At 41.3% G+C, this 1,104,407-nt stretch overlaps 90 protein-coding genes, 9 long non-coding RNA genes and 1 other non-coding gene across 204 annotated transcripts; 48 read left to right on the top strand and 52 right to left on the bottom strand.

The window, feature by feature from the left end:
• Window positions 1-984: 984 nt before the first annotated feature.
• LOC122413606 (ADAMTS-like protein 4) lies at window positions 985-39,875 on the top strand. Of its 3 annotated transcripts, XM_043424056.1 has the most exons (19): window positions 985-6,226; window positions 6,516-6,670; window positions 33,259-33,337; window positions 33,471-33,622; window positions 34,350-34,461; window positions 34,531-34,633; window positions 34,730-34,902; window positions 35,251-35,455; window positions 35,673-35,839; window positions 36,394-36,499; window positions 36,625-36,694; window positions 36,871-37,100; window positions 37,662-37,794; window positions 37,980-38,229; window positions 38,355-38,525; window positions 38,683-38,847; window positions 39,028-39,204; window positions 39,295-39,463; window positions 39,561-39,875. In XM_043424056.1, exons 2-19 carry the CDS (start codon window positions 6,549-6,551, stop codon window positions 39,674-39,676), a joined length of 2,700 nt encoding a protein of 899 aa, XP_043279991.1. In that variant the 5' UTR covers window positions 985-6,226; window positions 6,516-6,548; the 3' UTR covers window positions 39,677-39,875. The 3 variants fall into 3 exon arrangements, with proteins under 3 accessions (XP_043279991.1, XP_043279993.1, XP_043279992.1); XM_043424058.1 differs by lacking the exons at window positions 985-6,226; window positions 6,516-6,670 and adding an exon at window positions 26,168-26,185; XM_043424057.1 differs by lacking the exons at window positions 985-6,226; window positions 6,516-6,670 and adding an exon at window positions 28,582-28,619.
• On the bottom strand, window positions 39,726-43,279 carry LOC122413610 (armadillo repeat-containing protein 6 homolog). Its single transcript, XM_043424065.1, has 5 exons — window positions 42,642-43,279; window positions 42,217-42,548; window positions 41,113-41,408; window positions 40,626-40,891; window positions 39,726-40,431 (listed from the first exon to the last, which is right to left on the bottom strand). The coding sequence occupies exons 1-5, from the start codon at window positions 42,756-42,758 to the stop codon at window positions 40,063-40,065; spliced, it is 1,380 nt and encodes a 459-aa protein (XP_043280000.1). The 5' UTR covers window positions 42,759-43,279; the 3' UTR covers window positions 39,726-40,062.
• Window positions 43,280-60,474: 17,195 nt separating this feature from the next.
• LOC122413607 (uncharacterized) lies at window positions 60,475-199,691 on the top strand. Its single transcript, XM_043424059.1, has 9 exons — window positions 60,475-61,368; window positions 151,801-151,942; window positions 154,163-156,123; window positions 158,487-158,581; window positions 158,921-159,045; window positions 176,416-176,584; window positions 177,771-177,925; window positions 185,836-185,946; window positions 195,349-199,691. Exons 2-8 carry the CDS (start codon window positions 151,876-151,878, stop codon window positions 185,934-185,936), a joined length of 2,673 nt encoding a protein of 890 aa, XP_043279994.1. The 5' UTR covers window positions 60,475-61,368; window positions 151,801-151,875; the 3' UTR covers window positions 185,937-185,946; window positions 195,349-199,691.
• On the top strand, window positions 77,945-78,487 carry LOC122413185 (galectin-5-like). Its single transcript, XM_043423356.1, has one exon. The coding sequence runs from the start codon at window positions 77,945-77,947 to the stop codon at window positions 78,485-78,487; it is 543 nt and encodes a 180-aa protein (XP_043279291.1).
• On the top strand, window positions 133,187-135,243 carry LOC122413616 (uncharacterized). The gene is made up of 3 exons (XM_043424077.1): window positions 133,187-133,512; window positions 133,596-133,714; window positions 134,803-135,243. The coding sequence occupies exons 1-3, from the start codon at window positions 133,354-133,356 to the stop codon at window positions 134,873-134,875; spliced, it is 351 nt and encodes a 116-aa protein (XP_043280012.1). The 5' UTR covers window positions 133,187-133,353; the 3' UTR covers window positions 134,876-135,243.
• A 3,895-nt stretch (window positions 199,692-203,586) lies between the features above and the next one.
• LOC122412983 (sodium channel protein Nach-like) lies at window positions 203,587-208,118 on the bottom strand. Its single transcript, XM_043423021.1, has 11 exons — window positions 207,794-208,118; window positions 207,465-207,607; window positions 207,325-207,388; window positions 207,047-207,221; window positions 206,814-206,959; window positions 205,918-206,059; window positions 205,463-205,757; window positions 205,268-205,321; window positions 205,008-205,194; window positions 204,820-204,926; window positions 203,587-204,631 (listed from the first exon to the last, which is right to left on the bottom strand). Exons 1-11 carry the CDS (start codon window positions 208,045-208,047, stop codon window positions 204,342-204,344), a joined length of 1,857 nt encoding a protein of 618 aa, XP_043278956.1. The 5' UTR covers window positions 208,048-208,118; the 3' UTR covers window positions 203,587-204,341.
• An 8,991-nt stretch (window positions 208,119-217,109) lies between these two features.
• Window positions 217,110-221,065, bottom strand: LOC122413184 (IQ and ubiquitin-like domain-containing protein). The gene is made up of 2 exons (XM_043423355.1): window positions 220,797-221,065; window positions 217,110-218,537 (listed from the first exon to the last, which is right to left on the bottom strand). Exons 1-2 carry the CDS (start codon window positions 221,063-221,065, stop codon window positions 217,265-217,267), a joined length of 1,542 nt encoding a protein of 513 aa, XP_043279290.1. The 3' UTR covers window positions 217,110-217,264.
• Window positions 221,066-224,189: 3,124 nt separating this feature from the next.
• Window positions 224,190-227,058, bottom strand: LOC122413016 (IQ and ubiquitin-like domain-containing protein). Its single transcript, XM_043423080.1, has 6 exons — window positions 226,802-227,058; window positions 226,510-226,737; window positions 225,664-226,208; window positions 225,264-225,452; window positions 224,797-225,175; window positions 224,190-224,603 (listed from the first exon to the last, which is right to left on the bottom strand). Exons 1-6 carry the CDS (start codon window positions 227,017-227,019, stop codon window positions 224,507-224,509), a joined length of 1,656 nt encoding a protein of 551 aa, XP_043279015.1. The 5' UTR covers window positions 227,020-227,058; the 3' UTR covers window positions 224,190-224,506.
• Window positions 227,059-227,239: 181 nt separating this feature from the next.
• Window positions 227,240-232,476, bottom strand: Naa35 (N-alpha-acetyltransferase 35). Its single transcript, XM_043424420.1, has 10 exons — window positions 231,445-232,476; window positions 231,111-231,172; window positions 230,082-230,617; window positions 229,747-229,939; window positions 229,476-229,657; window positions 229,043-229,372; window positions 228,521-228,913; window positions 228,222-228,395; window positions 227,930-228,043; window positions 227,240-227,726 (listed from the first exon to the last, which is right to left on the bottom strand). The coding sequence occupies exons 1-10, from the start codon at window positions 231,495-231,497 to the stop codon at window positions 227,586-227,588; spliced, it is 2,178 nt and encodes a 725-aa protein (XP_043280355.1). The 5' UTR covers window positions 231,498-232,476; the 3' UTR covers window positions 227,240-227,585.
• A 5,063-nt stretch (window positions 232,477-237,539) lies between these two features.
• On the top strand, window positions 237,540-254,754 carry Cipc (Clock interacting protein circadian). 5 transcript variants are annotated; one of them, XM_043424426.1, is made up of 3 exons: window positions 237,540-237,687; window positions 251,296-251,644; window positions 251,958-254,754. In XM_043424426.1, the coding sequence occupies exons 2-3, from the start codon at window positions 251,329-251,331 to the stop codon at window positions 252,320-252,322; spliced, it is 681 nt and encodes a 226-aa protein (XP_043280361.1). In that variant the 5' UTR covers window positions 237,540-237,687; window positions 251,296-251,328; the 3' UTR covers window positions 252,323-254,754. The 5 variants fall into 5 exon arrangements, with proteins under 5 accessions (XP_043280361.1, XP_043280363.1, XP_043280360.1 ...); XM_043424428.1 differs by lacking the exon at window positions 237,540-237,687 and adding an exon at window positions 238,488-238,885; XM_043424425.1 differs by lacking the exon at window positions 237,540-237,687 and adding an exon at window positions 245,196-245,761.
• Window positions 254,591-257,874, bottom strand: Golgin84 (Golgin-84). Its single transcript, XM_043424421.1, has 6 exons — window positions 257,375-257,874; window positions 256,175-257,065; window positions 255,618-255,822; window positions 255,279-255,518; window positions 254,969-255,199; window positions 254,591-254,872 (listed from the first exon to the last, which is right to left on the bottom strand). Exons 1-6 carry the CDS (start codon window positions 257,521-257,523, stop codon window positions 254,813-254,815), a joined length of 1,776 nt encoding a protein of 591 aa, XP_043280356.1. The 5' UTR covers window positions 257,524-257,874; the 3' UTR covers window positions 254,591-254,812.
• A 430-nt stretch (window positions 257,875-258,304) lies between these two features.
• On the bottom strand, window positions 258,305-260,412 carry LOC122413823 (larval cuticle protein LCP-17-like). The gene is made up of 2 exons (XM_043424432.1): window positions 259,871-260,412; window positions 258,305-258,814 (listed from the first exon to the last, which is right to left on the bottom strand). Exons 1-2 carry the CDS (start codon window positions 259,883-259,885, stop codon window positions 258,422-258,424), a joined length of 408 nt encoding a protein of 135 aa, XP_043280367.1. The 5' UTR covers window positions 259,886-260,412; the 3' UTR covers window positions 258,305-258,421.
• A 153-nt stretch (window positions 260,413-260,565) lies between these two features.
• Window positions 260,566-261,719, bottom strand: LOC122413822 (protein lethal(2)essential for life-like). The gene has a single exon (XM_043424431.1). It carries the CDS (start codon window positions 261,538-261,540, stop codon window positions 261,001-261,003), a length of 540 nt encoding a protein of 179 aa, XP_043280366.1. The 5' UTR covers window positions 261,541-261,719; the 3' UTR covers window positions 260,566-261,000.
• A 1,977-nt stretch (window positions 261,720-263,696) lies between these two features.
• Trpm (transient receptor potential cation channel, subfamily M) lies at window positions 263,697-280,754 on the top strand. 3 transcript variants are annotated; one of them, XM_043424417.1, is made up of 21 exons: window positions 263,697-264,139; window positions 264,864-265,051; window positions 265,201-265,353; window positions 266,375-266,457; window positions 267,294-267,350; window positions 268,284-268,470; window positions 268,593-268,806; window positions 268,901-269,060; window positions 269,201-269,337; window positions 269,437-269,593; window positions 269,686-269,851; window positions 270,025-270,333; window positions 270,576-271,116; window positions 271,315-271,526; window positions 271,636-271,803; window positions 272,191-272,250; window positions 273,259-273,471; window positions 273,809-274,157; window positions 274,369-274,514; window positions 274,684-275,274; window positions 275,409-280,754. In XM_043424417.1, the coding sequence occupies exons 3-21, from the start codon at window positions 265,291-265,293 to the stop codon at window positions 276,564-276,566; spliced, it is 4,971 nt and encodes a 1,656-aa protein (XP_043280352.1). In that variant the 5' UTR covers window positions 263,697-264,139; window positions 264,864-265,051; window positions 265,201-265,290; the 3' UTR covers window positions 276,567-280,754. The 3 variants fall into 3 exon arrangements, with proteins under 3 accessions (XP_043280352.1, XP_043280353.1, XP_043280354.1); XM_043424418.1 differs by lacking the exon at window positions 272,191-272,250 and having other exon boundaries at window positions 263,698-264,139; XM_043424419.1 differs by lacking the exons at window positions 267,294-267,350; window positions 272,191-272,250 and having other exon boundaries at window positions 263,698-264,139.
• A 114-nt stretch (window positions 280,755-280,868) lies between these two features.
• Window positions 280,869-285,039, top strand: LOC122413818 (sodium channel protein Nach-like). The gene is made up of 9 exons (XM_043424423.1): window positions 280,869-281,295; window positions 281,535-281,741; window positions 281,958-282,293; window positions 282,448-282,703; window positions 282,973-283,144; window positions 283,217-283,270; window positions 283,515-283,689; window positions 283,799-283,911; window positions 284,529-285,039. Exons 1-9 carry the CDS (start codon window positions 281,144-281,146, stop codon window positions 284,765-284,767), a joined length of 1,704 nt encoding a protein of 567 aa, XP_043280358.1. The 5' UTR covers window positions 280,869-281,143; the 3' UTR covers window positions 284,768-285,039.
• Window positions 285,040-287,363: 2,324 nt separating this feature from the next.
• On the top strand, window positions 287,364-289,199 carry LOC122413820 (uncharacterized). Its single transcript, XM_043424424.1, has one exon. It carries the CDS (start codon window positions 287,789-287,791, stop codon window positions 289,022-289,024), a length of 1,236 nt encoding a protein of 411 aa, XP_043280359.1. The 5' UTR covers window positions 287,364-287,788; the 3' UTR covers window positions 289,025-289,199.
• Window positions 289,200-293,216: 4,017 nt separating this feature from the next.
• LOC122413029 (uncharacterized) lies at window positions 293,217-300,210 on the top strand. The gene is made up of 5 exons (XM_043423099.1): window positions 293,217-293,440; window positions 295,374-295,515; window positions 296,912-297,143; window positions 297,360-297,755; window positions 297,851-300,210. The coding sequence occupies exons 1-5, from the start codon at window positions 293,401-293,403 to the stop codon at window positions 299,264-299,266; spliced, it is 2,226 nt and encodes a 741-aa protein (XP_043279034.1). The 5' UTR covers window positions 293,217-293,400; the 3' UTR covers window positions 299,267-300,210.
• A 670-nt stretch (window positions 300,211-300,880) lies between these two features.
• Window positions 300,881-304,391, top strand: LOC122413030 (sodium-coupled monocarboxylate transporter 1-like). The gene is made up of 7 exons (XM_043423100.1): window positions 300,881-300,891; window positions 300,962-301,010; window positions 301,211-301,556; window positions 301,806-301,960; window positions 302,955-303,095; window positions 303,164-303,272; window positions 303,400-304,391. Exons 2-7 carry the CDS (start codon window positions 300,973-300,975, stop codon window positions 304,207-304,209), a joined length of 1,599 nt encoding a protein of 532 aa, XP_043279035.1. The 5' UTR covers window positions 300,881-300,891; window positions 300,962-300,972; the 3' UTR covers window positions 304,210-304,391.
• Window positions 304,392-304,432: 41 nt separating this feature from the next.
• On the bottom strand, window positions 304,433-410,368 carry mwh (multiple wing hairs). Of its 4 annotated transcripts, XM_043423095.1 has the most exons (7): window positions 345,069-345,407; window positions 343,426-344,796; window positions 330,457-330,529; window positions 317,537-317,766; window positions 309,875-310,163; window positions 307,981-308,199; window positions 304,433-307,430 (listed from the first exon to the last, which is right to left on the bottom strand). In XM_043423095.1, exons 2-7 carry the CDS (start codon window positions 343,632-343,634, stop codon window positions 305,052-305,054), a joined length of 3,399 nt encoding a protein of 1,132 aa, XP_043279030.1. In that variant the 5' UTR covers window positions 343,635-344,796; window positions 345,069-345,407; the 3' UTR covers window positions 304,433-305,051. The 4 variants fall into 4 exon arrangements, with proteins under 4 accessions (XP_043279030.1, XP_043279031.1, XP_043279032.1 ...); XM_043423096.1 differs by lacking the exons at window positions 343,426-344,796; window positions 345,069-345,407 and adding an exon at window positions 410,182-410,368; XM_043423097.1 differs by lacking the exons at window positions 343,426-344,796; window positions 345,069-345,407 and adding an exon at window positions 342,758-342,851.
• Window positions 353,074-355,831, top strand: Sce (E3 ubiquitin-protein ligase Sce). Its single transcript, XM_043423101.1, has 3 exons — window positions 353,074-353,589; window positions 354,094-354,847; window positions 355,024-355,831. The coding sequence occupies exons 1-3, from the start codon at window positions 353,347-353,349 to the stop codon at window positions 355,239-355,241; spliced, it is 1,215 nt and encodes a 404-aa protein (XP_043279036.1). The 5' UTR covers window positions 353,074-353,346; the 3' UTR covers window positions 355,242-355,831.
• On the top strand, window positions 365,453-383,547 carry LOC122413032 (uncharacterized). 2 transcript variants are annotated; one of them, XM_043423103.1, is made up of 2 exons: window positions 365,453-365,587; window positions 381,856-383,547. In XM_043423103.1, exons 1-2 carry the CDS (start codon window positions 365,571-365,573, stop codon window positions 383,033-383,035), a joined length of 1,197 nt encoding a protein of 398 aa, XP_043279038.1. In that variant the 5' UTR covers window positions 365,453-365,570; the 3' UTR covers window positions 383,036-383,547. The 2 variants fall into 2 exon arrangements, with proteins under 2 accessions (XP_043279038.1, XP_043279037.1); XM_043423102.1 differs by lacking the exon at window positions 365,453-365,587 and adding an exon at window positions 378,563-378,768.
• LOC122413034 (uncharacterized) lies at window positions 384,785-396,759 on the bottom strand. Of its 2 annotated transcripts, none has more exons than XM_043423104.1 (2): window positions 396,323-396,759; window positions 384,785-386,079 (listed from the first exon to the last, which is right to left on the bottom strand). In XM_043423104.1, the coding sequence occupies exon 2, from the start codon at window positions 386,057-386,059 to the stop codon at window positions 385,274-385,276; it is 786 nt and encodes a 261-aa protein (XP_043279039.1). In that variant the 5' UTR covers window positions 386,060-386,079; window positions 396,323-396,759; the 3' UTR covers window positions 384,785-385,273. The 2 variants fall into 2 exon arrangements, with proteins under 2 accessions (XP_043279039.1, XP_043279040.1); XM_043423105.1 differs by lacking the exon at window positions 396,323-396,759 and adding an exon at window positions 394,254-394,371.
• A 2,632-nt stretch (window positions 410,369-413,000) lies between the features above and the next one.
• On the top strand, window positions 413,001-416,665 carry Hmg-2 (High mobility group protein 2). Of its 2 annotated transcripts, none has more exons than XM_043423762.1 (8): window positions 413,001-413,306; window positions 413,413-413,534; window positions 413,744-413,903; window positions 414,352-414,466; window positions 414,562-414,732; window positions 414,872-414,953; window positions 415,145-415,360; window positions 415,518-416,665. In XM_043423762.1, the coding sequence occupies exons 2-8, from the start codon at window positions 413,441-413,443 to the stop codon at window positions 415,652-415,654; spliced, it is 975 nt and encodes a 324-aa protein (XP_043279697.1). In that variant the 5' UTR covers window positions 413,001-413,306; window positions 413,413-413,440; the 3' UTR covers window positions 415,655-416,665. The 2 variants fall into 2 exon arrangements, with proteins under 2 accessions (XP_043279697.1, XP_043279696.1); XM_043423761.1 differs by having other exon boundaries at window positions 413,002-413,306; window positions 413,720-413,903.
• Window positions 414,959-422,620, bottom strand: LOC122413433 (protein MMS22-like). Its single transcript, XM_043423760.1, has 21 exons — window positions 422,326-422,620; window positions 421,971-422,185; window positions 421,651-421,788; window positions 421,420-421,573; window positions 421,027-421,209; window positions 420,841-420,954; window positions 420,529-420,741; window positions 420,102-420,349; window positions 419,921-420,021; window positions 419,675-419,850; window positions 419,380-419,538; window positions 418,976-419,219; window positions 418,665-418,890; window positions 418,389-418,485; window positions 418,115-418,312; window positions 417,862-418,035; window positions 417,401-417,757; window positions 417,116-417,318; window positions 416,854-417,042; window positions 416,675-416,771; window positions 414,959-415,258 (listed from the first exon to the last, which is right to left on the bottom strand). The coding sequence occupies exons 2-20, from the start codon at window positions 422,183-422,185 to the stop codon at window positions 416,729-416,731; spliced, it is 3,432 nt and encodes a 1,143-aa protein (XP_043279695.1). The 5' UTR covers window positions 422,326-422,620; the 3' UTR covers window positions 414,959-415,258; window positions 416,675-416,728.
• Window positions 422,621-422,760: 140 nt separating this feature from the next.
• On the top strand, window positions 422,761-449,738 carry LOC122412991 (SUN domain-containing ossification factor). Of its 10 annotated transcripts, XR_006261470.1 has the most exons (8): window positions 422,762-423,328; window positions 423,807-424,008; window positions 424,418-424,530; window positions 441,026-441,693; window positions 442,429-444,386; window positions 444,807-446,102; window positions 446,349-446,471; window positions 447,647-449,738. XR_006261470.1 is itself a non-coding variant. In XM_043423038.1 (7 exons), the coding sequence occupies exons 1-7, from the start codon at window positions 423,270-423,272 to the stop codon at window positions 447,710-447,712; spliced, it is 4,362 nt and encodes a 1,453-aa protein (XP_043278973.1). In that variant the 5' UTR covers window positions 422,761-423,269; the 3' UTR covers window positions 447,713-449,738. The 10 variants fall into 10 exon arrangements, 8 of the variants coding, with proteins under 8 accessions (XP_043278973.1, XP_043278975.1, XP_043278974.1 ...); XR_006261469.1 differs by having other exon boundaries at window positions 422,761-423,328; window positions 444,807-446,471; XM_043423038.1 differs by lacking the exon at window positions 446,349-446,471 and having other exon boundaries at window positions 422,761-423,328.
• LOC122412995 (uncharacterized) lies at window positions 434,307-435,836 on the bottom strand. Its single transcript, XM_043423051.1, has 3 exons — window positions 435,550-435,836; window positions 435,233-435,400; window positions 434,307-435,156 (listed from the first exon to the last, which is right to left on the bottom strand). The coding sequence occupies exons 1-3, from the start codon at window positions 435,640-435,642 to the stop codon at window positions 434,944-434,946; spliced, it is 474 nt and encodes a 157-aa protein (XP_043278986.1). The 5' UTR covers window positions 435,643-435,836; the 3' UTR covers window positions 434,307-434,943.
• Window positions 449,739-450,210: 472 nt separating the features above from the next.
• LOC122412993 (eEF1A lysine and N-terminal methyltransferase homolog) lies at window positions 450,211-567,505 on the bottom strand. Of its 3 annotated transcripts, none has more exons than XM_043423046.1 (9): window positions 567,116-567,505; window positions 453,698-453,912; window positions 453,508-453,630; window positions 452,513-452,729; window positions 452,210-452,428; window positions 451,881-452,140; window positions 451,389-451,756; window positions 450,927-451,153; window positions 450,211-450,845 (listed from the first exon to the last, which is right to left on the bottom strand). In XM_043423046.1, the coding sequence occupies exons 2-9, from the start codon at window positions 453,787-453,789 to the stop codon at window positions 450,303-450,305; spliced, it is 2,049 nt and encodes a 682-aa protein (XP_043278981.1). In that variant the 5' UTR covers window positions 453,790-453,912; window positions 567,116-567,505; the 3' UTR covers window positions 450,211-450,302. The 3 variants fall into 3 exon arrangements, with proteins under 3 accessions (XP_043278981.1, XP_043278982.1, XP_043278984.1); XM_043423047.1 differs by lacking the exon at window positions 567,116-567,505 and adding an exon at window positions 454,001-454,285; XM_043423049.1 differs by lacking the exons at window positions 453,698-453,912; window positions 567,116-567,505 and adding an exon at window positions 452,908-453,112 and having other exon boundaries at window positions 453,508-453,631.
• Window positions 458,806-461,626, top strand: LOC122412996 (uncharacterized). Its single transcript, XR_006261471.1, has 3 exons — window positions 458,806-460,383; window positions 460,469-460,642; window positions 461,131-461,626. It is a non-coding gene; the product is annotated as an uncharacterized lncRNA (long non-coding RNA).
• LOC122412994 (zinc finger protein 16-like) lies at window positions 509,194-533,133 on the top strand. Its single transcript, XM_043423050.1, has 6 exons — window positions 509,194-509,782; window positions 511,679-512,026; window positions 512,279-512,497; window positions 513,266-513,501; window positions 519,825-519,975; window positions 530,755-533,133. Exons 1-6 carry the CDS (start codon window positions 509,776-509,778, stop codon window positions 531,042-531,044), a joined length of 1,251 nt encoding a protein of 416 aa, XP_043278985.1. The 5' UTR covers window positions 509,194-509,775; the 3' UTR covers window positions 531,045-533,133.
• A 1,423-nt stretch (window positions 567,506-568,928) lies between the features above and the next one.
• fra (frazzled) lies at window positions 568,929-606,837 on the top strand. Of its 3 annotated transcripts, none has more exons than XM_043423024.1 (26): window positions 568,929-569,873; window positions 592,671-592,839; window positions 593,409-593,548; window positions 593,673-593,840; window positions 594,067-594,189; window positions 594,477-594,639; window positions 594,946-595,073; window positions 595,935-596,094; window positions 596,358-596,473; window positions 596,802-597,216; window positions 597,498-597,648; window positions 597,870-597,998; window positions 598,200-598,406; window positions 598,777-599,068; window positions 599,187-599,345; window positions 599,572-599,777; window positions 599,921-600,236; window positions 600,374-600,568; window positions 600,967-601,005; window positions 601,280-601,412; window positions 601,723-601,958; window positions 602,172-602,279; window positions 602,499-602,710; window positions 602,799-603,015; window positions 603,226-603,365; window positions 603,787-606,837. In XM_043423024.1, exons 1-26 carry the CDS (start codon window positions 569,747-569,749, stop codon window positions 603,883-603,885), a joined length of 4,548 nt encoding a protein of 1,515 aa, XP_043278959.1. In that variant the 5' UTR covers window positions 568,929-569,746; the 3' UTR covers window positions 603,886-606,837. The 3 variants fall into 3 exon arrangements, with proteins under 3 accessions (XP_043278959.1, XP_043278958.1, XP_043278961.1); XM_043423023.1 differs by having other exon boundaries at window positions 600,916-601,005; XM_043423026.1 differs by lacking the exon at window positions 600,967-601,005.
• A 249-nt stretch (window positions 606,838-607,086) lies between these two features.
• On the bottom strand, window positions 607,087-624,815 carry LOC122412987 (synaptic vesicle glycoprotein 2B-like). 6 transcript variants are annotated; one of them, XM_043423031.1, is made up of 11 exons: window positions 624,690-624,815; window positions 617,465-617,753; window positions 615,391-615,719; window positions 614,987-615,308; window positions 614,275-614,433; window positions 614,072-614,160; window positions 613,668-613,832; window positions 613,258-613,377; window positions 612,927-613,147; window positions 612,679-612,841; window positions 607,087-612,252 (listed from the first exon to the last, which is right to left on the bottom strand). In XM_043423031.1, the coding sequence occupies exons 2-11, from the start codon at window positions 617,735-617,737 to the stop codon at window positions 612,072-612,074; spliced, it is 2,022 nt and encodes a 673-aa protein (XP_043278966.1). In that variant the 5' UTR covers window positions 617,738-617,753; window positions 624,690-624,815; the 3' UTR covers window positions 607,087-612,071. The 6 variants fall into 6 exon arrangements, with proteins under 6 accessions (XP_043278966.1, XP_043278965.1, XP_043278962.1 ...); XM_043423030.1 differs by lacking the exon at window positions 624,690-624,815 and adding an exon at window positions 622,931-623,069; XM_043423027.1 differs by lacking the exon at window positions 624,690-624,815 and adding an exon at window positions 619,081-622,769.
• mdlc (RING finger protein mdlc) lies at window positions 624,662-628,129 on the bottom strand. Of its 2 annotated transcripts, XM_043423036.1 has the most exons (6): window positions 627,995-628,129; window positions 627,740-627,813; window positions 626,968-627,388; window positions 626,627-626,819; window positions 626,172-626,369; window positions 624,662-625,049 (listed from the first exon to the last, which is right to left on the bottom strand). In XM_043423036.1, exons 1-5 carry the CDS (start codon window positions 628,104-628,106, stop codon window positions 626,174-626,176), a joined length of 996 nt encoding a protein of 331 aa, XP_043278971.1. In that variant the 5' UTR covers window positions 628,107-628,129; the 3' UTR covers window positions 624,662-625,049; window positions 626,172-626,173. The 2 variants fall into 2 exon arrangements, with proteins under 2 accessions (XP_043278971.1, XP_043278969.1); XM_043423034.1 differs by lacking the exon at window positions 624,662-625,049 and having other exon boundaries at window positions 625,935-626,369.
• Window positions 628,130-628,632: 503 nt separating this feature from the next.
• On the top strand, window positions 628,633-634,084 carry Orc4 (origin recognition complex subunit 4). Its single transcript, XM_043423033.1, has 4 exons — window positions 628,633-628,848; window positions 629,318-630,145; window positions 630,535-630,687; window positions 631,050-634,084. The coding sequence occupies exons 1-4, from the start codon at window positions 628,633-628,635 to the stop codon at window positions 631,212-631,214; spliced, it is 1,362 nt and encodes a 453-aa protein (XP_043278968.1). The 3' UTR covers window positions 631,215-634,084.
• A 67-nt stretch (window positions 634,085-634,151) lies between these two features.
• Window positions 634,152-636,472, bottom strand: LOC122412990 (uncharacterized). Its single transcript, XM_043423037.1, has 3 exons — window positions 635,904-636,472; window positions 635,604-635,738; window positions 634,152-635,005 (listed from the first exon to the last, which is right to left on the bottom strand). Exon 3 carries the CDS (start codon window positions 634,986-634,988, stop codon window positions 634,356-634,358), a length of 633 nt encoding a protein of 210 aa, XP_043278972.1. The 5' UTR covers window positions 634,989-635,005; window positions 635,604-635,738; window positions 635,904-636,472; the 3' UTR covers window positions 634,152-634,355.
• Window positions 636,473-637,097: 625 nt separating this feature from the next.
• Amt (Ammonium transporter) lies at window positions 637,098-647,081 on the bottom strand. 2 transcript variants are annotated; one of them, XM_043425333.1, is made up of 11 exons: window positions 646,940-647,081; window positions 645,253-645,538; window positions 644,727-644,884; window positions 644,504-644,615; window positions 642,394-642,599; window positions 642,181-642,312; window positions 641,967-642,062; window positions 641,804-641,892; window positions 641,638-641,727; window positions 637,593-637,680; window positions 637,098-637,505 (listed from the first exon to the last, which is right to left on the bottom strand). In XM_043425333.1, exons 1-11 carry the CDS (start codon window positions 647,079-647,081, stop codon window positions 637,333-637,335), a joined length of 1,572 nt encoding a protein of 523 aa, XP_043281268.1. In that variant the 3' UTR covers window positions 637,098-637,332. The 2 variants fall into 2 exon arrangements, with proteins under 2 accessions (XP_043281268.1, XP_043281267.1); XM_043425332.1 differs by having other exon boundaries at window positions 642,181-642,599; window positions 644,504-644,884; window positions 646,940-647,038.
• Window positions 647,082-649,578: 2,497 nt separating this feature from the next.
• Window positions 649,579-658,321, top strand: Mvl (Malvolio). Of its 5 annotated transcripts, XR_006261726.1 has the most exons (15): window positions 649,579-649,962; window positions 651,099-651,319; window positions 651,451-651,573; window positions 651,932-652,158; window positions 652,425-652,563; window positions 652,757-652,912; window positions 653,001-653,159; window positions 653,271-653,321; window positions 653,528-653,910; window positions 654,511-654,727; window positions 654,837-654,907; window positions 656,777-657,040; window positions 657,364-657,446; window positions 657,634-657,697; window positions 657,988-658,321. XR_006261726.1 is itself a non-coding variant. In XM_043425334.1 (12 exons), exons 2-12 carry the CDS (start codon window positions 651,116-651,118, stop codon window positions 658,076-658,078), a joined length of 1,821 nt encoding a protein of 606 aa, XP_043281269.1. In that variant the 5' UTR covers window positions 649,579-649,962; window positions 651,099-651,115; the 3' UTR covers window positions 658,079-658,321. The 5 variants fall into 5 exon arrangements, 1 of the variants encoding a protein (XP_043281269.1); XR_006261725.1 differs by lacking the exon at window positions 657,364-657,446; XR_006261727.1 differs by lacking the exon at window positions 657,634-657,697.
• Window positions 658,322-658,924: 603 nt separating this feature from the next.
• LOC122414250 (lysosomal acid phosphatase-like) lies at window positions 658,925-664,819 on the bottom strand. The gene is made up of 7 exons (XM_043425341.1): window positions 664,293-664,819; window positions 662,126-662,224; window positions 661,046-661,471; window positions 660,720-660,843; window positions 660,428-660,639; window positions 660,166-660,346; window positions 658,925-660,032 (listed from the first exon to the last, which is right to left on the bottom strand). The coding sequence occupies exons 1-7, from the start codon at window positions 664,392-664,394 to the stop codon at window positions 659,908-659,910; spliced, it is 1,269 nt and encodes a 422-aa protein (XP_043281276.1). The 5' UTR covers window positions 664,395-664,819; the 3' UTR covers window positions 658,925-659,907.
• Window positions 661,489-681,065, top strand: LOC122414249 (uncharacterized). 3 transcript variants are annotated; one of them, XM_043425337.1, is made up of 10 exons: window positions 661,489-662,677; window positions 677,103-677,206; window positions 677,514-677,579; window positions 678,265-678,432; window positions 678,514-678,676; window positions 678,752-678,823; window positions 678,900-679,049; window positions 679,405-679,782; window positions 680,209-680,319; window positions 680,424-681,065. In XM_043425337.1, exons 1-10 carry the CDS (start codon window positions 662,606-662,608, stop codon window positions 680,532-680,534), a joined length of 1,395 nt encoding a protein of 464 aa, XP_043281272.1. In that variant the 5' UTR covers window positions 661,489-662,605; the 3' UTR covers window positions 680,535-681,065. The 3 variants fall into 3 exon arrangements, with proteins under 3 accessions (XP_043281272.1, XP_043281273.1, XP_043281275.1); XM_043425338.1 differs by having other exon boundaries at window positions 661,492-662,677; window positions 676,673-677,206; XM_043425340.1 differs by lacking the exon at window positions 661,489-662,677 and adding an exon at window positions 676,040-676,987.
• On the bottom strand, window positions 666,011-673,994 carry LOC122414253 (acyl-CoA-binding domain-containing protein 5). Of its 3 annotated transcripts, none has more exons than XM_043425347.1 (6): window positions 673,457-673,994; window positions 670,455-670,648; window positions 670,031-670,193; window positions 669,628-669,788; window positions 668,169-668,552; window positions 666,011-667,936 (listed from the first exon to the last, which is right to left on the bottom strand). In XM_043425347.1, exons 1-6 carry the CDS (start codon window positions 673,515-673,517, stop codon window positions 667,793-667,795), a joined length of 1,107 nt encoding a protein of 368 aa, XP_043281282.1. In that variant the 5' UTR covers window positions 673,518-673,994; the 3' UTR covers window positions 666,011-667,792. The 3 variants fall into 3 exon arrangements, with proteins under 3 accessions (XP_043281282.1, XP_043281285.1, XP_043281284.1); XM_043425350.1 differs by lacking the exon at window positions 673,457-673,994 and adding an exon at window positions 672,855-672,987; XM_043425349.1 differs by lacking the exon at window positions 673,457-673,994 and adding an exon at window positions 670,707-670,935.
• A 1,274-nt stretch (window positions 681,066-682,339) lies between the features above and the next one.
• Window positions 682,340-696,369, top strand: LOC122414254 (DAZ-associated protein 2-like). 3 transcript variants are annotated; one of them, XM_043425351.1, is made up of 8 exons: window positions 682,646-684,699; window positions 685,088-685,231; window positions 685,692-685,762; window positions 686,885-686,949; window positions 692,215-692,283; window positions 692,397-692,500; window positions 694,607-694,771; window positions 694,869-696,369. In XM_043425351.1, the coding sequence occupies exons 2-8, from the start codon at window positions 685,199-685,201 to the stop codon at window positions 695,046-695,048; spliced, it is 687 nt and encodes a 228-aa protein (XP_043281286.1). In that variant the 5' UTR covers window positions 682,646-684,699; window positions 685,088-685,198; the 3' UTR covers window positions 695,049-696,369. The 3 variants fall into 3 exon arrangements, with proteins under 3 accessions (XP_043281288.1, XP_043281286.1, XP_043281287.1); XM_043425353.1 differs by lacking the exons at window positions 682,646-684,699; window positions 685,088-685,231; window positions 685,692-685,762; window positions 686,885-686,949 and adding an exon at window positions 682,340-682,631; XM_043425352.1 differs by lacking the exons at window positions 682,646-684,699; window positions 685,088-685,231; window positions 685,692-685,762; window positions 686,885-686,949 and adding an exon at window positions 690,805-691,418.
• Window positions 696,358-698,172, bottom strand: LOC122414257 (protein FAM136A-like). The gene is made up of 3 exons (XM_043425358.1): window positions 697,324-698,172; window positions 697,100-697,240; window positions 696,358-696,594 (listed from the first exon to the last, which is right to left on the bottom strand). The coding sequence occupies exons 1-3, from the start codon at window positions 697,423-697,425 to the stop codon at window positions 696,400-696,402; spliced, it is 438 nt and encodes a 145-aa protein (XP_043281293.1). The 5' UTR covers window positions 697,426-698,172; the 3' UTR covers window positions 696,358-696,399.
• A 690-nt stretch (window positions 698,173-698,862) lies between these two features.
• LOC122414252 (enoyl-[acyl-carrier-protein] reductase, mitochondrial) lies at window positions 698,863-701,267 on the bottom strand. Of its 4 annotated transcripts, XM_043425345.1 has the most exons (7): window positions 700,930-701,265; window positions 700,687-700,851; window positions 700,386-700,622; window positions 699,921-700,142; window positions 699,614-699,844; window positions 699,249-699,523; window positions 698,863-699,073 (listed from the first exon to the last, which is right to left on the bottom strand). In XM_043425345.1, exons 2-6 carry the CDS (start codon window positions 700,813-700,815, stop codon window positions 699,296-699,298), a joined length of 1,047 nt encoding a protein of 348 aa, XP_043281280.1. In that variant the 5' UTR covers window positions 700,816-700,851; window positions 700,930-701,265; the 3' UTR covers window positions 698,863-699,073; window positions 699,249-699,295. The 4 variants fall into 4 exon arrangements, with proteins under 4 accessions (XP_043281280.1, XP_043281279.1, XP_043281278.1 ...); XM_043425344.1 differs by having other exon boundaries at window positions 698,863-699,064; window positions 700,687-701,266; XM_043425343.1 differs by having other exon boundaries at window positions 700,687-701,265.
• A 136-nt stretch (window positions 701,268-701,403) lies between these two features.
• Window positions 701,404-703,364, top strand: LOC122414256 (uncharacterized). Its single transcript, XM_043425356.1, has 3 exons — window positions 701,404-702,188; window positions 702,275-702,507; window positions 703,101-703,364. Exons 1-3 carry the CDS (start codon window positions 701,892-701,894, stop codon window positions 703,156-703,158), a joined length of 588 nt encoding a protein of 195 aa, XP_043281291.1. The 5' UTR covers window positions 701,404-701,891; the 3' UTR covers window positions 703,159-703,364.
• Window positions 703,365-703,588: 224 nt separating this feature from the next.
• Window positions 703,589-705,014, bottom strand: PolZ2 (DNA polymerase zeta subunit 2). Of its 2 annotated transcripts, XM_043425355.1 has the most exons (3): window positions 704,881-705,014; window positions 704,133-704,433; window positions 703,589-703,894 (listed from the first exon to the last, which is right to left on the bottom strand). In XM_043425355.1, exons 1-3 carry the CDS (start codon window positions 704,900-704,902, stop codon window positions 703,594-703,596), a joined length of 624 nt encoding a protein of 207 aa, XP_043281290.1. In that variant the 5' UTR covers window positions 704,903-705,014; the 3' UTR covers window positions 703,589-703,593. The 2 variants fall into 2 exon arrangements, with proteins under 2 accessions (XP_043281290.1, XP_043281289.1); XM_043425354.1 differs by lacking the exon at window positions 704,881-705,014 and having other exon boundaries at window positions 704,133-704,856.
• LOC122414248 (putative sodium-coupled neutral amino acid transporter 11) lies at window positions 704,962-711,303 on the bottom strand. Its single transcript, XM_043425336.1, has 5 exons — window positions 710,809-711,303; window positions 710,609-710,662; window positions 708,869-709,166; window positions 708,546-708,798; window positions 704,962-708,440 (listed from the first exon to the last, which is right to left on the bottom strand). Exons 1-5 carry the CDS (start codon window positions 710,881-710,883, stop codon window positions 707,507-707,509), a joined length of 1,614 nt encoding a protein of 537 aa, XP_043281271.1. The 5' UTR covers window positions 710,884-711,303; the 3' UTR covers window positions 704,962-707,506.
• Window positions 711,304-711,391: 88 nt separating this feature from the next.
• Window positions 711,392-714,498, top strand: LOC122414246 (mitogen-activated protein kinase kinase kinase 7-like). The gene is made up of 9 exons (XM_043425335.1): window positions 711,392-711,721; window positions 711,903-712,128; window positions 712,220-712,337; window positions 712,560-712,889; window positions 712,947-713,071; window positions 713,153-713,301; window positions 713,731-713,836; window positions 713,930-714,165; window positions 714,292-714,498. The coding sequence occupies exons 1-9, from the start codon at window positions 711,533-711,535 to the stop codon at window positions 714,451-714,453; spliced, it is 1,641 nt and encodes a 546-aa protein (XP_043281270.1). The 5' UTR covers window positions 711,392-711,532; the 3' UTR covers window positions 714,454-714,498.
• Window positions 714,499-715,241: 743 nt separating this feature from the next.
• LOC122414243 (piwi-like protein Siwi) lies at window positions 715,242-724,100 on the top strand. Of its 4 annotated transcripts, XM_043425329.1 has the most exons (12): window positions 715,247-715,367; window positions 717,207-717,403; window positions 718,148-718,335; window positions 719,294-719,372; window positions 719,896-720,018; window positions 720,231-720,451; window positions 720,535-720,720; window positions 720,803-720,973; window positions 721,237-721,513; window positions 721,642-721,997; window positions 722,476-722,884; window positions 722,954-724,100. In XM_043425329.1, the coding sequence occupies exons 3-12, from the start codon at window positions 718,183-718,185 to the stop codon at window positions 723,595-723,597; spliced, it is 2,619 nt and encodes an 872-aa protein (XP_043281264.1). In that variant the 5' UTR covers window positions 715,247-715,367; window positions 717,207-717,403; window positions 718,148-718,182; the 3' UTR covers window positions 723,598-724,100. The 4 variants fall into 4 exon arrangements, with proteins under 4 accessions (XP_043281265.1, XP_043281264.1, XP_043281262.1 ...); XM_043425330.1 differs by lacking the exon at window positions 717,207-717,403 and having other exon boundaries at window positions 715,242-715,367; XM_043425327.1 differs by lacking the exon at window positions 715,247-715,367 and having other exon boundaries at window positions 716,784-717,403.
• Tango9 (transport and golgi organization 9) lies at window positions 724,101-727,851 on the bottom strand. Its single transcript, XM_043425342.1, has 6 exons — window positions 727,534-727,851; window positions 727,111-727,258; window positions 726,303-726,653; window positions 725,466-725,709; window positions 725,103-725,257; window positions 724,101-724,802 (listed from the first exon to the last, which is right to left on the bottom strand). Exons 1-6 carry the CDS (start codon window positions 727,608-727,610, stop codon window positions 724,635-724,637), a joined length of 1,143 nt encoding a protein of 380 aa, XP_043281277.1. The 5' UTR covers window positions 727,611-727,851; the 3' UTR covers window positions 724,101-724,634.
• Window positions 727,852-728,208: 357 nt separating this feature from the next.
• AspRS (aspartyl-tRNA synthetase) lies at window positions 728,209-732,615 on the top strand. Of its 2 annotated transcripts, none has more exons than XM_043422828.1 (11): window positions 728,209-728,318; window positions 728,747-728,784; window positions 729,154-729,238; window positions 730,363-730,546; window positions 730,623-731,047; window positions 731,130-731,301; window positions 731,413-731,560; window positions 731,646-731,835; window positions 731,912-731,992; window positions 732,131-732,242; window positions 732,320-732,615. In XM_043422828.1, the coding sequence occupies exons 2-11, from the start codon at window positions 728,747-728,749 to the stop codon at window positions 732,481-732,483; spliced, it is 1,599 nt and encodes a 532-aa protein (XP_043278763.1). In that variant the 5' UTR covers window positions 728,209-728,318; the 3' UTR covers window positions 732,484-732,615. The 2 variants fall into 2 exon arrangements, with proteins under 2 accessions (XP_043278763.1, XP_043278762.1); XM_043422827.1 differs by having other exon boundaries at window positions 728,245-728,419.
• Window positions 732,616-733,075: 460 nt separating this feature from the next.
• On the bottom strand, window positions 733,076-738,966 carry lt (vacuolar protein sorting-associated protein light). Its single transcript, XM_043422818.1, has 13 exons — window positions 738,694-738,966; window positions 738,119-738,256; window positions 737,759-738,041; window positions 737,295-737,493; window positions 736,996-737,150; window positions 736,528-736,768; window positions 736,185-736,449; window positions 735,619-736,104; window positions 734,949-735,285; window positions 734,569-734,850; window positions 734,436-734,509; window positions 734,294-734,361; window positions 733,076-733,356 (listed from the first exon to the last, which is right to left on the bottom strand). The coding sequence occupies exons 1-12, from the start codon at window positions 738,709-738,711 to the stop codon at window positions 734,299-734,301; spliced, it is 2,541 nt and encodes an 846-aa protein (XP_043278753.1). The 5' UTR covers window positions 738,712-738,966; the 3' UTR covers window positions 733,076-733,356; window positions 734,294-734,298.
• A 469-nt stretch (window positions 738,967-739,435) lies between these two features.
• On the bottom strand, window positions 739,436-742,869 carry LOC122412876 (uncharacterized). The gene is made up of 6 exons (XM_043422830.1): window positions 742,419-742,869; window positions 741,705-742,068; window positions 741,113-741,244; window positions 740,235-741,014; window positions 739,811-740,132; window positions 739,436-739,719 (listed from the first exon to the last, which is right to left on the bottom strand). The coding sequence occupies exons 1-4, from the start codon at window positions 742,653-742,655 to the stop codon at window positions 740,413-740,415; spliced, it is 1,335 nt and encodes a 444-aa protein (XP_043278765.1). The 5' UTR covers window positions 742,656-742,869; the 3' UTR covers window positions 739,436-739,719; window positions 739,811-740,132; window positions 740,235-740,412.
• Window positions 742,870-743,031: 162 nt separating this feature from the next.
• LOC122412874 (thyroid receptor-interacting protein 6) lies at window positions 743,032-747,531 on the top strand. Of its 5 annotated transcripts, none has more exons than XM_043422823.1 (6): window positions 743,032-743,171; window positions 743,721-743,865; window positions 744,094-744,607; window positions 744,699-745,036; window positions 745,379-745,794; window positions 745,975-747,531. In XM_043422823.1, the coding sequence occupies exons 2-6, from the start codon at window positions 743,725-743,727 to the stop codon at window positions 746,225-746,227; spliced, it is 1,662 nt and encodes a 553-aa protein (XP_043278758.1). In that variant the 5' UTR covers window positions 743,032-743,171; window positions 743,721-743,724; the 3' UTR covers window positions 746,228-747,531. The 5 variants fall into 5 exon arrangements, with proteins under 5 accessions (XP_043278758.1, XP_043278757.1, XP_043278759.1 ...); XM_043422822.1 differs by having other exon boundaries at window positions 743,035-743,176; XM_043422824.1 differs by lacking the exon at window positions 743,032-743,171 and adding an exon at window positions 743,368-743,477.
• A 167-nt stretch (window positions 747,532-747,698) lies between these two features.
• On the bottom strand, window positions 747,699-751,796 carry Prp40 (pre-mRNA processing factor 40). 2 transcript variants are annotated; one of them, XM_043422820.1, is made up of 9 exons: window positions 751,625-751,796; window positions 751,164-751,389; window positions 750,639-751,035; window positions 750,129-750,566; window positions 749,722-749,953; window positions 749,390-749,626; window positions 748,597-749,232; window positions 748,312-748,458; window positions 747,699-748,050 (listed from the first exon to the last, which is right to left on the bottom strand). In XM_043422820.1, the coding sequence occupies exons 1-9, from the start codon at window positions 751,625-751,627 to the stop codon at window positions 747,853-747,855; spliced, it is 2,514 nt and encodes an 837-aa protein (XP_043278755.1). In that variant the 5' UTR covers window positions 751,628-751,796; the 3' UTR covers window positions 747,699-747,852. The 2 variants fall into 2 exon arrangements, with proteins under 2 accessions (XP_043278755.1, XP_043278756.1); XM_043422821.1 differs by having other exon boundaries at window positions 750,639-751,032.
• Window positions 751,797-752,208: 412 nt separating this feature from the next.
• Window positions 752,209-754,570, top strand: LOC122413584 (KIF-binding protein-like). Its single transcript, XM_043424026.1, has one exon. The coding sequence runs from the start codon at window positions 752,605-752,607 to the stop codon at window positions 754,411-754,413; it is 1,809 nt and encodes a 602-aa protein (XP_043279961.1). The 5' UTR covers window positions 752,209-752,604; the 3' UTR covers window positions 754,414-754,570.
• Window positions 754,571-754,873: 303 nt separating this feature from the next.
• Window positions 754,874-760,644, bottom strand: Not11 (CCR4-NOT transcription complex subunit 11). 2 transcript variants are annotated; one of them, XM_043424028.1, is made up of 3 exons: window positions 760,457-760,644; window positions 757,800-757,893; window positions 754,874-756,333 (listed from the first exon to the last, which is right to left on the bottom strand). In XM_043424028.1, exon 3 carries the CDS (start codon window positions 756,312-756,314, stop codon window positions 754,950-754,952), a length of 1,365 nt encoding a protein of 454 aa, XP_043279963.1. In that variant the 5' UTR covers window positions 756,315-756,333; window positions 757,800-757,893; window positions 760,457-760,644; the 3' UTR covers window positions 754,874-754,949. The 2 variants fall into 2 exon arrangements, with proteins under 2 accessions (XP_043279963.1, XP_043279962.1); XM_043424027.1 differs by lacking the exons at window positions 757,800-757,893; window positions 760,457-760,644 and adding an exon at window positions 756,738-757,090 and having other exon boundaries at window positions 754,875-756,333.
• LOC122413581 (mucin-5AC-like) lies at window positions 757,045-765,275 on the top strand. 2 transcript variants are annotated; one of them, XM_043424022.1, is made up of 3 exons: window positions 757,045-757,917; window positions 758,146-760,642; window positions 764,637-765,275. In XM_043424022.1, exons 1-3 carry the CDS (start codon window positions 757,749-757,751, stop codon window positions 764,734-764,736), a joined length of 2,766 nt encoding a protein of 921 aa, XP_043279957.1. In that variant the 5' UTR covers window positions 757,045-757,748; the 3' UTR covers window positions 764,737-765,275. The 2 variants fall into 2 exon arrangements, with proteins under 2 accessions (XP_043279957.1, XP_043279958.1); XM_043424023.1 differs by lacking the exon at window positions 757,045-757,917 and having other exon boundaries at window positions 758,404-758,510; window positions 758,602-760,642.
• Window positions 761,170-764,301, top strand: LOC122413582 (uncharacterized). Of its 2 annotated transcripts, none has more exons than XM_043424025.1 (4): window positions 761,170-761,383; window positions 761,468-761,541; window positions 761,836-761,878; window positions 762,297-764,301. In XM_043424025.1, exon 4 carries the CDS (start codon window positions 762,383-762,385, stop codon window positions 764,252-764,254), a length of 1,872 nt encoding a protein of 623 aa, XP_043279960.1. In that variant the 5' UTR covers window positions 761,170-761,383; window positions 761,468-761,541; window positions 761,836-761,878; window positions 762,297-762,382; the 3' UTR covers window positions 764,255-764,301. The 2 variants fall into 2 exon arrangements, with proteins under 2 accessions (XP_043279960.1, XP_043279959.1); XM_043424024.1 differs by having other exon boundaries at window positions 761,171-761,383; window positions 761,822-761,878.
• Window positions 765,239-767,071, bottom strand: LOC122413589 (uncharacterized). The gene is made up of 2 exons (XR_006261582.1): window positions 766,936-767,071; window positions 765,239-766,019 (listed from the first exon to the last, which is right to left on the bottom strand). It is a non-coding gene; the product is annotated as an uncharacterized lncRNA (long non-coding RNA).
• Window positions 765,867-768,258, top strand: LOC122413588 (uncharacterized). The gene is made up of 3 exons (XM_043424032.1): window positions 765,867-766,087; window positions 766,873-767,229; window positions 767,600-768,258. Exons 1-3 carry the CDS (start codon window positions 765,867-765,869, stop codon window positions 767,976-767,978), a joined length of 957 nt encoding a protein of 318 aa, XP_043279967.1. The 3' UTR covers window positions 767,979-768,258.
• An 887-nt stretch (window positions 768,259-769,145) lies between these two features.
• LOC122413587 (threonine aspartase 1-like) lies at window positions 769,146-773,279 on the top strand. The gene is made up of 9 exons (XM_043424031.1): window positions 769,146-769,340; window positions 769,900-769,967; window positions 770,130-770,404; window positions 771,165-771,244; window positions 771,324-771,391; window positions 771,702-771,818; window positions 772,188-772,368; window positions 772,467-772,618; window positions 772,775-773,279. Exons 1-9 carry the CDS (start codon window positions 769,301-769,303, stop codon window positions 772,847-772,849), a joined length of 1,056 nt encoding a protein of 351 aa, XP_043279966.1. The 5' UTR covers window positions 769,146-769,300; the 3' UTR covers window positions 772,850-773,279.
• LOC122413591 (uncharacterized) lies at window positions 772,026-773,971 on the bottom strand. Its single transcript, XR_006261584.1, has 2 exons — window positions 773,833-773,971; window positions 772,026-772,305 (listed from the first exon to the last, which is right to left on the bottom strand). It is a non-coding gene; the product is annotated as an uncharacterized lncRNA (long non-coding RNA).
• On the top strand, window positions 773,460-775,755 carry LOC122413586 (apyrase). The gene is made up of 4 exons (XM_043424029.1): window positions 773,460-774,309; window positions 774,507-774,710; window positions 775,019-775,176; window positions 775,420-775,755. Exons 1-4 carry the CDS (start codon window positions 773,712-773,714, stop codon window positions 775,630-775,632), a joined length of 1,173 nt encoding a protein of 390 aa, XP_043279964.1. The 5' UTR covers window positions 773,460-773,711; the 3' UTR covers window positions 775,633-775,755.
• LOC122413590 (uncharacterized) lies at window positions 774,292-775,476 on the bottom strand. The gene is made up of 3 exons (XR_006261583.1): window positions 775,338-775,476; window positions 774,470-775,213; window positions 774,292-774,400 (listed from the first exon to the last, which is right to left on the bottom strand). It is a non-coding gene; the product is annotated as an uncharacterized lncRNA (long non-coding RNA).
• Window positions 775,756-775,892: 137 nt separating the features above from the next.
• On the top strand, window positions 775,893-787,934 carry LOC122413182 (tetratricopeptide repeat protein 39C-like). Its single transcript, XM_043423354.1, is given in 18 exon segments — window positions 775,893-776,462; window positions 776,632-776,890; window positions 780,851-781,003; window positions 781,210-781,417; window positions 781,528-781,780; window positions 781,949-782,149; window positions 782,268-782,436; window positions 782,977-783,175; window positions 783,302-783,556; window positions 783,740-783,990; window positions 784,273-784,380; window positions 784,766-784,922; window positions 785,145-785,248; window positions 785,327-785,648; window positions 785,875-785,990; window positions 786,232-786,399; window positions 786,780-786,878; window positions 787,621-787,934. Coding segments are annotated over 17 exon segments (3,207 nt in total). The 5' UTR covers window positions 775,893-776,462; window positions 776,632-776,737; the 3' UTR covers window positions 787,912-787,934.
• LOC122413580 (Ca[2+]-channel protein alpha[[1]] subunit T) lies at window positions 787,786-829,855 on the bottom strand. Of its 4 annotated transcripts, none has more exons than XM_043424019.1 (32): window positions 828,841-829,855; window positions 823,415-823,526; window positions 822,061-822,194; window positions 821,841-821,938; window positions 820,847-821,018; window positions 818,991-819,029; window positions 812,728-812,831; window positions 812,416-812,591; window positions 812,117-812,209; window positions 811,855-812,033; window positions 810,128-810,527; window positions 808,940-809,248; window positions 808,335-808,838; window positions 807,791-807,942; window positions 807,494-807,700; window positions 804,738-804,858; window positions 799,861-800,016; window positions 799,223-799,360; window positions 798,697-799,005; window positions 798,324-798,493; window positions 798,081-798,230; window positions 797,212-797,407; window positions 796,438-797,040; window positions 795,652-795,801; window positions 795,125-795,505; window positions 794,817-795,009; window positions 794,470-794,731; window positions 794,050-794,180; window positions 793,809-793,958; window positions 793,071-793,363; window positions 792,317-792,896; window positions 787,786-792,236 (listed from the first exon to the last, which is right to left on the bottom strand). In XM_043424019.1, the coding sequence occupies exons 1-32, from the start codon at window positions 829,305-829,307 to the stop codon at window positions 791,080-791,082; spliced, it is 8,286 nt and encodes a 2,761-aa protein (XP_043279954.1). In that variant the 5' UTR covers window positions 829,308-829,855; the 3' UTR covers window positions 787,786-791,079. The 4 variants fall into 4 exon arrangements, with proteins under 4 accessions (XP_043279954.1, XP_043279953.1, XP_043279955.1 ...); XM_043424018.1 differs by lacking the exon at window positions 804,738-804,858 and adding an exon at window positions 801,120-801,276; XM_043424020.1 differs by lacking the exons at window positions 804,738-804,858; window positions 818,991-819,029 and adding an exon at window positions 801,120-801,276.
• A 130-nt stretch (window positions 829,856-829,985) lies between these two features.
• LOC122412919 (uncharacterized) lies at window positions 829,986-848,305 on the top strand. Its single transcript, XR_006261454.1, has 3 exons — window positions 829,986-830,093; window positions 847,768-847,915; window positions 848,064-848,305. It is a non-coding gene; the product is annotated as an uncharacterized lncRNA (long non-coding RNA).
• On the bottom strand, window positions 831,435-842,264 carry LOC122412915 (uncharacterized). The gene is made up of 18 exons (XM_043422903.1): window positions 842,114-842,264; window positions 841,782-841,956; window positions 841,061-841,284; window positions 840,748-840,953; window positions 840,075-840,361; window positions 839,770-839,879; window positions 839,413-839,632; window positions 838,497-839,075; window positions 838,199-838,411; window positions 837,883-838,116; window positions 836,308-837,689; window positions 835,235-836,087; window positions 834,766-834,986; window positions 833,854-834,592; window positions 833,077-833,327; window positions 832,744-832,957; window positions 832,533-832,612; window positions 831,435-831,752 (listed from the first exon to the last, which is right to left on the bottom strand). Exons 1-18 carry the CDS (start codon window positions 842,135-842,137, stop codon window positions 831,600-831,602), a joined length of 6,165 nt encoding a protein of 2,054 aa, XP_043278838.1. The 5' UTR covers window positions 842,138-842,264; the 3' UTR covers window positions 831,435-831,599.
• Window positions 842,412-851,141, bottom strand: LOC122412916 (Hormone-receptor-like in 78). 4 transcript variants are annotated; one of them, XM_043422904.1, is made up of 8 exons: window positions 850,838-851,141; window positions 847,395-847,535; window positions 846,721-846,882; window positions 846,384-846,648; window positions 845,938-846,212; window positions 845,380-845,576; window positions 844,968-845,245; window positions 842,412-844,589 (listed from the first exon to the last, which is right to left on the bottom strand). In XM_043422904.1, the coding sequence occupies exons 2-8, from the start codon at window positions 847,527-847,529 to the stop codon at window positions 844,327-844,329; spliced, it is 1,575 nt and encodes a 524-aa protein (XP_043278839.1). In that variant the 5' UTR covers window positions 847,530-847,535; window positions 850,838-851,141; the 3' UTR covers window positions 842,412-844,326. The 4 variants fall into 4 exon arrangements, with proteins under 4 accessions (XP_043278839.1, XP_043278841.1, XP_043278840.1 ...); XM_043422906.1 differs by having other exon boundaries at window positions 845,938-846,197; window positions 850,838-851,140; XM_043422905.1 differs by lacking the exon at window positions 850,838-851,141 and adding an exon at window positions 850,498-850,517.
• Window positions 851,142-852,152: 1,011 nt separating this feature from the next.
• On the bottom strand, window positions 852,153-854,985 carry LOC122412918 (microtubule-associated proteins 1A/1B light chain 3A-like). The gene is made up of 4 exons (XM_043422908.1): window positions 854,571-854,985; window positions 854,323-854,485; window positions 854,057-854,246; window positions 852,153-853,560 (listed from the first exon to the last, which is right to left on the bottom strand). The coding sequence occupies exons 1-4, from the start codon at window positions 854,611-854,613 to the stop codon at window positions 853,546-853,548; spliced, it is 411 nt and encodes a 136-aa protein (XP_043278843.1). The 5' UTR covers window positions 854,614-854,985; the 3' UTR covers window positions 852,153-853,545.
• A 3,221-nt stretch (window positions 854,986-858,206) lies between these two features.
• On the top strand, window positions 858,207-861,771 carry LOC122413532 (uncharacterized). Of its 3 annotated transcripts, none has more exons than XM_043423950.1 (4): window positions 858,207-858,853; window positions 858,938-859,011; window positions 859,306-859,348; window positions 859,767-859,864. In XM_043423950.1, exons 1-4 carry the CDS (start codon window positions 858,644-858,646, stop codon window positions 859,773-859,775), a joined length of 336 nt encoding a protein of 111 aa, XP_043279885.1. In that variant the 5' UTR covers window positions 858,207-858,643; the 3' UTR covers window positions 859,776-859,864. The 3 variants fall into 3 exon arrangements, with proteins under 3 accessions (XP_043279885.1, XP_043279883.1, XP_043279884.1); XM_043423948.1 differs by having other exon boundaries at window positions 858,639-858,853; window positions 859,292-859,348; window positions 859,767-861,771; XM_043423949.1 differs by having other exon boundaries at window positions 858,642-858,853; window positions 859,767-861,771.
• A 1,532-nt stretch (window positions 861,772-863,303) lies between these two features.
• LOC122413886 (short coiled-coil protein homolog) lies at window positions 863,304-865,456 on the top strand. The gene is made up of 4 exons (XM_043424548.1): window positions 863,304-863,505; window positions 863,657-863,776; window positions 864,109-864,195; window positions 864,282-865,456. Exons 1-4 carry the CDS (start codon window positions 863,427-863,429, stop codon window positions 864,422-864,424), a joined length of 429 nt encoding a protein of 142 aa, XP_043280483.1. The 5' UTR covers window positions 863,304-863,426; the 3' UTR covers window positions 864,425-865,456.
• Window positions 865,457-865,596: 140 nt separating this feature from the next.
• smash (smallish) lies at window positions 865,597-918,217 on the bottom strand. Of its 5 annotated transcripts, none has more exons than XM_043424496.1 (17): window positions 917,477-918,217; window positions 878,711-878,859; window positions 877,609-877,800; window positions 877,084-877,371; window positions 874,910-876,376; window positions 873,456-874,130; window positions 870,735-871,034; window positions 870,364-870,594; window positions 869,893-870,254; window positions 869,019-869,391; window positions 868,877-868,921; window positions 868,319-868,668; window positions 867,562-867,805; window positions 867,262-867,482; window positions 866,891-867,072; window positions 866,639-866,803; window positions 865,597-866,504 (listed from the first exon to the last, which is right to left on the bottom strand). In XM_043424496.1, the coding sequence occupies exons 2-17, from the start codon at window positions 878,756-878,758 to the stop codon at window positions 866,482-866,484; spliced, it is 5,166 nt and encodes a 1,721-aa protein (XP_043280431.1). In that variant the 5' UTR covers window positions 878,759-878,859; window positions 917,477-918,217; the 3' UTR covers window positions 865,597-866,481. The 5 variants fall into 5 exon arrangements, with proteins under 5 accessions (XP_043280431.1, XP_043280432.1, XP_043280429.1 ...); XM_043424497.1 differs by lacking the exon at window positions 917,477-918,217 and adding an exon at window positions 881,615-881,634; XM_043424494.1 differs by lacking the exons at window positions 878,711-878,859; window positions 917,477-918,217 and adding an exon at window positions 877,893-878,017.
• A 655-nt stretch (window positions 918,218-918,872) lies between these two features.
• On the top strand, window positions 918,873-920,478 carry LOC122413892 (uncharacterized). Its single transcript, XR_006261656.1, has 2 exons — window positions 918,873-919,480; window positions 920,092-920,478. It is a non-coding gene; the product is annotated as an uncharacterized lncRNA (long non-coding RNA).
• LOC122413890 (uncharacterized) lies at window positions 919,740-934,325 on the bottom strand. Its single transcript, XR_006261654.1, has 5 exons — window positions 933,885-934,325; window positions 927,143-927,511; window positions 924,499-926,576; window positions 920,867-921,002; window positions 919,740-919,997 (listed from the first exon to the last, which is right to left on the bottom strand). It is a non-coding gene; the product is annotated as an uncharacterized lncRNA (long non-coding RNA).
• TRNAM-CAU (transfer RNA methionine (anticodon CAU)) lies at window positions 921,838-921,909 on the top strand. The gene has a single exon. It is a non-coding gene; the product is annotated as a tRNA-Met (tRNA).
• A 304-nt stretch (window positions 934,326-934,629) lies between the features above and the next one.
• On the top strand, window positions 934,630-938,489 carry LOC122413889 (uncharacterized). 2 transcript variants are annotated; one of them, XR_006261653.1, is made up of 3 exons: window positions 934,630-936,329; window positions 936,454-936,839; window positions 938,295-938,489. It is a non-coding gene; the product is annotated as an uncharacterized lncRNA (long non-coding RNA). The 2 variants fall into 2 exon arrangements; XR_006261652.1 differs by having other exon boundaries at window positions 934,630-936,839.
• Set (NAP domain-containing protein SET) lies at window positions 937,643-941,342 on the bottom strand. 2 transcript variants are annotated; one of them, XM_043424534.1, is made up of 5 exons: window positions 940,666-941,342; window positions 939,451-939,640; window positions 939,112-939,308; window positions 938,521-938,806; window positions 937,643-938,393 (listed from the first exon to the last, which is right to left on the bottom strand). In XM_043424534.1, exons 1-5 carry the CDS (start codon window positions 940,921-940,923, stop codon window positions 938,356-938,358), a joined length of 969 nt encoding a protein of 322 aa, XP_043280469.1. In that variant the 5' UTR covers window positions 940,924-941,342; the 3' UTR covers window positions 937,643-938,355. The 2 variants fall into 2 exon arrangements, with proteins under 2 accessions (XP_043280469.1, XP_043280468.1); XM_043424533.1 differs by having other exon boundaries at window positions 939,112-939,317; window positions 940,666-941,340.
• A 764-nt stretch (window positions 941,343-942,106) lies between these two features.
• Window positions 942,107-945,110, top strand: LOC122413879 (thioredoxin-related transmembrane protein 1). Its single transcript, XM_043424537.1, has 5 exons — window positions 942,107-942,537; window positions 942,660-942,821; window positions 942,911-943,085; window positions 943,558-943,659; window positions 943,743-945,110. Exons 1-5 carry the CDS (start codon window positions 942,374-942,376, stop codon window positions 943,998-944,000), a joined length of 861 nt encoding a protein of 286 aa, XP_043280472.1. The 5' UTR covers window positions 942,107-942,373; the 3' UTR covers window positions 944,001-945,110.
• On the bottom strand, window positions 944,967-949,498 carry LOC122413869 (uncharacterized). The gene is made up of 9 exons (XM_043424508.1): window positions 949,235-949,498; window positions 948,706-948,832; window positions 948,458-948,602; window positions 948,060-948,335; window positions 947,690-947,867; window positions 947,321-947,464; window positions 946,290-947,231; window positions 945,888-946,094; window positions 944,967-945,809 (listed from the first exon to the last, which is right to left on the bottom strand). Exons 1-9 carry the CDS (start codon window positions 949,341-949,343, stop codon window positions 945,754-945,756), a joined length of 2,184 nt encoding a protein of 727 aa, XP_043280443.1. The 5' UTR covers window positions 949,344-949,498; the 3' UTR covers window positions 944,967-945,753.
• An 828-nt stretch (window positions 949,499-950,326) lies between these two features.
• On the bottom strand, window positions 950,327-964,249 carry LOC122413867 (dual specificity tyrosine-phosphorylation-regulated kinase 2-like). 4 transcript variants are annotated; one of them, XR_006261644.1, is made up of 3 exons: window positions 957,684-960,997; window positions 952,530-957,060; window positions 950,327-952,344 (listed from the first exon to the last, which is right to left on the bottom strand). XR_006261644.1 is itself a non-coding variant. In XM_043424507.1 (3 exons), exons 2-3 carry the CDS (start codon window positions 958,839-958,841, stop codon window positions 955,972-955,974), a joined length of 2,247 nt encoding a protein of 748 aa, XP_043280442.1. In that variant the 5' UTR covers window positions 958,842-960,005; window positions 963,998-964,249; the 3' UTR covers window positions 950,327-955,971. The 4 variants fall into 4 exon arrangements, 3 of the variants coding, with proteins under 3 accessions (XP_043280442.1, XP_043280441.1, XP_043280440.1); XM_043424507.1 differs by adding an exon at window positions 963,998-964,249 and having other exon boundaries at window positions 950,327-957,060; window positions 957,684-960,005; XM_043424506.1 differs by having other exon boundaries at window positions 950,327-957,060; window positions 957,684-960,005; window positions 960,416-960,997.
• On the top strand, window positions 962,364-963,487 carry LOC122413887 (uncharacterized). The gene is made up of 3 exons (XM_043424550.1): window positions 962,364-962,511; window positions 962,831-962,954; window positions 963,024-963,487. Exons 2-3 carry the CDS (start codon window positions 962,843-962,845, stop codon window positions 963,308-963,310), a joined length of 399 nt encoding a protein of 132 aa, XP_043280485.1. The 5' UTR covers window positions 962,364-962,511; window positions 962,831-962,842; the 3' UTR covers window positions 963,311-963,487.
• Window positions 964,250-964,312: 63 nt separating the features above from the next.
• Window positions 964,313-968,375, top strand: tobi (target of brain insulin). 2 transcript variants are annotated; one of them, XM_043424511.1, is made up of 5 exons: window positions 964,313-964,449; window positions 965,446-965,585; window positions 965,659-965,823; window positions 966,226-967,830; window positions 968,010-968,375. In XM_043424511.1, the coding sequence occupies exons 2-5, from the start codon at window positions 965,561-965,563 to the stop codon at window positions 968,243-968,245; spliced, it is 2,031 nt and encodes a 676-aa protein (XP_043280446.1). In that variant the 5' UTR covers window positions 964,313-964,449; window positions 965,446-965,560; the 3' UTR covers window positions 968,246-968,375. The 2 variants fall into 2 exon arrangements, with proteins under 2 accessions (XP_043280446.1, XP_043280444.1); XM_043424509.1 differs by having other exon boundaries at window positions 964,435-964,570.
• Window positions 968,278-973,650, bottom strand: LOC122413863 (centrosomal protein of 120 kDa-like). 2 transcript variants are annotated; one of them, XM_043424501.1, is made up of 10 exons: window positions 973,632-973,650; window positions 972,795-972,858; window positions 972,538-972,685; window positions 972,205-972,466; window positions 971,088-972,040; window positions 970,571-970,814; window positions 970,275-970,499; window positions 969,562-969,843; window positions 969,124-969,452; window positions 968,278-968,692 (listed from the first exon to the last, which is right to left on the bottom strand). In XM_043424501.1, exons 2-10 carry the CDS (start codon window positions 972,844-972,846, stop codon window positions 968,350-968,352), a joined length of 2,838 nt encoding a protein of 945 aa, XP_043280436.1. In that variant the 5' UTR covers window positions 972,847-972,858; window positions 973,632-973,650; the 3' UTR covers window positions 968,278-968,349. The 2 variants fall into 2 exon arrangements, with proteins under 2 accessions (XP_043280436.1, XP_043280435.1); XM_043424500.1 differs by lacking the exon at window positions 973,632-973,650 and adding an exon at window positions 973,115-973,133.
• A 168-nt stretch (window positions 973,651-973,818) lies between these two features.
• Window positions 973,819-1,004,163, top strand: gish (casein kinase I gish). Of its 10 annotated transcripts, none has more exons than XM_043424517.1 (12): window positions 973,819-974,770; window positions 976,456-976,746; window positions 989,944-989,984; window positions 990,550-990,619; window positions 990,784-990,950; window positions 991,243-991,477; window positions 992,583-992,902; window positions 994,134-994,223; window positions 995,871-995,996; window positions 996,264-996,284; window positions 997,298-997,404; window positions 998,489-1,004,163. In XM_043424517.1, the coding sequence occupies exons 2-12, from the start codon at window positions 976,500-976,502 to the stop codon at window positions 998,556-998,558; spliced, it is 1,494 nt and encodes a 497-aa protein (XP_043280452.1). In that variant the 5' UTR covers window positions 973,819-974,770; window positions 976,456-976,499; the 3' UTR covers window positions 998,559-1,004,163. The 10 variants fall into 10 exon arrangements, with proteins under 10 accessions (XP_043280452.1, XP_043280450.1, XP_043280449.1 ...); XM_043424515.1 differs by lacking the exon at window positions 996,264-996,284 and adding an exon at window positions 993,508-993,582 and having other exon boundaries at window positions 998,507-1,004,163; XM_043424514.1 differs by lacking the exon at window positions 996,264-996,284 and adding an exon at window positions 993,508-993,582.
• Window positions 997,125-998,495, bottom strand: LOC122413891 (uncharacterized). The gene is made up of 2 exons (XR_006261655.1): window positions 997,628-998,495; window positions 997,125-997,417 (listed from the first exon to the last, which is right to left on the bottom strand). It is a non-coding gene; the product is annotated as an uncharacterized lncRNA (long non-coding RNA).
• Window positions 1,004,164-1,004,659: 496 nt separating the features above from the next.
• On the bottom strand, window positions 1,004,660-1,009,324 carry Mat89Ba (nucleolar protein 6 Mat89Ba). The gene is made up of 10 exons (XM_043424499.1): window positions 1,009,175-1,009,324; window positions 1,008,717-1,009,103; window positions 1,007,866-1,008,622; window positions 1,007,519-1,007,792; window positions 1,007,143-1,007,437; window positions 1,006,824-1,007,051; window positions 1,006,128-1,006,735; window positions 1,005,710-1,005,963; window positions 1,005,167-1,005,576; window positions 1,004,660-1,004,969 (listed from the first exon to the last, which is right to left on the bottom strand). Exons 1-10 carry the CDS (start codon window positions 1,009,202-1,009,204, stop codon window positions 1,004,724-1,004,726), a joined length of 3,489 nt encoding a protein of 1,162 aa, XP_043280434.1. The 5' UTR covers window positions 1,009,205-1,009,324; the 3' UTR covers window positions 1,004,660-1,004,723.
• Window positions 1,009,325-1,009,730: 406 nt separating this feature from the next.
• On the top strand, window positions 1,009,731-1,012,699 carry LOC122413880 (NADH:ubiquinone oxidoreductase subunit V3). Of its 2 annotated transcripts, none has more exons than XM_043424538.1 (3): window positions 1,009,731-1,009,927; window positions 1,010,072-1,010,207; window positions 1,012,019-1,012,699. In XM_043424538.1, exons 1-3 carry the CDS (start codon window positions 1,009,892-1,009,894, stop codon window positions 1,012,531-1,012,533), a joined length of 687 nt encoding a protein of 228 aa, XP_043280473.1. In that variant the 5' UTR covers window positions 1,009,731-1,009,891; the 3' UTR covers window positions 1,012,534-1,012,699. The 2 variants fall into 2 exon arrangements, with proteins under 2 accessions (XP_043280473.1, XP_043280474.1); XM_043424539.1 differs by lacking the exon at window positions 1,012,019-1,012,699 and adding an exon at window positions 1,010,624-1,010,915 and having other exon boundaries at window positions 1,009,742-1,009,927.
• LOC122413881 (peptidyl-prolyl cis-trans isomerase-like) lies at window positions 1,010,917-1,012,019 on the bottom strand. The gene is made up of 4 exons (XM_043424540.1): window positions 1,011,753-1,012,019; window positions 1,011,475-1,011,684; window positions 1,011,130-1,011,406; window positions 1,010,917-1,011,015 (listed from the first exon to the last, which is right to left on the bottom strand). The coding sequence occupies exons 1-4, from the start codon at window positions 1,011,845-1,011,847 to the stop codon at window positions 1,010,923-1,010,925; spliced, it is 675 nt and encodes a 224-aa protein (XP_043280475.1). The 5' UTR covers window positions 1,011,848-1,012,019; the 3' UTR covers window positions 1,010,917-1,010,922.
• Window positions 1,012,700-1,014,690: 1,991 nt separating the features above from the next.
• LOC122413888 (uncharacterized) lies at window positions 1,014,691-1,015,485 on the top strand. The gene is made up of 3 exons (XM_043424551.1): window positions 1,014,691-1,014,826; window positions 1,014,913-1,015,067; window positions 1,015,251-1,015,485. Exons 1-3 carry the CDS (start codon window positions 1,014,698-1,014,700, stop codon window positions 1,015,324-1,015,326), a joined length of 360 nt encoding a protein of 119 aa, XP_043280486.1. The 5' UTR covers window positions 1,014,691-1,014,697; the 3' UTR covers window positions 1,015,327-1,015,485.
• A 509-nt stretch (window positions 1,015,486-1,015,994) lies between these two features.
• On the bottom strand, window positions 1,015,995-1,021,136 carry LOC122413878 (mitochondrial glutamate carrier 1-like). The gene is made up of 8 exons (XM_043424535.1): window positions 1,020,675-1,021,136; window positions 1,019,623-1,019,679; window positions 1,019,407-1,019,541; window positions 1,018,885-1,019,034; window positions 1,017,362-1,017,498; window positions 1,017,054-1,017,239; window positions 1,016,797-1,016,947; window positions 1,015,995-1,016,479 (listed from the first exon to the last, which is right to left on the bottom strand). The coding sequence occupies exons 2-8, from the start codon at window positions 1,019,664-1,019,666 to the stop codon at window positions 1,016,341-1,016,343; spliced, it is 942 nt and encodes a 313-aa protein (XP_043280470.1). The 5' UTR covers window positions 1,019,667-1,019,679; window positions 1,020,675-1,021,136; the 3' UTR covers window positions 1,015,995-1,016,340.
• A 459-nt stretch (window positions 1,021,137-1,021,595) lies between these two features.
• LOC122413876 (D-beta-hydroxybutyrate dehydrogenase, mitochondrial) lies at window positions 1,021,596-1,027,829 on the bottom strand. Of its 3 annotated transcripts, XM_043424530.1 has the most exons (9): window positions 1,027,200-1,027,829; window positions 1,026,922-1,027,005; window positions 1,026,607-1,026,781; window positions 1,026,358-1,026,479; window positions 1,026,167-1,026,271; window positions 1,023,463-1,025,957; window positions 1,022,960-1,023,224; window positions 1,022,521-1,022,642; window positions 1,021,596-1,022,454 (listed from the first exon to the last, which is right to left on the bottom strand). In XM_043424530.1, exons 1-6 carry the CDS (start codon window positions 1,027,416-1,027,418, stop codon window positions 1,025,559-1,025,561), a joined length of 1,104 nt encoding a protein of 367 aa, XP_043280465.1. In that variant the 5' UTR covers window positions 1,027,419-1,027,829; the 3' UTR covers window positions 1,021,596-1,022,454; window positions 1,022,521-1,022,642; window positions 1,022,960-1,023,224; window positions 1,023,463-1,025,558. The 3 variants fall into 3 exon arrangements, with proteins under 3 accessions (XP_043280465.1, XP_043280464.1, XP_043280467.1); XM_043424529.1 differs by having other exon boundaries at window positions 1,022,960-1,025,957; XM_043424532.1 differs by having other exon boundaries at window positions 1,022,521-1,022,628; window positions 1,022,960-1,025,957.
• On the top strand, window positions 1,026,701-1,033,657 carry LOC122413882 (DNA fragmentation factor subunit alpha-like). Of its 3 annotated transcripts, none has more exons than XM_043424541.1 (4): window positions 1,026,701-1,026,838; window positions 1,029,583-1,029,923; window positions 1,030,419-1,030,755; window positions 1,031,343-1,033,657. In XM_043424541.1, exons 2-4 carry the CDS (start codon window positions 1,029,743-1,029,745, stop codon window positions 1,031,461-1,031,463), a joined length of 639 nt encoding a protein of 212 aa, XP_043280476.1. In that variant the 5' UTR covers window positions 1,026,701-1,026,838; window positions 1,029,583-1,029,742; the 3' UTR covers window positions 1,031,464-1,033,657. The 3 variants fall into 3 exon arrangements, with proteins under 3 accessions (XP_043280476.1, XP_043280477.1, XP_043280478.1); XM_043424542.1 differs by lacking the exon at window positions 1,026,701-1,026,838 and adding an exon at window positions 1,028,028-1,028,153; XM_043424543.1 differs by lacking the exon at window positions 1,026,701-1,026,838 and adding an exon at window positions 1,028,244-1,029,500.
• Window positions 1,033,658-1,033,878: 221 nt separating this feature from the next.
• Window positions 1,033,879-1,036,253, bottom strand: LOC122413883 (uncharacterized). 2 transcript variants are annotated; one of them, XM_043424545.1, is made up of 5 exons: window positions 1,035,972-1,036,253; window positions 1,035,434-1,035,521; window positions 1,035,277-1,035,355; window positions 1,035,070-1,035,198; window positions 1,033,879-1,034,245 (listed from the first exon to the last, which is right to left on the bottom strand). In XM_043424545.1, exons 2-5 carry the CDS (start codon window positions 1,035,503-1,035,505, stop codon window positions 1,034,019-1,034,021), a joined length of 507 nt encoding a protein of 168 aa, XP_043280480.1. In that variant the 5' UTR covers window positions 1,035,506-1,035,521; window positions 1,035,972-1,036,253; the 3' UTR covers window positions 1,033,879-1,034,018. The 2 variants fall into 2 exon arrangements, with proteins under 2 accessions (XP_043280480.1, XP_043280479.1); XM_043424544.1 differs by having other exon boundaries at window positions 1,036,000-1,036,252.
• Window positions 1,035,651-1,042,608, bottom strand: LOC122413864 (nuclear exosome regulator NRDE2). The gene is made up of 9 exons (XM_043424502.1): window positions 1,042,363-1,042,608; window positions 1,040,424-1,041,353; window positions 1,040,196-1,040,342; window positions 1,039,710-1,039,978; window positions 1,039,265-1,039,593; window positions 1,038,527-1,039,064; window positions 1,038,296-1,038,445; window positions 1,037,861-1,038,036; window positions 1,035,651-1,037,723 (listed from the first exon to the last, which is right to left on the bottom strand). Exons 1-9 carry the CDS (start codon window positions 1,042,430-1,042,432, stop codon window positions 1,037,468-1,037,470), a joined length of 2,865 nt encoding a protein of 954 aa, XP_043280437.1. The 5' UTR covers window positions 1,042,433-1,042,608; the 3' UTR covers window positions 1,035,651-1,037,467.
• Window positions 1,042,609-1,042,808: 200 nt separating this feature from the next.
• Window positions 1,042,809-1,052,325, top strand: LOC122413875 (popeye domain-containing protein 3-like). Of its 9 annotated transcripts, XR_006261646.1 has the most exons (10): window positions 1,042,814-1,043,495; window positions 1,043,593-1,043,667; window positions 1,044,538-1,044,955; window positions 1,045,636-1,046,003; window positions 1,046,287-1,046,444; window positions 1,046,531-1,046,774; window positions 1,047,268-1,047,433; window positions 1,048,318-1,048,679; window positions 1,049,407-1,049,436; window positions 1,049,906-1,052,325. XR_006261646.1 is itself a non-coding variant. In XM_043424527.1 (8 exons), exons 2-8 carry the CDS (start codon window positions 1,044,733-1,044,735, stop codon window positions 1,049,971-1,049,973), a joined length of 1,254 nt encoding a protein of 417 aa, XP_043280462.1. In that variant the 5' UTR covers window positions 1,042,809-1,043,495; window positions 1,044,538-1,044,732; the 3' UTR covers window positions 1,049,974-1,052,325. The 9 variants fall into 9 exon arrangements, 3 of the variants coding, with proteins under 3 accessions (XP_043280462.1, XP_043280463.1, XP_043280461.1); XR_006261647.1 differs by lacking the exon at window positions 1,043,593-1,043,667 and having other exon boundaries at window positions 1,042,814-1,043,181; XR_006261650.1 differs by lacking the exon at window positions 1,043,593-1,043,667 and having other exon boundaries at window positions 1,049,909-1,052,325.
• On the bottom strand, window positions 1,052,324-1,054,156 carry LOC122413885 (ashwin-like). Of its 2 annotated transcripts, XM_043424546.1 has the most exons (5): window positions 1,053,997-1,054,156; window positions 1,053,806-1,053,909; window positions 1,053,504-1,053,703; window positions 1,053,171-1,053,330; window positions 1,052,324-1,052,892 (listed from the first exon to the last, which is right to left on the bottom strand). In XM_043424546.1, the coding sequence occupies exons 2-5, from the start codon at window positions 1,053,881-1,053,883 to the stop codon at window positions 1,052,842-1,052,844; spliced, it is 489 nt and encodes a 162-aa protein (XP_043280481.1). In that variant the 5' UTR covers window positions 1,053,884-1,053,909; window positions 1,053,997-1,054,156; the 3' UTR covers window positions 1,052,324-1,052,841. The 2 variants fall into 2 exon arrangements, with proteins under 2 accessions (XP_043280481.1, XP_043280482.1); XM_043424547.1 differs by having other exon boundaries at window positions 1,053,806-1,054,156.
• A 105-nt stretch (window positions 1,054,157-1,054,261) lies between these two features.
• cutlet (chromosome transmission fidelity protein 18 homolog) lies at window positions 1,054,262-1,058,681 on the top strand. The gene is made up of 10 exons (XM_043424503.1): window positions 1,054,262-1,054,455; window positions 1,054,524-1,054,745; window positions 1,055,150-1,055,288; window positions 1,055,398-1,055,590; window positions 1,055,955-1,056,622; window positions 1,056,895-1,057,235; window positions 1,057,358-1,057,602; window positions 1,057,690-1,057,952; window positions 1,058,084-1,058,360; window positions 1,058,434-1,058,681. Exons 1-10 carry the CDS (start codon window positions 1,054,392-1,054,394, stop codon window positions 1,058,629-1,058,631), a joined length of 2,610 nt encoding a protein of 869 aa, XP_043280438.1. The 5' UTR covers window positions 1,054,262-1,054,391; the 3' UTR covers window positions 1,058,632-1,058,681.
• A 7-nt stretch (window positions 1,058,682-1,058,688) lies between these two features.
• LOC122413874 (tubulin beta chain-like) lies at window positions 1,058,689-1,065,039 on the bottom strand. Its single transcript, XM_043424525.1, has 8 exons — window positions 1,064,821-1,065,039; window positions 1,061,346-1,061,454; window positions 1,061,135-1,061,260; window positions 1,060,731-1,060,960; window positions 1,060,492-1,060,659; window positions 1,060,097-1,060,282; window positions 1,059,596-1,059,997; window positions 1,058,689-1,059,422 (listed from the first exon to the last, which is right to left on the bottom strand). Exons 1-8 carry the CDS (start codon window positions 1,064,875-1,064,877, stop codon window positions 1,059,354-1,059,356), a joined length of 1,347 nt encoding a protein of 448 aa, XP_043280460.1. The 5' UTR covers window positions 1,064,878-1,065,039; the 3' UTR covers window positions 1,058,689-1,059,353.
• A 439-nt stretch (window positions 1,065,040-1,065,478) lies between these two features.
• Window positions 1,065,479-1,069,866, bottom strand: LOC122413866 (GRIP and coiled-coil domain-containing protein 2-like). The gene is made up of 10 exons (XM_043424504.1): window positions 1,069,685-1,069,866; window positions 1,069,459-1,069,539; window positions 1,069,217-1,069,369; window positions 1,068,401-1,068,817; window positions 1,067,620-1,068,239; window positions 1,067,266-1,067,479; window positions 1,066,866-1,067,075; window positions 1,066,369-1,066,728; window positions 1,066,182-1,066,290; window positions 1,065,479-1,065,981 (listed from the first exon to the last, which is right to left on the bottom strand). The coding sequence occupies exons 1-10, from the start codon at window positions 1,069,718-1,069,720 to the stop codon at window positions 1,065,929-1,065,931; spliced, it is 2,253 nt and encodes a 750-aa protein (XP_043280439.1). The 5' UTR covers window positions 1,069,721-1,069,866; the 3' UTR covers window positions 1,065,479-1,065,928.
• Window positions 1,069,867-1,070,470: 604 nt separating this feature from the next.
• On the bottom strand, window positions 1,070,471-1,082,372 carry LOC122413871 (cyclic AMP-responsive element-binding protein 3-like protein 4). 2 transcript variants are annotated; one of them, XM_043424512.1, is made up of 5 exons: window positions 1,081,372-1,082,372; window positions 1,077,114-1,077,627; window positions 1,076,125-1,076,387; window positions 1,075,391-1,075,955; window positions 1,070,471-1,072,918 (listed from the first exon to the last, which is right to left on the bottom strand). In XM_043424512.1, the coding sequence occupies exons 1-5, from the start codon at window positions 1,081,495-1,081,497 to the stop codon at window positions 1,072,461-1,072,463; spliced, it is 1,926 nt and encodes a 641-aa protein (XP_043280447.1). In that variant the 5' UTR covers window positions 1,081,498-1,082,372; the 3' UTR covers window positions 1,070,471-1,072,460. The 2 variants fall into 2 exon arrangements, with proteins under 2 accessions (XP_043280447.1, XP_043280448.1); XM_043424513.1 differs by having other exon boundaries at window positions 1,076,125-1,076,384.
• Window positions 1,082,373-1,104,407: the final 22,035 nt, after the last annotated feature.

Here is a 1,104,407-nt window from a genome sequence, read left to right as displayed (position 1 = left end):
TGATAATTTATCTGCAACTGGGCCTCAATATTTTTGTTGGGATACTTCGAAGTAAATTCGTAGAAAAATCTCGAGTAAACAATCTACTTTGGAGTCAGCAGCCAATGGGAGTTGAAAGGCTTTGTAGAGTTCGTTGAAAATTTCTATAAGATATTCATCATTTTTTAATTCGGAAGCTCAATCAGTCGTTTCTCTCGCCAGCACTCTTCGTTCTTTCGTGATACAGCAATATTCCGATGAGTTACTTTGTAACGAAAGATTCGAGTTGAGTATTGAATTTTTTCAAATTCAAACTTTAGTTTTCTTCGCTCTACTATTTCCTCCCTTTCTCATACCGCGGCTTTAAATTGCCGAGCAATTTTTGCCTCGCGATGATCCCATAAAAACTACTATTCCCTTCTTCAATTGACGATTACGAGAGCTCGTAAATTCATTTCGAGATCGAGCCAACGTGCACACCTCATTCGCAACGGGAAGATCGCGAGAGCTTTTTCAGTCGATGATCTGAATCCTAAAATTCTGTGTACAGGCGATTCCATGTGAAAACGACTGCTTCAAACCCGGAACGAGCTCGAGCTCGTTCAGCGATCGAATTTTTGGGAGAATTTTACACGGACTCGTCGGTTTTCTCATTCCTCAGAAAATCATGCTCCCGAAAAGATCCACAAAAAGCAGTCGATCTCGTAAAAAAAGCGAACCAGAACGAGGTTCGATTTGGCAGAATGAAAATTGGCCGCAAACTCGACGTATCCGACCTCGAATTTCCTGTACATTTCAAATCTTCGATTATATACGATTCGACACCGTTGCTAATGTCCGCTCAAAAGTGCTTTTGCATTTGGTAAGCGAAGGCGTCGTTGGTGCATTCGTACTCGTTGCAATAATTCGTCACGAGTGTTAACGAATTTATGAATGGCACGATTTCGAGTAGCCTGCTGATATTTCGATGCCGAGGAGAAATACGGAAAAAAAAAAAAAAAAAAAAAAAAAAACACGAGTTACGCACGCTTAATTATAACTCGCAGTTCGGGGAGCGTGTTAAGGCGATATGAGAAGTGAGAAAAAATGTGTTCCAAGGCCCGTGGGAGCCAGGATGTGTCCTCGTCGCTAACGAATGCTCTCGAATGCCCAATCCGACTGATAATGGAGATAAATTTGACGCAGTTTCTTTCAGAGTTAGACGTACGAATTTATTCGGGAGTTTCAACATTGGACGGAAGTTCCTGGACAATCGGACCTCCAAAGTTCGTCGTTTTTCCAAATGAGTTCATGGCCAAACGAATTTTGGAGAAACTGCTCCTCAAAATCGTGGCTTATTCGGACGAGAAATCCCTCCAAAGTTTAAGGGGGCTCCTTAAAAATGGTTTTGACATGAAATTCCTCGGAGCATGATTTATAAATGACACGAAAATTGCAATTTATCGTGATTCGGACTTTCCCATGAAAATTATGAGCGTCCGTAAGGCCTGACGGGTCTCTCTCCTTTTGTGGGTCCTGAAAAACGTTCCTCATTGAAACTCACGTGCGCAGGCTCGAACGAGTTTGCGATACATACCGAGTTTAACTGTTGCGATTCACCGGGTAATGGCGAGGATCTATAAGAGACCGATCTGCCACGTAGCCCGGAGGGAAATATCGATACGAACGCATTCGCCACTCGAAAATAAGCTTTCACGATATTTTTCCAATAAATCTTCGTTCGAGACTTTGAGCATGAGAGGCATTTTGCGCTGGATCAACGAGCAGGCGATTTTCCATCCTCGCCGATATTTATCGTCGACGTCAAATCAAATTTCGTCGTCGAATGTTGCCTGCAAACGCTCCAAAGCTTTCGAGACTTTAATGAATTTCTTGAGTTTTTCGGAATTTAATAAAAATTCAAGTGTTCGGAAGCGTCGACCGAAATGCAAACTCGAATGGGGGGACTGAAATATTTCCAAATTTCAGTTCGTCTCAACGAGCAATTTTATTATAAATTTATCATAAAAAATCAAACTTCAAAATCCTTAAGTCTTTGAGAAAACCGAAGGAACGTTTGTCAGCCTGATAAAAAATTCATTGCAATATTTCCGGACGAACTTTCGAGCTCGAACGGCCCGTGTAACCGCCGCGCGTATCTTTTTATCGGGCATTTCATTTGCCAAACAATTGCATAATGATTCACGAAAATGATCGAGTCGGGGGAGTTATTCCGTGCGGGATTTTTCGCGAAGGGGATAATGCGGCTAAGTAGAACAGCTCCGAGCTTCGAGCGTTACCGTTTACGATCGAATAACCAGCGATTACGCTCTTTTCATGCGTACGAGAAATACGTACGCGTATTTCGTGCGGAGGCTTCGTAAATGGATTTATCGTTGAAAAATATTCATGCGGAGATTAAAAGCTGACATTTCGTGAATCGCGGAGTAATCTCGAGGCACTTTTTCAACGCGGGCCTAAATTAATTGCTCTCGTTCGGAAACAATCGATCCCAATTCCTTTGGAGGATCAAACGTCACGTTTCTCATCCGATCGGTGCTCAATTCGTCGATTTCGAAAAGTTTTTCTAAACGGAAGCAATTGCGGATGGAATTTCGTGCGAGCAACTGACTTGACTCCAATTTTTCGGAAACGAACACGAAAGACTCACTGTTCGGTGATGAGTCAACGAATTCGGGAAGGTGAATATAAAAAGGGGGAAAACGGAAGACCTAAAAGTGTGAAAAACTCGTTTTTTTTGGCACCAAATTTCCTGCTCGATATTTCCAAAACAAAAAAAACGACCCGAGGCTCGCCATATTTCGTGAAAATAAAAGCCGCCTGAATTTCCCGGAATATAAAAAGAAAAACGTGCCGGTAAGAAGAAAATTGAAAATATTTGCCATTCTACAATTGCCTCGAATTTACTCAGTAAATAAAACTCATTCGAGCGAGCGAAAATCGGTCGAAATTCGTACCCCGATTGAAAACGACATGCCCGGGGTCGAGACATCTGCTTCGGTTTGCCGCAAGCGGCGTAAATACCGAAGAAATACAATTTATGCACCGGGCCCCATTCGACTCGGATTTCGTGAAGGAAAAGGCTCCGCAGCGATCATCTGTGCGGCACAACACAATAACAAGAGCATTGAACATCCTGAGGACGAATTTTCGTACAATGAAAAATGACAGCTCGGTGGGCGCGGTGAGCAGACTTTTCTCATGTTCTTTCTTCTCTCATTTTTAGCTCAACGCTGTGGCAGGAAGAACGGATCTGTCAAAATAAATTCTGGAGGGTGCGCGCTCCGACGATTGATGCGCATTTGCCGATGATTCCTCGGCAATTAAATCCCAATGACAAAAATTATTACGACAGTCATCGAAAATATTAAATTTTCGGAGGCAAATTTGGGGTCCTTGAGAAGGAAAAAATAGCGAACTTTTATTCGAAATTCGTCGAGTCGTTCCTCGACTCTCGTTTCCCATTATTTCGCGCAGGTTTCCACCCTCGAAATAATAAAAACAACGGAGAATTATTTGTGGGTCAATCTCCGTCGGTCAATGACTCACTGCGTTTCATTCGCTGCGTCCATATTCATACATTTTTAGCGGAGTTTGAGTTGCGTGGCTTGGGTGCGGCGTTTTGCAGGCCGAAAGTGAGGACGCCCCGCTCATCTCTTACAACGGAAAAGGCACATCCCGTGCCTTGTCAAGTGACAACGACATTTGACGATACAACGCTCTCTTTCTCTTTTTGCTGTCGGTGCGTGCGAGCAAACGAGCGCGAGGTCGAGGTTCCTCACCCATCCGGCCGAAATCACGATCTCATATCTATCGAAAGCCATTTGATTTTGAGCCTGGCCCTGCCGCGGGCCGATGCTTTCAACAATTATTTTATTCGCTGCGTTAACGAAAGAGTTTCTCAGCGATTTCGCTCTCGAAACGTTTTCGAATTGGAGCTGAAGTTGGAAATTTTCTCGAGACTTTTGCCGAGCCTGATGCCCGAGATTTTTTAGTCATTTGGCACTGTCTCGTGCGACATGTGGCCGGCTCATTGGGTTACGAGATCCGAAGTGTTTTTTCAAAGGCTTTTTAGCCGGTTCATAGCTGAGAGGCTCGCACATGAAAAAGGTAGACGCGAAGCGCGGCGCCGAGAGCTACTAAAAACGTCAGCAAGCAAGGAACGTGCTTAAACGACGTTTCGTAATGCTTTTATTACGTTTTTTCTACTCCATCGATCCCCGAACGAGCGAGAGATCGTAAATAAAAATCGTACAAAGAAACGTATGAATATATGCGTCGTGGAAAAATGAAAGAAATTTGAAAGCAATCAGAGATGCAGATTCGAGGCACCGCGGCTATTCTTCTGCGGACTTGCACCTCGAGATCGATCCCACTCCACTCGAAGCGTTAAAAGTGAGGAAAAAAATTCTTTCTCCAGTACATTCGAGCCAACGAAATGGTTTATATATAGAGCTCTTCATACCCACATCGGTATCAGCTCGAAATGAAACCAAGGTCGTAAACACACTTCTCAACGGATTATCAGGACATTTTTATCCCACGAGATTCGCTCGTTAAAATTTCATCCCTGATTTTCGGCGGTCTTTTCCTCCTCGCCGTCCCATCCCGCTCAGGCTCCCGGAGACCTGGCTAATTTTCATATATTTAATCCTCTTTGCGTTCACGGGACGAATCCGACTTTTCCGGAAGTCATTTAAACAAATATTTTTCATATTTTCGAGCCTCCCAGGCTTGGCAGCTTCCTTTCGCGTCGTTTTTCAGAAAGGAAATTAGACCGAGATCGAATTTTCGGTGGAACACTGAAAAATTTCGCGTATTTCGCGGTTGAGTCGAAAACGTTTTGGTGCGCGGTCGAACAATTTGGTCGAAAGTATTCAAAATAATGTTCGAAGCTTTTACCCAAATTTCGCTTTGAGCCCACCCGTTTTCGCGTCCCCCATACAGGGACGAAACGACAGTTTTATGGAGTCCCTGCTTCGTTCACCAGCGCTGCTCCCAGCAAGCGATTTGTACACGCATGAAAAGCCTCGATACTTTTATTCGAGATTGAAAATCTGGAGAATGAGGAAAAGCAGAGAATTGGGTTTCCACAGAGCTGCGATAAACCTGGAAAAGGAGGGGGCCGGAGGGGGCGAATTCGTGGAGGGGAGCTCGAGGATTCCACCTCTTGGTGAAAAGCCCAGCGCTCTTCTTGAACCGGTGGTCTCTATATATTGGCTCGGGTCTCCCACGCCCTATCCACTATCATTCTCGTTGCGGTAGCCTTCGCGGCCGGTTCTCGTCCGCTCCTCGCTCTCGTTCGCTTCGCACGCGTGCTCTTTCTCCGCGATATCTGCTCGACACGTGCTCCAACGTCGTTGATGCTGGAGCATCGCTGATCGATGAAAAACGAATAAAAATCGAAGAATTTACCTCCGAAAATCGAGTTCGCAAGTTCCTCTTATCGAATTTCATTTTAATCTCATTTTATGAGATCAAACACCGACGCGAACGCGATGTGGACTGTTCAGTGCGGTCGCATTTTCTAATGTAAACAGCGGCTTCGTGCTCCGCCAAAAATTCCTCTCGCAGGATTCATCTTCGCGGGGCTTTTGATTTCCGATGCATTGCGTTTAGTGTGCGAATTCCATACGCGGCTGTGGGGCTCCGCGATCAGTGTTCGCACGCTCTCGTATCGCGGCGATTAACGCTCGGACGAGTCGATCGACGGATCCGCCAAATTCAAGCGCTTCTCTCCGCCTCATTTGTTATCGCTCGAACCAAAGCGAAAAATTAGTCGAAGCCTGTCGAGTCTGTACGTCGGTCTTTTTGCCACCGATTGAAGGAGAAGTTGCTCGTGCACGGGACGATTCGATTGTCGGGTTGATTCGGCAGAGGTTCGTCTTGCCGCGGAATCGAACAACTCGAGCGAAGTCGAGGGGCGAGAGGAAAACGAGGGGGAAATCGAATTTTCCTTCCGAAAGTTCTTCGTGACACGTTTGACGTAATCGTAAAAGTGGGATTTTCGATCTCGAGATCGCGATCGAATCGCGTCCGGCGGAGTGACAAGTTCCAGTTGGCAGGTGGGACTGAGCGATGGAATAAGAAAGAAAGCTCCGGGCGACAGGAAGGGGATAAAAAAGCGAGTGAATTCGGAGCACGATGCGCCGAAAACGGCGGAGTGAGGTCGCTTGATCGTCGTCCAGCTTGACACGTCCGAGGACTGAAAAATCTCGATGAGGAATCCGCCGTTGTTGATTCACCGGTAAGCGAATAGTTGCCTCGAGTTTTTTCTTCGTCCGCGCGAAGAATTTTCCACATTTTTTTATCTCCCGGATCAAAGTCGCGAATAAACACAGCGCGAGATTACATTTTTTCGAGGAAATTCGCGTGCTCGAGATTCGATACTGAAGCACGAACGGACGGAGGCGGCCCGGCTCGAAAAGCCGTCCCGAGTCGTCGAGAAAATTCGATAAAAAATTTTTTAAAATGGAGGAATTCGTTCCCTCAAAATACACCTCGACGTGTTCCTCATTCATTCTTCATTCCCTCAGGACGTGCGCTTCGTCCCGTTGACGCGTTTCGAGATGCCTGCGTTGCAACATTCAGAGGACAGAGAGTCTCGGGAGGGGGAGGCACCGGAAGATCGGTACGAAGGACGAGTCGACGAAGGCGCCCGGAAACGTCCAAGGACCAGGATGAACGGGGGGTAAGTGTCAGACGCGTTTGTAATTTACGATATCGAGTAGGAGTCGCAAACAATCTTCAGCGTACGCGCACACGCATTAAGGCAGTGTGGAAAGACGCGTGAGCGTGAAGAGGAACGCGCGCGTAAACAGAGAGAGAGAGCGAGTCGCGCGGGACTCAAAGATAATTAAACGTTCTCGTTCTCTCTCGATAGGCACACGCAAACGCGGGGATACTTTTATGCGAATATTTCGGATGAATACATAGAAAAATTTGCTGTTTTGCAGCAGCTCTGTTTTATATCGCCATTCTATTACGTTTCACCAAAGTGCACAGTAATTTTCATGCCGAAAGCAGTTCAGATCTATCGACATTCGAGTGTCACTCGTGTCTTTGGCGAAATGTTTAAAATTGGTCAATTGGACTGGACGAACGGGCGAAACGTCCAAAATTTTTGTATCGTTCAGTCGCACCGTCCGAAAATATATAAGTAAATTTTCTCTTCGACAAAGATTTACTCGACAAAGTCCGCTTATGAACGAAGCGATTGCTCGAAATTTCACTACGTGCAGCTAGCTTGTTTTCATGCTTGTACTCGCAACGCCTCATGCGCATGAATTTTGCTATCTTACTGAGCGAAATTCAGTGCGGTAAAAAGGAAAATACGAAGCTGCTATGCAATTTTTCGTATAGCACAGAGAAACGATTGCTATCTCCTAAATTTTCGTCAAATCATTTCATTGTTTACTATGTTTTTAATAAAAATTCGCTCCGTCTTTATTTTTGATATAGTACAGCGCGTTATTTGCTAAGAACTGTGGCGATGGTACCCCAAACTTTTGCATTATTTGAGACACTCTGCAGCGATTATTATTGTAATATCGATATAGTCCGACGTTACTATAAAAACATAGTAATTTTTGCTATAAAAGTCTCTCCGTGTACGCAGAGAGAGCCGCGTTCGTACGGCACGTTGACGAACCCGGTGGAAGTGTGATTAGAATTTACTGCCGAGTAAATAAGCTCACGATGGTAAAAGTTCCGAGGGCGAAACTGGGGCCGGAAAGGGGAGCGTTTTGAAGTCGTTCGGAGGCTGCTTCCATTTTTTCGTTGATATAAGTCGCCGGATTTTTTTTCATTGCAAGTTTTGGTTGGACGAACCGATCGATTTATTGGTCGAGAGGACGAACCCACGTGTTCGTCCGGGCGGGGGTTTGACGAGTCGATAAAATTCCAGCGTGTTTCTTCTCCTCGCGACTAATTGCACGCCGCACGAGTCCCTGCTTCACCCGCGCCGCTTCCTCGTGCTCTCTCTCGCTTGTTTTTTCTACTGCGAGGCAGGCCCGAGGAACGGGACACTTTTTCAGCGGTTATATATAAGCTTTAAGGGGTTATACACACATTTTTTCTCCGCTCTAGTCCCCGGAGCGCCGAACACTCGGATTTATGTCGACCTAATGCTCGACGGAACAAAACGCGGAGGAGCGAATGTAAACCCACCGGAAGTGGCTCATCAACGTTTCGGAGCCCGAGTTCCGCGCGCGTCTTGCAGGCTCGATTGCCATGATTTTTTCTTGCTAAACAAATTCAAGTGATTGTTTTATCACCGCGAGTTCATTTATCGCTCGGCTCGAATATCCGGCGAGTCTGCGACTCTGTTTACTTTCGTGGACCGCGTCGCACCGATGGAAAAAAGAATAAATCATTTTTCGGTCGTTCGAACCGGTTCGGTGGAAAGTGAATCGAACTGGCTCCATGGAAATTCGGCGGAGTAGTCGCCTGCTCGAGTCCTGAACGAACGCTGCTCCTCCCGGTTTCATAAACATATTTGAGAAGTAATCGAGCGCGCTCGGAAACGAATTGGGAAGCTTCGCAAAGTCGGGCCGAGCCCGACGAGAGCTTTGGCGAGTGAAAAGAGAGCGTCAAGAAAAATCACACTCTCGGCAAGCTTCAGCGGCGATGAGCAAGTGATTTCAACGCAGACTTTGCGAAAAAGCGGATTAAAAACTGCGCCCGGATCCGGTCAGTACGTCGAGGCACGAAGCGGGGAGAGGAAAAAATGAGAAAATAAACGAAACGAGTTGAAGCTCAACGAGCCAGCAGCTCACCTGTCGCACCGTTTGCTGGCCATTTACTATGCCGAGTGCTCGCGAGAAAGATCGCAAAGTGGCGAGTATACTTTCGTCCACGTGTCTTCGAGCGGCTTGAATTGTGCCGTACAAACATATCCGAGTTCACGCAGATGTGCAAACAGAGGCCTCAGTTCAAACGTGAAAAAAGCGCTCGGCCAAAGGTCGCTGCTTTGTCTTCCCCACACTCCCTTCCCGTGCCATCAAGTCCCTCGGAGACTCTCTCCTCCACGCAATTCCTTTCGTCTATAAAAACTTGGGGATAAACAGCGCAGCGATCGTGCCCGCGTAGGATCGTATTTTGTGGGTGTCTAAATTGGCTCGATTTTTACTTCCTAATTGAAGATATTATCACTAAATTCATGTCAGAGTTATTTATCCAAAATTGTAAATACATATTTTCTCAACTTATCTTTTGGCGAATGAAATTACGAGCCGTTAATTAATCGGGGATCGACCACTGACCGAACCCAAAATTTCATTCGCCCCTGGCTAAAAACCATAGTTTTTTATGTTAAAAATCGTTTTAGAGAGCGCAAAGGGAAATGGGTCAAGAAAAAAGTGTCGATGAAAAGACAGAAGGCTATGACAGGAATGGGCCGGGCCAAGAAGAAGCAAATGTGAGGTTACGAGTGCTCGTTACAAATTTCGTTGAATCCTCATTACTAGGAAGACAAAATAGTTTCGAATTATTCCCCAGAGCTTCATTACACACATACGTGAAAGATAGACGATTTTTTACTCCATAGTCCCCATACCCCCGTGAATTTTTCTTCATATTTAAGCACGTTTATCTCAACAACCAACAAGACGAAGCCTTCAAAATTCGAAACGCGTTTCAGTCCATTGGCCATTTAAACTCCGTGTAAATTTAAAGACTATCTTAAATCGTTTCGTGCGCGAACTACCTGACAAAAAGTGTATCAAGGTAGATGAGCTATCTTTTCATGGCTGCTATCAGCATTGTATTTACATAAAATTATATTTATATTCGCCGGTGCTCGATAGGCAAATGGGCTTCGATGTCAGATAAGCTCGAACCGTCATTACTCGAGTAGGGTCATTACACAACGCGGTTATAGCGCCAAAAAATCTTGGAGCGAAGACGCAACCGCAGAAGGGCGCATCTCCCTCTTTTTTCGTCGTTTTCGCGTATCGATAGGATTGAAATCTTGCGCGCACGGGGCAGGGCTTCACTGCGTGCGAGTGGATCGTCCATCGAATGAGCTAGAGCGTTGGGCTCCTTAATGAGTCGTGTCTATAATAAGGTTTCATGCGTACTTGCGTTATGAGCACAGCCGCGCGGAGGAGCGTCTTTTAAGGGGAATATTCGATGGAACGCGGGCCATGCCAATATACTCAATTATTTATAGCCTGGACAAAGCTTCCTATTCACGAGAGAATTCTAAAATTTTTCACTCCCGTTGTATACAGCCCGGTCTGAGAAGGCGGATCTTCAACACTTTTTGCAATCGATCGCCCCTGAGGAATGCAGAAGAAAAAAATACGATCGCCTTCGCTGCACGATTCGATGCGATTTTTTTTGTGCTGGCTCAATAGTTTTTGCTGTTACGAATCGAAGCGGCGCGGAATAAGCAGCGGCGAGAAACTTTTCTCTCTGGAAATATTTCAATTCCGTTTAATTGTGCGAATAATCGCTTTGGCGATCGAAGGATTTTCATTGAAAATTACAGTTTCACGATTTCAATTAAGATTTTCTCTGAGGTTTTATCAGATTTTGCGGTTGTGTCGGGTCGCGGGGAGGGAAACTCACGAAAGTGTGACGCACGAAAGTTGTTTAGGATCCTAATCGTGGTAATGGGATATTTAATGAAATTCTTTAATCATTGTAATTTGAGGAAAATTTAAATCGTGGCCGGGAGCAAGGCGAGATCGTTGTCGAGTCGCTGGATTTATCCCTTGTTTATACCAATAATCGAGCGAGCCGGAATGGCTGGCGCCAGGCGTTTGCTCCGTCTCCGTTTCGTTCGACCCGGCCCACCGCATCTCTCTGGGAAAATCATTGTGCTCAGGTGTTTGCGCGACTCGGCGGTTATCTCGAGTGCATTAAAAAGCATCGGTGCGCATACGCGCGAACGAAAAGTCGCGGTGGAAAAATCGCGGTTAAGCTCGCCACGACGAGACGAGGGCGCACGATCTGAAAAGGCGGAGGGAGACCAGCGGCGCAAACGTGAGCGGGTTTCACTCCGCCTGTGTGTAAATTAATGTGAGAAAATGACAAGGAAGACCGAGCGCGCGGTAGATTTTTTCCTCCCATCTTCGCTCGTTCCTCCTAAAAGATATTCGTCCGCGTGGACGAATGGAATCTGCGACTGAGAACAGAAAAATCGAGCGCAAAATTGCGGGCGGGAAGGAGCGCAGCATTTGTCAACTCGGAAAGAAACTTCGGCGGGGTCGATGCTGGCTCCCGCGGTCGCTCCGTCAATTTTTCCCCCCGGTCCTTCGAGCCCGTCGAAGCCACCTGACGAATTTACGAGGCACTTGAAAAACGTGTAAAAATCGAGTACTCGGAGGCAATCAAGTGCGAGGTCCGTGAAAAGGAAGCTGCGAAGGGAAGATCACAGTTCACAGGTGTCGCGAGAGTCTCGGCGCAAATACTCGTCAGGTGCGAGGCTCGGTCGCCGACAAATCACGTGCGGTAAAATGTACTTCTCACGTCGCGTCGATCCCTCGCCATATAAAATCGGCCGTTACGTCGCCTTTCTTACGAAATCTCGCGGATTAAACGACCGACGCTTTCATCGGTGGCTTCGGAATAAATTAAAACGCGAAAGGAAAGAGAGAGAGAGCGGGCTCTCTTTATCCCAACGGACGCGGGGTCCTCGACGAGGGGTTGAGGCCACGAAGGTGGCTGCAAAGAGCCAGCGATTCGCTCATCTGCGCTTCACGGTGCGTGCGCGAGGGTTCCAAACACTCGGGGAATACGGAATGAGAGTGGATCCCGGCTCGAGTCGAAAGAACGATGCACCCGAGCGTATGCGCTGCGGAAAGGGAGCCCCGATCCCAGCGGCCGGGCCGTTCATTCACTCGGCGCTCTTTACACGCGATCAAGCAACACCGCGAGCTAGGCGCGAACCGAGACCTTGACAGTTTAGAGACGTCCGAGAGACGCAGATGCACGTTTATCCGCAGGCACATTTTTATCTGTGGATCCGTGTGCGCACGGCAAAATCCTCGTGCGCCTCATCGGGATCGCAGATCGAGCGCGGTGCCGATGGATTTTCCTTGCCTCACCAAGAAATCATTCTCGACAGAATTTTATATCGAAATCTACCGAGTTTCTAATTTTGGTGACCATAACTGCCGGATTTCGAGTCAAAAACGAGGGGAATCGCAGGCCTCGGAGTCACTAATTCGTTAAAAATTTAAAAGCGGATTCGAGTCGACGAACGAGACGCGATTCTGAGACGAACGGAAGAAGCATCTTCCGAAATTCCGATCACAATGCGAAGCTGCGACCGGAAGCTCCGGAAGGGCTTTCCGAGCAGGTCGCGGTCGGGTCGAAACTTTCTGCAGAAAAAACTTGGACGAGGAGAAATACGAAAATGACAACGAGATTTGAGAATTTAAGAAAAATCAGCTGGTAGGAAGAAAATCAAGCATTTTTTCGGGCTTTTCTCTCTCGCACAGATTCCCCGTGCGAGGCTTCTCACGCGATTTTCTATACATATATCGTGCGTACGCGTGCACGCGTCCGATGGAGCGACCGAGCGCGTATTCAATCGGCGTTTTAACGCGGTGAGAACAAGATAAACTTGTCCCTTTGAGCGTCTGCTGCTTTTACTTTTTTATTGCGGGCTCGCGGCGTGTTCCCTCATGCGCGTTCGCTTTTCTCCGCGTTGTCTCGTTTGTGAGAATCTCCGGCTTCCCGTGCATTTTTTACGTCGCTTTTCGATGGGACGAGACGCGGTGCGAAGTGAGACGTCGACAGCGGCATTTCGTTGAAGATTTTTTATCCTCGGAGTATCTCTCGGCTCGGAGAAGTAAAGAAATAAAGATTTGATCGATTGCGATAGGCGGCAGCGTGCGTGGATTCGGGAAGGGACTGCGAGCCGCGACAGCGTCGAAATCTCGAAGCGAGCTGCTCGTCGCTCAATCGATTATTTCGTAACGCGATCGCGATCGGTATTAAAAATGCAAAAACGTTTCAATTCCGATGCACGAGCTCGCGAGCCTTCGCAATCTCGCTCGCGCCGTAATTAAGAAATTTATCGACCATGCATTAAAGATTCTTATTAAGCGAAGATGATTCGGCGCGTTCGCCCTCGGAAAACCGGATAATCTATTGCGAGTGACAAAAACAAAATAAGGAAGCTCGATCCTCCGCGGCGCGCGAGGAATAAAGAAGAAGCTTGCGGAGTCAAATCGATGCAATTAAAAGTAGCGAAATAATGAAATGATGGATGGCCGTCGTATAATTAAAGATCACGGAGCCAAGTCACGATTATCCGAACAGCGATAAAGATCGTCGGGACGTTGTTGCTCGGTTCGAATCTTAAGGCCTTATGTTCACTCGCAGCCGGCGAAAAACGTCATTTTCTTCGTTTTTTGTTCGACAAGAAAATATAAATGTTTATTGAAAAGCTGTGAACGAAATTCGTGCACACGTTCGTGTATTCGTACAATTTTTTTCATCAAAAAATTTCTCAAATTGGCGCAACTCCGGTTCCACCTCCTTTGACGAGCAACAGTTCCGGTGAACATAATTAAAAAACTATTAATTTGATCCACACGAAATTTATACCACTTATTTATTATAACAATCGCTTGGACGAAGGATTTGTCAAAATTTTGATTTAAATAAAAATGGCGACAGTTGTGACAAAAAATTCATTTTTCGAGGCGCTAAATTTTCGGTTATTCGTTACAATTTTTTTCCCCCGCACCAAAATACGAAATCCTTCGTATTATTATACCGAATAAGTGGTATAAACTTCGCATGGATCGGATAAATATAGTTTTTCAGTAATCGTGTCCACCGCAGAGGTCAGACATTGTACTTGAAGAATGATGAAAGCAATAATTTTCGACGTGTCGCTACGTGTGTCGTAGTTACGCGAAGTTCATCCGCGTCGTTCGTCCTCGCCGTTGATAGCGATCAGGCTAGTTAAAAGATGAAAGAAAATCCGGCTGTGCGTCAGCTCATTCGGCGAAAATCCACGAAGCGATAGTCCCCGATCGAACGGTCTCTCGTTTTCCCCACGACTTTACAACGCGTTCGTACGCATTCGTTATCCCCGCGTGGCATCCCGCCGATACATGGGTAAAGATCGCGAGGCGCGCGCGCGCGCGCGATCGCGATCGCGCACCAAGATATAATATTGCAAGGGCCCGCGCCCGAGATCGGGCCCGATGATGAGTGAAGAGTCGAGAAGCGCGAGAAGAATGCTCTCGAGTAATTCGCGGGGCGAATACCCGCTTCATTTCTTTTCCAAACGCCATATAATATGTGCAACAAGATTCCAACGCTTTCGCGCTTGAGCGGCTTGGATTATAAAAGAATATCAGTACAGATATAGCCCCCCGTACGCACGAGGACGTACGAATAATCAGCGAGAGAGAGAGAGAGAGAGAGAGAGAGAGAGAAAAGTGTACAAAAGAGCCAAGTAAACTCGTTCACGCCTACTGCAGGGGCTTGAATTATTATTATATCCTCCTCCGATTCCGATATATATATATATGTATGTTACATAAGTATATACTCGTTAAATATACGCAGTGGTAGTACGGAGTAGAGGTAGAAAATGAGCCACTTTGTCCGCGTAAATATGCCTTAACCCTCGAGCCGGGAGGATGAGTTAAAAAGAAACTATTAATTCGTATTTTTCAAGTATTCGCGGTCAGTGCGCAAATCACTTTTTTCACGAACCTGTTTCTTCGTCTGCGCGCATCAAAATTACAGTGCTCGAAAGTCTTTTTGTCCGGGTTTCTGTATTTCTTTATCATCTTCAAAAGTTGCTCAAACGTCATTACGATACGGAATATTCCAGGATGGGAAGGGAAATTAATAAATTTTGGAGCTTCTTAAGCAAGCTTTAAAGTGGATTGATCAGCATCGGTCCGGGCGAATGACTGCCGGCGACGCGTGATCTCGCGAGTGCATATAAAAAAGTCGTTCGTGCGTCTTTAAATGCAACGAGAGGATAATGGATCGGGGAGGAGGCCGCGAGGCGGGATCACATGCGCGTAGTGCGGACATCTGGCCCGACGATCGACGCTCCATAAACGTGATGATTGTGTCCAAACTCTCATTGTTTGAGTTTGTTTTTATTAAACTTTTTAGCCGATTTTATTGACGTTTTTGTTTCGCCGGGGGAGTTTCTCGGGATGCTCGTAAAAGGGGATTGAGATGGGGGAGAAACGGGGACCGCGGGCCACTTCGTATTCGAAGGCTCTACGGAGAAAAATAACGGGGAGTGTCTCGGTGCATGTCATAACCGCGAATGCTCGCGTGATGCACGTACGAACTTCGGAGGCACGAGTTGAGCGATGGAAGCGCGATTCCTTTCGAGTGAGTCGTCCAAATGTTCACGAAATCTTTCGACCGCGCGCGCAGACAGTTGCTCACGGATAATCGTCGTCGCGATTTATCAGGAAAAACTGCAGCGATTGCGAAACGCTCGAGACTCTTTCAGGGAAATTCATCGAATTTCGTTGCCCAACGGGCCGTCGTGGGTGGGATCCTTTCCCGTGCGTTTGACTGGCTCATTTATACCTGTTAGCTCCGAGGATTATGTCGGATAAGTTAAACACCAAGAGAAATAGCGGCTGTCAAATAAATGTTGAAAAATATTGAAAATATGATGTTTCGAGGGGGGGGGGGGGGGGGGGGCGAGATTTGCTCGCTGGATTACCTCGTTTGTTGGGGAACGGGCGAGCCAATAAAAGGGAAAATAAGTCCACCTGATACCGAATAAGCCAGCACCGTCACGAGATTACCGAGCCCCCCCTGCATGTGCCATCGTTCTTCCGTTCTCTGTGGGAATTTATCGCGACCGGACAGCCGGCTGACACGAACCGGCCATTAGCCTCCTTAGCGTTCGACACGAGGACCCCCCTGGCTCGGGCGCGCCGGTGGGTCCCGAAATTTTACAAGAAATTCGCTCCGGCTCGGCTCCGACTGACACACACGCCGATTCAGTGTGTAACTATACACCGATTTGCATACGCGTTTGAAACTGCGTCACGTGTAATCGGGGCACAGAGATTTGTGTTATTCAATTACGACGGGGACCGACGAAGCGCGGTAGCAAAACCGGAAATCTCGCTCGCTCGTACGACGCACTATCGAGTCGTTGAGCGAAGCCTCGAGATCGAAGAACCTCCGCTAATCCGAAAAAAATGTTTGGTCGCAAGACTTTCGTTATTGTTTTCGTTAGGGACGTAAATTTATGAAATTTTTAGCGAACGCCCACGCTCGTAGTACACGCTCAATAAACGAGTGCGATCGATCGAAGAGGCTTGCAAGAACGCACTTGGGATGTTGCGTTACAAAAGTGTTGGCCAACGCAGCGGAGCAGAGAGCGCACGCGTGTTTATTTTCTCAGGTTGCTCCAGACGGCTACTGCAGGAATGCGCGCGCGCGGTGTGTTTGCACACGCATGCGGATGCGGAGATCATGCGCCTCTTTCCCGGAGCGCGCTCGGGTTTTCATCTCATTCCGCGATTCTTAAACCCATAATTACGCGTATACGCGATGTACGCGACCACGCGTTTGCACAGATGCGCTCTTGCCCGTGCGCGTCGGCCCCCCCGCCGCGTCTTACGCTTACGAAAATTCGCGTACGCAAATACTTTCTCTGTGGGAATGGGAGAAAGCCGCGATCGCGCTTCGCTTTTCGGGACGAAACCCATCCGCACCTGCCTCCCCTCGAGCCTCGTTAATAACCGAATAGAAAAGCGCTCCCGGGGTTGTGAGATCGGGCACGAGATTGCCCAGCGGATTTCGTTCAATTCGGAAACGGTTATGCAGAAGTGGGCCTCCGCTTACACTCGGGCTGGTTTTTCGTTTTCGCGTTCTTGGTGAACGAGGGACGCGATAACGCGCGGGCAATGTCATCTTGGCGCTTTTTGACAAAACCATTTTTTTTGACCTCTTCGACCACGATCGACTTTTCAGATCAGGAAAATGTCCCGGATCCATTCCAACGATTCGGCGCACAGCATCGGAAGGAGAAAATTTGCGCTGCAGCTTATGCGGAATTGCACAAATTACGAATTTATCAAAATTGTGATTATTATCGCGACTTTCCGCCACCATAAAACAAACGTTCCCATGCCACGTACAGTTGTGAATTCACAAGAAATTATTTCGAGCCGCTTTGAGGCGGAGCCCCACTTCTGCACGATTACCTCGGAACCCAAGTCCTCCGATTCGCTCCAGACCATTTTTTCTATCGATTGGAGAAAAAAAGCGAAAATCGAGCGGTTCGATCGCGGCCGGAAGGGCCCAGCGATTATAATTTGCTCAGCCGCCCAGACCGGATATTCCGGGACTGTTCTCTCCTCGTAAATCCACAAACGATTAACCCGGTCATGTGGTTAGCCCGAGCCCTGCCATTTCACATTGTCGAGCCTGGATTTCTCCGGCTCCACGTCCGCGGCAATCGCGCCGGGGCAAAACGGCACCCGGAGACTGGGAAAAACGGTGCGAAAGTCAGAAGCAGCGAGATCGCACGAGCCCGCAGAGTTTTGTGGCTTTATCTTGCCCCTCGAGGTCCCCCGTCGCTCTTTTGTGGCCGGTATATACTCGTATATCTTGACGTACGCGGGCAACGCAAACTGCACCGAGTTCTGTTTCACATCACACGCATCGCTGTGCCGATGACCGCGAGCGCCGGCGAATGCCGCTACGGCGAGCCCATCGAGGCCTTAAACACACCACTCCAAAGTTTCTTTTCTCTGCAGCAGGTTTATCGTGCGTCGTTTTATGAAATAGAGCAGAATTCAACGTCCGATCCCGATCGTTCTAGACTCTTATTAAATTCCAGCGAGAAGCGTCGTTTTTGTTTAATTTTCCAATCTTTTCTCGTTGAAAGATCTTCGGACGATGAATCATCGCGACAACTCGAATTACGCACCGAGATTCGCTCGATGCAAGCCGCTGTAAATCTCGAAGCGGAAGGAAAAATGCCTTGGAAGCTTTTCCTCCGCGTCCAACCCCTTAATAACCGAGGCAGGGGTTGTAAACGACGGAGCCCCGTGGAAGTACAACTCGGCATGCTCCGAGAGACTTGTATGGACAAGTTCCCCGTTCATACATGTACAAGTACACACTCGATACGTTAGATTCAAATAAATTCTCGTGCCTTTTGTACGAGGCACATACTTGTGAGAAGAATCCTCTTCCCCCGCCCCATCAACAATGTGATTAATAATAGGGCCACGCCCTCGAATCATAAAGCAAACTCTCCGTCTCTCTCGCTCTGATCCCTCGTCAGTCTAGTCAACGAGAGGAACCGAGTTGTCTCGGGGATAACTGTTCCTGGTGAGGATCATGAGCTCACTATAAATCGTTGTCTATATAATGCTATACCCACTGGTACGAGGCTCTGTGCAGTGATTCGAAAGGCCATTCGAACCTTTCGAAGTATAACACGATACTTCAAACGTACTCGAATGATTTATAGCCAAGGTATATTCGGTGCTTGCGTTTTAATTGAGTTTTTATATGAGAGTTTGAATAAAGTTGCTCCGCGAATAGGTGAGCAGTTTATTCAACCCCTCGTTTTGAGCTGGCAAGAGACCCTCGATAAATCTCTGACCAATGCGGAGTGGGAGTGGACTGTTTTGATGCCGGAGCCCGGCATATTGTAGTGGCATTAAAAAAGAGGAGCCCGGTCGAGCGCTCAGATTTGGTAATTTGTCGGTGAAACGCGTCGAATGAAACTGCGTGATTTTCTCGTTAATGAAATTACGCATTTCGACTCGTTGATGTCAATTATCCTCCGAGTTCCAATGCCTGCCCTAGTCCGGTAGGAGGCGCTGGCAGAGCTCTTAATCGAGGGGCATAACGGATCGTGTGGAATGACGTACATATATTAAGTGGACTGATTTTATTGTCGACACTTGGCTGGGATATTTCGATGCAGTTCGTATAAAAGTGATTATTCCGAAACGCGAATCACCCCGAGCTCTGCCAGGCTGGCTGTTTATGGGCTGGAAATGGTGGACGAAAAGTTCCTCGCAGCCCTTGCTCCGAAGGGGGACGATGAGAGATTTCTTATTCGAATAGCCCAGCAGAGATTAAGATTACTCGAGATAAAGATTTTCTGGCACTTTATCGTACCCTTTGTCCGAGAGTGTCAGGGCCGTTGTGCGAGGTTTTATTCTTCGGTATTCATTGATCATATCTGACATTCTTTCGCTATGCCGAAGAAAAGGTTTGAATAAAGTGCGAGGAGCCAGCGATGACTTACCGGCTGCGCGCAGTGTGTCAACGATTAATCGTGGCTTGCATTCTTGATAGGCCTGGATGAGATGTAACTTTATTATTACGAGGAAGACAAGCGAGAGAGAGAGAGAGAGGTCGATTTGTTTTTCAATGTCCGATAATAATCGTAAGTGACTTCCGTCTCCGATTGCTTCACGCCTTCGAAGACTACGCCTTCTTGTACCATCGTATAAGCATACCGCGATGAGGCTAGATAGCGAATAATGCACGAGGACCACACCTGCGATTAACAATGTGTTGCAGGGAAGGTGCGGGTCAAGATGGAATGTCAGCTGAGTTTGATGTCATCGATACAGTTGGAGAACAACTGGGCTCGCTTTATCGAGCTTCGAGTCGCTCGACAATTCAGTCCGATTCACTTATTTTTTATTCATTTTTATCGCCATGTTCTTTTTTAATCGTCGCAAAGTCGCGGAGCAAATATTTCGACGAAAACCCGAAACCGTACCTGGGAGTAAACGGCTTGGGTTCGATTGGCCTCCCAGCATCAATCAGGGTTTTCTCCTGCTGGGAAGAACGTGGAGTCGTACGATGGTCACTGGTATAAATGCGACAATGCTTCGTCCAGCGCGTGTTTCGTGTACGGGCAACGTTTCAGTACGATATTGTCGCGTGACGAGCACATCGAAGGTTGTCAGCACCACAATTTTCATCGTAATGAGAACGTTTGAACGATCGCACGTTTGAGAAGCGATGATAAATAATTGATAAACTCGAATGCCGCTAGGAAAGAGATTTCTTAAGGATTCGACTTTAGGCCCAGGCTCGTCACTCCGAACCCTTCTGCGACCCAAAGAGCTCGAAAGTAACTGGAACACGATACTCCCCGTCTAGAAGATAGCAGCAATCTGAATCGAGCGTCGTCGCCCTAAGACTCGAGTGCGGGCTTAAGATTGCTGGGCATCGCTATAGCCGAAGTGCGCGAGCCTCCGAGGAACGGCTTTGAAGAGGCTGCTCCGCAACGGGCCCGTAGAAATACGAGGATGAGCGTGTCCCAAGCTCCTCCGCAGGCCGGTGTCGGTTGACGACTATACTATTTCGAGGGGGATGCGAGAAACAGAAGTCCACCGGGCGCGGAGACTGCCCTCGTCGTGGATCCTCCACCCCGTCCCTTTTGAATAAGCATTTCCGCTTAGTGCGCGGCTGGTACGAGGCTGCGTTATTGCTGCTAATGCCCTCGGGTTCCCGGGACTCTGAACAACTCTGTATTAGCCGTCATCGGTATAACCGCACACCTATTCACTTCGACTAATTGTTTCCTGCTAGTTTTCTTCCTGCTCGATAAATTGCTTGGCATTTATTCGCGCGGAGACGCCGCGCCGGCTGCTTCCGATCGAGGCTCGAAGGCTGAGGAATCGCTGCTGCATCGCTGCTGCATCGATTTTTCCTCGTGCCTCGACAGAGCCGGGCCCTCCGCACCGGGCCCCGAAATCGGGAGGTTATCCGGGTCAGTTTCGTGCACGAAACAAAGCAATTGGGAGGTGCCAGCTCGAGGACTCGGACCAGTGGCTTTCGCCCTCTTTTGACCCAGCTGTTTGCGCTCGCCCGGTAATTGCATGCACGTCCGATCGACCGAAAGGAATCTCCCCCGCGCCCGGACACACCTCCGTGACTTTAGCCGAGACTCGAGTCCAAATAATTATCGGGTGTAGGCATCGTGCCCTCGCCCCGCCAATTTGCGAACGCTGCCTTTTGTCGAGCACCGTGACACGCTTGTCAGCGAGTCTCGCCGCTCGGACTCGAGCCACGCTTTCGACTCTGCTCGCGATCTACTAAATTTCCCTCGCTCATCCTCCAGACTCTTTTTTCCTTCCGAGCGCGAGCTTCGCGACTCAACTTCTCTCGGCTGAACGCAACTTTTTCTCGGCTCTCCGCGCCTCCTACGAGGCAGCTCAAACCACCGCTCCGCGCACAGACCGGCCACTTGCTATTCATTTCAATTCAGCAAGAATCCTCGCTCTGTGTTCTACTTTGTATTACCGGACAGGCTAAATAAATAATAAGGGGGCTACGAGAAAAAACACACGCAACAAAGATAAAGAGGGTTATTCGAGATGCTCGCGTTTACTGGGCGCATTTCAAAGTGTCGTTATTGTTACTACCGACAAACGGCTGAATAAAGGGCTCCGGAAAGACTGGGGAAACCCTCCGGTGTGGAAACTTGGGTGGCACGAGGAAAAACGGTCTTGAAATACATTGCCGTTTCACTGCCACTCGCGTGTTTACATTTCGATGCTTTTTCCTCGCGAATCGAACGCCCCCGGCCGTTGTGTCCATCAGTCACGAAATTCCATCGCCAATTTTCGTAGAGCCTCGAGCTTAGGAAAATCATTCGAAAAATAATTTCTCGACTGAAAAGTTGATAAAATGTTGAGCTTCCTCCACAGTAAACGGGTCCAGGACTTTTCATTCTCCCGTGCATGTTTCCTCGTGGACTTGTCTGTGCACATTGTAAATAATCTGCATAGCAGCCACGCTGAGAATCGAAGTCTTTCCTCATCTCGATTCCCTGTTAAACTGTTAAACTAGACGATGGCGAAGTACTATTATCCGTGAGCTGGATAAGAGCCGCCGACATTCTTATCGCGTAATTTACGATATCCGACGGGAGCCAGCTCCCATCCGTACAAAAAGAAAGAGCGGCGTCGAGAGGCTGCGAGGATAGACGAGAGAGAAAGAGGGGCAGTGTGAGGGAGCAGGGATTGTTTATGGTCTTCAGCTGCAACGTGCGCCGAAAGTGCGTGTTTCCCGGGGTCGCTCTCTCCGGCCCGAGCTTCTTCTCTCTTCCTCCTCGAATAGCGTACGCGACTCGTACGTTGCGTCGCTCTCTCGTGTGCTTTGTGTTAGAGAATGAGCAGGGCGATGAGAATCTACGAGTTTTGTCGGCCCCGAAAATCCGAATTTCCGTCCGGAAGAGGCGAACAACTTTGAGTTTTCGCTCGAGTTTCTACGGCCCCGAATCTGGCATTTTTCCCGCGACTTTTTGATTTCGAGGCTGAAATCCAAAGAATCGAAAATTTCCGATTTTTTTAATTTTTTGCTGCTCTGATCCAACCGGAAGGGCGAAAATCATTTGATTCCCGGACAATTCGAATGGCGCGCGTATCTCGCCGCATCCGCGTGGACGCTCAAACTTATTTCCCATGTGAACGTGTATGCGTCGAGGGAGAAGCGATGCGCAAACTCTGACAGGGCGCGCTTCCGCGTGAGCTCCGATCGCTTTAATGGCCAATGACATCGTTCACGGTCGTGGATTTCTGTCGTCGAGTCCCCTCTCCCCTCTCTCCGTTTGCATGTTGAACGTTACGTGGGTAATTAGTTAACGATTTGTGATAACGTCGTGTCCCTCTTCGCGGTAACTCGAGAAGCAGCTAGTCGCTGCGAGAGATAAACGGCTACAAATATCCCGATGTGTAGTTACGCGTTGGAGATATCGGGGCTCGAGAGCACGAGGAAATCGTGCTGCTCGCGTTCTCGGCATTACTCGCAACGATTTCATTACTAATAACGAAGCTAATCGTGGCTCTTGACACTTTCGACCAAATTTTTCGTCTCGCACACAACCGTGCGAGCCATTCTCACTGTATAAAAATCAAGGCGAGCAACTGAGTTCGAACAGTTGAAATATTTCGCCGAGGACGTTCTCGCTCGAGCGAGCAATGCTTAGAATAAATCTCAACGAATCCCGATCGCAGTGCGTTAGCTGCGCAAACGCTTTGACGAGCGTCAGCCTTCCTCTCTCGCGAGTAGCTTTCACATGTAAGTGCGGAGAGTGCGTGCACGAGGAATAATGGAATTGAGGCGTCGCGCTCTCGGAGCGTCGCCGTCGGGGAGTTGCGTCCAGAGGCTCGATTAGCCGGAACGATTGACCGGAACATCATCGGAAAAAGCGTCCCTACCCAGTAAATCGAGCGAAACGGAAGCGCCGGTATTGTCCACGTTGCAAATCTCGTGCTCGAATGTGCCGTAGAAATTTTGAATAAATCTGCCGGCACTCTCGGTTCCTGATTCGAAGTCGACCGAAGTTCTTCGTTTCTCGGCTATTTCTCGAGCGGATTGTTCGAATTTTCGGGAAATTCAAACCACTCCACGAGACTCGAGTGGAATTGCGCAATGTTTTCTCGGCCCCTTTCCTCGCCGTCTCCGATCTACTGCGTTTTGTGTTTGCTCAGGGCTTTCTGTACTCAGAGCACGTGCCAGATACACGAGTTTTCTTCCGGGCTTGGAGAGGATTTGAGGAAGGAATCTCGCGGGTTCGTAGTGTTTGCATCGAGCTGACGCTATCCTCGAATATTCGTTGTTGGATTTCTCAATAGTCAAACGAAGTCGTAAAGTAAAAGTGTACTGCGAGAGGTTGATGTTTTGGACGATTCTTTATCGAGTATGCGATTCAGTTATTAGTTGACACGGTGCGACGCTCGCTGTTGAAGCGCGGCGATAAATCGTCCGAAAATGTTGATAAATCGTCGGAGATCGATCCCCCATTAATTTGACCGGATTAATTAAGGCCCCGATAAAGCTGACGAGACGAAATATAAAATGGGAAAAACGTGATGGGGGAATTAATACGGATGAGATAAAAAGAAAATGATGCAAATAGCGCAGCATGCGAGGCTGCTCGCGCGTCCGTTCCGGTTGTTGAGAGAGGGCGAGTCCTCGTAATTGGTATGAAGTATCTCGCGATTTTCCCGCTTCGGATAATCGCCGAGAGAGGAGAGCCTTGAAAAAGGATATGTTAAAAGAAGGAGCCTGATTTCTCGAGGCGCATGCGCCCTAGATCGACTCTCCTCGCTCTTTTTCTCTCTCTCTCTCTCTCTCTCGAGTTAAATGTGGGACCGGTTCCGGCGATAATTAACATACGCAACGTTAATTTTACGGAATTATCATTTGACGTGAGCATCGAAAAGGGAATATTCGTTCGATTTCGATTTTGGCAGGAGTGGCGAATGGAGAGAAAATCGTGACGCGCTGCGAGCGACGGACGGGCGGAACGCGTTAGTTCTTTTTTTCGTTTCTTCATTCACGCCCATATCGAATTTATTTCTTTATATAAACGCTCGATGAAATTCGTTCCTTTTCTCCTTATCTCGCCTTCCCTCCGCTCCTTTGTTTCTCGTCACATACGCGCGCGCGCGCGCGCGACACCCGAAGAATTTTCGCTTTTCTCCTCTGTTTGCACTATTTATCGCCTCAATAAAACGAGAAAAACTCCAAACGAAAAATACACTTGGAACAAGGCACAAAAAGTGCTCGAGGTTGCTCCATTTTTTACAGCGACGATCCCTACTCCAGATCCTTATCACGACGTGGCGTTAAATTACGAATTATATACTTGTGCGACTACAGCAGTACGAGCGAGTTCAACGTGCGAGATGTATTACGCAACGAAAAACTCGAATGAATAAAGTATTTCACGTTCCGTACATAGAGGCAGATTCATCCTGGGTCAAAACTTTTGGAAAATTTTCCCCGCAGCATCGCTCGAAATACAAAAATCTTAGGATATAATAGAAAATGATAATTTCGATGATAAAAAAGTCAGTTTCAATGGTTAGTTTATCAATAAAACCGAAAGTTCAATGCCTCTCGATGGCCGAGGGGCGAGTTGATGTTTTCATTGTACTGGCTGCGCGGGATCATCTCAGATGATATTTATTGATTGGTTTATCGCAAAAATAATGTATGAAAAATAAAAAGTAGCGCGCGTGGATAAAGACGTCAATCGTCGCGCCGCGCTAGGTGGTCCAGAAGCTTCTCTTTTCCCCCCGCCTCGGACTTTTTATCTTCCTCCTTCTTTTTTATTCTCTGCATCGTCGTTTTTGCCTTCTCCTCCGAAGAGAGATGCATCGCACGCTCGCACACATGGCCACGAGGAAAGTTGAGCAGGCAGTTTCGTGACGGCTGAGGGAAGCGTATACGCGAGCGAAGAGAGGAATGAGACGAGTCGTTTGCTCTCCTCTCCTCGCTGAGTGATCGAGAGATCCACCAGTTTCGTCGCTTCTGCGTACACGAGCTTGCTCATCGATGTACGAGATATTAAAACAAAAGAAGAAAACAACAAGCCCTTTAAAAATGAATATTCGAAGAGAGTTAAGCATACGAGAAACAGGAGAATAAATACGCCCATGAAAAACTATGGACAAATTGCTTATATCGGGATGAGAAAACGGGAGCAAAAATCCATCCATGGAAAACCGGACGGACGAGAGCTGTGCGCGTTCAAATACATTATCTCAAAATAAGCTGTCCGTTTGCTCGATCATTAAAGTACTTCGGCCGTTCGATGAAGGTCCACTTTTTTTTGCGGTTAATGATACTTTAAGGTCCCCTGATAGCGATAAGCACAGTTCCGGGGCCTCTTGGGAGGCAAAATTTGGAATTATTTCATTTTTAATTTTGAGTCTTTAACACGGTACCTTATGGGAGAAGGCACAATAATTTTAATTGTGAAAAAGTTGTGTGATTTTCGAGCTTCGGAAAAGTTTACGTCGCGAAGAAAATTTATCACAGATTTCTTAAAAAAAAAAACCATCACCTTACGGGGCTTTTAAGAAAGAAAACACGAAAAAACTTTAGTTTTCGACGTGTCGAAAGTGGATGTCAGTCATCACGTTGGACTGCTGGTAACAGCTGATTGAACAACATCGGGCAAAGTCGGGAATCGCGAGAATTTCATCAAATTTATTTTTGAGACTGACTCACGTGTTTTCATTCGCCTAGTAGCTTCGCTTTTTTTAACGAATTGACCATTCCTTTGTCTCGGTGCCATTACACCGATACGAACTTTCTTTCGCGTAACAAAAATGTTCCCTAGGTCATGAGTGTTTGAAGTGTCGGACTCAATCATTAACTAGTCAAGTCGAAGTATAAATTTGATCTTCAATGATACTTTCAAAGCATTTTATTACATTCTCCTCATAAAAATATTCTCAATGTAAGTATTTATTAATTTTATTAACAATTTAGACTTTAATTTAATCAACATAAAGTAGTTGCTAACTTGACTAGTCATAGAACGGCCGAACTATTTTTAATTCATCAAAAAAATAAAAAAAAAAAAAACAACCAAACAAAACCCAAATCTCCATCGGTTTTTCTGAAAAATCACAAATTATGATTCGAACGTCACTTTCGGTGGTTTCAACAACATTGCCCCTTGCTGGAAGATTCCGAAGAGCGCCCTCGCGTCTCGAATATCAAAAATTGCACTATTTACCATCGGATAAAGTTTGTTTCACATTATGAATAGACTCGGAGCCCTGCATAATAGAATAACGCAGTGTCTTGTTGAATGCACGCACCACTGGGCCCTGTATACAGACAGACACATCCATCAGGCCTGTGAAAAGGGTCCGAGCTCGTCCCTCCCCCCTCCGCCCCCTCTCTCTCTCTCTTCGTCTTGTAAAAACTTACACACGTACGCATCGATAATACGCACGATGTGCATTGTACCGGTCTATCTTTCGCAAGAAACCCAATATCTAAAAGTCCCTCGATCGAGAAATAGATACAGACGTTGTGGACCTACCGGAAGGGTTCGGATGTTTGCCACGCCCGCGGGACTTTGCTAAAAGGCTGATTCGATGCACGCAAAAAGGAGGAAAAAGCACGAGCGTACGAAGAGAAAAGGATGAAAAATGTAAAAGGAACGTTGACGCAGGGCCGTGGTGAAAAATCAAGGGAAATAAAAAAGCGTAAAAAACAATAGAGTCGCGCGGGGATAAAGATTAAAATTAAGACGAAAATAAATAAGCCGCGAGGATCCGCGTCCCCGAGCAGGGCTTTTGATCGATGAATGCATCCCTGTCATTGAAGCGCTGGATAAAAGGGAGAGAGGAGCCCTGTGGGTTATGATAAATTGTATTATCGAGAAATAAGAAGTATGGAAAAAGAAATAAAGCGAAGGTTTGCAAAGCAGCTAAGAGGGGGATGACTGTGCGTGATGTGAGAAATTCCACGCTGCGCATGGGTCGATCTACATCGAATTGTCGCTCATTACATTTTACTTGTCTGTGAAAAAATTAATTAATTTTTCTAATTTGTGATTTTTTATTGATTTTCTGAGTCTTCGATCAACTTTATTGTGGAGGGAGAAAAATCTATGAGGTCGGATCACCATTTTTGTATATTTGTACCCAAAAGATCGCTAACTTCATAACTTTTTGTATTTTTTCGATTTTCGAGATGAAACGAATCACTGGCAGTCTCATTGACAGTGAATTTCTTAAGGAGGGTCTCCCGTCGTTGAGCATCGGAGCCCCGAATATCGAGGAATGCATTCGACGTCGTTGCAAGCCAATAAAACCAAAGGATATTTCTCCAGTCAATATCGAAACGACGTTTGATTCACGAAGAAACGTCTTTTCACAATGCACCGTCGAATCTCCTCGCCCTTGCCCAGTGGGGGGCCCGTTTCGATGGGAAATTGTCGCACGCCCACTTGACATTTATTCCACCCTCACAATGCGCCTTTTTTAAGGCCCATGACTCTTGATATCGAGTGAGCGACAGCTTTTCATTCGAGTCTCGATTTTCAAGGGCGATCGAACATTGAAACGTTACGAGGTCGATTAAAAACGTGGGTTTTTAATCTCTCGATTGCATTTTTTAGTGGCCATTCGTCATTCCCTCGAAACACAACGAGCTTCGACCTCCGATTCGTTTGTTTCAAGAGCAAAATCATTCGATACGACTTTTCCAATTGTTTCGATCTTTTTCCTCCGTTTTATTGCCACGCTCGTTCCTCGATATCGCTGCACTATCAATAAACGATTGCGGACTCGTACGCGCCTTACTCCGCGCATATTATTGAATAAAACCGCAATTCCACGAACGTACACGAGGATTTTATCGAGATGTACATGATAGAAGACGCGTGTTATTGATTCGAATGAAAAAGAGAGAAAGCGAGAGAGAATTGCGAGTGCAAACGCGTCAGTAACGATCGTTGAACTTGCCCGGTTATTTCTTCGTGTATAAGTCCGGCATTGTAACCATTCGATATTTCTCATTTGCTTTGCAATAAGAGAAATAGTCCACACGCGTTCTTGCACTTCCTAACCCCAGTAAATCTATATATTCGAGCCCATTCGAATGCGTATCCGCGTGTGTATATTTATTTATTGAATTAATGAGAGGTTTACTCGCGCGACGATCAAGGACTCCAATTCGCAATCGCTGCCCATCGCATTTCCTGTCGCCTTATATTTTCATTTTATCGATTCGAGATTACCGATCTTCGCCATTCGATAAGCATGAAGTAACTATCCGGCCCCTTAAATCGACAGCGATTCTAATACCCATTCAAATCTATTGGCAGCACTCGGTCGAATCAATTTCAGACAAATGACGCTCATCATACTTATCAAGTAATTGACATATTTTGAATAACAAATAATTGAATTTATTTATTTATTTATAGAAACTTTATCATTTTTTTATATTTATAATTATTTATAAAATGATTGCAAAAAAATAAATAAAAAATAACGAATAATGAGTTATGAGAGCAATTTTTCTGTATTTCGGGAACAGTTTGGTGGAAAACGAATTCAGAGTTGACCTCTTCCTGGCCACGGGTCCGATGCTGCTTCGTGAAAGAATCAGTTGAGCTGCATTATACGAAACTATACTGAAAATTTTGAAAAAATAAATTGAAACAAAATGAAAATTGAGAAAAATTTAAGAAAAATTCCGAGGAATATCACGTTTTTTTTTCGTTTTCGGAAAAATATCAAAAATTGAAATGGGAAAAATATTGAAAGGAACGATCGTTTTGCCGGATGAAAAAGATTTCGTATAAAAAATCCAGGAAAATCGAGTTAAAAAATTCTTCATCCGTGATGCACGAATTTATGCGAAAAAAAATGTTCTTGTGCTGGAGACACAAAATTTGGCTGAGAGGTGGTCGATCGTCGCAGCACTTTTGATCGTTTGAACGAATTTTTCCTGCTTCCCGAATGAAAATAACGTCGATAAAATAATTAGCAAACGCAAAGTGACTTTCTCGTATAATAAACTGTTTTGGCGAAGAAAGAATGTTCGAAAAAGCAGCAGAAGAATGAGCAGCAGCAAAACGAGAGGGCAAAAGGGCACGGATAATGCGGCTACTCTGGTATCATTAAAGGGCTATTGGAGACTCACGCCCCCATTGTCCGTGGGCGACGTGCCGTGGGGTCTTCTCTGCTCTCGTTCCGCTCGCCTTACCGATCAAAAAACGAACGAGCCGCTCTGAAAAAAGAGAGAAAATGAGGCAAAAAAGCGGACGCGGGTCGCCTCGTGCGTGCTCCGGTACACTGTATGCGCGCACTCTCCGGAGACAATACCTGCTTTTCGTGCGTGCATCATATTTCACCATCATCTTGCCTTTTAGACCCTTAATACCGAACACCTCGCGATGCGCTTTTTGGTACACGAGACGACGCGGACAAGCGTTCGCTTGCTTCTCGTTAAAATAATCCATTTCTGAAAATACCGAAATTTGTCCTCGGGTATCTGAAACGCGGAGGCCTTCCGGACCCAAGAAACTCGTGGAATCGACTGAACTTTCGCAGCATTTAAGGCAGTGCACGAAAGGATTTTCTTAAGAAAGTCTTTAAATTTACACAGAGTTTAAATGGTTCGTCTTATTGGTTATTGAGATAAACGTGTTTAAATATGAAGAAAAATACACACGGCTATATGGACTATGCGCAAAAAACCGTTAATCTTTCCACATAACGAACGAACGCTTCTTACGAAGTTTATGAAAAAGTGCACAATTACAATAGAGTATATAACGAAGGTCTGGGGAAAAATTCGAGACGATTGTCTTACCAGTAATAAAGATACCTTAAAGATTGAACGAAATTGGTAAGGAGCACTCGCAACCTCACGTTTGCTCATTTCGGCATTTAGTCATAGCCTTTTGTCTTTTTATTAACACTTTTTTCTAGCTCCATTTCCCTTTGTGCTCTCCAAAGCGATTTTTATAATAAAAAACTATAGTATTTTCGCCAGGGCGTGAATGAAATTTCGGTTCAAGTGAGTGATGGATCCCTGATTAATTAACGGCTTGTAATTTCATTCGCCGAAAGATGAGTTGAAGAAATGTATTTGCAATTTCGAATGAAAAACTCCGACATTGATTGAAAGTGATTATATTTTTAATTAGGGAGTAAAAATCGAGTCAATTTGGACACCCATAAAATACGATCCTTCGCGGGCCGGATCTGCCTAAATCCTAACGAAAAAAATGGGATTCAGCAAAACTTGAGACCAATATTATTACTGAACGAAAGTGTAGTTGCTGGAGCAACAAATTTCATTTCTCCCCCACGCGACTCGATCCACAAAAATGTTTGTTGAATCAACAAATTGATTTTCTCACTTAAATTCAATCTCATAATTAAGCGCAACTGGAAGTCGCAGCAGCTCCGAAAAGCACCGAAATTCAAACCGTATTCACTGCTCTCGCGTATCCCTACATGATGGAACGTTTGCGAGCTTGTCGTTAAGTGGCTCCGGTAGCCGGAGAATGTCGATTATTAATTAGCGGTGCCACGGGGGATTTGCGCTGCTCCCTGCTCCAGGGTATGTGCTATTTTATCGTCGATCGAGAGGGATAGTACTAAGTGAATCCCGAGAGGAGTTCATGCGAGGATAATAAATGTATATAAACATATTGGTTTTGTATTATGGTTATACGCGATGGGAGAACCGTGAATCCGTGGCCAAGTCGATCAATGCCGGGCATCGCGATATAAACATACACGCGGCTTCTAATTCTGTATAAACGCATTACTCTGTAATGGGAAAAACGTAACGATGCTTAGCGAGAAAATGAGTTTGTATGAAACTTTGTGGATGGATGTTCGTTACCGGGATTGAGGCAGTGCGCCCGCGATCCCCGTCAATCCTCATTATCGAGAGAAATATAGAGGGAGGGTGTCCGAAAAATCAATTAAAAATAATTGGGACAGAGTCCCATTCCAAAAAAGTCTTCAATCATTCTTCCTCCGGTTCACAGTAGTTTTTCAATTATCGAGGCGCTTGACCCGGAAGACGATGGGTGCTCGTTAAGATTTTTTTAATGACGCAGAAACGACTTTCCGGTTGCACACATTGCGAGTTGAGCTCGCGCCGAGCGGTTTTTTCTAAAATCACAAATTCCCAACGATTCGACCAACCCAATCCGAGCTGCAGCCCGCTCTTAATTGAAAGTTCGTTTCCAAATCGAAAAATTTACTTCCCAATTGGAGCCCCTCCTTCCCGCATCCAAACTCCGACCCAAAAATACTCAACCTCGATTTTTTCACTGAAGACAAAAAAACGGAGGAATCCACAAAAAATCGTGACGACGGTAATTCAAGCGCTCGGATCCTCCAGACTGTGATTTTCTCCTCCAAAAGTTCGTTTCATGACTCCTGAGCATTGGCCCAGAAACGTTTCCTCGCTGACGACACTCGAGTGTGCGTCGCGCGAAGAGCCCGAGCTTCCGAGACCTGCAAGCGCGGCGAGCACGGCTGAGAAACTCGCGACTCAAGAAGAGCGCGCACCGTTGAAGAAAAGCGTTGCTCCCGAGAATCGCGAGATTTATGGACCGCGGGCGACTCCGAGGACACGCTGTACACGAAGACTCTCGTTATACCGGCAAACGGAGTCGCTGAGGCAATTTAAATTTTTACCGGTTTGCCGCCAATAGATACAGATCGTCTATTAACGGTTATGAAACCTCTGCCGAGCGTAACGACTCCCCGCGCGACTATCACCGGCCCAAAGTCGACAATCCTTTGGCTTATAACAAGCGAACAATGCGCGCCGCAGTGAGTACGAAGTGATGTGGAGCATTTAAGCGATAGAGGGTTAATCCGAGTCGCCGGAATGCGATCACGTCTATCGTCGGAGGAACGCGACTCGGAATTTCTTCCTGATTCCCGGGCCTTTTTTCCTCTCCGTGTGCTTTAACGCGGAGAGAAATCGTGGTCGCTGGGCGATCTTTCGGATTACCTCAATTACGTGAAACACCCGCGAACGATAAACGGCCCGCACCAACCACGTTTCAACGCGAATAGCCCCCCCCGCTCGAGCGGCGTTTTGCCGCGCAAGCGTTTTCAAATGCTTCCCAAACTGGAGATACGAATTTGAAAAAAATTGGGAAATCCTCCGGAAAGAGCGCGGGGCTCGCCCTGCTCCCTTCTTCGCTCGGCGTCGTCCGCTCATTCCAGTTTCTCTCCGCGCGCGCTTTCTTCATTGAGAATTCGCGATCGCGCATTTTAAAAACGCGCGAGAGTTTCTCGATAGACCGCCGAAGAGCGTAATGGCTTGGTTAAGCAGCACGTTCTCGGATGAATCAATGAACGTCTGGAAATTAGGACAGTGACTATAAAAAAGAGGCATTTGATACGCCGCGCTAGGCTAATCTCCCGCCTCGTTTTTCTCCATTTTATCTATATATACATGTTTTTGTAATTAAACTCGATATCGCGTCGGCGTTATATTCTCGCTGAGTGTTGTACGAACGAGGATAATGTTATATACGAAGTATTATGCAGTTCAACTTAATTTTCTCCTATTCAATGCGGAGTCCGAGGGGCGAGTGCGCGCGGGGGCGAGGATCATTACGCGGAGCAGCTTCGGCGCGAGGTCATTTTCTCCTCTCGCTCATTCACTCCTCGTGGCGCACTCAATGATTAATTAAGCTTTCCGAGAAAGCCGGCAACAAGTGAAACGTTATTGGCCTTTTTACGAGCACGCGGGCAGCTTACCCTTCGGGCTTCTCCTCGAGCACAGCGATGCTCAAACGTTTGCGCGAACTCTTTTTAATTGAGGAAAAATTGATAAAATTTGCTTCTTCCTAAGCGCCGCGGGGAGAGGAAAACGTTTTTCGCTCAATTTCTCTGCGCTCCCTCCCTCCCGCGAGAGATTCAGCTAAACTTTATTACTCGATTCTAGCCTATTGTGCTTCTTTGAACTCCCGCACACTTCCGTAACCCGACAATTAATTCAATGAAATAAATCTGATTTAAGGTGCCTCATCGCGATCCTCGCTCTCTTCTCGACTCTCAGCTGCGCTCACGCTCATCTCCCGGATAAATATCCAATCGAGGTAATATTTCAACGAGCATTTTATTCGTCAGACATTTCCCTGCTCATTCGGAGTCGCGGAAATTTCGACGCCACTTTTTCTCGCTGCCCCACCGATTTTTCTCGTCCGCATGACTGCAGTTTCTTTCTTTCAGGTCTATCACATGCTCCAGGAGCGAACGCAGTATGGGATCGGCAGCGATAACCGAGTGAAGGGTAGTTGGGGTCCGTGGAGCTCGTGGAGCGAGTGTTCCCGGTCGTGCGGCACGGGGATCCAGTCACAGGCGCGAGAATGCGTCCCGGCCCGGTAAAGAGAATTTCCATAAAGCCTAAAACAGTGAAAACCGGCCGATTCCTCGATCGTTTCGATCCAGTTTGCGGTTTATTGTTTCCCGCACTTTCTCCTCCGCTTCTCCCATCCCTGCGCGGCGCATAGAAACGAACGAAAAAACTTGAGAAACGTGGCTCGTATCTTTGTGTGGTGTAACGAGTCAGGCGCCAGCGCTACTTCGCGCCCCCGATATTTCTTCGAGCGTTATTTTCTCGCGCTTCGATAGAGAGCTCTCCGGACAACGAGTTATTCGGACGAAGATGACTTACGCGTTTTCTTGTGTGCACAAACGTGTTGCTCCGGAGCTGGCGCACCGAGCATTCACCAGTGGCTCGAGGAGCGTAAACGAGAGTGCAGATCAGTCCGCAGGCCACTTATTGCTCCGCGTATACGTATATCCCAGTCTCCCAGTGTGTGCGGTTGCTCGAGATTAAACTATGGCTTATAATGCGAGCAGTAATCGCGCGCGGTGTGGCCGCGGCGCGTCCAGCCAATAAATTACGAGCCCGAGAAGCAGAAACTCACTCAACTTCTTTCTTCGTCGTCAGGCTCAATTTCAGCGATAATTCGTAACGAAAAAACGACAACGTTCTGAAATTGAAAGCGTAGAAAAATCATCGACTCGAGAAACTATTTGGCTTTCATTAATCCGAGGAATTATCGTCGTGTGCAAAATTTCCAGCTATTTTTTCGTCATTTTCAGGGAGTCGCGCAGAAAACGGAGCCCTTTTAGTCCCGGATCGGTGAATGCGACGAATTTGGAACGAGCCATTTGCATCGGCACTTACAAACGGTATCACGTTTGCAACACTCAGGTATTTCGGCGTCCTTTGACTCGTTTTTACCCCCGTAATGAGCACTCACCGATCGCCAAATTTTTCAAGGAATGCAACGAATTCCCGGACGACCCGAGAGCAGAACAGTGCGCGAGGTACAACAACAGGATTTACAAGGGCCAGAGTTACTTGTGGGTGCCCTTTTTGAATGGTAAATAGAGAATAAAATGTTCGCATCCATTCGGAAACTCGAGAAAGAGAAGATTTTCGCGGAATTTAGTCGAAATTTATTTCTGAACGTTCGCAGCCCCCAATCCCTGCGCACTCAACTGCCGAGCCGTCGGACAACGATTTTACGCGACACTGGAACCGGCCGTGATCGACGGGACGCCCTGCGATGGTCCCAATCTTCGGGGACACAGCACTGGAATAGCGCTCGACAAAACCGAGCAGTGGCTCTGTGTCGCTGGACAATGCAGGGTGATTTTTTTCCCGTTTCTTATCAACCTTTTCGCCAACTCTTTTTCAATGTTTCGTTACCTCCGAGTTGTAAGTTCCCAAGATTTACGTTATCGAAATTATTTTGTACTCTCATCCTGAAAAATTATCGGCCAGGGCGATCCTCCCACTTTTTCCAACGATCGAAGGACGATGAGCATCCTGGAAATCCATTCGTTGAACAAACATGAAAAAAAAATACAGTTTTTGGAAAAAATGTTGACGAAAAGACTTTGAAATATATTATTTCCGACGTAATTTCGTGACTTTTAAATCGACGAAAATTATCGACGATTCGTTCCAATAAAAAAATGTTTCTCCATTCGAAAGCCGGTCGGTTGCGACGGTGTCGTTGGCTCCGGGGCGACGCGTGACACTTGTGGCATTTGCGGAGGTGTCGGGAAGAGCTGCAAGCTCTACGAGGGCATTTTCATGGAGCCGATATTAGCGAAAGGTCATCAGCCGGTGACGACGATACCCCGAGGAGCGATGTCCTTGAACATATCCGAATTACGTTCGAGTGCCAATTATTTAGGTGATTACAAAGAGAACAGTCAGCCCTCAAAAGCCTTCAGAATGCCCATGATTTGACAAGCTTATTTCCGAAAAGTTCTTTAAAAATATCGTAATAATTCTTGTCTCATTTCTCCCTCTTTTCTCGCTCCATTTTGCTCCCCCAAAAAAGGCAAATGTTAGACTCAGGAATTTTCGACTTTCATCGAAAATCAAATGCTCTCCTCTTCATTCCTTAGCTTTGAGGACGGAAAACGGAAGCTACGTTTTAAACGGTCCCTGGTCGGTGAGTCCCAGTGGGACTTATAAAGCTGCTGGCACGAGCATAACTTATCAGAGGGGCGACAGAACACGAATGGAAAGTATTCTCGCTGCAGGACCGCTCAATGAATCTCTCAAGCTGGAGGTAAAAATAAATCGTGTCGCTTTCACGAGAAACAATTTCATCGATCTCAACGTCGGCGTGAACGAAGAAACTTCACATTTTCAAACCTGAAAATAAGCGAAACGATTAAATATTGAGACGCAATCGTTGGCAATCGTTCGTAATATTTTGACGTCCAACTTCATTGTGATCGAACCGAACTCAATTCGAATTGAATTTTCCGTTCTTGGCTCGAGAAATATTTGTAAAACCTTTTTTTTACCAATTTTTCCAAAAAACTCGTCCACGATACCTCAACGGTATTGAATTTTAATAGATTCCAGTCAACTCGAATGAAGTATTTCGGATTTCGTTCGAAGCTATTGAAAATGCGATTTTTTTCGTGAATTCTTCGACACCAAACTCAATTCTGTGTTCTCCTCGAGAGCAAATCTTGTTCGGAATTTGCCTGCGGTCTTGCACAATATTTGTACTATTTGATTAAGCTCGCGTGTCTCTCGTAGTAGAACGTAACGCGATTGACTGCTCGGGGGATCGGCCGGTTGATGCTAATTGTACCCATTTGACCCAAACAGATCTCCTACCACGAGCTCAATCCGGGTGTTCTTTACAAGTACATGTTGCCACTGACGGAAGAACCGGACGACGGTGCAACGATCGCTCCACCCCTTCGAGCTATCGGTAATTTAAAATCGCGTTTAAGCGGTAGACTCCAAAAAGCCTGGGAAAACCTTATTTTTCCAATCTTTTCAAACTTTTGTTCAATTTCCGATGAAAGATCGAATATAGCGACGGAAATGTTTCAGGCTCGAGCGAGCGTGGCAACGAGATTCCTGATACCGATACGAGATTAGTTCCGGCTCCCAATGCTCGAAGGTAAAATCATTTTTCCCAAGTTCTTTTCGTCGTTTGTCAAAGTATTTCATGAAAATTAACCAAGCAAACGAGTTTTCTTTTTTTTCGTATTTCTGCATTCGTTTATTCGCGTTTGTACGATCGTGATGTTTTCGGAGCAAAATGAGCAGTGTTGATGAGAAAAAATGACAATTCAGGTCGTACAAAGCCCTCGAGGCGTCGCCGGACAAACGTAGAAGAATCCAAACGAGTGTCGAAAAGCCAAATAGGAAGAAAGAAGACATGAAATATTCGCCGACTACTGTGATGGCCGGTGACGCACCGAAAGCGAACACATCGGAGAATAAAAAGAGGAATAGAAAGGGGCGAAAGAAATTCATTTGGAGAGTGATGGGCACGAGTCCGTGTTCGAAAACGTGCGGAGGAGGTAAATTAGTTTGAAGTTTCCACGTTCAATTTCGGTTATATGTAAAAAGCCAAGAAATACAGAAACTAAATGAATCGAAAACAATGGGGGGAGGGATTGCAGAGTTTCTAGCTCTCTGCGACGCCAATTTTTCGTTTTAATTCGTCGCAAAACAAAGAGTTTGTCTCCGGTAATTAAAAGCCACGAAGTTATAAGAAAATGCAGAGATAAATGAGAACGAAAAAAGTGGGGGAAATTAATGGAAAAGAAAGTTGGAAAAAAAGGTTCAATTCAAGACGAACCAACGTCGAAAACGTTCATTCACGTTTTTTTTCTTAATTCTCTTCGTTATTTTCTCATCACGACCTCGACCAATCCAACTCGATGGAATGTTCAATGTGTTCTAATTACATGATTTATTTTCTCGTCTTACCAAATTTAGATTGACAGCTCTAAGGGGAATTAAACTCACTCCGTTCCCTCTTTTTACTTTCCTCACACTCCAATACCACACATCGTAACAATAATTGAGATATTTTAACGCGAAATTCTACGAGTTTTTATTTTTCCATTGAATTTGAGGCCTGCAGACTTCCATATTGAAGTGCGTACGACTCGCCAAAGGGATCCCGGCCAACGAAAGACGTTGTCGGAATATCGAGAAACCACGAATCCCACCTCCTTTGCGGTGCAACGATCGCCCTTGTCCAGCAAGGTAAAGTTCAGTTGGGTTCGAAGATGTTCGTGACGAACAACTTATTCCACAATTTCAGTACTGAGCAAAAATGCTGAACGAATTCACGTACTTCAAAAATTTCGCGAAGATGCAACGAGCGAATGATGAAAACATTGTTGAAATTGTTCGTCGAATAATTTTTCTACGAAATTCGAATATTTCAGATGGAAGGCCAAACCATGGAGCGATTGTTCAGTGACTTGTGGCACCGGTACAAAAACACGAAAACTCGAGTGCGTGCAAGAGTTGAACGCGAAATTAACGATGCGGGTCGCTGCAGGCGCTTGTGTCCAGCCACCGGATCTCAGGACGGTTGAAAGTTGCACGAGGCAAGCGTGTCCAAATGTCTCTATTCCGGAAGTGAGGAGCCTTCAAATGGAGTCGCCACCATGGGAAACCGGTCCATGGAGCTCGGTACGCTGTTTATGCTTTTTTTCCTTTCAATTCGCAACCGAATTTCAATCGTTTCAAACCCCCTGCGATATGAGGTTGCAAGAGGCTCGTGTTTTTCACTTGAAATATTTTTCAATGCTTTCCAGTGTTCGACTTCCTGTGGTCGAGGCATAAAAACTCGAAGAGTTACATGTGCCGGAGAAAAATGTTTTCCGACTGAAAAACCTGAGACGGAACAGGATTGCGAGATACAATCCTGCGACTCGAAGGACGAGAAAAGCAATCATGTTTGGATGTACTCGGAATGGTCGTCCAAGGTAAAAGCAGATCTTCAGCTCGTGAATTTAAGTTGGAAGACAAATAACGTTTTTTCTGTAAATTAAAAGAAAAAATTAGTCTTAATCTTCCAAATATTCAATTTTCAATTCATTTTAATAAAATTTATAATTCTCACTAAAACGAGTGTATTTCTAGTGCTCTGCAAGGTGCGGGAACGGTTCCGTCACTCGGCATCTAGTTTGCAGCCATACGAACGAAATTCTTTGCAACTCGAAGCCGAAACCGGAAGTTCGCAGAGATTGTACGAGTAACGAATCTTCCTGCGGTGCAGCAGAGTGGTTTGCAGGTCCTTGGTCTCCGGTGGGTATTTTATTGAAGATTTAACGAGTTTTCCTTCAAAATTGATTCACCAATTATCGAAAGATTGAGCTTCGATCCAGATTCGCTTCCTCAGTTCATCGCATTCCGTTATTTTGTTGGTTTGTCGTTATCCAATTTTTTCAAAGTCCTCAAACATTGAGTTTCGTCCGTTTTTTACAGTGCGCCGTGAGTTGCGGCTCGGGAGAACAAGTTCGTGACGTAATTTGCGTGAAGAAGATAGGAAACGAGTCGAGAATCGTTTCGGACGAAAATTGCGTCTCAACGAGGCCAGAGATTTCGAAAATTTGTAAAATGCCCGACTGTTCCGCGGAATGGTTTACTTCTGATTGGAGTGAGGTGAGTAAAAGTGGAAATGAGCTGCAAATTTGGTGCTCAAAAGTATTAATAACAATACCGAAGACGCGTATGAATCGTTCTCTCTTTTAGTGCACTGCAAAGTGTGGAGGCGGGACACGAAACCGACTGGTTCGTTGTACGTTGGAAAAAGCCATGGCAACGACTTGCGAGAAGGAAAAGAAGCCTGCGGATACGCAGAGGTGTAATTTGGAGGCGTGCAGAAATAAATCTCATCATGTCGCGAGCAGAGTACCCAAAAGTGAGTACAAAAATAGGCGTGCCTAAAAAAATAATCGTTAACGTCGAATGAATTGAGTAACTTTCATAAAAATATGATTTTTTTTTTTATATTTCAGAAGTGCACGCAACTGGAAAATGCGTCGACGACTATCCAAATTGCAAATTAGTTGTAAAAACAGGACTGTGCCGTATAAAATATTATAAACATTCGTGCTGTGGCTGTCGCGAATGAGTCACGATAAAAAGATTTGTAGAACGATGATACGAGAACACGGCCCACGTAATCGTAGATGAATTTATTGTATAAAAAAGCCAGCTCGTAATACAATGATAAATGTCTTATATAAATAGAAAAATTGATAAGAATTATTATCCAATTTTTCTTGCATTGAAGTCGCGCGAACGTAATAACGAATATTTATTTTAAGCAATAATATGTCTTTTTATTCTATCCCAGTCAATTTTCAGAGGCAATACTTTCGGCTCGTTTCGATCGATCACGTCAATAATTTTATGAGTTTTTCTCCTCGGACGAAAAATATTTGAGGTTTTTTGTTGCGATGTTTCGTTGAAGCTTTTTCGTTTTCATTTTTTTTCCTGTTTTCATTCTAAATGAGATCAATTGTTTCTGACGCTCGAGCCTTTACCGGACCATTGCTCTTTGAGCTCGACTTTCAGTCCTAAATCTCGGAGCGCAGCTTTCAAATCAGCCTCCAATTCGGGCCCAAAAGTTTTCAGCGCATTGTTCAAAATACCCTCAATCCCGTAGGAAATGAAAGCCCGTGATTCCATTTTGTTTCTTACCGACATATTTCTCACGGTCCACGCAGCCAGCTTGAGCACCTTTTTACTCGTTGAATACTTTTTCATTGCGTCAACGATCACCGCAGGAGCACCACAGTCGTAAAAAATTCCAGCGTTCGTTGGACTCTTCAGTGTCAATGCTGATATGCACGCGAAACCAGCAGCCACGATCATTTCACAACCCTGGAACGAGTCAATGAATTTTCATTTTATTCCGGTTAATCACAGTATTTGCAAAATATTTGAATTGTGGCATTAAATTCCGTCTTTATGCTCCGTTCAGATAGATTTTTCACGACTTCATACAGGAAGCGAGTTCTAAAAAAATTTGTTCAAAAAACAGAGACTGGACCATGGAATACGGTAGGATAACGTACTTGAAATCTATTGATCGCCGACACGATCAAGGGAGCGCTTCCCGAGGTGACAATATCAGATTTAACACCGTCGTTGCCAGCAAGCGCTTTGAGCAATTTGAGAGATTGACAATTGAGTTTCTTCGAGTCCGGATAATTGATCATCACATCGATTATGAATTGCAGTCCACCGGCGTCTTGAACAGTTTGACAGAATTCGTTCCTAACAATTAACGTTGCCAAAGTGAGCATTAGATCTCCAACCACTGCTTTGTCCTCTTTGAACTCTAAAACAATAAAATTTATCGATACAAATGATGAGGTTGATCGAGTTTAAATGTTGATTATTTGCATGTACATGTTTGATGCCGGTTTAATGATGGTAACTTTACGGAACGAGAAAACGTTTCGAAAGAAACAAAAAAGAGATTTTTGGCTAGAGGAAACACTCTTTTGAAAGGGACTGAGCGTGACCAAAAACATCAATTATTACAAACAATATACGAACGTGGTAGCAATCCAGTGAGTATTTCCAAGGTTTCCCTTGCAATTTGAGTAGCGTGCTCGTGAGCTTTACCAAACTCGTGTCTCAGGTCGTCGTCGAGCACAAGAGCTCTTATGATGGAACATGCGTCTATGAGCTCTGATCCACTGACATCGTCACGCTCCAATATATTTTTGAGTTTGGGCAGCATTCCAGCATTGAAGATTCCCTGTCGATTCAGTTCATGCTTTAGACAGCATTCTTTGATCCAGCTGAGCAGCAAATGGATGGTCGAGACCTCGTGTTGTTCTTCCAATATTCTTGGAAACAAAACGTTCCTCTTAGTCTGAATTTTGAAGCCAGAATCGTGTGATTTTTGTTAGTTTTGCGATACGTCAAATTTTTCAAACAGATTTGTTTATTGAGAGCATATTTTTGGAATCTTTTGGCTCATTTTTTGTTTGTTTAAAGAATTCTTTGGGATCACAAAAACAAGCCACTAGCACTGCAGGTCAAAGTGAGTTAGAATTTCCTTTCGTTAAATATTCTTTCGACATTTCAACACTTTTTTTCCAAAGCATTTTTGTTGCCTGAAAATGAAACTCTAAAGTCAAAATTACAATTGAAATTTGACAGGTACATTCCATTATTAACATTGTGCAATTTTCACCTGATTTTGACACACCATTGCTGATTAAAAAATGACAGTTAATTTTTTCTTTTACACTCAAAGCTGTAGATGATAAGGTTTTCCAATTTTGATCTTTTATTCATTAATTCCCGTGTTCTTCATGGGAATTTTCAGTATTGTTTTATTGAAAACCAGAGATGGCTTTGCCCATCAAAAGTAATAATTTATTACAGATCATTTTGACTAATTCCAAACCAATTAATATTCTTATGTATAGAGTGCTCTGCATATCAGTAATAAATAAAATATGAGATGCTTAAATATCAGTAATAAATAAAATATGAGATGCTTAAATATCATTAAAAAATGAATTGTAAAATTTAGAAAAAAAATCTTATTTCAGAAGTATTCTTCCATTAGATTTTGATAGATCAGAATGAATTGATTGAATGATGCACGATTAGAAGAATTTAAAAAAAAAAACGATGATTCCTTACTTCATTTGCAATTCAATGCCATTGCTGTCAAGAAGATCAGGATTGCCAGTCATCAAGGAAGTGAGAGTTTTCAGAGTAGCTTCCAGGAGAGCTGTATCGTCGAGGCTTTTCTTCAAAAGTTGGATGAGAGTTTGATATGCTCCTTCTTTGCCTGCGTAGACTCGACGGGCAATGTCTTTGTCAAGTTCGGATTGAAGCCTTTCGAGCACTTGAATGAGGTTCTCGTAGTTTTCATTTTCCAAGGCTGTTTTGATTTTTTCCAAACATGTTACAGTAACGTTTTCGACATCGGTCAGAGCCAGGTCTTTTATGATATTGGTCAGATCTACACCCTTGATAGAAAAAAAAAATGACAGCATGAGATCTATGTTTGAAAGTTCTAACTTTTTTCGGAGTAATGGGAAATTCTTGTGTTTCAATTATACTTGTGCTTCGAATTGTTTGATTGCATCCTCGATCGCTTCCTCAGCTGACATTGCGAAATCCTCGATATTTTCGCGCACAACATCATCGTAAGTCTCTTGCTTTATCACACGAACCATTGTTTGTTTATTTCAATTGATTTTTTCACAAATACACTCGAGATATTCGACTGTCACCATATAAGGACAGAAATGTGGTCTGTCCTCTCACGTTGGCCTCGTCAGAGTCTGTCAGTGACTCCACCAATACACCGAGTCAACGCACATGGTCATAAACACCGAACCAGGTTATACGATGGTGTGGTGGGGACGAACACGATCGGATTCGTTTTAGGACAGTCACCGGCCGAATACAAATGGAATTTTCGTTACGACGCGGACACCTTTCCATTGAAAATTTCTTTTCCCAATTCTTTTATTTCCATGTCAACTGTATATTTTTTTTTGCTATTACTTAATTTTTGCGATCTCGGAATTGAATTTTTTCATTCTCAAATACAATTTTGTAAAAAGCCTAAATTTTTTTCCCATCGATCAAATCCCCGTTTGAATAAATAAAATACTATCATCGATGACGCTGGTGGTGACCTCTACGCAAGTTATCAGTCGGTATTGTCACTATAACTGCAAGGTTATCATTCAATTCGATTATTTTTTGAATTTCACAGATTGAGGAGTGATTTGGCTAAATGATATTTTAGGGTTCCGCTTATTCACGGCACATTTACCAAAATTTATTTATATCCAAAAAATCGACTTTCGTAACATTTTTACCATGATCAAAATCCTATCCAATTCCCATTACGACTTCATTAAATGTAAAAACTCGTTTTGAAAAATAATTTTTTTTCAATAGTACAACTCTACTTTGGACGATACTTAAATTTTTTTACCGTTCAGGGCATACATGTTTGTGCATTGATAAAATTATGGTAATCGGTCGGCGTAGAAAAACGCGATATTATAATATTTTCGAATGGATTTTGGATATACATAATTTCTTCGGAATGTTTACGTTTTATCACGAGACAGGAGAGAGAGAGCGCGCGCAATAACATGTTTTCGCTTTGCGTATCGCTCGCTGCTCGTCGGGCGCGGAGTGGGGGGAGAGTTGGACTCAGGACTCCGGCCTGAGCGCGGGACAGGAGAGGCGCGCGCGCAACGCATTTCGCTTCACTCACCGCCCGGCGGGTGCGGGGTGAGGACTGACGTAGCGTAGAGCGTGAGCGTCGATTATCGGTTTCAACGCTACGCATTATCGTTTATATATTCCATTGAAATTGAGAAACCGGAGCATAGAATACGACACGTGTTATTCTATTTTATCCTTCGTGACTAAAATAATTCTACGATTTAATTTTTCTCAATCAATCGAAAAATTGAATGGAATTATGAATAAATAATAAACTGTTAAACAAATAAAATCATAACCAATAAAAATTGATAAAGATCATTATTTTGATAAAAACAATTATTTCACTCTCACTCAAGCAACCGATGGATCATAAATTACAAAGTAAAAGAACAAAAAATGTAGGATCGTGCGAATCGATAGAAGACACGAAAACACAACGAAACGAATATTATAGTAAAATTATAATGAAAAAGAACGATTCGTTCGTTATGAATATAGAATCCTTCGGTTGCCAAGTTTTTTTTTGACACAAATGGATAAGACGATAGGAAAGTTTCTAGCACTCGACGTTATATTATCGCCAAAAAATTTAGCACACGATTGAACATTTTCAAAATTTTGGCGATTCTAAAAAAATAGTATCGAGGCAAGAATTATTAACGGAAACAATTTAGTGACGCTTGTAACACAATAGCTTCGAGAGTCGTGTGTATGCTCGCACGCGCGCGTGTTCGCAAGCGAGCTAAGACGCAACCGTGTCCCGAGCAACGCAACGCAAAGCAAAGCACCAAACGCACGGTCCTAAAGCCATGGGGTTGTCGGCAAGCGAAAACGGACGAGTCAGTAAATCTACTCCGTAGTTTGACACGGTTCCGAGCTCGATACAGTTTCTGTATCACTTCGAAGTCGCGCAGGCAAGATTCCATGCAGATAAGTCGGAGTTGCAAACGCTGCACGCTAAGCAATGCACGCAAGGCGCATAACCGCGGCTATGTACAGCATTACGAATAGTTTTTACTAGTAAAATGCTAACAATAGGACGCGAGCAACCGACCACGTGTGCACCCACGCGGGCACACTCGAGTCTCCACGAAACGGTGGTACAGATTGTCACAATTGTTTCTGTTACTCGACCTCGGCTTATCCATTTGCGCGAAATAACTTTTCTGAGAATAAAAAAATGTTCCCTGAAAATGTGGACAATTTTTTTCGTCAACGTTCATTTTCGTGTTCTGCTATCAGTCGTACAATTGAATAACGAGTTTTTCTCTCGTAAAGGACCAACGAAAATGCAAATTTGCGACAGTGAATCAATTTTCTGCAATCCGGTGAAGTGATGTGACCAGTTAAAAGTGAAGTGACAAGTTCCAAATTTGGGAGCACGAAGAAACGTGGGGAGAAAAGCGTGTTAAAGATTTGCGGAAAGTTGTTTACGGTCGGAACCACGGAGCAGGGTGAGACTGGTGAGAGGATCGTGGAGGAAGAGCGAGAACGTCGTGGAGGAAAAAGGTAGGAAGAAGATCCAGCGCCGTTCCTGTACACGTGAGTAACTACACCAACAATTTTGAAATGTGGATGCGCGAAATTCGACAAATCGTTTTGATGCTACAAATGTATAAATTCTGCCTATTTGAATGCCCAAAATACGTGAACGTCTGGATGACGTTTTGATTATTTATAGAAATATTTTGTTGAAAATATAATGAACCGTCTTACGATTTGAAAAGAAAAACGTCTGTGCGGCTATTATGAAAAGGGGTGGGGGGTCAACTCGGGCGGTAAATTTTCCCTTGCGTACGTCCACCACTGTACAGTGCTGCCAAACAGTTGCAGTTGATGTTTTCACTCGATAAATATGACAAATTTGAATGAACGTTAATATTTTGATATTTTTTTATGATATAAAAGTGGTTGGCCTGCAAAATCTACTTTACCAACGGAAGTGCTTTTTAATTATTCATTTTCCCGGTACACTCGTTATGATTTATACGTTTACCAATAGAAAAGTCACGCTAGGATGCCCTTCTGGTATTTTGACATTTGGTGCAGTTGTTACAGGGTAGTTTTCGGTCACGGTAGAAATATTATGAGACTTGATTTTTTGGGTATAAATGAATTTGAGTACGGGCGTTTCTGAGATATAATTGAATTTTGGTAAAAATGTATTTAGAAGAGATGTTCATCTGCCGTTAAAGTAACGACCAGCGCGGCGCGTGACCGACGGTTGGTCAACGCTTCGCGTTCATCGTTTGTAGATTCCGGTGAAATTGAGAAAATGGAGCACAAGATGGGGTGGAATTCTTATTCTCGATCTTTAGTGACTAAAATGTGTCTAAAATAATTTCGTCCTCGATTCAGTTTTTTTCATAGAATAAGTTTACAAAAACCAATGATATTTGATGGCTGTCATAATTTTAATAAAAAATATTTTTATTTCTCGCTCTTTTAGTACATTTCCTTGGTTACTGAGACATGTTTTTTTTTCGACAACTTATGCATCAGCTGATTGGGAAATCTCCCACTCAACGTCATAATCCCCTAAAAAAATGTGCGCATGAATGAATTTTGGAAAATTTTGGCGATTCGGACGATGAATATTATCGAGGCGAGAGTCATAGTAGCGCGAGCAAAAACGCGACGACACAAGTAAGCTTCGGAACGCAACGCCGAGCACCGAATGCACGCAGGCCTCAAAGCCATGGGACCGTCGGCAAGAATGATAGAAAACGTTCTAAATCTACCTCGTAGTTTGACAGTTCCGACCCCGATTCAGATTTCTGCATCGCATTGAAGTCCCGCAGGCAAGCCCGATGCATGTAATCCGGATGCTGCAAACGTGGCACGCAACGCAACGCACACGCGACGCATGTTTGACCGCAGCTATGTACAGCATTACAAATGGCTACTAATGCCAACAATAGGACGCGATCGACCGGGCACGCGTGCACTCGCGCGAGCACGCTCGAATCTCTGCGAATAAGTTTGCGCACAGAATATCCAGCTGTCTCTCACTTGTCATCAACTGCATTTATTTGCGCGGATAAAATTGATCGATATAAATTTAAATAAAGCAAGATTTATTCGTTGACGGGTGTTTCGTTCAAAATGAATGCATTAAGAAATTTAGCGAATTGGACGACATTTATACAGAGCGGACGAAATCGAAGGACTGACAAATTTTTTTAAGCCAATAACTAACGAAGGATCCGAGTCTCTCATTTTTCACGTCGAACATATTGCCACGTGAACACGAACACGAAAACAACGTTTCGAAAACACGACTCGCTCGCCTGGGGGAGATTGGGGCAGGGACGTAACGCCCCCGAATCACGGAAGTAACTCATGCGGACGTTTAAGGTATAACTGCGGATGGATAGCTCGACGAAAAATTATATCTCATTGGAATTTCCGTACTTCGTGATGCAATAAAAATCTGAAAAAATTCAACAACATTTGGAAAGCTATGAACAACAATTATCAATAATAATATTGCCCAAAAGTTAATAAAAAATTGTTTAAACAATTAATTACTCAATAATTTTGTGGTGACCTGATTGTGATTGTTTTTTTTTACGAACCGAATGTGTATATTTTTTCGAATGCTCATGAATTTTTTCAGAATTTTCGTGGATTTTTGAAATTTCTTGAAAAAAATTTGAATTTTGGATATGTTTTAGAAGAAATATTTACCATCAGTTTCGAAAAGTCTCAAGGTTACTGGATCAAAAATTTACAAATAGAGCCACTTAAAAAATTTAAAAAAGGCAATTTCAAAAATCCACGAAAATTGTGAAAAAAATCATGAGCATTCAGAAAAATGCGCACATTCGATTCGTAAAAAAAAAAAACAAGGGTTTACTGTAAAATTGTTGAAAAATCATTTATTTAAACAATTTATTAATAACTTTTAGGCAATATTATTATCGATAATTGTAGTTCATAACTTTCCAAATGTTGCTGAATTTTTTCAGACTTTTATTGCATCACGGAAATTTCGATCAGGTGCAATTTATCGGCTGGGCCATCCATCCAGTAATACCTTAAAATATGTATGAAAAAAAACTGGAAATCTCGTGAGCGCTAGGTCCGGTCGAAGAAAAAAAATTCCCTCCGCTTTGCTAAATATTGTAGAAAATCATAAAAATATCATTTTTTTCTTCACTCAATTGATCAACTAACAAGCATCGTCATCATTATCGTCATCTCGATAAACACCACGTAACGCGTAAAGCCACGCATTATTTGACGTCAAAGCAGGTTAAAAATGGATATTCATGAGGGGGAGGTAGCCGTTTATTGCGTAAGTACAATAGAGAAGGAGGAGCTGAAAAAAAACCACATTTATCGAGTGTGTCACCGGTTTACGCGTCGCCAGAGTGAACAGGCCGAGTGGACTGATTTTATTAAACGCGCATGATAACATTTTTCGTCTACCTTATGGAAACTACTCTCCGAATCGTCATTCATCATTTCGATCTATAAAAAATAACGTTATCCATCGAAAAAAGGGAAAAGAAAAAACTGCCGTTTCCCGAGTTCTCCAATGTTGGAAATTTCGGTGAAAAGTCCCGAATGAAAATAAACAATGACGAGAAAACATTGACGAATTAAAAAATGGGGAAAAAAATAACGAAAGAGAGAGGCCTCGAATCCAGAAATTACGAAAGTCGTAAAAAAAACGTCATCCTCAGTGAATTCGAGCAAAAGAACGATAATTCCGTGTAACAATGATTGTTCCGTTTCTGAAACACGTTGATCATTCACCCCCGAATCGTCCGCAGCAGCTTCCGGGATAAAGACTCATTTTCCAGGAGCAATTTCTCTACCTTTATTTCATCCTTGAACAAGACAGCTACAGAGTTTCTCTGACGTTTGGTGGGAATTGGCAAGTGGAGGGGGCTGCTGGACAGAAGCACGTGATCGTGCTCGCAAAAGAGAATACAACCGCTTAGCAACCGTCGAGGGAAAGAGAGAGGGAAAACGTGGCGGGAGGAACAGCGAAGGGAGAAAGGGATGGATAATAAAAGAAAGGTGGAAATATACTTTTCGGAATGTCTAGGGAACGGGAAAGGCTTTCGTTGGCTGTTGTCGTTGGGACCAGAGACGAGGCAACGGGGTGAAATAAATTTACGCAAGTTCGTTGGAGCTGTGCTCTCCTCTATAGATATCCATTTATACGTACATTTGTGTATTCGCGTATATAGATATAAAGGGTATTATCGCGTTGTACGGACATTTAGGTGATAAATGAGCGCTTGCTCGTGACACCTTTAATGCTGCTCTCGTCGGATGTGCACAGAGGACTTCACCTAACAAAGTCACTCGGGCACACCAGTTAGACTAAATTTAACGGCGTTTGAGCTCTCTTGAATGATTCCCTCGGAATTATCATACTTGCGCCCCGCATTTTTACGTACTTGGAATTCAACGCCGTTCGGCCACTCTCCCTCGGTCCTGACGCAGCTACTTTCATTGCCCGTTTTTTCATCGCTATATACTACAACTGGCATTTACGTCGTTTTCAAATTTTACTTTTTTGAAATCCCCCCGAGGCTGGAGTTTCGTTCCCTTATTTTTCTCAATACGGACTCCGCTCCCGGTGATTCGAACAGTTGTCGCTTTTCGAGACAGTCTTATCGGTCGTTGTACGCGAGTGGTGTACTCGCGATCCCGTGCGCGTCGGTGGTGTCGTTACCACAATAAATTCTCGCATGCATTATTTCGCGAAAAATGAGTATAAATATTCATTGATAATCGATTTTAATTAGAGCATACTGGTCCGAGTAGGATCGCGCTGTAAATCCCCGAAGCATGTATTTTCGTTAACCCCTTGCCAGCTCTCAAAGATCCGACAAACGGGACGTCAGTTGTTTCTCTCCTCTCTCTCGTTCTCGCGGGCTCGCTCTCCCGATCGCTGACTCTTCTCATGCCCCGTGTTACTGTACTATCTGTACCGCGTTACCAACTGCGTGTAACGCGTCGTGTCGCGGTACGCCCCGCGACACAGAAGCCTTGATACCACCCTACGCAGATTTCAAATTGCTATGTCCCACTACCGAGATTACACACGCCCACGAGATGAGTACGAATCCCCCCCCTGCGCCTCCCTCTTACCTTTATCCCCTTTCCTTCACCCCTGACACCATCGCCCCAAAACATCCTGAATATTCATGCTTTTGGCAAGTTGATACACCAGCGAGCCAGCCAGACAGGCGTATCTCGGTGCATGAATATTGAAGATCTTTGTCACCGTTGTCGACGTCCTCGTATCGATAATCGAGAACCTTTCCTATCTCTCCCCCCTTGGCTCTCTATTTCTTTCTCGAGGATATGGAAATGATAGTTTTGTTTAATCTTATCTGAAAAATCTATCTTACTCGTTATTTTTCGGAATTTCAACTCAACGTCCGGGTCGAGGCGACCCCAATTTTCTTTCCGGCATAAAATATATGTTTCTCGCGTATGCGCGATTACGAGGCTTAATCGTGCAGCGTGCCCTTATTCTCTCATAGCGAAGATCATTTTGTTTGATAACGTTGCTGATGGTTACTCGAATCAGAGGAAGACCTCCACTCGGAGCAGAACCAGAATCGCTTGCGCGCTTCCGCGCCATTGCAGGGCTCTCGGCTCCACATTGCGAGAAACGCTTCTATTAGTTTTATTGCTCCTGCGTATATTCTGCGAGCTGCCGGACCATCCCATCGCTTTGAAGCCTCACTCGGAGCCCACTTTTTCCCTGTTTTACTGATGGCACGGTATTGCTCTGGAGCCTCAGGAGGGCTGAGCTCACCCACATTTGTTGCTGCTTAATGCCTGCACACGTCGGACCCCCGAGGACCCGGCAAATCTAACGGAAACCTGAGCGCGGTTACGAGGCCCACATTTTTTCTCAATTCCAATGGGTCAACGTGATTAGAAACTCGGAAAAAGAGCCTCTCTGGATCATCAATTAATTGGGGAACGTAACCACAAACGGTCGTCGAAGCTCGCCTTGGGCGAGGTCCGCGCCGACGACACCGGCCGCACTCCCATTACCGTCGATCCGCAGCGAATTAATAATCAATGAAATTTGCCTTGGCACGCAGCTCCAACGCTGCATTTTCATGCGAAATGCTCAACTCGATTTTCGGCCAGTTTAATAAATTCGCAGCGAATTTTCTCGTCGTTGTTTCTCCAACGAAATGCCCGCGGAGAAGCCATATTTTTGGCTTCCGTTGAGTTCACGCAGCGAGATACATTGAACGAAGCCCCGAGCACCCTCGAGAAGGAAAGCTCGATCCGGTATGTGGGGAAAAATAATATAAAAAAAAAAAAAAAAAATAAAGGAAGAAACATCGTCCGAAGGCTGGACACGTACACCTCCCAAGGCGAGTGTACAAGAACGTGGCTCTAGAGAAGGAAATGTATCTGAGGAAAGTATAACCTTCGTTGTTTGAGCGGTGGGAGTGAGGCCAGAGAAAGAGCTTCGAAACGAGTTTAAAGTGTAGACAAATATTTAATTCCATCAGTTTCGTTGCTCATTCAATTATTTTTTCATCAGATGAACATTCGTGTAACGTAATATAAGAGCGGTCAAAAGAAATGCTCTTCCACGAGCCTATTTCATAATCACCTTTCAAGAATTCCGCGCGCACGTAAATCTAATCGACCGCTCCCCATCGCAATAAAACTGAAAAAATAAGTTTTTCACATTTTCACGAAAATTTGTAGCGCCGCGGGTTTTCGAGGTCGCCGATTACGAATCTGGGCTCAAAAAGCAGAAACTTTAAACGGCGGACGAAAATGCGCAAATTTGTACGACCCCCGATGGCGTCAATGCCGCAACGAAGGGGTTAACTCAAGAACAATTCCCGCAGCATCGATAATAAATATCGTGATACATTTATCGAGCTCGATATCGGCTCAAGTCTATATTCGTATCTATTCCTGCGGCATAAAGTACCGTCAGCCATTACCCTTTGCATGTCCGAGATGCAATTTCCTCGGAAGATTTGAGGGGCTAGTAATGGATATTTCAAAAGTCCGCTCGCTCGCTTGCCCAAGCCTCGCTTCGGACTCCGAGCCCTTTTTACGTATTACACATAAAGCGTAACAACTTGCGAGGGCATAACTCTCGAATCAATAACACCCACGCACCTGTACGTGCAGAGCCAGCAATCATCCGTGATAGCATATTCTCGAGTCAATATTCATAACCATCGATAAATCAGGCATAAAAGGAACGTCTGATGCGCGTTGATCCTCGCGCTCGAAAATACGCGCTCGCTCGCGTCGCCCCAAACAATCTTCCGTGCCAAATTGACTGTTCCCATTTAAATTCGTCGATATTTCATAAATATTCGATCTTTACGCGCTTACCACGGTCTCTTTTACTTCGTACATTTCCATGATACTCACACTCAAGCACTTCAAGTTCCGAGCTCACTTTTTTGGATCCATTTCCCCTTAAGGGCTACGAACAATGTAAATGTTGGAATTTTCGGTGTTTCGACTTTATTCAAATTGTATTTTGTTGGGAAAACGTATGTTACAGCATGACGCAGCCGTTTTTCGATAACATTTTTTTTTCTTCTTTTATAAACAATTTTCTACCGAGAAATATCCACAAAAATTGGGATCCTTTTCTCCGAATGGTCGCCATTTTTGTTTCTAAACAATATTTAGATAATCCCTTGCCTCATGGGATAGCTAATAGCATTAATTTGAAGAATCTTTTTCGTTTTTTTCCTGAGATGTCGCATTGCTGAGATTTGCTGTCAACGCCGATTCAAGGGGTGCCATTTTCAAAGCACCATTGTACAATAAAAATGTGAAAGATGTGTACAAGGGGTTTTATTTAAATCCATCGCGAGACAATTTTTATTTATAAAATGAAGAAAAAACACCTGAAATTCCAACGTTTGCACTGTTAGCCCTTAAAAATGAAGGACCGATGCGATCAGTGATTTTGAAATCCGCCTGTCAAAATTCATTCGAATTTCAACACTCAACGTCGTATTATTAGATCGTGAATAAACGCTCGCGGAGTGTGCACACTGCGTAATTAAGCAGCCCCAGGCCGGAGCCAATTATCGGTTAGGCTTAGCCTCCCAGTTTTCGCATCAATACCTGATTGTTGGTGAAAGGCATTTTTCGTGTGGTCCCCTGATGGTGCGAGGCAACTTCGGGGCTTGGCGCGATGAAACCTGCTTATCAAAAGCTGCCGCGAGGCTCCAATCAACGATTGAAATGGAGTGAACAAATATTACGAGAAAATAAAGAGAGTATTGAAAGAAAGAGAGAGCGGAGAATATTTGGACGTTCCGGAAAGCCTCGAGGAAAAAAGCATTCCTCGAGCCCTGGAAGCACCCTGCTGGACGCTCGTGCATCCTTTCTCAGAAATATTCGAGATCGCATCGAAGCAGCTTTGAAAAACGGAGCACTCTTCATCTCCCGAAACCGTACGTACGCGTCTGTACAATACTTATCGACGAAAGCATCCACCAGCGCGGCTGTGCGCATTCCGTACACGAGAGCAGCCGGTATAACAACGTAACAGGGCGTTATCGAGAATCTATCAGCACTCTATATGGCTGAGATGTTTGCTAAGAATTTTCGTAAAAGGAGGTACATACTCGGTGGTCCTTTGTCGATCCGAGGCTGGAATGGCCGCGGGGAACGAGTACGTGCATCTATAAATACACGAACGGAAGAATTGGTGGAAATTTGGACGCTGCTAGCGAGTGCTGGGCTCTCTGTATAGTGCAGCGGGGCGCATTAACTGTTGCTAAACTCCATTAGCAGCGGGGAGGAGAACTCGTGCGAACAGAGGCTCGAAGCCTCCTGCTCCGACGACAATTCCCATTTGTCGTGTGCATGATTCTTCCTCGAATCCGATTCGCATATCTCTCGCGCGTGCTTCGCCCTTCGATTTTGGAGCTTCGTACCAATTCGGGCAAGCCTGACGAAGCCTTCAAACACCTTCGAGCTGCTTCCTCCCACTCGCTCTCTTCTCATCGCCCGTTACAATAGGAAATTCCTCTCGTACCATCCCATCCGACAACATTGTTGGTGCAACCGCACTGGCCAAGTGGACAGCAACGAAACAGCGGTCCAAATTACCCCGATCCCTTCGCCTATGGATTCTCTCTTGGCTTACTACACACGTATACATGGACACTCGGCACCAGCCATATAATAGGGCTAAAATTGGCACATATATGCGATAACGTCAAAGGTTCACACATGTGCAGAGAACGCCCGCCAGCGCGCTTTCTCCGCCCGCGTCTACGGAATCTGCCGAGCGAATGCCACGCGCATTAATTCTCCATTGTTTTCTGTTGAGATTTTCAGGAATTTTGATGCTCCGCCATGCCGCCGGTCTGATTAATCGATTTAAAATATTGATCTCTCGGTTAACGAGGCTGCATTCGATGGTGACGTGCGCGCCGTTTATTCCTGGTTTTTATGTCAAGTGGGAGAAATTTTTTTTTTTTTTTTTTTTTTCATTGCCATTTCTTATTTCTTAGTCGCTCGGAGGTACAGAAATACAATGGATTTTGACGAGGCAAACGAAATGGAATTTGAAATTATCCGAATGGGGGATCAAAGGCAACGAGTTTGGGGACCCGTTTACTGGGGCATCAAACTCGTGATAATTACGGGCTTCGAACTCTCGTGGAACTGCTTGACTATAATAGAGAGATGTAATTCTCAATTTGATTTAAATTAGACAATAATCAGTAGGGTTTGATTGGAATTTGTCGAATTAGTGGAGTTTGAGTAACTCGGTGAATAAGATTTTCATTGAATTTCGCGTTTCTGCATTGATTTGGGTGAATCGGAATGCTCTCAAGCCGGGGTGATCTGCTCTTTTAAGAGTGAATGCACCAAGTGTGTATTGGTGGCTCGGTGCTGCCAGCAAGAGCGCAGCGCATCCTTCTTTTCTCTATTTATTGGAGTCTCGCAGAATTTTCCTATCGCTTTTGTCAATCTTGGGAGCTGCTGGTAATAAAGTACAAACAGTGGGTCAGGAAATCGCTCGTACGGGGATAGAAATCGCTCCGGGGCTTTTCTCATCTCTTATATACCCGGGGATGCTTTTTCCTGCACGTTCCAAGTGCCAGGGAGGGGCACGGACGTTGGACGCAAAGGACCTCGCAGAATTGTACGAAGCTCGAAATTGGAAATGACTCGCCAGCGGGAAGCTTTCTACAATGCTTTGTATATAACCTCCCGACTGATGCACGACCACTATTCGTCCTCGTATATGTATGAACGGATGGAGAAGGAGAGAGCGAGACCCAAAGAGAGACCGATTGATTCTACTATTCGGAGGATTGGAGATAAACGAAGGAGAGAAGCATAGATATAGGGGAGAAGAAAATTGAGAAGCGTGAATGCGAGCGAAGACCGACGTAGAAAAGCTCTTGGATCTCTCCTGCGAGCAGGCCTCGACATGCATTGACGCTCGGATGAATGCATCCAAGGAATTTAGAGTAATAATACAAAAGCCACTGATGGAAAGACATATTAACTCGTTTTATCAATTTTTTTCACAGTTTTCATCTTATGTCGAGACTATTTTATTTTATATAACTTTGTTTTCTGTACACGGTGAAAACGAGGCCGAAAATTCTGCATAGAACAAAGTACCGGAAATGAAGTTTCTCGGGAGCTGTATATAGGCATTAATTTGAATTGTTCTATCCGCCATAGCAAATAATCCAATACCCATACCCTTTATTCAAAGGATTCAAGACTCTTTTTATCTTTAAGCATAGTAAATCATGTTTTCAGTCACTTCAAATGTTTATATTGCAAAGTATGCTCGGGGAAGAAATGAAAAAAAAAAAACTATGGCAAAATGTCACACGTATTCGATCGGTGTATATTCGTGTTTTTTTTGTCATAGAATTTACTATGCTGACAGTCCAAATTTGTGATTTACAATACATTTCCACTTATCAGTAAGTGCTGGTCTCTGACGTGATGAATAAAACTAGAGAACAAAACGCGTTGTAGTTCTCACGTGCATCACTTTTTGCCAGCATGTACTTAAAGCTGTTTAGAATTGAAGTGACGAAAAAGTGGATAATTCAAAAATGCTCTGCTGCATGTAATTGGTGCCCGAATACTTTAAACCTCTAGACACCACGCTCCCTTTGAGGTCACACACTCAGCACACTCGGGCAAATTTGCACTTGGACTTTTCAAAACGTTTTTATTCCATTTATGAACGATTACAATAATTAAAAATATTGAAAACTAAAGTTTTATTATAGAAAAATGGGCAAGTTGAGGAAAAGAATTTTGAAGTTCTAGACACTTGAAATTTTCCTGGGTGCAAATTTGCACCGGTTTCGTGTCTACGGGTTAAAATTTTTGAAAAAAAAATATATTTCTCAGTATAAAAAACGGTTTTGTTTCCTCCGCGTAGGAGAAATTGAAGGGAATATTTTCCGAGAAAACGCCCACCAAAGTAATATTTTTTGGACAAACTTTCAGTTTTTCTTTCATGGGAGAATGTGAGATGAAATATTGAGGTTGAAATTTGTTGAATCACGTAGTAACAATCGTTGAGGTAAGCGTAGAAGGAAATTTGATAGTTCGAGGAGGCGGGAGAAGCGTGCGAACGATGGGATTTGGGCTCGTTGCAAGTGCATTAAGTGCACCAAGTGCGACACAGAAAATTTCGCGGCTCTAACGCGGCAACGAGCACACTAACACGAAGCCGGATCACGGATTGCGGTCCTCTCCGAAGGGAACGAGAGAAAGAGAGGGAGAGCGAGGGACCGAGGAGGAAGATATTCCCTCTGCCCCTGCCCTTTTCCCTCAGCCTCCCGTTTCGCCTCTTTTGCTCGCATCTCTGCGTTCGGATTTCCTCCTACGGTGTACCGCGAAATTCATGCTCGGGTAATCCGAGAGCTCACGTGCTCGAGAACGCAGCATTAGGCGTGTTCCGTACGTTAAATCCTGACCCTCTTGTTTCTAAATTTAATACTTTTGATAAATCGCGCCCCCTCATCGTCATAATCGAATAAACCCCTTTCTTACCATTAAATATTATTCTCAGCTCGTGGTTTATTACGAAAGCATCAAACGAGAGTGAAATATCGAAGAAATATATTCAACAGGAACGCCTGAATTTTTTTCATAATCAATTATTCCGATCGACGCACTGTTCCAGACCAACGCAAAACTACTTGATTATATATTTTTTAAATACTCTCAAAGGAAATCTCAGTTTTATGATCGTGGTGCAAATTAGCACCCACGAAAATTTCAAGTGTCTCGAACTTCAAAATTCCTTTCCTCAATTTGCCCATTTTTCCATAATAAAACTTGTTTTTTCAATTTTTTAAATTATTGCAAATTCAGGAACCCCTGAAAAGTCTCGTTGTAACGTTAATTCCATACATTAATAAATGAAATGAAAACCTTTTGAGAAGTCCAAGTCCAAATTTGCACCAGTGTGCTGAGTGCGTGACCTCAAAGGAAGTGTGGTGTCTACGGGTTAATTTTAATTCCGATTTTAAGCATTTTCATTTTTCGTCGGCTCATAATCGATGCGCGAGCCGACCGTTCCCATTGAAAATAGCAAATGATTAAATTGCTCAATTGTTCGCAATGATAATTGTGACGTAGAACGATAATTCATATTTCTCAAAATTACTATTCCGTCGTGGATGATGTAGAGCTGAGAAATTTTATAGGAAAGACCCGGTTGCTCGGTGTTGATGTTTTTCGTTTTGCTTTATTCGCTTTTTGTTAACGGTACGAAAGAGTACCCACAGCTGCAGCTCGTTGCTCCGCACCCTGAAGTCCTCCGGTGCACTTATACACCCCCAAAGTACAGAGGCGTGGTACCGCTATACGTCGTTGACTCTGTTGGATTCTCTCCCTCTCTCGCTCTCACTTTTTCCTCCGTCTCTTTCTTCCTCCTTTTCTCTCTTTCTTTATTACACATCAGAGATGGGCGACGCTTTCATGTGGGACGGGGCGAGAGCTCAAGAGAGAGAGAGAGCGAGAGGATGGTCCGGATAAAATCTCACCCTGTTGTGTGTGGAGCTCAAGGGGGTGAAAAGCTCGAAAGCTTCCAAATTACGAGAGAGAGAGAGAGAACGAGATTCAAGGAGAAAATAAGAGGAGAAAGGAAAAAAATAAGAGCGACAGAGAGAAGGAGGGTGTAAAAAATAAAAGGGCAATCGTGAGGTCGAAATGAGAGCGGGCAAGGGCTCCTCTAAACGGTTCTTGGTGGTCTTGCGTGCGTGCCAAATGCGACGAAGCTAGTGCAATAGAATTTGATTGACCCGCCTCTTTGCGGCCATATATCCTCGCCTAATATTTATTTTTCACCCCCGGAACTCTTACGATGTTAGTGTCCCTACGAACTCGAGTGCGGAACTTCATTTTCATGGGTTCACATAAACACGAGACGAAAAAAAAGGCTGCTAGAAATTACGGAGCTGAGTAAACATTTGACGAAAAGTAGAGAACGGGCTTTTTTTCTGCGTACTCGACGATACTTTGTCATGTGAAATAAAGGGAAGAATGGAGTACAAATCCCTCTCGTTAGAAACAAACGATTTCAAAGGGTCGCTCTGAAAATTCGATGATAAAAGGACTGAAATCACATATTTTTATGAATTCGACTGCCTTCCTTTTGCTAAAAAATATGATTTTATACTCGAATAGACTTTTTCTGACCGTTCATTTGATTTATTCCACACAATTTATCCGCCTTCTCGTACATATTCGCCGGCGTTATGCTTTCTTACCCTCGTCAATTTGTTCTCCGGTACATGTTTTCACGAGCTATCACTGTCATCGTTGCTTTTGGGATACTGAAAATTTGACATTACCAGAATTCGTTGTTCATTCGTCGGCGGATATAAATGAGGCAAGGAAAAAGTTGTTTGTCGTTTGCCAGGGATCCGGGGGCTCCCACGCAAGTGTGTCAAAAGCTGAGCTAAACTCTGTGATCTTCTAGTCTCGAGTCCGAAAGAGGCCGCTCCGGATCGCTGCCGGACGTAAAAGCACAAAGTAAAATACTCTCCAAAGGATAGAAAAATGCAAAGAGAGGGCGAAATAACAAGAACGAGACAGCGTCGGGCCAGCTTGCACGATTTAGAATGAACGCGCGCCCAGCGACAAAAAAGCTTCAACTTAGCCTGCACAACACATGACAAAGAAAATATGCCCCTGCGCTTTTTATGCCAACTCGACGATCATGCCTTACGAGAACCAACGAAACGAAACGACCTCATTTGCCATATATTACATTTTTTTTTCGTTTTAAATGAATATTGTTAACGCACTACGATATAATGATAAAGTTCAATTTACCTGTAGAAATTCATTACATGATTAAACGTTATCAGCATTACGAATCATTTGCACATTTAACATTTGATGATGAATTTTCATGCTTTGTGCCAATATTGAATAATGGATTACATATCAGAGGTTATTGTTGGATTAACAACATTTGCTTGAGGCATCCCTTTCACGAAATCGAATATTCTATGAATAACTGATTTTAAATAACAGTGGAGTAAAAGTACATGCGAGTAGATTGGGGAAATTTCAGATCAGGTTATCGAACATTTAATGAAGAATGAAAATTTGAAAAATGGTAAAATTTATAGGGGAGCTTATGGAGATTCCATCATCACTAAATTTCTATTCAATAATTCATAATATCGAATAATTCTAAATTCCTGATACAAACTGTTTCACAGATAGAAACACATGTGAGGAAGGAATCCGTAGCGACAATAAAAATAAAGGCTTGCCGAATCTTTGAAAGAGATATCAACGATAGAAGTTGGAAAAATGGCAGAAGCAGAAGCTTTTTTCCTATAACCGCGACTTCTCAGAGGTTAGGAATCAGTCCAGATTTCGAGTGTCCTGGTTTGCGCCACCGAAAAATACGCTTATGCGAAAGGAATACCTTAACAAATGAAAATGCATTTGCAGGCATGATATGAAACAAGGCAGATTTGTAACAAACGTTCTTTATTCCTCATTCAACTCCCAAGCCCATTTTCCTTTCCCCAGTAATTAGGAGGCAGAAAAATTTAGCTCCCAGTGAAAAGGGATGCGAGTTCGAGAAGCGAATAGAATTTAGGGAAAGGAAAGCTCGCGGTGGGATAAAACATTTTATTTAATTAAGATTTTTCGTCCTGCAAAAATATCGTTTCATAAAAATGGCGAGCGAAATTGTTAAGCTGCGCGATGAATCGAGTTTCTTTTTCATTTCCGTCATACCCCAATTGTAGTGTTTGAAAATGTGAGTTACATTCGAAGCAATTATTGTCGAAATTAGGGAATTTGAGAGATTTTTAATTGACAACTATCCTGGGAGCTCGGCAATCGAGGGCCCGAGGGCTGAAATATCCCAGGAAGTTTCACATTCCAGGTAAAAACGCAGTTACATTTGCCTGCTGTTTCCCCAGGAAGATTAAACGTCGAGGAAGCAACGTGCAAGTTTTGAATTTTCTTGCGTATCGAGCAGCCAACAATTCGGTTCACCAGGCTGACCCTTATTGCCCCCAATGCTTGAGCGCAGAAGTGGTAGCAGTGGCAATGAGGGGCGAAGCAGTGAGTGTGGGTGGTGACCGAAGAGCCGAAGTTTCGAGCTCGCGAGAGAGGGAGACACCCTCGCAACGGGAGCGAGACGGATGTTGCGCTGTTTCAGTCACCGCCCGGTTCTCTCGGCGCGCACACTATTCGAGACATTCTTCTTGTCTCGTTCTCGCGTTTATAACATTCGAGACTGAGGCACGCAGCGAGAGCTCAAAAAACAAGGCTTCGTTGGTGTATATAAGCACGCTAGGAAACGGGCCGAAATATACCACCGGTAAAAACACCTTAAATAAGCGAAAATAATCTTGGAGCACGAAGCGACATAAATTCTCACGTTAACTCGTCATTGGAATAATCCTTTTATTAATAACTCGGACAAAACAATGTGAAATGAGAAATAAAAGAACGGGAAGAGATAAAAATTGACGAAAAAATGTGCAAGCTAAAATATCCACGATGCTAAATCGTCCCCTTAATTTTGGTGTGAAAACTACGCGATCTGTGTCGCGAGGCTAAAACTTTAACTCTCGTTAACTCGTTGATTTCTTCGTTTTCTTTCCTCGCCATTTCATCCCCTCTTTTGAACTTAGCCCAACGATGACGTTGAAAGTAGCGAAAAATCCGGTAGGAGTGAATCGAAGAATAAACGTAAAGAAATAAATAGCATAAAGAATGTTTCATTGACTCGGGAATCATCGTAGCCGATATGAATCGAGTGCGAGAGGGTCGGTGATCGCGCAAGTGTGGGCGTGTAATTTTCTCGACGATCGCGCGGTCCGAGGAGTTGCTCCTTCATAAACAAATATATAAACTATCGTGAAATCGTTGGCGGGCGTTTGGCTTGCGGTGAGAGTGAAAAGTTGATGAATTTCAAATGACTCCCTACCGGACTCGTGTTACCAAAGTTTCGTATCGGTGTTTCGCCGAGGGATTGAACGCATGAAGAAAAGTTTAATACAGGGGGAGGAAAGAAAAAACAAAACGAAGCCAAACGAATAGAGAGCATGACCGAGACCTGAAACATCGGTGAGTCCTCGCGATCGATCAATTAACTTATGACGCTTACGCAAATTGACAGCATCTTTCTTCAAGGTTAAGAAATTAAAACTTGGAGATAATATAAAAACGAAAATTTGTGGAGTTGCGAGTGAATATATGAAAATTAAATTTACTTTAAAGTAGCGAAATGAATCATGAATATTGGCTTCAAATATCATTGAAATTTCAACCCTCGTTCATACGTTTCCACGCCTTTTTTCCACTCCGTACGACTCACAAGATTTGACAGAGTTTAATGTAATACTGGAAGAAAGAGAGAGAGAGAGAGCTCGAGCGCAAAATATGCGATAATTCGTTGCAAGATGTTCTTTAAAAGTTTCGTGACACGATCTCGTCGACCATCCATCTTTTCTGGAAAGCTTCGGTGATACTTAGCGTCGATAAGGCGTGAGGCTGCGGCGGTACGGTGGCCTGCGGGGACAGCGGGGTGCAGGGGGTTGATACGCGACTGGGAATACGGAGAGTTGCCTCGGTTATTTCTTATAAAAAAGTTGAAAATATGAGGGATAAAAGAGATGGGTGAATGAAAAAAATGGAAAATGAAAAACCTCATGAACAGCTCGTGTAATAAATCACTTGAATTATCGAGTTTCCGTTATCCTTCGCCAGCACTCTCTCTCTCTCTCCTTTTCTTCATCCGCAGCTTCGTTCCTCCTCTTCCTCCTCCTCCCATTTTCGCACAACAAGACTCTTTGCTTTTCTTTATGCCTCACTCTAATACAAACTTAATGGGGCCCATTTGTTCAGTTATTATTATTCTTTTTGCCCAGGAAAAAAGACTCTTCGAATTTTTACTCCCCACCGAAGTTCCTCCTCTTCCCCGTTCAATTAACTCGTTTTTCTTTATTTTCTTACTTCTTATCAAGAGTGTTAACATTCGCTCCGGAAAATCATCCCATCAACGTTGCCTTTCGGCGAGCAAACGTTATGAAAATACTGCAATGCAACGCTCCTGTAATTTCAAAAATTCGTTAAATTTATATCACGAATAAATCCGGTTGGTTCTCATTCAAACAGAATCCTTTGTATTCTCGTTTTTTATTTTTTTTTTTTTCATTTATTTTTCACTATTGTTTCAACAATGTTACATTTTCAGGCGAATCCGCCGGAGGCCAATACCGCTCATGGAACTTTTCTTTTTTAAAAAAATTTTTTTTCTTTCTCTCTTTTCTATTTGCTCAGTTGCATTTCTCACGTGGCATTACGTAGCTTCGAGCTGGAAAATTCGGCGAAATTTTCATCACTTTTTTGACAGACCGTTGAAACCCTCGCTCCAATATTCCTCGTGACAGATCCCACCCTCCCTGATTAATTTTTCATTCGAATCAGTGTCGCTCATTGAAAATTGCTGATAAACGCTTCAATGAAGATTTGCATGAAAATTTTTCTCTCTTGCTTCCTGCCTCTTCCTTTTCTCTCATATCTCTCTCTCTCTCCCCCCCCCCCCCCTTTTTCCTTCTCCTGAGGAATTTGCAACAGTTATCGTAACTGCATAAACCCGATGCAGTAAGCCGCCTCAGTAGGTGAATTTTCCAAGTAAACTTGCCAACAAACTCTCTCTCTATTGTCATTAAATATATACGCACGAGTATACGTATCTGTATATATAGATTTATATGTATACACGTGTGTAAGCAAAGCCAAACTACAAGTGCCAAACATTAATTAATTTATCGAGGTTTGAGAAGGACGAAGAGGGCCCTGGGTGGGTTGGTGAACGTGCTCGGTAGGTCCCTTAAATTTTCAAACTTGATAGCAACTACCTAACCATAACGCAGTGCTAACAACAGACGTCTGAATCGAATAGTGAAATATTCGTAAATTCGTCGGGCTGTGAATGGGCACGCGGATGGACTCTTCGGACTGCGATAAATAACGTCAAGTATGCCAAATATTGTTTCCAATTGAAGAGCTACATCGGCACGTCGCATAACGCTCGTACTTTAGCCAGGTGCGCGTATCGCGGCTCGGCCCCTCTCCGCGATTATTAATTCGCAATTATTCGGACGGATGGAGCGATTGAGTTTACCATGAAATTGATTGGAACAAATTTTATGACGGACGGCTCCCCGTAAAATGCTCGCGAGATCGAAATCACGTTCCGTATCACGCCGGCGCTGATGACGATATGATTGCAATAATGATAGAAACGAAACTTATCGCAGATGAAATAATTAAAATCATTATAGGTTCGAAGAATTAAAAAATCGCGTTGAATCGTGCCCTCGATTATTTCATTTATTTTCGTATCATCATTAGACCTGCTCCCTTTGTTTATTCAACTGCCTTTGAATATATAGTTTATGGGGATTTTCGTACATACCGAAGTCCCTCAGTAATAGAGTTTCGGAGGATGCTCCTCTCGTGAAAGCAGCTCTAAGCTGCTGCATCCTTTTGTTTTTAAGGCTTCGTTCCTATCTTTCTCTCTCCTTCAGCTCTCTCTCTCTCTCTCTCTCTCTCTCTCTCCTTCGCAACAGTCTCGTAATTTCTGTACGTGATGGCAACGTTATCTGGGACACTTTTCCCCTAACTGCGAAGCTTCGCAAACCCTTGCGGCCCCCTCGCCCGCACAACATAATATGTAGAACACTTTGAGATGAGAGAGACACACACTCCTGTGCTCGTATATGCGTCACGAAATTATTCGCGGGAGATCGTTGTTCGCTGGTGAACAAGGCAATATTTCGCTGCTCGAGCGTTCACCTCGCATCATCTCGCTTTCCATCTTCTCTGCTCTATCCGTTCCCTCTCCGTGGTGCCTTGTTTCCTACTTTCTCTCTTTTCTGTTTCACTTTTCGTGGCTTCTCGAGTCTTACTCTCTTCCGTTGTTATCGCTCCAGCGTTCTCTTTCTCCTTCTTTCTATATAGTTTTCCGTTTTACTAGTTTTCTTTCCTTGTGCAACTTCGCAGTTGCACTGTTCTCATCTCTTTCTGTTTCTTCACCGCCCTGCGGTGGTAACCAGAGCAAAACCCTGCAGGGAATCGCGGCCCGGGTCACCTCCGGGATTTATCACTTGCTACTTCTCGAACCCACTTCGTTTTCGAACCGAAAAAAAAAAACTCAAGTTTCGAAATACTTTGACAGGCTCCATACGATCCGGGGTGGATGGCAAACGGACTGTGCGCGGCTCTTACCAAAGCACTCGTTCCATTCTATTCGTGAATAAATAAATCGAGCGGAACGAGTGCGCCTCGTCAGATTTCATTTCCAATTATTTTAATCAGTTATATGTTCGAGCATGGCTCACGATTTCATTGTCCACGCGATCCAGTGGATTATCCAATGGGATTTTAGGCTTTTGGTTTGTTAATTAATCGAATTGAATTACCGTCGGTGGAATTCGATCAATTCAGAAATCATTTCAAGATCAATTCTCGTCATTGAGCAAAAAATGTACGATTCGTGGCTCCCTTTCGAAATAATTCAATTTAACCTGTGCCCAGAAATTCGATGGAACGATAGAAATTATTTGGATAAAAAATTTAGCTAAATTTGAAATTCCAAAGTATCATTTTTCCCATTGAAAAGCGACGTCTGAAAGCTCCTTAACGACTCGACATAAAAAAGGGACGACAAATTCACTTTTATATGTGTCAAGCTCGAGTAGCAACTCGATGAATGACGTGTACATTTGAGTTTAAAGATTTCTTTGCTTCGAACTCTTTGTGCCTGCCTGTCGGCCTCGCCTTCATTCGAACACGATAAGAGCCTCGGCAAACCTCCACTTTTTCACTCTCTAGTTTCCTTTCCTTTTAACTTTATTATTATTATTTTTTTATAAACGTAATCGAACCGCAAAGAAATATCAGGAGTGAAGTGACGTTATTTCTTTGGCGCAGGAAAAACAAGATAAAAAGAAAGTTTGCAGTTGTTCGCTCGAGAGCCAATGACTGAACGGGACTCGATCGAGATGGCCCTTGGCCAGGCTGAGGATGATTTAAAAGTTTCTTCCACACAGTTCTCTATCGCATATTATACCTTTTTTTCTCTCTCTCTCTCTCTCTCTTTTCTGTCCACTGTTCGATCTATACATGTATACACGTAGATCGATGTGTATATATTTGTACATGTAATTCTTCTTTTCACCTTTTTATTCGCTTCTACGCCACCTTGTTTGCCTTCAGTAACTCCACTTCTACTTCAACTTCTTCTTCTTCTTTCACTTCTTCTTCATCTTCTTCTTTTACTTTTGCCCCCATATATTCCCGGAGGCGTACTAAAAGCTGCCACGATCTTGGCTATTTTTTTGCCCCTTTACTTGGCAACACAGCCCACCACACAAACACACCGTAGACGATCCAAAGGAGAAGCACAATAGTTGTGCACGTGGGATAGCCTACCGGCCACGAGCTCGTCCTCGAGGCTCGAGCGTAGCGTGGTTTCTACACATATTTGAAGTAGCTTCGCTGCTGCTGCTCCCCGAGACCGGGTACCACAACTTTCGGTCGCGAAACTATTTTTTGGTGAACACTCGAAGAATGTTCATTTCACATTGAACCGCCGACGAGTCCATTTGTTCTTTGGCATTTGGTAGTTTGGGCTCTTACTAATGAAAAATGTGCTGGTAAACGGAATTTCTTATTCGTCGTAATCACTGCGGCATATTTTCTTGTTTCGCGAGCCTGCACTAAATGTAACGAGGAGACGAAACAACGTTCTGGAGGGAAAAATATTATTTGAAATTTCGTTACAAAGTTTGCACACGCACGCCAAATTTCAATGTGACGAACATGAAATTTTTTAGCTTGACCGCACCAAGGCCGAAACGCGCGTGTTTGGAGCTTTCTCTCCACTCGCACCCTCGCAATTCGCTCCAAATATCGCTCCCCGTTTCTCGCTTTTCTTCTCGTTTTTATTTTTCACGAAAATTCCGTGCCGAATCGGACCGGTTTATATACGCACGTGGATACGTATTTATGCTCGTGTGTCATCCATAAAAATGAATAAAACACGTGATGCTTATGTAGGTCCTGCACGACATTGTGTATACGAAGTACTCTTTATGACAAGGATAGCACGTTTTTTATCTCGCGGTGAAACACGAGCGAAGCAGAGAACGAAAGCCCCATGGAGATTGGTGCTTTTTTCAACCCTTTTGCTGAGTTTGTTTCGAAACAGTAACTCTCGTACATTTTTCTTTTTCCACCATTCTCTCTCTCTCTCTCTCTCTCTCTCTCTCTCTCTCTCTCTCTCTCTCTCTCTCTCTACGAGATCTCTGAAACTATATTTAGGAATTTTCTTGGACTAACTCTGTCTCTCTTTCTCCCCGACAATAAAAGAAACAGACGGCCCAGCATGGGGGTTCTGTTTTCATGAAAATACGTATACACACGTGTATGGATCCTCACCGCAGGAAACACGACAACGACCATGCCATTTTACTTTTCCTCTTCTCGTTTTCCAAATATATATACATATATATATTATCTTTTCCCTTCTTTTCTCCACGCGATTTTGTTGAGTGGGAAAGAACGAAAGAGAAAAAGGGAAAAAAAGAGACGTTTCTCTCGATGGGATTATTAGCGTTAACAATTTGCGACAACTTTTTTTTACGACGGGAATACAAATTTTTGCCACTTCTCTACCGCCTCGGACTTTGACGTTTGGATCGAGGCTTTCATGGGGCGTAAAAAAATTATCTGAAAGTTTGACTATTACGGATGAAAGTACAGTTAACTCTCGTGCACTTGTGTTGCTTTTTATATTTTTCATCATTGCTCTATGGTTATTTTTAGGATTTTTTTTCGCCGGAGGGAATTGCGAGAGACGAGGGCGAAGCGGGTTGAAAAATTAAGCAACTTTCGTACTCTCGAGTTTTTATATTTTTCCGAAAATGAAAAAATGTAATTCTCTCAAAATGTCTTCCCTCTTTTGTGCGTGGCTTTATCAGTTTTCTTTTTTTACACTTTTGTGCAATACGCCTTGGCTCTTTGTACAATGCTTCTTAAAAGCAGCATTCAAAACGGTCAAACGTGCATTCGGTTGAATTTATAGGGAAAAAAATGTCACGAATTTTCCAGGAGTTGCCCCTTTTCCCGAGAATTATTTTTTGTTTTTTGAATTTCCAAAAAATTACACTTCCTTCTCGATGCTCTCGAGTGAAAAATAAAAAAGCTTCAGAAATTTTTGCACGATATTTCCTCAGCTCCCTCGATCGCCCCCGTCTCCGAAATACAACTTGGAAAAACAATAAAAAAATTAACGAGCGAAAGATGGTTTCGGGTGTGCCCGCTTGAAAAGTCAGAGGTAAAATATTCATCGATTATCTGTCCAGTGTGTTTCGCCCACTGACTGAATACCTAAAGAGTGAGGAATGAGTGTAACAAGAGGACATTCCTACTAACGATGCACCATTCTATATTCCCAAAGTTCTCCTCACTCGATCGAAGCCGTAACGCGTTGAACGGTTGCTTCTCGATGTGGCACATTCCGATGGTAATTTTTTTTTGTTTTTACCCCTCGTTCCACACTGACATATGTTTGCGAGGGCGGGCTCGAATACCGGGGGTGGAATTCGGCCTTGGCTCGTATACAAACGAAGATATTCGAGTTTGATAAATCACTCAACCGGTATCGTCCTCCCCTATGAACCTGTAACATCGACCTCGTATAAGTCAGTTCACGGTGGCCGGCTCGCTTCCTGGTAAACTCTATCCTCGTTTACCATAAAACCTTTTTCATTGGGAGAAAACTTTTTTCACGATATGTTCGTCCTTCCAGAGAAGTGGAAAGAGTCAGGGAAATTGTCTGTGTATAAATGAGAGAGAGAGAGAGAGAGAGAGAGAGAGCGAAAGCATTATGAGAATAAAAATGGTTTCCTGGCGGTTGGAGCACGGAAGCTGGAATATGGAAACGGATACTAAGAGGGGTTGTTTCTGACGATCCACATAGCCATATTCTCTTCCTGGCTTATGCCGGGGCTCACACCGACCACTCGACTCAACCGGTCTCGAAAACTTCTCATGGTCCATCCCCTTCCCTCTTTTTTCTTGCTCCCCCCCCCCCCCCCACCCTCGGTCTCTCTCCCAGTATCTGAACTCTCTTTGCTCCGTGATTCCTTCGCCCCGACTTCACCCCCTTGGAGAATAAAATATCCCTTTACCCGAGCTCACGTTTCTCGTATCCACTGTATTATTCACTGAGAAAATATCAAGAACTATGAAAATAAGTGACGATCGTAAAGTCTCAAGTTTGGCCAGCTGTTTATTTACCCTCGCTATACCCTTTTTTACGAGTGCCCTTCGAGATTATTACGTCCATTTCTCTACCACGAGACTCTCGATAGAAGCATTTTGAGGCTGCGGACGCGTGCTGGACGCTCCGGTGAAACAGGCACTTCGATCTTGAGGGTCGCTTCTAAAAATTTTTCACTCGTTAATCCTGTACGATTTTCCTTCGCTACCGAACACTCCTGCCAATGTAAACTAACGTAATTGGAATCCTTTCACTTATATTTTTAGCGTTCAAGCGATTTTCAAGCTACTCAATAGGCGCCTTTATTATTATATGAATTTATGGACCGCAGAGCAGGTCGCTTCGGAGGTTGCCGGAGGCTAAATAACCTCGTTCGATGTTTCGATACCGAGAGAATACAGAGAATCGAAGGTGCCGAAGAATTTGCCCCGTCCAGAGTGTGTTTCTAATTTTCCCTCGTACTTTTCGAGCCACGCATTTAAACCCTGTTCTTCGCAACCTCGGCATCCGTAAACCGGCTACATTTCATCCAACGTTTTCCCTTCTTCCCTTTGACACAAACGCGCGCGCGCGCGCGTGTGTGTGTGTTTGTGTTCTCTTCCGATAACCCATTTCCGATGTTCAGCCCCTCGAGCCTTTCCCCGTACTTCCCCGAGCTTCGTCTCGTGCGTCTAATCTTCCACGAAGAGCTCGAAAAAAAAAAAAAAATATTCCAATATACAAAAAAGAAAAATGCAAGCAACTTAGTAATTGCGAAGTTTTCGAAAAAACGAAAAAATTCATTGCCAATCGTCGTTGTAAATAATATTTTTTAATAATAATGTAACTCGAGGCGCGCTGTCAGCGATGCTCGAGTGTGCGCTGCATCGCGAAGATTCATACCCTCGTTTTAAATACTACGCTCATTCCTCAATTACTGCTCCGTTAATTGTTCCCCGAAAGTCATTTGCACACCCAATTTGTGGTGGAGCGAGCGAGCGGCGCTAGCTCGTCTCATATTTTTCTTTCCCTGTGAGCGTGCATACACATACAAATAGATTAGCGGAAGTGAACGATAGTCACTATACTATGATAGTTCCAATTGAGTGGTACAATAGCTCGGAGGCAGTACTGGCAAAATCCCATCAAGTTGAAACCGCTCTCTCGGTCCCGTGCTACGGGAAGGGTTGCGCTGCGACGCGCGTTCAAGCGCATTCGAACTCTTGCTCACACTCGTCCTCTTCAACTTTCAGTGTGCCTGTTAAGCATCGACGCGGACATGCAGAGGGTGATTCAAAAATTTCTGTTATCCTTAACTCACAATAAATCTTTTGCTTATCGCACATCTCAGCGTGTTTTACGCGACTAAAAAATACTCCGGAGGATTTGCCACAGCTCTCGCTGCTTCCAATTAAAAGGCTATTTTATTGTGGATCTGCCTCTACGCGTTATTAGACACATATATAAATCCGTGAACGTTGCTTCGACGAATGTTGGCCGTTTAACAAAGACCACGTGGCCCATCAGCCGAGCACCAAAGCGGGACCTTATTCCTCTCCCTTTCATCCACTCCCTTCATTCTCTCCATCGCTTTTTCTCCTTTCTCCTGCAAACGAGAAGAGCGCCGAAGAGAGAGAGGAGCAGAGGGAGCTGGATTGCAGGCCGATTAGAATTCGTACCATCACATGTATCGATCACTCTCCTCCCTTTGGTGCTCCGAGGAAAAGCTCCGTTACAAAGCACCACAGAGACCACATTTTCAAATCCTCGCCGATTGCGAAACTTGCCGAGCTCTCTCAACAAAACACATACACACACGCCCGCCCCGGTACACACCTTTTAACGTGAACATTGTTATTCTCTTGCTTCAATTTCATGCTGTGAATAACAATAGATTTTCAGAGTGGGACAGCATTTTTTTCGCCCTCTTTACCCCCAAAACCGATCGATTTCATCTCGAGCATTCAGCCTGAAAAATTCTTATTTTCTTCCTCTCTCTTTCGACATTCTCCACTCGCGAGGAGTGTCCTCAGCACTTTGAAGAATTAATAGATGCAAAGAGAATGAAAAATCGGAGGTTTGGCAATAAATCAGCGATATGAAGCAACCCAACGATTGCGAACCGAGTACGGAGGAAACTCTTTTGCCATTGTACTTGTTTTACTGTGAAATTATCTTCGGAGAATTCGAAACGAGCGCAATCTGAAGATGCTTTCTGGACAACAGAAATTGAAAATATTACTATTTTAGTTTATTATTTGATTTATATGTTATTTTATTGTCAATGAGCTCTGATGGAATTCACTTTGTTACGCGTTCAAAGTTTTTCATTGACATTGGTACGAGTTGCTTCATGCCAGAGAAACGCTGAATCCTGAGTGTATGAATGAACGATCCATTCTATTCTATCTCGAATATTCGTATTTTAATGACGTTCGTACGAACGCGAACCTTCGACATGACGTCACTGAGAAATTTTTCAAACCATCGTTATCTCTGCCTGATTAGCTTAATTCTTCTCAAGCTGAATCTCAATGGTGAGAAATCGTTTTTTTTTTCTTTCTTTTTTTTTTTTTTTTTTCATCTCTCGAGCAGAAATAAGCTATTCTAATAATTCATTAAGCCGTGTAACTCTTTTATTCGTATGAGCGATTAGTGGAACGGAGTAGAAAGTGAGGAACTGAAATGTTTTATTTGACGTGAAAAATATTTCTCAAAGCTTGCCGACGATTCTGTTTTAATGCTCACATCGAAATACCTCACTTACCTCATGACGGCGTATACAGAGAAGTTTTTTCAGATGAAAGGATTACAACAAAACCGTTGAGCAGTTGGCAATGCTCGTACAAAACTCAGGGCAATCTGCAGAAAAATTTAATCGATAGAAAACTCTCATCGTTGAGTACCTACGAGCAGCTAATATTTTTTCCTCTTTTAACATTAAAAGCTCTTTTTTCCTCTTATCTTTTCGGGCATAGAAACAACTTTTTGTTCAGAACAAACAAGCCTCGTACAGATTTTTTTTTCTCTCTTTAAACGAGAATGATGCACGGACGGGGGCTCGGTATACGTACAACTTTTACCTTTTATGCAATGAGGAATTCTCGATCGAATTTGTTACCCTTTATTAACGGCGAGATTAAAAATCGTCGGGATGAAAAAAGTTGCGGTTACGCTTGAATTTTTTTCCGTACGGTTCGTCCAAACCGCGCCGGCTGGTTTTGATTTACGCACTTTTCCGTCAGCTCGAATTTTATAACGCAAATTCGCGTAAAGAAAAAAAGAAGTCAGCCTCGAGCGATGAATTTTGCTATTTTAAATATTCTCCATACCTAATGAGATCGAGAAGTGAATTATTCTCGTCCAATTTTCTTACATTATTGCAAATATTCGAGTATTAAGGTAGTTCGATAGCTAAGTGCCGTATAAAAAATAGGGCTGCTCGTGACTTTGGAATTTTTAGGACGAGCGCAGCGTCCTAAAGTACAGTGATAATCGAGGCTTGTCTCACGCGACAGCGTTGCCACGTCGCGAACCTTGAAATTCTCCCTCTCAAATTCTCATACGATTTTTATTACAACAATATTTTTCTCAAAAACTATACGATAGATCGTGTTTTTTTGAATTTTTTCTTCAGAAGTTTCTCTAACAGTGTGTTTAATTTTTAAAATAAAAATCGTAAGAACCGCTCTCTCGAGTTATTTCGATACGCAATTTTTGTTTGATGATTATCATGTGCTCGGATACACGGAGAGACTTTTATACGAATATTTTGGATGAATTTGCTAGAAAAATTTTCTATGTTTTATATTTTAATGCCGAAAGCAGTTCTCTCAAATTTTACTATGTACGACAGGGAAAATTTAGGTCTGCGACATTTCTTACATCGAACGATGTATCGATATCCGAATGTCACTCGTGTCTTTGGCGAAATGTTAAAAATTGGTGAATTGGAGTGGACAAATTGATTGAAATTTTACTACGTGCCAGCACTGGTTAATTTTCATATTTATACTCGCAACGCCTCATAGAATTGGTGGGATCATGAATTTTATATACCGCAGAGAAACGACTGCTATGTTATTTCCCAAATTATCATCAAATCATTTCATTATTTGCTATGTTTTTGATGAAAATTCGCTCGGTGTTGATTTTTGATACAGTACAGCGCGTTATTTATTATGAACTGTTGTGGTAATGGTTCCCCAAACTTTTGCATTATTTGGTACACTCTGTAGCGATTATTATTATAATATCGATGTGGTCCGACGTTACTATAAAAACATAGTAATTTTTGCTATAAAAATCTCTCCGTGTAGGGAAAGCATAGACCCTCAACTTGTAATATCTGAAAAAGTAAACGGTAAAACTACTTTTTTGTTTTTAATCGATTCGTTGGATTTTTAAGAATAAGATTGTTTTTCAAAATTTCCGTAATAAATGGGGTTTTGCTATTGAAGATGAATCTTAAACGTGAATAAATGTGTTTTTACGCATTTATTCGAAAGGACGAACATTGCTCGGCCGAGGCAAGACTCGTGGAAGCGCGCGACTGTGCGCGCAATCGATAGTTGCTCCGCAGCGCGATGAACGAGCGCAACTGAATTAGTCGCGAAACGTAATCCACTTTCGGTCCCTCGTTTCTTCCTCCCAGTTGACAATTGAAAGGAATAAAAAAAATTGGTCGTGCGCGCGTGCTTCGCGCTTAACTGAATTTTCGGTAAAACCATTGAGGACCATCCGCAATTGTATTTGTGCCTCGAAGTAAAAGGACGCAATTGAAATGGATGTTGATTAAATGTGAAAAGTTAGAGTTGAAATTTCACAGAAAAATGTAGCCTCGCAACGGCCCCGGGATCATCGCGTTCTGCATAATTATTCGGTCCTCTTCCATTCTGAAGAAATATGCGAACGGATTTTTTTATCGGCAGTGAAATTGGCGAGCAATCAACTGAACTCATAATTTACTCGGCAATTAACGAGCCGCCTAATTTTCGCTCGTCCAAACGAGCACGCCCGGTCAGCTCGCCTCATCAACAAAAACGCAATTGTTGGCTGAATCTTTCAGTCTCATTTCCCCCGAAAAACAGACATAATGGAAAATCTCACTTGACTTACTCGCAGAAGATTTGATCTCGAGCGTTAAATCCTACAAATGAGCAAGGACCAGTCACGATTTGGCTTCGCTGACGAAATACACAGCCGCGCGAGGCGACTTTTCGCTGGGTCTGTATTACGAGCGTTCCCTTGTTTCTTCCTTCCGTTAACATCGAGCCTCCCTCCCACTCTCGCTTTATCCGAAGCGACGAGAGAATGCTAAATTTATTTTGCAGATTGGGAAAGTACGCGGCGCGCTCTTCTGGCTCTATGCGGTGCGGCGTTTTTGCCGGCGCGTGTGTCTCTGCGCCGCCATGGCAAAAGCCACCCCGCCATTAGCATATCTCAGTTCGATGGACGACAGGAAGATGGACGTACGAACGACCCTAAAAACGGCAATTTCCTAGATAGGGAATAATTTATGTGATCACCGGAGTGTGTACGGAGGATCACTTCTCCTCGCTTTTCATACTGAGCGCGTTCTCGTTGTGTATTCCCATCATAAATTCTTTTGAACTGAATCTCTCTCTCTCTCTCTCTCTCGATACGCTGCTTTTTTTTTGTTGCGCCGATATATGCATCGCGGTGTACACCGCGATTCGTACATTTTTCACCCTTCCGCAGAGGTGCATTTTAATTGATTTCTAATGTAAACACGCGTCGAGAGTTTGCAGAGTAAACGAGGAGGAAAAAAAACTTGGTGCTGCTTCGCGCCCGAGTGCGAATGTAAATCGTTCGGCAGCGCCGAGCGCGAGGACTTTCCCCGCAGAGGGAGAAACCGAACGAACTTCCGTTCTCCCTCGCATGTTAATCGTGTTGAACGAGGCTTTAAAATACGGATGCGAAAAAAATCCCTCTGGGAATTGGGTCACTGCTTGAGATGAGAGAGAATCTTCAGAAATTTTATCATCTCAATGGAATAATGAAACTCGAGTTTTTTCATTCACCACGAATTCCAGCTCGAGTTACTCGCTCGCACGAACACGTTTCATTGTTCATTGAAATCACGTCGTTTTCAATGACCACCTCGAACTAAAAAAAGACCACGAATAAACTCATCCACTCGAAAAGCTCATCGCGAGTCTCCTCGATGTTTTACCAGCATCATTTTCCAATAGTTATCCTTAATTATATCACGTTACAATCAATTATGAAATGGAGGCTCTCCTGCTTCGCATCCTGCCAATCCGCAAATTCCTTCATTCCTGCTCCAAAAGTTTTACCATCACGCTGCGCTAGCGCCGAGGACGAAGTTTCGACGGCAGGCAAAAGGGAGAGGAAGAGACCGAGAGCCTCGTAGAAAGCCAGACTATGTCCATGGGCATAGAGCAGTACCAATGAAAAATCTCATATACATGTATATCAAAGTGATTATGGAGCTCCCTTTATATACACGTATATGCGAGAGAGCGAGAGTAACTCAAGCTTACGTATACACAGTTATAGAGCCAAGTTCTGACTTTTGGTATCAGGGAAAATGGTGATTGCGGAATTCGGATAAAGCCGGGCAAAATCTCATCGCGGAAGAGGGTGAAAAGTCGTTGAGTCGTGTTTGTTTTTTTTTTGTTTTTTTTTTTTTTTCGTTGCAGTTCCCGTATATACAGAAGCCTCCGTATATATGGCGTCTTTCTCTATATCGCGTCGCGTGACAGAAAGTCTCGTTAAAATTCCGATACACCAGTTTTTTTGGTAAATTCTTTTTTATTGTTGCCCGGTGCGAGCCATTAAGCCTCGGGACACATTTCCGCGGCACTCCCTCACACGCGTGCGACTCGATGCCGCCAAGAGCTTTTCCACCGTCGAACAATCCACCGAAATAAACCCCCCGCCGTGCCCCCAATTTTCGCGTCCCTCGGACTCATATTTTTCGCGCGATTCCCACGACCTCGAGAGAATATCTATTGTGCTTGTGAGATTCCTACGGGCACACTCGATCCTCTTTCCAAGGGCTCGTTCAACCGGATATGCAGCCCTGCTCTGGTCCGTTGTGCGACGAGCATGTAAGTTATACGGTGTCAACGCACTGCGAAGATGCTTTTTTATCTCTTGATTTTCCCTCTCTTTATTTGCTTTCTTTCCTTTCAGTTTTTTTTCTTCCACTTATTATTGGGATTCTGCCAAAAAATATATATCATGAGAGGGATTCGTGCTCCGGCGTCGCAATACAGTTTACGCAACAATCCCACACGACGCTCTCGTTCATACGCTCTCGAAATGGCCGCGATTGTTTTCGATTTAATCGCCCTCGCCGCCCCCATCCTCGCTCGGTCTCACTGCAAAGTCGCGTTACGAAAGAGCGTCCACTATATTCTTTCTTGCATCGCGTGGATATATGCGATGCCCCAGATTTGAAATCAATAAAAGGAATCGATTCTGTATGCGCACTAGAAAAGCCAGAAAAATGGCTGAAATTCTGGACAAATTATCGCACGATCAATAACACCGTACTTTTTAGTGAACAGAGGATTGTCTGCTTTAAACTCTGAAATAATGCGGGCCGGTTCGAAAAGATCGGGTCGGACATAACGAGTCGAGGATAATCTGCGCTGAAAAGTCATCGACTCGGTTCCGCTTTCCTTGCGCGTGCTATGTGGCCGGTGACAAAATCAAATCTCTTTTTATCGCATTTGAAAGGAGGAAAGTAGGAAAATAAATGGCACAAACAAAACCCCAAAAATGGTGTTTTCCGCATGAAGAAACTCGCTATCGGCGTCCGAGGAATTGTCCCTCCAAGGAAAATTGGAAATTATATGGGAAATCGATCGACTGCCCTCTCTCTCTCTCTCTCTCTCTCTTCACCTATTTTCATTTGTAATAACATTCCGATTTTCTTAGGGGTTGCAATTCTCAAAGTGTTTTTCAAGGATTCTCACACCCACGGTTCTCCACATGTACCGAGTGCTCTGGTCCGTGCGCCCAGGAAACGCGCTTCGACATCTTGACACATGACCATTTTCATTCCGCATGTACCATCGTCCTTTTTCCTTCGATCAATGATCCCACTGACATCGAACCTTCTGGTCATTGCTCGTATGTACACACGAACATTCTACTTCGCACACCGCCCTCTATTTAAGGACGTATGCGTGTACGTACACAGAAACTGTACAACGCCACCGTTCACAGACGACGCGCGAGACATGAATTATTCCACAAGTTGAGATACAATGGAACAGCTCTCCTCTGTGGCCACGAGTGTTTGTGTCTTCCGGATACGCGTGTGGCCACACAAACGAGCTACGATCCAGGGGCAACGGGGGTCAGAATATACCAAAAGCTTCTCCACAATCTTCATCTACAAAATTCATTGGTCTCCGTCGGTCTTGCCGAAATTGAGGTTTTTCGGGGTTCTATTTCATGCTTCGCGTGATGGAGAAAATCATTTTTCTGTTGTCGAATTTACGGTTTTTATTGACGAATATTGCGTTAAATTTGCTAATTTTGAAAATAAACTTGGGCGTTGCTGTCAAATTCGTTAACACTCGATCTCAGCGTCGAGCAACCGGGTTTACTTTATGTTGATTAAATTCAAATCCCGAAGTTCAATCGGCTCTCAATCGACATCCGCCTTCGAGGCCTCGAAAACTAAAGTTTTTTCATGTTTTCTTTCTCAAAAGCCCCGCAAGGTAATGTTTCTTTTGAATAAATGGAATCTGTGATAAATTTTCTTCGCGATGTGAAGTTTTCCCTAAAGCTCGAACACCGTAGAATTTTTCCACAATTGACATTGTGACTTCTCCCATAGGATACCGTGTTAAAGACTCAAAATTCTAAATGAAACAATTCCAAATTTTGCCCCGTAAGAGACCTCGGAACTGTGCTTATCGTTATCAGGGGACCTCAAACTTCCATTTACCGCAAAATAAAATGGACCTCCACCGTGCTTTATCGAAAAGCCGAACTACCTTAAAACTGCCTCAATGACAAGACTCGCTGCAGCGTCTTTATCAGAGCTTCGTTTTGATCCGTGTTATTGCGAAACGTTATACTCGGCAAAGGAGAAGAAATGTTATTCGCGGCTTTGATAAAACGTACGAAAGTTTGAACTTTGATATTGTTTTGCGAAAATCATTGAGCACGCAGGCGCTTTCGTGTGAGTCACACGACTTCGATAATTCCTATACCAGCGAGGAGTTGAACTTTGATTTTCGTTGAGCCGCGATAGCATATCGGAGGATACGACGTGGCCACTAGAAAAATCTCGGCGTCGTTGAGACCGCGAGCAGTCGACACTCCCCGATCAAAGTAAAAAGCACCGTCGTCGCTCGCACGATGAAGCGAATCTTGGGACTGCTGTTGTCGGCGTGCCTAGCGACCCTGACGCCGCTCGTCAGCTCAGAAAATTTGGCACCGCAATACCCCGTCGGGACCATCGCCCTGTGGAAAATACCGGGGGCGTTGTACAATGGGCGGAAAATCGTGGTTCGCGCGACCTCCTCGACGGACTCGGACGAAGTTGCTGTCAACCTTCAAACCGGTACGAGCACATACGGCACCGACGATGTCGCCATCCACGTAAAAGCCTCGTTCAATGCAAACGTGATAGTGCGAGCCACGTACTTGGCAGGTCGTGGATGGTTGACCGAAGAAACTGACGGAGGACTCCCCTTCCGACGAGGCGACGAATTCGAACTGGAAGTTTTATGTGCGGGGGATAGATTCACGATATCCATTAACGGAAGCCCCTTTTGCTCGTACAATTATCGCTTTCCGATCACTCGCATAACGCACTTGTCGGTTACCGCGGGCCTCGCTGTCAAAAATGTTCAGTTCGATGACGATTTGTATTACGCAATCGTGAAGAAAGTTTATTGATGTCGTGAATTTAAATAAAAAAGCTCTTCATTACATTTTCGTTTCTCAGCTCATTGCGTGCCCTCATTACAATAAAAATACATAACACGACCGATCGTGCGTGCTGGATAAATCCTGACGCAGTAGACTCTGCCCGGGCCTTTCTATCATCTGCGAAGAAGAATTGTGAAAAGGGCCGCGAGGGGTAAAAGGGGGGGGGGGGGCGAATAAAATCGAAAGCTCTTAAATTTTCTCGAGATAGAGTCGTGCCAGCGGAAGGATAGAGCCGAAGTATCTTACGAAACGGTTTTAGCCAGTTTTCCATGCGGCAACAGCAGCAGGTGCGCCGGTATACGAATAACCCTGTTCGCCGCACTACACTCTTCCGAAGCGCCCTCATGGACGCAGGGACTGACGAACTCACTGAGCATCGCCTCAACGTATCATCCTTCGTCTTTTCTTTCGAACGTTTTCTACTCAACTGGAGTGTGTTCACTCTTTGGGCGAGTGAACGCTCGAGAGCGAATAACACCCGCCGCGCACTTTTTACTTTCTTCATCGCTTCTCATTCTTTCTCTTCGCTTCTCCTCACTGTTTTTCTTCATCTTTGTACTTTTTCTTCGTCATCTTCGCTCTGGCTAGCGTCTCACTTGCTGCCCCAGCCTCCGTGACCCCAACACGATATTCTTTCCACTCTTTTTGTCATTTCGTTACTGCGCGCATTCAAGCCCACCAGAGTTATTGGTCTTGCCTCGGGCGAACTCACCATTACTGGTGTCAGCAATAATCGTGTCTCATTCTTATCGCACCGCGATCCTTCTCGCTCCCTCTTTTTGTACAGGGCTTCGCTCTCTCTCTGTGCTCGCATTTGTCACTGCGCTTCGAGAATAAAGTACGAACAAATTGATTGAACTTGCTGATATTTTTTTGAAGCTCTAACGAAGCTTCTAATCGTTTTTACCTCGCTTTTTATCACTCTCCAAAAATGCCATGATCATTGCTCAACATTTCAATTGCTAAGTGAATTACTTGGTTGAATTATCTCCAATTTTCCTTTCCTGCCTGCGAGCGATAAACGATGGTTCGTTCTTCTCTATTTTATTTATCGCTTGTGAGCAACGCATTATTCGAGGCTGTAAATATTTATTTGGATCGCGACACGTTGGCTCTGTACATCGTGCGATGGCTCCGTCTAGCTTCGTCGGGTTTCGATGTTGAGCCGCATCACGAGAGGCAAAAAAAATGTTTCATTTTGTCGCGCGTACTCGCGCGTTGACCCGTGTCTTGATTTCATTTTATCGTTATTGTTTGCAGCTCCATTTTTAATTATCGCGCTCATTCCATGCTGTTGAAATTCGCGTGCGGTTAAAATATTCGAATTTGCTCAAGCATCGCCACGTGCGTTTTCCTTGCTTGCTTGATATGCTGCGAAGCTGAACGAAATAATTTTCTCTGCCACTCTCGCTCATACTAGCGTCGAGCATGAGCTTTCTTTTGCTGTTTAATACAGGGGCTCGTTTTTAATGCTCTTTTTGGTACGTGGACAGGAATGTTCCCATATATAGCCGCAATTACTCTTAACGAGGTACTTGCTCGTTAACACACATTCAAAGTAAACACACAACGCGCTCACACTCGTCCATTTCCATCGTTTTTTCTTTGACACATTTCCTGCTCTATTCGATGAACTTGAATCTCCATATGGGCCCGGCCAGAACAGCTGGAAGTTGAAAAAAATATTTGTGATAATGATATTTAGCTTGATTTTGGCGCACGCGTGTCGAAGCTACATAAAGGGTCGAAACGAAACGAGAAAATCACACGAACCCTCCAATTTTTATGCAGGACAGAATTTCCATGGATGTTGACGTGAATTTCTCTTCGACAGCATTTTTAAATCGTATGAAGCACGAGCCCTTATATATGCTGCACGAATTCGAAATATATTTTAAGGAGTTTCGATGCAGTCTGTACAACGTTGTCGTGCCAAGCCGCGTTGAGATCGAAAAATTTCAAAAAGTTCAAAATTTCATAAAATCTCGTCATCATATTCTTTCATACCGAACTCGACGATACATATTTTTTAACTCTGCTTTAATGCTTAATTACTCGATAACTATGTAGAAGAAAATTTCGAAAAAAATGGTGCTTTTGTACTTTACGTTGAAGAACGTTATCACGAAATTTTGTAAATTTCTTAGCGTTTATTAACATGTACCGAAACTCCTTGACTCTCTTGTGAAAAGAGTGTTGGTATGGAATACTCGATCTCGATTGTCGTCAATCAGAGCTCAAGATTTGATTTTTTCACTCAGTCAGAAACTACTATTTTGCACCACTTGAAATACTGATTTGAATGAAACCTGCTATCGACATAGATTTCGATGTATCGTCGCTCCTTTTTTCTTAGCAAGTAGAGTTGGTCGTTATCTGACGATTTGCTTAACCTCCTTGAGAAAGGAGAGGAGGAGGGTGCTTGAAATTCTTTTCAATTGCATCCGAGGCGTTTGAGAAGTAGCTGTATCAAGAATGCTCGTCCAGTGACAGTCTTGATCGAGCCCTGGCATTGTCTGTCTAAGCCGCGAGTTTCACGGCATTCAACTCGCTTTTATCTGCTTGCTTGACTTTGCACTCGCGGAAAGCTCGTGCTCGTTGGGTCCTTTACCGCTGATTCATTTTCCCTCTCTCTCTCCTCCTCTCAGCACCGCTCGCTTCTCGTTTTCTTTCGCTCGCGCCCTTTCCTTGGCCCACTCGAGGAGGACAAATACGTCAATACTGCTGCTCCAGACATCGGGAGAAGTAGCTGCTCTCGGCCGGGCGGAAAGACGAATGGAAAAGTCTCGAGGTTCCAGCGTATAAAGCCCAAGATTCAGTTTAAATGCCGTATGGATTTTGTAAGGGTGTCGAAACCTCCGCGAGAATAAGACGAAGACAATGCCGATGCGGTTTCGCGCGAGCAGGCTTCGTTTCACGAAGAAAGCCGCCTGCGGTGCTCTCGCTCCCTCCGCGAGCAATGAGAAACGGCTGTTGGCCTCCGCCGGATATTCCCAAGTCCCGCCAATCCTAAATCCCCCAATGACGATTTTCCCCAAGTTCTACGAACAATATCGTCGCTCAAACCCGCAGATAAAACTCGTACAAAAGCCCGCGAGATTTTTAATACGAGAAAAATTTATATGCCCCGCCGTATTTTTTCATTTCATTTTATTCCCTCGTCCCCCGCGCATCAATACTCGAGACCGAGCGAACAGTAAGAGTCCACGGTAATATACACGAGCGGCTAAAATCCCCGTGAATTTTGAAAAACTGCTCTACGTTAAAACCGAAAAAGAGTTTCATGCGCGCGGATTAATCATGCGCGTCCATATATTCATTATTTACGATCCTTCGATAAATCGCGGAACAATCGTTAAATTGTTCAGCTCCCCTCTGCCTCTCGGTGAGCGCAGCGTGAGTCTCGATTGGACGAGTGCGCGATTGTGTGTTTCTAAGTGTGTGACTATCCATGGGCATATATTCGGATTAAATTTGTGGCTCAGGTCTCCTGCTCGTGTCCCGCAGGTGCAACATATTTTCGTTGGGCCTTTCGCGTGCGCTGCTCTCTCTCTCTCTCTCTCTCTCTAACGACAAACTCTGTGCTCCGATCGTGAACATTCCACATAAGCTAAACTCCCTTCCTCTCTCTCTCTCTCTCTCTCTCTCTCTCTCTCTCTCTCTCTCTCTGCCTTCCACACGTGTCTTTGTCTGCGCACTATCCGCGTATACTTTTGCGCGGGAATATCGTCGCTGAAACACCCAACCATAATCGGCTCCACCGAATCAAAATTACACGAGCTCAAACGAGTTACATAACTCCGTTGCAATATGTGCGCGCGCGCGCACTCGCGTCGAGCAGGTGTAATATTCCAAAAATTTTCGTCGCACACCAGCCCCGGAATGCTTGCGGGGAAAACACCGCCGCAAAATCCGGCCAGCTGGACGAATGATAAACGATAACAGCCTCCCTCGTATATCACATCCGGTCCACGGATTCCGGTCTAATATCACAGCTAATAATGCCCTTTAATAGCTCCGCCAACACTCTCATTGTCATTCCCGCACTGTGCACGTGTCGTTTCTCCTTCGAAAGTTTCACACTTTTTGGCAAACGTTTTTTTGCATTTTCCACTAACGCGCTCGAGAGATTTCCCGCCTCTTTCGTCGCTCCTCTCCCCCGAATCGGCGCTCACGCGATTCATCGATCTTCGAACGCCCTATTCGAACTTCGGCCAAGCCTCTTGTGCTCGTGAGCCCGAAAAAATGATTGGTGTGCTCGAGACGCGAGCTTCCAGGACGACCGAATACAACGGCTTTACCGTTAAAACTCCGCACACCTGGACGTTCCTTAGTACATCAATTTTAAAAAAACTTATAGTCTCAAGTACACAACGGTGTGTTTATCCAATCGTTTCTTCCGTAGATTTCCCATGGGCGTTATGCCTCATCCGCGTTAACGTACAAGTGTCCTACCTCGTACGAGGGAAAGAGCAAAACAGGCGAAATGGGGGGAGGCAGATGGCAGGGGGAGCTAGATAAGCCCTCAGGTAACGTCGCCTCAGTTGTGGTGGAGCGTGGAAAAGCGACCTTGGCGGTGTGTGCTCGAGTGAGTTTTTTAAAGATCGCCCCCGCCTTTAAAAACGAGAAGCACGCTGTTGAGCATCATTTCCCAGGTGGCCTCATAACGCGATTTTCATCCTCCTCGGCTCAGGCTTTACGGGGGTGGCGAGCTCTGTGCTTGACAAAAACAACAACACATGTTCGATCCTCGACGCCGATAATTCATGATACGGGCCCACGCTCGGCCGACTTGAAACAAACGAACGGAGAGTGTTTATTATTCGACGCGCAACCTCCGGTGAAACGGGCTGATAAAAAATGCATTTATCATGCAATTGTTCATTGAATAACACACTTTGACAAAACTCGGTAATACAACGTTTTTTTAATCACCCTCGAAAAGTTTAATTGCCGATGCTCATACGCTTGGAATCCTTCGATATGGAATGGGAATGTTGAACTTGAGCATTTCGCACGCTGCACCAACGCTCATTGTGCACTGAAGATTAACGAATTGAGGTATTCCTTTCAGGAACCCAAATATTCAACAAGTGATTGATTTTTCAATTACGCTAAAGTATATGTGCATGCGAATGGACTGGCGAAATTTCACGTCAGGTTATCGAATATTTAATACAAAATTAATACTTCGAAAATCATAAAATTTACTTTTTACAAAAATCACGACAATTCAATGATTCACATACTTCATAATTACAAATTCCTGATACAAACTCTCACACGGATAGAAAAAATGTGAGGAATCCATAGCGAGGATGAAAGTATAAAGGGTTACCGAATGCTTAAAAGAAATATTAACGATAAAACTTAGAAAAGTGGCAGAAGCAGCTGCTGATTCAATAGAAACTAGTGTTATTGGAAGAATTTGTCTTCATTTAACTGCAATGTTTTCGGAGAGAATGAATTTGCAGTTTGATTTAAAATTATTTTATTCGTTAGTGGATTTATCATTGGCTCCCCTTAACGCCACATTTCGTTGCTCCAATGACTTTTTTCCCCAGTCTATACCCGCGACTTCTCACAAGTTAGGAATCAGTCCAAACTGCATCAAGCGAAAGGTCGTGCGAAAGGAATACCTTAAGAGGTTCTCGAAGATCGACGAATGTCTGACACTGTAACCTCTCAAGTTTGGCCTTCTCTGCGTACTGAAATGCGTCTCTCGCATGTTTATTATATTAAGAGCAGCTCGTTGGTGGTACTCGTCAACAAGATCCTCTTGAATTTCTTACGCTTATCATTCCTCCTCGGTATACGCTTAAAATATAAACAATAAAAGAATGAAAAATGCTACGAAAGGCGAAGGTGATTGTCTGAAAAAGTTTGGTTGAAGAAGTCGGGAAGTTTCGATTCTTTGCCCTCGTGAGAATAAGAACGCGTGCGCACGGGAGGGAAAAATTCTTTTCACACCCTTACGCACGATTCACCTTTTCCTTTCTCTCGTTTTAGAATTTTTTTTGTTCACTTTTATTTTACACTCCAAAGTCTTTGCCCCCCTCTCGCGTCTCCCCTTTTCTCGTAGCGAAGCCTCTTCCTCGAAGAGAGTATATGTACCGACGAAACTGAATTACATGTTTTGAGCGAAGCTACCGCAGGAGAGCTCTCGCGTCGTACGGAGAAAAAAAAGAATGAAAAAGCTGCGTTTTCTCCCTCTTGGCTGCACTGGAAAAATTTCTACTGTGCTATCGCTCTTATATATCAATATATTATATATATATATATATATATATAGAGATATTTATAGGTGCCTTCGAGACGACGATGAGGAGAAAAACTTTTCCATTTTAAATAAGAATAAATTCAGATTCCAATGCTCGTGGTGCGAGACCGCATAGAGAAGAGAAAACTCGTGGACAAAAAGAAAGAGCAGAAGAAAAAAAAATGTAAAAGGAGAGAAAAAACCAGCAACGAATCTTACCACCATTCTCGTACGTTTTACAAACGCGAGAGGGAGTTGTGATCGCGTACTGAAATGTACTATGTCACGTTCCGTACAGAAAAATCCTATATAGAATGTAATAGAAAGGGGGAAAAAAAAGAAACGGGGGAACAAAAAATTGGAGAGATTTTTCGTCGGTAAGAAAAGGTGATAATATCCCTAAGGCCCTAGGAAAATCTAACTCCGAGCAAGAAACTTTCACTCGTCGGCTCCTTCCGCGCTGCCTCTGATTTTCACATTTTTTCGCTCGCTTTTCTCCTCCATTTTTTTCGCAATCCTTTTTTCGCTCTCGAGCCGCACTCGAGCGCCGGGCTTTTTCCGAAACTTTACAGCCATGCGACGAGGCCTTTTTTGCTGAATTATCATGGTGCATCTGTGAATCGAGAATCATAAAAATTTGGGGGTTTAATAGGGAAACTTTGGAAAACTTAGGTTTATCAATGGATTCTTAAAGCGTCTGAGGAAAGCGGGCCGGGAAGAACTGATTTTCGTTATGCTCCCACGCGACTATTGGACCCTCCGAGCTCGTCTCATCACTGCGCATTGTTACACAGGAATCTCGACCGGTCTTTTTCTGCCACCATTTTCCCGAGAGATCCTTTTTGTTGCTCCTTCGACGTGTTGGGGAAAGGGGACAAAATTCGTTGGGATTTCAGCTCACGAGCTTGGCTCGTGAGCACGAGATTCCTCGCCCTTCCTCCCTCTCGGTTTCTCTTTCTTTCTCATTTCCGGTTTCTCGTAGGTTGCATCGACAAAAAGACACTTGTTTTTCGCTGACGATCGATCAACCGCTCGCGAGCCGGGTGCGGAGAATGAGGTCAGTAAACGACACGACCGCAAGCCCGAAAAAGGCTAAAAACAGAGTACACGGAATTCGTTCTCAATAAAACCGGGGGAAGCCTGATCGAACGTGGGTTCAACTACTTATTGAGAACTCTCTCTGATTTCTATTAATCTTAGAGATTTAAAAAAACGAGCATTCCCGTTCGGATCACGCTCGTCATTTCCTGAGACAAGCATTCGTCGCGGTGAATCCCTAACGAAAAATTTTTCAACTTTTTCAACCCCTCGAACGTTCGAGCCCGAGGTCAGGGACACACGGTAAAAGTTTCATTCAACGCCCATGACTCGGATGAATGTTGATGACATGTTAATTAAACTCGATTATCGTCGCTATGATAAAGCTTATCAATGACCATCCTCTTATCTGTGTGCTGGGCTCTCGGGTTAACTGGAATTCCAACGACGGATAGAGAGCTCTTATCGCCAAGCAAAATGATGTGGTTGGAGCTTCGTTCTATTCTAGTCACGACTAATCCAAGTGCCTCGAACCTACATCTCTCTTTCCTCCTTTCCCTCTCCTCTCTCGCACTGGCTGCGGTGTGATCTCCTGACGATTTGTTAGTGCTTCGGCACATGTTTGGATTGCTCGCTGATGCATTTATCCTGTCTCCGTAGCCCGAGGATTGTCATCTCAAGCAAATCCTCTCTTATGCACTGACAACGAATCTCCAACATATTGCTCTGTAATTCTCCAATCAAAAGTGCTCTCCTCGAGGCTACCAAAATCGAAACAATCATTGGACTTTCGAATCTATACGAAAATGAATCGACACGGATTCGTGATGACGATCGAAGGAAACTGATCCATTCGAACTTCGTGCGTTTAGTTTTCCCAACTAACGAGAGCATCGAACTATAATTTTTCATCAATTTTTACCCACTCGAAGATTCTCATTATTCGTCGCGTTTAAACAAACACTCGTGACTCGAGGCCGCAGGAAAGCTCGTACGAACGGGAAACCAGCCAGCACGTGTAAATTGAGACACGCGAACACTCCGAGGCTCGAGTACAAAATGAGACGGTGTGTGAGGTTGAATGACGCGATGTCGACCGCTCTTTAGTGCCCGGTTCATACTTACTTCGTGCGTCCCTTTCTCTCTCTCTCTCTCTCTCTCTCTCTCTCTCTCTCTCTCTCTCTCTCTCTCTCTTACGCGCTCCATCCGGTTTGTTGGGAAATTTTGGTTAAATCGCTTCGAAAATTACAAGGAAATTCCTTCTTGAAAGCTGCTGGAAAATATGAGACGCAAAGGCATGTGTAAGCTATTCGGAAAGGATGAGCTCTCCTCCTTAAACTAAAGTCGAGCTTCGCTTGCTCCTCTTTCCCAAAACAGAACACTAATTATAGATATTTCAATTACTGCACCAAGTTGGCTACGTGCAGATACGAATTTATATATACGAATCGGCTCCGCTGTCGAGTTTGCCTGAGTTTCATTACGGGAATAATTCTAACAATGACAAAATATAATATGCAATCGCTGTGACAGCTTTGGAATTTTGCATTTAAATGGATCTAAATGTAATTCGCGAGGGTAGAATATTACTCTTTGAGACATCGAAGCGTCGAGATGACGAGAGCAACCGCTTCCTTCATATTTTCATTTCATTTTTCAAGAATCGAACAAACAGAATTAGCAAAAATTTTAATCAAAAGTAGAATAAGAAATCGGTGAAGAAGCAATTTTCCCATTATTTCGTATCGAATTTTCAACTCAATATTTGTCCCTTCAAGTGGTAGGCTCATCAATGAAATAAAGTTTTCATGGAAATCCATGGAGTAACGAAAGAAATGCGCTGGTCTCAGATTCAACAGAAATCGAAATAAGTCAGTCCATTAGCGAACAAATCCTCACAACATGGGACTTGGACGAAAAGATTCAGTTGACTCGGCTGAATATCAATATTTTTTTATATGAATACACTTTTTCATAAACATCGTGAGAAGCGTTCATTCGTTATGTGGAAAGATCAACAATTTTTTGCGCACAGTCCCTCTAACCCTGTGTTATATTTTCTTCATTCTCAAAGACTTCTTTATCTCAATAACCAATAAGAAGAATCCTTAAAAATTTGACATGCGTGTCAGTCCCATTTAAATTCTGTGTAAATTTCAAGACTTTTTTGAGAAAATAATAGTTTTGTGGATGCGAGCTACATTAATACGACGTACAGACTTCTCTCGAGGATAAGAAAACACCCACAAAATCAACAAGAACAGAAAACCTACTAAAACAAACTCATTTGAATGTTCTTTACATTTTTTTTTTTTTTTTTTTTTTTTTTTTTTCAATATTGCCAATCTAAATTCCGTAACTACATAAACTTTCTTCAAACAGATCGCACTCACGAAAAATCGGTATCGAGCTAAAATTTCAAGCAAGAACGTAAGAATTTAAAGCAAACGCGGTCCTTTTAGGAGCCCCCGTCAGAATGAACTGTCGAAACAGAGTCGTCCGCGGGAGGGTAAAGAGTTGAAACGTTCCAACAAATCTTTGCCCTGGTTGATCGTGAGTTGCGCGCTTAAAATGTTGAAACAGTTACAGCCTTGAAATGAAACGACGCGGTGCGATCGCGTTATAGAATCGGGTTATCCAGAGCGAGAAATCCGCAGACCTGACCACCGCGTTCATCGCAATGTGTTCTCCCATATGTTTATATATACACGCGCGTATATGAGGACGACATATGTGTATAGAATGTATCTCGCGTTGCTCGCTCGTGTTATTCACCGAAAATTCGAACGCCACAGTAAGCTCGCGCTGGTGAACGTTCGCCGGGCCAGAGTCAAGCCTATTAATCAGAATGTCCGGTTACAGCACTCGAGAAGTTGGAGTGATATGCGAACATATCCATAAAACGGAAATTTCGCCGGAAACGTGTTTCGATATGTCGCATATTGGACAGAGAGAGAATCGATCGAGCGAGCCCTGATCCGGCTCCTCTTTTGGGTTTGGTTATCCACGTGCGATTATTACTCGGAAGTTTCATCCTGAGGAATTCAAACCCCGCGGTCCCCCGCCGGGAATGAGGAATTCGTGAAATCGAGAGCGTAGTGAAGTGGGCGGGAGAGTGATTCGTAAAAAAGTAAATTCATCGAGAGGAAAGTATGGAAATAATTTGTCATTTCGTTTATGTGCGGTTGGTCCCTTGGAAAATAATAATTTAGCTGGAAAAGAAGCGGCGAGAAGCGTCAAGAGGAAAAGGTACTTTTGACTGAAGTAGGTAAGCCGGGGAGGAGTGATGTCGAGTGTGAAAGGTCTACACGTATTGGAACGACGTACGGAATGAGAAAGTTTAAGTGAGAAAGACACGTAGACGGAGGGAATTGAGGAAGATGAGAAATCCGAGGAGTTAATTCCACGTGAAAGCCTCGGTTATACGATACAAATTCCTGTCTGCCAATCTCGTTCTGTTTTGCCATTTCCCCTTCGTCAATTCTTCCACCCGTACGTACGAACGTTGGCCTCTTCTCTCTCTTTCTCGTTGCTGCCCTGCCTGCTTCTTCTTTTCTTTGCTTTTTTCCTCGACATCGAGATGTTGGCACGAAGGAACGCTCGTGCGTTCGCACTGCAGGAAAATCGAGCAGCTATCAATCCCTTAGAAAAAATAAAGGAAAAAAGAGGAAGCCCGGCCCGATGGAGAAAGGAAGAGGAAGGAGAGCGACAGCAAGAAAATAAAAGTTGGAGGAAGAAACTTTACGATTTCACCTGGTGACTAAGCACGGAAAGAGAACAATCGTATGCCACAGTCAGAGCGAACTGCAACAGTGGAATCTTCCAGTCTTCTCCTCTTCTTTTTTCTCTCTCTTCTCTCTCTCTCTCTCTCTCTTTCTCGTCCAGAACGAATAACCCAACGTGTATTATACGAGATTGGCAGAAAGCTGTAAAAGTACCAGAGTTTACGTCCGGATGAGCTCTCGCCCGAGTTTCTTCCAAGACGTCGGTGCGGATTTCGTGGTTTCACGCGAGCGCTCTTTTCACGCAGGGCAGCCTTAACTTCGGCAGAAAAACACTCGAGACATGAAAAAACTTTCGAACAAAGTGGATTAAGGTGATTTAAATAATGTGTGTAGTTAACTCGCTCCGTGTCCATTTATTCCTAATCGATATCCTCGCACAAGGCGTTGTTCGCGTAAAACTAAAATCATCCCAACATTCGTATATGTTTTTACGTGACGCACCCTCCCGCGAGTATCGCCCCCGAGATTCTTGCACTGCGGAAAGGGTCCCGGCGCTCTTATTTCTCCAGACATCTCGCCGTCAATTCGATTAAAATTTAACGCGAACCCGCAATCGCGATTATACCTCATGGAAATAATTAATCCCGATGTTATCATTGCTAACTTTATTAATAGAAAACCAATAAATTTTCTTTCATTCTCACGCGTCTTTGGGCGGACTGAAAACGTAGTTAAAACAAATAGAAATCGATCGAAGCTCGCTTGCATTCTCGAGATTCTAAATTGAGAATAGTTATACGATATTCCGGAATATTTCATTGGGTCGATGATTCACAGAGAGCGAGCTCGACTCAAATAATGGGACAGGGATGGAAAAAGAGAAGAGAGAGAGAGAAGAGGAGGAGGGGGGGGGGGGGGGGGGGAAAGGAGGGAGATAACATCTCGTCTTTGTGTGCTGCACGAGCAGATGGTATTTCGCTTGATTTTGGCACGATATTCCCAAGTTTCTGGTATACGTGTCACGATAAGTTCGATGCACTGAGACCAGAAATGCTGAGACAGCTAAACTGGCAAAATAATATGTCGTGAATCTCGTACCAACGAGAGGATCGCGGAGCTTCGAAAAATATGTATCAATTGACTTCTCCGTAGAAAAAGACACTGCGCTGTTGTCTGTTAGTTTTTGAAAATTTGCATTATTGCGGGACTCTGATCGAGCGTCGATATAAATGGGGACAGGAAATGTCTTTCTTTTTTTTCTTTCTTTCACATGAGACTACAAATGACAAGCGCACTGTAGGCGTGCGTATGAGGTTTCTTGTATATTTGTACATCCCTGAAACATTATGCAGTCTCCAGCGTTCGAAATATTCTTGGGAAACATCTTGCTGGCACAAATGTACCGTAAAATTGTTGGCAACCCTCTTTAATAACTCTCGTGCTCTGTAAAATGCGGCACGAATGTACACGCGATGTGTTATAATATCGCAATATATAAAGCAGCACGTGTGAATTTATGAGATCTTTTCGATAATCCAATTTCCTCGATTTCAAATGCTGTGAGGTACTCTCGCGGGTTTTTTTTCTGCTGACTCGTGTCATTCTTATCTGCCCCTGGGAATGGGGGGACTTTTTGTCGAATTACCGATTGATTTTTTCACGCTTTCAGGCTCATTCTTCACTGGTTGACAGTCGGTTTTTACGGACACCTCGATATTTTGAGTTTGTTACAATGGTTTTCGAGAAACTGTTGAAATTGTCAATGATTTTGTCTGCTTTAGCAACATTGGACCGAACTAATTATGATCGTTCCATGCACGTCTCGTACCAAGCGTGCTAAGCTTCAATGTTTTCGCGTAGACTCACTGTAATCCGGCACATCTGCGACGTTTTCGTCCTTGTGACAACTGCGACGATTCTCAGTCAAGCCTCTGTATGTTGGGGCGCGGTATTCCGATCTTGGCAAACTGGATTTGATGGCAACGTGCATAACTGCTTTTTGTGTTACTCTTGCTTCCAAAAGGCTTTGTACTGCAACAATTGCTTTACCGAATCGCTTCATGGGCACATACGCGATGCGGAAATTGTCATTGTCCGCGCGCGCGTGGGTGTGTGTGTGTGTGTGTGTGTGTGTGTGTGTGTGTGTGTGTGTGTGTGTGTGTGTGTGTGTGTGTGTGTGTCAGACATTATTTACTCTGCATGAGTCATACTTCAATGAGAATAAAGACAACCACAAATCTCGAATGTGCCGAGACGAGCCTGAGACAAAATTTTCATTGGAATTTTGTAATGACACGATAAATCTGCTGGACAAAATCATCATTTTCTATTATTCCCTGGAAATTCCTCACGGATTTCAAGCTCGTGGATATGGCTTCTGCATATGGTGTCCGTAGTTATGAGTTCGATGTTTAATCACAAGATTTTTGGAAGCGTTAATTCCACGCAAAGTCTCTTTTTCGTGGAGAGAATTAAGGGTGAATGATACAAAAGTCGAAATAATTAGAAATTGATCAAATTTGGTGATAATGTTCTTCAACATCAAGTGCGAAAACACAAATTTTTTCAAAATTTTCTTCTGTTTAGTTATCAAGTAATTACGCATTAAAGCAGATTTCTTATGCCCGGAATGTATACCTATATATATGGAAACGCTATGCTTATACACGTGAACTTTAGTGATCAATTACTCGATAACTGTACAAAAGAAAAATCTTAAAAAATTTGTATTGTCAAATTTGTCACTAAAGAATATGTTCACCAAATTTTATAAAATTCTGATCATTTTGAATTTTTTAATGTTTTTAGCATGGTTTAGCATGGCAACATTGTATCGCCTGTGCAATATATCCTTAAGGCCTTATTGTATACACTTGCAGCGGACAAAAAAACGTGATTTTCTTGATTTTTTTTTTTTTCGACAAGAAAAGAAATGTTTATTGAAGAACTGTGAACGACGCATTCGTTAGTACATTTGTTCGTGTACTTGAACAATTTTTTTCATCAAAAATTTTCTCAAAATGGCGCAACTCCAGCTGTATTTCAGTAGCACTAATTTGATCCACACGAAATTTATAGCACTTATTTATTGCAATAATAGCTCGGGCCTGGACGGAGGATTTGTAAAAATTTTGATTTAAAAAAGGACGACAGTTTTAACAAAAAATTCATTTTTCGAGCTGCTAAATTTTCCGTTTTTTGTTACAATTTTCTTTTTCCAACAAAATACGAAATCCTTCATCCAGGCCCTATCTAATAGAAAGGATCTTCGATTTTTCCGCCCATCGCAAATGTATATAAGCCCTTAAAGAATATTTCAATAGATTTGAATCATTAAAATTAGCCTCGAAATTAACTGATTCATTGGCCATTGCTGATCTCGTCTGGAATGGCCCATGCCTCATTATATATGTATATGATGAGCCAGCGTGCAGTACAGCATGGAGAATCGCCTAGAGGCATATTCTACAATGTTGCTTCCGGTGGTTCAAGCTTATTTCATAGCAAATCCTCCCTCGCTCGAACTCGCCAACTTCTGCAATGTGTGCTCGCATACACGACTCTGTACACACGAATTCCTTCCTTCTGTTATTCGCTTGTAATATACGTTTAATAACTGGCACGAGTTATTGACACGAAATATCATTCGAACGAATGAAATTCACGGTGGAATACAATTGTATAGAAAAAATATTAATAATAATTTCTATAATGAACATGTGAAAAAAAAAACCAAAATTATTTGACCGTTGATTCGTTAGTTGAATTCGTTGTTGTAACAATTGCACCGAACGTTGTTGGATCGAAACACAGAAAACGTGGCTGTAGAAACGCCTCTGAAACAAATTCCCTGATAAAAAGCTTTCGATCGTAATTCACCTAGAAGCGTGGCAATTTTTTTCTCCCCCGTGAGAATTTTTACAGCTGCGCGCATCTGTAATTGTTCGGGAATCTACTTTCGGACGTGTATATTTATCGAGGGAAGTATAAGAAGGAGGGGCAAAGTCCCAAAAGGCCAAGACTAAGTGAAATTAGCACGTCCTAGGTGTTCTCTAGGGACGTGTTGATAACAGTAAAGCTCAAGCCGCCTACACCGTCGTAGAGATTACGAAGTGAAGCGAGAATAGTTTTCGTACTGTTCGACCTTCTAATGCCTCCCGTAGCTTATTCTAGAGAGAATATTAAAGTCTCTGAAGTCGGAGGAGTTGAGTTCTCTCGAATTGCACAAATATATACGAAGACGAAAACGCGATCGTACGAAAATAAAAAATAATAAATTTAACAAATGTGCTCAAAATAATTGTTAAAAATGCTGCTCTCAAGCTTTGTTATTAAAGGCAAAGCAATATTCGGTTTCTCATCACTAAAACAAACGTTCCCTCAAAAAAAGCTGGAACAACGTTGAAAACTTGCTGAAAGTTGGTTTTTTAATTATCAAAGAGGCATGAACAATAATGAGCAATCCCAAACGATTAACACCCGAATAAAATGATCTTCGGATCCCCATTCCCTTTCCACTCGCCCTTCAGTATCTTTCTTCCAAGAAATCATGCGTCCCCTTCCAGTGAAACAGCTACTCGCGTGTGGAAAGCCCGCGCAAGCTTTTACTCTCGCGAGATTTATACGAGGAGGCAGATTTTACCTCGGTGATAAGATGGCGCCAGTGGTGGATGAAAGAGACATCATTTTTTTCCCGTGGTTTACATCACGTTGGCACTTTCTCCTCAGGACATAAAAAACAAGAGAAAACGAAGGAAAAAACGAAGAAGAATTAAAAGAAACGAAAATCTTGCGCGATCCCCCGCACATTCCCACCATTTCGCCATCGCTTTCTCTCTCCCCCCGGTGTTCCATTTCATAGCGTTTTCCTCCCTCGCACCTCCACATCTTTTTCCTCGTCGTCTACGCCTTTTTCTTTCCTGGCAATAAGGCATCGGCTTTTATATCGCTGGCACGCCAAGTGGAGCGCCTCGTATCACGCCAAAATGCCTTAAATATGTATGCCTTTTTCTTATATCGCATCGTACACACGTACAAACAATGCTCCACACACACACACACACACACGCGTGTGCAGATATTTATACGAGTGCGCGCCTGAGACAAAAGGGCTGCTGTGTCACACAAGTGCGTTCGTTCCTCGTAAAGCCCCGAAGACAAACTGCATTTCGTATATATTTTCCCAGTATACCTCCACCTTTTCGCCTTGCCATTTCTAATGCTACTCTCCTTTTGAAAATGCTACCCCACGTCGCTTTATCACGCGGTCTACCGATATCGTGCTTTCAAATATATTCCTGTACCTCGTGTGTGTTCCTACCGTTATTATTATATCCGATGAAACGTGCCAATACGATGCATCAACGTTCAATATTTCATATACATTTATGCTCCAAACAATGCGGTTTGCGGTTACGGGAGCAGGGGGCTGCGCGCGGCGAAAACGCACTCGTTACTTATCCTTTTCGCCGGGGTTTTAATCACTCGTGCTATCGAAATAATGAGCTTTGTTGTGCCACTGGTTTCGAAAAAACATACCATCCGATCCTCGATGCTTGATTTCGTGCGGGAGAACTCAACGAAACGACGATTCCATTCCATCCTTCATCCTTGCAATTCTTGACGTATCAAGGTATTCCTTTCATCAACCCGAAATCTGTACAAAAAATTGATTTTAATTTACGGTAAAGTACAACTGCATCCGAATAGATTGGCGAAATTTCAGGTCAGGTTATCGACCATTTAATGAAGAATTGAAGTGTCAGAAATGGTAAAATATCTACGGGAGCTTATGGAGAACCCATCATCGCCATATATTTATATTCAATAATTTATACACTGAATATCTCTAAATTCCTGATAAAAAAAATGGCAGAAGCAGAAGCTTTTCCCATATAACAAAGACTTCTCAGAGGTTAGGAATCCGTCCAAATTTCGAGTGCCCTGGTTTGCGACACCAAAAAATACGGCCCTGCTGAAGGAACACCTTAATCCCTCACTTTTGTTTGCACTAGAAAAAAGTGTATTCCCATAAAAAGGGAAACGGGCAAGTGTAAAATTGATAACGTACACGTGTTCATAATTAACGATGTCATTTTCCGGGACGGAATAACAATATTAGTTATTCAAACGTAACTGTATTAAAAGTTTGTACGTAGATGTCAAAATGTCTGTGTATATGAATAAGGGTTGGGATATGGCTCTCTTGGGTCGAAGTACAGGCGAACTCGTTCCATTATTTTGTCCCCCCCCCCCCCCCCCCCGCCCCGGCGCACGTCGAGGAAAGTCCACCGAAGAGTTAAGCCGGGAGTATAAATTACCTGAGAAATTACTCGCTTACGCGTTTCGTACTCCGGGTGTAAGAAAAATTGGGGTTTTTTTTTCGTTTCATTTTGCATGTTTTTGTTTTTTTTTTTTTGTTTCAAAGCGTGCGCGAGCTTCTTTCGCGAAAGTGAACGAGGGATTAGAAATAAGTTGATGAAGTTGGTCGGGAGCTAATTTTTTAATGCTGATGATGATGATGTGTATTCGTGCGGATGAATAACATAGTTGCAAGGGGTCCACGAAGCAGGGAATTAATGATCGATGAGTCTGAGGAACTGCTCGATCGATCATGCAAGTTTTTGGAGGCGGGAGAATAAAAACTGTGGAGAAGTCTTGATCGCTTTTACGTTTTGTCTTCGTGCCGATATGTTAGCAGGGACAAACGTGATCGGAAATTTCTCATCCGATATAAGCAATTAGAAGCTGTGCAGGTTATTAATGAACGGATGCAGTAAGATTTTTGGATAGTGTAATTACCATCCGTCCGGCTGCGCTCGCTTCTTATATTTACGCGGATGATAAGAGAGTGGAAGAGAAAAAACGGGGGAGGGCGACCGAGGCCGGGAGAGAAATGAAGTTGAGAAACGAGGGCGAGAGCGAGAGGAAAGGAGGAGGAGAAAAGAGATCGAGGGGAATGCTGCTGGTTGAAATTGAGGCCGAGATCGGACGTGATCAAAGGGCGTCAGAGGGACGGCGGGAAAGGTGATTACATCCAGCGCCCATAACGATTCTTCAGTCATCTTCTATCCCTTGGAACCTTTCCGTCCTTCGTTCAGTGTAAAAAGCCTTCTATGAAGAAGCTTCTATGCACATCGCGGGAAAAATAGAGTGCGCGTTGGGAGAGCCATCAAGCTGCTTTCACCTTGCTATAATTTTTAGACCTTATTTCACATGTTTTTCTCGCTCTTCCGTTTTTTCAAACTGTCTACTCATTAGCGGATGTAAAATATTCTCTCTTTGCTGGTAATATCACAAAACGACGCGAAGAGCTTGGCCTCGTGAAAGACGCTTCGTGCGACACGTAATCATACGTCGGAGCTCAATTGCAAAATTATTTAATCAAACGTTTTTTTCATCGCCCAGAAATATTGGGGGGGTGGAAAAAATTTAAAAAAGGAAATGAAACATTCTGGTATATTTATTCAAACAGTTTTAATTGATGCGGGATTATTCTGAAATTATACCGCAAATATGAAGCACCCCTTCATTTAATTCTGAAAGGAAAACCTTTAAGGTAGATCTCAACCGTGGGACCGTATTTTATGGGTGTCTAAATCAGGTCGATTTTTACTACCTAATTGAAGATATTATCACTATAAATTAATGTTAGAGTTATTAATTCGAAATTGTGAATAAATTTTTTCAATTTATCTTTTAGCGAATGAAATTACGCAAGCCATTTTTATTAATCGGGGATCCATCACTGACTGAAGCCCAAATTTCATTCGTCTCTGGCCAAAATACTATACATATTTATGCGAAAAATCGATTTAGAGAGTGCAAAGGGAAAACGCAACGGGAAATGGATAAAAAAAAGTGGTAATAAACAGACAGAAGGCTATGACAGGAATGAGCCAAGTCAAGACGAAACGAAATGTCAAAATAAGCAAATGTGAGGCTATACAAGTGCTCGTTACCAATTTCGTTTGATCTTTAATGTAACATATTTTTATTACTAGTAAGACAATCGTCTCGAATTTTTCCTAAACCTTTATTGTTATTGTGTACTTTTTCATAAACTTTGTAATAAGCGTTCATTCGTTATATGGAAAGATAAACGATTTTTTACGCATAGCCCTTATAACCCTGTGTATTTTATTTCATATTTAAACACGTTTATCTCAATAACCGGTAAGACGAACCCTTAGAAATTTGATACGCGTGTCAGTCGATTATCCGTTTAAACTCTGTGTGAATTTCAAGACTTTCTTGAGAAAATCGTTTCGTACATGAACTAATTTAAAAGTAGTTCCTTCCTTGAAAAATGAACCAGTAAATATTCGAATGTATGAATAAATAACGCTCGCTAAACTTAAACTTTCGTTTTTATCACACCATTAGAAAACTTGATACTCCGTGTATTACAAGCTTTTAGAGAAAGGAGCACGAAGAGCGAGAGAGAGAAAGGAACGGAGGCAGAGCTTAGGGCAAGTCTGCTCCGATATATTCACAATCCATTGTTTCGGCTTACCCAAATATTCGAAGGTTCCGTAGCAAAATTGTAATGTCTCTCTCGCGGCTCGCCATTATCCAATTGTCTTGTAAGATAATGGCGCGTATTCTATTTTATAGGCCTACATAATTTGTCGAGCTATTACAACGGTTTATCGTTCCGTATGCGCTTCTGCTTTACCAACTGTTCGAACGAAGTGAAGGGAATTTAAGGGGCTGGCTCGCCGCTTGTTCGAGTTTGTTTTCCTCTCGTGTTAGACGATTGCACGGGCTTCGCTTAAGATTACAATAAAAATGACTCGGAATTAACTTTTCCTCTGGTAAAGAGGATTTAGGAAATGAAATAACGAATAGAATGAAAGTAATGAGTGGAAATTAACTACTATTTTCATGGACAAAAAGCAGAGAAAAATCCCTGAGAATTTTGTTGAAAATTCATTAAACTACGTGGCTCCAGAGACGTTTAAGATTCTCGGTGAATCTTCAGACAGAATATCTCCATGCACCGTGTTAACACGAACAATCAATCATAGAATATCCATTTCTTTAGTAAGTCACAAGTCAGACAAACGATTCAATGTGAATACATAATGAGGAAACGGTGATTTATGGAAGGAAAAAGGCGAAAGGAAATGCACTGATGCCTTTTTGTGGTTGTGCGAAAAAGTACATTTCACATTTATAAGCTCGTCTGTTGCTGGTCCAGTATATAACACACAATGCATTACGTGTAGCCTACGCTCTTGGACGGACAGACGAGAGAGAGAGAGAGAGAGAGAGAGAGAGAGAGAGAGAGAGAGAGAGAGAGAGAGCGGAGGAGGAGGGGAAAAGAGTGTGCGATGATGAATGATGATGCACGATCGTCGAGTTTTTTTCCGAGAACACGGTAGCTACCTTAGGGGCTTGGAGAGGATGAAGGGTGGAATAGTGGTTGAGGGAAGAAGAAAAATCCAGGTGAAGAAGGAAAGCGAGATGCGGGCTCGAGCACACACACACACACACACACACACACACACACACACACACACACATAGACACACAGCGAAGCTAGCAAGTTTTAAACGAGAACTATAAATCCTCGCTTGTCCTTCTTATCGTTTGACTTTTGATGAATTCGTGAGACAAAAAAGAAATAAGTTACGCTCCCGAGAGTACGCGGGCTTGGGTTTCTCCGGGGGTAAGCGATATTGGCTAAATTTCGATTGAAATGGGCATCCTGAGGGAAAAGTCTTAATGATACGACATCGAATGGAGTTTTAATTTCTCCAAATTGCTCAAAAGCTTTCCTTCGAAGCCTCCATTCGTCATCGTTACCTTCACTTAGCAGCACCACTTTTTTCCGGATCGAAAGCACAAGATGAAATTTGATTGTCCGTTGACAAGCTCGCGAGAACCCGCGTGAATTATCGTTTTAAAAGCATACACACGCGACCGGAATCTCTGGGACTGTCCCGAGTAATCGAGCAGAACAAGAAAACCCACTTGAACAGAGCACATGGTAAAAATGCGCGCGCCTTCGAGGCAGGAGCTTTTTCCTATCGCCAGTCACACACCCCGAACATCTCCTCACCCTCTCGACCCTACTCACCTCTTCCTCCCTTTTCCTGTCCACCTTTATCTCATGCATTATACAAAAGTCTGTATGTATACGCAAAACCCGACTAAGTGTGGACGGGGAAAGGAGCAAAGCGCAGAGATAGTTGGCTGCATAGAACATTATCCTGCGCTGTAAGAGATACAAACATGCCGGGCTAACGTTCCTCCGCTGCCTTCCCTCGAAATATGCTAATTTTTCGCGAGCACGCTTCCCTCTGTTTTACTCATTTCTCCAATTTTACTCAATATAATCCACTAACAACGAACAATACTAGTTTCAGCCGTAACACCCCTGAATTTCATTAGCTCAACACTGGCTAACGCAAACGTATATGAAACACAAATGATTTTCTTAACAATGCTTCGCAGCGTGCGCTCGCTCTCGTTCCCCGGGCTGACGTCGGCTGCGCCGAGCTCTTCAAAGACGAGCCACGCTCATTTCAATAGCTTCGTCTCAATCGGCCCAGTCCCAGCATTTCATTATTATTTGCTACTTTTCCGCTCGTACTTTCGGCGAGCTTTACAAAGCGATTCGTTAACTTTGCGACTCGAACGGCAGCAGCCCGTTAACAGTGGAACGATTGCTGTCGTTTCGCTAATAAAAATGCGAAGGATTGAACTCCGGTTATAATGGAAGGCGAGCAGTAATACACCTTTGAAATCATTGATCGAAGGCAGCCTGCTTCGAGCAACGCATTTCCAGCGGACCCCGAGAGAGCTTCGTATACCCATCACGAGGAGATTTGTCGGCCGCAGCCGCGTCACAAACGGCGCCTCTGGCTTATAAGCGTCTCGTAAAATTCGCGCTCCAAGAAATTTCAAACGAATGGACACGCGACTTGCGATTTACGCTCGGAGGACGAGGAGAAATGAGGAGAAAGAGCCAGGATCTGGACGGACGCGCGTGTACTTCGGTACGGCGTCTGAGGAGACGAAATACATAGCCTCTATAAACACGCGCACAGCCAAGCTGCACAGTGCATTTTGTAGAGTTAGTATGGAGCACGAGCTCAAGTGTGTTCACGCTGGCTGGTCTTGCGGCCAATCCAAAATGACGATCCACCCGGGAAACAAAGCTCTTCGGCTTTTCCCTGTCAGCCTGCCCCCGTTCTTCATGCATTACGCAACGTTGCAACTTACTCGGGCAAGCCTACACCTACATCTTTATTCCCCGCAGCATCCGCCTAATATTCATCTGTGTACAGATAGATGTGAATCTATGGAAAAAGCAGATGATATTTATGCACGTGTGTGGGCCTTATTTCGAGGCCGAATCGAGCACTTTTGAGCCCCCGACTTTCGAGGTTCTCGGTACATCCTAGACGATTTTCAAATTGGTGTCATTACAAATGAGCTGAATTAGAAAAACATTTTTCTTTTTTGTAATGGAAAAAAGAATAGAATGCGAAAAAATGGGCTTTGAAAATTTGAGAAAACTTGTAGAAAATGTCAAGGTTTCTTATGGAGGAAAGAAAAAACATAAAAAATGGCAATCATCTCTCCAAAAAAAAAAAACGTTGAAGATGGACTTGTAAGGTTTTTTGATATTTTTTTCTGAAAAGTACGTTCGAAGACGATAACTTTGAAGAAAGAACGTCCCGATAAGTAGATTTTCGAAAGCGTTATGTCACTCTGAACAAAAACAACGCCATTTTTTTTAAAAATTCGCAACTACTTTTGGGTCGAGAAAAAAAAATTGTAAAAATTTTTCTGGCCTGGAATGCCCCATGTGTGTAGAAATTCATATAAAATAAGCGTCAAGTAGAAGCGGCTACATTTTTTTGAGGGATTGAGCTCAAGAGTGTGCGCCCCGCAATCGAGTGGATGCGAGGGCCGAAGGTACGTTCGCGCTTTCCCCGTTTTCCTATAAAGGCCCTTTCTCTAGTTAACGAAAGAAAGAAAAAAAAAGGGAAAAGGAAAAAAGCCTGAAAAAAGAAGTGCAAACATCGGATAGAAACGATGCTTCTACGCGCGCTTCAAATACAAACGTTATACACTTTTAATGGCTTAATGTTGCACCGAAATGGCGTGAAAGCCCGGTAATTCCGCACAGTCTCCTCGTATGTACACACACGAGTACGCGTATACGCGAGCTCTCGCCTCGTGAGAGAGGAAAAATAAAAAGACGAGGAAAAGAAAAAGAAAAAGAAAAAAAAAAGAATACGAGCGCTAAAGATGGACTATTCGTTTTATGGAGGACGCGATTATTATAATTATCGTCCCAGGTACACGAAGCTCCTTTTATACTCTCATTTTTATGTGTCCATCTCGCCTCGGCTTGGCGAGGCTGAGAGAAGCTTTCACGCAGGATTCGTGCGGATTGCTGCTCATGAGGACAGTCGTAATAACAGTACTTGCATGCAATAATGATGCTTATCGAATCGGGATAATGTTATTAATGATTGGGCGAAGATAATAGAGGGGTAAATATGTTTAACGTTTATTAGTTACGTTTTTGATACCGTTTGCAATCGCCTCATATCGTTAAGAGTGTGTGAATCAGTCGAGCAAGCTCACTTGGAGTTTTTGAAATAAAAATATTTTGACACACAGTTTAACCGATGAAAAAAATAAGGCTCTGTCGGCCCGCGCAGAACGATGGAAAATATTGGCTGACGAGGCTTTTTTTCATCTGAACTGTGTCACAGAATTTGGATTTCGAAATTTCTCTCTCGCAATCACGGTCGCGATAAACCGACTGTTCCATCCCCTTAATGGGATTTTTGGCTCGATTTTCCGCAATAACTGAATTATATTTCGGGATTTTGGGGCGTTGGAGGAAATTTTGAAGAGGCTACCACCTCCGGCAAGCCCGATTTATCCCTCGTTTATAAATGACCTTTAACCCTTTGCTCAAACAGTAGCAGTGCCACGGTAATTACCGTATAAGAGGGGGCCGGAGAGCGCAAGGGAAAGGATAATTTGATCAGATGTGCGGCATTTATGGAGCGCCTCGAGAGGACCCATCTGCGCTCGGGTATGCCCTCTCTCTGCTGTGCAATACGATAGAGGCATGCACCAAGTCCGAGAACCTCGACGCACGGAAGTACGTACTTAAACGAGCTTGCACATGGATGCATCGAATGCTCGACGGTCACTCGATAATGGCATGGTTAAGACCAAAGGGAGAAGGAAACAGGGGAATGGAATTATTTTGTGGTCTCGGCAACGAGGTTGAGCCCTTCGGAGAGTTACCGACCAACCCCCTGTCCCTTTCCCTCTCGATTTTTATTAGTTGATTATTTTTTTTATACGCAAATAATGAATCCGACAATAAATTATCTGGTTTGTGGCCTTAATTTGATTGGCGACGAAACTTCTATGGACTTTCCCTCGGCCTCAAGTCGATGGAAAAGTTTCGTTGAACTGCGACTTTCGGCTGGAGTTAATTAACAACGAAATACCGAAAAATAATATTTCATCTTGTGAAAAGTTTGCTCCGGTAGGATTCGCGGTGTGTCGCGCAGAGACGAAAAAATTGCTGCTCGCAGCCGCGTCATTGGCTATTTTCGCGGGATCCTCTTATTTCTGAATAATGAATGAAATTTTTTGGAAGCTTCTAGTGTAAAACTTTCATCAGAGGATAAAGAACGCGGAAACGTGACCGAGTTTTAGCTCGATGAGAGTTTTCGCTGCTTCATTATATATGTCGAGCTTTCATAGATTGGCTGCTCATATTTCATCAAAAATCCAACAGTTTCGAGGGCTCTTTTCCTAATACAATTGTACAAGCATTCGCTGTCGCTTTGAAAATAAATAATTAAAAGTTTGGACGTCGAATGAGAAAACCTCGCGCGCGCGCGAGACTTGATTATCTTGATTTTATTCGCGCTCGCTCGTTTCTTTTTTTCGGGCTCTCTCAGATTTTCTCGCGGTGATTCTCGCGAGAAATATCAGAAGTTGGGGGCTCGTCTCTCATGAATAAAACCGCAATGGGGAATAGAAGATTAAACTTTTGGCGACGCGATGACAAGAAGTCTCCTCGTCGTCAGACCAATCCGAGAAATACGTTTTTCCTCGTATAATTGATGACATTCTTTAATACGGAGTCAGAGAATATAAGCTTGCACGAAGTGTTTTCATCGTCGACGTTAAAGTGGCAAAAACTGAGTCTTGTTTCCGAGCTTTCGTCCGTTCATCCTCTCCCCCCCCCCCCTCAGCTCCGGATTTCTTCTTTCTCACGGCGCGTGCTGTGGGAGTCGTTTCGTCGAAATCACTGCATATATAGGACGACGAACAAACTCGAGGACATAAGGGGGAAGCGCAGGACTGCGAAGAGGAAAAAAAGGAGAGCGGCGGACGGAGACGACGGTGAGAAAGATTTGCAAGAAAATTTTCACCGCCCATAGGCAAGATATTCTCTCGTTTTTTAACGAATACAAACGCGGCCTTTGAGAGCAGACGAAAAAAATAGACAGAAGCAACCGCTGCGCCGTAGAAAACCTTAAAACGACTAGGATGAAAATGACGACGGCGAAAAACTCGTTATACTTTTTGGCCCTGTAAGGGAAAACAAAGTCAAAAAGACGTGTAAAGTCCTCTCATGGCAGTGAAGAAAAGTACTCGGTACAATTTTCCACCGTGTGTAACGCGCCATACGTAAAGCACCTTTTCTAGTAGGCCTTTTTCCTCCGTTCTCCGCATTGTCCTCAAACTTGTTCGACTGAACTCTCGTGAATGGTCATAACTTTTATGATGCTTGACGAAATCAAATAAAATTTGAGAAATAAAACTGCAAAGTGCAGGGGGCTGGAAATAAGTTAGATTTTCTTATGTCGTTGGCGAAGTAAACTTTGCTAAATCTTTCTCTCCGAATCAACATTATTCAGCTTTGAATATATGCTCTATTTCAACGTCACTCAACCACTGCGTTCCTTTCAAAACTAATTTTCTCCCGCGTTTTTTCCCCGTTACACAAGAAACCGTTGCGAAAGCTTCTTCCAGTTATTTCAACAATTTGATTACGCGCCGCAGCAATATTTCCTTCTTTCCTCTTATAGAAATAAAAATTAAAAGAAAAGCTGCGAGTTATAGCGGACTTACTCGGTGCCGGCTCTCGTCGTACTTGCCGTAATTCAGTTTGCCAAGATACCGAGAGACGAAACGAGCGCGAGTTCATGCCAGAGAGAAAAAGAAGATAAATAAATACAGCGAGTAACGAATCCTCGACGTGGATGAGGGAGGACTCGCGTTCAGACTTATTCTTATTTTCAATTGAGTTTCTCTCTCTCCCTCTCGAAAACAAGATTTTTCTACTCTCCTCTGAAAATGCGGACCGGCTTACATTTCAATTTCGTAACATATCCTTATTTTTCGTGAACGACGAAAAGTTTCTTGTTTCAAGCGAATACCTTGAGTAAAAAATGAACGAATCGAACTCGCTGATCTCGTTGGTTCCTTCCTTTCAAATCGATGCTTTGATCGCTCTCCCTCAAAACGATGAAACCAGCACGAAAAAACTTGATCCCAGAGACCATTAACAATCTAATAAAGTCGTTTCGTTTTCCAAAAATGAAATAACGAGCCTGGCACCAACGAAAAAGTTTCAAATCGTTTCAGCAGTAGCCTTTTCAACGAGACAATCGACGATACTCGAGCGGGTCAAATTTATGTGGTTTTTGGGTTGGATGACTCATGTATATAATCGCATATAACTTTAGATAGTCGAGGCGGCTTTCGTGGAAGGTAATACGAGGCCACTTTCATGCATATGGAGAGGACAGTTTTGGCCCAGCTTGTTCTGCTTCCAGCCTTGTTTCTCCCTCTCTCTCTCTCTCTCCCATAATATGCATTCATACGCGTACATGTATCAGTGGTTTATACACGCGTAGCTAAATCTTTCTACCTGCATCGTGGAGAAACGGGCTGGTGAAACGAAGAGAGAGTATCAGGCACACCAGCAGCGAGCCCGGAGTCACTGCAGGGCGCTATCCGGTGACCAAAATATGGGCGCAAACGCATTCACTGACCGGATCTACGTGTGTTTCGTGACGTAGCAGAGTTCTTGGTGTATTCATACTATTCGGTGCTGGATGCGAGCAAGCTCCGAGAGCACTACTTGCTGCTGGGGCAAACGTATTTGATTAACCACGGAGTCTTCATGCTAATTTAACAACAAACAGATTCCCCCTCGGTGTGTGTGTGCTCTTGGTTTCTCTACGTCCTTCTGGATTACACGCTCCGTGTTTTGCTTCGCCCTCTCTCCCCTTGATATACCGAATCTCGGAATTGTTTCAATTTATTAAAGCATCATCTCGCACCGGGGCTCATAGATTTCCTCCCTCGGTCTGGCCACGCAAACCGATTAATTTTTTATTCCTGCAGATGCGCTCCTCGAGAGCGCTTCTATGCACTGAATCATTTCGCTCTCCTCTGCCTCCGGAAACAACTCCCGTGCAGGGAGCCTCGCGCAGTGTCAGTCCCAACAATCTTGTTACGTGTCCTTTCATTTTCCAATATACGACCCGCTGCACAGGACAATAATGGGGAGACAGCCACGTCGCTTCTGATCGAGTCCGACTGCGGACGTCTCCGTATAGTAGCTGATGACAGTCGACCTGCTCGTCTCACGATCCAGCCTGTCTACGTCCTTTATGAATTTAGGCCAACTACATCGAGTATGGACGGGAGAGAGGAAAAATGAGAGGCAGAGAGCGAAACGTGTGCGGATACGATCCTAAAACCACTCGGTCACTGTCGATACACGCGATAACGCTTGTCGTTGCCGCCGAGCTTGACGATGATCTCGCTCCATCATCGCGCTACTTTTTCACCATCGGAAAATTGATCTGATTACGGTCAGCGAGTTCTTGCGGGCAAATTGATTGGATTCGGTGAACGGAGAAGTGTCGCAACTTGTTTATTTATTTATTTTCTTTTTCATTTTTTTTGTTTATTTTTTTTTTCCTTTTTTTATTCGCCGTCACAACGCTTGTTGCTGCGGAACGATGGAAGATACAAAAACCCCGATTTTCGTTACAGTCAAATTTATGGCTCATTCCGAGTGTGATGGGTTTCACATTAAGATGTTAATACGCGCGCGCGCGCGTAATTATTATTCAAATATAACTCATGGACTCATAAAATTTTGCCATCCAAGCACTCTGCGTGTAGCCCCGACGTGAAATTCTGCCTTTGAAAGAGCTGCTGCTCTGCTCCGCATAGTTTATTCAGCCGGTTTGACGATCTTGATACTACACACAATTTGCGAATGTTATTTTCCTTGACTAACGATCACGTGCTTTACGGTCCATTCATGCGTCCGCGTTTCACCAATTATTCTGCCAGGATTCTTGCTGAATTTATTATGTAAACGTACGTTTAACAAAAAAGAAGTACACGTATGTTTATACTGCAGACATTGAAATTGCCGGAGCTCGAGTGATCACTCGAGGCAAAAAACGTGCACGATAACCGGGCCGGCTCTGTGTGCACTCACTAAATTGGCCCTTTTCCGCTTTTATTCGCTTTCGGCTTTTCGTCCAGCGATCCAATTATACGCTTTTTTCTCCTGATGCAACAAATACGGATACGTTAGCTCGGGGAGCTCTACCGATTCTCGGTAATTATAAATAATTGAGGTTTTCCCCGGGTTTTACCCCCGACGATTCTCGCGATGAAAATCTTCTGTGGCGACAATCCTCCCGCCCCCCCTGCTCCACTGGACTTTCTCCATCTGAACAGCGATAACGATAATTGAATCGGAGCGTGCGCGACGAGACCAAATAGAATTAGTAGATCTTGTGCTCGATAACAAAATTAGGCTACGCGCTCCCTCCCGAATTCCATTCTTTTGAACGATCCTTCCATTTCTTTATAACGAAATAAGGATGAACAGGAATCGACGTTACAGCCCATTTTCGTGAAATTTCAGCCGAGTTTTATCGTGCCGGTGCGAATCGATATGATTTTCATGAGAGCGTTGAGAGTTAATAACGAAAGATTTTAACTGCGGAATCGAGCGCCACAAAAAAGCAATCGCGTATTGAGTTTAACAGCAAACGGAACGACGAGAATTTCACAATTGTATTATTTGACGAACCGAAAGAATGATAAAAATCATTAAAACGAGGCTTAAATTCGCCATAAAAATAGCGGTGCGTGATACGCCAAGAACAGACGAATTGACATGGGTATAGCGATGAAAAATATTTTCTTTTATTTTATGACATGTGAAAATTGAATAGCCTCCATGTAGCTTTTACGGTTTACATTGAACCAGCTGGACAGTGGAGCCTTCGTAGTGTGCGAGGTGCGGAATAAAATTCATGTGACATTTGGTAGAATAAAAAAGTGCGAAGCCTGCATCGGGAGCGCTGTTGAAAGAGCGACGATTTTGTTCATCTTTTTCCACCATTTTCTTCCCCGTTCCCATGAAATTCCGAGCAGCACGTTAAAATGTAACGTCCACTAAGCACATTTCGAATTTACGGCTAGTCTTTTGCACGACAGGAAATGCTGCAGCCTCGAATTATTCGATGCAGTGCGAAAAGCAAGGAGAGAAAAAAAGATTTCATCCCGATTGAAAATACAAAACAATAAACGTACTTTCCGGGAGATATACGAGAGCGCTACTCACTACTTAACCTTAATGGTTATTCCACACATCCGATCGGTACGAGCCTGTTTCATTGATGACAACGTTGTTAAAAATATAATGTCATTACCGATGTCATCAAACGTGTATCATTCCAATATCCGTTGGATACCGGTAATCCAGGGATTAAGCAAAATATGTTGGCCAATGCCGAATTGGCGAAAGCGATACGCGTACCGAGAGAGAGAGAGAGAGAGAGAGAGAGAGAGAAAGAGTTTGTTCTCTTTACTAGACCGCGGATCCACCAACACATTTTCATCGTTGACGATCTCACCCCTCGGGCCCCTTTCCTTTCCACCCTCCCCCTTTTGGCATCGCTGCTGTTTCCCCTGAACTCGGGTTCTATCACCGAAAACTCGAGCTGTTTTCCATCCACCTGCAGTGACGTACGTGTCTGTATCAGCTTGCGCGACATGAAAATTTTCCATTGTCGAATTGGACCACTGCCATTAACCGTTCTTTCTCGTCCATTTTCAGTCCCCCTGACATCACATTTCCCTCCTTTTCCTGCTGCTCGTTCCCCCCTCCCTTCGCGGCTATGGTACCAAAACGTCGAATAATTTCACGGCTAAATAAACCTGTATTTCGATAATTACAAGGCTCGTTAATAAAATGTATATGCGTGCCGATAAAACCTGACAAATATGTCGCCGCGATTTAAACGAGAATCGTCGAACTCGCGGCGCGGGGCGTGCGCGAGGATCGCAGAACGAAAGACGCGATTTCCGAGCGCAAGTGGAGCGATTTATTCATTCTTTATTCACAACATCGCGATCCACCAATTATTCGGCAATGTTAACGCGCGGATGTGAAAAAACTGTTGAAAGTAATGACCCTTTTGAGCCCTGGAAAAGAGTACGATAAAGTGCGGGGCCCCTTCAGCTTATTTTTTCCTCGAGTCGACTGCTTACCCGAAGCAGGGCAGCAAGCGATTTGATAAAAATCTCTAAAAACAAAAAGAGCTCAATTGAGCGGAAAGGAACATGCTTTTTTCCGGGCAGCCGGCGAGCAAAGAGCCATCGAACCTTTCCTCCGGCGCGCACCGAGACACACTCACGAAAACATTAAACCCACATAGCCTGCTGCATTATTCTTATACACGGAATCGCGTACACTAACGTTGTGTGCAACATGCGAGAAACGAATTTCCCGACAAGTGCAATATATTGGACTCGGCCTTCCGGCGTGTACGAGCCCGCACACGCGCGCACGTGTGTCTGTGTGTATATTTGGTGAAGCGAATTCTTCGCAATAAGCTCCGAAGCGGGATATCATTGAAGCGAACCGATTGCTCGAAGCACCAGCCACGTTTTTTTCTCTCCGGTTATCCTTGCAGCGATCAGAACCGATCCCGCTTGCCTCTCCCGCCCTCCTGCCTCTCATTTATATAAATACAAAGATATCACGTTGTTGGGGGATATCGTACTGGAAGTTGTAGATCGAAGAGGAAGCTGAAAAATAACTTTCCTTTTATGAAGGAGGAGGATATGAAGTTAAAACCCTGAGATAAAACTCGCTGGTTAATAAGATATTAATCCGAGGTGTATAGGGGGCTCTTGGAACACGTGAGTGAACCGTAATACTCTCCATTTTGTAATATCCCAGCAGCTCCTCCTGCTGGCGGCGTCAATTTTATTTTCCTTTTCTTTTTTCACCTTCGTTTGAACCATTCTTCCCCTTATTTTTTCCTCCCATTCGAACAACGTTCAAGAAAACTTTATTACGACGATACGAAGGTAGCAGTTATATTTAGTATCGTCGCGCGCGAATGGCCAAGTGCATTATCAGTTTGAACGATGAAACTCTCGCCCGTCGTTAAAGTTTCACGTCGCTTTACAATAATGCTGCCCCTGCAAAAATATGATTTTCACCAAGGATATGATTCAGTCCTTCCCCCGTATACACGCACCACCATTAAAACGCTTCCTGCGCGCTAACACGCACAAAAGTACTTCATTAAGGCACGCATCATCCCCCAGTTTTTCCACTCCCTCGTCAAAACTATCAACTAAAACATTCCGATTTCAAATCACACCTTCCAACCCAATGAGCCTCACGCTGAGCCCTCGAAAATACAAATCCCATTAAACCTCCCATACCCCCTCCCCTCCCCCCCAAAATGAAACTCTAATCAGAACAATACTGTAATCAAAGTTAGACGCACCAATCCACAGATTACTCCCAAGTTATACATAATCGATTAACACCCCAGAATGCCTGCCGCTTGAAATGTAAATATGCGAGCGGAGTTTGTTCTCGCGTCGGGTGTGTCTTACCAAACCTCGTTCGTACGTAATCTATGTATTATACAATACTCGCGTATACTGTACATATCCCCGAGGTTTATCCCGTGTAGGGACGCGTGTACGTAAGGCTGTAACCGGGAGACTGTAACATCGAAGTGTTATGAAGGAGGTTAAGAGCAAATGCTACGGGTCCGCACCGCGTCGCTAAACATATATATACGCATAGAGCTCGCTCTACCATTTGCTACATAATGGTTGGTCTCAACTGTATCCATAGACACATCTATATATAAATACACCGATGTACACGTTTCTGGGACACTAAAATCGCATATGTGTCTTGTGACCTCCTCCTCCCCCCCCCCCCCCACCCCGCTCCTCCCTGCCCACCCCCTGAGCCAGTGTACGTGTGATACACACGTACGTGCATATATGCATTGTACAAACTCAATATCAGATTCGCGCATAGAGTTCTCGGCGTGAACGAGATTTATTATCGCCCCAGAGCATCCCGGAAAAGCTTGGAACCTCTGCCGCCCCTCAAGCTTTCTCCGTTCTCCTCGCCCCCCCTGGCCCGGTGCACGCGTATTTTCTAGCGAAGCGTGTGTTTAGCCGAGCATTTACCAGGGTCCTGAACATAACCGAATTTAAGGTTATTTATCGTCAAGTACCTCCAAAAACTATTAGAACGTTGTGCAACTTGATTTACTTGGGAATACCCAAACCCCTGGCCCTCGAGTCTTTGATTTCAGGTTATTTATTCGACGCCGATCTCGTCAAGCTTCCATTGCACCAATGCACTCAGCCTTATTGCATATTGTTCAGAGGGCCGATTTCTATATATGCTCTGTGACGACGATCGTTAAATTATTGGGGAATTCCGAGCTGGCTTTCAAGGCTTTGGACTTGGCGGTTGGACATTCACGTTCGTTGAAATTTTTGTAGTAATTTCATCTGGTTTTTTGTAAAAGAATGAGAAAATTGACTGAATTTGTTGGATTATTGGCTGGAACGATTCTCGATGAATTATTACGATTGAACTATATTCGTTTTGATTATATTTCATATTGAAATATTTTCGTATTATTAATCGCACAGACGAAGCGAGCTGCACTCGGAAATGAGTTCTTTATGAACGCGCGTTCTTTTGACGAATCGCGTGTGTATTACGATGAATCACCTCTGGAAATACGGTTCAGGAATGTAATAAACGATTATTGGTTTAAAAATAAATAGAACATTCGAAAGCACTCGATCGAATGAAAAAGTAATAGGTGCAAAACCGATCGAATGAACTTAGCACACGACGTATGACCCGACATTGATGTTATTCAAATGTCCTTAAATGCCTTTGAAAGCCTACTTCCGCAGGTGCTCTCGATGTAAGGGGTGCGGGATTATAGAGAACGTGTTTCTTTATGATTCAAAGTGAATGCAACGAGGGTGGAAACGATGTGAACATCGGTGCGGAAATAGTCGATTGGAATGTCAAGCGATTCGGCTTCTCGTTATCCAGCCTCGGTTTTCATCGTTTTCATTCAGTCTCTAAAGCTTTTACGTTCTTTGTATAAGTGGGCGCTGCGCACTGCGTCTGTGCGTGGCTCGTGCACACGTGGGCGTTCTTGTGAGCGAAAGCTGTGCGAAAGTTTCGCGATAGACTCTACGGATAATCGTGCCTGGGTGTCTTTTTTTTTCATTATCATTGCAAAAGCTCATACACGCTACGTCACCGTTACGGAAGTTCGAATTTCCTCGTAACCTTCCATCGAACTTAGGGCTTTCATGTAGCAGCTTTTTGTGTTGGAAACTTCACGCATTCTATGAAGTACTCGAGGCAAAGGAGGAGCGAAAATTGGCGTAGCAGCAGCAGCAGCGAGGAGCGAGCTCGAGTGTTGAAACCGCGTTGAAAGTATGAATTTTCATGAAAATAGAATCAAATTTCTTCCAATAAAGCAACAATTATTATTCGACTTTAATCCAAATTTACACAACGCCCACAACCAGAAGCTCCCAACGCTCAAACCTCCGCTTCGTTTTCATCGCAGTAACGCTAATTATTCACTTTTCATTCTCTTCCGCGTATCCGTTGACACGAAAAGCTCCAGGATACTTTTATTTCCCTTACTTTTTTTACCCCAAATGTGAAAGCTCCCGCGACAGGTTAATTCGGATTTATACGAGAATTAGTGATTCAAATAGCCCGAGCGTTTTTTTCCCATCCGCACCAAAGAGCCTCGTAACTGCCCGCGCGGAGAGAAAAATAAACGGTGAGACGATGTCGACGTATCAACTCGCACCTCTTTTTTTTCGTAGTGATTAACCACCGGGACAGCCACGCGATCAATAACCGGTTTGCATGACAAGCAATTTTGCCTTTTATACAGCGAGACATCCTCCCTTCCCTTTCCCCCTTTGCCGTCCTACTCTATGATAGTTTCGTACATGCAGACCATGACCGATGAGAGTGCACCGCACTCTCAGCGATTTCTCGTCAAAAATCATTCCTCCCATCGAATCTCTTGTACGTAACTCGCTCCTCCGGGTGGATTCTATGTCTATATTTTATATATACTCGGGAATATTGCTCCACATGAGACACGTATATACATGCGCTGCTGTCGATTCCGTCGAGCTGGTAGATCAGTCATAAATCGAACGGACAAATTTAACAACGAAGCTCCGGAACGGCTCGACCCCTTTCGCTCTGGACTCGGAGTCTTCAACATTGTACAGCAGACACGTCGATACGTTCAGCGTAAATTAGCGTCATCCAAAGGCAAACACGTAGATTCGAGGTCTGGGGGATTTCTCGTTGCAATTTCGAGCCCTCCTCACATTCTGAGCTGGCCTGGAACGCTTGGAGATCTACAGAGCTCCAAATTACTTGATTCAGTGTGCTGTAACATTCCGACGTTTATGTCAAAAGCGTCGGAGTGTCGGAAACTTATGTAACTACCACGACAACGCCCCGGGTCATGGTTTTATGCTGATTCGATAAAGAATTGTCAACTGGAAAGAAAATTCGTGTTTAAGGGGTTTTTCAATGTTGAGACTGACGAAATGTCGCAGGGAGCAACGACCAGAAGGCCTGCTGTACTGATCGAGCCAAAGGTCCCTGTTCCCCGGGAACCAACACATGTTTGTTGTCTTCATGCTGCCCGGATTTCTACTAATTCTAGATAAATGGAACAACACACGTGGCGCGGAACAGAGACGATTTAGCTGTCTGATGAATGTGGTTTATGCTCTTCCGTTTGGTAATGATCGATTTACAGAGACATTCGAATAAACATATCAGCGAAACTGGGAGCCTGTTTTGTTTGGAGTAAAGTTAGTTGATGTGTAGTTGGATTGGTAGCAGCAGCAGCAGCAGCAGCAGCAGCAGGCTTTACTCAACTAGATTACGTTCATCCCGATAGGTGAACGTGTTTCACGTTCCACATGCGGAAAATAGTAGCGTTAAACTACTGCTGGGATTGCCTCTGCTCGACGAGCGTACATGCTTATTTAGTATTGTCTCTCGTAGTACTTACTCCATTATATATACGCGTTTTGTGTCCTATCTCGAGCGCTCTCCCTCGCTGTGTGTGACAGACGACCGTCGTTCGAGCATTATACTGTCAAGATGAAAGCCGAATTTTGTGGATGCTCTTCGCAACTCCACTAAAGAAAAGCCATTACGGTTACGTTCGCGAATTTGTGCAGATTCGAATGAGAGACACCGTCGCGATTTGCAATTAGTTTGTTTTGTTTGATTTAATCAGAGTGCGCTGAACGCCTGGGATTTTTAATCGCGAGCTTTCTTCGGAGTGGAATCCAATAGTTTTCATGTGACGTTTAAAATTTAGCTGCAATTAACGCGATCTCATTAGAGACTCGGCTCAAATAACTGTTTGTGCCTGACGCCAGAATTTTTTTTTCAGTCTTCCCTCTGCAAAACAAATGAACGATTGATTCCTCGTGCGCTCTGCTGTGTGCAAGCGGAGTAAAAGCTTTTCTATATACTCGATTGAAATAATGTACAGGAAATGATAAATGAACGTCAGATCCAAAGGCTTCTTGCACTCTTTTTATCCACTGAAACAATATAAAACGCAACTCGCACTGCTTCTCGGAGAGAAAGAGAGAGAGAGAGAGAATGAAAGAGCGGAAAAGTTGGCTGAGAAACTGCTCGGTGCACTGAGCCATCGAACCGCCGAGTGGCGGGTCACGGCCGGTTCAAACCCAATAACCAATAGATTTTTTCACGTGCTATTCTCCACGGAGCCCAGTAAAAAGACCTGCACCCGCACACACAGCCCGGGATATCGCTCGTTCCATGGTCCCATCTGGTTTTAATCCTCCGTTGAGTTTCTATTAATTGAATAATACGATCCATCTGGAAAGGGCGTTTGAACGCTACATCATCGGGAACCCTCATCACACGGGCTTCGAGTCGTTACGAATCGAGCTTTGTGAATGCGCAAATCCATAAAGAACGGAAGCTAAGAGACGGCTAGGCTGCTCTCGAAATCCGCTCGACGACATATTCTCCTTTCTCCAATCCACTTTGTTTGCCCAATCTGTTATATGACTTTATATATGCGGTTGGAATGGAATCTCGAAAAGCTCAAAAACGAAGGCAGCTCACCGGGAATTATTTTCAATGAGACAGCAGGCCCCGCCGATCGATGAGGATTTACGTATTCTCACAAATCGAAGGCTCATTTCCCCCTCACGGTTCTTCACGAAACACACTTGATTTCACGATTATGTTCGCACTTTTGCTCCCTCCGAGACCCGAGGCAAAGTAGGCTACCCCGGAAATTCTTGTTTGCAGAGTTTTGTCGCGTTTCAGGCTTCCACGGGGATGGCGGAAGAGCTCAAAGTGAAAAATATATATTCGCTCGGGTTCATCCCTTATTGCGCGTATTGATCAACCCTCTCGTCCAGCTCGCTCCAGCCGGTCGGAGAATCCCTGCTTTTTTTGGCTATTTCTACTTTAAAAATATATCCAATTTCCTTTTGTGCCTTAGCCCGCACCGCGAGACTTTCCATATTTTTTTCAACCTTCGTAATAAATTCCATTGGGCAGCGTGTCGCCGCAGTGCCAGGATCGTCCTCCGCTCTGTCACCCCGCGCGGGACTTCGTTTTTCCTTCCCCTTTTGACTGCCTCTGTTTTATGCCCTCCGCCGCACGATTCGCGCCTGTCAAATTTTCAGAGTTCGATTCAGCCGCGCGCTTTTCAAGCGGAGGAAACGGCGAGCGTTTCATATGCACGTTTCTCGCTTCTTTCGGCCAAAAGTTTGCAACATATACTCGAAAAAAAATAATGAACGCGTGAAGACGTAAAAGCAAAATAACAACGTAAGAGATCGCGCCCGGGGAAAAATAGAAAGTAATTGGAGCACTCAATAAAATACTTTATTACTTTTTTAGTACATTTGGCCCTGCGTCCTCCCAGGCGCTAGCGATTCTGTCGAATAAAAAATGGCTAAATCTGCATGCAGCTCAATCAAACCCGAAAATATAGCGGCAGCCAATTTATCTTTCGTTCTTCCATATTTACGGCTTATCGCGCGGGAGACAAATATTGGGGCAAATATTTAGTCCGCGTGGCTAAATGACCGGACGATAATGACTGCAGTATACGGGTAACAATAATCCTGAAATAATAAAATAATAAAGCGTGCATTGTGGATAAGGTTGTTCTTCCAACTTATCCAAATATGAGGCAAAACGTCAGAGGATTTTAAAACTATTTCTCGTGCTTCCGTATACACTCTTGACTCCCTGCGTACAACGCACACATCGAATCACTCGCGCCTGCCTTCCCAACAATTTACAATTATTCAATTATCCATTGATTGCACACAATTATTGGATGCGCCCAGGAACGAGGAGCACGTTTCTATTATTATCATACATTGCGCGCCCGCACGAGTCGCGTATCCGCATTGCACGTGATAAAGGGATATTGGAGGGAGGGGGGAAGTGTCGCGGATGGGTTAGACGAACTTCGGAAATGTTGGTTCGATCGTAGAGCTACACGCCATTCAGGAGCATTTATTCAACGCTGCCCTTTTGTGTACATTTCCTCCTCCCCCCCCGCCCAATTTTTTCTCGTTCTCGTGTCATTGTCACGCATACTTTATCGCGTATGTGTATAACCCGCACATAAATAGAATGTGGCCCGTTGGGCTCGCGTATCGTGTTATTCTCTCTCATGTTTCGAACCTCATGAATTTTATTGCCCGCGGCATTTGTGATTTCGATTACAGAGCCGCAGTGATAATAAATTTTATTCTCTGTTCGTCCTACGAAACCGTTTTTTTTTTTTTTTTTATCGTTTTTTTTCGGTTTTTTTACTTCCCTTTCATCACCCACTCGCAATAAAAAGTATTTATTTTTTTTCCACCACAGAACGATTAAAAACTCTTCCCCACCCCCAGCAGGAGTACGGTTGTTAATTACTTCGAAATTTCATCGTACGCCAATGATTATTTCGAACAAAAGACTACTCTGCCTTGCTCCATACCACTCGTTTATTATTATTGTTTCTATATCAGGATATATAACGTTGTTAGAAATGACTTTGAACCTCCAGTAGAAAACTCAATTACACTCTCCCTCTCCATCCAGCATTTAACTTTATATAATGGAAAATATGCATACACCGGGGAAAATAGGGCTCGGTGGAAACTCACTGAACTTGCACCCCCTGTCCGGCTGGCTGGCTGTACACTCTGATTTTAATATTTGCCTCCTCTTATTAAGCTGCAATCTCCTCAAAATTCTGTCAACTTCTGATACCAGAAAATTAATTCGAGCTACGTGGCACTAACTTCCGTCTAACATCACTTTTCGCATTAAATCATGGAACGAAAGTATAGAAAGGAAAAGATTAATATAATAAAATATAAAAATGAAGTTTAATTAAACGATACAGAAATCTAAAAAATCTTTGTTTTCTTCGTCACTTTGTGTTGATTTGGTGAAAGAAACTGTAAATAAATGAAGAGAGTGAAATTTAAATTGACAAGGTTGCTGAATTTTCCCGTGATGAAGCCATTTGTCCCGTGATGAACTGACACCCTGCCATTTTCATGAATTTTCTTGAAAATTCAGGATTTTCAAATGGTTTTTTAATTCAAAGTGAAATACTCGATTTCTGGGCGCTTACCAACGAAGGGGAATAACAACGCACGAAGATAACAGCTGAATGAGAGACGTCCAGTTACAAACATGAACAATGTTTGGTCGAATCATTGATAGGTATATATGCACGACGTGCATATACGCGCACGTGTATATATGCATGGAGATCGGAGGGAATGAATTGGGAGTTTGTGACCTGCGTTAATCGACATTCTATGTAGGTCGGGGTACAATGCTAGTTCGCTCAAATTAGCATGAATAGAAGCTTCGGAAACAAAGGCGCTCAAACAATTTCATAGATTTTGAAGCGCGAGGGCTCCGCCTCTATTGACTATGCGGCGATTTTAGCGGCTCCGGGAGTCGCTGTGCGTCGATACGTGAGAGAGTCATCAATCTCAATGTCGAACTAAACGTTACCGGCCAGAGGAACATCCTAGGAATGCGTTGTTTGAAATGTTGATTCGCACTAGCGTTAAGCTGCGTCGAGGATGAACATGGCCTGCCGCCGGTGCTAAAAGCACGAGAATCTGCGCTGTGTGCCAGTGCCTTACTTTCCGGAAGGGTCGCATTGACCGCGCAGTGATTCGAGAACATTAACACTGCAGTGACTCCCGCAGAGCAACCGTGACTCCCGAAAATCCTTCGAGTTCTTCAATTCCGGACACTTCGATGAGCTTATATTCTACGCAGACGTTTTGGATCATGCTAAACGCAGAAACGCCGCGATCTCTCCCAGCTACTTGGCCTTCGAGAAAGAAGTCGCTGCAGAAACTGTTGGACTCGTTCCACACTACCTGCTTAAACATTCGCTCCCACCGCGCTCGTTCGTACAACTGGCCGACTGCTGAAGGATCCACGTTGACTCGTACCACTGTTGGGATAAGCATGAATCATAAACTCTGGCTTGTTATACGCCGAGTTTGGTATATTAAAAAAGTAGTTGGGCGCACGGCTCGATGGACGTCTGTAAAGCCATGTTGACTCTCGCTCCTGCCTTACTACGTAAAAGAGGTTAACGTTGACGTCAACGTTTGTCAAAAGTGAATATTTACTTGGACCAGTAGCGACAGTTGGGAACAGCGAGCAGCTCGTACTACTTCGGGAGTCTCGTACACACGACTACAAATAACCGGCTCGCACATCGACTTGCCTCACTGTTGCGAATTGCGCGCGAGAAAGCAGCTCGAATGGCTGACGGCGTAAAACTTGACTGTTCAACTGCGAGTCTCGCGCGTTATTGTGTCAAAAAATCCACCGTTGACCCTTTCCACTTTTCCCGGATACACGTAGGACAACGAACAACACTCGCATTACGGATGATGCACGTAAAAACACAGACGTCGACCCTCGTAAGAGCACTGCCGCAGTGGAGCGCGCTTCGAAAAACACGTCGACTTTGACTACTGTGCGGTAGCCCGAGGTCTGCTTGTACTACTTAGAGACTCTCAAAACACGAACGCGCTGACTCGTACTACTTTGAGGCTGGAACACGCTGAAAGAGCAACCTTTATTTATTTTCGCCTCGAAATTTTCAACGAAACTGAATGTGTTCACTTGTCTTTCAGCCCCCCGTTAAATGGAAAGATTATAAAAACTGACCTGCCGCTCCACCCCAATGTGTACACGTTCCAAATTCATTGTTGCCAGTTTCATTGTTACAACAAATTGGAGGTTTCATTTTCACGGCGTTTTCGAACCAGCCCCCGAGGCATCGATTCAACAATTCGAGTTGTTTTAGTGATTCGCAGCGGTCAGCTATCCCTGCGCTTTTCCACCAGTTCAGCCATTTTTTTCCCCCTAAATACTCAATTTCACGCGCGCGCGCGCGCTCACGAACATGTTGAAATTCAACGTTGGCTCGATCGCTTCGTGTCAGAAATGTGGAGCCAGCGGAGAGCAACGTGACAACAACAAATATCGTTGGAAAAAAGCGCTCTCTTATAAACATAGCTATTCTTAAGCCAGCAGAGAAAGAGAGCGGGGCACGAGGGAAGATCCGAGAGCTTCGCGCGGACATTCCCGATAAAAGTCTCTCATCCTCTTTAGCTGGAGTAAACCCGGTATAAGGGATCGAGATTCAGCCCTCTTAAAATCCTTTATGTATAAGGCTACCTACACATATATAGACTCAAATAGTTTATACACTTGATCCAGCGTCGCGAGCTATAGAGAAATGCAAGCGACTTAAACAGGGTCCTCGGGTATTGCTCGTAGACTCGGAATATCCCATAGCATGGAATGATAAATAATTTATGAATGGAGCCCATCCCGCCCCTCCCTGTCGTGCTCATGGGCCGAATTCTCAATCCAGTCTCTTTTCAGGGGAGCAAAATAAAACATGTGCCGATGGCGAGGGCCGGGGGAGGGGGAAAAGGGGTGGGCTAAAAATAGACGTTTTGTCACAGTTGAAGGAATAAAGTTTTCACGGAAGCGCGGGGACAAAAGGGGAGAAGTCGAGAGGTATTTTCCAGTTAGCTTCGTATATACACATGCTCATTCAGCGTATTCGGAGGGTGGAAAATCGTGCGAGAGTTGATAGCTAGTGCGAAGAATAAACATCATCGTAGCGTGTATTTTTCGTGGTGACGAAAGCGAGTGCGAGAGCTGCTCCAAGCCCTTAAACGAAAAGACACCCTGGGCGGCGACGGCAGCATCCTATACCGAAGAGACACGAAAGGTATGAGCAAGCTAATGCGTCACGTTCCACGGAAAAGGGCGGAGTGGATAAAGCCGCTGTGCGGAGCCCGAAGGACGATGAAAAAGACGGAAGTCTCTTGGCTTATACACGAGAGATGGAAAAAGTAAGAGGGCCGAGGGAAAAGTGACCGAGACGAGGAAAAGAGATGTTCGTGCGTTTAGAAAGCTTTCATAAAGCTGGCGACGCTCTTTCCCCATTCCTCCTTCCCTCTCTCTCTCTCTCTCTCTCCATCTTTCACCTTTTTCGTATCTCGCGAATGCGAATCACGTGCCTCGGTTATTACTTCCAGCGAGCGTCTATTACGCTCTTCGACATCTTTTGAGAAGACCACGGGACAGAGAGGTAGAGCTGCCTCGAAAATTCTTCGGGACTATACTCCCCGGGGGACGCTCTTTAAAGTGCATGCATATAGCAGCCTGAGTGTCTGAATTATGCTCCGAGATTCTAGTTGATTTTGCATTCAAATCTTCGTCAAAACTGCCTCCAATATTTATTCTCGATAAATAACATTTTCTTTTACCCAGACCGCCCGATTAAAAGTGGACTTTGAATTCGAAGCTTATTCTAATTCCTACGCGCAGAGATACCTTCAAAGGCGACATCGCTGACGGAGATTTCATTGAAATTCGCGGCCACAACGATATATCTTCGAAATTCTTCGTCCACTTTTGTTTGGTCTCGCGCCCCAGCGCGCGCTGCTCCGCGGCCACGGCTAAATTAAGCGACGCTCTAACGAAACGCGCGCCCCAGTATATAAAGTGCATCGCGAGACTTTTAGCCAAGACTGGCAAATTGAATGGGCAATTAATCCGGGGCGAAGTGAGCAAATGCGAGTTAACGCGGAAGCACGGCTCCTCAAGATTGCGGGTAAACCTGATTGCGTAAACTCAAAGTGTGCACAGCGAGAGATTCACCCATGGAGAGATTAATGATGGATCGGCGCATGGTGACCATTGAATTAATTATCCAATGAAAGCTGTCAGTAGTGATTAAAAGTTGATTTATTTATGGATCCAGTTTATTTATAATGGGAAGTTGAGAAGACGTGAAATTGCACGAGCCATGAATGGGGCTCGATTCGTACGTTTGAGCAAACTTTTGTGACGACTCCTCGATCCGCATCATTTAATGCTGCGATGATTTTGCATGCGCCATCGAATTATTGGGGTGATCGGGCAGTCGTTCGCTCGCGGTACAATATTCCGGAAACGTGAAATGCAGCTGATCGTTAGAAATTATAAATAACCATAACGAAACAGGCTTCTCTGTTTTGGAAATGCCTGAATGTGATGAATAATTGAGTGTGGCGTGTACACGATAACAAATACTCGCGAAATAATTAGCAATTATGGGATAATTCTCGGTACGAATAATAATACATATACGCGTATCCTCGAGGCGTGGTGCGCGCGGTGATGAAATTGAACGACGATGCTGCGCGGATAACGCGGTGTAATGCGGAAACCAGAATTACCCCGATGTCCGAACAAATTGAGCAGGAAACAACGAAGCCAACGAGAATAGCTGAGATGGAAATGTAATCCTAATCAGGATGGTTTTTTTTATCTTGGCAACGATACGTTTCGTTGTGCAGAGGCTTTCACATCCGCTGGAAAGATAAGTCGATTTTTCATCCTCTTTCTTCTGCTCGTCGCAGCGCGCGCGCGCGCCTCGTCCTCGACGCAGTAAAGTTTCTTTCATGATCTCCGAGTTTTATTGGGTATTGCCGAGGCTCGTACGCGCCTTGAGACTTATGTGCACGGAATCGATATCATATTGAGCAAGTTGATCCGGCAATTTGCTGGGAAAACGATCACCAACAATCGCGTTCGTTCGTACTATTTTCTTCTTCGACAAAGGCAAAGGGTCTCAGGAAAAATATGATGTTTTCCAACTCTGTAATCCCTTTACGAGCGTTAAAATAAACAGTAAAGAAGGCTTGGGTTTACGCCTTACGCAAAAGGCTTTTTTCCAGCTCAGGATCCTCCCCGAGGGACGAGCGATGCAACAACGATTTATCTTTTCTGCTTTATATTCCTCGAGCAATCAATTCGATTACATTTTTCAACGAGCCTCGATAGCGCACCCTCGCCCACGTACTTTTCGAAATCGCGACCACGGTGAAACCCGCCGCTCTCGAAATATTCCACGCGAATTTAATGGTGACGCGGTTTTTCCTATTCCCATTGCTCCGCGCAACTCGGACCGAAATTGCATTGCCACGAAACGTCATCCTGCAGGACACCGAATCATCGAAAGAGTCGGAAAGGAAAGAACTCGCTCTCGACGTACTCCGTAAGCGCGTACTGAAAGCGACGAACTGTCGCGACGCACGAGCATCTCTAGTTCCGACATTTCGTAATAAAGTCACGGACATATATACCCTCCCGTGTGAATATTTCCCATTCGGTATGCATAATACGTGTACAGAACGAAGCTTCAACAGCGAACGAAGCACTGGATGAAGGAGCGGCGCGTGTATCCGCACTTCATTTTTACATTCTACCTTAGAATATGACACGTGTTGGCAACGTGAGAAAAAGTCTGGCTAAACGAACCCGGGAGAAAAAGCCGGAAAAAGTTGGAAAGAAAGGTGAAAAGTGTAAGTCGGCCAAGGACGTTTCCACGCCGTGACATTTCCCCCCTCAAAGACAGTCTCTCTATTCTCGCCATTCGTATCTCCCATTTTATTAGCAAATCACAGAAAAAAATCTTTTCGTAATTGCCAGTGTCGTTCGATCCTCGCGCCTCATAAGCACACCGAATTCAAAACTTTTATTACGTTTGAAGAAGCAACGCTCACGAGTCACTCGATTTTTCGACCACCGAACCGCCTCACAGCGCTCACTGCACTCTCGAAACTTTTTTACGAAACAAGTAGGTTCATACCTATATATTTATTGTTGCAGTACACGAGGTACATGGTTTGTTCATGAAGCGCCCTCGGGGCGTTGATTAATACGCGTCAACCAACAACCTTAACGTACACGCTTGGGCGGGTGTGCATGTAGACACGCGGATCTGTGTGTAGATATATAAATACAAATAGAGATTGAGCGCAGCGTTGGCAGGCTTGCACTCGTGCGGGTACAGCGTAACCATGTGCGCGCAGTGGGGAGCGCGTGGAGTGTCGTCAACGTCGAGGGCACAAACGTAAGTGCAATTAGTGTTCCCGAGCAATCAGTTCCGCGGATGCAACATTAAATTTTAGCGAGACGTCAAGCTACCGCTGTAACTTGGGACGCCCCATTGGGCAACCGAGCGTATGTACGATATCCGGGGCGCGGTATAGAAATTTTCAGGGTATTATGCATTTAACGATTGTACGTATAGTTATAATTAACTCCGTAATCCGTCATCGCGACGAGCAGAAAAGCGTCAGAGTGAATTTCGTAGCCGCGAGTTTTCGCCGGGAGGCTCCTTTGAGTGTCTTAATTATCCTACTTTCCACCGTGTCCCAGTGAAAATTTCATATCCATGGAACGGCCTCCGAAGGAATTAACGATGGAGATGAAAAGAAAAAAAGGTCGGGTAGTGATCCAATCAATGTTCTTAGCGTCGTTTCTACCCTCGTTCGGTCCTTCGACTTACTCGAGGCTGAGCTATCGCTGCTGTCTCGCATTTTCTTACCGTAATGCGCTCCCGTACGATCCAACATTTAAATGCGAAACGTCGAAGTTTGCTGCTGCTGCTTCGCGGAGGTATTATTATAAGTTGGAGACATTGGAGACGAGCGCTTTGACACGATTTCGGAAAATTGGCATTCCCCGCGTCGGATTTAATGCCCGTTTGACATCTACTTTCTCGAGTTTATTATACTCACGTTACTTATATTCGGGGGGCAACTCAAGTTTTTTTAATTCGTCGCTTTTATGATCGAACTCGCCTTTATTGCTGTAAACTCCCAAAGTCAGGAATGACGAGTAAATGTCTCTGCTCGATGGGCCACGAACGAATTTTCCCTCGTCGAAACAGTTTCTTATAAATATAAACATGTGTTTTGCACATGTCATGGATTTTCTTAATTCACCCTTTATCCGTAGTGATCCGTCGTGTTCTCCAGTACGGCGCTGCTCTGCAGAGGTTGTTAAAGCGAATTACCCGCTCGTAAAGGCTCACCATCCGAGGGAGACATTGCGGGAAAAGCGTGATTGTAATGTGCACACTTGCTAGTGTTGAGCTCGCATGGGGTCAGAAATTTTACCCTTTGGCAATCTCCCGTGACCCACGTCCTCGAAACTACGACATTTCCGGTTTTCCCCAAGCGATTGTACACATGATACGAGACCGCTTTTGTCTCAGAGATAATTACGTTGCACGAATGTTTGGCTTATCCAATTAAGACCTCGATGAAGATACACTGTTTACTCGAGCACTTTTTCCCACTCTTTCTTCGTGCTTCTGATACGTTTTTTAAAGAAAAGGGAGGCTGTTGACCCTTAAACGGAGAGGCGAGACTGGAATATCAGCGACGTTTGTTGATGCTCCAATTTCCTGGAGTGGGAAAAGCGATGACTAGAAATCATGTTTTCCTGTGGGGGATCGCAACATTCGTATTGAAACTGCGTATGCAAATGACTTTCGTACACGGAGGAAAGGCGCAGCGCAATCTCGATAAAACAAAAGAAAACGATAAAATTTCACTCACGAACATTTCCACAAGAAAATCCTCCACCTCTATTCAAACCCAACAATACTCCGGCTCGCTTGTAATTGCTAGAAAAAAGATCGATGTTCAAAGGTGCCGAGGGAACGATAATACATTAACGTGAATTTCAGGCTGCACAGTCTTACCATTCAAATTCGTACAATAATATTTTTATATATACATGAAAGCCTGGAAAGGGAGATGGGACGATGCTCGTGCATTATTTCCACTTGGGAGTAAAAGGATCCGGCGGAATAACGTGTGGCACAACAATGGAGCAGTCTTTGCTAACGTTAAGGTCTACCCACTCTCCGCAGGCGTCCTGCACTCGGTTTTTAGCTCTCCATATACCGTTGAGTATAACCTGAATTAAGAATGCACGAGCGAGTATAGTGCAAGATCGCGTAGATGGCTCTCGGCGTTCCCGGTGATATCTACATTTCCCCCGCGACTTCGTAACACTCAGAACTCTACAGCCTTGAATTTCTATGCTTAATGCATACGTACGTACGAACGTTATGGAGATAGAAAAAAAATGGCTGCGTTACACACCGAGAGACCGTCGGCATCTGACGTGTACATCTTTATAGCTAGAGTTCTGGACCTGGATGCTGGGGGAGCCCTTTTTTGCCACGCGTCTGCTTATGCAGTCGCAGACCCGAAGCTACCGAACGTTCGGAGCTTTCGCGCTCGTCGCTGGAAGGAGGCACGAGAAAAAACAAAGTGTTTCGTTATCTCTTCAACGTTATCCAGTAATTTGGGATCTTGCTAATTTTCAGGCTGCGAATAAGCAAGGATAATGAGAATTAATGAAAATTTTTCAAAGTCGAGGATCCCCTAACGTGATTTTAACGGGACCCAAAAGATCGAAGTTTCTTTTAAGGTTTCGCGAATAATAAAACTTGAGTCAACACTGAATTGTTTTTGTTCGGGAGTAAAGTATTCTCAAGTGCACTCGATATGATAAATAGGGAAAGGAGATTCAATCAAATGTAACTTAACGTAATGTTGTTGGGGTAAGAAACGGAATGGCGGAAATGCGATTGCAGCGAGGCAAAGTAAGCAAGGGGATCAGTAAAGTAAAAAGAGATACAGCCGTATCGATGGAAAAACGCTCGGGCGACTCGCAGTGAAAAACGTACAGACGGCGAGAGCGCGAGAGACAACAAGAAGAAAGCAGGAGAAAGCAGCACCGAGAGAGAAAGTATGCTTGTAGTTTCTCGGATAGACGACTTTACTTCTCAGAGTTTCTGCATTTCGTGCCACGTTGATACCTCTCACTTGGCAGACGATAAAGTGTGCGATGTACAAGTTTGTGTATGTGTTACGTTGGATATATACTTGTGGGACGAGGCGAAACTTTGCTCTGAAAATTGCCGCCGGCTACGTGGCAAACTCCTAATGGATCGTATAGTTTCTCCATCACACATATATACACCGCTCGCGATCTCTGTATATGCTGGATGCTCTAGATACACCCAATTCATGAGTCTCAGCGTGGTACACGATATCCGTGAATCCTTGCCGAGCGAATATCACAAAAAAGTGTAGCCAGAGACGAATCGGAGACGAGAGCAGAGGGAAAACTAAAAATTATAATGCAGCGCATCGAGAAAGCAGCTTTTTCTCTCCCGCGATTCGTCCCATCCTCCGACGTGACAAACCCACCGCTTTCGATTTTTTCCGTTCCCGGATTTCTCCCTCGCCGTCGTTCTTTCGTTTCTCAAGGCCACCGAACCATTGACATCCTTCACAGAGAAACCTCCTAAAAACAAGAGTATCAAATGAAACAAAACGCTTCGGTGTTGATCGGGAAGACTTCACCTGCGGCGCAGCCCTCCTGGTCAACGTTTCAATTTGTTGGGAATATTGCGAATGCGACGAACGCTAGTAAAAACACAAAGTCGAATCGCAGGCTCTCGAGCTTCGAAGACGACGAGAAGACCAATCGACCCTTGAACTCTCACTTTCTCACTGTGTACCCCCCCGCGCCACCCTCTCTCAACCTGCGACTCCAGCGTCCACTGAATTACGTCACCCAAGTGTCTTCAACTCTGTTAGACGATGAACTTGCGGAGAACGAACGGGGGGCGCGCTTCCAATAGCTTTGTTATGAAGAAATTTCATCGGATAACACAAAGTCGAAGGAGAGAGTCCCCGCAATTTGACGCTCGCCCGCGAAGACAGATGGCAAATTGAAAGAACCAATTAAAAGTTGCTCCCAGCCAAGGGACAAAGTTAATGTATTGACTCTCATCCAGTGTTTTCTGTTACGGTGAAACGTGCTCATCGAAGTTGCTTCGTGCTTATCGGACGAGAGTAACGAAACCCGCGGCTCCACAACCATTTTCCAAGAGCCCAAGGAATTTTGTCTTTCTATTGACGGAAGGAGGTGACAAAAGTCATGTTCATAGACGAGAGTACGAGCGGTCGAGTGTTTTAGCGAGGAAAACCATGGGAAAGTGTACTTCTGTCAAGAGGAAAGAAATTCATTGATGTTTATCAACTGTAACGAAACTCTTTGTTTGGCTTTTCCCTCTGCAAAGCTTCAAGGTATTTAAGCAATGCGATGGAAGGTTACGCAACAAAGCCTTCATCGGTAGAGAACACACGGAGCTGTATACCTCAGAGGTTATTTCCATTCGTTGGCGAGTATCTCGTCCACGAGGTCATACGGCTGAAATATCCTGAATTTCAAAGGACTCGCTGGGATCGTGGAGCTCGAGTGTTTAAGAGCTCTGTATCTTTATACTCGAAACTGTATGCCACATACAGGCGAGGAGACAGCATACAGAGGAAGGAAACAGGGATTGAGTGAGACAAAGATCGAAGGGGAGAAAGAGGCTTGAGGGAGCAGGATGCGAAGGGACGAGGACCGCCACTTGGCATACCTGATGCTCTGCAAGGGACTACCGTTGATGTCCTAATGCTGGTGGTGGTTCGTGATAGCAATTGGCGTTATGCCAGTATATGGAACAAAGCACAAGAGGGCGAGCGCGCGAAGCCCAAATCCGATAACTTCATCCTAGCTTGAGCGAGCTTTGCGAGGGCTGCTTTCACCCCCTTCTGGCTATATGAACCAGGTCGCGTCTGTGAATCTTGCACTAGCTATTCCTTCTCTCGATAGTTCACTCTCGGTCTCCCTTCCCTCCCCCCGTATCCTGGAGCTTTCTATTTCCGAGTCTGTTTCACTGCCTCTTCCTTTTCTCGCCGCGGCGAGCTCTCTCCCTCTCTGTCCCTCCGCGTCTCTTTCGTCCTTTTCTCCATCCTGTTCCATCGCGTCCGCCTCTGCTTCTTGAACCGAACTTTGTCATATTTCACCGAGGGAAAGCACGTTCTCAGGTTCTCTCATCCAAAGTCTTATTCTCTCTCCGAGCTTTATCCACGATTCCTCTGCCTGCATCTCTTTCTAAATCCTCAAATGTCTATCGCTCCTGCTCCGGTTCCCGTTCCCTCAAACTTTTCCTCTTCCTACACTGCAGGCTGAGTGTCTGCGAGACGAAGGTGAGCGAAGGGTAGCGAAAGCCGAAGGATCTGGAAAGGGAGAAGTAACCAGTGGAGCCGGAGCTGGGGACGCCTTCGTTCCATTCGGTGCTTTAGCATTTGGTGCTTTTAGAGGACGCTATGAAACGTACCACCTCGCTCGTGGAAGGATTCCTCCTGTCCAAGTTTTTCAATTCTCCCGATTCATTTCACTCGATCACGTAACCGCGAGAGATCGTTTGTCAGGCTTCCATTCTTTTGTTTACTCCTACCGGAACTACTGGAATATTGAATCAGTAGGAATTCAGACACTTCCGAAACCGGCTTCAACACATACACCATCAACATGATGAGCTTAAAGTAGTTCGGCTGTTCTATGACTGGTCAAGTTTGCAGCTACTTTATGTTGATTAAATTCAAGTCTAAATTATTCACAACAATTAACAACACTTGCATTCGCAATATTTTTATCATAAGAATGTAATAAAACGCTTTTAAAATATCATTAAAGATCAAACTTGTACTTCAACTTGACCAGTTAATGATCGAGTCGGTACCGGTGACACTTGAAATACACATAACCAGGGGAACATTTTTATTGGGCGAAAGAAAGTTTATATCGGTGTAACGGCACCGAGAAAAAAAATTGCCCAATCCATAAAAAAAAAGCGAAGCTACCAGACGAATAAAAGCACATGAGTCAGTCTCGAAAATAAATTTGATGAAATTCCCGCGACTCCCGAATTTGTCCAAAGTTCAATCAGCTGTTACCAGGATTTCAACGCAATGGCATGCGCATTCGACGCGTCAAAAACTTACCCTTTCCATGTTTTCTTTCTTAAAAGCCCCGCAAGGTAATATTTATTTAAAAGAAGCAGCTTCTGTGATAAATTTTCTTCACGATAGAAATATTTCCTATAATAAACTATAATTTCCTATATTAAACTATAATTGACCGCAAAAAAAAGTGGACCTCCTCCGTACTGTGTCGAGCGGCCGAACTTTAACAAAATAATTCCTCGATCCGTCACAGGCCCCAGTCACGAATCGCCCCCTTTCAATGAGACCTAACATCGAGATTGCCTTAATCAAAATTTCGTATGCTCCATCCCGAAATAGTTACGTTTCCAAACTTCATTATCTTCGTGTCACGTGACTAATGTACGACGAAGATGCAGCATGGAACGAGCGAGGGGTTAGCTCATCGTGTGCTGCATTAATATTGATCGGCAATAGTCCAACTCCGTCTTTATCCAATCGCTGGATGAGTTATACTCGTTGACACATGCTTCTCGTTGTTCCCCCACGTATGTGGATCGTCCACATACGTGTATAGACATATGCGCATGCGGAAGGAATCGTGCGTGGATTAAATGCGGTAACTGTTATTGTAACTGCACTCGCCCGAAGCGAGCTCTCAGTAATATATACGCAAATGCACACATGCGAATGTATGAGTTACACGGGCATGTATGATGGTCAGAATTATGTCATGGTCGGAGCACCTGACCGTGAGAGGGCTCTCCCGTCTACAATTAATTAAGGATAATCCTAATCACTAATTGCCCGTCCTGTCGCCTTTGGGTGTGCAAGTAAGCGTTGCTTCTCATACAGTTGGCCTGCTCGTGGTTGCACTTGATGCTGGTCCATAACATCTCGCACACGTTTGCGTGTGCGTTTGCACGGGTGTATATTTACATGAGCTCTGTGTCATAGAAACGGGGACAGTTCGTCGAGTTACACGCCGACCACAAACCTTGGGAGCACGCGGGGATGGTGCGCGATTTGCCACTTCGTCAAAACGAGCACTCGCGACGAAAGAAATGAAGCGACGTGCACCCCTCGATTCATTCGTGGTTGGAGAGACTCTCGGCTCGATCATTCGTACTCGCGAGGTAGATTGGCTTCTGCTACAGCTGACTAGGAGAGCCACTCGTAGATGGTTTCTTGAAAGGTTATTGATTTATCAGAAGACATCGGTCCAATGAACGGAGAACAGGTAGTTTTGAAGATGTTTTGTACCGTCGGTTTCTCACCCTGTCACGTAGTTAGGGAGTTTAGCCCGGAAACTCGGCACGAAAATCTTCGCCAATCTATTTCCGGAGGATTAAACGTTCTTAGAGGAGTACATGCCTAGGACGTCCCACAGGACGAGGAAGGATCGATACCGCGCTTGCTCTGGTAGAGCGTAATACAAGATTAAGCCACGAGTGGTAATCCAGTAGGCATTGAATCTGAGCCGGCTTACGGTTAATTTAGAGTGAGTGAGCGAGCGAGAGGGCGCGAGACAAAGAGGCGAGGGGAGGCTGGAGAGAGGCAAGGGCCAATGAAAGGTATAGACAGGGTTATAAGCTGGAGAAAATGGCGAGGACGAGGCACGAGGGAAAGGGGAAAAGATAAACGAACCAAGTAAATTCGTATCGCGAGGGCTCTTCCTTTGGTCATCGTTGCGGTAAAACTTGCCGTAACGCAAGTACTAAATAATAGGGGAGGCTGGAAAGCACAGAGAGAGAAAGAGGAGGCAGAATATATAGAAATTCTCAGACACGGGAAAAGGCAAAACTACATTTTTCGCCTCGTTCGAATGTAGAGAAAGAGGATTCGTTTCGCCGTTGAGCCAAGAGAGGGCTGTACCTTCGTGAAAGTCCTCGTGTAATTTCGTCGCGGAAAGAAGAGCGAAGAGACGATGAGAACTATGTCGAAAAATAAAAGTCCAGGAGGAAACGGTTACCGAACCCTTGGAAAATCCGTTCAATCGAAACGAGAGGAAGAAGAGGCTGAACATTCGAAGAATTAATGAAAGGGGGAAGCTGGATGCTCCCGACATACCGTAAGATTTCTCCTTCTATTCTCCGACCCGTTCTCACCCCCAGCCCCTCAAGCCCGAGCCGTTCTTTCCTCTGAGCCTTGCCCTCGTGCAGACTTTTTCATTAATTGGCCACGGTGGTAGCACGTAGTTTTTCCTTTTATTTTTTTCCTATTTTTTTTTTTCTATTGCAATTCTCTCAGCTATTTGTTCGCTCTCTGTGCAACTGTGGACAGTTTCTTGGCTCGGCTGCAATCACTTCGAGTTAAGAATCAACACTTTCTATTCACTTTGACAAATCATCAAAGGAATACTTATTTCCAATTAAATTTATCATAGCAAACGATCAATGTTTCCTATTATTTAGGCACTAATAATGTTACAACCAATCACTTTTCCATGCTCGTTTATGTGACGCAGCGATGTACTCGTGACGAGGTTTTACTTGAAGTAACGGATTCGCTAGCCGATTCCGTTCGATTCAAACTTCTCTCTTTCCCTCGCAACATCAAAGTTCCTCAATACTTTATTTCAGATCGCTCCAATAGTATCTCTTAGAAAGAGAAAACGCTGCTTTCGTACAGAGCCACAACAACTTTGGTCCGGTTCATCTTCATAACGAGAATTGAATTAAATTCGACCGAATAAATCTATACACACAAGATCTTGAGCTCCGGTAAAAAAGAAAACACAAAAACACGTAAATTCTACTCCTATCAGGGGAAACAATGTCTCGAATAGAAAATAAAAAATGCAGTTTCCACTTCCAGAATATCCGACGAAATATTCTTAAAAAAATCGGCGCGTAAAAGAAGAGCCAGACTTTTTAAAACCGTTCTTACGGATAAACAGTTGCAGTTGACAATCTGAATTTGAAAATTGGTGACGATTTCATTTTCTTTCAATTAGTCTTTGTAGCAAGTAAATCCGTTCGGCGAATCTTAAAATTCGATGATTTAGCGAAAGAAAATCGAGATGGGTATAATAATACGAGGGGTATAATAAAGAGGAGGAAAAAAAAAATTATCAACATAAACATAAAGATAGCGTTTGCTTATGGAAATAGAACATAGAATGTAATTCACAGTCTCGGTGTGCTTTGTGACTTCCCTGAATTACCTATTCTATTGTTCCTTCTCCTTTGCTCAACAACGCAGCATAATCTTAGACTTATATTCAAATAAATTTATATTCAAAACAATCTAGCTCACACCAACCTCTAAACAAATCGACCCTTGGCCGAAGCGGTTTATTACCAGTGTGGCCAAGCTAGCTTCACGGATTATACGTGACGCTAGCCAAATGGAAGAAGAAACGCGTCCAGTAGCGTTCGGCAATGTTCGACGGTGTTCGGTGGAGGGGAGCGTGACATCGAATTGGCTATGAGAAAATCTCTCATCACGTGACTAATAAGGGACGTTGGCGAAGTAGCACGACAATCGAACAGTTAAAAATATATTATCCATCGACTATTCGAAAACCGACTATAAACGGATTATCCCATTCGTTCATAAAGGTTAGGACCGCGTCCCCACTCAACACCTCGGGGCCACGTCGCTACCAATATTTTCACGGACGTTTTTCTAAGGCCCGCTGCACACGGTCAATAATATTGCACAATAAGTTTGTATGGTGTGTAGTGCGCCATAAATTTAAGATAGCTCAAACTTCTGTTCAATGATTGCGCAATGTTTCAATACGTTCAATAATATCGTGTGCAATCACCTATATTGCGCAATACTATTGACCGTGTGTAGCAGGCCTAACAGGCGCCCAATACGAAGATTGGACTCCTTCTCAATAGTCTTCTTGCCATAAACTACAACCGAACCCCCACTCTACATTAAAGCTACAACGCCATAGGCTAAGATTGTACCCCACTCGCGCGACGTCACCGCTTACACCACAAATTAACTGTAGCCTATAAGTATGCGACGCAGAGAAATGTAAGTTAGTCTTTTTTGTATCAACGTGATGATACCTTGTCCGATATAATAAAGAGTAAAGAATTATTCGTTACTTCCACATTAACTCGTGTTTTATTTAACGTCTGGCGTGCTTTCATAAAGTGGTGACTGTTATCTCAGGCACTAGCAATAGTCGTATGACAAACTGCCTGCCAACAATGGCTAAATCTCTCAAATTTTTTGCGTTTTCGGTTCTCATAATCGGAATTGTTAACTGTCACGTTCTCAACGACGTATCTCACGTTTCGGAGGATGGAATTGCCACCACGTCCAAAGGCTCTGACGATTATCGACAGGTTCGTTGTAAACAAATTGAAATCCCTCATTTATTTCGAAAAAAAAAAATCAAAATTGTAATCGTCGTTGTTACCTCTCATAGAAAATCGCTAGTGAGACCGATCGCGCAACCCTCGAGCGTAACGCTGTCGATGAACAAAATTTGCATCTCGATAATTTAAAGGCTGAAAACTCATCAAAGCTTTCAAGGAAACTCAAAAGGTACAAAACCAAACACAATTCTTCCAATTTTCAAGATATTTTTTTCTTTCGATTAACCTGAACGCCAAGTCGCTGCCGACAAGGAGGCCCAAGATTTGCATGACGCTGAAGTTTCCAACGTTGGAGTCCAACGAAATGATCGAAAAAAATTCTCCAATAATTCCAGTAATTCTCCTATTTTGTTCCCTGCCAAATTTGCGGTTCGTAGTTTTTCAAGCTGCACCAACGATTCGTGAAATAAAAAATTGGTGAATTACAAACGTTTTTTTCGTTCATTTCGTTGGACTCCAACGTTGGAAACTTCAGCGTCGTAGATTTGCTATAGCTCAAACTTTGTTGATGTTCCTCATGTGCAACGTTTGAGAAAGAGATCGAAACGCGCTGCTTTTATGACGCTGAAGTTTCCAACGTTGGAGTCCAACGAAATGATTGAAAAAAACTCTCCAATAATTCCAGTAATTCTCCTATTTTGTTCCCTGCCAAATTTGCGATTCGTAGTTTTTCAAGCTGCACCAACGATTCGTGAAATAAAAAATTGGTGAATTAAAAACGTTTTTTTCGTTCATTTCGTTGGACTCCAACGTTGGAAACTTCAGCGTCGTCTGCTTTTTTAAAAAATACGATAAATCGCAATCGACTCTTCAACCATGGAAAAATAAATTGAGTGTTTTCAGCAAGAATTCAACACGAAGACTGTTCCCTTTCAAACATTTTATATTAAAACAGTTTCGATATTGAACATTTTCAAAATTCTTTTCATTCAATCATTCTCCCTCGCGAAAAATTGTCGACAAATTTATGGAAGCCGGGCTTCACTCCCGATCTTGTTAATTTTTTAATGCGTTATTCCTGGTATCATTCTGCAAGTAATTTGGTATACAATTTTATATGAGAGTCCCTTACGGGATTATTTTTGCAAATTTTATACTTTTTTACATATGATGAAGATACCAATGAAAAACTATGAATCCTTGAAATAACAAGAATAAGATGAAATGCAAAATGAAATGAAATGCCTAGGTTGAAAAAGCACTTTTTCAAAAAGAACCTTCGATATTAATTTGGTCGTCTGATTGAACGCGTTTCAGTGCAACAACGCAATTCGAGGCGAAGTCAGCTGGTGGGAAACCTTGCTATTTTAAGCTTTGCAACATGGGTTGACTACAGAATCGTGTTCACGGTTGTGGCAACAGCGCAATTTCAACGACGTAGAAAACTGGTCATATTTCAAGCATTTAAAATCCTTGTAATTCATCGACAACTTTTGTATTCGAATTGCCGAAAGTTGAGCGTAATATTAAACAAAATACGTATGCGATTTGAAAAATATTTTCATTCGAAGTACTCGAGTTTTCGGTGCTTGGTTATATTTTTATAAGATTATAATGTTACACGCAGCATAATAAGTACATGGCAATATATACGTTTATTATTAAAGGTGTTTTATTATAACTCAATTTTGTGTTCCGACAACGTTTTTGGAAGGAAAAAATTTGGCCCGAAAAAAAAAGTATCGCGTGCCATACGAATATGCACTGTTTTTTTTTTTTTCAAAATGTGACATTCTATTTCGAGAGACTCGTCGAGACATCATCTCGAATACGCAAAGAAGAAGGTAGTTCCGAAACTCGTAATGATATTTCTCATCATCATATTTACTGAGAATTATATGGAAAGAAGGCAAGAGAGAGAAAGAGACGGAGAGATAGCGAGGTGGATGGAACGAGAAAAGTAAAGGTACAAACCGGCGCATTGTTGAGTGAAAAATATCATAAATTTCATTCGGTCTCCATATACTTTTCAACGCCCTATTCCAACGTCGTATATACACACGCGCGTTCCGTTAAAAACTTCTGCTTCTGTGTATCCGCCACAGGAAAATGGAGAGCTACTCCAAGAGAGGGAGAGCAAGGGAGGGAGGAATAAAAAAAATGGAATAAAGAAGTTCAGAAAGAAAAGTTACGAAAAGATTCGGTGAGGTCGTTTTGCAGAGGTTATATGTACCGTTGGGGATCTACTCAGTTCCAGGGCGCATCTACGACGGCAAACTCCCGTTAAGCTATACTACTGTGCGGTTACGACGAACCCCGCACAAACGGTTCCCTCGCTTGCCCCGCGGTAATAACTGTAATGCGGACTCAAGTTTACAGTTGTTGGGCAATATTCTTAGTGATTGGTAAAACCCCAACTGTAATAAAGCAGGAAACGACATCATTTGTTTTCCCTTGTCCCAGATGTTCGAATCTTATTGCATAAATTAAATATTTATTCATTGTACATTCAAATCACTGTCATATATTTCTGTTTACATTTACCGTGAATTTTATAATTTTGAGAAAGACGTCAAAGACTGCAGTTTCCAACGAACGCGTTTTCCTTCGAATTCGAATTTCGTCATGGAATGCGACGTTGCTCCCCCCCCCCCCCCCCCGTTCGAGTACAGAATAAAATGGATTGTCAGAACGTAAATATACTCGCGAAATGAACATTTTCAAAGAGACATACGAATCAGCCTGAGGTTCGAGTCATAAATCACGAAAAAATGTTGATCACAATTTCCCACCGAATCGAATCCCACTTTGTCAATAAACTTAGTCCTCCGAAGAGAGAGTCCCGGACGAGCGTCATCCGGCACCAGGATTCCTCGAGAAAATAAAAAAAGCTCACCCTTTAACCTCGAAATGAGTTGGTGCGGTTGAGAAAGCTCGGGAGCAGGTTAAGTGCAAAATGGGAGATAGAGAAGGGAAAAAAAAGCGAAGAAAAAAAGAGACTTCCGGTGACATTATTGTCTCGCGATGTTTTTACAAGAGACTGGAAAAAAGGCGGGGCAAGGACGGAAGGGACGGGGAACCTCGAACCGTCCCGACGCATATTAAAACGTGGAAAAAGCATTTCTGATGGCTTCCGGTACATCAGCGATGACAACAGTTGTGACGAGAGCTGAATCCCACGCGGACCAATTGTCGTATGAACGTGCACACTGCACGACACACACTCGTATGCACACACGCACGCGTGTATGGATATGTTTAATGTGGCGTGTGGATGAAGTCACGAGGGACTTGAAAATGGTGAAACGATTACGGTAAGAGCAGTCGGGCGAAAAGAGGGGCGTGTGTGTGTGTAAATAATTCATACGCGTGTATATACAGAGAGGCTCGCGCGCGCATATGACTCATAAATTCAAGCTCGATTACAGGAGTCCCGAACTACGTGAATCCTCGTTATTTTAAGCGTATATCTCTCGCTACTGTTTTATACGATTTGGTTACAATAAAGCTCCCCATCGTGATTACCTCGTGACGCGGGCGTGCACTTCCAAATCTACTGAATGGATCTCGTACCTGTCCATTTGCATCGAATGAACAATTGCTGCTGTGATAACAGAGAATATTTTTTTCACTCCGATTCATTGGCTCAAAAAATACGGGAATTTCGCGTGCTCCTTTTGAAAAATTATCGACCAATTTCCTGTTTCGTGGCAGCAGTTTTTTCCCCGACGGTGAAATCCCGGCGGGAAAACTTTGCACTAAAATCGTCGCGCCTCGGGACTCCGACGGTGAATTATCGTTTTATCTCCTGCCTGGGTTTGTCACTGGAGGAATATTCGAGGGCAACAGGAAGCAACAAAAGCAAAGAATCGCGGCTGAGGAGTCGATGAGAATGGCAAGAAAGACGACACATTCGCGGGCTTCTCTCTGCTCCCTTCGATTTATTTTCCGTCGAGGGAGCAGGATGGAGATCGGAACACGGAAAAGAGCGAATGTTTTTCCAAGCTAAATCCTGTCGAAGTAGCACCTCGGCGCGATGCGACGCTGCGTTATCGCTCTTGCGAAAAGCCACTCTGGCTCTATACAAATGTTGTATGTTTGTACACTCGTCGTTTTCCGCTTTATGAGCGTGCTATATTTGCGGGTAAATATATTTTTCTATCCGTCGACGGAGGATGCGCCATAGCGACTAATCCGCGAATGATTCTCATTCCGCGACGCGACGCGCCTTTCTAATGAATTTATTATCCGCGAAATCTAAGAAGAGTGTGAAGCAAAGGAGCACGTGAGCCCGGGCTTTTCCTCCGGAGGTGTGAAATTTCACGCGAGTTTAAAAAAACGGCTTGAAAACTCGTGCGACACGTGCTCGCTCAGGGAAGACGATACTTTTGGCCAACGACGAGGAAAACCGGGAGAAAAAACGAGCGATCACACACGTGAACAAACGCTCTCCGCGGCCAGAAACGGACGTACAAACGAGGGGAGTTGGAGATTGGGTGAAAAGCCGAGATAAAATGAGCAGGTGGGGCACCCAAATGGAGCAGGATTGAAAGAAAGAAAAAAAATAGTCCTCGATTCTCTCGCAGTTTCAACTTACACGCGTGAGAGTCTGTAGGAAAAAAAATACATATGAGTTTGAAGCTCAAATAGAGTGACAGGAAGAGGAAAAGAGAAGACGCTGGTGGGGGAGAGCGAGAGGAAATATCAAGGTCCATAAAATTCTGCAGTAAAGTCGTCCGAGAGCGGCGTACGGTCTTTCATTCACGGACTTCATTGTTTGAAACTGTGCTCGCCGGCCTGAGGCTTCCGCGAAAACCCGGTGAGCGTCCCATTGGGGAAATCCCGCAAGAAATAGAGCCAAAATAAAAAAAAAAAAAGAAGAAAAGACAGAAAAAAATGGAAAATAAATAACAACAGGACGATAAAAAAGGAACAAGAGTTGCTGCGAATTCTGTGCCAGACGGCGATCCGTCTGGGCCGACTCCGGTCGAGTCCTCTCGGACTTTCGGATGTCCACGTTCCTCCGACTCAGCCCCCCTTTGCTTCTATTTTTCTCTCCAACCTTCTGCGCCATCACAATAGTCGGATAAGAGAACGAAAAAAAAGCGGGGAGAACATTTTGTCACGCGAGGTCCCCAGGTTGCGGGCCGCTCAAACGTTTTCCCTTTTATCTGCTTTCGGCCACGGAGCACACAGCGTGGTTGAAAGGACTTTTGAGCACTGCGGAATAAACGTTGGTCGCTCTCATAAAGCGTGAAAAAGTGTCGGGAAGCGAACAATTGTTCAACCGCACGTTTCAATCGATGATCACGATTCCGAAGATGATTCTCCTTCCTCGCAATCCTCGGATTCAAACACGGAATCGATTGAGAGAAAATATGTTCGAAATTTTCTACTTGCGACCAAAGTAAACCCTTTTTTCTCCTTCCCATCGAAGATAAATTGTTCTCCGGAGAGCAACTCGAATGATAACCTCATTACGAGCGACTTCTGGGAGAGCGCTCGAACCGGCAACGAAACACACACCCTTCGGGACACTTTTTGATCGCCGTCCAATAAACGACTGCTCCGCACCGCGATTAGTTGCACCGAAAAAGGTGACAGTATGAATTAGATGGTTGGGACTGCTTTCGGTGTCGTGGACTGAGCGGGATTCACCGCATCTATAGAGAGGAGAGCGAGCACGCAGAGAATTCGATAATTTGTCGTTTCGAACACTCTGCGATGGCAGCAGCAGGGGTCGCGTCTCGTGGGACGGATGGAAAAATGCCAATCGCGATAATTCAACGAGAAACGGAGCCGATTCCCTTCTCAATTTCTCCTGCGGTCACCGACTGTGCAACATTACGTTCGATAGTCTCAAACTCCGCTGTTAATTTTATTCTCACGACTCACCATTTTCGCTCGCGTTCATCCCCCATTCTTGTCGAGATCATGAAAGTTTTTGTGGAGAACCGACTTTTTTACGGTGAATGAAAAATGCGTGGGAAACGTGTTAAAAGAATGGACACTTTGAGGAGCACGTAAAATGACGTTAAATGTTGGACGATAATTTTTATGGCTGTGGAATCCATTTTCAAACTTCATGAAGTAGCATCCTCGGTGTAAACTTCAAGCGCGTTGGAGCAAAATGGAATTTCTACAATTCGAGATTTTTCACCTGTTCCGCGTGACCAATACTCTCGTGTTTTTTCACTTCAATTCATTTAACGTAAAGAATGTAATTCAGGAATGTATGTGCTCTCTGACTCTATTTCCTCGCTAAAAGGTCACGTTAGGGAAGTTCACGCGTTACTTGCGTGATTAAAATAAAACAACTCAACTTCTTCGCTCTTTTCATGATCAAAGGAACGATTAAAATTTATTCTCGCAATTATTAAAATCATGTGTAACTTATTTTTAGAGATTAATCAATTTTCGTCAAGGAAAATGTGACAACAACCATTTTCTATTTATATGCTTATGCATATCTATATTTTAAACCAACTGGCTAATGGTGTTGTCAAACCTTCCACCGTTTATGTCGTTATTACTAGTTAACCTCAAATGAGTGTTTTTCTTTTTCCATTCCCCAAGCGATTTTCACCGGTAGCAAGGCTTTCTCAAGGCATCATTGATATCTAAAAACTTTGGCTCTTTAAAGTTGGGAGAATCCTATTTCATGAAATTCAAATCGTCGCACAGGAAGTGTGCCATAAGGGTTTGTGTATAACCCTTAAAAAGATGTGATTTTCGTTTATTGTTTTCTCGACAACTGGACGGTAGATCCTACAACAATTCCGGGAATAGATGCACGTTGTATAATTTTAGCACATTTTCATATTTCAACTCCTAAAGTTGGAATTTTCGATTTCCATTAGATTCGCACGATAATCTTCCTTAAAATGTAAAATTTGATAGGAAAATTAGCAGCTTGAAATTTACAGGGCTTCGGCACTTTCTCAACTGTCTTAGTTCGCACTTGGCTACGAAAAGTTTGTTTCAGGCTTGTTCAAATGATTTTACATTTATAGCGTGTTCAGCGATTCATGGCGTTGTCAGGATAATTATGTTTGTGCGTGTTAATCACGCGTTTTAACACGTTCGGTAAGATACTAAATCGACGAGCCCTCGAATGTAGTGAGGAGAAAGTTTCCTGCCACCGTGGCTCACCCGTTAACTTGTAAATGGCAAGTACTATTATCACTGCTACATAATAACAACTCTGAATAATTATGAAGGTACATTTATACGATTATTCTTGTTTTATGAAAATGTCTCGGACATTTCGCGGCTTATAGTTCGTTAGTTGAATAAGTTTTTTCATGTCTCGATAAAATGACGGTAACATAACACTCAGAGGATAATTGTCGAAATGGCAGATCGTTAAAGTAGACACTCCGATGTATCGCAGATTATACGGTCGAAGAAAATCGAATTTCCTTTATGGTAAAAAGGACTGTGAAAGGATGAAAAGTCATCTCGAAAATCTCGTAATCTGTATACGGAGAAAAAGTATTTAAAAATTTGCCTTCTTGAATCCGGTGCGAGGTTTAAAGATCGCACAAAACAAACTCGAAGCAAAACTCGTCTCACTTGAGTTCGGGCAGAGCGAGGATGAGGATTAAAAAGCTTTTAAACCTTTTCCAAAGTAATGAGATACGCTTCCAATGTAAAATATGGGGCTTGTTCTTTTAATCAGAGCTTCGCTGCTTGTTTGCACAGTACACAAGAGTGCACTGTTATCTGTAATTCAATGCGCGGCCCAGCATTGAATTATTGTTTGGCATTTACTTTGCTCCAATTAAAATTCACGTCCCCTCGGAAAACTCTTGTGGTTGAAAATGCTTAATATTCACATAATTCTTCCGAGTCCGAAGAGACGAGTTGTACCGAAGAGAAAAAGAGAGAGAGAGGGAGAGAGAGAAAAAAAACAAAAGGAAGGGAGAGAAATAAAGAAAGAAAGAGAGAAAAGAAAGGCGAGACAGGTCTATTATATTTCAAACCTAATATCATATCTCTCGAGGCTAAAAGTGTAAATCTACCCACAAAATTGAATGCATTTCCTTGACGTAGTTTATTTTTCACGATGGGCGCGTCACATCCCCCCCCCCGCAGTGTGCGCGCGGATGAGAAAATAAATGAGAAATATAACGTGAATGTTGGCGCGATGCGTTGGGGCATTCGCGGCTGGTTTTACCTTGAAAAATGAATATTTAAGGGCATGTAAATCTCTCGGCTGGCATGTCGACGAAATATTTGTTTTATTTAACAACATTGTAATACGATGAAATGTGAAATTTGAAGTGGCAAGAAAAGTTCGATTTTTCCAGTGAATTTTCATCACTTTTAAATCCCGATTTTTCGTTCTTTCATTCATCGTCATCCCCATGAAATCTGGAGCTTTATTGAACCCGAACTTTTCGTTGTATCCATTATTATTCCTGAGTGCCTCTCACAACTCGAAAAAGCGCCTAGAGAACTCGGAAACCGCAGAACAACGATATGCTTAGTCGTCCACCTAAACTTTTGTCCACTTTATGCGACCACGGGAACAAGGGAAGTCTCGGCGCTATCGATATACCCGAGGGAACAAGAGGAAAAGACAAGGAGTGAAGAAACGAGCGCTGCTGGCCACGTGCATATAGCAAAGGAGAGAAAATGCTGCGAAGGCGTTCGACTGCAAAGGGATGGGAGGAATCGGTTGTAGTACATCGCTAATAGTACATACTAGTCGTCCTCGACCGCAGAATTGTGGGAGAAAATGCCGGTATAAAGGGGCTTTGCCAGGGCAGGATCTCGGCTCTTCGGGTACGCGCGGTGCACCAACTTTGTTAATGGCATTTGTTGTGTCCCCGTCCGAACGTCCCTGGTACAGCGGGGCGACGAGTGAGAGCTCGGTGCAAGTTGATGAAAATCTTTTGTCCAAGTGACCAACTCGAGTAAACGCCCTTAGAGCTGTTCCGTCTTTTCTTCAACCTTCTATTTTCCATCCCTTCGCTTTCCTCTTGCTTCCGGACGCTTTTATTTTCATTTCTTCAAGTTTCCACTCTTATTGCAAACTCGAAGAATTATCTCTCAGGAGTCGATGTTAAGGGGGTTGAGGAGTAGAAAATTCGGGAAAACTTAAATTCGGGGCGCGCTTTAATTTCTCGACTGTTCACCAAACGTTCAGTCTAGTTTCCTTAAATATTTTCATGTTATTTGAAACGTGATTTTTCAGTCGATTCCAGTGAAATTTGGACGTACTTTAAATAAAACGAGCTTGAAATTCACCAACGAATACGATTTATCCACTTTTCAGCACGTTACAGAGTTTCCAGCTATTTTAACTGTCAATTTGAGGCTCGAATTCACTTTGGAATTCTCGACGCGCCCGCTATAGTATTGGCGAGAGCGGAATAAAGTCGAGACGGAACGAGGGCCGAGACAGGGCCAAGGGAAAAAGATAAAAAAGGGACGGAAGTGAAAGATAAAGACACAGCAAACGCGGAGCTTCGACGAACCTCCCGACCTGCTGCGGCGGGTGGAGAAGCACGCGGATGCGGTGTTTCGATGTGGTTAGCCCCGGAAACCGAGCGATACACGTCTTTCCTCAATTCCCTGCTTTGCCAGCCCGGTCTTACCACGACGAATTTCGAGCTAACCCAATCAGGCTAATCAACGGAACGACGGAGACGAATATCTGCCTCGGCGTGTATGCTCCTAATTTTCAATCCGACACCGTCGAGCTTACTGGTTAACCAAAAGCTTTCAGACATGCGGCAGGGATATATAAGTTTTTGATGTATCCGAATACCTTTATAACTTGGACTAGCTTTCGCACTCGTGTATATTCCAGGGCTTGTTAATCTCAATTTATGTTATTGTTCTCATCCGCACTGGAATATCAAGATTAATGTGGCTTCGGTGTTTATTGATGAGGGATTTTCTTACTCCGTAACTTATTTATGTTGCGGAGTGTGTTAATCACTCGAAGCTCGAGGCCGCTCGACGAGGAGGAATTGACGATCAATGAAGTGGCTGACGCGGTTTCGATCGGACCGGATATGAATAACCTCGCTTAAAGGAGTCACCTCGTGTGGCAGCGGCATTAAACTTTTGAAATTCGAATACAGCAGAAATATTAAAAATTGGAGAATTTTCGCGCCTTGAAACACAGAATTTTATTTTTAATAAACTTTTGAAAATCCTTCAATTTTTAATACTTTTTTATGATTTTAGTTCAGGCGATAGTCACTGCTTCACAAATCAAAACGCCCTCTGGTTTTTCGATCGAGAATTTTGACCCAGAATCGTGGAAACAAGAAGAAACGTATGGGTTCCTGGAGAGTAGTTTTACACCGAATCTACCCGAGATACGAGAGTTGAAAAATTCTGTCACAGAGTTTTATTTCCTTGGAGAAAAAAATTCGCGAAAAAATCCCGCCGCCACGGGGGGCGACCGTGGCAGCGGGAAGAATAGTTCAATATGGGAGTGATTGTTTCGAAATTAGTATTCACCGAAGTGATCACATTCGGTCAAACAGCAGTCCGAAGAATACGAAAACAGTTGGTTAAAGTTGAGTATCCCGGAGGATGTTACATCGAGCGTGATAATTTGACAACTGGCGACGTCGCGCGGGGGCTGCCGCGCTATAACCGAATTCAACTAAACATCGTTTCTGTTGTTTCTAACTTCATCGTTAGCTCCGGCCAAATTACGTGTTTCGAATAGCGCGTCTATGAAATTGTACGGGAAAACTGTGATACTGCAGCCCCTTAAGGCCGGGGGGCTGCTTGGCACAATGCTTCCTCCGTATATATCAACACAGAAAGTTACAACGCGGCTATCAGGGAGAATGTTAATTTTCGCGAATCTACAGGTAGTCCTTTCTTCCGATTCGCCCGGTCTCCGCACCGCGAGGGCGAATTGCCGCACGGTTAAGCGCACTCTCGACCGGTGAATGTGCTCCGCTGGCAAACCTCGGGAATCGAGTGTCGGTGAGAGAGGAGGGAAAGAAAGAATGGAAAATGGAACATTTGCTCGGCGCCAGTCGCGATATTGAGAAAAAGAGACGATCTTTCACTCCGGGCTTTTAAATGCCGGATTTTCAAAGGGGCGTATTCAAGCTCCTCAGCCATCGATCTGCGACTGAGTCTCTACGTGTATTTTACCGTGTTTAAACTGGAGCTCGGTTCGGCTTCTCTCGACACGACTTTATACACACTTTCTTCTACCCTGTAGATTCGGGCTCCCGGATTTAGCCTTGCGTGGCTAGTGCCAAACCTATCTTGGTTACGGTAAACTTGTCCCAGTCTCCCTCCCTTCCGCTCTCTCTCTCTCTGTCTATTCGCCCGTGGCAGGCATTCCGTGCAAAAGCGTCGCAGCTTTTCAAATGCCATTCCTCTCGCTTCACCCCTCCGAAGAATTCGGTATTTAATTCAAATTTTTAGAATTATTTGTCTCCCCGTATGGCGCACCTCTCGACGGAATTTCTATCAACGGTTTCAACGAACGAAACGTGCGAAAAATCGCTATTCCTCTTCGATTCCAAGTCACGTTTTTTCTCCTATTCAATCTAAAAGACAATTTTTAAAATCAGTATTCCTTTGAGAATTGAACTTTTCTATATTTGTTCACACTTGTTTTTTCACGAGCGAGACACGCAACATTGATTTGACATGGAAAGATCCATATGCATGTGAAAGGACGAGCACTCCGTGCTCCGGTGAGCATCAAATGGCACACCCTGTGTGTGTGCACGATGCTGCACCGCAGAGTCACACGCTCCTCCTTTTTCCTCTCGTCTCTTCGTTGGATCTCGAGAGTGCAAAGAGAGGCTGAAAGAGCAAGAGAGGCAGGGAGCCACGAGAGAATAGAGGCAAAATACCAACACCCTTTTCTGACGACATGACGATGATAAAATGTGCAAACTTTCACGAGCATGCGAGCAACGTTACTTCGGAGCTTGAAGCGAAATTTTCCAAAATAAAAAGACACCCCCCCGCGTTTTTAACTGCATGAATAGAAAGAGGTGAAACACGCGAGACAGAGCGAAGGAAGAATGCTACAGACGTGGTACGAAGACACTTTCCTGCTTCTCGCTCCAGCTGCCTCTGCGCTTGCGGTCAGAAATATATTTTTATATGTTTATATATTCATTTGTACGCGTATTACTATGTGCACCTTTATTCGTGTACGGTACAAGGACGCGTTCGAGTTTTTTGGAAAGTCTCTAGCTCCTGACGTTTTGTACCAACAGTCAGAGCTTTGTCCTCGCGCGGATCGTATAAAGCGGAAAGTTTTACCAACTTTATACTAAGCAAGTGGACGACTCTGCACGTCTGCCCGATATATTCATCACCTCTACGATATGATTCTTGCTCCTTGCATGCTTGGGAAACTCTGTTCTCCGGATTTTCCTTAAAGCTCGAAAATTTGTTGAGCACACGCAGTTAAATTTTATTACTTTCAGCAGTTGGATCGCCTCGCGGCGAATGACCTTGTGGGGGCCCATTAAATATTTTCTAATTGGGGATCGGCTCGCTATTTTCAACATTTTTTCACGGGCTTTCCTACCGATTGTTTGTTGATCAATTTTTCGAATATTTCGCCTCGGAGCATTACTCGAAGTTCTTTGGTGGGAAAAACTATAACGAATATGTTTTAATGAACTCACTTACATCGAGATAGCGCGGATATGGAAGCTTTGACGAATAATTAAATCGACCGCAAAACTGGGATCGTTAGCAGCAGTGATCAGAAATTTACGAGCGATAACGAAACGAGATTGAATTATCTCTCGCTCTGGTGAGCACGCACCCCCTTCTCGCCCCCGTTCTTTTCAGCCTTTGCCAGAAGATTCTCGATCTCGGGGCTTCCTAATTTACCCGAGACGAGACTTTAACGCGATCGCAGGGTTAAACTTTTTATGCTCTACATCCCCGTCTTTCTGCGGATCCTCTCACCCTATCGTGAGGGCCTTTTTACTCGGTCATTGCGTCTACAGGTCTCGTGACACTTTGCCAGATGTTTCAACATTATTTTCTCTATTTAACCCTCCCTTGACGGCTTTTACCGCACCTTACTAATCCCACGGAACTTATGATCTAAATCTTTTTCAATCGGCGCGTTTACTTCGTGTTGGAAACAAATTTTTATAATTGCGGCCCTTCACCGCACGAGCGAAATACTCAAAAATACTTTTTTTTCTACTCCTCACGAAAACCCGAGAATTCACGTTAACATATAAAGAAAAAGCGGGGATATCTCCCAGTTTTCAGTATACTAATGCGCTGAAATTCTTGCCTTAGTTGCCTCAAAACTTCCTTTTAACGCAGATCATGCCCCAAGCAGTGTACTTTATGAGTGTCTACATTGAATCGATTTTTACTACCTAATTAAAGATATAATATCACTTTAAATTAATGTCAGAGTCATTAATTCGAAATTGTGAATACATTTTTTCAACTTATCTTTTGGCCAATGGAATTGCAAGCCATTTATTAATCGGGGATCCGTCACTATGACCGAACCCCTAATTTCATTCGTCCCTGGCAAAAATACTAGAGTTTTTTATGTCAAAAATGGCATTAGAGAACGCAAAGGGAAAACACAAAGGGATCAATGAACCAAAGCTAAGAAGAACAAAATGTCGAAGTAGACAAATGTAAGGTTATACGAGTGCTCATTACCAATTTCGTTCAATCTTTAAGGTAGTATATCTTTATTACTGGTAAGACAATCGTCTCGAATTTGTCGCCAAATTTTTATTATTTACTCATTGTTATTGTATACGTTTTTCATAAACTTCGTAAGAAGCGTTCATTTTCGTTATAAGGAAAGATAAACGATTTTTTATTGCATGGTCCCAAGGTCCTGTGTATTTTTCTTCATATTTAAACACGTTTATCTAACCATTTAAATTCTGTATAAATTTAAAGACTTAAGAAAATCGTTTCGTGCGTGAACGACCTTAATATTCGACGTCAAAACGTTGCTGCGTTTCCAGCTCATCGAAATCCAATTCTCAAAATCAATTTTCGAACGGCCAATCTTTGACTTTTCCATTATTCGTTGCTGTCGGAACAACGGAGAAAGAAAATTTTGGATTTTTCAAATCCCAAAAGTCGTAGATACCGGACTGAGAATTTTCACGTCGAAATTCCAAGAAACCCCGAATTAGTGTAAATACTTGAAATTTTTTCAAGATTTTTCGATTTCAAGCGAGCGATATGACCTCTATTCTGACTTACTGAAAGTTAGTACCGACGTCAGGAGTGACATAGCCGAGCGACTCGCTCGTACCTCACTCCCCGAATCTTTCCCCAACGAACAATGACGCGAAGACGAGATTCGAACTCTCCGACGCTCACAGAGTTCCTGGCGCTTCGAGAGAAACCCTCCTTCCGACGTCATCGAGTTTACATACGCCTTTCATTCTCTGTATCACGAATCCCATTATTATTATTGTTATTTAATTCTTGGTTTCCCATGGATTTGGCCGACTTCGTTCTCAGCCCAGAGTCGCCTCGGACGAGGGAAGCCTTTGCGATAAAATGAAATTTATTCTTCGACAATAAGTAACAGCAGGTGAAGTTGGACAACGGTTTATAGTCGACGGTGCCAAACTCCTATTCGAAGTAAACTCTGACGAATTAAATCGATAAAATACGTAATGAAAACTAAAGTTTATAATCACTAGTTTTTAATAATCACGCACGAACGCGAATGATTCATTCATTTTCAGATAAAAATTGCAGTTTTATAGTTTGACGAGATATAGGAGTGAGATGTGACGGTCGCAGACTATTGAAATACGTACGATTCGGCACAAGGATTGATTTTTTTTCCACAAGAGTAAAGCCCGGCTCAAAAAAGCAATTTCGTTGAAAGATTTTGTGCTTGGAGCCTCGGGAGAAATGCTTATTTCGTGCGTGAGAATAAATTTCGCGTCAAGGTGTTTTTTTTTTTTCGAGGATATAATCGAAAAAAATGAATTCACATATGCATTGAGCAAGAAACATCCAATTTTCTTTTGAAAATTCGCGGGCCTCTCCACGCGTATGTGTAAAGAATTGCCGAATGTCGCGCGATCTGAAAATGTCCGTCACACGCTTCGCGACTTTATCGAGAAAATCTTGGCTGGATTGGCACACTTCTCTCACTAAAGCCGGCACCCCATGGCTCGACGTGTGAAAAAGAGAAGGAAGTAGAAGATTTTTGTTTTATTGTTCAATGAAATTGCCACGTTCCCGCTCCGAGAATGAGTTTTTCAGTCAAACGTTTTGAAAATACGAGCGTAAGATGAGGAGAAAAAAGGAGTGTATCGGAGCCCAGGAAACGATACGGCCCTTTGGAACTCGTCGTGAAATCGAGATGGTTAAGAAAAGAGAAAAGAAACCAAGAGAGAGAAAGAGAGAAACCGACGCACACACAATGAAAAACGAGGTTCGAGTCGTAATAGTTTCCGCGTCCCTTTTCCAAAGTTAGCCTATCGTTCAACGAGCGAATGGCGGACGACTTTCCCTCGGCGTTCTCTCCACCAAGCTTTCGAAAGTGCAACGATAGTGAGCAGGCGAGAAAGAGAGAGGGAGAAACATAGCTAAAGACATTGGAAACGCGACGCAGGTATAGCCATAGAGCCGAAATGTACAGTTTGCGAATCCGAGCAGGAACGACGTGAAGAGAGAACAAGAGAAAACGCGGTAAAAGGGAGACAAAACGAATGCGGTAATGCAAAAGGAGGGAGCTTGAGAAGTTCGAGAAAGAGAGAAAGCTTGAATATTAAGCCGTTACGAGAGTGCACACCCGGTATATAGTAGCAGCTCGTAAGATAATTAAGAAGTTTAACCCATTCAACTCCTCCGCGCGTCTATTACCTCGTTTCGTACTTGATGGTGGCTTAAATTTTCGAGCTTGACTGCGTCTGCTCTGCCACTGCCACGATCCACTGTGTAACATCGCCGAGTCGCACGGCCTCACACACGTCCACACACATTCAACAAAACCAACGAAATGCAACTGGAAACTCTCCTTGGGGGTATTTTCAAAGTCGACATACTCTGGGAACAATATTTATCGTCAAACTTTTATAACAAAAGGAGTTGTAAAAAAAAATGAAAAAATATAAAATTACTTGTCAGAGCCACCGCAGAATATTCAGCTCGTAGTTTATTCATTCATTTTTTCTCACTGCTTTCATACTCGTCACGAACTCGCAGACGGTTGTTACAGGAATCGTATTATACACCGTCAGTTTTTTATATCGTCTTAAGGAGGGCGGATCACGAAATTAATATAATCAGAATTTGATAAAATTTGGTGATAACATTCTTTGGCATCAAGTATACAAATGCAATTTTTTTCAAATTTTTTTACTACATGGTTATCAAATAATTGAGCGTTAAATCGAAGTTCTTATGCACGAGGTGTATAACTTTATGCAAACTCTATGCTTGTATACGTGAACTTTAGTGTTCAATTACTCGCGAGCTACGTGATAGAAAAATCTTAAAAAAATTATATTGTCTTGTGTCTTTTTAAAGAATACATTTACCAAATTTCATTAAATTCTTATTATTTTGAAATTCTTAATATTTTTGACATGGCTTAGCATGGCAATATTGTATTGTCGCGATTCACCCTCCTTAATGAATTCTCCTTAATGATTGAATGGAAAGATTCTTGTAAAATAAAGTTGTAGTTATAGTCTGTCGAGCCGAATTTTTGCAATTCGAAAAATTTAACAGTTCATGATAGTTTTAAAAAAGTGTGCATTTTGTGTCATAAATATGTCACACTTTAATTATGTTGGTAACATTTTTTAATCGCAATATCAAAAATCCGACTCGACAGACCATAGAGAAAACAATTTCGTATTAAAAAAAAAAGCATCAAAAAATATTAAAAGCTGTATGAATTATCATGCAGACCGTGCCAGAAAAAGTAGTTTTGAGAAAAATGTATTTAAAGTTTCGAGTGCGCATCGGGCCCTCTGCTTGCGGGCAGTCACGTTTTCTGTAATAACTTTCGATATATAGACAATTTTTACAATCGACTTTCACAGAAATACGCCCAAAACTATAGAGAATAATAATCTGTAAGAAAAATCGATTTTTTAAAAATTCTGGACGCGTGTAATGCCTTAACGCTCGACGCCGTATTTCTATCTATGTCATCCCAAAAGAATTGACTCTTTAAGAAGTTTTGGTAGCACAATGGGCCCGTAAGGTCGAAACTTCCTCAGGGTTTTTAAACGTTTGCCAATATTTCAAAGCGACGAATATCAAAAGGTTCGAAGAACCCTGAGTAACATCGAGTATCGCTTCAAATAGTTTCTCGATAAAACTGAAGCATTCGTCTGTCAACAGAAACATATTAGCATGTCAGAAAATTCGATCAATTTTTGGACATCCGGACGTTTTGGCTTGAACTTTACTGGACTGATTCTCCACCTCGAGTGGGGGCACTCGAACAACTTTTATTGCCATAAACTACGAAACAGAGTTTATGGTTCTTGGGGGCATGGGCACATCGATATTTTCTCAATAGCTTTTGCCTTTGATTCTTTGTCTTCGTGCTGCAATGCTGGAAACGACGCGCACCTTCGCTGGCTTCAGCACACTATTTTTGTTGAGCTTCCTCCTTTTATCGTAGGAAAGCCAACAAAAAGCCTCGTTGGCCAATTAATCGGCCAGTTAATTGGGCCAGTTTCCGTTTGAAATTCAATTTTTTTCTCTACCCTCCTGTGCCTTTCTCCCCAGTAATTTTTTCCTCTACTCCCAATAGTTGTGGCAAGATAATAATGATTTTGGTATTGAATTTCGGAGGAAAATATTGGCCACAGCGTGTTCGACGAGCCCTTTCGTTCGGTATACGATCTTAGCGTGTTTGCTCACAGCCTCCAGCAACGTAGGAAGATCCACACTGACCATGCAGTCGGAGAGACCGTTTTCACTGGTTTCGTATCCCTCGTTCACCAGAGAGAACTGCGTGATATCTGTCTCGAATGCCTTCCTCGCTCATATAGAACTTAGAATCTGTAATATCACGTTAAGTTCTCTCCTGGTCTCAAATATCCGAGCGCGCGGTTGGACGTGAAATCGTACCATCGAAACCGGACGGTCCACGTTTGCCCAAGTACTGGCCTCGTGGAGTATAGCCAACGGCTGAATTTCTGCTGCTCCGGTTTCTCATCGCGAAGCATGAGAATGATTCGAACCCCTGGTAATATTCCTTGTCGAGGATAAATCATCGATTCGTCAATTATACTCGGGGAGAAGAAAAAACAATCCAAGAAAATGCGATTGCGATGACGAATGTTCAAATTTTTCGTTGTCTTGTTGTTGCAGGCTCAATGATGAACGAAATTCCGGAGGAGGCACCCGAAGGCTGAGGGAGAATCGTCGCTAAAACCTTTTGAAGAGATGCGGCTAGGTACCTCGGGATTTGGCGTAATCGCCTTAGTCTCCTTACTGGTGGCAGCTACTCCAGGTACGAAAAATTATTTCATTAAAGCGCGCCCCTCAACGTCATTTCGTCATTAGTGAAAGAGGCTTGTAGCAAAAGCCTTGTGAGTCGGAGCTATGGAACGAGTCCCCATCCTTCAAACGAATCCTTTCCGCCGCCAACAAACGAAAGTCCGATCGAAACCTGCGTGAACAAAAAAACGTCGAAAGTTGTCACACTCGCACTCGAAGGACTCAATGGGATGAAAAATTTGGAGATAAAAAATGTAAAAAACGTCGCAGAATTCAGTTCCCTTGGGAAGTCAAAAGAAGTCGAAGGACAAACAGCGCGTGCTGGAATTTACTTTCAACCTTTCGTCATAAATCATCAGTTTCGTTCTCCCCTTCGTTCTCTTGTCTTGTCATTCTCACTTCTAACAATATCTTTGACAAAGACTTCGATCTCACCGAAGCCAATCCGACATATTATCGAGACACATCGATGCGTGCAAGCATATATACGTACACGTTTAGCTATAGTTTATCTTGGATGGAAAAATGGTGGAGCTGGTTTCTTGGTTGAGGCAATGTATCCATCCGGTACGTCGTATAGCTTCACCTACAGTTAGATAGGATCGATCACACGCGTGCCCAACACTTTGGCCTTCGAAATTGCTTTCCCCGAGACTGCTGCACATACAAGCGAGCAGCGAGAGCACAGCCGGAAGTACCGGTGAAATAAAAAAGGACTGTGCAAAGGGGTGAAAAGCGTCAGAGGTTGAAAACGGAGAGAGAACGAAAGAGAGAAAAAGAGCACGAGAAATGAAAAGGGGAACGGGGCTTGGTTGCGTAGCGCTCTTCCTCTCCCTCCCGCCGAATTGCACAGAATCGTGGGAACCTGCAATATCCTGGACTCGTACAAACAAATTCGATGCCGATATATCGGGACGTGTTTCGAAATAACCCCAGACACGTTCCTGTATCCCTTACGTTAGCGGGAGTGGCTGAATGTACAACATTTCGCGCGATCTAAACTGATACACTCTGTTTTTTTTTTCTTCTTCTTGTTTTTATTTTTATTTTTTGCTCTCTTTTCTCCTCCATAATTTACGATGTTACGCTCCATGTTTATCTCGATACCGGCGATGTAACATTTCAATTTTATTCCCATTCGTCGCCTCCCAACGCAGTGCTGCTCGCTTGTTTGGAGAAAACCTCTGCACTCTGATTCTTACTTGATGAAAAGTTTAATGTGAATAATTGATGTCAAACACTCCGTTTTAGAGTTTTGCAACGTTTAGGAAGATTCAATTCAATTCTCGCAATTCACCTTACGTTTTATTGAAAACGCCATAAAATATGATTTATGCACGCGGAACTAAGAAAACGAAGGGGGATTGTTTGATTTCGTTGTTTTATTTAGATAGACCACCGCAATAATTCACGTCGAAAAGGCGGATTTTAATACGGAACTCGTATGTTACAATGGGCTACAGCAAAATTTTACTGAATATTATACACTTTTGCTGGACGAAGTAATGCGCAGCTTTGGAGAACAGAATTACAATTTGAAATGATTAAGGTAGGTCATGCCCGAAGGAGCGTGTTTCATGGCTGTCTAAATTCGATCGATTTTTACTCCCTAATTAAAGATATAATCACTTTAAATTAATTTCAGAGTTATTAATTCGAAATTGTGAATACAGTTTTTCAACTTATCTTTTGGCGAATGGAATTGCAAGCCATTCATTAATCGGGGATCCGTCACTGACCGAACCCCAAATTTCATTCGTTTTTTATGTCAAAAATCGCATTAGAGAGCGCAAAGGGAAAACGCACAGGGACATGGATCGAGAAAAAAGTATTAATAAAAAGACAGAAGGCTGTGACAGGAATGAACCAAGCCAAAAAGAACGAAATGACGAAGTAAGCAAATGCGAGGTTATACGAGTGCTCATTACCAATTTCGTTTAATCTTTAAGATAAATCGTTTTGTGCATGCCTTAACCTTAATTCGTTAAATGGAGATGCTCGTCAAAAGCAGCAATATTTTGTTCGCAAATTTGACTAAATATTTGTCATTCAATACTGTACTTTGTAAAGCGGAACGATCGGTCTGGCAAACCCCGATGAAAATGCTAAACACAGAAATCTTAATGATTTAGAGCACACGCGTGAACGAGTGGAAACTGTTGTTGGTGTTGGAGGCCGCAAACTCAGGAAATAATTTCCAGCAATTAGTGAGTGATGGAAACGTGTGTTGCAGGAAGGAACGAGAGCGTTTCGAAGGAGCCTCCGGAAGGTGGAATTTCGTGGCCTGTCTCAGTGGTCAGGGTGAGCAGAAGTAAGAACGAGGAAACGCGTAGGAGGTTCGTTAAGATCAAGAGCGATAGGAAAGACAGCTCGTCGAGGGGCGAGACATCGAGTAGTATTCCTCTTTGGGCATTTTCCCATCCTCCGATAGCTCGAGCAAAGGAGGATCGTCGAAGTAGGGACGAAAGAGGAACGGAAGTTTCGAGATTTGGGGAGCATTTGATCTCGTCGTCCGAAGAGCCGAGGAGGCCAGCGGTCAATTTGAAGAGATCATTGAAGTATCCATCGAATAATTGGTCCGAGGGTAATGCATCGGGAAGTTTCGGGGACGAAGAATCACGGTACAAAGTGAGATCGAATACGAATGTCGTTACTGTCGCTTCCTCGTCGCGGAAGTTTCGTGAAAAATTTCTCGTCACTGTGGCTTCTCCCGGCTCGAGTTTCACGAGGGTCGCTCCAACGCCTCGATCCTTCACTGCTCATCGTTCTCATGCTTCTCCCCGTGCCCGTGATGGTGGCCGTCATCGACGTCGCAAACGTGAAACTATCGGAGAAGATGAAGAAACGAAATCCCTGGGTAGACACGACGATAAGGAATCAAGGAGAGAGGAAAAGCAGTTGACGATCGAGAGAATCACGAACGAGGAAAGATCGAGCACCGTTGAGTCAGCGATAACAATGAGCCACGGAATAACGACGGTGACATCTACAACGAATAAAAGCGTCTCTGCTAACGGAAGCTTCGCGGATGCGAGTTTTCGGAGAGCAACGGAGCGTTACGAGTCACAGATAATGAGAAATATTCCTGAGCCCGTGAGCAGCAACTATTCGAATGGTAATTCGACGAAGCGGTATCACAATGAGAATACGAGCGAGCTCATTTTCAATTCAGCACCAAGAACAATATCACGGAAACGGGGAAACTCGGACGCTGCGGATAATCCATTTATGGCTAATTACTCGCCGTTGAAACACTCCAAAGTACTGATGATCGATGTCACCGAGAATCCTCCAATCGGTCGGGCCAACGACCGCGAAGACGGGGACGTAAAACGCTTCGCCTCGGGCGATTCGAGGACTGACAAGCTGACGAATTATGTGGCAAAGGGGAACTTATCGAGAGATCGAAATCCAAGCGGCTCCGAGCACCACGAGGAGAACCGAGTCGGTGATTTAGGTTTGTTAAAGGGAGTCGGCGGGGTATCAACGCCTGGAACTTTGATCGAGCTCACCCTTCGGAAACACGAGACTCCAGTGGAGCCCGACATCTTCACCGAAGAAACGGCCCCGCGAACAAGGCAAATCACTCACCAATCCTTACCGGAAGTTCCGATTGTCGGAGCGGATACTTTGGAGCGTGGAGCAAACGTCCGTGATGGCAATCCCATCGACAACGGTATCGCCTCGCTGGATAATCACAAAGCCATTCGCGTTCGATCGTCCCACGGAGCGAGTCACCAAAATGAGAAACAAGCTGAAAGCGGCTCGGGTGCTTCCTCCTTCGATCATTTCCCTCGCAAAGACGAACTTCTTCAAGACGAAGAAACTTCTCGTTTCAACGACAAAATTCAAACTTCCCAGCTCGGGGTTAATCAAATAAGTTTCGGTAAATCGAGTTATCCGAGCACGAAAAACGCCTCGAAACCACTCATCAATTTTTTGGACGGCAAATCAAACAAAACATTTTACGAGATCAAACCTTCCGTCATCACGGACATGGACCGACCCGATGAACTCGACTTTCCAACCACCACCAGACAGAGCTTCGACAGGTTTTTGTTGTCGAGTGTGCCCAGCGTTTTTGGTAAATTTGGACCCTACTTTTTGGACAAGGAAGACGGAAAAAACGTGACGAAGAGGATCGGCAGCACCGTTCAGCTCGACTGTCGAATCGGATTTCTCGGTAATCGAACGGTCAGTTTATTCATTGTTCCCATTCCTTCAAAATTAATGGCTAAGTTCAATTTAAAGTTCCGGAGCACTCGCACCCCCCGAATCGCGATCGTCAATATATTTAATTACACTTCAATCATTCAGGAAATAATGTATTTCGAGGGGCTTTCGCGAACGAGCTTCGAGGCGTGTTATTATCGTTGATTAAAACTAGGTCGATTATTAAATTCCAATATTTTCGTCGAGCCATCACGCGCTTTGGAATCTTGACTGAGACGCCCGCGAGGAGAGAGAAAAACAGAAAAAAGCAGAAGGAGCGAAAGAGAGCGGGAGAGAAAAGAGAGGCGGCAGTTAAATTTTCTTGTACAGAGAAAAGATCGAGAGAGAAAAAGTCGATTAACGAAAAGCTAATTATAAAATTGGAATTGGGAACGTGAGAAATATCGTTCATCTCTTAAGGGGTTGGGTAAGGGAGAGTCGAGAGCATTCGTCGAGTGGCGCGAATAGAGTGGGAAGGAGGAAACCGAGAGGGAGAGTTGGGAAGGAGTTCTAAGTTTTTTACACGGCTATATCTGCGGGAATGACTGAGTTCGGACTCCTGCCGCACCGCACGTTTTGTGCCCCGAACCTTCAGCCTGCTTTCCTGTCGGTGTGTGTTCTCGCTCCTTTTTTTCCTCGCGACCTCTCAACCGCGCTTCCAGATGCTTTAAATTCCTCCGAGATTCGTATTCTCCGGAATACGAAATGCGATACTGATGGAAGAAGGATGTGAGAGGTGGATGGTGTCGCGAACGGTTGGAGGGCTCGAAAGCTCTGTGAAAACTGTCGAGGGTGCTACACATCCTGAATATATATGTATACACATATTTAGTATGCTTGTAAGCAAAAGGACGTAACTCGAGTCGAACTCCAACCTCCGAGGAACTGCCTCTCGTCCTTTTATTCGTCAATAACCTACCAACAGCTTTTCCTACCCTTTCCGAATCGTCGAGAAATGAAAACAAGCATTTCCGGGAATCTGGCAAAGCCTCCCGGATTTCTTCTACCCTCACGTACCAAAAGTAAATGCATATTCTATAAATGTATACCGATACAAAAAGCATTCTCCAAATGTTAAGTATACATTTTTGAGGTCGCGGTGCCATGCGTATGTGAATCTCCTGACACAGATACTTTTTTACAAAAATTTTCAATATTTCTGGGACGTTCAATATTATTTTTTCTATCCTTTTCATTTCTCTCAGTCAAAGTCGAGTCAAATTATTATTGTTTTTTTTTTTCGGCCTTGTGTGAAGCCTGAATTGAAATGAACTCGAGAAATATTGTAACAAACAGTCTCATCGTTTCAAACTGTTTGTAATTCGTTAATTTTCCGTATGAAAGTTCTCTGCCACTTTTTTCCGCGCTCGGCGTACCATTTTTATTTTTAATCTGAATCCCGCTTCCGTGTTCCCAGCTGTAATCGCTTTGCTCTAGTCACACTGGTAGCTCTCGGCTTTATTTATTTGTTTTCGTAGCTCAATTCCATAACTAATGGCTACTCGCGTCGCAGGGATATCACGTGTGTGACTCTCTCGACGTACTACAATACGCTTCGAATACATATAGACGTGGACGACTCCGCAGTCAAGCATCTCTATAGCGCTGGTATAACAGGAGGCAAATAAACGGAGTGTATCTCTCTGAGTAAGTTGAGTTCACAATGGGGAAGCTCGACACTGTACCAGGCGACGAACTTTGGTCATCCCTCTGCCTCCATACGATTTGGAGCGTTCCCTTCTCTCTTGCTCTGTTTTCGTTTCTCTCTGCCTTCCGCCCTCTTCAGGTTTCCCTCTCGCAGCCTCGACCCCCTCTTAAACTCCGGCTTCGCGTACTTTTTTTATTTCGAACACATACCCGAGCCAGCAAACAGTCCGCGGTCGTCCGGAGTCGTTTTATTTTATTTTCTTCCACAATCCCCCGTGCGTGATATCCATAAATATTATTGTTACTGGCACGAGGGCATGCAGCATCCACAAACACACGCGCAGAGGGGCCAGGATAACGAAGGGACTTACGGAACACACACAAGTCCGTCTCTCTGGCTCTCTCTCTCCTTCTCTTTTCTCCTTGTACTGCCATGCGAAGGGAAAAAGGACAAAAGTAAATCGCGAATTTCTCTTTCCACCGAGGGCTTTGATTCTGGGGTCGGGGACAAAAAATGCTAACGTGTTCCAGATTTATTGTCTTTTAATTCAGCTGGAATATGCATGAAAGACTTAATAAAAAGAGGGAGTTGTTCCTGAGTTGAATAAATATAATGGTCACGTGTACTCGTCTCAATATTTATTTACTTACTCTTTTATCTCTTTCTCTTCGTCCCCTTTTTTTACCACTCTGCTCAGGTCACCTGGCTCCGTCACTACATCGACTCCTTTCGACTACTCACCGTCAATCAAGCTTCTTACAGCGTCGATCGAAGAATAAGCCTCAAATTTACGTGAGTATTTTTCAATCTTAGTCACCCTCGCTCTCTCCTTAACGCCTTGACGTTCCTGTCGCTGGAGCACGGGATTACGAAATCTTACGAAGCCACTCATTCTTGTTTATTTGAAGAAACATTTTTTCTCCTTCCGAAGCCTGCGGGAAAAAGGAAGGAAACTTTTCCTGCGCACAGGCGTCACCACGAATAGCTTCGCTTTATCTCGAACCCAATAAACCACGAATCCCTCGATAGAGTACCTCGTGGCGAGCGCAGGGAATCGACGAAATGAGATACACATCGATGCGAATTCTTCTCACATCGAATTTCTTTGATCTCTGTTTCATCTCGCTGCAGATATCCGGACAATTGGAGATTGCAGATCACCTACGCCTCCATGAGGGACTCGGGCCTCTACAAGTGTCAGGTCGAGATCGACCCGAACAAATCGCTGGTGAAGAAGTACAACGTTATAATAACTGGTAAGGAAGATTGAATTTTCATTGAATTGGGCGAGCAACCGCTGCTTCTTTAGGATCGGAATCGAGCTTGAAAGAAAACGACGCGGAAGTGCACGAACCGGAAGACTCGCGCTTGCATGGTGGAAAAGCAAAAGATTATCAACTGGAAAGTATAGTCGAAGTAAAACACGAAAAATGAAATGTCAAATTTTCGTTACTTCTGGGAAATCTGATTGGAAAAGCTTTTCCCTTGATAAATTTTCGCAGTTTTGTAATACGAAAGTTTTGTTTTAATTAAAAATACGTTGATGCAGCTGCGCCCTGTATGAAAATCGAGATAAACGAGCAGGAATCGTGAATTTTATCGTCCGGAAAGGTTCAACGACAATTTATCCATAATTGGCGAGTCAGGTAGAAAGGTTGATTTTATTGTTGAGCTCAACGGGGACGGGGTTGACGAGAATCCCAGTGGTGAAAATATATACGGAGAGACCGAGAGGGGGAGAGTTTGTTGGAGACAGAAAATTCCATTTTTGAAAGGTCGACGGCTACAGAGAAGCGACGAAGGAAAACCTCAGCCCCGGAATAATCGGGTTTAAGGTTAGCCCGAAGGTCAATAACGGTTGCGAGGGTGGATTTCCCTCCTGGAATCACCTTGATACCGAAATGTTTGGGAGGACGAGGCGAGAACAACGGAAACGCTGTTCTAAACTATTCATAAACTAACGAAGCCCTCGACTTCCTCGCAATTTCGTTACCCAAATCATTTTAATGCCAAAATAAACTTCAATTGGTGTACCGACGCAATTACTCGCCATTGAAGCACTCGGATCAATCTTGACTTTCGGCCAATTCGTTCCTTTCGCTCGCAATGGGAATTTCCAGGCTTTGAGAAATCGAGTTCAGTCGATCCCTGCCGATTTTTTTCCGACTTGTCGTACCTCGCGCGCGACACCGTTTCTGCAAAAACTGAGATATCAAGAGTGAAAGAAAAAGCAATTTTCTTCGTGCTCCGATCAGCTTATCAGCGGATTCCTTTCTGTTCGATTTCTCAGCCGATTATTATTGAAGCAAAGTTGCAAAAGCTCCTGAAAAATTCGATTATTCGATTTCGAGGATTCCCCACGAAAAGCCCCCCCCCCCCCCCCGAGAAGCAGCTCGTGTTTTCGATTCGTTCAGATCCAAACAGAGAGCAACGATTCGAACACTTGAAAGAACAAAAAATCCGATGAACTCTGAAAAACATTTTGAAATCTCGTTCGTTAACGGACACGAAATGAAGGTTTTTCTCCGTGTAAATAGTTCCGTCTATAACGAGCCAAGTTCGTTCGTAAAGATTTTCTATGCAGATCACCGCAAACACACTGAAAAAAGTTCGAACGAAAAGATTGTTGGCAACGATGTAGTTTATTTGACATCCCAAAAAGTATTTGGCCACCCAAAATCATCGCGTCGATCAAAAGCTCTTTACTCGGACAACGAAATTTTGGAATTGGCGAGGTTCTTGGTCTTGATCGTGAGGATATAAAGAGAAAGGATAGTGCCAGGGGTGAGTTGACTGCGAGCGTAGAATAGCCTACATATTCTTGTCATCGTGCTGCGCGCGAGGTCAATTCCCTTTACGACACCAATTCTCAGTGCAACGTTGAAAACCCTCGGTGCTTCTCTGCCGTCTCTGCGCTCGTTGTTGAAGCTGCGGAACCAGAAGTGGGACCAACCACCGGTAATCTGATCCGAGAAACCACCCGAGGAAGCAAAAGAGAGAGGAAAAGATAGATAATCATAATAAGAAAGAACGAGGGAGAGAGATCTAGTATCGAGAAAGACAAAGATAGAAACGAAGACGGAAAGAGAGAGAGAGAGAAAACTGCGAGGTCAAAAGCTGAACAAAAGTTGCCTCGAGTATATTTATATCGTAGTATCCCGACCTATATACGAACGAAATGGTGCAGAAGACGAGCGGATGGATCGACAGTGTTACACTTCCGGAGTGTCTTGGAGCGAATTCTTTGCGTTCGTTTTCCCATACAGATATGAAAAGTCTGATTCGGTGCCCCTTTTCCTGCAGTAGATCGTCCCTGAGTTCATCAATTCGAAGCTCGAAACCGCAAAGTTTTTTGCTTTTAGGTCAGCTCATTCGTTCCTCCCTGTCGTTGTTTCATAACTGCGTGGAGATTTCAACGTTCGATGAATAAAAAGAGAGCGATCGATCGGGCAGCATTGAAATAGTCAAATCTGTGCGAGCACTGGGCAAAACGAGAGTGGATTTTCATCGGAACATTTATTCGAAATTTGCTTGGGGAGAATTTAACGTTGAAATATGTAGAAAAATTCGAAACATGGCAACTCTGACGAGGTTCCTCTTGAATTCTTCGAATTTCAGGTAACGAAGAAAAAATTAGGAGGATGCAACTCGATATCGGTTGGCAATCGTCGACTCTACGGTAATTGGATTATTTTTGATACTCCATGGGATTTAAAGGGTTAAAATGGCAGTATAACCGGTTATTTTGGAGTGCTTGGATGGAGCTGACGTACGAGGATGAAACTCGTCAACAATTTCCTCGTTATACATCGATCAGAATTCATAAATGTATGGATATAATGGGCGTGCGTGCGCTGGTCGTGGAAACTTGAGCCACGCAATTGGGGTGAGAAGTGGCCGTGGCAACATCATCGAAACATAATAACAAGCGCTCGTTCTCCCTCGGACGTGATCCGTGCTCGATATTTTTTCATAAATTCTCCGAAACTTTGTTCCTCGCTTTCTCGATAACCACTAACGGCACGTCGATATATCTCCGTTCCAACACCCGTAATAATCGCTTCAAAACTCTCTCCCACGAGTAGACCAAATTTCACGTACACTCGAAACTCTTCGTTCCCAATCTCATAAAAAATGCATAGCTTATCAATTTCGTGTGAATAAAATGGAAGGAAAAACAAGGAAAAAGAAAAAAATGATGGCAAGGAGGACCAAACGATCGAGATGCGCCGTGTGCTTTATTGACAAAGGTCGAGACGAGTGAGCACGAAATCTATGAATAATTGTTCGAGCTAAATATACGTGTAAACCGACGAGGATTGTGAGAAATCTTGGCGAAAATATCACTCGACTGCAGTGAAAGTAAGTGAAAATAATTTTTTTGCCACGCGACGACGAGCCGGCCCGGCCGCGAGAGACTCGACGTTTGAATCGAGTGCACTCGAATCGTGTGAAACACGTCAATCGATCAAGCGTATCAGCGTCGAAATGATGAGACGAGTGACGTGCCTCGATGACGCGTCGTTATAAAAGTGACGCTCAAATATTTCCGTCCTCCCGCGAGTTGGTTAAAGCCGCGTGACACGAGTTCTGCAACCCCGTCGCGTCGCTCCCAGGAGCTGCATTAGCAATTAACAAAAAGAATTTGACAAATAATCGACAATATTTATCGGAGACGTAAAATTTCAACGAACTCCAATAAAACTCAATTATTTTAGTAAATAAAACTTGATTACTTAGCGCGCTGAGGCTCCTCGTAATTTGAATAACTTCGAGGGTTCAACCGCGTACGGCGCGTACACGGATAGCCATTGAGAAGAGAAAGTTGATGAAGAGACAGGCGGCAGGTCGTTTCGGTGTTTCGCTGCTCGCACAGTTCGTAACTCTCCCCATCACTCCCTTTTTCTCCTTTTCTCTCTCACGAGTGAATTTAAATTGAACGAAATCGTCATGCGGCCTGGCGTCAACGTTTCAACAACCCCGCGCGCATGCAGCCCCCCCCCCCCCACACACACACACACACACACACATACACATATTTACGTGTATTTGCGTTGCGCTCGGACGTCGGTGCAAGGAAATTAATGAAATTTCGTGACAAATTTAATTCTCGTTGAGCTGAAACGAGAGAAAGAAGGGGAGATAGAAGGAGATGAAGTGAGATGAAGAATTAGCAAAGCAGCAATATGACATTAGGGAAAAGGGAGAGGGAGAGGAATAGAGTTTACTGGGAACGTATAATTAATTCGGTAGTCGTCGAAGCTTTCGGCATCGCACGGGGTTGCCTCCCGGACTCGAGTCTGCTGTCGGAATGAAAGAAAAAAGGAAAGAAATTGTGGAAGCAGTTGAACGGGCGGAGTTGAACTTTTTCGCGAAGCTCATCTCTCGACGCGAGTGCGCTCTGTCAGACACTCGTTAACCTTGTGCACTAATTTTTCCTGCATTACGGACAATATTATACGTGAATATGCACAAGCGTGCACATTTATTTGTAGAATCGTATATGCGGATCTGCGACATAGTTGGACGGTTTCTAGATGCCCGGAAATGAATTTCCCTCTGTGCGCGTGCCGACTGCCTCGTTGATCGAGAAAGGGAGAGAAACCTCCTGAAAAAAGAAAGGCCAATCGCCGTGTGTTTTTCTAGGCGACTAAATAAGCCACTCGCTCGGCAATGTGCGTCGGACTTTTCTCATATAAAGTTAACCGATCGCGGGACAACGGCCTTTGGAATAATTCGCGTCACCGACTCTGCTTCTTTCGTCTCCCAACGCTTCGCTTCTTATGACTCCAGAATTAATCCGGATCCGTTTCGTCGTCGTCCGGGTTCTCTTGAATTGCGGACTCCTCAAACGCGCGTGACCCTTGTGGACGAAACTGTATATAAAGGATGTGAAGTATGTTTATGTGTGCGGGACGGCTCTCCGCGTTTCGAGAGGCTCTTATTAGAAGCTTCTGAATAAATAAGAACCCCATTCTCGATGTGAACTCCTCGTGCTTGCGCTCGCTCTCTGGCTTTCTTTGTTATTCACGCCCTCTTCAGAATTCTCGAGCTCTTTTGCCAATGGAGACACGGAGATAGAGAAAAAATTGGAAAACCTCGAGTTTCTTCAGCAAATCCTTGACAAATACTCGCGATTGATTTGTTCATTGAATAAATTAATCAACGAAGGGATTTAGAATTCGAGCTTTTCCTGCCCTCGCCTCAGAGAGGATTCCCGTCCAACTGGTCCAGCTCTGTAAAACATTAGCTTAATCCTAAATAAAGTTTTTTCTTGTAAATGAGAATTCGATGATCGCACTACCGACTGATCGCTTATTTGAAATCGATTTGCCAACAAGTTCCTCACGGTTCGAGATAAAATATATTTTTCAACGCTACGCGCGGACGGATACTTTTTCTTTTTACATCCTCTCAAAATGGACTTGGGTCCATCGGAGGATGAAGAAGTTGCGGAAATGAAATTTGAACTCTTCTCTTGTTTGTTGGCTTCCGCGAAGCCGCTGCTCCCTCTCGCCACAGAAATGATGAAGCGTTCGTGTTTGTCCCCGTGGAAAATTCACCTCGAGCCTTGTTCAAAGTTCGAGATTCTCACACAGCCTTTTCATATCCTATCGAACAACCTTTTTTCTCTCACATTTTTCATATAAATTGCCCTCCGCTCCCCTCTTTCTTTCGTTTCATTTCTCTACAGTCCAACAGTTTTACCAAACAATTCGCATCCGCTCCCGGAGAGATAAAACAAGAGTCCGGACGAATAAACCAAAATACACGAGATAAAAATAATATTGATACAGAAAAATAATGAAATTGAGGCTCGTCGATACGAAATTAAATGAATGAAATGAGCTGACAGGAAGTTGTATTAAAAAAAATATTGATCGAGTATAACGAAGGAATTCAACACTCCGATGTCACGATATGACAAAAATTGATATCCCATTGTGTTCAGTCAAATTGTGTTATTTTACAGATTCCTCGACCAAGTGGCGCACGAGTTATTTAAAATCGTGACAAATTTATCCAGTCGTACCCGCGAAATGTCATTAGTTATTCAACCAAACGTGAATTTCCTGCAAGTTGATAACGAATGAAATTTAATAAATGCATCAGAACCATAAATCTTCATCCATTTATGGAAGTCGAATGAGAATGGATCAATTTTCATACACGGAGAGAAAAAAATAGTAAGAATTATTATGCTGCCATGGTATTGGAGTTCTATTAAAACACTACAATGCTTTTACCAAAAACATTGTAATTTCCAAGTAAATTCTGAATGTAAATTTTTAAATTGCGTATTTTGCTGTGGCAAAGGTTTAAACTGTGCTATTTTTTCCCACATAGTTCACCAAGGAAACGTTGTAAAATTTATGTTGACTCGATGATGAACTGCGTCAAGTAGAATTATTATACCATTTTGCTATGCTTAGTACTGTTTTCACAATTGAAATTTACAGTTGAACATAGTAAAATTTGAGGAGCTCGAACACAAGCATCGAATGTCGCTGAAGTTTGCAACGTTGGAGTCCAACGAAATGTTCTAAAAAAAACTCTCGAATAATTCCAGTAATCTCGAATTCGGTTCCCTACCGGATTCGCAATTTTTAATTTTTCAACCTACATTCCAATGATTCGTGAAATAAAAAATTGGTGAATAATAAATTAATTTTTCGTTCATTTCGTTGGACCCCAACGTTGCAAACTTCAAATTTACTATGGTAAATAACAGAATTTCATTCGCAATTGTACGATAATATACCGGTATACACGTGTACCGATGTATTTATTTTGTCATCACACATGAATTTTCGTCGAGTCGCTTCACAAAAAATTACTATGTTTGTTCGTAAGAATTAATAAATATTACGATATAGAATCCTACTTCTATGTCACCATAGTAGTTTTTAGTGAAATTTTCTCTCCGTGTATGGAAGATCTTTTGGATCGAGCACGCGCTCTAGAAATGAAGAGTAGAAAAATGTTTGGTGTTACACTGCATCGTGGGGGCCAATGTACAGAGTTCGTGTTTCTCGCATCCTGTGCACTTTTTGTTTGCAGTTTATCGAAGGTTATCTCCATTTTAAAACATTTAAAATTTATCAGTAATTGTGACGTTGCGGGAAAAAAAAACATAAAAAATCGATGAAATCCTGAAACAAAACAAAGCAGCAAATGAAAGAATGTTTTCGGTCCGAAAATCGATGAAATTCCCCATAACCAACTGAGCTCAAAGTTGGAATATCGTCATCGAACTCAAGAATTTTGAGTTATTTTGAGCACTTCGTTTTTCGACAGTCTTCGAAACACGGTGCTCCGCTTCCAGGAGTCACGGAGTCGATAAACGTCAAAAATGATTGTGCCCGGAGAAATTTATGCGTTGGACACTTAATTTCAACAATTGCATGCAGGTCTGATGCACTGGTCGTAACTGGACTGCGTGAGTTGCGTGCCGAATACTTGTACAGTAAGAGACTAACTCGAAGGTGCAAGAGAGAGCGACGGAGAGAGAGAGAGAGAGAGAGAGAATAACATAGAGGGCGTTGTTACGTCCATAGCAATATATCTCGTTCCGGACGCCTCTGGCGTAGCTTGCGTCTCGTAGCAATTAACATTAACTCGCCAGAACCTATTCGGGAAGACCTGCACTCCTCGTCCTCACGTATCCCACTGAACCTCTATCCACATTGGCTTGTATGATAATGTATTCCGAGTATAACTGTACACATGCTCTATGAGTTGGAGAATACGAGGAGACTCACCTGAACTACTCCGTTCTGTCCAAATGTTTCAATGTGAATTAACGACAAAGCTCAGCTTGATTCATTGTTGCCGGAGGGTGTCAACGATTCTTGGATTCGCCTGGACACTTGCCTCGCTCATCAAAGATACTGATTAATTGCTGTCATCCGGATAAAGAGGGATTTCGAACTGTCAAATCTCGTCGTCGAACGATCGAGCGTAGCCTGGTATTTTGTTTTGTTCTTATTTTTTTTTTTTTTCAAGGAGGAACATCAACTTGAGAAAAATGGTGATAGTTTAATGAGACTTTTAGAATACATTTTTGGATATATTTTCTGTAGCCTCTCCAATTTTTCATCTATTTCGTTCAGCCATTTTTTAACAAATAATTTCCAAACTTCCAATATTACTTACGCGTATTATACAACTCCACAGGCCCCGTCTTTTTATAATCAAAAACAAACAAAAAATGCTGACAGGTTTGAAAAAAACGTAGGCAGTTTGAAGTCCAAAGAACATGAGTGCAGAATATTCGAGGTCGTTTCGTTCTGCCATTTTTTATATTTCACATAAATTCCACCCAACAATGACGTATTTTTGGGGGCTGATCCCGTATAAAGGAAGCAAACAGGATTTACACAACCAAGATGACAGATAAATTCGTATTTACATAATCTCACTTTACGTGGAGCTGATGTTCCCCCTTAAATAGAAAAAAACATAGTGAAAAAATGATCGACATTTAACGGTTATTCGCGAGCGAGGATCAATTTAGAGTGAGAATCGCGTTAAAATTTCCACAAATAAATCAACGCAAAATTACATATGAAATGAAGCAACGTCGCAATATGATGCTGCAATCATAGAAATGTAATCAATGTAATTATCCGTTTCGATAATAATAGCACACTCTCGAACTCGTTGTTTCACGTTAACTATTAAATAACAAATAATTGAATTTGTACGGGTGCGCGCGGATATGTAAAGCAGTGGAACACAATCTCATTAATATTAATAGTGTGCATGAAGCCACAACGTCGTATAATTACGTACGACGTATTGCCATATATACCAATCTGATAATCTTCGAGTCCCGATTAGGGTCGACGAAATTGTCGATCGATTACGAAGCTATACCCTGCGCCTCAAATCCACACAGAATATGCTTCGGCGATTGTTAACTCAAACTCGGCGAATGTTACCAGTATTCGATATAATGCCCTTTCAGAGCGTCCCACTGGGATGATCAATCCAATTCCCGACGTGTTTTGATAAACCGATCTATCGTAACGATCGGTATTCATCTCCAGCTAATCCCTCATGCTCTGTAGATTAACATATAAAACCGGCCAATTTATTGCACAAAGTTACTTATCATTAATGTACACGATGCATTACTCATCCAACAAATATGATGGCTTGATTTATTGCCTTCGAAACAATCGACGGACTTGCACGTGTTACTCGATGGAAAAATAGTTTCAAAACTCATCATAACTCCTTTGGTTAGGATAAAAAATACAAACGATCGTACGAATAACAACTTTCAGTATATTAAAGTATTTAAAAACAGTAAACATTTTTTTGCGGTTAATTTTGAGTTATTTTTAACACGGTATCTCATGGAAGAACTCGCAATATTAATTGTGAAACAATTGTACGGTGTTCGAGCTTCGGAAAAGTTTATATCGTGCGAAAAAAATTTATCACAGATTCCGTTTATAAAAAAAAAAAAAAAAAATCATCACCTTACGGAGCTTTTAAGAAAGAAAAGATGAAAAAACTCTAGTTTTTGACGCATCGAAAGAGGGTTCTCAGTCGTTACGTTGGACTGCAGGTAACAGCCGATTGAAATTCGGGCGAATTCGGGAATCGCCGGAATTGCATCAAATTTATTTTTTAGACTGACTCACGTGCTTTCATTCGTCTAGTAGCTTTCTTTCGTACAATAAAAATGTTCCCTAGCTTATGTGCATTTAAAGCGTCGACCTCAATCATTAACTAATCAAGTCGAAGTATAAATTTGATATTTTATCATATTTTCAAAGCATTTTATTACATTCTCGTGATAAGAATATTCTCAATATATTTATTAATTTTATTAATAATTCAAACTTGAATTTAATCAACATAAATTAGTTGCAAACTTGACTAGTTATAACTATATAAAATACATGAAACATTTATAATTGCTTGAACAAAAATTGTATTTTTTTGCTACTTGATAAAACTTAAAATTTGATTTGGTGATAATTTAAAAAATTGACGAGTGATCGAGTAGAAAAATGTTGGGTAGCTTCAATTTAATTGATTCGAAAGTTGAACGATGACTAAGAACAATTTTGTTTTGTATTCTGGAAGTCCATCATTCCGGAGATGATCCGGTCGAGTGTTCCTCACCGCAGCTAAAACATTTTGCCAGCGTACTTTGCCGTCAGCATATAAACGTGTATGCTGCACATATATACGTAGACATTATATAAATGCCGAAAACTCGAGTCATGTCTAGATCGCTGTGGAAAGCCACGGGAAACACGCTGTTACGTTTCAGGGATAGGAGCAGCGCTGTTTCCATCGAATTTGCATAGCCCGGTTGGTCCCCTCGAGAATTGCAGTCAGGAAGTTGCTCTGAATCCTAATAGCGGTTTTCTCGATGAAAAGAATCATTCGTACAAGCTAGAACGCTCGTGCTATGCGATCTGCATGGCGAATTCGTAGATAGAGAACAACCGAGGCGACCGAAACTCGTACCGCGTGTACGAACAGTGTACCAAATTTTATCCCGAAGTTCAAGTTGCGATTTTATGCACACTAAAGAATTGGAGAAAAGGGAGAGAAAATGGGGGAGCATGTCAGAGAAATTAAATCTTGGTGATTTTCTCTCGGTACACATAACAAATTACTCGCGTGAACTGAAAATTCAAAAAAAAATATATGTTACCTTCGCTCAACATGATTTTCTCCATTCCTGAGCTAACTCACCGAGTTCCTGAAGAAGCGCTGTCTGTGCAACCGTTGGAAATCCCGCGATCAATTCCTGCCCCGCCCACGCCCCATATTCGAGCCCAGAATCGTTGTTTTTTCTCTCCGATAACTCGCTTTTCGTGTAACTCAAAAATTCAACGATCGACGCTTTTATGAATGGTCGATGCGGTGCAGAGCCTGCAGGGACGGTACGATAGGGCGGTGGTCGAAGTACGCACAACGAGAGGGATGCCGATGCGGAGGAAGATGTGGCGGGAAGGGACCAAACGTGGTTGCAATAGAGAATGTGTACGGTCCGTTCGTATGAACAGTAAATCTCTTTGGAAGGAGAGAGATTCCCGTCGCCTCGATCGTCGAAAGAGGCAAAAGTCGATGTAGCGACAGAGTTAAAGAGAGAACAAGAGAGAGAGAGAGAGATTTGGTTTGATTTCATAAAATTTATTTGCCTCGGTATCAACTTTTAGACAATTTTAGACAAAATAAAGTAAAATAGAATGAAAATAAGCCAGACATAAGTAAAAATACACTAAAAGAAACAGAAGCAGGTGATGAGTCGTACGAAATAATACAAAATCTCGAAAATCGTACATAATCATATGGAATTCATAAAATCATACACTGTTAAAAAAATTTTTTTCAAACAAGTAACTTTTTTTTAATGCAAATAAATGAATTACTTGTATATTATCTAGTAATTCATTATTGTTTCCATGTAAATATGTTTTTGACATAAATTTAATATTTTTATGAAAACAAATATAAATTTCTTAAAAATAATGGACCGTTAATAGACGAGATTGCACGTTCACTACAAACAATGCGTCAATTTAATTCGGCTGACTAAATAAAAATTTCGACAGAGCTTTCGAATTTTTGCAGCCAAAGTATGTTTTGTTCGAAATGAAAAAAATGTACAATCTTAATTTAGAAAGTAATTTCTTTCTTCTTCCTGGAATACAAATTTTTTCGATTAAAGTTTTTTATTTTTATACCGAAGAGTAATGTGATTGCTGGAATAAAAGTCAATTACTTGTTTCAAGTACGTTGCGTGTTTCCAATGGAAAATATTGCATATTTCTCATGAGTAATTTCCATGTATGTCATCAAAATAAAATATTGCCACCAAAAATATTATTTATTTACCACGAAAATATATTATTTGCTATTGGCAGCAATTCTGTATTTAATTTAAATAACGGTATTTAGTTTCAAGAACCTTTATTATAACGACTAATCAATAACTGCCAAAAAAATGATTTATTGGACGTAAAATATTTTTTTATCCAACCCAAATGAAAATATTTTAGTAGCCAATGAATTTCCCTCAAATAATTTGAATTACTTGGAAAAAGAATTTTTTTTTAACAGTGTACCATAAAAAATCATACAAACTCTTGGCTAACTATCGAAATACAAAATAGGGGTAAATTATACTAAATCATGAAATAATGAAATAATAATCGGGAATAATACACACCGCTAACGATACACAAATTTAAATAACTAGGGTATATTAGCGCGCGCTTAAGCGCGCGTATAGGGGTTTATTAGCGCTGCTGCGCCCAAGGAAAGCTTATAACCACTCGCGTATACACCACTGCCAAATTGATAGTAAACATGAAACTGACAGCAAGACTCCGAATTTGAAAGCCCCAGCGACCAATCACAGTACGAATAAAGTGACAACAATGCCCCTCGTTGGTGACCAACTTCGGACGTTACTCACCAACTTTTTAGAAGTGGAACTCGTGGACCGGTCAATGTAAGATAATTCCCACAACAGGTTTTTGTAGAAAATCGAGTGCTCTATAAAAAAGGTCTCTTGCCACTTTTTCAGCGAAACTGTTAGATTTATCACGATACGTTATAGGAACTTTTTTGAAGATCACGTCATTCTTACAAAAATTATCTCATAAAAAAATTCAGATTGTCATAAATTAATAATTTACTGTATTCCGAATTCATTGTTTGGAGGGGAATGACTTTTTTCATTGAGTGGGGTCATCTTGACAGCATGCATTATTGAAAATCTGCAAGCGTACATATAGAAATGAATAAACATAACAAACGCCCATATGAAAAAAAGAATGTTCATTTCAGATTTTTTTTTAACAATCTGGGAAACGTTGGCGGTGTTCTTGAACAACCTTCATAAAATGCTGCAATTGTTCCTCATGATTCATTAAACAATGATTATATCGTTCTATTGACGCAATACTACACTCTGCAACACCGTTCACCACCCTCAGATTTGTAAAAAAATTCCACATTCTCTTTATATCTTTGTGGTTAGACCACAGTGAAATATCGACTCCCAGGAAGTCGTGGGGTACATGAAAGTTTTGAAAAATGTCAGCGAATCTTTAGATACAAACTCACTTAAATCCTTCCTTAAACTTTTTTCTAATAAATCAGAACAAAGCAAAGTCAACCGAAGCGAACGCGTAAAGTGAAGTGGAGTGAAGTAAGCAATAAGTCTTTCCGTTCCGCCGATAACATAGGACCTACATTTACGGTGTAGCTCCAGGCGATTTTTTTAATAATAAAAAAATTATTTGACAGAGAATTAAAAAAATTCTAACGTCTTTTAGAATCTCCATCCATAGTAAACATTACAAAGTATTTCCAAATAATAAACGCCATTCGCCTTCAAACAATGAGTTCGGAAAGCAGAAAATTATTAATTTCTGACAATCTGAATTTTTTTTGAGATAATTTCGATGAGAATGACGTGATTCTTAAAAAAGTTCTTGCAATGTATTCTGATGAAACTAACAGCTTGGCTGGAAAAGTAGCAAAAGTTAAAAATCTACTATCGGTTCAACTTTGACAGTGAATAACTGTTGAAAGAGAATATTTATTACCAAATGATAAGAGATCTTTTTTATAGAGCGTTCGATTTCCTACAAAAACCTGTTTTGGGAATGATCAGACATGGACCAGTCTGCAGGTTACAAAATTCCAAAGTCGCCAGCGATGTGCTCCCCGGGTTATTTACATGGGAAACAGAGAGAATCGGGATGAGCGACCTCTAAAAAATATTTTAAAGGGCTGAAATTTGGACAGGCATCATATTTTATGACACTGGAACAATTGAAGGATGTTCTTTGAAGACAAAAAACAATTTTTTTATTGACACACCCTAATGTCTGTAAATCGACAAATATGGGGCCGTCGATCTAGACATCGAAAACCGTACAGAAATATACCTGGACATAAAAAACTATGGGGCTGCCGACCTAGACATTGAAAACCGTAGAGTTTATCTGGACATCAAAAGCTCTGGAGCCGTCAACCTAGATAGCGAAAACAATGAAGAAATATACCTGGACATCGAAAACCATAGAAAAATATTCGTACAATGGAGTTGTCGGCCTAGAGATCGAAAACCGTACAGAAATATACCTAGACATCAAAAACTATGGAGCCGTCGACCTAGACGTCGAAAACCATGAAGAAATATACCTAGACATTGAGAACTATCAAGCTGTCGACCTAGACGTCCAGAACTGTAGAGAAATGTATCTAGACATCGAGAACTATCAAGCCGTCGACCTATACCAAGAAAACCATGGAGCCATCGACCTAGACATCAAAAACTTTGCAGCCGTCGACCTGGATAACGAAAACTATGGGGAAATATACCTGGTCATCGAAAACTATGAAACCGTCGTCCTGGATAGCAGAAACTATAAACAAATATACCTCGACATCGAAACCTACGGAGCCCTTAACCTAGATAGCAAAAGATATGAAAAAATATACCTAGGCATCGAAAACTATGAAGCTGTCCACCTAGACATCGGAAACTGTAGAGAAATATACCTAGACATCGAAAGTTATGGAGCCGTTAACCTAGATAGCGAAAACTATGGGGAAATATACCTAGACATCAAAAACTATGGAGCCGTCGATCTAGACATCAAAAACTATGGAGCCGTCGACCTAGACCTCGAAAACCATGGAGCCGTCGACCTAGACATCAAAAACTTTGCCGCCGTCGACCTCGATAGCAAAAACTATGAAGAAATATATCTAGACATCAAAAACTATGAAGCCGTCGGCCTAGACATCGAAAACTATGGAAAATTATACCTGGACATCGAAAACTGTGGAGCCATCAATCTAGATAGCGAAAACTATGGGGAAATATACCTAGACATTAAAAGCTATGGAGCCGTCGACCTACACTTCGAAAACCATGGAGCCGTCGACCTAGACATCAAAAACTTTGCCGCCGTCGACCTCGATAGCAAAAACTATGAAGAAATATATCTAGACATCAAAAACTATGAAGCCGTCGGCCTAGACATCGAAATCTATGGAACCGTCGACCTCCTAGACCTCGAAAACCATGGAGCCGTCGACCTAGATATCAAAAACTTGGCCGCCGTCGACCTAGACATCGAAAACCATGAAGAAATATACCTAGGCATCGAAAACTGTGTGAAAACTGTATGAAAACATACCTAAACATCGAAAACTGTGGAGAAGTATACCTGGACATCTGAAACCATGGAGAAATACACCTAGATATCGGAAACTATGGAGTTGTCGACCTAGACATCAAAAACCTTGGAGGAATATACCTAGGCATCAAATAACATTGAGAAATACACCTGGACATCGAAAACTATGAAGCCGTCGACCTAGACATCGAAAACCGTTGAGAAATATACCTAGACATCAAAAGTTATGGAGCCGTCAACCTCGATAGCGGAAACTATGAAAAAATATACCTAGACATAAAAAACCAAGGAGAAATATACCTAGACATCGAGAACTATGGAGAAATGTACCTAGATATCGAGACCTATCAAACCTAGGCATTGATAACTATGGAGAAATATACGCAGACATTAAAAACTATGGAGCCGTCGACCTAGAGGTCGTAAATCACGTACAAATATACCTAGACATTGAAAACTATGGAGCCGTCGACCTAGACGTCGTAAACCACGTAAAAATATACCTAGACATAAAAAACTATGGAGTCGTCGACCTGGATGTTAAAAACTATGGAGAAATGTACCTAGACATCGAAACCCAAAGAAAAATATACCTAGACATTGAAAACTATGGAGCCATCGACCTAGACTTCAAAAACCTTGGAGAAATATACCTAGACATCGAAAACTATGGAGCCGTTGACCTAGACGTCGTAAACCACGTAAAAATATACCTAGACATAAAAAACTATGGAGTCGTCGACCTGGATGTTAAAAACTATGGAGAAATGTACCTAGACATCGAAAACCAAAGAAAAATATACCTAGACATTTAAAACTATGGAGCCGTCGACCTAGACATCAAAAACCTTGGAGAAATATACCTAGACATCGAAAACTATGGAACCGTCGACCTAGACATCAAAAACCTTGGGGAAATATACCTAGACATCGAAAACTATGGAGCCGTTGACCTAGACATCGAAAACCAAGGAAAAATATACCTAGACATTGAAAACTATGGAGCCGTCGACCTAGATAGTGGAATCTGGAGCCGTCGACGTAGACAGGAAGTAGAAACGTCATCCTGGGCATCGAAAAACATGAAGTCGTCAACCTAGACAACAGAAGCCATGTAGTTGTTGTCGATCTGGGCATAAAAAATCACTATTAAGTCGACCTGGATTTTGACTACCACAAACCGTCGACCTCGTCACTGAAATTTGTAAAATTAACACGAAATTTCGGACCTTGAGAAAATTCGTATATTTTCATAATCATCCTACGATAAATCTATTACCATTCGAAGTACGAAATAAAAAGCAATTCGCATTTCAATTCAATGTAAATATTATTTCCTATTTTCGTGCTGAAAAAAACTGGAGCCTGAAAAACATGGGTTATGTTATTTTACACTCGAATACGAATACTTTTTTATTTGAATGTGCTGTTTCTCTGTGGGCCATGTAATTAAACGCTGTTGATTGATATAATCAACTGCGCATACACGAACTGTCAATCTGACAGTTGAAACTATCAAACTAAGAGCAGGACTTTAAATTCGAGATTTCAAAGCGACCAATCACAGCACGAATAAAACGACAACAATGCTCCCCGTTGGTGACCAACTTCGGGCGTTACTCACCAACTTTTTAGAAGAGGATTAAAGAGAGAGATATTTGATATTTTATTAAGTTTATGCCTTAAAGAAACTTTTAGGCAAAGAGCAGACATCCGAATGCCTCATGAATAACTAACAAAATGAGAATAACAAGAGCAAATGCAACAAATAGTTGAATAATGATGTAAAGTTTACAATTAATAGAAGAGAAAGAGAAAGAGAAAAGGGGCGAGCCCTTCTCGAGGAAAGCGAGACAAAAAGCGCGAATGAAGCAAGCAGGAGAGCGAGGAGAAGGAGGAAAAATTGGACGCGACAGAGGCAATAAGAGGAGAGTTGAAAATCTCGATTGTCGTATACATATCGATCAATGAAATCCCATGTGTACGAGATTAAAAGTATGATCCAATTCGCGACGATTACACTTGACTGCTCTCTCGCCATCCACCAGTCATGCTACATGCATGCGACAAAAAATAAAAAGAAAAAACGATTGGTAGGTATATAGATGAGATTTTTAAAACGCCGATGTGCATCCATCTGATAAATCTTTCCTCTCCCCTGGTCCATGAACTTTCATACGTTTTTTCCCGTTGTTTACGAGAGTCCAATGGACGTAGACGCGGTGAAAGGGGCGACTGCGCAACGTGCTAGGATTCCTCGTACGCGAGCTGAGTTACAGTGGCAACCGTTCGGAGGCAAACCGACGCCCTGGGCGCTCGACATTGCCGTCGGGTTCTCCGCCCTCGCCCCAGAACTGTTTTCTCTCCTAAATGATCCTGCGACCGATGCTGCTCTGCTAAATGCCGCATTATTTCATTCTCTATCCACAGCCCCGATTCTGACGATAACCGATGACTCCGGACGCCCAGTTTCCGGCGAAAGACACCTCAAAGCTGGCAGCACTTTAAAACTCCGATGCGAAGCGAGAGACGTTATGCAAGGACTGAACGAGTCCGTGCTCTGGATGAGGGGCGACGAGACTCTCACCGACGACGTCAGGTGTGTACGTAAATAGAAACTTTTCTTTGTTTCACGTTTTTAGTGGAAGCTCTCGTGAAACATCCAGGGAATTTAGGTTACTTTATGACGAATTAATCGCACGTTATTACTCTTGGTTTTTCTTGTCCCAAAATAAAAAAAATCCCCCCCATCGACGCTCCTCCCACTCGCAATAATGACGTAACAAATGTGAGCTCGCTCCCGTTCGTAATTGAAATTAAACAAATTTTTGCTTCTCTCGCGTTCGCGGTGGACAATGAGAATTGGCAAAATTACAATATTCGCAAGAGAATATTTCTCCGTGTCATGTGCACACTACGAGATTTATAGTTGAGCATATTATTCCCGCGAACGGAAGCGTGACTATCGCCAGAACACTCGCTCGGCCAAGTGACAAAGATACACAGAGACACACTCGAATTTATACGGCCCTGTATATACATATCCCCGTAACTTCCCATTCCTATTTGGCCCATGGGGGATTAAGGACGAGAGCTCTCTGTTCTATCCTCGTCCCGGGATATAAACGGATGTGATATAACTCGTGACGAGAGATTTCCGCGTGCGAGTAACCTTATATTGTTGAGGTCGAAAGCCTTTCACTCCCAGCAGGCCCAATTTTCTCTCGATATTTCATTCCTCTTTTTTTTACCACGATTCTAATAAACGATCCTGATGATCTTCAAATTTATCGAGCTCGCACTCCAACATTGTCAAAGTCAATCGAACCTAAACAAAACCGGCGAAAAAATTGGTATTCAAAGGTAAAAAAAGGGAACGAAGATCGACGATTATGGATTTTTTAGCCCTGAAATTCCGCTTAAGGTAGTTCGTCCATAGCTAAGTGCCGTATAAAAAATAGGGTGCAGCCCCCTTCCTGTACGAAGATTATTCGTTGTGAAATATAGTCGAAAAATCATTCAAATTATTATCGTTAATAATGAAAATCGTGAGAACCGTTCTCGAATTTACTTTAATTGCAATATCTGCAAAAGTATAGGGTAAAACTACTTTTTGTTTTTAATCGATTCGTTGGATTTTATAAAAACTAGATTTTTAAAAAAATTTCCGTAAGAAATCGGGTTTTGTTGTTGAACAACCTTAAAGAAAAATCTCTCTTATCATTCGATGAGGCATAAAAATCATTTGGATGACTCTATCGAACGGTCTTTACTTTATTTTCCAGTGAAAACAGAACGACAGAAATGGTTAACGAGAAAGAGGTCAACGTTGTAATCAGCACTCTTTTCGTTGACAAGGCGATTCCCAGGCACGCAGGGAATTACAGTTGTGTCGTGCCGGACAAGGCCAAAACAACTATAGCCGTGCACGTGCTCAACGGTGAGTACGAAATTTTTTGTATTCAGTATATTTTGGTGGGGAAACGGTCTCACTAGTTTTGATCGAATGATTAAGGTCGTGCAAGAGCATCGAATTTGCTCGTGCTTCGTAGCATCGTGGGCTTTTCGTATTAATTTATAAACTGCGGAAGCTTCGAATACTGATTAAGTATTAAGCACGATGGAGTTGTGATGCAGCGATTGGCAAATTTTCTGTATAATTTCTGACGGAAGCATACTTTGGCCCAAGTATTTTGATGTACAGAGGGAAATGCTTCATGGCTATACGCTCCGACAACTCGATATTCCGCGCCAAAATAGTGATGATGCCACATCACTTGAGTAGACACGAGCACCTCGGCATCTTGTAAAGGAGTCGAGCGAGAGCTTCCTGCTGCTCCTGCTTGAGAGTTATAATAAAGGTCGAGCTCGATACTAAGTTTCTCGACTTGATAAGAAACCGCAACGAGGCTAAATTCCCTCGTTCTCGACCCTACAGATATTCCTAACATTCTATATGCATAATGGGATGCAATTTCCGTGGTAATTTGAGCATAACTTAACAGGAAATAAAGCCATCATCATAGGATAATGGGATGAAATTTTCGCTCGACTTTCAAAAAATGATTTTCGTGAAAACAAGTGAATCGAATGGAGTGAAAGTTCACGCGGGAGGAACGAAATTTATTCGATCGAAACGAAATCTACGACCGCGAAACACAAAATGAAAAAGAACGGCGTTTTTTGCTGACAAAATTAGCGTTCATTGTGTGCTTTCGCAATTCGAAGTTATATGAAAAAAAATGAAAACACGATTTTTTTGTGACTGAAGAAAATCTCGAGTATCGTACATACAAAATATAGCCGCCGCGTTTACCAAAGTAATTAGGCTAAATTTATGCACAGTCTCGAAGCCCGTGACACACAGGGTGAAAACGTGGCCTCGCGCGTAATTTGGATAAACGAGAAATAAAAATAAACGACGAGCCTCGCTCGGTGGCCTTTGGTCTTCCGGTAACGGCGTCGTTACGACGCTCCGCTTTTGCGGAAAAAGACAGGTAAAATTCTTGCGCGATTCTCCTGCATGCTCGTCGACGAATTAAGCTCGACGAAACCACCCGCACTCCGAGAGGCAGAGAAAGGATTTCCCTTCTGCGAAATGTTACTCCCTTTCAATTAGTGACACTGCGCGGTTAAAAACCACCTCAAAATACAAGCGAAATTAGTCTCGCTGAGCTTTCCAAACGATTTAAAAGCACGCCGAGCTGTTATTCTCTGAGATTCATCGTCATCGTATTTATTCAGTAATAAACGCCGAAATACACGCATTTGAAGTATGGCACGAATAATTTTATCGCAACACGGAGATAATTAAATTTGATTAATTGCCGTGAGTAACGATAGTGCGGTGACGAGCTGCAATTCATGCTTAATATTATTATGGGAGAAAAATTGAATTTTCCTAAAATCAAATAATATTTATTGATCCAAGTAGGAACTTTTATCAGAGTATTTGTCAATTTCGACGTGTCCTATCTGCAATATTTACTCTTACAAAACTTACAACTCCACAAAATCTTTAAAATTTTACAGTGCGTTACAGCAATGAATACTTTTATATTTTTACTTCCTAATTAAAGATATTAACACTATAAATTAATGTCAGAGTCATTAATTAAACATTGAAAATACATTTTTTCAAGTGATTTTTTGGCGAATGAAAGTACGAGCCATTAATTAATCGGGGACCCATGAATGACAGAACCCAAAATTTCATTCGTCCCTGGCCAAAATACTATAGTTTTCTTCTAAAAAATCGCATTAGAGAGCACAAAGGGACATGGATCAAGGAAAAAGTGTTAATAAAAAGACAAAAGGCTATGACAGGCCAAGAAGAAACAAAATGCCGAAATGAGCTAATGTGAGATTACACGAGTACTCATTGCCAATTTCGTTCAATCTTTAACGTAATATATCATTATTACTAGTAAGACAATCGTCTCGAATTTTTTCCCCAAACTTCATTGCTATTGTGTACTTTTTCATAAACTTCGTAAAAAACGTTCGTTCGTTATATGGAAAGAAAAACGATTTTTTAAGCATGGTCCCTATAACCGTGTGTACTTTTCTTCGCATTTAAGCACGTTTATTTAAATAACCAATAAGACGAGCCCTTAAAAATTTGATACGCTTGTCAGTCGCCTACTCATTTGAACTCTGAGTTTCAAGACTTTCTTAAGAAAATCGTTTCGTGCATGAACTACCTTAAGTTGTCCCAGCAGTCGAACATGTCACGGTAAATTTAACAGCGAATTCTACGCTAAATATTACCGTCTAATTCTCTCCGTGTACCGTACCAAAACTGCAACAACAAATAATAATGGAATAACAAGAAAATTCCGGAATTTCTGAACCTTCGTTTTCCACGTGACTCATTTCCGTCGGTTGGAACGACGCGAAAACCTTTTTCCCAATCCTCCACTGCAACTGTGCAACAATAAATTCTTCGTATCTGGAAATATTATTAATGAAACCACCAGCACAAATGTATTATTGTCCCTTTCAACAATCCGATACAAAATATTTCCACTTGGGATTATCACCTTCGTTTAACTCTATAATCCCCACGAGAGAGGATACTTTTCAGCCCCTTAATCCAATAAAAGCGTTGATACTCTATCGCTCGCATAATTGTCTGGGATATTGGATTATCCAAGAATTACAAGAGTATCGAAAAATAAAGGAGAAAAGAGTGCCAAGTATGCGAGGAGGATCTTAAGCCGCTCGGGTTGGTGCGAAGATACCGATAAAGTGTCGTTATTTATAGGGAATAAAACGGGAAGAAAAATTCAGATAAAATAGATAAATTTGATGAAGAAAACTCGATGTACATCGAGAACGATTATAACGAAATTTTCACATGAAATATCCTGATAAAGATGAATGACGACAGAAACTCACTTCTCCGGGAATACGGCTTACTGTGCAAGCTGATTGCTTCCTTTGTCATTTGGATTTTGAAGGAAAGAAAGGGTTGTAAAGATGAAAATAATTTAAACAAATCTCAGACGTGGAGAAAGGGGCCAAAAGCATTAAAAATGACATTAGACAAGTCATAAATTCTGAAGGAAATGAAAGAAAGGAATGTTGGGGGGGGGGGGGCTCGCTCGATTCTGAGCATTGCAAAAAGGGACTTAAAATGAGAAACTCTTTCAACGAAACACATATGTATATAAAGCATAATATAAAACAGACGGCAGAACCAACGACCATTGTCGTACCGCCTTCTCTCTCTCGCTCTCTTTTTCTCTCGTCTTCTCTGCTTTTCCCATTCATTTTTTTCTCCTCTCATCTGCCCGCGTTTCTTTCCTTTCTTTTGAGCTAAATTTCCTATCGCGCACTCACAAAAGCTCTTGGTGACTTTATTCTCGTTCTCCTTGGCCCGATCCCCCACGACTTTTCCACTCTCATCTTCTCGGTTATACCTCCTGGAGCGGTGGATAAGCGACGAGCAAAAATGTGGCGCGTTAGAAAAATCTCAAGCTGCAAGGCTCCCGCGGATATATACGTTTCTCTCGCTCGAATTCATCGTGTAACTGGCGAACGCGCGCGCCTTCAACGAAAGAAAAATAAATGTGGAAAAATTTACCGAACGGATTTCCGGGACAAAGTAGATATCTACCGTTCCCAACCGCTTTTTCTATACACTACCGCCAAACACCTTTTATATATGTATTTATGGATGATAGAAAAGATCTAAACTCGAGATACATCTCGTGGAGTCGTAGGTCACGAAAAATATACGGTTTAAATTCCTCAACTGCGCAGGGTTCATATTATTTTTCAATTTTCAAATTTTTCAATTTCTACCAAAAATCACTATTTTGTGACGGTTTTGGGGCTCATTGAGCTCGAGAAACAAGCCAATTTCGAGGAACCCCTTCAATTTTTATAACAACGGTTAGAGCTCCAGTAAATTGTTGCGAGCTGGGACGCTGTCGTGTAATTTCTAGTTGAGAAAACACTTTACGACGAAAGCTTCGAGAAAATAATAATTCACCTTTTATTTTTAGTATGTAAAGGGCGAAAGGTAACGTAGAAAATACGCAGTTCGAACGGAAAAATCGTCTATTAAGGGCTTATGTATACACTTGTGATGGGCGGGAAAATCGAAAATTGTTTTTATTAGATATATTCGTAAAGTACAATGTCTGAAAAACATTCTCACAATATTTCATAAGGTCGGTCCGCGCGGTCGTCGTATACTCGAATCTTTAAACGCGATTATCTCAGAATCGTCTTTTTCGAAAAATACCTTTACGGTGGACACGAGTACTAAAAAAAAGAAAGATTTCGTATTCTGTTGGAAAAAGAAAATAGTAACAAAAAAACCGGAAATTTAGCACCTCGAAAAATGAATTTTTTGTTAAAACTGTCGCCATTATTTTCAATCAAAATTTTTACAAATCCTTCGTCCAGGCCCGCGAGCTATTATTACAATAAATAAGTGCTATAAATTTCGTACGGATCGGATTAATAGTTTTTGTAATTATCGTCTCCACCACAACTAGTGCTCAAAAAAAGCTGTATTGACAGCTGGAGTTGCGCCATTTTGAGAAACTTTTTGACGAAAAAAATTGTACGAATACACGAACATATGTACTAACGTCTGTCGTTCACAGTTTTTCAAATAACATTTGTTTTCTTGTCGAAAAAAAAATGAAGAAAATCACGCTTTTTCGCCCGCTGCCGCCAGACAATACTGCTGGCCCCGCGCGGAGCACCGGAGTCGTAGTACAGCAGAAAAGACGATGCAGAGAGGAATAAAGCGAGCAACGGAGCTCCTCGACCTCCTGGAATGCCTAAGGAATATAGAAGCGTGTATCGATGGATAGAAACAGCAAATGGTCTGGTTCAAAACGATAGGCAATCCTAGAAGGGAAGTGAATACGTTGCATCGATTGGCGTAAAGCGCTAGGAAACAAATCGGATTTAACCGAGAGGTGAATTCGCCGAGTATCGGTTTCTTTTACGAACGAAGCTGCACTCTTTCTTCCTTCATTCTGCACTCTCGCGTGTGCGGCTCAACAAAATCTCTATAGACATACGTGTAACGCTGCTGTTGCGTTTAAAATGTACGCGAGACTTGCAGTTTCCGGCTATTTTCTTGGCGCATAACACAGATTTAACAGCCGTTTGAGAAAAATTCAGACAAACATGCGCGCGGCGCAGCAGACTCGGAAGCAGGAAAAACGGCTCCGTTGCAACGTAGCAAACAACGGTGCACGCGTGCTTCTTCAAATATAACTCGAAACGTCATTTTCCACGATCCCCCCAAACTTCAGTACGAAAAACGTTGCAGCACTTTGCCTTGATGCGACAAAAGAGCCCCAACGTCCTCAACGTTTCTCCATTATTTTTCCTCATCCACGACGTCTCCTTTGATTAATAGAATTTACAAAGTTCGCATATGACATTCGAAATTTCCCCAGAGAAACCTCCCATAAAAAACAACAAAACTGAGGAAATTTGCGCACAAATAATGAACTTCTCTTCCTTTTTTTCTTTATATTCAGAAGACAAAGCTCCATTTTAACGGTCCAGACATTGCGTGACCTGACTTGATTAGAACCACTGAGGCCAACGAGTGACACGGTATTCTAATTGGTTCCTCTCTCTTACTCTCTTCCTCGAACCTTCCACCCTCGCCCCCGCCCTCTGCTCCTCATCATCTCTGGCCATCTTCCTCGCTCACCTTCTGCGTGCTTTCAAGCGTTCAGGATCTTACCTTTGTGACGGGTGGGAAACCATCCGGGATCCGAGCCCTAACCACCGAGACAGCAGAACACACAGGAGCGCCAGGCGAGTAGGGAAGTGCTAAGAAAGAGAAATTACGGGATCACGTCGCAGCGGGGTGATGTCCTCGAGCTAATCTCCCATTCCTTACGGGAAATCTCTTCCCTTCTCTCTCTCTCCTCCGCACTTCATTTTCATCCGACTATCCGTCATTTCCTGTCCGTTGTGTAATCTCGAACAGATGCTCGAACGCTTATCGGGAAGGGACTTAAATAAAAACGTTTGCGGATGTATAAGCAGTAGTTGAGTTTTGAAATAATTGTTAATTCAGGGAGCCAATCTGCTTCGTAACTTCTCGGAGAATTGGGTGGATAAAAACTTGGAAAAATTGATCCAGCGAAGCTTCAGCGAGTTGGGATCGCATTTTGAAAACAATTAGCTTATTCGAATTGTTGCTCCGCGCTGCTTCACAGCCCGAAGAATACGAAAAACTTGAGATTCGAGCGGAAAAGTTTCGCGAGTTGTTGCAAACGTAAAATGTAAGCGAGAAAACTCGAATGCTTCGCCAATTATATTCGTGAGATGCGAAAGTAAATTGCTAGAATAGCGGAAAGCGGTTATCCAGAAATGCCGCAATGACGCACAATATTGCACGTTGAAAAACGAGAACGTACGACAGAAAAATGGAGGGGGAATATCGAGAGGAGATCGATGGAATGACATTTTGAAAAAATAGTGTTACATACGAATACAAGATGGCAGAAGGAACAGCGCACAGTGGTCGGACTGAAAAGCGGTCTCTAAAGGTAGTAAATCAAGCCGATGAAGTGCGAAGATCGTGCGATTTCTCTTTGGCAAGTTTTGCCCTCGCTCTTCCTCTCTCGCTCTGTTTATCGGTCTCATTCCTCGGCAGAGAATAGTACATTTGTTGAAAACTCCGCCACGAGCGAGTGAATAAGCGGAGAGTGTGAGGCGCGCATTGAGGAGACTGAGAGCGAGAGAGGAATTCAGAGGGTGGCGTATTCTGGTGGCGGCGTCGGTGGTATTTCATTGAAAAATGTCAAGCCCCTTTTGCCCCCTCGGGGGGCTGCCTTGTTGGGCTCGCCGACTTCTAAAAACCGGTATGTGCGTGTGAACGTGTGTTTCGGCACACAGCGACGAGCCGCCGCGACGTGTAACGAATGTCTGGATTAGTGGTTACGGGGATTTCGCAGACGGCTCAATTTTTTAAACTTGCCCGCTTTTTTCTCTTATTTTCTTCAAGATTTTAGAAAAACGAGGGGAAGATCCGCCGGCCAAAGGTGCGGGTACATTTGTCATTAAAAAAGTACGAACGTGCGGGAGCGCAAGGGACCGAAATAAACAAGAAAATTCGCTGTAATGCTCCGGCCTTTTTCACTCATTGATTTGCCGATTTTGCTGATTTTCAGGGGGGTCGTAATCATCGTCTGAAACAAAAATTCCAAAAATTTTTCCGTTTTCGAATATTTTTCTTCCATATGAACCTACAAACACACGTAAATTGTGCGAAATCGATATTTTTAGGGAGTTTTAAAAAACGACGCTTCCAAAGAAGAAGAATGTCACTTCAACGTGCTGTGAATATAGAATTTCGTAATTTTTTCGAGTTTTTATAGGCTCGTGTTGTGGAAGAAAAATATACGAAAATGGAAGAAGAATTTTGAATTTTTGTTGCAGACGATAATTACGATCTCCACATTGAACGCAGCTGAGAAATTTCGACAATCAGACTTTGAGCATAAACCACGTACAAACTAGTATTTCTCACATGAAAAAAATGTTTTTGTATACTTTTGAAATATGTCCTCGAAACTGTACCGAAAAGTTTGCTATGGTGAGTCGTTTCCGTCTGTCCTAAAAACATTCCCGAAAACAATCGATTTTTTTGACTTTCTAAAGCAGAACCCCCCTTAACATGCTCAACTATAATGACTGGGGAGATTTTTCACTGTGAAAAGTCACAAAATATCACGTTCCATCAACGTCTAATGACCAATTACTTTCCCACCAGAATAATTCGTCGCACATAATTCCTCGCGCATTTTAACTGACAAAAGTCAGCCTAACAATGTGGACAAATTTTTATCGTTACAGGCGAATTGCCAGCTGCTGTCCAACACGGGAGCGGCGTTTCTACCGCTGTCCTCAATATTTGGCTGGTTCATCTAACTGCGAGTTACGGATTCTTCAGATGACGTTTCTAAGGTAAATTGATTGATCATAGAGTCGCTTCGATGTCCCGAGAACTCTCGATTTTTCAAGACAATTAATTATTGCTAGCATCTGCTCTCTCGCAGGGCAGTAATTCATGAGAAAATAGTAAGAGAAAAAATGGCATTCCTTAGCGAGCGTTTCAGTTACGAATTTCCTTGAATAATGGATTGCGAAAGTTGCTAATATTTGATTTCCACTCAACAATTAACCGTTCTTAATCACGTAATAAACATTTTTTTCTCCCTCTCGTCGGAAATCAAGCGTACATCAAAAGCAGGCGTAATATTTTTTTCTAAATTCGTTTTACCAGAAAGAAGAGTTTGTAAGAGCTTTGCTGCATCCGCGCCGTCGTGTTTTTTTTTCGGAGCATTCCTAGCTTTCCCCGTGCTACAGTGAAAAGGGAAGAAAAAAATGTGCTTTATTCTTTTTCTCAACGAGTCGTCCCTTCGTCGCGTCCTCTCGCTCCTGCCTTCTCAACGAACTCTCACTAATCCGAGTTTCAGATGAGTTTTCCAACGTACAGCCGCTTGCCGAGAGTCCGTGCCCGAACTCCCCCTTCATCGACTTATAAAAAGCTCGCGAGAAGTTTTCGGGTTAACGTAAAACCTTGGGCAGTTTACGGAGCAGGGAGAGGAAAAAATAGGCAAAAAGGGCGCGCACCAGAAGGACGGGGAGCCGTGAAACGGTGGCTTTGCTACGCTACTCTCTTGAATATACCGGAAACTCACCTCGACTCGCCCCTCCCCCTCTCTTTCTACGTGCTACACGCCAGGACCCATTTTCCGGGAACCCATTAACGGAACTTGATGCCTCGCCCGGAGTATCCGCAGCGTATGTAATCCTTAAACGTCTCTTCCTCTGCTCTTCTGCTTTTCACGATCATGAAAAATCGCTCGTCGTTACTAGCACCGTCTTACAGGACTCTCGTTACGAAAGAACGATCAAAATGTGATGTTTCAGTTAGCAGTGTCCGAACTAATGTTTCAAAGGAACGTTTGCTATCGTATTGAACACGTTGATGAAAATAAAAAAAAAAAAAAAAAAAAAAAAAAACAACAAAACAAAACAAAAGAAAACACGAAAAATTCATTTTCCAGAACGTTTTAATCGTTCAAACTGTTCAGCTCTCGTGTCAACGTCCAAACTTCATTTTCGCGTGCGTCAATCAAATTCTGATTTTCGCTGTTCCAAAGAACTCCGAGCTTTCATTCTTCCGGGTGGGGAAACACAAATTTTCGAGAACTATACAGAGGAACGTCGATGCCGAACAATCCACTCTCGGTTATTCTGTAATCTCGGGGAATAAAAAGGGTCGTGATTGGACGCCCGGAAAATACAGTGTCGAGTGGACGCATTCACTTATCTCCCCAAATCCCATTACTAAACGGTAACAAATGTTATCGGTTTCGCCTCGCGGTCGTGTCCTACATGCCGGTTTATCTGCGTTGTTGCCTGTGATAACAGATCTGAACGCTGCAAATATGGCGGACAAGATGATTTTCCGGGAGTGTGAATACGGCGAGAGGAAGAGCGAAGAGCGAGTGCGGACCGCGCTCGCGTGTGAACGCGTGACGGAGCCTTTCCCCGGAAGTCATAGTTTACGTGTTGCCACGAGAGGATGCGAGTTGCAGCGGATCGCAGGGGAAGAAAGGGAGAGAAAAGACCGAAGTTGGCGCTGCGAAATCGAGGAGGAAGGGCGCGACTCAAGGGAAGAGAAATAAACAGGGTCAAAGTGCGAGGTTGAAAGGATAAACTAAAGTAAAAAATGAAACGAAACTGGAGAGATTGCGAAGCGGGAGTGATGTGGAGCGTTAAAAAAAGCGACTGGACAAGGCGAGCAGAAAAGCGGTAAAAGTGATGAGGAACAACGGCGGGAGGCCGAAGGGGCGAACGACAGGAGAAAAAGAATGAACGTCGTCGCATGGAATCAAGAAAGAGTTTGACAGATGAAGAAAAAAGAGAGAGAAGACTGGAGAAGAGGAAAGGAAAATAAAGGGAGCAACTCTCCAAAGAGGAAATGAAAGAGAGAAAGAGTGAAAAGGGAAAAAAGAAAGTGCGGCGAATGAGGGAAGAGACACAGAGCCAGAAAGAGAGAGAAAGAGATGGAAAGGGACTTTAGCGCAAGCGGGCATTCCCGCTTTCATTATCAGCCGCCATAGATCACTCTCTGTGAGCCCCATGACGTCATATCCGGCCATGACTCATCGCAAATCACTGAGGCCCAGCAGACGTGAAACTCCAACGAGAAACTCACGCATGCATATACACGCGTTGTTCCCAAATTTTACTTGCCTCCCTCCCGCTCCTTTTTCCTCTGCACATATCAAGCACATCTCCCCACAGAAGTGACAGGCAAAAGGGCGTGCTTTGTAAAATGAGCGATTAAACGCTCCGCGGATTGAGCCCTTTTCTCCAAAATCCATTCGCTTCTCTTCCGAACAGCATATTCCGACGCGGTAAAAGGGCATTAATTCTAATCTCGCGCGCTCTCCATACGCCTCTTCCTCTCGCCGAATTTCGATTTATTGCCTCGAGTGTAGAGCTAACCAACGGTGTATACAACTGCCCCACACTCCCCGTAATCCCGCGACTCCAGCTCCATCCGGCATCGGTCATACTGACGAGTAATCCTGCATGCGTCGTCTCGTCTGTATCGGCTGTGCCCGCGATGACGCGAGAGAACAAAAATCTTCGCATCCGTTCTCTGCTTTTCCTTTTTCCTTGTTCGCACGCCCCGCCGAATAAATGGCAAGTGAGTGGCACACAGCGTTCGATTTTCGATCCTCGTGAGCTGAACTCTCTCTCATGAATAGCGAAATTCAACTGGATTTCAAATAACAAGGCGTTAGCAGAAGTACGCTGCTCGAATTCCCAGCCCCCGCGCGCGCCCCCTTAATCCCTCCGTCCTCGTCATAATTTATCATTCGAAAGAAGATCCCTGAGTAGCGATAAGAATGAAATGTCGCGACTGATAAAATCCAAATGAACATTTGCGTCCAGCACGCGTCGATCCAAAGCCATAAACGCCCGTGATAAATCATCGAGCCGCAGACCGATGTGCGCATTATTTGCAAAACACAACAACAAAAAGCTCAGACTCTTCCCAGTCTGGGATAAATATGGGGACGGAGTCGAAGCTTCGAATAGTAAGAAAGCAGGAAAAACGACGAATCGAGCGACGTTCGTGCACACGATATTCTAACGCCGATTATGACGCAGTCGAGAAAAAGATTATGGAATTTTGATATTTTGTGAAAGAATTACCGCGAACTCGGCTGTATGCTGAACGTCTCGAAATGATTCACGATGTGAGAAATCAAGCGGAATGCCCCTTCTCCCTTCCTTTCTCTCCCCCTTAAAGCCTTTATTTTCATCTCTTTTTTTCTTAACCTTTTCGATTCCCTCTCTCATTCTTCCATTCTCCGCCATCCTCGTTATCTCATTCTCCTCAGGCATAAGTTATTCGCCAATTTAACCCAACCCCCTCGCTCTCTCCTGCTCTTTTCCTTTCGACGACACCACATTCACTGAGAGACAAGTTTATGCTTCAATAAAATTCCAGTCTTCGCACTCTTCTGAATTCTGCTCCTATCGGTATCGCAGCAAAGAGAGAAATTCTCATCTCGAGCGAAACTCTTCGTGTCGACATTTAGATTCGCAGTGGAAAAGCTCTCAAACGATTAGGCATTATACACTCGGATGATAAATTTGAAAAAAGCCAATTTACATGGGAATTCATTGGAGTTAAATCGAGCACTTTTGAGACTAACGCACTCTCGACGCTGAGGAGAAACGTTCGTGCACCCTGCGAGAGCCGCGACTCCTCCCCTCCGTGAATTTTTCAAGCCCTCGCCGCGTTGCACGTTCGTCGACGAGATCGCACTCGAGCCCCGCTAAATAGCCTGCTTTGTTTTAACGCCTCCTCGAAAACCGAACAGCGCTAGACTCGAATCTTCTTGTGGGGAAGTATGATCGAGCGGTGAATTAACATTGGCCGAGTGAAAAAACGCTCGGGGCACACGCTAATGGCGGTCGCACGGCCAGACGGTCACAGCATTGAGCTTTGATCTGCGAGCTGATTAGTGTCTTTTGCCAACCGCACTAAATACGCGCGTGGTTCACCGCAGCGTGCATGGTCTCTTCCAGGGGAAACGGACGACTCGCCGGAAGCCCACGCGCCGCGTCGGCAAATGCGTCGTAATTATTTGGAAAGTCCTTTGCATTCGGGCCTCGGGGCCAGTAATTTATTGGGTTCGTGCATTTTGCATTCCGAGTTTGCCGAGCCCGATGGAGAGCAGGCTGATTTGGGCAGCGCATTTTTAACGTCGTTTTCAAACGCATTCAAAAATGAATGGCCTCGCTGCGAAAGGAACGCGACGGTTTGGCAGGCAGCTCTCGTGAAAAATTGGAAAAATATAGAGACCCTGGCCAGTTCCTGACAGAAAACACCGTACAACAGCTGAACGAGTAGTACGAGCGCGGCTATGGTCAGACACTCGGCGGAGTGCACTGACAGTCGACGCTCGGATCATGCGGAGCCACAGTGTGGCCGCACCGACTCATTAACTCGCCTCCAATCCCCCCATCATTTCATATATACACATTCGTGCGAGGCTCTCTATTTACGTGCATATACGTATATATGCGGAGAGAATCTGCATTCATTTCCGTATATATTTATACACTTGGACATATTACGAATTTTATGTTTAACCACTAGAAAACCCCCGACGCTTTTATATCTCGAGAGAGCAATTTTTCTTGCGATAAGCTAGCCAAATTAAAAGAGGGAAAGGGCCCTTTGTACTTTTGTCTTGCAACGAAGATAACTGGAATGTAAAACCAGCTGGAATATTGTCTGACTACAAGGAATAAAAAGAGTTTATCAAGTTTTTGGGTCAGTCTCTGAATGAGCGATGGAGAATCGGAATTGACGATTCGGTTTTTCGAATAACCCTGTTGCTTTCGTTGCTAAATCATTTCTACTAATGATTCTTGCCATTTGTTTTTCATTCGTCAATTGACTGTCCACTGCTGCCTCGAAGCAATATTTGCTAGTGATTTTATTCCCCAAGTCTCTGCTGGTCTCGTGCGCCCTCGAAAAGTGTCCTTTTCATAAGGGCTTTGATTTTATTTCATGAAAGTTGGTAAAGCAGGGGAGTTTCAAGAGGAAGCACGAGTTTAGTTTTCACTGGAAAAACGAATGGCTCTCCTTGACGAAAGTTCCCCGTGCGAGAGATCTTTCAGAGATATTTTTCGACGTATATAGCTCTATAAAAGTGTATAAAAAGAAATAGTTTCACGGGAACGAATGGCAAAGTGGATACACAGGTAAAGCCCTGCATGTTGTCTCTGTGGCGTACTTGTTCGAGAAAAGATTTACGATCAACACGAAAGATACAGCACGTACAAGAACGCAAGAGCAGCGAACGTACAGGGAGCGACCGCGATGTTGGACACATATCAGCTACTTTACCTAATGCAGTTTGAAAGGGGCTTGAAATATTGCGAATAAAAAAGTTCAAAATACAATTTCACAAGAACTTGGGAGTCGGATAGAAAACGTCTGTATGCAAATAAATTGAATCTTACGAAAGCCGAGGTTTCCGGGGATCGAATAAATCGTTGATTTTGTAAATCGATCATGCATCTTTGATGAGAGTTACTGAAAATTCCATAACGTATATTTTTCATTAGCGTGACTCGATTATGATTCACTCGGTATTGAAAAATGTGAAAAAATATCGAGACTCAGCGATGCTTAGAGATGCGTCTCTCGATTCTGATTTTCGACAGTCGTCATCCGAACGGGTGCTTAAAAATATATAGACTTGTATCGCGAGCTCATACGTTGTGTTGACTATTGAGAAAAGTTGAAAATAGCTGACGTCCGGAACGATCGAATAAAAGATTCAATCGGATTAGGTGAAAATGGAAAAATTATCAATGCGACTGGATCTTCTGGAGAGTTTTATGCGAGCGTGTATATACGAAAGGGGGAAAAATGCGAGGCAAAAAGCACTCGAAACTCGGGCAATGGTGTTGGCGAAAAGAAGAGAGAGAAACCCCCCGGCAAAGCGGGGAGGGATGGATGGATAGCTATTGCTAGATGCAACGATGGAACTTTCACGGTTGGTCGATCCCGCGGAAAGCCTCAACCTAGCCCGTCAACCCCCTCGTATGGGAGAGAGAGACCGCGCGCGAACGAGAAGGGTAATTGAAATCGCGCGCGCGACGGTAAATCGCGACCACATCGTGCGAGCTTCGCACGAACGAACGTGAGCTTTCAATGCGAGGCTTTACATTCTTCTCCCATAGCGCACATTAATAACCCTCTACTCTGTATAAAGGATTTATTATCATGTACAGAATTCATTACGCCATTTACCATTATTTTTCTTACTAATAAAAATCACGTATACGCGGAAGCATTAGCGAAGATTTTACACGGAGAAATCTCGTGCGCAGGTGAATCGAGATTTTTTTCATGTCCATGGAAGCTCGTTGATGCAGAGAAAAAAGTGGAAATTTCGTGAGCCGGAGGAACCGATTTTCAGGAAAACTTTAACGATTTTTGCGCGAGAAACAGAGAATTTCGGAAGAATTCGAAGCAACTCTTTGAATAATTCTGTCGCTTTTGGACCGAATGCATTGTAAATTAAAAAGCAACCGAATTTCGGTCATGAAGACTGGATACGGACCCGTCCGGTAATACTGAAAAGAAAATTTGTCCAACTATCGAATATTTCGTCGACAAAATAAAACGCAGACCAAGTATCTTGGAAGTAAATTTCTTTGGGGCCTGATATTTTTGTTTTTATCACGATTTGCCGTCGTGTGCAAACGTTTATGAAAATAATGGAGGATTTTTTCTCGGTGAAATAAAAAACGAGTGGTAAAAAAGTTGGTTGAAAGGTATATTTGGCCTGGAAAATAGGTTGCTCGATGTGGAAAATACTCGAGATAAATGAACTTGCGTATAACGATGGAGAGGAATTTTCACAGAATTTAATTCCCATACTCGAATGCATTATTATTTATTTTCGAAAGTTTTATTCCATATAGACGCGCCTGGGTGCTCATAAAATTGAGCGGACAGCGATTCGCGGCAATATAGTACATTAGGCAACAGTAAAACAGGAGGAAAACTGCGTGAACGTGTGTACCAACGAATTCGTACGAGTCTCACGGCAGCGTAAATAGTTTGAATGAATATTGGCAAATTTAATCAAACGTTCGGGCATTTATTGATTTATTAAATGAAGAAGAGGGAGATGGATGGGGAGAATAGCTTGTCGGGAATAACGAATTGACTCTTTTCCTCCCCTCGCTGCCCCCTCGATCCGCCGGCCGCGATATCGTTCGTGATTTTTTTCCCCGTATCCTCGCACAGCTGATGCAACGAGACGAGAAAAAGGTCTTTATTATTTCTCGTTTCCCCGGAATTATTGGATTCGAGGGGGAGATCGATGGAGATTGAGTTTATTGAACGAACGCGTCATACGAATAATCAATCCGTGCGCGAGGCTATCGAAAAAACCATACGGAAATTGTCCTCCCCCCGACGTACTTGTCTCGCTGACACATTTGGAAGCGGTCAACGTACGATCCTTCCGAATCAGCGTCCCGCGGCTGCTGATCATCGCAGAGGAATGGCGATGGGAACATTGAATTTTTCAGGACTTCAAACTCGTAAAGGTACAACGAGCAACGATATTCCAGTGCTTACGAATCGTGCGGAATAAAAAAATGTTTGTTCGGTCTGCAGTAAGTTTGCCTTGATCAACAACTCGATTACGATCCTCGAATGTAACTGCTTCGGGGACGTCGACGTCGTAAAGTCCCCGCGATAACGCCACTAAACGTGATGAAAATTTCCTCTTCCATATAGAATTTCAGTTTTCGCTCGTGTATCTTTAAACGTGTGCATCGATTCAAAAGTTTACCTCCGCGATACGAGCACTCGCGAGTGCGCCAAGGCTATCACGTATCTGCAATTAGCATAGCGGCATACGATGCAAAATAATGGAGCTGGCACAAACCAAAATAGCCGGCGCTACGCAGTCGTTTCCAAACCAAAACTGCAGCTACAGCTTTTCCAAACAAAATTACTGCTGCAGAGCTGTTACGGTTCGCCAGGACAGATCGCCCGATAAATTCATTGAGTTTTCGCACCGAACACCAACCCCGGGCGATCGAATTTTATGCTATAATTAGCGGATCGATGTAAGACCTTCCTTCTTCGCACGCTTTCTTCTTTATCCCAAGTTTTTCAACAGGCAACATTTTCCATCGCGACGTCGAACGATTTAATTTTTCACATTTTTCCATACGTTCCGTGCGCTTTTCCACCACTCGAAGCTTTTTTATTCACAATTTTTATTTGCTCCACTGAGAAAACAATTTGGTTGAGACACTTGAAAAATGTTCAGTTTAACTAAAATATTTATTATTCGCACCAACAATCGAAATGAAGAATATCAACTATTCGATCAGGCAGAAATTTAGTCGAATTAGCAAATCCGTTTAACTAAATTATAAAGTAAAATATACTGAACTTTCTTTCGAGGCAGACACTTGTAGATTTGGCTCGTCATCGATAAGATTTAGTTGAGCTCCACGAAGAAAAAATCCGACTATCAAAACTATTTGTCATTTCCCCCGAATCGCGTGTTGGCTCATACAATAATACATTTCAACAAATGTCGGGTTATTTTGAACCGACCAGTATCTTTCGATAAACAAAATATTTATCATTATCTCAACAAAATCTTTTAGATACTCCAGCACTCGATATTCAAATAAATATATCATAAAAGTGTATGTGAATCACGTAGAAACAAACAAATGTTTCGAGTACTACGAACAAAAGATTTCGTTCGACTCGTTTAGTCATCCAACAAGCCAGCCAACAAGTTTAGCCATAACAAAAATCCAGTGGTTCTCGTATAAATGAACTATTTCCTTGTTTATCGGAAGCGGATGTTGGTTGGATCGTGCAACAAAAATATCGACTAAAAACATTTAGTTGTTACAACGATTTTTTTCTCAGTGTGGTCGCCCTGTGCGACGCCATGCCCTCATTTTCTTCGGCGCCGTGCAGAGCAGATGGTTAAATAACAAGCCTCGAACCAGAGAGGAGAGTTGAGCGTACCGAAAAGTATGATAATCATTTTGCCTTGGGGAGCTCTGGCAAACTCCCGTTTTTTGCATTTCAAATAGTAATGCTTCGTCGGATGTAAAAAAGTTATTCCAACTGGATGAAAGTGTTGGGGTATTCGTGAGAATTTAAAAAACTATTATTTTTTCAAACCGAAGCGTTTGCACACTTGGAGAGTTGGCGAGAATTTGTCGAAAAAACGTGCCTGAACGAACGAAATATTTTTGTTGCAGATAACCACGGAGATAATGGAATGATTGAATATCGAGCCCTTGCCAGCTGCGTCGGTCTCCAACGATGCTGAAATTTAGTGCTGCGGGATTAAAGATAAAAAATGTTGAAAAAGAGAACGTGGATTTTTCGTGTTTCTCAAATGTCATGGGATCAATCGAATGGACCCGAATAAGTTTATCGTCGATTTACAACGCAACGAAAGAGAGAGAGAGAGACCCGGTGCGACAAAACAAGGCATGAAATAACGAACAAACAAGCGAAAAAGTGCAGTCGCGTATGATGAGAAAAAAATGTCCTCGCCTTTTTGTCCTCGCCATCCGTTTTTCCGAATGGCAACGCCACCGAGATCGCTATCGAAATATACGTCGAGTTGGATTTCCGAGCACGACGAATTTATTGCCCCCCGTAACATGCCTCCACGTATATTTGTATATACGCGGACGCCGGGAATAATTTACACGTGGAAGTGAAGCGTTCGTTCTTCTTTCCCTGCGACGTGAGAAGGGTCGCGACTTGGCCAATGCGCGGAGAGAACACGATCTCGAAAAACGGAAAGCTCTTTTGTATTCCTGCGTATTTCTTCGTATCTGCTTCAACCCCGAGTTGTGTGTTCCTGTAACTCGATTTTTTTCCATCGGCGCAGCGATCCTGCCTGCAGAACTCTTTGCGGGCTCGAAATAACAGCATTGAAATCTGAAACGGCTCGCGGTCGAAATAAAATAAAAAACTGGGCTCGCCGGAGGGGAAAATAGAAAGCGGAAACTTTCTCGGAAACATCGACGAGCCTCAAAATCTTCGAGCAAAAATTCCTTCTCCTTCGTCATTTTTTCAAAACCCTTTTTTTCCAGTATCCCCCACGTTTATTCGTCAAGTAAAATAATGAAGTCTGCAAATGAGGAGAGCGGCGCGCGGAAAGCAGAAAATTTATTTGCCGAGTGCGGGAAGTGCGTGCGATAAAGCAAACGCGATACCGCACCGTTTATGAGCGAGTGAAATTCCGTATTCAGCCGAGCGCTGCGCGCGTGTCTCTCTCCAAATGAGAAAAGTTTACACAACATAATGGAAACGCAGACGATACGTCTGCAGCTACATTCTCGTGTGGTCGAATGGACCGCCTCCGATCTAATTAGGACGGTATACGTTCGCGTATACTAATGAGACGGATAGGACGAGAGGGCCATTTTGGATTCCGTACGATCGTCCTAACCACAACGTTGATATATATATCCAAAGCCAAATATCTGTATATACGTAGATATGAATTGTTGTATGCAGTGGATTCAATTGAAATCGATGAAAAATCAAAACAAAAAAACATAATATCCCATCAAACTATAATTCGAATTGACGATTACTAATTTTGGCCAATGAATTCTGGTTCAGTAATTAATACACGAATGATACGAAGGACGACGAAAAAGAGCCAGCGCTCCGAGGTGCTAAGAGTGAACGTGCGACGAAGCAGAACCAAAAAAAGGTAATAAAAGAGAAGAGAAAAAGAAAATATTTGAGGAGACGTCTTACGAAAATAAGCGATTTGTATCTCATTGTTAACGACGAATAGGGAGAGAGAGAAAAGCAATGAATTTATTCATTCCCCAACAGTTGTACGAAAATCTATTATACATTATATATAACGTTAAAATACGATTAAAAAATGTACATATATAAATATATAGTTATAATGTAGAAATAGGATCGACGAGGAGGAAGATAACGAACATGCCAAAGAAATCGAGGCGAATCGACACACGAATTTCTTGTGCTAAGTACGTACGTTTCGGATTAAATGGAAATAAAAATATGTCCTCTCTCTCCCTCTCTCTCTTGTCTCTCTTCGCCTCTCGTGTCGCGGCGTTCTCAACGAATTTAATCTGAGTATATTTATAACGAATATAAATAAAGGCTCGGGAATTGAGAGATATTTAAGAATTTTTGGTCACGATCCAAACTAAAGATTTCGACGGAAGCAATTTGTTTTAATGATATCACTGAAAATTCAATCTCTCTGTGTCTTTTTGCCCTTCGTGTACTCTTATCTCCAAATTGAAATATTAAAATCGCCGGGGGATCCGAGATGAGATTGAAAACGGAGGAGGAAACACTTGCAAGTACGAGAATGAGGTAATATGATCGGGATTTAAGGAGGAGAAAAAAACGTATCATGCGAGCAAATGAAATAATAAAACAATGTATATAATATAGCGTATTAATTAATATACACAAATGAATATACGCAATGAAAAATGTTTTATCTATAAATAAATAAATAAATATACTTTAAGTAACGATCGTTCGTGATATGATATATTTTTATATGTAAATACGAATGAGTTCCTTCTTGTTATCTTGATAAAATACGTTATTTATAAATATTGTAAACTCTCAAAATTCGTATAGTCCAATTATTCATGAAATCTTTATCGCGCTACATCAAATTCTTCCAATTCAGGATTTTTCTATAAAACGTCATTTTTCATTGTACTGGACACACAGGATTCTCCCCCCCCTCTCTCTCTCTCTCTCTCTCTCTCTCTCTCTCTCGATACGGAGCCCACAACATGTTTTTAAGCACATGTAATACAACTGTAGCTCGCTTTGCTAGTTATTTTATTATTTCTTTATGTTTTTTTTTTATTTTGTTTTTAAGTTAGTTTTTATTTATACACATATTGTATTGCTCAGTAGCCAAGCTCAGGTTTATTGTAACTGAGCTGAGTTATTTTTCTGCTTAAAATGCCTAACAGGTTATTAAGGCAAGTGAAATATCGTCATCATCATCTCTCTCATTAGAATACTCCAAACTGTGTTCTCTACGTTCGCTCTTAGTTTTATTTTAGATTATTTTATTTATGTCTTTTAGACTGTATAATGCTTCTCTATGTTCAGTATCTGCGCTCCATCTTTATTATTGTTAATATTTTATTTTTATTTTAGTTTAATTTCTTTTTATTTTTTAAATATTTTAGAAAATGCTACTTTACTATCTTTTTGGCTTGCGCCTTTTAGCGTGCTTGGGCGGAAATATGTATACAATCAATCAATCTCCCGCTGGCAGGGTTTTTCGTTGGATTTTTTCGTCAGTGATTTGAAAAATAGCGCTGGCTTTTGAAAATTTTTTTCAGTACATTAATTACTGGAATTACGTTTTAATTGTCCGTTGAGCTCGTGTCTGGTGGAAAAAAAGTTGGTGAAAATGCGACAACACCCTCGTTCGACATTGATAATTGGGAGCGAAATGCGCAAAGCCGATCATTCTAGGGTAAGGATAAATTTTTGGAAAAAGGTACAATTAAATTCCGCCCCGAGGGAGGGCTCGTTGCCTTTTGTCAAAATTGATTGAATTTTCTCACGATAGATTGAGTTTATTCGCGCGAACGAAATGACTTTTCAACAACATTTCGTATTCTATGAACCCAGCCTTTTTTCCGGCTTTTCTCTCTATCGATCTAACGATTATTCCAGTCTTTATGGGCTCTCGCGTAACGCGCCTTCCGTCATCTCGTATAAGGCGAACGCGAATACAAAGAATTTATCAGATTTTGAAACTCTGACGGGGGAAAAGCAATCCTCGGGACGAAATAATACGTCGACGATAAAAAAAAAGCCTTTCGAAACCCGTAGAAACTGCGGGAGCGGATAAAAGTTTGAGAGTGAAAGAAACGCAGAGAGAGAGAGGACGAGAGAGGCCACTGCACCATAAAGTAAAACGTGTACCATTTTTTCTATTATGTAGCAACGGAAACAACGAGTCGATAAAAAAAAAGGACTCGTATCCATCGCTTCTGCGAAGAAAAACTACGAGAGAGAGCGAGAGGCTGTTGCAGCGAGAAGAAAAAAGCGGAGAATCGTTCTCGGGCGTTTCTTTTTTTTCGTTTTCACAGTCAACGAATGCGTGCTTTTTTGAATTACTCGCTTATTCATGGTTCACTTTCGCCTTTCAATGGAACGTCCACACACGCCGGGCGCACTTCCAAATCCGTAGCAACAGACCGGCCTTGTTTTTTGTACTGGAAAGAAAACAACCCCCTCGAAAATTGGGCGAGCTCCCGCTCACTTTTTACCATTTCTTCCTCCTTTTTTTGCTGGCCCTGCGTTATCTCTATCCGTGCAACGGAATCGCATTTTGACGTGACAGTTGACAAGGATTTCAGGCTCAAAATTACACATACACGCGAAAAAGTGAATAAACAAATATACATACGAATATATGATGTAAGCAGTACGGTAAACGTATCGAAAGCGGCGTATTAATCGAATGCGATACTTCACCGTGTGTTAAATCACGCCCCACTCATTGTAAATCATAATTGATAAATATATTTGAAAAAATATGTGAAAACAGTTGTTTTTCAGTAGTGATAAAAGCGAGAAAATCCAATCGATTGTTTGTCCCATGAACGACTTTTTCTCCGACAATTATCCGGAGCTTTTTCCTTTCGTTTTTTGTGCACACGTTTTATCGTCGAATATCCTGCAAATGCAACTACATTCTGGGGCATTTGCTCCGTTGTTGAAAATCGAAGGGAACGCCACTTTACAATCGAGCTATCGAGACGACCATGATTTTTTTATGTCAACGAGAACGCTGCGATCGGTTTCGAGGCTATTTTCAAACTCGATGTTTGAAAAAAGCTTTCACCAGCCGACGAAAATGAGGAGGATGAATTCTCGCATCTCTCAATAATTTTCCCACCGAATGTGTGCTTCACTGACCGACACTATTCTCAATTCGTCTCACAACAGGAAAAATATTGAGCCTCGGAGGATTGCGAATTGAAGAACTTATTTCGCCCCATCTCCGTGCGACTGTCTCCGTCAAATATATGCAACGCGTCTCGTCGTGTGCTCGACATCGATGCCGGACATGCCTCATACAGCAGGTAACGACGAACCACAAATAGAGGACTCGCGCTACGAAAAGTTGAGGAACGAAATGCTCGAGAAGAAAAATGAGGAAAAAAGCAGGGCCGAGAGAGAAAAGGGAGGAAAGTAACCCCGCGGCCCCCGGTCCGAGGATCCCGAGGATCCCAGTGCATTCCGATCACATACATCTGATCTCACCATCTTGAATTTTTTATCCACACACATATATAATACATGAATTATATAGAGACATGGGAAAGGAAAAAGGAAAGATATCGGAAAGGGAGTTACTCTCGTCCTTAGATTCGTATAAATATAGGTTTGAACGAAACCGGAGAAAATGGACTGGGAGGCAAAACGGTCGAGGCGAGGATGAGCTGAAACTTGTTCGTGGTCGCGATTGGGATCGGTGGAGAGCAACGAAACAATTTATCGTTCCTGTCCTCGTTACGCAGAGGGGCCTGATTTCGATTTTTTATCTCAATCGTCAATCACTTTTTCCGGACTCGCCTGCTCCATTTCGCATTAGTCTTCCCTGAGTATATTTCTCTGTACTTTTGTGAGAGACGAAAAAACGGTGGAAGGGCACAACTCACAGGGTCCCTGAGGCCTTGTATATTCTTGATTTTCTTGATTTTTTGTTCGACAAGAAGAGGAATATTTATTGAAAAACTGTGAACGATATTCATTAATATGCTCGTGTATTCGTGCCATTTTTTCATCAAAAAGTTTCTCAAATTGGCGCAACTCCAGCTGCATTCCGGTATAGCAACTTTTTTGAGCATCAATAGACACGATAACTAAAAAACTGTTGATCCGATCCGTACGAAATTTATACCACTTATTTATTATGATAATAGCTCGAGCCTGGACGAAGGATTTGTAAAAGTTTTGATTGAAAAAAAAATGGCGACAGTTTTAACAAAAAATTCATTTTCCCTGGAGTTGCTAAATTTTCGGTTTTTTTGTTACAATTTTTTTTTCCAACAAAATACGAAATCCTTCGTCCAGGCCCTCGCTATTATTGTAATAAACGAGCGGTATAAATTTCGTATGGACCGGATCAATAGTTTTTAGTAATCGTGTCCACCGCAAAGGTATTTTAAAAAAGACGATTCTGAGATAATCGCGTTTAAGTTCCGTGAGCCTGATGCATGAAAACCCGCAGCGTCGGTGAGTGCCCGCTCGCACACTTTCGAGCCAGATATCGTTCCTCGGGGGTGCATCTGCCTGCTTTTCTCAACGGTCGCGTGTAGGATTGAGTATTTTCAGAGAACCGGAAACCCTTTCGGCTCGGTGTTCCATTGATGCACGCACCACACGAACGTCGAGAGAGGAATTGAGTGCTCGACAAACCACTTGTGAACGATGCAATTACTCTCGTGTTTTTCCTCCGTTACTTTATTCCATTTTTCTTCAAAATATTCAATATCCCCGAGCAAGCAAACCCCTCGATCCCTTTTTCATCTCGTTTTCTTTATATTCATACTGAAAATGAAATACGACGAGAATGTTACGTGTTTGCGTGTGCACCGCAGCCAAGTTTAATGAAATGACAAAGCCGCGGCCTAATTACCGACGAAAATAAAGAGCTCCCAAGGGAATTGGGCTACGGCTCCCTCGAATTTTCACCATTCTTCATATCTTTGACGTTGAGAATAAGTTTCGCAGAGTCAAGGGATGTATTAGTTGTACATATCGCGTATCGGTACTCGTCGCGAGAGTTTAGAGAGACTTTATACTGGCGAAAACTTTGGCTGATTCGTCGTTTAACTTTCGAGTTTATAGCGACGACAGCTCTTCCTCTCGCTGCTTCGCTTCGCCCCGTAGATGTACGTCAGAGGGGAGCGCGAAATAGATTTGCTTCCCATGCGCATATACGTGCCTGAATATCCGTGTATTTTGTACGAAATTCCGTGTATACGTGTATCTGCATCCGGTGTCACTCGAAATTCCGTATCTCCCGACGATACCGAGCAAGAATATGGAGTCTCGTGCGTCATCTCGGTTCGCTTCAGCTCCGGCAAAGTGCCGACGTGCGAGTTCGTATAATGCTCTTGCTGGTATCGCGAATGCACACTCGACCGGGTGCGCTACAAACGCTTCGCTCCTTTAAACCTCCCACCGCGTGAGAGCCTCCTGCGAACGCGACTTTTCACCAAAAACTTGGATCTCTTGCTCGCTTTTTCGAAAACGTTTTATTCAATAATCTACTGAGATTGCGTCGGCACGAGGCTGAGAAACGAAACGGGAACGGGAAACGATGCGAAACGAGAAAGTTGAAAAAACGTTCTTCGCGCTTTTTTTCGATAAGTATTTGATGAGAGCGAACGCGAATGGACGATGAACAGCTTCGATGAATTTAAAAACTCCTTTTTTTCGAGAGCATCTTCAACGTTGGTGCAGGCGCCTCGTTGAAAGGTGAAAACATCGAGAAGAGGGTAAAAATTGATGGGGAATGTGAGAAGGGAAGAAAGTTCAAGTTTCGTTTTTTCACGGAACATTCTATCAAACTTGGCGCGTTTTTATTAAGGTCTAGTTGAAGAAAGAAAAGAGGAAAAATAGGTGAGAAAAAGGGAAAAGAGCTTCTTTATTGTAGGCAAATATTTCTACAAGCAAACTATTGTTTGATATTAATTATTATCCAAGTTCCAATGAGCTGGAAAACGTCTGAGGATGAAATGAGTAAAGTTGGCTGAAAAGGTTGACGAAAGGAGCACTATATACTTCTATATTACGTACGCGAGCTGAGAGAGCCTATGCAAGCAACAAACTTTCGAGATGTTGCTGCTCCTCCCATCGGATTACTATCCAAGTAGTTTCTTCCTTGAGATAAACTTGCAGTCATCGATAAGCACTTTGATTGAAATACATCCGCGTACACGATATAGGATAAATGCGGACTCGCAAATGCCACGTTGAACGTCAAATTAAATTCGTTTTTTATGATTATTTCTTTATTTTAAGGCCTTTGTACACTTGTGATGGTCGGAAAAATTGCAGAAAATTGTTTTTATTAGATATTCTTTAGTGCTCGGTCGTCTAAGACTCGAATCTTTAAACGCGATTATCTCAGAATCGTCGTTTTTTAAAAATACCTTTGCGATGGACACGATTACTAAAAAAACTATTGATCCGATCCATACGAAATTTATACCACTTGTTTATTGTAATAATAGCGAGGGCCTGGACAAAGGACTGCGCATTTTGTTGGAGAAAAAAATTGTAACGAAAGAACCGAAAATTTAGCACCTCGAAAAATGAATTTTTTGTTAAAACTGTCGCCATTTTTTTCAATCAAAATTTTTACAAATCCTTCGTCCAGGCCCGAGCTATTATTACAATGAAAAAAATTGTACAAGTACACGAACATATGTACTAATGAATGTCGTTCACAGTTTCTTTTCTTGTCGGAAAAAAATGAAGAAAACCACGTTTTTTCGCCCGCTACAAGTGTATGTAAGGCCTTAAACTCGCATCAGTCTTCGTCATTGATGTGAATAAATGTTTGGAAAGTCGAGAAAGATTCTTAATCGAGAAATTCACTGAATAAGCAGCCCGGAAGGGCGTGCAGTCGTAAAAGGGGAAAAATATTTATCTCGTAAGTTTTGGTCGTGGGTTTCGTTTATTGAATGCCGCATCCACGCCTCGCAAGTACATGAAAATGTAAATATTTCGAGCACACAAAAAAACGTGCACGTTTTCATCGAGTTTGTTGAAATTCGAGAGTCTCGAAGGAGCGAGGACTCTCGGAAGAACTTGTTCGGATATTTTCGTATGAAAAAAGTAATTGCAAACTTGAAAAATCTTGTGTATTATACAATTTGGATAGTCGAGAGCTGAAAATAATTATTTGCCCATGAAATTGGTGTCTCCAATAAATTCTAGGGATGTAAATTTTTAGTGTATTTCGACAAGAAAAGAGTTCGTTATTCTCGAAATCTTGTTATTTTCTGTGAGAAGAATTCTCATCTAAATACCAATGAATATAAAAAATTGGAGTTTGCAGGATTTTCGTTCCAAACGAATGTTCGTTCTCCCGAAAAATTGGGTTTCTTTTCCGAGGAAGAATCGTCCGAAAGCGAAATATTTAAGCGAACGAAGATCAGCGAATTTGCAGTAAAAATCAGTATTTTCGTAGCTGCAATCGGTGAACCTTCCCATTCTGCACAGTCACAATCCCATGAGGCAAGAATTCATTCCAATAAAGAGTTCCAGCCAAGTGTTTCGCGTTTCCTCTCTTTCTCCACTTTGTGCAGGTTGTTCCCTCGGCGGTACGAGCTGTATTTTCCATCGTCATAGTTTCCCTCTTGCCGCGACAAAATTCGTGAATCATACAGAGCGTGAAGTATAAGAATTCCACGACGCTTATCAGACTAAAGCCGATAAAGGAGCCGCAGATTCCGCCGATATTGCCTGAAGCGAACGGAAACAAAAGCGACGCGACGTGAAACACTCGGAGGGAATTTTATCGGGGAATTGTTGTTGCTCTCGCCCTCTCTCTCTCTCTCTCTCTCTCTCTTTAGAGTAAATTCTTCAGAAAAAAACCGGCAAAGATCGTGAAGAAAAACGAAAAAACAAGATTACGAGGTCGACATACTCACTGAGAAGTTCGTACCAGTAATACGCAGCTTCCTGTCTCAATCTCACGCTTCCGAGCTTCGAAAAATAAATGTGAATAAAGCTCCGATTCCGCAGGTGCAGGCTTTCCCTTAAAAAACCATCATTTTTACACTCTTGCACAACTGCGAATTTGCCATCATTCAACCAACTCCGTAACTGATTACATTACATCGTTCTTTCGTCGTAGAATTCATCCCCTTCGAAGTACGCCTCCGAAGTGTGAATGTAATAACGAACGTCGTTACAAGCCGGATAACAATTTCCACAGAGCTTCGCGGTCTCCGGATTCATCGTGTATGCGCTCTCCGTCTTCGATTGAGCCTCGACTTTGTGTGACAGGACACTCGAATATATTTCTGGAGATGTGAAGAAACTTCTATGAGAATGAGTCCGAGGGTGGGTTCGAGATTTTGTGGGCTTTCCATTCACCTTTGTACGATCCTAAGCACTCGGAGTCCATGGCACTGCACACCTTGCGAGAGTCTGAAAAAATGTGGCCTTAATATCGTTCCGGTGGGAGAACGACAGGAGGAAGAAGAAGCGTCAATCGATTCCACTGAATCCGAAGCAGAGCGAGATGAAAGAGTTTTTACCGAAGTAGCTAATTAGTTTAGGCCAACATACATTGATCGTTACCACGTCTTGGCAGATAAAAAGGTCTGCATTTGCATGTATCCCATGTAACGGCAGCGCGACAATCGACGAGACAATCGCTGTACGTGTAACCAGCGTACATGACCGGAAGCTCATCCTGGAAAAGGCACTTCCGTTTGTCCGCCGAAACGCTCCGGATGGCAGCGGTGCTGTAGAACGAAGAAACTTCCAATTGGACGTAAGACTCTGTGGCTGGTGTGAGGAGGGCTTCGGAAACCGATCCGCTCGCGTCGTCCGGATAATCGTAAGCGTTGAAGACCGTCAACTGGACGAAAGCGGAGAAAATTTTTCATTTTTACCTCAATTTTACACGCTTGCTTTGGTTTTTTCATTAATTTCTGCTGCTCTTCTTTGAGTTTCAGTGACTCGTGATTGCTGCGCAACACGAGCTATGAAAAGTACTTCGATCTTCCAGCGAACCTCACCTTCCATCCCACCACTGGGAGGGTCGGATAAAAATAGTCGTCCAGAGAAGGCTCCATCAACAGGGTCAGTCCACTGTTGAGTCCCAACTTTTTTATGAAATGAGGCTTAAGTGGAATCGCCGCCTTCGCGTCATCGATGCTGCTGAATTTGTGAAATAGAGAAAATGCGCTCAATCTTAAGGCAGATCATGCCCGAAGGGTCGTATTTCATGGGTGTCTAAATTCGATCGATCTTTACTCCCTAATTAAAACTATAATCACTTTAAACTAATGTCGCAGAGTTATTTATTCGAAATTGTAAATACATTATTTCAACTGGAGAATCGCTTTACGAATTCATAATTTCGTATTTTGGAGAATGAAATTACAAGCCATTTATTAATCGGGGATCCATCACTGACCGAACCCCAAATTTCATTCGTCCCTGGCTAAAATACTACAGCTCTTTACGTGAAAAATCGCTTCAGAGAGCTCGAAGGGAAAACACAAAGGAAAATGGATCGAGAAAAAAGTATTGATAAAAAGACAGAAGGCTGTGACAGGAATGGCCCAACCAAGGAGAAACAATTTTTATTCCTAGCAAGACAATCGTCTCGAATTTTGTCCCAACCCTTCATTATTATATACTTCATTGTTACTGTGTACTTTTTCATAAACTTTGTAAGAAGCGTTCATTCGTTATATGTGTATATTTTTCTGTGTATTTTTTTCATATTTAAACACGTTTATCTAAACAACCAGACGAACCCTTAAACATTTGAAACGCGTGTCAGTCGACTAAGCATTTAAACTCTGTAAATTTCAAGACTTTCTTAAGAAAATAGTTTCGTGCATGAAGTGCCTTGATGTGAATTTAATTTTTTTGACTCAGTGAACTTTCATATTTTCCAACTCACCTCGACAAATCGTCCGATTCCCGGGCATAATTAAAAGTGCAACAAAAACCATCCTGAGTCTTGCGGAAGACGAAAATTTCCGAGCAATTTCTTGGCGACCCGTGGAAGCCACAATACAAGAAACCGTCGATGCAGTTCGGTGATAACTGAAAATATTAGACGCTTCGTTCAATAAAAATCAGTCCGTCGATCTTCGTCGTTCTGCTTCAGGCCTGAAATTGTTCGATTATTACGCGTCTCATAATTCCCGTCACGTCGTAACCGCCGTTGAAATATCCCATGAGAAGTTGATCCAGCTGCTTCTCTGCAGTGGTGTTCGCTCGAACGGTACTGTCGTAAAGCGATCCGAGTTGACGAACGAGGTTCAAAACCTCAGAAAACGTCATGTTCGTTGCGAACGAGTCCATACTGAAAGAAGAACGAGCCGCTCGATGATCGATCACAAAAAAATATGGAAGCGGATAAACTTTTATGGGTTTCGATGGAGTGGAAAAAAGCGATGAAACTTTACATCTCGTGGACGAACTCCACAGCAGCTTTTCGACTTATTCTGTTGATGTTGCAAATAGCAATTCCTGAAAGGAAAACTTATTGACGAATAATCCCATAATACTGAGAATTACGTGTAGCAAAATAAGCAGCTATTTTCACCTGGAAATTCGAGCTGGTCCGAAGGATAATTGTCCGAATCAACGACCGTGACGACCGGCACATCGATGTATTCCATGTAAGCATCGTGGACGAGGAAGCCGAGCATAGAAAACGTCATCGCTTGAAGAATTATCCAGATTGCCCTTGATCAACATAAAATGCTTTGAGCCAACGGGGGGAACGTCATGAACGAGTGGAAAACGATTGCTTTCGTGTGACAGGGTGGTCGAAACTGCACGAAAATAAGGGGAAAGTATTCCATGGCGACTTTATTGTCCACCAAAAAAACTGACACCATCCTCGATCGTTCAAACGGAAAATAATTTCACCTCTCGATCCGAGATCTGTGCGGTTCAACGAGATATTGGAAGCCAACGAGGCTCGAGTTGTCGCAATAGTCGCGCCAGTTCTTTCCAAAAATTTGAACGAAAAATCTCCACCCGTGAGATCTCCTCGAGGCGGCGTTGATCCACCCGCGCTTGACGCCGGATTTCGCTCGTTTTTTCCACGGCTTGACCGTAATCGTCCACTCCCCCTGGCGCCGGCCGCCCGCCGGCGTGTGGCAAAATCCTCTTTGAAACATCGAGTGTTAAGGAAGGAACACGGAAGCAGGGTCGACGCGCCGTGCCCCGCGACTCCTGCGACCCCGTCGATCCACTCGAAGGGAATCGTGTGCACGGATTCTCTCGACACTCGCTCCACTCGAGATGCACTCACTTTGAATATTATTACCCGACGTAAAAATTCTCTGTCACACGCAGAATCGTCGTGACGTATCGCGCACATGTTCGTACACACGATCGAGCAAAGTGCCAATCACCGCGGCGGCAAAAACCCTCGAGATCGTAAAAGGTGGGGAAAAATAGAGAGAATAAATGCTCGTAAAAAGGGAAAAATATCGGGGAGAGCGAGGGAGCGTACACGGTAATACGCATCGCGGTGAAGGAGAAAAATTGTATCGCTGCTTTTACGCCGCGGTCTCCCGTAAATATTTAATAAAGTGCATAGCCTTGCACCAGACTCGCTACACCTGCCCGGTCGACACACAAACGCGCGTCTGTGTTTACGTCTATCCTCAAGAACATCGCATCCACGAGCAGGAATTTTGCACGATATCGTTGCACATACATTTTTGTAGGTACATTTCAGGTATTCCATATCGAGTCAAAAGTCAAATGAATGGAAAAATTTATAAAGCGATGCTCAGAGAAAGATTCGCCGCGGTAAGCTCGAGGGAGCTTTTCTCCGCTTTGCTTCCTCAGACTTTCCAATCCCGTTGAACGTTTTTTCATCCAATTTTTGCTTTTTTCAACTAAATTGTTGGATCGATGGCGGGTAATAAACGATCGAGGAAAAGAGCGAGCCGGTTTGGGGTGAGCCTGGGAATGATTCCTCGGCTCGATGTTCACTGACGAATTTTCGTGGAATTCAATCAACGGAACGGAATTTTAGCGAGTGATCGAGCACAGGGACGAATATTTTCATTAATTAGGGCGCGAGCGGAGCCGACGGAGCTCAAAAAATGATAAAAAATGTTGAATTCCTCTCTCGACTTTCGCGGTCTGACTCCGTTCAGAGTTGACATTTTACGAGACTATTTTCGCCCGCTGCATGAAAAAGCGTTCCGGAGTTTTCGCATTTGCGAACATCGACATTATCCCAAGCGAGGAATATTTATTTGCATAAAAATAATCACTGATAGGAAACGGGGAAAGAGGATTTTTCGCGTCGTTACGAAAAATGCGAAAACCGAATGGCCGAATCGCGGCCGGAACTTTTGAACAATGATTCATCGACGCGCGCGCGCGCGCGCGCGAGTAATATTTTTAACGAGCCACAACTTCGATCAAACTTCCCAAATGAAATGTTTCCGCGCGTTTGAATATTATTAATATTACGAGAAACGTCATTTCACGAGTTTCGTTTGTGCGGGAATATAAACGCGGAGCGGCTACTCGTATTGAGGCTTTTTCATGCGTATACGAATATAATATTCGCGCTGCCGGAAATAATTTACCGTGGCAAATTTGACTCGTCGGTTGGCCAACGTTTATCGACTTTTTTGCTTTTCCGTCAGTTGCACCTTCGATAAGAGCACGCAATGCCAATCATCCGGAGAACACACATTGGCCAGATTATCGGGAGGAGTTTTCGCTAAAATTCAAGCTCGAATTCGAGTCTCATTCGACTGCTTTCAAGCAGATCATATTCAACGGAATTTCGTATTTTGACGAATAACGAAACGGCACGGGGGCGCTGAATTTTCACGGAGATAAAACGCATCCGAGTGCGGAGAGAGCGATTGTTCTTCGAGTTATAAAATATTGAAAAACGAAACGAATTGCTCCTTTTTTTGACCAAATAAAATTCGTTCCGTCGTGTCTGCTCTTCAGTTCGAAAGTTCTTTTATGTTCTGTCATCGGGTTATCGAGATTCGTGTGTAATTATTGTTAGTTTTGTACGAGAGCGAGGTGGCATAGTTGCCTCGAAAACCGGAAGTAACACGGTATATTTCATTCGTCTCGAGAGTAATGGCCGTGTGAGTAATCGGCTGCATTAATAACTTTGTACAGCCGAGCAGGTCTACACGAAAAGCTCGAGCATAGTTCGTTGCGGCAGCGAGAGAGAGAGAGAGAAGAGCTTGTAAATATACGGGGTTTTAAAAGCCGCGGAATGAACAGAAAATACAACGTGACTTTTGTTTCCGGAGAAATTTCGTTGCTTTTTCGAGGGTTGTATGAACGCGGATTTTATTGTCGGGGCGGTCGGTGTTTTCCTGTTCCTTTTTCGAGGGCGCGCGCGTCTTCATTATTTCCAAATTCGTGATCCGAGCAAGCCAATTGATTAAATATTACAATGTAAAATGGGGAAATAATAGTTGAAACTTTGTCGGGAAAGCGCAATGAGATTTGCCCAGATTTCCGAAGCTTTTTAAACCCTCTTTTGTGAAATATTGGGGCTGCTCCCAATGAAAATGCAATGTTTTATAATATCGGAAGAGGAGCATATTTGCCTCAGCGTTATCAAGATTGACCCACATCCGCTGCAACACACACACACGCACACACACACAGACTCGACTCCCTTTAAAATATGAAGCGCCTGCTCTCCCCGTGTTTTCGTCCTCGTCAAATATATTTCACTGGACGAAATCAGAGAAACGTCGGACTCGGAGCTCGTGCAATTTGTTACGGTATGATTATTTGTGAAACAGATTGAAAAAAAGGAAGGTGAGAAACGGAGAAAGCATTAAAGAAAAGGGGAAAAATGGCGATGATCAACAACAACGTGCACTGCAAATTCAGTGTCTCCCTCTTCGAAGACAATCAGAGGATCGCTCGAGGCCATTATAATTACTGGGGATGCTTCCACGTTCGTGTTTTCCTGCTTTTTCGTTTTATTTTTCTCTTTTTTTCCAACCTGCAGCGATTCCATCATCTCACCCCTTTCGTTACTCCCATTATTGTTCCTCGTATTTGTTTTAACTTGTTTCCTCCACATTTTATCACTCGGCCCATACATAAAAAGTCAGGAGCATCCCGTTCTTATTCCCGGAATTTTATAACTCCGCGTAATTGTCTTTTTAGTGCATAATATTGCGTGCGGCATGGAACTCGTCGTGTTTTTCATTCCGGCGAATCGAAAACTTCAATAAATCTCATTTTCCTGTGGCATCAAGCCCCGTAAATCGGGTTACGAACAATATTTCCCGCCATTTTTACCTGCTCGAGTCCCCCTACGTTTTTTCTTGCCTCCCTCGATCAATCGTTGTTACCGCATGTTTTTTTACCACTGAAATGAGAAAAGACACAAAACACTCGCCCGATTCATGGCGCAAGGGTTAAGAGTCATTGACTTCGAAAGACTGCTGCTAGCGTTCCGCCGAGTCGCTCGATCGAGACCCTCTCACTTTTTTATTGCCTCTTACACGTTCCAGTCGTTCGGAGGATAAACGCGCGCGCGCGGGGGGGCGATGAAAATTTAACGAGACATTAAGAATAAAAGTTAGCGAAAGCAGCTCCGCTCGTCAATCTACCGCGCAACAATCCATTATTTCATCCCGATTCGAAAGTGGTTTGATGCTTTTTTTATTTTGTTTGAGCAACGAGACCGAAGCTCGAACATAAAAATAAATTCGACAGCCAGTTCGATCGCCGAGGGCACGATTTTCCAGAGCTCTCCCGCGAGCCCTCGAGCTCATTCGGCGCCGCACACCCTGAGACAATCGACTCGTAAAACCCCCCAAAGTGGTAAGCACCGAAACACTCAATGCGAAGAGGCAAATTAAGAGTGCTCCAAAAACAGCACAAATTACCGAGGAAAATGATAAGAAGACGAGACAGCGCGAGATTCGGAGGGAGCAGGAGAAAGCAGCGTTGGAGTGTAATATCGAAGGAATGATGCTCCAGCGTTAAAAATGAAGGAACGAAGGAACCTTCGTTTCTCGTTGGGAGCTCTGCGCGGGGGCGGAGGGAAAGAGAAGGCAAACAGAAACGCTTTATAAGGCGATAATAGATCGTAACGGGCTCTCTAGCCTCCAAATCGGTAATACCATAAAATATTCACCGTTCCGCCAAAGTACCGGGCGCCCGGGCTTTTTGCTCTCCCGATCATCTTATTATTCCACAAACGAGACTCTCGTCTGCGCTAAGATTTTCGCTTCATAGGATTTCATAGCTTTAACTAAATTTGCATAAGAGCTCTCGACTGCTGACCTTGTACTTTGGGCAGACACGATTTATGTGAACGCGGATCGTCGTCGGCGCTTGGAATTATTCGTAGCGAAATAGTACCTCGTCGAAGGGCGCACGAGGGAAGCAAATGTTGGATAAAAAATGAGTGGAAGCTGCGATATCTTGCTCGGAGAATAAACAACGATGAAAGTGAGCAACTTAACTTGAGTTTATACTTGATTGGAGATTTATCAAGCGATCTGAAAAACTCGGCTCCTCAAAGCTGCATTCATTTTCATTATGTAACGTCGTATCTCTCGGCATCGCGCGCTCCAGCCGCGGGGGCCACCAACATCCAACATTATTAATCCTTTGTGCTAGACAAACCCTCGGTAAGATCCAATTTAATTTCCTCACCATATTTATTCTGTAATCAAGCTCGCGTCTTCGAGGTTTCTTCAGAGCAGAGGATGTTTAATGCGAATATAATCAAAGGATTGAACGCTACGATATTTCAGTTTATGCTGCATGGGGTCGAGCAACGAACGAGACGATTGTGAACGTTTTTTAACATTCGATTCGATGATGGTTGAAGATAAATATTCGAAAGTCTCTCGCAAAGTGTAATTCGGAGGAGGAGAGAGACGAAAGCAGCGATTGTAAAAATTGATTGGAAGGCAGAAGGTCGTGGAGCAGTTTCGTCAACAGGACTCTGTTTTGAAGCTCATTGAAATTGCTACGACAGTCGTACGAGGCTCGTTCCATCGGTTGACTTTATAAGTCTCGAATTATTGGCGGGGACACTATTTATTCGAAAAAGTTAACAAAGGATCGTTCATTCGATAAAACGTGGAACAGCGAGGAGAAAAGCGTATCGATCGTCTCGCGAATACCGCGCATCGGTTGACCTCACTTCCGGAGAAAATAAATCGTTCGTCCTCGATATTTATTCCCTCGAACATTGTGCGAATACGTGGCTCGCCGGGAGTGTCTGTGTGAGCAGAAAGAGAGGCGCGTGTACGTGGATGTGCTGAGGACGAAGCTGAGAGCCGAGCATTGTCGCAAATTCGATAAGTCCTCGCGACCTCGTCCATCGCGGGGAGAAACGTTGCGAGTGAACCAGCACATGCCCGACAATCGTTGCGGCGCTCCGAGGATAAGCGCCTCCGGCCTTTTCTATATACCCATCAATAACATATTTGTGTTCACCTTTTTGCCTCTTTATGCATTGAAATTGACATTTTTTTCGTTCGATCGAATATCGATTATTTGATAACTCGAAACTCCTTTTCGTAGTCGCACTATTATCATTGGCCTGGCAGCAGCTTAAAACGCGAATGCAAAATTACCCTCGTTTCTCCCAACACTCTTCACCCCCCCCTGCAATTGTTATTAGCATGGTTTTCAAGGGGAAAATGAAAATGCGAATCAATCGCCTCGCGACCCTCCGACCGATCGAGCTCCTCATCCGTCAATTTTCATTTGGCAATTTGCCTCACAAATGGACTTCGCTCATCACTACATTTACCCCCATTTTATCAATCGCTCCACACGAGATCACTCACTAATATCCTCCTCCCAGAGCCGCCTCCTCCCTCGCTCGGCAAACTACCTCTCGCCGATTAGTTTCAAATTCGAATCAATTTCACCGGCTGTCCGTGAGGAATGGGACCACAACGAGCGAGTCACAGTTCAACATAATTAGTAACGGAACGATATCCCGACAAACCCTAATTACACCCAAGTGTCAGCTGCTACAATTTATGGCCTTCGTACGCCGACATACCTATGTATGGCCGCGAGTATATCTCATCTGCTGTTCTGACAACAACAGAAAAAAACAACGAGCACAATGACACTGAAAATCGTTAGGCAACGCTCTTTGACAGTGATTGTGGTATCGAAAGTATTGAGAAATATCGAGGAATTCGGTAGAGAGGGAAACAAAAAAATTCCTTTTATGAGGATAATAAGTTTTGTACGATGCTTTTTACACATTTTGTGGATAGATCGATCCCGATTATTTATTAATGAAATTACAGCGAGATACAAGCTTGCACATTTGAGAAGATAAGAATTCATTAAAAAACCGTATATAATGCAACTTCGTTCGAGTTCTTTGCCGCGAGTAAGTAGGGCATGGGACGAAGCAGCCCCCATTTGCATTTAAAACGTGGCAAGAGGGACGACTCTTTCGGGACTATCTTTCTTTCGGTCTACCGTTTTTTCTCTTTAATTTATGGATTCAACATTTTTCTTCTTGTTGCCATACATTTTTATCAACGTCGCCAACATCGATCTTCATTTCGCAATGACTTTTTTTCCTTCCTATCCGATCACGTCGAGAGTCGGCCAGGGGTCATTAAAAATAACGATGGTAAGCGATAAATTCGACTTGCTAATATCATGAGATAGAAAAATCATCATTTTTTACGGAGTACGTTTAACATTGAGGGCTCAAAGCATGGTAGAATTTTTGAAAAAACGTTTTTTTTTCATTGGCTCAAAATGTACTTTGAACCCTCTACGAATGTGAGGAAAAATACTTTGAAAAATCATTTTTTATTGAAATATCTGGTTCTTCGACCAACACGTCGGTTTGCTTCGACCACCTCTCAAAATTTCGAACCCTTTTCTATCGAAACAAGATTTTTCAAAAAGACACGCTACATAACTCCAACGATTTTCATTTTTTCATTTGAATTTTTCACAATATTTCGTAATTCACATTTCAAAATTAAACGTTTTTATTTAAAAAACTTGCCAACGATACAAAAAATTCAATATTTTCAAAATCACATCCACGCTGCGAGTGTCCAGATTAAGTTTTTTGTTTCTTCATTACAAATCAACAGTCCCGCCTCAGAGGACGAATCTTTCGATGCAACTCTGTAACGCCAACGTCAGATTCCTGCTCAATTTTTTTCATTGCACCGAACCGTGAGCAAGCAAACGCGCAAATCTTTCGATTAATCGATACCAATGATCACTCCCTCGTGTTCGACTGCGTTGATTGAAGCTCGAGAGTGGAATTGAAAGAGTGCATTTGCCCTCATTATTTCCACGCTTGTTGCTGTCGGCAAGTCTCATTATCATCGAAGAGTTATTCCCGCACGGCAGCAGGGCAGGAAGAAAATTGTGAAGCAAATCAGACACTTCGAACGATCTCTAAATGACCTCTGACCACGGAACATCACGTGATTCTTTGCCATTTGCTCGCGGGAGAGCGGGAAGAGAAAAACGATAGAAAAAATGAGCTGCTCTAAAAGGATGAAATTTATAAAAATTCGCGAAAACGATTGTATATAAAAGAAACGGTGAAAACTCTTCTCGAACCCAAGTTCCACCGGCGAATTTTTTTAACTGAAAAAATCACTCGTTCGTCAAACCGAGAATCAGAAATTCTGTTACGATTCTCAAACGTACTTGTGAAGCCTTCGTACGAAAGATTTTTTCGAGCCCTGGAAAACCGATGTAGCTTCGGTCACGTATAACATTCATTCATTTCCAGAGAATCTGCGTATGAAAAGCTTCATTTCTGTGTATCTTTACGACGGGAAATGTTCGGTTGTACGTCGAGCGACAGCACTCGTCATTGTGTCGGAATTGAGAATCTTCTCCCGCGAGATTTTCGGAGCCGAGAAACTTGGTCCCTCGTCTTCTCCGCCTTCCAGCACCGGATCGCTGTAAACTCAAGGCAAACATACACATACGCATGTGGAAAGGTGCATAGCGAAGAGCCTCGTGAAGTGAATGTACTACGAGCGAGTATTAGCAACGAGAGAAACGTACCAGCCTCGTCCCTGGTGACCGCGACAAATCGCAAAACTTTCACGAAACGCTCCCACTTGCAAACAAGTAAACTTTATTACAATCGAAATTGGATTATGTACATGGGACATTAATATTCATGGGGATTCAATGGACTGTTTTCAACACATAAAAAGTTTGCACCCTCCTGCGAATGAAGAAGGGAGCGATCCTCGAGTTATTTTGAGAAGCATCTCGGGCTCATTTCCACCCTCGACGAAGGAGGATCTTCATTTATTTTTAAGACCTTTATACACTTGTGATGGGCGGAAAAATCGAACATTTTTTTTATCACATTCGAGTACAATGTCTGAAGAATATTCTCACGAAATTTCATAAAGATCGGGGCATAAGATTCGTAAATGCAAGTATTTCAACCGAGCGCCCGGTGCCGTCTAATACTCGAATCTTTAAACCCGATTATCTCAGAATCGTCTTTTTTGAAAAATCCCTTTGCGGTGGACGACACGATCACTAAAAATCTATTGATCCGATCCATACGAAATTTATCCCATTAGCTTATTATAAAAATAGCTAGGGCCTGGACGAAGGATTTCGTATTTTGTTGGAAAAATAAAATTGTAACGAAAAAACGGAAAATTTAGCACCTCGAAAGATGAATTTTTTGTTAAAACTGTCGCCATTTTTTGTTCAATCAAAACTTTTACAAATCCTTCGTCCAGGCCCGAGCTATTGTTACAATAAATAAATGGTATAAATTTCGTATGTGGAGTTGCGCCATTTTGAGAAACTTTTTGATGAAAAAAATTGTACGAACACACGAACACATGTACTAATGAATGTCGTTCACAGTTTTTCAGTAAACATTTGTTTTCTCGTAAAAAAATCAAGAAAATCACATTTTTTCGACCGCTACAAGTGTATAAAAGCCCTTAAGGAGGGTGGATCGCGACGATACAATGTTGCCATGCTAAACCATGTTAAAAATATGAAGAATTTCAAAATGATAAGAATTTTTTTAATTTGGTAAATGTATTCTTCAAAAGGATATAAAAAAATATAAATTTTTTTAGATTTTTCTACCACATAGCTCTCGAGCAATTGAACAGTAAAGTTCACGTGTATAAGCATCCAGTTTACATACGTACAGTTGTACATGGTAAAAAAAATTGAAAAAAATTGTATTTGTATACCTGATGCCAAAGAATGTTATCACCAAATTTGATCAAATTCTGATTATTTTGATTTCGTGATCCACCCTCCTTAAATCTAATCCGACTCGATGTTTTTGCCTTTGAACTCAGGTTGGCTGAGTCGGATTATTTCTTGGAATTCAACGATATTTATTGGGTGGATTCAAAGAAGATTGGGTGAGACGCTGAGGTCGAAACGCAGTTTAGCTTGCAAGTTTTTGACGACGAATTTTTTGGCGATAGTCGGAGCGTAAATCTGGCAAGGATCTTGCATCGATTGGTGGAGCGCAGCCTCGCGCTTAGTCAGCAAAAGATTGTTCCACGGCGACCAAACGTTTTGGGGACGGAAACGAACGAGGACGAGACGGTAGAGGTCGTCGGATTCGGAAATGCCGGATTTGCCGTGCCAGACGTAATTTACGAGGCGGTAAATGATCCTGGAGTCGACGCGCCAAGCTGGATCACCGCTGGACGGGGAGGAGCCCAAATTAGTTTCTCGGATTCTCAAGTCTCGTATCATAATGTCGTAAGGCTCGTAAACGATTTTGGCATCTTTGCCGGGTTGGGAGTTCCGACAGGTTTGACAAGTCGGCAGGAGCGGCTGGCCGGGGGAAATGATGCGGGCCGAAAGGTCGTCGATCGTGAGAAATCTGCCGCACCTTTCGCACACTTTGGAAAAAGATTTTCTCGGCTTTCGAGATCGAGGCGGACTCGAGGCTCGATTATCTCCGAGTTTCTGTCCCAAGGAACACGAGTTTATCGTCAGACGTAACAAAGCCTGTCGGGAACGATTCTTCAGCGAGTTCATTAACTTCTCGTCGTGACTCATCCCGAAAAGTTCGATCTCTTGGTCCACCGAGGAAATGAGATCGCGAGCGTACTCGCAAGTGTGTTCAGCCGCGTACTCCCGCAGTTTTTTCAGCCTCTCCAATCGATCCTCCGCCGAGATTGCCTCGACGAATAGCGATCGATAAAAATCACGACACTCCCGAGCTCGCTGGACCCTCAGCGTTTCCACGAGAATTTTCCTCCCCCCGCCGCTTCCCACTTTCCAAACTTCCGGCTCGGCCAACCTGTCCAGATCTGCGAGATGCCGCCGCTCTCTTCGCTCCTCGCGCACCCGCGCCTTCGTCGCCTCTATCGAACGTAAAAGTTCGATCTCCCTGCCAAGTATTCTACCGCGTTCCGCCAGTTTACTCGTTTCGAAGAAGCCACCGTCGAGCCTCGCGTTCTCCCAATATCTCCAACGCTCCAAAACGCTCTGCACCAACTCGAAATCCGAACGCTTCGACGGCCCCGCCAAATTCACTATCTCGAATCTACTCGATCGGCAGTGACGGAAGTGATGAATTTTTTCAGGCTTCGGCGGTGTTTGCGCACGTGTCTCGCGCGACAAACGAGCCAGTGCTCCGAACTCGACCCTCGCTCTGTAGGCTCTGCCGGAATAAAACATTGAAAATTCCATGAATCTTACAAATTCCTTTCTCAATCAACTGTTTCGAGAATTCACAGTCCTTTGCTTCAGGCACAAATCAAGTGGCCACAATCCCATAAAAAAATCCCTTTTTCGTGAAATTCTCGGGAATTTGCGAGACCAACGTTTAGGGGAAATTGGTGTAATTCCGACCGTCCAACGCGGAAATTCATTAATAACGAACCGCACGATGAAATTACAAAATAAATTTTATCAAATAGATGAAAAAATTGCTAAACATTTGGCAAAAAACTCCGTAAAACTCGAATTCACTCCCAACCTCCGGGTAATTTCGGACGTTCCTTGGGCTGAATCTCAATTGCATTAAAAATTGCTACAGATATCGTGAACATATTTTCGACTCGTACTTCATCCGCTCGTGCAACTTCGCGAGCTCACATTTAACACTCGGTTCACATATAATCCAGTCTTCGGATCGTGAATTTTCATATATTTTTCAAAACAAAAATAACTCTTCTATCTTCACATCGTTCACTCCTACATTTATGCACTCGATATCATACTTTGGTGTTTTCTTTCATTTACGACGTTACTGAAATTTGAACAAAATCAATCGATGTGGGGTGAGAGCAGAACGTCCGGAATTCCCCCAAACTGCGAAATTTCACAAATTAATTGATCATTAAAAAACAGTTCGAACTGTGCTAATGATTCTTATATGAAATAAGGATGTTAAATTAATTTTTTGAGTAACATTGAAGCCCGTTTATCCCGTAGTTTCGTATTAATGTATAGGCAAAAATCAGATGAAAATGTACGAAATTTCATGATCGGTTTTACCGCGAAGAAAATAAATCACTTCACGTCTCAAACAATGTGAGTACCCTGAACATCGACAGGCCTATGGCGTGAGTTAAAGTGCGTTAAAATGCGGGGGTTTTGTAATATAAAAATATTGGGGTGTCCGCATTTACTCTGCGTCCAAAATTACCCCACTCTCTCCTATTTTGAACGAGTAACTTTGAATTTCCAATTTTTTCGATGATTTTTCTGGTTCCCATATTTTTTTAGCGGGAAAGCATTTTCGTGTGATTTTGGCATTGCAGAAGCTCCGTAAAACTGGTCGGAGCAGTTTGAAATCGGTAAAGCCGTGGATCGATCGCGTGCAGCTCGATCGCTGTCGGATTTAGATTAGCTTTGAATGATTAATGACTCGCGATGGTTAAAAAATGCAAAAGATTCGTAGTCAGTTTGGTGTATTTGAGCTTTTTCATAACGATGAGTGATTGCGGAGTATCCGATATGCGCATATTTGAGGGAATCGTTTTATTCGATTGAGACGGTTGAGCGAATATTTGAAACGAGTTGAAAGATGTCCGGAGGATGGAGAATGAATTTTGCTTTTCCTTTTCACTCAACTTTCTCGATCGGTTTAAAGCTCACCTGTAGCATTTTTGTATCTTCGTGGCAGCCTCGACTCGCAGTCTGACCGTTTGAAAGAGAGAAGAAACGAAGACTCGTCATTATTAAGTTTCATTTGACCGAGGAGTGCTGAGCTTGAATGAATATTTCATGAATTCACATGTGTAAACGATGCGGAGAGAAACGAGTAGTTTGGAGTCTCTGGAGCGCGAGCGAGTCGGAGTCACAGACGCGAGTAGGAATATTTATCAAATGAGCTTTTTCCTCGAGCGTTTAAAATCCTCGTAACATCGTTTTTTCCATGAAAAATAATATCGAAAAAGAGAGCAGCCGAATAATGGATGAACCTTGTGATCGAGCGTTCACAATAAAACTTTCGTCATCGTTTATTCATCAAAGGGAACGAAAATTCAGTGCAGTCTCCGCTCTCTTTACAAACGACGCTCGAGAGCGTTGAGCAACATTTTTTCGGACCGAGAGACTCGCTCGTCTCCACCGAGATCCACTGGGACGAGAGACCGCGAATTTTCGATGTGTGTCAACCTGCGCGAGCGCAACTGCGAGGATAAAGTGCTCCGAAAATGTGCTTAAATACCTCGATAAAGGATCGACATTTTCTTCCTCTATTTTTCCCCCGATTGATTCAAGACTCTTCGTTAGCTCGGGGACGAACGAAGTTTTACTTCGATGGCCAGCCGAGCGAGTTACTTGTCGGTGAGCCCTCGAAAAAGGTATTACAAATTGGTCCCTCAGATCCGGCAAGCGAGAAGTTTGGCTCGCTCGTTCGAACTCGACGCTCGTATATTTGGAGCGATACGAGGCTAGAAGCAGCACCAACAGGGAAGTGTCCGTACCAACACAGCGATCACGCGTCTCAGTGATCACGTTCGCAGCCGGGCGGGCTGCGGCACAAGAAGCAGGAGAGCGAGCTGCTGCCGGCGCTGCTTCGTCCTCGTGTTTCTTCTTGCCCCGTGGATAAACGAGGCTGCCCCTGGGGCACGTTTGCGTGCGGGCGTCGTGATACTCCCTTCCGGTCACGACGTTTTTCCATCCGCCGAGAAAAGGCTTCGCGAAGCAACGGTCTTCTATCTCGACGACGAAAACCATCCTTTAAGGTCCGGAGCTTCTTTATTCGAGGGCGCGCTCACCCCCTCCGAACGAGACTGAACATATGAGAACAGTTATTGGCCAAATGCGACAGGCAAACAAACCCCCATAAATGTCGCCTTTTCCGAATTTTTTCACACTTTTACGCCAACTGCATCGATCCCTCGCGATCCAAACATTCTTTCATTCCCAACAGATTCAGCGACGAACGCGCGAGCGAATAAAAGCAAATCGGGTAGAAAAAAGGCTGGCGAAATTCCACGAGCGCACTTGGAAAACCAAGCTTTTTTTATAATTATCATTCGCGAGTTTTTCTTCGGGTTTCGAATCTCTCGAGCTCGGGTTTTCTCACACTTATAAGCGCGATTCAAATCTTTAAGGGCTGTGCACGATGTGAACATTGGAATTTTAGTTATTTTTCTGTTTATTTTATAAATTAAAATTAGTTGGATGAATTTACACGAAACCTGGTACTCGTCTCTCTCACATGCTCAAAAGTACTGGAAAAAAATTTCTTTTCCAATCACTCCCCTTAAATCGGCAGAAAAGTTTTTGTCCCAGGGTCTTGATTCGAATCGCATTTTTTCGGGGAAACGTATCTTTCAAACCGGACGCAGCTGTTTTTTGTTTTTTTTTTTTCCATTTTTTCTAAACAATCTTCTACCGAAAGATCCACGAAAATTGAGACTTTTGTGGATTTTTTTGTCAACATATATTTAAGAGTCTTTTTGGCTTTTAAGTCCGTCCAACCAATTTTTATTTATAAAATACACAAAAAAGAACACCAAAAATTCCAACGCTTACGCTGTTCGTGGCCCTCAACACGAGAACGTGAAAGTTGAAAAAAAGCAGAAAAATTGGGCGTCTGTTGACGCAAATTTGGCAGGCCTCAGCCGGAGGTCAAACACCAAGAAAATGATGAATGCGTAACATCGAAATTGGAATCTCGAAGGTTACTTATTCAGGACGTAGTACGAGTTGATAAGATTATCGGGAGTTGCGGCGCTGAGTCTGACCACAATTGACCCTAACCACTGAGACCCGAGGGCGGAACGAGGTTCGGTGTACAAGAAGCGTAAACGCGGTCTAAGAAGGATGTTTATATTAGAATAACAATTGAACCGGTTTCGTAGCATTAACTTGATTGATTTTCTAATTAGCGAACATTTAACGAGACCATTTAACTTGTGATGAAAAAGCGTGATTCCAGTGGTGGTGGTTAACGCAGACGACGCTCGTCACACGAACGAGTTTCTTCCCTGATGTGCTTTGATACGTGGTGAGGTCGCGTGCACAGGCTAGTGGAAATCGTCTTTTTCATCGCGCATATCGCTCAAAAGTGACGACACATTATTTATGACTCGATCGATCGCAGTCTCGACATGATTATCACGTAAGAGAAACTGCTTATGAGGATTGGCACGTTTTTATTGACATTTCCGGGGCGCAGCGATCGTGACTGGTGAAATCATAAAACTTTTATTTTCCTTCTCTTCTTATTTTGTGCTGTTTCTCGCTGCTTTATCTTCGATTTCTTCCAACAGTTTTATGCTCCCGCATAGATTCATTTTTCGCGGAAAGGAAGCGTCGATTTTGAGGGAGGAAGGCCGAGGGGAATCTAAAGTTTAACAATATTCCGATGGATCCGATTTAAAAAGTGTTGCTACGATTTTTCATTAGTTTTTCTTGCAACTTTTCGACTCTTCGTAGTTTCTCAAAATGATAAATATTACGAATTACGGAAATCGGAGTCCCCCGAAGCTCGGACTAAATATTAGCGTTTTGGGAAGCCAAGCTTTTCGCTACACGCCGCCTGAACACAGTGCCTGCCCGCCAGAAACAAAAGTCCGTTTTCATTTTTAGCCTCGTTATGGCCGAACTAACTTCCCGGGACTGGGTCTCTCGAAGCTTGCTCGAGGATCTGCGCCATATAGCGAGAACTTTAAACTACAGCCCTTCCCCTGAGTTAATTATTCAAGTTTGGAGCGTAACCCCGCCGCCGCGACTACCGATGCTGCTTATGTTCTCGTATTCTCAAAGGAATGCAACCTCCGTCAGGATCCCAAGTACGACTGTACGTACTCAGAGATACACGTTTCTAAGTGTCGACAAATGTTTACGAGGATCACCTTTTTCTCATTTTTTCCTGCCTCTCTCACTCGAGCGTACTTTCTTTCGTTTTTTTGCCAAGAAAAACCAGCTGCTCATTCGCCTCTGCGACAGCACGAGGAACTTTATTTTTATTCCAATTGGAAATAACGGATGGACGTCGACAAGTTTTTGTTCAACGAGGAGCGAAGAAACGGATTCAAAATTCACGGGATTCTTGTTAAAAATGACTCGATTCGCTTATTTTCTTTAACGAGCTTCCCTCTTCGCAAGTTTCTTGTTGAAAATTCACCAAACAAGATACTTTCGCATACAAATATCGTTTTTAAACTCATATTGGAATTGACAAGCTTTTTTCAATTTCTTCCCTCTGCGAGCATGCGAAAGAAACTTTCTTGAAATGTCACAGAAATAATGAACGGTGCTTCCTCGAAGTTTCCTCATCGACTCGAGCTTCCACAGTGATTCGAAGACTGACGGAATTCGTGAGAATTTCCATCTGAAAATTTGTCTCATTTTCACCAAGTTGTCGAGAAAATCGGTCACCACTTTTGCTCACGTTTTTCCTTCAAATGCGTTTTTGAAAGAAATCGCTCGGGCCAATCGTCGCGTGAATCTGTCGGCCTGATAAACTCGTACACGCACTCTCGCATTACCCTTTGTGCGGAATAACGCTGCTGCGGCACCAAAATACAAGCCGCCGCACTCTCTCACGAACGGCTAATTACAAGTTGCGAATTTGGCGGTCCCGAATTACTTGGCTTCAGGCCTCCTCCGTAACGAGGCGAGCAGAAAATCACGTTTTAGTACAAAACTGAATAAGGCTTTATCTCACGTTTGCTATACGAAACTTCGCATTCCTAAGCATTAGGGACACTCCCCGTTGCCTGGAGATACGTGGATGAAAGTTTGGTCGATTAGTCCCAATACGTGACAAATCTCCCCACCGTTTCGTCGAGGGTTTATCATGAAACATTATTTTTCGGTTGCCAACGAATAAATGCAGTTCCAGAACTACCTGAACATTCATTTTTCTTTAATACTGTCGCGAATTTACAGAAACTGCAGCAGAATCGCTTGCTCGTGATTCACCATTTTCGCTGTGACCCACTTCATGGCGAGGCTACCAGTCTACAGAAATTTCAATCTCATTAACGATTCAGTACATTTTTCATTCCATTCCTCAGAAACAGGAGCGAGGAAACGCTCCTTTTTATGGATTATAAAATACTGAAAACGCGAGGCGTTTTATTCGTCGATTGTAAAATACAATTTTAACAGTTTCCTGGGCAGGAAAGCATCGCAACATTTTCCCGGTGCCTGGAAATTTTCCTATGCGAGGGATTCCGATGGGACGTAATCTTCTCGGTCCTGGATCATGTAGTATCGAGAAGAGACTCGGAAATTTTTTTCAAACTTGATTAATTCTCTGGAAAGATAAAAAAGATGATAGAAATTGGGCCAGTGGATTTTGTATGAATCGAATGGATTTGGCAACGTCACGTTTCATCTGCGTTTGTTCAGTGAATTAAATTTCCCAATTTTCGTGAATTTCTTTTCGAGAAACACAAACGAAATGTGAGTTTTTATTAAAAGTGATTGAAAAGTGGTTCCCCTCGTACTTGAAATGAGACTTGGCAATTTGATGAGCGAGATGAATTCTGTGGAGCAAACGCTTCGAGTAAAAAGTCTCAAAGTTTTTGACGAAGTAATGAGTCTCGGCTTCCTCGGTCGTGAGCAAAATACAATTCCACGGGGACCACTCCTCCGCGATGTTGAAACGGACCAATCGCAGGTTGTAAATGTCCTCGGTTTCGCTCACTATCGAATGACCGTGCCAAATGTTGTTTACGAGATGATAAACTCCGGGCTCCTGCATTACGTAAAGCAAACTCGAGTAACAATTGCGTCTTTGTTCGTCCGCCCGGATTCCGTTGAGCATGAAAGTGTAGGGGTCGTAATCCAATTTGTCGATATTCTGTTGACGGAGCCACGTACAACCTGATTAACGGAAACGTATTGATGTTTTAGCATTTAACGATTCGCGGGGAAGTCGATGCGATCGAGAATCGAAGTCGTTTGTACTCACTGAGACAACACGAAACTTTTCGCATTCTTACGTGCGCTGAGAAACTCGTGAATGGCATAATTTTCAAGCAACTTTTGCACACCAATTTCTTCGTCGTTCCCGACTCCGAAAACTCCGAGTTCGATCGATCCTCGGCTTCAGTCGTGCAAGTGCAATCTCCTGATTCGGCGACGAATTTTAGAAATGCAACTAAAAATCGAATAATAATGAACCAACAACCCAAAGATTTCGTAGTAAGGTCGTGAAAATCTTGAAGATATTTCAACGACAGAATCGATTAAATTATAGAGATTGAAATGCCCTGGAAGCATCGCTATTTCAGGGTTCGTGAGAACGTGATTTTACTCCGATGGAATTTTTTACGACAAAATATGTGAAAAAGATGGGAATTTTTCTTTACTAGAAATCCTTTGACGTAAATTATTCAGCCACTTGTTGTGAACGCCACTTGAAATGAGTGCAATTTCCTGATCGATCAGATGCAGGAAATGTTGAACGGGTTCGCAGCTGTGATCGATCAACGCATTTTTAAGAAGAATCAAAAATTCAATTCGCTCCTCCACACTTTTATCGTTCCTCGTCAAATTCTCGTTGATATTTTTGTACTCCCGAGCTTTTTGTATTCTCAGTGTTATCATTTCAACTTTTTTGGCTTTATAGCCATGCCATTTTATAGGTTTGCAGTGTTTCGCCAAAAAACGTATGCGCTTTTTTTCCTGTTTCTCTAAATAAACGAAACGTCGATGTTCCTCCAGCGATTTCAACATTTCCGTCATTTTTTCGAGGATGCGACAGCTCTCGGCTTTCCGTGCTCCAGAAAAAAACCGATTTTTCGCCATTTCCAGACGGGAAGTCCGCCAACGATCGATCAAATTGTACAATTTGTCGAAATCCCCTCGAGCGCGTGGAAATGTTTGTCGTATTATATCGGTCTGGTGACGTTGCCTGGGAAAACGATTATCGAAAATAAAAAAACGATTTCATAAAAACCGAAGTCAACGACGTCAATTCATAAGTTTTCTATTCTTCGAGCCCGCAATTTCGTTAAACAGTAAAAAAAAATGCGATTTACGTTGACAAAATCGAAATTCCTTCCAATTAATGTCATTGTTAAATGACACGCAAGCAAAATCGATTTTTTTTGCCATCCGAACCGAGCCCCAGCCCGCAAATTTTCAGTTTTTCATTCGTCAAAATAGAATATTGGAGAAAAAGTTAACAAATCAAAAAAATTTTTACAACCAACCGGAGAGTTTCGATCCTTTCGATTTCCAATTTTTTGCAATCTTCCAATCTTTTCCGGTATTCTTTAGAGCACTCTTTAATGTACTTCATCAAGCGATAGGCACGATAAGCTTTCTGGATAACGCGTGCCTGGCCATCGAGACCTCTGCGTTTGACCATTTGCTCGTTAGACTCGTAAGTTTTCGCGCTTTTATAAACGTCTGTACAGTTCTGAATATAAAAATCCTTCCTGCAAAAAAAAATCGATGAGTTTTGACTGCATATTTCGAAAATTTATTCAATTTCATCATTACCTCCACGTCTGCGTCGCATTTTGACGAACTGGTTGTGTACCAACTTCCGCCTTTTCAACGTGTTGAACTTCACGAGTTTCCGCATTTCCACGCTTCACGAATCTCGGTGCGGTCTGCGAAGCTGCATTCAAATACTCTATGTTCGTTTTCGTGTTACGATATCCTCCTAAATACGGTTTGGGGCATTTGGGAACTTCGATTTCCGTAATCGATACCATTGCTGTCGGAACTTGCGGGAAAGAGAATTTGTGAACAGAAAAAAACAAGCTCGGAGGCTGTCAAACGTCAAACCATTCGTTTTCGTTTGAACATTCAATTTTTCGGAATTTATCTGAATTTTTAGTGAATCTATTCAAAGTTTGAACATTTCGTAATTAAAAATTGTTATTATTTTGTCTTTTAAATAAATTTTACTTGAAAATAAGCGACACATAGAAATAAAGGATTTTCAATAATTTTATTTGATGTATTTTTAATTAATGAATTTTTGCTACACCTCGACACAGCCACGATGGACACGTATCATATTTGAGGGATTAAGATTTATGAACAAATGTACATATGCCGATTAAAATAATGAGGGAAGTTGAATTGCGATGAACTTCGATTTGGTGTTACTTTTTTGCGTTGTATGTCGTGAATTTTGCTGATTTTATTTTATTTGTTTTTGAAATAAATAGTAAATTTTATTTCTACAATGTGAAGAACTTTTTTTTGCGATCGAAGACTATCGTTCAACGAATTTGATTTGTTTTCCTTTGCTTTTAGTTGCTTCGTTTTACGATCACACAAGTTTTATCAGTGGAAAATGTTGATGACACGAAAAGTCAAAGACTGGTGGCTCTTTGGAATCTTTCTTATGCCCACCGGCTAATAGTTTCACCACGACGAAATTTGTCTTTGCTATTTTCAGGAGATCATTGATCTGAAAAAACAATTCATCATTGGCAGAAAAATACTTGGTGGCCTTAAGTTAGTAACAATTATCAAAAATTTTTATTTTCTGCCCCGAACTTTCAGAAACGACAAAAAAAGCAAGATTCGATTTCATTTACGAAGGAAATGAACTTAGGATAATCGACAACCGCGAAAAAAGTTTTCGACTTCCTAATTGAAATAAATATTTACCTCATTTACGGTATTCGCAGTCGCCGGACATAACGAAATCGCATAATCCAGCATATTTCTAGCCCTATCAAAGTGTCTGCAAGCCGCGTAATATTGTTTGTCACTCTTGGCCTCCTGAAACATCAAAAATTCGTTGAGTAACGCAAAGACCAAAGCTTTTCAAACGAAAAAAAAAAACGATTTATTCAAAAGCTCTTCCAAGTCTTTTCCACACGATGCCTCTTATCTGTGCCAAACATCATCCGTGCGCAAAGGACTGTAGAGTCGATTTTCATTCGCCAAGAGAACTCACGTTTCGCTTTTGCATTTGAGAGTTTGTCAGGTCGTAGAATTTCTGATAGTCTGCTGCGGGTGGTATGAGCAACGACGAGAATGGCAATAAGCGGTGCTCGTATCGAACTCTCTCGGAGTCGAATTCCGATTCGGGAAGAGGAATTTTGCCATCCATCCTGAACCCAACGAGAGCCTTGGGAAAGAAAAAAAAAACACAAAAATTTCATCGAATAAACTCTTTCAAAATGCAAAATTTCACATTCTTTGAAGTTTTGAAAAATACTGAAAAAACAAAATGTCAATAATAGCCAGTGATACCTTATAATATCCTCCGCAAATATTTTGCATCGCTTGATACATAAGAATTTCCAAGCTGAAAGGTCTCGGCGCGACTTTCTTTTTCTTGCTTTTCGCGCTCTTTTTTCCACCCCTGCCTTTGTGCGCTTCGCTGTGGGCTTCTTGTTCCATGAGAAAAGTGTCAGCTCTCGTGAGAGCCGATATGAGCCAACCGTAAAGAAATTGATAGAGGTACCAGAAAATATAGTGATACTCGTGCACGGAATAAAGCTCGAGTTCAAAACCACTGAGAAGATACATGATCATGACTCTCAACGTGTGGTACAGAATCCACGTTCCAAAACACGCCAAATGAGGTCTTGAAGTGTCGTTTTTTAACGATAATGTGTGCAAATGTTGATCGACTCGTTCGGCCTGTTGAAAAAGTAAAAAAAAAACGAGATGAAACGTATAATTCAACGATCATTTTCTGCAGTCATTTAAATGGAAAAAATCCATTTAAATTGTTTATGTAGTTTTAGTATTATTGATTTAATGGCGAACCTCATCGTGCAACGTTGCACAATCTTCCAGCAAATGTGCAAGTTTATCCCGCTGCCTCGCCCTATTGTGACCACTTAACGTCAACAAGCTACCGAACAACGTGACACAGTGTGCCAAAAAGCTATCAACGTATTCTTTCGCCTGTTGATTTTGTAATAAAGTGCTTTTGGGCATTAAGGCTGGTGGAGCTGTGAAATTTCTGGCTGCGTCGCGCAACACGTCGGTAAAATTTTGCGTACCGAAAACTCTATTAGTCGGTAAATAAACGATCTGTAACATCGAGCGCGAAAGTATGCAGGGACTGGAGCGTGAAAATTCTAAAAAGAAATCCTGAAAATAATATTTCTGCATTATACGAAGAAACAAATAAATCGATCGTTTTATCTTATCAATTATTTTTCTTTTATTCGAAGCTAAGTCTCGCGTAACTTACCAGGGCACTGTGAAATCCGGTGCAGCTAGAAATCTTCGTAACAGTCTTTAATCTGTTCAAAAGCTCGTCCATATATTCGAGGGCTTCGACTCTCGGCTTGATTTTCGTGTACCGAGGAAACGTCGGAGGAAGTAACCTTTGATTAACCATCGGATCAAATCCCATGATGCTCGGGTGGTTCGCTAAAAGTCAATATTCACACAATTATAATAAAAAAAGAAAACTCGGAATGGAGAGCTTTCAAGTTTTTTTTTCCAGTGGTATAACTCACATTTTTCGTCTGCTTTGTCCCCTCGATTGACCGTCTTAATCATAATTTGTATCATGTCTGATGAATTTGAAAGAAGACGTTGACAGTCTACAAGATTTTGCAATAACTGTTCTTTCTTGCACATCAACGATAGTGTCTGATAAAACATTTTTGTGAATCTTATTCTTGTGTAGAGGGCCAATCCATCGTTGTACTGAAAAATCAAGGAGAAATTTGTAGCTTAAGGCACACGAGAAACCATTGACTTTGAAAAAATTGAAGGAAAGAATTAGATTTTAGAAGAATAGTAAGAACTATAATGAAATATCGATTCATCTGACCAGAGGAGCCCTCACCTGTTTTTCAGTGTCGTCGTCAACAGGTTTAATTCGGCTTTTTTTGTGAAGTTCTTCTTCGACTTCCCTGAGCATGGAAATAGTTTTTTGTTCAGTGATGTCTTGTTGTAACCTGTAGCCATACGCGACACTCTGAAAATCTTCTTCTTCAAAGACCAATGCTTTATTTATGCAGTCCTTGATGACCTCGATTATTTTATAAATGGCATAGCAGAACGTTTTTAGAGTTTTGTCCACAATTTGTCCAGGTTGGTGAAGATAAAGATTGGTGAAGACCGTCTGAGCCAAACTGTGGCCTTCCAGCCAAGAAACTATGCAAGCATAAGTTGAGTCGATAATCCCGATCACCTCTGAAGGACTTAAATTGTCTAGTCTTATAGCTCCGGATTCAACCGCTTGATCGAAAGTGTAAGATTTGTTATTTCCACGGTTGCACAGCATTCCCGCATCCATTTTTGGATCCATCATTTCAATCGCGGACATCGCCTCGAAGAGGCCAAATAAATCATCGTGGAGAAGCTCTCCGAGCTCCAGACCTTGAGAAATGTAGAAGAAAAAAATATATTGCACGTAATAAATGACATGAATGGAAAAAATTGTTTCAACCAATTGTTATTAATCTACCATGCATCTGCGATATTCAATTTTTCCTAGTTATATTTGTTAATAAGTAATTTTCAAGAATTTTCATTCATGAATTTTGATCTAATCCTATAAATTATTTTTCAATTTCTCAACGTTTTACCAAATTTTTATTTTCAATGCAACACATATATCACTTCAATTAGATTGCTGAGTCAATTATTTTCTGTTGATTTTTAAATTATCAAAACGAAATATTCGAAATATTAGAAACTGGAAAATATGCTGTTTTCATTATTACACGAAATTCACTTATTTTAAAATTCAACCAAGATAGATTCTTTGCAAAAAAGAAAAATGTTCAAGTTTTTCTGACGAAAATTACAGTAAATTCGTTCGACGTGGAATAAATTTGTGATTATTATTTATGTATGAGAATACAATTACCTGTGATTGCATCGAAAAATTCGTGAGTAATGTCCACCCAATTATAGACATCCTGGTCAAATCTGTAACCCATATTGGCTCGTATCAAGGGAGAATAATTTGTTGATAATGTTTTTTCTTTATTTTAATTTTTATTCATTTGACGGAACAAATTTACACACAGATTTTTATCACATTCGCACAAAACTGCAGACACAAAATAGAGGTTATTTTTTCATAGTTTAATCAAACTTTGCTTTAGGCGAATACGAATGCGTATTCGTAATAATTTTACTCATCTAACATTTTTGGCCAAAAATATTTTTCTATTGTTATTATTGATTCGATGACTTACTGAGATTCCTTGTCATCAGTAACGCAAATTCTTTCACCCACCGAGGCTGCCATGTTTTTCCGACTAGTTGATCGTAGATTCCTCAAAAGCAATAGGCAACGAAAATCGACCTCAAAACGAACTTGTTGACTGTTGACGATGAACTCACCGCGCAGCGTTGGTATCGCATCGGTACTTCCTTTTTTTCGTTCGACTTACGATCGCCAGGTGCGTGACGAGCAAAGGGATAATCGACATTTTTTTAACTGCATTGCAAAATATTTTTTGTGCTGGTTCGTTTATTTTGTTGTATCTCAACCGCGCGACAGTACAAAAACCATTATTTTTATCCTATTGCTCATAACCTCAATCAATCATCGAAAAATAACTTGAAAAACCAGATTTTTCCTACATTTTTTCTAAAAAAAATTCGTATCATGGAAAACTCGACTTGTAGAAAAACATTTTTTTTTTCAATTCTATTTTTAAACTAATTTTTTCCCAAATTCTGAAAGATCCTCATTGCCAGATTACGTGAATTCATTCGACATCGTTTTGATTCTAGTCCTTGGATGATTTGGATATTTTCAGATTCGATTGGGTTCGACTTCGAGTTTTTCAATATACTTTTTTTCAATCACTCCATCAAACGTGATTATTGAAAATAAATAACCCGAAGAATTTTTTTTCCTAAATGATCCGTATGGCCAGGATAATAAGAAGCGCATTTTTCGTTCATTTTCCTTGTATAAACATGCATGGCTTTGACGACATGAAGACATATGTTAATAGTTCTTGGTACAACCGCACGTGCGTCGATTGCACTTGGCAAAATGACAGCATGAGGCAACGAGAGGAGAGTTACGCGTCGTATATTTGATATGCATCATTCGTAAATTGGTGATTTCAAGAGAAGGGATAGAACCCGTGAACAAAAAGAGGAATGGAAGGAAAAAGAGAAAAAAAATGTTGAATTTATGCTCGAAGTACTCAAAGGTTTCCTATCGAAAGAAGGTCGTGTGTCACGTCCCGTTCTGACTGTTCGTCCGAGACTCGCTGGCTGACTGCTCAGGCTTCGAGTTAAATAAGCGCTCCGCTGCACATGTACGCGGTGGTGAAGGACGCTACCGCTCGTGACTGACGGCGCTGTCTCGCCGTTCAACCGACACCGACCGAAAGTGGGAAAGACGACGACGGAGGAGGGAATAAGAACCACAAGAGTGGGGACAAAGTTACACGTGCACGTGCGAATCCTTTTAGCCATTTAGCTTCCTATTGAAGGGCAACAGAAACGGAAAACGAACAAATTATACGAGATAAAAATTCTCCGTCGTCGCTCCCGACGCCACAAACGTCATTTTTTTTCTCGTACTTTTGAACCACTATGAATCTCGTCTGCGTGTTATCTCCTATAAATTCTCTCAAATCTCCATTTCTACGAACTCTTGTCGTCAAAATATGTTGGCTCATATTTCCGAACAGCAAAATTACGAATTTGAATTATGGCGAAAAAATAGGCGAACACAAACACTCCTACGTGGTATATTTTTGTTTTTATTTTTATTCAAGAAATTTTATTCTCGCTTATCAACTTTTAATGAATTAATTCAATAAAAATTTTGTATCGATCCGGTCAATTTTTCAATTATACGAGCCACTAAAGTCGCGGTCCATCAGCGTCATCAGTAACTCAACGAAACTGCTTCTCCTGCTATTTTGACTGTCATTTGATGACCGGGCAACTAATGAAAATTCGGACTTCTAAAGCCGAAAGTGCGATTTTGTATTCCATTGATAAATTTAATCGTGAATCAACAAAGTCTTCCGGCTTTTACTAAAAATAGATTGAAAAATAATGAAAAAGTTGGAGTTGAGTAAGAAAGTCGAATAAAGTTGGGTGAAAAGGTTAGAATCGCGTTTTATTTTTAAGTGTCGATTTGTGTGCGATTTTTAATGGAAGAAGCGTTTATCACGCAAGGCTCAGAGCAACGATGACGAAATATTCCCACGTGCTTGGCACATAAACAGAAATTCAATTAAACACATCGAATTGCCTCCTGGGGCTTCATTCAAAATGTCGAATAAAATTAGCACCGTAAGGCTGCACAACTATTTTTTCCTTTCGTTTGACATCGATCCGACCGGGAAAATCGTTCGAAAACGTTACTAAACTCTAGCGCTCTCTAGTTTACGCATTCCATGCCTATATATAAAAGCGATGTCCACATTGATACGCGGATATTTTGAGATATCCGCGTTTCCGCAGGGAACGTCATTCACTTTGAAATATTGCTCAGAGACAATAATAGAATAAATTGCATAGTAGATGGCGCGTCGATATGGGAACGTGTATTCGTCCGTAAGCAGCGCAATAATCGCAATAATGCAGCTCTCCAGCATTTCCTCAGCTGTTGGTTTTTTCTTTTCTTTTTTCCAAATGTCAACCGATCAATGAAAGTTCATCGCGGAGGCTGTTTACTTAATCGAATTTCACAACAATCGATTTTCGTATTTGTCTTCATTTACCGAGAGCCGCACCGTTGCACTTCGAGGTTTACCCTCGACCCTCGCTCGCTCAAGACGAACCAACTTATTTCCTGTTTTAGAACCACGAGCGACTGTGTATTCCTACAGTCGAATCTCCCGAGTTTTTAAGTTATCTGGCTTTCACTCGTTTCACTTGTGAGACTAGATATTTCTTGCCATCTTAAAACTGCCGAGAGATATCCGAGAGATCAAGTTTTTGAGGTTATGAGACACTCTCACCTCGCACTCGCGTCCAATCCGCAAAAGGATCCGTTACTACACGAGTCATATTGGCAAATCTTTTTTGTCATTTAGTCATTCGCAATTTCGAAAAAAATCAACTACATTGCGACTCGGCCAAATTTACTTGGATGTGTCAACGAAAATTCATTCTTACAAAGTTTGTGTAAAGTTAATGATTCTTTTAACAGAATTATAAAATCCGTCGAAACCCCACTGATATATTCGCCAGATTTTCTTCAAGAAAAAAAGGAATCGAAGAGCAATTTGAATTTTCATTTTTTTAGGAATGCAGTGTAATTTTTGTCGATTTGTTGGACTCGAATGGAAAAAAAAACACTGATTAATACGTGGCCCGGAAGGATTTTTGAAATTTTGGCGCATTTTGACAAATCGACCAAATTTTATTAATATTTTTTAAAAAGAAGGTTACAATTAGCAGCACACTTTCGCTGTCGACTTATACTCACTGGGTCTAGAAGACCCAGAGCGGCTGCGGATATGTCGTCATTTCCACAAATAGGTTCCCATAAATGTTCATTTCCTATCTTGACGTCCGCGTGGAATAACGCGTCGCGTATTATCTCACCACAGAAAGAAGTATTTTCAGTCGATGTGTCGTTTCGCGTCTCAAAATTTCATAAAAGCAAAAAGCGAAAAACAGTTTTAAAAAACCGGACAGAAAGAACGAAATTATTCAAAACTTCGATAAGGCCTTTAAGGATTTCAAAGTCTTATATTCCCCGTTGACATTTTTTAAGCTCCATCCCATAAAATATTCAATATAACAAAAGTACGAAAAATGCATGGAAAAAAGTTAGAATCCAAGTGTTCGTGAACTCGAGCAAACTGTCTCAATAAAATTGGAATAAAAATCAGATAAGTGAGGTTAAGATGTACGGCGAGAGTTTCGACCGTTTCGACTGTAGTTCGTTTAGCGAGCGTCACCCGCACATCATGCACGACGACACGTGGCTGACGATGCTACACGATCGACCTCTCGACACGCGGCAGGCAGCCACCTCCATGATTTAGACGAACGTATATCTATATCGATACAGTTATGTAGTGCCCTGTTATGCTATAGGTAGTGCTAGTGACCTACAGCTCATGATCCACGCGCTTCCACTTATTACGTGCATGTTCCCCTTCCTTTGAGCCCAGTGCCCAGCGAGCGGCTCGAGAGCATGGAACACGCTTCGTGCATTCGTGCATAGGCTGGTGAAATCTATGTTTACCGATCCTTTCACACACGGTTCTTCGTCGATGAAGAGAGAGAGAGAGAGGAACGAGGGAGTGGGAGATACGAAGGAAGAAAAAATAATCAACTTCTACACGGAAAGGCGGCCTTGGCCTGCGCACGCGATACGCTTCATTCCGTGCACCACCTTTATTTCTTCATATATGCGTATAAGTGGATATCTACGATATCATCCGTACACGTGTTACCTACTTTTACATACCGCGTCGAGCCCCGCTCTTGACGGGGTTTACACACTTCAATTTCCACGAACCAAACGCATTTCCACCTAAAACGTTTTTCCTCACATCGGTCTTAGGTTTGTATACATGGTATTAATAAAAGTCTGCGAGCTATTATAACTGACAGTGGGCGAGTGGAACGAGATTTGTATCAACGAATGGCTGGCTCGGAGCTCGGGGCTGGGTTCACGGAAAGCCAGTTCAGTGGATGAGACACAGAGGGCGCTCCTCGATCGACAAAATTTTACGGGAGCTTCCATTTTGTTGGAAAGTACGACTTTGGCCTGGTTCGGGTTTTCCCGGAGAGATCCAGTCTCACAATCAAAATCTTTTCTTTGCGATTCGTAACACGCCTCTCATGCCCGTTTTCTCCAACGTTAATCTGAGTTTAAACTCGGTTCATCCTATCTCGAAACTATATGAAAAAAATTGAACTGAGTTTGAACCGCATCGGAGAAAACGGCCATCAATGACACATTCTAACCTTCTTCGGTCATCGACATTTCGTCTTTGATTTCGTACTTTTCGACATACTTTGTCCACCGAATTCTTCGTAGAAAGTCCACGGTATATAATTCTATGAACTTACGAAAACTGTCAGTTTACTTTCGAAATGTATAAACGCTTTATCGGTGGCCAAATCGGCCAAAAATGAATTTTAAAAAACTGGGAAAAATTTACTATCGTGAAAATTCTTATCTTACCGTTGATTGTTTCGAAAATTTATAGTCGCAGGAATTTTTTACCTCGAAAAAGCTACCAAAATATGCTACAGTAAAATTTCACTTCCATTGCGTTCGAGTAGCGCATAAAACTGTGGAAAAACTCCGTGAAGAAAAGCGGACATCGGGTATTGAGAATGATGAAAAATTTGCGGAAAACTGTACGAATTGGCGTGATTCGCGAAGCAAGGTGACCTCGTCGCATTAGCACGATTCGGGACGGATTATCTACGAGTAGCAAACATGGCCCGAAAACTGTCGGAATGTTTCAGCTGTCAAATCAACAGAGTTGATTAAATTGAACGCTGTGAACGACCAAAACCTATGAATCGAAGGAACAATTTCAGTTTTTGTACATTGAATTTGGGATCTCTGATTTTTTAACGGGTTTCGTAGTCTGTAGTCGGCTAACGCAGAAACAAAGAATTTTTAGGTTAGAACGACGCCGTTGGGACGAGAGTCCCAAGGGATCGAAACTTTCCTGCACATCTGTGGCTCGATTTCACCGAGCACTCTTCGTAGGGTTTTGGTATTCGCGTCAGGTTATTCGCATTTTGTATTGATCCAAAAATAAAAGTTTAGTATCGTTACAAAAGGAAGCAAAAACAGTATGTAAGAATACGGCCCGTCGCCTAACCTCACTTCGAATTTTCGCAATTGAAATTCTTCGACACGGACTCAGCGATTGCAAGAAAGCTCCGCGAGTCCACTCACGAGGATTGCAAAAATAGGCTGAAAAGGCTTTTCTGCTATCGGTCAAAGCTCGTCGAAGAATATTACTTGCGAAATTTGCAGCCATCTTTCCCTCCCTCCCTGCCGTCGCACTGGAAAATACCGAACTGACATTGTTGCAAATGAAAGCTAAAAGTCGAAGCAGTGTATGAAATTACGTAACCGGTTCATTGTTTTTAAGTTCATTACGATGAAGTGGGGGGCCACGTGCTCTCACCACGTGTCAACAGGCAGATGAAGTTCTATAATCCATATGTCCTCGAACGTCGAGTGGATTCTTGCAACCGTTTTCGAATTAAAAATTCCTTTGCGATTAGTACGTACTAAGCAGTACGGCACACTATTGTTCAGTGTTTGTGAGCGGAGGAGCTAGAACTATCGCGCACGCAGTGTAACGACGCTTCGAAAAAAAAATCTATCGTCCGATGATTCACGGATTGGCTCGCCCGCTCGAATGGCAAATAATCGGTCATACGTATTTCCTCGACTCACTTTTTTTCGCCGCTCTTCGAGAGCTCGTAATCAGTAATCACCCCGCGTTATCCGCCATTAAAAACGACATGTAAGTTTCAACTTTTTAAGTGGAATTATAATGACTCAAACACCTTTTCAATACCCGCGGTCGATATAATCGTTTTTTTCAATATTTCTCATAATAACCGAGCGTTTTATAGATCGAATTATCACTTTTTCACGGAGTGCTGTTTTCTGCTCGTTGTGACAGAAAAAATTGATATTTTCACGTAAAATGTGCCATGGAAAAAAAATTCATTTGCGTTAGCAAAAAAAACCTCATCCTATGTATGAAACCGGACTTTGACTTTGACAACAATTTTTATCACAAAATGCTTCTCGATGAACTTCGGAAAGAATTATTTATTTGACAGGCTTATGGTGCCGCTATAAATTGTTGCGAAAATGTTAGAGAACTTGAAATAACCTCAAAAATCGGACGAGCTGAAGCGATTAAGTATGTACTTCCGGACACGAACGGAGTCACATTTTTGTGGCTGACGGAACAACGGCGCGTAGCTGGGCACGATGGCATTGCGCAAACATGCTTTATCGCACGAGAACAGATTTTCGTACGAACAGAGCGCTTTGTGTTTCACTTCAGCTTGACCCGAAGCTTGCGAACACACGTGCCGGACGGTTTTTAATCTCGATCATAAATCCTTCGAGCGTGGCTATCTGCGAAATTCTCTATTTTTTTTTTCCGGTTAGATACCGAAAGATTATGAATCATAGCGAGGAAAAAACGATTTTTTATTTCACTGAATATAAAAAGGGTAAAGAGTTTATTATTTATTTCACACTTCATTTATCGAGCCTTTGATTTCCAAATACGTTGCTTCTACGTCGAAATCACTTCCAAAGAAGTCAGATGTTTAGATAGAAGTCCAGTCCTTCAGGAAATTTTGTGCCGATTTTAGTGGGGACATGTCCCCAGCGTTAGTTCGTATCCAGCGGCGCTGCCGTCGGCATACCGTTCTCGCTCTCACTCTCTCTCATGGGCTTATACGCTGGGGACACGTGACGTCAGGCTGTGACGTCAGGCTTGCGCTCACCCCTCACTTTCTAACCGCCATTGTGTGTTTTGAGTCAGCGCTTTGTCGTGCCGGTCCCTTTAAATTTTCGGATCTTTAATTATATGTAGTGAAAATGCCGTCTAACGCCTTGTGTTTATATCAAGGATGTAGAAACTCCAAGAGGAAAAATCCGGAATTGACGTTTCATCGTTTTCCGAAGGAGAGAGAAGCGTGAGTTTGTTTTGATAAAGGAAAAATAATGAAACAATGTAAGCTATTGGATGACATTTTGTGATTATATCTTCGAGAAAGGAGGAGATATCAAAAAATAAAGTATTTCATAGTTATTATTGTCTCCAATTAGTATATTCTTTGAAATGCGACCAAATTAACCGTAAATTCAACGAATATTGAATATCGCGAATGTTGTTATACGTGTACGTGTGTGGTGAGAAACCGCGGAGAACAGTTTTTTTGTTCAGTTCGATTTAACTGAACGTCGATACATTCGATTTCACAAATGTATGAAAACAAAAATTAGTGACGGTGTGACTCAAATTTTAAACAAATCATAACCCTTAAACCTCAAGCCTTCTCACGACTTATGACGAAGTAACAATTCTTACTCTGTATAAGTACTAGCGTGGTCAGGTGGTTACCATCCACGTTTACCGTCTAGAAGGTCTAGGGTTCGAATCTCGTATGATGATGCATTTTTTTTTCTTTCTAAATAAACATCTTTTTTAAATGAACATTTTTTCAATAAAATTATAACTTTTTAGATATAAATTCAATTAATTTGAATTATATTATTTTCCTCAAAATTGTTTTCAAACAGAAAAATGTATTTTCGGTATGACGCTGAAGTTTCCAACGTTGGAGTCCAACGAAATGATCGAAAAAAACTCCAATAATTCCAGTAATTCTCCTATTTTGTTCCCTGCCAAATTTGCGATTCGTAGTTTTTCAAGCTGTACCAACAATTCGTGAAATAAAAAATTGGTGAATTAAAAACGTTTTTTTCATTCATTTCGTTGGACTCCAACATTGGAAACTTCAGCATCATTTTTCAGTGATTTATACGAAAATTAGATTTAGTTTCGCTATTGCAGTTTTTTTTTTCAGGTAGTATATATCTAGCAGAATTCATTTTAATTTCTAATTTTTTTGGCATTGGGATTTCAAAAAAATGATCGAGCCCAATTTTGTCGATTTGATAAATTTGCCATGAAAGAAAAATCATTTTTTTCACTTTATTTCCAACTAAATTGTTTCCATTTATTGTAATAAAGTAAATTACGGATAATAAAACGCGTAATAAAGTAAATTACAATGATAGATTAAATTTTTTTCCTTCCATTTTTATTACAAATTTTTTTTTCTCTATGGGATTTGCTCAGTGAATATATAAGATTCAATATTGAATGATTTGCAATTTATAAACTTTTCATTTTAGAAGTATCCAAAATGGTTTAAACTTTTTTGAAACGTAGCATTTCAAAGATGTAAGCTTCAATGTCCCAACTTTTTTAGGCTAAATATATTTTTTTACTTATTCAAAGCCATAGTATGCTTTTTCACATCCCTAACAAAGATTTTCTTTCAGATTTATGATTTATTCAAAGCTTAAAGCGATATTTTTTTTCAGGGATACGTTTTATTTACAATTCTAGTCAAATATTTTTTTTTAATGGTACTTTTGAAGTGATTTTCAAAACTAGTCCACATTTTCATTTTTTGAGAAAAATTTTTATATAAGATATAAGATCTGATTGAAGTTTTGCATGGGTTCTTTATTTAAACTTGATTTACGTTAACGATTTCTAGTCAGAAAAGCTGTTCTTGTTGTAACCTAACTGAAAACTTTTAATATCGTTTACTTTTTTATCGTTAAGGTTTGTTTTGTAACCTGGTAAAGGTTCTCAAAAACTTCCTGTGTTAAAGAGTGATCCTACTGTTCCCAGCATGTAAGAGCATTATTTCTTCAAAATCCTTTTAAAAAAAAGTTGACCGTTTTTTTTCTACAATTTTTTCTTTTTTTCTGGGAAAACTCTTTAACACTTTCATTGAATTCTCATTCCCACCCTCCCTCTCCAGTACATCCTCCCTGTCCTGATGGAAGACACCCACCACCTTCCCGTGGTTTCCATTGAATAATTTTAGCTCACGCATGTTTTTTTTCTTTAAAAAAAAACTCTAAAATGCACTGTCTATTTTTCAATAACACTGCTATACGTGAACTCAAATTAACTGAGAGTGGGTACACGAAACAACTATATGCTTGCTTTATACCAAGTTTCGAAAACAATCACATTCACACACAGGGACAGACCCTTTTTATACAAAAATATCCCTTTCGTTGCATAAATAAATGTAGTTCTTCTGACCTATGCTGAATTTTTTTCTATTCTTGTTACTATCGATCTTCTTCAATTTTTTCATATGACGGTATTCCAGGAATCGTTCATTCAACGTCTCAGAAATAACATCAATATTCACAAAAATTTACAGGAATTTTTTCAGAAATTTTTAAAAAGATATATAGTTGATTCTGGAAAAAAAAATCTCATGTCATGAATATTATTGGGCTGTTAACTCAAGATTTGTTCTTGTCAAATCGGTGTTTACCAAATTCTAGCTATGATCGAATTTTTTTCCATTTTAAATTCACGAAATTCTCTAATACGGAAACATTTCAAACTCAAGCATCAATAATCCTGACTACGTGAATAAATAACTGATCGAATTACATGAGAAAACTGCACATTCGAATCACATATGCATACGAGTAAGTGCATTAAAAAAAATCTAGATCGCTATCTAATATTCTTTTATTTCCAGTCAAAGAGTTTTCTCATCCTTTAAATTTCTACTCAAATATTTCTATGATTTTTCAGCTGCTTCACGGGTATAGTCTGTTGTGGACTCGAAAAAAAAAAAAAAATAAACAGGACTTGAACACTCGATCCCAGATCGAGCTCATACTGCTTGTCCAAATTACCCGTGATTTATTTATTGTTTTAACGATATTTATAGTTTCCAAAAATTATATTATAAAGAGAAGTGCTCGCTGATATTTATATAAGTATACACAAAAAAAAAATATCGAAATGTAGGATTCGATCCCTCGACCCCACGCGCTTAGGCCAAGCATCTTTTGGCCATTTAATGTGTGAGAGAGAAACAACATTCTAACTTCCCCACCTCCGTGACAGCTGTTCGCTAGTGACGTCACAAGCGAACGCCGCGCCGCAGAGCGGCAGTTTGGGTCGCAGAAAGTTTGTCTTCAAGCCGCCCATAAGAACTGGGCTTCTATATAAATCTGACTTCTTTGTCACTTCCAACATAACCTTAAAAAAAGTATTTTGTCGCTGCTTTCGATAAACTTCATTTTGGATCGACTATTTTCGTTCGGTCTTGTCGACCTCGACCTCACCGAATTTAACACAACAAGAACGAAATCGCCATGAACTCACTTCCGAATGCTCGTTCTAGCATCAAAAGCTTGTACAAGACTACACTGTCGTAATGAAACTTGATCTTGTACCCACACACATATGTACTGCGACACGTAAACAAACACGGCTTATATTGGTTTTTCATGGCACGTGTACGACATTTACGAACGATGGGCAACGAGGCGTTTAACAATCACTTTTTACTTTCTTTCGCTCTGTTTGCCCCGGAGATTTCTCGCGAGACCGAAAAACAATGGACTTATTAAAAAATGGTAAAACAATAGCAGTTCGTGGAAGAATCTCCGAGCTAAAATGGATTCTACCGCGAACCATCGAAACTTTAATTGTCAGAAATACTTCGATAATTTAAACCCTCGTAAATATCACAATTCTTTTTATCTTTCGGGGAATTAAGTATTTTTCTTATATATACGGAGATATCGATTTCGGAATCTCTGCAATGTCCGTGTCGATGATTCATCGACTCCAACGACCCCACGTGCCAGACAAAGCAATTACTGTGAGCTGTGAAGCCCCCCCCCCCCCCCGCCCCCCGCCGCCAGCCTGTGGCGCTCTCTCGATCGGTTTCTCGCCGAGCTTTTTCTGTTGATAAATTTTGAAGAGTGTACAGTCACATACGCGCCAATTTTTATCGCCACATCTGGCGAGTAGACATCCGGAAAACATTCCGAGAGCAAATAAAATCAATCTGAGTACACTTGACTGCGAAATTACGTGTCCCGTATCGTGACTCTTTCAAGACTCGTATAGAGAGTGCAATTATATAACGTTTTACAAGAGCTTCGAATTTCTTCGAGTTTAGCACATTCGTGCTGGCTTGGACTGAAAAAAAAAATCCTCCGATATTTTTAAGGCGTCGCACCTGTCGAGGAGCCCGGGAACGTTGTGACGTTCCGAAATTTTTCACTGGCCAGCGGGTGGTAAAAAAACGCATTTTATAACCTCAAAATACGACGTTATGCGGAAGCCTTCGAAAAATAAAAATCGACGGGAAATACTGACATATGACAAATGAAGAGTGAAGCGTTTTCATCGAAATACTGTTTCTGACGTCTGCGGTCGGGGATTTCCAAATTCACGGGGGAGCGATATGGAATGGCCACTGACCACCTCATTTTCTCTTTGTTTTTTATATCCTTGAATTCCAGATCGTCGCCACTCGGCTGAACATTTTTTTTCAATAATCGACGATCGTCGACGTCTCCCATTCGTTGTTGACTTCGACGAGACACCGGTTGGTGGATTTCAAATGAACCGTCCACCAACCGTCGCCGGCGGCCATGCTGGTTTTTGTTTTTCTGCAGTTGTCTATAATTTTTCGCCAGTACTCTGCGTGCCTACCTCCGCGTTATGAAAATACTGCCCTTTTTAGTTCGTTGACCGTGTTCCACGACAACGAAAAAACGAAAAATTTGATCACTTTTCAGAAAATTTCAACGGAAAAGTGAAAACGTTTAAATCCAAGCGGAAACAAAACTAAAAATCCTGAAATTTTTAAATACGAGTGTCATTTTAATCCCGACGGAAGCACTGATTGATTGCAGGAAATAACTGAAGATAAAAAATTCATGAAAAAGTACTAAAATCGATGATATTCTATGGTCGTTGGCTGACAATGGGTAAGCGATAAATTGCTGGTGAGAATAATTTCCCAATGCTCGTAACGTTACGACGAGCAGAATAGAGATCCCGTATCGGGGAAATAAATAAAAATGGGAGTCCTTTGTAACGGATGTGAAGTGATTATGGATGAACTCGTGTGAGGAAACAGCTGAGAAGATTAAACGCGCGAGCGTAACTTTCGTAATGGCTTTCTCTCTCTCGTTTACTCTGATCAACTATACAGCCATTTCGTCTTTCGTCTGGGTTTGAAAGGCAAAGGGAGTGAAGTGGGGCGGTGGGGAGGGGGGGGGGGGGGGGGAAGCGGAACGAAAAAAGTGGGAGCGAGAAAGAGAGAGACACGAGGCAGGGAATACCCGCTCGTGTTTTTATTCGTATAGCCAATTGTGAATAGGGCGCTTGCACGAGGTAGAGATCAACGACCTTTTTGTCGATGTGGGGCCGCCACGTGTGGAGGGCTTCAAGTGCCGTATCCCGAGTTTTCAAGGTCGCAAGGGCGTATTTGTAGGTTCGTACAAAGTTCGTTACGTCTTTGAGCTGAAGGTTGAACCGATGACATATAAAATTGACGTCTGTGTGAGTGTGCAATATTCAATAGTTGTATATCTTTGAATACCTTAAGGGGCGAGTCTCCCTTGCTCTCGTGTCTCGTAATCGTCCCTCTACTCGGTTTATCTCGTTTCGCGAATCATCTAACGTTCGTGTAAAAAGAGACGGCCGAAAAAAGGAAGCGGAGCGGGCGAGGCGCGGCGGGGTGGGGGCAAGCAGAGCGCAAAATGAGTGCGAAAATACGTTGCTCATGCGCAAATCGAAAAACCGACTCGTTTAGGGAGCCACGGACAAGGAAGAAAGGAATATTGAAAAAAACGGTGATGGAACGAATACGAAAATAAATAAATCCAACTGTCTCGCTGCAGCGGCTGTGTGAGTGAACGCAGCCAAGATATTTCCATCGCGGAAACCGTTGCACTCCTCTCACTTCTTTCTATTCCTCGCCGACTCGAAACGACGTTGAAGATTCTCTCGGAAACCAGTTTAATTTGCACCGGAAAAAGCTACTTAGTTTCGAAACTCTTAAAAAGGATTTAAAAAACGTGAAAATTGAGGGACGAAAAGTCGTCATACTTTCTGCCCGCATACAGTGCCGCCCTCGGGAAAATCGTATTTTTTCATCGTCCTCCTAGACAAACGAGCTTCCGCACGCTTTATTATCTTCGCCATCTTCTTCCAACGCACCGACACAGACTCAACACGCATATACAACGTCGAAATGGGCTAAAAGTGGGGTTATGTATACAACTATACATAAAAGTACGCGAGAGGTCGACCTCGAACGGGAAATCTTTCGACGGCTCTCGAGTGTGCGTTTGAGCGAGAAAAAAAGAGACGGCGAAGAGGCGCACGGCCGGTGACAAGTAGTTCGGGGGCGCACGTGGCTATCCTCGGTCTCCTCCTCGACGTCAGACCCGTAGAGACGCCGCGGTCGTTTTTTCCGCTCTCTTTTTTTTTCACTCGCTATTCCTCCCATTTGCCACTGCCTCGTTCGGAATCCCCTCCTGCTCTCCCCTCCGGAACCCGCATCCCCACCTCGACGGGCCAACGTGAGCGACGCTCCACGAGGCGGCGAGGTCCATCTCTTTCACCGTTCTAAGCCCAGTGACAGTGAACCTCGCTAGCAAGGAGAAGCCACAGCTTGCTGTTAGACACATTTGGGTACTCGAACCCGACGGGTCTCCCACATGAAAGCTGCTTTCTCGCGATTTTCGAACGCCTCCTCTCAACACCGTTTGACGTCTACGCTCGAGTTGCCTGGTGATTTCGGGAGGCACGCTTTTTAAGGATTTTCCACGGTTTTTTTTGCTTTTTTTTTATTTTCGATGAAAAATCGTGAACCGAGTTGAGTGATACTTTGGACATTGAGTTGTGCGAATTGAGGATTATCGCTGGAACGAGGTTTTGTTTACGTTCGGACGAGCGGCCCCGAGCTTGTGGAAACTGTGACTTTTGGGTGAGCGACCATTTCGCATTTATGTACTTCATTTTCGTTTCGCTCGCGCTCACTTTTCAGGGAGGATTCAACGGTTTTTGTTTTTCGAATGTTCTACTCGATTTTCTCGTGCGTTGTTTCCCATCCCTGGGCATTTATATTTCGGGATGTCCCCCAACAATAATAGCAATTTTTACAACGATTCGAAAGAGGAATATCGAATCTGGTGAATCTAAATACGAGAATTTTTTCTATTGCCAAATATTACCACGTCGACTTCATTCAGCCTCCGGAATCCACTTGACGGACAAAATTGACACATTCAATTCCAACGAGAAAATGCCGATTGAGTTATCCAGTGCTCTGAATCAAGTGAATTTATTCGTTGGCTGTTGTAACGAGCTAAAATTTCTTCACTCAGGGATGAAAATTCACATCTTACAGTTGAACTTTTATGCTGTTGGGAGAAATGATGCAACCTGTGCTTTCCGAATTGGACGGTTATTCGGACGCTTTTACTCGCCATTTTTTCGAGTGTTCAATTCTACGATCAGAGATCATTGGACAGCTTTATTTTTCAGTGTTTATCATTTTTTTTTAAAACTCCTCTTCCGATAAGAATCGACAAAAATGTCAAATTTTCGCAGCTTCTTTCCATTTTTAGAACTGTCAATTTTCATTTTGTTCGTTTGTGGATAAACAAAATTTTTTTCTGACAACATTTATTTGGAAGGAAAATGAGAATGAAAAATTAGCTGTTTGTACATTTTTTTCAATGATTATCGATCTGTACGCTCACTTTTCACCTTTCAGTCAACATTTTCAGCGATAAAACTATTTTTTCGTTCCATTTTAATGTGAAATTGGCACTTGTACAAGCAGGTTTCGTGAAAAGGCACACGAAAAGTTGTCAAACTGTTGGCATCATGGCTGTTTTTGTGATCGTCAGAAATTGGATAAAACCAACATTTTCTTGAAGTTAACACTCGTGCAACTGTCAGTGAATCGTGAAAAAAATGAAATGTTTAAAAAATTCCCAGTTTTTCATGAGATTTTATTAGATATTTTCTGAATCGATATTAAGGAATTTTGGTCTGACAAATTCTCGGTAAATTTGATTTTTTAAGGTTCACCTACCGCGTACTCATGTTCGTTTTGAAGAAATTTTTCATTCGTTTGTTTCTCAGTTTTCCAACTTCTACGTCTCTAATTAGAGAAGCAGCCCGGATGCCAGAAGTTTGACAACTTCCGACGTGTCTTTTCACGAAGACTGGCTTGTACACCCCTTAATTTCGAATGAAAAGTATTTATGTGCACTCGAAATATCGACTAGAATGTGTGGAAACTTTTAAACATGAGAAAAACTTCTTAAGGAGAAAAACATAAGAAATAGCCAATTTTTCGCCTCTTGACGAATACTCCCCCTTAAATCTAAATAAATGTTACGGCCAGATCGTGTATTATCAAAAATACAGTATTCAAAGTCGATTTTTAGGACACAAAAAACGTCGCTCCGAATTGGTTCTCGGAAATTTCGTACCAACGTTCGACGATTCTCCGAACACACATGAATTTCGAGGAAATTAATAAACACATTATTCCTCACAATTTTCCATGATTCTATGGAAGAGTGCGAAGAGAGTTTATTATTGTGGTTAAAAACCAAATAATCGAGATTGTTTGCAAAAAAAATCAAACTCCATCGATTCGAAAACGCTGTCAACGAAGATCGTCTACGAAACGTAATTTTTCTTGAAACGTCGTCATTTTGTACACCGGAAACGAGTTTTTTTCGTTGTTTTCTCTGCCTCGGTTAGTCGAGTGAGAAAAACCAGACGCGATTCAGTCAACTCAATTCTCGTGGCGTTGTGCCTAATGAAAAACCCAAAATGAAAATGAAAACCTAATCACATCAATTGATAATTCAACAAAGATGAACAAATTTCAAGCGAATCGATCGTCAGGCTGTCTCGGTACTGTGCTGGTCGGTGCTTCGCAGTTTCGCAGCTCTAATATTTGAGAAAAGTTCTTCAAGTGTCTTCACAGTTCATGCGTCGACGAGATTTGTGTCTCTGGTCGATCAAACTCGGTCTAAAATTTCGGAAAGGCGCAGTTTCGAGTGTATTCTAACCTAAAAATCTTCACGAAAAACGGAAGGAAACGACAAACTGAAAAAAAGTCCCTCAATCAGCATTTTTCAATATTTTCACAGTTTTTTCGTTCGCGTTCACCGAATTCGTCGAGTCAGAAAAAACAATGAGATCAAAACAAAAAAGTCCAGACGAGGGATAAAACTTTCGACGTTCGAAGAATAAACATCGAAACAACACACCGTTTAACGAGGCCCATAATTATTGTATTTACCTTTTCCGTTCCCATTCGCGATAAACGCGAATTAATTTATAAATGCATATAGTACACTTACATACGCACGCGAGGGGTTCAATGTAAGGGGTGGATCTTGGGGAGAACTAGTCGTATATTAAGCGGATACATGGATTCATATATCTATGGAGGAGTGTTGAATGCACGTGCCGAAACTTGTCTCCGCTCACGTACAGAAGTCGCTACTGGTTCGACTGCACGTACTCGGCGGTTGGGGAGTGGGGGGAGTCGTGTCCTATAAGTGTTGTTTCTACGTAGGAACGTCGCGCTGTATATATGCGTGGTTTGAGAGCCCCACGTGTCGACCCCATTGTCTCGAGGCTTGCGAGGGGCACGCTTTCCCTTCGCGTGATGTGCACAGCCGAAAATAAAAGATTTCAAAGTTGTTTATTTTATTTCTATCTGATTTTTTCTCAGACATTTCCTAGTGTGGAAAGAGCGACGAAATCTTGTCCTCTTTTTTGCGTTCGTCTCCTCCATTTTGTCAGTATACGAGAGAGAGAGGTTACGATCTCGAGAAGTGTTGCACGGGATTGTGAAATTTTTAAAGTGATAGAGAAACGAAATGACTTGGTTCGTGGGCGATAGACTCGGGTATTTTTCTTTCGGTTTTTACGTGTTTTCTTCACATTGTGCGCGATGTGCTGATTGAATCGTTCGATATTCATTCCGAAGCTAACCTCTCACGAGTGCTTTTTCTTCGTTTTCTATCGATTTTTTAAATGTTTGTGTAACGATAACGGTCGTCACAAGCGACTCGTCGAGCTGCTCGGACTTTTCCTAATTCACACTTCGGGACCTCGGCCATACGTCGATAGACATAACCCCACTTTTTTCGACGGCTTTTCTTTTACCAATAGCCCATCACCTGTCACCCTGAACACAATGGATCAAACCTCTCCCGCCCGAATCATGTATCTGAATAAAAGAACAATTGATTATCGTTTCGAACTTTATTGTACGGTAAACCCTCATAAAAAAACCCATTTATTTGCCGATTTAGCCTCTGATACTTTCACGAACGCGCTTCCACCCTCGAGCCGACACGGAGAAGGGGGAAAATAGCATCGCTTTTGTACGCACTTCCGCATTGTCCGATGACGTTGAAGTTTGCAAAGTTAGCGTCGCAACGAATTGAACGAACGAGAACAATTTTTCTTATTTTTATTTTCCTCCCTCATTTGTAATTCGTACTTTTTCAATGTACACAAATTATTCTCGAAATAGAAAATTCGAAAATGATCATTTTTCTCGTTCATTTCGATTATAAAACTGAGACACATTTTTCCGTTTTGTACGAAACCTCCTGCGTCTGCGATTGACCTGAACCTGACAGTTTACTTCGTCGATCGTAAACCGTCTTATGAGCTCGCATAAAACGTCCCTCACTTGTAAAATGGGGTTTCAATGCTGAATTGATTTATACTTGCCATAAAGACCGATGGGACGAAAAAAATCGAAAAACATTCGTTACTCGTACCCAAATTTTGGCTTTTCCGTGAGAGCCTTTGGAAACGCTACGTCATAAAACTGACGTTCTGGAAAAGTGCGACAGGGCCGCACCGGCTCTTTCTGGCGTTGAGCCGCCACCGCGACCTTTTCACGTTTTCTCGTTTGATAACGACAAAATTGGTATACGATACTGTCGCTAACGTTTATTAATAAAACTGTAAAATATGAAGAAAAGACGTGAAAAAATGCAACGAATATGATATGCGACAGCCGAAAGTCCCGTCTTTTCGAATATTCCTCGAGGATTTTCGAAAAAAAAATGGCGAGCAAACAATCGATGAATTTATCAATGAATGACAAAGTTGTGACGTATTAAACCAGAAATTTATTTTCATCGCTCCTATCTTCATTTTCTCAAGATAGTTAAAACGTGGCGACGGACGAAGGTGAACTTTTGTCGCGATTAACCTCAAAATTCAAACTGAGGGACTGCGCGTGCGCAGAAGCCGTACAACGCGCAACGGTTACTTTTCTGACCAAACTTTATTATTTTTGATGCTCGAAAAACCAGACTGAACAGAAAGTTTTTCATCACAAATTCAGTTCCAGTATGAAAACTCCCGAAGGAGAGAGTCCCGATTCGTTGATTAAAATCTGAGTAAACAAGTGTGTCATTTCTTTCGATCGTTTTCAAGGTTCGATTTACTGCGAAAAGAGGTTCGCGTATTGCCAAACAATCTCGCGCCGCACGTGTCGGGCGGACCACGAGCAATTCGAAGAAAAATTACACTCGGATCATTATCGGATAAGTTTGTTTTGAAAAAGTCTGTTTTTATCGTTCATCGCGATTCAGGGATAAATGAACGCTTGATGAAACTTATTTTCACGACGCCTTTCAACATCCGCATGATAAGATAATTGCTCTTGAAATTACGATTAAGGTCGATTATCGATTTTAATCTCTTTTTTTAAATATTTATTCGTTACACGTGCGTCGACACTATTATCAGAATAAAAATTTTCTTCACTTTGACGTCGTGGGGAAAAAATGCCGGTCAATGTTCGTTTCGATCGACACTTTTTGTTCTTTTGTTCCGGCACATAACCTCAATCCGAATACTTTCTTACGCGTGATGGCGCCACTTGTTCGATTCCTTTTCACTTATCACGATAAACGGAAAAGCAGGAAACTTTTGGAGACGGAGTACATTGAAATTGCTCGTTCAAGTTTCTACGTGCCTCGTATTTATCTGTGCCTCCGGGGCTACGCAAACACTATCGAAGATTGCAGCCGGAATAACGTTCGAGCGCGTCCCTTCGCAGAGACACGTGCCACGGTGCACAAAGAGCAATAAGCGGAGCTCCTTCCTCCAAGGTCAAATCGGCTTTCGTGTTTATTCCCTCGACGATTTCGTTCAACACGAGAATTTTCAAACGCGTTTTATTATTATTTTTTTTTCACTCGAATCCCCATCCACGAGGGAAGTGAAAAATTCATTTTTCATCAGTGCAGTGGTCAATAAACGAACTTTTCCTTCGAAAAATAAAAACTGTTTCAATATTTTTTTTGTTATCGAAAATATTGCAAAAAAAATGTTTCTCTGTCAAGACGGAACTTTTTTCTTTCACCTAATCGCAGGAATGTCTCATCGAACGTCAACGACCCCCTCATTTTTCCCTTTCTTATATTAATACCGTATTTCCATCGAATTTTTCAGACACCGAGAAAGTAACGGGGAAACATCGAAAAAATGGCTCCCGTCGTCTGCATGGCGGATTTTCCGATGCCGCGAACAGATGCTGCACATCCATACACGAGGCGAAGACAAAGAAGTCACGTCGCGGTTGGACTTGTCGAAAAGTATCGAAGCCTCAAAGCGCGACAGATGTCGTTCGCGCACGGTGGGCCGAACTCGCCCCATCAGCCGACACCGTCCTCCTGTTCAATCTCCATTTCGGGTGCCGAGAGTCACTCCAACTGCGATAATAATCATTTGGGAATTTCCTATTCCGCTAAAATTCCAATTCAGCGAGAAGAACACTGGGTTCTACTGAAGCGTCGAGCTGGTACGTATTTGTTCATTGAAATCGACAAATTTGGAATAAATTTATGGCATTTAGGCAGAAGGAATTCGACGAAATTGGAAATCCCCATTTTCATCGTGGAATTTCTCTCCAACCAAGTATTTCGATGCAGTTTAATTTCATCATCGACTTTTTTGTGTCGTTCAATTGTTAGAGGAAATGAAGAAGTTTCGAAAAATATTTATTCACGTGAGTCTCGAGCACGCCGAGTTTTGGGGTCGACGATCGTGAATTCGTGAAGCAATGAAAAAGGACCTTAAAATTTTCGAGTTTTCATGTGTTATTTTGTTATCAGGTTTGCTGAACATCGTAGCGAGAACTCTCGAATTGGTGAGAAGAAACTACATTCTGGAGAAAAAGGTGGAGGCTCTGAAGCTCGAAACTCGAAATTTTGTCGATTCGGTTTTAAACAGTCCCGAAAACAGAGTGAAGAATTCGAGAACCGGGGAATCCCCGTTGGGCGACGAGGCGAAACGAATGGAGAAAGTTTCCTCGACGACGACGACGACGAGCATCGAAAAATCGTCCTGGGCGAGATCCCCCACAGGAACGGATGTTGAAACGTTGCGAGACGAGAATTCCAATGATGAAGATAGTTCGAGTGCGTCGAAGAAGGCCCTGGAGCAAGAGACTCAATCTCCAGGCATGGCGGTTCAGTGACTCCAGTCAATTCTCTTTCTCAGTGATTTTTTCAAACGCCAATAAACGAATGGTCCGATCGTTTGTCCCCGGCGAAAAAGACCAAAATTCGTGCTCGACGGATTCCGTCGTCGGGGGAGATATTTTGTGCTTGAGAAGCAGGAGCAAAACGTCCGGGCTCAACGTGCGCGAGTGTGGTTGCGTGTATGAAAATGTTTTTCAATAACTGCTGCAAAGAGCGAGAGTGAGAGAGCGAGAAACATGGGAATTTGCCACGTGACAATTGTAAATCGTAATTTAGAGGGTAATTTGTCGTATTGAAATTTGCATCACAAGAATTTTCAATTATTTTTCTAACAGTGCTCGAAAATTCTCTAGTTTCTCCGAGCTACTAAAATTAGCCACGATTTTTGACCCCCGAAAACAGAAATACCAGAAGCAGTCGATGCAAAGTTCAAGGCCACTGTTATTCTTGACGACTTTCGTATCCACATTTAATAAGCTCCCATTTTTCTCCCCGTAAACGAGAAAAAAACATTTTTCAAAATAAGAAATGAAAACGAAACGTTTAGAATTCGTCAAAATTCACGTGTGTAGTATAAGAATTCAAAAGTAACACCACGCGGTATATTCGACTAGAGATTTTAAAAATTTTGGCCTATTTCGAAGAAGATTTGCATGAACAAGTGTATAATTATATCGATAAAGAGTTTGGAGTACAATGAAGCGAGCGATCGCCGAAAGCAAATCACGATTAATGAATTTTCTGAAAGATTCAATCATATTTCAAGAATCCTTGTATCGTTTAATTCGAGAGAATGTATTTAGATTTACGTGTTGACACATTGAAATAGACAGCAAACGTACACGAGTAAAAAAGCAAATATGTGAATGTTTGTGGTCAAAGGTTCAAATATCGATAATTTTAAACTCTATTTTTGGATTCCAAACGTTCGCACTGTCTCTATTAAAGTCGTAATGTATCCGAACCGAAGAAATCACGAATGGAATTTCGTGTCTGGATAAGTTTCATAAAATTTGTGTGCATTTATCAGATCATTGTCGACAAACATGTCGACTTCGGTATCTCTTTTTTTTGGAGCAAAGAGTCGAAGTCCTGTAACCACAAAATGATGCGACGAGTCTAACGTATAAATATTTAGTAATATGACCATTTCTACTAGGCGTAGTTATTTATAGTTCGTCTTTCAAGAACATCAAAATGGAAAAAAAACGTGAACCGAAAAGCAATTGAGTCGATCGTCGAATAGTGTCGATCGCGATAGTGTGATAATCGCAGGTACTTTAGGATTTTCTACCACGTAAATGAAAAAGAAAAAAAAACACTAACAAAGAGCAGAAGTAGAACAAAAAAGTTGCGATCACTCAAAGTATTATCGAAGATTAAAAATCTTTTATTCTTCAAGCCTGTTTATTAATTCTTCTAGTAATTTCATGAATTAGAATTGATCTCGTGATAATCTACGATTTTACGGCAATATTGTAAAGACTTCATATTTTATAAGTCAAAAATTCAAATCGTGCGTACGATTAAACGTATACGAAACAAAAGGAACAATGCCTCGAATAGAATCGTATTTTTTTGGGGGGGAAAAAACGTTACTCAGTAACGAGAAAGAACGTGATGGATTCACCAATCATAGAATGAAGAACTTTATTTCGAGAAAATTTGTCAATCACGCTTTGTGATGGTTCAAAAGTGGATTGGTTCTGAATAGATGTTGCATAGGTTTCCAAATCCAGGACAAGAAATGATGATTTGAATAGAAATTTTGAATAATGTGAATGCACGTTTCGTTCTGGTGAATCCAATCGAAATGTCACTTTTTATTTGTTTTTTATTAAAATAAAGGGTCTTAGGCCTCTGCATATCAAAGCGCTAAGCGATAAAAATGTTTTTGGAAAGATCGAGTAAAAAAAATGACAAAGACATGATCCTTCAAAGTTTGTTTTTTATAAGAGTGAAAAAAGCGATAACGATGACATGAACTTTTGATTTAGAGGTTTTTAAAGTGCTGATGAAAAGTGGACTTTGCAGTGGAGTCAGAAAAATTTCACAATCGATCGGTGTGAGCCGTAGGAGTGGGAAAAAATATGTTCGAACGTGCTTTCACGTTCGTTTTTTCATATCTCGGTTAGCTGAACGCGCGCGCCTAAGTAACGTGATCTCGACTTCGTCAACTCCAATTATAAAATTCGACTTTTCTGAGTCTTCTAGTTCATAATAATTATAATAAATATGAATAATTATTAAGGACAGTAAGATTATTTAACGTTTTATTAGAAATCGATTTATTTATTTATTGCCTGTTTTCCTATGCGAGTCAACGACTTGAGAGGATTCACAGCCAGAACCTTCGAAGTATTACTAATAAACTCTTGTACAATAAAAAATACAATCAAAAAAACGAAAATATTGGGTCTTACGATAATCGTGTCTCGTTATTTATACATATTTATATAAGATACTTGAAAACGCTTTGCCACATCTCAGTGGGCTTCCGGTGATTGGGAAAAAAGCACTACCACAACCCAGAATTGTAACAAAGCCTGAAAGTGTGAAGAAAAATGTTATTTTTATCGTTCTACACTTTGATACGTCACATTTACTCGCAGTAGAATTTCGTAGTTTATGTCACGACTCACCATGTAAATAATGACGAAAATCCTTGCAAGCGGATAACGACGAAGGAAAACTCCAGTTCGAACGCTTATCGCGTCGAGAGTCGAATAAGCCCTTTTAACGCGTCTTGCGACACCGGTGTCGAACGGACTCTCCAAGAAAAAGGTCGGTATTTGAGCTTTTGCGTCGTCCGTGTCGTTGACACTGTTGTAACAATTTTTTCTCGAACTCGCTACGATCTTCCGGTATTCAAGCTAATGGGAAGGAAAATTGGGTATTGTTTGGTTAGGAAATTACGGCGAAAATCGTTTTATAGTATTTTCGATTTCGTACCTCCATTTTTTCGAGCTGCAATCTCAGCGCATTTTTTTCAGTCGTTAAACTCTCCAGTGCTTGCTGCTTCGAAACCAAAGTTTGCGTTAGACTTGAAAGCCTCGACTCGACCGCGCTAGAGGGTGTCGAAGCTGCAGAAAGCTGCGACCGTAATCGCGTTATCTCCGTTTCTTGTTTTCGATATTTCGTCGACCAGTTGTTTAGTTGCGTTTCCAATTCATCCCGTAAATTTCTCACTTCCTGACGAAGATAAAATCAAATTTGCATACAGGATTAAATTCTGATTAAATGAAGTTAAATTTAAAAGAAGGGGGGGGGGAAATCCGTTGAGACAATAACCTCCAAATGATGTTGTGCTTCTTCCTCAGCTTCGATTCGCCTTTGACGCTCAACTGATACTATTTCATGAGTTTCTCTCGTCGCTTCAATTGCTTTACGACTCGTTTCTTCGATTTTCAAATCCACGTTCATCAATTCCTCGCGCGATAATCGTAATTGTTCCCGTACTTGTTGATTTTCTTCTCTTAACACTTCGCATTCTTGTCTACAAGTAAAAATATAATTTTTCAAGTTTTCACACAGCGCGGACAAATTATTGCTTCGTTAGTTAAAGCTGAATATATTATTATTTCAAACGAATTATTCTCCAATATAATATTTGGTATAACTGGTCATTAGTTCTGTGTATGTCATTGATCGCGTTGGTAATTTATTCTAATAACCTTTTTAAAATTTGCATTAATTATCCCCAAGGACAGTGGTCCTCAAGATGTTCTCAAATATCTTGTTTAGTGCATGCAAAGGCATGAATTATGCCTACAATCCCAATGAATTGTTCTTCCCCAATTAACTATGATAATTTCTAGCTGATTTCCGTTAAGCTATTTCAAATTCACCTCAATTGATTCAATTCCATGATCATAGTGTTGTCATCCGAGCCAGCTCTCGAGTCGTTTCTTAATTCGGCAATGAGTTTTTCTTTTTCCTGTAGAGTTTTGAGCGCTCTAGCTCTGTGCTGTTCCAGATCCAATCTTGTAGCATTGAGTTCCAAACGACATCGTTCCAGTGCTGTTTGAGTTTCATTTAATTTCCTTGAACTCTCACTGGCCTCTTTGTCATAGAGTTTTATTTTTTCTCTGAGAGCATCAATTTCTTTTTGATGATCGGTGCGTTGTTTCCTCATGCTTTCTGTTTTATCGGAGAGAATTTTTTTGGCAGCACGAAGAGATCTTTTGGTTTCTCCATCGACGGACCTTTCGATCAGTCTTTCCATCTCTAATTTTTGTTGTGCCAATCGGTATTCGTACTCTCGGCGAAGAGTATCAAATTTTTCTCGAAACCCACCGTTCTCGCTCTCGATTGATTTCTCAATGTGGCTAGTGACAATCAATTCATTTTGTAATTTCTCAATCTCCTGACGCAGCAGAGAATTTTCATCTGTCAAATTTAAATTGGTCTCGTCGGTAGATTCGTTGTCCGAAATATCAAGAGTTATTCTCAATGGTTCTGGACTTGTGCGTCCACTGTGAATCACCAAATCCGATATCGAGTCAGAATTTTCTGTGGATGGTTCAACTACCAATGAGGATGGTGTTGGTGGCCCAGTGCCAATGCCGATAACACTGCGACTTGGAGTGATACTTGGAGTGTTCAAATATGTCATAAGTTCTTCATGCTCCTGCATCTTTGAAGATGACGGAGATGATGAAACTTCCATGTTAAGATCCGAACGTACAGGGCGTGTTAAACGTTTTGGAGATTCTATTATTTTGTCTGCTTCAATCACGCTGTAATTTTAATGACAGAAGGATTTTCAATTGTTATTTAGCCTTCTGTTGGAAAATTGATAAAGTTATTGAATAATATTAAAATTTCTAGTATTATGTTCAAAGAAACTTGTGAAAATTTCGAGTATTACAGTGGACTAATCCAAGTCAGTATATATTGAGAAATTTTTCTGACGAATATGAAATTCATTAGATTAATGGAAAACCATTTTTTTTTTTGTAGTTTTTCAGGATAATTTGAAAATTATTCATTCCTTCAATTATCAAATAATGAAGTGATTACAGTCCGTATGATCAATGTTTACGTACTTTTGGCGCTGAGGCGATCGATTGATACTTGAAATAAGTGACATTTGATCGTAAGAATTTTTGTCAGTGCTCAACACAGCTGCGGTATTCTGGTCTATTTTGTTAAGCAAAGTTTCGGCCTTGCCAGCAAGCCCTGACAACCAAGCCATCCTCGTTTGTTGTTGTGTACACTCAAATTTTCACTTGTTTTTGTTCGAGCTTTATTATTATCAAAATCATCAACTAATTACGATTGGGGAGTTGAAAGTTTCACTGTTTTTTAGGTTATGTATACACTGCGCGGAATAATCGATGAGAATTTCGCTACTGTTTTCATATACGTAATTTTTTAAAACTGATGATAGTGGGCAACAGGGGTTGAATTATTCTTGAGTTAACTCGTAATCATGAGGTGCTTGGAAGTTTAATTAAAAAAAAAATGTCAATAACAAAATCTTCTGTCACTTGATTTCTCGGTAGCGCACGATGACGTATCATATGGACGACATCACAAAACCTATATAGCGAAGGAGGCACTCGAAATATCATAAACGAACATTATAATTTTGTTATGATATTTTAATTGTAATATGAAAATTCGCTGAATATAGAATACTTAGATGTCACTATGATTATGAGTGACAACGAAAAAAATGCTAAAAAAATATTTTTCAAATAAATTGCGAATGAAAGTATCTGAGAAAGATATAAACAAAATTATTTCAATATATCGCTCACGAGCACCTCACGAGGGTAGTTGAAAAAATGAAAAAGTAAGTGTTTTAGTCCCTTTTAAGCTTCAATGTTTTTCCGCAACGCCGGTTATTATTCGGTGTGGACATTTTGTTGTGTTCGTCGTTCTCGTTCATAATCAATGCGGATAAACTTTCAAACGGGTTCTAACTCTATAGAAAGATGTGAAAGGAACCGAAAATTCGTAAATTTTACACATTTTAGTTCACATATTTTTATTAATCAGATAATCTATGCACATATATATAAAGAAAAATTAGCCATAGTTTGGTCGTATGAAATATTCATTCCGTTCAAGCAACGGATACGTGGTTTTTATTGTTTTTCGACGTAAGGGTGGGCTTTGATGTATTCAAGAGCTCGTGCAATCGCTACCGGGACTGGTGGTGGTGTTGGCAAATGCGCTCCCTGCGGTTGATAGCCGTTTTCGTTTGCAACGTAAGTCACAACATACGGGTCGCCAGACCCACCACTGTAATACGAAAATTCTCCTTGTACGGAATGTACAGCGGCTTCTTCGCCAAGAACTTTAACGGATCCTTCTTGCCGAACTTTAATTCCGTTCTCAGTTTCAAATATGTTGAAGTGAGAGCCATCCGGATTTAAATCCGATTCTTGCTGCAATATTTTCGCCTCGAAGTCGGGGTTCGCTGCTAGCGTGGCCAGCGTGGCGCAGTGGACCGTGGCGATCGTACACAATGCGAGGGCCTGTGAAATGTGTAAACATCGCAAGTGTGTTGTTTTGATTCGCGTGAATAAAATTTCATTTTAAGTTATTCATTTCGTGTCACCAAATAAAATATAGAAATGAAAAATTCAGCGTGAAATTCGGTGCTGTTACATCATATCAAACTTAATCGCGGCTACTGTAAAAAGTTGTTCGAGGCTTGATCCTTGACATTTATCCTCCAAAACCACCTCGCACTCTAACCAAGATATCGACGTAGCAACTCGGTGCGTCCATCATAGAAAGGTCTTAATTCGAACGAGTGCCTTTGATGTCAATTATATAATAATAATAATTTATATTTTTACAACTGCGCTAGTATTTGGTAATGTAATCTGCCTATATTTTCGCATTCCTCATCTTCGATGACGCATTGAAAAGCTAATAAATAACAATGTTGCGTATACATTATCAAAGAGTATATGGCGATTTATCGGGATCGTCGAGACCTTGAACAGCCATTTTTACAAGTACGGCGGCACGCGTTATTTTACGTGGGTCGTTATTTTGCAGGAAGCGAATGTACGAATGCGAAAAAACTTGACAAAACGTATAATTATTATGAAACCCAAAATGAATTTACATTTCTGCAAAACTACAACATTTTTATAAATTCGTTGTGAATTATGATTCTAACCGTTTGAAAAACGAACGTTATTTATTTACACGATTCCACTACAACCACAAATTTGACGTTTTTTCGACTAACCCTTTTTTTTTATCGTCGCATTTATGTGAACATGAAAAAGTATTGAATCTCCCGAGCGGAAACGGATTAAAAAATTCGTTAAATACAGTAATTTTTTTGTCAAACTTGACTCTTATAATTGACTGTAGATGTTGCGAAAAATGACCGCCTGGCGGAGTGCCAAACGTTGAAATCGTAAACCGAAACGTCGAAAGCTCTCGTACCGCTCGTACCAAAGTGTTGTTTAAATAACTTTTCTGTTATTCCGAAATGGATCGACGACAAATTTTCGAAACGAAAATTCATGCGAAGGCAAAATAAAATTCAATACTCGAATAAATAAACTTACGACAAATCTCATCATTTTGGAGTCCGTTCGTTTGAATCTGACTTTGAAGAATCGAATGATGGCACTAAAAATTTCTCGATCTTTTATATACCGACCCACGACGAGTTTTTTTTTCGGCAGAAGAGCAAAAAAAAGTTTGTGTTAAAAGGTTAATGAATTATCAACGAGAGGCCACCACATTTGGAGACGTTTTATTTTTCTTCGGGCGATTTATACGCTGCTTATATGGCCGCCGGACCTTGATTGAATCCGCATATTCCCTCCGCTCATTAGCCCATCGGCGGAATAAACCTCTGGCAATTCCAGTTTTTCGTTGAATTTGAATATTTTTATTTGCTGTGAAAAAAAGCGCCGATTCTCACGAGCCTCGGTTATTCGAGCGCGTGTCAATAAATGAACTGGCAGGTACATCGAAAGTGAGGAATTTTTTTCCAAATATTCGCTCAATTTTCAACACTATTCAATAAACTCTTCGTAAAAGCCAAAGAAATTTTTCGAACGTCACTTTTTATGTACTATTTTTTTCAAACATCGATAATCGCTAATAAAGATACGTTATACGATTTACGATTGATGAAAAAATCGTTCACCACCATAAAAATTAGGATTGTAAAAAAAACTTGTCCCTGCGTGGACAAAAAATTGATTCGAAATGTAAAGCGGAGTGGGTCGTGTGTAAAAGAATAAAATTCATGTATGATGTAATAGATTTTTAATAATTTATTCAACAGTATAATTAAAAGATGAAATCAATCGAAACCAAATCGTTCGTATACACAGTTGCCGACAAGAAAACAAAGAGAATACAAATTTTTCGGTGGATATTTAATGCTGCGCAGAGAGGTTATGTCGTACGAAAATTATTGAATTAAAACACGTCAGTTTGTATAAAATGCATGAAGCACCAAGAGGGAAAACAGTCTAAAAACGTGTCTCGAAATTGGCAGAATGTAGCACACGATTGTTGAAAAATTTAATTCAAATCACACATTTGAGGTTAATAATTTTCGTAACGAGTTCGGACACGGTTCCATTCGTTCGTTAAGTCAGGAAAAATAAAACAATAAGATTTTTCGGGGAAATTCGAAAGGTTCGTTTATTGTCGGAGAATCATATAAGATGATATTGAATTAAGATTTGATAGCTGGAAAAACGGTACGATCGATGGGGACGATTCGCTCGCGTGGTCTAGGGGTGCCAAATTTTGGCGCAGTTATCGTGAGAACACCGTCGGTCGAGAGGTTACACATGACGCGATTGATGTCATGAGTGCAGGGCAGCTCGTAGCGTCTCATGAATTCGGTGGTCGTGACACCGCCGCAGCATTTGTGTTCCTCGTGTTTGGCTTCAATTATGATCGAACTGCCGACTGTTTTGACGAGGATTTCGTACGGTGCGAACTTTTGGACGTCGACAACAACCCGAAACTCGTCGAGATCGGGGAGGGGTGGGGGCGCCGTTGTCGTCGTGGTTTTTGAGACGGTGACCCGTCGCTCAATCACACGGTCCCATGGCCGAAAGTACCAATCGAAGACGGGAGAACACAAAGGATTCCAGAAGTCGTCGTACTTGAGAACGCGGCGAAAATGAGTGTCGAGGAAGCGGTGGGGCCTCTCGAAATCTTCCCACCAATCACGCCACAGGCTCGAATAAATTGGGACCAATGCCATCTTTACTTTTTTCGTCGATTCACTTAGTCTCGAGCTTGCGAATTATTATCTGCTCGATCTCACGAATTAATTCGTTTGAATAGTTTTTCGATATCACTTGTGATGTCAAATATCACGATTATTGTTCGATTGATCCTCGTTGTTAGTCGCTTGTTTTCGTACTGTCGAACACAGCGGGCTTCCCCGCTTTTTATATTTGCTCGTAAGACTGCGCACGCGTTTAACAAACGCGCGGGTTGACAAAAACACGCGCGCGTATACACATGTTATGACACTTTGCTCAACTATATCGCTTCAAACCGTCCACAAGTACTTCCTTTTTTCTTCGGCAATGCTGTGCTCGCTGTTATAGTCCTACCGGATACCTTTGCCGTTCGACCCTTCTTCTTTTTGTTTTATATATCGTGTATTTTTTATTATTTGGCTTCGAGAACGCGTCTCATGATTGCTGCCACTATTCGTGCATGCATGAACTTTGTGAGTCATATTTTTACTCTCTGCTCTCTGCTGCACCGATGTGGAAAACGTGCACGTTCGAACAAGCCGCACTTTTGATTATTTTGCATTTCAGTTTTTCTTTACATTATATGAAGTTGCTCATATTTTATAATGAAAAATCAAACAGCCGAACGCCCGAAATAGAGGTTATGTTCGGAGCATGTTCGATTACTGTGCCATCGTGAAAATGTGTCGAAACATATCCCCACCACTTTTTTTTTATCCTAGAGTTTGAGACTTTTGGTCGACTTTTACTAATTGACACGGAGCCAGAGAAAAGTAGCGAACATTGACGGGAATGTCCAACGAAAAAAAATGAGCTTTTCGCCACGTAAGACTGCAGTATGAGGAAGCAAAAAGGATTTGCGTGTTTATTTGGCTCGTGTCCAGGACGAACAGGAGGCCAAATTTTTTATCTGGTCTCTCTATTGCACAAGGGTAGTTCAATGAATGACAAATGTACTTGATGAAGTACAATGAATATATCGAGGGTGTAGATGAATGCAGGAAGAAATAATTTATCGATGAGGAAGCGAATGATTCGAAAAAGTATTTTTATTTCGTACAAAAATAAACATAAACATTGCTTCATGAGTTTCGTAATATCAACGAATCGTTGATTTATTTACATTTCAATTGGTAGAGAATTCACGTGGAATTGTGAATACTACTCGTAAACATACAGCTTCGGCGAAGCTCTATTTCGATTGACAACAAAAGAAACGAACGCCTTTTTTTGTCGCTCCGATGCCCACAGTGATCGCGATCAATTTGTACGTAATTGCATATTTTACGTAACTAATCGGCGAAGCCAAGTGGGCGTTGTCGCTTTGGCTCTTTTCGTAAATTGCTCGTGAGTTCCTCAAGTCCACTTTTCGTAATCGTATTCGTATTTTACTCTACTACGCGGTTAAAAAGATAATTTAAGACGAGGATGTGAAAAAAATGAACAATTTTCTTATAGGACGTCGCGCCCTCGTGATGGGCAGACGCTGAACTATTTTCCGCGCGCATACAAAGCTCGAATGATAAGACGAAAGGCGTTTCGATTTTTTTATAAATCCACACAAACCCAAATCCAAACAAATCATGGGAACGTGGATGATCCGGAAAAATTATTTCATGAAATTTAATCAACATTTTTGAGATATTAATTGTTCAACAAAATCAAAGTATTTTAATTAAAACATTTTTTTCCTTGATATTTAACCTCTCGCAATGTTTTCAGATTTTTTTATATTTTACGTTACGAATCGTAACGGAGTGAATGTATAAAAATAGATTTAAAGAATTGTAATATTTAATCTCGTCGATCTCGTCTGAAAAGGAGCAATAAATCTCATGGGATATAATTTTTGATCACGTCTCCGCACGGGCGTTAAAAGCACTTCTCGAGTGTGTTCGTCGCAAAGTGATACGTGAATCACATCTTCCGCGTGTTACGTTTAATTTCTGGTGTTAGTAAATGTGTCGTGTTTTTTTTTTAATAGTATAGTCGCTCTCTTGACGATAATTGCTGTTAATTGGTCACGAAAGAGTAAAGCTACACGCGCGCGCGCGTTCTCCCTATAGCTACCTCGCAGCTTCCCCTCTCTTTCGCCGTCGTCGTGACACGACACGAAGAATACGAATACACGTTCATGCGGGAGTAGAGTGATTCAGTATACATAGTGCGAGTGCACGCCACGGTGCTCGACGACGACACTCGAGTGTCACTTATAAATATCTCGTTCACATATATATTGAAAGAAAAAAATTGTTCTCATCGCGAAAATTCGTTGCTCCAAAACATTTAAGAATATGTGTGTGGAAAAGAATTTTTCTGAAACAAATGTGAACGATTTGAATTATGATTAGTCGAATTGAATTGTATATTAAAAATTGGGTAAAACGAACGGAGAAAGACGCTGCGAGGCTTGCGAGACGTGTTGAAAAAATTACGTTCTTTCGAATTAATTTTTTTCACACGACCTGTAGATATATACAAAACATGTACATATGAATATATAGATACGTGCAATGTCTATATATTTATATATATGAATTCGCGTGTGAATACACTTTTGACCTCGTGGAGGCTTCAACTGCTTCATCGAATTTTGTAAGTAATTAACCCACATATTTTGCACGAAAACTAGGATGCGCGCGCTCCCTTATATACGCACATACTAGAAATTATGTTTTCTCTGCAAAAAAATACGCGATTACAGGTTATGTTCCTCTCATCCTTCAATGTCGAGGCTACAAACTTGAACGACAATGTCGACTATTCTCAATGATGCAATGTCATGACTAGAGTTCTCAGCTCATTCGCTTTTTGAATTTTAATTGTTTTTATGACGTTTCTCAGTAATGTCACGTGGTTATCATTAACCTATGTACATGTGTTTCTCTCGTGACAATGCTGAGGTTAGATGTAGCAGAGAAAAACATTCTCATGCGTGTATGTCTGTTCCAATTTTTTATTTTTTTAACAGAAATCTTCCATAGTTTTTTACTTATTTTTATTCATTCCGAAATACAGTAGGAGTACATATTATGTTTTAGAAACAACATTGAAAACAAATCGTATGGTATTTCAATGACAATCACTGGTCCAATGGTAAATGGTCTTTTATCCAAAATATTTTATTATAATTATTGATTCTAATATATTACATCATTAGATTGATCATTCGACCGAAATAAAATAGTTGACTTTTATTTGATAATTTTTCTGAAGAAATATTAATATTAGATTCAAATGGTCAAATTAGGTGTTTATTTTCTTACAAATTTATTAATCAATTGATGAGAATAATGATTATACTATTCATTGCTTATAGATTTGACATCATAATGAAATTTGCTTTCTCCACTAATCCAATAAAGGACAGCAAGCAAAAGCCATCATCGATGATTCCAGTACAACAAAGAGATTGTCCATAAAAACATATTAAGAGCCAAAGGCCAGATCGGCTATAAGCCAGTTCCATGTAACGGCATGATTGAGAAGCCCAAAATTGTTCGAGTGGTGAGTAATTGCAAAGAAAAAACACACAAGGCTCGCTTTCCTGCGCAGTTCTCAGAAATTATTTATTTTTTTTCTAAAGTGTAGCTTGGCTATTTTTATCTCCACCACTATCCATTTATTTTGCACGTCTGTTTATATTTTTTTTTTAGTTTTTGCACTCAATGTAACACGCAACGAGTACCCTTAGGCATAGAGATTGAGGCATAGAAAAAAAGAAAAATAAAAGAAACTTTATCGATATGGCGATAGGAAGCGTTATCTGCGGGGCTAACACTCCCAAGTTGAAGAGAAAGAAGGCAAAGGTATACACTTTTATTTCATTTTCATTTTTTTTTTTCAGTTTTCCTGCAATTATAATTCCACAACGAAGAAAAACAGATTTTCAATTAAACTAGATTTCCACTCTTTCAATAATACAATTTTTATACTTCTTTATTGATTCTTCATAACTCTTACTTTTTATCCGTTCCCTCTATACTTTCATGCTATTGAAATTCCAATTCTCAGGGTTGGGTTGGACTATTTTTAACCTGCCTAATCATTAGTGTTTGGCTTCATTTTGCCCTGTAGATGGCTTGTCAATTTATTTATAACAAGTACATCACATGCACTTTTTTACGTCATGTGTTATCAAACTTTTTATTTTTGTTTTACGCATTAGTCATGTTGCATAAACAACTTTCGATGTTGTTCGAGTTATCTCAATACTTGAATACATGAGCATATATTTAGAAATAAACAATTACATTTTAGTGTACCAGAATTTTTGACTTCAACGAAACCATGTTTTGCTCAATAGAATCGCTTAATGAGTATGCTATTTATTTCATTACAATAAGTCAAGTTTCACTAAGTAAGCCCAAAAACCATTTCTCAAATATTTTAGTTTTCAAATTCAGTTTGAGGATGAATCGCATATGTTTTCCAGCCAAAACTTTTATGGCGTGAGAATTTTGCTACTGGACAGGAATAATGAATAGTAAAAAGCAATTGATTTATTGTTTGAACAAAATATTCTTTGATTTTTATGATTTCGTAAAACCTTTCAAAAAACTCATGGAGAATGATACATTTTTAAAAGTATTTGTAAAAAAAATCTACAAAGCGTTGACAAAATTCTGAAGCTATTGAATGTATAACAAATTATTATTCCCAAGAAAATATTTTTTATTATCTCCAAAGAAAGTCTCAATTGGTATTTTCCAAATTCTTCCTGAATCATTGAGTATTGAAATTTCTCAAGCGATAAAAATGCGATCCATCATGGATCGCTGTTCAATTGTTTTCTCGTTCTAATATCTGAATTTGGCTTAAATATTGCAGACAACGCAGCGCAGTTGGATAGAAGCAACATTTCAGAAGAGAGAGTGTTCCAAGTTCATTCCAAGTGCTAAAGATGAGCACAGGTTGGTGGAAGAAAAAAGTTCAAAATTACAAAGAAAAAAAAATAAAAAATATTAGCTCGCTCAATCGCGACTACGATTTTTCGAGCGTATCATTATTTCAATGACAAATCTCTAAGGTTTTGTTGAAAAAAAAAAAACAATAAAGAGCGAAATGCTCGTGTCATTGTCCGAAAGAAATTATTGAGATTTTCTAGAGCGTGACGATGGAAGAGTGATGAGTATGACAATGATACTCCATTTTTGTAGAGCTTCTTTACTTTGCAAATTAATGCTTCGAACATCAGCCTCATACGAATGTGTTCACTAATTTTATTGTGTCATAATAAACAAAATCATATTTCAAATTTCCTACATAAATCGCAGAGATGAGCACCTTCGATTATTCAGGAACCCGTCATTGTGTCATTCTATGACCAAATTCCCAAATCATGTGTTCAATCGTACATTTCTGAATCTCGATGTTATATTCATGGCGGGGAGAATAATTCATCGATTGAATTGATCATTCATTGAAAAATTATAGTTTTTCGTGTCCATAGCATCGCTCTCGTTCTCTCTATTCGTTCGTACGCTCTCTACAAGAGTTCTCGTTCCAAACTTAGCTTTCAAATATAATTTATCACGATAAATCAATTTCTCGTCTTTCGAATAATTACGCTAATCATCTTCGACTCATATTGCGTCACCGGGTGAAATTCACATTTTGAAAAAGAAACATCGAGGATAAAATTCGTGGAGGCAATTTCAACGAGTTATCTCTTTTATTTGATTTGTCATTAAGTTTTGGTTTTTTTTTTTATTTTGATTTATTTCCCTTTGTTTCGTTCCGTTCATAGGTTGGAAGAGATACAGGGAGATAAATGCGCTGAATACGACGTGATCACCACATCCAGGTGAGGTTTGTCGGCCTAACTAACGTCACAGAACTCAGCGATGTCTTTTTTTAAATTGAATTCATTCAGAAGAATTTTTTCGTACAGTTTTGTTAGAATTTTATTTGGGTGGTATTATTTTTAAATCGGTGGACATTGATTTATTATTTCAATTCAAAGACTATTTTCACTAATTTTAATCCCAATAACCATGCGAACAAGGAAAATGGATAAAAGTACACATTTGTAAGATTTTTTAACGTAATTGACGCGACACACTCAGGGATTTCGAATGATACACGAAGAGGCTGAACATTTTTTCGAAATATTTCCTACGACTAACTTAAAAAATGAAATTTTCACCAATCGTCAGGGAACTAATAAATTTATTGGTAAACTTCAAACACTTTTTTTGTCTTCTCAGCTGAAATTCGAAAATTTCGAACGTTAACGCTTGACTTTGGCTGCTACTGAAAGAAATAACGATATTTTTTTCATATTGCTATATTTAAGTTTAACCCTTCACGCGATCTGCGGGCTGCTTAACGAAAGGTGCTTTCTCACTCACCCCTATTTACTCATGCATAAGAACATTTTATACAAACTCATGACACATTAATTATGCTCTAGTGAATGAATGTCCTTGGCTGGAGTATTTGAAGAAAATTTAAGATCAAGTTTCTATGATAAGAATGAATAATAGTAAAATCCTTTAAATTATCATTGCTCTCAGGGAAAAAAAACATCGAATAATAATTGAAAAAGTGGAATAATGTAGAAAACAAAGTCAAAATTATTTTTATAGCTTGGAGACTCGACTGTTTAATAATTTCGAAAAAAATACGGTTGAGCAAACATGCAATATGAGTAAAAATGACAGTAAGATTATTGTTCCGTCTGATTTTATTTTGACTCGATTGAAAAACTAATGGCACTTTTATTTCAAATTTGCAGATGCTGCTGCGGTCATTCATACACTCATCATTGCGGAACTGGCGCCGACGTTCAGAGCTACACGACCTCGGCTGGTGCAGAAGCAGAAAGGGACCAATGGGCACCGGGAAAAAATACTTGCCAGGCCCCAACCGATGCATATGGGACTATAGAATTTCAGGGTGGTCCACATCCAACGAAAGCTCAGGTTCGATACCAACGTCAAAATGACAATTGAAATATCAATTTGTCGTTATTCGGGGTTGGTGGTACTGCAATCTCGTCACAGAATAAAATCGAGAGTTAAAGAAGAATTTGTTTCTTTTTTAGTACGTGAGGCTATCCCACGATACGAGGCCAGAGCCGATTCTTCAGCTTTTGTGTCGTGAATGGAACTTGGGATTGCCGAGATTATTGATAACCGTGCATGGTGGCCGTTCGAATTTCGAGTTACAGCCGAGCCTCAAGAAAGTATTGCGCAAGGGTTTATTGAAAGCAGCTAAAACCACAGGAGCATGGATTTTCACCGGGGGAACGAACACCGGTATACAAACAACGCGTGCATGATTTTCGAAAGAAAAATTGAAAAAAGCTATTCGAACCGAATTATTAACGACCGAATAAATTGCGTGTTTCAGGCGTGACTCGGCAAGTTGGCGATGCGTTGCTTCTCGAACGTTCACAGAGACAGGGACGTGTCGTCAGTATTGGTATTGCGCCATGGGGAATATTAGAAAAAAGCCACGAGCTCATCGGACGCGGTGGCGAAGTCCCTTACGATTCCATGTCATCACCGTGGTGAGATTTTTATTCGTAAACTGACGATGTATAAGCGTTTATCGAAATTCGAACGGAGCCGTATTTTTATCACGATTCACTTATGAATATTGCCTTCTTTTAATTCTTTAATTGGCGACTTGGATTTATTTTTCATTCAGGTCCAGATACGCCGTTCTTAATAATCGCCACGCTTATTTCTTGCTCGTTGACAATGGTACTGGCGGGCGTTACGGTGCCGAGATAGTTTTGCGTCGAAAACTTGAGAAATACATATCGAATCTCAAGCTGCAGCCATGTAATTATTTTTTGATACGTCTTCGTGCTTTGTTTTGAGAAAAAAATGTTTATTTTCGAGCGGAGAAAGAGAAAAGAGAAATTTTAACGTTTTTCGTAGATACACACAGCAGCATTCCAGTGGTTGCTTTGGTTATCGAGGGTGGTACAAATACGATACGTTCGGTACTCGAATACGTAACGGATGATCCTCCAGTTCCGGTCGTCGTTTGCGACGGTTCCGGTCGTGCGGCTGATCTCATCGCTTTCATGCACAAGTAAATAATGCAAGAGTAAAAAATCAAATGAGAAACTCTGTTTTTATTATTTTTTGTGGATTTTTCATACGATTATTTTTCTTTCTACACAGATATGCGTCCGACAGTATTGATGGAGATTCCGGCGAGACCGAAGGGCGCTTGGAAGGGATGAGGGAACACCTTCTGGAGACGATCAAAAGAACTTTCAAAGTGTCACCCGAACAAGCAGGTCAACTATACTCGGAATTGTTGCAGTGTACGCGTAAAAAAAATTTGGTAAGCCTCGTCTATCTATTCGTGGTGATGAAAATAAATTTTAAGTTTTTTCGTTATCCTTGAAACTTTCAGTTATTTTGCTAGTTGAAAGCAATAGAATTATTGTTTTGAGAAAAAATGTCTCGAGGCCAAAGTATTTGTTTCTTTTAAATTTATTTTTCATCCAATTATAGATAACTGTATTTCGAATATCACAAGATCGACCACAAGAACTGGACCAGACGATCTTAACAGCCCTTTTTAAATCCCAACAATTATCACCGGCTGAACAATTGTCACTGTCACTGATTTGGAACAGAGTTGATATTGCTCGTAGTGAAATTTTTGTATATGGTCAGAAATGGCCTCCTGGAGCCCTGGATCAAGCGATGATGCAGGCCCTTCAACACGATAGAATAGATTTTGTGAAATTGCTACTAGAAAATGGGGTTTCGATGAGGAAATTTTTGTCGATACCCAGGCTCGAAGAATTGTACAATACCGTAAGTTTCTTTCATCATTTCTGTCATCGATCATATGTAGATAACTATATTTTCAAAAAATGTTATTCACCGGAACAAATTTTGAGTCGCGTTCCAGGAGAAACCCTTTTTGTGTTCATGGAAAAAAAGTGCCACGAAAGCTGTCAATCTCTCGTCGAATATTTTTTCGATTTCCCGTACATTTAAACTCGACAAAGGGAGAAGCTCCTTCATTTTTTTCACTTTTGGTGATTTTATTACAGAAAGAAGGTCCGTCAAATACGTTGGGCTACATACTGCGCGATGTTCGACCACACATACCGCGAGGCTATATCTACACGCTTCACGATATTGGTCTAGTGATAAATAAATTAATGGGCGGTGCATATCGGGCGCATTACACGAGACGAAAATTCCGTATGATTTATGCCAAAGTGATGAAACGCTCGGGAGTCCATCAGCATATTCATCGTAATAGCAGTGCCATAGGAACGAGTCGTTATTATTCTGGATCAGGTGGGAAAGCCGATAGTCTTACGATGAGTTTGCTCGCTGAAACTTTGCCGGCCAATCGGGACACCCCACTTTTCGATCATCCTTTTAATGAACTCATGATTTGGGCGGTACTGACTAAAAGACAACAAATGGCCCTTCTCATGTGGCAACACGGCGAGGAAGCCCTCGCCAAAGCTCTCGTTGCTCTCAAACTCTATAAAGCAATGGCTCACGAGGCTGCCGAGGACGACATCGAGACTGAAGTTTACGACGAGTTACGGAGCTATGGCAAAGAATTTGAAAATATATGTAAGGACATACAATATATATGCAACCATTTTTATTTTTCACTTTAGAAAGTGTGGAATTTTAGAATTGGCGAAATTTCCTTGACCACGTGGTCGAACACAATCGCTATCTTTCTAGTCAAAAGCTTTGCAAAAATGGTATAATTTTGAAAAATTACGAATTTCAAGTGAATACTTCTAATGCATTTATCATTTACAGCTTTGGAATTGTTAGATTTCTGTTATCGTCAAGACGATGATCAGACGCAACAACTTTTGACATCGGAATTGCAAAATTGGTCGGGTCAAACGTGCCTTTCACTCGCGGTAACTGCCAATCATCGTCCTCTATTGGCACATCCTTGCAGTCAGATAATACTCGCTGATTTGTGGATGGGTGGCCTGAGGACGCGAAAAAATACGAATCTAAAGGTGAATTACTTAATTTTTACATGGAAAAACAATATTTCTATATCACGGTGTTTTCGTTTTTAGTCGTTTTTCTAACAAAGTTGGCTTTTTCTGGTACGGAAAACCGCAGGTTGTCCTTGGACTTATATGTCCTTTGTACATAACGAGGCTTGAGTTCAAGACTCGGGAGGAGCTCCAACTCATGCCACAGACTCAGGAAGAGCATCTCATTGCTTTGGAGGATGAGAACGAGGACAGTGACTCGGAACAGGGAATTCCCCCGGGACCGGATGTTGAGGTATACCCTTCGATTCTTCCGAATTTTCATGTCGAACTGCTTCAACAAGGAAAAGTTGAAAAAATTGATAAAATAGAAAATTTGTAATTATTTAATACTCACGACTCTTGTTTTCAACGTTAAATTCACAATTGTGTGTATTATTTTAATTTCTGTTGTTTTTCTTCAATAACGAAATTGACTGGCTGGGTGTACGAAATTTTCTAACCAATTGTTATAAAACTCTGATATTTTAACACTCTTTTTTATCCGTTCTTTTTTACTCGCTTTGATTTTCTTTCCGTCTCCCCTTTGGGTTGCTGAAATTCTAGTGTTAGCGATAAAACAAGAGGGTGGTCATTTTCGGAATTGCGACTAGGCATGGGTGTCGATTATTTTGTTTTTTAGAAACGACGACGCAGGAGTATCAGCATTAGCAACAAACCGTCAAGTCAGCCGGGTATTAAGGTACTCATCAATTTTGCAGGGATTTTTGGGACGTCAATGATTTACCATTATTTTCGTTTTCTTATCAAAATATATTGTCACGTCACCTTTCCACTTTGCAGCTTGTAAATCTTCGTCTCTTTCCTCTTTCTCTATTTTTTCAACTAGTGTATTGCAAAGTTTCGTCAATCGTTCTATGATCCTTCTAATCCGCATTTGAAATTTATTTACCGTATTAACATATTTTTTAGTACAGCGTTTGAGCGTTTTGATCGATTCTTTAGAATTTATTGGTCGTTGGAAGTCGAAATTCAGGATGCATAAGTTTTTGTAATTAAATGAAAAACGCGTGTCTTGAAACGTTTATATTCGTAGCAATTTTCCTGTATATTCTAACGAGCAGTAAATTCTTATTCTAATTCGATAATCCTTAAAACTAAAACTTGCATAATTTTAACACTTCGCCATTGAACCTGTTTTTATTGCGATTACGTTTTTGAGATTCATAGATAAGGCGAACTTTCCGGATCCTGGTGACTTGGCGAAGGATTCAGTTCCTATTAAGTTTATAAAGTGTCAGGATAAATTTGACGAAACGAATTGGAACGTTTGCCTTACAAATATTCAAGCGTTTACTCTACTAACAACATTTTTGACACTCCTTATATTTATGTGCACATAACTCTATGCTTTGTTTTTCACGATCTATTTTCTCTCACAGGATAGCATCGATGGAATTACCCGATCGTACTAATTCTCAATGAACTAAAGAAAATTTTATTTTTCCTCAGTCTCCGTAAATTTTGAGCACTTTCTCAGGTCTTGTGGACTTCTAAGATTCTCGTCTTGTGTCGTCAGCTCTCCTCTAGAATATCAAGCTCTTACTTATCGTCCAAATCATCTTTGTCCCTGCTTGCATCTTTTCTTGTGTAATATCGTTTTTCCCTCAGTGTCTAATATCTCCTTGGAAATTGTGTGTGTGTGTTTTTTTAAATTTCGGTCTTTTAATGCACTCTTTTTTTCCCATAGGCTCTCATTGGCAGTGACCACAATCCAGCTATCGTGAAAGAAACAATTGTTCAGGAAAACGGAAGAGTACTCACCGATAACGACGATAATCTTCATCGGGCTTATGGGCTCCTTTCCGAATATTACAACAACAAAACCAACAGACCTTTACGTTTTAAGAAAAAATTGTGGGAATTTTACACCGCTCCGATCACGAAATTTTGGGCCAATGCTGTGAGTTGAAGGATCTGTTGTGGTGAACGAATTTTCGAAGTGAATACATCAAACAAGTTTTCTATCTATTCGTGATTGGAAATTCAATTGGGTAGAAAGATGACTCGATTTTGAAAAAAGTAATGAGAACAAAATTTTTCACGTTTTGGAGCAATAGAGTTGAAAAACGAATAGTCGAGCTCACTTAAGATGGAATTGGCAAGTAATATGAGCTAGGACGGTCTGTGCAGTAAATTTAGTTTCAAACTGAGAGTAATAGCCATTATTGAATCGCGAAATTCACCGTCAAACTGTGTGCTGTCATTTTGTGCTGAAAATCAATTTCATTTAATTACAGATTGCTTATATGATATTTTTACTACTCTTCTCGTACTGCATTCTCATCCGCATGACCGATTGTCCATCGTGGGCTGAAATTTATGCGATTGCATACATATGCACCCTCGGTTGTGAAAAAGTACGAGAAATAGCGACATCCGAACCTGCCAAATTATCGCACAAGTTCAGCGTCTGGGCGTGGAATATGTGGAATCCTTGCGACGCAGCGGCAATAATATTCTTCCAAATCGGTCTCATATTACGATTGCGATCGGGCACTTTTGACATTGGACGTGGGATGTATTGCGTCGATTGTATTTATTGGTATCTTCGAATCCTCAATATCCTTGGTGTCAACAAATATCTGGGTAAGAATTATCGTCTATTCATTTATCATCATGAGCAACCTGGAGTATAATAATTTTTTTTATTGTCAAGATATTTCAGTCAAAAGTAAAAGATTTTACATTTCAAATCATTCAAAGTATCAATTCAACTCGTGAAATAGCAATTAGCTTTTTTTTCCCGCTGATTAACTGAGGAATCAGAAATACAATTTTTCTCTCCGCATTTTCTCAGGTCCCCTGGTTACGATGATGGGAAAAATGGTCAAAAATATGATATACTTCGTGGTCCTGTTGCTGGTCGTGTTGATGAGTTTTGGCGTAGCGAGGCAAGCTATTCGGTTTCCGAACAACGAACCAAAGTGGTCAATTGTGAGAGACGTAAGTGGAATTTGTTAAAAACTTTCGTTGTCGAAAATGCTTTAAAATCTCTCCAACTATATTTTCTTTCAAAAAAATTTAAAAAAATTGTCAAGAAACTGACTTTGACTGCTTTTATCCAATGGTCAATGACAGATTTTGATAACAAATAAAAAATGTTGCTTCGCAGATTTTTATGGAGCCATACTTCATGTTGTACGGTGAAGTTTACGCGGACGATATAGATCCGGAATGCGGTGACGATCCATCGATGGATCCTTGTTTACCGGGTCGTTGGATAACGCCAGTCGCGATGTCAGTATATCTCCTAGTGGCGAATATACTCCTGATAAATTTGCTAATTGCGGTATTCAACAATATATTTATCGAGGTTAACGCGGTGGCCCATCAAGTTTGGATGTTTCAGCGTTTCACCGTTGTAATGGAGTACGAGCAAAAGCCCGTTTTACCACCGCCTCTCATAGCAGTCTGTCATTTTTATTTGTTGTTTAAATATTTATTGAGATACGTCACTCAGGGCGAAATGCGATCGGGCGAAACTTACGACAACGGTTTAAAACTCTTCCTCGAAGCTGATGACATGGAACGTCTTTATGATTTCGAGGAGGATTGTGTCGAAGGTTATTTTCGAGAACAGGAGCTCAAACTTCAGATGTCAACCGAGGAGAGAATCAAAATAACGACTGAACGAGTTGAAAATATGCATCAGAAAATCGAGGACATTGACAAGAAAGAAAATAACCAACATGTCTCGATGCAGGTGATTATTTGTATTTTTTATTTTCCATTCTTCGAACTATTCTCGCCGATTTTCAAGGAGGTTTTTTTTTTTTAATTCACTATTAAAAGCAACACGTAGAAGGGAATGAACTAAGAACTTTTTATTATTTTCAGTCGGTCGAGTTCCGAATTCGTAAGTTAGAAGAATTGAACGAGCAGACGCTTGCGCATTTGGGTGTTATTCATCGTTTCATGGCGACGCACATGCCGAACGATGGTCTCGGGAGTTTGGACATCGAGATAAGGCCCCGTAGGGTTTCGGAGCGTTCGGAAGTAATGTCGGAGGTGGAGTCGCACGGTCATGGACCACCGAACACATTGCGGCAGAGAAGAATGTTGCGTTCGTTGACCGACGCACCAGTGCTGCACATGTGTCAGCAAACGATCGACGACGACACGCTAAAGCAGTCGGAAACGTCACGTGAAAATTTGAGCAGAAACGAGTCGTCGTCGAGTTGCTGTGACGTCTCGGCGGTTCCAGATGACAATAGTAAAAAGCAAACGAGTCGTGAGAGCGAAGAGATCGATGAACAGGGAGCCGGAGGAACGGTAGGATCGATCAAATCGAAGAATATCGAGAGGGACGCGACGAGCGACGTGCCGCTGTCTGAAATGCGTCAGGATTCGGGTGAACGTACAACTCGACAAAACAGTCGAACGCGCTCGGAGTCCGACGATGCTGTTTTATTGGCTCCGAGCGGTTTGTCCCGCGGCGTAAAATGGGCTGAGCCCAGAGCCGCCGTAATCGGTACTGCGAATGCGGCCAATCAGCGATCGACGCTTTTAGCAATGCGCGCCGAGTACACGAGCATAACCGACGAGCTTGAAAGTTACTGCGGCCTTTTGAGCCCTCCGAGAACACCGCCCGTGTCGCCAACGCCCTGTCGCGGTGGTCGCAACGTCGCCGAATTATCCGACCCCGAAATGGCTTGGCACATCGAAAACGAACATCTCCGAGACGCCGAAAAATGCGACTACCAACAAATGGAAGATCTCATTCAACGACGTTACATGCAAGGCGACGATTCCAGCTCCGGCAATGACGATCCGAACGCCGGGCAGTACTTCACCGCCAGCGAACATCGACACCTTCGACGAACACCCGCGATCGATCGAGCCGACGAGACCACTAGAAGACCCGGACCCAGCATTAGCGTTACTCGTGAAATTGAACACACTCTTGCGAAACCTCTAGCCACCAGAGACTCCGATGAAGTCCAGGAAACCAATGAAAAAAATGTTCCCGCGCCCGCTTCCGAAACTATGTGTTAAGCGTCGCATTTTTCGGTTTTTTTTCTTTTATTCGAATCTTTTACAAATGCGTTTTATGCCAAATTCAATGTTTTTCTTCAAGCTCCTAGTATATATATATTCCAAATTTTTGAAAATTTCTTCCTCTGGGGTTCAAGAACACCCAAAACAACGCATTTTTGTAGTCTAAGTGTTTAGAGTATTTTCAAAAATCACTGAAGAAGCATTTTCGACTTTTTCTTCTGATTTTTTCACATTATTCTCTTACGAAATGGCTGTTCGAAGTTTAACGTTCGAGATAATGCAATAACGAAAATAATCAGCGGATTCCTTCATTGTATTTTAATTATTCAAAAATCATTTTTTCCCCTTTTTTACGGAACTTTACAGACAAAGTCGAGAATGATCATGAAATTTTTTTCTCGGTAGGTTATTTTTTGCAATATTCTGAATTATTTGTTACTTAATTTTTAACCTTTCGACGAATTGTCGTTTTGGCATTTTTCGAAAAATCAAAAAAAAAATAGAAACGAACTTAGACTTGGGGTTCTGTTGAATGTTTTATACGAAAATTTTACTCGATTGCACTTTTACTTAAATCAATAGGCACTTTTACTTAATTTCAACAAAATCATGTGAAAATAATTATTGAATTGATTTTAGTCGATGAAAAACAGTGATTTTTGAAGAAAATTGGAATGGAACATTTTTTAGAGCCTGCAACAATGTAAAAATCGAAAAACTTTTCAACTGTATTGTTGCTAGAAAAATGGCGTGAAAAGTTTTACGAAATCGATCAACGACGAACTATAATCAATTTTCATGTATTCTTTTAAACTGTACTTAGATGAAATTTTAGACTTTTTATTAATTGACACTTGCGAAAAAGAAGTGAAGAAGAGAATCGAGATAATCCTTTAATCAATAATCGGAATGCTCAAGAACAGAAGGAAACAATTAATCGATCGATTTTTCCACCTTTTGACCACGGTGTAGCCTTTCCAGAATTTTTTACGTCTTATTGCGGTACAAATCATATCGACAAGCTAAACATCGAGTACACACGAACGCGTGTACACGTCATTTCACACGAAATATCGAATTTTTGCGTGATCCCCGTCTGGAGGGAAACCGAAAGAATGAAAACAATTGAGCTCGGCCGTTCCATCGAACATTCATGAGGTCTTCGGGTTACTGAGTCAGATCGCAATTTCCCTGAATTCGGACCACGATTTTTAATATACCATTCTCACGAAGTAGACAATTTTTCAAACAAAAATCTTTCTACAAGTACGACTCTCAAAAAAGTAGTTCCACAAAAGAATTTCACTAAAGTGGGAATTGAAAAAAAATTGTGGCAAAAATGTTTGATTCCGGGTGATGAGTCAATCAAAAAAATCGTGGTGTCGATCGAATTTGGGCTCAGTTTACGCGAAATGTCTCCTCCCTTTTTATATTGATCAAATATTTACTTGAATTTTAATTACCAAATGCACAATAATTCGTTGTCATGAATTCATTTGAAATGGACACATTCGAATCCATGTGTGCGTACGTCTGAGAGAGTTTCATTTTAATTGTTCTCCTTGCGATCTTCGAACCCCCAAAAGGGGAGTGGATGTTAAATTGAAAAACTAAGCAGAATGGTCCCGATAAATATTTCTCATTATTGTAATTAGACACCTCAGAAACTTGATTAAGGACCCTCTCGATCGTTGAGTTTCTCGAGGTTTCTCGTTTTTGTACATCGCGTGTATGGAAGCTCGAACTTTTTAAATATTTCTAAACGACAACGCCTGATCAAAAGTACAATAGTGACACACCACGAAAATTGTTCGTCCATTTGGACATAAAGAATTAGTTAGAAGGAAAAAATCGCCTGATTCGAATAACGATAAACTTTGAGCGAGAATAATTCGGGCTTTTATCCTGGCAAAATTTGGAACAAGCTTCGTTTAAGCTCGAATTCGGAGAGGAATCGATCTAAAAAAGTGAAACACTTGGCAAAAAAAACATGATTGAAGATACAAATCGAAGCAATATACATTCTTCGTTGAACTGATTGTCACTGTTGGTGTTCCTCCTGAGCCATCTTCAGGGTTCATTTGTTTTCTAAAATACAATTATACAGCGAATGAAAAGCAAAAAAAAAAAAAAAAAAAAAACAGCGAAGCGTTAAAAAACGACTGTTTTATCGTTTCGAACGAAAATCTTGGCGTTGATGAGAGAGGAGGGAGTTTTTACCCTGCGACGAGTGGGTCGTTTCCAAAGGAAAAACGAAAAATCATATCAAACATAAGAAACGATAAATAAAACCAAAATAATTCGACTTCAACTGTTCCGTCTCTTTACAAATGAAATTACACTCTCTTTTATATACATGTACATTTGAATTATACAGCCTGTGTCGACAGAATAAATTAAGGCACTTCAATAAAGGGGCAGAGAGAAAGAGCTCGAGGCAGCATTGAAAACTGAATGCAAGCATTTCGTTCTACGATTTATTAAATGCACAACCAAAAGAGCATTTAATCCTCGATCCATGTACTTGGGAATCCATTGATGAAAAGTACTGCTGCGAATGCTTCATTCGAGGTGCAATAAAATTTATCGCCCCTTTCTGCGTCGTGCGTGTTGACTAAGATTCGAGGGGGATGCTCGTGCGTTCAACGAGATTAGTTTGAGAGCGAATGTAAAAAAGAACGCGAGAAGCACTTATCACATTGCGATTAATCGAAATAATCAAAATGAGAAGAATTATTGTGACAGTTGACAAACGAAATTTTGCGGTCTCACCGAGTGTCCCGAATCTGTTGAGGCTAAAATACCAATAATAATACTGGTGCATGAATAATAAAAACAATAATCGCGCATCGGTTTATGGTAAACCAGTAGGCGATTCGAACTAATCGTTTGTAAGATCGAAAAAGGCACTAATTAGAAAATTCAATTAGGATAGCGTTAATTAATCTAGTCGATATGTACGGAAATATGAAAATGAAGAAAACCATATGAAAGACAAGAAAAAATCAATGAAAAGTGTTTCGTCAGTGAGAAAACGAATATACCATCGCAAATATTTTTATTAGAGAAAATTTGTGGCTTTTTTAGTTATAGCGTTGACTAAACTCAATGAATTGTACAAATAATCGAGAAGAAACAGAGATGAGATTAAAGATACGTATATCGAGCACACAGATGCGTAATATTTTATGGATTTCAAGCAATAGGACAGACAAAACCGAGGAGCAGAGGAGCGAGGGCTAGAGACAAAAAGGATATTTCGCTCATAGCAAAATCAAATAGCAAAAAGACATGTTCGTAACACGAATAAATGTAATTTCGATTGTTGAAACGATTCGACTTCGAGAATTCAACTTTATATTTGCTCAAATTGTATTTCAGCGTGCTGTATTAGCGATAAATGTATTTTTCTGATGAATATTATTCCCCGCCAGATTTTTCGCTTCGTCTAAAGTTATTTGTAAATAATTACGATTACATACGTGTAACGAATTCTCGATAAGTTAATTCGCTCGAAAAAAATCGTCTTGTTTCAACGATTTTTTCCTTCTTCGATTGTCGAGCGTTTCAAATTTCGTATTATTCGAAATGGTGTCGCGACGAAGTGCTCCTCTCGTTTAAGGACGACAAATTTTACGTACGCCATTAAAAATAGACTAATTTGCTCAAACTTCGTTGAATCGCGAAATAAAAATGATCAATTATGAAATTATTATTATTAATTCCTCGCGATAATAATTACGTAATACAAACAATGTTTGCGAAGTTTGTTGGTGTACAAATATCGTTACGAATGTCACTTTCTTCCAATTAGTAGAATATCGCATTTCTCGGTTCTAAACGTACGCAATGTTTTTCACACTCACTTACAAAACACACACTTCAATAGTCACGAAAATAAGTGTACGATAGTCACACTCCTTCGAGACGTTTCCCTCTGCCTATTTTTTCCCCCCTCTCATGTCATTTTATCTTTCGCAATGTATGAAAAGAAAACGAATAATCAGAGAAAGGGATCCTGAGCCAATTCGCTGAGTGGACAAAACGTTTGAGGAAAAAAAATAGAGATTAAGGAAGTTTCGTGTTTTTCGTCATTCGTTTTATTTCTTTGAGACTTATTCAAATGTAATAGCGATCGATATGCCACACTGATTATGTTACAATAAAAGTGATTGGAAAAAGGTGGCTGTGGCTTTATCTTCCTCACTCGACTCACAATTTTCGTACCATTGTTTTGGTTTTTGTTTTTAAATTATTTTATTTTGTTGTAACACCCATGAAAAAATCAACGATTTTTGTAAACGCGAAGATTTTTTATTTTTACTATGATGAGAAGGAGTGTTTGATCTTTTTGTTTTCTCGCGATGATTGATCGCGAGACTCGAATTATTGTGCACACATTTGCCCCAAAGTTGTACAAACATCGATGACTCGTCCGGAAATTTGGTGCACGCAACTTTCGGCTTGTTTGGCTTATTTCTTTGGGAAGGGGAGCGACGAAAAGCTCCCGAAAATCAGTTGCTGCTTCAGTTTTTAAGCCGAATTTATAAGCTGCGGAACTAGTAAATCGAGCTATGAGGAGACACCGTTTGAGAGCTTTGGCGACGCCTAACTTTCATCGTTTTCATGTCAGAGGAACACGCCCGTCGACACAGGATACTCATTCCTCGTGGCACGATCGAATGAAAACGAAGATTCTGAATTGCATCTTCGGAAAGTGGAAAAAGTAAAGTTATTATAATAAAAGCCTGAAAATTAGTGTTGATAAGATTTTGTGGCGAAAATTTCGTTGATTTTTTTCTTATTTTCCCACGTTGTCAGACTGAACTGAAAGAAATTTTTCAGGGTTCGTAAATTTGTCAAAACCTCCCCTTTCACTTCGTAACATATTTCAAAGTTTAGTACGAATCGATCGTGGTTTTTTGTCAAATGCAAACTTTAATAAACGATTCAATTGGATTTCAGGTACTTGAGTGTATTGGTCCATCTGGTGGCCCTGCTGCTACTGTCGCGCATGGTGGTGCAGGAAACGAAACAGTATAATGACAAGCCAACGTCAACTGCAGTCGAGAATGATGCGTACCCGGTGCGGAACATCAATTTTCCAGCGATTGGACTGTGCAATTTGAACCTCATAAGTAAGAAAAAAGTGAGCCAGTATGCCAGACAATTGTAAGTAATGATTTTTATCATTTACGAGTAATACGAATGAAAAAGAAAACATTGAAAAACGAAATTTTTGTTATTTATACTGAAAGGTTTGTTTAAATGTTTCTACGACTTCATTCGAGCACAAAATATGAAAAAATGTCGAGGAATCTTTCTCTCAGTTTGAAATATTCGTGGAATTCATAAAAACCAATAATGAAAAATGCTCCATGTCCGCAGATGGGGTCAGGACAGAGTCAGGAAAATCGGTAACTTGACTTTAGAAAGATTGGAAAAATTGCTGACGTTCTTAGGCCAAGTCTACTCATTTTCAAGTCTGGAGGCCAACCCTGGCGATTTGAATTTCACCCACCACATTTTAAACGTCGCATACAACAACGAGTATTTCATGTGGAGAGTAATGGACCATCTCATGCCACACTGTCGAGATTCTCTGGCTTACTGCAGTTGGAAAGGTGAGATTCGAGATTGCGAGGAATTGTTTGTACCGCGTTGGACTCAGGATGGCAGTTGTTGCACGTTCAATTATCTCCGATGGACGGACACGATAAGCACGTAATTTCAACATCTCTTTAGTCATTGAAGCTCTGGCAACGTCATTGGCGTTTTGTCAACTGAGATAATCCATGAATTTTCATGCAATTCGATTCAATCCCTTCGACGAATAAATCTCTGATGAAACGTCATAAATTTATTTTCCTATTCGCAGCGACGGTAAAAGTGATTTCGATTGGCACATGGAAAAGTTGAAATTCGCGACCCCCTCGAACGGGCTAAGAGTATACTTGAATCCTCACTTCGAAGACAATTATTACAGTTATTTGCCGGCACGTGGCTTCAAATTATTTATTTTCACGGCCACGGATTATCCGGACGAGCCGAGTGGCTCGATGAAGGGAATTCTTCTCAAACCCGGCACCGACAATTACCTCAAATTGAAAGGCTCTGCCTTCTATTCGTCCGAGGTACGTCGAAAATTCATCGTTTCAAAAATGACCCTCGTAAATGGCGTTTTTCAGTTGAAATATATTATTATATTGTCAAAATAATACAAAAATATTCGTCGACTTTTATTTTCTCATTCGTGACGAAGAAATGTGTCAAAGATTAAAAAAATGTAAAAAGTGCATTTGTCACTCGAAATTCATTTCCCCTTCCGCGACTCGTAATTCAATTTGATTCTTCGTTCAATAAAAACTGAACTCTGAGAGTACATTTTTTATTTTTATTGCAGGATGTCAGAGCATTTGACCCAAGCAAACGTGGATGCTTGTTCAGTACCGATCGCTTTCACGAATACGGTGGCGGCTATTCTTACAGTCAGTGCTTAATGTTGTGTCGATCGCGTGACATTGTCAAAGCCTGTGGATGCATTCCATTCTTTTATCCGTACACGAAGGAAATGAGTACGAACTCAATCGCGATACTTTTCAAATCGAGATTCAACGTCGCTTTAAAAACTCATTTTTTCGTTACAGACAGTGTGAAGGATTGCCAAATCAGCGAGATGAAATGTCTCCGAAATAATCGAAGTATGAAATATCGATAGGAAGCAAGAAATGGGATTTTTGGTTCGAAACAATAATTTATTGGTCGATGGACAAATTTTTTTATTCAGCAAACATTTCCGGAGGATTTTCCACCGGAAATTTAAGCGCGATGGTTAATGACGAAGGATTTGCCTCGAGCCAGAACTTCTTCTTGCAATTTCACTAATTCCACTTTCTTCGACACACTCTAATTCTGACGTAGCCTCATAAAATTTGATGAAAACAGATAAATGGTTCCGCGTCGAACCGCTTCCAACCGATAACGTACAAGCATGGATCCCACGAGAGGCCTCCACCCGCTGCGACTGTCTCCCAACGTGCGAAACCCTCGATTTTCAGGTTGAAATGACTGGCAGTGATATTCGTCACAGCGATATCGACCTGGTCGAGTTTGTAGGAGAGTACGATTCGTTTTCTCAAAATTCATCAATTTTCATTGCTTTTCCCCGCAGAATAAGCTAATAACACGAACGTAGTGATTCGTGATTTAAATAATGGAAACTGTTGCAGCCACCATTGCGATAACGTCTCGAAAGACAGCATATTGCTCACCATCAGCTTCAATCAACCCACGATTTTACGGTTGAAACAGGACGTCATGTACTATTGGTACGATTTATTGAGTAAGTAAAATTCGCATCATCCAATGGTAGCTTAAAAACGGAATTGCGGGAGGGAGAAGTGACCTTTGGATCAAGAGAAACGAATTAGCTCGACGTTTCGAAAAAAATTCGTTTCCAAACTCAGAATTGAGCGTCACTTCGAACTGGAGCCAGATGACCAGAGTCCTTTTTGCTTCTTCTTCTTCTTCTTCTTGAGAAGCGCAGCTGAACTCGTTTTCTTGAAATATCAGGTGTAAATGCTAACGATCTTACGATGGAGTGGTTTGGGCGTGCGTTGATCTGTGTCATCTGCCAGTACAATTGACTCGATTGCTTTATCGTTGTACCAAAGATTGTACCAAATATGTATGTGCGATAAGAGAGTCTATCGTCGTCAAAGACGTTTGACAACCAAGATCCAATCGAATGATCTTGTTCCACCAAGAATTCTCGTAGCGATATCACGTTTCCTACTGCGTCACAACAGTGCCTTTTTTTCTCGTATCTGATAAGTGATCGTTGTTACATAACAGGGCGAAAGATTCGACGAGCTCGACTCGCTGTTCGTTGGCTTTGCAAAGGAGTTTATTCTTCGAATCGTAATTCACGACATTTCAAGTGTTTTTTCATCGTTTCAGGTAATTTTGGCGGATTGTGCAGTTTGTTTCTTGGTATCAGCATCTTGACGCCCATAGAAATGATCTACGAGTTCTCACTCCGAATCTGGGGGAAAGAGAAAACGCCTGACAAGTCCCGAGCCCGAGGCCGTGCACCAACGATCGTCGAACCCATGAAAATTCAAGATCCATCCTTGTACTGGAGAGAAATGATACGAAGGAAATGCGATCCCGTTCAATCGGCTCCAGTTTCTTCGTAATAACGACTCACACTTCTCTCAAGAATTTTCCAAGTTTTTTCAGTCCACTAAGAAAAACATGAGCAATAATCAACGAGTCCCTGAAGGGGGAAAACGTGATGGTTCGTGAGTATTGCGCTCGACGACTCAAGGCTGAATGGAATTGGTATTTAACGCCACACATCAGACGTTACGAGATGACACAGTGGTTTAAAATGATGATTTAATTGTCGTGTTATATCGAGTGTGGGAGAAAAGTCAACGTGGTTGAATAAATTTAACGGAAAAATCGACGCTTTCTTGCTGTAGAATTTTATTTTTATGAAATTTTCTCAAACGAAGCATTGGAATCGTCGAATGAATCGTTTGGATTCTTTAATAATTCGCTAGGAAATGCGCACCTAAAAATAAACGTAACTAAATCACCTTATCTTCAAAAATTTCAATAATTAAACTTTTCTCTTGGTATTTCAGTTTTTTACATTTTTTAAAACACTGCCGCACGCAACTGCCTCTGCGTGAGATTACGTATTTTGTTTAACGGCTGTCTAGACATTCTTGATTGAGGGCGCACCGAACTCCCGAAGCCTTTTTCACCCACTTTATTCATATTTCGTAAGCTCATTCACGAAATATCGTTTCGTGATAGGATTTCGAAGATAACATTTCCGAAATATTTCAATTTTCTACGCTCGAGAGTTGGTAAAAAGTCGCATCACTTCGGGCCGTGGAAAATGGTTCGAATTTGGTCAGAGCCACGTCAAAATACTGGGAATCAATCGTTCGAACTTTTCCCCATCGATTGATCTACTCAACAGAATGCCTTTGCAAAAAAACGAAAAAATAATCGTCGGTGTCGAGAGAAAAAAAAATGTACTTTAAGCTGAAACGTTTTGCGGTAAATTTCTGACTTTTAGGACAACTGCAACATCCCGAAGAGCGCGGAATCGTGGCGGGAGAAATAATCAGGTCACGCATTTATGTAAATACGTGAATGGCCTTCGCGGTGGAACGAAGTGCGACGGGAGGAGGAGGAGGAGAAGGAAAAGACCGAGAATTCCATAGGGACGACCCGTGCTGCGGCTCCGTTCCATAAATTATGCGGGTCCATAAAATCAAGCGGCGTGCTCGACTGTACGAAAAATTCGGGACTGTTGAGCGGTTCGTGCGCGTAAATCCACGCGGCGAGTTCGATGACCTGTCGCATTACTCACGATTCGAGGCGCGCATGGCGATCGCGAAGGAAAAAAAGAACGAAAAGTTCCGCCACGTTTCACGTAAACGTTATAATCGCGGAAGTCGCGTATTATCTGGGAGATATTGATTCGACTTTTCTAAACTCTCGTAAACCATTTGGAAAACCGGTCTGTGCGCTAATCGATTAATCATGATTTTTTCAACAGAATGCTGCGACGATGACAAAGATTTCAAGCTATTTTGATGTTTTTGCCAATTTGGTAGATCGCGATCATTGAAATTCTATTCTCATCGGTACTATCGCTTCGTGTGATCAAATAAAAACACGAATTATCTGTTTTTTTTTAATCGTTTACTACGAAGGGGGATGACCCACATAAATCGACGCCTCGCGTTCTCTCGAACTGAATAAAAAATCGAGTTCGTCGATTCGTCGAATTTATGAACTATTCGGCTATCTTCGAGAATTTACGTAAGCAGAAGACGAGCCAGCACGAATTATTTTAATCGACGACACTTTATCTCATGGTATCAGGTGCGTTGCCTCCCCCGAAATGTAGCAGTAAATTCTGTCGTACAATATTTCGGCTCATTAACTCCAGCGTCGAAACATATTTTCGACGGATAGATAAAGGCCTGGAAATAGTAAGTTTTCTCTACGAGATGTAGCCCAACGTCGCGTGGCAAAATTTCGTCCCAAGTGCACGAAAATGGTAACACGTTTGTGAGTTTTTCCAACACTTTTCACCGGGCGGACAATGTGGGGGCGGACACTCGTGTCTTCTGGAACAAATAACGGTTTTCTGTGTCAAGATTAGAGAAAACGACGATTGATGCAATAAATTTTCACCGTTTTTCCAGTTCTGATAACCGAGAACCGTGCTCACAATTATACTTTTAACTGACGATAAACATACGCGCGAATACGTTCGAGCTCGTCGACAACGAGGAAACCGAGGAAAGATTGAAAATTCATGGAAACGTGAAAACCAATTTTTTCCCAAAGCCCGTGCGAGTTGAGACAATTTTCAAATATTCTTACGCCCCGGATCCTGGAAAATATTCCATAAAATCCTGGCGAGGACCGGAGAAGTTGGTTGAGAGGGCAAAAAATGGTTTGATGGAAGAAAATATTAGAATTTGAAGAAAATTGGATGCTCGGTGAAACGAGCGATGGAGCGTCGCGGAACGTAAGCGCTTTTTAAATCGTTGCTTTGTTCGTGTCGTTCACAAGTTGAGTTTAAATATTGGTATGTGCGTTTGTGTATTCAACAAACACATTGGCACAGATTTCTCGTGCAGACTCTCCGCATTGTTCTATTTCTATACACCGGATCCCCTACTCATTCAGTGACGACAGACGCGAGAGCTCGCGGACGCGTGGAGCGGTTCTAGGAGGCGAGCGCCGATTAGACGACTGGGCAGTCGCGATTCGAACGCTCGTCGAAACCCAAGGTTGCGGCAAATTGCTCCCGGCGTGTATATGCCTCCGACTATAACGTTGCGTAATTTTCGCGGTCTCTTCCCATTCGATCTGTCGAGAAGGCGCGCGTTAAAGAGCTCGCGAGGGAGAGAGGGGAGGGAGCGTAATTCGAACAAACGATTTCACACCCAAGGCCCAGCACGCTTCAGTCTCGTTCCCGCATTCGAATTCGATCGACGGTGCTTCGGTTTGCTTCGGTGCGAGGAAGCTGTTTGTGGGGAACTTGTTATAAAAGAGCGAAAGCGGTGTGGATAACATGAGGAGCGAATCGAACGATTCTTTCGAACAGTAAACCGCGATCGGGACCCGGCGATCTCTTAAATCCACAAAAGCACTAAAAGGAGCTTAAATCGTGAGGAAATATGGCGAACGACGGTTCCGTCGTGGCTGACAACTACGTTATTCCAAAGCTCGACTCGCTGCTCAACAAAAAACTGGGAAAAGATCTCGAGCTGATAGAATACACGGCGACGAGTCTCCTGCCACCGGGCGAGAATTACGGAAGCTTGATATTGAAGGTCGACGCGAAAATCAGAATGGGCGAGAAGAGAGAAGAGATTCGGGAGGTCAACCTCATCGCGAAAATCCCACCGCTGACGCAGCGACAGCGCGATTTTTTTGACAGCCCGTACACCTTCGACAAAGAGAGGTTCATGTACGAGGAGATATTACCGACGTACAGAAAGTTCGAGGAGGATTGTGGGATAAGCGACCTCTTCGACATCGGCCCGGACTTCTACGGTTCGCGGTTGTCCCTCGTCGGCGATGTGTTCGACGACGACGCGGTTATACTGATGGAAAACTTGAAAACGCGCGGTTATTACACGGGCGACCGCTACTGCGGGCTCGACATCGACCACGCCAGGTTGGCCGTTCAGGCCATGGCGCGATTCCACGCCCTCGGGATAGCCATTAAAACGAAGAGACAGGCTTTTTTCGAGGTGCTCAAGGTCCGCTCCAAGTGTTTGGAAATGAAGAATCCGGACGAGTGGAAGGACGGAATGACCGAAATGTACAAAAACATCAAAGCGGACACGGTCCTCGCCGAGCACTACGACAAGTGCATGAAAGCTTTCGAAGCCGGCTCGAAAAACGAGTGCTGGTTCGCGCCCCCCATCGAGCCGTGGTCGACGATAATCCACGCGGACTTTTGGGTCAACAACATCATGTTTCACCGCGACGAAGAGACCGGCAAACCCGACGACGTCAAATTCGTCGATTTTCAAAACTACCTGTTCCTCAGTCCGACCCGAGAACTCGCTTTCTTCCTCGGTTCCGGGGTCAAAGACACCGTCGCCAAACGCGAAATCGACCTCCTCATCGATCACTATCACAACACCCTCGTCGAACGACTGAGCCTCATGGGATGCGACCCCGCACCGTACAGACGCCAGGCCTTCGATCAACAGTTGTCCAAGGATGCTTACGTCGAATTCACACACTCCGTTTTCATGCTCAAAATCATGACGAAAGAAGTCGACGTCGATGATCCCAACTCACGCAACGTTGCTGACGCCATGCTCGATTCGTGCTCCGAATTATTTTACGTTCGATTGCGCGGACTCGTCAACGACTACATCGAGCGAGGTTGGATGTAGAAGATCGAGAAACACTGCCGAACCGATCGCAATGATTTTTCGTGTCGAGTTCGATTCATCGAGTATCCAATAAAATGTGCAAATTCTATTGTTAAATCGATTGAGTGCGTACAGAATTTCCGGGGGTTTTGCGCAATGAAAATTTGTAATATTTGTAATTATATTTTTATATACGATCATCGCATATCACATATGTCACATATCAGTCGATACTTATACTGGTGTTTTTCAATCCTGATTGTGAGTGTACACATTTTTCTAAGCCAATCGCGATAAAGAACTTTCGACTTTTTATTTTCACACGTTTTTGAGTATTTTTTATTTAAATTGTATTCGTTCCGCTTGTTGGTTGTACATATTCTATGATTGTCATTACGATTGTTGAGCCGTCGACGCATTAGTTTATATTAGCCGAATTCGAGATGTTGATAATAAAATTATTTTTATCCAATTTTCATATTTGCGAGGCTTTCCCTCGATTATTCCTTACGACCTTCCCACCTTTGGGGACAAACTTCTGAGTAAATGCACTCAGAAAGTTCGTCGAATAAAATCGATCTAATTGGACGGGAACTTCGTGAATTCAAGGTGTTTCGGGGAACGAGTAAAACCAAGAAAAATTGAATTAAATTTTTGTAAATCTTTGAATGTAAGTTGAGCTAAATATATTTATTCGATCAAATGAAATGGATCTCGCGGTGATTCGACAAGACCTCAAAATTCATTAAGAGCAGGATGGATCAGTCGGTAACCTCACTTGGAATTTTCGAAATCTAAATTCTTTGACACAATTTGATCGATTAAAAAAAGGCTGTGTCAGCCTACGCAGAACGATGGCAAAAATCGACTGGTAGAGCCTTTTTTTAATCGGTCAAACTGTGTCAAAGAATTTCGATTTTGAAATCTGCAACTATCTCAATTTTTTCCAAATATTTTCTTCTGCATAAATCTAAAAAAAAAAAAAATATGTATCGTCGAGTTTGGTATTAAAGAATGTCACCAAATTTGACAAAATTCTGAACCTTTTGAAGTTTTTTGTTTATAACATGGATTAGCGGGACAACATTGTATCGACTGTACCGAGACTCCTTAAGAAGATTCAGAGTGTCTTTTCTCATGGAAGAAAAGGTAAATGGTTCGTTCAACCGATCGGTTTTTTTGTTTGGACGAACCATTTTTTCGAAAGTACTCCACAAAGCCTTGGTAAATTCAACTAAATCCTTCGTCCAGCCGAAATCAACAAATTTTGAAAATTTTCGAAAACAATTGGAAACGCTATCGCTCCGGTAAAGAGTCTCTGGCAGCAACTCGTCATATCTTATAAATGTACTTGTCACAGAGTCCCTGCAGCGACTCTAGATAGAGTCAAATTCACTGTATTTCCTGCAACTGACATAATCAGTGTGCTGTTTTACAGGAAATCTGAAATTCCGACTCCTCTGATAAGTCAGTTGTAGTATTTCGCTTCACCAACTGATGGCAGAAGCACCGGCGAGCGCTCAAATTAGTATGAAGACTCGCCAAAAGAGAACACCTCTCTCGCGTTGCTTTTCGAAGGATGCAAGTACGCGTGAAAAATTCTTTCTCTTTTGTAATCGCGATTAATTTATATAAAGATTCAATAAAAATCGGGACGAATAGGATTCTCGAGTGATTGGTAAATTTGATTTACTAAAATATCAACGCCCTTGATCTATTTCTCAATCCTTTTGGTCATCATTGAGGGAATAAAAAATATTTTTATAGCTAGAAAACTCAATTTTATTCGTATTTTCTTTGTATCTCAAGCAGCGGAGATTCCAAGTGTCCATCGAATGAGACGAAGATACAAACGGTGTGACATAAACGAGCAAAATTGGCCAAACCGAAGCCACAGACTCGGGTAAATAAAAATAGATTGAAAATGAGGAAAAAGGGGCAGGTGATTTCACACGAAAGCGAATTGAATCGTGGCAACAAAAATGTTATTGTAATATTGGGGCGTAGCGTTGAAAATGAATTTTTTTTTCTAAATGCCCGTTAAATTGTAAAGACGAAGGCGTGCAGATGGCCACGATTTCTCCCCCGTCCGGTGTCGGGCCACCCGCAAGCGAGATTTCTCAATTCGAGGCGTCACAAATCTTCGCGGGATAGAGTCAAATCCGTAACGATCGTTTAACCGTGGGGAGCTTTAAGGACACGAGGCACAAAGGACCTCGAGGGATGCTGGCGCATCTTTCATTCTCCAATCCGAATAAAGTCGTCGTCTCCGGCTATTGTGCAGAAATATCTTTTGCTCCTGCCAAAAATCCGAGTAAAGATGTCATTCCTTGCCGGGAAATCTTATACCTGGAAAATATTCGGTTCACTCTCCTCACCAATCTGCCTTTCAATCCTCTCTTCTTCCATCCCCTTTCGAACAAACAAATTTTCAAATTCAAATAAAATTAAAACATTCGAGGGTTACGATCATTTTTTAAATCCAGTTTTCGAATGCAATTATTGAGAAAATCTTTCTCCCGTGCATGATTTTTTCTGTTTTTTTTTTCTTTAATAGCTCGAAATTAAAACGTTTTCAACTTCTTTAAGGGGTCTGCCCTAATTAGACGGGCAAAAGAAGACTATTTTCACGAATTTTTTTGATCGGTATAAATGATACGGATATAAAAAGTGTTGGACCTAAAAAATACACTCTTAAAATACACAAAATGATTTTTTGTTTATATTTATTTTACTGAGTTTTCGTACAGAAAAATTGGGGAGAAGACAGGTTAAAAAAAAAGATGGGTGCGTGCCCCGTTGATAAAATCTCTGGAATGGATGATCGGAGAAAAAAAATAAAAATGGTTTTAAATTCAATAGGTAAATGGCTACAGCGCATATATCATACGATTTTTTCAAAAATCATAAAATGGCGGCCATTTTTCCAAAAACTACGGGAAAGCACGTTTTTTTTTCGTCGTTTTTTGCAAAAAAAATAAAAAGTTTCACTCAGAATTTCAAAATTCTTATGAAATGCGCTGCAGCTATAGTTAAAAAGAACACGCGGTAAAATCTTGTTTTCGGAGATTTCATCGACGAGCCGTCGAAAAACGTAATTTTGAAAAAAACGCGTTTAAGCAAAGGCAAACACGCGGTGCTGCACCGGGCTTTACTTTATACTTTACTACACTTTTCAAAAATGCAGCAACCAAAAAAACGAATTTTTGAAAATTCTGATTAGGGTAGATCGCTCGTTCTTGAATTTTCGCAGTTGCAAGTTGTTGACGATCGTGGCAATTCGTGTTGGGAAATATTGTTCCATAATGAGCTTCGATTAGTCAGCGTAATACGAATACGTGAGGTGCCATTTGCAAGAATGTTTTTCTTTCCATCAGACTTCTGTCATCCTTGACTTTTCCTTCTCCATAGAAGATCCCTCCGCATATTTATTTTCCCATCATTCCAGTTAATAACCGAAGAGAAACTGGTCACGATTCCCCAAATGACTGGCAAACCTCCAAGTAAAAAATTCGAAAATCTTGCATAAACAATCGAGAATAACCCTCGAGTCGTTCAACCCAAAATTTGCTAGAGAAAAAAGAACTCGCTTCCAGACCACCAAACGTAAACGAACGAGCATAAAAACTCCTCGTTTTTAATCCCAACAATAAAATAGAAGGAAACGAAATATTTGTATCTCCTTTGAAATTGATTGCCAGGAGAAAGCTGAGCATAAAAATCTTATCGGATTCATACATCTCGGAATGTTGAATTTCTTCTCATCCTTTTTCCAAAGAATCATCATACTTTTTCAGGCTTTTTGTTTCAAGAACGATCTTCCCATGATAGATCATCCACAATAACGCGTGATAGATATCAGGAGACATTCTCAGGAGGAAGGAGGGAGCTGTGCAAGAATTTGGAGACGCAGTGTGAGCCGCAGTGGGTGCATAAATGCATACGAACACGTGAATATCTCGCTATACGCACACTTTATGTGTGTTTACGAAAGGTTGATGCTTCGGGCTCGTAGAGGCGTGTAGGTATCTAAGTTTTCGAACCTTCCCAGCGGGATTCGTGCGAGGCTCGGACGTAGAAGAACAATTTTTCGGTTTTGGTCCCCGCGTGCGTGCAGCAGATGAGGACCCATGCTGCTATCCTCGAGCTGGTGGGGAGAATCCTATTTAAGAGTGGCGAAGCAAGCAGGAAGATCGTCAGTCCCGCGCAAGCATCGAACGTTTATGGTGGGCGTTAAAAAGTTGAGAGTTTTACCAGCAATTGGATGGGAATTTGTAGTATTTTGGGGGTAAGAGGGAATAAAAAACCAGAAATTCGTGCAGTTATGTCGTTTCGGTGGCTACGATAGTGGAAGATCGGGCTGAATCGAGGGGGAGGTGAAAAGTGGAGCCGCCGTCATGAGTTGGCACGTGGTTTTAGCTGCGCTCGTAGTGGCTGGTGAGTTTTTGGCAGAATAATTTTCCCTTGTTCGTAAGAGATAGAACAACTCGCTCGTTGAGGCAGCATTGTCGCGGATTAATATTGGAATAAATTCGCTGCCGAGGTGTCGGTGCGGTTGCGCGAGTCGGCGGAATAAGAGGAAGATGCATAACTGCACGTACGATCGAAGAATCGTATTCTCCGAAGATCCTATACGATTGGAATACCAATTGAAACAATAGCAATATGATCGTCCGGGGGATGTTCCTCCGCATGTGTGGCTTCGTCTCGCTGAGGCCCGCGCGCGCACGTGATCGAATATCAAACGCATGCTGAGACGTGGGAATGAAAGATAATCGGAATGAATTGATTTCCTTGCGCGCGTCTCCTTTCGCTTTTCGCGCGCGATAATTTTCAGTGATTCGAGCCCCGTGCGCGGTGGATCTCGGGGCGAACGGTGCCTCGTTGCTTTTGCTCGTTGCCCGCGAGCTTCGAACGCGCAGGAAAATAGTCGCGGGGAAAAAAGCCTCGATCGTACTCTTACATGCGCGGCTTTTCCGAGGGCCTCGAACATTTGGCTGGTCCAGCCGGCCATAAAACACGCTCGAATGGCGACCCTCGATGTAATAGCGGAACACTTGCAGGGGGGAGAGAAAAAGGAACCCGCACGATCTATCAATTCTCTTTTCTTGTTTGCCTTCGGCCCGTGCTTTCACTGCGGACCGAAATTTATTACGTTTACATGCGTAAACGTATCACCGTTTGGGCAAACACGGCTCCGGTCGCATTTTACGATTCTTCGCTCTCGTCGCGCACTGTTTTTTCTAAAATATCTTTTCGAGATAGTTTTTTTTCCCAGTACCGAGAGCTCTCGCGGCTTTCCTCCCGAATTTTTCGGCGACGAAAAAATCTGTCGGTTCATTTCGTTCCATGCGAAACACGAGCGGAAGGTTATCGGAGTTGGAAAGAGCGTTGGCGAACAGCAGGATGAAAATGAGCGCTGATGCGAGCTATCGATGCGTCAATAAGCGCATCATAAAGGCGTTGCACGTATCGCCGGAGTTGCGCGTTCATAGAATGCCTTGAGCACATAATCCTCAGATCTCTGTCTCTCTTCACTCTTTCCTCCGCTCGTGACAAAATGAGTCGAAGCACGATGTAGAAGTGGCTCGAGCAAGATATTCTTCCTGCCGCGATAGACACGAGTTGAAAATGGAAGGAGAAACGCTCCGGGCAACGGTCCCCAAAAATTCTTCCTCCATATCGAACTCGCGTATGGGATAAAGATCTGAGCTTGTCACCTGGCTTTTCTCCGCATAGACACGCGGAGAAAAAGGACCGAAGGAGAGAGAAAAAAGAAGCGATGGAAGAAAAGAGAGTGTCCCGCGGTGCAACGGGCCGTTCAGGTAGTAGCAGGGGGTGGGCCCCGAAAGAGGGACTGAGATAATCCAATATAGGTGGGTATTTATCTTTTTCGGATCTGTCAGGCCCTAAATCTACGTTGGGGACAGCGGGTGGGCCTCTCACAGCGGAGCTAGAGAAACTACTACGACTATACGCTGTGCTACCTGCTCCTGAGAGCTGCGTGGAAGAGCCAGTGGGAATTGAGAGGGAGAAAGAGAATTTCTTTTCCCTTTGGACCAGAAAACAGGGCTGTGGAGAGGCCCCGAGGCTTCGGACACCGTGCGCTCACGAATTCATCGAACTTGGTCAAATTAATTGTTTTCCGGGGCACAGGATCGGAGCGAATTCTAATCGAAGCTTAGCTCGCGAGCAGGAAGCACCAGGAAATCGGGTCTGGGGCGCGATCGTGACAGCCTGCGGAGCAACAAGAGCGTGTCTAATGTCCCAATAATTGGAAGAATAATTACCAAGTTTAGCAGATTTATAGCCTGTCCTATTAACGTTTCATTCGCCATATGCTCATCAAAGACTTTTTCCTTGCCCACAGGAGTATGCGAGGGAGCGATTTGGGGCCCTGGAAGGGACGAGGACCGTTGCGAAGCTGCCATCAAAGAAACCATCCGAGAAGATCGCGCGACAATCGTCGACGAGACACCCAACAGACTACACTCAACTTGGTTATCTCAAGAGTGAGTATAATCCCTCGACCCTCTTTTCTCTCATTTTCTTCCTTTTTACCATCTTCATCGTTTTTTCCAAATATATTGCTCCTAGACGCCCCTTCCCCCGCCCCCGTCCTCGCAAACCGCCACGACGACATTTCTCTGTGCATATGCGTGTTTTCTTGCCACGTACTTCGTTACGAGAAAGAAATCGCTTATGGAAGTTCCCGGTAGCTCCGAGACACATGGTGTGAATTCCACGAAACCGAACCAGCCAGAGTGCCACATTTTTTTCCCTCCTTTTTCATCTCGAGTCCCAGCCGAATTTCTTTCAACCGCGCGCGCTTCTCGCGTACGTTCTCCCTTTCACAACGGACGTCTCATTGAGGGAGGCGAGAGTGTTAATTTTGCGATTCAGCGTCACAATCGTACCGTTACGAATGAACGAAAGTTCCATAAAAACCGATGACTTGATTCGTTTTTACGCGAGCGTGCTTAATGAATTACTTTTTTTCAATGTCCCTTCGAAATTCAACCTCGCGACACTATTCCTCGAGGATTTTACTCAGAAAATTCGTAACAAGCGGACAAACCAATCCGCCTGAACTCGCGGCCACAGTAGCCAGCTCCAAAATAGACCTCAAAAGCTTCGAAGCGTAACGGAATCGTCAAAGAAAGCCGAAAAGATCAAAGACCAGCTGCGAGTCGATGGGACAAAAAATTTGCCCCTCGGAGGAGAGAAAAAAGCAATGAGATCAGAGCAGAGCGCTCGTCGATCGATCCATTAACGACTCGACGCACCAGAAACCTCTATCGAATTATTCTGTCGTCGAAACATGCGAACTCGAAGGCACAAAGTGTATCGACCTTTTGCTCGATCGTAGCGAAAAACGTGAATTTCTGTCACGACTCTCCCTCTCGAATCTCTCTCTCTCTCTCGGTCCGGGGCTCAGGTACACACGGGAGAAACACCCTTGAGCCTTCCGCATTTCGACTCGCTTTTTCTGAAAGCACCGAAAGACGACAATGCACCACGATGTTATTTACGAGAGTCGTCCCGTTCCTCTTTTTGTCTCGGGCGTTCCGCAGCCTCGTCGGGGTCACTCGAAGATTTCTCTCGGCCGCTTCCGCGTTTCCCTATCGTCGATCGCGCTCCCTTTTCTCGAAATCTTTCAGCCCCCGAGTTCGAAGTTACGTCTTCGAAGTGAAATTTTGCAGAACACTTAACGCCCACTTGAAACGCCGTTTCCCTCGGCTCCTCCCGAGGGATTCCCCTCGAAATTCTAATCTTCGGGGCTGTTTGAAAAGCCAACAAAAAATACACGATACCGAAAAATCCTCGTGAGCCAAACCCTGTTTTCTTTTCCCGGCGCCCACATCCGCAGAGGACTAAAAGCATGATTTTCTCTTTTCTTTATTCTAGATGCGAAGTTCGTGCTGGCCCCGAGTACGTTATTAGAAAATACACTTTTTTTGAGAACGGCACATTTCTGCTTTTGCGTCACTATTATGCCGAGGAATCCTGCAGCGTTGCCATGTACACCGTCGCAGCACGCGGAGTCATTCGAGTTTTATCGAACTCGAATGTCGCGCCTGGTGCGAGCGATGCGAGGTTTCAATTGGACAGAGTTCACATCGTTCCTCTCACTCGGCAGGTAAGAAGTTATGAAAATTCTCATTTTCCTCGTCTTCGTTTCAGTTTCCCCATTACGAATCGTTCGCAAGTCGAGCTAAGCAATTTTCTGGGGATTACAAAAATTCGTACCGACCATGAGCGAAGCTGTAAATCGTCGAAGAAACGTTCCCATTTCGACGATAACATTGCGCGATTATCTTTTAGTTCGTTAAATAAAAGAAAATTCCTCCAACAGGTGGCTCAAAAGTACAGTCATCGGGTGAACTTTTCTTGCACGCCGCAGCCTCGGTGGAGGCCGTACGTGCCGCAACTGATCTACGAGCAGCCCTCGAGAAGATTTTCCAACTTCTTGTGGCAAGGTCCAAAGTACAACACTTTGCAGCCCCGACATTATCAAGCGTCGAAGAAGCACCGGGGCATCGACTGCCTCGAGGCTCTGGGCATCGAGTTCGGTGAGCTGAGGCTCGTGAGAGTTCAGAAAAGGACTTCGATCATCAACGCGTTTGACCTCGGCTCGAGCGATATACCGAGGATCGAGCTTTACCTCGGTAGTTTGCCGCCGAACGTTTATTCGAGGAAGACGCACAAATCGACGTCGCTACAGCCGACGGCTTTGCTCCGAGCCGATACCGTAAGTTGAGAGTAGTTTTTTCAATTCCTTTCTGTAAAACTGGAAAATAAGTTCTTCGGGAATTCTGAGCATCGAAATTCTTCGTCCGTCGACAGGTCAAAGGCTGTTTGGTTTGCGGTGCGATATCCCGCGGGACCGAAAGCAGTCCGCCGTTGCTCCACGAGGTGGCCGCGCTCCCGGCCCTCCTCGGTGGGTCCTGGTTGAGTTCGAGCTGCGAGAGTTGCGAGGGTGGCCTCTGGATAAAGAGGCAGCTCGAGGTCTACGCCGGAGACAGTTTGTGGACGGGTCGTTGGGATTATTACAGCGATCCGAGATGCGCGGTGTTCTTGTACGCGGTCACAGCAGCAGGGAGCTACATCCAGCGTCCAGGACGTCAAAGGCGTCACGGCGAAGAGTCCCCCGGGCCAGAGACGTTCGAGCATTTCATCGGCGACGACGATGCCCGAGGAGCCTCCTCCGTTCGAGCGGGCCAATCAACCGCGAGCTTCGTCGAGAGGCCCAGACGCTTCGCGGATGACAAAACGCCCGTCGAGGCTTCGCAGCGGCGTGACGAAACGGAGAAACGGAGCAGCGACGACGACTACAGATCGAAGAAAACACTTGCCGAATGGATGACGCCGGAGCTGGCCCGTAACTTATTCGAGATTTATGGCTCGAAGAAAGAAATGAGCGGGGCCATGTTGCCGAGCGCTGAAGAGTTGGACGAGGCCATAGGCACTTTGGCGGCTGACGGGCCCGTCGATAACTCGGAGAAAGTCGGTTCGAGCGATCGCCCAAACAAGACCACTTCGGAGTCCCATTTTGCGAGTTCCAACAATGAAGAATCTTCTGAAAATTCGAGAAACGCTCAAGATCCCTCGGCAACGAGTCCGACCCCGCCGTCTTCCACCGGAGAGCGCAAGTCCCGAAGGAGTCTAGAGAGCGAAGACTCCTACCGACACTTGTTACAAAACGCCAAACCTTCCATGGCCGACGCGTTCGCCGCGATGTTGCGCGGAAATCAGCGACGCGAGGAGACCACGAGGAAGCCCATGACCTCGTCCATCCCCGCGGGAACGACCGAGCTCGATCTCCACGTCGCCGAGAGCCTTCTCGTCGCCGGTGATCTTGCCATCGCTGCGAGATGCGGCGCACAAATTTACGGCGACGATCGTGAGCTCGGGAACCGCGGACTGAGGGTCAGACCCCTCGTCAATTGGCCTAGAAGTTGTGTCAAACATGCTCTCGAAGCCCCGTCCACTCTTGGACTCCGAGCTCGGGTCGGCGTCAACTGGAGCGGCCAGTACACTCTCCTCCTCGGACCGAGGGACGATCACCTCTGGGAAGCTCCTCTCCATCAATGCGGCCCCACGCCTTCGCACAACCCGGCCCTTCGAGCCCATCTCCGAAGGAGCGTCGGCATCCGTTACGGACTTTATACCTCGGCTGCTGCTCGATTTTCCGATTACTACGGAAAATCATTCATCGTCCAACAATCAGTGATGCTGCTTTGCTATCTTTTGTACCGATAAAAAGAAGGTTTTGCAGCTTTTTGTCGGCTGATCGCGAGCCTGTGTCGTTGAACGCTTATTAGAGACTTGAAAATCGACGCGAAGTTTCGTGCGCCTCTAACGTTTGCGTTCAAAATGCCACTCGAAATGAAAATTTATCGGTTTTTTATCTCGCACGAAAAAAATATCGTGACGCTCGTTTCACGGGTGCGATTTTCTGGATTTTGATCGGGGTGCCTTTTTCGTGAAACGAACGACTCTTCAACGCGAATTCGCACGAACTTTCGAAGATTTATCACGCGACTTAAGTTTTGATAAGGCGTGTGCCTTCGACTGCTGCCTTCGAATGACTCGAAATTATGCTATCACGAGACCAACGAACGGTCGAAGATAGCATAATTTGTCGTGACTAATCGTTTAACTGTGACAAAATATTCAATGAATTTTGACAGTTTTGCTTTGACTGTTTCGTAATCGTAGGTTTGTTGCGTTTTTTAATATGAAATAACACAAATTATGATCTCCTTCGGAATTGATACTCAAATTTGTTCTCGGTTTGTGCCAAAGTCTTGTAAATACTCTTTAATTAAGGTGTAAATATGTGGATAATTCGCTTAGGACGAACTTTAGTTTTAGTTGCGGATCAGCCTCAAATTGGACTGTCCAGGGACGCATTTCAACCAGTGAATTTTATGTTCGACATGAAACTTCCTCTTTCGAGAGCAAGTCTCGAAAATGCACGTGAAATTTTAGATTCTCGACTAGTTTTATTCGCGTTTTAGTTTTTTTTAAGTCTGGCCCTTAATTGCGGCTACGGGATGAAAAGCCCAGTGAATTTGCATTAAGGAGGGTGGATAGCGACGATACAACGTTGCCATGCTAAACCATGTTAAATACATTAAAAATTTCAAAATGATATGAATTTAATAAAATTTGGTGAACGTATTCTTTACTGCTAAATTTGACAATACACATTACTAAGCAATACAATACTCGATAACTAAGCAGAAGAAAATTTTGAAAAAAATTGTGTCTTCGCACTTGATGTTGAAGAACATTATCACCAAATTTGATCAATTTCTTATCATTTTGACGAATGTGGTCACCCTCCTGAATTTCGTTTAGAATAAAAGCTGCAACTTATTTCAATAAAGTTTGTAAATATATTTTGTAAATACGACAATTATCGAGTAATTAGAGTAAGAAAAATTTGTAAATTAATAATTGAAGAGAAAAATACATGGGGTATGAGGAATTTGAGAAAACTTTCCACTGCGATGTCTTTTGAATGATCGAACCTTCCAGAGGCCACGAGAGAAAACGTGGACATGACAAGAACGACGAGAATCCAAATATCTCTTATCAAATGTTGTAAATTAACGAAGTATTGCAAACACGAGAATACCAAGAGACGACAAAAGCAGCTTCGCCGTGGAACTTGACGTTCTGAATTTTCGTCAGTCTTCTCCGTGATTGATTTTCACCAGGAGGAAACAAGGCTTTTTGTGCAATTCTTAGAAAATTTGATTTTCCTTGAGACCAAAAAGAATTCTCAATGCGAAATGTCGACGGTCAGTGCGGACGAAATTTTCGCTCAATTGACTTTTGGCTGGGTGGATTATTTACTGTTTACCATGTTGCTGCTCGTGAGTGTCGGGATTGGAGTGTATTTTGGATTCTTCAGCAAACAGAATAACACGACGGAATATCTTTTAGGGGGGAAAACCATGAACTCTTTTCCTGTCGCCATGAGTCTTCTCGCGAGGTTGGCTTTTTCAAAAATTAATATCAATTCAGGCCTTTGAATTTTAGCTTAAAAAACGTTGAAAAACGACCTTAAAGCCTGACAAATCGTACGAGCGAAAATCTCAATATTTGTGCGAAAAAAGGTCGTTTTGGAATTAGAAGAACTTTTTTACTGTTACCAACTGTCCCGGAGACGCAAACAGAATTTTTCGCTTACAGTCACGTTTCGGGGGTCACGTTACTCGGCGTTCCTTCGGAGGTCTATCAGTACGGATCCCAATACGCCGCCTGCATTTTCACAGCGACGATCACGAGCGCTTTAACAATCTACATATTTCTTCCGGTATTTTATAAGCTTCAGCTGCCGAGTATTTTCGAGTATCTGGAGATCCGGTTTGCTCGACCAGTGAGAATACTCTCGTCACTGTTTTACATCGTTTCTTTATTTATCTACATACCGATCGTCGTTTACGTGCCCGCTATCTGTTTTTCACAAGTCACCAAATTCGACGTCCACGCTCTCGTTCCCATACTCTGCCTTGTTTGCATCGTTTATACGAGTATCGTAAGTATACGCGACGGAAGCTTCGCCTCGTTTCGAATGCGAATAAATTCTCGTTACTTTGAAATCATTTTAATTTCCAATGGACGCAATTTGCGCTCGTTTTTTTTTTTCGTCTCAATTTAAATCTCAATTTTTCACATTTCGTAACAATTCTTGACAGTCTTTCCAATCAAATCTGATGAAAATAACGTGGAACAATGTTGTAGAACTGAAGATATTTCGTTGAAAGAATATTTTGAATTTTATCAGGGCGGATTGAAAGCTGTCGTTTGGACCGACACGATACAATTCAGTGTCACGATCGGAGGTCTCTTGGCCGTACTTTTTTTGGGCATCCAATCGGCCGGCGGAATTTCTAATGTCTGGCGCATTGCCGAGGAGGGCGAACGGCTCGTTTTTTTCAAGTGAGATACGTCAAAATAATGACTTTTAGTTGTGCATTTACTCGCGGCTCCAAATCAATTTAAAAGTTGATTCTCGTCCACGAGCGAACGAGGGCGAATGCTTCGTATCGTTTCACAACGTTTGACTTTATCTCGTTTTACGTCACAGGATCGTAACGCGCTTGACGTTTGAAATCCCGTGATAAAGTCTCAGCACAGAGAAGTGCACGCGATTATTTTTCCACGAAATTCTCAAGGGGGTCCCCTGCTTTAGAAAGTCAAAAAATCTGTTGTTTTCGGGAATGTTTTTGAATAGACGGAAATAACTCATAGCACAGCGAACTTTTCGGTAGACTTTCGAGCATATTTTAAGTGAGAAATACTAATTTGTACATGATTCATGCGCAAAGTCTAATTTGTCGAAGTTTCTCAGCTGCGTACAATGTGGAGATCGTAATTATTGTCTCCAACAAAAATTCCAATTTCTTTTTCACTTTCATATATTTTCCTTCCATATGAAGCTGTAAAACCCTAAAAAAATTGCAAAATTCTATATTTTTAGAGAGTTAATAAAAATGCTGCTATAAATATAGAACTTCTCAATTTTTCCAGATTTTTATAGGTTCTTGTGAAAGAAAAATATATGAAAATGGAAAAAGAATTTGGAATTTTTCGTTGCAGACAATAATTACGATCTCCACATTGTAAGCAGCTGAGAAACTTCGACAATCAGACCTGGCGCATAATCCATGTACAAATTAGTAATTCTCGCATTAAAAAAATGTTTTTCAACTTTTTCAATATCCTCGCGAAACTATACCGAAAACTTCGCTATGCTGAGTTACTTCCGTCTATCCTAAAAACATTCCCAAACCGATTTTTTTGACTTTCTAAAGCAGGACCCCCTTAAACAGTCTGTGCAATTTGACAATTCGGCATTCGGGTTCATAAATAAAATGTTAAATTTCGTGTATCATATTTCTGAACAATCGAACCGTGAAAATTGTTTTCGTAGCATGGACCCGAGTCCATTTTTAAGGAACAGTTTTTGGATGATGACTTTTGGAGCGACGGCTAATTGGGTGGCGCACGTGGGAATCGGTCAAGGATCCGTGCAGAGATTTTTGGCCGTTCCAACGCAGAGACAAGCGAAATTGTGAGTAGATTGATGAAACTGAAATGGATTATAAATGGTAAAATCTAAATTGCTCAACTCGGTTACAGGTCAATGGTCATCACCATGGCAGGCCAAATAATGGTGAAGTTCGTAACGGTCTTGACCGGACTCATAATATACGCCAAGTATCACGACTGTGACCCTCTGCTCACAAAGGTAAAGTTCTCCTTCGTAAAAACGCGTGATTTAGCCCTTTTCATTTGTCGACCGTCGTCCGCATCGGTCGAACGAAGAGCGAGTTTTCCTCGTCGAAAGTAACTTCGACGATGGTTTACCGACGCAGGTTGTCAAGAGGAGCGACCAAGCGCTGCCGTATTACGTGATGGACGTGGCAGGAAACATTCCGGGTCTTCCGGGGCTTTTTTTAGCGGGTCTAGTGAGTGCAGCCTTGTCGACGATGAGTGCATCACTGAACACGGTGTCGGGAAGTATCTACGAGGATTTCATAGAGCCGTGGGTGGCTGAGAGTGAAGCAAAGGAGGCAAAAGCAGCGAAAATAATGAAAGTAACGGTGGTCGTAGCAGGGCTAATAGCAGGAGCGATGGTCTACGTTGTCGAGCACATGGGCACGGTTTTTCGAATGGCGCACAGCATGAGGAGCGTCGTCGACGGTCCCTTGCTGGGTCTTTTCATTTTGGGCATGATGGTCCCCTGGGTCAGAGCGAGAGGGGCGATGATCGGTGGCTGCGTTTCTCTCGTCACGATGGCCTGGCTCGTCGGCCGTACGCAGTGGTACATCGCCCATGGAAAACTGCATCACGCTCCCTTGCCGACGTCGATCGACGGCTGCCCTTATCCGTTGAACGAGACTGTTTTACCCACGGCGATTCCTTCCGAGCCTGAGGACGAGCCCGCCCTCGTTTATCAAATATCCTTCATGTATTACTTCGTAATCGGCTCCTCGGTCACCGTCATCGTTGCGCTCGTGAGCAGCGCTCTCCTCGGAGAAATTGATCTCAGTGCCATCGATCCCGACCACATCACACCCGCGGTTAGAATATTTTTACCCAAACAAATTTACGATCAGGTCCCAATGGGCGAGACGAAAAATGAAATTACTATTTCTGACAGCAAAGAAAAGCAGGAACGTTGATCGAGGAGTCGTTTGAATCGAATTCGAGGCCGATTATAGAAAGGCTGCTCATTCGATGAAAATACGTTTTTCGACTGGGGCTCACCTCGTTTCGAGCAAACGAGAATATATATGAGGAACAACGAATGTACAAATGTTGTTTTTAATTCAGGGTTTTTTGTACTTTGATCGTTACGAAATGATTGAGGGATCGGAGAGTCAATAAAGGATTTTCTAACACTCGTTCATGGTTACACATTTTATTGGTCGTTACTGCTTACATTGCTCTTTGATCGCGCGAACCAGACGAGAGACTCGTCTGGCTCTTTTATTGTCGTAATAAATAAAAAACGAACATTTCATCGTTATCTCTTGTACAAATCTAACGATACATTTTTCTCCCGAGGAAAAATATCGTGAATATATATTTATATTTGTTTATCTTTCACAGAGATTCGTCTTTGTATTCTGCCTCGAGTTATAGCGAGTGAAAATATTTACAGGACTGTTGGTTAAATAAAAATGAACGAGATTGTACAACTCTTCATTCGAAGGGATTGTCAATTCTTCGGTTTACAATAGAAGAAAAAATGTTCGAATCGAGCTTGAATCGGCGAAAGGTTTTACTCAAATTACAATATTTAGCTCTGCTTCCTCCAATCCCGAGACACTGGAAATACTTTTCCGTCCCTTTCGTTTTAGTGACAGTTCGAAAGAAGCTCGGAATCACCGATGAAGAATTTCGTTGAAAATAAATCGAGAGGCATAAAATAAAATATCCTATGAAATTAATACTCATAATATTGCACTTGTATCGATGTTATTCGAAATGAAAGTACGAAGGAAGGTAAAAAAATCGTGCGTCAGTACAACCCCGAAAGTATATCAGTGACTTTGCCATGTTTAGCGACTAGCGAGGCAGTGGAATTTTTCCTCGCTCCGACATTATCGTCGCGAGTTATTTGGGAGTGTCCGGAGTATTTGCCGACATTGAAGCGATTTTTGCCGAGGCCAAAGGCGTCGTAGCGGCCGGAGGGTAAGAAGACGCCGGAGTCGTTGGTGGAATATTTGTTGGGATTTTTATCGGCTCGCGAAGAGCTCTGATTGGATCCGACGGTCATCGCGTTTGAGAATTTGTTCGTTGTTCGATAGTCGTCGATGTTGTTTTGGAAGTTCCATTGCCTCTCGATTCTCATCGCGTCGTCGTAGAGCTCGTCGCTTCTCAAGAATTTCGAATCCGAGCAACTTTCTATGCGAATTTGCTCCTCCCTTTTGGGGCCTTTTTCAAAGTACGATTTTTTCCCGCTGCTTTTACAGTTTCCTCCTCTGCCCGAGCTCTTCTCCTCGCTTTTAACTTTCGATGATTTGCCATGTTTTTGTTTGGCGGGACGCGACGTCTGCGAGCGCTTCGAAGGGGAGAAAGCCTCTTCGATCGTCATCGCGTCGAAACTCTCGTCGATTCTGTCCAACGATTTGGTCAGCAAATGAGCGAACTGCGGAAAGCCGTCACGTTCGTTTTTACGATTCACCAGCGGCTCCAAATCGTAATCGGTTATGTAAACGAGACCGCTGTCGCTCCCACCTCCGCAGCTCTTGAACGACTTTTCCTCCCGCTCGGCCATCGAAACGTGGTGGAAAGATTCGGACCGTTTGATTCTCGAGCGCGGCCCGTCGAATCTCGTGATTTTCTCGTTCTCGTTTTCCTCCCATCTCGAATAATTCCTCAAACTCATATTCTCGAAGGCGTTTAAACTCTCGAATTTTCGGATGCGACTTTCGATCCTCGACTTCCCGGAGTTCGGACTGGAGCCGCTCGACCCCAGGAAGTCCTGACTAGCCGATCTCCTCAGCGACTTTCTTCTCTCCAATTCGCTCTTGTACCTCGACGAGCTTCGTTTTTGAGTCGCCACCGAACAATCGTTGATGACTTTACTGTTGGACTCGAATTGTTTGTAAACTTGAAAGTACTTGCTCGCGGGCTCAGAATCCCGGAGATTTTTAAAGTTGCTCGAATCGTCAAAGTTCCTCATCGCTTTAAGCTCGTTTTGCAGGTTGCTCGATTCCCGAGAACCGGCGATAGGATCGTTCCGCGAATTGTTGGATCGTTGCGAGCTCGATTGAATTTTATAAAAGTTTTGATTGCCGAGATGTCGAGAAGCGGGCTCGGTGCTCTCGTTTTTCGTGACGTACTTGAGCCGCGAAGCGCTCAGCAATGAGTCGCTGCCGTCGTCGAGAGTCTCCTCCTCGATGTCCTCTTCCTCGTGGTTGTTAAAAGCGATGGGATTGTCAAGAAAATCGGCTTCTCTGGAGGCGAGGATGGTGGAGAGACAAGGAGGCGCGCGTCTCGGCGGTTGAGGGTACAAAATCGCTGGCACGATGGCGTCTTCGAATTCGGGGTTTTTCACCATTATTTTGACGCTTTGGTCGGGGGAGTTTTTGGCTGCTGGTTTCTCGGAGCAGGAGGAGCTCAGTTTTCTCGTCACTGCTGAATCGACGCTGAGGTCTTCGTCCTCGTTGGGTCCGAAATAAGTGACCGAGTCTTTGTCCGAGCGTCGATTTTTCGTCTTCGGAGTTTCTTGGCTCGCTGATTTAATCGAAATTCTCGAGCCTCCAGAATTCCTCTCGGCGTTGTTCAAAGTTCCTTTACTATTTTCGGGGTAATTTTTCATCCCCTTAACTTTACGATCCTCGAACTCTTCCTCCGCGTCCTTAACGATGATCCGCAACTCTTCGATGACGTCGTCTATCGTAGTTTCTTGGTCGTTATCGATCAAAGACATTTTATTGTTGTTCCCCTGTCTCAGTGACATTCCCAACTCCTCGGGGCTGCTCGATCTCTCCGATGAACTTATTCCCTCGTCCTCGGCGTTCGACGACATCGCCTGCTGCTGCTGCTGCTGCTGCTGCTGCTGCATTATTTTCCGACCCTCGCTTACCGACGAGTTTTTTGACATCGACTCGATCTTCCGGTCCTCGCTACCGCTCGCGTAATCACTCATTTTCACCGTGTTGTACTTGTCCAGCTGCTCTTGAAGTACGCTCACCTTGTTGCCGAGAATTGTGCAAGTTTCCTCCGCTCGGGCTAAACGTTTTTGCAACGCTTCCACGTCGACACAGTTGTGAGACCACTTTTGGACCTCCTTGTGAAGAAGATCACTCAACGAGTCGTCACTACGGACGTCGACCTCGCTCAACCACGATTGCAATACTCGAGGCTCTAATCCAGCCTCGCATGCTTCAGCCTGCATTAAGACGAACAAAATAAAAGAAATACTTCAGTACACCATTCACTTATAAGGCAGTTTATCGACTTCAACATTTCCATAATTTACAGGTTTTAGCTTACTTCGCGAAATACCTCGACTAAAAAATCGTCAAACACGTTTTTTCCCACTTCATCATTTTCTATCTGCATTTTAAGTTCAGAAAAGTTGATTTCAACACGATTGTTTATCGATTAACTCGTGTCTTTATATCAACGAAAATAATAGCTCGAATCTCCGCATTTTTTTGTACGCTTTTCAAGCCAAATTTCATCTTCTCTCGTACAGTTTTACATTTTTTTTTTAATTTTTCGATTTTTGAATATTCAAATAATGCAATTTGATCGTACGCCGTTTTATTCGCCACCGAAGAACGAAGAAATTGGCCTGTGATCGATTATTTCGGGCGCAAGGGAAGCTTCGAGTCGTCTTCAATCCCGTTTTGTTTTGCTTCACTTCCATCCCGAGAAGATTGCAAAGCGTCTTGTTCGAGTGGTAGAAAAAATGGAGTAATTTTTGGCGCTCGTACCTGAATGTATAATCTCGTTTGAGTGCGTGGTGCCGACTTGAGAAAGGCATTGAGAAACGAGATTCCTGCAACTCTGAGTGCCATCGCGGCCCTCGGGGCGAGAAGAGCACCTGCGAGAAAACGGAATCTTCCTCCCTCGCCGTATCTCAGTCTCAAGGTGGAGACGGCTTCGGAGACCGCCAAATGGCCACCCGGTGCCTGACAAACTTTAGTCAGCAACTGAAAAATAAGTAAAGGAAAGAATGTTCTGAGTTGGGCCATTATTCAATTATTTCAGACTTCGCCAAGGCTTACGAGAAAAAGTTGGCAAATATTCGGTTTTTTCAAACTAGGCGCTCAAAGATTTCATGCTAACGAGAAAAAGCTCATTTCTTCATTGATTTTCTCGACCGGGTTTCTCGTTTCGGACAAGCAGTTCGATCCCTGACACAATTGTCTTCGCTACGCTCGAGCCTAAAAATTCTAACAGGACGGGAGCACCGGCCAATAATCTTGGCCCGTTCCGACTGACCGCGAAGACGCGCCACGCCGAAATTAAACGATCGTATAACCGAGGACGATAAAAAAAACAGGTTTCAACGGGAAAAGAGGACTGAAAAAATAACGGGCACGACGGACGAAGATCGCAACTTTGTGTCGCTTGACTCGTTGCACTTTTTTACGATGTGTAGAACACAAGTAAAAAATAAGCGGAGGGAGCTCGAGTTTGGGCGCGCTAGTGGGTCAGGGTCCTCGGAATATACCACCGATGCGGAACTCGGAGATTATCCTTCCAGAAGTTCCGAAAAAACATTTTTCGGGAACATCAGTCGGAATTTCGACGATTTTTCATGTTTTTAAAAGTTCAATAAGAAAAACTAGTTAAATTTATTCACTCCGAGGAATGTTTGGAGAGAACGTTCTGAATTTCACGCATCGCAGCTTAAGATGCAACTTGGAAAAGAACTTTCTCGAGTCGAACGCGTTGAATTTTGCGTCAGGAATATTCAGAAAAACTGGGAATGTTTGAATAATGAGGAAACGACAAAGAAGTTTGGAAAAAACTGGTCGAGCACAGAAATAATAGCCCTCTGGATAAAAGCGATTTTTCCCAGATGCGTGTAAGAAAATCTCGTATAGCTGGCTAGTATGTGTGAGAAAATAAAATCACGTGAACGAGACTCGTTGTGCGTACTCTGTTATGTACGTGTTTCTCGTAATTTTGGAATAACGGCAAAACGCGTGCCTCGAGTGCTCGAGTCTGTTTACGCCGAGAAAAGGCTCGCAATTATATATACAGGGTGGTTCATCACCCTTTATTCAAGCTTCGAGATAAGAATCGGACTGCGAGTTGCGCAGTCTTATGCTATTTTTCATTAGATCGCATGCCGCTGAGTTTTTAATCAACGATTTTTACGATTTTTTTTCGTTCCGTAACGGATTCTGGCGAAACGGTCAGAGATGCGTCGAAAACTCATGGGACCAATTTCGTGGAGGGTAAAATTTGCTAAAAAAAAGTCCCCGGCGATGATTTTCTATCTTCAGTAGTTTAGCTCGGAGAGCGGCTCGCAGAGGAGTCATTTTGAGAAACTGCACTTCGAAACCGATTCGGTTTCGAACTGCTCCCAAGGCTAAGCTACAGAAAATAGAAAATAGTTCTAAGGAACTTTTTTGTAGGAAATTGAGTCCTCTACGAAAATGGTCCTCTGCATTTTCCCTCTATCTACGACCATTCTGGCGAATATTCGTGCTGAAATCCAAAGTATTGCTCAACTTCGATACTCAATCGAGACAAAGTTCCATTGGAAAGCTTCGCCGACACCTGCGATTCAAATTCATGGTAATCCATCCTCGGCCACCCTGTATACAAAAATATCCGTTCGGTTTAACACTTGTAAAAAATGAATGCGTGTACCTGCAACGCGAGAACTCTGGACCGGTTGAGGCTGCTGGTGAGACAAACCGCGAGAGCGAGGAGTCCCGGCTGCGCTTGTGACAAAAGTCTCGGTGCATCGGGACATCTCTCGCCGCATGCGGCCAAGCACTCGACGCATCCGAGCTCATCGAGGGCAGCTCGTCTCGTGCCGATTCTTGGCCCACCCTGGCCGCTCGGTGGGCTGCTCTGGATCAATTGGACGCCGCGAAGCGTTTCGAGCAAGAGTGTCATCCCGTCTGCTGGCGGAGCCGCGAATTCTTGCACAAAACTGTAAAAAACCAAAATTTCATTTCAGTTATAAATTCAGCAGAAAGTAGTTTTTAGCGAATGATTTTACGACTTTGAGGTAGTTTTTAGCGGCTCGCAATTCACTGAATATTCGAGTTTCGAATACTTTCGATCGTGCAATATAAAACCATTGTGATTTTTATGATTTTTCGAATGATTTTCGACCATTTTACCATTCAATTTATTCATAGTCTCAGTGCATTTTGATCCAGTCACGATCTCGTGAGTTTTCCACTTTTTTTTCCATTTGGAAAATAACAATGCGAGCACCAAGTTTGGGCGACTTTTCTTCCGGATTTTTATCTCAGATTGTTTCAGCCTCTTTAGTAGTAGTAGTATCGGTACACACGTCATGTACCGTAAACATGGAGAATAACTTGCGGTTGTTCTCGTCACCGTAGCGTATAGAGAGCCGAGTAGTTTAATTGCGTTTGTCGAGACGAGAGAATCGCTACGGAGATTTAACGGAACTCTGAGAGAGTTTGTCGTCACCCCGTTTCGTTTTTTTTTATTCCCGCACAGTGTTGTGGCTTTTACGTCGTCATTGTCGGGATTCGTTGCTCGCGATGCGTCGAAGCAGCAAACGAGCGTTTGGCTTCGAGAGGATTTTTTCAATAAAAAGTACGATCGTCCGATCGGAATTGTTAAAAAAATGTCGAATGACTCTTCAGTTTTCGTTTTTAATGACCAATCAATATTTCCTGTGGAACGAAACTGACGGACGAGCTCATTTGCAGCTTCGAATGGCCATTTCCGAAGGAGGCCGTCGATAAAGCAGCGAAAGAAATCGCTAATTGCGCCAATCGACGACTACGCATCGTAAACGAGCCGGTCATTTATTGCGTTTCCATAATTTACGATACAATAAATTGTTGACTGAACTACCGGACGTTTCAGCCGAGATCGATCGCATCGCTTGTGCTTCGTTTACGAATACGATTTTCTCGCTTCCGCAACGTCTTAATTCAACGTCGAAGAACGCGTCGCCGGATAAGATAAGATTCTCGTGGCGACTAATTTCGCCAAAGTTTCATTTTCGGTTCGCGCCTCGCTGCGTATTCAAACAGCTGCGCAATTGAGGCAGATTTTCGTGGTTCGACACACTTATTTGCCTATTTCTGAACGTGGTTTCGAATTTATTTCCGAGAAAACAAATCGCTGCGGAACTGATTGAGAGACGGGAGGATGGAAAATAAATCATTGACTACCAAGACACTCCCACGTCGCGTGAATGATTATGCAGTAAACGAAAACTCCTTCAGTCCGATTAGCATTCCCCTGATTTACAATGAATTCGTAAATCTCGAAATTCTCGGAGCATATATACACGAGTGAAAATAAAACGAGCGAGAGCATTGAGTGCCGTTAATCGGGGAGTGAAGAAGCAGAATCGTGAAATTCGATGTACTTTGTACCTCTCGAAGATCTCAATTGGGTCGTGCGAGCCGACATCTTTCGAAGCAAGGCTCCCGGAGCAGCGTTGCATACGATGGAGAATGCACGTTCGTTTTGAACTGATTGGATGAAAAGCGCACTTTGAACTGAAGATTGGATTTTTTTCGGTCATTACACTTTTGTCTCATTCGACCCAGAATCGCATGAAACATGTTTCGGACCCATCGTGGGAGGTAATTTTTTCAATTTTTGCGATTTTCGAAAAATTTCAAAATTTTCTCGGAATTTTTTCATAGTCTAATGCCTTCGAAAATATTTTTTTTTTTTTCAGTCATCACGTTTTTGTCCCATTCGACCCAGAATCGCATGAAACATGTTTCGGACCCATCGTGGGAGGTAATTTTTTCAATTTTTGCGATTTTCGAAAAATTTCAAAATTTTCTCAGAATTTTTTCATAGTCTAATGCCTTCGAAAAAATTTTTTTTTATTCAGTCATCACGCTTTTCTCCCATTCGACTCAGAATCGCATGAAACATGTTTCGGACCCATCGTTTGAGGTAATTTTTTCAATTTTTGCGATTTTCGAAAAATTTCAAAATTTTCTCGGAATTTTTTCATAGTCTAATGCCTTCGAAAATATTTTTTTTTTTTCAGTCATCACGCTTTTGTCCCATTCGACCCAGAATCGCATGAAACATGTTTCGGACCCATCGTGGGAGGTAATTTTTTCATAGTCTAATGCCTTCGAAAATATTTTTTTTTTTTTCAGTCATCACGCTTTTGTCCCATTCGACCCAGAATCGCATGAAACATGTTTCGGACCCATCGTGGGAGGTAATTTTTTCAATCTTTGCGATTTTCGAAAAATTTCAAAATTTTCTCGGAATTTTTTCATAGTCTAATGCCTTCGAAAAAATTTTTTTTTATTCAGTCATCACGCTTTTGTCCCATTCGACTCAGAATCGCATGAAACATGTTTCGGACCCATCGTGGGAGGTAATTTTTTCAATTTTTGCGATTTTCGAAAAATTTCAAAATTTTCTCGGAATTTTTTCATAGTCTAATGCCTTCGAAAATATTTTTTTTTTTTTGGTCATTCCACTTTCGTCTCGTTCGACATAGAATCGCATGAAACATGTTTCAAACCCACCGTTGGAGGTCATTTTTTCGATTTTTTCGATTTTCGAAAAATTTCAAAATTTTCTCGGAATTTTTTCATAGTCTAATGCCTTCGAAAATATTTTTTTTTTTTGATCATTCCACTTTCGTCTCGTTCGACATAGAATCGCATGAAACATGTTTCAAACCCACCGTTGGAGGTCATTTTTTCGATTTTTTCGATTTTCGAAAAATTTCAAAATTTTCGAATTTCGGAATTTTTTCATAGTCTACTGCCTTCAAAAATTTTTTTTTCGATTTTCCCAATTTCCCATTTTTTTAACTCCAAATTCGTTTGAATCGTGAAAGTTGGAGCATCCGGTGAAATTTACGAGTAATGAGCGTCAATCGAGTCTGGTCTCTGTACAAAAACAAAAGGTATTCGTCACTCGGATACTAATTCACAGATCGAACGACTTCATTTCAAAACAAGTTTTCCATCGGCGATGACAGGGCAAGTTAAGAAGAAACAGAAAAAATCGTAGTTCCCATTTTTTTTCATTATTTCAGTGGGAGTCTCTCTGTGTATACAATGTGTACACACGTTTTGTCTCCTCGATTCTGATCACGGAGGAGCTCGATGAGGATGACGGGCCAAAAAGTGTGCCGACCGGTTCTCCATCGCGCGGCAAATCCCCGATAAAAATTTCGAAAGATTAAGTTGACTCGAGAGGAGAAATAAAAAGGGAATTAATCGTCGAGCTTGGAGTTGGCTATTACTGTATTTATAATGTGTATTATTGTGTGCAGTGGGAGAGAAAGAGCGAAAGAGTGAGCGACGAGGGGGCGGGGGGGGGGGCGGGGGGGGGGGAAGACGGAGCCCAAGCGATCAACGAAAGATCGAATACACTCGTCTATCGTTCTCGCATCCTCTTCCGTACTTGAAAAAAATCTTTGATCGACGATATACCGTACACTATGTGCTCGTAACGTGTAGGAAACCGGCTGGTGTGCGTGCATCTCGTCGAACGAGTTCCCAAACGGGATAATAAACTGATGCCCGGCAATAACCGAGACAGTTAATTCCCTCGATGATATTGTTTTTTTCAGCGTTTATTTAAGTATTACATTTTGAATGAGTCCCTTTTATAAATATACGAGGGACGGATTCGATCTCGAGGAGCCTAAACTTGGAAGCTTCCGTGGAGCTCGAAAAGTCTCGCGTGCGAGTTGTGTTTTTTCGTTGATTTTTGTTCCTATGATCTGTGATCGGCTCGATGTTGGAGGCTTCCGCGCGGATGAGCGCATCCGCGAGGACGAATTATCTCCGGGTTCTTGTTTCGAAGGACGCGCCGCGCGTCAGTTTTTTCAGTGATGCAATTAGCAAGATAATCTCTCGAGAACAAAAAGTGGAATATCACTTTCGTTCGTTGTTACGTCGATCGACGCTTCAGCCACGCTCCCCCTCGTAGAAACGTCAAATAATGGAGCACATTTTCCATCCTTTTTATTCTCGAGGCTTTTAATAAACTGCTGCGCGGATGAGCGTGTACGAGGCTCAAGAAATGGTCCGAAAACAATGGCGCTACGGCGGGTATTACGCTGCCTCGTGTTATTATGCAAACGATGATCTCGCAACTACGGACCTCCTCGTTCATAACGATACACAACGAATTTTTAAACGTACACACCTGCCCGCGTGCTGCCTTTCAGAGCTAAGAATATCGAGAGCCTTTTTCTCAACGGATTCTACTTTTTTTCCCGGAAACTTTTCTTCAATAGACACTCCACGAATGGAGCGAAATCCATCGAGATTCGACAGAGATAAAATAGAGAAAGAGGCTCGAGGAGGACGGAAAATATTCAACGAGGAATTGTCTCGCGGCTGCTGACACTGCGAACGCGTTGCTAAACTCTTCTGGGAAATATTTATACGGTCCATTGAAAATTTAATTGGTTAGCACAGGGAAGCCAGAGCTAATTGCTAATTACGATTTCTCATTGTCTAATAAAATCCACACACGCTTTCCGTACAGTGAATTTTTGACTTTTTTTTTATTTCCAAATCACTCTCAACCTACACTGAATTTTGCATGAAATATTTGAGCAAAGGGATTTTAATTTCATGCACGATTGCCGATGATCCATTTCCGCTGGGTCGAATATATTCACGTCCGTAATCACCAGGAAGTTCAATCGAAATAAACGTTAATAGGAAAATACTTTGAGTCGATAATCCGTTATACATTTTAGACAAAAAACATATTTTCGTTTCTGAAAACATTCCGTTTCGAATACTCCGGCCCGAAGATTGGTTTCCAGCACGAATGCCAGAGTGATCAAAGTCGGGCCTCCTCCCGAGCGAAATGCTCGAAAGATCGTCGGTAAAACACCCCGGAAGTTCGGTCGAAAGTTCAATAGAAAAATACGTTTACAGTTGATGATTCACGCAAATAGATTTTCCTTCTGAAACAGGCTTTGCATAAATTTCTTTACTCCAACGAGGTTAGGGTCTCTTAAAAAAAAAACGTAGGAACGTCAAGCATTTTATATACCCATTTGAAAGGGCAGAGCAAAAGAGAAAAGGGGAAGCGAGAAGCCCTTGACGAAAATGTAAAACATCGTAAACTCGAGTTACAGGAACACAAGATACCGGAATGATCCGTCCTTTCCATCCTTTCTCGAATGCATCGCGTTCCTCGGCTGTGTGCATTATATTGCGCCGTTTGTTATTCCGCAGACGGACTACTCTCCGTGGCTGGCTGGCTACTTTGCTGTATGCAACTAGCCGCGAAGCATGAATGCGCTATCTGCATGTTGCATACCAAACGAGCAGAAGACTCCTCCACGAGGGGGCTTCGCAGAGCGTCGGCTTTTGTACCAGGCCGTTGCATCTCCGTCGTATAAACAGCTGAGGTTCAAAATTCCTTACTCGCCAACGTATATTCTCAAGTTTTGAGACTGAAGAAAGGCTTGACTACGAACACGAAAAATTGACGGAGCGAGGGAGACGAAGAATGAAAAAAAAAACAGCGGGAGGGGAGAAAAATGACGCTGGAGTCTGCAGCGTTCGAGTCCAACGCGGCATGATGCAAAAAAAGCCTCCAATAATTCCAGTTTCCATTTCGTTCCCTGGCGAATTTGCAATTCGTAGTTTTTCGAGCTGCAAACTTTAGCTTCGTAAAGAAAAATCGTTTCTACGATACGAGAAATGAAATAGCGAAGAGTGTCACGAAGCTTGAGGCACGTACGAGAGTCTCGCTCGCAAACCCACATTACGCTTCGTCGACGTACACAGACGTCAATTTCGTCCCTCTTCCATATCTCTGTCTTTCTCCTGTGCGACTCGCAAATCTGCGAAACTAATAGAGCGTGCGACTGCACGCGTGAGTCTCGAGCTCCGCATCGATATTGCGATCGCGGAGATGGATATTTAGAGCGGATGCAGAGTTAAGTGCCAGGTTGCTGCACAATCTGGAAGATCCGATCACAAAGCGAGGGAATGAACGAAACGGAGCTGGCCTGGGAGCGAGCCTTTGCGGAGGAAAGGAACTCGAGTGACTTTGGCGCACGCTCGTAAAATCCGGAAATATTTTATGATTTCGATGCCTCGGTATGTTTTCATACGATCGGAAAAAACGCGACGAAAAATGGCGAAATTCGTTCTTTTCGAAGGACGAATATAATTTTCGATTCATGTGGCAAAACACGCACATCGAGTAACTGGCCTTAAATAGCTCGTTTGTTGGGGAAACTGAAAAAAAAACGTTTGTGCAAAAAAACTCATCAAGAGACGCCGATTGGCCTGGAACTGCTTCTGAGAACGTAGGCGCAGCGTAAATATAGTAAATTCTGATGACTCGTCGAGGATTTACCGTCAGATTACACACGCCGCGCGAGACTGTTTATTGCATACTCAAGTGGGCCAAACAGGGACATCGGAGCATATGCTGACTCAAAGTACTCGCGCGGGACGATCAATTCCTCGATGTCTAACGGCGTGAGACGACGTAATGACGAGTATTTTCCACGAGCAGACTAGCGGGACGATAAACCTCGTTCCAAATATCTTAAAATCATAGATTCAATGATGTTTGCCTGTAAAGACGACAGAAAAGTCCCGGAGCGTCGGCTACATTTCGAAACTCTTTTTTTACCTTCTCGTGCTTCGCTCAATTGAAATTGAGGATGCTCGAGCTGCACCGGTGAAAATTCAGGTCAATATTTGTTTTACATTCCGCGTTCTTTTATTCCTTTTTTCATCTATTCGTTTCGTGATCCAGATTCGATATGAAAACGAACTGAAGTGTAATTTGCTGCGGCGAACCGAAATGAGCGACGTGAAATTGTGGCAGCTTCCCGTCTGTTTTTCCACTCTTTCATAATTACAGCTTCCGGTACAATCGAATAATTCTCAAGTACCTGCCAGGAAATAAAAAGATGGAAAAATATAATTGAATTATCAGCAGGCCCCCCAAGCTCCAGACATTTTTCGAGGACTCTCGTGTTGTTCTCGATCGATTAAAAGCTTCGGAGAGCTTGAACGATCGTTAAAGTTAACTGTGCAGCGTTCGCTAATTCTCGAGGGCCTTAACAATATTTCTCGCACTTCCTGGTTCGGCGGTGTTATTAAATCGACAGCGCACGTGCCCATATATCGCGAATACGTTATTAGTTCCACCAGAAGGAGGTGATTAGTCGTAAACGTCTCTCGGCGGGGAAGAAGATAAAAAACTCGGTTTTTTGCAGCTCTTAGAAGCGAGAGTTCGTCGGATGCTTCGACGTATGGGGTTCGACGATGAAATATACGTGTTAATTTGAATTGATAAATGACGAGCGGTGCGCGCGGCGGCGCTTACCTTGGAAAGGCGAGTCTGAGGTCGGCTCGCAGTTTGTTCAGGAGTTCACTGACCGAGGTGAATTGTCGAAGTGTCATTTCGCCACACGCCGAAGCGTAGCCGGAACTGGAACTCGTCGTCGAGGGCAAAGTTCCGTGGGATTCGTGGGACGTCACTGTCGGCCGGCGGCCCCATCTCCGGAGAGCAATCGCGTAATCTTCCGCGTTGTACGTCGGAGGCCGAAGTCTTTCCTGCGGAAAAAAGCGAAATTATGCGTTTGAAGTTGCCCCCTTGACCGAGTCTTTTGCTGGCTTGTTTTTCAATCTTGCGGCAACAAATTTGCAGGGCATTGAGCAATTTCTGGAAAATTCCAGATTTGCATGAGCTCATCAAACTTTGCCGTTTCTCGCACGAGAACTTTGCAAAGTTCTTGCACATTTTTTGACGCTGCTCTTTAGTTGCGGAGCAAAGACGCGACGAAACTGGAAAATGCTGGCATTCCCGTCGTCTCGTGTGCGGAAAGTAAGCGTGAATATTACGAGAGACGTGAGAAATAGTGGGCTTCTGGAGGTCTAAATTCACGAGGCATTTTTCCACTGCTCCATCATCGTATTTATCGAATTTCTGCGAAACTTAACGATCGAGATTATCGAGGTATTCTGCGCAGGCCAACTTTCCCTGCAGCGAGCGAGAGCTCGCCTTTACGGCATCCGAAAGCCAGCGCGAAGTTCGATTTGTTAGGGAGTTCAAAATTGCGTAAAACAATGTTATCGCAAATTCCGCGCAAGATAACCGTTGGAAAAAAGCGATTACGGAGCCCGGCATAAAAGACAGAAGGAACGATTTCTCGCGCGCGGCCTCGCTTTATATCTCGAGGCGATAAGTGATGCGCGAATTGCATTCAAATTATGGATTAACTGTTAGGAGCTCCCCTGCCTCTCTCGTAGAATCGGGAAAATTAGCACGTTCCATACGAACCTACATGAATATTTCATCGTTTTCATCCGAGTTACACTCTGCAATTTGAGCTACCTCTCACGAACCTCGTTGCCTCTTAATATTACATCCCGGGGATTATTATCGTTTGTGGTAATCTGAACTTGATGCGTTGAGCTGCAGTTTAAACTGAAATTAATTCTATATTAGGGAGCTCCAAATAATGGAGGAATCGGGGAGGTCAGAAAACGTGAAAACTACAAAATGAAATTTTTCGAGATCCGAGATAAAACGACGAGGCCAGAACGTACCTCGTGCGAAGTGGAATGTTAGAATAAACCACTTTTTTAGTCGGTCGACAAATCCTCCAACGTTGTTGGTAATGGAATAAAATGCGACAAAAAAAGACCATTTTGTACAAACATATGAAATGATGAGAAATTCGAGTTCCAGAGGCAGCCACCAAATTGAATGGTAAATTAAGGTAGCTTCGTACACGTACGAACCAAAAGTTTGGGCCGCGCGGCAATCACGTTTCATGCGCTCGAATAAGTCTCTCACACATATAGAAAGGGGCGCTGTAATCGTGGCAACGGCAGCCAAAAGCGACAGCGTCAAAATGTCAGTGTTTCCCGAGATCTTATTAATTCATCGGGAAACAAGTTAAAAAGTGTTCAAATGGCAATTGAATCGAGAAAGGTGGTCGAAAATTTGAGAAAAACGGTCGTCCGTCCGTTGCGCGCGTTACGTGAAACAAACACGCAGTTCATTAGTCGATATATCTCCGAAACTAAAAATCCGTTTCGCGTCGGTAATAAAAAATGTAAACAAAGTGCTATCCAGTGACGCATTCGCATCGCGTCGAAAATGAGCCGTTTTCAATATGGCGAGTATCTCGAAAATGAAATACTGAACCGTGAAGGCTTCCAGGACATTTAAATTGCAGCCGATTCTTAATACTTGAACAAAAGTACAGAGCTGCCTTAATGGCAAGTCAAATGAAATGTGAACGAGGCTATTAATTTGTAAATTTCATAGAAACACGATAGACGTTGTGAAAACAGTAGTAAACGGGAGAAGAGTCGAGAGAGAGAGAGAGAGAGAGAGAGAGAGAGAAGGAATGAAGCTATCGAGCAAGCAAAGTCACGGATAATTACTAAACCATTAAGCCCTGCGTAATCCTCACTGCAGTTTTTATGACGCCGTTTTCTTCATTCTCTCTCTCTCTCTCTCTCTCTCTCTCTCTCTCTCTCTCTCTTTCCCTCCGCCTCCCTTTCGTACAACCGTTGAATAAGGAGGGTCCGTAATACCCTGACGCAATAAACAGCTTCTGGAGGGCTGTGGATCAAGCAGCAGGAGGATGGAGAAAATTGATGATCTGTAAGTGTATCTAATCTAATGGGGAGGTGGTGCGAACGCCACGGAGCTCGAAATTCTTGAGCCCTGCGCGGCGGCGGCGTCTTACGCGATCGTAAAACTCAAAAGTTTAGTGTGCAAATTCGCGCTTGAAAAAAGCAACGGAGGTCATGACCAGGACAATGAGTACGTAAAACCGGGATAAAAGCCCACACAAGTGTCCGAGAAATGGTCATAAATGACGATATGCGCGTGTGTGCTCACACGTGCGCACACTCCGCGCGAGTACATACGCGTCTACGTCATTGTAATAATACGGGCATCTTGAAAACGGTCGAGTTCGCTCGACAATTTCACGCTGTCGCCGGAAGTCGGCCAGGCAGCATTCTTTATGGAGTTGTAAAGGTAAAAAAAGCCAGGATAATAATAAGAAGAAAAAAACGGGAATGAGTGGGGAAACTCGCGGTTGGAAGCTGGCTTCGAGAGTGCCCCGGAGTCTCTCACTTGCGGTTGGATGTTTCTCGCGCGTCTGCATGCTTTAATCCTCGTGTCACGAGGATGAGGGAGAACCGCAGAGGAAAATGTTCTCAAAGAGCGCGGGGGGACGGGAGAGAACGAGGGCACTGGACAGCTTTGATCCTGAGCCGGAAGCACCTCAAACATGAATTTTACCGATGCGTACTTTCGATCCGACAACTCGAATGGAGTCGTCGAAGCTTTCCAGATTGGCTCCGGGACAGAGCATTTTATTCGAATTCTCTCCCGCTGCTTCTTTTAGAGGTTTCGTTAGAAGTTTTGGTTTCTGTTTTTTACTGTCTCGCGTCGACGTTCCTGCACGATTCGATGAAAAAAATGACGCTCAGAGAAATTCCAATAGTCGCGTGTTTACATCTTCGATGATCTCCGACGAACCCGTCTTGGCATTAATTCGAGAAAGTTATTCAGGAGCGACTTAAGTTCTGTTTACTTTTATTACCGAGAGCTCCGCGATAACCTCCAATTTTCTTGTTATTTGTAGCCGATTAAACGAAGCTTCTAGGTGCGAATTAGTTGCTCAATTTCTTCTTCAATTTTGTCGAGTCGAAAAATACGGCGAATCGTCGCAAGAGAGCAGCGTTTTGCGGTTAATCGACTGCTCGTTCGCTCACGCGATTAGGCGTCTAACAACAATTTATCAATCGTGTTTGACGTCTGAAAAAATAAAGTCTCCTCTCCTCGTACGCTTACATCGGTTCGTTCTTGCGTGACGAATTAATAAATATGAATTTTAAAAAAATGGGCACGAGTCCTGAGAATGTAAGTTATTGGATCACCAGAGAAATCTAGCGTCGCGGGGAGCGACTCGAGACAAGTGCGCGTTTCCCAGTTTCCCAGTCGCGGCTGTAAAAAAGTTATCGACAACAAAACTAAATTGATTAAGGTCAGCTGATGTTTTTTTATTAGCGTCCTACGCGTATTTGCGCACAACTCCGTAATTGATTCGTATCCCGAGCCACGCAGCAATTCTTACGTACACGAAACGTTTATTTTGTTAAACCAACCGAGAAATGAAGCGTTGACAGAATGGGGAAGTTTACCAAAAGTTGTTATGCAAATTGTTTAAAATTTCATTGTCGAGCGACGGAATTTTCTCATTTCGCTGTTTCAATTTTTTCTAGTTCGAAAATTGTCACGTATATGACCTCTTTCTGTTTTGTCGAATGAAGAAAATTCGTCACCGTACGGTTTTCCTGGTGGTTCTTGCCACGACTGGGGCTTTGGCCATCAAACCGAACAGAGAAAAAGTAAGTCCAATTCGTAGCAACCGATACGTAATTTTTTAAATTGAAAATGGAAATTCAGTGAGCCGATCTTAAAGCAGCGGAAATGTGCACTTTTCTTAACTTTCTTTGACATTTTTGTACTCCAATGGACTAATTAATTTACACTTGTATTGCGTCGATTAAATCCGTCCTGAAATCAAGTCTCCTCGATTAACCGTCGTCGATGGAAGAAAATTTTGGTTTCAATTAAATCTCATACCTTGGAAAAAAAATTCGAAGGCTTTCGGAAAACAGTTGAAAACCGCTGGCACGTGTATTTGTCTCGAGTCGTTACCTTGAATCCCGAAAAGTAGAGGAGGACCAGACGTTATTGCTGCATAACAGCTGCTCGTCCGTCGATTATAATCGACAAGAATAGAGACATAGAAAAAAAGGGAGTTTGGCAGACAAGCGTCAATATTTTTCTATTATCTTTATCGCGTTACTTCGTTAGAATATATCGGAACATGGGAGCCTCGAAGTGAGGCTTCACCCTGTCGCGGGTTGCAAATTTCCTGTAAAATTCAGCAATGAAATCTTGAGCAGGTCACAGCCAAATGGAATGATTCATTTTTTCATGGCCCTGGTCTCAAGGTGAAGTGAGAAAAATATAAATGATTCCAAGTACCTTTTGCGCAGTATTATGAAAACGAGTAAATAAAAATTGATAAAGTATCGGATGCTTACGCTTCGATATTCAACTAATGCGGAGAAGAATTCCTGCATTTTTTATCTAAGAATTGTAATTTTTTCACAGAATGTGCAAACAACGAACGTAGCCTCAATATAAAAAAATATTTTCCAGAGTATTCCATCACAATGGAGAGATATTGAGCTCGTGTAATCAACATCAAAAAAATTCGTCGAATAAGCCATTATCAGTTTGCACAGTTGCCGAACTGTCCTCGCGTCCTGTTTAATCTGCAAACGTGGTATTTGGAAATTTCAAAAGTTCTACGCAATTCATAGGCTCACCTATTGGGCAACTAACATTCAATGATTACACAGCAACATTATTTTATACGGTGAATTCGTGATAATAATGGCCCCAATGTTTACCGAGTCGATGAAAAACAAGACTGCGAGTGCTCCCTGCAGGTGTGTAGAGAGTATAAAAGTTACAGCCATGTGGGATCAGCACTGAGTCGAGAAGAAAGGTTTACGCTGTCGTGGTACTTTGTGGCTTAAAATATTAAAGAAAAAAATCATGTTTCTGTGGGGTGCGACAGTAGTTTGCCTGGCCATGGTTCATCTCCGGCACATCGATGGGGGCAAAATAGACGTTACGGTATTCTTGATAGTTGGAGGAAAAATGATGAAATCGGTGGAATAATGAGGGGAAAATTGGATCTAAAAATGTGGGAAATCAAATTTGTCTTTTGACTTTCAGGCCGAGGCTCAGAGGAAGGTGTTGGAAGCGCTGAACCTCGATCGCAGAGACGGTAAATATGCGTTATCTCGATGGAAACTTTGGTTGGAAAAATCATTCTTTCTAGAGCAGGTGAATTTTTATCGTTCAATAGTGGAAGCCATCGGAGTGCCACTAATCACTTTTCCTGAACAATCGGAAGAGAGCATTGCCAGGAATGGAAGAGCCATGAGAATTCGAGCTTTCAATGGCGATTACAGTCTCTACCTCCATCCTCGACATCCCGTTTTAATATCGGACGAGACACCGGTCTACTACGTTAAGCCAAACGTAAATAAAAGTGGGGGTTACGAGTATGAGTTAATAGAAAATGTGAGTTTACAGGGACTTTTAATAAAAGGAATATACACAATTGACGAGTGAAAAAATGCGAGCGAAAATCGTTTTATTTTGTTGGATAGGCAATGAAAAAGGTCGGACAACTTTTAGAAGATCCTCGTCATCGGGCCTCGGTGGTACTGAATACCGACGAAAGTAACGACAGAACAGTCGTGAGTAGAATCTCATCGGATTGACGATGAGAAATAAATCTTTTCATATATTTACGATCATTTTTCTATAAAGTTTTTTCATAAATGGATCCATTAAATTTACGCAAAAATTTCATGATCCCGATGGATTTCATGCATAAAAATCATTGCTTCGTAGACCGCTGTCGTAACACCTGAAAATTCCACTTCAAGCGTCGTGATCAAAACGGTTGAGCGACGTTCCATTAATCATCGAGACGATTATTCCTCGAATTCGAAAGATTACGTTGCCGTGCAACTCAAGAATGAAGTTTTGGCCAAATATGCAGGAAAAGGTAAATCGTTTAGACTTAAGCTATGCACGAAACGATTTTCTCAAGAAAGTCTTGAAATTTACACAGAGCTTAAATGGATAGTCGACTGAACCGCATATTTCATTTTTAAGGGTTTTTTTTTCTTTAGTTACTTAAACTAAACGTGTTTAAATATGGAGAAAAACACACAGGCCTATAAGAACTATGCGTGAAAAATCGTTTTTCTTTCCGTATAACGAATGAACGATTCTTACGAAGTTTATGACACATCGAAAGTGAAGTATATAATGAAGGTCTGGGAAAAAATTCGAGAGGATTGTCTTACTAGTAATAAAGATATAACACCTTAAAGATTGAACGAAATTGGTAATGAGCACTCGTGACCTCGCATTTGCTTATTTCGGCATTTTGTGTCTTCTTGGCTTGGTCCATTCCTGTCATAGCCTTCTGTCTTTTTATTAAAACTTTTTTATTGATTCATTTCCCTTTGTTTTTTTCCTTTGCGCTCTCTAACGCGATTTTTTACGTAACTCTGACTTTAATTTAAAGTGATTATATTATCTTTAATTAGGGAGTAAAAATCGAACCAATTTAGACTCTCGATCATACGATCCTACGGACCTTAATATAACGATGAAAAAGAAAATCAAACAAAAATTTATCAACATGAGAAATGAATTCATCCAATTTCTGTTCTGCTCCCTTTTATAGTACGAGCGAAAAGAGATGCTCCGCAAAACGAAGAGAGTCACGACTCTGCAGACGCTCAGCCCAATCATCCAAGTGCTCTGTACCCGAAACTCCTTTTAGCCATTGATTCTTATTTCTATAAAAATTCGTAAGTAACACTCACCCTTCAAAAAGTTAGTCGATTTGAGAATTTATGTGCAGCTACCTTAGGCAAAGATTTAAAATTATTCAAGCATTTATTGGAACCAAGATTTATTTAAAAAATCGCTTTCTATTTTTCGGCCAATCCCAGGAAAAATTCTGATTGAAGAATTTTCTGATTCATGACAGAATTCATTCAAGTTTCCTCGAGTGATTGTTTTTCAATAGAAAATGGGGCATAAGTATAATAAAAATGAAAAACAGCGATTTTAAAAACGAAATTTCTGAAAGAATCGACGAGGAATCGAGTTACAAAAAGTATGTAATATTGATCATTTTTTTTCCTTCAAAGGTCGGATGCCGCTTTGGTGCAAACACTCGAATATTTTATGGCTTTGATTAACGGTGTTGATCTTTCTTACCGCCATCTCGAAAATCCAACAGTAAATTTGCACATTGCCGCGATCACGATTGCCACCGTAAGTTTTCGATATTCATATCTAAATGTATAAATTGAATTTACAAAAAATCCGCCAATGTTTTGAGCTTCGAAATTTGCTTAAAATTCGTCAGACTCCTGCCCCATACGTCGAGAATAACTTGAAATACAGAGGACGAGGATGGCTCAAGTCGAGAGTAATCCCAGACATGAAAACCTATTTCCATCATGTAAAAAATCAAATCCCTGTTAAATACGACATTGTTTTATCATTTGGCAAGTAAGTTGTAGAACAATAATGTTTTTCGACATTTTTCCTCATTCGATAAACTGAATAGTCGTTTTAACACTTTTCTTTTTCCAGGGCTTTGGGCCCGGTTAGAGAAGGTAAGATTTCGTGCTGAACAGGTTTATTTTCGAAATGTAAATAGTTCATTTCGTGTGTCAATAAATGAGCGTTCGTTCGGTGCATTCATTTTTAGGATCAAGCAGCCACAAGCCCGTATGTGGTAACTCGAGCGACCAGCACGTGGGAGCTGTCGCTCATGTCAGTGACAATAGTCGGTTCTCCGCGATTGAGTATGCGGTTATCGTATTGGCAAACATGTAAGTGATCTCAAAAACGAAAAATTTGAACATCAGTTGAGTGCGAAAATTTATTTGATTTAATATCAATCGTCGCTTAATTGTAACTTTATTCGTGTATTTATTGGCAGATTTGGGTTGGATTTCGAAAAAATTATGAACATTTCTCCCGGATGGTAAGCTGTCACGGTCGACGTCACAATGGAATTACAGTGAACTTTTTATTTTCGCTCGGTTTGATATATGTTTTTTTTCCACAGTCGCACGTCGTCGTATCAGCCCGTTGACGCCGATTGCGAAAACGGGACTATGAGCATCATGACGCTTTCGTTTCGAGAAAGATCAGGAGCAACTTTTTCAGAAAAATCATTGCGAGAACTCAACAGATTATTGGCGTATGTTTTGAAGCTTGATAAACTGAAACAATCATTTCAGAGACTTGACTAAAATTTGTGACTTTTCATTCGCAGGAATGGAGATTTCAAATGTATGTATGAGAGACCTGCGATTAAGGGCAACGTTTTGCCAGAACTAATGCCCGGGAAAATGATGAGTCTACTTGAGCAGTGCACCCAACCTGGCTTCCTTTACGGGCCTGACTCCAAAGACGAGGTGACATTGTGCATTCTTAATATTCAAAGAAAAAAAGTATTTTCAATATACTGAAAATACTTGCATTTTTTTTATCGGCCTCGTAGCAGATTGATTTGTTTTCGTTTCATTGCGCTATTCCACCGAATTTTAAGAATTTTTATCGTTTTGTTAGAAATCAGACGTTGAGAAAACCTCCAAATCTTGTTGCAAGAAATTAAAAAAAAAAAAAATCTTTCTTTCGTGACAAGAATTGTTTGTCTACCGAAAATTTTTCTGATTCGCGTTTCACTTGTTAATCTATGAAATTTCGGTCTAGTATACTATCTGTGGGAGTCTATCTTGTACCGACCGGAACTCGACTGGTCATGCTACGAGGAAACTAACGCATCCGTATCCACCAGCCCCGGGCACCCCGTGTAAGAGGCACGATAGTCCGAATCCTGGGGTAATTACGATCTAAAATAATACGCTAATTTGCACTTCGTAGTTTCTCGATCTCTACAAATCGTTCGAGAAATAAAAAAAATTGGAGGATAACAAGTGCTTTTTGAGTTCATTGCGTTGGACTCCAACGCTGCTGACTACAAATATTTTCTTTTTCGCAGGTCTGTCTAGAGAAACGCTGCGTCGGTTTGTGATCGAGTGAAAACTATGATCAAGATTTGAGGTTTATAGCCCCATATTTTTGAGGGTAAACGTTTATCGTTTGTAGCTCGGAACTGCTGTCAATTGTCAGCCTATAAGAGCACGCTTTCGAATAATCAAACAGAATTATTATTATTTTTTAACCGATTGAAATAGCAGTAATAAAAGCATTTTGGAACTTCTATTATGATTTCATGTAAATTGTCTTTTTTCTTTATTGAACTTTTTTTACTTCCCATGAACGAGTACCTCAGTCCTGCATTGAAAATAAAAGTATTCATTGAAATATGGAAATTCATTGAAGTGTCCATCAAGGCAGGGTGCCAAGCCATCTGCGTTCAGTCTGTAATTTTTTACAGTGGACAATTTTTACGAACGTTAGTAAATAAAATTCTGAGTTAATTCAAGGTTTTTTAGAACGAAGTCGTGTTTTATGGGGAAGCATTTGTAATTTGGAGTACAAACTTTAATGAACAGGTTTTCAATGAACTCGCGGTGCAATCATTCGGTAATATTTTCTTCAGTGAATTGCTCTTGTGCACATCAGTTTTCGTAAAAGTTATTTTTCCCTAAGAACGATTTTTCGTGTTTTTCGTCGACGGAATTTCGGGCGAGGATTATTGTGTCGAGTAATCGATTCTCTGACCGCGATATAACCGTGTGAACAGCACGAGTTTTCTCGGATCGTCAAGGGCAACAAAAAAGATATTCTCATGGTAAGCAGCTGCAGGCAAAAGAGGTGAAAAAGTGTAACGTTCCTCTGTAATTTCGCGTTGAATAACAAGCCTGAAAAAGCGCATTCGAGTCAAAGTGAAAATTATTTAAACATTAGTACAGACGAGAGTACTGCTCTGGTAATTATGACAATCAGTAATAACAACAATTGCAATAATAAGGAGCGAGAAGTTAGCAAGGCGCTCGAGTGAACACGCGTGCTGGCGTCGATACGCGTGCAGTCACGAAAGTTGTACACGCCGCATGAATGAAAGAACCAGGCGATTTTATTGATGCACTACTGCGCGCGCGTTCGTTTGTGTTCGCGAGAGTGAAGCGCGCGAGCGAAGCTCGCGGCGAGTCGGTGGCTCCGTGCAAGCGGTGATTTATTCCCGGTTAATCCGAGGCTGCGGATTAATCACGTTAATCTGCACGGTGCTGCGGTTCGAAGCTAAACTCGCGGCCATTTATCGGGGGTCGTTAGAGGCAATATTGCCGGAGTAACGTATTTATGCGTTTACGGTACATCTCCGCATGCGCGTTTCCAGGGCGACTAAAAATACTTTTGAGTTCTCTTATTTTCTCGCAGTGAATAAACAATTGCTGATTAAATTATGAACCGTTTTTCAAGCGCGGTTGTTCGACGGGCAACTCGGTATCTGAAACGTTTTTTCTACGCTTCCCGCAGGTACGTTTGATAAGGGGAAAAGGGTCATATATAAAGGCACGTTATCGCGGTGTTTTGTGTGTGTGTGTATCCTCTTTGAGGACGCTCACCCTGGGACCTTAAACGCGCGCTGATATAAACTCGTGGCGGCTCCACAGTGGAGAGCTACGAGGCGCGTTCCGCTTTGCTTAATCTCCAAAGTTTCCGGCGACAAAGCACGGAAATGGCGGTGCGACGTGCGAGCAGATATATTTTTACCTAAAAATCTTATCGAGTATCTCTGTACGTAAATGGAGAGAGATTATGTTCGAAGGATCGTTATTTCGAAGTGAAACGAGGTGGATTTTACGACAGGCTAATTTTACGTTTCTGCTTCCTTTTATTTTCTATTGTCAGGGCAAAGATTTCGATCGTCGAAGCAAGAAAAAAGAGAGTTTGAAAACCCTCTCAATCGAATCTTTTCACGTGTTTTTGCAAACAAGAAATATTCGTCGTTCCGCGCTTCTCAATGCCGATTAAGGAAGCTCATCTGGTAATCGAATTGAGAAAAACTTGTCTGTTTAGACATTTCTAGCATGTTTTAATAATGTCAAATGTTTGAACCTGATATATTATGACATGAACACGAGTGAAAAATTATGTCAATAACCGACAGACAATTGGCTAGTCGTAATAATTTTTATTTCGATTAACTCTCGTTACCAGATGAACTTCCTTAAAAAGGATTCGAACACTCGTGCAACCGGAGTTTGAAAAATCTCACGAATTTCTTAGGCCGAGAATTAGCGAGTAAAATACACATTTCATCAAGCTCGTTGTTTTTTTACTTTTCTTGAATTCTCTCGGCGCTGTGTTCGTTGGCATTCGTAGATAATACACGTTCATTACGTCGTTTCTCTCTCTCTCTCTCATTTGGTTGGTACTTCGGCTACAATATCGCGGTACAGAAGGACTTGTACACACATAGTACGAGAGTACGAGCGAAGAAGAGAGAGACTTGATTCGCACGGAATGTCATCAACGAGAGTAATAATCTCAGTGTATCGCGGCAACTCTCGTTTCCGGGGCGTATTATACCCAGTCTCGTTATTTATTAGCCAATGTATTTTTTACCTCGTTTTTTTAAGACTCGAACCGTAACGAGTCTGCTGTTAAATAAAGAACAGTGGGCTCGTAGTCGCCGTTGAATGTGACTCTAGAGATTTCGTGGCGACGTGGCGAAATTTCGAGGTGGACGTTAATTGTTTTATTTTGTTGAAAAATGTAGGATTCTATACAATAGAACTTAAGGTAGATGATGCCCGAGGATCGTATTTTATGGGGTCTAAATTGGCTCGATTTTTCCTTCCTAATTAAAGATAAAATCACTTTAAATTAATGTCAGAGTTATTAATTCGATATTGTATATACATTTTTTCAACTTATCTTTTGGCGAATGGGATTACAAGCCATTAATTAATCGGAAATCCATCACTGACCGAACACCCGAAATTTCGTTCGTCCCTGGCGAAAATACTACATGTTCTCTACGTAAAAAATCGCGTTAGAGAGCGCAAAGGGACACGAATAAAGAGAAAAGTGTTAATGAAAAGACAGAAGACTATGACAGGAATGGGCCAAGCCAAGAAGACAGAAAATGCCAAAATAAGCAAATGTGAGGTTATTCGAATGCTCATCACCAATTTCGTTTAATCTTTAAGGTAGCATATATTTATTCCTAGCAAGACAATCGTCTCGAATTTTTCCCAAACCTTCGTTATATACTTTATTGTTATTGTGTACTTTTTCATAAACTTCGTAATAAGCGTTCGTTCGTTATATGGAAAGATGAACGATTTTTTTCCCTCTAACCGTGTGTACTTTTGTTCGTATTCAAACACGTTTATCTCAATAACCAACAAGACTGTAAAATTTGAAACGCGTGTCAGTCGACTACCCATTCAAACTCTAAATTTCAAAGCTTTCTTGAGAAAATCGTTTGGTGCATGAGCTATCTTAATTCCCTGTTATTTTTACGCCCCGACGTCAGTCTCCGGGGAAAGATCGTAGAATTAATTAGCCACTCGCGATTATATTGGCTCTCGGGGAATGGTGAGCGTATCCTCAACGTATTATATAAATATGTACGTTGTAATATCGAGGCTGAAACGTGTTCTTACTTTTTCCGGCTGTGGACCCCAAGGCTTAACAGCGAGTAGCTCCTCTTCCGCGTTGGGTGCCATCTCCGATTCGCTGCAACAAGAAATGCGAGAAAATAGCGACGTTAGTAGAGGGTTGCAACTTCCCGGCTGTGCATTTATTCATTATTATTATTATTATCATCATCATCATTATTATTATACAGGACCGGACACACGGTGTAGGAATCCGTGTCTATCTACGAATGTTAATACGAGAGTAAAGAAGGGCTCCGCGCGCGGTGTCTTTATCAGCAGGAAAAGCGTCGCGGAAGTTTGTTCCCGCTGGGGGGATTCCCCTCGCTTCGTGGGATTTTCAAACGGTACCGCGCACATCCATATCCACCCTGCGCGAGGTTCTCGTGGCCGCGGCGCTGGATACCCGGACAAAAGTACGTTTCTAAACGGGGAAGCAGCTTTTTCCTTGCCTCGTCCGCAATACGCGTAATCGACGCGTCGATCACTCTCCGTGGTAACTTCACCGCGTTGTTTCCCCGAGCCTCGCTCTCCTCGTGTGCAATCGTCGAGTGCGCCGTGCTCGAACGGAATCGTGACTCGATTGAAGGAATTCTAACGCCGAGAGCACGGGAGCCTTCTTTCTACTTATTCGCCAAGTGTTATCCTCGCGCTGCGAGAAAGTCTCGTTGTAAATAAGGAAAGACCGAGCGGCACTTGCGCCAATAATCTCACAAAAATGTATCCGCTATTACTCCCATTAAATATTCAGCATCGAGGCAAAAAGAAGAGACGCGCACGGCGGCGTGCCCGGTGAAAAGGAAGACCTGAATGCGGGCGCGAGGCGCCACTCGCCATCCCCGCGCAAACGGTCGGAGGCAGCTCGTTCAAATTCTAAATATAACGTCGTCGCGCGGAGACACCTCGACCAGCGCAATTACATATCTAGCAAAGTGGTTTGACCTTCCGGCGCGACTACTCGCGATCCGCACAGATGCGCGCTCCTCGGGAGACGCGAGGAGCGCGACCGTCGCATTTACGATCTACCTTCGAGATACATTCAATATACACGTTTACAGAGATATTCGTATCAACGTGAACCACTTTCTCGGAGCAACGCGGATTTTCCTCGCGACGCCTTCCACTCCCTTAACAAACCGAGGCAAAGCGTCGCGTCACTCGCTCCGCAGCCTTCCCACGGAACGAAACGATCCACTAAGGCTTCCGGGAGACCGATTTTTCCCCAGGTTTTCCGCCCACCTCGAAGGGGGGAGTTTCCAGAGCGCCCTCGAAGCCCCTCCGCGCCAACTTTGTCTCAAACTTTTTATCCCTCCGCGGGATGGAGAAGAGAGAGAAGAGCGTCTCGAAGGGAAGAGGCAAGAAGCCACATTTCGTCGTCGACGTCGTCGAGGACGCTGCAGCACTCTCGTCCACCTCCTCGCGAACACAGGGGAGGCATTGACCCGCTGCGCGCGCTCGACTCTTAGTCATCACGCACGTACAAACTCAGACTCACACGAACGCGGCGTCCACCCGTGAATTCCTTCCTGCTGCTGGCCTGGCACACGCGTGTGCGTCAACTCGGGGATATATAAGTGCTGCGTCTAATGTCCACTCCGCACACTCGTCGCTGCGCGCTTACTCATTCACTCGTGCTGAACGACAGCTACTCCGCAACGCGCTCTGCTCTTCGGGTATATTAACTTATATGGATGTGCATATGGAAATGGGCCTGCGCGCCATGTGCGCGGGCAGTTCCGGTGACTAGATAAAAGTAAATGCAGGCGAAACGATAGACGAACTCCGGGTTAAGGGAGGGCGCGAAAGTCCACGAGAGCGGGGGCTCCGCGAGGAAACGCTAGGAAAAAACTGCTGCGTGCATCATCCCTTTGATGAATGCTCGTTAATCGGGAGATTTACGAGATCGCAGCGACGAGATTGAATTTTAATTATATCGTCTTCGTTCGAAACGCGATGAATAAAGATATTTCGCAGGGAGCGAGCGGAACGTTGGAATATATTGAGGCACGCGAGTCTAATGAAAATCGAAATTCCAACTTTGGGAATCGACATTTGGACATATATGCTGGAAATGTACGGCGAGCATTTATTCCCGGAATTATTATTATTGGACCGTCCAGTTGACGAGAAAACAATTGACGAAAATCACATTTTTTAAGGGTTGTACACACAGGCTCTTATGGAAGACACTTCCTGTGCGACGATATGAGCCAAAAAGGAGAATAAGAAAATATAATGATTTTAGATAACAATGATGTCTTGAGTTGGGCTTGTTGCCGGTGAAAATCACTTGGGAATAAACAGTGGAAGGTTTGACAACACCATGAGCCAGCTGGTTTAAAATATAGATGTGCATACGCACATGATTAGAAAATGGTTGTCGTCACGTTTTGCTCGACGATTTTATTACGAAAGTATTTAAACAGCTGTCATTGTATTAAAAATTGATCAATCTCGATAAATGAGCTGCACATTGTTTTTATAATTGGGAGAATAAATTTGAATCGTTTCTTTGATCATCGAAAGAGCAAAAAAGTTCAGATGCTTTTTTGAATGGCAAGTAACTTCCTCAACTGGAACGTTGCTCGAGGCTGCTCATCTGAGGAAATCGAAAAGATTTTCGAGAAACTCTCAATTCGCGAGGATTTACTTAATTGCTGATGTGATTTTCCGGATACTTTTAACTCGAGATTTTCTATCTTTACGCGAGAATAATCAATCGTTTCGTTTTTATACGCGGAGTCGCGGTGTACGAGATATTTTGTGACAAAAATGATTGACTTCTATCCGAAGCTCGAATACATCTGTCGCTAACCATTGAACTGTTGCGGATTCTAAACATTTAACTACGAGAACACATATGTGACTCTGGAGAATTCATCGGGCTTTTATATATAGAGTGAAAGAACAAGAAAAGCCAGAAGAAGAAGAAGAAGAAGAAGAAGAAGGAGAAGGAGGAAGAAGAGAGATTCCACACGTGTCATTCTGATGCGCGGGTCCAGAGCTGCTCTTCGCAGTGCCGTCCAATGGATATAATCGCGATGTTTTCCCCCGTTAGCTTCCGGGTAATTCCGGTACTCCGGCTTTTACAGCTGCGTGTGTCGATGTGCTATTTTCTACGTAGTATTCCATTACACACACGCGTTCGTGTCTATATGGCAACCATTAACTCTGAATCGTCCTGATCCTGCTGTCGCGCTCAGAAAGTGCGAGCGTTCATAGAGAGAAACGAGCCCGAAACGTTTCTACTTCGTTGTGCGCTGCTGTTCTCGTCGATCGTTACAACCGTAAACGTTCCCTTGTGCCTCCTTAACCCAGGCCATTGGGACATGTTAACATTCGAGATTTTTTTCAACTCAAGCATGAAGCCATGGGAACTAACGGACAATACGAAAAGCCTCGATGTTGTTGCTTAACTAAACTTCGCGACCCGGGGCATTGAGCTAAGAGGGTCCCGCTAATTTGCTGGGATCGATTCAAAATGGAGCCTTTCCAGACGATTTTAATTTCCACTCGTGTTGTACCAACTAAAATGCAAATATGCTCGACGCAAATGGCGAATGCGGCTCGTTATTCACTCCGAAAATTATTGCATCGATCCGAGTCCGCCTGATTCCGGTTACGAAAATCGAACTTTCTTCTGAAATAATTAACCAACGATATATCCTGCTCAACGATCCTTGAATCAGGGCCGATTGAACGAATGAAAAGTTAAAATGGAGCGCACTCCGGCCGGAAACGGAAATATTAAGCGCGTCCAGCGGGTTTTATAAGCCCACGAAGCAATGAATCAGCGAGATGAAAATTTGTGGAGCTTCGCGTGGCCTCGTTAGTCGAGGCTTTTGAATTATAAAACGCGGTCATACTTGAGGAGGTTTGAGGTAATATATCAAGGAATAAGGGGCGAAGAAACTGCAGAATCGAGCGGAAGCTCCTTCGCTCAATCTTTCGGATTGAGCGCTTTCCTTTTCCACTGCGCGTGCGTTACGCTCCTGCAGAAAAAATACTTTTTATACACGAACGTATAATATGCATATTATGCACACGTGCATTTCTACGCCACAAAGAGAGGGGCGGCCGCGATGCGTTTCATGCTTCTGCTAATAAGATTGTTATCGAGAGTTAAGCTGCGAGAAGGAGCGATTCCATCTCCCTCGCGCACGGACTCGCGGAGTAGAACGACGCGCCCGAGTTTGCCGGCTTGGCGCCTCGGCGAAGCTCCATTTATATGCGATAGAGTCCGACGGTGTGGAGAATCCGAAGCGATATTTCAAAAAACCTCACTTTTATCTCTCTCCAGCGAGCGCACTCTTTTATTTCGATTTTTTCCTCCGCCCCAAGTGTAATATATCTTCCAGGATATGCTCGGTGATCGGCACAACAGAAGCTGATCGGTTGTACTCGGATCGCGGCTAGCCGCAGGACAAGCCTCACCGGGAGGAAGAACGAGGAGAGCGTAAGAAAAAGGAGAGAAAGAAGGGGCGTAAGAAGCCCCGCGGCGGACCAGGATCTTCCCCCGGGCAGGATATCGATTATGTTGACTCATTTTTCTCAAGCATCGAGAGACTTCGTGCAACAATGTAACGACGGGAAAAAGAGCTTTTCGAGGTGAAAAAGTGAAAAAATTTCGATCGAATGTCTCTTGATTATTCACCTATCACGTACACGGAGTTTGTGATCCGCTTCAATCTCGATGCGAGATTACGAAGATTGCGAATCGAATGAGCGTCGCCGCGGTCGAGTGTGTCAAATGCGATGTACGAAAGCAACGCTCGGGATGGTAGCGCTCAAAGAAATGGCTGCAGGAGGGATACGGGTTTGAGGACAGAAAAGCCTGTACATGATTCGGCTTAATGGTTTACGGCTCGATGACTTTGCTGCTGGGAAAACTGACAAAAACCAACAGTTCCAGGATACTTTCTCGTCTTTATCCGAACGAACGGTTGGGAAAGAATTTTTTACTGGATTCTTCCAAAAGCGGACGGTAAAACGAAGAAAATGGGGGGCTCGCGATATCTTGTCACGTTTCAGTGACAACTGCGAAGATTCTGGGCCAATTAAGGCCTCGCATACACTTGCAGGGGGCGGAAAAACGTGATTTTTTTGATTTCTTGATCGACGAGAAATGTTTGTTGAATAACTGTGAACGACACTCATTAGTACATGTGTTCGCGTACGCGTACAATTATTTTCGTCAAAAAGTTTCTCAAAATGGCCCAACTCCGGCTGGATTCCTGTAACAACTTTTTTTGAGCATTAGTCGCAGTGGTCATGATAACTAAAACGCTATATTAATCCGATCCATACGAAATTTATAGCACTTATTTATTATAACGGTAGCTTCGGCCTGGACGAAGAATTCGTAAAAGTTTTGGTGTAAAAAAAATGGCGACAGTTTTAACAAAAAATTCATTTTTCGAGGTGCTAAATTTTCGGTTTTTTGTTACAATTTTTGTTTTCCAACAAAATACGAAATCCTTCGTCCAGGCCCTGGCTATTGTTATGATAAACAAGCGGTATAAATTTCGTATGGGTCGGATTAATAGTTCTTTGTAATCGTGTCCACCGCAAAGGTATTTTTCAAAAAACACGAGTCTGAGATAATCGAATACGAATCTAGTGCTCCGATCTTTAGGAAATTTCGTGAGAATCTTCTCAAGATATTGTACTTTAAAAAAGAATTGTCGATTTTTCCGCCCGTCACAAGTCTATACGAGGCCTTAATCCGGTCAATTATTCCGGGAATCGAGATGCTCGATTAAAATTGCTCCCATTTGCCGAAGGCTCGCCGCGTATGATTCCGAATGCTTCCAGTGATCCCGTCGAGGTATTTGCGATTTAAAATTGCTCGTAAACGCGACGAAGACCCGCGATAATGAGCTTATTATCGAAATTGTTCGAGCTCGTTCGAAGGTGCATGCGCTTTCCAGAAAATTGTACTCCTCGCCCGGCGTCGCGGTACGCCGTCGCAGGAGAGATATCGCATCACGCATGATGCACGAGAGATCCGAAGTGGGAATCGAGGCTGAAAAATGCACGATGTTCGCGCAATTATAGAGCAAACCTGAGCTTTTTATCCGCGGCCGCTCAATGATGGCTTTATTTTCTGCATTCGTATGCGTTACTTCGTCCATGGACATTCGAATGGGCGCGCGTATGTGCATTTAAATATATACAAATACATACGCAAATGTGCATTTCTACGCGCGGTTTCATTTGCGTACACGTAACTCGCGCCCGGGACTCTCGTAATAGCCGGGCAATTATGTTAAACACCGTGAGACGCGATGGGCGCATCGTGCTAAATAATATTTCACCACTTCGCGCGCGCGCGCGCTCGCATTATTTGAAAGCGCGAATACGAAAGCGAGAAGGACGAAGTAATGACACAGTGGAGGCTCGATACGATCATTCGAAATCCGATTAAAAAATCACTTTAATACCAATAATCATCGAGATGATTCCACGTTGGCTTGCTTAACGTACTTCGAATCGCGTTTCGCGCATTTTCGCATCGATTTTATTAATGGATTCGCAGACTCGAGAACAGTTGGATTCCCAACGAGCTCGATTAACATCGCGACAGTGAACGCGAAAGTTTTTTCCGACGGTAATGAACTCCATTGGAAAATTAGTCGCAATCCCTGAACTAATCGTCAGTGGCAATCGCGAGCGAATTTAATTGTTCCCGATAGCTTGATTGAGCTCAGAATTAAGGCAGTCCATGCGCGAAACGATTTTCTCAGGAAAGTCTTGAAATTTACACAGAGTTTAAACGGCTAGTCGACTGACACGCATTTCAAATTTTACAGTCTTGTTGGTTATTGAGACAAACGTGTTTGAATATGAAGAAAAATACACATACGGTTATATTGACTATGCGTAAAAAATCGTTTATCTTTCCATGTAACGAACGAACGTTTTTTACGAAGTTTATGAAAAACGCGTACGCGCAATAACAATAAAGTATATAATGAAGGTTTGGGAAAAAATTCGAGACGATTGTCTTGCTAGGAATAACTATACGTTCCCTTAAAGATTAAACGAAATTGGTAAAATGAGCACTCGAATAACCTCACATTTTGCTTATTTTGGCATTTCGCGTTTCGTCTTGGCTTGGCCCATTCTTATCACAGCCTTCTGTCTTTTTATTAACCATTTTTCTCGATCCATTTCCCATTGTGTTTTCCCTCAGCGCTCTCTGATGCGATTTTTGACATAAAAAACTGTCGTATTTTCGGCAGGGACGAGCGAAATTTCGGGTGTTCGGTCAGTGATCGATTCCCGATAAATTGAGGGCTTCTTCCTCGCCAAAAGATAAAAGTTGAAAAAATGTATATTTACAATATCGAATTAATAATAACTCTAACATTAATTTAAATTGATAATATCTTTAATTAGGGAGTAAAAATCGATCGAATTTGGACACCCATAAAATGCGATTCTTCGCGGGCAGCACGATCTACCTTAAATCTCTTGGCACTACTCATACAGAATAAATGCGATTGTACCGAGGTCGATCGAGTTCAGCAGGCGAGAACGATGCCGAACAAAAGGAGGGCCGGGGTACGCGCACGCGATTAGTATATTACTCACGTGTGTGATTGGCACGCTACTGTTTCTTTAGTACGACGTAAGAACGTTGAATTATTAATGAATTCACACGAGCGATTCTCGCGCGAGTATATATTCGTGCAAGCATGTGGAGATCCATTTTATTTCACGCGGAGCAAGGAAACAGTCCGAGCACGCTTCGAGTATAGCGTTTTCATGTTTATTCAATAATTCTTCCGCGCCTCATCAGGCTTTGTTTATCACCGGCAAAGTTCTTTTGTATATCCCGTTAGACATCGCGGTATAGAGTTTTTTTAATAAAATGGATATTAGACGAAAGATATTTCAGGTGTACAAATTGCAGGTTATATTTGATCTCGCAAACTGTGAAGCGCAGCGATCACAAAGATTTTTCGTATCCAATTATACACGAAACTTGAGCAATTTAATATTCCTTTTTCCCACAAAGACTCTTCCTCCTTCGCACACGTTAATTTCCACCCATTATTTGCAACGCTGCCAGCAAAAAAGTATGAATTTTTCAACGATCGTTTATTCTCTTTTTCCTCATTTTTATATTTGAAATTCACCCGGAACAGAGAAAACTTATTAATACGAGAGTTGCGCGAGACTCTCGGGGCCGCCACGATCTCATTCAGTTTCGTAATAATCCCTCGCGAGGGATAAGCGAACCGCGCGATAATGCAATTCGAGATTTATCATTATGAGAAATGAATTTACGATCGCGAATTCGAACCATTTTTCCTTCTTTCTCACTCGTTATTCCCACTCCCCTCCTCCCCCCGCGGATACAATCAGTCCTCGGAATCGCAAGCCAATCTGCTAATTATTGTTTATCCCTCGGCCAGGATTGATTCAGCGCTCGAACGAGCGTCGCGAGCCGCAATAAAAGTGCAATCGGCCGCGCGCACGGTGCGATTTTGGTCCAGTAAACCGTCAATCGCGGTCGTAAATTAGTCAAGTTTATCGAAAGAAAACCTCCGAATTTCCAAACTCAACCAACTCGAGCGACTTTTTCTTTTCCAAATGGAAATTCATCGAGAACAAAGAATTGTGCGCGCAGCAGCTCGCAGTTTCTCCGATCACTGCGTCAAGCAGAATTTGACGTTCGCGCCCGCACCGCGTACGCATGCGCTCGCGGGGGAGAAAACTCCACTTGATTTCGTTTTATAGCGCATTGTTGTGCCTACTGTGCAAATTCCTTTAATTATTCGAAGCAATTTAGAGAGAAAAGGCCAAGTTTACCGTGCATTTTCTTGCCATCGCTTTGGGGTCAAGTTCGCTCGGATGTAACGAAGTGAAAAAATAAGCTCGTAATGATGAGCGGCACCCGGTGTCATTCTTACGAAGCAGCCAAGTCGTGAGAGAATACATCAAACAGATGTTCATTGTACATACACCAGATTTAATGCCGTTATGAATCTCTAGTTTTATATTTATATTTTGCGGAAGATGAAAATACAGATATGGAGATGCGAAGGCACGGGGAAACGGGTCCTCATCTCGAGGGCTCATCTCCGGAGAGCGCGGACTCTGGCTGGAGAGAGCGTATAACTGTAATATCTCTTTTCGCTGGGCACGCGTGCGCATACGATCCTTAATGTGCAGCGTCGATGGTGAAGCTGCTGCTGCTGCTGCTGCAGTTGCACTCGAACAAGTAACAAAAAAACGAGGGGCCCATCATCAAGAGAGAAAGAAACAAAGCAGCGAGAGGTGCGTAATAAACGAGAGCCACCGGAAAGAACCGTTACATTAACTCGAATCGAGTCTTTGGCGCGCGCGAGTTCGATCGATTTTCGAAAGGATGTTCAACCGCTGCTGCTGCTGCTGCTGCTGCTGCTGCTCGACGGTTTTATGGAAGAGAATAAAAGCCGATTATTTACAATGGTTTATCGAAAAGCGGAGTGGAAACAGCCGGAAATGCGTTGTTAAGGGGATTAATTAGGCTCGCGGTTAAGCAGAGGTTCGTTAAAGCGTGTTCGGATATGCATAATTAAAGTAATGAATTAACAGTCGGCGAAGTGTTACAAAAACGCCGTTAAATAGCCTGGAGATTTATGAATCGTGGTGTGACTCTTCACTGCGTTGTTTACTGCTCAGCCCCTTAATCGCATCACCCTCAGCGAAAATGCTCCCGTCGAATCGCAACCTCCCGATTCAATCTCGTCCTCGGCCCAATCTATTTTTAATCTTGTCAAGGCGCGCGAGTCAAACCGGAAATGCGAGACGCGTGGGCGCCGGGAAGAACTCGCAGCTCCAATTGCGAAGGAGGCACTCGAACGACTTTGCAAATTATAGATACAAGATTTTTAGCTTGGAACGCACGTGTGTGCAACCACTGTGGAATGCCAAAGGCATATTCTCAGCCGGGGAACTCGACCCTCCATCGAGAATTCAAGCCACGCGCTCTCCGCTACAATATACAAGCTTCGATCTCGTAATTTCCATATGCAGAGTGTTATTACCCGTGTTTTACACCCACGCAGCTCGTGCCCACGGTGGACAATTGATCGTACGGCTTAACAACGTCCTTAATTAACAACCGGCAAATATTTCAACGCGGTGTATTTTATTGAAACTTGTGCTGGCTTCTGACCGAGGATTTTTTACTGGAATGCTATTTTTTGTTGGAGCACAATATTTCGCTTTGGGACAGAAATGTTCGATTTGACATTTCATTTAAAAATGAAAATTGAACGTCACTGCAGTGGGGCGAGGTTCTTTCCTTGTTTCTCTCGAAATAACTAATTTTCTCATTTACGAAAAAAAAAATCGTTAATAAGCTATTAAGTTTGAATGGGCAGCGGTCGAAGAGAAGAAAAACCGCAGTACGGAATGTCCCCCTTTATTACTAGCAATCACTGCACACGTACAAAGCATACGAAAGAGAGAAATTGTCGCGTGCTGACCACGAGCTTGTCGAGTTTGCCACGCCACGGCTGTGTCACGCTCCGGAAAGCGTCCAAGCGGGCTGCGACAGTTTCTAACTTTGATTTTCGAAACTCCGTACCGTCAAAATTCTCATTTTTTCTACCAAACTCTCTCTCTCTCTCTCAAGCGAAACATCTCGAAAAAAGGATCCCAAAAACGCTTGAATTCGCTGCTAATTACTCGTTTTTCAATAACAAAAAATCTTTCAATATTCAATGAAAAATTGGACTAAAGAATTACGGAAAGACTTTGAGAAGCTTTGACAAACGCCTTCGCACCAAATCGCCTCAAAAATATGATAAAATTTCACGAATTATTTTTAACCACAATCGCTTTTCGTTGCTCTACAGTTGCTGAAGATTCAACAAAAATTCACTCCTCCACAAACACAAAAACGATTTCAACAACGATCAAATATCCCCACCAAAATCGTTTACGCAAAGTCGTTTGTTATTCGAGAAAAGTCAGAAATTAGACGAGCGCGCGAAAGCGGTAATGCAATTTTCTTAATCTTACGACAGCTCTCACGATAAAGCGCGCGCGCGCGCACAAGGTTCATTCGTTTCTTTATTTTTCGACGCATACACAGAGGATAGGATTCGTCAAGAAGAGATTTATAAAAATAAGTATGCGCACGTTTGTATATAAGCACACGTGATACTCGAGTTGAGAAATAAAAACAATGGCTAGCCGCGGATGTGCGGAGAATATGAACGAGTTGGAATGGAATTACTCTCAGGAGCAATCATATCTCGTCCTATGGAAAGAATGAAAGGGAGAGAAAGACAGAGAAACGATCTTTGCATTGAAGGTATTTCTATAATTGAAGTAATTGCATGAAAGTAACGTCGAGTTATTCAGATAGCCATCGTGATCCGAGAATTTTTGCCACGATACTAACTGACACTGAGCGTTCGTTTGTATGACAAAGGAATTGAGAATAAAAAAAAAAGAAGGAAGAAAAAATGATTCAGCGCTGCGAGAACGTTCGGATCTCTCGAAGCTGCCTTCAAGTATTCATCCTGCTTGGGAGCTATTTCTCCACATAAACAAAACGAGTGATAATCCTACTCCAATTTTTATGAGATTTCTCACACTGTCTCCGATGCACAGTATTTCATATCCATTCGCATTGTGTTAAACCTCCAAAAGGTTGAGGTATCAAGTTCTAGGAACAGTGACAGGAAATCGACGAGAATTTAGCTCTCGTTTCGTTCCGCAGTTCAAGTTTCATTCGATTCGGTTTTATTTTATCTCGTTCTCGCTGGATGAAAATTTCGCTTTTTTTGTATCCGAAAGTGTCGATTTTCCTCCACTTTGTAAATGATTTGACTGCCGAAAATAAACTCTAAACAGTAACGTTACGAATGAAACTGCTGTGAAATATTTTGGAAATGATTTTCGGAGCTTTTTTTTCAGGCCATCGATTCCTCGAATAAATTAAAAAAAAAAACATCTGAAAAATCGTCCTTAAATACCTGATTTTTATGGTGAGCGTAAAATCCCGTGATAGATTAATCAAGAATCGCCATAATATCGAATCATCACCGGCGCGTATGAGCCCTCGATTAAATCGTACATAAAAACCGCCCGGACATGAGCGAATTCGAAAATTTTTATTCAACGACACTCTTACATTCGCGTTCGAAAGACACCTGGAGCGTTCCGCTCCGCGTGGTAGCCGAGAGTTAACTGACAACCAAGTATACCGGTGTGTTCACCATACGATCATCGAGCAACACTTCGAGCATCCTCGCGGAGGTAGGGATACGGAAAAAAGGGCGTTTGTGCGTCAACTCACCTGGCAGACTTGATCGATAAGAGGCCCCAAATTCGAGCCTTTTTTTCGTCGCTCCGCGTCATTTGCGCAGAGCCCAGAAAAGTGGTAAAATAATCGATCGATTGAGACTGTCGTTGGAACTGCGATCGGTGAATGTGGCAAAAGTTTCTTTTCGGGTCGAACGAAAATGGGAAAAAATTGGGTTGATGAAATCCGAGCGACTTTCTTCTCGATTGAATCGAAATTTATCTCAAATTTCATTAAAACCGCAGAAACTCCGCTCATTTTTCGATAAGTAATTAGAGAACGGCGAGAAAGCTCTAGAAGTTTGGAAAATCATCGGAAAAATGAGAATTTCAATAAAAAGTAACGAAACCAAGGATTTTTCGAGCTTCAAAACATCTCCGAATTCGTTCCCCTTTCCATCCATTATAAATGCAGATAAAAATCGTTTTACGAAGGGACGTCAAGCCTGGCGAGAATTCGCGATGAAAAAACGTCTCGAAATGATCGAACAATTTTGAATAAAATGTTTGATCGAACTGCGCGGCGGAAATCGGAAGCTTCGCGCGAGCGGGTCGGATCCTCGGTCGCTAAGGGATCCACAGATCGTAATTTTCTGTTGTACCGAGCGGTGCCTACGATTCAGTGGCCTATCAGTGACCGGTAAGTCAGCGAGGTTCGTTTACCTGTCGAAAGTAAGGCTGTCCTGTCGATAATGGCAGCTTTTGCAGTCGGTGCATCGTGACGAGGCCGAAAGTTCGCTCCGCTGCTCGGCGCTTTCTTCGCGATCGTGCAGATCGGTGGGTTCTCTTTTGCCGGTGAATGTTCGTTGTATGAGATAGAGCAGGTACATCGGACGGCTCCGTCGGCAGGGTTGGGACTTGGAGTTGCCCATCGCCGTCGAGAGCTCTTCGTGGCGATCGATCGAAGGCAGTTCGAGGAAAAAGGATGAAAAAAACGTGGGGAACGTTTGACCGCGAAAGCTCTCCCGAGCGGGGGGCTCCGTGGTAACCGATGGAGCTTCTGTAGGTCAATTCCTCTCGAGGGTCTCCAGCGAGGCGATGTTTTATTCGAATGCTTATTTCTCCGGGTCCGCAATTGCGGGTCAAGTGCGAATGACTCGAAAGTAGTTTCACCTGGGGATTTGAAGCGGCGCCCGAGCGGCGCTGTTTCGCGAGGATTTTCCCGCGGACCGCGACGCGAACACTCTTTCAACGTTGTTCACTGATCAACGAGTACCGGAATCGTCGCACACCGTTGGGAAAGAGGAAAGAATGCGTTCGTCGTGAAAAAAGCAGGGTCGGGGATCCGCATCGGGAAATAAGGTTCGCTCGGGAGCCCGGGTCCGGTTACTTCCGATGGGTTTGGCCCCGTCGCGGCGAAGAGTTACCGAAAAACAGCGTCGGAGCGTCGACGAACATGGTAAATTCGCACGACCGATGGGTTCGCACCACTGAAATTGAACCAGGTCGCGGCTCGCGGAGTCTCGTCCCCGAGCATCGAGGTCGTCGCGCGAGTGCGATCGGCGACGAAAAGTCCGTTGGTTAACCCGAATGCATAAGCAATCAGGGCAGATATTGATGAAGTTAATTGACGAGCTCGGTCCCCCGAGAAGCCGACCGATGAGCTTCTCGATCGGGAATATTATCTCGCGAGAATAACGAGTCGCGACGCTCCCCGGCTCGAGGGACTCGGCTCAAACCGCGGCTCGTGTTACACGCGATTCGCGTTTCGGACGTGCACTACACGCTCGCGCGCCCGGATCGCTCGCGGAACGCGGATCTCTCGTAATCTCCTTTTTTCTTCGTTTGCGGCTCGATACGTTGTTTTTATGTTTGGATGCTTTTCCGAGAGCGCACTTCGATGTCCATCCGTCAAAAGCTCACTGTACCGCAGCACTCTTTCGTCGGCAAAAGCCCGACAAAGTATCCGCGATGCGCAGTTACGTACCGATAATTATCGGAATAATACCGATCGCATGTTTCCACCGCGAATTCCCCGGCTCCTTGCTCCAACGAGGCAACATTTTTCCTCCTCCACTCCCGAGCAGCGAGGCCCTGTCGAGGGGAAAAAACGACTCGTCGATTTACGCTTGAGTGTTGAAAAATGCGAGAAATTCGTAAACGTGTGGCGAAAGATTTTTCATCGCCTCAGCACTTCTCTGTTTATTTCCACGGTTTGTGCGATGCCCCTCGTTGGTGGAAGTAAAGAAAAATGACGCGGCGGAGTCGCGCAAGGGACGAGCGAAAATTCAGCTCCGGATGGAAGCACGGCGCGAAAAAGTCTCACAAGCGCCGAGGGCTTTTTTCGCGTCGGCCGAACGACTCACCAGGAAGTTTCGTAATTATGGAGTGGACACTGACGAGTCGACGACACCTGCACGAGCACTCGTCGATGACGATTCGCGGGGGAAACAAAAGAGATGATTTACGACACCCGAGACCCCGGAATGAAACGAGCCCCGATAAAAATTCGATGAGCGATAATAATTGTAAAAGATAACGAGCAGGCAAGTAAGCAGATCCGTGAAACAGGAGAGACGATTTGTAAAATAAAAAAAATACAGGGCTGACGAGGTTTAATAGAATCGAATGATTGTTGCGATTTTAAAAGGTGTTCCGGCGGTGCCGGGTTTCAAGATACGACTGCCCACGACGACGACGTTATAATAAAGCCGGCGAGACGAGAAGCTCCTTCGTACACGTGTTGGAACGACTCCTCGTCGTCCCGCGGCCGATCTCTCTCTCTCTCTCTCTCTTTTTATCCCGCGATCCTCTCCCGGAGACTCCGAGCGAGCGAGCCAGCCAATGCCTCACACAACTCTAAACTCTTGCAACGGTGTGCGCCCGCGTGCATGATAAGAAGAATCTTGCACACCTTTCTTATTCCTCGTCTTACGAGGCGCTCTCCGCGGCTTCGTAAACTCGCTGCGGACTCTGGGTCAAGCCATGACCTACGCTCTTGAGCCAGACGCACTTTGGGTCACGCGCGACGAGCCGGCTGGACACCTTTTTTTATACTTTGTGCCAACGAGGCTAATCAATTAGGGATTTTTATACTTGGAGCAGGAATGCGCACTCCAATTTTTGACAGTTTTGCATTTTAATGTGGATTATTTAATGCTGAGCGCGAGTAATCGGAGACGAAGGACGGACGGTCGGGGCAGAAAGTTTGCGCTGAGGAAAATTGCTCGTTCTCGCTCCAAAGTGTCCAGACGTTCGAACACTTTTGGCAGCCCGAAACGAAGAGCAATCGAAAAAAGGGGTGCGGGGATAAAATGTTAGAATTACTAAAATTTTGAGCAGATAAAATCTCGAGTTTAGAAACTTCGAATGATAATCGGAGACGGATCGACTCGACTAGAGCTTTGAATGCCGAAAATAAAGTAGAAACTACAAGGCTCGAAGCACGTTTACTTGGAAAATAGAATGTAACGATTGCCCATATAGAACAACGACTAAAATATCGTTTTTTCCGGAAATTCGACCATCGCTCTTTCCGTTCACAAATTACTGCGGTCAGCAATACTGTGGATATTCACCATTTCGGGAATATAATAACGAAAGAGCAAATATTGTTGAGGTTGAAATACTGAAAGACCAAAAGTCGAGCGGTCAAAATGGAAAAAGGTTGGAAAGTCGACCGATCGAAATAGAGCAATGGAGCTCAAAATACACGCGTCTCACTCACTCACTCAGACCAGCAGTGATCTCCAATTTCAAACATCGCCATTGTGACTCTCGCGTCTTTTCGAGCCATCGCTGTTCTGTGTATCCAAGTTTTATAAGCTCGAAAAATTCACTTTCGATTTTTTGCTACTCTGTATTCTGGTCTGCTGTCTATAAAACAACTACTCTCCATTTTGAACTGGAAAATATGAACTTCCGACATTGGTATACGGTCTGTAGAAATTCGATTCGAAATGAAAACTGTCGGAAAATAGATTTTCGAGTAAATATACACGGAGAGACTTTTATACGAATATTTCGGATGAATTCGCTAGAAAAATTTGCTATGTTTTGTAGCAGCGCTGTTCTATATCGCCATTCTATTACATTTCACCAAAGTGCATAGTAATTTTGATGCCGAAAGCAGTTCTCTCAAACTTCACTATGCACGACAGGCAAAATTTAGGTCTGCGACATTCTTACATCGAACGATGTATCGATATCCGAATGTCACTCGTGTCTTTGGCGGAATGTTAAAAATAGGTGAATTGGACTGGAAAAATTGCTTGAAATTTTGCCACTGGTTGATTTTCATGTTTATACTCGCAACGCCTCGTACAATTGGTGGGCGCATGAATTTTGCTACGTTATTGAGCAAAATTCACAGTGCGGTAGAAGGGAAAATACAAAACTATGCAATTTTTCGTATATCGCAGAGAAACGACTGCTACGTTATCTCCAAAATTTTCATCAAATCATTTCATTATTTACTATGTTTTTGACGAAAATTCGCTCGGTGTTGATTTTTGATATAGTACAGCGCGTTATTTACTATCAACTGTGGTAATCAAACTTATTTTGCATTATTTGACACACTCTGTAGCGATTATTATTATAATACCGATGTGGTCCGACGTTACTATAAAAACATAGTAATTTTTGCTATAAAAGTCTCTCCGTGTATACGAATTGACAGAAGGAATATTCGCGGTTAAACGCCTAATCCGCTAAACATTCGATGGGATATAAGAATTTCGAATAACTCATATATTTCCCGAGCTTCTAAAATTTCGAAATACCGATCGTTCTGCAACTCGTTAACTCGGCACATTGAACCCTGCTCGCGAAGAAAGCTTTGAAAATTTCCGTTTCGAAGGGAACGAATCTGCAAATAATTCTGTTCCCAGAATCACGTTAACGGGAGAGAAAAAAATGTCTCGAAGGACTTCAAACGCGATTGCTGTCATCGTCCGTAATATTGGGCGAGTGCTGGGAAATGTTAAAATATTTCTCGAGTTTTGTCGCGTAACGAACAACTCGGAGGATTGTCAACATTTTTATTACCCGCTATCGCCTTCGTAATTTAGCGTCTCCTCTCGAGTGTGTACGCATCGAGGAAGGAAAGTTGCGCTGTGAAATCCCGGAGTCAGCGGTGCGCGGCTTTTTCACGCTGAAACAGTCCCTTCTGCGGTTATGCAACGGAGCATGCATATCTGTATACCCAGATAGATATTTTGCGCTAGAATTACAGCAATAACACGGCACGAAATTGAATTTTGAAACACAAATATGGTATCTTTTGCCGCCGCATAAAGCTTTATTATGACGGCACGGTATTGCGTTTAATACCGTAAAAAGAATCACAATACGCCGACACGACGTGCCAATTCGTAATAGCAACAGAACGACAACAGAACAGCACGCTGTGCCGTTGTATTAACCGAATAAGCGTGGGTAATGTAACAGCAACGAAACGGCAATAGAACAGCACGTTGTGCTGCTGTATTGCCAGCAAAAGAACAGCACATCGTGCTGCTGTATTGCCAGCAACAGAACGGCAAAAATAATTTTAACAAATTGAAAAAAAGCGGCCGTTCCGAGGGAGACTCGATCCCGGGACCTTCGGAGTCCTAGTCTGATGCGCTATCCACTACGCTACTAGATGTCTTATAGTTTAGAAACAACAAAACTTCTATATAAATCTTGGTTCACAATTTACATATAAATTTTGTTAGTATGTAAGTACAATATGCTGATAACGGAGTACATACGGCACTAGATTCGAACTCCGAAACTCCCGGGGTCGAATCTCGCTCAGAGCGAACGATTATTTTTTTTCGATTTATCTACATTATTTTGGCTGGCAATCCAGCAGCAGGCAGTGGTATCGCCAGTGTGAAGGCGATACGAATAGAATACCAAAAATAATTTGAATAAATCGAAAAAAGCTATTCCTCCGTGATTTATATAAGAGTTTCGATGTTATTAAAATATAAGACGTTTAGTAACGTAGTGGATAGCGCATCAGACTAGGACTCCGAAGGTCCCGGGATCGAGTCTCCCTCGGAACGGCCGCTTTTTTTCAATTTGTTAAAATTATTTTTGCCGTTCTGTTGCTGGCAATACAGCAGCACGATGTGCTGTTCTTTTGCTGGCAATACAGCAGCACAATGTGCTGTTCTGTTGCTGGCAATACAGCAGCACGATGTGCTGTTCTATTGCTGTTCTGTTGCTGTTACATTACTCACACTATTCGGCAATGCAACAGCACGGCCTGCTGTTCTGTTGCCGTTCTGTTGTTGTAACGCATGCACGCGTATTGCCGACATCTTGTTAATATTATTTTTCACAATTGTGCTGCCAAATTTACCAACGTGCCGTTAGTTTGCAGCTCAACTCGGAAGCAAAATATGCAATATTTACGTCATGCTATTCCGAATTGTAACGTCGTGTTGCTGTAGTTATTCTGTTTCTAATTTTTTCACAGCACGTTTGTCTATCTGGGATATAGGTACGACGGGAGGAGTCAGACAGTCGTAGAAAACGACATGTGTATCAAAAGGATTCGGGACGTGCGAGGAGACAATGTGAATATTAATCGTGAGAAACTTCGTGCTCCAATTCTCATTACAAAGTATAAAGAAATTATAGGATTTTTGCATCGTTGCAGAAGAAATACCGAGGCTTTCGCGAGAGCTCATTTTTTTACGGTCGAAAGATAAATATCAATTGAGAGTTGAAAAATAAATTAGCGACTCTTCAAAATCGTGGGAATCGAAATTTTTGTTACACGAATTATGTCGATAATAATATTTCGTTTCGTTGGCGAGTCAAGGGGGAATATGAGTGCGAAAAAAGAGAGTTTGGGCGCAAAGGAGCTTCTGGATGGTCCAGGGATAGCAGACTGATCGGCGAGAACTTGTTTTACGTTAATATTCAAGTTACGTCATTGAATTTCCACCTCTGAAAAAGGCGTTTTTCTCGAAAACATGTTTTTCGACCTGGTTGACAGCACAACTGTCAAATTTGGTCGAATCGACTTCATACAAAAAGGATTCCCTCCAGAAAACTTATCGCTTATCGTTCACTTTTTTTCAATTAACCATTTACTGCAAAATTTTTGTGTGAAATTCGATTTTTTTTCAAATGCCCGCCACTTTTTTCCAATCAAAATTTATTGTAATTCATTATAATTTGAAATGATTAATTTATTATAATTTAACAATCTTTTTGAATTTTTCATTTCGGATGCCTGCTGTGGCACTCGAGCTGTCAACCTTCGGGGCCTTTTTTCGCACCGCCATTTTGCGAGCGCTCCCCTGCTTAATAGAACGTATACTAAAAATGAAAAAAAATCTCCCCCAATACTTCATTACTTCAATAACGAATACACCAAATTTCAAATAATTTCATCGAGCCACTGTGTCGAAAAAAATTCCCCAAAAGTACCTCGTTTTTCAGCCCGACGCTAACGTCCCCCCTTAAGGAGTTTCGGTACAGGCGATACAATGTTGCCATGCTAAATCATGCTAAAAACATAAAAAATTTCAAAAAGTTTAGAATTTAATAAAATTTGGTGAACATATTCTTTAGTGCCAAATTTGACAATACAATTTTTTTAAGATTTTTCTTCTACACAGTTATCGAGTAATTGATCACTAAAGTTTACGTGTATAAGCATAGCGTTTCCATATATATAGGTATACATTCCGGGCATAAGAAATCTGCTTTAATGCGTAATTACTCGATAACTAAGTAGAAGAAAATTTTGAAAAAATTTGTGTCTTCGCACTTGATGTTGAAGAACATTATCACCAAATTTGATCAATTTATTAATATTTTGACTTTTGTACCGAAACTCCTTAATTACTCGGGAACAGTGACAGCGAGTTCGCACCAGCTACAGCAGTCCGGAGTGGGGGGACCCCGGACGTGGCCGAGCGCCGTCCACGCGCATTCTTTTCGCCAGCCGAGCTCCCTGATTGGCTGCTCACCCGATGAATCGATGTCCCGCGAGCGGTCCATCGGAGGAAAGAATGCCGGAGGACTTTTCTCCCGGAAGTTTGGTGCCCGGCGACTCTTCCGACTGAAGAGAACTCTGGGACGGCCTGTATACGCCCGTTACTTCTGAGCGCCTCGGGGCTCGGATAGATCGGGCCGAAAAGGCGGAAAAAATGTGGGGAAAGAGGAGCAGTCGGGAGACGAGCTCTCGCCCGAGTGTAAGTTACGTTCGACATTAGCGCGTGTCGTCTCGAGTATAAAGTCGATCTACGATTATTATTCTTTTACGATCTTGTTGAATCGAGCATGGAGGAATAAACACGCCGCTCAAAAAGCCATTTTTTCATTATCTTTTCAACGATCCGTTCCAATCTCGTCGGACCGGTTGAGCGCGCGGCTGCTACAAAATTTGATTAATTGTCGATTTCGATAATGCTCGCGATAATGGGAATTGTGACGGGAGCCTCGCTCCTCTCGCGCGGAGTTATACGACTTCGCTTCGGGCCATACGATAACGGGTCGCGAGAGAGGCCAACTGCGTCTAGATCGCCTCTTACTACAGTTACCAGGGTCGCTAGAAATGGCGAGATGCGCAACGTGCAGTCTTACGCCTGTTCCAGTTCACGGCAGAGCACGAGTTCCCTGTGCTTACACTTTTTTTCTATTTCTCAATGTCCCTCCCCGCTCTCGCGCCGCGACCAACTCGCCTCTCTTTTTTTCATGAGGACGATGAGAACACTCGAATACGATAGCTCCCGCGTAACTCGAGATACGTTGCTCGTGCACAGGAGCTTTCATTCTTGAGACCGAAACTTTCGCAATTTTTTTCTGATAAAGATTCAAGCTCGCTGAATATTCGGGGTTATTGTGAAAACTCAGCGAGATTTGAGTATCCGGGATCGTGGCTGCGCGATTTAGCAATAATTGAAGCGAATTCACTGGTCTATGGAAACTCGAGAAATGTTTTTCGAGCTTCGTGTCGATGCTTTGGAGAACTCGCGTTCTTTTGACGGCGTGTATCGTCGAAGCGGTTGGAGCTGAAGAAAAATTCGGGGAATCGAGTTTGTAGAAGATACTATTTTCTACGAAAAAGGTCTTGGCGACTTTTTTCTATCTACGGAAGTTCAGGCCCGAGAGATGCCGAAAGAGACACTTTGAAATCCTGCCTGCGTACGTTCGTGACAGGTCGTTTCAGAGCCTCTCCGAGGACCGAATTCCTGGGGTTAGAAAAATTTTGTAGGGAAGTTATTTGTAGAGAATTTGAATCCCAACAAATTTGGTCCTATGGATTTTTGCTCTAGAGTCAACCGTTTTGGCACTATGGTCGAGGAAAGAAAAATTTCCGTTAATTTTTTATCTCGTAGAAGGGGAATCCGAAAAAAAATAGGTGAAGTGTTTCTCGAACTTCACAGCGCCCACCGTGATAAATGTTTGTAAACACAAGTTCCGAGGTGACGTCGATAAAGATCCTTTACGAATGGAACGACCCATACGTCTATTTATATAGATATGAATATCGTGTGGTCAGTTGTGGTTGAAAAATGATTTCATATTGCGAGAGCGAGTATAAGGATAAAAGAGAAAAAGGACGAGAACGAGAGAGAGAGAGAAAACGATTATTAAAGTAGCCACCACACATCTCTACTCGTATTTCCCTCTGCCGCTATACATAGGATCGGCAAAACCTCATATAGTAACGCCCATCGCACTTTGGATTATACATTTACCGTTACATTATTTATCCGATGCTTGCGAAAGCCAAGCTTTGCTCATAGGTTTATCTCAAAGCATGACTTTTGCTATGCGTCTCATGCAAAACGTACAGTAAAATATTATTGATTTACGATACGATCCTATATCACTATCTCGTTCGTCAACATTTCTCGTCGGATAAGACCCTTCAAGCCAAAAGATTGCACACTGCACCTTTACCTTTTGATCGTTTCATCTTTTGCCGATTGAAAAAACAACATTGTAGTACTGAAACCCCCAGGAGCGCCACTGTGGTAGAAATTATAACTAATGTCAGTTTCTTAATTTGATCCTAAAAAGTTGTAATTAATGAAGAATCGTATATATATTTTCAACTTGGCTTGCGAGTCAAAAACCTTTAATCTGTAATTCGTATTAGGCTTGTTTTACTGAAATTCTATCGAAAATTGCAATAAAAGTGTTATGGAAATTCATTGAAGTCTCTATAAATTTTGGCAATAAAATAATGATTTTATTGGTGTTGTTTTTTTGGAACGATTTTATTTTTCAATTGCTCGTCCCTTTTTTATCGACCTCGGAGTGTCTTGTAGTACGACTTATGCCCGACAGATTCGGGAGTCGCTAGTGCAACACATTCTGCAAATACACGCGTTTGGTCGTGGCGCTCTCTCGTCGTGCTTGCTCGTATTCGCGTCGTTAATTAAATTGCGTTTACGGGGATCTATCATTGAGTCTAAATTTCGCGCAGACCATTCAACAACTCTGGTCATTCATCGATTTTCAGTGGTCAGCTGTTGCATAACCTATATATGTATAATATTATATAATTATATCGCGATAACATACGTTCTGGCGTAATCTAACAATCGGTGAAAGAGTGTGTGCTTTCCATGGGCGAGTGTTTCGTTGCATGGCGTGCAATAATATATCAACAGAAGAATAAAAATGGCGTCCACGGAACAAGTTGGTCTCAACAAAAATTGGGAATTGTCACTTTACGAACTACATCGTATACCCCAAGATCCCATTACCGACAATACCGAAATAGCAGTTAGTCCTCGTAGCTTGCACAGTGAATTGATGTGCCCCATTTGTTTGGACATGCTGAAAAAAACCATGACCACCAAAGAGTGCCTGCATCGTTTTTGCTCCGACTGCATTATCACAGCGCTCCGAAGCGGCAATAAGGTACTTATTTTATCGCTTTATGATCATTTTTTTCCACAATTCTCTCCTTCCGACGATTATTCATCATCTTGATACTTTTTGTGCCCGTTTAACCGAAATTCTTGACAAATGAATGAGATAAATACGGTGCAGTTACTCCATTTTTATCAACTGACACTTGCTCCAAAATTTATAGTATTTTGATGACAGAAAAACAGGCTGTAACTCCGAACCCAAATCGATATTCTGACAGAAATTCGTCAAATTATCATCCTTCGGCATGAACCAAATTTATACTTTTCCGCTCCGCTCTCAATATCGAGCTTTTACAGTCATATGAAATTATGCTGTCAAAGACTTATGAACTTAAAATTTTCTCTGATCGAGTGGATTTTTCTCAGAACTTCAAAAGATTGGCTGAGAAATATTTGTAAATTAACGTAAACAATTGTGAAAATGTAGTGATTATCAACCAAATGTAGAATACATGATACCAAATGACCATGTTTTTGTGACCTCTTGCAGGAATGTCCGACATGTAGAAAAAAATTAGTATCCAAAAGATCGTTGAGGCCAGATCCGAACTTTGATCTCTTGATTCAAAAAATATATCCGAGTAGAGACGAATACGAGGCGCATCAAGAGAGAGTTTTGGCAAAGCTGAACAAATCGCATTCGCAAGCTGCGCTTGTGAATTCGATAACAGAGGGAATAAAATTGCAGAGTCAAAACAGGCCACAGCGGTCAAGAAAGAACGCAAATGAGCCAGAAAATCCTAGCACTCCATCCTACAACAACACACCGAATGTGAGTGCTCCGGCGACTCCGACCCCTAGTGTTATTGCGGCTAACCAAAGTGATTCGTCGCAAAGCGCTACAGGACCCCTGAACAGCAATTGTCCACCGGTGACGAACAATTCGAGCTCGCAAAATTCGAACAGCGTCTCGCAGCCGGCCAGCAGTCCTGCCATTTCGGGCACAACTTCCAGAAACTCAACGACTCCTTCCCCCGGCCCAACAAATCAAATACCAAAGTCTGCTAAGCGAATGAAAAGCTTGCAAAATTCGGAAAACGACTCTTCCAGTGCGGAGGGAGAAACTCCTGGCGGTGAATCCATGGTCGACACAGAAGGCGAAGGCACCAGCGAACCTCTGATGCTCAATGAAATTGAACTCGTCTTCAAACCGCATCCCACAGAAATGGCCGGCGATAATTCCCTCATCAAAGCCCTCAAGGAAAATTGTATCAGATATATAAAAACTACGGCAAACGCTACTGGTAATTATTCACTAAAATGCTCATTATTTCTGTTTTACGAAAAAGTTTTTTTTTATTTTCTCACTGCATATTTTCTTGTCTTCCCTTGTCTGTCGATGCTATTAAATTACATTTGCATTCCTCGTTACTTGCCTGAATATTGGTGTGAATGTTTTTCATTATCGTTTGCTTTACAGTCGACCATCTGAGCAAGTACCTGGCAATGAGGTTGACCCTGGACCTCGACACGGAGTTATCCGAGTCCGACAGGCTATTAAATTTTTGTATTTACATAGCTCCGACGCCTGGTCAGTTGGTAGTGCTGAGCGGGGCTCAAACGCTTCGACAAGTGAACGACAAATTTTGGCGAGTTAATCGTCCACTGGAGATGTATTATTCGTGGAAAAAGACCTAGGGACGGCTCCAAAATTCTCCAACCGAGCCAAGCTAGTCACAAGGTCGTTGTTTCGAAGTTTGAGCAACGTGTGCCTTTCCCCGTGCACGAGCCCGAGCGTTCGTGTAAACAACGGCGAAAAATAAAGCGATCCGGGATCCTCCCAATTTGAAATTCCTCGCGGGGACTACAATCTCCTCCCGAATTTCGAAAAAAAAAATACAAAAATATGATACTGCTGAAGAATACTGATTACATGACAAACGAGACGAGCGAACTTTGTTGAATTTCGCGACCGACGGACCGACTCCCAACTTGAGACCATCCACAATCGTTCGCTCGGTAAAAATCTTGTTACACGGTTTATTTGCTTGATATTTTAAAGAAAATATGAGTTACACGCTATTCTCATTTTATCAGAGAACAAGTTATAACTTATTTTTGTTTCAAAAAATCAAGAATCTCGGACTAAACCGTGTAAACACTTTCCAGCGATCTCTCTTGCATTCACGCAACTCATAGATGACCTTAATTTTATGAAAAAGGGCAAATTTTTATATTTTAATGTAGAACGAGAATAAAAATCATGTTGTGATAAAGTGTGACATAAATAATGTTGTACATTTTTTCTTAAGTTTTGTTTCTTCAACTCTCAACTTTTAAAACTGGGTCGAAAACGACTCAATTCTCTCTTCACCGTAAAACTTTCTCTCTTCGCAATAATAACGTTAAATTTCTTATTATTCTCTTCGTTATTTGATAACGAACAGAACGATGTACGATGGAGTTGCGTTCGATGAAGATTTGATGATAAAATTTTTTGTACCAAAACGCACTTTCATAAAAACAAGAAAAGATACTTTTTGCCAAAAATTCGGGGTCTTGCGCAGACCTCGAGTTTAGTTTCCTCTTGAATTAATATTCTTGCCAAAACCTTTTTTAAAACACTCGATTTTGATCAAACAATTTTTCACCCTGAAATAATTCTGTGCTCACGTTTCCCACTCAATAATTCAAGAAACTCAGCCCCCCCCCTTCCCTTCTCGCGAGCATTTCTCTCTGTGGATCAATAACTACCATAAACTCCTTGGAGCGATTCGAACCGGATTTTCCACCCCCGTGGATTTTCGACCACGATGGGACGGGAGAGGTGCAGGAAAGGATTTTTCCTCAACTTTTTGAGGACCGAAAAATTGGTCGTTCGAAAGTAAATAAAATGGATGAAAAAATACGCTGAAAAACCTCGTACAAAATAACTGAAACGTGACAAAAAATCAATCGATTCGAGACGATTTCTTGAGAAACGTTAACAAAATAAATAAATTGAGAAAAAACCAACGAACGACGTCGAGAAAAATTAAAAAATAGCGGACTGAGACATTATGAAATGAAATAATGAATATGAAAAAAAAAAAAAAAAAAAAAAATGAGGAAAACAAACGTATACTTTGTTGCGATAATCGCGTCTTTTCAAATTAGTGATACGCAGAATTACGAGAAACTATAAATCTCGTGTAAACCGTAATCTCGTCTAATTGGGAGTTATAATGGGCGAGGAACAGGCGTTAATTAGAGCTCGAGCGTAAGGGAGGGAAATAATTACGAGATGCATCCTTGAGCAAGATCTGAGACACCAGGAAGGTTCCCGGGTGGATTATTGTTTGTGGAAATTTCGAGCTATGAATATTTATTCCAATAACATGCTTTTGTTTCTTTTTTCAAATGAAGAACACGACATTGAACTTGCGAAATTCATTTGACAGTAATTCTGATTTTACACTCCTCCGAGTCACTCTCTTCGTCGGTTTCGTCGCTCGAGTAAACGCTTGTTTTCGAGCACATCGACGACGAATCGTATTCGTCAAGATCCTCGATAACGAAGGTTCGACGGCTGTCGCGTTCGCTCATTAATTTCCTTCCTTCGCTCGCCGTTGCACTTTTGCAAGCGTGCATTTTGCTCTCCGAGACATGTTTTCCTGCCATGTCGATCGAGCTCGATGCTTCCTCGCCCGGAAATCTGTTATCAAATCAACGATTCGTTGGCTAATCCTTCCCAGGCAAATATCAAACCGGAAATTCATTTTTTCCTCGAATCTCTCGATGAAAATCGATCCGTTTCAATGCGAAGCCGTCGAAAGAGTTTGAGAGCAGAAAAAACGAATTTTGCATTCGAGTAGAAAAAATACTCACTTCGTTCTATCAGGGTCTTTGTACCAAAGAGGATAATTCGTGAGATCCGATCGTTTGTAAGAAAAAAACGTGTCATCGGGAGGAGGTTGGACCTTGAAGAAAAACGCTCTCGATTATGATTGAGATTTTTGTACTTTGAGAAGGAAAATTGGAACGATGCTAAGGGAAAAAAAAAAAAAAAAAAAAAAAACAGTTATTTGATTGGTGAAAAAGAGCCATTTTTTTCGTAGACTCGGACAAAAATTCGATAAATTGAGCTTTTTTATATAACCAGTTGATATTAAATGTACCGCGTAATTCGGAGATTCGACAGTCTCTTCTAAAAGAGCGGATATTTGTCGAGCGTAATCTTCCGTTCCAGCGAGTCTTTCCAACCTATTGAGAAAGGTTGAAAAAAAAAAGAATTGAGAAAAAGAGGAGCCACAGAATTTTAACAACGAGGAAGCCTGGACGGGGGAGATTGAACGATTTTATCGTGTACTTTGGTGCGAGAGACCAGCCCGCAAACGCATTTCTATATTCACTGGGACAAATATGTACCGGTCTTGAAACTCGACATCCGGAGGGAGTGAATTGTACGTGATTCGAAAGAGTCCCTGATTCAATGGTGTGCGAATACATTCGCGTCAGAATTCCCCTTCTTATGAGGCGTTTCGCGTTAATTTTTTCAATGAGAAACTCCGACGACGTTGAATTTGGAGGACTCGATCAGTTGATTGATGGAATTTCAATTTCTTTGAAAGAGAAATTGAAAAATCTGCGAGTTTTACAAAAAAAGTTGGAACGTCCGTCGAGCACGGGCTTTAAGGTAGATCATGCCCGAAGGATTGCATTTTAAAGGTGTCCAAATTCGATCGATTTTTACTCCCTAACTAAAGGTAAAATCACTTTAAATTAGTGTCAGAGTTATTAGTTCGACATTGTAAATACATTTTTTCAGCTCATCTTTTGGCGAATGAAATTACGAGCCTTCAATTTATCGGGAATCGATCACTGACCGAACCCAAAATTCCGTTCATCCCTGGCGAAAATACGACATTTTTTTATGTCAAAATCACATTATAGAGCGCTAAGGGGAAATAGATAAAGAAAAAAGTTTTAATAAAAAGACAGAAGGCTGTGACAAGAATGGGCCAGGCCAAGAAAAAACAAAATGCCGAAGTAAGCAAATGTGAGGTTATTCGAGTGCTCTTTGCCAATTTCGTTCAATCTTTAAGGCAATATGTCTTCATTACTGGTAAGAAAATCGTCTCGAATTTTTTCCCAAACCTTCATTACATACTTCATTGTTATTGTGTACGTTTTTCATAAACTTCGTGAGAAGCGTCCGTTCGTTGTATGGAAAGATAAACGATTTAGCACGTTTATTTGAAGAGCCAAAAAATTTGAAACGCGTGTCAGTCGACTGCCCATTTAAGTGTAAATTTCAAGACTTTTTAAAGAAAGTCATTTCGTGCATGAACTACCTTAAGTTCGTTAATTTCTTTGGCGATGCCACGCGGATCGCCTTGTAACTAGAGATATAGGAAACACAATAGTGAGGCAAAAAAGTGAGAATCACTCGTGAACCATCTGTCTGGTGAATTCGGATCTCGGTGAGTGGCGAGCCGGAAACTCGGTGTTGGTCGTTCCCCCGTGACGAGCGCCGCTTCCATTATTCTTCGATTTATTATTTTCGAGGCAGTAAAAATTGCCGAAATGAACAGCCACGTCTTCCGGTATATCGAGCCTTGGAAAACTTTGCTTTGATTTATCAATGCCAACCGGAAGTGACGTCCTCGTAGATCTTTTCACAGATTTTTTTCTCTCTACTTTCGAGACTCTGGGACTGCACGAAAAAACCCGAAGCAAAGTTTAATTTTTTTTGGACAAAAGTGTTTTTCTTTATTTTAATGTAGAAATTAATGGTGAATTTCTAACCGTTTAGAGTTTCTTAAAAACAACGACGACAGTGACGTTTGAAGGCTATCCAACTTGACCGATTCTTTGCTCTCCTTTCCTCCGGATTTTTTGGACTTGACGTTACATCGTTTCTCTGACATTTTCAGGCTTCCCTTTGGGTGCTTGTTATCGAACAAAATAATTTCTAAACTATTGCATATTTTTTTTGTCACTGAAATTTAGCATCCTAAAATAAGTGGTCAGCCATTTTGATGAAAACAAAAACAGTGTGTGTGTGTGTGTGTGTGTGTGCGTGCGTGCGTGCGTGAAAACGATTGTTTTCCGGTATCGATAAAAATAATGATGAAGCTCGCCACATCAGTTTCGAAGCAAATGACGAAAAGCTATTATATTCTTTGCAACCCAAAAAACAACATGAATATTCGATCGAACGCAGCGTAATTTCCAATTTCTTGTAGCAAAGAGATGAACAAGAGCTCAAGCAATAAAAAAATGTTAAAATTTGTGATCAGGTAGCATAAAATATAATGAAATTTCATTTTTTTCGTTTTTCTTTCAATGCGATAAAAAATGAAACGAATATGCTCGATCGTTCTCGCTTTCATCGAGGAATCTTGCAAAACCGCAAATAACTCTTACAGAGGAAACCACGCGAGCATATTATTTGGGGCATTCCAGGTCAAATCGACCGCTTCTAAACACCCCTTTCGATTTGGCGGAAACTTTTTTGTCGTTTTTTACCGTACGAAAGAAATTTTTCAGAATCTCTTCTATTTTTATTCCCGACCCAAAAATAGTTATGAGTTTTTCAAAAAATGGCGTTATTTTTGTTTAAAGAGACACAACGCTTTTGAAAATTGACTTATTGGAGACCTCTGTAAGAAACTTTGACATTTTCTACAAGTTCTCTGGAATTCTCAAAGTGGAATCTTTTCGCTTCCTATTCCTTTTTTCATTACAAAAATTTTTTTTTTCCAATTCAGTTCACTTATAACAACACCACCTTGAAAATCTTCCAAGACGCATCGAGAAGCTTAAAAGTTGAAAAATAATGATAATTATAAAAATAAAAATCGGTAATCATTGAAAAAATTTCAATTTTTTCAAAAAAATAATCAGAAATAACGAAAGACAGTCCTGAATATCTCTTGTAATATCTTCCAATATTTCAGCCGATATAACAAATACAACGATCGATTTTTTTTGCGGAACCTCTGATAATATTAAATAATGAAAAAATTCAATAACTTTTCATGCGTGTGCGAGAGTTTCATGAGCTGGAGTGACAAGTGTCCGAGAAAATTCGATATTCGATAATGTAACTGGGGTCAAAATTCTGCAATACTCACCACACTGGTACACATTTGCACTTGGACTTTTCAAAAAGTTTTTATTTCCTCCATGAACTTATGGAGTTTATCTTACAACGAGACTTTTCAGGGGTAACAATTCCTCAATAAAAATTGAAAAATCAAGTTTTATTATAAAAAAAATAGCCAAATTGAGGAAGAAATTTTGAAAAGCTGTTTTCTTTAAATTTTCGTCCCTCCAAATTAGCACCAGTGTCCTGTATACGAGCTAACAAGAATAGAAGAGCTCCCCGATGCTCGAGGACGAAGGACAGAGAGAAGCCGTGCCCAGAAGCTCTTTTGCCTGTCTTTATACGTTAGGAAGGATGTTTGATTACAAACGCGGACAAAATCTTCGCCGTCTTTCACTACCTCGCACATTCGCGTTCTTCCCGCAATCTCATACCCCCCCGTATACACTAATTCATATCGCTATGCATGTCGCCCTAACACGCGTAAAAGGGAAACATACCTTATTCAATCGTGCTTCGGTTCTCTGCATCATGAGACTGCACACAGCGCGCGGGCGAGATTTTTCTCTCTTTTTATATCTCCGTCCTCGTCGAGCTAACGCAGGACATGGAAGCTCGTGCCAACTAGTAAAGTTCATTGCACCATGCACGCCGCGTGTTTCTTGTGCGCGCAACAGAGACAAGCGCATTCTTCTTACACAGGGCGAGCTACAACCGTAAGGTACCATCAGAGAGACAAATACACGTTCTCGGACGTGTGCGTCTCTGAAGCGCTGCGTCCCCATTGACAATTATTCATTTTCAAGTTGAACGCAGAACGGGCCTGGGTACGGGGGCCTTTTCGGAGCGCGGAGGAAAGGATTTTCATTTTGTAATTGTCATATTCACGAGTCAGGAGGAGAATATTTACAAGGGGAATCTCGTCGGGGAAGAAAGTTTCGTTTCCTTCTCATTCGCGAGATGAAACAAAAGCGAAAAACGGGTTTTCGCACCCCCCCTCGATTTTCTCCTGGCGTTTGTGCTCCGCGAAATGAAAATTAAAGTCGTTCGAATTTCTCTGGGGGGAGAATGAGGAAAAATGATTGACGCATCAAGGGCCCCGCTTTCCCTCGGAGAAAATCTCTTTGATCAGCGCGAAGCCCGGCTACCAAACTCTGCTCTTTCCACTTCTCCATGTTCCTTCCCACCCTCTCCCGCGAACCTTTTTATCGAGTTATCGTCAAACGATGCTTCGAGGAAATCGGCCGAGTCCGAGGAGCGGAGAGTTCTGGTTTAACGAACGCGATGATTTTATACTCAGTAAGTCCGCAATCGTTTCAGCGAATTTAGTCCAACAAAATTCTTTATAGAGTCAAAAACGGAGTGGAAAACCAGCGAATGAGAATCAGTGGAATTGATTAACCGGCGAACGAAAATCGTCCGAGTCGAGACTGAATTTGTGGCGGCCGAGAACGGAATCGGCTGCTCGAACGAAAAAAAAAAAAAAAAAAAAAAAAAAAAAAAAAAAAAAAAACACTTTTCAGCTCCCGACTCACAATGTTAATAAAAAAACAGGCTTTCTTAATGACGAGTCAGAGATTGATGGAGTGATTTGTGTCTACGAGGTGGCCGTGGCTCGTTTAACACCCACGAAGCAAATCCTGTTAGGCAAACTGCCAGGAAAGGCTCCTGTACGGGGCCGCGGGATTCTGAGCATCAACAGTGGCCGAGAGGCGACGTATTAAGGCTTTCCGTTACCGCGTTTGCGCGATGCATGTGCACGCCGCACCAAACCCGGCAACCGTATGTGCCGATTCGCATTGTGGGAATTTGCCCTGATGCTGTATGCATTCTAGATAAAAGTATCTGATTCCACGGGATGCTTCATCTCGAATGAGAACAAGCCAGGCTGAGTTGCGCGAGTGCATTTTCCATGAATTTTCGTCCTCAGCTTGTTGATTTTCCATTTGGCTTGCATGACGTTCAAAAAAATCTGTTAATTCGCTCGATTTTCATTTTCGATTTCAGCCTCTAACGAAATTTCTTTTTATCCATTTTTTTAAGCTTTTTCCAATCATTCGAATGGGAGAAAAACATTTTTTTCCGAATGAAAATGTCTCCGACTGAACGAATACGATTTCAAGTGACGTCGTCGGTTGAGTTAATAAAAAAATTAAGGAGCCTCGTCAATCGGAGTAGAAAAACTTGGGGCATTTTTTCTTCTGAATTTCCAATTTTGGAGTAAATTTTTTCACGAGAAGCGCTGAAGAAATGTATATAAATAATCATCGATGAAATAATCGAGACGTTCGGCATCGTAATCGAAGTTGATCGACGGTTGAGAGACGTTAATCAATCGGCGTTGAAAGTCTCGTGTTTTCAGTGGACGATGAACAGCCTCTGTGAGGTATCCGGCACGACGATCTATCGTCCATAATAAACGAAGAGCGTGGCCTATTTAGAGTCTCACGGGTGCAATCTTTCGATGAATAAAAAAAAAAAAAAAGAAAAAGAAACGAAACAAAACAAACTTTTTGGGAACAACGAACGGTCGCCGAGTTTCCTCGTTTGTGCGTATTCAGCTCGTCGACAAAATGAATCAAAGTCGATGCATCGAGTTCTGTTTTATTGGAGTCGAAACTAGAACACTGAAAAAAGGTATTTTTGCTCTTAATTATCAGTCATTTATTGGCTCGATTCAAGTTTTTGGAGGCTTCGAAGTGCAAATTATTCGAATACTTTAATCAGTTGAATTCCTTCCGATAAACTCATCATCATTGTTCACGCAACTCGCGATTCAGCATGTTCTTTAAGCGGGCAGATGATTTTTGGACTATTAAAAACCGATTTCAAGGTTTTTTACTTCTTTTGATACGCGAATCGTTCCCCCGAAGGCCCAACGCATGCGGGCCCTGCACAGGAACACCTGTGAGTGCATATTTTCGAGGCGGAAAGCCCGATTAAATTGCATGTTGAACTTTAAAGGCGATTCCTCACGAACTTTGGTTCCCAGAAGGACGCGCACGATATTTGGAGAACCGCTGGGGCGATCCGGACGAAATTTTGAAGGGCGAATGCAGTCGCTGTCACGATATCGACGCGCAAAACCGAAATTATTGAGTGCTCGGTGCACGAAAATGGGGCAAAGTTTTTCGCGACGATTTTTCGATCCAAATGCCGGTCGACGAATGTCCAGCCTCGAATGTCCAGATCCGAGTTAGAATGCAAGAACGATAGAAACGGACGAGCCATTGGCTCAGAAATCGATTTGGAAAATTCGGCATTTTAAGCTCCTAATCTAATGAAAATCGAAATTTCCAACTTGAAGAATTGAAATTTTAAAATATACTACAAATATAATCTACCGTCCAATTGTCGAGAAAACAATTAACAAAAATCACATTTTACGAAGGGTTTTACACAGGTTCTTGTGACAAGCACACTTCCTGTGCGACGATTTCATGAAAAAAGATCCTCCCAACTTTAAAGAGCCGAAAATGAGAATAAGAAAATACAACGTTTTTAGATATCAATGATGTGTCTCGAGAAAGCTTTGTTACCGGTGAAAATCACTTGGGAATGGAAAAAGAAAAACACTTATTCGAAATGGCTGTCGTCACATTTTCCTCGACGATTTTACAACGAAAGTATTTTAACTGTTGTCATTATATTAAAAATTGATGAATCTCAAAAAATAAGTTGCACATAATTTTAATAATTGGGAGAATAAATTTCAGTCGTATTTTTTTATTATATCGAGAGAGGAAAAAGTTCAGCTGCTTTTGTGAATCACAAGTAACGCGTGATCCTCCTTAACGTTGCAGAGCGAAGATCATGAATCTTTGGAAGGGTGGCCAATGATAGCAATATCTTCTCGTCTAGTTGATACAAAAGGGTCGTAAGGAAAGTGCCGTCTCGTACATTAGAGCGTCAAGCCTCCGTCGGGCGAACTTCCTTTGATCCCTTTTCCCGCAGTTGCTCTTTCCCCGGTCCCCTGCGCTGGCTCGCTCTCTGGTTTTATCTCTCTGTCTCCCTCGTGTTGTGGCAACAGGAGAGGCTTGAAATCCCTTTCGGAAACGCGATGCGAATATAAGCTCGACGCCGTACAGCGAGTTAGCGTCGGGAATACATGAATGTGAAATAATCCGGAATCGTATCGTTTGCTCAAACCGTTCGATCGTAGAACGAGCCTCGGGCAGGGGAGAGACCGAAAAACATGGCGCGAATGTTCAGCGCTTATCGTCCTTCCGTATCATTAAAAAACTCAATAAACATGGGAGAACGGGAAAATCGAGATTTACCAGTGGGGGCTGCTCCAGTAATGGGATGAAGCAAATTTTTACGGTTTCTTCGAGCTCCTTTGCTGCGGTTGAGTTTTTTTGGAGTGTCAAAATATGTGATTGAGTAAGAACAAAAAATTGAACGAGGAAACGATGTTTTTCTGGGATTGTTGGCTCTCTTTATATTTTTAACATTTATTTCCTTCGGTGGATGGAAAGTCATCGAGAAATTTGTTGGAGCGAGACTCTTGAAGATAATTTTAGAATCCAGAATCCTCGAGTCGCGATGAATCCAAGAAAAAATGGGAATCGAGCTTCTTTCGTGCAGTCCCAATTTCCCTGTTGCCACCGCGTCGCATTTAGTTGGGGAAAAGGCGGTTGAAAAATAGCGAGGAAGGAGGGGAATAAACAAAAATAGTTGGTCGACGTTTCCAGGACTTTGAAACGGGACTTCGGCCGAGTTCGGGAAGCTTCGTCGCGTCTCGCGGGCGCGTACGATTGCGCTCTTTTAAATCCTTCTCGTGGAAGATCCTTGGGCTCAGTCTTTGACGCGCGCTCGCACAGAACACACGAGGAGACCGAACCTCGCTCACGTAAAACTGCAGTTTCTCACTCTCTTTTTTCCTCGATTAAATTACAAGTGAAAATCATTTTTCGACTGCGAGATCACGAGTGAAAATGTATCGAACACGAAGGTACGTAAGTTACGAAAATAAAGAAGAAAAGCTGGGTCGAAAATTGCGAAAGAATAAAATGTCCCGAGGAACAGAAAACTTTTGCGTTCACTTTCGAAATCTCGAGAAAACAAAACAAGCTTCAATTCACAAAAAAACCCGTCGAGATAGTCTCAACGCAAAGTCCACAGAAATATTCAACAAAACTCATTTCCTCCGATCAAGTTTACCCACCGAAGCTTCGCCCCGTACAGATGTTCCTCGCGAGCTTTATAGCTCTTATCTAAACGTCCGGGAGAGTATCCACGACGCCGACAAATATTGACTCGAGAGCGCGGTGACTGGCAAAGAGACCCTTTGTAACGACTCGACAAAAGATGAACAGAGAGGCTCTCACAGTTTCGGCTTTTCCATAAAGAATTTTTCCGATTCCCGAGCACTCGAGCCTCGGAGCCTGAAAAAATTGGCCACCTATTTTTGTGCATTAAAAAACGCGGATTTCCTCCAGCGCCCATAAAAGTTCAGCGAAGAAAATGCCTCGAGGAGAAATGGCTGGAAAAATCGTGACCGGAGAACGTTAATCGACGATACGATCGCGCATAACTGCCGATAAAATCGCGAGTAAAAAATATCGCGGGCCTCCAATTTGATAACTTAATGAGTAATAAAGGGAATGAACGAGTGAAAATAATCGAGTGGGAAATACGATAGAGTTTTATGCGCCCTCGCGCGCAGTTACGAATCCTATGCACGCATATATACGTCCAGGCCAAACACGGTTGATACTCTCCTCAATTAAATATGTGGGTTGATACGCTTCGCGTAATACGATGAATAATTTATGACGCGGAGACTCGCGGCTGAGTGCACTGTTTAATCGAAAATCTTTTTCTCTCTCTCCATTGCTGTGCTCCCCTTTAATCGTGTGCCAACTCTTTCCTCGCGGTGCGCAATGAAAATCGCGTCGATGATATATCTTATTAGCAAACTCTCATCGCGGGCTCGAGGATCAACGGCAATTAGAGCTCGCTGCTCGTTCGTTTAAATCGATCGGATTAATATGCCAGCACGGATAATTGTACGAGAGTCGGAGAAAACGTGCGTGCCAATTTATCAAGTTGGGTCATTAGGAAGCTAAAAATATCTGTTACAATGGCATGTTTTTCGCGAGGGATAATTGAACGACGCCTTCGATTGGAGCGTCGCTTCGAGGAATCGAGTTCGGATGAAATCTCCGGCTGGACAGAGATAGCGTTTTGACTGAAAATCCGCATCAACTTGGCACGATCGAAGGGAGACGAAGCGAGAGTTGAATCTATTGAAATTCCACGAGAAAGTGACGTTTTTTTCGCGTCCTCACCTGTCGGCCACCCTCGAAGGAGCGAAAATTTAAGGGGATCGTTAAATTTTACGGAGTGACGTCTATACGGGGCCGCGAAACGGTGGATCGCGAGCTCGAGGGCGACTCGATAAGACTAGCCGGTGGGGTCGCCCACGCGGCTTGACATTGTTGTACCTTTCCTCGTCGTGTAAAAGATCGAACCGGGGGCCGGCCCTTGGCCGCGTCGACGAGGGCACTCCTGGAGCATGCACTACCTTTCGCCGAAGAATTACAGGAATCCGTCGAGCACAGGGACGCACACGCGCGTGCGAATCTCAATCTATGGGCCATTTGAATCGAGGGGAACGCGAAGGTCGAACGCCTCGTGATCGTTGCGGTCGAAAACGCAACGTTTTTTTAAACTCAATGGGAAATTAATATCCAAAGCGATGGGAAGTGATTTCCTTTCATTTTCAAAATCGACGCAAATATTTCGGAGGCGTTTCTCGTTTCCCGAAGCTCCGAAAAAATTGGTCGAAAACACACACGAGCGAAGCGTCGCCCTCGCCGTGCGTTGAGCGCGGCGTCCCATGCACGCGCAATCGAACTAGTCGGTGTGCTGCGCGCGAATGAGAATCTCCGGCACTCACGCATTGCCCGATGTGTCAGTCACCCGTGCAAAGCGAGAGTGCAACCCGCAGCACGGCCAGGCCGGCGGGGGGCGCGGAGGGGTGAAAGGATCACTTTCTTTATCGCTGACGTACACAGGGGCCGAAAATAGGAGAAAAAGACAAGGGAATGACGAGAAAAAAGGGAATAAAAGTCTTTGGCGAAGAAATAAAAACGAAGCGTTACCGGGAGAGGGTGCAGGGAACAAAAACGAGAAACTCACGGTTTGACGTGGGTTATGCACGCTCGGGGATCGTGCCAATTGATCATTGATCGACGTTATTAATCATCGCAATCGTTTCGAGGGAGCTTTATGAAAAAAAATCGAATACTCGCAAGGAAAGGTTGAAGAGGAACTCATGCGAGTCGCTCAAGCTTAAAAAGCTGGAGATTTTTGTGTGAAATTGAACGTTTTTTCACACACTTTTTCCGCAGGCCAGTCACGGTTGCGTCGATCCTATGAAAAGAGGCAGGAATTTGAATGAGATAAAATCTTTGATTTTTCTAGATGATTCGTGTGCGATGGCAAAAGTTGAAACGTGATGAGAATTATCGCGAGCGATCGGTGGTCGCGAGCATACCAAAGATCCTCTCCGTATATAGATCTCTCCTTTGATCTCGCGACGTCGACTAATTGTCGTTTAACGCGAGAACGAGCGATATCTCTCGGTGGAAAAAACGTTGGACGAAGCGCAGGTACGATTGAGAGAAAAATTCAGGACACGCGTGTCACCTTTTTATTTTTCTCTCAACATCTCGCGCGTCCTTTTGAAGGGGGGAGTCGGGCAAGTCGTGGCTTTTCGCACGCGCGATCCTCATACCGGGTGGAGGGAAAAAGCGAGCTCGTCGAGGTCGTGGGTCGCAAGATTCTCGGAAGCAAAATCTCTGATCGCTTTTCATCGTCGCAGTAGTAACTCTCGAACGGTAAATCGCGAAGATAGACTTTCAGACTTTTCTCTCCGGAATCGCGTTCCTGAATAGTTTGCCCTCTCGAAAATTTCCTCCCGGGACACCCGCTATAGAATCTCGGAGAAATCCACATGCGAAAAGCTCACGCTGCACCGGCACGTCAGGAATGTTGGATCGCTTATCCTCGCCGCTCGGTGCGTACACAGAGACCCGCGCTCCCCGCACAACAATCCAAGAAACGAAGATTACACTCTTCGGCTATTAGCGAGCGTCCTTAAGGATTTCTCGCGTGCATTATAACCTGCTTAGAAACGAATTCAACTCACGTTCATCCGCGAACAAGCGCGAGCCTCGTTAAATTCCGTTCAATCTGCCAGAGCCCATAAAAATTTCGCGCCGGATGCTCAACATCGAGAATTGAAATATCCGCGCGCGGACGCGCTCCGGCGAAACTCTGGCTTTTTATCTCCGCTCGCACGATCCTTTAAATTCATGTAAAAACGATAATGCGACTCGAGAGATTCACGCAAGATCGAGCCTACCGCGACTGCCTTAAGAGCGAACTGATTGAAACGTACCGTCGATCCAAATGATCCTGCTTCTTATTCTCAAACTATCGAATTAGATTCACTTACGTCCTCCTCGTTCCTCCGTGTTCGTGATGAAAGAGCCATTATTTTAAAAAGCCAACAAATCACTTTTTCTCACTGTACGCACAGAGCAGGTGCGCGCTCGGAGCGCGCTCTCTCCCTCTCGTGGGAGGCTCCCTTAATTCGAGCTCCAACTTCTCATTATTCTCTCAAAGCCGGAGAGCGAGCAACGTATACTATAGACAACGGGGATCGCGAGTCGCATCGTCTAATTACACGCTGTGTCCCGAGGGGAGCAGCCAGAGCAGACGCTACAATTAAATTTATAAGTTACACGCCGCTCGCGTCCACGCGCATAGTTGCGCAACTCCATACACTCGGCGATGAAAGATTTACCGTTTTTATGAGTATATTTCAGTATCGTTGAGAATGTGAACTGCGATTCATGAACGCTGCGTTTCAACAAAAGCTTCGATCCATGCAGAGAGCCTTGAGTTCGATCCTTCGAGGCAAAGACTTTTCACGACTTTACACAATTGCGATGCTCGATTTTATGGATATTTTTGACGTGGACGAACCGCACCTGTCCATGAATAGGGAAATCCGAGCATTGGTTAATATGGAAAATATTGTTAGACGTTAACTCTGAGGCGAAGCCAGGGAGCAATAAAGAACGGAGATTAATAGGCTATAGAAATTGAACTTTACGCCATATCCAACCTCGACATTATTACACACACACCCGAGAATGATTTCATTCACTATTTAATTAAGACGGGAGAGAAAATTACCCCGGAAATTCTCAGCCGAGCTGAAGAATATCGCTGCGACTTCATAGCGCTTGAAATCGAGCAAAATCGAGTGATCGAACGCAGCAAAAAATCGTTTGGAAAGAAACGATTTTTAAGGTAGATCGTACCCGAAGGATCATATTTAATGGGTATCTAAATTGGATCGATTTTTACTCCCTAATTAGAGATATGATCACTTTAAATTAATGTCAGAGTTATTAATTCGAAATCGTAGATATACATTTTTTCAACTCATCTTTTCGCGAATGAAATTACAAGCCCTTAAATAATCGCATTAGAAAGCACAAAGGGAAATGGATCGAGAAAAAAGTATTAATAAAAAGACAGGATTGGGCCAAGCCAAGAAGAAACGAAATGCCGAAATAAGCAAATTTGAGGTTATTCGAATGCTCATTACAAATTTCGTTCAATCTTTAACGTAATATATATCTTTATTACTAGAAAGACAATTGTCTCGAATTTTTTCCTAAACCTTCAACTTTTTCATAAACTTTGTGAGAAGCGTTCGTTCGTTGTATGAAAAGATAAGCGATTTTTATAACATTGTGTATTTTTCTTCATATATTTAAGCACGTTTATCTCGACAACCAATGAGACTGTAAAATTTGAAGTGCGTTTCAGTCGACTGTCCATTTAAACTCTGTCTAAGTTTCAAGACTTTCTTAAAAAAATAGTTTCGTGTATGCCTTAAAAAGATCGTTCGTGCTTTATCCGGATGTGAATAATTGGATGATTTGACAGTTTTTCTCATCGTGGGAAAAGAGTTTCGTGAATTTTTCAATTTCCAGTGACCTTTCGCACCGGCAGTTTTCAATATTTGTTAACCAACGAAGAAGTCTTGAACGATTTGCATACTTGCTCAAATCTCGGTAAGAATTTACTGCTCAAGATACTGCGGCGATGGGGTGAAAGACTCTCAGGAAGTGTCGGCTATCATTATTTACATATATGCACTGAGATTCGTGTACGCATATGGATGTAAGAGAGGCTCGAACGTTCAGAATGAGAGGCTTTTGACCGGGAGCGCCCCTCATTTTTTCCCTTTTTCCAGTATACATAGTGACATAATAGGCAAAGTTCCAGGCCGATGCACCGTTATGCATAAAGGATCTAACACGCGGGGGTCAGACGAGGCTTGAAAGAGTATTTACATGGTACGTGGATATGGGCACTTCCACATAAATTCAAACCTCATCCTTTTCGTCGGGAGTTGGCAAAGTTCTTCGAGGCTTTTTCATCTGGAAAGAATGCTTGAAAAATTGTAAAAAAATCAATTATCACTTCCGAGCAATTATATGCTTCGTTTCTTTTCTGTAAAAACTGATTTTCAATACATTCCTTAAGGCCTGAAGAAAATTTCGGACTGCTCCAAGAAACTTCCAAGAGTCGACGAAATTATTTTGGGAACGTTCCTGTCAACATTCGAATCACCGCCCAATCGCGATTCCTCATCTCAGAGGCCAAACAAGCTTCGAACGACTTTTCAACAAATTCGCGTAATCGTACGAATCACAAATCGCAATTACGATTAAACGGTGCTGCGGAAACCCACGTTACACATTAAAATGGTGTAAAAAGAACTCGAGTTTACCCGCACACGAATGCTAACTCGAGTGTTTTTATCCCCAGCAGACGCTGCATAACTCGCGTGCATGCACGCAACGTGACACAAGTTTTGTAGACACGGGGATATTTCACAGGAGATCGGGACCGGCTTGCGTGCATGCGTTTTCACGGAAGGGTGCACGTTTTAGCACAGTTCGCGCTGCTTAACGCTCTTTTATTTGTTTTCGAGAAGTTTATTTATGTATTACGCGATATAAAGTCGAGTCGCGAACGCTGCTCTGCCTCCCGTACACTTTTTTCTCTCTTTGTGGTAATCGAAGCACGCCCCGAAGCGACCCAGACATCCATTAACCCTGATCGATCGGTAGGCGATCGCCGGGACACGTGCGTGAGCCGAGAGCGCTCGTCGCCCTCCATTCTATGAGAATCATCACAAAACATTTCTTTTAATCGAACGACGATACGCGCCTGGGATCGTGGTAACGTTGATTGAGCGTGACTTTGAATTCGACGCTATTACCGCGTCTATTATAATCGCGCTCGTGCGGAGAGCGAGGGGGGGCGGAGCGGACGGTGCGAGCGAATGGACGCGTGACAAAAAACCTCGCGTATACTTCGGCACAGTTCCGCCTTCCTCGGGCTCGATTTCATCACGTTTGGAAGTTCATTTTTCAATCGAAAAAATCTTCCGCAGCCCTCGATTATCGACACGAAAATAAATAATTCGTGGCGATGCCTGTTGGCACTGAAAATTACGAAAATTAGGGCGATCGGCGGTTCGCGAGCTGCTCATTTGAAGCTCGTTTTGCTCGGGAATCTCTGTCATTATTCAGGTTTTTACGAATCGTTTTTTTTTTTTTTTTCAACGACTCGAGTTAACGCGAATTCGGTAAAGCCGAGAAGGAGAAGCGTCTGGACTGGCAAGTTTCGTTTTCAATTTGGCAACATTTCAGTGCCACATAAGCTTCCAGTCTTTCTCGTTTTTTAACACTTTGAGGACTCCTCGCTCGATGATTTCGTGCTGGGAGCACGCTTTAATGACGGGGCCTAATTCCCCGGGGAAAATGCAGCACCGAATTTTACTCGATTCGTCGTCGATTCGTGCTCAATGGAGCTTCAACGAATTCACGATTCAAATGTTCCCAGTCGCATTACTCGCGCGCAGGCGACATACATTATCGCGCCTCTCGTTCCTCCTGCCGTTGTAACTAGTCGAGCAGTTAATTATAAAATCCAATTAAAGGTTTAATTAAACTGTCGGAGAATTTCTACCCGCTGCTGCGGACTAGTTCGACGTACATTATCGGCATTCCTATCGCCCGCTGCGGTAACCATAATCGCAATTCTCCATGAAAAATGATAATTGTTCGGTAATTTACAGTGTGGAAAGGGTGCGAAAGGATATTCGCATTTTCATCGCTCGCGTGGCCACTCACTTTCCATACCGTAATTACTTTTTTTCTTAAGCTCATGAAGTATGCTCGTTCCGAGCTCCGCGCGGAGGAAGAGCTCCACTCGGCGGAAAAGACGGTTCGCAATTTCCCATAAACTTTTCCTGGTTCCATAAAATACTCGAAGCAAATGATTTTAAGCATTATCGCGAGGAGGATCACGAGAACACGAATTTGGCGCTCGGTGCGCGGCCAGGGGGCGATATAGGACGCGAAAAATCTTCGATCTCGGATTCGAGATACAACACAAATTGTCGATAAATTCGTAACGGCTGGTGCGTCACGATCACGTATATCGCATTATAATACGCGAGCGGCGGATGCCCCGAGAGTAAATCGCAGTTCTTTACCGCAAATTGTGTACTCGAGAGTCCCGACGACGAGGTGGGCGCGTGTTCGTCACGCCGCTAACCGAGGGACGAGCGCACTCCAATCTCCCGTCGTTTAGTATTGCGCGCGCGAGAGCCTATCTTTTCGAGATGATTGCGGCATTAGTCTTTAATATATAATATTCGCGCGATAGACGAGAGTCCGAAACGAGAGGCAAAAAGAAATAGCGAAGGCTTAATAATCCGCAAGAAAAAACCGATATACTTGGACTTACACATAGGCGCGGGACGGAGGTGAAATTGCTAAATAATAAGTCTCGATGAAGAAAAAAGGTTGCTTATGCGTCGATGGTGTGCGAGGGGCATTAGGGTCAGCATTGAACGATAATTTGGCCTTGATGGGCCCTCCGCAATTTGCAGGAAAATAAATTAAAAACGTAAGAATTATTAAAACGCTTGTTTCTGTGTTATTCGAATTGAAAAATTTATTCCTCCCCGTCACTCCTGCACTTTTAGTGAGCGAAAAGCGAGAGCCGAGTGTGAGACGCGGCAGGGAAGGTTTTCTTCGAAAAAAGCTAGGAGCAACTTCCGTCCCAGAGGCCTGCTCGAGATCACAGGAAGGAATATTCGAAAAGTATTTTCTCCTCAATTCGCAATCGAGAGCGAGGCTTCTCCGCGGGGAAGCAATTGCACTCGCACATTTAGCGTTGCACTCGAATAGCGTATTTAATTGTCGAGGGGGAAGAGCATCGAGAGATGAAAATAAGCGGGAAGAGAAGAAGAGCGAAGTATCGCGAGATGGTTTTCAAAGTCGGTTTGGCCGAGTGGGACTCGTGCGAGTTGCGAAAGAGAAAAGCTGTAATCAGTCTGCACTCCGGAGTAATAACAGGGGGCTAGGAAGATTTGGTGCTGGAAAAAAACGACCTGTGCGCGCGGCGAGGAGCCCGCGATATTTGGGTCTCCGGCGTAGCAGTGATGCTCGCTTCTCGCGTGTCCGGGCGTATTTCGTAGACCGAGCGAGATGGAATTCATCGCCGTTGGGCGCAGATTTAATAAACGAGAGTGGCATTTCTTCGGCGAAATTTCGCGAAATTCGAAAGAGACGAGCGCTCCTGCGCGATCGGTTTGTTCAGCGTGCGGGGGAACCGCGAAGCCTGCTTGTGCGCATATAAATCAATCCGGGCGTCCACGGAGCCCGAGATCTCCCAATGAAAAGATGCTTTATGTCGATTCAAGAGACCATGTAGAAGAGAACGAGAAAAAATCGACACCGCGAAGCTCCCTCGCCGGACGCTTAGTGCGAAACCATATCCTAATGCTCACGTACGCCTTTCTAAGCGAGGAAGATGCCCCCAGAGCGCTTCAAAGAAGTCGTATGAAAGATAAGGACTGAGAACGAGAGAAAAGGAGATGAAAAAATCGGAGGATAAAAGGGATCCTTGAGACAAATGGGCACGAGGAGCGGGATCGTAGGGAGGAGCAATAAGAAGAAATCTTTCTCGAACGTTCCTGCGCAGCCTTCTCTAGATATACGGAGACCGACGAATATACAGGGTGGAACGGGACGTGTTCGTCGACCTTTTCAAAGCTGACGAGACTTTCTCTCAAAACATTTCGATAAGAGCGAATGCTCCCTCCGAAATTATCAGTAAGAGCATTAAACACCGATTTGAACGAGGTTAAAAGTGGCAAAAAAACACCAAGAAAGTTCCTTGAGAAAGGAATTGAAATTCGGTAGACCCGAGCGTTGAAAAATCCTTCGAAAAAAAGCAGAGCGAGTTCCTCTGTGAAAGTGTGTACGCTGGAGTGAGAAATGCTCATAACTCGAGTCCCTCCGACCACTGATACGAAGCAGCCCACTTCCAGTCGCCTCCTTCGCGTTGATTTTTCTCGAATGTTTTTTTCAGTCGATGCAACCAAGCTCGTGGCACGGATGCAGCACGAGATATATGGAACGCGGATTCCCGAGAGGCAAGAGAGAGAGAGAGAGAGAGAGAGAGAGAAAGGGAATGAGAAAGAACGAGAGATTAATTTCTCGTACGAAAAGTTTGCCGAGCGCACCGGGACGATAAATCTTTATTATATTTACTCTGGGGAGAGATGAAGGGTCGTATAACTCGAGAGGGGTTGATACAGGGCGTGTTTGAATAATAAACTATAAAGACTATGCGTTATGGTGGGGCAATGTGTCCAAGAGTTTTCTTTAGTGCTCATCGCATTGTACGTTATTCACGCGTGTGTACGTGCAGAAATATGCTCGGCAATTCCTTCGGGATTATGCTCATACAGCTTCATTAGCCTGTGGAAGAACGTCGTACGTGCGAGCGACAGGGCAGAGCTCAACGAAGCTGGCTCGTCACGCGAGCGCGCAGTATTTCAATTTGACCGCGCGGCGATGAGCTCGCGGCGACATTTTAAAATGCTTATACGCAGCGTTTTTCCGCGAGTCAGAGCGACTTTCGAGCGGTGCGAGAGGTCGAAAAGTCGCGCGGCGAAATGAACGAACGAAAACGGTCCTCGATCCGGACTTTTTGGTTGAGCTAGCACTCATTGGAAGCTTGGACGAAACGACGCGGAGAGTGAATCGGAAGAGTTTCCTGGTCGCGGATGCCGCAGAAATATATTGACGGAGCAGGCGCACAGGAGGCGAGTCAATTGCCCCGTTTTTCCGGTGCACTCTGCGGTCGCACTCCGACCGAAAGAACCGTACAGACTTATAAGGCGGTACGAGATGGAGAACAAGCTCGAAAAAGGGGCTGTAACAGGTGCGAGTCATTATTCTCATTTCTGGTTCGTTTTATTGCTTGTTCGCTCTGTGCCTCGCGTACGCTGCTCGTGAATATCGCGAGGAAGGCACGCACATCCGTATGCGAGTGCGCGAATGTGTTTGCACACATTCGTGGATATGCGGAGCGAATGAGCTTTGGCCATATCTGGCGGAGATGGGCTGCCGTGAGGGCATGTATCCTCGTTTTTGCTTTGACCCGTTCGAATCGATCTCCGTTGCTCTCGTTCCTCGGGACGAGCGGAGTCTTTATTCCGGCTCGTTTTCCAGCGATTTTCTTGCCCCTTCGTCACGATCTAACGTGTCTCCAGAAAACGTGGCGTCGTATAAATTACGATAAAGGCAATAAAAGGCCTTGGAAAAATGAGGATCCCCGTTACGCGCGGGCCGTGCCCGCTCCCTTTCGCGGAGGAGTCGCGAGGGGGCGGAGTTCCACCTCAACACGTGCTGCACCGCGCGAAGAGGCGAAAAAGCGCGGCGAGAAACCTGCGGAGAAAATCATCGGCTGGCAAAATCTCGGGGAGGTTCATCCCCGGGCAAAAAAAGTTGGAGGATAAACTTCGTTTTTTTCTGCTCCTGGTCGTTAAGTCGCTTCTCGCCAGGTGGGCCTCGCTCGGAAAAAAATTCGGAAAAAAGGATAATTGTTCCGCGCGCAACATGCAAATCCCTTGCGCACGAACTACCGCGGAGACGAGACGCCGATCGGTGCGTAAAATCAAAAATTACCCCGCGATATGCGGCCCGCCAAGCCGGGTTGCGTAACCGAAAATTTTCCAACTTTTACGCTCCCTCCGTCTGCTCTCGTCCCTTCTTTTTACTCCTCACATTTTTACCCCCCGTCCGCGCACTCTCCTCGGCATATAAATTCATGTGAACGTTGCCCGGATGGCCAATACTCCGATGAAAAACGTCATGAGGAGGAGCTAACGTACTCTGAATATACTTCGTACGTAATAGCGCGAGAAGCAACTATTAAAGAAATTTTACGAGTCTCTCCGCTTCTTCTCCGCAAGACTTTCGGAGCCTCGAGCTGCTCCGACCTTAAGCTCCACGCTGGTACGGACGTTCATTTATGCGCGTACACGCACCGAGCCGCGTTTCCTCGAGAAATAATATTCCGCCTCTTTCAATATTTTTCGTAAACATTCATTCGTCTCGCATCTTTTCACCGCCACATCGAATTAAACAATTTAGCACTTGAGACTCTAAAGAATTTGAACATTTTTTCATTCTCCCTGAAACTCTGTCTCATTCGGACGATCATTCTGCGGATGCAGAATGATCGTCTTTTTATACCACGATTCAGAAACGTTTTTAAGCCAGGCTCGAAGCCATGATTGATCAGTCGTAAGTGCCCTCTCATGAGGCCAATCACGAGACTGAACCGTGCTGCATATTTTCGTCCGCGCTTAATAACGATGTTTAAAAACGTATTGAGACTCGTCGTAAGCACGAGCTTAAGAATACGCCTGGAGACTGACGTCTAGGATCGTTAAATTGATCGCCATAATTCAGTAGCAGGTGTAATATTTGTGTTTATCGTATAGAGACATGGGCGCACCTCCAACAAAGGGGAGAAGCAGGAGCTTTATGTTTCCGATATATTGTCGATCGTTTTCAGCCAAGTTATTTAGCAGCCCCTCGTTGAAAACACGCTACTCGCTCGTGACGTCTCAGTAGAAACCTTCCCGACTCCCCCTTAATCTTTGCACCTTTATTATGCTCGTCTCGTCGCCCTGCTTTTCTCTCATTTCTCATTTACCTTGAAACGAGCACCAAATCATACAGCAGCTGCTGCCGTTCGAGTTTTTTTCGCGCGTTGCTGCTTCGCTCTAACGAGAAGAAAATGGGATATTTATTAAGCTCGTACTCGCGTGCTCTACTCTCAACGATAAAAGCACTTGGCAACGGTCTCGATTTTTCAGTCACGATATTTCCTGGATACTCCCGAATCGCGAACTGTCAATGCGGATTCTGAATTTCTGGATTGAACCTCAGTTCGCTCGAGGGGATCTTTCATTCGTTAAAAGCAGCATCGAAAGTTCTGCTTCGAAAGCCAACAACCTTGATTACTATTTCGAAGCAAACTCTCCAGAAAAGCTAATATTTATGGCGAATGTTTTTTATCGAGGGAGGAAAGGAACGTAATAATGTCTTCGGCTGCGGAAGCCTTAAGGGGCAATATAAACGCCATATCTCTTCGTCCTTAGTTTCCGGTGAAACCTTTTCCGAGAGCAGGAAGCCTGCAGTCTCAAAGCTCTGCCAAAATCCTCTGCAGAGAGCGTTCCAAGTTTGCTCTCGTTCGCGCGGTCGATCGTTCCAACACACACGCTCCATTGTCGTCACCTGCTAGTATATACGCATACAAATATAGGAATCTAGCATCGTCCAGACCCTCCGTGGAAAATCGATCGTTGTTTGTGCGCCGACGAATTCTCGTTCGGTTAGTACACAGCGGGATGAAGAGACGGAGGAGGAAGGGGCGGAAAAGGATGGTCGTCGCGGGTTCGCTTTCCCTCCTTCTATTCGAGGGCTTTCAGTACATAAATGATTTACGTCGTACAAGTACATTCGGAGAAGGCTCCAAGCCGTTTTGTATCCACGAGCGATAATAAAGCTGATAATAAATTCGCTGATGATCGCTGAGCCCCGAAATTTATTAATTCAACTGTCCCCTCGACCGTTTCGAGGGTATTACGAAGCCTGAAAAGTAGTGAAGCAAACCTGCGACGACGATGACGTTTCGAGGTGCGAGGAAACTGGAAGAAAGGTAACATTACGATTTTTGTTTTTCCACGATTAAGTCTCAGCACCGACTGCGCGATCATTAATCATCCGTGATAATTGGCCCCTCGGGAACATCCCACCGAGTCCTCTTCTTCTCAGCCTTCTTCGTCCCTCTTCGGATCTTCCGCTCCGCGAAGAATCACGTGTCAGTGTCGCGCATCGTACGAACAAGTACCCGGGAGAGATCACCGGATGACGTGACATTTTTGCCACGTGGAAATTCCGTGAATTCGACACAGAGCTGTACTCTCTTCTCCTCCGGACCCCAGGGGGTTGGATGCTGCGCTCGCCGCGCAGCATCACGATCTTTGACGGCCTCTATATATGAGGCAACTCGACCTCCTCTCCGCTCCATCAAAGTTCACGGCTCTACGAACTCGCGTGTGTAGCATTCGATACCTTACACAGAAATAACGCTCACGGTCGATGAACTTTTGGCATACTTCGCGTACGAGATTCCTTCCACGACTGGGCATCGAATTTTAACAATCGCTTTTTATCGAGGCTTCGACTCGTCAACGGACTCGAATGAATCAACGGCGAAAAAAAATTTCAAACTTGGGCTTTTTCACGAATTTTGGAGCACTTTGGTCCTACGATGAATTTTTTAGCAACTTTGCTTCAGGGAATCGAACCGATGGGAATTCACATGCGGATTCTCTTCACTTGGCAATCGCAAATCTACGAGCACGCGGAGAAAACGAGGCTGAAAATTCTAGACAAAAGTACTTCGAATATAGAATCTTATGGACAGCAGCATATACGTACTGAATTGCAGCATATCATAGTTTTTATTCAAAATACTCAAGAGTTGTTCTCTATAAGCATAGTCAAAAATGTTTTCAGTCACTTCAAAATTTGAAGTGACTGAAAACGCTTAAAGTCACAAAACTCTTTAGCCGGTACAGTTAGAGATGTAACACGATTCTCTATAGAAACCGAAATTTATTCAAAATTCCAGGCTACGCTAGAATGATCTCATATTTTTTTTCCTATCTTGATCATCCTACTATGTCATTTTGGCAATAAATAATGGGAAAGGAAATTTTTCATTTACTAAAAATATAGTAAAGATCATTCGAAACTAAGGACGCGGTCTTTTAATACTTTACTTTTTTAAAGTATTTTTATAGTGTACGAATATTACGCTACTCGCTACAAATGTATCGAGTATCGAGAATGAATTCACTACTCGCTACAAATGTATCGAGTAGCGGCAGGGTGTCGATACATATGTATCGAAATAGTGAAATAATATTCACTACTAAATACATTTGTAGCGAGTATTATTTATGTATCTCGATACGAAAATAGCGAGGTTTGGACATCTCTGCTTCAAATGTTTGTATTATAATGTGTGCTCGGGCAATACTGAAAAAAAAAAACTATGCGGATGGTAAAATGTCACACGTATTCGATGTATATTCGTGTATTCATCGTAGAATTTACTATGCTGAGAGTGAAAATTTGTGCTTTACAATACATTTCCACTTATCAGTGAGTGCTGGTCTGACACGATGAATAAAACTCGAAAACAAAACGAAATATAGTTCTCACGTGCATATCACTTTTTTTGCTATCGATATAAAGCTGTTTAGAATCGAAGTAAAATTCAAAAAAGACAATGCTGTTTGTGATCGGTGGCTAGATAGTTTGGAAATTCTTGAAAAACAATATATTCTTCAGTATATAAAACGAGCAAGATTGAAGGAGATAATTTATGAAAAATCGCCATCGCAGCTAGGAAAAAAGAAATTTGAGTTTTTGTGATTATGACTAAGGCTATAATGAAAACTATTCCAGTTACCATTCTCCCGACGATGAAATCGCGAATTATTTCTGTCCCGGAGATTCAGTGACCCACTGAAGTGAAACCTCGAGCTTGAAGTACTTTCAAATAATCATTTGAATGGATAAAAATCGATTTCGGAAGAAATAAGTTCTCACGAAGCAAGTAGCTGTTGATTTCCCTGGGCAGTTCTCAAGTGGAAATTCCGTGCGGAACGGACCCGCGGTAAAAACAAACGAGAAAGAAAGTGACTCGGTCGAAATCTGAATTGTCAAGTGTCTTGCACGAACAATGAGAGAAAAAAGCTCTCTCTCTCTCTCTCTCTGTCTTCTTGCACAGTGGCGAAGAGTGCGATAAAGAGAACGCGACGCACGTGCATCTACGCACGAATCGTGAATCTTTCGCACGAACTCTCGATCTCAAAGGCTCCTGGTACTTGTTCATACAGCCAAGGGACACGGTGGGAGTTTTTCGCCAGAGTGTGCGTCGTATAACGTGGTGTCTTTCGCCTTGTGTGTGGACACAGGATCGTAAAAGTCGTTGGAAGTACGACCAAGAGGATGCGGTGTGAGGCACGTAATGTTCGGCGAGAAATGCATGCGCGAACGAGAGAGAAAGAGAGAAAAGGAGAGGCCAAGGTGAACAAACTCCCTGGTCACAGGTACACAACGCCGATGCAACGAACCTGTACGGTGTATGCACTTTTGTATCGCCCATGGATAAACGTACACGATGATATAACGTTGTGAAACGACAAAGAGAATCCCTGGAATCGTTTGCACATACTCGCCAATCCAATTCGGGGAAGTCTGTCTCACGATTTCGCGGAGTCTTCTCCAGGATGCTGCGAAGCATCGAATGATCCTGCACATATAACCGACGAATAATACGCGCACGCTGAACGCCTTAGTCATATCGTTAACAACCGTTTTTTCCCTTCCACCTTTTCGCAGTCTCGCGCGCATCTCTTTCAATACTTCTTTGTTCCAAGCGTGTACGTGATAATTGAGGAAACGTGGCGAGGAGCTCGCGCGGGGCTCGCGGCTCCTTTCCGCGTTCTTTCGAACTTTGTACTGGGAATGGACGCTTGGGATTGCCGGGAACAAGTTTTCGGGAGGGCTCGAGTCGCGAGCAGGTCACGTGTTTGGGTTGATTGAAATTTGGAGAGATCCGATTAAGGGACTGGACCACTCGCGGGAGGAGCACTTTGCTTCGTTCCGTTGAAAATTTCAGTCCCCCCTCGATCGGTACGACGTCTAACGAAGCCTCCGTTTTCTTCAGTTTCAGATTGGCTCTCCTGCTCGCGTTTTTAACGACGTTGGCGTCGAGCGCTGCGGAAAAATCAGAAACGAAGAGATTCGAGACGGTGCACACGAGTAACGCGGCGATACTGCAACGTTTGGGTCTGGCCCCGGTGCGAATACCGGAAGGTCACCACAAAAAGAGGCTTTCGGGACCGGAGCCGTCGGACGCGGTCGACATCGAGCTCGCCTCGAGGAGCCGAATCCACCAGCCTTACAGCAGACGCCACGGCCACAGCGACAGCCACGTTTACGTGGTGAAATTGCCACCGAGCCAGCCGTACTACACGCTGACGAAGCCTCACAAAGCTGAGACCGATGGGGCTAAGGATAACGAGAAAAAAACGAAGGTTGCAAGCTCGAGTCCTCAAGTGGGTTTCCACAGTAACGGGAAACCCGGAAAAATCTACCACTGGAATCTTCCTCTCGTAAAGAAAATCAGCGAAAAGAAAAAGTACCACGCTCAATTGAAGATGGAAGAGATGAGAAGGAGACTCGAGGGAGAGACGAAGGAGCACCGATCGCAGCACCCGAAAATCCCGGTGCCAGGGTCGAAAAACTCCACTCTTACGGGCCCGAAGAAAGCTTCGAACCCGCACTCGTCATCGGAGCCTGGAGAACCGAACGCGAAGCATTACCATCATTCGACATCGCTGAATTCCTTGAATCACGACGAAAAGCCGACGAAGCACACTCGCAACAACGACAAGAGGCTCAACTATCCAAGACTACCGGAACAAATTCGGAAGCCTGGAAGCCCCGAGAATAATCGGGATGGCCAAGCGAGGGAGGATAACGAGAAAGTGGGCAAGAAGAACAACAAGAAGTCTTACAGACTCGAGGAAGACTCGAATCTGTACAGACTCGAGTCGAGGAATAATAATGAACGTCACAAGAACGATCGTCTCGCCGTCTGGAGTCTCTCTAACGAACTTCATGCCTCGGGTAACGCGCTAAACTCGTCTCTCAGAGCGAAGAAGCACCGGAAAAAGGCAGCGTTGTCTTATTACGCCCCGATCAACTCGAGGACGAGTAAAATCGATGCGAGCCCATCGGCCAACAACGTACAACAAAATTTCTCCAGCAACGGCAAACCGAAGGCTTTTTACGTGATGGAGAAGAGTCGCCAGCCGGTTTACTATCACCCCCTCCTGCCCTAATTTCCTTAGACTCCTCTTCCCCGCGTGTCGCCCTTTCCCAGGGAATTTTCCACTCGGATAGGCAAATATACGTGCAAGTATAATCGCGTCGCTGCGAGAGCGAAACATATTCCCGTGGTCGTACATTGTCGTCCGGTGGGCACGAAAGCTTCTGCGTATACCTACAACACCGGAACGAATAAAACGCTCGATCCCTCGACACGCACACATCATTTCCCTTCCATTTTTGCCTCAATCAAAGCGCCGCCGACTGAGAGAGAAAAAGACTATGTTATCTGTCCTCGCGCAACCGAGTCGGGGTCGGGAACAATCAAATCGCGGTTGCATCCTCGCGCTGTCGGAAGACCTCGCCCCTCCGAAATCGTGTGGACGCTCCCTGAGGCCGAGGACGAACCGGAGTCGCTACACCTTTTTTCACACTTTTTGTACTCTCGTAAGCAAATAGTTGTTAAGCCCCGCAGTAGAATGAAGCAGTTGTATCCAATAAATAATTATTTGTAATATTGTAAAAACGACCTCTTGACCTTCCTCCGAGGAGTCCCAGCGGCTGAGCACCTCTACACGGAGCTTGCCGTGTGCTCCGCACGATCCCTCCCCTGCTGCGGATATCCCGAAGGGTAACTTCTTTTTCGTCCACGTTAAGGAGAGAAGAAAAACTATTTTAAAAAGCGAAGCACTTTATTACAAGAACGCCTGCGTATCTGTCACGGAATTCTATGTGATTTCACAGTCCACGAAACGAGATATACGCCGAGGGAGAAAAAAGGAGCTCGAATGCGGGCTAATTGAGCGTGGAAGCCTCGCAGCAACAAAACCCCCCCCCCCCCCCCCCGCCCGCGAGCTTTCCGCAATCTCAAACTTCGATCCTGCGTATTTATAGATAAATAAGAGTTACTTAATGGAATAATGGACCGCGGGGCTGCGTGCGTGTGCTGGCCCCGTCTGCCGGGCTCGGCTAAATTGAACGAGAAAGGTGTTGAGCTGACTCCCGAGAGTTAATAACTGTTATTGAACGCGTCCACTGGAATGCGCAATTAGTGCGGAGTCCTGCACGGGCACCGACGAGAATTTAATTGCCAGCCCCCTTCGCGACTGGGGAGCGAGCAAGCGAAACCATTTTATGTCCTTTCCTCAGCGTTTTCAGGCGTTTCGGATTGCAGGGACAAAGTTGCAGGGATGGCAGAGCAGGCGCAAGACGTCGTTTCGCAACGTTCAATTTTCCGACTGTCGTTCCCATCAGAGCTGCGATTCCGCGCACTTTTTGCTTCCACTATTTCGTTGAATTTCCCAGCAGGCTCGAATTTCGCTTCGAGTGCCAAGCAAAGCGGATATTTTTTCACCTCGAACATAATCTTCGTCTCTCGATGTAACGAATAATAATGCAGATGAAAATGCTCGATTAATTCTCCGCTGAAATTCCAGTGTCTAATCCCCCCCCCCCGCGTCATTATAATTCCAATGGCAAATCAATATTTACTACGTAGCAAGTGTGCTTCGGGGGTGAGGCGATGAGGGAATAAAGAACCGCGTTCCTGAAGCTTCTCTCGGCCGGGGCTGGTTGACTGAGGAATTCGAGGACTCTGCCCCGGGTGCGCGCGGTGAGGAAAAAAGTTTCGTCGAGAGCCAGACGATCGGAGGCGCGCCGTTGTATTTTCTTTCCTCGTCTCTTTTTTCTTCTTCTTTATCTTATTTTTTTTAAATAAATAACAATATTGTTTTCATTATTGTGTACAAAAAGATGCTTCAAACTATAAAACAAAAACATCGTTTAATTACAAGGCTATAAATATACAAATGTAAGAAAATACCGCAACAGACTCGCACTCGATTAATAAATATTTAAGTTCGTAATCGCATAGAGCATCGTCGTTCGCGCGAACGTTCGACAACGAAAGAATAACATTGAAAATGCGATGATAAACGTTGTTAAACTCACGAAGTATAACGATTACTTTGATTCTCTAGATTTTTTTGTGAAACGATTCTCGATCGGTAAGTCGCATAAGAGTTCTATAAATTATTGCAAAATCGCATCGTTCACGGGCCGTCGTTACACAAACTCACGCACTATAAGTCGACCGAGTATTCGAGCTTAAAATTCGCTGAATCAGGTTGTCTGGGCCTGAATTCGGGCGAAAAGAGGGTGGGAAAGCGGTCGACGGGCTCGGTAATCGCAGTGATTTCGACGATTAATGAATAAGCGAAAACAGAGTTGAATAAATATTGTAAATTATGGGATCAGTAGTAAGCGCGATTGGGTGGATCCGCTAACCGTATCGGCTGATGTCCAGTTTTCTGGCCGTCCGAATTGATCAAATAGAGGCTGGTGGGTCGTCCGTTGAAGAGATAAGGACCCTCGCTGAGTCGGTTCAAGTGAGTTTCTCGTCGTTTTGCTGGCCACTGGTAAACGCCCGTGGGTTTTCCATTGCTAACAAAATCGACGGGAAGTTTGATGAATGGATTAACGGCGGTTGGTTTCTGTTGGTAATTAGGCCTGATCGGCCTTTGAGGGTGATTAATTGCTGGTCTGTGAATCCCCGGGCTCGTGTATGTCGGAGGCTGAGAAATGTAACCGAATCCTGGTACGTAAGTGTAGGGCGTGGGTGGCAATTTGATGTAATAAATTTGGCTCTCCTGAGGGTATCGTTTTTTGCTCGATACTTTTTTCCTTCCCGTCTCAGGATTATCGTAATTTTGATTGGTTTTTTCGTACGGCGGGATTAACGGTTGTCTGCGATTGATGCGCGGTACGAAAGGATAATTGATGAAGAGAGCTTTGTGCTTCCGGCCCTTTTTCAACGCCGTTTTCGCGGTTTCCTCGTCATCCTCGTTTTTAATCTTTTTATCAAACGCGTCCTCGCGACTCCCGTCGTCGTGCATCGCGCTCAGGAGCTTGGAAGATTCTCCGATCCCCGAATCCAACGCGTTCGGTGACGTCGACAGCTCCGCTTCTCCTTGCCTCGACGACAGACTCGCACTCGAACAGCAAACGATCGTCAGGGACAGTACTATCAAGGACGACATCGTACGCCTCGGCGGGGCCTCTGAAAAACGCAAAATCCTCATTACCTCGTTACACCGCTCGCTACAACCTTCAAATTCCCTTTCTATCCTCGCGTTTCCATACTAAATTGTTATTAATTCGATTTAAAAAAGTGTAAAACAGGCCAACACTCGTCGCACGTTCCACCGACGATCCTGCGACTAAAAACTCCCATAAAAATCTTGTTTATCCGGTTTAATGGAGCGTTTTTTGTTACTAGCAAGAAAACTGCAGGATTTTCATGCTCGAGATCGAGGAAGCAATACCGCAAGGAGGAAGTTGTCGAAGCTCTTTGAAAAGGCATCATTGTTGTCGTTACACTCGAGTTTTGATGCGGCGCTGAAAAAAAAATTGTCAACCAAGTACATGGAAAAAGACGTCCCTCCTGCTCGGTTATCGAGAACGATTCTCTTGCAAATAGCCCGGAGTCGTGCGCACGAGAAAGTTCGATAAAGGGCCAACTGCGGAGGGGCCGGGGAGATACTCAGGATTCTGCGATCCGGATCGATTGGTTTCGCTCGGACTGTTTATAACCGGCGCGATAAAAGAAGGATAAAAGTTGGAGGACATCCGATAATAATTGAACGCCAGTTGTTCGCGCGGAGCCGTAATAACAAGAAAAGTCCTGAGCGTGAATCGCCGCGAAGGCAGCTTTATAAATTCGCTGCTTTTATCGAGCATCGAACTCGCGGGCAGTTGAGGAATAAGAAGAGAGCCGATTCGTCCCATTGGCCTTTTTTACGGGAGTATAATCTTCTTTATAAATTGGCCGTATAAATTGGCGTTAACGGGCGGGGGCCGGCGCATCGCCACGAGCTGTGCGACGCGCCGTGATTCGCAAATTCCTACGGTCTCCCTGCCGCGTCCCACTCTGAGGCGTGATGGATGTAAATAAGAAATTCGACAAAATAAACAACAAAAAATTGCGGCTTTTTATTCCGCACGTCACCGAGTCCCTTTTATGTGCCCTCGCGCGCGCTCGCAGGCTCTTCATCGACTCTTCGAAACTTCCGCTCTGCTCCTCGTGGTACACGCCGCCGCGAATAGCCGCTGCAATTATTCAATGACCCCGTGGCGAACGAACGCTTATTAACCGTTCAATGAAAAAAAAACAAACGGTTTTTCTCCCAGGGGAGACGAAAAAGGGAATTTCCTTGGAAAAATAGAGCTTTATTAAACGCTGCGCTATTCGCGGAAGCTCGATTCTTCGAGGGTGATTAAAATAGTTGAAAATTTACGGCACAGCACTGCTCTTGGAATCTCAATTACATTCGAAACTCGATCAATCGAATTAATCGCTGGCAAATCTGCCTCGACTCGCCGGGTTCGATGATAAGGGAGAGCTCGTTACGGACCCCTGCTCCCGGGAGTCTGCACCGCCATCATAAATTTCTGCCAAGAAGCTCGACGCCGTATTCTGGTCGAGTTCGTACCCGAGCAAGGTAAGCAAACGTTCTACTCATCTCTAAACAGGGTTCTACCTTAACGACACTGCATCAGCGGCACATTATCCGAGGGTTCATCGTGCGCTGAGAAACGAGCAACAAACGGACTTGTGTCCAATGATTCAACGACGGTTGACTCGTACATGGAAAAAGTCTCGAATATCTTTGCTGCATGGAAAGTGCTGCAAGAGCACCGTCGGTTTGAAGAATCGAACGACAGCATCGTGTCAAAATGCGCTGTCAATTATTGCAGCTCCTTTTAAACGAAAATTCTCTGTTATTAGTACGCATTCATTTTTATGCTCGCGCGAAAAATTCTCGTCGATACTGCGACGCGTTAAAAAAATGGCTTGAAAAATGAGAAATTCTGAGTATACGTTCGTGTGTGTTTATTTAAATTGGGCGTTTCGCGAAAGTATAACGACGAAGTGTGTGTGTGTGTAGTAATAACGTTTTTGGAGGATCTTCAAAGTCCTTAGCATACCCGTACGTCTCATTCTCGTAATTACAACCTGCCTCTCTGACATCTCAAAGTCCCTCTCGTTTCAGCCTTATTTTGTTTCGTTTTTTCTGAATTTTTTATTTCAATTTGTTTTTTTTCTTAATTTTTTTTTTTTTTTTTTCATTCCCCTGGCTTTTTGGTCATATCGAGTCTCCGAGAGGGACAAGAAAAACCGTTAACTCGCAGGTGTCAATTTATCCTCGTACGAGGCTCGCGCCGCCGGCCCCTTCAACCGAGCAGAGCAAATTTGTACGCGCAATGCCCCGCCAAACTTTTGTCCTGGTCACACGCTCTTCGAGGGCCGTCGTAATCGTAACTGGCGTTGGCACTAAAAAAATCCTCTCTCGCTTTACAAGGTCTTATGGACGAAGCTGAAACGGAGGAAGTGTAAATTCAGAAAAGGTTTAATGTCCATTATGACGAGCAAATGGACACTCAACATTTTTGGCTTCGGCTCCCTCGCGCGGACTCGAGTTTTTTTCAACACTTTTTTCTCTAATAATTTCTCACTGTAGTGACTCATTACAGTGCTCCTCGGGATTACGTCAGTTTGGAAAATGTACGGGGGGGGGGGGGGGGGGGACTCGAGGGAATCGAGGAATTTGAGAAGGAAAAATTTGTCGATTATTTTTTCATAATTTTTCTTACATTCCGACGAATTTTATAAATTACGATAACTCGAGTCGCACCTCTGTCAAAGACAGGAATGAGGGCTCCTTGAAAAAAGTGTGAGAGCGAGAAACTCCGAGCACAAAATGTCGACGCAATTACGAAAGATCTTTGTCGCTTTTTTCTCTCCGCAAGGCCCTTGAGACTCGCGGGAAGATTCGAGTGGAATTTTTACGCTCAATTTTTTATGGTTTGTCAGCAGCGTGCGTATATTTGTGAAAAAAACGAACGAAAAACAGCTCGAAGAAGGTGAGCCGCGTCTTGGGAGAAGAAGCGAGTCAGCTTCGGCCTCGATGCGACTCGGAGATTCGAATTTCTCCCAAGATCGATTGTTGACGTTATACAATTTTTTCCATTCCGCTTCCGCACGAGCCCACGAGGAAATAAACAACGCGATTGATGAAAAATGCGCGGAGAGTCGAGACCGGCAAAGGTCGTCGTAGCCACAACGATCCGTAATCGAAATCCTCGTGTTTCCTCCTCGCGCGCGCGCCGCGAGATCGAACGAGGCAAACGAGCCTCGTGATATTTCTCCCGCACACTTTTGCCCTCCGACAATCATTTTTTCAATCGCAATGATCCTCACTATTTATTAACCCTTTGAAATTCCATGTTTGTATTCGGCATTATACGAGGAAGTGAAATTCTAACCCGATCTCTGCGGTAAGTTAGACGCGTGCGAAAATCGCGTGTCTGGCGCGTCAGAGAAGCGAACGTGTTCGCGCGCGATTGCGCGAGATGCCGAGAGTCAGTCGTTTACAATATATTTATATTCCGTTATTTGGGAAACGCGAAAAACCATTAAGGCAGTAACATCTCGCGCGCGGACTCCACTTTCTTTCTATTCAAGCTAAATGATTTCATGAATTATTCTGCTCCCCTTCGCTTATTCGCAATGGAACTCATTTGTCTATCTGACAAAAACAAAAGTTGTAATAAATGCTAATTGCATTATTGAACCGCCCGTAGTTTCAGCTGCGACGAGATAATTCCAAACGTTCGCCGTTACATTTCTCGCAGGATTAAATGTGTTTTTAATCGCAATTTATACCCGAGTCTTACGGAAGCTTCAATTATTTCTCCGGATTCCGCTTACGCAATCTTTATTTACGACGCGAGAGAAGTTATGCATCAATTAAGCGCCCAGCGGGCATAATTGAGTCGCTTTAGATTCCTGAGGTGTCCAAGATTTCCCGTGATGATTTCCCACCGCGCGGAATGGCAGCTCTCCCGTTCTCAGGGGACTCTTTCAACTGCCAGTCAACATTTCAGTTTATTGAAACTGACGTAGTAGCGAAAAAACAAACCAAATTAATCGGAGCATTTTCGTATTGAAGAGACATAAAAAGGAGATGAAAAAACAACGATTGAGGTATCCTTTCACGAGCCTGAATATTCTACAAATAACTGATTCAGAGTGCATCGGAATAGATTGGCGAAACTTCAGGTCAGCTTATCGGACATTTAATGAAGAATGAAAACTTGAAAAACTTGGAGATTCCATCGCGTCACCAAGTTTCTATTCAATAACTCATATACTAAATAATTATAAATTCCTGATTCAAGTTGTCATAGAGATAGAAAAAAATTTGAGGGATCCACGCAGCGACGATAAAAATGAAGGGTTACCGAATCCTTAAAAGAGATATTACCGATAGAAGTTGGGAAAGTGGCAGAAGCAGAAGCTTTTTCTATGTGACCGCGACTTCTCAGAGGTTAGGAATCAGTCGAAATTTCGAGTGGCCCAATTTGCGCGACCAAAAAGTATACACGGTCATCCGAGAGGAGTCCCTTAATCGTGAGATAAAAGTGGCGATAGGAAGCAGCAGAAATGAGCGATTCGGTGAGTGAATAAAGTTTCAGACGATGCAGCAGGAGGGTGAGAAACGTAATGATCGATCAAAGTGACCTGATTGCGCTCCGATTAGTTTCGAAAAGGAGAAATTATCGACTGAGCTCGAGGGAGGGAGCCAAGGCCCGGGGGGGGGGGGGGGAGAGAAATTTCAGCAAAAAGTGACATGCTTTTGGCCGTAATCACATGGAATATTTTCTCGCTCATCTGGATTCGGAGTACAGACGCTTTACAAGTCACGAGGCCAAAGGAATCCACGGAAGCGTTTCACTTTTTTCTTTCACGGTTTTTCTCTCTCTCTCTCTCTCGCACTCTCTCTTGTCTCTCTGCCTCTTTCTCCCGGGAGCATTTTGCGCAACGCCGGCATTGGCAGCAAGAAAAGACTTTCGAGATGTCCTGTCAGTGTTTCTCGTCGTGTCGCATCAAGTACGAAGACTTCGTCCGTGAGCTCGGAGTTTCGCGTTCCTTCGGTCGGTATTCAAGCGATGCTTGAATACCTTTCGAGACTCGTACACGATTCGGGGGCATGAGAGAAATACAAATTAGCCGAAATCCTCATTTTTCCTTTCCCCGTGCGCACACTTTTTTGAAGAATCCCAATAAGAAGGCTCGTCGACGCGCAATAGAGGATGAGCGAGGCGGAGAAAGACCAAATATTTCAATTTAAAATCGAAGAAAATTTCAAATGTTTCGTAGCAGAGCAGAATCTTGAGATTCGAAGCTCTTCTCGCTGAAAATTTTCCAATGAAAGATCTCCGCAGCATTCGTAGTTGCCGTGGAGTGCCTTAAAGTGACGAAATCCGAAAGGAATAACGATTACAGCGGAAGAAAAAGAGAAGGGAAAGGAGGAGGGAAGAAAATGAATAAAAAATGAAACGCCAAGAAGAAGAGAGTTCGAAGGTGCGAAAGAACTTGACAAGAGTCGCTTTTTCGCTCGTCGCTCGAGTGAGCGCGTGACTCGTCAGCTTTCTTCTTTTAGCTGTCCGATAATAAATTGCTTCCAAAAGCGAAGCCTCTTTGCGATGTTGCTTTATTTATTTTTTCACTTTTATTATATTGCTTTAACGAGAGGGCTTCCCTGTGCTCTTCGCAGTTTTTTCATATCGAGTGTGAAAATAAAATGAACGAGGAAGATCGTTTGATTGCGTGACGTCACGAGGATTTTTGCCGCCCTTTACAACTTGTCCAGCATCCCTTGTACAGAGATGAATGGAGGATCAGCCGGAATGATATTGGCGTTGATGAAAAATATGCTAATCATCTTTTCTGACAACGCATCGCCTCATTCCCTCCTTCAATTTTCTTGCGGCCAAGGCAAAACGAGGAAGAAAAATTCCGGCCGAGACTCCCATGACCGTGTCCCGGAAGTAAAAAAATATGAAAAAAACTCGATTTACAATTCAATTTCTGCCTTAAAAATCGTCCCCGAAGGCGGTTTTTAAACTTCCGCAAAAATTTTTCAAAAGAAAGGAACAACCGCGTGCCCCGGAACGAAGAAAACAAACATTATCGAGATCGCAGGCAGAATTCGCGTCGGCAAAGGAACGAACGTGATCGTAATAATGCTTGTGAATTTGGTAAATCGTGAGATCCTCGAACGCGACCGGTTGACCAGATGGGCAGAGATCCAGAAGCAAGGATTTGCGACTGATACGTGAGCGATAAAACGGTGAGGAGAAACGAATTTTATTCTCTCTTCCAGGCGAGGATGCCTCGAGATCACACACGTGGAAGTTAACAAGATCGAACATGGATCGCGAGCATGTTACAGACCCCAGGAACACGACGTCCTCGCCGTTGGCAGATTGCCCGAGGACAACGAAACGATAAATTTGAATAAGCGATTCGAGTTACCGAATAACCGCGGCACTATTTTCACTCAGAGTTTCCTCAATTTACGAGAATCAACAAAACTTCGACATTCTGTTTAAGGAGTTTCGGTACAGGCGATACAATGTTGCCATGCTAATCCATGCTAAAAAAATTAAAAAATTCAAAAAGTTCAGAATTTTATAAAATTTGGTGAACATATTCTTTAGTACCAATTTTGACGACACAAATTGTTTAAGATTTTTCTTCTACACAGTTATCAAGTAATTGATCACTGAAGTTTACGTGTATAAGCATAGCATTTCCATATATATAGGTATACATTCCGGGCATGAGAAATCTGCTTTAATGCGTAATTACTCGATAACTAAGTAGAAGAAAATTTTGAAAAAATTTGAGTTTTCGCACTTCATGTTGAAGAACATTATCACCAAATTTGATCAATATCTTAATATTTTGACTTCTGTACCGAAACTCCTTAAGGAGGGTTGATCGCGACGGTACAATGTTGCCATGCTAAACCATGTTAAAAATATCAAGAATTTCAAAATTATAAGAATTTCATTAAATTTGGTAAATGTATTCTTTAAAATATATAAGACAATATAAATTTTTTTACATTTTTCTACCACATGGCTCTCGAGTAATTGAACACCAAAGTTCACGTCTATAAGCGCAGAGTTTACATACATACAGTTATACATCTCATGCATAAGAACTTCGATTTAACGCTCGATTCGACAACCATGCGTTAAAAAATTTTGAAAAAAATTGTACTTGTATACTCGATGTCAAAGAATGTTATCGCCAAATTTTTATGAAATTCTCATTGTTTTGATTTCGTGATTCAACCTCCTTAATCACTGCTTTCAATAACTCGAACAAAGATAAGAACCCTCCGAACATATTTTAAGGGAAAAATGACTTTTTCAATGATTTCTAATAATGCAATGAAATTCAAACATTTTCCCACCCCGAACGACCGCGAATGAACGTTCCTCTCAGATCTCTTCTTACGCCGCGACGTCCAAAATGCACGACCCGCTGCAACCCGAGCTGCTATTCGCGCATGCATAGCACACAGGCCTTGAATAAACGAGACCGTAACACAGACACACACACACACACCGGAGGGATATTCGTACGTAAAAATCATCGAAGCATGATCACCGTCGAAGCGTCGCGAGACGTTGCAAAGGGGGCGCTGCTGCGAGATGTCCCTTGTGTCAAGGCGATTTCCGCGATACTATAAAACCTTCGAGTATAATCATCGGCCATTACTGCAAATTAGCATCGTGGTTGGATCTCTAGACGCAACATTCAGTTCCTCCCTGCTTCTTACCCATCGCGTCGCATTTTTGCCAGTGTATAGAATTAGAGTTAATAAAAGGAAATGGAGCATGACGCGAGGGGGATCGAAAAATCATTGGATTCTATTCTCGTCGGAAAGATGACTCGAGACACACTCGCAATTATTTGAAATAATTGTACCGCGAACGCATAACAGTATTGAAGGAGTTAAATCACGTGTAAATTCGCAGCGCTGCGGTTCGTCGTTGCAGTTTCAATGAATAACTAAATTGGTCGAACGAGGAAGCGAAGCGATCGCGTTTGAAAACAGTGTGTTTCACGCGTTTCGTCGAACGGTAATAAATTTCAAACGCGCCAATGCACCGGCTAACAAAACGCACCTAACAGTAGAGAATTTTCTCTATGGATTCAATGTGAGACTTCCTCCTCAGACGCGCGGACACACGTGTATAACAATCTTCTGAGACAGTTAGAATGTCTCTTTTGTATACGCGTTAATACATAATATGCCGAGAGGAACTCGCTCTCGCCGGGGAGAATGTGCTTGCAACTTTTCCCATACTCACATTTGATGGGGTCTCTCGATATTACTTCCGCGACAAAGTCGCGATTGGAAACCCTTTTCACCGATCTGGACTAAGACGCTAACGGGGCCTGGCCGCGGACTTTGCCTGATGAAATTTGCTGCTTCTCTGTCGACTCGATACTGAGAAAAGGTGATTTTTCGATTCTCAACTTCTCATCGCGCTTCATTGGAAATTGCTGTTATTTGTTTTCCGTAACAAAAACTCGGCCACGGTTCGTTTATACTGTTTTTCAATTATTTGCGGACTGCCTTCGTGATTTGTCGATTCTGCCAAATTTTTCATACGGTTTTTTTTCCCAATTGGCGAAATCTGGACAGTTTTTTTATGGAGTTTCTCCTCAAAAGCCACAAATTTCGTTTCAATCGTGAACTTTGATCTCGTGAAAGTTTCGTTGTCGATTCAGTGCGCCTACGTTTTTTCAGCCACTGAAGAACACGAATCTCAAGAGCGCATGTAAAAATTTGGAATGAATCTGAGAATTTAACGAATTTGGGCCATCGTCGCAAAAATTTGCGAAAGACTTTTCAAAACGTTTTTATCTCATCCATGAATGTATGGAATTATAATCTTGCAACGAGACTTTTTAGGGGTAATAATTTCTCGGTAATCGTTTACGGTCATTCAAAAAATTGAAAAATCAAGCTTTATTATAGAAGAATGACCAAATTGAAGAAAGGATTTTTGTGAACGGGATACAATTACCCTCGGTTCTCAATCGTGAAAAAAGCGGGATGCGACGAGGTCGAATTTTGTGAAAATTTGATAACAAAAGTTCCGTGTAACAGGATTTTAGAGAAATAACAAAAGAACATTTTTCAAGCATAGAAACACACGGCCGCGTTCGAAACCGTTGCAGAAATCCAGAAAAATTCCAGTCTGAGCATTAAAGAAATTTTCCAACTAGTTATCAATAATAACCAAAAAAAAGGATTTCTCGATCTCATGGAGTGCTGAGAAAAATGAGATTTCCGGGCCCGATAATGCGTGAGCGCGTAATCGCAAATGAAAATCCCCGAGACTTGAATCGGTGGTTGGAAAGCAATCGAAAAAAGTTCACCAACAAGATCGAGGGTTGGACACCGAGCGTTTCCAGCGACGAATCAGTGTCGGCAAGAAGCATTTTAACCCCTTAAAGCGGAGCGCTTCCGCGAGCCGGAAGCGAAGACTGTTAATCCGCGGCGTGAGTAGCGCGTCGATTTTTCAGTAATCCCCGCGATTGCATTCGCCGCTATTTCGCTGAGAATAATATGCGCGTGCTCGCAAGAGAGAGTGACGACGTTAACGTGCCCTCGAAATACCGGTGAGAGTCTCCTCTCGCTGATACATTTCCTATTCGCACGATAATAAAAAAGCCGCGGAGGGGCAATGAATTAAAGAGCGCGAAACAATGATAGGCCAATAAAGTTAATTTTCGTTAATTCCGCGGATCACTGTGTGAGCGCACACGTATATATCCGTGCATTTGAAAGCTCGAGGATAAAACCGCGCGAAATGGCTTCGGGCTTCGGTCGTCTAATCACGCGTTGAGGATTGAAATATTAATTAGGGACTATTTTACGAGTGTTTTTATTAGCTCGCGCGGTTTCGCGCTTTGACTGCTCCAGCGTGGCATGTAGATTTCGTGCGCGTATGTATGTACAAATTCATGAATAAAGGTATAACGCGCGCCGAGGATCATCTTCTCAACAATTACGTAAAGCCCGAGGATCGGTCCGAGTCTCATTGCAGATTTAACTGTACGAGAGAAGAGGCGAGTGCGATCCGGAGAGAATAAAAGATAGAGAATAAGAAGAAGAGGGGGGAGGAGGAGAGTAGAAGAAGAAGAAGAAGCGTCGAAGTACCGGCTTCCTGTAATCGCGCTGTAATTACGCTAGAATAGTCCGCAAATACATATATACATATATGAACTAGTAGCTATTCATAATACATAAGAATGCCACGTACTAAATGCAAGCTTCTAAAGAGTCTCACAAATGGGTGAGCACGCACAAACACCGAAGGCCGCGAGAAACAAAAAAAACGACGATTCCGCGCGCACAGACACACACCTTCAATCGTAGTGTTCGTGACCGAAGGATTTTCCGTCAACGAATTCGAAGGGCTTCCCAGGAGTAGGCCAAACTGTCGGAGTGGCTCGATGAGACGCTCGAATCCTCGTTGCTTCCGGCCGATCGATCAACTGCGAAGATCTCCCGCTCGCGAATTCGACCTCACTCCCGATCCGGTTGCTAATTAGCGAGTTCCAACACCGCGAGTAACGTGCTCCGAGACATTTTCGTTCGTCTTCAACGTTTCATGGGCTTCAAAAAACTCTGACTTATCGCGTTTCGTTTTGACTCGTCATTTATACTTTTTATTTTTCCGTCGTCACTATCCGTGATTAAAATTGACGCACCGACGAGAAAAAACGAATGTAGAAATAAAATTTGAAAAAAAAAAAAAACGTAAAAAAAATAATAACAAACGTCAACCGCGACGCGGTGGATCGCCGCCTCCTATCAGAATGAAGACTTTTCTTAACGATGTCCCGTACTTATGCCTCCGTACCCCACTACTCCTTCAGCTGTATGCCCCCGTAGCAGCAACATCCGCGAGAAAACCCCCCCAAGGAGCGCGATCGGGACAACCTCGCGCACAACTCCCTCTTCTTCTTTCCTTCGTCCTCTAAACTCTGGCGCCCGGAGGGAGAGGCGACGCTTTCGCATGAAACATTATTAGCATACGCGCGTCGCTGTTATTCGCGCGAGGTCGTTGCGCACCGTCAAATTTTTCGGCAGATCAACGTCGCGGAACTTCCGCGGAACTTTCCTTCCGCTTATTTGCCGATTTATGGGAGCCACGCGTCCCGAGACAGGGACTCGGCTCACTTGGGCCGCAGAAACTCCGGTTTTGGGGGCAATCGCGATCACTTTTATGGAGTAATTTAAATTGGCGGGGGAATGGAAATTTTCGAAAATTGTAAACCCTCGCTTTGGGGGGGAACGCTTTAAGGGGGATTTTCGTGGCCGAACGGCGAAGAATGTTCAGTCAAAAACGGAGGCAATTAGCGTAACTTTCTTTTCCGAAAACTCCCACAAATCATACTCCGACGAAATGTATGCTGGTCTCAATGGACCGAACGATCCGAGGCTTGAATGCAGCGATCGAGTGTTGAATTGTTAACCTTTTATTTGAGGATTTAATCTGCTGGGAATATCTACTCGATTCGTTTTCATTCGAAAAAACGTATCAGAAGCGTCTGCGATGATTCGATGCGAAAAAATCGACCGTTTTGTGCGCTTTTTCTTTTCAACGGGGCCGAAAATGAGGCTCGAGGCAGCCGACGAATGAACTCGCAATCGCGAGCATGTGATGTTTCTCTCTTTCTCTAATTGCGAGCGCGAAAGTAAATAACTCTCGTCATTTTGGACGTTCAGTTCCCAACGAAATCATGACCCGAGGCTTTTGCAGCGTCGGAGATTCTGCACGTATCGAACAGGGAAAATGGAGAGGGCGAGCCGACAAAAAAGGCTGAAGAAATTTTGCCGAGTTTTTGTCCACACTTTTGTGCCCCCTGGCGAAAATCGCAGGCGAAATTTTATAATCTCACGATACGAGATTACTTTTCGTTGCGTCTCTGCTTCGGGCTACGAAGTATTTAGTAAAAAAAATGGTTATTTGATGGCCGGTAACTTCACTCGGTGGCTCATTCACTCAAAGTGTGTGAAAGTGGTCGAAACTTTAATCGGAAATGAGACTGGATAAACGTGAGGAATGAAGAAAGCATGAGTGCTTATCGACGTGGGTAAAAAGTCGATATAGAAACGGTAAAATTCGTGTTGAAAATTTGGAATCGAAGGTCGTTGGAAGGCTTTGGATTTGTTTTTAAAATTTTAACGATCACCGAATCTCGGGATCGCGAGTATGACGAGCGCGAAGAGGGAAAGTCCGAAGAAAGATTGAGAGAAGACGAAAGAGGTTTTCCCGCTTCCTCGTTCGAGGGATGAACGTACGCGCGTTTGAGCGTTGAGAAGGGCCGAGGGGGAATTCCCCGCTCGGAGCAACGAGACGGGACCGTTGCGGCAGCTAGTTGAGAAATTCCGAGTCGAGGGACCGTTTTAATGAGTAATTTCGGTGTCGCACGCGAAAGCGGAAATGATTCGGATTTTGAAAAAACACGAAAAAAAGCCGAATTTCGAGGCTTCTGGAGCGTCCCGAGCTGCCAGACTTCACCGTCGATTTCGCGACTGAACTAAAATCGAAACCTGCAGAAAGAAAACTTCGTGTGTCTTCGAAACTGAACGGAAGTTCCAAAAAACTTCATTAGCATTCGCGTTTTCACGAGTGAGTGATCGTCCTTGTTTCTCGCATTTCGCGAAAATTTCGCTCTGCGAGTAGATCGCAGCAATTATTTATTCCTAGTGCCTTCAAAGATTCGTCGGGGTTATAAGAATGGCCCATAAATTTCTAAATTCACGAACCAGCTTAGAAGCGATGAGAAAAAGCACCGGAGCCGCATTGTTTTTTCACGCCTTTACAGCAGCAATCCTCCGCACCGGATGACATTAAACGACCGAACAAACGCCACGGAAACAGCAAAGCCATCGTCACTCACTGAAACTTCCACCAAGAAAAGAAACCTTCAGACTCGCTCAAATTTTCGTGCAGTCAAAAAATGGCATTCGTCGATGCAACAAAAAATTCTCAGTTTCCTCCACGACGTGGAAAGATCGTCGAATCGACCGACGAAGCTCACTTTTGTTCGCCATGATTCACCGAACCAACAAAAAATTCGATCGAATCAGCAAACTTCACCGAAATTCAAACTTATTTAGTATTGGAATCCGTTTTTTAAGGCGGTTCGATCACGAAATCAAAACAATCAGAATGCGATGAAATTTGGTGATAACATTCTTTGGCATCAAGTACACAAATACAATTTTTTTCCAAATTTTTTACCACATGGCTATCGAATCGAGCGTTAAATCAAAGTTCTTATGGACGCGGATGCATATAACTGTAAACATGTAAATTCTATGTAGAAAAATCTAAAAAAATCTACATTTTTAAAGACTATATTTACCAAATGTTATTAAATTTTTATAATTTTTATTTTCCATGTTTTTGCCATACTTTAGCATGGCAACATTGTATCGTCGCGACCGAACCTCCTTAATTATAATCTTAGGCAAGATGTCACAGTAGCCTATATAAGTGGCCTGAAAAAGGAAGAAACAAGCATCGGCACGAGGGACATGATACACGCTCCTTAACCCAGTTGAGCAGGTGGTACTCTCAAGGAAAAAAAGATCGAAAAAGGAATGGAAATCGGTGCGACGAGTTTCCAAGACGTTGGTATATAAATACGTGAAACGTATGAGCATAGAAATATGTAAATATACGAAGAGAAGAGCAAATGGCGTGGATCGCGTGCCGCAAATGGGCGATCGAGCGTATTTTCCAGGGTGTGGGAAATCGCTTGAAACGTTACAAAACACCTTGAGTCGATTACGCGGAAGTACAGAAGGGCGTGAGTCGCTGGGCGCCGTGTACGAGTCCGCGTCGATCAGGCGTCCTTACGATTTTTCCAGTTTCATTATCTCACACTTACATGAACATTCTCCGATGCTTGTGTTCTTACAAATGGGAGGGGAAGGAAGGTGCGAGAAAACCGAGTGCGAAGTGGGACACGAGGAAAGATGAAAAAGTGGGATCCTTGAGTGTTTTTCGCAGCGAGGATTTTGTAGCTGCCACCGTTTCTTCGCGCTCGGTTTCCTCTCCCGACGTCCCATTTTGCCCCGCAGTGTCCCGTTTCGGGAGAACGAAAAAGGAGCAGGAGAACCGACGTCGCATCGGCTTGCGGAATACGCGCTGCAACGATTCCTGTGCGATTCATGCAACTTTTCGGATCTCCTATGCAACGCGAACGGGGCGCATGAAATTTCGCGAAAAAGCTGAGTAGTCCTCGTGCCCGCGGTGCACGTCTGGATACGTCATGTATTTAGCATTCGTGCAAGCTAGCTTCCTTTTGTTTTTCCGATCCCTCATCGCGCGCGTCGTGCGGACGACTCCGGCATCGGAACTACTTCATGCATTCCTTACGGTGCTTTCATCTTAGCGGGAAGTGCGCGCTGGCACAAATGCGTTCAACGCACACGATTAAATAATATAAAAGAAGTGGCGCCGACGAGAGAGATCGAGAGGGGGGTCGTTACAGGAGTTTAAACTAAATTCACTTTCGCTTGTTTCTTCGAGAGTCATTAACGAGTGAAATCGAATTGATCGATGAACGCGCGCGCGCGGCTCTAAATTTAGTTGGTCGTACACGGAGCTCGAACAAATCGCTCGAGTATTGCGTCACGGTTCGTTATTCTCTTGGGAAAAATGACGAATATTTTTGGAGCGATTCGTATCGCGAGTTTTTACGGAAACTCGATCGCCGGAATGGAATATATTTTATTGGATGCTTTTTGTCGAGGGACGCGGAGAATGATACGCGGACTAATTAAGGCGCTTTGAGGAATTCCGGTGGAGCGCGTGATCGCGCGGGCCGATTACGGAAGTGGGTCACAAATGTACCAATTCATGCCCCAATTCATTTGAAATTCATTTTTGTCATGAATAATCGCAAAATTTGAGATTAAGTGAAGGAGCTACGCGCGGCGCGGGCGGGGCGTAAGAGCGCCGTGGGAATCGTCGCTCACTCGCAGACTTTCGTGTACTCGTTTATTCGTTTTGTAAAACAAGAATAATAACCGCCCAATTAGACTGATTAATGAATGAAAGAAAAACCGCTCTCGTCGAGCGAGTCCCCTGCGAGAATTGTGCTCCGCGAGAGCGGGCGTACAACCTTCGCGAACTACGCGAACAACAATTAAAGAAATGCTGGCGCTCACTACGTGTGGGAGATTAACGGACCCAAAAACTTAACGCGAAAATCTTTACTGGCGGATTATACGCGATCAGTACTTTTGGAAACGGTACTTTGGATTTTCGCGATTCGACTCTGCACCCGGAAGAGAAACTGTTTGAGAGTTAATGCAGAAATAAGAACGCGTGCTTATGAATTATTGAGGTGGAAACGAACCGAGTGTTTTTGTAAGTAAAGTCGACGCAATTACACTCATTTCAAATGGTGGCGAATCGTTATAGTTGTATAAACGCATTTTACAAATATCGTGGGAGAAAGCACGATCTAATTTCTTCTTTTCATTCGGAATTCACTCACTCGTTCATCTCCAGGCTAACACTAGAGAAAATATCGTTTATTTCATTCTCGAAACGGACTTTCGTCGGGTTGCGCGGCGAGTTTCAATACGGGAAGAAAAAACACGGTAGACGACTTTAATCTCAATGTTTTTGTTCCACATTTCGTGGACGATCGTCCCCGTGGAAAAAAATGGCGATATCGTTGCAAATACTCGTTTTTTTCTCGATCGATGAACGATCTATGAAATTCACGGACGCGCGATCTTCGATTAAAATCAAGCTCCAGAATCGTACTTCGATGATCCCAGCAACGCCTAAACGCAGCATCTTCCTCGAAGATTATTGACGCTCTCGGTACAGAGAAAATCATTGGCGTTCAAATGTACGAGACTTTCTTCAATTTTCCCACGATAAATGTCAACCGTCTCACGGTATCGTGATTCTCAGACGGAAGCCCCGTGCAAAATTCCTCCGGAATAAACGTCTTTGGAGAAAAAACCTTTGGACTCAGCGACTCGATATGCTCGCATGAAAAAAACGGTACAACTTCATTTACATTGGAGCAGTAGCAGAATGATGGGGAGGGGAAACGTAACTGCTGTTCCGAAACGCTTTAGCAACTGTTCCAGCCTGATGGCAATCGGAAATCATGGCATGTCGGTCTGTTTTGCCGAAAACTGTCAACTTGTCAATTCACAGACGAGCGGTTCCTGCGCGGCAATAGGGGGAAGCGATAAAGCGTCGCTCGGTGGAACTATATTTTTCTTCGATTCCCAGCAGTTTAAATGGAAGCGTGCGATAATCGGAGTTTGAGGGAATGAAGTGCCCCTGAAAACGGACGAGGAGAAGGAAAATTTATGGAAATGGATCATCGCGGGGAGTTTGAAAACTGCGAATTTCGCTCGCGATCGAACTCCGAATCGCGATCACTGAAAAATTCGTCTCACTTTTTCCCCAGATCGCTTCAAAGTCATAAAAGAGTGAAATAGAGGATTTAAAAAACTCGTTTTGTGAATGCACGAACACCTGCTCGGGAATGAACGCGCGACGGCGGCGTCTCAGCGAGCGTGACCGATCGGCGAAGGACGCTTTTAGAACGTGCCCGCCGCGAGAAGTCTCGCCGTCCGGAGACGATTTTTGCCAAGAGAGAATCCCGTCAGCGGGGAAAGTATTTTCACTTGGTGCGCGAGCGCGCGCGTGGCTATTACACTTTGGCCGGACGTTGGTGCGCGGAGAGTTTAACGACAACTTTGACGCTTTAGCTGGGGGCGTTGGAGCGCGCCGATTTCTTCTTGCCTTCGCGGCCTGAATTTTCCAGCGTCACGTATTTACTGAGGGCGAAAAAGTCAGCGAAACGCGATGGAAAGCTTCGAGGCTCGTTTCCAGAGGAATCGAGAATTTTCGTGTTCTCGAGTTCGCACGATCGCGGCGCACTCGATTTCTGAAAGGCTCTGTACCTCGAAGAGATCGAATGCTCTCGCGGAGCGGCGGAAAAAAGTGGCAGGAGTTCTCGCTTTCCACCCGATGGACCGCCCCCGAGAGACTCTCTAACGAGGACCGAAATGATGAAAAAACGTGTCAGCACAGTCGTCGATCAGTTCGGAGCGTTTGATCTCGGAGAAAAAAACGCGAGAGGCGCGAGCCGGGCATTTTATCACCTACTTTCGCACTCGCCTTGTGTCGATCGAATATCACGCGTTACACATTTAACGAGAAGAAGCGATTCGCAGCCTGGACGCTGCTGAATGGAACTCGTTCGGTGAACGATCCCCCGAGAAGAAAAAGTTCGCTCGCTTCATTCTTCCTCGCAGGCTTTAACCGAGAACAGATTTTCTAAACGATTAACCAAGCAAATGTTTATGAGCAACAATGTGATCGAAAGATCGTGAAAGATATTGAGCTCGAAATTCCAGACCTAAAGAAGCGCAACCGGTCAACTAGAGTTTCTCTCAGTATATACGCAGGCTACTTTCGTCTCGCTCAACCGATCGGTATAATGATCACTCGCCTGATCGATCCATCGCCGCCGCGTGCAGCCCAGCAGCAGCCGTTCGCGATATCGGAGAGGAAATCTTTCGAGACGACACAAAATGCGTTCGATCCGTGATGAAATCGGGCGAATTTTCGACGCACTTACAGAGCGTGGAAGATCAAACTTTTTTCCTCGTCAATATATGGAGCTAATTATTTGAGGTAATGACCCTTTCCGCATTGGGATTCTTCGAATAGTCACGAACGCTGATTTCCTGTGTCGAGAGAGCGTAAAAGCCTGGAAAGACGATCGCGTCTCGAGTTTTAATCGGGGAGCGTCGCAAATTTGGCTAATCCGCGCTAATTAGCGATGACGCAGGGGCCCGTTACGCTCGTCTGGCCAAATTCGCAGCTCCGGAAAGCCCCCCGAGCATCCCAGTTTCTTTGATTCTTTACTTTCGTCCGTTAAAGCGTTCTCGTTAACCCGATTTTTCGTTGCACCGGAAGGGAGCGAGTCCGCATGCGGAAAGGAATGAAGACGGGAGACTCGAACAATATGCAAAGCCTGAGAAGATCTCTCGGCCTCGTGTTCGTGGGTGCGAACGCATGCAGGATCGATCGCGTAAAAATCGAACGACGGCAGGAGGGAAACGTCGTCCAAAGACGATTCAATCGTCCATCCAATGAAGGGGATCGATCTGACAGAATTTAATGATTTTTTCTCGAGTCTCGGCGTACAGTTCACGCTCCGAGAAGTAGCGATTTACATTTAGTTATTTAGAATACGGTGTTATTCACGGAATTACGGTAATTCGTGATTTAACGTGGTCAAATAGCGAGACGCGCGCGCGAGTTCCCCGAGAGAAAAAGAACGACGCTCGCGCTCGAGTACGCAAGTGCATCTTCGCAACTATGCGCAAAATAGTTATCTATTTATATTGTCTGCGGTGTATAACGTGGAAGTGTGTAGTCGATCGTGCGAAGCCTGATAGATCCCCCCGCCTTTTCACCAGCGGTACTCGCATTGTTTCACGTTTTAAGGTTAGTGATAGCCTCGAGAGAGCAAAAGAGAAGGATCTCAAGAGAGAAAGGAAATAAAAAGAATGAAGAAAAGAGAAAAAAGCAGGGAGCGATAAAGAGGGGGAGAGAGAGAGAGGCCAATAATTGTATCGTTGGAAACAAATGATGGTACGAAGCATCTAATTTCTGGTAGTGGAAACGCATGGATCGCAAGATCGTTTTCGATCGGCGTTACAGCGGAGGGCGATTCTCTCAAGATAAGTTAAATGGTGGCTATTTACCGTCCGTGTTCTTATTAATGCGGCAGACCGCGCGAGCATTTTACTGAATAACAATTATTCGGTGAGCTCTCCCCCGCGGGCAAATGTTTTTTTTTTTTCTGCTAATCATTTATCCTTCGTACTTTTCATTGTGCACTGTGTGTTAAGCAGGAAATGAGTGTTGAAACGAGCAAACACGAGTCGCGAGGAGGGTTATTGTTTTATTGCGGAGTATTATTCGTGCCTGATTTTATTCCGATTCTCACAACGTTACGCACGAGAACAATCAATTCTTCATGGAATTAGACTTTTTTATAATTTTCTGAAATTTCAATATCAAACAGAGAAAATCATCATTTGATAATGAACCGCGTCAACAATCGAGTCATCCAGAATAGGAAAAAATTTGATCGAGATAATAAACTTTATCGAAGGGAAAAAAGGAATTCGTCGATCCAATAAAATTGTTTGTGAAATCAACAATTCGTTTACTTACAAAATACATTTTTTTCATCCACCAAAACTTCCTTGGGTCAACGACGTTTTTCAGCGTGTCGAAAAGCCTTCGTTCGAGCCAGCAAATCCAGTGTTCGATTCATCAAATACTTTAAGGTAGTCCATCCACGAAAGGATCTTCTTAAGTAAGTCTTGAAATTTACACAGAGTTTAAATGGGCAGTCGACTGACACGCGTTTCAAATTTTACAGTCTCATTGGTTTCTTTGGTATCTTTCCGACGAACGCTTTTTACGAAGTTTATGAAAAAGTACACGATTAAAATGAAGTATACGATGAAGCCTTGTCTTCTTTCTAAATAATCTAAATAAAATCTTAATAAAAAGTCTTCTGTCTTATTATTAATACTTTTTTCTCGATCCATTTCCCTCTGCGTTTTCCCTCATTGCGCTCTCTAATGCGATTTTCGACATAAAAAACTGTAGTTTAGCCAGGGACGAATGAGACTTCGGGTCCGGTGAGTGATGGATCCCCGATTAATTAGTGGCTTGTAATTTGGCATTCGCCAAAAGATAAGTTGAAATACCGTGTTTGCAATTTCGAATGAATAACTCTGACATTAATTTAAAGTGATAATATCTTTAATTAGGAAGTAAAAATCGATCTAATTTAAACACCCATAAAATACGATTCTCTACGGGCGTGATCTACCTTAAAAATTCCTTTTCGCCGTCGATCGCGATTAATGAAATCTTGGATCAACTCACCGACAATAAGAGCGCGAATGAAAGTTCTAACGGATATAAAAAAAGGCAACGAAATCCTCCTGAAAAAAGAACGTACCGAGTTCCTCGATCAGTTCGAGTCTTCCCATCGTGTTCAATGGGGCATCATTTCATTGAGAAATTCTTGAGGACGATGCGCCGCGAGACAAGTTACTTGTAGTGTCGTATTTGTAACAAGGCCAAGAGCAATTACATGTGCATAGCGATACGAATATGTTTGTGGAACTTGGTACAGATATAGGTAGATATTTGGAATGAGAAAGATGTAGAAAAGGTGGAGGGAGCGTAGGTAGATAATATATTATGAGGAGAAGTGGTTAACCGGAGCGAGACCATCTCGCGACCCGAACGGGAAATCGTTCGCATGCCAAAAGAACTGGAGAGTTGCTCGTTGATGAACTTCCCTCTCTCTCTTCCCCCTCCTTTTTCTCGCTCTTTCTTCCTCTCCATTTTATCATCCTTCCATCTTTTTCCTTTCTCCACATTTCTCTCTTACTCTCTCACGCATTTGTCTCGAAATGTAATCGTAAGAGAAGCAGCAGCTCATGTACGAGTGCGATTTAAAGGGGCATGGTGGAATACGTTTGCACGGTAATCAACGGTGCAAACGAGGAAAACGTTCACGTAGCATTAAAACATCACCCAAAGCTTATCGTCTATCACCCGCGACTTAATTAAATCCCCCCCCCCCCCCCCCCGAGTCGCCATCGTCTGTTCTCTTCCTCGTCTGTTCCTCCGTCTTTCTTTTCTCCATACAACTTTGTACAGAGATTGCATTGTTTCGCTGTGGCTACGGAATAATCGACGCTTCTTGGCTCCTAATTGGTGTCAGCCTGTCGTTCGTAAACTCGTCAACGCCCTTGACAACGCGCATGAAGAAAGCCCCCATCATCTCGGCCGACACAATCAGACAAGAACGGGACACAGGGAATAATTAGTCTACCGTATAATCGCGACGTTTATTAATTCTCATCTTTTTATAATCCGTTACAATCGCGTCCCGCCATCCATTTATTATGAAAAACCGGTGAGCCGGTTGTTCGCTTGGGAATCGCAGAAAAATCTTATTTTCTCGCCTCCCCTCAATTATACGCTTTTTCAGATTGATCTCAACTCCTCTCGACTTTTTTATGCTTCGTCGTGATATCGCAACGAACCGGTATTTCACTCGAACGTTGACCGACCTCGCGTCCACGCGCGCACACCGCAGTAGCTTCCGAATTTATTGGGGAACGAGCAATTTATGCGAGCTTGGATATCAGAACGCTGGAGGGACTCGAGCCGGGCTGCGCTTTCCTCTTCGTTCGCTCGCGAATCACGCGACACGGTTGGAGGGGAAAGAGGCCGAAAATTGGTCAAACGGTCGATGAAGTTTGCCCAACGAGAATGATTCGTCAATCGCCGCATCGAGGTGACGAAAACGGGGTGGAAAGTACGCGAAAAACTTTCGATTATTGCTCGGTACGAATTTCGCGAGAAAGAGCAAAATTCGCAGTGTCAGATCGATAAATGGGCGAACTTTCGGTGAGAAATCTACGAAAAAGTGCGATTTGAGAATGACTAGTGATTTCGAAAATAATTAAAGTCGATTCGCGTAAATAGCACGATCGGTTGACTCTGCGGACTGAAAGGAGAAAAAAATAGAAAAGATTTCGTACGATTGTCGTGGGAGAATCGATAGCGGTCCCGCGATCTACTGAAAAAAACAGGCCTCGAATATCAATGAGACGAAGCTCCTGGCAAGAGTCATTATTCCTTCTCCCCCTTCCTCGGGCTCATGCTTCTTTCGCGATATGCTCCCGAGGACTCTACGAGCCCGTTACATCTCTGCAGTCATTCGCGAGAATCACTTTAATTGAATACAAACGCGAACCCCATCAGCGATGGAGACAAGCAATTAGGCACTTTGCCAAACGACGTACGAGAAGCTCTTTACACTTGTCTCGTGTCAATCTCGCAGGATTTTTTATTTCACTTATTTTCTGCCCCTGAAATATGTGCTGGGAGAGAAAAACGAGTTCTGGACACGTTTAGGGATAGAGCCAGTGTAACGAGCTTAGAAAAAGCTTTTTTCGAAATTTTTTCCAGGTGAAAAGAATGGTAATAAAATAATAATTTTCGGGGCATTCGTTAGGCAGATATTTAAGTGAAAAATCAATAAATTATGATCGAAATGTATTCAAAAATAAATTAAAATAAGATTATTAAATTAAATAAAAGAAATGTGAAAAAAAAACAAAAATAAAAACACTTCATCTGGATATTCGTGGATAGTGAAAGACTTTGGGGATTTTGAAAATTTTTGTTTTTTTTCTATCATTGGTTTTAAGGAAAAGGTTCAATTTTGGAGAGTAAAAAAGTCATGATTTGGAAATGAAAAATATTTGAATGAAGTTATCAAAAACTTGGTTCGTGTGTCACTTTGAAACGCTGTTTTAAGATGTCCAAAATTGAAATGAAAAGGACGAAAATTGCTCAAGTTATGACGAACGTGTGTTCAGGGAGGAGCCCGAAATTGAATGGAAAATTATTTTTTCAATTATAAACCGTTTTGCCTTATATTCTGGAGGGTTAAAAGTATATTTTGTGCCAATAATAAAAATCGATGTCAGGGTCTAATCCGAAATGTCAAGCACAGATGTCGCCACGGTCGTTTTCGTCGATAAAAAAGATTCGAGACGGTACGTTCTAGAATTTTAATAATTGGATTTTTTTTAATTATAGAAAATTTCTTGACTCTTCGTCACTATAATGATTGTCACCAGAGTGATGGTTGAAATTGAAGGTGGAAACTTTATTCCGAATATTTACCAAAAATTAACTCGTAGGATTATTTTAGTCACTAAAGATAAAGTAAAATTTCACGTGTCGTATTTTATGCTCGGGTTTCTCAATTATTATGGAATCTACAAACAATAATGCGTAGCGTTATACGAATTGATTCGTACGGTTAACGCTACGTTACAAAAACGATTCAATATTGCTTTTGCATCAACAACAATCGGACTAATATTATGATTGTTTTATTTACTGCAAACAAACAATTTTGGAAGGATCAGACCATATGATGGAAAAATTCCTAAGTTCATATACTATTTAGTTTTCAATGGGGAGCTAGTAATACATTTTTCAACTTTTCTAAACAATTTCCTTTGCCTAACTCGCGAAAAACTAAAGATGAGGAAAAAAAACAACGGGTATGGCGCATATTACCCACCGTGCATATTCCCCATTGAAATTTTGCATTGGCATCACTGGGCTTGAACACAAAGATTCATAGAGAGGCATGATACTAATAGAAAATATTTTTCTGTTTTATCATTCGTTATAAGTATTAAGGATATATTGCACAGGCGATACAATGTTGCCATGCTAAACCATGCTAAAAACATAAAAAAATTCAAAATGATCAGAATTTTATAAAATTTGGTGAACATATTCTTTAGTGTCAAATTTGACAATACAAATTTTTTAAGATTTTTCTTCTGTACAGTTATCGAGTAATTGATCACTAAAGTTCACGTGTATAAGCATAGCGTTTCCATATATATAGGTATACATTCCAGGCATAAGAAATCTGCTTTAATGCGCAATTACTCGATAACTAAGCAGAAGAAAATTTTGAAAAAAATGGTGTCTTCGCACTTGATGTTGAAGAACATTATCGCCAAATTTGATCAATTTCTAATTATTTCGACTTTTGTATCATTCACCCTTAATGAATATGTAGTATACAGATAGAGCGTCGGGTTGTATTTTTTGGAGTCAGCAGCGCTGATCACTCGCTAATTCAAATATTGAAGTGCTGCATGAGCACTTGAAGAAAAAAGATACGACGACAGAGATTCTCAACTTTGTTGACAGTCGAGTAAAGACACATTTACATCTTTACCAGAAACATTTCAACGAAAATTTGCACAACTACCACCATATATCAACTCTGCAAAACATTCTATTCGTAAATCTATAAATCGCAACGACTCTGTATCATGAAAATAAATAATATGAAAATATTATATCTAACGGTTCATTATTTGAAAAAAATACTTCCATGAAATAACCAAACGTCATCCTGACGTTCACGTGTTTTGATCATTCAATCGGCAGAATGTCTACATTTGTAACATGAAAATCATTTTTCATATTTCGCGCACTCGTATTTAAAAAAAAAAAAATCGTTGGTGTAGTTACTCACGGTTACAGGAACGGGCCTCGATCTTCTTCCTACCTTTTTCTCCCGCGATCCTTGCGATCTCCGTTTTCCTCGACGATCCTCTCTCTCCCTCTTCGTTTTCCTCCACGATCCTTTCGCTTTCCCTCTGCCTCTACGATTCTCTTATCCTGCTCCATGGTTCTGATCATAAAGAACTTTCCACATATTTTCAACACACTTTTCTTCCAATGTTTTTTCGTCCTCCCATGTTTGGAATAAATCATTTCACCTTTAACTTTTGTTATCACTTCACCGTATCGCAGAAAATCGTAATCGCGATTTATTATCACAAAGTTATATTTCCGCTGGTCTTTTTTTCGAGAACGAACTTGGCTTTTTATTCACCAAAAATTTAACTTTATACCGACGCGAGAGAAAAAATTCGTTATTTAATTGTACGACCGATTGTATACAAAAATTAACATAAACGAAAAAAAATATCCCCATTTTCAGGGAGAGCGCTTCTTTACCTACTCTTCCCTAGGTTTTTTCCCCAGAAAACCATTTTTGCGCGAATGGATAAGCCAATATGTCGAGTAACAGAAACAATTGTAGTGACAAAACCTGTACCACCGTTTCATAGAGAATCGAGTGTGCCCGCGTGCGTGCACGCGTGGTCGGTTGCTCGCGTCCTATTGTTAGCATTTGACTAGTAAAAACTATTCGTAATGCTGTACATAGCTGCGGTTATACGCGTTGCGTGCGTTGCTTAGCGTGCAGCGTTTGCAACTCCGACTTATCTGCATGGAATCTTGCCTGCGCGACTTCAAAGTGATACAGAAACTGTATCGAGCTCGGAACTGTGTCAAACTATCCGCTATGGAGTAGATTTACTGACTGTCCGTCTTCGCTTGCCGACAACCCCATGGCTTTAGGACCGTGCGTTAGGTGCTTTGCTTTGCGTTGCGTTGCTCGGGGTATGCTTGCATCTTAGCTCGCTTGCGGACACGCGCGCGTGCGAGCATACACAAGACTCTCGAAGCTATATATGTTACAGGCGTCACTAAACTCTTTCTGTTACTGGCCCTTGCCTCGATACTATTTTTCACGAATTACCAAAATTTTATAAATACTCATTCATGTGCAAATTTTGTAATAATAATAACATCGAGTGCGAGGACTTCCCTATCGGCTTATCTATATAGTTGCGTCAAAAAAAGGAATCTCAGAAATTAAAGAAAAAAAATGTATATTGACAAGGAGCGAATAATTATTTTTTATTAAATTTCAACTTTAATATTCGTTACGTTGTGTTTTCGTATCTTTTATCGATTCGCACGATCTCAAGTTCTTTTATTTTGTAATTTAGATGACCGATCAGTTGCTTCAGCGAGATTGAATTTACTGTTAAAATTATGAAATAACTGTTAAAGCTACAATAATTGATAAAATTATGACTGCTACCAATTTTTATTGGTTTCTATTTTATTTGTTTATCAATGGATTGAAAAAAATTGAATCGTAAAAAAAGATTATTTTAGTCATTCAGGATAAAGTAGGATTCCACGTGTCGTATTTCGTGCCCCGTTTTCTCAGTCCACTGGAATGTACAATGCGTAGCGATAACGGCACGCTCACGTTCCGCGCCAGTCCTCGCCCTACGCCCGCCGGGCGGTGAGTGAAGCGAAAAGTGCCGAAAAGCGAAACGTGCTCCCCCTCCCTGTGCGCGCCGAGCGGGCCGAGCGACGTGAGTACGTGAGTGAAGCGATTCATGTTGCGCCTGCGCCTCTCCTCTGTCTCGAGCTCCGCCCGGTGTCCGCCCGTCTCCCCTCTCTCCCGCTGGCTGACCAACGCCACTATCCCCACTCTGCTCTGCTCTGCTACTACGCTATAGCGAAGAGTCCAAACACGACCAAGCGTAAACGCGTGAAAACGTAAACACGTGAAGAACGAAAACAAACTGAACGAATTATCCAAAATCCATTCGTAAATATTCACCGATTAATTGCCATAATTATCAATACATAAAATTGTATGTACCGAACCGTTGAATAAATTATGATCATCCATTAAAATTATACATTATTTGTGGCGCTCTAATATTTATATATTAAGGTATTTTTATCAAATTTTAATTAATATTTTTTTATTTGCGACATGGCGATTGTTTTTCCATTGATTTCTATATATTTTTTTGTCGATTGGGAATTTGGACGGCGCAAATTACCCATAGTTCATCTTTTGTTGTTCACAGAGAGATTAATAACAACTTTTATCGTTTTGAATCTCGGCGTACACATTCGTTGAACAATAAGAGACGCGTTATCATAGTTAAACGCAAAATTCGTGCTTCGCTAGACAAAAATTCCGACAGATATACATATAATGTTATATTATATATATGGATGTACATATGTTCAAAAATGTTTTTTGGTAAACAAAAGTGAATGTTAAATAAATATATTCGATTCATCAAGTCACATGTGTATATACAAACTGTTATAGTTCATGACTGATGTACATATATGTGAATATTTATTATTCCCGTAATAAAAATCCAACGTGATTTTCTTTAATCGTACTAATTCATATTCAAGTGCTCATGCAGCACTCAATATTTGGATTAGCGAGTGATCAGCACTGCTGACTCCAAAAAATACAACCCGACGCTCTATCTGTACTAAATTCATTAATACTTATAACGAATGGTAAAACAGAAACATATTTTCTATCAGTATCATGCCTCTCTATGAATTTTCGTGTTCAAGCCCAGTGATGCCAATGCAAAACTTCAATGGGGAAGATGGGGAATATGCACGGTGGGTAATATGCGCGCCCGCCATACCCAAAACAACAAATGAGCTGAAGTTGGGAGCTCACTTCACACTTCACTTCACCCCTAGCTCCTCTCCACTACTGGACGACTACTGCTACTACTGCTGCTACGTCGACCGAAAGGGAGAAAAAAAAACGCTGGCGTTCGAAAAGCGGTGTAACCTCAAAATAGTTTCAAATGAAATATCTTACCGAAGACTGAGCAACCTTCGTGCTGTCATATCGTTCACAGCTGCAGTGTCAAATTTATAGCGTTCTTTGTGTGTTTTAAAAATTTTTCATTGTCTTTAATTAAGCGGTAGTGGAAAAGAAGTGGTTTAGAGGTTTGTTGACATCGAGAAATCATCTTTTGGCCATTGCGATAGGTGTGTACCGTATTTGGGTAATCTATTCACGGTTACTGCTAAGTTAACTCTTTTCAAGTTTGAAACATTTTTACGGAAAAGTTCTTCATCGTTCGCTTCTTATTAGATCATTAATTGATCATCATAACCTCGTTATGAGTGAAAACCCTCCACTGGGCGATGCTCCGGAAAGCAACGGTGTTGTCGAACAATCGACATTCAATGGGGAATCCGGGGATCATCTTCCGCGTATGTATAAACGAAAATAAGAAAAAAATAGTCTGCTGTCAGAAAGTGTACCGTAAATTTGGAAAGATTTCTCTGGGTTATTATCTTTGTGTTATATATTTGTGGAACTCAAAATTTTCGATACTTTGTACTGGTTTCCACATCGTTGCAATTTTTTTTATCCATAAACTTAATTGCTCTAACAGACAAAATGTTGGTTAACTTGAAAGACAAAGCTCCGGACATGCTTTCTGACAACGGTGTAAAAAAAGATCCTGCCCCCACTGGAACCGTTGCTACCCCAAACAGCAATCAAAGCAGAGCAAAGAAACGGAAAAAAGCTCCACGAGATGCAACTGCACCGAAACAGCCTCTCACAGGATATTTTAGGTTCGTTATCAGTAGAATCTTCAATATATGCAAAGCCCTGTAGCTACAAGGAATTCAATGTGCTATGACATTTTTGCAACTTGATGTTTTATAGCTCTTCTGAACATACTCCATTTTTTTTTCAAAATTCTTTTTACAGTAGTTATTGCAAACTTCATAATCATTGAATGCTAAAGCACAAAGGAATATAAATTGAAATTAACGGCTTAATTAAGAGTTTAATATTGAAAAGAGAACATTTTTTGTATTCTTCTGACTGAGCTGATGTGTTTGAGAAACAATTCTGTTCAGCATTGTGATTTATTTTATATTTTTTTATGCTGTGTTATCATAGAAAATTTTTATGAAATTCATTAAAACATCAATAGAAAAAAAAACGAATTGAATTGTGCTATTCGTTGAAAGTATTTAAATCCCACAATTTTATGAGAAAACATTAAATCTTCAGATTTTTGAATGATCGACGAGAAAAGGTTCGAACAGAGAATCCAACAATTCCATTCGCTGAAATAACAAAGATTTTGGCTTCGGAATGGAGCACGCTACCTGCTGATCAGAAACAGGTTTGTTACATAATTCTATTGCTCTATTGTCGTTTGTTTGTTGAATTTAAAACTAATGATTTTAAGTTGACTATCGTTGTAATATAAATTTTCAGCAATATTTGGACGCAGCTGAACAGGACAGAGAACGCTACAACCGTGAATTCAGTGATTATAAACAAACGGAAGCTTACAGATTGTTCAGCGAGCGACAATTAATAGAAAAACAGAATGAAATCAGCAAAAAGGAGAGAAATGGGACAGAAATCACTCCCCCAGAGCCAATCGTAATTATTTAAATTTCTTACTCGTATTGGAAAACAATATTCACGAACCAATTGCAATTTTCTTTCTTTCAATGCTACAAACCGAAAAAAAATTACATGATCGAATTAAGAAAATATATGAGATTCTTTACTCTTACAGGAAACTCATCAGGAAAAAGTTAACGATTTTTCGGGTTTCGATATACCGATATTTACCGAAGAATTTTTAGATCACAACAAAGGCAAGTATTATCTTCTCCGTATATTATAATAAACAAAAATGTACACCATTTTCAATTGATCGAGGAATGTAGACGGAGCCACTTAGAAAAAAAACAGAAGATCTATTCGAATTAAATTTAGTTAGAATTTTTTAGGCAGATTCATTGTCAAACATAATTAATTTTCGTTTTATCATCATTACATGATATAGCTTGCGAAACTGAGCTGCGACAGTTGAGGAAAGCGACTTCAGATTACGAAGCTCAAAATGCAGTGCTCCAACGACACGTTGACAGTCTTCACGCTGCAGTTAATCGGCTTGAGTCTGAAACGAATCAGCAACGAACGACGAATCAATCGTTGCAGCGTCATTTGGACATGTTGCGCTCGCAACTTGCTTCTTGTTTCTCCACAGTTTCTCTTCCAGGTAAAGTTATAAATAAAAAAATCTGGCGCTAACGAAACTCAACTGTTTTGAAGCAATATTTTTACTGATTTTTTTGATATTTTTCTATTGACTTTGACAGTTGCAAAATACTGAATTCGTGAAAAACTTTTTTTTTATAAATAATACAAATTTTCAGGCACTCATGAAGGAGCAACATTGCAAAACATCGACACTTACGTCGAAAGACTAGAGACACTGTTAAGCGGAAACGCGGAAGCAACTTTGAGAAGCGCTGCAAGAAGTGCAGTTTCGCAACTCGAATTAATAGGATGACGATCGCCCTCGACAACGCCACCAGCAACAGCGCCAACCACAATTGCTACCAGCTCATCGACCGCTAAACATCATCGTTCGCGACATTCGCATCGAAAGTAAAGCAGCAAAAACAAAACAGAAACAACGTTAAGCTTTCGTTCGTTTTTTCATTAACAGTTCCGATACCAATCGATTTTTAAGTCTAACACAATATTCCGGGAACATGCTGAATATTCGATGTGGCAATTGCTGCATATATTCATTATACAAATATTCAAATTTACAGAATGTCCCAGGTCGAAAGGTCATTACAGTAATCTTTATAATTGAATTCCGAGTTTCTTTTTTTTGCTTTGTCTTTTAAAATTGACCTCTGAAAACACTTTTCAATCGCCGGGGCTTTTTACAACTATGATCATATTTTAAGTTAGTGTTTCCGTTGTCTCGAAGACGTTCAAAAGTACAAAAGGATTGCCAAGTTACAAAAGGATTGTATCAGTTTCTAAGAGTTTACGGATGCTACAGTTTTTAGACAACGAACTCATGCATATTATCGTGGTAGAAAAAGACCCCAATGATTTGAAGTAAAAATTTCAAAAATATTAAAGTCGATGAATCTGCACATTTTTATCAAGTACGCCACGTCACAGTGAATAAGGGGGTAGAGAAAGAAATTTTTATAACTAATTTTGTAGGGTATGAAAAGTTACATCAAAAAGAAACAATACTAAAAAAAATCCGTCATTTTAATTTCCAAGTATTCTTAATATCCAGTATGTAATTCTATAGTTCAAAGATTCGTGGCAAGTCATATTAGAGTTGTTTATGATAGTGACCGTTAAACCTGGGAAATGCTGTACGAATAAATATATAAATATTATACATATGAATGTATATAACGTAGCGTCAGTTTTGTATTCGATCAACGTATGTAGCAATACGTTAAAAATCTTAAGTTTTAGTTTAACTTTGCGAGACTGTCATAACTTAATAATTATTATTATATTGAATAAATATAAATAAGAATAAGATACGTACGATCAATGATTTTATTTTTTTTATTTTGTCGACATCCCAATTAGCGTGAATCGTTTAAGAATTTCCGAGAATATTTTTCAGTTGGCTAAGTGAATATCTACGAGGAAAACGAGATTTTATGAATTATACTACGAAATCATTGGATCAAAATTGACAATCGATAAAGAGAATGAATTTACCTGAGAGAAGCTGCGTTTGGTCGCCTCGATTTCTCTAGATCGGCAACGACTTTTTCAATTTCTGGTAACGTACTACTCACAATCCCTTCGTTGATTTTAATCATCGAACGTAAGAAATCGAATGTACATTGAGTGTTGAACGTCAAAAATTTCAATAACACTGTAGTAACTCCGCTTCTGAATTTTTCTCTGAAAAAATGAATCAAAACTTCATTAAGGCCGAATGATTAAATATGCGACGGATCTACTATTTCTCATTTACCTCAGCACCGAGTCCTCGCGATAATACGGATTCGTTGTAATTTCAGAAACTAAATCTAAAGTTTGCTGTCTGTGTGGATGAAGATTGTGAACTTTGAAGAAACACGAGATGACGTTTGGCACGCAAATTGCAACGATGAATTCGATTATGTGATTTCCATACAATTTTCCTGATTTCAACAAATTTCTGAGCAGTATCATCACCTGATGGGAAATTAATAAAACAAAATTCATAGTCATTTCCGGATAACTAAATAATGGTTTTTTTGTTCAATTTTATGCTCACCAAGTAACAATGTTTGTGAGTCGTATTGTCAGTAGAAACGATGATAAAACTGGCTGCCAATTTCTCAAACAACAAACAGGAAAAATCGATTTTTGCGTCAGCAAAACATTGTAACAAAGATTCAGCTACCTTGATATTTCCTGTATTTACTGTCACCAGAAGAGGCAAATAAGCCTCGAAAAGATCACGTATTAAAGCTTGAAGTGACAAGTCACTCCGTGCACTCAACGACTCAATTCCTAACATTACCATCGAAAATATTCGTTTTCCAAGATTTTTTAGATATGCTTGCGAAACTGGCTCCGTCGTAAGAACAAATTTATTCACGAGCACTCTGAGCATGTTGTTCGATTGATTCTGCAATTTTTTTAAGATCCAATTATGAGTCGTTAGTTATCAGGAACGATACAAATCCCTCTTCCCAATTATTTATAACGATTGCGACAGCATTTTGCACACACCTTGACATACAATACCGTGGAGCAGGACAAAATCAAAGTTCCGATACACCTGTAAATCCAAAAAGCAAGATCACTTTCCCTGCTCTCCTCGTTAATCGGTGCTATCGCCCATTTATCGATTTTATTGAAATACAGTCGCACTCTTGCGTCCAGAATGTTTCGTTCTTGTTCAGTCTGAAATGAAAAATAACAAAACCGACCTCAAGCTTCCTTCTTTCTAATAATCATTTTCATTAACGTGTTCTTGCCCTACCTTCAAAGATTTTCTGTGTTTTGCAATAGCATCGAAGAAATAAAAAATCGATTCATTGCTCGTTTCAAATTCAAGAATTTCAATCTCACCAGAGAATAATTGCAACACTTCTGAGAATTGAGAGACCTGATTTTTCAAAAATCTCATGTCTTCGTCTTGTCTTGTATCTTGGCCAAGAATACAACATTTTACCCATGCCTGGAATGGTGATGAAAGAATGAAAAATGACGTGGAACTGTTAAAAAAAATACTCACCGGTACACCGAATACTTACTTGAATAACCAGTAGATCGAAATGCTTCACTTCCTTTATCAAATCTCCAACGACGTGATGTTTTCTCAAGATCAAAACCAAGTAGACTTTTGTTATTCTGTGACAATCAAATTATATGATCCTTGAATGTTCAATAAAAAAAGTTTCAGTAACGTTTACTGAAAGTAAGTAGATTTTTGAGAAAAATAATTTTGGGAATTGAAGAGTTTTCGAATAACTGTTTCAGCATTATTGAGAAAATGGCATGTTCGAATAATATTAAACGTGATTAAATACCTGACGTCTGCAACGATGACCGACGAGGTGAAATGTTGAAAAAGGGAAACAGGAGAATGTTTGTGACGTTTCGCTTGTGCAGGGTTTCTCAGAGCTTCTACAGTAAAAGCTTCAGCCAGCTTAGCAAGGTCAACGTAATTGTTACCACTTATTGGAGGCTCGAAAACCAGCTGTCGAACTCGACCGGCAACGAGAGACCAAAGAGCATCAAGGATTTTGTAAGCCCCTGAAAACAACAATAAAGTTTAGATTCATGACGCTGCTCGAAGACAATGAACATGATTTTGCAATTTTAATAAAAAAAAACTTGCCAGAATCAACGCGAGAGCTGTCCAGCTTCGAACATTTTTCTAATATCTCCAACAATATTCTGATCAAAGGTCCTCTACGATTTTTCGGACACTCTAATAAATATCGATCGATCCATCCAACCACGAATAAATATTCGCCGTTATCGAATTTCCCACTGGTTTTTACTATTTGACCAAAAGTCTCAACGAAGCTGTCCATCATTGATCTCGAATTATCATCATTCCGACAACTGATCGCGTTTACCTTTATTGAAATATTAAATATACGTAATCACTATTTAATATTGAGTTTTACCAATAATAATTAATTAATTGGAACGAAAAGACAGGGTGTATTAAATTTTCAACGATTTTAGAGTTCTTATCATTTTTCGTAACTATAAATGATTATTTTGTAAATTTACCACGTTGACAAAATGAGTCACAATACTTTCTAGACTCATGGAATTTTCGTTGTAAAGCAAAAGCACAGCCAGTTTTCCTTTCCAACTGAGATTGTATCGTTTTCCTCGTTCATTAGTCAATTCTTCAACAGGTGGGAGTAGGTCGAGCATCACCGAGCACTTGAAAAAAAGAGAACGAGTCACGTTGTTTTTGTCAATTTGTTATCGAGGAAAATGAAAAAATTAGGGGTATTTAAAAACTGGCTATAATAAAACGGTAGTTTGAACTAATAACTGTTCGGCTTTGCTCACTTACGACGTTGGTAGTGTCGGCAGTCAGAGCGAGGGTCAGAAAAAGTGTGATGAAATTATATAAGCCAGCTTCTCCGAATTCCTGGACTTTGATTTTCGAGAATTTCGAATAAATTCGTCCTTTTACCTGATTCCAAAGTCTCGTGTCATTCTTGTCATAAATTTTTCGTAAAAATGTTCCTGTACGATGCAACGAACGTAATAAGATATTGAACAGAGGTTTTATACACAGGAGTTGCGGTTTGCTTACCAAGAAAACGTAAAAACATTCCGTAACTCGATTCTTTGCCCTGGTCGATATTTCCGTCGATTCTATCGCGTATTTGCTTCAGCATGCTCGAGGGACTTATTCTGTGATCAAATAAGAAACAATGAGAATTGAAAAATATCGAATGTTCCTGAAGCGAATGATTCAAAAAAATCGTTCTTACTTTTCCACAGAAGCGGACCAAGGTCCCGAAGTTTGAAGCAAGAATGGTTGTTCCAATCTTCTATGAAAACAATCCCAAAGAAAAGATATTATCTGGACTCTGAAGGGCCACCATTCGTCGACGAGTACTCGGAGCAGTGGGATCATAACTCTCAATTCATCATCGAGTTCGTCCCGATCCCCATCTTTCCCACCTTTACTCACAAATCCCTTTAGAATTTTATCCATTTGTTCATAATTCGGGGAGACCTTGAAACAATAGTTAATCATTTTTTTCATTTAATCAAATTGTTTATAGATTTTCATTTTGAATCAACTCAGATATGATTTTACAATAAAATGATTTTTATTAGAATGGTTTTTGAGTTTCTTTTTATTTCCATGCAGAGAAAGTGAATCTTTAAAATACTGTGTAAAAATCGTTTTACCCTGGTCGATGAGGAGCCAATGTAAATTCCAATTGAATTGTAGCCGTGTAAAAGTGCCAAATGATAAATGAGCCAAGCAGCGAACAACTCTGGATTTTTCGATCTAGGCAACTCTTGTTCGTCCTCAAGATGCCAAAATATTTTTTGTGCAGCTTCTCCATTTGTTGGTCGCAAAAGTTTGTCGACTGTGAAATTTACGTATTCCCAGAAAGTCTAAAAATTAATAAAAAAAAAGAACAGAGCAAAGATAAAAAATGGTTCATTTTGATCTGATGAAAGGTAAAAAAGTAAAAATATAGAAAATTTTCACACTTTGCATTTTGTTTTGGATCCAACATCTTCAAGAAAAATTTGAATCATTAGCCAAAATTCTCGGATGCAGGTGCAACTGTATGGAGTCCTAAGTCTCAGGTCCGTTAAGCTGATCTAGGCAATTTTTCATTTTTAATTAAATGAATACATCATTTTCATCCAAACTCCTAGAGAAGAAATACTCACTCGTTCAAACATTTTCAGAGAAACATAAATAAGATCATCAATAACCAATTGCAAAGTACTATCAAGATCCTCAGTACTTAAATTCGACGATTCGGAATAAACCGTTCTCGAGTGGATAATCGTTATGAAAAGCCAGCGTAATTCTAAATGCATGTGGTATAAGTGGAATTCTGGTTGAGTGCTCTAAAAAAAAAATGTCAGTCTAAATTGTACATTAGATTGAGATTTGATACTCAAATATCCTTCCGTTGCTGACTTCTCAGCATTCTTTGGAGCCTTAATTCTCAATCAATATTATGGAAAATTTACATTGTTATTTAATCAGAATGGAGAAATTTGACTTCATATAGTAATTTAAATGGATAAATAAATCGTAAAAATCCTGTGACTTACCTTATTTCCAAGATTCGAAGGCGCATAGTGGAAAATTGAGTCTGAAATGTCACGCAGTCGTCCAAAGAATCTTCGCAAAGTACTCAGTGTATCGTCCAACTCGTTTTCCATTTGAAGAAACGAATGTTTTGCTTCCTGACATTGTTGCTCCAAACTAAAAATATTTTTTTATTTTATGAATATAGAAATAATATGCAAGCATTTAACATCCTTGGATATTAAAAAAAAGACCTGAAGAGATAAGCTCTTATATAGGAGACGAAATCGGATATAGATTTGCGAATTTCATAGAAATCTGTTTCTTTGTTTTTAGCTGCAAAATTTATCCGATCAGGAGATTCATGACGATTGAGGATTTTCAGCTGCATTCTGTGAAAAAACAGAAAAGCATGAATATTACTATACCAAAAATAAAAAAACAAATAGATATTATTTTTGGTCAATCATCTGTTTTACTTTTTTAACAATTATTATAATTCTACTTTCAGAAGTGATAAAAAAATCATTCAAATTTTTAGAGTTTAAATATAGAATAGAGAAACTAAACTTACTCCATGCATCTGGAAAAATGTGGAAGGTTCAGAATGGCAGTGGAAGCAGGCAAAACATGGTCGAATAGGCGTAGATCAGTCTCAAATGAATTACGTTCCATTGAGTGCAACGACACATTTTCGAGCTCACCTCTGAGCACAAAATTATTTTCGTTTAATTCCCAATCATTTAAATTAACTTTGCCATTACAGTGGAACGTTTCTTGGAAATCCATCTGTCAAAGTGATCAAAAATGGGAAAATTATAGAAAAATAGATTTGCGGTTGAATAGGAAAACTCAATGAGATCAAAAAGTTCTAATAATTAAAATTTAACAAAACACCGTAATTTCACAATTTTTCTCACGTTTCTTACCTCGACTGGTAAATATCACGATATCACGTAGAAAACTGCTGATTATTGCGTGCCCATTGAAATAATCGTAGCTTACTTTGCAGCAAAAAAAAATTATAGGTGGACATAGATTTATTGTACTGATAGAAAAATAGAACAGGTTTTATTTACTAAAGCCGATCCATATTTAGTAAGAGATTAAAAAATCAAACCAACTATTATTTGAATCATCATTGTCATGCGGATAAAAAACCATCCGCTCCAAAACACCGTAAAATCGATAACCTCAAAACTGGTGTTACGTAGATGCTCGAAAACTCCCGCCAAATAGAAGATGGCGCTAGTAATTTTGCGGTTGGAGCGCGCGTGCGTACGTCATAGCAGAACAGCTGATCGGGACGACGTGCGCCGTGCGCCGTGTACGGTAATCCAACTCCTTTTTATTCTTGTCTCATTTTTATCGAAATTCCAAGCTAAAGCGCAGGGGTACGCGACAATGATATTTAGTCGAGTTGTAAAATCAACTCTGCACAGAAATTCTTCGTTTTTATTCCATGGCGAATTTCATAATAATTTGGGGTGACGTTGTTGAATTGAAAAATAAGGAGAAAAAAAATTGAAAATCCAGTCAGTTTAAATTGGCGGCTGTGACGAGGCCGGAAGCTTTTTTATCCTTTTTCCCTTTTCCTTCTGTTTCATCGTCAGTAGCACCACGTCAGGCCTATTGGTCGGTTCGCGCTCTCCCGTTTTTTTTACTTAATCGTCGATCATCGTTTTCAATGAGAAAGACTCATAAAAAAAAAGCTTTCAACAGCTTAGGCGGAATCGCGGAGAAATATAATCGTTAATCCGAGTGCGCGAGTGTGTGATCCAGGTGTGATCAATGAAAACCAGTGACAAATAAAAGAAGAGTTCGTTTCTAACGTAACCGAAGTGGTTTTTAAAATGATAGTCTTGTAGATAGGATGAGGCTCTGTGTTTCATGCGTCTATTGGACCCTCCTCCTCGTCTCCGTTGTTTCCAGGTTAGATTACGATTGCTTCCTTTTTTAGTCTTCTCTGTTCCCTCTCGTTCATCAATATTTTGACAGATCTGTCAAATGTTGTTAAATACGCGCTTGCCGAATGAATCATTTCATAACCTCTCGCAATTCACGCTTTTTCGTTGCTTCCGTACTGACAAGATAATGCTGTAATCAGCGAAAATAATAATATACCGAAATCTACTTAATTTCTTCAGAAAAATATATTGATCATATCAAATTATTGGTTTAATTACCAAACTCCCACGAAAATTGGCCATGAAATGGATTAACGAAATTCACAATACAACTACTGTCTTAAGATAATTGTTTATTTGGTATTATGCCATTCATCTGCATCCAGAAAAAGATGAAATATTTTTGGATTATTACACAAAAAGTAAAAACAGTAAAATAAAGCATAAAACGGCATTCAAATATTTTTTGTATTTCAATTGACTTTTTATCGCTCCAATTTCAGTTGTTTGTTGTTTCTAATCGTTGCCTCCGAGAGTACTCATACTTCCAACAAACCAAGAGGCATCAGCCAAGAAGAGAGTATCCAGTTAGAAAATGTTGTCAAAGAGGTCAATGATGCTCGTTCGGAGTCTGTGGATAATAAAATTCCTGATGTACGTGCGAGGCCAACCGTGAAAACAGAAAAACAACATCTTCATCCAGTGGTAATATGAAAATACAAAACAAAAACATTCCGTAAAATTAACTCACATTCATGTGAATCTTTCAAAAAATTATATAAAACAAAAAACCTAGAAAATTTTAACCCGGGTGTGTTGAAATAATTGGTTCCAAAAATCACATGTTCACACGCAAGTGCAAAATATTTGTCTGAGCCAAAACAGTTGAACTATGATAGCGATATGCATACATAAACAACGCACTCCTCGCTGCGACTGGAATTGCTCGAACTTTTTGCAATGCTGGACAAAAATTTCGTTTTTACAGGTCCTTGTCCATCGATGGATAGAGTTTGAGAGTTCAAATCAAAAACATGTTTAACAAAACACAAAAAATCTTCTAATAGTGACAAAGTTTATGCGGACTAATTTTCTTTTTTTTGTCATTGGAAAGGAAAGCGATGGGGGACCGTCGGGTCACAGCACATCCAAAAAGGAGTCCAAGAGCGAACATAATCTCAATGTTCTCAAGCAGAGTCTAACACCACAGCCGAATTTTTCACAAGGGTGAGTCCGCACTGTTTCCTCGTGTATTTTTACCAAAATAACAGTTTTCAATGACTAACTTTTTTGAGATACACGACCTCGAAAACTGTTTGAAAGTTGTTGATATACAAGACCAATTTTTTTTCCAAGGACACATTATTGTTCATCCAGAAGTATCGAATCCATGAAAATTGCTCTCCTAAGCGATCTCTGAATGATTCACACAGTTTGAACCATCGTTAACGAGCAATATTTTTTAACTATGTAGAAACTGTGTTAGATATGAAATTCGCTTTGGTAGAGTCAAAAATTGAGATGAGAAACATTTCAGGCTCGTGTATCGATCCACGTTTCAATAGTTGATCACCACAAGAGTTCGGCTCCATTAAAAATGGAGCTCCAAATATGGGGGAGGGTGAAGTCTTCAATATTGACTTTCGTTTCTTCGCTTATTCAATAAGAAATAGGACAGGCAGGTGAGCGGTGAATGTGACAGTTGTTCCTTTATGTTGTGACTCGAGTTCAGGCAAGTGAGTTAGGCAATGAAGATAAGGAAAACGAAAAGTACAAAAAGAGTCATCTTCCTTACAATAGCTCAAATATTCTGTTTTTCTTTCTCCCCAGCTGCAAAATAATCTCGCCTTTCGTTCGAGGTGATTTTATTTTTGAAAATGAACTTCGTTTATGGATTTCAATGATTCCTCTTATCTTTGCCTCTTTCAAAGTCCAGAATCATTTGGCGCCAACGCAGCTTTGTCACTGCAAACGAAAAGGAATTTACTTTATCTCGCACACTCGTGTATTCAATATTTCTAGATACGTGCATGCGGTCGAGACGCTTCAACGTGGTTTCATTGACCGGATTGATGAAGCGCTTCGCCAGCGAATATGTGCACTCGGAGGATCGCTCTTTTCAAACGCGTCACTGATACGCTCTGATTGATAAACGCAACGATACAATGTATTGGAATGTTACGGAGATTAAAAATAAATTGGAGATCGCTTGAGAACACGATTCGATGTGCCTGAATATAGAAATTACTGACTTTCTGTTCTCATTTTTCGTCACAAACTGAACGTTAATTTTTGTCCTCCTTCTTTTTTCTTTTATCGAAATTCGATAAATTTACGGTCATGTTCGCACACATTTTTATGACAGAATACGTCGTCCACGGGTATCATCAACATAAAATAGTTCCGCGTTTCGTAAAGAAGTTGCGAATAGCGGTGTCGTTAATAATTCATGTTAACAAATGTCGGTGGGGATCACAGTACAAAAAACAGTTAAAGATATACGAATGCGTCATTACGCACACGATCTCCGATAACGCGAACGTAAGAACCTTTCAAAATCGGCCACGTATACGCGATAGCGCCAGGGACACTTTTTTTTCTGGCAATAAATATACAGCCAGAAATTACTTGGATTACTAGGTTCAACTGAAAACGGGGATTTTTATTAACCGACTCCTGGACACCCAAAACGTCCTTGAGCAATATTTTGGGGGTTTTTACCCAGCGAATGTGAGTCGAATTTATCGGAAAATCAACGACGAAACAATTTTTCTTTTTATTGAGACGAAGAGGAGAAACTTTTGATGAATATTCGTCTTCGATCGTATTTTTTTCATTTTGCATTCGCTATTTTATTTGAAGAGTTTGAAACTTCTTTGACAATCCAACTCCTGAGGAAACGCTTGAAAAATATCTGCCCAATTCTTCTCAGTTATTATCTTCAACTCTCTTTTCGTTATCTTTATTGCTCACTTAGGCACGAATATTGGCTCTTATTTTGACGATGGAAAAAATCGTTGGTTCGTCAAAAGTCAGGAGGTTTCAGGCCACTAATTTTGTTCTTCTTTTTCCTCCAGAAACGTTAAATTCGTATTGTTCGAAACGTATTTCTCGAACCTTTTATATTTCGTACAGCCTCTTGTCGCGTTATCCAATTTTTCTATAAAATTCTTTCAACAACTTGAAATTTAAAAATAAAAATGAAACGAGTCATGCTGGAACGAGACGTTTTGAGGAAAAACGAACTCGCGTATTGTGCAATTGATTCTTCGATGTTTGGACCATTTTCAGTCTCGACAGACATTTTCGTAAAATTGACAACGGGGAAAACGCACTGGATCTGGAGAAAACTTGAGAAAAGCGGCGATGATTCACAGTCTATGGAATCGCGTGCCATCGCTATCTGCTCGGAATGCATTTCTCGAGCTCACGAGCTCGCGGTCGGCGTTGCATCATTTCTTTTCCACGCGGTATTAACCGTCAGGCTGTTTTCCTTATTATACGAGCGATTATTATTATCGTTGTTGTGATTATTGGAGTGACGCAATTGAAACTACGGTGATCCACATAGAGAATCTTTTTTCTGGTCTCTGGAAAGTAGGGCTTCGGTTGCAGTTGCTTTTAAGGCTGAATTGACTCGCTCCTTTTCGTCGCAATATTGTGACTCGTGGTTCGTTAACTGTTCTTAATCGTTGGCCAACGATAATGAGGAAAAACTCGTTTTTCAGATAACGCTGATCGCTGAGAGAAAAACATTATTGGCACGGTAACAGTCGCAGGGGATTTCAATCGAAGAATTTTTCCTTCAAGTCGCTCAAAATTCCGAGAAAGTTCAATATTTTTTTGGGAACGTCAGAGGGACAAAAATATAACGAAAAATCGAAGGTTTTCATTCGAACGTCTCAAGAAAATTTAGCGCCAAAAAAAGAGTTTCCATTTCGTTTCAACGTCGAAAGTGGGACGCGCCAATCGCAAAGTCTCGCGATGTTTTATCGCGCGTTTGAGCGCGGACACGCAGCTTCGATGTGTTTCGTGGGGACGTTAGAATCAGATCGGAGGTTTCTCCCGCTGAATCGCCCGTTTGGGATTAATACGGACGGCGTGCTCCAAGTACGTACACACGTGTCGTGCGATTCGCATTTTTCTCGTTCTTCAGAGTCCCTCTCGCGATCGACCGCGCCTTACCGAGACCTCGGGGTCCGAGCAAACTCGGCTGCGAACTCTTTTCACTCGTTTTTTTCGAATTTCAATTGCTTTTTACGGGCTTTTCCAATCGCACCGTGTGCCGATTCAATTCTGGAGTGACTCAAACGGCCTTTTAACCTCTGAATCGGAGCTCCCGTTTTAACGATCTCGAAAATCCTTCGCTGACACTCAAGTGTGTCCATCGAAGCTTTTAACCAGCTTCGATATTCGTTTGATGCTTCCCCTCAAACGGAGCAACTTTTCAAGGCTCAATTTACGTCGAATTGGCGTCGTTTTTGCTGAGCAGCACTCCCCATCTTTCGTACGATATTTCCTCATCGATTTCAGCTACGAAATATCTAGAAAAAGCAGCCTCAGAATATGAATTCTTTACTATTTCCTGCTCCATACGAATATTTCGGATGAATTTGCTAGAAAAATTTTCTATCTTTTCTAGCACCGCTGTTCTATTCGCCATTCTATTACATTTCACCAAAGTGCATGGTAATTTTGACGCCGAAAGCAGTTCTCTCAAATTTTACTATGCACGACAGGCAAAATTTATGTCTGTGATATTCTTACATCGAACGATCTATCGATATCCGAATGTCACTCGTGTCTTTGGCGAAATGTTAAAAATTGGTGAATCGGACTGGACAAATTGCTTGAAATTTTACTATGTGCCACCGGTTTATTTTCAAGTTTATACTCGCAACGCCTCGTATAATTGGCGGGCGCATGAATTTTGCTACGTTATTGAGGCACAATTCAGTGCGGTAAAAGGGAAAATACGAAACTACGTAATTTTTTGTATAGCACAGAGAAACGACTGCTATGTTATCTCCTAAATTTTCATCAAATCATTTCATTATTTACTATGTTTTTGATAAAAATTCGCTCGGTGTTAATTTTTGATATATAGTACAGCGCGTTATTTACTATGAACTGTGGCAATGGTTGTCCAAAATTTTACATTATTTGGCACACTCTGTAGCGATTATTATTATAATATCGACGTGGTCCAACGTTACTATAAAAACATAGTAATTTTGCTATAAAAGTCTCTCCGTGCACGAGATTTCAGACATTCTTCGTCGCTTTTCGCATTTCTTACGGCAATCTTTTTCACCCTTTCTCGTGTCAATTCACCTTCTGAGGCTCTTTCTTAAAGATATTTCACAGCTGAAATCGACGTCGAAATATCGTACTCAACAAAAGATGTAGAAAAACGAAAAAAAGATGAAAAACCTGCGGGAAGAAATCTGGAAAGCGGAATGTCTGAAATGTCGTGAAGCAAGAGCGAGTAAAAACGAGCCACAAACGCGAATAAATCTCGAAGGATTAAGCGGCTGTTTGGGGGAACAGTGCTGGTGCGGCCGTTGGGCGAGTTGGCGCTCTGGAATTTAGTCTCTAATAATAGCGAGGTCCTGACGCAGGGTGTAGAGCGAGCCGCGAGTGTCTATTTTCTCGTTGGTATCCGGTCACTGTCTCGGCCGCAATTGCGACTCGGGAGCACGTGTTACATATGTAATTGATAAGGAAAAAGCGGAGAAAAAGCGAAGGGGAAGTTGGCATCTCTGGACACGCGACGAGGCGAGTCGCGCGTTAAAAGGAAATTTAGCATCCGTAATTAACGCTGCGGTCGGTCTCGATTACTTGAATTATTGATAAGCTCGCGCCGATAAAACTAAAGAGAGCAATTAATGGCGCTTAAGTGTCAAATGGACGTCACGCGTTTCGTCTTTTCTCTTTCCACTCGAAAGATACGATTGAACGAAGCGAGAATACTCGTAACCGATACGTACGTCGAATCAATTAAATCTCGCCGATAAAACGAGCGCGTAGTATTCTATTTTTACATCCCTCCTCCTCCTCCCCTCTCCCTATTTCACGGCTGTAATTTGCGTGTATTTTGACACGTATAAAAAGAATACGCGGCGCGGAGACAAGGCTTCGTCTAATCTTCGCAATAACAAGCGTATGTAATTACTTCTGGCATGAAACAGGCTCTGCTTTATACACCGGACGACCTCAGACGCTAGCGAAAGTCTCGAGGCCTTGCATCGTTCGATTCTAGCGCACACAATACGCCAAGTATACGCTGGCAGTGATCTAAATGCATTTTTCATCGATCGTCCAACTTTTCGTCCTTTTTTCACTTCTTCGGGGCCAAAGGCCCCGCGCAGGCGTCTGTGTGAACTTTTTAAACTGGAATTCCTCGCTGGTCATCACTGTCAAGGCTTTTGGGTTTCGGTTAAGTTCGTATAGTGATCCTCCGATAGAAATGAATCGCGATGACAGAGGGAGGTTACTATTTTTAAATGATTGGCTGAGGATGACGGTGACGAATGATTCCGAGAGTGCAAGTTGCAATAACGCGACGTAAGGCCAGTGTCAGTCACCTCGGCGGGGCGCGCGTCTATCTTCTGTTTTTTTCTTCCTTCTCTGCTCGTGACGTCGAACACTCGAAGGATCGCTTGCCTCTTGAGACTCTCCGGCTTCATTTTTCCTCGAGCCTGCTCTCCTTCCGGTGCAGACTTATTGCATTTACACGCTCCGAGGTCACAGACTCGCGGCTGTAAATTATTCTGATCGCGTGTGTCTGCGCGTGTGTGTGAACTTGGTCTCTCGACTTCTTTCTTCATCCACGCGCTCGAGGCCAATGTTCAAGGGTCGCTGATTTGCCCGGTTTCCCCTGCAATGGGACTCCCGTTTCTGGCGTTGATGCTTCCTCAAGTAAAATTATGTGTGAAAAGATAATTGCGGCTCGCGCGGGATGGAATTCTCGGTGCGGAAAAGCGTCTCGCGATTTCCAATCCATTTCTACTTTCCGCTCTCAATCCAAGCTTCCTCGTTTTTACGGAGATCCAACTCGATGCCCAATTTTCACTTGTTTCCACCGATGGCGCGTTGGAAAAAAGCGGGGAATGTCAAAGTCGAGACTGTTACGATCGCTCACCCGATGAGCGATCGCACGTGTCGCCTGCCACGTGGAAAATTCTAGCGCTGAGAAGACCCGAGTATTTCCCATTTCTCGCTGTTGCTGAATTCCGATAAGCTCGTGAAAGTCCACTCGAATGCGTGCCTGCGAGGCCTCTTGCATATTTAATTCCAGATTCCGACGTCTAGGTCACGGGGAAGCCTTTCCTCAAAACTCCGTCTCTCGCCGCACCGTGTGCTGTAAGACTTTGAACTCGTTACCGCGAACAGAATCAGAATTTTCAAAAAATCCATTTTTTTATTGCATTTTTCAAAGGTATACATTATTAAAAGCATCCTACGAAAATTTGATAAAGTTCTGAGCAGTCTGAGTGAACTTTTGAGCGACGTTTACGCGGCTGTCTGAGCGCGCTAATACGCACCGTGTCTCCAGTGCGGTTTAAACGCGTTTTTCTCAAAACTACCAAAGTTTTACCGCGTATTTTTTTTTTTACTATGGCTGTACCTCATATTATAAGAATTTCGAAATTCTGAGTGGAACTTTTTTTCCAAAAAACGACGAAAAAAAACGTGCTTTTTCGTAGTTTTTTGAAAAATGGCCTGCACTTTGGGAATTTTTTAAAAATCGTATGACGTGCACTATTATAGCCTTTTTTTGGACCTGTCTTCTCCCCCATTTATTTGTACGAAAACTGAGTAAAATAAATATAAAAAGAATCATTTCGCGTATTTTAAGAGTGTGTTTTCGAGGCCAACACTTTTTATATTCATATTTATAGTTTATACCGCTCAAAAAAGTTCGTAAAAATGGTCTTTTTTATTGTCCCACTAATTAGGGTAGATCCTAAATCGATTTTCTACCAGTTTTATTTATCGCGAAATTCAATCGTTTTCCCCATCGAGTCGTGTCAGCGGAAACGCGGGAGCTTGAGAAAGATCGCAGATGCCGCCGACGCGGTTTTCTCCCTCTAACGAGGTGGCCCGATTACTCAATCAATATTTTTCAGCTGCAGTATCGTCGCGGAATCGTCGTAAATTCTTGATGACACGCTGAAAGATTTCTCGCGCGCGTCCGATAAGCCTCGAGTTTATTGAATTTTGACACAGTTCACGGCTAGCGAGTCTCCTCTTTCGTTTGGCTCGCGCCCCTTCCGCTTTATTTATACGCTGTCGGAGAGTCACTTCGCTGTCTCTGGTAATTGAATGATAGAGGGAAGAAAGATGCGGTTGGGCGCAGAGGCAGGAAAAGGGAGCGACGGGGGTGCGAGAGAGACACAAATTTGTGCAGTATTTAACCTGGCGCCGGCTTATTCGGGTGTCGGATGTTTGGCGGACTGCCCGAACAGCGACGTTCCTCGTCGGATGACCGATCGGAGCGTGCACGCATTCGGCAAGGAAAGCGGCTCTGCGGAAAAAGCATTTTCCAGCAAACTTCCTTCAAAGTTTCTCTCGATTCCTGGGAACTTTTTAATGCATTGGTCGATGCTCAGAGCTCATCGTCGCCACATTTTTCTGCGATCTGCGAGGAGGCGAGCCTTCGTCGGACGAAAATTCCCTTGAACACAACGACGACCCAGATTACGCTGCGTCCAGCACTTCAGCCAGCCAATTTCCCTGTGGAGAAACAACCAACGAAGTTCGACGCGAATGTTTCTTATCTCGCCAAGAGTCGATCGACTCTCGGCTTTCCTACCAGCTCCGCTCCGTTCCTTCGCACGGGAAACGATCGACCGGCTCAAAAGACGCGAACGCTGCGACGACTTTCTTATGCTGAATCATTACCTGCTGCCACTAGTCGCTGCACAGCGCCAATCAATTCGAAATACAGTTCGATCCAGTTGAATAAAACATGGAGATTCCGTCATTTCAATTTCTCGAACTTATCTCTCCGTTTCCCAGTCAAAATAACCGGTACGAATGGTGACCCTGATGCGCCAGCCGACCGTCAATCTTCCCTGCTCGCTGTGACAGTAAACTCGACGTCCGAAGGAATGCTCGCGAGCAACTCTCAGACGGCCGAGAACTGCGTCGCTTCTCCAGTTCGTTCGTACTTGGTCATCGATTTTACATCGCCTGGCTCATCCCAATTAATCGGTTAATCGGACGCTGGATGACAGTACGAAAGCCCCGAAAGCTCCTCGCCATTGGTTTGGAGTAAAAACTGAAATTCTTTGCTCTTTTACCATTTTCCGAAAGTTCTCCGTCTCTGCGGAACAAGCCAACTCACGTTGGCTCATTCCAGTCTCACTTCCTTGGAACTAGAAAACTGGATGTCTGGAGTCGAGTTCGAATTTCAAGGAGTCGAAAGCACTCGAGTCAGAATCGTAGAAGCCAATGCAGCTGTAGAGAAACCTGAGGATTCGCGTCCCACGTCGATTCAACGGGGAAGAAATTGCTCGCCGGGTCCAGGTCAGAAGCGAGCATCGATTTCGAGCCCCAGGACACGCGGCCATCGGAAAGACCCCCCGAAATAGTTGACTCGAACTCCAGCTACTGGAATTGCCTCCGCGAGTACGACGCTGAAGTTTCCAACGTTGGAGTCCAACGAAATGATCGAAAAAAAACTCTTAAATAATACCAGTAATTCTCCTATTTTGTTCCCTGCCAAATTTGCGATTCGTAGTTTTTCAAGCTGCACCAACGATTCGTGAAATAAAAAATTTGGTGAATTAAAAACGTTTTTTTCGTTCATTTCGTTGGGCTCCAACGTTGCGGGAACTTCAGCGTCGTCTCCGAGTGTGTTGATCGCAGCAACAACGTAGGTCAAAATATTCACTGTCCGGACGAGCAGCCGGTTGACCAATGAGAAGGAGGGGCGAGAGGAGCAGAAAATTGATCTGATTGGCGTGAAAATTGATTGGAAAAGCTGGCGCTTTCAATGCGGCTCTGCAGACCCGTCGCGTGGCTGCGCTTCGTCTCTCAGCGCATCGGCTCGCCTTCGAAGAGAGTTGTCTCGTGTTCTTCGGCTGTATCTCCGGGGCAAAGCGATAGTCGCTCGGCCAAGTCTCGAGTGATGTTTCACGTGTCGACGAAACACGTTCACCGGTGTCTATCGCGCGCATTCTCTCTCTCTCTGTCTCTCTCTCTCTCCATCGACACTTCCGTCTCCCTCGCGCTCGAGCACCGGCAAACTTTTTGTCCTGCCATGCACAGCTCTAGAACGCGGAGTTCTCAGTCATCGTTCTCGCGTTCATCGACGCGGATGCCGAACGCGCCGGCGTACAACGGCCTTGTACACACGCCACTTTTCTCGCTTACGTGCTGCGCTCGTCAGTCTTCGAAATCGCAGCTCCGAGTCCACCGCTCCCCGAGGCGCTTCGGGAACCGTGAAAAAATGTTTCGCTCGACCTTGTCACCGGGCTTCGTCGACGTTCGGTCAATTTCTTACGGACAACGCCGCTCATGAACCGCGGAACTCGTCGCGCCAGTGGCTTCGTGACGTTCCGTGACATTGCGGATTCGAAGCATCTGTGAACTCCCGATGCCTCTGACGCTTCTTACGAAATGGGCTGAAACTGCAGACTCGAAACGCCCCGCAGTGCTCGAATCCCGCTAAAAACGACTCAAACGTTTTAAACGCTTCGCTTACTTTTGGGGCTTGACGAGCCCAATCGATGCTCGAGGACATTTCGACGTTCGTTCCAACCCAGACTGCATGGGCGTATCGCGTTCTCGTTGCTCTTTCACTACGCACCTGTCAGTTAACCGGTGCTGCTGCATCTCGCGTCATTTTCCGTGGCGATTTCCTCGTGCTTTTTTTCACCAATAATACGACTACTGTGTCCGCGATAATCTCTGTCAAATTTTCGGAAAAGATTCACCAAATTTTCGAACGAACCGACGATGTTCGTAGGTCTTTGGAGCAGAGCGGCTCTCAGTTTACAGTCATCATTAGTGTTCCTTTATTTCGTTATTTTTTTTCAAAAGTGATCGATACAAATCGTATATACATTGTTCACACTTTTATTTGTAATACTCGAACATGGTTTCTTGCGCTTTGGCTCGTATCAAAATGTGGCAGGTTGTGGCAGCGCGAAATTGACGGAGTTTTGAAAACCGCGGCCGCGATTGACTGACAGTTGGACAAGTCCACGTGGCAACAATTCCGATGGTTTTTATTCCCTAACTTGTTCAAAGTTCGTTGTAAGAGTTTGCTGAATTTTATGGGCAGTTTGTAAAACAATCGAGCTGCGTTTGCTCGGTAACAAATTCATGAAGTTTCTATGACTATTTTTCATCGATCGATTCTTCGGGCCGAAGCTCTGTAGCGGGTGGAAAAAATGGGGAGGAAAGAAGTATCTCGAATTTGGTAAATCGTAAAAAAAGATAACGAAACGATGAAATAACCTGGGAGGTTAGGGGTGAGAAACAATTCGTTGGCTTCGTTAGTGGCGAGTGCTTCCCGGGCATTGTCAGCATCCATGGAGGCCTGATAACGAAAATAAATAATAAAAAGTCGAAATTTCGAGAGCGTTTTGCCCCCCTGTTTGGCGATCCCTCGTTTCTTCCCACTCGTTATTCTTCTTCCTCCTCTTTGCTGATGAAATACATTTCAATCGCGAAGAAGACGCTCGCCAAGATCGCGAAAACTCCGCTGGCCAACATCTGGTTGAGGTATTGATCGTGGTATCGGGATATGTAATTGTTTTGGAAGTTTTTGTAATCGTATATGAGCACGACACCGGCCGCGAAGCAGAGAATTGCGCCGAGCCTCGAAAACATTAGAGACTGAAAGAAGAAAACCCCTTAAAGAGTCTTTCCCAAGGATCAGTATTTCCACAGCTACTTTCTCCCTTTTACTCACTATTTTCGGGCCCGTTCGCTCGCCGTACAAATAGCAGATTACGAATATCGCGTTGATCAAGATGTACCCCCCGACGGCGATGTAAATCAGTCCCGCGTGGTTGAAGTTTCCTTGCATCCGATTGTTGAAGGGGTCGACGATGAGGCCGACGGAAACGACGCACATCACCTGTTGCAACAAAAGTGATCGATTGATTAATCGAAAATGGAGGAACGAGCGAGTTTCCTCCATTTCTTCGGGGGCACGTCGTCGAATTCCTCGAAGCAATATGTTGCGCGCCGGTCTATAAAATTTCATTCCCGAATCTCGTGACTTACTAGTTGTATGAGTTTGCAGAAAAATGGTGCCTCTTTGAGGAATTTTTTCAACTTGGGCGAGCCACTGGCCGCTTCGCCTGATTCCTCGCCCATTTTGAATATCGAAAAAGTTGGGCACTAGCTCGCGCACACAGAAACACGAACGACGAAGGATCCGATTCGAGCCGATCGAGGGTGAAAAACACTCGCGCGAGCTTCCACGCTCTTCGAAGTAATAAGATTTTTATGGTAGTTCGCCTGGAAGGAAACTGACGAGTGAGAAGTTTCCGAGCTGCGGAGAAGGAGCTCGTCCTCCTCGCCGTCGTCGTTTATGGTATCGTGTATTCTCCCCACTTCGCTCCCATCAGACGCCTAAGTGCACTTAATTTACAATTGGTATAATTCTTGACCACTCGACCTCTCTGCTTCGACGTGACTAACTTCGAATCGAGAAAATCTTCCTTACCGTTTTCTCAGTTTCGTTTTTTCTCTCTCAAACTCCCTTGAACTCTGTCACAGGTTTCAATATTGACGCTTGTTGCCCTTTCATTTCGTAAGCTCCAGTCGTTTACTTCGCTATTCGCAGTATCAATCAACCCCAATTTTTACGTATGCATCAGCCTCTTCCTATTCGAGAACGAGAAATCTCTAAATTGGCTACAGCGCATTCCAGATTTTAATGGAGATTGGCTCAAAAGACAACTGGAAATTGTTCGTTCCTCAAGCTCAGCGTGCTCGTCCCACCGCGCGCTTGTTCGCTCCCTTCGTTTGTTTGTTTTTTTTTTTTTAAATCATTTCCCTCGATTCGTAGTCTCCTCCCGTTGGAATTCGTGCTCCGGGGAAGCTGAAAAAAAGGTTTGATTCTGCGCTGTCCAGGAATGAGAAAAAGACGTGGAAGAATTGAAAACTTGATCCCTCGGTGCAAACGACGGTTTTCCTTCTGTGTTTGTGCGCTCTGAAAATGCGATTCGTCATCGCAACAAATGTTGCTATCTATTTCTGTCGTATGAGAAGTACGCAGAGTGATTTGCGAGCGAATTGGGACGATAAGTCGCGCGAGGAAGATCCAATGAGATGCGTTACGGTACACACTCGTAACCTCCCACGTGCGTTACGCGACAGGCCCCATTGTCGTTTCCATCGCGCGTCGCGGTCATCCGGAGGCTAATTAAACCTCCACTCGCGCGGCTCCTTCCGAATTCGCTGAGACGCGAGCGCGCGAGGCTGCGCGACGATATCACGCAGCGTGACAGCATACTCGCGCCGAGGCTCCCGCGTGTATGGGCTAATTTATTGTAAATTGAACGTGGGCCGAGAGTTTATGGGAAAAATATCGGCGTTAATTGTGGCCAATGCTAAATAAGCGCTCTCCTAAGAAGAGCTTCAAATTTTTCCAAGTTTTTTTATGAAACAATCGATCAAAGTACAGTTCGACCGTTCGATAATGTGAGCGGTGAAGCTCCAATTTTTTTCGCGGTGAATGAAAGTCCCCCGATTACGATGAGCACAGTTTCGGGGGGCCTCCTACGGGGCTAAATTTTGATTTACTTCATTTACAATTTTACGGGAGAACTGACAATAATATTAATTGTGAAAAAGTTGCACGGTGTTCGAGCTTCGGAAAAGTTTCTACCGTGAAGAAAATTTATCGCAGATTCCGTTTCTTTAAATAAAAACATCACGCCTACGAAACTTTTAAGAAAGAAAATATATGAATAAACTTTAGTGAGACTGGCTCACGGGCTTCGCTTTATTTTAACGAATTGACCATTCCTTTTTATTCCCGGTGCCGTTACACCGATGTAAACTTCCTTTCGCCCAATAAAAATGTTCCCTAGGTTAATGTCTATCTAAAGTGTCGGACTCGGTCATTAACTAGTCGAGTCGAAGTATAAATTTGATCTTTCATGATGTTTTTAAAGCATTTTATTACATTCTCGTGATAAAACTATTCTCAATGTAAATGTTCAATAATTTTATTAATAATTTCGACTTGAATTTAATCAGCATAAAGTAGTTGCTTATTTGACTAGTCATAGAACGGCCGAACTACTTTAATTTATCGTTTTTATTCTATTATTAAAACATCGACGAAATATCGATTTCCGAAAGACAGAAAACAGTCCGCTTTCGCGGTTATTTGTCGATCGGTAAATTTATTGTCGTTGCAGGCGATTCGAAGCGGCGGTGGAGCTCGAGTCTTATCTCCTCGGGCACGCGTTTCATATCTTCAGTAGGAAAGAGTTGGCGCGAGTGATAAAAAAATAAACATTTGTGACGATTGAGCCCGAAAGAGAAATAAAAATTGTCTGTTCGCGGATGATGAAACGTTTCGAAACTTTAGCAAGGTCGTTCGAGTCGCGGTGGGATTTTCAGTATAGCGTGGGAGAATTCGTTTCCGGATAAACGATTTCGATCACTAGTAGTAGTCGGAACTCGCGTCGCGCATTCGTTTCCTGCGAGAAGCTCGGGCGACAAAATCGTTGATTTATTATCTCCTCGGATGTTGGTCACGCGATAGTTTCCGAGATGAATCGTGAAAGCTCTAAGACGATCTCGAGGCTTCTAGTATCGAGTGCGGTGGCTTTCACTCCTTAACGAACCGGCCGACTCGAATCGCGCACAGCGAGCCGGCGCGCACGCCGCAGCTTCGAATAACTCGGTCACTTGTCCGCGAGTTTTCGATTTCCCCTCGTTCCTTCATCGAGCGAATAGCATTTGAATCGTTGCCGTGCGTACTACGCGTTGGCTCTTCCATTATCGAGCACTGTAAATTTATTCGTCAACTCGTTTAATTATCGCTTCGGGCCGGGCGGCGCGTCGCGATAGAGGAAAAACGAGCTGAGCGGTTTGTCCGCGATTCGCGTGGGTTTAATGCAGCGTTTCCGGCCAGCTACGGCGCTCCAGACCCATCGACGTTGTTCCATTATTCTTTTGTTTTTTCATTTGCTACACGCTAATGACCTTCCGCGTGTTAAATTCACTTCCCCCCCGCCCCTTTCTCGCACTCCCATTTTTTATCAAAATCGTTCGTTTTTTCCCGTGCAAACCCACGAAAACTCCGGCATTCGATCGATCGAATGGCACGAGATAGGATCGAGGCTACTTCGCGCCTTAAATGCAGAAACTTTAGAACGCGCGAGCACCCACGGGGCACTGGCTCTTTCGAAAAAATTCGAGAGAAAAAACCTCGCTCTGGTTTAAGAGACCGTAAAGTTTCGTTCGCAAAAACGGACACTAATTTACGGGCTTTCAACAACCTTTTCTATCTTTCGCTGCTCCGGGGGGACACGCGCGATAAATTTTCTCTCGCCCTCGTGACGTGCTCTGCACAGGATCGAGTTTATCTCGCAGCAGGCAGATTTCATTGTCCCATCGCGGGCCTGCTCGCGCAGGTACACTTGTGAAATTTACACTCGCAATTATTACGGAGGTGGTTGAAGAGCGAGAGAGAGAGAGAGAAAGAGGAAAAAATGATTATTTCATCGGTCACCGCATTGAGAAGTAATCCGGCGAAGGCAGCTGCTCTCAGAGCTTATAAATTCACGCCCACGCAGTCAACGTTTAATGACGAGAATTCATGGGGGTAGGGTGGCTCGTAGGCTGCATAAAAATGCACATAAATGTGGCTCGGGATTGCTCAAGCTGCACCCAGGAAATGCTTCAGATAGCCGCGCGTGTGTCGGTGGGTTGAAACGCACGCGTGAAAGTTCCCTTCAGCGAGGACCGGCGTACGCGCACGCCGAGACTTTTTCCCTCGTTAAATCTAAGCGAGGCTCCTTTTTCAGGGCTTTATTGTAAACCGATCCATCGCTCATAGTTACTGCTCTCAGAAATTTCTCTCCGTGCGCACGGATTTGCCATTTTTACGATCGCCGCGCGACACAATCGCGTCCAAACTCAACGTTTCACCTCGCTCTTCCTCCCGCCCCCGCCACTTCAATTTTCATCGATATTTATTTACCAGTTGCGGAAAAGAAAGCACTTTACTTTCACGATAGTTTTGCCACTGGAGAACGAAACGCTGCAGCTCGAGATCGGACCTTCCATCCCGCGATGATTTACGATTGTACACTTTCTACCACGATCTTTGAGCCGACAGGTCATTAGTGCCACGAACCGGTCAAGCAACTCGAGACCAACTCTCAACTCAACTTTGGCAATAAACGGATACAATGATCGTTCAAAAACACTCATTTTCGAGAGGCAAATCCGCTCAGACTACGCGCTACGCCGCGGCTCGGATGCCCCGCTCGCCCTCGCGACCTTCAATTTCTCAGCGATTCCAAGTCGATCGCCTCTCGTTTTAATTGCCACCGGGAAAACTAGTTCGTTTGAAAAAAAACCGTAGAAAGAGAGAGAGAGCTCGAGAATCGGGATTGACCCCCAAAAAACAATGTTTTTGTAGGCGATTGGCTAAGATTGTCCAGCACGAGAATCCGGTTGACAACCCGACGAAAAATCATTGATGAATTGGCAAAAATTGTTCCGTGATACTCGCAATTATCCCGCGATCAAAAACAGAGTGACGCTGTGATAAGAAAAAGAGAGTGAGAAGTAAAATGGTAGACGCGATGTGGATGAACTCGAGTGTTGACGCTGAAAGAAAATCGTGGAAAAGAAACCTCGGAAATTGGACGAGGAGAGCGTCGTCGTGACGATGTCAAGTGGCGCTGAGAGGCTCGAGGTCGTTGATGCTCCAATTTGTCCAATTTCCTGGATGGAGGATACAGCCCCGAGGTTAACCTCGCCCAGGCATCTCTTCCAAGCTGCGCTTCTCTATCTCACGGTTTTGGCAGCTTTTTGGTGCGTTCCTGTGTGCCTTTATCACCGGTGAGACACTCGTAGATGCCAAAAGATTTACATTCCCAACGTCAATATATTTTATCGACGGACGAATTCACTGGCAGTTGAACAATCTCCATTTTTATATTCGGTTTAACACTCGATCTCTGGGGACTCGGTGATGAAAAATTATCAAAGAATTATTCGTCCGGCCGACTTATTCGTCGCCTCAATTCACCGTGGCTCAGGACTTTTATCGAGTTAATTAACAGCTTCAATCGAAATGAACTAACGCCGTTGCAACTCCCGAAAGCTTCTCGGAATTATCGAATTAAATAATATTTCATTTTGCTTCTGAAATGCCTTTTCGTTCCAGGATAGAAATAATTTGAGAATCTTCCGCTCGAACAAACAAAACGAGCGAAACTTTAATTCTATTTCAGTAACGCTGCTTTACCTGTAAAAATGTCGACCCGCGAGAACCAGGCTGGGAATTAAAATCCACTTCGTTCGATGCGCCCAAACAATAGTTTTAATTCCCAATTTTTCGATATCCAAAGTTGAGCGAAAGTACTTTTTCGGCGTTATTGGAAAGTCAGAATAACGCCTTCCGGCTCGGACCGGCATACTTCAGTGTCGTAATATCAATAGAACGATAAATTCAGCATTTTGCATTACGAGTAAAAAGTCTTTACGTACTTTCTGTTCTCAGGATATCAGAAACAGGTCAGGCAGTGGTTTTGACTCTCGTGGACACGGCAGCCGCCGAGTTGCAAAGTTTGGCCGAGCCTCGATTGTCGTCAGACATCCGTTCGAGGTCACTGCCAAAAAATGTGACCCTGAGGACGACGACGACGACGACCGGGCCGATTCCTGCGACGACGACGACAACGACGTTGAACAGCCTGAAGCACGAGCAATCGACGGAACAAACGGCGAAAACGAGCTCCGGGCCCCCGCCCGTTGTTCCATTAGCCACCGAGACACCGAGCAACGCTACAAAAACTTTGTCCGCCCTCCAAGACGAAGCGGCTTCCACCCAAGCTGCTGCTCGAGAAGGAAATGACTCGAAAGACGAAGTTGTTGTCGTCAGAGCCGAACAAAAGTCCCCCGACGAAACGGCCCACCGGAAACCAGAGGAGACTCAGGAGGACGAAACGAAGGACGAAACTCCAAAACCCGATGAGAACTTGACTCCAGCTCCGGAACTGGACGATGGGGCAGCCAGGGCCAAACTCGTCGGTGGAAGCAGCGACGAATCCGCAGCTGTCATATTGGACGGCCTCGTCGCTTCCGGGTCCACCGACCATCATCACGAAGACATACCTTCCTTCAGCGAATGGGCACAAAAGAGGTTGGAGGAAGCTGAGAAGAAAAAAAGTAACTAATTCTTCCTCTCTCTTGTCGGACCACGTCCCAGTTTAATCTCCCTAGAAACTGCAGCGTCGCTACCCAACGAGTTTCCCTTTTTTCGTTCACTCGACTATAAAGAAAATTGGGCAAATTTTCATTTCAACTAGTTTCAAATAACTCAGTGACAATCTCGGTTAGTGAATTTTAGAGAATTTCCCTAAGGAGGTTCGAAATCATCTCGTGGAAAAATTATTTTCCAACTTTGCACAATAACATTTTTTAAACAGGAAGCTTAAGACAGTATTAAACTTCCGGCGGAATATGCCGAAGGTTCGTCCTCTAGAAATTGAGATATTTATTGTTGGAGTCCGCAATTTTTTGACAGCTTCCATAAGAGCACGTGTCAAACTTGTCATTTTCAACAATGAATGTCTCGATTCACCCAGAATCAAGCGCTGTTCAAGAAGATTCACACAAATTTTCAATTCGTTAACTTGGAATAATAAAATCTAATGTATTTTTCGTGTGCTATCCTACATTATTTATCGCTTGAACTTAAGATTTAAAATTATTTTTAAAAATATAGGAGACTAAAAAAAAAAAATAATTTCCCTTTCTGCTAGACTGGGAAATCATTGTAACTTAAAAAATTCTTTCTCTTCAGTAGCAATGAGTAAGATAGTTGATGAATTGTTGTACGCGTAATTGGTTGCCTTGAATGGCAGTCGGGTTGGATTAAATTGAGGAAAGTTGTTGTTCCAGCTCACCCAAACGCTTCGATACAGAATCCCGGAGGTCCAGGCCGGGGTTTGGGTGGAATGAAGATGCGTTCGAAGAATTACGCCTCGCCGGACTGCGGGGCGAAAATAGTAGCGGTGAATCCGGAGGCCCGGAGCGCCCGAAGCGTGTTGGTATCGACTCGAGACGAGTACATGTTGAATCCGTGCACGTCGAGGGTGTGGTTCGTGGTGGAACTGTGCGAGGCGATACAGGCGAAGAAAATCGAGTTGGCGAATTTCGAGCTGTTCAGTTCGTCCCCGAAGGATTTTTCGGTTCACGTTAGCGATCGTTTTCCAACCCGTGAATGGAGTCCCGTCGGACAATTCGCTGCCAAGGATCAACGGGACATTCAGAGTTTTTCACTGAGTCCCCAGCTGTTTGGCAAGTTCATAAAGGTCGAGTTACACTCGCATTACGGCTCGGAACACTTTTGCCCGATTTCGTTGTTTCGAGCCTACGGGACTAGCGAGTTTGAAGTCTTGGAAACCGAAACGGATCATCAGGAGAGCGAGGAGGACGAGAATAACGAGGATGAGGACGAGGACGAAGCTTTGGATTCGGAGGCCGGAGCCGAGACTAGAAATTTGTTCGGCAGTGCTCGCGACGTCGTCATACGCATCGTGAAAAAGGCTGCTGAGGTGCTCGTGAAAACTGGAGACCCGAGCAACAACAACATCACGAAGATTCAGGAAAGCATTGAGGGTAGCATAACTGGTAACTCGTTCGCGACGTGCATGACACCGAGATACACGATAAACTGTGCCAATTGTACGGATGATCGATTCGCCGCGGTATTCGAGTTGTTGAATTGTCGGGCTCGCCACCTCGACAACATTCTGCGTAACGCATTCGTAAACGCGTCGCTACGAACCGGTGAAGTGTGTTCCTCTTACGGTTTCGACGGAGCGAAGCTTCCCGATTCGAAGTACAACTTCTCGAATTCAACTCGCGAAGGGATCAACGTCGAAACTGCAAAAAGAACATTTTCTCCGGCTCGTCATGCACCCTTGAACTTTCTCGTCTCGATTTATTCCCCGGAATATATACTGGCGCTCTGTAACGTTATCGCGACGAAAGAAAGGCGATTCGTTCTCAATTCGAGCTACGAATTGACCGGTAATTTGTCGGTCAATTCCTCGACGAGAATTGACACGAACGCCGGAAAATTAGAAGCCCTCGAACCCAATGGACAACCAAGAATCGTCACCACATCGACCTGCCAGTTGGACGTCGATGGAAATTCCTGTCAAAGTAGTCTCGCCAGCAGGGAAACTAAAGTCACTAAGATTCGAAGCTCAAGCTCCAGTGAGCAAGCTGCTTCGAGCTCGACGAGCCCTGAAACCACGTCGACCAAATCGGACAGTCTCGCCTCTCAAATAAAACCCACGAAAGCGCTTAGCCGGGAAGATATCCGGAAAGAATCCTCCGTCCCGATCCTCGAGCCCAGCAAAGATCCGAATGAAGAAAGCATCCTACCGGAAGTCTTGACCACGCCGTCACCTGCGCTAAACGTCGCCACGGCTACCACAAGAATCATCGAAGAACCAGCCTCTCCTCAAACTTCTCTCGAACCCACGACACAAATTCTCACTACCCTCGTCGCTCCTCCTTCAACCTCAACCAGTCGAACCTCTCCAGATCTCAACTCCCCCAACCAAGATAACACTCACGAGAATGCTTCAACTATGAAACAGGATAATCCTGATCAAGACACGAAACCATCCGGCAAAACCGAGAACGGCGAACAAGAGGCCAAATCAATTGCCCAAGATCAAATGAGCTTGGACAGCATCTTCTCCGATCTCAAGGACCTTGAAGCTGACGGTACGAGCATTCATGGAAACGCTAATCACAATGCTAATGTTGTTGCCCAACCTACCGCGAGTACCACTCCGCAACAGAAGGAATCCGTGTTTCTTAGACTCTCCAACAGAATAAAGGTTCGCAGAAGTAATATTTTATCCTTTTCCATGTTCCATGTTCTTTCGTGAATTATAGATTTGATAAAAATCAATTTTTCACTTGTACAAAACTTGAATTTCTGAGATCTTCAATATCTTTGTCCAAGTTGTATCGCTCAGTTTTCTAGTTCACCTGTTTTAAGGCCAAATGGGAACAGATTAATTGCTCAATTATCCAAATATTGAAACGTTTTTCGATGCTGCAGCCTAAGATTTTGAAAAAGGATGATAATTTTTGCTCATTTTACAAGATTGGTACGTGATTGTGATTCGTCTCAATAATGTGAAAAAAAAATGTTCATCCACTCCACGACCCTCTACAATTTTTTCAAGCAAAGTTAAAAGTCCGGAACATGGTAAATTGGCAACGAATAAAACATTTGTTTGAACTCGTTTCAGGCTTTGGAGCGGAACATGTCACTGAGCGGCCAATATCTCGAGGAGCTGTCAAAGCGTTACAAGAAGCAAGTAGAAGAAATGCAACGTTCGTTGGAGCGTGCGACGAGCGCGATGGGCGAAGAATCACGAAAGGGTGAGGAGCGTGATCTGCGACGGATCGAGGAGATAACAGCACTCCGGGACGAAATAACAAGTTTAACGGAATCGATGGAGATTTTGTTGTCCGACCGTAACAGCTGGCGAAGCAAATTATCGAGCGTTTGTCAACATTTTGCCCTGGTAGTTGTGGAAATAATTGTTTTCATGTTGGTCGTGTCGTATTGTCGACGCAACAGTGAGTTCGAAGACGTCGAAGAGGGTGGTGTTTCGATGGAGAATGAAGTAGAGCGACGTCGAAGCGCCGGTGCGATGTCGACGTGCGGAGGAACGGGAGGAAAAAAGTCGAAAAAACGAAGACCGAGTGAAATCGCATCGCGAATTGGTGGCACATACAAAGAGCTCATGATAGACGAGCGTTCTAACCACGAGACTAAAAAGGAGAGAAAAAAACGACGTAAGAGAGAGTTAAACGGTAGAACGGTGAATGGGGAGACGAGGAAAGAGGCGAGTCTCGAGGACAATGTACCCGGAGGCACGGCATTACCCTCGAGAAGATCATCCTCCACGGAGCCGATGTCTTCGCACGCGAAGCAATTGGAACTTCGTAACACGCGAAGAAGGCCCGATTCCGCCCCGGAATATTCGGGTCTGTGGATCGATCGTACTTCCATTATCGAGACGTCGGTGCTGGATGAAAACCTCGAAGACAACGATGAACCAATGTTGGAAACGAAAAATAAGCGTCGCTCGCTCATCGAAGAGATGAGCGCACTTAATTTTTCCTCCGAAAGTCCCATCGTGGAAAACAGAGAGCAGGAAAAAAGCACGGGCTTGTCCTTGTTCCGAGGTGGCGGTTTCCTCAAAGCAGCCAAATTGTCATCTCCCTCGTTCATGAAAACTGCCCTGGGCTCAAGAAGCAAAAGACTCGGGAAAGCAGCCAAACGTGATAACAATCCACAATTAAGGTCTGATAACTGGGAATGGTATTCGAGAAATTCCAGTAATAGATCCGACAGCGGGAGCCCCTCGGGCATGCCCATCGATCACTTCGATTCGATCAGCAACGGCCAGGAGGACAACTCTGCGACAAAAAACGGCCACCATCGTGGCACGAGCAACGAATCGGAAAGTGGCAGCTCAACTACAACGCCAAGTACGAAACAAGAGAAAAAAGTGGGACTCGGTATTAGAAAAATGGTGAGAAAATTTTTCTGATTGAAGTAGATTCGTTTATTGAATTTCGAAGAAACAAAAAATACGTCACACTATTAAAAAGACGAGTAAATAGTGACGTCACAGACACGCGCGTACGACACGACTGCGATATTAGTCGTAATCCTATGAAACTGCTCGATTTTTCAATGATACTTTTCCCAAATATCTTACTAAATCGAGCACGTTTACGACGACGAGAACTTTTAATGAAATTCTCGATAAAATCAGGCTGCGTGATACTGGAGCCAGAATTTATCCACGGATGTACGAAGATTATGGAAAATTCCAAGATTCCGGGCTTAGTTTTAATGGATATCCCCGCATATCCAGGAACTTGGCTGAAAACTCCAGGTAACTGGAGATCTGTGTGGTTTCTTTTACTTTTTATCACGGCCTCTATTCAGCTTTCAAAAAAGTTTTGTACCTTACTAAGATTAAAAAGACTTTTGTAGTGACTTCGGACAACATTTAGAGCATTTGTAACCGGTACAGGTGGGGTAAAACGGGTTAAGCAAAAGCATTTTTCGTCTCTTACTGGAAGAATGATTTCGTTTGGCTCGGTTCACCGCACGAATAGTGAATTGTAACATCGGCGAAGGACGATTTGTTGAATTTCGAAAATGCTTTGTAGTTTTTGACTCGCAACGTTTTATGCAGTTTGTTCGGCTTGATTTTGCAACAGTCTTTTTTTCAAGATCCTCCGCTCGAAACTCGGAGCTTCATTATTCACATTTTTTGGAGCTAAACTCGGCAAAAGAAAACGAAAATCGCTTGTTACTCAAAGCGAGGTGAGGTTGCCCGAAATATAAAACGATATTGGCACTGTTGAAAATTCATTGACTATGTAAAGCTTCAGCTTTTCAATAACGATTTATTTTAAACGAAAAAAAAGTTGGTGGCGAAGTTGATAAAAATGCAGAGTAATGTCAGCGATCGTGGACTCACACGATCTCTCTAGACTCTTCTATCGACACGAATAACCAAAGACGCGGTCGCGATGAACGTTTAGAAATCAAAATTTGTCGAAGCCTCAGGGCTTAAAAAAAACGTGACGAGGTAGTCATTAGAAAAATAATCGAATAATTATTAATTAACCTTAACAAGATCGTACGATACGTTTGTAAAAGTTAGAGTCAACGCAACAGTTTCGAGTAAATTGTGAACCGATTTATTTTTTATTTTCTTTCCTTAAAAAAATATTTATATTTATAATGAACACACAATCGAGGAGCATGAAACCACAATTTACGGTCTTCCTATCGCTAATTGAACGCACAATCCTCAAATTCTGGTTAGCAAAGGAAATATTGTGTCTCGTATTTCGTTTTCTCTTTCCAACACCCTTTGTTTAAAACATATTTCGAGGATGACGAATCTCGTAAAAAAAAGCCACGAATTACTTGCTTGTTGTTTCATTATGTTTTCGCTTTCTCACTATTTTCAATCGTTTTTTTATCTTCATAATTTTTAATTATTTCAATTTTTCAAACCTATTTATTTCCTTTCGCAATTTGTTTGGTGAACAGTGTGACGGGAGAAAGACTTTGGGAGTGCTCGATCTTCGCCATAGACGACGCCTCGTTGCGTTGTAAAAGTCAGAAGACCGCGAAAGTGCTGAGAAAAGAAAAAAAGAGAGGGAGAGACTCGAGGAGCAAACACGGAAAAGTTGATAAAAAAAAAAAAAAAAAACAACAAAAAAAGAGGAAAATAAACGAATAATTAAAAAATTAAAAAACACGCTGTGATAAAACGCTGCTGCGGATATGAAGCACGCAACCGAGAAAGTGTACTACTGGTTTTATGAAACCGGGCAGGGGAAAGGGAGTAAGGAATTGTCCTATTACTTAATGTGCATTTAAAAGACGATTTAACAAACGAATCAATGATTCGGACGAAGAAATAAAAGAGTGATTTGATAACGATCGATTTAAATGATAAATCGACAACTCGACGATACAAATATCGGCTCATACGAGTCTTGTAAGATTCATCAAGTGTGTGAACTATTGTAATGATATGTATAGCTTTAGAAAATGAAAAATAATGACTATACAGAAATAAGAATATTGCTAGGCGTTATTGTTACAAATCATGATCGAACGAATGTTCCGTCGTGATAAATCGCCATCGTCATTGTCACCGTATATATTTTTCGTTGCTTAGGTCCATGTATCATCTAAGCTTTCATTGTCAGTACGTCGAGTATTTAGGTGATCGCTGAGTCAATTGTAAAAAAAAAAAAATCATAATAAAACGAAACGAAAATTTCGAAAGCAATCGGTCATTGAGAATTAAAAATCGTGATCGTTGTCAAATAGTCAAGATAATTGTAAATTATCTTGTGTAATTTACAATTATCTTGTGTCTAAAAGAATTTTCACTTTTCTTCTCAACATCAAAGTTTTGCAGGATTGTTCAACTTTTATTCCGGCATGTGAAACGCCTAGCAAATAGAATTCGTGGAAATTGTAAAATAAACAAAAGTTGAATTTCAGGCATTAGTTATTTTTGGATTTTATCTGAAGAATCGAGTTTCCTACGATTTCTCTTATTTTTTATCCTTTTCAATATTCCGCGAGAATACAGAATTGAAATTCGGTCGAACAGTTTCGTAACTCGCGTCAGAACGAAAGATGTAATTAATCAAATATTTTCTCGAATTATTCATTCAGCATTATTTTTGTTACAAAGTTTTTTTTTATTGAAATTTTCAGCGACACCGACGGTTCTGTACATTTCACGACCCTGTGGAATGGGAAAGAGTTTTAGCACATTTTCACCACGCTTTTGTACGAACTAATAAATTTTTTGTCATCCAAGCCGGTCAAACGATGCGATTGATTCTTGGCCTTGAAAAACTTAAATTTATGCTACTGGCCGAAATCGGGGCAACTTTTTCCAATCCTCGGCAGTATTAGTCGCCTCAGTATTTATACGAGTTTGATTTTGAAGAAATCCATGAGGATTGTTAAGAGTTTTGATGGCTGATGAACGACCGACGACCTTAATCATTTTTTATTCGATGCACAGATCAAAAATCGAAATTTTTATTTCCAAGTACGTTGAACGTACCCCCCCGTAGATGGATGCAATTCCATATCATCAAAAGTCCTCCTGTCGTACGTAGTTACACGTGAATTAATCGAAATTACAAATAAAAATTAAGCAAAAAGAAAAAATCGAATAGAACGTCGTGCATGTGTGTACAAGTGCGAATTTTGAGCTCAGTTGTTGCTCTCGAATCTGAGAAAGGGAGTCTCGCCCAATATGCTGGCAATAAAGCGAGAAACACTGAAAACAGAAAACAATTGTTACATGTATATTATGAATATATATGAATATATAAATATAGATGATCGTAGCAATGAAAAAGACGCGTACTGCACGAAAACTGTAAAATATTTATCAAGAATTAAGGCTGTTTACTTAGTTAACGATGAATACTCGACGTTTCTTCGAATATTTGCACTGTTCTTTAAGGATGTATAGGGATTTCATGAAATGCTATTAAAAATTCATGAACATTTGATTGCCCATCACCTTTTATAGGGTATAGTTGAATACGAAATATTTAAAATTGTACACAAATAAACAGCATCGAAGAGTTTTAGCTACGAATGTATTCGTTCGACTTTATTTTTGAAGTGTTAATGCGTTGGTTTTCGTTTATCGATCGTATCGAATTATCCCCGTCACTCCAATACATCCTTAAAATCCACTGCGTTCATTTGTATATTTACGAAATATTAAATATGTAGATACAAAAAAAGTGGGAGAGAAAAAGAGAATGCATTATTTGTACCACCGTTTTCGCTTCGATCATTATTCACTGTTTATAATATAATTATATTTACATGCATACATTATTCATGCGCATTAAAGCTTAGAATTCAATGTGAAGGCGATCGTGTTGCGAGTGTTTGTGACTGTGACGGTGATGGAAGAAATAAAAGTGTTGCCAAATAGCGTCGACCTCTATAATATAGCAACGAAATACGTTCGCAAAAAAAAATAAAAGTCATGTTTTTCTCCAAATCTATTTCAGCTATTGAAAAGAAGAAAGTATAAAGAATTATTTTGGGAAGAATAGTATTAGAAAGAGTGATTTATATTTCCGTCAGTTTCGATACAAAATTGATATGAAAACTGAATAGTTTGTAAAATTTTCATATTTTGTAAGCATTATCGAACGTTGAGTGTTTCGAGGAGACTCGAAACATCAATTAATTCATGAGACGAAAGTTTTTTAGTTTTTGATTGGTTATTCAAAGTTTCAAGCGCTCGAACCATCAGGCTTTTAAAATCAACTGCTTTTCGCTGTATTCTCGAACAAACGAAGATTTCGTTCAAGTGATTTTCTAATTTGAATGTCATTATCGAGCCGAATGAAGTTTCTAGATCGTTCACTATACTAGGCCTCAAACTCTTGTCTCTGCACACTAAATTCAAAACGAAATAACCGTTTTCGTTCAAACAATTCGACGATGCTTGGAGAAATTGAGTTTCCAAAAAACTTTTTGGCGGGCAACTCATTCCCATCGTCGTGTCCTTGCTGTCAACGTCCAATAAAATCGCATCGAATTTTTTCCCTTCCTTCGACGCTTTCGTTACAAATTCTATCCCGTCCGTTATTTCCACTTTCATTCTTTCGTCGAGCTTCAGATCGAACCAACTTGTCGCTATACGCAAAACTTCTTCGTCTATGTCGACAGCCGTGATTTTGACCTGTTTCAACGTTTTCAAACGGATTAATTTTTTCTTTCTTGCATCGAAAAGAATTCTTGAAAAACACCATTCAATCATTACCTTCGGGAAACACTGATGTAAAAAAGTGCAAAGACTCCCGCCTCCTAATCCCACCACGAGAATTTCACTAGTTGCGTCTACATTTATCGCTGCAGTCGCACCAACGCACATGTAAGGATGATGCTCGCAAGCCAGGAAACCGTGATCGACTGTAAATTTTCTTCGACCGTGAACCCAAGACTGGGAACTTGAAGAACCATGTTTTTTATCACGGTGCCGATTTTTTACTGAAAAGCAAGGACTCGTAATTATCAATGAGAAAAATGTGCATTATTTTCAGTGAAGATCATTAGAAGGCTGTTTCTTGCAAAAATTTGAATATAAGATTTAAAATATTTCGTCTTTCATGCACTTTTTTTTGGGGAAAATAGTAAAATTCCGTGCTTGTAGTCCAGAAACATATGCTCCGTACGCAAACGCGTTATGCTCAAAATAGAAGAAAAATAGAGTGAAAATTCGCACCCAATTTTAATCTAGCTTCGCTTTGGACGATAAATTGATTGTTCAAAAAAATGAGTCGTCGAAGATTGGGTCCCTCGTCTCCAAGAACATCTTCGACGACGTAAGGACCGCTTAACTTGCTTTCCCCCTTGCATCGAATTTCGCGATGGCCAACGTCCGCACCGAGTGACAAAAAGTCGATAACGTAATTAGCGGCCAATCCTGATGGTGCAAAGTTTTTGATACTCGGCCCGAGTTCTTGCTTTACTTTTTCCATGCTCTCGAAACTGTGCTCTCGTCTTAAAATTACCACGGCCAAACGGTCTTTCGACACGTTTTGTAGCAGTTCTTGTCTACCTTCGGAACTGCCAAAGATCCAATCAGTGTCCCTGAAACATAGGTTTTGTCGATGAAAGAAACTTCTCTTCCCGTTTCGATCAGCTCCATTTATCAAAATCGGCTTTTGTTTTGACATTTGAGCTCTCATATGAACGATTCGAAGATAATGTTCACCTTCCTTGAGGGACGATAAACGCAGCGTAACTTTTAGCTACTTTAATGTCTCGTCTGTCTAGAATGTGTATCGTGAATCGAGGTTGATCGTCACCAGGTCGACATAAATCCAATGAAACTTCTCCGAGGTCAGAAACGCTTCTTTTGTTTAAAGTGTTGCAGACGAGAGCGGATTGTTGTGCCCCCAAAATCCCATTTATAATATCATCGGGATCTGTGACCCTGACTGTTTTATCGTCCGTCAAAGCCAGCTCGAGAACCTGTGAAGGTAACGAAACGACTTGATTCATTTTTTTTCAACTTTCACTGAATGTCTCATTTAATCTTACCGGACGTGGCAATCCAGGAAATTTCGTTGCAATGACAACGAAAACTGGAAACGCAGAGCCTTCGTCCTCCCGTGTTTTGGCTTCGGCTTCATAGCATCGAGAAACTCGAAGCATAAATTCGTGAGAGGGGAAATATGCGACGAGTTTTCGTAAAATGTGTTCTTGAAGTAGAGTTATGCACACGTAACGACCGCCTCTTTTGAGAACCCTCGAAATTTCCTGAAAAAGATTCTCAATTAAGTCTCATAGATGAGGGAAGCAGGAGAAATGCTTAACGGTTGAGAGAAACGAGGGAAAACTTACATTCAAATATTTATCGATACGATCCAGGGTTTCAACGTCAGAATCTGGCATAAGCGCATCAAAAGTTCCCTTGTCAAGGACCACGCTGAATTTCTCACTCTGGTACGTCATTTCAGTCGCGTCCATACATTCGTATGTTAAATCAGGTCTTTGCTCCTTATTCTTTTCATTCATCTGCTTTATTACGATTTTCGATATATCTATGCTCGTAACTTTCCTAAACACACCAAATTATTATCTTTAATCATTGTAATATGCAAATTTTTATTGCAGTTCATAGTTCGACGTTTACATATAAACCAAAACCAAAACGTTGGTGTTAATGATTGCCCAAGTCAGTACCACAAGGTAACAGGAAGTTTCGTCCTTGGAAAATTTTTCCCCTCTGAACCCACCTTATTATTTCTGCATGTTTGACAGTTCCACGCATACTTCCTGAAATTCCCCAAAGCCACCCTATTATTTCCGTATCTCCAACAATCCCACGCACACATCCCAAGATGCTCTTTACGAGATGCTGAGGGTCAATTTTCCTGAACGAATCTTCCTAGATTCCTTTGAAATCTTTCACGTACTTTCTATTCGACTATATGAAACTCCCTGGCAAAGGATTATTGCATGTTTATTATTAAATATTGCAGAATGATAATTGTTTCTGAATACAGAAATATGACAATTCAGTGTCAGCAAATAGAATTAATTTTATCTCAAGGCTTGACTTTTTTTCAGCCTTGAAAGTGTTTCTCAAAAATTTGTTTCCTATGTACAATGCATTTTTAACTATTTTGTTTTTTAAAAACTATGTGCCTTGATCCAGTCGATATCTCTAAATAGTAAAAAATCATGAATAGTAACAAATCATGAGTAACAAAGAATTTTCGAAACAACGACAGGAGTATCATTGTTCCAGGAATGAAGGGTAAGGAGTAGCATTTGTTAATTTTACATTCGAGTAAAACTTGTTCACTTATTATTGTTATGAAGGCTTCACATACCTGTAACCAACGTCGTATAAATCCATGCTGAGTGTAGAGTTTCCGCATCCCACGACCAAAACATCGTCTTTAGGTTTAATGTACTTCAACAGCTGCCCACATAATTCCGGATATTCGCCGTACCTTGAATCGAACGTGCACAAAATAAACAACTCATTGGCAAGACGAATAATCGTTTTTGGATTCTCACCATTCAAATGCTTTTTTTCCTCTCTTCTTGAAGAATTCGTTCCAATATTCAGCTTTGCTGAATTCTTCGTGAGTCTTGGGTAGCAAATTCATATTTATAAACTCGTGTATTAAGGTATTATACGTTGACAGTTGACATAACCTCAAAGTATGATCAACAAAAGTATATATATAGATACGATTGACCGGCTGCCGGCTGCAAATACGACAAGAAAACTAGAAAAAAATGATAAAGCAGAGATCAATAAAGTGTTGACGCAACCATGCATTGATAAATAAACGAAAAAACAGAGAACTGTCTTACCGATTCACAATAAAAATTGAAAGCGTGTTTTTTGAGCTTCAGCTTTTTTTGCCTAAATTCATTCAAATTCGATAATCATCAACTGGTCGCCGACGACATAATTTCAATAACTGACATTTTTTTAAATCAAAATTAAAATAAACGATTTCATCAATCATTTGTGCAGTCCGCGCGCTTACCGAAATCGTCGTAAGATGACACTGCTTTCTCGAAAAAAAAAATGCTTCCATTCTCGAATTTTGTTTACGTCGGCTTTACGTTTCGACAGAATTTTTAAAACGAGGAAATACATTGAAACTATTTTGTGTATTCATCTGGAATGAATAAAATTGATTACGAAATCAAGTATATAGTTGATTGATTTCAATATGGTAATGACGTTTAATGAAACTAATAAAATTTCGGGGTGAATATAATTAGAAACATGAAAGAAGCCGTGCGTAAACATAGCAAAAGGTATTATATTGGTAAAGTAAAGAAAAATGTTTAATTGATAGAATTTAGAATCTTTTATTTTGTCTTATTCTACGTGTGAGAGTTTGCGAGCTTTTTTCATATCGCTGAAAGTAATATTGGCTTTTATTTCTTGGAAATTTTTGCTTCTATACAATCCGACAGATGTTTGACGGAAATTTTAATATGATAAATATATCGAACAGTGAAAAAATTTGATTCGGAAGCTTTCAGTGACGTTTACACTTATCCGCGTCTCGGTATATGAAACCGTAGTCAGTGATGACCATGAAAACAAAGAGGCATATTGAAGATATTGCAATTAGTTGACAGGGCGTTTATAGTCGCGTCATATTCGACGATATTGAAATTTCAACGATCAAAATAATTTTTCTCAAATTGATATGATAATTTTATGTATCGCTGTAGAATTAATTCGAATGCCGACGGGATTGTAGAAAACTTACAAATATTGCTCAAAATTTTTAAACAGTTTATTTTTCTTGATTTTTTTTACACTTGTGAGTCTTAAATTGCAGGAACGCGCACTCGTACGATTGCGATCAATATACGTGCCCGATCGAATTAATTTATCCGAACTGGATCTGTAAAAGTCGCATCTCTTGTCCTTCGTTCGCCATTAATTCTTCACATCGCGTTCTCTCTCTTTCTTTCGCTGTCTTTTCTTTCTTCCTTTCTGTACCGCGTGCCTCTCGTCGTCCCTCGCTGCTTCTTTTTTTTTCTCTTTTTAAACCGATTCGAGAAGAACTCGAGTTTCAAGTGTCCGGGTGATCGAGCGAGTCGCACACGCCACGAATGGGTCCAAGTCACGAATATTTATGCTCGTGATTAAAAACACTCGTGCATTTACCGAGTTTTATCCGAGCTGTCTGAATTTCCCGTTCGCATGTCGTCGCAACCCAAAAGTGGACTATATTTGGCTGATTAACTGCTCATTATTATCGTATCCCACTTAATAGTTTTATCATTATTATTGTTATTATTGATGGCAGAATAAAGTTTTGTTTATGTGTTCCTGTTCAAAATATGATCGCTCGATATTCGAGCGCCGCATTCGCCCAGTGATTTTTGAGGTTATGACGCGTCCTTCGAAATTGTGAAATAATTCGCACAGTTTTTGGGCTTCACGCACACACAATTGTGATATGAATAATTTTAATACGAAATGTGAATTTGTCGACTTTACGATCGGCGGTATATAAACTTGATTATTTCAATGGAAAAAGGCCTGTTCAATTAAGAATTTGGGGACACGCGAGTGAAAAAGTGATTAATTGAAAAATCATGTGAAATAAATACTGACGTAATATCCGGAAAGATCTTAATTCAGAATAATTATAGCAGCATTTATTAAACGTAATTGGAACGATGCTAAATCGATGGAGGATGCGGACGAACGAGATTCGATATTACAATCGAGAGCGAGAGTGAAAGAGAGTTCGGACAAAAAGCAGAGGCAATAAGAAAGAAAGGAGGAGAGGGGAGCGTGAAAGCGAACGAATACAAAGAGGGAACACGACGAGGCCGAAAGATGGAGAATGAGATTGAAAGGAGAGAAAAATAAGCGAGCGATGGGAAAGGAAGGAAACGAGTGAAAGAAAAATAAACAGTAAATCTATGAAAGAAGAACAAAACAGACAAAACGGTGGGGGAAAGGGCCAGTGGAGGGAACAGAACGGGAGATGCGGAAAAGAGCAAAAAAGACAGTGAATACGAGCAATGGAAAGAGGCACAAATAACGCGGAAGGAAAGTCAAAAGGGGTAGAAGAAGCAAGGAGAAGTAGAGGAAGCGGGAAGGCGAATAAGCGAAGAGAGAAGAGCGAGGATAAGCGGGAAACGAGGAATCGGAAAAGAGAAGATGAAAAAGAAGAAATATTTGAAAAAATGGAATAAAAAGTATGAAGAATAAGAAAAAAAAAGAGGGTGATGCGGGCGCTCGTGCGAGGATGAGCGCGTGCGTGTGTTGGATCGTGTAGCAGCGCCACGGAAGCGAAGAAGAGTGTACAGTGGCCGCATGCCGCGCAGGTGGCCTTTTCCGCTCCCACCTGTATATCACTTCCATCTCTCTCTCTCTTTCTCTCCCTTTCTCTTTCTCTGTTTCTTTCCTCGTTTACCTTCTACCGTTCGCTCCTCATTTTTCCGTTTACAATGTATAAAAAATCTTTGGTGCAAGCTCGTGAATATAACCTCGAAAAAATGGATGACTCAATAGACGAAAAGTTAGCCTATAAATTGTCAAAATAGAATAAAACCGTTCAAGAATTAGTGAGAACCGAGCCACGAGAACACAACAGAGAATCCGTTGTGCTGTTCGTAAGAACTGTAAAACGACGAATTTTATAAAATCTGTGCAGTGCCTAAAACGTTAACTTGACTTTTCGATCAAAGAGTGCTTTTCCCCCCCGACAAATGAGTCGCAAAAACACACTCACTTTTTTCTGAAAAATAAATAAAAAGTGGACGAAAGCAAGCCGACGCTTTAACAGTGATCGAACGAAAATGTCGAACTTTCAATCGGAACGAATCCAGTCAAATGCAACGTGAGTGCGAGAATCACGTGTGCAACTGAAGTGACCCGTTCCAAGTACTTTGCCAGCTCTACAATGAAGAAAAAAAGGAAAACAGTGCTACGAAAATAGGGAAAGAGCATAAGCACACGTACGATAAAACCGATGCACAAAATCGTGGTGGGGTTAAGGGCTCGTGCGTGGCACGCGAACGCAATGAAATCCGTCCGAAAGCGCGGCGCGTATGTATATTGGGGGAGGCTCGTCCGCTAATACTCCCGTCGTGCTAGCTCTTCCTCGACACGGTCTCGCGCATATATAGCGCGAGGTATCTTCACCTGCACGACATATGGCGTCTGTTGTAGGTACATCGATGTAGTTTAGTATTGCATTCGACGTGTATCTGTATATATAATAATATGCGGTGTATGCGGACTCGCCGGACGCCGTTGGCACGTTGAGGGATGGTCGTTGGCCCCTTGAACGTGGTCGAATAGGGGATTGGCCCCGTTGCATATCGCGTCCACCCGAATAATCCGCCGGGGTTAATTTTTTTAGCGCATCCATCGGTGCCTCTTTTCCTTCACTTACGCTCTTCTTCCCTTTTTTTTCTCGCTCGCTCGCTCGCTCGCTCCAAATCAACCCCTCGATTCACTTCCGGTACTTGACCCTACACCGCATCGAGGGGGTCACGCACCGTTGGAACTCACTTTTCATTCCATCTCCCATCCCTCCGCCTCCTCCCTCTTTTATTACTATTTTTCGTTAATCTTGGCTTCTGCTTCATTTTCAGCTGACGCGTGTGCGTACATCGACGCCATTTTAATCCCTCATCGGCTGATTCATCGGTGCCAGGATTCCGAGAGCTTTGTTTTCGTCGTTGTATACCCGGATTGGGACGCTCTACGGTTGTCGAGGCTTTTTCATTAACGCCGCTTGGGATTCGAGGCTGCTCTAACCGCCGGGATTCTCCATCGACGACTCTGCTGCTCAACCATCGCTTTCTTATTCGTTGCGATTAAGTGTGGCCGCTTCTAGAGTCCTTTTTGTCAATCGAATGAGATTAACGAGCGATCAACAAAAGTAGTTGCGTGAATAATTATTGCTCAAAGACACACACGCGCGCACCTGTCTTCGGCACCAATTTCAATTTGTCAGTCGACGACTCTTGTCGCAAAAGAACTTTAACCACTTTCTCCAACGATCCTTTTATTTCGTCGGAAAATTATATCTTCGCAATTACCAACCGAAGCCTCGTCGATGTACGCGAAGATGTCTGTATGTCTGTAAACTCACCACGAGTCTGCGCGTGTGTGTGCGTGTGCTTTAATTCGTGGTAAATGAAATCCAACTCGATAAATCGTGAAATCCGATAGATTTATAGTGTGCAAAGTGCTCGACACCTGTTCACATATTACCTATCATAATCTTATCATTATTTCGACCGTTACTCACTCCACACGCTTCTTAATATGACAATCGAACGTGTCAATTTGACCTAGATTTGGAATTACGACGGGCGCCCGATTTATGCAACGGTTTCGACAACGCACTTTATCTCGTGGCCACTCAATGCTTCGAAACGTTTCCATTCGCAGTGGAAAGTCCTTCGCTATTGAAATATGCTGGAAAAAAATTGACGTAGGAACGTTTACGTCACGGGAACGAAGAATAAATGGAATCCGATTGAGTTTGAATTTCAAGGATAAGAAAATTGAACTCCAAGTTTCCTGGATTTAGGAAATGTCAAGGCAAGTTTGTCCACGTTCTCTTTGGGATTGCCAAATATTGAAAAAAGTAAAGGCAGTTTTAATAGAAATACATTTTGTACTGTTTACATGTGGATGAGAGTGAGCTCAATTAAAAAATCGAATTTATTCTTCAAAAAACACTTTTTACTGTAAAATGAACTGTTCAATATTTATTTTCTAACATATTTTACAGATTTCTGGTGAATCTCGTCCGAGTTTGTCGGGGTTGATGACTCTCGAGCTATCGAAATTCCAGTACGGGCTTCGTCAAGCGCAAAGAGAAATGAGAAGAAAGGGATTTGTTAAGGAGGACATTAAAGTCGAAGGGAACGTCGTTAATAACATAAATCAGGGTTAATATTAATGTCACGAGAATGAGAGGGGGAAAGCAGTCAAGTTGCATTGCGGTTGGTGCAGCGGAGCGCTTGAGGTCGCGAAAGAGCACAAAGAAATTGGGGGCGAAAGAGGTAGTCCGATCGATCAACAACTGGATTTAGCCCCTGGGGACGAACCTCGTGGTAACGAAACGAGTAACGACGTATCTCCACAAAGAGGCTCGAGTATCTTACGCGAGAGAGTCTCTTGGAATGAAAGTTTACACGCCGAGTCCCTCTCGCCAGAGGGCCTCTCGGAACTATACACGTATCCAAGCTCCTCGGGCGTGCATTCTCGCGGGGAGCACGCAATGCAACTACAAAAAGAGAAACCAAAGACGAATGTTTCCACTAGGACTTATTTGGGCGAGATGCCGACAGGCGGCTCATTTGTCAGGCCAATGAGACGGAGACAGAACCTCCATGGGCAGCCGCATAGCGCAATGTGTTTTTAGATGTGTGCAAGCGTGTCTGCGTTTGCGTGTGTCGGGACCAAACCCATGGGACTTGGAACATCTCGTGGGTCTCTCGCGAGTTCGCGGATCTGTGATTCGCGATGGCCAAGCCATCGAGGGACGATCCACTTTTTCACTCGAATCTCAACGCTCTTACGGATCACTGCGCACGCATCGCTTTCTTCCTGGCTCGATCGTATTGTGCGTTTTTTATGAATATGCTTGCAATAAAAAATCAGGTATTCAGATTCTTGTGACGGGGATTAGGAAACGTTTCTTTTTTCGAATTCTTTCGAGAAATGCGATCATAAATTATTGTGAAATTATAGACTCGAACGTTGCACAGGCATTTGCAATATTTTCGGAGCGAGTAAATCGAGTGTCTGAATCAACCAAATTTTAAATCCATCAAAAGTTTCGTTGAATCAGCAAATTTATTATCTTCGCGAGAAATTGGAAAAAAGGGCCAGTCAAAAGCAGTGTTATGCGTGCCGAGTTTTTGAGCCAATTGTACGAACACCTTAATTCATCTTTTTCAGTTTTATTAAATTGTTAAAAAAGGATTGCCATCAAGGGGCATACGCAGTCGAAGATAAATGTTGATGTCGTACGCACTCATCCGGTTCGAGATCGATCCGAGTGTCGGTGAATAACGGCTATGAAATTTACGTCTATTCACGTGAAGTTGGATCGTTCGATCGCGGCAGAAGAAGCACGACTACCGTCTGGCGTTCTTCTGAAAATGCACGTGGCTTCGATCTCGCTTCGAAAATCCTCGTGCAGCTTTCGACGAGAACTTCCAGTCTGCGACGATGGGCGAGAGTAACATTCACTCCCTCTTGAATCTCGATCAAAAATATGCTTCGTTACATTCGTTGAAAAGTCGTCTATTCGATTTCTGTTTCAGAGAAAAGCCGAATGTCGAGGAGCCCGAACGAATGGAGCACGAAAATGGGCAAATCAGCACCCACGACGAAATCATTGTTTTTAACTCGATTTTTTTAATAACAATGGCGAAGAAGTAGACAAAAATTGAGTAATCGGAAACAATGAGCTCCGTTTTGGAGTTTCCAATTTTGTGGTACGTGCCAACCTACGAAGAACGTTTCCTTCCCTCAACGTCGATTCATATATTGATGGTTTTTTGTCAATGATCGACCCTACGGTTTCGTAAACGGGGCCCTAAAATTGAGCAGAGTGTATCCTCAGCACGGGGTCGATCGAGAGCAAGATGAGAGGTGAACGGGAACGAATCATCATCCTCCTTTATTCTGCTTGCTGGTCCAATTAATGTACCACATGACGTTTCCGACGAACGGAAATCGGGGTGTTCCGGCGACCTAGACAGGGGCCCCTCGGGCCCAACGCCCTTTTCATACCGCACAAACCCCTTAGGAAGAAAAAAAATGACTCTTCCCCAAGCTAATTGCTAATCACGTGCGCGCGATCTTTTCATGCCCCTTCTTTCAATCCTGCACGATTAAAAACCCTTGAATAAAAGTATTTCTCATAATATGAAATTTTTCAATCGATTTTACAATTTTTCTCAAAAATCGTTTTGTTTTTCAGGTCGACTTCTTTCATCCATTGCGAAAATGATGTCGGTTTTGAACCACGGATCACGCACAGCTGCTATTCAAATGAAATCGTTCCTCGGAAAAGTCACCGAGCTAAAGAATTATCGAAATCATTTTCGATCGTTATTCATTCGCAGAATAATTTCATGGATTCATCAATCATACAGACTGGTGAGGATAAAATTATTGCACACTTTTTATGCAATTACCAATAGTCGTGGCAGTGGCTCGATTATAATAATGAAGAAAATTCGCGAGGCGTTGAGAGTTCATAGTTTTTTGAACGTTTCGAAAAGTTAGCTGTAAATAATCGATGGAATAGTTATCAAGATTGCTCGACGATAATCAGAATTTGAGTGAAAAAGCCCACGGAGGGTTTCCGAAAGTGTCGAGATTCGTGAATGATGGTAAATGCTTGATTCGTAACTTCGTAAAAACAAAGTGTGACAGTAGAGTCGTAAAGTTGATAAATAAAGCCGGAAGTGTTACTCCTCTTTGTGCCGTTAGTGTTTGCCCAAGGTTGGGGGAATCGTGCGGTAGGACGTCAGCCGACAACGATGGTTCGTGCCGAGCGCGTGCCATGTGGCGAAAAGCCTTTATTCCTCCGTCCCTCTCTCGGCCCTGCTTTAAAGATTTTCCTGCTGCTGGCATCAGAAATTAGGAAGAATTCGAGAAATAAAAACATACCGCCACCGTTAGATCTTCGTGTGTTTCAACGAACGGGGGATGATTCGGGAATTTTATGGAAAAGAATAGTATTCTACCGAGTGAGAAAACACCTTTTCCCCCCGTTCATTCAAACAGCAGTATTCGGACAACCGAATGGACAGAAGGGTCCGAAATTCGTGTTATTAAAAAATAAAGTTGCACAGCAGGAACAAAGCGTGCAACGTCGTCTATAGATGTGCCGCGCTTCTCGTTTTGCACTCTTGAAAATAAACTTTCAATCTTCTTCGTATCGATACGCTGCGATCGATGAAAATTTAGCTCCAAGGATTTTCGAACTATTTCGACTCTGAGCGATAACAAGAAGAGAGGCCTTCGGTATATATGAACGGAAAATGAGAGTTGCCGATTGACTGTTAGATTCTCATGATTTGAGGTAACACAAGAATGCAACGAGTTCATAAAAGAAATGGGATCTTGAGGAGGCGAAGTGAATTTCGTCAAGAACGAGTGTCAATTCCATTAGCATAATGTACGAGGGTTTGGTTGAAGCCGCCGTTATGGATAACGTCGCAAGAGACGCGATAGGGGACAGATGCTTTTCCTCATAGCTAGTGATCGATTTGTATGCATCTTCGGCTCATTCCTCGATTGAATTTAGATAAAATGCGGCAATGAATAAGCCTTTCGAGTCGAGTACGCGATATTGAATATCTTCATGAGTTGTCTTCTCGCCGGTGGAATAAAGAACGATATACGAATGAGAAAATATTGTTGACCGAAACGAAAATGCTGGTAGCTATAATAATTCCTCGTTATCGCTTCGCCAGATCGAGGATCGTGTCTCCTCGTTATACGTACGTAATCAATCGTCCAACCCGTACCAATTTTCGAATTTAACTTACTATTTCAGTTGTGAAAGAAGTTAAAGGAAAAAGGGTGCGTCAGTGAGGGCAGGAAAGCACTTCGGGAGGCCGAAAATTCGCTGATATTTCGGGTTCTTTTTTGCTGTGAAAATAAAATACAAATATTTACAAGTTTTTTTTTTCGAGAATCAGAAATGTCGCAGCTCGCAATTTCCATCTGAATTAGTGAAACGTTTGCATCTTTTTCGAAAAAATGATGCATTTAGCATTATTTTTCCTCGGCAAACTCGTTGATTTTTAGTAGCGTTCGGAATGCTCGTCTCTTTGAAGACACTGTAAAATATGAAAATTCAACAATTTATGAAGCAACGAGCTCGAGGCCTTGACGAGGCGATCAATGCTTAATTAATTGCCTGCTGTCGTCCTCCTTTCACGCACAAAAGGCAAGACTATCCCGGGTTTATCTATTTGGATCATCTGATTGATGTACAAGCGCATAGACACGCTCAAGATCAATCGGAAACGTGTTTTCTTTGTTCCCGGTCGCAAGGCTCCACCGGGCTCGTCCGTAATCACACGAGCTCGCGTGTTTTCAGTTTCGTTCTCTCGGGAGACTTACGCGAACGGAGATACTGAAAAATATTGAAAAGCGTTCGTCGCGGGGATGACAATTAACAAATTCGTTGTACTTGTCAGCTGAGAATATTCAATTTTGTCGCTAATTAAGCCGGCCCGTCCTCGCGTGACCTCATTGAATTAAGTATAGAGAGTATCGTATTTTCCATCATTTATTTAGTTGAAATTTTTCCCCAAATTTTCTCAGCAGCCAAGTCTCGAATAATTTTCCACCACCGTTTCGCCGTATTCGTCCAACATTTATTCCAGAAATCTATTAAAACGGGAGCTCCATAAAAAAACAATAAATCGCGAATAATCCCAATCCTGAGATGTGATTAGACAATCCGAAGGCGGAGAGTGCACGAGCGTTAACAATCATTTATGAAAATGAGCGCGATAAAAATCACCCTCCCCGGCTGTTGTGTCCGGCTCGTAAAACCGTCTGGTAGCGGAAGGGAAGGGATGCGATCGAGGGTGCACGGAAAAATCGGCAACAGCTTTTATGCCTTGCGGTAACCGAGTTGATGAAAATTGCCAAGCAAAACAACATTTTTTTAGTGGGACTCCAAGTTTTCTTCGGGTTTTCGAGTGAGAAAAGCGATTTTATCGTTCCGATCTGAGTCAGTGCTCTCGAAGCTGTTTCCGAGGAGTTCGAACTGAAATTGGGGAGGTTCCACGTGAATTATCGTCCTCGACGATGTCCGTCGACGTAATCGCTCGTCTTCCTCCTCGAAATAATGTGCTCACATGGACCAAAATTAGGGCAATCAGGATAATGCGTTTTAATTAAAAAACGATCAAACGAAACGGGAGCAAAAATTGATTTTCCTTTGTGGCTTAGTTTTTTGAGAGATCCTGTATTACACGACAGACGCGGGAGTTATGGCCGTTTCGCTCGACAGCCCCAACTGTCTCGTGGCGCAGCACGCGTCGCCACGTGGCCAGGTAAAAGGTAAAAAAAGCCCTCAACGTAAACGAGAACCACTTCTTAACCCTCGCTTCCGCGCAGTCATCTCTCTCCCCTCGAGTCCCTTCGATCCCTCAATTGAAGAGACGAAAAAAATGACTCGGTACAACACCTTTGATGTCATTGGGAAAGAGAATGGGCGATGCGAAGCGGTGCAACGATTCGCTCAACTTTGCATTCAATATCATCGGATTATCGACGTTGGCTTCTCTTTATTTTCTTTATCTCGACTCATCTCGTTTCCTCACTAATATTTTAGTCCCAATAATCGTCTGCTTTTTATTGTCACAAGCAACGTCCTCGTGTCCTATGACGCTTTTCGAAGACGACGAAAAACATTGGAAACATAGTTTGGAGTCGATTTTTCGTTCTTTGCCACTCAACGATCCCAGCTGTCTCGAATTACCTTGGAATAATACAGTCCTTAGTTTATTTGCTTTAGTCTTTTGTCGTCCCATAAGCGAGATGAAGCGAACGTTTGATTCATCGATGACAAACACAGAGATTGGTACGAGGATCGCAGTTTCTCATGATTCTTAGATTACCTTGAATAATTCGAAATTAATCGAAGGGAAAATTCACTGGTTGCTCCCAAGTTTCTCCGAAGCTCTGGAACTTTCTTCCAATCCTTCGGTCCAGAGATGTTTTCGCCAATCTCTCCAAAAATGGGATCTTCAAGAGCAAGTGAAAAGAATCGATCCGTCAAACTCTTACGAAGTCTTTGCATCGTCAGTTTTGAAGCTTCAATGACCTCGGAATTTCGAACTCGTCCAAGTGGCCAGAACGCGTCGCTTCCTCTGCTTTGGAATTTTTATCCACGGATTAAGTTGAGCTCCATTAAATCCACTCAGGATACCCATTGAATAACCGGCCCCGTAGGACCTTAATTTCCTGCCGACTCCAGTTGACGTTGAACAACGATGCGGACAGCCCAGCAGCTTGCCCAGTATCACCTCTGGCCACTTTTGTAGACGAAGAGAGCCGAAAAGCGTGCAAATGAAAACAGTTGACATGAGAAATCATCGAGATCCGTTGCATCGTCGTAGGGGCCCCCGGATAAGGTGATCGCTCCTCCAGGGTACGTTAGGACCCAGCAACGGCATATGGTGTCTCCAACGAGGCCGAGAACCAACGGGGCCTCACAACCGACTTAGACCGCGACAGATGGCGCGGGAGGGAGGGAGGGAGGCTCTCCCTCTCACTCTCTATACCCGGCGTTCCCTCTTTGTTCCTCTATTTGCTGTCTAACCCGCTGCTTTCCGGCAGCGAATAGCCCCGTGCCACGGATTACCCTGACCGAGTCCGGCGGAACGAGTTGCGGCAAAGCCAGGCGATCATGCGAATGGAATATAAAAAATAATTCGTTTGGCGCTATCGAAAAAGTTGTGCGTTTGAGAAAGTGCCAGGAAAATCGTAGAAAGCTCAGGAAACGATGGAAATAAAATTTAAAAATTGTTTAAATCAGTATTGGCTGCGATCAAATTCACAGTTTCGTCGAGAGCATTGTTGGGACTCGCTGCTAAATTTCTAAATCGCTTCAATTCTCGAGAGCCCTCATCTTGCGCAAATCATCATTTTTTTGGCGTCAACATTGCTAGAGTAGCATGAAGCACCTCGAATGATAATTTCAGTGTGCGATTAGATAACGATTCTGGAAACAATTTTCATAGACTTTAATTTTCTCTCAAAGATTGTTTAAACAAATTCATTTTGAATAACTAGAAGCAAATTCGTGATCTGCGACCCAAAGAACCTTGGACCTCGCCTGTAATTTGTACATCAACTCTGAAATGCTCGTTCTCATCACAATATTTGAACACCCTGAAAATTAAACATTTTATTCTAGCAATTTTACCGTTTAGCAGTGGCAAGCCTAGGGCATAAAAAACCAAGCACATTCTTCGAAAGTACAAACATCGCGGACACGATTTAAGCACTTCATTATCCGAAAATAATATAAGGCTTCCGAATCGTGAATTGAATGATAAACGGATCTCAAAAATTGCTACGTTTTTGCTTTATTTTACAAAAACCTAATAAAAAAATGGTTTTAGCAAAATTTTAGTCACGCCATTGCAAAAAGCGACCTCAAAAAGAGTCGACAAGGTAGCCAACGATTTTTTAAAATGACGCTTCCACAGTGAATAATCCCCTTAAAAAGGCTACATGCGAAAGGTGTCTTTCCAGCGTTAAAATGTTCATTCTCCCCGTGTGCAGTTTTTTTATTCGTTATCGTGTTTCAGTATACCATGAAATTTGGACGATGGTACGTTGGAAGACCTTTTGGTTGTATTATTTCGGATAGAGAAAGATAGAGTTGACGACGGGAAATCGAAGTTTAGAAATATCCTCGGATTGTAACCGGAAGGAAGATGAGGTTCGTGCGAGCATCTAAGGCAAAACAGAGCAGCGGATTTGGATCCGCAGGGTGTTTCCTTCCTCAGGTTTTCGTCCGATTTAAGGAGTTTCGGTACAGAAGTCTAAATATTAAGAAATTGATGAAATTTAGTGATAATGTTCTTCAACATCAAGTGCGAAGACACAATTTTTTTCAAAATTTTCTTCTACTTAATTATCGAGCATTTAAAGCAGATTTCTTATGTCCGGAATGTATACCTGTATATATGGAAACGCTATGCTTATAACTTTAGTGATCGATTACTCGACAACTGTGTAGAAGGAAAATCTTAAGGAGGGTGGCTACGTTCGTCAAATTGATAAGAAATTGATCAAATTTGGTGATAATGTTCTTCAACATCAAGTGCGAAGACACAATTTTTTTCAAAATTTTCTTCTGCTTAGTTATCGAGTAATTGCGCATTAAAGCAGATTTCTTATGCCCGGAATGTATACCTATATATATGGAAACGCTATGCTTATACACGTGAACTTTAGTGATCAATTACTCGATAACTGTACAAAAGAAAAATCTTAAAAAATATGTGTTGTCAAATTTAACTCTAAAGAATATGTTCACCAAATTTTATTAAATTCTTATCATTTTGAAATTTTTAATGTATTTTACATGGTTTAGCATGGCAACATTGTATCGCCTGTACCGGAACTCCTTAATTTTTTCACAATGTATGGCTGCGTTTGTTGCTTTATTTTTCTGCTATTCGACACATTCGCGCATGTGGTTAAACCACAAAATAACAAAACTTTGTAAAAGAAGTTTGGCCCAATGTGTGCCTGTCGAAGATAGGATTTTTACTTTCTTGCGAGTTCAACGAGCACCTGTCGCGCGGAGAATGCACGCGTCTATCGACTCCACATTATCATAACAGAACCAACAAAATGTATTTTTCTCTCTTTTCATTTGGATCTTTCGCCAGATTGAGATAATACGGAGGAACGAAAGAAAAGGGTTGCGTGTGAGTCCGCTTTATTTCGCGTAATTTTCATCCTCGTTTACACACGCGAATCGCGTCAAAGGCAAACTTATTTCCGGTCCATAGCCTTGAGTCATCGAACGGTCACTCGCGGCATCGATCCGAAAAAATCGCACTTTGTTTCACGCGCAACGACGTCTCGAAATATTTAGAGGTTGCCAAAACAGCGCAGTTTCGTACCGCACTACTTTGACCTGTCGCATTCCCCATTTATTTGTGGGTGAATTTCTCGAAACGTTTATTCACTCGGTTTCCAACGTGGCACAGAGGCCCCCCTCGCCGCTGAGCTCCTCTTCGCTATTCTTCTAGCCATAATCATCCGGGGATCGCTCTTGTCGTCTTTGTATACCTCGGTGATACGTCGTGGCATTGGATTTTATGATTTAAGGTCCTCGCCATTCTTCGTGTCTAGGTAATACGATTTCTATTCTTCTCCGTACACCTCCTCGCTCTCGAGAGTGACGGGAATTTGACTTGGTTTTAGAAAATAAACATGGGCCAGTTGAGGCCTGAATAGCTGCAATTAGCCAGTGTTATGTAAAGTACCAGCAAATATAGAGGACACGCGGATACCTTAAATGGGGAAAGAAGAGTTTTTGGTGGAAAATTAGTGAAACGAATTCCTCATAAGCCCGTTGAGCGAGAGGGACTCTCGGGAAAATAAATTGTGAGGTGTATTCTTAGCCAAGATTCTTTGTCGATGGGCTCGAAAGGCGCTCGACTTCGGGCCCTCGAGAATTCCGGGCTCAATAGACCCGAAGCATTTCCCGATATTTCATTCCTCGTATCGATTCCTTATTCACAAATAACCAGCCTCGAATATCTGTCAAACTTAATATTTTCTTTCGAAATGTTTCTTTCGACTCGAATCACTCCGGAGCGACGTGATGTACTACGCCTTTATTCAAACTTGAATTCCTGTCTTTTTCAATATTGAATAATCCGCCTGATCGACATCGATGCTCCGCTGTTTTATTTCGAGTTCCAATGAAACGAGGCTTTGTTAAGGCTTTTTTCAACTATTGAGCGTTTCCAATCGCCGGAAATTCGTCTTTGTTGGAATAACTCGGCAACACCTGTTTCCACAACGAGTATAACTCGATCCCAAAGGGCTATTTATATCGCCTGAAAGTTCACACTCGTACACTTGTTTGCGCACTTGCGACTTCCAAACCAGTCGCTTCTCCAATACGAAAACTTTCAAGATTTCTTTCCGAGCGTTGCTTCCATTGGAGGTTGCACTATTGTCACTTTTTTCTTGGTGACTTCAAATTCCAATCAATTTTTCTAAGAACGCTAATCAACCGTTGAGCTGATTAAAATAAAAATGGACTCGTCGCAGAAGACTCGAAACAAAAGATTCATTCTGATTGATTGCTTCGGAATTTCAAATTTTCCTACGCTTCGATCCGAGTCAAAGGCAGCTTTTTTATTGCGATACGCGGCGATGAAAAGTATTTTTTTACAGTGAATACCAGCCATACAGAATAACATTCGTTGACGAACGATCGAATTAATTAACGGACGAAGGAGTTGGAGAAACGTAAGCAAATTGCACTCTCTCTCTCTCTCGACTCCCTTCGCTATTATTTTCGATGCGTGTTTTGTATCATGGACAAAAGGAAGATAAAAATGGAGAAAAAACCCATTTTTGAGGAACAAGGCAAACGCACTTCCCAATTATTTCGTACTCGTCGATCCGGGTCGTCGTCGTCGTTTTTTTCCCACGATAAAATATACAATATAAAATGACGCAATTTTATTTATTGACTTATGTGCCCATAGACACTCCGGTTTACCGCAAGTACGGCGTGTCCATAGTTTCAACTTGGCCCCGATCGTCCGGGTGTGCGTCCCGGCGATTGTTACCTTCTTCGAAAGTTCTTGGGACGTATGCGGGTTCCCGGACACGGCATGCTCGTTTAATTCTTCCACTATTCATTCTTCATTTGTCTCTTGCTTCTCGCATTCTCTTTTCGATTATCCTTTTTTCTCTGTTAGCATGTCAGTACTTAATTGCTTCATAAAATTGTGATCCACGTAAGCTGTAACTCGGTGAGGTTCACACGGTTCATCGGGTTTCCCACCAGCAACGTCCGGAAGGAGGAACTCCCGAATTCAAATGTGAAAAAGCCGAGAGAAGGAGAGATAATGGAAAAACAGTGGCGAGGGATAAAGAAAAATTCTCCATCGTTATGGGCGCACCTGCTAAGGTTTGCATGTAATTAAACGTTGGGCGTTGAACATTCTTTATTTCACTTTAGCCTCTTCGTTTGTTTTTTTTTTTTTTTTTCTTTCGTTCGTTCGCTCTCATTCGTAGATGAAGAGGCTCTCGCGAAGCATGCGAGCAACGAGACAATCCCATGCATATTCAGGCACGCCTCATCGGCTTCTTCATTCAACGATCCGAAATGAGATCGGTACTGGATACCGCGTTGACCGCTTCCGGGAGGGCTTTTTACCTTCGTTACACCCAACTCGCTCTTTGCTTTAGTGTAAAATCCGCTCTTTTTCTTGCTCCCTTAAATAAATAGCCGAGCCTTTTGTTCGAATGCAAGTTCTCATGCTCAATGCTGGACTATCGTGTGGCTCTTGCCACTGGGAAAATATGCCCATCTCTGAAAAAACGTCACCGCGACGCGCTGCCCTTTCCCCAGGTCGCATCGAAGGATTATAAAAGCCAATTCGGGCTCGGAACGCGGATGAGCGTCTTCCGCATTGACATCTCACACGAGAAACAGGAAGCAGGGGATTTTTCGATCGGATTATCGGGTTTCGAGGAACGGACATTAGACACGAATTAGCATTGAGAATAAAAAGTTTCGAGGTAATCTACCATTAAATATGCTCCACCCCGGCCGGATGACACGTGTGCAAGAGAACGCAATTTCGTTCCCACTCTTTCGTTACTCGCTTGACCAAACACACTTTCGTCTTCGTCAAAGATTAAACTCGAGTCAGCTCTGCACATTGAGCTTGACATTGGATCACGAATTCTAGAGCCTGGCTTCGTGAAACCACGATAAAAACATTACGTTTTAGTATATACAGTTTGAAGAACTTTTAAAGATTGAACAGCTGCAAATTGGCCTTGAAATAGATGTTGAATATTTTCATCATGAAATGTACACTCGACTTTGCTGCTGTCGACTCGATACACACGTGCCTTCAACCAAAATTCCGATGAGAATATTACAGCTCGAGTGTTTTCTTCTCCTCGCGCCGCACCGCTTCTCCATACCAAAATAAAAGGGCAAACGTGCACATCCAGTTACATCGAGTTACTCGAGTCTAATGGCGAGCGTTTCCTGATAATGCACCTGTAAAGTGAGCCACAACCACGTGCGACTTAACGCACAGGTTAAAAAACTAAACGAAATTACGTGCTTATCGTCAGGTGTAGACCGCGTCGGGCGACACTTTCGCGTTTAGTTTGAGCTCGCAACGCGGGACACGTGTGGCACACTGTTAACGAGACATTTTTTCTGTCAAGCGTATCTTGGGACAATAATGTTTTGAAAAATTCGAACGAACCGAGATAAAAACATCCGCTTGTGATATTTGATCCTCCGTTGCTCCGAAAGAGTTGATAAGAGAGACAAAAAGCTGTAAAACGTTTCATCATATTTTTCGTAATTCGATTTCTCCTTAGGGATTCGGCCCTGGATGACGAGTGATCGAAAGATTTGATAATTCATTATAAACGGCGATGAATTAACGAGAATTTTCGTTCGTGTTGAACGTTCGAGCGAAATGAAAAAATGTCGTTTGCTTTCACGATACGATTGCAAAGGATTTACTATGGAGATTGAGTCGAACGTTGAATTTTGATGAGGCAAATTAAAGTTGAACCGCAACATTGTATCGATGCATCGAGCTGCTTTTTTTCCTGCGTTCATTCTTTTTCCTCGTTCAATTCGCTTTCACTGAAAGCGCTTTCGTGGATGGCGGGGCGTGCGTGCTTGTGCGAGGCGGCGACGTTTTCCTCCGCTCGCGTGCTTTCTTTTTTCGACTTTCTGGACGACACGATAGTCGACAATTTGCTGGGTGCATCCAGAGAGAGGAAAAGACACGATCCGCAGGAGAATCGAGCACCGGCAGCACGAGAGTTACAGCTTGCTGGCTCGTAATGACACCTTTTCGCTTACATGATACACCCGAACTCCGTTCCCCGCTGCTCAGTAGTTCTTTGATTCGACTTCATACACGCCTCGAGCCAGCCACACAGGACCAACGATTATTTTCATACACTCTCGATGCGCACGCACCAGCCAACGTAATAACCTTACTTTCAGACGCATTTTTGCACCCAAGGTGTAGCCAATCATTACTCTATATACTTTCATTGATTGACTTCGACTGATTAGCTACAATTCTCTTGAAACTTCTCTCTTTCCTTCGCTCCGCACTTTCGAGTACAAACTTTTTTCGCGAAACTCTTCACTGATCGGGAAGCTGAGTGCTTCCTGGCTGCGTGTCTCACTTTTCTATCAATTTTTCAATGACTCCCGAGGCCAACATTTTTATTAAGTCCTCAAAGTTTTTTTTATCATTTTGATCATTCAGGGAGCACCCGTGACGTTGAGACGCGCACGCAAAGCACGGAACAAGCATTTTTTGTGGAGTTTACTCTGAGAGTGTCCTCTGCGTGGGCTACAAAAAATTGTACGATCTGGTCTTGGGTGCAGCGAGCAAAAATATGAGGGCGACTGACCATGGTTTTTTCCACATTTCTTCGGATTCGATGAGGACGGTCTTGAAAAAATTCTAAGCGCGAGGCTCGGTGGAATATTGCGTCGATGCTAAAGAAAGTGAAAGTTCGTTAATTTTCTGCAATCTGGCCGATGATTCCAGGCCGAAGCGTCATTTCAATACGAATTTACGAATGAAGAAGTAACGCGAATTTTGGCTAGGCAATGTCGAAAGGATTCGGCCGGGAGGACCACCAAGTTTGAGAAAATCACGAGCGGAAGATGGCAGGAAAAAAGGTGATGGAGGAACAGGCACTGCAAGAAGAAGAAGCTCCGTTGCGAGGAGCGGAGCTCCAAAGGAAGCATCATTCCTCGTTTCCCCCCAGCGCGTTGTTCTGAATGACCGACTGGCGAAAAAGATTTGAGTGGAATGAAAGAGCACGAGTCGAATCGAGACACTTTAATTTCCGATTTCTTCGGAGCGAGGGTAGAAAAAAGTGCTGCCTCGGAAAACGCAAGCGACGAAGTCGTCATCGATTCGGTAAGTTCGGCGATTTATGTCGCCCAGACGCAAAGAATCGGGCGTGCAAAGTATGACCAAAAGAGACTCGGGATTGCGTCGGACGACAAGTTGCATCGCAGGCAATGCGGGACGGGCGAGAAGAGCGAGAGAGAGAGAAAAAGTGAGTGAGAGAGTCTCTGTTGAGCGATCGAGAAAACACAAGAGGAGGAGAGTCCGGAATAAAACAGCGAGCACGTCGATCACTCGAAAATATCTGATCGGCCCGGGCTAACCGATCGTTGTAATACTTCGTGTGTCCATCTTACGAGCACGGTGTACCTTTCTGTCGCTCCGGGTTTGCTTGATCTCCTCCGATGCGACACTCCGTCCTGCAGCTGTACACCATTTACGGCATTTCGTTTCAGTGTACTCGATCCGGGTCCTCCGCATTTTTCAGTTTTTTCTTGTCTGGCTCGGATGTCATGTACATGCGATAGAAAACATACGCAAACATTTTTTTAAAAACACACAAGAAAGAGAGCAAACGAGAAACAAAGAGGGCAGTGGGCTTTTATGTGGGAACGCGAGCACCATTTTTTCCTTGTTCTTCCGCCCCTTTTATTCACTCTTCAATCATTTTTACCCAAACACCAATCACGAAATCCTACAAGCATTAATATGGGGATTAATAAATTGGAATTCGATTCTCAAAGTTTCTATTCGTTCCGATAATTCAGGGAAGATCCGCTACAAACGCACGCGAGTGACTCGAGCAATTATTGAATCAGGAAAGCGATTTATTTTCCGCTGCAATCCCCAGCGGATAATCGCAATCGACGTGGACTTGAAAATTCTTGCTCCACCAAGGGTCGATGCTATTCGACGAATTTCGTGCATCGAATCGCTCCATGTTCGCAGTCCGAAATTCGAGATGCGCTCAAATTATCGTAGATTTCAGTATGGCGCCCTCCTCCTAACGCAACGTTTAAGGCATTCCTTTCGCATGAGCGTATTTTTTGGTGGCGCGATTGGAAGTCGCGGTTGCATAGGAAAAGCTTCTGCTTCTGTCATTTTCCAACTTTTGTCGCTAATGTTTCTTTTAAGGATTCGGTATCGTCGCTACGGATCCCTTAAATTTTTTTCTATCTCTGAGACAACTTGAGTCAGGAATTTATAATTGTTTGTTTTACAATTTTCGAAGTTTCAATTCTTTATTAAATGTTCGGTATCCTGACCTGAAATTTCGCCAATCCATTCGCACGCACTTTTACTCGACTGTAAATAATAATCAATACTATTTGCAGAATATTCGGGTTCGCGAAAGAAGCACCTTAACAGTTTCAGCAAGGTTATTTCCGCGTCCGCGAAAGCGCGATGAAAATTCGAGAGAATTGAGAGTCCGGTGAAGAATGTGGGGAATATAGAAATGTTGGGGCGCGGGCGACCACGCACACGTATTTGACAATCACATTGCCCGGGAACTCCCGGCTGCGCACAGGCAGCTCTGATCGAGACACGAGGACGAGTTCATACGCGCGCACTCATCTACAGCGGCTCGATAATACGCGCACGAGCACCGAATCGCTGCGGGTATAGCGAAAAAGCAATAAGACAAAGCCCCCCGAACTGGCAATTACGGCTTGTGGCTGTGGGCGCATCGCGGCAGAGAAGGTGAAATCAAGCGTGGCGAGAGCGTAACGGTGCGTGGCTTTGCGGGACCAATTTAGCTACTCGCGCGGGGATGCATCGCTCAGGAGCAGCAACGGAAGACGAGCGTGGGCCCACCGATACACCGAGTTATTGCGCACGGTGCACACGCGCCCATTTACGCCCATGAGAGATAAACGACGAGGACGCTACTCGAGCTAAATATAAACGGAGGTTTTTTCCATCGATCTCTGGACCGTACCGCTTTGTGGCTGCGCGAGCACGAGTGTAACTGCGAACATACAAATATCATCTCTGTAGCGTCCGCGGACTTCGATGAAAGCGCGCAGATAACACGAGTCGCTGTCGTCTGGCGAGCAACTCGCAGCAGTCGCCATCCTGCCGCACCAGATCGGGAGTATAAGATGCGTGCCGAATCCCCCGGCCGAATACCGAATCGTGACGTCAATCCGAGCAGTTAACCTCCTCGAAGAGGGTAGCGGAACTGAAGCTTTTCGCGCGCAGCCGATTCCCCCAGGGAGCTTACCAATTACACGAATTTCCCTTTCAGAACGAGCTTTTACAACGGGCCAAATGCTGCTGCTTATTTTCCTCTGCGCAGACACGAGTTTTCCAAAAAAAACAGGCAAAACTTGACCATCGACGAGTCGGACTGAGGGTCTCGGGGAGTTGCAATCGGAGTTGCTGAGAACGACGATAGAATTTAAGGTTGAATTCCGGTTCGAAATCGCGCCCGGAAATGCCGGGAAGGAAAGAATTTTCGGTCGGGCAGCGAGAGCTGTGCTTTCGGCGCGCTCTGACCGCCGGGCTCGAGAGATTCGTCGTTTTGTACGGTCACTCGATTCGGTGTTTCGAGTATAATTGCAACGTGCGCGCAACGCTGTCGCTCGAGTGAAATTCCTTTTTTTCTGTATCGAAGAGACGAAAGATCGCGTACGAATGGAGATTAAACGCGAGCGAGATGGGAAAAAAGGAGAGCACAGAGCCCGCAGAACCGAGCGGACTACACGTGCTCTCGATGTTTCGGGACACCGCATTTCGCGCTGTAAGTAGGGTGTGTGTGCTCTGAAATTATGGAAATTGACGTTGCGTTTGTACAGCGACGTGTGTCCGCGTACGCGCGGATGAATCGTACGGATGGAAATCTCTCTTCCGCGGACTCTCGCGGACACACGAGTCTCGCGGATTTCTCGCTTTTACGAATCGAGATCGCGAGCGCGATCGAACCTTTTCCGAGAGCTTTGCGAGCACCGCGTAACGTCCGTTAACTCCGCGAGAACGCTACCGAACGCTTCACGGATGTCTACTTAAGTGATTTCACTCGAATTAAAGTCTACGCTCGAATTAAAGTCAAATCGACAGTGGGTATCCTGAAAACCGGAAATTTACCGGAACTAATGACATTTCGATCAATCGGTTTCACTATTTTTCTTCCGCACGTCATCGCTTGTCCGATCCTCATCGGAGTCTGCAAAGTCGATCGCGAAACTTTGCCCAAATTCCTGAATTTCAGCTCCCTTAAGGACGAGGTTGAAGCGTATCTTATGTTAAAACTATTTTCCAACTTTGCACATTAAAATTTTTTAAACAGAAAGCTTAAGACAGTATTAAACTTCTGGCGGGATATGCCGATGATTCACCGTCGTGAAATTGAGATATTTATTGTTGAAGTTAGCAATTTTTTGAAAGCTTCCACAAGAGCCCATGCTTAACCTTGTCATTTTCAACAATGAATATCTCGATTACCGCGGGCGGTGAAACCTCTCCAAATTTTTCACACGTAATTAAGCGCTGCTCAAAAAGATTCACGTAAATTTTCAATTCATTAATTTGTAATAATAAAATCTAATGTATTTTCGTATCATGTCCTTTATATATCGCTTCAACTTCCTTAAAACTTCCATCTGCCGAAACTCCATTCAGTGAGTTCATCGTCCCCATGAAAGATCGTGCCTCCTTCCGGTTCCTGTTTCCGCGAACCGACTAGGATTCTCGTTGACAGAAATGGAATAATTTGCCGGGTTTGTTGACCGGCATAAGCTTCCGAATGACATTAAATCGTGAGTCTGCTCATACGGGGGACCAACATTGCGGTTTGACCCAGTAAGTAATCGCGATCGCATCTTTGCGTCTGGGTATAGCGGTGGGCAAGCAAGTTTCTCGCGTTGCACCTGACTTGGGGTTGGCGCGGAGGGCGTGGTGTGAACGCTGCGTCGATCGGAGCGGGATTGAAAAAGGAAAAGAGCACGTCGTTGCGCCGCGCGGAGAAAAAAGAGCTGAAGTTTGGAGCAAGCAAGGGGCGAGCGAGGAAACGCTCGATGTGTTTTTGTCCGCGTAGAAAATTTAGCCGAGAAAAGGGTGAAGGGAACACTAACAAGGGGCTACCGCGTGCCCGCGTGCTTCGCGACTAATGAGATGTTGTTTTCCTTTTCCATCGGATTACACTCGGCTCGAGAGCGACTTGGATTACGATCAAGAGCATCGCGTTCGTCCCCCCTTTTCCTCTCACCCTCGGACGTAACCCTGAGACGCGTTTCACCCGCCGTTATGCGCCTTAATCGGCGCGAACACGTGCGCAGGTGTAACAACTCCGGTACTGCGCATTCGCACTCGCTCGCACACGATCTCATAAATGTAGATGAACAAATATTATTTACCCTTTACACTACCTTCCAAAAGTGTAGAAACTCATAAATAACGGGCAAAACGTTTCTCGTCTGTTGGAAGACGATTTTTTTTACTCTCGACGACAGACGGTATCAGAGCAACGGGTCATTAAACTGTTGAAAAATAAACTCAACCCAGGGCCATTCGCGTTCCATGTTAATTTCAATAATTCGGCTCATTAGTTAGTAAATCGATACATTATATTTTCGTCGAGTCCGCAAATAAGGCTTAGACATTTGTATACGTTGCGTTGGAAATGAAATTGACCTGAGCTCCGAGAAAAAAAAAACGACGTCGATGTTGTGACAGTTTGGGATGTTTTTCGTACGTAATAGTGAAGCTAAATTCGACTTATTTTTCTTCGATGCTTCATAACGAAGCAAAAGACGAACGACGGAGTCGCGTTTCGTAACGTTTACACAAACAAAATAGCATAAAACAACAAAGTTATTGGATCGACGGGAGAAAAAATTTGAGCTGAAACGTCAAAGTTGTTTTTTACTTGGTCGAAAGTCCAGAGACAGAATTTAGTATCGAGTGTCGAATTTATGGAGATTAATCGACGAAATCGTTTGCGAACTTTTGAACGTAAGTGTATGAATATGAATGTATGAATAGGAAGTTACGATGTATGACAAACATCGAGGCCATCGAGTTTCGCGTGCTCCCTCGATCATCCGAAGCTTACTCAATTAAATAACCAATTACACGATCATCATTACTTCGGCACACAAGCGCGGCGCTCGGCTATCATTAGCCTGGAATAAATACAATGTACGGAGGGTCCTTTCATTGCTCCAGCTTGAGAGACATATTTCTTGTGGCTTTACGATTAAAGCCTGATAAAACTTCCGAGAAGCACCTTTCCTTACCGCTCGAATTGTACGGCCCTCGGTGCTCTTTATGTTTCGAGGATTATCGAAGATCTCGCGTGACCTTCGAGGACTTTTTTGCATCGCTTTATACTCGCGGTGCAATTGCTGATCGAGCAGTGCCGCGCGCGCTCAGGGAAAATGTGAATCCGGTGCACTTTGATAATTATGTGGAGTGACGGATGCTCGATTGGAAAGACTGTCGGGAAAAGCAGCTGATGAAAATGTTCGTGAGCACCGAACCGTCGACTGCTCGTTTCACATGCTGCTGCTCACAACATTCAAGTTTATTCCAACTACTCGGAGCTCTAAAGTGAGAAGGAAATCGAACAAACTCGAGCTTAGATTCGTGTACGGATTTTTTCACTCATGACTCTTCATTCAACTCGAGAAAACTAGTGGATAACCGAAGAAAAAAGCCGAAACGCATCCGAACGAAAAGAGGGTTTGAAGCACTTGGCGAAGGGGTTGTAACTTTTCTTCGTTCATTCAAGACGCGAGGCGAAGACCCAGAAGTACTAGTCAGAATGGGTGTGATGCATGAATGAAGTCGCAAGAGCCATTGCAGACGAAAGGGGGCACTCGTCGAGAAAACGATGCTTTGATAATTAAAGCATCGAAATTCGAGGAGCAACGTGACACTCTTGGTTTTCATTTACGAAGACCTTAGCTGCTGCCTGTAGAAACGGTTTTCACCCTTTTAGGTTTCCTGGCGTCTTCCAATGCTATCGTTTCAGACGAAACACTGGATTTCCGGAGTCACGAGGACGCAAGTTCGCCCATTGAGCTCGAACAGGTTCGAGTCTTGTCACGAAATTGAGGATAAATCAAATCTCGAGAGGAGCTCGGAAACAACATTTTTCATGCACTTTTTCGCTGCTTTCTCATCCCAGGACGATTTCTGATCACACCGCAAGTTTCGTAGCGACAAAAAAAGCTGCAGGAACAGCTCGAGGGTAATTGAATCGATACTAGATCCAGAGATTCCCTAGTCGCAAGGACAGGCTCGTTTGAGCTGGACTTTCCGGCTCGATGAGGCTCTTGATTTAAGCGATTCTCCGTTAAAGTAACTTCCTCGACCCTGTACTTTGATGTCGTTAGCAGTAACGCCTCGCGCGCCAATAATTAATTTTCCTCGTTGAAGAAACATCGTTTTTTCCTCGTACTCGCCGGAGCAGATGCTCCGTAAAAAGGGCTTTTTTCTTCGATTTTCTTCCTCGTAATTTCTCCCTGAAACTCTCGGCCCGCAGTCATATCCCGTCGTCGATTTATATTTATCGCGAACACTCTGAGTATTGATATTAAGGGCAATTTACACACCCACCAGGCGCAACATTCCCGATGGATTTACGATCGAAAAACAACTTGGCCAATTGATTTTAACGATCGCTCACTCCGCGTACGCGGCTGGCTCGCGCGAGCGGCAACTCCGCGTTCAATATCTTTTTAGATGTGCGCATCAATACACCAAACTTATCTTATTGATTTTTAGTGTCCATTAACGTTGATGAGCTTTTGGAAGTTTTTCTTTTTCCCTTTTCCAAGTCGAGCCAGCACACATTCGTTTTGAAGCTGCGTGCGCGTGTTGCTGCCTTGTTCCCTGCTCGCATCTCGTTTTAGTCGAACCAGTTTAGCTACGCGAACTTGAATTTGTCCGCGGGATCGTCGTGCAGTTGCGCATTGGAAATACAAATTTTTCGTCAGTCCGAGCGGGACTCGGAAATCGTATGGGACTATTCTCAAGAGACCGAAAACTCCGCGCCGACGTTTGACTGCTGCGGGCCATCTGGTTAATCGGGTCGAGCATAATAACTGGTAATTGATCCTGCGTCCTTTAATGGCGACGTCCGACGCAGGAATGCTACCCTCTCGCATGGCAAAACGAAAAATTTTCTTTCGGCTCCTTATGGGTACTGCGCTGTGACGCGCTCCGCGTTCCCAACGCGACCGGCGCACATACTTGGGACATTATTTTCGACGAGTTTTCGAGCACCGTTATATTCATCGATGATATGACGAACGTCTCCTCACGTACGATACTCCGATGCGCTTTCTCGAGAAGGACGCAATCCAAGCTTTGGCTTGCGGTATTATTCTCGCGAGGAAATTTTTTCGTTCGGAAATTTGCGAGTATTTTGGAGTGAATCCACGAAAACAAAATCGTCGAAGTCTCGTTGGCAGGCTACGAAAATTTATGATCGCGTGGGAGTGACAAAAAAACGATGATCCGAGGCGAAAACTGCGTTGGAATATAAGAATCCGCGGGACGAAAAATGTTGTTTTTCGTTCGAATAACTTACATGGTCAACGAACGAGGAAGAAAGAATGATCGGGTGAAAAGATTGTTGGCATTTCGTTTTTTTTTGTTTATTTTGCGGAGTTTTGAAGACGCGAATTTCGAAGTGGATCATTTGGTGAATTGTATACGGTGGTAATAAGCGCTCGGGGAAAATGTGAAATATCTCAAGGCACCATTCGTTGCTCCGATGGCGTGTGTTATTCTGCTCGGTGAATCGGAAATCGCAGCGATATTTAAATACTCCGGGTGTAAGAATTTGGTGTGAAAGAGCGATCGCGGTGAAGTAAAACGGTACGAGCCCGAGGGTTGATAGGGACGCGCGCACCGAAAACGAATGTGACTACTTCTTTGCTTCGATTCTTCGAAGTTTCGATTCCGCCACCTGTCCCTTCCACTGAATACGCTTTCAAATTGCCAAGTATTTTTTTCTTTTCTTTCGCGGCTCCCTTCCCGGAGCTTTCTCGCGGGCAAAACCACGCCATAATGAAGCCCTAAAGAGGACTCGGCAAAATTCAGTGTTGAATCATTGTCCGAGCTGCGCGGACCGGTCGAACACAAAAGAGGCACTTCGCGGAGGCTGCGCAGCCCCGCGGGACCAAGTGGTACGAAGCAGGCCCATTCTCCAAAAATATCCTCCGAACTTTCGAGGATGAAGCCTTTCAGAGGACCCATGGAAACTCGATATCAAAGGATACTCTGATCCCGCGGATACGTGCGAAAAACACTCGCACATTATCCCCCGTACGCGCCGCTTCATTAACGCGAGACGGAACGCTATTCGTTACAAAACACTCGACGAGGCGTCGATACTAAAGTGTCGCAGATATTCAGAGATAAACTTAGAACGAAGAGATTTTTGGCTGTCCTGAAACCCACTTTTTAAGGGGTCTGCCCTAATTGGACGGGCAAACAAAGCTTATTTTACAAAAACATTGTTTAAATGTGGGAAATACTAATTTGTACTTATACGCAAAGTCTGATTGTCGAAATTTCTCAGTCGGGTGCAATGTGGAGATCGTAATTATTGTCTGCAACAAAAATTCCAAATTTTTTCCACATTCATACATTTCCCTTCCGTACGAACCTGTAAAAAGCCGAAAAAATTGCGAAATTCTATATTTTTAGCGAATTTGAAAAAAAACGTTTCTAAAGAAGAACATCGCACTTGAACGTGCTGTAATTATAAAAATTCGCAATTTTTTCGGGTTTTTATAGGCTCGTATGGGAGGAAAATGTGTGAAAATGATAAAAAAATTTGGAATTTTTGTTACGGACAATAATTACGATCTCCACACGGTACGCAGCTGAGAAACTTCTACAATTGGACTTGGCGCATAAAACCATGTACAAATGAGTGTTTCTCGCATGAAAAAAAGTTTCTGTACTTTCGAAATATCCTTGAAACTTTGAAACTATACGGAAAAGTTTGCTGTGCTGAGTTATTTCCGTAAATTCTAAAAACATTCCCGAGAAGAATCGTTTTGTTTTGACTTTCTAAAGCAGGACCCCCGCTTAAAAGGGAAATTCGCTTTCGATTTTTGGGACATTCTGCCTCGAGAATGGACGCCTCATTAACGCGCAGGAGCATTACCGCGGGTCTGGTGGTGGCGCACGTAAAGTATGTAATTAATATACAAGATCGTAATGTGTGTAACTCGATCGAGAAGAATAATAGCAGCGCGGGCGACGAGGAGGAGGGAATTGCATGCGGTACACATTGCCGTTTGTATGGCTGCGCTCGTGGACATCGAACACCGGCTCGGAGCATACCGGGCACGCGCCTGTTGTGGATTCTTTTGGCTGACTGCGTTCACCGTTCGAAAAGCAGGCCCACGGCGAGTCGGGGGCCCTTCATTTTTCGGCTCAATGGCTCGTTCGAATCGGGTTCACCGCCTTCGTCACCGCACAATAATCGAATTTTCGTTACCCGTAATCATCGAGAAAGCTTTGTTGTTGTATACAAAACCAGGCAAGAAAAATAACGTTTCGAGCATTCCTCCTCTTCCGGATCCAATTATTACATTTGTGCGGGGCAACCTCCTTCGAAAATTTGACGTATCAGTTGGATGATGCTCGTAGACATGTGTGCGGGCGAGTGCAAAAATAAAAAAAAATAAAAAATCAAAAATCCTTCGATTTGAAGAAATTCGATAAAAAGTGTGTCGATAAAAAGAAAATTCAGCAGTTTTTTAACGCTCCGAGGATCCACGAAGACCCGGAGATTCGACGTGCTGTCAATACGTGAAAGCCGCGTCGCGACGATTTCCTCGAGATTGCCAATTCCTCTAAAACGATATTGGGCTTGACCAGGTGCGTGCCAAAGTCGATAATTCAGATGATCAAAGACCAGCAGAGTCGGATTACCGATGAGATTAATAAAAAAGAAGAAAAAAAGGAGGTCAAAGAATCGGCTGGGGCTCGGGCTCGCGCGGCTTCGAAAAAATAAATTGCCTCAATCCCCGAAGCATTGGCCTCTATAAATCATATTTTTTTCTCCGTCGCTAACCACGCGAACCACCGCGGGCGTGTCCACGAGCAATTATCAAGAGACTCGATCGCTTCCGGTCGCGAACGCGCGAGATCGTGTTATCCAACGCGCGCTCTGCACTGACAACTCGACAACCCCGTGTCCGTATCACCATTTCGGGTACGCGCGAGACGAGTTGCCCGAATCGCTGAAACTCTTTCCGTGCGCGGAGGAGCGGTCGCGCCGCGCGAGCGCGAAATCGTGCGATCCGTAAATCTTCTTTTGGCCGGCTGTCGTTTGCCACGGTCCAGCTGTGTCTGCCCGCATCTCCCGGTGCCCTCGCCTCCCGCTTCGCCCATTCATTCGGGACGGTAGCCAATTTTTATTTATGCATATCCCAGCGTATCCCGCGACCAATATATTTCGCGTTCGTTCTCGCTTTCGCGCGCCTGATAACGAATCGCTGACCGCTTTGTGGACACACGCGGGGTTTCTCTCTTGCTCGAAATATTTACTTATTTCAAGCTTCTCCTTCGATCAGGTGCGATCCTCATTTTTATGGACGAAATAATGTTTCGGTTGAGGTACAAAGCAACTCCGGGGATGAAGAAGAAGAGTCGGAGCGAAGTCGCCCACTGATTGAAAGCAGACGATGAGCGAATTGTGCCATTTCAAGTATTGCCGTGCGAAAAACATGCTGCACGGAGACAACGCGATTGCAGCATTAATTCGAAGAGCAGCAATAAGAACTGTTCTATCAACCGTAGTAAAAAGACCAATACTCGTACCTTTTATTCAAAATACTTAAGGAGGGTGGATAGCGACGATACAATGTTGCCATGCTAAACCATGTTAAATACATAAAAAATTTCAAAATGATAAGAATTTAATAAAATTTAGTCAACATATTCTTTAGTGCCAAATTTGACAATACAAATTTTTTAAGATTTTTCTTCTGTGTTCACTAATGTTCAAGTGTATAAGCGTTTTAAGAAATCTGCTTTGATGCGTAATTACTCGATAACTAAGCAGCCGAAAATTTTGAAAAAAATTGTGTCTTCGCGCTTGATGTTGAAAAACATTATCGCCAAATTTGATCAATTTCTTATCATTTTGACAAATGTAGCCACCCTCCTTAAGAGTGTTTTTCTCCATAAGCATAGAAAAAAATGTTTTCAGTCACTTCACATGTTTAATGGTAAAGTATGCTCGCGCAATCCTGTAAAAAAAAACTACATATATGGTAAAATGTCACACGTATTCGGTGCATATTCGTATATTTATCATAGAATTTACTATGTTGACAGTAAATATTTGTGATTTACAATACATTTCCATTTATCAGTAAATGATAGTCTGACATGATGAATAACACTCGAAAACAAAACGAAATATAGCTTGCGCATGTGCATCACTTTTTGCTATCCACATAAAGCTGTTTAGAATTCAAGAGATGAAAAATGTGAAAATTCAAAAAATACTATGCTGTATTTGTAATCGGTGGCTAAATACTTTGAAAATTCTTGAAAATTAATATATTTTTCACAATACAAACGAATCCGTTTTCTCCGTGTGGGAATGGTCGGAAAAGACGAATCGTGATGAAAGTTGAATGCCAACGCAATCGAATGTTTATCTCATCGTGAAAATCAGGCGATTAGAAAATCGAATTTCGGCTCGTTCAGTTGACAGCGTCGGAGGGTTCACGCACTGACCCGGAGGTACGACGACGCGATAAGTTCTATTTCGAGTTGGCTCCGAGCTTCTTTTTCTGCAGCTGCTACTCAATCGAGGTAAGAAAAAAGCCTGGCGGGCGGCGGCAACTCGTGAGCCTCAGCCGTACTTCATCAATTTTTTGCAACTTAATCGGAGCTTCATTTATTGAAGCCTCAATCCTTTATAGCTGGGCGCAATGGATCCTTTTTTTGTCGATCGGGGATGAAACTTCAGATGGTGAGCGCGCGAACGAGCTCGTTTTTGGCAAGCTTATGGTGCCCTTTTCGCCGCTACTGGCTGACTCCTGCTGTCTTGTTTGACTATTGTTCATCTCGTCTGTTTTGTATTTTTCCTTGTTTTTTTCATCCTTTTATTATCATTATTATTTTCATTGGCCCGCGTATAGAGAAGGTTGGTGAAGCTCGGGCGATCGGTGAACGACCTTCTGTTGGCCGAACGGTTCGGCAACAGCTGACGTGCCGAGGCAAAAGCATCGAGGCCCATCAGTGCACGCACTGACCCACCAGAATACAAAAATAAACCAAAAAATTAAAAAAAAACACTGAAAAGAGGATAAGAAAAAACGGCACGAAGCTTCAAAACGAAGCGAGAATACGATTTGGGATTCCCGCTCGGCTAGACTATCAATTAAATCAGCTTTTCTCTCTCTCTCTCTCTCTCTTTCGGGACGAGGCAATTTCGTGGTGGTCCCGCCCCAAAATTCGTTCGTGTACCGTTGTAATAATCCATCCATCCCGCCGGTATACCGATAGTTAGCCGAGGGTTACCGGTTTCCTTGTGTGCTTTTGATGGCATCGTTGCTGTTCGCTCGCTGCGAAAGCAAAAGAACACGCGCCCTCGTCGCCACGATCGCGCGACGACACGACCTCGGCCAATTTTTAATTTTTATTTCACCGCACCGCTCGCCCCTTGCTTCTCCTCTCTTATTCCAACCCAAATCGTTCTTTCAGCCATCTATTACGGAACGCACGAGCTGCCAAGACGCGAAAATAGAGACGTCACGTATGGCACACGAGCCCCTCGCGTATAACCTGTTACAATCGACTTCTTCCTCCGATCCTGTGTGCCACTTGACGCCTTTTTTCGCAGCAACACCGCTTCGGCTGTGAACGCAGGAGGAGGAACCGTTGAGCCGCTGCGGGCGCGGGGCAAGCAACATTTTTGAAAACGCGATGATCAGCCTTCCTCGAACTGGATATTCGATGAATTTCAAAACTCGATAAAACAACAACGGATTTTCTGTCCACTCTGCACAGCCACGCTGCTCGAAATGCACTTGCGCAGAACTCGAGACCTTCGCTGTTCCAACCGAGTCGATTTTTTCATGCTTCTTCAAGCACTCCAACGGACTCGGTTCGCGCAGACGCGTGGGGAAAAAACGAGCCAAAGAAACGTAAATACATGTACATGTCCAGGTCGGATTTCGAGGCATAAGGCGAGTTTCGGGCAAGGATAAGCAGCACTCTCGTCCAGGCCGCGCAGTCGAACGAAACTAGACCTCGTTAAAGTTTACGACGCATTCAAAGTAATCGAGCCAAATTTTATGATCAATCGCTCGATGGCATGCTTGTGTTTGACCGATTTTGCCGGAGCGATTTATAGGCTATTCATGCACATATTCGCCACATGCTGTTACCGATCCGCCGGATAAATATTGTATACGTTAAGCATTAAATATATTATTTAGTACATTGACGAATCGCGGTGAACTAGCTGCGCAGGAACATCGCCGCGCGCGATGAGATAAATCACGAGCGATCGGTGAATCGCTTCCAAGACAAACTAAAATCGCCGTCTTCGCTTCGCAGCGATTGATACATATGCTTAAGGACAAACGCGAATAACAAAGCGCGAATCTTCCGAGTCAGAAGCGGCGGAGGGAGCGCGCAAAAAGGAGAGAAAAAAGGGAGACACGCTGATAATTAATCTTTGCGGGTGCTGAGCTCGTTACCTTGCAGCTGCCCGTTAACGCGATCATTTTATAATTTCGCCCGGCTCACGCCACGCTGTATCTTTACGCATTACTGTCTCCGCGCGTGTGCGTGCATTTGTAGGGCAAATAAAAATCAGACGAGCACCGAGAGCCGATCGCGAGCGAAAAACACATTTTTTGCTTCTCGTAGGCGCCGGAAATTCTCTGGAAGACTCAACGGACGTGAAGAACGGCATTAACCTGCGGCCCGGACTCTCGCGCTCGTGCTCCACTCGGATTGCGGAAGAGAAAAATTCCTTCGGATTATTTCCATCGATTCGTACCGGAAGCTCCGAATTTCTAGGCTTCGAAAATTTTGTTATTTTAATGCTAACGCAATGATCCAGTTCCAATTAAACTCGAGGACTCTTAATCTCTCCTTGATCGCTTCCTGCGGCCCGGAGAGTGTGCAAGCGCGGTATAAACCGTATGGGCAATATGGTGGAGGCTCGCGAGAAGAAAGCCGAGCGAGCCGGACACAAGCTCGTGCATGGGCCTTTCGTAATCCGATTCTTGCGGCTCTGAAATTAATTCCTCGGGGCACGGAGTACGAACGCGTGCCAAAATGTGTCTTCGGCTTCGAGCAGCGCGCGCACTCGTTCCCTTCACTGCGGTATCGAGGGTTTATCGGACCGAGGGAAGTTCGCGTTAATTGGTTTGGAGGTTTATCATTTCACGTTGGAGGATTTAATGCCCGCATTTCGATATTTTCTCGTTCGACAAACTCGAAGAAAGGCGGGAATTACTAAATGGGGGTTTTTCTTGCTCGCGCGAGTCGTCGAGTCACCGAAGACCCCGCGCATCTCTCCTCGGACACTTCCCTCTGCTCCTGCTGTCTTCGTCATCTACAACTCTCCGTGAAATCGCGCCGCGGGTACGAGACGCTGTGAGCAAATTTTACGCTCTTTTATTTCATCCGCGAACGCGGGGCGCGCAAGATGCGGAATTAATCGCTGTTCATTACGCCCGCCGCAATCCCAGATCGTGTTTCAGCTCGTGTGGCTTTTGCGGTAGCCTCCGAGCGATTAACCGACGTGACTTACCCGCGCCACCCGGCCGCAGTTGCGACGCGTCGTTTCCCTGCATTATCTCCTCTCGCTCTCGCAAAGCCTCGTCGACTTACCGTCGATTCTCCATCGTGCATATGCGTGATTGATGCGGCTGGGAATTCGATTAATTAAAGTCGTTTATGGCCACCTGGATTCTCCATCGGATCGACGGAAATCGACGTTTTTGTTGCGCTTTCATTTCCACTTCGTCTCATTGCGTTTTTCCATCTTTTTCGCTTCGCAAACGCGATCCTCCGAGTGTCCTAATGCGCGTTTTGGAAAACGAGACTCGCGAAGGCGCGCAGCAGCATTTGGGAAAAACGAATGGCTCCCTCGACTTTTCTGCAACTGCATATCCAGCCCTCAATACAGCTGGGAAAGCTTACTAATTTATGGCCATCGATTGACACTTGGATCGAGCGGGGTGTCGAGATAATATACCAAGTCGATCGATCGAAACCCGTCGCGGGCTGCGAGCCACTCGAAAAAGTATTATGTAATTTTGTTAATGTGCAGTCAAGAAGTGCAGCGCGCAAACACACACTGGGTCAGGTGCATCGAAAATCGCGAAGCGATCGAGCCCAACCTGAATATCATCAGTGTCACCTGCGCGCAACCGCTAATTATTTGGAAAGTTTCACGCTACCGAAGTAAGCATTAACTCGACAAAAAATAATTCATTATTCATCTTAAGGACGCACTAATTTCTCGTTATCGAAAGCCTCGCGAATGTTTTAATCGCTCGCACGAGCATTAGTTAAGCGGTTAAATACGAGGGGAGTTTTGGCTAACTGAATCTCGTCGGAACCCGCGGACGAGTTTTACTCTCGGACTCGAAATAAGGGGAAAAAACGTGGTAATCGCAGTGACGTCGACGCTGCGAGGGAAAGTTAGCGAAAGGGTGTATGAAAGACGAAAATATCGAAATTAAGGAGTTTCGGTACAAGCGATACAATGTTGCCATGCTAATCCATGCTAAAAAAATTTAAAAATTCAAAAAATTCAGAATTTTATAAAATTTGGTGAACATATTCTTTAGTGCCAAATTTAACGACACAAATTTTTTAAGATTTTTCTTCTACACAGTTATCGAGTAATTGATCACTAAAGTTTACGTGTATAGCGTTTCCATATATATAGGTATACATTCCGGGCATGAGAAATCTGCTTTAATGCGTAATTACTCGATAACTAAGTAGAAGAAAATTTTGAAAAAATTTGAGTTTTCGCACTTGATGTTGAAGAACATTATCACCAAATTTGATCAATTTCTTAATATTTTGACTTCTGTACCGAAACTCCTTAAATGAGCGAGCGAAAAACTCTAGCGAACTTTGACACTGTCAGGTTTACGTTCGTGGGGTGAAACTTTCCAAGTGAACGGTGAGGCGCACGTTCATAAAATTGGCGACACTTGAGTGGCTCGTGTCCGTTTTCTATCGCTCTCGGACGCGATTTTGATGCGGCCGACCGGCGGCCATTTTCATGGGCCCGGTAGCGCAGCACAATATTTTCCTGGAGACGATCGCGATGAACTTATTATCTCGGCAGCCTCAGCCAGCCCATGTGTCACTTGATTATCACGTCAGCGAAGCATTGGTACTCGGCGATAGCCAGCTTCGTTCTCCTCCGCAGTATTTACTCATCACGGTAGCCATCAATTAAGCTGGTTCTTCAATCCGGTGAATCTTTTTTAATGCTTCTTTCGCTCGCGGTGCGAGTGAATTCGTTTCAACACACTCGCATGCCGAACCATAATCGTAACCACCAATTTAACCGAAACTTAAACGCACCATCTTCTTTCGGATGAGCATCAACGTCGCGGGGAAAACAAGGACAAATATCGTGACTCGGCGGCCCCTTTAGCCTGCCCGGAACTGGGCCAGCACATTTTAACATCGTAAAATCAATGGGACTCGTAAATATTTGGTAAACTCTGCTTAATAGATGAAAAACGGGAGTTTAAATCTGTGCGCCGCTTCTCGATGAGTATCGTGCGGAAAGGAGACTAAAAAAATCTCAAAATTCACCCCGACCATCAATGAATTCGATCCAGACTCTGAGAAATAACTGAAAATGCTTTTTCTGGCTCGATTAAAAATTTACTTCCCTCCGTAATCGAAATCGGAGCCAAAGCATGACTCAACGGTCACCCCTCCAAGTACCGGGCTCGCTCCAAGCTGCTCGACTCAAAACCTCGCCGGGGCATCGCACGCTCATCCAAAACCCGTGACTGTTGCTCCCGAAAATCCTCAATTCAATCATCAGATTTCGTCTCATTCAATAACACCAAAAATCAGAGAGACAAAAAAATTCTTTTCCATCGAAATTTTCCGAGCTGAATTCGTCGGGGAGCAAACGATTCCGAGCGAAAACCGTTCAACCCAAATCCACACGGTCGGGTGTCTCAAGTTCGCGGTGGAAACACGGGGTAACGGCACATTGCGTGCGCCAAGCAAATGAGCATCGCGAATTTAGGGTCACGTTACAACCGCCACGGCGTTATTAGCCTCTCCAAATGCATAAAGAGCATTACTGATAACTCAATTAACAATAAGTCAGGCCTGAATATTCCGAGTGCGTGGGTCACCCGAGCGCAAGAAAGATCAGCTGTTCTTCGCCACGTTTCTCGTTCGAGCGAGAGCGCAGAAGTCTTTATAAATAATTCGAAGGAGAATTACACGAGGGAGAATGATTTTTTATGGGCATTCATGTTGAATGGATGTGTCTTGAGGATCGCGCGATAATTATTCAGCAACAGTGCGTTTTTCACTGCGCCTTAATAATTGCAACGACGTTCTTTCGCTCCAACTTTATACGCGTTCGAATCGATCCGATCGACTGTATCTCGGGCGCACCGGTGTCATTCAAAAAAATCCGAGGAGCTCCCGCTCCGGAACGGTGCGTTAAACCAGTTCCAATACGAATTTAAACGATCCCGGGTATCGGCTTTACCCGAAAGATTCAAGTACGCATTACGATCATTACGCAAACTGGAAATACTCGAGCACCACGAGGATTATAGGGATTTCAAAAAATGGGAAAAAATGTTAAAAAACAGCGTCGCCAACGGTACATACGATGATCCGTCGATCGACGCGAAGGGGATGAGGCCGCCTCGGGAAAGTGGGTGCGGTAGTTTCGTTCGCGTTTTAGCCCACGCGGATATGAGTTTCCTTATTTGAAACTTTCAAGCACCACGTTTTTGTCATTAATTTTGACAGTGCTCGCCGAAGCGTCGTCGTGCATCGGAGGCAGAACGAAAAAACATTTTCTCAGTTTTTCTGATCCTGACGACGAGAAGCGAATCGAGAGTGAAAATACTTCAACTTTTCGCACCATTTATTTCCCACTTTTCCTCGAATCCTGTCGTCCTTGAATATCCTCAAATATTTGGACGTTTTTGAGCCCCTCTTTCTCTTCGAGCTCCAGAAACGTTGCCCCCCCCCCCCCCCCCCCCCCCCCCCCATAACGAGGCGAACCGAAAGCCTGCCTTCGGATTTCTACGGCGATCCATTCGCGCTCCGAACCTTCGGCGCGACTTCTGGGACATCCTGTATAAACACGGGAATACATCTCGGCGATCGCACGTGTCGTGTGCGATTGTTATAAAGCTGCTCGGTTGGTCCACTTCGCGAGTCGCGGAAATCCCGCGGCGAGAAGGGGGCGAGGGTCGCGAACGGGAGAAAATCGATGATCGCGCGTGCTGCTGCAAGTGCGTGCTCGGCAAGTGGAACACTCGCGCCGCCACAAACTACCGTACATATGCGCGCTCGCACATAAAATACCGATGCGAACAGCTTCACTTCCCGCAAGATCAATGCCTGTGCATTTGGAATACGCGCGCCGCGGCCCGCACCAATGCCTCGAATATAAACATCGCGTTCGTATATACTTTGTTCGTATTTAAATCGAAACGTGGGCAGCCGAAACGAGCCTTCGCCACTGTTAATTTCTCCCAGCTTGTTTCGAGATCCCATTTATTTCGCTACGATAACTTCACCGAGGAAATTGGCTCAATGCTTTCGGGGAGCGTTTTGCTCGGGAATGCGTGCGCGAGCATAAATCAGGAGGCATTTCGAAAGGTATGCGTCGACGACTCGCCAGATTTATGACTGCAGAAGATTCGCGTGATTTTTTGAAGCTCGAAATAACGCAGTTTCGCATGGATTTCATATTTCCGTGGATTTCGTTGCTCTGAAATCACCAAAGCCGGAAGAGCATCGATGGCCACGGAAAAACTCGAGCGAAAGGTTTATGAACGAATTAACAAAATTATATGGAGCCATCTAATTAAAGGAAGGGAAAATAAGCATAAAATCTTCCTTTTGGCCTGACGCATATTAAGGCAGCGACGATGTATCGCGCCTTCCGAATCGCCACCATAAAATCTCCCGATCGTCATGTGCGCTGCGATAATGACACGAGGAAGATCGTTAATTTTGATGGCCTTTTTGCCGAGCGAGGATTATCACAAAACATCGGCCTGTCGCCACGCAACGGCGTTCATATTTTCGCTTCCTCCTCCTCGTCGACTTCTTCATTATTCATTGGCAAACTTTCCATGGGAGAAGTTCACGAAACAACGAAATCAAGTCCGTTTCGCATTTTCGCTTTGGCGCATCATCGCGACTATTTCCTTCGATTGTCTAAATAATTTAACTTTCCAATTGGATCGTTTTTAATTGAAGTTATGAAAAAAACTTGCCTCAAATGAACAGCTCACATCACTAAAGGTTATAAAAAAACCTTTTCAAAGGTAATGATAAAGTAAAACGAATCTGCTGAATCATACGAGAAACGTTTGGTCAAAAGGAACGAAACGTTGTCAAATAAAGGCACATTGGATGATGAATGAAAAAAATGATGAACAAAACAATAATACATAAGCATTCAAAAAATTACGAGCACAAATTACCAATTGAAAAAAAAATTACAAGAGAAACAACTGCAAAGTTGTCGTAGTGAGTATCTGCTGAAATTACAATCACAAAAATATATACAAAGAAAAAAAAAATGATTGCTTGGAAGAGTGCAAAAAACTTTCCAGAAATAATTACTCAAAGTACGGAGGCAACGGGTTCATGATTCACGGCATTGGCCGATCACTTTTTGACGTTCTATCCGGCCAAGCTGGTCGTTGGCTCCTTATTTTATGAATTCGTCGACCGCACACGGAGTCCCGTCCTTTTAAAATGCTTTGCCTGACTTCAGCGATCACTTTGTCTTCATCTTTATGACTCGGCCGAGCGCGTCCATGCGTTTGCGGTGTTCGAAATCGTCGTTTGAGAATTTACTTCGACGAGTTATTCAAAAGAAGAAACTTGCGACCAATTTTCAACTGAATCCAGCTCGGAAATCACTATAAAACCGGATTAGTGAAGTGCGACGCTAATTAATGAGCGCGAATGTTGTTCGAGATCCCAAAAAACATATCTCGAAGTTATTCCGTAATGCAAGACGATAATTTCCTTTTTATTTATTGCTCTCCGCAGCGGTAAAGTCTCTCGAAACAACAATTCACCGAATGAAAAGACGATTGAAAATGGATTTTGGTTTTTAAACGTTCTCCATCATTCCGTTGGTCCCCGAGCACGAACTGGGGGGCGATTGAGAGTGCGCTCGCGCATCGATTTCGTAACGCGCGTTATCTTGAGTCAGCCTAATCTCATCCGAGGCACTCGAGTAAAAGTGAGCGATCCTGGACCGTGATAAATTTCAACGATGTTCAGGACGTTCGCGACGACGAGTACACGGGACGTAACACTCGTTGGATCGCGGAGGGTTTACGCGTGTGTGCTGCTTGATTTACGACGGCTGAAAATTTGATTTATTTTCACCTGTCGCTCACCCGTTTCGAGCTGAAGTTGTGCCTCGTTGTTTGATAAGGTCCTCGCGCGTTCGTGACGCAGATGGAGATCCGGTTTCGATTTATTGGCAGAGCATCGCGAGTGCCTCGAACTTTCGAGTTCGCGCGCTTCTTCGTCCGGTGATTATGTGAAGCGTCGGTTAATTAGTAAACTTGGAATCGAATATCTTTTCACGTGTGCGTATCTCGTAATTAATAAGCCCTCGGGGGCGAAGTGCTCGCTCGAGGGTAGCACGACTAAAGATCACTGACGATGTACCACCACGAGAAACTATCACATCAGAAAATCACGCACACGTATATTTTACACCATGTCAAAAAATATATGAAAATGCATGTTTATGCATAGATTCCGGAAAAATTAAACGAGAAACGCCAATATTCATTCATAAAAATGCAATGTAAATTTTATAATTCAATTTTAAGAATTGTCTTTTTTCATCTGTTTTTCAAATGTCTAAAACGCCATCCGCCATAATGGATTCCAGCGTGACATCACTCCGATAGTAAAGAATCTAGATTCTTATCGCGCGCTCTGTGTTGTTTTGAAATTTTACAAGTTATTATGCACGCTTGTGGACTTTTAACGTTCATTTGACTAAAATCGCGTCGCGGAAGACGGTTTTGTGAAAGCAGAAAGTACCAATCTATCAATGATAAATACGTTGATGGTGGCGATGAATCCACAATTTTTGTGGCATTATTTTCAAAAATCTTGTCACTTGCTCTTTCGCAATCGTATTGTTTACTAACGGAGTGACGTCACAAACCGAAACAACGTGGCAACTAGCGTCTCCGAGCTAAAATTGAAAATTATAAATAAAAAATAGTTTTTAAGGCACTTTTCGGTCTTATAAAATAGAAATAAAAATGCTACTGATTTATTAGGATCTTAGGATTATTTTAAAACAGTTTTCAAAAAAAGGTGCAATACCTTACGAAGCTCAATGTGTATTACATGTAGATAATCGTGATTGTAGTTTAGTATCAATCGCGCGGTGCGTGTCCGTCTTTTTGGGTGTGTTTGTTTGCGTTTGTTTATTGGCTCGGAGAGCAACCGTTGCAAATTCTTTACCTTGACCTTTACCAAAATAATTGAACGGTGATATTTTGTCGTGTGATTTACGGTCACAGAGTCTCGTTCGAGTGACGAGCTTGATGCCTGGAATTCCAAATCGTTGGGAAACAATGATGATTCGATGTAGTTGGAGGGAGCAAAGGATGCGAGGAGAAAAGCCGCGCGGGGCGTATCGTCGAGCACAAATCGAGTGAAGTTCAGCCATTAATTCGAGTTCCAATGAGACTTTCTCGAGCGCAGTTTTTCTTGGAGGCTGTTAGTTCTCGTTGACGAGATACGCGGAAGCGGAGCAAGCAGTTTTTCATTCGGTTACCGATTTCCGAGGCTTTATCGACGGAGGTTCTTTCAATTAGGGCATTAAGAGCGATCTGGTTGGATAACGGATGGACGTCGTCGAGAGCGAATGCGCGCATGTGAGGAGCGCGTGCTCGGGTCGCCCATCTCTTCGTTTTTTCTCGGGCCCGTGCGCCGCGGCAGAGCACACGTCATTCGATTTCATCGGCTGGGCGCAGGGGGAGAATCGACGTGCGGTAATGCAAAAGGGCGCAGGGGCGGTGGCCATCGAGCCAAAAGTTGGCCAACTCGCGTCCTTTTGTTCTCGAGTAATTGACCGACGTATTTTATACGCGGGAGTGCACATACGCAGCTTTCCTCGAGGATCCGCGACCCGGAGACTCGCCGGTAGCGCAATCTCTTAATTCCCCCGTATCGAGGCGCGTCTCGCTCGCACGCCGTCGAACTCGGCTTTGCTGGTAACGGATCTGAGGCCCGGAGCGTTATGAGGAGGCAAAGCCACGCAGACACGGGACAGTAAAAGGGATGAATAACGTTGAACGCGAAAAGGGAGACATAGGCGCAGCGAGGAGGAGGATGGAGTGGAAGAAGCTCGGGATCTTGCCACGTAGCCCACGTGTCCAAGCTCGAGAGGCCCGCGCCACCTCGCTCTGCTTGCCAGATGACACGACTAGCTGCAGCCTCGGACTGCCGCCCGGCCGATCCACGCGTCGGAGCCCCCTCCTTTTATATACACACTCGTGCGGCCTGCCGGTATCCAAAAGAGAGAATAACGAAGAGGATAAAAGAGGCAAAAAGGTGAAGATATCGAAGGGGCCCTCGCGCACTGGCCCCTTGAATCCGTTCGTCACTGTTCTCGGCTCTGCTGCTGCTGCTGCTGCTGCTTCGGGGAGTCGAGACAACGGCCACGCACACTCGCGCAGTGGCCAACGCCTGCGTAAAACAATGACACAGAGTGTGAGGAATAACGCAACATTCACACGTGTCTGGGCCATGATTTAGGAGCCCTGGAAAGATTCGTCGTTGATAAGATGCGCGGGCTCGGATCGATCGCGTGTCACTGCGAGCGAATCCTCATCTTGGCTTCCGGCTAATACAAGTAGCTTCCTCGACTGATAAGTCATTCTCATAGAACGCATTACAAAATGGAACGCCGAGCAATGGGATTAGTAACGAATAAGTTCTGAATAAAAAGTGGCTTGACGAGGTTCGTATTCCGCAGCAGGCGCGGGGGAGAAAAAAATTCACTGCGCAATTGCCAACGATCGTTTAACGAATCGAGGATCGTTGACTCTCGTTTGGGCATTCGAGAATTCTGATTCGAGCAGTAGAAAAGTGGGTCTTTGGAAGCGCGCATGCACCGAGTTAGCGAATAAAAACGAATGGAGGAAGAATGAGAAGCGAAGAAGGATGGAAATGGAGAAAGATGAGCGACATTAATTGCGAAGTACACGTTCGTTACGAGTTCGCGGTGGTTAGTCCGCTTGTCGAACGAGAAGCTGCTTAACTTTCGTCCCCTCTCCCGGCGAATACGAACTCTCTTTTCTCCTTTCTTTTCATGAGTGCGTGGCGACGCAGCTCCGGTGCTCCCCCCTCGTTACTTATTCGACGCACGCGTATATTGTGTGGCCCGAATATCTCGTGTCATTTCTTTATTAAACGCTCCACAATTACGCTCTCCCTCGCGCGCGCGCACGAGAGAGAGTTTAAGCTCGCGCGCGCGCTCGCGATTCTCGGCTTCTCTCTTGTCTACCGGGGACTTTTTCATCGGCTCTTTCGACTGCAGCTTGAATTAATGCCCCCGGTGTTGGGTGGACACTCCTTGTACGCCATTCGGACTTGTCTCTTTCCCCTGCTGCCGTCAACTTTTTACTCTCGTCACTTTAGCTCCCATCTCTTTTGCTCTCACGCAGTTAACTTTCGGCTCCGAAGAGAGCTCTCTCGGGGTACATCGACGTTGCGACTAAAGTGCCGCAGGCGACTTTGCCCAGCAAGAAAACGAATTTCTCGAGAGGACTGTCGCGCGTTCTCGCGCGCTCGCATCCCCGAATAACTCGGATTCTCGATAATCTTTGAGAATCTTGTCGAGATATGGGCTTGTGCAGAACTTGCCGTCTCTTCGTGTGCACCCATCGCCAGGCGACGTTCCTTCTTTTTTAGCATCCGCGAACAGGGCTCCTGCAGGTGAACGGAATCGATGCAATGCCAAGGCTCTGTGCGCAGTTTCACAAATCCCAATATGATACAAGCACTTTAACTCGATTGTAAAATTCCGACTCGTGGAAATCTCAATGCGACAAACTCCTCGCCTAATTCTACGTCGAAGAAGCCTTTATTGGAGGAGAATGGACGCAGGGTAAATACGGACACGGCAATATCTTTATATTTCGATAGTGCGATAGCCCTATCGATGTTTAGTGCACTCGGATCGTCCGAGGCGTCAAGTGATTTATTTTCTTGGAGGTAAGACCGATCATAAAATTTCGTACATTTTGATCTAATTTTTGCGTATACATTAAGTTGATGAAAATGCCGGTTAAAGGGTTTGAATGTTATTTTAAAAATTCATTCAATATCCTTATTCTAATAAGAATCATTAACGCGGTTCAAACTTGGGCGTACCCTACTGTTTTTTAATTATTTATTAATTTGTGAAATTTCGCAGTTTGAGGTCATTTCAAACGGCTTGTTTGGGAGACTCGGGGACGCTCTGCTCCTACCCCATATCCATTGATTTTGTTCGAACTTCAGTAACGTCGTAAACGTGAAAGAAAACACCATGATGTATGATATCGAGTGGATAAATGTAGCAATGAACGATGTGAAAAGAAAAGAGTTATTTTTCTTTTGAAAAATATGAATATTCACGATCGGAAGACTGGATTATTTGAACCGAGTGTGAAATTTGGGCTCGCAAAGTTGCACGAGTGAAAGTACGAGTCGAAAATATGTTTTATCTTTAAATTTACATCGGAAATCGTAAGCAAGATATCAGAGAGTAAAATACATCGAAAATGTATTCTATAATTTCATCACGTAGTTCGTTATTAATAAATTTCCCTAAGACGGTCGGCCCTACCCCAATTTGCCCCATGCCCAAATAGAAACGCCCATGAATTCCTTCCGCAGCCACCAAGTGTCGTAGAATTTAAGAAATTCTCAAAATAATATTGAAAAACGCTTTAGCCTCATCCCCTGATTGTCCGTAATGCAGCATCGTTATCATAATATCTTAAAAATACACATGGACTCTCAAGTGCGGTCGATGCACGCGCATCGGCGTCTAAAGTTTCAATAGACGGGTGTTTTCGTTCGCCACGCGGTATCAACGATTCCGAAGGAGGCAGCGCAGTTTTACGGTTGGCCGCCCTTATGAATCGTGTGGTGCTTCATTTAATCACCCTGCAGGGGATGCGTTCGAGTGCGGCGTATACGTGAGCCGCTCTCTCCCTCTCTCCACGTACAAAGCGCGCTCGCGCCCTGTCTTCTGCTGACACTGGTACCAGGTGTTCCGTAGTATGCTGATGCGTTGGTGAACCAACGGTCGCGATCATGCGCATCATTGCATTGGTTGTTGGACGTCAGAGGTGGCAATGAATTCGTCGGTCTGCGAATAAAAGCTATCGGTAGCGATGAGTTTATTCGAAACCGTATTTCTTCGTGTTTGTATCTGCGTGAGCTGGCTGACTCGGCTACAAAGTCATTTCCAGTTTTACTACGTTCATGAGCGGCCGATCAACCGCAATCTGTACTAATTGCCAACGCAAGCTTGGCGCTTCTTCTTCATCCTTTTTTATCACTTTCTTACTTTTAATCGCTCGCACGGCTTAACGGAATAACGTGCGTGTGCGGGCGGCAGAGCGGCCGTTGATGCGCGGCGCAGGCAACGCCGTCGCGCCAGGAACAGCAGCTAAAGCAGCGGCAGCTGCTGCTGCTGCTGCTGCGTTTGTACGCTATTACATAGTTTCATGCGAGTGGTGGCAATAAGTATGGGACGAAACACTTGGAATATGCGCGCGCGTATCTTCTCGGGCAAACCTTACGTTGAGTCGAGTTGCGTATATCAACGCTGTGCAAGATCCGCCAGGATCTTTTTTCCTTTCCACGTGTGCGTGGAAGAATAGATTCGCGAACTGCGACGATCCGTGAAAGTACGCGAAAGAGTACGGCCGTCCCGCTCCTCCTGCAGGCCACGGCCAGCCACGCGGGTATGAATTATTCATGGAAACGATGCGAGTTAGTCAGGGTGCTTGGGAAATTCTCTTCTGCTCAATTCGCCTAAGATCTCATCGGCGAAGGTGACGATCGGAAGCGCCATTTGCTGAAAAAATTCTATGTGAAATATGGAATGATTTCGGGAGCAAATCATTCCTGTGATTTTTCCTACGGGACGAAGAACCTCGTTCTTGGAAATGAGAGCACCGGGGAATGGGATTTTCTTCTCGACCTCGTTCGCACCGAGCCTCATAGAAGCCAGACGTTTCGAACTAGGTGTCAAGCAGGTGCGGATCTTTTTATTGTTGCTCCTCGGGAGGAATCCCTCTCACAATCCCGCTGAACGCTGATTTTTCGGGTCTGTGCTCCACCAGAGTCCGGGAACCTCCCCCAGACTTGCACCGCCGTGGCTCTTCGTTGACAGGCCCAGAGCGATTTACGAGCGTCTGTTCCACATAACGAGGAAGAAAATGCTCGATTTATGCCGCACTGGGGCAGGGGCAGGTGCTTTTTTCGAAAACAAATCCGGTTAAAGCTTGTCTGGATGTTGTAACGAGGGCCTCGAAGGTAATAGAACAAACGCGAACGTCAGCCTGCCAAAGGATTGTGCAGCTCATCGATAATCGAGGCGCCTTCGCAAAAATCTTTCCTGTCGCAAAGTCCAGCTGAGCGCAGGACGACGGAAAACATTTAGACGCTACCAGGGAGATCAGAATTCGCTGAATCATGGACCCACGATCATGATTAGCCGCCAGACGATGGCAGTCGAAGCGACGCGACGAGAGAGTATCGCGACCCAACGATGAGCATTCGAAGCCGTTTAACGCAAGTGCGGAGTGGGAGAAGAGCGTTGGCGGCCCCGCAGGAGCAGAAAAACGGAGTGAAGGTGGAGAGCCAGGTAGAGATGGGAGAGCGAGAACGAAGAACAGCAGAGAAACGGAGAAAGAGCCGCACGCGTGCCCCGCCGTGAGAGCCCGGCGCGTGCCGGCGCGTGCCCCGTCGTCTCGTACTGTCACCCATTGGCGTAACTCTCCAGCTTTTCTAACACCGATTTTCAACAGTCCTAATCAGAGAATCCCTGTCCCAGCGTCTCAGGATTCCGCAGCTACCGCATCAAACCAATTGTCCACGATCTTGAACGAACCTCAGAAACACTTTGGAATGCTTATGAAGCATAAGCAGATGGAAATTTCCCGGGTTACACGATGTTTCTGGTAGAATTTATAAAATCTATGTAGTATTGTATGAAAAGTATTTTTTTATGTTGAATATACATTTTTTATTAATAGATATTATAATTTATAAAATTTTCAGATAACCTCAAGTCGTTAACATGTGACCTTGAACTATCGTGTAAACATCAAAAACATATATTTTTCCATATAGATTAATCATACATACTTGGCACGTGATGAATATAAATGTTCAGTGCAATGAAAATGTAATTTCAGTAGAAAAAAATATCGACAGCGAGTCTCTTGATATTTTATATAAGAAAAAAACGTATTTCCGATCGATTATTATAGTACTTTTTTATGTAAAAAATATTGATTCAAAATTTAAAAAAAAAATGTATTTCATGTTTATTTGAAATGTATATTTAATATAAAAATATATCGTTAATAACAACACGACTGATGTACCGAAATCAGCAAAATCATCGATCAAATAAATACAGGATTCACGCGTATTTGTGTGTACGAAGGTTTAAAAAAATATTTTCCATACATGCGCAATATACTTTTCATACAATACTGCATACATTTTAAATACAAATTCTTTTTGTGGGGGCAGGTTAATTTGTGTCAAGAAATATGAAACCTTTGGCGAGCGAGATCAGTTGGACGGATTCTAGTCGAAGATCTCAAAATTTTATAACTTTTGTGACGATTTAAGGAGGGTGGCTACGTTCGTCAAATTGATAAGAAATTGATCAAATTTGGCGATAATGTTCTTCAACATCAAGTGCGAAGACACCATTTTTTTCAAAATTTTCTTCTGCTTAGTTATCGAGTAATTTACGCATTAAAGCAGATTTCTTATGCCCGGAATGTATACCTATATATGTGGAAACGCTATGCTTATACACATGAACTTTAGTGATCAATTACTCGATAACTGTACAGAAGAAAAATCTTAAAAAATTTGTATTGTCAAATTTAACTCTAAAGAATATGTTCACCAAATTTTATTAAATTCTTATCATTTTGAAATTTTTAATGTATTTTACATGGTTTAGCATGGCAACATTGTATCGTCCCTAGCCACCCTCCTTAAGGAGAAAATTTCGACGAAAATTTCGAGTCGAACCTCTGGAGAGTTAACCATTTGAAGTGACCGTCCGGGTTTCCAGGGGACGAGAATTCGGAGAGAGATTCGAAGAGATTACGCCAATGGAAGATGCGCTTACTGGTCAGGGAGCAGTCACTCGAGAGAAGTGGGAGTCAGGAGAGGAGCGAAGGGCGCGAGCGGGGGAGGCGGGGAGCGAACGGTCGTATGCGAGAATCGCGTTCCGGTTAACGCGTCGTTTTCATACCGGTGTCTGCTTTCCGTCGAAGCATGACCGACGGGCGGGCACGAGTACAGCAAGTATTTATTTATTGCGTGGCGATATTGCTATGCGGTGCAAAAGGCGCGGGGCTGAAGGGACGAGGCTGAAGAGCGGATGCTCGACAGCTTGTCCATTATTTCTGACGTTAGATCGAAGTTAAAAAAGGCGGTTTACCCTCCAAGATTAAAGCAAGATTATGATTGTGAAAATGAAGAATAGCAATCGCGCGTCCGCGCGGCGCGTTCTAAGAAACTCTCGATCTTCGGGCCCCCGAAATTGGAACGTTTTGACAAGGAAGAGCGATGATCGCTTTTCTCCCCTTTCTCTCCATCACAGAAAACACACGACGAGCTCCCATCATCGAAATCTGCGAGCCCTGCTCGATCGGAGGAAACCCAACGCCGCAGGTACGCACCGCCGCGTTCTCCCAGCACCAACGGCGTCCACAACGGGGTCAAAATTTCCCCAACTTGCAACTCCGGGAATCGAATGAAAAGCAAAGAAAATGGCGCGAGCCCGGCGTGTCCCAGGAGATTTTGAGCTGACCCCGTGCGGCTGGCCCTCCTGCATCATCAACGATCCTCCTCTGCCTGCGCCTACCCCAAGAGCCAATTCCCAATCAGATGACCAGCCGCGATAAAGCGACGGGGACGAGGGAAGCGCGCCAGCCCGGTACTGGACGAACTTAATGGAAACCACTCAATCTTCGCTCTCGGGAACTCCGCGAGAATAGAAAGCAAGTCGAGTCCGTCGAGGAGGAGGAGGAGGAGGGGGAAGGGGATGGGGAGAGATCGGCGAGCAGGTGGGTTATCCCGACTTCGCTGCAGGTCCCAGGGACCTTATCCACAGCACCGTTCTTCTCTGGGAATTAAACAAAAAATTACAAATTCAAATTGGCAGTGGCGCGCGCGCGAGCATCCGAACATTCACCAATATCCATCCCTCGCGCATGCCTCATCCTCAGGATTCTCCAGGCACGTGCTTCCTCAATCCAAGTTTCCTACACGTGTGTACTCCCCCCGTCCACGGCGCCGCAATTCCACTTTCGACTCTGTATCAATGCGAGGAGGAACGTCCAATCCCCGTAATAACGGGCAATAACAGGATACCTCGATCCCGTACTCAAATCCTTTTGTAACGTGCTTCCTCGCTGTCTCCTCCCCCGGGGATAACGGTACCGGCTTCCATCATTATCGAATTCCAAATTTTTCAATCAACGAAAATTCTCATTAAATATACGCACCGAGTCCTCAGCGAGGGAAAGGGTCGCTCGGACGAGCATCGCTATCGGAAATAATTGAGTGAAACTTTGCATCGATTTCTATCGCATCGAGTGTTTGCCGTGCTACCCTGCCTCTTTCGCTTCGTTAACATCCAATTAACGTTGTTCTCCCATTTCTGTAGATTTGCATCGATCATGCATGGCCTCTTGTGACAAAGCTAAATCGTGTCGACGAACGGAGGGCTTTTGCCATTTTTATCGAAGATACGATTACAGTAAGATTCTTTGTCCTCGCAGAAGATAAAGAACAATCATCGAAGCTTATCTTCTATCGTTGGCGAATATTTGGAGTGGATCTTCGATTGGCAATCTTGGAAATGGGATTGCTGGACCGTTGGTCAGATTTCATCGGAGACGATCGATCCTCTGCCCAAAAATGGGACAAGCGCTCTCGCTCACACGTGGTTTTCTCGCTGATGGTGGAGAACCGCGATCTCGTGGTAGGGGAAGGAAGACCGGCGACGGGGCGAGCAGGGCATTTCGCTCGAGCGGTGTATCTGTGTCAATGCTTTGTTCAGACACAAAGAAACTGGAAAGATGCCCTGCGGAGGTGAAATATTCGGGGACTGGTTAACAAGAGACACAGCTAAAACGCCAAGATTCGTGTGTCGAAAGTCATGACAAGTTGTAGACCACAAATTGCCGCCGCGGAGCGAATGTCAACGTATAATAAACTTAACGGTCCCCTTTTGTCAGAATAAACGCTCGCGAGTCATATCCAGACTCCGTGAGAATAGTGTCACGTCGATCGAAAATACATTCCGAGGTCCGTACATCCCATGGAACCATCACCCATGGGAAAGCTGAATCTTCAGAAATACGAAATCGTTCAAATGTTTCATTTTACCCTTTTGTTCGTTGCCAATGTTGCTTCATCAAAGGAAACGTTTTTAAGATAGTTATCCACGAAACGATTTTCTTAAGAAAGACTTGAAATTCACACAGAGTTTAAATGGATAGTCGACTCACACGCATATCAAATTTCAAAGGCTTCGTCTCATTGGTTATTTAGATAAATGTGTTTAAGGAGGGTGGATCGCGAAATCAAAATAATCAGAATTTGATGATAACATTCTTTGGCATTAAGTATACAAATACAATTTTTTAAAAATTTTTTTACCACATGGTTATCGAATAATTGAGCGTTAAATCAAAGTTCTTATGCAAAACTCTATGCCTATGAACGTGAACTTTAGTGTTCAATTACTCGAGAGCTATGTGGTAGAAAAATGTAAAAAAGATTAATGTCTTAGATATTTTTAAAGAATACATTTATCAAATTTTATTGAATTGTTATTAATTTGAAATTCTTAATATTTTTAACATTGTATCGTCGCGATCCACCCTCCTTAAATGTGAAGAAAGTTTATGAAAAACGTACACAACAGAAATGAAGTATTTAATGAAAGTTTGGAAAAAAATGCGAGACAATTGTCTTACTGGTAAAATAAGATGAAAAAATGTGTTTAGAATTTCGAATTAACAACTCTGACGTTAATTTAAAGTGTTTATATCTTCAATTAGGGAGTAAAAATCGATTCACTTTAGACACCCATAAAACACGATCCTTCGGGCATGAGCTGTCTTAAATCGATGCGCGATTTCGAAAAATCTTAAAAAGTTGAGCAAGCAATTATGGTGGAGATTTTTCGATACGATACGAGTAGAGCCGGTTGGCGAGGTTCTCATTCCCAGTGGAAAAAAGTGCGCCTCTTTGGAGAGCCGAAACGTGATTTTTTTTTTTAAATTCTTATTTTCTTACCAAGTTTTCAGACCATACAGCTGGAAAATATGAAAATACGTTCTGCAAGATTGTCACTTTGCAATAATAACCCGAGCAGAGTCCTCTGGGTTTGATCATCGGTAAAACGAAGTAATCGACGTAGAGGAGATTTTTTAACTTCGAATTTGACACATTTTCGGATGTTGCCTGAGCGAGTATCGATGGAAATATTTCAAGCATGCTTTTGAAATGCCAAGTCCTTCGAGAGCTCGATTTCGCTGGGAAATATCTCGTGTCGAAGATGAATAAAAATGAACGGATGAATATCGAAGGGAGAAAAGCGTTCGGAGGCAAAGGAAGCGCGAAATCTTGCACGCTTTTTTTATACACGAAAAAAAGTAGGAGGAGCCAGATACGACGAAAGAGATGCGGAAAAGGATGAACGGGATGAGGGAAAAAAAGGAGCAGAGCAAAGTAATGAAAAGGAAACCTCGACCCACTAAACGGGACTCACGCGATACCTCACTTGCCCTGGATTCGCACCAGGTTTTCATACATCGACCGGATCCACTCCCACGGATAACTCATCCTTCCCGGTTTCTCAAGCTCCAATCTTCTTTTCGATATGCCAACGGGATGTTTTGCAACTTTTTCAACACATCAAACCCCATCGAATCTGACAAAGATGAGCTGCGGTTCTGGACCCGAGTATCGGTACCGCGGTCTCTCCGGATGTCGAGCGTATCGTCGAATCGATCAATTTCGTTTCTTCACTGGATTAGTACCAAATTTCAAAACATCGTTCCAATGAAATTTTTTTCCTTTAAACAATCCAAACCAGGGAAAACAGAATATGGAAGAAAGTCGATGCGTTCGGCCAAATTTAAGGCATTCCGCTATTACTTTTACGTGGCTTTTAATAACTTTAAGTACCACTAGCAATCGCATTGAATTTTTAATTATCGCAGAGTGGAAGCGAACGTTTGGAGTCCCGTTCGGCAAGCAGGCGATGAAAAAGAGTCAGCAGAGCCCAAACGTTTATTGCATTCGAGAAAAGCTGAATTCGAAAAATCCGAAGCTTCGTTTTATCATGTTGCAACAGAAAAATCATGAATTCATAAAGCTTGTAAAACGACGCGAAAGAATGAAAAAAGTTTGAAAATTTTTCGAACTCGTTACGACGCAGATACGGAACGAACTCGTTGCGAGTGAAGCTCCGATAATTAGCTAAGCTGCTCGTCAAATACACCCGTAAAAGCATGGCGAGGTTCGCGAAAGATATTGCCGATCGTAATTTGCTCGCTATCAACTCCGAGAGAGTTAATTGATCTAAACGAAGTGCAATCGAAAGCTTCGCGCGAATACTATGCTTTCGAGAATACAATTACCCGACTAATTATTGCACTACGTAAAACAGGATAATAAAAAACATTAACGGCCGTTCTAAACCCTGCTATTTCGTGTTTTTACTGCGGCATGCTAACAGATATTGTTCCCGCTATTTTATAGCTGATTCTAGTCGCAATTATCTTAGGAGCTGCGCTACGGAATTCAAAAGTAAAAGTGTCAAATTATCGTTGATTTGAGAAATATGAATTCGAGGCTCGGAAATAATCACACGAAGAAATGTTGGCACGGTTTTTTTTTAAATATTGAGAATTTTTTGAGGTGATCAATGCGTGAGAAAATCAATGCGATAAAACATATAATTGCTTGGATGGAACGACATTCTTAAAATGCTGCAAACTATTATGGTTTTCAGCATTTTCACATGTGGAGGTCGACTGTTGAGGGGGAATATCAGTGTGAAAAAAACGAGCTTGGGGGCAAAAGAGCTTTTGTACGATCCGGGGATGGCAGACCAATCGGTAAGAACTTGTTTTATATTAATATTTAAGTTTTATCGTTCAATTTATCTCGAAAGCATGTTTTTTGACGTGGTTGACAGCATCATAAGTCTGTGAAACTTTGTCCAATCGACTTCGTTCAAAAAGCATTCGCCTCAGAAAACTTATCGCTATCGTAGCATCGTAGAGTTTTTTAAAAATTGTTTACTTTTTTTTATTAACAATTTACTGCAAAATTTGTGTATAGTTCGATTTTTTTTTTCAATGACCATTTATTGATATTGGCCATATATCGATACTTCAATAATAAATACACAAAATTTCAAATAACTTGATCGAGTCGTTTTTTCAAAAAAAATTCCCACAAAACACCGAATTTTTCAGCCCGCCACTCTGATATTCCCCCTTAAACGAAACCAGGCGATTGTTTCTCTCGAAAAATCATTCTCGGGACCTAAATATTCATTCTTGGCTAGTAAATGATGAAAAAAAAGTTTTTCATCGTATTCTCACGCATAAATGCTCGCGGTACTGCGTCTGTAAAAGCAATATTTTATAGTTTCGAACGTGAAAATGCACAGACGATCACGAGAGGAAGTTTGTTCGTCGCGTACCGTAAGTACAGCGAGCAGACAAAAGTTGTGTTAATTAAAAACACTCGCTGGATATGTCGCAAGTTTCTTTTCAGAGGCGCTAGAAAAAAGGTACGTCAGGCAGTTGCGCGGATGAAAAGCCTCTCAAGTTTTTCATAGCGAGGCGTCAGCGAATTTGAATTGCATCACGTTGCAAGCATTGTCGTGACAGATCAGCAAACACAAGATGTTACGATGATCGCATTTCGTGCCATTTGCATGACAATGATGAACCGAGTGTGCGAGATCAATCGAGGTCGTTTCATCGACAAGAAAATTATTCTCGGGCCTCGGTAAAAACGTGACTTCGGTAGCAATTTTTTTTAAAGCGCACGAGAAACTCATTTTGCGGTCGTGGAGCCCTGCAAACACATTTTACGAAGCGTTCACAACCCGAAATCGTAGACTTTTCGTGCTCGCGGAAGGCGAACGCCGTGAACGCTCAATCGTCAGCCGATTAAAACATTTTAATTATTTTGAAAAATATAGTCGAACGGAACGACGTGCTTCGATGCAGAAACTTTGAGAAAGTCGAGTCGTAATATTCGAAAATAAGTAAAAATGAATAAATTAGGTGAAGATATATAATTGAAAATTCTGCACTCGTTCCAGCTGTTAAAAATACTCGGTTTATTTTTTAAATCATCAGTGAAACGAAACGTTCAAACAAAATAGTTTGAAAAGGATGATAATAAAAACAGAGATGAATCTCGAAGTCTAAACAGTTTGATTACGAGAACAGAGAGAACAATCGGAATGCAAGCTCGGTGGGGAATCTCTTCGAGCGTGTTACTTCGGCGGAGAGGGCAATAAAGAACTAGTCTAGCGTGTCATAGAGCTCTACTGGCTCTTCTCAAACTCTCCTCGAGCCAACCAATCGAACACGAACTCGTTGCGCCTGCGCTCTGTTCACCTAGAATTCTGTGACGCCCACGACCCAACCAGAACCTAGCTGATGTTCGATTGGCCGTACATTCGTTCCACTTATTCCTGCTTTTATCGTGATTCAGCGAGGCCTCTATTTCGCCCAGCATTTACATTAATGGCAATTGATCGCGATCGATTAGACGCTGCTTCCTTTTCGTTTATTCTTTGAAATCGAGGCTTGAATCAGAGCGGGATTTTACGAATCAATCGAACTAGTAAAGATCTTTTACAAAAATGATCCAAACGACTCAACTTTATTCAAGTTCGATCGCAACAAACTCTTGCCGAGTTTTTCGCTACCGATCTGGGGACGCAGCAGGCTCTTGGCGGGCCAAGTTTCGATGATTTTTACATCATCCAACTCCCCAGCTCCGAGTTCATTGAGGTTTATTATACTTTCATTACACAACAAATTCCAGGCAAAAAAAGTGTCCAACCTCGTCGACGAATTGGTCTAAAAACGTGACGAGTTTCGGCGAGTTATTGAGTTCGTTGCGATAAACAATCACGCGCAAGGAACGTTGAAAGCGACAAGAATTGCGAGAAGATAAAAAATTAGGTGGCAGATCGTGGCGAGCGAACGAAACGTGTCAAGTTTAATCAACACGAGGCCCAAAATTGTTTTTGCTTAAAACAATGTCGCACGAGACTACTCGGGCTTTGCTCCTGAAACTCTGCATTATCAGCTCTCGTTATCAATAAGGGTCACCGAATTAAGGAGCAATCACGAATATAATGAGAATATTGATATTGGAGAAAAAACTGTTTCCACCGAATTGCTGAAGCATGAAAAGTTTTCAATCGGTCAATCAACACTTTGAATAAATTTCGTTTATTTCTTAGCTAGAGAAATACTCAGTAAAAAAATCATAAAAAAAACCTTATAACCTTTAAAAGTGCATTTGTCGCTGTGCCCCGTCCGATGAAGAGCGACGATTGATTAGCCGTGTGTGTCTGTGCGGTGCCCCTACTTCGAGGGACGTGAAGCCAAAGTGAGTGCGGGTGATGGGCGTTGCCACGATCGGACGTTGCGGAGTAGAAAGACGCGCGCGCACCGCGCACAGGTGAGATGAGAGGGGTTATAGGCAGGTAAAAAGTGAGGTAACGTAATCGTGTGTGTGGGACTGTGTGCGTGTACGTTGGCCAGGTAAGCAAGAAGGAGAGCCGGTGGTCGACCACGCGGCTTCGACTTTTCGAAGCAAGTGGGGTTCAGTCAGGGTCCTGCCTCACGTCAGGGCACTCGAGAGCACCTCCGCTCGTCTCGAACGAGCCGATTTCGCAATCGCACTTCGTTGACAATCGAGCAGTTCTCGCAAAGCAAACTGATTCGTGAGAGAATAAATAAAGCCCGAAGGACCACGCGCTCAGAGATTTTCGGCGTGTTCCCTCACGAGCTTCGGCTCGAAAGCGATTTTTCAAATAAATCGACCGAGCGTTTCTTGCCTTCGTTATAAATCGGTCGATCCGAAGCAAGCAACGTCGATCATTCCGATCCAACGATCAGCTCGTCGGTAGTGAGGATTTTCAAATCCACCAAAAGTTTATTCCGAAGTTTATCGATTCTGGATATCACACGTGTCTTCGGTGAAACTCTGCATTGATGCGACTCTTTCGCTCCTCTGTGACTCAAGCGCTTTTCGTTACGTGTTTAAGTTTCGTCGGCAAGTGTTACCTCCCACCCCCCTCGCTGCCCCTGTTCTCGATTATTACTCACTTTTGTTATCCGTGTGGCTCTCGATGAGCGAACTGAAGGACTAACCAGCCAGGAAACTGTAATACAATCGTCATGTGTGGTGAGTCTATTTTGCTTTCTCTATCGCACGATTCGCTCTCGAGACCGAGATCCGTGGGAAGCGTCTCGATATTACTCGATTTTTATTGCCAATAATGCGGCCTCGTATCGATGAAAGGTGACGGAAAATTTGGAACGAATTTTTTCTCTGAAACAGATAAAGTAAACGCGACCAAAATTTCATCTCGTTCACGTTTGATTGCACGAGAAAAACGTTATTTTTAGTGGAGAAAAAAACATGTGTTAGAAGGCAGAAGAACTTAATCGTAGCTTATTGGGGAAAAATATTTTTAATGTTATCTGTCAAACATGCGACGATTATACAATTTTTATGGAATTGGAATTCAACGTGTATTTATTCTGTGGTAGCTCCACGAGGCAAACTTTATGAGCGTTGTCTCCAAATTTTTATCTATTTTTTTTATCGGAGAAACCAAAATAGAATAAAATTGAACGACCCTCTGAATTATTAGTGATTTCGTTAGGCCCCGTTGGATTTTTTTTCTTCGACGCGAATGTTTGAACAGTTTTCTTCGTACGAGACTCCCTGGAGGTACGAGAGATCTCGAATATCTCGATCGTTCATTTCGAAATTTCATGCCGCACTTGTTCACATATAACGCTCGATCAAGGACCCAAACCGCTCTGGTATGTCTACAAATGGATTTGTGCGTGCGAAACCCGTTACGTTTCTCATTGTGATCAGCTCGGAAGCTCCCTTTCCAAATTTCAAGTTCGATCAGTCTTTTTGTACCCTTTCAATCGGAAATTCATTGCTAAAATTATCGAATACAACGAGCCTGGTTATTCGGGCCTGCAAAATACTCGGTCTGGTAGTTAAAAATTCTTGTGATTAACAGCGTGAAAAATCCCAGATGATTTACTCCGTTGATGGCTGTGTGCGTGAATCTATTTCGCGAAAAAAAATGTTTCATTATATTACTTCAATACGAAAATCGTCAAGCGTGTAATCGGAGTGAAAACAACATTTTTAACGTTCGCAGAATCGGTAAAATATACGAAATCTCTTACAAATATTCGGGGGCCTTCGACGTCACATCTTCTTCAAATATTATAAAATTCCTAAGCTTTTATCATCGTTTCACATTTAGTTTGGAATGCGCGCATGATTTATGCGCGTCGATCGATAAAAACATTGAACAATCGATAAAGCCGATGCTATTGCGAGTTCCTCGGGGGAATAATATTTTGCTTTTGCTTCGAAGATTTCCCGGTACGTGAATTATTTTCGAGGTTCATAAAAAGTGACAGTAAAATCTATTCGGTTATCGCTTCATACTCGGGGGAAGCATTTTTTCAAGTGGAAAAAAGCACCGAGCTAAAAATACCAGCGTCGATCGTTACGCAATTGAAAAATAGAATAAAATTTTCATTTGGATAAGTCACTGCGGACTCGCAGCGACTCGAAAACGTCCGCGTTCTCGCGGAAGCCAAGAAAATGAAGGCCAATTCGAGTTTGCCCTATTACAACTATTAGTTCGCCTGCCATTAAAGCTCCGATGGAAATAGCGAAATGCAAACGTTGACACGCACATTTATTATGCTTGAAAGTGCAGTTTAGACTACACTCACGTCACAACAGGCTCTAAACGTAACGCGGGGATGAAACGGCGAGTATAGCGAGAGTGCATAGACGAAGATATTGATTGAAATCAATATTGTAAGAAGTGGGGTGTACATAGCCAACGTAGGATTGCATCAGGGTTCGAAAGCCGATTGCTCTTATTACGAATCGCGGGTTCATTGTGAGGAAAACAGTTGAAACAATCCGTGAGTTTAAGGGGGTTGGGGGAGCGAGATACAGTCGCGGGATGGCTTGCGGAATCGGAGCGAATTAATAAAATGAGAGTAAAACAAATAATTTCTGCTTGGGCAGAAGCGGTACCGAGGACGTGGTTGGTGAGACCGGAACTGCACTGCAGTTCGGTCGGTGTTCCCGTCGGCGCGTTATCCCCACCGGCAACATTATCGCCACCGAGCAGTCCTTGCGTGATGCCGGCGTCCCCGTGGAGTCCAGGTGGTCCCGGCAGCAGTTCCAGCAGCAACGGTGCCACAGTCTCATCCCTGAACCCGACGAATCAGCCGATTCCGAGTGGTCAGCAGCCACCTGACCATCGTCTGAGCGCATTTACCTTCGTCTCCGGTTACAACAATCCAGATCATCGAGTACAGAAATTGCCACCAGCCGGTGGCCTCGTAGCGGCTGGACCGACCGGTGCACGAGGTTAGTTTCGCACAGACCACGAATAACCGAGGCAAATTCTTCGGATTCTTGTTCAAGGCCTCATGGCCCTCGTGTCGCATGCTTCGATCGCGTTCGAATCTTCGGATACCGCGCGGGTTCAACGCGCTGTGCGAGAGCGGAGGAGCCTGACACGGTGTCGCAGGATTCCCTGATGATTATTATATTTCTGGCTGTTGAGCCGTGATTGATAATGTTTTTTTGTTTTGTTTTTGTTTTCGTCTCGCCTTGCAGAAATGCGATGTGGTTTAATGTACAACGGCTACGGTACGGCCTGGTGGGCCCATCACGCCGTCGGCCTTTTGCTACCTCATTCCCTTTTATCGTCGCGAATACCGACGCAACAGACGACGTCCCTGTCGGAACATTCCTCGCCAATTCATCCGGAACCCCTCAGTCCAACGAGGGCCAGTTCCCCGGTCAGAGGCACGCCAGAAACAACCAAATACGCTGGTAAGTCGACCCCCCCCCCCCCCCCCCCCCCCTCCACACACTTTCTCCTCTCCCTTCGCTATTTCGCTTGATTCTCAAATAATCTCACGCTTTAACGCCCCTAAGAGCATTTCGAGTCGCGATCGAACAACGCACCAGAAACTATTCCCTATCACACATTCGTGTAAAGGATAAAAGTGCTTTTCGAGCCAAAGTCATTGACGATTAAAGTAGGCCAACGGGATAATTAAGATAATTACTGAACTCGATACCAGAACGAAATCGATGATGCCGATGGTGTGTCGAGGAAACGCGAAACCGGTTAACCACTTGCCGCCTTATCACCATTCATTGGGAGCCACCCGGGCATTAACCTTATCAAGCATTATTACGCCAAACTTACGGAGCTCCTTGTCACAACAATTAGTTCTACTCTCACGCTGTTTTTTCGTTTGTACAGAAATATTTGCCACAAAAAAATATATATATGGGAGAATTTCCATTAAAAACGAGTATCGCCGTGTGTGTGTGTGTGTGTGTAGATTCGGAGGCGACATTTATCGATCAAAATACATTCGGAGCTTCTGTTAATGCTTTGAGTTATTAGAAGATTATTCCAAAGCCCTGCTTCATTTAAATTTGTATCGAAAAACTCTACGGTATCTATGGCTCGTTAGAAATATCTTAATGGGCGAGAAAAAACGTGCGCGATTGTCACCGTACTTTTACTCAAAACACACTTGACACGCGCAGTCTAAAAATTGGTTGTTTCATTAATTTCTTGCGTAGTGGAAGGCGCCGCCCGTTTCGAGGAGGAAGCTCCCCTCAACCTGAGCACCAAACCCAGCGACGTTTCCTCCAGCTTGTGCCGGAAAAGTGAAATTTGGTCCCCCGGCTCCGTATGCGAGAGGGAAGCGAGAGAAACTTCCAGCGGAAACTCCCCTACGACGACGACGCCTCTGATCACCAGGCAGATTCACCACTCGCCTTTGACGCCCCCGGCATCCACCGAAAGAACCTTCCAGGTCAGTTCGTCATTCGCTGATTTTCGTATTTTCAACTTTTCACGCTTTGCTACCGTCGCGATGGGAGGGGAGTTTATAACTTTTTAAAGTGAGCCGACCATTCGTCGCTCTCGAGAGACTAACTTAATCTTCGCGGAGGTTGACACAATCGATTGGATTCCTGGGACTCTTAAGGAGCAATCGATTATCCTGACGATGATCCGGAACACCGCGTCTGTTGAGACGACCAAAGTTCTGGGCACGGGCTTTTCGTCACGAGGCTTCTCAGGCTTGTCGCCGTTTGAAATCTCAAATCAGGCGCGACTACCCTACGCCACAGTACTTGCCTCGAATTCGTGGCAAAACTCGTCCGGCTATGTTGACCACCGATGAGTAGAGAAAGGGGAAGTCGTGCGTGAGCCACCCTTGCACGAAGGCAGCGAGGACAATACTTTTCGCTACTTTTCTCCGTGTTTTTCTTCTTTTTTTACGACTTTCGCAAATACCAGAAACTCTTTACTAAATTCAGGCCATACAGCAAGCTCGGAAGTTTCAGCAGTAAAAAAACTTCGATTTTTTTCACCCTCTCGTTGAACTTTGATATTTGTCAAAGCGTGAAAGAGGGTGCGGACTCGAAGTTTTCTCAAAAGTCTCCAACTTCGGTTGGCGTCGATGCTTTTCAAAGACTTCGCATGTCCTTCTGTACAAACAAACTTAAGCCTTTATTTAATTTCATAATTTCATCATCCAACGCGTCCTTTTCTTCCTTCTCTCCGATTCGCTCTCTCTCTCTCTCTCTTTCCGCCTATTGCTCAGGACGTTTTATCGATCCAATAAAGCCGATGCTTTCTCGCGCATTATCGCGTCTCGGACACTCGCGCTCTTTCAAAGCACTTGGTAATACGCTTCAACAAATTATAGTCGTCCGAAGTGAACGACGAAGCGAGCCTGCTGGCCGGCGCGGAAGGTGATTGAGGTTATAATACATTATGTGTCGAGCATCGCGAGCACGATCGTGGTAAGTGGAAAAACGAGCTTCGATGTTGTCGCACAAACACACCACCGCGGGGCAAAGAAGCGCCGCAACAATTGTTTGTCACTGTAGCGTGAAGCGCGATTCCAATTCTATTAGCACATTTTTTTCTCCTCCCGCGGGACAAACTTTAACCCCGCGAGAACGATTCTTTACCCCTTCCGCCGCTCCTCCTCCCACTTTTTTATTCTTTTCTCCAATAACACGGTTATAGCTTCGATATGAATTTTCTATTAATCGTATACTCTAGATAATGAAACGTTTGTTCATCGGAATCGTGAAATTTGCGTGCTGGAGGGGCGAACGCCTAAATCGAGAATGCCGACAAGCAAAGTGACTCATATTTTTTCTTCAATTTCGATTACTTTCGAATCTCTTTATTTATAGAGCCATTATCGAAGGAAAAAACGCAATGTTGTTGTTGTTTCATTGGATTTATTACGATGAGAAAATCGAGTGAAAATAATCGATTATTCAGAGTCGCCGGGCGAGCACACGGACTCGAATTTGTTTTCGTTCGATCGTGCTCGAAGAGTTTCGAAAAAAATTCGAATTTCACGTTACTCGAAGCACGAGCAACGCTCTCGATTGTAAAAACCTTCGAGAAACGAATCGTTCCTCGAAACGCATCGATATTTCGTGGCTCTGTTTGTCCAACGATTGATAACCGATCGTTCCTAACGTCGGAGTTTTATTGATTTCCCTCTTACGACGAATCACGTGGATAAATTTAGTCGAACTTCATCGAAACGGTTCACTCCTTTCACGGGGGCAAGAACGAACGAAGATTTTCAAAAGTCATCGATTTGCCGATAGTTTCGTTGCTTCTCGACGATCTTTTCCGATTGGAGACCCCCCGATAAACTGGTTTGAGGTTCGATCGAGAATTTGAGCGTAAAGGGGAGCGATCGCTTCATTGAAAAGGACGCGTGAGCCCACCGGATTGGATCAACGCGATTTTATCAATTAATTCGTGTCTGCGAGAGCAGCGTAAATTTTTCGGCGGGGGGGGACAAAAAATGATTAAAACAAACTGAGAGATGACACAGTGGCCTTCTTTCGGGCGCGAACATAATTTTTTTTTCTTTTTTTTACCTTGCTCCGCGAACGGCAGGATATAATTGAGCGAGGGCACTGTTTGTTCACTCGAAACATTGACAGGCACATTATCGACCTATATTTTCAGCGGCGTCTGCTAGCACGGCTCTCGCCTATAGCCGCGTTTTCATTCATTTCACGCGCTCCTCTTTCTCTCCGGGCGTCTTCAAGTATTTATTTGACGGCTTGCGCGAGATCTTCGGGGAGGATATTCAAATCGCGTGACATTATAAACTCGTTACAGACGAGAGCGGCAATTATTATCGATGTTTGATGCCGGGCGCGGAGCGACTCGACAAGTGCGAATGCGATAACTCGCCGCGCGCGAGACTCCCGCTTCTCGGCTTCTCGTACGTGACTCGCGTCTCGGCAAAGTAAAGCGGCTTCGGCACTCGGTCAATCGTCCGCTCTGTTCTCCTCTGTTTTATTTTGTTTTGCCATTCATTTCGCATCTCCGTTTTCTTATCGTGGACGAAATTTACGAGGGCGCACCGCCTCGCTCATCGGTCGCGCCCGGCAAGACGAAACGTGCCTTAAAAATTCAATGAAATCGGTGCGCTCCGAATAGATATACGAATTTGGGGTTGAACGGTCACTGCTCTAGCGGCGGCATCTCTTCGCGACACCTCGACTTCTCGAAACGAAGAAAAACCGGCTCGGAATCGTTCGCCGCGACGTTTTTTCACTTGCGATTCTCACTCAAGGGGTCTTCGGGACCAACCCTCTTCGTGATCGAGTCACGTGGTTACGAGAAAGTTTGCCCAACACACGCGCATACGTTCACATTATATTTTGTATCTTTCGCAACGAAGCGATCGTACTTTCGCATCAGTATTTCGCTTTCTTCCCGTACGCCCGAGAGTCCGTCATCGAGCGACCGGAAATCGACGCTTTTGTTGCCCCGTTATCCAATATACAATGAACATTGGCACTCCCAACGGCGGCGGCGGGCTTTCGCGGCGCGGCGGTGGTAAAAATAAAAGTCGAAGCGAGTCCCGAGTCGGCGCGTTGAATTCCGATTTTCATTTTCTTTCCAGTCATCTCGCCAACGAACGGTCCGGTTTATTAGCGAGTTTCGTATCCGAGCTAAGTATTTAAAGTGGCTGATTTGAGCCTCCGTCCGAAACTGAAAGTTCGTCGATGCAGTACCGACGCCATTGGGACAATTCGCAGCAGCAAACGCGACACGAGCGTCCTATTGTGCGGAAAGTAAGGACGAGGAATAGGAACATGGTGTTTGTACGGTTTTCTCATTTCTTTTTCCCCTTGACGACTCCGGCTCATTGTTCGCTTAAAACTGCTGGTATACGTTGAGACTGGCGTCTTCGAGGACAATACAGCCATCGAAGGCTTCCCATATCTTCCGTAAACACAAGTGTTAACGGTTTATATCAGCTCTCTCCCAAGACTTTGCGAGAAAAACAGAGAAAAAATATATTCCCTCTATTTTTAGTCTTCGATCCCGCAGCATTTATACACTCGATAATGAGAAGACGCGAGGCACCGAGCCTCAGCTCGATGAAAATCAGCGGGAGCGAAGCCGCGATTAACATTTTCACTCGTTGCCGATATTTATTTTGAATCTTCGCTTAAAATTTACTTTTACTTTCACCTTCAATAAAATACGTGTAAAATATGATTTTGATGGTTGATAAGCGCTCAAGTGCTCGAGAGATTCCGCAAATTGTTGGAACTTGGTTGGAACTTCGTCGCCGAAGCAAAGCGAGAAACGTCGATTACATTTTTGTGAAATGCTTCGATGTTGCCAGGCTCGTGATCACAGCGGAGTCTCCCTGCCTCATTTTTTCCCTCATTGTACTTAGAAGTTCGAGTTACCATTAAATTTACACAGCAGTTTCTTTTAGTGTCGTTACCGAGTAACCATAATTCCAAATAATCGCGTTCAAGTCTTTTGTTTGCCGAAACTATCTTGTAGGCGCAAACAATGCTGCTCGCAATTGTACTTCAAGCGAAGGAAACTCAAAACCTTGACAAAACGAAAAAAATGCGGATCCAGCCAAAAATGGCCGTGCAACTGATAGAATTAGCGGGTTTTTTCATCGAATTGTACTGCTCGTGGTCTCTAGAACGATTCGCAAACTTTCAGGGCAAAATTTCGATAAATATTCGTGAATTTTGGCAGCGTAAAGCACGGTCAGAGGTCGCAAAAATACTGCGAAATAACTCAACATAAAGTTACGAGTTTTTTATACTTTTTCGTGGTACAAAGAACCGTAAAACGCGTCAAGCGGAGGAAAAAGCTTCTAATCTCTCAAATACGAATACACGAATACAAATAAAAGCTTCACGCCGTTTGATACTTCACGGAATAATCCCGGAGCTAAAGAGCCACGTCACTCCGCCATTCCAGCGCAGACATTGTTTCCAAAATAGTAGGCTGTAAAAAAAAAAAAAAAAAAAAAAAAAAAAAAACGTGAAGGTGAAAAACAGCGAAACTTTCCGTACAAAGCGTTATCTCTGAAATGAGAATTGTTGGTTTTCTACTGATCCAGGAAAACATTCGTTGAAACGAGCTAAGGTATTCCTTTCACGAACCCGAATATTCTGCAAATAATTCATTATAAATTACAGTTAAGTAAAAGTGCGTGCTAATAGATTGGCGAAGTTTCAGGTCAGCTTACCTCACGTTTAATAACGAATTAAAACTCGAAAAATCGTAAAATTTATACGGGAACGTATGCTGGAGATTCCATCGTCGCCAAATTCCTTCTCAATAGTTCATATACTAAATAATTCTAAATTCCTGATTAAAGTTGTCTCAGAGATAAAAAAAAATGTATAAGAGATCCATTCGAGTGCCCGAATTTACGCCACCAAAAAACACGCTCATGCGAAAGGAATACCTTAAATTGATTATTCCAATGTTTTCTGAGAAAAATTCTTCCAGAGACTTCGTCGCAGCTTTTCATATCGATTTTTATCAAGCCGACGGATATTTTCTCCTCAATTTATCGACCCCGTTCAGTTATATTTTTCCTCCACCGCTCCGACTTCGGCCACTCGCGCAACAGGCGAGCAATCACTGCGAGCAACGAGAATCGCTACGCTCTGTGACCTGCGTGTTCCCCGCATGCACTGCCCAAGAAATCCGTGCTCGTACGTACGAGCACACAAAGCGGAATAAAACGCGGCACGAGGATTCTCTCAGTCCGGAAATCACTCCAGTCTATCGTTCGATCGCGGCGGCTCGTTCGCCTCCTTTCTGTCTCTTCGTGATATCGGAGAAGTCTGTCATTACAGCTCCCTTCCTTATTTCCCTTTTGGCCGAACGATCGCTTATCCGAGCGACTCTCTATCAGGGAGCTAAAGGAAATTGTGCGGGGCGGTGGAAGGCGAAGGAGAATCGAGGATTCGAGGGTTTTGGAAAGCGTTTCGAAAGGAACGAAAAGAGCTCGGAAAATCCGAGGCTCTTCTTGGATCCCAGGCTCCATTTTCGTCTCGAATGTCGATGATCAACAGAAAAAAATGATCGAATCGAATGACGATTCCCAGGGCACACCTGTATAAGAACGAAGCGGGAATTCGATGGAATAATTTTGAGTGAAGCAGCTACAAATTAATCTTGTTAACGCCCAGCAATCATCGAAATTCCCAACTATAACCAACTGATCAAACACGTTTACATAGGAGGTTTTAAATAACGGTGCGTGGACTACGGGAACAGCTGTAACTCTATCAATTTTTTTTATTAATTATTGGGCAATATCTCCGTTAGATTTCATCAGACGAGCTTCGTTATACGTCATGGAAAAAGAGGCAGCGAGTGTGTTAGACTTGTTAATGATTATTAGAAATGATGTGGCACTTGAATAATTGAGGATTTCTCCAAGCACGGACGGATCGGTGCTTCCTCGAGTTTCTTTTTCTTCGAATAGACACAAATTGCTGGATTCAAAAAATGTTATTTGGGCTCACGGTACCTGAACGCGGAGCTTTTGCGAGTGAAATTTTAACAAGTGTCATTGAACCGTGTGCGAATACGTCAGAACTCGGATCATCAAGCTTTTCGAGTACTTTGAACTCCGTCAACTTTCCTAAGGCCAACGAACCCCTGATCGATTGTGTCTTCTTTCATGAGCGACATATTTTGCTGCATATTTCGATGGGACTCGAGCCCGAATTTTTCCGGCTCAGCGCCCATGCGTTTTCCAATGAGTAATGAAACGTTTGTTTTTTCTTCGTGTCGTTACAGTGCAAACAATGCGGCAAGGCGTTCAAGCGATCGAGCACCCTGAGCACCCATCTCCTCATCCACTCGGACACGAGGCCGTATCCTTGTCAGTACTGTGGCAAGAGGTTTCACCAGAAATCGGACATGAAGAAACACACGTACATCCACACCGGTGAGTTGGCATATTGAATTTTCAGAGCGTTGAAACTCGAGCGAGTTTTTCGCCGCGGACTTTTGCTCGTGTTTGAGCCACGCGTGATCGCTTCGCGAGGGGATTCATAATTTCGTGGGGAACAAGCGTTCGGGAAAGTCGATAAAAATTGCCGGGCTGAGGAGCGGCGAAAATTATTGGGTCTCCTCAATCCCGTTCTCATCGGGCGCGAGGAACCGGCCGATTCTCTGATGTATTATGCACCACGAAAGCAATCGCGGACTCTCCACCGCCCGGCTTTCACCTTTTCTACGAGCTTGACAAACTTTTTGCACCACCCTCGTTACCTGAAAACGAGCTAAAGACAGAGAGAGAGAGAGGGAGACAGATCGATGAACGAATCGCGTGCAAAACCACCGACCAATCGGTTCGTCTCGTTCATTTCACTTCCACTCGTTGCTTCCTCATGGATAATTGCTACTCGCGCGGTTACGCCACTTTAAACTTCACCAATTATGTCTAATTAACCGACGATTGGCTGCTTCGCGATCTTCTCAAATATTAACGAGCCCGAGACGCTCGTTCTTTCGTTACAACGTCCACGAAATCGGATCGAAATATCAAAGTTATTCGAGATAAGGCCGCAGCAGAAATGGAGGACGATGGGGATCTAATTCGGAGCCGCGACATCCGAAGAAATCGGAAGAATTTCATTGATCGCGCGGATCCAAACGCGTCGATCGCGATCTTTCGATTCTTTTATTGGGAGCGCGCGATAAAGCTTCGATCCGGTAACGCAATCACGGGCACAAACGTACCGGCGCGGATCAACTAATAAATGAATAAGAAAATATTCATGAGACGGAGGTTTTATTGTGGGCAAATCGTTGGAATGATGAATAGTGCGGACAGGAGGATCAGAGGACTTGATCGCGCGCGGATGAGTCGAACGGGAAATTACGTGGCGCGATAGAGAGCGAAGCGGGACACGCGAGGACGAGCGAAAAAAGCCGTATCGAAAGCTCACGCTTTCGGTATCGCCCTGATATCTCGCTTCCCTTTTCTATTTGTTCCTTTCCCTTATTTCTTTCTCCTCGTCCATTTTTCCTCTTTCTCCCGTACACGCATGCAAGCGCATCCCCGACGGTCGTCACTCCCGGGCGCGTTGCGACAACGCAACGCTTCGTCGCCCATCACGCTTGTCCGGTGTGCTATTGTCGCGACGAAATGAATCACGCACGAAACGAAGCGACGTCGTGTTGTGGTTTCGACCTGCCGGGTCGATAAAACGGGACGTGCGTGGCTTCACGCATTCGTCTTTCGCCTTTCAACATTAAATTCACAATCGCGAGCAGGCTAAATTTTGAAAAAAGTAGGGAGAAATTGTCGAATTTTTGAAAGGTCGCCAAAGACCTTCCGCGCGTTTTTTCGCCCGTGCGCTTGGACAATAATTTTATTCCTTCCAATGTTCCCTTCGAGCCCGGAAGTGCTATTTTCTTTCTCGAACAATCCGCACAAAGTGCAAAACTTGTTCTCGAGCTAACGCGCGTGCGATCACGACTGAAGATAAGAATTTTCACAAATTGCAGACGTGTACGAGCTGCACTTTCTTTCACATTCTTTCGCCACTTTAGCGAACGAGAGTTCGAGTGCGTCAAAATGCCCTCGCGAGAAAAGCTTTTTTCCCGGAGTCTGATACTCGAGAAATTGTGAAAATTGCAGGACACCGATGCGAGACTCGAAGGAACGCGAAGAAAGGGAAAAGCGCAAGAGAGAAAGAAAGAAAGAAAGAAAGAAAGAAAGAGTGAACGAGGAGGGGGGGGCAGGGAAGAGAGACGCTGAGGGTAAATCGAGTGAAAATGTGGAGGGTTGTGAGGTTTGCTGAGGATAGATATACACATGATTGCATAGACACCCTCGGCAAGTGTTTTACCTCACCTGCAAATAAGCTACCGCAACTCACAAGTGCGACTCGCAACGACGCTCCCTTAATAATGCATGCTACCATAAGGATTATTACAGACAATTTTCTATGAAAAACAGAGACGGTATATTTTCACCTGGCCGGTGCCCCCGCCCTTGGCTATTTTCAGCTCGAATATCCAAACTCTCGGTACAACGAGAAGCTTGTGCGCTCGAGTGCGATGAGAATTCATTCTCTCAACCGGATTGATAAGAGCCGAGTGCGGAGAGTTCGACGAGACCGGAGCGGAACCCGAGCAGGTTTCTGTGCGACGACGAAAAAAATGTCCAAAGTATCCTGAGCGCGAAATGGGAGCGCCGGAGATAAAAAAGATTGCTGGGAGAACCCCGAAAAAATGGTCGTCAGGAGGCCCGCGATGAATCCGTCGCACGTGGGAATGAAAACGGAAGCTCGGCAGGCAGTGGGAAATTGCCTGTTTGCGAGGATCCCGCTCGACTAAGTGTATTTCCGGGGCGACGCATGCCTGCCACGTGCCCCAACGAATGTTAGAAGGAAAATGGGAGGGGAGAGGGGGGAGCGAGAACCCGCAGGCCGCGTCGCGTTAGGGTGCATGTCCCGGGCTAATTAACCGAGTGAAAAGGGGGCCCATCGAGCGTGGCAGGAAAAAAAGCACTCCGGCGGCGTTAAAGCTACTCGTGTATACGCGCGCTCACTGTGGAGGCGACGTCGGATGTACATTCGCTGTTCGCTCATCGGGCAAATATCCGTACCGAGGAGCGTGTATCGCTATATTTATCTTAATAATATTCAGGCTTCACACGAGTCTCGATTTTCGCTCTAAATACGTACGTCATGGAGTCGCGCAACTGTTACCGCGCGCTCTCTGCTCGAGCCTGAAAGAACTCTCGTGCTGCTCGCGTCGCGCCTTGGAATCCATTAATGAACTTTATGAATCGAGAGAACCGATAATATTGACAAAGTGAACAATTTATTAGCAGCTACGAGGCGTATCGCCACGTTCTTGAAAACTGCTTACGCTCTTTCCCCCCCCTGTGCCTTCGTCCTGCTCACTTATTTCCGACAGCAACCGCAAATGTTTTTTTCTCCTTCGGTCCCAGCGACGATTCTATTCCAAATCCATAGAAATGGAAAATAGTTCGGAAATAATACGAAAGTACGGGAGAAAAAAAAGAGAGAGAGAAAGGGAGATAAGTGGGTAGGCAAACTCCCGGTCACTAGCCTTCGATGCGCGAGGGGCTTCGTAACGTAAATAATCGAAGCATCGGAACGCGCCCGCGCTAGTGCACAATGTATCGAGAACTGGGCGGGGTAAAAAAGTATGGGTTATCGTAATAACCTCCAAAGTTGATCCACGAAGCAACCCTTTGTTCACCGTAACGTAACAAAACAGCGATATACTTTATTTTCACCCCCCCACCCCCCGGCCTCTATTCAGAACTTCCTTCTGGCCGCTCGTCCCAACTGTGCTCATCACGAGCAAGAATAAGCTTCGTTTCCAAATAACGTCATATGGTGGAGAAACGCGCGCGCGGCTATTTTTTTTACCTTTGCCATTCCTTTGTTCGAATATGAACGATGAAGTTGGACGTGCGTGGTGTTTTAGTTGAAATTTAGATCGAACGGTCGGGATTATTACTCTTCAACAAAACTCTTTTGGCACGCGACAGGGACGGACTGCACAGGAAAATACTGACAGTTACTTTGGGACTTGTCGTACCGCTTGATTCTCATGATTTTGTGGAGCATTATTTAACGAGTTTCTGCTCATTGGCAGACCATTAACTCTGATAGGACGGACCTGGTCGAAGTATCGACGAATAGTTCGGACGGGCACTCGCCACTTGAAAAATTCAACGACATTATGCACCAATTTTGTGAAAAAAAACGCTCGATTTCAACGTTAAAATCTGTGTTCTTAAAAAGTTGAGGAAGATCGCGCGTTACTTGTGATTCAAAAAAGCAACTTAAACTTTTCGCTCTTCTCATGATCGAAGAAACGATTCAAATTTATTCTCGCAATTATTAAAATTATGTGCAACTTATTTGTTGAGATTAATTTTTAATTTAATGACAGCAGTTTAAATACTTTCGTTGTAAAATCGTCAAGCAAAATGTGACAACAGCCATTTTCTATTTATATTTAAACCAGCTGGCTTCCACTGTTTATGTCGTTATTACTCGTTAACCTCAAACAAGTGCTTTTATTTTTCCATTTCCAAGTGATTTTCACCGGTAACAAGGCTTTCTCAAGACATCGCATTGTTATCTGAAAGCATTCTATTCTCTTATTCGCGTTTTTGGCTCCTTAAACTTGGGAGGATCGTATTTCATTGAATGCAAATCGTCGCACAGGAAACGTGCCTGCCATAAGAGAAAATCTTTAAAAAATGTGATTTTCGTTAACTGTTTTCTCGACAACGGGACGGTAGATCCTATAATAATTCGGGCAATAGATGCACGCTGTATATTTCCAGCATATTTCCAAATTTCAACTCTTCAAGTTCCATTAGACTCGCGTGAGCTTCCTTAAGGGGATGGATCCCCTTCAAGGGAAATTCTTTGACAGAGTTTGACCGATTGAAAAAAAGGCTCTGTCAGTCGATTTTTGGCATCGTCCTGCGTAGGCCGACAGAGGCTTTTTTTCAATCGGTCAAACTGGCGTCGAAGAATTTCGATTTCGAACGTTCCAAGCGCGAGGTTAATCTACTGATCCATACTCTAAAGTCTCACTGTCCGTTCTTCTTCGACGAATCGAAAAAAAATGCCTACGATCCTTGCACGAAGCAACGATGATCCTTTCCGCGGATCTACGCAATTTGTATTATCGCCGGAGCTATAAAAACTGACATGCTTCCGGTCAAACAACTGCCGAGAGGTCAAACATAAAAGAGGCAGGATATTTCCTCTCTCGAGTCGAAGCGCACAACTCGCACGTTCAGTTTCTCTGATTGGCGGGTCGAGGCGATATACGACTGTTATTTCAAGTTCATTAAGCGAGCGCTGCATAATTAAGCGCGGCACGAGCCGCTCGAGAGCGTACATCGGGCTTACATCGCTCGTATTATTCCGCATGCGTGTATTTGTTTATAAGCGATGTACGAAGAAGCTATCGGTCCGTGGTGTGGCCGATCATTAAACTCGCTGGAGTGCTGGTAAGTGTTTCGCTCGGTAAATATTTAAGTCGGGGGACTGTTAAAGGGGCCGGTAATGAGTGTCTGCGACGGATCGATAACCATGAACAATTATGCCCCAGAATCAAGGCAACGCGATCGAATTATGCGAACGGCTGTTTTCGTTGGAGCTTTTCCTGGAGGCCTTCCGAAAATCAAAGGTGCAGGCTGATCGAAAACTCTCGTCATAATTCCGCACCAAACTCAAACACGAGGAGCAAACTCGCGGCTCGCTCTTAAAGTTTGTGCGCTACGGTTTGAGAGTTGGAAAATTCTCAACAGGAAATCAACAATTTCGAACTAGAGTTTACGAGTTCTCGTACACGCTATGAATAATAACGAAATTGACAGAGCGGCCAGCAGGCGAGTGCCTTGTTTGACGAAAGTCGTCGAAAAGTGCTTCAGAGAGATTTGAGGCCTCGCCGCAACGTTCTCGACAAAGTCGCGTGTTCAAAGTTCGAAAATACTCGTGACTAAAGAAAAACGTTTTTCCGTGCTTCCCGAGAGGGTTCAATGGCAGCGAAGATGGATATTTTATCACGCTCGTTATTCATTGAACGCGCGAGTCTTGACGTCGTAGCCGCATTCAACGACGATCTCCTTTCGACTTTTATTTTCGAATGTGGGCCATATGTAAAATTAGAGACATAGGAAGCGAATCCCGAAAATAGCTCATTAATTTGAGAGACGTAGCTTAGAGCGTTTTCTAATTTAAATTTTACACAAAGAGACTGAATGATGAGCAAGTGCAATGTATGGAAAGTCCAAACTCGTGGGGAACTTCATTTCTGTGTATATGCCAGACTCGGCTCGAGAGCACGCGAAAAAATATTTTTTCTTTAGCGTAATCCAACTTCCATCCACTTACAGAAATACTTTTCAATGGCTCATTCCTCGTTTCATAGCAACCGACACTTTCGAGTAAAACGACGAGCAAGGCGCGAGGGAACTCGTCGAAAAATAAAGAAACTATCGAATCGCCTTTCCAGAGCTCCCGGCAATCGATATTTTTCCGCCTCGTTTATGCTAGTCGAACGAAAAAAGACAAACGATCGTGGCTGAAGTTCAACGTTCATATATCCAATGGGATAAAAAGTACGCCAAGAGCGACTATCCGGTGCCTCGCTTCACTTCCGTTTCCCTCCACGCAATTGATCGTTTAATATTCAACGGGGGGGATACTTGTGCTTTGCACCTTCTGCTGCGAGTCCATTGGAGATTCAACGTCTCGGTCCTCCTGCGCGATAGCTCGTACGGAGAGCAATGGAAAATACTCACTAAAGGTAGCATGTACGTTCAGCCAAAGCCACAGAAGTTGCCTAATTATAGGTTCGCAGTAACACGTGCTCCAAGTTCTTCGAGAGCCACTAAAGTGCCCTAATTACAGCTGGCAAATGGCATGTCCTCAACACTGCAAATTAACTTACTTCGCTAACCAGAGTTATTCATTGTTTTCGGTACGCTTTGATATAGTGACAGTTTTACCAATTTTTCAATCCGTAACTTTCGGTAGATTCATAATCAGAGATGGAAAATTCGATCGATGGGAACAATCGAAACTCAATCTCAGCTCTGATCCTCGTCCAATTTCCCCAGCTTTTATCAATTCGTTAATTATAAGAGTCATTGGGATCGCGTGACCAGCTGAAAATCGATGGTGGCAAACTGCTCTGTATTTTTATTTAATCCTTGCGTTGGTGAGAAAAATTTGGCGTCCGAAAGCGGAGCACAGCCGGAATCGGCTGACGAAATCACATTTTGATACTTTTGATATTCGCGTGGTCGTCGAATATTTGCGACGAAATCCGGCAGAAAGGGATTTTAGTTTAATTCTTGGAGACGCGGCGCTGCGCAGATTTTTATCACAAATGGAAAAAGTTTGTTACTTCCCTGGTGAAATCCGGTTCACCAACGTCCTCAGCAACACGCACTTTCGCATTATTTTCCCAACTTTAGTGTAAACATGAAAAAAAACTTAGTTGCTCTCACATAAAAATGACGAAAATCATCGAAACTTTTTGTGTATCTGATTTTAAGAGCTTCGAGATTGAGTCCGTCCCCACTCGCGTCTCATTAAGGGGGGATTCCCTTTCGAGATTGATCGATATTGTCTGAACGATTTTGCGCTTGTTTATAATATCAGCGAAGTCGCGAGAGTGTTACGTAAATGTTAGCCGTCAAAGCAGCTTTGTAGGTCGGGATGACTGCACAACAAGAGGGCGAGAGAGAGAGAGAGAGAGAGCGAGCAATTACGCTAATTGTATTTTCCTTACTGGATAGGTGCGAGCATGAAAAACGATGGGTTAGGAATCGCAGGCAAGAGGGTGTGTGGGGGCTGGAGATCCACAGAGGTCAGCGTAAGTGCGAGTCGTGCTGGCAAAACATTGTGCGAAGCGCATTGTCGCGAGGCATGCACCGGCGAGTCGCAGCCAAGACTTTGTACTGATATTAATGATAATCGTAGGTAAACCAATTAAATTCGTAGTCGTTGTTGGTGCTCCTGCGAGTGGCGAATGGGGACGAGGATGAGTCAGGACAAACATGAGCGAGACGGCCTGTTTTCCTCGAGCGCATTGAGCAGAGTCCTCGCCGATTGCGAAGCTTCTCTTACAAGAGCGTGTGTAGAGTTATTCCAACCGAATTATCCCTCGCATTAGTGTTCGCAGTTACGTGACATCGAACGGGAGTGTGCGTGCGGCACACGCGTGAGATTCGTTAGCGTTGAAAGTTTTGAACGCGCAGTGTTGGCTGGACGGAAAAACGAGAAAAAAGGCTCGAAAGGTAGCGCAGGGGGCAATAAATATTTCGATCCATATTCCTCGGAATCGGGGAGGGGGCGCGCGGGGAGAAAAAGTGAAAGAAAAAAAAACACACGCCCAGCGAGAACTGGTAATTTATATTCGATGGAAAGAAATTAATCTCGTTGTTTGTCGAACAGGTGTCGCGGACAAGATTTATTTAAATTATTCATTGGCAATCCGGAATAACAGAAATCCCGAAATAACGTGCAACGAGACGCGTTGAAATCTCGTCCGCGCGCCGCTGTGTAGTTCGATCAATGAAGCGCACTTTCGACCGTGCTGTTTATACACGTATTTATGTACACGCTCGAGAGCCTTCGTACGTGCGAGTCAACGATTGCTCGTTCATTTTATCGGATAATTACGCGATTGATTCGGCAATCAAGGAACGTTGGCTTTCCGAAAATATTATTAAAATTACATATTTACGATGAAATAGCTTATGCGACGTCAATTACTTGTCCAACCTTAATTCGAGGATCCGGCTCTCGCGCTCATGTACATACGCGCACCGAATGAAAATATGCTTCCTCGCGGTGATAGACAACCGTGAGGGATATATTTAAAATCAATATTTTACCGTGTGCGTGTACATGCTCGCAAGCTAGAATCCCCGCTCTTCGCGTGGATTGTACGACGAGCACACCGCGCTGTAGTCTCTGTTTGCTCGCCGCGACAAACTCGCTCCGCACCATTTTTCATACATCCTCTTTTCATATCGTTCCGGAAAAATCTCCAAATTGTTTATACAACATGAATTATCACGAAGAGTTTAAACTACGTGACTCCGACGTTGGCACACCGCAGCAACACCAGCAACGCCGCCCTGCTCTCGCCGCAGGCCGCCGTAACATCATTGCGGCCGATCGAATTCCTTCGGCGTCTTCACCCGGGCCACCTACGCAGTAGCAGCTGTCGCATTGCCGGCTCGATGTAGACGCGCGCTACTAATTATCGTGCTAAATTATATCGTAACCATTAATAGAGTTTCTACGCCATTATTCCTTTATCAATCCAGGCCTTGTTATTGTCACTTTAAACTCGGCGTTCGATAAAATATTGTGAAGAAAAAAACGTAACTGCGCAATACGCTAAAGAATTATACAAAGGGAGTCGAAAATAGCTCCTCTCTTTTATATGGAAATGAACTCTTCTGGATTGATTATACACAGTCGATTAACTTCCTCGAGTCAAATTCAAGATCATACTTTTCTATCGAATAACAGAAAAAATGGAGCGAACAGAGTCTTGGCGGGCTCGCGAAGTGCCGCGAGCAAATAAAAAGGTTGCTTGAAAAAAAACGAGCTGTTTGAAAAAATCGTTACTCGCCCGACGAGATTTTTATTTATGGCTCGCGCCTCATCCTCGACGCGCGTATTCCCCCAAATTTATTGACACTCTTAAATATTCTTTTTTACGTTTCGATGTTCCATGAATCACACTTGAGTTACGACGAATTTAGGAATCGGTTAGATCGTTCGTTGGAATTTTATCGACAACGCTCCAATTCGCCCCTTGTTTCCGGGTTCTCGATTTCTTTCTTTAACCTTGCAAGTCCCCGGGTTGTGCGGCCCGGACTCGACGAGAGATAATGCGGGGACAAAAGTTCGCCAATATTTTTTCACCGAGCGACGCGCCTCGATCAACCAGTCCAGACACTCGACGAAGTGTCCCCCGTTTGCTCGCCCCCCTCAGCGCCCTCGCTCTCCCGCCTCGTCTTCTCGTAAATCCCACCTTAAGAAGACCTCCGAATTATTCCTTCGCGTCGCTCCAAATGATAAGCGGATGATGAATCTCCGCAAAAAGTCTGTTAACAATCTCTATGGACTTGCCTTTGGATTGCTCACTTTTAATCTCTCTCGAAGAAGAGAAACACGTGAGCTCGAAACTTCCAGGCTTTCTATCCGACGGATATTTCAATTCTTCGGTTTATTAATCCTTCCGGTCCTCTGGCTGCTGCAAAGTCGAGCTAATCTCTTCGTCTGCGAGGTCAAATTCCAGGTGAAAGTGTCCGACGGAATGCTCGAATTCTCTGATTCTTCTACATTCCGTATTAGTCTCGAGAGGCCAGCAAACGCATTCGCAATTGAATTATTCTTTATCCGTCGCACTCGCGTTGCGAACAAAGAATTAAGAGTGCCAGACGAACCGTACATCACACAGAGACGCATGTCCGCGCTTTTAGAACGGTGTGTGACGTCAAAATATACGCGCGAGTTCCGAGAAGCAGCGAGGATACATCGATTACAGCGCCCCTTGCCCGATTCCGTAACGATAAATTCAAAACGAAGTGTCAGCTATTCAGCCAATACGAGGACGATGAGACATTGCGAATGGGAAGACGCTCAGGCACCTCGAGACTTATTAGTGTGTACAGCTGCGCCTGCTCGCTCACCTTCGATCATTATAATACTTTTCTCTTCATCTCGAATTCCCTCTCTCTTTCTTGCTCTCGATCTCGTGCCCCAACAACCCCAGTTCGTGACGACTCATCGGCTAACCCTCCCGGGCATCGCGGTTACGCGGAACACTAAAAAATTTTTATTCGCTTGAGAACCGTCGGCTCGAACCGAGAAGCCACCGCGTTCTTAAAACTCGCGAGATTACAGCTCGATCCAATAATTCCCTAAATTTTCTCGGAATTTTCATGATTTGAGATTCCATTGGAATGCGAAGCCGAGCACTTTCGCTAGTGCCCGTCGCGGTTTTGAATGGTCGCGTGCGCGCGAGAGCCGATGCGATCGGCAAACTTGGCCGCACTTTTTATCGACTCCCGAGTCACCGAGGATTTTGTTGCTAGTTGGAGAAAATATATAAAGAACGAAAAATATGAAAAATAATGAAAACTGACTTGCTCATTGATCAAAACTGTTGTTTGTTACAGGAGAAAAACCGCACAAATGCGTAGTCTGTGGCAAGGCGTTTTCTCAGAGCAGCAATCTCATAACCCACATGCGAAAGCACACCGGATACAAGCCCTTCCAGTGCGGTTTGTGTGACAAAGCGTTCCAGAGGAAAGTCGATTTGAGAAGACACCGGGAGGGGCAGCATCCCGCAGCCCCAGCGCTCGATTATCGTTCGTTGCAAGTGCCGAGCCAGAATCAGCATCGAACATCGCCGATCTCGTTCCCGGCTAACGGTTATCACATGATACCGATCCCGGGCAGCAGCTGAGATCTTTTTTAATTCCCTTTTATCGCACTTCCTCGACGCTCCCGGGAGCAATCGATCAACGGGATTGACAAAATACGAGTGTTCGCGTCTCGGCCCCGCCAGGGGACTGGAAAACCGTGATAAACTTCGAGAAACTATTGAGAAGGATGAAGAACAAGGAGATTTGTTAACAAGGTAACTGCGGAGCGAGTTGAAACCATTGAAAATGGGTTTTAAACCGTCCTCGAAGCCCGGAACCGTTAACGGAATAGCAAAATTTGTTTAAATTGTCATTAAGCCCAATGTAATTAACAGTAAAACGTGATTCACTTGACGATTAAGCACGAACCATCAGCTGCGAGCGCGTTGATCTTTCAAACACTGAAATCAACGAAAAAAAGAAAGTTGAAAAAGACATTTGTAAATACAGCGCGAATATCGATCCAGCGAACAGTCCGGAGGTCCGCGAGCACAGAAGCGCGCTCGCGGTGCATCGTTGACAGCCAGTGACAACGCCGACGATCCTTCGTCGTCGCAATAACGTTGTTCGAGTCTCTCGAGCATGAGTTTCGAGAGCACGAGTGCCTTTTATCGTTACTTGGAAGGAAGGAAAGGGCGGGGAAACGCGTCGAAAATACGAGGGACGAAGACGATTACGGTACCAAGAATATCCGACGTGCGAACCAAGCTCAATCTCAACGAGGGTGAAAAAGCAACGAACGATTTCGACGGTTTTCATTGGAGAAAGCGATCGTCAAAAATACCTGAAGTGCGCGATTCCTTGGACGCAATTAATCGAATCGTAAAGTCCCCCATACTCGAATCGAATTCTCCCCTCCCCCTTCGTTCCTACGAAACATTCTTGAAACAATTCGACCATCATCGAGTCTTTGTATAACTGTCGCGAGCGATGTGCGTGTACATATATTTTACGTTATAAATATATTCAGTGACGAAAGTGTGAACGAGATGAATGGGCAGCAATGTGGAAAAAAGCACGATGGAACGAGGCAGAATTTGTAGAAAATTAAATGAAAGTACGATCGTTAATTCGTCATTAATCGATAACAAGCATCGCGAGGGTGAGGATGAAGAGTAAAAACATTATTTTCGCACCTCGTACAACACAATTTTCTCTGTATAATCATGTCTTAATAAGTATAGCGTGAACATGTGTCATAGTCCATCGAAGCCAAAGCCGCCCCCGTTGTGGTGGAAGAAAAATAAAATTCAAAGTAAAAGAAATTTTCGTAATTGGGACAGCGTCGAAAAAGTGGCCTGCGAGGCACACTCGGAGATTCGTGTAAATCTCGTTTCAACGGTACCGACCGCATCCCCTCACGAGACTTTATCCAGTTTTTCGCTTCCCGAATATTTGTTGAATAATCCACTTTGTCGGAACGCTTACTCATTGTAACGAGCGACCAATTCGAAGACGATTTCGACCTATTCAACGAGATAGAAATCATAACGGCTAGAGGACCAAAGATAGCTTAAGGGCGGGTCGATAAAATGGCGGCTCGGCAATTCTCTTATTTCATTTTCGAACGAAATTACTCCGAGATCGAAGGAATTGAAAAATTGATGGACAAATAATGAGGTCGTAAGGCTATGTTGAAATTTTTGTCTAAACGTTGAAACGAAAGAATTTTTTAAGCGGAGATAAAGTTAGATTGCGGAATTGTCAAGGCTGCCGTGTACTCGAGCCCTATTGTAAAGTACCATTATCATTAACGATCGATTTATAAGTTTACGAATTAGTATCGGAAGGTGCGGTTCCGAATCCTGTGTGTATAAATTGGTTTGTGCGTAATTTTAAGATCGTTGCGGCAGGTAAAGCGTAAAATAAATTTGTAAAAAAAGAGACGCGAAGCGAAACGAAGGTTGGAAAAGTTGTCCCGCTAAATGAATTTCGAGATTTTCTCAGAAACTAAAAAATATTGTAAAGTTTAAACGAATAAGAAATATTGGAAATGATATGTGCGCGAGGTTTGAACGCGGTATGGATCTGAAGAATGATGCGTATTAATCGGTAAAACCAAAAAATATGTTTATTATTACTAGAGAGGAAAATATTGAATAAATTGTTTTTTTCTTCTTTCGTATAAAATTCGGTCCAACGTTATTTGGGTTTTCCCGTCATTTATTTTCGTTTTTTCGAACCCGAGATGTTCGGGGAATGGAGGGAAACGTCAAGAGGCTCGAGTACGTCTCACTCGGTCGGCGTGTTCGAAAAAAAGGGGCGAGAAAAGTTGGAGAACAAGCGAAAGATCGTTCGGATTAATCGAGCGCGCGACGCGTTGAAAAAAAAAAGAAGGGGGAGGGTCAGTAGTTGTTTGAACGATCGATTGAAATATAAAGGCACCTGAAATAAGAGCCCCTTAACGCTGACAGGGACACTAAAAAAGCAGCAGGAGCAAAATGAGAGGAAGAAAACGCGTGCGGATATTGGCGAGGCTCGGTAACAAAAAATATCGGCACTTTTTCGATACGGCTCGGAAAGAGAGGACCGCGCGCGCGCGCGCGCGCTCCGTGCGGCAGGAGTGACGCTGCCCGAGGCGAGAAATTGCACGTTTTATGCGCTTACGTACCGGGTGGCTAATTTCTCGGGACTGAAACGATTTTTTCAGGAAATCAAACAAACTGGGGAAGCAAGTTATTGGGGTGGAGGCGTCGAGGTCGTTCGGAAGAGGAACTTCGATAACTCGAATCGAATTCCACTGAAAAACTCCACACTCTTTGAACGTCCGAGGAAAAAAAGTCGCCTCGAAGATCGACGCGATCGCAGCACTTTGATTCCCCTCGAAATCCCCTCGACGTCGGATTTCAAACGGTTTTCCAAATCGTCCGCTCTGATTCGACAAATTTCGCGCGATGACGCCACCGTCCCACCCAGTATGTAAATATACGCACACGCGCGTCCATGTAATCGCGCGTATATCCTATGCGCTCGCGGAGACTCCGCAGCGGGCCCGGTGTCGACGGCGCATCGACCGGTAATTGGGCAATTTGCAATTCGCGATCAAGCTCAAGCACTCACCGTGAGGCCCGGTAAGAGCGCCGATTTGCCGGAGATAAGCTGACGCTTCTTACTGCCTACTGGCGGATCGATCGCGAACACGCGATTTCGATCTTCCATTCGAGATCCGATCTCAGACGAGATCCTTCCTGATATTTTCTCTTATCGTTATCGAAAAACTTCGCGCGCACACGAGCTCCGGTTCACCTCATTTTCTCAACGCTCGCGAAACAGCTTCTCGGGGATACACCGCGGACTGGAAACCCGTCGGAGGCTTCACTGGAATACGGAAATATCTCGATGGTACGGACGGTCTCATCGGCCCGAAAACTAAGCAGGATTCTCAATATTTTTTCACCTTTTCGGCCAATTCCTCTTCCTACGATTCAGATCTTAGATCTCCGCGTACCTTCCGCTTGATTCTTTGCCGGCGAGCGAATAGAAACGAAGAAACTCTCATTGCGTGCCGCATGCCGAATGGACTTTCGTAAAACCAACATTTAAATTATTAATTTTCGAGTCTCATCCCCGAACGTGGACGGAGTTCGAGAGCCATCGAGCGGACCGTCCACTGCGTGGCGACCACATGCATGGCTCATAAATTTACTCTTTTTTTGTGTTCTATTCTTCTAAATTTTAAGAAACATGAATTTGCTGCGTACTTCGGAAAGTCATTTTTCTATGATGACGAAAACCAAAGGGCCTCCACTTGGAGGAGTTTTCTCTGCATTTTTCGCTAAAAGATGTTTAAGCTTTTCAAAATTCTCCCTCCTTCGGCTGAAGCTGTTGTTTGCCAGACAAGAGGGAGTCAGTTAGAAATTGAATCTCAAAGAAGACGGACGTCCTCGACACGACGAAGTTGTAACTTACCAATTCTTTTTATCAATGAAATTAGCGACGTTTGTTAATCGATGAATTGTCGATTCTTCATTTAAAAATCGGAAAAAACTCTCTTGCGAGTACCTGCGCGTCGTCGTGACAGCAGTGCGTATAAAGATCGTCGCCACCCGGGATTTACGAGCCCAACTAAAAGGTTCGGAAAAAATCATGATTCCGAGCTCGTTGACGATCTGTCACCTTCGCAGAGAGCTTCAGTTTTCCGCTCCCTCGGACGGAGCCACGGGCGAAGATCATTCTGAGCAATTGGCCGGTAAAGTGATTGATACCGAGTAAAAAGTAGCGGGTTAAACGGTCAAAGGGAGAAAAAAGAAAGTGCGCGCGTAATCGTAGGACCGAAACGTCGATCAGGACGTTCGGCGAGAACCGGTTGGAAAAATGCTTCCGGGATTTTGTTCTTCCAGCCGGATGAAGGGATCGATCGACTCGTGCGCTCGTAGGTAGACACTCGTTGTCTCACGAGCCTGCCGATCGCCCAGGGCGATCCTCAGGTGCGCGCCCGCTCATCTCTTTTTGTACCCTCCACACGATGCTAACCAGAATCAAAAACACAAGCCAGCGGAATACCCAGAGTTTACGATGCCGATATTAAATAAATATATCGGCGGCCACTCCGACGATGAGCTTTCAATGCCCCTGTCAGCGTCGCTCTTTCTGCGAAGCTCTCAACCGTGAAATTCTCCTTCGCATCATCTTATCATTGTTTTTCAAAAGCCATTGAATTATTCAGTATTTCATCGATCAGGTAGTTTTTCAGGAGTGACGAAAACGATCATCAAAATCAAATAAAGTCCCTAAAAACTGAAATTTACGAAAATCATTATCCCTCGTTTCGAAATATCGAGAATTATCAACGAAATTTTCATTTTCAGTCATTTTAAAAAATTTTTTTATTAATCCTAAAGTTCATTTCATGATTTTGTGGTTAATTATGCACAAGAACGAAGAAAAAATACTCTAATTTCATACAAAGTTTGCTTTTGAGGTAGTTATAATAATTTTTAGGTTTTCATAAAAATTTTCATCAATTTTGACACATTCAAAAATACCCCGGGATAAAAGTGGGGTTCTTACATTATAACACGGTGTCTCGCGAGTTAAAATGAATCAATTTACATTTGTATGGTTTTATACGTTGCTGAAGTTTGCAACGTTGAAGTCCAACGAAATTAACGAAAATAATGTTTGTAATTCACCAATTTTTTATTTCACGAATCATTGTAACTACGAATTGAAAATTAGACATGTAACAGAATTTTTTTTCGTTCAAATATGATTCAACCTACCAAAATTCCATGCTTAAATGTCAATGTCAAATTTTGTGTTGACCCGTGTTATTTTACATTCCACATCCCAATCGCATTTCTCGTTCGAAGCTCGTGTCAGCAGTTCGTAACAATAAATGGGCAAAAAAGCATCCATCATTAGAGCGAAACGGATGAGTGCGAGTTTAATTTCGCAGCGATGCAGCAAATGGGGGATCGAACAGTATTGCACTGTGTTTTCATTAATCGGGCCCAACGTGCAACCATGGACGATGCGATGAGAACCTCGCATCGGTTTTCACTTTCCCTTAAATTTCCAGGCTTGACGTCAATCGCCGGAATTATAGCTGAGCGAAGATGCATTTGTTAGAAAAATATCGAAACGTGAATGCGAATTATCAGCGTTTACTGATCACTGGGAAAATATGCGGGCGTCCAAAATCCCGCGAATTTCATTTTCTGAATAATGCGAGTGCCCCGCACTCGGAGCAGTCTTTTTGCTCCAATATATTCTCGCAAACGGACCTCGTACGGGCGAGAATTGACAAAAATTGTTACGAGAAAAAAAATACACGAGGCGAGGCACAAAAAATCGGGAGTAAAAGAACATCCTCGTCCGCCTCTCGGCCGGCTCCAGTCACGTACGAGCACGCGAGTCTTTTCCTTCCCCCCTCCCGGATCATGATTCGCGGATCTCGTACGTGAGTCCCAATTTTCGAGGCGATCGAACGCATCGATCAGCCGAATACCTTTCGTGCCAAATGTGCTGCCGTTCTTCTTGGACCACAGGTTAATGGCTCGAAACAGGTGCAGATCAGACTTTTTCGCGGTGACCTTCTTCCTTGTGTGATCGCGTTCATCCATTTTTTTCGTAATCGTTGTAAAACGACTCGAAACTTTATTCGATACGGTCCAAGCCCTTTTTTCTCCACACCCAATAAACTATTTACGGTGTGGTAAACGTTTGCGGTCAGAAGGCCTATTGGGGCGATCATTAAAAAAAAAAACTTGAGCAGTAAACTCTGTGACTTTCAAAATTTGTAGCGAGTCAACGTAATTTGAGGAAAATTTTCAAAGTCGAACGTCACCTTATCGATCTCCATTTTTCAGGAAATTTCTCAATTTTAGGGATTGAAAGGACCCTCGAAGATAACGAGCCAGTAAACGGACTGCGTACGAAATGGAATAATGAATGAAATTTCGAGGATTCTAAAGCAATCACAAAAAAGTGGGGTCGGGAACCGTTTGCTGGAGATGTGAACAATCAAGGTCGGCGGAACGCTCAAGAAATCGAATTTTTCAAAGTTTTTAGGATCGTCGCATTGCCGGATGTTGAAAATCATACAATTTTTTGTAGGCAGCGATTTTTGTTGTTTCAAGGGGGTCCGAGCAAGTCTCGTTGAATCACCATCTTGAAAAGAAGCGTAGAAATGACCGAAAAGAACGTCAAAACGAAAACAACGAAGCCAGAATAATTGTTCAATGGCTGAATCGTCGATATTAAAATGGCCGGGTCAGAATCACCTTATCGGAGCTGAAATATCTGCCAGCGATTAATCACAGATGAAAATGCTGTGGCGTAGGGGTTTCGTCAATGATTTACGGCTGAGATGGACGCTGAAAAAGTACTGCGAAGAGTATAAACGTGTTCCTAGTAATTTGCTGATCGCGGTCTCTGAGCACGGTGTATAGCAGTGCCAAGTCTCGAAGGCGGTCACGCCTGAAGGAACCTCCTAATAACGATAGTCCTCGTAAAAAGAAAAATTTCCAAACGGAGGGGAATCTTCGAACTTTACAGGTTTAGTTTCCATCTTGTGTTTCTTTATCTCGTGCTCGTTCTTCAAACGCGCAGAATATCGAGATAGGGGCAGTGAGATTCGAAACTACATCGGTAATTAGCTGGCAGTTAAATGCAGGCAAGTGGAAATCCACAGAATTTCATGAGTCGATCTTCCTCGCCGATTTGGCTATAATTTCAAGCGAGAGTTCAATATTTCAGGTTGAAAAGGCTCCAACTGCTGAAGGAGCTTGTCGCGCAACTCCTCAAACCATTTTTTTGGAGATGCTTGCAACAAAGGATTGAGAAATCGATCGATCGAAAGGAAGCGTCGATAAGCAACGGGAAATCGAACGCCCATTTCGAGCTACTTGCTCGAAAGAGCGAAAAAAGTGAGCCACAATATTAAGGCAGGCCGCATGCTTGTAGGATCGTATTTTATGAGTGTCTAAATTGGCTCGATTTTTACTGTCCAATTAAAAATATTATCACTCTAAATTAATGTCAGAGTTATTAATTCGAAATTGTAAATACATTTTTTACCTCATCTTTTACCAAATACGACAGTTTTTGTGTAAAAAATCGTTTTAGATACAAAATGCCGAAATAAGTTACGAGTGCTCGTTACCAATTTCGTTCAATCTTTAACTTAAGGATATATTGCACAGACGATACAATGTTGCCATGCTAAACCATGCTAAAAACATAAAAAAATTCAAAATGATCAGAATTTTATAAAATTTGGTGAACATATTCTTTAGTGCCAAATTTGACAATACAAATTTTTTAAGATTTTTCTTCTGTACAGTTATCGAGTAATTGATCACTAAAGTTCACGTATATAAGCATAGCGTTTCCATATACATTCCGGGCATAAGAAATCTGCTTTAATGCGTAATTACTTGATAACTAAGCAGAAGAAAATTTTGGAAAAAATTGTGTTTACACACTTGATGTTGAAGAACATTATCACCAAATTTGATCAATTTCTAATTATTTCGACTTTTGTATCATTCACCCTTAATGTATCTTTATCACTAATGAGAATTTTCTTCCCAGACCTTCGTTATATACGTCATTGTTATTGTGTACGTTTTTCATAAACTTCGTAAGAAGCGTTCATTCGTTGTATGGGAAAATGAACGATTTTTTACGCGTAGCCCTTACAACGCTGTGTATTTTTCTTAAACTTTCAACACGTTTATTTCAATAACCAATAAGACGAACCCTTTGAAATTTGATACGCGCGTGTCAGTCGACTGGCCATTTAAAGTCTGTGCGAATTTCAGGACTTTTTTAAGAAAATAGTTTCGTGCATGAGCTAGCTCAATTATTAGAAAGGAGCGACGCGAAAGAATGGCCTAACGAGATCGTAGTTCCCTCTAATCCCAGCGTTTTTTTCTCCTACAATTTTCCTTGACATTTCGCCAAGTTACTGTGGTATAGATAATCGGACAAATGAGAAGCCACTTTATAGGGACATGGGTTTTATAATGATTGGTAGTCACGGGAGTTTGCGACTGAGTGAATGATAAAATCGATATATGAAGTCTCTCATTGTTGTTAACGATAGTTACTCGTTGTGTTCTTTGACGCAAATACACATCCGCGGATATAGATATAGAGAACTCGCTTAATGCTTTGCGAAAAGATCGATAAGCATTTACGAGAGAATCTTTCACAGTTCGCGTACGTGGCTGGTCGTCGATTTGCAAAATTGGCCGTTAGCACGTCCCACGCATGTGAATGGAAATAAAGCTATTCGCGTCTTGTGCTTTCCATCATTTAAATATTAAACCTGAAACGTCAATTTCACAAGACACATTAGCCGAGGCAAATCGTTAAGAAAACTAATGAAATTGGAGCTCGATGGAGTAGCGGCCGAAAAACTGAACGATTCTTTTTCCAAGTTGAAAAAAAAAGAAAACAATTTAAATGATAAAGTACTGACATTTTCGAAGGTTGAAAGTTGGCTGAATGGCGGCGGGAGAGCAGAAGGTGACACTCGATGTTAAAAAAATCGATGCTTTGAAGAATCCAGCGGAAAGTCAAGCTTCCGAGCTTTTTTTGCATAATCCATGAACTTCGCGTTTGCCTACCCCGCGTCACGGACTACAGGATTGCAATGTGACGTTTTTACGACGACGTCTGCTCCTCTGTTGCACACAATACGTCGCTTTTATTTCTTTCTTCTTTTTCTTTGCTCGAGAGACACACTCAATGACGCGAGGTACGTTTCGAAGCTTTGCAACCCCTTTCGACCATCACGAATTCATGATCTCGCAATGCGCCGACTGAAACACACGACACGAGTGACAGTTCGCTCCCTTGCCGCGCGCGCGCCCGGCAAAGTATTATCTCATACTCGATAAGACTACGCACAAAAGCGATAGCTTCTTTCGCAAAACTATCATTCTGTGAAAAAGAGGAAACGACTAAACTTCACTGGTTATTTTATTCAACACAATTATATGCGCCTACGCCAGTTTTTTTTCCTCTCCAAAGCTCTTTGTAGAAGTTTCACTTGGCTACAAATTCACCCTCCGAAACCTGCTCCAACTACGATTATTTTTTCTCTGATGTCTAACATGTCAACTTTACTTTTATACTATAATAATAGCGATGATGTCTCATCCAGCGGATAGCAATTTTTTTAAATACCTCAATCGCATCCGTTAGATATCGGCCCGCGACAAACTTGCAGCACTAAACATTTTTCTTCCGAGCCAATTGTTTTTATTTTGTTAAGGTAGTTCATCCGCGAAACGATTTTCTTTAGAAAATCTTGAAATTTACACAGAGTTTGAATGGCCAGTCGCGACTGACACGCGTATCAAATTTTAAGGGGTTCGTATTATTGGTTGTTGAGATAAACGCGTGTTTAAATGTGATGAAAAACACACAGGGTAAAGGAACTGTGCGTAAAACATCGTTTATCTTTTCATATGACGAATAAACGCTTATTCTTACGAAGTTTATGAAAAACGTACACAATAACAATGAAGTATCTAATGAAAATATACCGGAAGTTGACAAAATCGAAATAAAATGATAAAAAAGTGTATGAATCGTTGTCAAAGCACGGCCAAAAAAAAAATCTTTAGAAACTTCAAAGTTTTATCGATTTTTTGACGCAAAAAAAACCCACTGTTTCCGATGTCGTTGTGGAGATATTTGGGGTTAACTTTTGACGTTTCAGCGGCGTTCTGTAGTTAGTACGTCCGCTATATTGAACATGTAATTTGATTGGCTCGCTTGTGCTTGACCACAGTTATCAAATTGGATATTAATTTTATTATTAAAAATCGTAAATTATGATTCAAAATGACATAGTTTTTTTTATTAAAAATTATAAAATGCAAACAGAAATGATTCGCCATTGACATTTTAACATAAGACATAACCTTAAAAAATAAATAGATGTACTGCGGAATTGATTCATTTCCCTTCGTGCGTTCGCTTGCGCTCTCTAAAGCGATTTTTTACATGAAAAACTATAATACTTAAGCCAGGGACGAATGAAATTTTGCGTTCAGTCAGTGAAGGATCGCCGATTAATAAATGGCTTGTAATTTCATTCGCCAAAAAATGAGTTGAAAAAATTTATTTACAATTTGTCATTAATTTCGAGTGATAATATTTTTAATTAGGAAGTAAAAATCGAGCCAATTTAGACACCCATAAAATACGGTCCTACAGGCATGATCTACCTTAAGTGATTTTACGGATGTTACTATAATGTTTTTGCCCTACGATCTCAATAATTATTTTTCAATGGAAAAAACATGCCCCCCTCGGATTCAGCTTCGTTCTTACTCAATACGGGCGCGAAATATTGATCGATGACGACTTTAAGGTCGCGGCCTTCAACGAACGCTGCATTTACGCGTTATATGCGCCCGCGTTCCTTGTATTTTATCTGAAACAAGTTTCCGGGCTGGGATCACGCGCATTGAACCTCGCTTAAAAGACCATCGGATCGTGGGTCATTCCCCTGAAAGAAGAAGAAGAGGAGGAAAGAAAAGGCTTCGAACGGCCCCGTTCGTCCGAACGATAGTTCCGCTGTTTTTGGCACGTTTCGTGTAGCATCTTCGAACTCGAACAATATATTTAAGTGGAATCATCGCAGAGTAGCTTTTTCAGGATGTGAAAAATGAATTTTGGCGAAGAAAAATGGAGAAACTGAGATTATTCGGTGGATCGAGATATCCCGATCGACCCGACGAGTCCCCCGACGCTTCGGCATGAAGAAACCTAAGGTCAAACGAGTTTCAGCGTCAATAGTTTTTCGGGGCCGGGCGAAAATCCACAATATTTACGAAAGCCTCGAGAGGATCGAGTCCGAAATGGTAACGGTCGTTTTTAGTCGCATCTGCAGCAATGAAATAGAGGAATTCTCGTACGCGGGAAGGAAGAGTTCACGAGAGGCAGGTGCGTGTGCCACCGCGTAAACGAGAGCGTGCCGGGATCGCGAGAGAGGCGGCGGTGGCACACGCGCGCGCGGCCGAGAAAATATATACGTCGGGGGATCCGAGAGTCAAAGAAATATAGCAAACGACCACCGTGGAACGCGGTAACACGGTGACTCCTTGGCCCTCTTACGAGAGCCTTCGGCCAATAAATTTTTCGAACTTCGGTTACGTTTTCGCTCTTTTCCGTGCGCACCAATCTTCCCACCTCCCGCTCTTCAAACCCCGCGACACTTTTTCATCTCCCATTTAGCTCGAGCAATGCTCGCATTTTTGCGCCGCATACTTTTACAACTCTCGCTTAACCCATCGCTCTTCAAACACACCCGAAAAACTCGAGGCCCAGAAAAAACTCGATTCCGGCTTTCCGGAAAAGTAAGCCCGAAAATAATGAATCAGAAAGGTCGCAAGTATCTGCCAAATTTTCAGTTCGAATTTCAATTTTTCTTGGCATCGAGTCGCCTCTCATGAAACACATTTTCCCGAGATCTAAATCTAATACAAAAACTCGAGTCATTAATTTTTTATTTTTATTTCAAATATTTCATTTATTATAAAATTAACAATTCCTCCTTTTCATTATTGATTTATTTCAATAATAAATAATATACATTGTCAACATGACAACAATTCACACCAATAATTTCAGCTTAATTAATCATATACGATGATCATTCATTAATTTACTAACTAGACAATTATTATGAATTTTATATATTTCATTTCTCACTTAATTATTAACTTATGTATTATAATAATATTAAATATTTTGAATATTAAACATTTAAATTAAATTAATCATTTAAAACATTGAAATACAAAATATTTTTTGATTATAAATTTTCTATCAATTAGAAGGTGACCAAGTTTTTCCATTGTAATACTCCAAAATGGAATGAAATCGAATTACGAATGAAGTGCACAGTGCGAGTGACATTAACGACATTCGTTCGAGCCGAAGGACGCAGTCGATCGTCACACGAAGGACCGTTGAAGATTCTGCGGCGAGGCGAGGGGGCTGTCCACCGGAGAATATTTAGGTTACGAATTTCAATAGCCAGGAAAGAGTCAATTGTGCTAACTTTCGCAGACTTTTAGTCTACACGTTGGTTGCAATGCGTCCAAATTGTTAGAACGAGATCGAGAGGGAGTGAGAGAGCGAGTGTGGTTGCGGTCGCGGGTTTCCCGTTTTTGTGCGAGCGCCATTACGGTAACGTTCGCGACGTCGAGTCCGCGAGTTTATTCTTTTCATTCGTTTTTGTTTAATGTTTATTATTCCAGAGAATACGCCGAAAGACTTGAAAGCTTCTGCCTCGGATAACCGATCGTTTATGCCTCTGAAAAGCGTTGCGCTGCCCGGCTATACACCGAGAACTATGTTATTTATTTCGAAGCCCTTGTGTCACTACTATGTCTGCAAACGTTTTACGTCACGCACATGTCACCGGTAAACGCTCTTCTCCGCAGGCCTGCAAATGTCAGGTGGAAACTCTCCGTTTCACCCCGCGCGCGCGCGCGCGCGGGCGACCACAACCTCTAAAAATCATACAATTGCCATTGCAAATGGCTGTACAACCCTTCCGCTACGGTGACCCATTTAGAAACATGCTTCGCACGCCCAGCGAGCGCTTTGCAGTGCGGCTCGGGTCGAACTCGGGCGTCGGGGTGATTGGGAATGTGGAATCGCGAGGGCGACTTTGGGGAGTTCGTCGTTAGAGGAGTGAAACGATTTTTTGGGCTTTTTAATCCAGCCGCAGACTCGTAACTGTACCCGCTGGATAGGAACGTCGAGAAACGAGCAGCAGGGGCGAAATGTTTGTCACGAAAATGATGAAATTCTCGACTCAATGGCCGAGTGAAATTGATTTTTTTCACGACTGCAATCCAGGAGAGCAGTGCCCGAAGCAGAGTTGTTCGGAAGCCCACAACGCTTGTCGGGCACTCGCGCGAAGGGCAAGAACCTCCTGAAAGGACGCGATTGGCGCGGCCAGCTCGCCAAGGACCGTAAGACTAAATTATCCGCTCCAATCCTCCGTGTTTTCCATCCTGACGATCGTCCTAGTTCGCTTGTGTGTGTGGATCCGTGAAAAAAATCCGGGCTCTCGGTATTAAGCATGCGAGAATGGCCGTTTGATGCTTCCAGTGGATAAGGAAGCACCTGTAGGTTCGTCCGAGGCCCGTCGACGCGACCACCTTACGTTCTCATGTCCGCGTGCGCGAGTGTTCGGGCAAACAAAGTTTTTCGGTGGGCTGGAAGCCTAAATAGTTCAATAACACCGTTACAATTAACGGAGCCATCGGTTTGGGAGTTTTGCACAAAGAATCACGTCGCCGGAGAGCAAAAAGTGAAATGGCTCTGCCCCTTTCTCGATAGATCGCGAATGCCCCGAGGATCGCTAACCGGTGCCAATTTCACGCCGACACCGAAGAACGAGCATACTCGCACCAACAAAAAAAAGGGTTTCGATCGATATTTCGTTGTGTTAAAATGAGCCCCTTTCGGTTCAAGAAAATCTATGATTTCTGAACCGAATGATTTCAGAAGGAATTTAAATGGGATTCAGTGATTAGGAGGATAAATATTATGATTTTATTGATTCGGAGCAAGACTATTATCACGCGCGAGAACAACATTTTCACGAGACTCGTGTTAAACGATGATGTTCTGCGTATTGCTCCAGTTCGAGAATTTGAGAATTTATTGATGAGACGCATATATAACTATAGAATTGAGGTAATCGATACGACAATTTTCGAGGACGAACTTCATTGAATTAGAGAAGAAAGACGAGTGAACAAATTATAAGGAAAAGCCAAGTTTTACCTGACGAAATCTTGATTAACTGTAATTCAAGTGAAGAAAAAAAATGCATTAATTCATCTCGATCACTCGGTCTTTTCATCACACAGATGTAAATTTCATCACGTTAAGAAATCTTCTCGTACCTTGGCAACTCAAGTACAATTTTAAGGGTGAAGCGATGTAATTGTATAACACAAAATATCGATATTAGATAAACTGATTGAATATTTCCATGACATAAACTTTCATGTCCCGTTTCTAAACGTCTTTTGTTCGTTTATTGTTCCTTTTTTTCTCTTTTATATCTATATTCATCTATCGAACTAATCCAAGACAGAGTAGCCATCTTCACTGTAAATTCAAAGAACGTACTTGATTCAAGAACGAACAATTGATAAAACAACAAGTTTCTTTATTTTGTAACATCTTTTAAAGACGTTGCTTAAGTTTTATTCTCGGGAAGTTGAATGGAAGTCGAGGAAGGAAAAACAACATGTTCGGAGGCATTGAATTTCCACGAAGCTTTTCGAGGAAATGAATAACATTTTTATATTCGAGAGTGTTTAACAGTCTCGGAAGTAATTTCCATCGCGGGACCGTGGGAAGAGTATCGAGACTTGAAATTTCTCACGCGGCAGATAAAAATTCAATGAGGAAAAAGGGAGTAGGGACTAAGTGAAAATCGTAAATGTGCAGAGGGAAAAATGTTCTGGGATGAGGAAGATGAGCGGTTTCGATGTGGGGCTGTTTGGAGATCGAAAATAAGGCGCTCGCGCGCTAAACTCTTTGGGAAAGCAATTTGAACAGCTTCCCGATAACTCGTACACAGTGCCAGTGAGAAAGCGTGCTCGTGAAAATCGCCGCACGAATTTATAACACGAAGAACCGATCGATTATGAGGATTACACGGATTCTTGGAAACGAGTTGGGAGTAGAAAAACACGGTGTTCGCGCTCGTTCTCGGTGCGTAATAAACGCCTGGTGTGCGGGGGCATTGATTTTCAATCGGTGCTTCTCCGAACCGGCAAATTACCTCGCCTGCCACTGTTTCATCTTTGCCGGCCATTTTTCGCTAATACTAAAAACCGAGAAACTCTCTCATTGCCCCATTCATGCCGCGGATCCGAAAAACAACGACTTCGAACGAAAGCTCGATACCGTCTCGCGAGCTACGTTTTTTTCACTTGGCAGCGGCTTCAGCCTTTTCTCGACATTTTCCAAGTATCCAGAATCAATACAAATGAAAGTGGGAATGAAAAATCATTCCCATCAGCGAAAATGCGATAAAAAATCCCAGATTCGTTTCCCGACCGATAAAATTAAGTTTCGAGCTCGTCGACTTCGATCCCGCGTTGAATTTCGCACGATTTTACTTTCCCCATAGCTTGCCTTGGTCAATGCTGCACTTACGGCCTCGCATCGGACGCTGTTGAAGCGCATTGACTCTGGAAAAGTGCCCTCGGGGCTTGAGCGAGCACGAAGCTTCCTCGGAGCCGGTTCGTGATTAGAGCAACACAAAAGAGGTGTTCCTGTAACCGAGCTTTCCACGTTTACCTCGAAAAAACAAACCGTCCCAGTCACGACGTTTTTCCAAGTCGAGGAAAACAAAAATTCCAAAATATTCATTTTCTGAGGCCTTTTGAGGCGCACGAGGCCTCCCAGACCGGAAGATATCAGCTGACCGGAGCAGGTGCATCGAGATTTTCTTACCAGATCGAACACACATACTTTTGCCTCCGAAGGAAAAAATGTCTACACCCGCATTGTCGAGTGAATAAAATATAATTGACTTGCTTCAAGATTTACGCTTGTATTTCTCATTTTTTCCCGAGCGATCGTCTGTAAACCGCACATTAGGTCGGCGTGAGAATCACAAAGGGAAAAACAGCCTGGCGAAGCAGAAGAGACAGGAGCCAACGAGGGGGAGCGAGAGAGGGAGGCAGAAGAAAAAAGAAACGTGCGTATAGTCTCGAGAAAATGCACCGTTGGTAGGTGTAACTTGGGTCGTTGAAGAAGCGAGCTCAACGGTCAGAGGCGCCGAGGTAATGAAGGTAATAAATGAAGCCTTCGCGGCGGCAGGTAGAAGAGATGGAATGGCAGGTGAAGCGTGCGCGTGCCGTGATAAGGTGGATCTTCTAGAACAGAAGTGAGTACGACGAGGAGGATAAAAGAGGAAAGAAAAATGGATATAAAAATGAAACAATACGAGGACGGTAATAAAAGTTGTGCCCGGTTGTTACTTCTGTGTATCGATCATACCGCGCACGCTCTTTTGTATCGTGTTAACCTCTCCGACTCAATTATTCCATTAAATTTTACGTATGTGAGTTATTTATTGTCCCGGTCCCTGATTTATTCCGGCTTTTTGGAGATAATCTCTCTTTTATTGCTCCTCGGGAGCTTGGCCAGTGCTCTGCTCGCCAGCGCCTTGAAGAAGTTATTATTCTCGCAGCGTAATTTCGTAATGTGCGTGTATATCCCGGGGATGAGAGCATCGCACGGGTGAGATTCCAGATTGCTTGGCTCCAGTGTGGCCACCTATGGAAAGACTTTGGTCAATCAAAGCGCTCCCTATTTTTATTGGAACTTTGTTTCGTTTTATATTTTTCTGCCTCGCTGACACTTTTCCTAGTGCAATTTGAGCTGGGGACACGAACGCGCGCGAAGGGAACGTACAGAAATTCTGGTCTGGCTGCGAGTCGATCTAGAATTGATAAAACAGCAGTGAAAATACGGTGGAATCGTCGAGGTCGCAGCACTAGAAAATCCCAGAAACGTGGTCAAGGCCACTTTGCGAATAAACTTTGGTCATTACTGCGAAATGGGGAAGAAAAATGAGGCTGAAGAGCAGTAAAGAGGGTACAAAAAGAAGGAGATTGCCGAATAAACGGTCTCATTTTTTTCACATTCACCCCGCTGCCGCCGCGCCCGGCCGCAACATAAAGTACATCGAGAGGGGGATTATCAGAAATTGTACATGAAAAGTGGTACATAATTTTAACTTCCTGCAGCCAGCAGCCAACATTCCGCGCCTCAACGCGTGTGTATGTACGTGAAATAAGCGAAGGCTCGCTCAAGCGCTTCGGAGTATCTCAACTATGTACAAATTATACACTCTTATTACCCCGCGCATTATTTACTGCCAGGTGTTGTAAACTCTCCTTAATGTGCTTCATTAACATTTAGCATCTTCGTATATCTCTCTCTCTCTCTCTCTCTGTGTATTCCTCGTATCATAGTTTTTAAATCATAATTCCTGGCTTTGTTAATGACAATTTAGAACGAGTCGAAGAAACTCTTACTGCTCGCTTACTCATATTTAGAACGCACACCTTTAACCAATTCAGCTTTTTCTAATTCGCAATCTCGCGTGCTCGCGAGCACTGATCTCTCGCAATAATCTCGTGGGGAGGACAATTCCGAGGCCTAATTGGCTCTGACTTCCTTATTTATTCATTCGGCAAATAACTTTGGTCAAAAGATAAGATGCGATAGTTATCCGAGTACGAGATATAAAATAATTTTTCCATTTATCATGGTCGATAGCAAAGGACGAAATTTATTAATTAATTCAACTTTTCCGTGCTTCGAAGCTGTGAGGAAATTAAAAAAAATGTTATTAAACTTTTTTTATATCTTTCAGTTTGTATGGGAAAAAGTTTTTATTTTTTTTGTTTGTATGAAAAATAGTTTGTTCATCTCATATTTGCATTCTTCATGAAACTTTTCGTTTCGTTGTCCATCTTTTTTTTCCAATGGTTAAATATGCTTATTAATGTTTGATTTTCAATTAAACCTTTTCATGACTCGACCCACGACTCGAGCTGAACGTTTTCATGGCTATAAATTTGGTGTGGGAAAGAATTTTTTTGGAAAGTTTCCACAAACATCGACAGGTCCTTGAAAGGGCTTTTTCTAAGGCGCGTATTGTAAAAACAACAAAGCCAAAGGTAGCCAAGAGCGGAGACGCGGATGAGAAAGATTTGAAGGAGCGTAAATATTTTTTCGATTTATAGGGCGCGAGGTGACTCCTCCGGGACTTCTCTTTCGCACTCCCGCATGAGACATAACACGCGGCAGGTACGTAAATCGAAAATATGCGGAGGGAAAGGTCGTTCACGCGGTGAAACCAGGAAGAGTCGAGGGGAGAAGAGTTTAGAGGGCCGAGAGACAGAAGCCGGGAAGGCAGTCGGGTTTTAACTCGAATACACCTGTCCGAAGACCGGGGAATGCACTCCTTTTCAAGAATCCTCGAAAAATATATTTTTCCTCGATTTCCTGATGACCACTGATAGCGCCATTTCGTACGAGGCTCCGAAGATTTTAAATCGTAAACTCAAATCGCTTAAATTTGTGCACGAAAACAAAGTATAAAAGCCTCGAAGACCCTTTGGTCGCTCGATTGACCCTTTGGTGGAAAAAATGACACTAAAAATGAGCGTGTCGAAGAAAGTTTTGACAAGAAACGCAAAAACCATTTTAGACAAGAATATTTTTCAAACGTTTCACAATAATCTTTTGTTTCAACGGTCAAGACTCGCGTTCATCGTTCCTGCTGCGCGTCAAAGCTTCGAGGGCCTAAAAGAAAAGCAAATATGAAGAAAAAAATTGTAATTTTCCTGTTGTTTAAAACGGGATCGATGGGTGTGTTGTTGAAGAGACGAAAATTGCGAGGCTCACGCACCAGGGATTCTCGAGTCGTACGAAAACTCGGTGGTCCCCCCCCCCCCCCAGCCCGGGTGAGGCGAGGATTCAACGGTGAACAGTGGTTTGTGCGGAGTTGGTGAAGAGCGTTGGTCGCTCTTTTGAAAAATATTATGACAGGCGTGGACACTCGAGCCATTGTGACGATCGTTCACGCACGTTTGTCCCCCCATTGAGCGAATAATGCGACCATTAGAATATCGCATTTCATTTGGTGCCTCCAAGTTTTCACTTCTTTTGAATAATGCTCGGGGAATTATAATATTTGATCAGTTCACTTGTTGCACCGCCGGACTCTCGAGCTCTCGAATTTCAAAAGCTCCATTCTCACTTACTTTCCTTTTTTCGATGCACAAACACTCCTGAAAGCCTTCAAAAATCCGTAACGAATGCAAAATTATAATAAACCTCAAAAGTTCTCCTAGGGGAAAAAAGGTTGGGACAAGTACATCGATGGTTCCTCGTTTCCTCATCATATCACGAAAAATGTAAAAATAAATCCATAAAAAATGATGAAACCAACCGCAGATCATTTTAGGACAACAAAAAATCAGAAAATATTTCAAAAATCATGAAAAAATATATTTAAAAGAATACAATTATTTTGTAAAGTGACAAAAATCAAATTGAACGTGAGAAATAAAAGACGAAAAAATTTGGCTCGAAAGCATTCTGGAAACCGTTGCCCCATTGTTTTTATTCTAACAACTAAATCATTAAAAAAAAAAGAATATTAAGTAATTTAGAATATTTACTCCTACCACCAGGAACTTGAGAAAGTTTCAAAATTATAATATTTCGAAACGGATGAGCAGTTTTTATACGCTGCCTAAATCACTGTTTCCCACCAAACATCCTTTGCCAACGATTGGCTCGTATGGACTCGAAAAATCACTGCAAAAAGCGAACAAAAAGTCGGAGAGTGTTGGAATTTCGAATGTTAGTATTTTCATGAGAATTTTGAAAATAAACTTTGAAACAGAAAAATGAGAATTGAGCGTGAAGAAAAAAGCGTGGAGCCAAAAATAACAGAGCGATTCGATTCAGCAGTTTTCGGAGCCGCACTTCCGATCGGAGATTCCAAAAAAAATTCTATTTGAGGTGCTCTTAATAATTTGAAAGTTGTTATTTCCCTCCGGGAATGAATCCCGGCGATGACGTGGAGCGAGAAAACGTCGTCGATCGATGTTATGCCCGGGAGAATTTAATGCCACGTCGAGGACCTATAACGGAGAATCGGTGGGCGAGTCTGTGCTGAGACACGATATGCAGCATGTGCGCGCGCGATCTGTGACACGCGAGTCGCGGTTGCCGCGTACAGCTGCCCCTTATTTCGGAGAGTTCGATGCTGAACGCGGCTCCTCGCCACACTCGGAGAAAATGAGCGACGATATCGAGCACGCGTTGGCTGACTTTCGGATCGCACGAAAGCTCCGCGCATCGTGAAAAAAGGAATTAAAAATTCGAGAAGAAATCGAAGTCTCGGTCAAGCAGTGCGATGATATTATAAAAAAAAAACACGATTTTCGTCGGTTTATTTATTTTTGCAATTATAAGCGGAAGATCGCGGAATTCTTGGGATACTTTTTCTCAAAACCTCCGAAAGGTTGCTTACCAATTAATTTTGAAGAACAATTCAGTTACGTTTTCTATTACGAGGATGGATCTTTACTCGCGATAGTCATCGAGAGTCGCGCTCGTTCGTCGATCGTGCTTTGATCGAAATTTTGTTTTTTTTTATAATAAACCGATGGATTTCGACGTATTCGATCTTTCACAATTTTCTTCCTTTTTTTTAATTTGTTTAAACATTTTTTTCTTCCTTTGAAATCCTGCCTTAAATTTTTTTACTTTCAATTTGTTTTTACGATCGGACGAGTTCTCGTGATCTTCAGGCCCAATTTTTCCTCGGTTTCGAGCGCATCTTTCGAGATTGTTATTTTACTTGCAACTTCGGTCCCAGGAGACTTTATTGTAAGACTTCGTGACAGTTTCGTATTGATACGATAACTTTTATCCGTGCTCGCTTAAACGTTTTTTTTTACCGGCATTTATGCTGTTTTACAAAAAAGGAAGGTTGCTGTGCTCACTCCTTCGCGATATTAAAATGGATACCGAAATTGAATATTAGAGCACGTGAAAATAAGCGCGGTGGTAAATATATTTTCGCGTGCCCAAGAAGAATAATCGTAATTATCTTTATTGCCGTTATTATCACCGTTTAATAACGGCCTCGAGGTATAGCGAGCGGTGGCTCGATCGCTCGGTGTGCTCCTGTCAGAACACATCGTATAAATAAGTTAAAGATCGAAAGCTATAAAGTACAGTAGTAAAGTCTGGTAAGTGTCTGATGAGGCGTGCGATGCGGATTAAGAGCTCTTCATCGATTCCTCGATAAGCCTTGCAGCCATGGACTCTCCGATAGCGATCTATCGTCACCGCTTATACGCGAAAGGATCAATTATTTTTTCCTACGCTCGAGTGATCGATTTTTCAGGAAAAAAAGTCTAATAAAGTCCATTAATGTGAGGATTTTGCAGTGACGGAATCTTGGGGGTTTAAAAAACTCAGTTTTCTTCAATTTTCTTTAAAACCCGCGACGAGACGATTTCTTTTTGGCTAACCTCGCGCACCATTTCATTGAACTTTAAACCCCGAAACGAAGCAAAACTTCGAAGCAACATAAATTTTACGTTTTCAGAGTAAAAAGCCCAGAAAATCGGGCTCTCTCGCCACCCTCATTACTTTAACGTTAACTTTATGGATATTGCTCCGAGAGTGTGCTTATTTTGAAGCGTGAAGTAAAAAATTCAAACGTCAGCAGCGACGAGGCTCTCGCAAAAGACAAACAAAAATGGGCTGGAGCAGCGCGCGAGAAGCGGACTAAAAAGGGAGCCCGAGGAAGCACCGATTCGTGTGCATCATCCCTTACATCATTTGACCACCTGCAGCAGGGGAAAAAAGCTTGTGCAAATTTCGAACCGAGGTTTGGGTTACACGCGCTCGACACTCCCGGAGCACCTCGCGTTTTAGGCGCTGTGGGACACGCCGCGCGAACAAATGTTTAATTATTCTTTTAGGGTTCGTCGAGGCGAGGAGCTCGTGAAAATTTTGGAGACAGTGATTATCCAGAGGATTCTTTAATTCGAGGGCGACGTGGAATGCAGCTTGAGTGGACAATAAAAGTCAACAAAATTGCATTTCGCTCGCGGTAGAAAAAGATTCGCCGTCACCGAAGATTCCCTCGCACCGGGGCATTGTTTATTCTGCAGTCACGAGCGTTCTCACTCCAAAAACGAGGCCCAAGCTCCTTGTTCTTTAAGGTAGATATCACGCCCGAAGAATCGTATTTAAATTAATGACAGAGTTATTCATTCGAAATTGTAAATAGATTTTTTCAACTTGTCTTTTGGCGAAAATCCATCGCTGACCGAACCCCAAATTTCATTCGTCCCTGGCGAAAATACTACACTTTTTTATGTCAAAAATCGCTCTAGAGGACGCAAAGGGAAAACACAAAAGGAAATAGATCAAGAAAAAAGCGTTAATAAAAAGACAGAAGGCTGTGACAGGAATGGCTCAAGCCGAGAAGAAACAAAATGCCGAAATAAGCAAATGTGAGGTTACGAGTGCTCATTCCCAGCAATCCTCTCGATTTTTTTCCCAGACTTTAATTATATACACTTCATTGTTATTGTTTTTCATAAACTTGGTAAGAAGCGCTCGCATTCGTTACACGGAAAGATAAACGATTTTGCGCGTAGTGTATTTTTCTTCACATTTAACCACGTTTATCTCAATAACCAATAAGACGAACCTTTTAAAATTTGATATGCGTGTCAGTCGACTAGCCATTTAAACTCTGTACAAATTTCAAGACTTTCTTAGCAAAATCGTTTCGTGCATGAACAACCTTAAACGATGATAAATGGAAAGCGACTTTCGTCCCTTTCATCGAGAGATTAATTGCCACGGATCAGCAGAGAATTAAAAGCCCGCTCCTTCAGCCTCGTTCATTAATAGCGAGACGCGCACACGAAATGGCGTCGAACATGAGGACTCGAGAAAATGGCGGTTAAGCACTTTCGGACATACACGTTTTCTCGGATGTGTCGCAATCAATTGGGTCATCGAGTGAACTCGAGGTATCTCAGTGGTAGCCTCGCGTTTGGCATACACGAAGAATAAGATACGATCTCTCGCGGGTGCTGGCTTTGCTACCGCGGCCACACATCCTAACAACTTTTCATACACGGGCGTGTTAATACTGTCAAACAATTCCATACGAGCGTTGTGTTCGAGGGGCACACAAGCCTACAGACACGCGGGGTTTATTACTATAAAGCTGTAAAGATAAGTGGCTCGCGGAGGACTCGTATACGACTACGTAACACGACACTCAGAGTAAATAAAGTGCTCGGCGATAATCCCACCCCAGGGGGAGAGAAAAACTCGAGCGCACTTGTATGCACAGGTTGAGTAGAAAAAAGAAACTAATAATAACGAACATAATAACAGGAACGGGACGAGGAGGCTCTCGGGTCGGGAGAAGCCTCTCGTAAAGCAATGAGCAAAATCTTCTGCCATTATAATTTCGTAAGGAAAGTACCCGGGACCAAAAACCCGACGTGAATTCGAAATTATCATTTCCATTCTCTTCGAACGCTCCCAGCTCCTCGCTGCTTCGTTGTTTTTCCTTTTTTGTTGTTGTTGTTGTTGTTGTTTCTTTCATTGGGAAATTCAAGCACTTTAACCGGGCTGGAGTCATTTTATTCCACGATTCCGATGTTTTCCAACTGTTTGCTCTGCACATGGAAAATAATCGAGGGGTTCAATTAAACTGTCTGCGGGTTTATTTATCGTCGAAAAGAAACAACCTCCCCCGGTATGAGTCGATGAAATCTTGATGGTGATATTCGGTAGCGTACGCTCGTACTCTTGCGAGCGGGGCTGCGGTGACTAACGCTTTAAAAAGGGCTCCTTATATTTATGGCTAGTACCCCAGGCCTCCGCAATGTCCTCAGACTTCTATCTTTCATCTTGTTTGAACGCGAATCGTCCGACCTTCCTCCTGCAGCCATCAACGTTCGTCAAAAGCCGCTCGTCCTTCTTTCTATCGCGGGCACAGGTGAGTGCGAAATAATTAATGAACGTAAAATATAGTCCAGAGAGAGAGAGAGAGAGAGAGAGAGAGAGAGAGAGGGAAAAGAAACTTTGCGGGCTTCGTGAAAATAGAACTGGAAACGAAATTTGTTTGCTCGATTTGAAATCAATATTAAGAATAAACGCGCGTGTGCAGTAATTGGAAACTTGAATTGATTATGTTTGTAGATAGAAGCTTGAAACTGGAGCTGTTGAGCGGTGGAAGATGGAGGGGGTTTTTGGAGGAAAAATTGAGGAGCCGAGAGGCGAGATGGAGGAAAGAGATGAAATAGGTAAATCTGTGAATTGACTCGTAACGAGGACGAGAGCGAGGAGGCATTGACTGGAAGAAGAGAGAGAAAAGGAAGAAGGAGGTTTGTGTGGTGTCGAATTTTTGGTTTTTTTCGCGTGTCCCGGAACGAGAGCGCCGAGGATATTCCAAGTGTCATCGCACCCGAAAACAGCTGCTCAGGGGCCCCGAGGGCCCAGCCGGGGCGCCCTCACTTAAACTCGCTTTGCTCCCTTCGGGTATCTGACAAATCCGATCTTCCAGCGGTGGGCCCCTCGAGGGAGAACAAAAAATAAGTAAGACGAAGAAGGAGAGGAGGAGGAGGAGGAGGAGGAAGAAGTGGAAGAAAAGAAAGGATGAAAAAGTAAGACAGAGGTGGTTAAATGAAGCAGCATCTGCGAGTGGGACAGAGGCCGTGAGGCAACCTGGGGATGAAAAGAACGAGAAGAAAAAGGAAGACGAAAAATTTTTAAAAAGGAAGAAAAAGCGGCGGGGCCAGGGGAGAGGGGCAAAGCAAAAAGGAGAAACATGCGAACTGCGGTCGGCGAACTCTGGGTCGAAGGCTCGTCCGGTATGGAGGGCCCACAAAGTGCCTTGCGTAAAAGTGTCTATTAGCGGTCCTCGGACGCGATGCTTCACCGATCGCTTTCGCTTTTGCAGTTTAATAAACCAGCGCCCCCAACCCTTCCCTTTCCCTACATTCACCTTTTTGCTTCGACTCTCTCTCTCTCTCTCTCGATACCATTCGATCAACGTTTACTGTTCGTCCCGCCAAATCACAGAGGAAGAACGAACCGGAGGCCCCCTAAATTTACCCCGATCCTACCCCCTTATATTCTACCTGGCAAATGCAGCTTGGAATTTCGGCAAAGCCGCTGTAATACAGTAATGATAATAATAATACTTCCGTTTAACGAGATACCGAAAGTGAGGATACAGGATCACGATCATCATCTCGTTGGATTGGATGGCTCCTGGCTATGTTGCGGCTTTTGTTTCGCTATGTAATTTTGTGAGATATGAACGCCTTCTGGTTTCAGCCTCGTTATTGAATTCTCATTATATTGATTTTTTTCTATCCTCCTTTTTGCCTCCTTAAGGATAAAGCATTACGCGCCCCTCGCGATGCTATTTTCGTTCAGGCTTTTTGTCTTTTGCTCCCGCAATCAATTCGAAGAGGTCTACGTTCGAAGAGGTCACTTGCTCTCGTTGATTTCCAAATAGATTTCTAAAGCCCTCGAGAGCTTTAGTACCGAAGCAAAAAGTTCCTCCCTTCTCGAAAAAATTGACGAAAAAGTTTGAGGAATTATTGGAACTCGTAAAAGAGATTTTGAGAGAGCGATGCGAGCGGGGCCTCGAAATTCAATGCACTCGATTTTAATCGATCGATCGTAGATTATAAATAATAAAATATCCGTGTTCACGTAACGAACGCGAGTACGGAGCAGGAAAGTGTGCTATGACGCAATAAATAAGGCTCGATATTACCGAGCATATGCGAATTAATTGTCGTGCAATTTTATGATTTATTACCGATGCTATATTATCTCTCTCGCGAAAGAAATGAGATTATGACGTGCCTGGGGTTTGGTCGCGTCGATGAAAGGCAGATTGGCACGAGCGAGCCCCGCAGCTATCGCTGCCTGTTGAGCATCATCATCATCATCATCATCATCATCACCGCGCACACGTACGCACGACCCATACAAGTCCAAAGGCCCCTGAAGAAATAGCTTCCGCGTCTCCCCTGTCTCCGTGGCGCGTAGCAAACTGTTTAATTGCTAACTAATTGCAAACTCCGCTCTCCTCTCCTCTTCTTTCTCTCGCGCTGCATCTCGTTCATTGTCTTTCCTTTTCTCTCCTCTGCCTGTGCCTCTCGTCGTCGTCGTCGTCGTCGTCGTCACGTTGTCGGTGCAATTAATGACTGACCACGTTGAAACACGGTGCTGCTGTTGCTTTTCCGGTGAGGCGAAAATCGATCGGTGCGCTTCGATCCGTTCGACAGCTTAATTGCAATCGCGACCGGTAAACCCGAGCATCTCTGCGCGACGCGCACTTCAACAAGAGCTACCGATCTTCGATGTTAAACTTATACTCGAAAGAATTTCAACCTTGTGTTTTACATATGAAAATAAAGCTTTTCGAAGGCGGCGCTCGAACCGTTTTACTGCGTTGTGAACACGGAGGGAATTAAATTTGAAAAATTACCGTCCAGTCGTGATAGTCGTGCGGTGACGAGCTCCGATTCGTCATATCGTGAGGAATAAATTGAATTTTTCTATACATTTAATAATATTCATTTTTCAAAGTAGAAACTTCCTAGAGACAAGGAAAACTGAGTCTGCACGGAGAGACTTCACTTGTATATCGCCAGTGCACAGTAATTTTCATGCCGAAAGTAGTTCTCTCAAATTTTGCTATGTACACGACAGGCGAAATTTAGGTCTGTGACATTCTGACGTCGAACGATCTATCGATATCCGAATGTCACTCGTGTCTTTGGTGAAATGTTAAAAATTGGTGAATCGGACTTGACAAATTGGTGAAATGTCGAAAGTGTTTGTATCGTTGAGTCGTGCCGTCCGAAAATAAGTAAATTTTCTTTTCGACAAAGATTTACTTTACAAAGAAATTTTACCATGTGCCACTAGTTAATTATCATCTTTATACTCGCAACGCCTCGTACGAGCTTTTGTGGGCGCATGAATTTTGCTATGTTATTGAGAAAATTCGGTACGGTAAAAAGGAAAATACGAAATTATGCAATTTTTCGTATAGCACTGAGAAACGATTGCTATGTTATCTCCTAAATTTTCATCAAATCATTTCATTATTTACTATGTTTCTAATCAAAATTCGCTCCGTCTTCATTTTTTATATAGTACAGCGCGTTATTTACTAATGGATTGTGCCAATGGTTCCCCAAACTTTCGCATTATTTGACACCCTCTGTAGCGATTATTATTATAATATCGATATGCTCCGACGTTACTATAAAAGCATAGTAATATTTGCTATAAAAGTCTCTCTCCGTGTGTCTATGAGAAGCGATGGAGGTTCCCTTCAGCGGCAAAGAGTCATGAATTTTCCGAGGAATCGAGTGTCGTTAAAAGTGGAGAATCCTCGGAAGCATCATTCACGAAACGGTGACTCGTTCAGCGCGTTCGTTTTATCGTGCGAATAAAACTTCTGAAGAAAATAAAAGAACGAAAAGGGAATGGGAAAAGATCGTTATTTTTCGGAATGAAAAAAGTGGGGTTTGAAGATGAAAAAAAAAAACAAAAAAAAACAACAAAAAAAACAGAAAGAAAAAGAAAAAACAAGCTCCGTGAGTACGCATCCGAGGAAACAACGTGCTCCGGGACCTCTGTATCATCATCGAGGTCATTTATCAGTAGTAATTTTAGGATTCGATGAAAACGATTGCTGGTCGCCGCGCGTCGAACATTTACCGCGTGCGAATTATACCTTTGAAACAAAGTACATGAGAAGCTGTGCGAAGATCATCGCATCTCGAGAGGAACAAGGGGCAAACGCGTTTTATAAAGACGCGGACGATGAGGAGAGAAAGGGCTACGACGACGGGGGCCCTCGTAAATTCCCTCCTTTTCTATGTCGCTTCCCCCTGGTTCAGGCGTCTCTTTTTCCCTCCTCTTTCTTCGTTGTGCCAACTTACGGCGTGTCTTGTCGTATCCTCGGTTAATCTCCCGAGGCAAAACTTCTCAGTGGTTTTCCGATGCTTCGCGTTTTTTTTTTTCCACAACAACCATTCGAAATTTAATGAGCGCAATCCCGTTCTATTATTATTCTAATGTGTCGCTCTTCCGGTTAATCGAAAAGGCTTTTCCTACTTCCCATACAGAAAATCGCTCTTTACCGACATTTCGATCCCCCTTGCGAACGAGCCGAGGCCGAGGGTCGCCGGATTGCTCAGTTTTAGCTGCGAAATAACCGGAACCAATCGAAAATCTACTTCGATGGTTTCTTCCTCGGTTTATCAAACGAATAGATCGAGCTTTCGCCACCATTTTTTCGTCCCTAAGTCGCGCTCACCCGAAGACACTTTGAAAAAGCTTTTCCACGTGGAAGCTTCACTGATACGCTAGAAAAAGCCCCCACGCTCGTATAAGTTCTGTAAACAATGCTTACACTCTCGAAGGTTTGGGCTCGAACCTCGTACACGCGTGATAGAAAAACACGAGACACTTGTGAACGATAAAAAAATGTGGCTTCTCGCTACGCCCATTTGATTAAGAATCAGCGTTACTCGAAACGAGTTTTTCAACTCGCCTCCCCTCACTCACTCTCGCTCTTTTGCTCTTCCTCTTTTTATTTGCACTTTGACAGCGCACGACCGACGATCTGACGATCAGATAAAAGCTTCGTGTAGTACCTGGGCCGAATCGCGTGCCACCCAAACCTGTCGGTTTTCCAATGATTTAAATAACAACTCGCGACTATAATCGGGCTGATCATGAGAATTTTTAATAGGGATGGAGAATTCGAGTGTACTACTTGACGCGCACTGGAATCGACGACGATCGGACCGGAGCGAAGCATTGGTGTTCGTAGAAACTCATTTGGTACCTTCGAATTTTTTGTCGTGCTCTGTTTAAGGAAGTTGAGGCATTAGAATGAAAATGATGTCACCGCTTTTAAACCGATTGCATCTTATAAAGTGAAGTGTAAAAAAAAATCAGTTAAATTTTCAGACAGTTTAGGAGCGTCGTTGCTGAGAAAAATCAATAACAATTTGGGCCAAATAACATGTAATCTTATGGAAGTCAAGACACATTCAGTGATATCTCCGTTAAAAATGATGCTAAAAATATGAAATTTTTTGGGCAGCATGAGCAAGGCTTGCCGAATAATGTCAATTTTTTTCAGATTTATTAGGAGATTTGCTGAGATTATATTAATAATAATCTGTTTTCCCTGCAGTTTTTTGAGGCTAGGATCGTCACTGTTCGTGTTTTCGACTGAGCTTTCACCAGTTTTTCGTCTTTTTTTCCCCAACTTTTCTTTAAAGTGTATGCAACATTGCCAAACTGTAAACTGGCCTAACTTTTGAAAGGTACAGGTCATCACTTTTGGGTAAAAAAAATGACTGTACAGCCTCAACTTCCTTAAAAGTCACTCGAATCGACAGAACGAGAAGTAAGAATTTTGGAAATTTCCATCGTTCTTAAGCAGCGTATTGACGATGTAGAAATCGGGGAATTCGCATGCCGCACAATGACAAAGGAGTCGTTAGACGGATTGGTATCGAGGAATAATTGATGAGCCACATTTCATTATTGACGTAATTCGATCGCTCCACACGTGAATAATTCCATGGAAACTTTTCTGATCAGTACTTTGTTTGAACAGATTTGTTAAAAAAATAGGTCGCGGTTATTCGTAGAAAACATCTGTGTTTAAGATAGTTCGTGCAAGAAACGATTCTCTTAAGAAAGTCTTGAAATTTACGAAGAGTTTCGTTTCGTAGTCGACTGACACTCGTTACGAAGTTTATTAAAAACGTACACAATAACGATTAAATAAATAATTAAGATCTCGGAAAAAATTCGAGACGACTGTCTTATTAGTAATAAAGATAAATTACATTAAAGATTTAACGAAATTGGTAACGAGCATTCGTATAATCTCACATTTGCTTATTTCGTAAATTTGCTTCTTCTTAACTCGGGCCATTCCTGCCATATTTTTATTAATACTTTTTTATTGATCCATTTTCCTTTGCGTTTTCCCTTAGCGCTCTCTAAAGCGATTTTTGACATAAAAAATTATAGTATTTTAGCCAGGGACGAATGAAATTTGGGGTTCGGTCAGTGATGGATCCCCGATTAATTAATGGCTTGTAATTTCATTCGCCAAAAGATGCGTTGAAAACATTTATATTTACAACTTGGAATTAATAACTCTGACATTAATTTAGTTATAGTGACGTTAATATTTTTAATTGGGAAGTAAAAATCGACCGAATTTAGACACCCGTAAAATACGATCTACGTTAAAGCCAGTAGGTTGATCATGCGCCATTTGATCGTAGACGAATTTCGGAAATTTTACAAGAGACTGTATTCCGAAAGGAGTTCATTAAAAAACATGGAATATTTTAAATCAGCCGTTCTTCGATTCGATAAATCACCAGTGACGACGAATCTGCGAGAAATTCGATGATAAAAAAGCCCCGAATACGTCGACAAAAGCGTCGAAATCGTCTTCGTTTCTATTTCCACTTTGATATCAATGTCACGCAAACAAAATGATCGAGGTTGATCTTGGAAGAGGCCTCGGAAGTTTTGTTCGAAAGGTGCGTCACACAATAACTGCACCTTGAAGCGAGTAGCGAGTCTCCGGCGGCGAGAGCCCGAAACAGAGCGAGATCGTTTTTTTTTCACGAACTTGTACGATCCACGGAATCGTCTGATATTTGACATTTCCAGTCGGTTTTGATCGAGCGGGAGAGACTCGATCAGAAACGAGGATCGAGCGATCAATCTAAACCCTTTTTTCAAATAATAAAAGTGCTACGCAGCTCGTGCGATTGTTTGAAAATAGAGTCGTAAAGTTTGTTTTCAATCGTAGCATGTGGTGTCAATCGTAGCATGATCGCTGACGAACACACGATCCTCCGTGTACATAGATTTTTTGTTCAGGATCCGTGGGATTAGTGCGTGTTTTTGTTTTCGCATGATTATTCATGGGAGCGGTAAACGAGAGAGGACATTAATTGCTGGGAGAATTCGAGAGCGTAGTTCCGATTGTTTTCGCTGTTTTTTTCATCAGCCGATCACTGTTTTCGAGAACTGACGATTCAGCAATAATCGCATCCAACGTTTGTGAAAAAAGGGCCAGAAAATAAATTTGCAATGGGAAATAATCGAAGAAAGACTCATGTCCGCGAGTAGGAGCACGCGCGTTACGAGATTCCGAGGAAAAAAGGCGAGCGCGCTCGCCGCGTGTAACGAGAACGTCAATCGGTCGAGGACGAGACCGATTGAATGCGATTTTTCAAAATTTATCGCACCGTCCCGTTTCCCCAAGTTCCAATCTCTCCCGGAATCAAAATATTTGTGTACCGATGCGCGCGCATTTAATTGAGAGTGGAAAAGAACTTCTTCCAATTTCCTCTTCCGCACCTGCCAATTTCTTTCACTTCTTGCAGCCAGCGTACGCCGAGTTTTCGACGTCCACGCGTCCTCAATGTCGTACGCACACGACAAGACACAATATCGATTACGCTTTCGCCCAATTATCGAACAATTTCGATACTCATTTCCGTAACTACATTTTCTTATTTACGCCCATTACAGTTCTGCACGCGTACGCCACAGCTCCGATGCGCAAACTCCGCTTCGTATATATTCGTAAATAATGCATTTTATATTCTCACTTTAATTTCAAGTCATACTCTCCCTAAAAAAGTTGTTTTTTTATAAACGAAACGTCCCGTTACGGAGTGCCGATGCAATGGGCGATCCATTTTTTAACATGGATGTTATAAACTATCGAAGACATTCGCTGTTTCACATTCGCAACGATCACTCGGTCCGAATTATCCAAGTGAAGTGGCGACGGACCTACGAAATTCTTGAAATAACTTTAGTTCTCGTTCACTCGACGCGGTGTGACGAAAGAAGAGAAAATCTTAAGGGGAACGTGCAATAAAAAAAAGCTCGGCTTTTAGGATCCGAATTTTTAAAAGTTCTGCGATTTTTATCAATGAAATTAAAGAAAGATCACGCAAATCTAATGGAAATCGAAAAATTCAAACTAAGAGTCGAAATTTGGAAATATCCTGGAAATATACAGCGTGTATCTATTCCCGGAATTATTATAGGACCTGCAGTCCAGTTGTCGAGAAAACAATTAACGAAAATCACATTTTTTTAAGGGTTATACACCGGCTCTTATCGCAGACACTTCCCAACTTTAAAGAGCCAAAAACGAGAATAAGAAAATATAATGTCTTTAGATATCAATGATTTCTCGAGAAAGCTTTGTTGCCGGCGAAAATCACTTGGGGATGGAAAATGAAAACGACGCTGAAGTTTGCAACGTTGGAGTTCAACGAAATGATCGAAAAAAATATTTATAATTCATTATTTTTTTATTTCGCGAATTATTGATGTGGCTTGAAAAATAACGAATTGGAAATTGGGCAGGGAACAAAATTGGAAATTTACTGGAACTATTTGAGAGTTTTTTAAAATTATTTCGTTGGACTCCAACGTTGGAAACTTCAGCGTCATAAATGAAAAGCACTTATTTGAGGTTAACGAGTAACAACGACAAGAACAGTGGAAGGTTTGACCACACCACGAGCCAGCTGGTTTAAATATAAATAGAAAATGGCTGTTTTGCCTGACGATTTTTCAACGAAAGTATATTTTAACCGCTGTCATTATATTAAAAACCAATCAATCACAACAAATAAGTTGCACATAATTTTAGTAATTGCGAGAATAAATTTTCATCGTTTCTTTCATCATGAAAAAAGCAAAAAAGCTCAATTGCTATTTTGGATCCCAAAATTTGCTAAATTCAATCGAGTGACGTTGCACAATGAAAAATGTCAGCTCTTTCATGCCATTGTACACATACGTCTTTTCGGTGATTGAAGTACAAATGGAGGAAATTTTTAAACATGAGATTACGGAATAGACAAACTGCAGATGAAACGATACTGGTTTGGTAACTCGTGTGTGTGTGTGTGTGTGTGTGTACAGAGCATTGATACTCTGACGTGTTCGTATAACAGAGCACATGTGAGAACCTTCATGAAACTCGTCGCAGAGAGAAAAATACTTATTATTTATGAAGCGTAGTTATTGCAACATCACAGACTGCGCCATAGCTTTATCGATCAAGAACGATGAGGAAACTGGCACATTCGACGGATAACTTGCAACCGTGTTTCCCGGATTTCGTTGACTCAATTGAAACATACGAAACTATTATATGGAAATATTATCGTGAAAACCCTTGTTTTATTTAGCATACGAAGACTTTCGAGAAACTTAGAAAAAAGACGATGCTGAAGTTTACAACGTTGGAGTCCAACGAGACGATGTCAAAAAAGCCTCCAATAATTCCAGTAATTCTCCAATTTTGTTTCCGCTCGAATTTGCAATTCGTAGTTTTTCAAGCTGCACCGATGCTTCGTGAAAATAAAAAATGAGAGAATTAAAAATGTTGCAAACTTCAGCGTCGTAAAAAAAGTCTGACGACCATGAGCAATATTGAAAGTCATTTTCTCAGTAATTTTTTAGATAACGAATGCCTACATTAATAATCTATTCAATCTCCGTATATATTGTAATTTCGATCGAAAAATTAGCTTCGTAATGATCGTTCGAACTCGATCGAGTCCTTAGCACCGATAAGCTTGGGGATGAGTTTCGTAATTGAAACTGTTGAGGGACAAACACGAGAAGAAAATGTATGAAAAGGGCGAATATTTTCTGAAGGATTGGGGATATTCGTAGAGAATGAATTTACGTGTGGATTCTTCAGGAGAAAATTTAAATTGGTAGGAAAAATGATGGATTCGTTCGTTTTATTTGCTGCTCTATCTCGAGGGCCTCTATCGATCTTGCAAACTCAGCGAACCTGCGTTCAACGCAGTTGAATCGTCGAACGATTATTTTTCCCGAGGGTAAAGATGAACGGTATGGCGTGAGATAAAATAAGAATTAGTGCACGAAGAGTCGGGGAGCGGGAGAGGGAAAAAAAGGAATGTAGAAAGTGCCACTTGTATAATTGATGCTCCAAGAGCATTAATAAACTAATGGCGAACGAAGTTTCACTGCTGAAGTTGCACACTGTAGTCTGCCGCGGAGAATTAAAATGTGTTTGAACAGCCATGTTGTAACGATTCACGATAAACTCGGGGTGGCGTTATGGGATAATTGCCCGGACGTCTCGCGGGGCTTCAGCGAATATTCCGCATTTCCGACGAGCAGCAGAAAATAAAACGGTGCAAAAATACGGAACGTTGTGCTCATCCTCGAGGGCGAAATTGTACAGGAAAATTTTCAAGGGACGTCGGGCCCTCTGACAGAAGCTTTCGTACTGCTCGGGCCCCGCGGACGAAAATTCCAAAATGCCAGTCAACGAGAAACTTGGAACTTTCCTTGCAATCCCATTTTCCAAAATTTTATGTCCAAACAGCGAGGGCTTAAAAATTTAACGCGTGAAATGCGAGATTCGCTGATTTCGAAGTTCCACCCTGGTTTTGTCAACAGCGACGGGACCAGGTGGCCTCCCGCGCTTGCAACAAGTGGAAGGAGCTGCCTCGCAACAGAGGGCACGTTTCGTTCTTCCGTCCTTGCGCATCCGCCGCGAGGTTGGATTAGGCCTTGATTGGGAATTGAAAGTTGACTTTTTAACGTGACTGCAGCAGTCGCGGTCACTACCGAAATCCTCGGGCCCGGCAACGGGTTCGGGAAAGAGCCGAAATCGTTTTAAAAAAACGCCTTTTTCAAGGGTTTTTATCAACGAAAAGATCGATTCGATGGAAAAAAAAGGATGAGAATGATGCTTGGAGAAACGTATTTATCGCACACGGAAAATATTTTACGTAGAAAACTAGATTGAGGACGCTTCGACCTCTCTGTATGCTTGACGTTAGAAAAAAAAACGATTGTAGCGCTCCGAGGTCAATTAATATTTTAATATTAATTACCTTCCACATGGCAACAGTTTAAATAAGATATCTCGGGTACGCCGGACCGTATGAAACATTACACGCGTACGCGCAGTTAATAATGTACGCGTTCGAGGGTGGAAAAGCTTTTTTTCACGTGTCGAAAAAGTACACACTGAATTTTAAATTCTTATTTCATTGTTAATAGGATGATGAAAAAAAATGGGACTCTCGAGGATTTTAATTAAAGAGAAGATTCGTGAATGAGGCCTGCTTTTGAAGACGAGGCTATCAAGCAACTTTTCTCGTTGACATTTGTCGGTGGTCATCAAATTTCCAGTCACTTTAAGCTTGTTTATGTTGAGAGTGTCGCGCGCGGCACAAGTCTGTCATTAATATCGTATTAAGTGCGTCGTTAAAAATTCTTTCAGGATTTTTTCGCACATTTTTCCCCCTTTTCAGCTACTCTTGCCCAGGGGGTTACATAGTGCTTGAACTTAACCTCATTTTTTCGCCATACACGTGTACACTCGTGCACACTTTGCACTTTCACCACTGAATCGGTTTTACGTGACAGAATACTCTTCGTCTTATTCGTAAATATAATCGCATACGATCGCAGCTCCGAACACGGAAATCACCCGATGTCTGCTGCTGGCAGTGAAAGCGTCAATCTTAATGATGCTCCGCGATAAATGTTTGTTGTGTCCTCGCATTAAGTCAATCAAGTTTTTTCCTCGACACCCCCGAATTCTACCACACGATGCCCAAACTCATTCGAACATTTATTTATTCTAATGAAAATTTCTTTCCAACCTATTTATTGTGATCATATTTTTCAGTATTCGTACTGGCAATAGTTTCACGAAGACGCAGGTTACACTTCAGAACAACACTTCGAACGTCAGATTACTCTAACGAAGCAGAAAATATTTTTTGGAACGTATATGCAGGTCTTTCGAACATGTGTGCAAAGATTTTGTGTAACTCCCTTAACCGAACCAACTTTATTGCGAAATATGTTTAGACGAGGAATTCAGAATCATCGATATTTTTTTTCAATTTTAACTCACTTTTTGCAACAGGATCCTTCAAGAGAGTCGCTTCGAAGTAACGGACACAACGGTTGCCATCTTCAGTCGCGGTTTCAAACTGTACACACTTGACACACTGCACTGTACTGTAAAATATGCACTTGTAAATTTTCCGCTGAAATCAACCTCCTGTTGATCAGTAGTGGGTTAAACAAGTTGACTAGTAAGCTGTCAACTGCGGGCATCGGACAAAATTTCACGAGGTCATTATGAACGGTCGGTAAGTGAGTCTTTATTATTGTCGTTAGTCGGTATGGAGAACGATGTTTGAACTATGACGATGAGAAAAACAACGCGAACAGAATTGCCAAAATTGCCAGAAAAGTAATTGGCAAATGAAATATTTTTGTATGTTTTTTATACGCGGGTGGCACTAAAAATCCTCTATTGAATTCTTTTGAATTAAAAGATTTGTAAAAAAATCGAAAAATATACAAATTTCAAATTTTTAACAGCTTTTACACTTGGTAAGATGGAGATTGCCAGAGAAAACCTCAAGACCTAGCCTAACTTTAGGGTTTAGTTCCGGATGGTAAGCACAGATGTCGCCACGGCACATTTACGTCTCTACCAGAAACAATCGCCCGATTCGTAAAAGAAGCAACCACCATATGTTAAAAGAAAAACTACGTTGTAAAGGTTGTAAACGACCGATTGCGGATAATGTAACCAGATTAAACATTGTAAAAGACGTTGTATGGGATAATTGTCCCGAAGTCACTATATTTTTTTTTTAATAAAAAAAAAAATATCGGAAACACTTCTGCCAAAATTCAATTCTTTCAGAAATGTCTATACTAAAATTCATTTATACCTAATAAAAAACCAAGTCTCGTAATATTTTTCCGAAAGTTCATGAGATTCAAATAAATCGATTCGCTAAAACAAGATTCGCAATTCTATTTAAGGAGTTTCGGTACAGGCGATACAATGTTGCCATGCTAAACCATGCTAAAAACATAAAAAATTTCAAAAAGTTTAGAATTTTATAAAATTTGGTGAACATATTCTTTAGTGCCAAATTTGACAATACAAATTTTTTAAGATTTTTCTTCTACACAGTTATCGAGTAATTGATCACTAAAGTTTACGTGTATAAGCATAGCGTTTCCATATATATAGGTATACATTCCGGGCATAAGAAATCTGCTTTAATGCGTAATTACTCGATAACTAAGTAGAAGAAAATTTTGAAAAAATTTGTGTTTTTGCACTTGATGTTGAAGAACATTATCACCAAATTTGATCAATTTCTTAATATTTTGACTTCTGTACCGAAACTCCTTAAGCTTAATCGAACATTTATTTATCAGACACACCACAGATTGTCCAGTAGAATGAACATCCATACGTGCACAATAAATATGAAAGGTGGGAACAGTGTGTCAGGAAAAGGAAAAAAAACGCGAACGAAAGATTGTCACAGAAACATTTAACGAGGGTTTCTAAAATTTTCTTATTCACTTATCACATTCACATAGATTTTCGCACTGAAAATATAAGCACGAAACTAAGTCCTGTACTCGATTGTCAACAAAGTTGAGAACATGTCTGCGTCGAATCTTTTATCGACGAAACTAACCGTGGCGACATCTGTGCTTAACATTTGGAACTAGACCCTGACGTTAGGCTAGGTCCTCAGATCCTAGTGTTTTTTCGAACAATCTCCACTCTACCGACGACGAGAAGACGAGCCGAAGGTTTCCTCCAGCGTTTGACGAACTCCGGCGGAAACGGTCGAGCACGAGAGGCCAAGATTCAATATGGCAGTCGAGTGTCAGTGCAGTCGGGCGACTGGAGACAATGCGGAGGTGTTGCGTGCTCCGAGAGTTTACGTTATTCGAAGAGGTTCGAACGACGCGTTTGATGCGATAGTAAACCAGTTTTTCCGTTAAGTTCAAACGCGTAAAGGGACAATAAAAATCAAATAAAATAGCAAGCGCAGAGAACCTTGGAAAAATTAGTTCGCAAAGTTTAATAAAATAAGAGAAGAGAATAACATCGTGTGTGTGTAAAAGGCGTTTTGTCAGACGAAGAGTCGTACAGAAACGGTGGAGATCGTGAGCGAGGATTGACCATGACGCCCGGCTCACCATCAATATTTTCTCGATGCTGGATCGATCGATTCACCTTTTCTACAATTCTCAACAACCGTTTAATCGACCATGCTATTTTCTATAAATCATATACAATTGAAAAAAACTGAATCGGACTTTTTCGCTTGAAAACCATAAACGAAGTCTTGTTTAGTAGTCCTTTTATTCGACCACAACAATCGGATCCCTGCGTGTTTTTTACTACAAATAATCAGCATAAATCTTCATTGGAATTGACCACTGAATTTGTACGACTAAAAGGAATATTTTAAAAGTTTATATTTCGTTTTGAGAAACAAATGATTCCTCCGACGATCAAAACTCGCGATAACTTGTTTTTTTATTCTGTTCTCGTTGTTGTTGTTGCTGTTGTACTCGTTTTTTAATGGTACGAAGTTATGTGCGTGGAAACGTGACTGGAATGACGAGTGAATGAGTGAACTAGAAGTGATTGGAGTCTCGAGGACGGGTGCAGGCTGTGCTGGTGCTACTGGTCCTGCGGTTGCTACGGCTGATGCCGTTGCTTTCACCCTCGGTTCCTGCGACATCCTGGCCTGTCCCACCAATGGATATCTCCGCAGGGAAACATCGACTGCTCGTCGCACTTTTTATCCCTCTGCTGTTCACGCTCTTCGAACCCGGTACAGTATACGAAATCTCCCTTATTTTATCACAATTTACCAATGAAAAATAGTTCGGGGCACCGCACCGAGCTCGATTTGTTTCTCGTAATTCTCCAATACTTCGGTGTCACGAACGTGGATAGAATTTCGTTCGACGATGCCAAAAGCTGACTTTGTATTTCGCATAGTATCCCGTCACTTCCGGTTTCCGATCGTATTCGCATTCGAGTTTTTATATTCTCGAAAACGTTTGTTTATGAACTCAGCTGCGTAAAGCAGATGTCAAGTGTGAAGAAAAAAAAAAAAAACACATAACACGAGGAGTTGCGATAAAATAAAATTCAGAAGCGAGGTTAGGCCAAGTGAAGACATGCCGAATCAGAGACGTCACTTGATCCTCTCGAGCTTCAAAACGTATTACAAATTCTCGTGCTCCGGAGTTTTACGACGTTCGCGAGTTTACGAGCCTTTTTCTTTCATTTTATGCCGTATATCCATGGATTTCAGTCAGAACATGTGAAGTCACGTGCCAAATGATCCATGCGAGAAATACAAAGCGTCGTAACACGTCAATTACTCGCGTTTATGAGAAAACCGAGCTGCCTTCGACTTTGCTTTGACTTTGAACATTTTCTCGTACCTCATCCATCTTCCCCGAATTTCTCGTCCTTCGTTTAATAAACAAGCGCGTTTATTTTTCACGTTCTTTTTTTTTCTCCCAGTATTTTTACTTCCAGTTCTAGTTTTCGAATGTCGTTTTTTCACTGCTCTTTCGACGTTGATCTCGCGTTTTGTAACCTCCTCATAAAAATTATTGCTCATCAACGGCTCAATCTTCATATTGAACGCGCCGAACCAAGCACTCGTCCCTCACCACGTGGCTCGCGAAACATATTTCCAGCATTCGATTCGTAAATGAGTCTACGAACACTCCCACGCTCCGGGTATCTCCGAACTATCACAATTCATTTTTTTTCTTCTCGATAAACGAAGTGTCAATATTGTTATTTCGTAGTGTACCAAAACACTTTATCTTTACGACCCTGCTGATAATATCGCGATACGGGTTCTCCAGTGTAGGAAAATATTTTGAATTACGTGTCAGCGCATTGGAACGTTTCGGACCTCGCAACGGTTACTCGAATAATCGTGTTTTCGAACAAATTTTCAAGGTCAAAGCAGCTTATTTCGTGATTATTCGACGTTTGTGACGTTTCTCGAGGTTCGACCGATCAGACGTCAAAAAATGGCGAACGAAAAGTCGTTTTCTCGTTAAGCTTCACGATCGAATGCGAATTCTCGAGATTTCGACTCGTTCAAATACTTTTGTTCGAACGTAAAATTAAAAAAATGAATCCACAGGACGTTCACAATCGTTCAGTGATTGAAAAGCCCTCGAAAAATATGTTTTCAGGTCAAAAACCTTTTTTATTATTCTGCGACGATCGAAGCTCCGTAAACATTGAAAAAATGCGTGCGAGCGATAGAGCCGAAGTTCATGAATTAAAACTGAGTCGATCGTACTACGGAGAGGACGAGCGGCGATGAATGGGCGAGTGTCGATGACAGGCGAGCGAAGAATGAATAGTATTTACTTGAATTGCATCGAGTTCCCGTCGCGCTCTGCCTCCGCGGAATAGCTTCGAACGGTTTTCCTCGCTGGCGGATTTTCCATTGAACCGTGATTCGTTTCCCTCTCTCCATAATCGAGACTCAATTAATTCACGAGGAACATGTAACCGTGCGACACGAGGAAGCGAGTGCGGCGATGCGTTTTTCCTTCCCACTTTTCGCCTCTGTTCATAAAATTGTTTTCTTTTTTCTCCCCGTTTAAAAGCAACAAAAGACTCGGAAATTCGTTTCCAATGAAACGTCACGATGGCGTTCGTGCTCGGTAAAAATAGCCGGGAAATCAGACGAGTAATTTCAATGAACTGCTTGTTCGCGCGTACAAGCTCACCGACTCCTCGCACATTTTTGCGAATCATCATTTTCATCGACTCCTCGATTTTCCTCAGTAACACTCGACTCTCAATGAACCTCACTCGAGTTACAATCCCACTACGAAGTCCCATTGAGCGCGTCGTCCGTTTACAATGATCGCTGATAACCAGCTGTCATCGAACACGATATCATCGTCAGTGCTTACGCCTCAGCAGACGGAAATCGTTCGTTGCTACGCACTACGTCGATCTCGGCGCTTCCCAGCGGTTTTTCGAAGCCCCCCTCGTCGTCGTTGCCAACGAGCGAATTCGGTAAAAATAAATTGAGAATTTTTCTCTCCTGTCGATCGATTGACGAAAAAAATTGAAGAACCGAGAATCGCGCGTCGCTCATTCACAAACGAGCGTGCGGGGCTCCGGATTGTTTTTTCTGCATTTCATTGCAGCGTCAAAGGTCACGAACGTGGACGCATTCGGATTGGAAATGGGCCGAAGCGCGGTGATTTACAATTCTTGCTGTCGTGCAACGAATGCGAGGCATGAATGAGTGCACACACTCCGCGATCGGAAGGATACCAGCGAAAGTCGAGTGGAAGGAGCACGGCACAGGGGGGGGGGGGGGGGGGCGCTCAAGAGATGCAGAATTCATAAAGGCTCCATTGGAACAAATTGGTTAATAAAGATTTCGCACAAGGCTCATGAGCAACGCAACGAAGCTCTTTTTTACGAGCAATTTCCTGAGCTTTATCGTTCGCTCCTGCCTGCTCGTGCGATATCTCGCGGACCAGTAAAACATTTCGAATCTCAACGTTACACCGGGCCAAATGGTTGCTCTCCGAGAGCCTCTCTCTCGCTCCCTCAGCTCCAATAAATCTACGCGAACACGACAGAACTTTTAATAAATCGAGACGTTTGCGTAGGAAGGAGCACCGGCCTGACGAGTCTCGCTATTTATTTTCATCGATCCAATTTTCTATCGACTTGAGAATGTAGAAAAACCTTTCCGATATATTTATAGAAGACATTACGAGGGCAGAATGTTCCTCTCGGGTTGAAGAAACAATTGAGCCGGAGATAAAGTTTAAAAACTGTTGTTTCATCCCTTCGATCTTCTTCCAATTATGGATCGCGACGATACGATGTTGCGATGCTGAAGCGAGTTGAAAATATGAAGAATTTCAAAATGATGGGAATTTCATAAAATTTGGTAAATGTATTCTTTTAAGGAGTTTCGGTACAGAAGTCAAAATATTAAGAAATTGATGAAATTTGGTGATAATGTTCTTCAAGTGCGAAAACACAAATTTTTTCAAAATTTTCTTCTACTTAGTTATCGAGTAATTACGCATTAAAGCAGATTTTTTATGCCCGGAATGTATACCTATATATATGGAAACGCTATGCTTATACACGTAAATTTTAGTGATCAATTACTCGATAACTGTGTAGAAGAAAAATCTTAAAAAATTTGTATTGGCAAATTTGGCACTAAAGAATATGTTCACCAAATTTTATAAAATTCTAAACATTTTGAAATTTTTTATGTTTTTAGCATGGTTTAGCATGGTAACATTGTATCGCCTGTACCGAAACTCCTTAATATACATAAGACAACACAAAAAATTTGAAAAAAATTGTGTTGTATACTCGATGACAAAGAATGTTGTCGCAAAATTTGATCAAATTCTGATTATTTTGATTTCGTGGTCCACCCTCCTTAACTTTGCTCCTGATGTCGGCGAAACGATGAGAAAAAAGACGACGGGAGTTCGATCGAAAGGTTCGTTTCGTTTCGTCGTTGGTGATCCAAATGAATGAAAAATGCAAATAAATTATTTGGTTCAGGGGACTCTGCTTTGGAAAGTCCAAAAAATCGATTGTTTTCGGGAATGTTTTTAGGATCGACGGAAATAACTGAGCATAGCGAACTCTTTTCGGTACAGTTTAAAGGATTTTCAAAAGTACAAAAACATTTATTTGATGTGATAAAAATTGCGAGATTACCGTTTTTAATGTTGATTGGAAAAAGCGCGGAGACAGCAAATAAAAGTGAAGCCGCAAAGATTTCATTGTTTTATTCGATTCCATCAAGTCTCAATTGAATCTTCGGGCTTCTTAGGAGTCCAACGAAATGGTCTGAAAAAAGCCTCCAATAATTCCAATAATTTTCCAATTTTCTTACCTGCCGAATTTGCAATTCGTAGTTTTTCAACTTGCACTTGATGCACTGATACTTGGTGAAATGAAAAATGAACTCGATTATAATTATCCCCGTCGTTTTGCCATTGCCATTTGAGTGTGATTGGAAATTTCATTGGAAAGACTTTCCTCCTCGAATTTCACGATCAAGTGACAAAGTTTCGCTCCCATTCCTGGCCAAATTTCGTCCATCAAACGCTCATTGTTATTAGCAAAACTTTTATTTCTTCAGAGAATTTTTATCATGAGCGGAATTAAAGTTATGACTTTTGTGCACGTGTGGAGACCCACATAAAAGCTCGTAATGAGTCATTTGAAAAGATTTAATAACATGTAAGGGACAGAGGACGCTTTTCAGCAGCGAGACCGCGCAGTCTCGCACCGCTTTTCCATTTCCCTCTGACGGGCATTCCGATTTCCTCTTTTCCTCGGAGAGTTACACTTTTGAAAAAGCACATTTCGACTAATTAAAATTTTCCATGGAGTTGAGCAATTACTTTGCTCGTGATTACAATTTTTCTACTCTCCCTGTTTTACAACGTACGCGCTCTCCCATTGGCTGGAGCGTTAAACTTTCCTGCGAATTTTTTTCCTCGTCGTACAAATTTCTTGGTTGCTCGAGCTGATTTTTCGCCACATTCTCTTACGAATTTTTCGACACTTGACCAATCCTTCGTTCCCTCAAGCCTCTCGGAACTGGCGACATTAAATTGGAGCTTTTCCGAGCTCCGAATCGCCCGCAAAGGGAGAAAACATCCGATAATTTGACAAGAATTTTAATACAACCAAAAGCAGCGAATCACTTTTCATTATCTGAGGCGAACACGAGCTTCGATTTCCATTTGAACGATTGACAAGCACTTCAGAACGGAAAGTACTCGGCTCATGATGACACAAAATCCGACGAAAATTACACCAAAATCCTTTTCGCATGTTTTCGTTGAAAATGAAAAATCGCTTTTCCCCGGATCGCACACTGACAAAAAAAAGTCATTGGAACAACGAAATAATATCATTAAACGAACAAAATAGTTTTAGATCAAGCCGCAAATTCATTCTCTACGAAAATATTTTGCAGCAAGGAAATTTACACGAATCTAATGCAAAACGAAAATTCCAACTTTAAGAGTCGAAATTTGGAATATGCTAGAAATATACACCGTCCATCTATTCCCAGAATTATTACAGGAGCTACCGCGTCCAGTTTTCTAGAAAACAATTAACGAAAATCACATTTTTTTACGACGCTGAAGTTTCCAACGTTGGAGTCCAACGAAATGAACGAAAAAAACGTTCGTAATTCGCCAATTTTTTATTTCACGAATCGTTGGTGCAGCTTGAAAAACTACGAATCGCAAATTTGGCAGGGAACGAAATAGGAGAATTACTGGAATTATTGGAGAGTTTTTTTTATCATTTCGTTGGGCTCCAACGTTGGAAACTTCAGCGTCATATTTTTTTAAGGGTCTTATAGCTCTTATGGCAGACACACTTCCTGTGCGACGATTTGCATTTAATGAAATAGTATCCTCCCAACTTTGAGGAGCGAAAAACGAGAATAAGAAAATAAAATGTTTTTAGATATCAATGATGTCTCGAGAAAGCTTTGTTGCCGGTGAAAACCAAAAGAAAAACACTTGTTTGAGGTTAACGAGTAATAACGCCATAAACGGTGGAAGGTTTGGCAACGCCATGAGTCAGCTGGTTTAAAATACAGACATGCACGCGCATATGAATAGAAAATGGCCGTTGTCACATATTGGACGATTTTTCTACGAAAGTATTTTAACCGCTGTCATGAAATGAAAAATTTCTCAATCGCAACAAATAAGTTGCACATAATTTGAATAATTGGGAGAATAAATTTCCATCGTTTCTTTCATAATGAAAAGAGCAAAAAGGTTAAGTTGCTTCTCTAATAAAATCGATTGCAATCGAATCAAAATTTGTTGTTTCTCTCGGTACAGCCGAGTTGTTCTTCGCGTCTGATTATTTATCGGAGCGCCGAAAGGGACGAAAGCGATGCGAATCTGTTGAACGGCGGAGTTGAGCGTCACTGCGGAAAGCGAAGGGTCATGGAGGACGAGGGAGTGTTTTAGGGCAGCAGATTATTGATGCAGAAAGGTTACTTCGGGGGCTGTAGCGCGAGAAATAGAAAGAGAGAGGAGCGTCGTTGACTATGGATATGAATGTATCAGGCCGGAGGAGGCGAGGGTGTGTTTCCAATCGGTCAGGATCCCTGCGGCTATGCTGATCGTCCTGTCGGGGGGCAGGAGCGAGCAAGCAGGGATCAGATGAATCGACAACTGTGCATCGGATGAAAGCCGCGCGCGCAAAGCAGCGTTCGGGGAGCATACGCACAGGGAAGCTAGAAAATAACAGCAAACTCGTCTATACACGGACGAACGAATAAATCACGTTGCTTCAAACGTTTCTTCGTCAAAAAACGAAGATGAAGCAGAAATCGCGAAACTCGTCCGTGGAACTGAAACCTTTTTTTTTTCTCATTGCGGAATTTTCCGCCTCAGGATGTGCTCTCTGTTCACCCTTTTTTGCCGCCAGGTTCAGAGGCGACTTGATAGTTCCACGCGCGACTGCAAAGACACGACTTTTCCACTTATTATTCTCATTTTCATCTCTCGTTAAAAAAACTTTTGTTTTACCCAACGAATGCTAATTCGAACCGACAGGTATTCCGATTATTATCGAATCACTGCACTCGCGTTCTGGCTCCGTTTTCTCTTTTATGAACAAAAATAAACTTTTTACTCGTTTTGATAAAAAATAATAAAAAAATAATAATAATAAAAAAAAAACAATTGTTATTTGGTCCAGCGAACTCTTTCATCTCCAGACACTCTTCAGATTTCTCTGATCGTCGAATCGTTTTCTGCAGCGATTACTAATCTCGAGCCCGCTCAAAGCTCCATTTGTATTTAGAAAAAAAAGGAGAAAATCGTTCGAACAAAGCCAATCGCCAGCCCGAGCCAACGTTGCTCCTCGATGGGCGACGATCTCGCGATGATTTTTCGACGAATTCTTAATCGAGTTTAGTCGTAAATCACATTTTCTCATTTTCCTCGGGGCACAAACAATTTGGAGGAAGTATAATAAGCTCTGAGAACTCGGAGGTCTTATTCGACAATGAAGGAGTTTAAGGGCCAAAGGGGGTTGAATAAACAGAGCTCGCACATCGCGACTACTCCGGACACTTTCGAGTCGCCGCGCGGAGAGCGCTCTGCTGCTGGTTCTATTAAAGACTCGTTAACGACCGGAGTTACAATGCGAGATTTAAAAAGCAGAGAGATTCAAATAGAACGAGAGCGAGAATCGTAGAAAAATTGTATGCTCGGTTCGCTATTCACAAGGACGAAGAAGCGAGGCTTCGCCCCGGTCGAGTGATTCTTTTGTACGATATTCATGAAAATGGAACGAAAATTTAATTTTTTTCCGTTCTCTATACCATTCGTTTTATTCTCTGTCAAATGTATACAATGAAAAACAGTTAAACGACGCGATTTTCATCGCGCGGCCGCATCTTTGCATGAATTATCGGAAAAAAGGTTGCGCAATGAGTCGACGATCGTCGGTGAATACTTGGCGGCTTCCGAACCGCATTTTCGCCTCTTTCTATCCCACGAGCATGCCAAAATAATAGTGGAGATAGAGATGCAAACTTTTCTGAAGTGAGGTGCGCGCGAGGAGCGAATCTCCGGAGTGATAAAAATAGGAAAAAACGCTCCCCGCATTGTTTCGATCCCGAAGAAACATTTGGTGAATTTTCACAGTACGCTTGTGAAAGAGAGTGGAAGAAACGAGGCAGGGCGGCGAAGAATGTCGAGGAGTAGAGGATTATGCATGTACAGTGCTCCAGACGCAGCTTCCATTTCGTTTTTCTTCTCCTTTTCATTCTTTCCTCGTCCATTCTTTCAGCCTCGCAACTATTTTCTGCGAGTGTGTGCGCACTTCTTTTAAGGTAGGAAAAACGGGCTGGGAAATACAAAAGAAGAAAATGCGAAGGCGTGACGCGCTGGAGTTTCGCAAAGCGTGCGCGCGACCGAACGCAATTATTTTCTGCGTGCGTCAAATTTACTGACGTCTTCAACCGCCGCGGCGGCTCGTCGCATTTACTTAACAAACGATTGTCCACCGTTTGCGTCTCATGAATAGGAAACGTGAAAAGAGGCATGAAATTTTCGTTCGAATAACTCGAAACAGGGATTTGGAGAGAGAAAAAGCGCGCTTTCGTAATTAAATTAAAAGGTGCGAACGTTGAGACGAAAAGGCCGCGTTTCGGCGACTTTTTTCACCCACAAAACGATCGTTACGCTGATGAACGAACCGGCGTAGTTTCTGCTCGTTTTTGTCGCACGGTTTCATCTCCGCGTCCAAACAATTCTCTGAAGAAACTTCCAAAACAGCGTTTGCTTCTCGAATCACCTCAAATAACATGAAAAATCCCAAACTCATCGCCTGACTGGGTTATTTCATCGCGTTGGACTAAATCCGAGAAGAGGTTGGAAAAAGGTCGAGATAAGTGCGCTCGAAAGAGCTCGAAATTCGAGGCTGGCTTATTTTAATATTTCCACTACGAATCGCCTCAAAACCTTATTCACCTGTTGTACGAAAGATGGCGAGCAGCCCGCATAATCCTATCCTCAGAAATCCGAGGATCGGGGGCGGGTGCACTCTCCAGCACTCAGACATGCTTATACCGCACTGACGCAGCCAGTCCGTTGGGAACTGCCTCACCGAGATGTGAAAGTACCACGAGGGATCGAACGGAAAGGAAGAACGAGCAGGAGAGGCGAGTGCGACGAAACTCGATGATGTACATATTTTGAGCGAGAAGAAAAGACGGAGAAAAAGGAGCGGGAGGGTGAGAGATCGAGATTGATGTTTAAAAATGACTGAAAACCAAAATCTTTTGGTTTTCACCGGCAACAAAGCTTTCTCGAGACATCATTGATATCTAAAAACATTTTATTTTCTTATTCTCGTTTTTGGCTCCTCAAAGTTGGGAGGATCCTATTTCATTAAATGCAAATCGTCGCACAGGAAGTGTGTCTGCCATAAGAGCTATAAGACCCTTAAAAAAATATGACGCTGAAGTTTCCAACGTTGGAGTCCAACGAAATGATCGAAAAAAATTCTCCAATAATTCCAGTAATTCTCCTATTTTGTTCCCTGCCAAATTTGCGGTTCGTAGTTTTTCAAGCTGCACCAACGATTCGTGAAATAAAAAATTGGTGAATTACAAACGTTTTTTTCGTTCATTTCGTTGGACTCCAACGTTGGAAACTTCAGCGTCGTGTTTAAAATGCCTCAGTTAAACTTTTAGGCAATGCGTGATATTACAGAATAAGTATAACTAAAACTACTAAAAGAGAATATAAAATAAACGAGGTAAAGTACAAAATATGTGGTGAAGAGCAGAGCAATGCGATTGGTGAGAAAAAAGGCATGGGGAAAAGAACTATAGCATAAGCAAAGTATCACAGATTGAGTCGAATCAGACTAAATATAAAATCATACGAAGTTGCACAATCGTACGAGTCGTGAAATCGGAAATTGTGAATGAGAAAAAAATGATAACTTCGTACGAAATGATACAAAATAAAAAATCATGCAAATAAGAAATTAGACGGAAGGTGAAAAAGAAAGATCGTACTTGATCGCACTCGAACGAAATTGTCCAATACCCCAAACAAATTCAGGCATGAAAGCGAACACAGTTTCAACATCCATGATGTTTAAACGACGCTGAAGTTTGCAACGTTCTAGTCCACCGAAACGAAGGGAAAAAACTTTTGCAATTCACCAATTTTTGATTTCACGAAGCACCGGTGCAGATTGAAAAACTACGAATTGCAAATTCGACAGGGAACAAAGTTGGAGAATTACTGGAATTATTGGAGGCTTTTTTACATCATTTCGTTGGACTCCAACGTTGCGAACTTCAGCGTCATATGATTAATGCGAGAGCGGTCAAACATAATAGAGAGATTGATTGATTTTTTTATTATGCCCTAGTTGTAACAACTTTAGGCCGAGTTATGTCAATTTAAAAAATTTCAGTTATAAGTTGCTTAATACTGATATTTAAACTACTATGGAAGCGAAAATATATTAAATAAAAGTAATACAAAGTACAATAACGACCGAAGAGGAGACAATTCAATAAAAAAGGCTGTTTATATTTTATACTGTACTAGCATTCATGCATTATAATGACTTAGAGAAAGAGAGAGAGAGAGAGATTTGATTGATCGATTCAATTATCAATGCCCTAGCAAAGCTACGGAGTACATGTTAACATCTGATTACAAAAGTTAGAAAACAGAAGTATAAACACCAGAAAGAGTAAGAAAGAAAAACTACTAAGAGAGAGAGAGAGACGAGGCGTACGAAAGCTGGAGAGACTCCAAGAGAAGGAAAGAAAATGGGTAAATTTCGAGAAGCCAAAAGCCTCGATGATCGATGGAGAGTTTTCGAAAAAGATGAAAATCGTGCATGGAGATGGCTTGATAGAACATGAGGAAGGTTAAGAATTCAGAGAGGGAACTAAAAATCAGACAGAAACAGGGGATTTATATAGACGAAAGGAAGAAAGATAAAAAAGAAGTTGGAGAAGTTGAAGCAAGAAACACGAGGAAGGGAGGAAGATAAAAGTTGGATAAGAGAAGGGAACGAGAGAGAAAGGAGATGAGGAGAGAGTGGAGGTCGGGGAGGAAGAGAGGCGAGGAGAGACGGCTCGTAATCTGCGCAGACTGCATAGGTAAGAACGAGATGTCATGCAGGCACGATTTGAGCCAGATGGCGCAAGAACACCTTATACCGGTCACGCAGCGCCCACGATTATCCTTCCCCGTTCTCAATATTTTCGCGTCCCATTCGATTGTCATGGACAGTGAACACTCGCGAGATCATTTCCCGAAATGGTGTGAAATTCTACCGGAATGTTGACCGATTTAGGGGGGAGGGAATGACCCGAAAATGGGAGCTCGAAGGATCGGTACGTTCGCAGTCGCATCCTGCAGTTAATCTGGAATGTTGATACTCGATGAAGGGAGTACAGTGCTCGTTAATCGTCGATAATGAAATGAGACTTCCGAATCGGTAAGGCGACTGGGAAGGTGATTTATTTTCGACATTTCTGAATGATTATTTTTATCGATCCCATTGAATGTAGCAATTAGTTAACCAGATAATATTTCGAGGCGGCGTCGCGAGGGATTCAAAAAAAAAAAAAAAACAGTAAAAAATACGGTTTATCGGAGTTGTTAAAACGGTTGATTAATGCGCGTCGGGAATATCGCGCAATATCAATGAGATTTCGAGAGCGAGTGGGTAACGCGGCGGCGCGCTGTTTTGTTTAATCTTTTTAGCGTATTTTTTAAACGATCTAATAACGCGATATGCATCGCGGAATACTTAGTGGAGGGAGGCGAAACTCGCGCGATTGCCACGCGTCGATGTCGCAACTCCGCACCTATGCGTTTCGCATTCGTCGCCCACGCTCCGCACACGCTCCCGCCGGAGTGCGCACATGCATTCGCCGGCGCACCAGATTCCTCCCTTTTTCTTTCCTTTCTCTGCTTCTCTCGCTCTCTCCCTCTTTTTTCCAAATATGCGAACGCTCTTATTACCGCGCGCGCTCGCGCTTCTCCTCGCGCTCGTGCGTTCATGCATTTTTTACGGATTTGCTTCCCCCCCGGCGCCGCCCCTTCGCTCTCGGCTCTTTTGCCGTACCAGCAACATTATTCAAATACCACGAATGTGCTGACACGCGAGGGAATACGTTAATAAATAGCAGTGGACGGGAGATGCAATTTTTCCTCTCTTTTCATCTCTCCGCGAGAGCAGCGAATACAAATTGGACTCTGAAATCCCGGAGCGCGTAATTTCCTTCGAAAATACCGATGCACCCGCAGCAACGTCGTTCCGGAGTCTCCCGAAAGCTTTTACTCCTGATAAATAAATAACGCGAATCGACAAATATGCTCGATAAATACCGATGCCCGGGGAATTAATCCGTTTTTTCGTACACCCCCCGCCCCGTCCCGGCCGGGAGCTTGAGCTTCGTCCCCCGATACTCGCTCTGTTTGACGAACGAACGGAAATAGCTGCGAAATCCACGGAATATTTGTGCGCATATGAAAAATATAAATAAACAGAGAATTAGCATCGACACAAGTTCCAGCGGGATCCAATTTTTTCTACTTTTTATTCGTCCGACGTGATCCCACTGCCGAACAAATGGGAGGAGACTCGAATACCTTGGAAACGAATATCCAGACGCGTATGCGTGAAAAAAAATGGTTTGGCGTAGCATCCCAGTGCGGGAAGCGCGGACGAAAATCCAATAGCGAAATATCGAATATTCAAAATGTCCCGAAAAATGATGTTTTTCACGATCTTTTTTGATGGTGACGATCCTCCGCAAAGCGAAATTCACGAGGAAATGAACGTTTTCATGCCGACCTCTTTTTTCGACGAGAACAACCTGAAATTTCGGATACCAGAGTCCCCGATTCGTATCCAGAACGAATTGCGCAGTTCAAGAGAAGATTGTTGCTCTGCGAAGCTAGAAACGGTATGCTCCGCTGGTTCGATCAATCTCAGGTTGGATGAATCTCAAGAATAATTAGTCACGAGGCTAGAGGAAGACGAATCGTGCGCGTACTTGCGCTCTCCCGGTGAGGGTGGATCGACTCTCTCGCGTATATCGCGGAGGATACGCGCAGCGGGGACTCCGTACAATCGCCCCTGGCACGTGCGCCTGGTACGATTAATTGATTCTTAGCCCTAGAGGCTCGCTGAATGGGAGCGGCGACGGGGAGCGAGGAATAATGGCAGCGGAGAGAGCGAGCGCGAGATTCGCATGTGCGCTGCGAGCACGCGTTTCCAACGGCCATCAATATTTATGAAACACCCCGTAGACAACGGCGCGTCTCGCCACTTGGAGCAGCCACCTTGCCTTCACGGTCTGCTCGTCACGTGTCGACGACTTTTACCTTCTCTTCGCTTATTTCCATCTCCTTTTTTTATTATTTTGAACTTTTATCCTGGCTGCTTCTGTCCACTCGCTTTCTTACGTCGATCCTTTGCGCTCGGATTCAAATATTAAGGTAGATCGTGCCCGAACGATCGTATTTTATGGGGGTCTAAATTCGATCGATTTTAACTCCCTAATTAAAGACATTACACTCTAAATTAATGTCAGAATTATTCATTCAAAATTGTAAATACGTTTTTTCAACTTATCTTTCGCTGGCGAATGAAATTACAAGCCGCTCATTAATCGGGGATCCTTCGCCGACTGAACCCCAAATTTCACTCGTCCCTGGCTAAAATACTGCAGTTTTTAATGTACAAAATCGCTTCAGAGAGCGCTAAGGGATAACACGGAGGGAAATGGATCAATAAAAAAGTATTAATAAAAAGAGAGAAGCTGTGGCAGGAATGGTCCGAGTTGAAAAGAAACAAAATGACGAAATAAGCAACTGTGAGATTAATACGAATGCTCGTTACCAATTTCGTTCAATCTTTAACTTGAAATATCTTTATTACTTTTCTTATATTTTCTTCATATTTAAACACATTTATCTCAATAACCAATGAGACGAAGTCTTAAAATATTGATGCGCGTGTCAGTCGACTAGCCATTTAAACTCTGTAAATTTAAAGACTTTCTTAATAAAATCGTTTCGTGCATAAACTACCTCAAGTGCGAGTGAAAACCTGCGGAATGTTTCGTCGACGAGTTTCCTCACTTTTTCACAAATTTAGTAGCATTTTTGAAACGCCTGGCTTCCGGGATCGAGCGTGTGAGTGAAGAGACGATCGATTCCCTAATTGAGGCTCTTTTTTCGTGGGCGTTAACGAGAAAGCCTCCCGGTCGAGGCCCGTCGTCTATTCTTATCGGCGGGAGCGATTGCAGCGCGCAATTCGAGCTAAATTTCGAGATCCCTTCGCTCCTTGGGAGCGAAAGGTTTATCGCCGAAGCGCCGGGGGCTCTGCGACGAAAGTCCGATTCCGCAGCGAGGACTTTACGCCGCGTTAATGATCCTTTTTGCGGTTTATTTCGGTCGACGTATTCGCGTTTGAATATTCTAGCGGAGCATTGCTGGGGTAAGAATTCTCAAGGGACGTGTATACAGCGCGCGTCGATGATGCTTGTTTTATTTATTTCCGTAGATCGCTCGCACCGACAATCGGTTCAACGTACTCGAGCGCTCTTTTCCCAATTCGACTCAATAATTCAAGGCTGTTTATTCGTCCGCGGGAGCGCATCGATCCGATTTTGAATCCTCGAACGTTTTGACGCCCCCCCCGAGAGCAAAGCCTCGACTAAATTTGTACGAAATCGCGGATCTCGTCTCTCCTACGAATATTCGTAAAGAAAAATGTTTATTATCGAGGCAAATTCGCGATTAGGCGAGTCGAGTTTTTCCCCCTCGGAAAACAAACAGAAAAATCCTCCGCTGAAGACCATTCGTCACTCGCAGAGTCTCTCGCGCAAACATGCTACATGGCGCGATGCATGTGCGCGAAGAGCTTTTTGAAAGCCGAAAGAATGTCGCGGGCACGCGTGACACGAAGAATAAAAAGAGAGAAACTGATGTGTGCTGCGGCGCGCAGGGAAGAGGTGCCGAGTAAAAACAAATCAGTGTCAAGTCACCCTTCACCCTTTACGAGCGCCATATTTATCTTGAGGGCTTGTGTCACAAAAGCTTCTAACCGAGCGAGACGACGACGCGTGTCAAGACGAGACATTTAGTATTTCTTCTTCTTCTTTTCCTCCTCCTCCGCTTTCCATCTCGCACTTTCCCCACGCCATCTGGCGAATATTAGTCGAAGCCAAGTTAAGTAAACACGGGGAGGAAGCAATGGAGCTGTATACTTGTCAGTCTTCGCAAGACTCGGACGATAATGAGGCGGCGCAGAGATGGCACTGGAACGACGTGGCACACTGGCCTTCGAGGAGCCTCGAAAACTCCCGGTGCTTTGTGCGATCGATTGAGGAGGATCATGCGTCACTTGTCATTAAAGAAAGCAACTGAACCTTTTTGCTCTTTTCGTGATGAAAGAAACGATGAAGATTTATTCTCGCAATTATTTAAATTATGTTTCACTTGTTTGTTGAGATTGATCAATTTTTGGTATAATGACAGCGGTTAAAATACTTTCGTTGTAAAATCGTCAGGCAAAACAGCCATTTTCTATTTATATTCAAACCAGCTGGCTCATGGTGTTGTCAAACCTTCCACTCCGTTCTTGTCGCTATTACTCGTTAACCTCAAATAAGTGTTTTTCTTTTTCCATTCCCAAGTGATTTTCACCGGCAACAAGGCTACCGCAAGACATCTTTGATATCTAAAAACGTCATATTTTCTTATTCTCGTTTTTGGCTCCTTAAAATTGGGAGGATTTCATTGAATCCAAATATGGTCGAACAGGAAGTGTGCCTGCCATATAAGAGCTGTGTGCAACCCTTAAAAAATGGGATGTTCATTCTTTGTTTTCTCGACAACTGGACTGCAGGTCCTATAATAATTCCTGAAATAAATGCATTCCGAGAATATTTCCAACATATTTCCAAATGTAATCTCCCGAAGTTGGAATTTTCGATTTCCATTAGATTCGCGTGATCTTCCTCAAGTGTATTTACAAACAATGAGAATGCGCTGGAAACGTAGGAGAAATGAACATTGAAATTGCTCCGAGGATACCGACGATCTCGGACTCGTGGGCATCAGGATCACAGCAGTTCCAGTTGTTTTCGTACATCCGGAAAAATCGATTGGACCGTCTTACGATCGTCGCATCAAAAAACCCGGATGGCCTTTGAGTTGAATTCGCAGATTTGTTTTTTCTTCCGAGGTATTCCCATAAATAAACGCCTCGAGGAAAACACGTTGGTGAGTTTATCAACATTGTCAGTCGGGCGTTAAACAACGCGAGATTAGGCGGACAAATGATGACTCGTGTATATATAAACAGGCTCGTGTTGGCTCGACGAATGCACACGAGATCGGTGCGTCTTGCCTTTTAACAAACTTGCGCGGGGGAATAGTTGGAGAGACTTTTCCATCTCGCTCTTGCTCAGGCTGCTATTTCGGTATTCAACGGTGCGGTAGGTTGTCGCACCCTCGCCTCTCCCTTACCGTAAATCAAACGCTCCGCGACGGTTTATTTTCATTCGAATTCACGAGGCAGCCCACGAAAAGCCCGCCCGCGATATTCTCCGGTGCTTTTTCTCTCTCTCTCTCTCTCTGTGTGAAACGAGGAGAATTGCACGTTCCTGCTTTCCAGAGTCTCAATCCCCGTGCGACGTTCCTCTTTATTCCCCAATCTGTGTCTACATTGGCCAATGAACTTTGTAGTACATTCGTCGCTCGATAGTCCCAGCGATTGCGTGCACCAAAGACTTCTTTTTTCCTTCTGGCTTTACTTTCCGATGCCACGAGGGGGAAAATCGCTCCCGGATCCTTTCTATTCCTCGCCAATAAATTTCTCTAGCCATGCCTTTTTTTCGAATCCTTTTCGGATCGATATCGTTGCTCACAAAGCTCCGCCTTTTTCTAGCCCTTTCAGTGGCTTCTTCGTTTGACAGCATTTTTCATCGCTTTCTTACAATTTCAAGTTTTCAGGCTTCCCTTAACGTATTCATATCGCACGAGCGGATTTTTTCTGGCACAAATTGGGCCACTCGAACTTTCGAGTAATTACTGACCTCTGAGAAGTCGCGGTCGCATAGGAAAAGCTTCTGCTTCTGCCATTTTTCCAACTTCTGTCGTTCATGCCTCTTATTTAAGGATTCGGCAACCTTTTATTTTTATCGTCAACCGAAATTTGGTGATGAAATCTCCATAAGTTCGCGTATATAAATTTTACCATTTTTCAAGTTTTAATTCTTCATTAAATGTTCGATAACCTGACCTGAAATTTGGCCAATCTATTCGCATGCACTTTTACTTTACTGCTGTTTAAAATCAGTTATTTGTAGAATATTCGAGTTCGTGGAAGGAATACCTTAATTAGGTCTCGTCGCGTTGTTTTCGTTGCTTTCCTTTTTTTGCAAGCCAATGTCACTCAGCCTCGTCGTTCGATCCATCGCGATATTGCGCACAGCCGAATGTTCCTCGGCGATAAAAACACCGAGAAAAGTGTAAGAGCCTGCAATCCCGAGTGCAAAACGCAGTTCCTTGTGGCGTAAAAGCCTTCGGCTATAGGTAAGAAAAAGTTTTTTATGTCTCGAGCACACAACGGAGATCTCAGGGAAGATCGAACTTTTAGGAGCTCAACTTTAGACCGAGCTACTTCCCCGTCTATTTTTATGTTGCGTAAGCGAGCCGCTGCAGGGCATTCGTCACTATTCGATGGGGATTCAAATATTTTCGTTGTCTGCATTCCGAGCTATTAATGATCGAGTAAATTTTGTGTCAAAATCGGCCGCAACTCTCTCTCTCTCTCGTTGTTTTCGAGGTGAAAATTGGTTTTCCACACGTTCCGCCATTGCCGCCCGACGCTGCCCGAAGCTTCGGGCTTCCTCTTTCAAAGGAATCCCTCGCGCGGAGTAAACTTCGTTCCAAAAATGTCACGTTGTCTATGACGCAATTGTCAGCGGTCCGCAAGCACCTGCGATGCTCTTCACGCTCCATTCCAATAATCGATTATCCTATAGAAAAGTTTCGAATAACTTCTGGACGACAGCCAACTGCCGACAAAGTGAATTCGGAGTCGCGGGACCGTAACTCGAGCTAATCCTCGTTGATAAGCTGCGCCCCGTGGTTCGTGCCTTCAATCTTACTCCGCGTAGACCTCTCGGCTCTTCGTCGACTTTGCATCTCGAAGAATTACCTATTCACGCTCATCGTGCATTGGATTGACGCTCTAATGGGATTGCAGTCAGTGATAACCGTTGAATCTTCATAAAAACGAATTCTGAGGAAACTCACTAACTTGGCGAACGCTTTTTCGTACCCGAACTATGTGCGGTGCAATTTATGAACCACCGAATTGGAAAATTTCTTCTCATATTCTCTCTAGTTAAAATTTTGAACAAAATTATTGAAATTGGAGTTGAAAAATTTCACAAATTTTTAAAGTAGATCGTGCCCGAAAGATCGTATTTTATGGGTATCTAAATTCGGTCGATTTTAACTTCCTAATTAAAGACATTACACTCTAAATTAATGTCAGAATTATTCATTCAAAATTGTAAATACGTTTTTTCAACTTATCTTTCGGTGGCGAATGAAATTACAAGCCGTTCATTAATCGGGGATCCTTCGCCGACTGAACCCCAAATTTCACTCGTCCCTGGCTAAAATACTGCAGTTTTTAATGTACAAAATCGCTTCAGAGAGCGCTAAGGGAAAACACGAAGGGAAATGGATCAATAAAAAAGTATTAATAAAAAGAGAGAAGCTGTGGCAGGAATGGTCCGAGTTGAAAAGAAACAAAATGACGAAATAAGCAACTGTGAGATTAATACGAATGCTCGTTACCAATTTCGTTCAATCTTTAACTTGAAATATCTTTATTACTAACAAAACCATATCGTCTCGAATTTTTTCCCAAACCTTCATTAGATACTTCATTATTATTGTGTACGTTTTTCATAAACTTCGTAAGAAGCGCGTTTATTCGTCATATGGAAAGACAAACGATTTTTTGCGCATAGTCCCTGTTCCCCCGTGTGTTTTTCTTCATATTTAAACACGCGTTTATCTAAATACCCAATAAGAAAAATCCTTCAAAATTTGATATGCAAAAATTGCTAAAAGTTACGATACATATTTCGAGTTCGCGAGTGCGAGAAACGAACGAAACTTCTTAAACTTCTGTTGCAATATTTCCTAAGGTAGCCTGATCTGAAAATAAAAATTCGCCTTCGTTCCCCGATCGTCATTTGCTGCCCTGAAAATCTCCCATTTCGAAAGTACCCAGCAGAATCTGGAAGTCGCCGATCGAAGTCACCGGTCCTCGTTTCCCGAAAACTGCGCAGTTCACTCGCTTGCCTCAAAATTCAATCCAATAATCTAGAAACTCACTTTGACTCGATATCTCAATGTGCCATTGAATTTGCTGGATGTACGAGAGTATTTCGAGGCTTGTGATCACCGGAGCGATGAATTCGACCAAGAAGCTCGGAGCACCTTAAATATATTCTTACATCGCATAACCCCACCAATGTGGCTGCTCGCGAAGGCGTGGGCGATGGCGAGAGAGTCGAGAAACGACTACGAGGGCCATAAATTCTAAGGGTCGACCAGTTTTCCGCCCTAACGTTCCTCGCACGAGCACACGCACACGCACACTCGGGCTCGCGTTTTGCACTGCTTTAAGGGGGATTATAATCGCGAGAGTACATATTCGAAGCGACGTTTCTATACTGACATCTCCGAAATACCCTTCGAGGAGAATTCGCTGCCTCGAGGGCGCACTCCAAGCGTCGCATTTATTTTTCTCCGTTTTCTTGTTGCGGATTTCTCAACCGGAGGTTTTTTAAGGTAGAGACGCTAATGAACTTATTTCCGTCGATTTCTTCGTTGTCCGTGTATATTTTCCGTTATTTTCGTACCGCCCTTGACAAAGTATCGTTCCAAGACGAATCCCACCCTCTGCGGGGAATCCGTTCGAAATGATTTTCCGACTTTCGCCCAGTTTGGGAGGATTTTTGATCGGTATTTTCGGAAGACAGAGTGATCGAGCGCGCTTCGAAACGGTTGAAAAGGTTTTCCACTTTCGGCGATACATTCCGTCGTATTTTTCGTTATTTATTTTATTTCATGAGCTCCCTTCGCTGTGCCGAGGAGCGCGGGGGTTTACGCGAGATCGTGGAGAATCGGGGAGAGACGAAGCGCCTCGATAAATCGTCGCGGCTTTGCGGAGTGTTGCGAAATTCGATCATAAATAACGAGGAATTGAAAGGATTTTGTTGCTGGTGCGGGCGATACGTTCGAAGGCGCGAGAGCCGGCTGCCCGATGCGGAGATTTCGTTCAATCGCGATTCACCATTTTTCACATTGTCACCGTTTGAGGGGTAGCGACGTCTCGACGATGAAAATATTTTCTGTTACAAAGGCGACGATGAAGATATCGAATGCGGAATTGGAAAAACAAAAATCCCGGATATTTATCAGGCAAGCGAGCGAAAATGGGAGCTTCGTTTTATCGAGGGCCTTCGGGTCAATGGAATATAAATGAAGCCGGAAAATCCTTTGGAGGATCGAACGATTGATCATGAGCGTTCCAGGGAGGATAATTTGTCAATTAAAACGAAAAAAGCGAGTCGGTCAAGAGCGATGCGAGAGGCGAGCAACCTCGTTCATTTCACTCGAACGCACTGCACCCCCTTAACAGCCCATTTTTCCTCGATAAATAAAGGCCATCGTGAACTGCCCCCAATTCTCGTGTTACGCGTCGAAAATATGGCGCAAGCAAGAACCAATATTACACGTATCATTCGCCACGAGTATAATACCGTAGAAAATTCACGTGGATGTCGAGCACCAGGGGCAAAGAGTGAGGGTGAAGGGCTCGAATTCGAGCTTGAAAGGCGTCGTGAAACGGCTCACCGCTGTTTCTTTCGAGACCTCTCTCCCTCTCTCTCTCTTCCTCTTTCTTTCTTTCTTTCTAACGTTTGTGTTAATATTGTGGGGTAGACGCGATGCTACAATACAAAAGTAGGGTATAAGTGGGGAGTCTATGTATACCCTGCGGGATGAAGTGAGTCTCGGGGTAGCTCGTCCCTTTGTTCCTCTCCCAGCATGTACCGGGTGAGACAATCGCATGACGCTGAAGTTTGCAACGTTGGAGTTCAACGATACGATTTAGAAAAGCCCTCCAATAATTCTAGTAATTCTTCAATTTCGTTTCCTGTCGAATTTGCAATTCGTAGTTTTTCAAGCTGCCCGCGGATACTTCGTGAAATGAAAAATTGGCGAATTACAAATGTTTTTTTCGTTCGTTTTGTTGGACTCGAACGTTGCAAGCTTCAGCGTCGTGACAATCGCGTCTGGTTGCGATTTTTTCGGAGATGGGGCACGCAAAATGGAAGCGTGGTGGACAGCAACGCCGATCGGAATTGGGAGTATTGGTTTTCGGGGGTTCGTTCATCGCTGCAGAAACGTCGACATCAAAATGGTGCAGAAATTGAGAATATGAAAATGACGAGCTTTTTCGGGGATTGGAAAAGTCCATGGGTCGAAAACGCTCGCAGGAAAATTCAATTTCTTAAGGCAACGTGGCTATTTTTCGTCTCGGACATTAAGAAGTTTGAAGGAGAAAATTTAGCAGGTCGCTCGAGTCTTTCGGAGCGAAATCGATCAACTTCCATCCGCGATCGACTCGACGCCGAATTCCCGTTCGCTCACTCACCCGGGAATAACGAGTGCAACGGCGAAGCAACTTTGACCTCTGCGACGACCTGGATTCCGCGCAACATTCAGCGAGGGATCTGAAGAGGGCGCTTCCCCAGCCGTCCCCAAAGTCTGTAACTGCCGTCTGAAAAGTTCCTTTTCTTCTGTCCTACTTGAGTTCCGGAAAAATAGCCTCCGGTCGTTTTACAAACGTCGCACCCGGTATGCACACACCGCGGAGCCGGAATCCTCCCTTCAGCTCTGGACTACGAGCCTCGTTCCTCGGCGCACAATGCGATACTACCAGCTCAACCAAAAGAACCAGCGCCACCTTTTTCCCTCCTGTTCAAACTTTCGAGTGTTTTCGTGACACTCGATACGCCCTCCGACTCACCTATACAATCCACGTCTCTCGTCTTCCCCGCGAATCCGCAGTTACGACGCCGCCCGCGCATTTACTTTTTTCTTTTAACCTGCTCTTCTCCCCGAACGAAAGTTTCGAGCATGAGACTAAATATTGTTGCTCGAGCATTGCGCCAAGTGCCCTTACACCCTTTCCCGTCTTGAACGGTATCAAAAACCTGCTATCTAGGTTTTTTGAGGTTCACCATTTCCCGGAGCCTTTTGCGGGGTCGATCGTTCGTTCCTTCTCGGGTGTGAGCACGCAGGGCCGAATTTCGGTGTTTGCGAATGTTTTCACACAGAAAATGTGGATTTTCGAGCGATTTTTTCCGTCGAATTTAATCGATGAAAAAATACTCGTCGTCCTTTTTCTGAGCGCCTTTATTCGATCTGCTCGCGGCGAGGACGAGGTCGAGCTCGACCCGCATCGTCGGTTCGCCGAGGTAACCGAGCACTCGGCAAAACAGGAGCCAAAATTTGATAGCTTAATGGAGCCTGCTTTGCTCTTCTCGTCACGCGCTTCCCCGCGTTTATTTTTCTTTTCTTTTCTTCGCGAGCCTCTCTCCGGTTGCCGACACGATCGTTCAGCCGTGCAGGCCGCCGGTGCCTCTTCACTCATCTTCCGAAATACTCAAAACCTTCTACGATGCTTCGCCACCAATGAGAAAGTGCCGGGTTCGTTCTCCCCTGGGCGATCGTAGTTTTGTCGCAGGAAACAAAAGCTTTAGAGATTCTTCGTGGATTATTTTCACGAGAAATTCAACGAACACGAAGATTTCACGGCGCCCGATTTTTTCCCATGAAAAATTCACCCGCGGACCGCCACCTAATCATTTTTCACGCAACATTTTTTTCTCCCCTTCCAATCGATTTATTTCATTTTTTCTTGCATTTTCCAGCCCGAGCTGCCGGGGGCTTGCAATTCAAGGTCGAGCCACAGGATGTTGTGGTCGAAATGGGTGGTTCGGCCAGACTCGATTGTCAGGCAACCAGTCTTTATGGACAGCCAACCATTCAATGGAGAAGCGACGACGGTCAGCCCATCAATTTCATCGGCGACAGCTATCGGTAAACAGTTGATACAATTACTGCTTATTCAGAACTAAATTCCGTGGCGATCGAACTCATTTTCACCGAGTTACTCGATCTCGGTCCTCAGCTTCAGGATAAAAAGAAAAATTCGTAATTTGCTGTCGATCGTCGCTGACTTTTGTTCGTTTCTAACTTTCGAGATAATAAAAGCGAGTAAGAATTTTCAAAAAATTCAATTTTCATTCACAAAATTGTTCGCGAATACGAGCTTTAAAAAACGTTGGAAAAAACGGCGACGATCGATCCTAAGTCGTTTCGATACGAACGAAAGATTGAGAAATAACGGAAACGAGTTTTCCATCGAGGAGCGATCGTCGTGGATACCAAAAGTTGAAAAAAGCGAGTGAAATGCAGCCCGAGCAGCCCCGCAAATTCATATTGTATCCGTAAATACATTGGCAAATAAAAGATCCGTCGCGGAGTCGTCGCGACGTTATGGATCCCCAAAGGCGAGCAGATGGGGATCGTCGTGGTTTATTACTCACGAAAAGTGGAGCTTTGGGTGGTGGTCTCGAGCTGAAAGCGATGATTTGTTGTTGTTACAGTTCGCAGCTGGCCAATGGCTCGTTGTACATAAGCAGCGTTTATTCCGAAAGCCCGGAACTCACTGGCAGTTACCAATGTCTGGCAACGGTCGACGGCATTGGCTCGATCGTTTCGCGTCCAGCGACAATTAAACTTGCGAGTAAGTATCTATGAGGAAAAATCATTCGTCGCTCTGAAAATATCGAGAGATCGAATCTCATGGGAGGAAAATTTGCCGTCAATTTTGTTCGGTCGATTAACTAAGTTTTTCTTTCTGCGCTAAGGCTTGCCGGGATTCGACAAAGAGCCCCAGGACACGATGGTCTACCCAGGACAAATCGCGTATCTGAATTGCGCGCTGCCGACGTCGTCGAGTCTGTTGAAAATTCATTGGCTCAAAGATGAACATCCTCTGGGTTTGGACGAGAGCCGAATGACCGTAATGCCTTCCGGTATGTAAACAAAATGTGGGAATAAATCAACCCGGAATGCTGCACTTGTTTTTATCGAGTCCGGTGTATAAATTTGCTGCGTATATTGAAAGCCTTTTTCTCTGTGAAAGAAAGTCGAATAGCGAGATAGTTTTCAGTGGGTTTTTATGGAAGCAAGGTTCATGGAAATTCATCTGAAATGCTGCGCGACGAGCTACGATTTTTACTCGCTTTTTGGCTTTTTCAGGTGCTCTCGAAATCGACGATGTCAAATCACACGACGTAGGTTCTTACAGATGCAATGCCAGTGGATTCGGACAATTCAGGCTCAGCAACAAGGCCCAACTTGCTCTTTTGGCCAGTGACATCGGTGGGTGGATTGGCAGACTCGAAATTTGACGATGTTTCAGCCCGTCATTTTTTATTGACTGAATTGTCCCCACGACGAATTCGGCTCTTTATTACTTTTCTTCGTAAAGTTATTCAATTTTTCGACCACTTTGCATTCGAAATTTTTTGTCTTTTCAACGTCCACTCGATAACTTTAATTCGTTGACGAGGGGGAGATTTCAATTGACGTATGAAAGGAATCGTAAAGAGTGAATTTCATTTTAAAATTTCGTCGTTTTTTTTCTCCACGGTTCACTTTGGTTCCAGACCAAGGTTCGAGTGCTCCGGTTTTCATAGCAAAGCCCACGGAACAATACGCGATCGAGGGCTCGTCCATAACTCTCGAGTGTGCGGCGAATGGAAATCCCAGACCGAGCATTACTTGGCTCAAGGACGGAGTTGCGGTTGACCTGGCAGCGCTAGATTCGCGGTAATGTGCTAATAAACTACGAAATTTCCAGACCCCTCGATACTTCAAGAGTTTAAAGTCAAAGGATTCGAACTCGAGCTTTGAATTTTATTCCCTTTTCATTCACAAATTCATTGATGATTCGTGAACTAAAGATATTTCTCAAAATTTCTGTATTTTTTATCGTTTCAACCCTTTTTCCGTGGCTCGTTAAATGATCAAAAACAACAATTTATATCCTGACAAGAGCCTCGATTTACTCCCATTTGTACGGTTACTTTTTTGCTCGTACTCAATATTGAACAATTTATTTTTGCTCTTCTCAAGATATCGAAAAGTCGCGGCTTCGAGTCTCATGATCATGGACGTAAAGGAAAAGGACCATGGCTCTTACCAGTGCCGAGCAGAAAACGACGAGGATACGCTCGACGCCGTTGCTGAAGTCAATGTTCAAGGTGAGCATAAATTAGAGAAAACGAAGAAAATTCTTTTCAAATCTTTTCCATTTAATCGTTTTTCAAATCGATTCAAGGCCGGGGTAACGTCAATTCGGTGAAAAAAAAAGTTTAAGAATTTTTTTAGACGCTACAGATAACACAAATTTATTTTACTGATTGTGACACCATAATACAACATATTAACCAGATTTCCCGAATTTTTAAAACTCGAATATCAATCATTAACTCGATGGTGGTAGCAGAGGCACTTTGGAAAAAAATTGTCCACCGATGAACAGTGTAAATCGAAATCTACTCGACCGATACTTCTGAAATTTGGCATATGTTACTTCCTCACAAAATTGACCAGGTATCTGCGAGAGCTTTTTTCCAATTTTTCATGATTATTAATCTCACAATAACAAATAAGCTCCTTTTTTGTACGAAAACCAGTCTTTTCACTTCCGAGTGTCACAAAAAATGCAAAAAATAGAGAAAAAAAATCGTCTCGTAGATACCTGATCGATTTTGTATGGAAGTACCATGCCAAATTTCAAATGAATCGGTCGAGTAGATTTCGATTAACGCTGTTCACCGATGGACAACTTATTTCTGAAGTGTCTCTGAAGATTTGCTACCATCGAGTTGATTATTGATGTTCGGATTTTCAAAATTCCGGAAATATTGTTCATACATTGTAAAATATGATGTCATAATCAATAAAATTGATTTGCTGTTACCTGTAGCGACACTTGAAGACACTTCGAAGCTAGATTTTCTGGATGTTTTGTCTCAACTGCGTAAAAGTGTCAATTGTTCAATGTCGCCTACGAATAAACCATTCCGATCGAATTCTATGATCGTTGCATGATTCCTCAGTGCCTCCGAGATTCATCAAACGACCAGAAGACAAAGTCGCGAACGAGAATCAAGATTTGGAATTCGAGTGCGAAATTTACGGTAAACCAGAGCCCAAAGTCACGTGGCTGAAAAACGGCGAGAGAATAACTCTGAGCCAATATTGGCAGCTGGTCAATAGGTAAGGAAAAGCGAGAGAAAACAGCCCAAAAATTTTGAGTCCAAAAAAACTAGAATTTTCCACCCTTTTTTACAAAGAGCAAAAACATTCTGAATATATAAAAAAAAAAACACTGGAAAAAAATGTTCGATTTCGTTACAACATTTTAACTCTTCCTGAGAAATATTTTTACAGTATTTCATCCATTTGTTCCGGAACTAAACCTCGATGAATGAAGATATCAATTTTTTTCTTAATCCTCCTATCGAATTGATACGTTCCAGCAACAACTTGAGGATAAACGGTCTACTAGCGATCGATGCCGGTATTTTTCAATGCATCGGATATAACGCGGCGGGTTACGTTCAGGCATCGGCGAGACTGACGATAAACCAACCGAGTGAGTACAAAAAGGCTGAATAGAACGAAGCTGTGTTCAAAGAATTTTTAATTTTGACGTAAAAGTTTAGTTAGTCATTTTCGTCGTTGGTGTTATTATTATTTGACAATTCATTAATGAAATAAATTGATTGATTTTCTCATTAATTTATGATTTGTTGTATTATTTGTTTATTTAATGTTGTTTTTTTTCGTTTGTTTTTCTTTCTTTTGTTTCTGGAATCCCCTTAATTTCCTTGCCTACTAAATGTGCGGCATGCTAACAAAATGTACAAAATTACGGATACGGAATGAAAAACCTGCCTCTGGGAAATAATTGAAACGCGAAGAAAAAGCGCAATCCTCGAAATCGACGACGGTGCGTTCGGTCCAGAAGAAAAAAATATTGTCGCAGCGACCGTTGTACAACAACACGTGGCAACATCCGAGCACACTCTTGGGTCATACTTTATCCGCGTACACCCCGAATCCGCCGTTGTCGATTAGTCCGTCCGACGATCCAGCGGATTTTCTCGGACCCGTTAACGATCCCAATTCCCTTTACGATCCGGAATCCCATTTTCTAGATGACACCGACAGCTTCGAGTCCGGGCTTGAAGGTGGCAGCGTTCCTTCGCCTCCTAAAAATCTGAGCGTCGCTATCGTCGCATCCAGATTCGTCACGCTACGCTGGCAAGAACCGGAGAACGCGAACGGTGACTTTCTCACCTATTATGTATACTACAAACAGGAAGGATCGCAAAGGTGAATAAATTCTTCACTTGAAGCAACATGCCATGAGTGTGGCCGAATTTATCGATTTTTTCCCCAGTATTTCTGCTTTTCCTTGATTCATAATCAAGACAAAAGAGCAAAAATATATCAAATGTTTTTTGCCTTTTAATAGAATCAAAATGTAACGAGACTTTTGTCAGGGTTCCTTTATCTTCGAGTCCTCGGTTTATAAAATAACGATAAATATCCAACATCAGGATAAGTAAAAGATAGCATTTAGTAATGAGATAAATACAAATTGATTACCACAGAGAACGAGTAGTGAACACGCTCCACAAGCAACTAGAAGTCGTGGTACGCGGTCTTCAACCTGGCGTGACTTATCAATTCCGGGCTGTAGCCCACAATTCCCGAGGGGCTGGAGCCTCCAGCGAGACTCTTCGAGTCACGACCCACTCCGAGGTTCGCTCAATTATTTCATTCAATCATTTAAAACTTCGATTAATTTCGATCTCAATTAGATTCTGGGAATTGAAATTATTCAAATGAATCGCAGTTGGCTGCGATGAGTTTTAGTGCTTGGAACTTTGCCTCCTTCATTTCGCACGGAAGGGAAATTATTTAATTTTGTTATGGAGACGAATTTGTATGTTTTATTTGAAAAAAATGTTCCACAATTTTAGGCTGATGTACCAGGGCCCCCGCAAAATCTTGAAGGCCACGCAACCAGCAGCGTCAGTATCGCTCTGTCCTGGGAAGAGCCGCTCATCGTAAACGGCAGAATCTCAAAATACATAGTCGCGTTCATGAAGGTACGTTCATTCCGTTAGCTTGTTTCTAATTGAACTTCCTTTATGGCCACATGCGACACATGGAAGTTGGTAGAATATTTTTTATTTTCAGCCTGAAAAATTTCATTCAGGTCGAAAAAAGGGCATAAAAAATGTCTGTTTTTATATTATTGTTCGTTTTATTGTGTATTCCGACTGTACGATTTTTCGTTCGATTTTTAGAGCGATGAGAATGAAAAGACACTAGAAACCACGAGCACGAATTTCGAGTTGATCGAATTGGTGCCTTACACCGATTACAGTATATGGCTGCAGGCTGTTAACGAAAATGGCCCAGGTGCGCCCAGCGGTGAAATTACAGTGAGAACATTCAGCGCACCTCCTTCCCATCCACCTCACAATGTCACTCTCGAAACTGCCAGCTCAACGGTGAGTTAAATCAAGCGAAGATCCTCGAATGAAAATGAATTCTCTTGTTTAACGACAGAACGGCTGTGCTCGCGTTGGAAACACGAATGTCAGAATATTTCGCTCCAGTTCGGGAGAGTAAAAGTATGAATATGACATGGATTTTGCACTTGGAGAATTTTCCCCAAAGAAGTTCCGGTTTTTACAAAAAAACGTTTTTTTTTTATTCAGAAAATAGCCTGAACATAAAAGCTGAATTTTATAAAAATTTATTCAAAAACTCTGTAGTTGATCATCCAATTGACAGCTGTCGCTATGCTCGGTATTCAACGTTAGTAAGTCTGCTCAATTGTTATTCTTCTGTGACAAGATGAATATTATTTTTTTATAGAGTATAATTATCCGTTGGGAACCACCGTTGGAAGGACAGAATGGTATAATAACAGGCTACAAAATTCGGTATCGACGTCAGGATCGACGTTTTCACACAAACACCATAACGACAGAAGGCAATCAACGAGAGTACACTCTTAGTGGTCTCGAAAAACATGGCGATTATCACGTGAGAATGTGCGCTCTCAATGTAAACGGTACATCACCTTGGACCGATTGGATGAGCATCGAGACTTACGAAAATGATCTCGACGAGTCCATAGTGCCGCACGCTCCAGTCATAATACGAAGTAATAAGCGACATTTTTTATTTCAATACTCGCATGGGATAAAATTAATAATAATTGTGGAATTCCTCAAGAGCTAAATAATCCTTCAATTAAAAACTTGTAAAATATCTTTTAACAGCGAAAGCAAATGCCGACTCGATTTCCGTCTCGTGGAATCCTCCCAAAGAAGACAAAATCAAAATTCGAGGCTATAAAATCGGTTGGGGCAAAGGCTTTCCGGACGTTTTCACAGAAACGGTCGATGGAAAGCAACGCTTTTTTACGATCAATAATCTTGGTAACTTAATTTGACATCTCACTACTTTTGTTACTTGAAATTCAAGCGCTTTTTCTCCTACTGTCAACCTATGAGCTTCCATGAAAATAATATTTGCTACTAAGGTGGTTATAGAATGTTTTGCTTGCAAATTTTTAGCTGATTGAATTTTGTTTGCAGTAATTTCTTTCCTCATCACTTTTTTTAAATACGCTCGAAAATTAATTTTCTACTTAAATCATTACAGAACCGCAGGCGGAATACGTCATATCTCTGAGCGCGACGAATGACCAGGGTCAAGGTTCTCCCGCATATGCGAACGTTCGCACTATTGAAAAATCTGCACCAGAATCTGTCACACCGCTTACACCCCCGATAGGTATCAAAGCGATCGTACTCTCAGCCAACACCGTCGTTTTGTACTGGATCGACATGACATTCCCAAAAATTCAGGTATTCGAATAATATTTTGAGTAAAATAACCTAATTCACCGCATCGATAGATCGAATTTCTAATGAGAAACGATCTATTGAGTTTATTCTCAATTAATCAAACTAAATTTCGAATGATTTTATTTTCTCCGAAAACCGAGCAGTTCGTGAGTGATAGTCGTTACTACATCGTGAGATACGCTCCTTATCCGAGCATAAATCCACGCTACAAATATTTCAACGCGAGTGATTTGAACTGTATGATCGGAGATTTGAGGCCGAATACCCAATACGAGTTTGCTGTCAAAGTGGTGAAGGGACGTCGCGAATCTCCTTGGAGTATGGTCGTGCTGAATCAAACGCAGGAAGCTGCGCCTGCATCAGCGCCACGCAACTTGACCGTTCAAAGCAACGAAGAAAGGCCAACTGCTGTCGTCTTGCGCTGGTTACCTCCAAAACAGCCCAATGGTCAAATCACAGGTAATTTCGTAGATTTCAGATCCTCGATCTTGAAATAATAAAACTTCTTATTCACCAACTTTTTATCCTTTTATTTGAAAATGTTCGTTCGACCGTTACCTTCTTAAAATTTTTAAGTGATAAAAATCAATATGCAGGATATATTATATCGTATTCAACGGACATAACGAAACGAGATCGAGACTGGATCGTTGATGGAATGGTTGGTAATAAGACCGAGTATGCCGTCAGAGGACTGAAGACAAGTACTACGTATTACTTCAAAATACAAGCCCGGAACAACAGAGGGAATGGACCGTTTTCTTCTACTGTTACATTCAAAACACTTCCGAGTACGTAACTTCGACAAATACGTAGTAATCCGTATTAAAATGATGAATCGCACAATTTTTTGTGTCGTCAAAAACAGTACAGTACACTTAGCCACGTGTGATAATAAAAATATTGTTTTGTAGCTCGTGGAATAGTTATTGTAGTTTCGTTACTCCAAGGCTGTCGTAGTTTGCTCTACTGGTGTTTATTCGAGTCGATCGTTCTGTACGCTTTCATTGATTTCATATGATTTTTTATTCACATATTCCACCTTTTTTCTGTTAAATCGTCCGCAAGGAATGCCTTAGAGTTTGCTTAATTTTTGTTGATTTTTCGGTTTTTAATTTGTGCTTTTTCATTGGCACAGGAATGCTAATTGTCGTAATTTTTTGTTTCTCTTCGTTTGAATCATCACTAGGCAATGGCATGGAATTCTATGACGAAGTGCATGCTCGAGGTAAGAACTTATTCACGAACTCTTTCACTCTGTGCGCCTCATTCACTTTAATAAACTGTCAAAACAAACATTTCGAAACCACTGTCCATCTTGGTCTGCAGAGAGAAAATTTCTAAGAAAATCTTTTAAATAAAAAAACCCAGGATCCTTGAAGTTCCAATAAATAAACACAATGCACCCAAAAATTATTTTTCATTCTTTTGTTCCATCACTTGCCACATGAAGTTAGTGAATGATTAATGAAACTGATGAAACTCTGACATTTTGAATTCAGATGGACGAGGATTGTCTGGTATACTTATTTACATAATTGTCGGATGCACCATCGTCCTCGCAACTGGAATTGCCGTCGTCGTAGTCGTCGTTTGTTGCCGTCGGAGTCCTGACTCACCGGAACGAAAGAAAGGGTAAAAATGGTTATTTCATGTCACTCGACTCGGTCAATACAGTTTCTACGTTGTTCCTGACGTGCTCAAATACGGCAGCATAAAAAAAAAGTCAAACTCCTTTGAAATATCCAAAGTTTTTTAAAATAAAAAAACATGGATAGTAGAGCTAGGAAAAATTTGTACATTGTTTCCAGATTTTTTCTTCGTGAGATGAAACGATTAGTGTAACAGTCTTTTCATTGCAAAATAAGGATAATTTCTGTGTCTACTTGATATTTTTTTTACCCGGAACTAACCATTGTTTTGTGATTTTTTGATCGGAATGAAGGTACATGAAAGAGTCGAATCAGAAGACAAACATAAAGCCACCGGATTTGTGGATTCATCACGATCAGATGGAGCTCAAAGCTCTGGAAAAATCGTCGATAAACGGGGAAGCTTCAACTAGTGGCGTCGTGAGTAATACACTACCAAGATCTTCGGGGAACCAGGATTATCCCCAAGACAACGTACCCCTTAATTCAAGTTCTTTGGACAAAAGGACGTATGTGCCGAGTTATATGGGTAAGTAGATAAAATAACCAAGAAAGAAAAATAATGAAAAGGATCATTTTATAAGAGGTCTCACAGTTTGTTTCGATCATTTGACAGTTATTTCAATCGTAACGATGAATCCCGTGATTTTTTTCATACACAATTTACCCGGATTTTGTTGCTTATAATTTTTGTTCCCTTGTTTTCTCGTGTACTTTTATCGCGGAAAACAAAAACATTTAGGAAACGTGGACGATAAGTGCTCGACCCTGACTCGGCAACACAGTCGTGGTAGTCACAATAAACCAAAGCTTATAGCACTCCCGGTCGATGGTGGTCAATTGCATCAACGTGAGTAACGCGTTTTCTTTATTTATTTATTTTACATTTCTATTTATTTCGTCGGCCACTGTTTTGCCAATTTTTTATTTCATACAAATCTATTTTACGATTCCACAAAAGTATGGTTTTTTGGACGAAACTTTGGACAACGAAGTGAAGAAATTTCGTTGCGGCCTGATATGAATCATCAGTAAAAATGTTTGAATTTATTGTAATATTAATCAACAGCGATCGCGACTGCGACACCAGTCGTCAATGGCAGCATGTCACAGCCAACAATCCACGGATCTTGCAACGATGTACCGTCAGCAAGAGCGAACTATCCACGCACTGTAGCCCAGTACAGCCTCAGCAGGGCTCACATAACCCTAGAACCAACTCCTGAATCCAGCCCGGATTCGTGCTCCATGCCAAGCACTTACGAGCCACTTCAGTCTCAGGTTTGCGTTTTACAAATGTTCCTTTACTAAGCAAATTTTGCATTTTAACCTTAATATGTGAAATTTAATGATTTGATCGATACCATAGATCTCGTACGGACCAACGAGCCAAAGCTACACATCAAACAGCCCATATGCACCTGGTCATTATGTGAGCGGAAGTCAGTCGGTGACATCGAGTGGTCCTCTCGTCGAAGGCATGGGAAGTGGTAAAAGACTGCAGGGCCATCCGCTAAAAAGCTTCAGCGTTCCGGCACCTCCGCCCCAATCCGCTCCATCAACACCCGCGCAACAAAAACACGGCGGTAAAGATTTTTCAATGTTCAATTAGAATTTATCGAATCGAAAAAAAAAAATATTTTTTACATTGATTTGTCATCAAATTCTGATAACTTGAAAGAAAAGTTTGTTCATCATTTGCTTAAAAGTTTCTTCCATCATGTGTCGTGAAAACGATTAATTGCTTTAAGCTACCATGGATATTCGGGGATTAAATTTGTCTTGTAATTCTATAGGCACTCAAGTGACGGTCCGGCCAACAATTTCTGGAAGCCCATACAAAAAGGTGCCAGGAACGACGAGCCAGTTGACGAAAAATCGTCTCGCATCCGTATCGAATCCTTCTCATACAGCTGAAGAAATTGAACGATTAAAGGTATCATTTTTTTCAAAAGTTCTAGTCGCAGAGTTGGTACCGAAGTTCAGTGCATTTTTTCGACATTAATTTATTGAATTTGATACATAGATCCTGACTGTGGTCTTGTCTCTTGTTGATAACGCACAATAACGTACGAATAACCCTAGTTTTATTTGTCGACGAAGGGCCGCAGTTTTCGAATTTGCTATAAAATCAGAATCCCATATAAAAATATTCTTGCTATACAATTCAAATTTTTCGAGCCAATCGCTTCCAGTAATGCAGCGCCGAACGATTAAAATAGAAAGTTTTAAGGTCGAAGGCTATAACAAAAATAACAAATTTTCGAACGAAATTAATTTTTCGCTTATTTAAATGTATAAACGTTGAAGTTCGAAAAATAGAAGAAACAAAATTCATCTAGATTTCAATGTTTCAGCCATCCTACAGTACCGAGGAATTGAATCAGGAAATGGCGAATTTGGAGGGTCTAATGAAAGACTTGAATGCAATAACGGCCTCTGAGTTTGAGTGTTAAAAGTTTCTCAAAATAGATATTAACAAAGCTGATTGAGCTTGTGCCATCGTTTGACATTGAATTAACGAAATTCGAAGACGTGGCCAATGAAAAATAAGAGAACATCAGGAATAGTGAATGTATGGCTAGAAATGCTGAAGGTAAGAAGAGGCTACGACGTCATGAAGGAAAAAAAAGGAATTTAAGTATTTGCTCGCTGCGCGAAAAAATACTGTCGTCGCGCCGAAGAAGCAGGAACGAAAAAACCAGAAGAATCGACCCACCGCTTGAGTCGGACTAAATCCGTAAACTTGCCAATATTAGATAGTAATTAAAGTGAACAAAAGTGAGGAATAAAGAGGAAAAAAGACAAAGGACAAGAGCGTCGCGCAACACGCTTCCGCTCTCAGACAGCTTATTAGAAAAAAAAAGCACGCGACCCTTGGACGTAACAAAAACAATACATTCAAAGAGGCAAAACTAGAAACGCGATGCAAGAAGCAAAAGTGGAAATAAATCGTACGTAGCTAAGCTACAACGACTGCCATAGATAATAAGTGAGAGTTGAATGAAAATTCTCAATCTCGATGCCGAACAAAAATAAAAAAAAAAAAAAACAACAAGAAAATAGAAGATAGCTCGAGACAAGCGCGAAGAGAAAAAAAAACACTTTCCTATTTTTTTATCCGAACCTCTATCGAACGAATGTTTCAAACCACGCATTATCTCCGCGACGATGAAGAAGGAAAATGAAAAAGAAAAAAAAACAGAAGAGCAAGAACAATCGAAAAGAAAACAATGAAGAATAAAAAAATTACGTGCGGTTTTCGTACCTCCGAACGGGAATTTACACATTTTTAAATCTAAAAATACTCAAATTAATCGCAAAAGACTTATACGAAAAAGTAACGAAAAACGATGAACCATCGTTTTTCTTTTTCCACTCTCATTTTTAAATCCACGTCTTCTTTTAGCTAAAAACATAAAAGTTATTGAATATCAATGATAATATTAAATTTGTATGACTACACAAATCCGAGAATATTCTAATAAGGAATTGAAAGTTTTTCTACCGAATTTTTTGCTACTACGTCCTCAAGGGAAAAAAGAAAGAAAAGAAATTTTTCAAACGCAATTTAGAGTCAAAATGAAATGGAACGAAGAGGGATATTCATGATAAATACATTTTTTAAAAACGCTTAGACGCCATGGCAGCTTTGATCGGAGACAAAACTAACATTTAAAGGAAAGCATCGACTCAAAAAAAAAATACAAAATAAAACATAAAAGAACAAATCAACAATGTGATTCGTTTTTAATACAAATTTTTCTATGGAACGCTTATTTGTGAGAAAATTTCTGGTACTTGCCCAGAAATTAACGCAAGAATGAACGAGGAGCGAAAGATTTTTTGGTACAAATGACAAGTGTGCGAAAATTCGAATGATTTTACAAAAAAAAATAACAAAAACATCGTACTTCTGTCTATTTATAAATATTATATAAAAGTCAAAACTTTAGTATTACGATCTCATTGGAAATGATTATTTCTTAAGATTATTCGCGATAAATTCGTAATTGTTTATATTATTTTTTGTAATTGTGTATAAGAAAACTGAAAGAAATCAATGTACATTTACTACCAATAGGCTGCTTCAAAGAAAACGAAGAAAAAAAGCAACGTCGCGGATCGACGTTCGTGTTCCTTTCGAATTCATTCCTTGAATGCATTTCTTTTTTTACGTATATAAAAATCTACCTACGTCTTTGTCTTTATGTGAAATATTCTTCAAAGTATTATTTGATAAAAACATTTGTATGGGTGTTGAGAACAAGACGCGCAAATTTTTCTCTCTGTACACAGATTTTTAATGATGCATCGTGCTTATAATCGTCATTCCATGTTTAAATTTTTCCGAACGATGTAGATGGTGATGAGAGCGTTCGAACGATTCGCGAGAATTGAATTAATGACACATGGAACACTGCCAACTTTTTATTTTTTTTTTCTCTGTTCAATATATTTATATTTCTATCTAAAAAAAAACGTATTTGATCGTGACATATATTGCCTTTTTCACGTGATGCGTTAAATAAATGAAAAGCTGCCACCTGTACCGGCCTATACATTGCGTCAGAAGGCCTACCGAAGATTTTTTTTCGGTACATCAAAAGAGTAAAAAATTCATTTAGCCTAACTACGTACTGAATTATTATACATTAATATACACAATATTTATAACAACATTATTATTATTATTGTCATTATCATCATAAATGATTGAATTTATTTATTAACTGTAACAACAAAAGCGAAAAATATTCTCGCGTTTACAAATTTCAAAGGAAAATATAAAGGAACAAAGACGGGCTTGAACGAGCCAATTTTTCTACCTAGTTTGTCAATTTTACATACCAAGAAGAAATTGTTCGTCTATAATTTCCATCGAATATTCCATCTAATTGACAAATTAACGCAACAAATCGGACTGAATTACAAAAAATAATAACCCATAATCCAATAAGACAAAATCGAAAAATTAAGTAAATCGTGCCCCATTGTACCATTAATGATTCATGTGTAAATATTTATTGAACGAATGGCCACTATACACACAAATAGAAATAATTATATTATTTATATCATTCGTACACTATTACGAAAATTTTATTATTATTACTATTATTGTTATTAATAATGTAGCTCATTTTAATTATGATGATATTTGTACGATAAAAATAATAACGATATAACGCGGCCATCCTCACTCCCAACGACGGAAAAAAATAAAAAAACATTCATAACAAGTGTGTGATAATATTTGTAAAACTTTTATTACACGTATGATATTTTTTAAAAAATGCTATATTATTATTGTACTCTGTGTATATATACATATACACGAAGAAAAAAAACACTTTGTAATTAGTAGTGTGTATATGTATATAGCTAATAAACGATCTTATGTTCTACGGGAGTGTTAATAATCATTGATATTATTAGAGCAACATTTTGTCTGACAGAATCGCTTCACAGTTTTGTGTTGCTAGAGCTTTCGTCCATCATTTTACTTCATCACGTGGGGATGAATTGATCAGGACACTGAAACTCGATGGCGTGTGAGCTTCAAGGCTTTTTCAAGCATACATAACTAAGAAGTAAAGTAGTAAGGAGTGCGGTGGTGGTGAGTGGGAATTTGAAGAATTGAATTCACGCCCAAACATCGTTAAATTTAACTTTATTCCACCTTCCAAAAAACATTTTTGTACAACTCTCGGAACCACGCATTTCGAGGATTCGTTATTTATCATTTCTTTTTTTTTTTTTACTTTTTCGAATGATTGTTTTTTCAAATATTTTTCTTGTTCTTGTATTCTCATCATTTTTCACCATCTGTTATCACTCTCTCTCTTTCTCTCTCTCTCTCGCACACGTATCTATCTTACAACCGAGAATTGACATGAGATCAAATATAGAAACGTTTACGAGAACGCGGAGGGAGAAAAAAAGTTTCCAACCGCACTGTAATATTTCTGGGGTATGTATCATTTATACATACGTGATAAATCTATATATATATCACATACATTCATATATGTGTCGTACATATTTATATGTGTATCACATATATACATATATTCATTATATGGGTGTACGTGATTGTGATAATCTAATTATATATATAACTAGCTGAAATTCAATTGCGTTTCTAAAATCCTTTACACGCAGAAGGAATCTCATGATTCATTTTCATTTTGCCGTTTCGTGTTACATCTCCAATAAATTGTGTTTTTCGTGATGTCTTTTCAGCCTCGATCGAGAGTATTTTTATTTAATATTTGTGTTTAATTTACGTTTTTTTTTTTTTATCGAATTTCGTGCAATCTCAATCGAAAAATTATCATTATTGTATTCATGTTGAAATTATTTTTTCATTGATCCGTTCGATAATTTGCAATGAAAGTGAATTGAGTCGAGACGCATAATTGAGTGCATGTATTGAAAAAGAAAAAAAAAATAAAAACAATGAACGCAATCACGATGTCATTGTTTTCCTAACGAAGCCGGGATTAATATTATTTTAATTGCAAATTTGATAAATTATTTATCAAACTAATTGAAATTTAACTGTTGCAAGCATATACATGTCGGTCGAATCCACATGGACTCTCATTATTTAACGTTTGCGTGTGTGTTTGTTTTACTGATCTTATTTCAGCTACATTTGCTTATTTTTGTCCTTCGTATTTGATCCAGTCGATATTATAGGAACTGAGACTGTGGGAATATTAACGAGTATTTATAAGTTCACTAGAGTCCGCAAATCTTGATAACGCGATCGTTCGAAATATACAGCTCGATATCAACATTGTTTCGATAAAAATCGAATTTCTTTACTTTGTCCTCTCTCTCTCTCTCTCTCTCTTACATTCTCACTCTGTATCTCTCACGTGAATCGCTCAACATACATGGAAACTATATTAGTCTATTTCACGTCAATCTTTATCCAAATTATTCCTCGTTCGTACATTCGAAAAACCATTTTTTTCGTAGTACAAATTTTCCAGGAAAAAATGAGTGAATGTCGAGTGGGCCAAAAGCTTGTTTTTTGTTCAATCATTACCAACGATTTCGGCTAATCGAGGAAAAAACTTGCGGCTAAAAAAGATAGACTCGAGGTGTCGAGAAATGTTTAAAAATTAATTTATAAAATTATGATTAATATACGTATGGTGTCTGTATATATATATATGCGCTATTTTCTATGGCTTTTATTATATATTTATATAAAGTCTCGCAAAAAAAAATTTCTCTATCGTTTTGGATTTGCTGCCAAACGATCCCCCAATTTCATTCTTCTAATCGCTTCGCTTATTTCTTTTTTGCCACATTATTACTATTCGAATAGCTTGCAACGTTCGTTCGTAACGACAAATAATTCAATAAAAATTCTCGCGACTTGTACACGTATTTTTTCTAGTTGGCTGTCTCGCATAATCTATTGAAATGAACTTTCTATTTGAATAATCGAAAGTCTACGGCTACAGCGCCAAAATGTTTTTTTTCTCGCCTTTTTTTCGTTTACTTGTATTTTTACTTTTTTACCATTTTTTTCGGTTTTTTTTAGTAACCATGATATGTCAAGTAAATTAACAGCTATGTGTGATGATTCGTTTTTTTTACATAGAACATCGACACAATGCCAATATTGAAACTTTTTGATGATACATTACACCAAATTTTTCCATCGAAACAATTGATTTATCGGGCATTGGTCAATCGTGATGTGTCGCTTGTGTTTTTTTTTTCTTCTTATAGAAGAGTTCGCATTCTTCTCTCCTAATATTAATAATTTTCATTATTCTGGATATTTATTGGGTTTCTGTTGATAGAATCGATATGCAAAAGATGTTCACTAAATGTGACACGACACGTGTGCATTTTACGTTCGTATCCTAACAATATTTTGCTCATTAAAATTCAGCATTTGTTCTTCGCTCTCATACCGACATGCGACTCAGTCTCTAAGCTTTCAGAGAGACACTGGCAAGTAAATTACACAACGCCTATTACAATGGATTGTATGTTGATGTCGTCGTTCCTCGATGCACTTTTTCATTCAAATCAATCGATAATCGAACCCACCAAAAATAATTATAGATGAAACAATGCATCAAGAAAAATGATCAAATTGATTTGAATGAAAATTTGTCAGTTCATTAAAATATATTTTACACCCAAAACCATCAATTAAAAATTTTTAAAAGTGTATTCCCCCGAGTATTATTGCAATTGGGATTATGACTGAGGCATGATTCTTCCCGGTAGAAGTTAAATTACAAGAATTGCCATTGATACACCATTTAGTTTTCAAGTCCAAAGCTCGAGTTTGAGGAAAATAAAAATATTGAAATCAGCGCCTTTAAAAACTCTGTCCCCTTACGACTTGACGTTGGGTAATGAGTATTCTTTAATGACTTGGAGCCCTTTTTGATGCGCAAAGCACAGGATTTTTTTTGGTCTCACAATACGTCACAGTGGATCGATTCACACCTAATTTCATCGATAATATTTCACAGTTGAGCAAACAACGTGTCCACAATCGTGACAACGAGTCGCTAAGCAGAGTATTAATTCCTCAACTACCTTAATTATCGCGATACAATAAGATGCCTAAAACTTAAAGGAACTATGTATTCAGTAGAGTGATGAAAAATAAGGTCCTAATATTTTCTTACATGGCGAGATTTTCTTGAATCGTTTGTTTTTATGGGAAACATATTCGTGCAGTTTCCGTTTCATTTGATGAAACTAACAATTTCTTAGATATGCAAAGCTGTTGAAATTCAGTGGGAACATTCAACAGAAGTACGAATGTACAGCTTGCGAGTATCGAATTAAAAGTACAGTACAATTATTTTGTTTTTTTTTTCAGTTGAAGTCGAAGCACATCGTCAACCGGAGACAATGGAACAAATTTATTTTTCATCACCCTAATGTTCGATCTACTATCGGAGAAATTCGACAGTCATTAAAACGTCCATATAACACCTAAGTCCAGGGATGATTTGGCCCACAGTCTACAAAGTTTTATGTGTGTACGTGTCTTTTTTGTTTGCCACTTCAAAAATTCAACAGCTTTCAAAGACAAAGATCCGGAAAAGTCAGTTGGATAAGACTCGTAACTCGAATCATCACCGGTCCAAAACAGCGATATGATTTTTTGAATAGATTTAAAGCTAGCTTTATTGATATTAGCTCAGATGAGCATCAGTCACTTTCGCTACACAACCTGTGCGTTTAGTTTGTTTATTTCACAACATGCCTGAGCTTAACATTTCATTAAACCCTTGAATCTCGGGTGGAGCAATTTCAAGGAGCTTATACAAAGAAAGAGGATCAATTTAGTACATTTTAAGAGGCCAAAATGAAACAAACGACTACCCAAAGAGCGAAATTGACGGAGCATTTTTCCGAAAAAAGAAAATTTGTATATCATCACGTTTAACAAAATACACTAAAACGTTTATTCAAACACCGAGAAGCTCCAAGCCTTCGTTCAAGAGTTCAATCAATCCGTATTTCCCAATAATTCATAACGCTTCGCTGCCGAAGAAAGGAAAAAATAACGGATGAACCTCTTGTTCTTCGATCACGAAAAAATTCATCCAAATTCAATAATTCCTCAACTTACGTTCTTTACGTTTCGTATTGTATATGAAAGGAATTAGCCAAGGTAATTTTGAGATATTTACGATTAAAATTACCGTGATTACACGGAAACGTGGGAACGAGTAGAAAAATTGCATTCGTTTTTAAACGTACTCGTCTAATGTGTACAAGACATTTCTTTTTCAATGTTCACAAGTACGATAAAATTTATATTAAAACTTTCGAATGTGTACAGGCGATCGCAGTAAAATGTACTATTTTTTTCTAGTTTATAAATAAAAACTATTTAAAAACAGGAAATTCTTTTTATTTCGCCATGTGATTCGCCATTAAAAATTCGGTAGTAACTCTACAAAGAATTTCTCATGATAAAGGATAAACTTGATTTTGATTTGATCAAATAGAAAATAATTTTCTATCAATTCAAATGATAACGTTGAAAAATTTGTTTGTCCCTTATTTTCCATCACGGTAATATCTCACGTACAATAATTTCAGTTTAGTTACTTCGGAAATTGTGAATTTCGCAGAAACACACAACTTTTCGGAAGTCCGTTGTAAAACACATGATAAGTTTTCTTGCTCCGATCGCACAATAATCCTAATTATCCATGACTCAGTTCAACTTTTCTTTGTGTCGTTTTGCTTCCATGGTTCCACAAAACGATCCCCGGATGGGTGATATTGACGGTTGATTTTTTCCAAGACGAGCAGAAAGAGATCCGAGAAAAGAGGACGGATGACGTCACATTTTTCTACGATAACGCTTACGACTGCATTTGTTAGTGTCCACTACGCTGTTTTATTATTCGACGACGTAACGAGCAGCGCTTAAAAAATCCGTCCATCAAAACTGACCCGGCTCACTTACGACGCTGACGATTTTTCCGCAGGAATTTTACACTCAATCGTTCGTCAAGTTTCATCGGGAACCGTTCCCTCGGATATATTTTTTATCTTCCAGTCTTCTCGAAACTAGACAATCGAGGAAGGTAAACAGTTTTCAATTTGCCGAGCTGCGTGGTCTATCGATTTACAAAAAGACCGTGTGCGTGTGCGGCAATTTCAAGGTTGCGAGACTCGCTATGAGAAGAGCCGAGGCTGTTAACAACGCCGGAGCTATTAATGGAGCTCCTACTAGCGTTTGATAAGTCGCTGTTCCGATAAGACCCGACAATCGGATGCCAGCTGCCATGAGACCGAAACCGGTACACCTTGAAAATACAAAAATATTATTACTTCGTTAATGCGTCATCCAAGAAATCGAATTAAAAAAAAAAAACATTTGTTGCAGTCATAACATCACTGTACAGAAACAAATATCTTCAGAAAATCTTATAACTTGCGCCCTTACAGAAATATTCTTTTGAATATTCAACAAGGTCGAAACTTTTTGCTTAAATTATTAAAATTACTGAAAAAATCTCACTTGCCCCTTCGACTTCACAATTTCACCCAATCTTATCGAGCCCGAACGTTTTTTCAACGACAATGACAAAATATACATTTTTTTTAGAAAGTCGCGATACTTTCCGTCCTCAATTAAAAAATAAACAGTACAAATAACTGGGGCAAAGTCCAAAGAGCTGGGGTAAAGTCGGTTTTTGGTTCGAAGCAATCGCGGTTAAAAAGTATTTCACCTCAAATGGGTGGGGAAGCTCTCGATAGTAACAAGAGTCAGGGAGGTCCATGCGACTGCAAATATCGCAATGAATCCACCTTCGAAGCCCAAAACTGCTCCACTGTTGACGTTCACAAGCATCAGACAGAGAGCAGCAACGGAGGATAAGAATAGTGACAAACCTGTAAATAAAAAAAGGTGACAATGTCAATGTACTCCAAAAACGATGGATGGAATTCATTTCTTGTACACCTTAATAATGTTTACCGATCATTTTTGGCCGCTGAAGAACTGTGAGCGCTATACCGGCGAGTGCGGCTGCAGGAACGAACGCAAGTTGAGCGACCAAGTGGCCATGAAGCGCTTCTTCAATATAAATATTGTAATCAAGATCAAGGGTCGGACAAGGACCACTTAAGCTCAATTCGGTATTGTTCTTGAGCGTGCATCTCGTGAATACCTGAGCGGACAGATCTGTGTCAACGAATCTGAAATTTTTAAACGCAATTTCTCCGTGAGCTATTACGATAGGAGAAAAGTCGGAGGAAGTAAGAATTTATAGATTTCACTCATCTATTTTATGGATTTGTGTTCTTACTTGGAGTCGACAATGATACTGTCAGTGAAGTGCGTCTTACTGGATCTTATGCTAGTAAAATCTACGGATTGGAAGGTACAGTTGTTGAAATTCACATGGCTAAAAACCATCTTGTTGAATCTGTGAACAGCGAAAAAAACATCTTGAATATTGATTTTGATTTCGATTGAACACCGATTCGTCCTATTCCACATGTACGCAATAACTCCGCAACTTTGACCACTGTATATAAGATTGTTATCCAAAAAATGTATGCTTCGATTTCGAAAATTGATCGGAGAGTTAACTTTAAAACGTAACTACGATGTTACTTAACCTCAACTCTATTTTGTTATTCAGAAATTCAGTCCAATTAAACCATTAATTGATTGAATAATTTCCTTCAAATTTTGTTATTATTTTACACTCACTTGCAGTTTAAGAATCTTGAGTCTATGTACTGGCGATTTTCGAGAGAACCGGTAAAAGTTCGATCCTTGTATTCCTTTTCGACTAGATGTTCAGTTTGAGACTCGTATTCCTTGGCGCGAATCAATTTCAAATATTCCGGACACCACACCATGAGTCCGTAAAGTCTGGAAAGGACCGGAAAATTGGATTTTAATAATCAGTTTGCTAAACCAAGTGGAAAGAATCTTTTAAAAAAATATTCGATAATTATTAAAAAGTATCAAATGGAAAATTCGTTTGAGCTTTAATAGAGAAAATATTCAAGATTCCCTTTTGGCTAATTAGAAAAATGACGAAACTCAATTTCAATGCAAATCGATCGGAGCTTGGCTGAGAAATGAACAATTGAAAAACCGTGCCTTACCCAAACGCAACGGCGCACCAAATGATGAGAAGTACGACGGTTACCCGGAGATAAGGCATCGAGAAGAGCTCTAGAAATGAGTTCCAGAACTGTGAACAGAGTGACAAAAATTGAACATTATATCGTGACGAAATATTCGTAGGCTTGTTATTGGCTAGCTGAATTCTTTCGGATTGAGCTGTTTAATGGTTGGCATTACTTACCATCTCAATGGAGTACATTATATCCGCTAGTACACTCGTATGATTGGCAGGAGATGGAGGTGCCAAACCTCGAGGTCGTTTACTGGGCAACTCGAGTTCCGATAATTGATACTGAGCCCCAGCAACTCCTTTTCTTGCATTGTTTCTCTTGTATATCCTCTAAAATAATCAAGCAATTTCCCATGAAAAAATAAGTATTGCAACATCGTTCATGATATCAATATTATCAAACTGATCATTTGTTTTCGTTAATTGATCAAAATCAATTCATAAGTCTACAAGAAATCTGGCATCCTCGTCAACATTGACAGAAACGAAATCAAGAGATGCAGTAGCCGCTCGACGTCAGGTGTTAAACGGAGAAGCCAACGCGAGGACTGCCGCACTCTTACATACGAGAATATGCCGATTCCACGACTGGGATGGCAAATCTGATAATTGTCGACAAATTCTTTTTCTCAATTTGCTGCGAGTGATTTTTGTCCAAATACATTCGTCCAATCTATATCGGAATATGATAATTCATACTTTTTACATTGAATTATTCGTTCGAAAGGAATCTAGATTTGTTTGGAGACGTTTCATTGCAACTATCAATAGCCACACTATTCACTTTGAGAGCCAGAAATTCCTCAACAAAATTCATAGCAATGTAACGCACGGCTTCGTCAAGAGACATGTCATACAGAAATATAATTGGAGTAAGACAAACCTGATAGACCATCATAGCTTCCACATCGTGACCAGCCTCAACAAGATACCTGGGGCTTTCCGGCAGAAAAATAAGGCCAACAGTAGAGCAAAGAGCAGGTAAGCAGCACAAAAGTAAAAATCGATGCCATGCGCTGAAATGTTCTTTATTTTCCAGAACGACCATTTCACCTGTGCTGGGTACAACAGCCCAGGCTAAAAGTGCAGCATAAACGCCACCAAGTGCAGCAGCTCCAACGAGGATACCAGTCCAACGTCCTTGGCTAGCACGGGGACAACATTCAGCAAGGTATGGATAAGCCAGAGGCACCGTACCGCCGACGCTGAAAATAGAAAACTCCACAGTTATTTCTGCTGTCTAAAAACGGTTAGTTAATTGTGCAACATGCCAGATAGCATATTTACCCAATAGCGGAACAAAATCTTGCTGTCATAAATGTGCCATAAGTGGGCATAAAAGTCGCAACGCCGCTGAATAAAGCGTGAACTGACATGGCTGAGATAAGGGCTCTGCGTCTTCCCAATCTGTCACCAAGTCCACCCCATCCTAAACCTCCAATCGCCAATCCCATCAACGTTATGTTTCCCAACCATCCTTTCTCATTGTCCTCTATGCAAAGTTCTACTTCGGCACTTGGCAATATGTACGGCACTACAAAAAATTCAACCGTGTCTGCAGCAAGACTGAGACCAGCGCATAATGCAGCAAGCAGTTGAAAGTATCCCACTCCAGCCTAAAGATTCAAAAATATAGTTTTATTCGTTAGATTCCTAATTTTTTGCCACTCTGCTAAATTTTTTTTTCACCATTCCTATTAATATCACAGTAGATTATTTCAATCAATGCAAACTTGGAATTGTAACAATAATTATGTAAGCCGTTTGTGAATATCCTGATATTCGTTGACTATGTTGTCAAAAAAATGAACAAAAATGCAGTGATATTTTGCAGGATTTAGAGGATATATTGGAAAGATGTTTATTAGATTTTTTCATCACAAAGTGTCAAATCTGCAAGAACACGTAATTTTTAATTTGGCACAATGAGTTTGGCATGCCGAGTTAACAATAGTAATAATTACAACAATGACGTAATTTTTGATGAACTTTTTTCCATAAAAAAAATATAATCCAAAGCACATCATGAAGCATAATAATTGTTTCAAACAAATTTTGTAACAGTCTGAAATGCATAATTGTCAAAAAATGAAGATGTTGAAACAAAGATTTTTTGGTTGTGACTAGAAGATCGTACGAGACGCAATTATTTTCCTAAGAATCTTTCCTGAAAAGGGTGCGTTTTTATTGTTGCATGATTTTTAATAATTCGGAACTTTCTAGTGCCTTTGAACTGCACAGCAAATTTGGGCTCCGAAACCTTATAATCGTTTCTACATTACTGAAATGCCCGACTTAACCTAAAAGGTGTATAACAGAAAACAGCTGTCAAAAACAGAAAAATTTGTTTACAGGAAAATCTTTGATATAACCAGGTAACTCGCGTGGCGTGTATTTGAGTTTGACGATCGAGTTGTCCAGCACTTCTTCGTCCATGATAAAAGTCTGAGTGTAAATTGAACACAACCTGGGATTTATCGTTCGTTGCGTAAATATATGTAGGAATAAAAACTCGAAATAAAACGAGGGTACAAACGAAGAAACGGTATAAGAGACGAAAAAAAAAAACAAAAAAACACAAAGCGAATCCGATGTCCCCGCCGGGACGCGCGTCTCGCTTTGGTTATGTTATTTCTTTCAATATATCGCGTGACGCAATTTCCCTAGCAACCAATCCCTCGATCGGAATCTCACAGTCGAGATTAAAAACGGGGATACAAGAGTGTTGACAAGGATCTTTCCACAGAAGGGTCGTCCCCCCATCGATGTTCTCTTCGTTTTTAATGAACGTAACAAGTGTATAACTATCGCTCCCGTTGGACTCCAAGTTGATTATACACTCTAAAAAGTCAACGATAACGATAGTCGGAAGGTCATGTTTTAAAGATAAATAAAAAAAAAACAACGATCAATCCTAAACAACGAAAATGATAATAAGAATCGTTCGGGACTTTAGGAGATATGGTATCATTAGTATTCGTATCTGTAGAAAGCTCTCTCGACATAGTGACTCATCGTCGCCTATCGCCCATGTAAAATCTCAGCATCTGTAGAAATCGAATTTCCGCGGATACGCATTCCTTTTATAACGTGTAATCAATGACAAAAAGGATCAGGGTTCTCTAATACAAACATAAAAGTGAATCGTTTACATCACATTCTTTATTTTCAACCAGTGATTATTGACAGCTCCTTGAAAAGTCGAAATGATGCATCGAAAATTCGGAAAAAATATTTTGATTTTTTGTTGGTCTAAAGTTTGACCATGCAACTTAACGATGCTATTATTGTTCTCGTTGTTATCGCTACATGAATATAGCAACGAAAATAATTTGAAAAATGTTCGCATGAGTGACAATACCTGTTTGATTGCGTCTTCGTGGAATTGAGCGAGGAGGGTTGTATCGGCAGTCGAATCGATGAGGTCGTGCTCGGCCGAATCGGCCGATGCCGTACCCACCCCAGCAGCGGCTGTGGCCTCGTTCGGTTGGGTGGTCATTTCTTCGGTGTATCGGACACCTCTAGCAACTCCGGATCGTTCTCCGGTTCCGGGGTTCTGTAAACCGCCGGGAGTAGATAATGAACCACCCCCGCTGCCAACAAGCCACTGGCTTTCCTCCTCCGACGGGGGCATCACTGCCACCAACCATCTGGAAATTTGCACGAACCCTCTCTAATCATCTCCCGTTTTCGTGCGCTTATACTCGTCCATTAATTTTTTTATCCGTTCGCTAACTACGCTTTTTTACGCTACGCCGTAAATGATAATTCAATGGCGTCTAGCTGCATTGATATAAAAGAAAAACAATTTCTTGGTTGAAAACATTCGTAACGCGTGCTTGAACCACTGAACAAAAAGTTGAAACATCATCGCACTTTACAGTACATTGTCATTGAATTCAATTTTCCGAGCACCGAAACAAGCAACTCGTAAAACAAGAGCGTTTTTTTTGTTGAATTTAACTGTTATAATATCGTTTATTGAACGCCGTCACGAGCTATTATTGGAATTGAAACAGCTGTTAGACCGCGCTGGTTTACCGGGACTCGGTAACCGCATCAAAATAATTGGACACGTGGCACAGTTGCGAGGTTTCAATTGAAACAAGTGGGAAACGAAAAATGAGAGAAAATAAAGTTTCGTTGGCGCGGACGCTTTCGGGATCGAACAAAAGTCAGCGCGAATCACATGACGACGAGGGACGAGGGATAGAAAACATTTGTAGGTTGTTTTCCGTGAGTCCCGCGGCGCCACGAGAGGGCGCCCGGCAGAAAAAATAGCGCGCAAAGTGTCCTCGTACGTGTGTGTCTAAACCAGGAGATTAATTGATGAAATTAATGCAACGTCGTGCGCGCGGTCGTCTCGACCGCAACGCGGTATACGTAAGAGCATAAAGTGCCCGTGTGTTTCGCGTGTCCCTACATACTAATTCATCGATCTGCCAACAGCAGGGAAAAAAGTGTTGCTACTTCTTCGAGACCCAGATCAGCGACGTTGCCTTTTACAAAACCCGACATGCCCTTTGTTCGTGCTGCTGCTGCTGCTGACGTTTCACTTCGTTCCTTTATTCACTTGACAAAATCTTTTTTCCAAACTGTCAGTAAACTTTTAATAATTTCAATGTTTTTACTAATTTATGACAAGCTTCGAGATTGTCGTGAGTCAATAACAAAAAATGAGACGACGATTTATTGATAGCGGAATCTTTCGACACGGAAAACAGAGATAATACAGTTGTGATTTACAACTCAGTCGACCGAACGTTTTAGCCTAAGTGCGAGTGTCTCGTGGAAGACGAATGGCACTTCCGCCATTGTAAATTCTCACTAAACGTTATTTCACCGAACATATACAGTGCTACGAGTTTGCCAATACGCAGTAATGAGAAAACGACGCGAATCGACATGTGCGTGAACTTTTTCTATCGCGGATTTTCGAAAATCTTTCGCTTCAAAAATACGAATCCAAAAACTTACGATTTTAGTGTTTCCAGAATGATCATTCTACCAAATATAATCCCCACTCTGGCACGAACGAAAACACTGCGTTGAATTACGAACGTGGGGGAACCCCCATAATATTTTGCCCCCGTTTTTTTCCACCGTATCACGAGCACCGAATTCAATCAAACTTTCTCGTTTTTTCACTCACTCGTTTTTCCTCACTCTGCGAATGAGATTTTATAATAATAATAAATAATAACAGTGTGCGAAAACCGTTGAAAAATGCTCACGAATGAGGAAAAGAAACGTAATCGCGCGGAGTCAGGCCACACGCGAACCAAATGATGGGACTCGAGGTAGACATTCGTCGGAATCAGATATGGTCCCTCTCGGGACTCCCGCAAATATTGAACGAATGCGATAAAGCCACTTTTTCACAAACCTTATTCCTCGCCTGCTTGCTATAGTGTATTCAGGTGTACAACCATACAAACAGCTTTACTCGTTCACTACCACACGCACGAATTTCCATTTTAAGAACTCGATTAATACAGCATGTCCGTGTTTTTTTTTAAATATATATGACAAACTACTTTCATAAATATCTTTCGCATTGGTGGGCGAACGTGTGTGAATATTTTAGTGCTCCGGCAAAAATTTCAGCAGGCCAAATGTCTTTGGAAGCTTTGAAAAGCCAATTTCCTCGCAGTTGCTGATCAAACCACGATGAATTTTGCTACTAAAATTGGATGGAGAAAAAATATTGGAATATTGAGAATCGGCAAAGAAACTTTAAGAATATGGTTGCTAAATTTTTAACCGAAACTCGATGTTTTTTTATGTGCGCCTAGACGCTCGAGCGATTTTGGTGCTCAAACACGCCGCAAACGTGCCAATGAACCAAATTCGTCGAAGCTGCATATCTTTTCGAAAGTGCAATACTCGATGAGACGACAAATGTTCGATCGATGCTTCTGAAATTTGCAAACGTCGAATTAACAATGACACGATTGGGTTCTTAAACCTTTTTCATTTGATTTTGTTTTATTTTTATTTACTTTTTAATATTTTTTATTTGAAAAATAACGGGGAAATAGTGTGTCTGTTACAGAATATTCCAAACCTCTCGGCAGACGTTCGAACACTATTTTGAGGAACGTATAGAACTTCAATTTTTTTTCCAATTTTGAGGTTAAGTGGTTCGAGCACATTTTATGAATATATTGACATCAACGAATACTTTGGAATTAATTTAAAAAATTCTCAAGTCGAATGTTTTATATTGTTTTGTATATGCCCCTAAAATGAAGAAATTTTGTCCAAAAACATCTAAAATTTGAAATGTAAATATTACGCGAATCGATCGAGACATTGATGCAAGCAACACTGCGATGTAAAAACTCAATTTACGCTTTCACCCCTACAACTCGGCGAACTATTTGCGAGAAAACGATTGCAGTAATGAAAAAAAATTTTGGAAAATTTGGTAATTAAGGAAATTTGTAGTTCAGTCAATTTCTTCATTCGCACACCTGACTTGTTCACAAATAGAAAACGTGATAAAAATAGTACTAACTAGCATTTAGAATAAAAACTATTGAAATAAGGTTCAGCGTCGTGAGAGAAAAAGAAACTAATTAGTTTAAGCAATTTTGTAAGCGCAACGTGTCAATATTTTTGTGAAGTTTACATCTTATACAGTATTTGCGGCCTTGGCTGGGGTCGTATCACGTCACACGATGTCCTCGAAAACAATGAGAGTCGCGTGTGGGCAGAGAGGCAAGCGCGTGTTACGACCTCGATCGGTGTCAATGTCACGCGATCGGTAAAACAGATTGGTCGGAGCCTCGGTCAGCTTTGTACACGAAGGGGATTCCCATTTTTATTTTCTTCTGGTTAAATCCAAAGGGAAGGGGTGTCGAGGTCACTCGTGGTTGCAGAACACGTGTTCGCGAGTGCTATACAATCCGCTGTAACGAATTCTAGCCATATTTATCGTGTTACCGAATTTATACTGATATAATCGCGGCTGTCATTTTGTCCCCTCGAGCGTTCAATTTTTCAACGTTCATCGACGAACTTATTTTCGTTCAATCTTGAATTTAATTTCTGTCGTAACGGGGGCTTATTCCAACCCCTTTCTCCTTCCAATCCGATAACCGCGGGCTCTGTCATACATCGATGACGTAATCGCACTTTTGATCCTTTGACGTCTCACTCGAATGTGCATTCGATTTTTTTTTCATTGAAAAACAGTCTTTGTTATGAGCTAATAAATCGTTAGTGTCAAATATTTGAAAATTGAATGTAAAAAAACTTTACTCTTCGTTATTCTACTGTAAAATAATAAAAAGTATGTTTCTCGACAAACCGTTTTCCTGGAACTGCGCTCGGATTTCGAGGACTTTCTCGGAAAAGCACTCATCTGCCCGGAATCGGGCTATCTATTGTGGAAGGTCCAACGATTTTGGCTGTGCTTTTCTGGGAACTATTCGAATACTTCACATTCTCACGAAAATATTTTTCACTCTTCAAGTTTTTTACGAAATAAAAATAAATAGAATTTCCATCTTCAGCTTCGGAGGAACAGCGACAGGAAGAGAAAACAGTGAATATTGCGAACTTAAAAAAACTCTTCGTGGAGCTCAAACTACCTTTATCCGTTACTTTATTTTTCCATCGTTTCAATACGAATATATTTTAAAGAAACGAGCATATAAATTTTAAATTGAATAATGAAACCAAAAGTAATTGGTAATCGAAAAAATGAGGGAAGGAAAATATTTAAAGAGTACTTGCAAGTCCACTGGAATGTATCAATGAAAATTAATAGCGAATAATGTCATCGAGATGTTTTATTATTTTTTTGGTCTCAAAAAAATTGAATAAAAAAATCGAACACATAATTTTTTTCGAGGTTTTATTTGGCAATAGTAAAGTGTCTGAGCGTTATCTTGGCTTAATCGTGGAAAAATTTGAAGAACCGAGATCATAGTAAAATTTCATTTCCTCGAATTGAAGAGAAAATTTTTTTGGTCTTGATAATAAAGAGTAAGGTTATCGGACAAAGAAATCAAGCGATATTCGTTTCGACGTTGTATAAATAAAATATTCTGGATATTTTATTTCAAACTAAAATTTGATTCGGCTCATAATATCGAGTATTTTTTTAATCTCTCGCTGGTATAATCCCCGACCTAGTCGATGTACGTGCACTCGAAAAATGCAAATTTCAAGCAACAGAGACGTTCTTCAGTTACGTACAGAAGCGGATTGCACACGTAATCCGGGCTTACGAAGTGATCATTGGAATAGTAGAAGTTTTATTATTTCCACTGACCTGATTGACTTGTTTCCGGATGGACGCGGTAGCGTATTAAAAAATTTCTGTCGCCGAAATTCGCGACATGTGTACAGTATTAATTTCTAATTGAGTAATAAAAAAACTGGAGATGGAATTTTCTTTCGAAACTTGGAAAAAGCTCGCACATTACATTCGGTCGGTAACACGTTTGCCCGGTCGGTATACAGCGACGTATTTAATCATGCACCGGATGAATAATAATCTCGGTAAAACGAAACCGTCATACGCCTGTTTACGAATCTGCTTCCCACGTTTCTTCTCGCGATACTTTAGTGTGAACACAATCAGCGACGACCCAGCCGATCATCATCTCAGCGAAATAATAGCAACACTGTTTTTCATTTATGATTTTTCTCTTTGTCTGAAAGACACATACTTGAGAAAGATCTGCGAGCAGAATCCCGTTTTATTTTTATTATTCGCGCACTCATATCCGAACGGAAGATAACTTTTATGTGATCATTTTGACATGAACAGTATTAACGAACTTGACGCGAATAAAAATTCAGTTTTCCTTACTTTTCATTTTTTTATCTTTCGATCTTCCAATCGTACGGATACACAGCAATCTCACGTATTTTTTTCAAGTTGGTGCTCTTCGCTCGGAACAATCGTAACTACGGAATTAATATTATCGAACGTTTGTTTTAACATCACTGTTGAACAAGGACAGCCCGTTATTTCGAAGGAGGCAGCAAATCCAACATTATTTTCACTAATAATTTATCACCGGGAGTAATAACGCTCCAATCGCTTATCGAGATGACATTTTTCACGTCTTGTAGCGGTATACGTGTAGGGAAACATTGTGTATCGATTCTCAAAACGCTAGGAGGGTTTACTATCCCGCAGTCGCACGTCGACCCTGCCGAGTCTCTCGCGCGCGTTTATATCCCACAAACCCTCCAGCCCCTCCCTGCCCAGACTCAGCCCAGAGTCATATATATACAGGGTGGCTCTCTCCGAAGTTTTACAGTACAGTTTTCTTTATTATTGAGCATCCCATTTTCATCAATATCTTGGAAACAATGATATTCGTATTGACATATTCCGTAAACTGTCAAATTTATACATTTCTCTAATATGTAACCTCAAAAATATTCTTAAATTTTGCGTTACATTTTTGGAGTCACCATTCACGAATCAGAGTCGTTGAAAATGAATTTTAAGGGAGATGACGGAGGTTTTCTTTATCCCGAGTTGGCCCGAAAATAAAGCTAAACTTTTTTCGACGCTCAAAAATCGGACACCCGGTGTATACGCTCTTGGGTGAACTTATACGTAACGGCGCAGTAACGGCAACGCAGAGCCCGCATTTCCTTTTACCCGGTAGTACCTTTGTATTTCGAACTTTCCTATTGTTTACCGAAAATTGAAGGAAAAAAAACCGATGACGAATGGAAATCCATGAAATTCAAAAACGTGATAACAGCTCAAAAAAATCGAGCGTGAGAGAAATTTTCAGGTACTTTTCATGCGGGAATTTTTGTTTTCTGTTCGATTTCAGTAAAACATTAACGCTCAATAATGAATTCTGAATGAGAGTGGCGTAAAGGTAGAGAAAAGTTGGGAATAATTAAAATTTCGTTTACACCCGAACGCAAATATCTTAAAAAAATTTTTTTTCCGAAAAAAAAAAACCAAAAAATGTAATCACAAAAATTTTGCTGCCCCTTTGCTGGTAAAAATGTATAAGAACTATACATTTCAAAATTCGTTCACTCAATTCTTTTGACAATTAGGTCAATCGATAAAAAAAAGTTGAGCAAAAACATGAAAGATTTGCAACTGTCCGATAAAGCATTGTTACATTTGTCGTCTGTGACCTTTGACGAGAGTCACCGATCGGCTGGAATTAATGACTAATCAAATTAAACTCGTCCTACACGTTCGTCTTCACAGTTATCATTGACCCGGGTTAATGTCCAGCGGTTTGTGAGCCAGTAATACGTAAATATTTTAGAATTCACAATAACACTTGAAAAACATCGAAACCGATAATTTCGCTCGAAATGAAAGAGAACAAAAACTAAACATCGAACAGACGAAAAGGCATGAGAAAAATCGAATTATAATAATATTTTTTGGAACCTCCAATTATTCGTAGATAACCTAAAAACTTTTTTGCCTAGCGAGGTTATTTCCACGTCGAAATAACCGATAATTTTTAATAAAAGTGATCCTAAACGGCACACTATTGCTAAAATTTGCTATAAAATGTAATACATCGCTACATAAATTCATAGAAAGTCAAATATTAAGAATGTTTAATTATTACCGTTTGCTTAAAGTCCTACAATGTTTTTTTCTTTTTTATTGACACGTGGAGGGTTTTTTCACGATGCACGTACTTTTCGGTTGGGTGATCAAATGAAAAATTTCGAATACATCGTCAAACGTGGTTGATTCATGATTTTTGAATGACCGAATGTCACTCACCCGAAAGGAAAAAATAAACGTTGTTCATTGAGTGAGAAGCTTGTTTTGAACTATCGTACTCATTTTTTCTCGGAGTGTTAGAGCGATGAGTTGGATGAGCGAACGTCCGGTAATGACTGGCGAGCCTGCATGGGATCGTGAAGATTCTCGCCCCACACACGTTGTACTTAATCGTCGGTTGTTTGAGTGCCGCCCTCGCCTACGATCAAACGAATTAGTCCAAAGTCTTTCGGGCCATGAACGCTGGCATCGAAGGGGGCAAAAGCGAGCAGGAGCGAGAGGGGCAATTTACGATTTCAGAGCATTAACAAAGGACAAATGCATTTGGTGAATTAGACACGAGAACGACTGAACGGAAGAAAATTGAAGGAGAAGCTAAACGTGTTTTTCAGCTGAAGAACAAAGAGCATGGAAGGCAAACGATAACGCATTCCTTTTTTGGGGTTAAAATTTTCACTGACGGAAACGAAACGATGATTTTTTTCCTTTCTATTTTTATTTTATTTCTTTTTACTCAAAAAAATTCATTGAAATTTTCTTTCAACGCAGTCATTACTACTGGGACGGAATCTTACTCAGTTTCGAATTTAATCGATTGAAGACTTATGAAGAAAACTTTTGATACGGTCCAACGATGTAAAGTTCGAATATTTTTTTCCATTGGCATTTGTCAAGTTTCATTTTCAGCATGTGTACGCGCGCGTGTCCGTGTGTGTGCGTGTGCTCATTTAGAGAGTTATCGCCCGGTATTCGAGATAGCTTGGGCAATCTTCGGTCTATACATTATCTTATCACCAATACTCTTTGAAGAAGTAATGAACGACGATTAACGAGTCAAAGTAAATACTCCGACGTCCGAAATCAAACGTCGTTCTTAGTTTCGTTTTTATGGCCAACTAAAGCTTTTACTTGTTTTTTAGACTCGTTTATCATTTGCGGACTCAAAAACTTTGTAAGACTGATGATACGGCCACTTTTCATCATTCTTTTCTCTGTCGAATAGCTACTCTCCGGCATTTAAAAAATTACTAATTTTAGACTGTTGACGGATAATATTTAGCTTGGAGTTTGTGTTTGAGTAAAATTATGTTCTTGATTGTATTTTTATTATTGAAAATTTGTCATTTAAAAGTTTTTTATCTCGGCAAACTTTTGTCAATGAATTGCAGATAAGCGTTTTATATTGGTATTCTTTCAGAAAAGCTTTTCTGTTCCTGTTTTAATCTTGTGTGCACTCATTTAAAAAAATGTCTCATTATTCTCCCATGGATCCCGATTTTATTTTGTGTTCATTGAAATTCTATATTTCACTTTTCCTTACGTCTAATCATCTTCATTGTCATTTTCAGTGTGACTCTCAGCTTCTTCCAGAGCAGCATGTTCCTTCTCCAATTTCGATCTTGCGATTAGTTCCTTCGCTGGATTAAACACACCGTTTGTTTGAGCGGTGCAGATAAAACATCTGGTGCTCTTTCTGTAGTGTTCCAAGGCACATTTTTCACAGAAATAATGCTTACATCTGTAGAACAAGAATGCAAAGTGATCATTATGAGAAATATTGAAGAATTTCTTTGCAAGAAATTGTTGACCCTTGCAACCCTCACAACTGATCGAAAACGAACTTATTCAATAACGATAAACAAAAGATACTCTGTCCTTAAAACTAACGTCGAAAATAATTTAAGCAAAAAGTCAAGAATGTCAAGAAAAATCGATCTGGTAGTCGGAAACAATGTGTAATGAGGCAATAAAAGTATAATAAGGAGAAATTCTTACTTCGTGACTATGGGATCAGTGAAAGATTCGCGACAAATGAAGCACTTGAATGGCAGATTTTCCTCATCGCTGTCAATCTCATACTTCTTATCGTCCTCATCTCCGCTATTATCGTATTCCCCAGTGCCAGTTTCTCTCTCCAACTGCCAGCCAAGTTTGTAGTCAGATCGATCGTGAAGAAATTTGCAGCTGTCTGTAGGTGCAAAGAGGCAATACTTGATTTTTTTGCTCGTGTTTATTTTTAAATGATTATGTTTTCATGATAAATCAAAAATTGTGTGTTGTGGAAGTGGAAATCTTTTTTTCTTCAACTTACTGACATACTAACAATGATAACTCACCTCCAAACCCACAAAACCCTGTTTCTTTATAATCTTTGCAGATATCTGGTTGATAATCCCATCTAACAGTAGCACGAAGATTAGCGGGTGCCCTTATGGGTCCATTTCTAACCATCCCGCTAGAAGCATTTCCCGCAGCTGTGTCTTTCTTTTTGTAATACTGAGCATAATTATTGAGACCACGATATATTTTATCATCTTCTTTGCCTTCTAGCTGCTCATTTATTTTTTGAGCTTTCTCAAAAAGTGCCTGAGCATCTTTGTCAATTTCAGTTTCGGTCTCTAAAACTGCTGTTGCTCCCTGATCGCTAGGACCCGCTGGCATTGGAGTTCTTTTACTTTTATATGATACTGATATTCCCTCCTCTTCACTTTCATCATCTTCTTGACACTCTTTAACTTTCCGCTGCTTTGTACTTGTCTATGATTTTTTAAATCGAAAAGTGATTGCTTATTCAAAAATATTTGTAAGAAATGAAGAATTCTTGACCGCACTCGTGAAATATCGAATAGTTGGGAGTATCAAGTTTTTCAATTACTACGCAGATGAATTTGAAAACTTGATTTTTAATGAATTAATTCACACTTTAGAATATTAACTTTTGGATCTATTGAGTATTTATTCCAATTTCAAGAATATCAAATTTGTGCAGATTATAAACAAATCCTGTGTAGTTCTTCAACTATTTAAAAAATTAGCGAAAATCTATGGGGGTGAAACAAAATTCGATATTTTTCGGGTTTGCATGCGCACGTGTATTAGCGTACTTACACTTTGCCTCAACGGATTTTTGTCGTCGATTCTTTTTTCCTTTTTTACAACCGTTGTCTCATCATCGCTGCTTTCTATGGCACAAAAACACGAAATGTACACGTAAACAACAATATTTACTATATTTACAAAGAAAAACAAACATGCAGCGTCTCGTAACCTCAAAAAACAATAATTCAATTTGGCTAACTAAATTAAGAGAATCCAACAATTGTTCGAGGCATAGTTCAAGCAACTTTTCGTTTATAAACTCACGATTGTCACCGTCGTCGCCTCGCCTTTTTCTCGCCGAATTGTTACGAATTTTTCGTTTTTTAAACAAAAAAATACAATTTTTTTTTTCCGACTGCATCTCACCGTCAGCCATATTTGTTTTGGTCTCGAAACATCTGACTTTTCGGGACACTCCGGCGTCCCTTTAAAACAATATCGACGTCTCTCATTATATTTGATTCCTCTATTGTGAAAAAATTCGTAAGATTGTTTAGGACGCTGGTGCAGCATAAAGCGCGAGTATATTTTCAATTCGCGTGTACTCTTATAGAAACAACTGGTGAGTGAAACAATTTTTCTTCTTGCTTCAATAAAATACACCCCATAAAGGTTATGTTGGGTCGATAAGTTGGACTACATGATATTGTCAGGTGGAACCTTAATTTTCAGCTGTGTAACATATACACGCTCGATGAAAGATTCGATAAAATCGTTATTTATAACCTGCATGGGTTCTTGACTTCATTTATCGTTTTTCGAATTTATTAACCCGTTAAATATAACCTTAGTATGGCGATACGTAACGAAAAATGACAAGTGTTTTATTGATTTTTCTTGACACGATTTTCACGATTGTCCAATTCTTAATGGGTCGGTAGGTTAACAAAAAGTTCGTAACAATGAGCAAAAAGAAGAATATGGCAATAGACTTCCAGGATAACATGATTCTTCTCACAAGAAAATATCTTAAGCGTAAAATAATGTGTCCTGAGACCAAATTTAGACATCACGTTAAGGAACGGCTTCATGTTCTTGAATTACTCAAACGTACTGTGGAACTGGGTGAAAGTAACTCAGCGCTGCTGATTGGACCACGAGGGAGTGGCAAAACAACGGTACAGTAATCGTCTAGTCTTTGCATTATTAAAGCATCATAAAATTTCATTCGCACGTTCAACTGTAAATTAATTTTTGGTGATGGACGTTAAAGACTGGAAGATTTTTTTCAGGGCTCAGAGTCTTTCTTTCCGTTCATAGTTCTTGAAAAAATCTAGAGGATAACAAAAGTTTGCAAAATATGTAGAAATAAAAACCTGAATGATGCTAAAAATTGAAATCAACTTGTTTTTATCAAGATGTGGAATAAATGAGTGAATAAAATCGTGCTGAAGTTTGGTCTGTTAGAATGTGAAGAAATTCTCATTTTCCTACAACAGAGTCTAACATTTTCAGGCAGATGATTATAGAAATGATAATTTAATATTTTTTTTGAGATTTAGAATTAAATCTAGGGGGTACCTGAAATGTTTTTAAAATGACTTGTTTTCTCTACTATTCTCTACACAGAAATTTTTTCATTTCCAGTTGGTGAATAGCGTGTTGAAGGAGCTCTCAGCATCAAAGAATTTCAAAGATAATGCATTAATAGTAAATCTTCACGGTCTAGTGCACACAGATGATCGTTTGGCTCTGAAAGATGCGACAAGGCAAATGCAATTGGAGAATGTAGTTGGTGAAAAAGTATTTGGTACATTCGCTGAGAATTTGTCGTTTTTGCTTGAATGCTTGAAATCAGGTGACAAAAAACGATCCAAACCTTGTATATTTATACTCGACGAGTTTGATCTCTTTTGTTCACATCAGAATCAAACGTTGCTTTACAATTTGTTCGACGTGGCACAATCGGCACAAGCACCGATTTGCGTTCTCGGCATAACTTGTCGGTTGGACGTGATCGAATTGTTGGAGAAACGAGTCAAATCGCGTTTCTCTCATCGTCAAATTTTTTTATTCCCCGGTGACAAGACAGCGAGCGAAGAACAGCCCACTACTGCTTTTGATGACAGACTTGAATTGTTTCGTCATTTGTTGTGTATACCTGACGACGAAAACGTCAACAGGATCGAACAGCAGTACGATGATTTCACTATCGATCCACAATTTGGTACAAGGTGGAACGAATATATCGATAGCCTTGTCGGTAATGTCACTATGATAAATTTACTCAAAAAAATGTATCAGCTCGATGTGAGCGAACGAAGCTTCAGAAATTTCCTCGCTGTTGCTGTTTCCACACTCGATGAAAAACATCAGAAACTCGAGGTCAATGATTTTGTTGAAGCCAGCAAAATTTTCACACCCGATGACAAAGTTCTCATGCTCGAAGGTCTCTCTGTTCTTGAACTCAGTTTGGTAAGTTTCATAGGTTTTTTAATCATTCAATTGGTGAGCGTTGATTCCATTTTTTATTTTATCTGCAAAATCATGGTTTTGTCTTCTGAACTACACCACTTTTGAGCACAAAAAACATCGTTTTCGTGCTCACGGGTGCAATCGTTGAAACTCTATGTCGAAAAAGAGAGTTGTTTGACTGCAATAGTTTTAATCGATGAAAATTTGATTTTTAACTGGAAGTAATAGATACTTAGTAATATTTGAGGCCAACTTTTGAGGCTACATTTTTGAACATTTTTTCATCTCATTTGACTAATCAAAAAACAAGTTTACTTACCTGCAGTCAAATTTTTTTTGCACAAGGCGACCATGTTCCTGTGATCACCATGCATTGGTTACGATTTCAGATAATTGCCATGAAACACGAGACCGAGATTTTCGACGGGGAGCCTCTTAACTTTGAAACGGTTCTCAATCGTTACATCAAATTTGCCAACCAAACATCCGCTGTGCAAACGGTTCAAAGGCCCGTAATAATGAAAGCCTTCGAGCATATTAAGGTCTGTATACGTGTAAGATTTTCAAAAATACAAACAAATTAAATCCTTGCGAAAATTTAACGTATTTTTGAGCAAGTACCGAAAATTTTACATTTTTTTCATAGCTAAATTAATTGTTTTCATTGGGCATCATGATTTTGGAATAAAAAAAATTGCTACATTTTGGTGAAACATTTTTTTGGTGCTACATAGGATGAAAATACTCAAAATTGATTTTTGAGGTAAATTTGCAATTTCGTTTTACGATCAAAAGAGTAAATAAAATTTCAAAGTTTGCCAACCAACTTCACACGTTTTCATTTATAACGGTTTATTTTTTAATGACATGGAAAATAAATTTTCATTCTAACGCTATTCAACAGAATCTGGAGCTGATGTCACCGGTTGGCGGTACAAATGCACGAACGGAGAAAGAGTATCAATACTATAAGTTCCTGTTGACGCCGCAGCAGGTACTCGAGGCGGTTAAGAATTATCCAGGATTGCCAACGGAAGTGGCACAATGGGCAACGAATAGCTTGCAATAAATCGAGACAGCTCTTTCACCCTCTTTCTCCCTTTTAACTTGAGTGTAATGTTTATAGCGGAATTTCAACTCTACGAAGTTCGAATTGACCGGTGAGAAAAAAATAGTCACTCTGTAGTACACACTTGGATTATTATTGCAACTTTTATGTAAGCTTTACATAAACTCGTAACTTGACATGAACTCGTAACTTCGACATGAAAATTGTGAAAATTATCCAAGTTGTGGCTGCTGGAATTCCGGAAATATCCACGGAATGATAGTGATTCCATAAACGTGGTGAACGTTGTGTAAGAAACGAACGTGTGCCATTGACTGTCAAATTTTTCTGTATAAAGAGAAAGGGAGAGAGAGAGAGCGGGAGGAATCGAAAAAAGATCAGGAAGTTTTCCACGTACGTTCTCAGTCAACAACCATATTAGGTCAGAATTCCAGCCCTTGGTCATTCAAGAACCAGAAAAAACATTTCTCATCAGTTAAGAAAAATGTAGTTATTCCAAATCTGTCTTCGCTTCATCGCAATGGAGATCAATTTAAAAGAAAACTTGGAAAATAACTAAAAGTTTTTCCCTAATTTTGTTGAACAGCCAAGCTTCGAAATTCTAACCTAGTGAAATTGCTGTTTGTAAACGTATTCGGAAAACATCCTGAACCGAAATGAGCGCTGTTTCACCTTAGTCAGCCAAACACTTTGAAAACGTCCGATTAAAAACTGAATTTTTAGAGAAAGAGAGAGAGAAAGAAAAAACGGAAAGAAAACAAAAAATGAAACGTCATGCAACGAATGATTTAGAAGAAATTCTTAGTTGCGATTCTCTAGTTTACGTTCTCCTATTTTTCTGTCAAATACTAGTACGACTATTTCTCGAGTCGAGCGATGCTTCCCTCGTCAGCGATCTTTATCGCTAGCGAATGTATAGTCGACTCTGTTGCAACATATGTATGTATACAAAATTTTTAGATTTTCGAGATGATAAAGGATTAAGAAAAAAAAAAAATAAAAACAATGAATATCGATGTTTGGTCGATATCATTGGGAAATTTGTGTGTTCATCTCCTGTGTAATATTTAGTCACAAATGAGTAGAAAATGCGTTGAATCGTCAAGTGAAGAGTGATTCGCGTGACCTTTAATCCAATTTCACTAGCGAAATATATCTTCCGGTCATCTCTTGGTTACCTTTCATTTTATTTCTTTTCTTTTTCGGTTTTCCTTGTGTTTGGCCGTTAGACAAGTGTTGTGTATAACTGAATTAACTTGCATTTACGTAGTTTAGGTGACGATTGTTCCGATCACATATCGATAGTAAACAGTGGCATTTTGATGATATTTCATGTGTATGGGGCATTCCTCGGCCTCTTCGATTTTTCCTTAAAAAAAAAAAAGCTTCTTTTTGCCGAGAAGGAAGCCCACTTCAGCTCAGTGCTCAAAATTTCTCTTGTGAAAGACTTTGTGAATCTTGGGCTCCTTAACTTTGGCTCAAACACTTTTCTTTCGAAAAATCGTCATCTCGAATCGGTCCAAAGAAGTCTGGAAATAATTTCTGAGTCCTTTTCACATGTACTACTCAAAATGACTAGTCGAATCGGTGCGTGGAATGCCCAATATATTTATCGATTATCTATATAAATCGTCAATAATGTATGTCTGAATAGTTCGTATTTTTATTATAAATATTTATTTGTTTATTTATATAACCACGCCAATTTTCATTATAACTTAATTTATCGAATAGTCATAGTAGTTGGAGTCAATTAAATTTCTTCGATGAACGTTTTTATTGGAGATAATTGAGTAACTAAAATCTCTAGCGTCTGATATTGTTTGAATGAATATTTTTCGAGTAAAACAGCGAAGCTGAGAGAAAATTGTTTTTTTTTCTGCTCAATTATAGAAGATAAAATCAGTAAGAAAATGAGATTTTCGCGACTGTACGAAATATATTAAACTCAATCGCTCATTTAGTTCCTTTTGACTCGAAATTCAAGAAAATTGTGTGATTCATTTGTATTGAGAAGTTTCTAATGAAAAATTTTTCGAAATACTCGTCTCAAAAATATGGAAACTGCGCACTCGGAGTTTTTGTCGAATGGCAAGTGAATTTGAGAGAAAAGCACTGTCAGGGCATTTTTTGTAGTTCGTTTATTTGAGCGCAAAACGAATACCGGAAACGAGACTGAATACAGTGAATCTTTGAACAATAAAATTCAAAATTTTGTGCTAATGCATTATCAGACCGGGTTATAATGACAAAAATGGGGGAATAGACTCGATGTTACGTCCGATTGAAAATTCGTCCTCATAAATGATAATAATAATGCTAAAAATGATGGCTATGAAGACTTTGGTATATTCGTAATCTATGAATGTCATTATTATGAATTTTTATAGAAATTTTGTGAACTTCGAACCCGCTGCGGTTCAAGGAGAACAGAGAACGAGAGAGTGAGAGAGAGAGAGAGAGAGAGAACAAGAGAGAGAATTTCCCACTGAATATTGAAGCTCGCACGATTTGAAGACTTTATTCGTAATAATCAATTGGGTAACCATAATGAGCTATTTATTGTAATGATTTTTTTGAATATTATTATTATTGTGGTTATTATTCAGAGACGATAACGTGAACGACAGAGAATTTTGTCGATAATTGTGGATGAAAGAAGGGGAAAATACTGGGATATAAGCCATCGAGAAAAGAGAATACGAAAATGGGAATAAAAATCGTGAAAATGAGAATGAAAATACCAATTTCTAGCGAATATGTTTACACATTTTTAAATAAATGTTTCCATCGAATGCGTCTCTCCGAATGATTGAGCGGGGTGTCTGTCACAAGTAAATAAAGGTGAACGAACATTTTTTTTTTTTAAATCCCGTCTACTCGATTTTTATCTCTAAACCTTCATTTATTCATTTCATCATTATTATCAATTACCAATTATTATAAAATTTCATTTATTCAAAAAAAACACTTTAGTTTCTAAAAAACATGCAGAACAATCGAATGTGCGGGCTCTTTGAAACTTACACGAAAAACAAACGAACCTTTTGCTCTAGGAGAACGAACTTCCTGTGTGTGCCATTTCTCCAACAACCTGGTCAACTTTCCTTCGAGGACTGTGCACGTGGACAAACTATGGACTCAGAAAAAAATGAGGCCTCGAGCGCTCTCCGGAAAAACTTGCGTGTAAGGTCTGATGTTATCACAGATGTCGGATTCCAACGAGAGTTTCGTCGAAAGCCCGCGCAACAGGCTCGCATGGCGACTCGCGTCGTAAAACGGTTCATCTTCGTCGTTCAACATTTTTCGTTCTTCCTCGGACAAGGGCGACCGCGATACTGTCCCACGGGACGTTGAAGCTTTTCTGAGAACAATGCTCAGATCTGCAAAGCCAACGACAGCCTCGATGAACTTCTCCGACATTTTGGTGCGTTTAATCGCCTGGACCAGAGGCCTGAAGCCGGAGCTTTCCGTCCGGCTTACGAGCACGGCTGGCTTCTTCAGTGACTGGAGGACCGCGAGGAACGATCGCAGAGCAGCCTCCAGGGACACCATCTCCACTCGGTCACCGCGGTAAAACGGCTCCCCATTCTCGTACTCGAATTCGACCGATCGCTTTTCCGTTCTTCCACTTCCAGAAGAAACCTCGATCCAAGTTGAATAAGCTCCGTTGCTAGCTCGTGACGCGAGCTGCACGATGTCATCGACCTTGCTGCCTCCCGACGTTTTCACGTTGAAGTAGACGAGAGTGCACTCACCACTGGTCACACGCATCCCCCGGATTTTGATTGCTACAGTAAACGGAAAACTCCGGATTTACGTTCGCGTGTTTCTGGATCGACTGCCATCGCTTTGGTCAGAGTATTCTTTCGGCGCGCAAGAAAATTTATAAAATTACATTGTATCGCAACGTGACGTCACTCCGACAGTAAACGATCCAGATTTATCGCGGGCTCCGTGTTATTTTGAAATTTAACAAGCTATTATCGCGTTCGTGGACTTTTATCATTAATTTTATGAAAATCGCGCCATGAAAGACGGTTTTTGTGAAAGCATAAAGTGCAAATCTACCAATGATAAATACGTTGATGGTGTGACGATGAATCCACAATTTTAGTGGGATTTTTACACTCCTATTATTGCATTCAGGCAAGAGACACCGATGATGCACATTTTGACTGATTGTTTAAACAAATCTTGTTGCTTGCTCTTTCGCAGTCGTATTGTTTACGAAGGGAGTGACGTCACAAACCGAAACAGCAAAAAAATAGTTTTTAAGGCACCTTCTCGGTCGTATAAAATAAAAATAAAAACTGTACCGGTTCATTACGATTTCAGGATTAATTGAAAAGAGCTTTGACAAAGGTGCAAGTGTCTTTGAGCTCGTACCTGATCGAAGAGGATCGATCCCAGCTTTTATCACGGCGAAATATTTTCTTTGCCTGGAATCCTTGGAAGGAAAGACTCGAAGGTTTACCGATGCAGCTCTCCTTGATGCGACTCCTATGGACACCAGCTCCGGTTCTATAAATCATGGCGTTTGTGATTTGGGGGCGCTGCGAGGATTTTTGGAACACGACTCAAGCGCTGGACTCGCGTCTGGGCAGGAGCTTTGCTCGTGAGCCTCTTGCAGTTAACGCAATCTGCACACAACTCCGAATCGTGAAAAAGTTGGGGTAAAAAACTCACCTGCGACGGTTGAACGGTGCTCCTTGAAACTCGAAGAAACAGGAAGCAGCCGGGACGACACGAGCGTTGCCGAGACCACTGCGCACTGTGGCCCCGATTTTGCAAAATTCGGTCGACAAAATTTCTCCCACCAGCTGGCAAATGCCGCAGGATTTTCGCTGGCTGGAGGAAGCTCTGTCCAATGGGACGACGCGTCAGATGCGCAGGAAACGAAAACCAACTGCGAGCGCGATCCGATTTACTGGAAGCGGAGTCAACCTTGACGATTTTACTAAATCGGGGTTCCAGGGCATTCCAAGGCGCTGAGTCTCGATGAAATTCGTCGGTGAAATTCGCCCATTCTTTGGGGCATGGCGCTGGAATATTTTCTCATTCGAATTGTTTCGTCTTCATTGAAGATCGTCAGTTTATAAGCGTTTTGTAGAAACTTCAAGTTCGTCCGAAAATACGCGAAGGATTTTTGGCAAAATTCCTGAGCACACGATCCCCTGGAATCTCCCTTACTTCGAGGAGGCCCGAAATTTCAAGTATTTTCGCGTAGAACGACGAAAAGTAAAACCGTGCGACTTGCAACCTCGATTTTTGCGCTTATGGATTCTTGAGCCGTGTGAGCTCGCGGTACGTGGAGCTGCATAAGCCTGAGAAATAATCTCGACTGTGAAGCTCAAAGGACCTTGGAATTTCCGGTCATATCTTTAGTGCTCGAGTTCAATTGTTGTATAACGAGGAATGAAAAATATTCTTACTTTTTTCTGTTCACTCATCGTTTGTTAGGTAGCTCATGCACGAAACGATTTTATCAAGAAAGTCTTGAATTTACACAGAGTTTAAAAGCCCAGTCGACTGACACGCGTATCAAATTTTAAAGGCTTCGTATTATTGGTTATTGAGATAAACGTGTTTAAATATGAAGTAAAATACACACGGTTAAAGGAACTATGCGTAAAAAATCGTTTATCTTTTCATATAACGAACGAACGCTTATTACGAAGTTTGGGAAAAATGTACACAATAACAATGAAGTATATAACGAAGGTCTGGGAAAAAATTTGAGACGATTGTCTTACTAGTAATAAAGAAGATTTATTACGTTAAAGATTGAACGAAATTGGTAAAGAGCACTCGCAACCTCACATTTGCTTATTTCGGCATTTTATTTCTTCCTGGCTTGGCCCATTCCTGTAATGGCCTTCTGTCTTTTTATTAATACTTTTTTCTCGATCCGTTTCGACGATTGTAATTTCATTCGCTAAAAAATGAGCTGAGAAAGTTTATTAACAATTTTGAATTAATAACTCTGAGTTTAATTTAAAGTGTTGTAAAAATCGACCGAATTTAGACACCCATAAAATACGGTCCTACGGACGTGCTAGCTTAAAACCCGAAATATCGTTTGAGCGTGACGATTGCGAGATCCGATCAACGCTGTTTAATCGATCCAAGCCAATCGCGAGTAAGTTTGATCTCGAGACGTGGTGGACTCTTCCAGTTTCCTGACTTTCGTGTCACTGGAAAGTTTCCTTTTGGCCTGTCGACTCATCATTTTTGCGAGGTTTTGCATCTTCTTCGTTCGATTGAATTTCGTAATGTAGGAATCGTGACCTGAAAGACGAACGAACTCATCTCAACTCGCTCAACTCTCCCTCTTCAACCTTCCAAAAGCCCCATTCTGTGCTCGCAATAACTTGCCAGGATTTATTCCCACTGCCATCACTCCCTGAAGTATACCTTCCCTCGAAAATGGCCGAAGCGCCGACATTGCTCTGCTCACACCAACCTGCGTAGCCAAACTCAATTAATTCGTTCAAAAAATCGTGAGGTTGCCACCCAATTTTACTAATCACCACCCCCAAAGGATCAACGAGCTCTAAAAAGAGAAGGAAAAGTCCCAAATGGGACTCGAGAATCGAATCGATAAACGAGACTCGAATCGAGTCCCAAATCGAACCTTTTTCACCCCATTAAGGTAACTCTTGTACTGCATGCTAGTCAAATGAGTGCTAAATTTTAAAAACGCTTTTAGACCAAGTTTAACGTACCGATTAAATGTATTGTTGGTGGATTTGTATTACAGCATATCTTATTAAGATGTAAAAATATTGAAAACGCTAGTTTTGCAAAAGCATCAACTGATAAATGCAAATTTCCACGCTGACATATTTTCACTGGTATTTTTCAAAGAATTATCTGCGTTTTTTCATCGATTTTATTGCAACGAGTCTCATTTCGTTCGTCAACCGGTCCTCTATCAATCCACCATGTAGTTGTTTTTTTAACTTAATCGTTTCACTGTTGCAGCTAATTGTTCATTAAGTGAAAAAACTTTATCATTCATAATTTCTGAAGGAATGAGTTCAAAGGAAAATCTGCTTGGTGAATTCGTAGAGGATCAATTGAGGAACAAAATGAGACTTGGTGCAATAAAATCGGTTAAAAAATGCAGATGATTCTTTGAAAAATAGCTGTGAAAATGTGTCATCATGGAAATTTGCATCCATCAGTTGATAGTTTTGCAAAGCTATCATTTTAAATATTTTTTCACGTTAATAAAATATACTTGAATACATATCTACTGGCAATAAGTTTAATCGGTACGTTGAACTTGGTCTAAAAGCGTTTTTAAAATTTAGCACTCATTTGACTAGCATGCAATACAGGAGTTACCTTAAGGGCGGGGTAACGTCTATTCGGTCGAAAATAAGGCCCAATTTTAAGAGTTTTTTAAGACGCTACGCGTAATAGCAAATCAATTTTATTGATTGGATCTTCACATTACAATGTATGAATAATATTTCCTGAATTTTAAAAACCCGAACATCAATAATCAACTCGATGACAGCAAATCTTGAGAAGAGGCACTTGAGAAAAAAGTTGTCCATCGGTGAACAGTGTGAATCGAAATCCATGTCACGTTCGGAGGGGCGTGAAGAAAAGACTCGACTTTTCCATGCAGGTATTATACGCAGTGCGTTTGTATATAGATATACTCGTTTGAGTATCGTTGGCGCACGCTAAGAGACCTCGAGAAGTCTTGCTTTTGTCAATAGTTGCGATTGAGGAAAGGTATTAACCCTTAGTGTGCATCTGGGGTCAGGTTGACCCCAAAATTTTTTTCTCACATGAATAGCATTTACAGATGAGCATCTCATAAGTAAAACCCCCAATATTAAGAAATCGTTGTCCCCTCTCTAAAAGTAGGGAGCATAGCCAACTTCATACTCCAAAAAAAATAGACTTTTTGGAACGGTTGCAAAGTGGACTATTTTTCCCTTAAAGCATGGACCCTTGTCTGTAAAACTCTGTAAGGATTTTTTTCAAAACTCAAAACACAATTTTTTACGAGAGATTTAACCGAAAAAGTGCTTTTTACGCGCACCATCAACTTTGAGCACGTTTTTCAACAAGAAAAAAGATTTTTTTGGAAATCCGACTTTGCAGCCTTAAAGTTGGATCAATTCACTGCAATAAGTGACTAAACCTTTTATTCCGAAAAGCGCATAGTTACCGAAATATTCGATGTCAAAAATGACCTGGGCTCAAAGTGACCTCATGTGCACGAAATGTCTCGCTATGAAGGTGTGCACACAAAATAGATTTTTAGTAAAATACAATCGTATATGTTCTGGATATAACGTAAGTTACAATAAGTGATACAATTTGGTATGATTCGTGGTACGCTACAGGAGAGGTGTCTTCGAACTCGTCGATGCGCGGTCGTTATTGGATTTTGTGATCGATCGTAAATATTCCAAGTCAAAAGCTCGAGGTGATTGGAAAATATTGAAAGTCTCGTATCAGAGTGAAATACCTTAACACCTTCGTTGCCGGAGTTGATTCGCTCTCTTTTACTGCGAAGGCCTGGAATTCGTCCAGAGGTTAAGTACAATAAGACGGCTAACCGAATGACAACCGAACTACTGCGAACAGTATAAACGCGACTCTAGGTACGAAACGGTACGCAAGTTGTGCCGGAAATCGTGGCCTTTTTGTAGGGCCAGATTTGGGTGGGGATCAAATGTTGAAGTGACTAAAATTTCGAACAGCTAAAATCTCGAGTTTATAAACTTCGAATGATAATATGGAGACGGATAGATTCGACTAGAGCTTTGAATGCCGAAAATAAATAAAGCAAAAACTGCAAGGTTCGAAGCACGTTTACATCGAAAATAGAATGTAACAATCGCCCATAGGACGATGACTAAAATATCGATTTTTCGAAAATTCGAGTATCACTCTTTCGATTCATAAATTACTACAGCCAGCGATACTGTGAAAATTCACAATTTTGAAAATATAATAACGAAAGGCCAAATATTACTGAGGTTGAAATACTGAAACACCAAAAAGTCGAACAGTCAAAATAGCGAAACGTTGGAAAGTCGATCGATAAAAATAAAGAAATGTAGCGGAGCTCCAAACATACGCGTCTCACTCACTCGCTTACTCAGACCGGTGATCTCCAATTTGAAACATCGCCATTTTGACTTTCGCCTTTTCGAGCTATCGCTATTCTGCATATCCAAGTTTTATAGGCTCGAAAAATTCACTTTAGATTTTTTGCTACTCTATATTCTGGTCTGTCTGTAAAACAATTACTCTCCATTTTGAATTGGAAAATATGAACTTTTGACATTCGGATGGTCTGTTAAAATTGCATTCGATATGAAAACTATTGAAATATATATTTTCGGGTAAACACGAATTCAAAGAAGGAATTTTTGATTAAACGCGCAATCTGCTGAATATAGTCGATCGGGAATAAGAATTTCGAATTATTTATTTTTCTCCAAACTGCATATGACAACTTTAAAAATTTCGAAATATCGACCGTTCTACAATTCAGTTATTCGACATATTGAGCCCCACCCCCAGATTTGGGTCAAATAGATGGAGTTGTTTTCGTTACTTCGGCCACAAGTGTTCAGGGTTCTATTTTTCGGGCCTTATAAGGAGAAAACATCGGATGGGAGTTTCGTAAAAACCAGAACACTTGCGTACATAATATACGTCAGGGCACGTGTCTTCGCGGTGATGAGATGTTGATGGGTTATTTTCGATGTGATACGCGCACTTAGTTCGAGATCGTTTTAGTTAAATTGCAAAAATAAATAAAATAATAAAAATTTAACGTCGGTTGTGACGTCTACTCGAGCGATCCTTTCGAAATTTGCCATCGTATTTCCTTTCACAATTGACCAGGTATCTGCGAGAGGATTTTTTTCTCGATTTTTTGCATTTTTTGTGACACTTGCAAGTGAAAAGACTGATTTTCGCCCCAAAAAGTGAGCCTATTTGTTATCGTGAGATTAATAATTATGAAAAATTGTAAAAAGCTCTCGCAGATACCTCGTCAATTGTGTGAGGAAGTACCGCGAGGATTTACTCTGTTCACCGGTGGACAACTTTTTTCCAAAGCGCCTCTGCTGCCATCGAGTCAATAACCGGTATTCGAGTTTCAAAAATTCAGGAAATCTTGTTCATACATCGTACAAATAAAATAGATTTGTATTATCTGTAGCGTCTAGAAAAACAGTTAAAATTTGTTTCACCGAATTGCCGTTGCCCTTGAGATCGGACATGAGATCACAAGTCCCAAAAGTAAAGTTTTTCGATGGGAAAAAGTCCCTTTCGGGGCTTGATTCGCATCCGGCTTGACCAGTCCAGTCCCAAGGCTCGTAGCGCGGTCGAAACATTTCCCAGGGGCTGGTTGATCCCGCAGGAATATCGTTCGTACCTGCGTGTGTCGAATTCTGTGCTCGGTCAGATCGGCACCGAGCAATTCGTCGTGAGACTCCATTCTTATCGGTATTACTTTGTTGACGAGCTGTGGCCAATAAAAAGTCCTAGATTCGCATACTTCTTCAACAATAAAAAGTCGCTCGAGTGTCGAAGTATTTTACCCAGAGTAAAATCATCGAGGAAACAAAGCTCCAGGACACCAGACAGAGGGCCGTGAGGGCTTGAACGCCGAGCAATTGCCAGCCTCCGCCTGAAAAAAGGCAGTGGGAGTTGAACTCTTTCGCTAGCTTTGCCACCACACTCGATACCAGGAGGGTTCGGCACCTTTGAACAAGCCGCTCCGTCCACTCGTCGTGTTCAGAGGGTACGGATTATCGGCAAAAAAACCGATCGCGAGGACTCCCCAAATTCCACTGGCGCCTCCATTTTTTAGGAGGAAAATCATTCATTAGAATCCGGGCGATTCGATCCTCCGGATTTTCCCGAGTCTCTGCATTTTCCGAGAAACAATTTTCCAAATAGTTAATCACAACTTTACCGTGCGTTGCCGAGGCTCCGACGGGGTCGTCGATATAGGCTCTGTCGAGCGCCGGCATAACGAAGCAAGTTATGAAGCCGCCGATCATCCCAACGAGCATCGCTTCCCAAGCGCGGAACAGGAAGCAACCCCCTCGATTTAAAAAACGAGCAAAAATCCATTTATTCATAAGCTGCTGATTTGACGCTCCGCGCGCAAATGAGCACATCTCACCCGTGATGGCGACCAGTGCACCCAGAATCCCGTTTATCTGACTCAGAATATCTATGCCGTTTGGGTTCGTGAGAGAAAACCCAAGCCCGACCAAGCCACCGCCCATGCTTCCCATCATCGTCGAAACTGCAGCTCGGGCAGCGTATTGCCAACGTTCGCCACTGATGCCGTAAGTACTGCCGCTGTTGAACGCCAGCCAGCCCCACCTCATTTCGTTTCACACACGGAGAGACTTTTATACCAAAAATTACTATGTTTTTTATAGTTACGTCGGACCACATCGATATTATAATAATAATCGCTACAGAGTGTGTCAAATAATGCAAAAATTTGGAGAACCATTATACGACAGTCCATAGTAAATAATAAATAATGCTGCAAATTGAAATTTGAAAATTGCTTCCTCAAGATGGTCAAGACGCACGGTGCTCAAAGCTTACTCCACGAGGTGCTATATTTTGCATTTTGGCTTCCTCGGAGAGGAAGCTTCGAGCATCGTGCATCTTGACCATCTTGAGGAAGCAATTTTCAAATTTCAATTTGCAGCATTTTTTTGTATACAAGGAAATAATGTATTTTCTCTACCTTCTTTTACGAACGTTAATTTATCTCTTTGTTTCAATCCATTTAAAAAAACTGAATGACGAGCCATCAGAAAAAAACAGTTTGCAACTTTCAATTTTCATCGTTTTTCTATGTACACTGAAATTAAATAATTCCGACAATTTTGCTCGAAAGTATAGAGGAAGTACAGACTTATACACGATATCTTACAAAATTTCCAAAAATTCTAGCGGTTAGACGATTTTTTGAAAAACTCGTATTTTCGGAAAATTCAAAAAATCATAAAATTTAAACCGCTCAATCGATGTTCCCCAAATTCAATACCAACCTTCCTATTATAATAGTCTATTTATAAAAAAAAAAATTATTAACAAATCTCCAAATTTTCGAAAGTTAGTAGAGCGTCGACACCATTTTTATGAAAACTTCAAAACGTCGTCAGATTCGCATTTTTTTTACAAATTCTGACAAAATTATCAGAGAATGAAAAGCTTGTATAGATTAACATCTGTGCAAAACGGTCGCCCCCCACACACACACACACACACACGCGCACACACACACACACACACACACACACACACACACACACACACACACACACACACACACACACACACACACACACACACACACACCCGGACATTTTTTCTAGATATGATTTTTCGATGTTTTGGGACATTTTGAGGACATTGACATTGAAAACTGGAAAAAAAAAAATGTTTCATCGTCACAAAGTTTCCTCTATGAGGAAGCAAAATAAAGACGAAGCGAATTTTTATTAAAAACATAGTAAATAATGAAATGATTTGATGAAAATTTAGGAGATACCGTAGCAATAGTTTCTCAGTGGCATACGAAAAGTTGCATACTTTCGTATTTTCCTTTTTACCGTACTGAATATTCTCAACAACACAGCAAAATTCATGCGCCCACGAATCGTTGGCGAGTATAAAGATGAAAATTAACTAGTGGCACATGGTAAAATTTCAAGGAATCGCTTCGCGTTCATAAGCGGACTTTGTAAAGTAAATCTTTGTCGAAAAGAAAATTGACTTATTTTCAGACGGTACGACGCAACGATACAAACATTTTCGACATTTCACCAATTTGTCCAGTCCGATTCGCCAATTTTTAAAATTTCACCAAAGACAGGAGTGACATATTTGAGAGAACTCCTTTCGGCATCAAAATCACTGTGCACTTTGGTGAAATGTAATAGAATGACGATATACAACAGCGCTGCCACAAAGCATGGCAAATTTTTCTATCTATTCATCCGAAATGTCCGCATAAAATATAAAAGCCTCTCCGTGCAGTCGAATGGGAGCGGAAAATTAGCCCGGCAGAAAACAGCCGAAAACCCAGGAGCGGAAACGTGCTCCAAGCTTTATCGGGATTCTCGCTAGGCCGTAACTTTGCCAGCTGTCAAGCGAGTGCACGGAGAAACTAAAAACCCCCTTGGAAGCATTTTCGATGCATCTAAAGACTCTCGTCAGAACCGATCCCAGTTGAAAGTGGAGCTAGAACGAGCTCATCGATTTACCATAAAACGAACAGTCCCATTATGGCGTTGACCGGACAGCCGAGGGGAAGAGGCTCGAAGCCCTTGTCGTATCTCCCCAGCCTCGGTCCGAGCATAATTGCACACGCCAAAGCTGATTTATCACAAAAACAGACGATTAGGTTTGGGAGCGACGTGACCGAATTTACGGAGGCTGCTATTCCGCCAAATTTTCCTTCCTCCGCGAATGTCACTCGCTTTTCACCTGAAACTCCCCCGACGAGGTGGACGGTTCCCGAGCCCGCGATGTCCACGGCTCCAAGACGGTTCAGGAAACCGTGATCCCCCCAAACCCATCCGGCTGGCACGCAGTACACAATCGTATTCAGGAAGGAAAATAAGCAATAAGCTCGGAAGTTGCATCTGTTGGAGTGCGAGGAAGAGAATCGACTCAGTTGATTTCATTGCTCGGGGAACGCGTTGTTTTCGTATATGCATTCGAGAGGTGAGAAAATTGAAATAAATTTGCGTAAATAAAGAAAAATGTAAAACAAAGTAATCATTGCTTTTCGGAAAAGATTTTTCGGGCTTCCAATTTGGATGAAAGACAAAAAATCCGTTGAAAAACTTGCGACGCCGTCCCGTTCGCGGGACGGAATTTGGGCCTTTTTTGTGTACGATTGTAAAAATGGTGTGAAAAAGTTTCTCTACGAAATTCGGAACGCGCAGGCTCGAAAAGTCTTTTCTGCTTTTTGGTTTCGTTGTTTTTTTTTTGTGAGTACGAAAAGTACCTTTCCGCCATCGCGCCACTGACGATTGTTGTCGAAGTGGTAGCAAAACTCAATTGAAACAGGAAGGCCGCGCACGCAGGCCCCATCAGCTTTTCGTCGATCGGAGGGTCTATGAAAAAACCACTAGTTCCTATGAACCAATTGGTGGGCTTGCCCCAACCGAAACTCACTCCGAAACCGAAAGCCCAGTAAGTCAAACCGCCGAGAACGATGTCTACGACGTTTTTCATCATTATGTTAACCTCGTTCTTGAGCGACACGCAGCCTGACTCCAGCATACCAAAACCTATCGAATATCAAAGTGGGCGGTGAGAGTGCGCTCGTAAATGTCACTTTTTTTTTCAATATAAACTTTCAACTGGATTCCAATGAAAATAATTGATTTTCAATATTAAAACTACTTGAAATTGAATTCAATTTTTCGAGTCGTTCGCAGGCGAATTTTCATTCAATCGAATTTGAATATTAATTTAATTGAAATTCGATTGAAGTTTAATTTCAATTGGATTGTAATATAAATTTGATTTTTACTTGATTTTCATTTAACTTTCAATCGAGTTTAATCTCGATTCGAATTAATGGAACTAAATGTCGTTGAACTAAAAGTGATGCATTTTTCTGGGCCATAAGCGCGAGGAAAGCAAGCGTGCAGATGAAAAGATAAGATCGCGGTCGCTCGTGTTTCATTTGGGCCGTGCACTCAACATTTAACTTCAATTTTCTCGTTCCGTGATCAACGAAATTTTTAGCCCAGCTCAGGACAAACAAACCGTGACTAGTTGACAACGAGACGAACTTTTGTCAAAACCTTTGATCTTAAGAGTGAAAACGAAAACTTAGGCGCAACATTATCTCAACTTCGCATCGTCCTCGCAATAAACAACAACGCCAACAGCCTTCGGGACAAACCCAGCGGCACGAGTCAGAGGAAATGTTTTCTCGGTCGAAAATAATAAAAAAAAAACCAATTCGCGCATGTTTATTTCTTCTCATTATTTTTCGACCATTTTCCATGGTGTGCAACCATGGAATTAGATTGCATTAGATTGCAACCGTTAGATACATTGACGGGGTAAAATGCGGAAATTTTTCGGCGCATATCGCGACATCGTTCGGTCAGTTGGTCAACAATTATCGTCCAGTCGAATGTGCACTTGATAGTAAGTTATCGCGGTATTATTCCGGGAACGGGATAAGTTCGTGACGATCAGCAAAATCACATTTTCACCGTTTTTCTCTCTCGCTATCGAGCAAGGTCGTGTTTCTTTCCTCGTGCTGCTCCTTCTTTTGTTTGAATTTACATTCAGGCCAAGAGGGACTGAATCGAGAATAAAATGCGATAAAAAATGGCCCGCTTCGACAATAACCTAACCTCCAAATTTGCTTTTTATTTTGGTATACGTTAAGTTTAAAATTTCACTCGGCCAAGCTGAGTTTCATCGAGATCAAATTCTCTCCGTTCTCGAACTTTTTTTAACAAGAAAATCTGACACTCCGAGGTCACGCAGGAATTCAGAAACAATTACAAACAAACGCGAATCGAAGTGTACGCGCGTGGCATTATTTCTTTTCGCCGCGAACATCGAGTGCGCTCGTGTCACGAATAATATTGGACACTTGATTAATTTTTATGATAACAGAGAGCGCCCGTTATACGCGCGAGGACGCATTCGCAGAAAATTCTCACCGGTTTGCATGGTGAAGATGATAAACGAACTCGTGACAATCCAGTTGCTGTCTTCTTTGTTCAAATTGTAAATAGGGTTCAAGTAAACGGCCGAGTCGTTCGTCACATTTGCCTCGATGACAGCAGAACTTTGATTTTCCATAATTTATTATTGTATTTTGAGAGTGCTGATGGTGAAAATCTGCACAACTATGTTCGAGTGAGGTTAGAAAAGGAATTTGTGTGAAAATAAATCTCAAAGAAGAATCTTTCGTTCGACTAATCGATCGAACCCTTCGTGAGTCTTGTTTAGACTCACGTCAAAATACTGAAATATTGAGGCGTGTCCGACATCTACAGGTCGAAGGTCAAACCGAGCTTCTTAGTCACTGACGGAATTATTTATTTTTCGGTCTTCCGTTCTCTCCATTGGACACGGAAAAGTTAATAGATAATCAGCTTTCCATGCGAGCATTTCAAAACCGAAACTAACTCTGCAAGGGTTCACGTTTACGGTGACAAAAACGTTATTCGAAATCGAAAATTCGATTTTTTTTTTTAACGTACCGAGACGTACAAATGGGCCGAAGGAATTATCAGGGTCCGAGAACAAACGAATTATCTCGACGATTCCGATTGCACAGAATCGAAGTCTCGATCGCATTTGTGACTCTCGTCAACGATTAGATACGGATGGAACGTGAGCGGAATCATGGGATAGTTTATTTTCAGATTTTTAGGGTTAGCATACCCGGAGAAAGCGTCGTCGTTTTTGCTTAAAACTTTCTCTCGCAGTGGAATGTGTGAGAAGGCGAAAAAGAATCCACCCCTTTCCTGTGGGGGTTCGAAAGAATTCGGTTTCCTTAATTTCGGTATTTTTTGGTCATGAATTTGACTAAACGTGCCAAAAATTTCGATCGCACTGCAGAACGAAATAAATTTGCATCGAGGTTACAATAATACACTTAACAGCGATCGCGACTGCGTTGAATTATGGAATTATGTTGACCAAGATATTCGCACGCATGTGTACGATGAGGCATCGATAATCGGAAAAAATTTCAAGACCGCAGTCGTGAGAACACAATAATTTCAATGACCGAAAATAAAAGCTTATCTGAACGCGCCTCGTTGCACGTAACTTGATAAATCCGATATAAAAAATCGAACCGCGTCGAGGCTGTTAATCTCCCGATTGGAATCGTAATCACTTTCGCAGTCAATACGTTTTTAAATTTCACGAAGGTTTTTCAAGTAGAAACGAAAATGTGAGGTTAGAACGCGTGGGCGTTGAAATAACCGTTAAAAAAATTTGTACCTTTTATTGCTTTGCGAAATATTCCAGTCGGATATGATTCCCTTATTTCCTCGTCACATGATTCTCCAATCTCTCTCCCCAGTAGCGATCGACCGTGCGTGACAAAAACTATCGATGAAGCCATCGACAAAACAGCGGTTTCCTGTAAGGAGTGTTCTAAGAAATTTTTGTTTGCAGTTTTTCCTCACAACAGAGAAGAGTGTACGAAAAGAAAGCATTTTCCCAGCACAAAAAAACATGGACGATTTTAAATGTTCATTTTTTTCCATATCTTGTCATAAAACATGATTTACGACGAAGAAAAACAACGTATTGACATTTACCTACATGTTGATTGATTAAAGAGTTATCAGCGTTTGAAAATTCGACCGACAACTCCTTTCAATTAGGCATTCAAAGATAAACAATATTCGACGCAATACGAAAAAATGGTTGGAGGCGATTTCGAACGGAAATAAATATTATGGAATAAATTGACGTAGTGACTGTACTACGTGAGTTTTGTTTTCACCGAATGGCATTTTCATCTCGACCATCATATGCAAAAATGTATATGCATAGCTGTCTTTACTCATCTTCCTTTTTCCTTATCTGTCATCATATATTACGCCGGTGGTTCCCCCTTGTTTATTTCATGTCGATGCGCACAAAATGTACACGTGTTTTGATTACTATGCAACGTAGAGGTGACTCACTTTTTTTGACGCGACACATTTTATTCGTTTGCATGGATATGAAAATTGAAAAAAAAAGGAATAACTGCCGACGACAACTTGATTGGTTTCTCAAAAAAAAAATGTATCCGTTGTAACTCATTTTACGCTAAACTTATAATATTCGTATATGTTACAAAGCACACATGCATTACCTTGGCATAATAATGTTTTTTCAAAACAAAAGAAACTTCATTGCTTTTTGTCCTTCTATATGCTCGAGGAGAATAATTTTCGATTTTCATTTCGTTCGAAATGTATGAATAATTTGAGAAAAAGAATTTACAATATTTTTATCATCATAGTGTACGTGCAGGTAAGTGGAACTAATGCATAAAACCGTTGATAATACGCTTGACACCATTGCCCTTGTTATTATTACCGAGATTATAGACTTCCTCAATTTTTCTATTTTTTTCATTCAGAGATGTAACTGGAAAGAGAGTAGCTTTGGAAGCAGTGATTCCATCTAACCAAAAACTTCTAAGATATTATCATTTTTTCATGAGCCAAGCGCTTTGAAAAAAAATATAGATACGAAGCGATCGGGTTAATTTCGAAGGAGTGGGGGTAACTGACGCGACAGAGTCACAGAATGTGGCTGCGAGGCAATGTATCGTTGACCGGGTATTCAGAATTCAGTCGTGACGATTCTCTCCGTCGAATAACGTGTTTCGTGGAGCGATTCGTTCGATATAATATAAATCATCAAATGATTTCGTTCGATTTTTAGTTTAAATACGTTAAAACACTTTGTACATAGTTTCACTTGAATAAAACAATGAGATGGAAAAAGAAAACGTTTTGCTGGCATAATTAATCAACAATTAGAACGAAACGTGCCTTGAATCACAAATCACTAGTGCTTCCCTTCGTTGTTTCGTAACTTTTGTGCTCTTGTAGTAAAATTTTCTTTTGTTGTTCCTAACATGCGCGCGTGTGAATGATATTGTTTTTTCGAATTTCTTATTAATTCTCTTCACGTTTTTTTATATTTCTTTGGGAAACGATTGGTGAGTTTTGAAGTAAAAATATACAATGGCTAATAGGTTTTTCCCAACATCTGCTGACTTTTATCACTTATATATGAATAGCTCTGAAAGATTTTTTTTCCATTTCGTTATCTATCGATCTACATGGAACCATTGTTTTTTTTTTTTCATGTTCTTATTTTCTTCAAAATACAGCTAGAACGTTCCATTTTGAAAAAAAAAATCTGACAATGTTCGGGACTGTGAGAGTTTTTGGAGAAATAATTTGATTTCAAATTATTTGAATTCAAATCAATATATGAATCAAAGTTTTCACGAAATCAACGTTGATTTTTCGAAACTTGATTCTAACCTAAAAACCAAGTTATCATGTGGTTTTCTGAAATGTTCGAAACTTGTTCGATCCAAGATTCGATATAATAAATGACTTGAAATTTTTTTTATCGATAACCGTGTTCTCCAAATGAGATCATTCCGATGGGGATTTTTATTTCTCTTTGAAGAGCTTGTAAAATACATTCCTAATGCAATTGTGCAATAAAAGCTGACTAGTCAAGGCTCATATCCTTTAAAAAGTAATTGCACAGTGAATCATCGTTAGCAGTTCATTAGGGATAAAAGAAAATGAAATAGCATAATTGCGAGTATTTTTTCGTACTCTTGCATCATTGGCGTATTTAGACCTGTTTTTTTTTTCGCGACTCAATATATTTCGAATTTACGCGTTCGATATATTTTTCCTTCATTCGAAATCATATTACTGTTCAAACACTTTCACAAGATGAACAATAGGTCAAAATAAATCAGACTGTTATCAGTTATATCGCTCTTTCTGAAAAATTATTTGGCACAGTTTTGTATCTAGTTTGATTACTTCATCGTTAATCATTTACTGATTCTTAATATCACAACAAACACTTTTATATTCTATATTTTCTGTGTAGAAACGTAGAAAAAAAAAAAATTCATTTGTCTAGAAACTTTTTCAACTTCGTGGAAAAGGTTTAATGGTTCTAAGTAATTCATATTTTGTATAAAATAGTAATATTAAAAATATTGTATAAAATAGATCTCTTTTAGGAGGGTTTGAATAAAAGAATATTTGTCTAACTAAGGAATGATGACAACTCTCTGACACATGAAATTGTCTTGCATAGAACTGACGTGAGTTGTTATGGCAAGCAGTGGTGATGGATCGAACGGTGAAACATCCGGAGGTGTTGCTAAGTCACCAGACAACTCGAGTGTACCGCATAGCCGGATGCAAGAGATGCAAACTCAGAGCACGGAGAAACTCACAGAATCATCATCATTATCTCCAAACAATAATCAAACTTATTTTGCTGAGGAAAAAATCCATATACCAGAAATAGAAGGTGTAAGTCTAATGGAAATTGCATAATAATTGCCTTTCTTATATACATTGGTTGAATTGAAATGATTTTCAAATATTTTCCTGTGCAGGGGATAAGAAAATCCAATAATGTCATTTGATTGATATGTTCACAGACTGCATTCAGTTTTCGAAAGCTATGGGCGTTCACCGGTCCAGGTTTCTTAATGTCCATAGCTTATCTCGATCCTGGTAACATAGAGTCTGACCTGCAATCTGGATCCATTGCTCAATACAAGGTGAAACATTTTCTTCTTCATGTTCTGATTTTTCCTGATAATTACCCACTATTTTTACTTATCATTTCAAACTATTATTTAATATCTTTTAGAGATCTACGAATTGTCATAAAGCGAACGGAAGTGATCAATCAAACAACTTTATCTGTATAAAGAGCCAATCAAAATATTTTCGTGATAGTATTATCGGATCTCCGTAATCTCGGAGATTGCAATTATTTTGCTGTCCACAGAATAGTTTATTCAATTTAGAAACGATGCATGAAATTTAAAGCATAAAGAAAAATACTGTGAAATTAACAGTATGACATAAAAAATTGTAAAATATTTTCAAAATTCTGGATTTTTTGTTTTGCAGTTGTTATGGGTGTTACTGAGCGCGACTGTGTTGGGCCTGGTGATGCAAAGGCTGAGTGCACGTTTGGGTGTCGTAAGTGGACTTCATTTGGCCGAAATGTGTTATCGTCAGTACAAAGCAGTTCCACGAATTTTGTTATGGATTATGATAGAAATCGCGATTATAGGAAGCGACATGCAAGAGGTCATAGGCACTGCAACTGCGATTTATCTTTTATCGAATCGTGTGTAAGTAACGGGATCAAATACAGCTAATAAGATAAGAGTCAGACGAGACTGCGAGTTTTCACCACACAAATCAAACTTTTGTCGAAATATTAACATGTTCCTTTTTCACGATATCAACACGTTCAACGATTTCTTCTTATCATAACGATTTTTCAATCACATATAAAAATTAGAAAATGTCCATTATGTGTCCATTCATTATACCAATTTTATATATTATTATCACTGTTATCATCATTTCCGATATGAATTGATTTTTCTTACAGAGTTCCTCTGTGGGGAGGCGTTCTTATAACGATAATCGATACATTTACGTTTTTATTCCTTGACAAATATGGCTTACGAAAACTCGAATTTTTTTTCGGTTTTCTCATCACCGTTATGGCTGTGACGTTTGGATTCGAGGTAATTATTTGGTGGCATGGTAATATCATTTGTCAAAACGTAACTGAATAAATCGATTCTTCGGTTGAAATTCCACTTATTTCATGCATTCGAGTATTGATTTGAAAAAATATTAAGCACGAAAGAAACTCTCTAATTTTGAGAAGATTTGTTCTATGTTGATTAATTGAAATGAATTTGTTGCTAATTACAGTACGTTAAGTCGGCGCCACCGCAGCTGGATGTAATAAAAGGAATGTTTGTGCCTATGTGCGAAAATTGCGACAGAGCCGTACTGCTCCAGGCAGTTGGTGTTATCGGCGCTGTCATAATGCCCCATAATTTGTATCTCCACAGTGCTCTTGTAAAGGTAAATTTAACATGGATCTTCGGTACGGAATGGAATTTTCTCCTTCGGAAAAAATGTATGAAATTTTCCTCTTGGTGTGTGATTACAGTCGAGGGACATCGATCGAAGGAATCCGGTGAAGGTCAAAGAAGCTAACAAATATTACTTCATCGAGGCTTCGTTCGCTCTTTTCGTCTCTTTTGTTATAAACGTATTCGTCGTCGCTGTTTTCGCACACGGTTTGTTCGATAAAACCGACAGCGATGTGGTGAGCTTCTCGCTAGTTATGCAGATCTCTCGAGCCGTCACTCCGGCTCAACATCTCATAATTCAAATAATTTTCGAAATTCTGGCTAAAATTTGAATTTTTTGTTCGCAGCTTCAAGTTTGCATCGATTCGAACAACTCTTTGGGCATGGAGACGTTCACGGTAATTTTCTTTATAATCAAGATAATTGCAATAGCAGTGGAAAAATTCGAAAATTCAAATCTTCGTTCGATAATTACTCGAATAAACGGGGTTTCGAGGACGAGAGTCTTTGGGGGTCGTGCAACGTTCGTTTAAAATGAATTTCAATAATGTTTCACCTCTAAGTTTCCTCTGGCGATGTTACAAAATGATAATATTTGTTTCAGAACGGAACTGAGCGTTTCCAAGCCGATTTGTACAAAGGTGGAATTTTCTTAGGTTGTCAATTCGGAGTTGCGGCGATGTTTATATGGGCAGTTGGAATTTTAGCTGCAGGACAATCGTCAACGATGACGGGAACTTACGCTGGTCAATTTGCGATGGAAGGATTTTTAAATCTGCAATGGGTCCGTTGGAGACGAGTTTTGTTCACTCGAACAATCGCAATCGTTCCAACGTTTCTCGTTGCTATTCTTGCCGACATGGAGCATCTCAGTGGAATGAACGACATTCTTAACGCCGTTATGAGCCTTCAATTGCCATTCGCTACTCTTCCGGTTATCGCCTTTACGAGTAGCGTTCACATAATGGGCGATTTTAAAAACGGGTTGTAAGTATTTCATTAAACACTGTTTCAATGAGTTATAATTTTCATCGCTCTGTTTTACATAGAAAATCATTTGTATTATACACGGTTTCATACATTTTTTTTATTCCACATATACACACCGACTGGCCACAACAACGAAAAAATATTAAAACACACAAAACTCACACATTATTCGCAAAAGACGAGCACTCTCTTCGTAGTATGATATCGACTTACTAATGAGAACTTTCAAGTCTTCAGTTTGGACAGTTTCCTTGAGATTGGACAGTTTACTTGAGATTTTTCAGGGTAAGAAACGATTGGACCTCAATTTGAAAAGCTTCGTCATCGGAGACTGAAATTTTTGTAGGAACTTTGCATTCTATTTTCATGCTGTTTGAAAATTTTTTGGTTATCATCCATTTGAATTATGAACATTTTCACAAAATACAATAAAAATTGCAAAAAGGATGAAACACGTAATTGCAACTTCGTACAACCTCATATCAGTGTTTCAACAACTAGACCAATGACACAAACTACACACTTATTCAACAAATTTAATCTTCAATCTGTTTAAAGAAATGAATCGAATCATTAAAAACTTATTAACTTTCACAGCTTTACAAACCTTATATCGACGGCACTGTCTGTGATTGTGATAACGATAAACATTTACTTCGTGATTGACACAATAAACGAGAATGGAGTTGGAAGTGATAATTGGGGAGTACTTTTAGCCATAGCGATTTACGCATTATTGTATCTCGCCTTTTGTCTATACCTCTCGATACACATGGCGATTTCAATGGGAGCAACTTCGCTAACCAACAACAGGGTTTGTCCATTCTTTTATATTATAAAGAAAAAATTAAAAGAAAAATCGAACAAAGAACTTTATCAGATTTCTGTGGCCATAATTTGTTCATGTTTTGTTTTTTTTTCAGTTTATCGCGAAATACATCGGTGGTCCAGTATCTACGAATTTCAGTCTCACAAACCCTGCCGCTTATTCGAGGTAAGGAAATGAGTGGGTGATTAAACGCCATAAAAAGATGTTTTTCAGTGTCGAGTGATCAAATTTTCCTATTTTTTTCCCACTCAACTCTACAAACTTATTTTTCTGTCATTAGTATATTCAGTGCTTCCGAGCTTAGCAAACGTACCAAAGAATATTTCTTCTGTTCCTATGGATTTTCAATTATAATCCAAATAATTGACAATAATCATATAAAATATGAAGACGCTTGATGCGTCTTGACTTTAATCCAGTTTTTTACTGCTACTGGGAGTGCACCGGTTTGCCTATATGCCATTTTTAGTGTGAAAGCTGTCGCTGTTATTTTTTTTTGTTATTCTATCTCGCACTTCCGGTGGTTGGACTGCTCACTCCTTTAACTATGGAAAATGAAACAAAATATCAGGATGCATAATTCAGAAGTTAATATTTGGGGTTATTACTGAAAGAACGTTGTTTCGTATCAAGTAATCAACGAAAGCTTCCCACGAATTAAGTGCTTTTCCATTTACATGTATTTTTTTCACCCCGATTCCATGTCGTCTCTTAACCCCAATATCCTGAGCTTCCTAACCTCACAATGAATATTGACATGGAACCAATTGTATGAACAATTCATTTCAGTAGCTTCGGATGCATAATACTCGTTTTAAAAACTTTTTAATAATCATTTGGCAATCTAGAAATTAAGATGATACTCATTGATTTGTACAATTTTGTTCTCGAATTTGCGGTTTCGTAACTTTTTTTTTTTTGATAAAACATCGAATTTTATTTACGACGTGTAAACAACAATCAGCAAAATGGTATCACGACAATAAAACTTCGAGTCCGATTGGAAGTGACGTTGAAAATTTCTGCAGAATGCATTCAATGGATACCTCGGATTTACTTCATAATTCCAAATTTGTTTCTCCGCCTGCATAACCTCAAAAATAGGTCGTTCGCGCCGGTTGATCATCGAACTATTTTTACTGTGTACAGAAAATTGGAAAATCGAAATAATAACTTTTTTCTTACTATATTGTCATAAGCACGGATGAGCCATGTTTGGGGATTTGCAGTTAACAAGAATCAACATTTCTAGGAATTTTTATAATAAATTATTGAAGCCTAAATTAATTCAACGAAAAATAGGGTAAAAAAAAATTTTCGAAATAAAGTGACACTAAAAATTCATAAATCATTTCCTGCTGTGTTGAATCAATAAAACTGTAATAAATTGAAAAATATGAAAAAAAAATACCGTTCCGGTGTCACGCACAAAGAATTATATTGTACAAACGATTGTCAAAATCAATTAAAACAAAGAAATTTGGCGTTAAATTCGCTTTATAATTCTTAGCGTTCACAAATCATAATTTATGTACTATCCATGTCATCATAGTAAGTGAATAATCATTTCCGGAAAATTCCACGTGAGCCCAAATAAAATTTAACTTTATTACTTCAACCCATGTCCTGCAACTGCCAAAATATTTCCTACAATTGCACGTGCCGTACTAATTCTTGAAAAATATATTGGCGATGGGAAAAAGGCGAATCAATATTTTTTGACACACACCGAGCGCACGCTTTCGAGAATATAAAATCTTCTCGTTGCATATTGCATGACTTGAGTAGCGATATTTATAGCACACCGAACCTTCGACGAGAGTTTTTTACGAGCATTGATTATCGATGACTAAATTGAACGTCAAAATCGATATTGATCCAAATTTCCTAGATCCCGATAACCTTAAAAAATGTTAGGACACAAAGAAAATATTGCTGCTCTAATCGTTTTTATCATTTTTTTTATCGTTAAGATCTTCGATCGACCTGATGATCAAGACGAGAAATATTTTTGTTCTCTTGTCTCGTTCCCAGTTTCGAAAACAGCTCGGAAACATCTTTAGACTCGTAGAGGAACGATATTTACCATAACCTCGAGCCTTGCTGTGCCTACTCTGTCGTTTTCCATACGTCTCATCACCATTCTTTGTTCTACAAGATAACAGAAAGTACGAAAAAAAAACAAAAACAAAAAATCAAGCAAACGAAATACGAAACAAAATCATTCCATCGGAACCCGCAATGTGCTTGTGCGCCAAACATGTACCGTGTCGTCGGCATGTCAGTCATTATTGTATGGTATGTATACACAATTTATGTGCACCAGTCTCAAAGCGATGCTATTTCGTATCCATTACGATACACATCTGCAGTGGAAATTTTTGTAGCAAATCATGTTTCGAATCTTGAAAAAATGAATAATTGATCCCCGCAGCAAAATTGCTTGCGCTAACCTCAAAAAAGTGATCCGGAAGGTCCAAAAGTTGATTTTTCTGCTTTTCAATTGGGTCTGGCAGTCCCAAAATAAGTGAAAAGAAACAATCTAAGCAGTGATTTTTGACATCGAAACTGCGAATGTCCACCATTTTATTGTTGTACCGACTTTTGATGTGCATTTACAGTAGCAACCGGATACAGGAACAAATTTCCAGCGCAAAGAAATTGAAATGTCGAGTAACATCACAAAAACTTCCACTGTTTCAAGGTTAATTTTTTCACTGTTTCCACTCGCGTTCAGTTTGTTCTTTCACGTTGTGATTCTCGTTCGCTTTTATTGGTAATTTTCACGTTTCCATTGATGATTTATACTCTTTGATTGATTAATCGTACTTCCGTTGCATGCACAATGCCTCTACTAATTCTACTTACCTGTCAAAACGATGAAACAAAAGTATGGCGTTACGACCAAGAAATCAGACGCTTGAAATACGATCTAGTCATTTCAGTACGTTGAAGGTAAGAATTTCATCCGTTAACAAGTTTGTTTTCGCTGTTTCACGAATAACTGTTTTCTAATTTTCTTTTGAAATCCATTGAAACTTCTGCTTCATTTTTAACGCTTGATTTTGCACGCTGCACACTCAGTGACATGATTTACTAACCAATCGAATACAGCCGTGTGTGGTGCAAAACAACAATGATTAACCCAACTTTGCGGTGTCATTTTTCTGTAACAGCTGATTCGTAGATTTCTCAGTCGTTTTATTTTCCCCATGATAATGAAAACTTTTATACTATTTTTTTAGTAACTCTACCGAAGAAGCTTCCAGAATAAATCCAGCCTTCTCGATCCAGGAGAATGTGGGCGGAATATTTAGAACGTTACCCGAATTTTGAAAAATCTGTTTTCGCGATTTGGCTCAAAGAGTACGACAAGAATCACACTAATCACATATCGAACATTTCATAAGAAAAAATAAAGGACGTGAACGATAATAATCATAGAATTTTTGACACTTGATATTCGAAAGAGGAAGCAACGTTGCGACACACCGTGTAAATAGACATGCAAATATTTTTTTAATTCATGAAATTGTGATAATTGATGAAATAAAAAAACAAATTGTTACATACTAAAAAGTTTTTCATTTTCGTGTACTTAACCCTTACTAGTCACACCTCAAGTTTCTGGCGTAATAGTCACACGGGGTCCAAAGTACCCCACTCACTGGGGGACGATAAATTATTGAAAAACTGTAAAAAAAAATAAAATAAAAATACTGCAATGTATTTTGAACCTTTAAGAAACGACCATAACGATTTTATTCTATTCGTATTATTTTTAATATTAAAAAAAAATGTCAAAAAAAAGAATGCAGGAAAAATGACTTTTTCACAAAAATTGATGTAGAAATCCTAATTTTCAATTAAAAATAAAAATTCAACTCGTTCTATAAACCTGAGTCTATTAGTCCTATTAGTCTGACTTGATCGACTACCAAAACTGAACTAACGGGCCCTTTCAAATAATAACGATGAGGCTCTCTTCTCGAAGCTTCAAACTATCGACCGAGGACACCACAAGTCCCACTTTCTCGAAATTTCTATTTGGTATCGTCGGTCGAAAAAGGGCTGGGGTCCAATATACCCTGTGTGACTATTAAGGGTTAAACAAAATTAATTTGACGTTTTATTACTAAAGTGGATATAAGGATTCGATATGAAACTGTTTTTTCTCGTGTCTTTTTCATTATGCACAACGATATTTATTAATTGATTTTTTGGTTTTTTTCTTTCTTTTCAATTTGGAAACAATTTTTAGTACTAAATCACAATACTTTATTAACTAGCTACGAGTGTGGAATGACATTTCTTCGTGAAAATTCATTCGTCGAACCTCGGAGTATAAATATATATTATGTTTGTTTGGTGATGATCGCTTTCGTTTTCATAACAATTTGAAATAATAATAATAATGTACAAAGTAAATGAAATTGATTGAGATTTCGCTAGTCCTACCAAACAACGCATTTAACTCAGTTATTTGGTCTCTTTCAACATGATTTCATTCTATTTGACTATTATACGTCGTCGTGTATTAAAATAAAATATATATTTTCACTATTTTCTTAGATCTGTTTGAGGTGCCTTCGATTTGGGCGCTCACATCGATAGGAGCGTTGTGAGCCAACGTCGAACCAAACGCTTCAAATGGTGTGAACGCCCCAGTCGGTCGCACCCTCGTTCAATTGCAGCCTCAATTTTTTCGTTAGCAAACAATCACAGTCCCAAGTTAACCGACACACCATCGAGATGACAAAAGAGGGAGAGAGACAATAAAAAATATTGTAAACTGAACCGAAATTCAAACTTTACGGATTTAAAAAAATCGCTTCAATCCGGTTTTCAAGAATTTTGTAAATAAAAAGCGGCAGAATGACTTTAACCATAAAAACGAAATTTTGTCGTATCCAAAAATAGACGTGGATCGTAAAATTTTTCTTAGACCAATAAAAATCCAATGATTGTTTCAACATTTGTAAAAGAGGATAAAAAATCTGGTACGCCAGCTCTGTCATTTCTTTTGGATTTCGATAAATGCTTCTGATGGTGATTCAACTTATGAAATTGAAGAACGAAATCCATTATCACGCCGCATATTCTTCTTCATATTTATCTCCGAAAATGCTTTAAAAATGCTCTGTAAAATGCTCATCCGAAATTCTTTAAATCGGATCAGTCGATAGTCGCAAATAATACTGACTATTTTCACGCCTGTGTTGGGAATATATGAAACCGAAGATGAGCAAAATGAGGACGACTAGGAAGAGCACCGACCAGGAAAGTATCGCTGCAAAATAAATTCGAAACGATATTCAAAGTGCACACATCCAAAAAGATGATTTCGTGAAACGATTGCGAAATTTAAAAAGAAAAAAATTACGATCCGGATCAGAGGATCGTAAAAAAAAATGTTAGCTTACCGATTATGGCTGAGTTACTGACATTGTATCCGTACATCGAGGCGTCCATCAGACATTCTTTTTCCCAATTTTCTGGTACAACGGATTTAGTAAGTTTGATGAAATCTTGCAATGGGCACGCAGCCAGACATCCCGGAATCGTCAGAAGTTTCGGCTCGTCGGTTGTGTTTTTGTAAAAAACCTTGAGAACAAAATTTGCGAGCATGTCAAAAAGAGGTGACAGTATTTTCAATGAATCTGCTGACGATTTGAACGGACTTACGGTGACGACGTGTTTCCCTTTCGGATCCTCTCGCAGTTCGAGAAGCACCGCGGCAGCGTAAGGTGGACAGTGAGTGTCGAAAATATTCAAGGTCATCAAAAAATTGGCGATGGTGTCGTCGTGGGCGCTGTACATCCAAACTTTGCGATCGGGCACCATCGCATTTTTCGACTTTTCTTTCATGTGCTCGATTATCTCTCCGAGTAAGGGTCCTGAACATTTTTTAATCGAGATGCTCGTGAAAAACGTGGAACGCCTGAACTGTCGTCCGAAGCGTCGAAACTCGGCTCACCTGATTTCAACCTCTGCAAAATTTTGTTGTAGGCTTGGAGTCTAAAACTAAAACGTGCCAACGGTTCCATTTTTTCCGGATATACCGATTGCGTCCACGGCGGTAAGGTTTTGTTGTATCGGCTCTGGAAATTATTTATTACTCATTTCAGTACTGAACTAGAAAACATTACGAACCATAACCTCAAAAAACGTTATTCCAGTAAGATTATTCAGTCGCGAAGAGAATTCGATCGAATCCCATGATTTATACTTTTCTAATATTTTCAAAATTCAGTAAAAAAAAAAAGGAAAGTAATAGAAATTTGAGAAAATCGATTCACATACCTCGATCCAGAGTGTGTTGTAAAGATATTCGAGATTTTGCAAACCGTCGATTTTTCGTCCTGATTTTTTCGAGATGTAATCGAACAGTTGGGAATTTTCTTTTTGTATTCGTTTCATCTCGGGCGACTGTAAAACTTTGTTCATTTCATGATCGTATCTCGGACAATATTTCTTCCCTGCCAGTAAATGATCTTGTGTGAGAGGGACCGTGTGAACAGGGATCGGCATCCATTTTATGTCCGAATCCCAAATTTGTTTTCCATGCGGTGGATATAAACCGGCGAGATTCGCTTCAGCCGACATCAATGTACGATCGAAATCCGTGCTCATCACGTATACATCGTGCAGCGAATAAGTGTCGGACAAAAGATTCTCGTAACGATTACGTAGCCAGCGACCGAGCAACAAATGCTCGTGTTGTCCCAACTGTTCAGTTTTTTTTTTTTTTTTCAAAACGCGTGAAAAGTTAGTATTCGTCGTCATTTCGGAATGACTTGAAAGTTTTTTTTCTATGTATTTTTATCGTCAATTCGTCTAACAGTTCTAGTGATATGAGAGGACAGAATGAAAAAAAACGGTTTCGAACGAATGTGGATGATTTCAATTTTTACGATTTCCGTGATTTTTTTTTAGTCATAAAAAATTCATTTTTATGTTCACTTTTTTTTGTTTGATATTCAAAGTTGCGACGAAATTGAAACAAGAAATTAATTCCGAACGGCCACTCAGTTATTGACGTGACATCCGAAAATTAATTAGTCAAGATAAGCCGAGGATGCTAATTTTTTCCCCCAATTATAGAAATTGAAATGTAAATATCTCGTTACGATAACACAATTCTTCGTGTGCTTTATTGTGGATTTTTTTTGCCACGTTATCAGCGTCTGTGCTCGTACGTTTAAAATGAAAAAAGTTATCTCTTCCCCCTCGAATATTTCGAGCGGAATGAATTTTTTTTATTTTTTTTTTTCATCATTTGCTGAGATTGAAAACGTATCTGATTTCTGCTGCCGAAAGTTCTATGCTATTTTCACTACTGCGTCTTGCAAAATATGTATCATATGTCCTTGATATTCTTACGGTTGTTAACTGGCCAAACGGCACGGGCCACAGCGACTCATCGTTGTACGGATCGTTCGGATATGGATCAACCGGTGTTCGATCTCCGTGTCGGAATAACTGCAGGAAAAAAATGTTCACGAGTTTCTTTATTTTGCACGATTTATAAATTTATCGTCAACACTATATTTTTCACAAATTTTCGCTCGAAATTCAGGATTAACAGTGAAAGGAGAGTTATCGCATACAGCGTTTTTTTTATCGTTGTGTTGCCGAATGTTTTGGAGGGCAGCACAATTGTCATTTTAGTTCGAGACGCAACCGTTACAGCGCACTTCAAAATGAACGATGTAACGGCCATTCCGGCCGGCCATTCCAGTGCTTCAGACGTTGTGCCGGTGTGTTTGTGTCATGTTTTTGTTATCAATCGTATGACAGTGTACCAAATATTTACGTTTTTGCCGTGAACACAGTATCGAGTTGCCCATTGTTTTAATCTTTATGACGATGACCGAGCGTTTGCGAGCAGAAAAATGGAACGCGCCGAAGAAAAGAAATTACGAGTACATTCAGGTCTGCATCATTCCGATTTTTGTGTACATTTAATATGCTTGTACGCTTAACTTTGTTACTTTGAATATTTGATGAAAATTTATTGACACATTAGAAATTTATATGGAAAAATATCAAGAATTTTGCTTTATAACCTATGCAACGAGAGTGAACTTGAGACGAGCACGTGCCGGTCTCAACCGTCGTCGTATTTCGATCGCTTGTTATTCTTCAACGTTTTATTACTGTCGTTTTGATTCTAATTCTATTTGATTCAGATCATTATAGCCTTGTCACCAATTTGAACAGTTAAAAACTTAAACATTACAATGGTGTAGATAAACACATTTGAAACTCTTATCATTACCAACAAGGATTACTTTCTTTGTCGTGATGTTTGATCTTGACATTCTCGGCCTTGTGCTAGTGATCTCAGCTATGTTATTTACAGCGATTGAAAACATTGACGTTGTTGTTTGAAAAATCATTATCCGATTAATCTCGATTGATACACCATTCGAAAGAACATCTGTCGCAATCATTTTTAAAATGGTACGAGCACACACGGGTGCAATACGACCGCTAATTTTTTGGACGGAAATGCCTATCTTCGACGTATCAATCTATTTTTTATTCAAACAATAAATAAAAAACTATTTCATCCCCAAAAATCTCGGCTCCCACTCCTTGAATGCGTTTTTTTGTTCCATTATAATTGGCTTTCCGAAACTTAATATGCTTACGTTTTGTGAAGACACGTTTTTCGTTTGCAAGTGTTATCAGAAACGAAATTTAAAGTAAAAAAAAAAAAAAAATTCGGCGCTAAAGACAAAGTTAATCTGAAAAATGATATTTGTCGTTTCTCTGAAAGGATATCAGTGCGAACAATAATAATATCGTTCATTTACCAAGCAATAAATTTGGCGACGATTAAAATAATATTAATTTTCCTCAAGCTGTTCGAAATAATACCGTCGCGCAATGTGACGTTTTGAGCAAAGTGTACAGCGGTCCGTTTCACTTTCGTAAAAATATTTGAAACACTCCGATGCCAAAATTTCGTCAAATATTTTTCTTCATAGCCTTTCCTTTTAATGGAAAAACTTGGGATTTTAAATAGGGGATTATTTTAGTCGAATTATTTCAGGATTTTGCTCAGGTTGTTTATAAAATTGTCAAAGTTTTATTTCCTTCCCGTGTGTATTTCGTCTCTCTCTCTCTCTCTCTCTCTCCCCCTTTCTGCACACGTTATATTTTTGGGCTTGCGGGAGCTGATTGGCTCACGGAGAAGTTCATGTATGCCGCCGAGAAGTGGAATATCAACATATAGGGACGTAGGGGATTGAATATACCAACGAACGAAATGGGTCGAATTTCACCGAGTCAAAAAAATGTTCGTACGCGTAGAAAGGCCGAATCGAGCGGCGCGGTATACGACAAAAAACTCGTTTTTAGTAATGTGTTAAGATAAAAAAGTTCGATTGGATGGTATTTAAAAGTGAAAGTGTGTAGTGAGTGACAGGTGGGGGTTAAGTTCATTTTGCAAAGGCTCGAGCCGAGAAGAAAAGGGGGAACGATTCACCAATTGGTGAATATCATTCGAGTTTGATGATTTGAAAGATTGCCTTAAACTCACCACATTTGCGAATATAACATTGCCAAGATCGATATGCTCGGCGTGAAGGTTACGCGAGGCTGCTAGTACCGTAATGAGAATCCCCACCAAGCCAAACTCCATTTCTCTCGCTCGTACTTTTCCCCTTTATTTTGTTTTATTCTCTTCTCTTCCTCCCTTAAACTCGCTCGAATTAAAACGCCGACGTTTATCTCAAATATTCGTTTTGGCTTATTAGTCCTTTCAAAAAATTCTTATCACTTTTTAACGTGCTATTCGCGACTCGTTGATGTCTAGAGCCGCGAATAGACGTGTCAGACGAATATAACAAGCAAACATCGATGAAAGAGGCTCCCTTGCGCGTCCGATCCGCAACCTGTGGAATACTGCGCTTCGAATGGAAATCTCGTATGCTCGACCGGCTGTGAAAACACATTTGGGACGCGCTCTCTCATTGGCTGCCCGAACACTCACGAAAATTTCCGAATACGTTAAATATTCACTTTGTTCCGATTTTTTCGTTCGATGAATTCGACGTGTTATTCGACGATCGTGTTTCTCAATCGGTTGTCCTTTGCGATAGAAAGTTATAAATGTTCTAATAACAACTGCCAACCTTTTACAATAGTGAAATTATTTTATTTTTTTCAATTCATAGCACAAAATAAATTCATTGGTTATTAAGGATTTTGTGTTTTTAACGATAGAAATATTAACCGAGATGAAAATGTTACTTGTGCTGTTCTCCCCCGTTTCGAGCTGTCACTCGACCCAACCAAGCACTCGATTGACTTATTTATCAATGAGAGTCGATAATCATCTTTTTTATTTTATGCTCGATTATTATTATGATTCGCTCGTAAAGAAAACAAACTTCGCTCAAGGCGTAATGGTTCAGGGGATGCTCGAATACTTACGAAAACCCTTCCTCGACTTCCTAACCTTTTCGATCAATGTTTATTTTCCTGCTTCTGTGAGCTTTCACACAAATACTTTATTTCGTCGCGTTACATCATCTGTATTGAATTTATCGATCAAATAATTGCTATTGTAAATCTCGAACGACGGATCCTCCCGAATTTTCATTGTTAAACGAATTTTTTTTTTTTAGAACCAATGCTTTTTTAATTGATTATTTGAAATATAGTTTCTCGGCTCTGTTTTATAAAAAGTTTTCGATCATTCAATATTCGTGTTTTTCGGTCTTGGCGAATATTTAAATTCGAATTCGAACCGCATAACAGTCAGAGTCAGTATAACGGACCGGAAGAACTTGGACGAACAAAAGTGAACTTGCCGCATTCGCAGTCGTATTGGCAACTTTCCGTACGAACGAGAACAAGTGTCGATGGATTCACGATGCCTCCGTGTTCGTCGAATGTCAAGACTCCCATTTATCACGTGTTGAGTAAATTCTTTTCAATAAAACTACCCACACCAATAACTTTTGTTCTCATCCGTGAAATTAGCGAAACGGCGTATCTGAGAATATTTTATTTACATTCGACGAAGATAAGAAATATCGAACGTTGGCACTTTCTTTGTGGTAAACGGTCGACCAATCATGTTCGGATAAGATAATGGATTTTCAAATACGAAAAGAGTTTTAAAAAAACCAATAAAGGCAGAAAAATCTTCATCTCCATTTATTTCCTGTCAATTTTTAGCGAATTTGCGATTATTTTATTATTTGGATTCTCCTCATTTGCAGGGTTCGTGAATAATGATAAGACACTTCATTGTGTAACAATTGACGTCTATTTTCTAAACCGATAACGAATGATATACATGAATACAAAAATTCTGCTTATCCCACGTAAATACTACAATTATCGTGTATATAAACTATATTACAATTATATTGGTTGCACGTTGGATCAAACAATTTTACAACACATTCTCTGTGAAATAAACAATTGAAATTATTTTCAAACACTATGGATGCATATTTGATACATACAAATATAAATAAACATATAATTTTTTAAAATCCATTATAACATGTTCGTGACACCGAAAATTATACAAATTCTTCAAATTCACATATTTTCTGGTACTGACTCCTTAAGGACGGGGTAACGTTTATTCGATGGAAAAAAGGCCCAATTTTAATAATTTTTTAGATGCTGCAAGTCTTCGGAGGAACTTCAGAAAAAAGTTGTCGATTGGTGAACAGGATAAATCGAAATCTACTCGACCGATCCTTTTGAAATTTGGCATCGCACTTCCTTACACAATTGACAAAGGTAGCTGCGAGCGGATTTTTTTTCTTCGATTTTTTGCATTTTTTGTGACACTTGCAAGTGAAAACACTGATTTTCGACTAAAAATGAGGCTATTTGTTATCGTGAGATTATTAACTATTAAAAATTGGAAAAAAGCTCTCGCAGATGCCTGGTCAATTGTGTGAGGAAGTAACATATGCCAAATTTCAGAAGGCTCGGTCGAGTAGATTTCGATTTACACTGTTCACCGGTGGACAACTTTTTTCCAAAGTGCCTCTGCTACCACCGAGTTAATTATTGATATTCGAGTTTTAAAAATTCAGGAAATCTTGTTCATATATTGTATTATGATATCGCAATCAATAAAATAGATTTGTATTATTCTTGGCGTCTAAAAAAATTCGTAAAATTTTTTCACCGAATTGACGTTACCCCGCCCTTAATGAAACGAAGTACAGGAGAAAAACTAAAATTACGGTCTCATTCTGCTTTGATGGACAATTGTGTGTATGATATTAAATTTAGAGCGTTGTCGGCGATTGAATATAATCATTGAACGTTTGGATTCGCGCATGAGACTCAAAGATCCGTAAAATTCGTGTATTTAGCGACGCATCGTCGATTTTGTATATTTAATATGACTCGACGTTGTTTGTTAATCGTGAATAAAGAGATTTTATGTATAAATTCAATTAGCGAGATTATCTCAATGTAAAAATTGGCATTTTCTCGTGATTATATTCCTGGTAACGTTTTTGACAGCTTTGTTTTTAGACGTATCCGTCGCGATCGTTTACAAATCGTTATCTCAACCGCACATTTGTTTTATCGATCGTGATACGTCGATTGGAAATATTGAACCTTGCAGAGATCTGAGTGGAGCAACATGATCAGAATAAACGAAACACTCGTTCTTCGTCTTCGAACAAATCCTGTTATTCTATTACTATTTGTCGTTTGTTTTCGTTATTTGTTTAAAATAACTTTTTATAAATTTTTTTTTTTACGAATATTAAACGAATTGAGCTTTGCGTATTTCCTCGATATATATTTCTTGCTTCGATTCGTAATCACTCGTTTTTCAAATTCGTTCGTCGTACGAATTTTCGGCTATCAGGTGCACATATTTTATTATCTTTTTACTTTTTCATCTCTTATCTAAGCCGATAAATCTGATATATATTTACACAAATGGAATTGATGCTCAATCCCGTGTGGTTAGAGAAAAATCTAGGCTTTCCTTTGATTTTCGTGACGTTAAGTCGGTTTAAAGAGTGAAGAAGAAATGGAGAAAAATCACAGCGTTCGTTGGCGATTGCGTCGAACGTAAGACGTCAGAATCTGAACGACGAACGGCCAGACAATCATCAGTGCAAAGATCCGGGGAGAACACTCCGGTAGTGGCCACCACCGAGGTGCTATTTGCTTTTTGGAATGTTCCTGCAACCAAAAAGGCAGAATTTAATTTTGGTATTGTCACAGATTGAATCGCATCACGCTCAATGTTTACAGAGTTCCATGGAGATCGTGGAAGAAGCTTGGGAAATGTAAAATATTTTTGAAAATCGTCGAACTCAATGGTCAGGGGCGTTTTGTAAAAATTTGGACGACGTTTGAGCACTGGTCGTTCTACAAACGAGTGAAACAGACTTGAAATAAGTGAACTACCAACCGGTACAGGAGCGAGGGCTTTAAGGGTCTGCCCCTCGAGACATCGTACTCGTCCAGTTATCCTGTCCAGATCTTTCTGAAGATTTTGCACGGTGGTAGAGATATGGTTGATAAATTCATCGTTCATTCGATTTTCTTCGCGTTTTTCTCGCGTTCTCCCTCTCTCGTTGTGTTTCAACTCTGGCAAACTTTCTTGGCCCGACTCTCCGTTCGTTAAACCGTGATGGCCGTTCGTCAGAGGTGTTGCTTCCCCGAAGTTCATGCTCTTTTTACTGTGTCTCCCGTTCAACTGTTTCTCGGGCTGTAAGGTACTCGGTGGGCACGAAGTTTGCGCCACGCTGATGGAAGACTTGCTCGATTCGTTCGGATATTGCTCCGGGGCTATCTGCAACAAGGAAAAGGCGTAAACCATCAACTCTTCCAGGCGAGGAGCGCAAAACACAACATTTATCAACTATTTTCGTCCGCGTTCGAGAAGCCTCAAATCCCTTGTTGCTTTCCTTGTTCTTTTTTTCAAATATCATTTTTTCCATCAAGCTGAAATTTAAGCAACTCCTGTACCGCATGCTGGTCAAATGAGTGCTAAATTTAAAAAACGCTTTTAGACCAAGTTTAACGTATCGATTAAATGTATTGTTGGTGGATTTGTATTACAACATATCTTATTAAGATGTGAAAATATTAAAAACGCTAGTTTTGCAAAAGCATCAACTGATAAATGCAATTTCCACGCTGGCACATTTTCACTGGTATTTTTCAAAGAATTATCTGCGTTTTTTCATCGATTTTATTGCAACGAGTCTCATTTCGTTCGTCAACCGGTCCTCTATCAATCCACCATGTAGTTGTTTTTTTTAACTCGATCGCTTCGCTGTTGCAGCTAATTGTTCATTAAGTGAAAAAACTTTATCATTCATAATTTCTGAAGGAATGAATTTAAAGGAAAATCTGCGTGGTGAATTCGTAGAGGATCAGTTGAGGAACAAAATGAGACTTGGTGCAGATGATTCTTTGAAAAATAGCTGTGAAAATGTGTCATCATGGAAATTTGCATCCATCAGTTGATAGTTTTGCAAAACTATCATTTTAAATATTTTATCACGTTAATAAAATATACTTGAATACATATCTACTGACAATAAGTTTAATCGGTACGTTGAACTTGGTCTAAAAGCGTTTTTAAAATTTAGCACTCATTTGACTAGCATGCAGTACAGAGGAGTTACCTTAACTACTATGACGCTGAAGTTTCCAACGTTGGAGCCCAACGAAATGATAAAAAAAAACTCTCCAATAATTCCAGTAATTCTCCTATTTCGTTCCCTGCCAAATTTGCGATTCGTAGTTTTTCAAGCTGCACCAACGATTCGTGAAATAAAAAATTGGCGAATTACGAACGTTTTTTTCGTTCATTTCGTTGGACTCCAACGTTGGAAACTTCAGCGTCGTTAACTACTCACTTCAATCGTGTCTTTGAACTCTTCGTCTTCGCCATCGGTATCAGGCGGCAGGGGACTGGCGCTATGACTAGTCGCAGGGCTTGTTTCGAGGCTGCTCGTTATTCTCCTCGAAGTGTTGTTACTCCCATTTTTCACTCTGTGCGGCGACGTTTCTCTGGAACCTTGACAACGAAAGGGAGAAAAAATGATTTCTGCTTTAACAAATAATAATAATAAAAAAAGGACGAAAAATGTTGAAGTCGCTTTCCCTTTCACGAGCAAATACCCGGTCCATTGCTCCCTTAATATAATCCTCCAAGTTCCCACCGACGATCAAGCCCCACCAATTGATGCACGAAACGGTAAGTAAAAAGGCTACCAATTTTTTTCAACTTCGCATTTAGTAAGAAAACACTGTGCGTACCTAGAGGTGAGCTGGACAACGGTGAGCCGGGCTGCGATCGTATTCGTTCGAGAACAGGACCGACCAAAAGTTCCAAATCTTCGGCAGGCACGTTCTCATAAAACGAATCTAAGCTGACGAGGAAATTCTCGACGTTGTCGGTATAGGACATTGTCTCGACGATCTGTGAGCAGAGGACAAGATTTTTAGTTTTGAAGCGACGAATACAAGGACGAAAATAAGTTAGAAATAAATATGAGAATAAGAGAAAGACGAGTGAATATTTTTCTCAAAGAGCCAGTCCTCCGTTGACCTTCACGAAAGTCGTTCGCGTTCGTGGATTCAGGCACGACGCTTGCATCACGCGGAATAACAAGAGGAAACATTGTGTATTCGTCCGATAAGTAAATCGCGAACTAGAAATTCGGGGAAGGAAGCGACTCACCTTTTTCAATTCTTCGACATAGTTCTCCATGGCTTCGTTACGGCTCATATTCCCTAAACGATTCCACGCATCCCACTTAGCCTTTTTCACCACTTCCCAGAACGCAGGTTTCGGCTTCTGGCAAGGACCTTCGGTCGCTTGTTTGTAGTACGAGTAAAAACGTAACGAGAGCTCGTTGCTCGGTTGATATGCACCTGAAATTTAAAAAACAAAATCAGTCAATTTTTCATTCCTTTTTTCATCGTTTCTCACGTTCTTCGAGGATTCAAGATTTCGGTGAGGTACGACTGCGGTTGAGCGAAAAACTCGTTGACTAAATTCACACGAAAAATTCAGTGGCAATGGGGGGAACCTTGCCGACGTCACCGTATTTCATGGCTTATTTTTGCCAAATTTTTACGTTCGCGTTGAAACATTTCAGCGAAAAGAAGAGTGATCGAGTGCGATGATTCAAAATCGCTTGAATTTTCGTTGTTTTTTTTTTTTTTTTTTTTTTTTTTTTTTTTTTTTATCGAAGAAAAGAAGATCGGCCTTGAAAGGTTCTGAATTGGACGAATTGAAAAAAGCTTGTTATTCGGTCTAATTGAGGCTTCGCGCAACGCGCCGAGAGTCGGGAGTGGTGGGGGAGGCGTTCAGTTTTGTGTGGATTATCGCACATAAATTGTTCGCTTTCCAATTTCCAGCGTGGAATAACGCACGCGAAGTTTGTGAAAGTTTTCAACGGCGAGATGAATAATGATTGTCTCGTGAGAAAGAAGCAATTGAGTGAGTACAAGTTGGAACGACGTTAGAGCACATTTTTCGTTCTCGCTGCCGCCACCGCTGCCGCCACCGCTGCATACGTCACCGAAATGTGTAGCACAGCGAACGAGAACAAAGAAAAACAAAACGGCCGTTCTGCGGCGGACGGTGGATTCAAAAAAACGTGACGTTTGTCGAAAGAAGAACGAGAAAGGCCAACGGGTCTCGGATCATGATGGAAAGTGGATTTCGCGCATCTTCCACGATACGAAGAGCCGTCAAGAGTATCGGCTCACAACAGACCTCGGAAAGTGAAATTCCCTCGGAAACAACGAGTCGTGCAAATCGCGTGGGGGGGGGGGGGGGGGGGGAGTTTTAGCCTGCGGCCAATCTCGCATGCATTTTACCACGCGCGATTCAGGATTTTTGTGACAGTATACCATCCTTTTGGTAAACGGGACTGCGACAAAAAAGTACGAGAGAGCGCACGGAAACGGTTGACCTTGGGGGAACTGCGGATTCTGTTGTTTTCCGTGCGCCTCGATACACACCGAATTCGTTGACAACTCGTAGGCAATATTATTGTTGGAATCATCCTTCCATTAAATCATTCTAATCGCGTGACACTAGAATGATAATTTTGTGGTTATGTTCGAACAATATTATTACGTAATTAGTGAAAAACCGGTTTTTCTCAGATTATTAATGAGTTCCGAGGAACGAGAAAACTCGTAAAATTCTGATCATTCCTCTCCCTCGTAAAACGGCGTTTATTATCTAACGACAGTTATTTGGTATTTTTTTCGTGAAAAAATTTCGGAATAAATCGATCGTAAATGTCATTTTGGCCTTTCATTTTCTTACGACCTTTTAGCAAAAGCAAATGTCCTTGATCTCGCGAACTTTCGAGCACGCCAGTTGATCCTCGCTCCTGCGTACATTAACAGCTCCAACGACGCTCAAAACAAACATTTTAATTTCATAAAAAAAATTCTCAAACAAACTCGAAAGTGAATACGCTCATCATGCCCCGGAAACTCGTTCAAATGCAAATGAATTCTCTTGCAACTCCTCGATCATGCATCATAAGCTTACACGACAAAAGCTCCGGCTTTGAAAGCCTCGATTTTTTGTATATTCAACGATAAGAAACGTGACGTCGTGGATATCGGTGTCACAAACCTTAATCTCATCGGTCAGATCGACGAAACGACATTCTGAACATTTCCCTACTTTTTATCCTTCAAAAACAAAGAAAAGTTGAATGGATTTTGCCTCTTGATTTTGCTTTAAATTTCGTCCGATCGAAAAACCAATATTCGTCGTTCAACGAAGCAGGAGCAAATTCTTGATTCTAATTATTTATATAGCAACTCGATAGATCGATATTTTAGTTTTTTATTTCGATCGAGTTTTTTATTTTGTTTACAAACAGAAAATTAAAAAAAAACGTTTCGATATTGTTTTTTTTTCGAAGCTCGACCGGACCGTTCCAAAAATCATAAAATCAGAATTTTTTCCTTGCCCAAGTCTCGATATCTTCGACGGCGAATAAAAGTAACTTAATATTCAGGTTAACCGCAAGAAGAGGGAAAGAGAACGTCATTCACTCGTAGAGTTTACTTGCGAGAGTTAATGAGTTGAGAGTTAAAATATAACCTCAAAATTTGCCTGATGTCGTTCGAATTCGTACAATATTTTTCCATAGACAAAACTTAATTCCGAAAATGAATGAATTTGCGAGAAAAAAAAACGTCAATAGGAATTGAAGAGGTTTGCAGAGGGCGTAAAACTGAGATATCGAGGGTGACAGCTCGCACTTACACTCGCGTAAAAAAAAAAAAAAGTGCGAACGTACGAATGTCTCAAGTGGTAGGTACGCGAGAAAAACAAATTGACGAAAGTTCCGTCACCGTCGTTATTGGTAGATAGCGCGGACTTTGGAATATCAAAGTCCTACTTTATTGCGGATGCGCAAAAAACAAAAAAAAAGAGGCTTCCGAACGGAGATTTTTTTTCTACTCGTGAGATTTTACACATTTTGCCTCGCGTCACGAACTATCGCATGATTTATAAGTGTGTTATTGACACCTTTCGTTCCACGAACTGGCAAAATTTTAATAGGATCAAGTCCGAACGTGTCTCAACACCAATAAAATCTGGACGTACGTTTTGTCACATAATGAAATCATTTCGTAATGATGAAAAATCGGCCAAGAAATAATTCATTCCTGATTGAAATGTGGCCTTGAAAGTGTTACCATCTTTTGGCAGGTTTTTTATGACGTTGACAGCAGCATCGAATTTTTCCTTGGTCGTCATTGTGCCGTCGATGACGACTGTTCGTCTCACCGCGTTCCTCTTTCTCCCTTAATTTTTCCGTCACTTGATAATATTCTCCTCTTCGTCACGCCACAATTTCAAGAACGTGACTCTTTTTCTGCTCTATAAATTCGACGATCACTCGTGCTTTCACGAATCGCGCACGTGAACGAGAAAGAATACGAAAAACGTGTGGAAATGTCCTCTTTGTTTATTTTTTATTGTCTGTTTGACTGGTAAACGTGAATTACCAGAAACATCAAGTGCGTAAGGAACAACAACAAAGAATCCAATATGCTAGCTCTTTTAGTTGCTACGTTAATGTGTCGCACCACACTGTCGATACGATTGGTCAACAGGGCATTTATTTATCGGATCCATGAACTGGTACAACTCGCTGTCCCAGACTGGCTGGGTACACACACTGAACGTGAACGTGAACGTGAAGATCGCTGCACTCTAGTTCTGTTGGATACGTTTTTATTTCTCTTTCTATTCATTCGCCCATCGCTTCCTCCCGCGCCCTCTGACCGTTATCTACATGAGTAACCGCTACAGACGTTCTAGCATATCATCGCATATCATTGAACGAATTGAAATAGTACTGGAACACAAACTCCCATCTCCCATAATAAGGTCGTAACGGGCCGAAACGTTCCGACAGAAAAAGCGATTGTAGATGAACTCTTCCTTGTCTCGCCGATCTGCGCATGCCTGTGCGCATGATTGTACAGTCCGAGCGGAAAATCGTTTTCTGGCGTGCGACACATCCATATTGGAGGTTAGTTCTCGCTGTCAGATAATTTTTTAGCAGATTCTGTTCGGACAAAGACAACTGCACCTACAACGACGATTTTCTTCGGTGCGCGGAGTCGGCGTTCCAGCATTAGTAGGGCTTGTAAGTAGAATTGAGTGTGACACACCGCCGCGTAGCGGCTAAAATGTCGGCCAATAAAGTGGCTCCATCCTACATGATAGCGAACTTGTACGTCACGGATTGGTCGAAATCCTTCGTTTCTTTGTTTTTTATGACACTCTGTACGATATGCAAGAGTGTTACTGGTCGATCTTACCGACTGATCATTCACGATTTTCCGCGTGTCCGAGGAAAAATTAACGAACTGTCTTTTTACCGACCGCGAAACTAGTAGATCACTACCCTCATCGGGACAGAGATCTTCCGAAGATAAATTTTCCTATGATGACTATGGGTAGCGCCACGTACATTAACGTTCCGGATGATTGCAGACGACACGAGTGGAGCGGCCTGAGTGAAAGTGGCAAAAAAACATTTATAATCGACAGTTAAAATAGCAAAACGTGTAAAAAAAATATGCAGTAACGTGTACTCGCTGGAGGAACGACGAATATGAAATTTTTTGTGCCAGCTCGTCGAAAACTTCATTCTAGTATCATCGAGCAGTCGAATATGACTGAAAACGAATTGACTGACGGATTTTATACATTTTTTCTGTCCTCCAGGCCGAAGTTGCCGCATTCCGCCTGCGTCGGACAGAAAAATCGTATACACACCTCGGGCAGGAAAAAGTAAAGCCTCAGACCACATGTTTGTCAGCCTCGGCTTCGCCTCGGCCGACAATTACATGTGATCTGAGACATTCCTTATTTTCCTGCCCTAGGTGTGTAATATACTATTTTTTTCGTTGGATGTGTTGCCTTCAAAATTTCCGTTTGTATAACATTAGATGATTCGCTGTTCGAATAATTTATTATCGTAAAAAAACCTAGTAGTATGTACGAACGATTTCATTGTTTATATGCGGTGAAAATAAAAGCGATTGTTATAAGTGTAATGGAAACAAAATGGTAAATGGTGATACGATTAGAAAAATAGCAATGAAAACAGCAAAAAAAACAGAGTTTGCAAAACAGAGATTCCACTGCTCGATTTCTAGTTACTTCTTCGATGCCAGGCGCTTCCATATCCTTAAAAATATGTACAGCAGCGATCGCACAGTGATAAGCGTCTCAGGGACTTCAAGGAGTCGCTATTTGCGCTAGAAAGGCTAGAAATTTTGTCATTTTTACAATAAAAATAAAAACATACAAAAAACTTCGTTTTTTCGCCGCTTTGGGCTGCAAAGGGTTGCATACGGTAATGAATTACCAACAATGAGATATATCCACAAACTGATATGAACAATAATACTGTGGCTGTCAAACAACGCAATAAAGTTAAAATTGACTCTGCGTCACCTCGCCGTGGATTTGACGCGTGGGATTTTTTGGGCATATACGGATTCAGTGTCACTCGACGTTTTATAAGCAGGAAGTTTTTCTTGATCGGAAATGAATAATCATTGACGTGACACATCGTGATCTCAACACCATCTAGGAAATTAGTAATTTTCAAAACTTATCCCTTTCTACCCTCTCATCAGTAAAGTAAATACAAAAAAGAACCAAGAAAGAATATCGATAATAACAGGAAAAATCGCTACGCTCACGCCACCTAGCGGAAAAACAATGATTCTCCACTGGCCGAAAAATATTTTTAACACAAAAATGTTAGTCACTATTATTCATCGAGATTCGATTCAGCCACATGTAAGTTCTCGTATTGCAAGTTTCTCCTCAAACCGCTCGTCGTCGGCATTAATTGGAATTTATAATGATAATTATGTGTGTATAGTTATCAAAAAGTGAAAAGTTTGCCACCACATCTACGCGAGTACGGTCCCAATGAATCCTTAAAAAAGCTATTATACAGTTGTACCGTTTGAATCAAACTACGCGATCTAGATCAGAAGAAATTACTCATTAGCGTGTGACATTTCGTTTTAACACACTTTCTCTAATAAGCGACGATAAAAAAAGAATTCTTAAATTTTTTAACGCCCGTGAACTAATTAACAGAACAATAAAAATCTACACTGAAAGTATTTCGATGAAACTAATAAAATGATAAATATATAATGACGACAAATACGAATGAAGCCAAAAATCTATTTATGTGAAAATTTCGTGCGAGCTGAGCCAAATTTTAATTTGTGTTTGCTAAAAATGTTCAAAAAATGTTGTTCTCGGAAATAAAAAAAATGAGCGTTGAGCATATTAGTCTCGAAAGTATTGCATCTTAAAAGAGTTGTCCGCTTACGCGTTCTACGCGTTCTGCATGGCGATGCCTTTTCTAGGATAAAAGTGCGAGTGCGTGGGTATAACAACATTGGAGCACGTTTGGCCGTGTAAAAACCAGAGTGTAAACACAGTCAGAGGCTGAGCATGCGTTCACGTGCATGACGGACGTAAAGTGGTATACGTGGTGAGTGGGACTGCATGGAGGATCGGTAGTGGTCGGTGCGGTGACGGAGGGGCGCTTCGGGCAGGGAGGAGGTGGTGAAGGCAGTAGCGCAGTTCGCGCGAATAGCGCACGCAATCTCAAACCAGCCAAGACGATTCTCCGTTAGCCAGTGCAGGTTGTGTGGAAGTGGTGGAAGTGATTAAGTTGGGTTCGTCAGTAAAATTGAATGTAAAAAATCGGCCTGAAAAGAGATTTTTCAACTGTCTCTTCAACTTTGAAACTTTCGTATTAATCAAGTGAATTTGTGTTATAAAAATCCATAGTTTGTCAAACCTAATGCCAAGAGAATGGTAAGATTGACGGAGGAGATGGTCGTGGCTCGAACCCGAGTGTCCGACCTCACAGCTGTCAGGAAGCTTAATTGCTGGCAAGTTATTTGAAAACTACCTTTGTTCATTCATTTCACCTTATTTTAGAAGTTGTCAGCCAGCTATTACTTATTTAAATTAGATATAAAACACGTTTACGAAAAACGCAAAGTATGAAACCTGTTTTAAAGACCCAATGTTTCGTATTACACTCTTAGCCAAATCAAAACTTTTATTAAAAAAAATAAAACGAATGATTCAAGTTTTCCATTAAGAGTATAATTATAATTTATTTTACATCGCACACGCTCTGTCATTTCAAGATAAGCTACTTTAACCTAAATAATCATTGTTTGGTTGCAACAGGGGTACTGAACTGACGGATGTCAGCATTCTACGAAATTTGAAGAAAGTTGAGGTGTTGTCGTTGAGGTAAGTTTTATTCGATTCAATTATACAAGCTCAAGTCAAAGTAGAAAAGTTTTAGATAAATTTGATTACACTATAATTCTGGTAAAAAACTTATATATTAATACAAAACAACACTTACGATTCATCCTTATAAATTTTTCAATGATTGCTGGTATAAAATTAATTCACTAGAATTCTCTTCCAGCCCCTATACTTTGTGATATTTTTATGGTTGCAACCAATATTTGCATGGTTACTCACCAACAAGTTTGATAAGTTAATGTGATGTAAGCTTGTATGGAAACGATATCTTAATTTTAAAAAATATTTGCTCACCTCTAACGTGAACTACAGTTACGTTATACACACTGTATTAAAATAGTTGCATATGAACTATTGGTAAAAAAATCTAAGTGCTGTTGTTTCTATTTGAATGAAGCAACCTTTTTGTTTGAAACTTATTCCATTCACTGTAAAAATTTATCCGATAACCATTCCTTTATTACCGAGTATTGATTATGAATTTCAAAGAGACTGGCGTATTGTATTAGAACTTTTTTAAAGTATCATGCAAATAATTTGAAATAATGAAACATTGATGTTTCTGTCATGCAATTTATTGAGTAGTCACAGAAGTTTGAACAGTGATAAAGGTGTTGTCTGGTCGCCTGAACTGTGTGTTTGTCTTTCTGTTGAATTTTAACAGTGTGAATAACATCAACACACTGAACGACTTCCAGTACTGCCTAAATCTGCGAGATCTTTTCGTCCGAAAGAATAACATTAAAGACCTCAATGAAGTCTGTTACCTTCAAAATTTGCTGAGTCTACGTAACCTGTGGCTCGATGAAAATCCATGCGCCGAACAAGAAGGGTGAGAATGACTTACTGCCCTTGACCCGATGACATTCACAGTGCATTGAAACACTATTGTTAATTCATTTTGAAATTGCAGGTACCGTCTGGCTGTTCTTCGAGCTTTGCCCAATCTTGAAAAACTCGATGACAAAGTTGTCACCACAGAAGAAATTCAAAATGCTTTGGCCAGAGGAAGAATACTTGTACATCCATTGGATATGGATGCGTCACCGACTTGTTCAGATACGCCAAGCCCAGAGGTATCTTTTGCATTCTGCTCATTAGCGTAACACATTCGTCAAATTTTTCAATTCTTATATTTTCACCTATTCCAGGAAGTTATCCCTGAATGTTCTAACGATGCAGATTTTGAACAAAGAAAAGGATACAACTCTTCTGGCAATCAGGTGAAATAACCGACCAGTAAATATTTCAAGACTGTTTCTCACCTTTGCACTTTTTAAAACACATTTCTGTCTATAGACTCAAGGACTGAAGCATCAACAGGGTTATTCGACACAGGGACAACGAATTATTCATGATTATCAGGAGAATGATAGGAGAAACGCAAACTGGTGTGCTTCGCCAACCTTTCAATACAATCAGCCGCAAAACAATCATTTCGACTATGAGGTATGTCACTCTATAGAATTACCGCTTTCTGTGAAAACTATTTTTTTATTCCTGCAATTACCAGGCTCGCATCTTCCGAATGTCATAACTTAGTTTTTACAGTATTCTTTTTTTTTAATTTAAATTTTGGAAGATTGATTTTTCAAACTGGAATCATGTCAGTTCTTTGTTTTTTTTTTTACCGAACTCCAACGAAACTGTTGAATTCCTTGAAATCACGAATCATCTTCGTGTATTTATGCTGACGAAGAAAAAATATATTAATTGCACACATAGGGAATAAGAACGTGTGTCTCGATGATAAAGCCATTGTTAATATTTATTCTTTTCACATTCATATTTGTGGCATGTATAGGAATACGATGATCAGGAACTGAGGACAGAATCAGAAAGGTTTTGCCGCAGACGGAGACACAGTAGTGGCAACGGCGGAGAGAATACGTTGGAACTAAACAGTAGGCGTAGTTACCCTTACTCGGATAATGGAGAGAACGAGGCTGGCAGTCGGCGGTCCAATACTGATCGACAAATAGAAGCAATGCCCGCCGTTTCACCACGAACGTCCTACCCTCCGACGAATTATCCGGACGAGAGACGAGAGCCTGCTTTAGTTTATGACGAGCAACAACCCCAACACACTTACCAGGACAGACGGCACCCGTTGGAATCTGATCAACAATTACCAAAACGTAGCTCGGCCTCGTTGTATCAGAACAATTCAATCGTCGACCGAGTAAGCGCCCACGTACCTTCGCACGCGATCTGTCACTGCGATCCTAAACTTGACGCAGTTCTTTTCATTCCTTCGCCTTGAGCATTCAATTAAATTATTGCCACTCCGAGCCACTTTTTAAAAAACAAAAGAGAAATCTTGCTCAAAAAGGTTCGAAATTTTGAAAAATAGCATTGCTTTCTCCCTCTCTCTCTCTCTCTTCCACTCGAGAAAAAAAATCAATCCATCTCTCTGGCAGAAACAATTCATGAACGAGTATAGTTTACAATTTAGGCACGTGGCATTAACATATTTTTCAATACGAAAGAGAAATTGTGTAGGTTCATAAGTATCAGAGGGATAACGAAAAAAAAGGAACTATTAAATCACGTCAATTTATTCTGCTTTCTTCTAACATGTGTAATTAGAACCTTAATTACTTGGCAGGATGAAACGAGCTCGCGAAATCGAGAAATGACAGCATCCCAAGGGGGCTGGGTGAGACATTCGGAAAAGGACAAATGCAATTTTTATTACCACCGAAGGCCAGTTACGAGGGTAAGAGCAACTAACTCGTCATCCGATTTTCTTTTCGTTCCACGAATTTCATTAAAAATTTCTCGCACTGAACTTGATTAATAAATTCGTCCGAATGTTTTCAGAACTCGAATATCCTCTCGGCCGTACTGTGCTTGGTGAAAGAACTCGACTATCCGAGTCTAGAGGTCGTTGAAATGGCAGTGAGAAATAGAATGGACGAATTGGAAGAATGATGGTTTGGGCGCCGTGTCCGATCTGTTAGCAGCTGCAACTCGTCGGTCTACGGCTGCAAAATTTTCATGATTTGGGCCCTCTCTCTAGACATGTGATCTTCGTCCTTTCTCCAGTAACGCAATCTCAAATAGTATAAACCGATTGGGGAATGGAGTTTTGTCGTATGTTCGTCATCGGAGTGTACTCAAAAAACAAACGCGGCTTCATTGAGGTGTTGAGATTTGTAAAACGAGCTGGAAACATTCTGTTACAATTTGTAAACATTTTTGATCCGATCGTAAAAAAAACTGCTTATTTTATTGAGCTCCATTGGATTTTGAATCATGCTTTTTTGGGTAATATATTCGTTGACAATAACATCTCAAATGTAATTATATTAGCAGCCTTGTTGATGTTTGGACACACCTCAGTGCAATAACGACCATATTGACGAAACGATTTATTATTATTATTATTATTATTATTATTATAAATATGTTAATAATACTTTAGTAATAAAAGAAATAATAATGGATGGTTTTTCGAGAGAAGTTGCGGAAAAACTTATTCGAGACTAGAAAGAGGCTTTCCGATGAACGAATTCATTCCAACTCCTTTCCTATTCACACACTTTTTTCCCCTATTATCGTTTCATTTCGAGGTCCAAATGTTTCGACATTTGCACAATTTACTTTCTTCAGTAGCCATTTTCATGATTATTCCTGTTGTCTGATCCAAGATTAAATAATCTTATCGAGTCTAATACATTTTTCTATAGCTTTGTTTATTCTAATCCATGGAATTTCAATATTTCGTAATGTTACTTGACGTCTTGTGATGACATGATCGATGTGTTATTTTCTTTGAAAAAACCGAGGGTGCAGTACTACAAATAACGATTTGCTGATACTTATAATTCTGAATGAGGAAGACCGGTAAATAATTAAAGTTGAAGATTACGTAGACGGCTTTTCGACTTCAGAATTCGATTCGGAACTTACCGATAGAGTACGCCGCAGTACGACGTGTACACGAAATTGACCGTTTTGGTCGAATTTGCAAAGATAAAAACTTCCAGTCGAGTACTCTGTAAATTTTCCGGGATGGTCATCGCTGTTAGCAATTTTCATATCGATGTTGCCCCGTTCTTTTCATGTACCTCATCCAAAAACTGAGGGAACATTGTTCGGTTTCAAGATTCTTATCCGTCCACAAGCACAAGCATTAAATTTTCAAACTTTGAAGTTATTGATTGCACGTGACAGAGAAAAAATTGGGAGGAGCCTCAGCAATGCCATTGTATATAAAACTAGACAGCTATTGAGGAACGTGATGTAATAAGGAACTCGAAATAGCTGCACAAGGGGTTTGTTGAGCTCCTGATGGAATTTTTTATTACGAGATTCCGGATACCAGTGCTGTCCGGAATGTAGCAAGGCGTAGTGAAAATATTCGTATTCGGACTGGGTACTTGGTTGGAAAAATCATTGATTAAAACGAACTGAATGACTCATTCCTTTATTGAGAATTATTGAAAATATTGGATTATGTTTGAAGAAAAATTGTGGTATTTTTGGAACCTGGGGTTTCCAAAATACTTAAAATGAGAGCTTTTTATAAAATATCAAATGAGAATTGATTGTGCGAAAAGGGGATCTGACTGGTCAGGACCGAGCGGCCGAGTGCGGCCGATCAGGTTGTCGTGGGTCAGAAGAGGGGCGGGGAAGCGAACGAAAGCCGAGAATACCCGAAGGACAGCGGGGGGAGGGTAAAAGGGAGAGGAAGTAGGAGAATCGCGGAAAGCAGGCACGCTCGATAAAGAGATACGGCGCTAGTGTTTCTCTCCAAGCTCTGAAGCTCGAGCCAGTCTGAGCTCTGTCAATTTTCAAAGTGTCAGAGTCTCGTTGTCATAAGCGTATCCCGTTAGCTCATCCCGTTTGATCCCAAGTGCCCGAAAACCGATAAATTCAGTGTACCCTTGTAACCATCGTAGTCATCGTTGTTGATATACACAAATAAAAAAAGAAATATTAATTGTTCATTCCATAAACCGAGAGATATAACTGAATAGAGTTTGTGCGAGTTAAAAAAAAAAGCAATAATGACCGACAAAAAAGGTAACTATGACGAAGAAGAGAGAGATAATAATTGATGAATTGAGAGTAGAAAACAATTACAATATTGTCCTGTATAAGATGCGTGCAAAAACGAAACGTTTATATTTTCATTTGCGTTTTTTCCATGTGACGAAAATATATTCGCGACCGGCATTATACGGTTACAAAACGACAATAATTTGCTAGTACTTGCTTTTATTCTCATATATACAGTATTAAATCGTGGTTTCGACGAGTATTCCGTCGGTTCTCTTATACTACCCCCAACCATGTTACTATACATATTTTAACTGGCGCTTTTTGGATCGATACAGTATATATAAATTGACACAATATTATTTCTTCTATCTCAATAAACGACATCGATCTTTCCCAAGTACAGAGGCTGGGCCATCGTCGAGGGGCTTTAGAAGTTTTTTTTATAAATTTGTACTCGCGGAATATCGCAGTCAAATTAACATTTCTGACCAACAGTAACGCATTAATCAATACAGTCTTCTTTTCTTGTGAGGTATTATAATACAAAATGGCCTCCGCACTGTGGGACGCGACACCACCACTACTGCGCTCCCTCTGTCCCTATCAAACATAACCACCAATACATCGATTCGTTGCTTTAACCCAGTCAGATACGTTTCCGTTATTTCCTATTAATTTTCATTTATGCACACATACGTAGGTATACAAACATGCAAATACGCGTGTGTGCATGAATGTTGCATCCGTTTTAGCTTGGATGCTTAAACTTTAAATGCGAGCACGTCGTTTATATAATATAAAGTATACAAAACGGGTTCGAAAAGGCATGAAATATGTATGCTACGCATATATCCTGCGAATCGGCCTAAAATCACACTTTCTCATAACGTTGATAAATAATATGTCCATGGACTGAAAATGTCTGGAGATGATGAAAATTGAGCAGAGTGGTACGTGCAGAGGCCATGTTGTCAACAACAAAATAAAGCAGCAAAAAGCAGAGCAAACTAAAATTACAAACGCATCGATCGTAAAACACACAGGCATTGATAACAAAATACCGGCATAGTATTTTTTTGGAGAAAAAAAAAGTAAGGAAATAAAGCGAGCCAAACTGTGCGGTGTAGTGTGCGTGCACGCATCTGCACGAATATTTCGGGCTAGTGGAGTGCACGAGCAGCAGGATATTACCTCGAAAATAGGAGAAAATAATATTCCGTATGGGCGGTAAAGAAAGAGAAAGAGGCGGTAGTTAAAGTAAAACTATTATCGAAAGAGTACATTTCCGTTATTACATATGATTTTCTTTCATTCATTTTCCATTTGGGTGGAGTAACATATCGAGAAGCAGGGAAAAAAAAAACAAATATCAACAAAAGCCTAGATTTAAGGAAGGTCTGTACTCGACTAGAAAATAAGTGGTGAAACTTTATGTCAAAATCCATAATCCACAACACACCGGTCTAGTATAAATTGTAACGAAAGAGTTGAGTCGAGAGAGAGAGAGAGAGAGAGAGGTGACGTCTGCGCAAGTGCGTACAGACAGAGAGAGAGAGAGCGAGAGAAAAAGACAGAGCGCACGAGGGCGAGAAGAGCCAATGATTGAACGATATAATTTCTCTTTTGGCCCCTCTCCCCGATCCCTGAAAACGAAGCGAGCGAGTGAGCGAGCGAACGAGTCAACGGGAGCGAGTGAGATGCGTGGACGTGCGCGCGCCTGTGTGCATGTCGAGCGAGAGGAGGGAGAGAGAGAGCGAGTGAGAGAAATTGAGAGAGGCAGCAGCAGCAGCAGGCAGAGACACACATACATATACGGACGAACTACAGACCGACAGATAGAGGGAGTGGTAGTCGAATGGCGGAGAGAGGAGTGGGAGGAGAGATGGTGTCAGCCGCAGAAGCAGCGCCACCGTAACGTCAAGGCGGTAGACACATCGGTCTCAACACTTTCATCGGGGGGAGAGACTCCTCTATGACCTGCACTTGTGGCTGTCAATGTGTTTGCAGAGGACCGTTTCAGAGACGATTTGTGATGAAAGTCAGTAGGTGGAGACGCCTTGGAAACCAGCTATTGTGCAGCTCAAGCCACGTATCTAATCTCACCTTCTATTTTATACCACACACAAACACACACACACACACATCCGTACATGATGATAATAATAAATATATGTGTATGGCGTTTGTGCGTGTGTTTGTACACATAAATATCGAGTATATATATATATATATAAAATTCATGTTATATATATATATGTCAAATCTTAACTCGCAACGTATTTTTATATAAACAACCATATGTAGATATACATATGTGACTGGGCGAAGGTGGGTGTGCGTGCTGGCGTTACTACGTAATTTTTCGAGCACCCACACTCGTTAGTGTTTTTCTATCGTTCCTCCAAAACTATATGTGATATATAGAACACGCGTACTTTCGGTATTCCAAATATTCAGTTAATTAAATTCTCGCGTAGGATAAATCATGAGGACGTTTAGTTGTGATTTATCGATTGGAATAAAATGGTGCGCGATCCTCTTGTACTGGATATGAGGCGCCGGGTACGCGTGTACCGAACGGAGCGACGATGCACGCGGACGTCTTGGACACTCTAAGATTCGTAAGCGATTCAGACCCAATACTCGTGTTAAATTATTTAAATATTCCAAATATTTTCATTTTCAAACTTAAACTCTACTCGCAACGTCGTTTTTTTTTTTTTTTTTTTTTTTTTTTTTCTTCACTGACGAATAATCTTCGAATCCGAGACGTTGGTGGTTGCTATGCGTTTAAGTTATAATTGTTTGAAGCAGAGATGCTGACGCGATTGTGTCACAATGTCTGCAGTGTTTGATCTTTTTACTTTAACCAAAAGTGTTGTATACACTAATTTGCTTATCTTCTTGTTACTTTGAGCATATTTGTTGTGGTCAAGGGATCCGTGTGTCCAACCTCGCTTATTGGGCGCCAAATCTCTAATCCTTCCTTTTACGCCGCAATCCTCATTTAAATCAATAAATCAAGTGTCGAAATACTACAAGAATTTTTAAAAGATCATTTTTCATACGTGAAATATATAGCTCGCGTGCGAAAAGACATTGGGACCAATACGAGGGTATGGCCATACACAAATGCTGTATCTAAGCTCGACGTACGATATGTATTATGAACATTTTTTTTTAAATTTTTTTTTTTAATTTTTTATTCCGTAGGTAGAACGATGGTTTATCACTTTTATCGATAGTGCATGACGCTTTTGTATTTTATAACGCAGGTACTATAGTTTTTAAGCATACCGCACATTTCGTACGTCGCAACGTGGACGTGTCAAACGTGAATTCGAAAGGCTTTTTAATATGGCCTGCAAACTCGAAGAAATTCGGCGTCGAATGTCGTTGACTTGGTAGAAATGAAAGTAAAAAAAAAAAAAAAAATTCTAATGTTCTTCGTCCGAAAATTGCGGTGTCGATTCTTTGCATGAAAAACGTATTTAAATTTATTTTCGTGTCAGACTATCTGAAGAAATAATATAGTCGTATTTACGTACGATGCGTACGATGCCCTGACCGATCGAGCATTCGGATATCCTTCTCAGGTTTTGTTTTCCCTCCGCGATCGCTGCTGCGCGGTTAAAAACGTGATGTAAACAACAAAACTGTTGGGCGCCCGGCTTCGCAGAAGGAACGAGGGAAAAGTGGGGAGGAACAACGGTTACGGTGGTTAGTCGATCCGAGCGCTCCAATGGAGTTGGAAGCCTCGGGTCCGCCGATTTCGTTGCTCGGTCGCGCAGTGTCTCATTGTTTGCTATTTAGTCTACAATGCCGAAAACGAGTTGGCATTATTTTTATGAAATATTTAAGTTTTGCACGGCTGATGTGGACACCGGTCTGAATGATCGTTCATAAATAAATCAAGGATTTCGATATTGGATGAAAAACGGTCAGTCGAATATCGAGCGGATCGGAACTCTCGATAATAATAATCCACATTTTTCCAAATTCTCGGACAAACGAGTTCGCGCCTATCGGTGGTCGTCCAGCAAAACGATTCGAACGGAGTCCCGACCGCAACCTTTTTGTCGCCGACGATCGAGCACGCGCTTCGCGTACCTTCCGCGTGTGCGCGATTGTCGTTAATCGCATGTGTCGTAAGCTCTTTATTTCGGCTGTCACTAATCCTGCGTACGTTGCACTGCGATCGATTATCCGAGAGTTCGAAGGAGGGCTCATTTCCACAGAATTTCAAAGTGATCGATGCTTGGAAAATCTTTCAGGCAGTTTTCCATCAGTCCGAATTCCGCGAGTCTGATTCTTCCCACGTCAGTGAAAATTCAAATTGGTGAATAATTCCAAAGTGATTAAAAGTGCTGTGTTTTTTAAAATAAACACCGAAAACCGAGTCGCACCGAGAGACAGACGAATGTCCGTTTCGGCAAAAATCCTTGGAAATTCGTAGTGCCGTGCCTCGAGCCGGATCCTGAGAAGCTTCGGCGTCAGAAACTTAGTCATATTCTAAGAATAATGGGTGCAGCATGTTCAAGAGAAGTGTTGTAGGCTTGCCGCAGGCTCAGGCTCCGCTTCCCGACTCGATACGTACAATGGAGCAGTTCCGAATATTTTATGAAGAGTAAATATTTGTATGCTTGATAGAAAATGCACGAGCATGCCTGCCAGATGAAATGCCATTAGAGGATTGAGTTACCAATTGAAATAGCAATACGGAGACAGCACTAGCGTTTTAATTTTCAAAGATGGCGCTCGCAGGCAGGCAGGCCTGAAATCGCTATATTTGAAATAAATATTAATTCCGCAACAATGTAGATGTGAATGGACGGTGGTTTTATTCCGATTAACCGATGCTCACGAGTGTATCAGCGACCGTCACTTCGCATCGCACTTTAAACTTTCCCCGTCGCGTTACTTGATGTCGTTATTATAAACCTGCAGGTTTTTAGAGAGGCCCGGAGAGTCAGCGAGGGGGAGAGAGAAAGAGAGAGGAAGAGAAAATAAAACAAGCAGAGGAGCTAATGTATAATAATAAATCGAGTGTTGCGATGCGAATATTGAACAAGGATTCGAGTCCCGAGTGTCCTTTCTTCGATGCGGTGAATCGTGAGAGATGGCTTCGGTGCATACTTCATTGGAGAACCGCAGGGTGGGGGGGGGGGGGCGGTGTCGCTGTCACGGGGAGAGGGCACTGGGTCTCGCTCGGTTGTTGCAATATTGATGAGAAAAAAAAAAATAAAAGAAAAAGAAGAAAAAAAATATAAAATAATGACGTATAAACTGTCTACGTACAAGGCAAACCTACATTTCGAGTTTTCAAAGGGACAGCAGAGTCTCCCGCGGTACATTTCGATAATAAAGAGTATCGAAGATAATCGTAATTGCAATAAAAGACCGATGGTTCGAGATGAACACGGAAATGAAGGTCCGAGTGCTGAAATGTAATGATTTTGTCTTCGATATAATATTTCGAATTCCTTGGTATTGGCACTAAATAATGTTAATACATATGATGAATTGTTATGATGAAATCGATCATTGTTTGCACCGTGGCACTATAATATTGACACAAATGAACAACTGTATTCGTATATGATACTATACCGCTGAAAGCCGCATTTGATTCGACGATATCGAAGCCGTATCGTCGAGGTGTCTCGCAGAGTAATCCCGGCAACGAAGTGGTGTTCTCTTCGCCCTATTAAATTCCAGAAGATTCAGTGACCGCGAACGAGCCTCGGGATACGCGAGAGCGCGATCGAAGCGGCGTTCAGCGAATTGTATGAAATAAGGACAATAATTTGGTGTGGGCTGACGCGTCTATGTTAGTGTACGACACACGTTCATTCGCCGGGCAACCGAGCCGCGGCAACTGGACTGGACAAATTGACTCTCCGTCTCAAGTTTCCCCTCCTACCTTAAAGTTCTCGCGATCTCCATCCTTCTCATCCTTTTCACTTTATTTTCGTCTCTTCCTCGAAATCTCGCAGTCAATGTGCGCGTTTAACGATCACCGTCCGAATAGACGGTAAAGAGTCGATCTGTGATGACAGTTTTGGTGCCGTGGCAGGCCGCCTACCATGATTTATAGATTTATTTTTAAAATTACCGGCGTTTTGCATTCATTTATATAATGCAATAATGCAGAACGAGCATGCGTTAAGAAGCACTAACGAATGAACGAAACAATACATATTTTTTCAATTAAAAATATATATATATATATATTTATATATTTATATATATATATATAAGCCTGAAAACATATGATGAAGAACTGGAGTACTGCTGATGATGCTGTACTCTTTGCCACTCAAGAAGGCTTTGAACGATCAATTTATACTACCATTACCGCTACTTCTACTATTACTGTCACTCATCACTGCTACTGCTACTAATAACACAACTATTACCACGACGAATACTGCTACTACTAATACTACTACAATTACTAATATTGTTGTCGTTGTTCATATTATTATTATCATTATTATCATTATTATTGTTGTTGTTATCAATACGCTGACGATTGTTGCTGTTGTTGTTGTTGTTAGAGAGATAACAACAACGATATTCGAACAAAGCTCGTGACGGTACGAATTCTCTGACACACACTCACACACACACACACACACACACACACACACACACACACACACACACACACACACACACACACACACACACACACACACACACACACACACACACACACACAGACACAGGAACACACACTTTGGTAAAAACGTAACTTTGACACGGTTTTCCTGTTCCATAATATCATTTAACGAAATCCTTAAACCTTTTACTTCGTACGAAGTTAATTGATTTGAAAATTCAAATAAATATCGTTTCTTTATCATCGTTTTCACTTGATCTCGTTATTATATGCAAAAGTTTGTCGTTTGCTGAATTTTGTCAGAACGTATTAAATGTGTGGATTTTTTTGTATAGAACATTTAAATATGTGCCTCGTGCGCGGGTGTGTTTATGGTCATGCGATTTAATGCCCGGACAACACAGGCATTCACACGTGTGCCGATATTCCTCCATTTGGCGTGATCAACGCACGCAATGGGGTTGTAAACGCTCACAGTGTACAGGAGCTTTTACGCCGGAGCCTCTGGCTTGCCGGCCAGACGCCTCCTCGGAAATTGACCCTGAATTTTCTACTGGGCCATTCCGAGCTCACACTCCTCGGGAATCTTGTTAATCCACTTTTTAATGTAAATAATCGGTGAAAATGAAGGCCCGATCGAGCCTCCGGCGTAAAACTCTCTGTATTTCACCACAGCCCCGTTCACCGCCACGCCATCAACTCTCGTACTCATTGTATAAATAACACATGTTACTAATTTACAATTGCAGCTTTTTGATAGTTCATCAATCTCTTACTCATCTCAAGTTGACCAAGAGATTTTTAGAAATTTGATTTATTTTTAATTCTCTTGCGCTAACTTGAGGGATATTCTACGTTTTTATATACGTATTATGTCAAATCACTGAATGTTCGATCAAAAGTATTCCTAGACAGATACACATCACTCCTGTGACGGCACGGTATTCGTGTCGGACGAGCTCGAGTAACGGTACTACTTTTCGAGGCTCGAATTTTAGTTGGCGCTGCGGCCACCGTCCGACAGCAGCACCGTCGCTCCAAACTCTCTTGCCAACGGTTTTTCACTTCGGAAACAATGGACACCTCGACACTTTCCTTTACAGTTTGCAAATTGTTTGACACTTTTTCGCGGTCAAGTTTTAACACGAGAAATCGCGGCGAGTGATCAACTTTACTGGATAAAAATAATTTGACAGCATTTTAAATTAAAGTCCTTTTATTGTTGGTGATGTTGCGGTGTACCGTTACGAGGGCTCGAACCTACCCGAAACCTGGCCTCACCATGCTGGCATTCGACATGGCGACGGCACATTTTTTTCTCGTTGGCCAAACAAGCGAGAAATAGGAACAAGCGTTGTTGCTGTATGTTACGTATTTGGTGACGGTTTTTCGTGCTCAGTTATATTCTTCCATATTTTTCCAATATATTTGGTGGTGTCACAATGCTTGAACCTGATTCTCGTTTTTTCTTTATTATCATTTGTTTAAATTTTGATTTTTCTTTAACCGTTGAAATCGTTAACCATCATACGTTGTTTGTTTTTTCTTTTTCTTTTTTTTTTTTATTTTTTTTTTAAATTTTATTTATAACGCTGAGATTCGAGAGCACCTTGTCACGCATTTTGCAATGACAACGTGTGCGAATATAATTCGTACTTCGATCGTTATAAAATCGGTTATTTCAAGCTGACAGATTAATGTTTCTTCACACGGTGGAAAATAGTTGTGCCAATAGTGAGATGATGCCCTCGAATTCAGCAGCGAGATTAGACGAATGTATTTGGCTTTTACCTTGATTGCCTAATGCTATAATTGCTTTGAAATCGGTTCTTTGATACATCTTAGATTTAGAGGTTAAAAGAGGTAGGCTTTTGGTGTGAGAAATTTCGTCGCCCGATGATCACGAGTTTTTGCGTGAAATATTTAAATTTAAAACGGTCGGACACTCATCGTTGTACCCACTCAGTGGAACAGAATTATCTTTGAAAAACAATAAAAGTGAATTCTCTGCTCGTTCGACGACGAATATTCTCGCATTATCGTCCTTAGGCGGAGCCCCGAATTTGGGGCAGCAGCTCGGCATTGTTTCTCACACGGAATGTCGCACGATCGTAATTATCGTGTGGATAGAATGGGAAGCGTCGATACGCCATGCCAGGGCTCGAATTACGGATTTAATCGAGGTGAGCTGCGCTCGGAAAATTCGGGACGACCCCTCGACGTATACTACCATCTTATTTGGTTTAATTATTTATTTTCTCACAATCACATTACATAGTAACTAACTTGATTGTTTTAGCTATAATTAGTATTTTTATTGAACTCAAACACAATTGTTATCGAAAATCAAAACATTAAATACGAATCAACGAACATACAAACGAAAACGATTAATGTCGTGTGTATAATATAAAGTCCCGGGGTGCGGGAGTTGCGCGCCCCTTTCGATCGTCGACGACGACTCTCTGCGCTCCTCCTCCGGCAATGTCCCTCTGTAATCGAGCGTTTTTCGTGTAGCCCCGATCGAATGACTGAAAACGATAAGTTGACACGAGGACCGGAGCGGGGAACGACGAGATCGTTTAAGGAGGGGTATGGAAGGAGAAACGAGTCGAGTATTCGAAGTTGAGAGTGAGAAATTGAGTTTGACAAAGAAGCATGTGAAAATCGATTGAGCGAGAAGTCTTTCGACTCGATCTTCGATCCATTCCCTCGGGAGATGGGAAACTTCGCCGGTGGGAAGGACAAGTTCGTCCTGAATTCGTGAACTTGGAAATATCGATAAATTCACCGGTCCCACCATCCTGCCGCGGTTTCCCATCTCGAGAGGAAGTTGAAATCGGCGCGTGTATACTTACTCACCTCGGCCAGGGATCGTACTGCGGTAACGTGGTGTCGATGCCACACAAGCGTACACATTTTCACACCTCTAAGAAGAACCGAAAAAAAAGACTTATAATGCGCGACGAATTGTTACAGCGTATCCCGTGGCGCCCCACCCCCCAACAGGATTCGTACCAGCGCCTGCGCAGCCAGCGACATACGGCGGTGAGTACACGAACCTCCCTTCTATTCTCCCGCCCAAACTCGTCCTCGCTCGCTTAGCGATCTTGTACTAATGGTCAGTTGGATCGTGTGTTTTGTTGGTGGTGAACGAGTAGTCGCTGGTGCTGGTCCGTATGGGGTTTTCCCGAATCAACCGCAACTGTACGCGACACAAGGACCTCCGCCGCCGGCCTATGATCAAACACTTACACATCCCATGGTAAGACTCGATCGTCGTTCCTGATAGACAGCTTGTGGCGTGGTGACCGCACGAATTTTTATCAGAGTCGTTAGGTGTCGAATTCACGGTGACCAGAAACCCGAACCACCTTTCCTTCGTCTCCGAAAATGCTAATTTTTATTAGTTTTTCCACAGCTTTGTGGTAGAAAGTCTCGTGCCATTTAATAATCGTCAAAAGCTTGCGAAAACTGGGGCTGGTTGACTGACTTTTCAAACTATTGCTTGTAAACACGGAACCGAAGAGGATTTCAAAAACTAAATGATTATTTCGAATAGACCTTCCTCTATCTCGAATGAAATTTCAATTTTTTAATTCAAAATGAAATGAGATATTGAATCGCTTTTTTGACGAACAGTTTTCTGGTCAACCGACCCCCCCACGGTCGGGGCAAGTTGACTAGGGTACGTATTAGTAAAATGAATAAAAACGGATTTGTCAATATCGTTTATTTGATGATTCGAACTTTGAATACAAAATGTTGACATAAGTGAATGCGAAAATAATTTTTGTCCACAAATGTGAGAAAAGGAATATTTGATTCTCGTTCTCGTCATCGAAATCAGAATTGCAGTTTTTAAGGTATTCCTTTCACGAATCCGAAATCCCTACAAAAAATTGATTTTAATTTACAGTAAAATACAACTGCATCCAAATAGGATTGGCGAAATTTCAGGTCAGGTTATCGATCATTTAGTGAAGAATTAAAATGTTAAATTCGTAAAATTTCTACGGGAGCTTATGGAGAATCCGTCATCACCACATTTCTATTGAATAATTCGTACACTGAATAACTCTAAATTCCTGATACAAACTGTCTCACGGATAGAAAAAAATGTAAGGAATCCATAGCGACGATCAAAATAAAGGGTTATCGAATGTTTAAAAAAGATATCAACGATAGAAGTTGGAAAAATGGCAGAAGCAGAAGCTTTTCCCATATAACAGCGACTTCTCAGAGGTTAGGAATCAGTCCAAATTTCGAGTGCCCTAGTTTGCGACACCAAAAAATACGGCCCTGCGAAAGAAACACATAGAATATTATATTTTTGTACTGGCACCCTTGAGTGGGCTCATTTAGAGTACTTAAGAGTATGGATCAGTCGACTAACCTCACTTGGAATTTTCGAAATCGAAATTCTTTGACACAGTTTGATCGATTAAAAAAAGGCTCTGTCAGCCTACGCAGAACGATGGCAAAAATCGACTGACAGAGCCTTTTTATAATCGGTCAAACATTGTCAAAGGATTTCGATTTCGAAATTTGCAACTATCTCTCTCGCACTCATGGTTGCGATATACCGACTGATCCATCCTCTTAAGAGCATGGATCAGTCGACTAATCTCACCTCGAATTTTCGAAATGAAAATTCTCCGCTGTTGTTTGACTAATCAAAAAAAGGCTCTGTCAGCGGACGCGGAAAGATGGCAAAAATACGCTGACAGGGGCTTTTTTTTATTATAGCGATTGCTCCATCACCTTAAGTAACGTCGACACATATGTTAGCCAACCCCATACCAATGTTGGCCTACTTACCCCACACTGCTTTTTTCGCAACAAAACGTTCTACCAGTAAATTATGGCGATAGTTGAGAAAAATACTACGCACAATTGTAGTTCAATATATGAACATTTGTGTAAAAAATTCGAGGCGGCAGGAGATAGATAAGATTGACGGTAAAAATGTGGTTTTGTACCTGGATTTATGAAAATTCTTCACCGTTACTAAACGACGTTGTTGCTCCGCCACGTTGGGAGACATGAACGAGAAAGAGGTTACAATGAACAATTGCTGTATCAACCGGACGTATCTTTACGTTCCGTAATTTGGATTTTATTGTCTAGCCTCGGTCTCCTCTAATCTTCATTAAAAATCAAGTTCATCTTATTTCGTAAAGATTCTTTCAATCTGGCCTCCAAAACAAGGAAGATCGAGATTAAAATTGTTTATGAGAAGAAACAACGTTGTGAAAAGTTGATAAATTCTGCAACGAATTAAAATGATCTTTCAATTTCACGCATCGGTATATTTCACTATATAATTGCTCCTTCGATGATAGTAATGTTTGCGATACTTTTTCCCAAGATGTACCAGCCGATGTACGGTCAAGGCTATCCGGGCGGATATTTGGCAGGTTATCCGACGGCCTACGGTCCGCTTCAATATTACCCCCCGCTCGCGGCGGCCGCAGCTTATTACCCAGCTGCAACAATGCAACCCGCGCCTGTCAGGCCAACGATAATGGTCCCCGTAAGTAGATTTTTATATCAATTTGAAAATATGAACCCGAGGAAGGTTTCGGTAAGCATGAAAATGATAAATACCTTAACTTGGATTTTCGGAGCAGAACGGATTCGACGGTGGACGATTCGACGGGATATCACAACCTGTCTTACCACCTCCACCGCCAGGTGTCGCTGCCAATGCCGCCCAGTTAGCTGCAATGGCAGGCCACAGTGTTGCTCTCTCCCAAAAGAAGGGCTCTTTCCTGGGGGGCGGTACGGAGGGGGGTTACACCTTTTGGTAAAACCTTTGTCAACCAGCTAGATAACGTTCAGAGAGAGAGAGAGAGAGGAAGAAAGAGAGAAAAAGAGAGAGAGGGAGGGAGAAAGAGAGGAAAAGAGAGAGCGAGATACAGAGACACACAAAGCCACGCAGAGCGAATCGAAATGAATAACTGTGAGAAATAAAAAGGGAAGAAACTTCGATATAGAATCGAGTGGCAGAACGTTGCACGGGGATAACGTAAACGAAAATGCACGTATGCGCGCAGCCACGAAGTTTCACGATGGACGCGCAAGGACCGAGTCCGAGTGGAGGTCTGAGGTTTCAAAATCTTCCTACTCCTTGAATTTCTACGCATAGATACATTTCACTGGCCCTCACGTTGCTCAATCGCGGTTTACCGCAAGCGAACACATTCAAGCATTGAACAAAATTTGACAAAGATACAAAAATTCAATAAGTTGTCGTGGCTCATCGGTGGGAGAATTATTGAGGAATATCCGGTGAGATATCAACAAGTTTTCACAGACATTTTTTTTGATGATGCGGGTCCTTCTTGCGATTCGTTTGTTATATATGTTAGCGTGAAGTGTAGTTACGAATATCTAAGAGAGGGAGAGAGTGTTCTGTGCCGTTGGCGTGAGGCTTTTGAGAGAGATTACAACATAACGGATGCCAAGATGACAGCTCAACACGTCTGTAGGCTTAAGTTTCTCCTGGAAGAAAACATACGATGATCGTACTCCACTTTGTGTCACAACGCTGTAGGTCAAATGAGAATAATGTTTTCTAAAAAAATTCTACGACAGGCGTTCTTCACCGAGTGAACTAATTTCATTACGCTTTTAATATTTTCCCTTACGAAAAATCGTCTCCTTGATATAAAAACATGGGAAAAGTCACGTTAAATATGATGAAACACATCGCTCCGCATCTCTCTCTCTCTTTCATCTCGTGAATTTATAATGAGATGTACATATTACGTTGATATTTGTATTATATTTAAATTATTATTATCGTAGCCATTCGATCATGCGCACAGCTTGCGCATGATCATTCTCAATTGGATGACGGGAGTAGGAAAAAGAAAGAGTAAGAGTAAAAAAAACAAAAATGCGGAAATAAATGAAAAATTGACAGATTAATGACTGAGGTATATACGGAATACCCATTCTTTTGAGTTGGTCACCGATTACGAGGCGAATATACAGTTTGCCAGCACGAAAGTGGCTGGATTGCGGGTTATTGAATTTTGCGGCTTACATGAGACAATACGAGGATGTAGTATCAACAAAACTGTTTCATGTATCCAAGAAATAAAAACACATGACTGTACCATCGAACTGTTTTACCAAATGTTTTCAAAGAAATCATTACATTTTTACATTGTATCTCCCACTAGACAATTCCTTATTGATATTACTACGAGCAACTTTCATTAAATTGTATTGGGTATCGAAGCATGTGGAAATACATGTTTGAAAGACTTGGTCCGGCGATGATTGCGGGGTTGCGCCGGAACTTTTTGCTTTATCTTCACATCCATAAATGCAACGCTGCCAACTGTTCTGAAAATTTCAATATTAGGAAGCTCTTCATTGTGCTCACTTTTTTTTATAAAATATCTGTCATTTCTTTATCAAATCGTTTTTGTTAACACCAATATATTAACTGATATTCAACAAAACATCGCTATACACCATTTGTCACTATTCCAATAATTTTACACCGGAATGCAAACACACCGTTTGATGGGACATTTTCACAGGGAAAAGTAGAAACAAGAAAGCATGAATTGATTGTTAAACTCTGAGTAAACGGATTAAAAATTTTCAAGGTTCTCGCAGCTCTAAAAAAAATCATACTCGGAACTCAGAATATCTTAGGCTGGATTTCAGTCAAGATTTGAATAGTCTTGGAATTTTAATGATTTTTTCTTTATCTAGAAATGCAACGATTCTCCTTAATTTGTCCAGAGATTAATATTTTGATAAATAGAGAAAGTGTTACTCCTGTGCTCCATGAAAATGTATTTTAATGTATTTTTCAAGAGTAATTTGTGGGCGGTGGTACCTGTAGTTGAGCAAATTCAGATTGCACAAACTGCTGAGCATTCTGCGTTGCAACGGTGCAATTTGCTCTGCAGTTTTCATTTTCATTCATGGTGTAGGATTCATTATCGGAACATCGTGCAGAACACCTGTCCATGTCACCCTGAGGAATCGAAGGTGAATAATCCATTCTAATTATCGAATTTTTTAAGCATTTAAAACCTTTGTAACATAACCTCCAATTACCAGCATTTTCCTCAAATGAGATTGATAAACTTCTCCGATCATGTTGTTCATATCATTGTCCAGTGTCTTAATCCGTTTCGTGTTTTCCTCTGCCGAAAGCATGTTGAACGTGTTACGTATTCAAAGACCGGTTTAGCGTTTTTCAAAAATCCGCAAACTCAACCCACTAAGTAATTTTGTTACAGTTTGTTTTTCATATCATAACCTATAACCCGCACGCGAACCTCGGCACAGCTGTGCACGCCGCACGAGCCCTGTGCTGACCACGGGTGCTGACCAAAGAGCGGGATTCGGGATGTTACATAAGCCCGAATCATTACCCAATCAGAGCCTTGCTTTTTCAAATTGTCGTCGCCATCACCCCACCACTTCGGTCGTTATTATATGCTACAGCGAATACCTTCAAACACTTGCAGTGAAATTAATTTCTACATAAAAAATTATCGATTCTTTGACTAAATCACGTCATGTCCCATTATATGAATTGCAGTATATCAGTGGTGAGGAGTACGTAAAACACCACTTTTAAATCCTCGGAGTTAAAGATCCACTTTGCCTCCTTGTTACACAATGTACTATTTTATGATCTCCATAGCTCGATAGACTGTACTTCCGAAAAGGGGAAACCGAATTTTGAGCTGAAATTTTGCTCCCCGCGAAGCGCCGGGGAGACGGAATTTTAAGGAAAAAATCCCCGGAGTAGCCCAGCCAAGGAGCGCAACGTTTGCCATCCAAGTGAGGATACCGGCCGAGCGAGATAAATGATATAGATATACTCGCTCGGGCTAAAATAGCAACTTAAAAATTCAATTTCTCAATAAATATTGCTAGTCGCCAAAAATCCTTTTAGCGGAAGGCTTATATTGTTATAAAGAAGCAGTATGCAAAATTTCAGCTCAAAATTCGGTTTCCGCTTTTCAGAAGTTTATCCGCTCGATATAATGAACTTTTTTTTTTCTATTATTTACGTTAACTGGATAGTTGAGAAGATTAGGAAAGTTTGCGTCAACTTTCATCATTTAATGAGCAAATATTATACTACGTTCAAGGCCTTTTCGTTGCGGAAGGTAATAAAAACTTCAATTTTGAAGCCTTTCATATGTCGATTTACATTTATATAGCATGATTATCTTAATTGAACTGCTTCTCATATCAAGAGACTCGGTAAAGTCTCGGGACGAAAGTACGTTGACAGCCCTGTCATCTGCTGGCCCGAGGCTCACAGAGACTATACTTTTCCCTAATATACCACCAACTTGGGTAAGACATCCAATCCACGATCTTTAACTTACATTTCAGGAAATTGTATGAACTCATAATCTTCTGAATCGAGCATAATTGGTTAAAACAGCAGTGATCGAGCAGAGAAACAAAATAGCATGGAAAAGTTTGAATGGATTCAACATTACCACATTAATTCCGTGATTTAGCCAGTTATTTAGAATACATTTTTTATGAGGATTAATTTTTCAGTTATTTTAATGATGTAAGGATTCATGCTCTGGAAATGAGAGACGAAAAGCCTTCGAGAATTCCAGCTTCGATCGAAATTCGTTTATTTCCATACACACTCTCATGCATGGCTACGAAGGCGTCTAGTGGAAAAATGAGTATAAAAACGTATCATAGCATTTCAGTTAGGTTTCCGTCCCAATGCTATATTTTCAGAGAGTTTCGATCACGTTCGATTTCCATGTGTATCAGCTTTCGAATGTCGTCTGTTTAATAAAAGTTGATGTTCCTGAAACAGCTGAAAATTCCATTATCTTCTGTACCACTGATAACATAAAGAAGATAACGAAATATGCGGTTGTATCGAAACGAAAAAAAAATTGCTAAAGTATGTAAAATTTGCGTCTCGTCAAATAATAGATAAAAAAATGAAGAATGTTGATGTCTGAAATAAAACTGAAATGGTTACGTACGCGTTAACGATCGAATGAAGAATCCACAGTTAACATTGGAATTTAGCTCAAGTAGAGATGTCGAGAATATACTTGACGCCGGTTTTTCCATCAAGTTTCAAAGTCTTTTCAATCGCCTCGTGATATTTACTCAAGGGCACGAGCTTATGGGGAGGAGCTCGTAGTTCTTTGGATTCAAATAATTTACCGAGATGCTCGATCATGTCTAATCGTTGTTGACTTTTTTCATTTTCTTTTGTCCAAGCAGTCATCCAAAAACCTCTGAGAATTAGGTCCTACTTGAAATTATAAAAAAATTTAGAACAGTTCCTGAAAATTTATCAATCCCGAGAATCTGGGAACAAGCCTGTAAGATAAAAGCAAACCTTAAAAATGAGAGCAGACGTTGGAACAGTGACGGGTTCTCGTGACATTCCTCCATAAGTTACCATGGTTCCACCATGACCGATCTGTCGAAGGAGATCCAGCGCATTCTGACCACCGATGCAATTAAGTCCTAGCAATGGTTTCTCAGCTTTTCCACTTTTGAATAAATCCGTTTTACGGAATTCTTGCTCCGTCAACACCCATGTAGCACCCAGCTGGGTGAGCTCAGACTGTAATTATTATAAACCAAATGTGAATGATGGACAATAAAAAACAAAATATTTACTGGTAAAAAAAGACGCATACCTTCAGTTTGTCAATGTCTGGTCTATCCCGTACAATATTAACACTTTTGAGTTTCCAAATTCTACACAATTGGATGACGAATTGTCCCACAGCTGAATTACCACCATTTTGAATAACACAATCACCCGGTTCTAATTTTACAAAATCCATAAGCATTCTGTATGCGGTACAAGGATTAACGTTTAGCATACATGCCTCGACAGCTGCAATACTTTGTGGAATCTGGATTGAAATTTTAATATAAACTGTGAAAACGGTAGAACTGCTCCGAGTCTAGGAAGTTTAGGAAGGTTCCGAGTGAAGGAAGCAAAGGTTTGCAAAATTAACTTCTGGAAAAGCCTTTCAGTTATATTTTCATTTGAGTAGTATTAATGATTTTTCTACTAAAATCCAAGCCATTTTCATTGTACGTATCTGTCAAGAGAAATTGGAGTTAAAGGGACAGAGAACTTGAAAGTTTATAACCTTCAGCAGTTGATTTGAGGCGTATGTAGCATACGAAGTCCAAGTACCCAAATTACTTCCATTTGGTACAACTCTGTCTCCAGGCTTAAAAGCAGTCACTCCGGAACCGACCTCTATAATTTCCCCAAGACCTTCGTTACCCGGTACAGCTGGGAGCTGTGGTTTACTGGGATATTTGCCTTGAATTGTATTGATGTCTGCTGGATTGACAGGTGCCAATAGCCATTTTACAGAGACCTGAAACTCATGCTCATATGGAATCGAATGGATAAATGAATAGCGAGACTATGTGTAATCCCACCTCATTGGCCTGTGGCTTTTTTTCTTGTGCACTTGTCAGCACCAAAACTTTGCTAGGTTCACCATATTCTTTATAGACCAACGATTTACCAGATGCATTTCTTATAATGATCGGATTTACAGAGTTCATTGTCAGACTACAGCGACTTTTTTGCCAATTAGCGATCTGCATTAATTGGTTTTTCGTTACTTTAAAAATAATAGACATGGCAATGATTCTTCAGATGTCGATGGAATTCAGTACCGGCCCGTTTTCTGATTCGATTTTTCGTTGCTTTCTTCGAGAATTTAAATTTCACGTCCCGATGTATCAAAATTGCTCTCGTTAGTTAAGCCGTTAGTTCACTTTAACCTCACTTTGAGATGTTTTTCAAGTAGAAATCTCAGGTACAGATGTTTATCATTTTCATAAATTATTCGAAAACGAATTACGATGCGTATAGCAACTGTACTGTGAAGCTTCTATGTGATACCGAATAACCAGGTAGTCGATTTGTTTCGGAAATGTCTTGAATACTCTCATGCCGACCAATATGTCATCTTCGATCTCTTTCGTACTTATGGAAGTGACGACGGATTTGCGCATGAGTCTTCTGAATGGAACACTGCGAAGCCGGCATGATAATAAGTGTGAGGAAGATAGTGGTGTTTACAAACAATAAGGGCGCGTTGTATACAAATGTTACACGCGAGTGCGAGAAAGATAGCTCAGAAACATATTAACCCTTTTAGAAGGAACCCTTGACATTTCGACGAAAACAAAAGTTACGTCCTGTTTGAAAAAATATTTGAAGAAAGGAGAACATGATACTTAGAACTTTCATTTTTCTGGAAGAAAGAAACCTAGATTTTTTTTTTCAAATTGCGTCTCCGCATGGCTGAGCATCATAATTGTTTACAAGCTGTAGCCTGAAATATATTTTTTTCGAAATATGTTATGATATAAGTACACACAGCTGATGGATATCGATTCCATAAATATATTCTAAAAAACGCCGGCGTAACGTTTTTTTCTATACTGACGTCAGTAGTACTAATAATTTTCGCGTATTTCGAAGTAATTGAGGTGCCGGGCAAGTGTCGCATCGTCACACAATAGAATCCAGCGTAACAATTGGATCAACAATAAACGCTCAGTGTATAATTTTGTAGTGGCACTATCACTCATTATGGAAATGTTATATACGTCATAATCAAATAGGGAGAATGCTCACCTGTAAAAATAATATCAGTTTGGCGTACACGTATAAAAGCTCAAAAATTTCTGCTCACCCAAAAGAGTTCTCAAAAAATTCTTCTCCGTCGCGCACTCGTAATATTCGTAATTATCCATCGAAGCGAAATTTAGTATACAATTGCGTACCGACAATGGCTGAATCTCTCAAATTTTTTGCGTTTTGCTTTCTTACGATCGGAATCGTTAACTGTCACGTTCTTAACTATGTAAACGTTTCGAAAGATGGAATTGGCACCACGTCCAAAAGCCCTAACGATTATCGACAGGTTAGTTGCAAACGAATGGAGATTCCTCATTTATTAAAAAAAAAAAAAAAGAATTAGAATAATCGTCATTTTTTTACCCTTTATAGAAAATCGCTAGTGAGACCGATGGCCTACGCGCAACCGGCGCAACCCCCGACCGTGATGTCGTCCGTGGAAAAAATTTGCACCTCGATAACCACTTCAAAAATTCGCGGAAATCATTGGTGCTGCCGGAGGGACCAGAATTTGAGAGGCCGTTGAAAAAAAAGCACGGAGAAGATAGTGTTTGGTATTTCTTAAAAGCTGAGCTCTCATCGAAGCATTCAAGGAAAACCAGAAGGTATGATGGCTGACGAAAATGTCTCCAATTCTAAAACCTTTTTTTTCAACAATATCCCAACACGCCTCGATGATCGAAACGCGCAGCAGCTTCCGGATAAAAAAAAAGAATCGCAATCCATTTTTTAACCATGGCCAAAATAAATTGAACGATTTCAGCAAGAATCCAAACAGTTTTGACACTTGAACATTATCGAATTTCTTTTCGTTCCATCCTGTGTTATTCCTGGCATCATTCTGAGTAATTTGGTATATAATTTTATATGGGGGTCCCTTATAGGATTATTTTTTTAAGTTTATTCTTTTTTACGTAGTGAAAGATATACGATGAAAAACTATGAATCCTTGAAATAACAATAACAAAATTAAATGCAAAAGGTGGAAGACAAAAAAAATCTCAAACTTATGCATAACAATTTAAAGAAAATTTCCATCAATTTTCCTTGGAGCTCCTTCTAAAATCACTGCTTTTAACAACTCCCGGTCAGAATAGCAATAATGTTGGCAAAAACATCAAAGAAAACAAGCCTACGTTGAAAAAATACTTTTTCGAAAAAAAACCTTTTGATATTAATTTGATTGAAAAATTTTCAGTACAACACAATTGGAGCTGGGTCGAAGACCTTGTTATTTCAAGCTTTGCAGTATTTAGAAGAGTTCCAAGTTCCAATCGTGTTCACGGTTGTGGCAACAGCGCTATTTCAACGGCGTGGGCAACGGTCATATTTCACACATTCCAACCTTTTCTATTCACTGGTGAATTCTGTATTATGAAAACAGATATTCAAACTGCTGAACGTTTATTGTTAATATATTCAACAGAACACGTATGAGATTAAAAATATGTTATTATTTGAAGTACACTCGAGTTTTTTATATTTTTCTAAGCACATATTATACACAGCGTATTTGGCCAGATCTATTATCGTTTCTTTTTGAGGGTGATCTGTCGAAACTCAATTTTGTGTTTTTTTGAATTTTTTTTCGTTGTTTTCTTCTGTTTCGAAAATATTCGAACAGGAGTAGAGAATTTTTGGAAGTCATGGAAAATTTGGCACGAACGAGAAATATATCGCACGCTATACAGTTACGAAGGCACTTTATTTTTCAAAATATAACATTCGATTCCGAGAGATTCACTTTTGACACACGTTAACGGAAGTAAAGCAGAGTCAAGATTGACGACCGATCCGCGCTCCCTCAACATCCACGGAAAATTTTGAAATGTATCTTTATTGGTTAAAGCAACGTATGCTCCTTGCGAAGATTCGACTTCTACTGTAAAGCTCGAGTTGTCCGGCAACAATGTCAAATACGACGTTGCCATGCATAGTTTTAGACAGATCGCTCTGATGTGATCCTCCGTTTTGAAAAAGTAAGGATCCTCTCTGCAAGTACAAATAATGGTAGTTTTTCATAATTCTTTATAAACCTGCCCTGACAAGACATTATTAATCTTCGATTTTCGTATATGCAGGTGTGATTTTTATGGTATGTATTTTTAAAAATCGATTATTTTCTCCGGTCGTAAATTTGGATACTACTAAGTTCCCGTAAATGGTTGACTTATTTTTTTTTTTTTTTTCAATTATAATTTAATGGATAAAACAATAAAAGTATACGCACTCCAACGGGCGGCCATTTTCGGCGGTGTATATATTGAAAACATATTTTTCGATAGGAACCTTTTGATCATCGAATATGGTGAAATTGACTGTTACACCGGTATCTGGATCTGAGGCGACCATTATTTTGATAGCTTTCAGTACATTTTTTAGATACTCGTTGACTTCTGGATGTTGACAAAAATGCGATGCCGTCGAGTATATTTTTTTTTCAGTGAACGCCTCGCTCGGATAAAGCTTCCTCGAGTAGAGGATATTATTGAATGCAACCTCGAGAAATTCTATCATAAGATCCGTACACACTGCGATGGAAAATGTTGAAACACAGTAAAAAAATAACATTTCGTTTCATGAAAAATTGATAAATCTAAAATTGTATCGATCAAGAGTCATTGCCGTCAGAATTCATGACAATTTGACAAAATTAATGATAAACGAAGACAGAGAGGATAGAATTATGAAATTGAATGGTATAGCGGGACTGAAATAAAAGAAAACATTGGGACCCGAAGAGGATTGCGAGGGCAAAAAAAATGCGGACGAGTGATTAACGAGAGGATAAATACGGTCGGAGAGCGATATACAGATACCGAGCACGAAGTTTAGTATGAGATAAAGTTCAAATCGCCGAAGCGGATGAGAGTTCTCGGGTGCCTAGTTGCGATAGCACACGATATTGAATATCGTCTCCAGCTTCTGTAGCAACTTGTAGCCAAGACAGTCCATCGGCGGCCATGATGTATACTAACCTCTTTGGTATTGGTTCGACATAATACAACATTTGTTGAGATGAATCACTCGCTGGAGGATTTAACTGAATTATTCATATATTCTGCTGTAATGAGATTTCATTTTTATTGTTGTTCATACACGTGTACACTGGAATTTATAATATACTTATATAACATGAAATTCAATCATTTCTCGACTGCTCTTTTCCACGTGTATTACACCACCATACGCGCGCGCGTCACTCACAAATAGTCAGAAAATATAGACCCGTCTATGCGCATGCGTCTAGTTTCATCAATTTCGTACGGTCGCCACCGGTATAACGGTCGTTAGCGGTAATGAATAATAAAAAACAAATTAATGGGTTTGGAAAGAAAAAATCGAGAATTCATCACAGTCAAATATAGTATTATATATATGTACAGTAGTATGGAGAAGACCATTTGTATACTTTTGTATTTTTTTGGCAATCTGATCTCACAGGAACTGTGACCATCCACTGTGGAAGCATTAAATACATATATATTTATAGTAGATTGTTGCACTTTCATTGTTTATCCATTATTCCGACTACCACGTCATTAAAGTAGTACATACGGATGTTTTGATCAAGAAATTCATTGAAGAGGATCGCTGTATTTTAAAGCGTTCAATCCACATTTGTATATCCAAATTATAAGGCACCTGCTTGCAAGCACAATTGCCAAGGATCTCTTTTTGCGATGATTGCTTTTGTAAGATCTGAAAGTACATGCTGGAGAGAAGCAGTTTTTTCTTCATTATTCTATGCTGTTCCAGTGTTATTCGAGTATCAGAAAAAAATGCCAATTTTCAAGACTCATGCTCTAATGCTTTTATTTGCAGGATTTTTGCCGAGCTTATTTTCCCAACAAACTTTACAGCATGAAATTGAATTCCAAATTTGAATTACTATTTTTTCTCGAAAGTTAATCACTACGTCGTTTTTATCGAGTCATTCACAAAATAGTTTATTGCTAATCATGATTTGTCCATTTTTGCTCCAAATAAAGCGTATCTTGAAGCGAATTGAAATTATATCAACTCACGAGAGCTTCGTGTTTGCAACAAAATTTCCAATCGCTGCAGAATTATTAAATGATGCATCGGAGGTACAGTTTCAGTCAAAAATGCGCGAAATTCATAAATCTCAAATATTTACATCTTACACATAATAAAATACATGTAAATTACTCGAAAGATAGTTCAATACTTTTCACTTCTAGAAACGTTTTTTCTACTTAACTAATCTTTCATTCTTATTGCATTACTTTCGGTTTTGTTCCACTGCGAGCAAAAAATTTGACAACGAAGCTGAATCCGATGCATTCAAAAGCCAGTTTCAATATTACACCAAAAAATCAGTTAACGAGAGCCCTCCAGGATATTGTCGCTGAGCTACTTTCATTCGATTATTTCAAAAATAGCTGCCACTTCTTACATATGTAATTTCAGACTTTATGAGCATCGCTCTAAGAAGAAATCAATGACAATTGAATGCAAAAGGTACTATGTGTCGCGTATATATTAAGATAATGTGGTGGCACCACTATAACATTTTTTTAAATATAGAGCCTTGATTGCAAGATTTGATTTCAGTTGCGAAAGTATTGCGCGCCGCCTGAGAGGTTGAAACAAATAGTGGAAATAAAACCTCTCTGGCATATGCGTAACGGTTTTTTCTTTCATTTTTAGTAACCGTTAGTGTCATATGTGGCCGGTGAGAAAACTTGCTAAACGCACGCTGCGGCTACGGAACGCGTTTCGTAGCCCCAGCCACAGACGAAAGTTTAGTATTCGCTTTTACTTACATTACTTAACGCACGTACACACAGACACGCGCGCACACACATATAGAAATCAGCTGTAAATGCATCGATCGATGCCATAAAGATTCGCTGAAAAAATATCGACCGTAGCAGAATGCTCGTGTTTACCTATAAAATATATGATGCCAATTTCTCTTCACTCCCATACTCGTCTAAAAACGTCCAAAGTATGTGTAAATAATGTCCAAAAAATATGACTCCAGTTCACATGTGAATAAATAGAAAACATAAAATTTGTCTAATAAAAGATAAACTACGACTAAATAACAAAATTCTTAGAAGCGCCTCGGAGATCGTTCATCCTTTAGAAGGCTTCAGAATGAAATAAAAACTACGTGCTAGTACGAAAGTATAGGATAAAATAGTCGCATAACGAGCCTCTCCTCATCGTTTCGCTCGTTAATTCTAATAATATGTAAAAACTTGAATTCATCTATTGTGCCAGAATAACAGTAAAAATGATCGGACCGTCATCGATCGGAGTTAAAAAAGACCATTCGAGAGAGCGTTTGAAGCCAAAAACCTGATAAATCGGCTTAAAGGGTAAAAGCAGTTAATATTCTCATCTTGCTAATAAAAAAAAAGCATAGAAGAGTGAAACTAAAAGTGTTGGAATGTAAAGAGACGATTTGAAATTCGAACACCACCGAGGAAGAGGCAAACGGAATATAACCGATTTCTTTGGTGTGTGCGTAAGTGTTGAGTGAATGCTGTGCTACACACAAAACTATATAAATGTGAATTAGTACAGACGCACACATGCGCGTATATTCACCAAAAGTGGGCAATGGATTCATCAATTGGCTATCAATTTCGAAATAATTTGAGATTTACTAGATATAGTTTCGGTGCTAGTTGTATAATAATTCGTAACAGTGGTCGAAGGGGTTTTTATAAAGCTCGCAAGTGTTGTCGTTGCATCGTCGATTATTTTTCCAAGTGGTTCTCTAACGGTGGAGGAATCTAAGGTAGGAGGAGTTGTCGTCGAGTTTTCCATGCAGTATGACATTATTTTACCGTGCACACAAGACTGTGCGGTATCGTTGTTGAATATGACTAGAAAGAGACCAGACAGGGCTGCGAGAACACCTGCCAGCAGTAGACCAAGAGCTGGGAGTTTTCTTACCGACCAGATGCTTCCCTCTTCGAGTTTCAAATAGCAAAGAGCTGGTAGAATGTAAGCCAAAGGAACAGCAGCCAGTATGCCATTGAGCTCGAGGACGACACCGAGGCAGTCGGTCGACATCGATATCAGATAAGCAGTAACTATTATCGCCATCGTGATCACGAGGTACCGACGATCCGACTCCGGGATATAAATGTCATGATTGTCACCGGCGCTTTGACCATCCGGAGTTCCCTTGATTGCAGTCATGATAACTTCCCTGGTGACAAAACACTCGATCGGAAAGGTGAGAAGTATCGTTCCGCTGAACATTATTCTCGAAATATTCATGAGGTCATCGTCCCAGCAATAATTTTCCATAAGATCGCCTTGTACATAAGCGGTAAACGTAGCGTAACCGGCGACACCAAAAGCTGCTGCTACCAAAAAAGATGTCAGAAGGGACCAGTGAGTAACTATGTCCCATTTCTCTTGGGTCACTCGCTCGATCGAACCGTAGATCAAAAAGGTGTTGTGATGGCACATGAAGGCGAAAGCCATTATACCAACCGACGGTATGATTCCTGGTAAGTTGGCGAATCTCCAACTGTCCACGTGTTTAGGCCTGCGTTTTATTATTCATATTATCTCTCAATGTACATACTCCTTAATTGGTTTTCGTTAATTCACCGAGCTCGTCGGTGAGTACAGAAAATTTGGTACTACTTACACCACCGATGACATGCTACCCATCCTGATGAATATTGCCACAAGAATAAAACCAACGCAAACCAACGAGAGGAAAGAAATTTTAGCGAGACGTGCCACATTTCTGTACAGACACAGCGGTATTGTGATGCATAGCGTTGCTAGAAGTACAACTACTTGCCGTTGGCCCAATATGCTATCCTCTTCCATTCCGGTCAGTCTGATTATAACTTTGGTCACAGTGTCCCCGACAACAACATTGTAAGATACCATGGCTGCAAATTAAACTCGTTACAACAATGCTCTTCTATCTTCTTCCCTTATTTCATTCCAATTATTGCTCACCTATGAACGGATAGATGAATTGCAGTGCTGTAAGTATATAAAATCCTGGACGTCCAAAACTGGCTCGCATCAATCCTTGGTAGCTCATCTCACCGCACAGATGCCCACTTCGGACCATCAGAATCAATGAATAATCAGTCAGGATAGCGACTAATATCAATAGCATGATTCCAAGACCAAATCCAGATTGATGCAACGCGTACGGTATACCGATTACTCCACTTCCGATGATAGAGTTGATGAAATTAAAACTCGCCAGGGGCAGACTCGTGAATTTTCCCGATTCGTTTTCATCCTCCTAAAAAGTTATCTTGCGTGTGGTTTGAGTACATTTACAGAAATTTCGTTCTTAATGATAACATTGTTGAGTAATAATTATTTCTTCTTGTGGCTACTTATGGTTTCTACTTTAAAAATATATTCAATGTCAATGACATTGATCCACTTGCTTATTTCTTCGTAACGATGTAACATTGAGAAGCAGATGAATGAGGGCTACCGTCCGCTTTGTGGATTTTCATTCACATACACCAATACTAATATGCTTTCAAAAGTTATATAAAACATCCACGAAATTAAAGCTTTGAGAAAATTTGTTTTTGTCTTGGGGGGAGGGGGGGGGGGGGGGGGGGAAGAAAAATCGAAATATAAACATGATATCAATCAATTCGTAGCTCTTGGGGAAAAAAAATTATTTAAAAACTTTTGAAACATTCGATACGATATTAGAGACGACATTCGATGTTGTTTTTACGTCATCAAACTCAAGGTCAGCATAAGCGAAAGCCATTGCAACGGCTCACTCCGAGTACTTACTAAAAAAATTGGAAAAATCTCAATAGCTCAATCGAGCTATTCACTGTCGCGTTTCAATACGAAGTTTCTTCCAACGTTTTGAATGATTTTCAGAGGTGAATTATGCTATTTTTAAATGAGATAAATAACAACTTTGTTGTTTCCTACCATAACTCGCAGCTTGTAAAGACTATGAGATTTTTTATTTTCCCACTCTTCATATATTGAGAATGATTTTGATTTAAAATATTTATTTGAATGAGCGGATGATTCTATCCACAAAACTTAAATCTGACAATCACAAATCGACACTTATTCGTTAGTATTATCACAGCCAATATTACCACTCGAGTTTCAATGTATTTTTCAAATCTTTATTGAGGGACAGGCACAAAGTTCACTACTGTATTTTTTCAACTGATGTTTTTTCTATTTATTCATGTTCCTATATGGCTTGAAGTAAATGTTTCAATATAATGAATATGCCTGGCTTGTGTTTATTTTATGAATACCCTCATCATATCAAATATTGAATATTGTGTTATTAATTTGTTCTACAAAATAAGTAATAACTTCGTTGTAGGCTGATTGGTTCACTACGCGAATCCAAGCTCTTTTCCAGCCAGAATCATTGAGTAAGAGACCAATAAAATTCTGGTCAATTAGACTTGAGGTGGCTTTGATCGTCTCATACATGCATTTTGTTATGAATTTGGCAAAGTTCTTTTTTCCCAATTATGCTTCATAGTCAATGGTGACGATTCCATAATTACATGCCTTTTTTTATTTATATAGCTGTTATGCAGCAAAATACTTCAGTATTTTGATACAGAAGGTGCCTTGCAGATGACAAGCGCCGCTACTATTATTGGCATAATTATTGTCCAGAATAGCTGATTGCATTAGAGAGTTGAAAAAGGTCTCATAGTCATGTCACTTGCTTACCCTGACAAGCTGTCTCATGTCGTCGTAAGAGTCATCTGTACCAAGGCTGCCACCCTGTCAACATGTACATACTTGTTGACATAATAAGTATAAAAGAAACTGCACTACTGTCATGTGTTCGTTAAATTAAGCATACTTTCACGATTGTTTAGAATTGTCAAAAGAAGCTAACAACAAACAAATATTGATATTAAACTTACGTCTTCATAATTTTTTCTTGCATCCAAAATATAACTTTTTTCATCAGCTGGTCTTTCAGAAACGATTTGAGCCATGCTTCGTTCGTAAATTTGTGAAGTCCGAAAAAAAAATCGTTGCGATAATAAACTACGAGTGATTCGTGTATTTGACAGCAGCAATCAAGAAACACGACTAATGTACGAAAGAGATGAAGCTTCGTCGGGAACGAGTCAAGTCCTTATCGATTGTGAAAGAAGGCGCCGTCGCTGGCACCCTATATCGACCTGTAGTGTGGGAAGCTGCTATACAGTTATATAGAGCTGATATAAAGAAGATTGCGGTCAACTCGTCACCGTTATCGTTAGTGATAGTTCCCATGACGAAAAGCTGAATTAAAAAATTGCTCGACGGATTACTGGGATAGAACACGAAGTGCAAAAATCTATAAAGCAGCGAGTTGAACGATACATCAGTTGAATTGAACATGAGCTAATTTTGTAAACAGTATGTGAATGTGAAACACTGTATCGTCGTACTGTATGTAAACAAACAGTGTTCGAAGCGATTGAAGCGCCACAACTTGCAATACCCATCCATCCTACTGCGAAATAGAATGCGCGTAAAGAAGGTAGAGGACAAAAAGTAAGAAATGTGAGAAATGTTCTGTCGTGTGGTGATGCTGCTGTTTCGCGTTGTGAGTCAAACTATTTGCGACACTAAAAACGGACAAAACAAACAGTTGGAATGAGTGAGAACGGGAAGGAGTCAAGGGGGAACCAAATACAATTGGTGGAAGATGGGAGATCAAACTCAGCGGTGACAGGTGGAGTGTTGTCGAGCACGTCCGACCGGGCGCAACAACAAACGAGTCTCGGTCAGCTGACGCAACAATTCGTCGAAGAGATTGATTACGATGAAATTGAAACTGAAGAGGTATGATGAGATTCAACCCTACGAGTACAAACGTAGGCCTCGGAGACCCTAAAAAAAAGTTGCCATTCTCGAATCTCTCTTGAAGTTTTATAGACCCAGTGTGTAAAAATGGATTAAACTTTTGATAATAAATTAACCAGTAACTGATATGGAGCTAACGAATATTTCATACATCGAGTAGGTGGTTGGGAAAGGGTCGTTCGGTGTTGTTTGGAAAGGAAGATGGAGAGGCCGTTATGTGGCCATAAAGCACATAGACACCGAAGGAGAAAGAAGAGCTTTTGCAGTGGAGGTACGACAATTGTCACGAGTTGCGCATCCAAATATCGTAAGATTGTATGGAGCATGTACAAGAAATCCCGTCTGCCTGGTAATGGAGTATGCCGAAGGGGGATCTCTCTATAACGGTACAGTGAGAGAACCACTTTGGATGATCACACAGGCTCATATGCGAGCCCTTTTCTACATGCATCATTATTTTTGTTGTACTTTTATTAGTTCTGCATTGTGAGCCACAACCGAGGTACACAGCTGCTCATGCTATTAGTTGGGCCCTTCAATGCGCCAACGGAGTAGCCTACCTGCATAACATGAAACCAAAGCCACTCATACACAGGTAAGCAATTGTATATTGGCGTTTTTCTTAACATTAGAACAACTTTGGACTCCGTTAAGCTGGAATTCTTAATGGTTGTTGTATCTAAACAAGCATAAAGTTTCTCAAATTCCTCAATTCGCTTTCCACTATAATTACCATGACTGACTGATGAAAATTCTACATTTCTTTTTACCAAACTTTATTCAAAGTGAACTTATCAACATCCTTATATTTTTCCAGGGATCTAAAACCCCCAAATTTGTTACTCGTATTCGGTGGTCGCACACTCAAGATATGCGATTTTGGTACAGCCTGTGATCTGAATACCTACATGACAAATAACAAAGGATCAGCGGCATGGATGGCTCCAGAGGTTTTCGAAGGTTCACGATACACAGAAAAATGTGATGTATTCAGCTGGGGCGTTATACTGTGGGAAATTCTGTCAAGACGAAAACCTTTCGACGACATAGGCGGTTCTGCCTATCGGATTATGTGGGCAGTTCATATCGGTCAGAGACCACCGTTACTGGAAGGTTGTCCGAGACCGATCGAGCAACTTATTGTACAGTACGTTATGTGATTAAATTTGTATCCGCATATCATTCATTATTTTTCGTACTGCAGATGTTGGCGAAAGATTCCTGAGGAACGTCCATCGATGAACGAAGTGGTGCGAATTATGACGCATCTTTCTGAGTTTTTTCTCGGCCACCCGGAGCCTCTCGACTATTCATCCGCATCTCCTGAAAGTACGTTCATTATTCACCGGATCTATTGGCATATGCCTACGCATTTTATCCGAATTTATTGACTTTCACATTTGAATTCAGGCAGCGATATTCCCGAGACAAACGATGAGGAAAATAACGAGGCTGCTTGTTGGATGCCCAAATACGAAAGGACTGTTCTAACGTTATCGTCGCAAATACCCGACAATGGCAATCCACCCTTGCAACCGCTGCACATACAGTGTGATCCGGTTAGTATGATTTTATGTGCACTTCATTGAAAAGTGGATGATCGCATCAGCCAATCAGACTTCAGTTGATCGATTGATCTAAAAAACTATTATTTATTCATTTCATTCGCTTTGTGTCCGTTTGAAAGAGGGCTCAATCGAGCGTACACGATTTGCGTTGTTTTTGGAAAGATAAATAAACGATGAGAGTATAGTACATTCAACAAGTACACGTTCAATTGTCGTATAAAATATTTGATCACGTTGCTGATAGATTCTGTGGTAGAACATTTAGAATAAACAACTGTCAATTAACAGAAACAAATTCTTGAAGTAGTTTGAGTAATTTTCCAGTTTGAAGAGCTGTTTGTAGAAAATTGATTCGAAATCAAAATTGAAGCGTTTCTTCAGTTTCAAAGTTTTTCATTTGCATTAATTTTTTTGCTTCAGGATGCATGGGAATTGAGCCAAACTGATTCTTCTTGGAAAATACGTAACTTGGAATCATTGGATAAGGTGCTTTCGAAGAATCATAATATCAATAAAACTCTTCAGCGTGAGTGTGTCCAACAATTTTAACTGGATTGAAATGCCTTCAATTGAATGGCTCTTCCAAACCGACCTACTTGAAACCCTCTTATCCTAATAGATAGCGAATTGGACAACATGTACCGTTTATTGGACGTTGAATTGCGACCCCTAACGCCCGATTATAACTCACGACTTTCACAAGACATTTTCCAACAACATAAACAACTCGCTCAGGAGTATCTTAAGGTTCAAACAGAGATTGCTCTTCTTGGACAACACAAGAGTGAAACATTGGAAAGTTTGAGCACCGACGCTCTCAATCAACTCGAACTTCAGAAACTTCAGGATGAAAAGGTGGCCTGGTCGTTTCTTTGCATTGTTAAAGTTTTTTGCTCTATCCAATAGTCGTTTTTTTTATATACAAGGGCCTATAAATTTCATCTTTCATAAAATATTTCATTTGAACATTATTATTTATAGGAATCTCTTGTAAAATTGTACCGCAATCTTAAACGCCAATTGGAAATAATGAGAGCAAAATCTGTGGCTTTGTGCTATCAAACGGCAAACGATCATCAAACTGTTCCTGGCGATGATGGTTGGGTTCTCGTTCCACGCCCAGAACTACCAAGACTGTCATGATGTATATTAAATAAATCGAATAATACTTTTATTCGACATTCTGAATGTGGTTTTTTCTTGGCAACTTTATACATAGGAATGAAATCTGCTCTTATTTTCTTTTACAGGATTTCATATTTTCAACAGACCATGCTCTGTATTTGAATTTGGTTCAAACAAAAAATTTCAAAATCTATTCTAAAATGACGATGGCAAGGGATGAATAAACGATTTTAAAAAGTCTCAAAATTAATGATTTTGCGTGGTAAAAGGAAGATAATAAAAGAATCGGATAGGCTGACTAAACATACGTAAAAAAAATGCTGCAAATTAAAATTTGCAAATTGCTAGCCCTGTATCTCAAACCGTTTCCGAGTTACAAGTGTTTTAATTTTGCAGTGCCACAACATACACACACACACACATCCGGACATTTTTTCTAGATATGATTTTTCGATGTTTTGGGACATTTTGGGCACATTGGTATTGAAAACTGGAAAAAAAAGTGTTCATCATCACAAAGCTTCCTCTATGAGGAAGCAAAAATAGCCCGAAAAAAGTATAAAACATTTTTAGTGTGGAAAAAATTACAAAAATTTTGAAAATTCATTCAAAATTTATGTAGCAAAAGAAATCATTTCTCATACTAAAAATTTTCGTCTAAAGGTTATTTCACGTTTCGGTGAATTTTATGTGACAGTCAAATATCTCATAATTAATGTCTGGAGCGGGTTTTACCATCAATAAAATCAGGGTGAATTTACCTGGATGAAATGCCGACCATTGGTGGTTATGAAGAGACTGCAGCTGTAATCTCTGGACAAAGTATATCGACAGCCCTGTCGTCTGCTAGTCTGAAGCTCTCGGAGATTTTTAGGCCTTCAAATCAGTCAGACCGTGGCGAGACACGACAGCTAAGCGTCTCAATAGACCAGGTAACAAAAAGCATTAGTTTTGGAAAAAAATAAAACGCAATAACCATGAGTGCCATACTACACGCGGAAGAGTTCCTTTATACTAACTGCATAGTTTTCTATTCGAGTTTTGCATTTTTTTTCAAATCATAAATGGGTGATTTTTTTTTTGGTTTTTTGCTTATAAAACTAGAACTAATGGAGCTATTCAAATAAATTCACGAGACGAAACGTAAAGAATAAAAATGCGGAGAGAATGAGCGCTGGAACGACCCGATCGATCAACTATTAGGGGGAAACGCATAAAAAACCGAAAGAAATCGCGTTTTTTTTCGTATCGTCGCCATTTTTGAAGTTGCAACGATGGCTCTGCAAGATAGTAGATAATGATAGATACTTCCTGTATGCAAAATCCAATTGCTGTTGGATAATTAATTTTTCCGTATTAGCAATCAGAAATTTTGAGTGCCATGTATTTCGCAGCGAGTTTGGATTCTCTGGAGGTCGTCTGATTTCAATTCCTTAAACGGATTTCAAAAGTAGAAGTATTCATCAATGAAACGTCTGCTTAGTTTTTCGTTGAATTGCTGAAAAATAATTGAAAATAGCATGCAAACATGAGCAAAAAGCAACCGAGCGCGCGGAGGTGTCGAGCGGTGAGATTCGAACAGCGGCCACGAGGAAGGCGCCAGCATCCAGCATGCCTTTATACGCCTTCCCGCGGCTGCCGTTCGACCCCCACTACTCAGTCGCTCGCACGCGCTCGGCCGTCTATTTTCTGGTTATCTCCCTCGCACTCAGGCAACTGACAAAAGTCACCTCCGAATCGTGTTGACTCTTTGTATGAATTTGTTGCGAAAAGACAATAATATGTCACGAATGTTTTCCTCGTTTCTGTCTCCCTAATGCCCGTTTTCTCCAACGTTAATTTGAGCTTAAACTCGGTTCATCCTATTCGAAACTATATGAAAAAAAATTGAACTGAGTTTGAACCGCGTCGAAGAAAACGGCCATTAGTGTGTATACCAATACATTCTATGCCAATAATAAGTTACCTGCTTATCGAACCGACGCCTTTTGATCGAGTTTGAATATTCATCAATATTAACTGACGCTTTCGTGATACAAAGAAATTTTGTCAATTAAGCAAAACGACCTTCTTCAAGGAGTACATTTTTTTCGGTTTGTAATTTCGCGAAAAAACTCCAAGGCTTTCGTTTCAAGTGAACCACTCAAGGTTGTGTAAAAAAAAAGTTGTTTCCTGATATGGTTGTTATGCTGTTTAAGCAAATAATGTTGAGAAAAATCGTAAATTTAACTATGTTTTTCGCAATATGAAATTGGTGTTCGATTTTTTTTTCGACATGAAATGCGCCATATACTTGTCTTTCTACGAATCTGCCGTGAATTTGTACAATGTATTCCTGGATGTTTACTTCCATTGTTTTCGTTATTCCTATCATACAAATGATGAGATAAACTCTCGTATCGTGTGCGAAAAAAACTTCGTATTTCGAAGAAACGTTCCACCTCTCGCTTTGCCAATTAAAAATCTGTCCATTTTGTAATATCCGTTTTTTTTTTCATTTTTCCTAAATAAGGAAAAAGATTCCGAGAAAAAATTTCAATGCTTGAGATTCAGTGAGAGAAATTGTAAAAAAATTTCCATTTCAGTCATTGTCTACAGCACCTAGGGCCATATGCGGTTCACGTGTTATTCATGCAGCCATACTTTCAATTGTAAACGAGATTTTCTAAAAGATTTATTACTCTATTCAAAATAAAAGGGTCGAGGGTCGTTTTCCTCAGCGGTCATCTCTCACCTCCTCTATGTGCACAAACGTAGTTGCCGTTCTGTAGCAGGTATTGGCGTTTGCCGGGTTGGCAACACCGCTTAAGCGCAATCATCTTCCCGCGGTTTTGTGCTTTGTCCAGCCCGGCTATCTGCTTTCCTGCGTGCTCTTGTTTCGCTCTCACGTTCTCGAATTTATTCGGCGTCAGCCAATTGCCGGTGCCAGTCGGTCTCCGCATTGGTAGTACGTTCCTGAGTTTGTACGGTTTGTATTTTATAAAATTCGATACGGTCAAACGGGTCAAACATGCTTGGTTATTAGATCATTTAAGAAATTTCACATTCGTTCACTGTCCATGTTTTTTACCCAATTTATGCTGCATTCAAACTAAAAGTGTATTCGAAGAATAAAAAAAAACTGCGCGAGATACATATTTTTCGGCTTCACTTTCCCTTCATTTATTTATCTGACGACTTTACACTTATGTGTGTTATTTGCAGTTCGAGCTAACTTCCAAAATATCTAAATACTTTAATAAAAAAAAACAAGCATACATAGGTAAGAAAAGAAACGGCTTGTGACACAAAATTAGTTCAAATCGCGGTCGGCTTACGAAAAAATGAAAATGAATTCAAAACCGGAATGTTTTTCTACATATTTGTCATATTCTTGCCGTTTCGTGTCTAGTTTTAGAGATGATTCATTGATATTCTGTTCATTCAAACCTCTGTACATCAAATAATCTACAAACTCGTTCTTGCCTTTTTTGAGATAATCTAAGAACTAAACATTTTTTTTGCCTACTGAATTTGAGCTTTAGTACAGCAACCTGGTACAACATTTGTGTTGATTAATCAATAACTGGATAAATGAATGAATAAATGATAATTTGTATATTAACCTTGACTGAAATGTCAATTTATATTAATAGATTGAATTGCAGAAAAAAATACTTTGTTCCAATTTGAGAATCTTGATAATAAACTTCTTCATAATTTGATGAAAAAGGGAAATAATTGAAACGTGCAAGGCAAAGCAAAAAAATGAGTGACGAGTACAGTCGTCAAGATCATCTAAAGGGTGAAGATGAAGCTCCTCGACACTATGGCCAGCAGCCTAGACCCCACGAACCAGAGGCTTGGACCCAGAGCTATTCCGCCACATCAAGGGAACAATCTTCTAGTCATCAGTCACAGGTATATATAAATTTTTTGTATTATCCAAAGAGACTCGAACATCAGTCGAAAGGCAGGATATCAGAGAAATGATTAAAAATACCATGCATGAATAAACTTTAAATTGTGTCAGTCTTTCCACAGTCAAGTGGAAAACTGCTGTTTTAGTTAATGTTTGGAAACTTGAATATAATTTTTAGAATAATCAAATAATATTGTTAATTCTTGCAGAAATAAAACAACATCAACTTCCAAAATAAATGTGTAGAGTGAGGAATCACTATGATTTTCATATCTGATACAGAAAGCTTATACTTACATTGTTCTAACTTCAAAACCAATTTCCAAACATAAATGACTTCTCAAGTAATTTTTATATAAAGTAAGGATATGTTCAGGTGGCGACTGAGGTATGTACTGACTTGTGCTGCTTTACTGAGTGGAATACAGTTTTTCTGATTTTTTATTGACGTCGTACTGAAAAAATAAAATTCTAGTCATAACATATTGATACCAATGGTATCCCTTTATTTTTACCATCATCAATTGAAATTTTAACAAAAAAAAATAAGAAAAGGATAGTCATTTATCATTCAGAAAATTAGTTTTTATAACAAAAGCGTTTTTTGGTATTCAAGGTAACTTCCATTTTTAATTAAAAAAAATGTTTTTCCATGTTTTTTGATCTTTTGAAGGGTGTGCTCGAGAGTGCGAATATCTTCTACAGATTGAAATATTTTCTTCCACGATTCTTTTGTCTGCCACACATGTTTAGTTATAAAAGTTTCTTGTAGATGTGCATCCAGAAAATATAAAATTGTATCGAAGTAGAAACAGGTTTCTTCACTTTTCAGAATTAGTGCAACATTATCGTTAACATGTTCATCTGTTGAAATCTACGATGTCATTGATTTTCAAATAACTATTTTGACTTCTTTGCAATATATTCATGCTCTTGTATTACTTGTGATGGGTACAGAATATAGGTCACTCAATGAGCAGGACTTCTGCTGGATCATCATCATCTGCCGGTGGACCATCTACATCGGGTCAATCAAGTAATATGCTTGTGATATTATAGATAAAAGTATTAAAAGACGCAGTAGCGGTTCGATGCCAAGTATTAAATAGCAAAGCCAGTGTGGGCTCTACCGTACTCTCATATACGCGAATATGCCGATTTTATAACGTCAGTGTGTCCAAATCGTTTTGACGGACAAACCTGTTGAGCAAACAATTTGAAAATAATGAGTGACGATTTATTTATGCCTGCCGTCAAAAACCTCGTTTAGTGTAAAAATAATTCTGGATTTTTATTTTCACGAGTTATAAATATTGGCACAAAATATCATAAAAATTAGATACACAATCTATCCTGTTTAAATACTTATGAATATAATTACCGTTCATACAGAATCTCCAAAAATGTCATTTTCTCAAATTCATTGTAAAAAGTTACTTGACTAATTGTCATTGCTTGTTTTTACAGTTAGTAAGCATTTGAAAATGAAAATCGCAAGTAGTAGCGTATATAGATTTGTACGTAAATAAAGTAGAATTTTCTCGATATCTGACTTGTAGCTAGAGGCTCCAGAGGAGGAGGAGGAGGAGATTCCTCCAGAGGACGTGGAATGTCACGGAGACAACAAATGACAAGAGCGGAAGTCTTTCAAACTCGACCTAAGGAGTTGCTGACGAAACAAGGTTTGTGTTACACTTTTTAATCTGAATGATATTCCCATTGAGTTCCTCGCAACATTGAATATTTTGGAACCTTGGACGCCTCAGAAGAAATTGAAAAAAAAAAATTTGCATCACTTAATGTTTTAGCTCAGACGGAAGGAAACTTGAAAGTTCATTGTGTAAATATTTATAATAGCCTTTATGCAAAATCTCAAAACATGTTTGTCTTCCAGCTCTATGTACTCCCAAGGATTGCGAGAGTGTTCAGCTGCAAGCTAACTACTTCAAAATGCTCTCATCAACGAATTGGTGTTTGTACAAATATAGGGTCGATTACGCTCCAGAGATAGACTTAACTAGAAGACGAAAGGCGTTGCTTCGGGAACACAAGCCCACTCTAGGACCGTTTATTTTTGATGGTACCGTTTTGTACACGAGTCACCGATTGCCAGAGGTTTTTATCGATTATTCTGTATGAAATATGAAAAACAAAATCAGTCAACGATTTTATGTTTGAATGTTTTTTTTACCGGGTAGCCGTTAGAACTCCAAAGCAAGATGCAGCCAGAGGACACCGATGTTCAAATATCCATAAGATTCGTTGGTGACATGGGGAAGGGTGATGAACACTATATTCAGTTCTTCAATATAATAATGCGCAAATGCCTTGAATATTTGAATCTGCAACTTGTCGGAAGAAATTATTTTGATGCCCAAAACCAGGTGACATATTTTAATAATTTTATCCCTAATTTACTCTTTCACCGTCCACCATAGGATCATAACGCCGTTGATCTTTTTGAAGGTTGAAGTACACCAATACAAATTGTCCTTGTGGCCCGGTTACGAGACTTCAATACGTCAAATGGAACGTGATATTCTGATGTGTGCTGAGATCACTCACAAAGTTATGCGTCAGCAGACATTGCTCGATATCCTCAATGACTGCTACAGAGAACACGGCAACCAGTATCAGGTAAAAATTTCGTAGAACTTCGTTTGGTTGAAATTTAATTCACAATTGTGTTTATTGAATAATTTTTGTATAGTGAAGAAAAGACGAGGGGAGATGGGTATTTTATTTAAAAGAAGTACTGTTTCCCTGTTATTCATTGACGTTTTCATTAGTTTTATAGAATTTTGTGTAAAATCAATTTGCTTTTTTGATACTGACTCAAATCCGAAACGATGACTACTTATTCATAAAATATTTATTTGAATGTATTTACTTATTCACAGGAGAGATTTAAGGCTCAAGTGATTGGACTCACAGTTCTCACCGATTATAATAATCACACCTACAGAGTCGATGACGTTGATTTTGACGTATCCCCGAGATCGACATTTTCGCGCGCTGGCGTCGAAGTTTCTTACGTAGAATATTATCTCAACAAATATCAGCTCCGCATAAGACAAGAGTCACAGCCTATGCTCCTGTCCAGAACGAAGGCGCGCGATCGCCGAGCTGGCCTTTCTGAGCTTGTGTATCTCGTACCGGAGCTCTGTCGATCAACCGGTGAGTTTTGGCACAGAATAACCACGACTTCTGACACATTATTCTTCACAAAAAAATGTATTTTTCAATAATTCGTCGTAACTGACTCTCGTCCCTTGTCTGAACGTTATGCTCTCTACTATTGACAGGTCTAACCGACGACATGCGCCGGGATTTTCGAATGATGCGAGAACTTGGGACCCACACGAGACTGAATCCAAACGGTCGAATACAAAGACTGCTCAGCTTCAACCGACGACTTCAAAATGAACCAAAAGTCGTGCAGGAGCTGAGTGAGTGGAATCTCAGGTTGGATGACAAGCTCGTAACCCTGCCGGGTAAGATATTAAAACCCGAAACTATTCATTTCGGACAGCGACAGACGAAGACTACTGATGCACAAGCCGACTGGACTCGTGACATTTGCAGGAATCAAATGTACACGTCAAACAAGCTGCAGAACTGGTGTGTCATCGTTCCCAATCGTCAGGCACGTGACGCTGAAGTAAGTCCATACGAATTACGGTTTGGGCACAGCAGCTGGAATCTAAAAAATTACTCCTTACATAGCTTCCATTTTATCATAAGTTTCGAGCTTGCAACACTAATATGAGTGCTAAAAATAGACACTTGGAAAATATCATCATTCGTTAGTCAGACCTTTTAGCCATGATTCTGATCGATAGTGGTTTATAAATCGATGACTTTCACGTAGGAATAAAAAGTCATTCGAATATAGGAAGCGTTCTAAACCTTGCAGGATTCTTTTCGAAAAATTTCGTGCTTTTTCGAAAAACAAAATGGTTTTCTCATTTCATCTCTGATACAGAATCCCTTAAAGAAGAAAAATCGAAAGATTTTATGAAATAGGAATGATTCGTTTTTCTTTGCGACCATATCAGTTTCCCCTGAAATTAAAAATTTACTTTTCAGACTCATTGAAAGTATCGATAAAAACAGTCTTAATGTTTTATGAATTTTAGGCCTTTGTCCAATCGATTCGGAGCTGCGTGCGTCAAATGAATTTCCCAATATCCACACCGCAAGTCCACGTAATTAATGACGACCACGCAAGTACGTTCACGTCAACGATCGAGAGAGTGCTGAGTCAGGCGAATCCTCAGATTGTTATGTGCGTCCTACCGAACAATCGTGCTGATCGATACTCCGCAATTAAGAAAAAATGTTGCGTCGATCGTCCAGTTCCCAGTCAATGTATTCTAGCTAAGAACCTCCAGGGGAAAGGAGTTGCTTCAATCGCCACAAAAGTCGCGGTTCAAATGAACTGTAAGCTCGGTGGATGTCCATGGACGGTGGCTATACCTCTGAAAGGTCTCATGATTATTGGGTTCGATATTTGCCGTGACCCTCATGTCAGAGGTCGAGATTATGGTTAGTATATTTGTTTACAGTTGTTATTTATGTGATAGGAAATCTGCTGAATGTTGAATTTGATAATAGGTGCGATGGTAGCGTCCCTTGATCAAAATCATACGAGATACTTCTCCGCAATTAGTGCTACCACCAGTGGCGAAGAATTAACGAGCAGTTTGACGGCGAATATAATCAAGGCACTTCACAAGTACCACGAATTGAACAAAGCACTGCCGAGTCGAATGGTTATATATCGTGACGGAGTCAGCGATGGACAGATTCCTTTCGTGCACGATCACGAGGTTCAATATATCAGGCGAAAACTTGAGGAGCTGTACGGTGACCCGAGCTTAGTCAAAATGGCGTTTATAATCGTGACCAAACGCTTGAACACGAGATTGTTCTTGAGAGGGAATAACCCGCCACCTGGCACAGTGGTCGACGATGTTATAACGAATCCGATTAAATACGATTTTTACATAGTCTCTCAGTGCGTGAAGCAAGGCACAGTATCGCCCACTGGTTACAGCGTTATTTCGGACAACGTAAACCTCGATGCTGGAAAGTTACAAAAATTGACATACAAGCTGACTCATATGTATTTCAACTGGAGCGGCACTGTCAGAGTACCCGCACCCTGTCGATTTGCTCAAAAGCTTGCTACCCTCGTTTCTCAGGCATTGCACGCAAACCCGAGTCCTCAGCTCGAGACTGTTCTGTTTTTTTTGTAAATTTTTTTTTACAAAGTCTGTGAGCGATCTTACGTGTTCATACAGGAATAGTCAGTTTTATTGAGTTTGTCATCCAAAAGTTCATTATTTTAGATTTTTCGATTAAGAGCTCCGAAGTTCCATACTAATTATGTGGGTACATTTATGTTATGTACAAATGTACGATAATTCGATCCTTTTACCACGGGAAAATACTCAAGAAATACAAAAAACTTTGTTTTGTAAAGTTGATGGCTGCTTTTCCAAAATTTTTTTGTTTTATATTTTTATGCTTCAATGTCCAAGTTGCAGTACGAAAAAATTCATGCGATGTGTAGAGCGAGGGAACAAGTTTTATAAAATACAAAATTGTTTAATTTCTTTTTACTTAACTTTTAGCCATGATTTCGTGGATCAAAAAAATTAATAAAACGGTAACTCGACGGCTTTGTAAACTCTTGATGGAAGAAACTTCTGAAATAAAGGCCTACGTGCACTGGATTGCATAAATGTACATACACGGATCAATATGGAAAATATTGTTATTATTAAATGTCTGGTCACATTATAAATTGTCACAATTGAAATACATGACAATCGGTGATTTATCAACTTATAAAAATAATATACGAATATCTTTAAAACAAATAGCACATTTTCACAGCTCATAAATGTAAAAACCTCCATACGTGGTCATGGGATATGCCAGGGTTGAGGTAAGCAATTTTAGATTATTTCAGATCTGTAGAAAAATTTATCGTCAATCGTTATGATAAAATAATACAGCTTCTCACTATGCATTGAAACATTTTTTTTTTGCAAATATTTTGAGAACATGATTTAATTTGCGTGATGATTCATAACGTTTTCGTCTGCTCAGTAGAAAATGAAAAACTAGCTTCGTCTAAAAACGGTTCTGCACTCATTAGGTCCATCGAGTACGCACAATTCTGATGATCTATCCAACATGACACTGGGATGTGCGATCGAATGTTTCAGTTGTAATAGCAATAGCGAGTTATAAAATAATTTTTAATACGGATTGTTCGGAAGAGTATTCATCGCGCTTCGTCGATGTCGTCGGCCGCTGCGTTGAGCACGCGAACTTGGTCGTTCTGCGGTGGTCGATGGCGTCCCAATCTGGACTGACATTTTCTCACCAATTGAGGAATGACAATGTTGTGGTAACACGCCATACCGATGAGTAAAACCGTAAAACCAATAAGCTAAATGAAAAAAATAGAGCGTACTTTAATAAATTTTTACGCTGATAAGCTTTTTTCGAAAAATTATATTCGAAACATGATTAATTAAGGTGATCCATCAGATGCGAGAGTAGGGGTTGGTAACTGAAAACCCTGAAAACCAGATACTGGGTTCTCTTCTAGGTTTTGACACTAATTTGGGCACTTTTTTTCGAAACGTCAAACGTGCCCTAGTGAAAATTTATTTACTTCAGTTACCACCCTCCACCCTCTCATGCAATTGATAAATAAACTAAATTATATTTCGTTCAAGGCACTCACCTGTAAATAATGGAAACCTTGCCATCCGAAGGCTAATGAAAAGCCCCAAATAACCACAGTTCTGACACTGTCGAGAATCATTCTACTAGTTGCACTCATTTCTTTGGTAACGCTGACTCCGGCAAAATTGAAGAACGCGATACTCACGGTGATGCCTGAAAATTTGGACGATTTTAACACTATGATACATTGCGATTCTTCAAAAATCAAACTAATTGAAATTTTTCGTTGAAATCACGTGCAATCCATCTTCAAGGTGCTCTATCAGTCTATCAGCAAGATATTTACAGAGCGAACGAATTACAAATCGCCTCGAAAATGCTGAGTGTACTACAGCAAACGATCCACTGTATTTCGACTTACCGACTATTGCCATTAAAAGGCGGCCGCTGTTTCCTATTTGTGCGAACGCATCCAAAGAATCTTCCAATGTACCACGTGGATTGTCCGCAAACGGAGGGCTACCGGGAATAAAATTGAGTGGAATAATAAGAATGCACATTCCAATAAAACCGAATATGCCTTCCCAACCAACGGCTTGAAGCGGGGGTATATCGTGTCCGGAAATAAACTTTTCTTCCACTACCATTTGAACTGCGGATATGACCTGGAATGTATGGAAAAATTGAAAGTGATATAAGAACATGGTGGACACAATTGTAAGAAAAAACAGTGGTATAGTGGTTGGATCGTCAAAGTTGAAGCCCTTTGTCAATTTAATTCTTTCTCAAAAATATCAAAACTATTATCTAAGTACTTGCGTTAACTTCAAAAGATGTTTGTTAAAATAATAGAATATTTACTAAAATGCGAGACATTACAACAACGTTATGAAAATTTGTCGACGTTTCGCAAACGTTGCAGTTTGCGTCAGCGTTGACAAACGTTAACACTATGATGAAACTCGATGCAGCATGTATTTTATAAATTTCAGTTCTAGATCGTATTTCCACTTATTAAGTCCGAAAATATGTTTCAGTGGAACTGTCTTTTACTGCGTTATCAAATATTGAATTTAAAAATACGCGCTCTATTATCGCGAGTACGACGGAAATGCCTGGAGATAAAAAAAAAGATGCATACGAAGCGCTGGAACTTGCGCGAATTTGTGCACTTGAATTTTGATCTGGAGCTTAAATTGACGGTATTGAGGACTCAACTCGGAACAACTTCCATCGGAGAATTATAATTGAATCTTACCTGAGCACATATTATTAAAAGGTCTCCAGTTAGAATTGAATTTATGTTCATGTTGGAGTTCGCATTGAGGAGCAGATCGCTGGCACCCACTAGCGCCAAACCAGCAATGACAAAAGCTATACCGCTCCATTCTCTTTTACCCAATTTCCTATCGAGAAATCCAACTGAGAGAATTCCCGTAAAGACTATGACCGAGCCTCGCAGCATTTGAAAACTACTAGGGTATGTCAAATTCAATCCGACATACATTACAGAAGTTCCAATCATGTCGCAACAAGCCGGAATAAGTAAAAGCATTGGATTGAAGGTACGTGAGCCTTTGGTTAGCGAATGATCATCCACTGATCTATCCTGAAGATTGAAAGAATAAAATTAATTTATATATCGATATAAAAAGTAAAAAAAAATTAAAATACATTTCCTTTTAAATTTATCATTTTTCAAAAATAATTACAGTGTCGTATAAAGATTGTTTAAGTATTATGAAATAAAAGTTTGTGTCATGCCACAAACAAATTTTCCAATTACTTGTTAGGATTGTTTTTAAGATTTGTTAATAGTATATGAATATTTCTTTATTCCACATCATCTTTTACGCCAACTCAAGTGTTGAGCTTTTTCTGATTTTTTAAACCCCTTGAAATTTGCACAGAATTGAAAATAGTTTATGATTTTTTTTCTGATTCATCTTCAAATCCACAAAAGTGAGTTAGATTTGATCACTGATTAGCTCAATTCGGTCAAGTTTACTGTGCAAGGGATGAGAAATCCATCAACTTAGATTGTTTGCTTATAAATAATCACCTACCACACTCCTGTTAATGTAAGCAAATGCAATCTTGAACACCAACAAGCAGAGCATCTCTCCCAGAAACATAAAGCAAGATTGCATGAATGGATGATTGAAATTCTTTGGCTCGCCATCATTCCCAGGGACTATTTGTTTATCTGCGTACCTAAAAATTGTGAAAATCATTGAACCAAGAGCTAATACCAAAAGTTATAGGACATATAAACTACTTTTTGAATATTGGTTTTCAGAATAACAGTCAGATCAATTATTAGAGCGTAAAAATTTGAACAAATTTGTAGCATGAATACATGGAAGAAAAAATTATTCGAGTGTTTTTTATCCATGCAAATTTTAACCATTTGTTCATACCGAACAAAGGTCGAAGCCTTTGCTTTCGTATCAATAACACATTACTGATATAGATAACTATTTACTTACTTGACCGATAAGGTATTGAATGATCCTGTAACAACCATTGTTATTGCTAGAAGCTTTTGATAATGAGTCCAGGCCATTTTTATTGATCTGTTGCACCAACCCTTTTTTTTATAAAATTCTATTAACTAAAATCTCACAATTTCTTCACAAACTTCTCATTATATTGCGTGTTTCTATCTTTATTGGATTATATTTATTCTACGCTGCCCGCTATCGTTTTTGCGCGTACTAAAAACATCTGAACAAAGAAGTTCGATGAGAATGCAGGGGAGTGACACTCAATGCGCCTGGGATAAAGTTTATCATTTTGGCAGTTCTCGAAACGGATCTCATTGGTCGAGCGTTCAGGGAGTAGCTTTCTGTTACCACCCACTGCCTACAAAACGTGTGTGTGTTGTGTTATATTATTGCTTGTCGTCATACACTCATACACTGCGTTTCAAACACTAACTACGCAAGAAGAAGAAGAGGAAGCGTTTCGATCGTTTCGAACACTAGTGAGATCTGCTGCGGTGTTGTTGCCGCCGGGTCCGAATTTGCCAATAACTATATATATATATATTCGAAACGTTCACTCGCTATACATATATATATAAGTGGCGCAATCTATACCGACTGAGTCGGCCATGTGACAATAACCAACCCTCCGACGACGGACGGTATTCTTTTTGGATTGACATTGGACAACTCTATTATTCCTATCACACACAACACATAACACATCTAATCGCTCATTGCTCACCGGCACCTCGGCACATCGCCCTCGTCGCGTGCAGTGTGCAGAGGCAATTAAAGCTTATTTTTTAATGTATCTTTATTTCCGTTATTTGTATTACTCTCGTCACGTTTAGTTGCTTCAGAATCTTGCGCTCAGTGCTTAACAAAAGTGTGTATATATATCTTTTCACCATACACTAACATTATTTTTTCATCTGTGTTCCTGTTTGATTAATATTGAGGTTATTGAGATCAGCCGTCTGTTACAGTGAATTTACTATTTCGGCGATTTCCAATATGTTGATAATGATTTCATCACCTTAATGATGCGTCAGAACATTTCTATCAAAATTGAGACTACCTTGCTATTTTTTTTTTTTAATTATTTACTGATTAATTTTTTCATCAAAAAAATAATTTTTTGGAACCATATTTTTTTTGTTTATTCATCCAAATACATGGAAATCATTGTTACTAATAGTTTTTTCAAATACAGATGGGTGAAGACAAAATACCAACTCCTGAACAGGAGAGGTATGTATTCTCTGCTTACCGATATATATTATTTTTTTTAATAGTTTTCCTGTGCATGCAGTGCAACCAAGTAGAAATTATAGAAAAAAATTCTATATTAATACTCATTAAAACAGTGTCCCAAAGTTGTTACAATAATAACATAGACAAGCTGAAAATTATCAATTGAAGAATAATTTATGTTTTCATGTAATAGAAATGGGATATCATATGAAAAAATTTGAGCTACACACAAATGTTCAAAGTGATGCAAGCTTGTTTTGAAATTTCAGAATCGAGCCATATTTTAAAATATTTTACCATTCTTAATGTTGTATCATGTAGTAATTTCAAGTATTTTGTGAATGAATTTGATTAATTGTATTTCAGGCAAGAACCATCTAAAAAAGCTTTGAAGAAACAACAAAAAAATGCAGAGAAAGCTGCTAAAAAAGGCGAGCGAGAGGCACAAATGGTATGTGAATTCCTAATAGGTACCCTTCAGTTTTACTGAATAGTTTTATCCATGCCAATACTGTCATCACTATATGGCATTTCCCCTTAATTATGTGTTTTCTCCTAATTTTATGGGAAAGGAAATTTCACATTTCCCTATGACCTTCAACTGCATATTTTGGTTCAGTTTCTTCATAATTGTTAGGTAATTTATTAGAGTTCAGAAGTCACTTGTAAGAAGTAGAAAATTTTTTAGGTGTGTGTTCTAAACAAATAGTTTCTGTGGAGTCAGGTATTCATCCATAGGAATTAGCATGTGAAAGAATGAGATGAAATACAGAAATACTACAAGGTTTTCTATTCGTCTCCTCTTTGTGCAGTCCTTTTTAGCTTCCCCACTCTTCTCTCTACCAAGCGTTTTATATATGAGGTATTCCATGTAAAACTGTCAGACTTTATTATACTTCCACTACGGGCAATAGCCCAAGATGTTCAGGGTGTTTTTTAATACTTGCTCCAGTCTAACCGTTCTAGGCGTGTATGCTTATACGCGTGTTACAAAGTGGTTGGAAAAGGCGTCATAGGCCGCGTGGTGTGTTGTTTTTGAAGTGAACGTATATTCTCATCGTTTTTTAATTTTAATAACAGTTTTTACGTATGCCGAAAAGTAATGCCGAAAAGTGTCGCGAGTATCGGGAGAAAAGAAAATGATGAAAAGTTCGATGAAAAAAGTCGCAAAGAGTTCAACGGAACGTGTGCGTCAATTTCGTGCGCATCAAAAGGCATTAAAGTCATCCAGAAGAGAATTTATTGATGCATACGCCAAAAGTATTGCAGATTCTCAAAAAAGATTGCAATAAAACTCCAATGTTTTTGAGTGGGGATTTCAAAGTGAATTTGCCTCGGATAGGACTCTCATTTAAAAATGTGCAGCAGTCTCTGTACCAGTATTATTGTGAATAAACCCTGTAATTATCTCACTCCTGATACTGCATTCGATACTGCATTTTTTTAATCTGATTTATGCATGATTCATGATATTCAATATGATGCTAATGTACAACTTGCATCTTTGGGCTTCTCATTAGCATATAGGATACCCGGCGAATACACTCATTTCTTAATCTTCTGACAATTGCACAGAAAGCTCAAAATGAGAGTAACGAGGGGGAGGACGTTTCGGTGGGAAAGTACGGACAAAACGCTCTGATCCAGAGCGCTGAGACTCACGCAGACCGTCAATTTATCAACGTTCAGGAACTCGTGCCTGCATCAGCTGATAAGAAAGTCTGGCTGCGTGGTCGTATGCATACCAGTAGAGCAAAAGGTGAGAAAAGTAAAAATTTTATTAACAATTATATTTTCTCAAAAATATATAACAAACATTGAATTGTTTCGAACAGGGAAGCAGTGTTTTTTCGTTTTGCGTCAACAGTCTTACACCGTTCAGGGTTTGGTTGCTGTAAATGAGAAAACAAGCAAGCAAATGGTGAAATTCGCTTCAAACATAACTAAAGAGTCGATAATCGATGTTGAAGCGACCGTAAAGTGTGTGCCAGCTAAAATCGAAGCATGCACTCAAAAAGATGTAGAGCTCCACGTTGAGCAGCTATTCGTAGTGAGCGCATCGAAGCCACAATTGCCTCTACAGATCGACGATGCTGCGAGGCCTGTGAACGAAATGGACGAAGCTTCTACGAATATCAGAGTCAATCAGGATACGCGACTTGATAACAGAGTTCTCGATCTTCGCACCCCTGCTAATCAAGCCATTTTCCGTGTAGAGGCAGCTGTCTGTAAACTCTTCCGTGATATTCTCACAGAAGAGGTAAAAAATCCCTTTTTTTCTTGACCGTTTCTTATATCCCGCGATGTCTACGGAAATCATCCTGTTTCGTCATTGCTTCCAGGGCTTTGTCGAGATCCACACACCCAAAATCATTTCGGCCGCCAGTGAAGGTGGAGCAAACGTTTTCACTGTCTCCTATTTCAAGAATTCGGCCTATCTCGCCCAATCTCCACAACTCTACAAACAAATGGCCATCGCTGCTGATTTTGACAAAGTTTTTACTGTAGGGGCAGGTAAAAATGCGAAAATTCGTAAAATCCAACTTCGTACCACTGAGTTTGTGATTTTTTAAATAACTAAACGAGCAAAAGTGGCAACTATCACAAACGAATTTCCGTCTGCAGTTTTCAGAGCTGAAGACTCCAATACTCATAGGCATTTGACCGAATACGTCGGCCTCGACCTTGAGATGGCCTTCAAGTATCACTATCACGAGGTTGTTGACACGATCGGACGAATGTTCACCGAGATGTTCCGCAGGCTTCGTGATTGGTGCGCTATAGGCAGTTTTTAGTCATCACTCCTGTTGAACAACTAGAGTTTTTTTCATTCTACAAAATACATTTTTACTTCACAGTTACGCAGACGATATAGCAGCAGTGTGTCAGCAATATCCGGTAGAACCGTTCAAGTTTCTCGATCCACCTCTCAAACTTGAGTTTCCTCAGGCTGTAGAATTGCTTGCTGAGGCCGGTGTCGAGATTGGGGCAGAAGACGATTTGTCAACACCGAACGAGAAACTTCTCGGGAAATTAGTCAAAGCCAAAGTAATGAATGATTGCATCGAAAATTAAGTCAATCAAATCTCCATTTTTTTTTCACTTTCATGTGATTATTTTACAGTACGATACGGACTTTTATATGCTGGACAAATACCCACTGGCCGTGCGACCATTTTATACTATGCCGGACCCAAAAAATCCTGTGAGTGAATGGTTTCTGATTTTATCAGTAGATTTTTCCCTGAATGAAAATCTTTCGACAGATTTAAACATTTTTACCACATTGAGCCTTGCGAAAATTTGGCGCTTAATATAAACTCGTTTGTTTGCACTGTCGTAGAAATATTCGAATTCGTACGACATGTTTATGCGTGGAGAGGAAATCATTTCGGGAGCTCAACGCATTCACGATCCCGAGTTCCTGACCGAGCGGGCTAAGCATCATGGAATTGGTACGGTTATCCATCGTTACTTGCAGATCGATAAAAACACGTGTAATTTTACATAATTGTGTCAACTGTGATTTCAGATATTGAGAAAATCAGGAGCTACATTGACTCCTTCAAATATGGTTGCTCACCTCATGCCGGTGGCGGAATCGGTATGGAACGCGTTGTAATGCTGTACCTTGGTCTGGACAACATCAGAAAAGTTTCCATGTTCCCTCGTGATCCAAAACGTATAACACCATAATTTTCAAACAAACTCGCTCATTCGTAAAAATGGGTTGAGTGCAGGGGCATTGCAGACACGGTTTTCTAAAAAATGACACTTCCAACTAATGTATCATACGTTTGATAAATAAACCGTTTTGTTAATTACGAATAAGTGCGAGAAGGAAATATTCAAATGGAATTTTGTTATCAGCTGTTAGGCTGATTTTTTCCGTTTATTCCGTATGGGATTTTTAAAGTTCCCGGAAACACAATATGAAATATGGCATTTTCAAAAATTTCGTATCAAATTTTTCATGACTTCATCAAATGAAATAAATACTAAAAAATGGTCGAAAAGAATTTTCATAGGTATTTCTGTAGTAAGAAATGCAAAATTTTCTCTTTGTATACGCTTGTGTATTCGTTTTTTGTTCATTTTATGACGAAAAGAATGAAAGCAAATTTTAGTATCATTTATCAATCGGAGAAACGGCTCAAATTATACGCAACTGTAATACATGCTATGCGGACCGTCGATCTTGAGTTCACACCAACCGGGAAAACTCATTCTCACCTACTTGAAGAATCGCCGTCTTGAAATGATTTTTTTCTTTTTCGTTGCCTCAAAGTTCATATAACGTTTCTATATTTATTCCACAGCAAAAAAAATCACTTGGTGAGCATTGTTTTTTCTTGCGAGCATTTATGATCTAATACAATATATAAGAGTGAAAAGTATATATAAAAAAAAATATTTTTTTTACACAGTTTCATACGTATCGATATTTCAAGCCTTCTAAAAAAAAAATCGAATATATAATGGAAAACAAAAACACTATGACAGAACATATATACAAGGATTTGTTTGAATTCCAGATATTTTCCATCGCCAAGGGGCTCTCCCCGCGAGCTGAAATAAAAATCACCAATATTTAGGTACTGAGTAAATCACAGATTCGATACAATATTTAGATTAATTGAATGATTCAATTTCTCACGTTCGCGAGGATAATCAAAGCTAAATTATTGTGGTATATTGAACTTGAAATCATGGAGGGCAATGTGACAGAAACATTGTGAATTAAGGGATGCGATGTCAGAGGACGACACTAGCACAGAATTAGGAGTGGAAGGCCTGGAACAAATTGAGGGAATACATGATGATATAAAATCAGAAGATTCCCGTAGCTGGGAGCTCCAAGAGAGGAACAGCTTGGAAAAAAGCGATGGAATCGATGAGGGAACGATACTGAAGGACATCAGTAGCGAAGAATTTGTGAAAAGCGTAGAAGAATGGGAAGAGGATCAGGAAAGAATGTTGAGTCAGAAGAGCTCTGATTATCCAGACTATAATTATACCTCGGTCAACTCTAGTTCGGGAAAGGTTAGCGAGCGTACGGGTGCAATACCATTGAAGAAGACTTGGACGAGTGATATGCAACTCGTTTCTATGTACTTTGATGAGAAAGTAAGTGAACAGGGAAATTATTTGGATTTCTTTTTTTATAATTGATATAAAAAATTTCAAGCATAAAAGAATTATACGGAAAAAGAGTTATTTGGCTTCTCAACCGGAGTTGGAGAATCTACTGGCTGATTACATCGAGACAATATTAATTGGTAAATGACTTCGTCATATACACAAGAGCACGTGCCGAATGAAACAAAGAAAAAAAACGATTTGTTATTTCAGTACAACCAGAAGATGTAATCGGTCTTACTGCTCAACATTTTAAGGCCTTTGCGGTTCAGATAAATTGAAGCTAGGCAATGTTTGTGGTACTCGATGGCACGTGTCAAAAGACAGATGACCGGAAAACGGTTATGGTTCAACTGGTGGTTCTCACCTGTATCATTGTGTATGGGACTCTAATCTTGTTCCTGGCCTTTGACGATTACAAATGACACAATTTTCCTGGAAAAACAGAAGATTTTTAAAATAAAATTCCCCTATTTTTGGCTTTTTTATTCGTTTCCTTCAATGCTTACTACTTGTTCCAAATTCGGCACACAATCCTCGTGAAACAAGTGTCTACAGGCAAATACGACGAGATTTCTTGGATCTGAGAAAAAAGAAGAGATTTATATTTCCAAGAAGTCGGTACAAGGGTTTTTTACGTACCTCGCACAATTATTTTTCTATGGCATGCTCCGCACATTTGCTCGTCATCAATAAATATCCCTTTGTGATGGGAAGCAACGAGTCTCTCGTGAAGATTAAAATAATCGTTTGAAAGGATTTTCTTGCAACCTTCCTGAACTGACACTTGCAAATTGTAGTCACACATCATTTTTACTAGAGCTTTTTTTAGACCTGGAATTTCCATGGATGGCTCGATCCTCTGGATCATCAACCGTGGATCTACGTACGTACCGATTCTTTGCAGGAGGAACGTGATATTCTCTGTGATCAAACGATAAAAGTTTGAATAAGAAACATTTTTTTTATTATTAAAGATTGAACATATTTCACGTGATCCATACAAATTTCAATACACTTACCAGACTTGCTGAGAGAGTAATTGACGAGATCATTCCACAATTCTTCATCGTCGTGTTCTTGACAAAAAGCAATAGCGCTTTCCATATCGTTAAGTTCACGAGTCATCAGAGCCAAAGCCTCCGATGTATTTCCAATTCGACCGAGTAGATAAACCATTTCCGGATAAAACATTCTTTGGCTACATATGTCAAGAGCTTGCTGGATTGGATAATTATCCGACCGACGAAGAAGAGGGAGGAGTTTGTCTCGTTCATAATCCACGTACAGATGTACCAGCATGCCGTGATATTTTCCTTTGGACTCTTTCGTATCTTTCTTGTCAAGCTCGTCAAGGTACTTGTAAAACCAACAGACAAATGGTAAAAAAATCATTGAACGAGTCAGCAGTTTGAAAATGTAGATTGCGGGGTACTGACAGCATCGAACGTAACGGTCGTTAACTCATCAGACTATTTTCTGATGATAAAGTTGAAAATTCAGAAAATTAATTGTTGTCAAGCTACTGCGTCACTACTTGCCAAATTCTAAATGAATTTAGCGAGGCAACTGCGTTAATAAGATATTCTGACGTGTCTACAAAAAAAAATTGAATATTTTTTCGACAAACACAGAATGGTTCGTCACGAAACACCTGCTTCCGCGAAGTCATTAAAAATAAGCAATACTCACGAGGTACAAGTAACGATGATTATTTTTCAGCTTTTCAACGACCAATTCCGAGGGGACGCGATCTAAAAAAAACTGGATCGCGCGGCTTGCGTCAAGGTCCATCAGTCCTTCGATCATATCATAAACGATGTTGTGCAATTGATGCCTTTGTATCAATTGGAAGACATCCTTATGACGTAATTTGAGATACATCGCAAGGGCTTTGTCATATTTCCCATCGTGGCTGTACAGAATAGCTAACGCTTCGAGTAGGACACTTTGGTGTTGAGTGTGTACAGGAAGATGTTCGAGGACTCCGTTAACGACTGCTGCGATCGTGTACAATTTAGGAGACCACTCTTTCACTAGTTGTAGAAATCCGGGTGGATCCATTTTCAGATATTCGTATAAAACCATTTCGTAAATGAGAGGATCGAGGGTGATGTCTCCTCGTGGCAGGTACGACGATATTGAGCGTAGCTGATGAACTCGAGCGAATTTATAAACCTGAGAGCATGGGTGGTGGTATCTTTTGAATCAAATTTTTGTCACAGTTTTACGAATTTTTAATCCATGCGAATGTTTACCTCTTCTTCCCATAATTTTTTGTCTCGTCCCAAAACTTTGAGACACAATTTTCCCGCCTCAACGTATTTCCCGCTTGCTAATAAATGATCGAGATAAACACGTCCCACGACAATCAAAGAATGCCTCTTGCAATCTCTTCCTCCGTTGTTTGTGACCGCCTCGAGGGCTTGTTCATATTTACCGTGGCTCAAGAGCCACTCTATTCTGTCATCAGCATCATACAGACTAGCAATTACGATGTCTTTGGGACTTACGATGAAAAATCTGAAAGAATTTCATACTCTTACTTTCCACATCACTTACACCGATTTTTCTTACTCTTCTCATCTTAATTGTACTTGCCTATTTTCTTCTGTTAAACAATCCAAATGATAATCGTTACAACTGTACTCCTTGTATCCTCTCAGAGTTAAAAAATTTGCGCACACAGGGAAAAAGTCCTGATATTTAGGCTCTACTATATGGAGGGTCGGACGTTGACTTTTTTTATCATCGTCAAGCTCTTTGAGGCATCCCAGTAGCACCAGTTGATTCCCCAGGGGTGCGATACCGGAAATGTAAAAGTCCACTTGAAAAGTCGATACTGGTTCCCGAGAAAAAAAATCATAAAAATAATTATTATAAACACATTCCAATTTTTTATTATCATGGTAACTGTTGCATTCAAACTTTCCAGTAACATTTTTATAAGATGTTTGCCAATTCAAATGTAATTCGAAAATCAAAACGTGTTTCGAATAAAATGTTATGATATTGAAATGCTTTTGGGAAGCCGAACTAATACGGTTTCGAAAATTACGGTTTTCGTACCTGGATCGACAATGTACTCTGGCAAATCCCGATTCACCATCTCCTGACTTGACCTCTTTCGTATTTGGCAGATGCGAACTACGTCTACCCAACCAATCAAAAGAGTCCAATCTCCTGACCAGCGTAGGTTGCAACGATAGTGTTCCGGTGGAGCACTAAATAAAATTTAATGGAACAATAATCAATTTAAGCTCATACAAGTGTCTGTAGTAAGATAGTATTTGCTGAACTATCAGCATTGTAGATTTGATATATTTTCAAACGAAGAATTGTAGACAGAAAAACAGAGAGTGACTTACTCGAGAGATCGTGACCATTTTATTAAGCCCAGAGAACATCGGGCGTTTAAATCATAAACACGTACTCCAGTGTCCGAGGCCCAGGCAACAAATTGACTTGTCCAAGCGATCGATCGTACGCCGCCTTCGGCTTCGCATAGAACTGTTAGTTTCATACGAGATAGAAAAGTTTTCTCGTACAGAACGAGTTTGTCATCACCTGAAGAGAACATTGAGATGAGACTATTAGAAAATGTGAATCAAAAGGTTATCCAAATTATAAGTTAACGAAATCCGCGTCTTCCACCCGAACAAAAATTTGTCAACTAGAAATTTTTCTGTGTCAGTTTTCTATCAGCGTTGTTAGAAATCGTGATAAAAATAAATTGAGCCTAAAATCTCGCTATTTCTCTATTCTCTAAATAGTATTCAAATTGTCTTCAAGGTTTAACTCAATTTGTAAACGAATTGCAATAAAATAAAACCTGTGATGAATCTTCTGTTGCTTCCGCCTTTGTAGTATCCTGGATCAATGGCCACACTCTTGACCAGACGACCAAGACTCATATTGTGATTGTTGTCTCCATTGTAAAGGCCTCGAATAAAAACTTTGCCATCATCACTGCAAGATGCAATGAAATCGCCTTTACGGTCTATAGATATTTGGTTCACAGCAACCGAGTGAGCTTGCAACGTGATAGATTCAATGTTGTTCCCTTGATGATCAAGAAGGTGAATCATACCCCAATGTGAGCCGAGACACAAAAACTGAAAATAGCAAAGATGAAATTCATTCATGCCAGACTGATACTCGTTGAAAAAGTTTTTGAAACAACTGCTCATACTTTTGGGTGAACAGCTATGCAGCTTGCAGCGTCATTTTGCAATATCCCCTTCAGATCATTCTGCATTCTAACATATTTTAGTCTCGGCTCTATTTCGTCTACTTCAGAGTCTGAATCATCCTGATTGCTTTCTCCTTCCTGTATAATTCACAATTTATTATTCATATTCTGTAACTATAATGCACTCAATAAAAAACATTTTCAATGTTTTGTCATTGTTTTTATTACGCAGTTTGATACAAAATAAGAGATTCATGAATGTTTTCAGTTGTGCTACTATGATATGGGAGGAATTAACTTAAAAACATTTTTTCAATTGACAAGTCACGGTCTTGAGGGCATAATTTCTATTCAGTCTGTACTCTCCCAGTCATTTGTATAATGAAACATTTATTTGTTACAGAAGAAAAATGAGTTTTGCACACTTTTGAATTTCTCAAATTAAAAACTGTTTTTTTAGCTTATATAGCAGCACTGTCATTGAGAACCCATTCTTAACTGCTTGATTCATCTAATATGAAATCATCTTTCAAAACTTAATAAGTCATTAGTGTATATTACTGCCGATATTTTACCTTGTTTGTACTTTCCATTTTTAGGCTTCAATTATTTACAACTGTCAACACACGTCATTCCGTCAGGGCTGAAGGATACTTTTTCGTACTGACTTCTCCTGTGGTGTTGTATTATCATCCACTAACCTCACTAACATATTAGGCGAAGTGTCAGCTGGTATCAGAGCATGTATTCGTGTGCTTCGTTATATTGGTTCGCGATTGGTGCAACCCACAAAGAACAGAGCAGCAGCTAACTAGGATTATTCTTGTCACCTTTCTTCCACGCCAATTTGCTTTGATGAAATAGCACGAAACAGAATCACTGCACGAATACCTCTGTGGGTAAAATACTAAAATCGTATGGCGAGAAATGGCGAGACAAATTAAAAGTTGTCGATTAGTTATCGACTGATGATGAACATATACTTATATATATAAAAATATATACGCGTGGGACAGGCTTGTGTCAGTACTGTCAGTGTACATTGACACCCGAGCTGAGCACTACAGTCATGTATTCAGATACACAGTAATTTTAAAACCTGTACTTGTGGTACTGTTTACAACCTTTTATATCCCTCCATCCGAGCCCTAACAACGATTTCATCATCGAACCGGAAACGAACAATGACTTTTCAAATTCAAATTACAAAGGGTTGATATCAGTTCTTCTCTACAAGATCTACAAGCGATATCAAACACTCAGCGTTGCACGATTTTGTATATTGAATCGAATATCCGATTGTATTAATCAATCATCTTTGATTTTTCAAACCAATTTATTATCGAAGAATGCATGTTCAATTTATGAATGAAACTTCATTTTGTTCCTAAAAAATTTCTTCAAATATATACAGTATACAGATTTCTCTTATCTACCATATTTCTTCGTAACATAGTAATTTTTATTAACTTATCATCGTTGTTCCATTCATTGTCAATAACTAATGTCATGGTCAGTACGATTGCTTTCTTCAAGCAGTTGAACCTCCTGGTTTTTTAGAATGACAGAAATATAGTTTGTAGCAGAAAGTTGTAGGGGACCTACAACAGTTTGAAAATTGGAAAAATACATTAATCTCGGAATGAACGATAAGTTGACATAAGGGGAAAAATTGAGTGGAAAGAAAATTACCTGTTTCGAGCCAAGTGTTTTGTATGCTTTCAAAGCCACCAGATATAACACTGTGTGTAAATTTGGTAACTTTATTACAAACATTTTCATTTGTGCGGCCTTCTAATACCTCGCTGGTCCTTTGAAACTCGTGGAAGTTCAGGGCCTTTCATTTTTGATTAGTTTATTAAAGCCTTCAGTCGTTTGAAAATGTATCAGTCGACATTTCTTGGTATTCTCGTTTCGTACAAAAATAGAAGCCTCCATTTGTTTAATTAATTGAAACGTTCAATAATAGGGTGTTTCAGTGATTTACTTGTATGACTTCTGTCAGTTGTTCATACTGTGGAAAAAAATCGTAAATGTGAAATGTCGACAATATTCAGAGGGCTTAAGATTTGGAAAGATTATATTGTTTCAGTTAAAAAAATATTTGGAAGATCACTTTTTTCAACGCTCTAAATGGGCACCCTGCTGTAATCGATCATTCCTTGTAGCACTGATTACCGCCGTCCGTTTGTTTTGGGACTGAAATTATTTCTTGAAACAAAGTTTCTTGAGCCACGAGAACGACATTTCAAACATCTGTTAGCTAATATAATAGCTTTTGGTTGATGCATCGTTCAAGCCTTCGTCAATGAACGAATACGTTGTTGAGCTCTATTATGCATTCGTCTTTCACAAGCATTTTTTTTTCGCAGTGCAATCAATTTAGCTTGGTCAATCGGGTTGGAAGATTGACTAATACGCTTTGGGGGGCCTACTGTTTTTAATCTCAACTCTCGTTTCAACACTGCGCCTCTCATTTTTATGCAGTGAGCGCACCTCTTGAATTTCGAGATTAAAGTACAGTTTTTGTGATGCCATCGGTCAACGTAATCCTTGAATACATTATCCGACGATAGATGATGATGGTTAATGGCACCAAGACCGTTGCACAGATTTGTATTTTTGAACTTTTCCAAAGCTTGCGGCAATGAACCTACGTCATTCAATACTTGAGGGAGACTCCATCCTCCAACATCAACAACCCGCCCATACACATAATAACGCAGCTCTTTGTTGGTGCTGAGCTTCACATTTCTTTCCATGACTGGTAAACTATCGCCATTTTCTCTCTTGGTTACATAGTATGAGAGAAGAACACTGCAGTTGTCCGTCATCAGTTGACAGACAGCCCAACGTTTCGGTATTGAAATGGATTCCATTGTTCCTTCCGTAGTACCTTGAGAAACAACAAATAAAAATAACTCCGTTCGAACTGAGGAAAGCTTAAATCATTATTACAATTTTTTCATCCAATTGTTGAAAAGAGATACTTACAGATGAAAGTGACTTCTGAAAAGTAAAAATGACAGTCATGTTTTTCTGGTGTATTGTCATTCTTAGTCTGTTGATCTTGAATGCTTTTAATAATCGAAGCTTCCGACTTCACAATTTTATTGTTTTCAACATCTGTAAAGAGAAAGCAAACTTCAATTTATGCAAAATGAAATTTATGAAATATAATAGTCCACAATTTGTTTGCTTTGTTACACATTTGAGATGAGAAATCAGTTCGTTTGTGCACTCAATCACATATTTTTAGAAATATTCTTAGATTTTTTACAAATTACAAAACTTTTAATCATATTCTACAATAAGTTTCAACATTTTTATTTATTTTTTTTCCATGTGCTCTTTTGCCCTATAGCATTGTAGTGTTTCAATCTTTAAGCCAGGCAATTGGCTTTTTGGTCATGAATACAGAACAATATAAAAGAATGAAAACTTTGTTTGGCCAACTTTTTCATGAATGTTATAAATAGTTCACAGCATCTGTAACTAATATCAAGAGTAGTGATAGCAGCTCAATTCCAATAGAAAATACCTGATGTACTGTCCATTATGACAGTTTCTAAACTTTCATACATACCTTGTACAGGAGGATTTATAATTTCATTCTCATTCTTAATTATTGAGCAATTCATAGTCAAGGACTGTGTGGACAGAGGAAGATGAATCACCGGTGTATCGCTTTTGGGTATTCCAAGATCTAAAGGCTTATTTACTGGATATTCCTTTTCTTCATTCGTTGAAGTATCAATTGCTATATTCATTGGGTGATCTGCTTTATGAACAATAGATTTTTCTTCCCAAGAGCAGTAGTTGTGTTCCACATTTATTTGCTTTTCTATAGGAGAGGAATACTCAGTGATAGAGTCATTTTCCATCTTGATTGAATTGTCAAATTCAGAAGGTACTGCCATTGGATCAAGTTGAGCATGTGAATACGACGCCTTGAATGAGCATTTAATAGAAATTATTACACTAGGTAAACGTCCCATCATGAAAAGTTAGAAATGTTAGAACTACCAAGAAAAATTACTATGAGGAGTGGCAACATTGGAGTCCAAAGAAATAAATGAAAAAAAACATTTGTGATTCACCAATTTTTTATTTCACGAATCATTTGTAGGTTGAAAAACTACCAATTGCAAATTGGGCAGGGATCAAAATTGGAGAATTGCAAATTAGGGAAGGAACAAATTTGTTAAATTGCAAAATGTTTTTTTCGTTCATTTCGTTGTAGGATTTCAACGTTGCAGCTTTAGCGTCATTAAATAAATATAATGGACAATGCATTTACTTCTGCAATAACTCGACCATCCGAGTCACATTTCGTCCATTTTTTTCGTATATAACATTCGAGGAAGTGTTTTTCGCACACAAATTGTGACGGCATCAGATCGATAATCCCCGGAATTGCCGCGATCCATTTTTTACGGAGTTCGATGTTCGATGGAACTTTAAACACCGATCGTTTTTCTTTTATAGATTTACATCCCGTGTTGCACGTTGGAACCACACAAGAATTGGTAGTCATGATAAAAATTCCACTTGACACTACAAAGATCTCGCGGATACCAGAAAATCCACAAATGACACGTGCTTGATATTATTGAGACATTGAGACAATATACAAGGTTATGTCACTCAATCTTATGGCAACTGCGCGCATATATGCATGACTCTCGATTTGAGGGGCTTGAGGGAGAATAGCTATATCCCTGTCGTACTGATCCACAAAAAACATTAGCTATGACAGCGACGCATTCAGCACTGGTGGTAAGAAGGAAAAATGCGTGAATTTTGGCAAAATACAGCGTTGTGCAGTTGGTCTTCACGTTTCATTGTTTGTGGTCACCCCAGTCAGCCACCACCCCCACGATCTCAGTACTTCAGACGCTTCAGACTTCAACCTACTTCAGACGGTACAACAAAACATATAGAACTTTTGACTGCTTTTGACAGTACTGGTACGATTGCACGAGTTGATTGATCATAAATTTTCGGTGCAGAATAAGTGTTGTTCCTACGTGCGGATTGGAGTAAAATAAACGTACGGTAATTAAAAACTCATTTTCCACACATAATTTTATTTCTAAAAATATTCTACGCATTGGGGAAATTGCCCTAGCCAGGTTACGATTCTCACTTTACAGATTCTTACTTTTATTTAATATTTCTTTGATTTTTAGTTTCTATACGAAACGAAATTGATATGTTCCATAACGTCATGCGAAATGCTATTTCGTTTGACCGTGCTTTCCTCGGCTGTCAGCGCCATTATTACTGTCACTGTCAGTTATTAGTCATCCATTTCTGATTCACACATCACAGCTCAAAGTGTATTTCTCATTGTTCGGTAATCTCACTGGAAATATTTGACAATAAGACAGGTTTTCCATAAAAAATCCTATCGAATAGTTGACATTGAAGACAAAAAGATAATTCATAAGTAGAATCAGATTTACTGCAAAAATCATATCAAATGTATAATATTAATATCAGTACTCAATTTTTTTCTCTATTTGCTTCCCAAAATTAATATCCCTCATTGATGTTTTATTTTTCAAACTTATATGAAATCATTTTTTATGGGTTTCAGAATAATGGCAGCTACCAGAAATTTGGAGAAACAAATTGCAGATTTACAAATAAACAATCCATCTGATAGCTCCAACAATGAGATGAAAATTGGAAAGAAAATCGGTCCTGCTGTACCCCCAAAACCAAAAAAATCTCAGCCTGAAGTGAGTAGATTTATGCAATTTTAGATTCAATGCAAGTAATTGTGATTTGTCTTTGATACTAGAATTAATATCTTATGTGAAATATTGTGAATTTATGGAAGGTGATTACAATAATTACAGAGTTTGAAGAAATTCTGAAAAAAGACTTTTGAAAAAGCTGCATACTGTTGCATCATGGCAGGCTCTATCATGATTATACTGATCTAATAATTGCCAATATTTTTATAGGTACCACAAAGTTATACGATAAAGGCTCCGTCCCTTCCATCATACAGTACTTTGTTGGACAATAGTGGGACAAATAAAACGCCTATTAATCTTTATACAAATTCGCCGAGTCCGTATGTACCATCAGGGGGTTCATTGAAAAATGAAAACCCTCATTCGTCGAACGTACCCCTCAAAAATGGCTGTGAAAATTCAAAATTTTATAACAGCAATGAAACATTTTACACGAATGAGCCTCACGATGGATTCGCGATGAAGTACGATTATGACGATAAGCATTTTTATTCCAACATTCAACAGAAACAAATGGGAAACATTCCGTCGTTACAAGATTTGCATGATCAAAGGTCCAAGAGACCTATAAACAATGCTGTTTATAGTAATGTTGAACCCACGCCTCCCATTCTTCAGCCTGCTCTTGTCAACAATGGCAAAGATTTGATTTACAGTAATATTCAGTGGAATCGCAAATCTGAAAATACTTATAGCAACATTCCTGCTACCGATAACAACGGTGAGCTTACAAGAATATTACATGATTAAAGACTCATTTACACTTATGTGTTAGTGATAATAGTTACGACTTTAAAATTTATGATTTTCAGAAGACTTGCCACCGCCACCAGAGCCAGCAGAATATACAGTTGGCGTAACTGGCAATACCTTCCCACCCCCTCCTGAAGAACTGCCACCACCTCCTAGTCCAGTATCATCCAGTTACAGCGAACTCAGACGTGCGACTTATCAATCGGATGATCTATCAAAAAGTTATCCGAGTGATATTTATGGGCCTGACTCACAGTCGAGCTCGACGTACGAATCGATATACGAGCCTATTAATCCACGACCATCGTCACAGCTGTCATGCAATTATTCCATATACTCTGGTTATGGTTCGGCTACATCGACTCAACCGCAGAGCAAAATTTCACCCGTCAAGGAGGTAATTTCTTCATGTATTTCGCTTCATTATTGGTGGTGCTCTGCGACAAAATAAATTAGAGATTCCACTTGGCCATTAGGGATGCTCCAGACGTAAAATATAACGAAAAAATCGTATTTAAATCATTTCTTTGGAAATCTGTACGAGATCGAATGTCAATTTTATATAAGAAGTTGAATTTCACATTTTGTATGATCACAGAGGGATTTTTTTTAGTTGTAATTAATGGCTTTTTATGTTCGTAGTTTTTCTCACAGCTATTTCCAGTTGATTGGGATTGAAGTACATGTACGAGTAAAATCTAGTGATATATGTATTTTTATATTATTCTCGAATCCGCAGGTCGATGCACTGACTGACCTCTTGGTCCAAGGAATGGAAGATGCTCAAGAAGAAAGTGATATATATGGCATTTGTGCACATTGCGACGAGAAAGTGGAGGGGGAGGGAAATGGATGTTCAGCTATGGATAAAGTTTTCCACATCAAATGTTTCTGTTGCTTCGTATGCAAAGTTAATTTGCAAGGAAAATCGTTTTATTCACTCGAGGCGAAGCCATACTGCGAGGAAGACTATCTGAACACCCTGGAAAAATGTTCCGTTTGTGCTCGACCGATTCTTGACAGGATATTACGAGCCACTGGCAAACCATATCACCCATCATGCTTCACTTGCGTTTTATGTGGACAAAGTCTTGATGGTATTCCGTTTACAGTCGACGCGACCAACCAGATACATTGCATCCAGTGCTTCAACAAGTAAGTTCGCTGCTTATCACGTCATTTAATCATTTTTCCTATTTTGTTTAAATTTTTATTGACTTGGATTTGGGTTGAAATTCATGACGAAAAATTGAAAACTGATGAAGTTTCAGGAGTTTCAGAAACTCGCGCCACTTATAATAACAAACATTGAATGATGATCTTGTTATCTTCAAGGAAATTTGCACCGCGTTGCTGTGTTTGCAAGCTACCCATCATGCCAGAACCAGGACAGGATGAAACAGTTCGAGTTGTGGCTTTGGACAGAAGTTTCCACACTCACTGTTACAAATGCGAAGATTGCGGCCTCGTTTTGTCCTCGGACTCTGAAGGACATCGCTGCTACCCCTTAGACGATCATGTTCTATGTAAAAGCTGCAATGCTACTAGAGTCCAAACTCTAACGTCACACATGACTACAGAACTGTAAGGTGTCTGCTGTTGGTTCGTGCATTTTCAATTTCATGAGATAGATATTACAACAAGAAAGATACAGTCGGTGTTCTCTCCAGAAGACATATAAAAATGCAAAGAGATAAAGTTTATAAGGGAAACTCAAATTAGAACGCTGGAATAGTTCGATTTTTGCGATGTCGTCGTATACTATCGAAATCTTATAATTCGAGACATATATTCGATAGTGATATATTGGCAGCAGATTTCAGAAAATACAGAATATCCCAAGAAAAGGTTAATTTTGAGATTCAAGAGTCTTCAAAAAATATAAATAGTGATGGAGAATACTTTCGTTATCAAAGATTAATTTCTCTGATAGTCTAGACTTTTTTTTCCAAGAACCGATGATTTGGCTCATTGCAGTTGTTATAAAAAATCGCAGAAATTACATTTTCTAGTATTTCAATTCACTTTATCATTTTAAGGCCATATGGAACCTCGACCACAAGCCGCCATACGTTTAAAAGACTTCCGTATTATCTAGTTTTTTTTTCTAGACCATAGATCGTTGGGAAAAATATAAAAATCCACGATTGGCTGTGTTGAAAAAACGAATAAGGAGGTTTCAATTATTTGCTTGCGACGTAATCCGTGTAGGAGATACTCATATACAGAACTTTTTACTGACTGAACGCGTTTTCCATTGATTCAATGTTTTATAACAATTTTTACACTTATTCGGGACACGAATGAGCATAGCACGTATTTTTTCGGAACTTACGTTTCCGATTTCCTAATATCGATGTCAATAATTCAAGCGTTATAGTTTTATTTTTAATAAAGATAAGTTAACGGGACTCAAATTGCAAAGAAAATCATGTGTTTAAGGTAGAGTATTGGTAATCGGGCGACTGCAAAATTTTTAAAGCATTCCAACTACTTCATGCTCCATTTTGGTTGCGGGGATTGAAGATACGTGTTCAAGTTAAATAGCAACCAACTCTAAAAGAGAAAACTGCCAATAAGATTTCATGTCCGACATCGACATTATTATTATACGCTAATGAGGAAATTCCCATAATGTTCCCGTGTAACTGTATTTGTATTCTACGATCGTTGAGACATGAGTGATGTAGTGAATAGGTAATCGGATATCGACCTAGTAAATTTGGGATACTATTGTTTTTCATCAAACAATACGGAATAGTTTATCTCGACTTTGCTTCAATCCAAATTATTACAATATTAAGCAATGTTATTCGCATATAAGATGTCTGTATTATTGAATGCTTCAATAAAATCTTCGGTCTGAATGATTCTTCGGCCGATAGAGTAAAAGCTTCTTTGAAAATAAAATTCGAAAAAACACCTGTCCAAATCACTTTGTACGAAGATCATGGGAGGGGTGGGAGGAAGAAAGTTTTTACCGGTCGCTCATACCCGAAAACGAAGTGAAATTGACTAGATGGAACAAGGAAACTGGCGAAATTAATTGTAAATGGAACTTTCCTTTATTCGACATGATCGATTTATTGTTGAGAATGCTTTCCGATTCTGAATATTTAAAAATTCCTTCTTTATTTCCAGGACACATTGTGCCTTGGATACGAGTAAGAATAGCTGTAATATTACTGGAGGAAGAATACAATCGGCAATAATTCAATTATCTTCTTGTTGCATTTGTAATTCACGCAACAATTGATCTCTCTGTTTTTCAAGCTCATCTTCAGAAAGTTCATGATGCTCGTGATTGTCGATTGGTCCGCTTTCACTGTGACCTGAGAGTCGTCGGTACTTTTCCTCTTTTTTTCTGCGTTCCGGCGATTCCTCCGACGACGGTAATCTCGAGTGTGATCGCTATGGTAAAAAACACAGATAAAGTAATAATAATAGAGATACGAAAACCAAACATTTGTAGCTTTGCATTGAATAAGACGGACTACCAATGATGTTTCAGATGAACGAAATAGTTTGTATTGATCCTAAATAAGTTTAAGTTATTTCTTTTATAAAGTGAGATTCTCTGAGATTTGCACTTTTTAATTAATCTGGAAATTCACCAGACGTGAAGGACGAAAATCCTAGTCCATGCTTAATTTCAATTGGTGTCTAACTCACCGAATGACTTCGTCCTCGTTTTTTCTTCATCTTCTTTCTTTTAGATTTTCTGCAATCAGATTCCGAACTATCTGATTTACTTGGGATGCTAGGAGACCTCGATTTGTGTCGTTTTTTCTTCATTCCCTTCTCACTACCCTCAGACTCCTGAGATAAAAATGTTCGATTAGAACTGGCAGAAGCTCGAATTATTTTTGTTCATTTTCCCTGCTCGTTTTCACCGTGTCTGAATAAATAAATTTGCCGTGGGAGATCAGAGGAAAAAAGTTGGAACAAAAAACTTACGCTGTGGGAACGCGATCGTGATTTTCTCTTCGGTTTTTTAGTTTTCTTCTTCTTGCTACGTATATGATGGTGACTGCAGCTTTCTTCGAGTTCGTGCTGATATTCTTTGAATATTCGGACTCTTTCACTTTCGAGAGTAATTGCCTCAAAGTCAACTTCATCTGCTATCTTCGCTCTCGTTTCTTCCCATGACATTTGATAATCGACTTCAAGATTCTTCAGTAAAGTCTTGAACCCGATTTCCAGTTTTTTGAATTTACGCGTTTCTTCCTTTACCCGTTCTTTTTCTCGAGCTTCGGCTTTTTCTAATAATAAGTTGTACGTGAGTTTTACATTTCCAGCATCTAGTGTAGCGGATTTTCGATCCTCACAAACTACTGTTGCAAATTCTTCGAAACTCGTGTTGACCTGAACTTCGAAATTTTTGTCTTTTAATATTTCTCGAATTATCTTCTTTTCATCGTGGAAACGGGATTTAAGATCTTCTACGTAAAACTTGAACAGATCAAGTGGCGTTGAACCGGGCTGACCCAACATCGCTGAGAAGCGCAAGTCTGCTGAGAGCATCGGATAGAGTTCGACCCAAAGAGACATAGAAGTTAGTTTTCCTTGCTCATGCAGTTCGTCTAATAGGCTCTGCAAAGAAATGTATTTGTTGAAATACGCACGTTTAAAAATTTCTTTTGTAGTAGTGAAAAGGTTTCTTTTATCGAGAAATTCTCCCTTTTGAGTGTGCAATACTCAATTGTTTTACGATAATTCTTTGCCAAAATATCAAAAAGTAAAAACTTACAATGAAGCCGTCACGATTTTTTCTCTCTTGTCGCTTTTTCCTCTTTTTTTCTCGTTCTTTCTCTTCTTCTTCGTCTTTTTCCAACTGCCTTATATGGTTTTCAAAAACGAGGAGTGCATCCTCCTTGTCCATTTCTAGAAGATCAGCATCTTCACCGAAGGCTGAGTGTTGCAACAGGGCAGCCTGTGCTTCCTGCCACGTCGTTCGATGATTGACTTCAGTCATAGTATCTAAAACCTGCAGTGTTGCCGGGGAAAAATAAATAACTCATTATCGTGATATTATACAATTTAGATTTTTGTAGAAGTTTAATGTGATGCAAGTAGATTTACTTGAGCAAGTCTTTTGGTGTTTCTCTTTTTCAACTGTTTTGCGTCTTCTTTTTCTCGTTTGGCCAGATTAAAAACGACATCTTCGTAGATGTCTCGACGATCGGAGTCGCCAACAGAACGCCAAACTTCAAGATTTCCATACATTTCTTCGCACTTGTAGTATTTGGTGGTGCTCGTCATTTTATCGTGATCCAAAAGAAATTGTTCCAAGTCTTCTTTTGCTTTTTTTACTCTGGGGACGAAAAAAATTCGTGAGTTTTTGGAAGCATCATTTCTTCTATTTGCGTTGCTTCATTTATACAAAAATATCTCTTAGTTTCGTATTATATGAAAAACAATTCCCAGTCAAACATTGTTTTAAGAGAACCAGTATCTAAAGTGAAAATCATGCAAAGTTGAAGACTGACCTGAGTCTTTCCTGTTCACGTTCTTCTTTGAGTCTTTGAGTTTTATAAGCATTGAACGCCTGTTTCCGCTCGTTCAGTTTTTTCATTGAAGGATATCGTGGATCATTCTGAATCATTTTGACAGCTTGTTCCCATGTTGCGTTCGAAGGAACATCTCGCTCTTTCAGTAAATCCTTGAAAGCTTCAATTGCTTCTTTTTTGTCCTTGAACTGCATCTTTGGTTCGGGCGTGCTGGTTCGACTGCCATTAGCAGAGTCTCTTGTTGAGTTACTATCCTCATCGTGTTTGGCCGGTGGTGTAGGAATGTTAATTGCTGCTAGTGTCGCGGCCATTGCCTGTTCTATAGCTGATTTCCCACTTATTTCGGGAGTGCCAGCAGGAGGTATCGATGGGTTAAGATTTGGAGATAGATGTTGAATCGTTACAGCTACTGAGCCTCTTTAAATGAAAACGAGAATTACTGGTTAGATCATTTAAATAAAACATATTATGAAAATGAATTGGACTCACGTGTTTGTTGCACTAGCAACAGCGACAGCGGCTGCAGCTGCCGCTTCCTCCGCTATGATCCGATTCTTAAGTTCTTCCAGCTCACTTGGTACCGTCCACCTCGATTCTTTTGTATTAACGTTGTGATAATATACTTTTCCATTTTCAGATTTGTATTCCTTCCAGGAACATTGAGACAGAAGCAATTCAGTCGGTGTTTTGAGTTCATCTGGTTTTTCCCACAGAGATTGTTTCGTTGCTGCATTATAATAATACGTACGACCGTCTGGGGCTTTGTGTTCCGTCCATTCAGTCTTTTTCGTGTCTGACGATGAAGACCCATCAACTAATGCTATATCACTCGCTGAAGGAGCTGGCGGAGGTACAACAGTAGTTGCTATTTGAGGTGCAGCGGCTGCTGAAAAAATTGGTATAATTTCATAAAATCTGATTCGACCCTATTTTTCTTTATAATAACTCGTTCAGTGGAATATTATTTATTCTGGTAATTGATTTTCATGGAATTCATTTGATCAAAGTCTATACCTATAACACCAGGTTCCGTAGATGGTGGGCCAGCAATTGGAAATCCAAATCCAGGGGGTGGAATGGTAAACTGAGGAGGCATGATTCCTGGGGGTCCCGGTGGAATAACCGGAGCAGATATAAAAGGTGGAGTTGGCATCATAGAAGGGACAAATCCCGATGGCAAGCTTGATCCTGCAGGTGGAAATCCAGGCATGGTAGGTGGTGGGATTCCATCGTTCGACGCCTAAATTTCATTAAAATATGAAGAATTTGTGAATAAAGAATAAAAAACGAGATTTATGAGATAAATATCAACATTTTACATTTGATTTGTTATTCGTAATACACTCGGAGTAGGCGATATGTTGGCTCATATCATGCAAATACCGGTGCTGACGTATAACTACGTGCCCGTCAGTCAATCGTTCTTATTTAAGATTAATCTGTAATAGTAAAATATGATTCAAAATTCAACTCACCATTATGTTGGTCGGTAGATGACTCTATTGACGTGAGAAAGCATTCATTAAACTTTGTTTAGTTTAACAAAAATGAGAAATGGTATATAATGAATGTTGAGACCGCTTGTTGATGTTGTTAATCATCAACTACGTAACCTCAATATCATGTCGGAGTACGAAAAAATGAAATTACCACGCTCTTTTCTTTACCCGTGGAAAATAGATGGGAACTGTGTTGATGAAATTTTGATGATTCTCCTGAGGCGCCACCTTTCGTACAAGTCAACGTAGGAAGATGCTGATTTTCCTGCCGATGGCAACTAACTTTTCCGTTATGTCAACACTATCCGTTCTTCTTTCTCAACTTCTCCACTTCCACTGCCACTCCAACTCCAACGGATATGGAGAGGGAAATCCTTTTTTTTTCATTTTGAATTCGTTCTTTTATGAGCTATTGTTTAAATGAGTTAATGATTGATCATATTATTGCAGTGGAATAACGTTTTTGAAGACTGGGTAATTTGTTATATTTCCAGCTGATTTCTAGTCGATCGCAACGAAAATTTCAGTTTATGCGTACGATATATGGTGAATACATCAATTGACTAATATTTTCGAAATTATTGACCAGATATATTATAAATGTTTTTCAAACGATTTCCAAACGACACAATAATTGAAAACGAAAGTTTATCATTTGTCAATCAAAAGTAGAAAGAATTGATTTTCATTGCGATTGGGTAGGCGGTGGGACAGGGAGGACAGGGATGATGAAAAAAGGATACGTCTCTGTTCTTTGCTCGCACGTGTTGTATCTTTCTGTTTTTTTCGTCTCCCAGCATTAGTGTTATGTTAGGCCGAAACTTCACACCAGGACAACCGTCATTGTATTTGTTTATTTTCTGAATGTTTCGTACGTAGAACTTATCAGAAAAATTCGCTCATTCAGACCGCGGAATTATATACTAACGATTCGTACGAAAATCGGAGTTCTGAAAATGGAGCCCTGTACAAGTCGCCAAGATTTAATGAATAACCTTCGTGAAAAATATCAAAAGGTGCGTGATTTGTTGAGCTCACCGGCGGAGGCAAAGCTTCCGAGTGGTGAAATTCCGTTATCTCAAAAAAACGAAGCTGTCGATGTATTGAAAGGGATGCAAATACAATTAGAGGATGCATTAAATACGACGGAGGAGGGAGACGAGGCTTTGATCGAAATGCTAGCTGTCATTTGGCTAGACATCGGAATAATTTGCGTCGAGAATGACGAGTTGACAACCGGTGAAGAGTATTTGATGCGCTGTATCAACACGCTCTTAGGAAAAGAAGTAACTCCTCGCGGGATTCTTGCTTCGATAAGTGCACTCAATCAATTGGGATTGATTTCTTTCCAATGGAGTAAATCTAGTGAGGCGGAAGAATTTTTGAAAAAAGCAGAAAGAATTTATAAAGAATATATCGACTCGAATAATGGCAGTCCTGTTGCTATGGCTGTTCTATTCAACCTGATCAATGACAAAGAACCAGATCCTAATGAAGTTCTGGACAAACTTTACACGCTAACTCTTTATTATTTGGCCCAAATTTATGGGGTCACAAAGGAACATTACAAATCTGCTCAATACTGTCACATGACACTACAGCGCCAACTCAATCAAACAGATCTTGATCCCATTGATTGGGCCTTGAATGCAGCAACGCTTGCTCAGTTCTTTATGGAAAAACAACAGTTTTATCAAGCTCGACATCACTTGGCAGCTGCAACTCATATTCTAACGAAATACGAGGCTAAACTCAGTGAATTGTGTAAGGAAGAAAAAGAGGATGTTGTAGAAGCAATGTGGGAACGCTACAGGCATAGGAGCTCTGACGTTGCTCGCTGCTGGGCAAAATATGGCATTGTTCTGATGAACACATCGCGTGAAAGGCTTATCGAATTATCAGAAAATTGTGATGGCGAGAAAGGTGTCAATGATGAGTCCAGTGAATTGAATCCTAATGAAAAAGAAAGTTTTCTTTCTGACAAAATGACGTTTGACTCTTTAATGGAAGATATAGAAGTAATAACGAATCGAGTCACAGACAAGTATCTGTTGGATTTCAACGATGCTAGGAGCGTTTTTCTTGATGTTCAAACATGGCTGGATGAAGCACAGAAATATTACACTTTTGAAACTCACGCTTCTGACTATGTACAAATCATTCAGGACAAATCTCAAGCTTTCAAAGCTTTGACGTTTTTTGAGGACGATGAAGAAAGACAAGCAAAAATGCACAAGCGACGTATTAATCTTTTGGTGCCAGTGGTTGACCAACTGAATCCACGATATTATCATTCTGAATGTCGACAAATTTGGATAGAACTTGCTGAAACATATTCTGCCATACTGACAATTAAATTAGACAAATTACAGGCGGTCGACGATCGACCGAACCCTCATGCTTTGAGCAAAATTAACAGTTTGGCTCAATCCGCTATTGAGTATTATAAAAAATTTTTAGATTCGTTGAAAGAATCAGAAAATTCACCTCCTGTACAAAAATTCTCAGACGACATGGTTCGCCCTGCTTTATACGCGTATTTTCATCTTGGTACATTATACAATAAGATGATTACTCCTGACAAGACTGTACAACTGGAAAACGTGAGAAAAAGTTTCGAAGCGTACAAATTTTTTGTTGATTACTGCGAATCCAGCACAGAACTCTCAGAGTCCATGAAACACGAATTAGTCGTGTGCAAAGATTTAGTTAATCTTTTACCATTAAAAATCAATAAACTTATACAAGTTATTTCAACGAAGTAATACATATTGTCATGTCTCATGATGAGGCTGTTACATTCACGTATTTTGTTATGCTCGAGCTTTATGCAGATTCGTTAGCAATTCGATATTTTTTGTAATAATAAATGGTTCTGCGTGTGTATACTTCATTTCAATATAATACCAACGAATGATTGAATTGATAGTCGATTATTCCTTATCCCCTTATATGGTCTGTCTAAAAACTGTAATATTGCTAGAATGTTATTAGATTGATGGTATCGGGCAATTTTTGACAGTATAGAATGAATGAGAAAACATTAAAATTCCAATGAAGCAGGTGAGAAGTCAAGTAAAAATTCGAAGATAGACTGTCTTCATTTGAGTCAACAAAATTTAAACACCTGATCTTTGGAAAATGAATAATTATGGACTGAAGAAAATAAAAAATGAAAAATGAATTTCATAAATTGTTAAAGAGAAAAAACTCGCGCATATGCAATATTTTATTTGAATTTATTCTTATACAATTTTTTACATCGTACTTGCAAAAATGATTTTACAGAGCCACCAATTTTTCAACATATGTCCACGTTTTTTTTGAGAGAAGGCGTATTCAAGCTACCAACATCTCCGGATTCCAGTTGCTTGAGAAGCCTGAATAGCGCAGCGGCCTCTCTTATGCGACTAAATTCAATGCAAAATGCTTGAACTTCAATAAACAATTCTTGAACATTGATTATTTTATTTCTAATGAGAGATTGTAGGAAAACGCAGACCAGACGTACAAGCCGGTTTTGCATGTAACGATCCTTGATTGTTTCACAAGTTGATATACAATTACTTATATATAAATGTACGAATTCAGTTGGCAAATCAACAGTGGTGGTGAGACGGTTGACTACTTCCATCGAATGGAGAGACATTTCCATGTTCACCAAAACACTAAAGTATTCTGTGATTTGACTAGATTGCATGAGCTTGAGAAGAACCTCAATAGCGATCAAAGGATTATTTTCAACAAGATCTGGCAACTTGGCAGGTGTGAGACCAATGTGATAAACGAGCTTTGGTTCCTTATCTAGCTCGGTTACCAAATGTTGTTGTTGTTGCAGCGTCAAAACACTTTTGAATGCTTTACCCATAAGTCGACGAGCTTCTGCACCTGCACAATTTGATACACACATGCTTGTGTCGTACTCCGGTAAAAATAACATTGGGCTTTCAACATTCATCCATGTGTTTTCAGGCTCAAAAACGTACAGGGGTGGGGCTAGTCTGAGAAATTCCGGCCGATAACTTTCGTAACAGACAGGCGGATTACCGATGCACAAGTCCTCAATGATACTTTGACTAACATTACCATTGGTCTCTTTGCTGCTCGTAGAGTCCGTGTCGGGTAGAATTATTGGATAACCGCATTTGCTAATTGACATAAGCTCAGAATTATGTTCTACTAAATCAAGTTGTAAAGAGGAAAGTGCAACATTGTTTACAGGCGAAATATAAACTTCGTCCATTATCTGTCTCGGTGTACGTTTCAATAAATCTTTTTCATCGCTCACAAGAAGTTTGGCCAAAAAGTTTTTCTCACTTCTAGATAACATTAAATCATCCCCATCCACGTTCGACGGCAACCCTTTGTATTCCATTGGACTTTCTGTTCTAAAAATTTGAACAAAGATACTAACGAATGGCGTGAGTCCAATAGTTCTTCCTTTGTAAAGATCGAATAGCAAATATAATGCTATTATTCGTTGATTATGATTCAACAGAAGATCCACATTTTGCAACAGGAGCAACAATGTCACTCCAACTTTGAACCGATTTTCAGGACTGAATGTTTGGTGAAGTTGACTCGAAAGATTTTCCAATTGAACATCAAGCTTGCCTTCGTCAAGAATCTCCAAAAGTTTGACAAGGTCCTTAGGTGTCAAAGACATTGTGTTTTTACTTCGACAACTGTGCACAAAAATGATTTCACATTAAGTTACATATTCCAATATGATGCCTAAGTCCTGTAATATTGTTATGCCAAGAAGAATGTTGATTTTTCAATTTTTATCCAGAATTACATTCACAAACTTGTAGTTCAAAAATAATTTGAACAATTTCAAAGGTTCGTGTGCAACAAAACGTCGAATTTATGTAAGACTGACAATACCTATTGCCAGTTTGCTTTGTTATTTCGACAGTAGATTTATGGTAACATTACAAATTTTGGCAGTTAAGGGGATTTGAGCAAATCAACATTCATCAGATAAAACTTGAGAACTTTTAATTCATGACTGTTTGCAGCGAATCAACGATGAGTTTGCGAGTTTAGCGGATCATTATGAATTTTTTTTTTATTAAAGCCTACTTACCCGGGTAATTAATAAAATGTTAAAATTTTTCACTCTATTTGTAACCCTAGGTTGATGCTTCCAATTAGTTACGTTTCTTGTTGTTCAATTCGTTCATGTTTTCCGGTTAACTCGCTAACTTTTGTTGACATATTTCTCTTGACATTATAACCAAAGAAGATTATAACCAAAACGATATGGACAAGCATAGACGTGTAGCAGTTTGCTGTTGCTCCATAACTTTTCCTAACAATTCCTCAGGCCCTCAGGCGTGGCGCTTCTCGAAGTGCGAGAACTCTCGCGCGCGTGACAGTTCATTTCACATTGCTCGGCCGATGTTGCAGATCGACCCAACGTTCTAACCCGCCGGAATGACGATTTTATATACATTTTTAATTCATTGTTAATCGTCTCGACCTTAAAATTTTTTGCTTTTTTTAGCGTTTAATTTCTCCCGCATCGTTTGCACTAAGGCCAGTGCCCAAAATTCATGAAAATTCTAAAATTAAAAGCTGATGAGTATGGATCAGTCACCTAACCTCACTTCGAATTTTCGAAATCCAAATTCTTTTTGACACACTTTGACCGATTAAAAAAAGGTGCTATCAGCCCATGCAGGGCTCGATGGTAAAAATGAGCTGGACATTTGTATTATTTCGATCGGCCAAACGGTGTGGAAAAATGTCACTTTCAAAACTTGCAGCTATCTTTCTCGCACTCACGCTTGCGATATACCGATTGATCCGTGCTCCTAAATCGAAAAAAAACTGTTTGATGCAACCATCAATGATTTTCTCTTTCACCATCGATTTCCAAGCTAATAATCAATATTCGTGGACTCTCGAAAAAAAATTTAATAAAAAACATTCGAAACACTTGAGAGAGCAAGTAAGCTACTACAGATGATCCGTGTAGACATTGCGAGTATCCCACTCGTTAGCTGTCACTCCTATTTGACATAAGCTCCGAATAATATTATCGTAGAATCTTATTTGACATAAGAATCAAATAAAATCGTCATGTTCTGTTGAAATGCAGGCTCGTCAATCAAAAGCTCGAAATATTATTAAATGGTGTATTTACTTGTTTCTATTTTTCCTAATGATGACCGTCGTAACGTGGGCTTGTATCTATCTCGGTCAGGATGTCACGCCGTCAGGACCACCCGAATATGCAACTGAAGAAGAAATTCCAGATCATGGTATACCGGCAATTCTATTAGATAGATACCTCTTCGATTTTGGAGATTAGGGAAGTAAAACTCAAAGAAAATGACGTGCGTCGCTCGTCTCATCGAGTCATTTAATATTCCCCAATCAACGAGCCTCGGAAGCGCAGTTATCTCCACAATCCTCGAGGTATCTATGATTTGAGCAGCTCGCATCAAACTCGCGTTTACTCCATGCAGTATTTTATTGAATTTTAACAGACCCAGCAAGCGCATACGATAAAGAAACTACAGTGAGAAGCGTTTTAATAAATTTATCATCAACCACAACAGCCCTGAAACCAACGATCACAAGATTGTGGACTTCGACATACTCGCCGTCAACGAAGCCCAAGACAGGTGTTACAAAATCGAGCGTTCCGTCAACAACACCGTCCACGAGGAACACCAAAATTTCTTCCACAACGAAAACAACAACTCCCAGTAAAACTGACATCAGTAAATCGAAAATTCCCACCGCTTCGACCAAGATTACCGAAGTTATGGAACCCGAATGCGAAATCGACATTATGACTCCCCGTCCTATCCCCATGGGCAGTGAACCGTATACCAAAAACACAACTAGAGTAAGTCAGACTTCTGGTGATTCTGTCAAAAGTTTGGGGACAATAGAGCAAGAAGTAAGGACAACTCGGTTGCATTCAACTATTTTTCAAGGGACGACAACCCGATCGGAGGGATTAACAACGGTTTCGCTAACAACGAAAAGTCAAATGCATCAATCACGAGCTACGAGGCCAACTTCGAGGACAACTGGGAAATCTAAGACCTCAGTAAAATTGACGTCGAAAAAGAAAAAACAGACGACGGTTAAATCGATCAGCTCGAAGATTCCTGAACAAACGTCTCGGAGCTCTACAACTTCTCTTGGTGCTACGACGCCTTATTGCGAAATTCATACTCTACCGGAAGTCTTCCACGCTACGAGCCTCAAGAAAACTTCCACTCGTCGGACAACTGGGAAATCCAAGACCTCAGTAAAATTGACGTCGAAAAAGAAAAAACAGACGACGGTAAAATCGATGAGCTCGAAGATTCATGAACAAACGTCTCGACGTTCTAAAACTTCTCTTGGTGTTACGACGTCTCATTACAAAAATCGTACTTTATCGGAAGTCTTCCACGTCACGAGCCTTAAGAAAACTTCCACTCGTCGGACAACTGGGAAATCTAAGACCTCAGTAAAATTGACGTCGAAAAAGAAAAAACAGACGACGGTAAAATCGATGAGCTCGAAGATTCCTGAACAAACGTCTCGGCGTTCTAAAACTTCTCTTGGTGTTACGACGTCTCATTACAAAAATCGTACTCTATCGGAAGTCTTCCACGTCACGAGCCTTAAGAAAACTTCCACTCGTCGGACAACTGGGAAATCTAAGACCTCAGTAAAATTGACGTCGAAAAAGAAAAAACAGACGACGGTAAAATCGATGAGCTCGAAGATTCCTGAACAAACGTCTCGGCGTTCTAAAACTTCTCTTGGTGTTACGACGTCTCATTACAAAAATCGTACTCTATCGGAAGTCTTCCACGTCACGAGCCTTAAGAAAACTTCCACTCGTCGGACAACTGGGAAATCTAAGACCTCAGTAAAATTGACGTCGAAAAAGAAAAAACAGACGACGGTAAAATCGATGAGCTCGAAGATTCCTGAACAAACGTCTCGGCGTTCCAAAACTTCTCTTGGTGTTACGACGTCTCATTACAAAAATCGTACTCTATCGGAAGTCTTCCACGTCACGAGCTTCAAGAAAACTTCCACTCGTCGGACAACTGGGAAATCTAAGACCTCAGTCACGACGACCGAGCGAGCCCCGAGCTCGGGAAGGGGGACCGGGTTCGATGCGAGTGAAGCTCCATCGAGCCCTGGTGAAACTTCAAGCACCCTGGAAGAAAGCTTTCTTACGGATCCGCACGTGAGCGCCGACACGACTGTAGAGGCTTCGGTACATTCGACCAGCGTAACGGAAACTTCGGAAACGCAGTCAAAGGAGACTGCGATGATGCCTACGAACTTGACCGATGCAACAGAAGCTCCTGGGTCGTCTCACGAATCGGAGACAACTTCTACGGGAGCTCTGGACATGACGGAGCCGAAGGGTGTTACGGAAGTGGCCAAGAGTTCCACGTCGGCTTTGGAGTCATCGGAAAGTAATGCAACGTCAGAACTGCTCGAGACCGGAACTCCTTCATCGGTATCGAAAACGGTTAAGACCGCGGAAATTCTGGATGTAACGACGCCGATGAATATCACTGGAGCAGACACAAGTTCAGTGTCACCTTTCAAATTGAGTGAAACTTCTGCATCGGAGACGACAACGACCGCGACCACGGAAGACTTGGGTACTTCAGAGTCTGCAACAGTCACTACCACGGATCCTTCGTCCGGAGTGGTGCTTACGAATTCGACTGACACAACCGAAGTTCCCAATCTAACACAGCAGTTGGAGAAAAATCTCACTTCGGTATCAGCAACGGCTACGAGTACCGAAGCTTTGAGTACGCTGCTTACCGAAATAGACGAAAGTCCAATTTCCACTGCCTCGTTGATCGGAACCCCGACATCGGAGTCGAGCATGTCGGTGACTCTCGAGGGGGTACGAACTCCCAGTAGTACAGTCCACGAACCCGAGTTCATCGAGAGCAAAGAAAATAAAAGTACAAGCAGCGAGTCTGAGGAAACAACAGACGCCCTGGACGACGGTGCAGTGTTGCCAACTTAGGGGTTTTCCCCCTAAATTTAGGGGCAACGCAGATGCCTAGGGGTTTTTTTAGGGGCAATTTTTTTTTGGGGGTTTTTTTAGGGGCAACTTTTTTCTAGGGAATTTTTTAAGGGCTACTCTCATTTCGAGTTTTCAAGTGTTCGGTGCGTGTTAAAGACGAAATATTCTACCGAGACCGAGACCGTGTTCCGATACTGTGAGTACTGTAAGCCCTATAGGGATGGTACAAGTAGACTACCGCGCCACTAGTGGTGAAAAGTGAAAATTTTTGGGGATCTTTTATCATTATTGTATTATTATTATATATATATATATTCAATTATTATGATTATATTTCAATCAAAGTATTGAAAGTGCTACCCCAAAAACTTATAAATTATGACATTAGAGGCGCCACGAGTACTTTCGACCTGCCCTCTATCGAATCTGCACCATCTCTATTCGCTCTGTGCGCGTGGGCGGAGCCAAAAATCTAATACTACTACACTAATAGTATTAGTGTGTTCATGCATACTGCCAGCGCCACCATAAAGGGGACTCCGGCGTTTTTGGAGGAATACGTATACACGACACACGCTCACTTTCAAAGTAGTATGTTTACGCGCACGGAGCGAATACCAAAGCAAATACTCGCAGTACTCACAGTCACAGTCAATATCGGAACACGGCCCGAGTCTCTTGATTCTGCTCGCTCGCGTACCTTCTCGGATTGCAAAGTAAGTCATTTTCGTTTTTTGAAGTATCAGCGAAAAAATAAAAAAGGTATTAATAATTCAAACTTATATTCAAATTCATTACAGCATGCCAAAAGAAAAAAACAAAAAATATCTGCAAAAATATGTAAAGTGTTGGGAGACCGATTCAGCGCTTCAAGGTTAGTTAACATGCATTTTCTAAATTCGAATAAAATATATATTCATTCTCAATTTTTTCTATTAAATATTATGTTTAATTATTACGCTCTGTCCGAACGACAAAACGGTTGTATGTAAAGATACATATAAAGATACGTGGAAGTTGAAAGTGAAAAACGAGGATCGAATGAAAATAGATTCAGTTTTTACGTTTACAAGATTATTAAACATAATCAACTCAAAATAATGATTGTTCCAATTCGGTTAGTTTAATCTATGAGATGAATGTTTACTACACAGGGATTTCTTCAAAGCTTGCAGATCAACCGAGGTTTTCAAAGTTTTTTCCTGAAAAAGGTAATTTAAGTTATGTGAACCAGTGTGTTCTGGTTCGGTTCGTAGAATGTGTTTGATTAAGAGCTTCATTTGGTGGTAGTTTCACTGGTTTCTTTTTTCCTTTTCATTCCAGGTAGTTAACCTCAATTTGATTCCATTTTCACCTCCTCGTCTTGCTTAGTTTCCTACAATTTTTCATCAGTATATAGACACTCGTACTCCTTCGATTCCTCTAATACTTTTAATGTTTCCTCCAATGTGTTTTCACCTAATGTTTTAATATTTCTTCAAGTATGCACTGTTTTAATTCTTCTTTATTTGTGATGGTCCGACTAACTATTTTAAACATTTGTTAATGTTTATATGGACTTTCGCAATTGATATTGATAAATATCATAATTTATTATTATTATTAAATGTCTTGTGGTTTACATTATAGGTTGGCTAGGGCCTGATCCAACTGATACATGTTCTGCGGTCTGCAAATATTGTCGAATATCGTTGAAAGCTCACAAAAAGGATTTGATGAACCACGCAAAGACAGAAAAACATAAAAAAGCTGTATCCTTGGACAAATCAGCAAAGACATTCGAACCGTTGACTTCAACATTTGAGCCAGTTCTGACAGAAGCAACGAAGATCGCCGAATTGAAAATTGCTGCATTTATTGCAGAACATAGTTCACTGCAGACTGTGAATCACATGATCGACATTCTGCCGCAGCTGGACCCTTCGTCACATATAATTTCGAATTTGAAACTCCATCGCACTAAATGTTCGATGTTGATCAAGAACGTCCTCGGGCCTTGTATGCTCCAAGAACTTATCCAAGAAATTGGCGACGGTCCATACTCACTCATAATCGACGAGAGTACTGATCTTTCAACGCAGAAGGTGTTGTGTATCATGTTGCGATTTTTCTCTTTCGAGAAACGAGAAGTGGTTACAACGTTTTATCGGTTAATCAAATTAATCGATGCCGATGCAAAAAGTGTGCATAGTGCCATTAAACTTCAATTAGAACAAGATGGTTTAAAAGTTGAAAATATGGTCGGCATTGGCGTTGATGGAGCGAGTGTGATGGTTGGAAAACACAACTCAGTTACAGCTTTGTTTAAGCGTGAAATAGATGACCTAATCGTTATGCCATGTGTTTGTCACTCACTTCATTTATGCGCTGAAAAAGCATCGGAAATGTTGCCTCGTCCATTAGAATTTTTGGTTCGAGAAACGCATAATTGGTTTTCTTACAGCCCCAAACGGTTAGAAAAATATAAGCTTTTGTACGAAACAATTAATGGTAGTGGAAAACCGAATAAAATTCAGGGTCTTAGCGGAACTCGTTGGCTTGCTCGATCCGAGGCTATCGATACCATCTTAAATCAGTGGGAAGAATTGCAATTCTTATTTTCAATTGCAAAATCAGAAGACAATTGTCACATGGCTGCTCAGTTATACAACATCATGATAAGGTTACCCTACAAAGCTTTTCTTATTTTTTTAAAATACGAACTGAAAAGTGTAACGCAATTAAATTTGCTTTTTCAAAGTGATTACGTAGAACCTACGAAATTACTTGAGGATCTTTTTTTGATGTTCAAAAACTTACTGCAAAAGCTCGTTGTACCATCGAGCTTGCAGAAATTAACTGACAGTGAATTGATCAATTTCGATTTTCAATCTTGTTTAATGCATACTTCAGCAATGTATTTTGGCTACGAGTTTCACGTCATTGCTCAAGATATTGAACCAACAGAATTATTGGATGTTAAAGAAAGGTGCAAAAAATTTCTCTGTACTTTGGCTCAAGAGGTTCAAAAAAGATTGCCGGACAACTTATCTATCCTAAAGACGATGGCCGATCTTCATCCTAAAATCGCATTATCGCGAATGAAACCCAGTTTAACAGGTATTATTGCAAAATTCCAACGCACTCACTTATACGGCAATAAGAATGAGACAGAGTCAGAATGGAATCAATTGCAAAATAAATCGTGGCCAAATACAGTCAATTCCGTTGAATTTTATTCAGCCGTTTTTGTAGATTATGATTCTGCTGGTCAAAAGCGATTTGAAAACATTGCCAAATTTTCAATGGCTCTACTTACACTTCCGATTTCAAATGCAAGTGTCGAACGCGCTTTTTCGACATACAACGTAATTAAAAATAAATTACGAAATAAGCTGTCTCTTGAAGTACTGCAAAGTATTATGATGGTACGGTTCACTTTACAAAGACAATCCGGATCTTGCGTCAAATTTGTTCCTTCTGCCCGTATGCTCGAAATGTTCAACGTTAGTATGTACGATTTCAAAAATGCAAACAATACTCAGAAACAATGTGATTCAGTCGATGTTGTCGACGAAATATTCGATAACTACATTGGCGAAATATGAAGACGCGGGAAAAAAATTCTTACAATAAAATGTCAATTGTTCTCTTATTAATTTGTTATTATAAATAACATTTTTCACTATTTGTATTTATTCCATTGTAAAAATTACATGGTGTAAATTAAATGATAATTTAATTCTCACTAAATGTTTTTTGTTCAATGTTTTTATTTTCCGATATTTTCATTAAATTTTCATTACAGGAATATTTTTTAGATTATTATAATAAAATTCATTATAAAAATGTTTATTTTTATTTAAAAGTATAATTTTAAGCAATATTCAATGTTACGAAGGAATATAGCGCTTCTTCAAAAATAGGGGTTTTTAGGGGGATTTCAGATGGATTTTGGGGGGGGACGGTCCGTAGGAGTTGGCAACACTGCGACGGTGATACAGAAGCCGGTGAAACTTCGACCTCGACTCCTATCCACGTGGAGCAAAAGTCCTACCGAAATGTCTCCTACGTCCCCGGGGAAAGATGAATTAAGCGAAGTCACTCCTGTCGTTACGCTCGTTGGTCGGCACGGGAACGCAGAGGCCGGGGGGTAATCAGCTCCATTGAGGTCCGTCCAAAGAGAAGAAGAAGAAGAATCCTATCCTTAGGCCTGTGGGAGTTGGCGTAAATATTTGAATGCAGAATTTTACTAGTAACCGCGTTTATGCCATAAAGTTGCAATTGACCGAGCGGTATGGCAATTTTGAGTGCTCGTTTCACTGGAAATAACGGATTTCTGCAGCGATGATAATGATGGTGTTCGATGAAATATTTGCCATTTTTCCAGAGCTCACTTCCATTACAGTATAAATAAAAACTTACGTTCTGTGTTATGAGAGATTTTACAATTAACAGATTCGAGTGGACCGTCAGCACTAGGTTGGAAACTCGAATCACCCGCAGTTGCATACATTTATTTGAGCTTCCAGATGTTCTCACAATCACTGTGTAGGTACGACGAATTCGTGTTATTTTTGTGAATGCTTAGCTGTTTGTAATAAAGGTCGATTTATTGAATCTTCAAAACCGTAGAACGATTTATTCGTCGACTCCTAGTAATCCTTCGAATGTGGTTTCGAGAATCGTGCCTGATTTTCCTCGTTCTTTGCCCTCTTCGGTCGCTGCAAAAGTTCATTTTCCAAGATCCAAAATTAATTCAATATTCGATTTTCTATACCTGAGAAAATATTCATCAAGAGAAATACGTTGATAGTTAAACTGGAAAATAGTGGATTCAACGGTGCTTTAGTTCGATGAGCCCGAACATTTACTAGGCAAAAAAAAAATTGAAACATCATTCGTCCAATTAAGAGGATTCGTTCTCAAATTTTTTCTCACTTCGCTTATTCACAGTACGTTCAAATGATGGAATAGCAGAATTAAAAAATTCTCGAACATGATTCGATGTGAATGCCAGCTATCGTATGCCCACATACTACGAAACAGGAAATCGTAGGAGGATGTTGTCCACCCTGAATTACGTGATAACGCGATAACGATGCCATTACCGAACTTCCGTTATGTTTGGGATTCTGGGCTATCGCTTTGCTCATTGTGCTTCGGTTAGTCGTTCGTAAAAGAAGGGCAATTAAAAAGTCAAACTTCGTGTGCCCAACGATGGTCGGATTTTGCGGATGGTTACTTGTCTTCGGCTTTGTCCATTGGATAACTGCTGCTGCTACTCAACATGGACAGTGTGCGGTGGGAAAATTAAGTCGAAGCGACTCAAGTACATACAACTGCATCGAGCTTGTATCGCTTGGCGAACACCTGGAAAAAGCTCCTGTTAATACAACTGAAATTACTGTTGTGGAATCCAAAATACCTTCAATTTTACGGTAGGTCGCATACCAGTTGTGGAAGAGAGTCGGGTGGAGCAGAACAACCGAGCAAATGAGTTGAGAGAAGAAGAAGAAAGTGGAACTCGAAAGCGTGGAAACACCTTTTTTCAATGGAAAGCTTCTGTATTTTATCATTTTACTCAGGACATCTCTTTAAAATTTAATATTCAATAAAAAATCAAATTTTTTATTGAATATTTGAACAGATGTCTTGAATGAAATGACCAAACTTTGCAGCTTTTCATAGAAAAAAAAATTTCTACTTTTTTGGCAGGGTTTTCCGCTTTACCTGACTCACTCTTACACTTTTTTAAAACAGTTTTCTTTATACTGTTATTAATGGCTATAAACAGTGTAAATGGAATTTCAGGTGTTTTTTGTTTACTTTATAAATAAAAAGTGGTTGGATGAATTTACAGAAAATCTTGTACACATTTTTTACATACTCAGAAGTACTGGAAACATTTTTTTTTTTATTTCTTCAATGGTATATTTTTGTACAATAGTGTATTGAAAATGGCACTCCTAGAATGAGCATTGACAGCCAAAACGGAAAGAGCTTTTATCCCAGCGACTTTATTCAAATTGCATTTTATAGGGAAGAATAAGAAATCCATAAAAATTGTGATTTTTTTCTTCAAATGGTCACCATTTTTTTTCTTAACAATAATATTAATTCAGAAAACTTGGGACCATTGCTTCAGCGTGCAAACTCTCTGGAATTTAATGGTTTAATAAATTAAACCATAAATAGCTATGAAACTCAAATTTTTTTGTTACAGTTACAGCTTCATAAGGTTCAGTTCCACTCTCGAGAGTCTAGTTCTTCGAAAATGCGGAATTACCATGATCGATCAATTCGGCTTGGCTGGTCTCGTGATGTTGAAAAAGCTGGTTCTTTGGGACAACAATTTGACTTGGATCTCTGCCGATAGTTTCCGGGATCTCACTAACCTTCGGCATTTGGATATTTCGTTTAACAAGATCGTAGGCATTGACATCGCCTTCTATCAAATGCTTCCGAACTTGGAAAATTTTTATTTTGATTATAATCAACTGCAAACGATCGACTACAACATGTTCGCCGCATTCCCAAATTTGAAGAAAGCCAAAATCGGACACAATCCGTGGGTTTGGGGGTGAGGAAGAAGATCGAATTTAATTTCGATCAATGCACATTTCATTTCGCAGTCGATTTAATATTCGAACAATCATTTCAAAAAACTTCGCTAATTCGAGTGTGAGAAAAACAGCTGAAAATTAAAAAGATCTTTGACGTTGACGATTTTACGTGGGCTCTGCTGACGAAGCTTTGTTTGTTCGTGGTGTAGACGTTGAAAAATTTTATTTTCGAAAATTTGAGGTTAGGAGACTGAACTCGCGTTTGCGAAATGATTTATATTTAAAACGATTCGAATACACAGTGAATCGCGCGATGATGAGTGCTTATTTTAAAATATTAGTGTGTTTGTAAAACTTTAATCACAAAGTAAAATAATATTTCAACAGATATCGTATACTACTGGAGTGGCAACTCGATTCTGCGCGAGTAGACTACAGAGATGATTGGGAAGAGTGGGGATGGATGAACAGCATCGTCCGAGAATGTCAAGATAGTGGAAAAGCAACAGCTCTAAATGATACGATGTTGGATTGTGTCGTGACGAAATTTCTCCACATGGAAATCGATCATGGCCATTTTGCGGCTAGCTCGATTGAGCAAAGTGACAAAACATGTCTTTCTGAAGGCACTGCACTAGTCCGTTGTTCAAAAAACAATGCCCCTGCTGGTTCTGATCCTATGCGCCTGTCACTAGAAAGTCTTGTTGCGACCATGCCGTTTCTTAGTCGCGCTGGTGGCAAATATATTTACAATCATTTCAAGTAAAAATGCCGATGATTTCGGTATATGTTCAAATGCAAAGTCGAAGATGCATGAATGCCATGAATTTTAGAACACCGAGGGAAGGGCAGAAAAAAATGATTTTTGTGTGCTTCTCGTCGAAGAGAAGGAAGCGATTATGGTGTCAATGAAATTTCTTTAAATTTTTCAGATCACAAGTTCGAAAAAGTGAACAAAATTGAAATAAACGTCAGCCATCTTCGTTAAATTATGTATTACGGTTGCACACAAGAATAAATTATTGATCGAAAAGTTATTGAATAAATATCGTTTAAAACAGAAATTCTTTACCGAATACCCAAACAAATTCTATTCTTCAAGTGAAAAAAGTCCGGAATTAGGAAAGTAAGATAAATTTATTTCACGTAAGAACACGATTATTGTCGAAGGATTTTTTATCGTAACGTCTAACGTGTTCGAAATGAGTTTGTGATTGTTAAATATTACCGATTTTTTTTCGTTGAGGGAGCTCCAACTATCTTCTTCATATATCCCTCAGTGCGAAATATAGTGAACTGGCGAGTTTATATATAACTAAATTGGAATAAAATTTTATTACATTATTTTGTTAAGCTAAATAAAAATATGATAATAAACAGTAAAATAAGATAATAAACAAAAAATATGAAAACAAACAGTAAAAGAACGAAAACTCATGATGCTAATCAATATTTTTTTTACAATTGAATCTTTTCATAAATAATAATAATAAATTCCAAAATTATACTAATGGTTTTACTCAATTGAAAGAAATGTTATCTATAGAATTTGGTGACTCTGACAAACGATTGCCCTTCGAAGACAAATAAATTGGAAAATAATTGGCTCTTCACATGGGCTTTTGTTTTTGATTTTCCTAATTAATTATAATTTCCGACAATCATCGATTTTAATCCAACAATCACCGACAAAGGTTCAACAAAGATCAACATTGAACAAAAGTCAGAATTTCAAAATCAGTTGGTTAAGTCCACGAAGATCATAAATCATAATGATGATAGCACGGCACTTTCTTGTTTACGTTTTGGTGGCTTTTTGGAACACGTTGCGGATAGCGCTGTCAACAGGTTTTGGTGGTGTGAGTGATACAAATTCGAGATTCGAGGAAATGAAGGTGTGATTCTTCTTTCTACGTCTTGCTCCTCATCTTATGTAGTTTTATTTCCTTGCTTGAATCACTTGGGCACATGGTGGTGGTCTGGTCGGCGCCGCTGCGGTGAACATTTTCAAGATACGTTTGTAAACACACATGTCTACGAATAATAAGAAAAATATTATACTCCACGAGTGATTATAATTTACGAATTATGACTGAAGTGAATCAGGGATTTATCGTGGTTCATGTTGGTGAGAATTTCGAGTTTTTACTTCATTATATCATGTTAACAATATTTTTCTTGACACTTTTACATCTTTGAAAACCGCGTCGAGAGACAATTTCATAAATTCCTTTTTAATTAAATTACGATATGATTAAAGAAATTGACCAATTATATGGAAGTCTTAAATTATTTGAATTATATTTAGGTAAACAAAAATATTTTGTTTATTCCTAAGGTACTGACTTTATTTACTCCATTCTATAATAGTTCTTCGAATACACAGCAGTTTATTCAAAAAGTTTAGGATAGCTCTGAATAAGAAAAAAAAAGCTTTTTTTACATTTCCACAACCGTTTTACTTCCTGTCCATATTCAGAACATCACATGCATTTATTTTCATCAGCTGTTACAGCTTAACTAATGGAAGCCTTTTGAATAGACATAAATATTTCAACTGTTTTTCCACTGTTTGTATTCACTCAACATGCTCACATCTAATTAGTATCTATTTTATTATACTGTAAAAATGTTTACCTGCATTATGGAGGAGAATCAACATTCATTCATCTACAACTTTCTAACAGGTGCAGGTCAGCATGCGGATTCCTTAAAGCCTATGTATAGGAAGTTGTGTAGAGAAGCATGTAAAGAGGTATGTACAGTATTTTTTAAGAAACCAAAAGAATTTGAATAGCAAAATTTTCATAATTTATTCAATAACAATGATAAAAGGTCTTAAATCAAAAAGAATATAGAATTCGAAGTAAGTTTTTAATACAGCAGAAAATAGAACCTTAACATTTTTTCCTCATAGGGATTGGGGCATTTGGAAAAAATTGGTGGAACTTCGGTAGATGCTGTTGTTGAGGCAACAGCTGTTTTGGAAAATTCTCCACTCACCAATGCAGGATTTGGTTCCAATTTAACGCTAAACGGTGACGTCGAATGTGATGCAAGTGTTATGGATGGTTCAAATTGTCTCTTTGGAGCATTGGGTGCTGTCAGCGGCATCAAGAATCCAATTGTGTTAGCAAAATATTTGTGCCAACAGCAGCTTCGGAAAAGGACACACGGTAGAATCCCACCTAGGTGCGTATCGCAGATTCATTGACACTTGAATAAGAATCCCTGTTTTTTTCTTACAGAATGGTTACAGATCTTATTATTTGATTTCCAACTTTCTGAATGTCTATTGTATCACTTGGAACCTCAGTAACCCCAAAACATTGCAAATCGTAGAAAACACGATTGAGGGTGGAATTTATTCACCAATTTTTATAAAAGAAAAGGAAACAAATAATCATTCATTTGAAAAGCATTTTTAAATATATAAACTGAATGCTAACTTTGAATAGGAACCAGAATTCACTTTCGGATACTGTGGGCAATTGGAGATTTTTCTGACTGCAAAGACAGTTGATTTTTGAGTGGAAAATAGAAGTTTCAATTGGCCATGGCCAAACTTATCTCAAAAGGTAGGATAATAATTCACAGATAATAAATAAATATTTCTTGTTTGAATATATGTAAATGAATGAACTTTTAACAGCGCTTCACTGGAATCACGAATTTCATTCACAATGCCCAAATCAATTATGATTATTTATATCAATCGCAAACTAATATTGTAATGAGGACAAAATATAATTAAATTGAAGACCTAGAGCCATACACGAGGATAAGATTTGAAAATCCACAATTGTTTCGATTCATCTGTAGACCATTCTGTATTTTGCACATCCAATAACTTTAACGAAGAAATCATGCAACTAATCATCAGATTCTAGTAGTGGCAAGAAGAAATCGTAACTAACTTCAGTTAATAAATTTTTCTATTTTTTCATTTCAGTTTCTTGGTTGGTTCGGGCGCGCACGTGTGGGCCAATGAAATGGGAATTCAGACTGTGCCAGTGGATGAGCTAATATCAGGTAATTCACCGGCCATCCAAGAACTCAACTACAAATGAAAACAACGTGACGAACAAAATTTAACATATGACATTTCCAGACAAAGCCCGAAAAGTATATGCACACTATAAACGAAAGCTGGACGTACAGCATAAAGGAATTCATGAGGTAGATATGAAACAGCTTTGATGATTGGAATAAAAATTGGGTTTGAATACAAAAAAAATGAAAAAAAATAGTGCTTCCAATGAAAATATAATTTGACTCCATCTCCATGCAGTAGATTTTGCAATCAAACGTTATCAACTATCATTTTGAGATTGGAAGAAAAGTTGTAATTGGAGCCGTGACGGTGTGCCAACTCGTTGCGATATAAGCAGAAATCTAACATACTTGAAACTTAACACATTGGAAACGAGATACAAAATTTTCGGAGTTCTGTTTCATTCGTCGTTAAATCCTTTGTTGTTTTTTATAGCTGGTGAAAAAAAGAATGGATACAGTTGGTGCTGTCTGTGTTGACCGTTATGGAAACGTCGCTGCGGCCTGTTCAAGCGGAGGAATTATTTTGAAGTATCCAGGAAGAGTTGGACAGGTACGTTTAGCAATGATAACTTAATTTATATAAAAATTTTGGAGTTTATTCAAAATTGGAGCGAATTTTTTTTTTATTTTGTCAAGAATTCGCGGAAGGAGAGTACTGTCAAATAATAGAGCGAATGCGAAATGAATTTGAATAAATTGATCTTCAGGATAAATTAGTTACGAATATTGTAGGTGAGAAATCAAGATAAATCGAATATGTTTTTTGTGCAATAAATTTTTGTTTTCTTTTGTTCCCAAGTCGCGAGTCAACATTTCATAATATGTTGTGACAATGTACTTATGTCGATAGTTTTAAAAAAGATTCAAAGACCACAAAACACTGCTAAATTTATTGAACAAAACTATTGATTGCTTTCAGGCTGGTGTTTGGGGATGTGGTGCTTGGGCCCGGAATGGTAATTGTTCTGTTGCTTCAAGTACTTCTGGATGCGGAGAACATCTCATCCGAACGACGTTAGCGAGAACACTCGCTGAAGCTGTTGTGAATAGTAGTTGCCCAACGACAACCATCCATCAAACCATGAAAAAGAAATTCATCGGCAAGTTTCTATAAATAAACTAATTTTCTTAAATATTGTTCCAATTCAAACGTTTTTTATCATTGATCATTATTTCAAACACTCATTTCGTTATACAGAATCAGATTTTTTGGGTGGAGTCAAACAAAAACTTGGTGGAGCAATTATCGTACGCTACTCTCCCCACGAGCGGTTCGGTGACGTATTATGGACCCATACTACAAATTCAATGATAGTCGGTTACATGAATACGAAAAACAAAGTAGCCAAGGTATTGATGCAATTAAATAAACATATCTGTCAAATTAGACTTTTTTTTAGAGCAAACAAAGTTCTAAGAATGTTGAAATTTTTTTTTTAATTAGCAAAGTATTTTAAACTAGAATAATGATTGTTCTCAAACATCGAATTTGAATTCATGTTAAAGAGTCAAACATCGACGCTCGGGGCACTGGAAGTCGGCAGGATAGCTACAGTTGGAGGGGTCGGTTTCAAATTGTAAACATTCATTGGCAAACGTCAAACAAAGATCCTAAAATTTTAAACATACTTTTGTTTCTTTAGCATCTAAGTTTGTTAGTGAAGAATACGAAATAAGGTCGCGCTCGAAAATAATGTGGATAAGAATTTGTTTACGTCGACAGGAAATCGAGAGTTGAATTTCCTCTAACTTTCCACTCCTGCTGATAATAAATAAGTACAGACAATCGTTTCATACTGTTTGCTGAGGGCAAATTAATTATGCAGGAAATAAAAAAAAATTAGCGCCCCACTATTACAACTGAGAAATCACAAAACATCGACAAGCAATTTGACAACTTTATTATTGCACAAAGTTGCATGTGTTAAAAAGATCTCAAAAATGACTGCATTTTCTACGAAGTTCTGAATGCTGAGAATTTTTATTAAATAAAATGATTGCGTGAATATTATATGTAATTTATCCTTCCAAATAAATCAGCGTTCGTAAAATTCGTTCCGTTCAAGAAGAATGAACAGTGCCGGTTGCCGGTTATAATAATGATAGTAAGGGAGGGAAAGGATCGCGGGAAGAGTGGGAGAAGAAAAGGAAGTTAGGCGCAAGCGGGAGAGGGAAATGAGATATGAGATCCCAAATGTCACTAACACGTCGCATTCCGAAGGAAAAGCGGGGACGGCGGCGAATGAAGAACCGAAAAAAAAAACGCGAAACACGTGTCCTCGTCGTTAGAGATAAAAGCGTTGGGTGAAACGCTGAAATGAGTTTCGTGGTTAACGTGGCACCTGTTAGTGACAGATGAGAGAAAAGCGATGGAAAAATCAGTGAGATAACGACAGCTGGATCATAGGTTAGGTAGTAGATTGTGTTTACAAATAGTTCAAGGATGAAGATGTTGAGGGATTGGAGGCAAGCATTGCATACTCCACATGTGTATAGAGTAGGGAATAGCAGCTTGAGGCTGCAGCACCAATTTTTCGGTGTTATTCTCTTGGTGGTTACTGTACCTTTCTTATTTTATTGTTATCCCTGGATCCATGGATCTGTGTGTTCTTCTCATCGGACAGTTTCCCATTTAGAATTTAACGATTATTTAAATCGCGTTTACAATTCAACTTATCCGCTAACACCACCTGTCAAAATGAGTTCCATAAGTATTTCTTACAAAATTGGAATAATAAGCGATCTTGATAAAGAATCCAAAGACGCAACCAAAAAAAACACGTGGTTTAGCATCCTCAAGTACGGACACTTATTCTGGATGCCTAGAAACAATTTGATATCGGTCTCCTGGGACAATGAAGAAACCAAGTTAAGTTCTACCCTCTCCATGGGTGGGAGAGGTATGGAACTTTCTGAGCTTGTTACTTTCGATGGAGCTCTACTCACCTTTGACGATCGTACTGGCATTGTTCATCAAATTGATGGCGATCGTGTTAATCCATGGGTCATTCTGATGGATGGCAATGGACAAAATTCTAAAGGTTTTTATCCTTATATTATTGATTTCATTCCCATTTTGAACACAGCAGGATTAATGGAATTTTCTCGGGTACCTTCATGATTTGGATCTTTCTACACCAGATTTTAAAATTGGGCAAAAGATTTTAAAGCAAAACAGCAAATTTAAGGGTCCATTGTCACCTTGTTTCTCCTGTTGAATTCAACACATTTATTTCAGGTTTCAAATCCGAATGGGCGACCGTGAAAAATCAATTGCTCTATGTTGGTAGCATGGGCAAAGAATGGACAACCAGTGGTGGTGAATTTGAGCATAACAAGCCCATGTGGATATATGTGATAACGCCTAGTGGTGAAAAACGGTCCTACGATTGGACCAAAAATTACAAGAGGCTTAGGCAATCGTTGAATATCGAATTTCCAGGTATGACATTTTTTATTACTCATCAATCTTTTTAATAATTAATTTTTTCAACTGGAATCGTTCATCTTTATCAAGAAGATCACCAAATTTTGAAGCCTCCATATTCAGTAAATTTCCCTTTGTAACAGTTTTAAATTGCTGGAATAACTACAAGCTTATTCAGCTTTTGTCCTGGCAAACATAAATATGAAGATCAAGAGTCAATATTTCCAAACATTAGCTGAGGCCTTATGCTTTGTTTATTTTATCAAACCTGAATTTCTCGTACTCGTGTCAGCATATAATGAACCATAATGGTCGATCCATAGGATACATGATCCACGAATCGGGCGCGTGGAGCGAATATCGACGGAGCTGGTTTTTTTTACCACGCAGATGTTCCACAGAGCGATACAACGAAACGACAGACGAATCTATGAGCTGCAATGTGTTACTTAGTACGGACGAAAATTTCACTAGTGTCAAGGTGCGTTCAACTTTTATAAGCAGGCTCTGCTGGAAAACTGTAATCGTAAAACTCAAATGAACAAAACAAAAATTTATGGAAATGCATTATTTTTTTCTACATGCAAATGGAAATTTCTTTTTTTAGGAAACTTCAGCACTAATATTTAAAAATTAACTTACGAATAATTTCGACGTTCACTTTTAGCAGTTAGTAAATTCAGTTCGTTTAAAAAATAATTTCTTCCGTTTTTTATTCTGTCAGGTAACGAAACTCGATAATCATGTGCCCATACGAGGCTTCTCAAGTTTCAAGTTTCTACCAGGATCCAACGACTTCATCATCGTCGCTCTCAAGTCCGAAGAATACAGAGGCCAGACGGCGACGTATATTACTGCGTTTACCATCTACGGGCAGATTCTCCTGCCGGACGAGAAGATCGCAGACCATAAATTCGAAGGCTTCGAGTTCGTGTAGAACATAAAACAGAATTCCACTACTTTCTGTTACCAATTTTCATGTATTGATTTTGGCATTAAGAACAATGTAAATTGTGATGTAAATATTGATATGAGATATAAATAATGATTTAAATGATTATTTAAGAGAATTTGAGAATAATCGAAGGCGATCATCAAGTCTGGAGCGTCGAAATTTGAGGCTTATTTAAAAAAAAAACCTATTTGAAAAAGCAAGGTGAACTTCTTTTTTAGTATCGTTTTTCTTTGACAGAAACATAGAAAAAAAAATAAATTTCGAGGCTTGCAGGCTGATCCTTTAATTCTTTTGTAAATTCTTTTGTAAAAGTGAATTTATTCAATTATGCTTAATATTCACTTGAAAGTCAGCTTACATGAAATGGTTTTTATTCGATGATCATACACGATTTATTTGACGTACTGATGCAAAGAAAATGACTGCAAAAAATTAATGACTGAAATCATCCATTTTTTACGTCTTTCGTAACGAAACCCAGAGATTCGATGGTATTATCGATTTCTATAAATAAAAAAAGTATGAAAAAATCAATTTAATGAAAAAAGGATTATAAGACGTTGCAAGCGCAACGACGATATGTAAATAGATTTGCTTCGCTGATACGGTACTCTTCGTTGAATAACGCGATCCGAGCGTGTATTTTCATGACCGAAGGAGAAAATCAATACGACAAACAATAGATATAGTTGAGTGGGATGATGCGGCCCTTGCAGTAAGGCGTTAGCATGCAGGAATGGTTTTGGCACGTTCCAGTATTCGCGCGCGTGGCGAACGAGAGCAACGTGGATGAGTGTTCCGTCAAGTTTTCAGTGAGCATTCCATTTGTACATTATTTATCATATGAATTTGTTCGTCACACTATTGTTTATTCAAATTTGAGTTTATCAATCGTTCAGTTTATAATTTTGTCAATAAAATCCGCTCAAGCAGACTGCATGAAATCGTTTTTTACAATAAAATTTGTGTTTTTTTTTTCAGTCCACAGTGATTTCGCGAGTCGCATGATGGGCGAGAAACCGGAAGGGACCAAAGAAATGAACTTTTGACGTAATATTTGCTGCTCTGACGAATAATCCGAGTTAAAATGGCTGATTACTCGAACGAAGAGGACTGGCGAATCGCGAGACGAGGATTGTCACTTTTTTTAAATAACAAACCCGAGGAAGCTGAAATTATATTCGCTCTTCGTTCAAACAGTTTTCACACTAAAACCGCTCGATGCTTCGTTCTATTTATGGTAAGGGAGGCTCTCGCTTTTTTCCTTTTTCTTTCTCATCGCCGTATAATATCGGCGTTCTCAAACCAGCACGCGAGACTCATTTATGGGTGGCCGGACCACGTGATTTTAAGGGCTTTACTTCAATATTTATCACACCTTTGATTACATACAGGGTGTCCACGAAAACTCTGAAGATTCTCTATTTCGCGTTTCATCTATTAAGGTACTACCAAAATATGAAAATACGAGCTCAAGGAAATCCTGTGCTTTTTCGAGCTCTTCGAACTTTTTTCACATTTGGTGAAACTCGTCGTTTTAAGATGAGCTTGCAAATGAAGGCATAATTACTCGCAGGGACCAGAAAGCTTTGAACTACTCTCAAGAGACCTTGTTATTGTAATTTTTGCAAGGCGATCCTCATTATTTTTTCTCTCAAAAAAGCCTTTCAGCACGAGCGCTTTTCAAGAGTGCCTTTGTTACGTGTATAACTTTTGACAAGCGAGATCGAATAATGAAGAAATGATTTTCAGCTAAATCCTCTGCCGGGTGCTCATTCATTCTGGAAAGTTCGATTCAGTCGGCATCGGTCCTTTGGCTTATCGTTCGGAGGCACTTGAAATCAGCAAAATTCTGAGTTCATTTCCTATACTCGTGAGCATCTGAGAGACGTGAAAAAACAGCGTGACTGGTTCACACGACGCATTCTTTCCTCGTTCCATATATGATCTTGAGCTCTGGAAAGATTTTTTCCCTAATGAGCACGTTCGTCTTGGCACTCAAAGAATCGCGTCGTTTATCGCTCTTCCAACGCTTAATACCCGGACGGTGAACGAGGAATGCGTTGTCCAGAATGAAAAAATCGTAATCGAGAACGCAGAGCGCGTAACCCTGGAAATAGTTTGGACAATTGATTATTCAGCAAAGCAGAATTAAGTCTCTTCATACAAAACTCACTTGCGTCATTTTGTCACTTTTTCCTTCCCAACTGAGCCTCTCGTCGTACGTCGGCTCATTTTTCGTTCCTACAAATATCGGCTCCCAGTGCGAAAACGCGCCAGTCCTTTTTCCCACGTGAAATACACTCAGGGAATCGGACTCTGGCGTCTTTTGCCATTCTTCGCTTTTTGGCACATTGTGACAGGCTGGACACAACGCCTTGTGGAAGGGTATGGCAGTTCCGTTTTTCAACATCGTTATCTGCAATTGGTCTTGCTTCGTCAAGTGCTTCATTAAGAAAAAAATTTATTGGACGATGCAAAAAACAGCATTAATTTTCGTTTTTCGGAGCGTTCGATTTTCGTCTCATTTCTTTGAAATTGACACGCGAGTTTTATTCAAATTGTTTGAGAGCTTGAGGATTCTAGTGTTTCTGTTACATTTTACTTTTTCGTCTGTTACATTTCTTTAGACAATTTTTGTCAATTGAATTCAAAGCGAAAGACAAACGAGCCAGAACTTACGAGTGTCGTTTTGTTGGGCGGTGGTGAACTGTTTTCGACAACTTCGAAAATGGAGAGTACAAATATCTTTGGATTTCTTTTCAAAAATAATGATTGATCGTGTTTTGTTATCATTTGCAGAAACGTCGAGGGTAAATTCGGAGTCGGATAGAGCTCGATATCGCTGACGATGAGGTAATGAGTCGGGGCGCATTCCTTCGCAATGTTACGAGCCACGTTAACCGGGTAGAGCAGCTTTTTTTCGTTTCTGTACGTCGTAGCAGTGGAAACGTTTGCCCAAGGTGCCAAGCTGCAGTCATAAGTTTCCAGAAGCATATTTTTCCTGTGCGGTATCTGAATTCGTGAGAAAATTTTGTTTCAATCACTTTGCAAGATTTTATTCATCAAATGGACTCGTTAGCTTGCAAGACAGCGAAAAATGACACTTGCCTCGTCCGGTAAATGTTCGCTGTCAAAAAAAATATGGAAAGTGACGAATTGGGAGACGAGAGAGGTCATGCAACTCCTCGCATACTTGATGGAATTTAACGTTGGCTGGAAATCCTTTCCAGGTGCATAAAGGGCTATCGAAATTGGAGCGCGCCATCTTTCTAGTAGCGGCTCGAGATTGTCGAGAAAAGTGTAATCACCGTGTGTCACGTAGGTCACGCTTTCCCAACATCTGATGCTCCTGCTCATTGGAACATAATTGTAAAGAACCCAATAGTTGCCTCGTTGGGAAGTTCTCGGTTCCGTTGATTTTTCGATGCAGTCTATTGTCTCTTTGGTCTGCAGGAGTTTCGATGCTTTCGTTTTCTGGTGGAAACAGATCGCTCTTCAATTTTTTTTCTCTGCATTATTACAATAGGATATGCAAACAATCATCGTTATTGATTAGTTGCAAATGATCGATTCAGAAATCATAGCAAATCAATGCAAAATTTTTAAGAGTCATTCTATCGAGTACTAGTTTTTAAGGCACTCTTTTTCATTTTGATTCTCATGATCGATGAGCAACAACTGATATTATAAAATATAATCTTAGAGTATAGATTATCGTCTTGTTCGTTGCCTCACCAACTTTTGTCGAGAGTATTCCATCTCCCCAAGCTAGTGGCACAAAAAAAGATTCTGTCGTTATACTATGGGTTCGAAAAGATGACTGAAACAATTCCCATCAACATCGACGATTCTGTTGAATTTTTCTCTAGATGATCTGATTCGCGATTCATTAAATTAAATATTTGTTATTATCGAATGAAATTTAAGGTGAAACTTTGAATAAGTGGAACGTATCTTTCGTGTAAATGAAAATAATCGATCTCTGGGTACCCTGTGAAATCTAACTAAGCAATAAAGTACGATCAAATGATATTATTTGCCATTCTGTGAACTTGTGATGGATTAAAAATTTAGTCGAGGGCTCAAAACGTATACGATTCGAAACGACGAACTTCGTTCAAATGCAAATAATAATAAATTCGTTAATTTGGGTTCACCACCTGAATATTCTCAGTCCTTGGATCCGACGACTTCAGACATACGCCTATGTACAATAGAATAAAAATGTTGACCAGTATTGAAAGGCGCATGACCAAATTTCCTTGAATTATGTAGTTCATGCTTAATCAAAGTTCACAAAGTTCTTCGCCTAACTTTTTTCTATTTTTTTATTCTTAAAATCTAATTTATTTTTCACTGCATTTAAATTATCTGCTGAATTCGTATAAAAATCGACCGAAAGAGACGGAAATTTCATTCCGAGTTTATTGCTAATTCTAATTAATAAATTTTTGTTAAGTTTTTAGCTATAAATACATTTTCTGTTTTTTTTTTTATATTTCTGCGTTTCCGCCCCCATGAGCTTTCGCTCATTTTATGCTCATTTTACTGTCACATATAATTATCAACAAATATTTCACGTGTCAACGTCTTAAAAATTTATTGTCGCAACTCTAAAAATTGAAGTTAAAAGAACGTTTTTTCCGGACGTCACAGTCGATACTACATTTTTCTACAGATTGGCCAGACATTTCCGTAATCTAATCTCCGATAATACGTCATAATTTATCTCTTTTACTGATAATTCGGAAAATTTCGTAAGGGCTTATCCAGTGAAACAAACAGCCCTATGAAAAAGTAAAAAAATGAAAAGTAAAAAGTTTTGCGTTTATCATTCTTGTTACATTAGAATTTTTCACACTATTTAGACCATCAACTCCACAGAATAAGTGGGCAATAAATAGGAGTCGTACCGAATCGTTTTCATTTATCAAAAAACCTAGTTTTATTGTAAATGTGAATATATACAAACGAAAATGATTCTGTCATTCGTCCTCGCTTTAATTCATCGATTGCTTCTCAATCCTAATGAATGAAAGAATAAATCTGAGCAAATTTAACGAACGTACTTAATGCTCGTGGAATTTGCTGAGCCTGTAAAGACACTTGCAGCCTGCGAATGCGTCGCTTTTATTCGAATATGTAGGTCTTACAAAAGAGGGATATTGATTAACAAGCACATGTATTATCCCTGGAGAATGCACTCATGACGTTCGAGGATGAAAAACTGGTCGCAGCAGTCGAGACGCTCAAGAACACTGAGAGGGAATGCGCGAATGACGCGGGTTGGCTGAAATCCATAACGAGCAGAGTGTTTAGGACAGAGCAGGATGTAACGACGCCCTCGGGAGTGAGTATATTTTTATATGGAACACTTACTGATGTAGAGAATGAAAATCGTCACAGCACGACACACAATTATTTTCCCCTTGCAGAAGGCTGGAGGAGAAATTCTGTTCGAGATTATCGGAATTTCACGAATTTTTATGATTTAAAATAATTTTTTTTTTTTTTCTTTCAATCTAAATCGAGTTTTATGAAAATACGGATTTTCAGTTTCAGAGTGAATATGCGAGGCGCCTCGAGAGACAAATCGTTCTCGCTGACACGAAGGTTTGCAGCGCCATGCTCACACTTCTGCAGCAGGAAGTCAGTGGATATGTTCGAGGGGGTTGGATGATGCGAAAAGCTTGGAGAATTTATCAGCACACGTATTTGCAGATTCTGCAACTGTATCGTCGTACCTTTGGAACAAATCCCACAGGTCTTTAAATTTATTTCACTTTTTCACGATTCGTCATCTATGAAACCTCCAAAATTTCAAATCGCCACAATTTTTCAACGAGTCGGATTTTCCTTGCTCTGAATTTTCAGGATTGAATGATCGCAATATAGATTTGGATAGGCTAAGCAACGTGCAACCAGGTCCAACACCACCGCGTCGTTGTCGTTCATCATCTTCCTGCTCGATGGCATCTTCGCTGAGCGTTTCACCAACCGGGACCTCGGCGTCGTCGCCGACGTCGACGATCGCTTCACCTTCTCCCTCGTCCTTGCGAACATCGATATCGATGCTCTTCTCGCTCACTGGTATCACAGCCGCCTCTTCAACAGATCAGCAATCTACGTAACGTGTTTTTGATCGATTTAATTAATTAGCTGCGAAGGATACAGGCTCGAATGAGGAGCTTCTCGACCATTGAAAATCTCGAGTCGTAAAAATCAGGCGATATTTTTTGAAAGCAACTTCTTTCCTTTCATTTCGAAAATGCTGATTTTCACAATTATCTTACAGTTTCGTCGAGCCCGGGGAAGTGGTGCGCTTAATGTCAGCTGTGAGCTTCGGTTATGGGATATTTCAACTGTGTGTCAGTTTGGTACCACCGTCGTTGTTGAAATTGATTCATTTGTTGGGATTCGAGGGCGACAGAAAAGCTGGTCTCACATCTTTGATGTACGCACGTCTCAGCGAAGATATGCGTGCACCTCTTGCCACGTGAGTGTCCACGAGCGCAAACTTTGTCCCACGATTCTCCGTTCGTGACGAATTTTACACGAATATTTATAAAAACGTAACACAAAAGAGGCTAAGTTCGTGGTTCATTGTCGTATAGGCTGTCGCTTCTGTGTTATCATACGATTGTTAGGCCGTTCTGTTCCCTCCACGATTGGAGCGTAAGTTCTGGAGTCGATGCTGCCAAACAATTGATCGCTGAGTGCCGCTCGGAGTTTAACGATGCAGCGCTCTTTCTCTTTTTTACAGGTAGAACCGAACGGCTTCAGGTTAGCGGATCTCTTTTCTCTATCTCTCGTAATCTCCCCCCTTTAATCGTCTCCGCTGTGCACACGGTGTTGAACGAACGAAAGTTTCACGTTGGCAAACTCAGATTCAGAATCGATTTATACATGCTGAGAAGTCTAATGGAGTTTTTTTTTCTTTTCATTTGGGCCTTTCCTGATGAATTATTCATTCGTCGATCGTCCATTAATAGAGTTTTAGCGTGAGATTAGTATGAAAAACAATTTCCTCTCGCTTCTGAGGAGCTTACGGTTTTTTTTAAACTTCTACCAGTTTTATTATTGATCATATAAAACTGATGAACATGAATAAGCTCATTGGGAGGGGCTGGATGAAAAAAAATGGAATAAAGTTTTTTGACTCGAAGTTCGTACCTCAACTTGAGTTTCCAACGGCGAGGATTCGTGTCGTAGAACATCCTGAATGGATGCATGGTTATTGGTGGTAATATTTCAGAAAGTAAATTAGTGGAGTGACTCGAAAGCCGGCTCCAAAAAGGCATAATTGTGTGTATGTTTGAACAGTCGAATATCGAGGCTGCACTCGAAGCTTATGAAAAAGCAGTTGAGTCGTCCGCCCAGAGGGAAATAAAACTGCTCTGTCTCCATGAGATTGCGTGGTGCCATTTAATTCGATTGAATTATGCCCAAGCTCACGTTTCGTTCGCACGATTACAACGCGAATCCCGGTGGTCCGAGAGCATTTACGCTTACCTCGCAGCTGGTAATTTCTCTTCCACTATTATTTTACGTAGTGTGAAAACAAAGATTTTTCTCAGTCCGTGCTTATTCGTATGAAATTTATTGCAGATTGAAAAAAGGGTTTGCTAAAATTCACTTTTTTTTACAGCTTGTGCCGGCGCTGACAACAAACCTGAAATCACTCTGCGAATCCATCGGGAAATAACAACTACGTTGACCGGTAACGGCTCGTCGAAGTCGACTCAGCTCGATTTATTCGTACTTCGAAGACTCTCCAAGTTGATAGACCACAATGGACAATCGTATTGCCAAACTTATTACAGACTCTTAGTTTACGAACTTCTTTACCTCTGGAACGCCATGCCCTCCAGCTCGAGAGAAACGCTTGGTGTTGTCATTTCTGGTGGGTATCGGTGCTCCGATAGGCCATTTTCTCTTTCCCTTTTTTTCGATATATTTATATATCGATATATTATACCGTTTTTTCGATAAATTTTTATCAAAATTACTGTTTAGCTGGCAAAGAAGAAGTTTGATTTTTCATTTTTAATGAAAATTTGCGTATAAATGTTTCTGGGTCAAACAGAGTGCAGAGGATTCGATCGCAGCAAGGAAGAACCGATGATCGGTTTGGCCGATCTCATTGCCGGTGCCGCTCATTCCTATCGTGGAGAAAATGTAGCGGCTACTAAATCTTACAGAAAGTGTCTGGAGCGACGTAGCGCCGAGAATAAAAATACTGAGACGTCCGCTACCGGGCAAGAAAATCGTCCTCTCGATCAGCACGTGAGTGCATTCGCGCTCTATGAAATGGGAAGCATACTCTGCGCTACCGATGTGAGTTGAGAAATACAACATTTTCTCATTAACGTCATAATCGAACTCACAGTTGAAAAATCTTCAAATCTTATAAATTTTTCAATGGATAATGCATTTTTTAATTTACAATCTACATAAAATTCAAAAAGAATTTATTTAAAATTATTGTGAACTCGATGAAAGTATTAAGCCAAATACATTCATTCGCATTCTATCAGTGATTGAGAATTTTTGCACAAAACACAGTGAGAGGTTTGATCTTAAATACTCGCTAAATATTGGTATTTTGTTAAATTTCAGCGCGTGGAAGAAGGAAAGAGCGCATTAATCAAGGCTCAAACCGAGTACAGTGATTACGATTTTGAAAATCGTTTAAACGTTCGAATACACTCCGCCCTGAAAGCCCTCGTCCGTTGATGACGCAATAATGATAAGCGAATAAATACTCCGATTCGTCCGTCGTCACTGTTCGACCTTAAATCGGTGGCAATATTTGCCAGGAGAAGCATCGCTGTTATATTTTAAGAACGATCATTCAACAAATCAGATACATATATATTATTACCACTTGTATAAATATGTGTTAGACTGTCGCTTTTTTTCGTTGGACTTTATGGAATGGAATAATAAAAAAAGTGACACAATAATCATTCCGCGTTCCATAAACATGCGTCCAACCACGTGAAGTTGACTCAGAATGAAATTAGCCTGATAAAACGTCAAATGAATTTGTCAACGCGATCTTTCATGTTCGATAAATCCATGATATTTTTTGCATCGATGAACTACGTCAAGTCGATTATATGTCGTCAACCAGATGAGCTCACGTAATGGTTGCTGCCGATGTCACAATAACTCGGGCAGTAGTACTTCATTAGAATATTTGCCAACTCCCTGGTACTGCAAGCTTCTCAAGCCTCTGACGTTTTTTATAGTAACAACTATGCTAGGTAAGATTCATAATATGAGAGACAAAAATTGATATTTAAATATTATCACTGATGATTCGACGTTGGCACGAATCTTCAGAAGTGTTATTAATTAACTGTTTGCTCTTAAGGGGGATGAGATCGATTTGATGTTTTTTAGTGAAGTGAAAAAGTCACGATTCTCTGCATCAATGACGATTTAACTGTTCTTTATTCGGTTAAAATTGTCATGCCTTTTGACAGCTCTATCCGCCATTCATCTCTGGAGTGAGTTTTCAGCGAGTGATTCATTCTGGATAATAAAATCGGATTTGGGAAAATTGAGAAGTCAAATGAGCACCCTTTCGGTATTTTACGTTCTCACTACGTTCTTACGTCATGATTTTGTTTCATCGTCCTGATCACACGGTTCAATCGTTCGTTAGATGGAAGTTAAGAATATAATAGAAACCCGAGACGAATTGAGAAGCAAATTACGAGAAGTCAGTTACGTTGTTCCAAAAATGTCCGAAGAAATCGGGAAACTTAGGGAAGAGCTTTCGGAGGGTTGGTCAGAAGACTAATGAAGCAAAAGAATTATTGATCCAGTCAAGTAATAATTCACGTTTTTTTTATGGATTTCAGCCCACACGAGAGTCGTTACAGGTGGAGTATCGCCGGAGAGTATCAGGGATTTGGTAAAAAGCGAGTTGCAAACTTACGACGCCGATAAAACCGGAAGGACGGACTACGCTCTCGAGACTTTAGGTCAGTCCCATTCTCTCCGTGTCTCCAATCACAAAATCTTCGAAAATGTCATTTTTCTTTGATGAATCAAACCTCCTCTTAATTACTTCATGTCGGAATCAATAATTTGGCTAATATTCTGTACAAAAAGAAAATGGAAAAAGTCCCTCCCCCAACAACTCGTGATTAGAGACCAATGCATGGGCCAATTTGTAATAATTAATTGGCAGACGATTCTGCAAGATAGGTGGATCGATTATATCGACGAGAGATACCGAACCCTATACAGCAGGTGCTCCTGTTTTATCCTTGTTCTGGCTGCCGATTTGTCCTCAACAAAACACTCCGCGAACAGTGATCCAGGCGAGTATCGTCGTCCAAGAGTTTTACTGGAGATTCCATTTTTGTTTGACCAATTTATGGCTTTTCGAGTCTCATGAAAATTTGGAAAGAGAAGTAACGATGAGACTTTGTCCGTCGACGATACTTTTGGGCGAACCGGATAGAGCCATCGATTCGAAATTTGATTCGACTACTCAAATAAACAATTTTAATTAAGCAATTGAATGTTCAACTGAATCATTTTCTATGCTTACTCCATCAGGCAGGTTCACTTCCAGGCGAGTGTTGGGCATTCAAAGGATCCACAGGTTCTGTTGTTATTCGACTCATGGGTTTCGTCCAGGTGACAGGAGTCAGCCTCGAACATATTACCTCGTTGATAGCCCCGGACGGTGACACCACTGCAGCGCCCAAAGATTTCACTGTATGGGTCAGTCGATTTTTTTTCATCGGAAACTTGATGGATTTTCAGGGTGAAAAAAAAACTTTTTGACAGCATATTAATACCAATTTGTAAAAAAGAAAACAGATTTTTTTCAGGGAGAATGAAAATTTCAGTTCATATTTGTCAGACACAAGAATTCCACAAAGTCAGTCCGTTTTGGGACGAAATCTTTCAAGGATTTTCATTGAAAGTTTATGAGCATTCTCAACTGTTTTCCACTCCCAAAAGCAGGAATTCCATTCCTGTGTGCTTCCAATTGCATTACACAATTCGACTTATAAATATTTTCCAAAGATCGTTCCCAATAAATGAAATAAATTTTTGAATTCGTACTCATTTCGTGTATATATACATTCTTTATTCAGGGACTTGACCACGTTGACGATAAAGATGGTTTTCTCTTCGGCGAGTTTACATACGACAATCGTGCAGCCTCGACTCCTCTTCAATACTTTCCAGTTCAGGTAAATGGAACACTGTTCGTTCAATAATGTTTCTATTTACGGAATTTTTCGGCGTATAATCGAATCTTCATTTTCCAATTTGTTTCTTTTTTTTTTTTTTTTATAAAATGCTACATGGAACGAAGCAGGGATTTGAGTTTTTTGGAACACTTTCGCTCGTTGCGCCCTTCCCGACCCACAATTATCGTTCTTCATCGACCTTCCTTGCATCTGAGATATCAATGAGTCCGCCTTGAAAGGCCATACGAAATTGTATTTTCTCTGTTTCTCATAAAACAGCATTCAATAGCCGAAAAAATGTGGATTATTTCTGGAATTTGAGCTATTTTCTGTCAAAGTAATCGAGACTCATTGAGATCACAAGAGCTTGTAACGAGTTTCGATGAAGCAGCCAGTTCCGTCCCACGTTTATGTCCTTGAGGCCTAATCCTTGTTTCTTCCCAGCAAACATTTTTGTGTCGTCAACAACAAAACTCTTCATTTATCGAATAAATCTTCCCCGATGAAACATTTTTTTCTAAAATTCTTTCTCAAAGTTTCGACCCAGCGCAAACTCCCTCGAAAAAATTAAAATTTCAATTCCACTATGAATTTACTCATGAAATAATAAAATTCATGCTTCTCGTATGAAATTAATTGAAAAACAAAACTTCAAAGAAGCATATGTCAAATGAATTTTCCCATCAGCCCTCAATTCGATCCTCCTGTTCACAAGAACGTGACGTAACTTTTATAATTATAGTTTCAGGCGCAAGAGCCGTACGAAATAATCGAGCTGAGGATTCATTCGAACTGCGGAAATCCGGATTATACTTGCGTCTACAGACTTCGGGTACACGGTAGTTTAGATACAAGTTGCGATTCGAAGCAGCAGCAGCAGCAGCATCACTCATCGTCAGCTTATCCGTTAATCAATCATTCGTTCTCGGTTTATTTATCTCGTCAGGTTTCGTCGTATGTATCATTATTGTTATACGTATACATAGTACATTTTAATCCTCTCGTGGCTATAACGCATTTACTTCGAGTCTAAATAAAGACATGAATCGCATAATACATGCTCCAATTCGTAACGTTACTCTCGCTCAGGTCAGTGGCATAATTACTACATTTATACACGCGTCTGTTCCCTTGAAATGCGGTGAAAAAGGCGAGAGATTCGCACTCGAGGGTAACGACACTGACGAGGTCTCTATTGTTCTGCCCTTTTTTCTTGTTCTTTCCACTTGGCATTTGACTTCTATGACTATCGAACTGGCACAAGGTTATCAACTACCCTCGATTGTAACGCGACACCGTTAATGATAGAAAAGAATGAGCTTCGAGGGGAAACAAAAAATGTATTTCTTACCATGTGTGCGAGGACCAGGATCTCTTATCAAGGTTCAAACGACCTTCTACAAGAGTTGAGATTCGACAAAAAATGTTTTTTCTTCGCCCTCCCTTCGTGGGGGACGTTATAGTATCAAAATAAATGATTTAGAATGTGTAAAAAGAGAAAGAGACTGGATATATGTACAGTGGTTCATTGAACTAGTGGAGCCATCTCCATTTATTTAAGAAATAACTCTTTTTTTGAGATTGAGATCGAAATGCTGCTCGTTCAATTCCACGAGAGGCCTCGACTGACCCGACAACTTTTTTCACCTCTAAACATCTTTCAGTGCTTTTAGACCTGCGTGTAGAGAAGAAAAATTTCACGAGGCAGTCTGGTGGACAGCCTGAGTCAAGGGTGCAGTCACGAAGTGAAAAGTTGAAATTCAAAAAAGTATAGAAAGTTTGCCCAAGAGAATGCAGGCAGTGATTGCACCAAAGGATTGTCGCGATAGATTTTTAAAAAATTTCCAATTCGTCGTCACTCCTAGTGTCGAGTTTGCACGCTTTTTTCAACGAGGTTTAAACATTGAATTTAGAGACTCCGGTACTTTCTTCAACGTCATAAAGTCAGATTGATTTTCTGCCTTTTTTCACAATGGCTCGATCAATTCGATGATCCACCGCAGATTATAAGCGGTTTCTCGGTTTTGTACATGCGCGTGGAAATATAATTCCAGTTTGTTTAGTCCAATTGTTCAATCATCCTCCGGAAAATCCACGTATCCTAAGAAATTTTTCTACGTAGGTTAATTGCACACAGAGCTCTGGCTGTGGATTTTCTCTTTTGTTGCGCGTGTCCCTGTATACGCGCTCATTTACGCGCCTCGATATCACAGATGTCAATGGATTTTTTTTTCTTCCAAGAGATGGTCAATTTTCGTTAATCGTATTAACATCACAGGCGTCATCAGACACGAGCGACTCTCCTTATGAAACGAGTCCACTTTGTACGTAATTTTCCAAAAAGTCCTCTGGATCAGTGAATTTAAAAATATTTTTCAAAAGTTCATTAATTTATTCAAAGTCTGGAAAAATTCGTCGCTTTCTGTCCCAGAATATTCGAAATTCAAGCCTCCATTTTTCTCTACCGGGACACCAAAAATTGACAAGAGAAACAACCACAAGTTTCCAAGGCTGAGGAAATTCTCAGAAAATCCAACGAAATCGTAAACCCCATCGTGGTCTTTTCATTCGAACTTTTTTCCTAAAAATTTCAAAAACACATTCAAAAATTCATTGGTAAACGTTTTTTCTCCAGGATTATAACCACAAAATCCTCCTTTTTGATAACGAGAGTAGCTCATGTTTGATCACGATCGTGGTGCTATCCATATACAGTATAATAATGGCAAGAAAGAGTGAATTTTGTAAAGAAAAAAAATGTTTAAATTTCAGTACTATTTGTTCTTGGCAGAGAGATATCGCTGCGAGCTAACCCTCCATATTTCTACGCTCTAAAGTACGTTCGGTGCATATTATACAGTATATATATTCTGCTGTTATCCCCACAGTTTCACGTTCAATGAATTTCATACTATACATATATATATATATAAACTATAATTACACATATTCTAAACGGTGTACGCACGCGTTACACGCGATAAGTACACATTTTCATATTTTTCTATCTCGTAGACTCTCAGTGTGTGTGCGCGACATTATTATTTCATTTTCTTGCTACATCAGCACCAAAAACTTAGTTGCTCCTGTGAATGTGGACATCTGGGCCAGTAGCTCAAAATCACCTCGAATATTCCCAAGCCTGTGAGGTCTGTAGAGAAAAATTTCCAATTAAAGTTCTGCCCAATAAAGGGGGCTGGAATATTATCAAAAGTTTTTTCCAAACGAGATGGAGAGTCGCTCATTCTTCGTGGCTTTTTTGACAGAGAGAAGCTCAAAATTCCTTGGTCAAGATCTAATGAAAAAATGAGTTTTCAAAATCAGTGTGAAAGTGTATAAAAATAATTGATTGCTCAAACGATCTAAGGCGATCTTTCAACGACAGCTCCGGATTTTTTATCTGCACCAATTTTCATGTGCAATTTCCTTTCGAATTTATTTATTTATCTCTAAACGTGAATGGAAAAATAGTGTGTTTCGAGCCACTGCCTCGTCCCGTCGACATCCGACGTCGTCGATCGCAGTCGATCGACTCTCGACTCGACTCGAGGGTCGTCAATCGAGCGACGATTATCATTATTACAATTGTTGTTCCTAATAAACTCTTAAACTCTCGCCTCCCCTGGCTCGGTTACACGAGTTCAGCAAGGTGAGGCACAATATTCGGCACAAAAGATTGTCATGGGCATATATTATACGAGGCATCGTTGTGTACAGTTGTGTACACACAAGACGTTATTGAATCTCGTTTAACTAGACGCGTATCAGGGCATTCTCCGGCTGCAACGATTGTCCCTTCAGACATCTCGAGCGCTGCGACGTTGTCTCGATAACCTGAAAATTCTTTTAGCCGTTTCGTCATCGTACAATTGGAAACTGCTGTTGAAATACGCCTCGTCGAGGTTTAAAATTTCGGTTTTTTTGCTTTACAAAAATGAGTTATTACTGCGCAGCATCGTGCTTGAACGAAAATCCATAAAAAATCCGATCGTTAATGACTTTTCCCAAATCCCCCAAAAAATTGTGGCTTCGTGGTCGATGATCGAAGACTTTAATTCCGAAGATAAGAAGCGTCAATGACGAAGCGCATTCGAGTGTTTGTAGGTAAAGAGCGCAGTTGCCCGGAGAATGTTGTGTAAATGCTTGGAAGAATGAATAAAAAAGCTTCCGAACGAAAATGTAGGAATAAGGAAGAAGGAAATTAGGAGTCCGAGCGTTTGGCTGGTGGGAGAAGACTTTCCAACGGATCGTCGGGCTCTTCGTTATGGCTAATATTGTCCGTCCGGGTATTAGGCTCGACGGTTTCGTCGAGGTACTCGACGCTGATAACAACGTTCGTATGAGCGATCGATTGGTCGCCGTGAATGAATTCCTCCTTGGCGTTGTTCGAAGAAGATTCGTCAGGATCGAGTCTCGGATCGGGGGCGGCGTCACTGCAGAGGGGGGTCCAAGTTTCCGGTTCCGGAGCCTTCGGGACCTCCTCGGTGTCTTCCTCGTTCTTGTACAATTTGGAGAAATCAGGAGAATCGGAGGGTCCTTCGAAGATGGAAATGGCTGTGGAACGTTGCTCGTTCGGATCCTGCTGGCAGTTCTCATCGGCATTTTCTGTCCTGATGAGACTCGTGTCGGTCTGGTTAATCGTACTTTTCAGTCTGGACGGTCGCCTCTCGTTTATTACGGATTGGACGTCAAGCTCGGTTTCAGTTGGACGTGGCTCCGCCGGAGTTTTCCAGGAGCTCGATTGTCCTCGAGGGAATCTCGTGGAACCGAAGCGCCCGGTAGCCGTCGAAGCAGCAGCGGCGGTGTTAAGGTTGCTGCTGTTATTGCTGTTGCTGGCATTATTGCTCGGGGAACCGGCTGCGGCGGCGTTGTTTCCACCGGGGTAGAGCGAGGACGAGTGTCTCCTTTCCACTCGGGTCGTCCCATCGGCGTTTATCGACACGAGTCTGGAGGCTCTCGGGGATGGACAAGTCGTCGAACTCACCGTCAGCAGCGACTTGACCGTCGGATGTCCGGCTTCCGGTGGGCTCGTCGCACCGGCTGGGGAGCTTTGCCCACCGTATTTCTTGCCACTCGGTGCGCTAAAACTCGTGTTTCTCTGCGTTATTATACGCGGTACGCTCAGATTGCTGGTCGGTTGCTTTATCAACTCAGCGACCTCGATCGGAGGCCGCGAGGCACTTCCGGCTGCGCTCAAAAGAGAGGCTGCCGCTGCACGCTGCTGCGCGTGGAACGTCTCTCGGCGTTTGAGCTTGTGACGCTTCGAGGACGACCTGCTGCCCGAATTGCGGTGAAAAGATCCACCGGCGCGGCGTCTGCTCGGCTCTTCCGCATTCCAGGAACCGGATGCTGATGTTTCTGCAAGCAATTTATAAGAAGCTACTCTCGATACGAGTACGGGATTGAAACGAGGACGTGAGAGCGGAGAATCAACTGACCTTCGATTTTCCGGCGAGTTTCACCGCCCCTGGCAGGCGGGTTGTACGTAAAGTTTGAAGGTAACGAGCGGACTTTGGCTAACGCTGGTTTCCCGGAATCGCTTTGGTCCTCTCGCTCCGCGATATTTTTCCGAACCTCCTTCACTTCGAGCTTCGATGACTTGATGCTCGAATCTTGGGGACTCGTTTCCCGATTCGAATCGCCGGAGGTCACTCCGACGATGGCAATCGGCCTGCAGTCGTTTTCCTCATCGTTTACGATTTCATTGCAACGCGACACTTCCCCGGAATCTCTGGAGCTCGCGTTCTCTTGGACACCGATCGTACCTCCGATTTTTGTCGAGCCACTCTCCGGACCCTCGCTCGTACGATTTTCCATATTTTCTTCGTTGGCTTTACCGGTCGACATTGCTTCTCCTTCTTCCTCGTCATCGTCCTCCTCCTCGTCTTCGTTATTCTCCTCCTCATCCTCGTCCTCCTCTTCTTCATCTTCCTCTTCCTCCCCGACTTCCAGAAGCTCTTCTTGCTCGGCTGCAAGCTCCCTCTCCAGCTGAGTCTCCATGTCGAGTTCGTCCTCCATCTTTTCACAGAAATTAGAACAGCGGTGAAACGAAGGCGCGAGTAAGAAATTATTTCGACCGTTTTTCCACTTTGAGCTTCATGCATTTTCAATCTTCTAATTTTTTTACTATTCTCCGGCTCTGCCAGCCAAATTTTTCGTCGATTTATTCTCTGAATGGAATCGATACTCGACCTGCTTGTGACTCTCCTCGAGATGTTTCATCAAAACGGCGACGACGACGTTGACCAAGACGAATTGGGCCATTAGTACGAATATTACGAAAAAAATTGGAGCTATGAATGTACTGACGCAGCAATTCTTCACACAATCAGCTGCGTCATCACAATCATCGCGCAATGTGTCTTTCATAATACCGTTCCAATTGTCACCCGTCGCAACTCTGAACAGTGTCAGAAATGCCATCCCAAAGTTGCTGAAATGGGCGTGCTCTCCCAGACCCTGACATGGCATCTCGTCGTTGCATTCTGATTGAAAAAACGAATACGTTAGAGACGAAAGTTTGTGCTTGAAAAAAACACAACGCGAAATTTTGAATACTTTGACACTTCGAGTTTATTTTTCACCCGAAATTAATATTTTCAATAAAAAGTACGAACGTATTTAAAAATTTTACAGCAAGTTAGCTTTTTGGGTTACAAAATCCAGTAAAAAACTGAATTCTAGTTAAAAATTTACAAACAACTTTCACGCTTTTGATATCCCCTGAAAAAAGGGTGCAAAACTTTACGTTGTCATTCGCAGTTCCAACAAGTTAGAATTGCGGCTGTGAAACGTGTTTTTAATCACCAAAAAAAATTGAATTTATTGGAACCAGGAAAAATTGGATTCTGAAGGAGCCCAAACGTTTTCAAATGAATATTGAAAGATTGTGCTGCAAATTTATCGTGTTACGAATGGAGGCAGACTCGCCTAGTCTGCCGAAGAGCTCGACTCCGAGAGCGGCGAATATGAAGAAGAGGAGGAAAAAGAGCAGACCGAGATTTCCAACTTGGGGAAGCGCTTGCATCACGGTGTCCAAAAGTGCCCGTATTCCCTTGGCCATTTTGAGCAACTTCAGAACTGTAAATTGTACGATTCATTACAGCACGTTACAGCACTCGTTGAGTTAGTTGAGTCAAAATTATTGACGAATCAAAAGTTCGTTGACTACCTCTCGCTATTCGCAGCACACGCATAACTCGAATAATCGTCGGATTTATCGGTATTATTTTCGACTCGAGCTCCTCGAGAACTATTCCAACTACGGACAATATCACGATTCCAATGTCCAGTTGATTCCACCTGGAATTACAATAAAATTAGAGCGATTCGTACGGATCAGAAACGTGTCCTTAATTGAGAAAAACAGTCTCGTTATTTTCGTAAATTTTCAACAATGATATTTATATTCGTTAACGAGAGGGATTTTTTCTTTTGTAGAAGGTCGAGAGCGAATTGACGTTTGCAAAAGTTGAAAAATTTTGTTGTACTTTTTATTGTCGAATTTTTCTTTGAGTGAAACTTGAAATTTGGCGTTTGAAAAAAAAAAGCTGAAAACTAGGCCCACGCTGAATGAATCCGAGGCACTTACTTGTCCTTCAAATAAAGATGAATTCCGAGTGCCAAAAGTTTCATGAAAGACTCAAGAATGAAAACGGCGGTGAAGAAATAATTGAATATCTTGAGTGCGTAGGTGAGCGCCTTGGGCATCATGTAAAATTCCATGGCCATGGTAACGACGTTTAGTCCAATGACTGCTGCTATCGCGAGATCGAAATATTTCGAAGTGACGACATTGTGAACGAGGAGACGAGTTTTCGAGTAGTTGGTGTAATAGGGAGGTTGATGCATTTCTGTCGAGTGAAAAAAGTCCAGTTGAACCGTCGCTCTCTTCAGACCAAATTAGTATAAAAAGGAAAATCCATTTTGGGCACTCACTTCGCCGTTTTTTTTCCATCTGCAGGGCACGTTTGGCTGCTCTCCTGACTCTCTCCTCTTTCTCTTGTTCCTCTCGACAACGATGAAAATTCTCGACGACCACTCCCACGAACATGTTGAGCACGAAAAATCCCACGAGCAAAATAAACGCGATGAAGTAGAGCAAACGCCATTCCGAATAGTTTTCCTCAGGCTGAAAATCAACGTGGAATCGAGAATGTGAAAAAATCGACCATGAGGAGGCCAAAAAAAGTGAAAAAATTACGATAATCCGTGAAAACATTAGATAAATTCGAAGCGAAGCAAACCTGTTGATCGACCCCAACAGCATCCAGACCGGTGTACATAATGTTGACCCAACCGTCGCGAGACGACAACACGAACAGCGACATGAGAGCCTTGCCGAGATCATCAAAATTGTATTTTCGATTGAGCCAGACGTTTCTCTTGTCGGCAAGGCAGTCAGTTTTATTCCGCACGTGTTTTATATCCGGACCATCGCAATAGTAAAAGGCACCTTTGAATAATTGTACTCCGAGGATGCCAAATATGATGAAAAAGGTGCAACAAATGAGAACGATATTTCCGATGGGTCGCAGCGAAGACAGCAATGTTTGAACAACGAGTTTCAATCCTGGAGCTCGATTTATCACTCGCAAAGGTCTCAACGATCGCAACAACCGGAAAACCTGAAAGACACATTTTCGCCACCGTGAAATTGCAAGGATATTTTGGAAAATAATCAAATTCATAGAAATTCCGATTCTCCTGTCATTTTCGCTAAAATCTTGGGAATATTGATATTTTCAATGTTCCCGAGATTAAAAGCGCGTACCCTCAAGATTCCAAATATTCGTGGACTGCTCGACGACAAAACCGACATCGAGAGGTCTATTATCGATATTATAACGAGTGATCCGTCCATGATGTTCCAACCGGAAGTGAAGTAGGCCTCAGACCCATAGAGCATGCCAGATGAAACGACCTGAAAATTGAAGAGAGGTTTGCAATAACGATCGTCGATTTAAAGTCCATTTCCATTGCAAAAAATCTGAGTAAAATCAAATTTGTTGACTCTCATTTATTGCTATCGGTGCTCTTTCCAAAAAGCTCTCATTCTTTGGTGATTATTTTTGAACTTGGTGGAATTATTGCCACCGATTTGACTCGAACCTCCTGATGCGCAAAGCGACAATTTTGTGCATGTAATTCTAACGAAGTTTTGATTAAAAAAGAATATCATTTTTCTTCCAAATCTCATGAACAGGGTTTTTCGAGGCTGCCTTCCCAGAATCTGGCCTTTATTTTGTTAAATAAAATCAAAATCTTCATTATTTAAGCCTTTTAAATAGAAAAATCAAGTTTCTATTTCTTTAATCGATTTTTTTCCGAACGTCCGAATGTCCAACCTTTCCGAAGCCCTGATTTTGACCTTGTTTCCTCTTTCGTCTTTCCAAAATGATGGTGTTTTTGTAAAGCAAAACACGAGGTAAAACACGTTTTGACGAATTTTGTCTGAGTTACGATGTAAGTCACAGAATCAGTTTGGTTGATCACCGAAGCTTTGGCAGCTGTCGAATCGAATTGCATAGATTTGGACGATTCTACAAGCGCGTTGTACCTTCACGAACATCTCAACGGCGAAGACAGCAGTGAAAATGTAATTGGCAGTGGAGAGAAAAACCCGTTCTCGGCTGTCGGGCGGTATGTTGGGGCGCTCCATCGCGAGGGTGATGCAATTTAAGCCGATGAATAAGAGAACGACGTTGTCGAACCACTTTTGTTCGACGAAGAGGCGGCAGAGGATGCGAAAGCGATTGTTCGGTGGGAACAAGTAGAGAGAATAGTCATCGCGTTCCTTGAGGCACCCTTTCGGCTCGAAGAACATGAAAATTTTTTTGATCGTTTCGACGCTGCTGGCGACGCTCGGATTGGCGTTGGAGGCCGGCGGACTTTGTTCGCCAGCGACGTGGCAACGGGAGCCAAAAGTTTGCTCCCCCGGGTCGTGGGGCTCCTCGACGAGACGTTTTATTCGCGGTAGCGCGGCGCCGACCGTTTCAATCGTCAAGTTATTTATCGTTCGCGGAGTCGACGAGCACAAACTCGGTGGCAAATTTATTTGCTCGTCGAAAGGCAGCATCTTCCCACGGGATTGAACGATGTCGTAACCCGCTCGGAGGGAGTTCCGACGGGACAGGGATATGTGGTCGCTGATCCATCGCATCTGCAACGTCGTCAGAGTTTTAAACAAAAGCGTACGAGAATGGGCAAGAAATAAAAGAATCGTGCGAGTCGGGGTGCAAGGGGAATCGCACTCTGACACGGTTCTCGATAATGCTACGGAACCCTCGAGACTGAGATTTCTCGTTCCACACTTTGGCCTGTCGCTGCTCACCTGCTGATTCGGTGTGTAGCAGCGAGCGATCGAGGAACTGCGACTCTTGATCGAATTGTTGGGACTCGTGCTGCGATTGTTGCTTCCGACGAAGCTCGAGAGATTGTTCGGCGCGTCTCGCTGCGTGTCGTTACGAATTGAACCGTGCAAGTACCCACCGCCGGTGTTGTAGCCGATGAAATCACTGGGATACAATCTTCGAACGAAACAAATATAATTCATATAATTCTGGACGGAGAGACTTTTGTAGCAAAAATTATTATGTTTTTATGGTAACGCGCGTCGGACCACATCGATATTATAATAATAATCGTAAGAGAGCGTGTCAAATAATGCAAAAGTTTGGGGAACCATTACCACATAGCAGTTCGTAATAAATAAACGCGCTGTACTGTATCAAAAATCAACACCGAGCGAATTTTCATCAAAAACATAGTAAATAATGAAATGATTTGATGAAAATTTAGGAGATAGCATAGCAGTCGTTTATCTGTGCTATACGAGAAATTGCGTAGTTTCGTATTTTCCCTTTTATCGCACTGAATTTTGCGCAATAACATAGCAAAATTCATGCGCCCACCAATTATATAAGAGGCGTTGCGAGTATAAACATGAAAATTAACCAGCGGTTAATTCACCAATTTTTAACATTTCGCCAAAGACACGAGTGACATTCGGATATCGATACATCGTTCGACGTAAGAATGTCGCAGACCTAAATTGGTGAAATGTAATAAATTTTTTTAGCACAAATTCATCCGAAATATTCGTATAAAAGTGTGAGTCCGTGTGAGTAAATTGTGGTCGAAGGGCGATCGCGAATCACACGAATGGATATTTCAAGGCGTCTAAAATGTGGACAAACTAACATGGAATGTGACCTGGATCCGGTGCTCCGACCGTTATTCAGAATGATGTTTTGCCCTCCGGGCTCGACCTCGTCACTCTGAGACATCCGTTTCCTGCCGAGCGAGGGCCGGGACAAGCGCCAGGAATATCCTCGCTGGATTCTCGATGGACTGCGAGTTGTGACGGTTGTTTTTCGAGAGTTATTATTATTCTCATGAACATTTTCAGATTTTCAGTTGGGGAAAAAAGTTGGGATGAGTTACCTCGAGACGCTGCCGAATTCTCTGGACGATGACGAGTTCGAGGTCAAGGCCGGACTGACGTGTCTCACTACTGGCAATTGTATCTGGTTTGCAACGACGAGATTATTCGTTGGAAATTTGTGGTTGTTGTCCGGCGGTTTGAGCAAACGCGAGGGGATGCTCCACTGACTCTGCCGCGTGAAAGGAGAATCGTTCGTCATTGAAAACCTTCGGTGCATCATTTTCGGTATCGCGGAGAAAAATTTGGGGACGAATTCGCCTCAAAAATTGCGACGAAATGACGAAAAACTCTTTTGCCTTTGAAAACTTTAGAGAACAGCACCGTTGTTAATGGTTTGTTTCGTTTCATTAAAATTACGACTGGAAAGCTCACCCCTGAACGATCGATCGACTCGATCGAAAGATTGGTGGGATAAACGGTCCGGCAATTGAGTTCTCTGTAGCCGGTATCGAGCGTCGTGTTCGGAGAGTCCTGGGGGGTTGCTGCGGTGTGCGTGATCCTCGGTGGCTGGGCTCCAGCTCCGCTCCCCATCATTTTGCTCTCTTTTTGTATGTTGCATTTCGGTTCGTCAATCGGATGGTTGATCCACGAGCGATTGTCCTTGTTTCGATCTCTGCCGCAGTTGTCCTTGTACTTGATGAAGTCTTGTTCGCTCTGCCACGAATTTTTACCACCGCGATCCTTCAAAGTTTTGTTCGTTATCATAGAAACGCGTGGTACGCGCTCGTGAGTGGACAAAAATCGATCTTCTGTACGAGGCGTTAAAAATATGTGCCGATTGCCAAAAAAACACTTTCGAGATCGTGCAAAACGTTTTTTAAGATCATCAGCGAACTTGAGCCACGACGATTCTATCTGAAAACGTCTGCCGAATGCGTTCTCAATTTCAAGTAAATACCTGCTGAGTGTACGTGTCGCTATCCGTGATCGAGTGTGATCTCGAGATCCTGGATGATCCGTCGTCGCTGCCGATGCCTCCTTCTTTGGCCGAGAGTTTCGCCATTTCTCTTTGCTCCCGTTCGCGTCTCTCGTTTCTCTAACAAAATGAGTCCGCGAGTCCATTAGCAAATGTCTTCGTCTCCTCAAGTTCATGCACGAAACGATTTCCTTAAGAAAGTCTTGAAATTTACACAGAGTTTGAATGGCTAGTCGACGGGCACGCGCATCAAATTTTTAAAAACCTTTGTGTTTTCCCTTTGCGCTCTCTGAACCGATTTTTAACATAAAAAAACTGCAGTATTTTCGCCAGGGACGAATGAAATTTCGGGTTCCGTCGGTCACGGATCCCCGTTAAATCAACGGCTTGTAATTTCATTCGCCAATAAATAAGTTGAAAAAATGCAGTATTCACAATTTGGAATCAATGACTCTGACATTAATTTACAGTGATAATTCCTTTAATTAGGGAGTAAAAATACGATCCTTTCGGGCGCGTTCTACCTTAATTTTCTAACCTCCAGAAAAACGAATTAGAGAGAGAGAGAGAGAGAGAGAGAAGAAAAATAAAATAAAAACAAAGTTAACACAACGGCTGACCTCTGATGAGAAGCCTTCGACGAGAATGGCGACCAACAAATTGAAGAGCACGTAATTGCCGAAAGTCATTAACGCAACGAAGTACAGGGCGGCCCAGTGCGACGTCTTCTGCATACCATTGAAAAGCACGACGTTCCAATCCTCTTGGGTAAGAATCTAAAGCAGGGAAGCGAGGACCGTTACTCCACTTGTCATTTCCACCAGCACCGCCTATTTCATTCATCCTCCAATTGTCCTCAATATTTTATTCAAAATCTTGCCAGCTTTACATTTATCGCATTTAAATAGTCTCACAAAAAACGGTAATACTACAAAAAAATACTCTGGTTAATCTACCATTGATATATATATTTTACAAAATGTTTAAACTACTGTTTAAAAAACATATTATTTATATATATATATTTATATACATATAATGATGAGAGAGCCAATTTAACAAGACAGATAACACTCCGCGATTCAGCCGGTATGTGACAATGATATTTCATCGTTTCACGTATATTTATCCATATTCATGTGTGTATACAATAGCGTACTACATTTTTTTTCGTGATCATGTATGTGGATGGACGAAGGATAATGAGAGATAAAGTGCAGAATAAAGTGCTCCAGCAACAAGAAGATTTCATAAAGATGTTGCAGAAGTTAGGAGAGAAACAGAGACGAAGAAGAAGAAAAGGCGGATATATAATGAAGGAGCGCTAGTATTCATTACAATACGCTTTAATTTGTTTATTTATATACAGGTTTGTGTGTGTGCTTACACTCGAGTTTATGTTCAGCCAATTTTATCATCGGAGTAGTCCACGATCCCGTGGTGCAGGCTTTTGTGCATAATTTTTCACACCTCTCAAAGAATTTGCATTATTTCATATTTTAAGCTCGATACGAGACGAGAGTGTCTCTGGAGAATAAAAAGTTTCGACGAACCTCGCGATTCTCGGGATCTTCATGCTGTACGAGAATTCAAATTTTTAGTAAAATCATCGAATTTTAGTGCATGATTAAACGAAAAATTGGAGCTTCTTTCGAGAAATTGATTTCAGAGTTTCGCTCTGTAATTGCGTGAAAAGACGAAGATCGATTCTGATCGAGTTTTACGACTGTTGGAGCATTTCTTCGAGCTCTTCGGAGCGAAGGAACGTGGGCTTAAACTCCGATAAGCCAATTGACTGCGGACGCATAGTTTTGCGTGTGTTAGACGTAGAGGGGGTCGGTGAATGAGAAGAAATCGATGAGGTGATGGTGTAATATACCTGAAAAACTGTGACGAGTGCCCAGACGATGTCGTTGAAATGTTTTCGATCACAGCGACACATTGGGTGGCGCGATACGACCTCGGCACAGGTACAGGGCCGACTCCGGTCCGCCCACATGCAAAACTTACCCCCGAACAGGTACATCCCTAGTATGCTGCAACCGAGACAATCCGGTTGCCTAAAGTAAACGTGCCGAGATTTCTACCCGTTCGCGCGCGCGAGGCTCGATCTCGTACACCCGGTCGCGCGTTCATCTTTTCTTCAAATAACTCCTACGCGAGTCTATGTATTATTGCTGCCAAATATGTATCCCCATTCCATCGCTCAAAGTGTACTCTCATTCGAGGAATTGAAAAGATTTTTAAGCCTTTTCCAGGCGCTCCAAGGGCCAGCGAAACTTTGAAGAAGTTGGCCAATTTTAATGTTTCCAGTTCAATGAAAGCGATCGTGATTTTGGCTCATTTCGACGCTTGGGGCTGTCCGGAGTTGTGGTTTGAAACGGTGCTTTCGGAGCGGGCTCGAAGTCATTCGAATTCCAGAGAATGACGAAGGTTATCGAGACATCCGAGCACTTGGGAGCGTGAATTTATTTTTATCGCCACAATATTTTGGTCATTGGAATCGTTTGTGGGAAGAAATCGAGTGATTTTAGATCTCGAGATTCGTGGAAATGGAAGATTCGAGTTAATTAAGTTTTTTCAAAATCGAAGCACCAAATTATTCAGGATGTAATTAATTTTTTAGTATTTTTTATACAAGCGTCAGTAGAATGTTGATCAGTGATGGCATCGTAATTTTCTTATAGTTTCGCAACACTTGATTTTTGAGAATAATTCTGAGTTCGAAAAAGCTAACGCATCGAGGGACGAAGATAGAATTGAACCGCGCGTAAAAATGTCGTAAAAATCGAAAGAAAATTCACGAATCAAAAGTGTCCATCCCTCGATCGAATCATTGCAAAAGTTCAAAAGCGCGTTGTATTAAAATCGAATGAGAGTACATTTTCGGCGTTGTCGCAGCCCAAAGCAAAAAGTCTATAATTCTATTGTTATGAGCGGCCTGTACCAATAAAAGAAAGAAACAAAAAGCAAATATAAAAAACAACAAATATTCGGCAATTTAATTCGTTTCTCAACGATCGTTATCGTTGTGAGAATGTGACATTTTGCTGCCTGATGAAAAACCCATTAATCGTGGTGCGTGAATGTCTGAAGGGCTACTAAAATGGAAAAAAAAAAAATCCTCGAGCACAGTCAGTGCCGGTTCAGTTACTTGGCTCCTACGTTTCAAAATTCGTGTATGCGAATAATCCTCTGCAGGGTGTCACCGCTTCGAGGGCTCTGAGTTTTAACGATCTCAAAAAATCAGCAAACTTTGTGGGAGCTTTGCGAAAATCTATGAAACACAAAAGACTGAAAAAATTTTTCATCTTTGTGAAAAACCCTCTTCGATCGATTGATTCGAGCCAACCGATTTCTTTCGAGTGCTGACACCCTGGAGAAGATCACCCCACTGCGTATTTAAATTCACAAGTGAACAGCACGTGTTTACTGGCCGATATGTTCGTCGCATTTCGCGATTTGGTAGCATTTTCGACGAGGCTCAACCAAAGACAATAATAATAAGAGATGAGTGAAACATCGATTTATTCGGAATACCTAAACAGACATGCAAAGCCACAGCTTTTGGAGTGTACGCGAGCTTTCTCGCTTGCGGAGCACGGTATGTCAGTTTTCCATACATTTATACAATTTCTCATGTATAAATATATATGTGAAATTGGCTTACCAGGCACACAAGTGACAGAGGCATGTTTAATCGATCGATACAGACACTACTTAAAACTTCAAAAGCGTTCAAACACGAACTACGATGCGACGTCTAATACACTTTACTCTAATAGATAGGACACAGAAGTACACATTGTAACGAACATCGATAAGAACAATAAACTCGAGCAGCACAACGACAGCAAAGCGATATTAAGTTGAGAAATAATGAGAGGTGCTACGCACGTTTTTCCAAATTCCAAGCACAAATTGACGTGGATTATTAAAAGGGGGAAAACCTTTGAATAATCCAGTCTTCTTCTCGCTCTTTTCTCTCTCACAACACAGAGGCACATTGAAAACGGAACTACCGATGATCGCAGTTCCGTTCTACCGTCACGTTCGGACTTCTGTCTTCAGCGTATGCGCTGATTATTTTCCACTTTTTCTTTCCTCGTGTAATAATATCAATTGGAAGCGATTGAGTTTTGAAAAAATGATGGAAAGCGACGCGTTGGGGAAAGAGAGAAGGGTGGAAATGGCTGCTGTTCATGCTTCCAAATCCATTCGTTTCGCCGCAATAATACGTTACCTTTCGCTCATTAAATCATGTAAGGACTTGTGGATATGCGTCACTTACTTGAATAGCGAATTTTTACGTTTTTTTTTTTTTTTTTTTTTTTTTTTTCACAAAAGGAGCACGCACGATGAAAAGAAGTTGGCACTAGTCCGGACGTGATGAAACATTTTTAAGTTTTTGCCATTATTGTTGTCATTCAATCTCCTACGAAACGCACCGTTTCGTGTCGAATTTATGGCAGAGCTTGCCGTCCAAATCGAGCTTCCGGCGAGCCCCACTTTTGTCACTACTTTCAAGATTTTTAGTATCGCAATGAGGAGGGTACTTTCACGAAATAATTAAACGATTGACCTTGAAACTAGAGCTTCCAAGCCTATTTAATTGCAAGAGTATTCGGGAGTACGAATTTTCGAGCTTTTTTTTTCACGCTCTTACTATGCATAGTTCATAGTGTTTCCTTCGTAATTGGAAAAAGGGGAGCTTTTCGTAATTACACCAGGCGACGAAACTTGCGTCATTATGCGGTGCGAACCGTACACATCGGTGAAAGTAAATCTGGGTCAAATGATGGCTCGTTCCCATGAAATGACAGTTAAGAGGGGCCGCCGCAACCAGCAGCATGGGTCGATTTGGACTGCGAGAAGGAATATTGCTGTTTGTATATTAACGCGATGAAACTTTGCATCGAAATATTTACTGCTGGATTTACCGTTGGAATCCACGAAGCAACAAAACTCGACGGCCGCTCCTCATTTTTCAGCGGGGAAAGTAAAAATTTCATTGATCGTGTCGTGTCGGGCGTAGAACAAAGTCGTCAAACATCTCGAAAATTTTCAACGGCATGAAAATCGAAATTTACTTCGAGGACTCGGTGCCGCAGTTCATCGGTTTCGGGCACTAAAATTTACGGGCATTCGCGAGGTTCCAACCCTCCGCAACATCCCTCGCATCCCATCGATACGAAAGCTCTACTTTTGCCACTGAAAAACCACTTTAAATTGTCATGATCGTCCGAATTCGTACCAACTTCTTACCAACATTTATTCGAGCACGGAGTGGATGAGAATGAGGGGAAAATCGATGAACGGGGCTCGGTGAAATGCTCTGAAATTATACGAGTTTCGGAGGGTGGATCAAGCGAAGGAACAGTGGGAAAGAAATGAGAAGCGAAAGAAGAAGAAGAAGAAGAAGAAGAAGAAGAAAAATGAATAACACTATATAGAAAAAAAACCGTTCGACGTGATAAGTACGTATCCTGTAAGGTACCTGAAAGACCGTCACGATAGCCCAGAGCAACGAGTCAAAGTTTTTTCTATCACACTCGACGTCGGAGCTGCCTTTCATCGTTTCACGGAATTTGCAACCAAACAGGTTCATCCCGAGAATACTACAACACAACGAAACGTGCGATATGTATATGCATATATATATAAATATACACATATTTATATATATATTATATATTCATTGATCAATATCATTATTTCATAGATATTTCGCTAAATGGGTGAAAATCAGAAGAAAGATCATTTTTCATCCGTTTCATAACATCAAACCGTGTGTATTCGTTATTTTTACGAGCTTTATCATCATTTTCATTTTCTATAGCAACAAAATTTATAAAATAATAATCTATAGAAACGCGGCAGCGTCTTGACGCCCGCAAACATTAGAAGGCAACATTTCGGCAAGGTAAGTCAAGACGGGCCGTGTGTGTTTTACTCGATATTGTAAAAACGCAATGAAAATAAGAGCTAAGAATTGAATAGGGTATTTCACAGCGTGTTAAAAGAAAATATAAAAATGCTTGTTTGTGATAGATTTCGTAAAAAGTAAACGAGAAACATTTACTAATAAGAATGCAGCGTTAATTTAATAACTCAATTTTAAAAATCGTCTTTTTTTATCTGTTTTTCAAATGTCTAAAACTTCATCGTATCGGTTTCCAACGTGACGTCACTCACATAGTGAGCGATCTAGATTTTTATCGTGGACACTGTGTTATTTTGAAATTTTACAAGTTATTATAACGTTTGTGGACTTTTATCATTTATTTTATCAAAATCGTATCACGGAAGGCGCTTTTTTGAAAGCAGAAAGTACAAATCTACCAATGATAAATACGTTGATGGTGTGGCGATAAATCCATAATTTTTGTAGTGTTTTACACTTGTATTATTGCATCCAGGCACAAGACTTCAACGATGTACATTTTAACTGATTATTATTTTCAAAAATCTTGTTACTTGGAGTGACGTCACCAACCGAAACAGCACGGGGGCCAGCGTTCCCACGTGAGAATTCAAGATCATAAATGAAAAATAGTTCTTATAAGACACTTTTTGGTCTTGTAAAATAAAAATAAAAATTCTACTGGCTCATTGCGATCTCAAGATTAATTTAAAAGAGTTTTCAAAAAAGGTGTATTACCCTATTGGCGCGATAGTCGTTCAATATTTAATTGGCGACGATAAAAATTGGCCGGCCTGCACCTGAATATCGATCGAAAGCAGATTCTTCCAGGTTGGAATGAATTTTTAGTTTGGCAATATTTCTTTTTTTCGTTTTTTTTTTTTCTTCTCGATTCATAGCCGACAGTTTTGATAATTATCGCTCCGGATGCTGCGAACGACGAGTTCTTTCCGGGAGTGTATACCCAAACAATACAGCATTTCATCGACATGGATAATGCTCGAAAGGGGGGCTTTTCTCTATGGTGAAAAGTGGAAGATGCATTGGCAAGGCTCTCTAATATCGACGACGGCGATGACGACGATCATAACCAGAAATTGAGGCATTGCCGCGGTGAAAAAAACCCACTCGAAACAAGTGCTAACAAAATAAAAATGGCCCGGATCGTGGTCCGTTTTTATCTTCATTTTCTTTCTCGTTTTCACTCCAACTTATAAACGAGAATTGCGTTTGAAAATATATTATGTACTCATGCGCGTTCTCCCAACGCTTGGCGTCATTTTTATCGGTCTCGGAGGGTAAAGAGTTTGAAAACTTAATAAAAAAATGTAAAATCGTTGACTCCCCTTCGTCCTGAATAACTGGCATCGGATTACAAGGAACATTATTGAAACAATTGAAATTCTCCGATGCTCGACTCCCCTCGAGAAGTCATTGCTCGCTTTTACCAATCATTTTGCCATCCCGACATTCTCGACTCGAACCAATAATACAAAATAACAACAATTCCAACATCAAACAGATTCTCCTCAGTCTGAAAGAAAAAACATGCGATAATGAAGAAAAAAAAAAAAAAAAAAAAAAAAAAGAAGTGAAGAAATGCGTTGTGGGGCTAAACGATCCGGACGAAATCTAATGGGCATTTGGACACCGAAAAGTGCGGAGTACGTTTCGTAATGAATAAGACGCAACGCGATGAGTACGTAATATAGTAAAAATTTAAACGGTTTTCAACAAAAATTCAACTGTTACAAAGTATTTGGTTGTTTACGTAAATAAAAATAAAATTCATATAGAGTACAGTAGATGTATGTATATATATAGAAACATTCAGCACCATTTAAGCACCATGCGTACACACTTATCGCATATCCAATGACGAATAGATTGATGCCTCAAGCCATGTGAGGAGAGAGAGAGAGAGAGAGAAAGAGAGAGAGAGAGCTACTAGCACTCCTCGGACGTGCCGACACAACACCATATTCATTAATCGCTTCTAAAAAAATGTCATGTAACAAACGCCTTTTCGATCTCACTCAAAATAGACATTTTCGTTCCCGTATGCCGGATATTGGGAATGATTTTATTTGAATTTGAATATTCCGTAAAAATCGATATTGTTCGTTTCGCCTAGAGACCCCCGATTGTAATTAGAGTACGCGAGATAGCTCGTGGAGGAAAACGAATAGAGAGGGAATCGTCTCAAGAGTCCGAGCCTCTCTCAACTGAGAAGTTTCTCAATCGATTGGACCCCCCTCGTGGCGTGATGAACGTTTATTCGAGTCGTATTTCGAGGTCGCGGAATGATCAATTTTTATCAAGATTCTTACCTGAATATGAAAATGAAGAGAACCAACAGCGAAAAAAAAACTGCCACGTTGTCCATCGTTCGCAACATCACGAACAATTGCCTTCGCAGATTTGGCATGAAACGTACCAGCTTTAGGATCCTCAACAGACGAAACGTTCGGAGAACACTCAGACCCGAACTTCCGCCTCTGTCTTCCGTCGCGTAGGACTGGAAAAGCTCTACCACGCTGTAATTTCGTCAAATTTTATGTTCACCCTTTTTCTAGCAATCCCTCCAGCTTTTATCAACTCTTTAAATATCTTTTGGACCAACACACCTCAGCACAACGACGACACCGTCGAAGACGTTGAACCCGTTGCTGATGTAGCCGAAAGGCCCTTCGGCGATGATCTTGAGCAGCATCTCAACAGCAAAAACCGCCGAGAATACGACGTTGCTTATCTCCACGATAACTGTCAATTCTTCTGGCTGGTTCGAGGAATAAATTTCCATTAAAATAGTTTTAAAGTCCTCCTTAATGAGAGCTACTTTTAAAAAAAACGTGTGACAGGCACGAGGTTATGAAAAAATGTCGATTCGATCAGAACTTTCAAAATAATCTTCGAATCTTTGTCTCCAAAGGTCTAAAAATCAACGGGAACGAATCTCAGAATTTTCGTTCGCGCAGCTTCCCTTACGTTTGTTTTGTTCTTTCGGATTCTTCGTGTCATCGAAAATTCATTTGAATCATCATTGAAAAAAAAAAAAAAAAAAAAAAAAAAAAATAGTCATAGTAAAATCCATCGTTTGGATCTTTCAGTTTTTTCGAGACCAAACATTTTGAATGACGCTAATTAAGGGACGAGGGGAGGGGTGCGAACCTGATTGTGGTATTCGATTCCCATGCTGAGAGTGTTGATGAGAATCGCGAGAAGAATGCCCTGCTGAAAGTACTTGTGCTCGACGAGTTTCTTCACCCATCGTTGTACGCATCGAATTCCACAGACGCAACAGTTGCCGGAGGCTTTAAGGAATTTCCGGGTCCGAGAAGACTGCCATTTGCCGTCAGGGTTTTCTGGAGCTTCGCCAGGCCATTGGGAGCCTACCGAAGCACCGCCGACCATCGGTACTTGGCAGCAACACGGGCAATTTATTTGCACGGATTGTCCGGTAGTTTCGTTAGTCCAATCGGTCATCGATCGCTCCTGTTGCTGCTCTCCCTGTTGTTGGGATCCTCCGGTGCTGCCCCGATCGGTTATTCCTTTCGCTAACGAGTTGAGGAAAGTGTCTCGAGCCAACTGACCCGTTGGCAACGCAGCACCGAGCGCTCCGCTCAGTGCCAGCAGCTCCTGACAAGTCATGGCTTCGCTTTTCCCGAGATCGGCCTGTCATCAGAAAAGAATTTTCATTTCAATCAAACCGACACTAAATTTGAAGCAAATTATTTCAAGTCAAGCTAAACAAACGGAGCGAGGATGACGCGCACCTGCGGATTGTTGGCGCGACAGGTAGACCAGACGTTTCCATCGCTGGTCTGAGTGGTCTTTTCACTCGAGCAAATGTTTTTTTCACCGAGAGGGGCGATGTTGGTACTCGCCGGTGGAGAAGCCATTAACAAATTATTATTGTTGGTGGTCGGAGTTGACGGCGCACCGCCGAGACCGGGCGAACTGGGCATCGCGTTATTCGCACCACTCGCAGCTCCGTGAAGCAACACAACGTCGCTAAACATAACGCTACTTCGACGACGGTTGTGGCCGCATGGGGGACTCAGTAATGCTAAATTGTTTTGACCCTGCCAAGCAACGGGAAACAAAGCCAGTGAGGAGTTGGAATATTTGAAGAAACTTTTGCAATGATTCATGGCAGAGTAACAACTCTCTTTGCGGCTCTACTCAAAAATAACGCTGCTCCAAACAGCTCTACTCTCAAATTTGCTAAATTAATACAATGCAATATGTCTCTTCTTTTGCCATTAATAATTTATAGTTAACAACCCTATCGGTAGCGATTCTTGATGATTGAAACATTTTTTTCCAACTTTGCACAATCAAGTTTTTCGAACAGAAAGCTTGAGACAATATTAAACTTCTGGTGAAATATGCCGATGATTCACCCCCCCCCCCCCCCCCGAAATTGAGATATTTATTGTTGAAGTTCACAATTTTTCGAAATCTTCTTTAAGAGCTTCTTTTTCAACGATGATGAATATCTCGATTACCAGACGGTGAAATCTCCCCAAATTTTTCACACATTATTATAAGAGCTGTTGAACAAGATTCTTGCAAATTTTCAATTCATTTGCTTGGAATAATAAAATCTGATGTATTTGTCGTATGAATTTCGGAGTAAAGATTTTACAAGCAGAGTCGTTTTCGAGCAGAGGCGTTAAGAGGATGGTTGTTATACTGCCTAATTCATTGACTCTGGCCCATCAATTCAGGAAACCAGGAACACTAAAATTTGGTATCCTTGCAAGAATTTTTTGTCGAAAATTGTCCAACGCTACGAAAACAGAAAAAAGGAGGCTCGTTTTTAAAAACGTATTAATTGAATTGCAAAAAATGAAGTTCAATCAACAGCTTTTCAACCGCTTCCAGCTCGATTCTGCGTTCCAATTATTCCAGACGCTATCCCTGAATTCCGTGATTGTTTTGACTATCGGCACACGTACCTCCCCATTTGGATGAGAACAGGTACGAGCGGAGCTGTTGTCGTTGGCGATCAGACCATTCGAGTGCACGGAGGTAGCTCGATGGAGGTCGCAGGTACTCCGAACGTTGATTTGGTTGCACTGATCGCTTTCGGACAATTCAGGACTGACCACTGGCACATTAGGGTCAACGAAAATGGCGCTGCCAACTTGTTCGCCGCTCTCGAGGCCAGCCAACAGACCCAAGCACGTATCGCGGTGAGCAGCTCGGGCACAAGTTCCTCGTAAGCCGACGACGTTGGATCGAACATTACAATTTCTCGAGAGATTTTTCTCCCGGGCTTGCTCTCTTCTGTACAAGTAAAGTCGATACTTTTTGGCCAATCTTCGCTTCCCCCTTCGCCACAGATGACCGATGTATCTGCAAGCATTTCGTGGACGAAAATTTCGAGAGAATTTCGCCGAAAATGGAACGTCGACGTTGAGGAAATCCTTCGAACTTCCGGATCCCTTAAGGGGTCTATCCCAATTGAAATTTTCGCGAAAACGCGTTTTTCTCAAAATTACGTTTTTCGACGGCTCGTTGATCAAATCTCCGAAACTATTAAGGAGTTTCGGTACAGAACTTTAAATATTAAGAAATTGATCAAATTTGGTGATAATGTTCTTCAACATCAAGTACGAAAACACATTTTTTTTCAAAATTTTCTTCTACTTAGTTATCGAGTAATTACGCATTAAAGCAGATTTCTTATGCCCGGAATGTATATCTATATAAATGGAAACGCTATGCATAAACACGTGAACTTTAGTGATCAATTACTCGATAACTGTGTAGAAGAAAAACCTTGAAAAATTTGTATTGTCAAATTTGGCACGAACGAATATGTTCACCAAATTTTATAAAATTCTGAACTTTTTGAAATTTTTTATGTTTTTAGGATGGTTCAGCATGGCAACATTGTATCGCCTGTACCGAAACTCCTTAAATCGATCCTTACCAAAATTTTGCCACGTGTTCTTTATGACTATATCTACAGCGCATATCATTACGAATTTTGAAATTTTTAGTGCAACTATTTTTTTTGCAAAAAACGATGAAAAAAACGCGCATTTTCGTAGTTTTTGGAAAAATGGCCGCCATTTTGTCGTTTTTGAAAGAATAAAAAATCGTACGATATGCGCTATAGCCACCTATCGAATCTAAAACCATTTTTTCTTTTTTCTCCGATCACCCATTCCAGAAATTCTATCAACAGCGCACACCCATCTTTTTTTGGATCTGTCTTTTCGCCCGTTTTTCTGTACGAATACTGAGTAAAATAAATATAAAATCAAAATTTTTTGTCTATTTTAAGAGTGTATTTTTGAAGCCTAACACTTTTTATATCCAATATTTATAACTTATACCGGTCAAAAAAATTTGTGAAAATAGTCTTCATTTTGGCTGTATAATTAGGCTAGAGCCCTTAAGGAGGGTGGATAGCGACGATACAATGTTGCCATGCTAAACCATGTTAAATACATAAAAAATTTCAAAATGATAAGAATTTAATAAAATTTGGTCATCATATTCTTTAGTGCCAAATTTGACAATACAATTTTTTTAAGATTTTTCTTCTGTACAGTTATCGAGTAATTGATCACTAAATCGATCACAAATTTCATCAATTTCTTATCATTTTGACGAATGTAGCCACCCTCCTTAAGCTCTAGCTAAATTTCTTTCAATACGCGGTCAAACTTACTTGACAATCTCGGCGTAGCAGGTCGTTGGCTCGGAAGTGTTGGTCGAAGATGCGAGTGTGCTCGTCGAATGAAATCTGGCGCGTTCCAGCCTCATTCTCTCCATTTCTCGTTTCTTCGTTTCCGAAAATTGAGTCGCTATTACGACGAGGCACAGATTTATCATAAAAAAGGATCCGATCTGGGAATGTGAAATGACGCAATGTTGTTTATTCTTTCATTCCCCCTTAAGCTCGTCCAGAAGTGAAGCTTTTTTTACTCTACCACAATGAGAAGAACGAAGTAAATCCAGTCCCAGAACGAGTGAGCGTCTTGAACGTAGTACATTATGTCGGTCCACCCTTCCAGGCTGATCACCTGCGAAATTTCGTATTCATGAGCACCGAGTAACCGTTCGATCGTCCGCTTTCTATAACGTCGACTTTCCCAGACCCGATTTTCACTGCATTTACACCAATGACGTCACGATAATCGCTGTCATTAAACTAACGATCGAACCGACGAGGGACTCTCGATACAAATCTACGTGAGATCGAAATAAATAAATGGAATGGAGTACTCACGAGGAATATTGCAACCCAAGCGAGGCCGATATTATCGAAGGATATTGTACCTTGAAAAGGGTTATTACCCTGGCCCTTACACTCCGTGTAATAGTAATTCCAGTTAACGCAAGTCTCGTTATTGATGAAAGTAGCGTTACTGTTTGGCAAAGCTGTGCTGTTGCAAACAATGTTGCCTGTTGACACAGAGAAATGACATAATTTTCGGACACTTCGTTATCCTCCGGGCTTGCGTGCATGGAAACCAACGATCGAATTCGTTGTTTTCTCGAGCCCATTAAAACAGAGCTTTAGAGATAAATGCGAATTTACCGAATTTCAACGGAGGCAAATTGTTGCACGTGTGCATTCCGCTGTCATCCGGACGCGAACATATGTAATCCTGTCCTTGATACTCGAAATATTTCTCGAGATCGCTGCAATTGAATTAATGAATAAAGGAGGAAAAACATTCATCAGGAAACACGATGCAATATTTACGGGTGGATTTTCTCTCACCGCGCCCGGTAAATCGTATGAATACATTTCAATTCATTGGATATACAGAATGCCTTTGAAGCATACTCAGAATTTCGTAATTTCAGTAGCTCGTCGAGTTCCGAAGCTTAAAATTTTCTTGGAATTTTTTCTCAACTCCAAATTTCCCGATCTCCGTCAACCGCGGAAACGATCTGATGGGACTTTCGAGGCACTCGGTAAACCGGCATGTGTGAGACGACAGTGAAAGTATAAAGATATGGAGTGACACATGGAAATTAAGGGTGTTTCTATACGCTATTTAGAGTCCGTCAAAATAATAGGCATAAAATAGGCACTATATATGTAATAATATTTGCAAACGATGCACTCTTTTCATGCGATAGTTTATGCGTGATGCCGAGAACTTGAGGAGAGTGGCAGTGACAGGGGGCACGAGAGACCCAAGATATATATTAATAAATGTAGATGGATTGAGGGGATGTTGGAGGTTCTAGAAAAATGCAGAATGAGTTTGAGTAATGCTCGATTGTTCAGGCTTTTGCATTATGATTCATCATTTTAAGGCGTTATATCGACAGTTTTTTGAACTTTGAAGAAATCGAGTGAAGAATCGTACGATCGGACACAGCAATTGCACTAAAGTCTTCATTTTTTCGAACCGTTAACTTTGAATCGCGAATGCTCAAAAGTCTGATGTGAATTGCTTTATGCGATTAATGAGCACTCGGAAAATGAACGTTGCTGCTAGCAGCTCTACCGTATTCGTGGAACACGCACGTTTCGCAGCTTCCTACAGAACTGGCGAACTAAGCCCATTCCTGTTTAGTGCCTACGATACATTTATTCTAGTTTTTTTCCAAGTCGTGTGCACTTTCGTCGTTCCCAAGTCTCGTACGATTTGGTTCAGTCACTACGGTATTTAGACTCGATGCATTTACGTTGCGTGGAACGTTCTTTTGTACATAAATGGCCTTCGGCTGCGGGCCAAGACATTGACATTCGTTTTTCACGTGCCAGCGGACGCTTAAAAAGGCCACGAAGCGCTTAAAAATCATCGCCCTTTTCCAGACCATCGAGCAGAACGCGCAGTTTTCAGCCCCAGAAAATACCGATCGGCACTCGTTGAAGCTACAATCATCGTATGTTTGCTACAGTTTTGAAAACAGCGCATTGCCACAGTGAAATGTTTGTCAAAGCTTCTGGTCAAGTGATTTTGTCATGTTGGTCAAACCATGAAAATTCAGTAATCGAAACGATTCCCGGTAATTCCAGTTTCTTCAAGACATTTAACCGCGAGAATTTATTGCGGTTGATCGGTATCCAAATACAATTCCGTCCGAGATGAATTTGTCATGAACTGTATTCAACGATAACAATTACGAGGGAAATTTACTCCTTAACAAAATGAACGGAAGACATTCGCGGCGACGCTCGTAGAGCGTTCCCAGCCCATTTATTTCTATTAAAAATGAACGAATTCACGATAGCTGTCGTTCTCCATCTTTCACTATGACCGAGGCTATGAATTCCGGAGTAAAATATCAATTTGGAGAATGGTTGGGGGAAGCCGTTCGCAATGAGCCCACTGGATCGAATGACCCCTGTAAGTGTTGCCGTCACTCACCCCCACGATTCACCTCGATAAGACCGAAATCATCATCAGGCAAAGGGCGTGATCTTGACAGCGCCGCGTCAACGGTCGCAGCAAAAAGGTCTCGGAATTTTATCCATCGCTCGAAACGCCGGTGTTTTTTTTTTTCCGGAAGCACCGTGAGAACTGACACGACCGATTTCCAGGGTGTTCGCACGCACGCTAAGTGATTTTTATCATCAAAAAATATGATCGTCCTCCAGCGAGAAGCTCGAGGGAAGTGAATCGTTGTTTTTTGAGAGAACATTTGAATTCCCGCGGAACTTGCACAAAGGTCGCTGTTTCTACTCGCGTGCTTCCAAAGTCACTTAAAGCTCCCTGACTGCCCACAATCCCGTTGGTGAGTGCGTCAATCTTCTTATCAGTGTGATCGGTGCTCATCAGTATTTTTCCATGAGGGATGGACAATTATGTGCAAACGTACACGCCTCCTAACGAGATACACGTCGATAGAGGAAAATAAGAATTAAAAAAAAAAAATTAGCGCAAACGATACGTCACGCCGGTCCACATTTATTGATCCCCTGCATTTTATGGTCTTCGATCCCTTCAAAAATTCGACTACTTATTCGACGACTAGACGGGCTCGTTGGATCTTGACGATCGTCCCTAAATTCAGGAGGCTCAGGACAACTGCACTATAAATCTGCTCTCCCAACCACCCTGCTCGAAATTCGCGAGTACATTTCCTTGAGAGGATGAAAAAACCTGAAAATTTTCACTATTCTTCGCAGACGTTGCACAACATTTTTTCTACTCATTTTTCACTTGAAATTTGTAGAAAAAAAAGTGGAAAGCCTGCTCGTTGCGTCGCTAAAAATTGACTGCGTTAACCTGTGCAAAAAGTGCACAGTTCCATGCCGGAAATCTCCAGATTAAAAACGCCCGGAGCGAGCAATTCGAATGGCTATTTTCAGATTTCTATCTTCCAGGCAAGAATAGAGTTGGCGTTCGTTGAGAAAAAAAAAAAAAAAAAAAAAAAAAAACAGGAAAATTTCAGTGCTTTTGGCAACGAAAGTATTGTTGCTCATGGCGAATGAGTTTTTTTATATGCTCCGCGATAAAACATGCGAGGAAAGCGCGCTCGAGAAATGGGAATATGCACAGTAATTGTTGAAGGGTCATTGCAGAATCGCGTAACCCGCGCCAAGCCATTAATTATTATTATTACAACCATTAGGAAAAGGAAGAAGAAGAGACGTAAAGAGGGATCGGGAGTGCAATCGAGGTTGTTTAATACATATCGGAAGATATTAAATTTCAGAGCGGAGAGAGTGTGCAGACGACGACGACGACGATGCGACGATCAACAACACCGGCTCACACAGAGCAAATAGTAGCAGGCAGACCCAGCAGGCATACGTACACCAAAGAAAAAAAATTAATCGCGTTCCGCCGAATTCACTGGATGTCCAGCTCAAATAACAGCTTCCAGACATCGAGAAACTAGGGCAAAGTCTGTCCGCCGGTCGCTTATTCTTCATCGATCGGACTCACCGATTTCGCTGAGCGATCGCTCCGAAAGAAAACTCGACGGAGTCATTAAGGTATTCCTTTCGAACCCGAATATTCTACTAATAACTGATTTTAAATAACAGCAAAGTAAGAGCGCGTGCGAATTCATTGGCGAAATTTCAGGTCAGGTTATCGAACATTTAATAAAGTATTGGAATTTGAAAAATCGTAAAATTTATACGGGAGCTTATATGGAGATGCCATCGCCACCAAAAATTTCTACTCAATAATTCATGTACCAAATAATGTACCAAATTCTAAATTCCTGATACAAACTGTCTCGCGTATGGGGAAAAATGTGAGCAACGATAAAAATCAAGGGTTACCGAATGCTTAAGGAGGAACATCAGCTTCGCGTAATCTAAAAATTTAATAAATTATCTAGGTTATGTAAACCCTGTTCGCTTTATTTGTGCGGGATTAACCCCCAAAAAGACGTCATTTTAGGGTGGAATCTATGTGATATATTAAAAAATTTCAGAATTGAACGACCTCAAATTTTGCACACACGTTCTTTAGAGTTCAAACTGTGCAATAGTACTTTTTTTTTTCTAAACTATCACCATTTTTTATTTGCTTTTGAGTATGAAAAGATTGGGTCTGTGGAGTTATTTCCTATGCGTAGGTGTTAAACATTCGAAGTTTGGAAATGATTTACTAAAAAATGGCTCAATGAAATGGATTCAAAACTGGAGAGGCTATAAAAAATATATCCAAAAATGTATTCTAAAAGCGTATTCATTACGCTATCACCACTTTTCTCAAGCTGATGTTCCTCCTCAAATGAGATATATTAACGATAGAAGTTGGAAAAATGGCAGAAGCAAAAGCTTTTCCTATATGTAACCGCGACTTATTCTCAGAGGTTAGCAATCGCTCCAAATTTCGAGTGCCCTAATTTGCGCTACAAAAAATACGCTCGTGCGAAAGGAATACCTTAACATTCGCTATCGTTGAGGCAATTTTGGTACGAGAAAAAGAGCTTTCGTGTTCTCTTCAGGCGGTCCATACAGCACCATTGAAAAAAATTCAGATTTGATTTTTCGCTCTGCAAATATCGAAGAATAATATTTAATCGGGTATGAAATTCGCGGATGAGTGTATCTCCAGCAAATTTTTCCTATCGCTCGGCCATAAACTCAGTGCTCTTCGTCGATGAAAGTAGAATTTATAGGAGGCGATATTGCCTGGAGAAAATTTAATAACGGCCTCCGCGATACGAGGATCGATCGCTGCGAAGTTTTCGAGTCTAATCTCTCCGCGGAGTTTCCGAAATCGTTTGAGAAGCCGAAGTTTATTAGACGCCTCGAATATATCCCGGGAAATGTGCGTTTCGCAGCAATTGAATATCGAAAACTCCAGTTTTTGTTTGTGGGAAAAGTTTTTTCTACTCGGTTCAATTGAAACGGACCCCGCAAATCGAAAGTTTCAAGTCCCAAGTAATAATTCTCATAGGCAGATGTAAAATCCACGTTTCTCCTCGACCGATTCGAGTTCTGAGTTTTATTCTTAGTTTGAGTCTAAAGTACCAAATTTGCCGCAAACGACGTAACTTTAATGTCTGCGCTGGAATAAAAAAAAAAATGTCTCGAAGCTTGATTCCAGCGGCTGTGACCACGGTTCGTTCGATCGAACGAATAATTTCTTTCTGTCGGCGTAGACGCCCGAAAACATCCACACCCGCACACACGTTAATTGCATTTTTTCTTTCTGATTATTCGGCTCGTTGCAACAGCGCGTTTCTTAGCTTTGAGTAACACGATACTTGGCGTCTCCGCATCGAACAACTTTCGAACAGCATTTACTTGCGAACGTCATCGTTTGCTGATTCATGAATTTACATAAATAAAACTATTTTTAGGTGAGGCGTGATACGTGTGCAGGGGGGGTGGTGTATGTACCAGAAGTGCAACGTGGTAGAGATATATTTACTATAAGATGCGAAGTGTGCACCCCCATGGAAGAAACAAAAACACTTTTTCCAATCCGGCCAACGTTTTTGCAGCAATTTCAACTTTTTTCTTTATTCACGTGTTTTTCTCGCAGCTATTCCGAGTACTGTATTAGTGCTTAATGAAAAGTGGAGTATTTCTTTCCGAATGAGATTTCTTATTGCTCATTTCTCACGTGAGAACTTAAAGAATCGAAGATACCGCGCGTTGGGAACGCGTTAAAAAAAGAAAATTTTTATTTCTCTTCAAAGCATCATTGAAATTCGAATAATTCGTATAAAAGTGCTTTCCACGGGGGTTGAATTGGGCGAGTGGATTAGCCCATAGTAGCCGCAGGGATCATCACCGTATTTTTCGAAGCTCCGAACTTGGCACAGTCTCAGGACTCGTGGTGACGCGACTTTTCCAAAATGCTCAAAAGTAAGAAAAAATATTGAAATAATTCGGATATTTTCAATCGGAATACACGAGATTATTGACCAATGAAAATTGCGGCGATCGACGGGGAAGCATCGATCGGTGAAATTCGTCAAAGCGATAAAAATCGACAGCGAAACCACTCGCCCGAATCGCTTTCGTAGAAAAATCTAAAGTAAGGAGCAGCCTCGTCGTGCATTTTCTATGCACAAACGCACACTCACAGTTGAACGAAGATCTAGAAAAATTGGATGCCCAACTGTTCACAAAACAGCCCCATTAATCGATCATCCTCATTCTATCTGTACACGCATCAATCGAGCTTCATCACGATCCTGCTTTATTCCCTGAGTGGCATGCAAATCTCACAAGAAAAAAAGTACACGCGCACGCACCCACACTCGCCATCGTTCTCTCTCTCTCTCTCTCTCTTTCTCTTTCTCACTCTCTCACGTTTCACTCGAACGTACAAATGTACAGAATATAATATTTATGTATTTTTAATTTATAGTTAAATGAAATATGCACACAGCACATTGGTCATCTTAACGAGAGCTTACTAAATGCGTGATCGAATCGAGTACTCGTCCGAGAGTAACCTGCAACAGCGAAATAAGAGCCTCTTGTAACTGAATATTAAGCCCGCCCCGAAATGCTAAATTTCAGTATTTCATTTCTCGTTTAATCTCGCCATTCGTATCTCGAGTGTGTGAAATAGATTCGTATTATTTGTCATGGTCAAGCGCATGTGCGTTTCTAAGATATCGAAGTAGGCATGAGATGAACGCATATGACGGGCAAAAAATGGGCGAGGGAATACAAAGAGGAGGATGAATTAAAACAGGAGAGAGAGTGTGTCGAAAAAAGCACGCGACTCAACTGCGGTCTCGTTAACAAAGTGACGGTTGCGGAAGTCTGCTCAAGCGTTAGTTTCATTGTATTTTACTTGGAGCTTCGAATAATGTCAGACTGCGTGAACAAACTACGATAGGCTATCGATTAAAGTACCAAGTTTTGTATCGATTTATCGTATACGAGAGAGTAGTACAGCAAAGAAAATATGTGAGTGGAAATTACGTTTATAGATATATCTCAATTGCAATATACACTACGATATTGGGTGAGGGTGTACTAAGAAGCAGAGCGCAGAGGGAATTGCGAGCAAGTGTGTCTATGATTGTACTAAATGGCACACGCGATCGACGCGTGTTGTTAGAGCCGATGACGCGGTAAGCGTCCCCTCGACACGTACGCTCTTTCGTCAGTTTTTTCTTCAAAGGGAGAAGGCCTGAGAGACTCGCGTCGAGAACGCCACCCTCGCACAAGTGTGTTGAGGGTAGCGCTGCGCGGGGACTTTATCCTGAGCGGATCTACGTTTGATCGCCCTTCTCAACCTTTTCGCTTCGTCGACGGCAGGTGAGGGAGCCTCGTTCGGGAGTGTTGTGCGCAGATTTTCGTACATTCGCGTGGGTTTTTTTTATTTCGGCTAGAATTTTGAGGGGTTGAGCACCGGATAAAGGATGGGAAATCATTTTTTCGTGAGTTTCACACAAAATTAGCGCGGTGTCAAATTCGGCGTGAGGCAGCGACTTTCAATCTTACGAACGTTCGTCAAATTGCATCGCTCATCAGCGCCCGTCGCGATTCGCTGGTTCAAGGACGAACATCTTCGAAGCTCCTGGTCGAGCCGCGTCACTGTCACTTAACGAGCGAAATTAATCGTGCTTTCGTAGTCATTGCTCCGATTAAGCTCTCGTTTAATTCGACAAGGAATATTCGCTTCCCGGCTAATGTTCGAAAATCGCTTCTACGATTGATGAAATTCGAAAAGTTGATATATTTCGCGGCCTCCGCACTCACCCGGGAAGCGAAAAGGGAAGCGCAGAGATAGCGAGGGTCAAACGTAGCTCAGCTCGGCACCGTGTGTGTCTCGCACGTGAATAATATATGCGCAGAGAAAAAGGCCTCGATCGTGACAAAACCGTGGGGCGAAAATAATGCAAGAGACACTCGGTCACGTAGCTCAAGTACGCACAAGCAAACGTCGCTGTGGTTATTAAAACGAAGGCGCCAGAGCGCGCGGTACAGAGCGCGGCTCGAAAGAGATCAAATTCGTACAGGGTTTCGTTAAAGTCACGGTCGAAAGTTCCGGGACGAGCAGATCGTCGAAATCTAAAAAGAGAAGCTCGCGTCGCCATTTTAACTTGTGGACCAACGACATCCGGTTTGACCGCTCGATTACAGGAGCTACGAATAAAGACTTTTCTGTTTAGAACTCGACGGCCTCTGCGGCCCGAACTCTCCCGGAAACTTCGAACCCCGGCTTGCTCTCGTTCGAGAAAATGAAGTAAGAAAACGACGAAGAAATACGCTAATCCTCGCGCACCAACTTCGAGAAGCTTCTTTTCGTACTCACTCGGGATATTTGACGTTCGGCAGAGCCTTGAGGAAACAACGCTGCCGCAGTATTCCTTCCCATAACTGGACTCCGACGATCCCAAATATGAAGAAAACGAAGAAACACAGCAGCAGAACGTTGCCCAACATGGGAAGGGTGTCCAGCAACAACATCACCAGAATCCTCATACCTTCGAACAGCAAACAATCACTCATCGTTAGACGAAATTGTTGTTAAGGGCTCTACCCTAATTAGACGAGCAAAAAAAGACTATTTTCGCGATGTTTTTTGATTCGTATAAATTATAAATATGAGAAGTGTTAGGTTTCAAAAGTACACTCTCAAAATGCACGAAAAAATTTTGTTTTTATATTTATTTTATTCAGTTTTTCGCACAGAAAAACGGGAGAAGACAGGTTCAAAAAAAGATGGGTGTGCGCTGTTGATCTCTGGAATGGATGATCGGAGAAAAAAAAATAAAAATGGTTTCAGATTCGATAGGTAAATGGCCATAGCGCGTATCGTACCATTTTTTATTTTTTCAAAAATGACAAAGCGGCGGGCATTTTTCCAAAAACTACCGAAAAGCGAGTTTTTTCATCGTTTTTTGCAAAAAAAAATAATTGCACCGTCGAAAAACGTAGTTTTGAGAAAAACGCGTTTAAGCAAAGGCGGTACCGCAGCCCGGCTCCGAGGGCAGACAAAAATTGAAATTAATCTCTTCGAGTTGTGACCGTTGACAAAAACTTTTTTTATGGACCACTGTCAAAAATCCATAGCAATTGAGGCTGCGCAAGAATTTTCGCTGAGTCTAACTGTAGAAATTAATTGGTCGAAGGGACGACGATTCCCTGCATAGCTTATCATCGCGGAAAGGCAGTTCGCGATTCTTTTTGAATTTTTAGTAAAGCGCAACAGAATTTTGAATAAAGCTAAATTTTGTTTTCGGGAATGAACGAAACTAACGAAATAAATGAAGCTAAAAGTGGATTCGTGTTGTGGTGGAACTCACTGGGAATTCGATTGATCGCCCTCAGAGGCCTTAGCACCCTTATCGTACGAATCGCCGATAAGTTCATGTTCTCCACGTTGAGGCAATACTCGAGAGCTCTGAAAATGACAAGCAACGATAGCGAATTTTCATGCACAGTTATTATATGCTCAGTCTGAATAAAAAAAAAAAAAAAAAAAAAAAAAAAAAAACAGTGACAACGAATCAATAATTCACCCACCCTGCAATCACTATAAAAAAGTCAAGCCTGTTCCACGAGTCGGCGAGATAAGTGCCCCGTCCGTATATCCCCATAGCGACCATTTTAATCGTCATTTCCAACGAGAAAAACGTAAAAATAATATCGTCGAACATCTGAAATCCAGGAAAATAGCGTCAAGTTTATTATTTCTCGATGGCGTCACTAACTATCGAGTGATTTCGTTGTCCGTATTGATTGATCGCTCACAATTCCGGGGAGAATCAATTCGCGGAGAATCTCGCGGAGCTCAATTTTCGACCATAATCGACGTGAAATATCGACCTCTCGAATATTTCACGTCGATCGGGTGTTCGTTTCCTTCAATAGAGTCATCGCGCGAAACGTGATTGATAAACTTCATTTCGAAACCGGCAAAAATATTCAAACGAAATTGTCTTCTTTTATGGAGTCTTATTACAAATGCTACTTTTCAAAATTCTATTTCATGCTAGTCCCAATTCTTTGTTAGTTTCGTTTCGTTCGGATGAATTGAATCGTTACCATTTAATTGGCGTTTCAAAAATCAACGAATCTTTCAAAATCTCATTGGCCTTTGCACTGCATTCAAAGCGTTGATTTCATCGAGTAGACTTTTATTAAGGGCTGTGAACACCAGTGTAAACGTTGAAATATTAGGTCTTTTTTCTTTATTTTAGTACTGAAGTACTGGGAAAAAAAAATTATTTTTTAATCCTTTTTAGTTGAGTTTTTATCACAGCGACTTGATTAAAATTGCATTTTTTCGGGAAAACGTATGTTTTTAGTATGACGTAGCCGTTTTTTTTTATAACTTCTTTTTTACCTTTCGTAAACAATAATCTACTGAAAAATCCACAAAAATTATGATTTTTTTCTTCAAATGGTTGCCATTTTTTTTCTAAACGACATTTTGAAATTCCTCTTCGTCATGCGACAGCTAGTAGCATATATTTTAATAATCTTTTTGTTTTTTTCTCGGGAAATGTTCCGTTTTTGAGATTTGCTGTCAACGATTGTCAATCAATTATAATAATGGTTTTGTGAATTAATAAAAAAAAATTCAAAAAATTCGTGAAAGCGCAGAATCAAAAATGCGCATCCGACGCACCGGTAATGAAGAAATGGGAGGGATAGAGTGAGATAATTCGCCTGGAATCGATTCCAACTTTTCTCGAATAGTTTTTCCTGCTTCCCACTTTGCCATTCGACGCACCCAGTGGGTTCAAACCAATCAATAAATATTCCACAATCTGCTCGTCGTGAAAAAAAAAGAACGCGAAATAATCTCCCCGAAATCTTGCGACACTATGGAAAAAAATGCTGTTGTTCTATACGATACTAAAGCAGTAAATACCTGTAATATTTGGCAACGGTTCGTCACACATTTGTCATCGACGCAGGGTTGATACATTCCTAGCGTGATGCAGTTCAGCAGTATGACCATCATGCTCACCCTCTCGAACCACGTGTTTTCATTCAAGAATTAAGAAATATATTTTACAAAATCCTCTAATAAAAATATCGATCACGAAACGATGGTCGATCGCTCGATCAATCGATTGCAAACTTTTCGTAGTGTCTCTTCCTCACGAGAATTTCTTCTTTCTATTTCATCGATGAGTTCATCGAATTAATCTTACAGCGAGACTTTTCAGGGGTAACGATTCCTTAGTAATCGATTACAATCATTTAAAAAATAACAAAATCAAGTCTTGTTATAGAAAAATGGCCAAATTGAAGAAAGTCATTCTGTGAAAGCCTGTTTTTTTTGTCTACGCGGGTCCAAATTTGCACCAGTGTGGTCTCTGCGCCCGTTAATCATCGCACTTTGTCTCATCCAGGATCGTTAAATCAGTAATTAGCTCGTCCCCGAGAATCCACCATTGTCCTAAAGCCTCTACAAAACGTAAGAACATTAAAGCAAATCAAGATGATTTATTCAGGCAGCGAGGGATGTCGATTTCTGTGAAGAAGTCCTCAATCTCACCTCCCTCGGTTCTTATATGCTAAACAGGTCAAAGCGATATTTCAATCGGGCTTCATTCGGACACAAGGACTCTGAGATTCTTTTGAAACAGATAAATGCGCGGTGAAATGCGGGAGTGAGCTATCTGCGGAGGAACGAAGATGGTTCCCACGGGCTGAAGGGACGAGCAGGGTATTCGAGACGCGTATTCATATTGGCTGCGAAACTGGTGGCGGCGATCAATAAATACCGCGTGAGGTGCACGTTACACTGCTGGCCTTCTTCGGGATCCTTGCGCGGATCTTCGAGCCCTTCCAATGACCCTATCTCCACATCGCCTGCGTATCCGTTCACAGACGTGAGCGAGGCTTTCTGCATATTTTATCGCTGATAAGACTGGACGGAGGGGGAGCACGTTTATCAGCGATAAAAAAAACGTGCATGAGCCATCGATTCCGGGGCGGAATGCCGCGCGGTCACGTCCACTTTGCGCTTCGGTTTCTTATCTACCTCGCTAATGTGTAAACACGCCTCCGCATCCCAGTAAACATGGGAAATTCTTCGGAAATTCTTCACACGATTGAAACTCTGTGCGATGGGTTTTCGAGGGCCGAAATAATTGGTTGGAAGTCGCGTGATATTCGTACGAATCTCATTCGAGTTAGACTTAAACCGATGCGAGTTATTGATCGCGTCAAATCTTTTTATAAACGAAGCGATAATAGACGCGGAGACTTTTATATTTTTTGACTGCGCTATTTTCAATCGCGAACTTTTTCCTCGGCGAGCTAATCGAACACGGATGGACCTTGTGGCAGCGCATTTACTGATTGCTTTCCTAAATTCATCGATCTCCGACCCCCCCGCGCGGGCCGACTAACTTTCTTGATTATCTTTTAATCCGCACTCGGACGAATTGCACGATTATTGCTTGCGACAGTATCGTCGATTCGGGGGAATCGACGGAAAAGAGAATTCGCTAGTGTTCGGCGATCTTTGTGACGGTTATTCGTCCCTCTCGTGACAGGAAGTTCGCTCGAAATATCCTCGGTTTGCCAGACTCCGAGGGATTTGGACTCTTTCGAATTTCAGAAAAATTGCTCACTCTTATTAGCGCCATGGAATAATTCTGCTACCGAATCGTTCGGTGACTAAAAATTGACTGAAACGATTTTTCGGAATACTTTTGCTTCGATGGAATTTGACGGTTCGATCAGCCCGGAAGTTTGACGCGCTGAAAAGTCGCCTGATTTTCAACATTCTCGAAGCTTTTTCGAAAAGATTTGGATAAACCACGTGAGCGGAGCAACTCGTTGGAAAGCGGCGTTGCAGCAACCTCTTGCGAATGAAATGCGGTGGGAGCGCAAAGAAGGCTACATATAGCTCTGACTCGACGTTTGTACACGCGCGGTTGTTTAGTTCCAACTATTTTTATCGGAACTCTGAAATGTGAAAATGGGGATGGTACGTGTACTTAATGCGCGTACCTCGGGTTACTCGAACGTATAATCCCCAAAAACGCGACTGTGTAACGGATGATGAGAACATTTGTAACAATGACGAGCTTCTGCGAGAGTTATGTAAATTTTGAATCTGCATTTGGATTCGTATATATCCGCGATTTATCGGCCAACGAGTGTGGAAAAATGCTCAAATGCGAGACTCGGAAACGCTTGTCATGTTTCCCGTATAAAAATTACGAGAAAAATATCGTAAAATTCTTCAACTACTTTTGAATAAATCTTTTTTAACGTAAAAGAATATCGGAATGAAATCACTTCCGGGGAGACTCCTGGTCGCTGAATTCCTGGCAGTTATGAAAATTTCATTAAGGTAGATCATGCCCGTAGGATCGTATTTTATGAGTGTCTAAATTCGGTCGATTTTTACTTCCTAATTAAAGGTATTTTATCACTCTAAATTAATGTCAGAGTTATTCATTCAAAATGGTAAATAAATTTTTGCAACTTATTTTTTGGCGAATGATATTACAGGCCATTAATTAAACGGGGATCCAGCACCACTGACTGAACCCCAAATTTTATTCGTCCCTAGCTAAAATACTAGTTTTTTCTCCAAAAAATCGCTTTAGATGGCACAAAGGGAAATGGATCGAGAAAAAAGTGTGAATGAAAAGACAGAAGGCTGTGGCAGGAGTGAGCCAAGCCAAGAGGAAACAAAATGCCGAAATAATCGAATGTGAGGTTACGATACCAATTTCGTTGAATCTTCAACGTAACATATTTTTATTCCTAGTAAGACAATCGTCTCGAGTTTATCTAATAAATGACGAATAATACGAAGCCTTTAAAATTAGACATGCGTGTCAGTCGACTGCCCGTTTAAATTCTATGTAAATTTCAAGACTTCCTGAAGGTAATTCATGCACGAAAATCCTTCCGTGGATGAGCTACCTTAAAAAAATTGAATTTCTACACCAAAGAGAGGATTTCTGAGTACTTTTCATGGAACCACGCTCCCAGAAGAGTGAATGAATTCCATAAAAATGATCCCCGAACGATTTCGATGTGAAGAGTTTGAAAAAACGATTGATTCGTCCCTACGCAAGATCGCAAGGCCTCGGTGAAGGAGCGGAAGATCGAAGGAAACTCGACTTTCACGTGGGCCGGTAGCAAGCGACGAAGCGGGAATGTATTTTAATCGAAGAGGGAAGAGAATCCGGATAATTCCAGTCTGAAGGTCGAACACGTGGAAACGTTTGTAGAAATTTACACAACAGGAGAGCGAAAGAAAGAAAAAAAGAGAGCGGCGTGAGAAGAAGGATAAATAAAGTTGTCCCGAGTATATTCTGGTGGAAAGTCCGATCTATAATTGCCAATCAATGATCAACCAAATTGGTTCATCTACTCAAGTTTCCGGCAATTTGTCACAACAGAGATTCAGCCTGTTCCCCTTTAAGGCTGCAGAGAACGATAATCGAACGAGCTTCGTCCTCGCCATCCTCTCAATTATTTTTCTCGTTAACTTCGTCACCTATATCTCGTCGATTCAAAGCCCACTAACGACTCACGAAAGTAATTATCGCGTGTATACTGCTACACTGGCATGATAATATGGGTCATCGAGTAGAATCAGCTTGCCAACTCTCTCCTACCTTATTATCCTTCTTCCGATCGATCTCCAATTTTCTCGTATAACCTCTTCATAGATAATACAGCTCCGCGCTCTCTATTTGGAGCAAACAACATTTCAAACGTGTTAAGATCCTCCCACGAATTTGGGACACCGCTGCGATCGATTTGTGCACCACTTTTTCACTGCTGACCTTGAAAAAAGCTTTCAAATCAATCGAAATCGTTAACGGAAGTGGAGGAATGGAGATTCTGGACAGAGGAATTTTTGCAACTTTGCTTCAGGGACTACTTCGAATGTGAAACTTTACTGATAACGATACTCGAGTGCAGTGCTCGTTAATTCGACTGGAAACAACGTTTTGACAATTGACGACGTTTTTTTTCGAAATTCGATGCAAAATTGTAATGAGCCCAAATTTAATGAGACCTCAGAATCCTCGTTTTTGCTGTTTCAATATTTCCCTCGAAAAAGTACTTTCCAAATATTAACGCAAAGTTTGAAAACACTGAGGAAAGAGTAATTTTTCCGAAATCCATCAAAAATAGAGCTCAAAGGATAAAGAACTCTTGAAAATTCTCTTTCGTATTTATAAATCACAGGGGAATAGAGATTTACGAGGTTCAATATTGCGTTGCAATCTGAAAAATTCAGTGAACGAACGTAAAACAGGAATATCCTGGAAACTCGAACATGCAGGAACACGCGACTGGAAAATACGAATTTAGTATTGACCCTCCTCAATTCGAGCGACGTGCTATTTAATAACGAATGAAGATGCGAGAACGCGCGCGAATATACCGATGCGGGGGAAAGGACAATTGAAAATATCAGTTCGCAGCACTGAAATGTTCGGGAGTATGAATTCTCTGGTTTGCAATTGCTCGAGCCTTATATTTTCAATCGAAAGAAGGAGAAAAAGCGAGATTGTGGAAATGGAACGAACGTCAATTACGTAGAAAGGGGTCAGGACGTTCTACGGCCTGAATATTCCTAGGTTTTACGTTCGCTTAACCTTTAACGAGCTATACTTCAGTGTATATGTGACGAAGGACGAAAGGGACGATAAAAAATGCTGTGAAAGTCTCATACACTGTGAATAATTCACCATAAAATGAAAACTTTTTCCATCCCTCTCGACAGTCCCATTTTCAGTTTAGCTGCGTGTAAAATTTTCCATAATACGAACGAAGCGAAGGGAACGAATTGATTTAAAATCCTTATTTTCTATTCGACCACTCGCCGGTCTTTCTCCATCGACGTAGTTTCTATCGTTGCAAAAAATGCTCCATTAATTCGTCACATGCGTTGGGAGTTCACTGTGAAAGACGATCAAGCCGAACGCGAATCTCGATTTGCTCAAATAAATAAATCAAATGAAACGAAATGAATAAAAAATCGAATAACGTAGCAGACAAAATTCAACTCGCTCAAATGACTCACTCGAACTTCACCGATTCGCTCCAAGTTCAACCCGAAATAATTCCAAGCATTGACCTTGTTTCTTCCAAGTACTCGGGGTTGACCTCGTCAGAATCTACAATTATTTGAGATTTGAATTTAGAGTAACTTGTTCAATGAAAATATTTAAGGTTCGAATCGAGAGTGAAAAACGTCACACGCTAGGATGATTAACTCCGGATTCGATCCCGGTTGACCTCATACTCGATGGTCGTGAGTAGCAAAAAAATGTGAAACGAAAGAGAGCAGAAAAAGGATATGGATTGGTGATGAGAGCGAGACACCAGTTGCGCGGTCTCGTAGTTTGGTCCAGGTATCGAAGGGCGATAGGAACGAAGCCGGGATAGGGAAGCTCGTCGCCTTCCTCCTCTTCCTCCTCCTCGTCTTCCTCGTCGTCGTCGTCGTCGTCCTCTTCGTCGTCATTGTCAGGTTCGTCGTCATCGTCCTCGTCGTTTTCATCGTCGTTTCTTTCGCGCCCATAATCCTGGTGATCGTGTCGTTTCGATCTTCTGGAATAGCTCGATCGTCGTTCCCCGCCTCGTGCTCGGCGATGTCGTCGATGTTCGCCTCGCTCCTCGTCGTCCTCATCGTCCTCGTCGTCGTCGTCCAGCTCGCTCAATTCCGCGACATCGCTGTCCGAGGCCTGGAGCTGACTGCCAGGATTGCCACTTCCTGTGCTCGATGCCGAACGATATCGATATCCGCTGCGATAATAGTGCAATGACATTTTGAAAGTTTTTACTTTTTTCTCAGCTCGTGCTGAACTGACGGAAATATTTTGCGGGTATTCGTTGAGCCTCGGGGCGAGATTTTTTCACAGTCACTTCCACATCGTTAGGACGACGAAAGCCATTCGTTAATGGGAATCGTGGGAAGGTTAGGAACGAAAAATTTCATTGTGCTTTGGCCTTTTGCAAGTGAACTTTGACCAACGTTTCATCCTTCCGAAAAGCTAGCACAGAATCGACCACAATACTTCCAGCTGGAAAGCCACGCTTTCGACGAGATTATTTTTTGGTCCAGGGACGACCCGATTCGTTCGATACACCCGACGATCACAATTTTTCGACTTTTATCTCTCTACCTTCTTTGACTAATTCAAATACTTTCTCTTCTTTTATTTATTCTACTATTTCTCCTAATAATTTACCGAAATTTATTATAAATATACTTATCCCCGCACTCTCGAGGGTGGAATACATCACGAGAACGCGTTCACGAGTATTTTTTCGCGAGACAACTCGCCGCCGCTCGGAGGAACCGCTCGAGTAGCACCTTGACCGGTGGTGACTGAAAACCGTGGAGATAAAACGTCGAATTTTCCCCTCGGCTACGATGCCGCGCACGCGCCGCGTCTTCAACACCCTCGCGGATCTCACTACGGAGGAGGGAGCTACAGTTACCCCTTAAAATGCCTGATTTACTGGACTCCATGAAATCTCTAGAAAATATCATAACAATACACTGGCACGCAATGACAAAAGTTTGTTGGGCGGTGCGCGATATCTTTGAGGTAAGACGTTGACGAAATTCAAGAGACATTTTCATTACAACTTTCATTCGTTGCTTTTGCATAAGACTCGAAAAAGTTGCGGTGAAATAAAGAAAAAAAATCTTCGAAAATTCCTTCAACAGTGATAACATTTTGACTGAGTGTTCGTGTTGGCTAAAAATTTAAAAAACAACTGTCAAAACCGTATCTCCGAACTGTTCTTCCGGTCACGAACGCGGAAGCCTGAAAATATAATTTCATCAAGTATTGATGTCGTTAGTAATCACTTTTTTCACACACTCTTGAGAACGTTATAGACGACAACCAACCCCATTGTTGTTCACTAATATCCCGCAGACTCCGTCATTCTTCGTCGATTTATTGATAGAATCAAATAAATATTTTTAGATAGTCCTCGCATTGATCTAGACTCAAAAGTATAATCATTGTTCGGTCATCTTAAAAAATGGACGCACCAATAAAAAACGAACGCTGAAAAAGTGTGAGATTTCTTCAAGTTTCCGGTTAATTTACATCTGGGTCAATGGCCCGCACGAAAGTGTGAAAAATCTGCGATAAGTAGTGACCAAAACTCTGGTGGTTGACTAAATTTCTTAGCAATTCGTTTCCTAGACCGGAAGTGCGCACACGTCTCAAATTTTCAACTCAAAAATATCCCCGAAAAGTATTAAAAACAAAACTTATCTCATACTGCATTATTTAGAAGAGCGATTTCTCCCAGCACCTTATCAAAGTGAAAATATCTTTAAAAATCCCCTCCACGTACAACGTTACCCTAAAAACTTGTCCTGTCTAAATCGTTGTCTATGCTCAGAGCAATTTTGCAAAAAATCACGTACTAACAAAATAGAAAAGCATCGATGGAATGGGGAAGTGCGCGATCAACGTTGGAAAACTATTGAACCGTAGTTGTAGCATTGCCCCGGTAACAAAATCACTATAAATCAAAATTTATGTAATCAAAGTTTGATTTAGTTGTCCAGGGTGTACTGGAATTCCCCGAGTTACGGTGAGCCCGATACCGAGACATCGAAGCGATGAAAATGTCTAAGTACGAGAATGTACGCATGTGGTGTTCTATTTAAGTCGACGCCTCAAAAATCCGTACGTGCAATGAACGTATTTATATACAACACCGCCATAACTACTCGGATGCTCTCGCACCCTTTGGAAATGCTTTTACAAGCAACGCACACTCGGCCACAAAAGCGTATACAGATGTATACGAGCATGGAGCTCGGCGGTATATAAGAGAAGGATTAATTATAGCTCAACCAACTGCTTTTTCCACTCCACTGCCGATGCTAAATCCTACATTTTCTATTGGCTCATAAACTGCTCTGAAAGTCGTTACAAAATTTTATTGAGTGCCTGAGATGCAAGACAGTTCACGGTTACATTTTATAAATAAATAAAAGTTGAAAAAAAAATAACATAAGCAACGATATTAAGGTTTTAACAATAACAAGAAAACGGTTACGCGTACGACACGTTTTTTTCTTCGCTCTATTCCATCTTTCGTCCATTGCCTTGCTCGACGATTCTCAAAACCGTACTGTTCGAGTCGCTTCCAACGAATACGTATCGCCGATCTGCGACGTCGAACGGCACCATCGATAGAATTCCATCGATTTTTTTCTTTACGATCAGCTGAAATCTCTGTAAGGAAAAACCGAGAATTATTTGCATGTTCGTTTTCAATCTACAATAAATAAATAATGATCGTTCGATTGGTTTATTGGGAAAGCTTGAAAACCTCTGCTTCTGGGATTGTTTAGCTGTGTCGACTCACTTTTTTGGGAGATTCTATTCCCTCAGCTAAGAGTAGTTGGAAAAATTTTGCTCAAGTATTTATAGTCACTTGAATTTTTTAAGAGCGTTCTTAGGCCGAAATTCTCAATAAATTGCTTCATAAAATGAGCCATCTGGAAAAGACTCTTCGATAGTACATTTTGACCGGTGTTTTCAACGACCCAGTGAGGATTTTGTAACTTTTTTTCGGTGAAAATGAGTTTAGGAAGGTCAAAGAATTTTCTGTTAATCAATGCAGATACGTCGGGAGCTGTAATGAATAAATTGCACGACTCGTGACCTCGAAAAACTGCAGGGTGGAGAATAGGAAAAACTCGTGACCTTGAATGAAAAATAAATCTTCATGGACCTTCTAATTTTTTTCAAGCGATGAAAAATTATGAGTAATGGGATCAAATATAAATGTGGGTTCGCCAAGAAAGCGGATCGAGTGCGGGAAGTGGATGAAACGTTCGAGGAATATTCTCTCCAACGTTTCAAAGTTGAATCTTGATTCTGTTCACTGATTGCGAATGGAAAGGTTTCTCATCGAAAGGCCACTACAATCCAATCAGCGAACAGGACTAAAAATAAAAGTTCCGAGTGCACCAACTTCAAAGGAAAATATTCGCTCATTATTCTACGTACGCTCATGAACGTGTATTCGTAGACGAAAAATTGATCGCGTTCTGTCACTACGATGACGTACACTTGACCGGACCGGAATTCTGAAAAAAAATGATAAATGCAATTCATTCCGTTGCACACGAATTATTACAAATTCGAAAATAAAACAACAAAATTCATAAAATTCGATTGATGAGGAGACTTGAATTTCTTTACTTATTTTCTTACTTACCACCAGTATAAAAGGTCTCGATTGAGGTAACAGGGGCCATGGAATCGTAAAAAATGTTTTGATGAAGATGAAAATTGTCCCATTTCGTATCGTAACGATAGACATTCATCGACGTCGTTGCAACATCGTCAAGAAAAAGGAATTCTTCTTTGTGTCGTGAAACACTTTTGGCATGTCGATTACCACCGCTCGGAAAACTTCTCAGTAGCCGGAACTGTTTGAACGAGATAAAAGATGTTTAATGATTGTTTTTCCCTTTTTTACATGAACCAGACATTTCTAGAGTCGTACACACACGATGGGAAATTTATATTTTACTGTTATTTTCCCTACCTCAGACGAGTGTGTCTCGAGCCTGTAGAGTTGTGACTCTGTTGCTTTTCCATCGGCATAACTCGAGAAAAATATGTGATGACCTTTGTTCGGTATTTGAAAAACTTCAACGCCAACTGCGTAACTCGTCGGTATATACTGAAGCAGTTTTAATGCGTTTGTTGCAAGATCGAGGACATAAACAAAGGAATTTGTTTTATGACTCGATTTAATTGGATCGTAATATATCGCTAACACGATATATATCGCATCTGTTGAAACACAGGAAAACGGTATTAAAATCTAGAAAATATATATTTTCGAAAATAAATCACTCTTGCTTTGAATCTTGAATCGTATAGCGTTGAAATAAATCCACAGGCACGTCACCGTGTTTTCACATGTTCATTCAGTGAACATTAAACATAAACTAGATTGCTCAATGGCAACTTTTTCACGACGTCAGTGCGATCGCGAAAATGTTACAAACGTCCATTTGAATCACCAACAGCGATACGATCCCGTAGCCAAATCTTTTTCCTTTTTTCTATAAAAATATCGCAGCAAAAAGGTGCCTTTTCTAGCCATGTCTTAAAGGAGTTGTTCATCGAGTTAATACAAATTTTAATTTAAACGAAAAATCCCAAAAATTCAATCGGTTACTTGAATCGGAAAAGTTGAAAAATGGGACTGTTTCTTTCCTGCTTCACGACGCTTAGAGGTGTGACGAAATTTCTAGCGAAATGCGGAGAATTTTCGATGTTTTAAAAATTCTTTAGAAATTGAAAATCAACAAACCATTTTGGGTGAAGACTGCGGTATCGCTCACGTAGCCGTAAATTTTGAGGTCGTTTTCAATTAGTTTCGGTTCGGAAGTGTTTGCCGAGGACTGGCGGTGTAGAAAGAGATGCTCTCGTTCATGTTTCAACCACGATATCGTCGTAAATTCGGTAATCGTTGATTCATTACGATCCGAATTGCTGCTGAACAGAGTGCAGCGTTTGTCTCTCGAGACCGTGGTCGTTGCTACGTTTATTGCGAACGCACCACTCGGATCACGAAAATGGTAAAAAACACGAGGCCCATGAACTTTCCAGCTTCGGCAATCGTCGCCTGGTCCGGTTAGCTCGGCGACGTATTGTCTGCGACAGAAGCACTCGTTCGCCAGTCCACAGTTATTTCCTAATTCGTTTGTGTACAAGCTCAATATACTCGATTCCTGTAATTTGGTGACCCGGACTCGTTCGACATTTGCCGCCTCGCTTATTGCTAAATGATTTTCCTCCTCGAAGTAAAAGAAAATCTCAGGCAAATGAACCTTCGAGATTCGAGCGATCCGAGCCTCAAGCTCGCTCTTATGCCTTCCAAGCTCGAGCAGAAAATTCTCCTGCATCGTATCTTGACTCGAAAATACATTTTTGAGGGAAATTCCATTTACAAATCCTCCGGAAACTTCTATGTTCCCACCGGAAATTACGGCCGTTGAACTGTCCGATTCCAGCTTGGCTGGTGACCTTTCGACGTCCGATTCAAAAATCTGCGAAAAAGACCAATTCGTAAAATGAAAATGTTTAAAAATGAACGTACACGATCAACAGCAAGCTGATTACCCGACAAAAGAATCATTTTTTGTAAAATTCTCTTTGTTACTTGGATCAATTTAAAATATTTTGAATCGAAATGAAAGCGTGAAGAACAAACGATGCTCACAATATCACCGAATATTTCGACTTGATCTTTATTCAGAACAGCGTTGTTATATGCTTCTGTTAAGTTTATTCCGGCTACTTGAGACGCCCAGGCCTCTCCTTGGATCACAAGGTCTCCGGAAATAAGCGTTTTGTTGCCAGCGATTATTTGATTTTCTGATGATCCATTCAGAACGAGATCGGACGGCACGATACCATTGATTACACCGATTGATGCATTTCCTACAAAATATACATAACAGTTTACTTTTTGAAAACTTAGTTAAAGATAAAAACCTTCTTTTATAAAAGCAACAAAATTTTCAACGTCTCTATTCCCTTAAATGCGAACCCTCGAATAAAATTTCCTGGCTTCAAAATTTTTCACTAACAGGCCAATGAAAGAATCCTTCTTTTTGAAAAATTTGTTTTCCACCTTAACCATTTCTTTGTAGCCAGTGAATGGAAAGGTTGATTTTTAATAAACTCACCAGAGACTCGAACGATTCCATTGAATTGTATATTCCCATGAATGACGATGGGGATTTTCGAATCCGAACTCAAGCTAACTCGGTTGCGTGCAAAATCATCGAAATCTACTGAATCGAGATATTTGACCCGAGCTTTGTCAAGTACGACGAGATGTTCAAAGTACGTTGAGTCGGGCAAAACTTTATCGTAATCCTGAGTGTCACTCAGAGTGAAAATTCCATCGATTGGTAAGCCATGAATGAGCAAAGAATTCGAAGCGACTTTGGGGCCTTTTCTGTTAGCGTGGATCACGAGCTTTCTGACCGAGACGCTGTTTCGAAAAGTCACACTCATATTCATCGTGGGAAAAACATTGTCATTCTTGGACAAATCCACTAGAACAATCGACGAGTTTAAATCATCGATACTCCAACTATTGAGTCTCTTAATATCAATATCCTCGAGTACCGTTAAACGAGCGATTTTGAGATCTTTTTTGAAAATTTTTTTCCCTCCAATTTGAATGTCACTTGGTTGTCCAGACGGCGACGAGACGTCGAGGACAGAATCTCGAAGAATGTTCTCGACGTCAATTTTACCGTCACCACGTTCATCTCTGAACGTTCCGTTCACCTTTGACCTCATCCAAGTAACAAAAACTCCTTCGGTGCTCTTGATGACCGTACTTTCTGTTCCATTCGTATCAATCACGACGGCCGATTCTTTATTTCGAAGCAAAGAGTACCTCGCAATCGTTTCGAACTTTGATAAATTTGTCGAGTTTCCAGTGACATCTCCCCTCCAAAATACGCTCCCACGGACTCTCAAGCTGGCAATACACTGCGGCGATATGGTGCCCAGTTTTTCGGATAGCTGCAACGTGAACGTATTCATCAGACGTGAATATCAACGACATTTGTCAACCGAATTTACAATACAGTGGAGTAAAATGTATGTTTTTGAAGAAAGTTTCTTCTGAATAATTCAGTATTTTATCATTTCTACATTTGATAAAGGAATGAATGAAAGTTGGAATAAAATGAGGCTCGTGCATTCGTAAAAATGATTAGGGACTGAATGTTTTTAGAATAACCTCGTTGTTAAGCGTCGAATAACCATTGAGATACTTCGTACGAATATTTGGCATCGATTCTGGATCCAACGAAGATATGCTCAAGTTGCTGAAGACGACGTCTCCGTCAAACTTCATTTCGGAGGAATCAATGTAAATCAAATCATTTGTATAACGATCATTTATCTTCTCAGTGATCAAATCATCGACGAATATTTGGGAGAACGAAATTTTCGAGCTACCCAAATTTTGTGCTCGGGATTTTGATAAAATATTTTCGTACAATGTATCAAAATGAACACCTTGGATGACGTTCAACGTCATGTTTTTGTGAACTGTAAGATTTTTCAGGACAATCGTGTTGTTAGAATCAAACAGGAAATCTCCGGTTACCAAATCATCGAAGTAAGTTTCAAGTTTTTTCCCATTGATTGTCGAAACTTCGAGATCTCCTTCGATCAAAGCATCACCCTCGATGGTCAGGTATGAACAATTTCCCAAGTCAAGACTCGAGCTGTAATCGCTTCTTCCGAAAAAACAACTATTCCGATGGCTCATAAAGTCGCGAATACTCATTCCTGCAATATTATCTATAGCAAGATCTCCGAGATTCAATTTATCACTCTTGAGACTGTGAATTGTGTAGTTTTCGTTCCTTCGTGGAAAACGATTATCGACCCTTTTCCCTTCCGTTGCTTCCTGGTCCTTATTCGGTCCATCACTGTCATGAACGAACATCAAATGCAAATCCTCTACCTCTAACCGCTCTTTCACAGTCAAAGTTTCGAACTTCTGCACCGAATCCAGGTCTCGATAAACGTAAGGTTTTGGAATTCCATTACTTCCAGTCATAATATCGTTAACCGGTACACCGTTGAAGTTCTCGATGAACAAAGTCGCGACGCTCAATCGTTCGATCCGAATTTCTTCGTTGATTATGAGCGAATCCGGCGAGTCTTCGTACAATCTTTGAGGCGAAATGGCTGATGAAGAATTGTCGTTTCCGAAAGGCACACGCACAAAATGTTTCACCGTTAGATTTTTAAATTCCAGTGAATTAGATAGCGCGAAAATTTCTGACGTATTCGTCATCATTATATCCTTGTTCGGATCAAGATCGTTCAAAAAATCAACCTTCAGTTCATCCACTCGCAAACCCTTGTCGAAAATCACACGGTTTTTTATCCTCTGCTTCGTTGATTTCGTCCAATATTGTTTGTTGAGTTTTGACAATGGAGAAAGAGACGATTTTGCTCCGCTTTGAAATTCAATATTTTTTACTCTCACGTTACCCAAAACTGTGACACTGTCGTAAACTTGAACTGGTGGATCCAACGTGAATTTTTCCGAGTTCTCGACTACCAAGTGATTCAATATTCTCAACTTCGCCACTGTTAGCTCACCTGAAAATGGTTTCGTAAACCTACATTTCTCATCATTTTTATTAGAATTTTTTCCTTGATTCTTCTTTTTTTTTTAATAAACTGTCATTAGAGTTTGCTTGAAATTCTGCTTTGATTAAAGTTTTCCGAACGATTTGTAAAAATGAAATGACTGCGTGGACTATAAAATTTGGATCATTTACAAAGATTCTACCTTTGAAGTGATTTTCTTTTGATACCATAGCAAAGTCCGCGACATCGATACCGTTGATCCTCTTAGCTACGACATTTTTTAGCAGCATTCTTGCAGAAACATACAAATGGCCCGTGATATTTTGATCGGTGGCAATGGTTAGTAAATTCTCCGCTGCGACCCCGTTCAAATTTTCGGCTACAAGGTTCGCAACACTTATGGTATTCCAGCTACCATATTTTTGCAGAATATTACCTGAAAGAATGTAGAAAAATTAATCGATCAGTACGAGAACATTGCCCTTATCATCGATTGAAAATTCCGACATCTTTGATACCTTTTATTCGCTGAGTTTTACCAGGAATAAACAGATGATGGAACAAATCCGTAATGTTAATGTCATCGAGTGTACGTAAATCGAGATCGCGTAACGAAACTGTCAAAATTCCGTGTTTACTTTCCACTGTTATTGTGTCGTTTTCCATCGTTACGTCAGTCAAGTTGTGACTGTTGAAGATATTGTTCGATTCGTTTTCAGCTCGCAGCCAATCTGGATAATTAAGAAACAGAGGATAGTACATTAGACACGAGGAAAGGGAGCTTTGAACATAAAAATCGAACATAAAAATGCCTACATTCGTGAGGAATTCCGCACAATTGATCGATTTCCAAATTTCGTACAGTGACATTTTTTCCTCGGAGTTTCGAGTTGTTGAACGTTTGATCGGTCGTTGCCGTTATCGCCGCAGCCGAAAAATCTTCAAAATTGATTTCTTGTCCGTTGAAATTGCTCGTGCGAAAAGAGCTTGTACGAAGCTCACGGCACTTCAAGTCCCCTTCGACGACCACGTTACCCGTGAGTGTGTTGTTCCCGTCAATCTTCAACATTTGAAGAGAATCGTTGAGAATCTTGGAAGCGAGAATCGACGTGGTTTTCACTGCTCCGTTTATTTCGTTCGGTAGCAACAGTTCAGTATCGTTCCCCGCAGTATCGATTTCGATCGAGCCGATTTTGATAGCATTTTCTCCGGTCAAAGAGCCCAGGATGAGCTCTGGAACGACGAGATTTCCTGGGTTCACAATATCAGCTTCGGAACTCAAGAGCTGGGGCCAAATATTTTGCGTCAAATTCTCCACATGAATCATTCTGTCGTTGAGCTTACTGGACAATGCAGATAAGCATTGTTCAGTCGTATCGATCGCGCCTTGTATATCTGTAAGAAATAAGAAAATAAAAAACCAATTCAGTACGTAGCTATTGCTCGAAAATTCCAGTAAATTATATTTGGATTTCCTTGAATTCTTCCCTTAATTTTTGTACCCTCCTGATTCTGTTCATAGATTTATTTTCAAACTCCACTTTTCTCGATATTTTTTCAACTACTTTTATCATTTTTTCTCGTGGCTAATTTTAGAGAAAATGACAATATTTCCATATAAACTAAACAAATGATTGAGATATTTTTCTTAATTCTATTCTTGAAAGGAAAATAAACAACGAAAATAAATAGAGAGCAAATGAGTAACACTTTAACGAAGAAGAGCACGAACCAGCCTTATTTTTTCGATTCCTTCTTATGTGAAGATTCCACGGCTCGATGCGATACTGATTCAGGGATGGATTGAACGTAACGACGATCAATGTAAGCAGCTTCGCTTTCTCGTCGATCCGTATTTCCATGTCGATGACATTTTCACCAGTGATCTTGAAATCCAGAATATCCAAACGCATGATCTTGGATCTCGTCACTTTGTACAAACAGACCGAGCTCTGAAGAATAATTGCCCATCAATTATACACATTTTTTTTCTTGTGAAACGTTGTAAAAACTGTATCAAATATTGAGGAAATTGAATTCTGTAATTACTGATTATGAAAATAAAACGAACTTTTTCGAATGTACAAACCTCGTAAGAGACGAAAAAAAACGTATCGTCATCGAGTTGAGCAACTTTCACCTTGTGCGGAGTTACAATATCCAAAATATCAACCCAGTGTAGAAATTCTCTGCCTGCACCTGAAAAAGTAAAAAATATGCATTTTTAAATAATTGAACGTAAATGTGACCTTATTGTCAAGTGAATACATAATTTTTAATTATTAATTCAATATTCGATACTCGATGCATTTAAGAGAGAAAATTTATAAATCTTGAAGATAATATGTGGATATAAACAAATCGAAATCTGCTTTGATTGATAAATTCACTAACCATCCCACCAATAAACCCTGCTCGCTTCCTGTTTGTTTATAATCAGCAAAAAATCAAGTCTGTCGTGATGATAATGAATTACAGAGATTGGCCCATTTATTGGAAGATATGAAATTCTCTCGATCCTGTTTTTATAGTACTCGTAAATTTCCAAGCCCCCGTCGGATGCAGGTTGCCCGAAAACTATGATCGTCGATCTCCCGTAGTTGAACACTGTTACCAAAACGTCGCCGACTGTCTCGATCGGTTGAATTATGTCCATGTAAGTACCGGTCCAATGATATATGCTGAATTTTTAGTGGATTTTTTAGAAAAATAAAATTCACGATACAAAATAAATAACTTTCGACAATCTTCATGTTTAAATTATTTTGAAGAACACTCAAGTGCGTCAGCATGTTGAAATTTAAATTCGCTCTTTCTGATAATAATCTCAAATAATTTTCTCAGTGAGATGACATTTTTTTAAGGATTTTCCAATGACTCGATTTTCCATTTAAGTATAAAAATCAATTTCTAAATTTGCAAGTCTTCATTTTTTCGATTTTTACATTCAAATAAAACAATAATTACTGATTCGACATTTTATATTCTGCACAAGTAGTTCAAGAGATTTTAGAATTCATACTCATGCAAACAAACTGAGAAAATTGTTTTTGAATATCGTTCTTACGTTGATGATCCAAGAAATTCGACGGTTTTATCGTGAGTGACGAGGAGATAGAGTCGATTATCCCTTGTAAAAAAAGTAGCATCAAACATTCCTGGGTGGTTCAATGTCTGTCCGTGTTCCAGTTGAGAATCATTTTCCCCGATGTAGAGAGTGCAATCGTCTTCTTCACACACGAGCAGATACAATCTCGACTTCCAAACGATACTCTGCAATGTTATTTGTACTATTATCGATAATTTGGGGAAAAAATTCTAATTACCCGTGGATTTCACACTTTCATTAAAAAATTTAGAAATTCTTTAAAAATACAAACCTTGACCAGTTTAATTGATTGCTTCTGACGTAAGAAAGAAGGATTTGGTAACAGAGCCACAAAACTGGTTTCATTCGACACCGATTTGACGACGACCGAAAGTGTACGATTGTCCTCCAAAATGAACATTTTGTCGAATAGTCTGAACACCAATCGTGGTTCCGAGAAATTCAATAGGTCACTCCGAATTTTTTCCCATTCAACGTCGTACGACACCGTAATGACTGTCGTTTATTGACAATTTTTTAATCATACAATGAAATCACAACAGATCAAGAGATCATCTTTTTCACAAGTTTGAATCGCAAAATTATTCTCAATGTTTTGCATTCCTAAGTCGGAAACTTGTCAAAAATATAAATTTTTGCAATGATTTTCTCGGCTCAGTGAAGGCAAATCTTTTTCTAACATTTTATTCCAAAATCTCGCAATTTCTTCGTTCAGGAATATTCTTGACAAAAATGGCTTTACATAGGAAATTCTAACATAAATATTGTGCGTACAAGTTTCGGAAAAGATCGTTTTACCGGAGCCAAGAAAAAAATCATATTCAGCGCCTCCTCCGGCTTGAATAATTTTTCAAATTGGCGAAAAAGAATTTCTATGCAACGGAAAGAAAATGAGCTCTTTATCGATAAAATAAAAAATTTCGATTGAGTAACAATTCAAGCTCAGCGCCTATGCTCGATGAAATTTTTTTGAAAAATTACAATTTTTATACCAGATTCACTGTCATCGTCGACTTTATTGAATTCCTTCGCAATAGAAACTCTAGCTTCTCTCAATTTTCGAGTAAGATGGTCGTTCAACTGAACGTTTTTTTCGGTCGCATGAAAATCAGCTGAAACGAGGCAGGCTGAGCAAAAAAGTAGGCTCAGGATGTACCGTGGAGTCTCCTGTAAAAAAAAAAAGCTCAAAAAGTAAACACCCAAGCATTGCATTGATCCGCTCGCGTACTCCCATTAATAAGAATTCCAATATCAGACAAACTTGAAAATCTCTTCCGAGTAACTGAATAAAATGTCGAAATGACGCTAAATCTGTCATACTCACCGAAAATATTTGATGAAGCTGCATTATACTAGCTTATTTTATTCACTCGTCGTTTATTTGTGCTTAATCGTGGGCCGAGACATATTCAAACTGTGCCAAACGGTGTGGCCAAACGTCCAGGGTTGTTGACCGATGGAAAGTTCACGAAATACTGCAATCCACAATGAGCCTCGTCGTTATAATCATCATAATACATTTAGCCAAGATGTAAACAAAATAAATTGTATTTACGAGTGTGAATGAAGATAGTGCGTACTTTAAATTGTAGCTCGTTTGGAGAATCAGGAATTCTCTTGAATTCAACTTTTACCCTTAAATTTTATTAAGTTTCATCATTTCTATAGTGTAGCATCAATTACAAAAGTATTATCGTAAATATATAAATAGTTTTTTTTATTATAATCTCTGAAACAGGCACTCGGTTTGTTTTTCTATATGTACATTGCAATTTACCCATGAATAATGCCTACTCAACTATCTATGTATATATAATATTGCCCCCACTCAGTTGCAATATTCGTCTCTCGCAGAACGTGTGTTTTCGGCGTACTTTGTAACAATCATCGATCTTCAACCTGTACAGTTCTCAATACGATCACATTTCTCAATATGAGAGTAACGATTTACGAATATATCTTTATCCGTACGTGTCCGAAAACGTGGCGAGTTTGAAAAATACAATCTTTTAAATACATTTCATTAGTCAAAATTATCGATTGGTCCAGTCAATTATCAGTGAGTACGAAAAATTTCAAACTATAGATTTTCATAAAAATTCGGTGAAAAAATAAACTTTTTTAGATTTCTCGCAACAGCAAATTCCCAATATTCATCAGGTTTGTTTCTAGTGTCTTCCACATATAATGGACTTTCGTAATTTAGACAAAATTAAAAAAAAAAATGAAACAAAATAAAATAGAATTTTGATCACTGTCGAAGATCGATCAAAACAGAAACGTTTTCACATCTCTGAAAATCGTAACATATCAGGCATCAGAATGATCTTCACTGCTGAACATTTACTGAACCAAACAAACAAGAAACAGTTCTAGTAGCAAGAAATCGCGGATACTGTTGGTTTTTTTTTCAATACGTTTTTGAAAAATTGCATATTCATGTAATACTTATAATATTGTCGATACTCCATTAACTCGTCTCGTTATCGCGTAAAAATTTCTTTTACTATTTCTCCTACGTCCAACATGCTGAATCAGCGTCGTTCAATATTTATATGTATCCATATTTAACGTAATCCGCGTTACATATATTTCGAAAAATAGAGCTCATCTCGTGTCCGTTATACTCGTACTTTTGCTCGGTCACCCTTTGGTATCGGTGGAAGATGCAAATTAGCGTGTATACGTAAACTAGGTACAGCATAACGCACTATTACATAGTCGGTATATAAAATGTACGATAACATTGAGCAGCTCGAGAATTCTTGGTCGGAGACTCGAATTTCTCAGCCTTGGGAATTTGAATATATGGAATAATATTTCGAGCGGAATCAACGATTCGATGACGCCACTTCTCAACAATTTCTTCCATCATTTAATTCTTTCGTCGTAAAAAGTATCTCCGAATTTTGTAATAAATTCTGAAACTGATCGAAGTCCAGGAATTTCGATGAATTTCAAAATTTTTACCAATAATTTCAAATTCCGAAAAAAATAAGTGAAAAGGAACTTTGAAAGAACCCTTACAGCTACAAGTCTTCGAGAATTCGAACGATACGGTTGAAAAAGGGTTGATTGCAATTCACCAGAGGTCATTGACATCGTTGATTGAGCTGGTAATGCTCCATATCGATATTTATATATACAAGTATTCGTTTGCGCAATTGAGAAATTTTCGTGTGTAGCGTGAATCACGCTATTATTGTCGTATCGCACCACGCGAGCATTTCGTTTATACTAAAATTCGCTTGTTCACTTCAAAACAGCGGATCAAGTATAAAAACAATGAAAAAAAAAAATAATGAAAGAATACAACAGCGGTAAATCATAAAATCGTAATTGCTCGAATTAAGTAAACGCCCGTCTAAAATATCGAAATACTCGTAATACATTAAGTTTAATTTAAGTAACGATTTTCCAACTCTCTCCGCAGCTTGGAAACAGAGGCATTTAAAACAAATAAAAAAGAAATAGAGAGATGCGGCGGTCGTTTGTTTTTGCCTAACGATAAACTAGGAGAGAGGACGGGGTTCGTCGTCAGGCCATTTGGTTCTCGGCGGTTTCAGCTTTGCAGTCTTGCATACTGAGGATATAGGGTACGACACTTGCGACGCTCACCCTGCCGATGAGGCCTGCGAAAAAAAGATCCTCCAATACTCGAGGATTTATCGATCGTAGGGGCGCCAGTCTCAGAAGTAATCGTGGTAATCGTTCCGAACCGACGCGTTGCTGCAACTCGTTCCACGCTGCCTCTTGTAATACTTCGACCTTTTTTCGCCAAGAGTCAGCCAATACGTTGTCTAATAAGCAAACAAATTCAAGATTATGATAAGGCGAAAAAAACGCGTTCACAGATTATCAACAAGTTTCTATCTCGTGCTTCGAGAGATTTTCTCGATATGCATTTCAACTATTCGAGATAAAATAGTGCCGAAGGGAGGAGGACCTCATTGCAAGAAGTCTGATGAACTACAAAATTAGAGTCTCATAAACTTTTGCTGTTTATTGAACCGTTTTAACAGTGTACACGTTTGAGAGCCACTCTGCCACTCTGTTTATTGAATTTTATCAATCAAGCAATGCTTTTTGATAATAAAAAGAATCATGCAACGTTCTAGATCATTTCAAACATAATAAATGCGGTCTAAAATCCAAGCTGAACGGGGTTTACAACTCACCGGAACTGAAAAGCGTGAGAGCTTTCAAATAAGCGTATTCCATTGAGTCAACTTGAAGTTTGTGCAACGAGCTGACACAGTCTTGCAATCGACATATGTGTTCCGTTATCGATTTGACTTTAGTGGCGGTAATTTTTTCTTGGGCGATACTCGCTTGCAAATGATTTATAATGGACGTTAGAATACTGGGCAACGAGAGGGTGTAGGCGCATTGCGCCAAACCAAGGGTGAACAACTGACCCCAAGAGCTTCGCACCAGAGTCGTTTGTACATCGGACCTGAAAGAAGACAAATAAACAATTTGCGTGTGAATTAAATTTGGCTCTCAACATAGAATAATATCTTTGTTCTCGGAAGTGTAACAGAAATAGAGTTCAATAAAAAGCGCAGCATTGAAAGAGAAAAACCTTACGGTAAAGCTTGAAAGGCGGGTATTCCTCTGGCCCAATGAACCGAGAGAAACAATAATCTTGCAGCACTCTCACAAATGTAATGTATCGAAAGATATGCGGGGGCTGGACTGGGAGCTCGGAGCTCAAAAGTCGTGTGCCTTTCGAATAACAGTTGTCCCGTCCATTCTTCTTCCGGTTCGGCTGATCCGTTAACACTCTGTTGAAATTGAAGAAAATCATTCGAATGAATAATTTTTCATTTTTTAAAAAGTCACGATCGGAGATTTGCAACACCTTCCATTTACGATACTTGACATCAACAATAAAATGCAACTCAATGAATATGTTTTGCACATGATACGGTATCAATTGTTTCAAGTCGCGCTTTTGAATACGTAAACCGAATGAAGCGAGAAAGTAACAAAAATATTTCGACTGGAGTAAGTAGAAGTAAGAATCGAACTTGAGTTTATTTTTAATACGAGCCTTCTGCAGCAAAAAGTTTTATTTTCATAAGAAAAAAGACGAAACGATGGAGAAAAACAGTGAAAGTATCGAGCGTATAAAAAGATGCTTACGTCACCGATGAGTTTAACTATGCTATCGAGTGCGTGAGATATGAAGAGTCGATCCCGAGCAAGAGTGAGAGCATCGCTGAGATCGCTGTCACTGCTCTGTTCCTCGATGCTGGGACTCTCCGGTTGTTCCCACGTGGGTGGAGGTTGCGAATGTTCGGTCGTAGGTTGTTGGGGTTCCGGTTTAACTTTGGTTCCACGATTGCCCATTTTGTTGGCTCCAACGGATTCCCCCAAGACCGGTTTCCTCTCGTGCTGGACCGCTGCAACGCCCCAAGCTTGCTCATGTTTATTATATCCCTCGGATCCTCGGCGAAGAACCGTTTGGGAAAGACTCGAAACGTTTATCTCGCCACATTTTCATTGTTTATGATTATTTATTAATTTTATTTATTTTTTTCCGATCGCGCACAGTGCGCGTCTTGAAAATGATGAATAAATAGACTCACAGTCGCTGCGCATTCCCATTGCCAGACACTTTTGCAGTCGGCAATATTGACAGCGATTTCTATGGTGTTTCGTGACCTCGCAGCTCTTGCTACCCCTGCACTGGTAACCGAGTTGTTTCCGAATGCTTCGCTTGAAGAAACCCTTGCATCCCTCGCAACTTATGGCTCCGTAATGTCTCCCACTTGCTCGATCACCGCAAACCACGCACAGTTCCAGTGACAGTCCAAGTCCCAGCGAACCTCGTACGTCTCTCGCCAGTTTTACCTTTAACAAAAATAATTATTTAACTGAGAAAAACCATTGAATTATTTAGATTGTTCGAGGAATAACAATTACCTCCACTTCGGCGTTACTCAGGTGCTCTATACCCGTATGCAAGTGAACCATCGTTGGATTATGACTCAAATTACGAAAATCTCGACCCAATTTGTACTCTACTCTATCTTGCTCTTGTAGACTTTCTGAGTTATTTGGACGTTGCTCTCGTTCGTTGTCTCTCTAAGAAATTATATATGAAACTTGAGAAAAAAGAATATTTCAAGACCGAGCAAAGCTTTCTTTCTATTCGTTACGAATTTAATAAAACTGCATGACAAAACTTTCGAGGTATTTTTCTTGCAATCGGTTTATTGCATGAACTTCACATTTTCTAAATAATATTATTTAACCAAACAGCTTTTAGTTGTTTTAACAAAGCACTTCGTTCGTATCATAGCAGGCTAAAGAAAATGTGCTTTCAGGCCTTATTTCTCGATACCTTTCTTTTCGAAAATTTCAAACATTAAACAAATGCCACACTGAGAACAGCCATCGCAAAGTACTTAATTCTTCAGTCAGCTTACAGGCACGTTTCAAAATTATGAGTTTTGTTTAAAATATTGAAAGAATAAAAATCTTCCTGCTTACAATCGCAGCAGTGATCAACGAAACCTACAAATTCTTGTTTTTTACGTTTACGTATTTTCTGAATTGCTCTTTTATTTTTTCTTAGGATTCAAGTAGCTTTTTACCTCGCAGTCTATATCACCCACGTGTTCCATATCAGGATGCATTGGCGTACGACGAAATTCCTTTTCACCCTTTCCTTCTACATCGCTTTCCATATAATTTTCTTGCTCCCTCTCGTCCCGATGTTCTCTGTCCATTGCGTCCTAAATAAAGTAAAATCAAAATCATTATTATCGCATTCCACCACAGAGAACAGAAAAAAAGCTTCAAAAATTCAAAAGTTTGATTTTTCACTATGAAAAATTTATTTCTTTTCGTTAAATTATCAAGTCAATCGTATTTTCTTTCTCTATCATCGAGACAAAAAACCCCAAAACACTGTTATGTAATAAAAAAAATGGAAAATCTCGGACAAATTTTTTTTTTCTTTTTCAGAGCCGAGTTGCAAGTTCTCTCCACCACGATGAAAGGTCACGGAGCAACGATCTCGGCATGCGTTCTAATATTACCGTATATTCGAACATCGCAACGTGAACTCGGTTTCGCCCTGATTCTCCGTCGATACACACAAATTCGCGACTCAGTAATATAAAACGATGAAATATCGAATGATACATTGAAAAAAAAAAAAAAAAAAAAACATTTTCCACAATGAAGGAAAATCAATTTTACTGACGCAATTGAAACTTGGCCAAACTGATTTTTTTATAAATATTTTTCATTTTTTTCAGAAAAAAATTATTTCAACGAAAGAAATCATCGATTCAAATCCCGGAGACATTGAAAAGTAAAACCGCGAGACTAAAATGCACGAGAAACGCTTGTGCGTTTAAGTTTTTATTGATTCGATTCATCAGCTACATTCCACTGTATTCGAAGTCAACGAGACAATTGAACGTTTCGTATCAACCAATAGACATTCCAGAAAGAACGCTCATAATTATTAAAAAAAAAAAAAAAAAAAAAAAAAAAACTGAACAAAACGAATTGAGTGTAATTTACGTGGCGACTCAATTATTAATAAGGTTTCAATTGTAATAAAATCGTCAGTACCCAAAATGCATTCAAATTCACGTATTTGCAAGTGAGCGATGTTAAAAAATTTGCAGAAATTCATAAACCTGATAAGCAACCACGGATTAAGTTCTTATTTAAAAAAAAAAAACGGCAACAAAATAAAAATAAAGCCTAAGATTTTTATCGAAATTGAACGCATGAAAAAAAAATTAATCAAAATATAACGATTATCCTCGTGGCGGACGTAACAGATGCAGCGATACAAGTGGGATTAAAAATGCACGATTGGTCCGTATACGTGCGAGATGACGAGAGTTAGGCGTATACAGGCGTGTATACAATGGATGGCGAGGGACAGTGTGCACGAGTGTGCAGGCAGGCAGGCAGGATATGCGAAGGAACAGGTGGGGTAAGAGGCGAGTTGAAGCCTTCGAACGAGACTCGTCACGATTCGAATTGTTTTGAAACGCGAGTATAGTAACGCTCTACCTATAAAGTGTAGCGACAGGGGCTAGTGTACGACGTTCGTACAGAGGCTCGGCTACCTGAGACAGGTGAACGTGAACGCGGCCAAGAGAGCCACGGCCAGGCCACGGGCCACTGGCCATCGGCCCATTCTCCTCGGCACGGTCTCTCTTTTTCTCTCGTGGAAATAAATATGTGTATATAGACCGGAGTTATTGTGTAAAAAAATGCGTAAGGTGGGTCCGTACTGGTGCCCGAGCCTGCCGCTGCGAGTCTCCACACAACGCGATCGCAGGTCACCTTTCTTTCATTTGGAAAGCAGTGTATCGCGCAGAGTGCGTGTCGGAGATGCGTTCTCGAGACTCTTCACACCTTGCGCCTGCCTCGTTCTTGTCCGCTTTGATATATAATATGATATATACAGGCGTATGTACTTGGATTTGTATGTACGAAGATGTAAAATTTTTAAAGATTATATAAAGACATATTTTTGTGTAGTGTGCAGAGTTCGCGCAAGGCCGATGACTTATCGGCAGAGTCGCGCAAGGTCAGCGCACAGAGAGAATCACGTTCCACATTTCTCCCCTTCTACTCTTATTTCCTTTTTATTTATCTTTTCGTTCTTTCGTTTCCAAACCCACGGGTTTCAGCAGTTGTACGCTGAGATGTGGGCAAGAGTTTGTGTATATGCGAGCTTGATGACGAAATTTCAACTAAACAAGATGGCTGCCTGATAATTAATTTTTTACGGTGCGGACCGAATGCTGGAAGAACTCAACGTGCATAGACGTTGCTCGATCGATCGATATTTCTTTTGCGATACTCGAACTTCGTTGTAGTTTCGAATTTTTTATTTGAGATTTATCAACAAACGTCAATTTTTCCAGCGGCCATTGCGATCGGCGCGATACTGGCGCCGCGATTGAGCATTGCCCAAATTCTTCTATGGCGCAACTGTTTTGTTACATATAAACTTGCCAGAGACGAGTGTGTATTGAAACAGGTGCTCTGACCTGCCGAGACCGTATACAAAAGGAAATCAGAGATTCACGACTAACCAAACACTACAGATCCGAAAATATTCGGTGATGAAAAGGAATCCTGATTTGACGAAACACAGCATTTAGTTGAGAACACGTTGGGATTTTTCATCGTGATAAACCAAACGGAAGACGAGCGCAGTGGCGGAGGGGCATGTATACATGCTCGTGCAAAGCCTCGATCTGTGTACGTGTGATTCATGAGCGTGCTTAAAATAGGTTCGACGACTTTTGTCGCTCCCAGATGTATACTCGACGAGAGATGGAATAACCATAGGTAATGAACCTGGCGCATATGCTCTCGGCGATGTACTCCACTCGATGGACGTGGTATATTTCCGAGATAGGTAAAAAATCGGTTACCCATTTATAAATAGTCACAGCGGTCACAGCGAATCGGCAAAATCTAAACAGGTTCACGCTCCCATTCACGACTGCGAGCTCTACAGATTTTTGAAAAAATCAGCTTCGACACTATTATATCGGGGATGAAGTTTCCGTTGACCGTCTGGATCATGCAGAATGTGTATATACACACGCACGACCGCACACATCATGTATCTACGTATATATAAAAGATAATCGCGACGCTGGGCGTATACGGCACGACGCTAAAATATATACCCATCAATATTCGACTCACCAATATATACAATATGTATATATAACGTGTTAAGACCGCTTGAACTTTTAGCCTCTTTGCTCTCAAACTCGAGGAAACACGATCACAAAAAACTTGAAACTCGCCGAGGTGAGATACCGATGGAATGTCGATAGTACCTGAGCGATAGAGAGAGAGAGAAGGTATCTCGCGAATACAACTCGTGAGAGGAAGAGAGAGAGAAGCGATATCTACACGCGTTATCAAAGTTGGAAAAATTGTATACGGACGAGTCACACACCAGCCCAATCTGTTCCGGCCTCCCAAGTTCGTAACCCTTTTTAACCTTAGCACACGTTTTTTTGTTGAACTTTTTTTTTACCTCAGCATTATCCCCTTCTCCGTACAGATTTGGAACGAGCTCGCTGAGCCCCACACCGCGCCGCCACAAAACAGTCACCAAGGAGCACACGCGCACACGTATCACCGAAAGTTTATCTGTACACACGCACTGTTATATATTTTGTTAGAGTGTGGGTGTGTACGTATTCGTGGAGAGCAGCAGCGGCGACTGCAAGCGCGCTCGAAGAGTGTTTTGTGCGCCTAGCTAAGCAGATTGCTAAGGTGGACAGAGGTGCACGAGCATCGCCTGAGCCAGACTCTGTACGACTGTTCGCGGGGCAAAGGAGAACAGCCTGCGAGTGCAACCGTGCTGCCACCTCAACGCCCCCACACTCCAACTCGCGCTATGCAACAAGTATATACATACATATCTGTATACATTCCTCGAAACCTGCAACCCGCGAGTTTACATACAAACCTATACTTCGAATCTTCGACAACTCTCGTTGCCATATGAAAATAAAAAATATATGTGACCTTCAAGAATAAATGAACATTTACAAAACCTCCTTCCCCGAATAATCGATAAACAATGTTTTTCACGAACTACTTTAGCCAACACACGACGTACCGCATTGACAATGTAATTTGAAAACATGAACAAGATACCTGGTCGCTGTCATTTCCTTTTTCCTATGAACTTTCTCTTTCTTTTCCCTTCTATTTTCTGTTCGTTCTTCCTTTCACAAAAATCACCTTGAATATTCAAGTATGGGTCTTTTTCATACGATATTTAAATATTCTATGGAATATTTTCATAGAATGCGATCGCGAGCAATATCTCAAGTGGTCGCGTGTTCAATGTATCTATAGATTTTATTTTCGTTGTACATTTTTATGAGTTCTCCGTGACATTAGAATTACTTTTTCGATCGAAGTGAAAAGTGATCAAATCCTGGCGGGTACCATTGTTTTTTTGACCCTCGACAGTTGTACGTTGTACGTTGTACTATCCTCACAAACTCGGAGGACGGTTGTTGCACGCCAAGCGTCAAAAAAGTAAACTTTCCTTTCCAAACAATAGGCTCGACTCTGTAGTTTTTAGAATATTGCTTCAGTTCCAAATTATTATTTAATTTACAGACAAAAATAGTGACAGCTCAAACGCGAGTGAGTAGGTCGAATTCCGTGAATTCTCGAATGTCTCAATTTGAGAAATTGTGCCAGCCAAGGGTCACGACGCACAGTAAAAGTTTACGACCATTTTCTAGAAAAAAAAGGAGTTTGCTCGTAACCTGCTAAATTTAACAACCCACCAAGGAATAATGACTACGAAATTACTAGTTACCATCGAATATTGACTTTTCATATTTATTTCTTCAAATAAAAAGCACAATAATTTCAACTTTCTATTACCGTAATACACCGCAATTGCTACTGTTCCTCGAAAGAAAGGCTCCCTAGCAATAAAACTATAGGGTTTATGAGCGGAAACAAGTATAGCTCAATACAAGGAAATTTAATAGAATTTATATTTCTAGTCCCTTGTATTCTTTCATAAATCGATGTGGTTGAATTTTTTTTTTCAGTACAGAAATAATTTTGGATTTTTAAAATGTCTTAAGTTTTTAATTATGTCACCATTTTTCTCGTGTTATGCAAGATCATTAGAAATGGAAAAAAAATCATCCTACATTTTATCTTCGTTGAAAATTTGTACAAACACTCGGAAATATTAAAAATAAGGTACTCATACTTTTAATTTTTCTTTTTAATGAAAAAAACACATATTCTCCGCCGATATTATAAGTATGTACATAAACATGATAGATATTTAAATATTTTCATGAATTGGACCTCTTCCACTTTCATCGCGATTATGATTATATATTCACGTAACATATATCAACTCGTTAAACTGGCGAGGATTACACATACGTTACACTTAACTATTGATTATTATCGCAAATGATTTGCTAAGCAGATGTGCTTTTTTTTTTTATTAAATATTCATCCACGTCGTATAACATCCTCGAGTGAAGAGCCCCATCGTTCACATTAGTTTAAACGAATACGAAAGTGCTTTTGCAAATTCACTTGCAAAGGCACGTGTCAACCACATTGAATTGCAAGCTTGTCCCATTTTTGTGATTCAGTGAAAAATATTTGTACATGAAGACACGCGACTTGTTCATTCGTCGATTTCTGCTATTTTATTATTCTCTTCCATTTTATCGTTTCATCAGTAACTTATATATTCGAAAAGTCTTGGTGCCAAGAATTTTCTGATTACACGTGTCCTGTACGAGCGAAAATTACATCGATCCCCTTTAGAATACTTAAATTTTCGGTCGAAATGATATTGTTCCTTGTATTAATATATCGTACGATGGTCAAGAATTTTCACCCTCCAACTGTCTTTTCTAAATTATTCTACGATCTAACGATATTCAACTCGGGCATTATTTATTTTCAAATTTACTCTCGAAGTTGCAAATCTTATTCTTCATCCTGCAATCAATTGTCTCCAGAGTGCGTAGCTCTCTCTCTCTCTCTCTCTCTCCATTTTTTTTCTTATACAATTCGATCTGACAATGATCGTTGAGTCATATAAATAATTTGCTTATTCCATCTTTGCCATTTCAACGTCGGGGTACTTTCGACAAACACGCAGCCAACTAGCGAAATTTTGTGGTAAGCTTCAGATCCTTATCAAGATGCACCCCAAACGTTTGGTACTCCCACTCTTCACTTAAGGGTGGTCTGGAAATATTGTATGCAATTAAAACATTTACTCAAGTAACTTACTATTATATATACACCCTAAAATGTAACGTTTGAGAAATCGATTCTCTCTTAATTGTGCAATTGCAAATAAACGATAACACCTAAGAATGCATTATAGAATAGAAAAAAAAAGACAGTTAACAACGAATTGCGGCTTCGAAAAATGAAGTTTGAACAAAAAACATACCAAAAATAAATCAAATTAATTTGAGTGTATGTCCAAACACGGAGAAAGAATGGGCATCTCAAGCAGAAGCTGACATGTTAAAAATATATGACATGAAAAAATTTAGCGATTTTGAATGCATGCCAATGACACCGATTCTATATCGTCGACATATAATATAAAAAAATGAAGCGTTCTTTGTTAACATCATAACTTACTGATTAAAATACTTCATTGTTAAAGTTACTGAACATTGAAAGCCATGCAAAAAATTAAGCTGAAACAATATCTATGAAATTTGCTTACCCTCAAGTAGGATGGTTGATTTGGAAAATCTTCACCAAAGACTTCCTGGCTGGCAAATACCATATAAAGGAAGCCATCAGCATCTTTTTCTTGTTGATAAAGCTGAGCCATTGTAGTACTTCCACTGGCCATACTCCGTTGATTTACAAGGACAAAGAAGGCCTGTGTAGGGTGAAGTTGTAATCTGCGTCTGTTTTAATCAATAAAAAAGAACAGTAAATATTGGCCTCATTTCTGGCGACCAGAAGGGAGATAAAAATAAATGCCTTATTATTTTGATGAGTTCAGCAACTGTCAGGTGATCAGGAACGAGAAATTTGGATTTATCCAAAAGAGGTAATTGTTTCTCTCCGTAATAACGTTCCACTATTATGGGAATTTTGTTGGGATGCTGTTGTCGTATTAATTCCACATCGGCGATACGTTGAGCTTTATGGAGATATAACAACAAAGTATTGAAAAAGAGGACAAAATTTTCCACCTCCTCTTTCTTCGTCTATAACAGTTGTCTTACCAAAAGTCCGCTTTTCCTTGAAGGATTTGTGAGGCACGCTCATCTCGACGGATTGAATCCGTTCGAAACAAGTATCCCTTTATTTTCTGCGACGTAGAAATATTTCGTTTGTCACAGAGTCGTAGTTGGCTTTTGACAATGATATCAGCAACGTAATCGTTTCTAAGTGGTGGCAAAAAAGTCGCGAATTTGTCTCTGTCGTTTGCGAGTAGCGCTACGTCAGATCAGCTGATTGATTTTTTCACCCCAACAAAACGAGACTACCGAACGTTATTATTTAATTGCACTACAGTCGACGATTGTTGATAGAATTTAAGAACTCGACGAAGCTAAATCTAAACGAACACTAGAAAAGTTTACGCGCATTAGAGAATCACTCCTGCGTTTCACCAAAGATTCTCTTTTGCCCCTCTAATACCGCGGTGGGAATGGAGTGGGGGTTTATGTTTTTTTTTCTGCTTCGAGCGAATTTCGTATGCAATATGCGATACCTAGTGTCGACTAATCGAAGTTGAGTACAATTACCGAGTAAGAGAAATTAGAATTTCATGAATCCCTAATGATTTATAGAAAAATTTACACATATTTCAAGCACATGGATCAAGTACTTTAGTTGCAGTTATTGATCAATTAGTTTACAATAGAAACCTGAAAAACTCGAATTACGTGTGACGAAATGGATTTTGTTTACATTTCCAAAAGTAGGTTAGGATCGTCATTCGTTTGACAGCAATCAGATGTTCTGTGTTTATTTTTTTCCTGACCATAAGGTCAGGCCCGTGTATAAACACGGGAATAACGATACATCGAATAATGTCGTGATTTGTAGCCAGATCAGAAAGACGTATAAATCATCCTCGACGTTACGATGTTCTATTTTTATACAATATGCAATCATATTCAGTACAGATTTAATAATGTGAAAAATTTTGAAAATCAACAAAGGAATGTTCGATTCAAGGTTTGATTTGCGCGGCTCCAATGAAATGCATTATTAAGTCGTCAGATGTCATGAAAAGCAATGTCGGCAAAGTAGAGTGCTATTTTTAAAAAAAACAAAGAAAATTTATAGAAATTGATTTTTTCAGTAATCAATCGGTAGGCGTCTGTTAATCTTTGTCTTTTAACTTAGTTAAGTTACATGTTGGTTCTTTTCTCCTCAATAAACCCACAACAGTTCGAAAACCGCGGGTTTATCAAGCTATATAAGGAAACAGTAAATGAGCGGGTATGGCGCATATTACCACCCACCGTGCATATTCCCCATTGAAATTTTGCATTGGCATCACTGGGCTTGAACACGAAGATTCATAGAGAGGCATGATACTAATAAAAAATATTTTTCTGTTTTATCATTCGTTATAAGTATATTAATGAATATGTAGTATACAGATAGAGCGTCGGGTTGTATTTTTTGGAGTCAGCAGCGCTGATCACTCGCTAATTCAAATATTGAAGTGCTGCGTGAGCACTTGAAGAAAAAAGATACGACGACAGAGATTCTCAACTTTGTTGACAGTCGAGTAAAGACACATTTACATCTTTACCAGAAACATTTCAACGAAAATTTGCACAACTACCACCATATATCAACTCTGCAAAACATTCTATTCGTAAATCTATAAATCGCAACGACTGTATCATGAAAATAAATAATATGAAAATATTATATCTAACGGTTCATTATTTGAAAAAAATACTTCCATGAAATAACCAAACGTCATCCTGACGTTCACGTGTTTTGATCATTCAATCGGCAGAATGTCTACATTTGTAACATGAAAATCATTTTTCATATTTCGCGCACTCGTATTTAAAAAAAAAAAAATCGTTGATGTAGTTACTCACGGTTACAGGAACGGGCCTCGATCTTCTTCCTACCTTTTTCTCCCGCGATCCTTGCGATCTCCGTTTTCCTCGACGATCCTCTCTCTCCCTCTCCGTCTTCCTCCACGATCCTTTCGCTTTCCCTCTGCCTCTACGATTCTCTTATCCTGCTCCATGGTTCTGATCATAAAGAACTTTCCACATATTTTCAACACACTTTTCTTCCAATGTTTTTTCGTCCTCCCATGTTTGGAATAAATCATTTCACCTTTAACTTTTGTTATCACTTCACCGTATCGCAGAAAATCGTAATCGCGATTTATTATCACAAAGTTATATTTCCGCTGGTCTTTTTTTCGAGAACGAACTTGGCTTTTTATTCACCAAAAATTTAACTTTATGCCGACGCGAGAGAAAAAATTCGTTATTTAATTGTACGACCAATTGAATACGAAAATTAACATAAACGAAAAAAAATATCCCCATTTTCAGGGGGGGCTCTTCTTTACCTTACTCTTCCCTAGGTTTTTTCCCCAGAAAACCGTTTTTGCGCAAATGGATAAGCCAATATGTCGAGTAACAGAAACAATTGTAGTGACAAAACCTGTACCACCGTTTCATAGAGAATCGAGTGTGCCCGCGTGCGTGCACGCGTGGTCGGTTGCTCGCGTCCTATTGTTAGCATTTGACTAGTAAAAACTATTCGTAATGCTGTACATAGCTGCGGTTATACGCGTTGCGTGCGTTGCTTAGCGTGCAGCGTTTGCAACTCCGACTTATCTGCATGGAATCTTGCCTGCGCGACTTCAAAGTGATACAGAAACTGTATCGAGCTCGGAACTGTGTCAAACTATCCGCTATGGAGTAGATTTACTGACTGTCCGTCTTCGCTTGCCGACAACCCCATGGCTTTAGGACCGTGCGTTAGGTGCTTTGCTTTGCGTTGCGTTGCTCGGGGTATGCTTGCATCTTAGCTTGCTTGCGGACACGCGCGCGTGCGAGCATACACAAGACTCTCGAAGCTATGTTACAGGCGTCACTAAACTCTTTCTGTTACTGGCCCTTGCCTCGATACTATTTTTCACGAATTACCAAAATTTTATAAATACTCATTCATGTGCAAATTTTGTAATAATAATAACATCGAGTGCGAGGACTTCCCTATCGGCTTATCTATATAGTTGCGTCAAAAAAAGAAATCTCAGAAATTAAAGAAAAAAAATGTATATTGACAAGGAGCGAATCATTATTTTTTATTAAATTTCAACTTTAATATTTGTAACGTTGTGTTTTCGTGTCTTTTATCGATTCGCACGATCTTAAGTTCTTTTATTTTGTAATTTAGATGACCGATCAGTTGCTTCAGCGAGATTGAATTTACTGTTAAAATTATGAAATAACTGTTAAAGCTACAATAATTGATAAAATTATGACCGCTACCAATTTTTATTGGTTTCTATTTTATTTGTTTATCGATTGATTGAAAAAAATTAAATCGTAAAAAAAGATTATTTTAGTCATTCAGGATAAAGGAGGATTCCACGTGTCGTATTTCGTGCCCCGTTTTCTCAATGCACTGGAATGTACAATGCGTAGCGATAACGGCACGCTCACGTTCCGCGCCAGTCCTCGCCCTACGCCCGCCGGGCGGTGAGTGAAGCGAAAAGCGAAACGTGTTCTCCCCCTCCCGGTGCGCGCCAAGCGGGCCGAGCGACGTGAGTACCAGTGTTGCCAACTTAGGGGTTTTCCCCCTAAATTTAGGGGCAACGCAGATGCCTAGGGGTTTTTTTAGGGGCAATTTTTTTTTGGGGGTTTTTTTAGGGGCAACTTTTTTCTAGGGAATTTTTTAAGGGCTACTCTCATTTCGAGTTTTCAAGTGTTCGGTGCGTGTTAAAGACGAAATATTCTACCGAGACCGAGACCGTGTTCCGATACTGTGAGTACTGTAAGCCCTATAGGGATGGTACAAGTAGACTACCGCGCCACTAGTGGTGAAAAGTGAAAATTTTTGGGGATCTTTTATCATTATTGTATTATTATTATATATATATATATTCAATTATTATGATTATATTTCAATCAAAGTATTGAAAGTGCTACCCCAAAAACTTATAAATTATGACATTAGAGGCGCCACGAGTACTTTCGACCTGCCCTCTATCGAATCTGCACCATCTCTATTCGCTCTGTGCGCGTGGGCGGAGCCAAAAATCTAATACTACTACACTAATAGTATTAGTGTGTTCATGCATACTGCCAGCGCCACCATAAAGGGGACTCCGGCGTTTTTGGAGGAATACGTATACACGACACACGCTCACTTTCAAAGTAGTATGTTTACGCGCACGGAGCGAATACCAAAGCAAATACTCGCAGTACTCACAGTCACAGTCAATATCGGAACACGGCCCGAGTCTCTTGATTCTGCTCGCTCGCGTACCTTCTCGGATTGCAAAGTAAGTCATTTTCGTTTTTTGAAGTATCAGCGAAAAAATAAAAAAGGTATTAATAATTCAAACTTATATTCAAATTCATTACAGCATGCCAAAAGAAAAAAACAAAAAATATCTGCAAAAATATGTAAAGTGTTGGGAGACCGATTCAGCGCTTCAAGGTTAGTTAACATGCATTTTCTAAATTCGAATAAAATATATATTCATTCTCAATTTTTTCTATTAAATATTATGTTTAATTATTACGCTCTGTCCGAACGACAAAACGGTTGTATGTAAAGATACATATAAAGATACGTGGAAGTTGAAAGTGAAAAACGAGGATCGAATGAAAATAGATTCAGTTTTTACGTTTACAAGATTATTAAACATAATCAACTCAAAATAATGATTGTTCCAATTCGGTTAGTTTAATCTATGAGATGAATGTTTACTACACAGGGATTTCTTCAAAGCTTGCAGATCAACCGAGGTTTTCAAAGTTTTTTCCTGAAAAAGGTAATTTAAGTTATGTGAACCAGTGTGTTCTGGTTCGGTTCGTAGAATGTGTTTGATTAAGAGCTTCATTTGGTGGTAGTTTCACTGGTTTCTTTTTTCCTTTTCATTCCAGGTAGTTAACCTCAATTTGATTCCATTTTCACCTCCTCGTCTTGCTTAGTTTCCTACAATTTTTCATCAGTATATAGACACTCGTACTCCTTCGATTCCTCTAATACTTTTAATGTTTCCTCCAATGTGTTTTCACCTAATGTTTTAATATTTCTTCAAGTATGCACTGTTTTAATTCTTCTTTATTTGTGATGGTCCGACTAACTATTTTAAACATTTGTTAATGTTTATATGGACTTTCGCAATTGATATTGATAAATATCATAATTTATTATTATTATTAAATGTCTTGTGGTTTACATTATAGGTTGGCTAGGGCCTGATCCAACTGATACATGTTCTGCGGTCTGCAAATATTGTCGAATATCGTTGAAAGCTCACAAAAAGGATTTGATGAACCACGCAAAGACAGAAAAACATAAAAAAGCTGTATCCTTGGACAAATCAGCAAAGACATTCGAACCGTTGACTTCAACATTTGAGCCAGTTCTGACAGAAGCAACGAAGATCGCCGAATTGAAAATTGCTGCATTTATTGCAGAACATAGTTCACTGCAGACTGTGAATCACATGATCGACATTCTGCCGCAGCTGGACCCTTCGTCACATATAATTTCGAATTTGAAACTCCATCGCACTAAATGTTCGATGTTGATCAAGAACGTCCTCGGGCCTTGTATGCTCCAAGAACTTATCCAAGAAATTGGCGACGGTCCATACTCACTCATAATCGACGAGAGTACTGATCTTTCAACGCAGAAGGTGTTGTGTATCATGTTGCGATTTTTCTCTTTCGAGAAACGAGAAGTGGTTACAACGTTTTATCGGTTAATCAAATTAATCGATGCCGATGCAAAAAGTGTGCATAGTGCCATTAAACTTCAATTAGAACAAGATGGTTTAAAAGTTGAAAATATGGTCGGCATTGGCGTTGATGGAGCGAGTGTGATGGTTGGAAAACACAACTCAGTTACAGCTTTGTTTAAGCGTGAAATAGATGACCTAATCGTTATGCCATGTGTTTGTCACTCACTTCATTTATGCGCTGAAAAAGCATCGGAAATGTTGCCTCGTCCATTAGAATTTTTGGTTCGAGAAACGCATAATTGGTTTTCTTACAGCCCCAAACGGTTAGAAAAATATAAGCTTTTGTACGAAACAATTAATGGTAGTGGAAAACCGAATAAAATTCAGGGTCTTAGCGGAACTCGTTGGCTTGCTCGATCCGAGGCTATCGATACCATCTTAAATCAGTGGGAAGAATTGCAATTCTTATTTTCAATTGCAAAATCAGAAGACAATTGTCACATGGCTGCTCAGTTATACAACATCATGATAAGATTACCCTACAAAGCTTTTCTTATTTTTTTAAAATACGAACTGAAAAGTGTAACGCAATTAAATTTGCTTTTTCAAAGTGATTACGTAGAACCTACGAAATTACTTGAGGATCTTTTTTTGATGTTCAAAAACTTACTGCAAAAGCTCGTTGTACCATCGAGCTTGCAGAAATTAACTGACAGTGAATTGATCAATTTCGATTTTCAATCTTGTTTAATGCATACTTCAGCAATGTATTTTGGCTACGAGTTTCACGTCATTGCTCAAGATATTGAACCAACAGAATTATTGGATGTTAAAGAAAGGTGCAAAAAATTTCTCTGTACTTTGGCTCAAGAGGTTCAAAAAAGATTGCCGGACAACTTATCTATCCTAAAGACGATGGCCGATCTTCATCCTAAAATCGCATTATCGCGAATGAAACCCAGTTTAACAGGTATTATTGCAAAATTCCAACGCACTCACTTATACGGCAATAAGAATGAGACAGAGTCAGAATGGAATCAATTGCAAAATAAATCGTGGCCAAATACAGTCAATTCCGTTGAATTTTATTCAGCCGTTTTTGTAGATTATGATTCTGCTGGTCAAAAGCGATTTGAAAACATTGCCAAATTTTCAATGGCTCTACTTACACTTCCGATTTCAAATGCAAGTGTCGAACGCGCTTTTTCGACATACAACGTAATTAAAAATAAATTACGAAATAAGCTGTCTCTTGAAGTACTGCAAAGTATTATGATGGTACGGTTCACTTTACAAAGACAATCCGGATCTTGCGTCAAATTTGTTCCTTCTGCCCGTATGCTCGAAATGTTCAACGTTAGTATGTACGATTTCAAAAATGCAAACAATACTCAGAAACAATGTGATTCAGTCGATGTTGTCGACGAAATATTCGATAACTACATTGGCGAAATATGAAGACGCGGGAAAAAAATTCTTACAATAAAATGTCAATTGTTCTCTTATTAATTTGTTATTATAAATAACATTTTTCACTATTTGTATTTATTCCATTGTAAAAATTACATGGTGTAAATTAAATGATAATTTAATTCTCACTAAATGTTTTTTGTTCAATGTTTTTATTTTCCGATATTTTCATTAAATTTTCATTACAGGAATATTTTTTAGATTATTATAATAAAATTCATTATAAAAATGTTTATTTTTATTTAAAAGTATAATTTTAAGCAATATTCAATGTTACGAAGGAATATAGCGCTTCTTCAAAAATAGGGGTTTTTAGGGGGATTTCAGATGGATTTTGGGGGGGGACGGTCCGTAGGAGTTGGCAACACTGGTGAGTACGTGAGTAAAGCGAATCATGTTGCGCCTGCGCCTCTCCTCTGTCTCGAGCTCCGCCCGGTGTCCGCCCGCCCCTCTCCCCTCTCTCCCACTGACTGACCGAACGCCGCTATCCCCACTCTGCTCTGCTACTACGCTATAGCGAAAAGTCCAAACACGACCGAGCGTAAACGCGTGAAAACGTAAACACGTGAAGAACGATAACAAACTGAACGAATTATCCAAAATCCATTCGTAAATATTCACCGATTAATTGCCATAATTATCAATACACAAAATTGTATGTACCGAACCGTTGAATAAATTATGATCATCCATTAAAATTATACATTATTTGTGGCGCTCTAATATTTATTTATTAAGGTATTTTTATCAAATTTTAATTAATATTTTTTTATTTGCGACATGGCGATTAGGAATTTGCGCCGTGCAAATTCCCCATAGTTCATCTTTTGTTGTTCACAGAGAGATTAATAACAACTTTTATCGTTTTGAATCTCGGCGTATACACATTCGTTGAACAAAGAGACGCGTTATCATAGTTATGGTCGTTTTCTCCGATGCGGTTCAAACTCAGTTCAATTTTTTTCATGTAGTTTTGAGATAGCATGAACCGAGTTTAAACTCAGATCAACGTTGGAGAAAACGGGCATTAAACGCAAAATTCGTGCTTCGCTAGACAAAAATTCCGACAGATATACATATAATGTTATATTATATATATGGATGTACATATGTTCAAAAATGTTTCTTGGTAAACAAAAGTGAATGTTAAATAAGTATATTCGATTCATCAAGTCACATGTGTATATATACAAACTGTTGGTGCATGACTGATGTACATATATGTGAATATTTATTATTCCCGTAATAAAAATCCAACGTGATTTTCTTTAATCGTACTAATTCATATTCAAGTGCTCATGCAGCACTTAAATATTTGAATTAGCGAGTGATCAGCACTGCTGACTCCAAAAAATACAACCCGACGCTCTATCTGTACTAAATTCATTAATACTTATAACGAATGGTAAAACAGAAACATATTTTCTATCAGTATCATGCCTCTCTATGAATCTTCGTGTTCAAGCCCAGTGATGCCAATGCAAAACTTCAATGGGGAATATGCACGGTGGGTAATAATGCGCCATACCCAAATGAGCATCAATCGAATCGATAATCATGCAGTGCCCCCTCGCGGCTCTATTAGTTTGACATTAACTGCAAACCTTTTCACGGTGTGTTTTTACTGCGGTTTGTTTTACCCAAAATAACGAGAATACGTGTTATTTTTTGGATATAACTTTTCGATAAAATGTCCGCTTCAATCATTTCGAGCGCAAAGCTCCAAGATGATATGAGTAGCATACCGTTGGCTGACGATGATCCACAAGGTAAATTATAATTTTCCCCATCTTGTTCCAGTTAAAAACGCACTCTGTGATTAATCATCGCGACCCACTTTCTAATTTTCGTGGAAATTGTTTTGTCAATTTATAGATACGTATTTCTAGAAAACTTGTCATCAATTGTTTATACTTTTAGTCATAATTCCTGAAGAAGACATTCCTGACAATGATTCACACCTTTCGGATCCATTTGCAAGAGGACGCAGCATGGATTCAATACCATCTACCTTCACAAACGGCAGTTGCAGCCCAAATAGTGAGTTCTCACTACCCACCTCCTTGCTGTGTTATTTTATATCATTTTCATTTTGTTTATTTGCGATGGGGGCACTGCTGACTTTTAGCTTGCCAACCGATGCAAATATGTACTAGCAATTTAGTATTTAGTATATTTTCAGTGCTCTTTCAAAAACATCATTTTATGATTGGAGTACAAAATTTATTCTAGTTTAAAAGAGAAATAATCATTTGGAAATGCAGTCTCAAATTTCTAAAGAACAAAAAATGCAAGTTTGTGTCAGTGTATGGACATAAATATGGTTACATATGTATAATTGAAGGATTTAAAAATGAGTTATTATGAATTAGGTCTTGATCCTGATGCAAGTCCTGATGAACAAGAAGAAAAAGCCCGACTAATATCCCAGGTATTGGAACTTCAGAACACTTTGGACGGTAAGTATAGATAATAAACTTATTATCTTCACACATGCCTCTTCAATATCTTCATGCATTAATGGAATTTTTTTCCTTTCTGTCAGATCTGTCACAAAGAGTTGACAGTGTAAAAGAGGAAAATCTCAAGCTACGCAGTGAAAATCAAGTGTTGGGTCAATATATAGAGAATTTAATGTCAGCATCGAGCGTCTTTCAATCCACAAGCCCAAATTCTAAAAAAAAGTGAGCTCTATAATTATAACTATTTCCAAAAAAAGACGCAATCGCAGAGCGTCGGTGGCTGAGAGCGCTAGAGGAAAACACGATAATCGAACGCTTGGCCAATGTTTGAGACAAGGACTGTTCACGTATGAAAGTGATTTGCCATCGATAAACCAATCAATCAAAAGTTGATGAGGGGCAAATTCTTGGCTTTTCTCTGCATAAAAGCATCAGAGTGTTTAAGGGCGAAGAACCTCAGCGCGAGTTTCTTCCAAAGCTCCATTTCTAGATGCACCTGACTTTGAACCAAAGAATGATTTTATACTTTTATTTTCGATATCATTTTTTCATGGCAGTCTACTGCCAATTAATTGCTTGAAATGCTTTATATATATTTTTAGGTCATAGAAACTAATTGCATAAATTATTATTTCATATTTCGGGATTTTAAGTATTCTAATTGTCACCGAAATGAGACTACATCTTTCTTCAGGGCTCATATACTTCATAAATTAAATACATATTTATAAGTCTCAATGAATTAATTCATTTTGCATTCAACTATTTTGCTTTGAGAGAGTAGAACGTGAACATACAAAAGAGAAGAAAATCACGTACCAACAATATTTGCTTCTCGATTGAGTTGTTTACCATGAAACAACTCCACGAACAAATATGTCCAAAATCTGTTGTTCGCAGCTTACAATAACGAAAAAATGATTTCAATACCTTGAAAAATGAGCAATATTCTATAGAATGAAAAACGACTGTTGTCTGCCTGGTGATGCAGTCGGAAGGAAAGCCAAAATTTAGTATACAAATACCGTTGAATGGTGGACTGTGAAATTTTTTGTTACTTAATCAAATTAACGTTTCATTGTAACGCGGTATTTAAAAACGACGTTGATTTCATATCAATTTCAATTATCATTCATCCAAGATTTTTACCCTCGTTGGCACATGCTTCATGCACAATCTTCAATTACTGAATAACGTATATATAAATTCTATATATCGTTGGGTATCACGATGTTCTAATAAATATGGATTAATGTGAGATTATTTATTTGCGCATCAACTCCAATCCTTTCCTGTGCTGATGAAAAGGAGAAAATTAATCAACCTTCAGAAGTGTGAAGTTGGTCGTCGCCGTCGTCACACATAAAGAAGTTTCGGTGCTTCAAAAAATAGCATCGATTTTTTTCTTGTAGGATTCATAAAATTTTATTTATCATTCATACAATAGTTTTTTCGTAACATATTGGAGGTCAATAAGACCACGCGATCCCGATAAATCGATAAATAACAGATGCTGACCATATTAAACATTTATTTTTCATCTTTTTCATATGATATACCATAATAATAATAATAATAATAATAATAATAATAATAATAATAATAATAATAATAATAATAATATAATCATATTAATAATAATATTGATAATGATAATATTCATATAAAATTATACTTTTCTACAGCATAATACATGTATCTTACAATATAGTACAATTAGGTGATACGCGCCTTTCTTAGGAATTAGAGATTGCGTGAGCGTGCATCTGAACGGGATTTTTCGAGAACTTTTTTTTAATCTGTACTTTTTTCGTACAATATAATCGGAACCTAGTTGATTATTTTTCGAAAACGATTCGTCTCATTGTTGTTCGATCATACGTATCGGACCCTCGTTCTTTCATAAATATCACAAATCTATAATACAACAAATATACATTGAGGTCGAGGGGAAGCGTTTGAAATGAAATCCTCTTTCAAATACGTACAGTTCCCCGATCGACTGAACTATAAGCTCTTATCCCTTTCATCGGATACGAACATAAAATACAAGTTATTTACATCTGTTCCAACATTAAAATAATATAAACGATCGAGTTGAAATTCTTATCCGTTCGCACGTGAACAATTGAAATTTTTTGCACGCGTACACCTTCGATCCGGGAATAACCACTATGTATATAGAATAACAACAATACAGGGTCAACTATAGCTTAAAAAATATAGACATAACGTGCTATATTCAAGATAGTCGGCTCGGTCCTATCGAATCGCCTCAAGTCTCTACACGCAGCTGAACTTGACACCTGAAAACAAAATTGTGAAATTTTTTGTAGAATTCTACGTCTTAAGAATTCGAACTGCGATTGAAATAGCAGCAAAAAATAACGAATTTTCTATCATATGTGAATTCAGAAATATTGGTTTTTGTAGCCCTTACCATCGTCACTGGAATAACAATTGTGGCAGTGCAGTTTGTGATTTCGTACTCGTACGTCCGTTCCCATAAGACCATCGCCCAGTCTCACGTGGCAGACGCAACACTTGAAACACTCCATGTGATAAAATAGTCGTAGACTCTCAATAATCATAGCTGCTCCTCTTCCTGAAAGGCACATTTTAATTAGAGAACCAAAGCTACCGTCGATTCTTCATAATGCAATAACGAATCGAAGAAATACGCTCAACGTACCCAATTCATCACCGCAGTGAGAACACTTCTTCTTTCCACTGACACTCAACATCTTTTCCTGTGAATCTGTGTTATGGGATGCTGCGAATTGATGAACTTTTTGATGCTGTAACATCGTCATGTGCTGAGGTGTTTGATGTTGCATCGAGGACAAGTGTTCGTGACTCGAACTCTGCTCCAGTCTGTTTGATACCATAATTCGTGAAATCATTAATCGCTCTATTTCGTTTAACACGATTTGATATTTCGTGTTCTACGAGTTCATAAAATTTCTTTCATTTTCTTCCAATACGATCGAATCAATTTTGTTGCACTCATTTTTTCTGGTGAATCAAAATATTAAACGGAGACACAAACGTTCGAATACGTACCGCCTACGCTGAGGAGGGGGCGGTGGTGACGGCCTTTCTTGTGCTCTGTTCTGTACTCTTTGCGTCAGAGTTTGGATAATGGAATCCGGCAATGGTTTATTGTCAGATCTCGAAGTCTGTGGAACAGCGCTATATGGAACGGAGGTTCCGGTCACGTGCTGCTGAGGTTTGCGAACGACCGATCGTTGGTTTTTCTCGTTAATTCTCCTCTGCTCTGCCTCCTGAAATAGATGAACTTTTATTTATTCCCGTCGATTTTTCGCCATGTTAGATCAACGAGATAAAATCATTCCTTCTCACCTGAATCAGCCAGTGTTGGTAGTTGTATTCGAGAGTCCCTCGGGGAACGTCGCTCTTTCTACGCTGAACCCACTCGTCGCCCTTAACTATACGAGGACGCGGCACAGCGCTCAGAGCTTGAAGAGTCTGCTTCGTCATTTGCTGGCCTCCGTTATTTGACAAAGTACTCGTTGATCCACCGCGGATCAATCTTTCACCCTCTACTTGTTGTGGAATCGAATCGGCTGATGGTATTCTGCTGTTTCTGTAAACCATTTTTTCAACCATGAAGTTACGATTGACATTTAAACTAGAAATAAAATTATTCGAAAACCAACAAGGAATACGTCGATAGTTCCTTAATTGTTCAGTTCGAAACCAATCATTTCTATTGCTGTTGAGCATCGACCATTTAAATATACAAAAACAAAATCAGTGAGAAAAATTTATCACAGAAAAAATATTTATACATGAAAAATAGGTATAGAAGACAGAATTAGGTAACTGGAAATTACGCAAGGCTTTGAAACAGGAAATCAGTGATCTCACGAACTAGGAATGAGCGCATGACGACAGATAGAATTAGCTCTTTATCGAGATCAAACATGTGTATATACTCGAGGTGTGGCACGAGCTACGAAAACAAGAATTGTGATACGGAATAGCGCTTTAAGAACTTTGTAATAAATTCGAAATTGTTTTTCAATTTAAAAACGAGAAAACCGCGATTCGTTTGAGTTCAAATGAAATTCCATTATTTAATAAATTTTCATCTCACCTTATGGTAACGTCTCGATGCATTTGTTCGATGAGTCTCGAAGGCTTGGAGGGTGGGATCGGCGGAGGCGGCGGCCTTCTTCTTTGGTTTTCCTGGAGCCAAAGATTCGGCATCGACGATCTATAATTTACGGGCGCAGATGCTCTCGCGACTGATACTTGATATTTGCAGCAAGAGGCGTTGGCGGAAGGGTTCGTGCCATTCGCAACGTCCTGTAACGACTGCCATTGTTCCTGCAACTGTTCAGCCAGTTGAAGTTGTCGCTGTTGACGATACGCGACGTTTGTCCTTCGACGCTTCAATTCTTCTTGCTCCAGTTGCAACAGTTCGCGTTCGACGCGTAATACCTCCTGTTGAAAATCATTTTTAAAAAAAAAGGAATATTCGTTTGAGCGATGGCAATGCATCTTTGAGTTCTATTGGCGTTCAGAGAAGAGTAGATTGACAAATTGCCTCGCAAAAGTTCTCTTATGATAATTGAGAGAATTTTCATTTTCTTGATGATTTCATCTTCGTTTGAGTGATTCTCGTTTTCATTATCAAAAAATATGAGCTCACCCCAGACGCATAATCATCATCGTTTCGAGCGTTGACGACCATCTGCTGCAAAGAAACAAGAATGTCAATAGCAAATTCATACCCGGGGATTACCAAAGAATAGCAAATTCATTCGTGCTTGATTTTTATTGTTGGCATTTACCTCGCGAGCGTTTTTTTGATTAATTTCCATCGACCTTGCACGTCGGCTGTCTTCTTGCCGACGGGCTGCTTCAGCAGCCTGTCTCCTCTCGTTTTCCTCCTCTATTTTTTGCTGTATTCTCATCTCTTCGGCTTTTTTTCTAAGGATTTCCTCATCCCGAATTTTCTGTTCCTCGAGACGTTTGGCCGCCTCGGAAGCTCGTTTAGCTGCTTCCCGCTGTTCCATTTGTTCACGCAAAGTATCTTCCTCCTTCTGTCGTGCAATTTCCTCCTGCCGATGACGCAGCTCGCTCTCCTGAGCACGTTCACGTTCCAGCTGCATCTTTTCCTCCTCGAGTTCGCGCAGTTTGTGGGCAAGTTTTTCCCCGATATCGCTGTTGTTTCAAAATTATTTTTTTTTGTTCGTTTTTTTTTTCAACTTTTGACAAACACCTTCGTTTCTCGGCAACAAAGGCACGAGCCCACATCAGATATTGTCTCTTTACAATATATAGTAGAAAGAAAACATTTTTCAACAGTTTTTTACAATTTTTATTATAAATAAAATCAACAAATTCACAAGCAGAACATACGTTAGTTCAATTCAATTGAAATCCATGATAAAATAGTGAAAAGGATGCAACTTTGAAACGAATAAATTTTTAATTCACGTGTTAAATTTCGCGCTGCAACGAGTATGAGAATCGAAAAAAGTAGATGAAAACTTAATATAGAGGGGAAACCGAGGAAACCGTGGATCCATTCCATGCTACAATTTTGTACATACTTTATTCTACAATACAAAGTAAATATATAAATAATGGTAATGGGGTAGGATTGATAGATAGAAAGTTCAAGAGAGCAAGGACAAACGTTGTTGTGTTGTTGTTCTCTACCTGTTCTGCTCACGGTTATTCCCGTAACGCCATTGTTCCTCCTTCTCAAGGACCTCGATTATCTCGCGTTCCTTCTTCGTAATCTCGTCCTCTTCCGAGGACGTGACACTCGCTCCAAAGGGCTCGCTGCTCTGACGACTGTGCTCGGACATATCCGGACTGACAGGCTGCTTCCTCCAGTCCTCAGCGTGACCCAGCTCTACCCCTGAATCCCTTTCGTGACTCGAATCTCTCTCGTAATTACTGTCCGTATCGTAAGAGCGTCGATTCAACTGCTCGACGCGTCTTTCCTCCGCGAGAATCGCTGCCATGTCCGGTGGTTTCGTCAGTGTTAATTCCCGCTCCAAATAATCATCGTTTAACTGTCAATTTAGATATTTCATTCGATAAGCTTCTTAACCCACTATGGTAACGAGAAAAATTTTTCAGAAAGATGACAGCGTTATAATGTTAAGGGGACGTCAACGTTACCCCTTCGATTCCCAAGAAATCAGAGCGCCTCGTTCGCAGCTCTTTTTTTATTCTCCTCGTCGAGTTTAAACGCTTCAAAGGTTCGATAGGTAAATTGTCTTCTTCGTCGGTGAGATCTGTAGGTGGCGGTGGAGGTTTTTCCTTCGGTGGTTCGACACTCGTCAGCGGTCCGAGAGGGAAAGTTAAACCGGTCACGAGTTCCTCGTCGCTTGCCAAATTTAATTGGGGAATCTGAAAAAAATAGAGTTCACAATTGAAAAAAAGCGTCGATTCAGACTCCCTAAATTCAAATGAAATCGTTGTAATGAGAAAAAAACGGTATAAAAAGAGAAAATTGAGTTAAACCGCGACGTTATTTTAAAATTTTTCACCTGTTTCGATGCTGGTGCTAAATCAAAGTTCATCTCGACGGCATCGTTGTTCGGTGGACTCGAGTTTATCGAGGTTGTAGAATTGGTATCGCTGCTGAATTTGAGACTCGAAGGAGGACACGATCGGGGACTGGGTGCAGGAGTCACAAGAACTTCTGGCTCGTCCAACTGAATTTCATAAATTCGTCGTTGTTGTCTGTGATCGGGCATGGCCATCTGTGAATCTTCCTCGTTGAAATTTGCAGATTTTTCTTCTGGATTTGGCACTTCCTCTGTGGGTCTTTCCACGATGATCGATTCCTGGGGGAAATAAATAAAGGATAAATCGGCATGTATTTTTTTGAACTGTTCTTGTCGAACGTCACACAAACTCAACGTTTCAGATCAAGTCCCAATGGAGATTTTTATTTTGAAATTTCAATTCTTGCTCTTGTCTGAAATCGTGTGACGTCACTTTGCGGTAAAATAGGTCTCTAATACTAACAAAAATACAATAACGCAACGAAAAATGTGAGATAAGCAGACTTGCGAAGCTTTGTAATAAAAAAAAAAGGTCGTTCGGAGCTTAGCACATCGTACAAATGGCTCTAAGCGCGCAGGTTTTAGTGTTAAACGTACAATAAATCAATGAAGAAAACGTGGCGTCATGCATGCACGATGTGTGATCATGAAATTTTTTAAGAGCTAGATAAACATCAAGAGAGATAAAATAAGTACATAGATTCAACATTCGATCACCAACTGATCTCGCACGCTCGTTAATGTCCAAATATTTATCGAGGGTTGGGTGAAACATGAAAAATGAAGAAAATCATTATAGCCAAACACGACGCAATCTGTTCGGTTCCGGTTGGAACGAAACTGTCACATTTGAAAAATGCCAGGAACCATTTCCTCTGCTTACATTTGGCATTTGCAAAACGAATTTTTAATTTGTACAAACGACAATAAATTCTTGAAATCCAATGGAAAAAGTTTGTTAGAAAAACAAAAAATTATTATTTACTTTCAATGTTTTCATTACTGGAGACACTGGGTCAAATTTATTCCACGTAGCAATATCAACGTTTTGACGATTCAATGAACAAAGTGAATAAACGATTCATCCGAGCCAGCCTTTGAAACTAACGAACACGTTCGTTAACTTTTATTCCACGATTTTACAACAAATTAACGGAATTTTCAAGAGTTTTTGTTTCGTAGATTCAACAGGATTTAAATGCTCGCTGAACAGTGTTATTAATGATACAAAAAAAGAAAACACTCAACGCTTTTTTTGCTGGGGATCGTCAATAGTTTTTTTTAGATCTTACGATAACAAGATTGCATTAATTTGCGTAACAGAAAACTCGATCGTGTTAATGAAATGTGTTTGAAGCGCGATTCACGGCGATTGTCACTCATGCTTTTTAATCACTGCTAAACGACAAATCTTCGCACTTGTATACTCAATAACAACAATAATAAAAAATATTCGGACGTGCTGTTATACGAGAAAATCGCGACGAAACGAGACCAACCTGCTGAGTGTTACTAAAAGAGATGCCGTGTGAACTTTGATCGACGAGATGTGCCTCGTATCTCTCGCTTTCTTTCAGTCCCGGACCCGTCGATACGAGTCCATAGAAGGATTTAACCAACAGATACACGGAACGATTGTGAGGGCTCAATTTATCGCGAGATCATGGAAACCTTATCATAAGCCCCCCTCTTGAACTCCTTCTGTCCCGATGGAATTAAGGGATTGTGGAATATTATAGAAAAAACATTTTTCCAATGTAATTCAGCGTAAAAAAAGCAACGAAGTTTTCGGCATCGAAAAATTATACAAAATTATGAAATATTTTGAAAATGTATTAAAATTTTATTGCTTATTTTGTGAAAAATGCTTTTCCGTTCTCTAAAAATGACGTATCGACGTAAAAACAATTTCATTCGAGCATAAATCTCATCACATCGTGAAATTTTTTTTCCACATTTTTTTAAAATCTCGTGCTACGCTCGAGAGTCGCATGAATAAATCGAACTATTTTATTTGATGGCCCCAATGAAAATGGAGTATCGCCCCAAAATAATGAACGTCTTTCGATCTTCAGTTTAAAAAGCGGGGTGAGTGGACCTTGGTAATTTGAAAGAATTTGCTCAACCGATTTATTGAACGACCATTTTTGCTGGAGATTTGTGGAATTTTTTTCTTTCAACATCAACAAAAGTTTTTCAGTCAAATTTGATTGATTTGTGTTAAATTTCAAACTGTACGAAATATTTGTTCGTGTAACTGCAACTGGCAGGATCGTGGATTAACGAGCCGAGTGAAGAACACACGTAAAAATGGTAATAAAAGTGTGATTATCATCGATACTCGTATATTTCGTGGCACGTTATCGTTATTTGTCATTTTATGTATACAGTAGCTGGCGATTGTCTGCGAGAATAAATCTAGCCAACTACACGCAAAATTGGTACAGTACACGAGCAGGTGAACCATTTTGTGGAGTGGTTCGTCGTCTATTTACACACATCGTAATATGATCAATGAGTCAATTATTCGTTTTAAAGCCTCTTTAATTCCTGCTTTGTGTGATTCTCGTTCCTTGGATTTCTCGTCTCGTCCTCTAATCAATGCGAGGGCTCTATATGTACAAAATTAAGGGGAGCCCGAGGCTCTCAACATTTTTGTAAAGCTGATGACGTCTCGTGGGGTTGCTCGAGCGTTCTAACCTCGTTGTTTCGCTCGTTGCCGAGTCGTACGACCGTGACGAAAGGAGTGACCGGTGGGCTGACGGATAAATCGGCGTTCGTGACGACGACTTTTTCGCAGATTTCGACGACTGTGCGTCGTCGTTCTGGTTGCTGTTGTTGTTTTTCGAGACTGCCGGTTTCCTCGGTGCTCTTGGTCGCGATCGTCGTTGAAAATGGAATTTTCGTGCTCGTCAATACGCCAGTCTTGATCGTGACTTTTGAGGGTGCTGGCACCCTTGAAGGCGAATTGGTAGAAACGAGACTCGTCGATGAGCTCGGTGAGACTCTCACGTTCAAATTTTTACGAGGAAGCGGTGTGGGGATTTTTGAAATCGGACGTTTAGCCTCCGGAGAATTGTTCGCTGATTTTTTAGCCAGCTCACCAACCCGCTGCAGCTCCTCATTGTCCACGTCGAGTTTCAAACTCGAACTATCCACAAGCTTCTCCTCTGCCAAAGGTTTAATCGACTGTACAACTTCCTCCGGAGGACTTCTTCGGGGCGGCACCCTCGGACTCTGATAAACTATCGGACGCGACGAAATATCTTGTCTGGTCGTTCCTTCGTTAAAACTATACGCAGCCTCGCAACTCATCGTTGCACTTATATTTTTATTCGACAGTATCCCAGTAGTAGAAGAAGCAACAGCCGTATCCTAGTAGAATCAAAGATTTCGAGAGACTTTCATATACCAACTTGTTAATAGGCCCGTAACCACAGGAATATTTAGTATGGAACATACGAACGCGCTGAACACCAATCATTTCATTCTAACTTTGCCGTCTCCAGCCCTCTTTCATCTCATTGCTATTGCACTTCAAAGTCCTAAAAAATTACGACTTTTGTTATGGATCAAACACAGTGGAATTCATGCCGTTGGCCATTAAATTTTGGAAAATTAATTCTTTATATTTGTTCCTGTGACATTTACGGTATTACTTAAAAATTTAAATTGATAATCGAAGATTTGTCAAATTTAAACGAATTGAGAACGTTCGATGAATTTCTCATGATTAATTTTATTTTGAATTTTCCAGTAGATACAAAAATCGTGAGTGAAGACTCAAAATTTATTGAAAGTTGGGTTGAAAGCGAATAGAAAAAAATGTGGAAAAATTTCATGAATTTATAATTGTTGAGTAAAAACGAAAGAGCTGGAAAATGTCGGAACGGCAATAATTCATTTATGAGACGTGGATCGAATTGTCGAACTCTTCGTTAGAAAACAAAATATAAAAGACGGCAGTGATTGATCGATTTGTTATGATATATTTTTTATGATCGGCTTCGAATGTCCCATACATACGACGTAGATACAAACGCAGCGTAGAAATAACGCAAAAAGGCAAGGCAAGATGGATCGTGTGATAGATAACGAGTTAGTTGTCGATGGCGATGATGGGAATGAAGAAAAGAGCGTGGCCGAAAACTCACCTCGTTCGTAAGCGGTGTTTTGTCAAGTTGGCATTCTGTCGTTTGAGGATTTTCGGTTTTCTGATCCCGGCCGAATCTCGTAGTGTCCTCGATGTTTCGAGAGTCGTGAGTTTCCAAGGCTATTTCTTGTCGTTCGTGAATAGTTTCGGGATGATGAACGACTTCCTCGTCGACGGGTTCGTCCGCTTGGCTAACGGAGCAGCTAACATCGGCGGTGTGAATGCCCGAATCTTCGCGATCGGTCAGATCATTCAAGAGTTCGGCGGAGGAACTCGAGGCCGGATATCGAGTGGTGTAATCGAGTTCCTCGAGGCTTTGAACGCGTTCGAAATTATCGTGTCCGGAGGATGCGTCAGCGTCGAGTGAATCGAGACTGCGATGGAAAGAAGCGCGCGGTGGAACGTCGCGATATTCCGAATCGGGCGAAGAGCTTCGCTCGCTCATGGCTGGCGTGCAGAATTTCTCACCGGGAAGAAGAGAGTTTTTCCCATTTCCCATTGGAGAATTAGAATCGTTTTTCGCGGGACGAGATTTCTCGTTGATGTTCGCAAGGGCTGTGACGATTTTATCCTTTTCACGAGTACTCGGGATAGGCATTGGCGTTGTTTCTTGGCTCGTTACCGCCGGGGATTCGTTGCTGCTGAATTTTTCGACGACTCTTTCTCGACACAGAGCTTTCGAGTTCTCAAGCTCTTCCAGGCTGGTTTTTCGATTCGAAACTTTGTTCTCCCGCTCGCTCGTTTGTTTCTCCAAGTGAGATAAACGTTCGCGGATCGAGCTCATGTCACCGGACAAACGATTCGAGGCTTTAAGCTCCTTGTCCGTATTCGCAATTTCGCTTTTTTGCTTCTCGAGACAAGAGAGACGGTTCTTTATTGATTTCAAGCCGTTCTGCTCGGCCGATGATCGCGGATTCGCGCTGCTGTTGTTATTCATGTTGTTCGCCCTCGTTTCAACGCTGTTTCTCGACGCCCTTTCAAATATTTCCCGTCGCTTCAGTACGTCCACTTTCACGATTGGGAAACTCGTGTTCTTATCGTCGTCGCTGCCCGCTGGTTTATCCTCATTGATGTTAGACTTCGCAGGCTCCCTTGTCGTTTCGAGATTTATCAACGATCTTCGAGGTATGTTTTGTGAGACTCTCGAGACGTAGCCCCGGATAGCACCCTCGTAAGTGTACTCCTCGGGCTCAGGTGAACTCGCCGTTGCCGTATTACCCGAATCATATCCTCGCGTATCGTTCTCACTACGAAACTCGTTCTCGTAACTCGCGGATTTGTTTGTGATGCTGCACGTAGTATTCGATGTTTCTGTTATCGTTGTCTGCTGCGGCATCGCTGTTGCTTGTAGCGGTAGTGAAGAGGTCGGTAAAGTTGGAGTTTCCTCTTTCGGCTCGGGGACGTTGTTGTTGTCGTTTGTGTTCTCCACGTCGGACTGATTCTTCTCGATTTCACTATCACGATCACTCTGTGGGGGGTAAAAAAATCCACAAGTTGAGTCATGTTATTTTCATTCTTTCATTTTATATTTCCTTGTTCACGGTAAAACAAAAAATGTAATCGATACAGCCGCCAAGTGTAGAAAAATTTATTTCGTTTCGTGTTTGCATTCTTTGAGAGAAATTTTTCTTAAGATGATGGATCAGTCGGTAATCACACCTCGAATTTTTGCAATTGAAACTCTTTGACATCGTTCGTCCGATTAAAATAATAAAAATGTCATCGTACGCAGCACGATCGCAAAAATCCGACGACATTTTTATTTTTTCGATTAGACGAACGATGTGGAAAAATTTCCTTTTCAAAATTTGCAACTATCTCTCTCGCACTCACGGTTGTGATTACCGACTGATCCATCATCTTAATTACAATGTGAGATGGGTGATCAAACCATTCAAAAAAATTTGAATAAATCAACGAATTATTTTAAATTTGTGGTTCTCAACTTTCTCAAACTCATTGAGGCGCCTCGATTATTTGGTTAAAAAAAAATGAAGTTGCCCGTCACGATTTTTTTCACACATGTGCCACTGAAATTGCAAAATTGTGGTGCAATAATCAAGCGTCGAATTACGACTTTCATTGCTCAATAAAACTTGATATATTTCTCACAATCACTCGACAATGGTGAGAAGCAATTAAAAGAAAATGAAAAACAGGTGTTTGAAAGCTCACCATAACACTTTGCGTATCGTCGTGAGTATCGCCGCTCACTGAACTTTTTCCACTGCTCGTTCCAATACCCAAATCGCTAAGATCATTTACATCCTCCTCGTGATACATCGCCAAGCTCATACTCAGTTTTCGTCCTCGACTACCACGTTCCTCCATCATTTCCGAGAATGTTTTGCTCCGACGTCTCTGTCGGTCGTGTTCTTCGAGCTCGAGTTTTTTCACCTCGACAACTCGTTCGATTATGTGCTCTTGACGCTTCCTCCTGCTGCTCTTCCAATTGTCCAAGTTCTGCAAATGTCATTAGAATTGAAATACCGAAAATCTTTGGGTTCGACAACTAATTCAGTTAATACTTTCTTCATTGGTTTATCTAAAAAACAATTGAAAAAAAATGAGATGAATTGTTTTTTTTTTTTTTTTTGACGATTCGTTAAAAACTTTCGACTCGATTATGATTATTTTCTGTCAATTTTGTAAAAATCTTTCAAAGCGAAATGTTGAGTACGATTCACTTGAAAAACTCACCGATTGCCAATCTTCGGGATCATCTCGTACCTCCTGCTTGATCTTTTTAGTTTCTTGAACCTTTTGCAATTGTTCCTGAGCACTTCGATAGAGGGAGCATGGTCCAACCTTGACGAATTGTAGAGGATTCGTGGCTTGTTTCGGTGGGGTTTTCAGGGTCGTCTTTAATTTCGGAGGTTCGTGCGGTGGGACCTGAAAAAATCGAATATTCATTATTCCTTATTCTTCTTGTTATTTCAACGTGTTTATAATTCTGCGAAGTTAGCTCGAAAAATAATAAGGACGTTGGGATTGAGAGAGCCCTCGAGAAAGCCCGCGACGATGAATGATCGCATTGATGATGGAAAGTCGAGACATTTAGCTGAAAAAATGGCGTTCAGCCCGATGAATCGATCAATCGAGAACGACGAAGAAACCGTACGAGTTACGCTTCGTAACGATGGCTTCGTTCTTCTGCTCCCTCCCCAGAAAAAACTCGATTCCGATCCCCATTCAAACAGTCACGTTTTCTTTCATTCCGTGCATTACAATGGCGAAGATATCGCTCATATTATTGTTAAACTTTGAGAACTTTGGAATTTGGAGTCTCCGATCGTTGCATTATTGTTCGAATTGGGTCAGTTCTGCAGGCGATATCGCATCGATAAAATTTCTTGACTTATCTCGAGCCGGAAAACACATTTTCAAGGCTTCAATCATGCCTCATTATTCAGTACGCGAAAAGTTGTTTATTTATTTGAAAAAAAATGCTGAATATTAAAAGTATGCAAAAGATCTAAAACTCCTGTTTCCTTTCCCATAATTACGTCTTTTCACATTCCTCAGTAAAAAATTGAGACACTAAACGATAATTCAGCGTATTTATCTGCGTCATTGGATAAGAACCGAAGGAATGAGTGATGGACGAAAAATTATTGAAAACAAGACGAATGTGATAAAAAACAGAATGATGGAAACGGGGGGGGGGGGGGGGGGAGGAAAGCGAAGGAAAAAGTTTCTCGAATGACGCAACAATCATTTGTTTACGATCGAATGGTAGCATTCGAAATAAGTAAATGAATAATAAATAGAAGCTAAAAAAAAAATGAGGAAATGGACTTACAGTTCTGTCGTTTCGCCGCTCGGTCGCGGCCGTCTGAGAAGATGGCATTCTCGTTGTTTTACCGGCTCTCTCCCCTCGTCTCGGCCAAGATCCTCCTCTTCAATGTATCGCGATTCGTCGCAACGTCGGTCCCATCCTACGCTCCGACTCTGTAACACGAACATTGAATTCTTCATTCCTTCGTCATTATAAGCATGTTTTTTTCTTAACAATTACTTGTCGAAGGTCAAGTAATAATCCGCGCACATTGCTCAGCGCAACGAGAACATGATTCAATGCGGCTTGCGGATGCAATAATCACCGCGCGTGATTTCTGTCTTAAGGAGCTCATTATTTAGCGAGCGAGAATAGAAAATCCTCGGTAAGGAAAATCATTTCGTTTTGTTTGCAAAAAATATGCATTTTTGTTTGTAATTATTCATCGGATTTTTCATGAGGTTATTAAAAAATCATAATATTTTTAACTTCCGCGTTCTTTTCAGAGGCCTTTACAGCGCGCGATGCGTACGAGTGTCCGAGCAGAGGGGCGAATTTCACTCGCGGAATAGCCTCGCGCGATCTACGTTCCCAGCATTGAAAATTTTCCTTGTAACGCCAACATACGTCATTACGCGTCATTACGCTCAATTAACTGACTTTAAGGGCGTATTTTTTTGATGAAAGTCCCATCGAAAGTTGCCGCACTTTCAGAGGAAACGCGTTTTCCTCCGCGTGTCATGTTTTACGGTCTCGCAATCTTACCGGGGAAAACCTTGAACCAGGAAAAAAAAGGCCTTTTCCCAAATTTTTCGACAGCCTCGAAACCGTTGGACAATCTTCGAGGACAAAAGCTGGAATTGGGGTCCGCAATTGTTGCACGCGAATGGACCGTTCGACGGAGCAACGCGCACCCAGTCGTACGTTCGAACGTGGCCCATAAAAACCGAGTTCGAACTCAATCTTTGTACGATTAACGTTTGTTTCGATAGCCATAAAATAGCAAATATATGTTTATTACGGATAATACGTGCGGAGGAGAAGCAATAGAGTATTTCGTATATTGTAGGTTGGCTCGTTCGTTCGTTCGCAAACTCGGTCGACCGAAACGCATTGCTTCCGTCTCCGCTTGGAAAGAAATGGGTGCAGTGCCGCCCACAGGTCGTTCAGTTTCAACGAAACGCCGCTTTTTTCGCTCGCCTTCCGGAAGCACGCGCTATTACGATATTATTTATTTTTTTTTCTTTTTTTTTTTTTCAAATCGAATGAAACACGAGACGAATCAGTGGAGCGGCCTTGAGAGCGGGGTGGCTCCAACGGGCCGCGAAATCTACTGGAAAATTGGCAGCTCCGAGTGAGAATGATTCCGGAATAAATTCTCGACAATGAAATCTCGAGATAAATCGTTTATTTTCTTCCTCCCAACGTCGATTCACGTGGAATATGGAATTTTCGAAAGTTGAAAACATCAGCGGGTGAATCCGAGCGTGAAAAGCCTCAATATTTGCGAGGAATCTCCGTCCGCGCGCGCTCCATTTCTAACGCGTATGCGATCATTCGATTTGACTAATTTTTTCCCGACGATCGAGCTTCCACGAAGCCGAGCCGCAGCACACTTGCATTATTATAAATATATTACGAGTGTTAAGTGCGAGACGAAAGACTATGCAGGAACGAGCCCGAGTCCTCGCGTCATTCCAGTTTCATTGCTGCGGGCTCGTAAATCTGCATGAAACGGGAGAAATATCGCCGGGAATGAGACTTCATAATCGTCGTATCAATTTCCATTGGACGAGAAAGCGCGCCGATCCTCCGTTATACGCCAAGTGAAGCGTACAGAGCTACACGCTGCACGGATCAACAACGTTTCCCTACGCTTGTAATAAAATCTATAATCGTCCGGGTCTTTAACAGCGAAAAAACGAGGATTCGCGCGCGGCTGAGAAAAAAAATTTAAGAAAAGGACGAATAAGCTCTCGTAAACGCTACGATTGAGGTTTACAAAGAGAGAGCTGAGCGCATATGCAACGATTATCCACATCGAACCGGATAATTGGCCATTTTTTAATTAGCCGAATCAACTTTTTGTCGTCTAAGCTACTTCTATTCGGTGATTTAACCTCGACATTCAACGTGTCGTTATCTTTGTATAATATCTGATGCCAGAAATCCTGCGGGCATTATTTATAGCGAGTTTTAACGACTTGATGAATCAAGTGTGAAAACTGTGCACTTGAGCATGAAAGAGATTGAAAAAAAGTCGATCGAACGACCGGATGCGATGGATCGAGCGATCGTCGCGTACGACTCGCGTCTCACAGTTCGGAAAAACGATCCAAGTTTGGGCACCTTCGTGCTGGGGGGGGAGGGAAAAAGTGTCGAATTCGTTCGATATAATTGTTGCCATTTTATCGATAATTATCGATTCTGCGCCTCGTTGTTTGTCTCCTCCGCGTCAAAGAGCAGTGACAAAATTCAGCGTGATCACCACTCGGATTCGAAAAAATATTGAAAAGTGTTGAAGATTCGTAAAGCAATTTAGAACGAAATGAATGGCAGCAGGATTCGAGGAATCGATAAATAAAAAGACTGAAAAATAACGAATTGGACATTCGGCAGGGAAGAAAATTGGAGATTTACTAGAATTATTCGAGAGTTTTTCACCACCGTTTCGTTGGACTCCGACGCTGCGAACTTCAGCGTCATAAATAAAACGCGACCATTCGAAGGGAAGCAAAGTTCCGCAAGACGAAGAGTTTTCGCGAAACGCATCGCCACGAATGATTTCGCGTGTCTCCAATAAACACAGCGATATTTCATCGACTCGAGTGCACCGTCAGAGCAGGTAAACGGAGTTCTGCTGAAATAATTGGGAAAAATTTCATTGAAAATTGATTCAAGTGCGGATCGCGATTAATCGCTAATTACCTGTGTGCGGAGAAGCTCATAAAAATACGAAGATTCTCGTGCGGACGGATCGCGCACGCTCGGATCTATATACGTCGTTGTAATACGTTGGAATTTTCTTTTTACGAGATGTGTCGAGGACTTAGGAAATTGTCGCTCGCGTCGTTTCATCCGTACGAGTATTATTCGCTGGGTCGTTACCGTTGGGTCATCGCAACTGTACATTCAACTACATACGCATATATACATAGTACGAGAATGCGGTACACAACCGGATTGACAGAGGGAGAGCGAGCGAGAGGCAAGAGAAATGCGAGCAAAGGAGCAGGGAGAGCTTCTTTCTTCGGCGTTTGAGATGAGCGATGCGCGCGGGGGTCTATCCAACTGTGCATGAGTCGTGTCATTCGATAGAATTGAAATAGTTCGAGTACTCGAGTATATCGGCGACTCGCGCGTATATCGGGCCGTTTATCGGCCCCGGGATCGTTGAGTTTCGATTAAAAATCGATATGCCGAGGAAGCGTGCGCGAACCACTCGTCCAACGACTCTCTGAACTCCTGATCTTTATCGTCGCTATCTCAAAGAGCTGCTTGGGACGTACAGCCACTGGGAAGAGTTTCGAGCGGGATTTCGCGGCGAGATAGAAGCCCGAGGCCCCGTAAAGGGCAGCAGTGAAAACGGGGGGGGGGGGGGGGCGGGCGCGGTTTCGTCCTCGAGGTTGAAGAAAAGCCGATAAAACCCGCGACGAATTAGCCGCCGGTTTTATTACCCCAATATTTCCCGGAGCAGCGTTGATGGATTTGCTCCAACGAGGCGCGCGCGGAACGCTCCGACTGCACGAGGGAATTTGTCCCTGTTTATGAACGACAATAACAATTCCGATGATGTACAGTTTTGTTGTGCCGTGTCGCGCGAAATAGCGGAGCGACCGAACGCTTTTTGTCTCCTCTGTTCAAACAGCCTCCACCGGGCCGAGAAAGTTCGTTTACGTAAGCGCGTTACCGCGGAGAACAAAGTATTTGAACCGCGCAAAAAGAAAAGGCGAAGCGCACGATCCGGCGTTCTCGGTGCTCGCCCGGAGTATTGAGCGCTCTCGAAATCTCTTCCTCGTTAGCGAGAACGAGGGGAGTGAGAGAAGCGCGGCGGGGGAGAAAACTCCTTCGAGAGCTCTCGAACCGCTCATTTTCGCATTTGTTTCGCATCAACATTTTTTTCCCCCCATCACGAAATAAAAGAATTTGCTCCAACTCGCGTTATGCTACTTTTCGCCTATTTTTTGTTCTCGAGAACGGCGTTTTTTCAGGAGAGACGAAAACGCTGGGGTTCGAGGCGGAGAAATGCGCGCGGGAGATCGAGACCGTTGCGAGAAGACGGCGCGGGCGCGCGCCGGCGGAGACCTTTGTTCAACAATAATGATGATGAGGGCCTTAAGTACGAAAATATTGAGGTTACGAGAGACAAAAAACGGGCTGAAAGGAAGCTCGTGACCTCCTGCCTGCTCAATGCCCCGCGTGCGTATGCAGCCGAACAATAAACCGAAAGAGGAGGTCACGCTGTATATCCGCGTGCGGCAGCCTCGCTCCGCTCTCTCTTCGGTTCATTGTTTTCCCGGACTGTCTTCTACAACTTGTTTCATTTCATTCGCTAATTTTCCTCCTGCCTCCTCCGCGCCGCCGCGTATCGGGCAAACGACAGCCGTTTATGTTTAAATGTGAGCAATTAAAAAACGAAATGTTTCCAGCACCGCGGCGAGATTAACGAGGAACGTAAGGAGCCCGGCTTTGGTGCCGGAGTTTTTGATTTTCGGCTCTTCGCCTCGGATTTTTTCTCCGCGGCTAAGGATAACGGAGGAGGGAAAAGTGATCCCAGTTTTTCAGATAATCGATGCAAAAACGTCACTCTTAACTCGCGAACCTACATTTCGTCTCAAATCTCCGATCCTTCGATTCTTCGTTTGATCGCAACCGCGTGGAATCGTACGCAGAACACGGAGAAAAAACGAGTTTTTATCGACTCGACGACGAGCTCGAGAAAAAACAGAAGGAGAAATGAACTTTTCTCAGGATCCTTGGACGTGGATTTTTCCGTCGCGCTTCCCGTCGCAGACTTTCTCGTCACCGCGATCTTCCCACATCCGGAGGTCCTCGCACCCGTCAAAGTCGATTCGAAAACACTTTTGGAGAGAGCTGCTCCCACAAGAGTGTACGCGTCTCGAGTCGCGGCCGGGGACTCCGGCCTACGAAATGGGACAGTGCGAAGTTCGCGATAAAGCCATAACAATTTAGCAACGACGAATAGCAGTTGTTCTCGTAATCTGATGAGTGTGCGCGAGGTGATTGAAAAAAGGAAAAGGTGTTAAAAGCCGTTGTCGAGTTGCCTCGGGAGGAGGTCGGTGCGCGCGTGTGCTAGAGAAGGAAAGAAGCCGCGGTGTCGAGGCTGGACGGAGGCAGGAGAGAAGGAAAAGCAAGGAGGCAGCGGCGAGGGAGATACGGTGGCTAGGTCACGGTCGCAGGGCGATGGCCTCTCGCCCCTCCTCCTCCTTCGCCCGTGTGTGCTTCTCCTGTGATGAGTTTAATCCTCGCCGCTCCTCGCTCCCTGCTCGCTCGCCTCGCGTTTTATTCTTGTTTTTGGTGTATTATAGCTGTCGCGGTTGGTAATAATATCCATGGGGCGTTCACGGGGGGGACGATTGGCGTCGGTGTGCGTGGTGGACGCGCGTGTGGCTCGTCGCTCGGCAAAGGAGAGAAGGCGAGGAACGCCGACGAGCGTTGCGGCGGGCTCATCATCGATCAATATAATGTTACGCGGACGTGTCCTCCGACGACCTCGTTTTAGACAAGCGTCCTGTAGGATTATCGTTCAGCTGCTCGTCCGCGATCCGCCCTGCAACGGCCGGCTCGTCGGTTCGATGCTCCAGTAAACACTAGCCCGAGAGCATTTCCACGCGAGTCAACACAACATCTATGCGGAGATAATGGATGTAGACACGGGGAGGGTTTTCTGCGGCAATGCCGAAGGCGCACGGGCTCGGAACTTGACTCGTTTTTCGTCGAGGATCGATCCTTGCGAGACGCGCGAATCGGGGCTCGCTCCGCGTGCGTGCGCTGCGACGTCGCTCCGATGCGCGGGATTGATCACTCGAGTATGAGGAAGATCCGAAGGCTGGCTCGAAATGCGTCAGAGAGTATTTCAGACCGGCTGTTTTAGTTGACGAGACTTTTTCGGTGTTCGCTTCAACCCCGGTGCTCTCGATGCCAAAAGTATAAAGAAAACTTGCCGCGGACGGGATCATCTCGAAGATCTCGTTGAGAAAGCGAAGCCCCATGGAAGCTCACGGCCGGATGTATACAGCTCGGGAACGCAACGCATCCTCGCCAATTTATCGACGATTACTCACCTTCGGATCGCGCTTTCTTGTCTCGGGCGGGACTTCCCGAGAGCGCGAATCGATTCGATTTACAGCCTTTTCGCCACCCACGCCTCAAGTCCGCTGGCACGCCCGCGCGCGCGCGCGCCTCGTCTTCCTGTTTCTTCCTCCTCGCTCGTCTGCGCCTCCCGAATAATTTATGCTGCTCATAAAAATGAATATTTATGCTCCCCGTCGCCCGGTTTTGGGGTAACTTATCGCCAGCAGGGTGTCGCTTCCCGCGCGCTTCGACGTAGCCTCGTTTTCGCGTGCGGAAACCGCGGCTTTTGCTCGCCCAGTTTCGAGCCGGTAGGACGCGCGCGCCAGCCAGCTTTGCCTTATTTGCTTTGCGGGAATTGACACCAATAAAGAAAGTCACTATCCGATCCTCTAATCTCTGACCTCACGTACGTTCCGCGCACATGTACGCGCACACCTCGAGCCCTCGTCTAATATCTGGGTTAATCGAATAACCTCGCTGTGTGCAAACGCGCTCTTGAAGCAGCAGCAGCCGAACAGCAGCGCAAAGTGAGAACCGACCGACTCGATTCCTTCTAACGTAAGCACCTTTCCAGCCATTTTTACATAATTTATAGTCCATCCAGACATCTGCGGCTGCGATAAGGAATTATATCGAAATAATAAAACGACCGCGCCCGGTACCCCAACGACGCTTCCCGATGAGCCATTAATGGCAGACGCGGAGCATCCAAAATAATGAACGATTTTATGTGCTTTTATGCAGATAAGATTCTCGGTACACGCGAACGTTATTTTATATGACGCTAAACTTTGCAACGCTGGAGTCCAACGAAATGATGTAAAAAAAACCGTCTAATAATTCGAGTTATTATGACGCTGAAGTTTCCAACGTTGGAGTCCAACGAAATGATAGAAAAAAACTCTCCAATAATTCCAGTAATTCTCCTATTTTGTTCCCTGCCAAATTTGCGATTCGCAGTTTTTCAAGCTGCACCAACGATTCGTGAAATAAAAAATTGGTGAATTACAAACGTTTTTTTCGTTCATTTCGTTGGACTCCAACGTTGGAAACTTCAGCGTCGTGAGTTATTCTCCAATTTCATTTCCTGTCGAATTCCCAATTCGTAGATTTTCAATCTGCACTGATACTTCGTGAAGTAAAAAATTGGTGAATTACAAATGTTTTTTTCGTTCGTTGCGGACTCCAACGTTGCGGACAGCACATACGTACTGGATTCCAACATTTATTCGAAGAGCACTAACAACAATTGTTCTATCCACCATAGTAAAAAGACCAATACCCATAACTTTTATTCAAAAGACTCAACAGTCTTTTTCTCTCTATAAACACAGAAAAAAATCTTTTCAGCCACTTCAAATCTTTATATTGCAAAGTATGCTCGGGCAACCCTGAAAAAACTGTGTTTGGTAAAGTGTCAAACGTATTCGGTCTATATTCGTGTATTTGTAACAGAATTTACATGCTCAGAGTGAAAATTTGTGATTTACAATACATTTGCACTCATCGGTAAGCGCTGGTCTGACACAATGAAAAATACTCGAAAAGAAAACGATAGTTCTCACGTGCGTCACTTTTTATTGCTATCGACATAAAGCCGTTTAGAATTAAAGGTTCGAAAAATAGTAAAATTCAAAGAAATACTACGCTGTTTGTAATCGGTGTCTGAGGAATTTGAAATCCTTGAAAAATCATATATTCTTCACTATACAAAACGAATCCGTTTCCTCCGTCGATTTTTCTCGATTTATTGTAAAGCGGAACCGCGCGTCCGTGATGGAAAATCAATCACATATCTCGGTGTCTGAGAAGCACCCCCGATGAGCTCGAATCGTTTAATTCGAGGCAGAGACGCAACCGCTAAAAATGAGCAGTGCGCATTAAAGTTTCGAAAGCTCGCGAGACAAAATTAAACAAAGTTTCAAAGGCCCCGCCGTCTACGAGGGCTCGACGCTCAACGCGGTTTCGTTGTTCATTCAAGCACATTATCAGCGCCCACAGATTATTGCCATCTGCGCGCGTGTTCACCAAGCTCGTGATACGATACCGTTTTCGTTTGGGCTGCCCGCGACATACGATCACGAGCTTTTACGTTGCCTAAATATATAGACACGTACGTGCGTTAATATTCACAGACTGCTGGTGCGCACCTTCCCCGCATACAGGAGAGCTCGGGACCGAGAACACGTGCCCGTATAAACACAAAATATATGAATGTACAACGGAGAAAATATGCTTCTGGCATCATGCCTATTTCAATAAGCCCCTTTCATTCATCCTTCCATGACCGCGGTCAAATAGCTGTCCGCGCGTGCATGCGTTGCCTTTCCACCGTCGCTCTCTCGCTTCCTCTCCGTTGCTTTTAAATCCTACTTCCTCGACGTCGATGTTCCAACTTTCCAACTCCTGTTAAAACGTTTTGTTTATCCAAAGCGGTAAGTCAAGGAAATCGTTGTCCAGATGCTGACCGAGTGTTCTTTGCGGCGTGATGACGATACGAAAACGACGAATCTGCGCAGCAGTAAAATACTGACAGTTTCGTCGAAACGTGCATTCGGCTAGCGGAGCATTTACGGCTCACGATCTACGGATACGGGCCTCGTTCCCGGGCGTAACAGCATCGCGCGAGTAATTCAATTGTCCATTGTCTCCTTTTCTCAACAACTTCAGCTCACTCCTGAGAGCGATTTATTCGCTTGTTTATCGGCTCATTCGCCCGCTTATTGGCCCAGGTCCGCACGCTGCGAATTCCAACTGAGAATGAAAGCTTGCCGGAGCCGCGCGTGGAGCTGAAAAGACCATTTTTTTCCAGCAACGCGGAGGCTCGAGTCAACGAACGTCGATGCTTATCGAACGTTCCGAATACCGTTTTTTTTCTCTCCTGGGAAAAAGTTACGCTAAATACGATTTTTCTCGAATTATTCGAGCCTTTTTTCAACCGGAAAGTTCTCATTGTTATTCGTCGACGATTATAGTTTTGTCTGATGCCGAAAATTTGTTTTTTCTTTTTCATTCCTTCAGTTCCTTCGTGTTGGAAAAATGATAAAAAAGGTCGCAACTTCCTCATTTTTTCCTCCTTTTCAAATGATTTTTATAATTTTCTCTCAACTCCGTTCTTTCTCCACATTTTAATACTGTTTTATACAAGAAAAAAGTCGAATGGGCCCCGAAAACGTTATTTTCTACGGGACTGAAGTTCGAGTCGCGTCGGAACGAGCGAAAAAAACATTTGTACTTGGCCAATTTTTTTATTCCACGAAGCATCGATGCAGGTTGAAAGCCCCATTATTTTTTTCCGCAAGTAAGAAATTGGACGAAGCTTCCGAAACATCTGCAAAGTGCGATGGCACCGAAGTTGGCAACGCAAGAGAGTCCAACGAGCGAAAAAAAGTTTGCGATTCCTCAATTCCGTAGCTTCCCTCAGATTCGCCATTCGCAGTATTTCGATCCACGCGATCGATTAGTGAAATAAAAAACTGGTGAATTTGCACTCGTTTGTTTCCTTTGCTCCTTTGCATTCGAACCTCGCAAACCTTGAGCGCGATACGCGACGTTTCCCCTCGGGTGCCCCGTTTTGCCCCGGTCTTCCTTACACAGCCCTGCTCGCGAACAATAATACGGTATTGCGGACACGTATATTTCCAACTGCTGGTGAGATGAAGAAAGGAGCTGCCCGAGGACGAGAGTAAAACGGAGAAAAGTGGCGAAGCGAGTGAGACGAAAGGAGCGGGCGGTGCGCTGTGTCTCGGTGAAGTTGCGAGACGGACGAGGAGCTTTTGCGTAACTTTGTTATATTATTTTCTCATTGCGTCAAGCAGGAAAAATAATAAGAAGAAATGAACTGAGGAGGGAGGGCGGCGAAGGCACGTCAGCCGATAATTAGCCGAATACTTGGAGTTTCGCGGAGTCGAGAGTCCCATTGAAAAAAGAGGATACGAAACGAAGGAGGTGAGCGCGACGACGCTCTCGAGATGCATGCACGCCGAGGGCAGATTGTAAGCTCATTGTTATAATTTAGCGTGAGCTGTCTATGAGGTTCTCGGTATTCGTGTAAACGCAGTCATACAGCGACCACACCTTGGAGGCTAATTTTATACTCTGTGCATGCACCGCGCGCCACGAGCCGCCTCCTGTATGTGGGACATTCCAATCTAATCTTTATTTCTTTCATTTTCTTCCCACTATTTTTTACGAATCCATTGTTTTTGTACTTCGACTATAGAAATGGATTACGCGAGCCTCCACTTTCCAGGGTCGAAGCACTGGAAAACTACGACTTTGGAGCGTCGACTCGACGCTGTTTTTCTTCACTTTATCCACTAAAAAATAAATTTCTCGAAAGAATTTCGGGGAGATTACGCTCGCGGGTCGAGTTTCCTGGAATGTGCTGCGAACTTTTCAACTCCAGTACGAAATAACTGGCGAAGAAGCGTTCACACGCGCCAGGCTTTTTCCTCGGATGGATTTTCAATCCCACGCGACGTTTCAACGTTTCTTCACTCGCACGTGAAAACGAGGTGACTGCGAGTCACCGAGGAATGTCTCGCATCCGCGCGCATAATGGCATCGGGAAACCTTACGAGAAAACGGCTCCGGCTCGCTTTTCTCTTCTTCCCTTCACCCTGCTCTCGCAATATTTTCAACTGTGTAAGTTCGGCTTTCATCATACTTAATTACCGCCGGTGCTTCGACTATAGTTCTGTAACGATTCGCATACTAAAATAAACGAGTTTTAAGTAGTTTTACATTCATATTTACATTTTTCCTTTTCCCACGAGATCCCAGGCTCGTTGTTCTTCCCATTGCAGTTTTAGGCACGCGACGACGGACTTGAGAGAGAAATTTGAGTGAAAACCGGACGCTCGTATGTTTGCTCAGGCATTGGCTAATCGGAGGATTTTCGTAAGCGTCGAAAATCAATAAAATATCAACGAATCGTTGAGCCCGAACATCGCAATCTTCAGCGCATAAAAAATAATAGCCGATACTTAGAAGGAATTTGAAAAATGATTTTTCTTCTTGTAAATACACGCGGAGGCACTCGCTCGTCGTTTCATCGCATTCAACTTCTTTACCAATTACTTTTAACTCACGTTCTAAATTACACAATTTATAATTGCTACTAAGCTCGAGTTTCAAGTCCGGTGTACTTGACTTATACTCGAGGATTGGCCAACGCGTTGGATTTTCGACATAGACATCGTATCAAGATTATTAGTTTCGTCGTATATTACGCCGAAGTTACAATTGCTTCGTTTATTTTTCCTCGAGAGTTTCATAGAAAAAACCATCCCGCGGATTGATTTTCGAGCCGAGCTTCGGAGGCGGTCGGGTATAAGCTCGTAAGAGCGTGCGAATTCTCCGACACTGGGAGAGAGACAAATACGAAATCGAATGAAAATGGGGTCCCCGGTGATCGAGGGAAAATGAGAGAAGGAACGTGGAAAGTGAAATCGTCGCCTGCCTTAATCGCCGAAGCGCTCCGAACGCTAATTAATGAACCGAAAAACGTTTTCCAGTTAAGCGAACGCGACAAGAGACAATCCCGCTAGTGATTATTATTCTTCCCCGCACGAATTTTTCGAGCCCGCAGAGCAGCGTCGATCTCGCTCCGAGAACTTTCAACAATAACGGGCTCTGCGAGGGTGTGCTCAGGCCTCGCAACGAGTGGGAGAAGGAAAAGAAAAGGAGCAATTTCGTTGCGAGTATACTTCTGTAGATACACGAACCGATGAAAAGAAAATGGACAAAAAGAGCAGAAAAGCCGTCGACCCACGGCTGGAAAGGTCGCGCAGTACACACGACACCTGACGTCGCGACTCCGCCCTGATACTTTCTCGCAGCTACGAGTCACGTTGCATGCACGGAGCGACTACTCCGCGGAGGCTTCGTTTGCATTCGTACAACTTTTACTTTTTTCGCAAAAATTTTAGCACGACTCGTCACCCCCTAGGAAAAAGAGAGCAAGGGAGAGAGCGTGAAAATTCCTGAGGCTATCGAAAAGCCGGAAATATCCGAAGGGAGCCTCCTCTCTCAACACCGAAAGATCCGAGTCCAGAAAATCCGTGCGCCGAGAGGCGGAAGCCGTGAAAAGCCCCGAATATAAACAAGTTTTAACGAGCTAATGAATTTAATTCCTCATTCATCAGGCTCGTTCCTCGGGCATTTGTGAGTGGACGAGTTTTATCGAGGGTCTCCTTTCCAGAGCGGTAAGAAGATCCGACCCGTTGATGGCGATTCAAAGAGCGCATAAACACGGGGCGAGCTCGGCGCCGTTAATTTCGGGCTCCTCCGCGACCTTATTAGAGACGAGACTCGATCAGGAATCTTCGGTTTTTTCGACTATTCTCACGATCCCCCCCCGGGCACGGTGTCTCACCGTATCTATTATTCCTGCAGCGACGCGACGATCGCCCGAGTCGAAAGCGAAGCGGGGGGAAGGAGGCAAGAAAAGGGTGTTGTCTGGTGTGGGGGAGAAGAGGAGAAACGGGACAAGGTGAGGCGGCGCAGGAGGAGCTGCCGCGAGAGCACGGATCGTATACAACTCGCGTATCGCTACGTGTGCTGGTGCGCTGCTGCTCCCCGTCCTCGTGTCTTCGTACGTATCGAATAGTCGAAGGATAGGAGAAGGGAGGTCGCAGCCGACTCGCGGAGTACGAGATCAGGTTCATTGACCCCCTCGATACACCTTTTACTACTAACCGTGGCGCAGCGTATATCTGTGGATAGACGTACAAAATAGCGTGTGCAACCGCGAGCTTTGAGAGCCAGCTCTCCTCTCGAGAGTATCCGCGCGCGAGCCTTTACACGCGACTCTTTATATTTCTATATATACAACCAAGTATTACGTATCGCCAGTAGCTGTGGCTGGTAGCCGCGCGTATACGGTAGTGAGAGAAAATTCTCATGGCTCGTATCTCTACTCTTTGTTCAATCGTTCGTATGTGTGTCGCGGCGAGTATGGATCTGAATAATTAGTGGGTTTGCGGATCGATGGGGGGGGGGGGGGGGCGATCGGATAGGAAATTTTGAAATTTTGAAGGATTGCGAGGGGCGAACGGCGGCATCGGCGACGCCGAAGTTTGCGACGTTGGAGGCCAACGAAATGAAGGAAAAAAAGATTCGTTATCAACCAGTTTTTCATTTCACGAGAAAGCGCAGAAGTACTACGAATTGCAATTCGGCGGGGAACGAAGTTGGAGAAGTGCTGGAATTATTGATGGAGGGTTTTTTAAATCATTTTGCCCCAATTTCAGCGTCATCGATTCGTCGTAGCTTTTCAAAGTGCACTGATACTTGGCGGAATAAAAAATTGGTGAATTACCAATGTTTTTTGAGGTTCGGTGGACTGGAACGTTGCAAACTTGAGCGTTGCACGGCTCCTTCGGTTTCGCTTCTCACTGACGTTGGTTCGAGCATTTTGCAAGAAATTTTCCACGAGGTTTCGAGTCGAATTTTATGGTTTTATGAAAATAACGAACGTTCCGTTCGATCGAACGATTTTCTTCGATATTTCGAGACTCGACGCCTGAAAAAAGGCCGAAACACGGCTTCAATGCAGTTTATTCGTTTGATATGCATGCGGATAATCAGTTTGAATAAGTCATGCCGTTTCATGCACCGTATCGATTATTTCATTACCGGCTCGACGAGAGAGCGACTTTCTAATGAGTGCTAACGAGCCGAGACCGAGGTAACGAGATTACACATCGAGAGGTCGCCTCAGCTGTGAGGCTGAGCTCGCGGCTCTTACGACTCGTATTATTTTCCGTGTAATATGCAGGGCGCGCGAATTGAAAGAAAAAAATGAAACAATAAGAAGGAAGAGCAGACGAGCTATTTTGGACGGAAAGTCATGTCGCCCGAGCGAATGTGAGACGAGAAGAAAAGACTCCGGTGCGTGTGCAACTATCGCTCGTTTTCTCACGAATTCAAAGCCCGGTAAAAACGAGAAAGACTGCTGCGCTCTGCTCTCCCTCTCTCGAGGGAGAACAACATAAGCCGGAAATTCGACTCTCTCGTGGTCGCCCAGCTGAGTGAATGTACCGGAAACAACGGTATTCCTTTTGGGGCTCTTTCTCTCCGTTATTATCATTTTTTCCATTCAATTATCTTCGAGGGGTTTTAAAACTCTTCTATTTTTCTCCCTCTCTGACGTCTTTCCAAGAATCGCAGGACAATTGGTTTCTCCGGGTACTGGAAATCGGGAAAATATCCGAAGAAAATGCTCCTTCTTTCGAAGCTTTTTTTTACAAAATGGCGACCATTTGAAGCGCGAAGCGAGAGGAGCAGGCTGACCGTATCCCTGCGCGCTTCGCGCGTCTCGCCTCGGACCCTCGGAAATGTTTTTTCAATACTCTCATCGTTGGATTTCAAACTCGTCCGTTTACGAAGGAAGATCACAAAAAACAGTAATTCGTCGAGGTGTTTTACGTTTGTCTTTTCGGTTAACGTCCCTCAGTTCTATAATTTCCCGTTCATTTCGTTAGCCTCCGCGCGTCTCCGGCTTTTCGTTCCTCGTTAAACTTCTTCCCTTCCTTCATCGTACATATTTCTTTTCATACCTTTTGTTTATGTTTCCCTTTTCACGAGTACGAGCTTCTCGCGCACAAAAGACGGGCAAACGAATGTTCGTTGTTGCAAGGAAGTCTCTCGTTACAAAGATGAAGATGAGAAATAGAAGCGAAACGTTCGCCGGAGGAAGAGATCGAGAGTGCGGAGAAAAGGAAGCTCTTCGAGTCCCGGGAAAACTCAATTTCCGCGTCACAATGAAACAGCGCGATCGAACTCTGTCAGAAGTCACGACGAGACCAAAGCGCATCCTGAGTGGGCGAGCGGGTCCTCGTCGGAGCAAAGAACCGAAGGAATTTCAGGAAAGAATTGAATCACGCGCACATTGAGAGTGGCCCCGCTGTTGAAGATGTCAGAAAAATGGGGCGCGCCGCACCCTCCGCAGCGAGATCGGGCGAGATGCGCCCGTTTTCTCAGATTCAGCAGCGATGGGTTCACACTCCGCGGGATGAGGAAAGATGCACAAAAGAAGAATCTCTCTTGAGACCGGAGAGGCGAGGCGAAGGGTGGGAGGATGAAAAGGGCGAGCCGGTAGGCGGGGGGGTCGGGAGGGGAGCTCGAGGCACGTAGCACGAAACGCAACAGCATCGCATTTCTTTTGCGTTCTTTATCCCGGCTCGAACACGCGGTCCCGACCTTCCAAGGCCACCGAGACGAAGGCTCGGGAGAATCGCGCGGCCGGGGAGAGCCGAGGCGGGCCAAGGGGGGACCCGTTGCTGCGAAACTCAAAGGCAAACACGAGCAGGAAAGATACGGAGAGTCGAAGGAGGAGGCAGAGTCTACGTTTTACCCGAGCAGAATGAATCACGGCTGGATTGGGATTGTCGCGCCGATGCGGCGCGCGAGTTCGTTCCCTCAGCCGCAGACTTTTGTCCCTCGAGCCGTCGTCGTCGTCGTCGTCGTCGTCTCCCTCCCGCGGGGCTGGCTCAACGCAAATGCGTGCATTCGCACGCGAGTGTTTGCGCAGCGGCGCGCTTCACCGGGAGCTCCTTCCGAAGAAACTCCGAGACTCTTATCTCCGACAAATTCTCCGGGAGCAAACATTCCAAATACTTCTCGCGAGAGGAGGGGAGAGAGATAATGGAAAATTAATTAATAGCGATAAGGATCGCACGATTCTTTCGAGTCTTGCCCGCGTACGGCGCTACACGAATGCGAAGAAACGTCGAGAATCTCGCTCTCTTCCTTTTCCCCTTTCTCTCCGTCTCTCTTTCCCTCTTTGCTTCTAATCCTTTCACTCCTGACGCGCACATGTACGAGCCTCGGGCGAGACACCGGAGCGGTTCAAGGTCGGAACGCACGAGGAGGTCCTTGCCTCTGGGAGAAGCAAAGTTCTCGATATACGCGTCTATGTATCGCGTCTGGACTCGACACTCGGCCAAATGAGTTGCGCGAATATGTGCATAAATCAAATTCGTTCGACGCGTGGACTCGCTCGCTCGTGATCCGGCGGCCGGACGGATGGAAACTCTCCGCAAAACTTCCTTTACAATTCTCAATCTACATTTATTAAACGAATGACATTTACAAATATTTACGACTAAATTAAGAAATTCTGAAAAAAAAAAAAAAAAAAAACACGTTACGTTACTTCAGTACTAATTGCTCATCGAATTAAAAGGACCGAATGTGACGACGCCGTTGATCATAATGATGCGAAATGACCTTTCAAACGAATATAGGAAAAAGGAGGAATTGCGATTGAAACAACGGGCATCAACGCGCTCGATTTTTTCCTCCGGAATTCCTCAGGCGTTTGCGCGCTCGATATGAGAGAATCGATTGCGCGACTCTCGCGGGTTTCTCGCGATGGTTCGACGCGTGGGAAAACTCTTTCCCTCTCGCTCAGTTTTTCTCGGCGAGTGAGCGGCGTTTCACGCTGGCCGTAACAACTCGTCGAGCAACGGGCGCGCTCGTTGCGCGTCGCGACACAAATGTTGGCCGCGACGACGTTCGCGATCGTGAGCTTTCTGTCCGCCTCGAACTATGCCCCGTGCGCCGTAGAAAGCAAAGATTCGTCAGTCGGGATGAAGCACCGATGCGCACAGGGCGCTTCCGTGCGTGTGTACGATTCCAATATGTTTATCAGAAAGGCGCGCGATACAACAGATAAAAGAGGAACGAAACGGGGCACCGGATTTACGAGCGAATTGAAAAGCCAGGCAACAACAGGATTGCAAAATTCCGACGGATTCCACGGGAATCGACCCCGCCCCGTACACTTTTTATCGTCCCATGCACCGATACACACAATCGTATCGTGCCTCGAGAATAGATTCCACGACGAGGAGCGCAACGAGCCTCGGATGATCCAACGCATTTTATTTCGACACGGAGAAAACTGATTCGTTTTGTATAGTGAGGAATATATCGGTTTTCAAGAATTTTCAAAGTCCTCAGCCACCGATTACAAACAGCGTATACTATTTTTTTGAATTTTACTATTTTTCGTCCCTTCAATTCTAAACAGCTTTTGTGTCGATAGCAAAAAATGACGCACGTGAGAACTATATTTCGTTTTATTTTCGAGTATTTTTCATCGTGTCAGACTAGCGCTTACCGATGGGTGCAAATGTATTGTAAATCACAAATTATCACTCTCAGCATGGTAAATTCTGTAATAAATACACGAATGTACACGGAGAGACTTTTATACGAATATTTCGGATGAATTTGCTAGAAAAATTTGCTGTTTTGTAGCACCGCTGTTCTATATCGCCAGTCTATTACATTTCACAAAAGTGCATGGTAATTTTGATGCCGAAAGTAGTTCTCTCAAATTTTACTATGTACGACAGGCAAAATTTAGGTCTGCGACATTCTCACGTCGATAACGATGTATCGATATCCAAATGTCACTCGCGTGTCTTTGGAGAATTGGTGAATTAACCACTGATTAATTTTCATGCTTGTACACGCAACGCCTCATATAATTGGTGGGCGCATAGTGCGAGAACAAGGGAAAATACGAAACTATGCAATTTTTCGTATAGCACGGAGAAACGACTGCTATGTTATCTCCTAAATTTTCATCAAATCATTTCAATATTTACTATGTTTTTTATCAAAATTCGCTCGGTGTTAATTTTTGATATAGTACAGCGCGTTATTTACCATGAACTGCTGTGGTAATGGTTCCCTAAACTTTTGCATTATTTGACACGCTCTGTAGCGATTATTATTATAATATCGATGTGGTTCGACGTTACTATAAAAACATAGTAATTTTTGCTATAGAAGTCTTTCCGTGTACACCGTATATGTGTGACATTTTACGAAACACAGTTTTTTTTCCAGGGTTGCCCGAGCATGCTTTGCAATACAAACATTGGAAGTGAGTGAAAAGATTTTTTGCTTTGCTTATAAAGACTCTTGAGTCTTTTTATAATAAAAGCTATGGATATTGGTCTACTATGGCGGACGGAACGCAATTGTTATTACTGCTCTTCGAATAAATGCTGGAATTCTATATTTCTAGTACTTTCCTTTAGAATTTTTGGCCTCGTTTTCTCCGCGTGTACGTGCCCGATGCCCTTTCGAAGGGGTGCAGCGCTACCGCGCGTAAATAAGTTATTCCCGATTCGTAAAACAATTGAAAGTGCACTTTTAGCATGATTAATTGTCAGATAAAAATGAGAATAGGCTCGTATAGAGTTGGGATTTGAGTGGTTTGGAAAGGCAAATGAGTAAGAGGCTCCGGGTTAACTCGGCTCGTGATGTCAGCTCGGTAAGATTTAACGTCCGTTTGAATAGCCGAAGCTAAACGAAACAATGCAAGGCAAAAACGGCTAATCTCATAAATACAAGGCAGTTAAATCGAAGGCTGGATTACGCAGCTCCGCACGAGCCCGAGAAAAGAGCGACTACGAGCTTTTCCTCGACTTGGTAAACTCGTTGAAATCGAATTCGATGTAATCTCGAACCTCGACTTTAGTCGCTGCACTTGTGACATTCTTGGGGGGTCTTTTGATCGGAGAAAGTCGGAAAAGTGATTCGAGCACGAGGGCAAAATAGAGAGAGAGAGAGAATGAGAAGCTAGGGAATTTATGTACACGCGCGCATGTGCGGGATCAACGACGAAGACACGCGATGACGAAGAGTTTACACGGTTTTATTTCCGGAGCACCGCGTCTCCCGGCGCCTGCTGCTCGAATTTTCTCTCATCTTCGACTCTTCGAACCTGCTGCTCTCACAAGTTATTTTAGAATCTCCGATCACGCATCGCCGACTCTTTGTGTCGAGCAGGAAGCCACGAACGAGAGAGAGAGAAAAAGGAGCTAAAAAATGAACAACGCGTGGGGGGCGCTCGGTCGCGACCAAAAATAAGCCCGCGGTCGGGAATCACGCCCGGTTTTCACACTCTCTTTTCGACTTTTTCCCTGCTTATACATCGCTCCGAGGCAAACGATCCCTGCGATCGTGCCTGTGTCGGTAATTAGCTCAAACTCCCAATTTCCTCAAATTCACAAAGAACTTGGTATTCCTCGAACGGTCGATTGACGCCGAAGTTCCCAACGTTCAAGTCCAACGAGAAAAAAGAATTCGCAACTCCCCAATTTCGTTAGCAGCCCCACGCGAGTGACCCGGGAAATAAAATTTGGGAAATAAAAAATCGGTTGGACCCAAACGTTGCAGACTTCAGCGCGTCGCCCTCCGCGGGTATTCCGTCCTCGAAATATCCCAGGATACTCTGCACCGGGGGGTGCACCGCGTCCCCTGGGCGTAGGCACGGCGAGCTCCGGTGCGCGAGTAACCGCGAGTCAATTGCCTTGTGGAAGCTCATTCGCGACGATTGAAGGGGCTCGAGGACGGCGGAGCCGAGTCGCTCGTGGCGTGGTGAACAGAAACAAGAAATGGGGAGCTATGACAAGCTAGCATTAGGAACAATCATGCGAGCTCTGTAGTGGCCTCTTAGTTTAACGCGTAAATATTGCATTACGAGAGTAGATGGTCGCATAAAGTTGGCTGAGCAGAATAGTGGCGCGTTCTTGCGTCTGCTCGCGGTGAAAGTCGCGAGGGGACTCGAGCGTACGGAGTTGTGCTCGGCGTTGTTGCGGGAAGAAAAGAGCGGAGGATGGAAGTTGTATTCCGAGGAAGAAAGAGAAGTATCGAGTGGAAGGAGCGCGGTCGTGTTATTACTCGTCGATTCTCGAGGTCGGTAGATTATTGGGCGGGTTCGTTCGATCCGCGGGCTCCCGACGGGCCCCAAAGTCCGTTCGACCGCGCGGGGAAAAGGCAAATGGGACTGTGCGAAATTGAATCGTACGGGAGTTGTCTCGCGCGCTGTTTGCGTCGTTCCGCGCAACGACGATAAAGAACAGCGAATTCTTCGAGTGTGACGAAACGCCGAGTTTTTATTCAAGCCGGTGTGGAGCTCCCGGGAGGCGAAAATTCGCTTTTGGGATCGAGCGAGAAACGGCGCTCGATGGAGGGCCGCAGGGGCTGCTGAAAATCCGCTAAAGTCCGCCGCACCCACGCGCCGTGTCCGAGGACGAAAAGAAACGAGCGGCAACGTGGAATCGGAGAAACGCACGGGGACGATTGCCGGAGCGCGAGGGAGAGGGCAATTACGCTCGAGCGCGGTAGACACGCGGTGAGAGGCTGCACCCATCATATGTACAGGTGCACATGATGCAAGGAATATTAAATAGTTTGCGAGACTCTGTGCGAGTGCGAAGGCGTGTGGGAGACCGGGCCGCCTCCGAGTGCGCCGGGTTCGCCAGGGGGATTAATCGCGTTAATAGAATGTTGATCCTTCGCTACGAGCGCGCGCGTCGACGGCGTTTTTCCACTTTCGAAGAAGGAGCGAAAGGCCGATTCCGCGATTGGGGGAAACTCGAAGGATCGCGGACCGTTCGAATTCGCGGCAGGCGCCTCTCCCCTCGTCTATGAGCCTTGAGCGGCCTCGTCGCTGCTGGGAGCAACGCGAGCAGGGAGCGACGGAGAATCCTCCCGGAATCTCGGCATGTCCCGTAAAAACATAAAAATTATTGCTCTCGAACGAAAAGCCCTGACAAAGCTCGCGCGAGGCGCTCCGCCAGCGCCGTGTCCCTGGACGTTCACTCGCTCGCGCGGAGGTTCGCATATCCCCGTATACAATTGTGAGCTACGATTGCGAAATCTCTCCGACCAAGCCACCTTCCGTTTCTTTCCGTCACTCGGAATACTCCGCGCCCGTAGAAGCGAGTTAATGGCGCTCCCGCGCGATGCCGCTGGCTCCACACGGAAACTTCCGTTGTGCGCCACGTACGTCCTGTTATTAGAACACGGTCCACCGTTTCAACCGTAAGCATCGGCCACGACACGAATTATAGTATACGCCGAGACATTACGAAAAATAAGTGAGCTATTAAGGCTCGGAGCCCATTTTCTCTGTCCTCTTGCCCATAATCGCCGCACCGAGAGGGAGCCGGAGACCGGCGCGACTGCCCGGTGACCCCGCACCTCCGATTCGAAGCGATATTCCTTAAGAAAGTCGTCCTCCGAAGCCCCGTCGCGCACTCCAGATTTATCACTTTTTCTCTAGATCGCGAGTTTCGTAACCGCTCCATAAGTTACGGCGTAACGATACGAGCGAGTGTAGGCTGGATTTTAAGAACGCGCTTATATGCGCGCGCGGTACCGACGGCCTTGGGGAGCCTCTCTCGACACGAACGCATTATGCCTTGTTTATGTACTTTTATATCGCGGTGTGCGCGCGCGCGCGCGTGTACGAGTTACCTGCTCTCCGGTGCTGGGCGTTCGAGCGTTTTCTGAAAAGCCCGAGAACGTTGCTCGCTCTCTCACTGCGGGGCTGCATACTCGGCGAACCGCGTCATCGCCTCGCGTTACTAGATCGCGTAGTTCGATAGCTTTTTATTCACGCCCATTCGCGGCATTTTTATGTCACAATTTTGTCACAGCGTGGACGCGAGGGACGGGAACAACCTCCGAAAGGATCTTTTGCTCCTGGTTCGCCGTAGGAGCGGGCTCTCGACTCGCGGCTCGTTCGAAAATCCTGAGCCACGCGTCCGAGGGCTTCGAGCGGGTGCTGCAAACTGGAATTTCGCCCTGACGTCGTCGCTCGTGAAATATTTTGGCGCGGTACAGACGGAAACACGATTACCTCAGCCGAGCTCGAAGGGAAGGGACCGCGGTCGAAGACCCGCGCCCTAAAAAGGTCATTCGTCGTATCGCGCCCGGGGGAGGAAGGAAAATTAATTTGCAGCGGTGATCAGAAAAAACGGTACCTCGCCCCCGAACGCACGGGGAACGCTAAATTCGGGCCAACGCGAACGACCTCACTCGTGAAATCAACGCCTCCGAGTCCCGCGGGGGGCGCCGGGGAGAGGGCCTCCAACGGAGAAACAAAAGAGCCGTACGTGGGCGATTCGCTGCTGGTTCGAGCCAACTTCAGATTGGCTTAACGGTACATTCGTCATATACCGACCGAGAAGCAGAGGCCAACAGAACAAAAGCGAATAAATAAGAAAGAAAGAAAGAAAGAAAAGGAGGGCCAAGAAACGCCGCGGAATATCAGCAAGGTCGACTCGGTCCTCGCGTCGCCGTACATCGAACCTCCGGACGGAATTGCGATGAGTATTACGTGGCGCTGCTGTGCGAATCGACGATCCTCTGTCGAGAGCAAAGTTCAGCTTTCGCATATATAAACTCCAATCCCCAGGAAGTAGGTGCGCGTCAATGTGCCGAATATCTTAGCACCATTTTTTACGTCCTTGAAGCATCGTTCGAATCGATTCCAGCCACGCACTTCACGAGGAAGCGGAGCTGAGTCTGCTGGAGAGCAGAGACGCTCTTGCCAGTGGCTCGTGCGTCGTCGAATATTCTCTGAAAAGTTCACTCTTCGCTCGGATGGCCCAAAGTCCTTTCCCTGGACAATTCAGACGCCGGACATTGACTCGGAAACCAGAAAATCTTTGCCTCCAAAGTTCGACTGCATTGTTTCTGGAACGGCGTCGTGGATCCAGCTGAAAGCCTGAAATTTCGTTGGCTCCGAGGCACGAGAATCAAAAAAGAGTGGAAAGCGCTCGACGAGTCGTGCGCGAGATTGGAAAAATCGAAAAAACTGCGGAATAATCAGAAAGAAACTCGGCGCCCGTTCGAAAGTCTCGCGGCCCGAAGCGCGTACGCGCGCGGTCGCGGTGACGTCAGAGAGTGCGAGCGAGCGAGCAAGGGGCTCTCGACATTTCATTCCGTGCGCGCGTCCTTCACCTCGGTAAAACGAGAGAGTATGAAAAAGGTGAAAGAAGAGAGAAAGGTTGCTGGCCCCGTAGGAGCGGAGGAGTGCGCATAAACAATTTGTAAAAGGAACGAGCGCGTACTTTCGATGAGTGCGCCGCGATGGCGATTCTCTTTTTCCCCGTGTAGATGCGTCGGCCTCTCGCGACGTCTCTCGCCGCGAAAGGTCTCGCGAACCCGACAAGTTCGCGCGACGCGAGAAACGTTTTCACTGTTTTCAGGCAGCTGGAAATTCCCGAGGCTCGCATTGCCAACGCGCATCCTGCGATCCCGGTCCAGCCCTCGAGCTCCCTTTTCCAAAAGCTCCTCCGGAAAAAAAACCGAACAAAGTAGAAGACGGCGGTTCGTAACGACGCGAGAGAGAAGCACCGCGAGCAGGCGCGGAGCGCGGAGCTTCGGCTCCGCTGGAATTACATAACGGGTCACAGCCCCGTCGCTTTCCTTGTTTATATACATACGAGAACCGCGTACGCGGCTCGAGTTATTCACGCTGTGCATGCGCGCGCGCCCGTGCGCGTGCCCAATATTTTATTTACGAAGGCGAGCGCCCGTGTGTGCGCTGCTCGGGTGTCCTCAGCGCCGCATGGATAAAACGTATTTCCGTGTGGCTCCCAGCGGGAGGTCCTTGTGCAGCGGTCCTCGGAGCTCGAATTCGAGGGACGAGGCTCGTACGGATGTGTGGGCCGCGGGTACACGCTGCCGCGTATCGCGGTGGATAAGCTCGCGGTAAATATAATAGCATTATGTAATAATTCAGTGTAATGTGCCCCGTGGAATGGGAGTGCAAAGAATGCGGTCGTTGGACAGTGTGCCGGGCGTGGCGAAGATTTTTCGAGTCGCGGCAAACTCTTGGATGCACCGGCGGGCAACTGAATTTGCTGCGTTGGAACAAACTTTGTTTTTGCGATGCCGAAATACTGGATACGAATTATCTCTGAGACGGGACTAAATCATTGGCGAATGCTGAGAGCGAGGATTGAGCCAACGGAACTTTGGCGCAGCTGAATAAATTCGTGGTGAAGCAACGAGATATCGTCGAACGAATATTCGCTCATTTATTCGTCGTAACGACTTCCGTTCGGTCAACTCGGCCGTTCGGCTAAACGACTTTGAACCATGCGGGGAAGCACACTGATCGTAACGGTTCGTGGACTCGGAAGCTTCGACTTTGGTCGTTCGGTGGTTTTCGAGGCTAAACAATTTCCAGCATTTCGACGAATTAATTCGAGTGTTTTGGGGGCAAACGTGTTTACGAATCGTTGTCCAACGAAATGAGTTTGGATCGGTGGAGAATATTTTTGTTAAATTATTTCAATAAAACTTATCGAGTTATCTGTCGATTTTGATCATTTTATTGGACCTCGATGGGGAAAGTCGTTCGAAAATTAACGTCCGGAGAAGCAGCAGGAGAATCAGTTTGACGGGGAATCCGAAGGACATTCGGGGTCGCTCTCAGCCGCGTGAGTTTCGGTTCGAGCTTTTCTTCAGAGTCTCTCGAAACAAGGAGCGAGTCCCCGAGTTTGTCCGAGGCAGATCCGTGGATGAGTCGTTAACGAAACGCGGTAACCGGAGGAATTTCGTAAGATGGAAGAAGCTGGACGTCGCGCCGTTGTGAAAAGTGGCGCGTTACGTAATTTAATTTTTGAGCATTATTTTTCTAATGGGAGTGAGGGGGGGTACGGGATTGAATTGCTCGTGTTTCGCCATCTCCGCATCGGTTCCCGTTCGTTTGATAAATATCGTGGAGAAATAACCGCTCTCGGCTGGGAGCTCTAATTAAAAAAATCAACTTTTTCTCTCGCGGCCTTGTGGTTCACCTCGCCGCCGCGAGATTGTGTCCTCGCCATCTACGTCCGCGATATTTCATTCTACAGATACAAGTACGCAGAGGCGCGATATGCGCAGAGAATAGAAGAAACTAAAAATCGAGAGGAATGACGAGGAACGGCGGCCATTTGTGTAGCAACGGACGCCGCGGCGTCTCGACGCCGCCATCCACTAATAAGACAGAGATTCTAAAACCGCAGTTATATTACTCGGGCTCCAACTATTTTCCACGCCGTAATGTCCTCGCCATATTTGTACAGGGACCTCCAACGTTATTGGCAGTTTAGCAAGGTTTCTTGAAGCACTCGACCTCGCTGCACGCCGCGCCGTTTCGTTAAGGGGTCTATTCTAATCAGAACTTTCAAAAAATCTATTTTTTTAAAATGCTCTTTTCGAAAGTATCGTGGTTAAATTTTATAAAGATCGGAGCAGTCCAAGTGCACTTTTGAGCGACGTTCAACTTGGCTGTCTGAGGGCCCCAATACGCGCGGCCCAGTGCAGTTTAATTATCAAAATAACGTTTTTCGACGGCACACCTTTTGATGAAATCCTCCGAAACCATTCAATCGCGATCCTTACCAAAATTTAACCCCCCGTTCTTCGTGACTATAGCTGTGGCGCGTGTCATACAAATTTTGAAATATTCAGTGCAACTATTTTTTTTTTTTGCAAAAAAGCGATGAAAAAAACGTGCTTTTTCGTAGTTTTTGAAAAAATAAAAAATCGTATGAAAGGCCCTATAGCCTTTTGGCTGTCAAATCTAAAAGCATTCAAACTGAGTAAAAGAATAGAGTATTTTAATATAATGTATTTTTTAGGCCCAACACTTTTTGTATCCATATTTAATCTTTTCTTCTGTTCGTCGATGGTTGTTTTTTCTTCATCTGGATTTTTCTTCTCTCGTCACGTTGCCTTAGTAACGCGCTAAACTCGGCGCTTTCTGTCACCGTTTTCCGCGGATCGGCTTATCCGCTGCACGTAGCCCTCGTGCTTCTCTCGCGGAAGAATCGAAATCGCATTGAGACTGAAGGTTTTCCGGAGGATGAGAGCAGCCGGACCTTCGAAAGATTAATGACACTTGAAGTTTGTTCTCGGCGAGTCGCCTCCGGAATGGAAGACACGAGCGTACGCGGAGGATCCTCGAAACGGCTCGAGAGGCGAGGGATTTATGAAAATTCAAGTAAACGTTAAACAATGAATATTCGAGTGTAACTGGAGTGGTTGCAGGCGTTCTAACGGTTCGAACAATGTCGAGGTCCATTTTATTCTTAAAATAACGGTAAGAAAAAAGTGAGGGGGGCAGGTTCGAATCGCCGAGCCGATCTTTCCGTGGATAAAAGGCGAGCGAGCTCGCGTTGGCGACTCGACGGCGGTAGCTGCTGCTCGAGTTCCGATAAACTCAGCCGCAGCAAATCCGTCAGTCGAAAACTTTTACTTACGGAATAAGCGATCGCGAGCAAAAGGTAAACAGCTCGGGAGTCATAAAGCTTGGGGTCAGACAACGAGGAATCGGATTACTGTAACATCGCGTTTTCTTTTACCCGTGTACAAGAGAAGGAAGACGGACGGAGGGAAAAAGAGGCGCGCAAACCGCGAGGATGGAGAAGCAGGAGGAACGAGAACGAATGACAATGCGAGAGCGGAGCGATGACAGAGAATGAAGAAGAACTCGGGCTGTGGAAACGAACGGTATCGCGTGTAGGTTTTTGCGGCTTGAGGACCCGTAGGACGACGAGGTCGTTGACCGCGACCCGATGCGTTCGCCACGACGCTCGCTCCTCCTCCCCCACCCTTTTCTCCCTTTACGCAATCAAATACGCCTGCGCGTGCAATGAGGAAAAACAAGTTGGTCATCGAGCCTCCTCTATTCGGCTGGCCGAAAATTCCTCGATTCAACTGCTGCGCTTTTGACGAATTTATTCAAATAAAATACCGCGGCACCAAACGCATTTTCGGACCTAAACAATCTCGGTTCTTTCGCTGTGGCTGAGGAAACGTTGGTCCAACGATCGAGATTCATTCCCGTCTCGGTCACTCCACATTCTTAAGCGTACATTGTTCAAAACGTTTTAATATTCGCGTCATTTATTGTACAGTCAACGTTTATTATCGAGTGTGAATACTGACATCATTGACGCTTTACTAAAACATAAGAAATTAGAAATGAGTGGAAAATGGGTTGAGGCTTATTATTTCGTTTCGTTGATCATTTTCATCAAAAAGTCTTGACGAAATACGATCGCGACGTCGAGCGATTCAGCCATTGGTTTTAAAATCAATTTGTTTATCATTGGTTTTAATGTACTTGGATATTCCACGATGAGACAATTTCAAATATTCATTTTAATCGCACTTTCAATCCTTTTGTTTTGATTGTATTTAATTAATTATTAGTTATTGTACTAATTGTTAATTCATCAATTATAATTAATAATAAATAATAAAAATAATAGTTAATTGATTTTTGGTTTTTATTCAAATGCAAATTTAACTTAAATTTTAATCTTTTTAGATGAAAGAACGGTAAATATTCTTCATTACATATTTTTCGAAGAATTTCTGATCCGCCCGAGAGAATTTTCGAGAGATTCAAAGCCCTGGTGAGCGGTCGCATCACTCACTAAATCCGTAGGAAGACGGACAGGGAATTTGAGAATGACGTTGAAGTTTGCAACGTTCACGGAGTCCAACGAAATGATCGAAAAAAAGCCTCCGATAATTTCAGTAATTCTCCAATTTCGTTCTCTGACGAATTTTCAATTCGTAGTTTTCCAAAAGCTGCACCGGTACTTCGTGAAATGAAAAATTGGTCAATTGAAAATGTTGTTTTTTTTTGTTCATTTCGTTGAACTCCAACGTTGCAAACTTCAGCGTCGTATTTGAGAAGAGAATTTTGAAAGGTGGCCAAAGTGATATTTGCACGTGGCAAATCTGTACGCTCGTGAAGAAAAGACGAAGAATTTTGGTGGAATTAAAAAAAAGTCGCGAGGTTTTTGCGTGCTGAGTATGCTCCGGGTATTTATCGTTGCTCCGACTCTGCAGTCAGCCGAAACATGAAGCCGAAGTTTGCTGAAGTTTGCAACGTTGGAGTCCAACGAAGTGTGCTGAAGAAACTCTCGAATAATTCAAGTAAATCTCGAATTTAGTTCCCTGATGCCGAATTTGCAATTCGTAGTTTTTCAACCTGCACGAATGATTCGGGAAATCTGTTTTTCGGTCATTCCGTTGGACTCGAGCGTTGCAAACTTTAGCGTCGTGCCGAAACTGCTCGAAGCGTGAAAATCCCACGGTAAATATTCTCGAGGAAGAACGAAGAAACGTAAATTTAAAAAACGCATTTTACGCTCGCCAAACAGATTTATTCGTGGACAAAAGTCTCAGCGAAGAAGCTTTCATGAAAAATGAAACGATTGGAACAAAGGACTGTGAAACCGAGCGAGTTATACGAGAACGCGAGCCGTGCAACGTTTAGTCCCGGCTGAACGCTCAGGTTGACGAATTCTCTTATGCAAATCGTTTTAATTGTTGAGCGTGGATCCGAGCTCGTCCCTCGTCGGTCCAAGTCCGCGCGCGCGCGCCTCCGTCACACGCGAGTTCGCTCGTAAAGGAGTTTTTTCACTCCCGAGCCGATATTTCGTTGCTCATCCTTAAAAAATGCGGAGCGCATCTCAATCGCGCGGTTCCCCGTTTCTTCTCAGGCAAGTCAAAAGTCTCCGGGCGGTCGTAACCGCTGAAAAGATCGCGCGCGGTCTTTTCAGCTCCTTTTCTTTCAATACTTTTTCGAATTTCGAATTTCGTCCCAATTCGTCATTCCCTGGTGGGCTCGACAGAGTCCAAGTTTCGTCGGGCCTCTCGATTGAAAACTCGAGTCGCAGCACTTCGAGGACTCGGAAATTCAAATGCGTGAACGTCGAATTCTCAGCTTTCGGCTTCCATTCGGTTCCCCGAAGTACCAAAAAATCAGAAAACCGAAGAATCTCGCTTTATTTGAATCCGCGAGAGTGCTGCCGTCGCACTTCCAGGAGTTGAAGCGCGAAGTCGCTTTCGCACGCGTCCTGCAGGGCTCGGGATGAAGCGGATATTCCGCAAGCCCGAATCACCAGCCGGAAGTACGCAAGAACAAGAATTACGGCGAGCAAGTGGGAGGTTTCCAGAGGCAGCAGCCTCGAGTATGAGAGTCTCTCGTCGAGGTAATTCCTGGTCTCTGAAATCCGACGAATAGAAAAAGGGCAATCTCGAGTTGTGGAAAAAAACTCGAATACCTGAAAAACGTGTAAGAAAAAAGCGACGATCACTTTCACCGGGAAGATCGCGTTCGAATGGTGATCTGTCTCACGATTAATCCTCGGACGAGATCGTCACGTATCTCCCGCACCATTTTTCCTCCTCCCAAAGACACTCGTTCGAGGATATCAATTTAAAAATGGAGGAGATGCGCGAGAACTCGATGGGAGGATTTTAAGGGGAGAGTGAGAGAGAGAGCGAGCGAGCGAGGAGGGCAAAGACTCGACGAGTTTCTCAGATCGTTCTAAGGTCATTGTCGAGGTGGTAACCTTGAAACGAGATGCTCCATCTAAATATACGTACTCATATATCTATATATAAACACGCGCGCACACAGAGTGCTCTGCGTCTCTGCGACGCTCTTGTATAGCTATACAGTCGTCAACTGCCAAGGAGAAAGTCTCTATCGCGCTTCATCTCACAGTCGCGCATCTTTTAATAGATTATTTATGCGTGTGTACGAGATCAATACGAGGTTTAACAACCTCCGAGACAAAACGCACGAGATGCCAACGCTCAGGGGTCGAAGGAACCGATTTTTGGGGGGATTTGACAACGAATTTTTCGACATTTGCTCACTCGTTTCGGTGTCATTCTTCAATCAATTAAAGGTACATCAAAGAAATTATCACTCCGAATTAACGTCAGCAGAGTTATTCATTCAAAATTGTAAATAAATTTGTTCAACTACTCTCTTGAGAATCCGTCGCTGAATGAACCCGAAATCTTATACGTTCCTGGCTAAAATTCTAGTTTTTTCTGTAAAGAATCGCTTTAGAGAGCGCAAAGGGAAAACACGAAGGAAATGGTTCGAGATAAAAGTTTTAATAAAAAGACAGAAGGCTGTGACAGGAATGGACCAAGCCGAGAAGAAACAAAATTCGGAAATAAGCAATGTGAGATTATTCGAGGGCTCATTACCAAATTCGTTCAATCTTTAACGCAATACATCTCTTTATTACTAGTAAGATAATCGTTTTTCATAAACTTCGTAAGAAACGTTCATTCGTCGTATGGAAAGATAAACGATTTTTTACGCAGTCCCTGTGTACATTTCTTCCTATTTAAACACCTTTATCTAAATAACCCTTAAAAATTTGATACGCGTGTCAGTCGACTAGCCATTTGAACTCTGTGTAATTTTCAAGACTTAAGAAAACTATGTTAAGCATGAACTATGTTAAGTAACGATTCGTTGTTTTTTCAGTTTGGAGAGGACCTGGGGCCTGGCCAAAATTCACGAAAATCAGTCGATTCAATTCCTCTCGTGTGGAGAACCGTTCGGAATCGAATTGACGAAATTGGGATACGAAAGACCGCGCAAATGTGCATGGAAAATGAGTTTCAACTGATTTATCGAGATTTTGAATGTTGGCAGAAGCAACGAATGCAAAGTTTTACTAAACATAGACGAAGCTCGATAACGCTGAAGTTTGCAACGTTGGAGTCCAACGAAATGGTCTAAAAACCCTCCAATAATTCCAGTAATTCTTTAATTCTTCAATTCCGTTCCCTGCTGAATTTGCAATTCGTAGTTTTCCAACCTGCGCCGATACTTCGTGAAATAAAAAATTGGTGAATTACAAATTTTGATTTTCCGTTCATTTCGTTGGAGCTCCAACGTTGCGAACTTCGGCGTCGTCGAAGCTCGAGGATCTTCGTACCGTTGGAATAGGAAATCGCTTGTGTCGCTCGTACACGGTCTTTATTCCACAACGGTGGATCCGACATAACGCAGCAGCGTTCCCGAGGCCTTCGCACACAACTCCTTTTATCTCCCCCGTATATTCTTAGTCGCTTCTCTTCCTCTCTCCTTCCCTTCCACAGTCTCTCATAATGGATACGCGCTAGACGGAGAATTAGATACAAGCTCGTACGGACGAAGCTGCATCTGAAGTCGGCGGAGGGACGACGAAGGGAAAAATGAGAATGAAAAATAGGAGAAGCGAGCGCAGCAGGCGAGTGGAGTCTGGAATAAAAAAACACGCGGAAAAAATCAGAACGCGATTCTCGTCTCGTTCATAATTTTATTACGATCCTCGAGATTTTCATTCCCGTTCAACTCACGGACCAAAGAAATTTCATTGTCCGTTGCAGTCGCCCAGAGATTCTCGGCCACATTCGAGGGCGTAAAACCTCCAAAGGAGAAAAAGCGCGAATTTCATCGCGCCGTTGCCGACGCTTGGAGAATTTCGGCCTCTCCATTCGAATGAACGACGATTCGATCGTAAAACTCCAAGAAAATGTGAACTAGGCGAGCGAACGAAGCTGCTCCCGACGCGCAGGGGTCGAAGCAGGAGTTCCGAACGGTTCGTCTTGGGATCCGGATCTGCGACGTTATCGTTGGAGAATGATTCGATAGCTGGATTAATTCGAAAGACGGGAAGGTCCGAGGAACAGAATCGAGGTTAACGAACGGTGCAGCAGCGCTGCGGGAGCGTCTTAACAAACGAGAAAAATAATGACGCCGAGTTTGCAACGTTCTCCAATTCCGTTCCCCGCCGAATTTGCAACATTCGTAGTTCTTCGACCCCCGCACCTTCGTCCAATGAAAAATTGGTGAATTACGAATTTCCTCCCCCCCCCCCCCCCATTTCGTTGGATTGCAACGCGCCAAACTATTCAGCGTCGTATGGAACACCGAGATCGGCGTGGCCCGCAGATGCCATCGAAAACAACCTCCGCGATAAATCCGTCCGAGGAATCTCCGCGCATACTATTGATCCGAGAAATAAGGGATCTCGATGCCAAGCGATACGAGACCGAAACGAGAACGCTTTCTAAACTCGACTCCCATCCTCTCCGCATACGCGGATGGAACATCGATAGAGAGATTTATGTCTGTACTGTGTTCACAGCGTTTGTCCCTCGTGGCCGCGGGAGTCGTGAGCCGAGGTGCGCATCACTTTCACCTACTCTATCGCTTCGATTCTCTCGCGCCTCCATCGCGCCAGCATACACACACTCTTCCACTTGATTCCCCCTGTTTATAAACTTTGATTATTATTTTGGAGAAATTACTGATTCGTTGCACACCCGCGAGGCGTACGAGGACGAAATTTTTGGTTATTCGATTCACCGACGCTCGAAGTTCCGAACTTTCCTTTCAGTTTTCGAAAAATATTCGTTGCTCCTGGCTGAATCGGAGTTTCCGTGGCTCAAGGCCTTTTTCATTTGTGTACGGAATCGTTTGATCGATGGATTAGGAAAGAATGAGAGATTTTTAGACGATTCGAGATGAAAACATACATCAAGCGCCACCGGGACCTTCGATCCTCGAGATTAGACGCGGATTGCTCGGGCCGGAGGCAAAAAAGAGATTGGGAGACGCGGGGAAGGTAAAAAGTCGGCGAGGAGCTCGCGAGAGGCTGTCGGCAGGTGGTCGATCGTTCCGGCGTTTCTAGATTTCGGTGTCAAAACAGAACTCGCGTTTCGAAAGTTTTTTTTATTCTCGCTCTTTCGTCCGTGAGGAAGGGAACGTTTGAACGTTGCGCGGTGGCTCTTTTCTAATTGCCAAGTAAAACGGAGGGAGATACTCGGGGGCGCGACGAGAGTCGAGATGACGCCGAAGTTCGCAGCGTCGCCAACGAAATGGTGTAGAAAAGCCTCCAATAATTCCAGTAGTTCTCCAATTTCGTTCCCTGCCGAATGGTGAATTCGTAGTTTTTCTCAGTAATCGATGAACAATCGCGCGGATCGTGACGCAATCGAGGCGGAAGAAAGACGCGACGGAGAAGCAGCGCGCAAGAAAGCATGACGTTGAGAGGAGCGAGAGGAATTGCAGAGCTGCTCGCAGGAGAGCGTGCACTGCAAATGGAAACGATCCGAACGGACGCAAACTCTATGAATATTCGCTTCGACTCGTGAATTCTCTCACGCCGTTTTATCCCCGTTGGCAAACTGTTGTGAATTTTTTTGTTCTTCGCGAGAAGCTCGAGACGGAGGACGAGAGAATCCGACGAACGGGGAGAAGACCAATGCGAGAAAAAGGGAGGGAGCGAAGGAGAGAAAAAGAGAGGCGAAGGAACTCGAGAACCCGGATTAAGACGGTTTTTCTCTCATTAAACGGTACACTAAGCGCGCACCTCGATCTCTTGCGCGTACTATAAAACACGCGCGCGGAGCCGCGAGGCGCGCATCCGCCTCGCGTTGAGCCAGATGCGGAGCTCCTGGGACTCGGTAACTCGACGCACACCGCCGTCATTCTCGGGATCATCTCTCGTCGCGGAACGGTGCCGCTATGCTCGACTCGCAGTAGCGGGATCGGGCCGCATCATCGCGCAGCAGTCGACACGAAACGCGCGCACTCTTTTTACGAGTCGAATTTCCCCAGACGAATTCCTGACACTTCGAAACTGACTTTCTCACTTTTCGCCTTCCCTTCCGGACGCGACGCGTGCGTATCGTTTTTTTAGCTTCAAACGCACTCTGTCGTGCACGATTTTCTTAGCTTTTTTCCAACGAAGAAAATTATGTCCCAAACAAATTTGGTTCGCGAAGAATTACATTTGGAGACTAGTTCGGGATAAATCAGCGAAAGGCAGCTCAGTTTTTAAATGGAAAATTGTCATTTCTCAACCTTTTGACGATGACGCTGAAGTTTCCAACGTTGGAGTCCAACGAAATGATCGAAAAAAATTCTCCAATAATTCCAGTAATTCTCCTATTTTGTTCCCTGCCAAATTTGCGGTTCGTAGTTTTTCAAGCTGCACCAACGATTCGTGAAATAAAAAATTGGCGAATTACAAACGTTTTTTTCGTTCATTTCGTTGGACTCCAACGTTGGAAACTTCAGCGTCGTCTTTTGATGACCGACGTTGAAATTTCGAGCGCGGCCTTTCGAAGGACTACAACAGGTTTTCGAAAAAAAAATACTCCCCCGCTTCATTGGGGAGGGATTAAAAAAGACGACGCCGAAGTTTGCAACGTTGGAGTTCAACGCGGAACGGAGGAAAAAAACATTCTTAATTCTCTCATTTTTTATTTCACGAAGCATCGGTGCGCAGCTTGAGAAACTACGAATTGCAAATTCGAGAGGGAACGAAATTGGAGAATTACTGGAATTATTGGAAGCTTTTTTGACATCGTTGTAAAGTTCGTTTAAAAAAGTAGATTTATTCGGAAAATTCGAAAGTGAAAAATGTTGTTTCGGGCGTCGATTTCATTCGTGAAAAATTCGTGAAAAATCAGAGCAGAATAAAATTTTGTCGCGTTTGTTTTTTTACGCGATACGAAGCGTAAATTGTAGCGTCGAGAGATGTGTAAATGATTATCAAGATCGCCACTTCAGGCTTGAAATTGACGATGAAAAAGTTTGGATCCCGAGCCCGGATGAGCGTACTTGGGAAAAAAAATGTTGACGACTTTTTTTGCGCTGGCGAGGATCAAAGTTCGTACGATTTCAAGGTCGAGCGAGTTTCCGTTTGTCTCGTTTTCTCTTATTTTCGAAGGGGCCGAATGCGCGTTTTCGGGTCGAAGCTTTTTTTCCCAGCGCGTTGGGAGCGCGACATTTTCGTCGATGCTCCGAGCCAGGAGACGGAATGCCCTCTGTGGGAGGAAGGCAAGAGCGCATAACGCGCCGTGCGACTAACGGGCAAGAAAAGCTGACGTAGATTCGACGAAGGAGCGCGCACACGAGGCGGCAGCCGAGAGCAAACGGTGCCGGGCTATCGCGCCAGGGTCGCTCTATTTCTCCCGGGGATACGCTGAGAAATAAAAGGAACGCGCGATTTTCGAGCTCGTCACGTCCCGAAGAGGCGAAAACAATAATATTTCGTGACAAAGAACGCGCGCGCTTTCGCGGAGACTTTGACGAAGCTAAAGAGATGGCGACGGCTGCGGCCGAAGCTGCTCGGAAAGGGGACGCCGCCGAAAGGGGGAGAAAATGAGAGGAAAAACTCGAGAGCTGTACACACGCGCTTGTGCGTGTTGTTTTTAAACGGTACCGTGACCGCGAGTCAGTTGACACACGGCGCTCCGTGCGTGTCCCTTTCTCCGTCTCTTTTCTCCCATTTGGTCGACGAAATTGCTCATCCCACTCGCCGAGTAATGAGAGAGAGAGGTTAAAATTTTGCGGGGAATAAAACACGGAGACGATCCCGCGTCGCACTGCCTCGGGGCTCGGAGATTCACGGACGAATTTCGAAGCCCTTTTATTACTCGCTGTTGTCACGATTATCCGCCGATTTAGCAAGGAAAAAGTAGTCGAACGTAGGGGATTTCGGGAGTGACGGATTCGTAGAGCGACTCGAGCGAAAACGGGACTGCGGGCTCGCTACGAAAAAACGCACACATTTGTGAAAACCCACAAAACATTTGACAAGAATCGAATAATTTATGTTTCGAGCTTCCAGGAATCGAATAGTCCGGAAAAATAAACGACCGTTGGTCCAGTTTCGATGCCACGTTTACTCGAAGTGAGCTCTCAGCGGCGCGTTGCTTTGACACTTTAGCGGCGGAGAGGTTAAGCCCGCGCGTTTCGGCGCGGCCGAGTACTACGCGAGTCACAGTAAGAGCTGCTCTTCCAGTTTTTCAGTAGCACGCAACTCCGCGAAAACCGGTTTTCACGGAGGTAAAATAGTTTATAGAAAAAATCATTTTTATTCACAAGTGTCAGAAGTCGGAACGGGCACAAGTTTCGAGTTGAGACGTCGGTGCGAGCAGCCGCCACGCGGGACTACCTACGGGGAGAAAACCGACAATTGCGCTCGGGTCAAACGATCGGATGTTTGACCCAACGAATTATTGGCAGGGGTCAAAGTAGCGCACGGCTGACCCGGCCAATTATTATTTCTACCAATTATTCTCGGAGCATTGAATCGTCGTAATTGATGTAATTACCTCGAGAAATGCACATTTCAACCGGCCGAATCTTCCGCTTGGAAATCCTCGAATAATTACGACGGATATTAGTGTCATAAAAACACGACTATTTGTTACAGAAAAGTTGAAAATACGTTGGAACGAGTACGCTCGTTTTCGAAAGTGTGGGAACGAACCCCACGTTTTACGTGCTCGCACCTCTCGCACTATCAAAAATCATTGTCATCGTATTTTTCATCCGATCATTAATAACGATGCGATGAAAGTTTGTTTCATGAAAATATTGCCACAGCCAGCACGAACGAGGTTAGAATGACGGCAGCTCAAAAAATTACGAGCAAAAAAAATAAGGAATAAAATGATGATTAAAAATGTCGAAATAAATAAAAAATAAATAAATAAAAAATGTCGAAAAAAAAAAAAAAATAAAAAGGCAACTGTGTTTTTACTAGGTATCCAAAAAAAAGCATTTTTAATATTGCAAAGATTTCAGGATAATTGTGGGCAAAAATGGCACTTGGTAACAGCTCAGGCTGAGACGCGCGAGCGTTATCTCGAGCCAAAGTCGCTAAAATCTTTAGTGTGTACCAGCACCGACGTTTTTTTTTCAAATCGATAGCGACCAAGACTTTTCACAACATTTCAATCCGCCTCCGCAAACCCGTACCTGTCGCTATCTCGCGAGGGAGTGTTTTTTTTCGCCATTCCTGTTTGACTATCCACGTACGAAGTTTGCTCTCTCGGTCTGTATATCTTTATATAAATATAAATTTAGTGAGTGAGGTTAGTCAGCGATAGCTAATTCGGACGCGTGACTCGGAGTTGGGTTTAATGAATCACTCGGCACGACGATTGCCTTTTTATTCGCAATAAAAAAGGGGGGGGGACGAAACCTTAATAAAAATGTTGAACGTTCGAATCTTATTGGAATTTCATCGAATTTATCGAAGCGCGATTCGTCATAAAAGCAGCTTTCCTGGGATCCTCCGATTCGTCGAATTACAGCCGGAAATGAGACAGAAAAAAGCGAGTGCAAGTTTTCGAACGATGTTGAAAAAATCGATGGAATTAGCGGCTTTCCGTCCGCGCTCAATATTTCGTTGGGACGTCGGCTCGCTGGTCGTGCAGGGAAGAAAATAGAAAGGAAAAAACGACAGGACACGGTGAGCACATTGTGCGCGCGGTTACGTAAGAACGAAGATCGAACGAAAGACGAAACGCAATAACGTGGCTCCCGAACAGGCAAATGGAACGTCACTGACATTTTTATTCGATTTTCTTTTTTTTTATTATTTTCACTAGAGAGACTGCAGCGCACTCGTAAAATAGTTGCGTCGATATACTTCGCAATGTCGACGGTGCCGCGGCGCGAGAGGCAACTGCTCTTTATTGCATTATTTGGCTTCACACGGGACGTTTCGTGCTGAATGTTTGTTTTTGGAAATTGAAAGGTCACGAAAACACGATCGAGACTCGGGAATGATCGTCAACGGTCGCATCGACGAGATGGATTAATTTACTCATCGAATACACCGCGATTTATTATTATTCGATCTTCGTGAGGACGTTTTTTACCGTAACTGTACGTGTCTAGCGTTCTGATTGGCTGTCAGATTTATGGGAAGGCAATTGCGCATGCCCGTTGCAAGACCGGCCGTGAAAAGGCGGCCATTTTGGCCTCGGCTAGATTCTACGAAAGAGCGTAGTTTTCACGTCTTTTTACGACAACTAGACGGCGAATTATTCACAATTTGTTTCAGTATCTTTCCACGATCGTTATCTATGATCATCGGTTTGTTTGCCGAGTATAAAACGCTTCGGAAACACACAAAATCAAGTATGACATTGAATACCGTTTCCTCGAAGTTTTCAGCGACTTTATTTACAATGTGACAGAATCAAAACGCATGTTTTTTCCGCAGATGGTTAAAAACATTTTGCACATCGCTCCAAATCTTTATCAAATGTTACAACGAAGGCTTACAAATGTTTTAATATTTTCGCTATTTTTCTTTATTCACGCGGATTAACCTGCGTATGAGAAAAAAAAAAAAAAACACGCAACGCACAACATTCCTCGAGATTTTTTTCTTTACCGCCCCGACACCTCCGAACACGAATGATAAGAGGAGAGAAAAAATCCCTTATCTTCTAATGCGTACGAGAAAAACAAGCGTGTAAATTAAATTTTGTGTTTGCTGTCTTCCGTAATCTGATAACCGACAAAAGATCATTTTATGAACAAGCGTTTTCACTATCTGGATGTAGAAAAATGCAAATTTAATTTTTGGGGCCTTTAGCTGTCAAATGACAAATTATTTATAAGCATTTTTCCTAGTTCTCGGAATTTCCAAAATTCAAAAAATGAATTCTCAATAATTCTCCAGATTTACTGACAACATTTTTTTAGGAAAAAGTAATGCATAAAAGGAAACGTCAGATTTTCCTGGAAAATACTCTCCGGTATTGTCCTTAAAATCCCAGAGTCTGCAGTTGCTCACGTAAAAATTGAACGAGGGCAAAAAAAGCGGTCCGGACCGCGCCGACCTTTCCCAACCCCCAAGTTACCCAAGAATGTGCTGGGATCAAGGAAAACGATTGTCCGAGAGCCTGGCAGCTCAAAATAGGAGTCAGAGGAAAGGGGGAGGGAGGTCGCAGCGAGAATGAGGTAGGTGCAGAACGAATCCGTTCTTTTCCCGAGGATAAAACGTGCACGTACATATATAAACTTACCCTCTTTTGAGATTTCCGATAGCTTCGATACGGCGATGTTTGCAGTTTAATCCATACAAGTGTATTAGACAATTTTTTGTCTAGACGGCCGATTTAGATAGACGAGGATAGTATATAGATCGGTTGAGAGTAAGAACGCTTGGTTTGTGCTCCCGAGACGAAGAGAGAGAGAGAGAGAGAGAGAGATAGAGAGAGAGAGAAAGATCCCAGGGAGAGTGTAGAGGCGCACCACTAACTCGAAACTCTTTGCCAACCGCGAGATCTTGAGCTCGGGCGCTGTATCTCAAACACGAAATGCGAAATTATATCTCGAGGCACACTGTAAAACTTCGTCGATCTTTGTTTTTTTTTGTTATCGCTCTTTACTCCGATTCTCGAAAGGCGTATACGTATATTTTACAAATATATGTATACATATGTACAAATTTATGTAATACTGTAAAAAGAAGGCCTCGAAATTGTCTACGAGATTTATGGCACGACAGATGTTCTCATCGAGACGCTACATAATCTAGCGGCTCTCTGTCCGTACGAGACGAGAGCAGAGTTCATATCCGCGAAATGGGTCGTTGAATAAAATTATTGCAAAATTCTTTCTCTACATCTCCTCATCCGATATTTCGGTTTGTTGTTTGTTGTTATTGTTTTTTTTAAACACACGACGCACGAGTTTGGTACGGTACAATTCCGAGATCGAGCACAAACGTACGAGCCGGCTGTACATTGGCGACTGAAGAGATCGAGGCGTCAGCACACTCGAGCCGCGAGTCCCGATAGTACCGAGAGAAACAGATGAGACGGTGTGGAGGGGAGACGGCGCTCGGTCGTGTTCGGCAATTCTCGTCGCCGAGCTGTTAGAACGATCGAAACTCGAAGGACGCGCCCGTCAGCGAGAGAAACCCGTACCAAAACGCGATGCTGCTGTTTTTTTTCTTTTTCCAGCACGAATACGCGGCAGCATGAAACACTACACTGTATACGTATATACATAGGCATGCATTCGTACGTATGTATGCTACGGTGTACGGGCAAAAGGAGCGAGGAGGACGAGAGGCGAGCGACATGTGTAGAATCTCTTACAAGCGCTTTACACTCTACGGAATCTTTCTTTCCTCTTCGTTCAGAAGTTAAGATTCGAGACCGATGTAGCCGATGGCGTCGCTGTTGTCGAAAACTGTCATGGCTGCTCAAAAATGACATTTTTCACTCGAAAACAGGTAAAAATGTAGACTTTCTTGCCACAAAAATATACTCTTGAACATGGGAATATATTTGAAAGAGCTACACTTATTAAGTTTTATGAATCGCTTTTATTACATACAATTTCCATTACTTTTGAGATATTACTACCGACGTAGTCTCATTGTATTGCCCACCTGTCGTGTAAACAATACAATATATCCGGTAAGCATAATAATAGACTCGGCTTAAATTCAGCGATTAGCGAGTAGCATGCAAAGCTCTCGTTCCTGCGCCGATATATATATTTTTCTAGTCTTGTCTTCATAAATTGAGAGTGTCGATCGGCGGAAAAGACATCAGGAAGTAGGAGCGCAGGTTCGAAGCAGGGTAGTGTGTATAGCTAGTTCTTGGAGGAGCTGAGTAGAAAAGAGAGAAGAAAGAACCGGTAGCCGAGCGTGAACGCGCAGTTATATACATGAATTTATGTATATATAGATAGTCACATATATATTTATATAAATATACGGATCGCGTAGTTGGAGATCGAGCCGAGCAGCAGACACGCAGCACAGCAAAAGTACATATGGAATATATAAATATATATAAATACATAAACACGCGGTACAGTCTTTCTTGTGTCCTTTTTTCCTTGCTGGGGCGATACGCTAATAATAGGGGAGAAGATGCTTCGCGCGGGTGATTATTCGTTCCCGGATTAAATCCGATCTTATAAACTCGCGCGCGGGACTCGGGGCGAGTGACCAAGGTTGAGACGTTCCTGCCTTATCATTGCACATACACCATCCAGCTTCTCTCGAATACGTATGTATATATATATTTACCTTTTTTTCCATATATCTGTCGCGCAGTATGTAACAAGTGTTCCACGGAGCAATTTCGTGAGCCAGTAATATAATTTATACGTTTTTTTGTCTCTATAACTGAGAGATGTCCAAGATACTACTCGGTGTGCATACGTTTCGTTTTTATATGGACATATACAAATACACAAAAATAATAATATCTTCCGCGTACCTTTCGCTACCATGTGTTTGTGTCAATTAAGGTTATAACACCGGAATACGTGTTGCTCAAGATTTTTATTTATTCATAATATACATAAACTCATGTTTATTCATGGTGTCCACGTATAAAACAAGAGAATTCCTTTCTCTTTTGTTTCCTCAAAATTCAAACTTTCTTCGACGCGTTCGAAGATACGACGAGCGCACCAGGCGAGCAATGAAATTTAGTGTACGCTCTGTCCGTTACGTGTATATATCTGTGCGCCGTGTGACACGTTGACGATGCCAAAAGAAAGTCCAGCCGCGAAAGTGATCTAACAACCCCAAGAATATGCGATCGTCTGCACTCGTGCTTGCAATTATTAAGTATGTACGTTTATTTATAGAAGGCATTATTTCTTTCGCCAGTAATTCACGAGAAAAATGGGATTAATGAATTTCGACCATTTCGATCGGTTATGCTGACGGCGGTTGTCACGCATCGCTCATCCGTTTAAAAACTGTCGGAGTGACGAAATTTCCGTCCATTGGAGGAAAAAATTGACAATATCTTGCAATTCTGAAATACTCGGCTGTCAAAAAATATTCCAATCGGTTATTTATTGGACTGCTATATTACGGAATAAGGTAGCATCTTTACTACTACGTCACTGCAGGTTATGTTTTTCGACGAAAATGTTTGTACAGAGTGCACAAAATTATGAACCTCCTGATGACACGAGACGAGCTTGAATAATGTTTTTGATTTAATTCATGGAATTATGTAACATAATAAAACACTTTTTGCAAGAATAACATTAAGGAAATCATTTATTTTCTCTATATAATGGTTAAGTGTTATGGCGGCTTACGGAATTTCGACACGTTCTTATATTCGAGTGACGACCAACTGTTTACGGGTTAACAACAATGAAAGCGATGAAACTACAAAAAGTAATAACGACACATATTTTCACCCCCATTTTACCCAATACGAAACTTTCGATCGCAGACGCGAAATAAATTCGATCGGTTGCATAAAATTTCGTTGCTTTGTGAGGTTAGGTTTCATCCGCACGGGAATCTATTATGGCGCGAATACGATCGTCGCATTCGTCCAATTGTTATTCAACACAAATACGAGTGGAAAGTTTATTTATTGTTGATCTCGAGTAATTCCTTGTCAAAGTCGTTTCTAGCTTACCTCGATTCTCATAAATCGTGCATTCTAGTGTCCCACCGGTTGAAGTTGCGCGAACCTCGCTCGGACTGTTAGTGATGTGCCTTGATCGATTATAGAACCGACCAATATCGAATTTCCATCTCAAACTCAGAGGCAACTGTGAAGAAGAAAATTGTCCGAGTGAAAACATCGATCGTTTTATAGCATTTACAAATAGTGTTTTGCACCAATTATACTTGTTCGCCCACGCCAAACACTTGTCGTTGACACTTTGCCTCGAGAGACATCTCGCGGTTTCGTAACACACTTTTCTACCAAGTTTTTACACAGCTGTGTCTAACATTATGGCGAGAATGAAAGAGTATTAGATAGGAGGCGGCGAATTGCTAAATCCATTCGAGTTAATTGGCACGCTCGAGCTAATTATAATTCACACACTGCCGAGCGCGATTGATCCGTCTATCTTCAGTGTAGCCTGGTTGTTGCGTCAAGGGTGAAAATAGTATAACGTTTCGGCGGCTCTCTAGTCACCTCTCGAGAAGAAAAGAGGGATTGGGGATCACCTAAGGGCATGTCAAATTTTTAAATAATGGGTCTGTGATCCCATAAAGATAACGAAAGGATCGAATGGGTTTCAAAAGTTTCGAATATTTTTTTTTTTTTTACATATAATTTTCATATACGACGTTAAAGCTCATTTACTGGCTGCTCAGCTTCATAAATATTTTTAATAAAAATATTCCGATATTAAGAATTGCACGCTTTTCGAAAAAGAACCGTAGAAAAGTTTTTTTTAATTCTTCGATCTCGAGCAACGATGGATAGAAAGTCGTGAATTTTTTTCAAATTCATTCAATTTCTAGAACAATTGGAAAAATACTGAAACAATTATTGTTGCTATACTCTTCGAATTCCGAGACCAAAACTCCCAATCCAGAGCATAACCGTACGAACAGGTTAGCACTCAGTAGTCGTGCATTACGAATACGAAGAGCAGAGTGGCGCAGTGGAAGCGTGCTGGGCCCATAACCCAGAGGTCCGTGGATCGAAACCACGCTCTGCTAAGAAATTTTTTTTTCCTCACATTTTTTTTCATCCTTCTTTTCCGTCTCGTCATTAAGGTTGTTCATTGAATTTTCACAAAAAGCTCGTTTTTCCTTAAACTTTCAATCACAAAAAATCAAACTTTATTCAAGCACTGCGCTCTATAAATTTTTGTCTAGAACTTCGGTCACGGCTCGGTCCTTCTCGAATTAATAAACCCTCAAAAACACTGAATCAAGACATTTAAATAAATTTAACACGAGAAACAGCAGCTGCAATCGAATGTGAAACTATAAATTCATAAAAATATAAAAGCGCGTTAGAAATTCTCACATTTTTCAACGCTCCAGTTGCTCGAGTCTTTTTATTGATCACCAATTTGCATCGATCGCGTTTATTGAGGAGATTTGTGGCTGACCGTTTATTCGATCTGTCAAAGATTAGCATGTCAAGCTTTCTAGTTCCGAAGGGTGGGGGGAGTAGATCGAGCGTGAGCCGTTCATGGCGCCCCAGGAATCCAGAGGCCGTAAAAACCATGTTTTAGATCTCCCGTACGCATCGAATATTCATTTTTCATTATTAATAATTTTCGCAACAAATCGGTCAGCGAGTAAGGAGCGTTGGATTCTCCGTGACGCGAGCGTGATTTTAAAAGGTCCGTCGAGCCGCGAGCGCGGAAGTAAAGTTTAACTCGAAATATATATTTGACGTTCGAGAGTTCGAAGTGGCATAAAGTTCGAATAAAAAAATATTTAAAAGAATCGAAGAAAACGGGCGTTTGAGCGGAGCGAAATCTAGAATAGTGCTGAGAAAATGTGCAATATCGCTCCGTCCCCTTCCCCCAGCCCCCCTCGGCGCTCACACTCTCCTCAAGAAAGATTCGCCCGGTCGCTAAAAGCGTCCTGGCGACATTCAGAGAGCTCACAGTTGCTCTTTGGACGAAAATCCCTTCCCGAAATAACGAGCGGGCTTCCTCTCTTCTTCTTCTTCTTCTTACCGCACGTGTTTCCACAGCAGCACTGTAGCGGTGGCAGCGACACCAAGAGGCAAGGGGAAAAGTTGCATAACGCGCGGGGTCAGGCTCCTCGTCGTTTGGCCGCGATCACTCTTCTGTGCCAAAAGACTTCAACCGGCCACCCGATACACTTGTGTATCGACTGTATAAATGTGCGTGCCGCGGTACGCTCGACTGGGAATGCTTGTTATTTATACGGCGATACGGAGGGCTTGAAACGGATGGAAAAATTGTTGTGACGTCGCTCGTATGAGTTTGGTGCGATGATAAATCGAAAGCGCTCCGGGTCCGCTGGAGATGCACGATCGGGAGGCTGCTTATTCGCCTTCGATTATTCCGCTCGCTGCATATGCGTACACTCCCGACTGTTATAGCATTGCCAAGAATCCGAGTGTTACGAGCCGGTGGCAGGAAGACACGGGGAGTCGGCAACGATGCGGCAACATCCGCCTATTGCTCACGGGGCCACGAATTGCACCCAATTAGCCGAAATATTGGCGCCATCTTAATACCTCGATTCAGTGACACTATCTGCGCTGCTTCCCGATGCTTAGCGACCAAAACACTCCCAACTTTCTGTTTCATTCGAGTTCGTACTTTCTTCGAATTTCAGATTAATCCGTTTGAAAAGTAACTCGGCCGTTCGATTAGGAGATCCACTTTTTTGTGGTTAATGATAGTTCGAGGTCCCGTGTGAATTAACAATTTTGAGTTTTTAACACGACGAAAAGGCACAATAATTTTAATCGTGAAAAAATTTTACGGTAGCTTCGGAAAAGTTTGCATCGTGAAGAAAATTTATCAGAGATTCCGTTTCTTTTAAAAATATATTATCTTACGGGACTTTTAAGAAAGAAAAGATGAAAAAACTTAAGTTTTTGACGCGTCTGATTGCACTTCGGGCAAATTCGGGAATCGCCGGAATTTCATCAAATTTATTTTTCAGACTGACTCACGTGCTCTCGTTCGTCTAGTAGCTGCGCTTTTTTTAATGAATTGGCTGTTCCTTTTCCTCGGTGCCATTACACCGATATAAACTTTCTTTCGCACGGTAAAAATGTTGCCGGGCTATGTGTATTCAAAGTGTCAGAGACTCGACCATTAACTAGTCAAGTTGAATTATAAATTTTATCTTTTATGATATTTTTAAAGCATTTTATTACATTCTTATGATAAAAATACTATCAACGTGTTTATTAATTCTATTAATAATTGAGACTTCAAATAAATCAACATAAAGTAGTTGCAAACTTGACTACTCATAGAACAAACTCGTCAACGAGCTACTTGAATAAAAAAATTACATTTTATTCACAAAAAACGGGAATACTGAGGATAAAGTTGAAATGTCCTTCCCACGAAAAAAGAAAATGTGAAAAAAAATTCTTCAGTAGTTTATTTATCAAACGATTCAAATATCATTCGATGAAAAATAAAAAAATGTTGTCGATCGAAGGAATAAAAGTGAAAAGAATAATTTTTTAAACAGTGCCATTATTTAACGTTTGTTGTTTCACGTTGGGACTCGACAATAGTCAAAGTTTGAGTCCGAAGTTCTCGGATGGTGTGCATGACTTTCCCTTGGCCTACCTACCTGTCGACGCGCAACTTCCGGTCCCGCTCGTTCGTTCGTACACAATGTGCGCAGCGCGCCTCGTCGCTCTCCTCTCCCCCGGCGTATTTGTGTACACACTCGTCCATGATCGATCGAGTTTGAAGCTACTGGTATTGCTCAACCCCGAGGAAAAAGCGCGACGATAAGAGAGCTCAGTTGACTCGTCGGTGAGAATGATGACGATGATTACACGAGGCGCTGCTCCGCACAGTATAATCGTCCTCGTGAAAGTTTTGTGTGAACCACCGCCTCGATATAATGCGTCTACGAGACTGAGCGACGCACTCCCAACCGAGAGAGAATCCTTTGTCGTGCCTCGCGCGCGCAACGCACACCGACGCAAGAATTTTATTACACCTCGAATATGTACTAATTCGTGGCCGCGTGCACGCTGGATAGAATAATAAAAAATAAGCTTTCGAATAAAACCTCGCGAGAGGGCCGAGTTTACTCGCGATTTTTTCAACGCTTACGAAGCATGCGAGAAATACTTTCGCGTGTGTCGAGTGCGATTTTGTCTCGTCGGCTGTTCCAGTGTTCCTGCGGAGAGAACCGAAAACCCAGCGAGAGAACGCGGCGCTCGGATTTTGCTGCGGAATCCCTGATCTTCTGTGCAGCCCCCTCGGCGCTCTTCTTTCATTCCTTCCTCCACGGTAACTCGATCGAGACTCCACTGTTGCTGGTGAAACGCGCCACGAGGAGCATAAACGTAAGAAACTCTTTTCATTTCTTCACATGGAAATGTACACCGTGAAAGAAAAGAAAAAACAATGATGCCTCTTTCCCGCTTAATTACGGGACGATAATTATGAAGGAGACACTGCAGCGCGCGAAACCAACCGAGATATCGCAGACGCCTATCGCCTTTTCGTCTCCGCAACAGATCGCCTCGAGATACTCGCACCTCGTGCACGACCCTCCTCGCTAGCCTGGCGCATGAGCTCGGATGACGAGAAATATATATTCCTGAGGAAAGAGAAAACGGAATGTGCTAGTAGGAGGATCGACCCGACGGTAGACTTTATGAATCTCCGTTTTATTGTTCTACTAATCCTCGCTTTTTCGTAGCTCCGTACTACACTCATACTTTTCCCTTTCTATGGTCGATTGTTCAGAGGTTTATATAAGTTAATGGAAAAACAGCGCCTCTCGAGACCCCCTCCCTGTCCTCGGGAGGAGAAAAAGTTCTAGCATTTCAACGATTTTAATGATTTTCTTCATCTGTTCACTCTGGTTGAGTGGCGTACTCAAAAGTGCACGACGCAAACAAAACGTGGAATAGTGACGGAAGAATTGGTTTATTCTTGTCCCTGAGCCAATCGGTCGTCGGTTTCGAAACCACCAGCAACGATAGAAATTCTTCATAAAACATTTTAAATGCTTCGACACATTTCATAGACGATTATAATCGACGAGTTCCTTCCTCGAATAAAATCCACTTTTTTTTAACGATTATTTGATAAATGCGACAATTTTTTGCTGGCTGGCAACTTCCCCGTGGTTGATTGAACGAAGTCGCTGAAGACAAGTGATTTTGAGGGAACAACCGAGCTACGAATAATCTGCTTACGCAAAAATTCACTCGCTTCGGCGAATGGCCGTTCGAATTTCGTCGATTTGACGGAAAGCTTGTTTCGTCCGTGACAAATAAATTTCCCTCGTCGAAATACCCTTGCTCACGTCGAAGCAGACGTTTTAACTCGAAGCAGCGATATTTGTTTCGGTAAAGAAAAAATCCAATCGGCACTCTGCTCCAGAAGTTACGGAATTTGCATTTTTTCCATCGAACCGATTCTCTACAAACGGCGACCGCTTGAACCTCACAAATCGGGGGAAATCGGCCAATCTCGAGTATAGATCTTGGCTCGCTTTTTTTTATATTTCGCGTCAAGACGCCAAATTCTCCTTTCCACAGTGCTGCACGCTGATCAGGGCGAAAGAGTCGCGTACACTTTTAAACCGGCTGCTCCCCGGGTTCAAGCTCGTTTGGCACACGCACTAATACCTTTTGCGGCAGCCCCTGCTTTCTCCATTGTTATATCGAGGCTGGTATACATCTGTAATAATCGCAAGAACGCGCGGGGCGTGAGTAGATTGTAAAATTCGTATTTAGACCACATCTCGTTGGTACAAAGAGCACGGAGAATACGGATTCGTTTTATATTGTGAGAAATATATTTTTTTTTCAATAATTTTCAAAGCATTTACCCACCGATTACAAACGTCACAGGATTTTTTCAATTTCCCTCTATTTTTCATCCCTTCAATTCTAAACAGCTTTATGTCGACAGCAAAAAGTTACGCACGTCAGAACTATTTAGAAGAATTTCGTTTTCTTTTCGAGTATTTTTCATCGCGTCAGACTAGCGCTTACCGACGGGTGGAAATGCATTGCAAATCACAAATTTTCACTCTCAGCACAGTAAATTCTACGATAAATACACGAATATAGACCGAATACGTGTGACATTTTAGCAACCACAGTTTTTTCCAGGGTTTTCCGAGCATACTTTGCAATATAAAGATTTGAGGTGACTGAAAAGATTTTTTGCTGTGTTTATAGAGAAAAAGACTCTCGAGTCTTTTGAATAAAAGGTTCGGTGGATAAAACAGTTTTTATTACTTGGAATTAATGCTGCAATCCAGTTGTATGCTGTCCCCGGGATACTGAATTCTTGATACTTTCCTCTAGAATTTTCGGCCTCGTTTTCTTCGTGGAGAAAGATAAAAACGTGGAAAAAAGGTAGCACGAAGTCGAGTGCAGGTTTCGTAGCGTTGCGCTGGGGCGCGTGTATCGCATGCTAAATTCTCGAGCCTGAACAGCCCGAGGAATCCGAGCAAATATTTACTTTCACCCTGGAATCCAAAATGTCAAGGTGTTTTATTGCATTTCGCTCTCCGTTCGATAACTCACTCGCGGGTGTTGCGTCCCTTAATAATTCCCAGTGTAACGGCCGGTCTCCTTTCGGCCCGACGGCTCGAGGATCGCCTGCTGCAACATTAAAAAAAGTTTGTCAAAAATTGGGAAATTCCTGTGACCTCGCGTGACGATCTTTCGCCTCGATTTATTTTCTTACTCATTTGGTCTCCGCAATCGAATTGGAATTTTTATCCTTTCGAATAAATAAGCAGTACTTATGGTTGGATAAAAGGATCGAAGTGGCTTGCTCTCGGGTGTAAAATATCTCGATGCATTTCGGTCAACGATTTGCACGGATTTCAATTTTCCCTCATTTTTTGCACTTTAACGAAAGAAACGACGTTTCGAGAAGCGCTGCTGTTGATTCGAACTTTTATTCAGTATTCGGATCGATCAAACACCAGGGAATACCAATCAGCTGGGAATAATCCTTTAGCGAGGATTTATAGAGGAAAAAAAAATTTTCGTACAAGTGAAATTGACTCTCACTGTCGTTTGCATCGCTTAAATGAAACGGCGGTATGCGTCAGGCATCGGTAAAGAGGCAGATATTTACGTGGTTTAAATACACACACTCGCGAAATCGTTCGCAATGCCGCCGAACGGGAATGAGCGCGAAGCGTGATTGCTGATTCTAAAACGTAGAATTTTTCTGTGCAAATGAGCGAGCCAATCGTCTTTTTTACTTTAACCTCGTCGCGGTATCTCGCGAGCGATGGCGAAATCGCTGATAATGCAGAGAAACCGGAAATCTGAGCCACCGATTGACCCTAGCCATTTCCCTGCCCTGCGCTCTCGATCTCATAATACGAGCGCCGCGATATCGGTTATTAGAAATTAAGGAAAAGCAGAGTCTACCTCAACCGCGAGGATGCGAATATGCGTCGAGGGGCGACAGCAGACACACGACTCGCGCGGGCCAATCATATAAATAGAAACGGTGCGACAGCGTGGAACCATAAATTGTCGCTTGGCGATTTAAGGCCGAGTGCAAGGGATCTTCTCTCTCGCTCACTCTGACGCATCGCCCGCGGTTCTCCTCTTAATTCAAGTATTCATGTAGCCCCGGCATCCCTCTCACACACTATAGTATATTATACCAGCCGAGCATATCGAGCAATACAAGTAAAATCCGAGAGTTACGCGAGCTGACTCGCGACAGCTCGCCCATCGCTCTCTCAGCTTCGCCTTTGCCTGTATTCATACCTTGCCTTATAATTCTATGTGCATGCCTCTGCTTATCTAATATATAACGCTAATCCACGATGTATTATATTATTATGCAGGCATTAGTGGATGAGCGAAGGCGTGCGCGACCCCTCGCTCGCCTTCGTCTCTTTTAATTTCACTTCCTGCTGTACGAAAAGGCGGCTGGTTTATTTCGAAAAAATGGCCGTTTTTCTTACACTTCGCCCGATTCCTGAACACGCTCCTACGAACAATCTTACCTTCTGTGGATCAGAGTCTTCCTTTTGTTACGTGACCGCGCTGTCGTGTCCAGTCTCGATGTCTGACACGTTTGCACGAATTTCCTAAACATTCGCATCGAGTACTGCTTGCGCTGGCATAGCAAACTTGACTGAAAACAATCGTGCGCGATCGACGGGGTCGGTAGAGATTCGTTGTTTCTTCGTATCTCCAACGAAGTAAATCTTTGTGGCTCTCGAATTGTTGAGGCGGTGATTAATATCGGGGTGTTTAAGATTAAATAATCTGTCGATACCCAGAATTATGTCGATTTCACTTGATAATAAATTGTGAGGAGAAAATTTGCAGGGTAATTTGAGGTTAAGTTCCACTTCCGAGTCGTTTGCGGGGATCGTCGGTAAACATCGAATATGTGTTTATGGGAAAAATGTTTGGTCGTTAACGATTATTCGCAGTCGTAATATCGATACTTGTGCTTTCTCTCGTCATAAGATTCTAAAGAATTTTAATGCCCGGTTTTGTAGACGACGAAGTCGCGTTTCTGAATAATTATTACAACGTTCGGACAGAAGCGGCAATTAAACAAACTGTCTTATACTATTTATCGATTCTTATTCACTTCTTGTACGAAAAGAAATTCATTTGGAATCTTTCTCGTGTTCATGTTCACCTTTGATACGAATAGAGATAATGGTTAAATCTTTCAAGTTTTTCTACGAAGCAAAAGAAAATGCTTCGAAAGTTGGACTGATGTAGTTGTGCGCGATGAAGTGTCGCGGCGCCACAATACATGGGAAACAAAGAAACAGTTGTTCGCTAAAAAGTTTCATTAAATTTCCGCCTCGCGAGACCTCCCGGAAACGATGATTTTTTCACGCGATTTACACCTGGAATATTCAACGCGGAATGCAGCAAAGCAAAGTTTTACGAATGATCCAACGTGTTGAGTCAGTGCGGAAGAGAAAAAGGGTACGAAAAGTGTGAACGTTCGCTTCGCTCGTGCAGATGGCGGAGCCAGTCAACGTCAATTTGGTATTTGGTCAGACCTTTTAGCTTTATTTTAATATCGCGAATTATGATATTGTCACTTAGGAATAGAGAGATGTGAAAGAGTCTTGTGCGAGGTCGAGTATATTGAGCGTAAATCGGTAATGCACGCGTGCAAGCTGCGCTGATGCATGCACGGTTAATTGAGTGCCCGCGGGATTTGGCCGCGGTCAGCAAATCTCAAAAGCGAAGAGAAAACTCCGCCGCACCGCGACTACATATGTACGTGTATATTTATTTGGGTTCATAAAATATTTCGCGACAGCTGCTCAGGCTTTTCCCTGACCTAGGCCAATCTCGTTCAACATTTATCCTCGAATTAGGCCACCAACAAAATCTTCGAATAACAATTAAATAACGCTTCATCCATCTCTGTACAAATTTTGGATTAAAAATACAGGGAACAAAAAAAACTAAAGCGTGTTGAAAGAATGGCAACTCGCAGCAGAAGAGGCTGAAGTTCGATAAGTAATTTGTGTCTTTTTTCATCACTTTATTTGAAAAAAAAACATTTAAAGATTATATACATACTCGATCGTCGAAGTGAAACGCATGAGGATTGCTCAAAAATGGTGGAATAATTTTGTATCGGCACTTACGAAAGCAACGGGTCGGTGTATAAGGATGAAGAAAAAAAATCGTCGCGTCGTCGTGGAATACCTCATGTATAATGTAGGCTAGAGCACACCGTTGTAACTCTGGTAGATGCGGCACGCGCCGCAGGCTCCCGGTGATGCGGTATTCTCAATGCGTGGCCCTTCTATTTCCGTCCGCGCGACGGCGCTGGAATCCACCGCGTCGAATTCTGTGCGTTATATGACGACAAGAGGGAGGCTCATCGAGCGCGTATATAGTTCGATAGTTCAGCCGTAGCCGGGACAATAAGTGACGCGTATGTGCCAATCTATGCTTGCGGATAATCGATTTTACATTTTGCAATCGATCATCGATAACGCGCAGATCGCATGAAAGACTGCGCACAAAGGAGGATTTTCAAAATTACCGTAAAAATGAGACATGTAACGGTTCTTCATCGTTCGATCAAAAACAACGATGAATTTTCACGTGTTATTTTTATCCCGTTCGAACAAGGCACGAATTGTAACCTCGCGAACGTTTGTTTACAAAATATTTTGCTAGCGTAATATCCTGTCAGCTCATACGATACGCAATAATTTGGACAAACCACGCGCAGTTCTCAACGAGATGTACTCCCATCATCGTATCATGCAATTGTCGGCAACTAGCGTCAATTTAACGTATCCGATAACGGCTACTACGATGTCATTTATACAGCGCGTTAGCCGGCCGTTGACGATCAATGCAACGACGACCACCTCGCATTTATTACAGGCTCGAGTACATCCGCGTGTTGTAGAGGGCGCCAGTCGCGAAAAGCAGCGATGAGTTTCCAAACGACATCATAAATACAACGTCGGTCAACGCGCCCATGGCGGAATAATATGCGAGCTGGGCTCGTATATATATCCTGTGTGTAGTATTCGCGTGCATCCTATAAACGTATATTTAAATGTGTCCGCGACGCGCATACCAGAGCAAAATGAAACCAGAAGTGCCAACAACTCCGCATTTGTACACGATACATTAATCATTTTATTTTATTACAAACATTACGAAAATTCTTCTCTCATCGTCCGCTAATTCGGTTTCGAGAATCTTTCTCTATTTTCGGACAGAATCGGCGTTGCCGTACACACTGGATAAACATTTTTATTACAGAAAGTTTTTAGGGCTATTCAACTGGATCAAACTTTGATAAACTTATTTCCATCAATTTTATGTTCCTTCTACAAAGCGTCGGTCGAAAGTAGGTTTTCTATAGTGAGCGTTCGAAACTCAGCGTCGAATTTGAGGTTATGATTTTTGCAGTTTCGACACGTAACTCAAACAAGATGCATTCGAAAACACGGTGAAGTTATTGCGTTAGATGTTAAAAATGTGTCGGGCAAATGTCCTTGAACTTTTCCGGCGAATCGTCGGGAGAGAGCGTATTTAGTATTTTTGTTTGTTCATATATTGTGGCTATGAGATACGAGCCTCTTCGCTCACCTCCCAGATGTCGGGCGCGCGTGTCATCCTATACGTCGATCGTGGGCGCGAGCTCTCGAGTCGCGTATTTTACACACACGCGCACAGGGGCATTTGAATCTCAGCTTGCAACTCAACTGATTGCGAGGGAAACGCGCTTCCCGAATTACGTACGTATTGGATTGAAAAACAATAAAAATCCGTTTCAAAGAGTTTTAGGAAACGTAAGTTTCAGGAATTTGAACATAACCTCGATCATCGATGCCGAATATTTGTCGCTTTACTTTTTTAAGCAGCTATTCCAGAAATCGACAGAAAAAATTGCTCACAATTTAAGAATTCGTTGTTTTCGAAACATTCGATCGAACGAACAAAGACTTTTGACGGTTATTTTATCGCCATTGAAAAAAAGTGAATCAAGATGAGGGCGATTAATTAATTCGAGACGGAGTGCCCCATACACGTATATCTGATTACTCATTCGCGTATATTGTTTCGTAAACAGTATCGGATGTCCCGCTGTGTGCATTGAGTGTCAATATTATTATTATCGTCTCATAAGTTTCGTGCCAATCTCAGATCGATCGAACTTTTTGTCGGCCCGTGTAAGGGGGCGCCAACCATTGAAATCAAAATGCACGTTAATTTGAAAAAAAAAAAACAAATTTTCCAATATAAAAAAAAAAATTCTCAACCGAAAAATTCATCTGAAAAACCTCTCGATTAAAATGACTGTTTTTCAGTCTTTTTTTAGCGAACGATTTTCAAAATGAGAATAAATTTTCCCTCCCAAATGTCCGAGATTTTTAAGTATCCCATTTTTAAATAGATTAAATAATGAATTGCAAGTTCTTAGTCCCGCAGTATGAGGAACAATAAATCATAAAAACATGAAACCAAAGTCATAACGCAGTAACGATCTCTTGTGTGCACACGCCCAAACTGAAGAGTACATTTCCAGGTTAATGTTTCTCGCAAAAGAAACCGGCGGAATAACATAGTAGTTGATATTCGTTGTTGTCAGATAGATAATAGTTGAGTGAATATCGTATAAGAAATTGAAAGTCATTTCCAGGCCCTCGTTCGGTGACCGAACTGCCTTAAGTACACCTACTCACGCACGCCGCGCACACACACACATCGTAAATGTTACTCGATCTTATTTCTCGTCCAATATCTCATTCAGTAACGTCAAACCATCAATCAGAGTGGCACTAACATTTTAGCATAGGTAAAAATAAAAAAATGTAACCTTTGTGAGCGAGCAATGTGATATATAAACTTGATTTTCACAATGTGGGGTGAAAATAATGTAATCACAGAGGCATGCATGTGCAGTTTATTATATTGTGGTAATTTAATGCTTATACTCGAGGTCGCGTGACGAGAACGTCATCTCAAATATCCCGCTACCCCGAGAACGAAAGAGGGGAGAGAGGGAGGGGAGAGAGAGAAGAGGAGCGGTATCTTTCGTTGTGCGAGATGGTCGCGCAGTAATTTTATACCCCGCAGCCCGCTACCGCGCGAAACTCGTTACGTTCATCGTATTTTTTCTTCGCATAGGCAAAAATAATAATAATTGTCGAGTACAGAAATCTGATCGAATCGTCTAGCCCGTTTTCTCAACTATTTACAAAAAAGCACAAGTTCAAAGTCTCTACGGAAAGGGATTCCCAAGCGGGTTGACGAAATTGACGGAAAACCGAGATTTGAGACATTCAGCTACGCATATTGTGGCACATGCCCTCAGTGGGAGATAGCCATTCAGGAAGAGAAGAAGAAGAAGAAGCTACGCATATTATTCAGGCCTTGCAGGTATAAATTACACAAAAATGCTCTAGGCTCGCGAACCGCGTTATTTTTCATAACCGCACGTTGCGTTTGTATAAAATTAATTAAAAACGTTGATAATACCGTTTACCTAGAGCTCTTGCGGTCGTAATGATGATAAAGGATCGGTAATAATGGAATATATTATTCTCGGGAACGTAACTCGTTGAATAACACGCACGCGCGTGTACGAGCGCGAAGCGTAAACTCCCGAGCTCACCAGCGCCACACATTACATTTTTTCCCGCCTTCCTAATATCTATAAAGCTCATTTTTTAACCGCTGATGATTATTGCAGAAATACGTTCGGTCGTGCACCGCGATCATTCATGAGAATACATACGTGTGCACTCGACTATTATATTCACTTTTATCCTATGGATATATTGTTTTGAGAGACGGGAGTTTTATTCGAAAATAAATACATGAACGACGTACAACGCGAGTGCCTGCTGCTGCTGCAAGAGTTCTTTGGTTATGTGAACACGCGTATTAATGCGAGGTAAATGTTCCTGTCGATCATATATACGAACCAAGCCCAAGTCCCTGTTACCGCTATCGCGTGTTTTCTGACTGTCACATTCACTACAGTTATACACTTTTTATTTCCATACCATTCCAAACCGACAAATACTAATTACTCGCAAATACGTGCATTCGTCATTACGGTTTTGCTATCGCACATTTATGAGATGCATTTGTTCGGTGAAAAGTGAGGAACGCGTTCTGTTTTTTTTTTTTTTCTTACGAGTACGGAGAAGTTTATCGATAAGGATTGAATTACTTCCGACAAGATTTAGCACAACTCTGGATACTTTCGTTTCGATCATTTCAACTGACGGCAATGAACTCCGGAGGCAGAATAAAAAACATGGATATCAACGTTCGGCGGTTAACTCCCTCCAAAACAAACGTGACCTTGAATTTAGTACGGCGTTCTTTTATTGGTCAGTTAAATTTTACCACCTCCGACTGTGATTTTAGTCGAAAAACAATGGTCACGGACTCTGCATCGATTGTTTTTTTTCGCACGTTTTTCCTCGTAATACATTCGCGTCGAGATTTTTACGAATAGTTCGCTTTAGGAGAATCGTGTGCCGAGTACTTGGCTCGCGTGATCGAAAATCAAAAGTTTTTTATAGCTAGCGATCGTGGGAATCGATGAATAGTGAGAATCTCTCTCAGGGTAAATTCTCGAGTTGCGAATTCGCCGAGGGCGGCGCTGCTGTGCGCAGATTCAGCTTTCCGTGAAAAAAAGGTGTTCGTAAACAATTCACTTGTGCTGTGGAATTCGATTTTTACTGGCAAAGAAATTCGAACTATTCGTCTGAATCGTAGGAGGCGAAAAATGAGTTGAGGTTTGGACATTTTTTTTTACAAAGAACGAAGGAGAATCATTTCCGTCAGAGTTTTGAGGAAAAACAGCTTGCAATCGCTCCCTCAAAAACCTCTTTATTTTTGTCTCTCTTTTTTCCATCGCCCGGCCATTCTATATGTTTCTTACAAAAATGTCCGAGGCGAATGCGAAATTCTGGCGTTCGGCGTCGTGCATACGCGAGGCTCGAGATGACGAAAAAAAGCGTAAATGGAAGAGGAACGCGATGCAGAAAAGGCGAGCAGAGTCGATGAGCGCCTGAGACGAGAGAAAGAAAAATTTGGCCATGACCTTCGGGTTTGCCGCAAACTCTGACCTCGCCCCATCCGCGAGAGGGCAACCAGCTATAATTGCATCCCACGCGCGCGGATCTCTCGTACATAACATCGATCTGTTACAGACCCTGAAAAAAATCTTATCCGGTACACGAAATAATATGAATTACAAGAGAATAAAAAACACTTGAAAAACTTCATGATCGCAGTTATTATGCTAACGATACTCGAGTGTAAAGCGACCCCGATATAGTGAAAAAGCCCAAACGAATTTTTGACGAGAACAAAAGTTGAGTGAAACACAAAGCAAATATCACAATCCGTCTCTACCTCGGAACTGATTATCTCTAGCGAAAAATCGCTGCAAGCATACTCTACGATGGTCGAACGAAGAGTGCATGTCAACAGATTCATTTCTTCAGTCTCAATTACAATTCGTGCTAGAACGACGTTGACGTGTCTCCGTTGTCGTGTCCATTTCGTTGGGAAACCTCCGACGAGCTCATTATTCTCTGATGGAATTTAATTATGCAGCCAGATACATATCTTAAAAGTAATGTGGAACGGAGATGCAGCAGTACAAGAGAGATAACTCATTCCCACCCTAAATCTCCGATCTAATTTTCTTCGAAGATGCTTCGATCTTTCTCACTAGTGTGATCACCCTTTTCTCCACTCTGCATTATTTCACCAATTATAACTTTCTTGCGAGTTTCGACGTTGAATTAATTTTAACGATCTTATTTATGCTCGTTCACGTACTTTCGATGGACGAAGTATACTGACAATATTCATTCATACGAAATCGCGAGTGTGGGTTCGAAAAAAGGCAACGAAAAAATCTAGTCATCATTGTTCTTGAAGCTCGTCGACGGTCTTTTATTCGGTAAGTGTTTCTTTCTACGCACGTAATGCGGACGTGGAAAAATGTCAATTTCGAGTACAAGTCACGTTGGATCGAACGAATGAGTTCCGTGAGTATTTAGAAAAAAAATATTTTCTATTCGTAGGCCCAACGTTGACGGCATTCACTCCGAGCCCACCCGTCAATCAAATTTCTAAATTTCAATAGTTTACACAGATTTTAAGCTTGCGGAATTCGTAACGATGGGAAAGTTCTTTCTAATGCGTATTTTTCTTCAATAATTTGCTATTGTTTCCACAAAGATCTGAATGTGCGTCTCTAAGTACCTCGGTTGAAAATAGAACGTCTTTTCACAGCCAGAAACGTACGATGTAATTTCCATTTTTGAGTTTCTCACGAAACTCCTTTAACGGCGTCGATTTTTTTCTTCTTTTTGTGTCTCTTCGCTCGCATCTCGCAACCTGCACATGACGACATCTGTTGGAGGTTTTTACAACTATTCCGAACGACAGAGGCGCCACGTTCGAACGGGTAAGTTGGTTATGTAAATACCTTAGTCACGCCTTCAAAGGCTTTGCGAATCGAAGGGTAACCGAAATTTTCGTTATTCGAGCACGGATGAACCGTGGGACGAATAAAATCCACGATGGAGGAATTTGAATCATAATAATTCACGCACAATTATGAGGAAAGTGAAGTATGGAATTTCTATGTGAGCCATAAAGAGTGGAGTGAACAATCGTATCAATATGAGAAACCCAATCATATGTCAACTTTTAAGAAAAAAAAAAAGGGTATCAAGAGTACAAATCTCTCAACAGTTTGAAATTCACGAGACTATGAATGATCTCACTTATATTTGTATTTATATTCTTATTTTTACGCGATAAATTTTGTTCGGACCTCGAACAGTTTCCATGAGTAAACAGTCGTTTCTGAGCGCACGTACAAAGATGAGTAGACTGAAGAGGGTCCATGCGAAATGAGACGAAACGAGGTGTAAAGTTGAGTGTAATTCATTTGCAGATGCACGTCTTTGATAATCGGAGGTTGCGTGGTCACAAATTGAACTAAACTTCGGGAAAAACAAATTTCTTGTAAGCTCTGATAACTATAACCTAAAATTTTTTTTTATTCGTCTCAATTTGCAGGAAATTTTTTTCGTGTAAAAGTAAATTTTCGTTGTTTCATTGTTTATCAGACACTCTCATCTTTTCAATTTTTACACTGCAAAGTGTTTGGAGTAAGGCAACAGTCTCTGAAACTTTTGAATCGATGAACATCGAGGATTATAATTTGGTTTAGGAGATCGATAAAAGAAATATCACGCAAAGTAGTGGAAATTCATTTGTTCTTTTATTACATTACAAAATTTGACTCCGAAATAAAGAGATTAATACTTACAGATCTATTCTGCGCTCGTTGAAACGCACGTCGATAAAAGAAATTTGAATCGGTTTAATATTGGAGGCAGAAACAAGAGTTCTCGAAAATTGCCAGAGCTCATGAGCACGAAAATTCATTCTGGATAATGCTAAAGGCGATTGAGTTGACGAATAAAATTGACGAAAAAAGATCAGGATTTAAAATCTCATAAATAACAAATCTACAATTTCTTTTTGTTTGACATCATGCGGCCGCACTTTTTGCTACGTACGTTTGCAAATCCGGGCGCGACTTCTGATTATCGTTGGCACGGAAACAAAATTATACAATGCGATATTTCACGTGATAACGTGAGCTCTCTATGCACGTACATGAGAATCTGCCTGACGAGCTTTCGAGTTGTTTTTGTTCTTTCGTCACTTATTCTACCGTATTATTAATGTAATAATTATGTATCGTTCAACAGTCCCACGGGCAGAAGATATCCCTCTTGCTTTTCAAGCTCCCGAAGACTCGATTTTTGTTCTTTTCTTTCTTTTAAAATTCATGACAGACTTGATTGATGACTCATTACTCGTTTGTTTCTTTTATCGTTTTTAGAGGCATTGCGCGATCTCTCCGTTCAACGTGGGCGTAGGGCACCAAAAATCTACGATTTTTCTCAGTACCGAGTTCTTTCGGTTTCGTCTCCATCAGCATCTAAATTTGCAGAAACGAAATTATCAACAGGGACAATCATTGAAAAATTAATTATCGAATGATCTTGATGACTATTAAAAATTTTATTTTTAGCAATTTTGATCTTGTTTTAATTGCCGATAAATACCCTCACGATCGACTTCTTCATCGACCAGCAGATCATCTTCCTCGTTAACAGCGTCTTCATCGTCGTTCACAGCCTCCTCTTCGTCGTCTTCTTCGTCCACGTCGTCCTCCACCACTACTATACTGTCATCAATATCTTCGCCTTCGACGCCTTCTTCACCTTCAACATCCTCCCCAGCTCCATCCCCCGAAGCGACATCCTCATCTTCCTCATCATCTTCGCTGTCAATGTCCTCACCATCGACCTCAATACCGTTTTCAACGTCCATATCCGGCGCGAGATAGTACTGAAAAAAAACATTTTCAACAACGATTTTTTAATGGTTTGTTATTATTATTTTACCAGAAGTATTTCGATCGATACATTTGCATTTTTATCAAATTGTGTTGGAAGAATAATCATTCGATCTTTCACCAAATGGTTTTTCATTACTTTTAAGAACTTTTTTGATCAATTTTATGAGTGAATGAGAGTAAATTCCCTTCTTTTGTATGGGCAATGATGGAAGAAATACTGTTAGTAGTAAAAAATGCTTATGAGTAAAAAGAGTTTTAACAATATTTTTGTTTGCGACTTCATTAATGGTTTTACCTGCAGGGGATTGGGCCACATATCGTCCTTGATTAATTCGGCTATCTCATCCGAACTTGGATCTCCATGATCCGTGAACCAATCGAAGAATGATCTGTGTCCCAGTGGCCTTTTTCGTCCTTTCAATTGTCCCTTACCCTTTAGCCTTTTGATCAGATCAGCTCCGTCTTTCCAACGTATCGGTGTGCTCTGGGATGCTGGATCTCCTGCAAAGAAGCAGAAGTTTCAGTAAGACGGCAACTGACTTTTCCCAATGCACATAGAGTGAAGCTTTTTCTCAGATAACTCTCGTTTTTACTTTATGACGATACACAATCAATAATTGTGATTACGACTCACCGGATGAACCGAGATGAAATTCTTTCGTGAGTACAGTATTCTCGAAATAAGGATTTTCGTCAAAATAAAAATTAATTCTGTAGCCCGATTTAATGTCCTCAAATTCCTCAACCTCCAACTTGTTCAGATACCGAAGAGCATCTTCTTCCTCCTCTTCAAGTATTTCTGCTATTTTCTTATTGTTTACAAACTGGTTAAAAGTTTCGTTAAGGAAAAGTAATTCACACATAAAAAATATGGGAGAAAAATAATTGAATAATTTAGAATGTTCCATTTATTTTGTGGAAATTTTTACTCATCCATTGTCACTCCAACTTAGTGACATCAGCTTGAATATTATTGTACAATTATTCATAAACGACTGTCAAATTATTCATTGCTTTATTTGAAATCTCAAAGTTGGATCATTACCCAGTAATAACTAAATTAGCTCGAGATACAATGAGTGAGAAATAGTTCAACTGAACTTGTCTAATATTTGAATGCCGAATTCTGTATTTGAATACTATTTGAATGAGTTCTCAGATTTTCTCAAGAGTATGAAATACAATGTGGCAGTTTTTGTAATCTGATCAATGAGTACTTTTATTTCAGCAAAATTTTGATGACTAGAGTGCCTGAGTGTGGGCATGCTTAGGTATTGGGGGAGGGCTAGAATTTATCAATACTTCATGAGAATATTGTATCGATGAAATATAGATTAACTTTCAATTAATCAAAAATCAATTGAAATTCCATGCACCTGTACAATGACAAAATTTCATGTTTGATTATTCAGACTTAATTACCGAATGTTCATTTAAATAACTGTGGAATAGAAAAAAGGTGAAAATTAAGTTTTGCATGGTATGTCCATATCCAATGATTGGAATTAAGCATAATCGTGTCCCTTAACTGCCCCATATAAGAAAAAAATGTCCAACAATTTGATTGTTGACGATTTGATCGAGACGTTTTTATTTCTACTGTAGAGAACAAAACGAACTCGTTAAAAAAAAAAAAGAAAAACAAACATAACCATTGCCGGCAGAAAATATGTCAACATGCTGTGTGGTACATACGCACGCGAAGTATGAAGCACTGAGGAGAGGGGGTGACAAGATGGCGGTGCGAACCGGCGGACGCCGGCATTCACCAGCAAGTGTCAAAAAAAGTCGTTACCTCACAGGACAAAAAAAATCAAAGAAAAATAGAAATTGGCGTAAAAAAGGATACAGCTGTCACCCAAAAGTTTGGTATCCTCTTGATGATGTCGTTGCGTTTTTGAAAGAACGGTTTGCGTAATTTGTTGTATTTCTTTTCGACTTCCAGTATTTCATCGCTCGCTTTCTCGTTAAGACCGTCAATCTGATTCTGACAACCGTCAATTTCCTCGAGAGTCTTTTGTATCTCTAAATCATAATCACGACTGTCCATACCGTCGCCGGAACCTCGTTCCTCTAGCTTTTTGATCTTTTTATTAGGTGAAGCCATGCTTTTTTCGGCTACACTCGAGAGAAGGCTCTCTCACCGCGCGCGGCTATCCACCGTCGCACACACGTCGCACACTCGCTGTTTACCACCGAGATTTTACTCTCTTGCGTGTATACGTATATATCACTAACCGCGTGTGTATTTGTGCGCGCGCTCGTGTATATATTTATGTGTATATATGTATCTTAATACGCGCCACTTAGCGCACTGCTATTTTGTTTCGCTTGTCCGTTTTTATTCTTCTCAATGATCCAATTAATACTGCCACTTTAGTACGTAAGGAAACGGTCTATACTCGTAAAAAACGAACGTGAGTTAGCTCAATTTTCACGATACAATTTCGGGTGCGAATGCCGCCCGAACCTTGAAACACCGCACACCGCGATCTAACTTCTCGTCGCCGCTAACGCGCTAAGAATTCCTAACAAGCGCCTTCAAACAGTACGCTGGTGTCGCCCTCTACCAGCCCTCCGGGTGTATTCAACGCTATTGCTCATTTCTCCGATTCCATATTAAATTATTTCACAAATTATAAGAAAAAGTTAATCAATAATATTGTAAATCAAAAAGTAGTGAAATTTCTAATCAATGCGTCACATATCAGCGATAGAATTGTATTTTAATCGGTGACCATTCATTTTGGAAACTCGCCAAAAAAAACTATCGTGCATGTGTCAATCCGCAGTACCGACTGCTTGAACATTTTCCTCCCAACAACGAGAACATTAATGTCATTTTCTAATTCGCTATTACCTCATTCCAAAGGATTTCGGTGATATTAACTTTTATTTGCCTGAGAAAACATTTCCTCCAAATATCACTCTAAAAAAATATTTATCGCGTTATAACTACGATAACAGAGCCAACGTACTCTGTAAACTTGCCTTGATTATTCCACGCATTTCATCAAATTGCGGTGAAGGGATAATGATAATGATTGATCGTTGACTCTAATTATTATAAATGAAGGCTTTTTTATAATTTCGGACCTTCGAAAATTATGTTCAAGATATTTTTTCTAATTTCGATCCTGTAAGAGGGAACCCTGTTGTACCGATAATGCAAACGTCAGAAGTATAATAAAAATTGCATCAACACATGGTGCATATATTCGTATATATGTGTGTGTATGTACGGTATATTTTGGGATGTGGCAGATTTGCTAATCATCATCGCCGAGTTACAAGAATTTTTACACCCCACCGTGAGAGGCGACACCGGCCTTAGCAGCAGAATTCGCCGTGGAAACTACGAATTACACACGTTGACGTACGTGTAAATTCTGGAGCCGCGCCGCATATAAAAAAAATCACCTTCTACCAATACATATATTTGGACGTACTTGTATATATAGAAGATCGCAGAGTGTAAAGTTACCGGTCCATTTGAGTGTTAAAATTTAATATATTTCGTTAAATAGCATTAGAAAATCAACCATAAAATCTAAATTATGAATATATCGTCGAGAATGAATTTTGTCTCGGTCGTAACGCTTTTGTTGCTGTCCGTATTTGCGGGAGCAAAATTGCAACGGTCCGAAAAAGATGCCTCGGTATCACGGCTTAACGAAGATAACTGGGATCTCATGTTAACAGGAGAATGGATGGTAGAATTGTGAGTTGTCGATTACGATTTACTCATAACCTCTAAAATATTGGAGTATGCTCAAAAAATGATGTAGTAACTAATGAATTTTTTTGCCAATAACTCTAGAAATGTAACTTTATATTTTATAGCTACGCGCCATGGTGTCCTGCATGCAAGGCACTCGAACCCATTTGGGAAAATTTAGCATCATGGAAAGGAGATCTTGACATAAATGTGGGCAAAGTTGATGTGACAGATTCTCCAGGTCTCAGCGGCAGATTCATGGTCACTGCTTTACCCACTATTTATCAGTATGTGTCAAAACGATTTTACTTATTTCACATTTTTTTATTGAGTTTGACAATTGCTGATATTACCTTGACATACCAATTTCTCTTAGCGTCAAAGATGGCATGTTTCGTCAGTACAAAAGCCCCCGAGACAAGGATTCTCTGATCAATTTTGTTAGGGAAAAAACTTGGACCAAGGTTGAACCCATACCCAGCTGGAAGAGTCCTACATCTGTACAAATGTCTGTTATTAGTCAGTTCTTCAAGATGTCACAAATACTTCGGGTAAATTGATTTTTGCTGGATGTTGCCTCCCACAAAACATTTACGTAACAGTTTGTTTGAATCGCTATAAAAACTGGAAGAATTTTGTGCATATTGCGGTAGCACGAAAGTTGGCTATTCTGGTCAATTTTCTTGATTTATATAATCTGGGTCACGATTTGCAACAACTTATTTTGTATAAGAATGGAATAGGTGCTTCTAATCGCATTTCAAGTTGTACTCTTGTGAATTAGTGGACAAATTTCTGGTCATTTATTCAATTTTTATTCAAATTTAGTTCTCCCGTGTGTCGTTTTGCATATTCCTCGTAACTTGAGATGCAATCCTTCGTAACTTAAACAACACGGTTCAAAATTTAGCTTTTATGAATTCATGAAAAAAAAAAGAAAAATGAAGTTTAACAAATATTACACGGATGGACAAATAGGAAGATTTTTTAAAATTTTCATGAAAATTTTTTGCAAATAATCAGGGAATCCACAACAAATTGATGGAAGACTTTGGATTACCAACGTGGGGCAGTTACCTGATTTTTGCAGTGGCGACAATTCTTTTGGGAGCGATTCTAGGATTGGTAAATATTCTCTTTCGTTTGTTCATTGATTAAAAGCACTAAACAGCAGATTTCGAATGCAATTTTCTTTTTCTTTTTTGCAGGTGATCGTTTGTCTGATCGACTTTATATATCCGCCAAAGTCGACCGCATCACAAGACAAAAAGAAGGAAAAGGATGGTTCCGGCGGTTTCATGCAAGAGAAAAGTTTAGAAGATGAGGATTTAGTAGAGAATGTGAAGGATGATCTCGTTGACGAAGAAGGCAGTGGTTTAGAAGATCAGAATGATGAAAAAGATTCTGGGAAAGAAACGACGAGCAGTCCCAACGTTCGTAAACGCAAACCCCGAAAAGCTGATTAGATGTTTTCAAGATCGTTTTTTGTCCCAGCCTTTGTTCCACTCTTTGTCTCGTTCCGTTCTTTTCGTATTCTCCTTTTTCTTTGCTTCTCTCGATTTCTATCTTTCTTTCTCCGATTATCGTTCTATTATTTTTTTCATTTTTTCACTCTATTTTTATCATGCCCAAACGAAGCAACTATTGCACAATTTTAGCAATTTTCTCATTCGAGACAACCGATGATTCGAATCGAAAGATTGCAAGACCTGACATTCCAGTACAATACAACTCGGATTTGCGTGCAGTTGGATGTGTTTTTTTTTTTTTAACGTGACGAAATGTTGACAACTGAGCGTTAGGATTCGCGATAATGTGTACGCGCTGCATCACTTTTACGACGTTTTTCGAGGGGCATTCTTTTCGCGAATTTCTAATTCGCATCAACTAATTCGATTATCATTAATAGCAGTTCATCGCGTGTTTGAGCCGTTCGAAAAATCGATACTCATTTTTAGATTTTTCAAGATAATTAAATCATCGTAGGTTATTCAAATTATCAATATTATCACAAAAAAAAGACTGTCGAAATCGTTTTCTTACTGTCTCCTCATCGCAAATTATGTTACTAATATCGCATGATTAATTTCACATACCATCAAGCTTGATCAAGTTCGCAGTCTTGGATATCAGGAGTCCGATTTTTTTCTTTTAATTTAAAGAAATTAGTTGAACGGGTTACCAGTAGCCCGAGCGATAGTAAAGATATTTCTCATGTTTTTTTTTTTACAAGTATTGATTACGTTTCACGTCAATCTCGATAGCCAAGAAAACCAGAATAAAGTTATTTCTCCCACTTAAGCGTGCACAATTTTGATCACTATCATAAAATTCAAACGTTTTTTCAATACATACAAAAGTATCATACATTTTCAACATCATACTATTCAACTCTTGACCTTTTTTTCTAGAAGAAGCAACACAAAAGCAACTTGAGTGTAATTGATTTTTATTAACTTTCTATGTATCCGAATAATTGTTGTTTAGATCAATACAAAATCAGGGGCAATGGATATTGACGATTTTGTAGTACGAGTTTTTACTTTTTTTGGAGATTAAACAAATTGATACGTGTCTTTTTCTGACTTTTCTATACGGAGTCCTTCCTCGAAAGTATTTACCTTGCGTGTTCGTTGTAACCCTCGTAAACTGCGAATATATTCGCGTATAGATTTCTATTTCAACAAGTGTCTCCAAATAGCAGAGTTATTAAAATAATTTATCGTCGGAGTACAGCTATGACCAACGCCGTCGCGATTACTAGAATCATGTCTTCCGTATGTTGAGAGAAAGCAAAAATTCAAACTAAACACAAAATAAACGAAAAAGATTCTTCGGAATTCTTGTTCAAGTAAACAATGAATGCTCCGCTGAGCTCGCGTTGAATGGAAAAATCTTCATTTCGTTTTGTAATCAATATTCTTTACCTAATAATAGTAATAATAATAATAATAATAATAACAGTAAACGATAATAATAATTATGATAATTGTAATGTAACTCACGACTAAGTAAACACAAGACCGGAGAGAATTGCTATGCAGCAAGTAGATATTGTAATACAGACTGCCTAATAATAAATGTATTTAATTATCTTGTCTGCAGCGTTTCGTTGTTTTCCGAACGACCAAGAAAAAGGGAAAAATAATTTCTCGGATTGAAAGAATTGTGAGAAAACGAAAAAGTTTCTTGTCATGATCCGAGGATTAATCGACGTTTTTACAAAAATGAGGTCCTTGGTTTTTGGGTCGTAGTTTTGAAGAACATATTGATTCCTGTAGGAAATTGTACATCGATATAAAAACAATCGATAAGATGGCAAGAGTTTGTATACTCAAGGGATCTACAATTACCTGAACTGTCATCCGGTTTTTCCTCGGTCATAGCTCTCTGCGAGCCGAGTTCCTTTCGCTTCTCTGGACTATCGTTGTGTCTACTTTTGCTGATGAACGAGGATTGTGAATATGAAACATCGGACAACTGTCGACTTGGTGACCAATTTTCCCAGTTTTGGAATGTCTGAAAATCCGTACCCATCGTGATTTCCTCTGGGAAAATTCCTGTTCTCAAAAAAAAAATGAATATGAAATATCTTTGGAGGTGCACAGTTTTGGACATTGCAACTGAATTGAATTGACTGAATATTTTTTAGCTTTATCAAATCATTGAGTTCGAAAGCTTCAACGTTATTACATTTGTCAATGTTAATGAAATCTTTGTACTGAATATAGCAATTCCAGGAATGAGAGATTCACCTCGTGACATTTTGGACCAATCAGCGATATTGGAAAGGTTTTCACTGCTGATGAAGCTGGGCATGTACGAAGCTGGGGACGGCGGAGGTTGATTGCGACGAACCGGAGTTTTGGGGTCACCTTGAGGGGGAAGCTTCTGCACCGATTTCAAGAACGCATCGGAATAATCGACTGTATCGATTCTTCGAATCTTCGGAGTTTCCCGAACGGTTGAATCGTTATTTTCGGTGTCGTTCGTCATGAGTGGGAACTCGAACGCATTTCTGGACATCGAAGGTTTGATACTCGAAGGTGGACTCGAAATTGGTCTACGTCGTTTCAGAACTTCAACTTCAGAATTATGGTTTTTGGTGTGATGAGCCAAGGCGCTTGGGCTCTCTGGAGTTCCCGGTTGTGCCATTTTGCCTGAATGTTTTTGACGTTCCTGCCCTTCTTTGTACCTCTCATTACTCATTTCTTTCTCGTTTACTGACTGAATCATTAGCCCAATATTTTCATCACTTTCTTCTCCTCTTGTCCGCACTTTTTGAACTTCGTTGTTGTGGTATCTCGAGCCATGATGAATCGTCTGTTCTCCTTTCTCCTTCTCGATTGACTCGGATATTATTCCCGAGCGAGAAACGTCAGGACTTTTAAAATCATTCCGAACGATCCTCATTTTTTCTTCAATCTTGTTCGTTGTTTTTTGAAGAATATAATCTTGTTGAATATCGCCGTTGTTATTCTTCCCGTTGTTTTCATCATTTTTCTTGTACTGATTTCCTTTCGGAGTATCCGGTTGCTTTGAAGATTCTTTTTTATATCGCGCGATATTTCTTTTTTCGATATCGAGACTCTCGAGTTCGTCTCGAATTTCATCCGTACTTTGGTCCACGACTAAAGCTATCGACTTTGTTCGCTTTTTCGAATACCACGAATCTTCCACCGTCTGGAAACTCGCATCTGAAAGCTTTCAGTATCTTAATAAAGCTTTCAAGAATCGTAACTTCCTAGAGGAAAGGATTTCAGCTCGGCGCATCCACCACTTTTACCTAGTTTTTGTATCGTTGTTGAAGGGGAGTTGCATTTTCTTTTCTTCGCTAAAACTTGGACCAATTCTTCGGAATTCTCGTTTCCTTCGTACTCATCTTCGGCACACATTTCCTCCAGCATTAACGTATTCACCGATGCGGTATCTGCTTCGTGGATAACAAAATGAACCACACAAAAACGACAAGAACTTCATGTAAAATACCAAACGATTGGTCGGAAATTAGTCACAAAAATGCGTCAATATTTGTTCACACTTTGATTGCAACACGAATTTGTTTGCAATTCTTATCTTGTTAATTATTCTTTCAAAACATTGTCTCGTTATCGTTCTCAAATGAAATGTGAAAAATTTCAAAATGAAACTTTGCCTAGATCGTCCGATAGAAAATTTCCTGATTGATTATGCTGCGATGCTGCTTTTTCATTGGCGTTGGGATAGATTATCGAACACATGAAAGGAAAATGAAGCTTCGGCGGTGGCATTTTCACTGCATCTTCATGTTCAGCCTGTTTTTTCATTTCAATCTCTCGCTGTACCACTGATAACTGTAAATTGAAATAAATAATTGTGTGAAATTGTAATGATACAAGAAAAACTATTGTATTTGGAAATTTTCATAAAACGAACAGTTGCATGTTTGATACTAATTTTTTAATTTTAGTGAAGGATCAAATTGTACGTTCATTTTTTCTTGATTTTGTGTGAATATGATATTTTAAAGAAACACTGGTGAGTACCTGTTGCGAGTATGCATTCAGTTGTTCTTCCAGTTCCGTCCTCTTCGACTGGAGGCTCTTGAGATATTCATCATCTTTCCAGCGTTGCAACACCATCTTAGCAAACTCAACAATAGTCGCTTTGATTTGCAATGAAAAAATTTTTTCTCGTTGTTGAATCATTTTTTGCAAATCTTTCATTTTGTATTCAATTATCAAGTGTTGAACCTTCGCTCGTTTCACTTCGACCGAACACTCTTCCCGTTTCACTGCCAATGGGAGCTTCTCATACTCATCCTTGAGATTCGTCATCGTTCACAATATCGAAAAAAAAACACATTTTTGGCGTTAACGTAAATTGATTCACGATCGATAATGACACTTCGAATACTGATATTTCCCTCACATTTCATTTTTACCTTGTACTTTTTCCACGTGTCTCGATAATTCTGTAATATTTTCTTAAATTTGTCCCATTTTTCCATCTCGCACAACGTCGCGTCGTCCAAACGGTTTTTCACGATTTTTATTTCGATCGAACGATTTTTCGTCTCTCTCATCAAACTTCGTGTCATTATAGAAAAATATTTTCAAATACAAACAAAATTTCTTAAAAGACATGATTTATCGATGATGCTGAACAATCGTTTTTTATTTATTTAAAAACCTGTCGAGTGCAGCGTTCAAGACTCGCTTCTGTTGACTCATATCTTCGATACTCTGCTTCAAAATTTTTCTCTCCTCCCAGCCTTTCACAACCAATGCCTTGAGTCCTTGGATCTCCTTGTTTGTTTCTGAATTTTCATAATAATTGCAATGATTTCGAAATTATTGTTATTGAACTGTCCGTTCTCAACGCAAAATCGAAAATTCTATAAGAATTTTACTTGTTTCTTCATTTTCGTCATAGAATGCATCACGAAAAAACGGTTTTTTTTAAATTCACGAAAATTTAGTGATTGCATAGGAAAAAAAAACTGATTCTTGAAATATAAACATCTTTTCGGATGAAAAACAAAAACAAAACTGCTTCAGAGCGCCAGTTCTTAGAAAAGCGGCTGTTGAAGGTCAACATGGGAGGTCAGCAATACATCGACTCAAAACATTTGTTTAGTTTACGTCGGGTTTGGGATGCAAATTAGTAGAATATTTGTAGAAATTTGAAAGTAAACAAAAAAATGGACGAATTCACTTACCATTGAAAACGATTTTCGTTTCGGCGATTTCAGAGCACAACGAAGCAGCCAAAACTCTGATGAACCGGGGCTCTTCGATGCATTCCTTCGGTATATCACCAGCTTGCATTTTTTTTTGCGTTGTCGCGATTTTTATGATTCAAGTCAAAGTACATCTATCGAAAAGTGATATTCTAATACTAATGCTATTCGTACTAGTTCTTCACCATGTTTTTTTTTATCAAAAATCTAGTTTGTACATGTTTTATATATTTACGACTTCGCGACGCTTCATGGCAAGCCGAATGCGCCCTCTATGTGATGCTCGAGCGAAATTAGCCCGCTATAAGTGGAATGTGGACAGTGGTCAGTGGCGGAGTCAAAACAAAGAAGTTTGACGGAAAACACGCATCTAGGAAGATTGAATATGAGTATATAAAAAGTGTATTCACGTCAAGCTATTCAACTTAATGGATAAATGCTTTTATAAACATTCTGCAACACGTATATCGGTTTTTCTTTGAATATAGAAGACGGTTGCGCTCCTGCGATAGAGTGTGCAAGAAAGGAGCTTCGTTGTCACTTCACTCGCCTTCCGGCATCCATTCGATACGTTCCGTTAATGTTTTCTCTTTCAAGAATAGAATGCGACTAGCGAATATAGAGAATAACTTTGTTTAGTATTTGACAAAAAAAAATTGCAACTATTTTTCAAATATCTCGTGTTGTGTGTGGAAGCGTCTCAGTAGTTTTCCGTTCGATTTGAAATATCGTGTGCAGTGAAGTGTGAATTATACGTTGAAATAGCAAATGTGCTGATAGAGTTTCCATTCGAGTGAAGAGCGGAAGAGCCTCCTGGAATTTTGGCGATTAGCCCGGCGTTCTATATCGGTCGATCGTATCGAAAGAACAATTCTAATTCTGTAGAGGAAGATCGCAATGGCAAAGTGTCCGTAGCTTTTGAACGAGCGCGTCGGTCGACACCGACCTCGCTTTATTGCCATTTCGCTGTGATATATGGAAAAAGAAATGAGACACAAAGATGAGGTTATAGTATAAAATGTTCAAACGTCATTGTTCCAGGCGCCCCCAACCAAAATAATAAGTTTCAACTGTGAATAAGCAGCATTTATTCATTCCTTAAACAATATGTATGTATAGGAGCACTTGACAAAAAAAAATCAGATTCGCACACGCGTTCCCAGTGACTGAGTATAGATAGCAACAAACATTACAATTTTCGTGCTTTTTCGTTTTCATCTTCTTTCGATCTGTATTACAAATGTGTGTATTGACATGGTATTCAGCATTCGTACCAATAACTATTTTTTATTTCTCTCCCGTAGTAATACACAGCATTTTATACGCGCAAAACGCCTCTGAAGGAATTTCGTTATTCGCGTTTTGTCTCCAAATGAGAATCGTGCTTACCCTATTCTTATGATCGTTATTACATTTTGTTTATCTTCTTCATTTTCGTCCTACTATACTGCTCGTATGTATCTTTAATGCACTAGCATAAGAGATCAAACTTTCCATCGCGGCGTCGCTTACATAAATATATTCATATATGTATTATTATTATTATTACGTGTGTATATAATTGTCGACGAACGAAACACTTTCACGGGGCTTTACATACATCGCTCGATCTTCGTTCTTTCTTTTTATTCAACTTCTTCTCTATACATCGGTTTATCACTCGTGAATTACACAAAAATCGTGGCACTACTCCACACGAAGCTAGCCGACGAAATCACTGAATTATCGAAAATACACACACCCACACACACACATCGGGGGAAGAAAAAGAAAGAAACTTATATTCACTATTGTCTTTAAAACTAAACGAATCACGGTATATCAAGGCGTCGCTCTGTCCTCTTTCGATTCAATCGAATTTTCGTAAACTCGAAGTATCGGAGAGCGCGCGCGCGCATAAGGAAGTGAAAGAACACACCAAAATGACTTTTTTCGTTGACCTTGGCGGATCTCAGTCTTGCATGGCTCGAAATATTAATAACACACATTCTCAAACGCGTGTGCCTATCTTGTTTTTATCGGAATAGACTGTAAAAAGGTTTTCGGCATATTTTCCCATTTCACGTACATTATTTCTCTTGAATGATGCTTAAGTTTCCAACGTTGGAGTCCAACGAAATGATCGAAAAAAACTCTCCAATAATTCCAGTAATTCTCCTATTTTGTTCCCTGCCAAATTTGCGATTCGCAGTTTTTCAAGCTGCACCAACGACTCGTGAAATAAAAAATTGGTGAATTACAAATGTTTTTTTTCGTTCATTTCGTTGAACTCGAACGTTGGAAACTTCAGCGTCGTTCTCTTGAAACGTTACGATATCCACGTACAAGAATCAGGTTTTTCAAATATTCTTCGACAATAAGTACACGAAACGTTCTTTCAAAAATCCGTTTGAATTAATAAAACGTTACTTACGTATTTTACGTAACACAAAAATCATCAAATATTATAAATTGTGGAAACATTAAAACTTCAATTATTGACGGATTTATTATTTGTTTTTTTTTCTCTATTTTTGACCCAGTTGTTGATTCAATTATCGAGGGCGCTAAAGAACGAAGTAACTGAGTTAAGTTGCACTGAATTTAACCTCCATAACTGCGATACAATCTTCGATTCCGTTTCGAATTGTTGATGGTGAAACTATTGAACGCGGCGACTCCTGTAAAGTCTCCGAATGCGAACTCGCTCTGAAAAATGTACTTGTCTCGAGTCTCGCTACCGTGATTCCAGATTTTTGTAGAGTGGTAGCAATTTTTTGGAAAATTTAAGCAAGATCACTTGTGATTCATAAAACTGAGCTGTTTTGCTCTTTTGATGATCAAAGAAACGATTAAAATTGATTTTCGCAATTTATCAATTTCTTCGAAATTGTTTTTCGAAATATAATAATTATGGGAATAGATGCACGGTGTATATTTCAACTGGCTTTTCTTTTGCGCTGCAGTTTTTCCTTTTAATACTTGGCGTCGAGCCGCTACCGCGTCTCTTGATTCTTGAAGTTGGAATTTTCGATTTCCAGTAGATTTCTTTACCGGAGCGATAGCGTTTCCAATTGTTTTCGAAAATTTCTTCCTTAACGCGGGCCGAGCTGAATTCCGTCCAGTTCAATAAATTCGTTCGAAAAAACATTGATCACAAAATTTCGGTTACTGACGTGAAATATTAGTTTCGGAACTTAAAGATAGCTTAGCAAAATGTCCTTTCAGGCTCTCCGAAACTTCACAATCAATCGTCGGAATTACTGAGTGCAAAAATTGACAGGAGTGAGCTAACCTCTTCGCATCCCAATCGGTTGTGTCTTTCCGGAGGAGAAACGTTTCCAAACCTGCGGCCATTTCTCACGGAACTGTGACGTTGCCGTTCGTTATAGAGGGCGTTCGTGCGGGACTTTGCCGATAACCTTGTTACCGACTAACCAACTGAATTTTAAAGGATAATATATATAGTGTTTTAAACTCGAAAAGCCATCGATCTCGTGTGTCTCGCGTCTAGTCATTTACAGAATACACGAAATAACGAATCACCATACGCATTTGCCAATAATCGTGCTCTCTTTTCACACACATTTTTAAAAACTTTCGAATGTAGAATAATTAATGCTGATGGGGCCGTGCGCGTGCTGCTCGGCGCAGCAGTACAAATTCATATAAAAGGTCTCCTTATGTATCGTGCAATCGTTTAAAAATTATCAATTCAAAAATGATTAGCTCTCTCGCTTCCTCTGTAGCCAAGCGAGCATTTCCATTAAAATTATTATACACACAATTTCTCCTCGATCGGAGACTTTCCGATGCGAGCACAGAACGCAAGTTCGTCAACTCTCGAGACACAAAACGCAAAAATAATTTTTCGCGACACACAATTATTAATCTCGATCACTAATACAAATTACTCATCCTCGATCACGAGGAACAACAAAATCTCAAATTCGCTTGTCTCGTCTTACGCTTTTTATCTGTCATCTATTTACCGAGAGAATTTATGAAATAAGTAGGCAGTGATTATGAATGAGGAATTTCTGTAATATGTACACACTCACACACAAACGCGACACGCGGGGGTGGCCTGCGACTGTGATGAAAAATATTTTTTTACTTTTGTTGGAAATAAAAAGTGAGTATTAACATTTATAAGATAAATAGTAAAAAGTGCATGCAACACCGGGAAAGAAGTAAAAATTACGAGTTCATTGATGAGCCCCTTCACTGGTCGACGGTTCGAGGGTCAGGAGGGCATTTCTGGTGGTCTGTTATGGCCCGAAAATGCTGTTTCAAGGTGCAAAAAACTTTTACAATTCTAAAGCTGTAATTTTGAAGACTAAAGTCCATTTTTCAAAATTTACAGGACTGGATGACCTTGAACATCCAAAAGCACTTTTGTCATCAGAATTACATTGCTCAGCAATGAATACCGCGATGGTTCAACGTCCAATTACAAACGTTTTTATGATCTAGAAACTGGAAAAGATATTTGAATCAAATGTTAAAAATTTGGAATAAAATATCAACAGTCAATGAGGAAACAATGAAAAATTAACAGAAAAACAAAGTTTAGAATCTCCCTGCGCAGCCTTTTCATGGCACACTCTGAACGGTTAAAAAATTTTGAATTCCTGTCGAGGAGGAATGAAAGGATTTCCACGAAAAATCGTGATTTATCGTCCATATTTTTTTTCTTGTTTTATCAGTACCTCAATCAGCAATATTTTTGACAGTTTGGCCTCCCAGTGAAGAGGTTGGACACGCAAACGCCAAAAATTTTAATTTCCCATAATTGAATATTCACGTTTACGTGAAAGAAACTGAAATCACGTAAATTGTAGAAATGATTAAAAGCTTTAAACATCGATGGTCTTTCACATGAAAACCGTGCGAAAACCTTCGATTTATTCTTTTAGCCAACTGGTAAAAATTCAATCAATAATTTTATTCTAGTTTTTGTCAAGAATAATTCTAAAAAAATGCAACCTCTAAAATAGGTGATGTGTCGATCGAGGCGTTACTTTTTCCATGCCTCAGGCAGTGATCTAATCGGAGGAGGATGCAAAAGCTTAGAACGATTTTTGGCCCTGATTAGAAGGAAATGCAAACATAACTTTTTGAAAGATTCCAATTCAACAAACTAAAGCACGTATTCATGCAAAAAGTGCACGTTACGAAGTCATTTAAATTTTCTGCCCATAAAAATTGGTAAAAATAATTAAAATGCCTAAGAATTGGAACGAAATGGACATACAAAAAACATACAAAAAAATTCGCGTCTCGAGAGAATCGATGCAATAATAATAAAATGGCAAAATCATATCGATCCGATTCGTCGCCTGGGGGAGTTTAAGAAATTACTTCAAATTTGCGAAAGGACTTTTGGGAGCGCGCGCGCGTGTGTGTGGATGAATGCGAAGAGTAAGTTTCGTCTCGAGTAAATAAAAGCTGGGGAGACGATAAAATTTATCACGCTCTTACAACAATTCCACTCCTCGTTGCGCGCCTTTAGCGTCCTTCATTTAAGTTCTCCTCGTTAATATATAATGCGGCATAACATAGCAATTAGCTACGACTCAACGGACAGATCTTAAATGCTAAATGTTTTTCACTTTTTGTTTTTTCCCCTCTTTCTCTTATTTCTTTTTTTTTTTCATTTGTTAGCATTTACATTTTTTTCATTAGCGCGATAAAATAATTATTTTCATATATTCTATTATATAATATAAACCCCTATAGTATACGCCCAAGTTTCATATCACAAGACATCCTGTTCCGTATCACGAGCTATATTACTATTACCTACTGAAGTTGTTGTTTTTTTCTTCAACTATATTGATTAAGTTTCGTGAATGCGGGTGCCCGCGTGTGGTTTGCTTTTCATCGAATTTTCATTCGTCGATGGACATTAGCTTTGGCTACATTTTCCTCAGAATGTCCAGCTTTCTTCGCTTCGCCTCATCGTCGCTCTTTACTCGTTTCAATGTTTACGAATATCGGCTTGTAAACTCGTACGAGAAGTAACGAGCCGAGGATTGGTTCGCTCTTTCATTCGTCAAATGCCTTTTTTTTTTTTTTTCAAATAAAACAATATCGACTATGTTTCGTAAGGAAAACTTGGTTTTTCCTCGTAAAGAACAAAATAATTATTTTGCTGTATCGCCTGCGAATTTTTTCGACAAATCTTAACGCACTTTGTACGACTTTTTTTTATCATGCGGGAGATAGAAAACAAATAATTATTTATCGAGTTTGATCGACCTGTCGAAAAAACTCTCTTCCGACTCACCAGCGTGGGCGGTAAAAAATTTATTTCGTCAGGTGCATTCGAGCTCAGAAACGACTTTTTTTCTCACTCAAAATTGTGACTCAACGGGGTCACAATTTGTCAACACAACTCAACACAATTTGTCTGTCAACAAAAAAGGCTTAAATTTCCACTTTCGTTTGACGTTTCGTTTGTTGACAGAAAATTGATGTTTTTACATAAGAAAACTTAAGCAAGGGCAAAAGGAATTGTTTTCGTAAATTGAGGAAGCAATAAAAGAAATAAAATCACGAAATGTCCATGATTGAGTGAACCGACGAAAGATCGCAATGAATTTCTGTCAGAAATGTTTCATCTGCTCTTGCTTAATGGCATTTTTCGAATAAATTGAGCGGCCCCAATTTTCAAGCGTAAGAGCTCGCCCACACACACGCTCGCGTACGCATAGACACGGGCAGGTCAAAACTTACCGCCACGAGTCGCCGGAGCTCTCCTGTTTTTTGAAACGGCTGGAAAGCCCGGAGGAGCCGTGAGAGCTGCGACCGTGGGAGTCGTGCAAAGAGCCATGAGATCCTCCGTTGTGCGAATGGAGTGAATTATTGTGTTGCAAGGTGGCGCTGCCCGCTGAACTAGTGGCGGATTGTTGATGATTTATAGAAGAAGGCAGAGAGGATGGTTGATTCGTGGACGTAGTCGAAGCAGAGTTTTGATGAGGCACCGTTGGGGCGGTCTGTTGCTGCTGCTGCTGCTGCTGCTGCTGCAGCAGTAGGGAGTGCCGCGTTTGCGAATTGAGCGTGGTAGGAAAGCGGCAAGCGGAGGCATTCGTTGAACTGGAGACTGCGCCATTGCCAACGGTGCTCGAGGGGATCGCTGTCGCGGTTCCAATGCTCCCTTTGGTCGAGCTTATTCGACTGGTCGCCGAGGAAACTGCGCTCCCCGCCGGTACGTGCACTGAAGAGCTCATGACGCAACCGGCGTTGCAAACGACCGATGAGGAGCTGTCCGGCTTGTCCGGGTGATCCGGCGGTCTCGGCAGTCTTCTTCTGAGCCAAGCGTGACGCAACGCCTTGCTCGGCGTCATACGACGCTCCGGATCCCACTGCAAACATCTCTTTATGAAATCTAAAAACAACGGATCCTCGCAACCTTTCAACGCGTCTTTGAGCACTTTCGAACCCGGCGGCCCTCGGAATTTTCCTCGCCTCGAAACTCCCCCCAACAACACCGTCGAACCACTCGCGATTGTCGTTGCTTTGCAATACCTCGGATGACCCTTCGAACTGAAGAAATGTCGCGATCTGTCCGCACTCTCGATCAACTTCCTTGGCGGCATACCGAGCAACTCGATTATGCAAGACAATTGATCCGCCTCGTCCTCTCCCGGCAGTAATGGAAATCCTGTCAATAACTCCGCCAATATGCAACCGAGACTCCACATGTCGATTGGCATCCCGAAACGCGCACCCAATATCACCTCCGGAGCACGGTAAAATCTACTCTGGATGTACGTGTACACCCGCTGAGACTCGTAACAGCTCGAACCAAAATCTATCACCTGCCAATGAAAACATGTGTTAGGTTACTTTCAACATCCTCAAATATATCATTTTCAGTCATTTTCTAATGATCCTCTGTAGATCACTTTTTTCATGCAATGAAGCTTCTTTTTATTCGATATACAATTTCAAAATGTCAATAAAATTCCAAAAAAGAAAACCAGTTGGGAAAAGCTACCCGTTGACTCCATATAAAACGCAATATCAAGAGCTGATTCCGTCTTTAAATTTCAAAGTTTTATGTCACACAATGATCGTCAAAAAGCTTTGCTCTCATTTCCACGTTTTTTTGGCTCTAATATTGAATCTTCGCAATGAATAAATTTTCGGTCCTTATCAAATAAATCACGGAAGTCTGTGTTAGTGGGAATCTATGAAAAATATTTGTTTGTTCACTAAATCGTTTGTTTGCCTGTTACGGTGTTGTTGACATTTAAAGTTCTTGGTGATACGAATGAAAAAAATTCGTTGTCGCTAAAAATTTAAGGTGAAGATATTTTCTTAAATATTTGATGATCCTCGGAGCAATGAAATGTCTGCTATTTCCAGTAGGAAAGTAAATTTGGTGTGATTTTATATGGAGTATGTAATTGAACGGAGAGTTTTGGGTGGATGAAATTACCTTGATGCCACTTCGACCCTGTTGCTTGAGAAGAACGTTTTCCGGTTTCATGTCGCAGTGGATAATTTTGTTCTTGTACAAGGCATCCAAGCAGAGCAACAAGGAATGAGCAAACTTTCTAACGAGCTGTAGACTAAATCCCTGAAACTTGTTCTTCTTGATGAGTTCATAGAGATTTATACTGAGAAGCTCGAAGGTGATGCACATATGATTGCGAAAGGTAAACGAGTCGAACATGTGTATAATATTCATGGTATTGTCCTTGTCCTGTTCCCGCAAATTACGAAGAATTCTTATTTCCTCTTGTGCTTGGCGCGAGAAGCGTCTCTCGTTTCTAACCATTTTGAGGGCAACGTGTTCGTGATTTTTGTGATCGTAAGCCTTGACGACTTGGCCGAAGGAGCCTTTGCCGATTACTTTCAATACTTCGTATCTGTAAGCGACGTGGTCGTGAGGTGTGTGAGTGTAAGAGCCATGCTCGTTATCGTAACTGTGATTGTTCGGTAGACCGAAGCTGGCCGGCCTTTTTTTAGCGTTGGCCCCTATAAAGTAAATCTGTGGATAAGAGTATATCTCGTGTCTCTCGTACTGCGTCAACTTGTTCATGTAAAGTTTCATCACGATTTCCGGAGTAACGGCCATCTTTGGAATAACTTTGCCGCTGTTTCCGGCCGCTCCGCCGCTTCCGGCTGCTCCACTTCCGTTGGCAGTTCCGCTGCTACCGCCACCGCCACCGGCGCTGCTGCTGTTGGAATGCTGTTGAGCATCGAGCCGTCCATTTTTCACGAGTGGACTGTTCGTCTGACTGTTTGCCTGAGAGTGAGAATTGTGATTCGCGTGTTGCTGCGATACGACGTGACTCGAGTTCAGACTTTGTTGCTGTTGAGGATGCTGCAGGTTCGGACCCTCGGAATTGCTCGTCAAGTTTTGCAGGCTGTTGTTAACGCTCGAACTCAAACTGGGCAAATGAGTGGAGAGCACCGGAGGCGGATGGCTCGATCGGGTCGGATGACTCGGCGGCGATTCCCCCGCTACTTGTTTCAACAGAAGGCTCCCACCCTTCAGAGGTGGCAAATGATTGTTGTCGCCGGTCGATATGAAATTCTGAGTGGTGTAAGTGCTCATGGGGGCAAACGCGTTTGGTAATGAAAGGGGCATCTCGATCGCCCTTTTTCACTTTTATCCAAAGAAACACACACCCTTCGATTCTTGTCTCAAACCTGTGTACCAGTACTCATTTCTTTTTTCCTCCAATTCCGTTTCCATTTCTCTCATTCTTCTCTCTCCGCATACCACTCCGCCCGTTGAACCCGATTCAAACGTTCGAACTCTCTTCATTGGTCCTTTGCACGCTGCTTTCCTTATCTTCCCTGGATTCTTCTCTTTTAATTTTTTATTATAATACGAAATAATATTAGTAAAAAGCAGTCTTGATGTATCGGCCTGAGAAAATGACCAACAGCCTTTTTTGCAAGATTATTTTCGTGAGCCGTTGTTGTTAGACGAGTTGACGACTGCCAATTTTGACGATTGATATCTCTGCCGTTAAGAAACTCCGGATCACCTTGATGAAAAGGATTTTAGAATATTTCTCAATTAATGGCGTGCTTCGGACTAGATATTCTGTGAGAAGAGAGCGGACGGTCGATCTTTGCGCTGCTTATGCCCTATGCGTCGCTGAGCCAACACTACTCTTCGAATCTTTTCTTCTCTCTCTTCTAGGCTAAGTCGAGCGACAGACAAAGCACAAAGAAGCTGTGAGGAACTTTTTTAATAAAAAAACGTCCGTCGGAGGCTCGTTTTTCTTTTTTTGCTTTTCAAAGACTATTGGTGCGGAGTATTATTTGTATATATATTCAACAACAACAACAACAACAGCTTTTGCCTGCCAGAATTCATCTCGGTCGTTTCTCCTTTTTCTAGTTTTCCTCTCACGAATGTCTACAGTATTCCTTCTTCGACTTTGTGTCCTCATCCGACTCTCCGTCTATTTTCTCCTTAGTCCTCTGTATTCTTTTGACTCTGGAGCGAGGTTTCGAACGTCTAATGTTATTACAGTCTATCGTGTTGGTAGACCACGAGGGCAAACGCATTATGAGCTATTCCAGACCAGCTCGCCGTTTGGTTTTCTTTTTCCACCTGACTCCGGGTGGGCCAAGCTCTTTTATCTTATTGCTCACTCTTCTCTACTTATTACCGCTCTTCCAGAAGTTTCAGCCCTCTCGTTCATTTTAATCCAGGTAAAGTTGTGCTTTTTTTTCCTCATTAATGCCTCGGCGTGAAGCATTTCTTCTTTTTCAAATTTCAAATGCTCTTTTTTTTCTGAAAAAATTAATAGAATCTCAGCCAAATCTTTTGGCAGTGTTGGGCAAAGAATACGTCAATTTATTTTCGAATTTAATGTTAAATCCAAAAAATTCGGATCCGTTTATTATGTTTTGTAATATTTTAAATTTAGAATTTTCTAGCTCAGTCAATTGTCCGATGTGATCTTTCACAGCAGGTGGTGCGACGATTGCGTGATTTTTCCGATGCACGATGCATCTATAGAATTCCACTTGCCACTTGGCTGTTTTGGATATAATCCACGATCCGTTATATATATGTAGATAGATACAGACACATATGTGTATATCTATAGTGAGATCAGTGCGAGTTATTCTCTTTTGTTTTTTTGTTTTTTTTTTTTTTTTAAGCAGCACAAACTCGAAGTATTCTTCACGAATTTTTACCGTGTACTTAATTATTTTAGCACGAATGAATCATTCGTCAAGTAGAATTTTACAGAATATCGAGGGGGTAAATATGTACGCGCGTCAGTTTGCCGAAACAGGAGACATGTGCGAGGTTAAAATCAAACGATTACGAGTACTCGAAGTATTTCGTGCGTAAGACTCGATAAAGTGTACGTATTTTGTATGAAATGTTGGATTGACGATAAAAAACTTGTTACTTTTACGCGTCAAACCACTTGAAGAATAATAAAATCGAACGAATGTTATGTTACTCATCCGATATATTCTATATATGTACGATATGCGCTCTCGTATTAAATGCCATTGGAAATCTTCGATTCCACACGGGAGAAAGAGAATTGCGTGCTCCGTGAAATTTATCCCGACAGTCTCTTGTAATTTTGTCCCTGATACGAGATACGACACATATTTTTCTTTGTTTTTCTTTTATTACATAAACACAACGAACGACACACACTTTGCGTAAATAATTAAAGTCTTACGGATTCACGAGCACACGCGTTTTTCTTTTCTCGGATCGAATTTTCAATTCCAAAGCTATACATTGGCTATGCACACAAAACGCTACCGTGGCTAATGAAAACAGCATCGAGAATCGTCTGGAGAGGCGATTTTCCTCGAAATGGAAGATCGATCGAATAGCGCCCTCGCCTCGGACAAATGGATGCAACTACGGCTCACTTCGAATAGTGGCGGGAGCAGTTCGTTGAATTTTACTTCAAGTTGAAAATAAAATCACAGAGCTTTCGATTTGAAAAATCTTATAAATCACGGTTCGTGCGCAAAAAAAATGTATCAGCAATTTATTCTTATATTAAAAAAAAATATCACAGTCCAAAGAGCATTAAAAATTCCTGTTTTTCTCCAAGTTATGATTAGGACATTACCACGCGGGAGAGGCTCGAAGCTCGCACAATCGTTCGGCGCACGCGTTGAATAATTTGCAATTCGAGCAGCTGATACCTTCACTTCATAACCTTACTTTTTATGTGCTCGCCCTGCTCGCCTACGAATCTATTTCGATATTTACTGCAAATACATCTGTAAATGGCATGCACCGATCTGACTCTGACAGTGAATAGTGTACTCTACGACTCTTGAAGTCAGGGAACATGGAGACTAGAGAGATTCGGCAGATACCGTATCAATGTATATGTTTCGACCACTTTCGACGGCTCATATATAGAAGACATGCTGACGTTATTTCAAATGAGGGTCGATTTTTTGGTTCTTTATCGAGCGAAATAGAAAACGAATGTGTCGTGAATATAATTTAGCGGATCGCGGTAGCGACTTGAGCGACATTTATCAACGAGAAAGTTCGCTCCAATAAGTACTGGAGAAACCACGTTCTCAACCGTTTTTTAGTGATTAATTTCTAATCAAAAATCGAACAAGACAAAGAGTGCCTATCAAATGTCAATATTGGTTTCAGAATTAAATTATGTTCCATTATAGAAGCTTAGGGTCAAAATTCCAAAGTATATATGTGATCACGGTGTATTCAAATATATATAATTGAGAAAATGTATGAACTTTAAAATAATAAACGAAAAAAGTAATCAAATAACTATGGAATATCTCATTATTCCGACGATGCTGCGTGGACTCCTTGGCAGAATTTTGACAAAAATGTCATCCACCATGGGGATCGAACAGCGCCACTTTGTTGTGTGCCACTTTACCATTAATTTCGGCGCTCCTATATTTTTATTAATTGTTTTCTTTACAAAAACTCACATCAATAAATAATTCCACCATACTTGAAGAAACTTTTTTCCACATTTATCTATATTGTTATCAATAGATTGACCTTGAAAATTTCACGATGAAAAAGATGATGAAACCGTTGAAAAGTTTTTCAACAAAATACGTTGGTCTTTGTACGGAGCATGTCGTTTCGATATGAGGTGTACACGAAACGTGATGTTTTGTAAATTTTCAAAACAAGTAAGACATTATTGTTGTTTCTTTCTCCAATGCCTCGTATATAAAAGATCGGTGAATTGAGTTACGAGTATACGCAGCAGTCTCAACGATCACCGCATCTCGCAGAGCTCGAGCAAAAACAGGTAAGAAATTATTTTATCGAATTTATAACGTTTTGCTAAATATTTATGAGTTTTTGTAGACTTATGAATTTATAAATAGAAATCAATAACGAATTTATATTCGGAAAAAAAATGTTGAATGCGAAAATCCACGTCCATTTTGTGAAAAAAGTTTATTATCAATTTTCAACTATTCAATTATTCAATATTGACTAAAGAGTTGACAGCTCGGTTACACGTAGTCGTACGTCTTGTGACGAATTTCTGATCCTGATCGCAATATATTGTTAAAATATAAATTTAACAATTTCCAAAAAGCATTGACATATTTATTGTTTAGATTTATAGAATAATGGCTGCCAAATTCTTGCTGATCGTTGCTGTGGTGTTAGTAGCAGTGATGTTGGATGTCACTTCCTCGAATCCTGTTGCAGGGCAAGTTGTAAACAATGGCGAGCTCGACGGTAATTATTTGCTTTACGACTATATATGAGCAATAAAAATGTATGTTTCAAACTTTCAATTAACTACAGTGGAAGGTCTTCACGAAAAAATGTTATCATCCGCCGAAGCCAATAAAAGAGTTGTTCGGGAATCGCAAGCCGCATGTTGGAAGATCAAAGGAAAAAGTAATAAGAAAGCTTCAGCTTCGAAGGAATCGTCATCGTCAGACAAAAAGGCCCCCGCGGAGGAAAAAAGCGAAGGACGGGGAAAAATCCCCAAGAACGAAATCGGAGGATCCGCGACATCCACGGATTTACCGACGAATATATTGGACACCTTGATAAAAAGTGCAAAAGAATCGTCATCAGCGCCATAGCGATGTGCGCACAACTATTCATATTAACTATTTACAAGTGACCTTTGTTTTACTATCGAGCTCTACTAGTTTTAAAACACTATTATATTATTACTGCTATTGCCACTATACTATAATACCGACCATTATACTATCGATATCGAACACTATAAATAAAATGGATGGTCACAAACCCAAGCTCATCTCGAATTTTCGAAGTACTAATTCGTCGTCACGGTTTGACCGGTTATGAAAAAGCTCGCTCGACCCACGCAAGATATGATGGCATTAACGGGCTGACGGAGCCTTTTTTTAACTGGTTAAATTATTACTGTGTCGAAGAAGAATCTCTCTCTCTCTCTCGTTCTCTGACACTTGCAGCGGCAAAGTACGGACTGATGGACTAATCCATACTTTCAAAAAAAAATGTAGAGTCCGTCGCAATACAGATTACAATACCTTATATTCTATCTTCGAACCAGTCTGCTAAACTGGTATACATGCATATATCATCAAGGGTTCATATATTATAAGCCAACCCTGTGTATGAATGTGTCTGTATTTTCATCTAGTAAATAAATACTTATGCACATCTATTGGGTTTTCGATCAATTTTTGGAATCAGTCAATCCGTCCAGCCAAAAAAAAACGAATATACTTTGATTTTGAGCTGATCATTAAAGCAAAAGTAATTATATATATTCTTACCTGCGGTGATAACATTTTTTGTCCGATTTTCCGAAAAAAAAATTTTTGCAACGTCCGGAATATTCAAGAATTGGGCAACAAGCTGTATACATGATTTGTCGTGAGTAATTTCGAAATTGGAAGCAGCTGACTGATCGGTTACTTTGAGCAACTTCCACTACTCCACCACCCTCTTACCTATCTCCCACCCGACCTCAGTGGGGGCAGTGAGGCCAACAAATCAACACTGTTTTCCATGTTGTGTGGTTCGTACGTTGAATCAAGTTCTCGAAATTATCGACCAATGCGGAACGTTTCGAGAACTGCCAAATAAAACGAGCCATTCCGATCTTGAAACCCTGAAGAAAGCATTTTGGCCGTCATTCGGCCAAAACTTGCTGAAACGTCAAAAACGTTTCGTATGCCGGCAGCTAATTTATGTACATTCGGAATTTGTGGACTCAAGCAGTTCGGTATAGAATTTCTAACTCCAAAGCCTTCCAATCGATAAAAGTATACCCGAAAACTTGCAAACGTTATCACGCTCAGGTTATTTTACAATTGGGGACAATAATAAATGACGATATAGTGACTGTGAGTGTTCTGTTAAAATTTTCCCGTGACGTTCATCTTTATATCTATATATAAATACATACTTACACACAAAAAGCGAGCTTCCCAAGTTTTTTGTGGAGAATAGTCTATTTCAAGATCAACATTTTCGATAGAGGCTTCGTAACTGGCGAGTTCTCTTTCGGCAACGAAACATTACCTAACTAAAAAACCATTTTCAGCATCACCAATCGAGAGAACGTCCACGCACGTGGCAAAGCATAGTCACTTCGATTATGTTGAAATTCAAGAAAACAATGTTTGTGCCCCATTCAAACGTTTTTTTCTAACGCTTTTGATTACGATCCCTGGATACTGTGTATCGCACATTTTTTTCTCAATTTTTTTCTCCCTCTATCAAAAACACTTCATACTAATCAAAACCATTTTTCCCGGTACGAACAAAATATTTGTGTAGTATTTATCTCTATGTGACGAATCAATAAGACTTGAAAAAATGGAACGGTTAATAGACCTTAATCAATTATAATGGTTGATTAATTACAAGTCCATTAGTTGCTTAATTATAGTTATCGATGAGAATTACCTGCTTAAAAAAAATGATCGGCTATCGTTCGTTGATTATTGACAATCACTAGAAATCTCTATTGACAGTGGCAATACCTTATCGAGTCAAACCAGACAAATGATTTTTTCTATACGAGCATTACCAATGAATCTTATCGAAGGACTTTTTACAGAGTTAATATATAATAGCGAAAACATTGAGCTATAGTCCCTACAATGTGTCATTATACGATTAGCAACGGAGTAATAGTGAATTTCCTATCACGTGTTATCACCATGATTATTATTCGTTTATTTTTCCTTTTTTATTTCAATGACAAAACGATTAGATGGTGGAACTCATTGAGTTGATGGATAAACAAAGATTGAGGCGAGATACAAGAATATATAAAGCCTGTCCGACCAAGCATCGTCCTCATTTCGTTATTCGGATGGGTGGACAAGATGCGCGAGCTACGAATATTCCTTGGTATGTAAATATTCATTTTCCATGACTATATATGCTCGTTCTTCGATGATTTGAGTAATTGAAAACTTTTCAGTGAAACTTTTGGTGGTCGTGACTCTTGTGGATTGCGCTTTGGGGTACGAGCCTGAGGATGAAACTCTATCAGCAGTCACTCATCAAATCAGACTTACTTCTAAAAATGCGTTGGTCGATGTCGCGACGAAAAACGGTGTGATCAATTTGGTAGTCACGAAAAATGGTACGTTGATTTAAGAATTTGAAATCCCAGGGATTTGTTCAATGCGTAATTCAATTGAAGCCTTTATGGAATCGATTAAATTTTAGTCACCATTTCTTTTAGTCTCCAATCATTTTGATAAACGTCATAAATCGAAGAACATTGATGAGGCAATTATAAAATAGAGAATAAAAAAAATTGTAGCATAAAGAATTCGAACGAAACGAAATTCAATGAAAATCCATGAATAAGCAGAAATGTGAATGCTGAAACTAGAAACATTATAAACGCAAAAACCATTTTTCTCAAACTAAAGTCAAGATTCCAGTGAACGTATGAGTTGCCTACCACGCTATAATTTCTAATTAATCGTGGATTTTTCTTCTTGCAAGCTGTTCACAATACGTAATTGAAAATTAACAGGCATCGGGTCGAAGCAGAAAAGTATTCTGTTTACAAAGGATAACGAGAACGAAATATCGGAGGAGCCGCTATCGTTGAAGAACGATTGTGGTAAAAACAAAGTTTGTTTATGGCGAGGGTCAAATTTGGAAACAATAATCGAAGCGTCTCCGGATTCGGAGAGTATAAAGATCTCAAGAGCTTCGAGTGATCCGTTGACGGATTGTTGGGATTTCGGGGATGATCAATGGTACGGAGGTCCGCAATTGCGATACCAGGCATGGCCTATACAGCACATGTATTACGAGGAGGAGCCATACGTTCCGACACATCCGAAAAACATGGCCTTGGCTGAGCGCTATTGGTTGAGCAGCGACGGTTACGCGATTTGGGTGAACGAGACAGCGCCGCTGTTTCTCGATCAAAACAACATTCTGGACAGACATTTGTGTCTGATGGCGCAGAACAAGCCGCCCTACAGAAATCGGGAGCGAGTGCGAATGGACTATTTTCTTATTGTTTCGGCGTCTCCGAAATCGGCCCACTTGTACGTGGTGGACAAGTTTTTGGGCAAGCCAAAGGGCATTCCTGACACGAGGATGATCAGGCTTCCGATCTGGTCGACCTGGGCTCGTTACAAGGCGAACGTTAGCGAGAAAGTGGTGAACGAGTTCGCGGATGAAATATTGTCCTACAACTTCACCAACAGCCAACTGGAGATCGACGACAATTGGGAAACTTGTTACGGTTCAGCGACTTTCGATCCAGTTAAATTCCCGAACGTCACGACGCTGACGGCGAACCTGAAGAAAAAAGGTTTTCGTGTTACTCTGTGGATTCATCCGTTCATAAACGAAGGTTGTGAACCGGCGTATTCGACCGCTCTCAAAAACGGTTATTTCGTGAAAAATCTCGATGGTGCTGTTCGCATGAGCTGGTGGCAAGGCCTCTATGCAGGTACCATCGATTTTACAAATACAAAAGCAGTCCAGTGGTGGGTCGCTCGATTGAGATTGCTCCAGAACCTCGGAATCGACGGATTTAAATTTGACGCCGGCGAAGTTTCCTGGTTGCCACAGATACCCTCTCTGAATGCCACGATCGACCTTCAGCCCGGAGCGTTCACCAACGATTACGTCAGTGCTCTCGCTCAAAACTTTAACAACCTCACCGAGGTTCGAGTCGGATGGAAATCACAACAACTTCCCCTTTTCGTCCGTATGATCGACAAGGACACAAGATGGACCTGGAACAATGGATTGCCCACTCTCATCACGACTCTTCTCCAGATGAATCTCAACGGATACGTCCATGTGCTTCCAGACATGATCGGTGGCAACGGCTATCTCAACAATTCCCTCAATGGCACTTTTCTTCCATCCAGAGAGCTCTTCCTTCGTTGGCTCCAGGCCAACGTTTTTATGCCAGCTCTCCAATACTCTTTCGTTCCCTGGGACTACGATAATGAGGTTATTTCCATTTCGAGAATATACACAGAGCTTCACGATGTTGCCACTCCGCTAATCGTTGATCTAATGCGAAAAGCTGTCACCGATGGAACTCCTGTTAATGCCCCTATATGGTGGATCGCACCGCATGATCAAACGGCTCACAAGATCAACGATGGTAAGCTATTTTCTATAACAATTAAAAAATTGATAAAATACACGATGTTGAAGAAATTGTAACTTGTTTGTTCGAATTTCACCTCTACAGAAGTGAATAGTTGACTTTTCAGATCGGAAACACCTTCTCAACTTCTTTGCTCATTTCTCATATTAATTCCCTAAATCTTATTGCTTCAGAATTCATGCTGGGAGAATCCATTTTGGTTGCTCCGGTGACAGCGGAAGGAGCTGTGTTTCGTGACATTTATCTACCGATTGGAACTTGGGTAGATCCTTACGAAAATAGAACATATACGGGACCGATTTGGCTGTGGAGTCACCCGGCACCTCTCTCCGTTTTGCCGTTCTTCGTGAAACAATCGGCCAGCAGTGATAATCTGTTGCAGGACCTACGTAATGCAATCCTTCCGTAATGCGCGAGCCCGATGAATGATGAGAATACAAATTTATTTTGTTATTTCGTCGTATTTATTCATTCTAAGCCTCGTAAATATTGTATAAAAATAATTAACATCTTTCAATTCAATATGAGAAGCGATCTTATCTCTGCGTTGAGATTGTTTATTATCGCATCGTCGATCGTATAGCTACCAGTCTTTAAAAGCGAATCTCTCTCCTCAATAAGTTTACTCAAACGGTCGTCCCGCTCTCCCGATTTTCCTGTACTGCGAGGGGATTTCGTTGGACTATTTGGCGCGTAAACAGTATCTCCAGGCCCAAAAAACGATCGATGGCTCGGCTCGTTCGCCCGCCCGAACGTTGGTCTTGGCTTTATGACGTCTATTTCCTTTTGTATTTCACCGAGCGTTATTTGGTCGTTTGTTAGAGAACTCGAATCCGCGCAAAGAATCTCTTCCAAACTGTAACACGTTAACAGAAAATATTACTACGTCGCTCGAATCCCCGATGAATGGTTGAAACCAATTAGAACTGGATTTGCATCCATGCTTGTTTTATTCTAATGACAAAAAATGAAAGTCCTTGAAATGGGGGATTGGAAGATTTTTTCGTTAAACTATTGGATGATAATGAATTGATATTTTTTAAATTTTAACAATCAATGAAAATGGAATGAAATTTCAACTACATACTGATTTCCTACATCAAAGAGGGTTTGAGAATAAACATTTGGTGGAAACATTCTATTGATCTTCTTCTACAAATGAGAACAAGAAGCCTACAAAAATTCTGCCGGTTTATGTGGTAGATCATTGAAGCTGGGTATACCAAGAATAATTTCAAGCGAATCGGTGGACTAACATATGTCCTGTGATTGAAGTAGCGAACTTACTCAAGATTTTTCAATTCATCTTTGCTCGTTTTAATCTGAACTTCAATGGCTTGCTGGTGCTCCATTTTCATTCGATGAATTTCTCTCACCGCTTTTCCCCATTGTTCCTTGAAGAACGATTTACTTTTTTGAGTACTTTCAAGCTTTTGCTCCAACGCTTTGACGTCCTGGATCAACGAAGCAGTTTGGTCCTGAGTCAATGTACTTTTACGACAAATTTGCAGCTCTTCTGCCTGCTTGCTCGCCAATCTATCGAGTTTCTCATTTTCCAATCGCAATGGCTCCAGTTCTGCCTCTAATATACTCTTCTGTTCGTGAAGGATGTTTACCTGCACAAATTATGATGTATAATTAATGAAATTAATATATTTTCAAAGAACGACTGGTAAAAAAAAAATCTAGTTATTCGTGCAATGAATATAAAGTGACTTATCACACCTTTGCAAGAAGTTCTTCTTGCATTCGTTGAAACGCATCCTGCAGTTCCTGCAGTTTTTTTTCGTATCTCCACTGCAAATCTTCGTTAGCTTTTATGAGTCGAGCTTCTTTCTCAAGGCTTTTGAGTCTCCGAGTTCGCAAGTCCTCGGTCGCCATATTCAAACTGTTTGCAAGCATTTTGCACTGTTCGACGCTGCAGGCAAGCTTCGCTTCCAAATTCTCCCGACGTTTTTGCCACTCTTCGCTCAATCGGTCGAGATGACGTTCCTCTTTCCTCTTCAACTACATTCGTCATATTCGCAATAGCTGTTAAGGATGTTTACATGCATACATTGACTGGCAAAAAAATTCAAAAGGAGTTTCAATTCGTGGCGGATTTACGAAAACGTAACGGAATTCAGCCATACTTCACGAGTCTCGAATGGTTATTCAAACTAAACACATGGTGAAGAGAAATATTACTGGCTTTGCAAGAATTATTATCTTCAACGGACGATTAATTCACTTTTTTTTATTGTGTTTGTTTTATTGATTTTTATCATGATTATTTAACACTTTTCTTTTTATAAGGGTCGGAAGATTTTTCAATTTTCGTACTGAAATTCTTCAAGAATATTTTTTGGTCAGGAATGTATGTGTGAAACAGCCCAATCACGTTTGGAATTATCAAGAACTGTAGAAAAATCAGTAATAACGGAGACTCATATACGAACCTCGACGAGAAATATCTCTTGTTGACGTTCTTTCCAAATTTCGAGTTCCTCGACGATCTTATAAGCTAAACTATCGTCCATAATTGGTGGACCCAAATTTTCGCCCGGGGCAGTTTGGTGAGTTTTGTAATACGGTCCATGATCCTGGAGGTACATCGAAACGTCTATTGCTCCTACGACATTTTTATCATTATCGTACAATGGAGCTTCGTACTGAATCTCGCGCTGAAAAAAATAATTTTTCTTTATACCTTCTGTACAAATTTCCTCGTGCGAACTTCTGTTGAAAACGTTACCTCATCACGTGCAAATAAACGGTCGACTTCGAGGATTGTCTGACCCGATGGCATTTTCGTTTCATCAGCGAGATCACGAACGCTGATTCTCGGTGGAAAAGACAACAATAAATGACGAATTTCCTTAGCCGCCGATATGAAATGTAACTTGCAACCGATTTCCTGCAGCCGCAATTTCTCGTTCGCTACAAGTGGTACCTTTGGATACAGCGTCGACATTATCTCAGCTTTTGGATGATGAAACCTGAAAAAATTGTCGAAAATTCAGCAAGCTCTGAAAGTTAGATTCCATGTAGGAATTATAGATCAAATTAAGTCAGTCACGCTTTATCTCGTTTTCTCCTCTAGTTCTAGAATCGTATCACAAAATTTTATGAACAAATACCTTGCTTAACAAATGCCAAATTTCTGAGAAGTAAAAATTTTTAAAAATTCAAAATATCTTTGAATCAGCTAAGAACCAGCTGATCAGCATTTTTTACAGCTAAGAAGCCCTTAAAAAAATTCAATCGTTTACCTGAATTCAATATTTTGTATCGGCGACGACGATTGAATTCCGGTTAAACTCACATTGAGACAATAACAATGATAAGCTTCAACACTGTTTTCATGATTGTTGTAGGAATTAGTAGCAGTAACGACGCTCCTTGGTAATGGCAATCGGTCGTCCGGAATTCTGGGATTTTCGTAATCGTTTTGTAAATTTCTGCAACCGAGGTTCCTGTAATCGCCACCAATACATTTGTTGAAATCGCCGCATGGGTTTCTGTGGGCGTCTATTTCTGAGGTTGCCTCGTTGACGTTCGGAGGTTCAAATCTTTCAGGTGGTCTCGAAGGAATTTGAAAAATATCTGTGGCTCTCGTTTCGTCGGTCTGTTTGGGGCCTATGTAAATCAAACGTAATTGAAGATCGAGAAAAGCCTCGTTATCTTGGCTATCTCCGATATTTCGCGGCGTTGTTCGTTTGTTCAAGACACAACGACGATTTATAACGTTGTCGTTATTCGATTCGTTTATCGATGAAAGTTCCGTAAGTTTTGATGGTAACAACGACCTGAGATCCACCTCGGAATGTCCGAGAACAGTATCACTTTGCTGCATTATCAGAAGCAAATTTGGCCTCTCTTGTAAATAATTTCGCAAAATCTCCAACGAGCTTCTTATCCTTATAACTGCTTTTTCGTCCACTGCTAGTCGTCTCTCCAAACTTCCAAATGCTTTCAGTTGCACATCGTTTTCCAGTACACGATACCATAAACTATAATCACCCGCTGCTTCACGAGCTTGCTCTCTGAACAAGTGCAGATTTTGAGCTGTCCCTGCAACTATTTCCAGCAAGAAAAGAGAACGACAAGTTGTTATTGGTCCTAGTTGTATAAGGCATTCTTCTTCCACCAGGTACGGAGATGCTAATTTGCTGGATGATATTTGTGTATTGTCCTCTCGCATTCCATTTTGGGTTTCCATAGACTATGAATAAATAAAAAATATGAATGCATACTATAGCTATCTCTAGATGCATTTCAAACTGTTGTTTTTTTTTCGATTATCTTTACTATTCAATTCCATTCGATAGACTTGAGTTCCGTATTAAGAATTTGGATTTCTGAAGTATCTTGCGTACATAAAATTACCTCTCTGGACAAAATTCGACGTTCGTAAGCATCATGTTCTTCTATGGTGAGTGATAGCAAAATTTCTGGTTTATGTGCTTTCAAGTCACTTCTGAGATTGAAAAATGTATGCCAAGTGGCTGGAACGTCAACAACTTGGTCTCTGGGCAAGAGAATCCGAGCGGTTCTTAGACTGAGCAACATATGACCGATCTTATCTCTCATACCAGTTTCCTTTATTTCAAAACATTCTATTTTGACAGGTTCTTGGCCGGACCGCATTCTGGAAACAGAGAAATGGAAGAGGTTGAAAAGGCAAAAACCAAGTTAAATACATGGATGCTCGATTCTTACTTTCTCAAGACATTTTTGTCAGATTTCCAGACAAGATCGGTGTTATAACTGGGTTGAGGATCTGGTTCGATACAACCGCTTTCCAAAGATTGGCCATTTAGAGTTGCAACGATAGTGGTAGGATTTAAAATTCGATGGAAACCCTTGCCTAGTAAAGTATCGATGAAATTCGTGCATATTCTTTCTTCAGGTCATCATTTTACATTTTTCAAGAAACGCGAGGTTAGAGCTCCAAACAATTGCAACTGAAATCTCACCTTCTCTCAGGCTGAGAACGACCTGAATCGCCGATCCACTCAAGTGCTCCATTATTTGAAGGTTCTACGAAGTAGTTGTAATTGAATAATCAAACTTTTTACATATTTTTTTTCCGACTTGACGAAAAAATAACGTTTGACAGGTGACGTTTGTCTCTGTAGGATGCGCCGCCAAACATGTTCGAATTTTATGCACCCGCGCAAAATGATTAGTTTGCGCCATCTTTTGACGCTTCATAAAATTCAATAATTTGTAAAAGCAATAAATACGAAAAAGTTATTAAATTTATCTTCAATTATATTTTTATTATAACGTTAACCTTATTTTTCCTCAAGTACGACAGTTTATTCACTCGATTGACTAAAAAATTTGGGACGTTTGAAAATAGAACATTCATCGCGAAGTCATAGGATTGCTTCTTGACTGGGCCGCGCTTCTTGACTGATTCATAATTGTGAAAAAAGAAAAACTTTTCTGGCCAATTCTTACGACGTGCCTTGTAAAAGAAAAGTTTCATCAATCGCGTAACAGTTCGTTAATATGTTAAGGGCATATGGGTTAATAGTGGAAAAAATGTGTGTTTGAGTCTTTTGCTATAATGTGGCTAATGTCAATAATTCAACTAATGGTTTGATAATTCAATGAAAACCCGCGGTTAGTTTCGCTTCGTTTGAACAATTTTACCACCAACCAAAAGTATTCTTTCTTCATATTGGTAACAGTGGTTATGTTCATCATTTTTCGTTGAAACATGCTGTTTTGTTTGGGTTTTTATCTCTTATCATACGCACTCCGTGATTTTTGTATTATCTACTTTTATAAGAGTTAAATCTTACGTTATCATTACTTCTTTTTCACTTGCGGTTTCAGTTTTTCTTTTTTTTCATTCTAGGGAATTCATTATCACAAAGAGTTTGTAAATCACCCAGAAGAGAGCAGCACAAACTGAGTTAAAATTCCAGTGTTTATTTATCCGTAAGATTGGCACTCGTTCTCCGGCCTCGTAACAAAAAAATATCATCACCTAATGTCCGAGTGCGAGCGCCAGAGGCAGGATCTCTCCGCGAGGCCCCGTGTCTGCGAAACTGTTCGCCCGTGTCGTTGGGTAAAAGTGAATCTCTCGGGAGAGAGACTAAGATAGGAAAGGAAAGAAAGAGAGAGAGGGAGAGAAAACGAAAGAGTGGGAGAGAGCGGGTGGCTGGCAAAGCGGGAGTGATATATCGCAATCTTTATAATACATTTTTTCGTGTCCCCTCTCGAGAGACTCGGAAAATTTTCGCGCGTTTAATGGAACTCGGTGTAGAGCGAATAATCCGTAAGACGTTCGGGAACGAGTATAAGTGCATTGTGAGTGAGAAGAATGAAAATCGGGGTGGTGACGCGAAATATCGGCGTAGGCAATATACACACCGTCGTTCCAATACTATAGCGAATTCTCTTATACTGCCACACAAAACGAGTGCGAGAAAGACGAGCGATTAAGGGAGAAAAAAATAGAGCGAGAGCGAGGGAGTGAGAGAAAAAAAGAAAGAGGGAGACAGCGTAAAAGAGGAAAAAAAAAGAAAGAAAAAGTTCTAGTTGCCGCGAGTGTGTGTATCTAAGGGGACACAGGGCTTTTCAAAAGTGAGGGTCAATGCTCGAGAGTGGCTAGCGGCTGGCTGGCTGGCTGGCTAGCTGGCATTTCAAGTAGTCGTCGCCGTCGTCGTCGTGTGGTGATTTTTTGTAGTTAAAAAACGAAAATTAACGAAACAACAAAAAACAACGTGACTCTACCCTTTTTCCTTCGCCCCGAGGAATTATTGTGGGTTACAGAGAAAAGAAAAAAAAAAGAAACGTCGAAATCGGGCCGTGTCGGTGATATATACACGGTGGCGGCGACGGCGGCGGCGGCGATGACCCACAATGGAGGTCTTCACGGGATTCTCCCTGCACGAAGACGGGACCACGTTCGGGGATGCGTCGTTCAGTGACTGAGGTTTGTTTTTTATTTTTATATCAAACTATTTTTCAGGCTCGATCGCATTACCAGTGACGCGAAAGATGAAATCGTTTATATGCTTGATTCAGTTTTCATGTCGTGTTGTGAAAACGGGTGGCACATGCCGGAGTTCTGATTTTTCATATTTTTTTTCCGTTCCTTCCTCCTGGAGCATTAACTGAGAGCTCCCGTGTAGTTTGTGGCTACACTCATGTGCATATACATAAACATTGGTTGATACCATTCATGTGAATACATAAGCATACACATATTCGTATATAATTCTTTATGCATACACACACATGTGTACATATATGCTCGCGCTTATATAGGTAAAGTTGCTGCTGCGTTTTCGTTCCCTCTTCGTTAATAATACACGCGACACATCTTTATAACCATTGATATTCTCGGAGCGTGTGGCTCGTTGTTTTTTCTCGTTTTTTTTTGCGCATGTGTCAGAGTGCGTGACTCGACGACGCTCCTGCTGATTCTCCAAACACGTTCCACGATCGAAAATTTTGGTTTTTTCTCTCTTATTTTATTCGTTTTCACTGAGAGACAAGGAGGAAAACTTATCGTGCCATGATCGATCTCTGATTAAAGTTTCAGGAGACAAAAAAAACGTTTCAACGCAATGAACGTTTTCATCAATTTATAAATTTGAACGAGTGCTCGTTTGTGTTTGAGAACTGAAAAAAAATGAAGAAAAAACGGTTTCGCGGTGATGAGTAAAAATTTTGATAAAACGGGTTAATACAATTACGCGCGTACAATCGCGATGAGAAATATTTTGGGAACGTCCCAATTATCATATTGATGCTACAATCGATCGACGCGTTAACGGTTTTGTTTTAATACACGGGAAATAATATTATAAGTTAGCCCAGATGGGAGTTTATTTTCTTTCAATTTCATCATGCATGAGTGAATTCATCATCATCAGGGTTAGTCACCTTTTTGTGTTTTCGTGCTTTCATTGCCATGCTTCTTCGATATGAAATGGAACAATCCTTCCCTTTTTTGCCATTTTTTTAACGACATGCTTGTTGCATCGATGAGTTAATTTGGTCAAGATCTCGAATTGTCTGACATTCGAATGAATTTTCTTCCATTGAATAGTGACTGTTTCGAAAAGTCTTCTGTCAATATGGGTGTTAATTTTTCACAGATTTCCATATTTTGATAAATTTTTTATGTGTATTTTGTACAGCAAAAAAAATTCAAATAAAATTAGCAAAGGTCCCTGAATTCTATATTGATCTTTGCTTTGTTTATTTTTCTCAATATTTACATAACTGGAAATATTTTATGAATGAAAAAAAGTGTCGCATATATGACTGTCAAAAAAGTGTCTCAACAAATTCTACCCGCGCATACACAAATGCCATGAATTCTCTTCTGACAAAATGGTTAACACCTGAAAAACAAGTTCTTTCTCATCGCAATGAAAATGCTTTCATCCTGTCGATCAAAAGCGATCGAGCGACAGTTTTCCAAAGCAGAAATAAATTTGATGTTTTGTACTGTCCCCACACATTCGCCAGGAACAACTATTTTTATATTGTCATTGACGATACTAAAAAAAATAGTCCACAAACAATGAGCAAACTGTTTTGTTTTATAATTAAAGTGACATTCAGTCTGAAGTACAAAGAATAATGTTTGAAAAATCGAATCACCAGGTGGCAAATAGGAGGATCCTGTCGCAGCGAGACGGAGGATCGAAATGCAGAAGAGAGACGGCAGAGAGAACAGAGCGGACAAGGAGCTTGCTCGTGGAGGCGGTGGCGGGGAGCGTGATCGTGAGCAAGAAGCTACTAAAAGAACGCCTCGCGGAAACAACTACGCTATAAGAACAAACATGCATACTTCAAGACACAGCGTTACTTCCACCTCCGCTGTTTTGATGGTCGGACCCAATTTTCGTGTTGGCAGAAAAATAGGCTGTGGTAATTTTGGAGAACTCAGACTCGGTGAGTTTTGTCTATCGATATCCATTTTTTTTTCTCACCGTCGTGTCAGACAACTTTGAAATATTTTTCTTCATCGCTGAACATATTATTCTGCTTTTCAACCATTTTAACATTTACAGTTAAACTTTAAGTTCTTCTGTTAGAATTCTAGGGTATTTGGAATCGGGGAGTTTCACAATTGGTTCTTCCATCGCCATATTAATTTGCAGGAATTTTGTCGCAATCCTAGAGGCTCCGGGAACTCGCTATTTTGTACAAAATTCTTATAATCCTTCCGGTTACTCCTTGGGCTTGATATTCGCTGCAAATCTCACTTGTCGCTTGACCGTCGCTCTCTCTCCGTTGTATCGTAATCTTCAGTTTGAGATTCAGGAAAGATTTCCCTTTGATTACCAGCCGATGAGAGCGTCCGGATGGAACTAACAAACTCAGAAAAAGCCACAAATCACAAATTAACCATAAAATTTCCATAAGTCGGAATATCAAACGTGAAAAACAGTCGGGAGATCGAATCATGGGAGATGGAATTTTTACATGAAGTAAAAAAGGTTCAACATTGGATGAGAATGAATGAAAACGTAGGAATTTGTTTGTCGCGCCGACAGCCTCAAGAGGCGTTGTGAAGTTTCCTGACTTTCTGATTCGCGAGTCCTTGAAAATGTTGCAAAATTCCGAGGAAAAAAATCATTTCTAATCAGTTTCCGCGCACGATCTTCGCACGGACTCGTTCCATTGTGAATACATATTTTGAAAGATAAGAAACGTCGTCAGATATCATTGATAGGAGGAAACAAAACTCGAAGCTGTGCAAGAGACGATAAAACTTTTCGACTGCAAGAGCTCGCTGTAGATAAAATGTTCCTTTTCGGTGCAGCGGTGGAGTGAAAATTACGCAGGTCCGGAAGTAACCAGATTGAGTAGTCGTTCCGGCTTAACGACAGAGAGCCAGAGGGAATTTCTCATTATCCTGATAAACTCGGTGTCGAGAGTCTGGTTAATTGGGTTACGGTGACTCGGCAACGAGCCATCTCTGCAAACTGCTCTACCTCACGATGTACCGAGTCGCGTTTATCAAATGACAGCATATTTTCCTCCCGGTGCATGTTTTTTTCATTTGTTCCGAGCGAAAGTCTAACAGCATGGGGGAAAAAAAGTTTTTCGAATCCCTTAAAAAGCATGAGCTCTAAAAAAACCTAAAAAACCTCGAAATTTAACAGTTCATGAGACTAAATTCCTTCCTATCAATGAATCAACGATTTTTCGAGGCCGACGATTCCCATTCGTCGCAAAAGTGACATTTCGCGTGGATAGTAATCGCTTCTGTGTCACGACTCGCTTTTTTCCTCTGAAAAAAAGTTTAATCGATCCCTCGTCGTAAAGTATGAATTTGGGGACGAAGCTGAAGTTTGCAACTCCGGAGTCCAACGAAACGAATCTCAATAAACATTTGTAATTCACCGATTTTTTATTTCACGAGGCGCAGGTTGAAAAACTATACGAATTGCAAATTCGGCACGGAACGAAATTGAAGAGTGACTGGAATTATTCGAAGCTCTTTTTTTACATCATTTCGTTGGACTCCAACGTTGCAAACTTCAGCGTCATAATCTCGTAAAAAAATGTAAAAAGCATCGAAACTGAAATATCGATGCAACAGAATTAAATCCAATGAATAATTCATCGATTTTCCATGACGAATCGAGGACTTTTCCACAGCCCAACGATTCTCCTCGATACCAATTAACATTGACAATAATCGTCTAGTTTGAAAAACTCAAAAACTCAAAAAATCTCAGCTTTAAAAGCTACGAATTGCAAATTCGAGAGGGAACGAAATTGGAGAATTACTGGAATTATTGGAGGCTTCTTTTTAACATCATTCCGTTGGACTCCAACGTTGCAAACTCGATCTAATTCGCGATAAAATTCTCGTGACGAGAGCTCGTCGATCGCAGGAAACTGAAAATGTATTTTTTCGTTGGTCACACTGTGCGCTTGTGCTGGCAGCAAAAGTACGTTGATTCTGTTGCTACGAGTCGAGACAGGTCTGCTAGCCTCTTACCTGTCTGGTCTTGTGCTCAGGTTCGTGCATAGCGAAGCTATCGCTCCCCCCCGACTAGGGTGACTCAGTTGACCAGTGTCAGGGAAAAGAGTACGACGAAGAGGGAGTGGGACCGAGCGGCGCGCGAGGGAGAGACGACCAGATGGAGGGAAAATGAAGGAAAGAGAGAGACTCGAGCCGGAGCTCCTGCTCTCGAATCCGGGGCTCACTTACCTGTTGTCCGATAAACAATAGTTTTGAGCTTCGACATTCGCGTCTATACAGAGCCCTTAATTTGAGTTATTTTCGTCCGAGCTGGACGACGTTTGACCCTGAACTCTTGCCACCTCCACTCGCCGTCCGGTCATCGTAATTTTTCAAACGGATTGCGACGTTAATTGGGAGTTGTTAGGAATTGAATTTGAGTCGTAAGAAATTTCTAAATGTCAAATCTCCCAATATTTTCATTGTTTTTTGGTATCTATTGAAAAATCACGAGTTTTTGCGACGACCTCGACAGGAGGCACGAGACACTCCCGGAGATTTTTTGATCGAATTGAGTTTCTCACAGCGAGTCAAGCGGCTCCGGGGGCAGGAGCGTTTCTCGGTGAGGCGATGCGGGGAGGTTTCGTTGTTAATTTTTAAATAGACCGAAAAGACTGGCTCGAGTCAGGGCTCCCCAACAAACGAGAATAAATTAAGGAAGTATTCGATATTAAAATGTTCAATGAAATTGAGTTTGTAGGCGGAGTCGGTCGCGCGCGCGCGTCGAGAACGATTTTCCCAAGTGCGTTAAAAGCCTTGAAAAATAGATGAGGCTGAGCAGGTTGAAAGAAACGAAAAGCTTCGAAATCGAGTGCGCTCGATTCGAGACGAAGCTCCCGGGCCAAAGAGACCCTCCGAAAACGAGTGTCGAAATGTCCATTCGTAAAATCGAAATAAAAAACGACTCCGTTGTGCGTAGCTCGAGTGGTAGCAATAAAAATAGAAAACGAGCTTGAACCGTCAAATTTCGTTCTAATCCAATGTCGTAGTCCAACGAAACGGTCTCCAATCTCGAAACGGATTCTCCAATTTCGTTCCCCCTCGAATTTGCAATTCGTAGTATTTCAAGCTGCACCGATGCTCCGTGGAATAAAAAATGCGCAAATTACAAATGTTTTTCCCTCATTTCGTTGGACTCGAGCCCTGCGCGAACTTCAGCGTCGTTCCAAAACTCATTCGAGTCCACGTATTGATGGATTCGCAAAAACAAACTGCGTTCGAATCCCCGGTCGATGAGCCCCGATAATCGCAACAGTTTCAGCCAGCCTTTCATTGTTTCTCCTTTCATTATCGCCTCATCCGAGCAGCGGCCCGTTAGTGCGCCGCTCTCTGAATCACTAGCGAAGTAGCGAGTTCGGTTGAACGCATCGGGAATGCGATTCATAGCCACGATTGCTTTTCCCCCGTGGCCGCTCTCTCCCCTTTGTATAAACACGAGGATTTAGAATATTGTGCGTAGACGTATGTACGCGGATGCACACCGGTGTTCTTATCTGTGCCGTCGAGGCTCCAACGTTCCCTCGCGATATGTAAATTTTTCACGAGTTCGAGGAGGCGAGCGTGAAAAAGCGGCGTTCCTTTCTGATCAGCGTTCTCGTTAAGTTTATTCCCAAATGTCACTTCCGACGACTCTCCATCCAGTCAATAAATTCCTTAGAATCTTGAATTCCGTTGCGATTTTTTTGGGTACCTCGGTGCAGAAACTGGCACGCACTCTGTGTGTCCGCTGGACGCGCGATTGATTCGACGAATATGTCGATCCTGAAGAATCACCAGGCCAAAAAGAGTCCCATTTCTGGGGCGCGAGAAGCGTCGAAGAGCGCCGAGTCACTGTTCATCGAACCCGAAACTTAGCTCGGGAACAAAGATTTAAAGTTAACGCATCGGTAGCATCGCTCTCGTAACTCGTCGATGCCACGTTGCATAATCCCCAGGAAAATGGAGGCGCGTCAGGAGGCAAGTTTTCCGCGTGTCTCGCCTTCACCGTCGTTTTTATCTTTTTTTTTTTTTTTTTCTTTTCTTTTCTTTCTTTTTCTTCTTCGTTTCTAGTTTTTCGGGCACGGATAAAGAGGTTTTTCGTTCATATCCGCATGAACGAGACGTCTGTTGCTACTCTCGTACGAATAACGCCCCGGGTACGCGTACCCTGACCTACATTCAACTCGTATTCGTAGACGTCCCTCTCTGCCGCGTATCCGTGTACGAGATCACAAGTAACCGGGCATGTGCTGGTCGTCTCTCTCGTATTCTCATTATATACGCGGATCTCGTGCATCTCGAAATTTTCATAGAGCACTCGCTGCTCGTTCCGACGAAGCTCTGGGAGTCGTCGTTTCTTTTAGATTTTTCAGGAAAAAGAGGGAGGGCGAGGGCGATGTCGTTCGGGGGAAGAAGACGCGCGCGATAAGTCGCGTTTTTATTATTCAGAAAGCCAGTGCGTGGATATCTTCATTATTTGATAAGCTTTGTAGTACTGCGATGGGAATTCGTTGGGCGTTTTTGTCAACCGACCGCAACCGCGCCGACGACTCATCTCTCGATTGCTTTATTTAGGAACGGATTTGATTATAGGCTCCGGGCGATGGGCCGATCGCTCGGATCGACCGGGCTCTGTCGACTCGCCGCGGAGCGATCGATAACTCGACGCGCTCTCCCAACGGCTGCGAGGCCTCTCGGGCAGTCAGTCCACTCATCAAATCCCTCTTTCGATGGAATATTCGCAGGGCAGCGCCGAGTTGTCATTGTCAACGGGAGAAAAAAGAGCAGCTTGGAAAATGACGGACGAGCGCAATTCCTGATCGAGTTTCTTTCGTATCCTTCCACCTCTTTCTGTCTTTTCGAAAAATCGGAACCCTTTCCCATTTATCTCGAGCGAAAAACAACGAGGATTCGTCAAGTGGGAGCCTCCCGAGGCTAGAAGCAGCCGATTGGCAAAACTCGTCGAATACGAGACCGAAAGAACGGAGGATTAACCGGCTCCAGTTCGATCCGGTGCGATCGCCCATCGATGCTCCCGAATACGCGAATAACCGCGGAGTCGCCCTTGGATTTTCGTCGCTAGAAATTCTCTCTTTGCCAGCATCTTGTTTGGCGCTGGCTCTCAGTCGACTCCGTTTCCCCTTTTTCTCGCCTCCTCGTCGATTGTTCTTCGCACAACGGTGGGAATTGAAGCGAATACGACTCCGAGGTTGCGAATCGCCTTGTTGATTCGCGTTCCACGTTTTAATAATGCTACCATTTGCCGCGGTGTTCGAGCGCTAGTGCAAGGAGCTTATGCTCAGCGATGGAACACCTGCAACACGCTCGCTCATGTTTCTCTTTTTGTTCCCCTTCTCTCGCTCGCCCCGCTTCCCGCCCTCTCTTCCTGCCTCCTTCTCTCTCTCGCTCTCCGTCGGGATCTCCCACAGCTTCTCTTGTTCCCACCTCTCAAAGTCTCGCCAGCTGGTCGGCATAACGGTCGCCCCGGTCGAGGCTCTGCCGGTGTGTCGTCTCGACATTTTCTTCCAGCCTGCTGCGGTGTTCCGATCACGGGACGCTTGCGGCCTTGCTGTATATTAACGTTCATCCACGTACCTTCGCACATTCTGCTTTTCGGCATCATCCGCACCTTTGCTGATTGAGCCAACGCGGGCGGACCGCGGGGGCGGAAGTTTCTCGAAAATTCGACTTTCCGCTCCTCCGGATTCCCCTCATTTCCGGACTTCCGGACTATTTTCTCTCCGATCTCGGGACCTTTCAAAACCTTTTTATTCCATCGACGAATGTATGGAATTGATCTTACAACGAGACTCTTTAGGGGTTACGATTCCTCGGTAATCGTTGAAAGAGTATAAGAATCAAGTTTTATCATTAAGAAATGAGCAAATTTGAAGAAAAGTCATTTTGAAGCTGTAGACACTAGAAATTTTCGTGCTCGGTGCAAATTTGCGCCAGTGTCGTGGCCACGGGTCGACTCGATTCGGCGAGGATAAAAGTTGAACGAAGAACAGGATTCGAGGGGGATCGAATCGACACGATTGCTCATTTAATTCGCATCTCGAAGCGATGAAATTCAATGTCTCCATCGTAATAAACATAATATTCATTTAATCCCAGGATAAAATGAAATTTTTATCGCCTCGTGGTAAATCCGCGGTCGTGCAGGTTTGCCAGGCGCCTCGCGTACCGGCTATCGAGTCTCGTTGAAACAACTCGGTGTCCTTGTTGCGTTGCAACGGGGCTCGCGCTCTCATCGCGCGATGTCGAGCCTCGCGCGTCAAAGAGGATGCTTAAGTGGAAACCAATGGGGTGACGTCGTATCGTACAAATCCATACACACGTATATATTGAGTCGTACGTACGTGCCCGCGCGCGGACCAATACGTGCGATGATATACGCGAAGGGGCAAAAAAGGGATGAGAGCAGTGATAGGAAGGCGAGGAGAGACGAAGGCGAATATAGAAGTAACCTTCTCTGGTCAATTGGTGTATGCAGAGCCGAGCGATTCCTCCCTTAGCCTAGACACACGCGCGCACACATGCACACACTGCGATGAAAAGCTTTTTTTCCGTGTTAAATCGATCGATGCGCGCGATCGGCGCCTTTCTTTTTTCCACCCCAATGCTCTATATTCTCTTCTTCATCTTGCGTTGGATCCTCGCTGAAAAAAAAAAAAAAAAAAAAAACAAAACAGAAACTTCTCGGATTAGCTCGTCGCGCCTCAACGTCCATTTTTCCGAGCATGTCAACAGCCCCGTTTTTCCCCGACCGACGAGATGGCACGAACGTTGAGAAAATAGTGAAAAAATGCCACTTTTTCGAGAGGCAAAGTGAGCTGAGAATTTTTTCATCGACGCGTTTCGAGCCAGACGAAATTTCATCTCGATCAAGGTTAACTGACTCGCGCCCAGGGAGGGCACCGCCGTTCGCTAATTGATACTCGCGCGCGACGTTTCCTCCGTATTTTCTCCACGAAAGCCTCTTAGGCCCCGAAGCTTGTTAGAGCCAAGCATTTTTTTCTTCACTTTTATTTGACTTTCTGTTTTTGTTAGAGCCTCAAATCCCCGAGGCGGGAGGATGAGGAACGTTGGAAAAACTGCGTTCGCAGCGCGCGCTCCGCTCTTCCCGATTTTCGTCTCGCATCTTCTCGGCTTTTGTTCTTATCTTATCAGTTTTATTTCTCTCGTGCGAGTCGCCTTTTTCGCCGGCGCCTTTTCAAACTCGAAACACGAGAGTCCCTCAGCGGGGGGGAGCACGACGCTCGAAACGATCACCGTCAACGAGTTTCAGGGTCTCTCACGCAGCTACGCGCGGAGGGAGAAAACACGAGCATTCGATAGATAAGTAGATTGAAGAGTTATTTTAGGAGCACGATATTAAGCCATCGTTGGACCGCGTTCGAAGAATAACAGCGTAGGTAAACACGACTAATTTCACGGTTATCATCGGCGGGGGGGAGTCGCGTGAAAACGTTTCGAATCATTGGCATCCCTCGTGAGGTACTTGCGACGGATTTTCGAACTGCGAATGCGAAAATTCGAAAATTTGGACAAAACTGCGCCAGAGTTTTCAACGATTTTCTTATGCGGGTGCGATTAAAAGTTTCAGGATTTCCATAGCGAAGCAATTCGAATGTCATTAAAGTAGTTCGGAAGTTCTATGACCAGTCAAGTTAGCAACTACTTTATTTTTATTTATTTGAAGTCTGAATTATTAATAAAATTATTAAAGACTTACGTTGAGAATATTTTTATCATAAAAATGTAATAAAATGCTTTAAATATCATAAAAGATCAAATTTATAATTCTACTCGACTAATTGATGATTGGAGTCCGACACTTCGGATACGCATAACCTAGACAACATTTTTAATTGAGAAAAAGGAATGGTCAATTTATTTAAAAAAAGCGAAGCTACTGGACGAATAAAAACACGCGAGTCAGTCCGGAAAATAAATTTGATGAAATTCCCGCGATTCCCGAATTTGCCCGAAGTTCAATCAGCTGTTATCGGCGGTCCAACGTAACAACTGGCATCGGCTTTCGACCTGTCAAAAACCGGAGTTTTTTCATCTTTTCTTTCTTAAAAGCCCCGTAAGGTAATGTATTTTTTGAAGAAACGGAATCTGTGATAAATTTTCTTCACGGTGCAAACTTTTCCGGAGCTCGAACACCGTAAAAATGTTTCACATATTATTGTGAGTTTCCCCGGAGGGTGTCGTGTTGAAAACTCGAAATTGTAAGTGAAATAATTGAAAATTTTGCCCCTTAAGAGGCCCTGGGACTGTGCTCGTTATCGGGGGACCTTGAACTACGATTTACCGCAAAAAAAAGTGGACCCTCACCGTACTTAATCGAACGGCCGAACTACTCGAACGCACTGAAAATCTTTTCGGTGATTTTCGCCGAAAAATCCAACGCGAATAACAAGCTGCGTATTTGAGAAACTTTGAATATCGTTAAACTCACTTTTCCATGATTCTGAAAAACTATAACGGCTCCGGAGCCGAATCGTGGACGAGAATTTGTCGCTCGTTGAAACCGAATCAATTTGGACGGGAGGATTCGACGAGGAAATTACACGGGAAGTCACTCCGCGTGCACACGCGGTGCCTGCGGATGACCCAGCGACGAGAAATACTGAAAATATTTTGTCACTTTGTCCTTCGAAGGACAAAGTGCCAGATGAATGTTGACCGAGTATTCGCCGTCGGGGACGTTTTCGAATTTTATTTTTTTAGGAATTCGCGTCCGCTTATGCCTGAAAACGACGCCGATTTTGATAAGATTTCCAAAATTTTTTATTTCCTGCTTGAATTTTCCGACTTTTATCCCCACCAACGACTATTTCAATTCCCCTTTGAATGCGCGAGGGGAAAAATATTCGGACAGCCTCAAATGAAAACGTCGATTACTCGGCCGCTCTCCCCACTCCGTCACATCAAGGTTAAACGAATTTTCCTCCAAAAATCGATACAAGATTCACTCAGCCGACGACGCTAATTGGAATAGTCGACTCGACTCTGTGGCCAGGTTCTCGTCTCGGCCTAAAGTACAAACTCGTTACGACTAATTATAAAACTTGCTAATTGATCCGTAGAAAATTTCACGCGATTCACCAATCCGTTTATCATCCAACGGGAGTTTTATATTCAAAACGATCTTCAATTATCGTATTTTGCATGAATTTAAATTTGAGACAAAATATATTGAAATATGGAAAAAATATTTGAAAATTGAGAAACAACAAAATGGGAGTCGCGAATAAGCGCGAAGAAGAAAACAAGCGAAAGGAAAGTGTCAAAAAAGCTTGAGAAATTAAAAAATCTCGCGCTGAGGTGATCCATCGGACCAGAGACAAAAGAAATTTCTCAAATTTTTCAAGCTCGTATAGCACCGATGCGTCAAAGTCTAATGATTTCGTCCGAACGATTAACGAAGAATCTCTCTGATGATCCTTCATTGCCGAGCGGTTTCGTCTTTATTAGATCTTTTTAAAGCATGTGGCCGTGGGAAACCTTTCGATCCCAGGGTCGAAAGTTGCCCGGCTTCTGTGTGTCCGGTGAAGTTTAAGTTCTCGCGGGATGTTTCGCGGTCACTCGGTGCTCCGAGGGCCATTGGTTCCCCGGCATATATGCGTAGCTCGGTTCTTCCTTTTTCCCTCGTTCTTTCTCAATTTTTCGAATCATCGCGTCGACTCGCCAAGTTTTTTTCCACCTCGAAATAAAAAACTGCAGCTTTCGTTCCTCGTATTTAGTCTTTTCGACGGCAAGCTCGTCCCAGTTTTGACCAAGTTTCTCATTGAAGTTGAAAATCGTAATTATTCACCCACAACGAGAGCTTGCCTCGTGCCCGCATGGATTCTCGAGGGGTTGGACAGCGAATGAGATTCGAATTGTCAACGAAAAAATCGGAGCCAGCCGGGACCGCCTCGATCAGCTGATCGCGGCCGAAGCGCGGAGAGGAAACCGACTGAAACGAGGCAAACAAAACGACGGAGGATCGTTATTCGTATGGAGGGATTGCGCCACTTCGGATTGGCATCGCGCGCCTTCGATCGATCGAGGATGAAAGGAAAAACATGAGAAATGTTGGGCGAGAAGGAGACAATGAATTTCGCTGATAGACATGATAACAAGAGGTGGACGCGGGCACGAAGTGTCGAAGTGTACCATCTCGCTGAGCTCGCTACAGGGAGTAATAATTCTAAATCGGTCGATCGATATTATTGTCCCTCCAGCCCACGGCTCGTCTCCTCTCGCTCGTTCCGCGCGCGCTTTTTTCCCTCGTTCTTCCTCTCGCTCTCGCTGGCTTCCTCAACTGGCAGAAGAATCGATAGCAGGCAGCGGTGGAGCAAGGTAATTTGGCGCGCTGTTCGACTGCGGACTGCTTTCAACCCGGCACCTGTGGGTCCTTGATTACTGACCGTATACAATCGTATCGACGATCCACTTAAGGAACGAGTTTTCATCTCTGCTCTTATTCCCCGGCCCCCTCGGCCGGCGCTCTTTTCCCTTTTCTCTCGCTTTTCTCCCTCGTAGAAACTCGTTCGTCGCGAATAATCGTCGTGTGAGCAGAGAATTACGAGCTCCGCGGCTAGTTCGATGCACCCGTTTTCGCGCCACGGGATGTCCTCGAAGTCGCACTTCGGGGCGATCTTTCTCAGAGTCGTCCGGAGAGTCCTCGTCGATTGTACTCTTCGAACAACGCACTCGCAACGCGTTCAATGAGACACGGCTAATCAATCAATAATATTGCCGAGGCCGATGCATTGAGCAAAAGCTCGATAAGATGAGAAATTTCACGCGGAAACTAGCCTCGGGCTTTTCCTTACGGACGCGGCCGAGTGAAGTTCGAACTGAGGACAGATCTCGAGTCATTCGCGCACGAAACTTCCATGCGTCGTTCAACGAGCTCGAACAACTTCGCTTCTTCCTGGTTCGAAGTCAAACGTCTGAGCAATAAATTTCCTAGGATCGATCTCATGAATCTCTCGTGAAACTCTTGCTTCGAGTCCCGAATTCGGGCCAGGGGAGTCCGATAATTATGGCGAGCGAAAGAAATTTACAGAGTTTTAGCAAAATTCCTTCAATGTGAGCGAATCGCGTAACGGCGAAATCGCTGCGAGCCGAACGTCATACGTTATCAGCTGTCGCCGTTGGGTCTAGCTGTCAAACAGTGATTTAAGGCTTTTGATAATTCATCGTAGCGCGTTTTATCGCGACTATAGTGCGCGAGTATCCAAGCCATTCATGAGTTATTCAGGTTCGTTATGAATTTTTTCAGCAGTCGCTTCAATGGAAACATTGACCGTTCGATGACTTCGTTGAAAAGATCAATGGAAAGTACCGTTCGATGCGGTCGGCTGAGTTTTGTGCGAAGAAGGCCAAAAAATTGGTGAAATTTTCAAATCACCTTGAAGATTGAAGAAGAAAAATACCTCCTTTGTGCGATCTCATTCCCGCAGCGAGTCTCTAAAGAGAGACCGGAGGCGATTCTCGCTACTTTGCGTTCCTCGGAGAAGCGATAAGAGCGAAACAATTCGAATAATGAGCGTTACGTTCGTGCAAATCCGCGCTGGTCGAATCGTCACGAAATCCTGTGATTATTCGGCCATCTGTTTCCCGAATCGATGGGCCAAGGCCCCGCTGTTATTTCCGCTTGTACGGGGACGAGCGAAGAGCAGAATCGTGCGCTGTACGAATCGAAAAGTATATATACGGAGCAAACGGTCTCAACCGCGCGTACGACCGAATTGTATGCGCTACAATGTTCTTCTGCGTGTGCACGTCCGAGACGAGCGAACTGCCGCGTATCAGAGATGATTCATCGCCGTACAAGAGCGATGTGATTACTCGCCCAACGAGACATCGTCACAGAGACTCTCAACGCTCGCTTTGAAGCGCGAGAAACCCGCGGAAACGACTTCCGCTCCTCGAGCACAATATTTATCCTTCCTTTTGAAGTATTTTTTCAACCACTTTTTACGAGCGTTCGATCCTCGATACCATCGTCCCAGTCATCGGGTCAATTCGTTCTCAGTGAATTAGGAGCGAGCAAAATGACGATGAAAAGCAATAGCAGTGGGAATTTCTAGGCGAGCAGCGTCACGAGGGTTTTCAAAAAGTTTTGTTGCTTTTACTCGAATTCATTTGAAATCAGTGAACCAACATTGTTCATCGTTGACCGTGTGTTTTCGATAATTTGATCGGGGAGTTTAAGTTTTGGGGAGATTCAGAATAGCAGCGACAGAAATGACGCTTAGTTTTTATGCTCAATTATCCTGATGTCCAATTGATCGAGGAGTTTTCATGCTTTTTACGCGTGTCTATTTGCCAGCTTGAGATCGACTCCTATGCGTGAAAAGCCACGAATACTTTCTGCCCCGCGGACTCCCCTGCCCATCCCCGCTCGCCACAATCCCGTGATTTCCTTATAACAACAAAAAAGTACGGGGGATGAGAAATCAATTGTCCAGAGTAGCAAACGCGTTCAATAAACTTTCTACGCGTCGACAATCACGTACGAGCGACTGAGTAAATACCGTTTGATTAATCGAATTGTCCTCTCATAAATATACAATTTATGGCCTGTTACTCGGGTCACAATATACACAATCGATGGACTCAGTTTCGTCGCAAGCTCTCTCACGTCGCTGGCAACAACACTCGAGACGACGACCATCGAGCCGATCAGCTGATGACTGCGAATCGTGTTGCACACGTGCTTTTTTCATTCAGCCAATACGCGCAGGAAGTTGCGACTCGATAGTTTTATGTTCCGAGAAACAGTTGGCCAAGTTTTCAGTCGCATCTCTGCTGAAGGAATAATGTTGAGGAGAAAAATCACTTTAATTAGATTTTAATCTCTCAAGGATCAAAGAAATCGAACGTTGTACAAATTTTTCAAAAATATTCTTACGCCCCACGAGTATTGAGAGTTTTTTTGCGTCTTTGAATCAACGTTTCGAGAACACGATTCAGCAATGACCTTTCAACGATGAATATCGCTTTCAATTTATCAGACATTTTTTCATATCGCTCAGCCATTCGAACCTTCTTTTTTGCATACGAATAACGCTCCCCATTTTCGATAAATGGAATTAATTTTTTTGATGAATTCTCTGTTGCAGGAAAGAACCTCTACAATAACGAGCACGTAGCAATTAAAATGGTGAGTCCGATCTTGTTAGATAGCCTTGTTAACTGGATAGATATTTGTTGGTAAGGTTGCTCAGAGAACTAACTACGTATTGTGTTGTTCGACGTCATACATTACGAAGAAGACCTTCAATATGCGGAAGAGAGATTTAAAACGACTGCAACCCTCTTTTTTGAGCCTCGCCATACTTTTTCTCCTCCTCTTTCTGTTTACAGTCTCTTTGTATCACCTGGGCAAAATATGACTAAACGTTGATATTAAAAATACACGTGTAGTAGCCCACGCCGAATCAATAAACGCTCTCCAAACCTTGGACTATTCGATATCGTTGAATATCGTCTTTCTTAACGATCTCATTTTTCTATTTGCTATTATTTATAAACGAAACAATTTTCAACGGATTAGTCGTAAGCGTTAGAAAAATTGTTTCATTTATACGATCTTCGGAATAACTGCTTAAAAGTTATTCGAAGTTTCTGATCGTGGTAACAAAATTGAATGAATTTTCAAACGAGTTCGAAGAAAGCTGCACTTAACTAAACTGATTTTAACTAATTTTATTTTAATATTGTTTCAGGAACCAATGAAGTCAAAGGCGCCACAGCTCCACTTAGAATATAGGTTTTACAAATTATTAGGTACACACGGTGAGTAACATTTTTTCAGTGCCTTCCAAAGTACTTTTTTTTTTCAAAGAAAATCATGTAAGACAATATTATTTTTTTCATATGATTTTCATGGTGAAAAACAAAAATTTTTTTGATTACGATCCTAAAATAACGATACAATTTTTCATTGGCCAACATTGCAGTCCACAACACCCACATAGAAGGTGTACCGGAAGTTTACTACTTTGGACCATGTGGCAAATATAACGCATTGGTGATGGAACTCCTTGGTCCAAGCCTCGAAGATCTCTTTGACCTCTGCGGTAGAAGATTCACTCTCAAAACCGTTCTCAACATAGCAACGCAACTTGTGAGTATATTTTAGTCAATTTATTCCTCTCTCTCTCTCTATTCCTTGATGGAATGCTCGTCTCTAGAAATCCTTTCTAAGCTTTTCTGAATTTATTGTTTTTGAAATAAGGCAATAAAATATTTTTGCTTCGTCTACGGGTTCTTCAGAGAGAAAGAGAGAGGGAAAGAAAAATTGAACTTCTGAATAGTAAATAAATCGGTAATTTGCGAAAAATGCTCATTTCACACCACTTGAAACTTCAACTTTTTATTTCTCTATGATTTTCGAGTAACGAATCTCTGTTTTTCAGCTCCATAGGATAGAGTACGTACACAGTCGACATCTCATTTATCGTGATGTCAAGCCTGAGAATTTTCTAATCGGGCGAAGTACGACCAAACGAGAGAAGATAATTCATATCATTGATTTTGGATTGGCCAAAGAATACATAGACTTGGAAACTAACAAGCACATACCGTACCGAGAACACAAGAGTTTGACCGGTACAGCGCGTTACATGAGTATTAATACTCATCTTGGAAAAGGTTCGTTACAGTTTTTTCAACCCCTTTCCTCGTTATTCGGGGTGCTCATCGACCTGAATAACTGTGAAAAACCTCTTAGAAATTGATGTGCTCTTGCTACGTTTTCATAAGCCTGTAGATATTAAGAACGATAAATTTTAAAGCATTAACATAGAAAAGAAAATAACTCCAAGTGAATTTCGAAAAAAAAACTCAGCTTTGTTATTATCTAATTTGTAAGACTGTCATCTTTATGGAAGATCCCTAATGAAAGATTCATCTCGTGTAGTAACGATGACCGAAGTATTAAATGTATATAAAATAACCGACTCGGTGACATTTTTATTATCACTTATACTTTACGAAATGATGAGCACACTTAACACTAGCATCCAATCCGTATTCGTCCATTAATTCGTGGCAATTCGTAGGAACGATTCAGTAAAACTGGATGGATCGAGTACGGTGCTTTGACCCAATTTCACCCTGACAATTCGATCATTATTGATCGGTTACGAAAATGTAACTGCCATGAAAAAGTATTTGCTACAGTGACCCTCGTCAAAATATCTTTTTGTCGCTATTCTTGGCCGATGGGACAGTAAATAAAATGCAACTTGGAAAAAATGAGTTTTTTTTTTCGAAAGATTGAAGATTAACGCGAAACAAAAATAATAGAATACTTAAATCAGTGCAATAACACTCTTCAGAAATGTTTTGATTGACGGTGTACCTCATACGAACGCACACACATCACAATGACACATGTGACATCATCGCAGGGCTCCTATTCATGGACTATGGATTTTTTTCTTTATCAATTCACCTGCAGAAATACTGATATTTAAATGAACTCTAGACATTTTATTGCAATGAAAAATACCAAATGAATGCACGAGCAGAAATGAAATCGGAAATAAATGACTTTCGAATTATTGACTCGGATAGGGTCGCAGAAGCTTTTATCTTTTTGGGATATTCTTAGTTCATGGAACTAATCTTGACGTTAAGAAGGAACGAATTAAAATACAGATTCATGTAAAATTATTGATCACGTTTCAAATGTTGACAGAATAAGTACGTTCCAAAAAAATGATGGAAGTTAATCGAATGATTGATGTTTCAGAACAAAGCAGAAGAGACGACTTGGAGGCGCTCGGTCACATGTTCATGTACTTTTTGAGGGGCAGCCTACCATGGCAAGGTCTCAAGGCCGACACCCTTAAAGAACGTTATCAGAAAATCGGTGACACAAAACGTGCCACACCTATCGAGATTCTGTGTGACGGTCATCCCGACGAGATGGCCACATATTTGAGATACGTTCGCAGATTGGATTTCTTCGAGACGCCCGACTATGAGTACCTGAGAAAACTCTTTCAGGATCTTTACGAGAGAAGCGGTTTCCTCAACGATGGTGAATTTGACTGGACGGGAAAGACGATGGTGGGTATCAAGTGATATCATGGCTCGACCGAACGTCCATTTTACCTCTTTTTTTTCTCTCTCATTCCGTTTGCATGTGGACTGTGAGTGCTCTTTTATTTCATTGCAACGAGATGAAATATATATATTTTCCCTAAATATATATGAATATAATCGCATGCGACACGCAGGCAAACAAGAGTGTAAGTAAGCGCGATCGGCGATCTCAAGTGCTCCGCTGGAACCCAAGATGGTTTTCTACTCGAAACCATGTAAGAGATTGCGATTAGACGATCATCATCATCATGTGCATTATCGCGTTAGAATATTTAGTTTCTTTATTTACTTTTTTCGATCCTTATTTGACTTTGATATCTTAAATAATTTACGATTGTTATGAAAAATTATTATCACCATCATGAAAATTATCCCGTTGAAATTCGGCCCTTCGTAAATTTTTCATCCATGACAGATTGAATGTAAATAAGATAGCCCAAGTGGAGAAAACAACAAAGCCGAGAAACCAACGACCAATCTTCGAAACAATGAATTCGTCTATCCTTTTTTCTCTCTTTTTTTTTTTTATCTAACCTTGCATGCTGCACTCGAAACACTCTTGTAAATAGCCTCCGAACTTTCAACAACTCAGAGCTCTCAGATTGGCCGCTCCGTCGAACGTAGAAAAAACAAAGTCCGACAAGGTTCGTAAGGGTTATCGTAATACCTTCGTTCCTGCAGTATGCTAGAAATGCTTATCGCCCAGATTTCAAAATTGTAGGAGGATTCATATTTTTTTATCAATTTGAAAATATGTTAAACATTGGAAACTTCTTAAAACTCAATGCCTCGATGTAAATTTTTAAGAGACTACTCTACTGACGTTTGTCAATAAATCAAATTATTCAAAAACTCTAAATTACATTTATAACAATTATTGCTAAAAAGATAAAGGAATTATGCTGATTTTGTAGTTTTTATTGAGTTTTCGATGCAATCCGGTTAAATTTTTCACGAGTAATGAATCGGAAATACTTTACGTTCACAAGTGCACCTTCGAGTTTTGCACTATAGTCTTTCGCGCTCAAAACAATGTTTTCCCAAGACATATAACCTGCGAGAAAAATCCCAGCCAACGGAATCCTGCCCATGAAAATCCTCGCCAGAAAGTACGTCACTCCTTAATCCCAGTGAGTATTTGTGTTAGAAATTGGTGAAGCAATTTTAATAATGAAATTATTTAATTAAATTGCAGTCTACTCCAGTGGGATCGTTGCAGACAGGACATGAAATTGTTATGTCGCCAAACCGAGAAAAGCTTGATAGGCATCCTACGACTCACAAGGTAAATTCATGTTTGTTCTTTTGTTTCTTTCTTTTTTCTATCGAGCATGAAACGCGTGTATGAATTATACATTTATCGTTACTTTAGTAACCGCATGACGTAATTCACATTATTTTTTCGTTCGTCTATTTGAGATAACTCGAAAGCAATCGATATTTTACGCGGTTTTGTGCTCGTGTTGAATTGACTTTGTTTCGTGGACGAGAATTAATTGACGAACTACGAACTCGACTGTTCGCACCGATAGGTAACTCAAGTTTTGCGTTTTGTTTTGCTCTACCTATTTTGATTGTGAATGATGTTTTTTTTTACTGGCGTACACGGACGAAATTTTGGCTGTCTCCCCTCTCTCTCTCTCTCTCTCTCTCTCTCTCTCTCTCTCTCTCTCTCTCTCTCTCTCTCTTTCTCTTTCTCGTTCTCACTCGTCGATCATTAGGATTACGATGATTTCGAAGAAGATGTCATACTGATGTTGGACGAAGTTCGCGTTGAAATTCGAGGTCGAAATTATGTAAGCTTCAACGTCAAATGTCTTTTGCGAGCTTTTGCAAATCCACGAAAATTCATATTTTGATGTTTTCGTTTTTGCCTCGTTGTTGTACGTCAAGATTTTGTTTTTTTTTTTTTTTCTTTTTCGTTACACTCGTCGTATGGCTAACGTTTATTCACTTAGCCTCGAAGCTAAAAGTCAATTTGTATAAATTGTACGCTGTTGTAGATTTGTGGTAAAAGCATTCTCGTGCTGACGTTTCAAGTATCATCGTTGGGCTAGTTAGAATTTGAGTAGCTTTCAGCGCCATATTTATGAAGCATTCTCTAGAAATCGGCCGAAACGATATTAAAATCATAGATGAGTTGAAAGAGCTGCCAACTTTTGCCAGGACGAATCGATTTTCTGTGAAAAGACATAAAACATTTGGAACGTGCTCGTGTCGAATGTTTCAAGAAAGAAAGTAAAAGAAAACAATCGCAAGAAAAATTGAATACGAGAAGAGTGCTTCATAAATTTTGCTCTCGAGCATTTTCATTACGAAATTCCACCATAAATAGGTTTTTTTATGCGCCAAGTAATACTTTGTGACAGTCCTTATTGGTATCATATTATTAATGGTATCGGTATTAACCATCTCCATAGTAGAATTACAATCGTACGAAAATGACACAAGATCAGCAACAATAAAAATGGTCATTTCCATGAGATAACACGAATCTAATATCCTATTCCTCATTAGACGAAGGGCTGATTCGGTATTAATTTTCCAAAAAATTTAAACAATTTCTAAGCGTACGTTTTCCGTGTGCCTGAAATTGTTTGTTTTTTTTTTTTTTTTTTTCGAGCCAATCTTAATGTCGGAGTCGATTAGAAGGAAGAAGCGTTGGGTAAAAGGAAGTTCAGAGTAGTACGTACATTCGGACGAGAATACTGATACATGAAAACAGAACTCGAATATCACGCGAAATAAATAGAGCGAATGAGTTATGAAAAAGAATAGAGTTGATCGAAAGAACGTTCCCATGAAAAATTTACTCTCATTTTTATTCACATTATTCTCTTTCTCAAATGATCTTTCCTCTTAACTCGGATCGAAAAAAAAAAAACAACTAACAAAAAACATATCCAAAACAATTTCCCGCTTGTTCCTCCAGGACGTGGCAGGTGGAGGGGTGGGAGGCGGGGGCGGTAAAGGGGTGGGAACGTCTTGGCCGGACACTGTGAAGCAATCAGGGGCTGGTGGCACATTAACACCGGCTGATAGACACGGCTCAGTACAGGTGAGTGTGTACCTCGCCCGTTGTCGTCTTCCCGTTCCTTTGACGTGTCACGTTTTATCCCGTCCCTGAATCCCCCATTCCAACTTCCTCGATACAAATACAAATTCACGAATGGCCTTGCATTTACGAAAAGAAAGAAAACCTTTTTTTTTCCTATATAATTAACGAAGTGGTCCAAATGCCTGTTTTTTTGTTGCGTATGCGAAGCAACGCCGCTTGCAAGACTCGTCACATTGATTAATTGTTGGATCTATATACCTTTTTTAGTCACGACATCATCGGATTATGGTCAGTTTACAGTTTGAAATATTTTTTATGTTTTACGTCGCATGTGCTCTTGTGTTTTTTTCGGCCCCTCTTGATTTACCCCCGTTTGTTTCCTACTATCCATTTGTACTTTGCGTATCTTTTGGGTATATACTTTTGTACACGTGTAAGATTACTAATCCAAACCAACACACGTCCTCTCCCCCCATGTAATCTTCATCAGCCGTGTGTGCGATGAAACATTAGGCTCTACATGATATTTGAAACACCTTGGCATTATTTTTCCCGCATACCCGAACCCTCGATTCGAATCTCTGTGTTTCTGTCCTACTCGCTGTTATCATTGATCGCCGATATTTCAAATATATCTCACATCTGTAGATTATTTATGTAATTGTGTAAATTTGAAATTGATTTTTGCTAAGGTCGAATACCACGTAGTTAGACTTTCGAATATCGTTGTATTTACATTTAGTGATAAGATATTTTAGCCACTATATTTTTCGGCGATGTTACAATTATTTTGCGATTCCAATCAGTCAGTATCTACCATTGTAAAAGAAAAGCCTAATTTATACTTGACAAATACGAAGTTATTTCATGTCTCCATACGCAGTAGCAACTACTAATGTCTCCATTTTTTAAATTATTTTACTGGGATCAAATGAAAATATGATGAGCCACAAAAGCACCTTGCATTCGATGAATGGTGTTCGATGGAGTGACAAATGAAGAATTTTCTTCTGTCACATTGCATTTTTTCTTTTTTTTTTTTAAACAAGTGGCTGAAGTATCCTGAAAAGCTAAATCAATAAAAATGTTGGGCACTAAAAAAGTTATGAATTTGTATACGTTTCCGTGTAAGTTATTTTTGAAATTTTATTTTTCCTTGCCAAATACTGTTACACGAGTTTGATGATACTACAGTTTTTAATTCTATTCCGTGTGTATCAATGGATTTTGATTATTCTGAACAAAACTACGTATAATAAGGAAAATGAACAAAATTAATGGATAATTTTCGGTCGATCTAGGTGGTATCCTCGACCAATGGAGAACTCGCCAACGACGATCCTACAGCAGGGCACTCGAATACGCCGATAACTGCACCCCAGGAAGTCGAAATGATCGATGAAACCAAGTTAGTAGCATATCTAAATTTGTACATTGTCACGTGATTAATGCACCGTCGATTTACTCGAGCCTATACGTTCTTGTGAATTTAAATGAGTATTCATTTATTTTTGTGTGTAGACTCATGCGTGTTATTGATCTGTGAATTCTTAGTGATTTCCTCGCATGTTTTATCTCAGCTTGAAAATATGTAATATAAAATACTAATTGCTTAGAATTTCATCACTTACAGCGGGAAAAATGTTCAAGTAACGAAAAAAAGGTCATGCATTCGTTGCGGCAGATGTCGTAAATTCCAAAGGTCCGAAAATCCTCGCACGATAACCTCGTTAAGTTCCAAGATTCCTGAAATCCAATTTCTCGGTGAATACGATCGGAGTATGCGGGAATTTCTCATTGGTAATATAGTTGCCAAATATCGGCAGTATTGATCGATGGAAACGACGTTACCACGCCGCGAAAGTAACGCTAAACGTTTATGACCTTAGTTCGTATTCATACGTTATCGTGACTCGCGAAAATGGTAATGATTTTTATACAACTACACGCTCTTCTGTAATTATCATTATTTTTGTCTTTTTCTGTTTCAATCACAAAAAAAACTTATGAGATGATAATTTTATGCAATTGAATCATTTTTATGAACCTTAAAGCATGAATCTTCAAAGAAATTAGAAACGATAAAAAAAAAAACAAATTACATTACACCAATTAGATTTTCAAGTATACTCTTTCATGAAGAAACGATAGGACGTTCGATTCATTGAAGTGAACCATGATCCAGAAAAAAATTACGTTACCCCATTGTTTCAAAATTTACATGCAAAATCCTAAGGTCTTTCGTGAATTTCCCAAACGATACCGGCCGAACACGTTCGATAACGTTCAAAAAATTTCCTTTATCCTTTATCCTCTTGAAGAATCCTGCACGCGAATAAAAAAATAAACTTGTCTCACGCTTCCACGAAATAAAAAAAAGTACCACGTCCGAAAGTTCTGCACTTGCCGACCGGGGGTTGGCGTTGCATGTCGATGTCTGTTTTCTTTCTTGTTTAATAAAACATTGAACAAACGATTCTAAGTCCTATTAGTGTGTGCTTCATTTCCAGATGCTGCTGCTTTTTTAAGCGAAAGAAGAAAAAAAGTGGAAGACAGAAATGACTGTCCGGTACAATCGGGCTTGGTGGAACGGTACAGTGCGGGGGTATTAGTGCCGCGGGAAACGGAGGTACCGGTGGCTTAACAAGATGTGGCAAACGTGCTGGTGTAAACGTCGAAATTGATGATACGGAGATCGTTAACGTGAACGGTAAAGAAAATGGAAATACGGAACGCGAGGCTGTTACGTTGCTTCGGGACTTTAATCGTGCTACGTACAGTGACGCGATGCTTCATACAAACGTTACAACAACAACTACGACAACTACTCCTACACCACCGCCGTTGTCCAACTGACTACTGACCACACAAAGCCATTACTACTATCACTACTGCTGTTATTATTACCAGTATCACTATTGATTATTATTATTATTATTATTATTATTATTATTATTATTATTATTATTATTGTCATAAATTACGTCTCATTATCATTTGGGCCCTCGACCTCGTCTTCACGCTGTTATCAAAAATCACGTCGAACGATAAAGTAATTGATTTCGTTTGTAAAATTTTCGTAGTCTCAACGTTGTTCTCACACTCCATCGTCTCCCTGTTCGTTTTCCTGTCCTCATCTTTTCTTTGTTTCATTCTGTTAGTCTCTCTCTCTCTCTCCCTTGAATTATTGTTTAATCATGAAATTCCGGTTCTCCCCTTGAAACGAACGAGAACAACGTTGAAACTCGGAAAACTTCTTGACTAGCATTAACGAAAGAAAAAAAAAACTATTATTTGAGCGAATGTACAAGGTGTTTTTCGTTTTTGAATCTGGCTAACGAACACTTTTGCTGAAAATCTCGTTGGAACTCGGCAGAGCGTTTGGAGAAATATTAGAAAAAAAATGTTTCAACTGAACCGATAAAATGCTACCGAATCCGGGAGATTTTAAAAAATTTCTTAATGCTTCGATTTTCATGTCGTTGATGTCTCTTTTGGAGGATTGTAGAAATTGATTGTACGATGAAAGAATTTTGAAATTTAATCCGAAGAATGTTCCTTCGCAATTTGCTGAGCGATTGCTGAGTTTTCGTCGTACGATAAAGATATGAGAAAGAAAGGAATTTTTTAAAATAAACATAAGAGTATACGATTCCCGTCTAACGAACGCTCTTTTCTCCGATGCTCGAAAAATATTTATGTACTCGTAACTACATACCGCAAACCAATGAAGGTTCTTTCTTTTTTTTTTTTACTTCAAGCTCGCTTCGAATATAGTCGCTTCATACAAAATATGTTGTGTTTTTGTTAGTCTCCGGGTTAACGAAGAACGGAAAAATCTCTGGTTAAATCGGTTTAACTGCAACAACGTTTTGTACAAAATTCAAAGTACCGCTTTTTCTCTGTTCAATTCAGCAAACGTAACTGATTGTCAAATAATCAATTGTATTTGAAGTCGGTACGTTCAGAATGTAACAATGAAACCACGCGAACGAGAGAAGGAGTGAGGGAGCAACAGTGTATGCGCGTGGAAGCTATTGTACGCAGGAGTGCATCAATTTCAGTAAATCAGAATGACATTATTTTGCTTGAATTTTTAAAATGTATCTCTTTTTCCCAATAATTAATTAAATGTATCATAAGGCAGAACAATTTTTGCGAGACAGACTAAAATTATTCTGAGATCGTTTATAAATTGAAAAGTCACGTGCTCGAGTCATAAAAATGAAACCGAATTATCATATCGTCATTTGTAATCTTTCGTTGCTGCATCAATTTCATTTTCTCAAAAACGAATTCTTTGCGAGATTACGATTTTTTGAAGAGCTAAATACGTTTTTAGGATAAGATGAAAAATTGGAAAAAACCGGTGAAAATACTGTCAATCCAATGAGGGTATATTGAACATTATTCTTTTCATTGTTTTGAGTATCCAAAAAAATTCTTCCCACTCAAATAATCGTTCAGCATATGATCTCTGACCAGGGTACGAGGCGTCATAATAATTACGATAACGTTTGTCACGATTCGAGAAATATGATTGATTTTTCACCCCCACCCCCCCAAGATAAATTCTTATTATAATAATTGTAACCCCCCGTCTAACAGTGACAACAAGTAGGTGTGCTTTCATACAGCGAAAGTATGTCCGAATTCGTTTACTTCGCGGTGAGAGAGAGCGAGAGAGTGAGTGAGAGGGATAGAATGAGTGAAAAATCCGTGTGCCGTCGGTCCATCTTTATAAATAGAATAGACTCATGATTATGTTATTTTTTTCTCTGTCACGTAATAAGCCAGAAGGACGAGCAGATTATCCAATAGATTTCGTAGTTTCGCGTTTAATGGATAAATGAATTTTGAATAATGTTTACAACTAATAACACGACTGACTGCTGGTTAAGTACGGTTGTGAAATCTCCCGAGACTCGGATGTTACATTTTTCCTTCTTTTTGTTTATTCAAAAACTTGTTTTTCTTCTCTTTCTGTTCGTTAGCGGCCGTAAACAACGTGCCTCAACAATGGAATTATTGTATTTACAGATAAATGGTGGATTTAAGACAAATGAAAAAGAAACGAGTTTTGTTGTTTTTTTTTTTTTTTTTTTTTTTTAAATTGCGATTATTATAGCTGTGGATAAGTGCATCAAGTAGTTACAAATATCCGTCGACTGTGTGTGCGAGGGCTATTCCAGTGCCGGCGACTCGTCAACACTATGGAAAATCATTGATACAATTTGCCAGCCACCGCGCGATCGTGCATCAAATGAGGAAAGGACGAAATGATTTTTGCCGAATACGGTTGTGTGCGATTTTTACTTTTACAATTTCGAAAGAAACATGATTTTTTTAGTAAAATTGTGAAACCGCAATCGAGCATTTATATCCACATTTTGCGAAAATATTTTAGAATCGTCCAATGATAAGCGGCATTAGATCGCTCTCGGAACAAAATGTATCGATAATTTCATTAATTATAATATGGCAAGACGAAAATGACACTGAAGACTACGACGTATAACACAGTGTCGAAAAGTGCATAGTCGCTTACTTGAGATAAAAAAGAACAAACGATCGAACATTGTCTTTGTATACATACGAGGAAACAATCCACTGTAACCGAGCTTGCATTTTTTATTTTTAAATCGATGCATTGCCCGAACAACGGTAACGATGTAATTTCTATTGTTTGTACCAGCAACTACCATTAATCGATTTATCATGGATCTTATGCCCGTGTAACATGTACCGTTGCAAATATCGTTATATATTTTTAAAAGAAGGTTTCTATTTCGGAATTGGCAGCTTTTTTTGAATGATACAAGTGGGAGGTTAGAAAGAAGTTTGGATAATTATATAGTCGTACGAGAATCCAAGTCGTTTGTTAACGAGAAAGAGAAAAAGATTGAGAGCGAGATAAACAATAAGTTTAACACCAGCACGATTAATAATCGTTAACCACGACCATGTACGATCATAAGATTATGCGTTCGTCGCGATTATCGTTTTTTTTCTTCTTTTTTTTTTTTAAAAAAAAATCATGTGAACGTGCGAGTACGAGTACTTTTGTTCGTGTGTCAACTGTAAATAATTATAATGAACATAACAAAAAGGAACGAGAAGCCTTGGAACACGTGGGAATATAAAATACAAAGAGGAAACTGTGTGAACGTATATATATATATATACGAGTGTTGGAGATTTCGCACTAGAAATATGATTATGTAGTTTGTTCTTCAATGAAGGGACGAACGCCGAAGCGATTAATGAATAAATAAAAAAATAAAAAAGTTACAAATACGATTATATGTAAGGGACGGTTGAATGCTGCGGCCGTGACATCGCGTTTAGATAATTAAATTAATACTTAACACGTTAAGTGATGCGTGATGCCGATAAGAGAGATGTTGCTTATGCCAAAAGAAAGGAAGAGAGAGAGAGAGTGAGAGTGATAGAGAACAAAAAGAAGTAACTACAAAAATAAAATATAATTAAATGCAGTGCGCCTCTTGCCTTGCGAATGAGAGAATCCAAGGCGATTCACCGCTGTCGTTACAAAACACCGTCTCCGTCGTACGGTTTTACACTTTTTGTGCAAAAGTATCCGTTACGATTCTCGTTCGAATAATTCGAGCCAATTCCACAGTTATATAACAAGATTCATTGACTGGTTGAAGAAAATGAGAATTATATGGGCGAGCCTCTTTTTTTCATTCGAAAGAGACTGTGAACGAGTTCGACAGAGTCGATGAATCAATTTTTAGGATCAATTCCGTCTCTATCATTTACCAAAATATTCTCAAATGGGATTTCATGAAACGTCTATGAAATTCTTCAAAATAATTGAAATTTATTCAGAAGAAATGCCTTAATATAGTCTTACGGAAGAATTTTTGAAAATCGACCCTGCTTCAGACTCGTTCTCGGCTATCCCTCGAGTTAGGATTCCATCAAAATACCAAACAATCGATAATAATAACGTTGAAAGATAATAGTTCATTCCTATTGGAGCATCAGTCGAATAGAAAAATAAAATATTCTTGGAGTCTTAAATAATTTATCGTGTGAAAATTCAATTATTTTTTTCTCACCAAATGTACTATTTGCTGTACTGATTTTTAATTTATAGTCTAATTGCCTTGAAAAATTTTACAAAACAATTGTGAAACGCCGCAAAGTTCATGAAATTCACGAGTCGTCCATACGGTATTGGTTTGATGCTGTTCATAAATATCATCTCTGTTGTTGTTCTCGGTACAAAAATATTTCGACGGATTCCTCAAACACGCGGCAACCACGAAAATCCTCATTTTTTTCACGTACAGCATGATTTTGTTTCTGCTGCCCAGTGAGAGATACTTTGCCAAAATATTTTTGGGTCTCAAAAGTTCAGTACTTTAAAAAAAGTGGTGTGATCTTCGAGCGAAACAGGATGGAGCGAGAATAACATTGCCATTGCACGACTCACGATGTAACGGATTAATTGGAAAATGTGGAAGTGCAAAAGAACAATTCTCATATTGCGACCTGTGAGCGAGTGCTGATGCTAGATTTGGAAAACTCTCCGATTGGTCACTATACTAGATAAACAAAAATTAGCTTCGACGAACGGGAGAAAGGAAAAAAGGATATTAAAAAAAAATAAACGTTTGACAAGGTAGAGGCAGTAAAAAAGCGGTGTGATTGTGCATTCTATAACTATCGTCCATCGTAATAATAAGTTAGGTGATGAATCTTTTGTTTTCCTTATTCGCGCTTGTATATATTTATACATATACACGCGGTGCAAAAAGCTCATCCTCGTTCAGCAATTATCGATCGATCAAGCTATATTAATCGTGGGCAGTTAAAGAGAAACCACGCCACTGATCGTTTATAACGTGCGCATAGAGACGCGTGTCTTAACAGAAGGAGAAAAAAAAAAACAAAGTAAAAAAATCAGCACCGCTTCATTCTCTCTGCCGGACGAAGTTAAGAGATTATAAGAAAATAAAAGAGAATAAATGAATAAAAGAGCTCGCTCGAGATCTCTAAAACAAAGTTGCACGAAGGAATTTTGCTAGTGCAATTGGCATCGTTTGTAATACGTCTTAAAATTAATAATTTTAATGTTATAAATTTATGTACATAACGATTAAAATGATTTAGTCATACATTACCACTCCACTAACTCAATGAGTATCATTGCGTATATTTTCAACGTTCGTATATCGTCAATACGTTGACATCAATTATTTTGTTAAAAAAAAAAAAAAAAAAAGAAAACAAAGAAACAGAAACATTTCCAGTGTACAAACAACTCGTATCGTTTCGTTCTGGCACCAATTTCATTTGTGTCGAAGGATTCGTAGTATTTTGCTCCAGTTTTGTTTTTCTTTCTCAAATCGAGTGGCTTTCACATCCAGACTTAATGCTTAGATATGCCGAATATAAGACACACGTGTACTGTAAGCTGTGATGCGATATTCCTAGCGATTTTTTGTTCATTTATATACCATACGATACACCTAATATTATAGTATAATTCAATATTCCATTTATTATGAATATTATTTTTACACGGGCGAAGCCCCGAATAAAAATCATTCTTGTATATACACTCACATTCACACAACATACATTATACTATATCTAGTAAACAAAAAAAAAGAAGAAACAAAGATCAATTTTTATGGACTAACGACTTTTACTTTGACAACGTGTTTTTTTCTTTGTTTTTATTAAAAATAATTAATCCAATTCTACTCTCTTGGACTGTACATCGACACTCTTTACGAGTCCTTTGCCTAAAATAGAGAAATCTTCGATCATCGCAGATACGTCGAGCACGAGCTTACCCTCTTCGTTCAGTTTTCGACAAGACAAATTGGAGATCTTAAATTCTTTCTTTTCGAGAATCGAAGGCTTCAGCAAAACTCCTATTACCGAACCACCGTATGTATCGTGAAAGAATAAGGCTACCTCGTCGTAACCGCGCTGAAAATGAAATATACCGCTTTTCAATCAAATCGTTCTAGTGGATTAGTATGATTCATGGGGAGAATAAAGCAGCTGGGAGAGTTTTTTTTATTAAAAAATCAAATTCGTTAAAAATAGTATCATTGTCTTTTCACATCTTGCACCGGGTATCAAATTGTCGAATAAATATTTTTTGCAAACAAATATTGACTCACCCTCAATTCTCGAAGATAACATTGAACCGGATCAAACGCTATGACCGGTATTTTCTTCATCGGTTCGTCCTCTAACCGCTGTAAATCTGTGATAGGATATTTATCACTGAGATCATGGAACTGATATCTTCTTGGATTTAACGAAGAATGCACTCGTATAAGAAAATCGTATTCGCTGATTGAAGCTTTGAATATCGCGCGGAATGAAAGTCTTGAAACTGTGTCGAGCTGCTGGTCAACGAGTTTCAATGCCTGTTCGGCTAGTGAACCGATTCGATTCAAAACTAGCTTGCTCGGAGCTTTTTTCGACCATATGGAGCCGTCGTGATCGTAGGGAGTAGAAATAAATATTGGGGGATAAGATTCCCCTCCGGACCTAAATGCATTTTCTACTGTAACAATTTCTTCTCCTGGAATTAAAATTAAAAAAAAAAAAAAATCGTTTTAAACATCGAGTGCATGAATAAGGGCCGTTTTTAGACCTTTCAACATTCGACAGTCACTCAGAACTGAATATCGGGCTTGAACGAAATTCGTTCTTACTTGTCATTCCATTGTTGAAATTGACGAATATTGGTTCGGTACTCCACTGACGACGAGTGAAAAATTCCAAAAACCTGAGGAAAGCAACCTGCGGTGTTTGTGCTGGTTTGTAAGGATCCGGAGTAAGATAAATGGAAGCAACGAGTAATTCCACAACAATTCCCGGTATATGAGACTCGTCTAACAAGTGAGCCGATAACCATCGCTTCGCAAGGCAGCAAGTTGGTCCAAATGATGGTTGTTGAGAGTGCAAACTGAGAAATCAATTCATTATGAAATTTATTGTTCCTTTTTTAGTTGAAAAAATAAAAATTGAGCATATTTTCCAATTTCTATCGTTATTCCAGTGAAAATGATAAACGTGACGTCAATATTTCAACCGGAAGCTCGAATAATTTGGTGTCAAAAATTTCCATACCCGTGCAAAGCGCTGCTCAATTTTGGCAAATGGAATAGTCTCTTTTCCAATTCTATAGACTCATCGTTGTCTCGGTATTTTTGCACGTGATCCTCAGATATTTCACGTTTTAAAAGAGCTACTTCTTTTTGATGAGCTACTTCTAACCGAAAGACAAAACCTTCCTTGAGAACATCGACCCAGTGAGAATTCGCTTGAGCAGTTAATTGGCATTGTGTTCTAAGGCATTCTGCGATTTGTATATGAAACGCCGCTTTTGTTTTTCTAATAGCCTCAAGTTCGTTAGGCCATTTTCCGCTCATGCACAGTTGCACGTTGGCGTCGATCTGAGGCACGTATTTGGGAACGCGTTTCGACGACTTCTCATTTATCATCGAATAATGGCTCTCCGCCCGCGTGACGAGAGAATCGTTGGTCGAATCCGTCACAGCGGATAATGGTGGGAAAACTTCGGTATAACGAAAAACGGGACTACAGCCTTCGACCCCGGATATTGATAGAGGTAAATCAGTCAGAGAAGTCAATTCTTTTTCCAAAACACCAAACACCCTGAGAACTTGCAGAGTTGCTTCTTCACCGGTTCCATTTGCAAATTTTAAGCCTTTTATCTGAAAACAAAAACCGGATTATTAAAATATGACCATTTTTAAAAGAGATTCGAATTCTGAGCATTTATCACGATTAGTCATTCATTACCTTTTTCAATTGCAAAAATTCTTCGATTTCATCAGCCACATACTCGTACTGATTTTTCGAGAGATCGAATTTTTCTTTCAACAAGAATGTGACTATCTTTTTACAAATTATTCGCTTTATCGACAACGTCTTTTTGCTCTTTGCCCAAACGAGAGCTTCGCAAATTGAACCATCTTGAAATCGTCGCAGCTCAGATTTGTTTCCCCAAAAGTTGCGAAATATTGCAGCCTGTTGTCACAAAAAAAAATTTAAAAAAAACAAAAATTCCTTCCAAAGTAAAGAACAATATTTTTTTTGAATTGCTATCAATTTTTTGTACCTCTTCGAGATTAGCGTGTGGGCCCTTGTCAATGATATTGAAACAATTGTCAGGATCAAGCGAAAAACCGATCATGATTTTGTCAGGACTTTTGAGTGGATCTGCTGTGATCGCCCAACTTTTTGGTGTTCCCGCTTTCACGTACAGATTTGAAATTCGATTGCCCAAGCCTTTTTTCAACACTCCGGTGATTAGTTTCACAGCTTGCGTTCGTTTATCCGGGCCATAGTCGAGTTTTTCATTGAGTGAGGCGTAATTCTCAATAATTTTTTCAATTACAGCCATGTCGTTGAAACTGAATAGAGTTTTTTTTTATAAGTACACCTCAAAACTGTAAACATTTGACAGTTTTGTTGATACATTCAGCGTTCCTTACCATATTATGTTATCGAACGTCCTACAGAAGGGTACCGGTCGCATGAACAAAGTCTGGAAACTGTCGAGATTTGGGTTGTCAAGACATTTGACGGCTCGTTGAGCCTCACTACGAACCCAATTATAAGTATCAACCGACAAATGTGCAGCCAAGTTGTGATAACCAGTTATGTCGAGAAAAACGCAATCGTAATATTTTTGATACTCGCTTAGTCTAGTTTCAACCTCATTCTCCGAGCACATAGCTGCTCCTTTCCCGTTCCAATCGCTCAACCCTGTAGACAAGTATAAAAGTTGTTGATACTGTTCTCATGAGAAAATAAAAAATTGGAAACCATAACACTTTACCCAAATTGATCCAAACGTTCCTCACGATTTGATAGCTGCTCATAAATGTATTGAGCTTTTTCTCAAACAACAAATGTAAAACATACATTGTCATGATATGGTTGTTGAATGAATCGTGCGATTCATTAAGCTCTCGTTGTCTCAACCAAATTTTCAGCAAAATTATTCCATCCCGCACATTTGGATATTCTCTGACAATTTTAGCACCAGCATTATTAACTCGTGACATTGTAAGGTCACGAAGAACGATAGAATTATAGTGAGGGGTTGGCAGAAGAGATTGATCCTCAGTGATTTTGTCATCATTAAAATACCATTCTGGTCTGACGCTATTTTTCTCTGGTAAAAACCGATTTAATTTGAAACTACTCTCCTCCGCACCAAGGTGCACATGAATCGTAATTCTTTTGCTTAGTTTCCCTTTTGGAATCAGCTGCAATATTGGTGTCCAAACATCACCTACGAAGTTTTTACTATCCACGAGCTCTTGATCCATGTTTGCTGTCAACCAAGCCAGATACAATGCTCTTTTCTTCATGTATCGATAATTTTGATAATCGAGCTTTTGGAAAAATTTAGAAGGCATTTCGATCATGACATCTATCACAATGTCTGGGCCAGTTACGCATCCGAGGAAATAGGAACCTATCACTTGAATATTCAACGGTTTTAGAAATTTGAAGACACCTTTTTGGTCTGATTGTGTAATAGACTCAGGAACTTTAACTTCCTGTATTATTTTTCCTGCTGTTGTCAACTGTGAAAAATCAACAAAATTAGATCAAATATCTAAGAAGAAATTTGTTTGTACAAATGAAAGGAGAAAGGAACCAAACAAATAGTAAACTCACAGGGGTTTCTTCCGATTCCTTAATCGAGAAAATATTTTTTTTGAATTTCAGGAACCAAGCATCAAAAAGTTTTCTATATTTGTCTTTGACTCTTGTTGCACTGAGGACCTCTTCAATTTGTAGTCTGAATAGATTAGAGTGAAACAGTGTCTCGGTTTCCCTGAGTTGATTCAATTCATCGGTTGTTGGTTGTTTGAAGAGGTCTTTTCTACGTTTCTTCTTTTGATTTTCCTCTGTACTATCGCGATCGGCAACCCTTTTATTACCCTTTGCTGGAGATTCTTCCGAAGCTTCACTTTCAGCTTCACTCTGGTCGATATCATCGTCATCGTCAACAAAATTTTCAAATGAAAAATCATTGGATGTCTTCTGAATATCGCCATCCACCTTAGATGAAAAAATATCGTGAAAAAAAATTAAATTGTTTCAAACGATTGAAAGTATTATTGACATTGTACCTCAGAAGTAAATGGATTTTCTTTAACCATGATTACAATTCGCACGAAATCGATTATATACTTTTTTTTAATCCCAATATATCTTTCTATTCCACTATTTTCATCGTTTATACTTTGAACAAATTATCGTTTAAATATTATAACCCGCCGTGTACTTCACAGGTTATGTACAGACGCACGTGGTGAATTTGTCATCACACTGTACACTCAGTCAGTATACACTGGCGCATTTGTATGTCGGAGTCGTCGAGTCAGTCGAGTTGAACGGTCAGTGCGAAACCTGCCTAAAAGTCGGTAACTAAGGCCTCAATGTGTATTCTGCTCTATCAACATGCAGTCATTTAATTCCGATAATATTCATTCTCATATAGACTACGTCGACTATGGTCGACTACGTTTACACGGCCCTCTTATTCCGGTTTAGTTATATCAATATAGATATACAAAATGCATATCTGTCGATATATATAAATATACCCGTCTGTATATACAAAACCGGAATAAGAGGGCCGTGTAAACCACGTGTAAACCTAGTCATATATATATATATATATATTCCCATATTTCTAAGCAAAGTTACGACAACAGCACACCAATACTTTTCTGGTTCCACTCATATGGAGTAGTACTTTGGCAAATACCCAATAATAAAAAATTGATCCCCCGAAATAAGGGTTATTAGGAGTTGTTAAAAGAAGTGTACGAAATAAAAAAAATATGTTAAGTGCTTTCACTAGACGATTTTTTCACAAGGTAAATTTTGAGAGTTAATTTAATTTAAGGTTTAGTTTGGATATAATTATTTAGCACAATGTCAAAAGGTTAAAGCTATATAAGCTTGCAAGTTTTTTTTTTATGGAATTGCGAATAATTTCGAACGTAAAATCATATAACCAGGGACTCGGAGGTGCGGTAAGAGCCTATGGACAACACAAAACTCCAACCTCGAGCCAAAGTTCAACGAATCGGCCGCAGCAAATTAATCCAAATGTACCTGGTCTGAGTGAAAAATGTGTAGATGTACCAAATTCGCGTAAGTCTTTTTTTATTCTCTGGTAAAATATGGTTAAACGTTTATTGGTATTACATTAGTTATTGAGCTACACGATTGTCGACATATACTGCATTACTGAGAACTGCAGTTGAAAATATCGTATTTTATTGGTCTTCCAGAATTAACTTCTCCAAGATAAAATTTTATATACAACAGTGATGGAAAGAAGCTAGTCATTTTTTTTTGGCTATAACCAAAGATAATTATTAGTAAAAACAAAGCTTTAGTTTGTAATGCTTGAAGATTCATTTTCATATTTAACAGGAATAATGCATTTATCAAAAATGTAGAAATGTAGCTTCAACCAATGCTTAAAATCTTATCAATTTTTTGAGTAATGATATTTTCATGATTGAGATATTCAATGTAAAAACTTTGATAATATTATTTTGCAGCTGTTGGACCTGGTGCGGCAAAGAATGCAGAATACAAAAATCCAGAATATTATTGTTACCATGTGAACAGTTTTGCTGAAGCTGAAATAGAGATGGCCAAATTTCGACTTCCAGCTCCATCTAACAAAAGAAAATTTGTGCCCTAGTGATTCTATAATTGGTGTAAAAAAAGGACTTCTTGTATATCTTACATGATTTGTGAGAATAGTAATTTATCTCATAGAACTTTGCACATGTCAATATGAGTTCCGAGATTGTATAAATAAATATATAGGATATCTCAAAAACATGATCAATTGTCAGTTTTCAAGCTCATCGTTCTCCAGAACTCCGCATTTTGAAACAATAATTTTCATTGTTGGTTTGCCAGCTATACTTCCGTATCTCTCAATCTGCAATTTATGAGAGACATAAAAATTATGTCTCGATGTCAACAATCAATTGTTGTGCAGTTCTTCACATTTTAGTTATTCCAAAAATGGAATATCTGTTTACAATTTTCTTACCTCTTTAAGGGTAGCAAGACCTTCTATGACTTTTCCAAAAACTACACGTTTACCATCAACACTTTCCAGGGGCTTAAAAGTCAGATTAAACTTGGAGCAATTGGAGTCCTTTTCAAAACCGCACGTAGATAAAATTCCCCTTTCCGAATGTTTCAGCTCGAAACTTTCATCTTCAAATGTATCACCGTATATAGAAGTCTCACCAGAACCATTGAATTTTTGTACATCACCTCCCTGACACCAATAACCTGGTACTATGCGATGGAAGGGTGTTCCTCTTGGGAAAGTGGGAAAATAATCAATAGATTTAATTGTAGAATGACTTTTCAAGCTGTTTTTACCTACTGGTAAGAAAGTCCGTTGAAGCCTCTGCAGAAAGAGATGAAATTTTGACAGGTTTTTGGGACAACATTATCGAATAATTGGAAAATCAAGTTTCCCAGTTTTCGATAATTGACTGCTATTACTATTTCGAAATAGCATATCGGTCTGGTGCGATCTTCGATCGGTTTACTCAGAGATATTTTCTCCATAATACGAGAAGGTTGTGCGTGTCTGGAGAAAATAAATTGTTAGGTAATTTTTTGAAAAAAAAATCGCACACCTTCAAAAAATCTACTTGCCTATTATTTTCTTTCTCCACTCTAGACTTTTTTCGCTGTCGCGTTGGATCAGCGGTGGGATCCAAGCCATTTGATTCGACAAATCTAGCCAACATTTCATTATTTTTCTCAATGATTTTACTGAAATCCGTTTTTCTCAGATTCCAACAGTCTGTCGATCCCTGTTTCAAACGATGTTACCGAAAATGTGTGTTTGAAAAGGGGCTATTTGAGAAGCTGTTCGATTTCTATCAATTATATAACAAATGCTCTTCCTTTCATTTTAGATGAACTGTTTAGCGAAACAAAGCTGGTTAAAAACGCATTGGTAGAGAGCAGAGAGACAACGGAAACGGATTTTGCAGAGGAAAATAGTATATTAGAAGCAGCGGAACGAGAAAGACGAAAATTAAATATCATAATAAGAGGGGCGACATTCGATGACTCGAACTTGAAAGCAGAAGTGGAGGCATTCTTCAAGCGAAAACTGGGACAAAGAGTGCAAGTGAAAGACGCTATAAAGCTGGGAAGAATGACTGACAACCAGACTGTTTTAGCAGTTTTTGGCTCGTTCGCCGAAAAAAGGATTGTAATGAAATGCAGAACGGAGCTGAAAGGATCAAGGGTGTACCTAGACGACGATCTTACGAAAAGTCAACGAGAAATACAATGGAGAATTTGGAAACAAGCAAAGGCAGAAATTGCCAAAGGGAGCCAAGTAAAGAAAGGTTACATGAAGCTTATTGTAGACGGAATATGCTGGAGGTGGAATGAGCAGACCGGTCGACTGGAACAGTCTTAATAATCAAATTGAATATTGGAGAATGCAGTGGGATGAAAATTCAAGTGATGCTAAAAATTGAAGATATTCAAATGATTAAAATAATTAACAGAAGAACAAATTGTGCAAAAAAATTCTTTGTCGAATAAAATTTCCCGAAAATATAGACTTGCAGTTGAGCGATGTATAGCGTTGAGTTTTTTTATAAGCTCCAAATTTTCTGCGTCGATCTTCAAGATAGTTTGGGCGTCGGCCTCAAGTCTGTGTGGTTTGTAGTAAGTCTTGATTGGCAAAGCTGGCGTTTTGTTGTCGACTTTTGGCTTTATGTGAGAAGTATCGAAAAAACTTTTTCCAATTTTTCCAGAACCATTATTTTTCTATTATAAATATTTAAACATAGTAACAATCAGAAGCAATCGAAAGAATAAAGAGGCTACGATTCTTCAAGTCAGTGGTCCATTTACAAGACTATCATTTTTTTACTTTGTCACGATGACTCGTAATCGTGGATTTTCCAACTTTCGATGAAGTACGTCCGGCTGATTTTCTCATAGTTTGTCTTTAACGATACTCACAATTTGATATCTTCAAAAAACTCAATAAATGGGGTTAACGAAACTGGCAGTAGCAGACGAAACACGAAAATTGAAACAAAAGTGAGAACGAAACGAGAACCATGGACGCTGAAAATATTCGTCTATCAAAAACATTTTTTATGAATATTCCAGAATATTGATTAGTACATACTTTGTAATTCAATCGACCAAAGTCTGTACAAAGTTACATCCATGGACGTCCCAGAATTTTTTTGGACAGATGTTATGTTAATATTTGAGGTATTTTTTTGCTACAGGGCAACGAACCGAAATATAACTATTCAAATATTGGGTAAACAATAAACTCGAGATAACGAAACGACGCTAGAAAAGTTCGAGAAAAAAATAATTTCACGATTTTATATTCATTAGCTGCTTTACGAATAATATTCTTGATTAAATATACCAAAATTATTGCAAATAATACAACTTGCATGAAAAAAAACAAACGAAATTGAGAAAAATTTTTTTAGTCGTCGTAGTGATACACATAACTAAAGAATTTATTTTTATGTCCAATAATAATTGTACACTCTCTCGAAGCGTGAATAACTCGCCACGTTTTACTTTGAGTGATCTTACAATTTTTTTACCGAAGCAAATATTCTTTTCGAAATTGAATTTGTATTGTTGAATTGATTTTTTTTTCTTCATTTTATGCCGGCCTGAGAAATATTTGTATTATTTTTCTATTTTCGAGTCGTCATCTAGTACATTCGGTGACGACGTTCGATGATGAGTCGAGAAATTATAGTAGGCAAAAAACTTTGTTTTTTTATTGAGCTTAAGATTTAATCAGTAGGAGGCCTCTTTCATGTTTTTATTTATCTGATTGGGTCCAATAAATCAATTGATACCAATATCTCGTGTGTTTTCGTTCAACGACCAAGTACATCCAGGATAATTTGGAAAGTCTCTACTCAAATCGTTATTATTTGATTGAAGCGAATCACACTAATGTTCGCAGTGACCCGTTCATTTTCATTTAAGATAACCGCATTTTTTTGAATGGCGTTGCAATTGCTTGTTTTAGCTATAAAATTTTGACCATAAATTCCCTTCATTTTCACACTAAATTAAAAAATAATTTTAATTCCATTGCTCCGAATAAATGGCATTAGATTCGAACAAATCTTTTTATGGGTCCATTTTTGGTACATTAAAACTTGAAATATTGCCTTAGATGTTGACACAGCAATTCGTGAACGCAAATCATTTTCTGTTCCAAACTTTCCACAGAGATAAGTGTACTCGATAGAACACATGATTGAAACACTCGTCCTCGTGAATAAAACATGCTCTCTAATGGATTTTTCGAAATAGAGAATTTTATTGCGTCTTATTTTTCGGACCCATCTGTTCGGAGATAATATGTAAAAAAAAAACACCTGAAACAATAATCGAATACACGAGGGAACGAGTATAAATACCGAAGATTTATCACAGAACCGTCAGAATCCTTGCAAGACTTTCCTAGTCGAGCATTTGCAATCTATTTTGAAGCTAAAACTAGTTTTTTGTGAAAATTTCTATCGTACGAATTTCACTGTCAAATTTCTCAACGAACATTATCTACGAGTATCGCTACGATGGTGAGACTTTCTGAATTTTTCGCCATTTGGCTACTCACCATTGGAATCGTTAGCTGCTATGTCTCCAGCAATCGAGCCGCTTCAGCGAACGGAATTGACTTTTCCGAAAACTCTGAAAGTTATCAGGTTTGTTAGCTTCAAAATAAGTCAATGATCTTGTAAGTAAAATAATCATTGCTTGAAATAATTATGATTTTTGTTACTCCTTCCAGAAAAATTCTAACAACGTCGATAATGTCCCTGCTCATGATCAAAATGAAGATGCCAACGACGATAACGAATTGGCAAATGGAACAAGTGAGGAAGAGGGTGTTGCAGGTTCCGTAGATCCTGAAAAGTCATCGGACCACACAAGGATCGTTAGAAGGTACGAAAGTTTTTAGAATTCTCGGTTGGGCCAATATTCGTTTTATTCAATATCCAGTTGCCCGGAAACGTCTTCACTCCATACTCCGGGTCCTTGAGCTCTTTTGAATCCCTGCTCTCTCTCTGTAACTGTACGATTATTATTAATTTTTGAATATTTTTACAACATTGTAAACTTTTGCAGTCCGGACGACAATGCGAACGTACAAATTTGCTTTAGAACGGTTTGCAAATCTCGCTCTACGAACGCAACTGCTTAAAACATTTAAGGGAGAATACAGGATGAAACAGATGTCAGAATAATGGTATGCAGTAATATCACGAAATTACCCCCCGCCCCATGATGTTGGTAACACTTTTTGTATGGCTTGTAATGACCAATGTAATTTGGCTATAAATAAAATTTTCTTTTCATTGCATCTTCCGATAAGTTCGTCGATTTCCACGATAGTTGAGCGCTAGCTTCGAGTATATGTGTTTTGTAGAAATTTTTTGTCGGCAAGGCTGGTGTCTCGTTGAAAATATTGCATTTATGTGAGAAATGGCAAAGAAACTTTTCGCAGCTTTTTCAGTACAATTTTTTTTCTATTGTTGCAAATAATTGGACGTAACAACGATTCGCAGTGATCGAAAGAATACAATTTTTTAAGGACAGCACTCCATTCATAAGACATGATTTTTTAAGTTTGTTTCGAAGACCCGTTGTCGTGGATTTTCATAGTTTAATTTTATCGGTACTCGTGCGTTGAAATTATTCGTAAATCAATAAATGGGCTCATTAAAATGATAGTAAAAGACAAAACTCTGACTGAAACAAAAGTGAAATAAAAAAACGAAAGTACGATTCGTTATTTTTGTGATCGTAGCTGGTAAGTATATTCACCGTTCAACGCTACAATACTTTGTACACTTTTGTGTAACGACGGAATTCATCGTGACGACTAGGGATTTATTCAACACCTTTCAGCAATAATTGACGCGTTACAACTGTCTATTTACATATAATATGTTCTGGGAAATTTTTCGGCGGGTATGGAACTATTATCGTATTCGTGTACGTCTGATGGATTACTTGATTAGTCTCAGATCGATTGATCAATGACTCCATCGATCAATCGAATCTTCGAAAGAAGCACAATATTTTATTGCCAAAATAATCTCAAAGCAAAACTCATGTCTTTGTCTCTTTCGTTATCTCAATAATCAAGAAAAGTTATTGTCGGTTTGTTGTTCGTTTTTCTTTCTTGAATATTACTAAAAATGCAAGACTTTTTTTATTTGATGCCGAGTAGATTCTCAGCCACTCCAAGATAATACACCGTTTGAGCAATTCCAAATAGCGGCGCAATAACGATCATACGGCACGCTCCACCCTTAAAAAATGCCGTTGGTCCTTCGTTCTTCAATGTTTTCCTGTAATGATAGATTTGAAAATTCAACACGCGATTAGTTTATCAAAGAAATCGTCTGCGCCACTGAAACAATTTTCTTTAAAACCGAACTTTAAAACGAACTTGTCAGCGAACTTCCATCGCCTGACAAGCTTTGTCAAACTTTGACAAGCTGAATCCGACAAGTAATTTATTCGAGTACTTAGAAACCGAAAGTCTTACGAAAAAAGTTGAAAATTACTGTTAATAACCGTTGAAGCTCGGAAACAAGATTATTGGTTGAGAAGTTGAGTGCAGAATTTTCTCTACTGCTGTACGAAGCAAATTTTTTTTGCTCACCCAATGCAATCCAACACGCCATTGTACGTGGGCTCTCCAGGCGCTTTGTTTATCGCTTGAAGTCTTGTTTTGATAACATCGAATGGATTGACCGTGAGAGCGGCAGTTGATCCGGCGCAACATCCCGCGAGGAATGAGCACCAAAATACGGCTGAAAGTAAATAAATGAACAATTTAGTAAACTGATGACGATGATTTTTAAGAAAGAAACGAAAAATCAACCAAATTACGGAGACATCTGTCATGAACAAACTTACAAGAACCGTCTTCGCGTTTTGGGCCGAGACCGTTTAATCTTGCGAAGAGTGGAAAATAGATAACGGAAAATGTGACGTCTCTGAGTGCAGTTGCACCCGTACCCTGATAAAGTCCTACAATTCCTCTTTTCTTCAACAATTCCATCGTTAGAGACCAGGCCGATACTTTAGGCAGTGTTTTTCCAGCTGTGGAATGTCGAATTCAACGTGTTTATTTTTCTAATTGTATTTCAGGAGATTTTTATAATTCGACAATAAAAATTACTTTTTCATTCGTTAATCTTGACGAAAAATTTGTAATTTTTTACCAGACTTCGCCGCAGCAGCAACGCGTCCAGCATCTTGCATCTGAATCTTCAACAATTCCATCGGAGTTGTGATGACGATTTGGCAGGCTCCTGCGGAGCCACCGGCAAGCATTTCGCGTCCAAGTGGCAACGGTTGTCTGCGGAAATCAAAAGATGTAAAAAACAAATACCACACGAGAAAGCATCGGAACGTGCAATATTGTATTAAGCTACAGATAATGAGATGAGATAAGAAAATAAAGTAAATTCATTGCAAAAATAGATTTGTGACAAAACTCATGGAGTCGCGGGTAGAACATTCACCGATAAATAAATAAAGGCTTTTTTGTAGTCGGACAGTCGTCGTCATATCGTACTGACACTGGTACGAAGTGGCGAAGAAAAGTACAGAAAGACGGATGTGGATCTTGAGATAAATGAACGGAGTAATCTCTGACTGAGAGTTGCTTTAAGAGCTGCATGATGCTGATCCTTGTCATAAAATCATTCTCGATTTATCTACATAATTGGATAAAAAAAAATGTCACACGATTTTACAACACTTCGTTTGGAATGCCTTCAATCCATCTGGAAACATGCTCCAGACAACCATGTCCAATTGCAATAATAACCTCTTATTTTCCTCCTTTATGGATCGTTTCCATTGTAATGTTTTTCAAAACTTGGATTCTAAACGTCAAAAGTAATATCATCAAAATTGGATGAGATATTTTGGAATTTTGGACTTTCACCGCAATCGAGTTGTGTTTAAGCAACTGCTCTTTATAATAGGAATAAAAAATGAGAATTTTTTTTATTGAATTGAAGGAATATTAAATGAATGATTACAGTACACAATGGAAACTATACCCTGATATTAAAGGAAATCTGGCATCGGTAGGATTGTCGATAAAATAGATTAAGAGATATGAACCATACAGGGATATAAATTGGAACAAAAAGTGTAGTCTGAATTCATAACGGAGCATCTAGCAATAATAAGACAATAATTGAAAAAAGAAATGTTTCTCAACAAAGTAACAGAAATGGCTGTTACTGATAATATTTTGTCATTAGAGTCGGAATATAATAACAAGTACATGGGGTATGTCTCAAAATCCAAGATCTACAGGAGTCAAATCGTTTGAACTTGCCCATAGGAAAGTTGTTTTTCTTTTGGTTCGATTATTCGAAAAAATGTGAAGAAAAAAAAAGTCATTTTTATACCTACTGGCTTGATAATGTTGAGACGAAAAGATTTAAACCAGCAAGGATTCACTCCTGTTCATTTAGCAGTCGGTCGATGATAAGAGGATCCTGACGATTCGAAATATCAATAAAAATTGTCATTTACTTCGAGGTTGGAGCAGAAAAAAATTGGGACTGCAGACGGCTTAAGTGTACTAACAAAATGATTGCTTTTTTCTGTTGACGACCTAGTCGGAGGGGATTGAAGAAAAATTGAAACTACGAGAGAAAAAAAATGATGGTGGGAAATGCGATATAGAGCGCAAGTTTCATATTTGCAATGTTACATTTCTCACCCTGGCCCAGTGGACAAGTAATGCCTGAACATGTCATTCGCCGTCAGTTTGATGGCCTTTTCTGGAGTGATCAGAAGTATATTTACCGCAGATCCTTTGTACATTCCAAAATATCCTTCTGCCGCATAAGTTTTCTTGAAACAATCAAACCTGCGAGCACAATTAAAGATTTTTCATTTATTTTCAACTCACTTGCCCCTTATCATTTTCATCAGGTACAGCTCAATGAAATATAAAAAATCAATCTTTGCATCGATTGTCCATTGTCCCATAGGTTCGTGATTTTTTTTCTGTTACTTATAATTTTATTATAAAATGTTAACTTTTTAATTCATTTTTCCATGGAATGAAATTATAAACGATCAATAATCGATTGAATGTTGTTAGACTCAGAACAAAACTGGTTGGATACGGACATCAATGGCTAAAATTGAATTGTTCGTTTCATCAAGTAGATGCTGGGAAACACGGAAAACTTTTTACAATATTTTACACACACACAATAAAATCCTATTCACTCACATTGAGGAGTACATCTTTTCACCGGTGGGCCCTATGACTTGATTTTGTAATCTCGTCTTCACTAAATCTAGTGGAAATACCACAGAGACTCCGATAATTCCAGCAATTCCTCCATTGACAATTTTTGGCAAAAGCCTAAAAAAAATCAAGTTCTTTTTAATATGTTGATCCAGAGTTTTGAAGCTTCTTTCTATCTATTTGGTTGAAGATACTGACTTGAAGCGTTCGGAAGGAGGTGGTGCAACATCTTCTTTTGCCATTTCTGCTAATAGTCTAGAAAAATTATTGGTAGAAAAACGAAATTGTAAATAATTTTTGCATCCTCAACTGAATCATACCAATTGAAAATTTATAAAAATAATCAATGTATAATAAATCAGTTTTAATGAATTTTATTGTCATAATAATGTATTGAAGACAATATTAAAGTATTCTTTATCCAAGCTTGTATTTTTTCTGTTCTATTCCCATTTACAAATAAAAAGCCATGGTGTATCACGTTTCATCGATAAATACTGTCAGAGAAGTCGATATCTACATGTTTTACTTTTATCTTAAATATATATAAGACAAAAGTTACCCAATGTTGCCTCTTTCTATCTGAATTTATCATATATCTTGTCATACCACTTAAAGTGTTTGCGAAATTGTTTTGCGGATAGAATGACTTTCATAATGTGTAGCAAGCATATGGACTATAATTGATCACCCCTCATGATCAATTGAACATCAATTGATTACTTATTTCCAACAATCAAATCTACAATTGAATAAATATTCGAATTATGTCAGTGGACCCACTTTGCACAGATAATTTATTTAAAAAAAAAGGTACCAAGAAGGATACATTTAATTATTAAAAAATGTTATCCAAATGTAGATTAATATTTTTCAATTAAATTTAATAAGAAAATTGACAGTTACATGAAAATCGAAAAAGTAATTAAATGTCAAATGACCTCATGAAAATTCAAACCATTCCAATGATTGTGATTGCTGCAACTGCTTTCAATTCTTTTTCATATTACTTCATTTTTTTCAGCCATATGAATAACTATATATGTATGTATCCATACGTATATAAATCACACATGTTCGTATAATTTAATTAAGCATTAAAACCCCACGAGCTTGTACAGTCCATTAAACAGAGGTGTTTTCGAAAAACCACCAATACAAATTTTTTTCGTAAATCCTTGGCAAAACATCTAATACCTTGAGTTTTGAATAAATTATATATATTTTTAGAAGTCCGAAAGAGAACTCACCAGTTACGAAGCCTCTACCGAAAATGTTGACCTTGGAAGTAGATTACTCAAGTTCCCAGCTCTATTGAATTCTACAAAAAACTTGGGAAGCTCGTTTTTTGTGTGTAAGTATGTATTTATATATAGATAAAGATGAACGTCACGGGAAAATTTTAACAGAACACTCACAGTCACTATATCGTCATTTATTATTGTCCCCAATTGTAAAATACCCTGTGCGTGATAACGTTTGCAAGTTTTCGGGTATACTTTTATCGATTGGAAGGTTTTGGAGTTGAAAATTCTATACCGAACCGCTTGAGTCCACCAATTTCGAATGTACATAAATTAGCTGTCGGCATACGAAACGTTTTCAATGTTGCAGCAAGTTTCGGCCGAATGACGGCCCTAACTATGTGACGTTGATCTCAAGGGTCTGACGGTCTGACACTACTCGTACTTTCTTCTTCAGGGTTTCAAGATCGGGGTGGCTGTTTTATTTGGCAGTTCTCGAAACATACCGCATTGGTCGATCATTTCGAGAACTTGATTCAACATACCAACCACACAACATGGAAAACAGTGTTGATTTGTTGGCCTCACTGCCCCCCACTGAGGTCGGGTGGGAGATAGGTATAAGAGGGTGGTGGGGTAGTGGAAGTTGCTCAAAGTAACCGGTCAGTCAGCTGCTTCCAATTTCGAAATTACTCACGACAATTCATGTATACAGCTTGTTGCCCAATTCTTGAATATTGCGGACTTAATTGAGAAGTGTTGCAAAATTTTTTTTTTTCGGAAAATCGGACAAACATGTTATCACCGCAGGTAAGAATATATATAAATTACTTTTGCTTTGATGATCAGCTCAAAATCAAAGTATATTCGTTTTTTTTTGGCTGGACGGATTGACTGATTCCAAAAATTGATCGAAAACCCAATAGATATGCCTATAAGTATTTATTTACTAGATGAAAATACAGACACATTCATACACAGGGTTGGCTTATAATATATGAACCCTTGATGATATATGCATGTATACCAGTTTAGCAGACTGGTTCGAAGATAGAATATAAGGTATTGTAATCTGTATTGCGACGGACTCTACATTTTTTTTGAAAGTATGGATTAGTCCATCAGTCCGTACTTTGCCGCTGCAAGTGTCAGAGAACGAGAGAGAGAGAGAGAGAGAGAGATTCTTCTTCGACACATTAATAGTTTAACCAGTTAAAAAAAGGCTCCGTCAGCCCATTAATGCCATCATATCTTGCGTGGGTCGAGCGAGCTTTTTCATAACCGGTCAAACCGTGACGACGAATTAGTGCTTCGAAAATTCGAGATGAGCTTGGGTTTGTGACCATCCATCTTATTTATAGTGTTCGATATCGATAGTATAATGGTCGGTATTATAGTATAGTGGCAATAGCAGTAATAATATAATAGTGTTTAAAACTAGTAGAGCTCGATAGTAAAACAAAGGTCACTTGTTAATAGTTAATATGAATAGTTGTGCGCACATCGCTATGGCGCTATAATAACGATTCTTTTGTACTTTTGTTCAATATAACCACTGGTAAATCCGTGGATGTCGCGGATCCTCCGAATTCGTTCTTGGGGATTTTTCCCCGTCCTTCGCTTTTTTCCTCCGCGGGGGCCTTTTTGTCTGACGATGACGATTCCTTCGAAGCTGAAGCTTTCTTATTACTTTTTCCTTTGATCTTCCAACATGCGGCTTGCGATTCCCGAACAACTCTTTTATTGGCTTCGGCGGATGATAACATTTTTTCGTGAAGACCTTCCACTGTAGTTAATTGAAAGTTTGAAGCATACATTTTTATTGCTCATATATAGTAAAGCAAATAATTACCGTCGAGCTCGCCATTGTTTACAACTTGCCCTGCAACAGGATTCGAGGAAGTGACATCCAACATCACTGCTACTAACACCACAGCAACAATCAGCAAGAATTTGGCAGCTATTATTATAAATCTAAACAATAAATATGTCAATGCTTTTTGGAAATTTTTAAATTATTATTTTAACAATATATTGCGATCAGGATCAGAAATTCGTCACAAGACGTACGACTACGTGTAACCAAGCTGTCAACTCTAGTCAATATTGAATAATTGAATAGTTGAAAATTGATAATAAACTTTTTTCACAAAATGGACGCGGATTTTCGCATTCAACATTTTTTTTCCGAATATAAATTCGTTATTGATTTCTATTTATAAATTCATAAGTCTACAAAAACTCATAAATATTTAACAAAATGTTATAAATTCGATAAAATAATTTCTTACCTGTTTTTGCTCGAGCTCTGCGAGATGCGGTGATCGTTGAGACTGCTGCGTATACTCGTAACTCAATTCACCGATCTTTTATATACGAGGCATTGGAGAAAGAAACAACAATAATGTCTTACTTGTTTTGAAAATTTACAAAACATCACGTTTCGTGTACACCTCATTTCGAAACGACATGCTCCGTACAAAGACCAACGTATTTTGTTGAAAAACTTTTCAACGGTTTCATCATCTTTTTCATCGTGAAATTTTCAAGGTCAATCTATTGATAACAATATAGATAAATGTGAAAAAAAGTTTCTTCAAATATGGTAGAATTGTTTATTGATGTAAGTTTCTGTAAAGAAAACAATTGATAAAAATATAGGAGCGTCGAAATGAATGGTAGAGTGGCACACAACATATATATAGTGGATAGCAATTTTGCTGGAAACATCAGAAAGTGTTAACCAAATCGGGTGCCTAAACATAGTATAAAAAAGAAAATATAATTTTCCTACATTCGTGAAGATCGTGTAAATGTTAATTATCAGTATGCTGATCAAACATTAAACAGACGCTGGATCATCGCATTGATTATTATCATCTGATGAACTGGTTGAGCGAGCTCGAATGCTCGTCAAAATTCCTCCAAGGGGTCAACTCAGCACCGTTGAAAATGAGAAATTCCATGTATAGAGTTATTTGATAATGATTACTTTTTTCGTTTATTATTTTGAAGTTCATACATTTTTTCAATTATGCATTTGAATACACCGTGATCACATATATACTTTGGAATTTTGACCCTAAGCTTCTATAATGGAACATAATTTAATTCTGAAACCAATATTGACATTTGATAGGCACTCTTTGTCTTGTTCGATTTTTGATTAGAAATCACTAAAAAACGGTTGAGAACGTGGTTTCTCCAGTACTATTGGAGCGAACTTTCTCGTTGATAAATGTCGCTCAAGTCGCTACCGCGATCCGCCAAATTATATTCACGACATTCGTTTTCTATTTCGCTCTAGCGTCTGCAAATAATGCGAACATATCCCTTTGCAAAAAAATCGCATAACGAAAAATCGAACGCTAAGAATGCAATCAATATCGCTAACAATGATAATGTACGATTGGAGGTTACTTTTCAAATTGAACATCAATCCAATTCCGTGATAAGCGAAATGATAAAACAATTGTTTTCTATTGAATGGAAAAGAAGCAGATCGACCCTCATTTAAAATAACATCAGCATGTCTTCTGTCTTCTATGAGCCGTCGAAAGTGGTCGAAACATATACATTGATACGGTATCTGCCGAATCTTTAAAAATAATTATGACAATAACCTTCCAGAGATTCCCTGACTTCAAGAGTCGTAGAGTACACTATTCACTGTCAGAGTCAGATCAGTGAATGCCATTACAGATGTATTTGCAGTAAATATCGAAATAGATCCGTCGGCGAGCACATAAAAAGTAAGGTTATAAAGTGAAGGTATCAGCTGCTCGAATTGCAAATTATTCAGCGCGTGCGCCGAACGATTGTGCGAGCTTCGTCGGAGTCTCCCGCGTGCACTCTCCCCTAGCAACGAATTCCGATACGGAGGTGACGGAGGCTATATTTTATACAATTTTCGAGAATTTTCGTATTTCGCAGTAAAACTAAAAATGTTATTAAATCCCGTATTACATTAATTCTTCATCATCGTATACTACTGTCACTTTTGTCAATTTTTCGTCATCCTTCTCATTGTGTTATTCTGGGCGTTATCATCAAAATCGTTAATAAGCGCATGGTACATGTAATATTGACAATGGTAATTTACAGTAATTATAATATAACGCATTTGTCTATTAAATTTTTATTTGAATTCCTGAATCGCATCTATATTGCAGACAATACCAACGAAATTAGACGTGTCTGAATTCGCTGACAATACACTCTGGGACTTTTTTCTAAAGACATACCGTTGGTATACATCATTACGAAAATCACACTTGTTTTCATATATATATTTATATTTACATATCTCATTTTGAGTCTTTCTTTTTCTCACAAGTAGATTATGCACTTTGTTCTGTAATATATATCTATTTAAGCTATTCTCTGACAGTTGTTTCACCATTTCTTCGCAAAATTTTATAATAATAATCTCAAACAGAGAAAGTAGCCTCGAAAAAAATTTCTACAAATACTTTTCAAAAGACGATGTTCCCCATATAAAAACCAAAACGTAACATACAAAACAAATTTCTCGTGCTCTGTACTAAAAATAGTAGAGTATTCTTCTGTCATTTTTGAGGATAAGTGTCCCTGTAAAGAGTGAATTTTGAAAAACAATGGGCCTGAAAAATTTAATAATTCTCCCATCAAATCCACATGATTTTTTGCGATTGAAATTTGTCCAAAGTCGTTAATTTTTTGAGGCAATTGAATGAAGTGTTAGAAAAAACGTTGAACGTGTGTACAGTTTCGAATGTTTGGTGGAATATTCAATCTCATAGTCAGAAAACCATTTGTGTCTTTGTAATAAAGTTTGGGCTGTGTGTTTGGTTAGCACTTGGTTGTGTATGCTAATGAACAAAGAGTAGCTAGTACTCGAAGCTGACAAGATTAATCACTGTAAAGAATGTCATAAACAGATTTTGGTAAATGATCACTGACAAATGCCTGCAAACGCTCTTGACGACTTATCGGAGTGTACCTCTTCATCGGAAATGTTTTAGTCACCCCATCAACAAGTGCACGGAGGACAAATGTCAAATCAGCCTCAGGCCCTTTGGTATATTTCTCCAGGGCCAGCATTTCCTTCTGGAATAATTCTTGGCCATACTCCTTGCGAGTACGAGGATCCAACTGTATCCACATTTCTCTCGCTTGGTTCAACAGTGCGGCATTGTCTTTGAGCCAAGCATTGCCTGTGACGTATTCACCTGTTTCTACTATCGAAACATCCACTCCCCATCTGCGCATTTCCAGTCTCAAACAAGATCCCCAAGCTTCTATGGCAGCCTGCATGTATTGAATTTATCCCAATCAACAAATGTTTTCCATTTTTTTCATTCTACATTAACTTCAAATAAGATCAATGGTTTGCCAAATTTTTTCATGAATTTCGTTTAACTCGTTACATCATTTTTAGTTGAAACGCAAAATTGAAAAATTTCACAATTATTCACTCAAGTATATTGCTGCATTAGTGTAGCATTTTCTTTACTTACACCGAGTGCACATTGAATGCCACGTACTGGACTGGGTATACGAGCTAGAATACTGGATACCAATATTATTCGGCCTTTGGAACGTCGAATTAATGGAAGGAAAACCTAAAGTTCCGATGCAAATCAGTAATATTAGTATTTTGGTGGGTTTGCTTGAAAAAGATAATGTTCATTCGAGCGATCCATATTACCTGAGTCACACGAGCTACGCTGAGAAAATTAATATCGACGGTTCGTTTCAGTACAGATTGAGGAACCCATTCGCATTCTCCTAGCGCAACCCAAGCTGCGGAGTGTACTATCGCCCATAGTCCTGTTCAAAGAAGTGTTGTATCTCTCAATGGTTGAAATAATAATCGAGTTTATTGGGCAGCTTCGATTTTCATTTTTCAAATTTGCTATGTTAATTGTATTTTCCAATGATTTTTTTGTTGCAGTACCTGGGGCTTCTTCCGGGAGATTTTCATTGACGTACAAGAATGCTGAGTGGATTTCACGTTCGCTCGTAATGTCAAGCTGCAACGGATGCAATCTACCGGATCCATTCTTCTTCAATGTTTCGAGATTCTCCTCGTTCGTTGATATATTATTAAATCCAGCGAAGACCGTAAACCCCTAAGGAAAATTATGAGGATTAATAATTTCCGTGGTCTTCCCGACGACTATCGATCGGTACAGGTTTTCCTTTCTTCTTTTCGTTTTTTTTTTTAAATTTTTCATTTTCGTCGCTCTCGTTGAATAATTGAGAAACTCACTAGTTCATCGAGACGTTTCGCTAAAGAATAACCGACTCGTGATTCACAACCCGTTACAAGTACCGCTTTTCCAGCGGTTGTTACCTGGAATTAACGATCATAAAGTCACAGAAAATCGAGCAAATGAGAGAAATTAAGCGAGATTTTGAATGAAAGTAAACCGTAAATATTTCGTGCATAAAAAATATGAATAATTCGTAAACAGCGGATGCTGCTTGATGAGTATGAAAACTTAGAACAGTTACCGCAACAAAAATGAAGGAGCGAAGATAACGTACCTTCAAATTGTGGTAAAACAATGTAACGCCGACGGAAACGAAGACAAAAATGAGAAATAGAAGAAAACTGGAGGTTTGAGAAATCCTCAAGGTATTTAAAACAGTCCCGAGGATAACGGCTACAGCGTGAGAGAATGCGACTGGCAAAAAACATCGTTCGATCAACTCCCACGTTTTGCTATCGTCGGTTTCTTCCTTGTTTGATTTCGAGGGTGGCATTTCGTACTTTATTACTCGCAACAATCCAACTTTTATTTCTCTTCACTTCTCGTCCTTCCCTTTCTGTTTTCCCCTCAAAATTAAGTCAAATTCGAGTAGCGAGTCATTCGGATACGGTCTAAGGACAGTCCCTAGAACACTGGTCTGGGCTAGAACTGAGCTAACTTTAAACTGGAAATAGTGTCTCATGTTAATGAACTAAATTTAACTACGGTGCTCCGCGCGCCTTCGAATTCTCGTATCCCTGGTAGATTTTCTCTCGTTCGGCGTTAACGCCAATTCCCCCCCTTTTTATTCTATTTTCTCACGTTTTTCGCCAATTCTCATTCGTTTGGAAACTTGTATGTCCGTCCTCTATTCCTCATTACATTTTTGCATTAAACTTTATTACCATTTTTCTAGTTCTTCGAATAACATTCATCGAGGTTTCAAGGTCAAATCACGCAGCTACAGATCAATCGGAGATAAAATTGACGCGTGAACTTGCTTCGGGATTGGATGAATAGTCTGGCTCTGAGAGGTCCCAGCATCTATTGACACCGATTACTCAGTAGAAAAACTCTTTGACGCGTGCTTTTTCGCGAATGTTTCAACCGAACAATATTCACCAACATCAATTATTTCTGAACGAATTTACGAAAATGGACCTGAGAAATATTGTTGAGCAATGAGTGCACCAACTAAGCTGTTTCGGTACTCAAGAAGAGAACACGTTCAAGTTTAAACTTTGAAGAAGTAAGCTCCATGAGAAAAAAAACTTGAAAAACATCGATGTACGAAAAAATCGTAAACGTTCCATGAATTATTCATTTTTCTCGTATAATATTGATGCAAACATAGTGCTGCACTATGCTTTTAGATGAAGAAGAAAAGCACTCAACACGTTTTATACCCAAGCCTCCAAGGACTCGTTGCATTTTATTTTTTTATATCCCATCAAATATGCAACGATCGAGCAACAAAAAAATTTATAACGTACAAAAGTGACGTTTTTTCAAACGAAACTGTGATAAAAATATTTTTATTCATTTACTCCAAGCTATATTCATAACGTGCACGTGCACGAGTCTATAAAAAAAGTATTTGCTCCCTTTGTTAATACTATTTTTTCGAAGTAAATTCCCAATTAGATCTTGAATCGTGCGCTCAAAAGCGAAGGCAATCAGAAAAGTACTGGGCAATGAAAACAAAAGGAAAAGCATTCCAAATCGAGATGTTTCGTGTGTGTGTGTGTGTGTTTTCTTCTTTTTCACCCGAGAATTAAACGTCAAGTATTATCTGTCGTTGGAATATTCATACGTGTACAAGATACCGTGAAATAATTTTACGTCATCTCCTCCTCCTGTATTTCATCCACTTTTGAAATTGGAAAAGAGCTCTTGTCGAGGAGAGTGCACAAGAGAAAATACGTGCTGTCGCTGCAGCATGATAAAGAAAAGAGATTGAAAAAAGACCAACGAAAAAAAAAACAACAAAAGAAAGGGAAAAAGAAAGAATAATAACAATAATAATAATAATCATCATTTGAAACGGTAGTGGGGTAGGTTATTGATTTCCTCGTGGATGCTCCGTTGAGAGGGGGTGTCACATGACTCTATACACACAGAGAGCAAAGTTGGCAGTAGGTAGGTGGTATAAATAGAAAGGGTGGTTGCACCATTGACCCAGTGCTAGTTGGATTATCCCACGACCAGCACCTAGGTCGTCAACAACGTTCAACACTTTTACACCCCTACAACCGCCTTCAAATTATTATTTTATTATGGAACGAATCGTGAAAATAATAAACAAAAGGAGAAACGTAAAAACTCATCGAAAGTGAGAGTGTTTAAATAAACATTTGTTCCAACAGCCATAAGTGAACACAGTACAATCTTCAAGACACTGCCCATTTTTTGTCTTCGACTTTTCCCATCGTACCATCGGGTCACCGTTGACCAATGCCTAATTCAATAATTTATGTATTGTTGCCATAATACATGAGAACATGACGAAAAAAGTGACACTGATATATTTTATTTCTCATTGATGCTCGAATAATAATTATTATTCATGGTTTTGACGGTCAGCTCGTTGGAACGCGTTGGTATATTTTGTATGCGCCGATTAAATATTCATTTACGATTGGATTAACGATATAATGTTGTGGTGGTGATGATTTCAGTGGTGAGGAGATCGTGAAACGGAGTCTGGAAGGTTTCAAACCTCGATACGAGGGAAGCTAAGAAGAGGGATCGTCGTTTCATCTTAACCCATTGAAAAATTTTGTTTTTTTTCTTCATTTTACTTATCGCTGTGCCATCGGAGGATAAAGTATCGCGTAAATGGCTGAAAGTACAGAAGTTACCCTCGCATCGGGGTGTAATCCTTACAAAATCGTCGATTATACAAGAGAAAAACGCAAAGGGATAACAGCTTCGTCACTTGAGGAATTGACCAACGTTGCACGGTGCAGACTCTCGCTCTCCGCCGATGCCGACTTGACCATAGTTCTCGAACAAGATGGTAAAAATTTCGAAATGTTTTTTTCATACTTTCGTTATTTTTGTAGAAAAATTGTAGTCTGTTGTCTTTTAAAATACTACTTTAAAGAAATATCCTACGACTTTGGGCGATAAGAATTTCGATGGGAAACCCGAAACTCCTCTCGTCCGGCAAATGATGTACTGAAGAAATTACAAAAAAAAATAAGACACTTCAAAAATTAACAATAAAATTTGAAAAGAAAAAATATTGATAATACCAAAAAATAAAACTTCTAACTGTGAAATACTGGAAAAGTTTAAAAGCAATGAGGAGAAGAAAAATAAACCTAAAAAAGTTGAAAAACCTGATGTAAAAACTGGGGAGGGAGGCTGCCCTTGAACAGTGGATTAATGCAGAACATGTTTCTTCCTTCCTCCCCCTCGAGGCATAATGTACTTTGATTAGACAACTTTTACGAGATGTTGGAAAAACAAGCAGGATGGAACGATCTAAATAAATATCTTATTTTCACAGGCACGGAAGTCGACGACGAGGAATATTTCGCAACCCTTGAGAAAAACACGAGTCTAATGGTGCTGCAAGGTGATCAGAAATGGAACGTTCCCGGAAGTTTGAAGACCGGATCTCGTTATATCGTTGTTGACAACGTTGATAGCGCTGCCGGCGCTGCCGGCCCTGCCGGCGAAGGTTGTTGCGGTGGTAGCAGCCCGAGACGACACAGATCTCCTATCGAGCCTCTCGTATCAACGTTGCACGGTGATCCATCTCACATTTCGTTGCTCGGTGGTCACGATTTGGAACTTCTCAGTGACATGAATCCCGATAGTTTGGCTGATATCGTTCCGGACAGGTACGAAAATATAAATAAAATTAACGAAATTATTGACCCTCATCTGATCTCTTTTCTTCTCAAATTATAATAACATTTTGGGTCGTGAACATTCGTCAAATTATTTACGATTAGTTCAAATTTCGCATGTTATTAATTATTCGAAGGCACGAGCAATATTTCATTTCAACCCGAAATCAATTTACTAATTTTTATTATCGGTGCGAGCAAATAAAAAAATTAGTTTTGTTCGAGTACGTGCGATCAAGCGAAATTTTAATGTTTCGCATTTATCTTCGAGAACAGCAGAATTATTGCGATTCAGCCAATTGCGATATACGGATTTATCGAATAAATTTAACTTTTTAATAACGAGAGCAGCAAAAAATAAGGGGTCTATTTTATATATACGTTATATAACTTTCGTAATGTATGGTAATAAAAATATTAATGTTATGGCAAGCAGTTTTGAAAAGTTGAAGTAAAACAAAAAAAAATGTAATGTCAAAGGTCGAGACAAGGCGAAAACAGAAAAGGATACTCTTTCTTTGTTAAGTATTAAAAATAAAGTACTTCGCGATATAAAACGAGTGTTTGTTGTTCCATAGACTTTTCCTCGAGCAGCTAAAGGAAGCATCGGGAAGATTTTTGGCCGAAAAACGTCAGGCGCAGGAATCGATGGCATTACTCCAGATGTACGCAGGAGGAGGTGAGATGGAACGAGCGTAGGCCATGTGGGGGGTGGGCGCCCTCACATTGGCCAACATGTACCGCGTCCGACGTCGAATATTTTACAAAGGCCGTCAGCTGCAACAAACGTTGATCCTCTTTTGGAATTGAGCCCTTTTTATTATCCTGCTGAAACAACAGAGTCAACAGAAACAACAAAAACAACAAAAAAAGCTGCATTTTTTCATAGTCGACGATACTCTCGTCACGTGTGGTGTGAAGCGACAAATTCCAGTTCATTTTATTACGCTCCTCTTTCAAATGGACTTAAAAGCGAAAGGAACACCGATCCACTCACGTACATACACAGGCACGCGTATACGTCCTCTTAACTACAGATAAACAAATACACGTTTCAACGTTTTCAATCACAAGTGTAAAGAAAGTAACGAATACTCAAACATAACGAGAGAAAGAGGGAGAGAAAGGAGGGTATTGAAATTTCTACAAACGTTTGAAAGACTACAATGTTCTGTACGGTCACCGTAGAAAACAAAGGCCTTGATTCGTTATTATAATTCAATCAATCGAATTTTTGTCTTGGGATATCCTTTTCCGGTTGATACTGATATTTATCGTTGAGGATCGAATCGATCGATTCAATGAAAGCAAGTAATACGATTGTGATTGAGCAAATTTTGAGAAAATGATGGTCTTGATTGTCGATTTATTTTGTAAAAATTCAACGGCATTCGAGTGTTTTTATGACTCTCTGCAGTGAGAGAGAGAGAGAGAGAGAGAGAGAGAGAGAGAGAGAGAGAGAGAGAGAGAGAGAGAGAGAGAGAGAGAGAGGAGGGAGGGGAAGAGCTGGGCACGTGTAAATTTTCTAATAGATCATTCTTACCCCGTGTAAAACGGCGCTCTTCCAACGAGGTCTGAAAAACATGAATAAAAAAAAAAAACGGAGACAGAAACCATGTGAGCTGTTTCTACCGCTTCATATAGCATACACAGGAAAATCCCTCACGGAATCGCATCAATAAATGCTCACATGTTGGTGACAGTACATTGTAGCAGCCGCTATTGCTTCGTCGTAATTTTCGTCTACCGGACAAGACCAAAGGAACACTCCACTAAAGAAATGAAAAATGTAAATGCGTTGAAAAAGAGAAAGAAAAATAAAACGAACATAGGATTGCATTATCGAGGAAGTAATGATAGAGATTATTATAACGCTTCGAAAAATTGTTTCGTTATCATGTTGCCGTAAACAGTAATTTAGTGCCGACCGAAAAAGACGAAGAAACAGTGTTATCTAAATACAAGAAATCAATACACCATAAAGCAAGAAAATTATTGAAAAATAATACATACAATGTGAAGAACAAACAGACACACACGCGCATACCCTTAAACACGAACACTTTGTACGTAGCTGGTATGTTAAAAGGACTAATTTTAGTTGAACAACGTGTAAAAATGATTTAAGACTGAATTTATAGATAAAAAATGATCATATACCCATTTAGATCACCAATTCATTGCACACAAGAAAAAAAAGATAATTAGCAAAGTAATTGAAACAAGAACCCAAAGAAATGAAAAAAGAGCTAATCCCTTTGATACCAAGTAATGTTGTGCGTTTGATAAAAAACAAACAAAATACGAAGAAATATCTTCTAGATTAATCGATCCAAGCGTTTCCAGGCTATTAATAAGATCAACGTGCATACATTATTTATCAATCGATCGCCCTCTGTCTGAGAGCCCCCTTACCTCGTACCATTACTTTTTGGTGCTCCAATTTTTTTATCACACGAATTTGTCTGGCTGAGAGATGATGAAAAATGCATTGGAAGAAGGAAAACTGAACGTTGTAATTTCTTCTCTTCAACGTTTCGAGGCTATTCGTCCGTAATTTATTTGATATCACATATTGAAACGAGACTCGAACACAAAATAAAAAAAAAACAAAAATTAAGGAGAGGTTAAACAGTTAAATATGATTCATAGCGGATAGCCCGGCACTCAAAATTCATACCCCGTGTTATTACAAACAAATAAATTATTAAGAAATAATACACTAAAACACATGAACGTGGTATACAAAATGAGCAAAACCAGATAAGAATACAACGACCAGTCGAGAAAAATAGTCAGTACGCTGATTGAAAATTCAATAGGCGGATTTGTAATTGCCCCAAAAAAAAAACATTACGCTACGAATATTACTAGTAAGGGAAACCACATTCACGATACACGCCCACACACTTAGTTCGTATAACGATTAAATGCTACAAATACCTATTTAAGTCGGAAAAAAAGCAAAAAGTGCGAACGATACGTTGTGTTAGTCAATAACTAAAGTATCGAATAGAACTGCCAATTAAGAACAAAAATCAATTAATGCTCAACAACGTCGTGGGGGAATAATATCTCGCCATGTTTTTCATGAATTACGCGTAATTCATTGAATAATGTATTATTATTATTATTATTATTATTGTCATTATTATTATTATTACCATACATAGTTCAGCAAAGAAATGATCGTACGTTTATTCTATTATAAATTGATAAATATCTACCCACCAAGCCAATCTAGTTTTGTGTAATTAAATTTTAATCGAACTTAAAAAATTTGCGTCGATCAATTGAAACAATGCATTCGATGCGTTTCTCCATTGATTCGAAGCGTTTCGCAGCTGACAAGCTGATTCCTGAACGGTTGATTCGCTTTTCACCAATTGACGGTTAACGGCCATTAGTTCTTGAATACCTTGGCTGATTGTACCCTCGCTCAGCCGAACAACATTTCTGCTCAATGATTCGTTGCACTCGTCTGTTCACAGGCCGAAAAGAAATAAACATTTGAAGCGTACTGGCCTCACAATAGTTAAAGAAGAAAAAGATACGTTCGCGTAAAAAACTGCAAAATATTTGAACAACAAACGCGCTTGGCATTCCGTACTGCTTTTATTGTCGATTCATTCAAATAAATCGAAGAAATGCTCTATTTATAAATGAGACTGTTCATGAAAATTTACATAATACAACGTTCGTTGAGATTTTTTTTTTACTATAATATTGCACTTATTAAAATTTGATTCTCATTTATTCTATTGAACATAATTATATTGGCGAGATCACTTTCAACAAAATTATTCCATTGTTTTGGAAGAATCATGAAAAGTAGCTTCGTTTTTTAAGAAGGTAGTTAAATATTTAGACGTACATATCGTGGCGCTAATTCCGAAAGATTTTTTAGCAAAAAATTTAACGGTTTATCCATTTGTGCGAAGCACTTTTTTGTGCCAATTTTATTCATTATGAACACTAAAGAAAAACGAACAGCAATACAAAATCCTTTTGGTATTAGTGCCCGAAAAGTTAACGAAGGATATTATAGAAAAATGAGAAAATGATTGGAAAAAAAATGGCATGATCGATGAATCAATGACCGAGTCGTTGATGGCATTACTGTCATCAGTACTATACACAGATTGAGTGGATAAATATTCTATACTCTGATTTACAATTGTATGTATATTCCCATATTAATTAAAGATCAACTCTTGTTATCCGTCGTATGAAATTGAGATTGAGGAAAGAAAACAATGCTTGTCAATAAAGAATCATTGGCAAACAATTTGGATGTTGACTTACGTAATTTTTTATGCAATAAACTGTTGTACTTGATGAAACTTTTATTAGAGTGAGAGCGTTGCGTGTCCGAGTATGGAGGACAAGCAGTCACATCAATGGCTGCACTCGCACTACTCCAGCTCATACCATCTGTGCATCATGCGAAGAGTGGAAAAAATAAAATACTTGAACCACGGTATTGCAGAGAAGACATATTTTTTTTTTTACCATCGTCAGACTCTGTTGCTTCACCAGAAATAATTGTTCCAGAAGCATGTCGTTCTTGAGCTATGGCGAATTTTGTCCCCTGAAAAATAAACAAAAAAGAATAAACATAGAATGAGAAAAAGGTAAACAACAAAACAAAAATTCATCAAAAACTTACTGTGCTTACTCCAACTGTATCATCGTCAGATTCTGGAGCTTCACCAGGCACAATGACAGCTCTGATATCCATATCTATTCTTCAATATCTACAATAAAAAAGTCAGGGTTTTTCCTTATATTCAAATTGATCTTTGAAAGAAAAAAAAATAGTATAGAAAGCAATTTCATTTAAACTGTGACATTGCCCAAATTATTTTCTGTTCGTTGTACGCATGTTGATCTCAAATAACTTTATTCATAATTATAACGTGAACCTTTTTTAGTCCACAGTACAGGATTTCATATAATTTTTGTAAAATATAGTTTTTTATTGACAAAAAGACAAATTCACATGTATTTTGTGTTTTAGGTTAGATCCGAATATATGTATATATCACAATATTCCTGTATAATATTTTCATGTAGCGATTCTCGCTATAATGTACAATTAATTGTCTCAGTGTTTAATTTTTCAATTGGTAAATATGGATCTTGAGACACTTATAAGTTTAACAAGGATGAAAGAATAGATTTTTTTGTTTTGTTGCATATCATACACTTATACATAACAGCGATAGTTCATACGTGCGAGCTCCAAAGCGCCAAAGATTAGCAGCACGTCAACGTGACTGCGGAGGAGCCAGAAGGAGCTCAAGAGCAGCTCTTTACCGGGCTTCTCTTGTCATGCGCGCGCGTTCGATTGTTCGCGTATGAATATACAGGATGCTTCAGAATCAACGGTTACTCATCTTAAGAGTATGGATCAGTCAACTAACCTCACTTGGAATTTTCGAAATCGAAGTTCTCTGACACAGTTTGACCGATTAAAAAAAGGCTCTGTCAGCCTACGCAGAACGATGGCAAAAATCGACTGACAGAGCCTTTTTTTAATCAGTTAAACTATGTCAAAGAATTTCGATTTCGAAATTGCAGAAATTTCGAATATGCAGCAAATTTGCACTCACGGTGGCGAGAGAGATAGCTGCAATTTTCGAAATTTAATATGTTCGGCACGGTTCGATCAATAAAAAAAAGCCCCTGTCAACGTATTTTTGCCATCTTTTCGCGTCCGCTGACAGAGCCTTGTTTTGATTAGTCAAACGAGAGCGGAGAATTTTCATTTCGAAAATTCGAGGTGAGGTTAGTCGACTGATCCATGCTCTTACTTAAGTTTAGGATACAATTTGAATCGAATATTCCTGTACACTCTTTTGTATCGAACTCACTTCTGATAAATTATTCATTCGTTGAAATTGAAAAATACGGTCTTTCGAGCGGGTACTGCTGAAACGGTTCGAGATAGAAAAAACTCTAGGTTTAATCTCGTAAAGCAAAAAATTTCCTACAAAAAATCCCCTGACAGCACTTCTCTATTTCGAGAAGATTAGCCCTGAAAGCGGAAGGAAAAAGTTATTTTTTGTATCTTCGATCCGTTTTCAGAACTAAACTATTGGAAATGGAAAAATCTTGCAGGGAGCTCTTTTGTAGGCGATTTTATACTCTAAAATATTTGCCCTATGGTGTATTGTCTCTCATCTCGAATCATCGCAGCAGCACACGCTTTGATAGGTACGTGCCTTTTATAATTGACTTTACATCGAGACGAGATCTGATAAAGAATAATACGAGAGTTCTAGACGTCAATATTTGTTTTGAACTGTTTGTTTGTCTTTTGGACGATAAGCCGTAGAACAGCGTATATATTAACATATGATGACGCCGAAGTTTGCAACGTTGAAGTCTAAACGAAATAAACGAAAAAAAAAAAAAAAAATTTGTAATTCTCCGATTTCGTTCCTTTCCTAATTTGCAATTCGTAGTTCAACGTCATAACACATGTATAATAGGCAATAATCTATATGCAAATGTCTGTATGGCAGTCTCATCCCTAGACTATACAAATAGAATAACGAATGGAAGAAAGATTAACGATCGAGTGGTCTTAGGTTTTCCAAACTAAGAATAAGAAAAATGAATGTCATGCAAGCAACACAAATACAGCAGGATGCAGCGATCGCTACTATTCAAATAAATGTTGGGCGACAAATAAACATTATTCGCCTCTAAGGATATGAAGCTCCTCTGGTGTGACGTGCATTCGCAGGTCCTTTTCGCGAATGACGTCCTGGATTTGGGTGAGGAATTGCGGAGCAACTTCAGCGACGTCAATGTATATGCTCCTCGACCATGGGCACTGGGCGACGCTCTCGTGATAAACTTCTTCGCCTCTCTCTTGAGAAAGATTTTGTTCGCGAAGTAACAACATCAGTAATCGCCAGACTAACGGGCAATGTCGGATTTCTGCAGTTCTATAAGATCAAATAATACGAGTTTAGACGTTATCACGTTGCGAGTTTTTTCCAGCATTGAAAATAATTTCCAAGAAATATTAGACGTTACTCTTCGCACAGGCTCTTGTACGTGTTTATTGGTCAATTTCATGTACCTGGCAAGGGTTCGATGGAAATAACGCAATTTGTTGTTCGCCGCGATAACTGCGTCCATCATCCCCTTCTCGTGGGACGAGTTAATTCTGGCACGTCGAGCTAAACAAAATGAAAGAGCTTGCCAAGGTCTATTGATTTCCTTTCTCGTACTCAACTTCCAATTAGGTAATTCACTCTGAAACGTAATGTAGGAAATATGAGTAATGATGCGATTTCGTAACAAAATATTCATGAATATCAGCATGCAGAAGTGAACTGACATAGAAGAAAGTTGCCAGTAATTTTCTGAAGTTAATTTAATTCATCGAAATTCATCGAAAATATTATGAGACAAGGATTGGATTCTTAACTCAAATTTTCATGTTAAATTATTTGTCCAGACACAATGATTTGAGAAAAGAAGTAAATATTGAAAAAAAGGACTTCCGATTTACCTCGATTGCAGCAAAGACTGAGAGGAAGTAAAAATTGTCAGGATAATAGTTGAGAGCGCTGTTTAACTTTTCCAGGAGTCTGCTGTAACCACTAGGAGATCTCTCGTACATTAATTGAAGAATAACGATCTGGTTTTCGTAAAAACGTTCCTGAGAAAGAAAAAAAAAACAAAAATATAAAGTTACTGTGCAGGACACGGGGGATCGAGTTTATGCGTTCAAACGACTCACGTGCATGTACTTGAAATCCTTCGAGTGTTCCAAGCAGGCATCGAAAATGGTAAAAATTTCAGAATCATTGCGATTATTCACGTAAAGAAGATATACGTAACAGGCCATCTGATCGCAGATCGAAAAAGGCAGGAAATGTTGATCCAGTGTTCGTATTTCTTCGGAGAGCGGTTCGGCCAAAAATTTCGTTAAACACCCGTGCAGATAAACCTCGACGAGTTGGATATCTTTCTGCGGCCAGTCGCTGGGAAGAATTCGGCACAAAACGTTGTTCACTCGAGTTTTCTTCGTGAGATTGTAAATTCTCACGTCGAGTAGAACTTCGACCAATGTCCTTTGCAGGTTGAGAAGAGCGACTCGATTATCTTCGTTTGTTGTTGAAGCGGCAGTATCGATAGCTTTCTCTAGGATCGTTACACAGTTGTCAACGCGGCCCATTTCACGTTCTATCAACGCGTATTCTCGATAAAAATAAAGATTATTTCGATTTTCTTCTTTTTTCAGGAACTCTTTGAGAATTCCTTTCAATTTTTTCCGCCTGTAAAAATATTATTATACAAAAACGGTTAAAGCACATTGTGGAAAAGGATTGATAACTTATTGGAACCCTAAATTTCGTTGAAAATTAGTTCAATATTTTCTTTTTACCCCCGAAGAAATTAATCGATTAATTGATCAGTTCAATTGGTTAAAAAATTTTATTTTTTAATTTTATGAACGAATTCGAAATTTTCTCACCGATTCTCACTCTTAATCTCATCTTCGCAAAGATAAACGAGCATTCGTTCGAAACGTAACCACCAAATGTACAAACTCGTTCTCTCTGTAGGAGACGAAAGACTCTCGGCTATCGCACGAAATGTGTCCCGGACGAAATCGAGATAGGGCTCTTGTGCCGGATGAAAACTGAGATATTGAGGGCCGGAGGTTAAACCGCCGGCTAAAATTCCTTTAAGCAATAATTTTCGTTGTCGGTAGCCCGCCAATTCTCCCACCATTGGATAAAACATTGGGAGCAATGGTTCTACCGAATCGATCGTCCAACTGCATTTTTCGAGCCCCAAATCCTAATGATCAAAGAAATTCATATTTCATTTATTCTCAGACTCCATAATCGGATTCAAATGTTATCAATGTATGACGATATCAAAATAAATGGAAAAAGTGTAACAAATCAAATTACCTTCAGTATTGAGTCACTCGTAGGCAAAAGAGGAACTTTCAGGACGATGAGAGCATAAATTGCTAGTCGCATGTTAGACTTTCGGCTCATCATGGAATGAACGTAATCCGTAACGTCTTCGGGCGATACAAAACGATGGGAATCTCCGACTACTTCCAATTCTTCACGTTTAACACCGATCCAGTGACAATTTTCTCTGAGTGATTCAACTCTGAGCCACAACTGATTCAACGGCAATCTCGACGTCAAGATGACTTCCTCCAGTTCAACTGGACGTTAACAATCGAATCATAAATAGTAATTAATCAGAAATCGGTCTGATAAAAAAATATGTCGATAGAAAAGATAAAATACAATAAAAATAACTATCAACAAACTATTAAAATGTTTAGGTGGTAAAATTTTCGAAAGTCGAAATTCAGTGATATTTTAGTTGAGATACTGGGCGAATATATTAATCTAGAATTCAATAATATTTGAACATACTTAATTTCTTTTCGTCGATAGATTTTTGAGACGGCAGGGCATCCATGGAAAGACTGAGATTCAAGTTGAGGTTCATTCTTAATGTGAGCCACATTTGTTCCCACAGCCCAGCCTGTCTCAGGAAAACGAGACAGTGGAACAGCATCTCTTTTTCATATCAAAAGAGATAACAATCATCAAACGGAGGTGTAGACAATGAAAAGATGTTTCAAACGTGCGATGACTCACCCAAAAGTCTTCCATCACGTTCTTCCCAACCGAACAAGCATCCGTGCGTAAGAGTGCTAAAACACTTGGTATAAATATTCATAATTTTTGGTACGGTACAAGCAGCAACGGAGCTTTGAGTAACCATTATGAAAGCTTGCCAAAGAGATACATTGTCAGTATTCTTGTTGAGGAGGCTTTCAATCTTATCAGAGAGTTGATCCGCCGGATATATCTCGCCCATTAGAGCGAGTTTCTCCTTCAACAGTTCTTTCGAAGAAGGATTTATCTCAAGGGCTTTTTCAATGACGGATAATTTTTTTTGACAGATTGCTGTTTTATTCTGCTGACTGGGAGAGTTCCCAAAGCGCTGTGCAACATCTTGGAATTTGACATATTGGAGCCAGAGTTCGACGTCGTGCGGGGAAGCCGCTAGTTTTTCGTTGAATTCTCTGGTCAGTACTTTGTGCTCGTCCTCTTGTGTGGGAGCGTGACTTTCTATCGCAGATACAAAATCTACGTTATTTGTACTCATTCTCATTGAGCCTAATTTTATGAGAATTTCCATATTGCTTGCATCTTGCAAAGGGGGCCCTATATTTGTTGAGTAATAACGAATTACTGTCTCTTTCTTCTGAGGCTGGAAATCATGAGGCAAGAAGCCCAAAGAAGTTCGCATGTAGAAATATTCTGGTCTTATTTTAGCAGGTAAAGTACCGACCAAACTGTTTCCCGGGTCTCTACGTCTCTGCTCATAATAAACATTTTTCACTTCTGGCTCGTATGACACTTTTGCTTTGCTTTTCCCCAGTGGACTGGTTCTATACTTATTCTGTGCGTATATCTCCCACAATTCCTCTGGCTCATCATCCGAAGACTCAGATGATAGTTCGACTTTTGATGTTCCAGGAAAACTTGAATTCTTCAGCCAATTCTCCGAACCACCAACAGCTGTGGAGAAAATAGTTTGTGCCTTTTCAAAACACTATCTACAGATTTTTTTCACTAGATCGTTTTCGAATGATGAGTCAATTATTCATCAGTGAATTCTCATTTACAGAGAAACATGTGAAGAAGTTGTTTAAAATCTTTGTCACTGTTACATGATAACTTCAAAAAATCATTTCAATTGTTGAGGCTCATTATGCATACATGTGCTTATTTCTATCGCATGGATACTTTTACTATGGACCATGTACTCAAATCCAACAATTTATTTTTTTCAAAACATCTCTATACTGGAGTAGAAAATTACTCTTATTTATATGCAGTGTTCAATTATTTCAAAATAATAATAATAATAAAAACCATGACAACGATGATAATTTTTACGTAGGTAATTGGAATTATAAACTGTACCTGTTACATACTATTTTTATTGTTACATACTTTGTTATACATATTATTTTCATTTTTATTAAAGACCAAAAAGAATGATGTGGCATTTTGTAGATTGTGAAAAAAAATTGCTTCAAACAGGGAATTTGACATTTCTATGAGGGGAATAACTTTGATAAGAGGTCTCAAGGTTAGCATTATTTCTTTCCAAATATTCACCTATAAAAATTTAATTGTTCTTTGCAATAGAACCGTCTCTATATGATTTACCACAATATATTATTAAACTTCTGGTTTGATAAGGAAAAATTACACTCAAACAAATTTCATGTGAAATTTTAGCAGTACATGGGCTGGGCAATAAAACGCCGTGATAACGTTTTTCTCGGAATTATGACTATACTTCGAAAGTGCATGAGTTTATTGCAATTCCTAAACAGTTGATCAAAAATAAATTTTTCAAGCTGTGTATTTATATATCTGTATCAATTTAGACGCGAGTATCTTTCCTTAAAATTATTGCATTTTCTTATCACTAACGAAGAATGTAAACAAAGCGTAAGCGTTAGCCTCAATATAATTCTAAAGATATTCACGATATATTCACAACCAAATCATTTACCTCCAAGAATTTCGCAGTTATCATCATTCAATGAGCGTAGACGAGTTTTGTACGCGGGAAATAACGACATTACGCCGATTTTCAGATTTTCCTCCAATAGTATACAAAAACTACTATAAATATCAAATTTTGGAGTTGTTTTGTACACTTGGAAACGAAATTTAACATTCCATGGTGTTGTCAGGTTCGTTGGCAACCGGTAATGGCCTCTGCACGGCTGGCATAATAACTGCTGCTATAGTGCTGCTCTGTTATCGCTCTGTGTGTTGCTCCCTATACATAAAAGTGATTTTGCTCTAAACAACGACAAAACACACACAAGCATAAGTTCTGTGTAGCCTAATATTATAACAATGACGGCTAAAAATTGCGTAAATAATTCCCAAGATATACCAATAATTAAAAATAAAATGTGTTATTTTATTGCGCCAACAGCAGTGCTTGAAACTATCCGCGAATGTCTCGTGTATCCACGCGCCCGCCGCTCGCTGCCGTCGTGCGATCACTTCGCAGGACTGCATTTCGCTAAGTGTTGCCTGCGGTATCGATGGTTACATTACATTCTTCCGCACGCTTGTTTTGTAATTCGAAATCTAAATTAATCGTAGCAGCCAATATATTTGTTAAACCCCTTTGATGATTAGTGTAGAACAAACGTGTTCAGTCCCATTAAAATTCATGCTTTGATAATAGAGTTTGCCCACTGTTGAGGTTTTATCTGAATTTTCGTGATGAATCATTCGTATATTTCATTCGTTAGAATATATACGTAAAAGATCTTTTCATCAAGGGGAAAAAATGTAAAGACCCTCCAAGGGGGTGAGTGAGTAAAGTGCTCTATTCGCTGCGAGTGTCATGTCCTATTCGCGTATCAGAAAAACAAGTTTAAGACGGTTCGTCGTTTTTTGCTTTGCTGTGTGTGACGTGTGATCTTTGCAATGTCAAGTGTGTGATACATAAGAGAATAGTATTTGCATAAGTAACTATAACAAACAAACAGAAATTAATTTCACGATTGAAAAGGAAATAACGAGCTCTCTTGTTAATTATTTTCCTTCGATCGTGGACAGACAGTTTTGTTATTTTTTTCATCCAACAATCCGCCGATTTCTATACATCGCCAACGACGATACGTACGTGGGTTCATCGCATTTTTATTATTGATTTCAATATATACATTGTGTTTAGCAATAAATCTTGTACCCTTTTTTTCTGCAATTCCTGTTTTAGCAACCCATAAATGAAATAATATGCGGTGTATTCAATAGTCTGTTCCTCTAATGGCTCGGAGAATTCGAAGATAGGGTAACCACCTCAGCCTAGCTCAATTACAAGCTGACCTACATTGTTGACATCACCCCCCTAGCATCATCCTCAGCGGCGTCCTTTAATTGCATTTCTCATAATTAACCACTCAATCACCTCTCATTTTATGTCAGTTACGTTTCTAGCTATACTCCCGAACTATTTACAATTACGTTTTAGGTGAGAATCGGACCGAATTTCTTTCGTCTACATGTACATATCAAATAATAGCCATTTTCGTAATTATCGAAACTTCATATTCGAATAAATTAACGATCGTTAACTTTCGCTAAACGATAACTGTTAGTGGGTTCTCGGGAAAATTCTCATCTCTTCGAATTACTGTTAACCGTTTTCATTTAAAAAGATAAAAAAAAACGTTGAAACAAATTAAATTGTGACAACGATATTTTCCACTTAATAAAGGAACCAAAATTCCTTCAGTAATTACAAATTCAAAGAATAATAATTGAAGATTTAATTCATTTCTGTCTAGTGGTTTCACCGATAAGTGATCATTGCCTTTCCACAATCTATTCCCTATTTGCTAAATACCCAATTGATAATGATGGTATTAATAATTAATCAAAGGTCAGATTTTTGGTAACATACAGATAGATTAAAGCATACGGTCTAATTTAATAAAAAATCATTTTTGTTTTGCTTCATTATGAATTCTATGGAATTTTCTTTGTACTCTCCTGCCTAATTTCATATTGAGACTTCTAACAATTTACTAATATTAATTTTGCCAAATTAACATTTCTGAATTTGTTCTATGTTATATATTCATTATTATTGATAAAATTAAAATATTAATCTGAATTATTCATATTAAGGTAAACCATTCTTGCAATTTTTTTCCCACAGATTTTCAAATGGAAAGTTAGCCAAGCTCTTAACGAAATGTGACGGAAGCAGATAACCTTTGTTCGGCTAAGAGAAAAATAGAAAGCAAATAAATTGCAGTGGTGGCAGTAGCAGCGGCAACAGCAGAGTGTGGAGCAAAAAACATTTGATTGTCGATTCAGCAGGATTTGTGGTAGAGGGATTGGTAATGCGGGGATGTGGATTCGTTGGTACCGAATAGGAGGCCGAGAAGGCTGTGGCATATCCCTACCGTCCCTTCTTTTATTGTGCTGGTGTCATATAAGCGTTAATGCCAATCTGACAAATGCCGCCATACCCAATATTCCTCAAAGTCCCGCTTCATCGGAAGTCTCACTGCCGACATCGACTAATCAGCTTGACAGCGAGTGTAGAAATGTGACCGCCGACGGAAATACGGGTAAGCCGCTCTTCTCTTTTATTTCAGCACCATCAAAACATTTACTCCCTTTCATGTTTACACATCTTCTCAAACATTGTTTACTTTAAGATGGACGAAAATTGACTAACTGGGATAAAAAACTCGTATACTATCTGCACATTTTGTTTGAAAATAGAAACTCATAATTTAGTTTGGCATAAAAAGGTGATTAGTTTCCTACAAGTATTAACTAATAGCAAATTTTTTCTGAAATGCTTTTCTTACACAGATTTTCCTTTTTGAAAGGCAAGCTTATTCGCACAATTTTTTGCTGCTGAATGATAGAGATAGAGAAGATAGATAGCCCGATAGAGCTTGCCATCCCTCAAAATTCTCTGAAACTTTTGCACTGCATTTTCTGTAAGAGTGAGCAAACATTTGGTTTTCCCACATCTTGATTTTAGTGCAACTGGAAAAGAGATTCTGAAGAGTCAAAAGATAGCAGCAAAATGTATTTAGAGTAAAATATTAAATGAAATCGAATCTGTGATGAATAAAATCTGCATTTGTCGACCATCCTTCAACTCTAATTTCTGTGATATTCAGACATCAATTAATAACTTTGTAGTAACTTTAATAAATGATTACATGCACAGTGATGGAGTTTTTTGTAATAAGAAAATGAGGTTGGCTAATGTTGCGTTGAAATACAATTGCAGGTGCGGGACTGAGTGTAGTGAGCCACAGTCCGACTTACCCCCATCCGCCGATAGTGCCTCCAACATTTTTCAACGGAGCTTTCACTTGCCAGCCCTATCACGGCTTTTATGTCAATCACATTTACTTTCAACTGGCGAACGCCTTTTTTTTGCTATCGCATCTTGCCCCCAGCGGGATACACGGAGTTTTGTATTTGCGTTCAACACTCCTCGTTGGCTGCGCCTTTCTTGCTCTCTGGGGTTGGACCATAGCTTGTTGGCTCGATGCCGCCCTCTGGAACGCACTCTTCGTCGCTATTAATTTTCTCCACGTTTGCATGCTGCTCTACAGGCTCAGGCCTATTAAATTCTCAAGAGAGATTGAAGAGGTATTCAGTCATTCATTATCGCATGGGAATCAATTCGAATTTCGAGGTTTTTTTCTTTCAACAAGAGCTATACTTTCATTTTTACAATTTTGTCAGGAACAATTAAAAGTACAAATAAAAATGTAGATAGTAAACATATACAATCTGAAGAAAATACAAACTCGTTTTTTACTCGGAATTCGCTTTAAATGAAAATAAAGCACTTTCATGTCAAACTCACATTTCTATTATATCATTATTTTCTAAACTTTTCTCCTTTTTGTCTCTCCTGTCATTGTTGCAGGTATATGCTGCCGTGTTTCAGCCTCTTCGTGTGTCACGACATCAATTCAAGAAAGTACTCAGCTGTATGAAAATAATACGACAATTGAAATATCAGGAAGTTTATGCCCAAGAAAAAGTCACCAAGGTTGACTCGCTCTCCTTAGTCCTCTCTGGAAAGTGAGTTTTTAAAATATCTTAAAGAATAGAAATAACGTCGCGTTGATTCGAATATGTATGTATTTTATAACCAATTTTTCTTTCAGACTAGTCGTGTCACAAAACGGACGAGCACTTCACATAGTCTTCCCCCATCAGTTTCTCGATTCGCCAGAATGGTTTGGCGTTTCGACCGATGAATATTTTCAAGTCTCAATAACTGCGATGGAGGAGTCGAGAATATTGCTTTGGCACCGTGACAAATTGAAATTAAGCATAATGAGCGATCAATTTCTGCAGGCAGTTTTTGATCACATACTCGGCAGGGACGTAGTCAAAAAATTGATGCAGGTATGCACAACAAAATAAGTAAACTATGCAAGACGAAAAAAAACTTTGTAATGGTCACTTTTTATCTTGATGGAATCTCTGATCCGGAAAATTCTCCTTTCGTATTCTACAATATTAGCCTTTAGAAAAAAAAAACAAGAGTTGTTATTAACTCAAAACAAAAAAATATTCCATTTGAGCGAACAATTTGAAAATTTACATAGAATGAACCGTTCGAAATCCAAAGCGAAATTTTTAGTGTATTCAAAAAATTTGATTTCGGTTGCAAAAAATGAAAAAAAAATCCGGTCTTCAGTCCGTTTGTTTGAAAGTTTGTTGATATTCCTTAGTTAATTATCTACATTTTCTCTCTGATAATAAAACAATATCAGCGGAACTTGAAAAAGGAAAATTATAGCGCACTTGCTTTATGAATTGATCGTTCGACACGAGCACACGTATATACTGGAGCGTGCAATTATACAAGGACATTTGAATCTTGTTTGAGAAACAGGTGAGTGAAACAATGGCAGCGAGCGGTCATCAACAACAGAACGGTCAGGTAATCGGTCTCGGTGGAATGCCAGGAATCGAGAGTGATCAAGAGACTAAACTTTTCGTGGTGAAAAAGACGGGTGACAGTCAGGGAATAACAGCATTGATAAGTCGTCAGCTTCAAGGTAACGGAACCACCAAACATTTTTTTTACCTCCATCCCGCCGTTCAACAGGTGTGAAAAGAGGGAACTGAGTAATCGTAAATTATTAAAAATACGAAAATCGAAAGATTCACTGAATTACTCAATTGACGTGTTAAGTCGTCTCGAATTTTATTCACCGAATCGAATCCACCGTGTAGTATTGTTTTGAAAGATTTTGCACAAAAGTCAGGTTCGTTAATCGATTGTACCAGTTCTCATAAACTGTGTAGAAATGTATAAACGTTATTTATGTATTTACAATAGCATTCAGTATTATTTAGTACACAAGTTACGTGCAACGTTGCTAGTTTGCATTTTTTTTTCTATCTTTACATTTTCTTTTCATTTTTCGCTGCTGCATTATCATTTGTTTCACATACAGATTTGATATTGTTCTTGCGACGACAAAAATCCGATATCCGCCGTTTTAATCGGTTCGGAAGGCATCATTCCTCGTTGTACATATTTACTTACTATTTTTCATTTTATTTTTACAATTACTAGATTAAATATAGAACGAGACGATTGATGAGTACGTTGGAGGCGATGTTCATAGGTGCTCATAGAAATTGTTATAAATTTTTTAGACCTACACTTACTGTTCCGCGCAAAAGTACTTTTTTCTATCAAAAAGTGAGATAAATATTAAAAAAATAAAATTCGATGGGAAAATCTGTGAAATTCCCTGTTCGTTGACGTGCTGATCAATCGCTGAAGTATCTTTTGAGCATTGGTAGGCTCGCAGAGACGAAAAGGAAGTAAAAACTGACGAAGCAGTTTATTCGTTTAGGAAATCATTGTCATTATTATAATTTTGCACCTATATATTTGTTTCTTTTTTGTTGGTTTTTTCGTTTGGGTTAGAGGAAAGAGTGCCGCTGCTGTACACGAGCCCCGATGTGTTGAACAACGCACTACATCATCTAAACCACCTTCACGCGCCCTACATACTTCCCGTGTATCCTGAGCGGAACAGCAATCGATCCTCTCCAACAGAATCCTCGCGTACGAGTTCCATGGCTCCTTAGAAAAAAAAACCAAAACAAAAACAAAAAAGAAAGAAAAAAACCAAGCCCATATAAGCTACCAGCAAAAAACTGTGATCCTGAGACGCGCGTTTTCGTTGGATTCGTAAGAAAAAAAAAAGAAAAAAAAATATGTAAAGAGGCCATTGCTACCACAGGGTAACTCTACCCGCGTTCTTTTGTCCCGGTTACAATACCCAGGTGAGTTAATTTCCATTCCTCTTATGTCTCACTTTCTCACATTCTCTGTCTCGCTATTCGTTCTTTTCCGCTTATCGGTAATACACAGTATAAGTGAAAAAAATAAAATTTTCAAAAAACTCATGCAATTTTGGTAAATATAGAGAACAACTATGTGTGTAATCGATTGAACATAGATGAAATATTGTTTGTGATTGAAATCGCTTACTCGAAGTATTCTCAAAGACCTCAGCTCGAGAAATCTAATTTGTCTTCCCACTTGTCGTCCCCTCTTACCTCCTTGACTGTCTGAGAGCACCATTTTTTTGGCCATATCCATCGCCGCATATTTTCCTCGGCACGATACTCATTGTTTTCTTTGTTTTTCTTTTGATTTTTGTTATGTGCACTCGTAGTTTTTATTGGTAGACATGAGACATTTTTTTCGTTTGCGATGAGAGAGTTTTTGTCACGATTCTATATCTACAATTTGATTAAGAATCAAAATCGTCTTGTTGAATTTCTTCCACGACTTGACCATAGACGTTATTGTGAGATTATTTTTTTTTTATTTTTTTTTTCGTTCACATTCCTTACATTCGGTGTATCAATTATTTATTCAAGGAATATATTGTTCGGAGGTTTTAAAGGAACAAGACATATCGGTTCCAGTCGATTCTGTTAAGGTCGATCGAATGGAATATTCATTTTTTAGGTAGTATAATGATGTTTACTTTTGTTTGCCTAGGTTTGCCTAGGATTAAATACTATTACTGTGGTAAGTTTTTATATGACGAGTGTGATTATCTTTATTATTTTATTTATTGCAAAAAATTCCCTATCAATTTCGTCGTTTTTAATTCTATTAGTCAAATGTTTTTCAACAATTTAAATATTCCTGATATTTCGAATGTTGTTTCTGTTTGAATATTAACGTATAATACACTGGGCCGCAAATGGACAGCGGATTTTCGGAAAACGATAATAGTGGGGGAGATTTTTTCAATCATGGTAAACCATTTGGGGTGAAACTAGTTGTCGAACATTGAGGGTCTTGGTTTCATTGCTTTCCATCGATTCGAACCAAATTTTCATTTGAATTAACGAAAACACGAACAGAATTATTATAAATAATCAATAAATACTGGAATTGATTTTTACAATTAAAATACGTCTCATTTGAGATCCAGTTTATCAATAAAACTGTAAATTGCAATTGCGTACGTTTTTTTATTTTGTTTCCGCAGCAGCAGGAGACCCAAACGCATGGCGATTAGGACGGATTGAAGAGACTGATCACGAAACACCAGTTTGAGAGACAAACTACAATTGAACTCTTTTGCCGATTGGCCGAGCATCCTCCACAGTCAATAAGAATAAAAGTCGCATCCTGCGTTCAACTAAGCCAATTATTTATACGGTATCAAAGAAGGAAAAGGTATATCTTAGTCCATGCTTCCAAAGTCATTTTTGTTCGTTTACAAAACGCAGTAAGAGATTCATAATATCATGGTTTTTCATTGTTTTATTTATCCGTTCATTCGCGCAGCTTACTTATGGTGGCATGATCGATGCTCGAACCAAGAGCTCGGTCTTGTATTTCTTCCGCATTACTTTTCCATTTCCGTATATTGACGTTATTTTTTGCTACGTATATGAAAGTTTATTTGTAAAATGATTCTAAAACATTGTTTTTTTTTGTAATGAAATGTAAGACTCATAATCATGGAACAAAAATATTGAAACAAGAAGAAAAACGCATGGTTGAGACTTCTAAGTGGAGACGGTTGTATAACAAAGAAAATCAATATTTGTACGGATAAGAATTCAATGGAGGAAAAAATTACTGTATGCTGATAAAGGCGTTTGGATATTGTTTCATAAAGATATTCGTCATGATAAATACTAAAAGAAATCGCTGGAGACACTAGAAAATGAGATATATTGTTGTACTTAAGTCGATTGCGAAAAAATTTGTTTTTCGTGTGACAAATATGTGTTGTGATCCGTACAAAGTTATTATTTTTAGAATACTGTGAAAAAAATAGCAACAAAGTGCATAAGAATTCGGAAAAATATTTGTTTTTCGTAACGTTGATTATTTTAAAATTGAAAGTGGATGAAAAAAGAAATTGGGTTCGTGTCAAGAAAAAAAGTGGCAGGATCAACATAACAATGAATCAATTGATTGGAACGTCTCATTGCATTGCCATTTTCCTTTATTCGTTTTTATTAACAATATGGCAATACCGCTCGTGGGGCTTCCTACAAAAGTAGACAGACGATTTTAATGGACGTGACTGAGAGGAAAAGAAAAACAATCTAATGATCTGTCTTATAAATAACGGAGGATATAATTTATCATGGAGGATGAATTTCGAAGTAGGGTTGTCACTAAATTTTCCAAGCCCCAAAAAAATGTATGAAAAAAAACCAGAAAACATAAAACGGAGGAGCACAAAAAATGTAGAAAATCCTCGAGACGATAGCATTGCCAAGCAATGCTATCGCCTGTTATACGCAATTATATTTAATAAAATGAAGAAAAAGAACAACAAAAAATAAAGTCAAATTTTGTAAGATCGCCACGCGCGTCTTTTACTTGTCGAGCCGTACTTATAAACATATACACACGCACTAAACGCAGACTCCTTCCTCCACTCTACTTTGTGGTTAAAAGCTTATTCTTTTGTACGGTGAAAAAGTAGTCGAAAAAACAATGAAGAATGAAAAAATGATTCGGACCATCGAGAATTTCGTTGGTCGTGGGCTATGTACGGATGAGACAAGTAAAAAAACGCTCCATTATAGCGATAAATCGCGTATTTGAATAATATAAAAGAAAAAACGAAATACGAAAAAAAAAAAACACCCACAGTCCGAGGCGATAAGTTGTTGTACCTAATGCATCGCACTGTGATTCATAAGAATGAAGCGGTTAAATGATGAGAATTTTCTAAATAAAAACCCATTGAAAATGCATTAAAACACAACGTTCAAAGGTAAATATTTGATGAAGGAGCAAATGAAAAAAGAAAAAAAAGATCGAAGAGAAGTTCTCCAGCCTTCTACGATTGAATATACGGTGATACCGCAGTGCAAGCTGTAAATACACGTTATAAATATGTATATATCGTAAAGATGATACTTAAAGAGATTATACGAAATATTTATGATCGATTCGCACTCGAATACATTATTTTCAGTCCAGTTATCCTTTTTTACCTACGGTTAGGAAAAGGGAAATATTGCTTTGTTTGGTCGAGTTTGAAATTCGTTGGCAGCTATATAACGAGACGCTCAAATATATTGCTTACAATTGTTTGATAATTTGCTTTCTGACTTTTGAAATGTTTTCATTGATGAATTGAAGGAACATTGAACGACCAATACTCGAACATGAATCTATTGACAACTGCTTGTGGTGCGAAACGATCGTAATATTTGTGAGAATATAAAACAAAATAAAACTCCCGTATGCCTTGACAAACGCGTATATTGTTGAGTGTAGATATATACCATTTAATGCAATTTATATATATATTAAAAGAAAAATGCATGTGACGACGAGGATCGCTGTTACACAGCGTCAAAGTATACATACGTATAAGTGTATTACTACTGTTTAGAGATCTCATATAACATTAAAAGAAACGTGAGACGTCTACATTTTGTACGTTATTTATTTTCCTACATCATTACAAGAAACATCCTCTTTGCTATAAGGTACAGAGCCAAATTTCTTAAGATATTAGCAAATTCCAATTATTTGCGTCATAATTACTTCAGTTGTCAACACATTCAATTAAACAAACCTTCTATTCTACATGGAAATTGCACGAAATGAATTTTTTTTTTTGAAAAAACGATTTTAAACGATTTTTTTATAAGACTAAGTTTATTATTTTGCAGTCCGCAGACTGCAGAGAGTCAAATTTTAAAGTTACCAAGAGAAACTTTAAAAAAACATTTGTCACTGTGTCGGTGAAGGAAGAGCTTGAAGAATTAAAAAAAATCATATTAAAATAAAACTGCAAGTAATAAACACGACCATGTAACCTTACCGAGCAGCGCTTACAAAAGTTATTGTTTCGTCGAGATAACGCGTCACACAATCTGAATAGGAAATTGTAGTTTCTTTTACATTCGGTAAGAATGTATTGTAATAAGGACCAACGATACTTCACGGCCACGTAATTTTTTGCCTCTTTTTCGATTCCGAAACTGAGCAAATCTATGAAAAAAAAAGTTCATTTCAAATAATGATTTGGATTGTTGGTACGCAGTCAGGGGTTACACAGATCCAAAATTATCCACTAACTGATTTTTTTGCAGTCATTTTTTTAAGAAACCTTTGATACAAAAAAGAATTTCTCATAAAAACTTATTGTTTATTGTCTTAGGAAATGACAGGAGTATAACAGGATCCAGGAGCTACTAATCCAAGGAATTCAATGAGTCACGTTGAACCCTTTTGGGTACCATATTTTTCAAATGAATTTTGATACATACTTGGTTTTTTCTCTTGGCATCGTTTTCAGGAAGATTGCCATTGCAATTTGAATCGGTTAAACGAATTCTTTTTGATCCTAGCAATGTTTCATTTGTCGGTGAGTCCATTCTATTCTTCGTACCTGTTTTTTTTTCTAACACTAAACGCTCACACGATGAACTGAAAAAGTTTGTTATAACATCTGTGAAAACATTTTTTGTACTACATTTAATGTTATTTTTGACTGAAGTTTTTGAATGTCTCACAGGATCACAAGCATATGATAACTCATTTTTTTTTCAGTGTCCGCCAAGGTATACAAATATGTAATGTTCAAAATAAAAGTAACTTACGAGGAGTTTGGTGTACTCAGACTGGAACTTGAAATTTCGCTTTCCTCTTTCCTCTCCACTCCTCTCCGGTCATTCAATCTTTTGCCCAGTTTTCGAGATACATTGTATTTCCGTTGAGGTAGTGGCATTGCTATTCTCTTGAATATTTCCACTAACTCATCTCTATTGAGATTTCTAGATATTGGCAAAGCGATACAGCTCTGTTGGCAAAGTGATTGTCAAAAAAGTGTGTAATAGAAACGTGAAATGGATATAGAAAGATAACTACTATTTCGAACTAACATAACCAAACATTTACTCACATTCTCCAATATTTCACACAAAGTTGCTTCCGAGAGTAACTCGGGATGGCACATTTGATATGTTTCTATTTTACTCATTTTGTTCTTGAAATAGTGAATTTATCCTGAATAAAGAAAAAACAGATAACGGTTTCCATGGACAAAAATGATAACACGATGTGATCACGGATAAACTATGCAGGACTTCTCACGTTTCAACTTCAAGACTGGCAACGATGTATTATCGTGCTAAAATGTCTCAATCTTTATATTCGTTATTCTTTGTCGGGTTCGTTGTCAATGTGTTATGTGATTATTACTTCAACCATATCACAAGAAATCCCAATCTTCCCCCGATAATGCGTGAAAACAATCTGATACCTGATGACGACCGGTGTGTTCAATCTATATACACATTACACAAATCAAATTATTACCAAACAATCATAGTACTTGATTCATCCGTTGATCGAAGCGCCACGAGTTTCCCGCCAAATTTTTTACACTTCTCATCTGTATTTATATGTCAAACTTATTAGGTTATTTTTTTGGTCCTGATGCTGACAATCAGAAATCAGCACGATTTTATTGAAGGTCTATCTAGAAAATGGACGAGTTTCCTGATCCCGATGAGGAATTTGATTTGATTGTTGATCAAGATCAATCGCCAGGTATTTTTTCCGTCTCCTGTCATTTTCAGTTGTTAAAATTTCAACTATATACAGTTTTGATTTTACAGCAAAGAATAAAACCAACAATGTATCAAATGACGTTTCGATCGAAAGCTCAACGCCAGCTGTACTGCACTGTAATGCTTCCCAAACCTCTGATCAAGGTAATAGATCAAAATCGCAATTGCAATCCAGCAGTGAATCATTTCCCACTGAATCGACTAGGAAAAGAACATACGAAGAATTGTTGCAAGATTTCGGAGATATTTTCACGGATGATGTGAATTTAGGTACGCATGAAAATATTGAAATGAAAACATTTCATTCACTTGCTATCAATAATCTTACTTATCGTGAAATGTCAGGTTCCGTAATTAAGAATTCAGTTATTTTTTACAACGAAATGTAAACTGTTACCAGGAAGTAGTCATTTCAACTTTACTTTGTCAATACTAAAGTACTCACATACCAATAAGATTAATAATTTGCCTCAGAAAGCATTGTAGTATATTTACTGTATTTGAGAAACTAGTAGAAAAACAATTATCATACCGGTAAATTCATACCCAGCAGCTTGAAAAGATTTCAAGTATATTGTTTTTATATTCCACACTAGAAAAAGTAAAAACTTGTAAACTATTCTTATTTTACAACTAATTGTTGGATTTTATGTGACATTATGTTTTCCACGCAGCTGAATTTTGTGATCCAAAAGATAAAAGGCCACGATGGAGCGAGCCAGAGGCAGTCATAGAATTAATTCTGAAAGAGAGAAAAAAAAATCGAATGGTTCATAATGGTCTTGAAACAATAAAATCATCAAGCCAGAAAAAGTATGTTTTTGTTCAATTTTTTTTGCAAGATCAAGTTGATTAGCTCTTCAACATGACAATTTTGGGTGCGACTAACAAATGGTTTCCATGATCTATCTTTCAATGGCAGATCATCAAAGGATTCTATATCAACGACGGTACCATCATGGAATTTCATAGCTCTAACAAGAGTCTCTGACTTTCAACGAGTTTATGTGAGAGTTGGTGAAAATAGACGAGAAAAACAATCTATAAATACACGACCACCTTCTGATCTTTTTCAACTACCATTCAGTGATCTTAAACGTGAAGCTGAAGAGATTGTAAGAAAGCCTTTTTTCATTCTACTTTACGCTGAATAATGAAAAAACAATGGGAATGACAATCGCGAAACATTTGAATTGAAAGGTCAATGCAATACAAACATTGATTAATTCGCTATTGCATCCTCTGTCACGAACATGAAAAAAACTCATCAAACTTGGATTAGAATGATATCGATATTTAATAAGTGTTATTGAAAGTGTAACAGAATTCAAGTTCGCATCATTGGAATTTTCTCAAATATATGAATTATTCGAGTAACCTCAATGGAAAGCAGTCGAATTCTTACAAACATTGTTGAATTTTAATACGTGAAAATTGTTAACTCTCATTAGAAAATAAAGGAGTTTAATGAAATTTCAGATCTTAAAAAACGCAGCACGAGCTTCGAGTCTATCCGAGATCGAATCGATTTCAAAAAAATCGGATGATCAGTTGTGGGTAGATAAATATCGTCCTCGTACCTACATGGAACTACTGACTGATGAGAGCGTAAATAGGGCTTGTCTACGATGGTTGAAATTGTGGGACAAAGTCGTATTCAATCGAGAAATTACGAAACGACGAAAAAAGCCTGTAGACACACAGGCGTTTGGATTCAAAAATTTTGGACGTAAAATCGAGGATGAAGGTGTCGACGCGAGAGGTTTTCCGATCCAAAGAATAGCTCTTTTAAGCGGTCCTCCCGGTCTTGGAAAAACTACGCTCGCACATTTGGTCGCCAAGCATGCTGGCTACAATATTGTCGAGATAAACGCGAGTGACGAGCGAGGACCGGAAGCATTTCGAGAAGCGCTTTTGGCGGCCACGGAAATGCGCTCTTTAATCGGAGACGATCCAAAACCAAATTGTCTTATCCTCGATGAAATTGACGGAGCTTCGGCAGCTTCGATCGAGCTTTTAATCAAATATGTTCAGGGCAAACTTTTGCCCAAGGGAAGGAAGAACAAAGAAGCGGCCCAGAAAAATAAGGATGGCTGCAAAAGACCAGTCATTTGCATATGCAACGAAGCTTACACTCCTTCCCTCAAGTAATTTCTTTTTTGTCTACACTATTCTCATTGGTTAATCTTTATTTTTTAATTCCATTCCATTGCTGTGACATAAACAATGCATTTGAAAGCATTGCGATGAAAAAATATCGAAAACACCGGTTTTTTGTTCACATTCCAATGTTTGTGAAAGAAAACTTTCATACAATCTTTTGACTACTTTAAAAAAACGTCATTATCGGTTGAGTAATCAAACTTTGGGCAAGGCATTTTGAAGCGAATTCGATGATGATGATTCTCGTCTTTTTCAGACCTCTACGAGGGATGGCTTTCGTAATAACAGTACCAAAAATCCACTCTGTACGCTTAGCCGATCGTTTGGCGATAATAGCTAGGAAGGAAAAGTTGAAAACCGACCAGGGAGCTCTTCTACAGTTGGCCGAACGTTCGGGGTGCGACATACGATCTTGTCTCTGTGCTCTCCAGTACATGGGAGAAGCTTGCAGTACCACAAATTTCCATCTCGGTTTGAAAGACACGAAAAGAGGTCTTTTCGATTGTTGGAAGGATATTTTACAAGTGCCATTGGCGAGGGACGGTATTGTTCCTATTAAGGAAAGAGTCCAGGTCGTTTTGAAAGCAGTTTACAGTGGTATGAGAAGAAAAAAAATGAACGTTGAAATCGTCATTGCTATGAATTTTTAGAAATAATTTCAATAAACAATTTCGTAGATAACCGGTTTAATTTATCCATTTGTACGTCTTTTGCAACAGGTGAAACAGAACGAACGGCTCAAGGAGTTTTTCACAATTATCCGGAAGTGTGTGTGCCGAATATGAATAAAATATCGGAAACCCTGCAGTGGTACGAGTTTTATGACGAAATCACGAATCTCGTGTTGAAACGACAGGATTGGCGAGTAATGCCTTACGCGAATTACGCTTTCGTCGCTTTCCACTTTGGATTTGCCAATAACCAGCAGTTCGTCAAGCTCAATTATCCTTACGCTCCAACCGAAGTGAGTCCGAAATACTCGAAACACTCTGGGATTTCGAAATATCATGATAGGATGCCTCTGAAAATTGAACTTTTGTTTTTCCAATAGGCCAATCAAAAATTGAGTAAAACCTTAGCCATGCTTACGGCGACTAAACAATCTTATAACCAAGATATCGAAACACTTGCACTGGACATAACGCCCTTTTTGCCACAATTACTTACGCCGAAACTTCGCTCAGTTTCCGGTCATCTTTATTCGCCCAATGAGCGCGCCGATCTTACTCGTCTCATAAATGTTTTACTCGAGCTTGGTCTGTCTTTTGTTCACACCAAGAGCGATGATCGAAGCTTCGATTATACTCTCGATCCGTAAGTTCGTTGCGATGATTTTTCATTAATCTAATAGTCTTTATACCAACTATGTCGTTATTGAATAGAAATAAGTTATCGTTTTTTTTTTAATGCTCATATCAAACTTCATTTTCCAAATTATTCTTCAGGAATTTGTTGGAAATCGGTATTTTGCCAGATTGCAAATTGCGTCGATCAATGCCGTACGCCGTTAAGCAAATAGTAGCTCAAGAATTGGAAATTGAGCGCGTGAGACGAGCGGAAAAAAGTGGCGCGACTGGTCCAAACAAATCCACCGGAAGTGAAGGGACATGGAGAAAAATAACGAGGGCGAAAGAGCCACCGGAAAAGACAGTGAACGACGAGCCGGTTGTACCAAATCATTTAAGACAATTAAAACCGAAATCCATTGAGCCTAAAAAGAATGTCAGTAAAAATTTACCCCAACATTTTTGTCAATTTACCTCCGGCATCATTCACCAAATTTGTTTTCTTCTAGGGTTATATAAATTTCTTCGAAAAGTTCGTTCCAAAACCGAGCAACGATAAACAGAAATCACCGGGTACATCGCCCAAAGGACCAAAGCCGATTCATCGTTTTCGTCAAATATTGATCCAACACGGTGTTTGGTACAAGTACAAAGAAGGGTTCAGCAATTCGGTTCGTCGTGAAGTTAAAATGGCTGATCTTCTTTGACGAGTCCGTAGGAAAACAAAGAAATTTCAGCGAAGGGTGAGCGAGCGTCAGACAAGCTTTTATATTCATTTTTATTTCATCAATCTAGGAATAGTCTACAAAACAATGAGGGGGAAGGAGGTCTCTCATTTCCAATTTTAATAATTCTGAAAGGTTGGGCGTCCAAAAAAAAAAATTGTTTAAAAAAATATAAAAAAAATGAGCCCCTCAAATCATTCTAATTATTTTTTGGAGTTTTTTTATTCGTCTTGCCTCCTCTGTCACTGTTTTTCGTCCTGATTATTCAATTTTACAGTCCAGAAGAAAGTTTCATGAACTCTGTTGAAACAAAAGGTTCCGATGGTTCTGGCGTCGATCTAAATTTATTTATCGCATGATTTCGCCTAGTTTGACGGTCGAATTTCTGTCACAAATTTATTGAAATTACACGAGTCAATGTTTCATCTAAAGTATAGAAATTAGGTGGTAGCAGAGTTGACAGTCTTATGAAGGCATTTACCTTACAAATACTTTCGCGAGGGACACAAAATCAATAACTAAATAGGAAAATGGCCTTGTCGTTGGTATTCGTTACCTACGAGAGTTCCGCTCAAACGAACCGACATTTGTTGAAAAAAAGTGGTCGCGGGTGATTCTCAGGAATCACTCGAATCTTCAACAACGACGCAACTAGCGGGGAGTGTTATTCGTTTCGATAAAATAATGAAAATATACATCGTTCTTTAATCTGCTGCCTCCTCTTCCAATCCTTCTTCATCCTCGAAAGTTTCTTCATCGTTGGCAGTCGCTTCCTGTAAAACGATTTCTTTCTGTTACGATTTCGAGTGAAAAAATAATTCGGTTTACCGGACAAAAATTTCGAGGAAAAAATGGACTCAAGAACTTTGAGTAGAAGATTTCAGAATTGAAGTAGACGGTTGAACCGTAAGAGCGACAGTTGAGAATAAAATTTTGTCGTTCAAACCTGATATTGTTGATACTCCGAAACCAAATCGTTCATGTTGCTCTCCGCCTCGGTGAATTCCATCTCGTCCATACCCTCACCGGTGTACCAATGCAGGAAAGCCTTTCTCCTGAACATGACGGTGAATTGTTCGCTAATGCGCTTGAATATTTCTTGAATGGCAGTGGAATTACCGATGAAGGTAGCCGACATGCTCAATCCTCTCGGAGCAATGTCGCACACCGCGACTTTGACGTTGTTCGGTATCCACTCGACGAAGTAAGCCGAATTTTTGTTTTGAATTGAGAGCATTTGTTCGTCGACCTCTTTCATCGACATTTGGCCACGGAATATCGCCGCCACCGTCAAGTAACGACCGTGCCTCGGATCGCACGCGGTCATCATGTTTTTCGCATCGAACATCTTTTTTATCAATTCCCCACCCACGTTTATTAATAATTCATTTCAAATGATGGTATTCAACGAGCGACCGTGATTATATACGAAAGCATGAAAATTCACCTGTTGCGTGAGCTCGGGAACCGAGAGGAATCGATACTGCTGACAGGCTCTTGCAGTGAGGGGCGCGAATCCAGGCATGAAGAAATGGAGACGCGGGAACGGTACCATGTTCACGGCGAGCTTTCGCAGGTCGGCGTTCAGTTGACCCGGGAATCTCAAACACGTCGTTACACCGGACATGGTCAGCTACAAATTTCACAAGTTTTTGTTATTTCGATCCCGTATCATCGTGCTCGGTAACATAATAACTATCAGGACATTTCTTTTCACAGCCATTTCAATTTTCTTTTATCATAAATCCTCGAATCTCGGTATTTTTCCTCGTCACCCTATTCTTCGAGTCTATTTTTCGAGGTTCATTATTTTGCGTGAAAATTTGGACAAGTTTCACTCACAGAAACAAGATGATTGAGATCACCGTACGTCGGTGAGCTGAGCTTGAGCGTTCTGAAGCAAATATCGTACAAAGCCTCGTTATCGATGCAGAAAGTCTCATCAGTGTTCTCAACGAGTTGATGCACCGACAAAGTCGCGTTGTAAGGCTCGACGACCGTGTCCGACACCTGCAACAAGCGCTCATTTACTGCATGAAACAACATTTCAAACACGTGAAACGTTAATGATTATGAATTACCTTGGGAGACGGGAATACACTGAATGAGTTCATAATGCGATCGGGATATTCTTCTCGTACTTTGGATATGAGCAAAGTTCCCATTCCCGATCCTGTTCCACCGCCCAATGAATGAGTCAATTGAAAGCCCTGAAGACAATCGCAGCTTTCCGCCTCCTTTCTCACCACTTCGAGAACCGAGTCCACGAGCTCGGCGCCTTCTGTGTAGTGACCTTTGGCCCAATTGTTACCTGCAACGACAACGACCATGACATTTGGTTGGAATACATTTTTATCTTTAAATCTTTCCATAGGAACGAGATATTTGTGAAAATATATTTGTTTTTCGAGAGATCACGAATTGAGTCTATTTTAACGTAGATCAAATCGGCTCTCACAATAGCAAAAAAATTGCGACAATTTACCTGCTCCGCTTTGTCCGAAGACAAAGTTGTCTGGTCTGAAGAGCATCCCGATGGGCCCACTCCGAATCGAGTCCATCGTTCCAGGCTCGAGATCCACGAGAATCGCTCGTGGCACATATCTGTGGCCTAGACAAAAAAAAAGTAAAAAAATATTATTTATTCGGCTGCAGAGAAAGTGTAAAAAAACCGATGAAAAAATGCTCGAACTCACGGCTTGCTTCGTTGTAATAAACGTCGATACGTTTGAGCTGAAGATCGTTTGTTCCCACGTAGTTGCCTGAAGGGTCGATACCATGCTCGTCTGAGATTATTTCCCAAAACTGAAAAAAATAATAAATTTTTTAAGCTCGTCGATTTAAGCTCTCGAAAAACGTTGATTGCTCTAATACTGAAAAAAGGGAAGAAAGCAAAATTCGTTTAATTAGAAATAAAATTGTGAAGTGACATTGGACAATCGAGGGTCGTCGTTTTGTGGATTCGGCGTCACACACGGAGGTGGGAGAATCAAGTGTCACGAAATGTTGAGGTTGATTAGAAACAATTCTCGGCTGTCAATCCAATTAACTGAGAAGTGCAGCTCTCCGATGCGATGCGCTCATCGAGGTGGGCCGGTATCGTCGGAGCCTCAAGTCAAAATGGGATTCGGGGTACGAGCCAACGAAAATCTTCATTCCTCATTCGTCGTTTTCTTGTTTTTTGCTCTTTGAGGCCAATAACGTGATCGATCGATAATTACTCGGTATACTTCTCGTTAGGCTCTCATATTCTTTGCTTGGATTATACAAATTCAAAGATTAGATTATCCTCACTAAATACCCCGAAATAAAACTTTTTCGACACCGTTCAATCACTCGGGAGAGAACAAAAGTTAAGCCCACAAACTTGAACTTTCGAAATTTGCATCTCGCTCTCCCTCCCTCTCCTTTCAACACGATTCAGTTTAGTCGACACGCCACTGGAAAATATTCCAAGTTATTGTCAGTTTGGTGAGCGTAGAAAAAAGAATTTTGAGACATAAAAGTGAAAAAAAATCGATTATTGAGAAAAAAATTCTAATCTGTCGAATATGTCACAACAATGAACAACGTATTTCTGTCTTTTCTTGATAGAAAAAAATGAAGACGATTGCGATAATGTGCACCGTAATATTGGCACCGCCGTTTCTTAGCTTTACGCAGATAAAGAATTTGCGCAGACCGCTTGAAGAGGACCAATTGGACAGCAACGATTAAAGGCACGCATCGTCAAAGCCTGGAAGAACAATGAGCTAGCTCGTCTCAACGCTCCCATCAACGCAAATTCGATGTTTATTTTTCGTTATAATAAACGACCGAGCGGACGAAACGTCTAAGAAATCTGGACTGCGAAACGAGCGTTGAAATAAAGCGAATGAAAAAAGCAGCGAAAATGTTGCGCTAATTATTTCGAATCAGAGAAATCACATATTTTTTAAACGTCCGTTACAAAATTCAAATCTGTGCCATGTTTTTTCCCGTATAATTTCCCAGTTCAAAATGGCAGTCTTGGTAGAACGTCGACGCTTTCTTCCTTTCTCTTTCTCCCGTATTAATACACCGAGTAAGTTGTCTAGAGGCGCTTATAGCGCGTTTATTTAAAGCAAGCTATCCGGACCTTCTAATTTTTGGCAGTACGAACAACGCAGCTCATTTTCTTCACCGAGATGATACGAGCGTGCGTGCGTGCGCTCGCGCCTCGCCAATCCGGTTAGTTATCACGTTTTCCGCACGGAATATACACAAAAAACGTAAGAAACTTGTTCCGTCTTTGAGCAGGGGGACAAAGGCGAAGGAATGTTTTGGTTTGGCGGGGTCGCTCGATCGATTTTTATTCTCTTTTGAGGTTACACATGGAAATGAAAAAAGTTATAAAGTCTGCTATTTTATTGAGACGTCGTCCCTCAATTATTACATTTATCAATTAATATTCATTCAACCGAAGTGAAAATCAATAATTCGTGCGTAATGAATATATTACAGTGCCATTTTTTTTTTAATCAGCATTTTATCGTCTTTCATATTATTCTAATAAATACGACAAACAAAACTACGGACTACACGAAAGATGACGCGAAGTCCGAATTCGTTATTGCATACTAATTATGATGAACAGTTACTGCCATAACCGCTATAAAAGAGGAGCCAGTTACGAGGCCATTTTTTCCGCTCTCTGAATTCATGTTAATAATTACCAAATAATTGAACAGTCTCAAAAACCTTCGGAGGGAATATCATTCATCGATAAATACATGAATTCTTGGTAAAATGTGATCACTTGGACGAGGAAAAAAATTCTTGGAATACTCGAGAATTCTCAGTTTCCTCGGATTCGCCGCGTCCCCGATAAGGCGTTTGTTTTTCGTGTCTTTTTTTCTCGAGAACTCAAGCGGGCAGAGGAGAAAACCGGTAATGACTCGCGAGAGGCTCGGCTCTAAAATCAGCGATGTGACAATTTTATAGCGAAAGCTCGTTGAACGAGAACATCAAATAAGGCGAGTCTTTTCAGCAGGCTCGATGACGAAACTAAAAAATGTCCTGTTCCATCGACTTTGAAATAAAATTTTCTCCAGCACGTTGCCACCAATATTTATTTTTGAGGAATATAAATGTGTTTCTTGATTGAATGCGAAATGTGCCGAGGAGCATCGAGGCCACGCTCGACCGTTTCAGCGAAAAGCGACCAATTTGGAATAGAAATTCTATTACGAAATACATCGAATTCTCGAAATATCGCGGGTCTTGAAAAATGTCGGAAGGTCTTACACGACAGTGAGATTCGTTCAAAAGTTAGTACAGAGAACGTGGGTACAACCGGCAGCGACAAGAACCTTTCAGGAACATATAAAAAGCGTTTCCTTTATCAACTTTCTTCCGGTCAAACCCCCTCTTCGTGTCCTGCCCAAGGCCTTTTTTTCGATAGAAAATTTATTGATATTCGCGTAGTTAAAGTCGCCGTTTCTTAAAGAGAACAGCCAGCAGCACGTGCCGATGAAGTCTTGCGCAGCTACAACGTGTTATTCTCGAAGATCGCTCGAGTAGAAATATATAATATTGTCAACGCATACACGATGATATTCGCGCGCACGTACACGTACAGTCTAAACGTGTGGTAAATTCGAGCTGACAATCATAAATTCGCTCAAATAAGAGTTGAAAAAACACTAGGCTTGTCCATTGTAGCACGTGAAATTGTGTCGCGAAATGCGAGATATAGAATGAGGATGTTCCGTCCGTCGCTCTATCCCGCAGCCACAAGAGTGCGTGCGCGAGAGAAATAGCGGTGACGGCGGGAAAGGGGGGAGGAGAACGTGGTTGATCGCGAGCTCGCTGCTGCTGCTCTCAGAGTTTCGAACGTGTATTACACACGGATCCGCGCGCGGCATATTTTCTTCGCGCATGAAATTTGAGTGAAGGAAGGTCGAAAAAAATGACGACTCGTGGGAAAAATTGTTGAAAAAATAGTTTTATCGATCAACTATTTACGTTACACTTAACTTTCGCCTCTCCTCTCGCATATTTTATCTTTCACCAGCTGTTCGAAATATAAACATGAAAAGTTCGATGGTTTGAATGTATAAGTCGACGTTTCACAATCCGTAGTTTTACGAACCGAGAAAAGATTTTTAAAATACAGAATAATATAATAATTTGTAAATAAATTGTACTGACCTTGGAGCCAATTTGATTGCCGCACTGGCCAACTTGAAGGTGCACGATTTCTCGCATTTTATTTATATTCTATGTCGTCGTTTATAATATAGAAATAAATTTTCCGGTTTCGCCGAGATTCGGGCGGTCGCTCGTCCTAAGATGATCGTGCCGCGGCAAAAGTTCGTTGGTCACTGAAATGCACTGAATAATGCCCGATATATGGTGGCAGTGACTGGCCGAGGGGAAGGGAGCAGCGCCCGTCGCAAGTCGCAAGGACCGTTAGCGGCGCAAATACGCAGCGAGTAGGAGGAAAAGAGATAGCAGTTGATCGTGAAATATACGCTCCCATCCGCATGCGGATCGCGCGAGAACTATAATTGCGCGTTTCATCAAGTTCGAACCGCACAGATTTTTTTCCGTTGCACTCAAAAGTTACTATAGGCGTAGTCTATGTAAGAACGTTGTTCGGTTGTTGGATGAGTTTTCATACGTTCATCTTTTTTTGATTCATACCAAATCTCATTTAAAAGTACGTCAATGTTCGAGTAGCGGTCGTAGCGGCCGTTAGATTTACTTTGCTGAAAGGTTGTCGAAATCATCCGCGTAGCCATGAAAATTGGTATTGGTGTATCCGCATTTGAAATATACTACTGTGAATAAAAATCATGCAAAAATATAAAATAAAAAATACAATAACACATTTATTTTCCGTGCAAGAATAAGGTACACGTGTCGTCGTATTTTCGTTACTTTTTTTCTTTTTATTATTTACACTTAAAGTAATATTTCCTTATCAGCGATAAGCGCCATCGCCCCCGCGACTGCCCATGCCGAGCGAGGATGACGAGCTTCTCTAAACGTCGGAAGTACCAAAGATTTTCATTTATAAAAGATGATTAAGTAATTAAGTTGATCCAATACTCGAGCCTTCCCTCCCAACGTTATTATCAAATGAATGAATGTATATACACAGATATACACACATTCTCAGTACAACAGCGAGTTCAACACGGAATACAGTGCTCGGGTTTTTTCTTTTGTGTTTTTTTGTCATTTATTGCCGTTCGTTGATTTCGTTGATGGTTGATTTAAAAACGGTAATTGCGGAGAGATTGTAGGCGTTTGATTAACCGTTGTGCCAACCCGGTATAGGAATTGCTGGGAGCCAACCTCTTCCAACTTTGAACAGAAAGGAAAAAAACTTTTCAAGATCCCAAGATCGAATCGTTTTGAAGGTTTTCTTTTTTTTCTTGTAGAGGCGAATGAAGATTTTTGCGTAGAATCACTTTTTTTTTTGAAGCCATACATTCCGAAAAAGTGTCCCGCACGTTCCGCTTGTTGTTTACGTAATGAAATAACATGCTCGCTGAGCTACTCACCTCCGGCGATTTGATTCAGTTGGTGAGTCTCTTCAGGACTAAGTTTTAAAATCGTATTTAAAACTGGAATGAGACGAGTCCTCTCGTCGCCATTTTTCAGCGTGATAAACTGAAGAATTCACTCGCATTATTTTTTGCTGGTGTTTTCTTTATCGGATTATACGAAAGGAAATAATTGAAATGTCACCTTCAAAATAACGTTTTTCATGTATTCGAAATTATTGGCGATATGCTCGCGCTCGACGCTCCGTTGCTGTCGTCGTATGTCTTCCTTAAGTAATTGATTGAGTTGAGTGAGCTTCGCTACGTCGCGTTCCGTATCTGCCAATAGTATTGTCAAATGCTTGACACGACGTTCGCAAACTTCGAGCTCCTGACGGTCCACCTTTCGTGGCAGGCTTATCGTCACGACCGATTCTTTACGAGTTTTTGGTAAGTAATCGTCCGACGAGTTTAACAACTCGTCGAGGGGAACGAGGGAATGGCGACGGGGCAATTCTTCGTTTGTTCTCATTCCTGTAGGATAAGATTCCACGCTCTCCGAACCCTGAATTAATTATCAATTCAATATTAAATCTATTCAAATATCGCAATTTGTCAAATATTTTTTCTAGGCTGCTAAAAATTATCGCAATAGGATCAAATGATTCGTTTTTATAGCCTTTTACACAGTTTTTCTAGTACCTCGCCGTCTTCCCTTTCCTGCAGGAAAAGTTCGGTGCTTCGTGACTGGCTGTCATGTTCGGATTTCAAGTCGTGATGCCTCTCGTTCGGAGCATTCGTCGATTGCGGATACTCAACTTGACCGATGGTATTTCCAGTTATTTTCTCAACTTCTGATTCTAAACGACTTATTTCCTTTCGGTATTTTGTTTCCAGCTCATTTTTTTCGGACTGTAAAAATGAAGAAAAAACGAAATTTATTCCATGGGAAACGTAAAATAGGCGTAATTTTTTTTTTTTGAGAGCCTTCAATTTCGAGAAACAAGAAATTGAAGCGACATTTCAGTATTTCTCGAAATGTCAAGCGTCGTCGAGATTCTGTTTTTCATCAAACAATTTATGATTTCATGACATTAACAACCTCGTGATGTTTAACGAGAGTGTCGATCTTCGTCAACAGTTCCGATCGTTCTTTCTCCATTGTTGACGTTTGTTTTCTGTACTGATCTCTAAGAGCGTTGTAATCTTGTGCAAGGTTCGCTATTTTTTCAGCAGACTCTCTCGAGTCTTGAAGCGAACGATCTCTCTCCTCTTTAGTTATGTTCAATTCTTTGCTCAGGCTCTTGACGTTCTCACTGCAAATATATCGAACATAAAAACGTTGTCAAGACAAAATTCTTATGAACCATAGCAGCAGAAATTTTAATAATTATTTGGTCAGCCAAAACAAACGTAATTAAACGTCGTGATAGAAAAAAAATGAAGGAAAAGCAACCTGTAACTTTCGAGTTTTAATTGAAGTTGAGAAGCGTGGTTTTTAGTGTGTTCCAATTCCTCTTGAATCTCAGCGACGTTTCGGCCAGTGGTTCCCGATTCTTTACCCTGGCCCTGTTTAGTCCTTAAAACACTTTGTGCTCTCAATTTATATCCATTGTATTCGTTGCGCAGAGCATCCAATTCCTCGTTGACGGAAGATACGAGACTCTCTAACCTCGCCACTTCGGCTTCCAACATTTGGCGTTGCTCTTCACTCTTTTTACTCGTCGATTTAATTTCCTCATCTCCTCGACGTTTGTCCGACTTCAATTTTTCCAACTCTACGGTTAGTTGTATGTTTTCTTGTTTTGCCGATTCCACGCTCTCCACCAGAGCTTGAATCTCGTTAGTTAGCCGAGCGATTTCGTCCCTCTTCTCGCAAAGCTCTCCTTTCAAGCCCTCGTTTTTATCGCTCAGCACCGTTATCTCGTTACTCTTCATCAGACAATTGTCACGCAAACTTTGAACCTCGTTCTCCAACTCCGTTATCCCTTGAACACTTTCCTCGATCCTCCGTTCCAGGATCTCACGCTTTGATGTTTCTTCTTCGAGCTTGGACTTCAAGTCTTCAACACTTCTCTGAAAAAACGCGTGAGGTATTATTTTATACACTTTTATTTGGAAATCGTAGAAAAGGATTTGAAACACTGGAATTTCTGAAAGAACATTGAACACTTTCGAACTACTGGGATTTGAGTGAGCGCTGGAAAAAGAAAATAGAATTTTTATTAAAAGTAAACCTCATAATTATCGACTTCCAGAGAAAGAACACTGTTGGTTGTACGTTCTTGTTTAGCGGCTTCCAGCATAGCTTTGGTAGCTTCGTGAGATTGAATTTCCTCTTGGAGCTTATTTTTCATTTCCTCATAATCTTTTTCTCGCTGTTCCTTTATCAAGCTTTCTGCTTTCTTTTCTTCTATCACTTTTTTCGAGTTCTTTTGCTCATTTTTAAGGCTGTTTTCCAAGTTTGTTATTGCTTTTATGCGACGTTCCAGCTCTTTTTTACAGAGCGCATGACTTTCTCTCTCCTCGTACAGTGATTCTTTCAGAGATGCGTTTTCCAGGACTACGGTCTCCAGATTTTTTGATATTTTTTTATTCTCCGCTCTTTGCTTCTCCAAATGATCCTGAACCTTGTCATACTCCGATTGGATTAACTGAAAAGAAACATTCGTTTCCTCAACTTAAGTTTACTCGGTACACAGGTCTTGCAATATTTGCGCCATTGAAAGCCTTTTAGAATATCCTGCACCATTGGTACTTATTAAATCTACAAAATTTTTTCACAAATTCACAAATTAAAACATCAATGCTTATACATCTTTCATCCAACTTTGTATGAGAAAAAAAGCATGAGGCATAAAATCTTTGATAATGCGATAAGAGAAACCTTATATTGTAACACATAAGAATGCAAGAGCATGCGCTAATTTTTTTTCACATTTTGTTTTGCAATTTTTTCCTAACATTGACAAAAATTCACTGTCGAGATGCTGCAATAAATCTTGATTATAGTTTCCTTATATAGCGATTGGTATTCTATTGTTGATAAATACCTGCAATGATTTAGCATTGTCCGAAATCTGTAAGATCTTGTTCTGCAGTTGCTCTTTTTCTGCTAGAATTTTCTGTTTCTCATTTTCCAAGTTTATTAATTTTTCTTCCAAATCGTTGCCCTTTTTTTTCAATTTGATAGCAAATCCTTTGAGCTGATGGAAAAAAATAGCGAATAATGAAACATGCCAGTCGTTCCTTATATTTTTATTGTGTTACTTCTTTCTATCAATATAGCACTCACTCTGTTGTAACGTTCCTCGAAATCATCTTTTGTTTCAGAGTTGACGTTTGCATCGAGACCATTCGTTTGTCTTTCTGGAATCTGAAATATCATTTTTTTTTTTTATAAACACCATTTTTTCGTAACTTTATTCACGGAGTTTTCAGTAAGGTTAGAAATGTTTGATAAAATAATGATTTCCCAAGTGTTTCCGAGAACATCGGAGTCGAATGTATGTATTATATACCTTGTCCATATCATTTTCACCCACTTCCGAACTCATAATTCAGGAATTCACTAAATCACATAAAGAAATTGACATTAAACTTATTAAATCTCAACTGTCCAAACACATTTATTTGCTTGACGTGTTGACGTTTCACAAACAGCTGATCATGGCTGACTTGCGATCTGCCTCCGCAGCAACGCAACGCGCATTTACGTTGTAATTACTAAACAGAGAGGCTACACTAATCAAATGAGCTCTCAATTGCAAAAATTCGAGTAATCAAGACATACGAAATTGAAGACGATCTTCATCCAATAAAATATCCTAGGTTTTTTTATGTAATAAGAGACGATTGGTATACGAAAAAAAATTAGGTTATGATAGTTATCAAAATAAACAAACCCTCGCAGTTATTCTTGGAATTCGATAGAATACAGCTATAAAAAATGTAGAGAACCTAAAACCCTAACGATCATATTTGAGTAGTGCGTCGTGAAACTTAATTACGTCACTTGCAAATGTTACTGAAAAGACTCGCGATTGTGGGAACCCAGAAATATTCTCATCATTCTTCTAGTTTTCGCAGAGAACTATAATTTTTATCATTTTAAGTTTCCATTTGGGATATTTTTCAAACCACCTCAGTTGGAAGCAAACAGCATAATTTGTCATTTTGTGGAGCACCCATCCACTGGAGGATAATGAGATTCTTCTAAAACCAATGAAATAATGGATACCTTAAAAGTTGAAAAATTTACTGAAATGCGAAAAATTATTGACAAGAAAAAGGACTAACAAAAACAATTTTGTCTCATGCTCATTCATTTTTATTTATTCGACAAATAATTTTCTACACGCGTATTACACAATATAATATCATTTTATAACCATATCATGATAATACTTAAACGCTACTATGTGCAAAAATAGAACCTGACCTTACTGTCTCGTGTACGCCCATTTGTTTTATCATATAGGAATGTGTGTGTTCAACCACTACGTTTTTTCCTCCATTAGAAAAAAGCATTATTATTTTTTTCATCAGGATGAGCAGTACACTAGTATAAACATGCGAGAAATGTATATAAAGTTCATATTTCCAGGGGCCATATTTTCTTTTCCTTTTTCTTAATAATAGATTTCGCACGATCCATTGACAAGCGAAAAGTACATTTTTATATTTTCTTCCACGCAGACAAGCAAATTGGTGAACGTACTCACTTTTAAGTTCATCGATCGCTCAACACTTTAGCTTAATATTTCATATTTCATCCTTATTTATAATATTATCATTATCGTAGTTGTTTTGTTACATGATGAGTACTATTCGCCCAATGATGATGCATATACAATGTAAAAAATGAATTCCTTATATTATCATATTTGAACTAGTATGAAGTGAAATATAGGTATTTAAAATCCTTTAACAATTAAAGAGTGTTAGTGTTGTGTATGCTTTGTTTGTTTATAGCTTTCGATTAGTGATCTGAAAATGATACGCAGTCTTGATGCTTTTCTCGGTGCAAACCCCTCCGAGGTTTTCATTTGAAAAATCACGGAGCTATTTTATTTAATTTCGCTCGTTTTTTGGACAGCCTTTGAGGTACGAAAGAAAATAAAATTGTCTCAAATCGATCGTCGATAACAATATACACGTTTTTTAATGTATCTTTTAAAACGAGTTTCGCGATCGTTCAATAGTATTAAGTCAGTAACAATTCATCGTTATAAAGAGCTAAACGATTATTAATTATTCAAATTCTATTAACGAGAAATATACCTTCGAATAGTTCGTGTCGATCTTGCTAAAACAATGAGGACAAGTAGTCAATTTGATAATCGACAGTGAATTTGAATTCTCTTTCTTCATTTGATCACTTATTCTATTGTAGGTGCAAAAAAGTGACTTTCAACGCAAACAACGTTAATCCATGCAAAAAATCCTAAACTATACATATAAATGTATTAGATTTTTAGATTCCAAGTTGCAATCATCAGCTTCGATGAGCCCTATTTTATAATACGATTTAACGGAAACGGTAAAACCTTATGTTTTAACGCTTTTTCGTAATATATTTTTCGTTTCTTTTTTTTCTTTTAAACGAAACTTCAAATGCTTGTAACGTTTTAAACGTTGAATTAGCTTTATTTTCTTATAAGAAGACGATGCAAACATTATATCAATTACAATGAAGACTTTGCTTCTGTAACATCGTAAACTCTGTCATACACGTAAATATTTCTTTTTCTTATTCACATTTTCACGTTGATTAGCTAAAAAGAGAAATTGAAGTGGTTGAAAAATCCTGTTATTGCTGATCAGGCGTGGAAGGTGTTGCAGAACATTTTTTTTCGTTTCTTTTACTCCACTCGAATCCAGACATTTGGGAACATACGAAATTCCATCTTCTATTTCATTCAAGCTTTCGAATCGTTTGAACAGAGATCAAGTCTGGTAAGCAGCGGTTCTCTGTTCTTTTTTCAACCACATTAAAAAACGTACTTGCAACGGTACGAATATATCTACACATAAGTTCAGGTTGTTTTTTATAAATTTCACTTTTTCGAGATAAAAATAAGTATTTACAAATGGATTAGTATATTTTTAGTTGCGCGTGGGGCTGATTACGAGAATATAGAAACGATGATTATGCAGGAGACAGGCGGGTTGGAAATATCTTTGAAGAGGATAAATTCGTAGAGGAATCCGAGGAAATTGGATGTTTTGTGAAAAATTGTAGGTGTGACTAAGGGAAGAAGAAAGCAACGCGATTTGGTTCGATTAGTAAAATAATCAAGTTGAAGAATTGAGTTGCTCGTGGGGCGGTGGTGGCACTTTGAGCAATATCGTTCTCGTGCCATCAGAATCTGAGATGTTAATTTTGAGCTCGTTGGTAAGCGCCTCGAGTTTATCGACGACTTTGGTCGCCGGTTGGATGCCCCCTCCCGGTTTCGAGGGCGGTGGCCAAACGTCGTCGAGGGGTGGCTCGAAGAATTTTTTAGTAAACTTTGGAATCGGGTAATCGATCTTTGGATTGAGCGTACCGCCGATGTGCTCCGAAGGCGACGCTGCGTATTTGCTGTTCCTCGTGTGCTCGAGCTCGTAACGCGCTCGCTTGTAAGGCGGCATCGTTACTGCCGCTGGTACGTAATCGTGATCGATTAATCCCTCCACCTCTTGCAATAATTCATCGCTGTATTGCTGCAGCTCGTCGTCCAATTGCTTCGTGTGAAGAAGACTTCGCGAGCGACCTGTCAACATGGAGCATCATTTTTATATTATCGCGCTCATCAGAATTTTTTTTAATTTCAAGAACATTGAAAAATCATCGAAAGGCAATGGTCAGTAAATAATCATTATCGAATGTCCATAAAAATAATTTTAACAATGGAATAAGCAGTGGAATTTGAGAACGAGGGACGTGAATAATTTTTGCTGAGATTGGATGCGAGCACGAAGGCAAATTGCACGTATAACTATGTATCTGGAGGGAAGGAATGTACGTCGAGCATAAAGCTTCGACGAAGCCATACGTGAATTATTCAATCTCGTGTATGTGTGACTAGAACGAGACAAAAGTGTGCAAAGATGCTTGGAGGACGTTCGGTGAAGGCATTATTTCAACTGTGAAATTGAATTTTGCAGAGAGATAAAAAAATTCGTCAAATTTAACTCGCACGTTTGAATCGCTCTGTAAATTCGACCTTGAACATTTGTCAAGTAACGAATGTGTTGAATCATTATTTATTACCAAATGATTCAGAGTTTCGAGTTTAAATAGAGATCGAATACGAAAAGATTGGAAAGGATTTACGGATTGGGCACGAGAAAAAAAACCTTCCCAACAGATTTCACGTCCCGTCGTCTCGCGGAGTAGAAAGTGGTGGAACAACTTTTCATCGATCAGAAAGCGAGCGAGTCCTGCTCTCATTTCGTAGTTTATCCAGCTCCGTTCAATTGCAACAATGGAATAAAACGCTTTAGGTTTCTTTAGAAATATAAATATCGTCACTCCGAATATAATACGTAAAATAATTTATTTCTGTTCAACGTTTCCCAAGAAAGCTTCGCGTGTAAACTCTAACTCACGGCGATTATTCTTACTCCGCATTTTTTCTGCTGAACGCCGCCTTGGCGGCTGGAATTTTTCTCTTACACCAAACATTGCGAGGTTCCGTGTTAAAAATAATTTGAGGATTTTTTATATTCAATGTTGAAATTTCGTCACTGATTTGTTCTGATTTCTCGCACTTTATTTATCCATTCGATGTTTTGGAATAACGTCAATTTAATTATTATTTGTTTTAATCTTTACATCGTTCATCGTTATTACCACACTAAAATTGTCTTCATCTTTAAAATCCTTCTTGAATCATATATTTTTTTCCAGAATCGTTTGAGAAAGCCAAAAACCTTTAAGATGTTTTTGTTTTTTTATTGGACAACCGAAATGACCACTATCGGAAAGAGAAACGACGATAAGGACCGAAAAAAACAAACTGGTGCGCACTCTATCTCGACTTGCTGATACAGTGGCTGTTCAGAGGTTGCCGAGACGAACTAGGCCGAAGTTTTTATCAGCTAGAAAACAGCCTGGACAGTGAATTATGTGGGTAGACGTTCGAAGAGTTTCTCGAAATTACGAGATCACGGTGATTCGTTAACGTTTGTCCGACTTTGTATTATTAGTCGAATGCAATAGCGGCATATTCGCTCGAAAAAAATCTAAATTGTATAAAATTTTGATGCACATTTAGAAGCGTATGAGTATTGAAATTTTGGTGAGAATTTAAAACAATGGAATTCAATATTGAGCACCGTGATCGATCGGGAAGAATGATCGCGATGATTCACCACGACTCATGTCTCCGCCCATAAATCAAAGTATTTTCGAAACCGAGTGGGTTCTCTGTTTACGAGCGGACGAGTACACATTCGTAATCAGTATTCGTTATGTTTTTAGCAACTCTGTTTCCTCGCTCGCGAGTATCGGGTGGCAAAAGTTTGGTGAAGGTAAAAAAGTGGAGGGAGAAGTCGAGGAAGAAGCGTAGGACGTGAAAGGAAAGATATGACGGAGCGAAATAAAGAGAGAAACAAAGGGGGGCCTCTGACGAAGAGCCTTTCACAATTCCACCGAGAGTTCAATGTCCCGGCGCGACCTGGGCCGGCGTGCCGAGCCAGGACGCTTCTTGCCCACTACTACAGTTATACGGTTACGGACCGATCGGTCCCACGTGCTGTTTGCCGAGCCGGCACATTTTTTTCATACTCTTTTAGATATTCTCACCCCTTTCAAGTTCTAAAGACGATTACGAATAAAATTTGGTCAGTTTTTTCAAGACGCGAAGGAGAGAGGAAATAATTGGGACGAATTAATCGACTTGAGAATTGCCTTGAAATAAACCTTCATTTCGAGAACTCTGAAAAAATATTTTCACGTCAGAATCATAAAAATACTAAAAAAAAATGTTCAATCGAGAGTTTCCTGAAGAAGTTAACACAATTGAATTGAAAAGATGCGATCTTGCGCGAAACTTTTCTCAGATCAGCGAAAAGTATACGAGTATTTGGTCAAACGAAATGTTTTGACATTTGAAGAAAATGGAGGGAACGGTGAGAGTGTGGAAAACAGAACGAACATTTGGAGAATTTGGAGAAAGGTTAAACGCGAATAAGAATAGTCGGAGAATAAATTTTCTTGAGATACTACGAATGACACTAACCGGCAATCGGGGGCATTTTTTCCGGTTGTTCGGTGTCGCGAGACGCTAACTCGTTGGCACTGTTGTTATTAGAGTGTGGTCTGAGGCTTGGTGCAGCAACGAGGGCGAGAGAGAGAAGGAGAACCATGAGGCAAGTCGCCGGCTGTGCACTTTTGTTGCCCTTCTGTATGAGAGCCTGTAATCTCTTGAGTTGGCCAGCCAAGCTTTGATTTTGAGTTTGAAGCGCCTTGATGCGTTTCAAGAGGCTCATGTTTTCCTCGGTGCATTGTTTGACGCGATCCTCAAGGCCGTCGACGTACTCCTTTTTCCTCTTTCTAGAATCTTGTGCGGATATCTTGTTGCGAATTTTGCGCCTGATTCTCTTCAATTCGCGTTCCTCGTGCTTCGTCAGCGGATAATGACTCGGGAGTGATATTCCCTCCTTTTGAAGCAGACGCTTCTCCTCCGAGTTCAATTTCAAGCGTGGATAAGGCGTGGATTCCGTTTCCGAAACATCGTCCCCGGAATTACCGCTGCTCCTCTCGCTTCCGGTCTCTTCCTGTTTTATATTCACGCCTATGCTCATCTGCAATATAAAATAAGCCTTCAGAACACTCCAATTCAACGAGGTTCTCCATTCGGGATTGCGTTTTCTATTTCGATCACAGTTGCGATCGGTCGAACGAAGCAAAAAGCAGGATAAAATCACCACTAAAATCCCATTTTCTCATCGCAATATACCGCGTCGAACTTACAGGAATCGCTTTGCTGATGACGCTGCCCTGATTGATTTTGAATCCTTTGAGATTTCTCGCCTGCGACGCATTGATGATTTTAATTGTTCGCACTTCCTTCATATCCTTGAGATTGACCGGCAGCAAAATCGATCTCGGGTTACCAGAGCCAACCGGAGTGACACGAATCAATTGTCTTATGTTGCGTTTCCCATTGCACGTGAAATTCCGAATGTTTACAGTCGTCTCAGCCCTCGGAGTTTGTTGTTTCGGTGTCGATACTGCTGGAGGAACGAGAAACACAGAGAAAAGAGCATGAATAAAAGCACCCTGTCGACGATACAAGTTCCATCTTTTTCAATATTTCCTCAACAACTTTTCATTCCTTCGCGTTCCTGTCGCCTGTATGATTAAATGGAAAATTTAAGCAAAACCCAAAATAATGAAATTCGTTACACAAAACTGCTGGCTCGAGGAAAATTAACGACGCTGAAGTTTCCAACGTTGGAGTCCAACGAAATGAACGAAAAAAACGTTTTTAATTCACCAATTTTTTATTTCACGAATCGTTGGTGCAGCTTGAAAAACTACGAATCGCAAATTTGGCAGGGAACAAAATAGGAGAATTACTGGAATTATTTAAAAAATTTTTTCTATCATTTCGTTGGACTCCAACGTTGGAAACTTCAGCGTCATGAAAATTAAGCGGGAATACCGCGATAAATTCATGCTCCAGGAAGAACAAGCTTGTTTGCCACGCGGCAGTGTCTTGGAAAAAACGATTACGTAATAGCCTTCAATAGCGCGCGGTCGAAGCTCTTCGCAATTGGTACACTCGCTGTCCACAGATCAAAGTTGTCAGTATCTTGTCTCATTTTGTAATGAATAATTATCAAACGAGATTGAAGCTAAGCGCCCTGAGAATATTAATTCTCGAGTGTTCGAGAACGAGAGAAGCGAAAAGCAGTAAAATCATTTGAAACGTGAGAAAACGTAGCGAGCCGAATTACCACGTTCAAGAATCGGTCCTCGTTGGTCACCGTGATCGCTTGAAAGGTGGCTCGCGGCGACGGGAGCGTTCCCAGTTGCTGGAACGTTGTGATCCTCGACGAGATTCGGATCGACGAGGGTGAGAAGGGAGGGTTGAAAATCCATCGATTCGTTGAGGTCGGTGTCGAGGGGAGTAGCGGGCGAGCCGATGCTCGAGGAGCTCATGACCGATCTGATCGGACTGTCCGCAGGGCTCGACTCGTCGAGGGACTGATTCGGACTGCCCAGCGAATCGAAATCCATGAAATTTGGAGGGCTGCCGAGATTCGAGTTGCTCATTTCGATCTGATCTTCCTCGATCGGCAGGAGCGGACTCAATTGCTGCTCGCACGAGAGACTCAACACGCTCGAAAGCCCACTGTCCGATGAGGATGACGGCATCTCGTCGAGATCGTTCTCAATCAGGTTGAATTGATTGTCCAGCTTGAAAATCGAGTCGAACAGATCGTCCGTGCTCGTCGGCCATTCTTCCGCCTGTAAAGACAACAAAGTTTCATGTTTTTTAGCTCGATCACTCGGACGATTAAATGAAAGAAATTGGGCTTTAATTTCCAGGCTCATTCGCTCGATCGCGGTCAGTGGGACGCGAAAAAAGCTGACTTATCGTTGAACGAAGCGGGGAACGACTTCGAATCTCGGAACCCTTTTCTTCACCGGGTTCCCCCGCACACTCGGCGAGACATTGGTTGTCGACGTTGGAAGATACGCGTTCGTGCTCGCGGCCCGGAAAAGCTGGTAGGAAATCGTAACGAGATCGAGGCTCGTGCACGAGTCTGGAGAAGCGAGCATTTGCGATCCGGCCTCGGAACGAAGCTATCGGAGATAGAGAAAAGTCGGGGGGGACTTTTTTGTAGGAAATTTGATCCCCGTCAACATTGCTCCTGTGACTTTTTCCTCTATTTCCAACCGTTTCAGCGGAATACTCGATTTACGAAAAACTCGTTTTTTCCATTTTATTTTACCCTCACGTCCGCCACGGTGGGCGATCAAACTTTTTGAAATTATTACAAAATATCAGAGAGCTCGAGGATAGCAGGAACTGTGTGACCCACTTAGTCCGGTTAATTTCAAAAACGTCACACGCGTTTAACCAAGTATTTGTTCTGCATCTCATTTTCCTGCTGCGACGAATTTACAGAGCTGTTCAATCAAGTCGCTGCTTTGTTTTTCTCCGCAGTACTCGGGACTGGGACGCGCTCGGAGCTCGAAACATCTTTTCTTATCACTCCGCACACGCTGATTCGATGTTTGCTTTCACGTTACGATTCCTACCAACGCGTATTTCGGAGGCTCTCGAAAAATAATCCCAAATTATTCGATCCAATTCGACGAAACTCTTCGACGATACGCAGCCCATTCCTCGCTCATAAATAATTAAAGATAATGATAACGGAACTCTTTCACCTTTCGGTAAACAGCCGAGGCCCGATAAGACGCGGAAACTCTAGGAGGCGCGTGTTTTTCTATTTTTTTCGAGCGAGTTAAATCCGACGAATAACCTGGTTTCTTACAATTACACGAAAACCTAAATATAGTCGAGCGATTGGTTTTAAGTGCTCGCGTGCACTCTCCTCCTCAGCTCGCTCCTAGCTTACGAAATTTCGGTCAGGGACTGTGCGTGCTCTCGGCTGCACTGTTACCTGCTTCATGAAAATACGAAGAAAGGGGCCTCGCTTATCAGCCGCTGCCTAATCGCATTGTGCGCTCGGCTTTGCTTCCTTCAGTTATTTCCAGCTTTGAAATTTCAATCAATAGTCGCTTTTTTCCGGCAGCCCAATAACTGGGCTGCGAATTGGGGAAAATTATCGGCGTGAAACGCCACCGAATTTCGCCATTTTCGGTGCTGGAGCTGGATGAAAAAAGTGTGAAAAATTCGCCGACGTATTTTGATAGTTTTGCAAGACAATGGACGCAGAAAAGTGCTTGGGGATATTCATTTCGAAAGAGCTACGGGAAAAAAATGGACACTGAACTCGAAATAGAAAAAAATAAACAAACGCAGATCGAGAACAATGAGGGACGAGCGGAGGGCAACGTGAGCGAGGACGAAAATTCTCGGATGACGATTCAATGGAAAAACAAAGGAAGGGAGAGAGGCCGCCGGGCGAGCACGTCTCTCTTCCCCCTCCCGGCCGCTCGGCTATTCGCATGGCCGGCTCGATTCGAGATTTACAGTTATCCGGGAGCGATCTGACTCCGCGATGTGAAACATCGCAAATGCGAGCGATAGGCTTCGCGAAGGCGACGAGAAAAATGCTCTTGAAACAGGCACTTTGACCCAGATCAAGCGAGAGTTTAAAAAGTCAAATAATATCCGGGATTAAACGACTGGAAAGCGAGATTTACGGAATCATTGATGAAATCGAATTCGCGGAGGCGCTCGCGACTCATTTCGCAAATTTACGGTAACTCAGATCGTCTCGGAGGCGCGGAACAATCGATTTTTCAATTTCATTCGTCGATTTCTGGTTTTAGCGGATATCTCAAAAAAATAATTAAAAGAGTAATGCGCAGTAGAAATTTCATATTTTTTCTTGCTTCGTCGAAGGAAACGTTTACAACCTGGCGCCCCGCGGCCGAAAATCCGACGACACAGAACTCATTAACTTGAAATTATTCTTGGTAATTGCACCCAAATGTCTAGCCAACGACCATCGAATTTTCCTTGTCAATCTCTAAGTTCGATTGATAAATCCACCATTTTATAATTTACGAAAAAATTGTATGAAAATATTTTCACACCTTTCGACCCCGTTCTTGGCTACAAGTAGCTTTCATTACAAAATCACAATTGCTTTGCTAACAGTTTTGACGCAAGTTTGAGATGCTAAAAATCTAAATTCAATAAACACGAATTTGCGTTCACGACTGAAATTCAATTTTCGAAGCTCCCGGTATTTTCATTAATAAAAATTGTAAAATAATCAAGCAGCTGCAAAAAAAGAAAAAATAACGAAGGAGCTAAATGACCACGAGTTCTCCTCCAAGCCGGCCTGGGTCATTATCCCTTAGGCTGAAAATCAGGTGTATAGTCCTTTCATATATATTCATATATATGAAACGATGACAGAGAGAGAGAGAGAGAGATGGACAATGGAACTACACAAAACAGGTTTTCAGTGGCTGCTTGCCGCTTTGCCGTTGCATTCCGTGAGCCCAAACAAGCGGAGCCTCAAAGCAGCAACACCGAATAAATCTGAGGACGTGCCTGCGCCTACGCGTTTGGCTTAAAGTCGTCAAAATTTCATGACATAATAAGAGGTAAACTACGGAAGAGGGGAAAAAAAAACAAAATTCTGTTCGAATGAAATTTGATAGTGAAAACAAATTTATTGAAAATGTTGAATGCACAGTATTTTCATTTAGTATTGCACGATGTGATTGCGCGTATCGAAATAACGTTGAAACGATAACCATCAGCACCGTGATAATTAAATATTGTTACTCATCAGTGAGCATCAAAGCGTATTAATTGATAAACGTCTGGCGAAATTGTGTTTATTGAATCGTTTCGAAAACGAATGATTTTTTTGTCACGATTGTCAAAACATTTTCGCAACCGGCGACAGCTCCGCTACTCCCGCTAGCAACCATCCAAAATGGCGGCGCTCTTTACGAAGACCGAGCATGCGGTTGTCCACATGTGCCATATGTTACCTTCGAAGCGCCTCTCATAATTCGCGGTGACGCATTTTCTCGGGGATACTATTTTTACGGTGTTAGTTTTATTCAATAGTCAAGAGCTTCAATTTTGCGGAAATTGATCGGAAATTTTGTACGAGCCTCACGCCGGCTTTATGAGCGCGGATTGAGTAAAACATTTTATATCCATGTCGCATCGATCGGTGGGAAAAAACCTCGGCTTACTTTCCAGGTCGGATAAATTTTTCGATTTTTTTTTATCAATTCAAAACGCTGCAAAAGTCAGGTTCGAAATTCCTTATCGCGACATAGTTTAATCACCATACGGAAGCTTCGATACTCAATGAAAATGCAATGAAAAACAATTATTTTTATGTGACCAACTGCTTACTCACGAAAAATGGCACAGAAAACGCTATGGCTCATGCGAGATAACTGGAACGTAAGGATGAAACAGTCTCAAGACCTTTGACCAAGTGATTTGCGACCGGCTGAATGTAGGCGACTCACATATTTTTTACAGCATACGCAGAATGGATAAATTTGAAAAGCGTTTGAAAGTGGGTGGGAACTCACGGCAATCGGGTCATCCCGATAGTTTTCTTCAGTGATGATTTCATCTTTGAGGCTGTCCTTGAGAAGAGGATCCTCTCTGTCGAGCAGGAGGTCCATGAAGCTCATATCGGTCGAGATGGATGTCATCGTCCGATATTTCGAGAAGCCCTGCTTTCCAGACTGGAGCGAATGTTCTTTAACCGAAAGATTTGACCGATGCACAAGCACTTGTAACCTTTCCGCTATTGTGATTAATATTATTCCATAAAAAATGGAAAAAAGTAGAACGAAAAAAATCACTCGCGAACGCCACTCGCGAGATTGTTCGACGTACGAAAACACTCCACGAACGCGAATGTGCCTCGGTCGCTTTAGGTGTAGGATATGAAAATGTTTCGTGAGAGGAGCACTCACACAAACTCTCAAATGTCGGAACAAAGTTCTCCCCACTCGCTCGAAATACAGTTGGTTTAATAATTGTAGCCACTTGTCGCCTATACCGCTCGTACGAAAGGCTTCTTATTTTTCCCCCCACCCCGCTCTCTCGCCCCCGGGAACGTACAAGCCTCCGACAGTCGCCAGAAACAGAAAAACAGTTTGAGGGTTACAACCGGTTCACGGGTCTGCTCAAAGTTTGACTGAACGGACGCTAAAGGCGTGTCGAGATCGCACGTACTTTGATACTCGATCGACGACTCGACAGTATAAGCGCTAGAAGGAAACCGCCGGAGGAAGAGAAAGGAGAGAAACAGCGCCCGGAGGGGCTCGAGCCTCTCAAAACCAAGCAAATCGCGCTCTTGTCATCCTTCAAGTTTTCCTCTCTTTTTTATCTTTCGAATAAAAAAGAAAATACATTTTGAATAATTTTCACTTCGCCCATCCGAGCACCGGGCTTGTTTCTTTTATATTTCCTGTCCTGTTTTGAATATTCTTATGGATTCGAGCTTAATATTTTGATGCTTGAACGCGGCTTGACATGGAAAATGTGAGCACGGGACGGTCCGTGAACGACTAGTTGCAAATAATCGCTGTCGCATCTAGGAAAACTGCCAGCGTGGCAGTATGTGCTGCGTCACGAGAGAGCCGAGAGCGCCCAAAGTGCCGAAAGAACCCGAATGGAAGAGAAAACGAAGAATAGCGCAACGGCCTGCCTGTGGAAGCCCATTGGTTGATATCCTTGCGCAGTTCCGTTCGCGCATCGTACCGTCAAATTCAAATCCTATTCTTTCTCCATTCATTTTATCAGAAAATAATAAACTCAGAACATTTTTTCCATAGAAATGCAGTTTATTCAACCATTTATTTTAAACTGTATTGTTTAAATAACAGTTTTCCATAACAATATAGCGTGAGTCTGTTTTTTGGAGGATGATGAAATAGAAAACTTGGAATTCTTCATCCGAATCGAGTCACCGGCGAATTCGTCATTCCGGTATTCAGGACTATTTTTCACACGCGGATATTTCTACGTGTACCAATCAACATGATCGCAGTCGAGTTATTGAACTCGGTCAGAGTTTGAAATTTGATTTATTATTTATCAGCAGACGTTTGATTGAATTATTATTCAATTAATGATGTATTGATCATTCGTCCATATATAACCTCTAAAATACTTTGTTCAAATCGTAGCCGTATTTTCGGAAACTAGGATACGATTCTATATACGACAAACGAATCTCTTCTATGTAGAATATCTGCAAAGTTATTACTGTTTCATAATTTTTGTACTTTTCAAGCGTTTCATGTGCTTCGACTTTTAAAATTATTATTGCATCATCACGGATGTATTGATTATTTTTTTTTATGGTGGCAAAAGTATACGTGCGCGCGATATAAATTGATAAAAAACGTAAGCAGCTTTGTGTCCAGCGACGATTAACTTATTTGTAGAGTCGTTGCATCAGCCGCGTGGGTATGAATTCAATAAAGTATAAAGAATCAATTAAGAATGAAAATTGATTGAATACTCCGTATGAACAATTATTTTTAATTCACATCATTTGATTAGCGATTCGGTATAAAAGATTTAAAATCAAGGAACCAAGTTTCGATAAATTTAAGACCAAGGTCACGTGATGTTTATTACTCGTGTAATTGTTTGCTCGTGACCGAGATATTAAATTTGCAGGAAATTATTGAACGGATGGATATAACTATGATAATAAAAATTAGTGAATTACTAATCTAGTTGATTATTTCTCCATCAAGATTAATTTATGAGTTTCGAGTTGGATTATTCCTCTCTATCAGTTCAAATATGGCGACTTAATTAAATTGAATGTACCAAATAATAAATTATCTCGATAATTTTTTTACACAAAACGAGCTGAAGAAATCAAGAACTTTCCTACATTTTCGACAGCCGACTTGATACTTCGTTCGCTTTTCTCGGCGGATCCTGTTAGTTTTTTCTTGACTCCTTTTCTGCACAGAATTGTGAGGCAAACATCTCGTTGTGCACTCATGCACAGCAGCATGGCGGCTGGAAAGCAGCACGGAGCAAGGATAGCTCGGCGTGCTGGTGGGGAAGTAAGCGCGATTGCGCAAGCGCGGAGAGGGGGAGGGGGGCAGAGTGCGCAAATCGCAACGCAGTAACGCAACACACGTCGTTGCGACTGTTGCGAGGTGCGCGAGAAGGGAATCGTTTGAGCGTCGGTCGGTCAGTGCAGTGCTCAGTATTATCGTTCGTCGATTCCAACAAAATTGTTGAAACGTAAGGAACACGGAGGGCAAAATTCTGCTCGATCTTCAGCGGATAAAAAACAATTGAACGAAATTCTTGAATACGAAAACTTTTTTCGATCGCAAGAAAATCGGAAAGAACAAAAATAGCTACAATTTGTGACAAAATTCGTCCTATGATTGCGCGCGAAAACAATTTATTGACAAAACTAGATCAAGTTTTCGAGATAGGAAGTAGGAAAGCCTGCACGAAACCGCATTTCAAATTTAGGCACCGTGCGTGTTTGTCTCGAAACGTTCGAAAATTTTGGGCTTGTTAGCCGTTTACGATCCCGAAAGTATGAAAACGTCAATATTGATGTTCGATCGGTAAAATGACAAACATGTTGTTGAGAGAATCTTTCGACCGGTGCGCCATCCTCGAACTAGTACGGTCAATTTTTTGCCAAGAAAAGTCTGACTTCGTCCCTGCGAAAAAACGACCGTCAAAACTATCTGGAAGTCTAAAAACACCGACAGGTACTTACGATGCAAAGAAGTGTGATGAAAAGCAAGAAATATGAAAAAAATAAATAATGATAAAGTTTGAAAAAAAGTGGAACATCGACCGAGGGCCGTGTCTCTACAAAACACTGGGTAAACATGTGTGAACGATACTTCAGGTTTTTATTTGAGTTTGTAAAGTGAGACGTATTGACTTTCCGTAAAAATTCTGTGATCCGCAACAAGGAACAGAGATAGAGCGAGGAAAGTAGAGAAAAGAAAAAAGAATTCGGTTTAATATCGTTTTCACCCGTAAACTAAGATCAAACAAAGGTTTTTATCGATATATTCGTCACTTTGAAACGACGTTTCGTTGAATGTATTCCACTCGAACTTATAGCTGGGCTGGCATGAAGGTTGAAAGTTTTGGCCTGAACTCAAAGTTTTTCTTGAATTATAAATGCAAGAGCAGAATTCGATTATAATTGTTTGATCGGAGCTTGAAGCATTTAAGGTCTTGTCTGACAGCGACATATTTATTTTTATGATTAAACGAGTGGACAAGAAACAAACGGAATAACGGGCGAGTCTCTCGGAAGACACGAGAGCAGAGAGAAACAGCGCGTGTAATTGTAGAAAAGTCCATGTTTTTCTACGACAGTGAATATCGTATTAAATGCATATGGTGCATCGAATAAAAGCAAAAGAGTAGATTGAATTGGACGTTGTTCCGGTGAATATGGAAAATAATGTAACATCATAAGTGCTAGGCGTAATGTATTCGCGTCGGTGAGTTTCCTGTAGCAGCAGGTAGAAGAGAGTTGTGTTATGTATCCCAAACGAGAGGAAAATTGAAGCGACGTCGGTGGGGGGCGGAGAGGACGGTGAGTTGTGTCGCTCGCGTTCTATGTATATGCTCTCGAAATGCTTCCCTTCCAATTACTATAGTCTTTTATTCTTGCTCGTATTACGTACGGAATCGCAATAACCTTGACGAAAAATCATCTCTTTTGACTCCAAAGAGAACGGCGAATTCACGCAACCCTGAATCTCATATATTTTTCTTTCTCCGCTTTGACTCTTTTGTGTAACCATTTTAATTAACATTAGTTCACTCTCGAGAACAAATTTTCTTTTATTTTTTTCCATTTTTTAGCCGCTCTTTGTTTCTGCTCACAAATATAAAAGGCTTGTGAAAAAATGTTGCGAGTTCCGGGGCACTCTGACGGCAATCGCGTCACATCTCAACTTTTATATTACATTCGTTTGGTCACGGACTCTAGGATCGAACGACGAGTTTTTCGGGCTCGCATCCCCGACGGCGAAAACCCTCGGATAAGGTGAATCTTGTTCATTTATTTTACTCATTTGACTCGAAGTGTGGACACGCGTCAACAAACACGTCCAACTCTGTCGATTTATATTGATTCAAATTGCTTCTTCCATTTAGTCTCGTTACGCTTTTGACAGTTTTATCAGGGCATCGCCAAGAGCCTTTGCACTTTATTTTTCGCTTGTTTGTTTATTTTACAATTTTCATACGTTATCGAAGAAATCGGAGGCTCATCGACTCCAACGAACGAAAGACCATCGACTCGCATTCCCCATCGTATCTTTTTCGATGAAGCAACCGCTGCGCGGTTGCTTTTTTCTCGTTTCCGATTCCGATTCCATTTTCATTTCTCATTATTCATTCTTCGATGGATCTCGATTTTTCTTCTATCTCGTGCTTATTTTTTCTACAATATACGACGAGAATTAGATGAATTTCTAATGCATTGATTCCAACGTTATTTCTCCTCGTATAGCCAGTGAACTTAACCTCAAATTTCTACGAGTTTGATGGGAAATTTATTATTCCGTGTCCTTTGTCAAAAGAGATTTTGCCCGGAGCTGATTTTGTTTGAGTTCATATTTTTTAAGTTTTTTGCGAATTTTAAGCAACAGGCGTGGAAAAATGGAATTTTATACAAACTCGATTTCTCCAGCGCTCACGAATGCTGAAAACTCGAGCGATCGAGTCTCGAAATTTGAAGAAAAACGAGTGAGACAAAATGGCTTCCAGACCCGTTCTCACGCCTCGAGTTCTGACACACGGTGGCAAAATCGATTGTTTGTTATTTGAGTCCACGGAGAAACTTTTTAATTCTTTCGGTTTATCGAAAAAATTGTATATTTATGATACTTACGACGTAAGCGAAGAAAAACATGACGCAGGCGACGACGATGCCCAAAAAAGTGATAAAGTTCCATCCTCGCCACGCGTAGAAAGAGCAGCCACTGCGCGCCATATCCATTGCGTTTCTAGAGCAAACTCCCATTTTTTTTTTCGCGATTAATAACGTATCAAGAAAAATGACGTGGATTTCCTGTGTTTAAGGGATTTTGTAGTTTCTGGCTCGCATTAAGTGAAACCATCACACCGATCGAATCGCTCGTTCGACCATCATTTTCGCCGTTAATTTTTTTTGCCTCCCGGACGTTCCGGTCAAACGAACCTCGAATTTCTGCGACTGACAGTTTAGTTGAGCCGGCTCGGGCGGCCAGGCAGAGGGCGCGGACTGGCCACGTAGCGGTCAAACATTTTTTTTACTGCTCTTTCTTTGTTTTTTATTGTTTCTTCGTTTTTTCGTTCAATGTCGACCTTCCGACCGGATCGCGAATTCCCTTCCGCGAATATCGATCAGCGTCATGTCGAATTTTTCTCTCTGCTCTCATCTCGTTAAAAAGTTAGTAAATATCAACGCATGTTTTCTCGATCCCCCCGTGTCGAGTCGAAGAAAAAACGAACCTGTCACTATGGTGCTTCGAGTAAAAATGTCGATCGATTGTTCGAATGACAATTTCAAACTGTTGAAAACAAACTCGGTGACAACGTTTTTTTTGAAGTACAGGAAAAATAATGGATCAAAAGATTGAGCTTTTTTAAAATGCTCAAAGTCTCAGAAGGTTTAGAAGTCGAGAGTGTGTATCATTTTTTTATATTTATATGTATATTTTGTTTTGCAGGGATTTTGATCAGCGGAAATTGAACCAGTTCGAGACGGAAGCCACGTAACACTCGAGCAAACTACCCACGGAGCTATGTCTCTACATATTCATCGTGTGTGCACACATACGGTGGACGAGTGGCCCGTAAAGAAGCGCCGTCTACAGGTCGTTCCGTTCCGACGCGAATGGTTTTCAACGCGTAATCGGAATGTCAAAAACACGAGTATCGAGGTTGATTTTGCATCGAGATTCGTCCATTTTTACTTCGTTTTATTTATTTGCCTTTTCAAATTGAACTTGACGCAGAATAAGCGATGATTTTGAGGGTGTCAATTACACTGCAGTGGTACAACTGATTAAATTATTATATTGTAAATTATCGAACGAATTGCAGCCTCGCGACGGGGGAATCGATATTCGGGAGAACCTTCGGACGAAGCGAAATATTTGGGAACCTCAAAATCGATGGAAATGACTGACGAACGATTGCTACTCAGCGAACCAGGGCCGCTCGAGGCTCGCAGGGATTCTCCGAGCCCTGGGGACGATGCGGAACCACGAAGAGGGAGCGATTGCAGAAAAACATCTTCGAGGCTCTCACGGGAACGTACAAATCATCGGAGAGCAAAAAACGATGAAATAATGAAAAATACTCGAGTAAAAAATGTACGAGATGCAGCACATTACTAATGAGCTGGGACACTGAATTCTAGGGGACTTTGGAATAATGAGGATTGGAAAAAAAAGAGATCACGATGCCCGGGAGGCGCGTTAAATAGCCTCTATAAACAGCGAACATCAGTAACGTGCACACACACACACACACACACACACACAGAGCTAGGAAACTTCTCGTTGAATTGGTTTGACACGATGCTAATAGGGTTTCATCCCCATTGAAACCGTGAGCCACTCCACATACGCGCCAGTCTATGTATATATATTTATGGCTTGATGATCGACTGCGATAGAGTTTTGATCTATGAACCATTCTGCGAACTCCCTTCGGGATAATTCAGTATATTTTTCTTTGTTATAGATACACAGGCACGTATACAAAGACAAACACACGGAGGATGACCGGGAAAAATCGATAGTCCGATGGAACGCGGGCTTTGGCCAATAATTTACGAGGATAACTTTCAGAGCGTGAACATTTTGAAATAATAGCCGTCGTGCGTGCACGTGAATGATGATTTTCCTGCAAATGATGGTTGTACAAACAATCGAGTGGATTTTCAATCGCATGTTTCTTCAACGGTTTTATCGTGTACTCGAATACCGAATATGCGAATTATAAGCGAGGAAGCTTCGATCGAATGCTGTAAAATGGAGTGCTTCAACTCCATTGGACTGAACGATTTGATACGATTCTGGTAAATATCGTTTCTACGTCGACCCTTATCGATCTATTTAATTATCGTTAGGAATTGAGAAATTGATGCATGAAAGGATATCATCGTTTTTATTGGAGCGTAACGAGGAGACTTAATAGGAAGATCGATTGATCTGCAGCTTCCGTCGTATCCTTTTCGTGCTCAACCACCCAAAGAGCACTCGACTCAGGCGAATTTTTTCGTCTTTCGCTGCGCTTATTCAGCGTTCCCTCGTCGAAAAACGTTCATTTCTTTCCCCCTCAAATCCGAGGGTGAATTTTAAAAAGGAGAGAAAAAAAGGGCGGAGGATTCAGGCACGTTTGACGTCACGAGGACTCTCGGCTCGTGGGGGACAACATTTACAAATTGGCCTACAAAAGGTGGATGCTCATTTATGAATATAATATGCCACGGATGAGTACCGAAGAGGATCTCCTCTATGGAGGGCGAGCACACATTGAATCCCTGGCGTTTCTCGAGGGAGCATTCGCATCTGCCAAAGTGGATGCAAGACTCTTCCTTTTGAAATCTCATGATATTGGGATCCGGGCACATGCCCAGGACGAGTTCATTTGTAAAATCCCGTGTAATACCCCGCACAAATGATAAAGCAAACGAGCAAGTAGAACTCTTAAGGGGTTTACGAAAACTTTGATTCTCGAAGCAACAGAGCGAGCTGATTCTGACGAAGCGAAAAACTACGGCGATTCTTGTGGATGGATTTGATGATACGATAACACGTTCATACTCTCGACTACTTTTTAATAAAAGAGGTGAAAATGAGTGGGCGAAGCTTCTTCGGTAAATATTCTCATTCATTAATCACATAAGTGGCTTTTTCATCTTTGCCTTTTCATTAAATAGCTTATCCATTTTTCGCTCCATTACGGAGGAAGCTTTCGCTTTCGACACAAGTCGAGGGATTGTTAATGGATTTGAAAATTTCATCGGACTCCCTCGTGCAGGAAAAATCGGTTGAAAAATTCATGGGAATATTTGAGAGCGTATCGGGAGGTTCGAGGATCGCTGTATCTTCAAGACTGACGAGGAATTCGTTGCGATTTTAGTTCTTCATCAATCCTCCAATTTATCTTCCCCTCTCGTAACATTTCATCGCTCGATTACTCTCGCTTATTAATAATTCTGTATGACTTGGTTTCAGGCAAGAGGATCAACGGAATTTTATCGTGGACATTTGCATAGAACGGGAATCACTTCCTGGGAATGGTTTCTCAGACTCAGACGAAAAGGAATGGAAAAGGCTTTTTTGTAAATTTCAATGGACACACGGAGGGCGAGCGATACTCGTGAAAATGGAAAAAGGCGTAAGCGACGAATGGAACGAGTAAACGGAGGTCGAGAAAAAGCTTTTAAATTCTGACAAGCCTCATAGAGACAGGCGAGCTCGTCTACGTGTGAGGAAAGTTCAATTCGAGGGAGGATCGAGGTTGTATGTTATGCTAATTCGTAGCCGGGCAGAGACCGCCTCGACGTAAACGAGAGTGAATCTCCTCTTCATATGCACGTATGTGCGCGCGTGTCTGTTAACAACGTGGGATTGATAAGCGTGTCATGGGGATTTCGGAGCAGGGTGAATAAAGTTTCGACGCCCCGACGCATATGTTTAAGCGCATAATTCTCTCTTACGGTTGAGACGGAGGACGTGGAAGTTCTCGGGGTTTTCATATCCACCCAACGGATCCATCCTAACGTGTCTTCGTTCGATCGTTTAATTAAAGCCGCAAACATATAAAAACTCGACCAATTTGAATGCTTGAAAGTACTTTTCAAGCACAGTTTTTCATAGCAATGTTACGCCACCTGCCTCGGTTCCGTGAGTCGATTTGGAGCAGTCATTCGGCTCGAAGGCTTAAGAAAAATGCCATTTCCTTCGTTGAAGCTTCGCCGGAGCTCGCAACAGCTCGGATACTAAAATATTCTGAAACCTCGATAATATTGGAAGAATATTCGTTGAATATATGTATAGAGGAAGGTAGACTGTTGATTAAGGTGCGCTATCAGTCGACGAGTGTACAGGGAGAGTCGAATAGCCAGATCGTTAATTGAGAGCCTTAGCGCAGAGTACGATGACGTCGGCGTCGGTGAGCTCGCAGATTGCTCGACCGAACGGGGAATATCGAGCGTCGTTCAATACGTGCCGGGCCTGTGAGCAAGCTTTATCGGCATCGAGCAACGAGCTAATTACTTGTGATGGCTAATGAGACAGGGAGAGATCGATCGTGTATTGAGCCTTCGATGCGAGCTTCGACAAAAGCTTTTTCTGATCTCACTTTACACGCTGATTACGCCGAGGTCCGCAATCTGTTGTTCCGGGGATCGTACAATCGAAATTTCCTCGAAAACTGCATCGTCGAACGGAGTCTCAACGACGCGCGAGGTTATAGAATTTCATCCGTTCCACTCGCTCGTCGCTTCGTTCGCGTGCTACGATCCAACGAAAAATTTTTACCATTCCTGTATAACTGTGCGTGTTCCGCGCATCAAATGCCATCGTTCCGTTCAACAAAATACCAGCGACGATGTCATGAATTACAAACGATTCGCGGTTGTCCAAACATTCTATAAATTACACGCACCAAATCACATCTGGCCCACGTTACAGTTTCGTAACAAAGTACTTGCTCGCGTGCAGTCTCTCCGTCATTCGCGAATAATATTTTCATCTTTTTTCCTCTACTTTTATCCCTAAATCACCGTCTTTTAGACTCAACTTTTGTGCTTTTTTTCGCGTCTCATCTATTCATTGTAGCATGAAATTAACTTTGAATCGCAGCTCTTTCGATCGTCGTTTCCAATCGTTTTTATTTACGCGTTATAATCTCGTCCATAAAACCTTGGGTTTTCTCACCTTCGCTGGCATTTAGTACGATTAACGAGTGGGAAGTTTCTGTTGAGGAAATAGATGTATGCGAAGTAAACTCGACTGGAGCGCACCGGGCCGAGGAGTGTGTGCCTGATGCGGCGTTTATGAGGTTCCACGGCTTGACGAATGCGGGGGCACACGCGCCCCGATAAATGTATTTGTTTATGGTTCGTCGATGAGATTCGGCGTACGCGTGCATTTGCATATACATTTATTCGGATAGTGCGAGGGGTGTGATATGCGCATAAATTAGCATATTTCGTTGGTGTTTAGTTTTGTACGGAGGTAGGACGTTCGCGAGGTGGCAACGATTCGAGTAGTCTCTGAGCGAAAGTTCGTACGAGCCTCGTTTCTCGGCGCGGTGCTTCGCGCACGAGTTTAATTACGAGAGTCAAGGGAGAAGCTGAGTATTTCCATTTCTCATTAATGTCGTCGAGGATTTTCGCTCTTTTTCGACGAATTCTCACTGCTCTGGGACTGAGCAGGCGAGGGTACAACGATCCTACGTCGTTACAGTTTGCTACCTCGCTGCGCGGAGTTGCTGCTTAAGAAATACGAGAGGGGGTGGCTTCGATTGCTCGCTCCTTATAATTCCTTTCGTTTGAGTCTGTCGCGTGTGCGGGCCTCTCAGATCTCTTCTATAAGTATGTGCTCTTGCTGGCTTTGATTCGTACTGGGAATGTTGGCAAATATTGTGAAAGCGCACTGTCCATTGCATCGCCTGCTCGAGTGGCCAGAGTCTTTCTCTTCGTAAATGGTTTCGTAACGATTTAAGGGAGCCAGGATAGGAGTATTTAGAGTTTCGGATTGAAAAAGTGTCTCAACGTTATTAAATGAACAATCACAATCTCGCTGACTGAAGAAAACGACGATTTTCTACTATTTTCGCTGGCTGCTTTCTTTGATCACGAGTCCCATGTATACTGATGAGACGAGAAAGAGCATAACGAATGCAATTCGATTACGGAATCTTTTCCATTAATGTGAAAACGCCATTTTCATTCCACTCGTTTACGATCGTCGAAACGTTTCTTCTTCTTCTTCTTCTTCTTCATCATCTTTTCAATCTTCCCATTTTTTCTTCGTTGACCGCGTAGACGAGAATCTCGGGGTGAATCTCTGCCATGCCGAGGGTGAATCGGTCCCCAGTAATCTGCTCAGAGTCGTCCGTGCCTCCGTGCGGTTAATTATCGATTCTGGTGGTGGCTTCTGGGCAATTAGTCTAATCTTTCGTACCCCTTGCCTCGCCCTCCCTCCTTCGTCGGCCCGCTCGGTCTCTTCCTCACTTTTTTCCCTCGCAAGTCCTCTTCCTCCTGCATGTTCAATTCCCAGCAATACTGGAACAACCTTCGTTTCGTCCGCCATTATTTAGGACCTTGAGACAGGAAAATGATGAACTTTCGAGTCAAATCTCGCCCCGCAGTCTCCACTGAGACTGGAGGAATCGAGAAGAGACTCGGACTCGAAGGAATGGATCGAACCAATAAAAGTGCGCTTCGATTATGTTACAAAAGTAAATGAACGATGAACCGAGTCCGGATTAACCGGAAAGTCTTTGATTGAGTCTAATTCAAAGACTCAATCAATGCGAAATTAGTTCGATATTTTGAGAGATTCTCGCATAAACGGTCTTGTTTTTTTTTTATACGAAATAATGTGCGATTTTAATTTTTAGGTGCGTCGACCACGCTCGAAACGGTGGCGAGCGAGCAGCCGTAGGATTCCCTGTGGCGGGGGCGCGTTTGAAAATCCGACGAGTTAAAACGCTTACGTTAGTAACCGAAGCAAATTCTCGGAGACGTATATGAACCAGGCGCGGAAGCTCTGAGCCGTTTATACGTATGCGTGAACACGTTGAATGCATATATCATCAGCGGGATTCGAAACGTTCACCAATTTCGGTGGGATCGTCCAGACGCTGAACAGGATAAAAGCCTTTTGTTAGAAAAATTCGCAGTCGTTGCACACGTCGGATATAACTTGCGCGGTGCAACTTGATCGCGCGCGCGCGCGCACGCTCAAAAGTTATCGCGCGTTCGCCCGATGCGGTAAATAATCTTTTGCTGGATAAAAACATAAATTATTTCAAGGTCTCCCGTACTCCATAAACGAAGCGAGGGAACGACGAGGGAAACTGGCGAGCGGGAGTGTTACGGACTATCTCCTCGAGTCTATCCAGTGATATAAATCAGTCTGCGTCCGACGATCCGGAAGGAGTTGCCTCTGCGGAAAGGCCAACAGTCTGCGGGTATGCGAAAGGTGCTGGCTTAGAAATTCCCTCTATCGAGATGTATATACCAATATGTATTATAACTCAGCCCCCCCCCCCCTCCACCCTCCCTCTTTCTCTTCGCCCGATGTCTCCGTCGATCGCCTTTGCATGCCGAGTAACGTTAGATGCTTTCCTATGTAGATAGCAGCTGGATCGTTTACTCTTGCCGTAACAACCTTGCCTGCGTCTCGGTTAAACTCGCGACTCGTAGACAAGATCAAGAGCCAAAAGCCAGGAGCTGAAACCGAGGCGATCCATACGAGCTCGGTGACGGGGCGGCTCTTTCATCTGCGAGCAGGATATAAACCTTGCAGAATTTCCATTACGCTACGTACCCACGCGGTCAAAGGAAGCTTGCGTACGGTTGACCGATGACCTTGAGGTATTATAATTATCAGCGTCGTTTATTCACTGTAAATGTTGCAACTTGAATTTTGTTTTTATGATTTTATCTTTAGATGATTGTGTGATAATCGATCTTCGGTGAAAGCTCGCAGGGAATCAATGACGTCGAGTCTCCATTGCTTTGCTTCAATTCGCACGATTCTATGTGATTAAACGATAGTCTATGCTCGGGAGGGCATATCGTCGGGAAGAATTGAGATGCGAATTCCAATCGGGAGTTTAAATTCAGTTATGATGTCGGGAGAGCGGTGGAAAGAAAACTCGGCGCAGGGGCACGGGAAGCGAAAGCTTCTGCGGGCTAAAAAAGTCGTGGAAGCGGGAGTTGGTTCCAACGTACTGCGATCTCTTGACTCCTGCGCGAAAGGAACTTGACTTAGAAATTAAATTTGCAGCTATAAGCGAGTTTGCTGCAATCAAGAATCGATGGAACACAGGAAAATGAAGGGAGGGAGGGAGAGACAGCGAAATTTAATGATCAAGACAGAAGCACTAATTCGTAATTTATATTTCTTTCAACAGACAACTCCGCAGGATCCATTCGTCCGTAAATATGATTTGAAAAATCAAAAGTTTGAGCTCAAATTGACTCGTAATTGTGCGATCGATTGAAAATACGTTCGATAAATCATCGAGGTTGGGGCTCTCGCGCATTGTGTTTTATCGGGAAAACGCGGTGCTGGCAGAGCGCCGCGTAAATTGTCACCGAGTGGCACCTTCGTGACACGCATCGTCAATTCACCCAGAATTATCGAATTCCCAATGAAATTTATGCACCCCGTGAACCCGGGCTTCTTTCTCCTTTTAGTCTGCTCCGCACCGAGCGTTCTCCTCTTTTCGACGAAGGCTCCTTAGTTGTATGTGCTTTTCATTGTCTATACTTTCGACGATTGTTCCAAGTCTTTCTCTCCTCTTCAAAGTTAGGGACAAAGGAGTTTCAAGATTGAATGCGCGAAAGGGGGGAGGCAAAGGGCCCACGGTGCCGCATTGAATCGGCCGGCTATGGAGCATCGTTCGGCGTTTTCCTCTCGCTCGTTTCCCGCCGTCAGCCCTAGTTCTCGTCATCTCATCGGCCCCGTGGTCCGTCCAATCGCTCGCAAAATGCCGCTCGCCCTCCCATTTAAATGGCTTTCTCGAGGGGTTGCTCTTGACGCGGGACAGTGCCACTTTTTCGATCGCAGCCACTCAATGGATCCTCGGGCATCGGGCTTTCTGCTCGATTCAACGTTTCCATACGCGTTCTTTCATTGCCTCGTTTCTCTCCTGCTTTATCGGTCCAGTTACGATGCCCAACTGAGGCTGAGACGTTCGCCAAGATTCAATGAATTTGAGGCAACCGCGCGACGTGTCGACCGCGACACAGTTCGTTTTCCAATTTTCCCACACCACTCTGTTCTCTAACGGAGATCCTCCAATTAGGAAGTTCTCAAGTTCTTAAAAAAAAAAAAAAAAAAAAAAATACCGACCATTCCCATTAATTTGATTGTCTTGTGCGAAACGTCGCTCGAATTTACCAGAAACTCGAACATCTCCGCTGTGCATACACCCCCGCAGGCTTCCCGTTTTTTCCCGATGAACGGGGAGAAAATAATCAGGCATTTGTTCGAAGGGAGTTGGAAATGGAGTCGTATTTCGATTCCTCAGTGTTCCTCTCCAAGGACCCTAAAGAAAATCATCCCCGCAACATTTTTTTATTTCGAGTTTGTTTGTAGATGATGGGGGCCCGGAAAATCCTGCTCGCAACTCTACTCTCGTCGCACCAACGCGGGAGTATGTATACGTAACGAGTTTTTTCCGCCCGCGTACCTCGGGCTCCCTTGCGGATACGTCGAGGCAGAGGGGAAATTGAATTCGCAGTAAGTCAGAGTGTCGCTGCGAATCGAATATTCGTATCTGTACACACAAGAACCGCCGTAAAATCTGCCGTTACGAGTACGCAGCAAAGAAATTGCTTCACATTTGAGCCACGGGGAATAAGGATTTGGAGGCTCGAGGTTCGAAGCTTCCCCGCGCGACGGTATACAATGGGCTACGAAAACTTGTGTATATCGCCTTCGTTTTCTATTAATCTGCTTCTGATCATTGATTTTGAGTTCGGTTCGTGTCGTTTCGCGTTCGGTGGGCTACTTTCCTCGCGAGCGAATATATTCCAAAATAAAAACACTTTTTCTCGCGTACTTTTCTCCGAGTAGCCTGTCGCTTTTGCCCGCGCATTTTCAACACGTATTTATTTTATATATCGAAGGATTAAAGTGTGTCTTGATAGAAAAAAAATTTTATACACTCCGAGTTGCGTGACGTAATGAGGAAGTAGATGAAAGCAGCTTTTCGTTTATTAAATTTCAGGCCGAATCCTCGACATGAAAACGCGTGTCCGCGACACCGGCGAAGGGTAGAAAAACCGAGAAATCAAAAGGGTCCGACATGCTGGCACACCCGAGAGCTCCAATTAACTCACCCCTTTCTAACCCGCTGACTTTGTATTCATCCTGCTCATAGCCACCTATTCACTGTACAACACTCATAAATAACTCTCCTCGCTATGTAAATGTGTGGGTGTGTTCTCGGAGATTGCCACTTACTTTAAGAGCTGCCCACGAGCGATATTCACTCGTCCCGATATTCAACTGTCCCTTCTGTTTGCAGCGAAGCCCGTTCAACGTTCCATTACATTAAAGTCGTTTAAGGTAACTCTACGCGGAGAGAAAAAAATAGTAAGAATTACTATGCTGCCATGGTATTGGGGTTCTATATCGCCCATTTTGAAGGTTTTTGCCAAAAACATTGTCATTTCCAAGTAAATTCTGTATGAACATTTTTAAATTGCGTTTTTTGCTGTGACAAAGGTTTATAAACCGTGCTATTTTTTCCTAACGTAGTTTACCAAGGAAGCGTTGTAAAATTTATGTTGACTCGATGATGAACTGTCACGTAGAATTATTATGCCGTTTTGTTATGCTTAGTACTCTTTTCACAATTGAAATTTACAGTTGAACATAGTAAAATTTGAGGAGCTCGAACACAAGCATCGCCAAAGTGTTTAGAAATTTACCGTGGTAAATAACAGAATTTCATTCGCGATTGTGCGATAACATACCGGTATACATGCGTGTACCGATGTATTTATTTTGACATGACTCATCAATTTTCATCGAGTCGCTTCACGTTCACAAAAAATTACTATGTGTATGTTGATAAGAATTAATAAATATTAGGCACCATAGTAGTTTGTAGTGAAATTTTCTCTCCGTGTATCGCCAGGCTCAGTTCATAAGATTTTTTAAAAAATGTTGTATGCCGTGCTTTAACTTTTGATAAATGTCTGTGTAAAATTTCAAGGTCGGTTATCGTCCTGATTTCAGATTTCAGAGAAATTCATTATTTAAATTGGGTGGTTTTCGTGAAGGAACTTTAAAACGGCATACAAGAGCCTAACTTCCGGTTGCTACAAAAGAGTCTATTTGCATAAAAATCCATGAAATCCTGGAAAACAACTGCAACTCGTATACAGTAATCTAATACTCTCAGAAAAACTTGCCCTCTGCGGCCTATTTTTTATGGAATATTAAGTTTAATTTGAACTTGGGTAGTAAACGCGACTCGTTGGACTGACGGTTTTTTCGTTTTTATAATTCATAATGCGAACGTCACTTAATTAAAGGATCACGTATGAAAAATTTTACTTATTGGAAATAATTTTTTTCCATGTCAATGATATTTATTCCTACAATTCTCAAGTATTTGCACTGGCAAATACTGGGTTTTGTGTTTCTATTTCGAAAACACCAGGACTATCGTCACTTCAGTTTCTTTCTGGAATCCACCGCTGGCGGATCTCGCAGCTGGCCCGATAACTTTCCAGGGTTCAGTAGCAAGATTCGTCGCAAGTCCCCGCTTCCCTGCCTCTGTTTACTCCTATTTTCAATATAATTCTCGTCGCAACGATACGCCGTTTCACGTCGCGTGGATCCGATAACTGCAGCGGAGCTTGTTAAATCCGTGAAAAGTGGTAGAAAAACTATGAACCCTCGTCGAGAAGTAGGATTTTCCTACAACGCGCAGCGAAGCAAGGGGCAGCGAATAATCGATTTTCAGGGGACTAAACATATTCGCACGACAATAGCGAAGGTGCGCGCGGAGTACCGAGGCGGCGATGGTAACAATAGTGAAATAATGAGGAAAATAGAAAGCAACGACTGCGATAACGTCGAGACGCATCGGCCGTGGGGAGTAGCTACGCGCGATGGATAATTTTCCTGGGGATCGAGGAACGTTGAATCTCGGTCGGGTGTGAAACGAAAGGGGCTCACGTTTGATACGTTCCGCCGTATGATACGTTACAGAACGTCGAGTCAGAAGTATATCAGCCCTGCGGTGGGGGAGCGTAATGAAGCGTAACTTTGTTCGGGCTTTACGAACTCGTAGATTTCGTGAAAAACTTTTCCGTTTGCGTGTCCGGCTTCGTACATCCTCGCTGCCGCGTTTCTGCGTCCTACCGGATCTCGCTCGCTCTGCCCCTGCTTTCCCGGGCAGTGGCTCATTCTCTCGTTCGTTTGAATTTTCCGGTCGCTGGGAAAGTTGCTCACAATAAAAGTGGAGCTTCATTTCCAGCGCGAACTCGCGCTCCGGCGGGGGGGCGAGTAGCCGTTCTTCCGAGCCACGGTTCGCTGTACACGGATCCGTTCTCGCTCCCCGCGAGCTTCAAATTCAAAGTCCTCACTCGCTTTTCCCGTTGGATCGTGCGTTGAGCAGCTCGCTTCTATTTTCTCGGTTTCCCACCATGCCGAAGGTGTGGATTGCCCGGGCCGAGGATGATGCTCTGTTTCAAACGGCTTCAACATTTTTCATTCCCCTCGCCTTTCTTCCCACGGGTGAGCGCGTTTTTCGTGCGACACTCTTGAATATTCATCCCTGTCAATCTTCCTGATGCTTTCGCGCTCGCATTTATCGAGATAGCTTTCGTGTCGTTCGTTGTAAAACACGATCGTGTAGCGGCGATACCACGCGTTCCGTCCGAAACCAAATTCGTCCGAAATACCCCCTTAATCCCCGTGTTATTCATACGATTTCCATCACGCGCTCGCTTCTCCCAGGTTTACATGTTTCATTTACGATGACAGCGATACTCACAACGTTTTCCCTCAATCTCCGTGCTCCGCATAGTCGCTCAAATATGGTCGTCGCTGCCCCCCCGATCAAGCCTATACGCGCGAGCTTGAATTTTCAATCTCGATGTACAAGTTGATCCGACTCTCCGCGCGTGTATATAAAATTTATACGAATACCCACGTATGAAGAGAGACGCAGCGGTTAAATCGGCACAAGTTGAATCTCGGCTCGTTTTGGAGCTTCGAATATCGAGCACCGCGTGCGTGCGATCCCTCTAAATCCCGATGCATCTATCGATTCATTTACCGAGAAATTTCAATTCTGTACGGGACGCTTCAAGCGCGGTGGTCAACGATCGAGCCCGGTTCGTGCCTCAGGAACGAGTGCCGAGCCGGAAACTCTCCACTAAATTTTTCATCGTCAATCATTTTTCGATTCTGGACCACCGCGGAGATAAAAACGAAGGAGAATTCGATGCTGTTTGTCGAAGGACTGCAGTCGCTTCTGATCGCTTCGGTCCGAACGACCCGAGTCGATGGATACTGACAAAGGCAACGGAACTTTGTCCATTCGCGGCGACGCAACTTGGAGGAATTTCTGCGTTTTCACCATTTTCGCTGTGATATGTTCCGTTGACGTAAAGGGGATGAGCGTGGCGTAGTTGGACGGAAAATGAGTGACGCGCGGTCTCTTGTTATGGAAAGTATTTTTAATTAGACTTCAATGGAATTTTGTCTCACTGTGCGGCTGGTATTTCTTCATTGATGTGCCAGCGCTTTTGTACCATCGGACAAAGTCCTCCCTGATGCCCACAGCACCGAAAGAGGATGAGCGTTTGGAAAGCGCTGTAGTGACAGCTATGAAGATAGCTATCATGCATAATCGATATATTGGTTACACAAATCGCTGCAGTCACCCCAAACGCTTCCTAATCAATCCCAATACACTCCAATTACCCCTCCCGGCGGGCGACAATATCGAGTTTTCGATTACAGGTGCAATCACCCACGCCTGCTGACGAACCGATTGTTTTTTCACCTTCCGATATCCCTGCACATACCCGCAGGACTTTTTTTCACTAAGGAATTTTATTCTTTTGACCCCGTGCAGAAAATTGCCAGGGCAGCCCTATATTATGAATCAGGGCCTAAATATGGATGCCCTGTCGTGAGTTACCACAGCACTGCCAGATTAGGACCCGAACGAGTAATGTTAAGGCCGCTATGCATATTTTAAATATGGCTGACCTCGCGTTAAGGACCTAGTCGAGCCTTAATCGAGAAATGCCTGCTCTGGTAATTACACCATAATTAAACCTGGACAGAGTCGAGCGAAAGCATCGGAGCCTTGACTATTTGGATATGATACTTTCGAGGCAACCGTTCAAGGATTTAGTTGGACTTCGTTCAATTCTTGTTGATGTTGAAAATAAAAAATTCGATGTTGACGTTTGTATAAAAATGGTACATGCATTAGAAACTTGAGCGTTTTTCTTCATACTTTTTCCAATCCTTCAACAATAGTAATAATAATTGTTCATTTATAATAATAATAATAACAATTATTATTGTTGTTGAAGCATAATTTTTGAAAGATATCAGTATGAAGGAAAAAACGTTAAAATTTCTAATGTATCTAGCAATTTATAGAAATGTCCATAAATAGTAATAATTATTATTTGCATCATTTTTTTTTTATAAATTGTTTTCTTTTTTTGTGTACGTGTTGTTCAATTTTTGTAACTTCACCGTGCAGGTATTTATTTCATGAAGCCCTGGTGAAAAAACCTGTAACACGTCCCTTCCGGGCCATTAAGGGAGTCGAATGTTAGTGAACTTGGCAGGTTATCGATTAGAGTGTCTTTTTTTAAATAATAAATTTTGAACGTTGAAGGAAACCTCGTGGCATTGTCCCTAATAAAGAATGAATCGTTTTTGGGATTTTTTTTTCCAACTGAAGATTGAACGGGGGTTAGGGAAAGCATATTGAGCAGTTGGTCGGATCGTTTCTGGACACTTTCCTCGATGACAAAATTCGGGAAGAGAGAGAGAAGATACGTTTGACGAAGGTCGTGGGGAGGCGAGGTATAAAGAGTAGTGCAGGAAATGATAAAGCTCTGTGAAGGAAAAGGGAAAAGGAGAAAAGGAGGAAGGGGGCGAGGGTAGGACGAGGCGAGAAGCGCAGACACAGAGTCAAAGGGGTTTCTTTCAGCTGACCGAGCAGACATAAATAACTGAGAGCCGTTCGACCCTCTCGAACCTGGTAGGTCCGTTCCGGTGTGCCATATTTGACGTTGGTACGCTCCTTTTTCTGCTCCACTGACTCAACCAGACAATTGAGGCAAAAAACGTATGCGCGGATAAATATTACTTTTCGTGGTCGTTACGATAAATAGAGGAGAAAAAACAACATTCGACGAGCCTTTGTCATTTGATATTTATTCGGAGGTTAAATAAGCGGGTAAATTCGATTGAAAGAGCCAAAATAAATGATCGTTGTCGCTTCCATAAACAAAGTCGATTCATACACAATTTTTAGTGACCTTTCGATCAATCGCTTCCCAAAATTCATAATTTCCGCACGCAGCCAAGACTTCATTAGCACGGAGACTCCCCGGATTGGGCGAAGCTTCATTCGAGAATTAAAAAAGCCGCGAGCCAGTCCGAGCAGCGTCTAAATTGAAGCGTACCTTTCTACCGGACAAATTCATTTGCGCAGCGATAAGAAAATTCGCGAAAGGCGTTGATGCACAAGTAGCGCGGTTTTATATACATAATAATTCACACAGAGGCGCGCGCACGCACGTGCATAAATCGGTGCGCGGATAGGCATGGGGAGATGAAAGGAGAGGACACGTTTCCTGGCTCGGATCCGGTGCTGATGGCCCCGAGCCCAGTTTCAAAGGCCAGCATTGAGGCTGCGAATTTGCATGTGCTGGATATGCATATGCATGCGCGCACCGACGTGCGAGGGGATGGCGAGTGAAAGGGTAGGAGGAAATGTGTGATGAAATAGGGCCGGCTCCGAGAGTGTTCCTGGAGCAATCACGATCGCAGTCCCTCGGCCGGGCCGATAGAGTCGGTCGGTCATCCGACATGCGACATCCGGGATAAAAGATGGAGCGGAATTATTCGCGGGATTCTTCCTTGAAACAATCGTTCGATCTAACGATAGTGGCAATAAAAATGGGAGGAAATTCAAGGGACGAAGGAGCGTGGAGTCTTACACTTTGGAGCAGGTTTTGCCCTCTAATCGATCGATCGACGAACCTCTCGTTGTAGAACGATCCGCTGACGGAAAGGATCCGTGACGATGAAGCAAATAATCGCGACGTTCGCCCCAAATTCATCGGCTTCTCGCGAGTGCTCCGCTTCGTAATTCATCGATCGAGATTTCATTCGCAATGAGAAAATCCAAACGAGCTTTCCGTCCCCTTAATGGATCGTTTCTCGGACAGTTAAACGAGTGAATAAGGGCTCGATCATTCCAGTCATGTGTGTAAAATGTTCGCATATGGCGTCGAAACTCCGAGGGCGCGCCAAGAGGTTAATTCTATACGGAGAGCGAGCTCCCTGCTCTTTTCCTCGGAGTATTGGAGGCAATTTCATTTTATTATCCACTCGGTCCTACTCAAAATACTCCTCAGCTCTCGATCCCGCTCGTGCTGCGCATCTTACCTTTTATTGCACCAGGCAGCTCTCAGCCCCGTTTATAACGGAGCGGATGAAATAATGCGGTATTATATCACTGTACACTTAGTGCCAATCTGTATGCTACGGCTTATGAACGTAGCTACTTTCATAATACTGCAAAAGTTATTCCGAAAGTCGCGCGCAAGCCATTGGAAGCGTGGGATTCTCCGAAATGCTTTGTCCACTTTTCTTAAGTGAAGCGAGATACATGCCTCGACTCTGCTCTCATTAATTCCTCCCCGGATCATCTTTCTCCATGGAATCTTATGAATTTGCATGAACTTTGGTGGAAATCGTAAGAAAAATTGATACAAAGCATTCGGCGTACAAAGCACGAGAAGGAAACGAGACGAGACTCGAGACAACGAGAGACTTTCCATCCTGCCTCGAATATCGACCCTCGACTGGGGTGCGCGGGGATTTACCAAAGTTACGTATCCTCCGCTATAACTAAGCGTGCACTGCCACATGTACCCGAGACCGAAGCAGCACGACGCCAGAACGTTAATGGGGGAATGTTGTGCCAGTGTAGGGCACAAACTTCTCTCTCTCTCTCTCTCTCTCTCTCTCTCTCTCTCTCACGTTCTCTGCGACAAGTCGGTTTGACATGTTCTATGGGCTGATCTCCACGATTGTAGTAGTTTCCTTACGGGGTGGTTATAAGCTCCGCTTGTGCGCGGTGCACGAGCGTACCCGTCTGAATCCCTTGGAACGATTCTGGCAATGCCACAGCAGCAGGAAGGAGATCAAGCTTCGCTCTCTCTGCTCCGTTGTACCAAGGGTAAGACCTAATGACTATGGGCAAGATCCGAGCAGGCTGCTCAACACGCCTCGAGCATTGACGCATCCGTGATTATACTCCTCGCGAATGGGAACCTACGCCAATATTCCCTCGCTCGTCGCCTCTTCCACAACCATCAATAACTTGTACAATGCGTTAAGTCGTCCAGAATTCGACTGTTCGTTTATCACTAAAGCTGAACCAATATTTGATAAACGCGAGCTCGCAACGGTACTCCTGGAGTTTCTCTCTTTTCGTGAAAAATCTCGAAGAATCTTCTGACATTTCTGTAACATTGTCGAGAAAAATTTCGTTTCTCATCGCGATCAAGTAATCGGACGATTCACGAAAAATTTAGATGCTACAAAATCAAGAGAATGCG

The sequence above is a fragment of the Venturia canescens genome, chromosome 7 (genome assembly GCF_019457755.1).
Source record: "Venturia canescens isolate UGA chromosome 7, ASM1945775v1, whole genome shotgun sequence".
In the NCBI taxonomy this organism is placed as follows: domain Eukaryota; kingdom Metazoa; phylum Arthropoda; class Insecta; order Hymenoptera; family Ichneumonidae; genus Venturia; species Venturia canescens.
The sequence above is the reverse complement of the archived record's forward strand: the minus strand, read 5'-3'. Positions and strand labels throughout refer to the sequence as shown.

Bases quoted from the DNA above. Each gene is read 5' to 3' on its own strand.
- LOC122413606 (XM_043424056.1), top strand. From the start codon at position 6,549: ATGCCTGCGTTGCAACATTCAGAGGACAGAGAGTCTCGGGAGGGGGAG. The intron at 33,623-34,349 runs GTAAAGAGAATT...CGTCATTTTCAG, and splicing joins CGAGAATGCGTCCCGGCCCG to GGAGTCGCGCAGAAAACGGA. The intron at 37,795-37,979 runs GTAAAGTTCAGT...CGAATATTTCAG, and splicing joins GATCGCCCTTGTCCAGCAAG to ATGGAAGGCCAAACCATGGA.
- LOC122413610 (XM_043424065.1), bottom strand. From the start codon at position 42,758: ATGGTTCGTGTGATAAAGCAAGAGACTTACGATGATGTTGTGCGCGAA. The intron at 40,892-41,112 runs GTTCGTATATTG...TTATTGTTTTAG, and splicing joins ACTCACTGGATTGCTACCAC to AGTTCAAAGAGGACAAAGCA. The intron at 40,432-40,625 runs GTACGTTATCCT...GACTCGTTCCAG, and splicing joins CGGCGATCAATAGATTTCAA to GGTTGTGAAATGATCGTGGC.
- LOC122413185 (XM_043423356.1), top strand. From the start codon at position 77,945: ATGAAGCGAATCTTGGGACTGCTGTTGTCGGCGTGCCTAGCGACCCTG.
- LOC122413616 (XM_043424077.1), top strand. From the start codon at position 133,354: ATGACAAACTGCCTGCCAACAATGGCTAAATCTCTCAAATTTTTTGCG. The intron at 133,513-133,595 runs GTTCGTTGTAAA...TACCTCTCATAG, and splicing joins GCTCTGACGATTATCGACAG to AAAATCGCTAGTGAGACCGA. The intron at 133,715-134,802 runs GTACAAAACCAA...AACGCGTTTCAG, and splicing joins CTTTCAAGGAAACTCAAAAG to TGCAACAACGCAATTCGAGG.
- LOC122413607 (XM_043424059.1), top strand. From the start codon at position 151,876: ATGCGGCTAGGTACCTCGGGATTTGGCGTAATCGCCTTAGTCTCCTTA. The intron at 158,582-158,920 runs GTGAGTATTTTT...ATCTCGCTGCAG, and splicing joins AGAATAAGCCTCAAATTTAC to ATATCCGGACAATTGGAGAT. The intron at 159,046-176,415 runs GTAAGGAAGATT...CTCTATCCACAG, and splicing joins GTACAACGTTATAATAACTG to CCCCGATTCTGACGATAACC.
- LOC122412983 (XM_043423021.1), bottom strand. From the start codon at position 208,047: ATGTTTCAAAGAGGATTTTGCCACACGCCGGCGGGCGGCCGGCGCCAG. The intron at 207,608-207,793 runs GTGAAATTATTT...ATGTTGATCAAG, and splicing joins CACAGATCTCGGATCGAGAG to GGCAATCTGGATAATTCTTC. The intron at 206,960-207,046 runs GTAATAATCGAA...TAATATTTTCAG, and splicing joins TGACGGGAATTATGAGACGC to TTATCACCGAACTGCATCGA.
- LOC122413184 (XM_043423355.1), bottom strand. From the start codon at position 221,065: ATGGTTTTCGTCGTCGAGATAGAAGACCGTTGCTTCGCGAAGCCTTTT. The intron at 218,538-220,796 runs GTTGGTGCTGCT...TTATTCCGGCAG, and splicing joins GTTGGTACGGACACTTCCCT to AGCCTACAGAGCGAGGGTCG.
- LOC122413016 (XM_043423080.1), bottom strand. From the start codon at position 227,019: ATGGTATCGATTACGGAAATCGAAGTTCCCAAATGCCCCAAACCGTAT. The intron at 225,176-225,263 runs GTGAGTACAAAC...TCCGTTAATCAG, and splicing joins AAAAGTTTCGTGTTGTCTCA to GTTGTACGTGGCTCCGTCAA. The intron at 224,604-224,796 runs GTACGAGGGGAA...TTATCTTTCCAG, and splicing joins ATTGCCAAGTCTCATTTCAA to AGAATTAATCAAGTTTGAAA.
- Naa35 (XM_043424420.1), bottom strand. From the start codon at position 231,497: ATGGCAGCCTCGGTGGGTGAAAGAATTTGCGTTACTGATGACAAGGAA. The intron at 229,373-229,475 runs GTAAGTTACGCG...TATTATTTTCAG, and splicing joins CCGGATTTCACAGTGCCCTG to GATTTCTTTTTAGAATTTTC. The intron at 228,396-228,520 runs GTATCACTGGCT...TTCTTTCCCAAG, and splicing joins TTTGCGGAGGATATTATAAG to GCTCTCGTTGGGTTCAGGAT.
- Cipc (XM_043424426.1), top strand. From the start codon at position 251,329: ATGGCTCCCGTCGTCTGCATGGCGGATTTTCCGATGCCGCGAACAGAT. The intron at 251,645-251,957 runs GTACGTATTTGT...TTTTGTTATCAG, and splicing joins TCTACTGAAGCGTCGAGCTG to GTTTGCTGAACATCGTAGCG.
- Golgin84 (XM_043424421.1), bottom strand. From the start codon at position 257,523: ATGGCTTGGTTGTCAGGGCTTGCTGGCAAGGCCGAAACTTTGCTTAAC. The intron at 257,066-257,374 runs GTACGTAAACAT...TTAAAATTACAG, and splicing joins CGATCGCCTCAGCGCCAAAA to CGTGATTGAAGCAGACAAAA. The intron at 254,873-254,968 runs GTGAGTCGTGAC...TCACACTTTCAG, and splicing joins TTTTCGTCATTATTTACATG to GCTTTGTTACAATTCTGGGT.
- LOC122413822 (XM_043424431.1), bottom strand. From the start codon at position 261,540: ATGGCATTGGTCCCAATTTATTCGAGCCTGTGGCGTGATTGGTGGGAA.
- Trpm (XM_043424417.1), top strand. From the start codon at position 265,291: ATGGCGATAGGAAGCGTTATCTGCGGGGCTAACACTCCCAAGTTGAAG. The intron at 271,804-272,190 runs GTATACCCTTCG...TTTGTTTTTTAG, and splicing joins CCCCGGGACCGGATGTTGAG to AAACGACGACGCAGGAGTAT. The intron at 275,275-275,408 runs GTGATTATTTGT...TATTATTTTCAG, and splicing joins ACCAACATGTCTCGATGCAG to TCGGTCGAGTTCCGAATTCG.
- LOC122413818 (XM_043424423.1), top strand. From the start codon at position 281,144: ATGAGGAGACACCGTTTGAGAGCTTTGGCGACGCCTAACTTTCATCGT. The intron at 283,145-283,216 runs GTACGAACTCAA...TTTTCGTTACAG, and splicing joins TCCGTACACGAAGGAAATGA to ACAGTGTGAAGGATTGCCAA. The intron at 283,271-283,514 runs GTATGAAATATC...TGATGAAAACAG, and splicing joins ATGTCTCCGAAATAATCGAA to ATAAATGGTTCCGCGTCGAA.
- LOC122413820 (XM_043424424.1), top strand. From the start codon at position 287,789: ATGGCGAACGACGGTTCCGTCGTGGCTGACAACTACGTTATTCCAAAG.
- LOC122413029 (XM_043423099.1), top strand. From the start codon at position 293,401: ATGAGTTGGCACGTGGTTTTAGCTGCGCTCGTAGTGGCTG. The intron at 293,441-295,373 runs GTGAGTTTTTGG...CCTTGCCCACAG, and splicing joins AGCTGCGCTCGTAGTGGCTG to GAGTATGCGAGGGAGCGATT. The intron at 297,756-297,850 runs GTAAGTTGAGAG...GTCCGTCGACAG, and splicing joins CTTTGCTCCGAGCCGATACC to GTCAAAGGCTGTTTGGTTTG.
- LOC122413030 (XM_043423100.1), top strand. From the start codon at position 300,973: ATGAACTCTTTTCCTGTCGCCATGAGTCTTCTCGCGAG. The intron at 301,557-301,805 runs GTAAGTATACGC...GAATTTTATCAG, and splicing joins GCATCGTTTATACGAGTATC to GGCGGATTGAAAGCTGTCGT. The intron at 303,096-303,163 runs GTGAGTAGATTG...ACTCGGTTACAG, and splicing joins ACGCAGAGACAAGCGAAATT to GTCAATGGTCATCACCATGG.
- mwh (XM_043423095.1), bottom strand. From the start codon at position 343,634: ATGGGCAACTCCAAGTCCCAACCCTGCCGACGGAGCCGTCCGATGTAC. The intron at 317,767-330,456 runs GTAAGAACACGT...TTTTTTCCGCAG, and splicing joins GGGGTCCACAGCCGGAAAAA to GAAAGACTTCGGCCTCCGAC. The intron at 310,164-317,536 runs GTAAGCGCCGCC...GGTTTTTTACAG, and splicing joins CTCAGACTCGCCTTTCCAAG to TTTTGTGCAAGAATTCGCGG.
- Sce (XM_043423101.1), top strand. From the start codon at position 353,347: ATGGCGTCCACGGAACAAGTTGGTCTCAACAAAAATTGGGAATTGTCA. The intron at 353,590-354,093 runs GTACTTATTTTA...GACCTCTTGCAG, and splicing joins CGCTCCGAAGCGGCAATAAG to GAATGTCCGACATGTAGAAA. The intron at 354,848-355,023 runs GTAATTATTCAC...TTTGCTTTACAG, and splicing joins AACTACGGCAAACGCTACTG to TCGACCATCTGAGCAAGTAC.
- LOC122413032 (XM_043423102.1), top strand. From the start codon at position 378,734: ATGACGTTTCGAGGTGCGAGGAAACTGGAAGAAAG. The intron at 378,769-381,855 runs GTAACATTACGA...CGTTTTCTTCAG, and splicing joins GCGAGGAAACTGGAAGAAAG to TTTCAGATTGGCTCTCCTGC.
- LOC122413034 (XM_043423104.1), bottom strand. From the start codon at position 386,059: ATGTCGTCCTTGATAGTACTGTCCCTGACGATCGTTTGCTGTTCGAGT.
- Hmg-2 (XM_043423761.1), top strand. From the start codon at position 413,441: ATGAGTGAAAACCCTCCACTGGGCGATGCTCCGGAAAGCAACGGTGTT. The intron at 414,733-414,871 runs GTAATTATTTAA...TTACTCTTACAG, and splicing joins TCACTCCCCCAGAGCCAATC to GAAACTCATCAGGAAAAAGT. The intron at 414,954-415,144 runs GCAAGTATTATC...TACATGATATAG, and splicing joins ATTTTTAGATCACAACAAAG to CTTGCGAAACTGAGCTGCGA.
- LOC122413433 (XM_043423760.1), bottom strand. From the start codon at position 422,185: ATGGATTTCCAAGAAACGTTCCACTGTAATGGCAAAGTTAATTTAAAT. The intron at 420,350-420,528 runs GTAAAACGATTT...TATTGTTTCAAG, and splicing joins TTGGCTCCTCATCGACCAGG to GTCTCCCCGAATTATGAACA. The intron at 418,313-418,388 runs GTAAGTATTCGG...TCACCATTCCAG, and splicing joins TCGATCTACTGGTTATTCAA to GCATGGGTAAAATGTTGTAT.
- LOC122412991 (XM_043423038.1), top strand. From the start codon at position 423,270: ATGAGGCTCTGTGTTTCATGCGTCTATTGGACCCTCCTCCTCGTCTCC. The intron at 441,694-442,428 runs GTAACTAATTCT...TTGTTGTTCCAG, and splicing joins GGAAGCTGAGAAGAAAAAAA to CTCACCCAAACGCTTCGATA. The intron at 444,387-444,806 runs GTTCGCAGAAGT...AACTCGTTTCAG, and splicing joins GACTCTCCAACAGAATAAAG to GCTTTGGAGCGGAACATGTC.
- LOC122412995 (XM_043423051.1), bottom strand. From the start codon at position 435,642: ATGGGCGAGGAATCAGGCGAAGCGGCCAGTGGCTCGCCCAAGTTGAAA. The intron at 435,401-435,549 runs GTAAGTCACGAG...TTGTTGCAACAG, and splicing joins TCTGCAAACTCATACAACTA to GTGATGTGCGTCGTTTCCGT. The intron at 435,157-435,232 runs GTGAGTAAAAGG...TTCTTCTTTCAG, and splicing joins AGCGAACGGGCCCGAAAATA to TCTCTAATGTTTTCGAGGCT.
- LOC122412993 (XM_043423046.1), bottom strand. From the start codon at position 453,789: ATGAATTTGCTACCCAAGACTCACGAAGAATTCAGCAAAGCTGAATAT. The intron at 452,730-453,507 runs GTATGTGAAGCC...TGGTGTGTTTAG, and splicing joins TTATACGACGTTGGTTACAG to GAAAGTTACGAGCATAGATA. The intron at 452,141-452,209 runs GTAAGATTAAAT...TTACCTTCACAG, and splicing joins TTCCTGGATTGCCACGTCCG to GTTCTCGAGCTGGCTTTGAC.
- LOC122412994 (XM_043423050.1), top strand. The intron at 512,027-512,278 runs GTTAGTTTCGCA...CTCGCCTTGCAG, and splicing joins TGGACCGACCGGTGCACGAG to AAATGCGATGTGGTTTAATG. The intron at 513,502-519,824 runs GTCAGTTCGTCA...GTGTCGTTACAG, and splicing joins CCACCGAAAGAACCTTCCAG to TGCAAACAATGCGGCAAGGC.
- fra (XM_043423023.1), top strand. From the start codon at position 569,747: ATGCCGTTGCTTTCACCCTCGGTTCCTGCGACATCCTGGCCTGTCCCA. The intron at 597,217-597,497 runs GTGAATAAATTC...TGATTACCACAG, and splicing joins AAACAGGAAGGATCGCAAAG to AGAACGAGTAGTGAACACGC. The intron at 598,407-598,776 runs GTGAGTTAAATC...ATTTTTTTATAG, and splicing joins TCGAAACTGCCAGCTCAACG to AGTATAATTATCCGTTGGGA.
- LOC122412987 (XM_043423027.1), bottom strand. From the start codon at position 619,106: ATGATCATTCTGGAAACACTAAAATC. The intron at 613,148-613,257 runs GTAAGAACACAA...TAAAAATTTCAG, and splicing joins AGTATCATTGTCGACTCCAA to ATTCGTTGACACAGATCTGT. The intron at 612,253-612,678 runs GTGAAATACTTT...TGTATTTTCAAG, and splicing joins AGCTTCCCCACCCATTTGAG to GTGTACCGGTTTCGGTCTCA.
- mdlc (XM_043423036.1), bottom strand. From the start codon at position 628,106: ATGGCTGACGGTGAGATGCAGTCGGAAAAAAAAAATTGTATTTTTTTG. The intron at 627,389-627,739 runs GTAAGTACGCTA...AAAAAATCATAG, and splicing joins AAAATCCGTTGAGGCAAAGT to ACAAGTACAAAGCAGCGGAA. The intron at 626,820-626,967 runs GTGAGTTATCAT...TTGCACCTACAG, and splicing joins AGGGTTTTGTGGGTTTGGAG to ACAGCTGCAAATTTCTTCAC.
- Orc4 (XM_043423033.1), top strand. From the start codon at position 628,633: ATGAGCAAAAAGAAGAATATGGCAATAGACTTCCAGGATAACATGATT. The intron at 630,146-630,534 runs GTAAGTTTCATA...TTACGATTTCAG, and splicing joins CTGTTCTTGAACTCAGTTTG to ATAATTGCCATGAAACACGA. The intron at 630,688-631,049 runs GTCTGTATACGT...GCTATTCAACAG, and splicing joins AAGCCTTCGAGCATATTAAG to AATCTGGAGCTGATGTCACC.
- LOC122412990 (XM_043423037.1), bottom strand. From the start codon at position 634,988: ATGCGTGTGACCAGTGGTGAGTGCACTCTCGTCTACTTCAACGTGAAA.
- Amt (XM_043425332.1), bottom strand. The intron at 637,681-641,637 runs GTACGAACGATA...TTGGCTACGCAG, and splicing joins ACAGAATTCGACACACGCAG to GTTGGTGTGAGCAGAGCAAT. The intron at 637,506-637,592 runs GCAAGTTATTGC...TTCGTCTTTCAG, and splicing joins GGCAGTGGGAATAAATCCTG to GTCACGATTCCTACATTACG.
- Mvl (XM_043425334.1), top strand. From the start codon at position 651,116: ATGGCAAGCAGTGGTGATGGATCGAACGGTGAAACATCCGGAGGTGTT. The intron at 652,564-652,756 runs GTAATTATTTGG...TGCTAATTACAG, and splicing joins CTGTGACGTTTGGATTCGAG to TACGTTAAGTCGGCGCCACC. The intron at 654,908-657,987 runs GTAAGGAAATGA...CTATTTTTTTAG, and splicing joins AACCCTGCCGCTTATTCGAG to TAACTCTACCGAAGAAGCTT.
- LOC122414249 (XM_043425337.1), top strand. From the start codon at position 662,606: ATGACGATGACCGAGCGTTTGCGAGCAGAAAAATGGAACGCGCCGAAG. The intron at 662,678-677,102 runs GTCTGCATCATT...AAAAATCCATAG, and splicing joins GAAATTACGAGTACATTCAG to TTTGTCAAACCTAATGCCAA. The intron at 680,320-680,423 runs GTAAGAGCAACT...GAATGTTTTCAG, and splicing joins ACCGAAGGCCAGTTACGAGG to AACTCGAATATCCTCTCGGC.
- LOC122414250 (XM_043425341.1), bottom strand. From the start codon at position 664,394: ATGGAGTTTGGCTTGGTGGGGATTCTCATTACGGTACTAGCAGCCTCG. The intron at 661,472-662,125 runs GTAAGAATATCA...AAAACTGAACAG, and splicing joins CGTTTGGCCAGTTAACAACC to TTGGGACAACACGAGCATTT. The intron at 660,347-660,427 runs GTAAGTCCGTTC...TTTGTTCTCAAG, and splicing joins AAGGGAAACACGTCGTCACC to GTTTTTTACAAAAACACAAC.
- LOC122414253 (XM_043425347.1), bottom strand. From the start codon at position 673,517: ATGACGACCAAGGAAAAATTCGATGCTGCTGTCAACGTCATAAAAAAC. The intron at 670,649-673,456 runs GTAACACTTTCA...TTTAAATTTCAG, and splicing joins AAAAAACCTGCCAAAAGATG to GTGCATATCAACCGAGCAAC. The intron at 667,937-668,168 runs GTTGGTAGTTCA...TTTTGGTTGCAG, and splicing joins AAGCCCTCGCTCCTGTACCG to GAACATTCCAAAAAGCAAAT.
- LOC122414254 (XM_043425351.1), top strand. From the start codon at position 685,199: ATGCACGCGGACGTCTTGGACACTCTAAGATTC. The intron at 685,232-685,691 runs GTAAGCGATTCA...TGAAATATATAG, and splicing joins TCTTGGACACTCTAAGATTC to CTCGCGTGCGAAAAGACATT. The intron at 685,763-686,884 runs GTACGATATGTA...AAAATCTTTCAG, and splicing joins ATGCTGTATCTAAGCTCGAC to GCAGTTTTCCATCAGTCCGA.
- LOC122414257 (XM_043425358.1), bottom strand. From the start codon at position 697,425: ATGCTTTCGGCAGAGGAAAACACGAAACGGATTAAGACACTGGACAAT. The intron at 697,241-697,323 runs GTAATTGGAGGT...TCGATTCCTCAG, and splicing joins CTCATTTGAGGAAAATGCTG to GGTGACATGGACAGGTGTTC. The intron at 696,595-697,099 runs GTACCACCGCCC...TGAAATTTTCAG, and splicing joins CTGAATTTGCTCAACTACAG to AACAGTTGGCAGCGTTGCAT.
- LOC122414252 (XM_043425344.1), bottom strand. From the start codon at position 700,893: ATGTCTATTATTTTTAAAGTAACGAAAAACCAATTAATGCAGATCGCT. The intron at 700,143-700,385 runs GTTATAAACTTT...ATTTCAATCCAG, and splicing joins CCTCAAATCAACTGCTGAAG to ATTCCACAAAGTATTGCAGC. The intron at 699,845-699,920 runs GTATGCGTCTTT...TAATAATTACAG, and splicing joins CAGACATTGACAAACTGAAG to TCTGAGCTCACCCAGCTGGG.
- LOC122414256 (XM_043425356.1), top strand. From the start codon at position 701,892: ATGCTCACCTGTAAAAATAATATCAGTTTGGCGTACACGTATAAAAGC. The intron at 702,189-702,274 runs GTTAGTTGCAAA...TACCCTTTATAG, and splicing joins GCCCTAACGATTATCGACAG to AAAATCGCTAGTGAGACCGA. The intron at 702,508-703,100 runs GTATGATGGCTG...AAAAATTTTCAG, and splicing joins CATTCAAGGAAAACCAGAAG to TACAACACAATTGGAGCTGG.
- PolZ2 (XM_043425354.1), bottom strand. From the start codon at position 704,473: ATGTTATTTTTTTACTGTGTTTCAACATTTTCCATCGCAGTGTGTACG. The intron at 703,895-704,132 runs GTGCGTATACTT...TTGTACTTGCAG, and splicing joins GAAAATGGCCGCCCGTTGGA to AGAGGATCCTTACTTTTTCA.
- LOC122414248 (XM_043425336.1), bottom strand. From the start codon at position 710,883: ATGGCTCAAATCGTTTCTGAAAGACCAGCTGATGAAAAAAGTTATATT. The intron at 710,663-710,808 runs GTAAGTTTAATA...ACATGTTGACAG, and splicing joins CAAGAAAAAATTATGAAGAC to GGTGGCAGCCTTGGTACAGA. The intron at 708,441-708,545 runs GTAAGTAGTACC...AATAAAACGCAG, and splicing joins GGTAGCATGTCATCGGTGGT to GCCTAAACACGTGGACAGTT.
- LOC122414246 (XM_043425335.1), top strand. From the start codon at position 711,533: ATGAGTGAGAACGGGAAGGAGTCAAGGGGGAACCAAATACAATTGGTG. The intron at 712,129-712,219 runs GTACAGTGAGAG...TACTTTTATTAG, and splicing joins AGGGGGATCTCTCTATAACG to TTCTGCATTGTGAGCCACAA. The intron at 714,166-714,291 runs GTGGCCTGGTCG...TATTATTTATAG, and splicing joins AGAAACTTCAGGATGAAAAG to GAATCTCTTGTAAAATTGTA.
- LOC122414243 (XM_043425330.1), top strand. From the start codon at position 718,183: ATGAGTGACGAGTACAGTCGTCAAGATCATCTAAAGGGTGAAGATGAA. The intron at 720,019-720,230 runs GTTTGTGTTACA...TTTGTCTTCCAG, and splicing joins GGAGTTGCTGACGAAACAAG to CTCTATGTACTCCCAAGGAT. The intron at 720,974-721,236 runs GTAAAAATTTCG...ACTTATTCACAG, and splicing joins AACACGGCAACCAGTATCAG to GAGAGATTTAAGGCTCAAGT.
- Tango9 (XM_043425342.1), bottom strand. From the start codon at position 727,610: ATGGCCTGGACTCATTATCAAAAGCTTCTAGCAATAACAATGGTTGTT. The intron at 726,654-727,110 runs GTAGGTGATTAT...TTCAATCTTCAG, and splicing joins CTTACATTAACAGGAGTGTG to GATAGATCAGTGGATGATCA. The intron at 725,710-726,302 runs GTAAGATTCAAT...CATACATTCCAG, and splicing joins TTTTAATAATATGTGCTCAG to GTCATATCCGCAGTTCAAAT.
- AspRS (XM_043422828.1), top strand. From the start codon at position 728,747: ATGGGTGAAGACAAAATACCAACTCCTGAACAGGAGAG. The intron at 731,836-731,911 runs GTAATGAATGAT...ATTATTTTACAG, and splicing joins GGAAATTAGTCAAAGCCAAA to TACGATACGGACTTTTATAT. The intron at 731,993-732,130 runs GTGAGTGAATGG...GCACTGTCGTAG, and splicing joins TGCCGGACCCAAAAAATCCT to AAATATTCGAATTCGTACGA.
- lt (XM_043422818.1), bottom strand. The intron at 735,286-735,618 runs GTGAGTATTGCT...TGGTTTTACAAG, and splicing joins ATCATCGTTACTTGTACCTC to TACCTTGACGAGCTTGACAA. The intron at 734,510-734,568 runs GTACGTAAAAAA...CTTTTTTCTCAG, and splicing joins TAGAAAAATAATTGTGCGAG to ATCCAAGAAATCTCGTCGTA.
- LOC122412876 (XM_043422830.1), bottom strand. From the start codon at position 742,655: ATGACTACCAATTCTTGTGTGGTTCCAACGTGCAACACGGGATGTAAA. The intron at 741,245-741,704 runs GTATGTATGAAA...TTCTCTTTACAG, and splicing joins TATAAATCCTCCTGTACAAG to ATGTTGAAAACAATAAAATT. The intron at 741,015-741,112 runs GTAAGTATCTCT...TTGTTTCTCAAG, and splicing joins TTCAGAAGTCACTTTCATCT to GTACTACGGAAGGAACAATG.
- LOC122412874 (XM_043422823.1), top strand. From the start codon at position 743,725: ATGGCAGCTACCAGAAATTTGGAGAAACAAATTGCAGATTTACAAATA. The intron at 743,866-744,093 runs GTGAGTAGATTT...ATATTTTTATAG, and splicing joins CAAAAAAATCTCAGCCTGAA to GTACCACAAAGTTATACGAT. The intron at 745,037-745,378 runs GTAATTTCTTCA...TCGAATCCGCAG, and splicing joins AAATTTCACCCGTCAAGGAG to GTCGATGCACTGACTGACCT.
- Prp40 (XM_043422820.1), bottom strand. The intron at 751,036-751,163 runs GTATAGACTTTG...CAATTTTTTCAG, and splicing joins TACGGAACCTGGTGTTATAG to CAGCCGCTGCACCTCAAATA. The intron at 748,051-748,311 runs GTGAGTTAGACA...TTTTTACCATAG, and splicing joins AACGAGGACGAAGTCATTCG to CGATCACACTCGAGATTACC.
- LOC122413584 (XM_043424026.1), top strand. From the start codon at position 752,605: ATGGAGCCCTGTACAAGTCGCCAAGATTTAATGAATAACCTTCGTGAA.
- Not11 (XM_043424028.1), bottom strand. From the start codon at position 756,314: ATGTCTTTGACACCTAAGGACCTTGTCAAACTTTTGGAGATTCTTGAC.
- LOC122413581 (XM_043424022.1), top strand. From the start codon at position 757,749: ATGCAGGCTCGTCAATCAAAAGCTCGAAATATTATTAAATGGTGTATT. The intron at 757,918-758,145 runs GTATACCGGCAA...GAATTTTAACAG, and splicing joins AGAAGAAATTCCAGATCATG to ACCCAGCAAGCGCATACGAT. The intron at 760,643-764,636 runs CGACGGTGCAGT...TTGGCAACACTG, and splicing joins GAAACAACAGACGCCCTGGA to CGACGGTGATACAGAAGCCG.
- LOC122413582 (XM_043424024.1), top strand. From the start codon at position 761,469: ATGCCAAAAGAAAAAAACAAAAAATATCTGCAAAAATATGTAAAGTGT. The intron at 761,542-761,821 runs GTTAGTTAACAT...TTTACTACACAG, and splicing joins GACCGATTCAGCGCTTCAAG to GGATTTCTTCAAAGCTTGCA. The intron at 761,879-762,296 runs GTAATTTAAGTT...TTTACATTATAG, and splicing joins AAAGTTTTTTCCTGAAAAAG to GTTGGCTAGGGCCTGATCCA.
- LOC122413588 (XM_043424032.1), top strand. From the start codon at position 765,867: ATGGTCGGATTTTGCGGATGGTTACTTGTCTTCGGCTTTGTCCATTGG. The intron at 766,088-766,872 runs GTAGGTCGCATA...TTTTTGTTACAG, and splicing joins AAAATACCTTCAATTTTACG to TTACAGCTTCATAAGGTTCA. The intron at 767,230-767,599 runs GTGAGGAAGAAG...ATATTTCAACAG, and splicing joins CACAATCCGTGGGTTTGGGG to ATATCGTATACTACTGGAGT.
- LOC122413587 (XM_043424031.1), top strand. From the start codon at position 769,301: ATGACTGAAGTGAATCAGGGATTTATCGTGGTTCATGTTG. The intron at 771,245-771,323 runs GTAATTCACCGG...TGACATTTCCAG, and splicing joins AGTGGATGAGCTAATATCAG to ACAAAGCCCGAAAAGTATAT. The intron at 771,819-772,187 runs GTACGTTTAGCA...GATTGCTTTCAG, and splicing joins ATCCAGGAAGAGTTGGACAG to GCTGGTGTTTGGGGATGTGG.
- LOC122413586 (XM_043424029.1), top strand. From the start codon at position 773,712: ATGAAGATGTTGAGGGATTGGAGGCAAGCATTGCATACTCCACATGTG. The intron at 774,711-775,018 runs GTATGACATTTT...GTCGATCCATAG, and splicing joins GTTGAATATCGAATTTCCAG to GATACATGATCCACGAATCG. The intron at 775,177-775,419 runs GTGCGTTCAACT...TTATTCTGTCAG, and splicing joins AAAATTTCACTAGTGTCAAG to GTAACGAAACTCGATAATCA.
- LOC122413580 (XM_043424018.1), bottom strand. From the start codon at position 829,307: ATGTCATTGCACTATTATCGCAGCGGATATCGATATCGTTCGGCATCG. The intron at 821,939-822,060 runs GTGGGTGAATTA...TGTCATTTTCAG, and splicing joins TTTTTTATAGTGATTGCAGG to AGCTCTCGAGTATTGCCTCA. The intron at 807,701-807,790 runs GTGTGTTGGTCC...ACGAAATTACAG, and splicing joins GGTGTCGTCGTTGTGCTGAG to CGTGGTAGAGCTTTTCCAGT.
- LOC122412915 (XM_043422903.1), bottom strand. From the start codon at position 842,137: ATGCAGCTTCATCAAATATTTTCG. The intron at 838,117-838,198 runs GTATCAAAGATG...ACATTCTTTCAG, and splicing joins TAAAACTCAGCGAATAAAAG to GTAATATTCTGCAAAAATAT. The intron at 832,613-832,743 runs GTAAGTAAGAAA...ATTTTTTTTCAG, and splicing joins CGAGACCTTTTATACTGGTG to AATTCCGGTCCGGTCAAGTG.
- LOC122412916 (XM_043422904.1), bottom strand. From the start codon at position 847,529: ATGGACAGAGAACATCGGGACGAGAGGGAGCAAGAAAATTATATGGAA. The intron at 846,649-846,720 runs GTAATTGTTATT...TTTTTGTTAAAG, and splicing joins TGAGTAACGCCGAAGTGGAG to GTAAAACTGGCGAGAGACGT. The intron at 844,590-844,967 runs GTGAGTTGTAAA...TTTGCTTATTAG, and splicing joins TCTCACGCTTTTCAGTTCCG to ACAACGTATTGGCTGACTCT.
- LOC122412918 (XM_043422908.1), bottom strand. From the start codon at position 854,613: ATGAGCGTGCCTCACAAATCCTTCAAGGAAAAGCGGACTTTTG. The intron at 854,486-854,570 runs GTAAGACAACTG...ATCTCCATAAAG, and splicing joins CAAGGAAAAGCGGACTTTTG to CTCAACGTATCGCCGATGTG. The intron at 854,247-854,322 runs GCATTTATTTTT...TGATTAAAACAG, and splicing joins GAACTCATCAAAATAATAAG to ACGCAGATTACAACTTCACC.
- LOC122413532 (XM_043423948.1), top strand. From the start codon at position 858,939: ATGCCAAAAGAAAAAAACAAAAAATATCTGCAAAAATATGTAAAGTGT. The intron at 859,012-859,291 runs GTTAGTTAACAT...TTTACTACACAG, and splicing joins GACCGATTCAGCGCTTCAAG to GGATTTCTTCAAAGCTTGCA. The intron at 859,349-859,766 runs GTAATTTAAGTT...TTTACATTATAG, and splicing joins AAAGTTTTTTCCTGAAAAAG to GTTGGCTAGGGCCTGATCCA.
- LOC122413886 (XM_043424548.1), top strand. From the start codon at position 863,427: ATGTCCGCTTCAATCATTTCGAGCGCAAAGCTCCAAGATGATATGAGT. The intron at 863,777-864,108 runs GTGAGTTCTCAC...ATTATGAATTAG, and splicing joins CGGCAGTTGCAGCCCAAATA to GTCTTGATCCTGATGCAAGT. The intron at 864,196-864,281 runs GTAAGTATAGAT...CCTTTCTGTCAG, and splicing joins ACTTCAGAACACTTTGGACG to ATCTGTCACAAAGAGTTGAC.
- smash (XM_043424494.1), bottom strand. From the start codon at position 877,943: ATGCGATCATTCATCGTCGCGGGCTTTCTCGAGGGCTCTCTCAATCCC. The intron at 870,595-870,734 runs GTGAAAAATTTT...TATTTTTTTCAG, and splicing joins TAGCACCAGCATCGAAACAG to ATTCCCCAATTAAATTTGGC. The intron at 866,505-866,638 runs GTAAGGGCTACA...TTTTGTTTTCAG, and splicing joins TTGTTATTCCAGTGACGATG to GTGTCAAGTTCAGCTGCGTG.
- Set (XM_043424533.1), bottom strand. From the start codon at position 940,923: ATGGCTTCACCTAATAAAAAGATCAAAAAGCTAGAGGAACGAGGTTCC. The intron at 939,641-940,665 runs GTATCCTTTTTT...ACTTTTAACCAG, and splicing joins CAAACTTTTGGGTGACAGCT to TTTGTAAACAATAAGAAAAT. The intron at 938,394-938,520 runs GTATTTATCGGC...CTGCAAATTTAG, and splicing joins TGAAGAAGTCGATCGTGAGG to ATGCTGATGGAGACGAAACC.
- LOC122413879 (XM_043424537.1), top strand. From the start codon at position 942,374: ATGAATATATCGTCGAGAATGAATTTTGTCTCGGTCGTAACGCTTTTG. The intron at 942,538-942,659 runs GTGAGTTGTCGA...TATATTTTATAG, and splicing joins GGAGAATGGATGGTAGAATT to CTACGCGCCATGGTGTCCTG. The intron at 942,822-942,910 runs GTATGTGTCAAA...AATTTCTCTTAG, and splicing joins GCTTTACCCACTATTTATCA to CGTCAAAGATGGCATGTTTC.
- LOC122413869 (XM_043424508.1), bottom strand. From the start codon at position 949,343: ATGCAAGCTGGTGATATACCGAAGGAATGCATCGAAGAGCCCCGGTTC. The intron at 948,833-949,234 runs GTAAGTGAATTC...ATGAAAATTCAG, and splicing joins AACGAAAATCGTTTTCAATG to AAACAAACAAGGAGATCCAA. The intron at 945,810-945,887 runs GTAATTGTAGAT...AATTTCCTACAG, and splicing joins AAAACCGGATGACAGTTCAG to GAATCAATATGTTCTTCAAA.
- LOC122413867 (XM_043424507.1), bottom strand. From the start codon at position 958,841: ATGCCCCTTTCATTACCAAACGCGTTTGCCCCCATGAGCACTTACACC. The intron at 957,061-957,683 runs GTAATTTCATCC...TTTCATTGGCAG, and splicing joins AGGGTCGAAGTGGCATCAAG to GTGATAGATTTTGGTTCGAG.
- LOC122413887 (XM_043424550.1), top strand. From the start codon at position 962,843: ATGGCTGCCAAATTCTTGCTGATCGTTGCTGTGGTGTTAGTAGCAGTG. The intron at 962,955-963,023 runs GTAATTATTTGC...AATTAACTACAG, and splicing joins AAACAATGGCGAGCTCGACG to TGGAAGGTCTTCACGAAAAA.
- tobi (XM_043424511.1), top strand. From the start codon at position 965,561: ATGCGCGAGCTACGAATATTCCTTG. The intron at 965,586-965,658 runs GTATGTAAATAT...AAAACTTTTCAG, and splicing joins CGAGCTACGAATATTCCTTG to TGAAACTTTTGGTGGTCGTG. The intron at 967,831-968,009 runs GTAAGCTATTTT...TTATTGCTTCAG, and splicing joins GGCTCACAAGATCAACGATG to AATTCATGCTGGGAGAATCC.
- LOC122413863 (XM_043424501.1), bottom strand. From the start codon at position 972,846: ATGGAGCACTTGAGTGGATCGGCGATTCAGGTCGTTCTCAGCCTGAGA. The intron at 972,686-972,794 runs GTGAGATTTCAG...ATACTTTACTAG, and splicing joins CGTTCTCAGCCTGAGAGAAG to GCAAGGGTTTCCATCGAATT. The intron at 972,041-972,204 runs GTAATTTTATGT...ATTTATTCATAG, and splicing joins GTCGAATTTTGTCCAGAGAG to TCTATGGAAACCCAAAATGG.
- gish (XM_043424514.1), top strand. From the start codon at position 976,500: ATGCAGAAGAGAGACGGCAGAGAGAACAGAGCGGACAAGGAGCTTGCT. The intron at 990,951-991,242 runs GTGAGTATATTT...TCTGTTTTTCAG, and splicing joins TCAACATAGCAACGCAACTT to CTCCATAGGATAGAGTACGT. The intron at 991,478-992,582 runs GTTCGTTACAGT...TTGATGTTTCAG, and splicing joins TAATACTCATCTTGGAAAAG to AACAAAGCAGAAGAGACGAC.
- Mat89Ba (XM_043424499.1), bottom strand. From the start codon at position 1,009,204: ATGGTTAAAGAAAATCCATTTACTTCTGAG. The intron at 1,007,793-1,007,865 runs GTAAAGTGTTAT...ACTTGTCTACAG, and splicing joins GAACGTTTGGATCAATTTGG to GGTTGAGCGATTGGAACGGG. The intron at 1,005,577-1,005,709 runs GTAAGAACGAAT...TTTTAATTCCAG, and splicing joins TTTCAACAATGGAATGACAA to GAGAAGAAATTGTTACAGTA.
- LOC122413880 (XM_043424538.1), top strand. From the start codon at position 1,009,892: ATGTTAAGTGCTTTCACTAGACGATTTTTTCACAAG. The intron at 1,009,928-1,010,071 runs GTAAATTTTGAG...TCATATAACCAG, and splicing joins CTAGACGATTTTTTCACAAG to GGACTCGGAGGTGCGGTAAG. The intron at 1,010,208-1,012,018 runs GTAAGTCTTTTT...CTTTCATTTTAG, and splicing joins TGTAGATGTACCAAATTCGC to ATGAACTGTTTAGCGAAACA.
- LOC122413881 (XM_043424540.1), bottom strand. From the start codon at position 1,011,847: ATGTTGGCTAGATTTGTCGAATCAAATGGCTTGGATCCCACCGCTGAT. The intron at 1,011,685-1,011,752 runs GCAAGTAGATTT...TATTTTCTCCAG, and splicing joins GTGGAGAAAGAAAATAATAG to ACACGCACAACCTTCTCGTA. The intron at 1,011,407-1,011,474 runs GTAGGTAAAAAC...CACTTTCCCAAG, and splicing joins TTCAACGGACTTTCTTACCA to AGGAACACCCTTCCATCGCA.
- LOC122413888 (XM_043424551.1), top strand. From the start codon at position 1,014,698: ATGGTGAGACTTTCTGAATTTTTCGCCATTTGGCTACTCACCATTGGA. The intron at 1,014,827-1,014,912 runs GTTTGTTAGCTT...TACTCCTTCCAG, and splicing joins AAAACTCTGAAAGTTATCAG to AAAAATTCTAACAACGTCGA. The intron at 1,015,068-1,015,250 runs GTACGAAAGTTT...AAACTTTTGCAG, and splicing joins CACACAAGGATCGTTAGAAG to TCCGGACGACAATGCGAACG.
- LOC122413878 (XM_043424535.1), bottom strand. From the start codon at position 1,019,666: ATGGCAAAAGAAGATGTTGCACCACCTCCTTCCGAACGCTTCAA. The intron at 1,019,035-1,019,406 runs GTGAGTGAATAG...TTGTGCTCGCAG, and splicing joins GAAAAGATGTACTCCTCAAT to GTTTGATTGTTTCAAGAAAA. The intron at 1,016,948-1,017,053 runs GTAAGTTTGTTC...ATTTACTTTCAG, and splicing joins AAAACGCGAAGACGGTTCTT to CCGTATTTTGGTGCTCATTC.
- LOC122413876 (XM_043424529.1), bottom strand. From the start codon at position 1,027,418: ATGCCACCCTCGAAATCAAACAAGGAAGAAACCGACGATAGCAAAACG. The intron at 1,026,782-1,026,921 runs GTGAGTTTCTCA...AATTTTCCTTAG, and splicing joins CGAAACGTCTCGATGAACTA to GGGTTTACGGTCTTCGCTGG. The intron at 1,025,958-1,026,166 runs GTAAGTAAAGAA...CAATACATGCAG, and splicing joins GCATTCAATGTGCACTCGGT to GCTGCCATAGAAGCTTGGGG.
- LOC122413882 (XM_043424541.1), top strand. From the start codon at position 1,029,743: ATGGCTGAAAGTACAGAAGTTACCCTCGCATCGGGGTGTAATCCTTAC. The intron at 1,029,924-1,030,418 runs GTAAAAATTTCG...TTATTTTCACAG, and splicing joins CATAGTTCTCGAACAAGATG to GCACGGAAGTCGACGACGAG. The intron at 1,030,756-1,031,342 runs GTACGAAAATAT...GTTGTTCCATAG, and splicing joins GCTGATATCGTTCCGGACAG to ACTTTTCCTCGAGCAGCTAA.
- LOC122413883 (XM_043424545.1), bottom strand. From the start codon at position 1,035,505: ATGGATATCAGAGCTGTCATTGTGCCTGGTGAAGCTCCAGAATCTGAC. The intron at 1,035,356-1,035,433 runs GTAAGTTTTTGA...TTTATTTTTCAG, and splicing joins ATACAGTTGGAGTAAGCACA to GGGACAAAATTCGCCATAGC. The intron at 1,035,199-1,035,276 runs GTAAAAAAAAAA...CATGATGCACAG, and splicing joins AGCAACAGAGTCTGACGATG to ATGGTATGAGCTGGAGTAGT.
- LOC122413864 (XM_043424502.1), bottom strand. From the start codon at position 1,042,432: ATGTCGTTATTTCCCGCGTACAAAACTCGTCTACGCTCATTGAATGAT. The intron at 1,038,037-1,038,295 runs GTAAATCGGAAG...ATTACGTTTCAG, and splicing joins CAGTCTTTGCTGCAATCGAG to AGTGAATTACCTAATTGGAA. The intron at 1,037,724-1,037,860 runs GTACATGAAATT...TTGATCTTATAG, and splicing joins TTCCATCGAACCCTTGCCAG to AACTGCAGAAATCCGACATT.
- LOC122413875 (XM_043424526.1), top strand. From the start codon at position 1,044,733: ATGTGGATTCGTTGGTACCGAATAGGAGGCCGAGAAGGCTGTGGCATA. The intron at 1,046,445-1,046,530 runs GTGAGTTTTTAA...TTTTTCTTTCAG, and splicing joins TCCTTAGTCCTCTCTGGAAA to ACTAGTCGTGTCACAAAACG. The intron at 1,049,437-1,049,905 runs GTAAGTTTTTAT...TTGTTTCCGCAG, and splicing joins GATTAAATACTATTACTGTG to CAGCAGGAGACCCAAACGCA.
- LOC122413885 (XM_043424547.1), bottom strand. From the start codon at position 1,053,883: ATGAGTAAAATAGAAACATATCAAATGTGCCATCCCGAGTTACTCTCG. The intron at 1,053,331-1,053,503 runs GTAAGTTACTTT...AAACTTTTTCAG, and splicing joins CTGAGTACACCAAACTCCTC to TTCATCGTGTGAGCGTTTAG. The intron at 1,052,893-1,053,170 runs GTATGTATCAAA...TTTTTTTCATAG, and splicing joins ATGCCAAGAGAAAAAACCAA to ATTTGCTCAGTTTCGGAATC.
- cutlet (XM_043424503.1), top strand. From the start codon at position 1,054,392: ATGGACGAGTTTCCTGATCCCGATGAGGAATTTGATTTGATTGTTGAT. The intron at 1,056,623-1,056,894 runs GTAATTTCTTTT...CGTCTTTTTCAG, and splicing joins GCTTACACTCCTTCCCTCAA to ACCTCTACGAGGGATGGCTT. The intron at 1,057,953-1,058,083 runs GTAAGTTCGTTG...ATTATTCTTCAG, and splicing joins TTCGATTATACTCTCGATCC to GAATTTGTTGGAAATCGGTA.
- LOC122413874 (XM_043424525.1), bottom strand. From the start codon at position 1,064,877: ATGCGAGAAATCGTGCACCTTCAAGTTGGCCAGTGCGGCAATCAAATT. The intron at 1,060,283-1,060,491 runs GTGAGTGAAACT...TGAAATTTGTAG, and splicing joins ATCTCAATCATCTTGTTTCT to CTGACCATGTCCGGTGTAAC. The intron at 1,059,998-1,060,096 runs GTGAATTTTCAT...TTGATAAAAAAG, and splicing joins TTCCCGAGCTCACGCAACAG to ATGTTCGATGCGAAAAACAT.
- LOC122413866 (XM_043424504.1), bottom strand. From the start codon at position 1,069,720: ATGAGTTCGGAAGTGGGTGAAAATGATATGGACAAG. The intron at 1,067,480-1,067,619 runs GTTGCTTTTCCT...ATATATTTGCAG, and splicing joins TTAAAACTCGAAAGTTACAG to TGAGAACGTCAAGAGCCTGA. The intron at 1,066,291-1,066,368 runs GTGACATTTCAA...TGAATTCTTCAG, and splicing joins TGAAAAACGTTATTTTGAAG to TTTATCACGCTGAAAAATGG.
- LOC122413871 (XM_043424512.1), bottom strand. From the start codon at position 1,081,497: ATGACATCCATCTCGACCGATATGAGCTTCATGGACCTCCTGCTCGAC. The intron at 1,077,628-1,081,371 runs GTGAGTTCCCAC...TTGTCTTTACAG, and splicing joins ATCGGGATGACCCGATTGCC to GCGGAAGAATGGCCGACGAG. The intron at 1,076,388-1,077,113 runs GTAATTCGGCTC...TCGTTCCTCCAG, and splicing joins AGGACCGATTCTTGAACGTG to CAGTATCGACACCGAAACAA.